Consider the following 1,153,433-nt stretch of genomic DNA (forward strand, 5'->3'; position numbering starts at 1 on the left):
ATTGGAGTTATTTATGAATCCTTACTCTATGGAGTTACTATTACTTTTGGAACACTAGTTGAGTGCTTGGATATCTATTTTTGTATACATTGGCTCACCTAGTAAATACAAAGCCAACGATAAGGTTAATCGTTAGATTACCTTAAAGTGCTCCTATACAGAAAGGCTTTGGTTGACACAATTTTCAGAGAAAAATACTGGCCACTTTTTCATGTTTGGAGATACTGACAGAGCCATGAACTAGGACTTTAATACTATTGATATATTTTCCTCTGTATTCTTTCTAACATTGTAAATTATATATGTTCTGGCCTTAATAACTATTTAGGAACATTATGGGCAAATATAAAATACATTTGAAGTGCTTTTTTGCTGTATTTGCTATTATACATTAACATTCCAATGGGGGGGAAGATACCGGCTTTTGATGTTATTCTAAATGTTTTCTCAGCCTTGAAATCGGTGAACTATCTAATCCCTAATCCAGCACTGCTTGAAGCCATGTGTACTTTTTGCAAACTTTGAAACACTTTACCAGTGACAGGCGGTGCTTTGGGTGGCTCCGCACAGCCCGCACGTGCACAGCAGCTCTCAGGGTGGTCTCTTGGAATGTTTTCTGAGGCGCCCCAGCTGCAAGGTCGGTGGACTATCCTGGAACCCATTATAAACACCGACCGCGGCCCCTCCTCGTGAGGTTTTTGTGCCACTATCAATTAACGCCTGCATTAAAGCGCAATAGGATCCGGGCAGGCGTGGCGCGCGCCCTGCCCAGACCTCAAAAGTAGTGCCTGGGAGCTGGGCGTTGACCTGGGCCCTGTTCCCTTTACTTCGGAGCCGCAGCGCTCACAGCCGAGCATGACTTTGAGCCCATCGCAGGGGGTTTAGCAGGCTTTAGCAGGGGTCATGCGCAGAGAGGCGCCTGGAAATCACGCTAATCACTAATCCGTCTTCCAGCCGGGACCAGTCGCCATAGTCACACCAGAGGCAGCGGCGCTAGCCACAGGAAGCGAGATAAGCGACCGAGAGGGAAGAGAGGTGCGTGATAACTACTCACTGGTCCCTTCTCGCGCCAGCAAGTGGTCCCTTCTCGCGCCAGCAAGGAAGCATGGCTGACGCACTCCAGAACGGAATGACCGAGGCATCCCTAGGGGCAGGTGAGGCGCTTAAACAAGAAGAGGAGCATAAAGTAGAGGAAGTAGCCTCTGCAGGTGAGGGTGCAGGGGATGAAAGAGTGAATGGGACAGAAAGTCTGGAGACCAAGGTTCCAAACCCTGAGAACGCGTCAGGCCCCAGACAAAATAATGAAGAGAAAGTGGAGGGAGAAGTGGTGAATGGGGTGGAGGAGAAAACTGCTAGCCCTGGAGTTGTTGAGGAACCTGGAGAACCAACGGAAGGAAAAGAGAGCGGGGAAAAGGAAACGACTGAAGAGAAAGAGAGCAGGGAAAAGACAGTGGAAGTTGAGGGAGAAGGGGTGTCGGTGGACAGGACCTCCGTCCCTGGGGGTGCAGAGGCTGAAGCAAGCTCCGAGCCAAAGGAGGAAGGGAAAGTGTCAGTGAAAGAGGAGGAAGAAGCCGTGCATGATGCAAGTCCAGGGGAAGAATTGACTCCCAGCCATGGAGTGGATTCTGAGCCTGCAGCGGGTGCTGAAGAAGGGGAGGGGGCGAAGCAGACCGTGGAAGGGGAGGCTGATGAAAAGCCTGGAGAAATGCATGAGGAGAAGCCCCCCAGTTCAGAGAAGGGTGCAGAACCAGAGGCAAGCCTTAGTAAAGAAGAGAGTAAGGAACCCATAGGTGAGGAGAAAGGAAAGGGAGCGCAGAGTGACTCCAGCAGCAGTGAAAGCAGCGGGGACAGCTCAAGTAGTGATGAGGAGGAGGAGGAAGAGAAAGAACAGGCTGAAAAGAAGAATGAGAGGCCAGAAAATGCAGAGGACCAGTCTGCAGGAAACAGAGGGACAGGGGAAAAAAATGAATTAACAAAAATGGAAGGGAATATGGCTGAAGGTGAAGAAAAAACGGGGAACAGCTCTGAAGCGAAAAACGAGCCCCAGCCACCTCAGGAAGACACAGCAGGGCAACCTGAAGAAGGTGGACAACCAGCATGCAAACCCACAGGCGGGAATGCGGAGACTGGCGAATCGATAATAGAACCATCAAAAACCACAGAGGCTCCTAAAGAACCTGTAGACTTAGGAGTATCTCCAGGGGAACTTGCAGGGGCACAAGTAGTGCCTGGTGGGTCCACAGAGGTAACACCTTCCCCAGCAGAACCTGTAAAGGCAGAAGAAATTCCAGTATGTCCAACCATGGTTGAAGAGCCTCCGAAAGTACCTGCAGATGTTGTGGAACCTCAGGAAGAAACTGTGCCAGTACAGAAGCCTCACACGGAACCCGTCCAAGGTACAGAACAACCAGGGGAGACAGTAAACGTGGAAGGGACCTCTGTTGAACCTGCCATGTATGAGATTGCCCAGGTGGAGTCACCCAGTAAAGAACTTTCACCCGTGGCGTTGAGCTCTGTGGAAATTCAAAGTTTGCCCGGAGAAGCCTCTGAAAGCATCACCGGGGAAGGTGAGGAGAACCAAACAGGCGTTGAGAAGGCCTCAGTGGAAGGGACCTCACCGGGAGGAGACCACACGAAACTTGAGGGTAAAGGCCCTAATGAGCTCCTAGAAGTAGAGATGGTAAAAAGCAATGATATTGCAGAAATCACAGAAGGAAGAGAAAATGGACACACAACAGAGGGAGAGAAACCTGCACCTCCTGAGCCAGAACCGACTCATCCGCCAGGAGTTATGGTGGAAAATGGCACAGAGAAGGAGTCAGCCACCATCCCAGTAACTCTGGTAACAACATCAGGCAAGCAGGAGCACGACATATCACTCTTTGTAAAGGTAAACCTTTTTCTTTAGCTACATTCGGTGACACTTACCTCAGGCGACACCAGCTTGTCACTTCTGTCGCCTTTGAGGTCACTGATGAATGTTGAGTCTTTTTGGCATAGACTCAAGTAGTGTACTAGCTTATAAAATCCAATTACAATACTAAAAGCATGCTGCTGTACACAGGCAATTACACTAATTATTTTCATGTCGCTGCACTCGAGACACGTTTTTAGTGTGTAAGTATCGTCATTGACGGTTGGGAGCATAGTAAATTGCTGCTTTCCCTCACATCTCATAGCAACTGCTCTTGTGATATAACATTGCAAGTGCTGGTTGAAAACACCATTGCTTTGTAAAGTAGTCTTGAGTAATTCACGTGAAGCAAAAAACTAAAAAGTAAGTCAAACCTACCCATAAAGCACGTTGTTGGCATTTTAAAATAGTTTCTTGTCAGAACTTCACACGTGTAGTTTTCTTATTGAAGCCTGTATTTACATGCCCAAGGCTACTCGACATATAACTGTACCACATCTACGTGATTCCTGCTTGCAGTTTTAAAGAAAAGTTAAGCATGGTCCAGTTTAATTTTCACTTGTCTGCTTAGACTCTGGTTCTAATTTTCTAAATGTTAAGTAAATCAAAGGGTGGCAGCTTAAACATGTAGCCCCTTGCCTAGGGCTACACCACCTCAGTATTTCAGTTTTGTAACATGATTTTTGTTTTCTGTCAAAATATACAGACAAAAGAGTTATGTTTTGCACTGCAACATACAATTATTGACTGTCTATCTGTCCCCTGTAGTGTAATTTTACCAAAGAATTAGGAGTTGCAGTCCTATAAGAAATGTAGTTCTTTTGGGAAACATAGCACAAACCTCCCTAAGGAGCAGTGGAACACCGCAGGAGCGTTTTTATAAAAAGCCATCACTACCAAATCCTGTCTTCAGGCAGGAAACATGTGAATGTTTTTAGTTACCAAAATGAGTGCTAAATTAAATGGACGCACAAACACTCAAAAGGTAAAAAAAAAAACATGGATGATGCCATCTCGGAAGCTAATGCCTTGTCAATGACTCGCTGATGACATGATGTACATAATCGCACAGAACAAAAACTAGGAGGCAACAAAGGTAAGACCCATATGTTTTTTACAGTTCATTCTTGACTACCACATACTCTGAAGTTTCACCTAATCTCCCGCTATCAGTGGTGACAGCATGTGATGGAGTAGCATAGCATTTTGCTGATTGTTGGCCCAAATTCCGATTAGAATGCTGTGCTTGTTTCAGCATATCTGTGCTTGGCATTCAGCTGTAAAGAGCAGGGAAATGCACTAAATTAAATGAGATTGCATTCAAAGTTACTCTGAGGGTAATGGAGATATTTCTTGGGGAAGTGAGTCCTTTGCAGTGCTTGTATGCTTTGGCAATGAGGAGAAAGGTCATTTAGGAAGAATGAAGTAAATAATTGAACAAAGGTTCTGTTCTCAGGTATTGCTGAGTGGGAATCACGTGGTCACCTCTGTCTAGCTCTTTTGATTGATCTGTTGGGACATGGCATGAAATCATATAAGTGTGATGGAAATTTAGGTAGTCAAGGTCAGCGCCATGGCTTTGGTGGATGTGCTGGCCTGTTTAGCTGTTCAGATGTGGCCCTAAAGCTGTGATGGCTTTATCAATTCAGTACTGGGACAAGTTCTTCTTGGCGCTCTGAGTGCGTCCGCCACTACTATTGAAGGGGTGAAGACTTCCTGGAAACCCTCAGTGTCAGTGCCAGGTATGGTAAATTGCATGGCTTCTTTGACTGTTTTAGTACAGTGCTCTTTAAGATGAGACAGGGCTTGACTTTCCTTTACATAACTACACATTGCATGGTGTTCTGTGCAACAGCCCTGATCCAAAGATGCAGCACAGCTGTGTAGTCCAGTTTAGATCCAGGAGGCCTGTATGTATTCTAGGATTTCTGAATTTACAGATGATATGTTTACTATGATTGATCTAAACCAATATCATTTACATGGTCAGTGGTTATCCTTAAAATATGGCATTGATCTGATCCTCCTGGACCTGCGAGGGAGAATTCTCCTGTACAGGATTCTGTCTTGGGCATCCCATGCCTCACCTCTGTCCTTTGTGACTGTACTACATAACAGTACTGCTATGCTTATTGGTTGTTTGTATGTCATGGTACCCTAATGAGACCTAGATATGTCTAAAATGTTGAGGAGGTTTAGAGCCAAGACCGCCTTACACTTTGCTGAAGATTAACACGCTGAAAAAACACATCTTTACCACTTACATTTTAAACATTTATTTATATTTTAGCAGTGATATTTGAGGTGAGTGAGTAATTTTACAATCGGCCTCCCTGCAAACTATTTTAATCTATGACAAACACCAGAAACCACTTACAAAGGCTAGGAGAATCATAGAGTTTTCAACAGAAAGTGAGATTTTCTCTCCTAAAAGTAAATCCTTTGTTTTCTTTCATTGACTGTGATACCTGACTGAAATGACCTTGAAACATATCTACAGTGATGAAAATCTTTCTTTCCTGTCTTCACATTGCACTAGAAAGACAGTCATTAGACAACCCGTGCAGTCTATTACAGTGGCATCAAAGAACTTGACCTTGTAGCTCAGCGCTCAGAGTCCAAGCTCTTTTCCTGATGGTGACTTTTTCTGAGATAAAGTTACGTTGGATACCTAAAGAAGGCAGCATGTCCTTCACTCCTTTAAGGTGTTCTAGAAATCAGAGCAACTTATTTTGCAAAAACTGTGAAGAAAGAATTTATAGAAAACAATGTATTTTCCCAACAAACAACATCGCGGTGCATCTTGTTTGTTTTATCATGTTTTTTTGCTCGAGATTTTACAAAACCTGTAGCAGTACAGTCATTCTCCTTCTAGTGTGGACAACTCCCATACACTGATCACATGACACACCTACAGACCCTCATAGGAAACCAAACTGTGCGTATGTGATTTGCAGAGCTTAGTCACCTAAGAGAGCGAGAGCATAGGTTCACTACTGTTCAGCCATTTCCCACTATAAGTTCCTGCTGTCCCATGACGAGTTCCATTCCCACAATGGAAGTGAAACTGGAGACAGTCACTCCTGCTTCATTCCGACCTGCCACCCTTTCCATTCCTTCGACTCCTGACCCTTGTCACCACCCTAAATTATGCATGCACCAAACACTTGCAGCACAACAATACCAAAGAGACCTGGAGCTTTAAGATGTCCTACCCTTTCTCTCTTACACCAGAATACCAAACCTCCTGACTTAAGCGCACAGCACACTTCTGCTTAGTTTCTAATTAGTCTTACCCCTGGTCACATGGTTCCCTCATTCTCTCCCTATATAATATCCACCACCAGTGACTGACATTTTCCTGAACCAAGACTATGATGACTAGCTAGTTGTGGCCAGCATGACTACCAGTTTGCCCTCAGTGCTATCTTTCCCTGCATAGTTATTCTCACTTGTCACCCGTAACTGTCAAGGACTGGACGTGAAGAAGGTCTCTAGTTTCCTTCTCCAGTCCTCGAAGGAAGTGCAACTCCTCCCAGTAGCCATAGTACCACCCTGCACATTAAAACACTCTTGAGAGGTGTTAATTGTCTGCTTAACAGCATTCCACTTAGGAGGAAAAAGCCACTAGGATAACAAAAAACTCCTTCTTAATTGCCAGAACCTGTTTAAGGTCAGAAGTGCAAGCACGGGCTACTGGACCACAACTGTGGTGGTTGTGGCCTTTTACTACTGCTGTCCTCGGGCCTGACCCACTGTGGCAGTGTAGTGTGAACACCAGTTACATCCTATCAGCACCTGACCATCAGGCAAAGGGCAGTAAAAGGATTTTCAGGTGGGTAGTGTAGGGGGCTCAGAGCACATCATTACCAAAAGCCACTGCTCCTTCCAGTCGGGCACAGTGGCTGGGCTCCTCTGGGCAGTCTCCTCCTACAGGGATATCTTCACTCCCCAGTCTCTAAGGCCAGACAAAACTCATTACAGAGGCAGTGTCACAGATTCTCCAGCACCTCCTTGCAAACTTTCTAGGTAATGTCACCTGTGGAAGACTAGCTCTCAGCGACACGAGCACTGGATTCAGAAATTCCTCTGGTAGTCTGTTGGAGTACCACCTTTTCAGTCAGGGATAAATCTGTACTCAAGTGTGGATGTTTCTGTCCCCCTTTTACAGGAAAAATATTATTTTCAGAAATATAAAGTTGTTTCCACTGTCAGGGTTCCTAATGGGTCCAACGTAGCTCCCTCTCTTAGTGTATCTTTCTTCTGCAGAGCAGACAGTCTTTGTTCCAGATGATGATTTCCAAAGCAGGTAGTAATGAGGGGTGACTCGAACTGGAGCACCCAAAACATGAGTACAATTGCACATGAAGACTCAGCACAAAACAGCTAATATACTTTGCCAGCCTGTTGAGGCTTTACATTAGACACCATCTTGGGTCAGGCTTTATCAGGGGCAATTCAGAATGGATCCTACTGGTCTTATAGACACACACTTTCTTTTTACGAAGAGTCTCTTTATGGTTGGTTTTTGCTTCCTGGAACCACATCAGCACCAGCTCCATAGGTTTCAAGGAGGTCCACCAATGAAGTGCAGAAGAGGGATATGTCATTGAGGTAGGAACTTCTAATGACAACCGTACCCTCAATGGGAACGCAACTCTGTAGGGACACTGCTTTGAAGACTTTGTTCAATCCCAATGCATTGAAAGTAGTCCTAACAGCTACCTAAAATATCAAAACTTGCCATTTGCAAACATAGAATCTCTATGGAACTGTAGCAGGGAGCTCCTCTCCCAGTGTTAAACTTTTCTGCAGAAACCCTGAGCATCTCTTTTTTTTTAATGCTTCATGCAGTCTCGCTAATTCTCTTTTTTCCTTATCATGTCTTTCATTTTCCCTTTTCCTATCCTACCTTTCCTTCTCCTTTCCAACTCTTTCCTTTGACTTTGCCTTTTCTCTCTGGGCCATTCCTCCTGTCTCTCCTGACTCGCTTTCTTCTCCTCTTGTCTGTGGTATGCTAATATCAACTTCTTGCTCTAATAACTCTCTTGCATTCTCTTATTCCTCCGCCTTAGCTTTTTGAAGGGCCAACAACAGAGTCAGGGTCTCTGTCAAATTTATATGACCCATTTGATGAATGTTTCTATGTTCATCTATGAATTGAAGTGTACTTCAAGGTTTTTGACTCAAGATGTTGTGACTATAATGTTAGAGGTTAATTAAATGTAGTGGGGCAGGAGGGCTGGGGGAGGATGCCAAGGCTGCAGAAAAATAGACGAGGAATCCAAGAGTGGTGATGGTTTTGAGTAGAAGTTATGAAGTTGGATCCGTGATTGAGAAGGGTCTCTTTAGAGTGAAATGTTTGAAACCAGATTGAAAGAGCTATAGTAAGTTGTGCATGATGAGAAAGAAGGCTACTTTCTACAAAAGAGGTTAGGGGGCAAGAGGGATGCACAAGGGTGGCCAGGACACACCTGGCTGTTAATACACCCTTGTTATACAGCAGTGAATACTGCCAGGTGCTGTGACCCTCTCCTGGAGACAAGGAATCCATTTACCTCCCAGCGCAGTGGCACCTGTTATTCCAGAGATATAGCCCATTTATTTATTGCATTTCAAGTGAAAAGGATGCAGACCCATCTCCATTGCTTCATTTTGGGGGTTACTCCTCTATGCAATCCAGGTCGCTATTGGGCTCATCATGAGCGCTTTTTGGCTGCTGTACTTGTGTGTGCTGTACTAATTAATGTTAGTGTTGTAGATATTTTTGTGTGGAGAGGTGTACTTTCATTGCTATGGGGTCAATACGTATGCTAAAATTTGTGTTGGTTGGTGTAGATTCTTTATAATGCATTTCCAACCACAAAGTTAAACCATTAATAAGTACACTCTGGGCTGTTAGGACCTGGTATCTCAAGTTATCACACTCAAAATATTTTTAGTTCCTAGTTGTACATCTCTAGTCTGCGGGCATTCGTCAGGATTGTGTGACTCCTTATCTTTCCATATTGAACGTAGTTCTATGCTAGTGTCAGTATCTTGGTGGTGTCAAGGAAAAAGAATATATATAACCTGTTGCCAATGTAAATTAATTGGAAGGTCTTCTGCAAATAAATTAAAATGTATTTGAAACAATAATGTAAAGGCATGCGGTTAGCCTTTTCCTTCTTTATAAGTCCCATTCCATGATTAATGTTGTAAAAATTGAGTAATATTGATGCCTCTGTGGTCAGAAACCCTCTTCAATTTAACACACCACAATGCACTTACTGTCAGTTATATCACACATTTAGGTGATGCTTGTTGCTATATTCTTGCCCACACTCATCGGGTTTGAGTTAGTAAATTTTAATTCCTGGTTGGGGTCAGCTTCCTTGGATGTAGTTCAACTGTGTTCTTATTTCCAATCTCTCTAGTCGCTTGGAAATGTAATATATTAATTATGCAGTTATTTTTGTTCAGCAACTATTAGCTAGTTAATTGTCTTTCATAGCTAATGATTTCTATCCTCTGTTCTTGCTCACCTCCATTACCAACTACTGTTTGAGAATCCTTGCTTGGGAAGTTCTCCTTATGTTGTGGAAGCCTCACCACCAATATAGAATGCAGCAATAATGTAGAATGCAGCAAAGGTGGATGGGTAATCTTGAAGTCCCCATGTTGTATACAGTCTCTGAAAGTACATGTCTTCAGTATGTGAAGGGATTTAATATTAAATGAATGGATAGATTTATGTTGATGATGAAAGGATAGTTTTCTTATTTGGATCAAGGAGTGCCCCAGTTCCCCAACTGCATAGCTGCTGAGATCTAATTGGGGCAAAATAAATTGTGACTAGAAACAATACCCATTTCCTAATTTCTCTATTGAAAATGTACTGTGAATAAGTATTTCTGACTGCAGGTCTAAGCAACAGAAGCAGGGCCTTGGGTAAAAAGCATTACAGCACAGCCATCAGCAGCATCCGGCATCCTCTCAGCTCTCCAAGCTCTCTGTCTCCAATTATAGTTGTCTATATCCCCTTCCCTACTGAATACCCTTTCATGTTAGGTACGGAACTTTGACCACCACTAGGAGTGCCCTTACACCATTAAAATAATTTTTACCCCCAAAAAGCGGAAGGGTCCCACAGTTAGGGAAAGAAACTGAAGGTAGTGTGTATCGTGTTGGTCTCACCAAATGTGTTCCCGCCCCACAGGAATTTGAATGTTTTGGGGCCCATTGACAAAGGCACATACGAGCATATAATAGACTACTCCTGTAATTCTACTTCCCATAACTGCTCTTGGACTCAGCCCAAATGTGTTTACATATACCACAGGACCTTCAGGGAAAGTGCCTTGTTACAGGTTGTAAATCCCATATTTGTCCAGTTGTAGTTCTTGGGACACTTTTATTGGTCTTCAATGCATGACTTGACATCTGATACTATTGCCTCTTCTAAAGGCAAATAGAGATTTTTGTGGTGGGGATTCTTCTGTTCTTAAAGTTTCCCAGTGTTTGTTGTCTATTTTCTAACTAGTATCATAGAAGAGAAAATGGAGTTACACAAATTAGTGTGTTGCTAATTCTTATAGGATGGTAATTTAGAAGCACCTCTCAGTTATTATTTTGTACTCGTTTCTATGCCTTATTAATGATGAGTTTTGTATTGTGTGCCTTATTCATTATGTGTTTTGTATTGTCTAACTTGAAGTTCTAAACTCTGTGTTTCAGAAAGGTTAGCCAATTATAAAACATCCATCCAAGAGTAACTGAGAATAATAAAATTGAAAAGATAGGGCTATATTTATGTGGATTTGTAAAGCGCAGCTAATCACCCGTGAGGGTATCCAAATGCTGAGTAGGGCATGCCTGAGGAAGTAGGAAGGAGATCATGCCTGTTTCACCTGCAAGGGCATGTCTTGAGGTTCCTTTGGAAGTCCATGAGAGAGGTGGAGATTCTGAGGTGTTGCTGGAGGTCATTCCAGGTCTTGACTGCGAGGTATGAGAAGGACCATTGTCCACTTCTGGTTTTCTTGATGCGACAGGACTCTGCTTTTGCCTGGGACACAGATCAAATGTCTCTGATGGTGTTAGACCTGGCATCTTTTGGATTGGTTTCCCCCTGACATTTTGCTTCCTGACCTTCTATTTTGACTGTGCTGAACTTCGTTTTTGCTGGCTTTAGTACTCTACGCACTTTACCACTGCTATCCAGTGCTAAAGTGCATGTGCTCTGTGTCTGAAACATGGTAACACTGGCTTCTCCGTTATTAGCACATGTGATTTACTGGTAAGTCCCTAGTAAAGTGTGTACTGTGTGTGCCCATGGCCTGTAATTCAAATGCCGGTAGCGGGCCTGCAGCACTGATTGTGCCACCCACTGCTGTAGCCCCTCAAACATGACTCAGGCCTTCCACTGTAGAGCCTGTGTGCTCAGCTTAAACTGCCATATCCACCTGGCAAGTGTACCCACTTGCCAGACCCAAACCTTCCTTTTATCACATGTACGTCACCCCTAAAGTAGGTAGGCTCTTGTTAGCCCCAAGGGCAGGGTGCAGTGTTTTAAAAAAGTGAACATTTACTTTTAAGTTTAACATGTCCAGGTACTGAAAAGCTCTTAAATTCGTTTTTCACTATTGCAAAGACTATCTCTCTTATAGGCTAACGTTGGGGTTACCGTGGAACATCTTTTGAGTGTAATTTCCAATTTAGAAAATATAAACAAAATGGAGTTTGGTGTCACTGAACTCGCCATTTTAAAATACATCTTTTGGTAAAGTTGTTTTTTAAATTGCAAGTCTGAAAATGCTACTTTTAGAAAGATGGTGTTTTCTTACTTTAACCATTCTGTGCCTTAGCCTGTCTCTGAGCACACGCCTGGGTGTAGGTGACGGCTATATCTGCGCATTCTCTCCAGACAGCCACAATTGGGAAGCAGTGGGTGTGACATGATATACATCTGCATACTAATAGTCGCCCTGGGCAGGGAGAGGTAGTTCACTCTTATATCTGAATAGGTTGTGCCCTGCTCTTGCACAAAGGGCTGAAATATCTAGTTGTCCATAGGACTCGTTGCTTCATAAATCTACTTGTCCTGCAAAAAAATCCACTTGTCACTTTGTTGCATGTAGTGTGACGATAAATTATGGCAGCAATTTCATTATATCTCTGATTATGCCAGGGCTCATACTATTGCAGGTTTGAATGGTAGCAATTCCGGCATTTTGCAATCTTTCCACACTTCTGTATATTAGGACTGGAGGTAGCGGTAAGCAATAGTTCCAGAGTTGGAATACGCTTTGGAGTCTATGAAAACCTACTACCTTGTATGTTTTAGGGGTTTTCATCAGCTCCTCTCTGACCCTTTCCCATACTGAAAAATGTTGGAAATTTACTCCTGACAAGGGTAGAAATTAAACTTCTTCCAGGGTTGGGAAAAAAGTGGTTGGAGGAAAAGTAAACTTGTTAACAGATTTTCACATGAGCCCGTGCTAAAATGTTGTTCACAAATATTTTCTAGAAGTACGATTTCCTGGCCTACTTCTGTAAATTATGGTGACTTCATAAAAGCTGTAAACCTGCACTAATGCAAGGGCATATATCTGGGGTACACTTTTGTGACTTTATTTAAGAATTGGGCCTCTAATTAGGTCTTGAGTTAACCAATATCTTTTGTTTTTATTAAAATTATGTCCCTCTATCTACAGACTGGCTTCACCATGAGTGACAGCATTCTGATCTTTCACAAGGAGCTTACCAGCACACAGGTAGTTTTGTTCAGTGTCTGAGATCACTGTGGCAATGTGTGCTTTTTTGAGACCAACAATTTTTATTGCTTTTTGCCATTGTTTTTTTAAATAAAGTATTACAAAAACCATGTCAAAACAAGACATGCATTGATAAAACCAAAAGGCCAACCACCCATGGCACACCTATTGGCTTTGCCAATGATTGTTTATTTTCCTGTTTCCCATAATCTGGTTGAAACTGGTTGCACTGATTTTCCATTACAAATATTTTTGGGGGAATACTGGCATGCATCAACACATTTCAGTAGATGATGCTTCAAAGAAATGGTACCTAAAATTTCACAGTAGTTTAGCAATATGTCTTATTTCCTAGTTGCATTTTTTTGTGAACATTTAATTTGAAAGCAAAGACTTGTCAATCTTGCTTTCAAGCTTCTGCAAATATTTGCATCTAACTAGAGAGCTTTCTGGGAGCATTATATATAGCCTCATATTGTTAAACTTGAAAACGTGTGTACACATTTTTATACACAGACACTGTCAGCAGTGCAGTCTGAGCTTACATTTCCTTAAACCACTCACCCTAATTATAAAGGATTTGCATTAATGAACCATAAATGCAATTTTGAACAGCATTAACATGTGGACACAAATATTACCTTAACTGCATTCAGTGCCCTTCCCTAGTTTATAATGCAGTACTGTAAACTGGCAGCCAGAGGGTTTGTGCTGCAGGGGGTTGGTCCTACTTGTCCCAACAGCAAAATAAAGATGAAAATTTGCTGTCATTGTCTCCAAATAATATGTCCTGGGAGTCGGGCTATAGGGATTCCACACCCCTGGTTACTGCGTGTGTATGTGCACAAATACTTTACACATTGCCTCTTTACTTTAGCCTGACTGCTGTGTGCCAAGCTACCAGAGAGTGAGCACAGGTAAACCTTTAGTGTGTATCTTACTTGCCCTGATTAGGATTGTGGCTCCTACTCTGACAGAGAGCAAACCTCTGCCAACTAGAAACCCAATTTCTAACCAGTTTGTTGCTAGAAGCTGAGGCAGTGGTTAAGGTAAGCTGAGCTGGTGTTGTGGAGAGCTTTTTAGGCATGGTTTAGTAGCTTGAACTTACATCTTACCTGGACTGGGAGCCAGTGGAGATTGTTGAGGTGTAGAGAGATGTGCTTATTTTGCAGGATGTTCAGGACGAGTCTGATGGAGGTATTCTAGGTGGTTTGGAGTCGGCATAGAACATGCACTGGGATTCTGATGTAGATAGCGTTTCCATAGTCAAGTCTACTTGTGATAAGAGCCTGGGTGACTGTTCGTCTGGTGTTAAGTGGGATCCACTTGAAAATCTTGCTTAGCATTCATGGTATGTAGAAGCATGATCGATGGCATTGATCTGTCTGCTCATGGAGAGGTTGGTGTCCGGGATGACCCTGAGGTGCCTGGCATGCTCCACAGAAGTTGGTGGGGGACCTAGTTTGAAGGGCCACTAAGAGGTGTCCCAGGGCGAGTGTTTGTTGTGTAAGATAAGGACTTCAGTTTTGTCTGTTGAGATGGTAGCCGTTTTACATCCCAGCAGTGACATTGCTTATGCAGCTGGTGAAGTCGGTTGAGTCTGTAACAGAGAGGATGAGCTGTGTAACATCGACGTGGAATACTATGTTGATGCCATGAGCTCTGACAATGTCCTTGAGGAGCATCATGTAGACGTTGAATGGTGTTGGGCTGAGCGATGATCCTTGAGGGACTCTGCACGTGAGTTTCCTGGGTTCTGAGGTGTATGGAGGAAAACTAACTCGTTGAGTTAGGAGGATATCCACTTGAGGGCCAGTCTGCAGATACCCAAGTGCTGAAGCTTTCTGTTGAGTGAGATATGGGAAATGGTATTGAAAGCTGAGGACAGGTTAAGGATGAGTACGGCCATTTTTCCTAGGTGGAGGATGCTTCTGGTGTCATCGGTGGCCGCAATGAGGGCTGTTTAGAAGGATATGAGGAGTCAGCAGGCCTCTTTTTTAGTAGGCAAACAACTACGGTGCATTTGAAGCAACATGAAAAGGTGCACTTGTTGAAGAAGCGACAGAAGAAAGATGTCCGGTCAGAGATAAGTTCATGAGTGGAGTGGGTCCCTTGTTCGATAATGTGAGGGCTGAAAGGATCAGATGATGTGCATGAAAGGCTTGCAGATTTGAGAACAGGAATTAACTCTGAGGGAGATGTTTAAGAGAATGTGTGGAATGTGTCGGAGGGAGTGAGGAATGTGGGAGAATTGTTAGTTGAAGGTGATTGCCACGAGAGGATTGTTGCTTGCTTTGTTCTGATACTTGTGATGTTTGACAAGAAGGTATTAGCTAAGAGAGAGGAATGTGTGATCAGTGTGTGAGTGAGAACAGAGGTGTGCTAATTGGAACAACAGGTCTTCTAGCTGGGGTCCTGATTATAAGATGCTTTGGCAGACATAAGGGTGAATACAAGGGTAGTCAAGGCATCTTTATGCTCCCTGAAATGTTTTGTAGTTGTTTTATTTTGGGCAGAGTGAAAACATTTCACCTTTCTTAACTTTGATGTTGGGGGTGATCCAAAGTTGTGGAATAGGGGCCTCAGCGGTAGGGCATTTAAGAGGATAGTGTGATCCGAATGTTGCTCTCTATGTGTCATAGTGTGTAAGAAGTTGGAGTTCAGCTGTGAAGTGCGAGGTCGATGTATATCTGTATTTAAAAATGATGGCAAGGTATTGGAGGAGTGTTTCTGGTTGGTTTTACAAGTCTTGAGTGAGGGGACTGACGAGTTTGGGATGGTGACAGGTCTATAAGATGCCATGATCAGTGCAAGATGGGCTGACGGTAGGTGTGGAGCTAGTTAGTGTCTTTGAAATCAAGGTTAAATGAAGTGGATCGTCATGTGAGTCTGAAGGCAAGAAGTAGATGTTTATGAGTGAATAGTTGGGGAGAAATTAGGTGACTAGGATGTTTGCTAGGCAATTTTGCACCCGGTGACTGAGCTCTATTTTCAAAGCTGTTTGTGCTAAATGCACATCAACTTGTTTGCCAACCGGGCTTAATTTTGAGATAAGAATAACATATTGATTAGGCATATTTGCCGGAGGTCTCAAAGGCTCCTGCTTCATGAATATTAAAGAACTCATTTCGAATACTTGCAAGGGTATGGAAGGAAGACTGCGAAGGATATTCCTTTCAAGTAAACAATAAAAAAAAAGAAAACAGTGTGTGGTGCTTAAAAGAGGGATTGCTTTTGCGCTAAATTGATTTGTGATAGCATGACATGTTTGGCTGTAGTGCAGACAGACTTCAGCAGCAAACCCTGGGGGTGCGAGCTATGCTATGGAAGTAAAAGAAGATGAAGTCAAGGTGAGGTATGAAGAAAACTTGATTTCCCTTTAAGAATCAGTGCTCTTGTTAGGGGAAAAGAGAACTATGCTGTTGGGGACAAACACAGATATTAGGAGCTTTGTTGGAGGGGCTTTAATCTAGGTGAGATTAAAAGGCATGAGTGACATGAGAGTAAGGAGCAGAAAACTACAAGCTATGCCTATCCATTGAGGAATAGGGGTTATCTCTTGGTCATGATAGAGGTGAAAAAGTAATGATCGTTTGTTGAGGAGACTGGAGGTCAGGGGTAAAGGAGCTCACCTGACTATTCTTTGTACCATTCTCCTCCTTTAAAATACCATCTATCAATGCCATCTTAAAAGAGATATTCCTCTTTTCTCCAAGACATTCTAAACTTTTCTTGCTCTAATAGCCCTGCTTTTGCTCCTTTCTTCAAGAAACTCTTCATAACCTAATTTAATTTTCTTTTTGTTTCCTTGTGTTCAGGCCAGTTCTGGGAAGATATGTATTCTGTTTGTTCATAAGTGTCCATTTCTTTTTTTCACCACTGTAACTTGCTACCTTCCCCCAACATCTGTAACCCTGATTATTAGGGTAGGATCCTTTCTTCATTTTGACAACTTTTACTATGAGACACTTTGATCCAGGAGCACTCCCGAAGTAAAGGTGATCCTCCTCCAGATCAAGGTACAGAATCCTGCTAATCATCTAAGCAGCACTATTTATAGGCCTACTCTTTGCTTTGGTTCTAACAAGTTAAGCCATCCAAATATCCTTTGCACAAAGCTTTATCTACTGGAATCAACATGTTTGTTTTCATAGCCATTTTTTTAAAATGTTCAAACAGTTTCAATCACTGTGCTTAACAAGGAAGGAAAAAGAGCAGGTCACCCATCACCATCTCCAGATATCATTGAAATAGAAGCAGTATGACCTAGACCCTTTCTAACTGTCTGAAATTAACACACTACTCTGCATTACTCCAGGCTGACAGCCTTTAGAAATTTCTACCTAAGGAGTATTTGGGGACCCCTTCTGACTTTGTAGTATTACATTTTAATTGGTTCTTGGCCACCCAATAATTGTACGCTGATGCCCAACCTATTTGATGATGATGATGTTAGATTTACTACTAAATGTGGGTATTTTTATATGCTGAAAATCCAAGCGTTTAATTTAAAGAAACATGCTAAAAAACTGAGACAGGAGTGCAGCTCCTTGTGGAACTCCACATTTTATATTGTAAGGCCTGAGGAGCTAGCAAATACATCAAATGTACACAAATTTAAGCTGAGCCCTGAATCCCTTAAATGGCTAGGCATTCTCTGAGGATTGGATTGCCTACATATCAGACATGGTGGACAAGTTAAGACATTTCAAGGCAGTGTCCTTTCTCCTAGCTTCTCTGCAGGGTTCAAGAAGGATAGCTCAGTCAGTCTGAGCTAGTTCAGTGCGAACATGTCTACAATCCAATGTACCACTACCCAAAAGTAAACTGGGAACTCAAATCACAAAAGAAAGGCACTATTGGTTGAAAAGGAGCGCTGGGCAAAATCTAAGTCACAAGGGCATCCAGTATGTCGGTGCTCCATAATTCAGTACTAGTAGTAAGTTCAAACTCATCGCACACATGGCTCAGTATGTGTGCTAACTGGTATCAGAAGAAGAATTGGTGCAAGTGTTCTGCAACCAATGGATGTCACAAACTGCTGTGCTTATATCCTGTAAGAGCTTTCAAAGATGAATAAGAAACTGGTTCTGAGGGTGCTGCAATAATTGTGGCAAATTGATAGCACTAGACCATAAAAGTCCAAATAGGCTAATTAGGGAGCAGAGTGGTGATTTATATTAATATGTCAAGTAGTAGGCATTAACAATGGATATGTACTGTTGTCGTGCAGGTCTGATAACACAGGGCCCAAGCATTGAAAATGGTTCCAGCAAGGTCTCTTGAATTAATATGCATTGCATCCCAAAACAAGATGAGGGTGAAACGCTTATGAGATTTTTGGGGTGCAAGCCCAACTAGCAGGATCAATGATAAGGTTGTGGGAATGACCTTAATCCTGATGCAGGAAATCACCAGCAGGAGATCCTCTCCCAGTTGTACAGAGAGAAGGATATGTGACCCCTGTGCCACCAAAGGCCAAATTTGTAGTATTCTTGTGGGTCACAATCCGCTACCCCTCTTGGTACAATTTGGCTGCTCCCTAACTTTGGCTGACCCTAATACTCTGCTGGAGACAAACCAAAAATACATGCAGAATCTCCAGTGGACTCCAGACCATTACTACCCCGGAGGATGAGGCACAAACTGATGATGCATCACAAGATAGAGCGGCTGTGCACACTGTAGGAAGTCTTTTATCTCTAGAGCCTCCAAGATTCCTTTATTCATTTTCCCATCCCAAACCCTCACAATGGACCAGAACTGTCAAAGGAAGGACTCTATGATGGCAACCTTAAGCCCAGGGATGGCATTTGCCTCTGAGCAGCGTCGTGCCTTTAGTTGGAAGGAGCCGTAAATGTTTTCTGTGAACTTCAGAAATGTTTGGATATGATGATCTGTACTCACAATAAGTTTAGTAATGTCTGCTTGAAGAGAGGAGCCAGCCCTATCTCATCAAATACACTGTCTTTCCAGGTTACCAGCTGTCTTCTGTCTTCCTCAGCTGTTTACTGTTACTGCTCACTGTTCAATCTAATGGAGTGGTCTTCAAATCTCAGGGCTTCTGTGTAATCCTGACAATATGTGTAGGATTATGTAAATTGTTGTTGCATACTGTGAGAAATTGGGTTGTTGGTTGACCGGGATGTGAGCCCTAGTCAAGCAACAGCCACCACCCCTTGGAGGGTGAACCATAAAAAGTCACTCTTTTAATCTGTGCTTAACTCTGGGTAGATTGGCACAAAAAAGCAGTCAAGCTAAATTTAGAAGCAATGAGTTAAGTATTTTTGCAGTACACAAACAACAATACATTGGAAACACAACATAATAAAAATCCCAAACAAATTTAGAAAAATAGAAAACATTTTAATAAATTAATTGACACCAAACCCATGAAAATCCAATTTGTGGAACCAGAGTTCTGTTTTTTTTTTAAGTTTAAGGTTCAAAATAGCAAGTCCTCAGTTTTGGAAAATGTCCACCTGGGCACCTTTAGCACCACAACAATGAGGCCAGGAATGGATGGAGACCTCTTAGTGGTGCAACACTCATACAGCCTGGGTCCAGGGGCAGGTTTATGATGGTGGAAGCCTGTTATGCCCCTGTGGCTCTGTACAGGAGACCAGCTAAAATAGCCCTTGGTGTCACTTCTGAAGTCCTTGGTGCAGGTATTGATGCAGGGCTGTACAACAGGGGTGGGCTCTGAAAGTTCCAAGCAGACTCCAGGTAGCAAAGCAGTCCTTCAGGGTACAGCAGGAATCTGGCAGAGTGCACAGCAGGTCACAGTAGCAGGCAGTCCTCTCAGAGTCCTTCCGCAGGTCCTGTAGTGAACTGAGGAGTAGGTCAGAGCGCCTTATGTTTACACGCTGTTTCCCTGCTCCTAGAAGTTGGGTTAAGTTTCCAGACAGATTCTCTGAAGTTCCAGGAATTTCCTGCCTCCTCTGCCCTGGCTTCTAGCTGGCTGCAATGACAATACAGGGTTGTTACGTTTGTTGTGCGCTGTCCGAGCCCAGCCTATTCAGCTGCCAATGGAGCTGTGCTTAGCTCTGCCCCCATCAAGTAAAGTAATCGCACATTCAGGCTATGCTATCCCACTTTTGTGTGACTGTCTGGGGTGAATTCACAAAGTCTCAACTGTCACACCCAGTCATGTGGGCTAAGGCAGGCTGCAGGCACAGAGGGCTAAGGGCAGGAAAATGGCAACTTTCTAAAAGTGGCATTTTCAAACTTGTAATGATAAACCCAACTTTACCATTAAAGAGGGTTAATCTTTACAAGTTCATATATACCAAATATGATGTATCTACCACTTCTGGTTTAGGAATTACCATTTATTAATTTTAAATCCCTAATGTTATCCTATTAGAGGGGTAGGGCTTGCAGAAAACAAATTTGGGAGTTTTTCACTACTAGGACATGTAAAACTAAAACTAAAAGGTACATGTTCTACCTTTTAATTCCACAGCACCTTGCCCCCTGGGCTACTTAGGCCCTATCTTATGGTGACTTATATTTAATAAAAGGGAAGCTTAGGCTTGGCAAGGGGTTTTAATTGCCAAGATGACATGGCACTGGGACACTGCCTTCAGGCTGTAATGGCAGGCCTTGGACATGGACAAGTTTTAAAGGGCTACATGTGTGGGTGGCACAACAAAGTGCTGTAGGCCCACTGGTAGTATTTAATTTACAGGCCCTGGGTATATGGTATATCACTCTACAAGCGACTTCCATGTAAATTAATTACACCAATTAGGTAGATGCCAATCAAATCATGTTTTAGGGAGAGAGCACCAGCACCTCAACATTGGTTGGCAACAGTGCTTGAAATGGAAAAATAGAAATGCATGCACCCTCTACCTGCTTGTTTCTGAGAAGTACCTGTACTCCAATTAAACTATGAACTTTTTCTTGAGAAGTGCAGGTACTCTTCCTCTCAAAATAAAAAAAGTACTGGTACTCAGTACTGGACAGTACCGGCCTATTTAAAGCACTGGTTAGCAGCGATAAAGGGCACAGAGTCATAAAGCCAACCAGCAAAAATCCAGCGAAAAGTAGAAGGAGGAAGCAAAAAGTTTGGGGGTGACCTTGTGGAGAGGGCTATTTTAACACCATCCACTAAAGCTCGATTCTGTCTGCTTCTCTATTTAGTCACTTGGAGAGATCCACAGATATTCTGGTTAACTGTATTATTACCAATATTCAGATGAAACAGTTGATACCATTATCTATCTTGAATTCTCCCCCCCCCCCCCCCGAATTACATCAACCTACTCTTGAACACCCCGATAGAATTTCAGTAATGGATGTCTAACCACTATCTAAAAATAAACTCCCAAAATTGAATTTCTTGTAATCTGGCCAAAATACATTCAACCTTTGCGTCCAAGAATGGATTGAGTATCGTACTCCCCTAGGCTGCAAACCTGCTATTTTGGAGAATGCCAGATGCCTGGTTTTATATACTTGACACCTGCTAAATCTACATAGTCATATTTCTACCATAGCCTAGAATGCATGATACCAACTTAGATTAATGTGAGATATCAAGATCGCTATCCCTGACTAGGATCTAAACTAGAGTCAGAACACTATTTCTTTCCAGATTACACATTGCAAAATCTTTTCTGTTCAGACTCCCAAAAAAACACTTGGTAGCCTTAGAGCTGTGCTCCAAGTGGTCTTCCTCTTTGTATCAGGTCACAGGACATTTTACCACATCTCTACCAAACTACAAGTGCATTATTTGAATTGAATTGTGTTCCTGTCTCATGGAAGTAGGAACACAATTCAGTACTACAAGTATCACTCACAAAGCCCTCCACAACTCATCACCAATCTATCTGGCTAAGAAACTGAACATCTCAGATGGCCAACTGGGATTAAGGAATGCACAGCCTCCCCACTCCTAGAGCCCCAATATCCAAGCCAGAACTGTATTTTCTGGCAGTGCAATTATGATTTGGAACTCTCTTCCTCCAGCACTACACACTACATATGTCTGGCCACCGTCCGAAAATAACAAAAACCTCTCCTTTTAAAAAGACACTTTAGCTAATGTTGGTTATAATTTCCACCCCATAATGTCAGTGGACCTGCAAGACTACAATTATGTCTTCTGCTCTTTCTTTAGTTGAAGTATGTTTTGAGCCTTACCCCTTGAATATTAGTGACTGTGTCTATACCGTGAGCTCCTATTCTCCCGTGAAGCACTTTAATGCCATTTTGCTAATATCACTCTGCGGAAACCTGCAAAAATAAATAAGAAAATAAAATACTGCCAATATGCTTTTGTGCTACCCCTTTTATAGTTGCAGCTTGTGTCTGGCTTTTGTTCCCAGAGATGAATACTTCATTTACAAATGGAGGATTAGCATGGCTTCCCAAGGAAACTTCTTGGCCTGATATCACAGCTCACAGTTCAAAACTTCTTTATATGTTGATCCTCCAGTCCTGGTCTGCCTCTTGAAATGGCAAATAAGGCTTGCGGACAAACGAACAGGAAGACACTAACATGGCTAGATACCTTCACACGCCATACCCACATAGACACACACACACACACACACACTTTCTCACAAACAGGTGACCATACCCACATAGACACACATGCACACACACACACACACTTTCTCACAAACAGGTGCACATATACAACACAGTTTGATTTTGAAAGAACTGAAAGAAATCTATTAATGGATATTTTCAGGCAGGTGAAACATTTGGGTGGGAGCTGCATGTTGGGGTTCTGTATTGGATTCGATTAAGTTTTCTGTCAGGAGCAGCGTGGTTCTGTGGGGCTGTGCGTCACTCGTTGTGCTATCTAATGAACTTTCAGTTGGAAGTTGTGAGGCTCTGCATTGTTCAGCATCGAATCTGTAAAAACCTTCAGTTAGGCAGGGAGAAGTGCACTCTGACTTCTGTCAAAAGGTCTAAGACCTTCAGGGCAGCACTTGTAGGGTTAAGAGCCACTCTCACAGAAGCCGGGTCTGGTCAACTGGGCAGTTGGAGCTTGCTGTGTCCCTGAAACTAAAACAGGTCAATCAACTGACCATTGGAGTCTCTTCTGGAGTTCTGGGCAAGCAAGTCCAGTCTTCCTTTAGGTTTCAGACAGCAGGGTAGTCCTTCTTCTGATTTTCACAGGCCCAGTAATGTTCTGGTTTCAGGTTTTGGGGGTGGCAAGTTTATGCCCAGTGCCAGCCTGTGGATGGGGGCAAGACTTTGTCTATGTCCTAAACTGGTCAGTTCTTCTCTCTCCTCTGGGTTTAACTCCAGCCTGGCTCATGAAACAAAGGGAGGGGCAGGTCTGCTGTGCCAGGGCAGGACCTTTAAAGTGTAATTCGGGAATGGGATAGATCCTCCCTAGCCTTCTTGTTAATGACATCTCCTCATAACCAGGCCGTTTGTCCACTGTCTGAGAACAATTCACATCTCACCACAGGACAGCCATTATCAGGTTGGTGATACTGAATACTGACGAAAAAGCACAAGCAAAAAAAGACTAACTTGCTAAAAGTTGCATTTTCAGAATAGTACTTCAAAATTCGACTTGAATGTTAAATTGGATTTTGAATTACTTTTAGTTTGAGTCCTTGAATCATTGTTCTAGCTCTTCCCATTATGCATTATAATGTGTTATAATATGATATATATATTAACATACGCCATTGCTTTTCTTTGGAGAGCCAGCCATTCCAAAATGAAGAACAACTTTGGGAATTTTTCACTGCTAGGACATGTAAAACTTGAGTACACATGACCAAATTTAAATACCATGCACCCTGTCCTACAGGCATTTAGAGCCTGCCTTAAAGGGTGACTTATACGTATTAAAAAAGAAGGTTTGAATCTGGCAAAAGGTTTTTTTTTCACTAGTCGAAATGGCAGCTTAAAAGTGCCCACCCAAGCTGCAGTAGCAAACCTGCAGAAATGTTGTACAGTGCTACCTTAGGGGATAGCACAATAGTAGTATTTTATTTACAGCCCGTAGGTAGATGTAGTGTCATATATTAGGGACCTATAAGTAAATTAAGTGTACCTATCATATGTATACCAATTTTACCGTGTTTGGAAGGGAGAGTACAAGCACTTTAACTCTAGGTAGCAGGGAGAAAGTGCACAGCGTCCTAATGCTAACAAAAACAGATTCAGCTACAGAAGACAAAAATAAATCTGGGGTGACCCTGTAGAAAGGAACCTAAATTTGCAATTTTTAACAGTAAAGAAATGGCTGAATATGTCAGAAAGGCAGCAACCAAATCTTCCTTCATGAAAGAAGGCACACCACAGGGGACTGGATTGTCATTGCCATTTAGTTCCAATGCATACCCCTTACTGCAAATACCAAGTAGTTTCTCAAGGTTCAGGTTAGATAGGCAGTAGCGCGAGTGGCAGTGAATGGTACCGCTGTTTACCTTGCTGTCCCAGATCCTTTGATAATATTGTTTGGATTTGGTTAGTTGTGTGCTCCGTGAATATTAAATCAACAATAGTGATGGGACAGAATATCAAAAATAAAATATCAATAGGTAAGTATGCCTAGATTTTCTAAACCTAATTCCACATATATGTATCTACACAGTACCTGTATCTTTAAGGCATGTAGATGTGGAGTTAGGAATAGTAAATCTATACTTCGGTATTTGCACTTACCTTTCAATATTTCTTTCTTTAAACATACTGTCCATGATATTAGTATGCCAATATATTGTTGCTGTCAATATTCAGTAGTACATCCTTGCCTGTATAAATGCTCACTGTCACTCTTAGGGTGACTACATCAGTCTAATTAGTTCAATAGAAACAAACTATGACTACAACACCCATGCAGTAGACTGATCAAGACAAGGTCAGGATTTGACACAATCCATAATGACATGGAGTGTGGTAGTAACCCTATGTCAACCAGGCATCCAGGAGGCCTTGAAGGTGAAGGAGATGGTCATTTTAGCTTCATCCCTGCACTCATTATGCCTCTTTCAGCTGGCAGAAACATTGTCTGATGCTGAGGTTGTGATGTGCAACCACACCTCCCATTGTTTTTCTCACTTTGTTCATTGAGGGTGTGGTGGGGTTTCTGAGCCCCCTTCTGACCAGCAGATAGATGGTAAAAAGCCTTTCCTGCCCACCCAGGGGAAGGAAAGCCCACCAAACTACCTGTGAAAAAAATGAGAAAGGAATAGAGTAGGGTTCTGGACCATCTTGTCATCGGTCCCCACGTCCTTCACCAGAGAGTATTTGTGACACCAAGGGGAAGTAGAATGGGGGGCTTACCCCCTCTCTGCAAGCCCATATGTCAAATCTACACCATAAGAAATCCTGATTTCCTTTCACTTGCCATGATGAATGGCTGGTCAAACACAGCAGATTTCTAGCATATGCTTTAGGCATGCTCCTTGCTGGGGAATTATTGGCCCAGCCTGGGCTTGCTTTCCTCCCTTATCAAGAAAGATGTCTCTCTTGATTGGCTAGCCTTTGCCCAGAGCATTTATCAAAGACCCAATAGGAACAAGATCGCTGGTTGATTTATTATTCATGCCCTGCTTCTGGCCAAGTGCACTATTAGCATAAATTAGAAGGCCACAACTGCCCCCTCACTTGAGGCTTAGCGCTGGTTTACCATTAAATGGGCCAAGGCTGAAGGTAAAGCCTTACATAGGGAGGAAATCTAGGGGCCTTAGGAGGGGCCCCATGGCGGGCGATTGAGGCACCATGTTAGACAGTTAAAAGGTTCCCCCGTAGATGTTGCTTTAACCTTCACTCCAAAGCCCAGCTTACTCCTCCCCCTCATCTTAGTATAGCCCCAAACTCCTTTCTTTCTCTTCTGGCCCTCACCTCTCCCAGGCAGAGAGTAAATTATGTTTCTCTTCCCTAACACAGCTTCAATTGCTTTGGCTAGCCTTACCTTACTCTGAACAAGGTCTTCCCTTCCCTCCCTACATAAAGCAACCTCTCCAACCCCCCTTCCTAGTTTGGTTAGCCAAGCCATTTATAAATAAATGCTAAGAAGAGCCTTGACTCTGAATAGCTTACTTCTTCAGTCGATCATCGTGATTAATCCTTACATGATTTATAACACAAGTAAGCACCCAGAACACCTACTTGACTTCCATTTAGGAAGGTAAGTCCTCTGCAAAGGACCTTCAACAATTGCACGTAATCATAGGCTATGCTAATAATGATTCTTCTTTTCTGCCTGAGTGCCACTACTTGTGAGCTACCTATATAGGCCGAAATGTCAATATACATGACTGTTAAAAAATGAGGAATGGCTCCTCTATTTGGGCTCTGGGAATCCTACCAACCATGGACATTTCTGAAACCTAGAGACCCAGGGTAATCCAGGGTGGTGTGGCTTGTTTGGATCCCCGAATATCTTGCGAATGTCCCAAGTATAGGACAAAAAATATGTGTTTCCCATATGCATGTGACAGAAAAGTAAGGCAGTTCCAAACAGTGGCCAGAATATTACTGCTCTGCATTCCCACTCCACTGATTGAAGTACTGCCTCCTATGTGTGGGGAGACCTAACACATGTCATTGGAAACTATAAGTATGTGAAAACCTCATTGACACAACATTGACATTACACATTGCAAATTTTGACCGATTCATGTTGAGGGGCTTAGGATCAGCCACACAAATGGGTTACAGTTTTTAGCAGGATAAGGGTAGGACTTCTGGGTTGGAGAAAGTGTGTGAATCCCTGCAGATTCAAGACCATTTCCTCAAAGAAAGCTAAGGAAAATCTGTGATTTTACCCACAGTCTGATGTTCACATGGCAATTTAGAAAAGAACACATAGGGGAACCCACACAGACCATCCCAGCTTGGACTCCCAGGGTGTCTCGTTTTTAGAAATGTCTGGGTTCGGTAGGTTTCCTTGGGTGGCGCTGAGTCCAGACCCAAATTCTACAGCTGCCCACATCACCAGAATAGGTCATATTGCAGGGCAAAATCTTGATGATTCCTTTTTGTGTTTTGGGGCCTTTCCTGTTGCTGGCGATAGGTCCAGTCACACAAGTGAGGTACTGTTTTTGTCTGGAATGGTATGGGAGTGCCGGGTGGTAGGCATTTTGTGGATCCCAACAGATTCCAAAGTTCTGCATCACAGAAATTGGAGGAAAATCCAACATTTTTGCCAAAGTTTGATGTTTGCAGGGCATACTGGGCAAGCAATCTTAATGGATCCATGCAGATCACACCATCTGGGACACCACTGGATGTTTAGTTTTGTAAAATGTCTCAACTTGGTAGGTTTCCTTGGGTGGTAGCCATGCCCTGACCTAAATACCACCACTACCCACATCACCTAAATGGGTTAATTTGAATAGTGAAATCTTAAATGTTTCGTTGTTGCATTTTGGGGCATTTCCTGTTGCGGGCAGTAGGCACAGCTACGTAAGCGAGGTGCTAAGTTTATCTTGAAAAGTGTGGCAATTCAGCTTAGTAGAACATTTGTTATTATCAATTGACTATCGTTTTTGGTTTCCAAATGTAAGCAAATATGCAAGAAATAACACATTTTGCAAAAATGCCTTCTCAATCACATGGTAATCCCAGATTCAGAGTTGTACAGATAACCTCTATTCCTAAACGTGTTATCTTGGGCACATTTAAAAAATGTATACCTTTCATTCATACCCATTTTTCATTCAGAAGATTTTACCCTATGAATTGATGTGTATTCTGTACACAATGAAAAAATCATTATATGCTGCATCTCAGCACTAGCTATGACATGTTTTTGGACAACGGCAAACACTACATATCCCTGTGATCAGAGAGTTTGATGAACATAACAGTATATTACTGTAGTAAATAAGCCACCGGGCATAAAAATTGCATAAAGTTCCAGAAGAAATCTACACAAATGACCCCTACTGAATACTGAATTTGGTCTGCTTTACAGAAATGTACAGCTGTTTCCACCACAAACCGCAAATAGGTATCAACCATAAAAATAGGAAAAACCAACTACCAATTAAAATGCAAAAACTGTGGTTAAATAAAATGTTTTACAACTCTGCCTGTTCCTAAAGGGGGAAAAAGCATGATCTTATCACAGCAAACCTTGTGTTGATGGCATTTTTTGGAGGAAAAAACACACTTTCTTGCACAACACTTTTTTCCCATTTTTCCAGAAAAACCCATAGTTTTGCTACATTTTGGCTATTTTCTTGGTTTCACTTAGGGAAATCCACCAACGTTTTAGAATCTCCAACAACTGGGAAACAAGAACACAAATTTAGTAATGATACTTTTTGATAGAAAAAAATATTATTAAGTGTGAATTGCCCATACATCAATAAAAAGGTTCTGCACTTGGGTGGGAGGAGTGGGGGAAGCCTCAGCAGTTTTTGGGGTAAAAACATATATTCTGCTTCTAGGATTAACTTCAGCCCTCGCTGGAGCTTTTTTGGTCTTGCTAGCCTGTTTCTGTTAGCAAAGAAGCTTAGTCATGTGTTTTGTGCACTATTTTCCCTCTAGAACTTTGAGTATGGGTTCCTAAAGTACTACCAATGCACCAGTAGCTCTCTGAACTAAAAGAGTGTGCAGACCTCTTCATGAGGTGATAGCTAATGCTGGAGCCCTCCCGGTCCCCTGCACCTTTGATGTAAAATTCTGTAACTGGCTGGTTGTGTTTTTTTCGGGGTGCCCACTGACCTGTCTGCTAGAAAGGACTGTTTGACGTTAAAATGTTTTAGCGTTCTTGGGACTGGAACTATGGTATAAAGATTTTTTTCACCGCTGGGTACCTCCAGGATGGGGCTGCCTCTTAGGATGTTGGACAAGGTTCCAAAGCTAAAGAAAGAGAGAGGCATATAAAAGGCCAGAAGATTTTGAAGCCTTAGGAACTAAGTGAAACTATGTGTCCACAGAAACTTTCAAAACCACTTGGACACAAATGAACCCACACCTCCATTCTGTAGGACAGACAAAAGGAGGTAAGAGAGGCTGTGGAACATTTTAATACCACATATACCAACCAAGCAGATTCATTGCTGCTGTTGTTTCAACTGGATACTTTCGCTTCTTTCTTGCAGTCCTTCTTCATGGATTCTTCCCTAGCTCTTTTTCAGGCATCTCAGTGTTCCTTTTTAGGCATGTCATCTGGAGCTGCACAGCTGGACTGGTGACCTTTTGTCCTTTTTCATAAGGGATGGCTTGTGTTCCTCAGTCAAGTCTAACCCTGGGATTTCAGTAGTACTCACATACAGGGAGTGCAGAATTATTAGGCAAGTTGTATTTTTGAGGATTAATTTTATTATTGAACAACAACCATGTTCTCAATGAACCCAAAAAACTCATTAATATCAAAGCTGAATATTTTTGGAAGTAGTTTTTAGTTTTAGCTATGTTAGGGGGATATCTGTGTGTGCAGGTGACTATTACTGTGCATAATTATTAGGCAACTCAACAAAAAAAAATATATACCCATTTCAATTATTTATTATTACCAGTGAAACCAATATAACATCTCAACATTCACAAATATACATTTCTGACATTCAAAAACAAAACAAAAACAAATCAGTGACCAATATAGCCACCTTTCTTTGCAAGGACACTCAAAAGCCTGCCATCCATGGATTCTGTCAGTGTTTTGATCTGTTCACCATCAACATTGCGTGCAGCAGCAACCACAGCCTCCCAGACACTGTTCAGAGAGGTGTACTGTTTTCCCTCCTTGTAAATCTCACATTTGATGATGGACCACAGGTTCTCAATGGGGTTCAGATCAGGTGAACAAGGAGGCCATGTCATTAGATTTCCTTCTTTTATACCCTTTCTTGCCAGCCACGCTGTGGAGTACTTGGACGCGTGTGATGGAGCATTGTCCTGCATGAAAATCATGTTTTTCTTGAAGGATGCAGACTTCTTCCTGTACCACTGCTTGAAGAAGGTGTCTTCCAGGAACTGGCAGTAGGACTGGGAGTTGAGCTTGACTCCATCCTCAACCCGAAAAGGCCCCACAAGCTCATCTTTGATGATACCAGCCCAAACCAGTACTCCACCTCCACCTTGCTGGCGTCTGAGTCGGACTGGAGCTCTATGCCCTTTACCAATCCAGCCACGGGCCCATCCATCTGGCCCATCAAGACTCACTCTCATTTCATCAGTCCATAAAACCTTAGAAAAATCAGTCTTGAGATATTTCTTGGCCCAGTCTTGACGTTTCAGCTTGTGTGTCTTGTTCAGTGGTGGTCGTCTTTCAGCCTTTCTTACCTTGGCCATGTCTCTGAGTATTGCACACCTTGTGCTTTTGGGCACTCCAGTGATGTTGCAGCTCTGAAATATGGCCAAACTGGTGGCAAGTGGCATCGTGGCAGCTGCACGCTTGACTTTTCTCAGTTCATGGGCAGTTATTTTGCGCCTTGGTTTTTCCACACGCTTCTTGCGACCCTGTTGACTATTTTGAATGAAACGCTTGATTGTTCGATGATCACGCTTCAGAAGCTTTGCAATTTTAAGAGTGCTGCATCCCTCTGCAAGATATCTCACTATTTTTGACTTTTCTGAGCCTGTCAAGTCCTTCTTTTGACCCATTTTGCCAAAGGAAAGGAAGTTGCCTAATAATTATGCACACCTGATATAGGGTGTTGATGTCATTAGACCACACCCCTTCTCATTACAGAGATGCACATCACCTAATATGCTTAATTGGTAGTAGGCTTTCGAGCCTATACAGCTTGGAGTAAGACAACATGCATAAAGAGGATGATGTGGTCAAAATACTCATTTGCCTAATAATTCTGCACTCCCTGTATGTATATCACCCAATAAAGAAATGTTGGCCTATTCTGGCATCTCTGCTCATTGGATAGAATGGAAATACTGTTCCTGGAGACACTATAAAATATGGCTTGTTTGCTGGGGACATCACTCATAAGATATTGAACATTACTCTCACTCAAACTGAATTATTGGAAGTGCCTTCCTGTTAGTCAACACAGATGTGCCACCTTTGCACCCAGCTATGGGGACAAGGAACACCAACTTCACCCTTGTTCCACTTAAGGTTCATAAGGGGCTAACCCCTTTTTGAAGGGGTACAATTGTGCTAAATACTGAGGAACCCCAAACTTTAACTAGTTTGACCAATTCTAGAAATTCCTACCCTTAGTTGCTTGGTGTATTGGTAGTTTTGGCAAGAAGGTCTTCTGAATTTGCGCATCATTTTTCCTGTGCACCTCCAACTGTAGTTCCTTATTGTTTTTAAGTTAGTCAAATGCCAAGGACAGCTCATCATTGTGGGTATTCCTATCCTTGGTGTGAGATTCTGGTCCCTCTGATCTTTCTCATCATCATCGTACTTGGGGATGATGGTGGAGGTATACGAGGAGGACTCGTTGCATCCAGAGATTATGAAAATGGTTTCCTACCTTCATTAATTTGAGGTGAACCATGATTTCAGACTGTGTTTACATGTGTTTTAATATGTCTCTTAGAGATAGAATTTTCACTCCATTTCTGCTGCTATAATCCTGTGAAGTAGCAGTGGGCATAAGATGCCTTACTGCATTTCTGAAGGCGTCAAATACCTGCGTTTAGCTCTGCTCTTTTGGTTGTGAACCCTCTCATGCTGTGCCAGGAACATTAAATATTCAATTGAGAGCACTCCTAGATCCTCAAACATGATATAGGGGAGGTAGAAATGAAAGTGGCTACCACAGTGTATGCCCCCCGACGTTTCGCGCTCTCTGAAGCCCTTTCTAATACTTTCACATGTATGCTGGTGACTAGTCTATAAATGTTTGCGAGATCCAATGCTGTAGTTGCACATAGTTCCCAGTAATGTAATACAAACACTCTAGTCTGTGTAGAAAGATTCCCAAGGGCTGCTGTCCTTCTTGCACTCTGGGCATGTGGAAAGGAAGACCTCACTAAATTTATCTGACTAGGGATTGTCCTTTGAAAAGGATATTGTTAATCTAGCTAGATTGTCTCCTCATCTCAATCCCAATAAGTAGTTGCAAGGAGATGATATGAGCACATGACTCAGAATCCAGGGAGGCCTCCTACCATATTTGATAGAGGTTTCATCACAGCACTTATAGGGCTATGCTCAAAGGCCCCTCACCAAGCAGGAAATCTCTGTACATTTCAGAAAGGTCTGTGTTTCGCACCAGACCAAGAGAAAGATTTTTTTTTAATAAGGAGATAAAGCCAGAAGGTGCCTGACAGGAGAGATTGAGGGATTAGTCTTTTGTCTGCTGAAAGGAAATATGCTGCTGGTCTTGCAGGCTGGAGTCACTGCTTGGAGAAGTAAGAACTGGGAAGAGAGAAAAATAAGAAGGCAATGCACAATATCTTCCCTGTCAGAAACAATATATCTTTGAGGAAGGAATTGAAAAGCATTCTTTTCCAGAGATCTTTTTCATGGCGGTAGATCTAAGCTTGGCGGGATCCACCCTAAGTATTTCCCTACCGCTTGCCTACCCTAAACCCAACCATAACCATAATGTCGGCCTTACCTTATGTCCAACCCTATCAAAGCTTAACACATACTTGATTCTAGCCTTACCATTAAGCAGAGCCCTATGCCTAACTGTATACCCTACACTAAATCTAATTCTTAACCTCACCCTAAACCTAAACCCAACCTAAAGCCTAAGTCAAACCCTAAAACTGTCTTCCCTTTCTCAGTTTGAGGTGTTCCGGAAGTGGATATTCATAGTATGGCTTGGGTGTCTGTCACGCCCAGGTTGCTGTGAGTCACTGCAGTATGAATGCTGTGTGTGTGGGCATGCTGGAGCGAGAGAGGATATCTGGAGACACACAACATCCATGTTGAGTGTGCTGATCTCGAAGGTGTTAAGGAAAGCTCCACAAAGAGCTATGATTCTGAGTCGAGCTGTGACCCGTCATAGCCCACTATCCACCTATTGCGTTCTTGTGATTGAAGCTTCTGGGAGTGGTGCTGCATCCTGCATACTGTAGAGTAGAGGAACACCCCACTCTGTGCTCAGGGAGGTGTCACATGGGAAGTTCATGCTGTAAGTTCTTGTGTGGAGGCCTGGTCCTGATATATAGTACCCACTAAAAGGTAGGACTGCTGATTGGGTACGTAGAACTTCGGGGTGAGGGGACTGAGTCTATCTACACCACCAGTGACTACCCAGTCAGTTCCTAAAGAGCTCACAGTGCCTCATCTGAACCCCCAACCTCCCCAGATTACAGCAGCCTTGAGCATAACACTCTGACTCCCAAGGAAGTTGTAGAAACAGATCTTACCCCTTTTGATGTTTACTATTGCATGCCCAGGGTAAACACAGGTAATATAAAAAAAAATGTTTTCAAACATTTATTAAAATAATCGTATTCTTCTATAGAGAGAATGCGCTGCGATAATGAGGCAGATGAAACAATGCATTGTAACCAGCGTCACTAACAGGGTGAAAAGAATAAACAATCCAACCCTGGTGTTCTTAGACCTGTATGTTCCTACCTAGCTCTGTCTATGACCTAAGAGTGTACCCCCTGCCTATGGGTGATCTAATAGGATAGCCTGTGACCCTCCATACCTGGAAAAGTGGACCAAGGTTCCGGTCTAGAGTGGAGTTGGCAATTTTCCTCTGCTAGATGGAAGGAAGATCAGCATCAGTATGGCTGCATGTCACACACAGCATTCGTTCCAGAACAGTAGTGGCCCGAGTGCCCCTCTGACCCCCTTGGTCAGTGCATCGTTTATATAGTCAAAGCCACACTGTGTTAGAGGCACAGCTCTGATACAGTGATATGTCTAGATGTAAGAAGCTGTCTCACAATAGGCAATGCAAGTACTAGGATATCTTATACTGTGTTCCTAGCCTTGAACAGTGTGTACAGATCACGTGGCTAGAAAGGCTAAGTAAAAACAAGCAGAAACTATACAATTGTCATGTGTGACTCATTTAGGTGTGAGGAATAGGCCAAACAGGTCCCAGAACTCAATACGTATTTCAGTATAAATTCCAACATCCAAAAAGTGACAGAAAACCCAAGCTCACAGTGGATATTCCAATATGTCAAAGAATGTCAAAGCTTACACCAGCTGGTTTAATCAATTCTGCAATTATATTCACATATATTGTACAATACATTGTGTATATATAATAAGCAATAAGCAGGTGTTATAAAGTGAATCAAATAGTGCAGGGGACGCAGTGCTCACAAAATATACAAAAAAAGCAAATACATAAATAAACTGTTGGAAAAAAGCTCATAATATACTGTACATTTCCCACTTGGTGCTTTAGAGGAATGTAGATATGGGAAAGCCCGCATTAGGCATGAGAATTCAGAACCTAAACCATCTGGGAAGATAAGTCGACGTTTCGACCTCATATCGTTTGCGAGGTCTCCTCAAGATGCCGTTGTCAACCAGTCACACCTAAAAAGATCAGATATGCCATATTAAAATCCAGCCTTATCCTAGACCAAATTAATATAAGTCTAATTATAGTCCCCAAACCATAGAGGGAGCGATGACACACACAAACATCCAAAATCCATTATTACTTAAGCACAAAGAAAGGAAAGAAATTGTACACTACCTTGTACAGGAAGCCTAGTGACACCATAGCACTTCTCCATTACAATAGCCACCGCCCGATAGCATTGTGAGATAATTTGCCATACGGGCGATTTCTCATGCATACGTAGAAGCTGCACTCACAAAGAGAACTATTTTCAGGAGGCTAACACCCTCAAACAAAGATTACCAGAGAAGGGCTATTCTGGAAAAATAATATCCAGAGCTTTGATGGGAGTTTGGTTTTGTCCACAGGAAGTGCTACTGACACCAAAATCCCATAAGAAAGATCAGAAAAGAGTGTTGATGGTCAGTATATATTCTCCTGTTAGTAATGAGGTCAACAAAATAATCTTAAAACTATGGCCAATGTTGAATGACACATGTAAGAAATGCTCTTTATTTGCATTCAAAAGGAATTGCAATATCAAAGAGTATGTAGTCAAGGCATACAGGGAAGAGAGAAATAAAGTGAACATTACCTCTCTGTGGGGTCTCCGTGCCATGGTGGGACACTACAGATGCAGCAGCTGTTCAGAGTGCAAATTCACAGGTGACACCAAGGAATGGAGTTGGAATGATTGAGGTTTCTATCTGAAATCATTTTCCAGTTGTTACACATGTAATAAGATCTATTTGATTCAATGTCTGTGCATGCTTTTATACGTGGGCCAGATGTCTCAAATGAAAAGACAACAGATTGCACAACATAGGAGCAGAATAAGGTGTGGCGGGGAAGTTGCGCTTTGGTGAAACATTTCAAAGAAGGTCATTTGGAAAATTACATCTACTGGCAGATCTTGGAGGTTGTCAGTACATAAAGAAGAGGTGTGGATCTGGTAAACCAATTGAACATCCGAGAATGCAAGTGGATGGAGATTCTGAGAAGTACCGATGAGGGACTTAATGATGTCAATGATATTAGACGACTATCGGTGACATTTGGTTTGTTGCAATTGTTTGGATGCAGTATTGTGACCTTTTGATGTTTTTGTCATGAGACGACTCTTAGTTATAAAGTTTTAACCAATTGTTTGTGTTTTCCATGTTTGTGACACTGGGTTTAATATTATTGTTTAATGTAATTTTGCTACCATTTGATCACTGTTGATTGCTGTTGATATTCACCTACAGGATTAGCTTATAAAATCAATTCCATTCTATGGAGAATATAAGAATTGAGTTAGTGAGTAGTATACTCTGGCTCCATCACATCTGGTCATTTGTTACCCAGATTTATCAGCATAGGATATCGTTCCATATGACAGGATCGGGAGATAGACCAGTGCCCCTGCACTATTTTTGATTTGATGCACCTATTAGGCTTATGAGTGATTGGTCCCTTCCTAATTAAGATTTATTGACACATTAGAGAATTCAGCATGCCTTGCTGCTCGTAGTGCACACAAGGTTAATAGTAATGCATTGGTCCAGTGAAATTGCATGCCTGACCACTCGTTGTGCACATGGGGTAAACAGTAATGCATTGGTCTGTTGAAATTGCATGATATTGCGTTACGATGATTAATGCCTTCATGGGCATCGGTGTATTCCTCCAGATAATTAGTGGGAGTATTGAGTGCCTGTTGGGCGGGCAGTAAGATAGCTTTCAGGACTAATCCCATTTGACTTGAATTTGTGACCATTCTCAGTGTATTTACACTTGTGATTGACCCCCAAGATGCGGCAGGTGGTTGGCTTTTTGGCCTTGGCGGGCCCAGCAAATAGATAACGCTGGTGCATCGGCTGCGACTTCCCTACGTGATGTTAGTGCACACACGGGACTGACAGTCGCGGAAGAGTGTTTTCACGCCCTACCGACAGCAGAATGATGCTGGATACGTAGTCTTACAGCTGATACACTTGTGAGTATCTATTTGTTGAGTGCTTTTGACATTGGTGTTTCATTTTGTGATTATTTTGGTGATAGACTTTGCATCTATGCCCACAGTGATTGAGTGCACACATAAGGGGATAAATGTATATATCTCCTTCAAGCTGGCTAACGAGAGAGTCTCCTTCAAGCTGGCTAACGAGAGAGTGGTGTAAGTGATATAGATATATTTTCTGTACACCCGGTGGGTGTTCAGGAGTACACTCCGCACTATGCTGACACATGAAATTCCACAGTGTATTGTACGAATCTGTTGAAGGTATCTTTTGGACGGCAGAATTGAATGCTTTTAAGCACATTGTGTAAGGTTACACCACGTTACAAGGTAATTAATGAAGCATGTGATATGTAGCATGAACGTTTGGATGTGGGGACACTGGTGGTCGCACACTTTCAATATGGGATTTGGTAACTCCATGTGGATGTTACAGGCACAATGGATTTTGGATGTTTGTGTGTGTCATGGCTCCCTCTATGATTTGCTGAATATAACTAGACTTATGTTAACTTGGGGTGGGATAAGGCTGGATTTTAATATGGCATACCTGATCTTTTTAGGTATGATTGGTTGACGACGGCATCCTGAGGATACCTCGAAAATGAGGTCAAAACGTCGACTTATCTTCCCAGATGGTTTAGATTCTGAATTGGCATGTAGGGTTATGCCTTATCCTGTGGGCTTTCCCTTATCTACATTCCTCTAAAGAACCAAGTGGGAAATGTACAGTATACTATAGGAACTTTTTTGATTGTTGATTTATGTATTTGCTTTTTTGTATATTTTGTGCGCACTGCGTCCCCTGCACTATTTGATTTACTTCATCACACCCGCTTATTATATATATAATGTATTATACAATATATGTGAATATAATTGCAGACTTGATTAAACTAGCTGGTCTAAGCTTTGAAATTCTTTGACATATTGGAATATCCACTGTGAGTTTGCATTTTCTATCATTTATTGGATGTTGATATTTATATTGAAATAAGTATTGAGGTCTGGGTCCTGTTTGGCCTGTACCACACACCTAAATGAGTCCCACGTGACAATTGAATAGATTGTGCTTTCAGCTACCCCCGTCCCGTGGACGTATTGGGATGTCCTTGTTATAGAGAAAGTAAAAACAAGCAGCATTGTTGGAAATAGGGCTATTAGTTGTGTGGCCAGCACAAGTAATAGTTCCACAGTTGTTCTCAGTGGGCAACAAACACACTATTGTAGCACTTCACTCTCTCAGGGTAGCGAGGCGGAGAAGTTTAAGGCCTACTCAAGGGAGATGGTGTGGGCTAGGAAGCACCCATCACTGAAACACAATAATAATACTCAAAAAATTATTGTCCAATCCGTACTTTGTCTTTAGAAAAGGAGAAGTACATTTATTATGCACACGCTACTAAATAATACACAATACTTTACCAATGTACATTGGTAGATCGAATATACCATGGCTGGAATTGTACAACTACTGGAGACCCCCTAGATAGGTCACACAAACAGACCAACAGTCAAGGTGCAGTAAGGATATTACTTTGGCATGAATCATTGCTGTAATTGCAATAATGATGGATCAATAAAACATATGCACTCATCATGTAAACCCAACAAAAGCATTTATCAGAAATAAACTTGGTGTTTGTGCATTCTTTCATACACTTGACATTAGACTGTAATGGTCAGAACAGCCTTGTAATGTTCCCATACAATCAGCCCCTAAAGGGCATCACCAAATGAAAGCAATAAGGGGAAAACATTGTAGTGCAGTTATACATTCAGCCCATAGACGGCATAACCCCATGCAATATCATTACAGTGTAATTACATTAAAAGGCGTTACAGTATTACCCTATACTCAACCCCTAGAGGGAGCAGTGCATACATATTCAGGCCTTCCAAGACTCTTAAAATGTTAACATGCACCACGCCTCCAGACAACAAACTACCCTTAGCTGTATAAAGCTACAGCCATGAGAGAACTTAGAAAGGCTTTGAAAAGTAGGAAAGGGGATGATTTTGGGGTCCCACCTATGTTAGGGTTCAGAGTTCCAGGGAGAAAAAGCACATCGTGCTGAACGTTTTGTTGGTGGCCCCCATCCTCATAGGACCACCATAGGCTGAGTTATGGGCAAAAATGTGAACCACATGAAAGGCCCCGCAATGCATTATGGGGTGAGTCCTTTGAGAAGAGTGAATATTATAGTAGCAGCTCTCCCGCTGTGCAGTGAGAGCCGGGCTGAGGTTTTCGTTGTTTTTCCTTTCCCTTTAATGCGGCCCCTTCCGCATCCTGCTTGGGAAGCGCGGCATCATTTCCTTGTGGTCGAGAGTACTCGGGAGTCGGGGATGGGGTCCCGGCCCCCTCTTGTATAAGTCCACCTGGAAGATGGGGTCCCCGAGTGAGATACGAGTACGGGGAGGGGCCCCACAAACACCCTCTCCCTCAATATTTATCTGTGCACTGGTCCACCCCAGGGGAGATTGATGAAACGGCCCCACGCACTTCAGAGTAAAATTAGATCAAAGATTGCCAAACTTTAAGATGCCATAACTCGGGCCCCATTCGAGAGCTTTGGATGATCCTGGGCTCATTCTACGCCTGCTGGACAGCTTTGTCCACCAGGGGTAGTTGCAACAATCTTCCTCTCATCCAGAGCGGTGCAGTCCTCCAAAAGCTGGTTCTCTGGGCTACCTGCGCCAGTTCTCCTTTGTGACTTTGTTGGTGGGCGCAGAAAAATCCAGGTCTTTCCTCAACTTGTCCTCATGGGTAGAAAGGGGGCCAGCCTACTGGCTCTTGGGGAGACCCACTGGTCCTGGGGTTAGCTGGAAAGAGTCCTTGGTCCTGAGTAGGGGTCAGGGGGTTCCATCTTCCAGTTGTCTATGGCAGTTACAGGATCCAGCAGCGAAGCAGGTAGAAAGTTCGCAGGCAAGAGGGAGTCCTCCCCTTGTGCAAGAGTTTATAAAGGGAAGAGAAAGGTTCCAGAAGACAGCCACCCCTAGCCTTTCCACCCCTGTCCCAACCCTCTTACACTGCATGTTGGGACAATCCAAAATGTTGTCAAGAAGGAGCCACTGGTCACATCAGCTCCTGTGGTCTTAGCTCACCCCTCGCAGACATCATTGCCAGAGACCTGCATACTAGAATTTCAAAGGCGGCCCGCCAGTGGTTTGGCTCCAGTGGTCTGGACTCTCTCCTTTGTTCAGTGAGCTTGGGCAGGCCCATCCCTGGTACAGTGTGACAGCCGGGGGATTGATACAGGTCATTCCGCCTCATCCCTTTCCTCCTCAGGAGCAAGGAGAAGTAGTGGTAATTGCTCCTTTTGTGTGGAGCTTGCCTTTCTTCCTGCTGCTGGATAGAATGTAATTCCTGGGCACAGCAGGGTGACGACAGGCCTGGGTTCTGATCCTGAGCTGAGCCAGGGGCATATATAAACTCTGAATGACCCACAAAATGTACAGTTATCATTTGGGAAGTTGTAAATTTGATTTTCCTTCACAGGTTATACTTTAGTTCAAGATATCAATGGTCTCTCTAGGCCAAGGAGAAGGGAAACTACACTGTAAGACTGTTCTCTCCCTAAGCGTATAATGGAGTGTCACCATAGTAAAAACCGTAAAGCACACTGACTTTTCCCTAATAGTGTGCACTTTCCTCCTGAGTCCTCTCACAGGTGAATACCTAAACCTGCAGAGTCCCCATTGCACCAAGCTACCTGCACGCTGTTGCCGGGCTTCTCAAGACAGTAGTCTCGCACACTTAGCCCACACATTTGTGCTCATGTGTACTCAGCCAAGTGCCTCTTATTCTTGCTGCATCCAGCAACCTTACCTTAAACGACAGGCACCAATGGTAAACTTGCAGTCCATTTACTGTTTGATTACTGTGGGTGAGACACCGGTATTGAAGCCCACCCACAGTAAAAAGTCCAAAAAATAGGTAATCAAAAAAGCAAAAAAAATCCAGACGTACTGCTGAGGCTGAACCCAGTGCAACAAGCATGTACAATTTATTCTTGGAATAATATTGTGCAAGCCTAAATATGTCAAAGGTCACTATTACAAGCAATGTCAGCTAGAATGTGTAAAGGTAAGATATCAAACTGAGCTAAAATGGAGAACCAACTTGGACCCAGGAAGGCCTCACTGCACCCTCCCCTTGGTCATGAAAAGATATGCTTCCTAACAAGACTACACTAAAAAGGGATAAAATGTTCACTCCAACTAGCAAAGCAAACAAGCCGTTAAGTTATGCCAATTAAAAACAGAAACCCAATTAAAACAATTTGATAAAAACAAGGGCCAATTAAAAAAAAAAGTAGGATTCCAAAATGTAATCCATATTGTCAGTATCAATAGAATCCAGAATGGATCCCGCTTCCACAGATTACAGAACCACAATGGCCTCTTTGAGCAAATCAAAGGAACAAACATGGTCGGTACCCTCAGGTGACGCCAAGGTTGTTGCATCCCATACAGCGCTTGCAATAGGTGAGCCATTATTAAGGATTCCTGGAGCTGCAGCATCCATTTCCAAAGAAAAGAATGGCTCATAGAAAGCATCCTGAAGCAATGGCAGTCTCATGGGACAACTCCAGAAATGAACCCTCAACGAGGACATCTGAAACTCTTTACGAGACACTTTTTTATCCTTCAGTGCTGCTGGTATGGGTGGGGAAAGAGACAAAATGGGGAAAACAGTGAGTAAGTGGAGTGAAGGGAAGCTGGTGCACCGAAATGTGGGATTCCACTCTCACCTTCTTAATACCATAAACTCTAGTCCTTGTAGAGTGAAAGACCTGTATTTTATGGAAAGCATATTCTGGAGACGTGACAGTATATGTGTGCACACAGCACAGACCTAGCCAAAAGGCAGCGGAGTGTTGTACAGGATACAAGGCAAAGACCCATGCAAAATGTGATTGGAGGGGTATTTGGTTTTTAAATGTGAAAAAAGGTTGTTACTTCATTATGATGTAGTGCTGTTTAATGATGTGTGTCTCCAGCTATTTCTTAAATAAATGGGAGCAGGCCTGGGCAGGCCTGATGGGGATGTACTTTCAGATCCTGGGTGCATAAATAGAGACAGTCCATATTCTTGTTTTTTGCACTTCTGTGGCTCCAGTCTGATAGCTTTCTGGCTGTGGGTGTGCCAGAAGCAACCAGAAGGGGAGCTTGTCAGCCAGGTAGGCAGGAGTGCTGGTCACAATGGCTTTGTAAATGATGCAGCTGGGTTTGAAGATGGTGTGGACTGGCAAGAACAGCCATTAGATTTCCATCAGGTTGGGATGATGTGGTCATATTTCGTCAGGCCCTTGTTAAGGCTACTGCATGTAGGATGCTAGGGTGAAGTCTGGGAGGTCACGGAGCAGGGCGTTGTCACCATACTGTAGTGGGAGTATTAGGGCTTGAGCAGCAGTTGTGAAGTCTTTTGTGGGAGGAATGTATTCACTTTCTTTATTAGATGGAGCTGGTATCAAGCTGTCTTAGTATTCTTGATGCGAGAGGGTGAGATTGGTGTCCAGGGTGAGAGTGAGAGACAAAGCATGGGGTGAAAGTTGTGTTTCTAATCCATCCAGGTTCATGTTGTTGAATCAGGTAGGGGCTAGTTGTTCCTTGTTCTTGGTAAACAGCCGGACTTCTGCTATGTTGGGGTTAAGATGAAGCAGGTATGCATGCAGTGCAAGCAGTGTTTATGGCATTGGATGTGTGAAGAAGAGGAGACCTTCAAATACAGTTATGTATCACTAACGTATTGGTTAATAGGGTCATGAAGCGATTGGAGATGACAGAGGACCTCATGGAACTCTGCAGGTGACTGGGATCTTCTTGGACCTGGAGCTGTCCATGTGAATAAATTGGTTTCATTTGGATAGGCAGGAGGTTAAACAGTGGAGGACATTTCTGTTGAATCCCTTTCGAGAATTCAAGGTATTGATAAGGTGGGTGGTTGACAGTGTCTAAGACAGCTGAAAGGTCCAGTTACATCGGAAGGCAGGGGTCACCTGTATTTATGGTCATAAGGGCATTAGCTATGATTTTTAAGGTGGCTGTCTGTGTGCTGCAGTGTGATCTCATAGTCATGCAGAAGATGGTTAGTGCTGATATGATGTTGAAAATGCACTTTTTTGGTAGTCTTCCCAGTGAAGGGCAGATCAGTGATGGGCTGCTAGTTGGCAAGGTCTTCAGGGTCTTGTTTCTTCAGGAAAGTGAGGATCTGGGGTGCCTTGAGAGCTTTAATGAGGTCAAAGTGGTGTTGATGATGGTGAGTAGGGGTGAGGGAGCTTCTCCAGAGTTGGGCTTTGATGAAGGATGAAAGCAAGACATCATCTTTATAGGTGGTGGCTTAAAGGGAGTTTAAGAATTATGCAAAGTCTTTGGGAGACAGAGCTTTTAAGGATGACCTTTGTGGTGTTGCAGCTATGAGGAGTGAGTGTGAGGGAGAAACAGATTTGGTGTTGTCTATGTGATGTCACACTGGATTTTTTCAGTGAAGTGATTGATGCCATCGCACTTGTCTGTGAAGTGTGGGATAGGCAGGTTAGGCAGGGAGGTGACGCAGTGCTTCAATGTTTTGAAGAGGTGTCTTCTGTTATCTGCGTGTTGCATGGAGGAACCTCAGTAGTGTGATGTCTTCTGGAATTTTGTTTTTATTCCATTTTATTTTGGTTGGGGCATTTGTTGTCAGCAAGTTTATTTGGAGTTCAAGGGTGCTGAAGGTTTTGGCTTGCACATTTGTGTTTTAATGAGATCATATATGTTGCCATATTTTTTCTGAAATGTGCCCAAGTAGTTTGGAAGAGACATAGAGGCACAGGACGGGCGACAAATTTGAGCTTTAAGTTGGCTGAGGAGAAGTCTTTGAAGAATCTGAAGGTTTTTTGTTCTCTTTTTGGGTTGACCTCAATGTGTTGGTGGAATGCTGAGCAGTGGGGTGATGGTGAGGTGAGTTGTTCAGACTAGGTGTATAATTGGTGATTTCAAGTAGATGAGGTCCAGCACTTGTTGATTCTGTGTATTCTGTAGTAACGTCAATGAGTTGAAGAGGTTTAGGAGAGTGTCTCTTGTTTTCTTCATGCTTGAGTTGTCTTGAGAGGTTGAAGCTACCTGTTAGCGGTTTGTGCATGTCGGATGGATGAGTTTGATGAAGAGGCCCAAGAATGTGTCTGTGGAGGGCTGTAAATTAGGGGAAATGTGGTGGATTGAATAGCAGAGAGTGGGAAGGGGCTTAAGATGAGTGCCATTGAATTTTGTGTTGCTTGTTTTCTTATGGTGATGGACCAGGAAGGTTTATGGATGATTGTAAGAGCTCTTCTTTTCATGTGAGCACAGTCCACACCATGGATGCTGTAGCTTGTGGGAAGATGGACGTCTAGGATTTGCGAGGATCTGGGAGTGACCCATATTTCAGTGATATGGTCTTAAGTGTAGGGTACAGCAGAGCATGACATGGAATGTGTGTTCAGTAGTTTGAGGTTATGTGGTGGTTAGTGGCACATAAATGAGATGTGTCTGTATTATGAGGATGCTATGTAAGTATGTGTCTAGGTTTCAGGTGTGATTGTTGGGATTGGTAGTGTGCTGTGGTGAATGAGGCACATTATTAGCTCTTACCTTGTAGCTTGCAGTGGAGCAGGGCTTCTGGCCAGTGGGACTTCCTGGACCCAGCAGACTGAAACATGAGCTGTCATTGTATTGTGTGTATTATAATTGTATTTGTATAGCGCTTACTATCTATGATGAGGCATTAAAGCACTTTATGCCTGGCAACTCTGTCATAAAGATCATGCTCTCCAAAGCAGAGATCCTTTTCATTCAAGTTTGAAAGTGCGTTATTGAACATGCAGCAATTGATGAACTGCTATTTCATCAGAAATACGTTTCAAGATCATGCAAAGACGCAGTCAGTGATTGATTTGTGATTGTTTAGTTTAGGAATTATTCATGGGAGGTCATAAACACTATGACCACTTCCATTATTTTCTATTTATATTAAACACTTTCCTTTCAGGTTCTATATTTTACTTTTATGTTCACCATCACAATGGCCACACTCCAATTTGTGAAGACTAAAACTAAGAGCCTGATTTGGATCCTGGAGGTTGCACCGCCAAGCTGCATTGACGGTGGACCCGAAAAGATAGTCAAGCACACTGTGTTCCCCCTGTCATATTTAGATGTTACAGTTCTGCAAGCAGATTAAATGGTGATGGATTGCTTACAGAGAGAGGTGGCAGCAGATCTTAATGGGCTTCGTACAATGGCAGGGGCTATAGACTAGGGGTAAGTGACACACATACACTGTCCCTTAGCCCTATGTGTACCCTTGCACTATACACTGCAAAACACACCACATACACACAATAACAAATTGCCATTACAACACAGCAAAACTCGTACATGCCAAAAACAAACATTGACATACATCCATGACACAAAATACATACGCCATTCACACTGCACCCACACATGACACAACCACAACAAACAACACAACTACACACTCAGCTACACAAACACACTCACTCAAAAGCACAACTACACACATCACGACAATGACCGCCACACAACAACAGCACTCACCTGAATTTGTCACACAGCAACACAACATACACAACAATATCGGTCTCACATGCAATTGACACACACACACACACACAGACATATCCATACCACCAACCCCAGCTCCCTCCATCTCAAACAGCCAATACACACACACACACACACTCACACATTCACATACTTACTCACATACACAACAGATAGCACATACCTACCCGTAAAGGACCTCTTGCAATGCGCACACATGGACTCCATTGTCCAGTGTAAGTGTACCGTCATTGTTGTGCCAGCATTCATTTGGCAACAAATGATGACACCACAGTGACAGTCGTGTATGTGTGTGATATGTGTGTTGTGCCAGTGTGTCCCCAGCCATGTGTGACACAACTGTGTACTACACATAATCATGTCACAGTAATTAAAAAAAAATAGTGTGACATGTATATGTCTGCAGAGGCCCGATCTACTGTGAAGTGTCCACCCAACATACCTTGGCAACGCGGCATCCCCCCCTTTGAGTCTGGCAACGGGGGTCATATTTTTTGGATGGGTTGGTGTCAGCAGCGATGGCAGGTGTTGTCCAGTCGAAGATGGGAGCGGGATGGGAAAAAAGGAAAGTTTCCACCCCATTCCTCCCTCAATCCTCCAACTCAAGCATGGAGTCGGACCGCCACTTTTGTTCATGGCAGTTAGGCACATCCAAATCTGCATGGCGCGAAGGGTATCTGGGTTTCCACCGTCAGCCACATTTCCCTATTGAGCTGTTGATGCAGGCGTTGTTTCTTGGTGGAGACAGCAGTTCGAATGCAGGTTTTCGTCTGTGGGATTGCCAACATCTAAATACGGCGGACGGACTGTCGCGGAGGCGGACTGATTTTCAGTCGAAAAGTCGACGGCGGGACCTCTACCTCCAAAATCTAAATCAGGCCCTAAAACTCGATTTTCAGCTGGATCATTGGCTCATCTACCTTTGATCTAAATATTTTCTGTCCTTATCTTTTGCAGATCTCGTGTAAGTGTCAAGTCAAACAAACAATGACTTTGAAAAGCACTCAAGATGACATAAGTCTGAGACAAGTTCTCTGTTACCTGGGTCTCAAGGTCAGACAGTGAATGCCTGAAGTAAACATGAGTTGAAGATGACTGAAATGATGAGGGGCTATTTACAGAATTGACATATTTTTACCATACTGTTTTATACTAGTGCATTTTAAGACTCGCATGTTGATGAGTACAGGTTATGTTGGGATGTAGTGGAAATTCCCCCAAAATTTCCCATGTTAGAAAAGAAGAGAAACTTTCCCCAGGTCGCAGCTCGCCTATGAGCACAGCACCAAATTCTATCTTAACTGAAGAAGCCTCCAGCAAGACTCTCCTGAGTTACTGCAAAGCATTTGGCCTCCACCGACTGGTGCCAGGATTGCGTTCTCGCACAGACACAATCTTTTTGCCCTTGTGCTCGAAATAGGTGGCAAGCTATTCCAAAGAATCAACATGCTGTGTGGTTCCAGATATGCGTACCACCTCTGAAACTCAAGACATAGGCTTATTATTTATCTACTGGAACTAGCATAGTGCCTAGAAAAAGCACAGTGTAGGTATTAAGGGCTACAAATTGTGATGTTAAATTTTTTTCACTGTTCATGAAAATGCTTAGCTGCTTTTAATTCTTATTGTGTGTGATGTTACCAATATTGTGTGTACTAAATTCAGCAGTTTTAAAATAATGGGTTTAAAATTAATATTGTGAAATGCTAATTCCATTTCTAGTGAAAATTGAATGTGTAACTCATTAATAAACAATGGTTTGGATTACCACTTCTCCCTATTAGTAACCCAGAAAGCATGTACCCACACCAGCAGGTATGCTCAGTCGGTCTTGTTGGGCTACAACAACCTGTAGTTTCACATTCAGGCGCTGGTGTACTTAATTAAGTTCAGGCATCTATGGGTGGGAAAGTAAACCTTGTAGAGCTAGGCGATAGATCTAGTTTCCCCAACAACACACTGTTACAGAATTCCTGGTAGTCATTAATCCAGTGGTTAGTAGTAATTGGGATTAGTTTTATGTTCTCAAGAAAACCATTCCTCACATTTACTACAGTTTGTGATGGATAAATGATAGGTGTTAGGTGTGATCACTAGTGGGGGGAGGTATGAGAGTACACAAAGACAGTTGGTGGGATCAATAGAAGGAGATTAAGGGCCTGATTTAGATGTTGGTGGTCCCATAGGCAATAGCCCGCCCGAGTCCCAATGACTCTGCCAAGGATTCCCGTCTGCGTTGATGGCGACATAGGAAAAAGTGGCTGACGGCGGGACTCCAGCCACCTTTACTGCCATGCAGATTTGGATGTGTTTACCATTAGGCCAACTGTGGCGGTCTGACCTCCACATCTGAGTTGGCGGATTGGGCAGAAATGGATTCAACTTCAGTTTTCAACTGGACACGATTGGACAACAGCTTCCGACGCTGCTGCCACTTGTTTTTCTTTCTTTTTCAAAATAATTTTCAGTTTTACATTTTTTTTGTTATTTTTGTAAATCGTTCTACCCTGACAGGACAATATGTTTCTTGCCTACCATATAATTAGGGAGGGCAGGAGGGGACAAAACTAACTGCTACACCTCAACCACTATGTAACCTCCCTAAACTAAAATGGCACTTATTCTTACTGTGACACCCAACCTTAACCCCCTTTGCTCCTCTCCCTAGGACTCTACCCCAGTAGGTTCTAGCAGTCCCCTGGTCTGCACCACTAGGCCCAAAAGGCCCATGCGTCAGACATCCAAAGTTGTCTTTCCTTTGCAGTTGCACTCCTTTGTGGTGGCCATTAAATGAGCACCTAGTGGTTTATTAAGTTTACCTCCTTGCTGTCCTTCTCCTTTTCTTCTGTACCAGCCTTGTCTTTTTTCTCCTCCTCCCCAGTGTTCTTGTCCCCTTTTCCATCCCCTCAGGCTCCTCCTGCTTCTCTTTGTCCTTCTTTCCCTTCTGATCCTCGCCCTGTTTTCCTGACGCTGTCTCCTGTATCCCCACTTACGCTGCCTCTTTCTCTGTCTGTCCCCACGACGTGGTTCGCTACATAGTTTCCTTTCTGTAACCGCACAAGCGTCCCACTCTCACCACGATTCCTCCCAGGCCTACACCTTTAGGCCTCATACCATTAATGGTCCTCTTATCTCGCCTCAAGGGCTCAGTCCAAAGCCTGCCCTCCTATCAGTGGCTGTGCGTCTAGCGCTTTGAGTTTCACAGACTAATCCAGCCTTGGCCACACCATTTCCTACAAAACACCAATCTCCACTTCTTTATTGTGCACTTCTTCCCATCGCTTTGCGAAATCCTAAATCCCACCGAAGTCATTCCACTCCACTTTTCCTCCTTCCTATTACCTTTCACTTTACCTTCCTCTAGATAATCTTCTGCCTCCTAGAAAGAAATACTTTATTTGGTATGAAGTAATTCAACCATTACATCAAGTAAACAGCAATATATAAGCCAAAATAGCAACAAAACAATAATATAGCAGGTTCCCCCGCCAGGGAAAGTCTGGTTGAATGGGTTCTCGGGGGCCCGCCTGGGGGCCCCTGCACTGCCCATGCACTTGGCAGTGCATGGGCCCCCGTGCAGTGCCCCATCGCGCAGGTCACTGGAGCCGCCGTCCATGTTAAGGCCCTGTTCGCTGCTGGGCCGGCGGGTAGAAACACTGTTTCCACCCGCCTGCCCAGCAGGGAAAACATTATACGGCTGGTGGGGGTGGGGGAGCGTTGCGCTGGTGGTCTTCTGTTGACTGCCAGCGCTGATCTCGGCGGTCTTTGCTGCCGAGATCATAATGAGGGCCTTAGTCTTGTTTCTCCCATGCAATATTAATGGGAAGTACCGCTGGTCCAGATAGGTGATGGGTAGTATACCGTGGCACAGGTACTCTCTTTTCTCCCAGGAACTAGTATGGGACCGCCAGTCCAGCGAGGTGATGAAGAAGGACACCTTAGCTACCCCACCAAAGGTTCTCTGTTTTGCAACTGGACTTGGATCACAAACTAATCTGAGATAATTTGTGAAAACAGCAGTTGCATCCCTGATACCCTCGACTTTTAACTTTTGATCCTTATCTTTCCAACTCTTATATTGAAATCTTCACATCTTATTCTTTTGAGGAGTTATGTAAACATGTGTTCCCAACTTCACCGAAATATATTCCTTTCTTTTTTTGTCTGCCTTGACTTTTTTTTCAAGAAATGTTCCCCAGAGGCAAAAGAGTTTTAAAAAATGCATACGCAAAGCTAGCACTGTTCCTTCCCTACCTCTTCCCCTGGTGCCTATTTTGTTTGGTGTAAAAATGTTCTCGCTAGTGCCTACATATTTGTCAGGATTTTTTACCGGGCTAACACAAAACTATGGTCCTCCCTGCAGAATGTGATAAGGGGCCCGCGGCTTCCATACGTCAGAGATATTCCTTAACCTTGGGCTGAATGTGGCATCCTTGAAGGGTTGGGGCTCCCTCTACGTCCGCAGAGGCTGCGGGGCCCTGCGTTACGCCCCTGGCATTTTATGTAATTTCCCATCAGTGCAGTGGGGTAAAGGGGCACATTCTACCTCGCAGCTCAATCCATGTATGAATAGTCAGTGTTCACCTTTACTTTCTCAGTATTAGTAACGTTGGGGCTCAGAGGAAAAGAAAACACTCTCTCTCAAAGACAGAATTATCTAGACTGAAATGTCACCTGGCATCGGCTTGTTGTGAAACCTTATTTCAGATGTTGATAATATTGTCAGACAACTGAAAGCAGCGCCAGCAAACGCTAGAAAACACAAGCTCTGCAAACAAATGATTATATAATCCTAAAAGATAAGCCGCATAGTTTAGTTTCAAGGTGACCACTCTAGAACTATTGCGGCTAGGTGCCTTCCGATAGAAGTTCACTTCTGAACCTGTGTTAACTCAGAGACTTTAACAGTTCACTCAATCAAGCATTGGCCAATCACTAAGTTACGGTACGGCAGGAGCTACGGGAGTTTCCCTCACACATACATTAGACATAATAGTTTTTTAAAAATTATTAAGCGTTTTTATTAGTATAGCGTAATCGATGCCTACAAAGGGGCGTCGGAGTGTCTCACCGTTTAAATTATTTTTATATTGTATTAAGGAAAACAAATGTTGCAGATGTCTATACACATAACTGAAAGGCGTGGGGTAACTTACCTAGTGGCATTTAACAGAGGAAGGGTTTGCGTGAACACAATTCAAACTTATAGAAACATTTTAAAAAGAAAAGTAATGCACCGACACAAAAAAAAAAAAATCCCACACAAGTGTTCATACTGATTCAAAGGCAACGCCTTAGTATGGCTATCAGTGACTTAAGATGGTGGTCTGTGTATGAACACATACACGGGTTCATACTGATACAGCAGGAAAATAGTCATACTGCAGCAGGCAAACATCATGCTGACTAAAGCTGTGCAAGTTAGCCTTACATGAAAAACAGTTATGTTGCATAACAGCATGCAACAGGTACACAAGCAACCGCAGTACAGCGAAGGTGTGCACGCACACTGGTGCACAACATGTGAGATAAAAAAAATATGCCAAGCTGCACTCATAGCGCTTGAAGAGAAGCTTAAAACAAGCATTTGCAATGCAACGGGTCTCGCGTTTGCTTGAATTAGAGCTATTAGCGTTGTAAATTCCTAACTGAACTTTTCTTGGCACATAAATTGAAAATGAAAAGTAAAACAGTTGACATAAGCAAGCCGATTCAAAGCGCCACAGCCGCCATGAGCTTTAGCGCAAAGGAGAGACACAAAAGGAAAAAGAAGTTTGATCGCAGTCAAACTTATCAGCGAATGTGCAATTATCAATGTAACAGGGTCGGTGTCTAAGGTGGTAACACAACCGCCCCAAGGAGGGACAAACGTAAAGCATTTACCAATAATAACAAAGGATTTTTGAAAGGCAAGCCCATGAATGAGTGATAGTGATGGGCGTGATTAAAAGCCCACAGATAGATCACAACAGGTTAAAGCACTTGCATGCTCGACCTAAAAAAAAATGACATTCAACAAGGCAAGAAGTTCAAGAAGGACGACAGGGAAGATGAAACAATAAAAAAAAGTGCCTCAATCACAGTCAGTGGAAGGGCAGCAATCAAGCTGAAACAATCAGTACTTGGTCCATACTCCATTTGAAAGAAGGGAAGTAAAGCCAGCACTATCTGGCCATTTAAAAGGCAACAAATAAGATAGGCAATGAAGCCAACAAATGTTAAGCAACTGGCAGGCTGCAAACCCCTTGCTGTATACAGTATCTCCCACGAAAGGGGGCATGCAGCACATGCTGTCACAGACAAGACCTTAAAAGGACTAGCCCCCAAAGGCATGCTTTTGTCGACAACAAAAAACATAGGCTCTGCAGCCTTAATTGTTCCTATGGGAAACTCTCTCAAGTCTTGCTAAAGTCTTGCTAAACTGAAGAGTTGACCCACTGTCTGCCATGCACATTTTCTGAACAAGTGATCAGGCTTTTGTCTAAATGCTATTTAAAGGAACTTTGCTGGAGACTTTGAGAACATAGGCTAAGACCTACAGCCAGTACACAAAAATATAAAGAAATTAACCGCAGGAAAGTGTAGTGTAGGACATCTAGCCGGCCCTCTTAGTATGCTACTCATGTTAACCATTGCTGTGTCCCAATTTTTTCTTCCCTGATTGGTCCTCAGAGTTTACAATACTGATCACACCTACTGGAAAGCTTGATTTGCAGACTTAGCAATTAGAGAAGACGGATTGAAATAAAATCCATATCTAATGTTAACATTGAGATTGCTATCTAGCACTTCAAAAGGCTATGGATGCAGTTTTTAGACCATGAAGGAACCCGAACTGTAATTCACTAAAAAATGCAACTAAATGTGGAAAATCTTCTTTCATGCAAGGTCATCCCGAATTAGCTCATCCCGAATTAGCCCATAGAATCTCTGTGAGGTGAAGGGATTGCTTCACAAGCAAACGCACTAACAGAAGCACAATTGTTGGAGTATTCACAACCTTGTGATAGTTTTAAATATCATCGAACTAACAACATGCAGAGAACATTACAGTAAGAGAAAAGAGCTTGAGTGTTTTCACACCAAGCACAGATAGGGGTATACTGTGACAGAACTTGGCAATACCAACCACAAAAAAAAGAAAATGAAATGAGAGATTTGAGCACAATCAAAGCTATTGCAACTGCATCAGCACTGAAGATCAACGGCAAAACAAATCCACTGGTGTGGTAAAGTAGGCTGACAACATTCACCCTCTAGCCAGAGAATAAGTAGTCGCTCCAACTCAAATGAAGAACAAGTGTGCACAAAATAAAATTCCTTTTGAAGATGATTGGAGCTGTGGTTGGCGAAAGAATAAATAAAAATGTCACTGAAAAAAAAGAGACGTAAATATGATGCCTGAAAGCAAATGAAACAGTGGTAGCTTGTATGTCCATTGTAATATACAAAACATAATAGCACCAAATAAACAGGAATACAAAATACAAAGGATTAATTTTAGGAAGCCAATAAGGCTACAATAGAAAGAAAAAAAAAATCCATAAAAATCATTCTGTTTTAAAGTATATCATTTCCATTTTTCCCAAGCCCCACTTCCATTGCATCACAGAAACCCCCCCTTGAAATATTTCAGTGTATGCTACGTTTACAACTAAACAACAGATCTTAATTTCCCAGCTGAACAATCCTACAGTATACACGCATTAACCCTGTATACTACATACCACTGCTCAAATTAACTTGAGTCAATAACTGATACTTTCTCACAAGATAATCGGACATTGTACATCTTATTTTTCACTCAGCATTCTAAGGAATACTGTTTAGGGTGTATGTTTTGTTCATAAATACTAACCTTACCATGAGGTTTATGGACAGAAAAGAATAAATCAAATACTTCCCAGATGAAGACCGTACCATATGTTGTTTTATGGTAGCAGCCATACCTCTGCATACGCCACCTCTCGCAAGCCAACATATGGTACGTCTAAGATCTAAAACTGACAATAGTTTAATCATAAAAGTGACTTGTGAAGCATACATTTCCTTCATATAGATTCTGTTACAAGTTTTTATGAGAGAAAAGCTAAGAACGTTGTTTATTTATGTAAACAAATGTATTACAAAGCACTGTCCATATTCTGTAAATAATCACCAAGGACATTAATAGCAATACAATTATGCCTTGCTAGTTTGTTGCTTCTGTTGCCAAATCCTTTGAGGTGTTAGATGCGTTTGTCTGCATGTAAGGGATGAAACGTATTGCTTTTGGGCACATCATCCATACCAAGTCAGCCACAGATTTATTTCATCCACATGTTAGTACAGCGACAGCAACTAAATTGCCAAAAAGATGTTAAATACAACAATACAGGACGTGTATCTATGCAGATTCATATTCCTCCCAAAGGAAAACATACTGTTCAACACCTGTGCCATATGCAGTATTACAACATGTGGAGAGGCGGGCACCAAGAAAATACCTGTTAGGTGCACACATCTCTCATAAAGACTTACGACAAATCCATTGAGTTTGGGAATACTTGCAAAAAATGCATTTGTTAAATTAAAAGATGAACACATCAAGGGCAGGAATTGCCAGGCCAGAAAGGTATATTTGTAGATAAGGTGAATCCACCGCGTTTGGGGAACAATTGTATCCCCTGGAACAATATATGGTAAATTGACTTCAATTAGGGTGTGGCTGGACTCGTATATTAACTAAAAAAAACAAAAAATAGGAAAATAGGGCTGGAAAAGTAGTTTCTTTTTATTTCAACAGAAAGAAGTGTTGCAAGAGTTGTTGACTTGCATTTCAACAAAGCTCTAATGAAGTTAACAATAGCAGAGCAACCAGAGACGATTTATGGCCCCAATAAAGGAGATAAGCTATGTCCTGTGTGCGATGTCATGAGTGCTGGCAGGGAGAGGCCCTGGAGAGAGAGACTCAAGATGTGATGCGAGGCTAATCAAGTTTCACATCATTGCTTCTAGGTTTAGCTACTTTCTACTAGAAGGGGTATGATGTGGCTTTCATGAGCAGTGACATAAACGACCGGGTGTTTCTTTTGTAAAATAAGCTTATTTTAGGAGCCAGAGGTGAAGGAGGACAGCACTGGAATAAAGACAAAACAAATGTCAGCGACATGGGTGGACGTGGGAGGAATGGAATGCTGCAATAAAACACAGGCAACTACCAGCCTAAAACACCCACAGTGAACGGGGAACACCAAAGAAATAACAAAAATAGTCCATCACAGCAACAGATAAAGAAACCAAAGTGGAATAATACAGTAGTTGGTGGCTGCTCTGAAACAGAAAAAGGAGGGGGAAAAAGGCAGAACTGACTACTAGCGAGCAAGAATTTTTAAAGGACACTGCAACCAACAAATGAAATCAGTTTAAGCCATAAGAAGTATACTGAAAGTATACACGAGGTTGAATGCTTACGCTTGACCTAAATAGCAGCGAAAACTGAAATGCGTTGGATCAGTAAGAATAATTATAAACCATGGTGTAAAAAATGTAAGACATAGAAAAACAAGCATTGGTCTTGTCATTTGGTCTCACCTTTCATATAGCATTACCTGACCTTTTGGTGTTGGCAATGCTTTATGCTGATGATGTTCTGTATCACCAAAAAGAAAAAAAATGTCTGCTGCATCATGATAAAATATACATGCGCATGTGTCAACACAGGGCCATTTTTTAAAAAACTTTTAACTTACAGTTCCAAGACGGCTGATGCCAATTTTGGAGTCGTAAATTGAAAAAATATGCATGAATGCTGCTCAAAGAGAAGGAAGCAGCCTGCTATCAATTTGTAACTATTGAGTCCTCCAAAAAAAGAAAAAATACATTAAAAAAAATAACCGCAGTGGAAGGGTGGTAAGCACTGGTTCTGTGGGGGAGGGGCCGGAGCACTGGGTGGAAAGGGATTGTGGTAGCAATACTGGAGTGCAGGTGTTTGAAAAAATAATCCAGACTGGAGATGTTGAGTAAGCAGGGGGCAAGCTGGGGTGTGAAGGAAGAGCAGCATATTTTAAGGGGGGAAAGCAGCAAACGAGGGAGTGAGCAAGAGAGTGCATGCACTCTTGTGGAGTGCTGAAGAAAAACAATTGTTTTTTTAATATAGTGGAAGGATACAAGTAAACAAGTTGTGCTCCAGTGAAGGACAAACATAAGAAGAGGAGGAACACCATGGAGTTATAAGCAAGTAAATGAGACTGACAGGATGGCCAACCAGTGGTAAACAATCAGCTGTACCATTGCCTACTGTAAGAATTAAAGGTCTTGGACAACAGCCTACAGCTAAAAGCTGTCTGAGGCTGAGACATAAAGACATATTTCCAGCACAGTAGGCTCTGGTTGGTGTGTTCAAGGTCTGTGATGTAGCATTAAGAGTCATTGTCTCTCCCCTCTCAGATACTGATTGCTAGAAGTGCATAATACCTAGATGAATTATCTTTCTGCATGGTGATTCTCTGTAATTGACTACATTTATTTAATGTATTATTTATTTTGTTTAATATGTTTGCACACCACCTACGCAATTTGTAGACACTTGAATGTTGGATACATGGAAGTTGGCGCTGATTTTCTCACATTCCCTATCAAACATCCTAATCTTAATATCAGTGCGATGAAAGAATACTTTCAACCAAATAGTTGAAAAAATCAGTCTTTAAAAAAACGCTGCTGAATTTTAGATAATTAAAAAATATGAAAATAAAGAACTTGCCTTCATGACACACATTGCTTTCATGACTGTTGAATCTGGCTTTATATGTGTGTACGTTGGTGTTTGCCATGGTGTACAGTATTGTGTGTGCTGATGTATGTGGTAGTACATATGTAGTTCGTGTTGTCCGTGTATTTGTTTGTGAAATATGTAGGCATGAAGTGCTTAACTGTTCAGTATTAGCCTACAGGGTAGGCATGCAAAGAGAAGATAGAGTGAGCATTGTAAGGCATGCTAAGCACCATAACCCTTCTATGTCTCTTGTGTTTTGTTGAAATTGTGAAGCAGATGTTGCAGAGATGTTTCAGGTTTTGTCTAGATCATTCAGACTAGGTTCTTTTGGTTTCTGAACAGGCTTTTGATAATGAATGTAAGAGGATGCTCCTCCATTCCAGTCTTCCTCCAGAAAGGGCACACCAGTGGGGTTTTGTTCACTGGATTTAGGCCTTTTCCAAGCCTTGGAAAAAGGCTAAATCTAAGGGAGAAGCAACATATAGGCCCTCATTACGAGTCTGTGGTGGTTGGACTGCCGCCAATGCGGTGGTCTGACAACCACATTATGACCATGATGAAAGCGCCACGGTCTGACCGCTGCCACTGTCATTTTTTCCCAAGCCGACGGCCTGGCGGTGCCAGTGGTCTTAATCCGCCAGGGCAGCGCTGCCCTGGGGATTACGACTCCTGTGTCCGCCAGCTTTTGCATGGCGGTTCCACTTCCATGCAAAGACTGGCGAAGATAGGGTGCCCTGGGCCCCGATGGGCAGCCCTGTTGTGCTTTTCACTGTCTGAATTACAGGCAGTGAAAAGTGCGACATGTGCTGTCACACCCAACGCACCGCAACATTGCCGCTGGCTCGTAATCGAACCGGTGGCAGTGTTGTGGGTAGTTTCCCCCTGGCCCAGCGGGAAACTCATAATAGGGCCAGCGGACAGAAGACCGAACTGGCGGTCTTTCGACCTAACGAGTTTGGTGGGCGGCTTCCGCCGCCCGCCAAACTCATAATGAGGCCCATAGTCTTGGACTGACATGTTGTTCTTGACTTCAGATGATTGTAAGGGAAATAGAAAGTAATGGCTAGTTGGTAAGCGTTCAGAATTGGCGTCAGGAAGCAAGAGGCCAATCAAAAGCTACCCCAGTAACCAGAGCAGGGTGCTGCTTTGCTGGAATTCTCCCTGGTTTCAAAACCTGAAGGGAGGGTGGTGCTGCAAAGGGTCATTGAGATGTGATTTGGCAAGTCACATAATCGACATCCCAGGTAGGGCTGAACTATGTGATTAATCTTTTCAGCTGTTGATGAGTACATTAGGAAACTGGGCTACTCAGTCAGCTGAACAGGGTTCATCCAGTGCAGTGTTGAATGCACATCTTTGGGCTTAAAAAGCACATAGAGAATTTCTAGTGGAACAGCTAGGAAAAACACAGCAGAGGGTCAGCCACATACATTTTAAGAAAAGTGGGATTGCCCTGCTGTTCGCACAGTGCAATTACTTTACTTTCTACATTCATTCCCTTACCTTAGAATTGTTTTCATTTCAAACTTCAGAACTGTCTTCCCTCCTCTCCATTGCTACTGCTCCCTGTACTCATTCCTCCATTTGTAGCACCTCATACTCCTCCTTGAGGGGCCAGCTTCATTCCATGTCTTTTACCCTGTCTGGTCACCCTTCTTTAATTTCCTGTCTGGGCTCCAACTGGTTCTTAATTCTACCGCTAGGCTCATACTGCTGCCAACCATTCTTTCCTTAAAACACTAATGGAGCTGCAGTATGCAAAATCATGCTATGTTACTTATCACTGCTCCAAGTTCCCGTGGCATGTTGTTGAGCAGCAATGTATTGCATTTCAGGGTGCTAAAAGGACACAATCAGGTGCCTGCTAGCTAATAGCAGACCATCAGGACATCTGGAATTTATGTGGGCAATTTTTCTCGATCAGCTGGTCTTCTGAAAAGTTTTTTTTTGTTGGATTCAAGTCATACTGGATTTCGGCCAGGCTTTGTCGCCTTGATGTTGAGGAATTACAAATGGTGATGGACAGTGGTGGTGTTAGATCATTCTTCACTGTCAACCATTAGATCCTCCTCCAATGTCCGGCAAATTCCATTTGGGTGGTATGCTTGGGTGGTAGATATCAAGCGCTCTACATAGGCCCATTCAAAAATACTTCTAGGCCTGTCCCTTGGAGAGTGACTGAATTGTCCAACACCACCATAGTATGCTACTTAAACATGGCACCTCTGGCTCATGTGCTGCTTGTAGTGGGTTTCTTCTTCATGAATGCTGATGATATAATAATGGATGCACATGATGGTTTGGCTTGGAATCAATTTCAGCATGAGTTAGTGGTGGGTGAATGAAGGAAGCAATAAAGTGAGACTCCCCCCTCCCCCCAAGGATGGAGTTTCCTCTGATCCCTAATAAACCAAGCACTTGGTGAAGATTTTAAGGACACCTGCTGTGGGTTCCTGTCTTGCTCCTACCAACAAAGTTAGTAATTTGGAAGTCATGATTAACTCTGATCTGATGCTGATTAATCAAATTTCATCGGTTTTCAAGAACGGCTTCTGTTTCTTGAACATCTTTCACAGAATCATCCCAAAAGTGAGGTTTTGTTGCTAGAAACCACAAAATGATTGTCCTAGAGATTCATTGAACTTTCTATCTTCATGTATGGATATTTAAGCATTTTTGTTTCTGGGAGAGAGGGCTGTGCCGGAAAAGAAGAAGTTGTGACAGTTTCCACTCAAAATAAAAATTGAGCTAAAACTACTGTGCAGCTGGTCTTGCGGTGAACGAGCCACCAGGCAAAGGGTTTCCACAGGTGGAAACCCAGAGGTTCCTCTACTTCTGAATGGGTCAGGATAATGATGATTTGGGCAGAGCAGGAGCACCACCAACTTATAGCAAAGTTCAATTGCACCAAACTCTAAATGACCTCTTTAGTTTTTCAACAGATTGATTTGAAAGTCTGTGCACTTTATCTGTCACCTAGTCTAGGCTCCCTTCCTACAGCTCCAAGAGCGCCTGCCACAGTCAATGTATGAGCTTTATAAAAAGCCACATAGATAGATTCTGATGCCACAGCTGACCTCTACTGCACTCCATTGTCCTTTGTGTAATGTTTGCTCAACCAGTCTAGTGCTGATATGAGCTGATATGATGCTTTGAATTGGAGTCCCCACTCAAGACCTACTGTGCTTGATGCTTTGTGGCAAGTTATATTTGTGTAGCTCCATCTCACCATCTACACGCTCAAACATCGTTGACAAAGAGAACAACACTTGCATTTGTTGACTCAGGAGATTCACGTGACACCATAATACATAGGCAGGGTGAAGCTTTTCTGGGCTTCCTACATTGCAGTTTTCATGTGCTAGGTTCCTATAGCTACATGTTAGTGGTTTAAGAAATAATCATGAATGTTACTCGATCTGTTTCCATGTCCTGAAAGGATGCTACAAGGGACAGAGAGCAGGCAAGATAAGTGGATAAGTTGAAAAAATAATTAGTACCCTGAAAAACCTGGTGATGAAGGAGTAAGAAAAATTGTACGCAGTCAGCAGGGAGGGTACGGGGGTGACCAAAGTGCTAGACAGAGCCAGATTGAATGAAAGCGATGTTGGTCCAGCAGCAGCGAACTGAAAGACGAAAGTGGTGTGTGAGACTCTATTGTAGATTTGCAGTCAGTCTGGCCGACAGCAGTAAGTTAGAGAGAAAAAGATCGGAGCAAAAATTTTGTACGGGCTCACCAAAGCAAAGGTAGACAGTAGCGAAGTAGCTGGTCAGTAACCATTGACTGTTACAGGCCCCCAAAGGCTCCAGATGGGACTTGAGGGAAAGTAGAAACACTCTGCCATGAAACACAGTGTTTATCTGTAGTTAAAATGTAGGGCATCATCAAGGAGCTTCATGCATTTCGTTAAGAAATTAATAGGTGCTTATAACTTGCTGAGGAAGTATGCCAAAATTGTTTGCTAAAATTCTGTGCTGAACGAAAGTTTAATTTTCTTGTAAATGGTCTTGAAAATAGTAATGTAATGGTAGACAAGCCTTGTGTCAGAAATAGATTTGAAGAAGAAACCTCAGTGTTTCAGATGAACGAGCTATGGGAATAAAGTACCCCAGCTGAATGGCAGAAGCTACATACTCCAACACCATTTTATCCCATAATTTGTGGATAGTAATGACCCTGATTATTGGCATATTACCATCACTAGATGGAAACCTGATGTCCATTGGAATTGTTACTACCCCTGATGAGGCATTGAAGCTCTTTTCGATGGGTAGCACGCAACCTCAGACCGCAAAAATGATTAGTGGTGGATTAGTATAGGGAAATATAAGTTGTTAATTTGAGCAGTGGACATATGAGTTTGTTAATTTGATTGAATAGGATAATGGAGGGATAGAGGAGGTAAGAGTCTAGAAAGTGTTATTTAGAAGATCATAGTAGTAAGATGAGGTTTAGAATAGTCAAAGAAGGGTTGGAGGAGGGAAGAGTGTAGAAAGGGATTAGGGAGATCATAGCAGTAAAATGAGGTTTTGGATGAGTCAAAGGAAGGATACATGAGGGATAAGTCTAGAAAGTGTATTTTGTGAGATAATAGTAGTAAAATTAGGTTTTGGGTGAGTCAAAGGGGGATACATGAGGGACGAGCCTAGAAAGTGTATTATGTGAGATCATATTAGTAAAATGAGGTTTGGGGTGAGCCAAGGGTGGATAGAGGAGGGAAGAGTCTGCAAAGGGTTGTTTGGGAGATCATAGTAGTAGAATGAGGCTTGGGATGAGTTAGAGAGTGGAGGTAGAGAATAAATAGAGAGAGGTATACGGTGAGACACAGAGTGGAGTCGAAGGTATTTTTTCAGTGCCAGTGCTGTCCCCCTAAATTCGATGCATGTGAACTGATAACCCCAATTGACAAAGTCCCTGATAAATGGTGCCAGTGGTACCCAGGGAATGGGAGTTAAAGGTGTCACCCGGGCCTAAAGCACTGTTTTTTTCACGCTAAATGACCCAAATAAACAGATGACAGCAAGCCTGCCACTGCAGAGTGCAGGAGCAGCGTAAACTGCTCGAACTCAACTTTGCCTTCACCATGTGGTACAAGGTAAAAGCACTATTTTTAGGTCGAAGCTGGACAGCACATATGAGCTGTCTGCAAGACTTGTTGGAATGAGTAAAGGACTTTGCTCCTGCCTGCCTGCAGCATACCATAGGTTGAAGGGAGTGTTGCTCTTGTTTTGCTGCCTCCTAACTGGTTTGGCAGCCGATAAGTCACTTCCTGTTCTTGGTGAGGAGCACTGGCCAAGTGCAGTTTAACTACGCCTGTATTGTTTTTCTGTTGTTTAGATGGACTCGTATTTTGTTTCCTGCCTCAATGGTGCTTTCAGGTTTTATACAGCGGGACTGCCAATCGATTTACCGCTGTATAAAACTTGAAAGCATCATAAGCGTGGCTGAAAAACAAAACAATGACAGGTAACTAATAGGGTGTCACCTCCCACCCTGACAGGATAGTGCAATAAACACAACTGAAAAACAAAACAAACAATGACAAGTAACTGATAGTCAAGGTGTCACCTTCCACCCTGACAGGATAGCTAGTGAAGTGGCACATCAAGGTGGTGAACTTCAAAGGACACACCTTTTCTGATATCCAAGCAGCCTTTTCCCTACCCCAGGCACATTTACACACAGGCAGGCGGGTAAATTAGGAGATGTACACCCCAGAAGCCTAGCCACACATCTAGGGTGGGCTACCTGCTCTGTCCAGGTAAGAATGGTTTTGTCATTTTTAAGTGGTCACCTCAGAGGCGGATTAACTTCTTGGGCTAGAATCCCATTGGCCACTAGCACCCACACTTCTGATGCCCCTGAATCTAGGATTTAGATGTCACACTTGACACTAGAACCTCAGGTCTGCTTGAACTGCAACCAAGAACAAAGAAGAGGCCCATGTCTGTGACTTTAGGACAGTACAAAGAAAGGCTGCAATAATATGCACCTGTGGCAACCACCAAGGAACTACATGACTGCGACTCGTCCCTGACCAGAGACCGGTTCCAAAAGAAAGGAGAACCACTCTGCAGCCCAAAGGCATCTTAAGAGCTTCCTTAGGCTAGAGGTACTAGTCCCCTGCAGTCTGCAGGTAGAAACCGCACTCCTGGAACCAAACGTCACCGGCCATCGGGCCCAACGGAGGTATGGCCCAAAAGTAAATGGTCTAGTGCCTTGTGGGAACATAGACCTGACCTCCAGCAGATTCCAGACTGCTACCACTTTCCCCTGGACTCCAGGATGTCACAGTATCCAAGCTGCGAAGTTACGTTGGTGGCCAGTCCGGCTACTACTACTTTTGTTCGACGCTGCACCTCAAGGATACCCCACAGCATCTTCAACTACCCACCTCAATGGCTCCATTGTCGAGTTTGTGCATCCATTTCCTCACCAGCATGGTCTAAGTGGTAAAACCAGCACCAGCAGCTCCAGGATTCAGCACCAAGGACAGCCAGGACACCTCTGCACCTGGGCTGTGTGAGGCAGGTAAAGTCGAACTGTCTCGTGTACTTCGGTCCTGGGACCTACACTAGCTTAACCCCTAATGGGTTCCCCTAAACCTAACCTGCAAGTGATCGAGTGTTACTAGTGTGTTTTTCCAGCACCAGTAGCTCCTACATTCAGTACCAAGGTCAGCCAGGACATCTCTGCACCAGGCCTCACGAGCCAGGTAAAATTGGTCTGACTGTCAAAGCTTGGTCCTGGGACTCACATCACCTTAGCTCCCAGTGGATTCCACTGGGCTCAACCTGCAAGTGGACAATTTTCTCCATTGACCGCAGTGGTATAGTTTAACAGTGTTAAAAAGTACTGATTTATTTTTCCTTCTGAAATCCATATCTCAGTTTTATTTTGATTTGATTGTGTTCATGTTGGTATCTAAATTTATATAAAATCTGCTTTATTTTTATAAAATGGGGTTGGATTTCTTTCAAGTCGTGTCAGTTACCTTTCGTCCATGTTGGTACTCTGAAATGCTCAACTCATGTCCACTAGTAAAGCCTGACTGCTCTGCGCATGCTACCGGGACTGAGCAAGTTAGTTTTAGTGTGAATACAAAGGACCAAGTTTGGGATATTGTAACAGTATTATACAGTAAAGCCTAACCTGTCTCACTGCATAATATTCCGCTTTCCTAGGTTGTATATATATGTGTACAAAGAAATGCACATATCTAAATACATACATGTAAACTTGTAAATGTTCACATATACAGGCATATGCTCTGCATTTGTGTTTGATCAGGGTGGTTATGTAGCAAAAATCCAACTCTTGAGTATTCTGCTGAACCTAAGACAGTTATCTGTGGATCTTATGTTTCGGGGTAATGAATTCCATAGTTTGGCCACTTGAACAGAGAAAAATGTACCACTATGTTTTTTTCGTGTATGCAGGGATTTTGAGGCGAGCTGCCAATCTGAAGTGGAGGTTCCTTTGCTGTATTTATTTGGTGATTTTATTCCTGATGAAAAGTGGTCCTGTTCCATGTATTACTTTGTAAGTGATACAAGCTTGAAGGTGGATCATCTGGCAACCGGTAACCAATGTAGGGCCCTCAAGGCAGGGGAGATGTGGGCTTGTGGCTTTACATTTAGGAGTAGCCTGGCAGCAGAGTTTGTTGTAGTCTTTTCACAGTTGATAAAGAAACCTGATGCATACCAGTGAATTTGGCGAATTGGGCGATTCTCTCATTGAGTACTAACTGGTACTTTGCACAAATGACCCAAGAGTCTAAGAAAAGGTATTGGCAAAGAAACCTTCACTTAAACAGGCTACTGTGATTGTGGAAGGTATGAAGCATGTAGCTGATTCTGTCAAGTAAATGCGAGGAAACACTCTTCGTTCTCTGGACCGGGTGTCTACACTTCCTGATGAGGGGAAGTGTGACAAGCCACCAGGTGACAAGGTGCCAAGTGGGAGCAAGATGAATATCCCTTGAAAATCTGGGGATTGTGAAAGTGCTGTTGGACTTGGTGTAGGGAGGGACTCTAAATTCAAATGCTTTAAATGTGGTAGCCTCTGTCATCTCTCAAATAGTCTTCAGCATATGGCCTGGAATGTAGTATGTCATAATTGTTGGAAAAAGGGGCATTTTGCCTAGGTTTGCAAAATTGAGAAGGTGCACGAGGTGTTGGACATGCCTGAGGAGTGTCAGAATGTGGTTTTGCATGTAAAATCTTCTCCCAGTGATTTTAAGCAGGTGGTTATGCAGTTGACAGTGGTCCCATAACAACAGCTGAATGTGAGGTTGAGATAGGTGAAATGAGTCTCACTATTTTGGATGATTCAGGGTCTCTGTACACATTGGTGGGGACAAGAATTGGGGGAAGGTATATGGCATGAGTGGCATTGCATTGTTACCACCTGATATCAGTCCTAAAGGATATGGAGGCATGAAGATAGATCTAGTGGGTTACACAGTGATGTTGAAACATTTTTAAGGAAGGGGACAATGGGAAAAATCTACATGGCTAAGAGGGAGGACAACGTGTTGGGTTGGAGGTACCAGGGGGATTTGGGGATTGTCTTGAACCCCAATTCTCCCAACCACGTTATGATGATAGCCACTCTTGGGGAAGACATTGATTGGGTAAATCAGTTCTTGGAAGATTTTAATGACCGATTGGGGCTGCTCAAAGATTTTGAGCACAAAATAATTTTTTAAAAAGATGAAAAGCCTGTTGTGCACAAGACAAAGAAGGTACCCATCCTAATGATTAAGCCATTGCAGGAAGAATTAGACAGAATGCTGCAAGGTGCAATTATTGCGGAGATAGAGCCCTCAGAATGGTTGGCCCCAGCAGCTCTTGCTCCAAAGGACAATGGGGCTAAGATCCGTATGTGCATTGATCTCAGAGACCTCAACCAATGCATCTGGGTGGATCGCCAACAATTGCCAAACATTACAAAGGCCCTTTTTAGTGTAATGGATTTATCTGCCGCCTATCACCAGGTGATGCTGCACAAGTACTCCAGAGCACTCACCACTTTTGTCACGCCGTTGGGAACATATAGGTTCAATAGGCTGCCATTTGGACTGGCCTCTGCAGCAGCGTGCTTTTCAAAGGCTGATATAGTTGGTGTTAAAGACCATTGAGTCAGTAATGTATTTTTAGGACAATGTCTTGATGTATGGGAATGATAGGCAGCAGCGTGATGAAGTAGATGTTGGCCAGGTTGAAGGACAAGGGTTTGACTTTAAAGAAGGAAATGTACAGATTTGGGGTAGAGTCAGTTGAGTACCTGGGACACCCTATCTCTGGAGAAGGATTCAGTCCCAAAATTGAATTAATCCATCATTAATGCGCCGTCCCCATCCAGCAAGGATCAGATCAGATCATTTTTGAGCATGGTGGAGTATTACTCCAAATTTGTTAAGAACGTTGCCAGTGTGGTGCAGCCATCCAATTCCAGCTTAAAAAGAGTGTTCAGTTTGAGTGGACAGTGGAAGCAGAGGAGGCTTTCAAACATGAAAAGAGGGAGATTAAAAAAATTCCAACCTTAGGTCATTTTGACATCATGAAGAAGACTTTTCTCATGACTGATGCCAGTTTAAGGGGACTGGGTGCAGTTTTGTTGCAAGTGAAGGATGGTGAGAGAAAAATGGTGACTTTCGCTTCACGCTCGCTGAAAGGCGCTGAGGAAAGACATTGTGGTATTGAATGTGAGGCATTCGATTGTACTTGGGTGATACACTACTTTAAGTTTTTCTGTGGGGCCTACCATTTATACTCAGGACAGATCATAGACCTCTCGTACAATTATTGGCATGCAGGAGTGTAGATAACGTTTCTTCACATATAAAAAGGTGAGTAGAAGGATTAATTGAACTCAGTTTTGAGGTTAAATAACTTCTGGGGGTCAAGAATGTCCCAGAGGTTGGCCAGCAGCAGATCAGTCAGGGAAGAAGTGGTGACGGACCCTGTCATGTGGGTAAAGGAAGCGGTGATTGGTAAGGATGAGCGGGACAGCAAAGTTGCCAGAGATGAGGTGAGAGCGGTAGTCAAACATTTGATGGTTTCAGGATGACTGAATTTCAAGGATCTTGTGGTGGAAGCAAGGGGGTTTTGGAATGTTTGGGAGGAACTGTGTATTAAAGATGATGATATTTTCCTATGCAGTTGGATGGTTCCATCTGTAGGTTTGTGGGACAAGATTGTTAATCTTGTTCATGAAGGGCACTTAGGAAGGAACCTGACCAAAGCAAGGGTCAGAGAACAATACTGGTGGCTGGGTTTGGATAGTCATGTGGAGGGAGTAGTGAGCGATTGCATCCAGTGCTCGACAAGTGACAAGGCTAAAGTAACCAGGGCAATTCCATTGTCACCAGTAGTGGTTCCAGAAGAACCACAGGTTAAGCTGGGGCTTGATATTGTTGGGCCGTTTGACCTGTTGTCACCAGGAGAAAGGTTTGTGTTGGTGTAAGTTGATTACGCGTCTAAATAGGTTGCAGCATGTTGTTTGATCACTGTGACAGCTAGAACAGTTTTGGATCTCTTAAGAGATGTTTTTGCTTCAGAAGAGATTCTCAAGTCTTTTGTCACGGACAGTGGCACGCAGTTTGTTTCAGGTGAGATGAACGAATTTTTTGGAGGAACTAGGTATCACTCATTTATGCACAACATTCTACTCACCACAGGCCAATGGCATGAACAGGTTGGTTAAAGCATCTGCCCAGTTAGAAGTGGAGAGAAGGATTCCACTAAAAGCTGTGCTCAGGAAGAAACAGTGGGCACACTGCAGTACACCCAATATGGTGACCAAATTATCACCTTTCCAATGTTTGAGGCGAACGCTGATAGGGTCCAAACTTACTACTGTTTGGTTGACGAGTGAGAAGAGGATGAAGGTGGTTGATTCAAGTGAGGTGGAGAGATAGCAGGTGTGGTGCACCTGCTATCTCTCCACCTCAAGCAGCACTTTGATGATAAAATCAATGTGTGTGAGCGAGAGTGGCATGTGGGTGATTATGTTTTCGTGAAGAGGCCAGGATGGACACCCACAGGGAGATCTAGATGTTGAGGTCCAAAGAATATTGTTCAGGTGAAGAGAAACGTAGTTGGTTTGTGCGATGGTAGTGTTTGGCATGTGTCCAAGCTGGCAAGGTCTGATGGGAGATTTAAACATGGCAACAATCCCAAGTCGGATGACAAGTGGGCCGAGGAGACAACTGGAAGAAGTGGTCACATTACCAGTGCAAAGAAAGGACCCTCCTACTTGTTGGACTGTGATTTTAGTGACATTTATTAAAGCTGGATATTAGAACTGAACATTTTCCTTTTGCATCTATCGCAGTTTTAACTTTGTCATTAAGTATCTTATAGGAATTGAGGATGTGCTAAGCATTTGTTTGTTAATTGTTGAAAAGTAAATGTATAAATAATCCCTTTAACATTTCTATTTTTACTGATCTTTTGGCACTATTCCAAGTTCTAGGATCTAGTTTTCCTTAGTAGTTTTTTCTACATTTTTATAGAGAGGCAGATGTATTGGGGCTTGTCCTTGGAATGTCTCTGATTAGGTGTTCCACCTGTGATGCTCCAAGGGCACCTAGGCAAGCGGGTGGAATGTTGTTAGGAGAGTTGGGACAGTTGTTGGAGTAGAAGGAAGCATATAGACTGTGGTGGTCATTCTGACCCTGGCGGTCTTTGACCGCCAGGGCGGAGGACCGCGGGAGCACCGCCGACAGGCCGGCGGTGCTCCAATGGGGATTCCGACCGCGGCGGTAAAGCCGCGGTCGGACCGGCACCACTGGCGGGGTCCCGCCAGTGTACCGCGGCCCCATTGAATCCTCCGCGGCGGCGCAGCTTGCTGCACCGCCGCGGGGATTCCGACCCCCCCTACCGCCATCCAGATCCCGGCGGTCGGACCGCCGAGATCCGGATGGCGGTAGGGGGGGTCGCGGGGCCCCTGGGGGCCCCTGCAGTGCCCATGCCACTGGCATGGGCATTGCAGGGGCCCCCGTAAGAGGGCCCCTACATGTATTTCACTGTCTGCTGCGCAGACAGTGAAATACGCGACGGGTGCAACTGCACCCGTCGCACAGCTTCCACTCCGCCGGCTCGATTACGAGCCGGCTTCATCGTGGAAGCCTCTTTCCCGCTGGGCTGGCTGGCGGTCTGAAGGCGACCGCCCGCCAGCCCAGCGGGAAAGTCAGAATTACCGCCGCGGTCTTTCGACCGCGGAACGGTAACCTGACGGTGGGACTTTGGCGGGCGGCCTCCGCCGCCCGCCAAGGTCAGAATGAGGGCCTGTGTCTCTGTTTATGGAATAAAGATCCTGAACTCATTGTGCTTTCCAGTTTATTATCTTAACATATTCGTAGGTATAGGTATATATATTTGTGGCAAACATCGCAAAGTAACAGGCCACTTGTAGTCAGGCCCCTACTAGCACTTCAAGATGCTGCCGTCATTTACTTCTCTGTTGCAAGGTTGGTGGTATCTGGAAGACACAAACACTGCTCTCCTGCTCTGACTGCCTGAGCGCACGGGTCTTATATGGCTAACTACGCTCTTAACTTCAGCGTACCTACTTGGGTTTGACACATCGGGCGTTTGAAATTTTGGTCTTGGTGCTTGGGCTGATAGGCGTGTCACGTTCGCTTGTTAGTTGAAGGTTACAGTCAGGAAGCCTCTCTGTGCAGGTTAGCCATGGGTTTGTGTCAGTATGGTAATTACTGAAAGTTAGTTATTGTCATGGTGCCTGTTCAACCTGCTTTTTCTTGTCAGGTGTTTTTGTCTGGTTGATTTTGTGCAACCCTGATTTTCTCCTAGGAGCCATTGGGTTCTAAGCTACTAGTTCCAGTTCTTGTTTTTCAAGTCTCTTCTGCTACTTTGCTGAAGTGAAATCTCCTCCTGATATGTTGGTTCCTGCCTTCCCTTACGAGCACAGTATATGCAGGCCTAAAAGTCAAGCCGTGGCTGGATTCCTTCAGGCTAGTAGTTTCAAGCCTGACAGTTTAGCTTTGACTGTAGTCCATTGTTTATGAACAGAAGAACGTAAAGATAACCGGTCCTTCTAAATGGCCCAACACACGTAAGGTTTGTATGCCTTTGTGCGTTTTACTCTCCACTGAGCATGTGTCTTTGGTAGTGGTCTGGACAGCCAGTGTGGCTTCTGGAAGGATATGTCACCCACTGTCCGTCCCTTGGCACGCCCTCACAACAGTTGTCTTGTTCCTGAGCAGAATAAATGTGCCTTATTATTCCAATCGAGAGAAGGGGCCAGGGAAGCTGTTCACATGTTGCTGTTCCTTGAAATAGACACTCACAACCATTGTCATATTTTGTTCTCACTGTATCAGCTAGTCCATGCATTTCCATCTATTGTCTGATTCTTTGATAGAACATTTCCTTTCCTTGGTTTCCTTTACAAATGTTGATATATTTAATTTATGTTCACTTGGTGCTACGGGCAGTGTCTTATGGACAGTGACTGTACATGTATGTGTCCTTGTTTTTGACCTTGTGTCCCAGACCGGTGTATCTCTCCCAGTACCACTATTTGACTGTTCTGGTGTTGGGTACGGCATTTGCTTCCTACATAATTGCGTGTTCATGCCAGTGTTGCAGTGTCCTTGACTCAGTGCCCTTGCTTATGTGTGCATGTGCAAAGCTGGTACCCCAGTAACCAAATCCCTTTGTTTGAGTACTTGTCTCCATATCTCTGCCTCCTAGTTTGGTCTGCTTCTCCTAGTGCTGGATGAGTGTTTGTACCTGTTCACTAAGGAGCGACTTATCTCATTCTATGCCAAACTATTTTGGTGTTTTATTGATTTGAAAAGAGAGGGGTGGTTCCTTTGGTGTATCTTCATCTTCATCTCTCACATAGTCCAGTCTTTTCTTTATGCATCTCCAGTGGCCATTCAACCAGTTCTGTCAGGTAGGTAGTCTCTTTAACAATGTTTTAATATTGACCTGCAGCAATATCACCTCTACAGTATCAGTTTGCACTATATTGTTGAAGTGATATATATATTAAGCATAGTAAATACGCACTGAACTCAATAAGGTTGCCTTAATAGTATGTTGGCAGTCAATATTGTGGTGCCGATATTTGTGCAGGTTGATAATTTTGTGGCCAATATTATTATATACAGCCATTCTGTGGGAAAGTATGTTAGATTCTGATCGATACGTCAAACCTGAGATTTGTCAATGTGTGAATCTCTGTATTCACCATACTGCATCTGGAAAATCGTACAATAGTTCCTGCTCACCAAACGGTGGCTTCATCAGTTGGACATGACGATACGGAGCTGCATGTAAGTACCACCTGGTGCGCTGATGTCAGTTCCTCTATTCTGAGATAGATACTTCTACTGCAGATTTCTCACCTTAGATTACTCCCCAGCTGCCCGACCGGATATGGAAAACGTTGTGCTCCCGCATGCTGTTAGGTGGTGCTGTGCAGCTCTTCATTGGCTCGCCTACTGCCTCAGAAATGATGGAGGGAACATCATATTAGCGCTACCCTTTGTGTTCTGATGTCAGTTCTTTTCTTACAGCACCTTTCAGCACAGCACAGATTCCAATTTCATTGATCCTCCAACAACTTCTAAAACGAATTCTGGTGTTTTAGGGAACAACTCAAAACTACAGGTTTCACTCCACAAATTGTCAACCTTGGAGCCACATGAGCTGTGTCTCTGATGTCTAGGCTCATGCCATGACTCAAACGTTGTGCTAGAAATGTGTCCTCATGCAGATAAAGGCAGTCTCGGAAAGGCAGAGGAAGTTTACATCACCGAGCACCAAAATAAGTCATTACCTTCGCTCACGTTTTACTTCAAATCGCAAATGGTTCCAAGGCTGTTCGCGCAAGAGGTCAACGTCGTGTTTGAAGTCCTCCAGTAGGTCAAAATTAAAGCCCAAGCGCAAACATAAAAAGAGAAGTAGGACACAATCCCATCCCGCCACTCTGAATTTAAAGGGAAAGCGTGAGAGCTTCCTGATGTGAGTCATTCACGGTCCATGTTTCTTCCAGGGCTATGGTTGTGGCGCATTCCTTTGCTTATCCCAGTGTGCTCCATGCTTACTGGTCAGTCGGTAACGCCACAGCATACAGAAGCGTTTTGGAAGGCCATACTGCAAAGGTTTTTCATGCTTTTGGTTCCCTCTGTCATGCCTTTAGGCCTGGAGGAAGCGCAGGGTCCCCTCAGTCAGATTACTGCAGTTAAATCCATCCTCTGCACTGCTGGGCCTCTTTGGGACTTTACTGACACTGGTACAAGGGTCCACTTCAGATGCAGGACAAGGATCTGGTCCTGATACTGATGTTGGGCACTAAACTGGCTTTTGCTTGATCTTGAGCATTGTTTTGCTATGCGATAACAAAAGCGCAACCAGTCGTCATACACCTGGCCTCTGACCCGGGGCTCTACCAGGGCGCACATGCCAACAGAGACTTCATTATCTTTTTGGCTCTGATTCAGCTCAAGGAACAACCGAGGATATGGATGATGATGGTGGTGATAGGGGTAGCTTTCCCTGCTTCACTACGCAAATAATGCCTTTTACATGGATTTTGCAAGAAGCCAGAAGCCTTAATACTTCTTCTGAGTCAGGGTTTTTCTCACCACTTGGGCCACCGATAGAAGAAAGCATTTTTGTAGTGGTGGCCGGTATAGCAGTTGAGGTTCTGGATTTTCAGAAGTCCTCAATCAAGACTAAAACAAACATCCTAATGGGAATTTTGCAGCCTGGCCCAGCTACTTCTGAGCCCTTGTTTCCCTTTAATAAGGCTGTAATTGATACTTGATGGCCACTTGGTCAAGCCTTGTCCTGTCCATTGGTAAATAGTCAGGTGGCCAGGCATCAGTGGTCAGCTCCTGAAAATCCTGATTTTCTTACCAAACATCCTACTTCAGAGAGCCTTATGGATCAGGCTTCAATCAGCAAAGTGAGTCCCAATTAATTCCCCACTACTTCTCCAGCTAGAGAATCCAGGCAGATCAAGACTTTTGGAAGAGTATGTTTTTGTCCGTCAGTCTGGCATTACAGTTGGTTAATGTTGTCTGCTTAGTGGGTCGTTATACACGTGCCCTGTGCGATATGGCCAGGTAGAGCTAGATCACGTTGGCCTTAATACTAGTTATTGTCTGGGAAGGGCAGTTGCACCAGTGATGTACTTTGTTGAATGCACTTCACAAGATTTTCCTGGAAAGTATAGGCCTCCCTTATGCTTGTCTTTTGGTCGGTTGCACCGTTTCAATGAGAAGGCTGCCGCTGCTCTGGAGTGCTTTGAAGAAAGTCACATAGTGTGGTTCCTATTATGAAACAGGACTGCACGTTTGGGACAGCAGAATTTCTTAATATGGGGGACTGAGTCCTTTCACACCATCAGAAACTGTCAGTCTGGTTCTTGGCTAGCTTGCAGCCCTCACCTGACCCCTAACTTTATAGGGAGAAGGTGATTTGTGGCAACCTGAAACATGTTACTCGAAGTCCCCAGGGAAGCCATGGAAACAGATCTCACCCTTTGTCATATTACTCATACTTGCTAAGGCAAAAACACAAAGAAGATACGTGATGAGTTTTCAATGCATTTATTGAAACCAACAATCTTATATAGAGAGCGGGAGCTGCGAAAATTAGGCAGACGAAACAGAGCAAAATAAACAGCGCTATGAACAGGGTGAAAACTATTAACATTCCGACCATGGTTAGCTAGTTCTAGAAACTCTAGATATTCCTACTCTGCCCTAATACCCTAATGAAAGCATATTTGGGTGTACCCTTCTGCCTGCCCATTCCAAGGGATCAGACTTAGCCTCATACCTGAAACTGGTGTCATGAGTCTGCCTGTGGGATGAATGGCAATCCTCGTCAGGAGGCTGGTGGATCAGCGCCAGTAAAGCTGCATTGTCGAGCACAGCAGTCCCAAGATAGTCGGCTGGAATGTCCCTCTGACTCTGCTGGTCAGCACATTGCTTATATATTAAAGTGCACTGTGTTAGAAGATGCAGCTCTGACGTGGTGCTTTGTCTTGGTGTTAGAAGCTGTCGCTAGAACTGGCAACACAGCACCCAGAATATCTCATTCTGCATTAAGCCTTGGATGAAGTGTTCCTGATCGTGTGTGGTAAGAAAACTGACTAGAAACAAACATCATGTACTCTACCTTCTCAGAATATTCTGTAAGTTTGTACATAAAATGTAAATATAGCATGTAAAATGTGCAATGCGAAAAGCTAAAAAACAGGAGGCACCAACTGGGTCCAAGACGGACATCACCTCGGAGCCTCAGTGCGCTTCTTAAATCTATGAACCCCTTCATCACCACTTTAAAAATGTAAAGGCTATTCCAGATGGGGGTGGGGAGTGAGGGAGGACAGGATTCTTATTCATCCCACGTTGCGATTCATAGCATCCAACGGATGGGTCTTTCTTTTTGTTCAACATGGTTATGCCCTGACTTTCCTTGTTGCCTTGCCAAATATTTCCTTCACATCAGAGCAAATCTCAGTAGAGCATCATCTGTCCATTCTGATGCAGGACGTGAAAATGTTACTCTTGAAGGGAGCTATTGAGAGGGTGCCTGTCTCGGAAAGAAGAGAGGGTTCTAACTTTCACTATTTCCTTGTGCCAAAGACGAATGGGGTCTTAGGCCTATTTTGGACCTTTGACTTCAAAATGCCTTAGCACAGAAGAACATATTCAAAATGCTCAAGCTGGCCGAGATTCTGTCTGCTGTGGGCCCAGGTGGCTGGATGGTATCCTTGGACCTACAGGACGCTTATTTTCATATACTCATCCTGCAGTCCCCCAATCAATCAATCAATCAGGGATTTGTAAAGCGCAATACTCACCTGTGAGAGTCTGAAGGTGCTGAAGAGGGAGGGGTAGAAGGTGGGGTGGGGGGGGCATTATCTGTGGTTGAAGGTTGGCCAGGAGAATTTTCAGTTTGGCATGCTGCCCTTCAACCTCACCAGAGCCCCTCAGGTGTTCATGAAAATTATGGAAGTGGTCCCTGTTCCCCTTTGGAGGTCAAGGATGCCAGTTTTCTACTACCTCGATGACTGGGGGAAGAAGGCGAGCTCACCACAGTCAGTCGTAGACCATTTCCAGACAACAGCAAACCTCCTGACATCCTTGTGGTTCACTGGAGATATATTAAGGCATGGGCAAAGTGGGCAGTTGCCCAGTGTCCCTACAATTTAAGAGGCCCCTAATAAAGTGAGTGATACAGTTGAAATTCCTGGCATAAAATCGTTGTTCATAAAAAACGTTTCTTTTTATAATTTGACAGCTTAGCATCCTTAACAGACTCTTAAGGCCGCATTCATTACGATATGCACTTGGGGCAAAGAGACCCAAACCAGCACAACCTCTTGCAAGGGTATTTAAATTCCCAACAAAAGTTATTTTGCACTAGAAATGTGCCCTTTTCTCAATGCAATTAGTGTTTTGTGACGCTTTGCATCACTTTGCGTCAAGGGAGCGTTATTTGTATGTAACCAGTGCAAATTAGCATAAGCACCATATTTTTTGATGCAAAGTCCAATCTACTAAAATAGCCAGGCCTGCCATTGCACAAAATAATGCCTCCTTGAAGCAGAGGCTACCATGGTGAAATGTTTTCATATCTCCAAACATTCCACACATTGCATGTTTGATGCAAGGTATGGCACATATACAATGTACAAAATGTTTACGAATTAGTCTAGGCTAGGATTTTGCACTAAAAGGATGTGCCTATAGCACAAATCCCAAGCTAGAGAGCACAAACACACCTCTGAACGATAGTGAAAAGGTTGCGTGTATTGCTAAGTAGTCTGTTTGTATGCCACTGCAGGGGTAGTAAGTAATAAATATGTCTCTTGCTGCTTTCTCCTTCTTACGTAACTATGTGCAGCAACTTTGATTACTGCACTAAAAAACATTAATCTGCCCTTAATGTGCAAGCATGCCCTGCTCGCCTTAACTACTGCTCTCTCAGGCAGTTGGTGGCACTTGCATTAAAAAATAAGCTTTATGTTTCATTTCCGTCTCATAACTTCACTTCACCTCTTTTAACTTCTGCCCTCTGCCTTAAGCTGCATCTCTCTATCCTTACTTCTCTTTGTATCTACACCCATTCATTCTCGGCTCTCTCTTCCTCTCCTCTCTCTCAATATATCCAACATAGCTCACTCCACTTCATCTCTCTCTACCTCTCTCTCATGACCTTGCCACTCTCTGTATCACTCTCCGTGCCCATATCTCTATCACTCTCAGTCCCCTCTCTTTCCCCCTCGCTGTACCTTAGTGAGCTTTTCTCCATCTGATCTCCATGGATCACTCCTCCAGCTACTTCACTTCTCACATGTCTGCATCTCTATCTTTACCTCCCCTCTGGATCTTTTACTGTGTATCTATTACTTTACCTCTCTCATAAATGTCTCTACCTCACCACTCCCCTCACCTCTCCAACTCATTTCTCTCTCCACCTCTCATCTCTCTCGCCACCTACTTCTCTATACCTCTATACCTCACTGCTCTTTCTCTCCCACTAACCTTTAATTTTACCTCACCATTGCTGCCTCATCTCTCCAGCTCCGTTTTCTCTAGTTCTACCTCTGTTCCTGTCCTTCATCTCTCTAATTATCTTACTATCACTGTTTCTCTACCCCATCCCATTTCTCTGTCATTAACTCATCTTTCCCTTTGTCTATATTTCTATCTCACAACCTTCTCTCTGTAAACGCCTCATTTTATCCTAGGTATGTCTGTCACTGTATTCTTTTCACCATATAATACATATTCCTCCCCCCTTCATCCCTTTCTCTACCTCTCTCGTCCCCATCCTTGTCTTTACATGACCTGTTGTTCTATACCTCTACTCATTTTATTCACTCACTTTTAAATGTCTTTGTTTTTTTCGCAAGCCGCTCTGTCTTCAACTACCTCTCAAAGTACATACCTCTCTCTAATTTACCTCTTTTTCTGCATTACCTCTCTCTCTACCCTACCTCCGTCTCTCTGTACCACACTCTAAACCTCACCTGTTTCTCTGCCTCTCTTCCTCAACCTACATCTTCATCTTTCTACCTCTTCTTATTTTTCCCTCTGACGTCCTCCTCTCTATATGTACTTTACTTCCCTCCTACCTCACATATCTTTCTACATCATTTCATGCTCTACACCTTTCTCCTTTACTTCACCTTTCTCACTATACTGCTCTCTTATGTCTCTCTTCATTTCTTATATCCTGCCTGTCCGGTTTCTCTTACTCAGCAAACTCACAGGTAACTGTCTAACCAAATAAGTGCACATATACAAAGAAAAAAGGGACAATGCATGAGAAGAGAAATTTGGAGAAAGTTATTCAAATGTAACCAATGGCGTGGTGAAAATCCTCAAAGCAGTGCTCTGATTTTGACTGTTGCAGCAAGAAAATCAGTAGTAAAGGGGGATATATTTGTGAATATTCTGAAACTAAAGCTATAATTTCAAGTATTATGTGCATATGTCTTACTGTAATACTGTGCGCTAGTCCGCTAAACATCTAAAAGTCACCTTTAGTGTGTACTTCCTACAGTGGGGGTATTATGCTGGTTAGACTGAATTCCACATAAAATGTTGTTGCAAGTAAATAATATAATTCCAAATTAAAAAATAAATGTATTTATCAATGCTTGTTCAAGCTTTATTTTAATACTGTTGAGCGTGCTGACTACAGGCTACTTGAGGTTTTGGCTGCTGCTTTTTTATGCCCCCATTTCTGAAGGTTTAACATGTAATTTCATGTTTGGCATCAGAAAGGCTTGAATGAGTGAAAAGGGTCATAAATGTAAAGTTGTTTCAAACAAGTGACCCTAGAATATATAATGTCCAGGGCCCCAGAAGTCGTTAAGATATCACTAGGGTTCACTTGAAAGGAGCCGAAAGGGTTAACCATCAAAAAGCCGAAGTCACTTATACATCTGATTTACCACATGCGATGAACCAAATAAAACCAACATTGTCTCTGGTGGAATTGTAATTTGGACACCTCTTCAAATTTCAGAAAAAACTTTGCTTCAAAACTGATGTCGTCTGGAACATGCAAAAAATATGCACCCAATCCCCTTTATCGACTAAACATTGAAACATTAGTTGGAGTGAGATGGAAACATCCTGTGCAGCCTATGCAGTGTATAATACGCTAACCATCTTGATAGAAATAATCTTCTTTAAAATTAGCAGCTCTTTGGACCGTCTCAGGGGGTGCAGGTGGGGCTGGTTGGGCCCCATGGAGGATGACGATTGGCGAGATGCCATGAAGGCACCCAGGGTCATCACTATATCCTCCAGGCTGTGCCTGATCCAAACCTACTACTTGTACTGTGCCTACCTTACCCCGACTTGACTGTGCAGAGCGGGTCTCCTTTTGCACCCAGCTTGCCTCCGCTGCTCCGAAGCACTGGCCAACTTCTACCATATGGTGTGGACATGCCCAGTGATCCACAGATACTGGACATGCATAGTGAACAAACTCGCTGAGATCCTGGGGTGGGAGGTCCAGCCCTCCCCTTTGGTGCTGTTGTTGGGAGTTATGGAGGGCTCCGGAGGGTCTTGAATAAACAAACTGTTCCTCGCCACTGCCACTATGGTTGCAAACCGGGACATAGCAGCTAATGGGAAAAACCCTGCTCCACCAACCATGACAGTGGCAGAGAGGGGTAGATTGAGGTGCTATGCAGGAGAAACTGGTGTATGAGGCTAGTGGGTGTCCCTCTAAACATGAACGGATATGGGGTAGATGGTTGGGCCATATGGCATGACACATTGACCACGGCAATTCTTGCATTCTTTGTCTGTTGCAACCCAGTGACTTATTATTTACATGTGAAAAGTGACGATGATGGTTGGGTATATGAGTTTTGTAAGACATCCTCAAATGTTTCACCTGAGTGGTTTGTCTTACTGTTCTTAAACTCAAACTCAATAAAATTGGTTATTAAAAACAATTGCTGCTCTAAGTGCTCCATACCCCAACTTGCAGAGATAATTCCACTCCTCAATAGTCAACCTACAGTTAGTATCTCAATAGATGTTCTCCCAGAATTAAGCTGATAGGGTTTACTGTGAAGAAACCAAAGTCACAACTGACTCCTTAGCTGCACGGAGTCCAGCACATTCGGACTTCCATGTTTCCGCCTTACGCTCGGTGAGAGTAGCTCTGAGGCTTCTTTGCCTCTTAGCCTCTTGCATCCTACATCCTGCTCATCAGCTATGTCAGATGGAGCATGCTGGCTGTGCGATGGAATCTGAAGTTCCAATGGGCCCATCTTCAGGGAAGTCTGACGGACGTCAGCCAGATCTCAGGGAAGGCAGTTCATGATCTGCAGTGGTGGTTACTCAAATGCAGTTGGTCCAGTGGCAGACCCCTGCCCCTTATCTAACCATAGCTGACGGTAGTGACGGGTGTATCCCTGCTGGGCTCAGAAGGTCATCTGGTGGAGGTGTAGATTAAAGGATTCTGGTCTTCGACAGAAGCCTGGTTTCAAATTAAGTTGTTGGTGTTACAGGCCATTTGTCAAGCTCTCTAAACCTTCTGTCCATCAAGGTGAGGCTGGTGCAGGATCTCACAGACAATGCCACTGTGCCTGGATATTGCAACACTCAGCACAGAGTGGGCTCTTGGATACTCTGCTAGGAGGTTCTGCTCCTTCACAGTTGGTGAGAGCACCATTTGCCTGGTTGCAAACCACTAGACAAGGTCCCTGAATGCCGGGCCAGACAATCTAAGCAGGCAGCGTCTAGCAGATCACAAGTAGCATCTACATCTCAAGATACATTGTGCTTCTTCCAACAGTGGGAGGAAGCTTATCTAGATCTTTTTGCCACCGTTGAGAATGAATAGTGTGAAAGGTTTTGCATGTGGGTGTTAACGCAAGAACACATTTTAGGGGTTGTGTTCTGCTTAAAATGAAACATAGGCTGTTGTACATCTTCCGCCTCTGACTCTCCTGCCCCGGATTCTCAAAAAAGATGAACTACAAACCTCCCCAAGTCATCCTAGTGACTCCAGACTGAGCCAGGAGGGTATGGGACCCGAAACGTCTGGGCATGAGCATCTGAATTCTGATCAAGCTCCCACTGTAAGAGGATCTCTGTTGCAGCAACAATGCAAAGTCCTCCACCCAAATCTGCACAATTTACATCTACATGTGTGTAGATCGTGCAGTAGCAACTGACTACATTTAATCTGCTGCCTGAATTAATGGACGTCATCCTTGCCGCCAGCTGCCCTTCTATAGAATCTCATTATGTCAGGTGCTGGGGCAAACTTATGGCCTGGCGTGGCATTGTCACAACTAACCTCTTACAAGCAAAGCTGTTGGATGTTGTTTTGTATGTCTTATCTTTGGCCTTGCAGTTTTTGCTATTATAAATTAATTTGTCAGTCCTTTTGACATCTCTACTTTTACCGAACCAACTGTCCTTGTTTAAATCACATGTTGTGATGAGATTTATTCAAGGTTTGACACACATGTCCCCTCACAAGCCATTTGTTATGCCACGGTTGGACCTTAGTTTTGTCTGACTATTTTCATGGGTGCACCCTCTGAACCAATGCATAGTTGCTCGCTGAGTCTCCTCACTTTAAAGAATGTCTTCTTCATTTCAATAATGTCAGAGCTCTGGCTGAGTGAAGTGTAGGCACTTTCAATGCAACTGTCTTACGCACCTTTACTCCAGATAAGTTGGTGCTGAGGAAGTGGGCAACATTCTTGCCAAAATCCAGGCCTCCTTTTCATGTTGGGCACTCCATCCATCTGCCAGCATTGTTTGCTCTTCCTGGCCCCTCAAAAAAAAGTGAGCTTCCATCGGCTGGACCCAAACATGCTTTGAACTTTCATATTGATCGTACCACGGAAGGCTGTGTGAATAATGTTTTTGTGGGCTGCTCCAGGGCAAACAAAGGGAATGCTGCAGAGAAGAGGCTCTTGGTGAAATGAAAGTCCTCTGTTTCAAGATCTGATATACACTAGCCAAGAAACCGCCTCCAGAAGATCTCAGAGCCCAATGTACCAGGGCTAAGGCTGCTACTACTGCTTTGGCTCACGTCGTGGCTGCCCTTGACACCTGCCAGGCTGAGGCATAAAAATATCACTGGATACGTTCATGAAGCACCAGTACCATGACATTCAGGCCTACAGGAAGGGCTCTAGACGGCTCAGTCCTGCAGGACCTCTTGGTCTGAGTCCCCTCCACACACCTTCCATGATGGGGATGTGCCACTTTAGTTTCTATTTAAAGGTGAGGAATCTGGGGTTAGAACTATCCATCATAAAAACAACTGACTTCCTTTCTGGTAGGGACTATATATAATCCCAGATTCCTCACAGCCCTCCCCCCTCCCCATTCTTTATAATATCTAAACAGTCCCATGTGAGTATGCTGCCCACTGGCAGCAACAGTGTCTGAGGGTGTGGAAAGGGAAAAATAAAAAACTGTTGCCAGTACCCCAGGGTGGCACTTATATGCAACTCCACTTGTCACTTCCGGGGTGTATGTAACCTAAGAGAGATGCACAGCACCACATAGTGGCATGTGGGTGCACTGCTGAAGGAAAGTTTTCCAGATCCAGTAAGGCACCAGGGAGGAATTTGCACTTAGATAAAGTATCCATCAGAAAAACTGTTAATAAAGTAGTTTGTTCTTTGCACCCTTGATGCAGCTGCAAAGCTCCTCTTCTACCAAATTAATGTTTTATTTCTTTAACTTTTTGTTTTTCTAAACTTTTGGCACTGCCCTGGATTTAGAACCATCTTACCTTATTTCACACTGCGGTATAACAAACATGCATCCTTTGGTTGAAGAAGACTTCTGTCTGGTTCCTCTTCCTCAGCAGCAGTATTTCAGGAGGATGGAAGCCATTTTTGGTACATATTTGGATGGTTTGCAAGGCCTTCAGCCAGTCCAAAATGAGAAGGATGATGGTGGGGAGCCAGATCAGTTTTTCACTCCACGTTATACTGGTGCTCGTCTATACCTTGATTTACGAAATGCCCGTGTCCTAACATTTCTTCTGAACCCTCTCATCTGAGGGACCATCGACCAACAAAAAAAATAATTTGCTTTAATGATTCGGAGGGCAGCAGACGTTTTGGAGTTACCACTCCTTACTGAGGAGGCCAAACCTAACATAGTGGCCTATTTAAATGCTGACTTTCCACTTCTGAGCCTCTGTTACCATTTAATGAGAGCTGTAGTTGACCCAGTTTTGGAGGCATGGTTGAAACAATTTTCAGCCCCGGCATTAAGTCTCTCTAGTCCTTGTCATAATAGGCCAGTGCCTGGGGACCCCGATTTTTTTATATAGCTCCGACAGTTTCGCTATGCTGGCTCCTATTTGTGACATCAGTGTAAAAACTTTCCTGACCACTTCACCAGAGAGAGAGAGCCTAAATGTAGTGTTGCAATGGGCAAGTCATTTTTTCTTTTCAAGTAATTTAGTACTGCACTCTTTGAATGCGTCTTGCCTTCTAGCCCTCTACTGCCACACATTTTTCCGACACTTTTTCGGGCGTAGCACATGAGGTTTTGTCCGTGCTGTCAGGGGACCTTTGTAACTTATTTGCTTAAATAGTTCGGGGTGGTGAACAGACAGCCAGGCATATTTAATGCTGTTGCCTGGACTGACTTGACTGCCTATGATACGGGAATCAGATAGATTTTGACTTCCCATCAAAAGTGGTGGATGCCATTCAGGCTACCCACTGCCCTTCCACTGCCTCCATATATTTAGGACTTCGGGCTAAATGTTGCCTGGTGTGGGAGAAGTGTTTGTTACTCTACAGGCGAAATTGTCTGATGCTCATTTGGCCACGTTATCTTTAGCATGTGAAGGCTTTTTGGTGGGTGTAGTAAAAGGTTATTGTTCGCCATTTCTTCATGTTTTTCATTTGCCTCATCAGCTGCTACTATTGAGATTACCTGCTGTGATGTGTTTCTTTCGAGGACTATCACCAATGTTTCTTCCTGGTGCCTTTAATATGTCACAAAGGCACCTTAACTTGGTCTTAACCTTTCTGATGTGTGCTGCCTTAGTGTCTTTTTACAGTTGTAGTTTGTGAGTATTGACCTCGAAAACTGTTTCTTTTTATAATCACTTCGGTGCATCTCATGCTTGAGCTTCAGAGATTGTTTGATTTACTCCTGTATGCTACTTGTTCCCTTACAAGCTGGTCCTTAAGACTGGTGCATTGTTTCACCCAGAAGTGGTGTCGCCTATCCATGAGGGGCATCTATCACGCTTTCTGACTTAATTTTACCTGCTCGTCCATTTAAAGAGGAGGAGAGTCACCTTGGGTTCACAATGTGCCGTTAGTTATATAATCAATAGTGATAGAGCGGTCCGTAGTAATAATTTACCTGTGTTCGGACGCTCTTTAGGCCGATGAATCTTTTGACTAAGTGGGAACTCTCTGTACTCTTATATCGATCAGTCGCATCAAATCAATAATCAATAACGTACATAAGCAATACCTTGGACAACATAACACTTAACAATTAATCCAGAATACATTTCGGCGAACCCTGACCTTTCAGTCAGGAATAATCACACCAGTTTATTGCAAAGTTAGTGAATTTATTTCCCTATATTAACAAAGCTAGCACAATATAAATGTGTCTCAACACCAAATGATAAACATATATGAACATTAATAGCTGTCCATAACGTCGAAACAAGTGCAATCTATGAAGCATTTGAATCACAAGGCATTCGATAATGGCAATGCAAATCACTAATACGATAATCTGTAATGAACTAATGGCATACATCTAGTCAGCATAACAAGATCTCAAATTGCATCGTGCGACATATGGAATCCTCGATTAACCTCAAATTAGCATCGGCATGTGGGACTTCATGCAAAAACAATTTAGCAACATTAATTTGGAAAAACTCTTAACTAGGGATCTTACCAAAAATCAGCAGTTGGTTACCTAAAAGAAACACAATGCAATTTCACAGTTTCCTTTCATATTTACCAATTACGATCAGCATACAAGGAAGTCTTCGTCTCACAGGTACCGTTCTTCGGTCATCATGGGTACCGTTTCGATCGGCATGGGACGGGGCAAAGGGGCAGGGGTGGACGGGGCAATTGCCTCACGGCGGCAAGGTAAAACTACTACTTCATGCAAAGGGACAAATCAAAGTTAAAGTCTCTAGGGCAAGAATCATTTAAAGTCTCTTTCTCTCGATTAGAGAAAGCATCAAAGTCTCTCAAAATGGCGTCGCAGCAAAGTGGGCCATAATAGCTACGAAGTCAAAATGGCGGGATGTCCAATAATGGCCTCTAATAGCGCAATGGCTATATTGGCTACCTTCTTCTCGTGCACCTGGGTTTTATAGACAACAGTTCGAATCCAGTAGGGTCTCCATTGGAGGGTTCATAGGTTAGCTTCAAATTGACCAATCGAAAACGACAGTTCTCAAGCTTTTACTTAAGCATACATTATCCTTGGAGATGGGTACGCAAGTTGCAACATTGTCTCCCAATTAGCTCACTTTCAGAGTCTCCATTGTCCGCACCTGCAAGTCGACCTTGAATTAAAGAGAAAATATGCCAGGCTGGCACTAACTTTAAGATAAGCATGTGAACAGCTTCTGTGGAAAAGTACAGCTTCAAGCAAAAATACACGTTTATTAGCACAGTGGAAAAATACGAGCATCTAAACCGTGAGACCAGGCAACTAGGCCAAAGCCTCCGCTAAAGTAATGCTAAGCTAAAGCATTTCGAACAAGCAAATCGTAGCACACATTTATGATTATGTCGGATTAGTGCAATTCTAATACACCACGTTATATAAAGCACGCGTATAAACGTTGGCAAACTACTCTGAGGGCACATTTTGTCCCCGTACAATCTTTATTAGTTCGGTTAATGTCACACATGATTATTTCAGCACTACGTTTAAGCGTTAATAAATCAAAACCTTCATTTTCTGCTTCATCAATCCCTCCTCTGATGACTACTTGTCATCACACCAAACCACGCCCACAAATTTTATTTCATTAAAATTCTGTCAGTTCCCTTTTCCTTTTAGTACCCCTAGTTTGCGCTTTGTATTCTTCTGCCATTCTTTTCATAATTTTCTCTTCTTTTCTTCTTTTAATTCTTTCCATAATCATTATTATTCCCCTTTTTATTCCCCAAATTCCAAATACACAAATTATTACTATTAATATTCCTTCTATTATTTTCAATAATATTCCATTCCAAATTCCCCCAATCCAATGTCCCACTGAAGCAAGTCCCTTTCCAACCTTCTCCCACACTCCTGGTTCTTTCAATTCCTTCAAATCTGCACTTTCTTTTGTTAGATTAGCAAGCATAGTCTTAATCTTCACACTATTATCAGGTATATAGGTACAACAGTGACGTGCACCAATCATTTTGCAAACGCCTCCATCCTTTGCTAAAAGAATGTCTAAAGCAAGCCTATTTTGAAGAGTCATGGCTCTTTCCGCTGCAAGCTCAGCATCTATCAGGATTATAGCACCTGAAAACTTTGTCAACATGTTATCCACTATAGTAGACAACTTTCTTATTTTGATGGAATTCAACACAACTCCTAATGAAGGAATCATGGCTCCAAATATATCACCTACCACAGCAGCTGCGGTCTCTCTCTTCTGGATACGATGAGATCCAGATGTCTTTTGAATCATCGATACGTCATCCAGCTGATAAACCTTTGGAAACACTATACCCAAATAACATCTCCCCCACCATCCTTTTGGAAGACGATAATAGGCATTATGCCCACAAATGTAATATACACCTGGAATGACAGGGTCAAGTCCGTTCATCATGAATGTCCATTTGGCCTTAAAAATAAACGTATGTTTACACTCACTCGCTCCTACAAAAATATTGTCATAATAAGATTCACCTCGATATATACAAAATTTCCCTACATGCCAAGCATCTAAAGCTATTTTCCCTTGTGTCTTTATAGCAGCAAAATCATAATTATCTACTGAAGTCCTCTTATGTAGCTCTTTTTCTAATTTCGCCTTCATTTGTGCCCTTCTATCATCTGTGCGATCTAAAAAGCTTATTTCTACAGCAGAGACTGAGCAAGTAAGGTTCTCCCTATGAACATGAGCCGTTTCAAAAGGTTGCATTGGCTCGAAAAATTCCCTCATTATTTTAGCATCCCAATCTTTAGCAATCTGGCTAAGCTGCGCTATTATAGGAACATAAGCAAAGGTAACATCATAATTCGAGTAAAAATACTGTATGTTAGTTTGACCATAAAACCTAGACATTACTATACTACACGTTATCCCATATGTAAGAGGCATGTGGTGATAAGTTACCCCTTCCTTTACTGATGTCGGTATCTGTGTACACACATAACAATCTTTCGCATCCATAGTTTCAACATACTCTGTTAGTAAGCGATATAAAACGTTATACGAAAGCTCCTTCTTATCGTGCAAGAGCCTCTCATCCAATGCTAGTCTTTTCAATGGTGTTAGTTCAGTGACAGTAACAGGAGCAAAAGTAGAAGCCTCGATATTCTCACTTTCACCCTTTCCATGCATTCCAAACACAATTGCCATTATTATTATTACACATGTGATTACCAAGCCTATACACATATATTTACAATATCTCTTTCTATTATTTTGCATAGCGTACCTAGTCATGATCTGTATAGAATCAGAGAGCTAGAAGCACCTAAAAAGAAACTATTTAGTAATACAGTTACAAAGCTGAACGAGCGCAACGTTCACACCGTCTTCTTCAAAGGCCAGTCACTTATCGGTTAGCAGCATTTGTCTCAATTCGGCAATAACTCAGTCTTTATCAGTTTAGCAAGTGTCTCATCCGGTTTAACAATGTCTCAGCTGGTTGTTTCCTTCACGTTAAATTGTAGCAAGCATTTATTACCCTTTCAATCAACAGAGTCTATGAAACTTTTCTTTTCTATTGGTATCTCTTCTTCTTCTTCGTTCTCGATGCTTAGAGATACAAACTCGTCAGTCCAATCGTCATTGACTGCATATGCCCATTCAGGACCGGAATACCTCCTGTTTGGTATCCTTTTCCTTTTCAATTTTGCTTCCCTTTTCGACTCTGCTTCGCTGGTACTTTCCTCTTTTGTCAAGTCCTTTTCTTCACTTGAGGATTGTTCCACAACAGTCACTTCCTTTCTTTTCTCTTTCACTTTTGGCCTTCCTCCGTCGCCCAAACTTTCTTTGCCCTTTTCTTTTATTGGTGAGATACTTAGTCTTCTCTTTGCACCATGTCCATTTGGTGGACCTGCTGTCTTTTCTGTGGAAGCTTGAACCTTTTCGTTCTGTTCTGCCTCGCTCCCTCCTTCTGGGGAATCGATCACGTTCTCCTTTTCTTTTTCTGTATCGTCTGTTTCTGGGAAAGCCCTCCTCTGATCAGGCTCTCCTGCCTCTTCACCTTTTTCGAGCCCTTCGTCACCGTTACTTTCTTCAGGCTCTTTATCACTTTCAGCTGCCTCAGGATCCTTGTCACCTTCAGCTGCTTCAGGCCTTTTGCTACCCTCAGCTGCTTCAGGTTCTTTGTCGCCTTCAGCTTCTGCGTCGCTATCTGAACTTTCTCCTTGGTTTCCCCCAAGTGAGTTGGTGTCTTCGTCGTCGGAGAATATCTCTTTCTCTCCTGCTTCTGCCTGTTCACTTTCAGTTCGCTTTTGTTCTGTCTCAGCACTCGGCACTGCTTTATCAGGCACTGGTAATTTCAGCGCTTCAACTTCCTCATCTGTGGGACACAACACCTTCTTTGTGTGACTGGCGTGAATCCAGTTGGGAACCCCCGCACACTTCACAGCGGTAGTTGTCGTCAGGATCACTTGGAAAGGGCCTTTCCAACGGGGTTCCAGACACGACTTTCTCACGTGCTTCTTTACCACGACCCAGTCACCTGCTTTCAGTGCGTGTCCTGGACCTTGGATCGGTGGCAAGGTGGTCGCTTCCACCTGGTGAGAGAAAGAGCGAACCACGTCAGCCAGTCCTTTGCAGTAGTCTAACACCATATCATCTGTAATATTCAAAAGCATGTTTGCTGGAACTGCAGGAAGTCTCATAGCCCTGCCCATGAGAATTTCATGCGGAGACAATCCAGTCTTTCTATCAGGAGTGTTTCTCATTGACATTAGCACTAAGGGCAATGCGTCAGGCCATTTCAAATTTGTCGATGCACATATTTTTGCCATTCTCGATTTCAGCGTACCATTCATCTGCTCCACCAGTCCTGAGGCTTCAGGGCGATAGCTACAGTGCAGCTTTTGCTCAATGTTCAGCGCTTCGCAAAGTAACTTTATCACCTCGTTATTGAAGTGACTTCCCCTATCTGATTCTAAAGAGATCGGGAATCCGAAACGTGGTATCAACTCCCTCAACAATAGCTTGGCAACTGTAAGGCTGTCGTTTCTACGTGTGGGGTATGCCTCAATCCAGTGACTAAAAATGCACACAATCACCAACACATATTTCAGACCCCCATGCACAGGCATCTCAATGAAATCCATCTGCATTCGACTAAAAGGCCCGCTTGCCCTACCAATGTGACTCGCATTCACAACTGTTCCCTTTCCTGGGTTCATCTGCTGGCAAGTGACACATCGATGGCAAACTGCTTCTGCAGCTTGACGAAATCTGGGGTTAAACCAATCAGTTTTGAACAATCTTATCATGGCATCTCTCCCTAGGTGAGCTTGCCCATGATAGAACCGCGCAAGCTGTGATAAGAGACTGTTTGGCAAAACATATTTTCCCTCATGTGAAACCCATAACTCGTCTTGTCTCTTTATACATTGTGATTTAATCCAGGAATCTCTTTCATCCTCCCTGACATTATTTTGTAATGCTTTTAGTTCTTCTATTGTATCTACGACCTTCAAGGCAAATGCTTCAGCTGGTTCGAGTTCTGGCTCATTTATCGTATTCCAATCGTCCCTGAGTAATATACAGTTCAAGGCACAAAATCTTGCGACTTGATCCGCATATGCATTTCCCAGAGAAACATAGTCCTGTCCTTTCGTATGAGCACTACACTTTACCACTGCAACTTCAGCTGGTACTTGAATGGCATGTAACAATTCCCTTATCCTCTCCCCATTTTTCACTGGGGATCCTGAAGAAGTCAGGAACCCTCTCTGTGACCATAGTTGTCCAAAGTCATGCACAATCCCAAACCCGTATTGACTATCTGTGTAAATGGTGACTTTCATCAATGCAGATAGTTGACATGCTCTTGTAAGGGCTACAAGTTCTGCTACTTGTGCAGAATAGACTCCTTGAAGCCATCCCGCTTCCAAGACACCTGTTACAGTACATACAGCATATCCTGCTTTCAAAATCCCCATCCCATCTCTTAGACATGAACCATCAACAAAAAGAATCTGGTCATTTTCATCAAGTTTAGTATCCTTGATGTCTGGTCGAGGTTTTGTGCAAAATTCAGTCACCTGAAGGCAGTCATGCTCGACGTCTTCAGCGTTCTCAATTTCGGCATTTTCTCCAGGAAGCAAGGTTGCTGGATTCAACGTAGTGCACCTTTTCAGCTGCACATTCGGTGAGCCCAGAATTATCGTTTCATACCTTGTGAGTCTTGCTCCGGTCATGTGTTGCGTTCGGGAGCGGGTCAAAAGTATCTCGACTGAGTGAGGGACCATGACTGTTACTGGATGTCCCATCACTATTCCTTCACTCTGAGTGAGGCTGATACCAACTGCTGCTACGGCGCGCAAACACCCTGGGAGTGCTGCTGCAACCGGATCCAAAGTAGCTGAAAAATATGCTACTGGTCTGTTTACGCCACCATGGGCTTGGGTCAAGACAGACAAAGAACATGCATCACGTTCATGACAAAACAATGTGAAAGGCTTCGTATAATCAGGCATACCTAAAGCTGGAGCCCTGCACATGCATTCCTTTAATTCAACAAAAGCATCCATCTCGTCTCCTTTCAGCTCAATTTCATCCAAGGCATCCTTTTGGGTCAATTTCAGTAGGGGCTTTGCTAGAGACGAGAAGTTGGGGATCCACTGGCGACAATATCCCACCATTCCCAAAAACTTCCTCACCTCCTTCCTTGTCTTTGGTGGACTCATTTGGAGTATACTTGTAATTCTTTCCTTCATTATTCTCCGTGACCCTTTCTCTATTTGGTGACCCAAGTATTTCACTTTCTTCTGACAGAACTGTAATTTGGAAGGAGACACCTTATGTCCATTCCTTCCCAAATGATTCAACAGAGCAATGGTATCGGCTGTGCAGCCACTTTCTGTCTTTGATGCAACCAGTAAGTCATCAATGTACTGTACTAGGGTTGACTCGAATGGCAATTCTAATGCTTCCAAATCTTTCTTTAGAATCTGATTGAATATCGACGGTGACTCAGAAAACCCTTGAGGAATTCGACACCAACTGTACACTCTGTCTAAGAATTTGAAACAAAAGAGGAATTGGCTGTCCTCATGAAGAGGCACAGAAAAGAATGCCTGTGACAAATCGATGACTGAAAACCATTCAGCATCGCAAGGAACTTGAAACATTATCACAGCTGGATTCGGTACGACAGGGCAGCACTTGACTATGATGTCATTTATTTTCCTCAGATCCTGCACGAGTCGGACCTTTCCACTCGGCTTTATTAGTCCCATTATTGGTGAATTACATGGACCGCTTAACACTTCTTTCAATACCCCCTGTTTTACAAATTCGTCAATAAGTTGGGCAACTTTCATGAGGGTATCTTGTGGCATGTGGTATTGTGGGGTCTGGGGAAAGATTGCATTGGGCTTTACAGCCACTTTTACTGGTTCCACTCCTTTCATCAATCCCACCTCTTTCCCTGTCATGTCCCACACTTCCTTTCCGACTGTTTCCCATAATTCAGCTGGGATATCTTCTTCAGTTATCATCGGGAAAAGACAAATCAGAGGATACTCTTCATCTACAGTTTCCATCTCATCCCCCTCTACACTGTCCTCTTCTTCCCCATCACTGCTCGTCTGAATTGTTATTCCTTCGTTCGAACACATGATCGAACAACCCAATTTGCACAACAGGTCTCTCCCTAACAGTGCTATCGGGCTTGAGTCACATACCACAAACTGATGTACCCCTTGATAGTTACCGATGCTGACTGGTACCGGATCTGTTATTGGGTTCGTCAGATGTCTGTTTGCTACTCCCACCACTTGAACTGTCCTCCCTGAGAGTGGCAAATTTGGTACTTCACTGCTCTTAACTGTTGAACGTGTGGCTCCCGTGTCAACCAAGAATGAGACACGATGACCCGTTACTCTTCCCTCTACGTACGGACCCCTTTGATCAACTTCCAAGGATGCCGCAAGCACACAGTCTCCTTCTTCTCCTGAACTTTCACTCTCCCATACGTTGTTTATTCCATTCTCACTGTGTAATGGGAACTGTTGTACGGTTCCATTTGTACTCATTACCTGACCCGATACCTGTGGAGGAACCATCACTTGCTGCTGACTCATTGGTGCCAAGGGTATTTGCATTTGCTGATTAGGTACCATAGGTAACTGCTGTTGCATTGGCTGCATTTGCGTCATTTGCATACGAGGCATCTGCATCTGCTGCGGCTGCATAGGTTGTAATCCCTGCAATTGATTTACAGTCTGAAAATTTGGGCTTGGACCTCTCATTTTCGGTCCCCTCATTGTCTGAAATGCATTGACATCATTGTTTTGCTGACCAACACCTGCACCTGCACCTGCACCTTCCTGCACCACCATCGGGCACTCGCGTTTCCAGTGACCTACTATTCCGCACACGTGACACGGCATCACCTTCTTCATTGCCTGCACGCCCGTCACAACGGTGTTCAAATCCGGACCATTATTCACAAAACCTCCTCTACCTCTGCCTCTGCCCTGTGGCTGAAACGCCATGTTTCCCTGCAACTGCGGCTGCGGTTGCGGTACCTGCTGTTGGAACCCTTGCATCCCTTGCAAACCTTGCAAACCTGTCTGAGCTGCCTTAAGCTGCATCATCATCACCTTCTCTTTCAGCTTTTTCTGTTTCACTTCAATTTCGTCGCTACAGTATTTCGCATAAGTCAAGACCTCGTCAATCGGTTTAGACTGCCAACAAATCAAATGTGACTTTATCATTTGACTTATTTCTGGTCTCAGCCCTTCCACAAATCTGAACACAAAATGGAGCATGTCCTTCGCCTCAATTGTTTCCGTGCCACTGTAATTCTTGAACGCCTTCAACAATCTCTCATAGTAACTATGAATCGATTCTTTAGTCTCTTGGGCAGTTCGATCCATCTTCTGCCAATCCACATTCTTCGCGGGTACCTTAGTCTTCAAATGCTCAATCACCTTATAGTACAAGCTCATCACCAAAGGTGATGGTGCACCTGTCTCCCTGTCTCTCTCTGGTTCACTTGTCGGCCAACCTACAGCTCTTTTGCAATCCTCCCACAAATCTGCCGGAACCACAATCTCAAAGAGAGTATTCAGGTCTTCCCAGAGACATTTTGCAAGCTTCACAAACCTATCAGTCTGTTGGTACCATTCAATTGGTTTCTCTCTCAGTTTGGGAAAATCGTCCGTAAAAGACTGAATATCGCTTCTGTGCCATGGTACATGTACTAATTTTCCCCCTGCTGTCTCCCTCATTGGTAACATTGTTACCGTATCACTACTCTGCGGTCTTTTCTCATTGTGCTCTGTAGCACTGTCCCTCCTCTTTTCCTTCCTCTTTACCCACCTGCTTTCCCATTTGTCTAAGCACCTCCACACTTGTGCACTCTGCAGCAATTCTTTAAGGTGTGTCTTCATGCCTGCTGACCTCATGTGTTCGAAATCTGTGGTCCCAAAGTCTAACCTGTAACTCCTGCTCAAGTGTTTCGTCTTGTCTATGTCAACCCCGTTTCTGTCGGCTGCTTCCTGCAAACTCTTATGTATCTTATTCACTTCCTTCGTAATCCTGGGACATAGATACCTCAGCTCTTCTTCCGTATAGGACTCTAACCTGTTCACACCCATGGTCCCTTCCACCAACTCTTGTGCTTCCATGTTCAACCTGATCCTATTCATATAGTCTTCTCCTTTCCCACTAGCTGAATTTTGTGTGGAGTTTAGACTGTTGAACCACTGTGTCAGCTGTTGCGCATTCACCCCCATCAGGGTAGCGTTCACATCGACTGCCATCGATGGCTGCGGCAACTTTTCAGTGTTCGATGTGAGGGGTATTATCAGTGGGGGGCTTGACCTTACCAGTGTCGATTGAGCACATACGGGACTAAACTCCATCAAGGATCCAGACCCATTTGGCTGAGTCGCTATCGGAGTTATCCCTGGGGTGTTTTCTATGCACCTCCTTTCTGTCCCATTCTGCAGCATTGATCCCTGACTGCTCAGACCCAAGTTAGGCTGACTATACAGAGGTACCGGTGGACCTACAGTAATGGGTAGTGATATCGCGTCTGGGTTCTGTCCATTTCCCATGTTCTGAGGCATGTTCATTCCCACACCATGGGTCATCATTGCCGGCATGCCCATCTGGCTCCCCGTCATTTGAGCATGTGCGTTTCCTCCCTGCATCTGCTTTTGAGGCATCAAGAACTGAGTTGATTCAGCTTGTGCCATTGTTTGGTTGTAACCATTCTGTACTCCCCTTACGGTTGGATCTAGAATCATTCCTGCACTGTTATCACTGTTGTAGTACCCTGGCATCTGCGGCTGATAATTTTCTGCTGGTTTTAACACGGGCACATCTGGATATATTCTCCTAACCTGCGGTATCTGCGGGGTGAACAGCAGACTCGGGTCCTTAGATCCCGATGACGCTCCTGAACTCTGGGTTTCACTGTTCTGTACTGATGCCGGAGGGGCAGAACTGGTACTTGGACCTTGTCCATTCTCTGCATAAGGCGGTGGACGGTCGTTCAGCAATTGCATTATCAACTCCTCATCCTCTAACTCCTCTTCTCTTCTCAACTTTTCCTCGTCCTCTCTATCCTTGGAACACTTCCTGTCTGCCTTACAGGTAGCTTTCTTACCTGTCTCCTCTCCTTCCTTAGTAATTGCGGGGAACAATTTAATCCCTTGCAATACATCTGACCTCCACACCTTCTGTGCATTATCCCACCTAGCATCCGCTAGTGTCTTTTCTACCTTCCTCATTCTGGTCTCAAACTTCTCTTGCTGTTGTTGTCTGGCCATTAGTTCCCAAATTGCTAGAGCCTCAAACTGTGCTGGCCTTGGAGGCACCTTCATGTCGTACATCGTGAATCTCAAATTCTCTAAAATCCTTATATTGAATGTCCCATGTATCGGGAACGCTACGCTCCCATGTTTCTCTGTCCACTTGTGCCATTGCTTTAGCCAAAGGCACGGAGCTACCCCCTTCTCTTCCATTACAATGTAAGCTGGTGTACCCTCAGGCGGCGTCTCCTCTCCTACGCTCGCTTTAATGTAAGACTCCCCCTTCATCGCACTCCTAAATGCTTTAAAGAATTTCATTTTTCTCGTCTTTTATTTAACCAAGTTTATAATCAATAGGTGACTTTAATTCCACAAAAACTGTAATCAATAGGTGACTTTAATTCCCGGAATACTCTTCACCTGCCTTTCCCCTTCCAATCGAGTCCCACGGACTGCGTCCAATCCGTGCGCGACCCTTCTCTGCAACCAACCTATCCCAGCGCGGCTCTTAGTGACGTCACACTCACACACACTGCGGCTGACAAAGCCTTGCGGCTAGTCTTCCTTCACTCACCTCCTCTCGTAACAACTTCTGCATGTATCGCGAGCTACCAAAAAATAAAACAGATCTGTCGGTTTACTACAGGAAGGGTAACACAATCGCTTCAGGACCTTAGGGACCTTTCACTAGCCTCGGGACATTTCACTAGCCTCCGGCCGCTATTCCGTCTTTCTCAGTCCCCACATTCGCAAGCAAATCTGACCCGCAGACCTTCTCTCAACTTGTCAATGATCTGTTCTAGTGCACTTAGAATCTTGTCAAAGCCCGAAGTCGAAGTTCCTTTCACTCCCTAACACACGTACCGACTTGTTGACCACGCCCGATCAACATACTAAACCGCCCAGACCACAACATGGATCAACATACTCCGGAGTCTCTTGACCTCGCAGCGCCCGTCTCAACAACAACAACCATGTGGACCTTTTTATGCACAAAGCGCCACACGCACATGAAGTTCGACGACTTCCCTACTCTCACACTCGGAGCCGCACCTCCGTTATTTCTATGAAGTTCGACGACTTCTCTACTTCTACACTCGGAGTCGCACCTCCGCTATCCTCAAAAAAAGAAAAATCCTCGCAACCTTTTCACACACCCTGCGGCAATAAGCTGTGCAAGCGCAAAACCCTAACTTCACTCATACCATCACTAGTACCGCCAGCGCTGATTCCACACCTCCGTTCTCTCCATTCGCAAGCTCCGAGATCCCGGGAAAGTCGCGGTGGACCTAGCCCATCATCATTCTGTCAATCGTTTTATCCAAGAAAAATCTAATTCAACTTCTCGAATGAGGCCTCAAAATGCGTAATCGTTAATTCAACACCATGTACTTTAAGAGTACAAGGTCCCAAAAGACGTAACCATCCTCTGCTACTATCTACTGATAGAGCGGTCCGTAGTAATAATTTACCTGTGTTCGGACGCTCTTTAGGCCGATGAATCTTTTGACTAAGTGGGAACTCTCTGTACTCTTATATCGATCAGTCGCATCAAATCAATAATCAATAACGTACATAAGCAATACCTTGGACAACATAACACTTAACAATTAATCCAGAATACATTTCGGCGAACCCTGACCTTTCAGTCAGGAATAATCACACCAGTTTATTGCAAAGTTAGTGAATTTATTTCCCTATATTAACAAAGCTAGCACAATATAAATGTGTCTCAACACCAAATGATAAACATATATGAACATTAATAGCTGTCCATAACGTCGAAACAAGTGCAATCTATGAAGCATTTGAATCACAAGGCATTCGATAATGGCAATGCAAATCACTAATACGATAATCTGTAATGAACTAATGGCATACATCTAGTCAGCATAACAAGATCTCAAATTGCATCGTGCGACATATGGAATCCTCGTCTAACCTCAAATTAGCATCGGCATGTGGGACTTCATGCAAAAACAATTTAGCAACATTAATTTGGAAAAACTCTTAACTAGGGATCTTACCAAAAATCAGCAGTTGGTTACCTAAAAGAAACACAATGCAATTTCACAGTTTCCTTTCATATTTACCAATTACGATCAGCATACAAGGAAGTCTTCGTCTCACAGGTACCGTTCTTCGGTCATCATGGGTACCGTTTCGATCGGCATGGGACGGGGCAAAGGGGCAGGGGTGGACGGGGCAATTGCCTCACGGCGGCAAGGTAAAACTACTACTTCATGCAAAGGGACAAATCAAAGTTAAAGTCTCTAGGGCAAGAATCATTTAAAGTCTCTTTCTCTCGATTAGAGAAAGCATCAAAGTCTCTCAAAATGGCGTCGCAGCAAAGTGGGCCATAATAGCTACGAAGTCAAAATGGCGGGATGTCCAATAATGGCCTCTAATAGCGCAATGGCTATATTGGCTACCTTCTTCTCGTGCACCTGGGTTTTATAGACAACAGTTCGAATCCAGTAGGGTCTCCATTGGAGGGTTCATAGGTTAGCTTCAAATTGACCAATCGAAAACGACAGTTCTCAAGCTTTTACTTAAGCATACATTATCCTTGGAGATGGGTACGCAAGTTGCAACATTGTCTCCCAATTAGCTCACTTTCAGAGCCTCCATTGTCCGCACCTGCAAGTCGACCTTGAATTAAAGAGAAAATATGCCAGGCTAGCACTAACTTTAAGATAAGCATGTGAACAGCTTCTGTGGAAAAGTACAGCTTCAAGCAAAAATACACGTTTATTAGCACAGTGGAAAAATACGAGCATCTAAACCGTGAGACCAGGCAACTAGGCCAAAGCCTCCGCTAAAGTAATGCTAAGCTAAAGCATTTCGAACAAGCAAATCGTAGCACACGTTTATGATTATGTCGGATTAGTGCAATTCTAATACACCACGTTATATAAAGCACGCGTATAAACGTTGGCAAACTACTCTGAGGGCACATTTTGTCCCCGTACAATCTTTATTAGTTCGGTTAATGTCACACATGATTATTTCAGCACTACGTTTAAGCGTTAATAAATCAAAACCTTCATTTTCTGCTTCATCAATAGGACTAAGGAGTATTGTGTTGACGATCATCTTATTGTGGCTTTGCACTGGTTTAAATAAAGGAGCCAACCATGCCCTACTTCATTGTCCTTTGCATCAAATTATGTTTTGCTTTGTCCAAGCTTGATCCCCCTGATTCCTCTGATGGCCTTATGGCTTGTTCCACCAGGGCAGGAACACCGACTTCAACCTTAGCTTGGGATGCTCCTGTTTGGTCATTTGATATGCAGCCACATGGCCATCTGTTCATACTATTACCAGACACCAGAGTATTGATTTAAAAGTTTACAGGTAGGGCAGTTTTGCCCATGTGGTCCTGTGGGACTTAATGGCATAAACCCATTGCTCAGACCGACCCTCTAGGAGAAGCATTACTTTGGAACTGATTCACAGTGCTAGAACTCTGCATTTAAAAGTATCTCTCAGAAGAATGAGAAACTTAGCAAAAGTAACGCATTTTCTGGGGAATATTCTATCTCTCTGCACATTCTTCACTGCCTGCCTCCCTTCCCTTTCTCTCGGGTGGACCTACACAATGTAATAAGATCCCAACTTAGTTTTTGGACACTTGCAGTGAAATTTCATTGCTGCCAGACATGCTTCGCCGTCTGAAATAATCGAAAAAATAGAAGGCAAACTATCAAGGTTGTCACTCCTATGGGGCATCATGTCATGTCCAGAGGCGGGATGGAATCGTGGTGTGTGCAGAAACTGTTGCCAGAAGTTCTCGGACTGGCCTCTGGAGAGGCTCACAAGGTGAGGAATCAGTGGCTGGATAAACTCTACACCAGAAAGTTGTCACTGACTGCAAGTACTGGATATCCGTTGGTTGACACGTGTGTGTACTAAAACGAGCTAGCACTGAAAAGGAGATCGCAAACGGCTCTGTATGTACAGCAAGACACGGTAAATGTGTAAAAGAGGGCGCACATTTAATATGGCTGCCTTTAAAGCTTTTTTTCCACAATTTATAATGCTTTGTGAACAAAAAAGCTTTCTTTTCACGGAATAATTCCTTGTAATTATTTAACAAGCTCGCAAAGCTTTTCATCTTTACGCCCAATGCGTCGCTGGTATTCGGAGACGTTATTAAATACGGATTACACATAGCATTGGGATTTTTTAAGCATAATTCCTGCAAAAGGATAAATAGCCTGCAGCATTTTATGTTTGGCTAGTACAATTGTGACACTGTTTGGTTCAGCATTACACAAAACTCCGGGAGAACATAATCTTTTTCCAGAGTCCATTGTAGAGGGATTTATGTTTTTTTTAACTCTGTGGGTTAAAGCATTCCCGTTCCAGGCCTTAATATCCTGCAAAGCTGTACATGGTTCCTGCATTTCAAACACCCCGCAGACCACAAATTGGTGGCCTCCGTTTGGATCATTTTAGAGAGTGGTGTCCTGAGATATCGGTGGTGGATATGTTACTATATTCTGAACTATACTTTTCTAAAAGCAATGATTGCAGAGCACGAGTTAAGAAAACATGTCATTTAGGGTCTCTCATAAAGCGAGGAGTCTCCTTTCTAGTGGGCTGCGTTTGCCCAAACTACTATAAATTACTATGAAAAGAATGTAAATATCCGTTTGATACGTGACACGTTGTTTAGCAGGTTCCCCCTGCTAGCTTCCAATTAATGACTATTTGGGGGAAGGGTGGGCCCAGGGAATATTGGCATCAAAGTTATGCTCAATGTTTCCTTATAATTAGCTCTTGTTTACTTCGACTTCTGCGGGGGACGTTTATCTCAACCCACCCAGCCCAAATCTGGAATGTGAACTTCCTGTACGTGTGTTTTATCGCCATTGTAAATCCGGGCCTGGAAGACTTTACGGAGCACTGAAAGTGCTTATTTAAAGGTTGGTCTCCTCTCTTCTGTCAGTTTTGGTCTGGCTGGTGTGTTACATGGTTGAAGAGTTGGATCACCGGTTTGGTACCCCCTCAGTGGTAAGTGGTGGTTTGCCACTGGAGCTTAAAGGAATGTCCTGCTTTTGGATGGAAATCAAGCTGCATTTTGTTACCTCTCTAAAGTAACTATAGCGATATAGTGTGCAAGACGTTACCACAACAAAAAGCCAAATACCCATGTGCCCATAGCAGAACAGAGCACAGCACTTCAGAGGGGAAAAAACAACCACGGCATGGAAGAATAACACAACTCCAGAACACGAAACCACAACACACTGACACAAGTCAATTGGAAATATGTATTGTTTAGTGATCATGAATTGTTTGTTGGGTTGTGTTAGTATGATGGGTTGTATTGTGTGTTATGTTCAGTTGTTTTGTGTTGTCATTGTGTTCTTGGGTTTTCTTGGATTTTGGTGGAGCATTGTGTTCTTGTTGTATTGGTGCATGGTTGTATTGTATTATCCTGTTGTGTTGTTAATATGGTGGTGTGCTGTTGTAATTTGTGTTGTGCTGTTCTTTACCTCAGATTAAGTCTGTGTGCCTAAATATGCACAGACATTGTGGCTCCACCTCCACAATTCTGCTTTAATAATACGGAGTATTGATGAGTTTTATTTCTTTTCCCTGCTATGTTAGCTTTATATTTGGGCACCATTTTTTGCAAAACACAGTGACACACAAAATATCATGACTTGTATATCAGTCCCAGCATACTGCTTTGTCTAATTCTTATAAGTACGCAACTCGGTGGTGCTCACCTTATCGACACAAGAACGATGAAAAGGTGAGTCAGTTCTTACAAGACCAGACCGTTAGCCAACTCGGATAGTAACTTGATAGTTTTGTCACCCACAGAACAAGTCCGGCTTCTTACCCATCTCCAAGATCTGTGACCGTGCGCTATAATACACGTTCCTTGACGTTGGCAATGAAGCATCACACGCTATAGCATTTGGCGTGTTGATGTGACGACGTCAACAGTGTTGATGAGATAGCGCGACAAAAGTAGTGTCTCCTTTATTTTGTATATAAAAAAGCAAGTTCGGATTCTGTGCACAATTGAACTGGACAGGTATCCGGTGAGGAGTGCAAATTCGAGAAGTTTTGTTGTTTTTCAAAGAGTGGCATTTCAGGTGAAGTGTTTTATCATGTGTTGTTAGGTTGCAGTGTTTTTTCTAATGAGATCAATGTGTATTGCCCTGTACGTCTTTTTAGGACACAGAAAGAGTTACAGTGAATATTACAATATTGCATCTGGCCTGTGATGTAGCAAAAAAGAGTGGGAATGAGTTGCCCTCGTGCCACATATTACTGACTTGTGTGACTTGCCTCACTAGCATACAGTATAGCAGGGGAGGGAAGGAGCCTGGCCCTGATGGGGACCCAGTTGACCTTACAAAAGCATGCTTGATTTGTGGGGACCCCTGATCACCAATGTTTTCACTAGCACTCTTAATATAAATATTCTGCGCTCTTCGACTTTATCCATCATAGTCCCAATATTTAACAAGCATTTGCACGGCAATGGGTCTGGCGTTAGCTCGAGTTAGAGCTATTAGCGTTGTAAATTCCTAACTGGACTTTTCTTGCCACATAAAGTGAAAATGAAAAGTAAAACAGTTGACAGAAGAAAGCCGATTCAAAGCGCCACTGCCGCCTTGAGCATGGGAGTTATTGGCTCCCTGCGTGAATGTCTAGAAAGGATCGCAACTGGGATGAAAAGGAAATCGGATGAGGGGCCATCACACGCTGTAACAGGAGGAAGCGTGACGTAGTGTGATGGCCAACAAAATGTTCACTTAGTGAAATCGTCTGTGGGAGGGATCTCCGCACACAAAGGAGGGACATTTCATAAAATGCACCAATAAAAATTAAGCATTTTAAACAAGCACAGCAAACAACGAATAGCAAGAGTGGGCATGGTTAAAAGCTTACAACAGGCCAGAGTGCTTGCGTGCTCGACCCTAAAAAGGAAGGTCGCTCGTCCCCAAATTGCTATCAACCTATTTCACTTATCGATAGCACAATCAGAATCATTGGAAGAGTGGTTTATTATTGTCTTGTAAATGGGGCATAAGATAACAACATTCTTTCGCGTTCTCAGTTTGATTTTCACCCAAGCATGGGCACGGTTAAGCACGGTTGAGCAGTGCTTAAACTTGAGTTTGACCATCAGCAAATACATCCATGCTAGGCCCTCCACAGTCTATCTGGCGTTCAAGGATTTGTCCACCGTGTTTGGCTCAGTAGGATCAAGCTGTGGACTATGTTGTTGGACCTAGGGGTGAATCTTCTCTAGTAAACTTCTTATACTCAGTGTATAGTGACTTAGCAGCCAAAGTGCGCTTGAATGGCCAAGGCGATTTTCTTTCTTTAAAGCGTGGAGTCTGTCAAGGATGTATTTTGGCGCCTCTGCTGTATATTCTCTATATTAATGGCCTGTGTGCCTGTTTGCTTTCCAACCCGATGGATACCCCAAGGATTGCAGGCGTGCAGATACCTGTGCTACTTAATGCTGATGACGCAGTCCGGCTAGCCCGCACTGTGAACGCTTTGAAGACGCTGGTTAGCTGTTTCGTTATTTAATATGAGCAGCCTGGACCTAACAACCAATCATGGTAAATCGCCCATCATGGCTTGTGGTCCAGGTAAACTTAGGTTAAACAAACTTATAATCAGTGCCCAACCTCTCACTAGTACCAGTAATATTAGCTATTTAGATTTAAGTTTTAGCTCTTTGGGGTCTTGGCAGGCACATCTTAAGAACTCCTGCCTTAAAATCAGTAGATCCACAGGTGCGCTATGTAATCTTACCAGACCGAGAGGAAAAGGGACCATCCTTCCCCTTTTAACGGTGTACACATGGGTGTGGGACTTCCACAATACTTCACTCCTCCAAATGGAGGAAAACCGAATCCTTCATAAGCTATTGTACTTGCCCCCTCCACTTCCAGTTTCATCCTCCATTCAGAGCTTAACCAAGATGGTGCACTTGGCTCCTCTGTTGTTGTGGGTAAGTGCATTGTCTAACCCAGAGACAATACTCTGTAGAGATATAATTCTGGACTGTTTTAGCTTAGAGAGTCTACAATTCCGTGGCTGAACTATATTCATAAAACAATGGCTACCTTGGGCCTGGCTTCCTTGTTACTGTCCCGGGAGCAAGTAGGGACAAGTTAAGAGAGAGAGAGATTATCCAAGCCCAGCATGCTGATTACTGCCTCTTATTTAAACTTTCCTCTCACACACTAGGACAGATTGCTTCTTTTTCGCTTTAGGGCAGATACTATTTGGTGGCTTCTCTGTTTTAAAAGAATGTTTGATTTAGAAGGGGACATTGCACCGCTTTGCCCTTGTGACAGTGCATCCGAGCAGCCCCTATTGCATTCTATTTTCTTTTGTTATTTTTGTAATTTCCCAAGCTAGTTTTTTTGAAGCACCTATTAAAGAAGATAGGGCACCGCCGGTGCAGAGAAGCTTCATTTCAATTACATTTGTTGAATTCCTTTGAAGTATGTTTTAGTGTAAGTTCTTTTCTTAAACTTGCTTTTCGTGTTAGAAAGTCTATGGATGGCTAAATATCTCTAAGTATGCATTTGTATGTACCTGCGGATGGAACCTGATTAGGGATTTATGATCTGTTTTATTGTATCAATTGCTGATCAGCTATTTTAGTGGGAGGGACTGTATCTGAGTTGTGTTTTATATTATTTTAATGTTACTGTGGTTTGTCTTATTTATTTATTTTGTGCTGTATTTATATTGTGTTTTCTTTTTCTTCTTTTATGACCTATTTAGGTAGAATAAAGATTTATTTGACTTGACTTGACATTCTTTTCTTGCTAAAAAATGTGAACAGTTGTCAAGGAGTCATAAATACACTTCCAGATAGTGAACACAGGTGGGTCGCGACCTGGGCTGGACACAATGTGGGCCAGTGAGTACGTGTCCAGATGTCCGGCCTTAGGGGTGGACGGCACTGTGTGTGCTGTGTCCTGACTGGCTAAGTGTCCCTATCTACTGAGTGACATCTAACTTTATGGTGTTTTTTGGGAATGCATGCATCCCCGTGGTCATGTGTGTTTTATTGGGGCCAGTCTCCGGGGACCATTGAGGTGTTGCTGCCTATCTGTGGGATCTGATCAGAGTTTTCCTGTTTGTGCATTTGGCTCCTGGATAAATGTTACCCCACCTGTGACCTGTCAGTCATTAACCTGCAGGCCTGGGTCTCAGAGCCTTCCTGACCACGTACCTAAGTGCTGGGGTTGATGGGGAGCTCATGACGAGGGAATCTAAAAATGGTGATGTGACTTTGTTCGTGTATGAAAACGTGTTGTGCACACAGTCATCGATTAATCCAATATTAAAATTCCCCCCTCAAGTGGAATTTTCAACTACACCATCTAACCCACACGTCATAACAGTCACATTGTTGATACCTTGTTGTCCCACCTCTCTCGCTACTTGTACTGTACCCAATTTGGGGACTGTGTTTTTACAGCAGGAAACCCCAATTGTAGGAAACCACACAAAAACAGTAAAACGATGAAAATGGTCAACAGTGACGTGTACAGACTGGTCAGCCAGGGGGGGAGTCAGGAGAACCAGTTTGTAAACCACTCCTGCTCAATTGGCACTTCCCTCTGCACACATGTCTTTCTGCAGTCAGTGCAATGCTTCAATGTCAAGTGTCAGGTTCCATTGTCCGTGTCATTGCCGTGTATAAAAGTGCCAAAAGAACAAGTGATGGACGGAATGCTAAACAGTGTCAAACATTCACCCCCAGTACAGAGATCTGGGCCTAAATCCATCATTTTTTAGCTACCTATGCCATGCCAGTTTGGAACCAGCCATATGTAAATCAGTCTTGCCCCTGTTCCCCTTGGGAGCAGTCCAGCCTGAACTGCCAGGCCATGTCTTCCCTGGACGAGAAACAATCCTGGGACCGATTTTGGGGTATCACACCTCTTCAGCCAGGCTAGCTCAACTCCAGTGGCACAGGAAGCATGGGACCCACGTCTGGGCTCACCCATCCCACTGAGGGGAACAAATGGAAAAAAAACAAGTGTTGGACTGAATGCTGAATAATGTCAAACATTCTCAACCAGTACAGAGAACTGGACCTAAACCCATCATTTTTAGCTACCCATGCCATTCCAGTTTTGACCCAGCCATGTGCAAATCAGACTTGACCCTGTTCCCCAAGGGAACAGTCCAACCCGAACTGTCAGACCAGGTCTTCCCTAGACTAGAAACAGTACAGGGACCGATATTGGGGTATCACCTCTCCTCAGCCAGGCTAGCGTGACTCCAGTGGCACGAGGAGCACAGGTCCCACATCTGGGCAAACCTGTCCCACTTAAGGCTACAAGTGCAAAAAGAGCACGTGATGGATGGAATGCTGAACAATGTTAATTAAACATTCAGCCCCAGTACAGAACTGTGGGCATAAATCCATTGTTTGTTTGCTACCCAGGCCATTCGAGTTTGGACCCAGCCATATTCAAATCAGTCTTGACCCTGTTCCCCTTGGGAACAGTCCAGCCTGAACTGCCAGGCCAGGTATCATCCCTTTTCAGCAGGGCTAGTTTGGCTCCAGTGGCATGGGAGCACAGGACCCATGTCTGGGCATACCCGTTCCACTGAGGGCAACAATTGCAAAAAGAACAAGTGATGGACAGAATGTGAACAATGTCAAACATTCACCCCAAGTACAGAGATGTGGGCCTACATCGATGCAGCAGGATGCATTGTGTTTGGTGCACACCTTACCCTCCATTGCTGTCAGCAAGTCCAAGACATACCAATGTTGCATCACCATGAGGTGGATGGCTATCAGTTCTTCCTTGTTTGCATTAAGGCCAATCTCATTACTGAACAGTACTGTTCATCATTTTGAGCATTCCCCACCGGGTTATTTGCAACCAGCGGGCATTTGCTTTTGTCTGCAAGGTGAAGAAGGTTATGGACCTTTTCTGCCGAAACCTGGGCGTCAGTGAACAGTCTAAACTCCTTGGGAATGCCCTTGTACTGAGCTCAGCCAAAATAATCATCAGTTCTTTTTGTTTGAGCCTAATGCAACAGTGTTGTTTTCTTCGTCAGTGGGTGTTGGTACAGTTCAGAGAGAACCAGAGTTGGGGTGTGTATGGTGATGAGGGAGAAGAGATCACGCCATGAGGGAGAAGAGATCACGCCATCCAGGAACGAGCTGAGTGTAAGCAAACTCGTCACACTACCAGTGTGTTCATCAGCATCGAGGTGCCCCATTGCATGTCCGGAATGTGCAGTATTTTGCCACAATTCTCATTTGTGCCCAGCAGAATGGTTCCCTTGCCTCTCAAACATAAGGAAAACAATCTGAGTTTCTGTACAGTTGGGTGTTTCTCCTTCCATTCTATCCAAGTGTACCTGTCTATCTCAGTGCCCCAGATTTCCTGACATGGGGTATCTATGATGTTATTTAACTCCCCTACGAGACCCATTTCCCCTCATACAATCGAGGTGAATGGCCCTACACTGAAACTCCATGTCTGGGGTCCATGTGTTAACAAAGACCGCAACAGACATGCTGCGGGCCACCCTGGGACCACAGATGGAAGCGAGCATGTTTGTGCACTGGTTAGGTGGTTTAGCTACCGCCACAAAATCTCTTGTCGTGAAAATCTCGGGGACAAACAGTGTCCTCAACTATAGCTCCCTTCCTGAGCATCCAGTCTAGCTCAGTTTGGATATCGCTAGGCTCGGTGAGTAGGTTCAGTGTTATAGGAATGAAGCCATAGCGGGTCAGATTTATTACTACTCTATGGGGCGCTATTGGATTGTATTTTGGCCCTAATGCTTCACAGGTACAGATGGAGAAGGCATTTTGTGTTTTCAGGGGCTGCCTCTTGGGATAACTAAGCCTGTCTGCTCCTGCTGCCCGTCCTATCAACGAACAGACATAACATGACCCGACAGATATCCTGGAGCCCACGGTGGTCATGTGCTGATACCAAGTGTTGTGTAAAAGATCGCTGTGTAATGCGTGCGAGATGCTAGTGTTGGGTCTGGTGTAATTAAATGTGACATGAGTGAGGTCCGTACGCAAACGCAGTGAATTTTTTTTAATTGCCTCCATTACACTAGACTGTTCTTTGGAAATGCATAGATGCAGTAGCATCCCTTGCAAACATACAATGTATAAATGCATAAGAAACATTAATGTTTGGAAATATTGTGGGCCTTGGGATGATTCTGGCAGAGATGTCCATGGTCTTTTTGGAAATAGGAGTTTATGAGAAAAAAAAAAAACAGTTTGAGAAAAGTCTTTGGAGCAAGGTGTTGTACATGATCTCATTGGGGGCATGGATGTGAAAGTCCTTGGGTGTTGTGGCTCTTGATCCTATTGGATGCAAGAGTTCTTTGGAGCAGACTATGGCTCTTGATCCTGCTGGTGGTTTCTGGTGCGTCTGAGAAGGCGATGGTCCATTGTAGAGGTAGTGCACTTAACGGCTCGACTGCAGACCTGTTAGGCAGGAGATATTTTTGGCTGTTATAAAAGAAAAGAACATTGCATCTTTGTATGTTGCCAGTTATTCCTTAGAGCTTTCTGTGATCTCCATGAATTTGATGAGGCACCGGAGGGTGGCCCCACTCATGGGAGCCTGATTCTGGAAAAAATAGGTTTTGTGGTGGAGTGCCCTTCATAACTGACACCATTTGCACGCATGTGGCTAATGTGGCCCCCTCGAGCGCAGTCTTCCTCAGCTTATGTTGTATCAATTTAGCATTGTCCCTCTGGGCCTGCTCCTGTTTCTTCTTACTGTTTTCCTATTTCCATTTTTGAAAATGCATTATATGCACTGTATCTCCTGCCCGCGTTTAGTGTTTAGACGTACTACGCTGTCCGAATTTCTTTGTATTTCAGTGGGCAGCCCCTTCTTGAGGATGCTGAAAAGGAAGACGACCTGACGGCCTGTGTCAGTCCATGGCTGCCGTGCTCTCATCCTGTCTAGGAAGTCTGTTATGGTTTATCCAGACTTCATGGTTTCCGCCATCAACCAACCTACATATGTGGAGTCAGAGACCAATTCCCTCAGGTCCCTCCATATCTGGTGCCTGCATGAATTGAATGTGGGCGATCGTGCCCTGTGTTTGTCACCCTAATTGCTGGGATGCGGGTTCTGGTGAAAACTGTGTTGGTCTGCTCACCGATAATTCTGCTTAGCAGACTCTTAACCCCCTATCAACAGGGTGATCTCTGCTGCGTACTTCTCAAAGCATGAGATCCGTTTCTCTGCCCCAAACACCATTGGCAGCAGTTTGGCTCTTAGCCCCTCCTTGTCTATCTGAGCCCATGGCTCATAGATGGTCCTTGACATGCCTTTCTGTAGTAACAGTCAGATTCTCATTTTGGGCAGCTCCACTGGTTTTCCCTCTACATAGTTTTACCATCTCTTAAGACCCTTCTGCATGTAAGGGAAGTTCCACTTGGGACCTCCCCCTTTGTGCAGGACGCAGTCTTCTCCAGTTGCAGTGTCCCCTGGTTCAAAAGATCCCTCCTCTGGCCGGGGCCTATCATATTGATCAGTTCTCTCTGTCCAGGTGGCTATTACGTGGCAAAAGGTTCATGTTAACATTTCACCTTCCTTCTGAGCTACTATATCCCATGAGGTTGGTTTACCTTTCCTGTGCACTCGTCACTGCTCTCCTCATATGCACGCAGAGGTGCCACCTTGGTCCTCCTGTGTCTGAGCTGGGTTTGCACCAAGCTGCCTTGGTCCCTAATTTCCTGGTCATCCCCTCTTCTTCACTGGGACTCAGGCGAGGCATGGACCCCAGTCAAAAGGTTTCCTTGTGACTCTACCTCGGATTCTTCCATGACTGGGGCTCTCTACCTACCCCCACTACCCTCAGGTGGAGGATACGTTAATCTGTTCCCTTATTGGGCTTCCAGAGTGCAAGCTCCTTCTCTTTCCCTCCTTAGTGTGCACCTTTTCTCTGACTCTCATTTAGATTGCCTCCTTCGCTCTGAACTATGTGCTGTCCTAAGTCAGGACCTGCTCTCCTGCTCACTCTCTGTGGTTTCTTCAGCTACCTGAGCGTACCCTGTGGCTCAGACCTCACAGTCAGATCCCAGAGGACTGGGACTGCTTCCCTCACTCTCGCTAGCTGTCTCACTGTCCAAGACTGCCATGAATCTCCCTTTCACTCGGGTTCACTCCCCAGAACCATTTGGGGTGTGTATCCTCTGTGCCGCTGAGGCTACGTCCGCTGACCGCAACAAACGGGGGTTGAGCTTCGGGGTCCACTAGTGCTGGACTTGGGTGGTGCAGGGAGTGCCGGGGCTTGTTGGCCTGTTTGTCCGTCATGCCTAGACCTAACACTCTACTGTTCAGGAGGGGCCCCTTGGACTCCCTCGTTTGGTGGATTAGTGTATCCTAATGTGGGGATAACAGCTATCTAGGAGAACACCTCCATACCTACATATGGCTGGGGAGGTGCAGATGCCTTGCTGGCTGATGGTGGGTCAATGTAATCGGCCTGGACTTCTTCAAAGAAGGCCCATAGTTCTAGTAGTGCTTCCCTTTGGTTGTACTTTGGCCCTATGTCTTTTGTTTGTACGTATGTTCTTGTGTGGTCTGTTATACTGGTTTTGAGAGTTCCCTCTTCTGGCCAGGGAAACCAGTGTGCCTTGGGGTGTGTGTTTGTAACTAATGGCAGAGCTTGCTAAGCTTTTTAGCCTGAGCGGGGAACTTACCTGCATATGCTTTAAAGGAGTTTCCATGATGGGTTTGGGTAGTCTTTTAGAGGATAGTTACTCGTTTAGCTCTTCATGTTTTTAGGGATTTTCAAATTATCCGTGTTTGAGATTTTCTGTTTTTATAGGTTTTTCTAAGTTTTACTCCGATGGTGCGGAAATGTGTATAAGGGCTTACTAGATCTACTCTGGTAGTGGGGGATATGCACACAGAAAGGGTTTACTGAATCTAATCTGGTGGGGGAGGATATACACGGGGATTCCTAGATCTAATTAGCTCAACGTTATTCACAGGTGCATAAAAAATAAACATTAAACACACAAATGCATATGAAGAATCCCAACCCTAGGAAAAAGTGCAATTGTTAACTCACAGCAATCTGAAATTTGGCGACAAAATAGCAAGCCTTACTTTTGCATCAAATAACAATTTGTATGAATCAGCAATAACCTCAAAATGCATTAAATCATTGACAAAACACAACATTCAATATTTAAGACAAACATAGTTAAATTGATCTAGCATTATCACAATATCAAAATGACACCATTTCAACTGGTACAAGAAAAGCTGACAAGGCCAAGAAAAAATAAGGGGAACGGCTGCCTGCAATACCTTAGCCTAGCCCACTCCTAGTGCACGTTATCCTGTAACCAAGGCAGGCTCTGCACTACACGGGATTAGAGGAGCCTGATAATCTTGTCGAAATCAGCTCAGGGGAGAAGATTAGAACAATTTATTGGGAGAAAGAAAGGAATACCTTCAATAACCATAGACCCTTTTTGGCAAAAACACAGTCAATGCCTACTCTCCTGGGTCCCAATCAATCTAGTTACCTAGTGTCCGAATTCCCCCTATGTCATACCCAGGGGTCCTTTGTACCATCTGTGTCATACTCAGCAGTCCAAGCAAACACACCACTCACTTCTTTCAAATACCACCAGTGTTAAGAAACCGGTGTCACTGAGAAAACCAGGATTGCCTGATAAAATCAAGATGTGGGCCCTATATCAGACCCAGAGCCTATGCGTACCGTCTGTATCACGCCCAGCAGTTCAAGTGAAGGCACCTCTTAAAACAGAGGGCTGACCCTATGTCATACCCAGAGTCTTATGCGTACCATTTGTGTCCCATCCAGCGGTCCAAGTAGCCGTTAACTCGAAAGCCCTGTCTCACACTCAGGGAAAAGCGTACTGTCTGTGTTACGCCCAGCCCTCCAACCGACAACACTTCCTGATGCTGACATTCAAGGAAGTGACTTCCACGTATTATGCTTTTTCCTAGTTTGCCAATGTTAGAAATGGGGTCTCTATTTGGCAGTGGTTTGCACCCTGTCAATTTAGGGACCCTCACTCTAGTCAGGGTAAGGGGGTCACACAGCTAAGATAACCACTGCTCACCCCCTTGGTAGGGATGAGCAGTCAGGCTTATTTCAGAGGCAATGTGTATTTGTACAGACACACACACACAGGAACTTAGTGAAAACACCACAAAACTGCTCTACGCCATTTTAGAAAAGTAGCCAATATTTATCTTATTAAAACGAGACCAAAACTACAAAAATCCAACATACACTAGCAAAGATACAAATGTTTAAAGATTAAATCTCAGGAAAGTGCTTAGGAACACAATAGCTCAACTGGGGCTATCATAACGTCGTTGAGGAAGTTGTTCCCAACAGTCCGGCGCTACTCGCAATGAAGTGCGGGCCGGTCACAGAGTCGCCCGGACCCCAGGCACAGTACCCTTGGTAAAAGATGAAACAAAGATGTTGCATGGAGTTGAGGAGGTGAGACGTCGCTGGAGCCGGTGCGGTGTTGGTTCCTTACTGCTACTGGGGGCGGGGGGAGGCCTTGGTTCCTTACTGCCAGGCAGGGGAGATGAGGTGTTGGTTCCTTACGGTTCCAGGGGAGGTGTTGTGGCGTTGGCGGCGAGGCGTTGGTTCCTTACATTCTGGCGGGGTCGAGGAATTCAGCAGGTCAAGACGTGAGGCATCAACTTTGCGGTGTCGCACTCACACCACTGGGCCACAGGTGCTGCGGGGGAGTTGGGTGATCCCAGACATTGGGGACACAGGTGCTGCAGTGGCGCCGGGCCTGCGGTGTCGGTCGCGGGTTTTGCACTAAGTGTCCTGGTGCAGGCAGCGGCATAGAGTCAGATAGCGGCGCCGGTTCCGAAGTCGCTCTGGAGTTGATACGTTTGGTTTCTTCTTGGTCTCACACACTACAAGAGGTATTTCTATCAGCCGGGAATTTCAACCATTAATTATCACGTGAGAACCCTTAGGTTTAGAAAAAACTGAGTAGTGGCATGCTTCATCATTAGGCACCCTACTACGCCCAGAAGCAGACCAACATCCTGATCCGAGCTTTTTTTTCTTTATTTTAAAAGAGTCCTGTTTCCTCTTTTTTGGGATCTGATTTTGTGATTGTGTGTTAAAACTGTCTAGGTGGTACCTATTCTGATCTTTAATTGTGAGGTCCCCTTGGAAGGATTAAAAATGTACTATCACGTGGGGAATTACTCAGGATATTAATGTCCTAGGCCCCACTCTACCAACATGTTTCGGTCCTCCGTTAGCCACTAAGGGCCTGCTGGCCTTCTTCAGGGTATCAGATCCCTTTATTTCCTCCAATTTCCCCCCATTTCTTCATCAATGCTGGGTCGGACGTTTTTGGCATTCTAATAAGTTGCCAATGTAACACCTCTATAATACTTAAGGAGATAAAATATCAAACATCGTAAGACATTACATGTTAGCATGCTTTTCATGAGTCCCACCTAATTTAAAAATAGGAAGTAATCCATGTGATACACCTCACCTCCCTTTGTGTGACTGTCTAGAGTGAACAGCCCAACTGTCATCCTGACCCAGATGCGTATTTGTGATGCTGCACTTTACCGTGGCGTTCCTTTTGCAAACCGTGGTCGGGCCGCCACACCGAGTATCGGAGCGCCAGCATCACCGCAGCCTGCATTTGTGTATTTCTTTTTTGACTGCACATTCCAGAAAGCACATTTCGTGCTCCCTGTCACGGTGCTATTCTAACCTGTTTCCCTCAAATGGTTCTTTCCTTACCTGGGGGGGTGCTCCTCTTCTTTTCTTCTCTCCTATTATTTTTCTCTTTTCACTTCGCCTTTTCTTTCTTCTGGTCTCCATGTTGTCTTCTTAGTATTCTTTTTCCCAGCATGCCTTTTTCTTTTATACTGCAACTTTTTTCCTATTCTTTTTATTAGGCCTTTCCCAATCCAATATGGTGTCGCTCTTTTTTCCTGTTTTGTCACTTCCTGTCTCCTAGTATATAAGTCCTTCAGTCCTGGTCTTCCTTGCGTTGCAAACACTTCCACTTGGTGGTGATGCGCGCTCCTGTTTCTTTTGTGTTTTTCTCCGGTTCCAGTTGCTCTTGATTGAGATATTCAATTTTTTCCCTTTTTTCATTATTTGTTTTTCCTCTTTTTCAGGAGTTCCTGTGTAGAGGTTTTTCCCACATTTTGGTTTTTTTTCCTCGGGGACTCCTTCTGGAGGGTACGGTCTATTTAGGCGTTTTCCTGTTAAGCAGCACCGTGGCTACTAGAAATCGTCGCCCTTATCTTGGTCAGTCCAGAACAAGCAGAAGACCGGGCGCTCTTTCAAGTTCTCCAGCCAAAGGTGAGAAGCGGCGCGCAGACCGTGATAGATTGCAGCACCAAAAGAATCTGCATTGTACAATAACCATGGAAGGACCACAGGAAGATGTTGTAGAAAATGCACAAGCCATGCTTCAGACAGTTCAACAACATGCTCAAGAATTATAGCAATCGTGGTCTGAAAATACCACACTACGACAAGTCTTGTCTTCCGATCAATGGATGTACCACCTGTGTCCACCTCGACACCTCGATATTCTGGGGTTCTGCATAAGATAAAATAATTTCTGGAAGCTTTAACAGTTTTTTTGCCTTTCGTCCGATACAATTTTCATCTGGTAAGGCCAAGGCGGGTCATATAATCAGTGTCTTATCTGACCTTGCACTAGATTGGGCGACTCCCTTGGTCTCTGCGGAAGATCCTGTTCTGAATAATTATCCTGCTTTTTTAAAACTCTTCAAGCAGATGTTCGAGTGACCTGAGTTGGAGGCAGCTGTGGAGGAAGCATTATGTGAAATGTGATATACAGCAGGGCAACTAGGATGTCTTACAATATATAACCTACTTCAAACAATTAGCAGCCGAAACCACTTGGGTGGAACGCATTTCTGTCCCCCTGTTCCGCCGAGGACTTCGAGAAGAAATAAAAGCTGAATTGGTACACTCCACTCCAACTCGATCTCTGAAAGAACTTATGGACCAAGCGATGAACATAGAATATAGACTACGAGAACTTAAGATTGAAAGACGAAGAACATAATTACCGTACCAATCCAGAGTACACCGTACCACAAGCCGACGATCTGACGAAGTCCATTGTGAGGCACCTTAATCTACCAAGGAAGAACCCATGCAGATTGATCTTGTCCGTGGTCTGCTATCCGATTCAGAAAAGGAGGACAGAAGGCGAAAGGGTTTTTGTCTATATTGTGACAAGGCTGGTCATCTGATCCGTAGATGTCCTGTCCGTCCCTCCAGGCTTTCAGGAAAGCCAACTCCTGACCCCTGTGAGGAGGAAGCGGACAGGAGGAGTCGAAGTACTGTCAATATGTTCCTCCAGAGAATATTTTTCCACCTTGTTTATATTATCTGTTACATTACAAAGTTCAGAAGGTCAGGAAGAGCAGCTCTTTGCTCTTTTGAAGTGTGGAGCCAGTTGTATCTACTTGGACAAGACCTGGGCCAAGGTAAAAGGCATTCCACGTGTTCCTAAAGAAACGCCGGAACAAATACAGACTGTAGATGGTTCTCCCTTAACCTCAGGGCCTGTGGTGGAGTCTACACCTACTCTCTGTCTGCATTTTGGTAGACACCAGGAACAAATTGCTTTTGATCTCATATCCTCGCCAAACCATACCATGATTTTAGGAATACTCTGGTTGACTTGGCACAACCCATATATCAATTGGGAAACGAGAACCATATACTTGACATCTCAGGTTTGTCAACAAAATTGCTATTCTACAAACTCGTATTGGTCTCCCAAAGGGTTCAGTCATTCTTCCAAGAACAATGATAACTCTGTTAATACGATACAGGGAGTACCTAGTTGTTATCAGGAATACTCTGATGTTTTCCAGAAACCTAACTAACCCATCTTACCTCCTCATCGTATCTATGACTGTGTATTCCATTGGTTCCGGACGAATTGGTTCCATTTGGTCGGATGTATTCCTTGACTGACCAAGAAAAGAAGGTACTCAAAGAATACTTAGATGACAATCTACAGAATGGTTTAATTGCCCCTTCTTCAACTCCTGCTGGGGCTCCTCTTTTCTTCGTTCCCAAGAAGACAAAATATTTGTGTCCCTGTGTCCACTTTTGCGGACTCAATAAGATAACAATCAAGGATCGCTATCCCTTACCCTTAATTAGGGATATACTGGATGCTATCCAAGTAGCCAAAACGTTCCCCTTAATTAGATCTAAGAGGTGCCTATCATGTATTGCGTTTCAAGGAAGGATATGAATGGAAAACAGCCTTCTGTACTCCATCTGGTCACTATGAATATCGAGTCATGCCATTTGGCCTAACCAATGCACCTTCTATTTTCCAACAATTCATGGATTCTGTGTTTTCTGATTTATTGAATCAGAGTGTGGTGATTTATCTGGATGATATTCTAAAATATTTCAGTACCTCTGAGCAATATACTGAACATGTACTGCAGGTTCGGGAAAGACTTAAATGGAATCAATTATATTGTACAGTAAAGCAGAGAAGTGTGAATTTCACAAGAATGAAGTACAGTATCTCGGGTTCTGCATCAATCAGACGGGAATAGCCATGGATCAAGATAAAGTAAGAGCCATCTTGGACTGGCCCTCTCCCTCTTCTGTTAAAGAAACTCAGTGTTTCCTTGGGCTCTCGAACATTTATCGACAATTTATTAAGGACTTTGCCCATCAACAAAGTTTTATCACCCAGACTATTAAAAAAGAAAATCTGAAGAAGGGATTTTTCTGGACCGATAGTGCAGAAAGGGCCTTTCAAAATCTAAAAAGATCATTTACTCAAGCACCTATCTTGTGACACCCTGATACTACGAAGAAATGTATAGTAGTAACCAATGCTTCGGAGAGAGCCATGGGTGCAGTTCTACTTCAAAGACAAGACGAGGATGGATTGGAATATCCTATCGTCTACCTCTTACACATACTGACAGAAGCAGAACGCAATTATTCAGTATTAGAACAAGAGTTACTTGCTCTCAAGGTAGCCTGTAAAGAATGGAGACACTTCTTAATGGGTACTAGAGAACCTTTTGAAGCAAGAACTGACCATCGTAATTTATAATGTCTCATAAGTTTCCAATGCCCTAACAGTCATCAAGCAAGATGGGCTTTCTTTTTCAGTCAATATGATTTTGTGATAACCTACATACCCGGATCCCAAAGTGGCTGATGCATGATCCAGTCAGTATCCTGAAAGCGCCAACACCTCCTCTCCAAACATCATCGAATCCAGTCGAATCATCGGAGTCACTCAGTCCTTTCTTGATCGTGTTAAATCTGAGTACCAGTTTCTTCCACTTGAAGAGTGGAATAAATTGACTCCTCAACTAAAAAAGGATCAAGATTACTTCTATTATCAAGACACTTTTTTCTTACCTACAAAGAAGGTACAGACTGAGGCATTCCAGATGTGTCATAATTCTCCTGTAGCTGGGCATCGAGGAATTAAAAAGACCCAGTAGCTGCTTTTACTTTCTTTTTGGTGGCCTGCTCTTAAGAACAATGCTGAAACTTATGTATCAGCATGTCCTGTGTGCCCTCAAACTAAAATACCCTGAACCAAACCAGCAGGATTATTGATGCCCTTACCTGTTCCTTCAGCGCCATGGTGTACCCTGTCCACAGATTTCAGATGTTCTCTACTGTCCTCTTCAGGTCATCATGTCATCATGGTGACTGTGGATTTCTTTACCATAATTGCGCATTTCACACCCTTAAAGAAATTGCCCACAGCCCCTGAAAGAGTTGTATATTCATGTGAGACATTTTTCGCCTCCATGGCCTTCCACAAGAGGTTATTTCTGATCCAGGACCACAATATGGGTCACGTTTTTGGAGAGCTTTTTGTGCCTTATTGATCATTGATGTATCACTTTCATCAGGATTTGATCCACAAATCAACGGTCAAACTGAACGTTTGAATCAAGAACTTCAACAATATTTACGATGTTTCTGTAATGCCACTCAAAGTAACTGGTCAGACTTTCTTTCTCTTGCTGAATTTTCCTACAATAATACGGTGCATAGCGCAACTGGAGCAACACCTTTTTATTGCACCTATGGTTTCCATCCTAAGGCTTTTCCACTATTCCTCGTAAAACTCCATCAGTTCCTGCAGTCACTTCATTTGCACGACGAATCCGCCATATCCAGGGCCCAATCCATACCACCCTATTGGCTTCCAAAGAGGCTATGAAAAAGAAGGCGGATCGCCAGCGCCAGGTGGCACCTTCTTATCAATCAATCAATCAATCACAACATTTGTAGAGCACACTACGTACTCGTTAGGGTTTCAAGGCTCTGAAAGGGGGGTGGGGTGGGGAGGTGCTGCTACTGGTCGAAGAGCCAGGTCTTAAGAAGTCTCCTGAAGGTGAGAAGGTCCTGGGTCTGTCGCAGGGAGGTCGAGAGGGTGTTCCAGGTCTTGGCGGCAAGGTAGGAGAAGGATCTGCCACCGGAGGTCTTGCTCTGGATGCGGGGGACGATGGCGAGGGCGAGGTTGGCAGAGCGGACTTGGCGGGTGGGGGTGTAGAAGTTGAGTCTGTTGTTCAGGTAGGCTGGTCCGGCGTTGTGGAGTGCCTTGTGAGCGTGGGTGAGGAGCCTGAAGGTGATCCTCTTGTCCACGGGGAGCCAGTGGAGGTCTCTCAGGTGGTGGGAGATGTGGCAGCGGCGGGGTACGTCGAGGACCAGCCGCGCAGAGGCGTTTTGGATGCGTTGGAGGCGTCGGATGTCTTTTGCTGGGATGCCTGTGTAGAGTGCGTTGCCGTAGTCTAGTCTGCTGCTGACGAGGGCCTGGGTCACCGTTCTTCTGGTTTCCGTTGAGATCTATTTGTAGATTCTACGGAGCATGCGGAGGGTGTTGTAGCAGGAGGAGGAAACTGAGTTGACCTGCTTGGACATGGTGAGGGCGGAGTCGAGGACGAAACCCGGGTTGCGTGCGTGGTTGGCTGGCGTTGGCGGGGGTCCCAGCGAGGTGGGCCACCAGGAGTCGTCTCAGGCGGAGGGGGTGCGTCCGAGGATGAGGACCTCCGTCTTGTCAGAGTTCAACTTCAGGCGGCTGCATCTCATCCACTCGGCAATGGACTTCATTCCCTCGTGGAGGTTGGCTTTGGCGGTGTGTGGGTCTTTGGTGAGGGAGAGGATGAGCTGGGTGTCGTCGGCGTAAGAGCGAATGTTGAGGTTGTGCAGACGGGCCAGTTGTGCGAGGGGGGCCATGTAGATGTTGAACAGCATCGGGCTCAGTGAGGAGCCTTGGGGTACGCCGCAGATGATGTTGGTGGCTTCGGAGCGGAAAGGTGGGAGGCGGACTCTCTGGGTTCTGCCGGAGAGGAATGAGGAGATCCAGTTGAGGGCTTTTTCTTGTATTCCGGCTTCGTGGAGGCGTGTTAACAGGGTGCGATGGCAGACCGTGTCGAAGGCTGCTGATAGGTCCAGGAGGATGAGGGCTGATGTTTTGCCGTTGTCCATTTGCTGTCTGATGTCATCTGTGGCGGCGAGGAGTGCTGTCTCGGTGCTGTGGTTGCGTCTGAAACCGGACTGGGAGGAGTCCAGGATGGAGTTGTCCTCGAGGTGGTGGGTAAGCTGAGCGTTGGCGATCTTCTCGGTGACGTTCGCCGGGAAGGGGAGCAGGGAGATCGGTTGGAAGTTTTTGAGGTCGTTGAGGTCTGCCTTGGGCTTCTTAAGGAGGGCGTGGATTTCGGCGTGCTTCCAGCTATCCGGGAATGTTGCGGTTTCGAAGCATAAGTTGATGACCTTTCGAAGTTGGGGGGCGATGATAGAGTCGGCTTTGTTGTAAACGTGGTGGGGGCATGGGTCTGAAGGGGATCCTGAGTGGATGGAGTTCATGATCTTGCGTGTTTCAGTGTCGTCTACGTAGGTCCAGGCGGTCAAGCGGTTGGTGCAGGTGGAGTTTTCGGGGGTTGAGTCTGACGGAAGCGTAGTGTTGAGGCTGTCGTGGATGTCGGCGATCTTCTGATAGAAAAAGGTGGACAGGGCGTCGCAGAGTTCTTGGGATGGTGGGATGTCGTTGACGTTGGCGCTGGGGTTGGAGAGCTCTTTCACGATGCAGAAAAGTTCTTTGCTGTTGTGTGAGTTGTTGTTCACGCGTTCTGTGAATTGGGATCGTTTGGCGAGTCTGATTAGATGGTGGTGCTTGCGGGTGGCCTCCTTGTGGGCTGGAAGGCTGTTGGGTGTGTGTTCGAGGAGCCATTTCTTCTTTAGTTTCTGGCAGACGCGTTTGGAGGTTAAGAGTTCGTCAGTGAACCAGGAAACAAAGTATGGCTTTCATCCAAATTTCTTCCCTCACGTTTCTCTCAAAACAAGTTCAAACCTCGCTTTTATGGACCTTTTCGGATACTTCGAATATTGAATCCTGTTGCTGTTAGGCTACAGTTGCCTCATACTTGGAGGGTTCATCCAGTCTTTCATGTGTCCTAGTTAAAGCCTTTCATTCCTGATCTGTACCACCGATGTTTTCAATGCCCTCCTCCCCTCTCTGTGGATGGTCAGCCTGAGTGTGAAGTGCAAGAGATCAGTGATTTGTGATTTTTGCAGAACAAACTGCAGTTTTTGATCCACTGGAAGGGTTATCCTCTCAGTGACTGTTCTTGGGAGAATGCATCTTCAGTCCATGCACCCCGTTTGGTTAGTCTTTTTTATTCTCACTTTCCTGACAAACCTGGGACCTCGGGGAGGGGGCCTCCTGTGACGCTGCGCTTTACCGCGGCGTCCCTTTTGTAAACTGCGGTCGGGCCGCCACTCTGAGTATCAGATCGCCGGCATTACTGCGGCCTGCACTTTTGTATTTCTTTTTTTATGGGACATTCTAGAAAGCACATTTCATGCTCCTGTTCACGCCGCTATTCTAGCCTGTTTCCCTGAAATGTTTCTTTCCTTACCTGAGGGGAGGGACTCCTCTTCTTTTCTTCTCTTCTATTATTTTTCTCTTTTCACTTCGCCTTTTCTTCTTTCTTCTGGTCTCCATGTTGTCTTCGTGGTGTTCTTTTTCCCAGCATGCCTTTTTCTTTTATACTGCTACTTTTCTCCTATAGTTTTTTATTAGGCCTTTCCCAATCCAAGATGGTGTAGCTCTTTTTTCCTGTTTTGTCACTTCCTGTCTCCTAGTATATAAGTCCTTCAGTCCTGGTCTTCTTTGCGTAGTAAACACTTCCACTTGGTGGTGATCCTCGCTCCTGTTTCTTTGTGTTTTTCTCCAGTTCCAGTTGCTCTTGATTGAGATATTCAATTTTTTCCCTTTTTTCATTATTTGTTTTTCCTCTTTTTCAGGAGTTCCTGTGTAGATGTTTTCCCCACATTTTGTTTTTTTTTCCTCTTGGACTCCTTCTGGAGGGTACGGTCTGTTTAGGCGTTTTTCTGTCAGGCAGCACCGTGTCTACTAGAAAGGGTCGTCCTTATCTTGGTCAGTCCAGAACCAGCAGAAGACCGGGTGCTCTTTCAAGTTCTCCAGCCAAAGTTGAGAAGCGACGCACAGACCGTGATAGTATTCAGTAGACAGGCTGAGGCGGAGAATGGTTAAGCAAGGAAATGCCCACTCTCTATACGTGGCGTTTTCCAACTTACAATTCAAATAAACAACTTCGCCAAAAGATGTATTTTTAAATTGTGAGTTCAGAGACCCCAAACTCCACATCTATATCTGCCCCGAGTGGGAAATTACACTTAAACGATATTTCAAAGCAATCTTCATGTCACCCTGTGGGAGAGATAGGGCTTGCAATAGCGAAAAACAAATTTAGCAGTATTTCACTATCAGGACATATAAAACACACCAGTACATGTCCCACCTTTTAAATACACTGTACCCTGCCCATGGGGCTGCCTTCGGCCTACCTTAGGAGTGACTTACATTTAATAAAAAGCGAAGGTTGGGGCCTGGCAAGTCAGTGCACTTTCGAGGTCGAACTGGCAGTTCCAAACTGCCCACATAGACACTTCAGTGGCAGGCCTGAGGCATGTTTACAGGGCTACTCATGTGGGTGGCACACTCAGTGCTTCAGGCCCACTAGTACAATTTTATTTACAGGCCCTGGGCACCTTAAGTGCACTTTACTAGGAACTCACTAGTAAATCAAATATGCCAATTATGGATAAACCAATCACCTATACAATTTAGACAGAGAGCACTTGCACTTCAGCACTGGTCAGCAGTGGTAAAGGGTAAAGCGCCCAGAGTCCTAAAGCCAACAAAAATAGTCCGAAACGTTAGGGGGAAGAAGGCAGAAAGTTTGGGAATGACCAATTCATTTGCATCATCCTGCTTTCACACACTCCGACTTCTCCGGAAGACTTACAAATGGATCTCAAAGGACTGCTACAGAACCGTAACCCATGCCCTGGTTACCAGCAGACTTGGCTATGGCAACGCCCTCTGCGCCGGTACTACCCAGGAGAACTTCAAGAAGTTACAGCACATCCAAAACGCCTCCGCCAGACTTATCTTGGACATTCCCTGCGGCGAACATATCTCCAATCACCCAAGAGACTTCCACTGGCTCCCTATTGAGAAGAGAATTAATTTCAAGCTCCTTGTCCACGCCTACAAGGCCTTCCACTACCTAGGACCCGCCTACCTCAACCACCGCATCACCTCCTACTCCCGCACCAGACCTCTCCGCTCTGTTTAACAAGCACTAGCCACTGTACCCCACATATGGAAGACCTTGGCTGGTGGGAGATCCTTCACCTACCTCGCAGCAAAGAGGAGGAACACCCTGGCCCTGCACCACAGGCATTCACCATCACTACCACTATTCAGGAAGAACCTTAAAACCTGGCTCTTCAACTGAAGCTCAGAGGACAAACCCCCTTAGCGCCTTGAGACCCTTACGAGTGAGTAGTTGTGCTTTATAAACCCTGATTTAATTTGATTTGAGTTGAAGGCTCATCATACCTCTGATGTGAAAACAATATATTTTACCTCTGTCATACACTCAAGAAAATAATGTTCGTTTTTTTTGCTGCAGTCTTTTCCCCCATAGACAATTCCAAGATAAATTACCTCAACATTCATCCCATGGAGCAGGTGTTTGCTGTCAGCTTTGTTGGTCTGGAGGTATCTCTGCCTAATGGCCACGAGTATAAACATACTGGCTCTTACCCATCTCCAGATTAAATCTGTTATTTACCAATAATCATAGTGCAACCTGCGCTAGTGTCTCTCATATACAGTACATAATTTTAGTTGATGATTTCCGGTGTTTGGCACCTGCACTTGATTATCAACACCCGCACTAATAACTGTCCACCACATGGTGGTGCTGTCTGTCTCATTTTGTGAGGCGCACAACCACAGTGTTTAATACTTTATTATAAAGTTTAAAAAAAATAATACCTGCTGCCCACGCCATTCCTATAGCTTTGGGTAGTATGGAATAATCTATAGTTTCACAATTGTAGGAGTGCGATGGTTAGTGTTTATGGTAGTACTGTCATTGGCAGCGCCGGAAAGGGCAATGGGTGGTTCTGGCTGCAGCGGCCTCCTGGGAAGGGCCCACACTTTTTTTTTAACCAAATTAAGCACTGCTTATATATGTACAATTCTTCTGGTGAAATATTAAGAAGTTACCAGCCAACCATGAATTATAATATCCATAGTAACAGTGCAATTTCTTGTGTTCTCCATATGCACACTTTGCTAGGTAAAAGTGATGAGTTATTTTTGTGCAAAACCACCCAAAATGTTGGAATGAATACAGAAATTTAGTGTAGAAAGTTTACTTCCATAATAATTCCCTATTTTTGGAAGGAGGGGGATAGGGGAATTTTCGCAGAGTCACTGACCACTCCTGCACCACTGAATTACCAATCCAGAGAATCAGTAATTCCAGGCGCGGGAACACTGCATTGGTATTGATTGGCCAGGCCGTCTAGTTTTCAGTCTTCTACTTTTTACTGCCAAAAAAATAATAGTTTATTCAATTCGTATTTCAGCTGCAGTTGATGAGTGCATTTCCTTTACTGAATTAAAGCCTGCTCAGATTTCTCCACTAGAGTTGCACTTTTTTCCTGGTGAGTTACTCAGGAGCACACCAGAATGAAATTTTTTAGGGATAGTGTTGCATTTTAAAAGTATTGTGGCCCCACACACCCTTGACGTTATATCTTCTCCTTGGATAATGTCCTAACCTGCTAGCCCATTGCCCTTTAAACACCCTTATGTTTGTGTGGTAGGGTCAGAGATGGCATTTTTTAACCTGAAAATGTTCTTTTTTTTCAAAATGGAAAAAATATAAAATTGTCTGGTGGCAATTCTCCTATCTGAGGTCTCCGGTGATTATTTCAGCACAACAGGAGGAAGCATGAGAGCCAAGTGTTTATGTAGATTTCATAAACCTTTGGATTTTGTGAATTCACTGAACTGCAGAAATGTACGAAATTGTTGGTGGAAACTAAGTCAGCACGCTTTTTATGGATGAGCAAAAGAATCCCGTGCTGCACACTCAGCTATAATCATTCGTTGGTTGAAATAAAGATAAATCCATTTCTAATGCAGTAAGGACAGCTTTCGCCGAGAGATCAAGGGAGGTATGTACACACTCTCCCGGCTCCCTGTGTCATTGCAACTGGTCTACCACTCTGCAAATGTGTTTTGACCCCTTCCGTCAATAAAAAGGTCATTTTGTGTTTAAGCCTCTGGTTCGGTCGTTTAACTAGGTAATAAAAACGTGAAACTGAGGCTACAACTCAACTGCTTATTGACACAAATTCACGAGAGTGATAGGTCAATAGACGAGTCTGGCTATAAATGTCACAAAACCAGAGGTCATGGGTTCAAATGTTGACGAGTAGGCTGAATGCATTCCACTTGAAATTGAGCTGTAATATAACAGAGTTGGAATATCTTTAGAATCCTAATGGGTTTATAAGGTGCCTAAGTGTTGTACATAAATGCACTATTAGAAGTGCACTATTTACTGCAGGCAAAAATGTGCTATTCTGATCATTGTGTTTATCATAGACACCCTCAATATTCTGAACCAGAGCCATTGCACTTCCAACATTACTGCAACCAACACTGGCTTCTAGGTGAATGGATTACTAGGGTTGGAAGCTGACAATTTATCATCCAGTTTAATAAGAAATTGATGCAGTCATTGCCCAGTCCTCCTCGGAATTTGTCATGGAAACAAGGGCATCTTCATCTATAGCCGGGACTTTGCCTTATGGAAAGATACACACTGGAACGAGATGGCTGCCGCCACTTCTGACTGCTTGAAATTTACCGTCACCTAGGCAATGACAAACAAAGGGGATTTGTAAATTGGGCCGCCTGTGCACCCTCAGCTGGCAGTAAAAAGGTGGAGGAAGACGGGCATCTGGCCTTTCTGTCTGTGTGCAGACGGCACCGCTCCAAGAAATGAAGTTCATACCAGCGAGGTTACCACCACTCTTCTCATTGTGCATAGGCAGATCTCCAAAAAATCAAGTGAAATGTATTACATTTATTTTTATCACTTTCTGCATCTTCAGAAGTTATTTGTGACCCTTGCTAAGGTGCTCAAAAGTAAGATTTTCTTTGACCATTTCTAGAATATCTCATGTTTGTATAATTTCTTCCTTTTAGGTCACAGTTGTACATTTTTATGGAAATATTTATCTAGCACAATACTAACTACGGGGGTAGGGGAAAGAGAAAGGGAGTGGTGGAGTGGTCTGGATAACCATGTACATTCCAAGACTTGTTACATAGCACATAATCAGGTTTGTAAGTAATTTCACATTAAACATGTATCACATACCTATAGACGTAATGAATGTTCCAAGACGTGTTACATTTTACATTAAACATAGATCACATACTTACAGATATAATGAATTTGGAGTAGCAGTGATGTAGTCCAGGCCAAAAACGTTGTGATCTTTGTGCAGAAATTGATGATCTGATTCTTGAAACATTTGTTTGCACTTTTGTAGGAATTTTTCAAATGTTTTGCAGATTTTTCCCCGACAAAAAGTTTACTGACTACTGGGAAATATCCAGTGGCACGGTGGGGTTCTCCCAGAAGTAATTGGTGGTTATGAGTAGAAACCGGTGTTCACAGGGAAAAGCCTGGGTTGATCATATGAAATGCATGGAACACCCACAAATTCAACGTTTGCTCTTTCCTTGCTAGCAGTTTGTATAGGCAGTCCCACCCAAGAAACACACATAAGTTACCACTACAAAAGGCAAAAGTTAGTCTATTACCAGGGTAGGAAAATGCAGGCAATGTTCCTATATTTCATGGAGGCGTGTACGTTAAAGAGTTGCACCACCTCGAAAGAGAATTACCTGATAAAGAGTAAAAAACAATAAATGTCCTAATGAACAGTTGTGTTATGATTTCTACTTCACATAGATTTCCCACCATGCTCTTGGGCACTTTTGTGAAGCCCCTTAAAGTTGGAAAGGTAAACAAATCATACGGTGAAGCCTGTCTGGCAGGGATTTCTCACTTTTCAATATATGTTGATGAAGTTGCTCCTGTGTTACCAAAATAGTGCAATATGATGCATGTGCAGGTTACCTTAGATTGTCTTTGCGTTTTGAAATCACTTTAATGACAATTACTTCCAGGTGTCACCACCATGCACACTAGTTGCTGGTTTGGTGACTCTATACCTTTCCCATGTTAGTGCCCACAGGTATCGCAGACCATTTTTCCATAGCCAGTTTATCTTCCAAAACATAGGCGACCACCAAAGTACATAGTGCAATATTGTTAATCTACATGCAAACTCCTTAGTAAAGTATGTCCAAATGCTCGAACTAAGGGCATGTTCACGAGTTAATATAATTTCAATTTGTGGCAATATGGCCAAGGACTTTGCTTATAAAAAATATATTACCATATAAACTATGCCATGTTTTAAAAAATTACATTGGAGATATGTCCCAAGCTGGACGACTCGTGGAGCCAACACGTCCGCTGCTGCTATTTAAACAAGCTAGGCAAGTGAGTTCAGTTCATGCAGGAACTGTTTTTAATAATTATTGACCAAGAAATTAAAAAAAATCAATTTGGGTATGATTTAGGGTTTTGTACATTCCTTCCAAAATTATAAAAACAGGGGCAACATGTAGCAGTTTTCTAAAAACAAAAACATAAATAGGTCGCAGGCATAGAAGTGGGCCTACAGTGTGGCGGAGGTGGGGATTTGGAGGTGGTTCAGAGTATCAGTCCTGCGCAGTGCCTTCAAAAAGTACCTGCACATCACCCGACGGCTGCCAGAATTCAGGGACTGGGGTAGGCCCAGAGAATTACAAAGTAGAGCTGCTCGGCATTCCTACTGTTGCACCTTCTCGCAGTTGTAAACCTAAGAGAGCATGGTTATTTGGCAGGAATTAACAACAAAACCTCAAAATAAAGAAATCCAGCCTAACCAAATCATGCTGACGAATCTCCCTTTTAGGAAATAGCCAATCCTTATATCGTACGGAAGGATAGCAGAAGAGGAAGATGGCAAATGCAAAATGAAGGAAAGAAAAGAGGAGAGAAACAAACGTAAGTAGGATGAAGGGAGTAGCTACGAGTACAAAACATAGAGAAGAAGAAAAATAGAAGACAACACAGCCGTAGGTTGGAGGAGTAGGTGAGGAGAGAGGGAGGTGAGAGAACAGGGAATGAGAAAGTTCAAAGGAGAGGGTAGAGAAAAAAAGAGGAAAAGGGAATATTAAAGCAGGGAACTCCCCCACCATTAAAAGAGGAGGAGGTAAAAGTAAAAAAGAAGAGGAAGAGTTCAAAGGGGTACCCTTGAAAAGAAAAAGGAAAACTAACCTACAAGAAAATATTTTTTTCCTAGAAGGCATTTGCCAGGTTAGTTTGGACAGACTGGTACATGCCATTCTTACGAAAAATTATTCATAAAAGGATCAACAAACATTATTTGTTAGAACCCGTTTCTACGGATTAGGTTTTTAGCCATCTAGAAAAGTACTACAGCAGACGAGCCCATACTAAAAAAGACAGGATTAGACATGTCACATATAAAAGGCTTGTTCTAGATTTTTTACAACTCTTTTGACCACATTGTTGTGCTTTTCTTGAGTAGTGAACATTGAAATTGGGCAGGCTGGGAAGTTCGGTGAAAAGTGGAATTCAGTGGAAAGTCAAGTAAAAATATAGCTGGAAGGTGGGAAAGGGAGGAGTGCAACAGGGAGACACAAGGTTCTCTGTGGCTGTGGTATACTAGTGCTGTAGTTTTGAGAGCAGGAAATGTGGGAAGTGGATAGTTTAAGATAAGAGCCGAAAGGTGCACTAGATCTTCAAGTTCTTTGAGTAGATGTACTAGTGAAATTGTTCCTTTTAGTTTTGTTTTTATTTAATCTTTCAGATCTTCTCTTCTTAGATTACTGTTGGACAAGCTATAACCTTAGTTGCAGAATTATCTTGTGACGAGAGGGGGCATTTTCAAATAACATGGCAACCCGGCACTGTGCACAGTGAGCAGTGCACATGAGCTAAAGAGCCACATTCAGACAGCCCATACGGTGGGAGTCACAGATAGGCAGCACTTATTCCTGGAGAACACCCGTGCATCTCTTGATGTTTGCACGGGAATACTCGGAGACTTGGGTAAGAGCAGAGAAGAGTCTACAGACTGGTTGGAAGACTCACTGCTAATAGAAAGCAAAGGGTGTACAGGGGTGTTAGGCATTAAACTGTGGGGCAGTGCTTCATGAGTTGCTAATCAGAAGAATCAGCGAGGATGAAAAATATGGATTAGAGGGACCCTAAGTAAAATCTTACGACTCTCCAGCCTTTTAAGTAACTTGGGAACACCATGGGCCACAAGGCAGACAGGATTCTGACTTGACGTGCTATACATTGTTGCCTCTTTAAGTTGCTGAAAGTCTCACTGATGTAGGTTTGCTGAAGGATCCAATCTCATGAAATACAGGACAAATCACAGGCCATTGCTTTGTGCTAGGGTAGAGAACAGGGTCTACCAATGTCTGAGAAGGAGTCAAAGATCCAGGAATGGTGAAAGCAGTTATGAAATTAATGGCAGTCACAAATAGTGCATTGTCGCTTGAAACACTTTGCATTCAGGTTTACGTTTTTTGGGATTTCAGAACACGGCTGGGGCGTGTGCATAAGTAGCGAGGGGCCTGGCCATGTGTAACATACTGCTTGGGGAGAATAGTGCATAATGAGAACCACCAGCGGGGGTCCCTAGGCCTCTATATCCACACCCTAGTGGGTGTTTATTCTCCAACATCACCCATTCCCTACTTACAGTATGTGCTCTGCTCCTCACCCCACTTCTCCTCCTCTGCGTGCTGTCACTCCTTCACTGGGAATCTTGAGGTAAGGGGTGACATCTTGTGATGGGGGCTAGCCTTGCTCTTCAAGAAGTGATGCTCTTGCTTTCATGTAGCACCCGCTACTGTACTGGCTTCTGATTGCCACACTCCCTACATCAGTAAACTGAGCACTTCATGCCATGCCTCCAACTGGAAGAGCAGCTACTAGAAGTTAGAGTTGCTTCAGGACTTCCCTCCTCTACCAAAAAAAAAACCTGAGTAAGGCTCATGTTCGCCATACAAAGACTAGATTGGTTGATGAGCTCGGGGATTTTGATGCACTGTGGTAACTGAGGTTATTTTAACGTATGTTATTGAATATCAAACAAATGTTAAAGCAATAAATGCCACGCGCACTGCCATTGGACGTCTCTACACCTGCACATTTCACCGAATTAAAATTTTATGAAGAGCCGGGGAAGGCTAATCTCAGTAAAGTTTGTAATTTTTAATCATGTCTTTCTATGCTTCTCCTTATAACGACTACATTCTCCTTGGTCATCACAGCATTGGTTTCATTATTGTTTCAGGCAGTGTCTTGTTTGAATAAGTAGGCACATTTATTCTTAACGTTTTTGGTGTCACTGGTATGGATTGCTTGGTAAATTACTGATCTTTCTCCCATATTGTTACCCTCCCCGATAATGTTTTTACATTTCGGCCCAGTGTTAAATCATGTCACAATTACATCACTCAAGAACTTATATATATATATATATATATATATATATATATATATATATTCAAGAAAATAAGAAAATGTGTCTCTAAACTTTCAGCTTTCCTCGATGCCTGCCTCTGTGATTCCTCCTGAAATCCTCACACACTGACATTCAATCTACACAACTACATGCAAACAATCATCTTAAACTGTCAGTTCCATGAGTTCATGCATACAAGTGCTAACTAAAATAGCATTCTGGATCTTATTCCTCTTCTAAAAAGAGAAAACTAAAAGAAGAGAAAAGTCTGTGGAGGAAGCTAATCCATAATGTAATATTGGAACTGGTTCGGCTAGCTGACATTCATTAACAGTCCCAATGTGCACTCCAACACGATCAGCGCCATCAAAATACCTTCATTTTCCACAATATTATCATTTCTCATCACCTTGTCCATCTGCTATGTTTCTTGAACGGTGCTGTTTCTGCTGAACCTATGTGGAAATTAGGCCCACCAGGAGGAACCGCAGTGAATTGGTTTGCGCGTGTACCTCAATGCAGAGCCTTGGGGATCAAGTTGGCAGATGTAGGAAGAATCTTCTGTTGGCTTTTCAAAGCCATCATGAATCTGCATGCATGTCTATCAGACAAGCTCATCGTGGCCTGCTACACATCCGCAGTCAGGGCACCATCAGACCGGAGAATAGATAATAAGAAGGTTTAAAAAGGAAAAACAAGGCAGCAGGCCATTTCCTTCTGTCAAGCCTGGATTTTGAACAGCATTCCCAAATCCACCAGGACCGTCCCAATGCTGCTCCAATTTAGGAAAGAGCAAAAGGCGGAATAGGATACCGTTCCCTAGTGATAGTGTGCTCCACAACTCTGCATAACATAACAAACAGCAGTACATCCCAATGAACAGTTAACTTTTTCTCTGAGAATTCAGCTGCCTCTCCTATCACTCGTTGGCTGTATGCTTTCCTTGACCCGGTGCAGGCAATCTGCTGCCTTCTGACTAGGTTCATGCTATACAAATACCACATACATATATGAGATGCTGGTGTACCTTTTTAAACAAAGCAATTGCCCAGAAAGTGATCTACCCCATATGCTGTTGCATCATTACTCTTAATCCTTCCATCTCTCTGATTGGGCGTCATTGCCCACCACCCACCCACCCCTCATCTAGTGCTTGTGAGTATGTTTGATTCTGCCCCTAAATTTCCTCCTATACTTTCCAGGTATCACCCTAAACTTTCATATCAAGATCATTTATGTGTTGTTCCGCTTCTAAGGTTTTTCACAAAGGTATTGTTCAAGGTCTATAGCGTACATTTCCTGATAAAAGCAATACCAGAGTGCTCCTTCTCAATCTGGGGCAGGGCACAATTAAATTCTTAAAACGTTAATCGTGAATCTGTATCCTTGCCACTGGGATATGTAGTTGTGCGGTGAAAAGCTTTTAGCCGCCTCTGTGCATTGAGACAGGTTTGATTGGTTCAAGTCAGTGTCACCCAGCAAGATGGTGTTGAACTGGTGCAACATCTCGACCTGGGGACAGAGGGACTGGGAACAATGTTTTTAGTTTTTGCAAATCTTCAAGTTTGTTTCCACCCACTGACAGCTTTGTAAACAGAGGCAGGGTCGCCCCATCATAGTAGTGCTCTCTCCAGCACTCTTAGGCCAGCACGGTGGCAAACCAGGATCATTCTGTTACAACCATTATGAAGACGACTTTTGTCAGTAGCCACTTCTAGCATGTGGCTGTGCTCCCAGCAGTCTGCAGTCTCCTCTGTCCTCAGGTGTCCAAATGTCAGGAGGTTTTATGCTATACCTCTAAAAGACAGTTGCTGGGTTAGAGATTTTTACCATTTTTCCCTCCCCTTTCAGGTTCCTTGGTGTTCTGGGGAATATTGGTTGTGACAGGAGTAGCTGGAGTGTGCATACCTTTGCCACTGTTGGAGAGCTACCATCCAAAGACCCCAAATTTCCCCACACCATTGGCTCTCAACCTTTTAACTTCTGTGGACCCCCTATTTATCATTACTGGAACCTGAGAACCCAAACTGTATCATTATTGGGATTCAGGGACCCTCCACTGAGTCACTACTGGAAGCCGGGGACCGCAGCCTTAACATTGTTGATGATTTGAATCGCAAAACAATACACACAAAATACAGAAGCAATCATTCATCAAACACACACACAAACGTTTACACATTTTAATTAATTTGCAAAGAAATATAAATAAATAAAAAATGTTAATAGGAAGGTTGGAGCTTTTCTAAATTCCACTGATGCCACACTTCGTCCCTCTTGTATTGTGCTAGATGCCCTTGCACTGCAACCACGAATCTGTCTGAGGATACTTATTTAATTGTTAGCCTCCAAGTTCAAATTCCTTCACATTTACAGTGTGTTTTAAAACTTTCAGCTGTACATTTAGTCAATTCATTTATATACACTTTATTAACCTGTTCATATTATTTAATTTTCTTGTGAGCCGTTCTATGGGGCACAGCTTGCTCTCGCCAAACTGGATACCGTGCCCCAAGGAAGTATCTGAAATTGTTGGCAGTGATCATGGGAAACTTCTTGTTTGGCATCAAAACGGATGCTGTTCACGGATCCTGGACACGAATAGTAATGCTGAGGGAAGTGAAAGTGTGCTGCAGCAGTAATGTTTTCTTCCGGGTGCGTAGTAGTTGGTTTATCTTTCTACTTACTTGTAATGCACATTACATACTTCGGTACGCTAATGTGGCTTAAGGAGGCAGTTTTCCCTGCGCCATAGTAACAAAGTGGTGCAATGCATGCATTGCTCCACTTTGCGACCCTTTGCGCTACATTAATCCGGCGTCAGGCAAAATGTATGCAAAGGGGGCGTTCTGGTGTTAGGAGGCCCTCAGCGATTTCACTGCGCCATTTTGGAGTCATTAGTAATGCCTGCTCAGTGCAGACGTTAAAGTGACGCACCCATTGTAATCAATGGGCCTCCTTGCACTTTTCTGCACTACCGTCAAAGTGTTTGATGCTTGTGCAGCAAAGCACCACGGGTGAGTAGTGTGCTTTACAAATTCCAATAGAGTCAAAAAGAGTGACGTTATTAGCCTAATGTGTGCCATGGTGCGCAGTATTGTAAATACGGCGCTCCCATGGTGTCATTAGGTGGCGTTAGGGGCACGCAAGAAAAGTGACGCATTGCGACCGATGCGCCATTTTGTTGTAAATCTGGCCCTTAGACCCTGGGCTGAGTACGTTTGAAATAGGAAATTCTGAGAGTTCTGGAGGAAGTTCTGATTCTGACGTACAGTCCAGCATAAGGGTAGTGCTGGATCTGGAATTCCTGCCATGGTTTGTGGTTCGGAAGCAGCTCTCCCTGCTCCTAAACCGGAGGAGTGTGCACTATCTTACATAATCTGTCCCCACGATGAACACACATTGCAAGAGTGCTTTATGTTGTGAAAGTTAACTTCTGATTTTTTTTACCATGCCTCTCCTTTGTAGTTGCCACAAAAAGGACTGCGCGTGCATTGGGATTACTAGTTTGACCACCCACTCAATGGCCAGTCCTCAGTAACTGCTTGCTTTTACTTGATTGAATCTGTGCAAAAATCACTTGAAAAGCAAAGAGCATCCTCCATGCGCTGCATGATAATGGGGCAGCTCTTAGCATCGGCGCTGCTGAGGACAGCAGCACAACAGCAGCTTTCATGGCCTCTCAGTGGGAAGCAGTTGGCATTCCCGCGGCCCACGACCAAAAATGGCCTCTCAACGTCAGAGCCAGCTCCCCATGTCCTTGCGCAGGCTTTGCCTCTTGAGCGCATAAAGGCGATATTTAGAGAAGTGGGGAGACAGCCAGGCCGATTGTATTCGCAGACTGCAGCGCTTTGTCCAAAGAGTGCAAAACACCCGCTGAGACGGGCGCGAGGACAGTGTCTAGTTGTATCTGGCTTCATTGAAGATGCTGGAGTTGGTACTGAAGCTGCTCTGCGGAGAAGGCGAGTAAGCCGCAGGAGCCGCCCATGGGAGATGGCTGAACACAGCGGAGGAGAGACCGGGTGGCCCTTTCCAGATATCAATCTCATAGTCAAGGTGAGCCGCGCGGTGTGCGCGGGCGCTGCTATCTGGCCTCTCCTGCTCGCCAAGTCAATATCTAATGCTGACTGTGACAGAGCTGGGACGTTTGGGTCACGCTCTGCGCCTGCGGGGTCATCTGTACCATTGTGAGGATGGGGGTTCATTTGTGACACTGGCGCAGAGGTTGAACAATAATTGGGAATTCACGATGTATTTCACAACTTGTGTGATATGCCCTCGCTCTGTGCCCGTGGGTACATGCAGAAAGGGCTATGCACCACATTTCAATTAAGTGCCATCATGTAGAGTGCATGCACTAACTTCATGACTGCTGTTCTAGGTAGCAATTGTGATGGGCAGACGTCTGTAATCAGCAGTGAATAATGGGAAAGGCCCGTGCATTCTTTCAGCTTAAAAGTTAATCGAAGCACCACTCTTTGCCAACTCTTCCCCTTGGCAGAGAGAATTCACCAAAGTGACCAGCTGAGCCGACAGCTGTTGTCAGCAATGGAGTCTTTCTACTCTGCACATAGTTGTATTCTCTGACATTCTTGCTCTTGGGTGCAACCAGGAAATCTCACATTGTACCATGAAACGGAATACTGGAAGAAAGATGGAAAGGGCCCCACTAGTTGAAAAGACAAGCTGTACATGGCTGGAGGACAGAACTGGCAGGGCAGGTTACCCTTCCTGGATCGAAGACGGGTGTAGAGGAACGGGGAGGGCTTGCTTGAAGACAGAAGCAGGGGAGCCAAAAAGAGAACAGTTAATGGTCAAGTCCAGGAAAAGGAAAGTCGAGTAAGAAGAGATATTAAACAAAAACTGAAGTTGGGAAAAATTAATTAGAAAAGGTATGAAGGTGTGATGGGCGAGATCAGGGAATAGACTGCATCAAAGGATGAGTCAAAAAGGGGAACTTGTCAGGGTTATCAAAAAGGGAGACGGGAAGAAGCAATGGGTGGGGCCATGAAAAGATATGAGGCAAGACGCATAGAAAGGGACGGGAAGTTAGAGGAAGTAGAAATGAAGCTGCCAGGTGAAGAGACGTAGTGGAACATAGGAGGTCATACTCAGTGAAGAAACAGCAAGAAACATTAAAAAAAAGAAACACGCTGATTCAAAGCACCATGGCTGCCATGAGCGTGAGCACAAAGGAGAGACACAAAAGGAAAAAGAAGTGCACTTGCAGTCAAACATGCAATTATCCATTTAACAGTGTCAGTCCTCAAGGCAGTAACAAAACCGCCCCAAGGAGGGACAAACATAAAGCATTTGCCAATGTCATCAAAGGATTTTTGAAAGGCAAGCCCATGAACGAGTGAAAGTGATGGGAGTGAGGGGGGCGTGGTTAAAAGCCCATATAGATACCAACATGTCGTAAAGGCAGCACTTGCGCGCTGCTATGCTTGATGTAAACATTGTTGGAATAATGAATTAATACTATTACGGAAAGTAAAGGATTATGCCGAATAGTTAGCGTTTTCTTGCCACGTTATTTACTCACCCCTGCCGCATATTTTGTCCCTCTCCTGCCGCATAATTCAAGTGGCCCTGATTATAATCCATGCATGTCAAGGGCACCGCCTGAGGAAGCTGAAGAGCCTTTTTTTCTGCAAAACACAGACACATTTGCAGAGGGGTGCTCTAAGTCGTGTTCTTGTTACAAGTCAAGGACAGAGAAACTCAATGAGTAGTAAGCAGCAAGGGATAAAAAAAAAACTCACAGCAGAACATAAGCCTGTTTTAGTCTGGTCATGTAGCAGGGCTCCTTTATGGTCACTCTGTGGTTTATCTAAATCCCACAAACTCCTGAGCCTTCTAAGTGAGCTTGTATTTAAAGGATAGGGATAAGGGGTTTCCCTTAACTAAGCGTGGCGCGCTGTTACTGATGGGTCACTGCACTCTCAGCACTGGCACGAAGGAAGAGCAGTTTACCTTTAGTGCCGTCAGCATCTCAAAACACTTACCTTCCATAGTCTGATAACAGCCAAGAAAGGCTTCCCCAGCTTAGCTGCAGCTCAGAAGCCAGAGGCTTGGCAGTCCAAGCAACGTCTACGTGAAACATGCTCCAGTGCCCAAATGTAATAAAGGCCATCTGCGGTTCAGAAAAGAAAAAATATTTTTTAAAAACACATCGCCTTTGATTCCACAAGACACTCGCATGCACCCAGAAAAGAGCTTGAATTAACTCAGCGACTAAAACTGTGCTTTCTAAAAAGTATTTGGTTTTCTGAGCAGTATGGACAGCATCTCCCAGTCTATGGAACCAGGCGTCTGCACCAAAGAGGATTCCCGGTGCCTAAGTAAAGCAGGAGCCTACTACATCCCTTAGTCCAGGAGCTCTGCGATAGCTCCTGGACTAATCATAAAGATATATTTCAGCTACTCTGACAAAAGAAGTACGAAAGGCTTCAAAATCAGCAAAATGCTAAATGGCAAAGAACGCAAGACCATCCACGTTAAAATAAACTTTTAGGTTTCAAAACACTGATTTATGTTATTCATGTGGCAAAATAAGATTTCCACATACGGCAACATCTTAAAACTTTTCTTTCCACATACATAGGAAAAAGAAAAAGTAAAACAGTTGACATAAGCCAGCCGATTCAAAGCGCCACGGCTGCAATGAGCATGAGCGTGAAAGAGAGACACAAAAGGAAAAAGAAGTCAGCTCGCAGTCAAACGTATTGGCAAACATGCAATTATCCATGTAACAGGGTCGGTCCCCAGGGCCCTAACAAAACCACCCCAAGGAGGGACAAACGTAAAACATTTACCAGTGATGATAAAGGATTTTTGAAAGGCAAGCCCAGGAACGAGTGAAAGTGATGGGCGTGAGGTGGGCATGGTTAAAAGCCCACATAGATACCAAGACGTTGTAAACGCAGTGCTTGTGCGCTGCTATGCTTGACCTAAAAAAGGGCAAGCCAGGGGTATAAGGTGCTACCTGACTACATGCAATGGCCTTCAGGGGACAAAACCCTTGAAATCAACTGGTCCTCACTGAAACTATTGTCTGTGCTTCAGATTCTCACTTCTCTGTACCACACACTACCGTCTTATGCACTACAGTTCCAGCTTATAGTACAGTTATATTGAATAAAATATGTAAATGTAGGATTTAATAGAATCTGGGGCCTCTCTCTTCTACAACCAGTATTTAAAGCATTCTTTTTGGTCTGTGGAAAGTCACCAGTGTCTGGCCAAGCATACTGACTACACATTGTGCTTAAAAGTAGAGGCATCGTATGTGCTTGGAGAGTTGTTTATTTAAGTTGTACATATTGTATAGGGTTCACATTGAGACATTTTGCATGAGCCTTGTTTTCAGGGAAATATTTTGAACTTTTACTGTGTGAAATTCAAAATTAACTCGAAGGAATGGCATATTATACAACGTGTTTGTTCTTTTTTTTTTTTTTTTCTCAGCTGCTGCAAGTGTTTTTGTGAGTAGTGGGGGACGAGGAGAGGAATCTGCATGCTAGTCCCCAAAGAATATGGGTGTAGTCCCTGAGCGCACTGCAAGTGGGCCCACTGGGGTCTGTTTTGTCACCAATTTTTTTTAAAGAAATTAACTCAAGAATATTCCGATTGTAAAGGTTCCACTCGCCCTTTAACGATATATTTGTTTCTTTTATTTGATTTACACAAAGCACCCTCGCCCTTTTAATCAAAGTTCTTTGAAACATCCAATGTATACATTGCTGTCTTTTCCTTATGCACTTTGGACTGAATTGTCCTTTTTCAGGGGAACAAATCCATCCTAAATGAAGCTTGGTAAGTTTGTGGTCAGTTAGGGTACTTCGGAGTGGAACATGATTTTAAGTATGTTAAGTGGATGTACTTTCTAGATCCGAGGATGAAAACAGACAAAAATAATGAATTTGATATGCTGTAGCTAAAATAATCGTGGACAGTTATGGAAATGGTGTGAGCTGCATAAACCATACAGATTGTGTAACAAGCCCAGCTTCTTGGTATACCAGCGGCCTGACTCCATCCATACTTGATTAGGTCTGAACAGACACTAACCATAGTTTTAAAAGAAGGAACAACATTGAAATAACCATTCAGGTGGCAGCAAACCGTAATTATATTTATATAGTGCTTACTACCCACTGTCAGTGTGCTTTTCGGCGAGCAGCACGCTAATCCAGAACCCAAAAAGTTTAGTGGTGGATTAGTATAGGGAAATATGAGTAAGTATTAGAAGAGGGAGGTATGAGTTAATTTGAGCAGAGGACATGTGAATCTGTTAGTTGGCTTGAATAGAATAATAGAGGGACAGAGGAGGGAAGCATCTAGAATTAATTGGGAGATCATATTAGTAAAATGAAGTTTGGGATGAGTAAAGGAGAGGTGGAGGATGGAAGAGTCTCTAGAAAGGGATTAGGGAGCTCATAATAGTTAAATGGGGTATGGGAAGAGTCAAAGGAGAGATAAATGAGGGAGAATTTAGTAGAGTTGTTTGGGGGAATCATAATCGTAAACTGAGGTTTGGGTGAGCCAGGAGGAGTAGAAGAGGGAAGAGCTGGGAAGGGGAATGGGTTTGGGAATAGTCAGAGAGTGGAGATAGCGGATAGATTGATAGAGGTAAAGGGTGATGGTCAGAGTATAGTTTTGAAGAGAGTAATTTTTTTCCTCTTCTATAGTAGGATTAGAGTAGTAAATAAATAGATACATGATTACATAATTAAGGGAATAAATGTGTAAGGAATATAACACATTGCGATTTAAAGTTGTATTGTTTAAACACAGGCTTTCAAGAGTTACAGTATTTGAAGTTAATTTATTTGTGAACTTTTATAACATTTTATCTATCCTCAATACTTCAATAGTCAAATGATTGTAGATAAATAGTTTAGCTAATATTTACCTACTGTGACAGTTAAAATAAAAGCAGAGATTTATAAGCATCTAATCAAGCATTTTGCATAGAAACAATGCAATGACATATGAATATGTTGTGTAGAATAATACACACATATATATATATGTATATATATGTGTGTGTGTATTCTACACTTGACATATTGATATATATATGTGTGTGTGTGTGTATATGAATATATATATATATATATATATATATATATATATATATATATATATATATATATATATATATATAGGTATAGATACACCTACGTATACAAATACTCATTTAACTGAAGGAAAATATAACTTTGTTAAACAGGCCTAAAGAGTATGTCTATATATTTAAGCTAAAATAGTTATTAATCATATTTGTACAAAGAAATACACATATCTAGATATATAAACACAATAAAATTATAACATGTTTACATACAGGGGGATATGCAGTCCATTGCTTTTTTAGTATGGTGGTTATGTAGGAAAGAGCTAACTCTTGAATAGTTTTCTGAAGATGAGATAGTTATCTGTGGATCTTATATTTGGAGGTAATGAATTCCATAGTTTGGCACAGAAAGGTATACCACCTATTGTCTTTTTCTTGTATGGTGGTGTTTTGAGGCAGGCTGCCAATCTTGAGTGGAGGTTTCTTTGTTGAATGTATTTGGTGATTTTATTCCTGATGAAAAGTGGTCCTGTTCCATATATTGCTTTGTGGGTGATACAAAGCAGCTTGAAGGTGGATTTTCTTAAAACCAGTAACCAGTGTAGGGCCCTCAATGCAGGGGAGTGGGAGATGTAGGCTAGGGGCTTTACATGCAGGAGTAGTCTGGCAAGCGAGTTCTGAATACGTTGTAGTTTTTTCATAGTAGATAGAGATGATCCATGGTAGAGGCCATTGGCGTAATCCTGCTTGCGTAGCAGAAGAGAGATAGTAGCCTGCGCCTTGTGTGGAAATCCGAGGTGGGGAAGATGCTTCGCAGAGTTTTCATGGTGATGAAGCTTGATCTTGCTGATTTGTCCACTTGAGCATTCATTGTTAACTTGGAGTCCATGTTAATTCCAAGGTTTCTTACTTCCTTCAATATTTTAGGAGGTGGTACCAGAAGGTCAGGCCAGGCGCAGAGTGGTTCATAATTTTTCCAATCGCCACATGTGAACATTTCCGTTTTGGAAACATTCAGTTTGATATGGCTCCATGTCATCCATTGAACGACAGCTCTGAAGTAACTAAAGAATTGTGAGTTTTAAATGTCTTTGAGGCATTCTAGTTTAAGGAGTATTTGTGTGTCATCTGCATAGTTGTAGCATGTGAGTTTAAATTAATTGGTCATTGTCGGTAATGACATCATGGAGATGTTGAAAACCATGGATGAGATGATTGAGCCTTTAGGGACCCCTACTTTTGTGAAGTAGGGTTTTGATGAAAAAGGGGGAGTATGGATTACATTAGTTCTGTTTTGAAGGTGGGATGTGATCCAGTCAAGCGCAGTCCCCTCTATGCCGGCTTTGTAGAGAAACTAGTATTAGAGTGTCATGGTCAACAGTGTCAAAGACAGTTGAGAGGTCCAGGAGAAGTAGTGCAGCAACTCCATTGTGGTCTATTGTGTTTTAAAGATGATCCCAAATGGCGATGAGGGTGCCTCTTTCTGGGCGGAATCCAGTTTTGTAGTCTGAAAGTATTGAGTTATCTTCAATGAATTGTGATGTCTGGGCGAAAGCTGCTCTTTTTTATCAGTTTGCCCAGGAAAGGGCCATTTGTAATTGGCCTATAATTGTTGGGGTCATACGGGTCCAGGTTTGTTTTCTTTAATAACAAGCGTATGTATGCTTTTTTTTAAGATCTTCAGGAAAGATTCCCATAGTTAAAGAATTATTGATGATTTTCCTATTCGTGTGGCAGCAGAGGTAGACAAAATAATATTCTTGAAGATGTGTAGTGGACAAGGGTCAGAAGGGCAGCCGGAAGGCCTGCTTGCTTTGACCAGATCCATAAATTCATTTTGTGATATTTGTTTGAAGGAGTGCAGAGGCTGGGTTGGCTTACTCTTGAAGTGGATTTTTGGAAATGGGATGGGGCTGGTGGTTTTTCTTTGTTTTAAATAGGAGTCCAATGTGCCTGCCTTGGTTGTGTAATGATTTGCCAGTTTGTTTGCGAAATCTTGAGTAATGGGATGAGTTCCTTCCATACACTTAGGTTTTCAAAATTTGTTGAGAATGTTATAACATTTTTTATTTGCAGGTATAGCATTTTGAATTCTGTCTGAATAGTACCTTTTTTTTAGCTTTTTTGATTGTTCATTTGTATATTCTGTAAAGTTTGATTTGTATATTCTGTTAGGTTTGCGTAGTTGAAGTTTGTCTTGAATGTCGTTTGATTTTAGCCAGGTTCGTTGCAGCCTTCCGATTTGTTGTTTTATCTTTTTTAGATCTGTATTTCTCCAAGGTGCCTGTTTTCTTTTGCCGTGTTTTGTTGTTCTTAGTGGTATTAGGATATCGAAAGCTTCCTGTAGCCACTTGCAAAGTTTTTAAACAGAATTTATTGTGTCTAGATCTGTGTTGGCTGTTAGTTATATTTCTAAGAGTTCAAAATTGAGTTTGTTCAATTCGATAGGTGGATATATGTAAGGTGGTCTGGGGTGTTTTAATTTGTGGTGTTTTATGTTGGAAAGTTACCAAATGGTGGTCTGATCATGTAACTGTTGTGATGCTCTGAACGGTAACTAGTTCTGGGTTTGCAAAAACAACATCTAGAATGTGTCCAGAGATGTGTTTGGGATTGCGTTCAATCTGATGTAGGTTCAGTGTGACTAAGCCAGTGGATGGGGCATATTTGGTTTGTCAAACTAAATGTTTAAGTCTCCAAGAATGCATAGATTGGAATATAGTGTTATAAGGTTTTCAACTATGTCTAGAAATGCGTCTGGGAATGTAGAATTGCTTGGTGGTGGTCTGTAAAGGAGGAAGTTGGTGTAGGGTTGCTTCTGGTGAGGAGAGCCTCATAACCTTGTATGGGGATGTCTGTTTTGCTGAGATTTATTGCTTGTTTGAATATAACAGCTAGTCTGCCTCCTCTTTTGCCTATATGGTTTTGTGTAATGGTTTGGTAACCTGGAGGAACAGCTTCGTGCAACACTGGCATGCCATCTTCCAACCATGGTTCAGCTATGAAGAGTAAGTCAGGTTGTGTGTCAGTTAGTGGGTCGTAGATGTGGTCCTTGTTTTTAGAGTGTGATCAAGCATTTGTCAGTAGGCAGTTTAGAGATTGTGTTTTGGTGGTGGTGTAATTTTGTTTTGTAGAGGAGTTATCAGTATATTTTGAAGTTGTAGCTGGTGTGTCATTAGTGCTGATATTACCTGTATGAGAGTAACAATATTGTTTTTCTATATTGTGTTCCTCATCCTGCAGGTTTTGAAGGCATTTGTTTGGATCTGTGTGTGTTGGTGGTAGAGATTGTGGTTGAGTGAGATGGTGAGTTGTGTTGTTTTTGTAAAGTAGCCTTGTGTAATAGGCATGGGAATGTGAAATTGTGAAGAGTGGCATGGTGTATATTTTGGTTGCGTCTGTTTGGGGTGGAATGAGTATGGGTTAGAAGTGATGGAGTATGTGGGTCATATTGTAAGGCTCTAAATTGTGCAATGGATGAGAGGCTGATGAATGGATGTTGTGTTGGGGTTTTAGTGGTAGATGTTGGTGAGAAAGAGAATTTTGGAGTAGAGTTACTTTTGGTTTTGTATTATTTGTGTAGTAATGAGAACGGGAGTGGGTGTGATGGAAAGTTTTTTGAAAGTGTGTGATTTTTATGTGCTGGTGTATGTGTTTTGTATTTGTGCAGTAGTGAGAGGAGATATAGATGTATTGTTGTTTTGTGAAGGATTTGTATGGGAGTTACTGCTGGTGAGTGGGATTTGAAAAGTACAAGGAGTGGTAATGTATTTTGGAGAAGAGTGTATGTTATGAGTAGGAGGTGAAGGACAAGAGGTATAAGTTATGATTGTGTTAGATTTGAATACTGGAAGAGGTAATATGTGTGTTAAATTAGAGTGTAAGGAATCTATAGTTGTGTGTAATTGGTAAAAAGAGGAGGTGGGTATTTGTTGATGGTGTGATGGAAGGCTGAGTATAGGTATTGTCATGATACAAAGGGGTCTGTTATGAGTAAGTAGAGGATAGAGCTGTTGTTTTGTATGAACAAGAATGTGTGTCTATGCATAAACATTTTGTATAATGTGGTTTTGTGTTGTGTTTGTAATTTGTGGATGTGTTAGTGGTATCAGACAGAGTTGTGTTTTGTGTGAGAAGAAAGGTGCCATAGTGTTGTAGTTGAGGTAGAATGGTGTATAGGTGTGGTTTGTGTGGTTTTGTAGTGGTTGTTGAGGCATTGTAATCTGTATGAGGTTTGTTTGTGGTGTATGAGTAGAATGCTTTTGCTGATATTGTGTTTGGATATTGAAGGATGTGGATGGGTCAAGGTCCTTTCTGGAAAATTGAAAATTGGGCAGCATCTCTGGCACTAGGCCCGAGCAGACCCGAACAGGCCCAGACAAACAACTTCCCTTGTCCTCTCCACCCTTAGCCTTGATTTCTGGGCTGAGACGCCGTGAGACCTAGCGTTAAAAAGCCCTGTTGGCCATTAGAACCCTAACCAATCAGAATCCCAACCCTAACCCTAACCCCTAGAACCAATAGGAGACCTAGCCCTATTACCAATCACAGCCTTATCCTTACAGCCAATCTAAACCAAAGCGCTAACCCTAGGTCCAATAGGAACCGTAGCCCTAGTACCAATCAGAATGCAAACCCTAACCATAGAACCAATGAAAGACCTAGCCATATTAACCAATCACAGCCCTAGCCTTACAGCCAATCTAAGCCAAAGCCTTAAGCCTAGGTCCAATAGGAACCATAGCCCTAGTACCAATCAGAATGCAAACCCTAGGCTCTCACTCCAGTAGGAAACTCCTACCCCTATAGCCAATCAGAAAAAAAACCCTAAGCCCATAAGCCAATAGACATACTAGCTCTAGCAACCGATCACATCAACAGATGCAACAACCAACAGAAGCTTATGCAAGGGGCAAGTTAGCTTAAGCCCAGGCTTCTGTGGAAGGGAGGAGGGAGGTGCGCCTCTATTCAGAATCTACTCTGATACAGACAGGCATAATCCACACTTCCAAGATAGCAGATCCAACCTTTCAGGTAAGGGACAATTTTGAAACAACTGAAATGCTGCTTGTCACACACTCAAATTTAACACTTTTTCAAGCCAAAACAAAAACAAGTGGTGCATACCCTTTCCAAACACAGTTTAAACCACAGAGCAGATTAAGCATTCTCCTAAACAAACCCTGGTTAGACACTGAGGTGTATTTTAGCCTTTTGTAAACCGGGGAAGTGGGGGATAGCTTAATACAGTCTTTCGAAAAACTAGGAGGGAAAATTCAAACAGTTATGGGTAGAATAAACAGCAGTTTAAAGGCACCAAATTTGCAGAAAAGCAGGGAGCCAAATGTAAACAGATCCGTGTAGGAAAGAAAAACACTTTGTTAGCAAATAACAACAATGCACAGAAAGTCTGTGACCTACCACCTTCTTTGACTCTTGCACACTGGGCTGTTTTGGGTACAGAGAAGCTGAGTCCACAAAGTGGAGGTGGCTGTCTTGGGTTCACACCACAAGCTTAAAGGGTCAGTGCAGGTGTGAGAGGATAGCTAGAGAGCAAATCACCAGGCCCAGGCTCCTGTGGCAGGGAGGAGGAAGGTGCTCATCTATCCAGAATGTCTTTGGATACAGATAGGCACAATCCATACTTCTAAGCGAGCAGATTCAACTTTTCAGGTAAGGGGCAATTTTGGAACCACAGAAATATTGCTTGTTGTGCACTCAAATGTAACACTTTTTCAAGCCAAAAACATGTGGTGCATATCCTTTCCAAACACAGTAAAAACCACAGAGCATATTAAGCAGTGTCCCAAACACACTCTGGTTAGTCAGTGAGGTTTATATGGCCTTTTATAAACTGGGGGGAAGGGGCAGTGCAGCTTAATACAATCTTTGTGAAAGACTAGGAGAGAAAATTCAAACAGTGATGGGTATAAAAAAACGCAGTTTAAAGGCACCAAGTTTGCAGAAAAACAGGGAGCCAAATGTAAACAGACACGGGTAAGGAAAGAAACACGTTGTTAACAAATAACAAGAATACACAGAAAGTCTGTGACCTTACCACTTTCTTTGACTTTTTCACAGTTGTCAGTTTTGGTCACAGAGAAGCTGGGCTAACAAAATGGAGGTGGCTGTCTTGGGGTTCTCTCCACAAACTTTCATAAATATACTATATCTTCAAGTGAGTCAGTTTCCACCCACCTAGGTTTGTGTCTAATATTCATAACTATTTAATTTTCATTCCACTAAAACACTATACTTGTGTAGGAGAAAATGAATGGATATATTTATCATAAGATAACTTCAAAGTCTACATGATAGCGTAAATTCTTGTAGAATTGATTAAAACCAGACCCATTAAAGTTACAACAAATGGTCACATGTAACAAAAACAGATTAAAAGCTGCAGTGATTAATGACTCAAATGACAGTATTACCCATATTTATAAAATGCATTTCCCATTATGGAAACTGCAATACCTCCAATTATGGATGAATTATAATTATGCACAAGTTCTTGTTGGATGTAGATGTCAGGTTGTATTTTTCCCTCACCTCATTACAAATTGTTCTTGTGTTCAAGGGTATGGATTGACGATTGTTTACATAATACATACATTGTGGCATACAGCCACCACATGGTGACTCTGTAAGCTTCCCTCCTTTTCCTCTCCTTGGTTGAGGACACCCTCAGTTACCATATACTTTGTGAGTGCCATGTTAATGCCACATTAGTTTGTAAGCAAAGTAACATAATACTTGTCCCTTAGTTGCAATTCTTCACTCTATGCCAATATACAATGTGGAAGCAATGCCTGTTATTTAATATTCAGTTTAACAGCATTTTCATGAACTGCAAAAAATAAAATATTAGCTTGTGTGTTTAAAGGGGCCTTCCCGTGAATGTTACAATATGTACCAACACCCAAGCAGACAACATCAAACAAAGAACATTCCAGATTACCTATTGTTGGTATTTGTTAGTGATACAAAGCTGGATGCTCTTGATGGCCTCTTTTATAGCAATTATAACCTTTGGTCCATACAACTTTTATTGGTGCACACATCCAGTGAAGCTGTCAGAATAATGGTCCATGAGCTTTGTCTTCAGCAGAGGTTTTTGAATTGAATATGTTTACTAGTTAAACAATCCAGAAAATGACATCTTAATGAAGTTGAACATTTTGTTAAATACACTTCACAAATGACCCAAAAATGTATTATGTTGAGGGCACTATAGCATTTTTTCACACACTTCTAGAAACTAATATGTGTAAGAAGAAGCATTTTGAACTATTATTTTATATGGCGCTGGAATTTTAATGATCTCTGAAAAACACCCCCAGCTCTTAATAGGTGTTTAACGTTGCTTCCACCGAATTTAAGAGTTGCTCCACCATACTTCCTTTCATGCTTCAATCAGAGCACAATTGTGATTGTTTCTAGATGGAAAGCAGTTCTGTATTAAACAAAATATATTTTGATGATGTCGCTTATGGAGTGCTTTGGATTTAAAATTGTGGCCAGGTGATATGTTGGATGTTTAGGCAACCCATGCCCAAGATCACTTGTATTCACCCTTGCAGTGGTTTACTTGTAGACACAATGTAGATCTTTTCACAAACACATTCACTTGCGTATACCACAAATGCTCTGTTCAAATTCATGGATTTGATTTGTAGTGCTGAATGTTTTTTGAAATAATAAAATGATGGTTTTGAGTAAAGAATATTTGAAAAGTAAAAAATAGGTTACATTAGAAAGCTTGGGATGATTAATGGCAACCAAGACTTTGGACTTTGAATTTCTCTTAGTTGACTGGAGGGCTCCACTATGGATGCTAAGGATACTGTTGATGTTATTTTTAGTTTGAATAATATTTGCTTATTAATATGAACATTTTGCAATTGAAACAACAGTGCTGTGATGTACAAGATTTTTTCTTAGCATAGACTGAACTAGGCCTCAAAAAGGTCTCAACATCATTTTAGATTTATAATTTCACGTGTTTTCACTTCTTTTTGACACCACACACAGTAAAATGCTTTGTGTTGATACGCTATTCCTGACGAGCCGCAAATGAATTACTTTAATTAAATTGCTACTCTCCAAGGTCTCTTCCTGCTGCTCACTGTAGGCCTAGCCTTTAAAAAGACTTTTATTGTTTTTGTAACCAGATTTGAGCTGACACATCAGAGGACAGACATTAATATTCATTGAGGTGGATAGTGATACAGTGGTAGTATTATATGACATTTTATAATGCTGTGTTATGATTTTATGATATGTTGATACATTTACACACTCTAAGCTTACTGTTTGATTTCCATTGCTTTATATGGTGAATTTTCCTATACAACGATGTATTTTTGGGGTTAGCCAGATCTTTTTAGTCTCATTCCTGAGTCTTTAGGGATGCTGCCCGATTTTCTATTTGTTGCATTTTTTCAACTTAGACTATTTATCAGAATTTGTTCATGCTGCATCTTTTTGAAATTATTTCTGAGCATTATGCTTATGACTGAAACGTTATGCATCTTGATTGACATTAATATATTATGGCCTTTTTTCCACAATAATGTATATTAAAACACCTTCATGGTTTCTAAATGACTCACCTCAAACTTTTTTGAGTCAAGGATAATTCTTATTGATTGCTGTTTGGATGCTGTTTTGAATCTTTAAGGGACACATCTTCTTATCTGTTTTTGAGGACAGCACCGTCCCTGGCCCCACATTACATGCTTTATTTCCAACATGTCAGATTATCAGAAATAGCTCCAGCAGTACCATATAGAGGGATTATTCTGATAGTCTTTTCAGCTCTGTCGAAATAAACTTTTAGAACTGATTATGAGTAACCTGTTGTCTGAATAAAATATAAGAATTTTTTATTCAAATTGATAACAACTGTTTTTACTGGAATATGATTTCATACTATGGAATTCTTCTTGTGGTACTATGACTTTCGGTTTGAAAGATGACCTGGTTGAATGTAGCTCATAAAGTACCAATGGTTGTTCGTTGAGTTATACATTATGTAATTTGTATGTAATTACAAACAATCCAAGAACAAAAATATATTTCATTACTATTATTTCACAGTGAGTTCAACATTATAGGGGGTATTATTCCAGTAACAAAGATATTCACTCAGTTAGACTGAGGTTCCACTCAGATGCAGAGGATATCATTACATGTCATCCCCAAAGTATCATCTTATCATACATGCAACATATTTTCTTTGTCCATGCATACTTCTTCTCATACCACTGTATACGAGGGTAGGTCGGGAAACCTTGTACTAATTGCTTTTTACTTGTTTATTGTAACAATATCATCAAACAGAAAAATGTGGTCTGCTGAAAGTTACTGAATTATTTCATGTAACTCCTATGAGATTTTAAGGATGAAAATGGTTTGATTGCTGATTTGTAAAGTATATGAAGGCGAAGATAATGACTGCTAGAAAGTAATACTATTTTAGTGTAGATCCATTGATCTTAATGTTCTTGTTGAGCCGTAGCAGGTTTCTTTTCCTATGCCGCTGTCCTAAAATATTAGTAGCTGTGTCATTTTGTTTCTGCAGCTTGCTTAGAGTGTTAGTGGCATCCCATGCATCCACACAAGAACAGCCAGTTCTTCACTCAGTAACATTCTCTGATATTTTTGTACTAAGCACATCAGTTGGTTTGGTCTAAAGTCTGACTCATAGTTGCTGAAGTTGGGTAAATTCACTCTTATGTTGATTTTATGTTTTTTAAGCATTTCCCATTTACATGTTCTTAGCTAATGCATTAAAGTTTTTGGGAAGCATTTTTTGGAGAGAGTGACTGAAGGAATAAACACTCAAGTGTGAAAGCAGACTTTTTCCTACCTGTATAAAGGCATCAATGTTTTTGTGCTGTTGTAATGAGTTATTCTCAGTGGAAGTTCAAATATTTTTTTCACTAACTAATAAGATATATAATATAATTTTTGGACGTTGTTTATGGTGGCGATCCCTAATAAAATCAGGATCTCTATTTTCTCCATATTGAACTTGTGCCTGGCATTTGTCAATAACCATGTAGCGTTAGTAGCAATGTGGAATGAGATAAGGACTGAACAAACTATAAGTACAGGGAGTGCAGAATTATTAGGCAAATTAGTATTTTGACCACATCATCCTCTTTATGCATGTTGTCTTACTCCAAGCTGTATAGGCTCGAAAGCCTACTACCAATTAAGCATATTAGGTGATGTGCATCTCTGTAATGAGAAGGGGTGTGGTCTAATGACATCAACACCCTATATCAGGTGTGCATCATTATTAGGCAACTTCCTTTCCTTTGGCAAAATGGGTCAAAAGAAGGACTTGACAGGCTCAGAAAAGTCAAAAATAGTGAGATATCTTGCAGAGGGATGCAGCACTCTTAAAATTGCAAAGCTTCTGAAGCGTGATCATTGAACAATCAAGAGTTTCATTCAAAATAGTCAACAGGGTCGCAAGAAGCGTGTGGAAAAACCAAGGCGCAAAATAACTGCCCATGAACTGAGAAAAGTCAAGCGTGCAGCTGCCACGATGCCACTTGCCACCAGTTTGGCCATTTTTCAGAGCTGCAACATCACTGGAGTGCCCAAAAGCACAAGGTGTGCAATACTCAGAGACATGGCCAAGGTAAGAAAGGCTGAAAGACGACCACCACTGAACAAGACACACAAGCTGAAACGTCAAGACTGGGCCAAGAAATATCTCAAGACTGATTTTTCTAAGGTTTTATGGACTGATGAAATGAGAGTGAGTCTTGATGGGCCAGATGGATGGGCCCGTGGCTGGATTGGTAAAGGGCAGAGAGCTCCAGTCCGACTCAGACGCCAGCAAGGTGGAGGTGGAGTACTGGTTTGGGCTGGTATCATCAAAGATGAGCTTGTGGGGCCTTTTCGGGTTGAGGATGGAGTCAAGCTCAACTCCCAGTCCTACTGCCAGTTCCTGGAAGACACCTTCTTCAAGCAGTGGTACAGGAAGAAGTCTGCATCCTTCAAGAAAAACATGATTTTCATGCAGGACAATGCTCCATCACACGCGTCCAAGTACTCCACAGCGTGGCTGGCAAGAAAGGGTATAAAAGAAGGAAATCTAATGACATGGCCTCCTTGTTCACCTGATCTGAACCCCATTGAGAACCTGTGGTCCATCATCAAATGTGAGATTTACAAGGAGGGAAAACAGTACACCTCTCTGAACAGTGTCTGGGAGGCTGTGGTTGCTGCTGCACGCAATGTTGATGGTGAACAGATCAAAACACTGACAGAATCCATGGATGGCAGGCTTTTGAGTGTCCTTGCAAAGAAAGGTGGCTATATTGGTCACTGATTTGTTTTTGTTTTGTTTTTGAATGTCAGAAATGTATATTTGTGAATGTTGAGATGTTATATTGGTTTCACTGGTAATAATAAATAATTGAAATGGGTATATATTTTTTTTTGTTAAGTTGCCTAATAATTATGCACAGTAATAGTCACCTGCACACACAGATATCCCCCTAACATAGCTAAAACGAAAAACAAACTAAAAACTACTTCCAAAAATATTCAGCTTTGATATTAATGAGTTTTTTGGGTTCATTGAGAACATGGTTGTTGTTCAATAATAAAATTAATCCTCAAAAATACAACTTGCCTAATAATTCTGCACTCCCTGTATATTCCAATAGTTTTTTAAGCATATCTGAAACACAAATCAACACAAAAAAAGGAAAGGTAACATGTCCGTTAATTACCCCTACCTAGAAGAAATAAGAAGGGAAGATACTTTATTTACGAAGAAGCATGAACTAGGATTTCTGTAGAAAAAAAAACATTACCCAGGCCATGGTTTTTATGAGATGGACATTCATTCCAGACAAAGGCTTTCTTGGCTTCATGTCAACATTATAGGGAATCAAGGTTTTAGAATATCTTTGTAAAATTCAAAACCATATAGAATTGTTGGCATGTTAAGATTTACTAGTACCTAACCTATGGTTTCCCCTCTTCTTTTTTGAGCTTTTGAGATAGCTTGCTAACATTATTGCTACCTTTGTGATATTTTACTTCAGGGGCACTGTAATTCAAATAATCAATAAGAAACAATAAAATAAGTAACTGACTTCATTGCTATGAAATATAACAGGTATGCACAATACCCTGCTGTCATACAGTACATATTCACTATTGTATGGTGGGGAGCTTGTAAATATATGTTTTTCACATGCACACACATGAGTTATTACAATACTCTGAAAATATAGAGATAAATAAGATTAATAGTTCTGTATTTTATCTTGTAGGCTGGCAGTGATGGGGAAAGCATTGGAAACTGTCCATTTTCTCAGCGTCTCTTTATGATCTTGTGGTTAAAAGGAGTGATTTTTAATGTCACAACAGTTGACTTGAAGAGGTATGTATATTTACTAGATATTTTGTAGTTTGCATCAAATATAATTTTAGTAATTAGTTTTTTACATTTTAAATCTGTATTGTGCACTGCCAAGATACTATATTCACCCACTCGCAAATGTTCCTCGCAAAGTGTCAAAGTGTTGATTTCAGTTTGTGACCTTTTCAATGCACTTTTTTTTAACAATTGTTGCTGTTTAGTTATCTGAATTTGCTGCCTTATATTTTCTTGGAAAACGTCTTCTTTGTTTATGTATTTCATTATTTGTTTTACTTATTTGTTATATTGCAGAGGTTTTGTGGATGCTAACATATCACACTTTCCCACATCAGAGAATTGATAGCAAACAATTAGGTTTGTTGGGTGATATTCATGTTGAACACTTAGTTTAAGCTTTAATACACTCAATAGATGTGAGGCAGTTCCTTTATTGGTTTCCAAGCCTAAGTTTAAATTAGTAGTGGGGTTACATTTCTTTTCCCATCTCATTTGTGTCAGGGCACTGGCATCCTGTGCTTTAGAGATGATCAGTGTTTGTCACTCCCTGAGAAACAGCAGAAGAATACAGTGTCAGACACAAATTATCCCTATGTACTACCGTCACCCTGAATGAAATACACACCTAAATAGAACCTGGGACAAATGTAGTTTAAAAAAATAAAGGAGGAGGCTGTTTGTCTATTGATAGCAAAATCAAGTATTTGGAAACAGGTAGGATGTGGGAACCCCAGCGAGAGGAGAACAACTTATGGCATAAACAAAAGCAGGTAGGAAATGTTTGCCACAGCACATTAATTCTAATCACGTAGTTCAAGGCCTCCAAGCTTTCAGGCTTGTTTCAGGCTGTAGTAAGGCCCCAGGAATGCTGAATATATTTGCAGGAGCTGAAGATGAAGGATGCCTGGAAAATAAGTCTAAACAACAGAACACCAAAGTACGTAAAACACAAGTATAAATTATGCTGAGGGAGGCTATTGAGGAGGAAAGACAGAATTTTTTTAAACAAAGTTTAGAGACACAGAAATGTGTGCAAAAGTGATCATGAACAGAGAGGGGTCTTCCAAAAGTGAAAAGGTTGCTAGTCTTCAATGTCCTTGTGCAATTCCTACTTATATTGCCGCTGCCCCTGCTTCTCCATAAGTTGATTGTGTGACCTACAACCTAGTGCCCCAGGCTCTTCCAAACTGATCTTCCCCATTCATTGCAGGCTGATCCGTCAGAGCCACCACTGTTTGTTTTCCCGCTGCTGTTTCTATTCTCTGTAAAAGGTGGGAATGCATGCGTGAGCTGTCTGCAACGAATTAACTGAATCTGTCCTGTCTTCTATTGAACTGTTGCTTTTTATTTCTAGTGGGTTCCCTGTTGGTAAATGAGGTACATGTGTATGACCTGTCTGTGACACTGCTATGAGATAGTGGTGACTCAAAGATGATGAATGAGGCTGTAATGTTTTATGGTTATGAACAGTATATAGTTTGAGAGATGATTAGCACAAGGCTATTGGTGGCAATATTGGCTAGAAGTAAGGCATTTGAGGATGGGTTTGTGAGTATTATGCTTCTATACTGACAGTAGGAGAGTTAGACAAAGACCAGGAGCCTGATTTAGAGTTTGGTGGATGGAATTCTGTCTGTCAGGGTTGCGGAAGATATTACTTCCACCATCAGGAAGGTGGTTTCCTTCAAGGCAGAAAATGTTTGGTGTTTCACTGTTTTTTTCTGCATCGTTTCTCACTCAGACTACTAATCCAGGAAAATCCCTTGTGTTTTTTATTTTTGTTTCAGTGTTTCCTCTACAAACCACTTGGAAGAGAGATTAATCCTAGTTATGCGGATCACATTTTCAGGGGTATGGCATTTAACAAAATATCTACTTCTCCACAGGACAGGAATCTTCATAAATCTACATGTCATGTAAAAAATCTATTTGTCCCTTTGGTGCCATGTAGTACAGCAACAAATTATGGCAGCTATCTCATTATGTAAGAGCTACGATAATAGCCTCTCTGATTATGTCAGGTCTAATACTATAGTAGGGCTTGAATACTAGCAGTTTCAAGCCCTATTATAGCAATTTCCTTATTTTGCCACATTTCCTCAGATCTACATACTGTGGCTGGAGGAAGCAATAAGCAATAGTTCCAGGGCTAGAATGCGTTTGAGTCTGTGCAAACCTACTAACTTGCTTGTTTTAAGGATTTTCACCAGCTTTTATCTAACCAGCTTTTCTGAACATTTTATTTTCCCATACTGAGAAAGGATGGAAATGTACTCCTGACAATGGCAGAAATAGAAGTTCTTCCAGGGATGGGATAACAGTGGTTTGAGGGAAAGTGAACTTGTAAACAATCAATAGATTTTCACATGACTAAATCTACACATGCATATTTGCTCGTGCTACAATACAGTTCACAAATATTTTAAAGCAGTACGAACCCATACTGAGAAAGGTTGGAAATGTACTCTGACAGTTTCAGAACTAGAAGTTCTTCCAGGATGGGATAAAAGGGGTTTGAGGGAAAGTGAACATGTAAACAACATTCAATAGATTTTCACATGACCAAATCTATACATGCATATTTGCTTGTGCTAAAATACAGTTCACAAATAATTTCAAGCAGTACGAATTCCTGGGATACCTCTGTGAATTCTTGTGAATTCATTAAAGCCCCATAGACATACACCATGGATGCACTTTTTTTACTTTCTTTAAGATTTGGGCCCCAAATTAGGCCAACCGTTAGTGGAGACCTTTGTTTTTATCAAAGACATACACCATGGGTGCACTTTTGTGACTTTCTTTAAGAACTGGGCCCATATTAGGTCGACCGGTAACCAAGAAAATGTGTTTTTCTCAAAATTCTATTTCTCTCTCTATCCATCTATCAGCTGGCTTTACTGTGAGTGATAGCATTCTACTCTTCCGCAAGGAGCATATCAGCACACAAAGTAGTTTTGTTCAGTGCCAGGACTACTATGGAAATGTGTGCTTTTTAAAACCACCATATTTTTTTTTTTTTTGCATTTTGCCAATGTTTGTTACAATGGCAAGGGCCTGGCAGCTACCAAAACAACAAAGTGTTACAAAAGCCATGTCAAAACAAGACACATACTGACAAAACCAAAAGACTGACCTCTAATAACGGATTGGTTGGCTTTGCCAGTGCTTGTTTATTTCCATGTTTCCCATAATTGTGTTAAAAATAGTTATGCTGGTTTTCTATTATGAATATCTTTGAAAATACTGGCATATATCAAAACATTTTAGCAAATGACTCTTCAAAGAATTAGTACCTAAAATTTCACAGTAAGTTAGCTAAGTTTTTTTTTCCTACATGCATTTTTTTCTGAACATTTTATTTTGAAAGCAAAGAAACACCAATCTTTCATATAAGCTTCTGCAAACGTGTATCTAATCGGATAACATTCTAGGACCATTATATGTAGCCTCATATTGTTAAACTTTCAAACATGTGTACACACTTTTTTTACTGGAACCACTGTCAGTAGTGCAGTGTGACATTACAATGTTTATTTAATAATAATGAATTTGCATTTTTGAACAATAAATAAAAGTTCGAACAGCATTAATATATGGACCCAAATATTATCTCAGCTGCAGACAGTTTGATTCCCTGTAAACTGTCAGTCAGAGTATTTGTGCTGCAGGGAGTTGGACCTACTTGTCCAAAGGAAATAATAAACATGGAAACTTGTTTTCCTTGACCACAAACAATATGACTTGGGCGTCGGCTATAGGAATTCCTCCCCCCCCCCCATAGTTTTGATTTTGTTTTATTCCTTTGAAATTCATAAAATATCTTTATATCTTTATATTGTTTTTGTATAGCAGTAACAATATCTGTAAACTGAGGCACTTAATGTACCAAATATAATTACAGTCCAATCTTTGAAGAACCATAGCATACAAAGATGCTATACAGAAATCAGTGACAATTCAGTCAGGTATCATCATCTGTGTCTTTTAGCCTGGAAAGCCAGGGTGCCCAAATCTGCTGGTGTTTACGTTCAGATCCTCTCAATTTGTAAATTACCTTCTCAGCCTTCACACAATAGTCTATACCCCTATACCAAGCCTTCCTGGGATATTCCGGACATCTCCAATACTGTGCACTGTCTTGGGTGCAAGGAAGCAGACCCCTGCCAGCTTCCTCTGTCTCATAGAGTCTGCTCAACCTTCCATTTTTACCGCAATGCCACCTTGGGATCCATACCAATAGGGGAATATATCAAGTCTTCCAGGCTGTTGTGTATACTTTGCCAGTATTTTCGTATTGAGGGCATTGCCATATCATATTGTAAAAGGACCAGTCTAGATTGCCACAATGTGTACACTTTATGAGCTCCACCCATCCTTCAGGGCCGGTCAAGGGTGTAGTAGAGTCTCTAAAAATAACAGAATCAGACCATCCGCAGGTTAGATGGGGTGGGCAGAACTCTTGTGCCCACAGGGTCACCTGCCATTCATCGTTCTCCAGTTCCCCATCATTTTATTCCCTAGCATGTTTTCCACCCTCCCCAAGTAATCTGGCCGTTTACTGTGAGAGTGCTATACAGTCTCATATTCCTTTACTGTGCCATGATTAGTTTTACTTTTATTGGGCTATATTCAGGCACTGTCTCCAGCCAGGTTCTGTGCTTTCCTAGGGCATGACGGGACTCTAAGGGGGTCATTCTGACCCTGGCGGCCGGTGACCGCCAGGGTCACCGACCACGGGAGCACCGCCAACAGGCTGGCGGTGCTCCCGAGGGCATTCTGACCGCGGCGGTTCAGCCGCGGCCAGAAAGGGTAAACCAGCGGTCTCCCGCCGGTTTACCACTGCCCTTGTGAATCCTCCATGGCTGCGGAGCGTGCTCCGCAGCCATGGGGATTCTGACACCCCCTACCGCCATCCTGTTCCTGGCGGGTCTCCCGCCAGGAACAGGATGGCGGTAGGGGGTGCCGCGGGGCCCCTGGGGGCCCCTGCAGTGCCCATGCCTATGGCATGGGCACTGCAGGGGCCCCCGTAAGAGGGCCCCGCAAAGTATTTCAGTGTCTGCTAAGCAGACACTGAAATACGCGACGGGTGCAACTGCACCCGTCGCACCCCTGCAACTACGCTCCTCGTTGCAGGGGCATTTCCTCTGGGCCGGCGGGCGCTCTTTTGGAGAGCGCCCGCCGGCCCAGAGGAAATGTCTGAATGGCCGCCGCGGTCTTTTGACCGCGGTGCGGTCATTCAGCGGCGGTACCTTGGCGGACGGCCTCTGCCGTCCGCCAAGGTCAAAATGACCCCCTAAGTATCTTTAAAAAATATGAGACCTATGCAACTGGAACAACTGGAACTCTTCAGTCAAGTAGTCAAATGCTAGGAGGTGATAATGGTTCCATACATCTTCCTAGCAAGAAATGCCAATCAGGCCCCATTGATGGAGCCCGTTATCCACGCTGCCTATTTTAACCATGTCCCTTTCTCCAAACAGCCAATCCCCAATCAGCGCCACTTGTGCTGCCCATCAGTAAAGTTGGGGGTCAGGGAGTCCCAGGCCACCCATGTGCGTGGGGAGTGTGAGTGTATGCTTTGTGTAAAAAAACTCTACAAAGATTGCCCACCCAGAGGAGCTTAGTAATCAATGACTGGAGTTCTTGGAAGAATGTGTTAGGAATAATGAACAGAACACTCTGTAGTACATATAGAAAGCATGATAGCACCACCATCTTGTAGAGTGCTATCCTACCCATTGAATTGGGAGAAGAGAAGTCCACGCCTCTGGTCCGGTTGTAGATAGGGGACATATTCATATCCCACGTGACCCAGTGCTCTTGAAAACCCAGGTACCCAGGGAATGGAATGGACCCCCCTAATACACATACGAGGCATCCTGTGGGTGAAGCAGAGGGTCACCCGCCAAATGAACATAAGTAGACTTTCTCCAGGTAACGGAGAGCCTACAGGCTTCTCTGTGTACCTGGAGTGTCTGTGTCAGTCTTGGTAATGTAGCGTGTGGATGCTGAAGAGAGAGGAACATATCATCTGCAGACAGCAACAGTCTGTCTTCTGATCCATTTGGCCAGTTGAAGCCACATATCTGTGCGTCTTTCTACAGCCATTCCACCAGAAGTTCTATTTCTAAAGCAAAAAGAAGAGGAGAGGGAGGGTATCCCTGGTGGGTGTCCCACTCAGTAAGGAAGAAGGAAGAAAGCACTCAATTCACTCTCAATCACAACCTCGGAGTCTCATAGATGGCCATTACATAAGCAATGAATTTAGGGACAGTATTCATTTTTCACAATACCTGAAATAAAAATGGTCAATGTATAGTATTGAAGGTGTTCTCGAAATATAAGAGGTACAATGCAGCTGGTCCCTGTAAAACATCAGTTTTGGTCAAAGCCACTTGGAGGCTGTGCAAACAGTATCTTGTGCTTCTACCTGGGAGGAACCCACTCTGATCCTCGCAGACCAATGATTCAACCACAGTGGCCAGTCTGGTAGAGAGCAACTTGGCCAAAATTGTGGCCTCGCCATTCAAGAAGGAGATTGTCCTGTGTAAAGCACAGTTTTCCAGGTGTTTAATAGGTTTATGAATGGCAGATATAGTTGCACAGCAGAGATTGTCAGATGAGGAGCCTGAGTGTCCAACCTCTTCAAAGAGGTTCAGAAGATGGGGAGTCAGAAAGTGTGGAAAATGTTTTTAAAAATTGACTGGAAGACTGTCTGGCCCAAAGCTTCCCCAGAAGGTGATGCGATTTTTGCACACTAAATCTCTTCCACTGTCAGTGGCCCTTCTAGCACCCCACAATCAGCTGCAGACAGGGATTGCATTAGAAGGGACTTGCCTAAAACCAGGACTAACCTAGGATCTTGATGGCGTGCATAATGAACAGCAACCAAGTAGAAAAAAAGCACAGACCTACCAAGTGGAGACTGAAGACTTGATACAAATACTTGCAACTGTAGATTAAGCCATACTTGCTACTGAAAACATGCTCCCTTACTTTGGGGAGTGTGTGGAGCCAGTGTAGTAATATTTGAACTTTTGACCATGTTTTCAGTAGCAAGCAAGTAACTTCACTATTTTCGATATTTTATGGGTTTAACTCAAGGCCAGTTCCCATGGGTGTTAGCAAAAGTTTTCTGGATCCAGTCTGGCACCTGGGGAGTCTTCTAAGGTGATGAGTCTGCCGTTAGAGTATCTCCCAGAAAGATCGTTACTGAAAGTAAGTAACTTTTTCTTATACACATTTGGAATTGAATGGAAAACATTTGTACAGCACATTGTTCACCCTACAGGGCATATTGGCAGTAGGAACAAGCCAAGTTGACACATAAGACAACTTAAATGGCCTAGGGCGATGTTGCAGCACAAAGTCAACAATAAAACTGGCCCATTAAAAGAAACGGCCACCAACTGACCTTAGTCAGTGGCCTTTATACCCTCAGTCATGGCCATTTTGACCATGCTAGGCATGAAGGGTAGTAGAGGGAGCCTGCCAGAGTCTTGCCCGCCTCCCGGGAACAGGCCTACAGGATCAAATCTCCTCAGAGAGACGCTTGTTGCAGCAGGCAGAATGACATCTTGGTGCGTCGTTTGAGCCACTGTAAAGGGATCTGGCCAGGATTCCCAAGATTATGTTATTGTCTTGTGTAGAGGGTGACCACGATCTATCCCAGAGTAGTGTCTTAGGTGCCTTAATGGAAAATCACATATCCCTAATTGGGGTGTGCAGGACCCTTCTTGTTCATGTTGGTGTTGCAGACTTGTGATGTCTGTGAGTTTTTGCATATTCTGTAACTAACTGCAGCTAAAAGTAAATTCAGTGTTAATGATTTACAACACAGAATGATTTCTGTTTAATCTTTCTTTATCTCTACCTAGGAAACCTGCAGACCTACAGAATTTAGCACCTGGGACAAACCCTCCCTTTATGACTTTTGATGGAGAAGTGAAGACAGATGTCAATAAGATTGAAGAGTTCTTAGAAGAAAAATTAGCACCTCCAAGGTAAATTGATTTTAATATGAAATGTGCAACAGCTGCAGGAAACCACTCTGAACAGTCAGTTAAATATTTACCATTGTGCAGTGTGAACCTATTCTAGATTGACACGCTGTGCAATATTCAGCCACCTAATGGATGGATCTTGAATAAGTTTCTCTGAAAAATAACGTTTTTCTGCTTTGGGTGTCTACTAGGATTGCAGTCCCTGTGATTTGTGATGATTAATGGATAAAGTGCCACTTTAAGGTGTAGTTTTCTCTCTCCTTGTAAGGTATTGGTCTACAACGTTTGAGAAGGGTACCACCTAGGTATTTGTATTGGCCTATTGATCTGTGAAGCAACGAATACATAATATTGCCTATGCCACAACTGGGATTGGAGAGGTGGTAGCGGATTTGTTTATATCTTGATTGGGCACCATTAAAGTGGATAATGCCATCACTTGTAACAGCTGTTAGAAAAGTATGTTAAGAAGTATGTAAGAAAGGTGTAAACTGATTGATCCTTACGTTGAGTAGACACGTCCGGTATTTTCTGTATGATTTGTTGTTACAATTTGGATACCATTTTTATGCTACTTTTTTCATCTACATTATCATTGTGCCATTATTTCTCCTCTCACGTCCTCAAAAAGGGCAATATTTGTAGCTGCCAGGTGCAGAGTGACAACCTAAGCTACTTTCTGCTAGTGCATCGTAGGCGGCTGCCAAGGCGTGTGTTTTGGTAGCGCTAGTCTTGCTTGCCCCTGGTGTCAGGGAGTTTACTGTGGTGATTTATGAAGTGAGTTGCTCAAAGAACACCTTGTCAGTGTGTACTCACTCTGCATATAAGGAACATTTGACAGGAATGATCTCACGCCACCCTTCAGCAGTTCTGGAAGGGTACACATTGACACAGTCCCAAAACTTCACATAGAGCTGTCAGAGAGCTCTCACTGGTTGGAATCACGATACAGTGTAGGCACAGAGGTCTTGTCTTTCTCCAGCTCCCTGATGTGCTCTTCTCCTGACCCATGGGAAATTCCTGACTTCCGCATCAGACCAGCAGCAGCCTACATGTTCTATATCTTAAACCTTTGGGAGAGATTCTGAGAAGTTCAGAAATTCTTTATCATCAGTATGCAGATACCCAGATATATCTGATATGTTCTTCCCCAAATTACCTCATCCTCTTCTCAAACACCCTTGATGCTGCCAAATAAATCAAATCTTCCCGTCCAAGAATGGTAGAATGCTGTTCTTCCTTCTACTGCAAACTGGCTGTTGTGGATAGAGCTAGATCTCTCCTTGATGACCACCTCTTCCTTCGGAAACAAATTTCGACCCTGCCCAGGAATGCTCACCACCTGCTAAGATTACTGTGAGGCATTCAGCAGTTCATTCAAGAGCAGGATTTAAATCCCTGAGTCCAAATACTGGTCCTTTTCGCCCAGACTGGATTTCAGGAATTCACTCTCATCCACTCTCCAAAAATCTTATTTATCACCCCTGAAAGCAGTATTTCATGCAGCTGGTAATTTGACCACATCATCCCTATCCTGTACTCCCTACAGTGGCTCTTCATTGAAGCACTAGCTCAATTTAAGACGGCGGGCATCACTCACAAAGCTCTTTTAAACTCGGTCCCTCCTATCTGGCTGGAAAGTTGAAAATCTCTGGTACCGAGCGGGGTTTGAGGAATGCTGAATCCCTTCTCCTGTAGCCTCTGGCAATCAAACATGAAGGCTATGTGAATCAGACCTTCTCTGGCAGGGCGATCAGGACTTGGAACTCCCCCCCTTTGGCCTTACGCACTGTAGTGAGTCATATCACTTTCAAAAAGGAACTCAGCCTATTATTTCAGAGGTACTTGGGTTAAAGTAACCTTTGTCCTCTGTGATTTATTGTATCAGTTTGACTGAAGCCCTTTTGAGCCTTAGCTGTTATTGTTCTAGAGCGATTGTTTAAATGTATAGCTACCATCTCTCTTGTAAAGTCCTGTAATACCCCTTAGGCCAAGGTCACACTGTATAAAATCACAAATAAATTAAAAAACAAAAAAAAATTCAATGAGTGCGATGAGAGCCTGTCACTTACTTTATCTGCCCATCTTCACTGATCAGAACAGGGTGACCTTAGGCAATTCAGTATTCATCTAGGAGAAATTGAATAATCAGTGTTTTAGAAGTAACATAATAGGGAGAATGGTAAGCGTTTTTAGTACATATTTTTCATATAAAATGTCTACTTTCCCTGCTGCTTATTGAACATGCATCCATGATTGGTAAATTGAGTGTCTTCTCAGGCAGTTCTTAATTTATTAATTCTACAGATACCCCAAGCTCACGACTAAACATCCAGAATCGAACTCAGCTGGAAATGACGTGTTTGCAAAGTTTTCTGCTTACATAAAGAACACAAGGAAAGATGCAAATGAAAGTAAGTTTGGTGGTAGCTGTTGTGTGTCCTATAGGATTTGGAGACTGTTAAGCCATGCTTCACATAGAGATAACAGCTACCTGTAGTACTATATTGTACTCACTTGTTGTACTATTGTTCTTCAAATATATTTTTTATCATTATGACATGTTATGAATTACAGATATAAAACTGACAAAATTTACATAAAAAAAGCTTAAAGTGGGCCTTATGGGGAGGCGTGGCCAAGCTGGCAACTAAGGTGGCAGCACGCCGCTGAAGCTCCGGAAGGCATTGCCCTACTGTTGCTGGTCTCAGGCAAATACCTCCCCATAGATGCATACTTAACTGATGGTGCTGCCACCTGCACACTGGGAGAATAGCGGGATCACGGCAGTCGCTTGAGCCCAATGCCCAAGCCTCCTGAGCCGGCCGTCAGAGGGACCTCAGGGATGCGACCCTTGGGATAGCCTGAGGGCGGGGCTGTGGCATGCACGGAATGAGTCAGCTACTAGGGAAACTACGAGGGGTGTCCCTGCGGCCTCCATTGCCTCCTATCCTTGCAGTGCTGGTGGACCTACTGCTGCGGTGCAGCTTTTCTGGAAGCAGCGCGAGATCCCCGTCTCCCGGTACCGGGGGCCATGCAGGTAGACGGTGCCACCGGCTGACCACCTTGCATCGGAGACCCTGCCCAGATGACTATCAGCGCTTGGTTGCCATTACTCCTGCAGACCCGCAGCGGTTGACCTGGACTTACCGCTCTAGATTGTGCTTGAGATGCAGTAGGCAACGGCAAGCCTCAATATTCATTTTCTGGTCGACGGCTGCGGAAGTGGTGAATCATTGGCCAGGCTGTGGTGGGGCTGGGGCACGGAGGCTGCAATTCTCACTAGTTACTCCACCATAGCCTGAAGCTGAGGCACAGTTGCTTGCCCAATTCTGCTCTACGACAAGTCATATCTCCATAGTCAGAACGGGCCGGGAAAATCCCAAGCAGAAATAACTTATATTTAAGGCCCACGGGCCTCGGGAAGACAACATTCTCCCCAGGTGCTGGTGGTCCCTCTGATTAGACAGACAATGCCCCCTCGCTTGAGAGGACAGCCATCATGGCCAAACTATGGGCAGGCTTCATGGGGATTGACAGCAGGTTTGACACACTGATGCAAAGGTTGGATCGTCTGACCGAGCGTCTTGAACGCCACCCCACCAGACTTCATGAGGCTGAATGCAGGATCTCTCAAATTGAAGATGGAAACACTGATGTGTTAAAGCACTCTGCAGTTACCTACTGACATTTCACTGACATTTCCCTTCCAAATAGGAACACATACAACCCAGGGCTACGCTGATATCCGCGATGCCCTCGTTAAGAGAACCCCGTACTTTCTTGTGTATTTTGAGTTATAGGGAGCTAAGTACGGTGTGTTCCTCCACATTTGTCCCTCCTTCTCCCTCTTCCTCTCTCCATGTGTAATGACTCCTTCACTGCCACCTAGAGGTCCCACAGATTACTCAGGCTGCGCCCGTACGTGTGCACCACCCCACCAGATCATTGCCAGACTCCTTAATTTTAGGGATTGAGACACAGTCCTGTGCCTCGCCTGGGAGAAAGGCCCATTGCAATATCAGGGCGCCACCCTTTCATTCTTCCCAGATTTCCCAGATTTCTCCTTAGTAGTCCAGAAGCATGGCGTAAAAACACTCTTCGGAAGCGAGGCCTCAAATATGGCATGCTATACCCAGCACATTTACATGTGAAAATGAATGGCTGGAACTATGGGCATCATTATGACCCTGTCAGTCTTAAGACCGCCTGGGTCGTGGTGGCAGTCGTACCGTCGCCAATGTGGCGGTCCGGCAGCCACATTATGACCGTGGCGGGCGCGCCGTGGTCGGACCAGCAGCACTGCCAGATCATAACTTTTTGTCAGTCTGGCAGTGCTGGAGGTTCTACTCCGCCAGGGCAGCACTGCCCTGGGGATTAAGAGTCCCTTCTCCACCGATGATTACATGGCGGTAGACCCGCCATGTAAAGGCTGGCAGTGACTGGGCACAGGGTGCCCTAGGGGGGGCCCTGCACTGTCCATGCACTTGGCATGGGCAGTGCAGGGGCACCCTGGCTAGCTCGATCGCGATTTTCACTGTCTGCTTTGCAGACAGTGAAAATTGCACTGGGTGCTGGTGCACTCTGCACACTACAGCATTTCCGCCGGCTCAATTATGAGCCGGCGTCAATGTTGTAGTCCATTTCCCGGTGGGCCAGTGGGCGGTAACTCTGTTCCCTCCCACTGACCCAGCGGGAAACTCTTAATGGGGCCCGCAGGAAGGAGACTGTACTGGCGGTAAATTGACCACTGGAGTTTGGCGGGTGGCCTTTTCCATCCGCCAAACTCATAATTATCTCCTATATGTTTGATACCGCTGGAGACGTCTTCAAGTTCTGCAACAGCATGAAAGTGGGGGACCTCACCGGGGCATATCCCACCTTCTAGCCCCTCCACTTCCTCAGAGACAGATGGCCACACTGAACCCTAACTGGGACTGCTCCTACATAGGACTATATGGCACTTAACTCTGTGCCTAGCATGATGCGATTCAATGCTTACACTATCCACAAAGAAACACTGATTATCCTACTGGCTGCCTGACCACCTGATGGACTATTGTTCTAGATGGGCGCTGCCTTTCCTGAGTGTTGTCACCTCCCTGAGGTGTATAGCAATATGGTTGTTTTTCGGATCTGGTTGGGGGTTTCAGGGATTCGCTGACGGCTGTTTGGATTGGCTGTTTGGGTTAGTGTGGGACAGGGAAGGGAAATTCCTGTTGTTTTTTTATTTGTTTACGGGAGCTGCGATTTCACTTCTCTACATCACCATTACGTTCAACACTCTATGCCTCATGTCTGCCTTTTGTTCTATGATGTCACACTGTAATAGGCCACCAACATTTGCACTCCCTTGTATGCCATGGAACATTAGGGGCCTTAAAGGAAAACAAGTCCTTACTTCACAGGCACAGCATTAAAATGGCTTTTTTGCAGGAGACCCATTTGTCACTGCGTCCTGCCTGCATATATGTACCTCAGTGGGGTCCCCACCGATACTTCGCCCACTACAGCTCATATTCATGTGGAGTTTGTATCCTTATACACAGAAGCGCACCTTTTGTATTACAGGGCTACATCTCGGATACTGAGGGGCGCTACCTTCTGGTGATGGGAAAGCTGGCTGGGAAATCTCTGCTACTAGTGAATGTCTATGCACCAAATACTTATACCCCGAGTTCTACTATGACCTCTCCACTCAGATGGGTCGATGTCAGGCCGACTATGTCTTCTTCGGTGAGGACTATAATATCGCCTACCAACCAATCACTGACTCCACTGTGGTTACTAAACCACACTCATTACAAGCCCTTTTGGACACATATCAGACTACCGACGCATGGTGTTTCCACCACTCACATGGGAGAGTCTATACCTTCTAATATGCTCTACAAAATGTCTGAACCCGTATTGATCACTGGTACCTCTCACACAGAGCATTGTTATGGCTTGATGACATTACACACCTGCCTCACATGCTCTCTGATCATTCCCCTGTTGTTGCCACATTGCATATCCACTGGCATTCCTCACTCTACCAACCCTGGCGTTTTCCTGTTAACGTCCTCCATGATGAGGTCTTTCGCACAGAGGTTCGTGATGCTATGACTGAATACTTTGCCACCAACATTGCCACTGTAGAGATACACTCTATGTTATGGGAGGCCTTTAAAGCTTATATTAGAGGCATCTGTAATGCAAAACACGTCGGGGTCCTCCGTTTGAATCAGAAATGATATAGATAAAGTTGAAGGGAAGCAACATGATATCGATGCACTTACCATGACCGCCGTGGATTCAGCAGCTCTGCATGCCAGAGGTGCACAATTGCAGGTGTTTCAGGACCTGTCTGCGCAAGAGGTGAATTATCTGAGCAGGAATGCTAGGGCACGCCACTCTGGAGAGGGTGAGCGGCCAGGTAGCATACCAGCTCGTCTGCTCTGCCCTCCTTACTATACCACGTGTATACTCAATGTTCAGCGCCTGATGGCACTGTCATTACTGATAGCCCATTTATTATAGATGACTTTGTGACATATTACGAGCAACTCTACACATCCCATATGAATCATGACACCACCGCGCTGGCTAACAATCTCTCTGAAATAGCAATGGTCTGTCTTGAGCCTGGCCAACATCAATTCCTTGCTGCCCCTATCACCTATGAGGAAATAATTCAGGCTGTTGATGGCCTGAGTGGCGTTAAGGCCCCTGGATTCGACGGCTTCACTGGTAACTTTTACAAAGTCTACAAGACAATCTTAGCCCCACACTTACTGGAAGTGTATGCGGAGTCCCTTGAAAAAAGGACACTTCCTCCCAGATTGCGTGAAGCTGTCATCACCTTGTTGCTTAAACCTAATAAGCCCCCACAACTCTGCACTTCTTAGAGGCCTCTATCGCTATTGAACCATGACAACAAAATCCTAGCCAGGGTGATAGCCACACGCCTTTCCCTGTTAATGAAACACATAATCTCTCCTATGCAATGTGGATTAATTCGACATCGCTCTATATCAGTTGATCTGCCCACACTGTTTGAAGTCCTCAATCCGGTCTCTCCTAATAGACCTGTGGCGGTCACTGTGCTTGATGCTGAAAAACGTTTGATTCTCTTGAATGCCTATTCCTTCACACCACTTTATCTAAGATGGGTATCCCTAATGGTTACATGAACCTTATTATGCTACTCTACAAGTTTCCTCTGGCCCGCCTTCAAATAAATGGCGTGTTCTACAAAATCTTTCCCCTGATGTCTAGCACAATGAAGGGTTGCCCAGTTTCTGCTCTCCTCTTCATCATTGCTATGGACCCCTTAGTTAGGCACCTGCAAGAACAACACTTAGAGATGGGCCTTGGATTCCGCCATAGTACGTTATCAGTGTCTCTTGACGCAGATGACATGCTATTATTTGTTAGAGATCCACCCACCAAATCTTGCCCCTCTTATCTGCCACATTATGTGCTTTGGAACTTTCTCCGGGCTGTCCATTAACTGGAACAAGTCTGAGATATTTCTTTTTAAGGATACTGTGAGACCCTGTGACTTAGAGTTTCCTCTACATTTGTGTACAGATTCCCCTAAGTATCTAGGTATATATATATATATATAGACACACACACAGATTGGTCTGAAGTAATAAGACGTAATTATAGCCCTGCTATAGATAAACTCACAACCCAAATAGAGCACTGGATTAAACTGCCACTAACAATGGCTGGGCGCATAGCCATCATTAAAATGGTGGTCCTTCCACGTTTTTTATACCTATTTCTAAATATCCCTATTGTGCTAACTAATAGTTTCCTCCACACATTCAGAAGCTTACTCACACGTTTAATATGGGCAGGTCTCCGGACCAAAATACAATGGGACACATTGACACTCTTTCCTATGACAGCAACGGATTCGGTGTTCCTGACCTACAATTACACTATCTAGTGGCCCAATCACACTTTCCTTACTATTGTTAACGCTTTGATGCTAGATTACAGTATCTTACACCTGAAAGGGCCCAAGTAATAAACTTACCTCTTTCCTCCATACTGCTGCATGGCCTACCCAGAAACCCGTTGAAAATACAAACCCTGTCTACCACCAGCTAAGCTTGGTTTAAGCTCTTGATAAACTTTGTTGGGGAAATCCTATACTCCCACCATATTCTCCTCATCAGCAACTCTTGGCTTCCTCTCATGCAAAAACGACTGGTGCAGCGTTCCCTAACCGCTCTTGGTTTACGGGTTGTTGGTGACTTGTTCAGCAGCAGTACCCTTGAACCCAGTTCTGCTAGGCCGAAATGGGACACCCAACCTTGATGGATGGGTTCATATTCACTGCCTACATAGCACACTGCGTGATACAGTACCTGCATACCCAGAGGAACCAAAAGATTTCACACTGCTCACATTAGTGATCTCCACCCCAGATAGCTGTCACATTATATCCAGGCTCTATCACACTTCTCTTCAATTCCTCTCCGTAGGAGTAGAAATTCAAGGGCTGTCTGGGAGCGTGACCTGGGGCACCCCATCCTGGATACAACTTGGTACTATTGCTGTATACAGACTAAACTTGTATCAAATAACCACTGACATTAACTACTCCATTCAAATTTTTACATCAAGCATATACCACCCCCTTGGCCTTGGCCAAACTTGTTCCCAATGGACCCCATCATTGCCCCAAATGCAAAGCTGAGCAGGCTGACTTTACTCATTTGTCTTGGAACTGTGCTCTGATCACAGCATATTGGAGGAATATTTATACTGCAAAATCTCGTATGCTTGACCAAATATTTGAACCGGATCCATAGATGGCCTTGCTAGGTTATGTTAAACCACTGCCTGCCGGTCTAAGCATTATTACAAGGTGTTCTGCCGTCATTGCATTATTAATGCCCAAACGGCAAATCGCACTGCACTGGGGAAGTGGTGTAGTCCCGTCGGTGCCCACCCAGCTGCAGGATATGAATTATTGTGATAGCAATTCTGAATTCTATGCTTCTCTACAGCCAATAACCTCCCAGCCCAAGGACAAATTGCAGCCACTCAGAGACTACCTGTTAACTCTAGAACACATGGCGGATCTCGCAGAGGAGAAGTGATTTCTTATGCAGGTTGACTAGTAGCACAGTCGGACTCTCTTGTGCCTATGATGGATTACTCTACTTTGATGCATGTTGCTATAATTGCTGATATTTAATTTGCCTGGACTACTCGCCCCTCCCCGCTATTTCTATAATCCTTTCTTCACCTGTCCCGTCTAAGCCCCTCCCATTTTCTCACTCTCTCTCTTTATCTATGCTTATTGTCTGTCGAACACCGTACTACTGTGGCTTACTGTGTATTTCTTTTTTTTTTCCTTGTTATTGAAAACTTACAAATACCATTTTTTTTTTTTAAGTGGGCCTTATGCTGCAGGGTCAGTTCTTCCACTTCAGCACAGGCCAGGAGGAGCAGCCACTCACCATTTGCCCTTGTAGTGCTGAACTCAGTATTTTTCCCCTGCTACTGGAAGGCCGATGGGAGGACTTACAGCCGCACCGGAAGCAGAGTTTATGGCTGAGTCGTGAGCATTATGTTTTCCTGTTGCCACTCAGGTGACAACAGGGGATCACAAACCCCCAGAACATGGTATCCTAGAACATCCAACTGCAAGGTTGGGTCAAGTTTGACCACGCCGCCCCTGGACATCTTTGTGATGTGCGAGATTTCCTGAACTCAGCTAACACCCATAGATCCATTTTACCAACATTTACTCACACTGCTGGGCATGGATACTGTAGGCACAGTGCTGCAGGACAGTGTCTGGTGGGGCTGTATCTCTCAACACGTGTCTCACTTCACTCTCACTGAATGTAAACATCTGTGTCCTCAAACACGCCTTTCTTTACTGTCTGACATTCCTTGATGCCCCTCATGAGTAAGAGTAATCAGTTCTTCTCCACGACTGTATGGCAGTATGAGTCGGGTCCATCTAGACAACAAGTTCTTACTGGTACACAGTTCATCCTTCACATACCAGTAGGCTTGACAGTTTTCAGATCATTGTTTTTCACTTTTCCACACAAACCGCACCAAATCCATCACCTCGTTGACGACTTTAGCTGCTTTCAGTTCCTCACGCCATTTATCTTCTGTAATGACACTTCCATCAACTACACAAACCCATTCATTTTTTACATCCAACTTCTCGTCCACATCAGGCTTCTCAGTAACCTTGGGAACCAACCTGGAAATTGTGTCAGCTATGGTATTTCTTACACCTCGTAAATATTCAATTTGAAAATTATACTCTTGTAAGGCAATAACCTGCTTTGTAATCCTGCCTGACACCAAATCCACCCCTTTATTTTTAAATACTTTACATAGTGGTTTGTGATCGGTCCTTATAACAAAGAACGATCCCCATAAGAACTTCTTCAGCTTCTTTACAGCCCAGTACACCACAAGAGCTTCTCTCTCAATTACTGAGTACCTACTCTCCGGATCCTTCAAACCATGTGAGATGAACATGATGGTATTCATCCCATTGGTCATTTCCTGTTGTAAGAGTGCTCCAAGTCCTTTAAGACTGGCATAATTTCTTATAATAGACCTTTTCTTCATGGTTGAAATTTTGGAGTTTAGGAGCTGCACTGAGTCGCTCCTTCAACATAAGAAATTCTTTATCACAGCTGTCATCCCAAGTGAATTCAACACCTTTTTTAGATGAATTCTCATGTTCATACTCAAGTCAACAAAATTCTTTGCGATAATCATTCCCAGAAACTTCATGAGTTCCTCCTGTGACAAGGGCGAGCTCATGTGTAATATGGTGTCCACCACCCCCTCCACCCTCACCAGAGATGGTATGTCCCAAAATAATTAATGGTTTTTGTACCAAACTTACACTTTTCTTATTTTATTGTGAGGTTGTATCAGCTAGCCTTCTAAAAACCTCCCTTAAGCGAGCATTATGTTTTTAAAGTCCTTACCAAACACCATTATAGCATCCTGGTAGATACAAACCCCTTTGGCTCATCAGTGATACCCTTTCCATCACATGTTGAAATACTGAGGCTGCTGAGACTAGCCCAAATGGTAGTCTGACAAACCTAAAAGTCCCAAAGGGTGTTATAAATGCAGTTAAATCTCTAGAGGATTTCTTTAGCTCAGTCTCATGTTAAGCTGGGGTAAGGTCTATGGTACTGAACACGGTGGCCCCATTCAGCAACAACAACAGTTCAGTGATATTTGGGAGAGGAAACTTGTCTACAGTAACACACTTGTTAAGATGCCTCAAGTCAAACCATAAATGCAAATTGCCATTAGCCTTCCTGGCTGCCGCCAGCCATTCAGTCCCTTCAACTTCCTCCTTAATACCGCCCTCCTTGAGTTTATTAATTTCATCTTGCATCTGCTCTCTGACAACTATGGGTACATTTCTAACTTTGCAGCGCACGGGTTGAGCTAAGGAAACCAGGTGAACCTCATGTTTGTAATCTATCAAACATCTTAATTCCTTCTTAAAAACTTCTGGGGATTTATCCTTAAGTTCCTTTAACAACATGTCCTCAGTCAGAGTGTCAGCATAACAAAGTTCATCGCTCATCTTTAAACAAATAGGTGAGAAACTGCCAGGATCTAACAAAACAAACATGCCTCCTTGATACACCCAACTGATTATGCTACCACCCCTTTTGGACACATATATTTTCCCTGAAACTCACTTGCGTATATTCAATCAGACCTACAAAATATCCATGCAACTATATGGGCTTACCTTCTTTAGCACAAGGTCTAGTGTCAGTCTTGAACAACTTGACCTCATCCATTAACTTGTTCATATAGAACTTATCCAAAAATATAGTGCCTTTTGCCCCTGAATCAAACAATATCTTGGTAGATTCACCTTCCACTAACACTTCATCCACAGGCCTCGGTCTGACTTTGTCTTCACTGCTTACTTGAAGTACAATTTGCCCACACTCAAAATCTGTGTTGTTCCCATTTTGATAATCCTCCACACACGACTCCTTGACTTTGGGCTTAAAGGTTTTCATTCTGCACGTTGCTGCGCAATGTCCCCTTTTCTTACAATTTACACAAATTGCTTTGAACGCTAGGAATTTTTATCATTGGCTAGGTGACTAACTTTATCACATCAATCGCATTTTTGCACAGTGGACTTACTGTTGCTAGCACTATTATCAAATTTAATCTTAACCTTTTTATCTTTGTCCTTTTCTTTCAACACATTTACATTCTGTTCCTTCTCTTTCTCTTTTTTAATTACCCCAACACATTCCATGAAATGCTCCACGCGTTTCACAACAACCAAGACCTCATCCAGGGTGTGTTTGTCTTTTAACCACAATTCATCTCTCACTCTTTCACTCCCACAAACCACCATGAATTGGTCACAAATGCGATCATCGACCATACCTGCAAATTTGCATGCTGGAGCAAGTCTTCTTAATCCTGTGACATAACTTTCAGTAGATTCCCTCTCTCTCTTTGGAATCTTTTTGGGAAGTGGTAACATTCTAAAATTGTGCTCACCTTCGTCAGAAAGTGATTATCTAGTTTCTTGATACACACTTCATACTCATTCAAATTTTCATGATTATATTGAGAAAGCTGTGGAAGATGGTCAAAGATATCCTGGAGAAGAAGGGATGTTTTTCTTTCAGCACTTAAAGATGCACCACACACCTTAGAATATCTTTCAAAAACCCTCTTCTACTTTTGCCATTTGAGGAGTCGAATACCCAGGCTTGTGAGAAAGAATGGTGGTGCAGGAACATTTTGCATGTCTCTTACACCGAGAGAAATTCTATTACAAATAACTGTTGTCTATGAACTACACTTACAACAGTAGTTCCAACTACAACAATGTACAGCACCAAAGTGTGATTAATTAAATGTAGAAAATAGTGTCACAATTATTAGGAGATTGTGCCAGAGATGTTACACAAAAGATCCTCTGCCACAAGTAGATCAATGCCTAATAATTACGCACAATTACATTCATCCCACCCTTGATATGTACATACAGGTGTGAGCATTACTGAAAAGTTCTTAACATACTATAAATGTCCTTGTCAATGCATGTGAACACTAATGAGTACTCCTTAAGTGTGTGTGTCACTGTAAACAATGCAGGGGCATGCTGAGTGAATTAGAGATGACGTTGTAAAATGCGGTGTGCGTGTCACTGAAAAGCAATAGTCAGAAACAGACTTATTTCTCCAATGAGATAATGCTCCATAAAGCAGTGTGTGTGTCAGTGAAAGCAATAGTTAGAAACACTATCATTCCTCCGTTTGCTTAGTGTTTTTATTTTCCCTTTGAGTCTGTGTGTGTCACTGTAAACAATACTGAAGTACGCCACTCAAATTAGAGATGTCTCTCAAAATAGGGTGTGCGTGTCCCTGAAAAGCAGCATTCAGGGACACGCTTATTTCTCCAATTTCTCTTATGCCTCCCAGGAGACACATGTGCAGGGACCTACAAGTGGGTTAGATGTCTACTCCTCCTTCACATCCTAGTAGACGTATGCATAGAGGTGAACACTGTCAGCAAAGGAGCCCTTGGAAAGAGACGAAGCCCTGTGGGGAAATGAGCTGCAATAGGAAGATGCCCCTCCGCTCAAGAGTTATTGCAGACCAACTCTTTACAATAGCCATTAGAGAAACTTTCGAGCAAAGCCACAGTCAAGTACGTGCACAAACATGTTCTGTGTTCCACCGAGGGCTTGGGTACTGCACGATTATGAGCGCGAGCACCAACGGTTCTCCTCCTATGTGAATATGAGTACAACGAAGGCCACTGGAGCAGGCAGTCAATGGGAAAAAAACTTGTCAGGCTCACAGTAAGTCTGGTTCCCAAATCATTAACGTAGAAACTCAACAAACAATATACAATGTAAAACTTGAAAGATCTCACCAAATTTAGGGAGGCAAGTCCTGAACGGTTCCAAAGGATGCACCCAACAAGATTATCAGTAGCAGTCCCTTAATAATATAACTCCACAGGTGTTCAGATCTTCTGTATCCTGCCAACTATGCCAGTGTGGCATTCCAAGTATTCAGCACGATGAATATCACAGAGAAGGTCGTAATGTTGTCAAAATAAGGAAGCTTTTTTCCAACAGAAGATCCAATCCATCCTCCATCCAGGCTGCAGTTAACTGACTTTCTCTCTCTCTAACCATCTCACATTCCGTCAGCTGGTTATGGTAACTCAGCTGACATCTAACATTCCATGCCCATGCAGATACATTACTGCCCACCTATCATTGGCTAGCTACCACCAAAAGCAAGGTGGTTTCCCGGCCAAGTCAACAGTTGAGAAGTTGTGTATGTGATCCACAAGGTCCGCTGCAGACTGAGAAAAAAAACAAAGAACTGCATCTGCATACTGAATCAGTCAGATCATCTGGCAGCAGAAGAGAAGATAGTGGCTTTACTCTAGTACCTTTAATTGACAAACTAAAGGAACTCTAAATGGTGTAAGCAGCACAGAATCTAATCAAACAATGATCTGACCACACAGTGGGTTCTAGTTTAATGGAACAAATCATATCATGAGGGATTAATAAAACATTTAGGGCCTCTTCAGAGTTTGACTCTTTGGGTCAGAAGACTGCCAGTCCAGTCTTCTGCCTGCTGGCCCTATTATGAGTTTCCCACTGGGTCAGCGGGCAGAAACAGGCTTTTCACCTGCTGGCCCAGCGGAAAACTACCCACAACATTGATGCCGGCTCGTAATCGAGTTGGCGGCAATGTCACGCTTTTCACTGCTTATAATTCAGGCAGTGAAAAGCGTGACAGGGCTGTCCATGGGGGCACCTCCACTCCCCATGGTAAGTGCATGGGCAGTGCAGCGGCTCCCATGGGGCCCGACACCCCGTCTCCTCCAGCCTTTGCATGGCGGTGGAACCGGCATGCAAAAGATGGCGGACACTGGAGTCGTAATCCCCAGGGCAGCGCTCCTTGTAGCGCTGCACTGGTGGATTAAGACCACCGGCACCGCCAGGCCGTCGGCCAGCGAAAAAGTGGTGGTGCTGGCGGTTGGACTATGGCGCAACCATGAGCCTGGCGGCCCTAGTACCGCCAAACGTGTAATCAGGGCCTTAGAGTGCAGCTGGCCATGTGAGTGGGGCCAATAATGAGCTTTGAGGCAATCTGCTTCAGACATGTGCCGGACAAGATCTTTGCAGCCTGTTTTATTGTGGTTCTCTTATGTGAAAATTAAAAGAACCACAGGCATGCTGGGGTTTCCCTGCTAGTAGAGGTGGTAGGTAGAGGCAAAAGAAGTTAAGGAAGTGGATAAAACTGCAGCACCGAAATAACAAGACTTCTGCTGCTGAAGGTAGCAGGAGAAGATTTAATAATCATGGCTTTCCCTACTCCACCTTTGAGACTGGAACAACCATTCCATTGAATAGAATATCCTGCAGTGATAGCCTTCAACTCTGATATTTTCTGTGGTGGTGAGCAGTTAGGAGCCCAGAAGATTGTTCTTAACTTTCTTTTCTCCAGAATACTTCTCTCAGCAGTGCTTGCCCTTGGTTCCGGTTTCATTCTCAACTTTCCCTTAAGGAAAACATGACCTTTGGAGATCTGTTGCTAGTTTCAACTTTTCATTTCTTGGAACAGCTAACAGTCCTAGACATGTATTTTGCAGTAAAAAAAATACAGACCACTGACTGTATACAAAGGGTCTCGCCTGGGGCCACAACAACTACGTTGTTCAAGCTTACCAAAGGAGGTCTCCATTTTCTCCTCTTCTTTCAAGTCCAGAAAGCATTATCCAGGATCTCACCTAATCCCGCTTCAGAAAGATGATCCTTTGGTTCGCTCTGCCCTTGTGTCACCAAGTCCTCCTGAGGAAGGACATTAATGGAATATTTAAGACTCTGCCTTCTGCTTGGTTATATGCTGGGTGGTAACCAGGCAAGCTGTGTTTAACCTAGTCTCTTTTGCAGGGAGTGTTTGCATTGTTCCCACTCTCACCTCTCTTACTCATTTTCTTGACAACCACTCCCCTGCAAATCCCTATTGCTTTCACACTTGACTCACTTGAGCTACCAGTTGAGTTATCTTTCAAAAGTCACCATTTTGGTCAGCCCAACAAGCCTGCCAAGTCTAATCTCTGCCAATGCCTCATGATATTGATTACTACCAGGAGCACATCTTGACACCCAAAGTGCTTACTATAAGCTCCATTAACAGATCAGAGGTCCAGGCGTACCTAACTGCTTAGGTCTCACACAGACAACAGGTTGTCAAATCAGGCACTGATTTGAAAGATAAGTAGTCAGATTTAGGTGTACTAGAACCACAGATGTCAATGAAGTATTCTGCCTACTGTCCTACGAACTTACTCCATACTAATGTGCAGTAACTTACTATAACTTGCCAGAGCAAAAGTCACTTTACATTCAGGACAAAGAAGAAGCCAGTGCGGCTTCAGAAATAAGTGTTAAAGGAGTGTATTGCACATCAAGGGAAACAGAATTCAGGGTGGATACAGGAGGGTAATACCTTAAAATGTTGCCAATTACCACCTTTTATTTACACCTCCTGACTTCAACTCTTACTTTTGATAAGTTGTGAAAGCTGCAACAGGTTGTTGTACTCCTGTGGAAAGGAGCATTCAGTGACACCATCCCTGAAACATGGGTACAAGTTGCACCAGAGGTCTGCATGTGCTTGTGTGCGACTGAGTGTGCGCACTTAGCAGACACATTCTCGGGTGGTTCTGCACCTGATTGACACCTGTGCTTCCGTAGCCTATTGGTGGAACTTTCATTGACATGGTCAGTCTCCTTAGAGCATAAATTAGCCCCTTACAGTAACCACCTGAAAAAGATGACACAGCCGCCATCTATGTAAACGATAAGATATGTTAGTGTAGGAACAGCGGTAGGCCAACAAAGTCGAAAGTTCTCCGCCTCAACAGTGGCTGTCACTGGAAGAAGTAAGTCTATGGGAGATAAAGGCCTGAGAGGAAACAATATCTCCTGAGAATTGTAAGAGAGGCAATGAACAAGAATTTTTCAAGCAGTAAATAGATCTCTTTGAGTGAGTGGCAGCAAAGCCACGAACAACACAATCCAAATGAGAGCAATTAGGAAGGGATTCTCTCTACCCAGGATCTCAAAGATGTCATTGAATCGAAGGAGGCTCCCTGTATGGGGCTGGGTCAATTTTCTACTGTAATCTCTGATTGTAGCAGGGGTGTCTCCAACGTACCTCCAATGCCAGATACCAGTTTTCAACCTGAGGTGTTATTCGAAAGGTTGCACAAGCCTAATTTTCCTGGGACATGGTCTAAGGTATGCGATGGGTCTCAGTTTACTTGGGTAAAGATAATGAGGCATTTTTGCATCTTTTGTGGACATTATATTATATTGGTCTGTAACTCCATCCAACAGTGCCAGGCTCAACAATCTTTGTCTTTTTAAAAGTGGGCAGTGCAGGAAATAGAAGCTGCAACAGAGGTCTTTTGAGATTTATATGTGTCTTTTCCTGAGCCAATCCTTTTTTTTAGCATCTACTTAAATGCATCATTTGAGGGGGACTTTCTCCTTTAGGGAGAAAAGAGAACTATACTGATTTTTAACTGGCTGAGGAAATCCATTATCTTCTTTTCAGTCCTTGCCTAAGCTAAATACCATTCTGCTCTGTGGTCTTGGGCAAGGTTGACATACCCTTTGATGGATCAAAGGATTAGCTTTATTCCTATCGCTTGATGCTGCTAGTGCTTGTGTCGGATGACTAGATATCATGGAGACAGAGCATTTGTCTGCCTTCCTGGTTGCGTTCACAACTTTTTAAGGTACAGGACTGCAGCAGCTTGTTTCCTGATTTTGTTAAGTAGTCCCATCTTCATTGCTGGTACTTGTAATGCCTGCACTTCTAGCCTCTCTACTCACTTGTTGTCTATCAATCCTGCTGTGAGAGTTACACTGCTGACAGGTTTCCACCCGCCTGTGTCAAGTGGAACCTTAGGAATAGGTTCTCCTAGCTGATTTTCATTCAATCTCCAACCTATTAACACAGCAGTGTCAATGAGTACAAGGAGATTGTTTGTTTCCGTTTGCACTGATCCGAGAAGTGAACAGTTACTAGATGAATTAACATGAGGATCACATTTGTAGGTAGGCTTAGCTCCATTAATTTTGTTTGTAAAGCAAAGACCAAGGAGACGGCGTGAGGGTTTCCCTTTGAAGGGCCAAGGATATTCTTTCTGATTCCATAGATCACCAAAAACCTTAGAGTTATCCCTGGAGACCCTTTTCCCAAGCCCATTCCTGATTTTGACCTGCCTTTACTTTTTACAGCAGGTTTTGATCCCTTTAGTGTTTCCATGGTTTTTCTGTCATGATTGGCTCTCCGCTGCACTGTGCATCACCTAAACAAAAGCATCATAACTGTCTGCTCCCTCCAAAACTAAGTTTATAAATAACTTCTCTTTGGAGAGTACCCAGTCACTTGCCTTCCTGAAGGTCTGATACAAAGGATCCATGTGTTCCCTTTGTAGTGGAGCAGTATTTCAGGTTTCATGTTCTTACTTCTCAACCCTTTTCCCCTTACTCTTATCCTGCCTCCCCAAAGGTATTTTTGGAGATCCAAAAAGTCATGGATCTGAAGGACAATCGAAAACAAATGAGCAATAGCTGTGATTTTACTCCTGATTTTTGCTCTGGGCTAGAGTATCATGTTTACTTTCCTTTGTGTACCCAAGTCTTTCCCTTCTATTACTTCAAAATGGTCTTCCTTTGCCAGGTTCTTTGGGCAATCCAGAAAGGGCACAGATTTTGTCTTATTGATAATGGAACGAAGAGACATCCTAAGGCGAGATGCTTCTGATGATTTTTGCTTTGGTGTAGATCAACATTACATGATTTTCCATTTCATTCTTAGCTTTGTCCCTCACATGCTCTGCAAGATGATAGCACCATTCCAGTGGTCTTTAGGCCACAGTGGTGATTGGGTTGTAGCTCACTCGTAAGATTGCCATGTCCTCAAAGGCCTCAAGTTCACGTGAACATTGTTCTGTAAAGTATTCAGGCACGTGTCAATCTGCCGACGTCTCACCTTGTTCTATAAAATCATTTCCATTTCATAGGTGTTTTCTGGACAAGGATTTGTTGGTAACCTTTCCTCTACAAGACTATGGCCCTCATTATGTCTTTGGCAGTAAAAACCACATACCGCTGCGGCGACGGCCGCCAAAACACTGTCGCCGCGGCTACCTACCGTCTGCCATATTATGACCGTAGCCAGAATTCTGCCAGAAGGCTGGTGGAATTCAGGCTACGGTCATGGCGGCGGACGGCGGTAAATTGGTGCTGCTGCCAGCAGCAGCGCCACGCCAGTAGACCACCGCAGACCGTATCATGATTCATGATATGGCCTGGCGGGGTTCTGCTGGTGGACGCTGCTGCTGGCGGACGCTGCTGCTGGCAGCACCAGCGCCACATCCCGTCTCCTGCCGGAGGACCCCCTGCAAGCAGGTAAGTCAGGTGCTCCGACAAGGGAGGGGGGCGGGGGTGTTGTGTGTGTGTGGGTGGGTGTGGGTGAAATGTGTCTGTGTGCGTGCATGCGGGTGTGTGGAATGCGTGTGTGCATGAATGGATGTGTGTGTGTGTGTGTGTGTGTGTGTGTATGTTATGTTGTGTGAACGTGTGTGTGCTTGTATGTATGTCAGTGGGAGTGGATGTGTGTGTGAATAGATGTATGCATCCGTGGGTGAATGTGGGTATGAGTGTGTGTATGCATGTGTATGTTAGTGCGTGTATGTTGTGGGGGGGTCGGGAGGGAGAGGGGAAGGTTGAGGGAGTACGAGGGGGCGGGGGAGACCCCTATCAGTGTCAGGGAAGGAATTCCCTAGCACTGATAGTGCCTACCGCCATGGTTTTCGTGGCGGTGAGGTAGCCACGAAAACCATGGTGGTAGGCGGGGTCATAATCCCGCGGGTGGGACAGTGACAGCTGCCTGGCTGGATACTGAAGTCTCCAGCCCGACGGCTGTTACCGCCCTGGCGGATGGAGTGGTACATTAGCGGTTTGGCTTGAGCCGAACTGCCAATGTCATATTTTGGGAAAAGGTACTGCCAGCCTGTTGGCAGTACCTTTCTCCAAAATACCACCGTCCGCCAGGGTTGTAATGAGGGCCAATGTTCTGATGATACATTAAGCTCACATACACCACAGAGATAATCTTTTCATAACAAAATGGTGGGCCCGGAAAAGATGGACTGGAGTGCAGATAGGTATCTTTACATGCCTTGAAGTTTGCATCTTTTGATTGACTCAAATTTCTATTGCAAACAAGGTACAAGTTGGCCTTATTTTGTGGTCCCATGAGTCAAACCTAACAGGGGCCACCCTCTACATTCTCTTTGAAGTTCGACTTGTATTTGGCCTGCAGTTTTAACTTTCAGTTAAAGTCTTCTCCCAAAGTTGATAGTGAAGGTGCAGTGGTCTGTGTCTTTCAGATAATTATGTTGGGAAAATCAATATTGTTTCACACTTTTTGGACCTGAAATGTATTCCTTCCCTCTTGCACCCTTCTGTGACTACCCTTTTTTACTGCAACAGGTGCTATGTAGATGTCTGTTAGAAGTGGGGTTTCTGGTTGGCAGTCAGTTCGCACTCTGACCAAGCAGGGACCCTCACTCTAGTCAGGGCAGTGGAGACCGACACTTAAGATAACCCCTGCTCACCACCTTGGTAGCTTCCCACAAGCAGTGAGACTTATCTCAAAGGCAATGTGTAACGTATTTGTACCAAACACACAGTAATACAGTGAAAACACTACAAAACGCCCACCACACAGATTAGAGAAATAGTTAATATTTATCTAAATCGAACAAGACCAAAACGACAAAAATCCAACATACACAAGTCAAGATATGAATTTTCAAAAGATAAGAGTTGTACTTCATGAAAAACAATGGAAACGCTGATTTTACACAAAGTACCTGGTTTGCGTCAAAAATAAAACCACACAGGCGAGCGTGCATCATAAAAGTCAGCAATGCATCAATTTCTTACTCCCAAGTGAAGCCTTGCATTGTGTCTTCTCCGGTAGGACGGCGATGTGTCGTTTTTCTCTCTCGCACGAGAGCGATGCTTCGATTTCTGGACGGGGTACTTCGGATCTCCACAGGCTTGCGTAGATTTTTGACACCCAGCGATGATGCAGGTGAAATCTGGTCGCACAGTGTCAAAAAAACGTGCTCCGTGGGGTTTACGTCTTTATCAGCAGCCTCAAGATGGTGTTGTGTTGTTTCTCCAGCAACGATGCGTCGATCTCCCAGCTGCGATGCAGGTGGAGCGTCCATTTTAGCCGCAAACCGGGTGGCAGGTTGTTTTTCAGCCATGTTGCAGGTGGTGCGTATGCATTTTCCCCGCAGAGTGTTCTGTGCATGGATTTCAGTCCTTGTTCTGCCAACTTCACCTCTCAAGGGCCGAGGGACTGGATAGGGCATCACTTGGCAGGCAGTAGCCTCAGCAGAGAGTCCAGGTGCTCACAGAGGAAGTCTTTGATGGCCCTGAGACTTTAAAATAGGAGGCAAGCTCAATCCAAGCCATTGGAGATTTTTCACAAGCAGGAATATACCACAAGGTCCAGTCTTTGTCCTCTCTCAGGCAGAAGCAGCAACTGCAGGCCAACTCAGCAAAGCACAGTCACAGGCAAAGGGGCAGTACTCCTACTCCAGCTCTTGTCCTCAGCAGAGGTTCCTCTTGATTCCAGAAGTGATCTAAAAATCTGGGGGTTTGGGTCCACTACTTATACCCCTTTCTACCTTTAAAGTAGGCAAACTTCAAAGGAAAGTCTCTGTTGTTCACAAGATCCTGCCTTGCCCAGGCCTGGCTCCAGACTCTCACCAGGGGGTTGGAGACTGCATTGTATGAGGGCAGGCACAGCCCATTCAGGTGTAGGTGACCACTCCTTTCTGCACTCTAGCCCCAGGTGGCTCATCAGGATATGCAGGCTACACCCCAGCTCCCTTTGTGTCACTGTCTAGAGGGGATTCACAAACAGCCTAAATGTCAGTCTGACCCAGCAATGGAATACACAAGTAGGCAGAGTCCCAGAATAGTTTAAGCAACAGAATGCCCACATTCTAAAAGTGACATTTTCAAACAGACAATTTAAAAAACAACTTTACCAAAAGATTTATTTTGAATTTGTGATTTCAGAGACCCCAGACTCCAGATCTCCATCTGCTCTCAAAGGGAAACTACACTTTAAGGATATTTAAAGGCAGCCCCCATGTTAACCTATGAGAAAGAGAGCATTGCAACAGTGAAAAACAAATTTGGCAGTATTTCACTGTTAGGACATGTAAAACACATTAGTACATGTCCCACTTTCACCATACACTGCACCTTGCCCATGGGGCTACCTAGGGCCTACCTTAGGGGTGCCTTACATGTACAAAAAGGGAAGGTTTCGGCCTGGCAAGTGGGTACACTTGCCAGGTTGAATAGGCAGTTTAAAACTGCACACACAGACACTGCAGTGGCAGGTCTGAGCCATGCATACGGGGCTACTCATGTTGGTGGCTCAACCAGTGCTGCAGGCCAACTAGTAGGATTTGATTTACAGGCCCTAGGCACCTCTAGTGCACTTTACTAGGGGCTTGCTAGTAAATCAAATGTGCCAATCATGGAAAAGCCAATTACACATACAATTTACACATAGGGAGCACTTGCACTTTAGCACTGGCCAGAAGTGGTGAATAGCCCAGAGCAACAAAAACAGAATCCAGCACACAGCATTAACCTGGGAAGCAGAGGCGAAAAGTTAGGGGAGACCACACCAAGCATGCCAGGTCTAACAGTGTCACACTCTCTTCCAGTTGGTTATTGTGTTGACATTTAGGAAGCAATGTTCTCTCAAAGGAGAGTTGGCCACAGGTGATATCTTCTAAAGTTTCAGAGTTTTCCTTTGATTTGATATCAACCTATGGTGAAGGTACACAAGAGTGCTGAAATATAAAATAAAATTGTTTATCTTCATTGATTCTGCTCATTTTCACTCCCAAAGAACAAAACTATATACACAGTTTACACAATCTACACAATCTAAAGAGACTCTTCATGGTCTCTGGAAGCCACAGGCTATGTTTAAGTTTCAGTGTATCATTTTCAAATCTCTAACGTTGGCCAAAAATACTTACAAGACATGACAAAAAAGATCATATCTCCCTTCAAGATGTCTTAGATCACATGACCAAAATGTAATATTCTGTATATTGATGGGTGATGTTCGGGCATTGGGGAGCAAAATAGTTGAATTATCTCCCTAAAGAGGTGTGTATGATAATCAGCCAACAATTAGGTGAAAACATAAAACGTAATTAGGTCGAGGATTCGAGACCTCTTGTATATACCTTAGTATATATTTCTTTGTGGGCTTCAACTCTGCCCCTGCTTCCCATTTGCTTATATGAGTGTCCTTTAAAAATCCTTGCTTCTTAGTGGTTAATCTTTCCTATTTGTCCCACCTTCTCCTCCTTTGTCTACTCCCATGGAGCACGCCCCCAGTACTTGTGCCCTTCCACTTGTCCCATTAAAGCATCTGTGTTAGGGACTATTTTTTCCTTGTTGCTCTGGGTGCTTTCTGAGCCAGAGGCTACGGTGTTACCTCCTCCAAGCTTGTTGTGATCCCCTGCCTGCCGAGTTCTTAATTTTAATTATATTCGTAAATCACTTCATCTGTCTGTGCCACCTCCCACCCCAACAGCTCTCACACATGGCTGCTGGCATTTTATTACACCTCCAATCTCCCGCCCTCGTGCCCCTTGCTGCTTTAAATAAGTGGAGCCAGAATTCCTAGCCACTTCTAAGAATGCAGAGAAACAACACACAGAACTGAACTTTCTATTTTCTAATCCTTGTTTACTCTTTGCTGGCGCAGCTCACTCTCCTCCCCCTGCTCTTGCCTGCTCCACCAGTACTGCTGCTCGCTCCCTCCCCTCGGGGTGCAGCTGCCTCCTCCACCCTAGTGCTTTAAATCCTGGTTATTATCGGAGATCTTACTTCGTCAAAGCAAATGAGTGAAACAATTGACACAGGCGGGTAAAGCAATTTGCGCCAGCACAACTTTCTCTTGGCTGTGATTGTTAACCCGCTACTGTGGTCGGAAGGGTTCCTGTCTTGAAGTAGGATTGTTTATCTTTTTAGCATTCCATTTCTTCCCGTTGTACTGCACCCTCCTGCTTCTGCCTTATTCTTGTTTTGCCTGTGACGTGTGCTCATTAAATGCATGTCCCCCTTTCTAGTCTGTGGGGCTGTGCGCATGGCTGCGATCGGGACCAAGAGTTGCAGCACGGGGTATGCCTGCTGCTGCTCTGCGCCTGGCACATGGAGACTGAAGATGGGCTGCTGCTGCTGCCTTCCACAGCTACTGATAAGTGTAGGATACCCTGCCCCCACCTCTGTGTGCACACAGAGTGAACCCCAGCAATGTCCCTCTTGGGCTTTTTCTGCCATTGCGCCTTGCCTCCTTCTTTATTTCTGCTTGCCACTGTTGCAGTTGCCCTCCCCTGTTTCTGTAGCTTGCCCACGTGGTTGTTGGTGCTTGCCCATTCTATATTGTTGCAGTTTGGACAGTCCTACCCAGCCCTCATCCTCTCTGTTGTTTGCACTAGTCTGAATAGAAACCTAAATGGAGCTCCTTTTTTTATCAGCTTTGAAAGGATGAGACGAGTTGGGGCTTATGCCTTTTTACTTTTCACAACTTTGCGCTACAGATGCACTCTGCTTTCATGGGACCTGTCCTAGCTGAAAGTCTTGTTCCCTATTTCTCGGATTGACAGGAAAATGCAAGAGCTGCTGGCCCCAGAACACCTGAAATTACAGAAGTATTAAATGAGAACTCAGGGATTTATTGCGGGGTCAGGCCTTTCAAAGGATCCTTTATACTCTAAAAGAAATTACAACATATTCCTCCTGCGCAGACCTTAAACGCAACCCAGGGGCTTGGTAGCGGCTCGGGCAAGTGTTGTTAGCAACTTAAATAGAACTCCTTTTGGATCGGCCCAGGAAGAATGAAATGGCAGGTTGGTGCTTGTGACCAGTTGGGAAAGAGCTTGTGAGTCCTGCATGGAACATACTGCTGGAGAAGGAGCCTGAAAGAAGGTGCAGCTACCAGAGGGTTTCTTCAATGTGTGTGCCCAAATTATGCCACCTTCTAATCAGTTATAGGGGTTTGGTAGCACTTTAAATGTCTGCCATTAGCAGCCTAAGTGGAGCTCCTTTTTATTGGCTGCAGAAGGATGAGAGGCCAGGTTGTTTTTGCCCGTGGGCGCTGCTGTCAAAACATGACAATTAACTTGTTAAAGTTGTGAGAGCCAGAGAGGTGGCAGCACCCTGCAACAGGTCACTCACAGGCCTCAGTTTCCAGCCTCGATCCCTGATATTAGTCTACATCTATTTCAGGCACGCTGTGAAAACGGTAGCTGAGGAGGGCGAGAAAAATAAAGCTGAAACGCTGCCTCAGAAAGTGTGAGCAGCAGGATGTGAAGTATGGGGGTAGTTAACAAAGTATGTGGAATACTGCCCTGAGGCTGCAGCACGGCAGCTTGACTGCACAGGGAACTCAGTCTTTTTCTCTATGGTACAGCCCGCTGAGCCCTGCATTCACACGTTCACTAATCTAACCATTCATCCTTCCATTTGTTCACCCAATCATTCTTTCACCGTTCATCCTTCCTTTCACCTGTTAATCTATCATCCATCCTTTGACTCCTCCATCCAGCCAACCAGCCATTCACCTATATGTATAACAACTAGTCCATCCAGTCATCCATCCATCCCTTCACCTTCCTTCCATCCATTCAGTTAGTCAGCCTTGCATCTTTTCAGCCATCCACCCATTCAAACTTTCATCCATCCATCCTTACATCTTTCCATCCATCCGCCCTTTCCCCGTCGATTTTTCCATCCTCCTATCCATTCTTTCACCTGTTTTCACTTTCTCTTTTTCACCCTTCCATCCTTTTAGCCCTCTGTCCTTTTCAATCTTTTTCCTTTCTTGTTCTCTTTTTCTTTCTTCCTTCCTGCCTAGCCCTTTCTCACTTTTCAGCTGTTGCTCTCTCTCTTGCCTTTTTGTACATGTTCATCATTTCTCTTTATCTACTTCACTGTACTTGGCTGCTCACTGGCAGCGCTGACCCCTATGCGCCTCAGTTCAACCTTTGTCTATAGATCTGATGTCAGAATAGACCCATAAATAAACAATTATCATTGTAGTGGGGGCTAGTTTAGCAGCCCATTTTACGCACACTGTAGCTCCTAGAGCGGGGGATCACATCACCAATGCGCTACAACAACGTGTTATTCTCAGTGCATTAACATTGGAAGGATGAAATACCCTGTTAGATTTGAACCTCTGTCTCCCAGGCACAGACACACACACACACACACAGACACACACACACACACACCTCTTGCAGAACAAAGGGTTATCCTGGTACCAAACTGAACAAAGTGACCACATTTTCTTGAAAAATGCTCCAAGCCAGATTTGGGCTCCTACCATCACTCAAAGCACTTCCAGAATGGTACCAACTTATAAACAACAATGAGTGCAGGCTTTGTCAACATTCGCAGGAAGACTTCCTGCATATATTATGCATCTCTCCAGTGTTATTACATTGGCGCAAAATCTATCTTCGAAATACCTTTAATTCAAACAGCATCATGTCTTGTCACCAAGCAGTCCTGATCTGCATGAAAGGGCTGACACCACAAACCGTGGCATGTTTTTTCAAAAGTTCTTTCAAAAGCAGATTCTCTTATGAAACCGACCACAAATCAATCTTCAGGAATCATGATGGAGTCCTTAAATAACCTAGTTCCATGATTGATCTCCAAACTCCATTATTTAAAACTCGACAAATGAGAAGTACACTGCACTTTAGCAACTTATCATGTAATTAATGACCAACAAAGAAATGCATGTTGGCCCTTGCAACAAAATAAAAGGGCGATTTCAGAATGCATGCCGCTAGGATCTGCGTGGGCCAAGTGGCATACACCCCTCTGTTGCATATCTCCTTAAGAGGAAGTAATGCACTGCAGCTCTTTTGCTTCTTTTTGATATGGACTAGGACAGTTAGGGTTATACTGCAGTTTTAGATATAGCACGCTTCTGTTGTAATCTATCTGTGGGCTCTTAACCACGCCCATCACTATCACTCGTTCATGGGCTTGCCTTTCAAAAATCCTTTGTTATCATTGGTAAATGTTTTACATTTGTGCCTGCTTGGGGCGCTTTGGTTACTGCCTTGGACTTCACCCCGTTACATGGATAATCACATGTTTCACTGCGAGCAAACTTCCATTTTCCTTTTATGTCTCTCCTTTGCGCTCATGCTCATGGCGGCCGAGGCACTTTGAGTCAGCTCACTTATGTCAACTGTTTTACTTTTCATTTTCAATTTAAGTGGCAAGAAAAGTCCAGTTAGGAATTCACAACGTTAACAGCGCTAACTCGAGCAAATGCGAGACCGATTGCATTGCAAATGCTTGTTTTTTCAATGTCATTCCTTACTCAATCACCAGTCGACTTCCATTTAAGGGCAGCACCTAGAAACAACTCTATATACCATATTCTATCCTAAAGAGAATGCTTAAGTAGAAATGTGCTCTGTCAGAGGCTGAAACAAGGTGAAAGGTCCTCGGATCTCACGTTGGTTGGTGCATGAATTGTTGCCACACTCTTACACTGTAAACAATCGAGCTTCCCCAGCCTTGAGTTTCCCATTTCCAGGTAGCAAATGTGTTCCTCTAACTGATGGAGTTAGTTAGTTAATTAGGTAGCAATGCTAGGGAAATGTGTTGCAAACAGTGCATGCTTTTGTGTCTGAATTTACTGTTAAAATGTATGTATTTCTATGGGGGTTTTTTGGGCTGAACCCTTGCATTGCTATTACAATCTAGCTTTAATAATTTGAAAAACGTGGTGTCGAAGAGCCACCCTCACCAGTGTATTCTTCAATTTTGTTTATCCTAGATTTGGAAAAAGCTTTACTCAAGGCACTGAAGAGATTGGATGATTATTTAAATACCCCATTACCCGATGAGATTGATGCCAATAGCACTGAAGACATCACTTCTTCCAGTAGAAACTTCCTGGATGGCAATGAACTCACACTAGCAGACTGCAACCTTTTACCAAAGCTCCATATAATTAAGGTTTGATTTACAGTCTATGTTTTTTATTTGTCTTCTGGGGTTTTAGCAGATGCTGGCGTAAGCTGCAGCTACTCCAGATAAATCGTGCAGCGCCATACTGCACTGCCAGAATATTAGTGAAAATGCACTAAGAAGATGTACAGCCTAATGTATTGATCCCATGTTTTTCAGTATTTAGCCATTATTCCCAATAATGCCTGCAAAAGGTCACAGGCATATTAAATTGCTTTCCAAGCAGAGACCTTTCTAAATCTAGGCATGCAAAGCTGAGGGTATGATAGCAAACATAAATAGTAGATGTAAATTATATAAGATGACCATTAGGGCTCTCTTTCACTGCACATCTTAAGCTCAAACTAAGCCACTGACAAAGAACGTGACCTGACATTAGGCAGATACTTAATTTATTTATTTTTAAAATTTATATAGCGCGAACATGACCCCAGAGCTTTTTACAAAAGATCACGAGAAAAAGCATGTAGCATACACAATAGAGTTATGGTGAACGGTAAATGATACATGATGTAATACTAGTAAACCAACAGATAAGAAAGAGTTGTAAAACTTGAGTAATAAGCATGGGTGTAGATAACGTGTCATCCGGGTCCGGAAAGAGGAGTTACTGTGTTCTAGAGCAGAAATTTGGTCCTCAAGAGCATTTTAACCTGCTTCTTGAATGATGCCGTTGAGGGGCTCAGTCTAATTACCTTGGGTGGGGAGTTCCAAATTCTCAGGACGATGACCGAGAAGGCTTGGTTGTAAATTTTCCCTTTATGGAATTTCTGTGGTTTCAACAACAAGGAGCTGGTACTTCTAGAGGATCTGCATTCACCAGATAGCTCTATTTTTTATGCGAGGTATATCTGGGTGTTAAAGTGTAGGGCTTTGTGAGTCAAACAGGGACTTTTTAGCTGTATCATTGCTTCGTATGGAGCCAGTTTAGAGATTTTAGTTTGGGAGTAATGCAGTTTTTTTTTTTTTTTTATCCTGTGATGAGCCATGCAGCAGAGTTAGGAGAGGCCCTTAGTGGAGCTACCGTAGACCTCGGTGGGCCGCAGAGGGTTGCACTTTCATATTCTAACCTGGAAATCACTATGGATTGCACCGCAGACTTTATGTCATTGAGGGGGAGAAAGGGTTTTATTTTCCTTAGGATGTTTATATGGCAGTTCGCTCCTTTGGTGGCAGCAGTGATGTGCTTCTGCATGTTCAAGTTCTTATCTAGCATTATTCCTAGTGATCTTGTGGAATCTAGAATGTATGGTGTGCAGTTAAGAGCTGTTAGTTGCTTTATCCAATCTTCGATATCGGGTGACTGCTTGGGAGGGGCGATTAGGAAGAATTCTGTTTTGAGCACGTTTAATTTGAGGTGGTTGTAGGGCAGCCAGTTTAGAGTTTTTGTAGGGTTGTGTTCAGGTGCTCGATTTCCTCAGGAGTGGAGACTTTGAGGGACAGTTGGCTGTCATCTGCATGCATGCGATAGTGGATGTTGGACAGTTTCAGAATTTCAGTTAACGGCTCCATAAACAGATTGAAGAGCATGGGTGAGAGCATGAACCCCTGTGATGCCCCTGAGGTGACCATCGCGGAATTGGACTGGGACTGATAAACATAGAATCTTTGAGTTATGTTGTGGAGAAACAAGGTGAACCGATTTAAATCGGACCCTGAAAGGCCCATGCTATGTTACAATATGCTTGAGTAGGCTGCCATGTTTAACTGTAACAAAAGTTGACGATAGGTCGAGGAGGATTAGAAGGCAAGATTCGTTTTGATCCAACATTTCTAACACATCGTCCACAATGTGCATAAGAGGGGATTCAGTGCTGTGACCCTGATGGAAGCCAGATTGGAATTGGTCTAACAGTTGGAATTGTTCTATGTGGTTACATAGTTGGATGTGGACACATTTTTCGAGGAGCTTCGCCAGAGTCGGGATGATGGTGATTGGATAGAGCTTATTTAGATCCACAGGGTCAATAGTGGATTTCTTCAGAGTAGGGATAATCTGCCCAGGCAGTCAAGAATAGAGCTTTGAAGTAGTGAGGCATTAACTATCTTGGTCCAGAGTGGGAGTAAGGAGGATTTGATCTCACTAAAGAAATTTGATGGCAGAGGGTCGCTGAAGTGGTTATAGAGTTTTAGTGCAGCAAGAACTTTGAGAATGTTGCTTTCATCAAAGGATTTGAATAAGGACCACAAAGCATGGTTTTTGGGGTACGCACAGGGAGGCATGGGGGCAAAGCGATCTGGGGAGGAGGGAGGCGGGTAGGAGGCATGATCAGCAGGTGCTCCGGTGCAGTATTCAAATCATATTCTATCTTTTCGAGGAAGACGGTGGCAAAATTCTCGCAGTTTGGCTGTAGACTAGATCCAGCTGGGGAAGGGTTTGATTGGATATTAGATTGAAATTTGATGAGTTCAAACAATTCTTCTTGGTCAATTTCTAGCTTGATCAAGCTGTTTTTTTTTTAAATAGTTCACTTTGGAGCTTCTGATACGTTTGTTATAGATGTTCCTCACTTGGACCCAGATGCAATCATGGCAGCCACTATTCCATTATTTGTTTCACATTTCTTTGAATTGTGTTGTTTTCTTCATTTAAACCTATTTAAAGCAAATGTTTTGATCAGTCTGCTGCCAGATTCTTAGCTTTTATGACTTTAAAGCAGACCTTGTTCTACTCTGTATGTTCTCAGTGTGCTCTTGGTTTTAGCAGAAATTCCTTGGTTTACAGTAGACGCTCCCATTTTTTACCATTTGTGTGTCAGAAATACCCTTCACATACAATCAGTGGATTTTACGATTTTACCAGAATTAGCATCTTAAATACTCTCACTTCATGTTTACAAGGGGTTAGCTAGTTCTACTGTAAAAGCGAGATAGGCCAAGAGTGTCGATAGTTGACCAATTACCAAAGTGACCTTTGATTCTGAAACTGTCTGGCTCGCACCTTTTCCTACCATGAGGAGAGGAATTCACTTGTTGAACACAGCTTTAGGATTTAGATGTGAGGTCCTTAACCTGTGGCCTAGGGGCCCCTGGAGATTCGTGATGGCTACTCATTAGGTCCACGACTGCTTAGAAAAATATATTAACAGATTAATAAATTGTATGTAAATGAGCAAGAAAAATGTTAAATTTAAACTTTTAAAATGTTACATAAATGTGAAGTAATTTGCAATTAGAGGCTGAAAAAATAAATTGGTGGCCTCATAATGATTTGTGGGAGCACTGCAAATGCATCGAACACAATATAATCTGGAGGATAGGTAGCGTCATTTGAATTCAGAAAAGTCCCAACCTTCCTATTCAAATGAAAAGTTAGTTTTTGTTATATTTGTTTGTGAATTAAATTGTATATTTCATTATTTGTATATTTGTGTTTCTGTTGGATAAATTCTTGTTTCTTTGTTTTTCTGTATAATTTTGAGGTTCAAATCATCCACATTGCTTAAGCAGGGGTCCCTACCTTCCAGTAATGACTCAGTGGTGCCCCTGGATTTCAATAATGATTCTGTGGGAGTCCCCACATTACAGTAATGATTCAGTGGTGGTCAACATAAGTCAAATGGTTAAGAACTGCTTGCATGCTGCTTGAATATCTTGTCATTTTTGTAGTACAGACTGTAATTAGAGACTGAATGTGGTTCAAGAGGTTTGGGCGCTTACCCCACGGATAATAATAATAGGCACTTACCTGCCTGCCAGTACTAGGAGTTTTGCTTTAGGTACAGATTACTAGTCTCCACCATGAACCTCAGTATCATTCAGATGTTAAGGCTGGACCAGTGCTTTGAAGTCAAAGTTCTGATAGATATTGAGGCTGCCCTAAGAACTACTCTGTATAACTGGTCACTTGAGGCTCCAGAGTTACCCTTCTATCTTCTAAAGGTTTCCTCTTCCCTCAACTCCTCGCCTTTCCTCTTCTCACTTCATGCTCCACCAGCAAGGCAGACCCTTCCCATTCAGCAGTTCTGGTGAACAAGCCCAAATATAACAAATAATATTTACTGTTTAGTGCACACCAGAAGCAAGATTGTCCTTTGATGCTTAAAAAAGGCTCTGTTATCGCCCGTCTCAGCTGGACTTATTTAATTCATTTTGGAAAGATGGGGGAGGGGTGGCCTTGTGGCCAGTGGCAGCAGACGTGCTTGGCTAAGCTCCTTCCGTCCAACGAGTCCCAGAGCAGCTATCCTGACACTGACCCTTCAAAACTGGCAGCGAGACAAAGGGCTAAATGGTCCTGATGTCAGCGGCGATGCGGTGGGAGCTATCTGATGCCCCGGAGAGCCTGAAAACATCATGCAAGTGAAGGCCAGCAGTGAAGAGACACGCACAACATGGCGCCAGCAGATACCCGATAAGTGCACCACAGCTGCCCCCACAACCTGGCATACACCCAGTACGTGCTGGAGGGAGGTGACCTCTGAGGACCCAATGGAGACCTGAGACCAAAGGATCGCGGGATTGAAGGCTGATGGTGGCGGTGAAGCGACGCGCACATCATGGCACCCGAATGTATGTGCTCCCGGATCAGGAAGGAGCTGCCAGAGGGCCCCCGCAACCTGATCTACCCCCGGTAAGCACTGGAGAAAGGGGACCAGTGAAGACCCAATGGAGTTCTGAGACCAGAGGGGAGGCAGCTGGGTGAAAGGCCTCCTGACCAGGTCTGGGTAACCCTGGCCTGAGAAGTTCTTTCATTTCCTTGCCCACGCATGGCCATATGCAGGACTCTGGGGGAGCTTGGGCTATCAAATAGCGGCAAGGAGACGCTCTGCACAGCCTTGGACAATAGAAGGGGTGACTCACTTCTAACACCTCTTAGGAATTCTACAGACTGCTGATTCCACTGTTGAGTGACTCTTGCGTGGTATCATACCTAGATCAGGGGAGTGACCAGAGCAACAACTAGATATCTCTGGAGAAGGCACGTATTGCATGCTGTATGTGCCCAGGGCCCAAGAGACAACGATTTTGCCTACAGACTACAACATGAAGGGGTGATGTAGTGGAGAGGCTGACCGGCGGGCAGGAAAGAGGTGTGGTGAGGAAACAACCCTCCCTCCAAACCAGACATGGAGAAACCTAAGGTGGTGAGAAGCAAAATTCTGGAAATAGCCCCAGAAGGGGCTGGGGAAGAGGACCTATACCGAAATCACGAGGGTGAACCTCTGGCAGTGCATACCGCAGAGATAATGGTGGCTATTGAAGACACTAAACAGACCCTAGAGCAGAAGTCTTCAAACTGGGGGGTGGGCCCCCCTAGGGGGGCCTCAAGTGATCCCAAGGGGGGCGCCAAACTCTGGCCAAATAAAATATTATACAGATAACATGCCTTGTTTTAAGCAGAAGCATGTTATTGCAGTTTTAAAAAGGTAACAGTACTTAACGGCAATGTTTAAATAGGTTTAGACATATTTAAACATTGTCATCTTTCTAAAATAATTGTGAAAATTTCTGAGGGGGGGCCCAATGGTTTTTATTTTTCAACTGGGGGTGCGCGGCATTAAAAAGTTTGAAGACCACTGCCCTAGAGGCACAGATAGCAGTGTTAATGAATGACGTGGGTATCCTGAGAGCTGACCACAAAAAATTAGTAGAGATATTCCATGAGGCAGAAATCAGGCTGGACATGACTCACCCGGTGGTCCAGGTCTTACGAGGAAATGCGCATATCTGGCAAAGGAGATGTCAGCCCTAATGGACCATGTGGGAGATGCGGAGAGGAGGTCCAGGAGGCACAGTGTAAGACTTGTGGGGGTCCATGAAAGAGTGGAGGGCCAGAATATCAAACTCTTCGTAGAGGGCTGGCCGGAGAAAACAGTACTGCAAGGATGTCCCTTGTGCTTTTTCTCAGTTGAGAGAGCACACAGGATGCTGGTGGGGGCCTAGCCCCGGGACAAGCCCCCTCCCCTGACCAATCATTGCTTGATTAATGAACTGCAGAGATTGGGGCAAAATACTTCAACTCTCCTGTAAACATGGTCTTTGGATAATAGAAGGACAGGAAGTTAATATATATCCAGATTATACATCCCTGGGTCAAAGGTAGAGGGGAGCATTTGTGCCCATCAAGAAATAATGCGCCAGTTGAGTTTTAAGTACACCCTTATCTTTCCAGCGAAACTGAGAGCAGTCCACAAAGATAAGTTAGATCTTTTGCACTCGTCAAAGAAGGTATGGCACTGGCTGGAGCAACAAGGGCTATGGATGTGCCCAGTCACCCCAATGGAGACCAAACATGAGTGGCAAAGACGTAAACCCAGGAAAAGGAGAGGGTCAGGCGGCAGATCTTCCCCGACAAAAGCACAGATGAAAGCAGAGCAAGTGAAACATGTGGAAGAAATCAAAAACTGCAGTGATATACTAGACAATAATTAATGGAGAGCTGTTGCGCCAGAGAGGGAGCGAGTGAGACAGACCTGACAGGATCCGAAACGGAAATAGAGGGGGCGCATCTGCCGGTAATTACCATGAGGACTTTGGATCACATTGTTTGACTTAAGCTTAGTGCCTATCCGAAAGACTGTAAGTATGGACATGGGTGCTGAGGGACTGGACGCATATATAAATGGACCCCTGACTCTGGCCCGATGGAATTAGTAGTTATGCTCCGTTTCTGCTGAGGAACGGGGGCTGGTGAGCAGGAGGCTGTGTGACTTTTGTTTCTTTTGTTGGCTTCCTGTGTGGCCCGCTCTTGCATGCATAGCACATAAAGTTGATTGTACTTCATGTTCACTTGGTTAAGGGCACATACATATTGTTAATTTGGGGGTCGGTCAAGCACTAGATCACACACATGGGCATCACATCAGGCATACAGTGGATAGGATAATCCCCTCCTCCACCCACCACTCTTACTGGGGCAATGGCAACCACATATAGACATATAGATGGCTCTGTCACAAACTTTAACTTTGGTCTCTTGGAATGTCCAGAGACATTATTAGGCCTTAGCAATAAAGTGAAGAGAGGCCTGGTAACTAGGGCCCTCAATAGATATGGAGCAGACATTATACTCTTCCAGGCAACTCATCTAATGGATACACAACATGACAGTCTTGGGAGAGGCAAATACATGATGACGTCTTATGTCCAACACACCTCGGGCTCACGGGGGCAGTCTTGCTTAGAAAGTCACTGGCATTCCATGCCTTCGTATATGGTCAGATACCATAGGATGCTATACGGCTCTTTTGGGAAAATGTGAGGGAGAGACCATGATCCTCTTCAACGTGTATGCTCCACCAGGCCTTCAGATGCAGACACTACAAAAAGTGTGGCAGCTCCTGGCTGGGTTTCCACGGGCCTTCACTATTGAAGGAGGAGATTTTGATCTGGTGCTCGATACACACCTGGATAGAATGAGCACCAAACCGGAAGTGGAAGCCACAGTTGGGAAACTGGAGGGGTTCACACAGTCCATGGGATTGATGGATGTTTGGAGGGTCCCACACAGACAGGAGCGACGGTTCTCCTTCTACTTGCAACTGCACAACATGTCCTCCAGGCTAGATTACATTTTCACACCTAGCGACACAATGAAAGTTCTTAGAGGCCAGATATCTGATGAGCGGGATATCTGACCACCCTCCTTTGCAGGTCACCTTGTCTACCAATAGAGATAAAGAACACAGAGTTTGAAGAATGGCCACTTGGAGATTTACCATTAACATGTAGCAAAGGACTTGATATGACAAAAAATCTCTACTTCCAAGAAGACAAGGGCACAGTAGATAGCGCCAGCACTATCTGGAAAGCTCATAAGGCTACAATAAGAGGGGTACTAATAGCGGGGGAAGCAACGGATAAGAGATAATGGGGGTCATTACAACTTTGGCGGGCGGCGGCTGTAACCGCCGGGCGGCCGCCAATGTGGCCGCACTCCCGCGGTGCCCATTTGGAAATCCCCGCTGGGCCGCAACATAGGAGCCGGCTCCAAATGGAGCCTGCGGCGTTGCGGCCGTGCGACGGGTGCAGTTGCAGCCGTCACGCTTTTCGCAGACAGTGAAAAGCCGCATGGGGCCCTGTCACAGGGCCCCTGCACTGCCCATGCCAGTGGCATGGGCAGTGCAGGGGCCCCAAGGGGCCCCACGACTCCCTGTACCGCCAGCCTTTTCCAGGCGGTTCATACCGCCAGAAAAAGGCTGGCGGTCGGGGACTCGTTATCCCCTGGCGGATTATCACTGCCGGGGCAAAAGTGGCGGAATACCGCCGACCCCGGCGGTGCGACCGCGGTGCTTCCGCCACGGTCATGATAGGCCAGGAAGCACCGCCAGCCTGTTGGCGGTGCTTCCGTCATTTTAGCCCTGGTGGTCTCGGACCGCCAGGGTCAAAATGACCCCCAATATCTTAGGCGCTTGGTGACACCGACAGAATCTAGAGCTCAAATGCACAGAATTCCGGGAGGTAGCAGGCCATGAAGTGAAGACATCAAAAACAGAAATGAAGCCGGTGACAAGGATGGTAAACTGCTGGCCTGGATAGGAAACAGAGAAAGGGAGTCCATCCAGATATGGGAGCTCCAAATGGACTCAGGAGAAAGTGTGAGGAGTAGCGCTCAAATTCAGAAGTTCACAGTTATATGGCTGACTTTTATGCTCCCAGGCTGAGGTTTCAGAGAGTGAGACAAGGAACTTTGTATAAGAAGGCCCGACAAAAACCCAGAGCCTTGATCAGCAGGAAGCATTGGAATCAGACCTCATGGAGGTTAAAATTGTGGTGGCCTTGGCTCAGATGCAGGCATGGAAAGTTCCAGGCCCGAACGGGCTGCCAGTAGAATTTGTTCTAGGAGTTGCCAGACGAGTGGTGAAACCAATGCTGTCAATGTATCAGGATGCTTTCCGTGCAGGGTCACAGCCGGCTGGCCTACGCACGGCAACAATTGTCCTCATTCCCAAGGAAGGAAAGCCTGCACATAAGTGTGCCTCCTATAGACTGATCTCGTTACTAAACATAGATACCAAAATTCTGGCAGACGTATTTGCCAACCGACCCCACACGGTGGTGTAGGACCTGGTTCATGCAGACCAGACGGGCTTTATGCCTTACGGCTTGACTAAACTGAACCTTCACCGCCTACATAATAACATGACGGAAGCTGACACAGGAGAGACATGGGCCATTGTATCTTTAGACACCAGCAAGGGGGTTGAATAGGTGGAGTGGCCCTTCTTGTTCCTAACACTAGAACGAATGGAGTTTGGACCTTGGTACATCAGATGGATCAAACTGCTGTATTAGAATCCTCATGCTAGGATTGGATTGTAATGAATGCACCTCCAGAGAAATTCACTGTGGGGAGAGAAACAAGGCAAGGTTGCCCTCTATTGCCGATGCTCTTTGTGGGGGTGCAATGGCCCACTACCATTGCCACTGCAGGTGGAACCCCACAAGTTTAAGTATCTAGGCATCTGAGTTACCAGTGATGGTGCCTCATTTGCCCAGGCCAATCTTACCCCACTGCATCAGAGACTGGAAAAGGACGTGAGGCATTGGAGTACGCCACCATTATAACTGATGGACAAAGCAGCAGTGTTCAAAATGATCGCCCTCCCCGACTGTTGAATATACTACTGAATAACCCCTAATCGCAGCCAAAGACAGTCGTTAAATGGGTGGACGCCCTAGTATTGATGCTACTCTGGGCAGGGGTACAGCTCCACATAGCGGTGCGATCCCTTCAGTGTTCCAAATTTGACAGAGGTTTAGAACTCCCCAATATTAAGAAATAGTATGAGGCAGCAGAGGTTGGCATGGTGAATGATTGGGTATATCCTAACAGGGAAGACCCAGCTTACCGGACGGACAAGTGAGGAATGGGATGACATAGCTGCTTGCATGCCTTGTATGGCGGGCAACTCAGTGGAGGGGCATGCCAGGCGGTGTGGAATGTCTGGAATAGTTTACTTAGTGAAATGAAATGGGATACGAGACTCACGCCACACACCCCACTTCGGGAGGGCACATGGTTGCAACAAGTTGTCTCTTTGGAGGGCTTCCAGGATTGGGATGAAATCAGCATATTGTCACGGTTTCGGGTGGGTCTGATCAGGACTCTGGTTGGGACATGCCTTGAGATTACTGAATATCCTAAAGAGGTAGGGTACTGGGGCAGAAGAGCAGCTAAAGGCATACACGGAAAGGACAGCTATGGACAGGCACAGGAAACAGGAAAGTAAAAGCAGAACAACCCTTGTGTGAACAAACAAGAAACGGATTACTAATGGACAAACACGCTGGGGTTGTACACAGAGTAGGGCGCAGAACCTCCCACAGTGACAGGGAATGTCAATGCCTTTGTGCAGTTTGCTCTTACAGATAGTCACCCTGCCAGCCCCATAGAAAGGAGGCAGCAGAAGTGATTCTGTCTCTGGACCCTGAAGCACAAACAAGGATAGTACTTACATACACAAGACAAGCTCTTGTGGGTCCAGCTGGAAACACAGTGGTGATTCCTGGAAAAACAGCAATAGCACACTGTCACTGTTAGGCACGAAAGACAATGTATAACACTAGACAAGGATGGGGGCTGTAATTGCCTCCTGGAAACCAGGAGCCAACCCTGGTACAAAGGAGGACAATTATACACTGGTGAAGACTGATAGAACACTTACCAGACACAAATACAGAGAGGAAACAGAAACAAAAGGGACAAACTAAGAGACAGAGGCAGGAACTGGGAAGGACTGGAAAACAGGGCGCACACTTCTGGCCTGGAAAACAGGGCGCACACTTCTGGCTGGAACAAACAGAAACAGGACTGGGAAACTGAGAGCAGGCTCTGGCTGGAACAGGCAAGGACAGGGCTGGAATACAGGGAGTAGGAATAAGCAGTAAACAGGACTGGGAAGCAGAGAGCAGGTTCAGGCTGAAACAAGGCAGGTGCAGGACAGAGAAACAGGGAGCAGGCTCTGGAAGAAACAAACAGGTACAAGGCTAAGAGATAGGGAGCAGGCTCTGGCTGGAACAATCAGGAACAGGGCAGAGAAACAGGTAACAGGTTCAAGCTGGAACAGAACAGGAACAAGACTGGAACGCCATCCGATAAGGGGTCTGTAACACAAAGGAATCGAACTCCAATGCACAACGAGTATCTTGAGGAAATGGCTGCTTATAAGCAGTTCCAAGCTGCAGAAAAATGCAGGAGGAATCACATGACTGGGCTGCACAGGAGAGATATAAGGTGTGTGTAGTTTCAGACACTCGCAAGTCCTGGAGGAAAGGATCCGGTGAAAAGGAGCAACTGGATTTCTCCCATAGACAACAATGTAAAACAGAATCCAGGCTTTCCTGACTACCAGGCTGTGCATTATGGGATTTGCAGTCCCAGGAAGCAAATATAATACTACAAAAGCATACCATGGTGTAAAGAGAAACAAACGGGAATCAGCAAGGGACTCTAGATATGTGTTTAAGGTGATTCCCAGGCTTCCGACAGTCCCCATACAGTGCCTCCTAGAAATGGGACGACAGAGTCGTAACACATATCCATGCCAGCAGGGATGTTGGACGCTAATGGAGTGGTTCCATTTGCTCACCAACAGGAGGAATATCAGATGCCTCCCACCCAGTGGCTCAAATACAGACAACTAAGACATGCACTTACCCGAAATGTAGATGTTGAAAAGGAGACACAGGAGGACTTCTCGCTGGAGAGCAGGCTGATGGATGGATAAATCTGACATATACGAATATCCCTGACACATGGCACATTAATGCAGAAACACTCAGGGGCCACTGACATGCCTTAGAGACAGGTGGGAGTGGGGCATTGGGTCATTAGACAAAGAAGACTAGCAAGAGGCGCTGGGCTTTCCACCAGAAGGAGCCATCAAAACCAGTTACCGCCTAATCCAACTTAAGCTCCCACATAGTACGTACTACACTAGAATGCTGCTTCATAGAATTGGAAGGGCAGGGAATGCTTTGTGTCTCTGAAAATGTGGCACAGAGGGAACCTTCATACACACATGGTGGCATTTCCCTGCAATAGAATGATTCTGGGAACAAGTAATGGCATCTCTGGAGATGGCAGTAGACACTGTCATTGACATGACCCCCCGGACAGCTTTATTTGGCATATGGGAATTCTCAGGCCTCACACGCTACCAGAAGATTCTGGTGAACTTTGGTTACATGGAGGCAAGGAGGGACATTGATCATAAATGGGGATATGAAATCCTCCCAACTTTTAGAAACTGGGAAGAGGAATCCTAGAGTGAGAAGTATACAAAGGCAGAGGTTGTGAGAAAAAAAAAATCTGGGGGACTTGGGATTCAGTCTTAAGTTTCACCAACATCGCATTTTTTTACTTTTATTGACTGCTGTTTGATTACATTTATAATTTGATGACATTTGTTGAAGCCCTTCCAGCTAAATTGGCAGCAACTACTTCATCTCATCCGTGTTGGAATATCTACTTTTATGCGTAAGGGTACATGCTGCCTGCTCTCACACAGTGTTTCCTAATATGTTGCGATGCTTTTAATTAACTGCGAATAAATTTGGCTTGACTTGAAAATATATTTGGCAACATTTATACCTTCTGGTCGATTCAAACAGTAATTGCATTACCACTGGCACTCCTTGCTATGTGAGAAAAACGCTTCCCTAAAAAATAATAAAATTTGCTCTGAGCTGGTCCTAACACAAGTAATGACAAAATATTGCCGATTACAGGGTCCCTGTCAGTGAGCCTACAGTTAATTCGTAATCCACCGAATAATTTCTGATCAGCAGTCGATGATAGAGACTTCTAGCCTCAGATTCCTCACAGTTACTGTATTCCCTAAGTGTCAGCATGAATCCGGAAACTTTTTTCATAGTACCTCTGCGTGCGGGATAGTGGTACCGTGTGCCTCTGCACTGATGCTGCTACGCTCCAGAAATGACATGCAGGTCTATAAAGGTGCAACTCCTATGCATCAGTTTCTTTCTTATTGCGCCTCTAGCCATGGATCCAGAGCTTTTCTTGTCTCCCAAAGACTGCTTTTTTCAGCTTTTTCCCCAGATTTTCGACAGTATGCAAGGGATGTTACCTCCTAAAACCACAGGTTTGAAGCCCTGTAAGGACTGTTGCAAACAGATGTCTGTGACAGATCCCCACTGGGTTTGCCTCTGTTCCCTGGGGTCAGGCCACAAACTGTATGGGCTGCACGTCAATGAACCCGAAGAACCTCAGGGAATGCGAGGTGAAACTTTACGTCACCATGCACAAGTAGACGGAGTGCTGGGACCGCTACTGTCACGCTCCAAGTCGAAAGCTCATTCCCAGTCCCATTCCGGGAGTCGACAGAGCAGCTTTCGAGGCAAGTCTTAGTCGTGCTCCAAACCCTAAGGCAAGCATAAGTAACATAAGAAGTCAACGCTGAGTTCAGCTCCTTTGTACCATTCCCACTCCTTTGACAAAGGGCATGGGTGGTGCCAACTGTCCCATTCTCGCTCACGAAGTTGGCCAACTTAGCAGCCGATTGTGCAACTGGTTCCAGGACAATCCGAATTTACAGGGCCTCCAACCATGCCTCACCAAATTATAGAGTTGTGCTCGGCCATGCTCCGGGTCTTCAGTTCTTTAGTAACTGAGTCTGGTGCAACTTCATGCCCCACTGAGCAAAGAGGTCTTCCACCTGGATTACAGCTGGGAGGTTTGCCTTCTGCACCAACTGTACCCTTTGTGCCACTACTGTTTTTCGCTCCAGTACAGGTACATGTTGCCAAGGGTGTCCTTAGGCAATCCATATGTCCTTGCTGGATAGAGAGGTGGCCCCAAATGTCCTTCGTGATGCCGACTCAAAACCGATCGAAATTAGACCAACATCCTGCTTAATTGAATCAGACTGAGGTTCTCACCTTACCACCAGGCAAGCAACAGTCCTTACATTCTCTTTTTGGCGCAGACTTTGACAACGATCCTGATCAGGGTGATGATTCCGCTCAGCCCTATGCGGATGCCAATTGGTGGGAGGACCTGCAGGATGCTGGTGGGCCAGGCACCTGAGTCAGCCCCTTTTTCCCCTCCTGGCCCACCCATGGAAGAATCTGCATCCTACACCATGTGTAGGGCGGCTGAAGTTCTTGATCTCCAGCTTGCCACAATCGAGGTGAAAACCAACATCCTGAGGGAAGTCCTGTAGCCTGGCCAGACTGCTTCTAAGCCCCTCCTACATTTAAATGAGGCATTGGCAGATACCCTGCTGTTGGCTTGGACTACGGTTAACAGGCTGATTGCCAGATGCTATCACCCTGCTCCAGGCCACCCAGTCGTTTTGTCACAGCACCCTTCTCCTTACAGCTTTGTGGTGCAAGCCTCCACCAGCTGTATCAACCTTAACAATTTTCCTACTACTCCCCCGACAGGGAGTTAAAGCTCATGAAGACCTTCTTATCCGCCAATTTGGCCCTATAGTCCATTACTATTTCCTGCTTACCAGGCTGCTATATTCATGCACTCTGCGACTCAGTGGTGCAGGTTGCCCCAGGTGTTCCTGAAGATCTTAGCCCTTCTCTGTCACAGGTCATTCAAGATGGTCATGATGCTCCCAAGTTCACGATTCGTTGTGGCTTGGACCCCTCCGACTCCATAGGATGAGCTATAGGTACCAGTGTTGCCATTCGTCACCATGTGTGACTACGTTCGACTAGGTTCTGGGGGGATGTCCAGTCCTCTGTGATGGACATGCCATTTGATGGGACTTGCTTGCTTGGGGGAAAGGCTGATTCTGCCCTAAAATGCTTCAAACAGAATAGGGCCACCACTTTCTCTCTGGGTCTTTCCACCCAGCCTTGTCAGCAACATTTCCAAAGCTCCTTTCATGGTTTCAGCTGAGGCACTTCCTACCACCAGCCTATCACACCCCAACAAGAAACCCAGCAGTTTCGCAGGAGAGGCTGCTCCCACAGCCAAGGCCAGTGTGCTGTACCATCCATCACCCACCGCAGCTCCACTTGCAAAGCACCTTTAATGTATCCTTACTGGGTAGAGGCTGAATCCACAAATTCTATCCGGGCTGGCAAGCGATGATATTGGACAGGTGGGCCCTCCAACTTATTCTCAAAGTCTATAACTTACCTTCTTTTGTCCCCGCCGCACCTTCCACCATCTGTTTAACTACTGATGGAGGACCATCTCTCTATTTTGCGGGAGGTTTGGCCAAAGGGGCTATTGAGAGGGTGCCGGTGCCAGAAGTAAGACGTAAGTTCAAGACGGACAAAGGTCTTTCACCTATTCTATGAGCCCTCTCAACTTTTTCCTCCCCAAGGAGAAGTTAAGTTCAGAGTGTTCACCCTGGCCTAGGTTCTGTCTGCCTTCGACCCTGGAGACTGGATGGTGGTGATGGACCAGCAGGACGCCTATTTCCTTATTCACATCCTGTCGGCTCATCATCGGTTCGTGGTGGGATTTGCAGTTTTCTGTGCTACCCTTAGGGCTCACCAGCGCCCATCGGTTTTAATGAAATTGATGGTGGTGGTAGCAGCACACTTTCAGAGGTCAGGAATGCCATCTTCCTATATCTCGACAACTGGCTGTTGGAGGCAGGCTCGCTCTAGGCAGTCGCAATCACCTCCAGTTATCGGTGAACCTCCTGTCATCTTTGGAGTTCACTATCAATGTGTTGAAGTCACACCTGACTCCTCCACAGATGCTCACTTTCATTGGAGACATTCTGGACATGGTTTGTTTTGTGCCTTTCTACCGGGGAAGAGAGTCTAGGACCTTCAGGATATGATCTCAATCTTTCGGCCTTGGTCCTGTGTTTCAGTGAGGTCCACCCTGTAGCCGCTAGAACCTGTGGCTTCCTGTATCCTGCTGGTTGAGCATGACAGGGGACATATGCAGGCTGTGCAGAGCGATCTGTAGTCCCAGTGAGCCTAACATCAAGGGGGACCTCCCCGACTACGTCCAGATCTTGGAAGATAATGTGAAAGACCTGCAGCGGTGGCTACTGGAATGCAACTGGGTCAGCCACAGACAACTCTCCCTCCGCTACCTAACTGACAGTGGGGACTGATGCATTTCTTCTGGGTTGGGTGGGCCATTTGAGAGAGGTGGAGATAAGAGGCCTCTAATCTTTGGCACTCACTGCATGACAACCTTCCGGAGCTGAAGGCCACCCATTTGGTGCTGAAAGCCTTCCTGCCATCCATCAAGGAGGTGCTCATGGACATACAACAAACAGGGTGGGGTGGGGTCACAGATCCTGTACAAGGAAGCCTTGCGTCTCTGGAAATGGCTGGACCACCAAGGAATTTTCTCAGTGGTGAATCACCTGCCAGCCTCTGAATGCCAAAAGCAGAGGAACTCGGCACCTGGTGAATTACGAATGGTAGCTATATCCAGAAGTGGTATTAGTTCTCTTCCGCAAATGGGGAGAGCTTTGGTTCAATCTGTTTGCCACAGCTGAGAATGCATAGGGCTTTATTAGAGCTCGACGGTTGGGTTACTCTTTCACAACGGTGGACAGATATCCAGTCTGCCAAAATCTAAATCCCATAAGATTCTATTGGATTTAGATTTCCGCAGATGGGATAACTGTCACTGTCCGCCGAGTTCTAAATCAGGCCCTTTATGTCAGCACTTCTGCGCATTTGAGTTTCTAAGGCGTCTCTCGCTCAGAGATGCTCTTTGCCTTGAGTGACACTCAGAACTCCTATAGGCCTTTCAGCAGATACCACTCCTGCCATAATTTCACAAGAATGTCAAGACAGACTAGGCTCAAGTCATCCTGGTAGCTCCTGATTCGGCACAGAGTATTGTGTCCAGATCTCTAGCGCTTGAGCATCTCTCTTCCAATCAGGATGCCCCTCCAGAAGGATCTGCTGTTGCAGCTAAACTGCAAGTTCTAAACCCAAGCCTTCACAATATACACCTTCATGCATGGAGATTGAGCAGCGACAGCTGAGCAACTTCGACCTTCCTCTGGAGGTGGTTAATGTCATCTTGGCTGCCAGGCATCCCTCCACAAAAACTGTATGCCACTGTTGTTGGGACAAATTTGTGTTATGGTGTGGCACTTGCCAGATTGACCCCCTTCAGGCCAAACTGTCTAATGTTTTATTGTTTGTGCTTGCTCTGGGCACAGTTATAGGTTATCTTTCAGCTTGCTCATCCTTCTTGCTTCTAGGTTGCCTATCAGCCCTCTTTATTTAAATCGCCTGTTGTGATGCATTTTTGTGAAAGGGTTATAGCATATGTTTTCCCCATCTCCATTCGTGATGCACCAATAGGATCTCAATCTTGTCCTTTCATATTTGATGTGTACTCCATTCGTGCTGCTCCACATTTGTCCTCTATTGCTTCTCACCATCACAACAGCATTCTTAGTCGCAGTTCCCTCTGCATGGAATGTAAGTGAGCTTCAGGGTTTGTGTGTTCATCCTCTATACACACACACCTACTGTGGCAAGCTGGTTCTGTGTGCTAGGACATCCTTTCTCCCGAAAGTTGTGTTTCTGTTCCACGTCTGCTGATCCATCACTATGCCAGCGTTCTATGCTTCGCTTCAGCCAAGAAAGGGAGCAGGTGGGGCTCCATTGCTTGGAACCAAAGAGAACTCTCAACTTCTACATCAGTTGCACCAAAGACCGGCGACTGGATGATCAGCTCTTTGTGGGGTTTGCTTGGGCAAAAAAAGTAAGCCAGTGCAGAAACTTACCATCTCATGCTGGATCGTGCTCTGCTTTCAGACATGTTACACAGCATTGAAGAAGCAACCTCTGGAAGGACTGTGTGCCCGTTCCACCAGGGCCAAAGCTGCTATCACTGTGTTATAAAGTGGCGTCCTTGTCCTAGACATCTGCCAGGCAGATATGTTGGGGTTCCTCCATATGTTCACAAAGCACTATTGTCTGGACAGACAAGTCTACAGAGAAGGGAACTTTGCCTGCTCACTCCTACAGGGTTTTCTGGTTTGAGTCCATCTGCAGCCCATCTCCCTTAGGTAACTATTTGGTATCATTCTAAAGGTGAGAAATCTGCAGCTAGAAATCTCTATCAGAACAAGTTACTTTCCTTTGGTAATGCTCTTTCTGGTAGGGACTCAATCTAGCTGCAGATGGCCTTCCGGTGCTCCCCATCTATGGTTGAACCCTATTCCTTTAATAAGATCCCACATCTAGGGTTCTTCACACTGATTTACCAATTTACTTTTGGGGCTCCACATCTGGAGATGCAAACAGTTTCGAAAGCTACTGACATCATCATGCAGGAGTGGTGCCTTTATAGGAGGCCTCGCACGCCATTTTTGGAGAGGAATGGCGTTAGTGCAGGGCTGCACGATGCTACTTTCCGGCGCGTAGTGGTAGCATTAAATAAGTTTCCTGTTCCAGTCTGACGCCTGGGGAATATTCTAAAGGTGAGTAATCTGTGGCTAGATAGTCTTTACCAGAAAAAGTGTTACTGAAGGTAAGTAAACTGTTGATGTTTACACAAGACTTTGTTGGATGTCTTAACTGCTGGAGAGCATACAGTTATGTTTTCCCCAGATGTTTTTTGTTGCTGGTAGTGATATCGTTGTATCAGCAAAAATGTATGATGACAGTACTGGTGAGATTACCATCGGAGTGTCTTCTAGAAATGGGTAATTGACTCTCAGAGTTCATTGGTAGCATAGCTTATGCATTACATTTTGAAAGTTGTATAGAACTTTTTATACATATTTTTTTCAGCATTTCCCACCTGCCTCATTTCCTCTCTGTATATTTTTAGGTGGTGGCAAAGAAATACAGAAATTTTCAAATTCCACCAGAGTTTACCGGAGTGTGGAGATACTTAAGCAGCGCCTACATTAGAGATGAGTTTGCAAATACTTGCCCCGCAGAACGGGAGATCGAATTTGCATATTCAGGTGTTGCCAAACGAATGAAATGATGGAAGGGCTGAGAATGTGTCCTTGCCACAAATTCAGCATGAACAAAATGTATGCATGGAAATCTCACTGTTCTGTGTATTGTTTTTCTCTTCACCCTGTCGCCAAAGATTTGTTTCTCAAGAAAGTTTGTAAAGTTATTTAGTGATCTTCAGATTTTGCATTCTTTTGATTACCCTGATCATTTTCTTAACCTGGTGAATTAGGGCATCATAACCCCTTTTGACATGTTAAGCCTGGTTTTCCGTGTCAGGTCCCCTTAATGAGTCCCACTGGAATACTGCATCAGTATTCCTACTCCCAAAATTATGAATAGGTTTTGATCACTTCAGGGTGTGGAAATACTGTGGTACTACAAATAATTCCTGGGGGTTCCCTGATCAACAGCGAATTACTGCAGGGTTAGGGAGTACATACTTAGGGGGTCATTACGACCCTGGCGGAACGGTCTCCCGCCGGTTTCCCGCTGCCCCAAAGGAATCCTCCAAGCCGGCGCAGCATGCTGCGCCGGCATGGGGATTCCGACTCCCCCTCCCGCCATCCAGTTCCTGGCGGTTCTCCCGCCGGGAACCGGATGGCGGGAGGGGGAGTCGCGGGGCCCCTGGGGGCCCCTGCCGTGCCCATGCCTATGGCATGGGCACGGCAGGGGCCCCCGTAAGAGGGCCCCTAAAAGTATTTCAGTGTCTGCAAAGCAGACACTGAAATACGCGACGGGTGCAACTGCACCCGTCGCACCTTCCCACTCCGCCGGCTCTATTACGAGCCGGCGTCATCGTGGGAAGGGAGTTTTCCCCTGGGCTGGCGGGCGGTCTTGTGAAGACCGCCCGCCAGCCCAGGGGAAAACTCGGAATACCCTCCGCGGTCTTACGACCGCGGAGCGGTATTTCGGAGGGGGGAAGCCTGGCGGGCGGCCTCCGCCGCCCGCCAGGCTCGGAATGAGGGCCTTAGTTCCTAGGCTAATCGCCCTCATTCCAGCCTGTTTCCACGGAAATATTTCACCTGCTTTTTGCTAGTCAATTTTTGTGAGAAAATAAGGGGGATGCAGTATTCCTTCATTCTTGCTAGTTCCTGATTTAACTATAAACATTGGATTGGAAACTATATGGGACCCCTGATGGAGGCTTTTGTCTTTATTCACTCTAATGATGTAGACAAAATTGTTTCCTAACCCTTTAGAAAAGGTTTTATTTCCACTTAGAGCACACAGTTGCTGGAAAGCGGGTTACCATGTTCAATCAAAGAGAGTAAAATAGTTCAATGGGCTATCTCCCTTTTTATTTTATTTTTACTGTGACCACAGTGCAGTTTTTGTTTGGTTTCTTTTCCTGAAATTCTGACTTAATATGATCTATTCTGTATTCTGCCTGTTTTCACGGTGGCACGGGATTGGTGGGTAATCCATAGTTGCTCATTTGATCTAAAGTGCCAACAGTTTGTGAGATAAGGTATAAACCTCTACCTACCTGGGTAAAACCAGTACCTATCATAGCGATGCCAAATATTTCTTAAAACACAATGTTGCCTCAAGTTCACCAGAACCGTGTTATCAAATGGTTTGGAATTATATATTGTCTAGGCCTAAAAAAGACCAGACTTGTTTAATGTGACAGACATACAGAAGATACAGTATATTTGAATTGACGTACATATAAGCAGCCTGTTTTCCAAAAACACACACACTCAGCTGTGTAGTCTTGGATTTAGATTTGTGCCTGATATTTAACTAACATTTATTTTGGAAGTCTTTGAAAGCTCTTTATTTTTATGCATATTATTTTTGTCAGAGTTACTTTTAAGAAAATGTACTAAGTTTAACAAACTTCAGAAGGACAAAGATTGTCAGAAATAGGACCAATAAAGAGCACTGAACGACTTTTCTCACTGTCTGATATTGGCTATTTATTATTTACCGCACAGTGTGGGTCTGAACCCTACCATTTTTTTAAATGGCATCTTAGAACATTGAGTGGAATCGTTAAGAAGTCACTGTACAAATGGCACTAACTATTGCTTATATATTAAAGAAAATATGTAATCGGTATACGCTGTTTATCTGCCTTACGCAAATAAATAATAAATAGTGTTTAAAACTAGAACAGCCTGCATTGATTTGTTTCATTTTATTTTGCCACTCTATTGAAAAAAGTGTGTAGCTATCAAGGGGGTTTGATGCGCAGCACCACAGAATTCGAGAATGTTGATTGGTGCAAGATAATTCACTAATCCAGTGATGCTTTTTCTTAGTTTGAAGAAATAGTTCCGCAATTTGGAATCTACAGCAAAATATGCCAAGGCTCAATGCAGTGAGACTCACATGCAGCAGCATATTATCACTTCAGTCCCTTGTCAGCCTAATCTTTCCTTCAGATTCTAACCAGAAACATTGCCTGGTCAGTGGCATTTCTCTCTTCTTGTGAGGGATAGTTTTCATAAAAATTGTCAGCCTTGGCAAATGTTTAATGGGGAAGTATGCCATAAAGTGGATTGTACTACTGAATCTTGACACCAACAATGTCGGTACAAAAATATCAAGAGACAAAATATCAAAAGGTAACTGCATTGGGAAGTATATATTTCTTATTCCTACATCCATACCTACATACCTTGAAGATATATGTACCACACAGGGACATATATGTAGGGTTAGGTGTAGAAAACCAAGACTATCTGTCAATATTTCATTTATGTATTTTGTGGTCGATATTGTGTCCCCTCTTTATTGTGATTTTAATATTCACAAGGCATACCCATTAAATGGACTTGCAGCCAGTAGTGTGGGGCCGACGCAGGGAGTGACGATATTTACAGTCTACTCCCCCAAGGTGGATGGCATCCCCTCTGCCAGTGCCTTGTAGTCTCTGGAGCTTGTTTTGTCCCTGTAGCTCACATAGAAGGGCAGGCAGCTAGTCCTTGAAGTCACTGTGATGGTCCAGCGTTCAAGGAGCAGGTCAAGTCTTCCTCAGGCAGCAAGGCAGTTCTTCCAGCAACAGGGCAGTCCTTCCTCAGGTCCAGACGTAATCGGGTCTGAGAATACCACCTTTTATCCCCTTTGCCAGCCTTTGTGTGTGGGGGGCAACACCTGGCCCACTCCCCTGACCTCCCTGGGTTTGGCTCCCAAATGTCTGTGGTGACAAAAGGCTAGTGTCAGGTTCCTTTGCAAGTGCTTTGGGCAAGGTCCTTTAATGTGTTGGTAGAACTCAGTACTACTCTGCCCACAGCCATCGTGCCCACACCTACCCCCCTTTGTCTCATTGCCTGGAAGTAATACACAACCCACAACTGCAGAATCATGTGACCCAAGGAATGGCAGACAGGCACAGTTGATTTGGGCACACAAATGTAAGCTTTCTGAAAGTAGGATTTGTACAATTGTAACTTAAAATCCAACTTTACTGTCAAAGAGGATTTTAAATTACAATTCATAAGAGACTAAAAAGTATTTTTATACCCGTTCCCAATCAAAAGCTTAGCACTCATTAAATATAATAAGGCAGTCTGTGGTGAGGTAGGACTTACAATAGTGAAAAACAACTTTTGCAGTTTTTCACTACCGAGATATGTAAAACTTAAACCAACATGTTCTTTTTAAATACCATGCACTCTGCCATAGGACCTTTAAGGCCTACCTTAGGAGTGTCTTATATGTTGTAAAAGGGGAGCTTTAGACCTTGCAAAAAGACTTCTTTTATCAGGTTTCAATTACAGTTTAAAACTGCACTACAGGCTGCAGTGCCAGGCCTAAGACATGTTTATAAGGGCTACTGTAGTGGGTGGCATCGCTTCTTGGCCTTTTGGCTAAGATCAAGTGTAGTACTGTAGTGGGTGGCACAATGAGTACTGTAGGACCACTAGTCGCATTTAATTAACAGGCCTTGGGTACATGTAGTACCATTTACTGGAGACTTATTAGTAATTTAATATGCCAATTACACGTAGGTCAATTTTGCCATGTTTTAACGAGGGTGCGTAAGCACTTTAGCTTTGGTTAGCAGTAGTAAAGGACACTGATTCCTAACGCCAACAAAAGTTAATTCAATACAATGGGATGAAGGAAGAACGTTTGGTGGACTACAACCCAAAGGGGTCAAGTGTAGCATACATACTTGATGTTGCTTCATTGACTATTGAGATTCCGCTTAGAAGACTTCTGGGTGTACATCACAAGGAGGAAGGAGGCAGGAATATTATCTCACCAGATTGTCTGTGAGCCGGAGAGGAAACATTACTGATTACCTATTTTTTCTGAAAGACTGCAATTGTACCCACCTTTTTGGAGGGTCATGATTGCATATATTTTTGTACTTGCCCTGCTTTGAAAGAGGCTTGTAAATTAACTTTGAGAGCCTGGCTCTAACCCTACTGGTATGTATGATTCTTGTACTGAGTAAAACCGTGAGACACAAATGGGTGGTTTTCTAGACTCGCTAGCAGGATGTAATCATTATAAGTTCTATACTGTTTTTGTCTCTTTAGGACAATTGGCACACTGGAAAATGGAGGATGTTAGTCCATTTCTGCACAGGTTAGAACCAATCTATTGTATTTCATAAATTCCCAAACACCAAGTGATACAACCATGAATAAAAAACAGAAGACCTTCTTGAAGAAATTGCTTCATCTTGTGAAAATCCTCATAAAGTACATAAATATCAACATCTTATGGGTCACAACAAACACGTTCATACCACGTGTAGTGAGCGGTAAGCCGCACCTATCGACCATGACTTAAGGTGTCTGTGACCACAGAAGATTCTCAGATTCATGGAAGTGCCATCCCAGTCCATAACTACCAAAATCATAATGTAATGCATAAAGGACATTCTACTCCAGAAAATTATTTCTGATGACTTCATAAGCAGTATCTGACGCGGACTCCACAAGGTCAGCTTGGCATCCCAGGAGACCTCGTTCAGCACTTTTGACTTTGAAAATCTCTAATGGGATGATGCTTGTGAGCTATCTGGTGAGGATTCGAGTTCTGGTTTACTCTAGTCCTCCAGAACCCACAAATATAAAGCCTTTTCTCCCCAAAGCACAAAAAATCCTGCAAAACATGGTATTTTCCAAGGAGAATTAAGGGTAGGTCCCGGAGAGCCTGTACCCTATGAACAAAGTTATTTGGAGGTTCTTCCATTAAAACCAAGGGTGTAGAAGTTCTCACTGCACACCAGTTGGCTGATACATTTTGCTAGTGGCTATGCTTGTAAAGCCCAGAATGTACAATTTTCACAGCCTCAAGCACGACCCACTAATTCATAAAGGTCACTTCTCCGTGGTCAGCTCATGCCACTCCAGACAGGGCTGCTTTCAGTTAAAAGGAATCCTCCACATGACAACACCTGCTTCTGGACTTGCAGGATCTTCTCCGTCCAAATGGCTCCTATGAGCAAATCTCCACCAGCTCACGCACTTTATCCACAGCAAACCTAGCCCTCACAATCCCACAAGACCAGATTAGGAAACTAACGTCCCAAACTCTACACTAGCTCCCTCCCTCATACCTTATTAAGAGTGTGATTCAGTACTTGCTTTGGGGCATTCCTGATGGTGCCAGATGTCCTTCATCTTTGCAAAAGCAAAAATCCCTCCTCTCCTCCCACAAAAATTGTGCTTGAGTTGTGTAGTCTTCCAAATTGTAACTGACGGTTCCATTTCCTATTTCCTCTGTTGGCCCAAGTGTCTCTTAAAGTCATTTGTGTAATGGGACATTCTACCAAGTTCAGTCGATATCAGCCGTGGTTATCACTGCACTCGACCTCTGTGTCAGTAATATAAGGGAGAAAAATAACTACTCCAGGAAAGCAAAATGTAACAAGGTCTGCAGGAAATACAACTAAAATTTACCCTAGGGATTTTCAAAACTCAAAGGCAAAATATGTTGTATATCCCTTACATTGCAGTTTCAAAAGCATTTCTGTTTCATTCTGGTTTATGTTTTTCTCAAGTAGCAGAGGTTGGCAAGGTGGAGAGAGCAAGTTGAGAAGCATTAGAACCAAAGCGAGCAAGTAATTATAATCTTAAATGCCAAACATGTCAATCATACAGCAAGGATTTTACTATCATTGTGCCAGGGATACCCAGCGGTATGTCTGGAATGCCTACAATATGTCAGTGATGAACACTGTTCTGCTAGGGACTCTTTAACATCATGGGTAGCCATAATTATGTAAACAACACCCAATATATGGATTGGCCACTGTTATGCCAGGGATAGCCAGGATGTCAGGAATGGCTACAATATATCATGGTTTTACGTGCATAGTCAACATATTTAACAACACGACAGGGAGAGGACATCCTTATGCCAGAGATATACAAATAACCCACAAATAACCTCAACCTGTTGGGTATGAGTTATTTTGTCTTAGGATTCACAACAATATTTATTTGAATGTTGTGAGCTCCATTGAAAGTAATGGAGTCCTCCGGATCTCCAACATTCCAATGATTTTGTTCACAGCTGCTGTTGTTAACGAAGGCCTCACGGATCCAGAGGGGTTTCATTTAAATCCCCTCTGGCTCCATGAGGCCTTTGTTTTATTTATTAGAACATTATGCCCTCTAGTGGCAGTATGTTTCTAATAGCCTTACAGTCCTCCGTAGCTGGGCTATACCCTCATTAAAGTCCCGCTCCCTCGTTAAAGGCCCTCGCCTTCAGCGCTGCCCCTTAACACTGGAGCAGTCCTTTAATGGCCGGTCTAGCCTGCTACAGTGGGCTAGATGGCTATAAAAGAATACCCCAAGCATATTAAATAAATCCCACTGTTATACCAGGGACCGCCAAAGACTGTAATAGGCCAAGTCCACAATAATGACGGGGTCATCCTTAAAGAGACACTCTATAATTCCACTGAACCCGCCTTCCTCACATATATGCACAGGCAGGCACACAAGGACGAAAGCATGCTCTTTCACAGGCGCACACATGCAGACATGCTCATATTTGCAACCTAGTCCCCATTCTTAACTTACCCACTTATTCGCTTACCTTACAGCTGCTGACAGTGATCTTTGCTGCTAGCTTCGCATCTCTGTGAGGGGTTCCCATTAAGCTCTGCATTGTCCCTGGTGTAGGGAGAAGCAGGTAATGGAAGTAAAGAACTGTAGTTGCTGCGGCAACAAGCATCCAGCTGCATCCAGCCCCTCTCTTCTTCAGAGAATAGCTATTATATGCACAAATTAGGCCAGGGGTGCAAGAGAAAGGCCAGGAGGTGATTGGACAGTGTGTAGGGGACAGGCTGCAGGCTTCCGTTACATTTTTTTTACAATTATGTTAGTATTGTAGTTTTGCAGTTGGTAGAATGTTGTTATAGCTCTAGTCCTCAATTAAAATGCATAGTCCTCAATTAAAATACATATCAGCATGACATATAGAAGTGCCGTTAGAAATGTACGTCATTGAAGACATACTAAAAACATAATTGACAACTTACTGAAAAACAGTTTCAAGTGGGCACCATTGGGCATATTGTGAATAGCAGCAGTCAGATAAAAAGGCCACTGAAAAAGGAATTTGCAACAGCAGAGGAATAGACAAGATCTGATAAAGCTGGAATGTGCCCTGTGATATCACATCAGACTCTAAACACAAAGGCCACACCAATGTAATGATAAAGTGAAAATATAAACACTGTCAGTAAAAAGAACTACATTGCGTGTGGAGGTGCCCCTTGTGAAAGAGCAAAATTCAGTCACTCAAACTGAAGCTATCCAGTGGCTGAAGTGGAAAGTGGACTGACCCCTAACTTATGCTGTAGGAGGCGGAAATAAAATTTGAATGACCCACCGACAGACCAGTGGATGAAAGCAGCTGGCTCAAAGCCCCTTTAAATAATTACATTGTACGTGTATTTTTTTTTTTAAATCAAAAGGTCTTGGCTAAAGTCAAACCTACCTAGGTGCTGGGGATGTTTTTCCTATGAACACACCACCGGTACTGCCCTGTGGCGGGGTTGCTAAACATCAGTGCTACAGAGTCTTGATTCCAATTCATGTTTCTTTCTTCTACCATCCTACACTTCTTGAGTTCTTATCTGACTCTTGCAGGTTCTTTTTTTTCCATCCATGCTTTCTCCCTTTGTAATTGTTTCTCTTCCTTCTTTTTCCCCTTTTCTGTCTTTCTCTTGGTTTTGGTCAAAGTCTGATGATAACAAAAATATCCAGGTCCCCAAAAGTGAGTGTTGATGCCCTCCTCCTGCAACACCCAGCACAAATTAAGCAGAGACAGTAAATGAGCTTTAAATATGGCAGAAATGGCTGCCATGATAGTACTGTTACTGACAGCCATTTCGGCGTATCCAGAAGGTGGGCTAAAAATGTGGAGTAACAATGTTTCCACTGGTTATTACTATGATTCTCTAGAATCAAAAGGTTTCTAGAGACATCGCTGGGAACATCTGGGAGGTGCAACAAATTCCTGGAAGAGTTGTAATTGTACCGACTGGAGGAAAGTTCTATAACTCTGAAAGACATCTTTATCCCACCATTACCACCAGCACTAAATGACCCTTCAAATCTGCATTTATTATGTATAAAGATATTAATGATGAGCGCCATCAATGAAAACAGTCAATAGAGGTGCTTAAACAATTTTGATTTTCTGCACTGAGTTAACACAGCGTTCGTATTTTCTATTTTGGAAGTGCAAGAAGGTTAACAATTAGAAGAAAGTTGTCAGCAGTAGTTGATAGCTCAATAAATGTTTTTATAGAAACCTGCTTATACAAAAATTACTTTTTATTTTATTATAGTTAATAAATAATATATCTATTTACACTTTCCTTGGGAAAACAGTTCATACTCAAGGCAGAATACTGCATGGTCAAAAAACTATTTTATTAATCACTGATTCATTGATTTGCAAAGTCTTCACATTTTGAAGATTTCATTGTCAGGCTGGAAAGTCTTAGTCACCAGAACGGCCCGTTCGTTGAAGGGTTAGTCTCACTTATTTTGCTGTATACAGTATTTCCAGAAGCAGGCTGAAAAGAGAAGAAATGTTTGAAACATGTTCACTTCTGAAGTCCCTTGATGGACAGTTCAGCACAAGAGAAGACAGTGAGGAGGCATTTATTCAGCTAAGTCAGTTCTTCTGTAACAATAATGCCGAAGTCGAAGATATATTTTCATTATTTTTATATTGCTACGCTATATAGCAGACACTTTACATAAAGAGTCGATATTCATAACTGTGCTGTTGGAAATGTAACTTACAACCACAAAAATTGGAAAATGGTTTTGCAGGTGCTTTATGTTTGCAGAGTTTACTTGCGTAGGCTGAAAACCGAGCAAGTTTGGATGTGTTTTTCCTCCTTAACAGGTATAGCAGAGAGGAGGGGAAACTAATGTACTCATTGGTGTAACCAGTGGAAATATTGGGAAAACTCACAAACCTTAAGACAACATGTGTGCAGGTCTGAAGTAATGGTTCTGACTATCTGTTGTGATAGGTAGAACATACAGAGGACAACAGTAGGAATTGTATTATGGAGCACAAGCCAACACACACTAGTTGGTGGCATGCTTCATCATTGGGCTGTGCCCCTCGTTGGGCTGGCTCTGCAATGCCCGACGGGTCCTTCAAGGGGGCTCTTTGCCAGAGTTTTTCTCAAAGTCAGCGTTGCAGGGTGCAGCGGAGATTGGCCAGGAAGTGAAGGAATAGACACAGTTAACTAAAGAGGCCCCTTAAACACACTTTTAATCATAGTCTGCCTTTATTAAGGCTGAAAACGGCAGAGATCTCAAGGAAATAATGTTCTACGACATCAAACGACCGAGGTTTGCAGCAATATTAATTGTAAGTGGGTGTGGAAATCCACCCCCCCCCTCAATCCCAATCATATCAAAAAGCATTTGGCATCAAATCCATAAGATCTATTCATTTATTCTCCTTTTAACTCATTTCCTACCTCTCTTCTTTGATTTCTTCGGTGATTGTTGGGACGCCTTCCGGAAGTGTTTCCCATTCAATGGATTTATGTCTGAGAGCCCCTCACTCAGCTCTTCCACTACATCATGATGCGAGGGGGGCACAGGTTGGTCCTCAGAGAGATCCTCCTTGTAAAAAAGTACACAAAAGGAACGATTTCAGCACAGATCCTTTCAGTGTCAAATGATTGTAAGCAATGTTCACACTGGTGGACTGTGGAAACATGGCGGGCAGCAACGATGGTTAGCTGAACCTGTGAACAACAGGTAGAACCTACGACAATGTCCACATATGTTGCAAGTCACTTTAATTGCAAGGGGTTCTCTTTTATTTTGCAGTCGTCTTTGTAGGTATGTCACTGCAAGGAAAGCATTTTGCAAATCATTTTCTATTAAATATTTAAATGTTTTATGTATTCTTTTATGTCACATTCAGGTCCTCAATGATCTATAATATATAAAATGTTTGCTAACAGTAGTGTTGTTTGTAAACAAGCTGCATTAAGATGTTGTCTAACAGCCCACACACCTTACATATCTCTTAAATCAGGTAATAGGTACTTGTCCCAGGACCCACAAACTTTGATTACCCATGGGTTATTTCTAGTTTCTGGATGGTAATTCTTGTGAGCTGGAGGTACTCATTACCCCTTACAATCAGAAAAGGATGTGTGTCTGAACCCAGTCTCATGTCATTTACTACCCATGAACAAACTCTGCCAGATAACTGACTGTGATGTCAATGCAAGAGTGCCGGCCAGTGTCAGCTATTATATTCTATCCGAATTGGTTTGAGAAATGTTCCTTATCAAGTCTGGTAATACTTGGGAGAGGCGTGCACAAATGAGACATTGACAATTTGATAGATTACAAGGAAGCAACACAGGAGATGGGGGAATGCTTAAAAAAGTCTCAACCACTGGCAATTGCTCAGGCTACATTTGAGTCCATGATTATTTTTTTTAACGAATGTTCCACTTCAGATGCGAAATAACTAAATGCAAATCAGTCTTGGTCCTGCTCCATTTAGAAAAGTGTAGCTTGAGGTGCCAGGCCACGTCCCCTCTGAACGGGGACCGCGGTCGGACTGGGAAAAAAAATAGACCTGAGCACCAAAACAGAAGTGGCCTACCTTACCAAAGCATATAGTTAAGAAAAATGGTGATATCAGGAAAATCAAAAGTAAAAACTGTCCGGTGTGGCCATAAAACCAGCCCAAAACTGCTAAAAACAAGCATTTGCAATGCAATTGGTCTCGCATTTGCTCGAGTTGGAGCTATTTGCGTTGTAAACTCCTAACCGGACTTTTCTTGCCACATAAATTGAAAAAGAAAAGTAATACAGTTTCACATAAGTGAGCCGATTCAAAGTGCCACGGCATCAGCGTGAAGCAGCACACAAAAGCAAAAAGAAGTTGGCTTGCAGTCAAACGAATCGGCAAATGTGCAATTAGCCATCTAACAGGGGCGATGTCCAAGGCAGTAACTAAACCGCCCCAAGAATGGACAAACATAAAGCATTTACCAACGAAAATAAAGGATTTTGAAGGGCAAGCCCATGAACGAGTGATAGTAATGGGCGTGTGGTGGGTGTGGTTAAAAGCCCAGATACATAACAACTCGTCGGAAAAGCAGCGTTTGCGCGCTGCTATGCTTGACCTAAAAACTGTCCCCATGCTGATATGTCAGAGCAGCCCATTGGGCAATGCCTGATTGTCCTATAGGTCACACGACCCTGACGAGGACACAAGGAACGCCTAACTAGTTTCCAGCTTTTTGGGCACCACCAGTGGATCATATGACACATCGTGCAGGAACCCACATCTGGCCATGCCTGTTGCTTTCAGGGCATCACATCAAAACTTCAAAAAATGGTGAGTAAAAGGAAAGAACAAGGCCTAGAACATGCATTGTGCACGGTCATCATCCCCCTTCGTGTCCATGTCTAATGCTGGGTGTTTGAAATTAGCCTTTTGGTGACATTCTCTGGAAAGGGCTGAAAATTAGGTTAATAAATATCCCTAAGCTCTGCTAGAGCACAGCAGGGCTGGGCTAATGAAAAGAAGCTGAGAAAAGATCTGGAGGGACTCAGGGAGGCTAATGAGATTTCAGGTTGTCTATACCAGACACATTTATAATCATCATCAAGGGATGATAGTGTTGGCAGGGGGTGGGTGGCATGTAAGAGAGTATGGGTTCACTGAAGGCAGCTCAAGTCATTCGGTTGGAGCCTGCAAATTGCAACCTTGGCCACTAGTCAGGCCCATTAAACCTAGAAGGTCATAAGTAAGGTCAGCCGACATAGCATTCATAAAGCACACATTTAGCTCCTTGAACATCTTCATGCTCAATAACCGAGATATTTTGGCGCCTTATTCAATAGTATTTATTTTATCATTTTAATGGTACAGCCTTTCAGCAAAGGATCAAAGACTGTGAACCAACCAAGTTTTTAAACTGTGACCACAAGGTCAAACACAGATTTCCGAAGTGAATGCATTAGTCCAGTGAGCCACCAAACCTGGCCGAGACTGTCTGCTGTGGTGGGTGTTGTGCTATTGTACGGCTGGCAGAGTCAAGGTTGGATGGCCACTTGGATGCCAGTGAAGACTACTGGCTCAGCCTGCACATGAATCTGGGCTCACATCAAAGCAGCATCTTTGTCTTGCATCAAATTCTGCAATCAAATTATCTTGACATCTATTTGGGGCTGTGCCATAAGCCAATCCTATGCTAAATGAGAGGGCAATGTTATGCAAATCTCACGTGCAATCACATTCACTATTGTTGACTGTATCCTTGTTTTTGACACTCTGGAGGGCTCAGCTGCCTACTGGCTAGGTTTGTGCTATACAATACATGCAAACTTTAATGGGCAGCAAGCAAACTCATACCACTATAAGTTACAAGACATGCAATCCTTCTCTACATCTGGCAGTCAGACCTACAGGCTCTTTCTGAAAACGTATTAATAAAGCAGGGGTATGAGTCCATGTGGAATTGGAGACATAACCCAGTGGGTGGGTGTTTCAAGTGCTTCCCAAACAATAGAGAGTGGTAATGTCTTAGATAATTAGACATGAAGAAGGATGGCCAGTAAAAAGTGAACCCTGACCCTAAAAACCCGGTTGGAATGTGAGCGTTTTGACTGAAATCATCATTCAACTTTCAGTAGTGGTTGGTTGCTTTTGTTTATTTCGAAGCAAATGTACGAAGTCATTGAAATGTGCACCTTGTAATCTAGTGTTTCTGGCCTGGATGCTAGTGCTGGCAGCGGTAATGCCCTCCCACTGACCTCTGTGTTTGTACCACTGACCCAACACACAGTCAGTTTCATATTGATTTAGGCAGGCTCTTTCCCTCACAACCTTCTCCCTTATGCATACCTGCCCTCCCCCACACACCCCACCAGAATTGTGTTTCTTATGTTCTCTTTCCCTTTGGGAATTGTTCTCTGGCAAGGCACCATGTTCTGAGAGTTGCCTCGAAGTGTGGTGATCAGCGAATGAAGTCTAAGTCAACAGATAAACAAGTGCATGCTGGCGATCACCACCGCATGCCAATGTTGTAGTGCAAAGTGCCGATCTTGCGTTGCTGGTTGTCGCTGGCAGTTGCTGTAGGTTCACTGGAGCTTCACATTGATGGTGGTTCGTGCGGTAAGATTTTGGAACAAATGGACGGTCTAAAGCCACAAACAGCCCAAAACTTCAGGATTTCATCTTTTCCTTGGGTGAGAGCTCAACTGATGCCACACCAAGGGTCCAAGACATGGGAGGCACATCGTGGGGATCAGTAACTCATTCCAGCAGAGGATAGCACAGCTCAGGCAGGTCCATTGCAGATCTAGACAGGTCCCGGTGCAGCAGGTCAGCTGCGCAATTGCAGAGAGATATCTGGAGCTTGTTATGTCACCGTAGCTCAGAACAGGAGGGCACTCAGCTGCCAGTTGGAGTCACTTTTGGCTGGTATGTAGGGTGCAAGTCCAGTCTTCGTTCTCAGCAAGTAGGGCAGGCCTCAAACAGCGGGGCATCCTTCTTCTGCAGTATCCCCAGTCCAGAAGTGTACTGAAGAGTGGGTGTAAGGATCCCTTTTTAGCGTTGAATGCGTTTGCGCATGCGGATCGCTAGCGAGACGCTTTAGGTATTAGAAAAGGGCTCGGAGCCCCGTCGACGTCACGTCAGTGTCTTTCTTTGGCAAGTTGGCTTGCCTGTTAGAATCCGCTTCTTTTGATTAGTGGAAGGCACGCATATGTCATGCCTTTTCCGTGGTTAGCCCTCCTCGAGCGCAGTGACCAAGTACGGAAAACTAACTTTTTCTCTGTTTTTGGAGCGCGATTTCGCTGGGCAGAAGTCGAGCGCTTCGTTAATTGCACTTTTGCCGCTTACATTCATAATTGCACTTTGTGTGAACGAACTGTACAGCGCGATCGCGCTTTTTATCGTTATTTTTCCTTGTAAACCGTGTAGTGAGCGGTTTTATTAAAAAAAATGATTTGTTCTTTTTGTTATTAGTATAAAGTCTGTTGTATTCCAAGAAAGACCTCCACACATCTGACTCTGAAAGAAATGAAAGATGACCAGATAGCTTATTCCAAGGGCCTTCCACTGTCTGCAAATACACGTCGTCACATTTTCAGGAAACACAAGCTTTTTTAATTAAGTGAGCTACTTCTCGGCGGTCTGAAGCCAGGGAGGTGAAGCTGTGGGCCCCATGGGACAAGGATTCCGACGAGATTACATTTCTCGACTTGTGCGCTCAGCACTTTCTCATCTATCTTTTGCATATCGCAGGTGGTAATTTTACAGCCAACCCCGAGTTTTGTACTATTGATTTTATATAGCTATCACTACATATGCACATGGCCATTTTCCAAATAACGAGCCATGACTAAAACAAAGTGCAGATGTGAGCTCCGGGACATGCAGGCAGGGGGACTGGAAAAGCTGCAATCAGACTTCTTAGCAGGGGAGCTGAAAATACATACTTCAGGCTTGTTTCTACAAACAGTGTACCGCAGCATGTAAATCCCGTCTGCCCGCATCTTCATTTATGGCCAAATATGTGAAATACCAATGCATCAGTTTGTGTGTAATACATCAATTACAGAGCGCAACAGCGTTTGTACATGTTCGACTGCACTCTGTACCACAATGTGCAGATTCGTTTATTTACGTAAACCGAAATGAAACACATAAGGGAACAATTATGCTCAGCACCCTACATAACTGGCTGATTTTCAAGAATATGCAGTCGAAAGTCCTGCTTAAGCCCTGTGTAGTGAAATACATGGTACACACTTAGATGTGCTCAGTCCAAATGATATTTTGATGTGCACCACTCCTCGGGAGGATGGTGTTCACGAAACTACTATACAATACAGTGCAAAATAAAACAATGCCATACAGTACAATCCATTGCAATACAATGCACAGCAACAGAAGGCACTCCAATTCAACAAAAAAATAGAACAAAGAAGAAACGTGTGTGCGCTCCGGCACTGCAGTCCGCCCAAGTATACTGACGGAATCAAATGCATAGGTTGGAGTTACTTTAAACGATAGAGTCCCCAGCATATTGCAAGGAGAAGCGGTGGCGATTCTATTAGTAGAGGTAGGTGTTTTTGTGTGGGGGAAGGGTGTGTGTGTGAGAGTGGGGAGGAAGTACTTTGTGTGCCTGTGTGTATGTGTTTTAAATGAAGTTTTACTTTGACTCCACAGCTTTTCTTGTCATTCACAATGTACTGTAAACCATTGCGCACGAGTGCTAAGTGTACAGACATCAGTACACACTGTAGTGTAATGACAGAGCTAATTTGCAAGCTCTTTCATCATGTGAGAGGAGTGGTAATGTATTAACTGGTTTAATACAATGTCAGAAGTATCCAAATGGAAACTATCCCATCTAGATTATGTATGCATTGTTGCTATGCACTAAATTAAAACAAAAAGTACAGGCTCGGCAGGAAAACCTCACGTACATCCAGCACAAGTTTGCTATACAGCCTGCAGTCATCTTTCGCCTGTGATTGACACCATCAGTTTATGGTGGGGCTTTGTTTTCACAGTCCAGTGGATGAGCCGCCGTTGCTGTACGTAGCACAGAGGCCTACAGCAGCAGATAATAAGGAGGAGCTAAGAGCTCAATGAGAAGCAGTGCTTTTTAGGTTGAGTGCGCAAGTCCTCTGGCCTGTTGTAATCTATCCGTGGGTTTTTAATCCCACCCACCGCACACCCATCACTATCACTCGTTCATTGGCTTGCCTTTTAAAAATCCTTTGTTATCATTGGTAAATGCTTTACGTTTATCCCTCCTTGGGGCAGTTATGTTACCTCCTTGGCCATCCACCCTGTTACATGGATAATTGCACGTCTGCTGATACGTTTGACTGCGAGCAAACTTCGTTTTCCTTTTGTGTCTCTCTTTCACGCTCATGGCACTTTGAATCGGCCTGCTTATGTCAACTGTTTTACTTTTTGTTTTCAATTTATATGGCAAGAAAAGTCGAGTTAGGAATTTACAACACTAATAGCTCTAACTTAGAGCAAACACGAGACCCATTGCATTGCAAATGCTTGTTTATATTTGGTATCCAATTTGATGTGGGAGAAGCTTCTGGCGTTTCCACCCACTGAGACGTCTGGAATTTCCTGCCTAATTGACCTGGTCCCAGTCTGTCTGGGGGCACAAAAGCCTAGTGCAAAGTCCTTTGTGAGTGAGCTGAGAAAGTGCCTTTGAAGTGCAAGTGTGGTAGGTGACAGCTACACCCCCTCCCCATCCTGCCAGCACCCAGACCCTGTATTTTAATGCTGTTTGGGAAGAATACACAAAGGCCACCTGCCAACTACACCTAGTCATGTGTCACAGGAAAGGCTGCAGGCACCAAAAGGCTAGGACATGAAAATGCTAACTTTCTTGAAGTAGCATTTTCAGAAGTATGACTTAAAATCCAACTTTACAATTATCGAGGATTTCAAATTACAATTTCACAGACTCCAAACATGACTTTCCTACCAGTTCTCAGTCCACTTTATTACTTATTACATGTAATAAGGTAACCCAACAATATCCTGTGGGAGAGGTAGACCTTGCAATAGTGAAAAATGAATTTGAGAGTTTTGCACTACCAGGACATGTAAAATTTAAAATTACATGTCCAACTTTTTAATGACAACGCACCCAGCCCTATAGGCTGATTAGGACCTATCCTAGGGGTGACATATGCACTAAAAAGGAAGGTTAACACCCGGGAAAGGGTTTATTTTACAAGGTCAACATGCCAGTTTACAATTGCACACATATGCTGCAATGGTAGGCCTAATACATGTTTGAAAGACTACTTAAGTAGGTAGCATAATCACTGCTGCAGGCCCATTAGTAGCATTAATTTAGAGGCCCTAATTTCCTGTAGGAACACTTTGCTAGGGACTTACAAGTAAACTAAATGCCAATTCGGTGTAAGCCAATGTTACCATATTTTAGGGAGCAAACACATGCACTTTAGCACTTGTAAGATGTGGTAAAGTGTGCAGACTCCCAAGGCCAGCAAAACAGAAGGAGTGAAGGCAAAAAGTTTGTAAAAGTACCCTAACCCACATTCAGAGCATTGGTTGAGAGTTGAGAAAGCCTTTGATGGTAACAAGGCATTCTGCTAGTTAGAGAGCAGGCTAATTGAGGAGAAGGAAGTAGAGCCAGATCTAGTTGAAACAACCTCTATAAAAGCACATTATGTGAAAGTGAGGTGTGAGCCACTTGGAGTGGAAAAAACCCCACTGGCAATGGATTTTCTGTAGTGACCAAGAAGAAATGATAAAGCTGGCTTGTCCATAGATCTCTAGAAAGCAACAATTAGTGATTACCTAGTGGCAGACATATGTCTCCTTGTTACCCAGGCTCCTCTACCCTTGCTGCTAGTGCAGCGGCTTGTGACTACAGAGACTGGTATGGGATAGCCCTTAGACTATAGGCCCAAAATTGGTAACACTCTTTAGAGACCTCTCAAGAACTTTTAATCACTTGGTCCTAGCTTTACTATGTGTTTGCATGGGCCCTAGTGCGCTGCAAAGTAAAGCAGCGCAAACAGCAGAGTTGATCATCTTTCCAGTACAAAATATACCTGTGCCAAGATGGTTTGTGCCACAAAGCCAGACCTCAATTGTGAATGCTAAGAGGGCAAAATGTGAAGGGAGCAGCACAAACAACCCTGCTGATCACAAAAAGCTATATCTACAAATAGTAGCAGGTCCTGGTTTTGTATGAAAAACGTATAATCGTATGCGCAACGTGTAAATTACACATTTTACCTGGATTCCCCTTGGACGGTTGTTGTCACATGGAGATTTGTACTGGAGGGCCTTCTCAAGTAATGCAGTACCCGAGTGACTCACATTGGTGCTGTGGTACAACGCTTTCTGTGGTGATGATCTCATGCAACTATTGTTCACCATTCATGTAAGGCAGTGGTGCAGCTTTTGAGGTATCAATCTGCTGTGGGACGTTTTATTTTTGCATGTGTAGACCTGTTTTTATTTGGGATTGTTACTTTGTATGATGTACTTTATTCAATGCTAAACTATTCCAGTGCACTGCAATGTAATTTATTTTCACTTAAGTGTTATTTCCTAGTATGACAGTGCTTTTGCAGGATTTATTCTGTTTGAATTTGATTCTTTCATTTTGTGGCGAATATTTGGAACTCTGCGGTCATATGTATTCACACACAGACCCATACATGCATGTATGCTCACATACGCACACACACTACTCAGTACCACTCATTACCCGCCCCTTCTAAAAAAAAATACTGCTATTAGCAGTGGGTGGTCTACGGCAGCTGCAGACAGCCATATCCCTCATAAGAAACAAGCTGAGGGTTGTGTGATCTTCTGGGGGGCTGGTGGGTGGGGGAGGGGGACTTCTACGCAGTGGCGGCTCCTCCCTTATGGCGAAGGAGGGTCACCCCACTGCCCCAGCAGCATAAAATCATGTAAAATAAAATGATAATAAAGCAGTTTTATTATCATTTTACAGGAGCAGAGCTGCGGCTTTGGGGTGGGGCCAAGGCAAGCATGAAGGGCACTTCTAGTGGTGAGCACTGCAAGTGACATGACGGTTTAGCCGGCTGCCTTAGGACGAACAAACCGTCATGCTCACTTAGATGTCTCCAGGATGGTGCATGGAGAGAAGCTGGCACAGGCTCCCAGACCCTCTTGGAACCAGCCCGCTCCGCAAAATCCTGGTGCTGTTCTCATGCTGGGTGATAAAATTACCAGCATGAGAGCAGCGTCTGGATTAGCACAGAGGAGTCTGGGAGCCTGTGATCAGGAGAAGAGCTGCATTCACCAAGGCGGCAGGCGGCGAGGCGGAAGGTAACCTTTCATTTAAATGTATTTGTTATCGCCCCACCACTTTTCCCTCCTGGCAGCCACCGCTGCTTCTACGGATTGTAGTGCGTTGTATGCGGTGCATTGTGGTGGTGTTTGGTTGTGCTTCTTGTCAAAAGTGATATGTTTGGAATGTGTACGTGGGCTGTGTGCAATGTGCTCTCAGCCTGGATACCCTACCCACTTCAAGCTGAGAGGTAGGGTGTGCCTCCCACAAAGGGAGTGCCTCCCATCCCACACCTGTGTATAACATCTGGCATGGAGAAACGTCAATCCAGCGCGTGACCTTCAACAGCTGCCAAACTTCTTTTTTTATTCTACCCCTATCCGCATGCCGCTCGTGCATAGCTTCCAAATATGTCCTTCAAATAATACCCGTGTTCCACATTTCTCCATTCTTTCTCAGGGCCAGTGACGTCATTCCGGAAGAAACATCATCGTAGCAAATACGACCTTATGTAACGTGACTTCCTAGTAAAGTCAGGAAATGATGCATGATGACTCATTCTATGGCTGTAATAATGTTTATTCAGTGCTGGGATTCACATAGTGTTGGTATGATTTGAAACATGACCAGTAGTCAAGTCATCAAGATAGCGCAGTTCAAACGCCCCTTCATCAGGCCTTCTATGATCTGTGGCCCTCGGTTCAAAAGGCTCCAAAGTTAGTTTAGTGCCATTAAGTGGGTACTACTAGTGCCTGTTACTTATGAGCAAGCATAACTTGGCTGTGCTATCGTGTTCTAGAAGGAGAAAATAAAATGTATTCAACAACACAAATATTTTGTGTTTAAATGTATTCATGTAAAGGAAGAAACTGAAAGTCATGGACTGAAATGCATTTATAAGCATAGACATAGAGTGAAACTATGCAAATCACATGTATGTCATATCATTCCTACATTGAACATTATGTTTTTTTTAAATTGATCAACGTTTTCATAGTTATTCCTCATTTATACTGTTTAAAGTGAAATACACTTATTTAAATGTACATTAAGAGCCAGGCCAAAGTAAGCTGGGGAAGAGGCCCGAAAATGTTTCGTTGTGTTTAATCTTCAACGTGAAAGTCTGCTTTGCTGTGTATTTCTTTATTTGCAGGTGCATCAATAAACCTTCTTTTAATGAAAAGCTTATTATTAGTTATAGATAAGGGGGCATGAGGAGACAGGTTACCAAGGGTGGGAGTATGCTGGAGAACTCCCCTTCGGATTCCTGAAGACAAGAACAAATCCAAGATCGTCCCAATGGCTGATCCAATTCACCCAATTCACCAACTGTGCACGGACTATTCAAAGTTACTGGTGGTGACATCAACTATCTGAAACTTGAAGGAATAAGAGTGTATTGACTAGTTAGAGATTCAGACCCTTCTCGCCCCTTGAATTGAGTGGACTTCAGAGTCGCACAGACCTCTGTTTTCTTATTGTTTGACTGATATGGCTTTTTGCTACACACATCTCGCTTGCTTAAACTTCTACTGGGGTTTCTATGGTGCTGACACTTTGCTTTATTCCCAGTATTACAAATGTAGGTCATTTTAGGGATCCCATTTGTTCATTAGAGTAGTTGGGTAGATGTAGGTTCAGTGGTTAGGTAGGGGAACCAAAGCTTGAACTCAGAGCACCAAGTGTTATTTCTTATTTTCTGTATTGTTGGTACTGTAGTCTTGGTTTGTTTGATGTTGGTGCATTTCAACTTTGTTCGACACTTTAATTCACTGTTGTTTATACTGTACTTGTGTAACATATTTTTGAGACTCATTTTTATAAGCCTGGCTTTGAATTTGTAATAAATATTGTAAATTTCAGTTTGCCTCCGAGATTCAATGTGTGACTAAATGAGTTAAACTGCAATTTTATGTTGAATGGTATAATGTGTTTCTCTTCACCCCTCAGAACTTTAAAAAAAAGTCATTGGGCCAAAGAAATTAGAAATAGTGCTAGACTCTGGATCACTTACATTGCTTATAAACATCAGCCAATCAGTATTTAAAAAACTAGGTATTATCGTCAGGTCACAGGCGATTTCAAAGCAGTTGACTGGGGTTGCAAACAGGAAGGCAGCAGTGGTAACTGATGTGCCTAGCAGCGCGCTGAGTGAAATACTCACTTATGGCCTGCTGAAGCTTCCACCGTGGTGTATTTGCGTCCACACTATGGTATTGCATACATATTTGTACAGCCCTTGGAACCCTTAAAAAGGCCATTGGGTGGCTGTGCTTGCGTGACAGAATGTGGGTTTGTAGTGTGGCATAAATATTGGGTGTTATACATGAGTTTCTTAGGGGTGCCCTCATCATGTGGCAGTCCTTAAGCATGGGGTGAACATGTAGGATTTATGGAGGCCGGCTTGCGGGTACGACCCACCTTCAGCATGTTTGGGTAGGAGGCTAACAAGATTTTTACGTCTGGTTGGTTGAGTGCGGGCTTTCTGTGTGACCTGTGTGGAAAGCATTGAGTATCATGTGTGAGGCTTAGAAGGGTGCCCCATCCATGCTTTTGCAACCTTATATTTCTTTTTGTGCATGACCTGAGATAGACTGTTATAAGACAAAGTCAGGTTTGCAGATATATGCCTTCTTCCTTTCTGTGGTCAGTGCTGCAATGAGTAGTCTGTTTTGGAACAGAATTTGAGGTGGTCGGCAGAAGGTTGCAAAGCTTGGACATCTGGTCCAAGTAGGAAGTTCTGGCAATGCATGTCATTATGGGAGTTTGGGGGTGGCCATTTGCACTTTCTGATCAGTCATGTGACTCAGCATAAGGCGGCTGTCAAATTCCTTTCGAATTAAGCTCATCCGCAAGTAATAGCAAACCTTATAAAATTCTTGGACAGAGTGGGTAAAACATTAAGGAACTTAGCACCACGCTCAACCTCCTCAGACTTCTAGTCCTAGTAGCAAAGGCCTATGCATGAACAATGTGGTTATTTAGTTAGCAGTTTGTGGTTGCCTCTATCTGGCTCTCACAGGAGATTATTAATGGCTTGTTATATTCAAAGTGACCATTTAAACCATCTTGCTGCGGATAGAGACATAGGGTCTGATATAGAGTTTGGTGGAGGGGTTACTCCATCACAAATGTGACAGATATCCCGTCCACCGTATTACAATCCCATAATAGCCAATGGAGACTGTAATACGGCGAACAAGATATTCGTCATGTTTGTGAAGGAGTAACCCGTCCGCCACACTCTAAATCAGGCCCATAACGAGAGTGTTCGCTGTATGATCCTTATCGTTATGTTCTCTGGGTAGGCCAGCGTTTAATGTCATGGAGTCTAGTGGTACCGCAAATGCAGTTTAATATTAGTTGTCTAGATTATTCTTTTTGTTCTTCTACAGACACTGGCTGTAAAACTGGCTAATGTGTGAACAAAATGGGCAGGCTGCTAGGTGAAGGTACTCACTCCTATGTGGGTTTATTTTAGTTTATTATTGGTTCCTGATTACACTTGATGAACTTCACCTACCCTGTTGACTTAGGAATTCAGAGTTTATAGGTTGTTTGTGGCATAATTTTCAGTGCATTTTAGTGCATATCTAGCATTTTAACACTTTTAGTGCAAGTGCACTTTGTAATTCTGCACCTCTTGGTTCAGATTAAGTTATTTTTATCCTGTAAATACATCAACAGTAATGAAATACTATCAGTGTTCACTTCAGAAGACTTAGGCCAAAAACTGCTGCACTGTGAGAAAATGTTAGCAGATTAGCTTACATCGAGATATTCAAGCCTCATGTTATAGTTAACAGTATTTGACATGTATATACGCAGCGAGATTTGATGCAAACTCACTGTTAAATGTCCAAGACAGATGCACTTTAAAATAGCTCGTCATGAGTTTTATCTTTTTTTCATCTCCTTATGAGTTGACTGTAATGTATGAGACATCGTTTATTTGTCCAGTTTATTTTAACTTCTCTGATATTTGCACAATGTATTATTTTATGTTACTGGCTTTTTAATGGACTTGATTGTCTAAAAGTATTTTCAAAGACTCGGGTTAGAAAGTGACCCACATACTTATATTCAGGATGCTGGGACCACGACTGCTTCCGGTAGAAGTGATGAAGGATATGTGGCCTGCAGCAGAAGTTGTGTTTGCATGAGCGGCTGCTCATAACTGCACTGGTCACACAGGTACAAGTCAGGCCACCTCTCTCACAGCCACCGCACGTGGCTTCTTTCGATGCAAAAGACTTCTGTTTGTAATATTACAAATTTATCATTTTTATCTGCACTACAAAGCCACACAATAGTCACACGAGTTACACAGAAACACTGAAGTCCAGGGTGAGCTCCTAATCTTTCACGGTAGCAAATACACACCTAGAAACCTAATGCTCCATTTTCAAGTGCTTCAATGCCGCGTCAGGGGTATTAAGCACTATATATATATATAAATAAATATATATATATATATACGATTAAAATACAATACTGGTTTCCTTACCAATTTTCCTTTCTTCCCAAATAATTTTCCGTTGCCTAAAAAAAAGAAAAAGACATTAATTTCTAAATTGGTGAAATGATTCTATGATCATTCTAATAGAGATTTCACAGAGTATGATTTTATTTTAAAGAGAGAACTGAACAGGCTGCCCTATGAGCAAATATTTTGATTCAGATTGTAACATCAAAAAGACACCCGGCGTTTATGGCATTTTGTATTACATTTTTAAGTTTATAAGGTGCAAAGTATGTGACTGAGGCAAATGTTTTGGTCACAGAGACGGAAAGACAAAATAAGGACAAAAAAGGCAAAAACAATCATTCAGGGTTTATAAAGCGCTACTTATCACCCGGTGGGGGCGGGGGAGAGACTCAAGGCGCTAAATCGATAATGATTCTAATAAAAAAACCTTTGTGAAAAGCCAGGCTTTCAAGAGACTCAAGAAAGCAAGGTTTTCGGAATATCGAAGAAACAGTATTATGGGCCCAAGATATCAAGGCCTAGATGCCGAGAACTAAAATATCACAAAGGTATATATGCGGAGGTACGCATAGGCTTACTATACTTAACTTCACTTTTATGTACCTTGAAGATATATTTATCTTCAAGGTAAGTAGATGTGAAGTTAACAATAGTCACTCTATACTTGCCTACAAGTTTCACAATATTTTGCTTTTCCATATTAAGACCTTGATATTTTGGCCACGCCATTTTTCCTCAATATCTTAACATACAATTGATACCGAATTAGTTGTTTTTTTGAGGCACGTTGTTCCAGAGAGAAGGTTCTCTAACAACAAATTTCCTATGGTGTGAAGATGCAGGGTCTAACGTGTCCATGTTTGTTGTGCGTTGCTGCCTCACAGTTCTGGAGAGCGGAAGTGCGCTTGGGTTGCTTCAGGTGTGGCACTTTGTGGGCAGCATGAGGACTTCTCTTGTGTAGGGCTGGATGGAGCACACGGAATTGTACTTTGCAGAATTCTACAGAGTTGGTAAAAAACTCTGTGAAATTTTGCTGAGTTTTGTGAGTGGCGTAGTGCCGCATGCCTGGCCAAACATGCGCCCGATGTTGGAAGCGGGCGGCCCGACCCTGCTTAGCGCTTCCGGGATCGGGCGCAAGTAAGGACGTGCACACAACTGCCCATTGCTCACCCGGTCTCCAGCTCTCCCTGTTGGTCTCCGCACTGTACCCCCGGGACTCTGGGGAGACATGTTTTTTCAAGTGGAGCTCTGATTGAAAGTTTTCTTTTTTCCATGGACAGGCCCCCGCCCCGTCACATATGCAAATAATGTCCAGGCACAGAGCCCATGTGCTTGGAGAAAAGAAAACTTTCAACCAGAGCTCCACAGAAAAAAACCTGTCTCCCCAGAGTCCCTGAGAAGGTTCAGGGACTCTGGGGAGACATGTTCTTTTCCATGCACCTCTACTACAAGTTTCATTTTTTCCAAGCGCACCCCCCCCGATATGTAAACAATTTAATGGCCAGTGCCCCCGGGGCACATAGAGACACCGCAACGAGGGTCAAATGCTGCTGGTGTCCAGGGTCCCCATTTGCCTCCCTCTGACCCCCCACTCCCCGGCTGCTGAGGAAAGTAAAAGGAGGGATGCCTGGAACTGGAGCTGGTGCCAATGCAGCCCTCAGCAGCAACTTGCAGCAGCTCGACGCCGACCGGCAGAGAGCAAAGCCAGGTAGGCTCTCCACTCTTCGGTGAGCTCTTCTCCGCTGGCAGGGCTAGCAGAGTTTTTTGTAAAACTCTGCGCTCCAGCGGAGCGTGAAGTGTGAAAAACTCTGTTAACTCCACCAGAGAAGCAGAGCTCACCGCCTACCCCTACTTTTGTGCACATTCAAACCACAAAAGCTGATAGATGGAATGCTTACAATACCTCAATCACTGACATTCGCTGAGGAATCATTCCAGCACTCCCGTTAAGCAGCCATTAGAGAGCCTTCATGCCATATGCGGTCCTATCAGCATGTATCATAAATCAGATAAGCAGTAGATTTTTGTAGAACCTTAAGGGTGTTTTTCTGAGACTTAAATAGTTTGTATTTTCCAGGACAGAATTATAATAGTTAATCTTAGCAGACATCAGTTATTGTGTGAACGCCTGACACCTGGACAGAAAAAAGTTGTTTCATGTCTATGTGTTGAAGTGAGCATAGATGGAGTGGATGGGTGGAGGAGGACACAACAACCTATTGCGTTTCTGTTTCAGTGAATGTTGTGATCAGGGACCACAGGACTGGGAGAGGAAGAACAGGAGTGGGTGGGTCCTCTAGAAGAGACTATGGGCCAGATTTATTCTAAGTGGCACAGCACGGTGCTGCACCAAAATTTGCACCGCTGAGCAACTTTAGAAATGCAGGGATGCGCCATATTTGCTAAAATATGGCACTCTCCTTTTTTTCACCCTGTGCCAGCACTAAATTTAGCTGCCAGCGCCAACACAGGCATCCTTGCACCGTAGTGCAAGGGTTTCTACTTTGAGGGGATTGATTGTTTATGTGCACACATAGAAGTAGCAAATCGCCATTTTTGAATGATTGTTTATGTGCAGGAAGGGGCACCTTCCTGCACATAAACAATCATTCATGACCTTTTGCAGAACACAGCACACATTGAAAAAGCAAAAACGAGGAGGAATAAAAGTATTCCTCCGTGTTGCGCCATGCTAACGCTACCCCTGGGGTGGCGTTGGTTTTTTGTCGCTGTCACAGATTTATGCCTTCTTGTAAATCTGGGGCAGCATCAAAAGCAATGGGTGTTGTGGTGGAACGCTCAGAGCAACACCAGTTCCACACCCATATTTACAAGGGGGCGTTAAGCCACAAAAAGTGGCTTAGTGTCACCTTGAAAATGTGGCACACTGCACACCACCAGAGCATCACAAAAAGAGACGCTCCGGTGGCGCTAGAGCCGTGTAAATCTGGCCCTATGTTTTTAAACTCAGGGGCATATTCATGAGATTGCCACACTGTGCAGCACAGCAAGTCACCTTGCTGCTCTGTGTGACAGGGAAAGGGCAGGAATGCACCATATTTAAGTCAATATGGAGCATTCCTGTCTTGTCCCCTGCGCTGGTGCCTTTTTGGCTGCCTAGCGCCAATGCAGGCACTCTTGCACAATGGGTGCAAGGGTGCATCTATTGTATGCAGAACTGTTTTGTGCAGGAAGGAGCACCTCCCTGCACAAAATCAATCCCCTGACGCATATTCCTCTATCTAAGTGTGCTGCAGAATGCAGCACACGTATAAAATGAACTAACAAGGAGAAATGAAGATATTTCTCCTCGTTATGTCTCCCCTGGGAACGAGTAGAATTTTTGCCCTTTCCCAGGTTTACCAGTTCTGGTAAATCTGGGAATGCGTCAAAGTCCATGGGAGTTGCGTGGGAACACCCATGCAGTGCCCATGGAATGCCTTCCCAGGGCAGCATACGGCAAAGCAGTGATTTGTGCTGCGTTGCTTTACTTCATATTTCTGGAGCCACTCGGGGCCAGGCAAAGTGGCCTTGCATGGCTTCATAAATCACATTTGGGGTTTGCATGGTACATGTACCTCGTTGCTTGTTGCAAATGTGATGCAAACCAATCATAAATATACCCCTTATTCTTAGGAACATTGAAACAAAACATGTTGTTGTTCATACAGGAATGAATATTCTTGGTTTTAAGAGGGGTCAACACTTGTGATGCCAGTTTACAGCTGGGTGTCTCCAGTGTGGAGCTGGATCTCAAGGCGCTCAGCATGTTCCCCAATGGTTGAGTGTAGATGTTACAACATAAACATGAAGAGATCACTCAGAAATGAAAACAATGATTACAGAGTGTAAAAGTATGTGAGTTAATTCCCTGGAAATATAGAAGTAATATCAGCTGGTGCCTACACATTTTTAGTGTAACCAGAGCATGTCAGATTACTAGTACCATTCATTGTCTTTCTCTTGACCTATATGGCCAATACACCATTCACATATGCTCCTTTGTAGTGTGGCAGATATTTATGTATCTACATTTTCCTCAAGCACGAACTATGCTTTCCCAAGTACTGGAACACTTTACATGTTCAAAATTAGTTTTAAACTAAATATTCACAGTTAAAGTTTTCCAGTTACTCTTGTCAACTTAGCCTTTGTCAAGATTGACACGTTTAAAATGAAGTATTTTTGGAATATAATTAATTGGTCTCGGAATCTTCATTGTAAATGTAATGCTTAGATCATCAGCAGCTGCTGCAAATCTCAAGAGGATGGGCAGGGGCTTGGGGACAATAAAATAATAATAATAAAAAAACAATAATAATAAAAAACAAGCTTACCTGGTGTGACGCTGCCGGTCGTCTTGCCCTTCTTCTTTTATGGTGTCCCTGGAATACCAGCACAGGCTCCCCATGCAATCCTGGCAATGCTCTCATGCTAAACATAGCATGAGAGCAGCATCAGGATTATTCTGAGAGGCTTGGTCTGCTGTTCAGACAGTGCATTGGAGTCTTTGCAGTTTCTCCAACCCTGCTGTGCAACACAAGCCTAAGACGGCCTGCCAAACTGACATGCGCACTTAGGGCACTCACTCCACTCCTCCTCACCCCTCCCATGGACTAGCCCCGCCCCTGCTGGCTGAGCCGGCAAAATAAAAATAAAACAATAGTAAAATATTTTTTTATTTTTCAGCTGCTGGCTCCTAGCCAGTTGGGCGATGATCCATCGCCATTGCAAAGGAGTCGCACCCTGGCTTAGACCACTGATCTGCGAGACATACCATGTTTTCTTGGGTAGATCACCATGAGAGGTATTCATTAAGCCATTGTACGTCTGGCATATGTCCACATATTACAATGGTTGACAATGAACCCCTGAAATACATTTATTTTGGGGGGGGGGGGGGTTAGGGTAGGAATTAGGGTTTTCAAGGGTCTGTCCTGCCTACTAACACCCCTCTCTCTCGTAATGGGTGTGCATAGTTGGGTGTGGAAAGAGATTGTACTCTATTCACAACTTTTACCACACTGATGGGTGTAAATAGTAGACTCTGTTAAACACCATTTCCACTAAGACTGCTTTCCATAGTAGCAAGGGTGCATAGTACAGTATATTCAAAGATCACCTACTCCTTTCTACTTTTCATGATCCCACAAGTCTCTCAGAATCGTTCCATTAAAAAAAAAAAAAAGAATGACACATCTTCTCATCACAGTAAAAAACAAGGACCACAAGATCCATTCCTAATAGAGTGTATTGAGAACTCATCTACTCATTTTTACTATTCACGATCCTGTGATAGTCCCGCAAGACTGTAAAAATTAGTTAAAAACAATAAACAGTTATTATCTTCTCAGTAGTTATCCTTTAGACACCTCCTCTCTAAATCTAAGAGGACAGCATGCCTTTCTGCCACTACTTATATAACTTTTTGACTTAATTTCCACAACACCTCCAATTTTTCACATTAAACATTAATGGTGACAATTTCCTTTCTGACAATAGACCAGCCAGCCAATCAGAGCGCTCGCACTTGTGGGACTCACAGGAGCCTCTCGACCAATCAAAGGGCCCCATTTTTAATTTTGCTCTCTTGCGTGAGGCTTGCAAGGCTCTCGCTAGCCCACTGCCAAAATATACAATTATTTTTACACCAAATCACAAAAAACACAATCTGTGGACCAAAATCTAGCTTTCTGTGAAGTTGGTGTAATTCCATTCGGCAGTTTTTGCTGAAACTTGTCTTAAAGAAGTCTATGGAAAATGCATGGGGATTTTGCGTTTTGGGACCCCTCCCCATTTTTCTCTGCCCTCACTTGATGGATCACCCCAAAACTTTCCAGGAAGGAGGTGAGGTGGATCAACTTTTAGTTTTGAAAGTTTTGTGAAAATTCGTCAAACTGAGTCGAAGCTACCAGCAAACCAAAAAAAGCTCTGTCCGTGCGGTCGTCACTAGGTAATATATATAATACATAAATAATATTTTACCAGTTTTTGGATGATATTCCCTTTCACAATATTTTTGAGTTGATAGTATTGTCGTTTTCTTTGTGTTAGTAGGAATACGATATTTTCGACATAATATTTTTGTGAACCATATTTTTTACCACAATATTGTGTCAGTGAACCAGTTTCCTTATTGGCTTTTGTGGTTCATCCTGACAAGGATAACGATTATTATGAGAGGTATGTTTTCACCCCCTCAACTAATACTCCAATTTCTTACAGAGGGTTTGTATTTTTTCCGCGTGGGCCCGCACTAAGTGGTCATTATTCTCGAACCATTTGCTGGTAGTTTCCAATCCTGTAAACACACACAACTTTACTCCTGTCAAGGGCAAGAGCATGTGAATTTTCACTGTGTGAATAGGAAGGAAACATCCTCAAAACAAATGCGGCTGTAGGAGAAACACACTTTTACATCAGATTCACATTTCTGTAAATGTACATCTGTTGCAACTACACATGCAGAAATGTTTATATCCTTCTGGAACTCTTTCTGAATTCCAAGCAAGTCGGAAATTTGCTCCACATGTAGAAGTGACTCCCATTTCTGATTATCAAAACAGTTGCTTTCTAAATCATGCCACATATATTTTAGTTTTTAATGGCATATCTGTATAATTAAGATTGACAATCTCATAAACTTTTCGCTCAATCAGTTGCATTTTATCAATATTAATAGAATACAAAACAACAACAAAAAATACTCGTTAACATTCATTACAAGAGGCCATCCCTTTTATTTTGGCAGGCTTTAGCCCTCCTCGCTGGTCTGCCACAAGAGACAAAGTAAACAGTATTGGAATTGCATTATCCGTTAGATCGTAATTCCTATATAACCCAGGTAAAAACACCAATTTACAACAGATTATTTTCAGGATTTACACAATGTCTGCTCCTTATTGAATTTACCATAAGGTCCCACATTAACAGCTCAGGTAGAAGGATAGTGAAGAGGCTGTAATCACACAGATGCTCTCCTCTGCTTCTGTGTCTATTCTCAAGAATTCCCTATGGCGTGAGTCAACCACTTTTTGTGCGCCCATAGTTGTGATTGTTTTTAGTTTGACATTCTTTTTACTCTTTCAAAAGACCTGTTATTATTAACTTCTGAAGTCTGAGCTCTTCACACAAGTGTATTTAGTCTTGAAGTTGGGGAACTGACTGATGCTTTTTAGGTCGAGCACGCAAGCGCTCTGACGTGTTGTAATCTATCTGAAGGCTTTTAACCACGCCCTCCGCACGCCCGTCATTGTCACTCATTGTTAGAAATGGGGTCTTTGGTTGGCAGTCAGGTTACCCCCTGTCCAAGCAAGGACCCTCACTCTAGTCAGAGTAAAAGAGAATCACCCTCAGCTAACCTCTGCTTAACCCCTTGGTAGCTTGGCATGAGCAGTAGGCTTAACTTCAGAGTGCTAGGTGTAAAGTGTTTGTACCAACACACACAGTAACCTAATGAAAACACTACAAAATGACACAACACAGGATTAGAAAAATAGAAAATATTTATCTAAACAAAACAAGACCAAAGCGACAAAAATCCACAATGCACAAGTCAAGTTATCAATTAAAAACAAAAAGAGTCTTCATGTAATTCTAAACACAACGCTAGCGCTGCTAGCGTGAAAATGTATCTAGTGCGTATCAAAAGTAACCCCCCACGGGCAAATGTACATCAAAAAGGGCTTGCAATGCGTCGATTTCACTCACGAGTGAGACCTTGCATCGTTTCTCCTTCAGTCGAGTCGGCATGTGTCGTTTCTTCTCTCCGCAGGAGAGCGATGCATTGATTCGGTCCACACTCTCGGGTCCGGGCAGTCCTTGCATTGTTTTTGCACGCCCAGTGATGGTTTGCGTCAGAAATTCAGCTGCACGATGATCCGAAAACCACGCAGCACGGGTTGCGATCTCACCGGTCTCTGTCAGCGAAGCTGCGCGATGTTTCTTCAGCCGCGGGCGTTGATCTTCCGGTCGCATTGCAGACGAGCATCGATTTTTCAGCCGCAGATCAGAGTCGCGTCGATCTTTTCCCGCACGGCGCTCTGTGTGTGGATTTCTCACTCTTGGGCTGGCAGCTTCTCTTCTCAGGGTCCCAGGAACTGGAAGGGCACCACTTGGCAGAGTAGGAGTCTCTCCAGAGACTGCAGGTGCTGGCAGAGAGAAGTCTTTGCTGTCCCTGAGACTTCAAGCAACAGGAGGCAAGCTCTAAATCAAGCCCTTGGAGATCTTCACAAGAAGGAAGGCAACACAAAGTCCAGTCTTTGTCCTCTCGCACAGGAAGAAGCAGCAACTCCAGGATAGCTTCACAAAGCACAGTCACTGGCAGGGCAGCTCTTCTTCCTCAGCTCTTCAGCTCTTCTCCAGGCAGAGGTTCCTCTTGGTTTCCGAAAGTGTTCTAAAGTCTGTGGTTTTGGGTGCCCTTCTTAGACCCATTTTGTCCTTTGACGTAGGCTTACTTCAAAGGAAAGTCTCTCTTGATTGTGAAATCCTGCCTTGCCCAGGCCAGGCCCCAGACACACACCAGGGGGTTGGAGACTGCATTGTGTGAAGGCAGGCACAGCCTTTTCAGGTGTGAGTGACCACTCCTCCCCTCCCTCCTAGCACAGATGGCTCATCAGGAAATGCAGACCACACCCCAGCTCCCTTTGTGTCACTGTCTAGGGAGAGGTGAAACCAGCCCAACTATCAAACTGACCCAGACAGGGAATCCACAAACAGGCAGAGTCACAGAAATGGTTTAAGCAAGAAAATGCCCACTTTCTAAAGGTGGCATTTTCAAACACACAATCTCAAAATCAACTTTACTAAAAGATGTATTTTTAAATTGTGAGCTCAGAGACCCCAAACTCCACATGTCTATCCGCTCCCAAAGGGAACTACACTTTAATCATATTTAAAGGTAGCCCCCATGTTAACCTACGAGAGGGACAGAACAGTGAAAACAAATTTAGCAATATATCACTGTCAGGACATATAAAACACATTACTATGGGGGGTTATTCTAACTTTGGAGGAGTGTTAATCCGTCCCAAAAGTGACGGTAAAGTGACGGATATACCACCAGCCGTATTACGAGTTCCATAGGATATAATGGACTCGTAATACGGCTGGTGGTAAATCCGTCACTTTTCCGTCACTTTTGGGACGGATTAACACCTCCTCCAAAGTTAGAATAACCCCCTATATGTCCTACCTTAACCATACACTGCACCCTGCTCTTGGGGCTACCTAGGGCCTACATTAGGGGTGCCTTACATGTAAGAAAAGGGAAGATTTAGGCCTGGCAAGTGGGTACACTTGCCAAGTCGAATTTACAGTTAAAAACTGCACATACAGACACTGCAGTGGCAGGTCTGAGACATGATTACAGCGCTACTCATGTGGGTGGCACAACCAGTGCTGCAGGCCCACTAGTAGCGTTTGGTTTACAGGCCCTGGGCACCTCTAGTGCACTTTACAAGGGACTTACTAGTAAATCAAATATGCCAATCGTGGATCAACAAATTACACACACATTTTGTATAGGAGCACTTGCACTTTAGCACTGGTTAGCAGTGGTAAAGTGCCCAGAGTAACAAAAACAGCAAAAACAGAGTCCAGCACACATCAACAACCTGGGAAACAGAGGCAAAAAGTTAAGGAAGACCACACCAAGGATGAAAAGTCTAACACTCATTCATATGCTTGCCTTTCAAAAATCCTTTGTTATCACTGGTAAATGCTTTACGTCTGTCCCTCTTTGGGGTGGGTTTGTTACCGCCCTGGACATTGACCCTGTTATGTGGATAATTACACAATTGCCCCTGTGTTTGACTGCAAGCGAATCTCTTTTTCCTTTTGTGTCTCACCTTCACGCTGATGCTTATGGCAGCCCTGGCGCTTTGGATTGGCTTGTTTATTTCAACTGTTTTACTTTTTATTTTCAATTTATCTGGCAAGAAAAGTCCAATTAGGAATTTACTAATAGCTCTAACTCGAGCAAACGCGAGTCCCATTGCATTGCAAATGCTTCTTAAACCTTGTGAAGGAGAAATGTTGAACATAATAAAACAAAAGACTGACCGCCTCTTACTCTTCGAATATCTGGATGGAGGAGAGGAGCGGTGGTGTGTTCTTAATACTGTGTGAGGGCAGGCACATGGCATGAGTTCACCCTATCGGAATTGATTTGATATTGATCTCTGTTCTAGTCAGTCCCCAAACTGCCCTTGTTCATCTGTAATAGATTATGAAAGCTAAATATTTGTTAATTCACACAACCTATGGTTTGCTGGGGCCAAATGTGAATATAGTCATATGACAACTAAACACATTAAAACAAGTTTAGTTTTGGACTGCATCCTTTTTTTCAATTAGTGTGCAGGGGTTGCCAACTCTCTGGACTACAAGTGTGACTTAACAGTGCATGCAAGCAAAACATATTTTGTGACCTGTGGACTTTTGTAGGCAGATTTATTGGTTGAAACGCTTAAAAACAAATCACACAAAATGTGTCAGCTACAGAAATTGAAGAGAACTCTTAGATTCCTGTTTCCGTTTTGTTCCTTCTACTGCCCACATGACCCCTGCTATAAGTGGAAACAGCAGCATTGTGTAGGCAGCTGTTGCCACTGGCTACCTCTATTTGACAAACAACAGCAAAATGAGGGGCAGATGTGGGAGGCTCGGAGGAGACAACTCCTGGTCCAGTGTGTAAGTCTCCCAATAGTGGATCCAAATAGTGTACACACAGTTCCAAAACAACAAGAAAGGGGGTTCTCTAGACCAAAGGTTTCCACAAAGACAGGCAAGTAATATGCTTAAAGCAAGAGCCCTCACTCACCTTCCGGTGACATGCTTCATCATAGGGCCATGCTCCTCGTCCGGCCGGCACTGCAATGCCTGACGGGCCCCTCGGGGGGGCTCTTTGCCGGAGGTCTTTTGAAAATTGTTGTAAAACCGGTCAAGACGTGAGGAAGGATTGGTATAGAAAAAGTAAAAAATGACTAGGGGTTAAAAATAACTATTTATTCTTGATATTAAAACCCCTGACATGATTAAAAACAATGTATAGGGATATGGTAAAATAATGTCTACCCTCCCTAAAAAAATATACAGTTGGATAAGTCTCGTAGTGAGAAAGGTACAAAGGGAGAGAACACAGAATCCCTGTGTCACTCTATCAAAGGGTCAACATGTTTCTCGCTTTTCTCGTCAAAAATGATCTCATGCGATTCTTCAGGACCTTAGTACGTACCTAATCCTTATGAAAAAAATGATAATCCGAGTCCCCTACTAGGGAAGTCAAAAAACCTAAAAGGTAAAAAGGAAACCAATATCAAAGAGTTACATATTCATCAGTAATAGTATCTATTGCAATTCCAAGCAGTTACCCTATACCCTGGTGGAGGATCCCAACAAGGTGCCAGGTGACAAGGTGCCATGGTGATCAACTAATAAAAAACAACTGATGAAGATAAATCAATGCTTACCCTTCAAGTATTACTGGTGGGCCCCATCGGGGAAGCATCAGGCTCAGAACTCCATTACGGTCTAAACATATACATATATAGAAAAGAAACTTTAAATGACACATGGACTGGAAAGATTATTATCTTATGAAGACCAAGACGCATGATGCAAAGCAGGAAAATAACTTCCTAAAAAAGGTAGGAAAGGAGTGGTACTTCTCCGATGTTGGAAGAGAAGAAAATTGGACAATCAAACATTCTCAAAAATAGAAAACCAAGCCCCAACTGTGGGGTAATCATGAACTCAAATACTATAAGTAATAATAATACAAGAGTAATCACACACGTCATATCATCTTATTAGGAAAAAAACTTTATTAGCACACAAGGCCCTCCTAGATATAGAGTAAAATAATAAAGTGGCATATGGAGCAAGCTCAACAAACCTTTCTGCCAATAGAAAAGGGCGAAAGTGAGTGCGCGGAAAAATAGCGCGCAGGCTACACAACCTTCCATATAAAGTAATCCGGTGTTTATCTGAAAAGCATTCAGGAGGAGAGATGGATCGTCAATTATGGGCCGCACATCACGTTGTGTCATATATCCAGAGAAAACATCAGCACACAAGGCCCTCATAAATACAGAGTAAAGTAGTAAGGCAGCATGTGGAGTAGACAAATTTGTCTGCTGATAGAAAAGGAGAGAATGAGCGCACAGAAAAGCCAGCGCATTGGCTGCACAGCCCGCACTCTAAAGTGATCGGGCGTTTATCTTAAAAGAGGTTAGAAGAAGAAACGGTCCGTAAATTACGGGCCGCACACCACGATTACAGGGCAAACCCAAAACGAGGGGGCGAGGATGGTGAGAACGCGCATAATCTGCAGCGCGTCCCACCTAACTTTAATATTTATACAAAGTGCCCGCCTCACTCGATACGGCCATAAGGATACCCGTAAGCTGGCCGGTATCCAATTCGAGTCGTTTTCAAAGTAGAGTGGCTCGATTTAAAAAGTTTGTGAAGCACAAAGGGGGAGGGAAAAGGGAAAAGGGGGGGGAGAAACTTACTTGGAGTCCTTCTTCTCTTCTCTCTCTTTTTTCATATCATTTAAGCAGACCCCTCGTGAACATCATTCTGAGTTCCGGGGATTGAGAGTGCTCCTAGGTGAACCAACAGTTGTGGTTCCACTCCAAGTAAGTGCTTCCCTAGATACCCTCCACTGGCGATACTCGTAGTGCAGTTTTTCCCCTTCCCCCGTTTTCTTTCTTCCCCCCCTTTTCCCTTTTACCTCCCCCTTTTTGCTCCACAAACTTTTTAAATCGAGCCACTCTACTTTGAAAACGACTCGAATTGGATACCGGCCAGCTTACGGGTATCCTTATGGCCGTATCGAGTGAGGCGGGCACTTTGTATAAATATTAAAGTTAGGTGAGACGCGCTGAAGATTATGCGCGTTCTCACCATCCTCGCCCCCTCGTTTTGGGTTTGCCATGTAATCGTGGTGTGCGGCCCGTAATTTACGGACCGTTTCTTCTTCTAACCTCTTTTTAGATAAACGCCCGTTCACTTTAGAGTGCGGGCTGTGCAGCCAATGCGCTGGCTTTTCTGTGCGCTCATTCTCTCCTTTTCTATCGGCAGACAGATTTGTCTACTCCACATGCTGCCTTACTACTTTACTCTGTATTTATGAGGGCCTTGTGTGCTGATGTTTTCTCTGGATATATGACACAACGTGAGGGTACCTCTGAGACCTCAGAGGATTCTGATGTCCCACAGCGCAAGAATCATGTACCACATTACAGTTCAAGCTCAGAGGATTGGAGTAGTGATGAGGGACAGAGCAATAACCGGAATCGTTACATTCCACCTCCTCACTATAACTCCCCTTTTCCGTACCAGCAGATTCCACCATGGCAACCGATGCCTATGCCTTTTTTCCAGCCTCAGCCTCAATACAATTTCAATCCTTTTTTAGGAAGAGGCCGGGGCAGAGGCAGAGGCAGAAACAGAAGGAGAGGAAGAAATGTCCACTGGGCTCAGGAAGAACCACAGATGGTGACCAGGAGTCGCAGTGTTACAGCACAAAAGAAAACCTAGTCGTCAATCTTTCCAGTTCCACCCTCACCCCCTCAGAGATGGCAGTCTTGGAGAAAGGTCTGAGGTTTGTACCAACTCCAAAGGAAGACCAGTTTAGATTGAACTGTGAAATGGCAGCTCTATTTCGCAAAATTAGATTACATTTCTTCTTCAAAGACCAGCCACCTAAGGATACTAGAGGTGACACCAACTTAAGGAACCCCTCGACTTTCACTCCTCCTGCAATCTCGACCCCGATAGAGGTACTTACTTTTGAGAAGGCAGTCCGTCATGAGATCCAACGATTAGAATCTCCTCGAGTTTTTCGAAATGTGTCCAGCTCGGAACGCGCAGCCATACATACTTTATCACACAATCCCGATATTACCTTAAAACCTGCAGATAAGGGAGGTGCAGTTGTGGTTATGGATACAACTTACTATAGACAAGAATGCCTGAGACTACTTAGTGATGAAACTTATTACCGACATATTTCAACAGACCCAACTCCTCGGCTACAGCATATGATACGCGGAATGATAATTGAAGCGGAGTCAGCAGGGTGGATCACCCAACAGGAAGCCGATTTCCTGGATACTAAGAGTCCCAGGATCCCGTACTTTTACTGTCTCCCCAAAATCCATAAAAACATCCCACCCCCAGGGCGCCCGATAGTGTCTGGGATTGGCTCTCTTTTGGAACCTTTGTCCAAATTCTGTGACTTTTTCCTACAGCCTATTGTCCAGAAAACGTCCACTTTTCTTAAAGATACGAAAGACACTTTGGTTTTACTCAATAATATCAACGATACAGGTCCCACAGACATATTGATATGCCTTGATGTGGAAGCCCTGTATACAAATATTCCACAAGAAGTGACTCTAGCCGCAGTAGAGGAACTACTCCTGGCCGAAACTTGGACCTACAATACTCCAGTGAGCTTCATTATGCAATGTGCAAGTGTGGCACTTAAAGCGAACTTCTTCAAGTTCGAAACACGTCTCTTCCATCAGATACAGGGTACTTCCATGGGAAGTACGTTTGCTCCCAGCCTGGCCTGTCTATATATGTTTGCCTTCGAGCAACACCATATACTCAACCCTGGGCAACCGTTCTTTTCGAACATTAGACTTTGGCTTCGTTATATTGACGACATATTAGTGATCTGGAAGGGTAGCAGTGAACTAGCAGTAGCCTTCACACAATGGGTGAACACTCTGGATACCCACCTTCGTTTCAGTTCTAATATTTCTGACCATGAGGTGTCTTTTCTCGATCTACGAATCACTCTTAGAGACGGATACCTCCATTCCTCTGTGTACCATAAACCCACAGACAGGAATAGTCTTCTACTTTACAATAGCCACCATCCTAAGGCATTGCGAGATAACCTTCCGTTCGGGCAGTTCCTCAGGATACGACAAAACTGTTCGGATACCTTTGACTTTCATCTCCAAGCTAATGCCCTGTGTCAGAAACTTGGCGAACGTAATTACCCGGTAAGGAAGGTGAGGCAAGCGAAGAAAAGAGCCAGTAATATCCCTAGGGAAACTTTATTGGCTAGCAATACTCGCATACAACAATCCAGACTTACTTGTGTAACCATGTACACCCCTTTGAGCAACCGGATTAAGGGCATCGTCCGGAGATTTTGGCCAATTCTCAACAGTGCCAGCGGGACATTAGAATGCCCCTTATTCGCCTTTAAAAGAACTCACAACATTAAAGACCTAGTGGTCCATACTAGACCCATATATCACCAACTTACTGACGACTCTAGTCGTAGCCAGTGGCTGAAAGTGATAGGCCACCACCCGTGCGGTGGTTGCAATGTCTGTCCGATGACTAGCAGCACTTATGAAGTGGAGCTCGGTGAATCTAAGAAATGGCAACTGAAATCGCATACCAACTGTCGTACAAAGAACTGTATTTACATGATTACTTGTCCATGCGATTTGAAGTACATAGGCATGACAACGAGAATGGTGAAAACACTAATCAACGAGCATTGAAGTACCATCAGATGCAAGAGGTCTGCTACGAAACTGACTAACCACTTTATTGAAAAGCGACACTCTCTATACAATATCAGATGGATAATACTAGAAACTATTAAAGACAGCCAAGATTGTACGAACAGACTTTTTTAAAAAGAACAACGATGGGTTTTTAAACTCAAGACCCATGTGTCTGGACTGAACGATGATATCCCGTGGACCAGTTTTATTCATTGATAAATCCAGTCCCTTTGGGTCATTGTAACTTTTATTATTAGTTTTACATAGGTCCTTTTTAATGGATATTGCCTACTCCTGACATCCAGATCTCCTAACATAGGCGCCCTCCCTTTTTTTGCCTTCTTTTTATAATACCAGGTTTTCATCCTCTTTACTACCGATAGGTATCACTGGCAGATCACCTCTTTACAAATGGCCGACACAGTTTTGTCCTTCTTCCATTTTTACACACTCTTGAATCCATGAGTCCTTCTTCTCTTCTCTCTCTTTTTTCATATCATTTAAGCAGACCCCCCGTGAACATCATTCTGAGTTCCGGGGACTGAGAGTGCTCCTAGGTGAACCAACAGTCGTGGTTCCACTCCAAGTAAGTGCTTCCCTAGATACCCTCCACCGGCGATACTCGTAGTGCCGTTTTTCCCTTTCCTCCGTTTTCTTTCTCCCCCCCCTTTTCCCTTTTCCCTCCCCCCTTTTGCTTCACAAACTTTTTAAATCGAGCCACTCTACTTTGAAAACGACTCGAATTGGATACCGGCCAGCTTACGGGAATCCTTATGGCCGTATCGAGTGAGGCGGGCACTTTGTATAAATATTAAAGTTAGGTGAGACGCGCTGCAGATTATGCGCGTTCTCACCATCCTCGCCCCCTCGTTTTGGGTTTGCGCTGTAATCGTGGTGTGCGGCCCGTAATTTACGGACCGTTTCTTCTTCTAACCTCTTTTTAGATAAACGCCCGATCACTTTAGAGTGCAGGCTGTGCAGCCAATGTGCTGGCTTTTCTGTGCGCTCATTCTCTCCTTTTCTATCGGCAGACAGATTTGTCTACTCCACATGCCGCCTTACTACTTTACTCTGTATTTATGAGGGCCTTGTGTGCTGATGTTTTCTCTGGATATATGACACAACGTGATGTGCGGCCCATAATTGACGAACCATCTCTCCTCCTCAATGCTTTTCAGATAAACACCAGGTTACTTTATAGGGAAGGTTGTGTAGCCTACGCGCTATTTTTCCGCGCACTCACTTTCGCCCTTTTCTATTGGCAGAAGGGTTTGTTGAGCTTGCTCCATATGCCACTTTATTATTTTACTCTATATCTAGGAGGGCCTTGTGTGCTAATAACGTTTTTTTCCTAGTAAGATGATATGACGTGTGTGATTACTCTTGTATTATTATTATGTATAGTATTTGAGTTCATGATTACCCCACAGTTGGGACTTGGTTTTCTATTTTTGAGAATTTTTGATTGTCCAATTTTCTTCTCTTCCAACATCGGAGAAGTACCACTCCTTTCCTACCTTTTTTAGGAAGTTATTTTCCTGCTTTGCATCATGCGTCTTGGTCTTCATAAGATAATAATCTTTCCAGTCCATGTGTCATTTAAAGTTTATTTTCTATATATGTATATGTTTAGACCGTAATTGAGTTCTGAGCCTGATGCTTCCCCGTTGAGGCCCACCAGTAATACTTGGAGGGTAAGCATTGATTTATCTTCATCAGTTGTTTTTTATTAGTTGATCACCATGGCACCTTGTCACCTGGCACCTTCTTGGGATCCTCCACGAGGGTATAGGGTAACTGCTTGGAATTGCAATAGATACTATTACTGATGAATATGTAACTCTTTGATATTGGTTTCCTTTTTACCTTTTAGGTTTTTTGACTTCCCTAGTAGGGGACTCGGATTATCATTTTTTTCATAAGGATTAGGTACGTACTAAGGTCCTGAAGAATCGCATGAGATCATTTTTGACGAGAAAAGCGAGAAACATGTTGACCCTTTGATAGAGTGACACAGGGATTCTGTGTTCTCTCCCTTTGTACCTTTCTCACTACGAGACTTATCCAACTGTATATTTTTTTAGGGAGGGTAGACATTATTTTACCATATCCCTATACATTGTTTTTAATCATGTCAGGGGTTTTAATATCAAGAATAATTAGTTATTTTTAACCCCTAGTCATTTTTTACTTTTTCTATACCAATCCTTCCTCACGTCTTGACCGGTTTTACAACAATTTTCAAAAGATCTCCGGCAAAGAGCCCCCCTGAGGGGCCCGTCAGGCATTGCAGTGCCGGCCTGACGAGGAGCATGGCCCTATGATGAACAGTCAAATGCTCTTAATGCGCCAATAGATATTCAGGGCCTGATGTGGATTTCGGTAGACAGGTTACTCAGTCACAGCGGTGAAGGATATCCTGTCCGCCATAATGCAAATCCCATTATTTCTTATGGGATTTATATTCCGGGGGACCCGATATTCATCACCGTTGTGACGGAGTAACCCGTCCGCTGAAATCTAAATCCGGCCCTCAGTCTTAAAACACAGAATGGCCACTGATAGTCTACCTGTGAATGAGCTTCGTGTCAGAACGCCATGTTCTGAATAAATGGCAGCGATCCACAATTCTACGTGTAGGTGAACATTTGGCTTACATGTGCAAGTTGCATTTTTCACAAGTTCAAAACTATTTTTGGAACTCACAAATGTTGGGTGTGCACCTATAAAAATATTTGCTCACAGAAAGGTTTTCATTTGGGTACATTTACTTCGAGGGGCGAAGCCAGGAGTTAATGCATGCTTGTAAAATTAAACATTTGTGGGTATTCACAAACTCCTCTCAAATCTTCTCATCCCTGGAAAAACTGGAAAATGTTCTACCTGTCAATGGCAGGAGTAAAACCATGGGGAAGGGTGGGAAGGAAACATTCCTAAAGTTGGTGGGGATGTAGGGGAAGCACTTTCTCCATGGGTAAAAAATATTTCCCCCCTGGAGATAAAAAATTAGGAAGTGCATTGGTGCATGCTCGCCAGCAAATAGATATGTTGAAATAAATATGTGTATATTGGTGCATGAGAAAATGGAAGTTGCAAAAGTTTGTCGTAAGTTTACACAAAGTTTCTTTCCACCTATGTAAGTTGTAAATATTGCAATGAAGCTTCAGGGCCACTGTCTTACAAAATAGTACGTATATGGATATCAATTTCAGACACCAAGAGTGACTGCACACAAGGCCCCTTCTCCCTAGCCCAGTTGTCCCCTAATCTCCACCTTCCGTTTGTTCCATGTTCCCAAACCAATTGGCCCATGTGCCCTTCGCATAAGAAACAATCATAGACATAGAAGATAATACATCTTTATAATACATAGCAAAAATAACAATGTAATCGAGAATTATACCATAACAATGTAATTGAGAATCATACCATAGTGAGCCTCCTGCCTTATATTTACTTGTTTCTTTGGTCTGTCTTGGCAGCATACCTGTTGCCAGACAATTGTGTGAGTATTACAGGAGAGGGGTTTGGCTCAACCCACATGCTGGGGGCAAGGAGTGCATGTTTTGCTTAGGCAGACATTTTGCACTGCCACAAAAATGTGCTTGCCCTCGACACAGCGTTGATTATTTTGTTTTTTATCCAGCAGCCTGAGATTGAACTTTCAGAGGCACACGCATGACATTGAAATGCTGTCTAAGTTTCTTAGATAACTCAATCATTTATGTTGTTTTTCCCTTTCAGGAGCACAGATGGGAGGAGAGCACACATTAACCTACATGAATTTTTAGGTCTGCCTTGAGAGTGCAAATCTCATCTGAGCTTTTAAACGACATCAATATTATTCTACAGTTATTTGCTTCTACACAAATACATATTAATTCCCTTGCAATTTACTTGTAATGCTTTAAATTGCCATGCAGCATTCTTGTTAAACCAGACCTATTGGAATTGCCAATGTTTGCACACAGGCTCTATTTGCTGTATGCTACCTATGTGACATAATTTGTGTGTAGATGACGCTATTGTGTCTGATGTCCCATTTTGTGCTATTCTCTCCTTCTGTGTTTCTCTGTGGTTGGCTCCCTGCTTAGGCCTACATTCGTGATGCCACATGCATGCGGTTCTGTCGTGCTAGACGAGGGTGGCAGCTGGAAGGGTTGTATGATTAAATATCACATACAAAAACGTGCTACCATAAAAAGTATAGGATGACTTTATTAACTGCACTTTATTAACTCCACATATACATGTAGAGTTATTAACTTTAATCCACACTTACATATATGTACTTACCTTGTTGATATTTTGGTCCTCAATGTTTTAGTCACAAATGTTTCATAGCACAATATTCTGGAGTCAATGTTAAGGTGGAATAACTGTGGGGGTGCCCGGGAGAAGGCTTAATGGGTGATATTGCTCCTGGTGGGGTACTATAACTGATCCCGGTAACCTGATGTATCTTAATCTGATAAAGAAGAGTGTAGTATGGACAGAGTGTGCTGCTTCCTGCTTCTTCTTTAGGAGTGGGGACAAGTGGATCTGCAGTAAGACGGCTTAGCGAGTTGAGGCCAAGGATACCTGCCTCAGGGATCTATGTCAAGCCAACAAATCTCAAGATATAATACTCGCAAGATAGAGCAGGTGGTTAATGCACTTTCTAGTGCCACTTGAATTTGAAAGGCTGCTCTCAAGCTTCAATTATTACAGCATAGCTAAGTGGGTTAATGTGCTTGTGGCAGAGCACAGCATGTAACTTACAGATCACATGTTTAGATCATAAAAACAGCACAGTGAGTTCAACTTCTTTGCACATTTTTTTTTATAACCTGCAAGTTCATATCCTGGTACACACTTCAGTTGGTTGTGCTCTGTCTGTAAAAGGTGCAAGTTGGAATCCTTGCAAGTGTAACTCAAACCTTGTGCCTTACATACATCTCAAAAATTCTCCAAGTGAATGGATTCACTGCAGACAGCACATATCAGAAACAGTAAGCAGGGGTTGCTTCTCTCGGTTCCTGAATTGTACTGCCTGCAGGACAGATATAAACTCAAGAGAAAATCCTAATTTCTTGTATGCACTTTGCACAGTGCTAACACAAACAAACATTGACAAAGCCAATAGGTCTCACCTTTGAGACCTGTTTGCTTTATCAATGGTTTTTAGCTGTGTTGTGTTGCATTCCTAATGCTGTGCAGCAGGGCTAAGTAAGGGAAAAAAAGCAATTGTGTAGTTTTGTAGGCACCATGTATGCATGTGCCCACATAATGATGCAGAGGCTTTGTTTTCTACTTGCTGATCCTATCTGGGTGGCTCCCTGCTCTGGGCAGGGAGCTAAAGCAATATGGAAGGCACAGGAGGGGGAAGCAAAATGGAGTACACAGGGGAGCCAACAAGCAAGAGTGGGAGCAAAGTGGAGCTGGGAGGGAGTAGAAGCACAAAGATAAGAAAGCAACGTGGTGGAGGAGCACACGTGGGAAGTGCGTCACAGAGGAGGTGGTGTGAACCTCAGTGGCAAGAGAGAGCAGGGTGGACAGCGGAAGAGAAATACACTAGGAAGATAGCTGGAAAACACATGCACTCTCATGGAGTTCTTAAACAAAAAGAAAAAAGTAGTACCCGAAAAGGTAGCAACAGAAAGACACGAAAATGTTTCCATGCTCCAGAGGTAAGGCAACACAAGAGGAAACTTAACAAATAAGTCAAAATCAAATGAAAGTGACAATGAAGCCAACAAATGGTAAGCAATGGGCTGACTCTAAACCGAGTGTAAGCTGGCAATATGTCTCGCAACAGGCAGCGCTAGTGCCCTCTAGTAGCAGACACCTAATAAGAGTAGAAGCAGAGAAAAGTGTAGCAGGAACATCCATAACACCACCTCTTTGCTTTCCAGTGTGCTGCTGAGGAGCAGCAGGAGGCAGGGAGGGGAGAGACAAGTGATTGAGGGAGGAGAAAGATGCCAGGAAGATCTTCCCAAGGTGGGCACAAAGACCACATGAACCAGAGATTGTAAGACGCCGTTCCATCTAGTAGTCAGCAGCCACAAGCTTGCAATGCACCATTTTATCTAGAAAAAACAACTGCTAACTGCTAATGCACTATTCCACATTAGCCACGGGCTTGTAATCTGCTCTTCCTCGTGGTAACCAATGGAGGGGCCCGCGGAGAGAGAGACTCGTTCTAGTCTCTCCGCGGGCTCTTTCGGGAGGACAGGAAGTGGCGCATGGGCGCCTGATTGGAGGTAGGTAAGAGGGGCGGGAGGGTTGGTCGGCCTCTTTCCGCGCTGACCGAGGGAGAGGCCGACCATTTTAGCTTGAGTGGGGGCCGTTTTTCCAGATAGATAGCAGGGTTTTTGGGACGCACTAGATTAGTGAGGGTTTTTTTTGTATAGGGGCTTGATAGAGGGAAGCGCGCATATTTTTGCGGCCGTGGCGTTCCCAGTTTTAAGGTAGGCGTGGCTGGCGCTTAATTGGGGGCTAGACGGGTGTGGGCCCCGCGGCGCATAAACAATTGTACGCGGCTTCGCTACAACCGCGCAGCGCCATGGCAACCAGCCACGACGCCGAAGCGGTGAAGGCCGCGCTCCGCCTCTTGGGCGAAGCCGGCCATTCTGACCTCCTCAGGCCTGGTGTGTTAGACCAGGCCTGGGTCGGAATAACACGGCCGACGCGGGCTGCGTCGGGCCGTGTAGCGGCAGCTATTGCCGCGTGTGAGTCTATTGACTCAGACTTTGAAAGGGAGGTGGGGGGGCCCAGAGACAAGAGGCTCCTACACGGGTTGGGGCGCGCAGCACGCCCAGCCCCATTCTTTTCAGTGGGGAGGTTGCTGATAAGCAGGTGGCAGGGGAGGGGCCCAGGGGGGATGGGGTTTCAGGCCCTTCACTGGTGGGGCCCCAAGGGGAGGCAAGCAATTTGGCAATGGCTGGTGCAGAGGGCACACAGGCACAGATAGGGGAACAGCCTTTACCCGGTCTGAGTTTGTGAGTGGGCTCCCTTAGATCTGTCCAACCCCAAGGGGGGGGGCCAGCAGCGCTGAGGGCCACGGGGCCCCGGCAAAAAAGAGGGGAAAAATAGCTGGAAGAACAAGGGGTGGGACAGCTAGGCCCAGAGCTACCACAAGGCAAGGCAAGTCAACAAGACCGAAGACAGGCGGGGAGACAGGGGCCACCGGGTCTGCGGGGCCACCAGGGCTGGGAGTTTGGGACCAGGCAGAAGCATGGGACCTGGAAGAGAGGATCAGGGAACAACGCAGGGTGGTCGCCGAAACGGAGGCCAGGTGGACTCAGCTGTGCAGGGACAGGGAGCTAGCAGGCGCCAGGGCTGAGGCGGGCAGGCAGCCTACGGTGGCCCCAGACGCCAGAGGAGTACAGGCACCCAGTTGTGGGCCAGGGAGTTGGGTTTGGGTACCACAGGTGGAAGGGGGACAGGGACAGAAGGCTGGTGCGGCCGAAGGGAGGGTCAGCACTGGAAGCTCCAGTGGCGCACACGGCCATCTGGGAAGGACCAAGTCAATGCCAACAGCTGAGGTTGGCAGAAGAAGGGTGACACCGACCGGGTGCAACACGGCCCAGGTGCGTTGGTCCGAAGCACTAGAGGGGTCTGCGGCGGCCTTCTCTACACCGCAGTAGCGTGGGTATCACAAGGTTGGCTTGCGCCAGGTGGGGCAAGGAGCATTAGCGGCTATGCCAATGAAGATACGGGGGCATGTTGACAACACGTGTGATTGGGGGGGTGAAGAGGAGTTGGAATTGGATTATGATGAAGACGGGGATGAGTGGGAAGATGGTGAGATTCGGGAAGAAGAGGTAAGCGGTGTCAAGGAGGGGGGGGCGAGGGCGCAAGTGCGGCGCAACCTCTTCCTCTGCTTTTGTTTTACAGGACACCGGCGTGGCAGAAGCAACATCAGGCTTGCGACAAACGACGCAACGAGGTAGAACAATGAGGAGAACGCCACGTAACTTGGGGGAAGTGGACGGAGGTAAGGGGAGATTGTGGACAGTATGGGGCACGGGGGGACGATAGTGCTCCAAGCACAAGCAAATCCATTGGTGTGGGGGACGGGTCAGTTTTTGAGTCAACAGGGGCAGGCTCTGGACAGAAGGGTGACAGCAGCATGGATAAGGACACTTCTTCAACAACAGTTACGGCGGCAGGTAGTCAAAAATCTGGTGAGGATGAGGGCACGGGGGAAAAGGAAGGGGGAAGTCTTAGGAAACGGCTCCCATACATGGGGCTGGCAATGCCCCTGGGGTCGCATGTGGCTGATAAGACAAAAGCAAGGATAAAGAAACACGAGTATGTAGATGTTTTTAAGCTGCTGCACAGGGACATACAGGCCAAGGAAGGGTCCAAAGAGGAGGAATTGGAATTAGCGTGCAGGCCCAGGGTGCCAATTACAATGGACAACTGGACGTCCGCTTTCCTTATATTCGCTAGCATATATTGCGAAAAATATCCAGACAGGGCGATAGCGCTGTTTAAGTACATGGATATCATACGGAAGGCACAGATGCATTTCGGGGGTTTCGCTTGGCTGAGTTATGATGAGGAGTTTAGGGCACGGGTGAGTGTAAATCCTGATAAGCCTTGGGGTGATGTGGACCCGGAATTATGGATGCAATGGATGGCATTGGCGCAATCCTCGACATCCACGCACACGGCAAGTGGGCTGCCGGTAGTGTATAAGCCTTTTCAGTCCCGTCCCGCTCACGGAGGAGCGGGTACGATTCACAAAACCCCAGTGCCAAACACAGGGGCTTGTTGGAATTTCAACAAGGGTTTCTGCTCACGACAACAGCGTAGGTTCAAACATGACTGCTCCAAGTGCTGGGGTCGTCATCCAGTCATACAATGTTTTTCCCTCACAAGCCCAGCGGAGCAATGGAGGGCAGCCAGAGGAAGGGGCGCGCAAGGCGCTGCTGCACCAAAGAGGTCCTACGCCAGTTAGACTAGAGAGGTTGCTACCTTGGCTGAGCATCTACCCAGATGCGACTAAGGCCAGCCAGCTGGAGTGGGGTTTTCGTGAAGGTTTCCGGCTGGGCTATCAAGGTTCCCAAACAAGGAGATGGGCAGACAATTTGCGGTCCGCTAAGGAGCACCCTCAGATAGTGCGTGACAAACTTGCAAAGGAGGTGGCACTAGGACGTATAGCGGGGCCTTCCAATGACTGGCCGAGCGATCAATTGATGATATCCCCTTTGGGAGTCGTCCATAAAAAAGCACCTGGTGAGTTTCGTTTGATTCATCATTTGTCTTGGCCGGAGGGGGCATCGGTCAATGATTTCATAGCACAAGAAGACACCAAAGTTGTCTACGCCTCAGTGGATGATGCCATAAGGTTAGTTTTGAGGAGTGGAAAGAAGGCGGAAATGGCAAAATGTGACATACAATCTGCTTTTAGGTTGTTACCTATTCATCCAGCAGACTTTGACTTGCTGGGGATGCAGCTGGACGGGGCAACATAAGTAGACAGGGTGTTACCCATTTGTTGCGCAATATCATCTGCTTTGTTTGAGACTTTCAGCACTTTCTTGCAGTGGGTATTTGTCAAAATGACAGGCCACCGGTCGGTGACCCACTACTTGGACGATTTCTTATTTGTGGGTAAGGACGAATCTGGGGAATGTGGGCGAGCATTGGCAGGTTTTCAAAGATTTGCACTACAGGCAGGAGTGCCGTTAGCTCCCGAAAAGACAGAGGGGCCGTTAACAGTTTTGACCTTCTTGGGCATAGAATTAGATGCTAACGCACTAGTGGCCAGATTACCAGCGTCAAAAGTGACAGAAATACTCGAATGCCTAGCAAAGGTGAGGGATTTACAAAGATGGATTTACGTATGGCCCAAAGATTGTTGGGTTACCTCAATTTTGCATGCAGGGTAGTGAGGGGAGGAAGGACGTTTTGCAGGCATCTTGGACTATCCATGTCAGGCGCAGTGCTACTGCACCATAGGATACGGGTGTCAGTGGCTTTGAGGGAGGACATTAGGGTATGTGAAACATTTCTTAGGGACTTTAATAGGGTACCCATGTCTTTCGGTACCATCGATACAGTGTGGCAGGTTCAGATTTTTTCTGATGCAGCGGGAGCCTCGGGCTTTGGTATTTATTGGGATGGGAGGTGGTGCGCTGAGGCATGGCCACTGCAATGGCTGCGGCAGGGGAGGAGTATTGCTTTCCTCGAGTTTTTTCCACTATTAGTGACACTGGCAGTCTGGGGTCACGAGCTGGCCAACAGGACAGTGGTCTTTCAGGTGGACAACATGACAGTGGTAGATTTAGTCAACAGACAGAAGGCCAAGGATCTCAGAGTGTTGCGCTTATTGCGACAGTTTATGCTTAAATGTTTATCTTTAAATGTTATATTTAGAGCTGCACACATACCCGGCGTTCACCATGAGATTGCGGATTCCCTGTCTCGTTCACAGTGGCGACGTTTCCGCGAGTTGGCGCCTGGAGCGGATTGGAACAAGACTGCGGTCCCGGCAGACATTTGGGAGTGGGGGGCGCGATGATCACAGGGCTGGGGGAGATGTCTTTAGCGGTATCTACACGGCGGAGTTACAGACTTGCATGGTTGGAGTTTCAATCTTTTGAGAAGTTTTGGGGCAATTTTTGGGCACCAGGTTCACAAGTTCTCGAGGCACGGGCATTACGTTTTGTGTTGTTTTTAATTGAAGAAGGTTTATCCCCAGCTACAATCGGGGGGAAATTAGCCGGGGTTTCTTTTTACGGGAAACTATATTTTGGTTCGGACCCAGCGTATAACGACTTGTTGGGAAGGATGCTGAAAGGTTGGGGCAGGGTCAGGGCTAGCGTGGTTAAAAAAGCCAGAGAACCCATTACCTTTGAGATATTGTTGGAGTTATTGCATGTTTTGCCGGTATGTTGTGAGGATGAGCATGAAGTGGCGTTATTCCTTTTGTGTATGGTTTGGATGTTTTTTGGCGCGTTTAGGGTATCAGAATTTTTGGGGGTAGGGAAAGAAGTTGGTTTGAAGGTCAAAGAGGTTTGCATGTATAGGGATAGGTTGGGCATTTGGCTCAGGCGCTCAAAGACTGATCAGTTAGGGAGGGGAAAATGGGTATGGATGGACAAGGGGGGAAGAATTAGCATGCCCAGTGAGGGAGTGGATGTCTTTCAGACACAAGTTACGAATGATGGGAGGAAACGGGGTGTTCATACATAAGACGGGGGAAGCTCACTAGCTATCAACTGTTGCAGGTTTTGAGGAAGGTGCTGGGGCGTACGGGACGGTGTGCTTTGGATTTTGGCACACATTCTTTTAGGATAGGCGCAACTACAGCGGCAGCTCATTTGGGTTGGGACTGGGCGATAATTAAGGCCATAGGCAGATGGAAATCAAGATGCTGCGAACGTTACGTGAGGCCGTGAGGTAGAATGGGGGCAGGGAAAAGATGAGAAAGGTGGAACCATGCTGGTTTGGGGGGAGGGGCGTATAGTTTATGACAGTCTTTACAGTGTTTTCTCTTTGCAGGATGTGTGGCCGGGCCACAGAAGGCCAAGATGGTGACATGGCTGGTCGGTCATTCCTTCGTTCACTGGGCAGCGAAATTCGCAGAGAAGCAAATTTACGGCAGGGCAATGGGACTGCCTAGCAGACACCATGAAGTTTGTTGGTGGGGGAAGAGTGGCATGAGGTGGGGAAGTTTGCTTCCATTTATCACTACTAATTTGCCACAGTGGGGATGCCCAGACTTATTGCTGATACATCTTGGGGAGACTGACTTGGTGAAGCTGTCTGGCTTACTTTGATACAACATATGCAGAGAGATCTGGAACTGTTAAAGCAGAAGTTATGCGGGACATGCCTGGTGTGGACTGAATTTGTGCCCAGAAGGGTGTGGAGAGGGGCAATGAATCACGGAGCCATTGAGCGGGCTCGCAGAAAACTGAATAGGGCCATGAGGGTATTCTGCTGGACTCAAGGGATTAAGGTCCTGAGGCATGAGTACTTAAAAGAACAGGACGAGACATTGTTCAGGTCAGATGGGGTTCATTTATCACAGCTAGGTAATGCGTATTATTTGACTGAACTAAGGTTGCTTTTAGAGGAGTTATGGGGCGAAAAGCTATGGTTCAGGGACAACAACAACAAAAAATGCGAGAATGCCTGTTTCTGGGTGGGGCGGCAAAACGCTGAGCGGGTTTTGCTGGGTGGTAGAAGATGGGGGAGGGTGGAGAGCCAGATGCGGGCTTGTCCACCCTTCCAAGGGGAAAAACAAGGAGAGGAAGGATCAGAGAAAGGGGGGTATGCTACAAGTAAGGAGGGCATGAGAGGAATAGGGGTGTGTCTAGGGAAGGAGACTCGAAGAGAGGTTTTGGAAGAAAGAAGGAGGATCAAGGGAACTGTTAAGAGTTGGGGTTTGTTAAAAAATGGGGGGATACAGTTTGAAGTTATTGATGTTTGTATTTAAATCCTGTCCTAATAAATGACCTTTTACACTAAACATGGGTGTCACTGTATGTGTGTCCCGAGTGCTCCCACTCACTGACAAACCTGCAGTTAAGAAGCACTTTTAAGGACAGGTTCACTGGAGACGGCATGGCTCCCACTTGTGAAAGCGCCAGTTTAACGTAACTTGAGGGGGGGGGTCCCCTGTAAAGGACATGACAGTGCCCCCTCCCTCACCCAGTTAGGAGCTCTCGGGCCAGGGGCCCACAGCCGGGCACAATGTACTGTGCTGAGGGGGGCCGCTGGAGCTTGGCTGCGGGGTCTGTTGTTACGCCAGTGGAAAACGCAACAAATAAAAGAGGCGCACTGCAGACAGGCTGTGTTTTGATCAACTTCACAAAATAACAATTCTCCACACGTGGAAGTGCCATCCAAACGTGTTAGAGGCCCTTTAAGAGAGAGACAGCTGGTGACCATTAGCAGAAGGCAGGAGAGTGCCCGGCGCTTGAAGGAAGAAAGCCTGGAGGCCAGGGGCTAACTGAGGATGACTGGGGCTGGGGAAGGAGTAGGTGCCTTCCCCTCCTGCAATAACAGACAGGCGCGGGTTCTGACCACTGCTCAAGGCGCTGCGTGACTGCCACCAGGTGCTACATTATTTTCAAGAACGCCTTTCCTCGTAATATTTATTTTCGATTTTACTGTACTCAGTGTTCCCTAACGCTGTACACACTGCTGATGGGAAATGTGCTGTAAACCTTTCACTTTGCATGCAAACAATGCACTTCACCTCGAAGTGCTAGAGAAATGAGAAGCTTGCGGAGGTACCGGGTGAAAGCACCGGTGCTCGGGTGCCCGAAGTAAACATCAATTTAAGAGCGAATAAGAGGGGACGCGGAGCACAGAGGCACGGGAGAAGGATTCCCAGGACAGGCAGCGAGACACACGGGTGTGAGGAGGTGAAGAGGGCTGGGGGGAGAGAGCGACATCAGGAGAATGTAGGAGGAGGGGACAAAAGAGAGGCCAACAGGGGAATCAGATAACCAGGGAAACCGAGGAGAGCTGAGGCCGAGCAACGAGTAACAGAGGCAGGAAGAGAAGGATGGGCAGAGAGAGACATTTTTAGGGAAAAAGTGAACAGGGGAGAAGATAAATCGGGAAGAAAGGCAGTCATAGGCAGTCCTTGAAATGGAAAAACAGAAGTGCCGGTACTCTGTGCCAGAGTACCTGCTTGTGTCTGAGAAGTCCGGTATGCTCCAATTAAAAGTATTGCGTGTTTCTTGAGTGCAGGTACTCTCCCTCTCAAAATAAAAAAGTGCTGGTACTCAGTAGCAGATGGTACCGGACCATCTAAAGCACTGGTCATAGTTGAGTAAAAAAATGGGGAGAGGGGTACAGGGCCGGCTTTAGCGCTGGTGGCCCCCGGTGCAGCAATCTTTTTGGCACCACCACCCCATTACCACCTACTCGGATTCCCTCACTATCACCAAGCAGAAGTGCCCCTCCTCTCTTCATAGCCCATCTCACAAACATTTGAATGCTTTTAAAGGGCTGGTAAAGGCTGGCTTTACTAATCCACTCATCGCCACATAAAATATCGTTTTCTTCTTTGCTTTATGGCGAGTCAAAACCGCCACTAGACAAAAGGTTGATCTCTCACTCTAGCAAGAACATTAATCACAAGAGTTATCTTCACATTTTGATTGCTCCCTGAAGGCTGGACACACAAGAAACTTTTCAGCAATTCATTTAAATTGCATGTTTCGTAAGTTATTGCTACACACAACGCCCCCCCTGAGGTCAGAGCCCCCTCATCCAGGTCAGAACCTGGTGCAGCCGCACTGGTCGCACTGCCCTAAAGCTGACCCCGGGTGGGGGTACAACATAGTTGCCAAGGTTTCAGATTGCTATGTGTGACGTTTTCATAATCTAAGTGTAATTATGAGTGACAATTCAACTACTATGTGTGACACTTTCTCACAAGCAAAATCAAGGGATGAAGATGAGGGAACCATAAAAATGGAATATATCGAGAATATTATACCTCCCATTGTGCTGTACACCAGTGCCACCTTGTGCCCTTTGATAAACACCACTCGGAGCTTACCTAGCAAAGTGAGAAACTTGAACAGGAAGGTTTTACCGCACTTCAAGAGACAATTCTTTTGTGTGATAATCTCAGGCATTGCGGTAATGTGGAAAAATGACGGGAAATGCGTTATTCTAACACAAAATGCGTGACACTTGGCAGGTCTGGCACAACATGGAAGTGGGAGAAGGTAAAGAGAGAGCAACACAAAACCAAGGAGTGAGGAAGAGAAGCACAATAGGAACACAGCTGGAAAATTATGTGGAGTGTTTAAGTCAAAAAAGAAAAAAGTAACGTCAAAAAGTGTAGTAGTGGTAGGACGCACATAATGCATCCATGCTCCAGGGGAGGGACAAACACAAGAAAAGGAGGGACATCTAAAACAGCTCACCAATAGCAAACAAGCAAACCAGAGTAATAATAAAGGCAACTAATGGTAAGTTATGGGCAGCCTCTTAGTCCACAGTAAGAGAAAAATATGTCTCGAAGAGAAAGCGCATGCGCTGCCTAGGCGGGAACAAAATCAAGGGCTAAGAGGAGCTCTGAACCTGCGCAACTGTTCATAATATGCTCCTGAAGTAGAGAAAGTGAGTGCCATTGAGTTTGGTAGACATGCCCACCTGCTAGGTCATAATCAGTTTGTATCTTGTGCAGTATACATTGTGATTATTAGAATAAAAGTGCTCAAACACATGAATACACATGCATTACAGTAGATAGAATGGCAAGTTGCAGTGTGTTGAATATGAATGTCAATTTCCCTGCCACATTGAAGACAGAATGTAAGATATTGTGCAGCAAGTAATGTACTTTAATGCCCCATAATGAGGTTTGGAGCATTAGGCAAAAGCAACAATTCAATAGTGTATCTGTGCTGCCATCAACTCAGGGCACACTTCTTGACGAAAGATTATCGGTCATGTAATGAAATTGCTGCATGTTCTGTGACTCTGTCCTTTTCTTTCATTAATTGATGTTGTCTTCCAGAGTCAAAACGAGGCTGTACCTGTTGGGTCTTCCTTGTGACAAGGAGCGGGTGTACGGAAACCTTTCCATTACCAGAGGAGTCTTTGGGAATAGAGAAGGATTTGCCGGTGGGGGAAGCTGGTCACCCAAAGAGCAGATGCACATGCCATGCCCCTCCTGTGTGAGGATGTGGTTGGGCACAGAAGAAGAAGGAGACTTTCTGTGACACTGCTGAGGATATTGCCAAAGCCAATAGGCCAATAGGCCTGGCCTTGGAAAGCTGGTGTGGTGGATATTATATTTTTACTTTTTACTGCAAGCATAAGCCACAAGAAGACAACAAGAACATGTTCCGCGGCTTAAATGTTGTGATCATGTGCTTACATTGAAAAAAAAACTAAATGTAAGAACATTTATGCCATTACTTATGATTTTAATAGAATAGTGCAGGTGCCTCATAGCGAGGAAGGTGTACTCAGAACAGATGTAAAAACCCTTTTTTATTCTTATTGCTTATCTCATCAAAATATGATTTTTATTGACGCAAAGAAAAGATACTACTGACTGTCATCTGTGGTGATAAAAAAATAATTAAAAAAGACAATGAGCAAAAATAAAAAAGCACTGGCAAATTTAACTATTGCCCCAATAGCCATGGTACTGAAGTACACTTCTTTTTGGGCTTGATGTGCATGTGATCAGGAAAAGTCTGAGACTCACAGTGCAGGAGAGCCAGTGAATGAGTTGTCACATTGCCTCATGCTGTAGTGGGTAGAAGCAAAATATGATTGACAGTTGAACAGAGCAGTGGCTGGTCCAAAACCCATCTACGTATACATATATCTGTACACATCTACTTTTTATTGCACCAAGCTAGTGAGACAACTAAAGCTCTCTCTAGGTCTCTCTGTAGGTCAGTTCTTTAAATGGGCCAGCACTCATGGTTACTGAGTACCGGCGCTTCTTTTTTTATCTCCTCTTGAGTACGAGAACTTCCCCTTTCCCAGGGAGAGTACCTTTACAATGTTATAATTTTCCACAGCATGCCTTCAGCATGCTGGAATTCCCCAAAGAAATGGTGATCATATGAGCATACACAGCATTTCTACTCTGTAGCACAAGCACACACATGATTACCATTTCACACTGGCACTGATGAGCACCTTAGCATCAGCATAACTAGTGACTTCACCGTCCAGGTCGCTGCGTGGCAGTGAAAAAGGGAAGCTGTTTGAAAATGCAGTATGCAATGGCTTTCCCTTACTTCCTTGGCCATACAGCGGTGAGACTCATCGATGAAGGGCCTGCAGCTACTGAGCAGGTATACCTCTGACGCCAGCCAGGGACCCAGGTCCAAACTCTTCCATCCAGCGCCCTCCGGGACCCAGTCACCCAGGAATCAAGCTCAGCCGCTCATCCTTGCAGAGTCAATGAGGACCCAGGACCTGATTCCTCCAGATGTTGGACTCTCCACCCATACAGTGCCTGCTGCAGAGATCTTCAGGGCAGCAGTGGCCTGTCCCTACAGGATGAGAGACCACACACCCCAACCTTTTTCCTGACGTGAAGAGTATCTGTCAGGCCGAACAAAAGTTAGCCTTGCATATACTTTTCTGGTTCAGGTCATGCAGCCAGGAGTTGGACATGTGCTAAACGCACAGACCCCTGGCTGACTGAGCTGAACTTTGCTGGGCTAAAGAAGCCACAGTCCTGTAGGCTTGACCTCTTCAGCCTAGCAAAGGTGCCTCAAGGCCCTCCCCCTCATGATGAGGGAGAATGTCACAGTCTCATCCCTCCTGGGACCTCCAGGGCTTCCCCGTCGGAGCTGCTGAGATAAGTTTTATTTTTATTTTAATGTTTGGTGCGTGCGTGCATGTATGAATGTATGTGTATTTGTTAGGGAGTGTTGTGAATGAGTGTGTATGTGAATGAATGGGTGTGAGTGAGGTGTATGTATGCATGTGTAACCTACCCCTCCTCTACCACCTTCCCTCTTAAAATGATGGGCCACCACTGCTTCAGGGGGTAAAAAAGGTAAGTTGGGCTCATCACTTTCGCGAGGGCCCATACTGGTGCTCAGTGAGCACAATCTCTTGTATCGTTGTCAGGCTAATTTTTGTTTCTGTTTTTACATTTGTCTACAGCTCTTTACCCCCAGGAAGTGGGCAGGTGCTAGACGTATGGGGTGCCCCCCAAAATAAATTGTTGGTGTTAAGAAGGTGAAAGAGCAAAAAGATCCCTTTAAATGTAGTTTTCTTCTGTTGTGACAGTGGTTGAATGTCAGGCAATACATCTGACAAATTGCTGTTTTTCTTTTTTGGGAGTTTGATGTTTATTTTTATTTCTCTCACTGAGTAAGAGCATTTTTGAAAGTCTGTAGGATGTCATTTTTTTTTACTAACACACAACAAAACTTAAAAACCTGTCAATCAACTGTACATGTATTTAAAGTTAGAAGAATGGGCAAACCAAAGCAGTTCTTCTGTAATTTTGAAGTGTCCTGGAAGAATTTAATAGGTTCAAAACAAATCATGAAAATATACTGGGTGATGCGCGAAAGATAAGTATTCTCTGCAGGTGCAGTTGGACAGAGGCCTCGGGTCCACCAACACAGATTATTGCCGTATTGATTGATCAAGCAGAGGCCAGGGGCATGTTTTCTTTCTTGCACTCAGGACCAGGACACTCTGGCTATGCCACTGGCTGAAACCCGATTCCACACATTATCCTTGTTGCGCTCTCTGATTCTATCAGTCTGTGCAAACTTAGGGGGTTATTACAACTTTGGAGGAGGTGTTAATCCATCCCAAAAGTGACGGTAAAGTGACGGATATACCACCAGCCGTATTACGAGTCCATTATATCCTATGGAACTCGTAATACGGCTGGTGGTACATCCGTCACATTTGGGACGGATTAACACCTCCTCCAAAGTTGTAATAACCCCCTTAGTGGTCATTTCAATGGAAAATATGCTGTCTGTAAATGACAGTGTGCTTTGGCACATTGCACCACCAGTCAGATACCACACCGTTACCACTTTCATGCTGGACGTGATTCATTTGCTACACTTGATTTTTGAGTAATGCTTGTATTTTTCACTCTCCCTGTGACTTCAGAGATGTAACATTAACTGTAGCACCATCACCATGAAAATCATTCTAGAATCGGGTTCTCAAGCCACAAACTGTAGAACTGTATGTTTTATCACTCACACCAAGAAAATCTTAGTTACCATTAAATGTTTCCCGGTACACCCGCCCCTGAGCCCACCCCTAAAACCCCGTCCTCGTCATGCCCCCTCCGTCATAGCTCAATTTGGTGAATACCTGCTCTTTTCCCATTTAAAGTACTGATCTAGCTGGGTAAGACCCAGAACTAAAAATAATTACATTGTTAAGATGCTAACATCTTCTAAAAAAGTACACCCTGCAGTCCTGACAGGAATACGTGCACAGCCAGACCAAGTCGGCTGTTCTAAACGAGAAACGCCCAGATAGCCGCTAGGGGTGATAGTGCTTCACTATACGAATGCCGACTGATTGATTGACTGATTGATAAACGATCACTCTCTCTCAGGCAACATTGCCAAAAGATTATGCTGATGTAGTCTTCACACTGACAGAGGACTGGAAAAAGAAGTCCCAGTCCCTTGAAGTAAGTTTAGGTTCTCTCATCTTGTAAACTCCGGCTCAAATTAAGCACTGTAAAGAAGGCAGTGGTTGAAATGATGCATGTAAGGTTTCTGTGAGAATCATCACACCGCCAGGAGGCAGGCAGATGCCACCATGTTGAAACAAGTAATGTTCCTGGGCCCACATTTCCACATCGTGTGTGTGGTGAGCAAGGGGGAGGTAAGCTGTGACCAAGCAGCACACATTAAATATGATTCCATCACTAGAGCTGGGAGTAATTTTAATTAAGCCAGATTCATCTGAGTAATTTCAGTAATTATGCAATACTAATTCTGATGTGAAATTACTGAAATTATGTGATTACGTCATCTTGTGTAATTAATAGTCCTACAGCAGGAACACAGGAATAACAAACTGAGAGAGAGGGAGCTGCGGCTGGCTACTGCTCTTGGAGTCCTATAGCACTTAAGGCTACTTTCTTAGCACAACATGCACCCTCTGGCCCATTGTGAACATGAGGGTGCGTTTTGCACTAAGAAAATAGCGCTAAATGCTGGATTATGATTCTCACACAATTACGCATAACTATGAGTAATTTTTTAAGGTAATTACGAGTAACTACGCCAGAGAGAATTACACCAGTTATGCCCAACCCTATCCATTACCAAGACACAGTGCCTGTAGCAAGGCTAGAGCATAAGGCACTCTTTCACACACTGTCCTCTCTGAAGGACTATTACAACAGGCTGCTAAGGAATTACCAAATGTTTTGCTGCAGTTTCATATAATTTGCTTCAATAATGCTGTATTGGTTTGAGTTTGGAGTAAGTTTACAAGTATTGTGAAAGGGTTAACTTCTTGTGCACACAGTGAGAGAGAGAGGGAGAGAGAATGAGAGACAAAAGGAGAGAGGCTTAGAGAGAGACAGAAATGCAGGTGGAATGTGAGAGGAGGGGAACCAAAGGGTGGGAGAGCTAAACAGCCAGAGAGAGAGAATGAGGAAATCAAAAGCACAGACAAAGGGCTACCACGTGGCTGTCCAACAGGTAGGACGGGAGCTACTGCTAGCTCGCCAGCTGCCAGTAAGTACTTCCTGGACATTGAGCCCAGCCTAGCACATAATTCAGAAGGTCTGGGGTATTCTCATGCCTCCTTCTGCACAGTGCAGGAATCAACACTGCTAAGTCACAATCCCTTGGAATGGCAGCAAAACAAACCAATGACGAAGCCCCTCGCCTATGCACACAATGTGACTGACAGCACGTCACCAGGTTGTTGAGTTTGGCCCAACACTGTCAATCACACACTGAGAAGCACAGTAGCTAGAGTGTGGGACTGTAGAAGTTGGAGTTAGAGTCTTCAAGGTGAATGAAAATGACAATCCAATGACCTTATCTGGTTTGGTAACCACTGTAACTGGCATTATATTTCTTGGTCACTAAGGGTGTCTGTCATAGATCATAAGTAGCTCTCATTATAGAAAAGGATGGCGACCAATGAGATAGGGGAAGAGGAAACATTGCTGAGAATGTGAGGGACTATGTGAAAGTTAGAGATTTATGGAGACACAGAAGGATATACTGAGTTTTACTTCTTCTGGCATTTAATCATTTGGAAGATATACTTATGCAGCATAATGCAGTACATTATTTAATATTATACTTTTAGTTATTTTAACACAAATTAGTAGTTCATAGTTTTACTTGGTCTGGCAATGTGCAACAGCGTGTGGCACTTTTTTGTGTAACTTTTGATCCGTTTGAGTTACAATTTTTTTTTATTGTTGGAATCTGCAAATTATAGTGGATTACATATGCTAAATCTATAATTATGCAGAAAACACTGAAGCCACAGACTCCTATAATTCTAGCCGCCTTGTGAATAGCGCATTGTAGGAACATGATTGATGGCCATGAGACTGATTAAGTAAATAAATAGATACATAAAAGTACACACGATAATATACACCTTTTATAAAACACAGAACGAACAGAGTATTTCTTCTATTTCTCTTCTGAGGGATTTGTTTGGTATTTTTTAAATGCTACTATTCTATCATACATTTCCCTTGGAGCTCAACATCACCCGTTGACATGAAACATGCCTGAGAATTTGGTAGACTGGAAATACATTGTGGTCCTACTCACAAGGTTCTAGTCACATTCAAATTTCGCTCGCTCTTTATATTTTTCTGTTCATTAAAGAAATGTGCATACCACCTTCTGAAATTGCTGACAACATTTGCATTTTGGGGAAACATGAAATTAAGGTGATATGGCACACATGTACAAAAGTTTTGTAAGGATGCTTGTGTGTTACAAAATGCTGCAAAGTTAGGCAAATAGCTTCAATCAACATTCAAGCATTTCTTTTTTGCGCCAAAGGTCTCTGCGAACCTAGTGCTAAATAATACTAGCCATGTTGAGCAAAACCCTGATAATTTATGCAAAGTGGGAGTTCCAGGGTGGGAACTATGTAAACACCTACAGCTGCTAAAGAAAAAACATACCTATATATTTGTGCAAAATAAGACGACCTAGAGTTGCATGAAACACTAAAGCCAAATTAAAATAAGTGATAACTTTAGGCGGAAGTTGGAGTAGGCGACTTTGCGTGATTCTTCAATCCATAATACTTGCAATAGTTATAAGTACACATATTAAGTGATGTGCTAATGGGCACACATCTGTGTGAAGTAATATAGTAGAGGTTATGTCCTGAGTACAAAACGCTTGCAAGACACCGCTCAATAACCTTTGGGCCATGGCGCGTTGCTAGATTGTACTGTGTCACATAAGTGTGGCGGTGCTTTTATTCATTATGGCAATCTCATTGCCATTTGATCCCATATGTGGGAAAAAATTGTTAATGGTTTTGTGCCTAAGGGCAGTGTAGCACTGCGCAAAAGTCTTCTGCATTGTGCTACACAAACTAACAAATTTAGCGCAGCGTCACATGTGCCATGCGTAGGATGGTGATGATGACATAGCCAGTTCAAACGCAAGTAACGCTGCCCTCGTGAGACATACACCACCACCTAGCATTTTGCCACGTCATAAAGGCTATACACAGCATCTTGAGTGACTTTTGTACTCGATGCACAACCTTGAGTATAATTATCTTCACACAGACTGCCGCCCGAGGATACATTAGCTAATACGTCTTCTCTTTGCAATTGTCATATATATCGCGGGTTGAAAAATCACACAGAGATGCCCATCATTTTGCCCACTGTTTGCGCCAGTTTTCATTGGTAGTTTGTATTTCATGCAAGACTAGGTCATGCTTTTTTTGCGTGAGTTTAGTAGGCAAGGGTTTATGTTGACTCCTAATGATATTTGTGCAATTCTTGACCTGTAACGGCCACGTTTCACACATCATCATGGATATAGTAGTTTTGCCTTCTGCAAAAAAATGCGATTTAGCTCTGAATTCTCAAAACCGTTTTGCGCAAAAAAATGGATGCAAATGTATCAAGGTGATTGTTCAGATTGCTTGGTATAGTTTGAGCATCCAAAGTAAAACGTTAGTAAATCTGGACTTAGGGTATGATTTAGAACTTGGCGAATAGGTTACTCCATCACAACGGTGACGGATATCCTGTCCGCCGAAATCTAAATCCCATTAAGTCCTATGGGATTTAGATTTTGGGGGATGGGATATTCGTCACTGTTGCGATGAAGTAACCTGTCCGCTGAGTTCTAGCCCTTAGGGCCTAGAATTAGATCTTGGCGGATGGAATACTCCCTCACAAATGTGATGGATATCCCGTCCACCGTATCACAATACCCATAGCAAATAATACGATCGTAATAGAGTGGACGGGATATCCGTCACATTTGTGACTGAGTATTATCCTCCGCCAAGATCTAAAACAGGCCTTTAGTCTTTACGTGTTAGTGAAAATTGAAAAATACTGAAAGGCGAGTACAACAATCTCTAGCAGTGATGCAAAGCTCTTCCAAGATAGACGTCTGAATGGTACTGAGCCACTTGGGAAATGTATTTAAAAAACACTAATGTGTGTCAGTGGGATAATAGCAGGTAACAACTAACAATATTTTTGTCAACAATATTGGAGCAGATCACCTGCACCTCAAAGCCCTTGCAGGTCATTTACTCACTCTGTTTACGTTTTCACATACCTAATTTATCATAAGAAAATGGTAACAGAGAATGTATTATTCTATATTCGTTATATTCTGGGATTTTTTTAATCTCTACTCCCAAACCACCCCAAAAAGAGTAGGGTTACTCATAAGATTTATCTTGCATATTTTTATGGTGAGAAATTGAAAGGCATTAGTGACTATCGATTATCCTTAAGATTTCTTTAGAGAATGCCTCTAACCCCAAATGCAATATTTTGGCTAGCTCAGGTTTAAAATTTGACATTCAAAATGTGAAAAATATTAGCTGGTATGTCATTTGAAGACAGGACCTGGCCAAATCCTTGCTTTTAAATACGGCTTTGCTTAAAAAAGTTAGAAGACCACATCCTATGAGGAGTGCATCAAAGTTTACCTCTGGGGCCGGTGCCCTTGGCACTGATCCTGGCGTGGGCACTCTTCTGCGCCTCGTCAAGTACAGCTAACAATTTCAAGACTCTGCCCTGAGCATCGGTGTCCTGGTTGTCCAGCGTTGTCCGTCGTCGGTCTTCTGCATAAGAAAACATAATTCACTTGCAGTGTAACAGGACTATTGCCATACAAATGACAAATTAGCCCATCCCCATGTTTAGCTATGGCCGCCACATGCACAAGTAACAAAGAGAACAATGAACACTGGGTGTCAATGTAGAACCCAACCGCCAACCCAATACCCCATTTTTAGGCCACAGCTAACTCTAAGCTTCTAATACAGTATTCTGAACTTTTCGCTTGACTTATTAGAAATCATATTTTTAACTTGAAATGCACACAATATAGATGCGTAAGTAATTGCCCCATTAACTGACAATCAATCATTTAGTGTGCATGTCTAGGCATAGCTGCCATTTTCAAATACAGCCCCACACTGGATATCCTGCTGACGTGTTTTCCTGTTGGATTGCCAGCACTATTCTTCTGACCCACTCTTTCTGCTGCCAAAGACCGACCCAGTGTGGGTGTTGTTTTGTCCTAAAAGCACTACGTTGATCGTGTTTTTGTAAAGTGATTGGTCAGTTCTAAAAATCACTGGAAGCAAAAACGTACATGTAAAAGCACTTGACCTCAACATTTTTTTTAAAGAGTTGATGTAAGTCAACATTACAAACATCCGGAGAAAAACAAATGTAGCATTTGGATCTTACTAAACTTTTGATGACGATCTGAACCCAGGGAAATTGTTCCTACCCACCCAAACCTCTACTACCTGTGCTGGGAGGACGAAAGAGCGTGTTATTGGTGTATTCTTGATCTTTAGAGAGGTTGCAGACACGTTTATGGACATCGATGATTCCAAGATGGGACTTACCTTCCTGTGGTGTCAGCTTGTCCTGCACAAGGGGGGCTGCGAGGATCTGAAGAGCGGCGGAGAGACCCGCCATCACAACAACGGTGATACCAATGGCTTCCATTGTGGCCTGAGTCTGTCGTTCCTTAAGTTCTAGGTTGCTCCTGTCAGCGCCTTGCTACAAGGCTTGTCGGTGTTCGCTCATTCAGACCGTCTTCCCTGTGGAGACCCGGCGCTCTCTTATAAACCCCTTCTCCCCCTGGCCTGCATCACCAAGAGAACAAAACCCCAATCAAATTCCACTTTAGTCGGTTGCATTTTTGACATTTGGCGACTTGTCTTCGTCTAGTCTCCGTGGTTTGCTTTGTGCCGGGCCTGTAATGGAGTTTCCAACGTCAGAGGCCCTTTCTCTGCCTGTGCAAACACATTAAATGTGTGTTATCGCTGCTTGAACAGGAGAATCTTCCGAACTTTGGAATGGACTACGTTTGGCTTGCTGCAGTTTAGAAACTATCCGCTGGCCCACATTGTCGCCATTCTGCATCTTAATAGGAATGCCACTTAAAAAGCAATTGCAAACATGCCATTGACGCAAACGGTTGGCATAGCAAAGGGCCTGGAGCTGAGGCAGAGTACATAGGAAGGGCATGTCCTGGGGCCTTCACCCGGTTAGATAAAATGAAACCACCATATCACTGACAAGGATGAACTTGGTCAAATCATAACCCGCTCACTGGAGGGAGGAATGAAGGAGACCGCAGTTTATAGCTGGTGTTGTGTTGATGCTGCCATCATGTTTTTTAATTGGATGACTCACATTTCTAAAAATATCGGAGAACAGACATCTCAGCCATGCTCCTTATCCAGTGCTACCTTGCCAGTGCCCATAAGCAAAATAAATGTGGGCACATTCACTGTACATTCATTCTAAGAGAGTTCTAGTGTCACAATGCCACAGCCGTCCATAGCGGGCTTGTGCCCTTCACTTTGTCTGATGGGGACATTAGATCTCCATCAAGCCTCCCTCAACCCACACCCATCCCCTATGAACAATAGAAGGCGTTGCAATTTACCAGCTGGCATTTACCATCTGATCTAAGGCCTTATAAACTCTCCTCACCCAAAAATGGCATCTGGAACCCTGTTGGTCGCCTTTGTGGTGCGCACAGTGCCTGGTTTTGATGTCAACTCTTAACCTCAGTGCGCCCCCAAGAACGCAGAGATGGAGCCCATGGGTAGCCTTATTGTACCACCAGCAGGGGCAGTGAAGAGTGCGCTACTGCCGCTGGGAACTGCTAATATGGCCTTTTTGCTATAGGGGAGCTCAGTGTCAAACCTGCATAGTTGTCTGCTGCGCTGATAACCCTGGCACCACCTCGTGTTTGGAGACTAGTACACAGTCTGCATAGATAAAGAGACGTGAAATTAGTCCATAGTACTTGCATCATTTTCGCAACTGAACCCTCTCTTTCTTACATCACCCGACTCCAGGGCCCTCCCATTCCTACATAACGTAACTCCAGCCCCCTTCCTGAAATATTCACCCCTGATATTCACTCTTGAGCCTGTGACTCGATTAGCCCTGCCTATTTCTCAATTTGTAAGCTTCACCTGTTTCTTAGAGGGACTGGGGGCTACCTATTCACCAGCTTGAACTACAGCTTTCAGAGCAAGAGATTCCCAATCCTGAACCTGTGAGGTTCCTATTCCTGAACTGTGAGCTGCCCATTCCTAATGCTGTGAGCTTCCAGTTCCTGAAGCTGTGAGCTTCCCAGTCCTGAACCTCTGAGGTACCCATTCATGGACATGTGAGCTGCCAATTGCTGAACCTGTGAGCTACCTATTCCTGAACCTCTGAACTATTTCTGAACCTGTGAGCTACCCATTCCTGAACCTGTGAGCTACCCATTCCTGAACCTGTGACCCACCCATTGCTGAACCTGTGAGCCACCCATTGCTGAACCTGTGAGCTACCCATTTTTAAACCTCAGAGCTACCCATTCCTTAACATTTGAGCTAACTATTCCTAAATATGTGAGCTATCCATTCCTGAACCTCTGAGCTACCCATTCCTGAAACTCTTAGCTACCCATTTTTGAACCTCTGAGATGCCCATTCACGAATATGTGAGCTACCCATTCCTGAACATGTGGCCTACTCATTCCTGAACCTCTGAGCTACCCATTACTGAACCGATGAGCTACCCTTTGCAGAACATGTGAGTTACTCATTCCTTGACCTTTGAGCTACCTATTCCTGAACCTGTGAGCTACCCATTGTTAACCCTCCCAGCTTCCCATTCCTGAACCTTTATGCAAACTATTCATGAACCTCTGAGCTAACTATTCCTGAAATGTGAGCTACCCATTCCTGAACATGTGAGTTATCCATTACTGAACCTCTGAGCTAACTATTCCTGAACATGTGAGCTACTCAATCCTAAACCTGTGCACTACCCATTCCTGAACCTCTGAGGTACCCATTCCTGAACCTTTGAGCTACCCATTCGTGTACCTATGAGATACACATTCCTAAACCTCTGAGCTACCCATTCCTGAATCTCTGAGCTAACCATTCCTGAAGCTGTGAGCTTCCCATTCCTGAACCTCTGAGCTACCCATTCATGGACATGTGAGGTGCCAATTGCTGAACGTGTGAGCTACCCATTCCTGAAAATGTGAATTACTCATTCCTGAACCTCTGAGTTACCCATTACTGAACCAATGAGCTACCCTTTGCTGAACATGTGAGCTACCCATTCCTGAACATCTGAACTAACTATTCCTGAACCTGTGAGCTACCCATTCCTGAACATGTGAGTTACCCATTCCTGAACATGTGACTTACCCATTCCTGAACATGTGAGTTACCCATTCCTGAACTTGTGAGCTACGCATTGCTGAACCTGTGAGCTACCCACTCCTAAACCTCTGAGCTACCCATCACTTAACATTTGAGCCAACTATTCCTGAAACTCTGATCTAACTATTCCTGAATATGTGAGCTATCCATTCCTGAATCATCTGAGCTACCCTTTCCTGAAACTCTTAGCTACCCATTTTGAACCTCTGAGTCACCCACTCATGTATATGTGAGCTACCCATTCCTGAACACGTGAGCTACCCATTCCTGAACATGTGGCCTACTCATTCCTAAACCTCTGAGCTACTCATTACTGAACCGATGAGCTATCCTTTGCAGAACATGTGAGTTGCCCATTCCTTAACCTGTGAGCTACCTATTCCTGAACCTGGAGGTTACCCATTGCTGAACCTGTGAGCTGCCCATCATTAACCCTCCCAGCTTCCCATTCCTGAACCTGAGCGACGATTTCTGAACCTCTGAGCTAACTATTCCTGAAATGTGAGCTACCCATTTCTGAACCTCTGAGCTACCCATTCCTGAAACTCTCAGTTACCCATTCATGAAAATGTGAGCTACCCATTCCTGAACATGTAAGTTACCCATTACTGAACCTCTGAGCTAACTATTCCTGAATGTTTGAGCTACCCAATCCTGAACCTGGGCACTACCCATTCCTGAACCTCTGAGCTACCCATTCCTGAACCTTTGAGCTACCCATTCCTGAACATCTGAGCTACCAATTCCTGTAGCCCTGAGCTACCCATTCCTAAACCTCTGAGCTACCCGTTCTTGAACCTCTGAGCTAACTATTCCTGAACCTCTGAGCTAACTATTCTTGAATATGTGAGCTACCCATTCCTGAAGGTTTTGGCTACCCATTCCTGAACCTCCAAGCTACCCATTCCTGAACCTCTGAGTTACCCGTTCCTGAATATGTAAGCTACCCATTCCTGGACATGTGACCTACCCATTCCTGATCATGTGAGCTACCCATTTCTGAACATGTGAGCTACCCATTTCTGAACTTTTGAGCTACCCATTCCAGAACCTCTGGGCTAACTGTTCCTGAATATGTGAGCTGCCCATTTCTGATCTCTAATTTCCATCCATTCCCATTCTAATAAGATGTGTATCCTTCAGCTTGGGACCTACTCATGTCTGGGCCATTGAGTCACCCACTTTTAAGAATGTGAGGGACTTATTTTTTACGGGAACGTTTATTGGGATCTGTAAAATAGCACCATGCATTGTTTTCAGGACCAAACATCATAACAATACTAGTATAATCCAATTATACCAAGGGATTGGGAGATACAAGGTAAGAAAACAAGAGGGGTGGGAGTAGTAGCCATTGTTTAGCGTCTGGGGCATGGTGAGATGAAATAGGTGATGCCCTACTTTGTGAGTGGGTTAGGCTCCCTGGTGCCATCGACTTACATGGGAGGAAAAAGGAGGGCCCTCATCAGAGGTGCAAACCTTAAGAGTAGGCATCAGCTAGACAGTTCTCCCCTATGTTGTAGTGGCCAGCACTTTGTCTTCTGGTGGGAAGATCTTGTCAGAGTGTACTTGGAGCTCCCATTTTGAATTTGAAGCAATACTGTAACATTCGGCTGGTCAGGCATCCGTCTTGCAGTATGTAGTGGATGTTGGGCTGGAACACAGGTGTCATTTCATTTTCCTTGGCGCTACTACCATGCGTCTGCATCTGTCTCACTAAGGAAGTTTCCTCTGGTTAGTAGCCCGTTTTTAAGTCTGTGAGCCACCCATCATTCGACTCTCAACCTCAACCTTTCCTTTGTCTTACCTAAGAACATTGGTGGAACCCAACAAAGAGTGTCATATGGAAAGTATTATAAATGTAGTCAAAACCCTGTCCATCCCGGTAAAGTTTATAATCTATTCAATATATTAAGCCCTATAATATTGGTACATATGTCTCATGAAACTTTGTTTATTTTCACCCATCATGTTTGTGAAAGACTTGTAGCTGAAAGCCTTAAAATAAATGTTGATTACTCAATACTCTTGCACAATGTTTTGCATCAGGGGTACATGCACAGGTCTTGTGCCTTGGCGTTGCATACTGAAATATACAAAAAGTGATGGATGGAATGATTGAATTGATCTCTGCCACAGGTAATTACTTAGGCCGCTTCCTAGTCTATCATTATTTTGCACAAAATGCCACCTCAGTTTGGACCCAGCTATATGCAAATGAGTCTTGACCCTACTCCAATGGGTAAAGTCCAGCCTGAACTGCCACTACAGGTGAGATTGAGCCCAACCATATGCAAATGAGTCTTGACCCTACTCCAATGGGAACAGTACATCCTGAACTGCCAGGCCAGGTCCTCCCTGAATCTGAACTCCAGCAAGTTAGGACCAGTTTTTTCCTGATTAGGGCTCATCAGCCAGGTACAGCTTGGTTCCAGTGACAAAGTGTGCCGAGGCCCATGCTGGGGCATACACATCCCACATAGGGTGACACACTGAACTAAACAAAAAGTGATGGATGGAAAGCTTGAAATAATCTCAGACACTGGTAAATAATCTGGACCTCATCGCTGTCTGTTATTATTTTGCGCACCATACCACCTCAGTTTGGACCCAGCCATTTTCAAATCAGTCTTAACCCTGCTCCAATGGAACATTCCAACCCGAACAGCAAGGTCCTCCCTGAACTGGAAAACAAGCAACCCAGCCTAGATGTGGATCCTGTGCACAGTGTGCCACTGGAACCAGGCTCTACCTGGCTAATGAGCCTTGATCGGTGCAATACGGCCCTGTAATGCTTGTGTTTCAGGTGCAGTGACTGATATTACTTCAAGTGTTTCATCCATTGCTTTTTTGTATACTTTGATGTTGCATACCATCAAGTCTGGACACCCCATCCACTGCCATTTTAATAATTCAATGTTCTCTGTGATGAAAACCTCCACCAAGATTTTCTTAAGAAGCTCAGGTAGCGTCAGGCCTGGTATATACGTTGGTAGTTGCACAAGGCTGCTGCTTGCTTGCTCGTCACTTGTCGAATAAGTTTTATTTCCGTTATTTCCCTTTAACCTACCCTGCCAGAGGACAGGGTTGGCTGGCAGGACCTGTCAGTGATAGATCATGTACACTAAAGGTAGGTGTGGACCTAGGTAGGCTGTCAGCTCTAGGCTGCCATGGAAAACCTCTGTGTGTCCCTATCCTGGTATTGTGATCAGGCAAGCGAGCCCTCCAACCTGCCACTCCTGTGATGGGGGTTTCCCTGTGAGTTTCATAGAATGGAACAGACTGTGGTGGGTCATGGTCAGCCCTGAGCAATAATGAGCAGCATTCCCTTAATTTCCATTCTCTAAGTCTGATCTTAGTCTCATCAACATATTTAAAGATGTGTGTAGAGATTGGATGGCCCTGAGGCAAAGGGAAGATTGACCCATCGCAAGTTGAGCCTGGATGTAGTCAACCTATCATCAGCCCATAATTTAAGAACCCCTTCCAAGACATTTACGCAGGGGACTTCTGAAATTGACTCTTCCTGCTAAGTTATAAATCGTACACCATTTAAAAAACAAGGCAATGCTCCTGTCTGCTTAACCTTTTCCATGAAAATGGGCAAGAAGTTAGGGAGAGGGATTCTGGCATCCATAAATCCACACTCTAACCAATTGCTCAAAGGGGTACTAGAGTGCATTGGCCAAGATGGCCGCACTTCAACATCACTCTGCCACAATACGTCATACCCATCTGGCGATCGGACTCATTACAACTTGAGCTGCAAGCTGCAAGAGCCTTGCGAGGAAGCAGAACATGTCAATGATATTTGGGGAAGCTATCACCATTTGGAGATTGTCATTACATGGTTAAGGGCCAGTTGCCGCCTACTTTGGTCTCTCACGCTGTGTGGCACGCCAGCTGATTCTGTTACTCACTGCCATATGCTGTGAGCCAAGGCCACCTAGGCTTTTTGTAAACTCGGGTCAGAATGCCGACTGGCTTCTTGGAGGAGTGCCTTGCTTGGGGGCATGGAACGAGTCTACGGTGCGTAAGCGAGCCAAAGAACGCTTTGTGGCTGCATCTTCTGTGCCAGACCAGACTGGGGTCTATCATCCCCCTGCCACTTATTGCTGCGGAGGGCACCCTCCACTTGAGCTAACACCGAGGGACTCCTGCTGGCTCTTTTGAGTACACTGGTCCAGACACATCGCGCGGGCAGTGGCGCTGTATAGAGTTCAGCTTTGTGGGTGCCTACCTGGGGGTGTGCGCAGGCTCTGAGGTGTGCCTGATTTGGGGCGTACTGGTTTAGGGCACTCTTGACATGTCCTGAAAGGAGATCCTGCAGCATGCAGGTGTGGTGGCAACCACTGAGAGGTCCCTGCGATCTACATCAGTCCATTCCAAGCTCTCCTGCTTCTCTGCGCGACCAGTGTGTGGAGAGTGCCCTTGTTTCTAAACTGAGAACTCCATGCCCAACCTGTTGGCCTGAGCGACTCCGAGGTGAGCAGGTGAGGCAACAACTGGGCTCCTCTGCTGGCCAAGACCAAGCCGGTCTGCCAGACTGCTCCCATGTTCCACTGTGGATCTACCACTGCTCCGACACTAGATCGTCCTCTTTCTCCTCGCCATGAGAGCATTTTTTGGATGGATCTAGACACCTGTGGCTACCTGCCTGGAATACCACAGACTTTGAGAGTGTATTTCAATTTGCTTACACAAAGATTCGATACTTGCTGATTGCTGCTACTGGGGGTTCAGGTTGTGAGGCGTGATCACGGAAACTACAGACACTGGCTTGTTTAAATAGTACTCCCTCATGAATCACAATGCTATCCGGATCGTACTAAGTCACGAAGAGGACATGATTCTTCATTCACACCTGTTATATCCTCACAACACTCTTCGAGCACACACTCATCCGGCAGAAAAAATATCAACATATATTCTGGGCAACAACACCTTGGACCGGTGCTTAATTTGTGAATAAAAACGTGCCGGTGCCCAAAGCCCTTCTCTTAAACACACGGCTGCTGTACTTAAATGTGCCAGCACGGAATAATGAGACAGCATAACCCTGGAGCCACCTCTGGCCTCTTGAATCCATTTACAGCCACTCCCTGTCCCTTCAGCCCACTCTTGCAGCTTTCTGCTTTCTCCCTTTGTGAAGCTTTTTCGTTTTTCTCTTCCTCCGTCTTTCTCATATGTCTTTTGCTCGCAGTAAGTGCTTGAGGCAGAAAAATAAGCGGTGACCCTCAAAAATAAGTGCCGGGGCCTGCACCGGAAACCACCGGCTTAATTTAAGCACTGATTATTGGCCTGCTTGACTCCACTAATAAGGGTAAAATGAAGCATTATGTAAAAAAAAAAAAGCCTACCTCCATATTTTGGGCAAAAAGTATTTTCCCTATGTTTTGGTACACTGAACGCATAGCTCTCTGAATGCACGCCCCCCATGGGAGCACCCCGACGACCTATCATTGAGCGCTTATTGAATTACAGAAATTGCAACACTGTTATTGTTGGCCTGGGAGAAAAGCGATATGAACTACGATGGCACTAATATTTCCCTTTCTAGACTACTATAGCTGCCTATGAGGCATGCAGGGCCTTCACGCATGCCAAAGAAGACTTCAACAAATGGGTATTGAGTATGCCATGCTCTTCCCAGCCAAACTGTGCATTAAACATAACGGGAAACCAGCCTTCTTCATTGATCTTAAAACTACGCTCACCTACATCAAACAGAATTATCTGGGGGCAATCTAGGCACAGTGAATCACCATCACGACGTAGCAAGTTCCCAGACCGTGACCCCAAAAATACACTGGCTGACCTGAAACAGAATTTTCCGGGGTAAGCCAGGCGCAGCGCATCACCATCAATGACATAGTGATTTCCCAGACAGAGACCTTGAAAAATGATTATTTGCTCTGACATCATGCGTTGTGCGCAAGTATAAATCACTTTATATCCCAATTTTAAGTGGTTCTGACTATGGGCCACATGTACTAAAGAATTTTCCCATAGACACAGAATAGGTACAACTTTCTTACTCTGCTCTTCACTAGTATACCAGATTATACCCCGAGTATTCCTCAGGTACCTATGGCACCGATATCTAAAAGTTCACGCTTACAGCATGTGCCTGTTGCTGGAGATGGCGGTTGAGCAAAAGCATCTTAGGGGAACTGTTTTAGCGCGGATGTTTACTGGCTGACCTCTAGTACCCCCGAGCAAGTATCCTCTGTGGGCTGCTCCAGCTGGGTCATTAATATATTTCGGATTGGTTGTATCTTCTGGGTGGGGATGTATACACTGTTCATTGGAGTTAACACTGCTCTTGCCAACATTAAAGGAAACATTTACTACAGTAGTATTAAAACCGGGTAAGCCTGATCCTCCAATTGATCCCTTTCATTAATCAGCCTTGACACGAAAATACTCGCTAAGGACATAGTACAAAGGATCCAACCCCATTTGAGTCATTGTTTCGCTTGAGCAATCAGGCTTCATACCTGGAAGGTCCACCTCAGACAATCTCAGCACCTTCTCAGTCCCTGGCCTTTCTGTTACAGCAATAGTTTTTGATGCCCTGAAGACTTTTGACTCCCACTTGTTGCCTTATATTTTGGAAATCTACCTCGTATGGGAGTGGGAGAAGGGCTCTTAGGATGGATTTGACTCTTATATAACCCACTAACTGCTAAGCTTCCTATTAAGTGCTTTTACTACTGGCATGTGAGCCTAGGCAGAGATGTTCCCTATCACCATTAAGATTTGCAACTGCAGATGGAAGTCAACACTGTTACTTCATCCTGCTTCCACACCCTGAACATGCTGAGGAACGTATTCAAATGGCTTCCAAGCAACACACGAACATCTGCCACTCACATCCTAGTCACCAGCAAGTTGGACTATGGGAACACCCTCTATGACAGTGCGCATTCTGACGGTGCTGGGGAAGGGGGCCCCTGCAATGGCCGCAACAATGTTGTGGGCATTGCAGGGGCCCTTCTGTGATCCCCAGCACATGCTCTCTGCCAGCCTTTTCATGGTGGTTGAGTCGCCATTACAAGGCTGGTGGAGAGCATGGTTGTTATCAGCACGGTGGCACTGATTTCAGAGCTGCTGTGTCTTATTACGACCACCGCCGCTGTCATCCCGTCAGGATCAAAGATCCCGGCGGAGATGGTGGTCTTTTGTTGGTCCGACCGCCAGGGTCGTAACTTGGCAGTCGGACCGCCACAGCCATTACGGTCCGAGCTCCACTGCGAGTCTGGCAGTCTTCGGATGGCCAGATTCGTATTAGGGCCCTAAGACTTTTTAGGCAGGACAGTGACAACTCAGAGACCAATGATGTATGATCCAAATGGTGAAAAACATGTCATCTACCCACACAGTTTCATCACCCTCTAATTCACAAAAAGAAATCCACCAACCAATCATGACACATTGATCATGATCACAAAGGAATATATAAAAACTAACCTGGCTCCAACCCACTCTGCCTATTAGCACACATCACAACAGCTGAATTGAATACTGATCAATACATGATCAATGAGCAACAACAAAAACAATATATTTGATCTTCTGACTAGCTCAAAACCAGACCTACTATTTGTACAGAAGCAGGAAAAGGAGAAAGTATGGAGCCAGTACTTTATGAAATAATTCCACCATAATAGCACTGCTTTACTGTAAACCAACAGGGAAAGAAAGGGTGAGGACTGCCAACTATTTTCAAGGAAACCATAACAGCCATAAAATTGTACAATATAATGCAAATCTCCTTTTTTAGAGACAATCCTCACCCACTCCAACCTATTCACCCTTGGCTTAAAAATTTGGTTCATCAAAACTAAAATGTCTCAACCAAATTGCATCTTATCAGGCTTGGCCACACAAAACCTAATCCAGATTGTCACCAGGCTTACCCACATAACAGACTACACCTTAGAAAATATATTTTGCAACTAAGACATAATCCATTGAATCGCTGACTCAGGTTGACCGATCATCACTTGATGACTTCATGAATGTATGACTACAGACTTTGACAAACCAAAACATAAAAAAATCACAGTGCACCCAAACGAAGGCCGGCTGAATGAATAAAGATCTAAAAAATATAAATGGACAATCCAGGACAAGTACTCCAAAAATTCATGTATCTCTACTGTCTTTCTGAGAAATAGAAATGGCATATTTTTTAGATCTTGTGAAAGCCACCAGTCCAGATGGCTGCCCTACAGACCCATGCCCACAGAAATGTTAAAACAATTCTATTATAAACTTCTGCAGCTACACCAACATTGAATATAATTAGTAAACGTCTTTCCACAGGACTGAAAGAAAGAAGCATATGGTCATTAATCAAGAGGAATCTGGACCCTGAACACCCCAATAATGTACAATGTTCTAGAAAATATGACACACAAAAAAATAAAGGCTGCTGTGGCAAGCTTGTCAAGATTTTATAAAAGAACTCAATCAATTTCATCTGCCAGCACATCTTCCTTTCATGCAGTCCCATTATAATTACATATAAAAAAAAGTGCTATCAAACATGCAAATGCTTGGCTTTTCTCTACTTTCACCTGCTCGAGACTGCATGAACTCCAACAAGCTTCCTCTCATTACTTTGCATAATCCCTACACAAAACAAAAGGGACGTTCACATATCTACAATCCTCTGCAAGCCCTGCCCCCTTATTTGACTTTTTTTCCAAATTGCACATCCTTTTCCACTCCTCTACAAAGCTTCACACACTCTAGCTTATTTTTCGACATGTACTTAAGTGAATTGCCATGTCTCGACCCATAGCCCACCACCACTTCCTTTTCATCAACTGGTAATACATTGTCAGATATCAATCATCTACTCTCCCTGAACCCTACTGATTCACTCAACCAGTCACTCGTACAAACTAACACACCATGAGCCCACCCACTAGCATTAACATATAACTCCCTTGTGGGAGCTTCCTATATATTAGCTTTTCACTCCACCAATCACCCCAGTTGGCTATGACATCTCACTCCTTCTAATTCCACCACAGGGCAACAGAGATAAAGCATGTAAGACTTTCTTCTAAGAACACAAGCTTAAAGTCACTAACTAAAAACAATGGAATTATCCACTAACCTTGGATTCTGGAATAGCATACTGCTGCCATAAAGAGCTTCAATTCTTCATCATAGATAATAAGCGACATATAAATATAATTACAACTAAAATTACAGAATGAAAGCGATTGCTTATCATTCTTCTGCTTTCGAAGCTGTAGCAGTGGGTGGAAGGCCCAATCTACACAAAATCTTTGTACCTGCTGGCCCACCGTTTGTCCTGTGGAAGGCAGGCCCTATCTGTACTATTTTTTTGTCCCGTCAGGCCCGCAGTGTGCCCCTTCGATGGTGGGCCCAATCTGCATTATTTTGTTTTGCATCTCTCAGGGCCTGCCGCATGCCCAGTGAGTGGCAAGCCTGATCTCAGGGCCTGCTGTGTGCCCTGTGGGCAGCGGGCCTGATTTCACATTTTTTTGCCCCACCTTCCCTCCCTATGCTCCATAAGCAGTGGGACCACTTGTTTAGGTCTAGTCTGCATTTCATTTCCTCACCCGGTGCACCTAAGGTTTCTTTTAACCTAAGGTGCCCTGCGTGAGGAAATGGAAGGGGGCATGGACAGGCTAGAGAAAACAGATTTATACTTCAGGAGGCCGGGGGAATAACATATCTGCTCTTCTGGTCGGTGCCCTGCTCTCCGAACAGTCTTTTTTCTCTTCTCTGGTCTGGGCTGCAGTATTGGGAAGGATCTCTGACGTCATATGGCAGCTAGGTGGCCCTCCAGGAGTGCTGCATAAGAATGCAAAACAGCTGGTGGGCAGATGAGGAGTAAACCTCGCCTGCCTGCAGAACCTCCTTTTAGTGGCCCAGCGGTGAGCGCAGGACCAATACAAGGATGAGGTTGCATTCTTCCACTTTTTAGGACATTTTGGTAAAAAGCGCGGTCCATTAACAAGACTGCCAATGTAGCAATTTTGTTTTGCAAATCTCTAAAACTCTAAATCCTGGATGATGTGGACAGTGATCAATTTATACTTTATAATTGAAACCACATGCATGGCTTAGTATCTTTATGATCATGGCAAGAGACCAGTCACAAGTCTTCTGTTGTTACAAAACAATTTCTTTATTCATGTATCAAAAGATTGTAAAGTTATCTCAGTCCATCCAGCCAAAATGTTTTGTTCATGAGCGGAACTTCATCAGGGCTGAAAAAGGTTGTATACATACTACTAAATATTACTAAATACAATTAAATACCATATACAAAATAAAAACAACAATTTCATCTTTAACCTATACATCCAGACTACATCTCCAAGAAAGCTTCCAAAGATCTCTCCTTAAGAATTGAGTTACAATGATCTGTCATTAATATTATCACACATATTTCGTCTTTTGGCAGATAAGATTTACAGAATCAAAAATATCAACCAAGACAAGCAGTTACACAATGCCCCATATTCTAAACACACAAAGCAACTTAATTTTGTTTATATTTGTATATTCCTCTCAGTGTCAGATCTAACCTTTCCATATGTCTGCAATTATATACACTATTACACACAAGATGCCCCAAACTAATGAGAAGGAATCTTTAAATCCGAATAGTATACATTGGTATCATTCAAAATCCATTTACCTCAATAGTGATATGAAATAATCCTTATGAGGAGAACTCTGCAAAATTCACACTAAGTCTCAAAGTTCAATTTAGTGATCCTACGACAGTTGTTGGATACCAATAATCAATTACCTATTGTAAACAATTACATAATCATGTGTCCTTCATTTAAATAGTAAGTATACCCTACAAATTACAATAATAAAAAGTGCTCCACTTCATGCTTTCCTGGTTATGGTGTGCCAGCTATTAGATAGAGCCAAACTTCCCTTCGACTTGTAATGGAAATGGAAAATGATTAGCTTGTGGTGGAACTATAAAATAGTGTAATAGGAGGGATTCTGAAATTAAAATACACAAGGGTCTATTCACAAACCACATTTTGTAGTACTTAGTACTACTTACATACAACAAAATGCTACTCACATACCTATGCACCTGCCTTTTCTTTTATTTGTGGAGAGCTCTACCCCCAACTGGGGAGATCTCGACTCACGCATGCATTTTAGTAGTTAATGTTGGAAGGACAGAGGGGAGTTGCTGGAAAATGAAAAGTACTGACTACTAAAGGGGATAGGTTAACGACTGAGTAAGGAGATTTAATGGAAGGTAAGAGGGGGATTTATAGATGGAGATGCACGCATCCACAAAAGAGCAATCCCATTGCTACTCAAAATCTGCCCTTCTATGATTATTACAACCATAAAGGACCCCAAATAGTCATAAATGTACTCCAGACAAGAGCTGGATTAAGTCAAGTACCACACATGGCCAACTACTGGTACTGCAACCGCATCGAAAATAATGCAGATAAGGACTTAAAATGAAGCGCCATAAAAACTAATGATACAATAAATTAAAGTATTTACAGTGTTCAAAAACATAAATAAACTTGATTTAAAGTTAACAAAATTATCAAGCAATAAATCATTTTATTTTAAAATATTTCCTAACCTTTTCAATCTAAAAAATAATGTAACATTAATTTATATAAAAATAATACATTTAATATATTATATACAAGACTTTTAATCATTTTGATACATAACATTTTTATTTTTACTTTATCTGGGAATGAATTTTTCGTAATTTAAACTTCAGAAATAATTTTATTTTAATGAATATATTCAAATTATTTTTTATTTAGAATTAGGGTATTAATATTGTAAAATTAGTTTTTATTGTTCTACATTTAAAAGAAATGTATACAATTATCATTAATATTTATTGTAAAAAAAACAAATATATATATATATTTATATATATATGTACATATATATATATATATATATATATATATATATATATATTTACCATCACTTGATAATCAGACGCTGCCACTCCATGCAGTTACTGTTCTTTATTCACTCCAAGAGTCCATTCCATATCATAAGACCATCATAACAAAAAAACAACAAAAATGGGGCAACGCGTTTCAACCTTAGCGGTCTTCTTCCTTGGCCCACAAAGAATAGCAAAAAAGCACCAACCATGTGGCCCCTCCTATTTCCAACATAACTAGTACCCCCCTATCATGAACATAGAAGAAATCTTTTTTTTTTTTTTTTTATTATTTTCTCTCCTTCTCCTTACTCTACTCCTTCTTCTTCTACCCCATATATCATATATTTCCTATTTGCCTTCTCTAATTACATATTTTTTATCTTGTCTGTCCCATATACAAAATACCAACATATCCACAATATTGCTTATTTAACTGATTAGATGCCACATGGACCGTGCTATAAAATAAAATAATACAAAATAATTCAGAGCCCTGAACAAATCTACTCTATCACACCTCATAAAATCCGACTAGCCAATATGAACAAACAATTCCTCATCCTTGTTCAATCCCCAAGGATGGCGACTATTGAATCAAATAATATATTCCGATTCCAACTTCCTCAATTGCCTCTCTTTATCTCCACCCCTTGGGGTATTCGGCACCCTGTCAATACCAAAAAATGTCATCTTTTCCACCTTCCCATCATGAGCCAGATTGCGCTGGCAAGCAACCGGGTATGTTACATCATTCTTCGCTATTGCTCTCCAATGCTCAAGAATCCGCTTCTTGAGGGGAAAAATCGTGCTCCCACATATTGTAGCCCACATGGGCATACAATAACATAAATAGCAAAATCTGAAGTACAACTTAGAACTTTTCTAATTTTCTCCTTTTTTCCTGTGGGTAACAGATAATCCTTACAGTTGGTGCTGTGTCTGCATGCTTTACATTTGGCGCATTTATAGAAACCCCATTGCTTGTCCAAGAAGGTTCCCTTCAATTTACACGTATAACTGCGTACCAAAATATCTTTCAAAGAGCTACTCTTCCTATAAGTTAACATAGGAAGAGGACTCACTAACTGTTCAATCACCTTATCCGCCTTGATCAGATGCCAGTATTTAGTTAGAATCTTTCTAACTTAAAGTGAATACGCATTAAAAGTAGTCACAAATCTTGGGGAATTCATTTCAGTGTCATTCTTATTCAGGATCAATAACACTTCCCTACGAACTGCTTCTACCTTTCGGCAGGCATTCTTAATAATTTTATTTGGGTACCCCCTAGGTCTGAACCTTTGTACCATTATCTCTTGTTCCCTTTCAAAACTTTGAGGTGTACTACAATGTCTCTTAGCTCTCAGCAATTCCCCATAAGGTATGCTCCATTTAACACTGGACGGGTGGTGGCTTAGGGCATGTAAGATACTGTTGCCAGCTGTGGTTTTTCTATACAATCTGGTTTGTAAGGTGCCTGCTTCGACCCTGACCTCCACATCCAAGAATTCCATAACCTGCTTGTGTGTTTTATACGTAAACTTTAAATGTAAACTATTTTTTGGTAACCAATTTAGAAAATCAAATAGCAGTGGTTCTGGACCATCTCAGATCATAAATATATCATCAATATATTGTGTCCAGAAGATGATATGCTGGAACCATTTTAAATTTTCATCCACCATAACAAATTGTGTCTCCCACCACCCCATGAAAAGGCAGACATAACTTGGAGCAAAGCAACTCCCCATCGCAGTCCCAGTTGTTTGCCTATACCATTGATCTTCATACATGAAAAAGTTATTTTCCAAACAAAACCTTAACATTTGCAAAAGCAACTCAGAATGTTCAAGGAGTCTTATAGGTTTGTCCCTGAAAAAATGTCTACACGCCTGAATTCCCTTATCATGTTGCAGGCCATGGTGGTCTTGGGGACCAGGGGTCCTGGAGCTGGGCGTGGTCTGGACGCAGACGGGCGCAGACGGGTTTGCTTTCGGTGCGCCTTTGGTGCGCGGCTGTGCGGCGGCTGCCATATAAGGGGAGGTGGGAGTGAGGGACAGCTGGAGGGGGGCAGCCAATGGGAGGGCGAGATTTTGAAGTAGAGGGCGGGGGGCCGGGCCACAGGGACGCAGCGGCGGGAGGAAAAAGATTTTGAAGTGGAGGGTGGGGGGCAGGGACGCAGCGGCGGGGAGATGAGGGCTGAGAGAAGAAGGCAGTTAGGCAGCGGCAACACCGGCAAGCAGTGCAGGGGAGCGACCTGCCTGAAAGCAGGGTCAAGGGTCGCTCCCTTCACTGCGTGGCGGCTGCCATACAAGGGGAGGTGGGAGGGAGGGTCATCTGGGAGGAGGGAAGGGGCAGCCAATGGGAGGGTGGGGGGTGGGGCCACAGGGACGCAGCGGCGGGAGGAAAAAGATTTTGAAGTGGAGGGCGGGGCGGGGCCGCAGGGACGCAGCGGCGGGAGGAAAAAGATTTTGAAGTGGGGGGCGGGGCCACAGGGACGCAGCTGTGGGAGGAAAAAGATTTTGAAGTGGAGGGTGGGGGCGGGGCCGCAGGGACGCAGCGGCGGGGAGATGTGGGCTGAGAGAAGAAGGCAGTTAGAGCTGCAGCAACACCGGCAAGCGGTGCAGGGGAGCGACCTGCCTGAAAGCAGGGTCAAGGGTCGCTCCCTTCACCGCGCAGCGGCTGCCATATAAGGGGAGGTGGGAGGGAGGGGCAGCTGGGAGGAGGGAGGGGGCAGCCAATGGGAGGGTGGGGGGGCGGGGCCGCAGAGATGCAGCGGCGGGAGGAAAAATATTTTGAAGTGGAGGGTGGGGGGCGGGGCCGCAGGGACGCAGCGGCAGGAGGAAAAAGATTTTGAAGTGGGGGGCGGGGCTGCAGGGATGCAGCGGCGGGGGGAAAAAGATTTTGAAGTGGAGGGCGGGGGGGTGGGGCCGCAGGGACGCAGCGGCGGGAGGAAAAAGATTTTGAAGTGGAGGGCGGGGCCGCAGGGACGCAGTGGCGGGAGGAAAAAGATTTTGAAGTGGGGGGCTGGGACGCAGGGACGAAGCGGCAGGAGGAAAAAGATTTTGAAGTGGAGGGAGGGGGGTGGGGCCCTCAGGGACACAGCGGCGGGAGGAAAAAGATTTTGAAGTGGAGGGCGTGGGCGGGGCCGCTGGGACGCTGCGGCAGGGAGATGAGGGCTGAGAGAAGAAGGCAGTTAGGGAAGCGACCTGCCTGATTGTCTCCATTATAGGAGCAGGGGGATCCCCTAATAATCTACTCCGTAACTCACATCATTAATTTTTGCAATGAATCATTTTAAGAATCAACCTAAAAGTGAGACAGTGTTTTCTTACCACTCCTACCACAATGACCCATATATAGAGAACTCTGCAGGCCAAACTTGGTTTCTACTGTAGGTGATATATTCACTTGAGAGAGCCATACGCTCCATGGCTCCATGGCAGCCAATGTGACCATCTATCCTTGGAAGAAGCAAAGCACCAAATGACAAGATTAGTTGAACAGTGATTCCCACAACACGGTTAGATCCACCGTTAATACGGATGTTAGTACTATGGTCTCTGATGGCACCATAGATAATTCAGTAGAGAGTAAAACTCCTATCTACTCCACTTGCCTGCTTGTTAACCCAGTCTGCTGGAAGCACTATGCTCACACAGCTGCCTAGCTAGTCAAAGACTCTGTGACATTTAGATGTTTCCAGTCAAAGGTAAGCTGATACATAATAAGAGATTTATTTGATAATTCTGTCAAGATTTCTCAAAAGCAATCATTCAGTACAGCTTTTACCCTCTGGTCAGGAGTCTAAGCGTGCTGGAGGAGATGAGACCAACTACCAGGCATTTTTCTGAGCTTAGGTACTCAAAAGGAGATGCCATCATTATCAAATATGAGAGTGCCAGTGCCCCACACTGATCTCCTAAGCATCGTTGACTCACTAGGTCAATGGGGATGAGCAGCACAAGGCCCTGATCAAGGGAGCTGGTCTAGGGTTGAGTTTAGGTAGACAGAGAACACAATTATCCGAGATGCAATAAAAATACCAAGGTCCAACCACAGCTGTAAGTTTTGAGTAGAACACAACACTTATACTAATATCTCAATGTATAAATGGATGTTCATTAAATGAGTAGGCCAAATAAGTAAAGAGTGCAAAGCACAATAAACAATTAAGCAGTTGTGCAATTCAACATGGTAACAAGCCAGGGCCCATCAATGTATACACTTATACATTGTCAGAAGGTGAGCTATTAATTTGAGAAGGAGCATCCTTACCAATTTAATAAAAGCACCCTGTTAGTATTTGTGGCACATACAGCAGGCAAATGTGTTACAAGCAGCATTAATACTTTTAAATTCAAGCAAACAATACCATTACATTTCCAAATTAACCTGTTAAAAATAGATAAAAATATACAAAGCAAAAGACACCAATATGATCAATAGGGAACCAGAGATAAAACATGCCTACAAAATGCAAGCCATCAATCAAAAGTGTCAGTTTGTGGTTGACCAGGGCTTAGGTGCAATTTAAGGCTTACTGTGATGGAGCAGAGGCCGGTTAAGGCAAGCAAGTGTTTACTTTATGATTTAGGGGCTGATTTACAGTTTGAGGAGAGGGTAATGGATTAACCTCTCCCCCAAACTGAAAGTTCACCTGCCTCATTTAAGGTCAGGCGGACCTTAAGTATGACAGAGGCTGAACCTACTACGGCACTGTCGCTGACATTCTCTTCTGATGGCCTGACAGAGTATAGGCTGTCATAAGTTCACATATAACACTGTCTGCCTGATTTAGAGTGGATGGTGTAATATGTTTTTTTGCTGCAAGATAAAACCTGGCAGTGGAGGACAGTAAAAAACAAATACCCCCAAACTATGGAAGGCAATTTCCATAGAGTGGGGGCCATTAGTTTTAATTTTTGTAAACATAGATTCCAGCTTTAGGAGTTTTGATATTAGAAAAAGTAAAATATAAAAGTTTGATGGGTGGGCGTCATGTATGAAGGAACCATCCATCAAACTTTAAAATTTTTGATAGGAACTGCCTTGACGGTGTTTCCTGCCAGTGTGTAGAGTTGTCCGCACGGCTGGCAGACAACTCTAAATTTAGTGGGCGTCATCTGTATGGTGGGAGTAAAGTACCCCGCCATACTGGCGGACTTATTTCTGCCGACAAAACTCCAAATACGCCCCATTGTCTTTTTTTGCTCTAATTCCTCCAGTAAGGCAAGGCCAGAAACTGATTCATGATGTAACTGTGGCATGAACAATGGTTTCCCTGGCAGAACAGGTGTCTTCATTAGAGATTTAACAAGAAATTAATTAAAATTAATATTTAATAGAAATATATTTTAAGAATTTTTTTAAAGAAAAGATTTAGTAAACTTTTACACCGTTTCCTGTACTTTCCATATGAAGATCTCAAAAAACAGATATCTGCTACCGAGATAATCTGCAGATGAAAGGAGAGCTCACTGTCAAATTTCCCCTAAGATTTTGTTCCACAGAAAGGAACATGAGGGGCTCGCCCAACTCCGTTGGCCACCAGTTTTTGTGCGCAATCTTATTGGTTCCAGCTCAACAGCAGAACTTTAGCTTTTCCTGCGTTGCATTTCAGTCTACTTCTGTTCATCTAATCCACAACTTGAACAAGGCACTCTTTTAGTTGTGCGGTATTACCATCTTTGCCTCTAGCTATGATGAGCTGAGTATCATCACCATACAAGATAACTTAAATGCCAAACGACTTGATAATGGAAGCCAACGGGGCTGTTTAAACGTTAAACAACTTTGGGCTGAAGGAGGAACCTGCAGCACCCTGCAACTGAGAACGTTCTTCCTGGACTGAAAATCATCAATGCAGACATATTAACCTCTATCTCTATTGATGAGAAACAAAATCCAGCCACTGTAGGGCAGAAACAAATTCCAACTTTGGCTAACTTCCACATGGAGGAGCTCTGGTCCTTCCCTTCATAACTCCCTTATTTAGACGAGATGTCTTCCCATCCATCAAGGCTAAAAACTGGTTTTCCCTCCTGATGGTGAGACAGAAAATCTAAAGTGGCCATGGTAATGAATGGTAGCCCTAAATGCTCCCAAATGGCATTCCCAAGTCAAAGGAAGAACAGTGAAAAATGCCCTTTGTTGTGCCAACTTGTCCCTTCTCCCTACGAGATGGCTAATCCCTACTTCCCTTGATTTCCTGCTGCCAGAGCTCTGGCCATTGTTGTTCTGTCCTGTTAGCAAGCCAGCCATGGATGTGTATTGAGCCTCTGCAATAGGCCTGAAAGGCAATCCAGTTGTGAACTGTTTTACTCTGAAGCAGCAGAAAGTTACATTTTCTAAAATGTATGTTTCCACTGAGGTTATCAAATATATACTTTCACCAATAATGAGTTCCTTGAAACTATTTGGAGAATAATGTTTAGTCATAACTCATAGTATCCCCGGCATTTTCATGGAAAATGTAGCTTGAGCTGCACAGTGAAAACAGCTTTTGGGTAATTGTTCACTGTAAGGTCAAATCATTCATAATGTGTTGCATGCCATTTTTTTTTATAATCAAGCACCCAGCCTTGTGGGCTTGCAGGCATATGTGTGATTTAGCTAACGTTATCAAGGCTTTTCTACATGGCACAGGTATTTTTGCTTGCCATATGTTAGTGCACCTCTTTTAATTACAGCCCAACCACAGCATGGTGGTTCTACTGTAAGCCTTATATTTTGTCATATATGTGGTTGGTGTAAATACACATGGCAGCCTTTGTAGGACATTTAACTTCCATACCACTGATTTAATTTCTATGGCAACTTACAATTGACTTACGCAAAAGTTAATTATATCAATTGGGTGAAATCAATTTTACAGTACAGTTTTAGTGACTGAGCACATGCCCTGTGACAATGAATGGCAGTATCACAGTGCACAGTCACAATATCTGCGTAAATACATTCCATATAATGGCAAAGAACCCTATGGATGAAGAGTCAGAAAAGGTAGATCACCTACAGTCAAGAACACTGAAATGATCCTGTGAACAAGAAAACACAACACAATTGCTAAATGTGTTTATTGAAACAGTGAAAGATTTCAATATATGTTTCAAAATATCTATGTTTATCAATCACAACTGAATCATGAACACAATACTGCATCTGTGTATATTTGTTCTGCTGAAACTCAGGTACTTTGGGGGAATATTTACAAGCCCCTTGAGCCTCCTCGCGCCACATTAGCGTAATTTGTTTCACGCTGATGTGGCATTAAGGAGGCATTTTCGTCACGCCATATTTACAAAGTGGAGCCTTGTATTCAATGGGCCTCCCTTGACTTTGGTGGATTAGTGCCATCATTTTTGGTGCTAATCCACCAAAGTGCCACTATAGCGTCAAAACCTTTGACGCTATTGGCCTAACGTGTGCACTGTATTGTAAATACTCTCCCAACTTTAGGGTTAAGTGGTGTTCGTCTCTTAAAATGGGACTAATTGGTGACCTGAGGAAACACGTTTGTGGCTTTTTACTTAACCAGGGCAAACCTTGAAGCAGAAGTGCTGTCAGACCCTAGTCAGGCCCACACCACAAGTGCAAGCCCGAAGGCACACATGACTTCTTCTAGAGCACTCAGCTTTCTCTCAATCTGGCCAGCTAATGAGTCGTTTGAGTGCTGGGCCACTGCCAAAGGCGGAGGGTCAAAGAAGAACAAAAGATGGTGCAGGGAGGAAATACAATCACTGACAGAGTAGCCTCTCAGTAGACCTGCACCTGTGGAAGTAGTTTCCTCAAGCAGCCATTTTCTGGTCTTGGTGAGCAGTAGACAGCATTTCAAGCATGGTGTCAACATCCATGGATTCTTTGGGCTGGATGTGGACTTCCAGGCCGGCAAGGTACAAAGAAAAGGGCAGGCCAGGAAATGGTCACCAGGGCAGTGCTTAATTTGAACTAGTGGTTTCTGGTGCAGGGCACCAGCACTTATTTTTGAGGGCTGGCACTTAGGGGCATATTTACAAGCCCCTTGCGCCACATTGCATAATTTTTTTTACGCTAATGTGGTGTTAAGGAGACATTTTTCTCGTGCCATATTTACAAAGTAGCGCAATGCAAGCATTGCACCACTTTGTAACCCCTTGCACCACATTATGCCTGCGCCAAGTTCCTGTTAGGAGGCCCATAAAAATGGCTCAGTGAAATTTACAAGATTTCACTGTACCATTTTTTGCATAATTTTTTATTAAAGTGATGCTCCTGTTGTATTCAATTGGCCTCTCTTGACTTTGGTGGATTAGCGCCATATTTGGCTCTAATCCACCAAAGCACCATTATAGCATGAAACCTTTCAATGCTATTGGCCTAACGTGGGCCATGGTGCACCATATTGTAAATACGACATACACATGATGTCGTTGGGGGGTGCAATGGGACGCAAGAAAAGTGGCGCATCATACATGATGCGCCACTTTCTTGTAAATATGCCTCTTAGTTTTCTGCATCAGGCATTTACTTAGAGCAAAAGAAAAATATGGGAAAGGTGGAGGAAGAGAAAAACGAAAAAGCGTCACAAAGGGAAAAAGCAGAAAGCTGCAAGAGTGAGCTGAAATGGCAGGGAGTGGCTGTAATGGATTAAAGAGGCCTGAGATGGCTCGCACATTTAAAACCAGCAGCCGCCTGTTACAAAAGAGAGCTTTGGGCACCAGCACGTTTTTATTTGCAAATTAAGGACTGCACCAGGGCCCTCAGGCATGTCCCTAGCCATGAAGACACTACATTAGCAGCTCTAAATGTTGGAAGCACCAACAGCATCAACAGCATCAGGATGCAGACAATTATAAACACGATCTCTGTCGGCTTGAGACACCAGGTGTGTTCTATGGACTGCGGATGGTGTTCACCAAATAAGACATCGACCTAAGGTGTAGTGCAAATTTTGCAAATTTTGCAAGCACTAGACTTTGTCCAAGTGATGTACAATTTTGTTCCCATTCACAAATCGAGAGAAAAATAGAAATAGTCTTTGGCACGCCCACCTATACACATAAACTCTACAAAACCATGTAGATGGAACACATTTCAATTTTACTCCAGCTCAAATCACTTTGAACCTTAATATTGGACAAACTCAACAATAACTGCAAGCATTATGATACCAATAAATGAACAGACACTGTTAAACAATGGTCCTCAGATTAGATTAATGATCTTCGCAGGTCTTCGCAAAAGTGTGCCCAGATAAACATTGTTCTATAAAGCAATAGTGTTTAATGGTTTACAAATGTGAACAACATAACATACTTGTGGTGTGTCTGCCTGGCAGGTAGTTACAAAGAAGCCAAGAACTTTGTAAACCGCTGCCTCCTCTGAGCTGTAGCCCCGCGTCACCAGTCATCAGCACCATTCGTGAAACTTACTGGGAAACTGGGCATCACAGTGCCCTCGGAGGAAGGGCGTGCGTCAGAAGCCACGAAGAGTTCATCGCCAGCCTCCCCAAAACACAAGGGAGGTGACTACAAGCCCCAACGGCGTTCACACTGATTGTGGGGAGACTTGAACTAAGGTCGTTTCTATGACAGACAACGAGCGAAGGCTAACACCGCGCACTTGTAGCTGCTGGAGTGAGTCAGGATGTCTGTGACTGTGAGGGACACGGCCGTGTGTGTCTATGCTAATGACCTGAAGAAAAGATGGTGTAAATAAGCTAAATAAACATGTCATGCTTTGTGGCAGGGTGTGGAGGCTCCGTTTGTCGACCCAGCGCTGCCCAGGGCAAAGCAGTTTGGAAGGGACCTTCCTCTGTGACGAGCATCATTCATTCCAGCGTCCCAAGCTCTGTGTGACCTGCCAGTCAGCGATTCCAGGCACTTGTTCCTGGGACAGGTACTGTCCTGCTAGACACTGGAGAGCTGGAAGTGGACAGAGACTACCACATACGAGAACTGGAGGGTAGGTATAAAGTATGTGTGTGAACTGAATTCTAATCCGCAAGCAGATTAACTATATATGGGACCCATAACAGGTAACTGTGCTCTATGGCTCTTTAACACTTGGGATCTTGCAATCCCTGCATAAAATCCTGTCTGTAATGTCCTTATTACAGGTCACACGCACCTGCTCCACTAATGCCTGCTGCCAGCAGCCAAGGTGAAAGGCAGGACACGTAGCATAATTAAAACTGCAGTTTAAAACAAGCATTGGCAAAGCTAATAGGTCGCGCCTTTAGAAGAGCTATTGGCTTTGACAATATGTTTTAGCCATGTTGTACACCAGCGTGGCTGCTGTTCCACATGGAGTATGTCAGGGAAAAGAGTGGAGTGTTGTAAAGTGGAGTGGAGTAGAGTGGAGTGGAGTGCTATGGAGTAGCATGAACAGTCGTGGAGTGGTGTAGAGTACAGTGGAGTAGCATGGTGTGGAGTTAAGTGGAGTGTCATGGAGTGGCGTAGAAAGGAGTGCCATAGAGTGTTGTGTAGTGTCCTGAAGGGTGTAGAGGGGAGTAGAGTGTCATAGAGTTGAGTGGCATAGAGGGGAGTAGAGTGTCAGAGTAGAGTATTGTAGAGTGGAGTGGCATAGAGTGGAGTAGACTGTCGTAGAGTGGAGTGGCATAAGTGTCACAGAATGGAGTAGCATACAGTGGCGGAGTGACAGAATGGAGCAGTGAACTAGAGTGGAATACTGTGTTGTAGAATGCAGTTGAGTGAAGTGGCATGGAGGGGCGTAGAGTGAGTTGAGTTGAGCATCATAGTGGAGAATGTTGTAGAGTGGAGTAGAGTGCTGTCGCATGGAATGGTATAGAGTGGAGAAGAATGTCAGAGTGGAGTAGACTTTAATGAAGTAGAGCATCATAAAGTGGAGTGTTGTAGAGTAGAATAGCCTAGAGTAAAGTAGCGTAACATACAGTGTTGCAGAGTGCACTGGCGTTTAGTGCAGTAGATAGAGAAGAGTGGCCTAGAGTAGAGTGGAGTGGAACAGCGTAGGTTGCAGTGGTGTAGAGTGCAATGGCATAGAATGGAGTCCCGCAGAGTTGAGTAGAGTAGCGTAGAGTGCAGTGGCTTACAGTAGACTGTTTCAGAGGAGAGTGAAGTGGTGCAGAGTAAAGAGGAGTAGTACAGGACAGAGTGCAGAGGTGTATAGTAGAGTGGTGTAGAGTAGAGTGGCATAGAGTGGCATAGAGTGCAGTGGTGTGGAGTACAGTGGTGCAGAGTAGATTACAGTGGCATAGAGTGCAATGGTAGATGCAGTATTCGGCGTAGAGTGCAGGGGCATAGACTGCATTAGTTCTGAGTAAAGAAGGATAGAGTACATTGGCGTAGAGGTAGTGGCTTACAGCAGAGTGGCATAAAGTTCAGTGGCAAAGAGCAGAGTGGTGCAGAGTAGAGAAGAGTGGCATAGAGTGGAGTGGCATAGAATAGAGTAGATTGTTTCAGAGTAGAGTGAAGTGGCATAGAGTGGTTCAGGGTAGAGTGGAGTGGTGCAGAAAGGAGTGGCATAGAGTGCACTGCTTAGAATGGAGTGGTGCAGAGTGGACTGGAGTGGCCTAAACTGGAGTGGTGTAGAGTGCAGTGGTGAAGAGTGCAGTGGTGCATAGGAGAGTGGAGTAGAGTGCATTTATATAGAATATGGTGCATGGTAGAGTGGAGTGGCACAGGATAGAGTGCAGTGGCATAGAGTGCTGGAGCATAGAGTACAGTGTTGCAAAGTACATAAGAGTAGTGTAGAGTGGATTGGCATAGAGTGCAGTGACCTAGAGTGCAGTGTTGCAGAGTAGACTGGTGCAGAGTGGAGTGGTGCAGACTGGAGTTGTGTAGAGTGCAGTGGCAAAGAGTGAAGTGATGCATAATAGAGTGCATTGGCATAGAGTAAAGTGATGTAGAGTGGAGAGGCATAGAGTGAAGTGGCATAGAGTGGAATGGTACAGATTAGAGTTCAGTGATGCAGTGCGGAGTGGTGTAACGTGAAGTGACGTACTGTGGGGTGGTGCAGAGTACATTGCAGTGGAATGGAGTGGTGCAGAGTAGAATGGAATGGGGTAAACTGGTGTATGCGTGGTGTGGTAGTGCATTGCCATTACACACAACACTCCTTCAACTGAAATGATCATTAATATTTGCACAGACATACAGTTTTACTGATAAAAGTATACAGCGCACATATGATAATTTGTGTAAATGCCATCACCTAGTGTACTGATTTGTTTTGATCGTTTGTTTCCACCTCACTTCAGAATTACCAGAGTTACCCCTAGTTGTCATATAAATTCTCTCATTTTGATGGTAGAAAAGTAAACAGCAAACCCCCTTAGAAGACAGAGCTTGACATTTGACCTCTGTATTTGAATGCACAGCAAATGTGAAATGATAAGAACAAGATTTAAAAACCTGTCTACAGTAAATAAGGTTTTTGCCACGTAAAGGACAAACTCAAGCAGGGCAGTCTAAAACAAATAATGCCAGCAAACAGAACCTGGGACAACCTTAATATGTATTAACAAACACCATTATGTGTAATGCAACACATGGAAACCTGCAATCACAGTAAAAACAAACGGTCTCTAATTTACTTATGCAGTTGAGTTTTTGACCTCTCTACTCATCCATAATAAGGAAATAATAGAGCTGCTCAACTGTAATAATTTATTACAATTGTGTTGTGGCTACATAATGCCTACTGGGATTGCCAGCATCCACTTTGAAAGGTGTGTGCCATGGAGTATAGTTACAGATGACGCTAATAATAATGCTAATGTGGCACACGGTGGCGCTAGGGGATTATAAATATGCCCCTACGGATTTAGGAGGTTTTTGGGAAGAGTAATGTGACCGAAAAATAGGAGTTCCATGCTCCTGATCAAGAAACCCGGCCTTCGGTCTCATTCTCATTTCTCTGTAAGGTCACGGAGCTCCTTAGTGACATAAACTATCCTTATATCATGTACAGCAGGGGGTATGTTATCCTATATATTACATGCAGGATGTACCCAAAGTAGGGTCCAGAAATATGAAAACTAAGGGTCTGATTTAAGTCTTGGTGGAGGGGAATACTCCTTCACAAACGTGATGAATATCCGTCACGTTTATGACTGAGTGTTCCCTCTGCCAAGATCTAAATCGGGCCCAAAATCTTTTCTATGACAATACTGAGCTTAGCTGAAGTTTTTTGTTAAATAATCTTACTTAAAAATCTTTGTTTTGTGAACATGGTTAAGATCTACTTATCTCAAATGTAAACTATCATAAGAATACCTGCTGGTTGAGCAGTATTGGTTTTGAGAACACCCTGTGTTCCCAGCAAACTGGAGGTGTTAATAGGTGCTCTTGAATTCTCTGTAAAGTTTCTGCAGCAACAGACACTGCAAAGAAAGCATAACATACCTAGTTAACAAGTTATGTTATGGAAGGACCATATTTAACTCCACATTTTTAATAAAATCAAGATTTTCTTTCACAGTAGTTATGAGAATCTGCTTCTTATAGCAAAATGGTATGACTACAGTGCACTTGTTCACAGCACATGTTCAAGCAGTAACCTGAATCTCCCACCTGCAGTAGAATGGGACTTTCACCCCTTTGTCAGACAACATAGATTCTTCACTATCTCTATGAGTACGCATTTCATAGAAATAGAAGACACAACAAATGGCGGTAGATACTTTAAAAGTCATGTATTGTAGTAAAAGAGACGTGTGCACCAGGAAATACACAAACGTACTTGACTACAGCAATACTTAGAGCTCTCTGGATGTCAGTGGGTGCAGGGGAAGCAGAAATAACTTATTAAGCAGCCAGGATGTACATTCAGTGCGTTTAACTGAGAATATGGAAATTAAAGCAGTCTACAATATGCGCTACATTAAGAACAAAATAAAAGTCTTGCAAGCTAAAAAACTTCCCAACAATGTTATTTTTAGAATATTTTAATTTATCTGAACTTGACAAAATGCCTATTTTGCAACTATCCATGTGACCAAATTCACTTTTGGTAGAATGATCAATAAAGATTTACTCAAGAGAGAGTCACATTAGAAAACAACCCGAAAGCACATAGTGGTAAGTGAAAACCTATGTCATGGCTGCTGACATTGAAAATAAACCGCACAAGGAGAACATGGGAGAGGAAATATAAGGAGGAATACCAAAACACAAACATGTGTAATAAAGGAGGAATATACAATGGCTGAAAAACACATCTGTCAGTTGCAGTCTCAAATTGTTTTAGTCTGCGTGAGCTGGGAGTGGTAGGCTATGCATTACAATGGGAATAGAACTTTATTGCTCCACTTTTTTAGAAAGGACCAGTGGTGCAATAAAACCATGAGGGGCGGGGTGCCTACAAGGAAGGATGAGGGGGCCTCCACCATGCCTGTACCGTGGCAGTCGCCACCTACTCTGTATAAGTACTTCACCTCGGCCACCATCCAAAGGTAATCAGCAGGGGTTAAAGTGGTAAGTTAGCCAGTTGTGTTTATATTTATCATAATAATAGTTATTAATATTTTTGTTTACAAAACAGAACTTTAGAGGCTGTTTGTATATGGCCCTCAACCTACATACAAAGGGAGAAAAGATAATGTAGATTTTCCTAGTAATCTATGAAGGAAAGTCTTAATTTTATTAAAGACACGGAGGCAAGTATTATGCCATCCTTTCTTGTTTTATTCAATAGCAGCAGTCAAGAGAAAACTACAAATCCCAGAAGGCCAAATGTAACGAGGCCAATGGGAAACAACGAGTAGTCCATTTATATCCACCAATCACAGGGCATCATACCCCTAAATGCTCATCTTGACTGTGAACAGCCCTCTTTTCTTGTGCGAGTGTAAAAAAGTAAAAAAACAAAGGTAAGATGGAACAAATAATGCAAATAGCCATAACCAAAGCTAACAGATCTTCAAAAACGTTCATCAACGGAGACTTGGATCTGGAGAAAAGTAGGACATCCGGTTGTAGAAGATAATGCTGAAGAGGTGGGGCTGACGGAAGAGTCCAGTGCTGGCCAGCTGTAAGATGACATTCATGAGGATGCTTGTGAAGGAGTAGAAGATGCTGAAAGGGAGGGAAAAACAAATATGGAATTATTGTTGAGGCAGGATAATACTCACCTTTGTGTCTTTAAGGAAAATTAAGACTTTCTTTCGTAAATTACTAGGAAAATCTACATTTTATGGCAAGACCGGAGGCTCCTATTATGCTAGTTTAAAGCAAATTGATTACTGTTAAAGAGGCATGTTGGACTGGTTTACAATAGAACACTTTAAACACATTGTCATTAGACCAGTCAGCTGATTTGAGAATGTCCTCCAAACGAGAGCCAGCCCAAAAGGCTTTGGAAGCCATAGCACCCCTAGCAAAATGGGCCCCAAAAGAAGAAGTGTCAATACCTGCTAAAGACATAACCCACTTAACCCAACGGGCCAGAGTTGGAGAGGAAACTGGCTTAAAAGGTCTCTTGAAAGAAATCAGGAGTTGGGATGCTGAGTAAGATCTCAAATCGGCTGTCTTCTGTTCATATATCTTTAGACATTCACCTACACAAAGTTTAGGGTGGTCAGGAAAATAGGGGTAAAAAACTGTTGTCAAATTAGTTTTAGTACGTCTATGAACATTAAATAAGACACCTGAAGGAGTAAAGTGACGAGCAGTAATGCCAAGGGCTCTAACATCTGAAAGGCGTTTGAAGGAAACAAGGCATAGCAACATAGCAAGTTTAGCAAGCAACTTTTTCAAAGGGAGCATGGTATTATCTGGCCAGGCTAAGAAAAGGTTAAAAACAATATTAACATCCCACAAAGAACTGTATTTAGGAGAAGGAGGATTGGAAAACTTTGCTTCCTTCAACAGACGACAAACCAGAGGATGTTCACCGACAGGCTTATCATTGATATAAGGATGAGAAGAAGAAATAGCCGACCTGTACTGATTGATAGTACGATAAGACTTACCTTTACTAGCTTCAGCCGCAAGGAAATTAACTATGAAGGTTATATCCGCTGAAAGGGAATTGATACGTTTTCCCATGCACCAGCTGTGCCATATGGACAATGCTGACTGTAGGCCTTCTTTGTACCTGTAGCCCAAGAGAGTTCAATGAAGCTTGAAGCTTCGCCGAAATAGCAGGGACTGGTTGGGAATCCCGATAATTTCCATGCTGAAAGGGTGAGAAGATTCTCTAAAATTAAATTGTGAGGAAGACCAAGGGGATTGGTGAAGAGGTCCGTAAAGGAGGGAAGTAGAAAAGGGAAGTCTATTGCCAACTCCAGAAGGGAAGGGAACCACACTTGGGATTGCCAAAAGGGAGCTATGAGGACCACCACTGCCTGTTGACGTCTGACCTGGGCTAAAAGTCTGCTTATCATGATAAACGGAGGGAAAGCATAGTTGAGAGATATTGACCAATCATGAGAGAAAGCATTGAAGGCTAGAGCTAAAGGATCTGGATGCCAACTGAAGAATTGGGGTAGTTGAGCATGAGACGAGACGCAAAAAAATCTATTTGGAAAGGACCCCATTAGCATGAAATAGCCTTGAAAAGTAAGGGATGAATTCTCCAATAGCTTGACTCTTGAAGGTAAAGCAAATGCCAGTCTGCTACCGTATTGAGATTGCCCAGAACACAGTGGCGTAGCGTGGGTTGTCAGCACCCAGGGCAAGGCAAGTAATTTGCACCCCCTAACCCGGGGCAAGGCAAGTAATTTGCGCCCCCTAACCCGTGGATTTAGTCTCTTCCAAGATGTTGCACCCGTTGCGGCCGGCCCCCCCTGCACCCCCCACGCTACGCCACTGCCGGAACATATTCTGCCTGGACTGAAATCCTTTTTAGAAGACAAAACTTCCAAAACCCTTTCGCTAATTCCACTAAATGTTTGGATTTTGTGCCTCCCAGGTGGTTGATATATCGGACCGCTAAAGGTATTGTCCATCCTGAGAAGAAGTGAGCAACAAACCCTGTCTCTTGCTAGGCTTTTTATCGCAAAGGAGCCGCAAGCATCTCTAAACAGTTGATGTGCAACTTTGACTCCTCTAGAGACCATGTGCCCCCAGTCGAGATTGGTCCACACCGGGCTCCCCAGCCGGAACGGCTTGCATCGGATTCTAATACTAGATCTGGGGCTGATGCAAAGATAGTCCTGCCATTCCAGGCGTCTCAATGGTCTATCCACCATTGGAGTTCCGTGCGAGAATCCTGGTCTAAAACGATGTTGTCTGAGTAAGCCAGACCCTTTTCAAGATGATGTATTTTGAGTCTTTGAAGGGCTCTGTAATAGAGAGGACCCGGAAAAATGGCCTGAATTGAAGAGAAAAGAAAAACGACTATCTTTGCTGCAGATCTTAGAGATATAAGGGATTTGCACAAAGTTTGAAGAATCTCAGACTTTATGGATTTTACTTTTGCTCAAGGAAGATGAAGAGTAGCGGAGACAGAGTCCACGAGAAAACCTAAAAATTCTATCCGTTGGACTGGAACCAGAGAGGACTTTTTATTGTTTATGAGAAAACCTAGGTTGGACAGGAGAGTACAGGTCGACAGGACATGAGATTGGAAGGAAGAAAGGTTTTGATTCATGATAAGGATATCGTCCAGATAAATGATTAATCTGACTCCCTGGGCTCTGAGGAAGGCTACAACCGGTCTCATGAGCTTTGTGAAACACCAACGTGCAGAAAAGAGGCCAAAAGGAAGGGAGGAAAAATGGTAAGTTTGGTTTGACCATTCGAACTGTAAATATTTCCTGGAATCTGGATGCATGGGAACGGAAAGATATGCGTCATGAAGGTCTAAACGAACCATCCAATCGCCTTGAAGGAGGGAATCTCTGAGACGGAAAATAGTTTCCAATTTGAAATGACGATAAGCAACAAACTGGTTGAAATGCTTCAAGTTGATGACTGGACGCATCTTTTTGTTCTTCTTTTGAACGAGGAAAACTGAACTGATGAAGCCAGAAGGGTCGTCACACAAGTGACTTCATCAAGGCTAGGCCAACTGGCCAGAATGGTACGTGACATAGGTAGGTGGCGAGGGAGCCCCGTGATCAGTTAGCTGGGCTCCAGATAGTCAATTGTTGCTTTTAGTAATGGACCTAGCGGTAATGTGTCTGGGTAGGGTAATGAACCCGTAAGGAAAGGACAGTAATGGTAGGCCCTGATAAGCCTATGGTCGGGAGCCTGAGAAGTTGTGGAGTGTGGCAACAAGTAATCGGAGCGTTGTGTTCACAACAAGACCTTGGACTCCAGTCTACCTTTCACTTCATCAATATACTATCAGGGTTATTTATCCCTGTCACACCATTGGACTTTATACTCTGTGTGCTGTGGCCATCTTTTTCAAAGGTTGAGACAGCAAGGGAGTGCTTATGATACCTTGCTCAAAAGGTCAACATGTTTCAGCTGTGTTCCTAGTAGGCCTAGATGGAGTTCGCAGAGTTGCGCTATGCGGAGCTCCACGAAGTGCCCCAAATACTCAGCTGCACTACATGGAGTTCCACAAGCGGCGGAGTGGGTTAGGTCGTGCCGTTCGTTCCGATTTTAAGCACCAGGTATTTGTCCTGCACTGAAAAATCAGCGCGAATGGCTCCCTGTGCAGTAGTGCTGCTTCTTTTCTGGCGCTCGAGTTGATTTTCTTCTCAAGCGGCAGCTACCTCAACGTGAACAGAAGGTTTCTCAATGCGACCACCCGCATTGAGAAATATCGCCGGGAGGTGGTCTGGAGTAAGCTTTTCCTTCCTTGCGCTCCCCAACTCACCGTTGACGAGCGCGAGCAAGGAAAAAACTCTGCTCCACTACGCGGAGCTTTTCGGAACTCTGCGCTGTAAGGGGAGCACGGAGTGGGAAAAACTCTGCAAACTATGTGAGTGGAGTGGAATTCACCGCCCCCACCTAGTTCCTAGCCACAAAAGGTCTGCCGACTTTCACCAGGACCTGCCTAGTCCCAAATGTTAATTTTGATTTCTACTTAAAACATATCACCTTAAGTGTTGCCTAATGCTCCTTCAGTCATTACCACATAACCGATAGCCTAATTCTAAAAAACAGGAAAAATATCAGTATTAGAACTCTAGTAGTAATACTGACATCGTTTTACGCTCACCATGCTGGAAAAGCACTGCACTGAACACTGTGTTGCTGGTAGTGTAGTTATCACTCCACACAAATACACTTCTACTGCTGTCCATTGCCTATAGGCCAAAATAATGCTTGCTAAGGTGTATAGAGGTGTTTTGTGAAGAAATGTACGTTTGCATCTTGTGTGTCGTTTGTTCTAGTATCGTCCATTGAAAGTTGTCCTTTGTGTTCCCTACACTGATATAGTGACAGTCTATTTTTAGGTTGAGCGCCCAAGCGCTTTGACCTGTTGTAAGTCTTGTTGGCTTTTAACCATGCCCACTTGACGGCCATCCCTTTCACTCATTCGTGGGCTTGCCTTTCAAAAATCCTTTGTAATTATTGGTAAATACTTTACGCTTGTCCTACCTTGGGGAGGTTTTGTTACTGCCTTGCAGACTGACCCTGTTACATGGATAATTGCACGATTACCGATATGTTTGACTGAGCAAAATTCTTTTTTGCTTTTGTGCGTCTCCTTCGCGCTCACGCGCATTGCGGCCATGGCACTTTGAATCGGCTCGCTTATGTCAACTGTTTTACTTTTCATTTTTAATGAATGTGGCAAAAACAGTCCAGTTAGCAATTTACAATGCCAGTAGCTCTAACTCGAGCAAGTGCGAGGCCCATTGCAAATGCTTGTCTATCTTACTATGGTGCCAAACAGGAACCTTATGCTTTGTCCATGGCTTACTGTTTGTGTACCTCTGCACTTTTGAAATATTGCATGTGTCCGCCCGACTCTTAGGGCCAGATGTAGGTAGCCTTTTGCACGCCGCAAACTGCGAAAAACGCAGTTTGCGACGTGCAAAAGGCCAAACGCGATGCACAACTGCAAATTGCGAGTCGGTAGACTGCGACTCGCAAATAGGAAGGGGTGTTCCCTTCCTATTTGCGACCGCATTGCCATGCTGAGTTGCTTTGTGACCGCGAATGCGGTTGCAAACCAACTCACAGGTACCATCCACTTGAAGTGGATGGTAACTCATTCGCAAAGGGGAAGGGGTCCCATGGCAAAAGGGAAGGGGTCCCCATTTGTGAATGCCCCAAAAAATATTTTTCAGAGCAGGCAGTGGTCCTATGGACCACTGCCTACTCTGAAAAAAACGAAACCAAATGGTTTCGGAAGTTTTTCTTTTTGCAGCTCGTTTTCCTTTGAGGAAAACGGGCTGCAAAAATAAAAATAAAAACTGCTTTATTAAAAAAGCAGCCACAGACATGGTGGTCTGCTGTCTCCAGCAGGCCTCCATTCCTGTGAGTGCATGGACTCGCTATGGGGTTGCAAACTGCGACCCACCTCATTAATATTCATGAGGTGGGTCTTTGCGACCCCATAGCGAGTCGCAGAAGGTGTCTGAGACACCTTTCTGCATAATATTTTGCAAGTTGCAAATTGCGAGTCGCTATGACTCGCAATTTGCAAGTCGCTAAATATTTTTTTGCTACATCTGGCCCTTAGGCCCCTATTTATACTTTTTTTGCGCCGCATTTGCGCTGCTTTTTGACGCAAAAACGGCGCAAACTTACAAAATACAATTGGATTTTGCAAGTTTGCGCCGCTTTTGCATCAAAAACTGACGCAAATGCGGCGCAAAAAAGTATAAATATGGGCCTTAATTTGAAATATGCATCTTGTGCATGGCAATACCACCTCCATCGTTAAACAACTGCACTATCAGGAGGTCTGCCGGGTATTTAAATGTCCCTGCCAGTACAAAAACACTTAAAGCTAGTATATTTCTCTCCTATCAGTACATAATTTACACAGTAAATATAAGGAAAAGACGTTTCAAAATGCTTCCAAAGCTGCTTTAATTTATCCGTGGCTGTTAATTAAAGTAAACAAAGAGAAAGAAGCCATGCCAAAATAAATACAGGCTATTTTATATTAAGCCTTGTTTAAGAATTGTGTCCAAGCCTTTAAAGAATGTTAACATGTGAAGAAAAGGCCAGTAATGTTTCTGTGGGAAAACTGGCAGCCCCACTCTCACCAATCGTCTGCTCCTATTGCTGGAGCTGCACCCATCCTCAGTCCCAGTCAATAACGTGACCTTTTCCCCTCTTAGATGAACAGTTCTGTGCAGGTGAAGCTGTCTCTGAGGAGCCCCCACCCACTCTCAGAAGGGGCCTTGCAGGCTCTGCCTGACAGGGAACTAAAAATTGAGTTTGCTTCACATCAGTCCTGGCCTGGTTCTGGACATTTGTCCCCTGGGCATGGCCATTTGCGTGGTGGAGCCATGTCCATGGGGTTGTGTGCCAGGAAATGGCATTACACTGTTTAGAGGCGTTTTTTTGCCTCTAAACAGTGTAGTGCCATAATTCGGCACACAACCTCTGGTTCCCCCTACGCCTCCCCCACCCGGTTAGCATCATTTACAATGATGCTAACCGGCCAATAGCGGCGGATAGAGGCATTCCATAAATATGGTGCCCGGCCGGCGTCCAGGAATGGCACTAGCCGGCGCTATACTTTTACACGCAAAACTGTGCTAACACAGTTTTGCATGTAAAAGTATAAATATGGGCCTAAGTCTCTACATGGCATCCCATTTAAATAATGACAGCCTCAAACCACTCTGGTAAGCTTTATCAAAATCCATTCTTTATTTAGGAAACTCTTCATCAAAGATAAATAATTCCTGAACATTGTAATTGCACTCAGAGTTCCCTGTGTTTAATCTGTAAAATTAAAAGTGCAGAGGGCAGTTTTTTAAAAAGCCCGACAATGTGCTGCTGAATTCCAGGATTGAGCGATGCACAAAGCTCCCACTTCTCCACTCAGGGTGCATTTCTTTCAAAGCCTCACATATTTTTCCTAAAATTCCAACTTCTGAACTTGATGACGAAATAATTTTTCTCTTCTTTTCAGTTGAGACAAATAAAGAGTCCACTATTGCTCTTGCTGTTTTTTTATAAATACTTTCCCTATTTCAATAAAAAAATATGTTTTGCTTGCTAAACTGCACCAGAATAAACGTAACACTCAAACATTTCCATGTGAAAGGTGTAATGTGCTTTCTATATATTGTCATCTTGCGGTTTAGGTGACTTTAGTCTTATACTTTGTTGTGTTATCTGAACCTCACAATGGCAATGTAGGACCATTTTACATGATTTCATATTATGTCTCCCATATATATAGGTACACCTAAAGGACCTTTAGCCAGACCTGTCTAATATCTCCACATAGGAGAGTCTTGTATGGTCTTTGATCGTGATCAAATTATGAGCAAAACCTCTGGGCCAGATTTACCCAGGCTTTGTGCTGGTGCAGTGTCACAAAAGTGGTGCAAACTGGTGCAAAGTCTTGAATTTGGATTCACTTTCAAACACAATTTGGCTGGATAGAAGCAAAAATGAAGGGCAAATTAGTGGTTTGTGCTGCTTTACGTCGAAGGGTGTCCCATGTGTGGTAGACGGACGTTCCATTGCAACCATCCATGGAATGTGAAGCAAAGACCTATTAACATAAAGGGTAGATGTGGCTTTGTGCCAAAAAAGTTTTCTTGCACTTTGGTGCAAAGGTGCATGCATGGCACAAGGCAGCCTAAAGTGCGACTGCACCGGTGATGACAATGACATTGTCATATCTTTGGAAATATGCAGCCGTCTTGCTGTCTACCTTTCACACAACACAGAACAGCAACTTTTGCTGCATTGCATTGAGTGATTTCTAAGTAAATCTGCCTTTCAGTGTGCCACTGTATATAATGGAAGAGGTGACCTTCAGGCACGTAATGGACCTACAAATTAGAACAATCCGAACCGCGGATGCCCTTGCTGTGGGTATATATGTATTGGGAAATACAAAATGCAGTACAATAACTCCAAGAAGTCATAATTTGTCTCTATCCTCAAGTGGCTGCACACATGAACTTGGCCACAGGGGCCACCTGCAGTCCAATGCACCAAAATAACAAATTGTCTCACTTATATGGTATCTTCTACAGTAGATTAAGCAGTCATCAAGCACTGGAATAACAGAATAGTAATGTACGGCTCTCATTGAAAGCCAATATCATGGATACCGGATCACAATCCGGAAATTCACACTTATTACTTTACGGCAGTGAAAACCAAAAGTTGTTTCCGACCCAGGTGATGTTGGGAGGAAGAGCTTGCCTCTTCTTCTTCCACACTCATTCCCACACCTTGCCCAGGTTTCCAGAGAACAGAGTCAAACAGTAGGCCAGTGAATGATGCTCAGGTCTCTTGTCCACCGTCTCCTTCCTCCATTGAGTCACTAGAGATCAGTGGGAGACAGGAGAATGAGGTCAACGCCCTGGTGCGGCCAACTGCCCTGCAACCAATGGGTCTCTGCAGACCCGTAGCTGACAAGAACCACCAAGCCATGCTGGCCTGGCTCAGAATCCCAGGCTGTGAATGGGGAAGGGTAGGGTCAGAGGGAGGTGGGCATTCTGATGTTAGGTATTCTTTTAATATTTTGACTTCAGATAAACAATGAAGAGAGAGGGCAGTGTGGCTTGGTGGGTAGAAGAACATTTCTAGTGGCAGCAATGACAGGTTCATTTCACTTGAGAAGCTGGGTTTAGTGAAACATCACAGGAGTAATATGCATAGGTAGGGAGCCTCTGAACAGAGACAAGGGTTTTATCTTAGCGAAGCATTACACTTTTCTGTTACTTTAAATGGCATGGTGTCAGGATAGTAGTTTTAAGTAATGCTGTTCATGGCACCTCATTAGTTCTCTTCCTTTACTTTCTGTGTCAGAATTCAGCTACCACCAGCCCTGAGATCAGACAAAGCGCTTGACTCCCAAAAAATACTTTTGAGCTCTGTCACTTTAGCCGAGAATTAATAATTTTTCACTCAGCCCAGTGCAGCAACGAAATTGCTGTCATCTCCTGCCCTGGTGCTCCAGAAGGTGTCCTTGCGCCAGGCACGATGCACAGCCTGTCTAACATCCTATTTGTGCACTCTCTAGCACAGGATTTAACTAGAAGCATAATTTTCAGTATTCCGATTTGCTGGAGCATTTTGTTTGCTCTACTTCTGAGGTTTATGAATCTTTGGATCCCACAAAGGGTTTAACTAAGGAATCAGGTAGCAATCAATAAACATTTAATTACAGTGTAACCAATTTGGCCACACAATGGGGTTCCAAAACCGAAATAAAGTTAAAGGGTGTTATTACAAATTAGGACTCGGGTTAATGAAAACAAATCTCATAAATACACTGTACAGATACAATATCACCATAGGATATCCAAATTCTCTGAAGAAGTATGAGTTCCTTAACAATGAGGCAAGCCAGAAACTCAGTAATAGAAAATAGAAAATATCAAAAGTAGGATCTGGTGCTCTGAAAACAAACAATGGTCTGTTTTCTTACATATTAGTTCAAGTTTAAAAGCATCTAACTAAATCCTCCATAGGCAGTTAGGAAAAAATCCCTTAGATGTCTAATCTATTGAAAAGCTTCAAAAATCTAACTAAAGGACACAAGGACAAAAGATAAGGAGCAAGAATAAAACAAAAAGGATTTGACAACATGAGGAGGAAGGTGTCAGCATTTCAGAAGCTCGTCAAGAGTCTTCTTAGAGAGTTAAGTGTAATCCTAAACCACACTCAGCAAAGCATGGGGACAAATAGGAAAGTAAAAGACCTGTACCTTTCAAAGTCCAAGGGAATCTGTTGTAGCATCATTAGTGAAATCTCTACTTTTTTTCCGAATTAGGTTTATTGACATTTTCAGCAAAAATAATCAGAATCAAATAAAGAGATACATGAGTGGGCCAAGTATAGAATCAGTGTCGGATGTAAAGAAAAAGGTCACAAGCACAGTAAGTTTAACTCTCATTTATTGGTCACACGCCTATGTTGAATAATGAATCCTGAAGGTAGTGTTACAAACATCTTGAACAAATACTAACTCCCCCTCCCCACCCTCCGCTCTCCCTAGGGCTTCACAGAAAAAAAGGGAAAGACGTGTACATTAAGGACCTTAGGTGCAAGTTACTAAACTGCATAAGGCAGGACCAAGTTATCGAAGTTTACTGTAGCAAAGTATTAAGTCAGGAGGACTATCTAAGGGATTCGTAACGGGTGAGTCTCAGTGAGGGGGGCTTGCTGAGTCATCTAACACTGTTGTTAGAGTGTGGGTCATCCCCCCCCCCCCCGGTGAGCAGAACATCTGATAATTTGTCATCACGTCTAGTGCGGCGCATGTAAGCTTCCTCAGCTCCTGCCCATTCTACGAGATCATCCCGCCAGCTTTTTATCAGCGGAAGTTCGGTAATCAGCCAGTGTAAGGCAATCCACCGCTGGGCAACTATGAGACCTAGCAGTGTGTACTTCCTGCTAAGCTTTTTTCTGGGGTTGTCTGGGAGTAAACCCAGCAGAAATGGTTTTATTTGCCTAGTAGCCGTCCAGCAGGTCACTGTCTTAATATTTGCTAATACCGTCTTCCAGAATCGTATTATGAGCTGACAGACCCAGACTACATGTAGCATGTCTACATTGTTCGCACCACAGTGCGTAAAGTGAAAACCTCTCCTCAGGTATATAGCATGGTGTTTTCTTGGTGAAAGGTAGACCATGTGGATATAAGTACATTGGACTAGTTTGAACTGCTCCTTTATTGACACAATTCGGCCCCCAAAATATATTTTTTCCCACTCCCTAGGGAAGGTATGTTCCTCATATATTTCCTTCCACTGTTCCTTCACCCTGAGTCACCCTAAGTCTCTGTTGGCACAGACAGCCGGATACACCAAACCCCAGTAAAGTAACCAGTGTCTGTGAAGGAACTGGGGCCTTGGGAAATAACGGCCAGAGCTGGTGAGCAGTGGCACTTTGGAAAAATTGTCCCCGGGCCAGCCTGAATATGTCAACAGCATCCTGTATGGTGATGTAGCAACTGTCAGGATATAAATTAGAGATCATATTATTGCCACCCGCCCGCCATTTTTCAGTGGACATTATTTGAGCAATCTGGGCGAATTGTCGAACAATCCATATGTCCAAATCAGGGGCGAAGGGTATCTGCTTTATCACCTGTCAGACTCCACAGACCCACACATGGCAGGAAGGCCTATGGGGTAATGTGTCTGGAACATCCCTGCCCCTCATGAGGAGTTCCCCTAACTGATATCCATCATGGGAGCCTTCTAATAGGTCCGCTCCCAATTTTCGTCCCCATCCAGCCAGTGAACAGCATGATGGAGATGGGAGGCCAGATAATAAAGCTATAGATCTTGGACCTCAAGCATCCTCTACTCCACTCCCTCCTGAATGTGGCAAGCCCAACCCTAGAGTGTTTCCTATCCCATAATAATTTCAATATGAGCTTATCTATGTTTTAAACACCCATCAGGGAACCTCATACATAGCGCCCTGGAGAGTGGAGAGCATCACGGTAGGACCACCATCTTCAGTAGAACATTCTTCGCCATTAGGGACAGTCTCAGTGTATTCCAGAAGTCTACAGAGGGGCTTAACACCCTCACCAGATGGTCTAGAATAATGTAATGGGCTTGCGACTCCCCCAGTATGAGGTAGATGCCCATATATTGTATTCCATGGTATGCTACGCCTTTGGAAGGCTCTCTGGCGGCATCATGCCCCATATCTCTATGGGGAACAGTTCAGATTTAGATGCATTGACCCGTAAGCCAGATAATTCTGCAAACTCCTGCATTAAGTTGAGAAGGAGGGGGAAGGACAGGTGAAGTTGTCTTAGGAATACTAGTGCGTCATCTGCATATAATGAGACAACATGTACCATGCGGCCCATTGGGAACTCCCGAGCCTCCCAAAACCTGGTGGAGATGGCAGGCAAGGGGCTCATCACCAAAGTGAACAGGAGGAGGGACAGTGGACAGCCCTGCCTTGTGCCCTGTTGGAGAGAGATGGCTGTGGACACATACCAACCGGTTCAGACTTGTACAGTGGGTTGTTCGTACAAAGATTTTACCCATTTGATATAAGTTGACCCAGGCCGAGCACCTCCAACACCTTCCATATATAGTCCTAACCAGAAGAATCAAAGGCCTGCTCAATATAAAGAAAGGCCAGGGCAAAGGGATTGGCTTGCAGTCTCGGGGAGTGGAGAACATGCGCTAGCGTACGGATATTATGCAGCGTATTTCTGCGAGGGATAAAGCCTGACTGGTCTGTGTAGACCAGTCGTGGGAGTAAATAGGAGGAGTCTAGATGTCAGTATCTGGCTTAATGTTTTCTGGTCAACATTCAGTAAGGAGATCAGGTGGTACGAGCCTGCCAGCTTCCGATCTTTACTCGGTTTCTGAATAACCTGCACCCTGGCTGGAAGTTTCTCCATAAGTATAGGCTTCCTGGTACACTGATCAGTGTTTATCAACTAACATGTCCAGGAAAGCCTTATAAAACTTCGTCCGCACCTTAGCCGTTTTCATGGAGGCACTCACTCCCCTGAGCTCCTGACGGGTGAGGGTGGCATCTAGTAATTCTCTGTCTACGTCTGACAGTCAGTAGTGGCAGCCCAGTAAAGTATTTGGAATACATAGGGTTGTCTGTAGGTAAAGGCATGGAATATACCTGCTGCAGGTGGTCCTCAAATACCCCATTGATCTCTCATTGACTGTTGACTAACCGCCCCTTCCTGGTGGTGAGGGCCAAGACCAGCTGCATCAAGGCCTGGGAACGTATCAGGCACGCCAGGAGGCACCCAGCCTTGACACCTTCTATATATAGCCTCCTTCGATTAACAGCTTGCTCATGTTTCTTGAGTCTATCACAGTGAGCACTGTATGTCGCTTATGGTCTCAATGTACCTTTTGCTCAGGCGAAGTAGAAAGTGATTTTTCTAATTTAGTCAGTTCCTCTTCTACTCTCGATATATCCCTTTCTAGAGTTTGTCTAAGGTCTAGCGAAGTGGACATGCATACTCCCCTCAGAGCCACCTTGATTTCCTCCCACCGAGTGCTCTACAACTTGCATTTTCCTAGTTGGTAGCAATATATTGATCCAGGGCATCTCTCAGGTTGGTGAGGAATGCTGGGTTTGTCAGTGCCTCCAAATGCAGTCACCCTAGTGGTACCCTAGGCTAGGACTGTCTGGTGGAGTAGTGAATCAGCAAAGGGGAATGATCTGAGATGTACCTTCCTCAGTAGGAAGAGTCAAGGTCACGGTGCGTGGCCGAAGACTGGACCAGAAAGAGCTGTAGACGGCTGTTTGTCAGACGCTGGTGTATAGCAGGAGTATTTGCAGATGTGGGGATGCTGAAGTCACCAGACGTCCACCATCCACATTCCCTGTTGCAATTGAGCTAATGCTGCCGACATATTAGGTTTAGTCAGTAGTCACGGGGAGTCCTGTCCCAGTCCCCATAAGGGGGGGCAATTGAAGTCTCCTGCTGAGAGGATCTTGATCCCCTCAGCCAATCCAGCAGTCATTAGCACACTCCCAAAGAAAGCTCCATCATCAACATTAGGCGCATAAATGTTGATAAGACACAGTTCATATCTGTCTAGTGTACCATCACAATAACAAATCGTCCCTCAGTGTCAATTTGTGTCCTGACTAACTGGAATGGGGTACCCAGAGCGACCTAAATTACTGTCCCCCGGTATATCATGAATAGGATGAGGCATAAAGTTGCCTGTGTTTCTTGGAGGAATGCGACTTGCACCCCGTACCTTCTAACCTTGGGGTTGTTTAAGCTCCTAAGGTTCCAATATGTAGTGATCTTGGTAGCCATTGCATAAATGGATTTGGTAGTGTGGGGGCCACAGGAACCTTACATTTCCCAGGTGATCCCTGTAGTGCCAAATTAGTAAAGAAGCCTTTCCATACAACAGTAAACTGCAGCTGAACATTACCCATCTTAGTCCCTCACCTGAACCCACCCATAGGCAGATCAGACAGAGTCCCATGACATAATCCCCTGCCAATGGGACCCCTCCACCCACCCCAGACGCCCTCCCACAACCCTGGACAGTTTTAGCCTGGGAATAATAGCTCCTCAAGTCCACAAACGGTACGCAGAAGTTCCCACGGAGTGGTGTCCCATGCATTTCCTGCTGTGAAGTATCATTCGAGAATGGACATTTGTATTTATCTCATGATCTAACTGGGTGGAAAGAAAGAAGGATTAACAACAGGAAACAGTAGTAGCCATGTCAGTGACACTCCATCAAGCCCCAATGGGTCTGCCCAAAGTAGAAACCAAGCAATTCCACCTGGGCCCAGATCCGTAATATTATGGCCTCTTAGGAGGATCACTTATAAGGCCTTAGTCTTAAGGTTTGTGGAGGTGATCATTCAACCCTGTGCTGTCACTCAAAGTGTCCAGTGGGTCTTGGAGCTGAGAGAAAGCATTTTGCGTCAACCCTGTCTTCAGTTTGGAGCACGCCATTGGGAGAGACCAGGACCTGCCCCCTCTCTCTGCTCGGGAGGTTAGGAAGGCCCTGGGGCTTCGTTTTAGTTCTGCTGGCGGAGCGACGGAGACCCCGTCCTCTCCACTCTCTCTATTCAAGGGATTGATTACTCTTGCCAAATCTCTGCACATCCATCCAGGAAGGGGCATTGTGAGCAGACTCAAGAACTGGACTGTACCATTGTGTTGAACTCTGAGTCTGGCAGGGTAAAGTAGGCTGTATCTCATGTTGCATTCTCGCAGGCGCCGCTTAACTGATAGGAAATTGTTTCGGAGGGTATGAACACGCCTTGTATAGTGAACGCCTGACTTCAAATTGTGGGGTGATATGAAAATCTTAGGTGGAGTACCGGGGCACGGCTCCACTACCAGTGCACAATGTGCACGTTCAATAGAGAAGAAATTGGATAGGGGTTTTGGTTTTAAAGTATTGACAATGCAGTCCTCCAAGAAGACTTCTGCAGAAGGACCCTCAGCCTTTTATGGAAAACTGATGTGCTGAATGTTGTTGGGCTGAGAGCGGCCCTCTGCATATTCAAGCCTATTCTCCATATGCAACGAACTGCATTTAAGGCTTGTCACAGTGGCCTTGAGTGTTTTTATTTCACATTGCATAGTGTGATATTATCTTCAGCCTCTGTCACTCTTTTGGCTACTTTACAGAGATCCAGCTGAAGGTGATTGATGTCCATAGCTATGAGATCCATTTCATGCTCCAGGGCCTCCCTGGTGCCCTACATAGCGCCAGGATTTTGGTATACGTTAGTGAGTGCGACGTAGGGGGTGGATCTGGATTTTCATCCCGAACAGAGTCTATGAGGTTTTGAATGTGGACCGTGTAATGATTGATTTTATTAGTTTGAGTTGTCCTCGGGCCCTGGTCCTTTCCCATGATGTAAGGAGATAAGGAAGCATGATCAACATCAATCCAGGAGCTTAGTTGGCACCTCAAGGTATGCAAGGATACTGGTGCTGCTTCACCGTTAGGGGCAAGTGTAGGTGAAGATTATTTGGCACAGTTGCTGGATAATGACTGCATTTCAAGGCCCCCAGGCGGTCTAGCAACTCACCAGGTGGCACAATAGTGATGTCTGTTGTGGTGCAAAGTTACAATCAGGTGGGTAAATTAAAGGGTGCAAGCAGTCTCAGTTCAGTCAATGTGCGATAATACAGATACGCATGCCTCTCGCTTCTTGGGTGTCACAAAGTTACTCAATGGAACCCTCAATCCACCAGGAGCGCAGAGTCTAGGCAGCCACACCATGCAGTGGGCCGAACCTCCGGCAAGACACAGCAGGCACATCACTACAAATGTGTTCCGATACGTGGGAGGCCCCCCCTCCAGAAGCGCTACAAGGATCCCTCAATGAGGTGCTGGGATACACCCTGATCTTGGTGCCAAAACCTGGAAAGGCAGCCCCTCCCACCTTTTACATGCAGTCTTGAAAATGGATCACAGCAAGCCCCGCCAACAGCCCAGCCTTGCGGTTTAGTAGTCTCTGGTACCTCTGTTCTCCTATGAGGCTACCATATATCCTAGTATAAAAGTCAGTAGTGGGCCATTTAGGAAAGCCGGGGGACCCGGGGCAAAAGTCAGCAGGGGGCCATTTAGGGGAGTCGGGGGACTCAATATGTCTCAAGAGTACCTGGTCTCCCTCAACAGGAGCAGATCCTTACTATAGGATCGTGGTGCCCTCTCCACACTGCCAACATCCGTGCTGGCCTCTTTACGTGCACTGCGGCCTGTCTAAGGGAGGAGGCTAGTAGAGGAGCCGCCGCTCTGCTGTCTATGCGCCTGCCAATGGATCACCAGAAGTAGGTGACTTCGATCATCTCTTGGGCGAGGTTGACACAGGCAGGGCCCACACACACCATGGTGAAGCAGCCGCTGATCACGGCTAGCCGTCCGCCACATTGAACCACGAGTCGGGGGCTGACCGGATTAGTTAACGGGGTGCCAACAGATCTCATTAACTCTCCCAGTGCTGGGGAACAGGATAATGAAGTTGGATTCGATCTTTATTGCTCAGATCAGGCAGGATGACACAGGATTCCTGGCTTCATGGCGGGAGAGGGTGAAGAAACATCGACGCCGCCATCTTGCCAGCCACAGCTCCCTAGTGAAAATCCTACTTAATACTGCAAGGGTCTATCAGGTAATGCCTTCTTTTATGTTTTTTGTTTTAAAAAAATGTATTGCGTTTAAATATAAAAATAAGAATCATAGTAACAAATGTAGTATATTCAATAGAATAATATTAATCGTGCATAGTACAGTCATTACAATATGGAAAAAACATTGAAAAACTGAAATAAGCATAAACAGTGATATTTATATAAAAACAGAGAGAGAGAAGGAGAAGTAGAAGAAAAGAGAAGAAGGGGAGAAGAATAGGAAGAAGTTGGGGTAAAGAAATAGAAAGGAACATACAGAAAAATATAGAGATAATGAATTAAGGTGAGAGTGAATGCAAATATAGGGAAGTAGAAAAAGATAACCAATATAAATCTTGTTAAATTTTATGGTGTAATGATAATGACAATAAAGTAGATATTCTATGTTCGTAAGAAATCAAATTCCGCAATGCCAATTTAGATAACTTAGAGGTATGCTTCCAACAGGAGAGTAGAACTTTAAAAGCGAGTGCAATAAAAAGATCTATTAACAAAGGTTTAGGGGATAGGCGTTCCAAATCAGATGACATGTATTCAAGGCAAACATTTTGTAATGTTAGTGGAACATTACACTGGAATTTTGTTAAGCATTTACACCAAATAGCTTTCCAAAAATTAGATATCTGCACAAAATAATAAAGTAAATGAGTTAAAGTACAGGTAGAAAGGGAACACGACCAACATAACGGGGAAACAGATGACTCAAACGTAAAAATAGATACTGGGTTAATTATAGCTCTATTGCAGATTACAAAAATAGGGATTGAGTAATGCTTGCAGTTTTGGAAGTATGGAAGACTTTAAGCCAAATTTAATCCCAGTATTGAACAAAGAATGATAAAGAAAAATCAGTTTCCCGTAATACTGCAATCAGAGTTTTGGTTAGTGGATAGGTTAATGTCAGTAGAAGGTTGCAGCTTTAGGAATAGTGTCATGTTGAATATTATCACTGGGAGTCTAGAGTAGCCGTGGAATTAGTTGAGTGTGTAGGTTGTGATTATTTAATCAATAATGGAGGCAAATGATATTAATCGCAGTTAGCTGTGATCACATTTTGTAAGAGGTGTTGGGAATATATTAAAATAGGATGTTTAGAAATAAAAGTACTATTAGACATATGGATCACATCTTTGAACAAAAAATCTTTTAAGAAGGATCACTCAAAAACAATCCATTGTGGTATGGAGAACCAGGATAAACATGGTTAAGGCATAGAGGGCTAGATGTATCAAAGGATTTTGCATTTGCAAACGTTGCGAATCGGTAAAATCCACCGTTTGCGAATGCAAAATTGCCTTTCACGATGTATGAAAGGCATTCGCAGTGCAATATTAAGGAATTGGAATAATAGTGATTCCTTCAAATTGAGACTAGAATTTGTGAATCGCAGAGTGTGATTCGCAAATACCAAATCGCAATACAATGTGTTGAGCATTCACAAACTGCGATTAGTTGCAAAAGGATTTTTGCATGTGGAATTTACCACAAATTGAAACCAGGTGGTAAACAGGTGTAACCTATATAAAGAGGTCCAGAATGCATCATCTCTTTCCAAAAATGGCTGCACTCTACGTCATGGGAAGGAGGAAGAGGAGAGGGAGGAGGAGACAGGAGCACGTTTTCAGAGTGCGCATTACCCTATTTGAACAGACAGAGAAGAAGATTTTTGAAAAGTACAAGTTGAACATGTTAACCAAAATCCATCTGCACATAAAATTCCACAACACTCCACAGGATTTGTAAAAAATACAAATTTGAATTCTACCAGGAAGCCCAATTTCCACATCATTGGCTGCATTGATGGGACATATGTAGCAATCTGTTCACCATCTGCCACAGAGTATGTATATCGGAATAGGAAGAGTACACATTCAATGAATATCCAGGTCATATGCAAAGCCTCCAACATAATAACGGATCTTGTGGCCAGATACCAAGGTAGCACTCATGATTCCTACAACTTCAGGCACAGTGGAATACAGACAAGACTTCTTGCTGGGGAGTTTGGTGAAGGATACCTATTTGGTAATGTAACAGTGAAGAATGTTGCAAAACGTCTATGTGATGTCACAGATAACAATAACTCATTTTACTCTCCTGTCATTCTCGGAGACAGTGCATATGCAGTGCATTCCTTTATCCTAACACCCTATCTCAATCCTGCCACACCAAGTGAAAGAAGATACAATGCAGTACACAGGAGGACACGTAGCATGATTGAGAGGACCTTTGGCCTACTAAAGAGTTGTTTCTGATGCCTGCACAAGAGTGGGGGCGCAGTGCAATACAGTCCGGAAACCACCTGCAAAATCGTGGCCACATGTGCAATGTTGCACAACATCGCAATGACAAGAGGCATACCAGTGGAACCCACAGAGCCAGACTCCGATGAGGATGACGACCTTTTGCTACCCCTTCACCCAGTCGACAGAACCAGTGCAGCAGAGGGCACACAAAGACATGCTGAGATTACGTGCAACTATTTCTGATGCAATTAATGACAACACCACGTCTACTTTCATGTATTGCTGAACGTATCACATTTATTGCCTCGACTTCAGGTAATATATGTGTGAATAGGACATAGGTATACAGAATACACAATCAGGTCCCAGTTACAGTTTGACACTATTGACATTATAGTATCAATGCATTGCTACATGATATTCAAGTTCCCTGTACTTCTTCACATTACTTTTTATGTCCACGCACTCCACTTGAAAGCTCAGTGGTCTCAGTGACACCTCTTGTTGTGGCTTCAGAGACAGTACTGTGTCTGGAACTGCGACACCTAGGATTCATCACAGGGGCTGTGACACTGCTGAGGCTAGAGAGCTCCTCACTATCCCAACCACCCAGTTCACTGTTTGTAGCACTCTGGGCTGTCTGCATTGTCTCCAGTACATTGGTGACTTGCACCAATCCTCGTGCAATGTCCAGACTGCAATTTTCCATCTCCACTTGCATGCCCACAGCACTCCGTGACACCAAAGCAGTAGTGGTAGTGAGACGATTGACAGATCTGCTGAACCCATCCAACCTGCCCATCAATTGGTGATGGGGGCTACGGTGGGTGGCATGCTCCTACTGCATTACAGTGCAGAGGTCCCTAATGGCATTTGTCATCTCCCTTACGTGTTCTACTGTAGCTTGCTGTCCCTCATACAGCTTGCACATGTTGTTATTGAGAGACATAAACTGCCTGTGCATTGATCCTATGTTGTGATTGATAGACACCAACTGCCTGTGCATTGATCCCATGTTGTGATCGATAGACACCAACTGCCTTTGCTTTGATTTCATGTGTTTACATTGCAGGCGCTGCACTTTCAAGATGGATGCCTCAAGGCCACCAAACAGTGATGGGCCCTCTCCTTCCTCTGCGCACTCCTGAGGGGAGTAGACTGATGCTGGAAGAGGGACTACTGTCTGACAGTTTTTCTAACCTCTGGAGATGGTGTGGTTATGTCTTCCTGCAATTCATCGGAGTCCAGGGTAAACTCAGGGAGGGGTAGCACTCTTGTCCTGTGTCTAGTTGGTGCTTGTACGATGGACTCAGTGGTGTTTCAATTGGACTGTGGCTGACTTTTGGCATTCCCCCCATTTCCACTTTCTGCTGCGTTAGGGCCCGGAACATCTACAACAACAATGTGCAGCATGACATTCATGATGTTCACCTTGGATTTGTAATCTCACCGTTACTTTTATGATAAACATTTCCCTGGCATAGTGTCTCTAATTGCCTGTTGTGTTCTTTCTCTGTTTGGTTTTACACTATCTTGCTATTTATGTAGTAGATGCACTTTTGGGGTATGGACTACCACTTCCATAAGGCATTGTTGTGTTGAATGGAATATGTGGCATGGACTACTTATCACTGTGCATAGTGCCACTGCAATTTTCTAAGGGGCCTTTGTACATGCACATATGGTGATTTAAATCTTTACTGCCCTCACCTTTGCTGGTGCCGGGTGTGCCTGAGGCGTCAATATCAGTGACACCACTAAGGGCCATATGTACAAACACTTTTTCCCATAGACACAGAATGGGGAAAAACCTTTGCTACATCTGTCCCTAACTGCTTTGGGCAGCAATGTTGACTCCACTATTTCTTTCATGGGGGTGGACGGTGCCTGGGTGGGTGGTCCATCTCCAGTGCTCCTTGACTCCTTCAGCCTGCTTGCTACTTTCTCTTTGGCACGGGATCGCACGTCGTACCCGTGCTTGCGTATCTCCTCGATGGAACGCTGCGCAACACCCACTGCGCATATTGTGGTCTGGATGTCAGTCCACATTTTCCTCTTCTCACTTTCTGGGACCTGTAGTGAGTGTTTGCCAAATAACTGGTTATGGTTCTTAACCACCTCTTCTGCGAGCACCTCCAATTGCTGCTCACTGAATTTCAGTTTACCTTTTCTCTCTCCTTTGTCCTTCCCATTCCCATCAGTGGCCATAGTTTTTTCTGGTCCTAGCTGAATCTCCTGAGTGCCTCCCTGGTACTCTCTACCTGCTCCTGTGGCTCAGGCTTCTAGAAACGCCATGCACTGACTCACTTCCTGGTTGTGATGTGATCAAGCTTCTCCAGAATACAAAAATCGCAATTTTAAGAAATTGTATGCAATTCTGCGATGGTGTTGTTATATCGCATTTTGCGAATCCCAGTTAGCGATTCAGTACAAATTGCTATTTGGTATTCACAAATGTGAACCTTGATATATCTGGCCCAAAATTGTCTTATTAGGGAAGCAGAGTGATACAGTGTAAGATCCGGAAAACAAACATTACTTTCACTCTTTAGGTGTTTTACTCCAGATAGGGCAATAAATGGGTATTTATTGTTCCAAAGAAATTTTGTACGCATGGAATTAATTTGTGAGAAGCAATAATTAGGGATTTTGAATGGTAACAAAGACAGTGTAAAAATAACATGCAGTACACTCATCATTTTAAGAGTATACAATCTACCCCACCATGATAGGTGCAAAGGAGACCAAGACAAATGTAGCGCCAGTGCCTTGAGTTTTAAAACATTAAAACTATGTTTGATGGTATTTCAAATAGTAGGTGAAAACCAAACACTAAGATATTTAATTCTGGATCGGCACCAAGTGAAGTTAGTATTTGCAAACATATATTGCTAACAGCAGGAATTTAATGGTAACATTTCAGTTTTTGAAAAATGTATTTTATATCCAGAAATATTAGAATATAAATCAATCTCTTGTAAAAAGGGGCTTAAAAAGATAATGGATGGGACATGTAAATTAGAACATCATCAGCATATGCTGAGATTTTAATCTCGAGGGAATTATACTTAAATCCTGAGATAAATGTATTACAGTGAATATGTTCTAGAAAGCTTTCTAGACAAAGAATAAAAGGTAAATGGAAGAAGGAACAACCTTGTCTAGTACCTCTATGTAAATCGAAGTATGGGGAAAATGGCCATTAACAAATACACTAGCAAATACACTAGCACATGGTTCTGAATATACTAGTGTTACAAAGGAAATACATTTGGAACCAAAACCAAACCATAGGGGAGTGGTAAAAATGAAGTGCCAATTATTGTGATCAAATGCTTTTTCAGCATCAATGGATAGGGCTGCAAGGGGTTCTTTATATTTTCAGCCAATGTAAGGTTATTGGAGAACATTCTAGCATTATCTGTAGCAAGTCTGCTCTAAATCAAACCCAATTGATCTGTTATGACAAGAAAATGTATAACATTTTCTAGACGAGATGCCAGGATCTTAGCAAATATGTTACAATCATAATTAATTAATGAAATGGGTCAGTAATTCTTACTAAGGGAATGATCTCTATCAGGTTTGGGCATCTATATAATTAGGGCTTCCATGAAGGAACCACTAGCCTTTGAAGTTGTAAGAAAAGAGTTAAAGAGTTCTAGTAACTTGAGAGCAAGATGAGGAAAATGATGAGAGTAATTCAATGGAAAAGTCATCTGGGCCAGGAGCCTTAGCTCGCTTTAAAAGTTTGATGGCATCTAGAATTTCTTCAAGGGTGACATCAGTTTCTAATTTTTTGAATATGTGAGTGAGGGAGGGGAGGTTTAGGAAGACTGATGAAAATTTTTTGTATATTAGGATCTGATGAGATAGTGTCCTCTGTGTATAACGTTTAGAAAAAAGATTGGAAACTCACAAAGTTATCAGAGTCGGAAGCCGCTATAGTGTTAGTAGCTTCATTACTAATAGAACTAATAGTTTTGCGTTCAGATCAAATTTTTAAGTGTTTTGCCAGCATCTTTCCTGCTTTATTTTGACCTCCATGATATTTACATTTAACTTTCAGTAGAATGTTACAAGCATCAATAGCAGCAATTTTATTAAGATTTGTTTTGGCCATAACTAATTCGTGTAAAACAGTAGATGTTTTGGAGGTAAAATAAGCATGTTCCAAAATTGAATGGAGGTATTCATAGGGTTGTTATTTTGAAAAACATCTGTGATAAAAGCAGTGGCTTCTTTTATAAAATTGGGGTCAAACAATAGGAAGTCATTGAATCACCAGCTACCAGTTTTGGGATTATTAAGGGAAAAATCAATAGAAGATAAAACAGGGGCATGGTCTGAAATAAAAAATGGAACCAATTTTTGATGATGTTCTAGATAATAACAATGATTTGGTAACTGAAATATAATCAATTCTGGACAAGGTATGATGAAAGTTGGTGAAAAACCTATATGTGCATAAATTAGGATTTCATGTTTTCCAGATATCAAATAATGGATGAATAGTAATGGTTGATTATAATGCTTTATAGGATTTGTTAAGAATGAATTTGCATTTAAACTTTCTATCTGTAAAGGGGTCCAACCATTGATTGAAATCACCTGCTACAATAATATTGGGATTGACAATGGAAGTAAGTTTTACTTTGATACTATACCTGAATTCAGGATCAGATTTCACAGGGCCATAAATATTGAACAAAGAATATGCTTTTTTATGAATATCAGCAGTGACCAATACTCATCGTCCATCAGTACCAGATTCTGTAGATAGGATTTGTATTTTGAATGATTTATGACATAAAATAGCAACACCACTCTTGCGATTAAAATCGGGGGAGAAAAATACCTGACCAACCCATTGGTGTTTCAGTTTAAGCGATTCAACGTCATTACAGTGGTTTTTCTGTAAAAACGCAATATGCGGGCTAAGTTTCCACAAATGAGACAGTACCTTTTGTCTTTTAACTGAATGTCCCAAACCACAATGGTTCCACGAGACAACGTTAAACATACTGAGGAACAATTATAGGGGAACAGGACCATGGATGGCAAGCTGTAGAAATTACTAGGGAGACAAAATTACACAATTGGTTAGCAACAACAAAATGGATATAAAACATACACACAGTGATATCAGACAACCAATTAGCATTCACATACTTGAAAAAGAAGAGAAACCAGAAGGGAAATAGAAGAAAGAATGAAGAGATCTGAGGTAAGCAGAACATCAAGGATAAAAGTCCAGATCTGAGGAAAAGAACATAAAGACACATCTTGGGGAGAGTCAACAGCAGAACAAGAAGAGCAACAGAGAAATGAAAAATAAATTAGGATGTAGAAGCCATACATTCAAGAAACTAAAACAAAAGAGAGACTAAAACCCAATAACAACATTCCTAGGATTGTGGTAAGTTAATGTCTATATTATGAGGAGAAAGAGTTTGAAGACACGTTTTCAGTTTCTCAGGATCATCAATGGATCTTGTGGTACCCTCATAATCAATTTTACATAAATAAGGATGAAGAATGCCTTAATGAATATTTAATAGATGCATTAGAGGTCTGTGGCTCAGAAATTATTTTCTTCTGGCATTAGTTGCATTAAAGGGAACCTTGAGGAATAAAGATTTTGTGACCAGACCAGATGAGACAACATTTTTCTTTTGCAGCTTTGAAAACACATAAGAAGTCTGTGAATTCCAAGAATAGTAGAATGATTCCTCAAGGTTTGGCAGTATGGGGATTACATTGGCCAAGACAATGTGTTTGTTGAATGTTAAGATGAGGTGTATTGGTAATACCAAGAAGGTCTGGGATAAATTTCTTCAGAAATCCAGGGAGGTCATGACCTTCAATGTTCTCCGGTAATCCATAAATGAGAAGATGATTTCTTCTGTTTCTATTTTCAAGGTCTTCTGTATGAAGCTTAAGTTTTTGAATTTCCTGCTTGAGAATAGGTAGTTTGGTGACCACATCCTGCAGATTAGTAACACGTTGCTTCATTTCAATCATCTTACTCTCCATACCCATCCAGCAGAAGCTTTTCATTGGTGGCACACATGAAAGGCTTTAGTCCTCCTACACATCTAAAATGGTTATTAAAATAGGGTTTTGAGATGACAGGATAGGTGAGGAAGGATAATTTTTTGCTCTTTTAAGTTTAGTGATAGAAGAAGTAGCCTAGCAGCTGTGTGAGGATCGCTTGCCATTTTGAGAAAACAAATAGATTGATGAGGATGTTTCTGGTTTGATCTAGTGAATTATACCAATATGTAATTCATTTGTGAAGAAATGTCGTGGCCATTTGCATGAAATTTGTAGCCGAATGTCATATGAGCGTCAGAGCAATGTATTTGATAAAATGGTGGTCAGTCGTTGGTAAAAGGAATTGCAACTACAACTTTGGGTTCAAAAGAAAAGGGCACAATTCAGACATCTCAAGAAGCAAATAGACATAAAACAGATTTTGTCAGTGTTCATGCGTTATAATGAAGTGATGCAGGCCACAAGCGAAGAAGGAGGAGAAAGTAACGTGTCAAGCGGGAAGTGTCATGCAGCACGCACCTAAAATGGCTGCTATATAGATCGACAATTCATCCCCGCGGCCCAAGTCATAATTAATGCTTCATGTTAGGCACCTTCCATGAGTTTTCAATAGTGTGAGGCATGAGGGGTCGTTAAGTAGGCCCGAAGAATCGAAGTGCAAGCTAGAAACAGCAAATTTATGTGAAAGGAGGTGCGTGTTGCATCGGAGCTAGTAACCCGTTGCCGTAAGCCAAGCCTACTCCCAGGTAATGACATCTTGATCACTTTACTACAAGCTCCACTGTATTCTCCTGTCCCACGGTGTAACTTGCAACATCACTGTCAGCTCCCAGGGCAGTCCTGTGAACCATGCTATCCTTGGGCCTCTGGCATCGTTTGCAACATATATGAATAAGGAACAGTCATCTCACTCTCGAGCTCCTTAGGTTATTCATTCAATGACTTTTTCTCAGACTCTCTATTAGTAAAACAATAGCACATCAATTTCCAAACTAGCATTTTGTGTTAATGCACCTGCAATGAAATGCCACTTTAACAAAAATGTAACACAGTTTCTCATGTTGAAGAAAATCAGGCCTAGTCAAGCTAACGTTAAACTATTGCACATTTATTTTCAAGTTATAATGTGCACAAATTATTTTCTACACTAATATAAACACCAATTATGTAAATTCAATTAGGGCTCCAGGTTATAATTAAGACAAATTCAGACTTTACTTATATATGACCATATACGTGATGTAGACCACCAATTTAAAAATTAAACTTCAAACATTAGTGCACACATTACATGAACTGTTATCGTTTTAAATGCAATTACATTTAGAAAGTATATGAAGATGGTTATAACATTATATTCAATGATTAATTTTTATTTAGTGAGGTTAAGAAACACCATATATGATTTTCCTAACACTGTAGTGAATGCACTTTATTATTGACTTTCAGTGCACCATTTTACATCAGAGAACTGTAAAAAGACACATTATATTGCCATTATTAATGCATATAAGTTAGATTATGAAGCCAGTGGTGGCGGCCAAATCTACGTTGCTCCACGTATCAGGGACCCCAACACTGGATGTGTGCATGCGAAGCCTGGGATTTTAGGTGTGAAATTAAAACATTTCTCCTTTTTACAAATTTTCTTCAAGGAGGCATTCGTTTTTTGTCAAATATCCCCACACAGCTATGGTAGTGGGTCAGGCTTTACGTCGAATTCTTGTGTCTGAGGTGATCTGCTTGATGGAAAGCAACATTAAACATGAAATGCAGCGCAAAGAGCTGTTTGAGCAGAGCAAAAGGGCACCTTTCTAGTGCAAAATATGTTTTGCACTAAAAAGTAAATATCAATGCATTGCCTTGTGATGCATTGTGGTGGCACAAAGTCCTAGTGAATATGGACCTTTATTATTTATTTTTTACTAATCGCTGGTTATATATTTGAAAGAATCAATTGAAGGTAGTAGAAATGTATTTTTGGAATTAACGCTCCCTCTAGTGGTATTCAGTATGTCACCAGTAGACGATGAAAGCTTGATTAAATCATTGGCAAATGTTATGGTGAGCACCGATGTGATGGACCGAAAGATAAAAGGACGGATTTGTAGAAAATGCAGTGTAAAACAGTAATGTTTCCATAGCCACATTGAAAATGGTTGACTCTCTGCGTAAGATTAGGGGCTAGGTTAAAGATTTGTTTTGTGTGTTATTTATTTATTGTTAGTTTTGGATTGCACTGGACCTTATAGCACAAGAAACAGCTCTAAAATAAATCCAAAGTCAGATTTAAAGATAAACATAGTAGTATGACTTCAGTGAAGGATCAGTAATAAACCATACAAATATCAAAACAAGAGAAGACCACTTAGGGCATCATTACGAATTCAGCGGACAGTTTAGGCCATCCGCCAAACTTCTGATGGGGAAGTTGCCGCAACAGTGGCTACCTCCCCGCTGGGTCCATTAAGAGTTTCCCGCTGGCCTAACAGAAACACCCTACAGCATTGTCTCCGGGTCGTAATCGAGCCGGCGGCAATGCTGTAGGATGCAGGGTGCTCCTGCACCCTTGCAATGTTCACTTATGCACTCATTCTACCGCCATGAAAAGGCTGGCGGAGAACAAGGTTGTACTCCCCAGGGCGGATTAGGACCGCTGCAACCGCCATACTGATGGGATATCTGATCCTGGAGGTGCTGGTGGGGCTCCTGGCTGCATGGGGGCCTGGCATCCCCTTTCCGCCAGTCTTTGCATGGCGAGGCTAGCGCCATGCAAAGGATGGCTGAAAGGGGACTTGTAATCCCCAGGGCAGTGCTACAAGCAGTGCTGCCCTGGTAGATTGAGACCACCGGCACCTCCAGCCTGTTGACTGGTGGGAACCTGGCGGTGTCGGCGGTCTAACCATGGCGGCTTCGCCACGGTCATAATGTGGAGGCCGGACCACTGCTTTTGCGGCAGTCTGACCTCCACTGAGGTCCTGGTGGTCCAATGTCTTTTACCTATTTGTTTTAGATTGGAGTGGAGAGGATGTATGTGGTTTGGTGCGGAATTATGTGGACTGGACTGGAATTGTTAGTTGTGAAATTGTGTGGGGTGGAATTGTGTGCTGTAAAGTGTATTTATGTATTAAAATATAAGTTTAATGCAGCAAACACATTAGGAAACCACTTCAAAGGTATTTGAGCTAGTCCAGCTACTGCTAAATAATTATTCAAGCAAATAGTGGCAGAATCGGCATGTTTAAAAAGAATAGGGGATTTTACCAAATTTTGATTACAGCTCTTGGGCTCATGGGCAAGTGGCTTATCCGGGTCAGATTTTATCTTGCCATTCTGGAACTGTTACTGCTATTCATCACATTGCAAAATCAGGACTGCAAGTCCCATAAAGCGTACCAAAAACATGGACTGGATAAAGTACTCAGGTATGGATCTCGAAAACTTGAATGCTCTGTCTCATTCAAGGGCCAGATTATGGCACTTCCATACACAGAAAATGGCTGGTATTTGACTACAGAATTTAGGCGCTGAAGAGGCAGAGCACACACTGTAAATGATCTGTTAAACACTTATCTGAGTTAAATAAAAAGAAGTTGAGCTGGTGTCTGGTAGTTCTGTTATGTGTGCATTTTTGATGGATGTGCAGCATCCGGCGTTTCCACTGCCTTGCGTCACTGTGTGCTCTAAACTTGGCACAACTGTAACCATTTTGAAGAGAGGATGACTTTCAGAATTTTGTATCCCCGACGACTTTCAGAAGTTTGTATCCCCGATGCCTTTGGCATTTTCATGGCTCTGTGAAACTTGGTAACTGGTCGGTGCTTTTTTTCTGGGGATTAAGGCACTAACATTATCAAAAGCAATACTCCCTGCTGCGCTGCCCTGTGCCATAGGGAAAGAGCAGAAATGCACCATATTTACAATATACAGTGCATTTCTGTCCTTTCCCCCTGCGCTGTTGCACAAATTGCTGCGTAGCGCTAATGCAGGCACTCTTGCACCATGGAACACCTTCCTGCACAAAAACAATCCAGAGAGACATTTTCCTCTTTTGAGGAGACATTGAGGAGAAACAAACATATTTTTCCGTGTTGCTCCTGCTCTGAGGAGGTGTACAGTTTTGACGCAGTCCCAGGTTTACAGATTCTTGTAAATCTGGGAATGCATCAAAACCCATAGGTGTCGCATGGGAACACCCACCACAACGCCCATGGTACTCCTCCCTGACGCAGTATGAGGCAACGCAGTGACTTGCGCTTCATTGCCTTACACCATATCTGCAAGGCCATGGAAAGCCTTGCAAAGTGGCTTTGTGCCGCCGGTGTATGACAAAAAGTGATGCACCGGCAACAAACGGGGCTTGAAAATATGCCCCTTACTGTGCGGGGCTGAGCCTCTTAGTACTGAACTTGTGAACATGGTCAATGTTCAGTTTTTTCCTGATACTAAGTAATATCGCAGCTAATATAAACACAAGTTCATTCAATATTAAGGGTGCTTGAACAGAGAAGGACCAATAAACATAAGTGGAATTTAGGGGCTGTCACTAAAGTCTTGGTTTTGCAGTGGAGGCTTTTCAGGGGCGAGAAGAGTGTTGGGTCTGAGTTTGGCTTAAAGACAGGCCAGGCCAACCTTTGAGACATTTAAATGCCAGGGATTAAGGGCCAGATGTTGCAAAATGTTGCGAGTCGCAAATGGCCCGAATCGCTATTTGCGACTCCGCAAAATCAGAAATGGGATGCAAAAACCCCATTTCTAAATCGCAAATAGCGACGCGAGCCATTACCGACTCGCAAAATTTGCGACCCCATTGTGCGACCCGCAAATAGGAAGTCGCAATTTGCGAGTCTCAGACCATATGAAAAAGCCACTCGCAAATTGCGACTAGTCGCAAAAAGCCCATTTTGCACACCCACATTACCACTAAGTCAGAGCAGGTGGTAACCAGAACCAAAGTATAAAAGGAGACCCAGAAGGCATCTGGGTTACACAAGATGGCAGAGATATATGTGATAGCAAGGAGGAGGAGAGTCCACGTCGCACAGCAGAGGAGGAGGTGGAGCCAGAGACAGGAGAGGATATACAGAACCAGGCACTTTTCCAACAAACAGAGGAGGAGATTTATGATAAATACAGACTCAGCAGTGCAGCAATATTAGAATTAATTGATCTACTCGATCCGCAGCTTCAACGCCAGACTGTGCGCGGCAGCGCCATCCCCACACATGTGCAAGTGCTATGCTCACTGCACCTCTTGGCCTCGAGTAGCTATCAGGGGGTCATTGCTGTGGCAGGTGTGGTATCCCAAAGTGCACTCTCACGGTTTTTCAGATGTTTCTTAGATGCCATACTCACACACATGTCCAGATACATATACCTACCCAGGAATGAGGCTGAAATTAACAGCACCAAGTTGGAATTCTACAGGATTGCCAACTTCCCCCATGTAATAGGGTGTGTAGACGGGACACATATATAAATATGCCCTCCTGCAAATCTGGAATATCTGTTCCGCAACCGTAAGTGTACCCACTCACTGAACATCCAGGTGGTATGTGACGCCCATTATGTTATCACTGACATGGTAGCCAAATTTCCAGGGAGTACACATGACTCTTACATGTTCAGGCACAGTGGGATACACCAACGCCTAGAACGTGGGGAGTTTGGAGACGGATATCTCCTAGGTATTGCTGAATACACCCTGGAGACATACACACAGGTCAATGTGGAAACCATCCATGCCCTGCTAACATTGTACATTTTTGCCAAACAGGTGACAGTGCATATGCGCTACGACCATGGATACTTACCCCGTACTTAACACCCAGCAATGAGACTGAAAGGCGATACAACAGTGCACATAGGAGGACCAGAAATGTCATAGAGACGACCTTTGGACTGTTAAAGGCAAGATTCCGATGCCTCCACAGAAGTGGAGGTGCGCTCCAGTATGCACCAATAACAGCATTCAAGATAGTTGGCACATGCGCTATACTGCACAACATTGCCACCAGACGTGGGCTACATCTCACCCCTGAAGACCCTGATTCGGAGGATGACGAGCAAGAGCTACCACATCGCTATCATGGGGATAGAAGCATTGCAAATCAAGGCAGACAGAGACAGGACCACATTGCAAACCAATACTTTGGAAGGTATGTGCTAACTGTCACCACACACACGAATGTCACACACAATGAGCCCAGGTGTGAAGTGGAACAAACAAGAACTTTTATTAAGTGAACCAAATAACTAACAAACTGAACTGTTGGTCAGGGGCTGTAAATGTCCACCTGCAATGAGGACACATTCACCTCATGTGCCTCAATTGTCGGTAAGTGCGTAGCTCAACTCCTACGCCTGGGACGCCCAGCATGGCTAGTGCCTGGAGTGTCAGCAGATCCCTGCCCTGGTGACCGTGGCAGATGCACTACTGACAGTGGAGCCCTCCTCACTGTCTTGCGGTGTGTCTGACGTGCCCCTAGCCACCTGTCTTGCCTCCATCATGTCCACAGCGGGGCTTATCCGTCCCAGTCCACGAGCCACATCGCCTTCAAAGTGGCCCAAGTCTACTTGTAAACTGACTGTCCGGCGTGACAGACCTGTTTTATTGACAGCCAGGCGGACAATTGAGGCTGCCATGCAGTCCAAACGGTGAATGAGTTGGCGTTCACAGAGCCTTGCACTCTCTCTCTCTGAAACAAGTTCAGTCACTAGTTGCCTGATGGAGAGTGCAAGGTCACCGACATGACTGTTCAGGCTTTGGAAGTCTGTGTGCACCTGTGCCAGCCCTGTTGTGACATTTCTCTCCATACGCTGCATGGCCCCTGAAATGACTCTCATCTGCCTTGTTTGCAGGCGCTGACCTCTGATGAGAGGTGCCTCGGCGGCGGACAGGGAGGAGTCCCCTACATCTCCCTGGGACACTGCAGGGACATGGACACGTCGTCTGCGACGCGGTGGAGCATCAGGGTCCTGTTGGCTGGCACTGTGGCTGGGACCGGGTGCTGGGTCAATCTCCACAATGTCCAATGGTGCATCTGGAGGGGACTGTGGTCGGGTGGTGCTGGGCCCTGTGGTGGCTGCTCCTGAGTCTTGTGCTGCCTGTTGGCTGACCTCTGCACCCTGGATGGACTGGCTGGTGGGGATGTCTTGTGGGAGACCTGTGGGACATAGGGACACACTGTCAGTATCTAACATCTGTTGTATGCTTCCTACTAAACTGTTGCCTATCAGCTGCCTACTGGACTACATTGCCCATAATGTGCCATTCTGGTGTTTGCTACTCTAAAATGGAGCTAATATGGTTGTGCATGCTGCTGTGTACTGGATGGGTGGGGGTATGGCAGATATGGGTGTACATGCATGTTTCATGGTACTCACTTGTTGATGTTCCTGGCGCCGACGTGTCCAGCTCTCCTATTCCTGCCACTGCCTCTGGCTCCAGGGTCTGTTGCACACGTTCCTCCATGGGTGTGGGTGGTGGGACAGTAGATGGGCCTCCTCCTGTGCCCCTCATCTCCCGGAGGCGCTCTGCCACCCTCTCCTTGGTCCTGGAGCGCAGGTCGTACCATCTCTTTTTCAGCTCCTCAATGCTCCTGTGGCTCACCCTGATTGCATTTACCTTCTCCTGTATGTCAGTCCAAATCCTCCTTTTGTCAGTCTCAGGCACACTGAGGGCAGCCCTTCCAAATAGCTGGTCATGGTGCTGGCAGCATTCATCTGTCAGCACCGCCAGTTCCTTCTCTGAAAATTTGAGTTTCCTCTTCCTGCCAGAGTCCTCCATTTTTGCTGTTGTTCCTCCTGGTGGTTGTTCAGCAGTTGGAAATGGGTGTGGTCCTCCCTCTTCCCAGGTGTATTTGTAAACTTCCTGGCTGTGATGTCATCAGCAAGAGCCAGGAAGTGTTTTCCAGACTGTTCTGCTGCATCTGCATGCAATTTGCGGTACAGTCGCAATTTGCGACACCCACTCGCAAATTGCGTGTTCGTTTTTAGCGAGACCGCAAAAAGCGACCTTGCAAACAGCAGACTCGCAATCTGCGGTGCGACTTCATTTGCGAGTCGCAAAATGAAGTCGCTTTTTCTTGTTGGATACCTGTTTGCGAGTTGGAAATTGCGACTCGGAAATTGCGAGTCGCCACGACTCGCAATTTCTGACTCGCAAATTTTTAGCTAGCTACATCTGGCCCTAAATCTTGAATCTGATCTCAGAAGCTACAGGAACCCAATGCAAATTCCTGCAGACGACTAAGGTAAGGTCACCTATTCTTAGACCAAACACAGCACTGACAGCTTAGTTACAGGCTCTCTGGATTTAGGACAATGAATGTGGCTGGGAGTCCGGCATAAGAGCTTGCTCTAAACAAGCTGGCAATCAAAAAAATAAAAGGGAAGTCCACAGATAACTTTATTATAAACCTTAAATGATTAGAGCCACACTGTCAATTTCACAAATAATATGATGAGGAAACTATCAGGCTCCCTAAGAATGTCAATCTGAGTTAGTGCAGTGCAGATTACATGAAAGAGCTGCACCTTATATTGGTGTTAGAAATGTCTAGAAACAATGACCAAGCAGGGATGCAATCAAAGAAAATAGGGGCGAGAAAAGCAAAGAAATGGGAATGAGCGTTTCAAATACAGAATTGCATAGCGAGAAAGTATGAGAAGAAATATTGGTGAAAGCCCAGGTCAAGGAGAGGCAAGGGAAGGGCAGGCAAGTTGTTATCAATGTGGGAAGTTGTATTCTCATACTGACTCATGAACACCCTTTCAATAGCATCCATGCTGCAGTCCAGTCAGTGAGTTAACATCACCAAGAAGTAGTGCTTCACCTTCAAGGACCTGTAGAAGTTGAGCCGAAAAACTTTGTAACTGCAGCTACAACTGAGCAGTCAAGAGGATCAACTCTTTGGGTGTCGCTGCTTGTCATGTCCAAAAGGATTGCTGAAGTACAGTGCATGGCATAGCCCATCGAGCTCAACACAGTGGCCATCACATAAATTATATAATTACACACCTCAGTGGGGTAAAGATAGGTTCGCCATTAAATAAAGGATGCTCACTGTGCCACTGAAATCAAGCTAGCCTGGCTGATGAAGTGTGATACCCTGAAACCGGTCCCAGGATGCTTGTTTCCAGTCCAGGGAGGACCTGGCTTGGCAGTTCGGGCTGGACTGTTCCCATGAGGATCAGGGTCAAGACTGATTTGCATATGGCTGGGTTCAAACTGGGGTGGCATGGGGAGCACAAGAACGATGGATTAAACCCAGATCTGTGACTGGGGGTGAGTGTTTGCATTGTTCAGCACTCCGATCATCATCCTTTTGTGTTGCTAAAGTTCCCCTAAGTGGGAAGGGTGTGCCCAGACGTAGGTCCCTTGCTCACTGTGACACTGAAATCAAGCTAGCCTGGCTGATGAAGTGTGATACCCTGAAACCGGTCCCAGGATGCTTGTTTCCAGTCCAGGGAGGACCTGGCTTGGCAGTTCGGGCTGGACTGTTCCCATGAGGAACAGGGTCAAGACTGATTTGCATATGGCTGGGTTCAAACTGGGGTGGCATGGGGAGCACAAGAACGATGGATTAAACCCAGATCTGTGACTGGGGGTGAGTGTTTGCATTGTTCAGCACTCCGACCATCATCCTTTTGTGTTGCTAAAGTTCCCCTAAGTGGGAAGGGTGTGCCCAGACGTAGGTCCCTTGCTCACTGTGCCACTGGATTCAAGCTAGCCTGGCTGATGAAGGGTGATACCCTGAAACCGGTCCCAGGATGCTTGTTTTCAGTCCAGGGAGGACCTGACTTGGCAGTTCGGGCTGGACTGTCCCCATGAGGAACAGGGTCAAGACTGATTTGCATATGGCTGGGACCCAACTGAGGTGGCATGTTGAGCAAAAGAACAATGGATTAAACCCAGATCTGTGACTGGGGGTGAGTGTTTGCATTGTTCAGCACTCCGACCATCATCCTTTTGTGTTGCTAAAGTTCCCCTAAGTGGGAAGGGTATGCCCAGACGTAGGTCCCTTGCTCACTGTGCCACTGGATTCAAGCTAGCCTGGCTGATGAAGGGTGATACCCTGAAACCGGTCCCAGGATGCTTGTTTCCGGTCCAGGGAGGACCTGGCTTGGCAGTTCGGGCTGGACTGTTCCCATGAGGAACAGGGTCAAGGCTGATTTGCATATGGCTGGGTCCAAACTGGGGTGGCATGGTGAGCGAAACAACGATGGATTAAACCCAGATCTGTGACTGGGGGTGAGTTTTTGCATTGTTCATTAGTCCATCCATCATCCTTTTGTGTTGCTACAGCAGGAGCTGCATCACAGTTTCTGCTACAGCAAACTACCTCAACCTAGCTGGGATTACTTTGGTACAAGAGACTGAACTTTGGAATCCCATGTGCAGCAGAAACAGTCCAGGTGGTCATCAGGAAAGCCATTACTTTTAAATACAAGTATGGCATTCTTATGTTTGGTGCCCCTCTGCCCAAGAGAAACATGCAAAGTCATGTGTATGTGAATTAAGTCAGATACTGCAAGATCCCAGTTATATGCTAAATCCAGAAAAGTAAGCATGGTACAAGACGAAACTGACAAATTATAGATATGTCTGTTCCGGCTAGCTACTCACACTGGCCTGGACAGGGTTGCAGCATTGAACTACGAACCAAAGCTCCCACAAAGACCAGTGTAATGCAATCACTTTTGGGCATAGGCAGGTAGTGTGTCAGTACACCAGAGACTATGCTATATATCGTTTCATGTGTAGATGGGCTAGTGTGGACTTTCACAAGGTGACCCGAGTGTGTATACTCATTTCAAATAATTAAATGAAAGGTGATGACTTTCAAGACCTTGGCATACATTGATATGTAGCTGTGCACCCATCTCACAGTTGATGCTAGTCCAGTTGGTCTAGGTGCCATGTCAGTACAGTAATATTCAGAAGGCCATCTCATAAACTGACAGAAGTATGATGGTAATTAAAAAAGCCTATTTACAATCCAAAATAAGATGTCTAAATGTGGTCAAGACACAGAACCACCAATAACTATTTGCCTATGGAAACACTTTACCAACTGTGACAGATCACCTAGTGCTACTCACCATCTTTTGCAATCCTAAAATGAAGGCACGCCGCTGCATACGTCTGATAAAAAATACATTCCGAAAACTTATGTATCTCGACACCCACTGCTAGTCTGGTAAGAGTCTGTTTCTTCAGCTGAAGAAAACCTGAACTTTGTATTGGAGATGCAAATGCTCATCTCCATCAGTGGCTTAGGAGTTGCTAGCAGACAAATCACTTAACAATGCTCCTGTAAAGGAAGCAAAGCATGTTCCACACCCTTCACAAAAGCAACACTTCATCAACACTCAAATCCTTCCACCCAGGTTGGACTTTAAGAACCTGATGGGTTTTATATGTATCAAGAAAGCCCCCAAGGGAACCACTCTAATGAGGTCATTGGATTGTTGATAAGTCATCTGTAAAGCTCATGAAGGGCAAGAAGTGGTCACAGCCACCTCAAAATCCATAGAAGCAGTGAGTGGACAGCTTGGTAGGGACACTCTAAAAGATTGTCCTTAGTGTTTGGTAAAAGGTCAAGGGGACAACTCAATCCCATTCACTGCACATGTCAGTCCGGTCCTGGGGTGCATGGAAACTGGCAGTTCCTGACACAATAGGCCCTTTAACCTGAGGAAAATGCATACCTCTATCAATAGATGAGTAGCCAAAGTTCCATTTGTAGAAGCAGCAGCCAATGCAAATTCCACTCTAGATGAGATGTTATCAGCCTGGGTTATTTCCAAAGTTATAAAGAAACTAGAATTCAAAACCTTTGTAATTTATGTGAGTTTCTGAAGATCATTAAATTATGGCTGCAAAGCAAACGTAATAATAGAGTGATTTATGTCAACCTTAAAGAAGACCCAACATCAAGCTCAGTTAGACCACAAACCACTCCGGCAGGCTTTCAGGTAAGTTCTGTAGATGTACTGAAGCACTTGTCACACAACAAATAAGTACAGTACAGTTAGGACACACTATGCATACCTGTTTACCACATTGGACTGATAAGACCACAGACAGCAAAAGGGTTCATGTGGCAGAGAAGGATCTAGAGAAGTTGCATTCAAGAGACTGGCAGCAGAAAGGGAAGACATCCTACACTGATAAAAGGCAAGATGCCAACACAGGACAGAGGACGATCCTTCACCTACAGCGCAGCAAAGAGCTGGAACATCCTCCCCCTGCACCTCAGACAAAGCCCATCACTTACCATCTTTAGAAAGAGCCTCAAGACATGGCTTTTTGGATGAGTCCCCTCCCCCCAGTGCCTTGTGACCCTCTCTGGTGAGAAGCTGCTCTTTACACACTAATTGATTGAGGACATGTTATCCTGCCCTGAGGAACAGCAGAGGAATCAATTGTCATTGCCCAACTTCCCCACACTATACTTTTAATCTAAACGATTAAATGGCAGGTATAAACCTTGGGGGAGATATGGATGAATGAATTGAAAGAATCAGAAAAACATTGGCAGTAGCTACAGTTAGACAGGAAGTCCTGATCTTCAAAAAAAAGTAAGATGTGGGGAATCCCTTCCAGAGTAGTGCAACTGATGGCATAAACGATCACACCTAGGTAACGTTAGACACTCAGGCCAAGATTTACAAATGCTTTGTGTCGGGATTGTGTTACTTTTTTAATGCAAACCTGACGAAAAAAAAAATTGGGAATAACAAACCAAAGCAAAGTGGCATTTGTGTTTGTTTGTAAAAAAAGTAATGCAAACCATTGTGAAGCACTGCTTTGTGTTACTTAGCGCCACGGGGGAGTTACATAGGTGGTATAAGGGCGTACCCATGCACCCACCCATGCTTTTGATGCAAAACACTATCTACTAACATTAGTAGACAGGGTTTTGCACTAGAAGACCCGGGCGCAGGCTTCGCATCTGGCCAGACAGTGTACTATCTTGAGTGGAAAGAGAGCATTTCTTAAGACTGAGTAAGCTGTTCGAGACATTGAGGGGGACTCTTCCCTTAAGTGCTCTAAAGCCAGAGTTTCTTAGTGGGGTGATTGTGATCCCCCACTTCATAAATATCTCCACGTTCACCAGGACCTTCTGTAACGGTTCTTCTGATCTCCAAATTACTTTGGTCGTCTCATTGCTCTGTCCGGGACCAGCGTGGATGAATTCAATGGAGATGATGTCTTGAGATGAGATTTCACCAAGAGACCTCAGCGATTGTATAACCTTGAGGATATTGCTCTGGTTTAATATGTCAAAAGGACACTTGGACGTGTAATCCGGATAAAATAATGTACAGGCTGTAGTGTTTATAGGTCTTGAACCATCCAGAGGACCAGGGCAAATCTCTAGTGGTGTTTGGGCCCTCCTGCTCTGTGGTGCAGGGCTGCACGATGTCCTGTAAAGGGAGGGAAAGAAATCTGCCTGTCGGTAGTTGCCCCCTCGGGTACAGGGCACATGACTGTAGTCCTACTCTTGTTACTGCACTCGATTTTATGAATGGCAGGCGGTGGTGAGGTCTGCTTATCGGTAGGTGCCCCCTCTGGTCTGGGGCATGTGACTGCAGCCTTGCTCTTTGGACATTGCTTGTTTTTAGGAGTAGCTGTGGGTCCTCTGGCACTGGACCCTTGAGTTAGTCTTCCAAAGAAGGACCATGTTCTCCAGGTTAATCGCCCGAGAATGGGTAGGAAGGGGCTCTGAGTTACCTGGAGCATCTAACTCCATAGGATCCTTTGGGACAAGGGCTTGGGGGGTTTCCAGAATAATAGGCATTGGGGCCCCAGTACTAGTTGATGAGTTCAATTCCACATCTACGAGCACTTCTTCTGGGTCGCTGGGCAGTTTTTGTTTGTGAGCTGGAGTGGTAGAGAATCAGCCTTTTCTTACGTTTTGTATCTTCTTTGCTTGTTGCTTCTTCCTGTCCAGATTCTTGTGTATCTCTTTGGAAGGCTAGTGTCTCCCCAGAAACAACACCAGTGGGCACTGCAACCTGATAGTGGACCTCTCCAGGGCAGTCTGTAGAGCTCCCCTGAACTTTTTTTGGCCTTATCAGTAGTAGGCTCAATTACACCATCACTATGGCCAGCCTGCGTGCTAAGAGCTGCTATGACCCTATCAGCTTTCTTTGTGCAATTCACCCTTTCGTGGCCTACCACTGGCTGCTTCCTTCAGGTTCTCCCGGTAGTTTTATCATCACCTCTGGAAGTGTGGCTAGCTTATCAAGAACCGGGGAGCAGTTACACCTACAGTATGATTCATGAGCACCGCCTAGTCTGTGTTCTTTTAGCAGGTTATTCAGGTTTGAGATCTTATCGTCAATTCTGGCCACATACATGGCCAAGGTGTTCAGAAGGCTGATCCAAATGTTCATTTTGCCTTGAAAGTTCATAGCCTTTACAGAGCTCTGCAGCATGCTGAGTATTGATGCCCAGAAGGGGCCTTAGGCCCCTAGGATTTCCTTGATGCCTGATGTAATGGGGCTGGATTTAGTCAGTGCATCCTTGTCGTATGAAGCCAGCATGTTCTCCCGTTCCTTGATGTGGAGATATGATAGGTCTTTCAACAATACCCTAGGTCCTCCTTGATGTAGGTAGATTTGTTTATGTGATTGTCATAAACAATTTTCTCTTCTTTATGATGCAGGTCCTACAATGTTGGTCACGCTCCCTCTGGGAGCCTAGGTGCTGGTGGGCCAGGAATACTAGTTCCAACTCCAGAGGGAGGCATGGTCACAGGTAGATTGCGCTTTCTTTTTACTTCCTCTACTTGAGTGATAAGGTGCGATAGGTCCTCCCCACCCAGCGTCGAACCAGACGCAGCCTGTATTGAATCTTCCACGACCGTACGATAAAAGCCTGTTTCCATCACTACTGTCATTGGCGCGTCTGTTTCTGTGTGCAGTGGAGGCAGAGAGGGATGCTCGAGCTAGAGCTGATAAGCAGCCCCCCATCCCTCTGGGGGGCTAGAGCACGCTCTTCGCAGGGGGGAACCAAAGTGAATTCCGGACAATAATGTATCTTAAAACTTTCTGAGCTCATTTCCTCCTCAAAGGGGTGCGGGCATACAAAGTATTAGTACAAATGATCACAGTGGGCCTTAAGGGGGCGGGCAGCACCTTGATGTTGGTGTTGCTGGAGAAAATGTAGGCCTCAGGATCCTTTAAGAAATTAAATTTAGATGTGATTTTAGGCTGGAAACTATTTGAGTTTTCTCCTCCAAGATGGTTATTTGCAGGCGTGTATGTTGTTACTGCTGGCTGTTGAGCAGTGGTAGGTAAAGTAGAGGACAGCAGTAGGATCTGGGCCATGATTTAAAAGGGCCTATCACCTCCTTGCAACACATTAGCGCCATTTTTTTACGCTAATGTAGCCCATCGAGGCAAAAATGATCACACCAGATTTACAAAGTGACACATTGCATGCATTGCACTACTTTGTAACCCCTTGAGCCACATTATGCCTGTTCCAGACATAATGTATACAAGTGGGGCTTTCCCCCATTATGGGGGCCAAAAAAATGGCACAAAGACATCTAAAAGATTTCTTTGCAACATTTATTTTCAGCAATTTTAATGCCTGCTCAGAACAGGCTTTAAAAGGGGGCACACCATTGGTGACAATGGGCCCCTATGTACTGTTTAGGGTTAGCGCCAAAATTTTGGTGCTAACTCTGACCAGTACATCAATAGCGTCAAAAATGTTGATGCTACTGCCCCCTACCCTGCACCATGGTACACTGTATTTTAAATACGGCACATACATTGTGACGATAGGGGGGGGGTGCTAAGGAGCCTTAAATCTGCCCCATGATCTGATGATTCTGATTGTGCTCGATGGGCCGTCTGCTTTCTTCTCTGCTTCTGAGTCACCCATGGGCCCAATATCCTGTCAGAGCGCATGTTTAGATAGTTTCGGAAGCGAAAATAACAGAAACAACAAATGTCCATAGGAATTAATAGAAAAATAAAGGAACTTTTATTTTTGGGGAATATCCAAAGAAGTGAAACATTTTTATTAAATCCTGTGTAAAATACTAAAAGTTTTGTTTGACAACATTTTATAATGTTTAAAGCAATTTCTGCATAATTTTAGATCAAGTTGAAAATATTTTTAACAAATATTTTTTCTTAAAAGCAAATCTTAATTGATGTTATAACAATGTTAATTGTGTTTTTATTTAATCTTTTTCCTTAAAAGACAATACTGTACATTCACATAAGGGCTAGCGATGGGAAGCCTTCGGGTAGCCATGCGCTATACAAGCACCATAACATAACATTACAACAGTTGCAACACATCTGATAAAGAAATGAGTAATTGTTTTCAACTCCATCACCCACCTACAGTTGAAGCACATTTCAGCACCATCCAATCACAGCCAGGATGACCATGTAAGAAATGAACTCACACACCAAACAACTTTTGTTGCCTTCACTGTTGGTGAATGTGTTTGAGGTTTTGCCTCTCCTTTTTGAGGCCTAATTATTTGACAAGGAAGAGAAAGAAAGAGTGCTTACAGGAAAAGGAGCAATATCTTCAGAATGTCCAGGGAAGCTGTCATTTGCCAGATACCCCTTCTCACCCGATGTGATCCTTGATGTGGTTGCAGACTGGGAGCAGGAGCTTAATTTCTCTACATCCCAATACTAGGCTATCCCTGCCTATGTCAAAATGCTGGCTGCACTCCATGTCTTGGACACTAGATCTTTCTAGAGGGTCACATCTGACAATGTTGGAATTTCACAGGTAAGCCAGTCTCATCAATAGAAGAATATACAAGTTTATCACCATGCCATAGTCACTGCTAGAAAAGCAAATGGTGGCAAAGATATTCTATACCTTTGCTCACTTCCAGAGTGTGCTACATGTTATTGGCTGCATCAATCTGGCACTTGAGCCGCCTCAACACACAGCAGACCTTTTCCTCAACAGACACTACTGGCACTCTATCAATGTGCAGCTCTCTGAGATGCCCGGGGTTGCTTCCCTGATGTGGATGCTGCCTTTATTAGCACATATGACAGCTACATTTTCTACAGCCACGTCTTGCACATTGCTTGGATGTTGGTGATTTTAGTGACATGTGGCTCATTGGTAATGAACAACACCACACCCTGGAGCTACATCTGCATTTTAGGGTGGCATATCTAGCATACTCAATAATCACTACTACACAATATACACACATTACTGTCACATCCACTGTGTGATTGTATGCATTTTGTATTACATTTAGAATAGAGGACTTGCCCCGTGAACATTTTAGATTACTTTGTTGGAGTAGATGGCGGATGTGCTCTCTCTCCCCATTTGCTCATACCCTACGAATGTCTAATCATTTTACCTCAACATAGGTATAGTAGGGCACACATTCTTACATGAGCCATTATTGAATGTACTTTTGGGTTGCTCAAGTTGTGATTCAGGTGTCTTGACCATACAGGGGCTGCTGGTGTACTCCCCAGAAATTGTGGGCAAGATTGTTGTAGCTTGTTGTGTGTTCCACTACATTGCCATGCGACAGGGCTTACATATAGATTTTGACCTTGATCTACTCCTATTTCCTGGTACCTGGGGTTGGGTATAGAATAGAGGCCACGGTCTTCAGATGTGGGATTCACTGGTTAACTCATTTAGGGGCATATTTAAGAGGCCCCTGCGCCACCTAAGCACCGCCATAGTGTAAATTTTTTATACTAAGGCGGCGCTAAGTGGCTTTTCTGCCGCATCATATTTACAAAGTGGCGCAATGCATACATTGCGCCACTTTGTAATCCCTTGCTCCACATTATGCCTGCGCAAGGCATAATGTATACAAGGGTGGGTGTTTCAGTGCTAGGAGTCCCACAAAAATGACGTTGTAAAATGTAAAAGATTTCACTGCGCCATTTTTGGCGCAGCGTAGGTGTTAAAATGATGCTCCCATAGTAACCTACTGGCCTTCTTGCACATTGCTGCACTAGCATCAACATTTTTGACACTAGTGCAGCAAAGGGCCACAATAGCATAAAAAATATTGACGCTATTGTGCTAACAACTGCCATGGTGCGCCGTATCATAAATATGGCGCAACCATGGTTTCGTTAGGTGCCGGTAGGGGGGGGGTGCAAGAAAAGTGGTGCATCATAACTGATGCACCACTTTTTCTTAAATATGTGCTTGGGTTTTGAGCTACTAGTTTGCTTGCTGCATTTATGTGATTGGAAGTGCTAGTCTATGATGAATAGTGAACTGCTACCACATAGATCATATATACCATCCTGAGACATATGTAGTATCCTGAGACAACTCGTTTTTTTCACATAATGTCATCAACTAACATGCTGTGCTCTAGTGAGAAGTGACTCTTCATTATTGATAACATGTATCGTTGACAGTGCATAAGTTAAAATCTCACATAATACACTCATGTTTTAGGGCAAACATATTTAAGCCCTTACTTAACACACATACATTAGGTAAACACACTTTTTTGCTTCTATTCATGTTTTTTAAGGTAAATCAGCTTTATTAAAATCAAAATACGTATGGATCTCCTAATAACAATACAACGATTATGACATAAACTTGAAAGGAATTGTAAAAGTTGTTTAACATTTTAAAGTATAAAATGGGGGAAAACAATAACAAGACCAATGAAAATAAGAAAGATACAATAGGTATTAAAAAGCTAAAAAACAGTGATATTCAGTAAAGCATAAAATTGAGCTAAAATTTAATTCAGTCAAGAACAGAGAAAACAAACAATACATGGTGGCTTAAAATTCTCAGATAATGTAAAATTAGTAGAATTGCAAGCAACAGCATTCAGATAATCAGTCAAAGGTAACCAGTACAGATCTCTATTTATGGAGGGGCAGCATAAAGAGGTAAAAGCAATGTCTAGTCTATGGTAGTGGCAGACATTATACCACCAAGCCTTGTAGGAAATGCTGGATGAAATTTTCCAATTAAGAGTAATTTGCTGAAAGGCTAAAGCTAATATGAGACCCAACAACTTTATATTATCATCATCTGAAACAATGTCAGCAGAAAGGCTACCTAGAAAAAGCACTGAGGGAGATAATTGGGATCACAAATGAAAAATGGAGGTAAGCTGACGCCAAACTTTTCTCCAGAAGGAGACAGTGGGAGGACATTCAAAGAGGATATGCACAAGGTCTTCCTTTGGGCTATCACAAGACCAACAATTTGAATGTGAAGATACAGAAAATGTAACTATAGTAGAGAGGGTAAAATAAAGTCTGTGGTAAAGAAAGAAAAGTGACTGTGTGGTAGAAGCTGATCTAGATATTCTATAAGATCTATGCCATATCTTATTCCAGAAGGGAATAGTCCAGGAACATCCCAAATCCAATTCCCATTGAGATTCAATTTTAGATTTAGGCCGTGTCAAAACAGGAGATTGAAAAAGTTTATAAACAATTGATGCCTTAGGAAATGAGGTAAGAAAGGAGGACAAAGAAAAGGGTAATTCCGAAGAAGAAGGAAGGGAAGGCATTGAAAAAAGTACATCAAGAATAATATTAATAAGAAGAAGATATTTAGACATAAATGAATTAGGACAATGAAATAAAAGTTGGAATTGTGAAAATGAAAGTGGAGTATCATTGGAAAATAAGCCTTTGACCCACGCTATGCCTCTTTGTCGCCAGGATTTCCAAAATAAAGGTTTTTTATTGATAGTGATGAGACGATTATGCCAAATAGGGGAATTCAGAAAAGAGGAATAAGTGATGGTTGGAGGCTGATCGTGAGAATGCAGAAGAGCACAAGTATGTTTGAGAAGCGGGGAGGAGATAGGCAAAATATTATAAGAAAAGGATACCACCTCACGAGGAGAAAAAGGAAGAGGGAAAAAACATTCAATATCCAACCATAAGGGAGTAAACACAAAGCTTGACAAGAAGATCCATCTAGAAGCTTGACGCAAACAAAAGGATTTATGATACAGTCTGAAATCGGGAAAATTTTCTCCCCCCTCCCTGTTTAGAATGGCGAAGGTGACTAAGAGAAATTCTAGATTTCTTATTGTTTCAAAGGAATTTAGACAATCTGGAGTCCAGTTGTTTAAAAATTGTAACAGGCAAAGGAATCGGAATCATGGATAGGATATATAAAATGTTAGGAGAAATCATCATTTTGATAGAGTCAAGACGACCCCACAAAGATAAAAATAAGGGATTCCATAACACAAGGGATCTATCAACCTTCTCTAAAGTATCAGAGATATTTACTTCAATGGACTTTTTAATGGAAGAGATTAACCAAATACCTAAATATTTAATCTTGGAAGTATTCCAATGAAAGCCAGTAATATCGAACGATGATCTAAAACAAAATTTTGTTAGAGGAAGGATTTCATTTTTATCCGATTTTATCTTATAACCTGAAATCAAAGAAAAGTCTTCTATCTCCCGAAGTAGAGATGGAATTGAGAGTTCAGGGTTTGAAATATATAAAAGTATATCATCTGCCTATGCCGTTAATTTTAAGTGTTTCGCACCATATTGGAAGCCCTCGATATTAATGTTATTTCTAATACAGAATAGAAAAGGCTCTAGGGCTAGGATAAATAGGAGTAGAGAAAGCGGACACCCTTGACGAACGCCTCGACGTAATACAAAGTATCTGGACAATTTCCCATTCACCAATATCGATGCCATTGGGGATTGATAAAGCAAAGAGATAAATGAAATTAAATGAGGCCCTAAACCATGCCAGGCTAAAGTTTTTAATAGAAAAGAACAGTCTAACTGATCAAACGCTTTCTCAGCATCTATGGAAGTTGCTGCTAAAGAGTACGAAAAAGCGAATGCTGAGTGCATTGAAGAATATTCTAGAGTTGTCAGAAGCAAGTCTACCTTTGACTAAACCAGTTTGTTACTTACTTATCAGCGCAGGTAAAAGGGGATCAAGGCGTAAGGCTAACAATTTTGCAAACATTTTATAATCTGTATTGAGTAGAGAAATTGGCCTATAATTTTTACAGTAAGTATGATCCTTACCTTCTTTTGGAATTAAACAAATCGAAGCTTCTTGAAATGTTCCCGCTATACAGCCAGAGCCCGTGAAGAATCGAAAAAGCTGTAAAGGTTTGGGAAGTAAAATGTCAGAAAAATGTAGAAAACATTCCACTGTGAATCCATCTGGACCAGGAGTTTTACCTTTTTTAAGAGACTGAAGGGCTTTAAGAATTTCTGATGCAGAAATATCACCTTCAAGTGGAGAAACATCAACTAGAGTCTTATTAGGGTTTGGAATTTTCTTTAAATAATCATCAATCTGTAAGGAGGTCGGGAATGACTCAGGAGTATAAAGTGACTGATAATAATTGACGAATTCAGCTAAGATATCGTCATCTTTAAAAAGGGACTCACCAGTATTTGTAATTATAGACTTCACTGTGTGGTGTTGCTTTCGTACTTTTAAGTAGTTAGCCAGAAGTTTACCCGATCTATTTCGACCCCCATAATAGCGGGTCCTACTACGCAGAAGAAAAGAAGAAGCGTTATCCATTGAGGTTTTAATAAATTGCAATTTTGCCTGGATAAGTTCTTGTAGATTAAAATTAGAAGAGAAAGAATAATATTGATGTTCTAAATGTTTAATTTTGAGAAGTAGAGTTTGATGAAGTGCATTAAAAGTTTTCTTTTTATTAGAGACAAAACATATTATATGTCCACGAGCTGCAGCCTTAAACGAATCCCATAACAATTGTAGGGAAACATGAGAGTCATCATTAAATCGGAAAAATTCCACCGCAAAGGCAACAAAGGATGTGGAAAATTTAGAATCAAGCAACAATGAATATTCAATCGCCACCTATTAGATTTGGGATGCACCGGGAGCAAATCAAAATCTGTGATGACTGTAGCATGATCAGATATCATACCATGGAGGAATTAATAAGATCTTGGGAAAGTGATTTTGAAACAAAAATATGGTCAAGTCTAGATAAGGAGCCATGTGGTGGAGAATAAAACAAGAAATCCCTACTATCAGGATTACAAGTTCTCCATGAATCAATTAAATTACATTGTGAGAGAAATGCCTTAAATTGTTTATGCATTTTATAAGGAAAAAATTTAATTACAGATTTTCTATCTATAAAAGGGTCAAATATTTGATTGCAATCCCCTCCAAGAAAAAAAATAATCATCATTATAATGCAAACATTGTTTAGTAACATTAGGCCAAAAAAGATAATCTGAGTGGTGAGGACCATAAATATTGCCAATGGTCATTGTAATCCCATTACCCCCTTCACTGCAGGCGTCGGCCACTGGCCGACGCCCGCACTACCTCCCTGGTGCGGGTCACGACCAGTGGCCGACACCAGGGAGGGGGTTAATAAATCCTCGGGTGCGTCGCACCCGAGGATTTTATTTAATTTTTTTCTATCCCCGGGAGACACGAAAGCTTCTGTGTCTCCCCCCACCCCCCACCCGCCCCTTTGTGTGGCGCGCTGACGTAACAAAGTTGATTTCCCCATCGGAGCAGGAAGCAGCCTTGCGGCCGCTTCCTGCTCCAATGGGGAAAACGGCCTTCCCCACTTTGGGGAAGGCCTCATGAGAAAGGGGAGAGTCTCCCCTTTCTTACGAGGACTTCTGAAACTGTTTCCTGGCCCCCCGATTGCTGCTGTGCTGCGATCGGGGGCCAGGAAACCTGAAGAGAGTCTCCCCTTTCTTACGAGGCCTTCCTGAAAGTGTTTCCTGGCCCCCGATCGCAGCACAGCTGCGATCGGGGGGCCAGAAAACAGTTTCAGAAGGCCTCGTAAGAAAGGGGAGACTCTCCCCTTTCTTACGAGGCCTTCCTGAAAGTGTTTCCTGGCCCCCGGTAGCAGCTGTGCTGCGATCGGGGGCCAGGAAACACTTTCAGGTTTCCTGGCCCCCGATCGCAGCACAGCTGCGATCGGGGGGCCAGGAAACACTTTCAGAAGGCCTCGTAAGAAAGGGGAGAGTCTCCCCTTTCTTACGAGGCCTTCTGAAACTGTTTCCTGGCCCCCGATCGCAGCACAGCTGCGATCGGGGGCCAGGAAACACCACTAGATGCCAGGGATTTCACTTGGGGGGGTCGGCCCCCTCGGAGAACGCCCCCCCCGGGGGCATTTGTTTTTTATAAAAGGTAGGTGCCCCCTGGGGGGGGGGGGTGCGATTGCGCTCCTCTACCCCCCCCCACCCAGGGGAATTTAAAAAAAAAAAAAAAAAATGGACAGGGGGTCGCCCATGGCAGGGCGACCATCTGTGGGGGCAATATTTTTTTTAGTTGTTGTAGGGTTTCCCTGGGGGCCATTTTGGCCCCCAAGGAAACCATACAACAACTAAAAAAATAGAACTATATAAGGGTCAATAATTTGATTGCAATCCCCTCCAAGAAAAAAAATAATCATCATTATAATGCAAACATTGTTTAGTAACATTAGGCCAAAAAAGATAATCTGAGTGGTAAGGACCATAAATATTGCCAATGGTCATTGTAATCCCATTAACCCCTTCACTGCAGGCGTCGGCCACTGGCCGACGCCCGCACTACCTCCCTGGTGCGGGTCACGACCAGTGGCCGACACCAGGGAGGGAGTTAATAAATCCTCGGGTGCGTCGCACCCGAGGATTTTATTTTATTTTTTTCTATCCCCGGGAGACACGGAAGCTTCCGTGTCTCCCCCTGCCCCCCACCCGCCCCTTTGTGACGTCAGCGCGCCATGAGGCGCGCTGACGTAACAAAGTTGATTTCCCCATCGGAGCAGGAAGCAGCCTTGCGGCCGCTTCCTGCTCCGATGGGGAAAACGGCCTTCCCCACGTTGGGGAAGGCCTCGTAATAAAGGGGAGACTCTCCCCTTTCTTACGAGGCCTTCTGAAACTGTTTCCTGGCCCCCCGATTGCTGCTGTGCTGCGATCGGGGGCCAGGAAACCTGAAGAGAGTCTCCCTTTTCTTACGAGGCCTTCCTGAAAGTGTTTCCTGGCCCCCGATCGTAGCACAGCTGCGCCCACAGAGGGTCGCCCTGCCACGGGCGACCCCCTGTCCATTTATTTATTTATTTTTATTTATTTTTTAATTCCCCTGGGCGGGGGGGTACCTACATTTTTTTTTTTAAATATGCCCCCGGGGGGGGGGGGGGTGTTCTCTGAGGGGGCCGACCCCCCCAAGTGAAATCCCTGGCATCCAGGGGTGTTTCCTGGCCCCCGATCGCCGCTGTGCTGCGATCGGGGGCAAGGAAACAGTTTCAGAAGGCCTTGTAAGAAAGGGGAGACTCTCCCCTTTCTTACGAGGCCTTCCTGAAAGTGTTTCCTGGCCCCCGGTAGCAGCTGTGCTGCGATCGGGGGCCAGGAAACACTTTCAGGTTTCCTGGCCCCCGATCGCAGCACAGCTGCGATCGGGGGGCCAGGAAAAAGTTTCAGAAGGCCTCGTAAGAAAGGGGAGAGTCTCCCCTTTCTTACGAGGCCTTCTGAAACTGTTTCCTGGCCCCCGATCGCAGCACAGCTGCGATCGGGGGCCAGGAAACACCACTAGACGCCAGGGATTTCACTTGTGGGGGTCGGCCCCCTCAGAGAACGGGCCCCCCCCCGGGGGCATATTTTTTTTTAAAAAGGTAGGTACCCCAAGGAAACCATACAACAACTAAAAAAATAGATCTATATATACATAGATCTACATATATAGATAGATATATCTATAGATATATCTATGTACATGGATATATCTATAGATAGATCTATAGATATATATATATATATAGATCTATCTATAGATATATCTATGTAGATAGATATATATAGAGAGATAGATCTATATATATATATATATCACTTTTGTCAATATGTGTGTGGTTTCCCTGGGGGCTGCGATCGGCCCCCAGGAAAACCAGACTCACATATAAAAGTGATATATATATATATATATATATATATATATATATATATATATATATATATAGAGAGAGAGAGATTTGCCGCCAGTTGTCTTGCAGTTGCAGCTTGCGTCTTCAAAGCAATGCACATACTTCAACTGACGCTTTTCAACTGTAGCTTTTAGGCAGCAATAAAAAAGTCAAGTAAGTATTGTGACTGTTTCTTCTACAAAAGGGTCAGACTTGTCTAGTGGCAGTTTAAGTGCCATAAAGAAGCGCAGAAGGTTTATATGCCTACTGCAAAGAGCAAATCTGTATTTTATGTAAATAGCTGAGTACATTAGTAAAGTCAGCCATTACCTGCGCTATAATACCAATGAAATGTATGTGGGGGTGGAGGGCGGCTATGGAGAGATGAAGGGCACTTTTGCTGGGTGGTAATGAGGGAATCCGAGGAGGAGGGAGTGGGAGCACCAATAATGATTGTTGGACCGGGCGCAGGAGGTGCTAAAGACTGTGACGAATGGTATGTGACAAGGTGTTTTTTGAGTGTCTTGAAAGAACGTGCTGATTGAGGGAAGAAGCGCAGGTAAGGTGGCCTCTACTGTTGCACGTATCTCACACACACCATCGATTTTGTGACTGTCTACCTAGGCTAGTGTTTTAGAGAAACAGTTTAGCCAATAGCAGAGATGGCATCTTGATGGATGACAGCTGCCGGCACTCGGGTTATAGAGGACAGCTCTGACATAGGATCAGAGACTGAGACATCAGATACTGAGACAGCATCTGAGGGATAGGACAATGGCCCAGACTCGGGGAGTGATTCTTTCAGTCGGAGGAGTCCCATTCGATAACTCCTCTTCCAGTACATTATGAGGGAGGTGATGAGGACAGTCCTGCTGTCCCTTCCCAAGCAGTTTGTGCAACTGGGTAATAGTGGGCTATCCCAACCCAGAGAGCAGGTGAATGCGGCGGCAAGCAGAGAGAGAGAGTGCTCTCTTGGGAGCTCCCCAATTTAGTTCAGCCCCAAATTCCACCTCCCAAATCGTATTGTGGAGACATCAAAATTATCTACGGCAAAACAAACTGGTTTTGTAAGGCAGGCACCTGTGTTTTTGGTCCTGGGTTCGGCGGCCATATAGAGAAACACACTAAACCCAAACATTTCTGGAAACTAGACATTCGGGGGAGTCCACAGAGGTGTGACTTGTGTGGATTCCCCAAAGTTTTCTTACCCAGAATACCCTGCAAAGCTGAAATGTTGAATAAAAACTCTATTTTTCTCGCATTTCTGTCACACAAACTACAGGAATATGCTGGGATCCACAAAATTCCTACCACCCAGTGACTCCTCACCTGTCCTGATAAACATACTACCCCACTTGAGTGCCTACACCTAGTGCCTGCGTCAGGAATGGATCACCCCAGGGTCAACAGCTGCCTCATGTAAGGACCAACATTGACCATTGTGTGATCTATTCCTGTCGCGGGCACCAGGCCTACCCACACAAGTGAGGTACTGTTTTTATCGGGAGACTTGGGGGAATGCTGGGTGGAAGGAAATTTGTGGCTCCTCTCAGATTCCAGAACTTTCTGTCACCGAAATGTGAGGAAAACGTGTTATTTTAGCCACATTTTGAGGTTTGCAAAGGATTCTGGGTAACAGAACCTGGTCAGAGCCCCACATGTCACCCCATCTTGGATTCCCCTAGGTCTCTAGTTTTAAACAATGCACAGGTTTGGTAGGTTTCCCTATGTGCCGGCTGAGCTAGAGGCCAAAATCTACAGGTAGGCACTTTGAAAAAAACAGCTCTGTTTTTTGTCAAAAAATGGGATGTGTCCATGTTGTGTTCTGGGGCATTTCCTGTAGCGGGCGCTAGGCCTACCCACACAAGTGAGGTATCATTTTTATCGGGAGACTTGGGGGAGCGCTGGGTGGAAGGAAATTTGTGGCTCCTCTCAGATTTCAGAACTTTCTGTCACTGAAATGTGAGGAAAACGTGTTTTTTTAGCCACGTTTTGAGGTTTGCAAAGGATTCTGGGTAACAGACCTGGTCAGAGCCCCACAAGTCACCCCATCTTGGATTCCCCTAGGTCTCTAGTTTTCAAAAATGCACAGGTTTGGTAGGTTTCCCTATGTGCCGGCTGAGCTAGAGGCCAAAATCTACAGGTAGGCACTTTGAAAAAAACAGCTCTGTTTTCTGTAAAAAAATGGGATGTGTCCACGTTGTGTTTTGGGGCATTTCTTGTCGCGGGCGCTAGGCCTACCCACACAAGTGAGGTATCATTTTTATCAGGAGACATGGGGGAACGCTGGGTGGAAGGAAATTTATGGCTCCTCTCAGATTTCAGAACTTTCTGTCACTGAAATGTGAGGAAAACGTGTTTTTTTAGCCACGTTTTGAGGTTTGCAAAGGATTCTGGTTAACAGAACCTGGTCAGAGCCCCACAAGTCACCCCATCTTGGATTCCCCTAGGTCTCTAGTTTTCACAAATGCACAGGTTTGGTAGGTTTCCCTATGTGCCGGCTGAGCTAGAGGCCAAAATCTACAGGTAGGCACTTTGCAAAAAACAGCTCTGTTTTCTGTCAAAAAAATGGGATGTGTCCACATTGTGTTTTGGGGCATTTCCTGTCGCGGGCACTAGGACTACCCACACAAGTGAGGTATCATTTTTATCGGGAGACTTGGGGGAACATAGAATAGCAAAACAAGTGTTATTGCCCATTATCTTTCTCTACATTTCTTCCTTCCAAATATAAGAGAGTGTCTAAAAAAGACGTCTATTTGAGAAATGCCCTGCAATTCACATGCTAGTATGGGCACCCCGGAATTCAGAGATGTGCAAATAACCACTGCTCCTCAAAACCTTATCTTGAGCCCATTTTGGAAATGCAAAGGTTTTCTTGATACCTATTTTTCACTCTTCATATTTCAGCAAATGAATTGCTGTATACCCAGTATAGAATGAAAACCAACTGCAGGGTGCAGCTCATTTATTGGCTCTGGGTACCTAGGGTTTTTGATGAACCTACAAACTCTTTATATCCCCGCAACCAGAAGAATCCAGCAGACAAAACGGTATATTGCTTTCAGAAATCTGACATCGCAGGAACAAGTTACAGAGTAAAACATAAAGAAAAATGGCTGTTGTTTTCAGCTCAATTTCAATATTTTTTTATTTCAGCTGTTATTTTCTGTAGGAAAACCTTGTAGGATCTACACAAATGTCCCCTTGCTGAATTCAGAATTTTGTCTAGTTTTCAGAAATGTTTAGCTTTCCGGGATCCAGCATTGGTTTCACACCCATTCCTGTCACTAACTGGAAGGAGGCTGAAAGCACCAAAATAGTATATATGGGGTATGTCCCAGTAAAATGCCAAATTTGTGTTGATAAATGTGGTTTTCTGATTCAAGTCTGCCTGTTCCTGAAAGGTGGGAAGATGGTGATTTCAGCACCAGAAACCCTTTGTTAATGGCATTTTCAGGGAAAAAACCACAAGCCTTCTTCGGCAGCCCTTTTTTCCCATTTTTTTGGAAAAAACAAATATTTCACTGTATTTTGGCTAATTTCTTGGTCTCCTAGAGGGGAAACCACAAACTCTGGGTACCATTAGAATCCCTAGGATGTTGGAAAAAAAGGACGCAAATTTGGCATGGATAGCTTATGTGGACAAAACGTTATGAAGGCCTAAGCGCGAACTACCCCAAATAGCCAAAAAAGGGCTCAGCACTGGGGGGTGAAAAGGCCCAGCAGCTAAGAGGTTAATACTTAGCTTCACAAAGAGCATCTACCATCGGAATCCGAGTCTTGCGAAATAACATTAACTGATAATTTTTTATGGCACAGCACAATTACACTATTTTTCTTTGTAGATGTAGGAGAAGTAAAAACATTGCCCACCCAACCTCTTTTAAGTTTCAGTGCAGTCAAATGTTTCTCTTGTAAAAGGACCAAGTCTGGATTATATTTAGCTAAATGGGATAAAATCTCCGCCTTTTCATTGGGTTAATAAACGCTTTGGCATTCCAGAAAATAACTCCGAATTTTACGTCACATAACCATATATATACACGCAAGGTCTTGTACCATAAATAACTGAAAATACATATAGGGGATAGGAAAACCAGAAAAACAAAGAAAGAGACGAGTAAAGGGGAAACAATAAGAGAAAAGATGGAAAATATTCAAGAGAAAAAGAAGAGACAGTACATGTCAAATAAAGATGACTGCACAAACATACCTGAGATGAATGGACAATGGGACAGGGGTGGTGACAGCACATACTGAAGACGGCCCAGCAAGGAAACGGAACGCACCAACGGACAAATGATACAAGCAAAAATAATGATTTATAGAATACCAGGAACCTGTGGAAAGAAAACAATACATTAACAAAAAGGACCTATAGTCACAGCAATATAATATTCTGTATAAACTGCATATGAAGGACCATCAACTGTATCGTAATAGTAATGAACAAGGGTAAAATAGATTAAGAAACACATGTAGTCAACGTGTAGAAGGACCAGCCGTTTCCATAGGGTTTGTAGAGCGTAGTCTTAGGAAATCAGGGAGAGCTGCAGGAGCGGTATATGAAGTGGTCTTATTTTGATATGTCACTTTGAACAAACACGGATGGAATAATCCAAAATGAGCTCCCAAGTCACGAAGCTGTGGACGCAGATCCAAAAATTCTTCCCTTCTGTTTGCTGTAGCTTTGGACAAATCCTGTGAGATGAAGATTTTACTTCCTTGCCAAGAGATTTGTTTTTGGGCTTTCACAGCATTAAGAACTCTCAATGGATCAGTAAATTCAAGAAAGAAAATAATCACGCCTCTTGGTTTAGATATGGAGGAATGTGGAGGACGATGTCCAATGCGGTGTGCCCTTTGGATGTTCAATACTGTAGAAGATGGTAGGTCCACTAACTTTGGAAAGGATGAAGCAAAAAATTTAATTGGGTCACTCCCTTCAAGACCTTCTGTTAATCCATAAAGGCAAAGATTATTATACCTGTTTCTGTTTTCCAAATCCTCCGCTAGTGTCTTCAAACTTGCCACTTCCTTCTCCAATTTAGCAATTTCATTTGTTTCATCTTGCACATCACTGAATCTTTGCTCCAAAACAGAGACTCTCACTTCTATTTGAGACCACTTAGTATCAAGACTTTGCATCCGAGAACTAGTTTCTTCAATAAAAGGACGCAGTGCACGTATTTCGTCAAGCACAAGTTGAAGAGAGATCAGTGAGGGATATTTTACTGGTGAAGGTAGGTCTTGTTTGACTCTCTTGTGAGTAGTTGTAGAAATATTCTGAGAGACTTTAGGCAAAGGAGAAGATGAGGAAGACATCTTTGACTTGGTAGAAGAAGACGCTGCAGCAGAAGTATCCAATTGTAAAAACTGCGAAAGTTTATCAGTTGAGGAGAACTGATGTTACAGAGATTTTATTTTCTTTCGTATGCCCATAAAAATAAAAAGCCTTCAATAAGGAAATGAGTGACACAGGAACTCCAAATATATATTGATGAGACAGCAAAAATAAATTACATGGCTTGCGCAGAAAACTGCAAACAAAGTCATCAAAGATTTTTAAAAAAACAAATAAGTACATCGTAGTGGTGAGTAATAGTTATTCAAAATGGCCGCTCTCATGAGGAGAAGTGTAGAAACATATATAAAAAGTTAAAAAACGAAGCTAGGCGGCATTTAACACGTTAGACATCCATCAGGCTAATATAAATAAAGCTGCATGAAAGTATAAGTAAAAATAGCTCCGGTTTCAGAAACGCGCCTGACGATGCGCCGAGCTCCGTTAGCAAGCGGCCATCTTGGCTGGCGGCTCGCGTGCTCCCTCTATCCATGTTTTAATGTTATTGCTACATGCAGTGGTCTGCCTCCTGCATTTGGAGGTATGTCCTCTCCATACAGTGGGTTCTCTCCTGCATGCAGAGTCTCTTCCCTGACTGCAGAGTCTCCACACCAAAAAAAGAAATGACATACAAGAAGTGGAATTCTGCCATTTTTTGGTCATTCAGAGCAGTTCTTTCTTCACCACAACACTATACTCCTCAATCCTGTTGCTCTTGCATTACTCTTACTATGAACATTGCTGAAGGACTTGCTGAGAAATCCCTTTCGTTCACCGACACTGAATTATAAAGAGGGCTCCCAGTTTTATGGTATTTATTTTTTTACCATTTCTGTCTGTATTTATCCATATTTTTTTGGCCATTTATCTGTATTTAACCACATTTATTTTTGTCGCAAGCAAAAGACGACGCTGCAGCTAGTATTTTTTCACATTTAATTAAATATGCAATGCACACTTGTAGTTGTTTGTTGTAGGTTTAGATATATCTATATATACGGCAAATTATGTGAACACAATACATTCATCTGGGTTTTTGTCAGTCTTTGATTAACCCCGTGGATTCTGCGGGCGAGCTGGTCTCGTCCCAGGCACACGATTCCCCCAGTGACGTCTGATGACTTCAGCGACCAAATCATGCGCTGACCTCATCAGAGGTCACCTCAGATCGCGCTGGAAGCATGCTTCCAGTGCAATCCTGGTAGAAAAATGCTGTTTTTTTAAATATTTCAATTAGGGGAGCGGCCCCTTGGGCAAGGGCCTCTCCACCGGGGGCCAAATGATTTTAGTTAGGCCAATCCCCAAGGGGGCAGAAAACCCCTAGACACCAGTGATAATTTTTTGTTTTTGTTTATTTATTTGTTTTATATGTGGGGAGTGGCCCCTTAGGCAAGAGTCGCTCCCCGGGGGCCAAACTATTTTTAGGCCATTTCTGCCCCCCCGCGGGGGCAGAAACCACTAGACAACAGGGAATTTTTCTTTTTTTTTTTATACTTACGCATAAGGGGAGCAGCCCCTTGGGCAAAGGCCGCTCCCCAGGGGGGACAAAATATTTTTAGGCCATTTCTGACCCTCCTTGGAGCAGATCGGCCTAATATAATTAGGCCGATCTGCTCCCCGGGGGAACAGAAAACGCCTAGACACCAGGGATTTAAAAAAAATATATATATTTTTTTTTTTTTATATGTGGGGAGCGACCCCTTAGGCAAGGGTCGCTCCCCGGGGGTCCAAATTATTTTTAGGCCATTTCTGCCCCTAGACACCAGGGATAAAAAAAATGTGTTTATTTATTTTTTGCTTCACATGCACCCCGCACCATTTTCTTACCCACAGTGCCCTGCAAACCTACAACTTTGGTGGAAATCACAAATTTTTCCCACATTTTTGTGATGGAACCTTCTGGAATCTGCAAGAATCAACAAAATTCCTACCACCCAACATTGTCTCATCTATACCGATAAAAATTCTGCTGCACTTGTCAGCCTAAAAATGTTTTTCTTCAAACTGCCCTTTTGGACCAGCTTCGGTTCCTCCTCAATTTCAACATGTTTTTGGCTCTTCCCTGTCACAGGCACTTGGCCTACCTACACAAGTGAGGTATCATTTTCACCGAGAGACTGAGGGGAACATTGGGTGGTAGGAAATTTGTCACAGTGTAGTGATCCCACATAGAAATGTGGGAAAAATGAGATTTTTTTTGCTAAAGTTGAGGTTTGCTGAGGATTCTGGGTAAGAAAACATTGGGGGATCCACGCAAGTCACACGTCCCTGGACTCCCTCGGGTGTCTAGTTTTCAGAAATGTCTGGGTTTGGTAGGTTTCCCTAGATGGCTGCAGAGCCCAGGACCAAAAACGCAGGTGCCCATCCCCGCAAAAACAGGTAGTTTCGTATTTGATAATTTTGATGTGTCCAGATAGTGTTTTGGGCATTTCCTGTCGCAAGCACTAGGCCTACCCACACAAGTGAGGTACCATTTTTATCGGGATACTTGGGGGAATGCTGGGTGGAAGGAAATTTTTGGCCCCTCTCAGATTACAGAACTTTCTATCACCAAAATGTGAGGAAAAAGTGTTTTTTGGCTACATTCTGAGGTTTGCAATGGATTCTGGGTAACAGAACCTGGTGAGAGCCCCACAAGTCACCCCATCTTGGATTCCTCGAGGTGTCTACTTTTAAAAAATGTGCAGGTTTGGTAGGTTTCCCTAGTTGCCGGTTGAGCTAGAGGCCACAATCTACAGCTAGGCACTTTGCAAAAAACACGTCAGATTTCAATGTGATGGGTCCATGTTCTGTTTCCTGTTGCAAGCATTAGGCCTACCCAAGCAAGTGAGGTACCATTTTTATCGGGAGGCTTGGGGAAACACAGAATAGCAAAACAAATGTTATTGCCCCTTGTCTTTCTCTACATTTTTTCCAAATGTAAGACAGTGTGTAAAAAAGACACCCATTTGAGAAATGGCCTGTAATTCACATTGTAGTATGGGCACCCCGGAATTCGGAGATGTGCTAATAACCATTGCTTCTCAACACCTTATCTTGTGCCCATTTTGGAAATACAAAGGTTTTGTTGATACCTATTTTTCACTCTTTATATTTCAGCAAATGAATTGCTGTATACCCGGTATAGAATGAAAACCCATTGCAAGGTGCAGCTCATTTATTGGCCCTGGGTACCTAGGGTTCTTGATATACCTACAAGCCCTATATATCCCTGCAACCAGAAGAGTCCAGCGGACGTAACGGTATATTGCTTTAAAAAATATGACATCGCATGAAAAAGTTACAGAGTAAAACGTGAGCAAAATGGCTGTTCTTTTTCACCTCAATTTTAATATTTTTTTCATTTCAGCTGTTATTTTCTGTAGGAAACCCTTATAGGATCTACACAAATTACCCCTTGCTGAATTCAGAATTTTGTCTACTTGTCAAAAACGTTTAGCTTTCCGGGATCCAGCATTGGTTTCCACACCCATTTCTGTCACTAACTGGAAGGAGGCTGAAGCACAAAAAAATAGTAAAAATGGGGTATGTCCCAGTAAAATGCCAAAATGGTGTTGAAAAATTGGGTTTTCTGATTCACAGGGCGGTGTACACTCAAACCTGGCGTCAGGCAGTCAGGAGCCACTTCACCAGGATCCTATTTCACAATAAGTGATGATGTCAGAAGCAGTTCACTAAGTGAAAGCTATAATATGTCTTATTTTTTTGTATTACTATAGTTTAAATTACCACATTTCTCTTGCCATTTACGTGAGACGATGCAAATATGTTCTGAAGTAGTGTAATCAAACAGCGACACCTTCTGGAATGTTACATATAATGCTTGTTGTCTCATAATAAAATTAATGCATGTTTTGCATCATTTCTTCATGAAATTATCACGTGAGGTAAAGTGCAGTATGCCCATTGCATTTACAGACCAAAGTGGGCAAGCACAATGATAAGCAACCCTGAACCTTTCTTTTAAGAGTTGGGGCATTTGTTTCACTTGCTCGTTGCATTTCTGTAAATCTCACTTGTGTTCTTTTTGCCCCCCCCCCCCCCCATGTTCATATTTTCCAGCCGCCACTGGCAAAAAAATGGTTTAAAACTCCACACAATGTCAGCTCTTGTATTTTGGGGATACATTACCCCTTTTATCTAAAGTTAAGTTAATATGCATTACTGAACATCAGAATTAAAAACGTCACTCTTTTCCTCCCATTCTTCAGAGGACCGAGCTAGCCAAGCTTCATCCCGGCCGGACCTGGGGCAAGAAAGAAGTCCAATGAAAGATGGCAGGCCTAACCCACAACGGGATGCAGTATCAGGGGGAAGGCCGCTTACCTCTGATGGAGGTGGTAATGATGAGAGGCTGTGAGGGCAGCATTGTGTTTTGATCCTAACTGGCTTGAGTGTCTGGTTGGTGTAGTTCCCCATTCTTCACTGTAGAATGGGGAATTAATTATTCCAAGGGCTAACTGCACTGGACATTTCTTTGATGTAGAGCCGCCACTCTGCCCATGGGAACAAAAAGTATGTGTGTTGCTGGAAAAATATAGAGAAACAACTCATCTTCCTTCCTACTGGATTTGCACAAGTTTGTTTCTTGATGTGGGGAGTAATTTAGGTGTGCCCATCATTCATAACAACAGTAGCCTTCATTTCTTATTAGGGCCTTAAAAAGTTTAGCAGTCGAGTAAACAGAACATCTCTAGTATTTTCATTGGAAACTGTGAATGTGACTTTACTGCAGAGCTTGTTCTTTTTTAATCACTCCCTTATCAATGTTGTCTTTTCACTGGGAACTGTTGTTTCATAAGCATCATTACCAAGGTGGCTATGCATAATACATTTGTGGATCCTGAACCTACCTGCCTTAGACCGGACTGGATCTATCCTGGATATATCATTCCGGCAATAAGAAAGTTGACAGTGGAGATGGGGGTAGATGGGCTACTTCAACTACAGCTAGATTCTTCTCTGCTTAATTCCAATGTATGGTGTAAATGTTGCTTTAGATGAAATGACACAAAATGCAGAAATCATGGTAGAAGTTGCTAACTCCACCGCATTAGCTGTGACACGTCAAAATGCTGATTCCGAATAGAATGACATTAAATTACATTTTAGCAGCAAAGACGAGGGTTTCTGCTATTTTAGGTTCTGAATGTTGCATCCATGTTCCCAACATCTCCCTCAGCATGCCCATGTAAATAGACCGCCCTAGGGATAGTGCTAAGAAATACATTAGCTTCACAGCGGTCTAGATTTTAATCACAATAGTGGCTAGCCATGACTGTGTGGAATTCCTGGACACTGGAGAATGAAAATATTTGAAATAAGTGTTGCCTTCATTATAATTGATAAAAATTAATCATAAAAATTAATAATGCACATCAGCCCATGCACTTGCCCAAATAAAGGCACTGCCAAAGCATTTCCACTTGGTACCTTTAAGGAAGGTGAGAAGAGTGATATTAAAGATGTGAAAGTATTCATTTTGAGACCATTTGCCATTGCATTATTGTGAGGAGTTGTGCTTCTTGCCGAAAAATGAAGGGAGAGGGGAGATTGAAAATACATAACCATGCATTCGTATTGCCTTATGTTGGTTTGTATGGCGAGCTAGTCACCTGTGAGGGTATCCAGGCGCTGCAGTAGGAGTGTCAGACCTCACAGTGTTAGTCAAAGATCCAGGTCTTCAGCTTCTTGAGGAATTCAAGGAGTGAGGAGGGGGCCCTGATGTGTTGGGGGAGGTCCTTCCAGGCCTTGGGTGAGATGTACAAGAATGCCCGACCTCTCATTCCGTTTTTGTGGATGCTGGGGGTGTGAGAGTAAGAGAGGGGGTGAATAGAGGTATCTGGTTGGCAGGTGAAAGTGCAGACGGCCTTTCAGATATGCTGGTCCAATGTTGTGCAGTGCCTTAAATGCATTGTATTATGAGTTTAAATTGGCTGTGCTTGTGGATGAGAAGCCAGTGGAGCTTTCTGATGTGTGCGAGAAGTGGGTGTGCCATGGGAGGTCAAGGATGTCTCTTTCTGCGGCATTCTGGTTGGTCTGGAGATAGTGTAGGAGGTGGTTGGATATCCTGGTATGGAGTGTGTTGCCATAGTCTAATCTGCCTGTGATAAGAGCTTGTGTGATGGTGCATTCTGGTGTTCAGTGGCAACCATTTGAATAGCTTGAGGAGTATGTGTAGAATGTGAAAGCAGGAAGAGCTGACCGCATTGATCTGCACTGTTATGTTGAGCTTGTCATCTAGGATGATTCCCAAGTTTCTGGCATGGTCGGTCAGTGTCAGTGTGGGTGGAAGCTCTGATGGTCACCAGGTGGAATCCTAATAAGAGTTCTTATTCCAGAAGATCAGCAATTCTGTTTTACCAGAGCTGAGTTTTGGGCAGTTAGATCTCATCCAGTCTGCTATGTTGATCATGCAGTCGGAGAAGTTGTTTCTGGTGGTAGTGGGCTTGTCGGTCAGAACAAGTATGAGTTGGGTGTCAGCATAGAATATGATGGTGAGGTCTTGGGATCTGATGATCTTGGCATGTTGAGTTATGTGGTTGTTGAACAGGGTTGGGCTGAGCGATGAACTCTGAGGGAGTCCACAGATCAGAAAACTGTGTTTTTCCTTTCAGGAAGAAGCGTATCCATTTGAAGACCAGTCCTTGGACGCCTATGACATGCAGTCGTCTGACCAGGGTGTGGTGGGAGACTGTGAGGAAAGCTGCAGAGAGGTCGAGTAGGATGAGGGCTCTTTCTGTGCTGTGGTTGCTCAGGTATCCGGATTGGGAGTGATCCAGTAGGTTGTGGCATTTAAGGTGGCTAGGTAGGGGAGCAGAGAGTGGGATGGAAGTTGGTCAGTCGCTTCGGTTGGCTGAAGTATTTTGGAGGAGGACGTTGACTCCTGCATGTTTCCAATCTTCTGGAAAAGTGGTGGATTTGATGGAGGCATTGAGATGTGTGTGAGGGTGTTGCTGATTGGTGAACCTCCAATATTGTTGACATGGTAGGGGCATTGGTCAGTTTGGGTTCTTGAGTGTACCATTTTCATGACTGCCGCTGTGTCTTTTTTGGTGAGAGTTTTTCATTTAGTCAAGTGTCTATCTTTGTTGATGGGGGTCAGGTTGGCGATGAGATCTTTGTGGTCTGGTTGTTGTTCGAAGTTGCTGTATATCTTTTCTATTTTGTTCTGGAAGAAGTTTGATAAGTTGTTGCAGAGTTCCTGTGATGGGATGAAGGTGCTGGCTGTGGACTCAGGGTGGTGAATTCTTTAAAGATTGAGAAGATCTCCTTGCAGCTGTTGGAGCTTACCTTTACGCGGTCAGTTAGTGCCCTTTATTTGGAGTCTCTCAGAAGTTGCTGGTAGCATCTGAGTGTGGCCTTGTAGGTGGTTCTGGCATTGTCATTGTGGCTGGTTCTCCATTTCCTTTCTAGCTGTCTGCTGAAGCCTTAAGATTCCTAGAGGTCATCTTTATACCAGGTGGCTTGTTTGTTGGTTCTTCTTTGTTGACTTTGATGGGAATGAAGAGTCTGTTCAGTTCTTGACCCATTCGTTGAAGTTGGTTATGTCCTTTTCAAGGTTGTTGATTGTGTTGGGTTGGTCCTTTTTGAGGACATTGAGCCAGTCTGCCTATGTTATATTGCTCCAGCTCTTGCTGGGTATGTTGGTGCTTGTTGGTGCATTGACTTTCTTTCTTTCTTTCCTTATTTCTCTCTTTCTTTCTTTTTCTTTCTTTTTCTTCCTTTCTTTCTTTCTTTCTTTCTTTCTTCTTTCTTTCCCTCTTTTGTTTCCTCCCTCTTTTCAGCTTTTCCTTCTTTATTTTCTCTTTTCTTCTTCCTTGCCATCTTTCATTTCTCTCATATCTTCTTTCTTGCTTTCTTTCTTTCTTTCTTTTCCTCTTTTGTTTCCTCCCTCTTTCCTTTTTTCAGCTTTTCCTTCTTTATTTTTCTCTTTTCTTCTCTCTTTCTTTCTTTCCTTCCTTTATTCTTGCTTTCTTTAATTTCTTTTCTTCTCTACCTCTCTTTCTCTTTTCTCTTTCCTTCTGTTTCTTTCTCTTTCCTTCCTTCATCCTTTCTTTCACCTTTCCTTCACTTTCTTTCCTTCTTTCTTCTTTGTATGCTTCTTTTTTCATTCTCTCCTTTCTTTCTCTTTATTTCCTTCTCTCTTTCCTGCTCCCTTTTCTTCCGTTGTTCTTTGTTTCTGTCCCTTTCTATCTTATCTTCTTCCTTCCTTCTCTTGCCTTCTTTTTTTTAACTTCTTACATTCCATCTATTTTCCTTCTTTCTTTCTTTCGTTTTTTCTCCTTTTTCATTCTCACTTTTCTGCTTTCATTTTCTTTCTTTCTTTTGCTTTACTTCCTTCTTTCTTTTTTCTTCTTTATTTCTTGCCTGATTTCTTTCTTGTTTTCTTTCTTTCATTCTTTCCTTCTTTCTTCTCACAGCCAGTGCCAGATTAACTGACTTTTTTTAGGTCTGTGTTAACCAAGACCTTTTGATTTTACTAAAATTATGTGTATAGCATAGTTACTTATAGGAGTTTCAGCAAGGCCCACTCTAGCATGCATTAAGAGGTAGTGTATCAGCTCACTTGAGCCATTTGCTGACTTCGCTATGAGTTACTGGATGCGTCACATTCACAAGAAGCACATCCACACACAAAGTAGTTCCCTTCAGTGCCCTAGATTACTATGGTAATGTGTATTTATAGGCACCAAAAAACCTTTTTTGCTTGGAGCAAATTATTTCCTTTTAGATTGATGACGGTCTGGCGTTGCCCAAACAATACAGTTTTGCATAAGCCAATACAAAACAACAAAACAATTGCCAGAAGGCTGTCAGCCAACACCAGACCTTATGGCTTTGCCAATGCTTTTTTTTCACTGAAGCAGCTACATACTTGGCATCAGGAGCCAATTTAAATCCTCTTACTCGGAAGGGTCTCTAGATGTGACTAGCCCATTATGATCTAAATGATAACCTGTGTGTTCTAGTGCAGAATAGCTTTTGCTCCTAAAAGATACGAAATTTGAAAACATGTTGAAACTATTAGAAGAGCTCTAAAATGTACATTTGGGGGCAGATTTATGAAAAGTGGAAAAGTGTCATTGCACAGAGTGCCGCGCCACTTTTCTTGCGCCTCTTAGCACTCCCCTAACGCCACCATGGTAGCGCCGTATTTAAAATACGGCAAACCATGGAGGTAGTTAGGGTGACTAGCGTCATAATCTTTTATGCTAGTCCTGCGCTTTGCAGGATTAGTGTAAAAAATAATGACGCTAATCCTGCAAGCACCCGGAGGCCCATTGTTTTAAATGGGAGCCTCTTTTTAATGCCTGCACTTAGCAGGCGTTAAAAAAATGCAGATAAAAATGGTGCAAAGGAATCTAGTGGATTCCTTTGCACCATTTTTACGCCCCTCCCCCCAGCACTGGAACACCCCCCTTGCATACATTATGCCTGGCGCTTGCATCATTTGGCACATGGGGTTACTAAGTGCCGCAATGCAAGCATTGCACCAATTTGTAAATATGGCACGGTGTTTTGGGCCTCGTTGGGCCATATTTGCGTAAACAAAATGACACAAATGTGGTGCAAGAAGGCATTAGGGGTTCATAAATATGCCCATGTTCCACTCTCTGAGAATGTTTGCAAACCATTATTAATGGCCACTTATAGGTGGCGGCTGTATGTGGTTACTTCACTATTAGGGTATGTGGCTTTTTTACTGCGCACACCACATAATTGGTATTGCCTGTACTGCATCATGGAATTGAACACCTCAGCAAGAGCTGATGACTGATAAAAAAATAGGGTAACGGGACAACAGTAGAGAATTTTTTTTTTAAAGTGGGTTAACATTGAGGCCACTTCTCTGTAAATTAAAACAAGGGAAGCAGCATACACAAACACTTCTGAGTTGCAAAAATAACCCCTTAAAATGAAACCAGTGGCACATTAAAAAATGAAGGTGGAATAAGGCGAGAAATCACACATGACAGGATGTCACTGTGGGGCAGTGACTGGAGTGAAACATGCGTGTACTGGATGAAATATTCACAAATCCACTATTGTCACGTTATGTTACTGATATTTGTTGAACGCACATACACCAGTTGTTTTCTTGGCGCTAGGGTAACAGGAACTGATCAGCTTACTCAAGGAGACCATTTGGAGCCTGCAATAGAGGGACTTATGGAGGCCCAGGTAGAGGAACTAGGCATAATCTATTCTGGAGAGATGTATGATGGAACAACGCATGCAAGAACCACACATACCTGAACAACGTGGTCGGGCCAATGACAGCATTGTTACCACGAATGCCTTTACCACGCATGCCTTTACAATGATTTTCATTGTAAAAGCATGCCTAGTCAAGGCATGTGTGGGAACGGCATGCATGATTCTAGCATGCCACCACACATTCACCCTAAGGCCCCAAAATACCCCACCCCTAATACTAAACCTACCCCGACCTCCCCACCCTCCCCTAAAAACAAAGGTCCCCCAACACACCCTACCCACCCTGAGCCCTAAAAACATCCCCGATCTCCCCAGTCGCCCTAAACCAACTGACCCCCCACCCAGCCCCTAAAAACAAAACTAACGCAACCCCCACCCCAATGCTAAAAACGAACTACCCTGACCACCCCACCCCTGCCCCTAAAAACAAAACAAGCCCAACCCCCACCTCACCCCTAAAAACAAAACTACCCAGCCCCCCCTCTACCCCCCCAAAAAAAACAGAGCCCCCACCCTGCCCCTAAAAACAAAACTACCCTGACCCTCCACCCATGCCCCAAGTCCTTAATCCACACCACCCCTAAAAACTACCCCCCGAACTCCACTTACCTGACCAAACTACTCTGATCCCCCACCCTGCAACTAAAAACCAAACTACCCTGATCCCAGCACCCCCTCCCTAAGCCCTTAATCCACCTGTAAAAACTATCCTCCAACCCTGCCCCAACCCCACTTACCTGACCAAACTACACTGATCCTCCCACCCTGCCCCTATAAGCCAAACTACCCTGGTCCACCCACCCCGCCCCAAGCTTCTAATCCACCTCACCCCTAAAAACTATCCCCAACCCTGCCCCAACCCCATTTACCTGACCGCGCCCTCTCCTGAACACCTCATGGATTTTTCTCTGCCTTAACCATGCATATGCATAGTTCAGCATATGCGTGGTTAAGGCAAAGAAAAAGCCATACGTTGTTCCAGCAAGCGTGGTTATGCTTGTGTTGTAGACAACATGGTTGTTCCAGAGTCGTGGTTCAGGAGGTTTCCCATTCTGGAGATGACTAGGGCAATTATGACTTGAACAATGGCTTCCAGGGTGAAAAATGTGCCAACTTTCCCGATTCTGCGGAGTAGTAGAAAGCAGTAAGAAGTTTCCGCTCTTAGTTGCGGTTTCATAGAGAGTTCCTAATTGATGAGGACCCCAATACTCTACTGATTTTTGGGGGGAGGGAGGAACGCCCATCACAGAAGGCCAGAATGAAGTATTCCAAAAGTCAGACTTGCTTCTGGTAATGACAATCTCTATTTGTCTAAATTCAGTTTCAAGTGATTGCTGTACATCCAGTCACGGATAAACAGCATCATATTTTGGGAGGACTCCTTTGATTCGAAGGAGTTGTCAATAGTAAAGAGTAGTTGCATGTCATTTGTGTAGTTATAAATTTTGACATTCATTTTCTAAGAGTGTGGACTAAGGGGCTTATATACAGATTAAAAAGACTTGGAGAAAGGGAGGATCCCTAGGGTACCACACAGTTCAGATGAACTTTGGGTGAGTTGAAAGTGGTCAGCCGGACCGATGGTAACCGATCGTTTAGGAAGGAAATAATCCAGTCTAGCACTGTGCCCTGCAACCCTGCAGCTCTGACATGGTCTACCAGAAAATTAAAGTTGACCACGTCAAAGGCCACAATAAGTTGAGGAGGCCCAATGCCTCAGTAAGGCATCCACTACATAAAGGATGAAAGCTTTAGTAGAGTGAGCTGGGCGAAGTCCGTCTGGCAAGGGTCAAAAAAGTTGGACTTCTCTAAAAAAGAGCAGAGGTTTCGAGCAATGTGTGCCTCTAGTATTTTTGCTAGAGAGAGATGTAAGGAAACGGGTCGATAATTTTTCCATTCGAATGGGTCTTCGCCGGCTTTCTTTTGGAGCAGTACCACTATGGGTCCTTGAAAAAGCTCGATAAACTGCCTTCACTAAGAGACAGGTTGAGGAGGGAAGCAGCTGGATCAAGTAGAAGAGAGGATACTGTTTTTAGCACACTCAGGGGGCAAGTGTGATGTGGGGAACCCAACTTAACTTTGATCAGTAGGTCCACAAGGCAATCCTTGCTGATAGTGGGAAAAGCAGAAAGAGTGACAGGATTTCTGTCTTCTATGGATATTTCATTGCAGTATGTGCTAGGGGGGAATGCAAATCTTTAATTATCTTAATTTTATCAATAAAAAATTAGTTAAGTGTGTCGCGTACGTTTTGAGTCTGTGAGATGGGTAGGGTGACTGTCAGGGTTTGAGAGTTTGGAAATAATTTTGAAGATCTCCTTTGATTTGTTTGCAGAGTTCAAGATTTTGTTGGTGAAGAAGACGGATTTAGGTTGCATGATTAGCATTTTATATTCTTTAAGATCGTTTACATTAACTTCCTTTTTGTCAGGTGAATTATTGTTCCACCAATTTCATTCACAGTGACGTAGTTCAAGTTTAGCTAGTTTTACGTCTTCTGTGAACCTTTTGGATGCATCATGTCATCTGGCCTGTTTGGCTTTGCGGAGAGGGGTGTGTGTATTACTGGCTTCTACTAGCCAGTGAGTGATTGCTTTCCCATATAGGTCTGTATTGTCATTTAGGCCAGGTAGGGTGGTTGCCAACGAGACACAGAAGGAATTCATGTCAATCTGGGACCAGATTCTGGAGAGCATTCTGGAACGAGGAGGAGGTTTTAGGGTCTATTAATGAGAATTTAATCAAGTTATGGTCAAACCACACACAAGGGGAGATCGTCAAGGAGGACAAAGATAAGTTAGTAGTCCATACTTGGTCTTGTGTGCAAGCTTTATTATGGGGTGAGAAAACATGTTGTTCAAGGTTTAGGCAGCGAAGAAGACCAGTTAAATCTTTGCATGGTTGCCCTCCATTCTCCTCATTTGCCCAGTAGCTGAAGTCACCAATTAGCAGTATTTTGCATGATCGATGACTTAAGAGGAAATTGACTCAGGAAGAAGTTGGGGAATTGCTCATCTAACCTCGCGGTCTGTATATAAGAATGTATGTCAGGAGGAAATTGGAGAATCAAGTTTGATCATGAGGCTGGCAACAGTCGGAATGATAAGCGAGGTAAGTTTGGTGAAACTAACGTGTTTCTTACTTACTGCAGCTACGCTTCCACCTATTTTACCTGCAGGTCTGTTGGCTTTAAGGAGGTAGGAGCCTCATGTAGGACTTCTAGGCAGGAGTCTTTAATAAGCCACATTTCAGTTACGAGCAGTACATCAAATGATTTAGAGTCTAGTAAGAGGAATATTTCAGTTTGGTGCTTAACCAAAGACCAAGTACTGAGATGTGTAGCCATTAGCTGGTTGGTATTAGGCCTGTGGGTAATAGGATTAGATTTCAAACCTGAGACAGGGAAATATGATTCAGTTGATCTGGTCAGGACTGTGGCTGGAATGTCATTATTTAGCAGTCCTAATTTGTGTAGTTTCGGCAAAACACTATTAGTTGTCAGAGGTTGCTATTCATAATGAAAATGTACTCTGTTATATGTGATTTATACTTAAAATAAAGTTGATTTCCATTATTTATAAGAATGTGCTACATAAAAGGCCTATTTTTTATTTAAATCTGTGTGTCAATCTATGGTCAAATTGTTAATTTGAACTAAACTGAGACTGACCTGTCCAGCAGGAATACATCTCTTTTTCAACCCCATAGCATGTGTAACACATATGCATTGCAACAGCATGTTTATCCCATGGGGCTGACAGGTAATATATACATATTTACCTCTAAAACTTTGCGCCACAATGAAAGTTAAACTTATGTGTGAGGCACTGATTTCCATCACTTATTCCATACACAGGACCCATGTTCATTGAGAGCTACAATAATACGAAAACGTATTAAAATACTACATCAGACAGACAGCAAACATTGATGTGTACACTAAACAACATTACTCAACCTTAATTTGATGAGGCTCGCATTATGGTAGATTCATTAATTAAACAACAGTAGTTCTAGGCACTGTGGTGCTACATGGATCAACTCAACAGGAAACAATATAATTTTGTTGCAAACCCAATGAAACAATTCTACATTTCACACCTTCCTAAGATAATAATTTACATTGTCTGGTTCAGGGGTGGATCCAGTTTTATCTAGTTTTGAGGTGGATCCCAAGTGTGCTACAGGTGTATTAATTAATCATTTATTAAGACAGGTAGAACTGATGTCATCATGCTGAATCAGCAAGTCTACTAGTTTAGTTTCATATTGTTTAATCCAAAATAGACAGTCTCTTTGCCTTTTTTCTTTTATGTCACTTGCATTGGCCAGTGTTATACACGTATTCCACATCTGTTATATGAACAAACTAACTCAGGCACTGGCCACACCCTCAATCAGTCAAATGGAGTATCTTGTCACCTACTTCCTAGCTGAGCTTATCAGATTGTCCTAGCCAGAGACTGCCTCTATTTTTGCTCTCCTAATCAAACAATTAAATCAAGTGATCCCAACTAGTTTCTGAATCAACACATCTGTTAAACTGACGCCACAGATATTTCATAAAACCAACAATCTTATTGGCCGACTGTTTGCACTCTTCCTGGAACAACACATTTGATAGGTTAATACAGACCCTACCTCTCGAAACAATTCATTTGATAGGCCAGTTCTATTCTGCCTTGCTAGATCAGCCAGCCTGATGGGCCAAATCAAGTGCTGGCCCATGAACCAGTCACTGCATGTAACAATTCCTTATTTTGTGAATTGCCACAGGCCAAAATCGTCGCTTCAGCCAATATTAATGATTAGTTATCACATCTCACTCACTTCTGAACCAGAATCTGGCACTCAGTTGTGTGTGCTGAGCATTCTAAGTAAGTAATCAGCAATCTTTTTCGTGTCTCTGCTGTGCACAATCAGAAACATAAGTTAAAATTTCAAACAAAGTTTATTGACAAAATAAAATAAATAACCCATGGGTCACTGAAAAATCATTCACTTCCTCAGGAAAAAAAGAAACAAATTGAAGTTTCATGCGAAAGACATTTTTACAAGGTTTACAAAAACAAATGAAACGTCTTCGGCTGTAAAATCTATTGTTGGGGTGGGAAACTGAAGCAGTATTGAAACAATACAAAGACAAATATCATGGAAAAACAAACAGAAGAAATGTTAATTAGTTACAAGCTTTATCAATAAATGGCGCGGAAGCTCGTTAAATTTATTTACATTTATAAATACAACAACTTGCTGTAACTCTTCTGTAACAATAAAGAAAACGACAGGTGAGGAATTTTCGTTAGATCTAAATGAGAGAAACTAACACAAACTCCCAGTGCATATAAAATGAAGAAAAACAATTCTCAGATGTAGCAGGATCTATTCTGGCAAGATTTCCGAAGAAAGAATGCAAACTGTATTGAATAAGGAAACGTTGTAACCATATGATCTCCTATCCAGAGAAAGATATGAGGCAAGAGACACATATCGACCATGAAACAAACACTGTTGCATATTTTATACATATTTAAGGGGTGTTCAAAATAGGGACATGTTCTGTTATTGAGCGAAGGTTTGTAGCTCCTCAGTGGTGACAGTTTGTATGTGTGTGGTATCTGTTCTGCACAAAAATAACATTTTGGTTTAGGGGATATGACTTTGCACATGCCTAGATTGGGTATCTCTGGTGACTTTATGATTTGCTACCTGTAGCTGTTGGAAGTTTACGTATCATATTCCAAGTGTGGTCACTTGGGTAGGACAGACATCTACTAATTTTTTTAAAATGAGCGCCCAATGATACTAAGCCCCAGCTTACGCTTCCTGAATACATTCAGTTGTTCAAAGTAGGAATCACTATTAGGAAATTGGTATTAAGAAGTCCCATTGCATTTTAGTCAAAGGGCCGGTTTTGCATTTAGAAAACGCAAAACCAAGGATGGCAAAAGGCCCCTCTTTGTGCACCACCAAAATATGGGTGCACATGTAGAGCACACATATGCCTAAACGGCATGTGTGTGCTCTATTACAATTTTTTTTAAAGCATCTTGGGGTGGAGTTTTTAAATGGCACCTGCTTACCACCGACTTCAAGTCAGTGGTAATTGTATCTCCTAAATGCCCAAGTCGCATTTAGGAAATGCTTTGTACATCAGAATAGGAATCGCAAATAAGAAATCCCTGTTTGTGATTTCCTATTCTGGGAATCACAAATTGCGATTTCTAGAGGGTAGAAATTGCAATTTATGATTTCTTAAAGGCCTTTGTACATAAGAAAAGGCCGTTTTGCATTTCGTAACGGCCCGGATCACCGATTCGGACCATTAAGAAATGCAAAAGGGCTTTGTACATCTGGCCCTATGAACAGGCAGAAGGAATGGAGAGAGCACAACCAACTCACAAAGACTTGTCAGTGTAAAGGTTGCACAGCTGCTTGTGGCGTTGCACGATTTTGCCTGAAGGCTTTTATAATGGTAATAAAATCGAAGCCAAGCTATGAACTACACAAGCACTTACACAAAACAATAGTAAATAATATCTACTGTGTCTTCTTCTGAATTAGGTGTTACTTACGCTTTTTATTTCTAGGAGTAAGGCATGCTTATGCAAAGAAAAAGTTGTGTGAATCAGAAAAATCAGAATCAGAAAAAGGTTTATCCCATCTGAGAAAGCACGTCTTAATCCTAAAAATACATGATTTATACCAAGCCTGGAATACGTAACACCCACTCATAGAAAATACGTAGTGAATCAAGTGTGGATATTCATATGTAGTTCATTTCTAATGTTTGTTGTTATTCAATATTACTGATTAAGCAGTAGTAAAGAAGTATGACATACGCAGAGAGACAGGTTCTGTCACTGTATTTTGTAAAGTCAAATTAAATGGTTGTTTTCTATTTCTCATTGCAGATGCTTTTTTCATTATTTCTTCCGTTTGCACACATTATTAGTGATATTGATGTGCAAATAGTACTGATTAAAATAATAGTTGGGTCTTTTCATGTGTACTTTAAAAGGCAACCCTGACATCTGGTGGCCATACGCATTAATTACATGTGAGTTGTCCTAAAACAGGTTTCATATTACTTTTCTCTATGCAATTTCAGAGAACACATTCTCCATTTTTGCTGCCACTAATAACAACCTTGCCTTGTTGAACAAAAGGAGGACCCCACTCAATCTATTGACTGTTTTCAGGTGGTATGCCAAAAGTGCTACTGCATCTGATTGATACAAACAATCGAATAACAAAAACAAACCAAAATATATACAGAATAAACAAAAGAATCTGAAGAAAAACACATGATTTAAATAAGATCAGCTGTGTCGCTGCCAGCAGCCGAGGACATTTTTTTTTTACATTTCATCCTTCTTTATAACGTATTATCAAACACTGATCTGAAGTCCTGCTTTCGAATATTCTTCAGAGTTGACCTGCAATATTTATTTTCGCTAGATCTAGGTACATTAAATAAACATTCCTCACTCATATTTGGAGTACAAACATATCACCACGAGTTGTTTGTGCTCAAGAGAAGTACAACCACCAAACTCAACCAAATTTCCTAAAATAAAATAGTGCTTTTGTGGACTTTTATGCAGTGACATCTGATATGTTTGCTTGGTTACTGGTAGGTGTACAGAACAGAAATCCCAAACTCTCAGCTCAGTGCTGTGAAATGAATGGTCTTTCTGACACAGGAGTCCCTTTGCGATCAGTGCGGCATCATGGATTTGTATCTCAGATTGGGACAGCAGCATTGACCAGCTATTCGTCTTATTAGGACAGTGGAATCCGCCAGCTGTCTGTTTAGTTTGGACAATGGAATTGGCCAGCTGTTTGTCTTATTTGGACAGTGGAATCGAGAATCCACCAGCTTTTTGTCTTAATAGGCCAATGGAATCGCCAGATGACTGTTTTATTAGGACAGTGGAATCTGCCAGCTGTTTCTCATATTTGGACAGTGGAACCCGCCAGCTATCCGTCTTAATAGGTCAGGCAGCTGTCCATTTTCCAGTTGACTCTGGAAATGTTCCAGTATAGTTCATCTTCAATGTGCATTGTATTCCTGAGTTGTTGCATAGGATGTGAGTTAAAAGGAGCCAGGTGCATCAATGACAGATATAAAAAGGGATATCCGGTGGTCAGCGGAGTTGGGCTAACGCACTCATGTAAAATGGGGATAAACTGGGTTTTTACAGCTTCCCTTATTAAATCACTCATTAAATCACTTCTTGCAAAGGATGCCTTGCTTCTAATTTAAAAGAATTACATAAATATTGAACACTGAGCTAAGGATACAAGAACAAAATATCCAAATGGCCTTTCTCTTATTAAAACTGAGTTATGGCTAAGTTGACATGCCTACAACCCCAAGGTGCCAAGGAGGACCACCAACGTACATGAGGTGTTGGACTGCTGCACACACAGGTGGGACATGGAATAACACAGGCTGGAATACAAATTTGAAGCAGTGTGACCTTCCATTAAAAGGTACATATTGCACCAGCAATGATACTGTCCTACAGACGATTAGTGTTCTTCCATGTGGTTGCACAACTCTTCCTTCCGGCAGACCTTACAGAATATGCTCTGTTAACTACATTTCTTAGGTGACAAATGGCCTCTTTGGAACCCAAAACCAACCCAAACCTACCGTGTCCCCACATATACACAACAAAATTATTGTCAATGCCTGTTCATGCATGCACAGTGTGAAGTGGTTTTGCCACAATAATCCCTACATCTTCCCAGCCTAAAGTTTTTCATGGTCGGTAATAGTTAAGTGTTCTTGTTTTCTGCTCAGGAATTTTACATTGATTAATGCTCTCTGCAGAAGGAGTTAACCACTTTTAACTACTTATCCTGATATTACGGTCCGAGTGAAGAGCACTTGATGAGATGAAAGGCAATAAAGAGCTGTTAACAGCTGGCAGCAGTTGAGATATAAGACCATCAATGCGGCTTCCCTAATCTCACCCAGCATAGGCAAATAAACATACCCACTGTCTCTGCCGGCTTCATGTCCGTATCACTGAAGACAGACTGTGGAAGAACATCAGTAGTTAGTGCCAGCATACTAAGCATTCTGAATGGCTCTGCTTTCCATACAGGGTGCTAACTATAAATTATGTCCTGGCGTAACTCAGACTATAAAAGCTAACACTAGTTACCCATTCTCTCTTGATTCATCAGCAGTGCTTTAAATGGGCAGTATTGTTTGGTTCTGAGTACCTGCACTTCTTTAATTTGAAAGGTAGAGTATCTGCAGTTCTCAGCACTGCTGCAATACATTTAATGGGAGAGTACCAGCATTTCTCAGGAGCAAACAGAAACAGGTACTGTCAATTCTGAGTACTGTTGTAATTGACAATGGATCTTTTGTAGGTTATATGGTGTAGGCATATTCAGCTTAGTTACAGGTTAACGCCCCACCAGAAGCAGCATCCTTGCTGCTCAGCCCACTCTCACCAACTGACCATTCACACCAAACAGGCACTCGTGAACATTCTGTGACCTCACACACACTTTGGCTGAGCAGCAGAGAACTGGTAACTAAGGAAAGAATGCATAGGAACAAGTCAAGTCACAACAAGTACCTTCATTTCTATATTTCCATTTAAAGCACTGGTCACCACACACTACTACTGGGAGTGGCCTGTATCAGTGGGGAGGGTTATTCATATCCTTCTACCTGATTTTTGCAAATGACCCATTAAAACTAATAAATCAGTGCTGTTTTGGAAAGCAACACTGACCAACATTTCTGGAAATACATTAGACTGGTTATGGCATTTCCATTTAAAAAATGTGTATCTGAAACGTAAACAATACTCCTCTTGATCTGGGATGCCAAGGTATCGATCAGAAAATGCCAGCCCTTTACTTCAATACAGTTCCCATTTTACTGATATCTGTTTTCAAATCCAAGCATATTTAAATAATGCTAGTAGCACATTAGAAAATTAAACATTATGCATAAATATCTAAAAACTTTGCATGGTAGTACAGTAGTTGGAAATCACCTTCGGCTGTAGCAATTGCTTATAAAAATATAAAAAGTAAAAAATGGGAAACAGGAGCACACCCCCAAAATTAAATAACATCTCACTGAAATGGGACATTTCTTTCAGTGGCTAAAAAAACAAAAAAGCAAGCAACATTGTTTTAAAAATGTTCATACTTTCTCGAAGCAATTTATAAGGTGCCAAAATAAACAAAATCAGCTGCAAGGAAAGATGAAATTCCCCTACCCCCAACAAAAGTATATAAAAAATCCCCAAACTTCTTGTAATATAATAGTTGGGCAAAAATTGGATTGTAGATTTAAAAAATCTCTTTTTTGTATTCACAGCATTGTCAGGTTAGAAGCAGTCATTTTTTTCCCCTGACGGAATCTTTCCACGCTTCATCATAACAAACTTGTCCACTTGATGAAGGAAGTAAACTCCCTGAAAATGTCAGCTTTGCAATTGGGTAATTCAATATGGCCGCCACACGGCTTCCTCTAGCCTTGCTGTGGAGCCCATGTTGGTTGGGGAATTGCTATGGCTGCCTTCAGTGTCTATCCCATCGCTTTGGTTTGGGAGGTTGGGGTTCAGCAGGGTGGATCCTGTGGAAGCATTAGTGCAAGGGGGAAGGATGCGTGGAGGGGACCGATCTCCTCCTGACATCATTGAGAACTGGTAGGATCCTGCAGATGTGCCATAGTAGAGATGGTAGGAAGGTGAGCTGGCCTGGAAGGGGTTGCCTTGAGCCTGAGTTGAGCCTGGATACGGTGGCGGTAGGTAGGTATGGTACCTTGTGGCAGTGCTCATGGCAGACATGCCGATTCCTATTCCTGTAGAGACGGGGGTCGGTGTGTATGTGAAAGCCCCGGGATAGTGCATACGAGGGTCAGATATTGATGGAAGTGTTGTGAACTGGCGGTCAATTCCTACCCGTGGATCACTGAAGGCCGGTAGGTCAGAAGCACCTGTTGAAGATGACAAAAAAACGGAAGATGGGTGAGTACTGAAGATTACTGAATACATTGAAAGATGCAACATATATTTGATTGCCATACTAGTTAGTTTAGCAATGTAATGTTAGTCATCACAGTACCCTTATAGAGCCAAGCCAGAAGTCCTCATATTCATTTGCATTTGGCTGTTGGAACAGTACGAGCTGTAGAAAGTGCATGCATGCTCGTAAGATAAGCCTGGTAAGGCATATAAACTCCACTCTGGTGATCTAACATTTGCTAGCATTTAGGATCTATGGCTATTCACTCTCAACTCTAAAAATCCAGAAGACCACACTTTTTCAACGCTTTTCTAAAGTTTGCACCTATTACAGATATATTGAAAAGTGCATCTGTGGAAAGAGGAAATATGGGTGTTGTGCTGATGGTCCCTCTGGCCCAGAGGGAATATGTTATGTTAGGTGCCTATATTTGGCAAAGGGGTCAGTGAAGCCACATAATAGATTTCAGTACTATTTTAGACTTTTTTTTATTGATCTTTGTTTTATTTGTTTCAAATTTAGCCCAAATGAATGGTAACCCGAAGTTTTAAAATCCAATTAACGCTTGTTGGATTAGCCGAATGCGCCTTGCCTTTCATCCCGCGTGAATTCCGTATGGACATATACTCTCAGATCATGACAAGCATGTCTCAAAAAGTATATTGCGGTGCCAATCAGGTGGAATGCCTGTGAGGGCACTGAGTCTGACCCTATTTTTCACGGAGGATGAAATCTGGACATTAAAAGTTTCAAAGAAAATGGAAATTTTGTACTGAAGAGAGGAATCAGACAACCTGTCCAAGTATTGTTAAGTGCTCTGCGTAGTGTTGTTTAAGTGTTATTGGCCTCTGCTCGGTCCATTAACAGCAGGTAATATCATCTGCATTTGTATTTTGTTTTGTTGCCATTACATTCACATTACTTTTAACCACTTTTTGTTTGACATATTTTATAAGGAATATCAGATAGATGAAGGTAATTCACTATTTTTTATATTTGTACCAACTTTCCACACCTTTCACTGCGGTATTCTTTAATAACCAGACATAACTATTGAGATGCTGCAAAGTTGCCTTTTTCGCATTTTATGTATGTTATTTTATTTAAGTCTTATTTTAAATAAGTACAAATTCCGTCTTTGCTTAATTATATCACGTTTTATGTGAAAACATTATTGGTGTCATACTGATAATTTCATAATCTCATATATTATAGTTTCCATCATGAACATATTTTATCAAATAAATTGAAAAAGTTTGTTTTCATTTGTTTGAAACCAATACACTATCCATTCCCATGATTTACCTTTACTGTAATATGCTTTCTAATGTCACCTTTGTAACTGTTGAACGTGTATTACAACCTGAACGCTTGTGCTCACCTGGTGTGGTTTGTACTTCACAATCTTTGAAATAATCAAATACACAGAATTAAGACTGAAAGACACCTTCATTCTGTCCATAGTTTTGGAATCCATAGAGGGTCTGCTACCTATGGCAACATGTGTCGTTCCCTAAGCAAACCTTACCTTGGAAGGCTTAGTTGGACCTGCAAATGCGTTGAGGTTTCTCTATGACTTGCCTGAAACCCGTAATTAGTGCAGACAGAGCAACCTGTGGGTGATAGGGTGGTTGGGCTCACATCTCAGGGGCACAAGCAGTAAAAGTGGTGTAAACTTCATCATCTGGTGATAAGGTTTACAGAACTTCTCAAGAATCAGGCACTTCCCCATGGCGTCTGATTTTCTCATCACCTCAGCAACTGGAGTCTGCGGTGAGGGCAACCAGCAGCCACTATCAATAAGTGTAAACACATGGTGGGCCTCTTTCCCTAATGTGAGACTGGAGAGGACAGCATCCGAAGCCCCTCCTACGCAGAGCTTTTTCAGTAACTCCCTCATCAGACAGTGTAGGTGAAACACTAGAACGCCAACCTGAGACAAAACCTGTGATCAAATTTGAAAAGGCATGGAGAAAAGACAGGCCTGCAGTGAGAATACAAAATACAAGGGGAAAGCAGAGGCTACATAAAGGCTTTAAGGAAGGGGGGGGGGGGTAGAAAACTGACAAAGTAGTGAGATAAAAGGTCAAATGAACTAAACATGCCATAGCTGTTGTTATTCATATTGACAGTTATTAATCACTGCCTGACTTAAACCAGTCATGCCAGTGGCTTTCACCTGCTTTCACCTGTCTGGTTGCTAAATCTATTGCTTGAAAATAAGAGGCACAGGAACAGCATTCTGTATGGGACTGCATACCTTGCGTGGCTTTTCTTTGTGGGGGAAAGGTCGAGGAAATGACACTTGTGTTCAAATCGGACAAAGCAATATTTATATGTTCGTGCAAAACCCGACTGCATATGAGTCACAATAGTCACATATTTTGGGGAATTTTGCGAGAAATATATAACAATCGTGAAAACAAATCTGGGTCTAGAAGCAGTGCATGTGGTTCAATGGCAGGGAAAAATGACACTGTGCCTAGGAAAGCGTCTTTACACCGTTGCTGGTGTCTGGCGTGGGATTCACACAGTAGATGGAGGATTGACCCTGGATATTGCATATGTGTAGATGTGTTTAACAATACAATTAGTCATATTTAAGAATGTCTGGTCCCAAAAGGTGAGAAGCACCAAACTATAGCCAAGTTTTCCCATATGTTCTTGCCTCTTAAATGGATGTATTTCATCAGACAGAAATATATCCCAGTTTGACAGTTTATCAAGCTAGCACAATGCCCTCCCCCAAAACACACCACCGATGCAATACTTTTAAGTCAGTTAAAAGCTTACATTTCAGTGCATTTCTTTCTAAATAGTATAGGGGGGCGCATTCTTGTGAGATCCAATCTGGAAACCCCACCCCAACGTTTCTTGGGTCACCTAAGGAAAGAGGGAAGTAATGTGTGGAAAATGGGTTTTAGCAAAAGAAAGGCAATACAAATGTGTGATTTCAATGAACATCACAACAGTGAACGTCAAGTGTTTTGCAATATTTGGATAAATGTATCTGGTCAAGCTGGCAAACTGTAGTGTTGGCATGTTAGCAGCTATGCGTAAAAAACCTGAAGGGGGCCTTGTGCTCCGGAGCACATTGCTGTGGATATCTTGGCTTTTCTAAACGTTGTCCACACACGCAATTCCCTCATGTACAGAAAACTATGAAGTAGATTCTGGGGCAGAACACTTGCTATGTCCCTTGTTAAACATACTGAGAATTACATCATTTCTTTGTCTACAGAGCAGCGACACACCTAAAATGCCCTACAAACGTATCTACTAGAACTGGAAGGCACTTTTTGGGTAAAATTGTACATAAATAGGACTGGATTACTTATGCATTGCAAAATTTATTTGCTAACACTCTCCTCTCAAAAGTTACCATTTTGAGTTTTACTCCATATTATAGATTTGTGAATGTGCTCTGCAGCTTGACTACACAAAACATGCACTTTTGAAAGTTTCTTGCATTTTAAGGTACAAGTGGAGAAAGTATTTCCTTTCACTCTTGCAAACCATTTCTGCACTCTGTACAGGTGGGGTGAAACTGTGCAATAATGATAGGTGTGGCAATTTAAAATAAAACTGCTTATCCTTTTAAACAGAGCACATTTGCCTGAAGCCTTGTTAGGTGCCTTTCTGCCCATGCAGAGGCCATAAAAACCAAATGTCCAGAGCGAAAAAGTAGAAAGAACACAGCACCAATATGGATTGCATTTCCGAGGTGCTGTGGTGTTATGAAGGTAGGAGGTTGTGCTTGAGGGGGAATCATTAAGCCCGTCTCTCAATGCACTAATTAGAAGCGATGATTTATAGCCAATTTTACACACTATCACAATTGACACATGCTACATATGGGAAAGAAACAAAACAAGCTGTGTCAAAGCCAGAGTATGAATTTTCTCTCTCACAGTGCTGGTAAAGCAATTTTAATAACATCTAAACTCATCTCAGCATCACAAATGATGGGAACAATCTCAGTAGGGAGAGCAGATATTAATGAAGGATTAGGAAACGTTATCAGATAATAGCCTGCTTAAACATATCACATCAGAATGACGCAGATACTTGGCAGCCAAGTTGTGTTAAAGAAGGACAAAGCCAGCTCTAGGTGAGAAATCCTTTCAGCAGGGTGTGGGATCTGTCTGGAGTGGTGTTCTCAGAATATGGGTGTATGTCTTGGCACACGTGCATAGTGTGTGTCTGAGTACAGCATATGCAGAGCGAGAGAGAAAGAACAATGATTGCACTCAGGATTCATCTTATTTTAGACTCTATCTGAGCTCCAGGATATGTGAACATATACTGACACAAACAGAAGACTAGTGCTAGACTCCAGGCTTGGAGTCGAGAACCCCTAAGTGCAGACTGCAGCAATTTAGTACTGTGAGCTCTGTACATGTATCCCTAAATCTCTCCATTAGACTATGGACCTGATTACGACCTTGGCGGAAGGGATACTTTTGTGACTGAGTATCCCATCCGCTGGTTTACAAGTTCCATAGAATATAATGGAACTTGTAATACGGCGGGCGGGGTGTCTGACACGTTTGTGATGGAGTATACCATCCGCCACGGTCGTAATCGGGTCCTATATGTTTAATCTGTTTACTTAGCCATACACGCTATCTCAAAAAGCATCCTTTGTACTTCTAAAATATAGCATGAGCACTGACCATAACTTCTGACTGTCATCTGTCCTTTTTTCTATAAAATGTCCCTCGCTGTCCCTTCCATTCTATCCATGCCTTCTGTCTATGAGCACGAAATTCTGTGAGTCATATGAATGTTTGGTTTAATCTTTATTAATATATTTCTGCAAATTGCCCCCAACTCATTTTAAACACCTCAACTTGTCCTTCCTTGAAAGGCATGCTCCTGCCTCTAACAATACCTAATAAGAGCTTTATAAATGCAATTACTATACATGTATCAGTCGTTATATGAACCTATCTGTTCATCCATCCATCCATTCTTCCTTCTCTTGTTTGAGGACTAGGGTCATGTGGAGAACTGCCCTGAATTGCAGAATGAATTCTGTCCCTTTTGGGAAGCCATGTTAGAGGTCAGATGTTATGTTAGAGGTCACCAGTGTACCACGCCTCTTTTCAGAGCAAGGCTGAGGGTGTTTAAAGGGACTGAGGGTGTTTAAAGGGGACATAGATTGATTCCCTGTTCACGGGTATGTTTTGTGAGCTTGTGATGTTATGTGAAGGTCATGCTGTGGAGTGGAGATGGGAAATACATTAAGTGGACATTTACCTGTTAGCCGGCTGGAGAGCTCTGCGCTGATGGCAGACATGCCGTTGGCTCGTCCTGGAGAGATGGGTGCAGCCGGGTGCACGGCGGGGGTGCCAATTGAACCCAGGTATTGATATGATTGATCATAAGTCCATGGAGGTGATGTCTGTACTTGCCTTGTGTCTGCAAACAAATTTAAAAAAAAAAGACAGAATGATCAATGTTCATTTGTGTTAAACACTGCATATATACGTGTAAATGTGTCTCTAGTAAACAGCACAAAGTTATGAGTGTGTGCGCTTGCATTGCTCTTAATTCACCACAAGATAAGTATAGAGACCGAAGGAATACATGTACACACAAAGGATTGGGAATAAGGATGTATTTTTTTAGGCAGGTCCTTTTCCTAAATAAAAAACAAAATATTTATATTGAAAACCATCATGAAAATAAGCAATAAAGATTATTTAAAATTTTTATTTATGTGTGTTTTATTTACAGCTAGACTCATAGTGCGTATGTTTTGTCTTTCTGTGAAGTGGCAACGTCATTACTGGCTTCAGCGTACGAGAAGGGCACGGAAGTAAACAAAATATCCCCAGAAAAGAGGGAGGGAACAAAAGATCTCAGGTCAGACACTGCCGGATTTGAATTGGGTGGATTCATGAAGGACAGCGAGAAGAAGAGGCTTACACTGGTAGATAACTAGAGAAGAAGTACTCTACTAACTTGGGGTGTCTTCAAAACTTTGGGATGCAGAGTAGTCTAGTGGCATCACAGCAAAGTTACGAGCTAGATGTGGGAGGCCTGAATTTGGAGATCAAGTATCCAGGACCAATTGTATGTACGACCTCGTGAACACTGCAAGCTGCTGGAATGTAAAATGTTACCCAAACCATCCGAAAGTTAACAAACTTTCTACTAACCATACACAACCAAATACCAACAAAACAACAGCCAGTGTTGAATGATAGTTCCTCCTCATAGGAAAGATCGCTCGGATAGAGAATGCGCTGTGGCACCATAGCATTGGTGGTTAGCCCTATACAATGCTAATAACATAACACATCTCCCTGCAAAACGGGCTGCACCGGGGTACCGAGCACAGTTACTTTCTGTTTCCTCGGAAGAGATGTTCTGCAGTCCTGAAACCCTTTCATGGGGTGATGCTTTAGGACATGTGGAAAGGAGGGGTCTGGGAACTACATTACTTGTAATACAAGCTGGGTGCCTGTGTATTCAGAATTCAGGTGTTTTTCTAACACAATACCCTTCTCTGTGCACATTGAGAAAGATCAGAGTTAAAGGAAGGGCTAAAAAAATATTCATTTAAAAATGAATACTGGTCGGCAACGAACGGTGTCCATGCAAACCCGCTGAAAACAGTGTGGCCATTCAGACTGTTTCGTTAAAGTGAAGCTACAAGCGACAAATACAAAAGTAAAGCCGCGTATAAGAAGCCAAGGTCAGCTGGCACGTGCCCCTTCAAACCAAGCGCCGCCATTTTAAGACCATCGATGTCGCTGCCTGGGCAGGCAGGTCTGGTCCCCGCTGCTGGGATGGCGGCAAATTGCTCGAATACAGTTATGCAATTAGACAAAGCCGTTTTAACACTTCCGCATTAGGCAATTGATGAATGCAATGCTAATCCTTGTTAATTGCGAGGTAATGGCATGCCAACAGTGCGCCTGGCCATTATGGAAAGCACGCTGCAGACCTCCGCGCAGTGAGCAGCCAGTCTGGGGAGCCTCTGCAGCCGCCCTTTTCACTGTCGACGCAAAGTGGCGGAAGAAAAGTAGTGCAAAGCCAGGTCACAGCAAGGACAGAGGCGGGAAGGCAGTCGGTAAGTGGCAGCCCCGGGGCTTCTTTAAACACGGGACCGGTATCCGAGACACATCCAGGAAGCACAGGAAATCACATAATTGGGCTGCCAGAATTATGATTCACAGCACCTCGCCCTTCGCATGGGAACTGCAAGTCTGGACTGGCGGATGCTCAGCGGCTTCGCTCTCACAGCGTCTCCGCCATTGCTCTCCAAGGCCTCACGTAGATCTCGCAAGGGCCATCTTTGGGATTTTGAGGGCCCCGGGCAAGGAATATTTTAGGAATCTCTGTTTGCGACAACATTTAATTTTATTGTCCAAAGTCTGATATTTGAACACACATGATGCCAAACACGATTGAACTGTATGTTGGGGTTGCGGCAGAGAAGTGGACGTACCATGGATAGAAAGTTCTCTTTCTCAGGAGAACCTTGGAAGGTGAGGTCATGAGCAATTGCCCCCTTTCCCTCTGCCTTAAAACATTACTGGATCTCGCTCCTCCACCGTCCGCCTCTTCTCTACCATCAGAAAATAGACTCTGCACCATTTTGTGTTTTAAGCTGTGGTGACACGGGGAAATCACTTTACAACATTCTGCTGGAAAACGGGGCTTTGGATGGGTGAAATGGACAAAATACGTATGATGCAGAATTTCCTTTAATTCTGAAAATATCACAGAGCATTCAGTGAAATGTTCTTGCTTGGCATGGGGAGAAGTCCACAAATGTTTAATTTGATGACCACGATCTCGCAGACACTGCAGGTGTCAATGTGGCCAAGGATTCAAATGAAGTGTTTCTGGCTGTGCCTGGTTGGCATGGTAAAGTCATAATAATTTTGGGAACTGAGACAACGTGTTTCATAAGGAAACATGTCCAAGGTCACATCTGGAATCCTCTCAAGTGCCTAGCCAGTGCCGAATGTGCTAATCCGTCAGGAAAATGGGAGACACATAATGAAAATTCTGGAGCCAATAGATGGAATTTAAAAAGTACATAGAAGCTTGTAAGGCAACCAAGTACTCTGGGCAAGATAGCCTTTAATAAATGAAAATTTTAAGAAAGTGGATGTTTGTCGTCACACAGAACACTGGCAGGTGATGTGTGCTTCGGAAAGTTGTAAGGAAAACCAGTTAGCAGCAAATTCGTAGAAAATGATGTCTCGTGTCTACACTTTGAGACCACAGTTAGAATTATACTGCAAGGATTGGGTGACCTATGGGAGTGTATGGTGTTATCTGGTGTGTTGCACAGTTTGGAGCGCTACTTTATTGCTTTGTGAATAAATGTTAAGGCGAGAACCAAATGCTTGCCTTTTCCAAGGAGCCAAGGCACCCTGTTTAGTTGCAGTGAAGTCTTCTGACATTTTAGGGGTTCCGTCTCCACGCTGGTTGCTCAGCGTTGCAGGACGTGCAGTTGTACGGCACGTTTTGTGGAAGTGCCACATTACCGTGCATTGCTGTCGTGTATTTTAGCTGCAGTAAGGGGTCTGGCAGAGCTAGCATTGTGGTCCTCTGACACTGATTCTAGAAGGGGGAATAGCCCCCATGTCCCACTTATAGCAGGTAGCAATGCACCACATCGTATGTGGCTCATATGTCTGTGTTTAAGATGTGACTGAAGTACTCTTGGACAGTGCATGTTGGTTCCCTTGACAGCACTCGTCACCTCTTGGTACCAATCCCTGGTTTATGCTGATGATAAAATGAGCACAGTGACTGAGCCCTTCAAACTCTTAACTACTAGGCCCTGTCTCTCAATTTACCAGTTTGGTATTCAGATAATAATAACAGAGGACTCATTCTTGGATGGACAGGGGTGAAGGTCATCTGCCCAGACATGTAATTTTGGAATGAGTGGGTAACCTCACTTGCCTTCTCGAAGACACTGAGCAGAGGAGAGCTGGCTGTGGTGTTGCAGTGGGACTTTTGACAGGCTGGGGGGGGCTGTGGTCCGGTGAAGACAGGCTGGCCCCAAAAATGGAGTGACTGGCCTTTCAGAGAAACAATCTGTTAGGAAACTTCCCACTTCATTGTGGCTGATGTTACCCGACACAGAGGCAACAACTTTGAGCGTTTATGTATGCATGGATGTATGTATGGATGTATGACTAAATGATGTCCAAAGAAGAGGTACCGGGGAGATTTACAAACCAAAATAGACTCAAAATACAGTTCTACGTTAAAAAAGGTAGAAATGAAGGATACAGGAATGTAAGTCAAAATCGATGGAACAACAAAATCTTGAATGAGAGTTTGGATTCACAAAGAGCTCAAATATACATCAGGTAGATAAAGAAGACGTTACACAAACTACGTGTGGTACAGTTTACTACACAAATAAGTCCAGGGATACGTTTTGAAGACTCAGACAGAGAATGAGAGAAAGAGTGAGCGACAGAGAGAGGGAGAGGGAGGGATACCGAAGGAGTAAGTTTGTTGTGTGTCAGCAGCACATTACAAAATCCAGAAAAAGTGCCAGGAAAGAGCATTTCAAAGTTGTCTTTTTGAGCCAGGATGTTTCAGAGAGTAAAGGCTAAATAGAGGTGGTACTGAGGACCCATCCAGACACACAAGCAAAGGTAGTCTTAGGCGGTCATTCTGACTCTGGCGGTTGAAAACCGCCAGGGCAGAGTGCAGCGGAAGCACCGCCAACAGGCTGGCAGTGCTTCTGGGGCAATTCTGACCGCGGCGGTAAGGCCGCGGTCAGAAAAGGTAAACCGGCGGTTTCCCGCCTGGTTTCCCGCCTGGTTTCCCGCTGCCCCAGGGAATCCTCCACGGCGGCGCTGCAAGCAGCGCTGCCATGGGGATTCCGACCCCCTTCCCGCCATCCTGTTTCTGGCGGTTTTCACCGCCAGAAACAGGATGGCGGGAACGGGTGTCGTGGGGCCCCTGCAGTGCCCTTGCCACTGGCATGGGCACTGCAGGGGCCCCCTAACAGGGCCCCATTGAGATTTTCAGTGTCTGCTTGGCAGACACTGAAAATCGCGACTGGTGCAACTGCACCCGTCGCACACCAGCAACTCCGCCGGCTCCATTCGGAGTCGGCTTCCTCGTTGCTGGTGCTTTCCCGCTGGGCGGGCGGCCTTTTGGCGGTCGCCCGCCAGCCCAGCGGGAAAGTCAGAATGACCGCCGTGGTCTTTTGACCGCGGTACGGTCTTCTGGCGGTTCCCGCCAGGCCGGCGGCTTCCGCCGCCGGCGGGGGTCAGAATGACCCCCTTAATGTTCTATGAATGGAAATATGTGCAGTAATCCATTGTGGTCGTGCATGCACTGGGATGCAGTAATCCATTGTGGGCGTGCATGCACTGGGATGCAGTAATCCATTGTGGGCGTGCATGCACTGGGATGCTTTTAATAAGATTTTGTAATATTAATGTAGAGATCTCACCGTTTGTTTTACTCATTATGAAGGTTGCAGCTCAAAACCAATTAATATGTTTACAAGGAGTTCTACATAGTGAGAGAGATTCCATGTGGCATTCTCACACCACAGCACAGGTAAAAACCAAGGTCCAAAAACAAATCAAGGTGTTTTCCATGGATAAAATCCACTTCAATACACGCTGAATTTATTTTGGATATTTATGCAAATGTAACTTCCGGCGATGCCACTTCCTGTGATACCAAAGCTCGAGTGTTCATTCTTGGACATGTCCTCTCTCCTAGAATCAGAGAACTTGAAAAGGGAGGTGGGTTGTACGGTAAAAGCGAAAATCTTCCATGTTAGTTTCCACTGGCTGAGGGATGGAAGGCTTTGACTTATTTTTCCTGAAACCCTGGACCCTCTCTGTTGGTCCGCACTGGACTAACCGTGGCCCCAGTACTGCTGCACACAAGAAACATTTCAAAGGTCAAATGACAACTTCATTTGAAACACACCAACTTGCCACACGTTCAAGTTTAGGTAGCGTCATATTTTCAACCAGAAGGGGGCACTGTTGCATTTCGCACGGAACGCGAGTCTTACAGAAAAGTTTATTTGCCTGCCAAAATTGCAGGAACTTAAAATCGGAACCATCACACATTTTGCACACTTTACTACTGCACGTGCGCACGGGAACGTTTATCTCTGCAATAACACACATCTCCACTTCATACGCAGATACTACTTTTAAAGCATACATGATGATCGTTCATGATACGCTTAGAGCAAAGCGAAACCACCACGAACCAAAGTTAATCTAGTCTAGGCGCTTCCAGGCTCGGCGGAATGAACGCCGTTTTTTTCATTGCACATAAAAGCAGTGTTCAGTCTGTTTCTAAGTGCTGTCAAACGTGGCACACAAGTAAGGTTACCAGATGAATGTATTTCAAAGAGGAGGTTGTGAACCAAGTCCCGGGAATACGTTAAACAATCTAAGCATTCTGGGAATTGTAGTCTTAATTCACTTCAACTGAACCACTCCACCCAAAAACAATGATAAATATGGGCGGGTCTAGAAGCCAGGTTTTCTGTAGTGTACGTGTTTTTCTTTGCTTTCCCGTTAAGGGCTTTGGCGGTGAGGTGTCGGATGAGCCATGGAGACGCGTATTGCACAAACAGTGTCTGCATTAAAGCTGTCTGGAACGGAATCCGTCTCCCACTCAATGGGCGCTCTCTTCGTGGGCAGGTAGACAGGACTCAGGGCGCTTTGATGCGCAGCGCTGCAGACTCATCCTGTGCCCTGACACACACAGATCCAGAAAGGGGAGCTCTGAGAAGTGAGGGGGCTCTGTTCAGGGCGCTTCCGGGCACTGACTCACGCTGAGCTCAGCCAGGACAGCTCATTTATTCAACCGACTCCACTCCCCCTAACCCCGGAAAGAAACACATTCTCAGCTGCGATAAAGGAAGCAAGTGGGCCCTTTTAATCTTTTTAAAGATCGCTCCCGGGGCTGGTTCGGGCACAGAGGCCTGTGAAGCGCGGTGACTCAATTGCAGGGTTTCAGGAAATCAGGAGAGATTAAAAGTACTTCTTAGTGACTGCACATGAGCCGAGAGAGTAAACACTGCGCGTGCCTGTGACTCACTGGGGTTTTTTGATGGACCGGTGCCCTCTCCAACGAGGTCAGACAGTAGCGCCCAAAGAGGTTATTGTGAGGACGGTAGTGGGCACAGAAAGGGCCACTGGTAAAACTGGTGTGGCCACTAGGATTGCTCGTGCACACGTGATCAGAGAGCTTCGCAGCGCTAAAGGTAACAGGTGATCAGTGTCTATTCCTCCATCCCTATCTGCTGAGCCACAACTCAGTCGAAGATGTGAGATGTCAGTCAGGGATGGCTCAGTGGTCAACATAGGGAAGGTATTTTTAGATGGGCAGTGCTGGTTTGGCTAAGTGTACTGTGCGTAGGACCTGCCTGGGGAACCAAACACAGCCCTGGCAAAAATAAATCCATCCATCCTCTCTCTTTTCGTTCTCTGATCTCTCCCTCTCCTCTCCATCCCACCTTCCCACTCTCCCTCTCTACTGAAGCTCTCTGTGCCTACTACAGCTGACCTCCAGGCACTGGGTAAAGTAACAGAGGCAAAAACAGGGGCTTGGGGCTTTCAAGACCCACGCACTGAGGAAATACACAAAGGATTAAAAGGCAAGTCCAGCCCTGGCTGTTCTGATAAAGCCCGTGCCAGATTTACTTCCTAAGGGAGAATATGGGTGTCTTGGGAATGTCTCGCACTTTGAAAAAGGTTGAATTGAGGAACATGAACTGATGCGGCCCATCGTGCAAAAAACACATGCCATGTCACCATTTAGCGTAAAAGGCCATTTCTTAGGACAGGATTGCAAAACACTTAATCAACCTTAATAACATTTAACATAATGTGAAAAACATCATAAATACGTCTTTCCCATTCCTCCCGAACCATTCTCACATCACACCAACTTTCACCCCAATGCCCACACCTTGCTTCATTCGTCCCCCTTTCACCCACTGACCTCCTTCCAGCTACCCAATCTCTCCTTCACTTGTCCTACCAAACACCCTCCAGTGACATTTTTTGACCTGATCGGCGAATCCCATGCACCGTCTTCTTTTGCCTGGGCTCCCCTCATCACCCCACTTCCCGAGCGGTGGATACATGCGCATGTGATTATCCACCCCCCAGAATACCACCTACACCCTGCAACCTGTTATACCTTGGCAAACGCTACATAGAGTGAGCACCATCCTACTACTCCAGATCAAGTAGGGTGGGAGTGTGGTCTTTGGTTCGTCTGTGCCCTTCCGGTGGTGCTTAGGAGTCAGGAAGAGGGTGAACCCGCCCTTCCTGGCCCTTTCATACCCGCTTAAATGACCCACCCCGCCCCTTAACTTAACCTGTCCGTCACTTATGCCTCATAATAGCACGAAACACCCCCGGGTAAGCCTAGTCAGCGACTTTCAGTTCCTCCGAAGGCCATCATTGTCATGAGTGTTGCATGCAGAACTCAAGGGTGTGTAGTAAAAGGAGGGGGGGGGGGGGGGGGCGAAGCAGGTTGGGAATGTCCAAAGGCTAGTATAGTGTGCCCACAGTTTCGTCCAGTCCACCCTCAACAAATCAGCCTGAGATCTACCATTCGTTGGATTTAAGAATTGAGTCCCCAGGCTGCGTTTATTTACAAATACTAGGAAGGAGATAAAAACATTTGTTTTCTGTACAGATAATTCCAGCATTAGGCACATTTAAATTACAAGAGAAAACTAGATATTTACTTTCCTAACCAGCAGATTCCCTCGCGTAATCACTCACTACACAACTGCAGTGTTTAATTTGAGCTGGTGGTTACTGGCTCTTGTTTTTGCTCAACAGCCTTTGATTCAGAGCAAGTAAGTGAGAAAAAAACAGAAGGCGGAAAGTAGAAGAAGAGAAAGCTGGAAAGACACTGACAAAGGGAGAAGGAAGGGATGAAAAAGAACCCAAAAGAGCGAGATAAAGAGTCAGAGAATGCCTAGTGGTGAATTAAAGAGACATGAGCTGGAATCCAGACTACGCAGCCCTGGTATTTGGCACTCCACCCTTCAATAGCGCCAGCTGTGGGTTTCCGAGCACAGGCTCTGGCACTTATCATTCTGCATAATAGCCACTGCACAACTGATCCTACAACAACAGCTATTTTCCGGGGCCCAAAGTGTATCTTCCCACAGGAAGAATCCACCTCATCCCCAATACAAAGGGAGCCTGGTACCACTTGTAAGCTGAGCCCATAATAAAACCATGCCAGACCTGGCCCTAAAGAGCAGTTCCCCGGCACCCTTTGGGAGGTAGGCCGGGTAAGTGGGCCATAACTTTGTTGCCAAGTGCAAGCACCAATCTCCCCACTTCCCTGGACAGTGCTAAAGGGAACCCTTCAAGAAGACTTGTTTGACTAGACAATTGTTCTTCAACAAAATTGTGCCAGACCGATAGCTCAATCACCTGAGAGATTTTGCAGAGATCTACGCCCAACCTGCAGATCACAGGTTCAGCTGGACTCAGCCTTTCAACATTCTGAGCTAGATGCAATCAGTGTAACTCTGCTGGCCATAGCAGCCATCAGACATATGAGAGATACTGAAATCTGTGGTATGTGCTTTAAAAATTGGCGATGACAGTAACAGCATGAAAGGTTCCAGCACTTTGGGACGCAGATGACAAGATGTTATTTTTGAATTGGTTCTTAATCCTGGAATTGTCCTGACCACGACACTGCCCAAATGTTGATATTTTATCCAACTCCTACAAATTAACCACAAACAACAGTTTGTAAAATCCCCAGTCGTAGCATACCTTGGTTACTAAAATGTAATTTACACAGACATGCCTGAAAACATATTGGGAATGTACAATGAGGCCTATGACCAAAAATACAAAGAATTATATTCACGTTGAAGCCCTGGTTCTCTGGAGTACTATGCACAGGGACCTTTGCCGGGGTCCATGCAAGATATATGAAGAAATTGGCCTCCAATAGACATGGACCTGTAACGTTAGATTAAGAAACATTGATAAATTGCTCACAAAAGCTCATGTGGTGACTTGTCTGTTGGTGCGCAAGGATCTGGAACCCTCTGTGCTCCATCCTCCCAACGCGGCCCAACCAACACGCTTGAGTAAAGTCATAGAAACAGTCCTGCTCAAACAAGCCATCGACAGGAAGTACATAGGTTCCATAAAATGAACTTCTCATTTTAAGTATGGCAAAAGTTTTACTTTTCATTCATTTTTAAGGTGATTGCTTCACATAGAGTAAACAATCAAGAAACTTGTTTTCCCATCAGGTGAAAATGTAGGTGTGCTGTTTCCAAAACCAAAAACTTAAGCAAAAGACTGAACATTCCATTTATACACCTTCTTCAGTGACTTTGTCGGAGCAATGTAAGGCACAGTGACTGTGAGGCAGTCTCATACTTCAAAACGTGCAACCAGAACACCTAATTTTATGGAGATAGTCACCCGTAAACAAACACATGCAATAAGGCGAGGTTACACTCTGTTACCAAGGAGGCAATGATCGAGTCTTGAGTTTCTCTTTGACAAGTTTTTGTTTGCAGATGTCTTTGTGCAACAGGATCAGCTAAAACATGGATATTCACAAACATTACCTAGGGGCCACAAAATTTGGACTGTGAGGGGCCGAGGGCTGCATTGATACCAGCAGGGTGGCGGTCGGGGTTGGTGGTAAGGTAGGTACAAGGGAAGCAAGCTATATACATCTAATGTCTGAATTGCACAATGTAAAACCAAAACTTGGGATTAATCCCGGCTTCTCCACTTGAACAAATTATGTGATCCTAGGCAATTGGTTTATTTAGCATTCCTTCCTTTTTCTTGACATATGAGGACCTTGAAATACATGACTTCAGGATGTGTGCTGTACAAAACCATCTCCTGCATTTAATTTAATAAACTATGGCCCTCATTACAACCCTTGCGGTCGGTGGTAGAGCGGCGGTAAGACCGCAAACAGGCCGGCGGAAAGAAAAATGGAATTATGACCGCGGCGGTTACAGCCGCAGTCATCCGCCACTTCACCATTCCGACTGCCATGGCGGTGAAGACCGCTGGGCTCAAGATTGCGGTCTCCAGCCCGGCGGTCGTCACTAGACCGCCAACGGTATCAGGACCCTGCATACAGCCATGGATCTCGGGTGGTTGGGAACTGCCATGAGATCCATGGCGGTAGGCGCTATCAGTGCCAGGGAATTCCTTCCCTGGCACTGATAGGGGTCTCCCCACCCCCGCTACCCCCCCACGAATTCTCCCCCCACACCCCACACCCCCCTGCTACCCCTCAAAGGTGGCACAACCCCCCTCCCCACCCCGAACATGCACATATACACACCCCTACACGCACACATACACCCCGACAACACATACCCGCACACATACAGACATGTACATCGTCCGACCCGCACACATTTCCCATACACACAACACCCCCCCGCACGAATACACTCACTCACCCCCTCTACACTCTCACACGCACACCCTCATGCACGCACACTACACCCCCTGACCTAACGGACGATCAACTTACCTTGTCCGTTGATCCTCCGGGAGGGGACGGGATGCATGGGGGCAGCTCCGCCGCCAGCACACCGTCACCAGAACACTGCCACACCCATCATGGGATGTGATTCAGTGGGAGGTGTTCTGTTGACGTGGTGGTGGAGGTTGAGCAACCTCTACTTTCCCGCAGTCCGCCAGTATGGCTGCTGGCGGCTTACCGTACGAAAAAGGAAGGCGGGCTGCCAGCGGTCATAATACTCAGTGCGGAAGACCACCACCACTGGTGGTCTTCAACACGGCAGTACCTTGGCGGTCTTGCGAAAAGACCGCCGAGGTCGTAATGACCCCCTATATATTATTCATGTATAATGAAAACCCTGGCCCTCAAAGAGTGCACAGAACAACTGACTTGCACTCTTAGTACATTATTGGCATTGCTATCAGGGGGGAGGGATTTCTCAATGCAAGTTTTTAAACTATCTCTTTAAAGAAAAATCCTTCTCAATGCACTGATAATCTTATGTACTAAGGTGAAACAGTTCTGCATGTTAAAGAAATACACTATTTGAATTATTAGCAGACGTTATAATACTTTTACACTTTTGCTGCAAGATGCCTTTATAAATGAAGGTGTTCCTAAACTTAAGTGGTGCAGGATACCCTGGTTACTGCCTTTCTTTAACTTCGATTAACCTTTAAATAAATGCTTGCATGTTTATTTACCATATTTTTAATGTTAGTTCTGAGTCAGCAAACAGCACCCCAATGCTGCTCTTGACCAGGGTCCGCATGTAAAGGTCAGGATGGCCGCACTTTAAGTATGACAGAGCTAAAGGGAATCAGGACCATAACTCCCAGAATGCACTGGGTTGTAAAATGTCAATCAAGGAACAGCATACTGTATCTCTGTTGACACTGAATCATCTGGTAACCCTAAATAAGGAGATTTTACCATCACAATGGTCAATTAAACAGGTTTATAAAAATGTAACAGTGCATATCCATTCTCAATAATTTTGTTTGATGATTCACGTTTGTGACTGCTGTGTGGGTAGTTCAGTTTTTTAAATCTTTTTTTTGTTGCTGTGAGGTGATGGCTGCCAAGTGGCCCCATGTCATCTCTGACACCTACTCCATACTGTTTAGCCAGCAGCCCTGTGCATGATGGGACTTTTGAGGCTGAATGTGTATCGCACACCCAAGCGGATGTAGTTTGCTTCTGGCCAGAATCAGATCAGAGACACATTGGTGACCAGACCATTTTTTTAATACATGGGATAATGGACTGTATGAGAGCCCTGCTGAGGAACTGAGCCCTGATGAAGTTCACATAGAATGAAACGCATTGGCTGCAGGCTACAAATCATGCTTGGTTAAGATTGCTTACAAGAATCATGTCATGGAAATTCATCAAGCAGTAAAAGAGGCTGCGGATTAAAACCCATGGCCGGCTGAATGTTGTTTTTTCAAAAGAAATTACAGTTCATTGTGACTTAGTTCCAGAAAATATATTTAATACTGTTGTGGTGGAATGCTGGATCAATTAGCTTTATATTTTGAAAGGAATTTCCCATAGAGGGGGGTAGACTAGCTGACCACCTAGGTCCATATGCACCTGTGGAGTAGTTTGTAAACCAAATTGGTGATTGCGATAGAAGCGGTGGAGATGTGCCTTGGCCACTTTTGTTTAGTAAATTAGTCATTGTTCTATTGAATAACTATATGTACATATATGTATATATATATATATAATGAAGAAAAGTGTGTCTTTCCTATTATTAAAAAAACATAATACAATACAAAACGAAGGAGAATTGGTCTCTTTTGTGCTCAAAAATAGAAGACATCCTAAAATACTGTAGGTTGTCCAAAGTTTGCCACATTACTCCATAGAATTGCCAGATTACTCCTAGATAGCAGGAGCTATCAGTCAGTCTTTTATTTAACAAATGAGTGCATGCTAGGATTTGTAGTCATATTTTGCTGCAACTGAAGCAACAAGCAAGTGTAAAACCGCAATAATAATGATGCATAATAAAAACCATCTGGGAGCGATCTGGCAACCGTAATGTGCCCAAGAACATGGCAGTGCATTCTGCATTCACACCCCACAAAGCTCCTGTTCTTCTTCTGTGGTCTTTCACTCTTCGCATGCCAAGCAAATGCGCTTAAGGCCGAAAAACAAAAATATCTGCTCTGACCAGAAGGTCGCAAGTTCGAGGTGTGACGGGGCCTGCTCAGCCACTCATCTTTCAGAGATCGATAACTAAAGCGCAGTTTGGTTAAAAGGTCGATATATAAAGCGCTCGGAAAAGGCAAATGATTACAGCAGTGAAACTAACATGCCGCCCCCGCCTCTCTGGAGCTGGAAGTTACAGGTCGGTAGAAGCAACAGCGCCCCGCCCGCCCTGCTGATTGAACTAAACGTTAACATATTTAGACCCACGCCCCATTCATCTCGGAACTTGACGAGGTGGGAGGCGCGCGAAGGAGACTTTGAAGGTAGAAGCTATTTGCCCCCTCGTGATCTCACCCTGAGCAGAAGACATAACAGGAGGCAGTAGCGGGGAATTCAGGCGGAGCCTACCTCGGGGCCCCCCACCCCACTGCCAGGGGCCTACCTCGGACCCCCACCTCTGCACTGGGCCTGCCTGGGTTATTTCTGGGTCCAGGATCCGATACCCGAGGTTCTGGTCAGCAGCAGATGCGCGAGGCCCTGAGGATGGGCTGGCGCGCTCTCCTCCCGGAGAGAAAGTAGGAAAGTGACATCAAAGGCACTTTCTGTGCGGAGGCAGATGAGGTCACCTTGAGGGAAAGGCGATACGGCACGCAGCAGTCTGAGTGAGGACTAGCCTGCAGGGCAGGCCTTTGATTCGCAAGGTGAAGCGAGGTCGCCCTCCTGTGTGAAGGGATTACTTTTCTATCAGCTTCGAACGGCGCATGGGGGCACGCACCACGACAGGGAAATGTATAGCCTCCATCTTATTTGTATTTTATTTTTTTTAATTACTGGGTGAAAATAGCGAGAAGCCTAATGTTTATCGGAAAAATAATTGAGAACAAGGCCTGTTTCACCCGTTATAGAAGTCAGACTTCAACTTCTTGGGGCATAGCAGGCAGCTGGTTCTATGTTTTCCAGGCAACCGGACTAGGAAAAGCGGGGCTTAGTTACACTTTGTCCTGTGTAAGTACTGAAAGCCTTCATGAGATGCTTCCAGTACAGGTACAAATATGTCCAGGCAGGAAGCAGCGCCTAGAGGGTACTCGGCAGAGTGCTATAGCATCTCATCATTTCCATCTGGTCCTGTGTCACTTTCCTGCTTCTAGCAAACAGCGCTATGGGTTCTGGGATTAGCAGTTTCACTCTAAGTATGTTTTTTCACATTCCAGCATCCAAAGTGCCAATGGATAAAAAAAAACAGGTGACCCCCGTATCACACAGCTAGTGCGCAGTAGACGTCAGTAGTATCGATCTCAAAGGTGCAGCGTTCATCAACACCCCAAAGATGAAGGGCGGCTACGGCTCTGCAGGCGGCGAAGCAGCCACCTGTACGCCTATAATCATTACCTGAACCCGCCGAGCAATCTTAAATTAATGGTGCAAGCCTAATGAGTGAGAATGCAAATGTATGTAAGGTGTTTCCTCGGTTAAAATTCGCATAATTATACATTGGACTTGAGACTAGTTTGCGAAATTAAAACCTATGGCAAAATGCTGTGCACAGAATCATCCGTGGCAATATTTCTACCTTTTTGCCTACAATAGTTGCAGTTTGCCATTTGTAGAAATGGACAGACACGTCCACATGCAACTCAGTGGCGGTCACTGGCCACAATGCACACAGGCACCCAGTACCGAGTACCAAGCGCCCGTTCCCATCTCCTGCTTGTGATCTGTATTAGGTACTCTGGGTATGGGATGCAACATGCAAGCATGTTCACTTGGAGTAATTTAAGTTAAAAAATCACTGCGCCTACCTTGTTTCCTCAATTGTAGTGTTTGCACATTTTGTCCAGCAGAGTAATTCTGCAAACTGTTGAATGAACAGACACACATGATGCCAAGAGGAGTACAATGTTATGTTTACATGAGGAACTAAGGCCCATATTTATACTTTTTGACGCAAAACTGCGCTAACGATGTTTTGCGTCAAAAAAATTAGCGCCGGCTAACGCCATTCTGAAGTGCCATGCGGGCGCCGTATTTATTGAATGACGTTAGCCGGCGTTAGCCGCCGGCGCCGTCTGGTGTGCGTTAAAAAAAACAACGTACACCAGGCAGCACCGGCGTAGGGGGAAAATGGAGTATGGGCGTCCAAAAATGGTGCAAGTCAGGCTGAGGCAAAAAAATCGCCTCAACCCGATTTGCGCCATTTGTTTTTCACTCCCAACCCCCATTGAAATTACTCCTGTCTTAGCAAAGACAGGAGTCATGCCCCCTTGCCCAATGGCCATGCCCAGGGGACTTCTGTCCCCTGGGCATGGTCATTGGGCATAGTGGCATGTAGGGGGGCACAAATCAGGCCCCCCTATGCCACCAAAAAAATAAAAACAAAATACTTACCACAACTTACCTTTTCTTCCCTGGGATGGGTCCCTCCATCCTTGGGTGTCCTCCTGGGGTGGGCAAGGGTCGCAGGGGGTGTCCCTGGGGGCATGGGAGGGCACCTCTGGGCTCATTCTGAGCCCACAGGTCCCTTAACGCCTGCCCTGACCCAGGTGTTAAAAAGAGGTGCAAATGCAGGGTTTTTTGCCCCGCCCACTCCCGGGTGTCATTTTTGCCCGGGAGTATAAATCCGACGCATATGCATCGGAGTAATTTTTTAAGACGGGAACGCCTACCTTGCATCTCATTAACACAAGGGAGGTGTTCACGCCAAAAAATTACGCTAACTCCATGAACTTTGGCGCTAGACGCGTCTAACGCCAAAGTATAAATATGGAGTTAGTTTTGCGTTGAATTTGCGTCGAAAAAAACAACGCAAATTCGGCGCAAACTGAGTATAAATATGCCCCTGAGAGTCTGAGGTGTTTCATTCTAAGGTAGATGTGCAACCTGCAGGTCCCAGGTTCAAGTCCCAGCAGGGCCACACAGTTTGCTCGATGGCAACGGGTCAGTCCTGCTCGCCCTTCAAACAAATATCACTGTTCATGCGAAAGACATGATTTTGTTGGTCTGAGCCACACGTCCCCCCTTCATTGGGCATCAGGTGGGTGTGGTGATGGCCGGGGTATGTTATTATTTTGCTTTCAGACATCAGAGCAGCTCTCTTTAGAGTTTTACTTAGCAGCGTTTGTTTCTGTGGTTTAAACCCCCCACCCTGGGGTCTGCAGATCACGGATTTCTGCTCTGATGGGCCACGATGCCGAGGCCTCAGGTTTCAGAAAGTGCCAAACTTGATCCTACCTTGAATATTGATGGCTATTTTTGTTTTTAAGTGCTCAACCGGTTAATATATTTAGACATGTAAAAGCACCGCCCTCCACGCATTTGTCACATTTTTGTGTTAAGTCTGGAAAACCGACTGCCAAAAATTGTTAAAAATTTCTCCTGTATGAAGTGCCAATTACCTCGTTTGGCACACGCTAGTAAGAGCAGAAACTAGTTTCAAACAGCAGCACACCCTGAGGTTGCATTTGACTGTAAAGAGCTTTATTAAATTCAGTGGCAAACATATTATCAAGATTGGAAGGAGAAAAGACCGGGTCAGGATATTCGAATTTCAGGCTTGCTGTTTAGTGACTGCAGCAGGCGTCTAGCCTACCGAGCTACCATGCATACATCTACAGTGTTATCACAAACTCATTTATTTCTCATAGGCTCTGAAATTTGAATCAAATGTAGCTCACAGTAAAACAACACGAACCCCAGTGACATTATTTTGCAATCACTGCCACGGCCACTGATGCCACGAGTTCTCCATCTGAAGCACTATGGTCTAGCATCATGGCTGCACCCCCGCATTTGTCCCTAGCGTGCATTATACCATGTTGATGATGTAATTTGAGGTCTTCCAATATCGCAGATAAAAATTTGCTATATCTCTTCTTTAAAAAAAATGTAGGATCAGAGATAATGACAGCATGTAAAGAAAACAGCAACAGGAGTGCTAACCTAAGGGAAATGCTGGGGACTACATAAAGCCAGACATCCAAAATGGCGCGACGAGGCACACACCATAACAGCAGAATAAACACAAACTCAGGGTCAAAGGAACTGTAAGTTCTGATGTGCACGGCTTAAGCTGGAGACTAAATAGCGTCTGTGATGTAAATCTGGAGACTAAGCAGGCTGTGTGCAGCAAACCTGAAGCTCTGACAAAGCCGATAATGCAAGCGTAAAGCTGAGGTCAAAACAGGGTTCAAGGCAAAGCTGGAGGCCAGTTAGGCCGTAGTATACTAAAAATAGTCAGGAACACACAACAGACAAAGCTGAGGTGTTATCAGTCACCAACTTAACTGTGAACAAAGCAGAAAATACAAAACTTCTACAGAAATACAATATAATTCATACATAATGTGAAGCAATGAGGATGCACATGGGAAAATCAACTGAGAACATAATATCAAACTTGGAAGTTTAACCAAACGTCTAATAGTTCCCAGGTAATTAACTAACGTTACTTGCAAGTTATAGACCGAGTTATTTTTTTTTAAAACTCTGTGGACTGCAACTTATTTTTCTTGCATTGTTAACATTCAGGGCCACATATAAGAGAATGCAAGTACCAGAGGGCTCTGAGAATAAAAAGGAGCCACCCCGTGATTGGAACCATTTGGCAGCGCTGCTCACTCTGCCGGAGAAAAATATACACATTTTATTAAGAACGGTGGCTTCTCGCGGCCAAATGTCAACACATCTTAAAGTGCCGAGTTTCGAAAAACTGAAGTAGCATCGAATGAGGTAATTACACAGCAACGGGACTTTAAAGCAAACTGGAAGTCTCCTCGGTTAGCCGGGGAGGGGTTTTTAAGTGCCCAATAGATGCTAATGCATCTGGCGGTGAGTGGTGCTTCCTTTAAAAGTCAGCACTTCAGCGGGCGCAGCGGCCCCGGCTCTCCCCCTCTGCCTCCCCTTTAAATGCGCAAGATGGCGGCCGGGATGTGTCTAACAAGGCGCTCATTGTCTCAGACAGGTGTGAGATTGCAGCTGAGCCCCAGCCAAGGGCCGGGTATCAGCGCCAGCAGCCCTGCGAGCCGAAAACACGCTCCCGCCATCCAGTAATACCACCGCAGCCAGCCAGAGACTCAACAATTTAAGGCTTAACACACACACACACAGCATAAATCAGACGGGATGGAGCAGCCAGCCATCGGCTTCTTGGGCAGATGCCTGCAGACGGCCTGTGCGCATCACGCCCGGCCTGTTTGGGTTACTGGGAGCTTTTCTGTAAGATGAGAGGGGCTGGGTGGAGCAGCCAGCACAGATAGATTCTTGTTTGCCCTATCTTGTCCTGGCAGCCCGTTTCTGTTGGTTGTTTACCAGTCAGGAGAGCGGCTCCTGCGAAAGCCACCGGCTCCAAAACACGCTGAGAATTACATCTGTCGAAAGCCTTCCATGCGTCAGCTAAATAACCGCATGGATGGAGCAACAGTGATTTTAAAAAAAACAGAAAAATGTAATTGAATGCGGATAATTTTACGCATTAAGGCACAGACGAGTGCACGCTGGCAGGATGGTTCAGAAGGCTCATGCGTCTGCAGTAGAGATCTGTGTTCAAGTTGAAAGCCACAGGTTTGGATGTTGATGGGGCTGACCTGGTCTTTCATCCTTCTGAGGTCAATAACATAGTTGTTTAAAAGTAATAAAACGGTACACGGGGGCAGGCTTGGATCTTCGCTATCAATGGTGTAGCAGGTGAAGTGGCACCAGCACCCAGAGGCTTAAGGGACTCACCAAACTTAATTATTGCCGTACATAATACTGAAAAAACAGTCAGAGGCTCGGTACTTAATTAAAAAAACATAAAACAATATGGGCCCGATTTATACATTTAGTGCCGCATTTGTGTCATTTTTTGACGTAAAAGTGGCTCAAACTTAAAAAATTCAGTTATATTTTGTAAGTCTGTGGCACTTTTGCGCCACAAAATGACGCAAAGGCGGCACTAAAAAAGTATAAATCAGGCCCTAAGTGCTATGGCTCTTGCATGGGGGACACTGCAGCCTGCGCCACCTATTGCCACTGCCAGTGCATGCCAATGACAGTACCAACACAACCATCACTCTCCTACAAGTGTAACAATTCAGACTATTCCGCTACCCAAAGCTACAAGAACGGTGTGGGTGGAAAGTATTTTAATTTGATTGCATACTGAATTATTTAACAATGTTGTTGTGTTCATCTCTAAATTAGACAGACTTCGCCATCATGTGGTGGACTGTCATTAGTGCCGATGTTGAGAATCAAGTCCAGGCGCCGAGCCTTGGAAACCACAGCTCAAATTAAGCAAGGCAGAGGCCCCATTTTCCATGATTGTAATAGGACCCAGCAGTGAAGTGTTGCAGAGGTTCAGGTGCACTGGACTTCAGGCTAGTAAGAAAAAGGCTTCTCAGGTAGGACAGGGTCACGACAGGGTGCAGCCGTGAGGTGAGGAACAAAGAGGCCAACAGACACTAGTAATGATATTTTACACTGAATTCTGCCCGGCAGCTGTCCCTTGCCCCACAATCTATTGCGCCTGCTCAGCTTTCCTTTTCATGCCAGGAGTGGCGCCCTTGCTCGTGTCACATGACAGGAAGTGCAGCCATCATCATGCACTCATCTCCTGGCCCTCTATATTAGCCATGCAAAACTGGGGAGTTTTTTTTTTTCGCTTGTCCAAACATATTTTTGCAGAGACACATTAAACATAGGGAGGAAGCACATACTGTATTATACTTAGAAATAGTATATATTTGCAATTTTAGGGTCAGAGGCCCAGTGGGAGAGGTGGTGAGATTACTCTTTGGAGAGTGGGTGAAGTGCTGAGGTAGTCAAATGAATGACCTTATGAAACAAGCTTTTTTGGAGACCATTTAAATCCACCAAAATAGCAATTCATTCCAACCAGGATGGGTAGAGCACTCCTGAGTATTTGCCAGAGTGATCAGAAAGATTTAAAACATGATTGGGCGGAAAAAGTTTGGGTAAGAATCAAGGTTTTAAATGGGCTGGATCCATCAGGGTCTCGGACCCGCTTTTAATTAGAAACTGACATTTAAACGGGTCCCTATTGGGCCCCATAGTCATGTCCTTAACTGTAAGGCAATCGAGACAGATTTCTGAACAACTCATGTAAAAAACGTAAGGGAAAACCATTTCAGTGGTTTAGTTCCTGTTTATATTTCATGTTTCACTTACATTTGCACCAAAATACTGCTTTGGGTAGGACATTATAGCGATGACAGACATTTCATTTACATGTTTAAGCTGTGTCCTTAACTAGCAGGCGCCCCTGTAGCGAGACCCTGCACTCTTTGCATCCCACATAAAGATCTGCTATGACTGCTAGTGGGAAGTTAGAAGACGGCTGTAACAGAAGAAGAGTTTAATGTAAACTTGATTGCTCAAATTTCTCAGGTGAGAACACTGGAAAAAAAAACCACCCTTCTATGCACACAAACAAATCTATTTTTATAACGATGCGGGGTTGATTTCTTGAAAAAAAATTGGGCTGCTCTCTTCTGTCACGGGCTTCATTTGTCATTGAATGATCCCCACACAAGAAAAATATTTTTTTCTGGAGTTCTAAATAATGTGTTTTTAGGCTTAAGGCTAATCACCTGCCCCAACCTACAAGAAACTCAAAATAACGTGCAAAGCAGTAAAACATGATGATGAAATGAGAGGCCTCATTAATTCAAGGGAAAAAGAGCAAAATGGTGCATTATTTTCACCACTGCAGCCAGTGTAAAAGGACAGAGAAAAGGTCAATTCTACAAAATATATCTTTATGTTTGACTCATGCATGATTTCTGACTTCTTCAGTATCCACGTTAAGCATCTCTCTACTACAGAGAAGGCATTCAAGCCCCAAACCACCCCTGACATGTGAAAACATTGACCAGTATAGTTAGGGTGAAAGGAGGTGAAGAAGAGATTTACTCACTTGCGTGGCTGATGCAGCCTCCCATGGGATGTGGGGATGAGTCATTGGTTTTTGTTTTTTTCCTGGTGTGAATTATTTGTGGTGCTTGCTAACAAGTTGATAAATCTTGCCCCCCCCGTCACACAAAGGACATCTGATCACCGGCGCCAACCTTGTGCAATCCTCCCAGCTGCTGGGGAATTTCCAACTAGTGGAATTCGGAAAAGATGCAAAGCCCTAGCTTTACGCCGCCACGATTGGCGCACAAGGGCTATGCTTGTTGAAAGATGCCATTCAAGCTTGTTCCCTGTGATGCTGCATTCATACTCAGGGCCTAGTCAACTCCGGAGGGTGGAATGGGGATTTGTTAGCGCCTTGTGGTCGGGGTGTGCCCGCCTAAAGAGAACCCTTGCTCTAACTGTTTCCACTATTTGACTCATAGACCCCCGCTCCCTCGGCCAAACTGACCAATCCTTGTCCAGCCCAACCCTCAGCCTGTACTACTGGCCCAAAGAGCGGTGGTAGCGGGGTGCAAGGCTTCTCACTGCCTGCTTCCCCTCTCCGCTAAAGTCCCTTAGTGCATTTCATGTTGGTGGTTCAACTCTAGGACGACCTCACCATATGGCCACCCCACCGCCTGCAGTGTTGGATGCAACCACTGATCTACAGCTGTGGAGATCTGCATGAGTGGTGCACGGCTGCAAGTCAGTACTTCAACCAGCAAGGCTGGCTCATGGCGGAAGCATGAACTGGAGTGTAGGGTCACACAGATGTATCAAGTCTTTCTTTTCAGTCTCTTGTCTTTAAGTACTGGAACACTCCACGCCCAAAGTGCAACTCAGCCCCGCTGCCCCCGGTTCCAGCACAGTAACATGTTTTCAGATGGCCTTCCACCCTGGGCAAGGCGCCAACACTCCCGAGAGCTTCCTCAAGCCACATCATTCATTTCACGCGATACTGGCTGCTGTTTATGGGATTTTAATACCCTTGGTCGTGGCTGCCGCATCTCAGGGGACCGGGCTGTGAGCTGCAGAGGAATCTTTCAGGGCCGTCTCTGTTTTCACAGGACTCCCGTGCGGCCGCCATGTCTGCGCCCACGTCAGCGGGCCCTGGCCTCTTCCCGGAGCCAGGCGGGCCTGGGCCAGTGGTAAACACGAGCCCTTGCAGCTGTGGCCCGGCGGCCTTCCCTGTCACATCCACCTGTTGGATGTTCGCATTTCGTCGGGACAGTCGGGCTCACAGCTGCCCAAGGGCTTTGAAGTGGAAGCCCGTGCGTGGGCTCGGCATGCCGTCCACGCTGCGGCGGCTCTCCATGGCCTGTAAATCACGAGGGCGATGAGGCCGCCGCCCTCATCTTCCGGAGTGAGGAGGGGAGAGTGCGTCACGCAGAGCGCACCTTCAGGCCTGAGGTTGAAAAGATAATATTTGTGGGGAATGGGCATCCAGCTAGGTAAAAACCTGCCGCAAAATATCGCTTTTTACCTCACTGTGTGTTATTTGGAGTGCAGGGGAGTAGCTTTCCACGATGCAGCAGGTGCAGTGGCAGCGGGCCCACAGAACACATTACTACTGTATTTCACAATTCAAAAAGGGGCCAAGGAGGGATTCCCATGCCTTGTACTAGGGTCCATGACACAGTGTCTACTCCACTGTAACTGGTCAAAGAAATGGCAAAATATTAAACTGGTGGGAGCAGTTGGATTTATAAACATCAGCCAACCGGTCACTGGTTAATGTGCGTACCAGGGGTCTGTATAACACTAGCGGGTTAAGACGGAGACGTTTTAGGGCATGGGCAAAATGGGCTACGACCCAGGGTCCCAGCCATTCAGGGGGCCCCTGATAAAGCCAGCTCTGTCCTGCAGAGAGTCTTGCCTGGGTGACCTCGAATACTACTTACACAGATTGTTTTTAATAGTGTTTCCCTTTAGTTTATTTTTAATGTTAATTATGTGTCAGAGCCTATTGCAGACATTTTGCAGAGGAATGTTGTGTATATGTTTAATGCAATATACAAAAAAAGTTTCTTGCAGAACAATACAGACCCCCACATTTGAGAAATGGGAGGGCGTCACAGAGATTATTTGCAGTTATATTAATGGGCTGCTGCTTTGTTACAATATTGAAAGCACACGGGTATTCCAGGATATTAGGATGTAACAACTTTAGAATTTGCCCCTGGCCTGGACAAAGAGGTCATGAAAGAGATGAAAATGGATCATAAATTCAAAGCTGTTTGGAACAGGGGCCCCCAAAATACCAGCCCCGGGCCCGCAACATCCTTAAGATGTCTTTGGGTTAAGGGTTCTAATCCCCTATGTTTATCTATTATATATCAACGAGATGAGTACTGTTGAATTGGGTAAAGTCACTTCTGTTATTTACAGCGCTGGACATCGTTCTAACCTTTGGTGCTATTTCTACAAGTTGGTAATATGCAGTGAGGGGATTTTGTTTCTTTTTTTCCAGAAAGTGTGGTGTTTTTAGCTATCCCTGGCTAGATTGTTCTACAACTGTGAGAGTGATTGTCCAGCTAGGAGGCTTCAGATTTGAACTGTTAAATGTCCAGTTAGAGGTGAACATAAAGCAACTAAAAGCCTCTGGGGTGCTAAGGCGCTATAGAAGAACAGTAAATATATAATTAATAAATAAATAGAACTGCACTCAAAACAGCGTCTTAAAGCCAGTACATTTCAAATAAGCAGATCTCTCAACCCAGACAGCTGAAGGGAACATATTATAAGGGTAGTGATTGATCCATTCAATTATAGGAGAACCGAAGAGCTGCAACAAATTCATTATCATTAAGGGCCAAACCGTGAACTTTAAAAAAGAGATAATGAACGTTTTCACCACCATTGAACGTTTTGCGGCAGTAAATGGTCCCACACGTTCAGCTAGTTTACGGGGATAAATACACCAGGCTGTGAGAATAAAGGGCGGCCTTCTAGGTGGAATCTATGGCCAAATATTGCAATTTTTTTTTACCAATGCATGATCCCAAGTGGACAATTTAGGGTCGAATGGGGATACCTATATGTGCCTCTACTGCCAATTTAGGAGACATCTAGGTCTTAAGCAGGGATACAATACATTATTAGATTTGGGGCAGGGGTGCAATTAAACACCTTTTGGCTAAAAAAAAAAACATTTCACAACATGACATGTGGTAACTGAGACAATTAAGAACTTATTTAGATTATTGACTGATTAATGAAATCAAATGAAGTAATGAGATTCTGAGGCCATACAATAACTTAATGGGAACGGCAATGAACTGATAACTATTAATACATTCCTGTGACAAGTTAATACATTCATCTGCAATTAATTGATATCTGAGATAGATTTATGAGCCCTTTCAACCACCTCATTGGTGTAGCCCTAGTGTCCTCTCTGTTCCCTGCACCCAGTTTTTGGGTGAGCATTCCCCTTGCTGCGAAATAGTTGCCTTCTGGTTTATGGTCTCAATCTGGGTACTCAAAGTGAATAATGGAAAACAAGTCTCCTTTGTCCAAAAAGGTCCCTTTAATTTTGTAAATATTGGTTCAAGGATAGTTTGTGGTCTAACATCCTAGGTATCTGTAACTTTTTAACTTTTCAAAGACTGCCTGACACAATTTTAATGCTAATTCTTGGAAGCATACTATCATCAGTTTGTTAAACCTGATTTCCAGTTTGTGATATGTAAATATGCACATATATATGAAATGTTACTTACCATGGAAGCACCTGCTCGTTTCATGTATCGCTGTAGATTCACATGCTGTGCATACTCATGCCATCTACTGTTAGGCTCAGTCTTATGCAACTTGTTTTTTTTCCGAAGAAGTCTTTTGAGTCACAAGGTATAGTGACTCCTCCCACTAGTAGATATGCGCAAGGGCATCATCTTCATTGCTAGACTGTTTTTCCGCATGGCGTGTTAGAAAAGAATAGAGTGAAGGGATAGAAAAGAAGATGTCCATGAAGAATAATGAAAAGGTAGGAAAAAAGAGCCTCTGCAAGAACCCATCGGCTTCCGGGGAGGAGGGTAACCACAAATTAATCTACAGCACTACAAACCATGAACAGATGCTTACAAGGCCAGTAACATTTTCCATTTGTGGCATGTTTAGTTGTAGATACACAGGCTGTGCATAGACTTGAAAGCAGTTCTCCCTTAAGTGGTGGCTAGTCAGAGGATGTTAAGAGGACTGAAAAAGAGTACAAAGTTCAACTTAGCTAACTTTGGTTTGTTGACTTAATAGGACATCCACACAGTGGTGTTTCGTTAAAGTATGTGGAGTGAACCATGTAGCAGAATTGCAGATGTGAGCTATGGAGATATTCCCTAAAGAGGCCTGTTGATGGGGAGTCCATACACCCTGGACAGTGAGATCTTGCAAGTGCACCCACAACCCAGAGAAGGATGCGTCTGTTGTTATAGTCACCTGTGGAACTCACTGGAAAAAAATTCTGGCTTTGCAACAGGTTGTTGGTGTTCCACCATTGCAGAGAGCTATGTGCACAGCCCCAGATCAATACTAAATCCTCACAGTGACCCTTTGCTTGCGACCAATGTGCTGCATGGCTCTCTTGCAATGGACACATGTGTAGCCTGGTGTCGGGGACTATGGCAAGCAAGAGGCCATCATGACAAGGAGGAGCATTACATGTTGATCTGGCTGAATAAGAGGGAGCAACGCCTGAAAGACTTCAACTCCTGCTGGTCTGGGGAATGCCTTACCTACAACAGAGTTGAGAATCGCCCCAAAGAATGGTTGAGTTCGGAGGAGCTAGAGGTGGGATTTTGTGGCACTGATGGTGAACCTGGTGTGGTTATGAGCCAAGCACTGCTGTTGGGTTGCGCTTTTGACCAGCCAGTCTAGGTAAGTGAAGACATGTATGTGAGTGCACCTGAAGTGCCTGCTACTGCAACATATTTGGTGAACACCCTGGGACGGTGATGACCCCAAAGGGCAGCACTTTGAATTGGTAATGCTGGTCTCTTACCATAAACTGTAGGAACTAGCGGTGAGCATGGTGCATCGGGATGTGACAATAGGCATCCTTCAGGTCAAGGATGGTCACAAAGTCATCTTGCTGAAGTAGTGGGATGATATCCTGAAGTGTGACCATGTGAAAATGTTTGGCCAGGATGTACTTGTTGAGGAGCCTCAGGTCAAATATTTGAGTAAGGGACCTGTTGTTTTTGGGAATAAAGATGTAGAGAGAGTGTACCCTGTGCACAGGTTCCATGGTTCCCTTATGGATAAGTGCGACCTCTTCCTGAAAGAGGTGCTGATGTTGAGGGGTGAGGGAGTCTCTGTGAGGTGGGGTTGTTGAAGGAATGGCAGTGAGCTCCTGACAGTACCCTTGGTGTATGATGTTGAGGACCCACGGATCTGAAATAATGTGCTCCCACTGTTGAAGAAGCCCTTGAATGTGCCCCCGACAGGTGCATTGTTATCAGGGGGAAGGGGAAGGAAGTCATTGCTTTGCGGGTGGCACCTTCTTTGCCTCTACCCTTGGAGTTATTAGCCTGGTAACCCCCTTGAAAGTACCTGCGCAGAGAGCCCTGCTGAGGTTGCTGCATCTGAAAGGAAGTGGTAGCCTCAAGAGTGGTGGTCTTGGACGCTTTGCAGTACTGGGATGTCCAAAAGGAACCACGGGCAGATGGTGTCAGAAAAGCTCCCATGGAATTTGTGGTGTCCTTGTCCTTCTTGATTATTTCCAGCATTTGGTCAACCTGTGGACCGAAGAGGTGCTCCCCATCGAAGGGCAGGTTGAGCAAATGCTGCTGGACTTCTGGCTGGAAGCCAGAAACACACAGCCAGGCATGTCTGCGTATCAGGATACTGGAATTGATCCCACAAGCTGTGGTGTCTGCAGCGTCAAGGGCACAGCTGATGGTGGTATTAGAAATAAGCTTGCTCTCTGCCACAAGGTCCTGGCCTTGTTTGTGGTATTGGTCAGGGAGATGCTGGACAAGCTCCTCCATTTCATTCCAGTGGCCCTATCATAGCGAGATAGCAATCCGATTGAGTTGGCGAAGTGCCAATGGGTGGCAGACTGGGCAGCAACTCTCTTACCAGCCCTGTTGATCTTCTTGCTGAACCACTAGGGAGTCTGGTGGTAATTGACCCCGGATGTACGCAGGGTCTGAAGATGACGCCTTGTACTTCTTGTCCACCGTAGGAGTAATAACCCGTGCTTTGGCTGGCTCCTTGAAAATATGAGGCTTGAGCATGTCCTTGAGCTTAGGGAGGTACTGCATGGAGCGCTGGGTGGAGGAGAATGTCTCCACGAGGAAGTCATCATCCTCTGGGACCTTGTGCATTTCCCACTTATGGTAAGCAGCCGCCCTGTGTAGCACCTCATGATATGAGGTAGTGTCATCGGGTGGAGATGGATGGGTGGGGTAAAGGTCGGGATCAGTGCTCTCTGGGAGTTCAATGTAATATTCATCCCAAGGGTCATCTTGTGTATGGGGCTCAAAGGGCTGGTCATAAGGGTTGTGAGGAGAGCCTGGACTGTTCTTCTCACACCCAGAGTGTAGTGAACCCTGTGGTGAAAGAGGCAGTGGGTCAAAAGGTGGCAAAGGTAGGCGATGAGGTAAGTCTTTTAAAGTCGGAGGTGGAGACTGAGGTGGAGGTTGAGGCAAAGGAGGTGGACTGGTTGCCTTGTCATGTTTCTTCCAAGCCTTCGAGGCCAGCAGGATGTCAATGGCTTCCTTGAAGCTAACCTTCTGCTTTGGAGGAGCAGAGTCCCTTATATTTGTTGGGAGGCAAGCAAAGATTTGATTAGTCTGTGGGTGAATTTGAACCTGTTTCTGTTGAGCTTTGAATTCCTCTGTCAGCCACTGGACAGTGGGCTGCTCCTGCTCTTCAGAGCCGATAGAAGATGGAGCCTGGTGCTCTGAGAGTTTTGGCTCCCAGGATGATGTGGATGCTGCCAGGGGCTGGATCAGTGTGGGGTCTGAAGTGTGATGTTGGTGCCGACCATGGCCTTTGGGCAGTGGTGGACTGGAATCCTTATGTCTGGCTTTATGTTTCGACACCCTACCCTCTCGACGGCGGCGCTTGACCTCTGTGCAATCCAAGAGTGGCAGAGGGGGGATGGAAATGATGCACATGATATCCCCCTTCGGCCGTTGGGCCGGAGTAGGCAGCGGGTCGTGATCCTCCACTTTGGAGTCCTCTACAAAGTCAGACTCTGCCTCCGTGGCTGATGTTCCTGGCTGGGGATTGATGTTGATGTGATGCTTGCCAAAAAGATCTGGAGTACAACCACCTTGTCTGTGCGCCATGGAGGCGGATGCTAGATACCAATCCTAATGGTAGCGAATGCTCTTTTAGCTCTGGAAGGCAAGGCAGGCTTCGAAGGAGGTGCTGTTGTGTTCCGGAGCCAGGCAGAGATTACACACCTCGTGGAGTTACTTCCATGGGAACTTGGCACAACACTTTGGGCAGTTTCAGAGTGGAGTTCTTTCCATCACTCACAGGGCATTGTTGTGGAACAAACTGCCTGGACACAGCCTTAAAGGGGTGATTCCCTGAACAGGGCACCAAAAGGGACTCGTAGATAGAACTGGATGTAGCACAACGATTCAAGAAGAGAGGGGAAACGCGTCGCGTAACTATACCAACAAGTGGATGGGTTCCGAAAGGTTCCAAATATAAAACCAGAAGGCATTGAACGGGAGCTCGCTGAAGCACGTCTGAGCCCGACGGAGATAAAAAATAATTTAACAATGGAGCCGATGCCCATGGGCATATCCTCTAATTGAAGGATTCACCGTTCCTCGTGACTTAAAGGACTTGTTTGAAGAAAAACAAGTTGCACACATCTGAACACAACACTAGATGGCAGGAGTATGCACAGCGTGTGTGTGTATATGGGTAGTTAGATAGATAGATAGAAATATTTTAACACACACTCATATATTTATCATTATAGACAAATGTGGCATATTTAAGAAATGTACCAATAATTGAAACATTCACACCTTCCTTACTACAATGCAAGGTAAACTGTGTTGTTATTACAACTGCAACAAACTTCAAAAACACTGCTTAGTGCACCACAGACCCCACAGAAGAAAACCCTTTGGACCATACTTACTAAGGGCTAGTTATTGTGATTCACCTCACTGCACACATTAAGCCCTTCTGCTCTGAGTTAAATTCATTTGTTTATAAATACTGCACATTAGAAACCCAGCATGGCAAATATCTTACATGCATATATGCAGCATGTAGTATGTTATTTATTACCATTATTGAGGGAGAGGAGGGGTATCCATGATCCACACCAGGCTTGGCCTCCTATTTTTTATGGCTCCCTCCCTACACTGAGCAATGGTGACACGGTGCCTGCCACACTCTGCACATCTGCACACATAGGAATCAGTGAAAGCCCACAATAACATGTCAAAACACATAGTATAGGGTACAGATGTGCCTGCAGGAGAGGAAACAGTTAGGCAGCAACTACCTCTGCATTCTACAGGGAGCAGAGCATGAAATCACAATATGTTTTTCTTAACCAGTGGGTGTAAAATCAAATAAAGAAAACATATGCAGGTTTCAGTAAATATTTGTCTTTAGGGTAAGGAGTTCTTTTTTTATTTATGTACACGGTTTTGTTTTGCTTACCATGGCAGGTAATCTGAGCTGCTATCAAAACATAGAGTGTTCTGCCAGAAAGAGATTAAACGAGAGAACGGCAAGGAAAGAAACTGGATTTGTCAGTCCAGGGCTGAAGGAGATTTTGTTTGCAGGAGTTTTGCAATCAGCACCTTTAATCTTCGTAACAATCGCTTCATTATGTGCGCTTCAAAGGTCAATATAAAAAAGGTAGCAAATGAATGCGGGTAATGGTGGGAGTTGGGTGACTAGGAAGCGATAATATAAGGTGTGGGCTGGGCCGCTGACGTGGTCAGCGGACGTCGTGCTGTCCACCGTGGAGGGCACACCGCCTGCTCCCGTGGGAGGGTCTGGGACTACGGGAAGGCACCCCTCCTTTCCTCTCGGGCCCATGCTACCTTCTCCATCCCACTGCCTCTGTGCCAATAGGAATGAGTAAACCAAGGGGTGGCGGCAGCAGCAGGTGTCACTGTATTTGTGGCCACAGGCAAAGAACTCAAGGCTAGTGCTGTACAACCATTTCTGCCATGTAGAATGTTGGCTTGTCGAGTGTTGGGACAGCAGTGTCAGCATTCTGTTTTTCATATCGATGGGCCACTACCAGTTTCAGTTGTACCTTCCATTGGGAATGCAAAGTCAATTTTTCTACTTCAACACATCCATGGGGTGTAAAGTCCTCAGACTGGACATATTTCATCAAACAGAACCCCTTGCTTCCTTCAAAAATGTAACTGATCAAAATTTTGCAGGATCAGTGAATACCTACATTGAGCAAATCACAAGGTCTAGACAATTAAAGCAAAACTAATCTCATGCCATCTGACATGCAGATTGTTAATATACGTGTAAACCACCTAGCCTCAGTGCATCATTAAGCATGTTGTGACATGATGGGTCCAACCTTAGTATATTTTTTCAGTAGACACTTAAGTAAATGATTCATAGAAAAGAAGCTCAGAGTTGGTGAGGTTAGGACTGGTGCCAGGAAGTGCCCATTCTTATGCAGAGTGCATAGACCCCAAGGGAACACGACAGCGTACTGACCAAGAAAGTAGACTTGATCACAGTAGATGAAAAGAGCACGAGGAGCCAACACTTCAGTTGATTTGGTTCTGGTCTCCAATGGTCCAAAACAGAGATCCAGAGAGCTTGTTGCTTGATGGAAAGGGATCTTCCTTTTAATTTCTACAGTTTACTTGCAAACAATTAAGCTTATTTGTGTGATAGCAAAAATAATTATGGTTGAAGCATTTTGAGCATCTTTCAGTTGACTTTCCAGCACCTGTGGTCTTTATGGAAGGCTGGGCAAAGGCTGTTTCTTGATGAAGATGGGTTGTCAAAGCAGCAGCCACTAGAAGCGACAGAAGAGAAACACTAGGGTCATGCTTGTATGTTATCAGTTGGGTCACCGTAATGATAAACTGAGTTTGTGGCCATCATTTTCGAGTACCTAATCGTATGGCATGCCAGAAGTCCATGATGGACAGAAAGGTAGCCAAAGGGACAGCTGTAAAATGTTCTACTGAGAGGGCAGGTGTTCATTTTGTGAACCCTCTTGGGGAGAGCATAAGTATGCGTATTTTGAGACAATAAAGGCTGTTAATACTCACAGACTGGACATTCTGTTATCAATGCCCAGTCTAGTGTCATATCAAGACTTGTTACACTGTCTGCAGTTGCTGCACAGCTCTCCTCTGCAATTTTTTTAACTGTTTTATTAAAATGTTGATGATGCTGCATAGTTTAAATTGTGATAATATTCAACAAACAGGTATACTGGGAGAATTGTCTCAGAAATAGAATTTGCAAGAAAACTATTCTACCACTTACTTGTTGCAAGTTTACAAAACTTTACAAAAGGGTTCTGGTCATTGCAAGCGTAAACTTTGCAAAACTTTGCTGACTAAATTAAAATTGCTTCCACCCGTAACTTGTACACGCTCCTGTGCGCTGCGTGCTATATTTTTACCTATACAAGAATAGTTAGATTATGAGAGGATTAAGGATTTGTTTTCTGTGTGGGATGGGGCGATGCCGCTGTGGCTTTACTGTTAGTATTGATTCATAACGTGCAGGTCTTGCAACTATATTTTCTAGGCTCACGGGCACTTCTTTTTACATTGTCACTTACAAATTTCCATAAAATATTCAGGCAATTCAAATGTACATCTGAAACATCTGTATTGGTAAATCTATGAAGGAAGTTTCTGTAGCCAAAAATATATGCACATGAGTTTGTGGACTTTTCTAAAGGATGCTTAAAATATTGTTGTCACTGCTGAACAGGCTGAAAATGATTCAAATATTTGCACACAGAGAACACGTGTCTTTTTCAACAAGGGTATGTGAAAATCGAAGGCTGGCGTAAATAGTGTACAGACTCTGGAGGTATTTACAATCTCATCCTAGGACATCCTGTTAAGTTTCCATTTTTATTTTTAAGCAGACTACTTAGGGACCTATTCATCTCTAAATATAGCGATATCCAGATCCATCTCTTACAAGTAAAGACCGAAAGGGGCCCAGTGAGTACTTAAGTCATAGAACCTCTGATAAATTTGTTGCTGAAAATGAAGACATCTTTTGCATCCCTGTTCGAGAGAAATGTATACCTAATGTAATAAGGCTTTTAAATAACTACGAATGAAGTAATATTGATCCCCCTTTTTCATATCAGATGCGCTCATGGGAAGTAACATTTCTGTCAAATGACTAATAAACACCAACATTAATCCGAATAATTTTAAATGACAACTCGCGGCACAATGAATGGAAGAGCCCTTTATCTCCCAGATAGATGACAAAGATGAGTGACCCTCAAGAAAAGAGCATTTCATGATAAAACATCACTAAATTCTTGAGATCAATACACAAGTGGCTCCTTCTGCCCATAATCTCCCCAAAACAAATATAGATTTCTGAATGTCCCAGTCTGAATCTAGTTGCTCCCAAACTTCTTCGAGCAATGATTAAATTTACATAAATGAGGGATATACTCCCAATTAACACTTCTGGATTTCTTTCCTCCTCCACCCCTCCATTACTCCTGTCAGTCTAACTAACAAATTCTCATATCCACGGCTCAAATTAACTCATAATAATACTAAAACTGTACTCATATTTCCTGATACTAATCCATCACTAATTCTAGTTGGGTTCCGGAGTAGCATGCTACTCGCCAAAAAGCGCTTTGACGCCTCATCGGGGTAGTAAGCGCTATATAAATACTATTACAATACAATACAATACAATACATGTGCCATTGACAACAAACGTGAGAACTAGCTTCAAAGTCCACCGTTCAGTAATCTAGCTCCTATCTGCATGTTGCATCATTCAGGAAAAATGTCTGACGTTACATGTGTAATCATTGAGGAATCTGATGCCTTATTGCACATTCATTCCATGAGGAGTACAGCTGCTGTGCAAGCACAGCCGGCCCGCTCACCCGTGGACAGGCGTGGAGGAGGTGTGCCGGCATGCGCGAACGCCATGAACCATAATGGAGGAGAAAGTCTCCAGCAGATACAAGCTCTCTTCTCGCACTAGTGGGAAGTGGAGATGCAATGTATGTCGGCCGCTAGACTACCTGTCTGGACTCCGACGGTGTTCCTATCTCCGGGCATCCTAGGTAGCTATCCAGCCTAAACATGGGTAAGCACTCACCGAGTGTACCTTCATTAGCCCGGATAAAGGATCAAGTGTTCAACCTCTGAAGGCGCATGTCTATGTGAATTTTGAGCTGGCTGCTCCAGTAACACAACAATTTGGTACCTATAACTGTGCCCGTCCTGTCCTCTCACACACAGTGTAATTCTTTGCACAAGCTTCCTGTCAGTTGATGCTTCAAGGGCAATGCTGTGCCCCTGGCACTGATGCCCTTCATGGTACAGTTGACATGTCAGCCCCTTCTGCGGGTCATTGCCTCTCAATTCCACCCTTTACTTGGATGCTGTGAGTATCAGGTACCCTTCCGCAAGCTGAAAAGCCTGTTACCACTCACAGTTCTATTCAATGATTTGACATGTCAGTGGAACAGGTTGGGCTAGTGGTTCTTGGCAAGCTAATCAATAGAGGCGGTGACCAGATCTTTCCGCAGTACACGCTCTTCTTTTCATGGACACTGAAAGCGCCCAGTGATGGGCGCGCTCCCCGACATGCAATGATGACCAGATATCAATCGTGCAGTTGTTATTGCAAGTGATCGCTATGAGCAGGGTGGGCTGGGGAATCATCTCAAAGAGCAGGCTTTCTTCTTTCCAATTACAGCTCTTCATGTTTTCATTGGTATAGATGTGCTATTGGTCTGTTGATTGAGAAATTCCTGGCCACTCTGGAAAGTAAAACTTGCTCAGGTGATATAATGCACTGATAATCGTATGAGGTTGGGATGTGAGATAATTTATCATAGCACCGGATCTCACTGCAGGAGCAAGAGTATGGGCTGGGTATATGGTCCAGCGGTTAAGATGATGTCCTTGGGGTCTAGCATTAAGCTAACCTGCATCCTATTAGAGATGGTTCAATTGTAATAAATGATGCTCTTTGCGAGACGTCCCAGTGCTCCTGGGATCTCGAGGTTTGTTATACCACATTTCTGAAACGTAATCACGTCCTGTGGCCCAGGGAGCGCCGATTCTCTAATTTTGAATTTTCTAAATTTTTGTTTGCGGCCAAGTTATGGCCTTTGAGTACAAAATGGAAAAACAAACGCAACAATTAAACGGAAGCATAAACATTTAAAATCAACTCTAAGTTCTTCAATGGGAAAAGGGCAACCATAGTAGGAAGGGAAGCAGGAAGAGAAAAATACCACGGGTGGAAGCAACTCGTCTTTCCCTGCCGTTTGGAGACTCATCTCTGCTGTTTACTTGTCTCCAGGACAGACCGTCAGAGAGACCGTCTGCTTTCCATCAGCAGCAACAGAGCAGTGGGGGGAATGCGCATGCGCATGCCCTTGTATACATGCACATGATAACTTCACCAGTGCCGGGCGTAAACAGCAGCCCTGCTTCTAGTGTACCGGGCGCTCCGCAGGTTTATAATAACTAACAGCAAATGGGATTCAGCGGCGTAACAAAACTGGAAGTCCCCCCCTCCCCCCCCCGGCCGCCAACAAAACATTGAGGTGGGGCCCTCCGGACTCACACGTGCCAGGTGCTGTGGGGCATTTGTTACGCTCCCGATGGGATTTCATAAAGACAATTCTGCAGTGTCTGCCATACATCTTTTTGGCACGATGTGGAAGCCAGGATTGCATGGGCCAGGATGCAAGCAACGAAAACGGACCTTTGAGCCCATGGGGTGGTAAAAGATAACCATTAATGGGGTGCAGAGGGCCCCAATAACTGTGCACCTTCCGCACTAAGGGTAGACATGGCCTCGATTTTGCCTAATGTCAGCTAAAACGATATGCAAGAAAGCCCAGTTCTCTTTTAGTGATGTCCATGACGTCACCGCACTTTTAAAACACAAGGAAGTCGAAATCTGCTTAAAAGCATCTTTGGGATGGTGAATATCTTTAAGAACTGGGCACCCTTCTCCATCCTGTTTCATTTGTACAACATTTACACCACCAGCATCCAAACCTACTGATGCTGCTGGCTGTTGCCTACAAATGCCAGTTGCCCCTGACTACCGCCTACTGAGAGAAGCGCAATAATGTTAAATAAATATTTAAAATAATGCAACTGCCCCGTATCACCTGTACTTTGAGCAAGTCTTGATTAAGGGGGCAGAATCGGTGTGTAGGTGGTCGAAAAGTAGTTAACCACCAGCAAGTGGAATTCCATTAATGACAGTGGCCCGAAGTTCTGTTTCCTGATTTTCTAGCACGGAGTTAAGTTTGAGAATGTATTGAGGCAGCTTTATTCATGTATTCATCCATTACGATGGATCTGTTGAGGCTAAGGGCATCTCCCCGTTGGGACACCGCCCGCCCTGAGAGGCGGGTTACACTGCCCTTCTATTCACCAAGGGTAAGTTGCTCCCTCTGAAAGGCAAATGGAATTGTTTGGCTCTTGGGGATGATACATGGCCCTTATTTTGTCAGATGCTGTCTGTTGTTAGCAGTTAGAATATTTTGCTTACTTTTCTCAGACTCATCTCCTCTTGAATCAGAAAAAAATGGGGCTCTATCAATGATTCTTTGCTTTCAAAGGGCCCACATTTCCATGTAGGACAATTGTTGGTTCTGAAAAAAAATATGTTTAATACTTTAAATGGGCGCCCAACCCATCAGCACTTGCACCTTCATCTGAAAGGTGTTTATTTTTTGCCTTTTTTGTGGGTTGACCTTTCACACTCATTGATGGTACAGGTGAGAGGATGATCCCTTCCACAGCCTGGAGGAAGGTCGGCTTTATTGTTAAACCCCAGTCCCCGCCTATTTAGTTCAAAGGCAGAGCCCACTGGCCTGCTGACCCCATCCGCCTTCATGTTTGGGAAGATCTGCAGTAAGGGCATGCGCTGCAGTCCTGGCCCCTCCTCGCAGATGGTTTTGGTATGTGCAGACAAAGTGGTTGAAAAGTGGACTCCAGGAACACATGTAACTGTGGTTGCACATCACTTTATTCATGATCACATGACAAAAACGCCTCTATTAACCATATCTGGGATATTAACACCATTCAACAGCATTCAGGATATGTCCAACGTCTTGCTACAATTTAAGTAAAATAATCAAAAGGTAATATTGGGAAGATCAAGCTTGGACCTTTGAAGCACTACCCGCTTCTTGAGGTTTTTTAAGATTTAATATGGATGCAGCTTGGAGGCCTTAACAGGCGCGCCGTGAAACTATCCTAAAAAGATGTAAAAGCGGACATGAATCTAAATTGCAAAAAGTCACTGTCCTCACAAGGGATCCCTGTCCTCAGGGCACTCTAAGCACTTGCCTGCCAGGATCCATCATTACATTCACTGGCAGCAACATTAACCCGTGCAAGCGCATGAGCGACAAAGTAGTACAGGGGAAGGACTTGTTAGCGGTGGTGGGACTGCAAAGACTGTTCAGGGGCCGACACACTTTTAAAGCATCATCAACCCCCCCCTCCACTCCATAAAAAGGTCTAAGTCCTAAAGTAGGACAAACTCCTGTGAACATTTTGTTGCCAGGTGTAGTACTCAAAGCACACCAACAAAACCAGAGCACAAGGAAATGAGCCAGTGCAGTGGTAAAGCCCCTCCAAACATGGCGCCGACCACAGGGACATAATCTGCCATGGGCAAGGCACACGTGCAGCATTTATTTATCCCATCAGGCCTCGCTTCCATGGTGCAGTCAGCAGGAAACAGAGCAGTTCTCTGTATTATTTTCAGGGAAATTCGGGCATCATTCACTTCAGCAAAACCTGGGTTCACTTCTTCAGTTTTAGAGTGACGTCACGCATGCTCAACAACAGTTTGAGGGAGCTTGTAAGGATCCCGCTCCTTGACTTCACAGGCACCTGGGATGTCTGACATGAAAATAAATGAAACGTGCACTTGTGTCAGTAAAAGAGTGATCTGCTTCTAGGTGCACTGAGCACAGCATGACAAGAGAAAAACTCCGATTATGAGATGTGTTCGAGACGCCAAGGAGAGGACAACTGACCCTAGCCTTAAGAGCTTCCTCACAGAACTGAGCTCATTTGCACTGAATAGCCAGACCGTTTTCACTCTTGATTACAGGGTTTGGCTTTGCAAGTGTACCTTTTAAGAAGTTTTCTATGCACAATGTCACATTTATGCAGATGAACTTTTACATAGTTTTCCTGTGTGCTATACCATCGTACAGTAGATGAGAACTGATTTCTCCGAAGTGTATCGTAGGCACAACCACTTTGCCAGTGTTAAATTAGGATATGTGCGACACAAATTGTTGCAAAGTTCACGTTTTCACAAACTGGGCATACTAAGATTATGTATTAACATTACTATAGGCCTTCACGCGGGCTCAAACAAGGAATAAGACATTTTGGGTTATTCTTAGGAGGGCAAGCAGGGCTGGGCCCTAAAGCAATGATGAGGATATGGTGCACATTCATTGGACACAAAGGCAGCTGTCAGTCCCAGGTCGGAATCTATGCCAGTGTTTCTGGGGACAACTGACAAACAGTGTTGGTAACAAGGGGGACGACCAAGGGATTCGAATGTCTCCAACATTAAAAGGAATGCACCTGCCTAAGAGATTAAATTCCAAGACATAACAAGAAAATATGGCTTTTGCTTCTCATGAAAAGGCCTAAATCGGAGTACTTCATCCCCACTTTGTTCTCATTTGTGCACTCTGTGTGTGTGCACAAAGCTCTTTTTAGCTTCCAGCTCGTGTGATGTGGTGGCCCAGTCCTCCTTTGTCTCTGAACCTGTGTGCTTAGGTGTTTTCACAGTGACAGGTGTACATTCCCATTCTTGTGGTGGCAACGGCGAACAGAATGTGGGTGGGCGGTCCCAGATGCCGGGGCGTGCATGGGCACGCACCACACAGCGCCGGCCCAAGCTCAAGAGTTTCTAAAGTAGGAAGCTACTGTTAACCTCCACAAATAAACAGTGCCTCAGAGCCATGGCTACCTACAGACTCCAACTGGTGAGGATGGTGGCTTTGAGGTCCTCTAAAGAGTGAATGTGGCAAGGGGGGAGGGATTTGAGAAGTTCAACCTCTTGAAACCAGGGCGTTCTTCCACTCTAGCAGAATGACAGAAATAGAAAGAAAAACCCCAACTGTGAAACTGGAAGATTTTTCACCAGGAGGTAATATTTTTGCATTCATATTATGCTTGGCAGCTGAGGGGGTTTCTGTGCTTAAGTGTGGGACTCACAGTGAGACACGATGTTTGAATGTGGTTTCGCCTGAGAAAATAAAATAAAAAAAGGTTGAAGGATGCAATGCTTAGGTTAATCTCAGCCACTGGTCATTACTCTGAGCCAAATTCCAGTCCATCATTTGATACTGCCTGTGCCACAAAAGGCAGGGGGCAACCATATGCAAATTCATCTTGGCCTCGCCCTCAAAGGGACAGTCCTGCCTAAAATGTTAAGCTACGTAATCTCTGCAAAGGAGCACATGCAATTTTAGGCATGTTTTAGCATGCTAGACCTCATCCATGAAGTGCAGCCTATGTTCTGTAGCACAGGGAGGTACAAGCCACACGTGAGCACATCCTTCATATGTGTGGCATCAGAGAAAAAGGAAAATATTATGGGTGGAATGTCTGAATTACTCTTATGAGTCAGTAATAGATAACAATGATACTCGACTGCTACCAAACGGCTTTCCAATTATGCTCATGAGCAAGCTTCAGGCTGGTCTAGGAGCCAACTCAGTCTGAGGAAAGCAAGAAAGACTTCCCAGGTCTTCCATGGCACGGGAGCTGGCTAAGTACTAAGATTTTGGCTCATACTTTGTTGATTTTTCCTAGCCTCATTAGTGGAGCAAAAGTCTGTCTCTTTTCAAACCTTGCAAGCTCAGCGTTGTTTCTAACACCACTTGGTTCTGTTGCACAAGCTTCCCGGTGATGGCTGGCAATATGAACAACCACATTACTTGTACCTACTGATGTTGTTTAAAATATGATGACTCTGCATCAATTCATGGACCACCAAGTAAGTCAAGCGAGCACACCTAGGAGACGAGCAGGTATGGCTTATGGACTCACCATCAAACAAGGTTTCTTCTAGTCTCTATTAGAACCTACCTTGAGAACCCATAGCATGCTGTTTCCAGGCCATTACTTCAGCCTGTGCTAAGGTGGGCACTAAAGACCCCTGCCCCTTCTGATCACTGTCATATTTTTTATTACTGAATGCTCATGGGTTTGGAGTCCATTTCCAAAAGCTGACCGACGTCACAGTCACATGCATCACCTCTGATCTACTTACTTGACCTCACATGTACTCACAGCATCTCACGACGAGCCGGTGGGTTTAAGCCAGGGGACTCCAACCTTTTTATTAGTAAGAGCTACTTATGTTCAATGAAAATCATCATATTATTATTATTGTAGTGGTGTAAAAGTCACCACATCAGACAAGATTATATTAGTGGTCACCCTATGCAAGACTAGCTTCAGTTATCACCTCCGTACGTCAGGCAGGGTTGCCAGCACATACATAACAAGCATTTACAATGCAACGGGTCTCGCGTTTGCTCATGTTAAAGCTGATCGCGTTGTAAACTCCTAACCCGACTTTTCACCTATCGGCAAAAGTGCATTTATGCATGTAACTGAAAAAGTGCAATTAACTATGTAAAGCGCTCGACTTCTGCCAAGCGAGATCGCGCTCGTAAATTAGAGAAAAAGAAGTCCACGAGCCCGATGGAAAACAGCGAGCCTTGCATGTTTTCTGTACTTGGTTGCTGCGCTCGAGGAGGGCTAGCCACCGGAAAAGGCATGACGTATGTGTGCCTTCGACTAATGAAAGCAAGCAGATTTTATTAGGCAAGCCCACGAACCAATAAAAAACACTGACGTGAAGTTGACAGGGCTCCGAGCCCTTTTCTAAATACAAAAGCGTCTTGCTGCGATACGCATGCGCGAGTGCATGCAACGCAGGCTCGACCCTAAAAAAGGATGTGTTAGTTTGGAATGCCTTTACATGGGTAATACCTAGCAGTCATAACAACAACATCCCTGGCAACAAGGTGATAATATTAGTAATGCATCTCCCCAATACCAAATGATTTATCCCTGAACTATTAGCTTTAAATCTATTTTAAATATATTTTTCAAAAACAACCATTTTCTTCTTCAAACATCACCTTAGGAGTTCCAAAGATACACACATTTTCATCTTGAATACACATTTTTCAATTTTGAGAGGCATATTAATTCAGACAAGCAAAAACATTTAATTTAGTAGACTGGACTGCGCACAGGCGAGCTACTTACAGGTACCTGGAGAGATACTAGTGGTTCACGAGCTACTGGTTGGAGAAGCCGGCTTAAAGCACTTTAATGCCTGCTTGTAAGACACCAGGCTCTGCCTCGAGCAGTCCCACCCACACATGAATCTGGATGCCTGTTCTGTACATCTCCAGCATACCAAAAATGTAGGACACAGGAAATAAAGCAGGAGTACATGAACACAGGAAAGGTATCAGCAGAGACTAGAGGGATGGATAGTGTGTGGAGAATAAAAATAATGTTTATCTACTGCTAAAAATAACGCTGATAAGTTCAGAACCCAGCCTGGCTGCAGTGCTCCTAGTAATAGTGCACTGGCGAGCCTTCATAGCGCTGTAACACCTCCAGTGTCACAGTACTGGTACTGGTAATCAGAGCTGTAATCCTTGTAATGAGACAGTATTGCCACAGCCCATCCTGGCCGCGTTACTTGTAAATGTAATATACTGGCAAGCCTTTGTAGTGCTGTAACACCTCCACTGTCACAGCACTGGTACTTGTAATCAGAGCTGTAATCCTTGTAATGAGACAGTACTGGCAAAGCCCAGGCTGGCTGCAGTACTTCTAATTGTAGTGAGCTGGCGAGTCTTGGTAGGACTGCAACACATCCAGTGTCACAGCACTCACTCTTCTGAGCAGGGATGCACTAGCAGCGTGGAACAATATTGGCTCTCCTGAGTAGGTATGAGACAGTACTGAGTCTCCTGAGCAGAGATGCAGTAGGTGCAGCGAGACAGTACCGAGTCTCCTGAGCAGAGATGCACTAGGTGCAGTGAGACAGTATTGAGTCTCCTGGGCGAAGATGCAGTAGGTGCAGTGAGACAGTACTGAGTCTTCTGGGCGAAGATGCAGTAGGTGCAGTGAGACAGTACCGAGTCTCCTGGGCGAAGATGCAGTAGGTGCAGCGAGACAGTACCGAGTCTCCTGAGCAGAGATGCACTAGGTGCAGTGAGACAGTACTGAGTCTTCTGGGCGAAGATGCAGTAGGTGCAGTGAGACAGTACTGAGTCTTCTGGGCGAAGATGCAGTAGGTGCAGTGAGACAGTACTGAGTCTCCTGGGCGAAGATGCAGTAGGTGCAGCGAGACAGTACTGAGTCTCCTGGGCGAAGATGCAGTCGGTGTGGTGAGACAGTACTGAGTCTCCTGAGCAGAGATGCAGTAGGTGCAGTGAGACAGTACTGAGTCTCCTGGGCGAAGATGCAGTAGGTGCAGCGAGACAGTACTGAGTCTTCTAAGCAGGGATACAATAGGTGCAGTGACAGTCCTGAGCTTCCTGAGCAGAGATGCAATAGGTGCAGTTGGACAGTACTGAGTCTCCTGAGCAGATATGCAGTAAGTGCAGTGGGACATTACTGGGTCTTTTAAGCAGGGATACAATAGGTGCAGTGAAATAGTACTGAGTCTTCTAAGCAGGGATTAAATAGGTGCAGTGGGACAGTACCGAGTCTTCTAAGCAGGGATACAACAGGTGCAGTGGGGCAGTACTGAGTCTCCTGAGCAGATATGCAGTAGATGCAGTGAGGCAGTACTGAGTCTTCTGAACAGAGATGCAGCAGGTGCAGTGGGACATTACTGAGTCTTGTAAGCAGGGAAACAATAGGTGCAGTGGGACAGTAATGAGTCTTCTAAGCAGGGATACAACAGGTGCATTGGGGCAGTACTGAGTCTCCTGAGCAGAGATGCAGCAGGTGCAGTGGGACATTTCTGAGTCTTCTCAGCAGGGATACAATAGGTGCAGTGACAGTCCTGAGCTTTCTGAGCAGAGATGCAGTAGGTGCAGTGGGACAGTACTGGCTCTTCTTTGCAGGGATGTAATACTTGCAATGCTACGGAAATGGCAATTCGAGGCACTTGTCAGCAAGGTTACAATATGTTCAGTAGGACAGTACTGGCACTTTTCAGCAGGGATGCAATACTTCAGCAGGACAGTACGAACACTTTTCAGGAGGCATGCAATATTTTAAACGGGACAGCGCTGACACTTATCATCAGCGATGCAATACTTTAAGTGGGGCAGTGCTGACACTTATCAGCAGGGATGCACTTAAACAGGACAGGGCTGACACCTTTAGGCAGGATTGCAGTACGTTCAGTGGGACAGTACTGACACTTTTCCGCAGGGATGCCCTAATATCAGTGGGACAGTACTGACTTTACAGCAAGGATATAATACTTTAAGTGGGCAGTGCTGACTCTTCTCAGTAGGGATGCAATACTTTAAGTGGGACAGTACTGGCACTTCTCAGCAGGGACGCACTAATATCAGTGGGACAGTATTGACACTTTTCAGCAGGGATGCAATATTTTAAATAGGACAGCGCTGACACCTTTAGGCAGGATTGCAGTACGTTCAGTGGGACAGTACTGACACTTTTCAGCAGGGATGCACTAATATCAGTGGGACAGTACTGACACTTTTCAGCAGGGATGCACTAATATCAGTGGGACTGTACTGGCACTTTTCAGCAGGGATGCACTAATATCAGTGGGACCGTACTGGCACTTCTCAGCAGGGATGCACTAATATCAGTGGGACAGTACTGACACTTTTCAGCAGGGATGCAATATTTTAAATAGGACAGCGCTGACACCTTTAGGCAGGATTGCAGTACGTTCAGTGGGACAGTACTGACACTTTTCAGCAGGGATGCACTAATATCAGTGGGACAGTACTGACACTTTTCAGCAGGGATGCACTAATATCAGTGGGACTGTACTGGCACTTTTCAGCAGGGATGCACTAATATCAGTGGGACCGTACTGGCACTTCTCAGCAGGGATGCACTAATATCAGTGGGACTGTACTGGCACTTTTCAGCAGGGATGCACTAATATCAGTGGGACCGTACTGGCACTTCTCAGCAGGGATGCACTAATATCAGTGGGACAGTACTGACACTTTTCAGCAGGGATGCACTAATATCAGTGGGACCGTACTGACACTTCTCAGCAGGGATGCACTAATATCAGTGGGACAGTACTGACACTTTTCAGCAGGGATGCAATATTTTAAATAGGACAGCGCTGACACCTTTAGGCAGGATTGCAGTACGTTCAGTGGGACAGTACTGACACTTTCCAGCAGAGCTGGTATATTTATCACAGAACTACCCAGGCCCTTCTCAGAAGGAGGCGGGCACCGTGACACTGGCGGTGACGAGGCATCATTTTTTCCATTTTAAAACATGGCATGTCACACCACCGCCCACGCTGCTTTGCACCTGTCATTGCATCCCTATTGTTTCATGTAAGTGCCATCGCGCACACAAAAGACACGAAATTAAAGCACGTTTCGACTTAGTAGGCAAAGTGTACACAAAAAGCGGGTAATCCCTGAGGAATGCGGCCGCTCTGATGCTCAGTTTCGGGTGATGCTTTTTGTGCTCAGGGCTCGTCCCACACAAAGGCTTCTGATCACAACGCCTGGGCAGGGCTGATGAAATACTCTCGCGAGACTTAGATTCTTATTGTTCGGTCTCGTGTGCGGACAGCACTGTTGTGGGTCCAGTTACACCAAGTCAGAGGAAACTCTGAGCCTCTGTTTTGTATGTGTGTACACAGGAGCGTAACTTCAGGGGGTGTTACCCCCCCCCCCAATAAATGTATTATTTACTACATAGTTGGGCACAGGAGCTTTCAGTCGGGTATGATAAGGTGTCTGTCGCATTTCACCTGTGATTTTTAATACTCAGACAAAAACACACGTGCATACACTCTTGTCTCTGATTTGAGGGGCTTAAAACATGGCTGTTATACAAAATGCAGTGTTTTAAGTACTCCCTCACAGTCAGCACCCCTTTCCCTTTCCACTGGCCCTTAAGCCCCCTTCATGCGCTGCTTCTCATATAATGATTAAAATGGCATGCCAGTGTGATTGTCAGAAAATCTGAAGCTCACCCCCTCCCCCTACCACCCTCCAGCCTTACTGGCCAAGCTACTCCTATGTGGGCACATCTGGTGAGAGGTGGTGTTTGGTTAGAGAACGAGCTGTTTCTTTTAGAACAAGCAAAACTATCACCTACTTGGAATGCTGAGATTATCTCAGCCAATGGGAAGGCTTTGGGAGTGGGCATTACCTGCCTGCATATTCATTCCTGAGCCTTCTTCAGCAGAGAGCCTGGAACTAGGATACAACATAGAAGGAAGCCGTGTATTTCTTCACGGGGGGGTGAGGAGTATAAGTGCCCTAGATGACCACCATCGTTATGGGGAGAGCAGTTACCACACCACAGACTCAATAATGCTAATGTAAAGTGGAAAATACATATAACTAGAACCTTTATGCCAAAATTCTCCTTGTTAAGTGTTATAGCTCAACAAACACTGTTGGTAAGACCCTTTCTAGTAAGTTTTTACCCTACATAGATTACCTTATATGTCTTTTTACATGACAGCAGTGGATTTGACCATAGCTGCATTCATTCCTACTGGTCTATTAGATAAAACAGACTAAAAACACATGTTGCCACCTAAGTAACCAGTCCATACTCGCTTAATGCAAGAATCACCTCAAATTTCTGCATCAAAGTCAAGCTAGTGAAAAGTGCCAGTTCAGCACCTTCCACACGTCACAGACCAGCTGGTCCACCCTGTTTCGCTTGGAGCACTTTTCAGGTGTCACAACTATTCGAAAGCTTTGTACCTGTGTTAGGCACAGGTGAAGGCAAAGGTTACCTGTGGGCGGTTCTACCCTCTCCAGACCCACAGCATTCACACCACTTGAAAGCCATTTGCACCATTACAACTCTAAAAGATGTAGCTAGTACAGGAGTGGGCCAGGGCAGTAGGTGAATCAACTGAGGGGTACATTTCAAGATGTGTGGGGCTCCCCAGTATTGCAAGGATGCATATGGGCTTAAGATGCTGCAAGGTCACAGAGTGGATTAGTGAACCATGTGAAGTGACAAATCCAGGATAAGATGAGATACAACAGTGTTCAACATGCCGTTCACACCACGCAGATCAGTGGGTTAGTGAACCGTCTGAAGCGGACCATCTGGGACAAGATGAAATACATCACTGTTCAACATGCCTTCCACGCCACACAGGTCAATGAAAGAGGGTACATTTAGGCTGGGAACTCACATCTGTTATTCAAAGTGCCACGATGTGACAAGATACCTCACTATGTAGAGCAACACCTCAGAAATACTTTGTCGGACAAATCAGGCTACATAAACGTAGCAGAATTTAGCTCGCTAAATAAGAAAGCTTTTTGCATCCCAAACACTTGATTTTGTATCTTATCTTACTGCATGCGTGGTACAAGTCAACCATGACACCCCCCCCAAAATAGCCGAACTTTTGCATCCATTTTTGTTTTTATTATTGTACTTATGAATTTTAAAATAATACTAACTGACAACATATTACAGCAAAATACTTCCACGCTCCTCTCCCAACATTAACCACTAATCCTGCAGGAATGGCTAGACCGCCAGGGCTCTGAAGGGGATTTCAGGTACTTACCCTGAATTTGGCTCTGTGGCTGCGGGTTAAAGGCTGTAGCGTGGTTCAAGGTAGCTCTGGCATTGGCTGTGGGGGCTGGGTGGTGTGGGCTGACGCGCATGGCGGTCCGCCGTAACTGCTCCAGCTCGCTCAGTCTCTCTGAAAAGGACAAGCTTCCGGGCTTGGTCGGCTCATCCATTTTCTGGCGATGTCCTAATGTGGGAGGGTGAAAAAGATCAGAAATCTGCACGTTTGAACTTGTTGGCAAGCTAGATTGCTAGCTACTCTCTGTGCACACGTCAGCAAACGCTACCGCTACTCAGACACAAACAAAAAAACAAAGTCCCTGCAGCACCAGGTCTGTCCACTGGGGACGCTAGACATTAATCCCATCGATCCCATGTACCCGACAAGACAATTGTACTTGCAGAATCCCATCGATTTAGAACAGATCACCAACTGCAGGGATTTTTTCGTACCATTTCAAGTGACAAACTCACTGATGTAGCTTGAATTCAGCTCTGCAGCCAGCATCTACTCAAGGCACAAATATATAACATGGATAAATATACAAATGCGGTAAACCGAGCTGCCTACACCCGACAGAGACCCGTCAAGTTCAAAAAGCGTCTGTCACTTTCAAGAAAGTCCCCTGTTCTTCACAGGGACTATATTTCAATCAAGACACAGTCTGTTCTTCCAGGAAAAGAGGATTGCATTATTAGCCAGTTCCCAGTAGCTGGAGTCCTAAAATGTTTTATAACTCGTAATATGGTTCCAGATGCCGCTGGGAGGTGGCTCTTCCCGCTCCCAGGTCTTCTGGCACACGCTGTAAGTGACACAAGGGGCAAAGAAGATCTTCCCTGTCGTTGCAATTTTAATGACCTTGCAGGACCACAGCCAACATGCTTAAAGGCAGCTGCTTTGGCAGCTCTGAGTCAGGAGGCTCAAAGTTGATAACACCAAGCTGACGTCTGCCACCCTGTTGGTGGAGGCCACCGCCCGCACGTGAAAAGTTACGAGTAGTAACTTGGCTCTAACCCGTTTCAGGAGGTGAAGGCATGTAAGTATAAACGGTGTAGTAATTGTGTCCTCAGAAATGGCGAATAGCCAAAAGTAGTAACTTTACTACAAAAAGTGAGAGTAAATTTACATGTGTAGATTTACTCGTGTGCAAATTTACCTTTGTGAGTAGGCTCTGCAGATTTTTGGCATTTACAAAAAATCCTATTTGAATATTCCTAAATCAATTATTTTAGGGATTCATAAAAATCCCTAGGTGAATATGTTTAAATCCATGATTTCAAGGACTCACAAAAATCTTTTGGTAAATATGCCTAAATCCTTGATTCATATATTTATTTGTGCAAGCCCGGTCTTAAACAGATGGATTGTACGGGAGCCTAAGTAGACAGCTGGCTGTTGCAGAAGAAAAAGGAACGTGAGTCTTGGTGACCCATTGGACTGTCTGAACTATCAATATCAACATATATGTGTATCTATAATGCCACCACATTGAAGATACGGTGAACAATGTAGTGGGGACCCACCTCCACTCTTTGAAGATCATTCCTACCTCTTTTAGAAAAGCTTCAAACTAATTTCTACATTTCCATTTCAGCCTGTTCTCATTCCATCATGCACGGGCGGCAGGAAGCGAGAGTCACACTCAAGCACTGCCGTCTGCAATCAGTGTAGGCACCTTCTGTGTGAAGGTCTGTGAATCACCAATACCAGTCACAAGCAGCCCAAGTCCTTTGAATTCTAAAGGATGTCCCTGAAGTACCACCAGTCACCCTGGTTCTGTCTCTGTGTGAGATAAGGTGCAAGAGTATCTCAGTGGGCTACTAGAGTGTTAGTGAAAAGACCACGAAGTGACAGTAAAGCATTCCTAGAACTATCAAACCTCTAAAAATAAGTAATAAGCCACTGAGCCTGAGGGATGACTCTCTATGACCAGGGAATCACTGGTAAATTACTAATGGGATTGCTCCACTTTTCACCATTCCAAGAGCAATGAAATGCTCACCACTGCGCTGAGTATAAGTATTATTGCAAATCATATAGGCACATGTGTCCTAAACAAAACAGGTCATAAATATTCATATTATTGGCTTAACATTAACTGATAATTGGTAAAACCTCCTTCAAAACACTTTGAAATATTACTAACGCTGTAGTTGAGAAATGTACTCCAGGATAAATACATTTAGCAAATTGCAGAATGCACAGGCCATGGTTGGTTTAGAATTAGTTTCTGAAAGTTGACAAGTATGTACTAAAAGTTAGCTCATTGGTTAAATGTCCCAATGGCGGTAAATATCAATCACAAGTTTACATCTGGGAAGGATCACAATATAGTTTGTCATAGTTACACTCTGAAGTGCAATCTTTGACCAGCACTATGTTGGGTAATGGTAACAATTCTTATTCCATTCCTTGAACGCCAAACGGTATTTAAAGTGCACTACACATCAGTCAACATTAATATACACCATGCATTAGCTGAATGCATCATCTCCTGGGACAGTAGTGCTGGCAGGAGAAGAATTACTGCAAGGCGCTGTGTTTCAGGGTCAAATTTACACCTTGGCCATCAGTGCAGTTGGGGCGATAATATGGGCTCAATTGCAAATGTGCCGGGTGTTTATGTCAGAATCAGGATTATAACTTGTTTGCTAATTTTACAGGAACCTAGATTTTTTCCTCAGGCTGATAAATCCTTGCGAAATGTGTTTGGGAAAATGCAAGATTAAGAGTTATGGAGTTTGGTACAGGAAAATCTGTTATTACCGGTTCATCCCTCATTCAGGCCTACGGAACTCGGAATGAGCTGATAATCCTGCACAAGGGAATAAATGATCTCCCTATGGTATCTGCATTCCTGTGGGTGGTATTACCACAGGGTAATTTGTCCAGCTCAGAACGAGAGACCCTGTGAGACATTCGGGCACCTAGGGGGTCATTCTGACCCTGGCGGTGATGGACCGCCAGGGCCAACGACCGCGGGAGCACCGCCAACAGGCTGGCGGTGCTCCCATGGGCATTCTGACCGCGGCGGTACAGCTGCGGTCAGAAACGGGAAACCGGCGGTGTCCCGCCGGTTTCCCGCTGCCCAAGGGAATCCTCCATGGCGGCTGGATTCCGACCCCCTTACCGCCAGCCTGGTTCTGGCGGTTTTGACCGCCAGAACCTGGCTGGCGGTAATGGGTGTCGTGGGGCCCCTGGGGGCCCCTGCAGTGCCCATGCCAATTTCATGGGCACTGCAGGGGCCCCCTAACAGGGCCCCACCAAGATTTTCAGTGTCTGCAAGCAGACACTGAAAATCGCGACGGGTGCAACTGCACCCGTCGCACCCCTTCCACTCCGCCGGCTCCATTCGGAGCCGGCATCCTCATGGAAGGGGGTTTCCCGCTGGGCTGGCGGGCGGCCTTCTGGCGGTCGCCCACCAGCCCAGCGGGAAACTCAGAATTACCGTGGCGGTCTTTTGACCGCGCAGCGGTATTCTGCCGGCGGGACTTTGGCGGGCGGCCTCCGCCGCCCGTCAAAGTCAGAATGACCCCCATAGTGCTCCGGCAGTGTGTTTGTGACACTGAGGAAGGATTATGAATGTGTCCACAACTCACCACATGTTACGAAACTTGTTTTTTGTTGGTGGTATTTGATTTTGCCTGCGGAAATAGCCGTGCCGCGCAAATAGATTTGTTTTGGCAGTATCCGTATTTTCCAGGTGTAAACGCTGTCAGTAGCATTTTAATATGTCAGCCGTAAAATGGACGGTGCTCCATGTTAGCACCGTACTGTACCAAATTACGTTTTTTGGTTTGTTTTACAAGATATTTCAATAAGTAACATTTTGCACAACAAATTAAACCACATCGCATAGCTTTGATTACTCACAAATTAAAGTACTACCAACATAAATCTGGGTTTGTGGCGCGGCAAATACCACAGACATATTCAAATACAGATGACAGCCACTGTTGATGCTCTGGTGACTGACGGGCCAGCCACACTCTGGAAGTTGAAGTGGTCTCAGAGCATGTGCGAGTTTCTATCTGCAGGTCACAGGCTCAGGTCTGGCCAGATTGGCACATGATGTTTTTTTTCTGTTCTGTGTGACGCAGGGGCTGCCCATTGGCCAGTTTGTGGTGAGATGCTCCAGTCTTTAGTGTTACACATGGGAGTGAGAAGGAAGGTGGTGGGCAGTCCAGGTAGTGAATATAGTGATTGGGTGGGTTTATTCAAACACCATTTCTAGCAAGTAAAGGGCATAGCTGCCAAATTTCCCAAACCCATGCATGTTGTATTGCTCCATTACAGATTTTGGGCCTGATTACAACCCTGGCAGTCTTCAGACTACCAGGGTCACGGTGGAGGTATGACCGCCGCCAAAGCAGTGGTTCAACCACTTTGGCTGCGGTCTGACCACCACAATATGACTGCAGCCGTTGTGCCGTGGTCGGACCGCAAGCACCACCAGTTTCCCTCCACAGGAGGGGTTGGCGGTGCTGGCGGTCCTAATCCGCCAGGGCAGCACTGCAAGCAGCGCCGCCCTGGGGATTAGGACCGCCCTCTCCACCAGCTTTTACATGGCGGTAGCACTGCCATGTAAAGGCTGGCAGAGACGGGATGTAGGGTGCCCCAGGGCATGGGCAGTGCAGGCCCCCCTCGGCCAGCCCTGTTGCGGTGTTCTGAACATTGCGATGGGTGCTGCTGCAACCTTCGCACTACAGCATTGCTTTTGGCTCTATTATGAGCCGGCGTCAATGTTGGAGGTTGTTACCCCCTGGGCCAGCGGGAGGAAACACTGTTTCCGCCCGCTGACCCAGCGGAGAACTCTTAATGGTACCCACGTGAAGACAGACGCACTGGCGGCAACCTGACCACTGGACTTTGACAGATGGTGAAAACCATCCGCCGAAGTCGTAAGGACCACCTTTGTCTTTTAATTCTGGGGCTTGTAGTCCTGTCCTTTAAGGAATAAGTCTACAAGACTCAGAAGTCAAAGAAAAATGTGATCTGGAGCAGCACAACACACCTGGTAAACTTGGCTGGGTTGAAAGTGGTGGAGACCAGCCATTTTTTGCCTCACTTGTCCTGTAGGTAACATCTCTCCCTAGGGCTCACAATCACCACTAAATACACACAAGGGCTCCTCACAAGCTGCTACGGAGAGATTGCTCTGACCTTGAGACAGCTACATTCACTCTCGTGCTCCGTGTACAGCTCATGCACACTGGGTCCTCTCAACAAGCAACTCTTATGGGACCCCACAGCACTGGTCCTCCACCATTAAAAGTAAGTACATGTGAAGATAATGTGTCACCTCTCGGGCACAGGTGTGTCTTACAGTTATTCCTCTATGTGAGTAGTGCAAATGACATATGCATACCTCCAAAGCATGACACCACAAAATGAAGCAGGTGTGCACATACCATGTACAGTATATAGACAAACATGTCCATGTGCCCCTTGATGACCCCTTCACACAAAGAAAGCATCTGCGGGGTGCCTAAGACATCTGTAAGTGAGCTGCATACGTGAAGCAACTGTGTACATTTACGCAAGTATCCTGAGACCTGGGAAAGATCGGTGCCTGCCTCCTTATCGCTACATAGTACTTCAGTTCAGTTCTTTGTTCTCTGTTGCTCTTACACAAGGGTGGACTTAGGGCCTTACATACAGTTTCAAACGTGGTGGACTTGCCATCTGCAATATTACAAGTGCCTCAGGCTATAATTAAAGCTTCCAGTTTTCCGTTTTTACAGATTTTTTTCAGATAAATACAGACAAAAAACAATGTGTTTCCTATCTGTATTCATTTTTAAAAACTGAAAAATACTGCAAATTGTGCTTCTAATGAGTAACTTTTCATTCTGTCTTCTGTGAATCCCAAGATAACAGATAAGCAGATAGCATCCCAATACAACAGGTTAAGATATATTTAAATTCAGGCATATGCTAAAATATATATGTAGTAAATTCCTAATATTTACCTGTGGGTGTAGTGTTTTGCTATATTTGGCTGCCGAATTTGCTAAAACAGGAGAGGCATCCAAGTAAGAGTGCATGTGTATCATTTAAATAAATGTGGAAATGTACCATATTTTACTCCACTTATTCACAAACCACAAAATAAATATGGATAAATACTAAGAAGATGACAAGAAAATAGATATAAATACAGACGGAAATGTTAAAAACAAAATACCATAAAACCGGAAGCCCTAGCTATAATGCACTTGTACTAGAGTGGATGAGTCTTCCTCCACATTTGTGATAATATCCCACACGTCAAACTCTAAATAAGGCTCATAGTTTTTTGAAATTCTACTCTCCCTCTATAAGCTACTCTCACTCTCTGTACCAGTTGATATTGTCTCTGTAAAGATGTAATGTTCCTTTCTTCTAAACCAAGGGCCAGATTTATGAAAAGTTAGCGCCGCCTTTATGCCATTTTATGATGCAAAAGTGTAAGTTTGCGTCGCTTTTGCGTGAAAAAATGATGTAAAGGCGGCGCTAACTTTTCATAAGCAGGCCCCACTTGTGAAGCCATGCCATGACCTCCTACTGTCTTTTCACTACCTCTGTCTTCCTACTTCTCCTTTTGTTGGCTACATGTCTTTATAAAGCTGCTTTCTACCTATTCTTCATTTGCTATTTCGTGTCCTTCATAGCAGGTATAATCATAGCAGCAGATTTGTGACCCCTCAGCGCTCTCTGTTTATTACAGTCAATTGGTGTCATCATTCAGCTGGCATCTGTACATTTTGGGGCTGACCCCTGAAAGCATTTATAAGTATGAGAAGTAGGGCTACAGGCCAATTCCAAATGGCGTGCAAAGGAGTACCACAGGAGTTCTACTTTACGTACTCCAAAATGCCTTGCTGAACAGGACCCTATGTTTTATTTCTGATAGTAAAATATGGTGGTATTCCTTAGTTCTCAAGGGTAGCTATGACTAATTGTGAAGATTTACGCCTTTGATGCACCTGTAGCCTGCCTACTGTTCTGCACTGCTCTACGAAGACATGCTGAATTTTCATTATCTTGCTTTATGCAAGAAAGTTGTGTCTGTACCATGCCAGTGTAAATCTCTAGTTGTCCGTACAGTGCTATGATACCCATTTTGCTTGCAGTACGCGTTGTAAAAAACATAAAAATAAAAAATGCAAAAATCTGTTGAAATGGTTAGAAGAGTTCCTCCATGCTCTGCGTTTATATCTGGTCAAAGAACTGAGAGCCAGCATCTTTGTCCTCACTGGAGCTTATTGGTGCTTTCATGGTATTAGCGAGTGCACGGCTGATGTTGCATAAAGGCTAGTGCTGCATGAATTGGCAGGTTTGAGGTAATGCGAGCGCTACTTTCCTTCAGCTTCCCCTTCATCATAAACCTCTTGAAATGAGAAGGAAATGACTTGAGCAGTTAATGATGTGTCCTGGAGTTCTTACAAAAATCTGGTAATTCCAGGAACTGGATAAATCTGGAGATAGCTATTTCGCAATATGGGAAACGACTTGCGGTAACAGAACACTGCATTACAAATCAAAAATTGATAGTGTCTTCCACCAGCCTCAGTTGAATTGTTTCACTGGTGGGACTAGTTGATGTGCTGCCTATCCCCAGGTGCACCACCTTGTACCGGAGACATGTGTAGTTGTTCAACCTTTATGGATTCTCAGGCCTACAGAACAAGGGTTTCTCAGCTCTGCTGCAACCAGTGCTGAAGAGAGTTTTACAAACACTACACTATTGAAGTAGAGCAAGTGACACTACAACTGGAACCTCTACTTTTGTAACTTAGGGGTCAAACTAGAGCTTCTGGTGTGCCTCAAGCCTGTAATGTTAATGATTAGATAGGAAGAGACACAAGTGGGCTGGATTTTTTAAAAATGAGTTGATTCAAGGTCTTACTAGGGGCAATTCCAAATGGTCACCCAACACTGCTTGGTTTGACTTGCCTAGAAACAAATTTGATGTCCTCATAACGTGATGGGAGGAGCTTATATCTGACCAGTTCTCTGCCCCTTTTTAGACTTTGTGACCTAACGCGGTATTCCTTATTTTATGTAGCATAATGTGCCATTTGAAGGAAATAATAGCCCAATGTAATTGGGTGTCAGCAAATGTCAGGCTAGGAATTAATTCTTCTGTACTCATATAACGTCAAACACCTCCACTGCAATCAAACATCACCCACAAAGACCACACCGGATTTTACCACTTAAGTCATGGTTCTCCTTTAGTACAGAGTTGTACAACTATGGACCAGGACGGCCAAAGATATGCCAACTTTTCAGAACTTGCACAAGACAAATTTAACTATAATTGATGAGGATTATTGCATCTTGGAGATCTCAAATGGCTTCCACCATCTTGGACTATCAATGGAAAACCAAGTATTACGAGCCTCTCAACTGGGAGTGGTACTACTTCTTTTCCGGTTCCTCAAAAAGGAAACAAGATGGGAGAATACACCAAAAAGCTACTAAAAATAAGAAGACCAGATGGTTACACCTACCAACCACGCACATTTGTCCTGTTTGTCAATAGCCATATATTGGCTACAGTTCTGGTTGTCCCTCTCTGCGCAAATAACTCCAGCCATGCCAGCAAATTAAATATACATAATTCTATTGAGAACTGGTATGAGGATTTATGCCACTCTGTTCAATTGCTGCTTGACTGCCCCCCAAAAAATAATTCAGCATCATGTTGTGGAACCCCCTGCTGGCTTGAATTGTTGGCAGATGACTACACTGCACAGGAGGAAAGGCGGACGCCTTGCTTATGCCTCCTAAAAATTGCATTGTGCATTTTGTCTCACTACAGAAATCTCTGGGACTACACTTACAATAATTGACACCAAACATCTCACCTAGTTACCTACATACACGTGCATGCACACACACACACAGGATAGCACACTGAAGCATGCACATACAAAGCAGAGACAATACATGACATTATATCACCCAGCCCAGAGGCAATGTTTTGCATGCCCAAAGTGCAATGCCTTTCTGGTAAATGATGATTCTGGGTCTTCCCGTGAATCACTGGGGCTGATAGACAAACTGGCTGGAAAGCAAGCGGGTCAGAGCAAGTCATCCAATAGGATTCCATCACTCCGCACAGCCCATTAGCTGGCTATCAACTCAAGTATTCACAGACAGTTATAGACATAATGCTCAGAGCACCAACAGAGAGGTGGTATGTTTCAGTTAATGCGACTGTTGGCGCTTTCGTTACGGAACATGGAGTAGCCTACCTCTTTAGCCAAATTGGTGTTTACGCTCTTCGGTTTCTTCCATAAATTATAATACTTGGCTTTGTTTACTGTACTACGTAGGATTTTAGCCTCTATAAAAATATGCCGACTAGAGTTTTCGCCATTTTGTTAAATTAACAAAACATGATTGCACTGTGTACCACAAGAACTGTATAGCTGCTAAAATAAATAAATAAAAAACAAAAACTCGGTATGCCTGGATATCTGCCACCCGACTAGGCCCTTGGATCCAACCAAAACAAAGTTACTTGTAAACCTCCGCTTTTTGTTGCTTGTTAAATGTCCATAATTAAAATTAACTAATTTTACGACTGCCACGTCGAGCGTGCACGTGCAGCCTACACGCTGTGGTTTCCAGGTGCACGGTGTTTTGATGGGACACAGGGGAAAAGGACATGTTTATAAGGGTACCGTTTCCACAATTTCCCTGGAAGCCCAGCAGATTTCAGACGAGCCCATTTATCCATCTGAATTCCCACAGTGACGTTGGCATTGTCTGCAAGAAAACACACACAGACTGTGTGTTACAGAAATACACATTTTTCAAATATGGAGGGATCTGCTCTCTGATTGTGGCTTCTGCTGTCTGATATTTCTTGTACTGTTAGCATCAGAAGCCCTTCAGAGGCAGCACACTCCTCTAACAAGTGAAATTTGCTAAAAAATAAAAAAAAAAAGAAACCAGAAAAAACCAAACCTCCTAAAAAGGTTAATCACAATTCACAGCTATGGGCTCTAACATATGTCCCTCACCAGGGTTTCTTGTTAGCATACATTGAATCACGGACCACAGTGCTGAATTAAGTCATTGCAGCACACTGTGTAATTATGACTCTGTTTCTGGCAAAATTATACAACAAGAGCAAAGGACCAATGCAAACAAACAGAACCTGAGTGGCTGTTGTTTGTGGCAATTGTGTTTTTGCACAATTATTTTTAGCACAAAATTAGTTCTCATGTCAAAAATTGAAGCGGGGATACATTTCACACTAAAATATAGCACTAAGTGACGGATTTTCATTTGGCATAATTATGGGAAATTCCCTTAAAATTTTCATTACATTTTGCATAATTATGTGAAAACAAACTACACAATTTTCACACATCTCCACTGAAACAGAACTCAAGCAGGGAGGAAGTGTGAGGTGATGGAAGAAAGAACGTGGAATCAAGATGAGGCCATAGTGATATGCACAACATTGTCATTCGGAAGCACCGTCCGCAGGCTCCTAAAAACCTTGGGAGCCACTGCACGTATTTATTTTTATGTTAATCTTTATTCGCCTTCGACTGACACCTTTGTCTGTCCAGAGTCTGCTCACGTGGCCTTCTGCAGCCTCCTACTAGGATAATTAGGGCTTTTTCGCTGGAATTAGGCCAAAAATCTCAATGACATAGGAAAACCAAGAGTTTGAACTTTACAGCCGTACAAAGTAGTAGTTTATATGGACACAGCTTAGAAAACTGCATATAAAAATGGTTGAAACTTTGAGAAGATATTAACATCTAAGGGCCCGATTTATACTTTTTTAGTGTCGCATTTGCGTCATTTTTTTACACAAAAGTGGCGCAAACTTACAAAATTCAATTATATTTTGTAAGTTTGAGCCGCTTCTACGGCTCAGATCCCTGTTTTCGTATGATTAGTTCCAATGAGCAAAAGGGTGAAGGGCAAGGATAGGGTGAGGGTTCAGGTTAAGATGTTGGGGAGTCTTAGGATATAGTTTATGGTTATGTTTACAGTTCAAAATATGCTTAAGAATAAAGTTAGGGAAAAAGTATTTCATAGGCTTGGATTAGGGTTAGGACAAGACATAAAGTAAGGATAGAGGTCTGGGTTGTGGTACAATTTAATGTTAGGGTTATAGTTAGCGGTCTATATAGGGTAAGAGTTAGATTAGGGAAAGAGTTAGGCACAGGCTTCAACTAGGTTTAGGATAAGGGAGGATAAAGGTCTGATTAAGTATTAGGATTAGGGACCCCGCACAGAAGCATTAGGGTTTGTGTTTATGGGTCAGGACACCTTAGAAATAGTACAGCAGCTTTTAAAATAAAATGTAATATTAAAAAATGCAAAACATTTCAAACTTTTACCTTTCAAGCTACCTTCCATATATAGAGCTTGCATTACATTTTGGACTATACGTTTCAAACTTTTTAGACTTTCAGTCTAGGTTGTTTTGGACACAGATTTGAAAAACTGGAAAGAGGGTCTTCCCAAAATAATTCGTAGGGATAGAGTTCTAACTTCGCAACAAATAAACCTGGTGTTTGCTGTTCGGTTAAAAAAAAACTCCTGTAGAGACACTAGAAATATCTCATATAGGTGTGGGATATTAAAACACTCTGAACAACTCTGCACCAGACAGTAGGCCCCGCTGTCTGAGCTAATTTGGACTCTTGCGTTCTGCAAGCACACCCTACAGACTAGTTTACAGAGGAGGTGCTTCTGTGTCTGACTGGTGTGTCAATGATCACACATTACCATCCAGTAGGACCTTTAAGACATACAGAAGGGCCATCAAATAAAGAACTTTGTTATGGTAACACCTAAATATGTTTTGTAAGCTGAAGCAATGTGAATGTTCAGGTGCCCAATGGGTTTACCAAAGAGATTAGTGATAACGTAGAATGTGAAATCGTGCTGACACCAGAAATGGTATTGACAACGAGACTGCATGTTTGTTACATCAGAAATACTCAGAGACATCAGGGAGCACTTCACTGAAATAGGACCTGCGGTCACCCACCAATCAGCAACACACTAACCTACGCAAATCAAGCTATCCATCTAAACTGTGCAGACAAATCACAGGCCCTCACTCATTAAACAGCTAATCACTTTATTTAACCCAAATTAAGTCATGTACAGCATGGATGGGAATATACATGAATTCACACTGCACTGTGAGACATTCTTATGGTAAAAAATGTTTCACTGAAAAAAGGCAGTAGGAGCCGCTTGAGTGTTTCCACAGCCATAGATGTATGGACACAATCCCTACACAGTATCTTACAGGTTCCAAGTCAAATTTCCAGTACATTGTTTCAAAGGTGCTGTGTGCTTAAAAAAATAAAAATAAAATCCGACTAAAAAAACTCTTAAGAAAGATGAGTTCAATAAAAAAAAAACTCTCAGTTAAATGTTGTTTTCGAATTCAGGAATTTAGTTCATGGAGGCGTATATGTCAATTCCTGGTAGCCCCCTTTGACAACATTGTGTGATCCTTGGCAAGTCATTTTTTCTCCCTGCGCCTACACGCTTAAACAAGCATTTGCAATGAAATGGGTCTCGCATTTGCTTGAGTTAGAGCTATTGGCGTTGTAAATTCCTAACTGGACTTTTCTTGCCAAATAAATTGAACACGGCAGTGTCTAGCTAGATGAAAAACACCTAAGAGAGAACGGAATGTTACCAATAAGCAACACACTTAAACAGAGCAGCGTAGGGTTTTTTTAGCAGTAAGAATCAGTAGAAGACATGGCAAGTGTGCTTTCCACCACGTACCGCACCGATGAGGCATACAGTGGAAATAAAGCTTGCATGGCATTCTCAACCAGAAAATGAAAAGTAAAACATTAATTGACATAAGCGAGCCAATTCAAAGCACCATGGCTGCCATGAGCATGAGCACGAAGGAGAGACACAAAAGGAAGAAGAAGTACGCACACACTCAAACATATTGACAATCATACAATTATCCATGTAACAGGCTCAGTCCGCAAGACGGTAAAAAAAAACTCCCCTTGGCGAGACAAACATAAAGCATTTACCGATGACATCAAAGGATTTTTGAAAGGCAAGCCCATGAAGCAGTGAAAGTAATGGGCGTGAGGTGGGCGTGGCTTAAACCCACAATACTTACAACAAGTCAAAGCACTTGCGCACTCGCCCTAAAAAATGGGAATGATGAGTGGTGATTCACTTGAAAGTGTGACCTTCACAACCGAATTTGTTCACTCATTTATTGAAATGAAGTAATACAAGGAGAGGGTAAACAATGCTTCACATGCATATGCACTTTTCTGTAAATATACTGTTCTAATTTTTGTTTTTTTATGATCAAGTGAAGTTTTCATTTGTGGAAAATGTCTGTAATTAATGTTTTAAGCTTGATTTCATCCTGTGCTACGCATGCTTTTGTTAACATGAGGAAGATTCACTCTACTTGTTTCATTTGGGAGAATTCTTAAATGTGTTTGACGTTTTTCTAAATAAATCAGCCTTCACCAGCAAGCATGCGTCCTTTTACGAAATCTACAGCACTGTAGATATAGTGAAAAAAACAAACTCTGCAACTATATTTAGCATGGCAGCAAATTTGATTTTTTTCATGAGTATTCAAATTATTTTACTTAAGAGCTTTCACATCATGCAAAAAACAGTATTAGTAAATTTAAATTGTGCACTTTTCACATGTACTCAATAAAGTTCTTAAAAACTAGACATGTAAGTTACAGGTGCATTATTTAGTTTACAAAGTTGCATTTCTCTGTCCGGGCCTACTTTCTTCCACCAGACTTTAAATTAAACAACTGCAGTCCTGCATCTAGAGATCTTTTACATCCCATAAAATGACCAAACATTAAGTGTTAGAGGAGTGGGAAGAAGAGATGGGAAGATGGGAAGAAGAGAAGGATCTTCAATTACTTGACTATCCTTATGAAAATCATACAAATATTTGAGGGTGAATTTGGGGCAAATTCAATGTGGAGCTACTACTAATCTTATATTAAAACAAACACTTTTAGATGATAGAGCATATAAATATTTCTATTTTTTTCATTATAACTAGCTGTAGCAGTTGAAGTAATGTAATGTAATGTTTAGGGATGGTAAAGTAAAGTGACAATGCAAGTCATGACAATGCTCACTAACAAATAAGAACAATTTTTTCAAGCAAGATTGACATAAGCAACCTTTTCAACAGGCGACTACTTTTAGCGAGTTGAGTAGATGATTGGATAAGAGAGTGAGTGAAGATAGTAACATTGTAAGCTAAACAGAAACGTTGGTGCTAGTCAAATGATGCAAGCTGCTAATTAGACGTGGGCCACAAGTGTTATCCAGTTAACACCCATGACTCTCTGGTTCTGTCAAGTCATCCACATACTAACAAATTTCACCACAAAGAAGACAAAAGAATAAACAATTCAAAAAACCCTGTGCGTGCCTTTAAATGCTTTAATAGAAGATACCAGAATACCACAGTTGATATCCTCCTAATCTCTGAGGCCATTCTTACAATTGTGTTAAAATGAAGCTACAGCAACACAGATTAAAAACAAGTATTTTTTGCCTACATTGGACTGAATGACAGATGTGAAAAACTGAGGGCCATATTTATACTTTTTGACGCAAAACTGCGCTATCGCAGTTTTGCGCCAAAAAGATTAGCGCCGGCTAACGCCATTCTGAAGCGCCATGCGGGTGCCGTATTTATTGAATGGCGTTAGCCGGCGCTAGCAGACCGGCGCTGCCTGGTGTGCGTGGAAAAAAACCACGTACACCAGGCAGCGCCGGCGTAGGGGGAAAATGGCGTTAGGGCGTCTTAAAATGGGGCAAGTCAGGTTGAGGCAAAAAAATCGCCTCCACCCGATTTGCGCCATTTTTAACGACGCCCAGACGCCATTTACATGACTCCTGTCTTAGTAAAGACAGGAGTCATGCCCCCTTGCCCAATGGCCATGCCCAGGGGACTTATGTCCCCTGGGCATGGTCATTGGGCATTGTGGCATGTAGGGGGGCACAAATCAGGCCCCCCTATGCCAAAAAAATATATAAAAAAAAATAAAATTATACTTACCTGAACTTACCTGAATGTCCCTGGGATGGGTCTCTCCATCCTTGGGTGTCCTCCTGGGGTGGGCAAGGGTGGCAGGGGGGGGTCCCTGGGGGCATGGGAGGGCAGCTGTGGGCTCATTTTGAGCCCACAGGTCCCTTAACGCCTGCCCTGACCCAGGCGTTAAAAAGAGGCGCAAATGCGGGTTTTTTTGCCCCGCCCACTCCCGGTCGTGATTTTTGCCCGGGAGTATAAATACGACGCATTTGCGTCGCAGTCATTTTTTTAGACAGGAACGCCTACCTTGCATCTCATTAACGCAAGGAAGGCGTTCAAGCAAAAAAATGACGCTCATTCCTCATACTTTGGCGCTAGACGCGTCTAACGCCAAAGTATAAATATGGCGTTAGTTTTGCGCCGAATTTACGTCGAAAAAAACGACGCAAATTCGGCGCAAACGGAGTATAAATATGCCCCTGAATCTTCCTCGAGGGCTGCAGCAGTGACACACATTTTCGTGTAGACACAGGCTTGAGTATGGGAGTATTTCCTTTTTTGGGAGTCATTGATGCTCACCAGGCTTGTAGTTGCTACTATAATGTCTATGCAGGTAGTTTGTGTCGGGTCATATAATCACTTGTAAACATTTGGGACTCTTTTCTGAAGTTAGTTTTGAAAGAGGAGCGGCTGAAGGTTACACTTTCTCTTTAGGAGTAACTGGGGTACTTGGGTAGCTTGAAGTAGGTAAATCAAGGCTGCTGGAGTTCCAAAGACAGTAAGTTGGGCCGCAACAAGGCGAGTGGGATTCTTAGCACACACATGCACTTATATATAAACACTGCGTCCCAGGAGTACAGCTTTCATTAGAGAAATGTTTACAGATTTTTAAAAATGGCCACTTCAAGGCAGTTTTACATCCTCCTTTTATTAGAAAGGCATTCATTCCACGACTGGGCCTGGAAGTCTTTCAGCCGGCTGAAGTTAAAATAATACGACTGAACACATGGAAATACTAAAAGAATTATCGCAAGGAAGTGAAAACGAGTCCGCCAGGCCATATTTTCTGTTTCTGTGCTCTTCAGCACACACACTTTTGGGAGGAAGCTGCTCCAAGTATTCTTAGTGGCTCCAGGACACACTGCCAAGCACCTAGCTCTCTGTGTTTTCATTCTTCCCACACATTAAATAACAGAGAAACACCCTCTGGACTTGGAATTATTGGAGACGTACACGGCGGGTAATGGGTGGAGTCAAAAAGTAAACACTCAGCTTATTCAAAACCAGTGCGTTAACACGGAAGAGTGCACAGCTCCAGCCACACACAAGAGTAGTGTTTCATTTAACTAAAACAGGATTGGTGGTGGGAGATCCTTGTCCTGCCTCCAGCTTTCTTCAACTTTGCACCACTGTCCCTCTCATGAATTTCTGACTTTGCTCTATTTCATGGAAGTTTGAATAGCTTTACTGTTTTCTTCCCCGTTAAGTTAGGGCTTGCTCAGGTGGCTGCTGTTCTTCTTCCGTTTAGCGCATTGAGACCTTCACCAGTGCACACACACTTCAGAAAAGTGCTATAAGTTAGTATCTGTATTCAGCTAAGGCCGATTACGGGTGTAAATGTATTGCACCTTATAAATAATACCACGGGTGCATTATTTAACGGGTGTGTTAAATAACACCTATTATGAGTTTATGGGGAATAACAAACTTGTATCAGGGTCTAAGCCTCAACAGCCTTCTAATTATGCCTGAAACTTTGATACTTTGTGTAATATCAAAACAATCATGTGAAGATTTGGAGGACATACACCCATGCCTTGGAACATTTGTGCAAGAACTTTTTGAGAACATTAGAAAAAATTAATTTAGTTACATTTGCCCGGATCTGATATGAACATGAACTCTGGGGATATGAACATCAACTCTGGGTAAACCTGGAAATCCCAGAAAATGCTAAAGCTGTGACCTGGGAATTAGAGGAGCCATATCTTGCAGCCTCCTACAGGCCAAATGCTTATCTGGGATTCTTCACCTGGGAAGTGTTATGGCAGGGTGGCCTTCCAGGTCCAATGCAAAGATAGCTGCTACCCTACGGACATGGATTGGCTGCCACCCAAGACTCCTTGTAAGTCTTCATCATCACATGAACTGTTAATGTGACATAACAATACAGGATAAAGCATGGGGCAATAAAGGCAGTGAGACTGACAGCTGGAAGTCATTGCTTACACTATCTAAAGGGCTGGACATCCAGGCCACTCTATTGAGATGGAACGGAGAGACTCAGCGTGGGAAGCCGACCATGAGGTTCAACCTCAATACGGATGAATTAGTAGCTTCTAGATACAAGTGCACAATTGGCTTCCTGAAAATATGCAAGTGGCTTTCATGAATCGGAGACTCGCACGTTGTTGAAGAAGGGCACTAGAAGAAGCAGTACATGCTTGTGAATATCTTTAGTCCCTTAAAACAAAACTACAGATAAATACCTGTAGGCCCATCGTTCCTTTCTTCTCCAGCTTGCTGTACTCACAGACTCTACATGCTTTCCAGCTACAATAAAAGTTATTACTTATGACCTAAAAGCAGGCACATTTTAAGTGTTGCTCTGTTGAGCAGTTATATTCATAAAAACTAAACATTTGGATAATGTATGAAAATTCATATAAAATTAAGAATTATCTGTTTGGCCATCATCACTGCCGGTAACATGGGTCTTGTTTCAGCATCATTTCCAACGTGCAGCATAGAAGGTGGACTGTGTTCTTGCCATGTTTTAATAAAGTTATTTGCATCAGTGTGCACAATCTGGAATGAATCACTTGATATGGTTGCTTTGCTAGTTCAGTGTGTGACTTTTCTTTAAAAGCTTTGCGTTGTTCTCAAACTTCAACAGTCGCTCCACTGTCTGGGAGCTCTGCAAGAGCGGCCTCGAGTTCAGGCCAGGCTCATGAGTTTCTGGCTGTCCTTCCCAGCCCTGTTCCTACCAGCCTTGCTTGATGTTCCCACTTTCAGCTGGAAAGTTATGGTAAGCAGCTATATCGCATTTGGAAAGGGGGGCCGCTGGGAAACATTCTAACTGACAGGCAGGTGGGTTATTTTACCTATTGCTTTCGTTGGCTCTCTGCTAACGGGGCAGAGCGAGTCAAGCCGTGTTGACTTTCAGTAGGGAAGTGGTGCGGTCAACCTGAACTGTTCTGCGGCGAGATTCATTTTGAAGATAGGTGGGGACCGTAATGAGGAACAGTCCGCACTGCACGGGTGGAGGAAGCAGGCTGACTTAATCCGAGCCTGCAACACTTGAGGCGCCTTGTACTGAGGGTCTGCACGCACCTGGAATTTAGATTGGCCGAGAAACACATTTTTCCCGTTCCTAATGGTCACACTTGTCCAATGGCTGAAGAATTACATTGGTTACATTACCAGTAAGGGATAGCTTGTTACCAAACAGGAGGTAGCACATTTGCCATGTTTGGCCTTTTCTTTGTTATGTTGTTTGGGTTTCCTTGCTAGATGAGCTATAGCTAATCAGGCATCTTAGTGACTTTGTGTATTGGATTTGCTGTGAGAGTCCCGATCTTTCACCATCTGTCTCAGCCAAGTTCTGTAAACCACAGTCCCAGTTTATAAAGAGGATTGACTGAACCCCCAATAAGGCAAGATTTCATGGGTTCCAGTGCAGAATTAGTTGGCAGCCCGTGTCAGAAAACAATTTAATTTAGCCTAATAATGCAGTGGGTAAGTGTTGCTTTCAATTACCTCTAAGTGCCTTATTATCTGTGTTTTCTATGTGGATGAGAATTGTCAATTAAGTCATTCTGTGCCCCTAGGTTGATCCAAACTGATAGGCCTACTTCTGTGTTTGTGGAACATCCCGGATTTTGACATTAAAAATGTGGTCACCTCAAGAACATTGAGGTTTTAAAGAAAATACAGCAGACCCACATCCATGGGAACCAGGGCCCAGAATCAGACGCGCAGCTCGGTCAGTACGTTTGGGGGGGGGGGGTGAGATTTAGATTTTCTAACAATCATGCTGGCATGTAGTGTTAAAATACATTATACTGCACGCAGGACACATGAGATGAGCTAAAGGGGCAATGGAAAGAGAGACAAATGAGGATTGATAGGGGTACTAAGTGAAAAAAACAATATTTTGTCAAACAAAAATGTTTAAGACTTTCAAAACAGAGAGAGTGTGTGCGCGTTTTTGTCTGTGTATATGTAAAAAGTCCCGGTGAGATCCAACAGACACCTCACCACACCCCACTGAAAGCACCTGTACCCAACTATTTACCAGAATATGCATTTATTAGGAGAGTAACACCCCAAACACCCCTCTGAAGCCTAGGATGGCCGCATCCTTCTACAAAGGCGCTTTGATGGGGTGAATGTTGGTGGAACGGTGGTGCCTCTGTAATGAGAGGACTCCCACGTGTGCCACCTGTGACCGATCTGGGGACAATATTTTCTCAATAACAAGCAGGAGGGAGGGTGCCTCGAGGCAGCTGGTTAGAGGAGCCTGTGGGGCGGGGAGAGGGAGCCAACAGAGTCCCCACAATAAAGAGACAGTTAATGACCCAGTTCTCTTCAGTCTGAGTAAGGCTGGGCCCAGCAGCAGCTTTCTGCCGTCAGCACGGAGCTTGAGAGATGTTTTTATAGTTTCCGCACTTTTAAGGGTGTTGGCACCAAGGGTTGCTCAGAGGCAGCCGGAAGGCAAAATAAGAGCATATTTCCTGTTATCTCTTCTGTATGAGTCGGAGTGGAGTCGGGCGCTCTGCTTTCCTTCTGTGACTTCAGCTTTTATTGACAACATGGAGGCGACGCTCACCCTGCGTCCGGCGAACCTAGCAGATAGACTGCGTGAGGGAGGGCCGCGGGTGCCGGCCTGGCAGCATGTGGCTTAGTTCGCAAGGGATCATATACTGCCCAGGACAGAAACTGTCCATAAGACCTGTCACCTTATTGGACCATTACATTAATATCCAGACTACATCTCCTCTATTTTATGTAAAACAATTGAAGACTGCTATACAGCTGGCAGTTACCTTTTTATACGTCCGTACTCCTTTGGTTTTTCTGATGTGAGTTGCTTTTATAAACACACTGGTGCGGCAAGCTTGTTTTTTGTAGCTGTACAAATGTGAAAGTGATTAATACCAGGCTCTATGATACTTATTATGTCGCCGGAGTCAGGAAGAATGGAATATTTGGTGCCACTAACATTCCTACTTGTGACCTGCAACTCATGCATCGACATCTACAGGAGGCACATTAACCCACTGTGCTATATCACTCGCTAATGGGCTATTTGTAATTGCATAACTAAACAGGGGACAAATGTACTTATTTTTCCCCCCATTTGCCGTACTCCTTTGAACTGTGATGCTGCTGCGTAGGTTAGAGAGGTATTCTGCAATTTCACATAAAAATCCCTTTTTTACATCGATGAAATATTAGATGATGATAGTGCTTAATTTGTAAAAATAAATAAATAAAATAAATACGTGCACGCTGTCGCTGGAGCTGATGAACGCCAGTACTGCTGAATATCAAAGCTGCCTAATCTTAAGTCCCCATCGTTTCTCTTTCATTCACTACTCCACATTTCCTATCTCTTTATCTCACTTTTAAAGGTTATTTTGTATCCCCACTTTCTCCCTTGGTATCTGTTTGCCTATCTTACTGTTTCTTTCTCCAATTTCTGCCTTTTTTCCCCGTCTTGTCATAGGTACAAGTTTGAAGATGAAAAATGTACCTGTCACAAATAATGGGTGCAGGTGCCCACCACCTGCGCTGCAACCAGTAGCACAAACTAGGAACTGGGAGCTGAGGCTGCAAACTCCCTGATAGCGCCAAGAGTTCTGGCTAGTGAGAAGACCAGACAGAATGTAATTCTATGTTAGTGCTTTATGTGACATTGTGAGCAGTAGCTCTTTGGTTGGTGCAGTGAAGTCTTAATGTTAAATATATATACATTAAGGGCCATATGTACAAACACATTTTCCCATAGACACAGACTGGGCAAAACTGCTTGCTACATCTGGCCCTAAATAACAAAACATGTGAGCAAACCCCACAAGAGCACTGGGCTTGTGCAATGATCACATAAGCTTAGCTCACTGCAGAAACTAGACTTTAATTCATTAATCCTCGCTCCAAACCTAGTCAGGAAATGTACAAAGGATTCAAATAATGCAGTGTGGCAACCCAAGTTGCAGCAATGTGTTGTGTGCAAAGAGAAAGCATAACAGCACCATATCTACAAAACTATGGTCAGATTTGTCTCTGTCTTTGAGCTGGCAGACTAGTCTGCCTCGCGCTGCACACACACACCTTTGTAGAACAATGTGAAGGTGTGTGTGTGTGACGTCAAGCATAGATTTGTTCCGGAAGGCTTACCTGGGTACAAAATACTATGCGTAGACATAGTTTAACACTTCCCCCACTTTCTTTGTGTGTGATACAGTGCAGCACACAAGCAAAGTTGAAAAAGATTTGAGAAAAACAATATTAGTCAATAAGGATTTGCAACAAAACACATGGGAGAATTGCATGCGAAATGCCCATGTACCCCCAAGAGACCCCCCCCCCACCGCCTTTAGAGCAAAAAGCTATTTTTCATTACTTTGGGGCTACTTTCTACAGCAAAACATGTCTTACCCTGCAGAGTAATTTAAAAAATCAACACATTTTACCAGTTCGAGTTACTTTCTTAATGCAAACCTATCACATTATAGGAAAGATGCACCTGCATGAAAACGATGCAATGTCTAAAGACTGAGAAGATTTCAACACTTAAAAAAGGTGTTAAATCATCTTTGTTTGACTGAAATTCTTTGTTTAAACTACTGGCAAAATCTTGCTTTAGATAATGTATGCCTTGTGTTGACCCCAATACTCACACACTCTGGGTCATGGGTTCAGCTTGTTTCTGTCACTAGCAAACAAAAACACCAGTGTTACAAACCAAGAGGCTGCAATTATAAAACTGGATGATGTGTTTATCGAGGTGTAAAGATTTTTTTTACTGCTGCAAAGCTGATTTTACTAACGGACATCCATGAAATTAGAATGTGAAGTGATGAGACCCTTTTGTGAACTACTGTTAAATCTCAGGGCTGAGGAACATACAAAACCCACGAATCTGCCCTTATACCATAAACTGCAAAAGTGAAACATATAACATATATATATATATATATATATATATATATATATATATATATATATATATATATATATATCTATATCTATATATATATATAAGATCCTGATGAAGGCTATTGGAAAACAATTTGTTTAGCTGAAACGTGGCGAGGGCAGAGAAGGTTAAGGACTGTGCTATCAAGACATGCAAATCTTCATGAAAAATGACTACTGTGACAAAGTAATGATATTTACACTTGGACTGTCAGCCGAAAAAGTACAAGCTTTGGAACGAAAGGAGAAACTATGAGGGATTGTTATATTTTCCTTGTTAGATAGCCCACAACACTTATAGGTGACTGGAGTCTCTTTTTTGGTATATAAACGAAGGCAGCTGCCGTGAGGTTGACACCAGTTGAACTGTAGCTGTGGCCATGTCACAAAGAAAGACTAAAATCACAACCCCCATTCAACTGCCATTGCAAAAACCTGCCATTTTCTGCCTTTAGCCTAGTACCAGTGAAATACTAAAACAACAGTGTTGCCAAAATGTAATAGACTTCTTATACAATTGCCTTGACACTGGACAAAACACCCACAATGCTACATTTTTAGAGTCGAGCTTCTGAGTGTATGTGCTATCGCATGCGTCTTGCTTAGGAGACTCTGTTGTGTTCTGTAAAGGGCTTGGAGCCCGCCGGTCGCTCAACATTTGTTGGTTTCCGTGGCACTCTTCTTTACAGCCTCCTAATTCACCAAGGAAGGCCTGGCATCATTTCCGTTTCTCTGTGTGGATCAGGGATGAAGCAATAATTGATTCAACTTAATTAGTGCCTGTCCGCTGCTCCCCACATGATCGAGGTACTATTTGTTCTTTTTAACTTCTAGTGACCCCAAACCGAGGGTTTGTGACTGGCAAAAATGTACCCAGCAGGCACAAAATTGCAAAGTTTTAATTTTTAAAGCTAACTTTCTGTTATTTCGCCAAGTCCTCTTTTCTCATTTTCTTCTAGTCTTTTCTTTTGTTTTTGCTCGTGGGCGCTATTGTCAAAAGATGACAATTAACTTGTTCAAAATATGCAAAACCTATTGCATTGCAAATACTTGTTCGTTCTTGAAGCTGTTTAACATTAGTAATTGAGGCACGTCGGTGGTCAGAGAGTCTACAGTCCAGAAAGACTTCACACTTATGTTTTGAAAGTCTGTAAATATCTGACTTTCATATTTTTTTATATGTAACCCAGAGACACGAGGCCCTATGCTTTTCTGGGATAAAGTAATGGAATGCGGAGAAGCGAGAAATAAGAGTCTTCACCAGCGAGAGGAAAAATATGTATTTTCTTTCCAACCTGAGACAAAACCTGTTTTTCTGATTATTTTTGATCCGTTTTCCATAGCCCTCAGCACTAGCATTTGGAAAGCAAACATTTTAAAAGTCAAAAATAACATTTCAATGGAAAATGGAAAAGGAGAACTGTGGCTTTGTGCTTGGACGAGTGAACGTACAATTAATGGAATGAAACAGTGTTCAGACACCCTGTGGAAAGGTTGTGTGCTTTTGCAAAACAGCACATTCACAATATATATATATATATATCGTACTTCCCATGTACAGTTTATTGCATGGGCAGATCAGGCAATATACACAATAATCTGTGTTACAATTAAAAAATCCTTTTATCTTAAAGTGCCTATTTTCAGTTGTTAAAATATTACAATTCTCTCTGTTGGCACATACTTTACAATTCAAACAACATACAAATCCTGTACTCTTCCCTTCACGTCCAAAATTCTCTTGCGTAATCATATTGTGACTTAAGTCATCCCTCAAAGATTTACTCTTTCTAAATGTAATTTGCGGTGACTCATGTACATATTGTATCGTGATTGTAAGGACAGGAAGTAACGAGTTGACATTCCAATATGGCAGCCAAATTTGTTCAATTTTACAATGTCGCTTTGAATTTGGTCTGTTGTTTGTTTTTACACATTGGGTTATTTAGGTGTGTTGAAAATGTATGTATGCCATTGTGAACAAGGCTACGGCCGAAAAGCGTCATTAAATATCATATGATGGTTGCTTTCCTACGGTGTCCGGAATCTTTCCTCAGGAAGGTGTTGTTGATGAATTTATTGGGTTTCCGGAACCCGGAACTGTGCTTGCGACTAATATATGTATATATATATATATATATGTCTAATTACATTTTTAATTCGCTTTTAGCAGCCACAATGGTGGTTCTCAATACAGTTAGACGTAATGGCCACATAAATAAATTAGAGAACACCAGCTGCCTTGGTTGACACTTTGAAGCAATTTTATAGATAATGATAGGGTTGTGTCTTTACATGTTTAATAGATGCAACACAGTCTTATGAAATAAAAGGCGGTGATAAAAATATAAAAAGGTCTTGAAAAAAAGACCCGCTAGGAGCCATACATACCAATGGTGGCCATACCGGAATGGGAGTATTTCCATTGAAATGCAGTGGGAGCCCCATCTAGGAAACAGTGATTTTTTTGACGAAATTACTAGGAAAGTCAGGCAAATCTGAATTATTTGACAAGTTATAATTATCAAACATTCCAAAGTACATAGAAAAGAAAACATTTGCAAACCTTTTCTAGGATGTTTGATAGTTATTACTTTTATAAATAATTAAAATTGCCCAACTTCAGGGATGAGACGTCAGCCCAGAGACTGGCTTTTACGTCTGCTTCTATGGCCTACTCTTGGATATGAGGGCTAGTGTTCATGAAACTAGGGGAGCCCTTTCAGGGTAGTGGAATCACTGTTTTAACTCTGAGGGTCATTAGACTCATGGATTCTGAATGATAAATCTTAGGGGCTTATTTACAAGCTCTATGCACCGCCAGTGCGTCACTTTTTATATGGGGAAAAAGTGGCGCACCGGCGGTGCAAGGGGCTTGTACAGCCCCTGAGTCTCTAGTATCCAGGACAGGGGTGATACTGCTGCCCTGGAGATCCACTACCCTTGCAGTAGAACAAGCAAAGAACTCACAAGAAGGCATTCCCAGGGTCAATAACCGATGGTGGAGGAATCATTAGGGGTCTCCAGGGCCTCCGATTGCACCGTTCAGACTTTATGGAACTTCTATGCCTATCTTTTGTTTGTGTCTGTGGAATGTTTGTTACTTAGGATGTTTGCTTTTTATTTGTTTTACAAGTTTTGTAGGCCTTTAGTCCATAGACTGTGATTTATTTAGATTGTGATTTAAGTACCGTTGCAAATCATACCATCATTTCCTGGGACATGATAGTTAATGGGCATATTATGATACTTCCACCAACTCTACAAACTAGGTTCAGTGGGATCAGTACCAGAACTATAGACTGCTGTCCCTTAGAATAGTGTGTAAGTCATGCCTTCGTGCTTCATCTGCACACGAGCTTCCTCTTGCGAGGCATACTTAGAGTTGGATGCTGAACACTGGGCACCATATCTCTGCTTTGAGATGTCCATCTTAACATTCGGATTCCCTGCCATAAAATCCCTAAAGGTTTATGAAAACGTATTTTGTTAATCGTTGTTTAATTTTTCTGCTCAGTCTTAGTACTTTCATTTTATGTTGTGGGTTTCGTTTTTGGATTGCTAGAATACTGGGTCAGAGACCAGGCACCTGTCCCTTAGGGCGGAGGGGCCACACCCCCGCACCTTTTGCCCCTCGTGAAGAGTGCCGGTCAGGCTGAACAAAGGTTAGCCTGACAGACACTCTTCATGTTCAGGTCAGGCAGCCAGGAGCAGACATGCACGATTTGCGCAGACTCCTGGCTGCCTGAGCTGAACTTTGCTGGGCTGAAGCGGTCACAGCTCCTGTGGGCGTGACCTTCTCGGCTCAGCAAAGGTGCCTTGAGGCCCTCCCCCGGGTGATGAGGGAAGCGTCACCCATTGACTTCGACCTGGGCGCTTCAGGTTTAAGCCCTGAAGCGCCCAGGGCCAGTGTCAATCAGTGACACCTCGTCACAGAGTGTGGTGGGGTCAGCATTCTCACTGACCCCATCCCACTCTGTGACGAAGTTGGGACTGCTGCCTTCCCTCATTGGCTGACCTAAGGTCAGCCAGCCAATGAGGGAAGGCAGCAGTCCCAACCCTCCTGGAACCTCCGAGGCTGAAGGTAAGTGTGTTTGATCTTTTAAAATGAATGTGTGGTGCGTGCGTACGTGCATGTTTGAATGTTGATTAGTGTTGTTGGATGTGTGTGCATGCATGTGTGTGTGAAAGTGTGAGCGTGCTTCTCGCTCGCCCCCCTCCCTCCTAAAACTGCTGGCCGCCACTGTCAGAGACTAAAACAGATTTTACCAGGATGAGGGGTGGTATACTGTCTGCCTACCAGGGTTAAAGGTAAAAGGTACATGCCTGAAACAATTGATGTTAACAGCCACCAACATAGTCAAGTGAAGAGACGATAACCATCCTCAACTAATGGTGGTGGTACCTGCTGGGCGTGGTCCATGACTGTGCCTTTGCCAACATTGACATGTAGCCTAGTGGGGCACGCCCTTTCTAGCCCAATTTTTGTGCCAGAGACCACACCAGATGAAGATAAGAGGGAACATTAGGTATTGCTTTACTTACGCGAGTCGAACGAGTGCTGTGCGGGATCATGCACAAAAATATGCCAAACTTGAGAGGGGAGAACATAAAGGTCTGTGCATAGTTCAAAATCAGCCGCCTAATAATGGTGTTGTGGGCCCTAATGTAGGCAAGATAGTGGGAGGCACTCCTCCCTGCTTGGGTAGAAAAACTCAGCTGTGGCACTCCCAATCCCCTTGATGCCACTGCACTTGGTGCATTAAAGATAGCTATGCTGCTGTTGAACAGGTAACCAGGCACTGTCTTTCCAAAATCAGTCACCCCTGTGGTCTCCAGTGTGATACTAAGGAACAAATGAGGAGCTTCTATTGGTGCAGCAGGTGCAGTGGCACTGGGGCCCAGACGCCGAAGGGTCCCACTTAACCCTGATTATCATTGGATGTAATAATTCAAACAGCAGCCACAGCCCTGTTTCCTTCTTTGCACTAAGGTCCATGACACACTGGCTGCACCGCTGGGGTCTAGAGCTTCCTATCTCTTTAGCATCAACTACCAAAATAGTTTGGTGGGTTAAGCGCCTGTTATTGTACACTGTGTGCAACGTACAAATCAGAATATAAGTACTGACAATGTTACACAGTCTTTTACCCTTTCCATGTCATCGAAGTCACTGCTCTGGGGTAATAATAGATTTTATTTTAATTTTAACTTACAATGCTTTGGACAGCTAGCCTGTGACACTTAGTGTAAAGCTCCTTCAGTATTATTGCCATGCAAATTATACCAGCCTAGGGTCCAGTTAGTACCGAGCTCGCTTACTTTGTGTATGTTCTATACCTTTATCCCAGGCCTTTGTACGTGTTATTATTTTCTGTGAAATAAATGTAAGCTAACACGAGTCACCAATAGCTCCCAACAGTTGTGAAGACACCACAAGGGAACATGCAATACCCTATAAAAAATTGTAGTAACTACCCAAGAGTCTCTAACTCTACTGAACTGGGCAGTAAAGTACAGAAATATGCAACGGTCTACTGTCCACCGACAAAACCCTTCATTTTACCCATATTTCATTGACTCATTTAGTCCCATTTGTAGTTTGAAGTCTCTCAAGCCTGATGGCACCATGTGATTTGTGCAATGATAGCTTTTTTTGTTGTCAAGATAGGCTACATAGATCTATACGAACTATAGAATGTGCACCCCTAAATCACGACTGACTTGTTTTAACATTGTTATATGGGAAAGGCAGCACACGTGAAGGGAGAAGTTTCAACTGCTGAAATCGTAATGCAGATTTCACTATGAGAGCCCTCATCAGGGCTTGTACTGGTGAAATACAACGTCTTTGTTGGCAACTGCACCAAGTTATGTGTAGTTCATAGATGCCAGGAGGCCCAATTCAGGTGGAGATATTTTACAGCTAAAATGGCTATAATTTAATTTTTTCCCATCTGAAATTGGTCTCACTTTAATACAAGTCAATGAAGACAAAAGTGCTCCGATTATGTTTTTTGAAAATCTCCCTTTTTTGCTAATGTTGGTGTGTATGGCAGTCATCTAGTAGTGGATAAAGTAAAGATACACAAAGCGAACAGCCTCCTGGGTTTGGGGTTTTTGTGCTTCCTGGTCACGTGACGTGCCTGCCGCCGCGCGCAGGTGTGCGACAGAGCACGGCGCTGGGCCACCGACCATGTAAACAAGTCGTAGACAAGGCCCTGCGGCACGCGCACAGGAAACCGAACTTCAAAGCAGCGCAAATGACAGCCAGGGGCTCGTCCGGGAGATTTCATAACTAGAGATAAAAAAAATACCAGCAGCAACTGATTTTACAGGGTAAAAGCGGAGCACAACTGCGGTTTTCTTTCTAAGCATTGAGGTCGACAGAACTGCATTCCTCAGCCGACTAGCATTAACACCCACAAGGTGCTGTGATCCATTTTTTGCCTCTTGGATTTTGCAGCAAAACCATGCCTTTTGTCTTCTTTGTCAGAGAAATACTCGTTTTGGATTCATGAGTGAACCTAAAGGTGGCTGTGGGAAATATGGCATTGTAAATGTAAAGTGACCTAGGGAACGGAAAAGGTTATACAAGTTGAGGTAGAATCAGTGTTTAATTTGTGCTTGTTTCCGGTGTGGTGGCACTTATTTTTCTGCCTCAAGCATTTACTGCTAACAAAAGACACCTATGGGAAATATGGAGGAAGAGAAAAACGAAAAAGCGTCACAAAGGGAGAAAGCAGAAAGCTACAAGAGTGAGCTGAAGGGGCAGGGAGTGGCTGTAAACGGATTGAAGAGGCCCTAGACCGGCACATTTTTATTTACAAATGAAGCACTGGGTAGAACATGAATGCCTTGGTGATATATAGCTAAAGAGACTTTTCTATCCACGTTATTGTTTCTAATCCAATGCAGGCCACTGGGGTGGAATATAATTAATAGGACCTGTGCACAAATATCAAACTGAAAAACGACTTGAATCAATTAACATTCATGTTTTTATTGGATTTTCAAAATCAGTTCTTTATGAGGTGTTGCAAGAACTGTTCCCTCTCCTTCTGCTTCTTTAATAAAGGGAGAAGCTCTGAGCCTGCTGGATGCCATATGGTTGTGTGGCAAGGTGTCAGGTGGGGGTAATGAGGTCTTGTGATGACCAGCCCTGCCAAGTACCACGCATCAGGTGTTAGACTAACACATTTCAGTGTGGTGGTCTGGATCACCACACTGAAATGCAAAATCACGCATTAAAGCGCCTCTCACAGTTGTCACACCAGAGCGCCTATAATGCATGATTCACCATTAGTCTGAAAGCTGTGGCAGCTAATGGAGTCACACACAGTCTGCGGCAGGCCTCTGAGGTTCACCTGGCCCACCTCTGCCGGCAGCGGCTGATTCGCAGCATTGTGTGAACCTGCTGCCCACCTGGCGCCGTGTTAGCAGACGGGAGCTGCTCACCGTTTTGATCCCACTCGCTGTGTGCACTGCTGTGCAGCGTGCACCGTGGTGATGATCCTGCAGACAACTGCAGCCAGGAGGGATGTCTGACTCGGACTCGAGTCTGCCTAAGGTGCTGCTGGGGGACAGAGAAGGGGGGGCAGGCTGCTTCCTGCAGGTAGCTGTGTCTGTCAGTTTGTCACTCCAGAGGGGGCCCACCTGTTGCTGCGGTGCAGGCTCCGCTTGTCCCCTCTGTCAGATTCTATGTAAGTGCAGCAATAAGTCTGTCCCTAATTATAACTGACTTCCTCTGAATTTGAAGTCTGTTCTTTTGTTTGCTGCAGTGGCGCGCGGTGTGAAGAAGTGCAGAGTCCTAGTTGCCTGCCCGACTGCAGTGACGGGCACTCACTCAAATAGGTATACTTTCTGATATTTATGTTTCCTTCGTCTTCATTCCTTGATTTTGCTTGTAAGAAAGTGTCACTCATAGTTGTTGAAATGTCACTCAGTGAAATTATGAAAATGTCACAACCTTGGCAGCTATGGATGACCCCACCACACACTACATGGTGACTTTTCATAAAAGCATTTATGAGTCTGGAAAGACGTACTACAGGAGTACTTTCTTATGTTCTCGTACATTCCTTTGCGACTCGGTCCAATTTTTCAACTCCTATTAATAAGAGTGCAAAGAAAGTCTATTCTAATTGTACAAGCTATAAATGCATATTCCTTGAATATTCCCATTTTATTACTATTTTCGATGCTTGGGGTCAATTCACAAGAGCACTTAAGAGTATGTAAAAGAGTATTGGGAGGATGATACCTTAGTTGCTAAAAAAAATGCCATTGTAAATAGGTTACTGTATCTCAGTTTGGACTATCTGCACAAGCACGGGAAACCTCTACTTTTAGTACCCTTTAAGGAGCACGAAATATGTCTAGAAAAGTTTGAAAACAGGAAAGAAAGAATACAGCAAGAAAAAGGTTTTTCCATAGAGAGCATTGTGTTTTATTATTTAAAAGAGGCTTAACATAGCAGCTGAGTAACCATAAACGGCCTCCAGAGGGAGTTCTTAAGAGCAGGGCCACCGGAATTATGTGATGCTGCGGCCGCAGCTTTTTTCACATAATTATGGATTTGTGGCGTTTGCCACATAATCCATCATCTGTAGATTCCAACCCAAAAAATATTTCTAGCTCAAACGGATCAAAAGTTACAAAAAATGTGGCGACGTGGGTTTGTGCGCAGTGGAAGGAGCTTTGTTTTTTTTCTGTATTTGGTTGTTAAACTGGAAGTAATGAGATTAAATATTTACCCAGACAGTATTACCATGTGTAAAAGATACAAAATAATGAAGTAATAGTATCAAAAAATCTGCTGCATTATGCTGCATAATATACCTGTTCTTGGTGCATAATTTTGTCAACCCTGTCTCATAATCTGGTGCTCCCCTGCCGCATAATTCCAGTGGCACTGTTCAAGATTAAAGGCAGCAATATGAACTGCATTATCAACCAACTGCCCGTAACCCCCGAATAAATAAACCTGCTTAACATTTCACTCCCACAAGAGGACAGAATTCAACAATGTGATCATGCATGAATGTGTTTTTTCCTTGCTGTTCCTTTCTTGCAGATCTGTTTTTGAACACACAAACAAAATAGCTCAATTGTAACAAAAAACATAGTTGTGATGAGAGAAAACTCAGAAGGTGCATTTCGCACAATGACTGTAATAAATCCCTGGAACTATCTCGACAAAGTTAGCAGAGAGTCATTTTGTCGTTTCGACCATAAGTATAGAGCCTGTGCCGCGCAGCACGGGGCTACATCTGTTAGTTTTTAAAGGCAGTACATTCGAAACATTGGTGGACTTGTTCCCAGATATCCCCAGCCATTCCTCATCTGTTTAGCTTTTTTCCACACACCCACTATTCCATTTCCTCCACCCACACACCTAAAAAAAAAATATTTGGCAAGAAGGATTGTCTTTGAAAAAGTGCCCCCTAGGGCACCCATTTCCAGCTTCCCAATGGAAGTCTTGTTTTAAGACTGGCAGTTCTCATAACTAACAAAGTGGTGCAAGGCACGCTGCATAAATAAACCGACAGTGCCTGTATTTAAGAGCGAGCATGTCCTACGTTTCAATCTGCCAGCTCTGTCCTGTGCGGAAGGGTGTGGGCGCAGGGGCCGAGAAGTTAATATTTCACTTTCATGATCACGGGGGCGCCTAATCCTCGTTTGCTTGTACTGGATACTTTCAAGTTTTCAGGTACAATATGGGCTGTCATATGGGCTTCATGTGGTCTGTGTGTCTTGACTGAACCTGCATCACCTAAGCAACTATGGCCTTGTAGCTTGTACCAGGCAGATCCATTAGTGGCCTGGTGGCTCTGTGGACTATTGCATCCAGTGCGGGGATCTGTGTTTGATTCCATGGGCACAGGTTTGAATTCTGGTGGGTCCACTCAGCCTTTCATCCTTCTAAGCTGGATGAAATGAGAACCCGTGAGTAGGCCATTATCTATCAGTAGTGCCTGGAGACCCATGGGTAAATGCATGGTCTATAAATGCCTGTGATTACAGCACGGGCCTTGACACTATAGTGAACCGAGGTGTTTGAAGGTGAGGGGGGGTCCGTTTCACCATTACTTGTTAAAACTTTTCTATGGTAGAAAAGATACGCTCTTTAAGAATATATGCAGATCACACACCCAGCAGCTTCTATGACGGATCTCATCCTCCAATCAAAGTGTAATCTAAAGCTGTGGGTAGGTAAATTCTTAGTGGGACCAGGGTGTGTATTTTTTCCCCTTATGAATGTGTTTTCCCTGCTGTAAGTTGCAAGGGATATTTTTCCCCACTGACTGCATCACTGAGTTGTATGCAATCTACCCTAAGTATTAGAGTAAGCGACAGCGTATTGTCAGTCTACTTACGTCGTGGTTCTCGCGGTCCATCCACCGTGATCTTGATGGCTCGGTGGTAGGTCGCCACTTGCGGAGGGTTGGTGAAGACCGTAATGGTGAGGGTGAAGCTCTTACCTAGAGGTGCAGGGAAAATTAGATGTTACTAGAGAGAATTGTACATTTTAATATTAAACTTGTGCCCTGAAAAAAACAGGTTCGGTTCTGCCAAAATACACAGGTGTTGCATAGCAGTAAGTAGTGAAGAATACAAGCACTTTAATCAGAAAAATATTGTTTTGTTTAATGTATTAATTAGAAGTTTCATTCAGACTAAAACCCTCTCCCCACACAGCCTCGTTATTGACATTACCATCTTTATGTTGCGGAAAAAGTGTACATGGCTCACCATTTGCGCATCCTGCCTCTACGTGTTTTATATATACATCTGAGTAATAGTATCAGACCACATGTATATTAATGTATGCCTTCTTCGTCCACAGAATGTTCTATCATGGCAAGTAGACAATGGTGGATGGCCAACGACATTCTGAAATCCGGCCTTCGGTGGAAGCCCCAATTCATGCACAGACGCAGTCCTGAAAATATTGAAGTTACTTAATATTGAGGTCTCAACTATGGTTGTTCGAAATTGCTACATTTCTTTCCCCAAAATCGTGCAAAATGACAAGAAGATAGGGGAAAAGGCACTTAAATTATGTGAAATGCCTTCTGAGGTATTTCGAGTGAAAAGATACCAGCAAGGGGCACTGGTTTGAGGACCAGAATGGCTCCCACAAGACATCTCCTGCTTCACCCTGACTCCCACAAGACTTCCTGCTCGAACCAGCTCTCTGCAGCAATTCCTGACATCCCACGTAATTTCCACAATGCGCTTTGCACAAATTACGAAAGGATCATTTTACACAGGCCTAGTTTTCACATCGATTTCCTCTAATTGATTTTTGAAAAGGAGTTATTACACCTTCCTATTTGCTTATTTTGCAGCAGTTATAGTCTCCGATTTTTTACATATTGCACCCTACAGAATGTGGGACTCTCCTTGTCTGAAGTGTACACCTTCAACTACTGTCCCGCTTTATGTTGTAACTCTCTGAGGCTACCCGTCTGTCACCCCATCGGCCCTCGGCACAAAATTTGAATTTATGGTGGTGCACTGTGACACATTTGAGCATAAACTACCAAAGGCCAATCGATGTACATCTATCAGTGTTTCCCCTGGCTGTGTTTTTGCCCTCAGTGCCACGGGGGGGTGACTGGTAACCCTGCGTGGGTAGGGTTACAGCCTCATGCACACCCAACCATGCGTGTGCCATGCCGTCTGGCCCAGCACTGCAGAGAACCTGCGCAAAACTCGGGAAATAATAAATTTCTAGCCAAGAAGTGCCTCTTCAAAGCAGCCAGTAATACATCATCAGCTTGTGGTCGCATTAGTGGTTAAGGAATTGCAATGATCTTCTTACATTTCCACGTCTTCCTACAAAGCCAAAAGCTCACCAACCACAAGGTGCGCCAGTGGCCGGTGTGGGTTTGAACAGGATGGCTCAGTGAGTTAAATGCTCACCGCTGAGATGTGCGTAACCAGCAGCTCACAATTTTAAATCCTGGCGAGGCCGAATCAGCCTCCCAACCTTCTGAGGTGGGTAGAGTTAAAAGTAACATCTGTTATTTGTAAGGCTTAGAAACAGCAAACGGGCCATATGAAACACGATATAAAAATATTAACAAATAATATTCATGGGTATTTTTGTGAGCATTTAATTTTTGCAGGAATCATACATCAAGCTATGCATGTCTGCCTAGGGTTCTGTGTCCCAGGGCACCACATGGCAACAGTGTGCGTCACTCACTGTGGAGAGAGTAACTGTAAGAGATGTAGGATTCACAAACTACCACCACCCAAAAAAAGAAACTGACCGCCTGCGCACAGAAGAGTTAAATGTGCACCCCTAACTACTGACCCCTAACCACTGGAGTTTGCATATAGATTGTTCTCACTGCTGCAGCATGCAGTTGCGCCATCCAGCGTCATCATACAGCATGATGCGGCCACCATTTTATTTTCCTTAGTAGTTAAAGTGCCAAGATGGTAGACGCCAATCTTGAAGTGCTAAATAGAAAGTGAAATGGATGCATGAGCGCTTACTTAAAAAAAGGAGTATACAGCAGCAAACTGCAACTGCCAGGCCCTACAAAAATATTTGTTATTTTTTTTTATGAAAACGATGGGAGTGGCGGGAGAGCAACAGAGTTAGGGTTAGAGAAGGGCAGGGAGGGCTAAAGGAAGTGGGGTTCGGGTGAGCTATAATGGAACTTGAGGCAGAGGGAAAACAACAGACGAGGAGGAGGAGGAAGCAACACGGTGCGGGTATTTAAAGAGGAAGCAGCCCACAAGGGCGAGAGCAAGAAAACGTATTCACTCCCACGGAGTACTGAAAGAGCTAGGAAATAGTAGGTCCTGGCTGTGACCAGTTGAAGGACTTAACAGGATGGTAAAGAAGCTATGCCCAAGAAAGGGACACAGTAAGAGGAAGGGAAGCCACTGAATAACAAGCAAAAAAACTGAGATTGTCAAGAAAGCCAACCAGCGGTACGCAATGGCTGACCCAAAGCACACTCTAAGTATTGGCATTGTTCACAATGTCTTTTGAAATTGGATCCCACCCTTAGAGGCCTGTGAGCAATCTAGAGGTCAGAGAAGGTGAAAAACTGAGCGCAAGAACATGCAGTGCAGACTGAGTAATTGAGTGGTCAGGATATTTGCTTCCATTGATGCAGTAATACAGCTAACACTCCCCTGAACTAGGCAGAGAATGGCAGACCTGGCACACTGCTTTGCTGGCACTAGAGGTACAATGCCAGGTGAGCAGCCATTGGCCCAGTTGGTCTGCAACCTGCATCATGATGCACGTCTAGCCTCACAAAGCCAAAATGTAGACCATATGCTGGCGCCCTCCTAGCTGGAGATCCCTGCATGCCCGTCAATTGTCAAGCAGAGGTAGGGTCTTCTTCACATTGCAGCGGATTACGCTTGTCCCCCTCCGACACGCACAGAAGGGCTTTCACTCTATAAGAATAACAAAGATTTTATGTCAAGAACGGAGGCTCCTATTATGCTTCTCTTACTTGCTTTAATTTAAACAGCAGCAGTCAAGAAACTACAACTCCCAGAAGGCTCATAACACAGAAGCCAATGGGAGAACAAAACGTAATAATTCATAGACCAATCAGAGACCCTAAATGGTATGAGTAACCAAGCTTGACTGCGACCAGTCCTCTTTCTTGCTGCTCGCAGTCAAGATAAGTCACGGTCTTTCTTTCCTTACATTTCTATTTATATTGGGGTGCCTGTTTTACCATAACTGTTCAGTATTTCGTATCAGTGTATTCAATTGTATTATTATTGCCCTTTCGTGTGCCCGGCGGCGCGCTGCTTTTTTTCCCCGAGTCTGTGGTCCCGGTTGCAGTTTCTGCGCTAGCGCGCGCTTGCACAGTTGACTCTTGAACGTTCTAACGGACGCGTTCTTCTCAAGACGCGTCCGTTGAACGGGTAGTGCTTAACAGTCTCGACGCTTACCGGCTCATTCTGGGTGTCGTTTTTTCGTTCCTTCGGCCGACCGCTTTACTCCTTCGTAGGCCTCGCATTACGAGGCAGAAACACTCCGGTCTTCCCGACCTCGCTTTACGAGGCAGAAACGCTCCGGTCTTCAGACGACTGTAGGACACGCCTTTCCTGGGCGTGTTCTTTCCCTCCCTCAGCCTTCTACATATTTTAACCCCTTCCTGGCAGGTTTTTTCGATTTCATTGTTTCCCTGTTACCTGGCTATGGAAGAGCAGGTCCCTTTTTCAGACTTACCTAATTCTAAGGAAATTGGAACCTTTATTAATGAGGCTGTAACTAAGGCTATGTCAGCCACTATGAGCAAAATGTCTAAGAACATTGAAAATTCAGTACAAGATATGGTTTTTAAATCCTTTTTGGCCCATTCTGCGGGGGATAGCAGAAAAAGAAAAACCAAGGATTTAATAATGCAAAGAGAAGGTGCTTTGACTGGTGATATTTCTTCACCCTTGATTGAGGATGTTATTCCTCCCAGGCCTCCTGTTCAGGAGGGGAATAATAATAATTGTAACGTTTCTGGAAAAAGAAAGTCCAAATTAAAGAACTCTCTTTCAGCACCTAAACAAATTATAATTACACATGTTTCTGATACCGATGATGATTTCGGTGATATGGACGAGGACGATGACGAGTCCGACACAGGGGGTTCGTTCTCTCAAGCCTCTCCCTTAAAAAAGCCTAAATTGGAGAAACCTACCCCCTTTTCCGCTAAGATCATTCTAGATTCAGAAGGTAATCCTATGTTCGACCCTTCCTATCTTCATCATCCCAATTCTACAGAGTGGACGCCTGCGGATCATGTGGGACAATATATTGCGGCCAGGTTAAGGCTGCCCTTAGACAAGCAAACAAGAGCCAAATTACGTTCTGAGTGTCCCAGACCCTCTTTACCTGCCAACATCACTTCTACCCCTATAATTGATGAATCTTTATTGACTTTCTTTTCTAAATTTGGCAAGGACCCCCGGAAAGGGGTTGATAAGGCCTGGTCTAATTGCCAGGATAAGCTCCTCGATCTGGTGGGTCCTCTAGCTCGTATTTTCGATCTGGCAGAATCAGCCAAATCAGATAACACAGACATTGATCCTTCAGAACTATCCCCCCTTTGGATTCAGAGAGCATTCTGTTTATTGGGCAATGCTAATGCTGCCATTATCCATGAAAGAAGGAAGGGACTATTGCTCAAATTAGACCCCAAATTATCTAATCTAGCGTCCAGGGATCCTGGTATGAAAGCCGAAGGTCAGCTTTTTTGGGAACTCTTTTATTAAGGATTTGGGAAAGTTTGTGGCAACTTTCTCTTCGATCGACAAAGCCCAACAAAATATTTAAAAAGTCTTTAATCAACGGGTTTTTGGCAGGGCCGGTGCAGGCAGGAGCCGCTCCACCGGCCGCTTCTCCCATCCCCAAGGATTCCGAGGCTCCTCATATTCATATTCCAACTACGGGTATCAGTCCTACAGACCCCAGTTCTACCCTCAAAGAGGCAGGGGATACAGGGGTCGTGGACAACGTGGATCCAGACACATCAAAACCCAAGGTAAGCCCTACCTCTGGCCCTCTACCAATAGGGGGCAGATTGAGATTTTTTATTAAAAAATGGCACTCTCTAACTACCGATCCATGGGTTCTGAATACGGTTCAGGGGTATCAAATAGAATTCTATTCTCAACCCCTCCAAGTTCATTTACCCCCTCCACCCGTTTTCTCAGCGGATATGTGTCTCCTTATTTCAGAAGAAGTAAAGTCCCTTCTGTCCAAGGACGCTATTCAAATCTCTCCTCCGGATCCCTCAGGTTTCCTCAGTTCATTATTTCTAGTCCAAAAGAAAAACAAAAAATTCAGGCCAGTCATAAACCTCAAATACTTCAACCAGTTTGTCGTTTACCGACATTTCAAAATGGAAACTATTCTCCATTTGCGAGATATTCTCCTCCCATTGGATTTTATGGTACGTTTAGATCTTCAGGACGCATACCTTTCCGTTCCCATTCACCAGGATCATCGCAAGTTCCTTCAATTTCAGTGGCTTGGTCTGACGTACCAGTTTTCTTCCCTTCCATTCGGTCTCTCGTCAGCACCCTGGTGCTTCACAAAATTAATGAAGCCCATTGCGGCACACCTCCGGTCGGTAGGCATCAGACTTTTGATCTATCTAGACGATATTCTCATTTTACACCAGAATCGCGACATTCTTCTTTCCCATCTACAACTGACTTGTTCTCTCCTCTCCCAATTGGGCTTCCAAGTCAACGAAGAAAAATCATGTATGGTTCCTTCTCAAAGAATCCAGTTCCTGGGGTTCGAAATAGATTCCTCTTCTGCCTCCCTTTACCTTCCCCTTCAAAAAGTGAACTCCATCAAATCGGAGATTCGGAGAACACTTAAAAAAACTCAGATCTCTCTAAGATCTCTGGCCAGGATTGTAGGCCTCTTATCCTCTTCGATTCAGGCCATATTCCCCGGCCCTTTACATTATCGGGCTCTTCAGAGATTAAAAATACGCCATCTCAAAAAAGGTCTCGCGTATTCAGATATGATCTTTCTAGATCAGGAATCCCGTTTAGAGCTTCAATGGGGATAGACCATTTAGATGCCTGGAATGGCAGAACTATCTTTCCGTCAGCCCCAGATCTTGTGTTAGAGTCCGATGCAAGTCTGACGGGCTGGGGCGCCCGATGTGGACCAATCTCGACTGGCGGTACATGGTCGTTAAGGGAGTCCAGATTGCACATCAATTATTTAGAGATGCTTGCAGGCTCCTTTGCAATAAGGAGTCTAGCAAAAGGCAGAGTTCAGTGTTCCATCCTCCTCCGTATGGACAATGTTTCGGCTGTCCGATACATAAACCATCTAGGAGGCACCAGGTCAAAACCATTAGCAGACCTCGCAAAAAGTCTATGGGAATATTGTCTAAACAACGAAATATCGCTCACAGCAGAATATCTTCCCGGTTCCTTAAATCAGACGGCGGATTGGCACTCTCGTTTTCTCAGGGACTTCAGCGATTGGAGACTTCATCCTTCAGCGTTTCAATCTATCCTTCACAAATGGGGCCCTCTCAGTATAGACCTCTTTGCCTCACGCCTCAACACCCAACTTCCTCTTTTCTTCAGCTGGCGCCCAGATCCCTCTGCGCTAGATTCCGATGCATTCCTTCAGGATTGGTCCCTAGCAATCAATTATGCCTTTCCTCCTTTTCTCATGATCACCAGAGTGCTGGCCCAAGTCAGACGCCAGAAAGCGACTCTTGTCCTAGTGGTACCCTTTTGGCAATCTCAAATTTGGTTCCCTCCTCTTCTAGAACTGGCAATCGACTTTCCCATCCTCCTCCCCTCTTTTCCTTCCCTTTTGTTGGATCCCTTCGGGAATCCTCATCCGTTGGTTCTCAACAACACTCTCACCCTTTCCGGGTGGAAGGTCTCAGGGATTCCCCACCTTCCATCCCAATTTCGGATGAAGCTTCAGACTTCATCAATAAGGCCTGGGCTCCCGGCACCAGGAAAGCATACTCTTCCGCCTGGTCTCTTTGGGCTAGCTGGTGTATGGGAAGGGACCTCAATCCCATTTCAGCAGATTTAAATTATGTAATAAACTTTCTTGCGGCGCAAGCCAGTGCAGGTAAGTCTTACAGGACGATTAATCTATATAGATCTGCTATCTCCATGTATCACGCCCAGGTCAACGGAAAACCGATTGGTGAACACCCTTTACTTTGTCGACTGTTGAAGGGAGTACGTTTTTCATCTCCCCCTCTACCTAAATACTCTAAATTATGGGACGTTAACTTGGTACTGAATTTATTTTTGTCTTGGCAAGACAATGTCGATTTGTCCTTAAAAATGCTTTCTGCAAAACTTACCATGTTACTCTGTTTAGTCTCTATTAAACGTCTGTCCGATGTTAGAGCACTTGAGGTTTCTTCCCGTCAGTTTGCCCCCACTGGGGTCTTGTTTTCTATTAATAAGCGTACCAAAACCAATTTACGTACAGTCTTTTATCCATATTTTCCAGATCAACCTAAGCTTTGTGTAGGACAATGTCTCAAATGTTATGAGGAACGGACAGCTGATCTCAGAAGGTCCTCGGTTTCCCAACTTTTGATTTCCTTTCAGAAACCTCATAATCCCGTGTCTGCAGCAACTCTTGCCAGATGGGTTCGATGGGTTATGTCCCTTGCAGGTATTGATACCTCTACTTTTGGAGCTCACTCAGTTAGAGGTGCAATGGCCTCCAAGGCTTTTTGGGTTGGTTCTAGGTTAGAGGACATTCTGAGATCTGCTGATTGGTCCAATGATGTGTTCAGAACATTCTATTGTAAACCAGTTCATACTGCTACTTCAATCGTGATTAATATGCTTTAAAATAGCATAATAGGAGCCTCCGTTCTTGACATAAAATGTAGATTTTCCTTGTAATTTATGACAGAAAGTCTTAATTTTATTAAAGACATGGAGGCGAGTATTATCCCACCTCAACAAGGGGATATCTCTGATTTTTTCTTGTTTTTTCCCTCCCTTGCAGTTAACTCCACTCCAGCTCAACCTTCGACATGATCAGAAGATGTTTGGGTCAAACTCCAACTTGGCAGCTGGTCGATCGGACTCCCTTAGAAGTTTTTCTTTGGTTTCCACCAGAACGCCTGCTTCGCTACAGTTTTGTCTATCTTTGATTCAGGACTTTTGTTCTCTGACTTTGGCAATTGCTATAATCTTTGCAATTCTTCCACTGTTTTCTCGTAACTCCTAGCCTTCTCGCATCAAGAAAGAGGGCTGGTCGCAGTCAAGCTTGGTTACTCATACCATTTAGGGTCTCTGATTGGTCTATGAATTATTACGTTTTGTTCTCCCATTGGCTTCTGTGTTATGAGCCTTCTGGGAGTTGTAGTTTCTTGACTGCTGTTGTTTAAATTAAAGCAAGTAAGAGAAGCATAATACTCGCCTCTGTGTCTTTAATAAAATTAAGACTTTCCGTCATAAATTACTAGGAAAATCTACATTGCGGGGACACATTTGAAGATGACTTGCTCATGCTTACTGAAACTAATAAGTGTGATATGAGGGCTGCTAGCTTGGAAGCCCACAGCACCGCCAAAGCTGCACATCGTATTACACAGATAAAGAAATTTTTACTTGCCAAGAATTCCCATTTTATTCTGGCGGCGGTACTTGTGACCCAGAGGCATGTTCATTTGAATCCTGAATTGGGCAAGGCTTCACAATCCATTTCTGTTCCATTGGCCGGCAAGGTTCCCAGCTGAACACAGAGGATGGACCTCAAGGTAAGCAGGACTGCATCGGCACCCGCACAATGGAAAATGCATGAAGTTACTTATATTTTTCTGTTTGTTTCATTGATTCATAAGTATATTTGCTTCACAGATGGGTCAGATTCCCTGAGGGACATGACCCTTCTTTTCCTACATTGGATGAAGGTCACCGAGAGGGTAGGGTTCCAACTTGTTTATCTGATCAATACATTCCAGCTATTGCTTCTGATGCATTTTTCTCATCTGAACTGTTATTGTATAATCCGGGGCGGGTGCCTCCCTCTATAACTGGAACACGCTGAGCCTGCCAGAAGCTCAGCTTTCTAGAGTGGGCGGACACTCCCTTTCAGTAGCAGGGCGCGCCCTGATGAAGGCTTCACCTTTTGACCGTAGAAACCCAGACAACCGCCTCCCCTCCAAGAGACAACTGGAAAATTAATTGTTGAAAAACATTATCTGACTGAGGTGTAGAACTACAAATTTCACATATAAATGACAAAAGGCACCCTACTTGCACTCTTTTTCAACTATTTATTGTATCTGAAGAAGCCAACAATTTTTCACAACAAAGCCTCTGCTAACACCCTGAAGTGAAAATAGTTATGTGATTCCTTCACACTCCCAATAGCCCCAATAGTGTGAAGGAGACAATGATAAAGCACTGATATGAGGGGCTCTTATTGGTATCCGATTGTCAAAATTTAACAGCCAACAAGTTCATTAAGTTAATGTTAGATTAGTGGAAAGCGCCTCAATGTTTGTGACTATTTCTGGGTGTCAGTAATGTCCAAACTGGAAAAGAATGGATTTCAGTTATCTTTTATGGACCCTGGCAGATGTGCGATGACATCTTGAGAGAAGACCCCCCCCGAATGGTAGGGGCTAGTCAGTTGACTGCATGGAAAATATGATTCACGCTTGCGGTAGCTACACATGCGCATCAATGGGAAACGCATGGATACTAAGGCGTGTGGCACATCTGAACTAGAAGCGATTTCTAAGTGGTGGATATATGCTAAATGCTTTTAATTGTAGAGATACCACTGCACACAACTACTAAGAAAAAGCTTGATGAACTGAGCACTGTATTTTAATTTTTCTTCAATTTTGCCGTCTCACTTATACTCCCTGTCATGGTGTAAGGTTATTTCCATGTTATCTCTCTGGCATTGCTCATTTAGGTTCCCTCCAGCCTATCCACAATTACAAGATAATTAAATTTCCATCCTAGCATGACAATGCGGCTGCTGAAAATGGCAGCCAAGTGCAGCGTGGACCAGCCATTGCACACAACATCCTCCTTTAATGGAAGCAATGCAGTGGAATGGAACATAATGGAGTGGAAGTGCTGAGAGTCTTGGAAATGTTTTTAATTATCATTTTCTGAAGGAAAAAGGGAAACTAAGTGGATGAATCGCACTAAGATCACAGCCTGTCAGGCATAGTGCATGCAAATAGAGTCGATTTTTCGTATTTTTGTACAATAATTTCTCATGCATTCAAACAGACGCAGAAGGATGCATCCAAATCTAATACAAAGAAGGTGAGTCTAAAATACTCCTGTGGGTCGATCAAAGATGTGATTGACAATGTCTCAAGCCCATGTTTGAAAGTTCTTGAGCTAAATAAGCCTAATTACTGAGGGAGGCTGAACCGAAACCTCTTAGAGTATGTATAAAATACCATCTATTCACCCTGTAAGGGGGCAAGCACCATTACACTTAAGCTCTATCATCTTCAATTACTGTCTAGTTACAAGCACTGGAATTATATGATTTTGCCGGTGGGGCGTTTTCTACATAATTATTGATTTGCTCTATATGCCACATAACCCATCATCTACTGTATATTCTGCAGACTGCATCCAAAAAATGTTTCTAGGCTACAAAAATGTGTCAACACGTGTTGCGACACAGCGGAAGGACCTACACAAAGATTGACTGGCCACCTTTCTGTTTTTCAGTCTTTGAGTGTCAAAATTGTACTAATGATTGAAACTGTTGCCCAGATAGTGTTAGCATGTGTAAAAATTCTAAAATAGTGAGGCAATACTAACAAAATGTGTTGCATTAGGCTACATAATTCGCCTTTTATTCGTTTCATAATTTAGTTCTGTCTTTCCGCATAATTCAAGAGGTCCTGGTTAGAGGTATGTAAGGGAACATCTAGACAGGAGCACCATCACCTCCTTGCTCAGCCAAGTTGCAGACACCTCTCATCACCACTAAAAGCCCACACGCCCACAAAGAGACAGGATAGCGCAAGCACAGAAACCTACAGATAAAACAAGTTGTGACTTGCCTCTTAAATCTGTGTTGTTTTTAAGAGAAGTTGCACTCAATAAGATGCCTGCCATATCTGATCACACACCTGTTAAGCACAACCCATAACGTTTGCCACAAAACAGAAAGCTGAAAGTAAGTTAATAGTATTGGATCGAGATCCATTTCTTTAAATATGGCTCTCGTGTCGCCAAAAAGGTTTGCGGTATCTTCAGTGTTATGCAATGCTAATCATTAGTTCAGTAACTCTGTCACTTTGGATTTGTCACTCCAGGACAGGGCATAAACAATAGATAAAAATACAGGAAGCCACGGCAAATCTGTACTTTTTGAGGTCATATATTCCTTCCAGTGTTAATGCTACTGCTCATAAGATGCCCCATCTAAGAGCAGTGTATTTCAAGGACCTTAACCTTGGGTCTACATTTTTGTCATGCATGTACATCCCCAGAATTCATGGATAGAACTTCTATACCTGCTAACTAGCCCGTCGATTTCAGTATACCACAGAAGAGAGACCATAGGTCATATGCCATGTTACCCGTCAAGTGTGCATCCAATGAAAGAGTCATGGAGGCCTCGTTAATTGAAATGCCCAAGGAGTGTCTACTCCTATCAATGAGGACCTTCACCTTGACCAACCAAGGTATGCCCAGTGTTCAATGGAGAAACCACGTGTTATTGAATTCACTATCAGTCACAGCAGACTGATTTGGAGACCGTGACTTCAAGATATTAATCTCTCTAGAGCTGGACGAAGCTACAGATTCAGTGAAGTTTGATGTAGTTCGAATCTAGATGCATCTTCAGGAAAGACGGAGACTTGGCACCAAGATACAAGCAGACAACCTACAGTTCATTAGACAGCCTAGAATAGTCATGCTAACAAAGCTAGAGTAAATTCTCTGTTCTTCCAAATGGAGCCCAAAAATGGCTTGAAAGTTTTCAACCTGTAGGACTTCGAAATAGAGCTACAGGCTACGAGAACGTTTGGAACTTTCAAACTCTGAAACTGGAATTTAACAGAAACGGGATGATGTCTGCTTCCACCATCATTGTTAAAGACCAGTAACTACTTAGTCAGCTGTTGTGTGAGCAGCAAGCCATACCCGGTGTTCCTTATAGGGTTCATGCATGTGCCCTTTTACAAAGCATGACCGGAAGCTTGAACCACCAATAGACATAAAGAACAGATGCACAGCTGCATAAAATACTTTGTGATGAAACTTGTTAACACATATTTTCCAAGCTAGAATGCTTATGTATGCACTAAAAGAATGGTGGTAAAGCCTATTATTTTTGAGTGGAAGATGTATGTGGGCTTTAGACATAAGAGGTAGGGTTAGGGATGATGTAGGCCCTATCTCTCAGTGTTAACACGAGGAATGATGAACTGAGCGTGTTTGCATGGCCACCTGTACGCTGTTACCCCTCCATAAACCAGTGAGGAGCTTTCTTCACATGCACAACACTGATCTGACACGCCAGTTACTGCCGGCACAGGGGGAGCCTGTCTGAAGAAGGAATGCAGCGCTAATGGGCACCATGACCCAGGGCTCCATCACCAAGGGATTACTGTGTTTGTACTTTGACGTCACGCCTATTGTGAAAATGCAAAATATGTGAGTGAATCATAGCTTTTTGCATCCTTCACGTGTTTGCACAAGAGGCTTGTTCCAATTGAAAGGATTTGTTTCCCATAGAGCGCTGCATGGAAGAGCTGTATTTACCTAAACGGTTCTGGCTAGGAGGCTGGGCTTTCTGTTGTTTTTCTTTTGTGAGTATTTTTAAGACACTTGAAGATCTCTCTTTCCACACCCAAACTGCCCACCAGCATCCTAGACTGTCTATTTTTTTAAGTTTTGTATTAGCCAAGACCTTTTGATATTAGTAAAAATGTATATATTATACTTACCTCTGTGGGCTTTCAGACAACCCTTGTCCATTTCCTTTTCACTACATCATGCGGCAATGTGCCAGCCCACTTGAGCCACAGGTGGACGTCACTGTGAGTGTCAACATTCTGCACACAAAGCAGTTCCCTTAAGTGCTAGGAACTACTATGGTAATGTTTCATGGGTGTGAAAGGGGCGAGACCTATATTATTAAGGGTGTGGCTTAAACATATACACTAAAATAGTTGTAGAGTGCCACCCTACTCACAGATTTGCATAGAATCACAACTGCAACTAGCATAGGTGACCATTGCTCTGTGTGCTTTGCAGAGAGGCCAAAACTGAATGTCTACGTATTTTCAACACATTTTTGCCCCGACTGGCATTGAGGGAAAGTCTCACTGTCTTAAGCAACAGCTCAATTGTGCCTCATAATAAAAACCTGGATGCAACTCAATTCCAATTATGTACTAGACAAGAGTAATATGGTGCCTGAAAAAAAACGTAACACAACCTCCTGGCAAAAGCAAATACTCGTAGTGAATGCAAGATTAATTACATCATGTGAAATATAAGCAGGAAATACATGGATTACTATAATGTTTTTTACACTCATTATTCAGAAATTGGTCAGTGTGTTTGCTTGAAAAGTTAAGGACATGAATATAGGGCCCAAAAGGGACCTATTTCATTGTCCGTTTTAAATTACTACTGGGTTCTGAAACTCAGACAGACCCGGTCCACTTAAAGCTCTAGTGTGTAGTGTTCTTTTACAGGCCTACAAATTCGTCTTCAAGTGAATATCATGTGGGGGAGTTGGAAATGGTGGTAACTTTTGCCTGAGAAGGGGCTCACTGCTGGTGGTTTGTGGGATATGTGGATGGTACATGTAGATCACTTACTCGCAGTGTATCCCTTTAGTGTGGTTTCACCAAATAAAGGATACGCCCTGCATGTACCATGTGCGTACCATGATCGCGTGGCGGTTCAGATGCAACATGTGCCCCGGGCAAGTATGCCACATATCATTCTAGCCCAGGTATCCTCTATGTTTCACAGCATTAGACACCACAGAGCTTGCTCTATGGTGATGCGATTAATCATCATTATGATGGCGTTGCTCTGCACAAATGTAAGCTTATCAGTCATGAAGCATGTTACTTTAATGAAGTTTATCTCAAAGTTGTGTGACTATCATGTTTTGCGGAAGAAAGCATGTGTGTGCACACGTACTGGAACTAAAAGTGACTTACTGGACTTCGATACTCAAGCCCAATGGTTCTGTTGCAGGATTTATATAGCTGCATGGATCTGGGGGTGCTCGGAAGTAAGAGCACCCCTCTAGAGGTTCCAAAGACACTACAGAATGTGGATAGTTGGCCTGTGAGAATAGTGAATGATCTGGAAGGATTTTTCATTGGCCACTGAGGTGCTCTTGTGGAGATATATCGGAATGGATAGTTCATTTACACTGGTCCTAGTGCAAGAAATATGAACAACGCTAGACCTTCCTCTCTGTGTACAAAAAGAAGTACCATGTGGCAGTGAGGCACACATGAGAATGTGGAAGATGTCCCCTACATAATGACAACTGCTGTCTGCGTTCCACGTTCTACCACTCGACACACACAAACACACACCTGGGGGTACATTTTCAATGATTTCCTTGAAAATACATGCAGTCCAGGGAACTTGCTTTCACAAATTGTTGTTGATGGGCAGTGGCAATAAAATAGCAGGTTGTACCGCTATCAGAACTACGAGCCAGTGGTCCCTGTTTTGCTTCAGTGGGAAACTAGAAAAGCAATGTTAGGACACAAGATTGCAGCTGAATACCAGAGCACCCTGTGGTATAAACTAGAAAGAAGACATGCACATATTTATGTGGTAAAAAGTTAAATAATGTCTTTCTGTGTTCTTCCTACTTGGCACTAAACATTTTCACATAACATTGTCTTTTCACTTGAAAACAATGCTCTTTTCAACTACGTTTGTCAGGTGATTGTCTGCACTGTTATATCCTCTTACAGTTTCTAGATGTAGCTTTGATGTATCTTTTCACATATGCCTGTCTTTCTGTCTGGGATAATTGTTTAATTCTCTAGTACAAATAATTCCCCTGAGGGGACAGATTTTGTTTTGTTCGCATTGCCTGCATATTTGCAAATGTCAGATTTTCTGGTGCAAGACAGTAAATCTCTTAAGTTGATCTAAATAATCATGTTGGTGCTAGTCTATTCTCATGTATGTAACATACGCCTTCCTAAAGTAAAGTTGGGCTGTTTTTGTCCCTTGAGGATGTGTGACTTGCTACAGTTTCACATATGACAAATTCTGTATGAATCCACAAGACCTGCAGGTCAGAAGACAGCAGCAACAGTCTGTTTTTCTTCTTTTCGTTGAATGACAACTCATAGGGTTTCCTCTGGGGCATTCTATTGATGGTAGTTTTTCCTATGAGTTCAGCAGTGCTAGACTCTCGGCACACTGACCGCTTAAGCACAATTTACCAATTGGAAGCAATGCCGAGGCACTAGCAATTTTCCTCTTCTTTATTGTGTGGCTGGCTCTGATTTGCAAAGGCATTGTTTTGAATAATTTCTATTTTGGGAGCACTCCTGCATTAAGGAGACCTGGAAGACATTAAACCCTGCAGCATTGCCAGATGGAACAAGATCCTTTGAAACTATGTGACCTCATGCTTTGTGGCAGGATGTTGTTTTTGCAAACATGCATGATGCTTCTGGGCTAACCACATCATAGTGCATGTAAAACTTCGGATTTTTTTTTCTCTTTTTTCATTATTACTATTACTATTCTTATTTAAGTGTTAATGTACCACCTGCCATATGTTGTAAGGATACCCCAGGCCTCTACAGTATTTCCTGCCGTATCAAGCAATAGGCTAAAGGCAAAGCTACTTTATATAGTCAAAGAACTTTGTGGTGATTTCCATTATCATTTAAATATTCGGCAGAGGGTATTTTATTCCTTATACTACATAGCCATGCTATGACACTTCATCCTACCACTTGCATTTTTGCATGAAGGAGGAATAAATGTTGAATCTAGAGAGTAAAAAATAAACATGTCCATATGTTGCCTATAGTTGTTGCAAGAACATGTTTTAGGAAGTTTAATGTTTAACCTCCAGGAATGTATATGGGAAAAAAGGAGACTGGCGTAATTTTCTCTTATCTGCTAATGATTGTTAATTTTCTGGGAAATTAGTTCAGAAGAAAGGGAGCCAAAAAGTATTGTTTAATCGGTGGTTGTAATTCTGCGTTGTGACCTGCCTTTCCCCCTGTCTGCTGGCTCCGGCAAAAGGCGTCATGATGCCACAACTCGACTGCAAAAACGAATTACGCTAGAGTATGTATGTTCATTTCTTTTTACAGGCAGTTGATTACTGAGTTCAAAGCTAGAAGGTAGTAAGAATATTGTAAACTCCTTTTCATACTTTTGTTACATGCTTCCATATGTTATATATATGTGGTATTGATATAGACATTATTGTCATCATTATAGTTTTAATTATCATCGAAATTGTGAACGCTAAAAACAACAAAAACAAATGAATATTTGTTATGCTGCTGCTCTATAATAAATACTATTTTCCCAACTAAGAGTAACATTATTGTAACAACAACTATAAGAGTTATTAATGTTATCACAATAACAGCAATAATAATCATAATATTAACAACAACTACAATATTAATAATAATAATAACAATACTATTACTACTAACAATAATAATAACAAGAATACTATTAATAGTGATAATAATAATAATAACACTAATAATAATAATAATAATAATATCGATCATAATAATAATTTTGATATAAAGTTAAAGTATGAACATTAATATAATAATAACAGTGGTAGCAGAAATAATTAGAACACTCAAACATACTGAGAGAGTGAACAATATTCCAAATTAAAAGAGCGTGTATCAGATTTGTATATTGTGTTTAATGTTTGTATATTAAAAGTTTGTGGTAGGCAAAAGGGGTGAAAAAAGGATTTACCATTTTCAAGCAGGGTGCCTGGCTTACACAGAGGCAGATTGCTCATTGCGTGCCACGGTGTCATGGAGTCCTAAGATGATCTTTCACATACTTATTGATAGATGTCACAATTTCTTCTGTATCCCCCTAGGTGTCCAATAGCCCCTAATCCTGAAAATCCACATTCCATTCCCTTCTATCCTGTCTACCACACGCGCCGTCTCAAGTTGTAGATGTTCACCATTATTATACAGACAATGGGCCTTTGTTGCTCTTGAGAGAACAATTTAAAGAGGTCAGGCCCTCCGCCTCAGAGTGCCAAGAAGACAATTAGCAGATGGACTGGGCCATTTGGGCAAGGCCCGCTGCTGATAGCAGTTGTATGCGCGAGAAACACAAGGGCGGAGCTTCAAACAGTGGCGCTGGTGTTGCTAGCATCAGGAAGTGAGATGTAGCAATCTCTTGGGACCACAAACTACTTTCTTGGGAACTGTTTGTAAAGACAGGAAAACAATGCAAGCAGCAGTGCAACAACAGACACTTTTTATTTCTGTGTGTTGCTCAATAGATGAGGCTGAAATATATACCTACGTTACTGCAAAAAATGCCATGTATAGAGCTTGATGGAATGTAAAGGAAAGGCCGTCACCATGTTTTTTCTTGAAGAAAGACTAAAGGAATAAGCCAGGGCAGCACATTCCAGAGCTTCTACAAGCCCATGCCCCTAAAGGCACAAGCTACAAGAAACAAGGTGAGATATGAAAGGAAAATGGACAGTGTATTAACTCAGCTCTCTGCTTGTTGTATTGTGGTCCGATGGCATGCCGGTTGAGCCTTCAGCCAATGCACCCCACCAAGAGTATCAATAGTACAAGAGCAAATAAAGACCCAAGACAAACCATTACCAAGGGCCCCACCCACCCACTTAGTACATAACCAGCTCTCCTTGCACTGCTCCTACATGTGCTGTTGCGCTGCATGTAGTAGAGGTTTACTCGGCTGCATCAAGCCTGCACCCCGTCGGCATGTGAAAGAAGCTGCAACGGCTGCTCGGGTGTTGCCAGGGGAGATGATCAATATTCCTGGTGAGGGCTCTGGACCATCCCTTTCATGTGTCATCCGAGGTCCCTTTTTCCCATTCACAACAGCCCTTCTTTACCCAACCTTTCAATAGCATGATATGACCATTTCGCTTCCGGCGCGGTCTCCTCAGCTTGCATCACCTGGTGGTTCGGAAGAAGCACATTTCTTTTGTGTCTGTCCCTGTCAGCTAGCTCTTGCTTGAAGCTAGACCATCTCAGAGCCGACGATTATTCTCATTACTAACATATTAATATTTCAGTGAGTGGACTTAAAGTAAAAGCTCCCATCTAATCCCACTTTAGCAGCTGAAAACAAGAAGTGTATATATGTGAGTGTTTTTATATATATTGTTAACCATTATAGCTCCTGACACGTGTTTAACTCTTGCAGAGCTCGTCAAAGGAATGTGTTGTGGCATCTTGCTATCTTATGCATTCTCCCCACCTCCTTACTGTTCCCTGCCGGTCAGCCAGTGAGTGAGGTCATTGTATGGTCGGAATGTTGAGAGTGTTTGTGCTTGGATGAGTGGACAGTTGGGAGTGAGACGGGCTGAGCATCAGGATGCTGCTCCTGGTGGGGCCTTATCTGTAACATACAACTAAGCTAACAAACCTATTTCTTTTATAACCCATGGTTAACCATCAATGATTGCAAAAGAATGCTGGCTCCTAAAGATTTTGTGAGGTTGCCCCTGAAAGTCACACACTGGAAGAGTTGTTACTCATAGAAACATGCAGTTGAATAGTCATTTAAAAAACTACTGTTCTTTAAACATTAATGTAAGTAGATTATCCCCCTCTGTCTCTTTCCATCTTGTTCATGAAATCTGTAAACAGACACACTGACTGATAGAAAGAAAAGTGATAATGCAATGTTTTGAACTCCTCCTAGGACTATTCTGACAGCTGCAGTTGCATTAAATGGGCCCACAACAGTGTGTGGTTGAATGCAGTGGAGGCAACTGATGGGATCAGGAACGTGACCAGTGGAGGGCCACAGCAATGGGTGGTCTGTAACTTATAATGCAGAAGCTCCTCGCACATCTCAATGGAAGACCCAACCTTGGTGGACCGTCAAGACACAGTCCTCCTAATTTGTATACCGTATATAGTGATCCCATGCAGCGCGTCTACCATGCATCCATCTGTAGCCTACAGCCACTTCCTGCAGTGCATCATTAGGCCTTAATTCTGGGTATTGCATTATGCACTGAAGCGCTGCTGTGTTATTGTAAGCTGATGCGCTCTACCTGCCCAGTATTGCGCTGTAGACGTGTACTGGAATACAATGATGTGTTTATCTACCGGGTTTAATTTTCCCCATGCATACGATACTAATTATGTGATGACTCATTGAGACAGTATCTGTGAAGCAACCACTTAAATTCAAACATAGCAACAAACAACACTAAACAACTACAAAATCATCACTTCCTCCACCTTAGAGTTTCTTCAGCTAAGGGCCCATAAAAATCTTCCATATTTATAAAGTGGTATGTGGCATTATTTAAGCAACATTAAACACACTTACAACATATACATAAATGAAAGATTAAATAAATACATTCCTGAACTACACCTGGAGGTATATCCTGGAGCTGTAAAGGCCCTCACTGTGCCATCTAAGCAATATAAGGGTTTTTTCTCCTGTAAAAAAACTTGCCAGTAATCTCTGTGGTGGACACAATTGGAAGCTCACCCTAGCCTTTCTCTGCTGGAAACAGGCAGTGTAGCTGGTCCCGGACACGTGGGCCTTATTGCTCATATAAAGGACTATGTAACCTCCACAGGATCATCTGGAAAGACAACCGGCCAATAGACTGCAAGTAGCAGTGGTCTGAATAGCTATTTTAGACAGTGCCCTGCAAGCATTCGCCATGCAACCTTAGAGCGGGCACCAGGGGCCTCTGTCAGTCTAATGCACCTAGCTGCGTAACAGTCCTGTAAAATCTTATAAGCATCAGAGCGGAAGTAATACAAGCTGCAGACAATGTAGGGGCTTGTGCCAACTACATGCTGTTAAGTGACAAGGCTGGTTAGTTGGCAACCTTTCCTGACAGGTTGGTTTAGTCGCCTGCCAACGAAAGGTATTAGTCCGTTCACTTTGGCCATATTTAACATCCTTTCGGCCACTCAGCTTCCCACCCACCCCGTTTCAAGAAAGGTGCTGCAAGGATGAATGGTGCTGTGCTTGTCTAATCCGGCTGATGTCGGTAGAGACTGTTGGATCAGTCACATGTGCTATAGAACAGCATTCACTCGCGTATACTATGTACTGGTCCCCGTGAAGTAACTTGCCCTGTTACACAAGGCTCAATGTAGAATGCTGAACCTGTTGAGAGGAACATACACCTCTGAATCTGGTCATCATCACAACATTCTAAGTGACAGGTGCACTGACAAGCTATTATTTTTCTTTCCGCACATCATCATCAGTTCAATTACCAAATTGAATAAAATGAAAAGAATATATTTTTGGTGGATTGACTATATGCTTAGAAATATAAGCCAAAGAACTTCCTCTGGAATGGACTATAGAGACAGTAAAAAGAAGGCAAATTTGCTAAAAACTAAAGTGAAAAAAGGTACAAAATAACTTTAATTGAAGCACTGAAAAAGCTTCAAAATCGCTGAAGAGAATGCTGGACTTGCCATGCGGGTCAAACGTAGAACCCTGGTAGCAGAACCAGTTCATAGGTGATTGGTAGCAAGGGTGAACTGGCATTTAGGTTCTTCCCTCCCTGTCAATGGGGCCTTATGTGACTATTTCAGTTGGTATCTCCTTGCTGGAGTTTGCTAAGGATGATGCCTTACATCAGCTTAATGGCATGCCTGTCTCGCTTGCCAGCGTGCAGGAAGTGGGGCTATCTTCAGGGCCAAATGTACATAGATTCCCAGCCCATCCAGTAACAAAAACAGCACAAAGGAGTAGCACACAACTGTTTGATAGACACAGGCCCAATTTGCTGCTGTGCAGAATTAATGCTCCAGCTTACTGTGACAGGCCCAGTAAAATTGGAATATTCAGCGAATCTCTCTGCAGAACAGCCTGTAAAGTGTACACCTTTCAGTCAATGATTTTGTAAGATTTTACTTTAAAATTGATCCGCTAAACTCCAGTTCAAAATGGATTTGTGGAGAAACCACCACACACTCCTGTAGGTATATCCCTCAAAAACCTCAGAGATGGAAAAACAAATAGGATATGAGGAACAGTAGAGTAAAACCTTTTTAGATGTGTGGTGATGGGATTAACTCACCAGAAAGAGTCCTTGGCATGCCTAGCATGGCTCAGCAATGCGGCGGATGTCTATAGAAAGGTCCTCGTTCCTCAAAATTTTATTTGGTCTGACTGCTTACCATGGTATCAAGAGGCAGATTTTGGAAGGCATGCAAATTTAAGTTCCTTGATGCTCTCCTAAGAATCTCTGCTATTGAGATGGGATCCCCTCCAGTCTTCAATGGAACCCCATCTGCTCCTTGTCTGTTGCAATCAGGTTTAAGAGAGTCTCACTAGTAATAATAGTGACAATACAGCTCCCTAAAATGCCTAAAGATAATCTCAAATATATCCAATAAGAATGCGATTATCCCAATTTTTTTGCATATAAGTGAAGGTACTCTTTTATACGTTCTGTATGCTGTTTGCGCTGATGTCTCCTGGAGTGAACATATTATGTAAATGAGGTAGCAGTCCCCTCTGAAATGCTTTCCACACTTGAGCTGTCTCATTGTGGTTGCTCTGCAGAAACTGCTTGACAAGCAGCGTGCTATGAGTGATGCCCCTATCAGACCTTAGTTTACTTTGTTTCATTCTTCCAATACTATTCTGGTGTTCGTCCAGCTCATTATAGCCCGAGATCTGAAAAGAATCCACAGCTATTGTATTTCTTCATTGCAAATGGCAGACATCGTATCTGTCCCGGAAGGCGGGAAGGCTGAGTCATCGTAAACCTGTGAACCTCAGGTTACAAGGACCTCACAGGCAGGCAAAGCCCTTAAAGGCATCTCTCATCATTCACAGTGAAAAACAAAATGATTTATGGGCAGATGGAGACCTTTAATGTTTGTGAAGTGATAGGCAGAAAGGGATTTTTAATGTTGGTAAGATGATGGACAGAATTGGGTCTTTAATGTTGGTGAGGAGGTGAGCAGACGGGAATCTTTAACGTCAGTGAGGCATGGGATGAAGGGAATCTTTCAAGTTAATGTGGCGAGGGGCAGAAGAACCTTCGATGCCAGTGAGGAGATGGTATGAAGGAAATATCATAGTTGGTGACATGATGAGCATATGAGAATCTTTAATGCTGGTGAGGTGATGGTCAAAAGGGAATCTTTAATGTAGGAGGCAAAGGGCAAATGGGAATCTTTAATGTTGCTGAGGTGATAGCCAGAATGTGATCTTTAACACTGATGATGTGATGGGCAGACAGGAATATTTATTGTCACTGACAGGCACCAAGAGGATCCTTAGTTTTGACAAAGAGGCTGGACGGAAGGAGATTTTAATTATTAATGAGGAAAGGCTATTCTTAATGTTGGAGATGAGATGGGCACATGAGGTTCTAAATGTTAGACAGGTGATGGGCACAAGGAGATGCCTACTGGCACCTGGGAATTCTGGCGAGAGGCTGGAACAGTTGAATCATTTAGGAAGGCGAGTGGGCCGGTACAAGAGGACCTGTTATACTGGCAAGTGAACAGAGACACCAAAGAGCCATCACGGCTAGCAGGTGGAAAATAATGTTGTGAAGTTGAGTTGGAGGTCCATTCCAGAGTTGGTGGCAACATTTCTGTTGTGTCGCTCTGACAAGCATCTACCTTGACAACCGTCCAGAAAAAAAGCTTTTTGTAGTGGGCTTGTTGAAAATTACAATACTTCTCAGAATTAGAGCACAGACTGCCTGTTTCAGCAGATCCTGTTCTGTTACTGTGCAATAAAATGGCCACAAAAAGGACTAGAAGATGGCCGCCTCTTTGGTCTTCGGCTTGAGAAATATGGCAGCCGACATGGGGATTCCTGCGACCACACAAGTGGTAGCAACACAATCATGTGAAAAACAACCCCGCCTTTCAATTAGCCTTTCTGCTTTCTTGGCGTTTCTTTTCCCCTGAGGGAGGAAGCGCGCAGTCACACACTCAAAGACAAATACGAGGCCCAGCAAACACGCACATTCAGTTTGTTCTCGTGCTCTGGGGTATCAAAAGAAGCCCCGCCCTCGGTGGCGGCCATGTTCATTGTCAATGCGCGAGCAAACAGAGGGCCTGAACATCACAAATCATGCAGCGAAGTGCAAACAGCCGCCGCCTTGAGGAAACAAGCACACGTAATATGTGTAAACACCAGGGCGAATTACTCACTCACTTAAAATAGGAGCAGCCGCAGCTAGGCCTGTAGGGCTAGGCTCCAGGGAGCCTGTGCGTGACGCGAGAAGGTATGTGTTGGCCTCACTCCTTGAAGTGTCATGAGGTGTGGGGGAAGGGGAGGATGGACCAGGTACCGCTAAAAATGGACTGGCGGCGATTTTCATATGTAGGAAAAGAGCACAGATTTAAAAAAAATATATTTCCTGCCAAAAATACAATTACTTAAGAAATAGAAAAATAGTTATTAACAAGAGAACGAAGTAATAGGCTTGCTTACTAGCCAACAAGACGATTCAGTCAGTTGAGTGTGTTCTGGTGGGTGAGGTCACTGGTTCGATTACCGACTTAACCTAACTTTCAGCTTCCTACTGTCCTTAAAAATAACTGCTATTAAAATAGGTGAGAGGAATATTTGTAATCTACAACACTATTAATATGAAAAATCCGTTGAGGCAAGCAAAATATAAAAATAAGTTACTGTTGTTATTATAAATATTGGATACTAGTTGCATTGACGCTGGAGCTCCCCCTTGTGGCCATGGAAGGCTTGCCGCTTAGTCTCCATTTCTCGTTTGACACACTATTATGTACTCGAAAAATGAAAGTGTGAGTGTAAACTTATTTTAAGCAGAAGTAAATGTTAAATTATTTGTGTAAGGGATAAAGTACCCACTGCCATATGTTATAAGGATATTGCAAGTCACCAAGAGGCTCTGTGCCCACATAGAGGAACAAGGCCAAAGGTCGAGGTCCTGTTTAAGGTCATAAAACGCCAAGGTGACTTGCAATATTTCTATAATGTCTGGCAGGGGGTGTTTTATTTCTTATAATAGTGTGTCACACCATCACCTTTTCCACAAATTATTTAAATTCTTGGTGAGTTGTTCTTTAATAAGAAAGAGATAACGTTTACAAACATGAACAAAAAAAGTAGAATCTCTAGTGAAAAATAAAATACATTAAAAAATAGATATTTGTTGCGAAAAGATATTAGAATTACTGTAATTCAAGTCATATTTTAAAAAGTGTTCTAGCTCGGAACGTGTAGAAACATGCAGAGAGATTCTATTTTTTGTTGCCATAAATATCTCCTTTCTGCTTATCACTGTTCGTCTAGCAAGACAGATCAGAAGGAGGAAATGCCACATTTCATTTTTTTGTTTTTTTTTAAACTCCAACTTTAATTATTCTCTGTGATCTGCCTTTCACCTTGGCTGCTGCTCCTGGCAGGATGCATTGTGATATCAGAACTCAACTGCAATAAGTTATTACAGTTGAGTGGATATGTCATTTATTACCGGCGACTAGATGCGTCACAAGTTGCCATTAATAAGGAAATTAGACACAGATAATCCTACATATTGTATTTCTGTTGCACTCAATATCAATAATTTAGCTAATTTCCAAGCGCTCCCACATCTGGCAGATCTGGAAAGAGTTGTACATTACGACGTCATAGATCCAAGTCACTAAATGTGGGTAAGCAGAGGCGCTGGGAGTAGGTCCAGAGTTTCCCTGACCTACACATTTCAGCCACTAGAGACCATTTTTCCTTATAAATACAAAATGTTACTGTTTAACACTATTATTGTTTTTTTCAGTGTCCCAGTAATTCACAATCCCATTCCTGGCAACACTTTTACTGCCAGAAAACATATATGCAAATATAGAGATATTTTGTTATGGTTATCAAGGAAGGGGGTACTAGTTCTGGAGTTATGGTGACTAGTATTGGCTCATTGGCAGTACTGATTGCTTACCCTGTGAGAGCAATACCCATATACCCACAACTAGGAAATATATATACAAAAGGTAGAGTAAGCAGTTCTCGGTAATAATAATAATAATAATATACATGTGGTTTGATATTCCTTGAGTAAAATGGTCAGAGATTATCTACTAATTGTTGCATACATTTATTATGTGGCATTTCAAAATAAATGACGCCCTCTATTTAATTGTGAGGCAGAAGAGAACTTAGACCATCCAACATGTTTTTCCCCTCAATGGCACCCAGGCCTGGGGCTTTTTCAAGGCTGGAATGGTATGTACTTCGAAAATAACATTATGGTTGGCCATACATTTTAGTCTGTCCTTGTGGTCCTAATCAAATCTTCAGATAGTAGGAATTTGTGCTTGTATACATTTTTGACTGGACCACAGGGACCGGATGGACCACTACTAATGAAAGGTATTGATTAGTGTTTCAAAAGTATTGTAAAGGCTACTTCACTAATAAACAAGCACAGATATCCACTACCTGGGGATGCCATTAGAATCACAAGGACAAACTAAAACGGCTTACCTACGTACAATCCGCGTGAGACCAACCATAGCACTATTTTTGACGTACAAACCATCCGAGCCTTGAAAATGCCACAGGCCTGCGCGCCGTTAACAGGATAAACACATGTTGGCGGGCTACGTTCTCTGCTGCCTCGCAATTAAATAAAGGCTTTCATTTGTTTTCAAATGCATCAAAATAAACATATGTGGCGATTGGTACGTAATCTCGGACCAATATTTTACATAGGGAATATCAAAGCACGTCTTTATTATTATTATTGGGAATTGCTTACTGTACCTTCCTTAAACATACTGATATTTTCTGACTGATGATCTGCAGTAACTTCATTTTGGAGCCGGTAAGACAAAATACTTATAGCACAAGATTACCATGTTCTGGAGCTGAACTCTCATTCAGAGAGAATTTATCACCAATGGTATTTCTTCCTGCATGCTTAGATGATAAAGCGCCTGCCATGCTCTTTAGGTGATTTTTCAGAAAAGATGAGGGACACATCCATTACACTTTCTCTCACCCTTTATAAACCTCTAGGGTGTGATGAGCATAGGAAATTGTGTTTAGTACATGGCGTCCCTGAAAAGCCATGATAGTGCCTGTCTCTCCATCCCAGTGACTGGTAGACTGGGAGATCTTAAGCTTGCACTTCTACTCAAGTAATATATATCCATATGTATAGTTGTTTATACCCCCCAAGGGGAAACAAAGAACTGAGAACTCCCTCTCTGGCCATATCCACCAGGGTATTCTTCCATAAGCCAAGGGAAGCATGATCACTCAGGAACAGCATGAACAACCGGAACGCTAGTGGCTCATGTTTGCGGTTCTTGATTTCTTGCATTATTTTTTAGCACAAAATGCCTCCTCATGTCCGTGCATTTCATGCTAAAATACAGCTCCAAATGCATTCTTTGCATTTCAGGAAATTACGCATAGTAGCCCTTATTTCACCTAATTTTTCTGAAATTTCATGAAGTATGCAAAAGCAAGTTACGTGAATTTCACACAACCCTAGCTGAAAGGCAGGACCCATGGTGAGGACAGCCAAATCATATGGGAGTGCTAAGCTGGAAAGTTGGATCACTGCCGAGTCCTTCTCAGGTTAACTGTGACACAAGTCTCCTGAGCAGGATAACATGCCAGACTGGTCGAAAATGATGAAATGACGAGCCGGGACTGGTGGTCCTACAATTAGTGATATCAGTAAGTGATACAGTTATTTATCTCAAAGCGGTGTTTTCTGTGATTCAGTAGCAAGAGATGCTAACCCTCATACCGCTGTCTTGTTACTCAGAACAGGAAACATAGTCTAGTAGTGAAACCTTCAGCTGCGATACATAAATACCTAAACATCACACTTCTAGTTACCACTTCCCCTTTTGACCAAAATGTGTAAAAGCCACCAGCAGGGAAGTGGTCCCAACTAAAGACAAAATATATTTTGGCATTTGGGCCATCCCTTTTCAGAGCAACAAGACCTCTTGTAGGCCATCTGTTAAAATCTGATGCTCTCTTGTGGATATTTATGGGGCTGCCTTAAGGCAGTCATTCATAATCGCCTTAATGTGGCATTAGCCGCGGTGGGCAGATCACTTTGTACGCAAGTGATTTGTTCCCTTAAATGTAGGCATTCTGACTACTTGGTAACAGGCTAAAAGCTACTTTTGACCTCCCTTTAAAGAGACAAGACATTAACTTAAACAATCACTCTGCATATACGAGACTGCCTATTATTAGGTATGGTGACTCCGCCTTTCATCTCTCTCAGGTTGATAAATCGGAGACCCGAGGATTTGGAATATATGCCAAGTGTCAAAAGGCATTTCAGGTAGTGCTGTGTTCCCCATACTAGTTCAATATAGTGTCAACACGACTGAAGGAAACAGTGTTTATTTATTTGTTTACATCTCTGGTGTTGTACACTGCGGACCAGGCCCTGCCGGCCTCAGTGTGCTGTTCAAGGATGTTTATTTATCTACTTATGTATGTTTACCTCAATAATCATGCAGATGTACATGCAACTCATTCTGTAATTAGTACATTATTAATTGAGTGATCCTTAAACAGAACAAACATGAATGCAAGTTATTTCCTAGGCCTTTTGCAAGGAGAGCTCCATCAATCTATAACCATAGCAACCATTTTAACGAATATTCCCTTTCATGAGCGAGACTGACCAGGGGATGCACAGGGGGTAGGCAGCTACCTACGGCAATTAGAGGAATGAGTAAACAAATGTCAGGGCCAAGCTAAGTTCGTGTAAGCTCATATAAGTCTTGAAAAGTGATTCACATCATGTTATACCTCTCCTTGTGTGCCCACCTTAACCCTACACCGAGAGAGCATCAAACTCGCTGCCCTGATAATACCGTGCAGTATAAGAACATATTGTTTTTACTATTGTCTTGTTGTTTTTGTGACATTGGAGTTGGTATGTCTATTTTATTTTATCACTGATTAGACTAAAAAAGCACTACCTGCTAGAAAACCAAATAAATAAATTTAAAAAAAATAAATATATAATTTTATTTTTATTTTTTACAAAGCCTGGCTTGTCAACAGCGCCCATGAATCCTCGAGCAGAGGAACATGTTGATGCACACTGAAGCTAGGCTTTTGGGAGCGGCGGGTGCTTTGAGTGTTTTTTATGTCACATTTTGATGCATACCTTTCAGAACACATAGGGAAGATGTGAATCAGAAGTCTTGTTTGCTCCAGTTAAAATTACCTTTGAAAACACTTTGATATAAATATGATCTGGCCTAATCCAGATGGTCTTGCAAGGTAATGCATACTGCTAAGAACATTAACTGTTCATTGAGCACTTAGCAGTTAATGGGGTGAATGCTGGCACTTTAAGCATTGAGTACAATTCATATGCAACTCAGTGGAAAGAGTTTTATCGACTTCGCAAAGATGAAAGTGTGAGTAGCAGACTTGAACCTTTCTGCCCATTGTACAAAATCACTTCGAAACCTACAGAGCTAAGTGTGATCTTAATCACATCATCTCCCATAGACCTATATCATGGATGTCTGCAAGTACAAGCAAGCATTACACTTAGAAAACCTTCTCCTGACAGCAGAGGCCTGTCAATCACACTCTCCTGACCCCACTGGTAATGTTGAGGGCTTTTAAAAACAGAAAGAAGATATCGTCGGGAAACTCTAGGAGCAGACACATCACAAACGCATGGTACGTCGAACTACGAGGATGAGAACCTCATCCCTCCACAGAAAAACGCACAAAAAACTTTGGGTCACACTTATTTACATAATGCCTAAAATGTTCTCTCTAAATATTCGAAGAAAACCAACTATCCACAAAACATTTTTACCAAAATTCTGATAAACAACTTTCCATATTTACAGTCAAATGATTTACAAGAAATGCAAGGTCAGCATTCCGCAAGTTATGAAGCGCTTTTTATGACCAAGTCTAATCGCTTGAGGGCTCCAACCCTGCTGGCTGGTCTGTAAAAATATTTTCCTGGAGTCCTCAAACACATGCTCTCTAGGGTCGGTTCTCGGAGCTCTTGTGCCCCGGACTAATCCCACCCCCTTTTCTTCCCTCCACGGACCTCCAGGTTTGCAGGCACATGTGTCCGAATCACGCCCCCCTGGCCTGCTTCCACAAGCACTCAACACCCCCTGACCCACAGTGGTGTGAAACTGACCATGTACATCCTCCCCCGGATGAACTGCAAGATGCATTCGCCAATGAAACTTCGCCACTACCTCGCTTTGTCTACAGAAGACGGGGGTACTTCATGTGAAATGGGGGACCCCCTAACCTGCTCTGCTTTAGAGCGCAACACCTCGTGCTGCTGGTGCATGCTTTTTAAGAATTGCAATTTGAGGCCTACATCCCAAGGAGATGTTGGGTCGGATTGATGACATCACCATTGGGTATGATTGTGATTGGTGGATCTGGTGTAGGTAAGAACCGGCAGCCATTAAGTGCACATCTTTGAGTAAAGGAGAGCAGGGATTGTAGAGTTGTGATGGGGAGCTGTCGCCTCCTTGGGGTCAGGAGACAGGAGGAGATTGAGGTTCTTCATCGATCAGACATGTACTCTGCATCTTAGGTTAGTCAGGCGCTAGCTGAGGGGTCTTCAAACTGGGGGACAGGCCCGCCCTGCGGGGCCTCAAGTGATCTAAGGGGGCTGGAGGACGCCATGCTCTGGCGAAATGAAGCATTAGTCGAATAACAGGGCTTTGTTTTAAGCTGAAAAAATAAGTCGCAGTAAACTGCTCTGTAATGGGCCATCACCAACACGGTTTGTCATTTTTCTCCAAGCTGGGAGTATGTGTGGAAAGGGAAGGCCCCTCAAACTCAAAACTCCCACCTCCTTCTAATAATCACACTGTGGATACTTTTACACCTTAGTAAAGCTTGCATGACCAGAATAGTATTTTTGGCATCATGTATTTGATAGCATTTTTAAAACAGTAACATAACTGCAATGTTCAAATAAGATATTTAAACATTGCCAATTTAATAGAATAATTGGGGGTCCCCGGAGATGATTTTGTTTTCCATTGGGGGGCATGGCATTAAAACGTTCGAAGACCACTGCTCTAGTTTCGGGGCTGCGAGCATGAAATGCTAAGGTAGTGGGACAAATAAAAACATCAGTGGCTATTCCTGAAGAGTATTTGCTTGTAAATGTTCGGAAGCGTCTCTTGTTAACGGCTTTCTTCTTTCGCGGTTGCTCTTGTTTTTCAAGTAACTAGGTGGTTTTGCTTATATTTCACCCCACTTCCTTCCACTTCTCCACTTCTGGTCTATGCTTCCCCATTTTCTGCTCGAAGCACGCAATGCACTTCCGGAAGGGACCCACCATTTCTGTCCAGCAGCACAATAAACAGTGTGTGATCCAAGAACCGTTGTGTGATCCAAGAACCATTCTGTGATCCAGGAGCCATTGTGTGATCGGATAAGAAAACTTAAAAAAATGTAATGAGTCCCATTTTCTACTATTCCATCAGTATTAGCGATTTCAATGAGGACGATACATTTCTGTGAAAGCTCAGGCTAGTGGGCTTCAAACAAATGTCCTAGTGTGTCTTGAATTTAATTTCTTACCCAGTATTTAAAATACACGTCAGTGTCTCAAAATTATCTAAATGAAATAAGTACATTAATATCTAGGCATTGTGTGGAACAATTGCATGCAGTGTTTGTAGTGCCGTAAAAGTAAGTAAAAAAATTACATAAACTACTTGTAACGGATATGTATTGCTGGACACTAATGTATGATTGCACTGCTCTGCTTTTTAGGTCTGTTAGCCAAAATTGTTCGATTTTACTGCAACTATTTATATAATAATATACCTACTTATTGGGGCTTTAAGCCAGACGCCTTCAAACATTTCTCTGCACGGTCGGACTGGCCACAGGGCAATCATGCAATGCCCGAAGGGCTGGTCTGACAGACCGGAGTGTGGGCTGTTTTTTAGCTGTTTGTGGGTCTGTTTAATTGTTTGGGGGGGCACTTTTTACTGTTGATTTACCTGATATTAGCAAAATTATTTACCGCAGCAAACACAAATGCATGCAGTCTCCCACACCTTGCAAAACACTTATTCAGCATGGTTTACAAGTTCAAAACTGCCCTGATTTGCAAATGTGCACCATTTTGTTAGCTATCTGATACGCTAATGAGAGCCACTTTAATTTTGGTTGCCGGGCCTACCTTCTGTCCTAGTCCAACCATGTTGGTGGGTCGCTGTGCCATTCACATTTTACTTCCACCCACTACAGCATACAGCGTTGGGCAAGCGGTCAGTCTGCTTCAGCCTTTAGGTAAGATCAGTGTGAGTAACGGATTCTGCTCTTTCACAAGGAGCACATCTGCACACAAAGTCGCTCGTTTTGTTGCCAGAGTCTAATTTGGAAATGTGTGCTTCTTTAAATAAAAAAATATTTTTCTTTTAGACAAATATATTGGTGAGGGTCTGGCACCTCTACCAGAAATAAACTTTTACCAATGCCATGACAAAAAAACAAGCATTGGCAACCAACACCCGGCCTATTGACTATGCCATTGCTGGTTAGGGTTAGTGGCCAGTGAGCAGTGTGAACACTTTTTATAGTACAACCGCAGCCCCAAACCACATTCTATTTGCTTTTACTCTGGTCACAAATAACGTGCCAAACCCCGCTAGGCACCACTTCCCCAAACCCACAAGGACAGCTGGTGACCGCAGGGATGGTGCAAGTGGCTTGGCGGAATCTTGCTGAATTGTGGAACTGAAATAACCTCATGCCTGCCCACAGGGGAAGACAGTCACTTTGGTGTGATGAAATGCACACTGCAAGGCCCCGTTACTCAACAGCAAGAAAATCTACCCTTTCGGGTATGATTGCATGTTCAGTTTGCTTTGTAGTCCAATTTGTGATAGAAAAGTATTTCAGAAAACATTTAAATGTAAAATCTTGCTTCATGGAGGATATAGGAAGTGAAAGTTTGCTTTGGTCATGTTTCCACTTTCTCTGCTCATCAATAAGACTTGGGCGGCATTCGGATGTTAGCAATGTGTCTTATTGCAGTATGGTATGGAAGCCCTGCCACGCTCCTCTTTGACCCCCATAGCTGCCATTGACGTCCATCATAAAGTCAAATCTGACCCAACAAATAAATAATATCCACCTCCTTTAGTTTAATAAAGTTGTACATTTGCTCTACACTTATTGTTGGCAAACTCCCATTTGACCCGGATGTACTACAAAATCCTGCTATGTACCCTGTAGTTTTCCATACATCTAAGTGGAGGTATTTCCGTTCAGTCTGGGGAATGGGCACCTACCCATTGCATATCTTGTGGCCCTTTCTAGCCCCGGCTCACATTGCCCTGGTGAAATGCTCCTAGAGTAGCGCTTGTGGTAGAAATACCCAGACTGACTTACAAGTCAGAGTAGATGCTAGTTATCATCGAGCTGAGATGTCAGTTGGGCCACTGGAATTGTGTGATTCTGTGGCTGCTGCACTTTCCATTTTATTGTCATTTGCCACATAATCTATCATCTGCAGCATAATTTGCAGATTCCAACAAACAAAAACATGTGTTTCTGGCTTAAACGGATCAAAAGTTATTGAAAATGGAGTGATGTGTAGGTGCACGGTGGAAGGTCCTTCACAAAGGCTGACTGGTTACCTTTCAGGTGCCTCTTTCTGTATTTGGGTGTTAAACTGGCACTAATGGTACAATGTGAACGTATGTAATAATATCAAGATAATGACATCAAACTGTCACAAAATGAGCAGCATTGTGCTGCATAATTTGCATTTTCTTGTTGCATAATTTAGACAACCCTGCCGCATAAATTGTTCCTCCCCTGCCGCATAATTACAGTTGTCCTGGGTATCAGCTTATGATTGATTCAACGCAATATTTATAATCAACGAATTGTGTAAGAGTGTCTGGAGCATCAGTGACCCTTGCACGATTAGAACTTTGGTCAGCCCTCATTGAAAAAGCAACAAGCACATAATGCTAACCACATTCTATGACAAGGCCAAGGATAATCTGAATAAAGTTACCTCGTCCACTTCGGCCCACGAACCGGAGGTCGTTGAATCTTGCCACTTGGTTCTTCATGGCGGCCGTTGCGTTCCTGAGTTCCGCGGAGTAGTTCTCGTCATTACCGGCCATGACGGTGACCAAGGTGCCGTCAGGAACATCTCCCAAGGCTACCACCTAGAATGGGTGAAGCACAACCGTAAGTGACAGCAAACCTCCTCTGTGTTGGCACTGAGCACTCTTCCAGTCTCCACCACTCAGAACATAATCCCTTCATGTGTTGGGTGAGTTGGGTCAGTGGACAAGGTCTCTGTGGTCCCATGCACCGCAGACGCCCACACACATTTTGACCTCTTGCAAAAAGAACATTTACACTGGGCTGCCTTATTGCTTGGAAGACGCCATGTGTGGTGGTGGCCTTAAACTTGTATTTACATTCTTTGGGTGTGGAATACGCATTGATGTTTTGAAGACACCTCGGAAAAGAGGAGAACTTATGTGGTGATGAGACTCAAAACCGAGAACAGAACTTTGGGCCATATGTAGAAACACATTTTCCCACAGACACAGAACGGGTAAAACCCTTTGCTACATCTGGCCCTTTGTGATAAAAGGTGATACCTGCACTACAGAGAGCTGGTTTTGCGGGGATTCTTGTCAGAGCTGGAATAAAACTGTTTTTAGTGGTGGCAACATGAGGGGTGTAATGGATCTTGAAAAAGTAACAACCAGCGGGCAGTCGGTACAGAGAGAGATCGCCTTGAACAAGTCTGTGTTTCTCAGTCGAAGGGATACCAGACACATCTATGGTGTAACTTCCGATGTTATGGTGGCTGTTGTCACAAGTCCAATAGTGGTGATATTGACGTCCCACCGCCCCAGCTTTGGCCTACCTTAGTGTCTACCGTCTGTCCACTGCTGTGGCCCACTATGACACTTGCCACCTCCACACTGCATGGGCCCACCACAGCGTTTGCCACTGTGATGCTGCCCAACATGGCACTGTTTTGCCACAGCCAGTCATCTATCTGCCACCATCTAAAGTATCGTCCAGAGATCCAAATACAACCTGAACGCCCTCCCCACAACACACACTCAAAAACAAGTGAGGGTCACAGTCGAGCAGATGTCTCTGCTTGTGGCGTGGTGCATACCCATCGCCACCAGGGGGCAGCAACTCTTGCCCAATCGACACCAGGAATCTGCTGAGAATCCTAACAGAGGAGTGGGATGGTCTGTGGAGAAGCGGGAGAGCGAGGCTGAGGAAGGGGCAGTGGGGGTGAGAGAGGCGAGGGCGCATCGAGGGGTTATGTGGGAAAGGGGACAGAAGAGAGAAAGTGGGCGACCTAGAAAGGGGGCGATAGAACAGGGTGATAGGGACGAAGGCAGGGGAGGGGTCAGATGGAAGGTGACAGCGAAAAAAGATAGGGAAAGAAGGGGTACATTAAGAGAGGGAGGGCACAGGGCGAGGGGCGGGGGAAGGAAGGGTGGAACGCGTGCTGCTGAGATGGTGAACAGGGACGTCTGGCGCTGTAGTGTCTGGAAGGCTGAGTATGCAAGCACTATACACAATATATATCTAGATTTTTGCCATTCTCCACTTCCAATATTTTTTGTTTGCAAAGGTCTGTTTTTTCATGTATGCCAACGGGAGCTCCGATTTACTCGATACTGCCCACCGCTCCCCAACATATCAATAAATAAATAAAAACATGCTGCTTGTGTAAACCGGAGATGCGGTGCATAAACAAACATAAATCAGGGGCTACCAGGAGCAGGAGAGACAACGAGGAGGGGTGCGCTCTCTGTAGATCTTTACCCTCTACTTTCAAGTGGTGTAATATGGCTGTCTTCATGTTTTACGTTCTTTGAAAGTGTCCCTCGCCGTACTTCTCGTGTCCCTCCCTGTGCCTCCTGTGGGTGTCCTGTGAGGCGCCGGGGCCTGTCAGGTGCTTGGGGGTGGGGGTGGGGGCGCGGATGGGCTTCTTTGGGGGTCTCTAGGCTTCTTCTCATCTACTGTTGATGACGGAGCGTCGGAGCCCCTCCACCAGCGTCAATTAAACGTATTCACAGGACTGCACGCGGACTTCCCACTGAGTATGTGAAGCGGAGAGATGGGTGGACCAGCGGACGAATGGGTGGACTGGTAAAGGTGGATGGAGGGAAGGATGGGTGGACAGCCGGACGGACGGGCGGATGATCAGATGGATGGATGGACTCATGGATGGGCGGACGGATGGATGAGTGGGTGGGTGGACTATTTTGCAGAGAGGTGGATGTGCGTGTTCATTTTAAAGCACTATAAACGTTATCAACTAAGAAACGAGAATTTGGGGAAAGCGAACAGTCACCATTGTAGTAGCCTTAACGGTGCTGTCTGCGGTGCGCCGTAGTAGGCCCCCGCCCTGGCAGGTGTGAGGGGCTGTGCGGAGAATCCTTGGCACAGGAGCACACGGGGAGACAGAGGGCAGGCCGGGACTCGCCCCGGGACCTGGAGCTCGGCGCTCTGTGAGCACGGGGGCTTTAGATGGATTAACGGGGACTTCTGCCGAGTGCAGGGCTTTAAGACCAGTCTGTTTTTCTCCTATGCCCATTCAAGCTCCAATTCACCCGATTGTATTTGACACCCGCCCTCCAAAAAACAAAAACACAATTTAAATACAATCTAGATCTGCTGTGTGGTATAAACAGCGAGCAGGGGGGAAAGACAGGGAATAGGCCGTGAGCTGCTTAGAGCTTCTCGGCCCGGAACTTTAAAAGGCGCGTTGCTGCCAGCGCCACTGTTTTTATCTGTCAATTCGGTGTCGAAACGCACCTCTTCTTCTCACAGCGCCAAGAAAACTCTGTTGTGCGAGCGCTATGTTAAGTAACACATTGGGTTTGAACGGAGAACCGTACATTTTAAAAGCGAATTTGATTATATTTAAAAATTCTACGACAAAGGCATTTCCGATTTTGTAGGTTCTCGCATTTTCGAGTGTGAACACGCGGCTGCGTTTTAAAAGTTTGGAAGAGAACGCAGATTTTAACAGAAAGTTCTGGCATTTAGACATTGAAGTGCAGTCTTTTTTAATTTGATTGTTTTAAAATGTGAAAGCATTATTTTATTTGAAAGCGCAGACGTTTCATATTTAGTTTGCAAGGATGTTTGTGTAAGTCGGTTTATTTTCAATCGGAAATACAGACAGTGTGGCTGAAAAAGAGTTCATTTGCTAAACCGAAAATCCTGCATTGTTTGTTTTTGGAAATATTTTAACATTGAAAATACAGCCGGTGCTAATGTTTAAAGGTGCGTATGTGTTTGTTAATTCATACATTTAAGGCATTTTATTCTTGAAGGTAGTGTGCACGCGGTGTGCGGGTCTGCTGCAGTGCACAGGGCGCTGGTGGGACATACTGGTGGCGGGGTGTCAGGAGGGACCCTTTTCGGTGAGTGGTGGTCCCACCTCCCTTTGTACCCGTGTTGCTGTAGACACTAGATGTGACATTTATTTGAAAACACATTTTCTCTTGATAAATGTGCTTTACATAAAAACACGAGTTACAGGCACTTATTCCGTCTCTCGTAGTTTTAAATCAGTCTCCGTGACAGGCACCTGCAAAGAGGAGGTGTGGGGGGGGCAAATCGAAGGCGACAACGTCTTCTCTGCCTAGCGCCGTGAACCAAACGAATGCTACACGTGGCGCTATAAAAGAATAATAGTAATAACGTCAATGATAATAGTAATTATATGGTGACAGGGTGCACAGTGGTTACTGCTGAAATAAGTGCCACTATCCTGAATTTATAGCTGAGCGAGTTAAATGATCGCCGCTAAAATACCCCTGAAATTTCATACATTTGTGCGCCATTATTTAATGATAAGGACTGTCCGTTATAGCGCGTAGAACCGGCAGAAGCAAGGAATGAGCTCTACATTAAACAAATGCCTAATTGTATTCTTATGCACGGTGTTCTTAGTAACACATCTTTCAGAACAAATATAAATCTTTAATTTTCTACGACGATAGTGGCAGGACCTGGGCCCAGCAACAGTCAGAAGCTGCAGGACGGATCTGTGCGCTTAGAAGCCGGCACTGAGGTTCCTTGGCCTAGGGCTGCTGCTCCTGTCCTCCAGCGAACAGTTTTTGCCCCTTGTCGCCTTCTCCAAGTCCCCAAGACAGGCGCGGACGATGGAACAAGACAGCTCCTGGAGAAGGCCTCACAGCTGAACCTGTGCGTGTGGGGAGACCTCACCCCCTGCGTGTGAAAGCGTGAAACACGGCTTTCAGATGGGGGCGGTGAGTATGAAAGGCCCGTGTGTATGTGCGGCCCATATTCACAAGTACCCAGGCACCTTTTAGCGGACAGTGCCCCATCTCAGTGTACGCTATTGATAACATCTGAACACAAACAGTGCAGGGGGGTGCGTGACACCAGGGCTCACAAGCACCCCCACCCCACCAGACAGGTGTCTACATGTTTGTGCACTTCGTGGAACCGCCGGTGTAGGAGACGACATTAAGGCGTGAAAGGCGTGGAAAGGTCAGCTTTTAAATCAGCCGAAAAGGCTTCAAGGGAGACGACGTGCGGTGAAACTGAATGCGCCTACCTCCATGTTATACGCTTTCTATGCGCTGCACTGTGCCGCCAGGAGCAGTGCGCGCTGAGCTGAGTTTAGATGCTGGGACGCACTCCCCATTTTTTTCCCGCAGAAACGACAACGTGTCCTTTGTGCAGCGTTTATTATCACAGTTTATGTTTCTAAGCGCTGTAAAGAGGAGGTTTTGTTGTTGTTTAGTGGCGCTGAGGTTTAGCTCACCGTGGAAGGACGAACAGCGGGATTGGCACTGGCCTGTTGGAAGGCCTCCAGGTCACACCAAGTGTCAGCAGCGAGCCGTCTTGGTCACGCAGACACACTTCAACATGCAGTGGGCATGTATTCTGGATGTCCGTGTTATCACTGAGGGCGCGTGCACTGCTCGTGACAGCGAATGGGCCAACGTGGTCACTTTAGCAAAGGTGTCTGGGGGTGGCTGACGTGGTGGTCGTGGAGAGGGAAGCTGGAATGCGCCCTACTGAAGACTTGGGGAGTCTGAAGTGGCCTGGGGCCTGCCCGGCCTTACCCTCTTGCTCTCGTGGTCACCCGGGCACCCAGGTCCTGTGTGATGGGGGTACCAGAGGACCGTGCCTGCTGGAGCCCGCAGACAGAAAGGTTGTGCCGAGGCTGCCACGGACAGTGACAGTGTTCTTCGGTGGGTGGTGGCACAAGCCAGCAGTGGGCGCAGAGGGCGGTGAGGGGGCATTATATTACTGATCTGGCGGGTGGCAGGCTGTCAGGACCCTGTGATGCTGTTGGTGTCTGCATAAGAGTTAACTTTCGGCCATACTTTCCCGTGCACATTTCTGACAGTTGCTCGGGGTACTGAAGGTACGCTCTTGGGGGTGAGGCCTGCTACCAAGTTTGCTGAGAACCAAGTCATGCCAGGCACAGATCCAATGCTCTCAACACGCACACAGCAGCGAACTGAGACAGGCTAGAGTTGTTGTGAGAACAGGCCTCTCGCGGTCACAAGTGACAGTTACTCAGTCCTCACAAAGTGTGAGTCTAGGGAGCTCTCTGCCCCACCCCTCGGGGCGCAGTGATTCACCCACCCACCGTGAGAGAGCAGTGCCATATTCTGTCCTGTGGTACCCAATGACTTATGAAACCGCTCTCAGTGTGAATGTGCAGAGCCCTGTGTCCGCCCTTGGGCACCGTGAGTTCTTTACAGGCACTATATATGCATGTGTAGTGCCCAGGGGCACCCAGTGGGCTACTCATCCACACCAGTGTGAAGAGATCCCTGTGTACCCATCCTCAGGGGGAGTGAGACGACTGCTGTGCTTGGCTGTGCACCTAGTGAGTTATTTACCCATCCTCAGGGTGAGTGAGATGATGGCTGTGCATGCCTGTGCAACTACAGAGGTATTTACCCATCCTCAGGATGAGTAAGATGATGGCTGTGCATTCCTGTGCACCTATTGAGTTATTTACCCATCCTCAGGATGAGTGAGATGATGGCTGTGCATTCCTGTGCACCTATTGAGTTATTTACCCATCCTCAGGATGAATGAGATGATGGCTGGGCATGCCTGTGCACCTAGTGAGTTATTTACCCCCCCTCTGGGTGAGTGAGGTGATGGCTATGCATGCCTGTGCACCTCGTGAGTTATTTACCCATCCTCAGGATGAGTGACACTATTGCTGGGCATGGCTGTGCACCTAGTGAGTTATTTACCCATCCTCAGGGTGAGTGAGGTGATGGCTGTGCATGCCTGTGCACCTCGTGAGTTATTTACCCATCCTCAGGATGAGTGACACTATTGCTGGGCATGGCTGTGCACCTAGTGAGTTATTTACTCATCTTCAGGATGAGTGAGATGATGGCTGTGCATGCCTGTGCACCTTGTGAGTTATTTACCCATCCTCAGGATGAGTGAGATGATGGCTGTGCATGCCTGTGCACCTAGAGAGTTATTTACCCATGCTTAGTGTGTGAGATGATTGCTGTGCATACGTGTGTACCTAGTGAGTTAACCACCCTCAGTGGGAGTGAGACGATTACTGAGCATGCTTGTGCACCAAGTGAGTTATTTAACCATCCCTAGAGTGAGTGAGACAGTTGCTGAACGTTCGTGCACATAGTGAGTTATTTATCCACTTGCTGTGTCAGTGAGCAAATCCCTGGCCTACCCATGAATTATTCACCCCATTGTGTCTATGGAAAGCAGTGAAAATTCTTCAGCTGCAGTTTGTGAGTGTGACAAGGGACCTGTGGCTGCCTCTGGTACCCAGACACCCACCCGCTGAGTGAGTACGGAGAGCTTCATGTCAGCCCCTCAGTACGCACTGAGTTATTCACGCCTCTGTGTGAGTGAACAGAGCCCTGTGTCTGCTAGAGAGGTTTATTCACCCATCCTTGTGTCTGCCTATGGTACAAGTGAATTATTCATCCACCCTCTGAGCGAGAGAGCGCTGTGTCTATCACTCCATTCCCAAAAAGTTAAATATCTCATTTATAAGAGAGCAGGGAGTCCTCCGTGTGATTGAGCAAAGCCCCATGCCTGCCAGATAGAGATGTTCACCCACCCTCTGTGTAGTTAGTAGACACCCCCTCTGTGTGAGTGAGCAGATTCCTGTCTCTTCCCTGTGGTACCCAGTGACTTATTCACTGACCTTCTGTGTAAGTGAGCAGAGCCCTGTGAAGCACTGTGAGTTATTCACCCACCATCTGTGTGTGTGAGCAGAGCACTGTGTCTGCTACTCAGTACCCAGTGAAGAATTCACTCAGTCTCTGTGTGGGTGGTCACTGCCTTTTGTGCTCCCTATGCATCCAATGAGTTATTCACCGGGCCACTGGAACTATGAGGAGGAGAGGACACAATTATGCGACAGGGTTGAGTAAATTATGCAGCAAGAAAAGGCAAATTATGTGACATTATGCAGCACATTTTGGGAGAGGCTTACTTCAATATTTGGTCATCTTTAAACTTGTTAAAATGGCCTTGGCATTAGTTGCAATTCATTGGTACCAGGTTAACTCCCAAACACAGCAATAAGCTACAGAAAGGTAACCAGTCAACCTTTGCAAAGGGCCTTTCACTGCACGACAATATGTGTGGCTGCATTTTTAGTAACTTTTGAACCGTTTGAGCTAGAAACTATTTTTTTTTGCAGATGATGGGCTATGTGGCAAATGCGGCAGATCTATAATTATGTGAAAATTGGGGCAGGCACACAATCACATAATTCCATTGGCCTTGGTCATCCAACTGAGCAGAGCCCTCTGAAGCACAGTGAGAGCTATTCACCCACCCCATGTGTGCCTGAGGCTTGTGCCTGCCCCTCTATACCTTGAGAATTATTTCCCCAGTATTTATGTGAGTGATCGGAGCCCTGTGCCTTCCATTGGCACCTGGTGAATTATTCACCTACTTCCTCTGTGACTGATCAGAGTCCTGTGTTTTCCTGTGGCCCCCAGTGAGTTACGCACCCTCCCTCTCCGTGGGAGATCAGAGACCTGCCTCTCCCATTCTCCATGGTACACAGCTCACAACTACCCTGGGAACACTCACTGTAAAGTTGAGCTAGGCCTGCAGTCATTCATCCTGGCTGCTAAAGGACTCTTCTGAAGTGTAGTAAGCCTCTGTTAGTAACATGAAGGAGCACAGAGAGATGTCTCATACCAGCAACATAACTCTGGGGGTTGATGCACCCTCTGTACAAACCTCTAAGTACCTGACTGATGACTGGTCCACATCCCACAGGAATGACTCAGCCTTTCATGCTTCAGAGGCCAATGAATGCAGCACTGGTCTGATAGGTAAAAGAATACCTTTTATATACAGGGATGCAAACCAGCATAAAGCTGTGGTAAAAAGTGCTACAGAACCAGCCCTAGCACTTAGAGTCCGCACTTATCAACGAAGCACTTGCTTGTCGCCGTGCTCTTACGGTGTTCTTAAAATGGGCATCTAGGCCTGCAGTGGTGGTCCATTTGTTCAGATGCACGTATAAATAGGGCCGGAAACCTTGCATGTTATTGCATTTATACAGCACACTGTTTAGCCAAGGCAGACTCAAGGCACTGCCCAACGGGCATGCTTAAGGTAAATGTGCTCATTTACTACCTAACCACAGTGCAGGTGCTAAAATGGTGTCAGAAAGCTTGTCATAAGCAGTATCCAGAGAGATTGGACACTAATTCCTGAATTACAAGCAGGCATGTTGCGAGTGGTTTTGTGGACCGTCAGCGCTTTCCACATTTCATTTGGACTGGGGCTAGCCAAACCACTGTAAATAAATGTATAATTTGGATGCCCCAATACACGACAGGCAGGCTGGCTCAGTAAGTTCAAGGTTTGCTGCTGAAACATATAGTTATCTCCAGGTTAGGTATTTGAATACCAGCAAGGCAAACTCAGCCTTACATCCTTCAGAGGTGGGTGAACAAAGTACCGTCAGATTGAATAATAGTAACACCTGGTATTATTTTGATTAAAAGTGTCTTATTTATGCTCCATCTTAAAAAGGGTTCACTGTCGACAAGCCCGAGCTACTTGTGTGTACGTCTGTACACAACTGGTGCTAGCCGATAAAGGAAATCAGCAGCACATTTAAAGTTATGGCCAAAGAGCGAACTCATTGAACCCGTCCCACCCTTTGCAACCTCTTAATTGAAATTTGTGGAAAGATATCATTTGTGGGGCGCAGTGCAATAGGCTCAGGCATTTTACTAGATAGTTCTAGCAGGTATGGGGACCTCTGAGAGCCGCTTGGAGGAACTGAGGCGATTTTTTGAGTTAGATCGCAAAAGTCATTCCTGGATATCGGATTACAATAAATAAACTTCCTACCTCTGATGTAATTTAAGGTCTCTTATATGTAGTACTTCTCTGGAGTTAGGGGGTTGTTTTCAACGTGGTTATTTTGTGTTGCCCAATAAAGATATATTTTCAGCCTTTCGCTGAGTTTGGTGATGGGTCTGAGCAAAGGGTATTTACCCATTTACCCCTACCGTAATGTTAACTTTGAGTGACTGCATGAAAAGTTTCCCCAGCCATCTTAGAAATGGTTCATTACACCTTGATGAAAGTGCATAATTTTTTGGATTTTATTTAATTTTCATACAGCACTTTTGTATAATCAAGCTCTTGGTACCTTTTGAACAATGTGAGATACTTCTGTTGTAGTTTGTCTCGATTTGGGCAATTGCTTCTACTGTGGAGCCTCCTTATCAGAGAAAAGGGTCTTTTTTTAGTCATCTGTGGTAGTAGGTGTTGAAACAGAAGAACAGATTGACCCACCCGCTAGTCTTTCGCATGCAATAATTTGAGGTTAAGCGATATTGAATTAAATATCTGTCACGTCAGCTCAGAACAAGTTCAGGAGACCCTCAATAAAGACACAGGTATTTTTAGGTAAACTTTCTCCACCCACATTCAGAGACGCATGACCTACCTTGAAGGCGATGGGGAGCGTCTTGTTGCACCTCCAGTGGGTGGGCAGCACAGAGCAGAGGAAGTTTGGACTGTCCGTTCTCACCAGCTCACCAGGGTGGTCAGCCAGTACCTCCACCATGCTGCGGTCCGCAGTCCTCATCTTGCCCGCCAGGGCGGCGCTGGTGTTGTCCAGGGTCAGCGGCTCGCTCATCTTGCTCGGGGTCAGGGTGGCAGAAGGCGGCGTGAAGCGGCGGCTGGTGCTGGTATCTACGGGGATACGCATCACAACAGGCCTTTTTTTCAGTCAAGGATCCCCAAAATGTAAAAGCGCAAGCAAAAAAATTGGCAAAAAAGATTTCACCTTTCTAAAAGGTCCACATATGTACACAGGATGAGAGAAACAAAATATTTAAAAACTAACAAATGAACTCGAAAAGCTCTACAGAAGTCAAGGCAAACACCAGTCTATTTGTTTAATCATTTACAAATCCAAAGGCAATAGGACGAGAAGAACAGTATTTCACTGTTAATTGTCTTTACAGTTCAGTCTTTGGTGGTTTCAAAGCTGTCTTCGGAGAACGTACTCTGGGTTGATGTGTATTGTTTCTTTGAGTCAAGAAAAGGTATTGTTCTATCTAAAAATTAACAATATTGATGAGAAAAAAAGAGCTGTGCGCCTCCACTACGCTCTGTCTCCTGTCAGGGTATTTTTCTAAGGACCTTGTACAGTACATGGGCCTCGAGGCCGCCCTGTTCCAGTTTCTTGGCAGTCAGGCCTGCCTGGGTGATGAGCAGTGCTACGGGGCAAGCAGCCCGGGGTATCCGGGGACCAGCGAGTGACGGCGGAGGGCTGCGGGCTCCAGAGAGATGGAGACACAACAGAACAGGAAACACGTTCGGGCAGGGCTTGAGTTAAGCTTTGAAAATCAGCTTCAGTAGTTTAAGAGAGTGCATGATGAAAAAAAGAAAAATCAATCCCAGTGCATAGTAGAAAAAAATAATAAACTTGAAAAGGGGTTAACAAAGGACAAGAAAGTTTCGTTAGCTGTCAGGCTGCGGTTCCAGAGCAGACAAGGCTTCGGTGGCTGAGGTTCTGGGTTGGTCCTGTGGCCGCCCTGTGGTTTTCAGCAGCGCACACACTCTAAAGAACAGCAGAGAGCCCTCCTGGTGAGTCACTGCTAAGTTTTGCAATCTTCCTGCAGATTCGGCCACGGGACAGACAACAGCAGGTGGGGCGTACTGTGGCACCGGGCTGCGGTGAGTGCTGCCTGGAGGAGTTCAGGGGTCCAGCCCTTGGTAGGCTGAGCGGGAGCTGTCCACGGCGGGAGGGCGGGGGCTGCGGCGCCCTGTGGGGCTGGGCTGCGGGCGGTGCGGTGGTCCGGGTTGGCCGCAGACCTGGGGAGACCCGCTCCTGCCCTGCGCCCGCTCGCCGTATGAATGGGATGCCTGGGAGCCAGGGCGCTTTTACACTCAGGGCGGCTGGAGGAATGCCGGCTGCTGGTTCATTTGCATGGGAGGGAGCGCGGGCCAATCAGCGCGCTCCGTAGGTACCGGGGCGGGGCCAGGCGGCGGCGGCTGCTGCTGGAGAAGACGCGTGGGCTACTGTGCGAGCGGCGGCCGCGGGGAGCATGAGCTGCCGCTGCCAGACCGAGGGAGCCCCGGGGAGTCTGCTGGCGTCCTGGGAGCTCAGGGCTGCGTACTGGGGCAAGCCTGGGTGGAATGGAATCTAGGCCAGAGTTCATCGCGCTACTCACTGATCAGAGGAAGAAAGTGCCTGGACAACAATGCTTCTATTACTAGGCGCTATACACACACCCATAAGTGTCTAACAGTCATAGTTCATTTTGTATGGAATAGATTGCCTACCTTTCAGCAGCCCTCCCCCGCCCCCCGTCATAGGTTGTTTTTTTGCCTCGTGAGGCACAAGGATGGAGAAATATTATTTTTATGAGGACATATATTTGCTTTTTTATGTGCAGTTTGATGGTGGTGATTAGCAAGTGGTGGTCGCTTATAGAGGAGGAAGTTTGGGTTGGCAGAGAGGTACGGAGTTAGAAGCTCATAGTAAAACCCCTGAGTGTGGCGGAAGAGCCCGTCCTGTATGTTTAAAGGGGGCACGTGGCGACTGGCGCAAAGTTTTCAGTGAAGTTATGAATTTGTGGGCAAAGGATTAAGTGCGTGGTGTTGTGGGAACATGTGACATTTGCCTCCCTTGAGGGGGCAGGGTGGTATGCCTGTGTAGAGTTCAGGGAAGGAGTGGTCTTTATTGGGCTTCGTGTTGGCGCTTTACACACCCACGGGGGTAGGTTGAGTGTGTACGTGCAGCCTGTTCTGCCATTCACATAGCAGTCGTGGTCCGCATCTCAGTTCTCCCCTGACTCACTGTGTGACTAGTCGCCGCCCGGTGTGTGCTGTTAAACATGTAATCACAACGTGCAGCACTAGGCCTACCTCTGCCTCCCTCTGAACCCCCCCAAAGCGCCTCGTTAACCATGACCAGAAGACAGGCGCTGCGGTTCCACGCGGCCTGGGTGCTCCATTTTGACTCATTCAAGTCTCCAGCGACCTGGTTTATTTTCTTCAGCGGCGCGTTTTTCTCCTCGCGTCGTGTTGTGTTGTCTGTAAAGCCACAGACCGCCCGTGGGAGGCGGGGGCAGACCAGGGCCTGAATGTCACGGCCGGTTACACTTCCAGGAAATGCAGCCGCAAGAATTCAGCTACCCCCACCCACACACAGACGGAGACACACAGAGAGCCTGAGCACTGGAGGGAGGATCCCGCCCCTTCCTGTCACTGACAGCCCGCCAAGCCAATGCGTACACCCACCCTCCGCCTGCCACTGCCAGTCCACACCCACTCACAGTGCCAGTGTACATACAACTTAAGCCTGGCACTTCACCTGCCCACTGCCTGCTGGTACACCCTCAACCCGTCAGTGCCCTCCTCCACCCACCTGCCACTGCCAGTCCACACCCACTCACAGTGCCAGTGTACATACAACTTCAGCCTGGCACTTCACATGCCCCCTGCCTGCTGGTACACCCTCCACCCACCCTCAACCTGCCAGTGCACACGCCCTCTCAGCCTGGCAGTGCGCCAACTCCAGCTCACCCATATTCAGCCAAGCAATGCACAACCACAGCCTTCAAGTGCGCCACCTGCCCTGTCTGCTGGTGCCACCCCCCATCTTCCGCCCGCCGGCCTGCCAATGCATTCACAATTATCAGCACTAATCCGGGTTCAGTGGGCCACCAGAAAGCCTCAATGCCCCGGTGCCACTGTACCTGCTGCACCAATGGAAGCTACGGCTCTGGCAATGCACCCACCCAGTTTATGCACACCACTCAGCTGGCAGTGCAACCATTCTCTGATAGGCAGTGCATGAATACAAAGGCACACCCCCATCCTGCGAATGCACTTTGCATTGTGCACAGTATATGCGAAAATATCCCTTTACCTCTTAGCACTTTAATTTCTCCTGCTATTTCACCCCGGGCAGTGACGCCACACTTACGTCTCTAATCGCCAAACGTGCTTCTTTTTCATGATTTAACGGCCGCGTGTCTTAACTGCAGTCTATCCTAGTCGCGCGCAGAATAATCAAGTTAGTGCAGCGCACAGCTGCTTCCAAGGAAGCATCTGAGCGCTAGCGCCCTAACTGGTAGTATGATGGAAGGGTTAAATCATCAAAACAAATACAAATTAAAGAAAGGTATTTAGTTTATTTTTGTTAAGGTGGATTCGGACGGGGGTGAGGGTTCCAAAGTTTAGATGTCAGATTACAAAATGATCTACCGCCTCTTCTGGCTTTGCAAAATTTATGGACTTGCACCAACTGAAAGTTGTTGGATCTGAGGGCCCTTCCTGAGTCTGTTCCTTAAGTTCCGACAGCATTTCCGATCGAAGGCTCTATGTGACGCACATGAAATATTTTTGCTGAAATGTACGTTTTTAGGCTTTTTGGAGGATTATTTTTACACTGAGACATGAGGTTTGAGGGGGTTTAATACCCAGAACCGCGAATGCTCTAACAGTTTCTGTTCTGTGATGTCGTTCTCTACAGTACCACACGGTGGCGCCAAGAGACCTGGAGCCGGCGTTGCTTCGCTAGCAGCCGGGCTCTGGTGCAAGAGGTCGCTGATAGCATCTGTCTGCAGCGGCCCGGCTGAGGCGATCACAGGGAATCAGGTCACAGCCGGCGGGGCAGGCTGCACTTGAACTCCAGAGTCCTCGACCTGCCCCGGGTCATGGTCAGCCGTGCTTAGGTTTTCATCCACTCCCCTCAACAGCCGTGCTTCGGCAATCGGGACTCAGTCACACCCCTGGCCTTGTTTGGAAGATCAGCTCTTCGGTTTTAAGTTGTTCGTGTCATAAAAACAAGTCCTGTGTAAAGCGCTTCGATGCTACGCCAGCGCTGTGTCAAATGATAAATGATATAAATAAATACAAGACTAGCAAATGAGCGATTGTATCGTTCCCGCCTGAAAGAAAGCAACCTGGTGGCAACTTTGTGCAATAGAGGTCCGAGGGTGGTCTTGGGTGACCAGATCTTGAGCACCAAAAATGGGTACGTTTTGCAAAAATAGAAGAAGGACTTCAGTTGTACAGCCACAGAGTGTCGCAGAATGACCGCGCTAATCAACATAGGGACGCAGAAGAGGCACTAGGAACATAAATAAAATGTATTTTTTTAAACCATCATCATACCTGTTAATTAAATTGCCTACTTATAACAACTGCGAACTAGACCTGCCTTGGAACACCTAAAAAGTGCCTCTCACTATTTTCAGTCGACCCCCTCTAAAAAGCGGAACTAAGCCAAATTTGCTGAAATCTGTACACATCTGTGTGAACTGCCAACAAGATACAAGGAGTCGTGTTCACCAGGTTTGCATAGGGTCTTCCTTAGGTGTCCTCTAACAAAGGCTTGCAAACGCCCATACGTGTTCCAACCAATAAGTACGTCCAGTAGCGTGACGGCAAATGATGTCCCCTCCGGCTGAATTTTAAGAAGGGGCCCTGATTCTCTCATATCTTACTTATTCCTGGCCTCGTGCTGATAGGGCCCCTTGAAAGGTGTAGGGGCCCCCTGAAGTGTCGGGCCTCCTCCCGCACCACAGGGGGCTGCGGGGTCCTTTGTTACCCCCCTGAGTACCTCGCGCCTTCTTACCCAAGTTGCGAACGTGGTGTTCATGTGGGTTATAAGCAGAGGCTCTCCGAGGCCGACAGATAGCCGCTGCGCCCAGACACTCACTCTGTTACCTGCCAGGAGGGGGCGCTGTAGCGTCCTGAGTGTGTAGATTCAAGTGTGCGCCTAATGCATCTAAATTCAACACGTTCCTCAGTAATAAATGCAGTATAATGCCAAGCAGTGAAAAACGACGCAATGTAGCCCGGGTACCAGTGCATGGCAAAGATGCCCTGAACCCTGGATATAAAAGGGTCCATTGGCTTCTGTTGGGTAGTGTAGCAACACGCGAAAACATACAACGCGATGCAGCGCAATGCAAAGCAATGCAAATGAAGGTAGCACACGCCACAGCAGTGCAATGGGCACTGTACAGTGCAATACAACACAGTAAACGACGGAAAATAAGGCTGTGCACTGCAACTGGACACAAAACAAGCCAATGCAATTTGACACACTGCAATCCCCTCTAAATACTACGCGATATAACACACTCAATGGCAGTACAAACACTGCAGAATAATACTAGGCAATGCATCGGCATACGGAGTAACGCATTACAACACAATACTCTGCACTTTAAGGTAGTACTGCACGGCACAGTGCAGTGTAACCCCACCCAAGGCGCAGGTACGGCCGTACTCCTGCACTCTGGCGCTCGTGGTACACACAATGTGTGTGCACACGAAGGGCAGTGCCTGGCCCTTCACGTGCACGGTGCATGGACCCCAACAAGGATGTGCGTTCCGGCCGGGTCCAAGCCCCTTCTTTCTCTGGGACTGGGGGTGTTTTACAGCCGCAAGCTGCACCTGCGCCTGGTTTAAATGCCATTTTACAATTCTTGCACCCGCCGTGAACACCCCCGGACGCGCTCTCCAAATGAACCCCGAAAACAATCAGCTCAAATTGAGGGAGGAGCGACGCCTGGGGGCCGCGTGGACAGATGTACCGTGTGTTTGAGGGAGAGGATGGGGCCGCGGTACCTCCACATATGTAATTGTACGCACAGGATGCTGAGTGTACCCCAGGGTCCCGGGCCCCTTGATACAATGTGCTGCGGGAAGCCGTAGCGAGCCGAGGCGCTAGGAAATGTGACAACTGAAGTCCGGCGTGGTTAGTATGTGGTTCTTGGGGCCACGGGTGGGAGGGTGGGTGTAAGGTTGGGTGTAGGCCCTCTGTACAATTAATGACAGACGTGCAGCGTCAGTAAACGCGGGAATTGATGTACAGCTCGGTCCACGCCACAACGGGACAGACACGTCTTATTTAGCGCCAGTGAGCTTTTTAAAGACGGCTCTTCAAATTGTCCAAGCGACATCCCTTAGTATCAACCTCGGAAGGATGAACGGCGGCGCCTGTGCCGCAAGGACTCTTGGGCACAATTCCAGGTCCTAGTTGTTGATTGTTCCTCGTTTCTGACGCATCTAGTAGAATCATATATACGGGCTACTGCACTTCTCCTGGGCTGGTAAGGGAGAAAAAACACCCCAGTACGTACAGGTTACATTAGAACTATATAACGAAATCTAATGGTGTCTATTGGTTCACGTCAATATTTATTTTTAACAATTGCGTTTATTCTGTCTGCGTAGGTGTATTTCGATTAAAAAATCTAAATCTAGATGGAACCCGTAGTAACTAGAATTGGCGATTAGAATGAACACCGAGCTATCCTAGAGCACGACTGAATATTGAAAAACCGAAAAATCATCATATATGGAGAGGCAAGCATGGGGTCCACCCGGCCCCACTCCTTCCCGCCTTATAGAAATTAAAGGAAAACACACTGGTTTTAGCAGAAACGTAGCCGCACCCCCTCTTCTCACCTAAAACAAACACCATTCTCAATAATGTGACACTCCTCACAAACTGTAAATACCTAGAGACCGGCTTTTCTGTGGCACCTGGGCACGTGGCCAGGCCGCCCAACAAGTAAACAAGAGGGGTCTCTTTAAATGCATTTCGCAAAAGGAGACGGTATCGCCAAAGGGCCAGATGTATCAAAGGTTTTTACCCATTCTATGTCAATGGGAAAATGTGTTCATACATATGGCCCTGAGTTCCGCACCTCAATAAAAAAATAAATATATTACTTGTGGATGAAGAGCGGTGATTGCCTTTCACCCTCCCTTCTATGATGCTAGGACAGACTTACTGAATTTTACGCTCGACCCTCCGCGCAGTTCACTCCAGAGAAGTTGCTCAAAGTGCGCGCAGAGCACCGAGCGCGTGAGTGGCGCGAGCCAATCTTTTACTGCACACTTTTGGGGTTATTTTTCCTTGGAATATATCAGATTGGTTTTTTCTCGAGTGCTCGATTCGATTGAAGCGCATTTATTACGGTTTATCCCGCACCCTAGCCTGGCGACCCCACCCGTCTCCCCGGAGGAAGGACCTCGATATTCCGACAAAATATTATTTTATCAGCACCTTTTTGGTATTTTGATTTACGTTAGTTTTTCAGGTCATAAATACACCAGACGTTTTCTGGACCCAAACCTTTGCTAATATGACATATTTCGACCCGTTCAGACGCCTACAAAAATACAACGAATTAATTGAGAAACGAAATAATTTAGGTCGGGGAGAAGATAAAATAATTAAAAAACAAAAAAACAAGTGCAGTTTGTCCGTTTTTGCTCGCGCCGGTGTGCAGTGCGCGTGTACACGGTGCGTGCTTTGTTCTGTAAATAATCTCTGTTGTTCTGAGATAATTTAAGGGCAGTATTCGAAAATGTGATTTATTTACCTGCAGTGAAAAAGTTCATGTGATGGACACGAGGAACCGAGGCTGAAGCCCCTGGAGGTGGGGGCGTAAATACTTGTCGGGGAGAGAGGAGTTGTCGGCCGCAGAACCCCTCCGTTCTCTACTAAAGTGAAAAATATAGTTTTTCACGTAAATACACTAAAATCCTCACTTTTTGCGGCATTACATTGCCACACACCTACCGCCTGGATTCTCCTGCCGTTTGAAACGGGCGGGGCGAGCAGAGAGCACAGTGTGCGATATTGGTATACAATTAAACGGAGAGTTAGAAATCATTTTAACAAATAAAATAAAGTGAGCCTCACACCCGCACCCCCCCCCACACACACAGACACACACCCAACGCTGTCATTGTGCACCTTATCACTAGTATATTTCAGGATGGTACGATGTCCCTTCTCTGGCGCTCTCCCCGTGAACGCCGTCCCGCAGTAACAGCCTCGGTGCACGTCTGGATGCATTGCTGTTTGCAATCACACAGGTGCCGTGTGCTGCGAGGCACCAGACTGGCGCTACAGTGCAGTTAGTATTCAGACGCGCTTCCAGGCTGCTTGTCAGCAAGCAGGTGCTGCAAGTGTGCAAATCACGAGATCACGCCATGCTTTTCCAGGAAAGCGCCTCTATACTGTTTCTCATCACGTAGGCGCTTTCATGTTGCTTGACATTAGCACAAATGCTGCGGAGCTGTTTGTCATCACACGTATAGTACCGCGAGTATCGTGAGAAGCATTGCACCGGAGTATCATTTGTTATAAGAAAGGTGATGCTGACCTGTTTATCATCAGACAAGTGCAGAAAACAGTTTGCCACCAGCTTTTTGTTAACTAGCTGCCCTGGGATTGTTCGTCAGTAGAACTATGTTCTTTAACTCCTCATCAGCAGGCAGGTGAGGTGTTACTGTTTGTATTAGACCGGTGCCCCCTGTCATTAGACAGACACCACTGCCCTGTGTGTCACCAGGCGGGCAGTGCTGTGCTGTTTGCCTTTCAGATGGTTTTGTTTTGCTGCCTGTCATGTGAATGGCAGGTGAAGCGCTCTAACACCTATCTGTAATGTCGGCGCTATATAAACATGCCAAAATAAATATACAAACATGCTATCAGAAGGTGCATCCCTGTTCGTTCACCAGACAAGTGCTGTCGTACTGCTCGTCAGCCCACACCCACCATGAAGCAGACGGGTGCTGTCAGGGCCTGTATTGTGTGTAGGGGCGCACTGGCCCAGTCCGTGCTGCTGTGCACCTGTAGCTCCACGCACCGGACACTACTACACTTAAGTAGGCACTGCTCCCAGCGCAGCGCTAAACTCGCACATGGCCTGCGGGACGGGCTGTTTGAAGCCTTTTTAAAAGGAAGGGGCCAGGAGTTCCACCCATAGGCGGTTGCACTGAGTGACTGCACCCACCGGCAGAGGGCTGTCTGGGGGGCACATTTAGCACATTCACGGGGTTCCCTCGGGGAGAGGTGCACGCTATCCGTGTGGGTCCTCTTTGTCGTGCACAGACAGAACATCCCATCACAACTTCTTTTTCTCTCTGCCGCACCTATAATACGGAATGGGCAAAGAGACGAAGGGCCGTATTTATACTCCGTTTGCGCCGAATTTGCGTCGTTTTTTTCGACGCAAATTCGACGCTAAACTAACGCCAACTAACGCCATATTTATACTATGGCGTTAGAGGCGTATAGCGCCAAAGTTCCCGGAATGTGCGTCATTTTTTAGCGTGAACCCCTTCCTTGCGTTAATGATATGCAAGGGAGGCGTTCCCGTCTAAAAAATGACTCCCAGGCCTTTACGTGGTATTTATACTCCCGGGCAAAAGAGACGCCCGGGAGTGGGCGTGGCTAAAAACGGCGCATTTGCGCCGCTTTTTAACGCCTGGGTCAGGCATGGCGTTAAGGGACAAGTGGGCTCAAAATGAGCCCAGAGTGCCCTCCCCTGCCCCCAGGGACCCCCCCTGCCACCCTTGCCCACCCCAGGAGGACACCCAAGGCTGGAGGGACCCACCCCAGGGACATTCAGGTAAGTTCAGGTAAGTATTTTTTTTAATAATTTTTTTTGGCATAGGGGGGCCTGATTTGTGCCCCCCTACATGCCACTATGCCCAATGACCATGCCCAGGGGACAGAAGTCCCCTGGGCATGGCCATTGGGCAAGGGGGCATGACTCCTATCTTTACAATGATAGGAGTCATGTTGATGGGGGATGGGCGTCGAAAATAAATGGCGCAAGTCGGGTTACGATGATTTTTTCGACGTAACCTGACTTGCCCCATTTTAAGACGCCCATGCGCCATTTTCCCCCTACGCCGGCGCTGCCTGGTGTACGTGGTTTTTCTCGCGCACACCAGGCAGCGCCGGTCTGCTTGCGCCGGCTAACGCCATTCAATAAATACGGCGCCCGCATGGCGCTTCAGAATGGCGTTAGCCGGCGCAAAACTTTTTGACGCTAAACTGCGTTAGCGCAGTTTAGCGTCAAAAAGTATAAATATGGGCCGAAGTATTTCCTCATTTGCGTGGGGCCACCTTCAGATCCCACTGGCAGATCTGTATGAAAGAAAGGAGTAAACCAGCGTCTGCTGCCCTTTCTGTAATACTAGGGTGACCAGAATTTTAAATTGAAAAAAAAAACCAGGACCTTTTCATAAAAATAGAAAAAAGACTACAAACTTACTTCAACTGAGTCCGCAGAATGACAGCGCTCATCAGCATAAAATTCAATTTTAATGCCAGCATCATGTCTGTTAATTAAATTGCTTTCTTATAACAGCTGCTAACTATCCCTGCTTTGGAAAACCTGAAAAAAGGCACCTCCCATCGTTTTCAGTCGAGCCTCTCTAAAACTTTCCTGAAATCTGACAGGACAGCTGGAGAAAAAATGGGACTGTCCCAGCAAATCTGGTATGCCAGGTCACCCTATGTAATAACAAAGTGCTCGGAGAGCAGAAATTAAAAACACACCTCCATTGCACCCTGGTGGATCTTCCATAGCACCGCCCGTGTGCCATCAGACAGACACCTCCAACCCTGTCTCAACTGCTTCCCATCTCTAGTGGACGAAGAAGCCTCAGAAGTTGGAACTCTCTACAAGTTAAGGCCACCCGATTGAGAACATCTCTAGCTAAGAAATGATCCTTCACTGGTGCCGCGACTAGTGCCTGAGGCTCTTTGTTTACCGAGGTATGAGAACTCACCATCTGCTGCCTCTCTGAACTCCGCCTCCCTCAAGAGGCTACACATTAGCCTCTCCAGCTCCGACAGAGCAGCTACATCTTGTGTTGTTTCGTATCTGTGTTATATCAAAGCCAGGCCACTCCCTGTCAGAGCAGCGAGGCTGGAATGATCTTAATGACCCCTAATAGTTTGAAATTAATGTACCTCGTATGTATATACTAAATGTTTCCCAGACTGTAAGGAATGAGGTAACCAATCTAACATTCTGATTGAAAACTCCTCAGTGGCTGGGGCAATGTCTGCCTTGAAGACAGAGGGCCTGATTTAGATGCGATATCTGTCACGTTTGTGATGGTGTAACTCCATCCGCTAAACTCTAAATCAGGCCCAAAGTGTGTTATGGGTGCCGGAAGGGAAGCAGCAAGGCCTATAGCTATGAAGGTGGTCTGGCAGCATGATCGTCTTAGCCAATGGCGAAGTGTCCAATACAATTCTAGATAGATATTTAAGGGACTGTACCCAGGGGACCGCCTCTGATGATTGCATCCAAAACATCTGTCCGAGCATGTGTGTCATGCACAGAGAAGTAGATGAGTACACCCTGCTATCATTCTCAATTTCACACCATGAGTCCACAAGGCCATCAGATTCCAAAAGTGGGTTAAGCATGCATACAGCAGCAGGGTTGTGGACTCTGTAGATTAGGGGAGTCAACAAGGATGTTGCACACCAGATTAAAGTCACCACCCCGTGTTAGGTTACGGTCACCTCACACTGCGTAATAGTACACTGTGCCTTCAAAGGACTCCGGTGAGTCACTATTGAGTGCATAAGAATTAATGAGTGTGATGGGGCAGTCTTGCAACAGCCTAGAGATATATATCAGCCAATGAGGGAAGGCAGCAGTCCCAACCATCTTGGGACCTCCAAGGCTTTCATCTGTAGGAGCTACAAGGAAGGTATGTTTTATGTTTTTGAATGTTTGGTGCATGCATGTGTCTATGTTTAAATGTATGAATTTGTTGTAGCAGTTGTGAATAGGTGTGCTTGCATGCATGGGAGTGAGTGAGTGAATGAATGTATATGTGTGCATGTGTGGCCCACCTGTACCCCCCTGCCAGAATTACAGGCCGCCACTAGGCCATGCCACAGGTAAGGCTCAAAAAGTTTGTTAGTGTTGTGCTCAAATGGACATGTGGAATGTATGCACAGTGTTGGCTGTGTGTGAGATATTCTGTCGAATATGTTGTGGGGTGTGTTCTTCAGTTGTGCCTTTCCTTTATGTTTGTCCTTGCTAGCCTTAGAGTTTGTATGCATGTTAAAATGGCAAATATTATGAGTTGTGTCATATGTGGCCAGTTGATTCTTAGACGGAAAGTGGAATGTGGTGAGCCCTTTTGGGGTTTTAAAAAGAGCTGTGTTTATTGGTTTATTCTGCATACTTCATTTTTCTTTGTCAACTTACTGTATGTTGATTTGGAATAAACATATGACTGCTGAGTCAAAGTTTTCAGCTGACAAATTGGGAAAGTGTTAGTTAATTAAATAAGGCAAGCAGCAAAAAGTGTTTATTGATAGATCCTCTCCCTATCCGATGACTCCGCAAAGGCCAAGAGAAATTTCCACAACAGGATGAGAGCAGTCGCTGCCTAGATGGAAGCCAACTGCCTCAAACTCAACTTGGACAAGACAGGGATCCTCGTAATCGGCTCCACACCTTCCACCTGGAACGACTCCTGGTGCCCCACCGCACTGGGAAACAACCCCGCTCCCACAGACCACACATGCAATCTGGACATCATCCTGGACTCCTCTCTATCCATGACCCGCCAAGTCAGCGCCGTCTCAGCGCCATGCTTCCACACCCTTCGACTCCTGCGAAAGATTTTCAAGTGGATCCCCTCCGACACAAGGAAGACCCATGCACTCTTCACTAGCAAACTGGACTATGGCAATGCACTCTATGCCGGCATCACCAAGAAACTACAATCAAGACTACAAAGAATCCAGAATGCAGCAGCCAGACTCATCGTGGACATCCCCCGACACAGCCACATCACCTCCGATCTCAGAGACCTACACTGGCTCCCAGTCAACAAGCACATCACACACAACTCCTGAACCACACCTACAAAGCACTACACAACACAGGACTGGCATACCTCAACCACCATTTTGCCTTCTACATACCTTACAGATATTGTCGTTCTTCCCAGGTCGCCCTTCAGTCATTCCCGAGATCTGAAAAAGCACAGCAGGAGGAAGATCCTTCTCGTACTGCGCAGCCCAGACATGGAACACGCTACCTCACAAGCTCAGGCAGACCACATTACTGAAGCAGTTCAGGAAGGACCAAGTCCTGGCTCATCGATTGAGCAGCACTCCCACAAAAAGCACCTTGAGACCCTACAGGTGATTAGCCGCGCTTTAAAAATCAGATTGATTGATTGATTCAGAGTTCGAACGTTAGTAGCCCAATGCACTATCACAGGGCACTGCAGCGTGAGCCTGAAAGGTAATTGAACATTCACACCTGTGGCTTGAATGTGTTTCCTTTCTGAACAGATAACACATTGCCATGGGATCCTAAGAAAGGTAGTCATCAGCACTTATTGGCCCACATCATTACGCTCCCAGAAGTTAGAGAACATGACAATTCCTGGTCCCATAGTGGTCTGTAATGCGAGGCATCACTATGCTAACATGAGGGTGCTGTACTGTACAGTAGTATTTAGTGATGAAGTGTAAGAGTAACATGAGACAGGTTTCCACTCGATACACTGTACCATGCTATCCATTGTTAGAAGGTAACTTTACAAATCATCTGAAAAGTCCAAATGAGGCACTCTGTTACCTTGTGTAATTATTTAATTGTATGAACTTGTTACTGCTACTTTCAACAGTTACAGTGGAGTGTGGGCGGATTCACCTGGAAGTAGTTCACCCTAACAGTAAACATTAGGGGGCCTATTCACAAAGGCTTTTTTGGACTACTTAAAGTGTAGCACCTTTTTATATACTCTGACAGTTCTTTGTGAATTGGCCCCTACATTTAAAATGGGAATATTGAGGGAAGGTTTATACACAATTAGTACAAATACAGAGGACTGAACCCTCCTTGAAGTCTTACTAATAGGGAGTTGGATGTTTTGAGGCCGATGCACGAAGAGGTACAAGAGTACGTAAAAAAAAATCTCTAGTCCTACACTCATACGTTTTTGTAAATTGCCCCAAAGTATATGCTGTATTATATTATGCAGATTTGTAGAGTGCACGAACTCCTGGGAGAGTGTCCTGGCGCTGAGTAGGTGTGAGTCTGGGCATACCTATGGCCTAGTGAGACTACTCATAACGCTAGGTCTACACCTTCTTGCAGAATTCAGAAAGGGAGAAGGAGGCTCTTATGGACAGCGGCAGGTGGCTCCACGCTTCAGGAGTGATGGAGGAGAAGGCTCAACCACTGGATCTGGTTATCTGTATGCATGGGATGTCTGCAAGTAGGAATCTGGATGAGCAGAGGTGTCTGGAGGGTTTGCAAGTTTACTGCTGTAAAGGCTAAAAACAGAATGGGCTTTTAAGTTATTACTACACAATCAAAATAGTGAGCATTTACTTAGATTTGGTGGTAGAAGAGTCACTGTAGAAGACCACATGGTTCCAGGAAAATCAGAATGGAGTCAATTTGATTGTACATAAGTAGAACTAGTAATATGGAAATCCTGGTTCATAACGCATTGTGCTGGAATAAGAGGTTTTAAAAGTACTGACTTACTTACTTACTGATGCCTGCTACTCCTCTCGGGGTATAGGACTCTCCAGCCACCTCTGTCCCCGGCTTTTCTTTCAATCTGACTCAAGGTGTAACCCATCTCCTTGCAGTCAGCCGTGAGGCCCTAGTGCCAGGAGTTTCTTGCCTCCAGGTCAGGGCTTGCCTTGTGATGTGTGATGCAGGCTTGTGAAGGATGTGACCTATCAAGCCCCAGCATCTTTTCATGATTTCTTCATGAGTAGGAAGTTGTAAAGTCGGTTGCCATAGGTTGTTGTTGCTGATTGTGTTTGGCTAGCAGATTTGGAGAAGTTTCCTCAGGCAGGTGTTGATGAAGATCTGGACTTTGTTGGTGGTGGTCATTATTGTCCTCTAAGTTTCTGTCCTATACAGAAGGCCCAATTTTACATTGGTGTTAACAAGTCTGCTCTTGGGTTGGAAATTTAGCTCCTTTTAGCTCCAGATCTTCTTTAGCTGAATGAAGTCAGCCCTTGCTTTGCTAATTCTTGCCCTGTTGTCGGCGTCTGTGTTACCCTGTTTGTCTATGACACTGCCCATGTAGGTGAAGGCCTAAGTCTCTTCCAGTGCGTCACCTGCAAAATTGACTGCAGTTGTGGTGGTCGTGCTAGCCTTCAGGATCTTGCTTTTTTACTCTGTGAATGTTGAGGTCAAGTTGTGCTGATGTGGCTGCCACCTTGTCGGTTTTCTGATGCATCTGCAGATGGGTATAGGAGAGTAGGGCCATGTCGAAGCGAGTGAAGACAAACTATAGACGATTGACTTAGTTCACAAAAGTAGGTGAAAATGAACTCTGTAAGGTTTCTACTATTTGGAGTAAGTATTTAACTATCATTGAATCCACATAGGATTCCAGAACTTCCCTGTGGATCTGCAACTTTCTCAAATTCTAGGATTAGTTGTGGAAGTCTTTGTAAATTCCAGGTTTCTCACATACGCTACCGTTTCCAAACGTACAATTATATACAGTGTATTTGTAAGCATGCCTAAATCTGATTCAAAAGTGTATTTAATTTGTCTTCTTTTGGTGTTATAAAAGAAAACTATTGGGTGAACCCCTCATCTACACCACACAAATTTTGGGAGGTGGTCCCTCACGTTTCACGACCCAAATTCCCATTTACTCCTTCTCTTCATTGGAGTAACTTCAGAGGGCATTTTTTAGAGAGAGAGATTGCTCTTAATGTTTTGTGAATACACATAAATTTGCAAGTTTGTAATTGTTACCTTACTTTATGGGATTGCCAACCTAGAAACCACCACTTGAGTTATAAATGCAGACGCTCTACTTGCTGCACATAAGTTTGATTCTGTCTGAATCACTACCAAGCCATGCCCGTGTGACCTACAACATTTTCCATGTGAAAGTCACCCCTACATGAATTTTGCTGATAATTATTCAGTATTAGTCTTTATTTACATGATTAGATACCGCACTTCCAAGTGTATAGTTCTGGAGGTGGTGTGTGGGGCTGTGGACAGTCTGGGAAGAGAGGGTAGGCGGATGGCCAAAGAAGGTGATAATGTGGGGTGCCATTGGATGACCACAGACAGTGGCAGGACTCTGGTCTTTTTAGGGGCGGTGCATAGAAAAGGGGCAAAGCTTGGGAAGTTTAAAAAGTTTTGAAATTTGCAAGTCTACAGAATTTGCATCGATGGAAGTAGATGTTTGGCAATATACAGCCGACAATCATGAATGCTGTCTTTGGCTGTCCCTTGAGAATCTTGGTAAAAAGGGGTCATAGAGGGTTTCATTTACAATGGTGATGGATGTAAATGATTGTATAATTGTAGTGGTAAGACAGCAGCATGGCAGTTCTCCAGTGTGGCATAACCTGCACCCTTGTGCTGGGAGTACTGCGCACCGCATTGAGAGGGATGGTCTTTGAGCACCCCCTTTGTGCAGCGCACATGTAACTTGGTCCGAGGCCGCACATATACACAGTACACCGGTGCATGGGACCCATGGTGCATATGATGTGCCCATGTGTTGTTTCTCAACTATTAACAGGGCATGGAGTAAAGCAATCACCACGCATAGTACATCTATCCACAGAACCCTCGTTACATGACCTGGAAAATGTGCTGTGCGCAGTATTTCTGGGCATACTCCCTGCAGAACATAGCCTGTCACCATGTCAAGGCCTGGATCCACACACCTGCCACATTAGCAATAGTTACACTCCTGTCCATCCTTTAAACTCTTTTCCACTAAGCCTTTTGGTTAGTGTTGTAAAGAGGAGCCAGAGACATTGAAGCATTGATTTTTACTAACCAAATAATTTTTATTGAGATAAACAAACAAGTTATACAGTCTTCAATATCTTCTGCAAAGAATGCACTTTCTATTTAAGGCTTAGTGAAAGAATGTTACAGAAGGTACTTAAGTCCCAGGAAATGTTCATTCCTCCACCTCCATTAAACTATAAATATAACATAAACAGAAAGTATGAACATCCAGAGAATATCATGCAATTACGAGGCAATGCGTTGTAAACAGCGGGTTACAATAAAAAATAAAGCTACTTTAGGGTGTTAAAGCAGTCATCCACTTAATACCAAACTCAATAGCAGCAGAAGCCACTAGGTGGGAACCTTTTAACATTGATTTTAATAATGAAACAAGTTGTGCTTCTTAGCGGAGTAGGATGAGATTCTTGGAATACACACTTCTAAAAATTTCAGTACTGGGGCCCATATGCCTTCAAAATAATTGTTACTCTCACATATGGATGGTGGTAACACCCTACTTTATTGCCTTCCAGACTCCATTGTGGCACCCCTTAAGGGAATCCTACACGCTGCAGCACCTCTCATTCTAGGCCTGAAAAATGTGATCACATCGTTCCCATCATGAACAAATTCCCTTGGGTCCCCTTGCCTGCCCGCATTTTCTTCAAAACCAGCTGCATTCTTTACATAGCCATCATAAGCAGGCAAACTCACCACCTCTGGTGGTTCTCGGCACACCCGAAGCCAGGACACCATCAAACTGCAAACTAAGAAGTGTAAAAAAGACAAAAAACAAAGCAGGCGACCTTTCCATCCATGTACCCAGGTTCTGGAACAACATCTCTGCATCCCACAGGACTGCCACTACGTTGGTCCAACTTAGGAAAGGGTTGATGGCCACATCTTTAAAAAACACTGCATCACGAAGCATTAACCGTCCATAACCCAGCTACCTTGCCTAACACTTGTTGTCTTTACACTTGTCTTTGATCCTGCAGAGCACTCCACTGCCTTATCGCTTGGTTCGTTCTATAGAAATGGCATGGACTTAGATATACATGCTAGTGTCTGATAGCGAGAGTGACAACTTTCCATAGCTGGTAATTTCCAAAGCCTAATGTACTAAAGGGTGATTTAAGGGATCTTCTAAGCTAATTTGATATTAAAGTCCCCACTACACTTTTTTTTCCTTTCTTGTTTACTCCAGCCCTCAATAGTGTGTTAATCTGTTGTCTTATTTTTGTAAACAGCAAAGCTTTTTATAGCACTTTTATTGTATTTTATTTAGGCTTCAGTAGATTAAACTGTTGCTTCTTTCAGATGTGACTCCTCCAGTTATATCTATGTGTGCACTGACTATGACCTCTCCACGAGAACAGTACAGCAGGAGTCTCAGATAAGGCACAGCCCTGGGCAAACAAAACATTGACAGTGGTGTCGGAAACTAGACCAACAGAAAAGAAAGCAAGGTTGGCAAGAGCACAAGAGCTGTAGAAAATAAAGGCAACTGCAACCTCACATCAATTAATAATGAACACGCAAATATTAAGAAAATAGAAATTGAAGTATATAGGTGAGAAAATAATGGTAGCTCATGCTAATGGACTACTGACGCAGTTTAATAAATATAGAAAATCTCAGAAAATCAGAAAGATTCCTGAGTTGCACCACAAAGTGGCAATCTTATTTTAGAAAGATATGCACAGCAAAAAAGGACTTGTTAAGACTGTTCCCTACATCTTGGCTGTCTGCTGAACTTCTCCACGTCATCAAGAAGAACAATGTTTTGAATTCAAGGGTACCAATCTGCGCATTGTGTCTTCCTGAGACACTTTGGCCAATATTTATACTTTTTTGGGGCCGCATTTGCATCACTTTTTGATGCAAAAGCGGCGCAAACTTACAAAATATAATTGTATTATGTAAGTTTGCGCCACTTTGGCGTCAAAAAGTGATGCAAATGCGGCGCAAAAAAGTATAAATATGGGCCTTTATCTGTCCAATCTGTGAACATTTTTATTTTCTTCAATCTCCTGACTTTTCTGTTCACTTCACCAATACGGAGCTGGGACTACTGAGTTGTGGTACCACTTACATAGTGGTTCATGCTTACTGCGGTTTCTAAATGCTGTAAAAACTGGTTACTATTACCCAATTTAATGGTACTCAAAGTGACCTTCAGGAATCCATAGAAGGATGAATTAGCCTTGCCAGAAATATGAATTCTTGGTCCGCAGATCGCCAACCCACTGAGGCCATGTTAATCTGTCCAAAAGATTTTGGTGGTTGAGCGAGACAAAGTCCGCAAAGAGGTCCAACAATGAGTAGCACTGAATCTCAAGTGTCCATGATTTTAAGGATGGTTGATGGCTCCAACTATATCATTAGGGACCACATAGTCCTGGAGCTAAATCGTGAAAGTCAACATTGAGACATACATCCGGCAGGCCCGCCTTGATGAAACTTCTCCACACAAAATTGGCTTTCTGAATCAGTGAGTTTTGCATCGATATTGCCATGCGTAAGTACTTAGGCATAAGAATGTTTTTGAATTTAACAACAAAAAACAATAGATAATGATAAAAGCTACTCAGCTAGAACCATGGAAACATAATTTTCCAGCCATTAATAAAATACATGTGTAATCATTAACTTTTCATTTCCATTTAGGAATGTAACATAGAGGTGACCCAACTACAAGGCGCAGTGAATGATTTACAGTAAATATTTTATTGTAACAGAAGCGTCTCAAACGTGTGGCGCTTAGTTTACATTGTAGTGGGTGGGGGCTGACTGAGGTGAGATTTAACCAACTGAACCGTGCCCAGCAGGGTTCCGCTTCTAGACACTCGTCCAACAGCCACCACCACTCCTCAACAACTGGACTGTTGAGTACAGGCAAATTATGAACATTGCCATGAAAAGCAATGGGGCCTGCAAGTGGGTGCTTGGTGCCCACACACAATGGATACATCAGTTCCTTTGTGTGGAGGATGGTTCTATGAAGTACTTTTAAGAAAAATGTGAACTTGCATCAGTATCCTGCATAACACAGGACCAGGGCTTTAGATGGCCAGTACCGTTAGGTTCTGAGTACCTGCATGTGTTTATTTTGAGAGGGAGGGTACCTGCACTTCTCAGTAGAGGTGCAATGCTTTTGATTGGAAGATACTGACAATTCCCAAAAGGAAGAGAAGTGCTATCGCATAGGGTACCTGTATTTCTCATTTTCCATTTCAAGTACTGCGGAAGCCATGAGGCAGCGGTCCCGGTCAGGTTCCGATAAGCCCATAAAATGCATAGATACTCCTCTTCATTCAAGGATAACCAGGACGCCTCCAAAGTGCTGTAAATTACATACAAATTTATATTTATGTGTGTGTGTGTGTGTGTGTGTGTATATATATATATATATATATATATATATATATATTTGTTTTGCATGTAGTTTTTGCCGCGTGGATATGAAGTGATTTCGCCTGGAATCACATGATTTTTTTAACAAGTGCAGAAGTGCAGCAGCCGGGATTAGAGTACAACGTTTAAAAGTTAGGAAGTTACCCATTTGGCCACCTCCCTCACCTTCTCCTCTGGGGTGACATGATTATGTGCTGCATGGTTCACAGAAAGGTACTTTCAGTCACCTCAAACGACACCATGTAACTTCCGAAAACAGGCCCTATTAGTGGTGCTAGAAAGAACAACAAGTAAAACCTGAGAAAGACAAACGGAAAAAGCAAAAATGCATTAAGAGCAGTAGTGAAAACGAAATACAGGTAAAACTAGAGGGAAAACGTCGTTTTTTTTTTATTAAAAAAATAGCCGCACTAGTCCTTTAAACACCGGTAAGACACTATGTAGTGACCGAAGTTGCCCGTGTTCGGCAGGCCGTGCGATCCTATTGGCGCGAGTCATGGGCCGAGCCGGCACGCGCACAGCGGTGCTGGTGTTTTTCCACAGTCTGCAGATCCGCACGTGCTGCTTGTGCACGCAGGCGCGCCCTCGCGACCTCTCCAAATTGCCAAACACCCCGCTGCCCCCTCGTTATCTGTTTATGTTGCGCAAACAACACGTGTAAGTTAACGGCATCCGCACAGATGCGTGTTTTGTTGAAAAAAAAATCGAAGATTCCTGTCTCTAGTGCGTGGTGTTTCACGTCTAACATTTTTGTCAAGTGAAGGTGCACTCACACCTCTGACTAAGCTCATGTGGAGGTGTCACACCACGACCCAGAGCAGGGCCGCCCAAGATAAACAGTTTAATGCGGGGGAGAAACATTTCTAACTCGCTCAATGAATAGTTCGTATTGAACTAACCGGTCACCTTGGCAGCAAACTTAGCTCCGTAGGTTATGTGAATGCTGCTAAGGCCTGTGGAAGAGCCAAACTTTAGCGTAACTTCACCTTTCATCCTACAGAGGCCGGTCTGTTGGCTACCGTTCGACTGTATAACAGCAAAATCTGTTATTGACAAACGGTGACTTTTTTATTGCGTTTATTATTTTGCAGTTCCATTAGAGCCCGATACATAAGAACCAGATTCCAGCACACCGACCGTTTTTTAATTAATTAATTTATTGTATTTATTTATTTCTTTATTTTGGGGTAAAGGTTACTTAAGTGATTTGCCCAGGTTCACAGTGAGCCGACGCCGGGACTCGTACTTGGTTCCCCAATTCCAAAGTTGAAAGCTCTGGTTGTTAGGCAACACCATGAAAATAAGCAGCATAATTCATATTCATGTGGTCCTGGTTAATTGCATTCTTTGGGGAATATGACAGTAGACCAGTTACAAATGGATTTCAAGTGACTGGCTTTACCAGTTGGTAGCATATGGATTTTCCAACCCGCGGTACTGGAACTGGGTACTGGCATTTAATTGCATCTATCGGCTTGACTTAGTATTTTTACCTGCAGAACACACCTTGTGTATGTTTTTTTTTTGCTGGATACTACAAAGTCAAATATATAAATATACATATGATGAGTAGGTAGGTAGTAGAAACACTAGGAGGCAGATTTACCAATGCTTTGCACCATTGCAAAGTCACAAAAAGTGATGCAAAGGAGCTGAAAGTGTTAGTATACTATTGACATTCCAGAGCAAGAATGTATTGCACTGGTAAGTAACTTGTAAAGTAAAGAAAATATCACTTTGTGCTGCTTTTTTGTCAAGGAAATATGTACTATATAAGAGCGTTCCCTTCTATCACACATGGGGCCTCATTTACAAGAAACTGGTGCGTCGGAATCAATGCACCAGTTTTCTTATGCCAGCCCTGGCTCCCTTAACAGTGCCATGGTAGCACTGTATGATACAGCGCTCCATGGCACACATTTCCACAGATGCGTCAGAAAGTCTGACACATCTGTGGCTCTAAACTGACGCATTCCTGGACTAGCGTCAAAAAAAGATGCTACACCAGCAATTATGAGGGGGGTACAAAGTTAAAAAGCCCAGCGTCACTTTAATGCCTTCTCTGAGCAGGTGTTAAAAAAAACACACTGTGGAGGCTCAGAATGGCGCAGTGAAATCTTGTAGATTTCACTGCACCAGTTCTGTGTGGCTTTTAACGGGGGAACGCCTACCTTGCATACATTATACCTGGAGCAGGTATAATATGGCGCAAGGCTTTACAAACTGGCACAATGGTCTCATTGTGCCAGTTTGTAAACAAGGTGTACTGTAGGGGGCTTCTTTGTACCACCGCTGCATAAAAAAAATGATGCAAAGGTGATGCATGGGCTTATAGATAAGCCCCATAGTCTTTGAGGCAAAGCTCTATCTACTAACAATGGTAGACAGGGCTTTGTGCCAAAAATATCCCCTCCTTGACGCATGCACTAACAAGGAGACTTTTTTTATTTCTCTTAATTTTTCCAACATTGCAGCTGTGCTTCTCAGTGCAGCACACATAGAATGTGAGAACGGTTTTAAAGTATGTCTAAGCATAGTAATTTGTACTGAAATGGTTCTTTTCCACAAACCTATGCTACCGTCACGCAAACCAAGGTGCGTGGCGCTAGGTAGCTTGTTTGACCACCATAGCAAAGGATAACAGCTGCAGTGCCATGTCTTTGTAGTTAAGGCACTGCGCGGCATTTTCCTCCTTCTTCAGCACAACTTTTTTTTCTGGCACTGTGTTGCGCATCACTTTAGTGAATTTGAATCTAGGTATTTTTAGAGTTCGAAACTCAAATACTGTAGAGAAAGTGCTATGCATGAAAAGTAGTTGGCCAGTATTAAATATCATTATTAGTAAAACAATTGTATTTCTATCAGAATAATTGCTAATGATTGTAGTTTATTAAAAAAAAGTTCTTACCATAGAGGCGAGTGGCTCCCCTGTTCTTTCTCATCAGGTACATGGCCCAGGACAGAGGAGAGGAGAGGCTGAACTGCCTGCGGCTCATGGTGACGCCAAAGTGCGCCTAACCTGAGGACCAGTCGCGCAGTAGTGGATACTGAACCCGCCCCTAGCAGGGCTCTGCTTTTACGTGCACTCCCCTGCCCCGGTGAGCATTATTTAGTCCAGGCAAATTGACAAGCAGTCATGCCTGCTGCTTTCCTCATGCTAACCAAACTCACCGGAGACTTCACTCCGTGTGTGCCTCAGGCAGCTTTACGCTGCTGATCTTCATTTAGCTACTCAAATGATTTTTTGGGGGTAGAAAATGATTTTTTTCTGCATGAGGTCCTTCAAGGGAAGTGTACGCATGCATCACTGTCAAAAGCAATGGGCTAAAATGAATAGACATCATATTCAGTGTGTGTTTGTTTATGTGTGTGTGTGTATTCATATTTTATCAGATTTCTTCAGTAACGCATATATATGCAATAGATTATAAACTATAGGGTGAAAAGAGATATGTGATGTGTTATTCGATTTTCGACTCAGTTGCATGCAGTAGATTTTGCAGTGTTTTCCTTTCTCCAGGTGGCCTACATACTTGTCACTTTGGTATAAATGTGAGCCTCAAAAAGCCTTCTGCAAAAAATACAAGTTCTGTGAGGCTGCGGGGAATATTTGCACCAGATGTACACATACATCTAAAATAATGGGGAATGATCCTTTAAAACAGTTCCCATTTTGTAAGTGTTACTACTCCAAACACCCTGTAATGCAGGCCAACTGCCAAAAGATAAAATCAGTTTGTAGGTGCCTCTGAAAATATTAAAGACATTGCAATTTGCGTTCTTCTCTTCATCAGCTAATGTAAAAAGGGGCACAAAATATTAACACCTGCTTTTATACTAGCAATAGACAGTAAGGTATGGATGGGATGCTTGAATTAATCTCAGCCACTGGTGATCACTCTGGGCAGCATTCCAGTACATTGTTCTTTTGCCTACTATACTACTCTAGACAGAGACCTACCATATGCAAATTTGTCTTAGCCCTAAGCGATCACTAGTGGGTGAGATTAATTCAAGAATTCCCACCATCATCTTGTTATTGGTTGCAGTTGACACCCTAAGTGGGAAATATATCTCCACTTGTGTATTCTTTGCTTACTCTACCCCAGGACACAGGACTCATTATATCTCATCGACAAGGCCCAAGGAGGTCAAAACCAGTCTGTGGTTCCTTGTATTCCTGGCTAGTGCATATCTGGTCTTGTTGTTTGAGGTAGTCTGTTCCTACAGGAGCAGGACAAAGACTGATTTCCATGTGGCTAATGTAGGAAACATGCCCCCTTTTTGTGTGGTCACACCCACGTTTTGCTAGATTTTCTTGCTAGTTTTAGGAATCTGTGTACTGGGACAGTGCTGTTCAATACCAGAGCATGTGTTCTGACACCTAAAAACATTGTCCAATTGGTATAGTTATAATTGGTATATTTAACTTACCCTAAGTCCCTAGTATGTGGTAAAAAATGTACTCAGGACCTGTAAGTTAAATGACACTAATGGCTATATTGTGGCACCCTAAAGTGACTGCAGCCCTGCAACCAGTAACCTGGCTGTGCAGGTTTAAATAAGAAATCCGACCTGTCAAAATAACCACATCTGACAGGCCTAAACCCTCCTTTTAAATACTAATAAGTCATGCATAAGTAGGTCTTAAATGCCCATAAGTCAGGGTGCATGATATTTAAAATTAGGTCATATAGAAATTTAGGGGCTGATTTATCAAGGATTCATGCAACAAGACACCTTGCTGCAATGCATGAAATGGTGAGGGCATGAGTGACCCATATTTAACATTATATGGCGTAATCCTGTACTCTCCTTGCGTTAGCGCAGAATGTGCTGTTATGTGCTAATGCAGGCACCCTTGCGCAGTTGTGCAAGGGTGCCTGGGTTGTAGGCAAGATTATTTTTGTGTACTCTTTGTAAGTGTCCTGCAGAATGCAGCACATTTAGAAAAGAGGAACAATGAGGAGAACTTAAGATATTTTTCCTCATTGCGCCTCTGCTGGGAAGGCGTACAGTTCTGAGGCATTCCCAGGTCTACCAGTGTTGGTAAATCTGGGAATGTATCAGATTACATGGGTGAATACGTGAGATCACCTCTCCACTCGTGTAATACCCCACCGCGCAGTGTATAGTAAGGCAGCAACTTGCGCTGCCTTGTGTTACACCAGATTTACCAAGCCACGCAAGGCAGCGCTGCATGGCTTTGTGAATCCAAATTTAGGTTTTGCTTCACCCTGCATCATCTTGCGTGGAGGAAGGGCGGCGCAAAATGTTGATACATTTGGCCCTTAATGTTAAACATGTCCTTACAGGGGCAATGCTCTAAAAAGTTGTTTTCACTATAGCAGGGTTAACTGTTCCATAGGAAAGCACTGGGATACATTATTAAAGTTAATAAAGTTATCTCTGCCTAGGAACCAGATAAAAAGTTAATTCTTGGACTTTTTAAAATAGTTATTGCAAATCCAGTTCCCTGGTAAAGTCGGATTTGTAACAAATATTTTACAAAAGATACTTTTGAAATGTTACCTTTAGCCTGTTTAATTCCTCTAGAAGCCCATGTGCCCAAGTGTCACCCAGGAGGTGAATAGCTCCTTGATTAGGTGTGAATTTGCTCCCAGAGCCAAGACAAATGTCTTGGGTGTGGGGAGAGGTTGACGTAATGGCCCGTGGGCTGTACCTAGCACCTTGCATATGCCTAGCCTGTCACTGGCAGATGTAGCTCACACCTGGGCCTGCCTCCCTTTTGTGTTGCTAGCCAGCCAGGCACCAATCCCAGGGGGAGAAAAGCTGCCCCCGGAACTGATATTAAGTGACCAAACGGGAGATTTTGCTAATTTCCTTGGCCACACCTCTAGGGTGGGTGAAAGAGCCCTGCACAAGGGAGGAAGGGTTCTACCATGTTGGATTTATGTAGAGAGGGGCTACTTTGGGACTGTTTGCAGTAGGGCACACAGGAACCGATGAAAAAGTGGATAGGGTTACTCTTGGGAACTTTTTCCCTGTTGATTAGGGAGAAGCCAGGAGACACCCGCACCCACAGGCTACTGCCAGAAATAAATTTGGCACCCCTGTGTAACCGCCCCAGAACACTGCAGGACCAGTGGAAGACAGAAGAAGGACTGCACCCGCTGCTGTGACCTGCAAAGAGAATCCTAAGGCCTGGACCTGTGGCCCAGGACTAAGAAGTGGACTCCAATGGTCAATTGGTTGACTGCCTGTTAAGCTACAGGAATACCAAAGCTGCAAGAAGCCCACTTTCCTGAAAAAGGCAAATTGGCTAGTTACAACTGGACCTTCCCTGGCTCCTGTTGGTGGCTTCTGTGGAGTGAGTCCTGACCCCTAAGTTCTGAGGCCCTGGAACCCTTGGCTGGTGTGAGAGTGTATGTGTCCTGCCTAACCCTGAAAGATGAGACTTATAAACTTTTTGCTAAAATTCTGCCCGGAGAACCGTTGTGGGGCTTGGACCAACTTGCCAGTGATCTGTCGAGGGTGTATCGCTGGTGATCATGACTGCTACATTCTAAGGTTGATGCTGAGTTTGTCAACAATGAGTCTGTTTCATCTCCATTCCACAGCTTCCTCAACACCACTGTTAATGCGAACTCGATCGATGCCGAAGACCTTCAAAGCGCAGAAACTCTAACTTCTCCCACCTTCCTTGACAACCATATCAGGACCCCATCTTCCTGTAATTCATTGCCGTCATATCTCTGTTTCAGCTCCTGGCCGATGCCTCCGACCCAAGAAAGTGGGTAACTCTTTGACCGGGGCGAACCTAGGGCCATATTTATACTTTTTGACGCAAAACTGCGCTAACGCAGTTTTGCGTCAAAAAAATTAGCGCCGGCTAACGCCATTCTGAAGCACCATGCGGGCGCCGTATTTATTCAATGACGTTAGCCGGCGTTAGCCGCCGGCGCTGCCTGATGTGCGTGAAAAAAAATTACGTACACCAGGCAGCGCCGGCATAGGGGAATATGGAGCTTGGGCGCCAAAAAATGGGGCAAGTCAGGCTGAGGCGAATTTTTCGCCTCAACCCGATTTACGCCATTATTTTCGACTCCCAACCCCCATTGAAATGACTCCTGTCTTAGCAAAGACAGGAGTCATTCCCCCTTCCCCAATGGCCATGCCCAGGGGACTTGTGTCCCCTGGGCATGGTCATTGGGCATAGTGGCATGTAGGGGGGCACAAATCAGGCCCCCCTATGCCACAAAAAAATTAAAAATATATACTTACCTGAACTTACCTTAATGTCCCTGGGATGGGTCCCTCCAGCCTTGGGTGTCCTCCTGGGGTGGGCAAGGGTGACAGGGGGGGTCCCTGGGGGCATGGGAGGGCACCTCTGGGCTCCTTCCGAGCCCACAGGTCCCTTAACGCCTGCCCTGACCAGGCGCTAAAAAACGGCGCAAAAGCGGCTGGATGTCATTTTTTTTGACCCGCCCACTCCCGGGCGCGAATTTTGCCCGGGAGTGTAAATACGGCGCACATGCCTCGGAGTCAATTTTTTAGACGGGAACGCCTACCTTGCATATCATTAACGCAAAGTAGGTGTCCACGCTAAAAAATGATGCAAACTCCATGGACTTTGGCGCTCAACGCGTCTAACGCCAAAGTATAAATATGGAGTTAGTTTTGCGTAAAAAAAAACGACGCAATTCCGGCGCAAACAGAGTATAAATTTGCCCCCTAGTCCTTGAATCTGACTTGTGATCAAGCACTGTTGGCCTTAACTTTGACTTTGTCCCGTTTTAGAGCAATCAGTTGCCTATGGTTGGCGCTTTGGCCTTTTTAGTGCTATTTTTATCTAAAGCTTTGAAAATTCATATCTCTGGTTCCCCTTATCATATTTTGTCATTTTAGTGTCATTTTGTTCATTAAAATATTCTCTATTTTTATAAATTGGGGTGGGATTTGTATTGTGTTGTGCTTTGGGCTTTTTTTTACTGTTTTGGTACTTCTAAATCCTTTACACGGTTTCCTAAGTTAAGCCTGTCTGCTCTGTGCCACAGCTCCCAGGGATTTAGCTCAGGTTTATGCTACTGAACCTAACAATGATAGTGCCATTATTATTTGTGGTGGACCAACATCCACCCAAACAAACCATCCAATTTCTCACAGTTGGTCTTAGTCTAGAATTGGACAGAGGTTGAAAAATGATGGACTGGAGTGCTGCCCGAGTGAATGACAGTGGCTGAAATTAAATCAAGCATTTTTTCGATCACTTTGTTGTTTGTTGATTTTACAGTCGGACCTGGATGGTTAACACCTTGAACATCTTGAGCCCCAGGCTTTGAAAGTTAGGCTGTAGCAGCTTCTTATTTCAAGCTGTGCAGCACTTGCAACTTAGCATGGGGTGTATCAATTATCCCCTCTAAAGAGCAAGTGCTCTACAAAGTTTGTATTTTGCTGTTCAGCCACTTTGGCGTTAATTTGGGTAATAATAAAACATCTCAGGCCTGATTCGACCAAGTGTTTTCTGTACATGTGTGTTTGACTTCTGAAAATTAATGATAAATTTACACCCAGGTTAAGAATAAGCCGCATCTTCTCACACATTTTGCCAATATTCCTCCTTCTAATGACCTCTGTTGTTAAAACACGCAAGACAGACACACTCTTCCTTTAGGTCACTGGTTGAGTTGATGTACTATGTCAGCCCATTAAATTAACTTCAAATGTAACACCTGGACACCCACATATACCCATCGGCTTTTTATTCAGTTGTGTACAAGGTGTACTACCCCCAGTTCAGCATACACACAAGTGTCCTACACAAAAACTTGGAGGCCTGTATCACAAAGCCCAGTGTTGAATAGTTTAAAATGTGTTGCACTGGGATTCATTTTATGGTTGAAGACAATCTCTGACTTTTTGTGGATTCATAAAGGAACCCCAGTGTGTTTGCAGGAACTCTACACCAGCCGTACATTTCCTAAAGTGCCTCACATGCACAGCATTCTTTCATGCTATTTTTCTCTAGGGAAATATAAACATTTGTATGGCACAGCTTTATGAGCATGGTCGTCTCTAGCTGCTGAAAATGCTTCTGAATGTATCATTGTGATACAATTGTGCTTTTGCACAAGCAACATCTTTCTCCATGGGCAAAAATGTAGACTTTTTCCTCCCCATGCCTAAATGGGAAACGCAGTTTGCGAGTCAGTTCCTTTATATCTTAGTGCCCTTGTACAAATCATATCACCGCTTAAAACATACATTGGGCCGAATTTAAGAAAAGTGGTACTGCATCCAATGCAGTGGCACTTTTCTTGCACACCTTAGCACTCCCCTACCGCCACCATGTGTGCACCGTATTTAGTATACGGCGCACCATGGTGCAGGGTAGGGGAAATAGCATCAACATTTTTGTCACTATTGATGTACTGTGCAGGATTAGTGGCAAAATGCTGGCGCTAATCCTGAAAAGTACATAGGAGCCCATTGAAAACAATGCCCCCTTTTAATGCCTGCTCTGTGCAGGTATTAAAAATAGCCACTAAAAATGGTGCAATGGAATCTCTTAGATTCCACTGCACCATTTTTGTGGTCCCCCTTGCATACATTATGCCTGGCGCAGAATTAATGTGGCGCAAGGGCTTACAAAGTGGCGCAATGCATGCATTGTGCCACTTTGTAAATATGGTGCAGCGAATTTGGCCTCAGTGGGCCACATTAGCGCCATAAAAAACTACGCTAATGTGGCTCAAGGAGGTGGTAGGCCCTCTGAAATCCGGGCCATTGTGTTTTACCCACTGATTCAAGACATGTAGGGAAATATTTACAAGAATGTGGCGTATCGGTCCTGCTGCACCAATTTCCTTGCGTCACCCGTGCCCCACCTAACGACACCATGGTTGTACCGTATTTACAATACAGCGCACCATGGCGGTCGTTAGGACAATAGCGTCAACATTTTTGATGCTATGGTGGCGCTTCGCTGCACGAGCGCCAAAAATTTTGACATTAGTGAAGCAAAGCACAGGGAGGTCCAGTGATTAAAATGGGTGCTGCATTTTAACGCCTGCTCTGGGCGTTAAAATGATGGAAAAATGCTACAGTAAAATGTTGTATATTTCACTACACCATTTTTTCGGGCCTCCCTGTGTCGGAACGGCCCCCTTGCATACATTATGCCTGACTCAGGCAAAATGTGGCACAAGGGATTGCAAAGTGGCGCAATGCAAGCGTTGCTCCACTTTGTAAAAACGACGTTGGGGAAATGCCACCTTAGCACCAAAAATAAATATGCTATTGCGGCGCAAGTGATGCTAGGGGCTTGTAAATATGCCCCGTAATGTGTTCTTTTCTCAGTTCAAAGCATGCATGGTGTCCTACTACATGTAATCCAAAGCCGGCATGATGCCTTGATTCCCAGTTCAAAATGTGTTGCCATTCCTCCTTTTCCAAACAAGGTTACAATCTGTTACAGTTTTGTGTGTGCAGACGCAATTGAACTGGACGACATTTACCCCGGTCTACAATCACTCATTGCCTAACTGTGTAGCAGTTAGGTTTCTGGTTGCTCTATTCCTTCTCTATTCATGAAAGGAGCGGAGGGCCCGTCTCTTCATGCAACATCTCAGACCACTGTGACTTTCTGGTTCATGGATTCTCACTATAGAGAAACTACCCCTCTCCACGTGCCCCCCTCTCAGCTACAGTAGCCACGTGTGCCCTTTTCTTTGTGCTGCCTGACTCCTTCTGTAAGCCTTGCCCCCCAAGTCTGCCATACTCCTCTCTTACGCCCCCTTATCCTCCACATCCTTCTTTCTGTGCCCCCTAGTATCCACAGTTAACCTTTCTACCTTTGTAAATTAGTTCACACTATATAAGTCTCATTCCTACATAATACGTACAATGCAGGTGCGTTCACCTGAAACTGATAGCAATGTTTTGAAAGAATACATCAATACTGTATATATTCTATATGTGACACATATGTGCACTCCAGTTGTACCAATTAATGGATTTACTGACATATTTTACGTAGGCTGGGGGAATCATGGCATGAGTCTGTATCCATGTGTGAAACACCAGTCTAGCATCAAAATATGGTACTAGATTTAGTAAACATTTCTCCTTCCAGAATCCTGCTTCATAGCACCAAATTTTACATTTTTGGATGAACCACACGTAGAATGGTGCAGTTTATCCGGCTGCTCATTCAAAGGATTATTATGTCTAAATATTGGGATCCCAGAACCAATGAAAATTGGGGATGCAAACAATGTCTAATGCAGGTATTGTCAGCTTGGGAAAGATTAAAATGTTCTTCTATTTTAAAGAGTTAGACCTAATAATTAAGTTCTTAAATCTATTAATGAAATCATTTATGTTACTTCATCCTGAGGAAGAGAGAAATGTTAGTCTTGCCCCACTATAGTCAAAACATAGGCAAAAAATAAAAAATCATGAGAAAACAATGTAGAATTCATTCATTTGGTCAACTTTTTTATTTTTTCAATTTGCCCATCTGAAAGAAATAGTCTTTGTGTGATATGTGTGAAACACAGTCCTTTAGTGTGAAATAAATGCAGAATGGAATTGTTTAGAAACAAGGATAAACCCTTTACTGTCCCATTTCTTTTCATACTGCTCAAAGTTCTTTGTCTTTTTATACTTTTAATTCATGCACCCTTTGGATGATGTTGACACGATTCGGCCTCTTATTAATTTGGTAACCTTCTTGGGGCCATCCTAACAAGGTCTTGCTTTAAATAGCACAGATATATAAGTTACGATGGTAATAGTATAAGTAATACTACTAAGAGCAATTATGATACAGTTATTATTATTATTATTATTATCCATCATATTCATTTGCTTTTATATAGCACTTTAAGAGGGACAGGGGATGATGTAACCTTCACAACTAGTGAAACTAACCAATGTACACAAACGTCCACAATACTGATTTTACAAAAACAGATTCATGATCCATCTTATGTCGCTCTGATCAGCGCGCTCACCTCATTGCCATTGGCCCGGAAGTAGTGCCTTAGAGTCACCAGCTATGAAAAATCAACTCAGTTGTTAGAGAGGGGACGTGTGACATTGACATATTAAAGAGCAACTTCAAGGCGTGGAAAATATTTGAAATGCTGCTGGCCGGCATACTTATGAAATGACTTGGACAATGTCCAGAAGAAAAAAATAATCTAGGAACTGAATGAAAAGAATGCCATAGATTTCTATGTACTGCACTCTATATAATGTATTGACATGATTCCGTTTTCGCCTTCACAATAACATGAGTGTGGCACTGCCAAATCTCACCCAAACTTCAGTCAACTTCAGACAAGCACCTCCAGGTAACTGCGTGAGTCACCTGTGCTATATCTAGACACAGTGGGCTAGATCACAAAACATTGTTCATGGCTATTTCATGTACTTGGTGGTAAGTCAGGACAGTGTTTGCTCCAAACACCATTTACTGCTGTATTATGAAAACAGGATTTAGAAGGTGGTAATGTTTGGCAAGAACATTTGTGTACAATTGTTGTCTGGTAGTTTCAGGCAGTGACAATGTATTCTTGTGTTTTTGCACTGCTGTGTTTTTGTGCCACATTTTTGCCATCTGATTTTGTGGTGTACTGCTGTTGTGTTCTGTCTCTGTGTTTTGTGATGTTCCCTTGTGTATGTTATGGTGTTGTTATGTTAGCATGTGTATGTTATTGTGTTGTGTCCTTCTGTGTACTTTATGTATTACAACAAATGCTGTCACATTTTCAGCCAATGGCAGCATATGCCTTGAAAGTTCCTGTGACAAGCAACCATTTACCACTATCTAAGCAGGTAAAATGCTCTGCTCCAGCTCTACAGACATTTTTGAAACCTACGAGTCCAGAACTGTGGCAGAAACCTGTTCCCGGGTACCCCTTTAAGTGATAAGGCTCATATCACCAACGTCCCCCAGCTACAAAGGGATTTCACCAGTGAATTTCTTGCTCTAGTGTATCTTGGTTTGTTTTAATACCCTGCTATATGATGGTGCTTCTATTGCATTAATTTTTGTACTTGTGGCCTATGCGTATTTTTAAACGCTCACTCATTCTTAGCAACTGCACTGGTAATCACTCTTAGGCCCTGGTTACAAGTTGGTCTGTATATTCCGATCCGTGCATAAACCACTGATAACGCACGGTCGGAATTGTGAGTTGTTAAGTATTTAAGGCGTCTGATAACTATTGGATGCATTAAATTCCTCACTTTGCTATATTTTGGAAAGTCAAACCTGCCAACATTTTACAGGATAAAAGCACACAGTACTGATGGTATCATGCAGATTTTGGTACGTTAAACACCAGAATCCGTGGGTTATTCCCCACCAGCTTGTGAAAGGTGTTATTAACGCACCCAATAAATAACGTACACCGTGATATTGTTATGCATTATGTGCAATAAATAACACCTAAACTTGTTATCAGGTCCTTAAGAGCCATTTATATGATTGCTTAAAAAATATATATTTTATTAATTGATTGCTCAACAAATACAAAAGATAAACAAAACATCAAATTAACAGCCGAAATTGTAGTACATATCATTAGAGATGGGATACAGCGGAAGTGGTGCAGTGCACACACACAAGTAAATACAGTGTTTATTATTGATACGTATCATTGTTTTTGGCCCCAAGCTCATGGCGAGAGCAACAGCGCTCGCTGTCTAGTTAGCAAATAATTTGTAAAGATAGTCCACACGTTCCTGGGGTGGGATGCCATGCGCAGTTCCTCCGTATAATCTTCTAGAACGTTCTTGCAATAAGTCACTTCCTGCAGCCATTTTGCTTGTGTTGGGTATGCTCTTTTCTAATAGTGCTATTGCTGTGAAGCGATGCGCTGCAGGCTGCAATGATTTCACCATGCCCAGCAGGCATATCTGAATTGTGCACATTATTGGTTCTTCAATTATGTCACACAATGTACACACCACTTCTGTCCAGTTTTTTCTTATTTTGGGACACTCCCATGCCAGATGTATAAATCCCGTCCCTGTCGCCCCTCATCGAGCACATCGTGTCTGTCCGTACCCCATATTGCATCATTTTAAGAGGTGTGTAATAGACCTGATGCAAGTATCTATAGTGTGTAACGCAAAGGTTGCAATTAGATTTTAGACAGCTGGTTATTGAGCAGCAGTATTTCAAGTCCTCTTGTGTTAGAGGAGCTGGGAGGACGGTACTCAGAGGGGGATCCCTCAGCACAGTACGGTGCCCTGAAAGCTCCTGAGTGAGTTCGGAGGGGGGGCCTTCATGTACTTTGCAGGTGGGCCCCCTCAGGTTTTGTTGCGCCACTAATTACAGAGGAAATTTATGTGTAGAATAGTGCCTTATGTAGTGTTTAAAGCCCTGAAAAGGGCTTAAACACGCATCGCGCACCTCGCGCTGTTGTTATAAGAATGCACGCGACTCGGTGTTTGTTTCCGACCGGCCGGCGTGGCTGGGTGCGGCCTGTTACGAGACGAGCCCTTTTAGCACGGGGCTCCGTCTCGCGTAGCTGTTCCAGAGTGCCCCCAGCCACGCCTCCTCTTTATTTTATAGCTCCGGGCCGGAGGCCACGGAGCAAACCAAACACCACACAAACACGAGGTGAAATCCCTCGGAAACATCTGGGGATTTCACACGGGGTGTTACATAACCCAAGAACACCCCTCTGCAACAATTCAGTGTCGGCTGGCCAGTTACGCCACTGGCCAGCGACATTACATTCCTCCAAAAAATGCAAAAACAACAAAAACACCAAACAAACTAATCAGTCAATAATCACACAAATGATCACGTAGACGAGTAGAAGGACAGGGATTGCCCCGCAAACCATATCTGGCAGATCCGGATCGTTGAGGTGCCACATTAGTGGTTGGACTACCAGTCACAGGTTCAAACGGGACAGGCTCAACACCACCGTCAGTGCAACTCACAGGATCACGCGGTGACACACTCGCTTCAGGTCCTTCGAATACCGGGCTACCTCCATCAGCATCATCAACACTTTCAGCTCAAGAGGATCCCGCGTCATGAAACCTCTTGAAAAACAACACATTGCGGGTCACGGTATCGGTACCCCGCTGGGCAACCACAGCAGATCCATTCCGTTGAACAATTCTCCATGGAACCGTAGAAAAAGGCGTACGAAACTTACTACCCGGTAGGGTCTGCTTGAGTAACACACAATCACCCACTCTCAGGTCCGACGCCGTGGCTCGCCGGGCACAGCTGACTCGTGCATTCGACATCCGCCGTTTCTCCTGAACCACGTCTCGCACCAACTCAGGAGGAGCCAAGAAGGATAATGAGGAATAGCATCAACAGACGCCCTCCCAAAGACAACATGACTCGGAGTGAGATTGGTGGTGGAATGAGGCGTTTGTCCATAATTCCGTAAGAACGAAAAAATGGCATATTCAACAGACTGGCCCCTGGCCACCGCAATTCGTATCACTTTATTTAAAGTCTGCATGAACCGCTCCACCTCCCCATTGGCTAGAGGCCACCGAGGGGTGACCCGGCGATGACGGGTGCCAGTGACCTTTAGGTACTCAGCCAGTTCCTTACTCTGAAAAGGCGGCCCATTGTCAGTCTTAATTTCTGCAATAAAACCATGAGAGGCCATAATTTTCTCTAATCCAGAAATTACTACCTCCGCCGTGAGGACAGGAATGATCTCAACCTCAGGATACTTTGAGAAATCATCAATGATGACCATAGTGTGGCGTCCATCAGGTAAACTGCCAAAATCCAGACTTGCGGAGACCCACGGACCTGTCGGGGTTGGCTCGGTCTCAATGGGGACAGGCCTGCTCGACTCACCGATAGCCTGACACCAACGGCACGACCTGACCAAACGTTCAACCTTTTCATCCATTAGGGGAAACCATACTTTGGATCGGAGGCGGCTTTTAGTCTTGACCATCCCTTGGTGGCCATTGTGTGCCAACTCAACAGCTTTGGCGGTGAGGGATGAAGGGATCACCAAACGACTTCCCCTTGACAGGCACCCTTGGGAGTCAGTGGTAAGTTCATTCTTCACGCTGTAGAGACTTCCAAGGACACGTTGAGACTCAATGTTCAACAAAGGCAATTGGCTTTTGACATGGTGCCACTGATTACTCTGTATGGCTGCCATGACTTTCTGCAGGCACTCGTCCGACTTAGTTGCTTGTACTATTTCCCCCATAGTCATTGGCAACGGCCGGGATCGATCAGTCACATATCTAACATATTCTTCAGTTTCCCTTGCTTCTTTAACCTCCACCTCTGAGGCACTTCTGGGATGTCTCGATAGATAGTCAGCCGGGTTTTCTGACCCCGGGCGATATTCCAATTGACACCGATAATCTTGCAATTGTAGCATCCATTTCTCAATTCTGGGCGGTGGCTTGGAAGCGGTTCCATTGAACAGTGGAAGCAATGGCTTATGGTCAGTGGTCACGACAAACGGGCGGCCATATACATAAATATGGAAATGCTTGCAACCCCAGTGGACCGCTATGGCCTCCTTTTCAATTTGCGAATAACATTGTTCAGTGTCAGTGAGCGAACGGCTGGCATAGGCAACAGGAGCCCACATTCATTCTCCTTGTTCCTGCAACAGCACAGCACCTAAACCCTTGGGTCCCTCATCAACAGCGACCTTGGTATTTCTTCTTGGATCAAAATATTTCAGCACCGTGTCGCTGGATAACGCTTCTTTGATTTTGTCAAACGCTGTTTGTTCAGTAGACCCCCATTGCCACGACTCGGATACTTTGAGGAGATTCCTCAGAGGTTGGGTCAGATTGGATAAATCCTTTATAAATCGATCACAGTAGTTTACCATCCCTAGAAAACTTCTGACCTCAGTGACTGTAGTGGGCGGTGGTGCCTCCTTGATGTCGTTTACCTTCGCGGGGTCTGGAGCAACCCCACTCTCCGAGAACATGTAACCAAAGAATTGTATTCTGTCTTTTAGAAATTCACACTTTTGCCAATGCAAAGTGAGTCCCGAGTCCTGAATGCGTTGTAGGACTTTTTGTAGTTGGGCGTTGTGTTCAGCAATGGTGGGGGCATGGACAAGGATATCGTCACTGACATTTATTGTTCCTGGCAAACCCATCAACAGCTCCTGGATAATATTTTTGAATACTTCCGCCGCACTGGATACCCCAAAACTCATACGTTTGTACCTCCGGAGCCCCACATGGGTAGAGAAAGTCGTTATGTAGCGGGATTCCGGGGCCAGCACCAACTGGTGGTACCCAGACTGGAGATCAAGCTTCGAGAACCATCTAGAATCACTGAGTTCTCCCAAAATGTCATCGATCGTAGGGGTCAGGTGCCTTTCTCTTTTAATGGCCGCATTAGGGAGACGCATGTCCACACAGATTCTCACCTCGCCTGGTTGTTTGGGCTTCCGAGCTACCACGATGGGAGAAACCCAGGGGGTGGGCCCCGAAACCTTCTCAATGATCCCGGCTTTCTCCAGATTGTCTAATTCTTTCTCCACCTGGGGTCTGAGATGAAATGCTACTCGCCGATGGCGGAGAGCTATTGGTTGAATTGTGTGATCAATATGGAGCTTGATCTCCCGGCCTCGGAGACACCCAATGCCATTGAAGATTCCCTCGTATCTGGCTACCAACTCCGTCACCGACTCTTGGTGAATGCTGAGCGCAAAAGGTCACTATTTGTAACTCCTCCGCCGCCCGACAGCCTAATAGCATGCCGGTTCCTCCCTCAGTCACGTACACCTTTGCCAATATTGACTGTTGTCCATGAGTGAAGGTGGTCTGGAACATACCCCTCAGAGAGAGGGGGTGCTCTGTCCATATGCATACACCTTGACATTAGTCTTAGTCAGTGCTGGAGTCGGGGACATTTGGCAATGTTCTTCTGCTGCCAGTAAGTTTATGGATGCCCCCGTATCTACTACAGCAACCACTTTGTGATGACCCATGAGTATCTGGCACCTTGGAAGTTGCGCTTGGCGATGGCTGGTAGATGTGGCCGCAAATAAAGAGTGTACGACATGAATGACTGTTTCGTCATCATCCATGCCGCTCCCTCCCTCCGATTTTTCGGGAGGGGCATCTTCGAGTGCAATGTTGACAGTAGCCCCTCGAGCGCTTTTGGATCTGCAAACCTTGGCAAAATGATTGATTTTTCTGCAAGCAGAGCATATTTTTCCCCTTGCCGGACACTCAGATGCTCGGTGTGGAACTCCACCACAATACCTGCACTGTCTGGGCCGTGGACTATTCACTTTTTGTGGGGTTTTCTTCCTGGGTACCATGACCGCGTTGGTCACCTCTTCCTTTATGGGACGCTGTAACGCTGCCTCCATGTGCGAAGCCCTGGCTTTTGATAGCTCCTTTGTGCGACCCAGCTGTAAAATATCCGGTAATGATTTTCCGGATTCCTCTAGGATGCGTTCCCTGCGCTGGAGAGAGGCACATCCTTGTATCAATTGTCCTCGGACTTCTTCAGTCTCATCATTAAATCGGCACGTGCCCGCTAACTCCCTTAGCCTTAGGTGAAAAGCATCTAACGACTCCTCCACCTGTTGCCTCGCTTGTCTAAATATAAATCTCTCGTAATCAGTATTGACCATTGGTTCAAAATGGCGGTTGAGGGCAGCTATGAGTGTCGCATGTGTTTTTGGCGCATCTTCCACGAGGTTTTTTGATATCTAATATATGTCCTTCCCTCCTATGTGGATGAGCATGGCACGTTTCTGGTCATTTGCTACCTTCGTAGATTCAAAAAATAGCAACACTCTCTCTACCCATTCTCTCCACTTTGGCGCTTGCGTAGAGGGAGCACCTTCTACCACAAATGGTTCTACTGGAGGTATTGCCGACATTGTGACAAGGGTGATGCCAGATGGGTCTCTTGCCGCAGTGTCTGTCTTGCAGAGTAACTATTGGTGTTCTGTGCCTTGTTATGGGCTATGGGGGGGGGGCACTTGTACTCACTCTGCCCTGATGTGCTTCTTTTTTTTGTTCCAGTTTCAGTGTGGAGTTTTCTTCCTCTGTTTGCCAGTTCTCTTCTTTAAGGGATGAAGAGGAAAAAATCTTCTGTGTGGGTGTTTTGTAGGAGCTCTTCTTTACAATCTCTTTAACTTTTTTTTATTTTTTTTTATTGTTGGGTTGGCCGCCGGCTGCACGAGCACCGTGTTTGTTACACGGCTGCAGCGGAGCTCCAACCCAGAGGCGTGGGGTCACCTTTCTCGTCACCAATTTGTAGTGTTTAAAGCCCTGAAAAGGGCTTAAACACGCATCGCGCACCTCGCGCTGTTGTTATAAGAATGTACGCTATTCAGTGTTTATTTCCGACCGGCCGGCGTGGCTCGGTGCGGCCTGTTACGAGACGAACCCTTTTAGCACGGGGCTCCGTCTCGCGTAGCTGTTCCAGAGTGCCCCCAGCCACGCCTCCTCTTTATTTTATAGCTCCGGGCCGGAGGCCATGGAGCAAACCAAACACCACACAAACACGAGGTGAAATCCCTCGGAAACATCCGGGGATTTCACACGGGGTGTTACATAACCCCAGAACACCCCTCTGCAACAATTCAGTGTTGGCTGGCCAGTTACGCCACTGGCCAGCGACATTACACCTTATTTGACAAGTCACAAAAAGTATCAAGTGCTATAGCTATATCTCCAAAAATGTTTACAAAACACATATATGAGCAGATACAAGAATAATACAACTCTCTCAACAAACAAAAGCACGCCGCAAGCGAGACTTTGTGTGTTTCTATATCAATTAACTCAGCACCCAGTGTAACCTTGTTTTATTGACGTTCTTATACATAGAAATGGTTCTCTTTCTCTCTCTCATACTGGGAGCCGCAAGTTCTTCGTTATATACCTGCTTTAGCAGTATTCGAATGGGGCTCAGGTACTAACACATTCCTGGAGATGTACTGTACATAGTACCCCGGGGGCACAGCGAGTGTGTGTGTGCCAGTGTTGTGCGCCCCCGGGGCACCATGGCATCACAGAAAGCGGCATCGCCTTCTTTTCTAACTTTCCCTCTCTTTTGTCGCTCCTTCTCTCTCTCTTTTATTTCACTCACTCTCCCTTTCTCGTTCTCACCCATTTCCTTTCTTACTCTTTTTCACTTTATATTTTCCCCCTCTTCCTCTCTCTCTCTTGATCTCTCTCACTGCCTCTCTTTCTCTCGGTGTCTCTCCTCCCCTAACTCTTCCCCTCTCCCCCCCTTAACTCCTTTTTTCTCATCCTTGGCTCTCTGCTTTCCTCCTCACTTTACCTCTCTTAATAACTCTCGCTTCCCTACTCTCACCATCTCTGTCTCTCCCCCACTCTTTCGTGTACACTCTCTTTTTATCTTACGCTCTGGGCCCCTCTCAATAAACTATATTACTGACCCTGAACACTCAGTTTCGGAATCCTTTGTTTTTTAAAGCCACCCTCCTTATATCAGGCCTGGCATCACTTTTAGGGTGCAGAAGACCACATTTCTCCGGCCATTTTTGGCCGTCTTTAAATTTGGCATCTATCAATCTGCACATTTTCAGAAAAGGCGGAAACTCAACCGATCACATCACAAATAACTACATAACAAATGAGAATAATTTTTTCCTCACTTCTTTCTGTACATCCCACCTTCCAGCACTTTCTGCAGCCCCGCTGTGGACAAAAAAAGCGCAACGGAAGCGCCGTTCGAGGAAACATTTGGCAAGGGGGTGTTGGGGCACGAGTTACGGGAACGGTCGCAGCAGCGGGTGTCGGGGGATCTGACACGTGTTTCATCAACTCAGCAGCAAGGTGTTTCCGGGCCTCTGTGGACAGCGCTGTGCAGCGGGCGGGCCAGATAACGCCCCCCAGCCAGCGCCTATCTTCAAGTCGGGGAAGAGGCGCTGCTTATCAGAGGCATCGCGGTTTTCAGTCTCTGCATTCGGATAATACGGATCGCTCTTCCTTGATCAACCTGCCATTATCACCCCGCAGGCGTCTTTCCTTTACAAGTGCTGAGGCTTTTAATTTTGAGTCAACGCCCTTCCTTGTTTCAAAAGTCCCTTCGGGTATTTATATGTCTTATGTTCTTGCTAATCGGCGCGCACATCTGCTCAGACTTTCGAGCGCTAGATTGATTTGTGGCACCAGGCGCTAGAGTTAGCCACTTGTGTTTACATTAGGTGGCCTGGCTTGCAAATTTGGGAAATCGATTTGGTAGGCCCAAGAATATCAGGGTGACAGTGTAAATAACTATACACTATACACTGCACTTTTCCTAATAGGGCGAAGATATTGATTCACAAAAATGCCTGCTATGGGCTAGCTAACAAATGAACGGAGAGAGCCCAGTCGGAGCCGAGACGAGCCAAAAGTCTGGCCAGGCTCCAACACCAATAACACGAGCACAGCAGCCCACACGTTTGGCAAGAGCACTGCGCAACAAACATGACGTAAAAATGTGATCAAGAGCCTATAAAGTAAAAAAAAATGTGCATTTCTTTAACTTGCAGTTCACTTTAGAGCATTAGACTGTATAATTGAATTGAGTGGCATATTTTAGAAGCGATAATTTCTAAACAAGAACTTAGAAACATACATGCCCTCTCACCCTAATGATAATGTCATAAGTAAATCAAGCATCAAGTTAGTTCTTATGTACACAGGCCCGGACTTAAGAGGGCCTAACTCCATCTAACGCCACATTTGCGTCATTTGTGATGCTAATGTGGTGTTAGACGGCCAAAATCGCAGCGCCATTTTTACAAAGTGGTGCAATGCATGCTTTGCGCCACTTTGTAACTCCTTGCGCCACATTATGCCTGCACCAGGCATAATGTATGCAAGGGGGGCGTTCCCCCGTTAGGCGAGCCAAAAAAATGTTTTGCGCCATTTTTAACACCTGCTCAGAACAGGCGTTAAAAGGGGGCACACCATTGGTTACAATGGGCCCCTATGTACTGTTCAGGGTTAGTGCCAACATTTAGGCGCTATCCCTCAACAGTAGATCAATAGTGTCAAGAATTTTGACACTATTGCCCCCTCTCCTGCGCCATGGTGCGCCGTATTTTAAATACGGCGCATACATGGTCACGGTAGTGGGGCTCTAAGGGACACAAGGAAAGTGGCGCTGGACTGGGTGCAACGCCACTTTTCTTAAATATGCCCCCAATATCATAGGTTGTTAGCATAGATGAAGCAATATTAATGTTTGTTAAAATATTTTTAAGAGCAAATTCTTTGCACCACACATTCTGAACTTATATATTTAAAGTAGAGGTGTGCAAAAAACGCACGATTTGCTTCTGTGTAACTATGTGGAATTACAGCAAAATTACTTTAAGGTTTATGTTTTAGCGCAAAATGAATCTTTGTGGCAATTTTGGGTAGGAAGACAGATATAAACAAAAGAACCCGAAAAAACAGTTGCTTGCAATCTGTTGTTACTGTGCGTTATGTTAAACTGCGCTTTGAATGTAAAATTGTTAACAAGAAATTCAGATCTAGATTTAAACACAATGACCCAATGTGTTAATGGCCTAAACCCCAAAAGGTGAGGGCACCAGAGCTAGCTGATCACTAAAGTGTCAAAGGAAGAGGAAATCAGTCATGACTGTTCAGAGCAAGTTCAGAAAATCCTCCTAAGTCTCAACCAATCAGGAGAGCAATTTTTTAACATGCAAGAGGAAAAAATGTCATACAGGTGAATTTTGAGAATCAAGTATAATGAGGGTGATGTTATAGCTTACATTTTTTGAGGTACTACATCAATACACTGTGTTAAATAAATACACATATGGCTTAATGAATCAAGTTAAAACAAACAGGCTGTTCAGAAAATGGTGACTAAGGTAAGAGGTGGGACAGCAGAAACCACATGAAGGTTCAGCTTGTTTTGGCTCGATGTTCCAAGAGGAGCTTGAAATGAGCCAGTCAGGCATCCATCCAATGTCCTCCATGGCATGCCCCCCTCTACAAAGCACCATGGAGTTACCTCTGAAACATAAGGCTTCGACCTCCATGATGTAACAGGGTTGACGACTTGTCCCACCCTTAGCTTCAACAGCCTCATGTTTTCTCCTGATCACCTCGGGCAAGGACAGGGCAAGTAGCCGACACAACAGAAAGTAAAGTTTTGGAGGCTTGTTTGCTGTCTTTTCATGCAGCTGCCTTCAGAAGCCCTAAGGCAGGACAGGTCTGGCGGCTGCTGCAGGAGTTTACAGGTTGTTATTACTGGAGTGGCGTAGTGGTGCTTTGCGCCTGACCTCCCGGTAGGTCTAAATAGACATTTTCTGTCTGTTAAGTGTGAAGCAATGAATGGAGTTGATCATGACAACAATAACATCTGTTATTTGATGAGCTAAAAACATTCCCATTAACATTAACAAACAATATATACATATGAACATTGTTGTGATATGTGTTTTTAATTAGGGCCATGTCACGAGCCATGTGTTGTATTTATCTGGGGCATTTTTGTTAATTGCTGGAAGGACTAATTGTGTGCCAACGTGCTCCAGAGCTGTGCAGGCCAATCACCTTTATTTAAACTTCTGCCATTAGTACTGTCTCGACAAATGTTTCACTAATTAGTACTAGTCTAGTCAGCAAAGAAAAAGTGTTGTGTGGCACATTTTTTTAGGTTTACCAGGCGAATGCTTCTTGAGGACCACACCAAAAACTTAAAGTGGACTTGAAGCCCTCCCGTTGATTACCATTGGTTGGCTTCATCGTCAGTCCCATTTGCTTGCTTCCTATTCACTGGCCTGTGTTCCTCTTCTTGTGCTTCTCCTTCTCCTGGAGCATAGACTGTTTCCCGTTCTTTTCATTGGCTGATATTGTATCCTTCTGTTTCTCACATTTGGGGAATTGCTTTTTTTCTTTTAGCATTCCAGAGTGCATGTATTTTCTATCTCCTTCCCTTTGTGTGCTGCCTCCCCGCACAAACCCACTCCCTGGTTGTCCATTGTTTCCCCCACCTGCTCAGCTTTTATTCTATTTTTCAACTCTGTCAGCTCCTCTATTGCTCCCTTGACCTCTCCTTGAGCACATTTAGGTTGTTCTCTGTTGCTCAGAAATCTTCAATTACCCCCCCACCACCACCACCTCTCCCCACCCCTTGCTTCTCTGTCGCTTCTCCCTCTTCTGGTTTTTACATTTCTATTCTTTAGATATTTGGAGGGTCTGGCAGCTGAAATTTCCTACTGACCCCTCCTTTCTGTAAAATGCACTGTGGAACACCTTTTATTTAATTTTACCTCTCCAACATCGGCGTCTGCCGTATTAGAACTGAAACTTAAAACAAGCCAAAATCGCCACTGGATCATAGCCTAACCAGGAACATGTATGATGACACATGCATTTACATATCATGATGCGGCTGCCATTTTGGATTGTTTTTGGCCAATGCTTTTTGCCTTTGCAAAGTGCAGTGGCAAAGCCAAAAGTTCGGCTAGCACCTTTCAAAGGCGTGATCATTTGGCTTCACCAATGCTTGTTTCTTTGTTACATTTTTGTGTCAAACCTACAAAATACAACAGTTAAATTCTCCCTCTACATCTTGCCCTATTTGGAAACTAGGGAGGCAGCAGGAAAGGCAGTGGTACAGAAAAAGGAATTCTAGAGCATTTTAAAGACTAGAGGGTCATGATATATTTAGACCAGTGGTTCCCAACATGTGGTCCGCGGACCCCCAGCGGTCCATTACGCATTCCCAGGGAGTCCGCAGGCGTGGGCCGGCAGGAAGGCACTTCTCCTGCTGGGGCCTCCACAGAAACATGCACATGTTTTTATATTTGTTACTTTATTTCTGCAGCAGTTTTAAGAGCCCTGCAAAGTTACTAGTAATTCAGCAGCTTTCCAGTAAAAATAAAGAGTCAAAATAACTCTGGTTATTAATGTACCTGCTGGAGAGAGATGGGAGTTTTGTCCAGGGGTAGTTTTGATTCATCTAAGGTAGTGCAGATGGTTAATATGCCTGCTGCAAAGAAGGTGTGTGATGCAAAGAAAATGATTTTATGTGCATAGCATAGTGGGTTACTGCTTCTGTCACAGAGATTCTTTTGTTACTGTACAGTTCATAAGTTACAATCATAATCTATCACAGTGAACTATGAACTGCCATCAAAGAACTGCATGCAAACTGCTGGGAACAAATGGGAAAGTTATGTTTTTTCCCAGTCTTTCATTATCCTTATGGAACTAAAAAAGGTTAGCTGGCATAGAAATACATAATTATTAAAGTCAACGCTAACCACTGTGTAATGTTCTGAATCCTGAGTTTGTGCTTCTCTAGACCAAGCACTTTTAGAAAATTTCTACCAGTGTGGATGACTTGTGAATCCTACACATTGTAGTCCCCTGTAAAGTGCTCCAACACCCTACAATGGTATGAGAGGTGCTGTAAAACAAATTAAATACATGTAACAGAGAAGCTATGGAGAGATGAGAGGCCCTTATGGTTTTACTTCCTTTCCGTACCACATATTTATGTGAAAAACCTTTCACAGGTCTTATGTACCTAAAAAATAAAAACAGAAATCACTTTGGAAATAGAATCTGATCTGAGGATTCAATTTTCCTAAATAAAACCAAATATTAAAAAGTTAGCTGCCGAGATGCAGCACCAACCTTCCCATTAAAATGTTTCAATTTTTGCATATTTTTTCAATACAAAATAATTATATCTTGACTAAGTAATTGTTTGGCGTGTGATTATTTGTGTATTTTTTGTGAATTACTGTTTTAATGTTTGAAATGTAAATCACACAAATTGCTTGGGGGTCCCCGACTTCCAGTAGTGATTCAGTGGGGGTTCCCAGGAGTCAAAAGGTTGGGAACTACTGATTTAGAGAGTTACAAAGAAGTGACGAATAGAACTTGCAATTAAAGTTTTGATTAGGTTCCTTCAGACCTATGATAAGCACTTTACTGAGAAGGTACATATTCTACACCAGGGTCTAGAGAGAAATGCAGTGTCATAAGGAGTTTTTAACTTTGATATGGACACTTGCCTTATTGTGCGATTTGGGCTACATCTGGATATGCAGCTAAAGGGTAAATTAATAAATACATGTTTATACTTATACTCTGTACACATGTTTCATACTAATGCTGAATTTAAGCACTCCATACTCATTTTCCACAGTAGTGCTGCATTCTAACTCTCCTTAGTAAACATTCTATATAACTAGTACCTTTCACTTCCGTTCCAACTATTATTCTGTACTAATACTCTGCAGTAATGCTTCATACTAGTACTCTTTTCACATGCCTTAATAATACGCTATCAAATACCCTATACTAAAAGCCATTGATTCCAGATTAGCTTGTGGTGAGTGGTGGCCTGTTTTGGAAGAAGCTGTTACCATAGTGAAAGCTACCAACCAATCGATGCGCTGTGTTAAGGTGATGATATGAATGTAAGTGACTTGCACTGGTTCTGATGAGAGCACACATGTCTCATTTGTGAGACCAGAACCTGCATAGATTCGAGCCCTGGGTGCCAGTCAGCCGTGCCTCCATTACACATAACTCTCAAGACTTCAAGGTCAAGGGGGGGGGGGGGGGTAGCCTCTTTTCACACATCTCACAAGCACTAACATTTACTTTCAAATCAGAAGCACATTAAATTAATAAATAAAGTCATCTCTTGATAACTAGGAGGTAGAGAAGCCTGGCATGTTTTCTCACCTAATTCTGTCCCTCCCGGCCCCCAATCATTGCATGGTGGTCCCAGTGCTTGCTCATTGGCCTCTAGGCACACGTACTCTGGTGCCCATCTACTGCACACCCCTTGTATTTGCACCCCTTATTTTATGGTTCAGCTCTGTCCCTTTATCTACGAGTACTGAACTTCAAGTTTCCCAAAGGGCTGCAATCTAAACAAGATAATATATTTTGCTTTATACTTTCTGTTTAGCTTGTCACATTTTATCCATATTTTGGATGACACTAGGTGCTTTCACTTCTCAATCATTGAACTTTTGTTACTTATTTGATTAGGGTACTCAGATGAGTATGGGAACTCATGTTCCCTAAAAGTGCATTCAGTCTTATGTAATGGATATCCCACCCATTTTTAATTGTTTACAGAGAGAGTATTAAACATAAATAACTCAAAGTGTGTGGAGGGTCTAGAGGTTCAAACACATTTTTTCTACCACTTACATTTGCTGTAACCTCAACTCCTTGAAGTTCTGTGTTTGATTAGAGTGAAAGTATATGTTTAGTATAAGTGCCATTTTGTCAACATGGGGCACTGAAGTCCTCCATAGCAGTCCAGACGTCCAGCGCTGCCATCACCTTTGATACAATGTGGCCTTCAGTGTCCTTCCGACTCCCTGCTCACTTGGGGCCAGATGTAGCAACATTTAGAATTGCGACCCGCAAATTGCGAGTCGGGGGGGGCTCGCAATTTGCGAGTCGCAATTCTGAATGTTGTATGGTGTCCCTGACACTATCTGCGATTCGCAAGGGGGTCGCAAATGCCCACCTCATGAATAATCATGAGGTGGGTCGCAATTTGCGACCCCCTTGCGAATGGCGGCCCTCACAGGGATGGTGGCCTGCTGCGGAGAGCAGACCACCATGTCTGTGACTGCTTTTTAATAAAGCAGTTTTTTTTTTGTATTGCAGCCAGTTTTCCTACAAGGAAAACGAGATACGTTACAAAAACGAAAAATGAAATGTTTTCGTTTCATTTTTTCAGAGCAGGCATTGGTCCATAGGACCACTGCCTGCTCTGAAAAAATGTTTGCAGTGCCATTCTCAACGGGGAAGGGGTCCCGTGGGGACCCCTTCCCTTTTGCGAATGGGTTACTACCCATTTCAAAAGGGTGCAAAATGCGATTGGTTTGAGACCGCGTTCGTGGTCACAAACTAATCCTGCATTGCACTGCGACTCGCAATTAGGAAGAGAACACCCCTCCCTAATTGCGAGTCGCAGACCCGTTTTGCAATTCGGAAACCAGGTTACGAATCGCAAAACGGGGTTTGTGCATTGCTATTTGCTTTTTGCATGTCGCAAACAGCGAAATTCACTGTTTGCGATGTGCAAAAAGCTTCGTACATGTAGCCTTTGGTTCCTAGCCTCACTGATGAGATGTTTTGTTTGTCCAAAAGTTATAAAAGAATGGAATAGTAAGCAACCAACTTATTATTATAAATACAGTTGAGAATTGTGCAGTCTTGTGCATTTTTTCAGAAATAAGAAATATCAGATGTGATACGTATTGCCGCGCAATTTAAGATCACAAGACACGCATATTTGCTTAGGGAGAGTACAAGATATTTGGCACTATAGAAAATTTACATTTTGTTTCACCCTCACATAATCTAGCACACAATGTTGGTACTCAAAGATGCCACATAGTCGACTAGTCTATTGTAGAAAATTGATGTCTTGTTTCACTCTCTCCTTGGCAGTTAGTATGGGTAATCCTGCAAGTCCCCATTGGTCTCACAGGATGGCACCTAACTTTCCTTCGCTCTGCTGTGAAATCCAGAAAATATCAAAGATCCCCCTGCTGTAATGATTCCACACTGTGTCCTTATGATTGGGGCAACATGACAGCTATAGGCAGTAACAACTAGGCATGGACAGAATTTCAATTACACCAGAGTAATTTCAGGTTACTCTTTGATTCATAATTACACATAATTACACAATTACTACCGCTTGCGTAATTAAGCATTATTTGGGGGGGAAATCCTCACATTTAGGGAGTTGCTGTTTGTGCTTCTATTCACGTTCTGTTGCATTTAACACTATTTTCGTAAAATGTATCCTTGTGTCCATTTTGGATGTGAGGGTCCATTTTGCACTACGAAACTAGTGTTAAGTGGTGAGAGTAAATTGTGGGAATATCCTACCCCAAGTGCACAGTTAGCAAGTGCTCACTATTTGTGTTCTGTTGTATTTAGCACTATTTATTAGCACAAAATGCATTCTTTTTTTGTTTTTTTTTGTCCTCATATTCATCACCCCTGCTTTGGTTGAGTAGGAAATGCATTGGCGCGGCAGGCGACAATATGCCTCCAAGTACATAGTCCAGACCTCGGTAGATCATCCCACCTGATATACTAATTATACTTTTCTCGTACAGATGACATTGATCAAAAGATGTTACTTTCAATCATAGCCAAAGCAACACCTCCAAAGGGTGGGGGGGGGAGATCTAATCATTGGACTTTAAAAGTTCAAAAATACAAAAAAAATAAAATAAAAAAAAGTTATATTTTTTCTTTTTTTTTTTCCTTTTAAGGGAAGAGACCAAACAAAAAACCTATATAGCATAGAATAATATGTTAATGATACACATTTTCCCAATACAACCAAAAATTATCTTTTCTAGACAGGGGGCCCCGTTGTTCCAGTGTACAAATTCGATTTACAGATGTTTGCCAGTCCAACACACGAGGAGGAAGAGGATCAATCCATTTACGACAGATTTCTCGCCTAGCTAGAAGGATTAATATAAACAGCAAATACTCCTGCTGAACTGACAATTTCTGGTAATTTGTATCCTGTTCCCGAACCCCAAACACCACTAATGCTAGGTTTAAAACTAAGTTGACATTAAAGATTACCTTAAAAATACTCCCTATATCTCCCCAATAATTCGACAACTTAGAGCATTGCCAAAACATATGGATATCATCCGCCTTATCTTCCCCACACCTTGGACAATTTTTCTGAGTTTTCCCAATAGCTGTTAATTTGGCCGGAGTCCAGTAAACCCGGAGTGTGAACAAATGATTTTTCTTCAGCCCTGCAGGACTGGTAGTAAGCCACAATATTGAACAAGACTTTTGGCACAGTGCTATAACATCTAAAGTTGGAAAGATCGCTCCCCACTTCAACAGGGGAAGGGAAGCGCTATCATCTGATGATTCTAACAAAGCGTGGTACCATAATGCAACCTCTTTATTGATGATTTTCTGGTTTAGCTTCCCTTCCCATATGCTCCTCCCTATTTCTCCATTTCGACGAGACTTTACCCAACTAGATATCTGAAGGTACTTAAATCTAGAAACTGTCCCACCAGTGCCTTCCTGGAATGCACACCAGCTTAACACTTCAACTCCTTCTATTAACTGGCCCCATCTTTCCATCCCACTTGCTCTCAAAGGCGTTGAAAGTTTGTCTATAAGGCATTCCGGAGTGCCAGGAGAATCCCAAATGGGAGCCAAACTACAAAAATAAGGTATCTCTAACGCCCTCCGAAAATACATCCAAACGTTACATGCATGTCTGGGGAGTTTCAAACGAACTTTATTAAAGTAGCTGGGATGTCCAAATTTATATAAAAAATGGTCTGCTCCTTCTTCGAGATGTGCCGTTAATGCTCTCCAGACTAAATCGTGCTCTGAATTTTTATTCAATAAGACTCTAATGTTTTTTAACTGGAAAGCCAAATAGTACTTAAAAAGGTCTGGAGACGCAATACCTCCCCACTCTCTTTTTCTACTCAACTTTTTCCAAGCAACTCCCTTGGAAGCCCATACAAATGAGGATAACTCCCCCTGTAGTTTTTTAAACCAGCTCTTCTTGAACTCTAGTGGGATAGTATTAAATAAAAAAGTAAATTTTGGAAGGATACACATCTTCAAAATATTGGATCTTCCAATTATCGTAAGAGGAAGAGCGGCCCACGCCTTTAACAGTTTTTTGGTTTCCCTATATACTATGTCAAAGTTCAATTTAGCTACCTCGTTAAGATCAGCTGCTAATCGAATACCCAGATATCTGATCTCTTGTTTAACTAAGGGGGAAGCATACGACAAGTTCCAACACATTATTTCCGTCTTTTCTGCGTTTATGCTGTACCCGGAAAGTCTACCAAATTGTTCCATCAAGGCGATGACCCTAGGTAGAGTAGACCTAACATCACTCGTGTATATCATCAAATCGTCTGCGTATAATGCTAGTTTTTTTTCCCAACCCCCAGTTCGAAATGGGATAATCTCCTTAGAAGACCGAAATAAAGTAGCCAAGGGTTCAATGTATAAATTAAAAAGCAAGGGAGATAAGGGGCATCCCTGTCTCGTACCCCGCCTAATCCTAAATTCTTGTGATAATTGGCCATTAACCAGGATTCTCGCTAGGGGACATCTATACAATTCCCCTATCGCCCTAACAAAAGGGGTTCCCAAGCCCACTTTTTCCAACACCGCCTTTAAAAACGACCAATTAACGCGATCAAAGGCCTTGGCCGCATCAAAAGTCAAAATCGCCAGTGGCGCCTTCTCGTGTACCGCCAAATCAACTGCAGCAAATAGCTCGTGAGTTATCTCGTGAAGCTGCCTCCCCTTCATGAAACCCTTTTGGTCCAGATGGATCAGATCGCCGATGACTCTCCCCAGTCTCTTGGCTAAAATTCCAGTATAAAGTTTATAGTCTGCGTTCAGCAAGGAGATGGGCCTATAGGAGGAGCAAGACGTGGAATCCTTACCCGGCTTTAACAATAAGCAGATTGTCGCCTCTCTCCAGGAATTGGGAATTTAGGCCCCTTCTATCAACATAGAGTTAAATAGTTCTAATAAAAATGGGGTAAGTTCATCCCCCAAAGCCTTGTATAATTCATTAGGTAGACTATCTGGCCCCGCTGCCTTACCCTTTTTTAATGCCTTTAAACCTTCAACCAACTCAGCCTCATTTAGCTTGTCATTCAATAGGAGCATCTTAGACTCCTCTAGAGCTGGGAGGTATGCATTATCAAAAAATTCTCTTACCGGTTCCTCCAAGTTAACCGAACTTTCTGAATATATCTCCTGAAAAAAAGATACGTATGCCCCCTCAATCTCTTCTTGCTCCGTGCAGATCTGATTCATAAGATCTGATTTGACCGCTAAAATGTGCCTTTTGGAAAGGTCCGACTTAACCTTCCATGCTAACAGTTTACTGAAACCTTCTCCATATTCAAAATGTGCATACTGACTACTTTCCCACTTTAACCTACAGCGATTTTCCAAAAATGCGTCTAAACTAGACCGAACCTTTTCCTCTTGACAAGATAGCTCCTTTACTAAGTCCCTTTTCCCTTCTAACTGCGCATTATACATTGAGACTTGAAGGGTTTTTAATGACAATTCCATATTTCCCAGCTTTTCCCTCTCTTCCCGGTACTTATAAGCTGCAAGGTTGACTAAACTCCCTCTTATATAAGCCTTAAACGCATCCCAAACACACCGCAAACTTGCTGTTCCTTGATTCACCTGAAAAAATTCTCTAGTATCTTTTTTTAACACTTCTACTAATGCGTCGTCTAAAAATAAAGCACGATTAATTGTGCTCCTAGTAGTCCTGTTAATAACCCTGATATCTAAGTATAGTATTACTGCTGAATGATCTGACAAGTATGCTGTGTTGTGGGCAACCCTTCTTACCTCTGGGCATAAACTTTTATGAATTAAAAAAAAATCTATTCTGGATCTATGCCCATATTTTTTATTGTGAAATGTATATCTATCTCCTTCACCCCTTCTCCAATGCCAGGCATCTACCAAGCCTAAATCCTGCATCGCTTGTTTCACCAGTGCCCTTGTTTTGGGTGAATTTACCGTACCCCGGGGGGTTGACTTGTCCTGTGCAGGGTCTAGCAATATATTAAAATCCCCACCTAACACCACTGGGTACCTAGCTGAAAGTAGAATATTAAATAAGTCCTGAAATGGCGTTGGGTCGTCGATGTTTGGCCCGTAGTAACCCGACACTGTAATCCAGTGACCGCATACACACAGCTCTACCACTACCCACCTCCCTCTGGGGTCAACATGTACTGTTCCTACTCTGAACCTCATGGATTTCTTAATCAAAACTGCCACACCTTTTATTGGACTAGTTTGAGAAGAGCATACGCTAAATGAAACCCAATTCAGCTGTTTAAGCCAGGTCTCCCATTCACTTTGATGAAGATGGGTTTCTTGCAGTATAATAATCTCCTCCTCAACCAAACGTAGGTACTCAAAGATCTTCCTCCTCCTACCAGACACCCTTAACCCATTCACATTCCAAGAGAGGAATCTCAACCTTTCAATACCCTGCATGATCGTTCGCAAAGAGAAGGAAGAAAGAGGGAGAACACCGACCCCCCCGACCTATATTGGCAAGATATGAGGACTTTCTTATTTTTATCATTTTCAACCCACCAAACCCAAAACGAACCCCAACACCCTGTGCCTCCCACCCCTACACCCAGCACCAACATGCCTCCAAAACCACCCCCCCCCCAGAGGAACCCTCCATATTTCTACTGGGATAACCATCTTGTTATCCTAACTTCGAACACCTCGCCGGACGGGGACTTTCCACTAGATCTTATTGAGACACCTTAATCTGATCTATAAATATGCTGACCTCCTCAGGATCTCTCATATTGTACATTTTATTCTTCCACATTATACGGAGAGCTGCCGGGAACCTTAGTTGGACTGTAGCCCCAAGTTCACGGAGCTCCCGCATGAGATTCCCCAGCTCCCACTGCCTGTCTAACGTTGCCTTAGACACGTCTGATCTTATCCTGAGAGACCAATCCCCCTTGGGAAAAGCCCCAACCTTGAGGGCTTCGGACAAGATTCTTTCCTTAATAGAATATGTGTTGAAATTTATCAGAATCTTCCTGGGGTTTTTCCTTCCTGGATTTTTCTTAAAAGGATCACGGTGGACTCTCTGAATATCGTCTTCCAGATTAAACCCTGCCATACTAGGGAGGACCTCCTTAATCAACGAGATCACATAGCCCTTAATATCTTCCCCTTCCAATCCCTCTGGGACTCCCAGGAGCCTGATATTATTTCTCCTCATGTTATTTTCCAATATTTCCAATTTGTCTTGCAACAACTTTTCTCCCCGTTTTAATTGTAAAATGCCCTTAGATTGAGCTAACACTCGCTCCTCGTGGGCCTCCACCACTGCCTCTAACTTCCCCAACCGGTCTGATAACAGGTTGATTTCTTTCGTAAGAGAGATTAACAGAGCCTGTACATCCAAGTCGTGTGGTATTGTACCACTAGAGGAATTACCATCAACTTCCAGCAAGGGTAGTGTCTTAAGAGGGCCCTCTCCCAGCATAGCTGGTTCCTTGTCTAATAGTTCTTGTGCTGGGCCAACAGCTGGACCGCCTTCAACTAGCTTTGAAACCCCTAACATGCCTAAGACCGGTTGAGCATTTGCCATGTCTTGTGGTGGAGGGATTGTAGTCTGAAAGTACCTTGTGATCAACGAGTCACTCCTCCCCTGGAGCTCAATTTGACTTTCCTCCCGGTGGGGTAGAGGGTGCTCCACGAGTGATGTTGTGTAGGTTGACCCCTCACCATGGGTTTTAGGATCTAAGCCTGCTATGCCTGTTATTATAGTCCCAGACACCTGAGTCCGAAGATTAGCACTTGCACCACGGGTACCGGGCTTACTTTTCCTAGCAACAATCACGTCATTGACTTCTGCCCGGGCACCCCTGGGGCGACGCTTGATTGATGACATGCACTGTGGGGCTCCAACACTCTCACACTCCCTTCTTACCCACTTCCCGCTTAAGCTATTTCTGGTGAAGACCCCCGGGGTCTCCGGGAGGCTCCCACAAAGAGAGCAGCGGGAAGTATAAGATCTCCCACGTCGCACACCCCTCGCCGCTTCTGTCCAAATACTGGAGTTTAGAGCCTGTTTCCAGGGCACCCCGCCACCCCTCCCCGTAGTCAATGTGTAGTAATCGATGACACCGTAGATTTCTTTAGTATTTATTCAAGTAAATATAGATCAAGTCCATACAAGTAACTCCCAGCTATCTCCTTACTCCTCTCCACCAGATCTGCTCCCAACTCCTCCCAGTGCCTTCCACATTCCACATTCCATTCCATGTACAATGACATATCACTACACATCTTCCCCCTTACAAATTTTCAATTACAAATTCATTAAAGAAGAACTTCATCAACTATGTACAATTTTACTTATCCTAAAAATATCTAAATACGATACATAAACATAAATATCTCAAACTACATTTACTTTACACAATTGTCCCATACTCCATTCATTACCATTTTCTAATTTGACGATTGAATTGGTTACCTTCACTACCCGCTGAGGTTCACTAAATTTACTGTCACCTTTCCTTACAATACCGCTTTTTCTTACCACCACCCAATCGCCTTTCTCCACACTGATATTCTTCACACCTCTCCTATTATCATAACATATCTTATTACGCTCTTGTGAATCCATAACTCTCACTTTTATGCATTCACGATCAACCCACACCTGCTTCTTCTCTTGCAACCACCACTGAGATTCCTTTGACGCTGGTTCCCTACCCTTAAGAGCTACAAAAGGTGACACACCAGTCACGGAATGAGGAGTTATCCTATGTGCCCACAGCATCTTGTTTAATTCATCATTCCAATTAAGTCCATTGGCCAATGATAGTTGAATATTCTCCATAACCATCCTATTCACCCTTTCCACTAGACCATTAGCTTGTGGTCGGTACAATGCCACCCTCTCATGCTTAATCCCTAATTTAGTAAAGAAATTCGTCATGGCTGAAGACACTAACTGTACTCCATTATCCGTAATTATAATCTTGGGTACACCCTCATCTAGAAATACCTCTTTGAGAAATTCAATGACCTTAACCTTGTGATCTGCTCCACACTCTTGACTACAAACCACTTGCTGTGATAATCCACCAAAGTTATAAGGAACCGATTCCTCCTACCAAGTTTCTCAACTGGACCAAGGAAATCTAAAGCTAATTTTTCCCATGGTCTATCAGGGAAATGTACATTTCCGAGAGGCGGTTGCCTGACAATTTTGGTTTTATCACTGTTACTACAAGCTTGACAATCGTTTACAACAGCCTCAACCTCTTTGTCCATTCCAGGCCACCAATAAAATTGCCGTAGCCTCCTTTTAGTTAAACTCCTTCCCAAGTGTCCCTCATGCACAATCTTTATAAGCCTTCCTCTTAACTTTACAGGAGGAACAATCCTGTCACGTCTCAATATCTTTGTTCCATGCACACTCAATTCATTTTTAACTTCCATGTACTGTTTCAAATTTCCTTGCCATGCACCCTCATCTAAACCGCTTATTACTTTCTTTAGTTCATCATACTCTACATCCTCTTTTATAGCTTCATCCCATTCTCTTTGTTCCAAGGCCGGTTCACCCATCCCTGGTATCTGCTCTCCAAACATTTCGTATATCTCCACCTGTTCATCCTCAATTGGCATGCGTGACAAACAATCAGCCAATATGTTCCTATCACCTTTTACATACTCTACCGTAAAATTGAACTCAATGATTGATATTAACCATCTCGAAATACGAGGCGTTATGCTACCTTCCAGTCCCCGACCACACTTAAAAATCTGTATTAGAGGTTTATGATCCGTGCGAAGCACAAATGGCAAACCCCAAAGATAATATCTATAGTGACTTATACCCCAACAACAGGCCAGTGCTTCTTTTTCAATAGCCGAATACGATCGTTCAGCACCCTGCAATCTCCTGGACGCAAATCCAATGATTATTTCTTCATTTCCTTCCATTTGCAATAGGACTGCACCCAGTCCCACGTTACTAGCATCTGTCATTACAATAGTCTTCCTTTTTACATCAAAATGCCCTAACGTGGGAGCTTTAGCAATTGACTGCTTAATCTTTTCAAACGCTATTCTGCACTCATCTCCCCATTCAAATGTTGCGGTTTTCTTCAATATCATTCTTAAGGGTTCAACCAAGTCTGCAAAGTTATGCATAAACTTAGAGCAATATTCTGCTAGTCCTAGGAATGATTTTAATTGCTCTTTAGTATTAGGCTCAGGAGCTTCATTAATAGCTTTCACTATAATAAACTATTGTAAATATTCCCAGAATAACATTTTAAAATATTCTATTATTGTGATGTAATCCCATTATAATCAATTATAGTCTTTCTCTTAGTTCTATGCAATCTCTTCACTTCCTTAGTCCTTTCACAGTTTCTTAGTGGAACACTTCCAGAATCAATACGCGTGACTGAGATGCCGATTCAGAAGTTCGTTCTTCAAAAAGAAAGAGGTAATTCTTCCACTTGCCGCAAGTTCACAATTATTACGTGTTGAATATCGTCCGCGTTGAAGAGAAATCAAACGCGTAAACGACGCGCGCTGATTTCAGCACACACTATTGACGAGTTGTGGAACGCGCTGAAAGAATTCCATACAGCGCGTGAACAACGCCGCTTCGGACTCGCGTTGTTTATTTTATTTTATTTTTAATCGAATGCAACGGCAACTGTAGTCCACAACTTCTTTGAAAAGAGGCAAAATCCAATAAAAATATATATATATAACTTGAGATACAGTCTGCGATTACGCTACGCTGCGATCGGCCATGCACTAATATTTATGGCAAAAACAAAACAAAGAAAATGAGGCACATGAAACGTTGCGAGTCAATTTGTAACGATCGATAAACTCACGATCGGTTCAGATCTTTTGTATTTTTTTTTTTTCCTTCTGCTCCTTTACTATCCATCTACGCACCTTCGGAGTCAGTTATTCCTCGTAGTTTCCATCAGGGGTTGGGAGTTACAGCATCCGCTCTGCCCCCTGCGCAGAGATCCCTCACTCGTCGCCAATATGTAGTAATCAATGACACCGTAGATTTCTTTAGTATTTATTCAAGTAAATATAGATCAAGTCCATACAAGTAACTCCCAGCTATCTCCTTACTCCTCTCCACCAGATCTGCTCCCAACTCCTCCCAGTGCCTTCCACATTCCACATTCCATTCCATGTACAATGACATATCACTACACAATGACCCCCCCTTCTTGTTCGCCGTTTTCCTTCCTAATTTTCCTGACAAAAGTCGGAAAAAACACTGTAGAGGGGAGAAATGAGAATATTAACGAGGCGCAATAACAGGAGTATTTTTCTTGCCCCCTCTCTCTTTTTCTGGCAACTGGAAATCCTGGAAAACACAGTGCAAGATGTGAGGATCCGAATGCCCCCACCCCACGGGGGACCTATCTATGCAATGGCCCACCTCTTTCCTCAAAGACCCTTAAACCTGAAGAAATCTCAGTTGAAGCAGCAATTCACAATCTCAAGTACTTCCAAACGGACGGTGAACCACCACAAATACAAGAGCGCTGAATACTCGGCGTCCATCTGCGCTTCAAGTCCCTTCTGCGCAGAGCAGTGAGTTTGCACAGGATTTGTGTTTGTGGAATGGCAGGGAGCTGAAACGTAACACTCCCTAGCGAAATGCAGTTATAAAACGCGATACCAAAAGCACGCAATTCCTCTGGTCAATAGGAAACTCTAGCACCTGCTTATTTTTACAAATAAGCAACACATGCATGTATATACGCGTTTGCCGTTTGCCTTAAGTGCCCCGTTACTCCTGGGAAGGCAGCACCGGTAATACGAACTGCCTCTGCCTGCTGAAGACAGGCTACAACCAAGGGACTAAATGCCCGGGCTCCCCCCCAAGCCACCAAACAAATAATGTCACCGTCTCTGCCGATCCTCGCTTGCTTCGCCGGCACAGCTCCAGGGCTTCACCCAAAAGCGCCGAGCGGGATCTCCAGGTTTCAAGTGGAGGCACCCGGACCAAGTGCACAAAGGCGCGCGGGGGGAATCCTCTCCCCGCCCAAAATCCCTCCTGTCGATCTGGCCGTCGCCGGGGGCCGGGGGCACCAAACAAACCCGAAAGCAACAAGCAAAAAAACCTCCGCAGCTCTCCCGAGCACAGACCGGAGGGAGGTCTTCTCATGACCCAAATCGCGCGATGCTTGGCGTCTCTCGTCCGTCCGACGGGAGTTCACGGGCAGCGCGTTAGCTGACCGTCATGTTCCTCCTCTCTCCAATAGTCCTTCACAAAATGCATTCTTGCGTCCATTTTGGGAGCAAGGAGTTATTTCTGCGTTAAGAATGGTGCTAAACACAGAATTACAACTTCTTAAGTAATTATGCGTAATCTCGCAGAATTTGTAGATTATGCTGCATCATTACACTACACAGAATACAGCAAGTCATGTTCACCCCTAGTAACAACCACATTCTCCATGAATAGTTGTCATTTACATGTGAAAACTCAGGAGTAAGTCAAAAGTAAGTCAGCAGTAATTCACAAAAACTAACAGTAAATTCAGGCCCTGAAAAGAGAATGTGATTCCTGAAGCTAAAATTTACATTGCTCAAGTGTGAATTTAAGGGAATTAACAATGAACAGGATCTGTGTCCTCTCTGAGGCCCCTACAGCTGCATGTGTTCCATTGATTTACAGCTTTTTTACTCTTCAGAAATTCATTGCTACTTTACATATGTATGAGGCCATAAATCCTCTGTTATTACAGGGTGGGGCTCTATCTTTCAACTAGCTTTTTTGCATATTCCACCTCTGGCATTTTGTCTGCTAATATGTGATCACATTTCAGCTCTTTTTGGAGAAACAACTTGACTCATTTGCAATAAAAAATAAGTACATCCTTATTCATAATTTTATAAGGACCCATAAACCCTGAGGTATCCCGACACCAGGAACAAAATAATAGAATAACCACCAAATCAATGTGTATATATGCATTTGTTGACACACCTTGAATGCAAACACAGCCAAGGAGTATTAGAATGCTGCAGATAGTTTCAGGAGGGGGCATATCTTTGTCATGAAACTGGTAGAAAGCAAATTAGGTTTGTGCATAATGATCCCAATCCCATGATGCCTCCTATATTATAAGGCATTAATTGCGTATGAGTGATGCTGTACGTGGGCCACCCTTTCTGAAAGCCACAATGGTGGGCACACAGTTGTGAAATTGATGTACACAGACTCAATGCCTTTATATATGTGGTGATTGTGATCAACCAGTCTTTTAGGAGGGTGAACAGACAACATAGGAAAATACATCATACATCAGATAGGCATATCTCTTCATACAAAGGACTGCTACATCCTTACTCCCAAATCTGAGGGTCAGAGAGTTCCTCTTTTGTTTTTTAGGACCCTCATCCACATGCTCGTCATGCGTCATGCTTCATCTTCGAGTCCACACCCAGCGTAATAGTATCCACCAGGTGGGCTCAACATCACTCGTGGAGGGAGCACTTTGATATTTACACATGAAGAAAGGTTTTTTTCTCGGGGATCTCAATAAGGTGGTTAAAATTGCCTACTGGCTTTTAAAGGGGGAGCAGAAGGGTAATTTCCAGAGTTTACTTTAGGGCCAATGGCACTATTCCTATGAAACTGCCTACAGAAAATGTAACGCGCTCATAACATTCATTTAGGTATTATCTTTAAGACGTCGAGGTTGGCCAGCACTTTACAGATAACATTTTTATTGCAGTGGGTGAAATTTATGGTACAGTGTAACGACCAGGACTGACTGAAACTGGATTATAGAAACCTGGATTTAATGGGGAGGGGCAGGAATCTCAGTCTGAAGTTGCTTTTTGTATATATATTGACACATTTTAAATCGCACATATTTGCATAACATTATACACATTTACCACTCATGTTACAGAGAGAGAGTATTTTGTCTGAGGTTTGTCTTCAAGGTAAGTGTGTAAAGTTGGATTGTAATATTAGGGGCATATTTATGAGCCCCGTGCGCTGCTGGAGCGTCACTTTTTTTTAAGCTCCTGTGGCGCAGGCTGCATACCCATATCTATGAGGCCACTCAAAGCCACTTTGCGTGACTTTTAATGGCCTCATAGATATGGAGTACGGCAATGCAGTGCAAGTCGCTGTGTTGCCCGACTCTGCACCAGGGAGGCGTTCCATGGGTGGGCAGTGGGTTTTCCTAAGCAACTCCAGTGGATTTTGATGCATTTTCAGATTTACAAGGACTTGCAACCTGGGAATGTGTCAACATATTAAGGAGAAATATCTTTATTTCTCCTTGTTTTTCCTCTTTCGATGTGTGCTGCAAAAGAGAGGAAAGAGGAAAACTCTGCCAAGGATTGTTTCTGTGCAGGAAGGTGCCTCTTCGAGCACAAAAACAATCCTGCATGCAACAGAGGGGCAAGGGAGCCTGCATTGGTGCTGGGCTGTCAAAACGGTGCCAGTGCAGGGGGAAAGACAGAAATGCCCCGTATCTCTTAAATACAGTGAATTCCTGCCCTTCGCCACCATTCAAGTAAACATATCCCTTAGGGCCAGATTTATACTTTTTCACACAAAACTACGCTAGCGCAGTTTTGCGTGAAAAGGATTCGTGCCGGCTAGCGCTATTTCAAGGCGCCGGACGGGCGCCATATTTATGGAATGGCGCTAGCCGGCGCTAATGCCCTGATAGAGTCCTTGGAAAGGACTCTAACAGTGTGGGGGAAGCGTAGGGGAAACCGGGGCTTGTGTGCCGAATTATGGCGCTACACTGTTTAGAGGCAGAAAAATGCCTCTAAGCAGTGTAGCGCCATTATCTGGCGCACAACCCCCATGGACATGGCTCCTGTCTTGGTAAAGACAGGAGCCATGCCCACCACCCCAATGGTCATGCCCAGGGGACAAGTGTCCCCTGGGCATGACCATTGGGGCCAGCGCTGTGCTGGGGGCCCCAAGTCATGGCCCCTGAGTGGGGAAAAAAATATATATACTTACCAGGTCTTACCTGGGATAGGTCCCCCATCCTGTGGTGTCCCTCGGGGGTGGGTGGGGGTGTCCCTGGGGCCAGGGAAGGGCACCTGTGGGCCCTTTACATGGCCTCTGACCATGGAACTATGCCTACAGGTCCCCTTACACCTGCCCATACCCAGGCGTTAAATAATCGCGCTAAGCAAGCTTAACGCCGTTATTTAAGGCCCCATGCCCCTGTGCTGGATTTTAGCAAAGGGGATAAATGTGGCGCAAAGGCCATATCGTTCTTGTCTGGACGGGAACGCCTACCTTGCATTTCATTGATGCAAAGTAGGTTTTCACGTCCAGAAAACAACGTTAACTCCGTAACTTTGGCGCAAAGTATAAATATGAAGTTAGGTTTGCACTGAATTAGCGTTAAAAAAAAATGGTGCTAGTTCAGCGCAAACTGAGTATAAACATGGGCCTTAGTGTCTTGGTTCTAGCTGACATCTCCTTACATCATTAATCAGATCAATCAATGTTCTATCTGTTTCCTCATTACATGTGCCTGTATGTCTCCAGAGGGCTGGATAAAGAGGCCCCCTAGGAAGTGAGTGTAAACTTAAGATATCTTGTAGAAAAATAAATTACGTTTTCACGTAATTCCACTCATCTGCGCCTTTTGGGTGCTTTGTTAAAGTTCAGAAAGTGTAACCCTGCGCACGTATGAAAGAGGCTTGCTTTGTCCAATCCGAGCCCGCGATATGTTGCGATAGCAACAGGCTGATGGATGCAGATAAAGTGCATTGTGAAATACCCTGAGCCTCAAGCTTGTAGCTCGTGAGCCCAAGGGCACACTGTGCAAGGCAGGAAACGGAGCCAGGGGGCAGGAAACATCGGCGGCCTCGGAGATTAGATGCCCAGCGTGAAGCTTGAAGATTGGCGCACACGAGCATGCTGGCGATCGCTGGGAGATCTGGGATAAGCATCACTTTCCTGCGACTTCGTTTTCAGCAGTGGCATTTTAAGCACGCCTCTGGTGGTACATATTTTGTAAATGTAAAGTGAGCCGGCGTACTTCATCTAATTTTATGAATTTTACAGAACTTTTGCTACGCAAAATTCCTGAATTGAAACCATTAGGTCACGTCCCGTTATTACATTATCATCATGCCAGAATCTGTGGAGTGAGACATTTCCATATACAAGTCATATGGCAATTATAATTGGTATACTTCTATAGCGCATTTTAACATGTGCCGGGTCTCCTGCTCCCATAAAACATATTAATTATCATTCGTCTCAATGATATTAATTTTATTGAGTTCAGGAGGGTGAGAAGCTGAGTTCACCTGTTGTGATTTGAACCTGTGACCTATAGGTTACACGCAGTGCTTGCCTCAGTCCAATGAATTATGTGTCCGCACATACATGAGAAGCCACAGCCAGGCCCATAATCATTATGCATATTATGCATTTTAGAGTCTATGCTACTTACATGACTCTATGCAGTCATACATGCCTATCTGTGGTCAAACATTCCCAGCCAGGGTTTTATAGATCTGTGTGTTGTCATAAATATCTCAGTTTGGTTTTACATGTCTGCGAATGGTCGTACACGCCTGGCCATGTTTATATGTGTCTCTGTATGGTCATGCATGCCGATTATAGTGTTACTTGTTTGTGTATGATCATATGTGCCTGAGTGTGGTTTAAGATATCTGTTTAAGGCCTGTCCATGGTGTTACATGTATGTGAATAGCCATTCATACCTGCCTATGGTCTTAGATGTGTATCCGTGCCCATACATGCATGGCCATGGTTTTAGGTGTCTGTGTCTGGTCATACATATGTGGCTGTGGTTGTACGTGTCTGTGTCTGGCGAGATATGTTTGTCCACGGTTCTACATAGCTCTTTATCGCATACATGCCCTCCCGTGGATTAACATGTTTCTCAGTCTCCATATACGCCTTGCCAGAATGCTACATTTTTGTGTAGCATTGAACATGCATAGCCATTCTTTTACATGCCTCTCAATGGTTATACATGCCTGGCCATGTTGTTGCATGTCTTTTTATGACATTTATTGTTTCCCATGCCTGGTCAGGGTTTGGCCTGTCTGTCTCTGGTCTTCTGTTACTTAGATGGTGTTGCATTCTGGGTCTGTTCTTTTGCTGTGGTGCCATGTGTTGTGCATTTTCACTCAGTCCGGTGTATGTGCTTGTTTAAACTTGAGGTATTTTGCAGGACAAACACCTACTTCAAAGGAGCAGTGAATCACAATCAGTTCCCTTCTAGCTTCTTTCCATTATTAGCTGACTGTTGTTAGCTCTTGCTTTTAGAAATAACGATCTGTCTTCGAGGCGCTTTTGTTCTCAAGGTAGAGATTCATATTAATGTAAAGGAGGTATTGGTGTTGCAAGGGACACATTGTGAAAGTAGAGCTGCCTTTTAATTGAAAGGAGGAAAATAGTGCTCCAAGGGATCTAGGGGCATATTTATGGAAAAGTGGCATATCATTCATGAAGCGCCACTTTTCTAGCGCCCCATTGCAACTCCCTAACAACACCATGTGTGTGCTGTATTTATAATATGGCGCAACCTGGCAGTCTTGTCCCCATTAGCATCATAATTTATGGCAGTAATGTGGCGCTTTGTTGGATTAGCGCCATATGGCGCTAATGCAGCAAAGCACAAGGAGGTCCATTGTTTTCAATGGGAGCGGCATCTTAATGCCTGCCTTAGGCAGGCGTTAATATTGACACTAAAAATGGCGCACTGAAATCTAGTGAATTTCACTGCACCATTCTTCTGGGCCTCCTAATGGGGGAACGCCCCCCGCATACATTATGTCTGGCGCAGGCATAATGTGGCGCAAGGGTTTACAAAGAGGCACAATGCTTGCATTGACGCATGGGGAATGCCACATTTGCATAAAAAAAGTGGTGCAAATGTGGCGCACGGTAACGCTAGGGGCATCATAAATATGCCCTCAAGTTTGCTCTCCACTCCTTTTTAGGTTTGGCCACACACGGCTTCATCTGTCTAGAAGAACTCAGATCATCAATTGTTCCGAAAGGTCCAATACAGAGAGAGTGTGAGTTTTGGCTTAGCCCCTTTCAGCCAATGACTTTCATGTGTTTTTATTGTTTGACATTGTTTGGATGGACTGTCAGTGAATCAATGGCATTTTTTTAGATGGTTTTTATTGTTAAAAGAAATGTGTGTTTCTGTTAAGGTTTAGTGACGCGGCTTCAAATAGTAAGTTTTTTTTAGACTGAAGATAGGGCATGACATATAGCTATGAATTATGAGCCAGTCTGTGTGTTTGATATAATTACTTTGATGGCATTACTACACTTTAACTGCTGATTTATAGCAGTTTTGTTCAGGAAGGCAATCATGCTGGCAGCCTTAGCCTGCCATAAAGACACAACTTTATTTAGAGTTTGGCGCTAAGTCAGAATGTGATCGAAGTCTCATCAACAGTATTTAGAGCGCTACTTAAGATAATACACATGTAATACAACAGACAAAACACCTACTGAACTCTAAATAAGCTCACATTATTATTTGCTAATAGCCCTTATGCATTTATTGTTTTTCTTTGCTTTTATGAGAACATGTTGCACTTACACATCGAGTCATCACAACAAGAATCCCCAGTTTTAAGTTTTAGGGTTCAACTTCAGTGCATACTGCACATCAGGAAAAGTGACTGGGTAAAAGTCTACCTCTCCATGGGAATAGCCCATGCAAAAAATGAAATAGGCCAACTTTTAAGAAATGGAAGATCTCCACCTTCAAATACAGATCTTCTGCTACCATCTACATATATAATGCTCAACACCAATACTATTTCTACCATCCTACTATTATAGGATGTCTTGAATGCAAGAGATTCAGATTCATTCGTTTAACAAAAAAGAAATAATTGGAAAAACAGAGTCTCTCTAATTATTGTTTGTTAATTATTTTTCAGAAATGATTGAAAGGGGTAGTTGAACTCTCTGTGGTGTGTGGGCACTGAAACAGAAACACAGTGAAAGCTGTTCATGGATTGTCACCATAATCTATTTGTCGCATGTATAATGCCATGGGGTGAAAGGCCCTGACATCAGCGAGGTTTCTAATTTGAATTGACTGAGTATGAATGAATCAATGAGAGAGTCTTCTATAGCGCACAGCTACTCAAAAAGATTGAGAACAGTGGAAACAGACGGCCAACCAAATTCACTCATCCCTGGTGCCTGAACAAGAATGTTTTTAGCTCCTTCTTAAATTGTTCTCCCTCTTTTATGGACCTAATTTGTTTAACCTATTAGTTCCACAGACCTGCAGCCTTAACAGTGAATGAAGAGCCTCCTCTGCGTTGCCTTTTAAAGCTGGGAACCACAATTATACCGGCATTACTAGACCACAAGCATCTCCCAGGGTGGTACTCCTTGATCCTCCCATTGAGATACGTGGTTCCCTTATTATGAAAAACTTGATGTTTCATACTCAGAGCCTTATACACCCTGCGTTGACGCACTAGCAGGCAATGTAGTCTTTCCCAAAATGGGGACACTGAGGAGTACCTTTGAACTTTAACCAATAGGCGGACTGCCATGTACTGCATAACTTGTAGCCACTTGGTCAAATAATCCAGCAGACTCAAGTGTAGAACATTGGCATATTCCAGCCTGGAGGAGATCAGTGTCCTCACCAGTGTAACAGACCCAAGTGTAGAACATTGGCATATTCCCGCCTGGAGGAGATCAGTGTCCTCACCAGTGTAACCTGTGCACAGTGTGGAAGGTAGTGAAGAAATTTCCTCAGCATGCAGAGAATCCAAAAACAGGACTTTACAACTGCTGAAACCCGTGGCCCAAATGAAAGTCAAACATAATGCCGAGGTTTCTGGCCACCGACGTTGGAGGGGGTTGGTGGGCGCACGTTATTAGGCCATGTACCTACCCATCTGGGATGGGGATTCTGCCCAAACTTTACGATTTCAATCTTGTCTGGATTGCACTGCAAATGATGGTCCTCCAGCCACTCCAGTAATGCTGCCATACAACAAGCAAATGCCTCCTTCACCTTTACAGAGTCCCCGTCATATGCGAGCAGGAGTTGAGCATCATCCTCATACGAGGTGACTCTGATGTTAAAAGATTCCACTAAATATGCCAAAGGGGACATTTAAATGTTGAAGACTGTGGAAGTAAGGAGTAAGGGGAGTGTTTTCTACAATGTTGGTCAAACAACTGCAAAGGTATTGTTTGCTACTGTTATAAATATCACATAGTGTATCTTCTAGGCATCCCCTTTCTTAAAATATATATGTTGTTTATTTAGGTCTATGTTAGAAATTGGCTTTCTAGTTGGCAGAGATAGCCACCCTGTCCAAGCAGGAACCACAGTCCTAGTCAGGGTAAGTCAGATACACACCATAAATTAACCTGGGCTCACCCTCTGGTAGCTCGGCACAGAGCAGGCAGGCGTAACTTAAGAGGCAATGTGTAAAGTATTTGTGCAATACTTCAAACAGTAAAACAATGAAAACACCATACAAAAAGACACCACACCGGGTTAGACAATAAAGCTTAATTTTATGATTAAAACAATACCAAAATGACAAAAATCCAATAAGTAGAAGCCGAGATATGCATTTTCTAAGATTAAAATGCCAAATAGTGCTTAAAAGCATAAAGCTACCTGGTTACACTGGAGCAGGTGAAATCCTAGAGATCAGGTCGACCGTAATTGAACAAGGGTTGAATGCAGTCTCAGGCAAGAACCTCAGAAGATTTACCTTCTCAAAACTGAGACAAAAGTCTTGTTCATGGGGAAGAAGTTCTCCCGGAGCAAGGAGTGTGTCGCTGGCGATGGTCTGCAGGCACAAAGAGTGAGCCTGGCATTGCGGGTGGGTGGGCTGGAGCCTCATGGTCATGAGTGGTGATGCTTGCTGTGTGAAGATACAAAGTTGTGGCGGCATGTGCTGATTCTTCGCGTGACCGGCATAGTTCCAGTGCGAGCAGGCCTGTTCTCAGTCACGAAGAGCCCAAAAGTTTGATTTCAGGAGCTACAAAAACCACTTCCCTGGGGCCCAGGACTGGAGGGGTGCCTCTTGGGGATCAGGAGCTGGTTGAAGATGGGTCCAGGAGCTGCAGCAGTTGGTAGTCTTTTGCGACCCTGAGACTTCAGAAGAAAGGGATGCAAGCCAGCAAGCCCTTAGAAACACTTGGGTTCTGGGATATAGAGGTGCAGGTGCAGTCCTTCTCATTGCCAGGCAAGAGGGCAGCAGACAGCAGATCAGCTCAGCAAAGCAGAAGTCCAGCAGAGTAGCCGCAGAGTGGCAGTCCTTGTGGCAGCACAACAGTCCTTCTTCCTGGCAGAGTACCCACAGGTCCAGAAATGCACTGTCGGTGGTGTCAGAGGTCCAGTACCTATATCATGTTGTGCTTTTGAAGTTGGGAAGACTTCAAAGAAAGGTCTTTGAAATGCACAGAGGTCCCCCTTCCTGCCCTGGCTCCAGACTCACTATGGGGGCAGAAGGGGCAGTGCAGCCCTTTGAGTGTGGCAGGTCACTGTCCATCCAGGTGTGTCATCACTCCTTCCCATCCTGCCCAGGATGTCCCTTCAGGATGTTGATAACCTATCAGTCACACCTAGGCTCCCTTTGTGTTTGGCTGTCTAGAGAGAATACACAAGTCCAGCTGTCACCCCACTGTAGATGTGTATTGGAGACAGGCAGTAGGCACCAAATGGATAAAGTAAGAAAATGCCAACTCTCTAAAAGTGGCATTTTCAGAACTTCAATTTAAAATCCAACTTCGCCATAACTTGGCATTTTAAATTATGAGCCCAGAGACACCAAACTTGAGAAAGTTATCTCTCCTTGGTTGTGCGTAACACTTATAAGATGTAGTAAATAAATCCCAGCGTTATCCAATGCGAGAGACAGGCCTTGCTGTAGTTGTAGTGAAAACAACTATGGGAGTTTTTCACTACCAGGGCATGTAAAACTTAAACGTACATGCCCTTCCTTTTAAATACATTGCACCCTGCCTTCTGGGTTGTCCAGGCCCTACCTTAGGGGTGACGGTGACTTATATGTATAAAAAGGGAAGGTCCAAGTCTGGCAAAAGGGTTATTTTGGCATGTCGACGTGGCAGTGTAAAACTGTACACAGGCTCTGCAATTGCTATGCACTCCCCCTCTGTTAGCTGAAAGTGAGGTGGGGTGGGGCACATCAATATAAATAAGCTTTATGATACAATCACTATGTTACAATATTTTCTATTATTCACCACCTGATATGCTTGTGTTTATCGTAGTTACTATTCACACTATTCACATTCACGTGGATAGGGGTTTAAAATAAATCTTGAAAATGTATTGCTTGTTTCCTTGTGTTTTTGAGTGTACCTTTCCATGAAAGGGGGTTTGAGTTCCACTAACTATCCCTGTGATATCTCATAGGATTGCTGGTCACTCAAGTAATGCTCATTAGATTGTAGAATAGTTGCAGTCTATCTGGCTTACAAACTCATGTAGGCAAATTGGAAAAGTCCTTGATAGGAGGGTATAGGAAGGCTCTAATGGGGCAATTTATTGGAAAAACATCCAGAAAATCTATCACTACAGGTCAATAGGCAGTAGAATGGCACTCTCTGGGTGCATCATGTCTATGACATCTGGACTGGTTTATTGTTATGAGACCAATTTAGACATTCCAAACATCAGGGCTTTACAATAAGTGCCTACATGCAATGTATAATCTATTCAAGTGCCATAATCATCACATTAACTAATACAATAAGTACACTTATGACCACTAAGCAACACTTAGCCAATGGTGGGAAATCAGGCCATGTTTCCTCAAGCCTAGTGTGGTCCTGACTGCCATATTTCCATCATCTAGTGGCAACTAAAGGGAAACATTATTTAGAATGAAGTGGTATGGTATAAACATCACATGCAAATGAACACATCATAAGTCAATGGTGACATATAATCTGAGTATTCAAGGGTGTCTCAAAAATGTGGATCTTGAAATGTGTAATGGGAATTAATGGCAATTGGTTGCTTATAGCATGATGAGAAACTATGTTTAACATCCGTCCTGACATTAGAACAGTGACCTATGTCTAGCCCGAGCTACTCTCGATCTGTTATTAATCATTGATTTGCTGCTTGTGATAGCCAAGGGTATAAGTACTCACAGTACAATTTATGGAACAGATCTGATGGCCAGCATACTGATTATACCAATCCTTTAGAATTTGATTATTCAGACTGGCAGCATTTGCACAAGTTTAAACAGATAATCATAGTTAGCCATATGGGAAACCAAATTGTGAGGGTTTTACAGGTTTGCTATGTCCCTCAGGGCCCGTGGTATAGAAGTTTGTCTGGAATTTTACACGTAATACATTGACTGGCTATCTATTAGTTATCTGCCAGATACCAACACTTTCTTCCTCTACATTCAGAAGAAGCTTATCCTCCAAAGATTTAAAATCTATCAATCCATTCATTAAGTTTGTCATTTGTAATCTGTGCCATAAAGGACCCTCGCCAAGATAAGATACATGAAGTGCCAACGGTAGAACCCAGAAGGAGATAACTAGAGTACGTTTTTTACCGGTGGTCTCACGTCTAAGTTCTGAAAAGAATATTCAAAATGGTCTAATAATATTTGTGAGACAGTGGTCTGCAGCAGGTAAGAAATTATTCTGAAAAGTCCATAACAATTGTACCTTCTTATAGCAAGGTTTTTAACACAGTTGTAGATATGACTTGACTATAGAGTTTACCAAATCATGTCTCTACCCGGCAAACAGTTTTAGAAGTCTGAAACTCAATGAGAATGTTATACATTTTCAATCATGTCTTGGTGGGGAGGGGGGTCTTTTGTATATGAGTCCAGTTATTATGCACATGTATGATCTGAATCGTGAATTGTTTTTTTCAGAAGCAGTGTTGAGAGACAGACTTGAGTGTGATATTAAACAATGCTTCATTTTGGTGTTGGTAACAAACAGAAAGATAGTTAAATTCAATTCCTGTATACAGGTTTTGAGGAGGCAAGAAACTAGACTGCTTTGAAGATCTGTGCGCAGGGGAGGAAATGGTATCCTCTTGTGGGACTCAGCCCTCTCTGTAGGGTTCTTGTCAAACTTTTTACCTTCACTCTCCTGATTTCTGAACCTGTTTCTGTTGGTTTTTATGACTCTGTACTTTACCACTGCTAACCAGTGCTAAAGTGCTTGTGCTCTCTCATGTAAACATGGTGAAATTAGCTTACAACCAATTGGCACATTTAATTTACTTGTAAGTCTCTAGCAAAGTGGTACTACGTGTACCCAGGGCCTGTAAATTAAATGCTACTAATTTACCTGGAACACTGATTGTGCCACCCACTTAAGTAGCCTAGTTAACAAGTCTCGGGCCTGCCATTGCAGCCTGCTTGTGCAGTTTTAAAGTGCCATTTTGACCTGGCAAATAAACCTTTTTATCAGGCCTCAACCTTCCTTTTTAATACATATATGTCACACCTGAGTAGGCCCTAAACAGCCAATAGGGCAGGGTGCAATGTACTTAAAAAGGTTTGACTTGTACATTTAACTTTTACATATCCTGGTAGTGAAAAGCTCTTAAACTCATTTTTCACTACTGCAAAGCCTACTCCTCCCATAGGAGAACACTGGGTTACATTATTACATGTACTAAATTATAACTTTTCTTTTAATTGGGAGCAGGTAGGAATATCAAATTTGGTATCTAAGGAAATGTAATATAAAACCCCCTTTAAAGATAAATGTGAATTTTAAGACACAATTCTGAAAATACCACTTTTAAAAAGTTACCATTTTCTTGTCCCAACCATTTGGTGCCTGCAGCCTGTATCCTTGGTCACATGACTAGATGTGACTGACATTTGGTCTTTGTGTATTGCTCCCAGACAGTGAGACAGAGGGGAATAGGCGCTGGGAGGATGGGCCATCTCTGTCGGACACTCACAAAGGGTGTCACCCTCATATTTGTGCCCCAGACAAGCTAGGACCGGGTGTAAGGGCATCCCAGAAAACCTCTGCAGAGGGAGGGCGGTCAAAGCTTCTCCCACTTTTAAAGTGGGGACCACATATAAATAATAGACCCTCAGACCCAACCCTTCAGATCAATTCTGGACCTGCAGACTTTGCCAGGAAGAAGGACTGCCCAGCTCTGAAGTCTGCCCTGCTCACCTACTTTCTGACCAAGGACTGATTTGTTGCACAAGGCCTACCGTAGCGGCACCAAGACTCTTCTTGTGTTAATCACCCGAATGAAATAAGTTTGAAAGTAAATCTATCTGTAATAAGGATTTTTTTTAAATGTAATTTGTTTTATTTATTTATGATCTGCATTTCAGGGATTTTCCCATTTACATTTTTAGTAAACTTTAAAAGTAGTATACATTTTAGGATTTTTAATTTAGAGGTGGGATGTGTGGAGATTAATCTCCTACCAATGGTGCTCAGGTGTTCCAGAAAGTTTGTTCCAGTTTCTACCAACCCACATAACATCTATCTCTTAAATGCCCTGTGTACAAGCATCCACTGGTGCTCTCGTGGTGCCAAAACCCACCTTGAATGGTGAAGCAGACCTGGTTTTCACCTGCACACATATGAAAGTGGAGCTCTTGGTCAGGTGTTCTAAGGGATACTTACATACTGAAAGGATTGGTTCTCAAATTGAGATAGCCGATTCCTTAGAATTCTCAATCATATATACTTACAGAGATAACTCAAAAAGGATCCTATTGCCACATGTTGTTAGTCAAAGAAAAAGATTGACATCACCTCAATAGGCTCAGGCCACCTACAGCTGCATCTGCAATATGAGATGAGGATATCATATGTGCGACCATGTAGGTCATATGTACTATTATTCTACAATATGTCATGTTAAAATATAAATGTAATAAAGAAATATAAAAAAAATAGAGAGGAGGCTATCATGATATGCCTCAGACCCTGCGGACACATCCAGTGGATCACCCATCATCCCCTTGCAGACATGGGTAAACCTGACACAGTACTTCTCTGAGGGTACTGAAAACAGGTCAATTACTGGTTCATGGATTTTGAATGTTGCTCATTTATAACTCTAGGCATGCCTGTAGAACACTGGGAACTAGGACAAGGGCCTTATTAAACTAACAAGGACCTATTCACAAAGGTATGTTGGAGTGTATAAAGCAGTCCTCATGTAGAACTCTTTTACGTACTATTGCCTGGATTCGTGAATTGTCCCCAGAACATCAAAAGTTGGAATATACAGAGAATATTAATAGGGAATTAGCAAAATTAGAAAGCACTGCGCTTTCTTTGCACTTTAATTAATAGGTAATTGGACTTTTGGGGCTGTTCACAAAAGCACATAAGAGTATCCAAAAGAGTACTCCTGAAGTACTGCTTTTCATACTCATAAATGCTTTTGACTCCACACTTAGGCAGTAACACTTGAGCACATACATCTGAGTTTTTTCATTGTGATACAGGCATAGTGACGTATTTGGTGGCCCTTCTCCACCAATATGACATCATATAGACATGTTTTATTAATGTTCTTTCTAAATCTTATCTTGCAGGAATTAGGTTCACTTCAAATTATTTTTCGATGTCAGAATATATTTTCACTGATGGGTCGATCTGATTGGGTGTCATTGGGCAAAGGAACTTTACCAGTGGGCATGACTACTTACGGCCCCCCCGGGGCCTTAGAAGAGCCTGCATGTCCCCAGAGTTGATTTCTATTCAAGGTGGGACTTTCAGCACCTCCGGTCCCAGATGGCGAACATTCATAACCTCGGGGTCTGTTCATAATTGCCATGACAGCAGACCGGCCCGCGTGCCATGCTTCTAAGAGCTCTGGTTAGTTAGTGCCGCCTCCGGCTGGCACGAGCGTGCGTCGCGCGCCGCCTTCGCGCTCCTCCCCCTAAGGCGGATTCAATAATGTTGATTAGGCTCCAGGGCAGGAACAGCGCACTGCACTTTTCTTTCAGACAGGATTTCAGCTATGCAGAAACCTCAATCGTGCATCCTTTAATAATTCAAATCGCTGAATTGTGTGGATCCCCTTAACTGCTGCTTAAAAGTAATTAATTGATTTTCTGACATATCAGTTGACAGCGCCTTGCCCTGACATGAAGTTGTGTTCGCGCAGTTGATTGGACGAGGTGACAGAATGTATTAGCTTCAGCGCAAAAGTTTAGCTAACGGTATGAAAATAGAGAGTTATAAAAGGGGAGGTCTAGGTAGGCGGTGCAGCTCCTGGGCCAAGTCCCATGAAAGAGGCACGCCAAGCCTGAGAGGGTGTTATGTTGTAAACACGTAGCAGTGGATTTTGCAGCCCACTAAAGTGTGTTTATTTAGAGGCAAGATGGCGGGAACGTACCAGGCCACCACTTTGCAAAGCGAACACAAAAAACATTTGTAATATGACAAGAATTTGTACTATTGACACCTGCAGTTGAGATGTGTACAACAGGTTAAAGCAGTGGCGTAACAAAGGCCCCCGCAGCCCCCGAACTCTCAGCACAGCACAGCACCTGGCCTGAGTTTGGAGGGGGACCCTCTCCATGTTCTTTGCAGGGCGGCCCCCTCCAGTTTCGTTGCGCCACTAGGTTAAAGCTATGTAAATATTCGGTTATCACTAATTTTTGTACTATCGTATCTTAGGTGATCTTTATGAGAAGAGAGGTGTGACTAAAAAAAAAGTTAATTAATTTATTTTTACCTCATTGGGAGACGTTGGGATGGTGCGGAAAAATTCGTGGTGGAGACTTCATTAACAAATGTGTATTGGCAAACCCAATCAGTGTTGTCATGTTATGATATCTTATGTATATTGTTTGAGTGCACTGCCTCCCGCGAGGGTATTCGGGCACTATGTAGGTGCGAGAGGCGAGCCCCAAGAGTGGAGAAAGGACTTACTCGAAGATCCAAGTCATCATCTTCTTGCAGAAGTCAGTGAGAGGAAGAGGCCCTGGTGTGTAATGGGAGGTCTCCCATGCGGATGGAGCGACGTAAGAGCAGACTCAATCTCTGGTTCTGTTTTTGTGAATGTGAGAGATGTGTGCTATTAAGAATCCGACTGAGTGGAGGTGTCTGGATGGTTGATGCGGCTGTTCAGGTGGGCTGGGCCTGTGTTGTGTAGTGCTTGTGTGGGTGAGGAGCTGTACATCCCCGTGTTTTAGTGGGAGCCAGCGAATATCTCTCAGACGTGGTGTGATGTCTGTGCTGCATAGGAGGTTGAAGAGGACCCTGGCTGCTGCATTCTGGATGGTTTCCTATCTTCTCGTTATGTGTTTGGTGATTTCTGTGTTGTTTGGTAGCCACTTGTAGAATTTTCTCAGCATTCGCAGAGTGTGGAAGCAGGATTTGGTGACAGTGTTGACATGGGTGGATGTGTCCAGCTTGTTAATGATGATGGTTCCAAGGTTTCTGGCGTGTGGGCTGGAAGTCCGAGGTCTATAGGTCACCAGGCAGAGTTCCACGGTGAGGCATCTTTTCCAGAGATCATCACTTCCGATTGCTTTGCCAAGGAAAACATTGCTTTCAATTCTTTCAAAATGACTGCTGCATCACGTGATGCAATGTGAGTTCCATCATCATAATTGTCATGTGCATTGCTGTAATGCAACATCCATCTTGAAAATATAGAAAACAATGCTTTCATTGTTTTCTATACTTTTATCATGGCTGATTGCTGTTCTAAGCTTTGCCAGTGTCAGCTTGATTTTAAAAGTCAGTAGCAACTACCACCATGGAGAGGGGCAGTATTGGTTGGCTCAATGAGATAATATCCAGGGGATCACCAATGATGGCATCTGGCACTTGTCGTGCTGCAGAGATGCATCTGAAGGAAAAGGAGGGGATAGATGTTATGTGTGTGTATTCTTAGCGCGTTCCTGCGAACGCAAGCGTCTGAACATTCGGGAGTTGGCAGTTGAACCTGTGCTCTCCGGAGTGGCTGGACGCTAGGTCGCGCTGGTAATAAAGCTGTCTTTCAAGCTTGTTTATGCTGTGGACTTTATAGCTTTCATTCACCACAGTTTGGCGACGAGAGTTTTGCGCTACCTAGGTCAGCCCTGGATTCTATTTCTGCTGTTCTTTTGTTCCGGTTGTTGGTAGCGGCTGGTCGTGAGGATCCTGTTTTGCCTGGCGGCGGCTTTCAGCAGCGGTGTCTCAAAGAAGCAGCTTGAAGGTGCGAGAACACGGATTTGGGGTCATTTTGGCCATACTTTCGTCTGTTTCTTCTTGCTGGCTACTGTGGAAGGGGCTGATTACTGCGCTCCTACGGAATTTCTTATTTATGGGCCGGCAAGTGTGTCAGCGTCTCCTAGGCAACCAGGAGCGCTTCGCACATCGGCCGGCAGCCTGTCAGAGTGTTGGTGTCTCCGTGGCAAATTTAGACACTCTGCATTTTGGCTGGTAATGTGACAGCATTCTAGCGACGTGAAATCTTAGACGCTCTTTACTTTGTTGAGCCTTAGCGTCTACTTGGCAACAAACAGGGAAATCCTTTGATTTATTCAGGAACACAGGTTGAAGGAAAGGAGCTTGCACTACAGGGACCCATGGCTACCCAGGCAAATATTTCTCCGCCACCATTATTCCTTCCACTTCCAGGAGTTCCAACTCTTCCTTGGGAAGATTGGATAGAAATGTTGGAGAATTATATTGTAGCGTTGGATGGACAAGGTTTTTCTTCTCTAAGGAAGAAAGCTATTCTTTTAAGTACTTTGGGGTGTGAGGGTCAAAGGATTTTTAAATATCTTCCTCCTTCCATGGGGCCAAATGGACAGCCTATGGATGATGTTTTTAAAGAGGCCATTAAACGGTTGGAGAATAGGTTTGCTAAGGAAACCAATTTGGTACTAGTTAGGTATAAATTCTATACGCAACCCCAGGATTTTCATGAGTCTATTGACGATTTTGTGTCCAGGCTGAGGGAATTATCAGTCAAATGTAGGTTTGGTACTATGACAGATGAACTGATACGTGATCAACTTATCGTTCAGTGCCGTGATAAAAGGATTCAGGAGAGGTTGTGGGCGGCAAAGGATCCCACCTTGCAAGAAGCGATTGACCTTGCGAAAGTTATTGAAGAATCGAGGCGTTGTATAAAAGAAATAGAAAGGAAAGAGAAAACTGGAGAAGTTATGGTTTTATCAAGCGAGTCTACTGGATCTCAACAGGAACTTGGAACTGTACCAAAGAAAGTGGGGGGTACTAAAAGCAAAGGAAAGGAGTGTTTTTGGTGTGGCAGTACTTTACACTTGGGGGATTCCAAGAAATGTTTTGCTATCAATAAGGAATGTCGCAAATGTGGTCGCAGGGGGCATTATGCTCGTGTGTTCAGGGAAGGTAACCGATTTGTTAAGGAGTTGAAACCGAGCATAAATATTGTGGAAGACTGTTGTGAATCAACTTGTGAGGACAGGATATTAGCAATTGAGGATGGAAGGATTCCGAGTGTGTGTGTGAGTGACCGTAGATGCTCTAGACCAATGGCTCAATTCTATATTGGGGATATTCAAGTGAATCTCATGGTGGATTCTGGTTCTTTGTACACCATAATCCCTGAGAGTCTCTTTAAATGTTGGTGGGCGAAGGAAGAATTGTTGCCAAAAGATATATCCCCTGGTGGGTATCAAGGTGTGGAAATTCAACTGCTGGGATATATGTTAAAAGAAATTCAATTCAAGGATAGAAAGGTTATTGGGAAAATCTATGTGGCAGTTGAAGGTCCACCCATTCTAGGTTGGATGCATCAATTTGATCTCAACATAGTTATCAGTCCCAGGACATCCAATCAGGTTTTGTTGATAGATAACATACAGTTGGATGATATATTAAAGGGGGCTGGTAATGTTTTTAAGAAAGAGTTGGGATGTTTAAAAGGTTATGTACATAAGATTATCTTGAAGGATGATGCTTACCCTACTCAACACAAGGTTCGTAAAATACCATTTGTTGTCAGGGATGAAGTCAAGAAAGTAATAAGCAACATGTTGAAAGAGGGTATCATCGAACCTGTGGAGGTTTCTCCATGGGTTTCTCCAGTTGTTATTACACGGAAGTCAGATGGCAATGTGAGGTTGTGTGTGGATTTGAGGTCTGTCAACCAGAATGTTGTGGTGGATGTCTATCATTTGCCAAATATTAATGAGCTGTTAACCTCAGTTAAGGATGGTAAGTTTTTCTCAAAATTAGATTTGAGAAGTGCCTATCATCAGATTAGGCTTCATTCTGAATCCAAACATATTACGGCGTTTATCACTCCAGAAGGTACTTTTCAATTTACCCGCATGCCTTTTGGTTTGGCATCTGCGGCAAGTGTGTTTCAGCGAATGATGGCTAAATTGTTTGGGGATGTTAAAGGAGTATTATTTTTCCAGGACGATGTGCTAGTGATGGGGGAAACAGTTGGTGAACACAACATTACACTCCGAAAAGTTCTTAAGATTATTGATGAGGCTGGTCTGAGCTTGAATAAAGAGAAGTGCACCTTTCTGGTAGAAGAAATTGACTACCTAGGGTACTCGATTTCGAATGGGAGTATCAAGCCAAAGAAAAGCTTATTAGAAGCTATTAAGTTGGCACCAGCTCCGACTGATAAGGAACAGTTGAGGTCCTTTTTGGGTCTTGTGGAATATTACTCTAAGTTTGTAGATAAGTTTGCAAGCAAAACTGAGGATCTTCGGAAATTGTTGAGGAAGGGAAGTAAGTTTTGTTGGTCGGATGAGCAGGCGTTGTGTTTTAATGGGATCAAAGAAGAAATTTGTGGAGCTGGTATCTTAACAGCTTTTGATATTAATATGCGCTCTATTTTGACTGTGGATGCCAGTAGCACAGGGTTGGGAGCGGTGCTGTCACAAATGCATGGTAAGGGTGAAAAAACGGTGGCGTTTGCGTCTCGAACTTTGACCATGACAGAACGTAACTATTCTGTTATTGAACGTGAGGCCTTGGCGGCTGTCTGGGGAACAGAGTACTTTAGAACATATTTGTGGGGTTTGGAGTTTACTCTAAGGAGTGATCACAAACCACTGTTAAGGATACTGTCTGCTGGTGGTGTGGGAAAGGGGTCAGCGAGGTTGGCCAGACTTTCTGCTAGATTACAAGAATATTTGTATCGTGTGGAGTATGTTCAAGGTTGGAAAAATGTTCAGGCGGATTGCCTGTCTAGGTTGTCTATTGATTGGGAGGGAGTTGATTCTCAATCGATAAGGTGTTGTGATACTGATGATGCTGTGGCCTCCATTGGTGATGTGGTAGAGTGGGGTTTAGGTACATTCACATTGGAAGAATGGAAACATGAGATGGCTATGGATGATTGTCTGAAATGTGTTTTTAAGTTAGTTTCTTTAGGGGTTAGAAGAGGGAGTTCTCTTCCACTGTCTGTGAGGCCATTTTTGGATGTGTTGGATGAATTGTCGTTTTGTGGGGAGAGTGTATTGATGCGGGGTGAGCGTTTTATTCCACCAATTGGGTTGAGGTTTAAATTATTTTCTCTGGCTCATGAGGGTCACTTGGGTCAGGGAATGACAAGTAGGAGGTTGAAGGAGTTTTTTTGGTGGCCAGGCTTAGATGGTCAGGTTAAGGGTTGGGTGGAGCAGTGTAGGCTGTGTAAGGAGAGTGAAAAAAGGTTGAAAGTCGGTGTGGGCAGGGTGGAAGGGCATATTGAGGATCCAGGGAAACCTTGGCACACAATTTGTTTGGATTTTATCGGTCCACTATTGGAACTTCCGCTTCAAATGCGTTTCGCAGTGGTGGTGATAGATGTGCACTCAAGATGGTTAGTGGTGAGATTTGTACGTGATATCACCACGACCACAACCATAAAGGTTTTGGAGGATATTTTTATGGAGGAAGGTATTCCCACGGTTCTTATTACAGACAATGGCACTCAATTGACTTCAAATGAGATGTGTTTATTTTTGAAGAATTGTGGAGTGCGTCATACCAGGACGTCCCTATATTATCCACAGGGTAATGGAATAGTTGAAAGAATCAACAGGTTAATCAAGGGTACTATACAACTAGCTCTGGCTAATCATTGTTGTGTGCGGAAAATGATAATTGATGTTGTACGAGCTTATCGTTCCACGATTCATAATGCTACTGGTAGCTCTCCTTTTCGAGTGATGAGGGGACGATCGGTGGGGACTAAATTGATTCCTTCTTGGCTTCAAGAGTGGGTTGCATCTGGTGGATGCAAGACTTCTGTACCCTCTCAGCACAAGCATGGATTGAGGGTTGGAGATTGGGTCAAAGTCAAGTCTGGTAGACTGAAGGGGGGTGTTTCTAAATTTAGGGGGCCGTTTTGTGTGAGGAAGGTGGGAAAATTTCATGTTGAGTTCGAAGGAGGAGAGAAGTGGAATGTGAGGAATGTAGCCTTGTACCAGAGGGGTGGTGAGTGTGATTTAAGTCGGGGGGAGGAAGAATGTTCTAGCTCTTTCTTCTGGGGAGGAGAGGAAGTGTCTACTTCTGGTGTAAGGCATGGTTCTGGTCATGAAACTGAGGGGTGTGAGTCACAAGGTACCAGTGCAAATCAAGAGGGGAAGAATCAAACAAATGTTGCTGTTCGTGAACAACCGATGAGGACTCGGAAATGTCCTAATTATTTGAAGGATTATATAATGATGTAACAACTGGTTTGCCATAGATGTTCTCTGTTTTTCTTATGTGTTCTCTTTTTATAATTACAATATAAGTTTTCTTAGCATCCTTTATTAGTTATTTAATGTGAAGGGAAGAGGATAATGTTATGTGTGTGTATTCTTAGCGCGTTCCTGCGAACGCAAGCGTCTGAACATTCGGGAGTTGGCAGTTGAACCTGTGCTCTCCGGAGTGGCTGGACGCTAGGTCGCGCTGGTAATAAAGCTGTCTTTCAAGCTTGTTTATGCTGTGGACTTTATAGCTTTCATTCACCACAATAGACAAGGTTCGGTGAACATCCATGACATCACCAAGGCCAGTATGCAGGGACTGCCACTTCTCCAAGGAGGGTCAAGAGGGAGGTAGAAATGGGGTGAGTAGTGAGGGATCAAAGTAAAGAGTGTGAGTGCACTCTGAAAACCAAAACATGCACTCCTATGGGGGGTTTAACAACTAATGAAGTAAACAAAACACAGAAAAAGAGTTCCAAGAGGTCAGAAGTGGGAAGCCACACCCTAGCCATTCAAAATCAAGGGCAAACACACAATGATGTGGAGTGGTGGGAGAATGAAAGACAAGAATTCCATCCAATGGTTGGATAGATTCTCCTAGATTCCACTGAGCCATTTTTGCTGTCCTGCAAACGGGGGGATCACCCTCCTTGAATACATTATGACTGGGGCAAGCATAATGTGACGCAAGGGGTTACAAAGTGGTGGAATGCCTGGATTGCGCCACTTTGTAAATATGACGCAGCAAATCTGGCCTAGTTGGGCCACATTAGTGTCATAAAAAATTATGCTACTGTGTCGCAAGGAGGCGCTAGGCCCTCTTAAATCTTGGCTTTAGTTTCTTCTGTGCTTTTGAGCACTGAATACCCTCTCTGTATTTGTTCTACACACTCCTACTCTGCCTGACTTCTATATCAGTCTGAAAGTCCTCCCGTGTCCATTGCAAATTCTTCTCACTCCTGCTCATGATGACGCTTGCTGGTGTACCACCTATGTCTGCATGATTGCTGGGGCAGCCAAAGTCTTTTTTTGGCATTGTACTTTATAAAAACAAGTGCAATCAATTGAAATATGTCCTGGAAATAAGGTACTGAATTTGCATATGGAGTGAAAAATTAAACATGCCAATATCTTACAGAAATGTAGTCTCTTAAGAAGTTGTATTTTCATTAATATATCCTACTATCATGAGTTTAAAGTGAACGATATTCATGTTTATTCTCTGTAACCACTATAATGCCCGTTAGGAGTCATTTTTGGAGTCTGGCATAAAAGAGAGCTTAAGCTATTTTACCAGCTCAATTGAAATGAATACATTTAGCCACCTTCAGCCACAAGCTTTGTTGCCTAAAATCAATCATATTTTGGATCAGCTCAGAGCATACCTATTAGTAACTAAGCTTCCTTCTTGTTGAGTGATGACATTTTGTTCCTTTACATAGTTATACAAAGACACAAAATGGCCTCATCTGCAAGATTTGTTGGCTATGGTCCCTTGTCTTAATACCTACACCAACCACGCAGCTGCCTAGGTATTGTATGAGGGCTTTAGGGACGGTTTTAGGATCCCGACTCAAGGCTATATAGGCTCACCCCATTGTAGGAACCAACTGTCTTTGAGGTTCAACCTTGAGGTGGCTAGGGCTAAGATCCTCAAGGAGCTGAACTTAGGGCAGGTAGCGGGTCCCTTTGATGGAGTTCCTATGCAGGGTTTTGTCTGTTCTCACCTAGGGGTGGTCCCTAAGAAAGAGCCAGGGAATTCAGACTAATCCATAACTTGTCGGTGCCAAAGGGCCAATCTGTGAATTAAGCTATTGAGGGGCTCTGTGTTCAGTCAGGTATGCGTCTTTGGATCAGGCAATTCAGATGCAGCAGGAGCTGGGGCCTGGAGCTCTGATGGTAAAATCAGATATTGAATCCCGCTAGGCTGCTATCGGTCCACCTGGACGGCTTCCATCTCTTGGGTTTCCAGTGTGAGGAGAAGTACTACTTTGATAAGTGCATGCCAATGGGCTGTTCTGTGTCTTGTTCCTATTTTGAGAAATTTAGCCTATTCTTAGAGTGGGTTTTCAGACACAGATCACAACACCAATGGGTACTACATTACTTGGATGATTTCCTCATTTTTGGTCCCCCTGGGTCAGATCAGTGTGCAGGTACATTGGGAGTCTTTCAGAGTATTATGGGCGAGTTTGGAGTCCCACTTGCGCATCGCAAAACCGTGGGTCCCAACACCACAACTGAATTCTTGAGGATTGAATTAGATTCTGTGGCAGGGGTATCGAGGCTTCTGGGGGACAAAGTCGTCGCTTTCTCTCAGACCTTACAGGCATGCGTGAGGGTGAAGAAGATCACTTTCCATCAGTTGCAATGCTTGGTTGAACAGCTCAATTTCGCTCAGCAGGTCATCCCCATGGTGCACCCTTTCTCTCGATCCATCGCTTACGCCATGTCGGGGTTGAAGGTAAAACATCACCACACCAGGCTCTCCAGTGAGGGCAAGCAGGCTATGAGGATTTGGAAGTCTTTCTTACATAACCTTAATGGGCTGGTCGTGTGCCTGAGTCCTCCTAGGTCCAACTAAGAGCTGGGTCTCTTTATAGATGCAGCAGGCAGTGAGGGTTTTGGCCCCATATTTGGTACAGCCTGGTGTGCGCAGCAGTGGCCCACGGAATGGGTCCAGTGAAGGCTAGTAGCTAAGATTGGTTTTCTAGAACTATTCCCGATTCTTGTGGCCTGAGAGATTCTGCAACCAGACTGTAGGTTTCTGGTCTCATAATGTGTCAATGGTGGAATGCATAAATCAACAGGCTGCTCGGTATAAAATGATTCTGAGATTGTTGAAGGAAATTGTATTGCTGTGTCTGAGGTTGGATATGATATTTAGAGCAAAACAGGTGCCCAGTGTCTTGAATAATGCTGCTGACACCCTGTCCATTTTAAGATGCAGGTTTTCAGGTTCCACCACCCGAAAGCAGAAGAATTCCCAACGTCCTTCCTGGAACATCTGTGGCTGATTGGTGCCCAAGACTACCAGACCTCGTGGCAGCTAGTCTAGCACAAAAGACAAGAAAGGCTTACAAGGGGGCTTTCATGGCCTATGCTAATTTTCTTGGTCATACAGGGTGGTCCTTTTGGTCAGATGCATCATTGGTCTTGGCATTTTTGGAGGTTCTGAGGGAGGAGGGGAGGTTGGTCACATGCGCTAGGTGACACACTGCACCATTTCTTTCTTTGTGCAACTCTGGAGGGTACCTGATGGGATGAAATCCTTCTTGGTAAAGAAGGCCCCCAAGGGTTGGCAGAGGCTCCAAGGTGCCAAATTGGACTCTAGGCTCCCCATTGACATGGTGAAGCTGGAATCTATTTTGGGGGCTGTACCTCTTCCTGGGAGGTCACTCTATTTTAGGCAGCTTTTACGTTGGCCTTTTATGGGTCCCCCAGACTGGGTTAATTGTTGGCCAGGAACAAGAAGGATATGCAAGGTGGTTGCAGTTGGTAGATAATCATTGGCTGGAAGGGGCGAGGTCCTTGGCGTTCAATATCCCTCATTCTTAGTTGGACCACAATGGGAAGGGTGCCCACATCCTTTTGCGAAGAGCCCCTGGCAATGTGTGCTATCTGGTCTATAATTTGGAGGTCTTCTTAGCACAGACCCCAGTGGGGGAAAGGGGTACGGTTTTAGTGCATGCAGATGGCACACCGCTGACCAGATACTAGTTTTCACACGCACTCAAGGTGCTCTATCCGCGGCCGATTTCAACACCTCTGAATTCAGTACTCATTCCTTTAGGATCGGTGAAGCCACAGCGTTGGTGGCAATGGAGTTTTCTGGTACAGCGGTTAGGAGAATTAGCAGGTGGTCCTCAGACTGCTACAAGAAGTATGTTAGATTGCATATTCTATGAGGGCCTGTTTCTTGCACCTTTTGTCTTGTTCTGTCTTCTCTAGGTGGCCAAGGCAGTCGTTTGGAGGTTCCAGTTCACGCAGGAGCTGCAGGGGTCAAAGAAGTGGGAGTCATCGGCCACTATTACGTCCGACAGGCAGGTGATCAATATGTACAGAGTTGCATCACATACATTGCAGGCTGGAAACCGCTTTTCTTTTTTTGGGCGAGGTGGGCTGCGCCTCACTCAGCTGAGACAGGTGCTGGACTCATTGCTTATACTAGGGTGCTCGCCACCAGACATCATTATTTTGCATCTTGGGCGTAATGACTTGGTTCCCCTCGGTCGGCTGCAGCTGTTTGAGTTGGTGGTCTCTGAATTCGGTTGGCTAGCTAAGAAATTTCCACAGGAAGTGCTTGCCTGATCAAACATTATCCCCCGATTGCAGTGGAGGGGCGGCTTGTATGTTAAGACCTGCAATGATTCAGTGAAAATAATTAATAACAAGGTTGCCAAGTTGTTCAACCCACCTAGGTTAACTGTCGTTCCACACAGCTGTATTTCAAGGGGAGTATTTCTTCCTCCAGGATGGAGTGCATCTTTCTTGGGTGGGGACTGATATGTTGTTGGAAAACTTCTTGGCTTAGTTGGTCCACTCGGTAGGGGAGCGACTGCAGGAGGGGGAGGCCAGATAGTCAGTCTACTATGCTGGCCTGTGCCGGGGTGAGATCCTGACTGGGGGAACAATTAGGTACCATTTTCTTACCTGAGCAGGACTGCAAGAACATTGGACCCTCCGAGGGGGGCTGGCTGAGAAGCAAAGATGCGATCCAAGGGTGCGGGGGCTATGAGCGGTCCCTAGGGGCAACCACCCGTGCATGCGCAACGGTCTTGAAGCTAGCACAGGCCCTTGCGGGGGTGCAGTCTGAGGGTGGAGGGGGTGCCCGAGGTAAGTATCCTGGTGGGCAGGCGGGTCCCCTCTACAGGGTATAGACGCAACTGGTTACAACTGGGCGTTGGGAGGGGACAGGATGATCCACTATGGAGATCCGACCCCTGTACCTCCTAGCCTTAGTAACAGACAGAGAACGGGTGTCTTAGGAATCAGTCATAATTTCATCTGCAGTCACTGATATTTGGATGCGCAGGAACTGATTTTTTTAATGATAGGAAATCTGATGTATTAGCGTACTCCGTCTGATCTGACAAAGCTGTAAATACAATGGGCTTACTGCATAAATATTTTGTGGATTGATGATTGATTTATGTGTTTGAAAATAAAATACCATTATGGCACAGAGCTACTGATAAAAGATCTCCGGCAAAGAGCCCCCTTATAGGGGTGCCCGTCAGACATTGCAGCGCCAGTATGACGAGGAGCTTGCCCAATGATGAAGCATGACATCCGATTGGATGTGTGAGGGCACTTGCTTCTAACCTAAGGGTTGCCCTGTGCTTCTCTTTTTGCTTTCTTCTATTAGGAACAGTGTATTCGTATTTCTTTTGAAAATAAAATACGACAGGGGTTCTCGAACACTCACCTCAAAACTTGTGGTTGTCCAAGACAAAGTAGCGTCATGCTGGGTGTGGTTCCGGGTGGGGATGATTTGCCGGGAGCCCTCGCCGGTACCTGGCCATATATCTTCCACTAAGAACATTGAAGAAAGACTAGCATAAAGTCTCCTACCACTTCCCAAAGCTGGCAGCCACATTCAAATGCTGATGACGAAAATATAAATTTGTTTTATAATTTGTGGGAAAATCAAGGGAGCTGCGTTTTCTCAGGCGAGTGCTTGTTGCTGTAGGACATTTCTCAGAGTAGGGTCACCCACAACAATGTGAGACTGGAAAACGACCCTTCCATTTTAGGCCTCCCTAGGCATCCCATCTAGTCAGGGCAGAGTCATGTAGAGCAGGGGTTCCTGATGTTTTGATTTCTGTGGACCACCACTGAAGCACTAGTGGAAGCTGACTTCCCTGCTGTAAGTAACTTCAACTAGTTGAACCTCAAAAAATACACAAAACTACAGCAACAAGTATGCATCAAAAATACAAACTATTGGATTTAATTGACAGAAAAATGTACACAGATCTAAATTATAATTTTAATTGGGAGGATGGAGCTTTTTATAGTTGGGCTTTATTTCTGAAACCAAAATGATATGGTAGACTCTAGCATATCACTTTGCCTGTTTTGTTCGTAATGCATCCTCACTTTTTTGTCTGCACATACGTCCACACTAATGTTTCCTGCATTGTCGGTGCTGTTATAAATCAAACTAAAGGGGCCAACTTAATTTTTGTCCTCAGATTAAAATTTCCTCACGTTTAATGTCATAACATTTTCAGTTTTCAATTTTGTTTTTTATGTAAATGGACTTTATTAATCTGTTTTATTATATTAATTTTCTAATCAGGTGCATACCCCCGAGTGGGAGCAGCAGACCTTCAGGGGGTCGCCGACCACAGGTTAAGAACCGCTAGTGTAAAGAAAATCCCATTTAGCCTGAATACAGAACTTGGACAAGTTCTGAGTGTGTGCCATGCACAGTATTTTCCAAATTCACTGTAAGAGATACAAAACTGCATGACTAGCTGGACACAAAAGATTTGACTGGGATTTAAAAAGTGACATTTGTAAGTTTTGTTTCCCAAACCAAACACTTCCATCCAATTTACCAGATAGCACATCCCACAAACTTGTGATCTCTTTTTGTTTGAAAGAGTGAATTTTAACTAACAGTGGTACAGTTTGTAAGAAAGTCTTGATAAAACAGCGGAAGCTCCTAGCTTTCCCAGTGTCTTGGCCAAATTTCCTTAGATCCACCACATTGCAGCACACTGCATAATATGGAAATGTTTCAGATCTGCAGGGAAGCTTGGCATGCCCTTGGCAGTCATTGCTGCCAAAAGCATTCTGCAGACACATTTCTGAGAAGAAGAATGTCCTTGGCATCGATGTCAGTGCAGCTATGTACAGATTGCATTAGTAACAACCAATACTTAACTGTAGCATACAAAATTCTTAAACACTTAGGTAGACTTTACATCAAGGTACTGCCCTTAGGCGTGCATTCACAACTGTAAACAAGCAGAAATACAGAAACAGAAGCAGAAAATCACACTAAGTAGACCATTGTATGAAATATACTAAGCATCTGGTTTGTAAGATGGGCCAGCACTAATGGGTCTGACTGTAACGTGCTAATGCATTCAAGCTGCATTTATGCATGTGGTGGTTGCATGTCTAAGCACTTTAAACACAGGCACGGACATATAGTTGTTGCATGCATTAACACGTTAAAGCCAGATGCCTTCACTTTATTTATTTATTTACATTTTTCTCTAGCACACACTAGGTCGTACAGCATCAGAACGCTTTGCAGAGGGTGGACAGGTACAAACTCCAAACAGTGTTAGTTTAATAGACACAAGTGAAAGAAAAGGAAGCAAACTGGCATGACTTGAAGCATTAGCAGGTATAATAAATAAAATAGCAGTAATAATAGGTGATATTTTTGTCAAGGATTAGGTGAAGTGTGAGGCAAAATGCTGATCAAAGAGAAATAATTTAAGTTCTCATATGACTTTAGACAAGGAGGCAATGGCACGAATAGAAGTCAGAATAGCAATCCAGACCCTTAGAGCACATCCAGGGATTTCAAGCAAAAGGGTTTTTGAGCTTTGTAGTTTATAGGATCCCCCAGAAATCTTTAGGTTGTTTCTCGGGTAATTAGGGTTGTCTGCATTTAAGATCACAAGGCATGCACGTTTGAAAGTCGGTCTGCAGTGGACAGGAAGCCTGCAGAGTGAATGCAATAAAGGATGATGTGATGAGAACAACCAATCCCAGAGATTGTGTGATGCAGCAAGCTGTGAGACTTTTAGAAAAACAAGGTAAGTTTTAGTAATCTACTACCGTATTTATCGGCGTATAACACGCACCTCATTTTAAGAGGAAATTTCAGAAAAAAAAACTTAACATTATATCGGCGTATAACACGCACACATCATTTGCCCCCTATTTTCAGGGAGAAAAAGTGCGTGTTATACGCCGATAAATACAGTAAATAATTACGCTGCCACAGACATTTCTTGATAGAACCATTGATTAGGTCCAGAATTTAGGGCCAGATTTACAAGGCTCAAGCACCTCCTTGTGCCACATTAGTGTCATTCTTTTTTACGCTAATGTGGCTCTACGAGACAAACATCGCCGCACCATATTTACAAAGTGGCACAATGCATGCATTGCGCCACTTTGTGACCCCTTGCACTACATTATGCCTGCACCAGACATAATGTATGCAAGGGGGGGTGTTCCGGCATTAGAACACCCGCAAAAATGGCACAATGAAATCTATAAGATTTCATTGTGCCATTTTTGGCATCATTTTTAATGCCTGCTTAAAGCAGGCATTAAAAGGATGCACCCATTGAGATCAATGGGCGTCCTTGCACTTTGCTGCACTAGTGCCAGAACTTTTTACTCTAGTGCAGCAAAGCGCCACAATAGAATCAAAGGTTTTGACACTATTGGCTTAACATGCACCATGGTGTGCCGTATTATAAATACGGCACACCATGGTGTTGTTAGGTGGCGGAGGAGGGGTACAAGAAATCTGGCGTATCAGTTCTGATGCGCCAGATTCTTGTAAATCTGAGCCTTAAGGTCTTGCTCTCTGAGGATGGAACTGATTCCACAAATTAGATTAATCCAGTACTTGGCTTGGTGGCAAAGGAGTTAATGTGGTTCTGTAGGTTTAATCGAGATTTGGCATTATCAAAAGAGGACAAATTGCAGCCTAAGAAGTTGGTAGAGAGGATCAATTTCTGGAGCAGGGTGCAGCAAGGTTGTGACAAGAAGTTCTGGCTTGTTGGACATGCGTTTAAGGTGATGGGTGATAATCCACAATTGAATGTTCTCAAGGGTTATTTTGACCAGGGTGATGTTCTTAGGAGTGGTGATAGTCAACTACAATTGTGTATTGTCTGCATACTGAGGCTATGAGAGACCTTAGTCTCTGATAACCTTGCCAAGAGTGTCACGGTAGAAGTTAAACAATGCAGGACTAAGATGCATCTCTGAGGGACAACCCAGTTCACTGGAACATGATCGAAGAAAAAACTGCCTATTTTGATAACTTGAGATAGGTGCATTAAATATGATGAGAACTATTTCAGATCCTTGTCTTCCAAGCCCCTGGTATCCTTTCATATCTGGGGCAGGGTGTTGTGATTCACAATGCTGAAGGCCACTAAAAGGTCAGGAAAAAACATCAGCCAGGAATCACCTTTGTCTAGGATAGATACTCATCAGTAAGTGGTGGGATGCCAGTTCATATATGGTAGCAGCCCAAACATCTGATTGAAAGTCATCAACGAGGTTGTGGTCATTCACTGAAAGTTTCATTGTATTATTTACACTGCTTTCCAGTACTTTTTTCAGGAACGGAAGGTTTGAGATTAACAGCAGCAGATTTTCTGTTAGCAGGGGAATGACTTGACCCACTTCTAGTTGGGAAAACTCTTTGAGTGAGAGAGATCTTGATCCAGGTTGACCCAATTGGGGTCAAGTGTATTAGACATTTGTTGGCAAGGTTGGCTGGTAAAGAGTTGGGCGCATGATTTGAAGGTGTGGTGTTGGACAGAATGTGGAAGCGTTCAGTTTCCAAAATCATTATAAAGTAAAACCATCCTTTTGGGGGATTTTTCGCATACAACAGTGAGCAAGGAACAGAGAGGGGATGTGGTGGGTGCTTCAATAGCTAGATGTTAGCACTGAAGACATTACTAAATCCTTTGCACCTCTTTAACGATTTTTCAATGTTTCTGGGATCTGGTGGGCTAGTGGCAGACTTAACAATCTCGAAGAACGTATTTGGTCTGTTGTTATTCCAATCAATTCAAAAATCTGTTTATGAGCCGATAAATTATAAATGGCTACTCATTAATCAATAATCATCTGTTCTTTTCGGTTGCTGCCTTTTATCATACATAAAAGTTCCAGGAAGACAAAGGATTGGCCTTAGGCAAATTGCGGCACATGTAAAGCTTCAATTACAATACAGTACTGCATATGGAGAATAACAGAGCTCACGGGATTCTTTGTCATGTTTCTTCTTAGAGGAATAGAGCTCTAAGAATTCTGGTACACCTTTTAGGTAATTTCCATTAATTAAATCTTATTTACAGTATGTAGGGTACTTTAAATGAGCTAAAAGACTAATTTGACTGCTTCATGAGTGCTTAGAAGATAATGAGTTGCCCATCTAGCATCTATTCACAATATCCTTTTTTCCAGTAAAGCCTCATTATGATTTAAGAGTTACTCTATGAATGGAAATTCTGCATCCCCACTTTCCTAGTTAGTTAAGATCTTCCAACTTTTAGTTTATATCAGGCCAGGGAAATGAATAGGTGGCATTAGTGAATGATTTGAGATTACAGGCCATCAACCACATGTTGTTTAATTCCTGTCTTCATTTGGTTGAGATTAAGTGTTTGTCTCTGTCCTGGATTGCTACCACTACCCGCTGGATTTGAATTCCTCTGTTGAATCATGGAGGATAATTATTTTGTATGATGTCCTTTGGAGTTCTCCCCCTTTCTCTCCTTTTTGAACATTTGTGCACCATCTCTGGCAACACTGACTGAATCTTCGAGGTTTTCTTTTTGCATTTAATCAGACAATACTCATATCCTCTTTAAGGTCTTTGTGGGATCTTATGCCACTGCTGGTGACTTTAAGCATATCTTGTAGCGGTCCGTCTATGAATTGCTAAGCTGACATTAAGACCAAATTGTTTCCACCACCCAATAGGACTTCCACATGGTCTTGCACCTTCCGGCCAACACAACTGGAAATGCCACTGTCTCCTCTCAGTAGTGGATAACCCTGGATTTAAACTAGATGCAGGACTTCTTCTTTAGGTCTTATAGACCATCCTGCTTCTCCTGTCTTTTCTGCACAAGATCACCACTGTAAATTGTAATGTATCTTTGTAAATGACTTACTTTTTGAAAGCCAGAATATATGTTTTAATAAATCTTCCAGACCCTCGCCTACCAGACTGTTCCTACTACGAAGGGGCTTTGTGTGTGGTCACATTAAGCATAAAAGGTTATGCTTAGTTAATAAATCCTACTATAATTTCTGCTACTTTTAGGTTGTCTGGCAGTCTTTCAACTGACAGCCTATGGTCCTCAAATGCAGTGCTGAGGAGGAACACAAATTATAAGAAGTTGCTGGGAAGGGGGCTCTCTACAGCACATGCTGCACAGTGACTAAGGGCTTGCTTAAGCAGTACAACCTTTCAAAAATGTACTGAGCAGTAAAATGTTAGCTTTAAATACTCTAGACTTGTTATCTCAATGCACTTATGAATAGTGCCAAGAAAGCCAATGGTTCATATATTATATTTTTGTCTTTGCAGGCACCCTTTTACCTCTTGTATGTCTTTACATATAACTTTGGGTTGTCCTATAATTAGCTGTGTCTCTAAATGTTTTAAATATTTACTTTTTCTGAGCAAGTATTTTGAATCACTCTTTTCTGGTTTTCTATGTATTCCACAGAGTCCTCTTTCCAGTTTAGAGCTTAGAGATTAATCAAAAGTATTTAAATGATCACATTGTAATTCAGAAGTAGCACTAGCATGATTATATGTGTTGAATGATCACCCCTGCTTGCTTGATATTCTTTATTGTCCTGTTATACTAGTTTGGTTCATGCTTGGAGCCCCTTTCATTGGGTGTTCTTGCTCAAGGGATGTTTTTTGCATGCTCTGCAGGAAAAGTAGTTGATTGTTCATTTGTTAAGTGTTTGGGGGGTGGGAGGGAGGTGACAGTTGAGAGAAAAAAAGACAGAGGCAACTTTTATAGGTTTAGAATTCTTATCCTAAACAGGATCAATTAGATAAGATTACTTTCTATGTGTTAGACTTTCCCCAAGATTCCTGAAGTTGCAGGATCCTCCTAGAAATATCGAAGTTGAGAGTGCATATGTTTCATACTGACCAAAGGCCATATTGCTAAAGGAGTCCCATGGGCACAAAAGGCATTTGAGCCCACTTCTTGCACACCTGTGGTATTACAGAAGGGAACACAGATGCTTATTCTGCAGTTTATTCATCGTATTCTGTAATCTGGATTATGACAGTGGATGTGTAGCACAGGCACAATCTCAGGGACTGGGTTGATCCCTCGTTTGCATAGGGCTGGAGTTGTATTACCGACCTGAATGCAGATGCTGTCGGGAAGCACTGATATTCTCCACCTGGAGATGTTGCACAGTCAGTGTGCTCCCTGAGAGCATCCATTGAAAGGGGGAAGAGCGGTTACAGTGAATCCCTTGGCATCCCCTTGCAAGCTGGTGCTGTCACTCATTTCACCTGCATAAAGAGGTATTTTGTCTTGCTTTCTGTACAGTGAAATGTAGGTTGCTGGCATCAATCAGCCAGCACACATTTGACTAAACTGCAGGTGGCACAGTCATTGTGATAGGGCACACTGACCTGGTCTGAGCCTGCCACACAGATTTTAGGGTGGGCCTTAGCACAGACTAGGGCAGAGCGCCCTAGGTTTAAAAGGGGCCCAGGATGCTACGTACTTTGTTTAAGATGATAAGCAGACCTACACAGCCTTATTTACTCCCCAATATAAATTGGAAAAGTAGTCAAGGCCCAACTCAAAGGAGCTGCTCTGAAGATTTAACCTAAACGCAACATAACAGTTATCACCATCACCATAAAAGGGAGAAAATCCAGTCAGATGTGTGCCTTACGCTGCAAATCACCACTCAGAATTTGAAAATTGCTCTACTTAGCCTGAGATAGAACTCATAAAAAGATTAAATGTATTTAAATGTCCACCTAAATAGCCCTGGCATAACCAGGCAGGCTTCTCTATGTCTCTGCCTTACCTTTATTTGAAATACTCTCGTTTCAGACACGTCCTATTTCTTTTCAGCTGTCGTAAGCAGTATACAAGCATCCATACATTAATTGGGAGCATACACTTTCCTGTGCCAGGCATAAGTTGTTTTTACAGCCCGTGTTTTACAATTGCATTCCAGTACATGCAATGTTGCTTTCTCCATTATAAATACAGAACTGCAGGTGCCAGCATTCATAATGCTAAAATTACAGGACAAGATGTTCTACTCTCTGGAGGGCCATTTAAGGGACCCCGGGCAGAGAAAGAGAGAATGTATAATAAATGCACACGACAGAACCCAGACTGGCTGCACCTGCATTTTATGACCATCTGAAATGTCAAGACCTGCATCTGCTTTATGTGCCGTGTAACCCAGTGAGTTAAAGAGCACAGAAAACAACCTGCAATAGGACAGATGTAGGAAAATGTAACATTTACCAGGAGAACTACAAACTGCATTTACTAAGTTTTAATCATACTTACAGTTAAAGAACAGAAGCAACATAAAACGTGAGGAGGGCAGTGCGGGGAAAGCTGAGAGAAAGAGGGTTCTACGCATGCCATAGACAGCGGAAATGACGCAGCAGTGAGGATGCAGAAGGTGAAGCAAATGTGTGAAAGAGGCACGTTACAGAGTTTGATTGCAGGTGAGGCTTGTGTAATGGAAGTCACATGGGGGAGTGATGTGGCGTGTAGTTCCACCGCAGTGGGGTCTGAGACAGCATCTTCAAACAGATGGGGTGAGCCAAGAAAATTATTCCGGTCGCCAAAAATGTGCAATGGATTGGATGGAGAGGATGACGCCATGGTTAGGGAGTTGGATATGGATAGATATGGGTTTCTGCCTGCTAAATAAACAAGCACTGACAAAGCCAGAATGTTTGTTTTTTGTAGAACAGAGTTCAAAGAGAGGGTGACACACAACAAACGTACGTATTCAAAGACAGATCATGCATACATGCCCGCACCAACCACTACACCTACAGATAGCAATGGACACAGACCAGCAGATATGCAGGTACAAACACACAAAGGCTAACTGACTTACAAACACATGCACACAAATCAACAATGATAAAAACATCCTGTGACACAGACCAACAGACTTGCAGACACCCACGAAACAGACAACTCGGCGAAGCACACATGCGCCTATACACATACATACACACACACACAAGCACACACTCACTCACAATATCTGCTCTATCACACAGCTGAAACTCATACTGTCACACATATACACATACAGTGACAAGTAAGACACATCCAGCCACAAAAATGGACAAACTGATGGAGAGACAGCCGGATGGGTTCTGTTTACAGAAGGAGTAAAAAAGAGTAACACATCTATAGACATCTAGTTGTAGAAATGCATTTACACAGGTCAACATACATACATACATACATAAAGGCCAATAACTATACAGCACGCATGTAAGCACACATATAATCACAGACATTACAAGTACAGATACACATGACTGGTGAGCCAGAGAAAGGGCCGAGACATGGAAAATCAGATGGATGGATAATGGGTGGATAATTGATGGATGGATGGGTGGATGCATGGATGGATGGATAATTATTAGGGGTCGGGGAAACATGGAATTAAATGCCAACCCCTGAAGAGTACATCACATGCGAGGAGAAGAAAATGGTAAAGTGCACTGGAGAAGTCACTACTGTGTGATTAAATAATTCAGTCTCCATCACTATAGCATATTTGCCCTTTTTGACGTGATCATCTAAGTTATCAACACAGTGCACTCCACATGTGCTGTCCTTCATTGGCCTCTTCTTATAATCATATATATGTTCTACTGTAGTTCAGTGCCTCCAACCCTGTGGAACACCCTGCAGCCTTGGGGCTAAACACACACACATGCACGCGCACACACAAAGACACACACGCACACACACCCATAAACCCTACCTCTCACACTGGTGGAATGAAAAAGGCCATCGATGACACACTGTATTGCATTCACCAGTGAATCCAGAATGACAATCTCCCTAACTTGTTGCGTAGTTACAAAGCCTACGCACCATTGAAATCAGTACCATCAACTATAAGTAATGCCATGGCTTGGTCATGAGGACAGCAGTCACCCATGTTAAACTGAGTTCCTCTTTGAGAAGACCACCACAGTTCAGTAGTTTCTAGATCTCTGTTTTGAGCAAAACAAAAGTCATGTAGAACGCCATCCAGGGGACTTGCAAGATAGGTCACTTGTGCAAGAAAACACAACGGGTCTGTCAGAGTATTGCAATAAGGAGTAGATGGAGCAAGGTTGCAGCACCAGTGACTTCTGACCCTATAAGCTCTCATAAAGGACATAAGCAATTCAAAACTACCTATAACTTGTTATGAAAATTAATCTCATTAACTAATTATTCTACTCTAAATCTATCATCAGATAGACGACGTACATCAGGGTAACCTGGGATGAGTATTGCGTTCCCTTTGATCCTGTGTTACCATTTGGAGATCCTTACGGCTTTCGCTTGTGGCTTGCGTATCAGTCTCCAAAATGGTGGTGCTTCCATGTTTATTATACTTTTTTACAAATCCACCAGTTAAAATCCCCATAGCATGGTTTCAGCAGCTGGATGTCCTCCTTCGAGACCTCATATGGGATAGTGGCTGCCACAGGATAGCACTTGCGGTGCAGAGATGCCCTCCTGCAAGAGGTGGCCTTGGCGCTCCAGACTTCTAATTGTTCTACTTGGCTGCACAATTGCAGTGGGTGGCCAAATGGCTTAATGGCACCCACAGAAATACCCTGGACCTTCTCGTGTTAGTGCCACACAAGGAGTTTTTGCTGGCCCTGACTTTAAAGTCTTGCAACCGGGTATCTTGCTGCAGGTGGCTTTGTACTACTGGTGCCGTTGCAATGTGAGAACTTAGAAGGTGCTGCCTTATGCGCCAACTTTGCCATTGGTGGGGTTGTCCCATGGTACCCCGGTCGGCTGCATTACTGCCGCTCTGCTCCAGGTTTTGTTTGAGGCTGGAGTGGTGACAGTGGGAGAGTGTTTCTCCCTGGGTGCCCTAGTGTCTCTAGAAGAATTAACAGAACTATTTTCTCTACTGCTGGGCCAGTTCTTGATATATGAGGCATTGGTGTGGACTACGCTGACCTCTGGGACAGGGGCATAGAGGAGCCTCCACGACATGCGGTGTTTCAACTTCTGCTCTCACTAGGCTCGATGTCAGGTGACATGGTTTTATCGATCCTTACTCAAGAAGGTACAAGGACCGCTGACGGGCTAGATGGAATGGCATACCGGGTCGGGTGACAAGTGATAAGGACTTGGATAAGATGCTAGCCGACCCGCAAAAAAAATTCCCAAAACATGAGACTGAAGTATCTACAATATAACATATTACATATGACATACCTTACGCAATAGAGGCTACAGGTGATATACGGCGAAGAGCTGAGAGAATGTATCAAATGCTGTTTACTTGGTGCTGACTTTAACCACAAGACATGGGAATGCCCGACACTGCTGGTCTACTGGAATAGGGTGCTGCCCTGCCTTCACGAGACTCTGGGACATTCCATCCCCTGCAACATGGAAGTGTGCCTGCTTGGAGGATTTCCCAGGCCTAAGGTGCGAAAGATTGCCACCAGATTTTTAGACCTTGCCCTTGTCCTTACATTAGCTAGGTGCAGAATCATGCTGACCCTGAAGTCCAGGGTGGGACCAACGGTAGAAGCGTGGGTTTGAGACATCACCTTGTGGGCCAGAGTCAAAGAGAGCATTCTGCGTCCGGAAGATGCTCGCAGACTAGGAGGCGTCTTGTGGTGGGATTGTGGGCTGAGGCTCTGGAGAGATGGGAGCACCCGGAGGGGAGCACAATTTCGGAACAAAGCAAAGTTGATGAAGGAGAGGAAACAGTAGACCAAACAGCAGGCTCGGATGGGGTGTAAGATGGAACACGCTAGACATGAGGTTCCGTGGGCATTGTTTAACCCTCAAAGCAACGGATATTGCGTACTGTATACCAAATGCCGACAAAACACCAGTTACTGGGCTGGTGGCATTACCATTCCCGCCCTAAGACGTGAAAGGTATAGCACACAGGAAACTGTCAGGTACAAACTGGAGGCCAAGACCTGCACTCTCCACCCAGCCCCCATTATTGTTATACATCAGGACATCCTTAATCCCACCCCCCTCGGGGACTACTTTTTGTTCTGTTCCATATTTCAGTCAGTTAAGCTTTCACTGTTATACTTGGCTGTTCACCAACTGGTCTGGTGTTGACCAGCAGTTAGATTATATTAAGTCGTGAACAACCAGTGGAGATTGTTTACAACCTGAAATGAGCCCCCACTATCTAGACTGACAGGGCTGATACATTTGGACTGAAGTATAATGGTCATCCAGTAAACATTATCACTAGCACTGAGTGGCATTTACAACTCGGATGCATTTTCTGAATGGATGATGATAAATTACTGCCCCCCAAAAATGCTGATTTTGTGAACTGTCCGTTTGCTATTTCACATATTGGATGGTACATGTTCTGCACTGTGGTTATACAAACTGCAAATGCTGATCAAAATATATATTAAGAAAACTAATTATTCAACTCAACATTTTCGTTATTTTCTTTCTTTTCCCTTATTGATGGTATCATGCTTCCAATCTTACTGCTCCTTGTCAACAAAAGCAATCTATTTTGCCAAACATATATAACCAGAAAGGCTGCTATGTTAAGAAGACACAGTTCCTCATTTAACCAACCAAACCTGAAAGTCAGCTTTATTAAACTGACCAATGAAGAGAAATCTCACCCATGTTGCATAAACACTTGCTGTTAAGATCAGACTGTGGGTTGTGACACGTACGCTACAGGCTTAAATCACGATTTGCATGATACAGACTTTTATCCTTCTGATGTCAATAAGTTTAAGACCATTCTAAACTTCACATTTAAACCCCTACGAATATTTCAGTTTGTGATTTATAAGACCTAAACTGTGGGTACTGTGATTGAACAAAACCAACTAAAAACTAACTTATTGAAAAGCTCTTTGTTTTATGGTCTACTATATGCAAACTCTTGTTAGGAACATCTTAAAATGGAGACTATTGACATTGCTCCTAATTTTTTGCATGTGTTTCAAGGCGTTAGATTACAAAGTTACCCTGTTACCCTGACGTACACAGATCTGAACACCACAGGTAACAAGAGAGTCGAGTCAATGTGGGTATTGCAAGTCTGCAGAGTTTAAAGGTCCAGGGTTGAAGATTTCTGGAAATGAGGAGATGCTATGAATAATTGACCAGCTTCTGGAGAGGAGGAGGAAAGTATCAAGATTTTGCTGAAGTCTCTGATTGATTTTCTGACACCAGGACTGAGATGATACGAGAGCAGCGGGTTGAAGACGTGTGTCAGACACCTGATCTTTTGTTCTCAATCACCTGCCAGCCGGGAATTAAGAAGTATCAAGAAATTACTGTAAGAAATTGGTTGAGAAAGGATAAAAATAACATGATTTCCAGTAAAATGAGAATAAATACTAACATCCTTTGAGGTTGAGGGAGTGCATTCACTGGACACCATTCATTGAGATCAAGTATTTGCAAGTGCATGGGCCTTTAGAGTTTTTTTTCCTTTTTTTATATAAATGAGTCCATGCTGGACGAATTTTCAAAGCATTCTTTGCACCTAAGTTCACACCTAGTGCTCGAAATTCCACTTGTGAGAATAAATTCTCAATCCCATCCGAATTTTACCCTTCCAGAGAGCATTTGTCAAAGCCACAATTCGGTTTAAATGGCGGAATTAATCACAATGTTAAATTTAAGGGTAGGTTTGGTGCATTCTTTGCAACCACACACGCTTTGGTTAGTGTTTATTCACTTTCTGCTTGCAGGTAGTTTTACAACTATGGAAACACAAAACAATGACTCCTATCATGGGCAGGTCTAAGTGCATTTCCGAAAGGAACAATGTCATATTTAATGTGGGTTTAGGATGAGTGGTTTCTCCAATGGATAAGAAAATTCTCATGGAGAAATAGAACCGTTAAATACGCTAGCATACATTTGTACCATAGATCTATGTGCATACATAATTTTTCACCCAGTTACAATTTTGTCTGTGCACATTTTGGACATGGGGTACCTGTGGAAAGCTACAACTGTTATAGAGGTATTCCTTCATTTTATGGTGAGAGCCTGAAAATAGCCAGCAATTGTATTTAAAGGTGGGCCCTTGGATAATTGAGCGATCTGTCTGATTCACAGTGTGCATATTTGGCAAGACTTCAGAAAAAAGTTGATCCTTGGGACTTAATTGAGCAGTTCTCTTTCTGATGAGGGCAGAGAGAAGTTGACCTTTACTGGAGATGGAGCAGCAGATGAGTGCCATCGAAATCATCTACTTAGCGCAAGCCTGATGTAGGTTTGTGGGGTGGTGAACAGGTTATGTTGATGCTACATCGGGTTTGTTGCTTGGTGATGCACCGTTAGCATTTAACACCTTGAGTTCCCACTAAACACAGCACAAGCGATTCCGTCTATGCACACTCCTCAACTCATTGAGCAATGCACATTGAGCATAGCAAGGCTCCAGGCAGATCTTCATGTGCGGCATCAAGGTCTATAGAAGGGAAGGCTGCTGGGAATATTGTTCACTCAAAGATGTGTAACCAACTGGTGCAGTTGTAAACTTATCTATCTATCTATCTATCTATCTATCTATCTATCTATCTATCTATCTATCTATCTATCTATCTATCTATCTATCTATCTGTCTGTCTATCTGTCTATCTATCTATATTCCTATCTATCTATCTATCTATCTATCTATCTATCTATCTATCTATCTATCTATCTATCTATCTATCTATCTATATCTAATGATGAGTCACTCTGAAACATGGGTTTGCATCTGTTTCTTGAATTTTTTTTATTCTAAGCAGTACTTGAAATGGAAATAGAGAACTGTAGGCACCCTGTACTAGGGTACCTACCTGCCTTTGGGAAGTCCCAGTACTCTTCAAACAAAAGTATTGCACCTCTGTTGAGAAGTGCAGGTACCCTCCCTCTCAAAGTAAAGAAGAGCAGGTACTCAGTACCTGACAGTACCGGCCCACTTAGAGCCCTGATTAGGAGGCAAAACCAGATACTTTGCAAGGATTCTCTGTTCTCGGGAAATCGCGGTCACAGAAAAAAGTTATTTTTCGACCTTTTGTTCCTATTTGGTGTTGCCGCTAGGTGGCGTCCTCGGGCTGCTGCTTGACCTTGATTTTTTGGGAGGCACCAGGAGTGGCCAGATCTTCAAGTTGTTGAAGGAGAAATCCCATTGGAACAACAAACGATTGTCAATTTGGAAAATGTGTATTTGCCCGAATATGCAATCAAATTTAGAGTCACGATAACGTTTTAGCTTAAATTTCCAGATTATGCTGGGCCTCCATCTCTAAGCAGTCTGTGCTGCTAGCACATCGTCCCAGGATGGAGTGCGACGCAGATAACACAAATCCGTGAGCTCCTGAAAATGTTTCACATCAGTGACACACATGCCTAAAGCTTTTGTAGAAGAAAGGGGGGAATAACAATTAATTTTCTAAAGAAGAAATCAAAAACCACATGAAGGACTGGAGCTTGCTGGCGGGAAATCTAAAGACAATGCTTGGTAGCAACACACCACCTCCCACACTGCGCGCCAGATGTTGGTGATTTTCAGTGGGGCAGAAAGGGTGCCAGGAGACAGAGTTGCAGCTGCTGTACTGGGCGGACAAAGAAAGCAGAGATATCTGTGTAACTCATCCCACCTACCCTCAAAAGTAATAAGAATTGTAAAGAAACACCTAGGTTTCTGCCGTCCTCCCTAAAGAGGCTGAGAGTACAGACATTGTGTCAGGGCAGCTTTTAAAGCAGTTCATAGGGATGATTATTTCCAGCAATAACGGAAGTACTACCTGGCACACTGTACCGGAAGTGTTTTGGTCCCTGGGACAGCAGTACACATGAACTCGGGTGCCATATTGTTTGTGTTTATCATAAAGGATTGTGTCACCTCCTCAGAAGCGGTAACGTACTGAACTAGATAGAATCTTTCAGACCCGATCAATGAAAGATTCTTCATAAGTATGTTATGCAACTGATGTATGCAGGGAAAAGCTGTAGTTTATGGTACGGTAGTTTGATCTACAAAGGTTTAGGTCTGTGAAATGTATGCAGTAGTGTACAAAGTTGAAGATCCTGATAGCTCACACCTCAGTGTGCATCTACATAAAGTGCAGACTTTCAAATAGTTAACTAAAAATTAGGGCAGCGTCAGTGGCCGTTTGTGGCAGCAGAAACTATAGTTGCTGCTTTAAGGAGCTGCTGAGAAAAAGGGGGAACTGGAATCACTTGATTGCCACCCACCCGTCCACTCTGTTGACCCCCTGTGCTCCTGTTCAAGATTCCAGGCTGAAATGGCCAGCCTGAACCCTGCCCGCGCACAGCATGCGGCCAACACCCCTACCAAAAACTGGCAAACCTGAACCCAAGTACCCTTCTGCCAACCTGTAGTTACCCACCTGCCCATCCTGCACCCGGCTATGATCACCTCTGACACCCACATGTGGTTGTGGAGAACCTAGCCTGTTCAGCTGCCATTTTCCTCATGAACGCCGACTCTAGGCGGGTCTTCTTGGACCCAGAAAATGGTATGATGCCACCAAGCTGTAGTTTTTACTGTGCCATGAGTAGTCATTTAAAATTGGAAAACTGTAGCCAAATGACAACATATTCTGATGTTTGCTCTAGTACCAGGTGTAATAAAAACACCACTAAAATGGCTTCATAGGTTACTAATGTATCAAAAGTGGACGCTCGTCGTTTAGAGCCTTTGTTGCATTGGGGCACTTGCTGATTGTGTCTGGTGACACACTGATATGTGACCAATATCCACTGAGGAGCAAGGTAGTATTAAAAAAGGATTGCAAATGCTTCAAACCTAAGGGAATGTCCGACCGCTAACCCTCAGCATCTGAATGATAATTATTCCCAGTGGTGATGGATCAGCAGTTGGCCCACTGCACTGAAGGAGCTCATGTGTTGGGGTCAGCAGCACAGGTTTAACTCCATATCATGCTTCTTGTATTTATCATACCCAACCAACGAGAAGTGTCCTTGTGTGCTAAACCACACATACGTGGGCCCAGTTTGTAAAGTATTCAAGGCGTCCATTTGATTTACGCCTGGAAAAAGAGGCAACTTAAGCGAGTGTAAATTGGAACTGATCTACAAAGGGGTATGTCTAAGTATGTATAATGAAAAAGCACAAGTTACTCGTGAGTGGAACTTAACGACTCATTATTTTTTAACAGAAATTGCACTTCTGGGTGGTCATACTGGTGTGTTGTAGAAGCAGGCAGGGGCAAGCCCGCCCTAAGGTGAAGGGGGGAGGAGCAGAGAGGTCTTTGTTGCCCAGGCTCAGCACCTCTGAGATCCCTGTGCTCCTGGTGCAACATTTATTTACAGACTTTACAGCCGCCCTACTTATTAATGATGAGGCAGTTAACACGGTTAACACCAGTAGATGATGCAAGATGCTAGATCTGCGGTGGTTTCTCTTTGCTCTTTCTTTCCTTAAGGACATGTTTTTAAAACTTTGAAAGACCCCGGTTCAGTTTGTTGACCCTAGGCCTCCCAAAATGTCTGACATGCCTGGCCAGGGGCTTCTTGTACACATGTTGTCACCCGTCTGTGATTTGTACAAACAAGCGTACACGCCCTTCTGTAAGTTCTGCTCAGGGTAAGAGCTTTTTTTTTAAGTGAAAAGAAACATTACTCAACACAATGGCAATGTGTGGCTGAGAAAACAGGCATCAGTGCGTTAAATCTATAAAGACCACTCACTCATGTATGCTTATTCTAACTAGGGTAAGACTTCAAATGAGTGAAATTTTATGAAACACAACAGCAAGGCATCTGGATTGTGAATAACATTTTGCTCATTTGATGCAAGCTCAAAGCACCAAATTCCTCATAGTCATTTTAATGTGTGACATCAGTCTCTGAGCAAATTCTCCAAATCACCTTTCGGCCAGTACGATCTTCAGCAGCCATCTTACTTTGGGTTCCACATTGACTGATTGAAATAAATAATCACACCCGCCATCAAATCCAGGGCCTATTCTTTTAGATATATACGAATATTGAGATTGAATTAGTCTCGGATTTTGTAATTGACTGACCACAAAACGATCCCTTCGGTCTCCCAGTTAAACCACATATCATCAAAACTAGACTCTCTAAACAGAACTATTCACTCACACTCTGTTCTAACCTAAATTCTACGTATCACAAAAGACATGAAATGAAATCTATACTCACAACAACAAGCAATGAACATTCCAATCTTGATAACAATAGGAAAAACACTTGCCTGCTTAAAACAGATATTGGTAACTTCCACCAAGCCATAATGACAGTTTTACCCTATGAAAACAATGATGGAGTCCATCAATGGAATCCCAAATTACCAATGTTGTAAGAAGGCCTTTTCCATCCCTGGCTAATAAAGATGATTTTTGAGTTTTGCTAGTCACCCACATGACACGGAGACGGTGATTAGTGTCGACTGTATCCTCAGTCTGTGTCTGGGTCTACCACAGTATTCAGTGAAATACTTTGCAGCGCTTACAGCACCACGTCACAAGAAACGATTAAGCTCGTGTATCCTCTGCACAGAAATGAATTGCCTTCAAATCCATGTGCATGGTACAGGAAGCATTCCACATAAAAGTACTCCATTAAGTATGTGCAGCAGCTCTGCTTAGCACACGTAAAAAGCACTTCCGGTTCGAAGATTAGGGACCAGGTCTTCTCAGTCGTGGATGCTAGGACCTGAAATTCCTCTCCAGTGTGCTTGAGGCTTATAATACTATCTCGGTTTCCAGAAAAGTCTACATTCTTCTTAGCCCTCTTTTGAGGCACTTATAATATGTCTTAAGTAGATTCTTAATGTTTACAGCCTTTCTAGGTAGCAAGAGATGTCTGGGTGGTGTATGCTACGCAAAAAAAACTTTAACATAATATGACATAAAATGACATAACATAATATGACATAACAAAACCCAACACAACATAACATTCACATGTGTAGGCATTAAGAAGGCACACAGGGAGGCGCACAATAGCAGTTTTGGAATGGTTTTCTAATTAAGGAAATCCGTTCCAAGATAGCTACAGGCACACAACCCATGTGCATACATACATCATAATGCATCCATAATAACCCATGTGTGCAGAAACATTGTGAAGCCAGCGTGGATTTCCAATTTACAAAATCGAATTTGCTGGTGACTTATATGTATATGTAACCTAGTGATGGTCGCCACTATGTAGTTATAGTTAGGACCTTCTTTCCATAGACGGAGGGTTTTTTGTTTTGCCTATAACTTTGGCGCCGCTTGATGAATCTTCACAAAATTTTAAAACTTATACTTTGGTCAGTGCAGCTGCTGTATCAAAAGTTTGGGGGTGATCAGTCAAGTGGGGGAAGAAGAAAAAAGGGGGTCCCAAAACATGTTTTCCACCATTCATTTTTCCACAGAACCTTTCGACACACCTACAGCCCAAACCACTGAACGGCATTACACCAAATCTGGTAGGATGCTAGATCCTGTTGTGCAGATCACACTTTTTGTGTTTTGACGGAAATCCATTTAGTAGTGTTGGACAAATTTAAGGCCAAAATATATATATATATATATATGGACGAGGATCCAACTTTCCCCTGTGCTGATATGTGATTGGCTGGCAACATTTCTGCAACATTTCTGCAAAGAAGTGTTAGCATCCGTCTTGGGACGGGGCTTCAGCAGATCCCAGAAAAAAAACGGGCCAGGATAGAGTAACCCTGACTCCTTCAGCCTGGTTCTGTGGTCCCTGAGGGATCCTGCCAGGGCTTAAAAGCATTTTTTTTTCTCAATATCGAAGGAAACTGTGGTTCCGGATTTGTTGATTCTTCCGATATTTTTTTTTTAAAAAAAGACAGTCTCCTGCCCTTTTCTTTTTATTAGCCCCTGGATGGGCTAGGTCCCGGGGGCATTGGGGCCTTTAATGAGGAGGGGGTGCACATGGCCCCCTCCTAGGGCTTCCTTTAGCCCCAAGGACTGCCACCTCCCAGGGGCACTTTGTAAAATGATGCGGGGGCCGCGTAGCCCCCCGCAGCCCAAGGAACCACCACTTCCCAGGGGCACATTAACAATTATTTGTGGGGAACTGTGCATCCCCCCACAGCCCTAGGGACCACCACCTCCATGGGGCACATTAACAATGATGTGTGGGGGACTGTGCAGCCCCCCACAGCCCTGGGGACTACCACCTCCGTGGGGCATTTATGAAAAGATGTGTGGGGAGGCAACGCGGCCCCGGGGAGCACCACCTCCTCGAGGCATTTATGAAAAGCTGCATGCCCCCCCAACCTGGGGACCACCACCTTCCTGGGGCACTTTAACAATTATGTACAGAGGACTGCACGGCCCCCTCACAGCCCTGGGGACCACCATCTCCCTGGGGCACTTTAACAATTATGTGCAGGGGGGTCACCACCGGACCACCACCTCACCAGGGCAGATTGTAAAAAAAAAAAAAGAGAGGGGACCCCCCCCCAGGGCTAGCTCCTGCTATGTACTGGGGTGTCCACCCACGAGACACAGCTGTTTGCTGTGACTTGGTGGCAGCTTCGAAGCTGCCGCCAAGTCACAGCAAACACTGTGCTCCAATGAAAGGAGAGCTGTAGATCAGCTCTCCCTTCATCGGTGCTCAGGTTTCTTCTGTCTCCCGGCCCGCGGAGATGCCTTCAGGCACGGTCCCCAACGTCATGGCCAGGTCTCATGGGGGTGGTCCCCGGGCCGAGATTTGCCCTGTGGAGGGGGATGGCTCCTCTCCCTCCCCAAGAAAAATTAAAAACTAGGCTGCGCTCCTGCCCCCTCAAAGAATAATTAGGCCATGCCCCAGGGAATGGGGTCACTGGGGTTGAGATTGGCCTTGTGGAGGGGGCCCATGTGGCCCCCCTGTCAAAAAATAAATAAATGAGGCCACGTCCCAGAGTACAGCCTGGGAAGGGGGGCCATGTGACCCCCTCCCAAAAAAAAGAAAAAAATAGGCCAGGCCCAAGGGCACAGAGTCCTTGTGGCCAAGATCGGCCCTGTGGAGGGGGGACATGTGGCCTGCCTTACCCCTCAACAAAATAAAAAATTAGGCCACACCGCAGGGGATGGGGTCCCTGGGGCCGAGATTCACCCTGTGGAGGAGGGCCATGTGGCACCCCAAGAAAAATATTTAGGCCACGCACCGGGGGATTGGATTCCCAGCACCCGTATCGGCGCTGTGGAGGGAGGCCATGTGGCTCCCATCACCCCCCAAAAAAATAATTAGTCCACCCTATTGGGGGATGGGGACCCCGGGGCCAAGATCGGCCCTGTGGAGGGTGGCCACGCGATACTCCTTCACACAAAAAAAAAACCATTAGGCTGCGGCCCGGGGGATGGGGTCCCCAGGTCTGGGATCGGCTAGGGGAGGGGGGGCCATGCGGCCCCATCCCCTAAATGAATTAGGGGTCCCTTGGGCTGATATCGGCTTGTGGAGGGGGGCCATGCAGGGTTGGGTTGTTATAGGAGTTGGCTGCAAGGCCAGGCTGAAGGCTAGGCCCTGCGGCCTACCTCCACGGCCATTTGCAGCGCAGGATTGGTTGGTTATAGGGGTTGGTTGCAGGGCCTGGCTGCAGGCTCTCACCATGCACTGCTAATTACTCCATATATTAGAACACTCATGACAACTTCTATATCATCATTAAAAATCTAAATGAAATATTATCACTCAAAATATTGCAAAAAGAGAGTTATAGTTATCTTGGGGCACGAGTTATCGTTACTTGAAATAACTCTAACTATAAATGCAGAATTTCAGTGGTTTTGTACGAGTAAATTCAGATCCTAGCTATACCCTCACAGTAACCTTTGTTTTTTTCAGTGAATTTCTATGTTTTTTTAAATTCTGTTTCCTAACTATAACGTCCCTGTAACCTTTGTTTTTTTCAGTGAAAATATATATATTTACACACACACACACACACACACATATACACTTATATATATTTATACATATGCAAAAACATTTACAACAAGGAGTGGCCTAGTAGCAAATTGAATTTGCTGGGCCCTCCTAAAAAGTTAAAAAAATTAAAATAAAAAAACCATGACAGGGAGAGGTGGGGAAGAAACCGATGGGCAATTGTGTTGAGCATAAAGGGCAGTGGGGCAGGGGAGCAACAGACAGTGTTTATAAAAAGAATGTCATGTAGGGTGGGAAAGGGTGAGGGAAGCAAAAAAAATCCAGAGGGTGGGAGAACAATATGCAGGGGTTGAGGATCGCAAGGGGGAGCAGCATACAGGGGAGAGGAGGAGAGAGCAAGAAACCACCTACCCCCTTCTTTGGAGTCCTAAAAGCAAAACAAAAGAGAAAATAAGTCCTTAAATGCGAGCAAAAGAAGGATACAAGTCATCCAATTAAAAGAATAGCAAAGAAGATATGCTCTAGGAGAGGGGCAAACATAAGAAGAGGAAGGAAAGCTGTTAACCAAGAAGCAAGCAAATGATGTTGACAAGAAAGCCAACCAATGGTAAGCAAAGGGTTGACCCAAAGCTGTATTGTATTGTTTAAAAGAGGTCTTTTGACAACGGACAGCTAAACCTGTATTTAGGCAAGACCTAAAAATCTACCACAGAGTCTTCATTTCCAGTAACACAAGCTTATCTTTAAATAGTGAGCAGCTGCCCAATCTTCCACCAGCAAATATCAGCAAAAGATACATTCCCTGGGATGTGGCCTCTTTTTTTTGGGGGGGGGGGACGCATGGGCCCCCTCCATAAGGCCGATCTTGGCCTCAGGGACTCCAACCCCTGGGGCGCGGCCCAATGGCCCTGCTGGCCTCCATCGTCAGGAGCTACAGAATCAACATTGTCTCCTATGCCGATGACACCATTCTCATTCTCTCCCTATCCAACGAACCCAACACAGCCAGACACAACTTCTGCGAAGACATGGGAGAAGTAGCCAACTAGATGAAAAAACAGCTGCCTCCAACTCAACGTGAACAAGACAGAGGTTCTCATTATGGGCCCCCACCCCGACGAGTGGAACGACTCATGGTGGCCACCCACCCATGTAAACCCGCCCACCCCCATGAACCAAGCCAGAAACCTTGGGATCATTCTTGACTCCAAACTCAACGTGGACCACCAAATCAGCTCAGTCACAACCACCTGCTTCCACACCCACCACCTCCTATGTAAGACCTTCAAATGGATCCCCCTTGAACACAGAAAGACCGTCACACACACCCTCATCACCAGCAGACTGAACTACGGCAATGCGCTTTACGCCGGGATCAACAAACAACTCACCTGCAAACTACAGAACATCCAGAACGCCGCCGCCAGACTGGTCCTCGACCTACCCCGACACTGCTACATCTCTCAACACCTGTGAACACTCACTGGCTTCCAATAGAAAAAAGAATTACCTTCAAGATCCTCATCCACGCACACAAAGCCCTCCAGGACACCGGACCAGCCTACCTCAACAGGTGACTCAACTTCCAAGCACCCCACAGGACCCTTCAATCAGCCCAGCTCTCTCTCGCCAAAGTACCCGCATCAGGAAAACAAGAACAGGGACGCTCCTTCTGTAACATAGCAGCCACAGCCTGGAACGCCCTCCCGCTCCACCTCAGACAGACTACCCTCCTAATCAACTTCACAAAGGAGCTGAAGACATGGCTTTTTGAAGAGCCACCTCACTGATGGATGCTACACGACCCTCCTTTAGACCTTTAACAGGTGAGTAGACGTGCTCAACAAACCCTGATTGATTGATTGATTGATTGAAGCAGTCATAACCATAAAGGAGGCAAAAGTCATGTTGTGCTCTGGTCACATTCCACTCCTTCATCACTACTGTATTGACCCACAGACCTCCAACCATTTTAACCAATCTTCTTAAAATAGTAAATAGTAGTATCCCAAATAGAAAAACACTTTGAATTCTCCTATCTTCTCAAAGAACTGCTGTCAGCAAGATGGAAATTACATAGTTCAGCGTCTGAACTGATGTACTAGTGTGATGATGGCTGACGACACTACATAATCTAATTGCAGGATTTCCCACAGTGACTGATAGCAATCTTTTCCAAGTATCCGGTTCTATCCAAATCAGATTAGTCCTGGTTGTTTCCATTGGAACCGGAAGTTTAAAAAAATCGATCTCTTGCTTTCTGGTTAAAGAGTTTACTACTGTTCTGGCTCATTTCCATTTCTAGGTGCAACTGCTTGTTCAACCTAACACAATGATCTGCTTTACTTCTGCTCTGACAGCACAAAGACACATTTCTGTCACGAAGAAGGTGTGAGTATAGAGCAGTGTTGAAGTTTAATCAAAGACTGGTTACCCTCCAGTCTCTTCAAGCATAGTAGGACCAAAACAGAACCCCCCTCTTGAACCTAAGAAGCTTTCATTGTGCCATCTGCAATAGAGCAATCATGTCCCAAGATATGTGGTTTCAAAGCACTAAACAATATTATGTGTCATTCTAGAGGCACTGGTGAGATCAACCCACATTTATTTGTAAAGTATTTGAAGCCTCCACACGGGTTTCACGCAACTGATTCCTATTAGTCATCAGCAGACTTGATCCAAAATGTTGTGATGCCGGCAGAGTATGAGAAAATACTGAACTTTACTTTATATGAAATTGGAAATTTTTGATATTTCTCAAAATGACGTGTGCATGATGCAATTCCACGCATTGTTTTTTAAAGTGAGTGTGCACCTTGCATACAAAAAATCTTGCAAGAGCGTGAGATTGGTTCACACAGAAAATGCCTTGCAGCGATATTTTCATCAAGTTCCGGCTGGTGTCTCACAAAGCTTTTACAAGAGATGCACGCTCTGCTTAAAAAAGTCATGTGAGATACCGAGAAAATGCAATTCACTTATAAAGAACAACTTCGGGAAATTTTCATGGAATTTAGCAAAAAAAATGCCATATCGTACACCCCTACATCTTTTTTTTTAAATTAATTAATTAATCTTTATTTCGGCCAATTAGGCCATAAAAGATGTACACAAAAAACACACATATGAACATGTAAAACCATCAAGGGAAAGTAAACAGGAAACACATCAGATAAAGGACCATACAATTAAAATGAAAACTTAAAATTAGATAGGAGCCTGCAACTTTAAAATACGGGTACGAATATGCCAGACATTGGTAAGGAATTTGGCTAGTGCAAACACAATTGGACCTGAAACATCAGTTTTTAAAATTCTGTACACCGGGAGGTACTCCCTAAAACCAAGGTTTCTAATAAGTGGTAGGAGACAATATTTCCTGGCTGCCTTGTAAGTTGGACAAAACAAGACCACATGCAGATCGCTTTCCTCTGCTCCCACACATGTCGGACATAGCTTGGTAGATGGCAGTGTTGACCAGGAGCAGGTATAAGATCGCAGAGGCAATGTGCCATATCTCCATTGGAGAAAAAGCTTCCTGGCCAGCACAGGAGACATAGCATCCAGAACCCTCTCCAAACGGTATGAGTCCTTGCTTTGCGCGAATACAGATGTTAATGACCCCTCATTCTTGCAGTCTAGGGCCATAGCTAATTTCTGCTCGTGGTAAGCACTGACCAGAGCTCTTCGTGGGATCCTTAGTGAGGCGTTAGCTGGATCCGACCACAGGTCAGGGAGGCCCAATCCCATACAGGACTTTTTTATATATTTTATCCACGGGATCTGTAGGGCTTTAGGGTGGGTTAAAAACTCCCTCAGTTCCGCCCTATAAGAAGAGAGTTCTTCGGTGCTCCATAGCCTTCGCCAGAAGACTATGGGTCTGAGACCTAATTCATCTGCTATTGGTCTCAGACCCAGATCCATCCTCAGGGGGAGGAGCGGAGTACTGGACGGAAGTGCTACTATCTGTCTAATGAAGTTGTTCTCAGTTATAGACAAACTGCAGGAAGCTGTGTGACCCCACAGTTCCGCCCCGTACATCAGAGCTCCTCTAGCCTGTGCCTTGTATATCTGGATAAGCGGCCCCAGCGGTCGATATGTGGAGCTTCTCATCAACCGAGCAATGCCGCCAGTGGTCTGCACTAATTTAAGGTTAACCCTAGTCTGGTGAGTTCCCCAGGACATGGTTTCATTCAACGTTACACCTAGATATTCAAAGGTGGAGACTCTCTCTAAACGTGAAGCTCCCAGTAAGGGGTTCGGGCGTGATCTTGGGGTTGGGTTCATAACCATAAACTTGGTTTTGTTAGCATTGATTTCTAACCCCCTATCTGTGCAAAAAGCCACAAAAGAATCAAGGATCCTCTGTATCCCCATGGGGGTTTTGGACAGCAGCAGGGTGTCATCTGCAAACATGATTGCAGGCACCCTGCTGCCATTCAATTTTGGGGCATCAGTGTATTCAGTTCCATTGAGATGGGCGATTACCCCGTTGACGAAGAGGCAGAACAGGGTCGGTGCCAATACACAGCCCTGTCTAACCCCCCTGTCAACGGGGAATCTGTCTGTTAATTCCCCGTGTTTCCCGCACCTGACCCGGGCATAGTTATTATGGTGCAATCTCTTTAAAATTATCAGGATGTCTGGGGGGACCCCCATCTCAGCCAGAACACTCCAGAGTTTCCCTCTGGGCACGAGGTCGAACGCAGCCCTCAGGCCACAAATATAGTGTATAAACTACCCCCTTCCAATATTGCTGCCCTCCAATAGATAACGTTCAGACGAAAAACCTGGTCCACTGTAGAAACTCCCTTTCTAAATCCCGCCTGATACGGACTAAGGGCACCCGTTTCTTCCACCCAGTCCTGAAGCCGATTCAGCAGTATCCTGCCAAACAGCTTCTGTGACACGTCAATTAGACTGATTGGTCTGTAGTTGGCTGGGAGCAGGGGCGAGCCCTTTTTAAATATAGGAACCACCTCTGCCCCCAGCCAAGTACTCGGAATTTCCATGCCACACAAAACTCCATTAAACACTGCAGCCAGATAGGGGGCCCAAACACCGGGCTCCTGCTTGAACAGGTCCCCGGGCAGGCCGTCCAATCCTGGCGCCTTTCCAGCTTTAAGTCCCATTAGTGCTACCTTCACCTCCCCCACTGTTATCAAATCCCCGCCATACTCTACCAGTCCAGTACCGAAATCAATCTTAGTTTCTTCCTGCTCGGAACTGTAGAGAGACTGGAAGTGTGCCTGCCACACCCCTGCTGCAATATTTGGTTCTATTGCCGAATGGAGGTTCCCCGACCCCCCGTTTACTACTCTCCAAAACATTCGGTGGTCTCTTGTTGCGAGGGAAGTGGTAAGCTCCTCCCACTGGTTCTCCTCCCATTCGGTTTTAGCATGGATGACCAGTTTTTTATAAGCCCGTCTACTTTCTCGCAGCTTCTCTCTATCTGTTCCCTCCTTGATGCATCTGAGGAGTTCTCCCTTTGCCTTCCTACAGACTGCATTGTACCATAAGGAGTTATGTTGTTGGATCCTCTTCTGATTCTGGACCCTGGTAAAAAGCTCAGAGGCCGCTCCCTTTATAAGGTCCTCATGAGCCTGGTATAATTTCTCATAGTGGACTATATTGCCCACATCGTTGGCTAGCTCTCCCACTTTTTTCAAAATGGGGATTAAACCTGCGTAGAGCTTCGAAAGTTTCACTTGGCTCGTAGCTAGTTTATCCCACCTGATTCTTCTCCTGTTATTGTCTAATAGTAGTTCAGGTTTGGACTCCCCCATGGTTGTTATGGAGGCCTTTGGCCCAGGATGGCTAAGATCGAGTTCAAGGGCGTTATGGTCACTATCCAGTCTCTCCACCACCCTAAAGTCCAGGATAGAAGCCCAGTTCACTATCTGTACAAGAGCATAGTCCAAGCGGGACTCTCTTCCCACTCTATTGTACGTGGTTTTGCTTGGTACATCAGACTTAATACGTCCATTGCAGGCTCTAATTCCATGCTTTAGGGTGAGAGCAGTAATCTGCAAAGCCACAGGCGTCCATGCCTTTGGGGAAGGTGCTACAACAGAGGGTACTGACCACCTGAACTCTTCTTCCATGGGAAATCCCTCTACGAGACCGACCAACGGCTCGAAATGGGAATTTAAATCCCCTCCCACTATGTAAGGGATATCTCTTGGCATTTCCGCTAAATATACTGAAAGCTCCTCTATAGTGGGGGATTCACGCAAAGCTCCCACTGGCCTAGAGTAAATATTTATCAGGGCAAGTTTCGCTAGGTTCGGCCAGGCTAATAAAACCACTAGGATATCATCTGATTGCACCGGTAGGTGTGAAGCCTGACATCCTAAGTGGGAAGCCACCCAAGTTGTGAGTCCACCAGAGGGGCGGCCCTTACCCTCCCACCTAGCCGAGATGGAAAATGACTCGTAACCTTGATGGTTGTAATCTTCCCTTGCCCAAGTCTCTTGGAACATGCAAACATCCCCGGACTCAATGTAAGTTATCCAATCTTGGGTGCCCAGTTTGCTGGCTAAACCAGCCACATTCCACCAAATTAGTCTCATGTGCGCTGGAGAAGCCACAGAACAGATTGCAGGGATGGAATGGGGGGAAGAGCCAGTACCAAAGCCAGAAACTACACCAATTACTCTAACAGGGTCATTTTCAGAAGTGGGTTCAGCCGGATCAGGCAGTTTACTGGGACCATTATCCAAGGTCACAGGATTTGAGTTCGGGTTTGGGGGCAGTCAGTCCACACCATCCAGACCCTTCAGACAATTAAAACGATTGTGGTCCAAAAAGGGAGTCTCCGAAGGTCGATAAACTGGACGTGGAGCATATCCCCTGTATCTAGATCTTCGTTCCACCCTTGTCCAGTTACCTTGTGACAAGTCATGGTGCAAGCGAATGGGAGGGAAAAAGAAAGAAACTGGCAAAGTCTGTATGGTAGAATCTAGTGATCTATTTGACCCAGCACAAATGTATAGTACTGTTCCAGGGTCTCGAAAAGACACAATGATACAGTCCCCTGCTATTGATTTCCCCGACTTCCCCAACCATGGTACCCTTCTTACCATAATGATCTCATTGTTAAGGTGAGCTGGAAGAGGTCTATTCCAATTCAACCATTTAATGGTTTTCCTCTTGAGTGAGTGATAGTTCTCATTTTCACCCAATTCTAGAGAGGGAACACCAGCCAACACCACCATGAGGCTGTTAGCCTCTGGTGGTAAGTCGGGTCCTCGTGGTCTAGGGGCAGGCTTACCAGGGAGTATACGTTGGAGTGCTGGGCCATCTGTTTCTGATGGTAGGATGATAGAGTTAGTAGGTAAAATTGGAACTGGGATAGCCATAGGTGGCTGTAAAAGAGGGGCGGCAGTGGTGCCCAAGGGAGGCCCCGTGTGGATCGGTGGGTTTTGTATATTGGGGAAGGTTCCTATTGGTAGATTGGACTCAGTGGTTCTACTCTGTTTTTTGTCCAAAATTTTCAGGGTGGTTAAAGTTGCCTCCAGAGTGGTCAGCCTGAATTCTATTTTCTGCAAGCTCTCGCTAATGGGCAACAAGAGTGATCTAATTAAAGATTCAATGCTCCCCAAAGAGCTACCGGGAAGTAATGTGTTAAGTGGGCTCTTCCCTTTGTCGCTAATGGAAGCAGTGGTAATAATATTAGTACCCTTGGGGGGAGTAGCCTTCTGCACATTAACTAAAGGCCTGTCCAACATAGGTACGGACTTGAGTGACTTTCCAAAATCAGAGTGGGGGATCTTTTTCTTCCCCTGACCACCCCTCATCTTCCTTCTGCGTTTATTTGGTGGTAGGTCATACACCTCTGCCACCACAGTTTGCTTTAGCTTATTAATCTTGGTTTTGGCTCTGGTGTGTGTTTGGGTGAATAAGTCAACTGCCGAACTACTGGCAACTAATAGTGGAGTGGCGTCCGTAGTTTGTTTAGGAGGTGGGCCAGAAATGGGAGAACTATCCCGGAGTAATAGGGGAACGTCTTCTTGGGATGAAAGATCCGGGCTGCCATTGAGGGAACCTTCCTCTTGGGAGATAGGATAGGGAGTTATGTCACTGAGGGGCCTATTTTTCAAGTGTTCAATCGAGCGACGACGCTCTGTCCTACGCATCTCCAGAGAGGTTTCGATTCCTCCATCACCCTTTACAGATTTAAAGTAATTGTCCAGAGTCCCAGTGTTGGCTCCCCCCTCCTTCGCTGCTGTTCCACCTAGGGCTGATGATGGCATACCCAGAACCTTTTTCGCATACCAAGTAGGATCAAGGAAATGCAGGTGAAAGAGAGTGGTCCCAGCCCAGCCTCCTGCGTGCCCTGACGGCCACAGACGGTCCCGCCCTTGTCCCGGGCTTATCCCCGGGCACTCCCGCGCGCTCCCGCGACGCCGAAGTAGCTGTTTGAATTTATAAGAGAAAAGTTAAGCTATGAGTGAGGCGGGGCTTGCAGGGAGAGCGGCCAGGTGACAGGGGACGCGGGTTAACAGGGCTGCTGGGAGACGTAGTCCTGTCCCAACGCTCGCAGCCCTGCACTCGCCCAGTTCCTCACTGAAACTGTCCGTAGGTTTTGCACAAGCGGCTCTCACGCCGCAGCGGGACCCGCGAAGCAGAAATAGAGGAGAGTCCAAAGGCAAACCAGCAGCAAACAGCAAGTCCGACGGTATCCGTGCATGTACTATTTTACCATCAATATGCCTAAATCTTCACCATTCATTTGGTGTTATACAGTTATTACAACCTTGGATGTGGGACACGATACATAAAGGGTGCAGGACCCCACTTCTTATCTCCGGACACACTCTCTTGATACTGTTATTTCAGTCACTAGGAAGTAATGGAAAACCTCCTAATGCCCTTATTTTGAAGGCGTATCACCAGTTCCACACAGTTGGGGCTTTTATTTTGAAGTATGTCAGGTTGCGATGTTCCGCTTCTCTTGACGGGGAGCGAGTTCCTCTCGTTGCTTTTCCACAGTACACAGTCGCCGCTGGAATCCAGGCACTTCACACCCAGGTAGGCTATGGGCTCCGCTGTCGTTTGTTCGCACTACTCCCACCCGGGGATTGCGCTGCTGGGGACGCTCTGAGAGAGAGCTTCCCGCAGTGCTTCCACGCTGCACTGCCTGTAACGCTCGGGAGAGCTTAGCGCGATGTTCCGGGGATCACGGACATGATAATAACCCTATTTTGTTTTTTCCGTTTTTTTGTGACTATCGCTCGGTGTGGCGTGTTGGCGGCCGTCTCCGGGCCGTGTCTGCGGGTCTTGGCTTCTGCTCCTCGGACGGGGGCGGCCTGGCCGGGTGCACAGGAGAGGGCTGTACACATGCACCCTGTCTGTACACGTGGAATCTCCCGCTACCTCGCTCGTCTCTGCGACTACAAGTCCGTGCTCAAGCCTACATCTATATTTTCAGTTTATGTCTGTGTTTTGTATATAGGATCCTGCTTGCCAACAATGTTAACCTTACAGGCAGTTTAGGAAAGAGCAGGCTGGATGGTTCCAGGCAAGACCTCTGACTCCTAAATACGCTCTTTTACAATCCCTTGAGCTTCATTTACCGACACATCAACGTGGTGTCTGTCTAGATACCTGTGTAATTGAACTGTGTATTATGGTTGGCAATTCATCCCCTGCAATAACAAACTTCTCTACTTTTTCAAGGAGAGTTCCTAGAGCAAGTGAGAAGTGATCTTTTTAGTTTAAATCCCACAAGTAGGAAGCAACTTTTAATTATGTTCGGGACTTGAAAACAAGCTCTAGGAGCTGTCAGTACTGGTAATATGGGAAGCCCTGACCCAGCCTATCAGAAAGCCCATTTGAAATTGACATCATAATGTCACACTGTAACTGAGCCCAACATCTAGGCCTATGTCACAGACAGGGGTCCACGGAGAGCACTGCCTGAGGAAGAAGGGGTACAAATGTTATTTGAATATTCCTTCCACTGACGGTAGAATGTTGTCAATTTAACAGGCACTCTGTCACCCAAATATTTTTAAGAGTCCATACCCATCACTAAAGGCCATGCCCAATTAGACATAGACCCGAGCTGCAGGGTAAGGGCTTATTCACTGCTAGAGTCCAAGGCAGAAGGGCTATAATGCAAGTACATTTTTCCATCCAATGATGGTATAATGTGCGAATAAAAGAGGAAGAAGCAGGAAGATGAACATGGGAATGTTGGAGTGGCAGGTCCATGTCAGCCATTATTGGCCCTCTGTGTTGCCAACAATTTCACTGAAGCTGCTAACATTCCAATGCCAAAATTACACTTACATTACATATGCACACAATACTACTTTGAAGATTCAGGAATACAAAAATTCATACTACAAAGTGTGCCGGACAACATTTAAGCTACTCTGTGAATTTTTCAATAGCTTTGTCCCAAACATTGATGCGAAGTAAGCTTTTCAAAAAAGATATTCACACAAAGTAAGAGGAAGTTAAATCAGAGAGGCTGGTCACATGAGTCCACCATGTGGCTGTCCTCATTTCACATCATCACATTGTAGTGCAATTCCGCGCTGGAAAAGACCCTGCTGCCAAAACATCCCACAATCAAGCAGATGCTTCCCTGATCACTAAAATGCATTGAGATATGTGGCAATCTCTGGATTTAATTGTACATCTTCATTTAAGATGATCCTACGCAGGAGAGAGGATGCTATTAGTGCACAGAGCTTACAGAGAAGTGGAAATGAAGATTCAGCAATGCTGAAATGTGTTTCTGGGTGAAAGCTGAATCTCCTATGGCAACAGATACTGAAATCATGACGGTGAATTCACCTGCTGGATGGTTACGGTGTGCTCACTTGTGTATATATGTATATGGGCAGCAGATGTTTGACACAAAATGTGTAAACAAAGGACTGGACACGCAGGCAACAAAAATATCTCTATTTTCACCGCAGCGTAGAATGTTCGGTACTCTCCAAATAATACACACTAAAAGCAAGTCCATTGCACGCCCTAGGCGTTGGCGAGATATATTTATTTACTAAGTGTTGTATAAAGCTCCCAATGTCACCTGGGACACTTCAGTGCACTAGATGGGAAAAAAAACTGGGTAATCGAATGAAGGTGATTTACGGGAGCTAGAGGCTAACAGGATGCTATGGCAGACCTAAGTCTAGTATTCTTCAGTCACTCACACCTTGGTAAGCTAGACATTTAATTGAACACCATTTAAATCACGTGGTTTTCAGGTGTTTCCTGAACTGAAGATAGCAACCCTCAGCTTGAATCTACAGCTAGGGGTGCTCCAAAGACCTGGGCTGTGAACCTCCAACGATCTTTTTTGGGGGGGATTCAGAGGGATGGTGATAGACCTGCTCAAACGGCAGGCAACAGTAATAAGAGACAATTTACTCGACTTAAATTACTTCCAAAAGTGGAATGTGAAAAAAGGCATGACAGAAGTTACAGGGCGTTTAGAAGTTGGACTTGAACAATCATTTTGAGTTTTCACTCGTTCACTTTACACTATAATTATTTACAGACCGTCACTACCACATGTGTCAGAATCAAAAAAGGCTACCTTTTCGTAGAATGTAAGGACTTGAAAACAGTTCACAAATCTTTCACCTCTGTGGGCCAAGGCAAGCTGTGGAGTTCTGTGGAGCATTTGGGGTTGGAAGAAGGAGTCAACTTCCTAAGTGACCTCAGGGGAGAGGGGGAGGTAACCAAACCTCTACCAGAGCTAGAAAGGGCAAGGGAAGGTTGAACACAGCTCCATATTTATTTAAGGTTAAGGCTCCCAGTTTTAAATTTTTCCTAATCTTTACACATAAATACAGGCAAAAAAGCATCTAGTTTCTTGTCTGTATTTATTTTTAAATATGGGTAAAAACAGACGAAATGGCAAGAAATAAATACCATAAAACGTGGATCCCTGTTTAAGGTTTAGAAGAGGAAATATTATCTAGTGGCTAAGTTTCCAACCTTGAAACCTACAGAGTGGGATTCCAAATCCAGCCCCAGCACTTGACTGAAAATTGTGTGGTTCTAGGCAAATCACTTAACCTACATGTGCCTGAGAATGTACATTTCCGGAAGATAATGTAGTTGTATAATTTAAAGACACACAAAAAAAGGGTGCACACTTTGTGTTGGTTTCGTCGTTGGAATAGTCCTAGAGCTGTGGCTTCCCATGTTTTTGGTGTGGTAAATTCTGTGACTGTGACCGGGTTGTATGCACCCCGTTCAGAAGCATGTCAATGCAGGGCAGGACGAGAGCATGTGTTGGCGGTTCGCTGTGGGGTCAGAGCATCTCGAGCAGGTGAGGTGTGTTGTAGGGAATGTTCTGTTAAGGCGAGTGGGGGTGACGTAAGCCCAGTTATGAAGCATAAATTGAACATTTTTGAAGCATGTATTATGGGATACTATTTTGGGGGATTTGAAGGCCCTAGCACATTCAGAATCATGGAAAGGCCCCCTAAGGTTTTCCTCCCAGCACTATCTGAGGTACAACAGGTATGTCGACGTGTGCTCTGACGGCTTTGTAGAGCCAAGTAATGTCCCAGATTGGAGTTGGGCTGCTAAGTAATAGGATTCAAAAGACGGGCCCCTAGACCTATCTGACCCACTGGCAGCTGTAGTCTGTGGGGGGCTCCACGTCGTCTACCATCATTCCAGAATAGATCCCCCATCAAGTCGTCTAGATCACAGAAGAAGCGTCATGGGGGAAAAACTGGCACATTAATGAAGTATTACAACAATCGTGGGAGGATTATAATTTTGACAGCGCGATCCTACCGGTAAGGGCCAGGGCGAGCCGTTGCCAGAAGCACACCTGGGAATGCAGGGTGGTGTAAGCCCTTTTAAGGTTGCCCTCAAATAAGTCTTCCTGTGAAAGACAAAGTCAGACTCCTAAATAGCCAGTGGCTGTGGCCTGGCAGGTTTAAGGTGTAGTGTCTATGGTAACTGGGTGTGGTTGTGCCTTGGAAGGGGGAAAGTGTAAGACTTTCCCTACTTAACTCGGAGCGCGGCTGGCCCTTCAGAGTCCTGAAAGGCTGTCGTTAATGAGGAGGTGTTGACATGCATGTCTCAGGTGTAGAGCAGGACGTCATCGGCGTAAAGGGACACTGCATGCGTGTCTCCATGTAGCTCTATCCCCCAGGTGGGGATCTCCTTCCTAAGGTGGTGTGCCATTGGCTCCATAGCTCTGGAGAACAGGACTGGGGACAGGGGACAACCCTGCCTCGTGCTGTGACTTACTGAAAAGAAGGGAAAGATTAGTCGGCCTGCCTGGACCCTGGAAGAGGGATTTGTGTATAGTAGTTTGGTGTAGGTTAGGAGACAAGGACCCAGCTGGACCGCTTGTAGGGTGGCAAACAGATACGCCCATGAGAGGGAATCAAAAGCTTTTTCAATGTCAAGTATCAGGCAGGCCGCTCTGGGATACAGTAGAGAGGCCTGATCCATTACGTGGAATAAGCGGCAGATATTATAGGAAGTGTTTTGACCTGGCACAAAGACATTTTGGTCAAAGTGGATCAGTTTTGGAAGTACTTTCAAATAGCGGTCCACCAAAACCTTGCCCATGATCTTGTAGTCTGTCCCCAGTACGGCTATTGGGCGGTAGGAAGAGACTGGTGGGGTCCCTGTCTGGTTTCAGAAGGTATACTAGTATACTCTAGGTATTCTGTAAGGTGTTCGGTAGGGAACATGTTGCCCACCCGTGTTATACAGGACTCTGCTGCTTCACACCTGGATTTGCACCACATAAACATCAATATATTACATACTAACATTAACAAACCAATGTTGCTGTTTGCAATCAGACTTTCTAATATTAACTTGGATTCTTATACTTAGTGTTCACCAACACGTGTTTTGCTGTTTCAAAGTACCGAAAATATACTGTTAACAAAGAGTGTGTACTTTATCAATATGGGAAGGATGACAATGCTATGTTGGCCCTGCCAGTTTTGAACAGTATGAACAGTAACACCACAGAAGGACGAAGGGCTTACCAAGTTATGCCTTGTCTGATCTTGCACCCTGAGGGTCACACAGTTGTTAGCAGTTGAGTGCTTGGCTTACTGAGGCCTCACACAGGCCTTAAACTTCATGACAAAGTGGGTGGCATTAGCATCCCATAGCTCCAATGTATGGAAGGATATTTTGGACAAGAAAGAGCAAGTGTTGTTAGGACTGTGGAGGCCATGCAAAAATAACCCAATCCTCAGACTGTAATATCTAAAAACTCTAAACATGGGTATAACCTTTGGAAGTATTTAGAGCTTTAAACGTTGTTTACCTATCAAACAGATACAAGCTGAAAATCAAAGGGACGAGTGTTGCCTAAAAATGATTGTTAATTATTTAGTACACAGTTCTAAACAAGAATTGGCAGAGCCATTAGTTTTGGTCTTGGCAAGTCGTCTTGAGGGTTATTTTTAATGTTTCTGTTGCAAGCATATGCCACAAAATACAAAGGAGATTGGGGCTGGGGGCACCAACAAAGATTGTCACGCTGGGCACCACCAACGCTGGACCTACTACATGTATATCTTTACAAAAGTGTTGCTTTTTGAGGCGGTACAGGACATTTCAGTAAGCATCCTCTCCATACAGATTGCTTCTGTAGAAGTGTAATCCATAGGTTTAGTCGTATAAATTCAATCCATACGACAGCCGCACAAATGCACATTTAACACGTCTCTAAATTCGACTCTTTAAATGAATGCTTGCTGCTTTCTTTAAATTATATGTGCATGAAACCTCCACTTAACAACTGACGGATACACAGTGAATGCAGTTACTTAGCGGTTACTTTTTCCTCGGCACAAGACCACAAATCTATGCCAGATATTAGGATTTGCATAGAGGATGCAGAGCCTTCCAAACCCACACTGTATAGTTAGGGCTGAACGTCCAGAGGCATCCACCACAGGTCAATGTGTGCTACTGACATGTGCGGCTTTCTACACCCACGGAAATACCTCCTAGACAACAATACAAATAAACTCAAAATCCACCCCTTAGGATAGGTGTATCTGTGGGCTGTTGGTTGAGGGCTTCTCTAAATTGATGGTTGCTTATGGTTGTGGAAAATTTGGTGGATTGTTGTGGTGATGAGGTCATAATAGATAAGCCTACTGTTTTTGCCATCACTTTCTCTGTTTTAGACCTGTGTTGCTGACATGCTTTGATGCTATAGGTGAGCAAAGTTTTCGCCTGCGACCAAAGCGTCACGTCAGCTTCAAATAATGGCCTACTCAAAGGATGCAGTCACCCAGTAAACAAAGCTGGAACCCACTCCACAGAGTGGCTTTCCAGCGCATTTTAGAAGGGGGCTGAGCAGCTGATGTCCTTTGCAGGGTGTGAAAACTCCTTAGGATATCAGTGGGAGCCTCACAAAGCTTTTATTTACTTTGAGGTAGGGCAAAAATTTGGCAGGTCACGGGTTAGGGATAAAGAAGTGCCTCTTAATCCACTCTGGGCACAAAGTGCCACTCCATCAAGGTCCCGCCCCTCTCTCACATGGTGAAATTTCTTTTGAAGTTGGCAGGTCTGCAATATTTCCTCAGGAATGCCAGTGTTTCCTTGTGAAAATGGGTGTGCCATTTTAAAATTGTTGGAAGGTGGATTATTAGTAGGGGTAAATACACACCTACCACAAGCAATAAGGCCACCAATCCAATGTTAGGTCCAGTCAAGGTCTCAATACATTATCCCTGGTAGCTGGCAACAAACAGGCGGGCTTAACTAAAGAGACAGGTATGTAAAGCAGTTAAATACACCAATACAGTACATAAGTAAGACACAACACACAATTAGAATCCCACACCAATTTATAAAAATAGGAAATATTTTTATCTTTAAAATGACACCAAATCAACAAAAATGCAATATAGGAAACCGGAGATATGAAATTTTACAAATATTAAATAAAAAACTTGCTTTTTAATGCTTAGAAATCAATACTACCAACCGGGGACATCTGGTTGCGATAGACTGGGACCAAGTCACCTTTTGAGGCTGACCGCGATAGAGCCCTGATTGGATTCACTGAGCGGGATGCTTCGGTCAAAATTTTACCTTTGCACTTAAAACCTTTTCTGGAGCTTTTCTCTCTCTACGTTGTGCGGTCCTCTCCAGCAAGCTGATTTGGATGCAACATCGTCGGATTGCTTTTTCTCGAGGCCCCATACAAATCCTGGCAGTCTAGAGCTTTCAGCAGGACAAACCTGAAATTCAGGCCGGGTCGCAGTTGAAGGTAGTCGGCTTGACTGACGTTGTCAGATCGGTCTACTTATCGAGCTTTTCCCAAAGTTGCTCCAAACTTCTCCAAACGTCTGGAACTTCTTCTTGAAGTTCCTTTTGGGGGTTCAAAGTAACCAAACACAAATTCAAGGGTCTAGAAGCTCTGTGATGGTCCTTAGAAGTTTAGGGCTATAATTCCACAGTGTACCCGGCCAAATCCATAAAAGTCTACTGGACTCACTCCAGGCTGGAGACTTTTGTGACAGTTGGTGCAGGCAAGCTCTGTTAACCTGTTGCTTTCAGGTACTTCACTCCTTAGTCCTTTTTGAGCACGGCAAAGTCCTGAGGGCTGTTGTTCCAGTATGCAACAGGAGCAGTACTGCAGAGTGCAGTCATTTGGGTTGTAGACTAGGGTTTCAGCAGGACAGTCCTTCTTATTCTTGTTGTTTCAGGCAGCACATCTGAGTTGCAATGCAGCTCTCAGATATTCATTCAGTCATCTTGTGGGAAAAGCGGGGGGGACCTCCATCCAATGAGATGCAGGGTGCCACCCAAAAGCACGACAGCTTCCTCCAAAGTGTGGCATGTTTTTGCTCCACAAAGCACTGCACTTTAAAATCCAAGATGGACAATTTTTTCCAGAGGAGCAAAACCTGACTAAACCAACCTGCTGGTGTAGCTCATGTCCATTAACACTCCGCCTCCAGACCATCTGCAAATTCCTATCCTGGGCTTACTATCTGTCTGTGGGATACAGGGTCAGAGGGCAGGCCTGGCGGGCATTCCTTTTTGTCTTGCTTCCTTTGAAGCCCAGTTTGCTTTACCCAGCCCCCTTTATGGTCTAGCCTCTGTAGCTGTAGAACTCCCTGCATAATATAATCTCTGCTCAGTGCAGGCCACTTATCATCTCATCAAAGCAGCTTGGCTAATCCTATTAGGGCTGACCAATCAGGAGAGGCCACCACCACAATGGTTTTTGGCTTACAGAAAGGAAAGTCCTATAACTTATCTTCTGTATTAGTTATGATAAATTCAACAGTGGCAAGTTGCTGGATTTATCATTACCAATCTTTTGAGTCCTTTCATGACACATTTAGCTCCTTCCTAGCAATATTTAAGCTTATATGAAATATTCCCGTGTTATCCTATGGAGCTAAGTATCTACAGAGGAGGAAAATGAAATGGTCAGTTTTCCCATGACGGGGCATATAAAACACCATTTGTAATGTCCATGCTTATAGTTACTTAGCAACCCAACCCCGGGGCACCTGGGGGAGACCATAGAGGTGAATTATATGTAAGAATAAGGTAGATTATCACTTTGGAAGGAAGTACCTTTAACTCAGATCTTGAATGTGCATGCATTTTACTTTTTAAAGACAACCTGCAAGGCAGGGCTGCCTTTAAAATGACAGCAGGCAACGCAGCAGTGCGCACTCCAGTGCTAGAAATCTACTGGGCCTCCAAACTTCCCTGCCCTATTATATGCTATGGACTTATAGGTAGTTTGAGTCCCCAATACCCTATTATATTCTAGGGTCTTACAGCCAGTCTGCCATTGCCAATTGTAATTTGTCCACTTTCCCATATACCCTTTGATCAGAACACTGGTCCTGGGCCTGGTTGGCAGAGCCCAGGACAAAGTAAGGGTCAGTCAGAAAAAATGGGGGTGAACATGCTAAAAGGATGACTTTCTCACAATAATTATTTCAATCATGATACTGGATGGATGTTGGTAACTTTATTTTTCTTGCACAAGCTTAAAAAGGGTGCAAACTCCAGAATTTTACATGAAGACACTCACAGGAAACTGTAACTCAAGCACACTAAATACTTTGTTCATAAGAATGATAGGAAGTTCACAGAGAATGTATACAGTGTTGAATTTAAACAAAAACATAGTAGATGCAAGTGCACAATATTTGTCAACTTGAAGCAGGGGAATTTTGTGAAATTCCCTAATTTTTTCTGTGGGTGAAATATGTTAATTCTTCTGAAATTTTGTAATGCTTGATTTTGCTGAATGTTTGCCTGTGGGAGACTGGTTAGTGCAGAAAACATCTTGCCAATAAAAATGTTCTACTCAAATTAGTCTTCTATTGGCTCCGTCCAAGACTATTTTCTATAATGTATACCTTTGCATGAAAAAAGTCACATAAGACATCAGCTAACAACATGTTGCACCAAAAGCACATCTTCACATAAAATGTTGTGAAATTTTAAGAAAAAGAATAAGCAGTTTCACACTTCACTTCTCTTTATTTAATGATTGCTGGTTCTTTTTTATCACTGCGTTATCTCTTTGTGGCTGTTTTCCTGCCTTCTTCTTTTTTCCCTTCATTTTCCCTTTTCTGCCTTTTTCCCTCTCTTGTTCTGGGCCCTCTGTGTGATGATAAAACCTAAGTCCCCAAGAATGAGCGACAGAGGCCATTTCCTAGAACCATCAGCACAAATTAATTACTGATGGCTGCTGACTACTGAGCCACAAGCTAGATTGCAATTTCTATTGCTACTTCTTTTCCTGCTGTAGACCCCAATATGACCCTTTGCAGAGAATGAGAGCATCCCAGACACTCATCACATTCACCAAAGGAGTAGGATACTTCACGCACACCACTGTTCTGTTCATGTTCCTTTCCTGATTTATGCATAGTGCTACACATTAGGATGCAGAAGCATCATTCTTATTCAGAACAGAAATAGATCTACCATAAACAAAGGCTTAGGAACTAATTCTGCACCCAGTAAATACACATATCCCATGATGGGCTATTTAACACTTTTTCCGAGTTCCCCACCTATGAATGAGGCATGGCACACAGATTTAGGGGCATATTTATACTCTGTTTGCGCCGAATTAGCGTCGTTTTTTTCGACGCAAATTCGGCGCAAAACTAACGCCATATTTATACTTTGGCGTTAGACGCGTCTAGCGCCAAAGTATGGGCAAATAGCGTCATTTTTTTGCGTGAACGCCTTCCTTGAGTTAATGAGATGCAAGGAAGGCGTTCCCGTCTAAAAAAATGACGGCGACGCAAATGCGTCGTATTTATACTCCCGGGCAAAAATCACGCCCGGGAGTGGTCGGGTCAAAAAACCCCGCATTTGCGCCACTTTTTAACACCTGGGTCAGGGTAGGCGTTAAGGGGCCTGTGGGCTCAAAATGAGCCCACAGGTGCCCTCCCCTGCCCCCAGGGACCCCCCCTGCCACCCTTGCCCACCCCAGGAGGACACCCAAGGATGGAGGGACCCACCCCAGGGACATTCAGGTAAGTTCAGGTAAGTATAATTATTATTTTTTTAATATATTTTTTTTGGCATAGGGGGGCCTGATTTGTGCCCCCCTACATGCCACAATGCCCAATGACCATGCCCAGGGGACAGAAGTCCCCTGGGCATGGCCATTGGGCAAGGGGGCATGACTCCTGTCTTTACTAAGACAGGAGTCATCTAAATGGCGTCTGGGCGTCGTTTAAAATGGCGCAAATCGGGTTAAGACGATTTTTTAGCGTCAACCTGACTTGCGCCATTTTAAGACGCCCTAACGCCATTTTTCCCAACGCCGGCGCTGCCTGGTGTACGTGGTTTTTTTCCACGCACACCAGGCAGCGCCGGTCTGCTTGCGCCGGCTAACGCCATTCAATAAATACGGCGCCCACATGGCGCTTCAGAATGGCGTTAGCCGGCGCAAAAAATGTTGACGCTAAACTGCGTTAGCGCAGTTTAGCGTCAAAAAGTATAAATACGGGCCTTAGTGTTAATCATGCTAAAAGACGCATATTTGCCTTTTTATTGTGCATTTTCCCCTGATAAATTTCACTAGATTTTTCAATGTAAAATCTGTCTGAGGAAAACTGTGGAGAGATAGTATTACCAGCAAACCTGGCATTCCAGTCCCCGTACATACTTCTGTTTGGATCAGAATTTAGCCTAAAACTTAGAACTAGGCCCCATGGATTTATAGATCCTTCCCCAATGGAGAGATCTTGACAAATGTGCATTGCGGTGGAGTAAGCAAAAAACGGATGCAGTATGCCACTAGGAAGCCCTCAATGAATCATTGTTTCATAGAATTCTGAAGAAACACCCAGTTCCAAAGGGGGTTATTTTTTTTTTTAATATAGTCAAACAAGACGCTGTTATAACTCACTCCACTATTAACACCAGCATGTATCATGTCTTGTGGTACTTGAAGATTTCAAATAAGTCACCAAGGCGACTCCATCACCCACATTTTTATATGCTTAAGCCAAGTGATAATGAATCAAAATCTCAACAAATTTTATAGACCAGCGCCAAAAAGTACCCATACTTTTGTTGGATCCTGACCAATCAGCCACAGCAATTTCCAGTCTAGTGTTCTGTTTAAAGGCCTTTAGTATGTGGCAGCCGCATCCTTCAGGAAAAGGAACTTTGTGAACAGACTATACGAGAGATGTCTTAAAAGCGGCGATTTTGACAATGAGTGATATTTGTCTCTGTATGATATCATGTCTGACTAGCTCGCTCTTCAGTCTTTGGTTAAAGAGACACAGCCAGTGTAGACATAGAAATATGTTTTCTAGGCCTCCAAAACACATTAGAAACATAATTTTTCTCAGGCCGTCTGGATGCAGCTTAGACTATATTTTTTCTATCAAATAACTTAATGCATGGAACAGCTGAAGTGAAAATCAATAATGAAATATAAAAAATGGTATAATCATTTGCTGTACCGCAGAGCAAGTGAATGTGATTGAGTGGCAACATTAATCAAGTGTTGTTGTGTAGCGCTGTTGCTAAGGGCCGCTGAATATGTAAGTCAGGTGTTTCTGGCTATAATATTTTGGCCTTAAGTTTCCAAATGCCCTGAAACGCACTAATATTCTTTACAAAAATATCACCATGATGGAATTAATAATAGAACATCTAAGCCCAGTTGGACAATATTTTTTCAGACAATATTTAGTACATATTTATGTTAGGCAATATTTCTCTACACAATATTCTCACATATTTGGTATTTGTATAGTGTGGACCTAGCCAAAAGGAAGAGGAGTAATGTACAAGGTTAGAGGCAAACATGCAGTCAGTTAACAAGTGACTGGAGGAGTAGCTGGACAAATGTTAACTTATCATGATGTAGTTTGCCTTAAAGAGGTGTGTCTTCAGCTCTTTCCTAGGTCTTGGGAGATCTTGATGGATACAGGGATGATGTCCCAGATACTGTGTATAGATAGTGAAGGTAATTTGTCTTGTTTTTCCTTCTTTGCACTTGTTTATCTCTAGTCTGATATGGTCCTGGATGTGAGACTGCCAAGAGCCATCGGAGGTGGTCAGCTTTTTAGACATGTAGTCAGGGTGCCAGTTGTGATGTCTTTGTAGATAATACAGCTGATTGTGAAGATTATGCAGGTCGGCAAGGGGTACTAGTGGAGGTCCATTAGAGTGAGGGTGATATGGCCATATTTCTTCAGGCCCTTGATGAGTTTTGCTGCTGTATATTGAATGCTGTTTAGGGGGCCCGGTGAGGAGTCTGGGAAGCAGGGAGCACGGTTTTGCCTCCAACCAGGTGCAAGAGTGTGAGGGCTTGAGCAGCAGTTTTGAAGTCGTTTTCTGGAAGAAAAGGTTTCACTTTCTTTAGAAAAGGTAATTGGTAACAGTCCCTCTTCGTTTTCTTGACAAAGTGGTCCTTCAAAGTGAAGCTGCTGCTCAGGGTGAATCTGAGTGAATTGATGTTGAGTGAAAGTTTGAGTTATTGTCATTAAATAATGCTTGGATTAGTTTTTGCTAGTGTTTGTTGAACAATTATTGATTGATTTAAAAATTGCCTTCTTTCTACCTTAAAATTGTATATTTTCTATATCCAGTGTCCCTGAGACACTGGGACACTGGATATAGAAAATATACCCAGATTTGATGACTAAAAATTGCATCCAATTATTATTACCATACTTACAGACCAAAGTCTTAATTCCTCTTTCATGTGTAGTTGTCACGACTGACAACTAGCCTTTCCTTGCAAACTCACCTGCTCTCGCTTGTGAGTATAACTACCCAAGCATCGTATTGTTCTGTTGTTCTATTGCGTTATTAGAATAATTTGTAAATCGCTTAGAGTGCATAACTCTCTCTTGTTTTACCCTTGACACTCCCCAGATATCTCTCTAAGAAATTACCAAAATAATAATATGGTCTTTCAAATGACAACTTTTCTCCTACAACTGTTTTTCTGTTTTCCTCCCAGTACTCCGCGACCCGCAAACGTTTAGGTGACACTTCATGAAATAATACAGAATTAAATTAGCACTGGCAAAAGCCAACGGGCCTGGCCTTGGCAATGGTTACATTTTTAAAACATTTTTATTGCAAGCATTTTCCACATAAATAAACAGAAAAAACGATCGCCACATAAATGTGGCCACCATATGCTTGCAATAAAAAAGCAAAATTTAAAAAAAAAATCACTGATGTGGCTGTTTTATTAGTGATATTTTTGTAGATAAAAGAAGGTTTGCAGTTCTGTATTGCATTTTACCATTACTTTTAATAAAGGCAACAAGAAGAAATCTTCACCCAGAGAAGATTGCAGAAGCTATAATGTAGGAAAGCGCTTTAAAAAAACAGTACAATAGAATACTTGTAAAACTCACTACCGAGTTCACGTTAGACTTGACACAATACATTGCCAAGCAGCGCCAGACGCACCGATAACGTCTTTGATTGACAGGCAACAGACTGGCGAGAGCACGCCCCGCCTAAGAGCATCTACCAAAGGTTGCGTGTAAACGGTCCTAGGTCAAATTCTGAGTCTCTGAGGGCGAGCCAGGCCACCAAACACAAGTGGAAAAGTGCACATTTTGCTCAAAGTGATGCCTGACGGGCAGTTAAACACAAGCAAAACAACAAGCAGGTAGCAGGCCATGGCAGGCATAGCAGCAAAAAACCGAAACATCTTTACTCCATTTACTGGTAAAAGCACACATTTTAACTCCTGTCAATCGTGTGGGCAGACATGTCATGTCACCTGCAACAAGACCCTGCAGAACCCAGTGACTGGAGTAACATCTGGAGGGAAAGCATCTCTCTTTCCCTATGGGATCCCCACCGGGATGCTGGCAGCATATGGTTGCATGCGCACTAGATCTTGGGGCTCTTGTCCTCTGAGCCCCGCCCCCTGAATACCTTCGGTATAAATTGCCTTCGGGCAGGCAGCCAGGCAGCACCAGATTCATGTCTTTCATCAGAGCATTGGTGGTCCAGAGCTCTAGAGTTGGACAAAGAACATTTAAGGCAATGACAGATCTTCGGGCACAGAATCATGTTCTGTGGACTTTGACACCAGCAGATGAAACTTACAACTGTGACAAATCTGACAGTTCCCTGGATTTTCAGCAGTCGTATGTTTATGGTCAGGAGGGCATTTACGCCCAGTGAGTTAAATGCTTGCTGCTGACATCTGCAGGTCACAAGTTTAGTTCCCAGGAAGGAAACACAACTTTCATTTTCCTAGGGTTGGTATTCTGACACCATTAAACAGCATAACACTGAGACATTTCTTCGTATATATGTGTGTGTGTCTGTTTGTGTGGTGTGTGTGTGCGCGCTCGCACTCAGCAGTTGTTTTATTTAATGTATATTTCTTTCAGATTAGAGAGAAAAAATATGTTTGCATATTTGTTGAATTTTGCTAGTGATTCTCAGCTTCCCTCCCACCAACCTACCTCTCGCCTGCCTAAGACCCACTTTTATCACCAGAGAGAGAGGTGGGGGCATGCTTGTCTAACCAGTTGCCTTCAAGTGGCTACCTCTCCAACAAGCTGGAATGACCTAAAAATGAGCTTAACACTATGTACTCATAAGGTGTGGTTTAATACTAAGTTGGAAGTAATTGTGGGCTAATCATGTCGGATGACCATAGAGTCCTTGAATAAGTCCTGTAGAAAGACCAGGAGATGTGTTCAGTTGCGCACAGGGAGGTGTAGCAGTAGAACAGTAAAACTGGACTAAGACTACGCATGGCACTGGTGCACGCCACTTAGTATGCTGCGTCCACTTATACTGAACGAACCCCAAGAATGCAAAAGATATTTTACAGGGAGCCTGGTGATTCAGAGCTTTATTAGGGTCGAGCCTGCGTTGCATGTGCTCACGCATGCGTATCGCAGCGAGACGCTTTAGTGTTTAGAAAAGGGCTCGGAGCCCTGTCGACGTCACGTCAGTGTTTTTCATTGGTTCGTGGGCTTGCCTAAAAAAATCTGCTTGCTTTCATTAGTCGAAGGCATGCATACGTCCTCGAGCGCATCGACCAAGTACAGAAAACATGCGAGGCTCGCTGTTTTCTGTCCGGCTCGTGGACTACTTTTTCTCTAATTTACTAGCGCGATTTCGCTTGGCAGAAGTCGAGTGCTTTACATAGTTAATTGCACTTTTTCGGGTTACGTACATAAATGCACTTTTGCCAATAGGTGAAAAGTCAGGTTAGGAGTTTACAACGCTATCAGCTCTAACATGAGCAAACGCGAGACCCGTTGCATTGCAAATGCTTGTTTTTTACTTTCAACCACATATAACATAAAAAGGTTGTATTCAGTTTTTACCAATCAATCCCTCTTTCTTGCACTCATGATACGAGTTTTACCTAAACACTCAATCTGACCATGCACATGGTAGGGTATAGGCAGGGTCACTGGAATTATGTGGCAGGGTTGACTACGTTATGTATCAAGAAAAAGCAAATCATGCGGCATAATGTTGCACATTTTGCGATAATAATATTTCATTGTTCTGTATTTTTTTACACATGATAACACTGTGCAAAGACGTCCTTACTACTAGCTTACTATCAAAAACGCAACTGACAGATGACCAGTCAACGTTAATGCAGTGTCACATTTTTGGCAACTTTTGATCCGTTTGAGCTAGAAACAACATTTTTTTAAAAAATCTGCTGAGTGTGCAAATCCGTAATTTTCCGGAAAACCCTGAGGCTGCAGAATCGCATAAGTCCGGGGACCCTGGGTATACCTTCCTACTTTTACAATCTCTGTTCTTTTCCTTTAATTACTAGGTAGCATCTGCCATTGAACAGCAAAATATCACTTTGCCTTGAGTGCGTGTGCTCAGGCTCTCACTCAGCAACAACCACTCTGTGTTTCTCTCCTGCTAAATCGCAGATTTATCACATCAGCGCACCCACTGTAAACACTGGATTACTCCAAGGAACAGACGCCCGGCTCTCTACTACAAATATGTGCACTTGAAACTGTGATCTTGAAAAGTTGCCTGGTTCAGGCAATGTTAGGAATTTAAGATTTTGCTATGTCATTTACTTTGTAGCGTTTGTAAAATGGGGAGGCATAGGGGATGCCACCTTAAAGAAGAAATAATTATTGGAAAATATTTTCCCTTATCAGACAGGCCAGAGAAATGCTGATAAATATGTGCTGAACTAAGTAGAAGTACAAAGCAACAGAACAGTCAGTCAAGGCTACTCAATATCAGAATAGATTATTTAAAATAAGAGGCCAGGAGAGGGTGCATGTTTACTGCAACTTTCATAAGTAATTGTACCTTGGAGAAATGTTGGCCTCTGAGGACCAGTGTTGATTTTCATTTATAAACTTTGAAATAACTCACGAACCGCTTTATAACTAGAAGCAGGTGACTTTTGAACATCCAGATTGTAAACATGTTTCCTATAATCCGTGAGATTAGAGGTCTGTCCTTCTAATCCCTGATTTGATTTGTTTCATAATATTCAGAAGGATGATGATCAGACTCTGATGGATTAATATCAGGTGCATAAAGTCAGTGCCCCTCATGTGTCACTCATCCAAAGGCACCAGCAGATATTTCCCCATCACCCTTGTCTTGCTGTGCTAGTATCAGTGCGAGAGAGCAGGTCACAGTATGTGTTGAGTAGGCCTCACATGGCTCTACTGGTGTAGAACAAAGCCCAGCAGGCGCACTAGCATACACATATACAGTTGTGCAGGTGCACAGTTGTGTATGAATTATTAAAAGAAAAGACATAGAACAATGTAGCCAATTTGGGTCATAAACTTCATTTTTATTAAATCTACATCTGATTGAAGCAGCAGCTGTTTCCGGGTTCTTCCTCATCCAGTTCTGGTAGCCCCCCAAAAAGCTCCAAACTGCTTTGCAAACTTCCCCATCCTGAATGACCAGTGAAGCATGAACACCATTCCACAGTCAGAGAAGTTTGCACACTGCAGACAGCAGTTTGTGCAGTAGCGTCGCAAAAATAATGGGGGCGAGCATTTTTGAGTAGCAAGAGAACAATCTAACCCAACAGGGGAAGAAGTGACACCCTCGAGGGGTGAAAAAACCCTTTGTTTCTGAAAAAAAATCTGATTGATTCATCTAATCATTTCATTGACTTTCATATGGAAGATTACAGATTTAGTTTTAATAGCAGTTTCCTTATCCAAAGTTGTGATGAGTGGATTTGATATGTGTTAAAAACATTCTAGCAGTCTTTGAATCCTTGCTGTGGAAACAAGCTTTGTCTAAGGCATGTTATGTGCAAGTAGCAAAAGCTCTCCTCCGTTTTTGCACCTCACATCTGGGCATGATACAAGTGCAAGAACACTTAGCTCACAAACACAAACAACATTTTTGGATATCTGCCAATCAGAACAACTGTGCCTCTTGGAGAACTCTTGGAACAATGAGGGGCTTATCTTTCAGCAGGATGGAATGTGACACCAGCACTGTGACCTGTCAATATAATGACCATGAATTAATGATTTTACAGAACTTTGATAGCTAGAAAAGCCTCAACAATACCCACTTTCTTGTTTTGCATTGCATACCTATGCAATTAATGTTCCTAAGGGGGTTATTATGATGTGTGGCAAACAGCTTAATTTGAGCGGTGTATGCGATATAGTCCACCAGTTTTCATTTTTGGGAACCATCATTTTTAGGGACCAACGCATAGTTTTCCTTATCAAACTTTGAGCCAAAACAAGAGAGTGAAAAACACACAGCAAGGAACGAAGAAGGAAATGAAAGACGTAAAACACTTGACAGAGAAAGCAGCAACCTTCAGGTTTGAGACAAGCATTTACAATACAATTGTTCTTGTGTTTGCTCGAGTTAAAGATATCAGCGTTGTGAATTCCTAACTGGACTTTTCTTTCCACATAAATTAAAAATGAAAACTAAAACAGTTGACATAAGCAAGACGATTCAAAGAGCCATGGCCACCATGATCATGAGCATGAAGGAGAGACATAAAATGAAAAAGACGTATCAGCAAACTTGCAATTATCCATGTAACAGAGTTGATGACCAAGGCGATAACAAAACTGCCCCAAGGAGGGACAAACATAAAGCATTTACCAATGATAACAAAGGATATTTGAAAGGCAAGCCCATGAACTAGTGATAGTGATGGGTGTGCGGTGGGCGTGGTTAAAAACCCTCCATACTTACAACAGGTCAAAGCACTTGTGCGCTCGACCTAATAAACAGACAAGAAGTGGTGATTTAAAGAGGTGTGAGGTGGAATCAAGGCTACGTAGCCTTGGTATGCGGCACATGCTGGCTATGGGATTTTATGATAAGGGGGTATAACGTCAACTATAATTATTGCATTTTTGAGCAGGCTGGGAAACTATATTTTCTGTTGATGGTGATTAATTTATCTGAATTTACATTTTATTTGCCTTGAATATACATTTTTTAAAATATATTTTTAAAATACAGCAGCTCCTTTGTATGATATTTGATATAAAAAATACACTTAAGAAAAACAATGTAATACGTTTCCAAGGCAGAAGGTCACTAGGAAGTCATGTGCGTATCCTGCCTACACAGCCACTGTAGAAAAATGACAATTACTGATTTCCACAGTCTGGCTGTTTGCAAATATGACAAAGATGTTCCCTAGAAGATTTAAGTACATGCGTGGTGTACTGATGTGGAAGAACCTGGCTTTAATTTGTGTTATTGGCAGTTCTGCAAGTCACACTAAATCTTTGAAAAAAAAAAACAATCTGTTTCTTCTGCCTGGGACAGAATATACTACAAACAGATGTGATAGCTAACAAACAAACCAGGCAATAGAAATCTTAATGTCCAGTTTTTAAACCTATGTAAAAGAAAGAAACCCATTACCAAGAAATCAATACCACAGTGTTTTATGCTTGTCACCATTACACCTGTACTCGTGAGGGGAGGGGGTTGATGGGAGAATGGAGTTATGGAGACCCCCAAATGCTCTCTCTCTCTCTCTCTATTAAGTAGGTATATGTACACTGCATAGACGAAGCAGCCATTGTCTGCAATTTCGGGTTACACGCCTGGTGATGGTACTGCAGAGATAAGATGACTTGATTCCAGGTCCAGTGGAGCGAAAGAGCTGACCACCCTATTGATGATGGTTTTGAATGTAATAAGTTAGGGCAGCAGGACCCAATTGACTTGTCAGAGAGAGCAGTGAATGTGTTGTGCTTCCAAGGGCCTTTGATCAAGAGGGGATTCAGCATGCAGGATGCTTTGCAATGGGATCAGGCAAGCTTGAGAGATGCCAGTTGGAAGGACATAACTTCGAGTTCATACTATTGTTTCAATGATCAAGGCCTTGAGTTAAAAGGATAGAAGTGGTTGGCACCAGGTGGTTGTCATCCATGTTTGCTCTATGATACGTGTAGTTGAAGATGGCTTCTAAGCAGAACCCAGGCTCTTAGTGAGCCGTAGAGAGAAGGCGTGAAGCTGAGTTGCTGAATTCTTGCACTTTTTAGTGTTTGCTGTCACTGGCAAGGAGCAACACCCCATCCTTGTGCAATGAAACTTGAGACAGGCCTTTGTCATTCAATGAGAAATTGATTCAATCACTAAAGTACCAATACATTTTTAATTTTCATTTGATTCAACATTTAATAGTACAAATTAACCACAATCTAATCTCCACTTCGCAAGCACCATTGACTAATATCTCATAATTATGTAATAATGCACACAGTCGAGGTTGAGCCAGTTATACTCACCCAGACAAGTTCTAATCAAACTCTCTAAGGTGAGCACAACACAGGCAGGCCTGTATGAGTATTAACCCACCATCAGTACCAGGATTGGGTTACTCATTGTGAACCTACAAAAGATAAAACGATTTGATATCTGCATGCAGGTACATTGTGTTTATTGATGTGTGCTTTTCCTATACGCCAGAAGACCATTGTATGTTTCAGTCACTTCTTCACTTATGGGAATATCTATTCCAGCATTTAGCATTGGTTAACTAGGAAGACCTGGACTCATATAACATCCATCCAGTTGCAAAGACCAATATCAATTTAAAAACCTATGATTTACCTATGATTTAACCAAAAATGATAGTTAACAGCTAGAAGTAAATCGCTAAGATGCAATTTCATCACATATATTGCAAGCATTGCTGCAGAACATGTTGTAGAGTTGTAATGTGAGGGAAAGAGTGGATGATCCTTGCAAGCAGGGGAGGGTCCTTCAGATATAAAAGATGGATGGCTTTTCTTCCCTCACAGGAGATTATTACCTCTCTCTTTCCTCACAAAAACATTCCCGGCATCCAGGTGAAATTTGAAAAAGTGCAACTAGGATAAACACATTCAGGCCCACCAGCTTCAGGACTGGAGGGAGCCTCCCAGCCCCTTCTCCTATCCAAAGTCCCTATTAGGAGAGGTAAAGTTTGTAAGTCTGACTAAAACACAACTATGTGAGGATGGTGCAGGGATCCTCTGCCCACCAGCCCATCTCCCAGGGGAACCCCAGTCTGCTCTGGGAATGGGGCCTTTCAATATGTGAAGCCTTCTAAGCCTCAATAAGGGACGTTGGTAGCATAGCTCTGGTAATCATACTACTAGGGAATGTAGTTGTGTGAAGATACTGTGAGGATGCTCTGTCCATCTCTTGATACAGTCCCTATTGCACTGCTCTGGTATCGCTTCTCACATGCATAATTACCCTTCACCTTTCGCTGATGACACAAAAGGCCAGGAAATGCTTGTAGTGAAAATGCTGTTGGATCAATCATCCTGACAGCTCTAGATCCTAACGCTATATCCCAACTCAGGCAATTGTTTGCAATCTACCAGTCATCCCAACTGTTGCATCTTCAATTCCTCCACATGCAACCCAGCTGGAATTCACAACCCATCATATCTGTCTCAGCAGCTTTGACACAACACTGTCTACAGGATTCAAACCATCTCTGCCAACACATCCTTATTGCTGGGTACAACATCCTCCTCAGAATGTGAATCGAAGGGTGTGGACAGAACGGAGGTTTAGAAAAGGCGTTTAAGCAATCTGTCACCTGCACAGTTCTCCAGTCCACAGTATGAGTTCTGCGCTTTCCTGTTCATCTGCATCGCCAAGCCAACATAACTTTTCAGCTGCATGGTAGTCCAACAATCTTTGATACGTGCTAATCACATCAAAAACCATGCTTTAAGGAAGAGTGCAGTGAGCTTCACGGTCAGTAATTTATTATAGAGGTGGTCTAATTATAGTAGGAAATCTATTACTGACTGAACTTTAAATTGTCTCATGCTTGAATTCTCTTCCTTCCCCTCCCCTCTCCTACGCTTCCATTCCCTTGCCTTCCCTTCCATTGCCTTCCCTGCCCTATCTGACTCCATCCTTCCATTCCCTTCCTTACCCTTCTCTACCCCATCCAAACCTACCCTTCTCTTCCCTTCTCTGTCCCATCCTATCCCGGCCTGTCCTATTATATCCTTTCTTTCCCTTCCTGCCCTACCCTTCCCTTCTCTACCCTATCCTACCCTTGCCTCTCCTCTCCTCCCCTCCCTTCTCCGCGTCCTCTCCTTCCTTCCATTTCATCTCCTTTCCTGTCCTGTCCTCGTTTTCATGAACTCCTCATCCCTGGCAGATCAGCACCAAGGCCAATCCAGACAATTACAAGATATGTATGCCCTCAGCCTTACTTTCAGGAACATTAGTATAGATGATTTTCATAAAACACTCCCACTAACCAAATGATACGAACAAAATAGTGATTGTGATTAAATCCACCCCCTCATACCACAATGACTTCCTTTACAGAAGTGATTGATAAAATCAGTTCTTCCTGCCTGCAGACCAGAATGCCTCATTCACTAGTGTGGGTAAAACATGTCCTCCATTGATTAAAAGAAATCCCCTTTCAGACCTGCGCATCCAGGGTGGGCATTTTATTTATTTCTTAGCACCACTATTCAAAGTTGTTTCTGTTTCTTCCCAATAGCTGTGTGGTGCCCTCATAGCTTTTTCAGTAACTAAATCGCCACAATATGGGCTAAGAACTTCATTGCATCCTGTTCAGGCTCACTATAGGGAAGCATAGGTACCCAGCCTTGTTCATGAAGCTTACTGCATGGTCATCAGCTCATTAAATCATTCAACAAAAACTGCAAATGTTACATCTGTCTGCCTCCCTACCATCACAGCTGCTTTAAAATGTGAGCAACATCACCCTCAAACACTGGCATCACCCAGCAGCTCAAACATACCATCATACCGTGAATGTCAGTGAAGTCCACTACCAAACCTGATGCCCTTGTCAATGAGTTAGAGACCAATCCCTGTCCTCCGCTGTATTAGAGACCGTGGTAAACGCACAGCTGTCCTCCCATCTAGAGTAGAACAACCTCTCCCAAGCGATTTACAGTTAAGCTTCATTCTTGAGGAAGGATTACCCACTTCTCTGGACCAAGGTCACATTCTGCGCTTTGAGGTTCCTCAAATTTACAGTGACACATTTACCACAAAACCTGTTTAATCTAGCTCTCATCAGCCGGAAACATCGGATAATTGATTGTTCCATTGTTCACCAAGTTCCTATTCAACAGGACCCAATAGCTCAAGATGGCTTCCTAACTTTTTATCATTACTGTCATCCCTGGTGAGCCCCACAACTATCAGCACTGTCTCAGGCCCACATTCTAGAGTAGTCCTTTCTACCTTAATCAGCAGCTAAAACATGGTTTAACACATACATGATGACAATACCCAAACACACATCAAAATATCTAACAGTCCTACCTCATGCACATCTACCATTCTTATCATTTGGGGATTTTATAAAGCACTACGCGGCACGCGCTCCTGAAGAATGTAGAATTTCAGGAGGAGCTTAGAATGTGAAGGTGGGGAACAGAGTTCGATGAATGATAGTTGGAGGTGGTACATAGGCTTGGGATAAGCGCAACTCTTTATGCTTGGAGCTGGAGAATAAAGTACGACTTGTATTCAACACCTTGTTTGAAGCCATTCTTGCCAACACACTACCTGCCACCTGATCATATCAAAGAGCTGAAATATAAAGGAAAAACACAACAGTGAGAAGGTCAGAGTATATGCCAGTTAGACCCTAGCCAAGAAAGTAGTGTGAACTCAGATCTTGCAATCTTTGATACATCCGACAAGGAACTAGGCTTTTTGATGGAAGTCTGTTGGAAGAGTTTGATTTTCTGGAGGTTCCAGAATTAAAGGTAAACAATTTTCACTTGAAGGTGCAGGCCAAGGCTGGTACAAAGTTTAAGACCCTGGAATCCCAAGGTTCTACCACTACAATTAAATTTCTTAAAGGGACGTGATGAATTGCGCAACAAGGAGTGTAGATTTCTGATGTTAGTTGCATGCAGGATTTCAAGGTAGTCAGCACCTTTGACTCAATATGCTTTAATAATAGATAGTGGAGTTTTGAACATGGGCAATAGATAAATAAACATTCATGGGACTTAGATATGCAGGAATATAACCTACGAGAACTGGGCTCGTGGGCCCAGACCTGCACAGCACATATTAATACTAAGCATATCTACACAAACATTGCTGAATCGGCCCTGAAGCACTAGAAATATGAAGCTTTCTGGAGCTCCCTTTCCAGATGTTCTCCGTGTCCATGAATTTTCATAAAACAGCTACAAGGAAGGGGTGCTTACTAAAGTATTTGAGAATTTTCCTTCATATAATTCTTGAGATAGAAAAAAAACTATTTTAAGTTGGTCAGATGAATTACCATCCTGTGTTGGGCTCTTCCGGCAAATAATTGAAATCAATATTGAAATCAATAGTTCCAATTTACATAATTTACAAGTATCTCGCACAGTCATTCCTATTCAGTCAAAGTCAGTCAAAGTCTCTCAAGAAATCACTCAAACCTTTGGAGTTCAGTAAAAATATATAACAGTGTGTTTAGTCAAACCCTTGCAATATATCTCAAATTAAGTTATCTGTATACTCTTGTCAACTATGCTATTTGAAGTTGGTTAGATGAATTACCAGCCTATGTTCGAATCTTATGTCATATAATTCAAATCAGTATTGAATTCAATAGCTGCAATTTACATAATTTACAAATTATTCACACAGTCATTCATTATCAGTCAAACTCAGTCAGAGTCTCTCAAGAAATCATTCAAACCTTTTGATTTCCGTAGACATACATAATAGTGTGTTTATTCAAACCCCTGCAGGATATCTCAAATGAAGTTCCCATTTACCCATATACAACTTTCAACTCCGATTTCATCGGTTTCTGCTTTTACACATCAGTACCGATAGGTTCGTAATGAGGATGCCCATTGTTTTCAACGTTTCCGCATGTCAAGTTTGGTGCAGATTATAAACCTGCAGTTGTTCCAGCCTCACATGTGTGGTATTTCAGTGAAACAGCTTTTTCTTATTGCTCTATATATCCTTAAGAGATATTTCCTGCTTATGCTTGCATGTTTATTGTCCTTAAATGGCATACTTAATTTGAGATTAATCAAATTATACCTCAAAAACAGTAATATTTCCACTTGTCATTGAATATGCCCTTCAATTATATTTGGACTACAGTGTTTTTCTTCAGATTAGTTATATTTGAAATCAGTTTTGCAGTGTTCTCTTATTCCTGTCTCTTGAAATACTATTCTATCCAGACACGGTATAATGCTTGGCTCACTCATACCTCAGGGCTTCATGTCCAAGTTTAATAAATCACTTTGGTTCTAGCGGTCATAATTTCCCCTTTTTCATTTTCATTCACTTTATATTATTCTGCTGCTTTCTGCCATAACTTCTACCTGTCTGGTGCATGGAACACAATGTTCACTTTTGTTTGCAACTGAAACAAAAATGTAAGTTGGTCACAAATGAGACCATTGAAGGTTTTGGAAATGGCCCTTTCTGCAGGGTCATCTCCAGACGTTTTACCTTCCTCCTCCTTGTTTCTCTGACTCGTTTTTGGTGGTTTTTAGTATTCTGGGCACTTTACCACTGCTGACCAGTGCTAAAGTGCAGGTACTCTGTTCTCTAAAACATGGTAACATTGGCTTGTCCACAATTGGCATATTTAATTTACTTGAAAGTCCCTAGTAAAGTGCACTACATGTGCCCAGTGCCTGTAAATTAAATGCTGCTAGTGAGCCTGCAGCACTTAAAGTGCCACTGACTACAGTAGCCTTTAAAACATGTCTCAGGCTTGCCACTGAAGAGCCTGTATGTGCAGTTTTCAACTGCCATTTGACCTGGCAAGTGTGCACACTTGCCAGGCCCATACCTTCCTTTTTATTAAATGTAAGTCACCCCTGAGGTAAGCCCTAGTTACCTCCAAGGGTTGGGCACAATGTGTTTAAAAAGTAGGACATGTACTTTTAAGTTTAACGTGTCCAGATAGTGAAACACTCTTAAATCTGTTTTTCACTATTGCAAGGCCTATCTCTCCCTTTGGGATTGCCTTAAAACATATTTTAAGTGTAATTTCCAAATAGGAAAATATAGAAATATGGAGTTTGGTGTCCCTGGCCTCACAATTTAAAATCACAACTTATGGTGAAATCAGATTTTAAATTGTAAGTCTGAAAATGCCACCTTTAAAAACTTGGCATTTTCTTACTTCAGCCATTCTGTGTCTCTGCCTGTCTCTGAATACACATCTGGGGTTGTTGACAGCTGGGCCTTGTGCTTTCCCACTAGACAGTCTCACACAAAAGGAGCTTGGGTGTGGCATTTGCATATTGATGGCCCATCACCAGGCTGATGGGTCTTCCTGGGCAAGATGGGAGGGAGAAGCTGACACGTATTCCTGAATAGGGAAGGGCTTCTCCTCACAAAAAGGCTGCATAACCCCCTGTAGTGTGTCTAGAGCCTGGGAGGACAGGACAGGGACTTTGTGGACTTCAGAGGAAGGCCTGGAAGTTTCCCCCACTTTCCAGCACCAGCGCACCAAAGTATAAATGCAGGACCTCAAACTCCACCTACTGGAACCAATGACACTCTGTCAGGAAGGGATGCTGGGCTGCCAGGAGGGACTGCCAATCTGCAACTGCATTGCTGTGTTGGCCTACTGCTGCTGTGCAAGGAGGGACTGCCACTTTGCTACTTGCTTTGCTGTGTTGGCCTGTGGCTTCAGTCTTGTATTAAGAGGGAATGGACTTGCTCGCAACATCCTTGAACCCAAGAATCTCCAATGGCTTGTTGGCTTGCCCCCGTTCTTCTGCAGTCTCAGGGACATCAAAGACTGCCTGCAACTCATCTGCTACGGCACCTGGACTCTGTCATCGGTGAGTCTACCCTGCCAAGTGGTGTCACCCCAGTCCTGGACCTTTGGAAGTGTGCCTAAAGTGCTCTGCCTTCTGTGGTTTTCATTAGGACTGCTGCAAAACAACGCAAAGCCCTGCAAAGCCTCAATGTGCAGCTTCACCTGAATCAACGCCAGGTGACACAAAGTCCCTCAAAGCCTCACCGCGCAGCTGCCCGCCCATCAGAACTGATGCACAGCAACGCCAATCCCTGAAAAGCCTTGCCACTCAGCTTCTCGGAACCAATGCCGGATGACGCAAAGCCTCACAAAGCAACGCCATGCAGACCGAGCACCAGGAATTAAGGTACTGTGTTCAGCTGGCCCAAGTGGGTCCCTGCAGCCAGCCCATGCTCCATCACGTGCGGGCTTAACTTGTGACTTCAGCCCGGTCCAGTGTGACCAGATAACCACCGTTGGTGCTTGGCATATCTATGCGCTATTTTCACCTAAATCTTTCTCATGTCAAGGATCTACTGATTGGATTTTGGTCCCTACTTGAACAGGGTGCATCCCTCCAACTAGAGACCCAATTTCTAACTAAAGGTATTTGCACTCCCAATTTGCAGGAAAATGTGCCACAAATTTGATTAGGAAGAAGAGTAACACACAATCCCATTTTGAGAAGCCCAGAATGAGGAAAAATGCATTTAGATCGTCATCCCTTGTTCCTGGGTCTGTAACTCGGGATTTAGTTCAAATTACACCTTGCAAATGGTATTTCCAACACCGGCCCACATAGGAGTGGTAAGTGCTATACAAATACCATTTTACAGTACAATACCATGCGGGTACACAATTTGCACCTGAAGTGGGTAAATCTTGTAGCCGAAAATTATTTTTATATCAGAAACTTCTCCCTCAAGTAAAGTTTGTAAATTTGGTGAATTCCACAAACTAACTAAAATACAAAGTTTACCACCTTGGCGGTACAAGGGCGATGTCTCAAACATTCATCAGACCTGGTATACGCCTCCCCAGTCTGTCCATGTTTCTAAATACCTGGAGTTGATGAGGCTATTTGAGGACACACCAAACCCTAGCTCCCTTCTTGGCTCCCTCGCCTTTACTGTTTGAAGTCTGATTTTTACTTCTCCTTAAGTTATTTCTTTGCAGCTCAATAAAAGGCCTCTTGCAATCCAAAAATTATCTAATAACAAGAATGATATATGAACGGAAAGAAAATGCATTACTTTTGTAAGCCAAATGTGCTGCTTCCAACCATAATGGATGTTTCATATGTTAATTTTAAAGGATAATGAAGATCAGATTTAATTGCTCAACAGATGTGCATTTTGTCATCTGGAAAGTGCTACATGTGTGTTTTCAAAGTCTGTTAAATCGCTATGAGAGTTGAGGTACAAATGAAAACGTGATAGGTAAATTATCACAAAACAATTATTTCACTTCCTTTTAAAAAAAAACAACTTTTTTTCAATGAGACTTACTTTCATTAACAGTGCTGAATTTAAAAAACTGAAAAGGCAATCTCCTTGGCAGTGAAACCAGCCCAAGTAATTTAATAATTAGCCGTCTATGAATGAAAAACCAGCTTAGATCAGTACAAAATCATCCCTGTGCAACTCTTCAAACAGCTCTCTGTTTGCACAGTCACAGTTCTATGAGTCCATAACTTGCCCTCCATGGCGCACCCCCTGACTCCATGACTGACTCTCTAGGCCCAGATTTACTAACATTTGACGCAGAGCAATGCAGCAAGAAAACTTGCTGCACTGCCCGCCTTGCGTCAAATGGAGAAAGCAAGGATGTGCCATAATTACTACCATGTGGCTCATTCCTGCTGTCTTTCTGCGCTGGAGTACTCGTGGCTGCCAACGCAGGCACCCTTGTGTCATGGTGCAAGGGTACCTTGGTGACAGACAGGATTGTTTTTGTGCAGGAAGGGACACCTTCCTGCATACAAACAATCCCTTCCTGCAGAAAAAGAATTCCCAGAGGCATTTTCCTTTTTTTACGTGTGCTGCAAAATGCAGCATATGTAGAAGGAGGAAATAACAAAGAGAAATAAACATATTTATCCTCTCTATACCACACCTGGAAAGGTGTAGCATTGTGATGCATTCCAAAGTTTACTAGTCTCAGTAAATCTGTGAGTGAGCCAAAAACAATAGGTGGATATGTGGGAACACACATGCTCCACCCATGGAACGCCTTCCTCACTCAGAGTAACGCAAGTCACGTAAGGTGGCTCTGCGTGGCATAGTAAATCTAACTTAAGGGCTTACGTTGCTTTGCATTGCCTTGCATGACGCAAGGGCAACACCAGCCACTGATCAATCTGGCCCCAGCTCTGTAAGACTACTCAATCATCATTGTTTGACTGCACAATCAGTTCTCCACGAGTGCTCGCAAAGTCAATCCTCTGTGATTATTCAATCAGCTGTTTGTGACTGCATCATTAGATCTAGATGACGCCACACTGAGGAACCAACTCTTTATGACCTCACAACCGTTATTTGTCTTCAAAATGAACACCCACACCCGCACCTTAGCCCTGCTTGTGTGCACCATCAGCATTCTACAACAGGATCTTAGCCTGCTATGACTGCACACTCTGCACCAAAGTAGGTACGGCTGTGTTACACTAGTCCCTGTACTCAGGCAACTCCAGACTGGCGCGGGTTGTTCCAAACACTCTACTTTACGAAAGCATGTTGTGTTCCCCACCTCTATGTCCTTGAATGATGGGTCGAGCCTGTTGGGATAGGAGAGTTTGTGATAGGCTGGATCCTGCTTTGGAAGCTGGCCAGTCTTTCTAGTGGGTACCAGAGGCGCTGTTGTTGGTCTGAGCACCTGCTGTGATTTCTCACTGGCTGGGACCTACCAGAGTCTGTGTATGCTTTAGGCCAGTGGTTCCCAACCTTTTGACTTCTGTGGACCCCCATTTTATCAATACTAGAGCCCGGGGATCACCACTGAATCATTATTGGAACACGGGGACCCCCACTGAGTCATTACTGATAGCTGGGAGCTAATATTATTACATTTTTTAAGCAGTCGCGGACCCCCTGAGGAGGCTTCGCAGACCCCCAGGGGTCCCCGGGCCCACAGGTTGGGAACCACTGCTTTAGGCCACTGAAGTTGTTTCCTTTATCGACTGGGCCTCAGCTTGGTGCTTGGCTGCTGGTTGTATCTTCTATCTGCGGACTATGCATATTATTTCCACCTTTGGGGGCGCTTGATCATCTCTTTTGCAGGGAGTTCATCACAGCTTGCCTGTTGTCCCCTCTGCTCCTCTGAAAATGTGTTGAGATTTAAATTAATAGCTTTTATTGGATGCACTACGTCTGTTGCTGCATTGTTTTCTCTTGTTTGTATATTTTTGTTTTTACCAAGGATTTCCTCCTGGCTTTCTCTCTTTCTTGCCTCTTTTCTTACCTGTTCCTTTATATTGCTACAGTTACTGTTGTACTACCTCAGTAACTAAGGGGCAGATTTAAGGAAAGTGGTACTGCTTCCAGTGCAGCGCCACTTTCCTTACGCCCCTTAGCGCCCCCCTACTGCCACCATGTGTACGCGGTGTTTAAAATACGTGCACCGTGGGGCAGGGTAGGGGGCAATAGCATCATTTTTATTGATGCTATTAATGTATACTGCAGGAGTAGAGCCCAAATCTGGGTGCTACTTCTTCAGAGTACATAGGGGCTCATTATAAATAATGGTATGCCCCCTTTTAATGCCTGCTCTGAGCAGGCGTTAATAGTGCTGGAAAAAAATGGCGCAAGGAAATTTATTAGATTTCCTTGTGCCATTTTTTCAGCCCCTTCTAGCGCCAGAACGCCCCCCTTGCATACATTATGCTTGGCACAGGCATAATGTGGCACAAGGGATTACAAAGTGGTGCAATGCGAGCATTGCGCCACTTTGTAAATATAGCGCATCGTTTTTGGCCTTTTAAAGCCACATTAGCGTGAAAAAAATTACGCTAATGTGGCGTAGGAATGGCGCTAGGCCCTCTTAAATCTGGGCCTAAGTGCTCTGATGAAAGAGATGTACACATTCTATGAATGGATAGTCATTTCTTTATGACTGCACGCTCATCCTTCAATAACTGCAAAATCATTATTCCATAGGCACACAATCAACCCTCTGTGCACAAGAAGTCCTGTATGGATGTAGCCTCTGCCCATTCTGCATGCACAATCAGTCGTCTATTACTTCACAATGAACCAAGACTTACTACACAATACAAATCTCTATGGTTGTGCCAGCAGTCATTCAGTGCTGCACAATCAGCCCGGCCACCACATGATCAGTAGCCGGACATCCTCCCTCACAGTGACCTGCAACAGTGTGGTCCTTAATGCATCCTTGAAGTTTGTAAGCGAGGCGTTACGTTCCCATGCACATTCAAACTGTGGCCTCTTTACATAGACTTCTAGCACATCTGTTCACTGTGACAGCGAATGTTAGTTAAGCCAACACCTGCTCAGAGCGCTCTGGCCTAAGGCCACCAACACATTTTACAAAAGGTCTCAGACAGCTGCCAGCTGCTAATCATTTTGGTCACTACTAAAAAAAGGCTGGTTTTGACATATCACTCTGTAGATGAAAGGCTGCCAGACTGCTGAATAGTCCAGTTTTCCACTGATTGAATGATGTTTATTCTTTATTTAAACAGATCTCAAATTTGCCCAGGGCCACAAACAGCTGTTCGCTGAGAGCAGCTGTTCGGCTATAGTCTCCTGGTTTCATTTACATAGTGCCCAGGCTAAATTTAGTGCTGAATGCAGAAGCAGGCACTTGCTGTGAAACATCTGGATTCTGAAGCCGCCTGCAGCTGTAGGCAGTTCGGGTCCCAGGTAACAGTATGTTGTTGTTATCATGGCAACCTATCTCGTGAGGTTTTCTGTACCCGTTGACTGCCTGTGCCAAGGATAGCTTTCCAGTTCTTTAGATCATGGAATGACATCCTCCTGTCCACAGCCACCTCTTGCTGTAATGGAACCTCGCCCTTCACACTTACCTTGTGGATATTTCACTCATTACACCAAAGCTCCCTCCCCAGGACTGGATTTCGACCCTACTCGCTCCCTCTGTAGATTCACTCACTTTGCGGTTTTAGCACATGGTGTGTTCTTCATTCATGGACACATTTGACTATGTCCAGCCCATGGCTTCATTTTTTCATTGCTTATTTGGTCGTGGCGGGTGCCAGTGGTCACCACTTGCACTAGAGAGGACCAGCACTGCCCTGGTCTGCACCACAGTCCCTCTTTCATTTCTTCTGAGGCTTGTAGACAACGAAGAAGGACAACCAATATAGCGATCTATTCTGTGTCTTGGCTGCTCTTCTTTTATTTCCAAAACCTCACTGGAAATAAACAAAGGACAGTTGCTGATATTTCCGGGCTGTCCGAATGCTGTTCCCCGGTCAGGCCCCTTGTAGTGCCTGCAGGTAAGCAGGTGCTAGGGATGGCTGAGGGCTCCAGCCGGTAGTGGTACTTTGTGCAAGTGATTCGAAACGGATACTGATAGGACCTCATTCCCTGGCCCACACACTCCCTCTTAGTGCATCCTTCCGTGGAAAAAAACCGTTTGGGAACCACTAGGCGTGGCACCTCTTTAAATCAAACCTACTCCCTCTTGTCAAACCCACCGTGTCTTCCTTACGGGCCCCTCTCCAGCTGCCTATGCTTCTAGAGACCCACCTCTTCATGTCTTTTTTAGGGTCGAGCCTGCGTCGCATGCGCTTGCGCATGCGTTTCGCTAAGCGAGACGCTTTAGGAATAAAAAAAGGGCTCGGAGCCCTGTCCACGTCACGTCAGTGTCTTTCACTGGCTCCTGGGCTTGCCTGTTAGAATCTGCTTGATTTCATTAGTGGAAGGCATGCATACGTCATGCCTTTTCTGGTGGATAGCCCTCCTCGAGCGCATCGACCAAGTACAGAAAACATGCAAAGCTCTCTGTTTTCCGTCCGGCTCGTGGACTACTTTTTCTCTATTTTTCCAGCGCAATCCCGCTTGGCAGAAGTCGAGCGCTTTACATAATATCGACCCTGTTACACAGTTACTTGCACTTTTTCCGGTTACGTACATAAATGCACTTTTGCCGATAGGTTTCATTAGGAGTGAAAAGTCGGGTTAGGAGTTTACAATGCTATCAGCTCTAACACGAGCAAACGCGAGACCCGTTGCATTGCAAATGCTTGTAATGTTGTTTCCCCCACTTATCTTGATTGTCCTCTTACTGGATGGAGCCTTCCTTTCTGTTGACTCAGGGCTTCGCCACTGAGCTCATCTCCTCCTAATCTCCTCTTTCATATCTTCTATTTATATGGTTACCACAAAACAAAGCACACACTTCCAAGCACCACAGTAAAAAAAAAAAATAAGCAAACATAAACATAATCTAAAATGAAAAAATGTTCTGGGACATAAAACTACATAGGCTTTTCCAAGTTAGTGTAATTCGATCACTCAGCATTCAAGAGCAAGTTTGATTTGTCTTGGGTACTAATGGCACCAGAATGACACTCAGATACCCCAAGTTCCAAAATAACTCCTGACCATAGAGGGTTACCATTTAGTACAGAACTCAAATCTTACTTTAACACTTTAAACAAAACCTTTCTGTGGGTTTAAGGAAACAGGTGATAAGCCTTACACTACAGGGTTACCAAATGACTCCATGTCACGGGGTCAGGCTGTATCCAGTCCTGAACTTTTACCAATTTATTACTTTCAGGTATCGTTGTTTGCTGGGGTCAATTGAACTAAACCAAAACCACAAATCCCAGAACGCATGTATGTGTTTAATGAAAACCTGAAGCTGGACATAAGATGTCCTTTTGTCTTGGAGTTACATGGTAAACATATCACACAATTTAATGATTCTTTAATAATCTATTAAGATGCTCTACAAAGAAACTGATCTATTTCACATTGCATTGCAGAATGTTGAGATGAATGACAATGAATAAAACATTAATGGGGCAACCCGGTGAATTATGTCAAATGAGTCTCAAAGCCCCAGGTGACATCATCAAACAAAGCACATTCTAGAACTCTTATTGTTAGTGATGCAGGGCTGAATGCAGAGAAATGTGATGTTTTCTCTGCACTGGATGGCCCATTTAAGTGCTGCTACTGCAGGTTTAAGCAAGTGGTGTCGAACGTAGGTTTAGGAGGGCTGGTTTTATGTCATATTTTCAGCATAACCCCTGACTATGTCAATTAGTATTATTTAGTTAAAATTCTATACAAATTTGTCTGTCCCGAAAATTTGTCATCAATCAGACCCTTCCTGAATTAAGGTGGGCACCAGGCATGGCCGGTCCTTTGGGGCAGAGGGGCCACGCCCCCCCCCACCTTTTGCCCCTCATAAAGAGTGTCTGTCAGGCTGAACAAAGGTCAGCCTGACAGACACTCTTCATGTTCAGGTCAGGCAGCCAGGAGCAGACATGCGCAATTTGCGCAGAGTCCTGGCTGCCTGAGCTGAACTTTGCTGGGCTGAGGAGGTCACAGCTCCTATGGACATGACCTCCTCGGCTCAGCAAAGGTGCCTTGAGGCCCTCCCCTGGGTGACGAGGAAAACGTCACCCATTGACTTCAACCTGGGCGCTTCAGGTTTGAGCCCTGAAGCGCCCAGGGCGAGTGTCAATCAGTGACACTTCGTCATAGAGTGGGGTGGGGTCAACAGTCTCACTGACCCCATCACACTCTGTGACGAGGCTGGGACTGCTCCCTTCCCTCATTGGCTGACCTAAGATCAGCTAATGAGGAAAGGCAGCAGTCCCAACCCTCCTGGGACCTCCGAGGCTGAAGGTAAGTGTGTGTGTTTGTGTGATGCTTTAAAATGAATGTTTGGTGCGTGCGTGCATGTTTGAATGTTATGAGTGTTGTTAATGGATGTGCGTGCGTGTGTGTGTGTGAAAGAATGAGTGTGTGTGATCTTTTAAAATGAACGTTTGGTGCGTGTGTGCATGTTTGAATGTTATGAGTGTTGTTAATGGATGTGCATGCGTGCATGTGTGAAAGAATGAGTGTGTGTTTGATCTTTTAAAATGAATGTTTGGTTCGTGTGTGCATGTTTGAATGTTATGAGTGTTAATGGATGTGCGTGCGTGCGTGTGTGTGTGTGTGTGTGTGTGCTTCCCGCCCACCCACCCCGCTCCCTCCAAAAGCTGCCGGCCACCACTGGTGGGCACCCTTAGTTTATACCACGTGATGCAAAACTTAAACAACAAAATATGAGGTTACAAGGTGCCAAGCTTTACAGTAGTCTTACATAGCAGCTACTGGTAACAATGCTCACCCAAAATTTACATATAAAGTGATGTGAATTGGGTGAGGGACTTCTGAGATACATTTTTCGGTGTCCATAAGATTGAGTTAATATCATACATGGGCCTTTATTTCACATTTTGATTAAAAACCCTCACTATGCTTGCTTGTTTTGGGTAAATATGATTTGAGCAGCCTATCAGGCAATTCCTTAGCTTACGGCATACCGAGAGGATATGTTTCGGCTTCTTCAAGCCATCTATAGCTTTGATCTTCTGAGGCACATTTCCTTATTCAATGAGCATAGATGACTAACTTGTTCTCCATAGAAAAAGTACTATTAAATCTGTGAGACCCTGTTTTTCCTTCGATTCCCCATAACAGTCAAACCAGTTTAAGGTCAAAAATGGATTTTTGAAGACCTCTTAGTTACCACTTGGCTTGAATCATTCAGCAAATAACATATTTCGACTCATTAAAGAATGACACATGCATGAGGCTAGGACATGCAAGAATGCCTCGCTCCCCAAATATCTGATGAACATCTGCATGGTAGGTAGGGTATGAAAAACCTGCTCTGGCTCGTACGTTTTGGCGACTAATTTAGTTCGGATGTGAAGTGACTGCCAAGATATCCTAGAGTTACATCTATATTGAATTCAGTGCTGCTTAACAGAAAATTATCTTGTTTCATTTCCCTTTTGCTCTGAATCATTTTTTAAATTTCATTTACAGGAATGAAAATTATTTTATTGGGGCAGTTATCTGCTTAAAAGTTAAACAACTTTGTAACTGGGTTTTTATTAAAGACCCAAAACACATTGTTATAACCAAATATCATGATGAATGTGTTTATATATAACACTTGAGGAACAATATTAATATCTAGGGATTCTAGTCCTTGGTTAACAATGTTAATAATGAAATCAGGAGTATACTGTTCCGGTCATGACTAGGCAAGGCTCACAATCGAGTCTCTGTATGGTTACTTGGAGCATATGCTCTTGAGAACAAGTGCCCTCACCCACCTAAAGGTGGCATGCTTCATCATTGGGCCTGCTGTACGTTGGGCTGGCGCTGCAATGCCCAACGAGCCATACAAGAGGGCTCTTTGCCGGAGATCTTTTAATTGCCAATGAAGGACTGGTGTGATGGATGCATGTTAAGTCAGTGGGTGAGAAGATTGGAATGAAAAAAGTGATATAAAATCAACTATAAACTAGGAAGGACTATCTGTTTAACAGGGTTTCGAGTCCATGTTGAAGTAAAAACAGAATAATAGGCTGTAGGATATCTAGGTTATAGTCTCTTAAGTGCAAGGGTTATTCGTCTTGTGTAAGAACAAGTAAGAGTACTTGAATCTCAGTTACTGGTCAACATATTTCATGCCTAAGTGTGTCGAAGAATGATCAATTGGCATCTCATTAAGACCTCTATGCGCATTTATCTAATCTTCCATGAAAGTGAGGAGCTAAAGTGTGTGTATAACTATCCTCACCCTTGTGAGTGGTGTGGGAATCCTACACCATATAGTAAGAACGAGCACACTCACATCATTACATGTATGCTTTTTCTGTAAACAGGGCATGAATGTATCACAACTAAGGTATAATCATGCCATTGTACGTGGCCATTATGTGATTGCACAACTCTCCCAACACCCATATCTAAAGCAAATGTGCAAACACATCCACACCCGTAAACATGCATGCACTCTGTATATTCCATGTAGTGGCTCACAAATGCAAGTATACACATGCATATGTAAATAAAGGTATTTCTCACCCTCCAAAACATTGAGAAGGTCCCCATGGATGACAAGGACGTGACTCATGTTAAGCCAATATCTATGGTATTAGTAAACCATAGGTTGGTGATTCCACTGAAAACTAAACCTCCTGATTGACCAGTTCTTGAGACAGCGACGAAACTGCAGCAATTTGGCTACCTTTGAGAAACAATCAGGTGCTCTGGCAAACAAATTGAAGAACTGTGACCACCCTAGGCCGGAGTATCGACGCAGCCCAGAAATGGCCTGGAATAATCACAGGGAAGTGATTTTGGCCCTTTGCCAGAAAAAACAACCCAAATTGACATGTCGGCACGTTCACCCCAACATCTAAGGCATGAGCTCTGCCTCGGGTGTGCCCCCTCCTTCTTATGATTGTTCACCTGACCACGTTTAACCATTTCAATTGACCTCTGGCGAATGCAAGATTGTGGCTTGATTTGAAACTCTAGTTGAAAAAATAATCCAAGTTCCTATTGAAAGTGGTGGTTCACTCTAGAGTTTTGAATCTGTTTGTGAACATCCCAGTAAAACCATCACAGTAGTTCATTAAAATAATAAATAATGCATGCACAACACTGGTGTGGGCTAGATATAAATTTTGAGTGTTGTTGGTGACTCCCTTCTGTCCATGAGTTCTAAGAGAGTCAGCCACCCTTCACCTATTTCATAACCAATGCTCGCTATGCCGGTTAATGGTTCGTCGAGTGTACTGCTTTTCCACATGTCCACAAAGAGCATACTGGCACATCTGCCATCTGTGGAGGTGGTACTTTTGGGTAGTCAGAGGTGATGGTGTAGGAAATAAATACTTGAGTCGTAACATGGTGGGCTTAGTGGGAGTCGGTGGCACTCCGCAGTTGAGGCAGTATACTTTCTGCAGCTGCGTGTAAGGTCATATATTCCTAAAGGGATAACAACAGCTTCTGGCCATACTAAGGACCTGATTTAGAGTTTGCCACATCGGGTTACACCATTGTAAATGTGATGGATATTCCATCCGCCCTTTTATAGGTGCTATATATAGCCAATAATCACACTCAGGTGCCCACACTGACCCATGCCTTAACCACATCTTCAGCCTAGGTTGTCCAAAAATCAGCCTTGAACTCACAACCATCATCAATGACTCGATGGCAACTGCCACTTCCCTAGAAAATTAGAAGCACGCAGAGGTCAGTGCCCTCCTAAAGAAACGGTAGACTGGCCCCAGTGAACTCCAGAATACTGTCTCATCTCACTAATATCTTTCCCAGCCAAAGTCATGAAAAATGCATCAACCAGCAACTCGCCAAACACCTGGAACACCATCAACTTCTTGACAGCTCCCACTGCACCCAGTTGCCCTCAACACAGCCACAGACAACATCTATTCCATACTCGACTGAGTTGATACAGTTGCTCTCATCCTCCTAGAGCTCTCTGTGACATTCAAAGCTATCTCACACCCTACAGTCATCGCCAAACCCCACCACATCGGAATACAGTGAGCAGCACTCAAGTGAATCACCTCCTTTCTCACAGGAAGAACCCAATGAGTATTCCTCCCACCCTTCAGCTCCGAACTCAAGGAGCTCATCTGTGGAGTCCCACAAGGTTTGTCTCTAAGCTTCACCCTTTTAAACACCTACATGACAACATTGGGGCAACATTGTCAGATCCCATGGACTAAACATCATCTCTTACACCAAAGACACACAACTCATCCTCTCCCTCTCAGAAGATCCCACCAACTCCAGGAACAACTTCATCAACTGCATGACCAGAATCGCAGAATGGATGAAGGCAATCTGCCTGAAGCTCAACACCGGCAAGATAGAAGTGCTGATCTTCAGAAAGAAGAACTCCCCTGGTATTCCTTCTGATGGCCCTCAGAACTCAGATCCAAACCAACCTTGACTGATTGCACCAGAAACCTCGAATCATCCTTGATAGCAGACTTTCCATGGCCAACAAGTGATCGCTGTCACCTCCTCCTGCTTCTTCATCCTGCGCATACTATGCAAGATCTTCAAGTGGCTCCCTCAGGCTCACCCAGGCCCTCATCACAAGCAGACTGGACTATGGTAACACACTCCATACAGAAATACCAGCCCACCTTCTCAAAAGACTCCAGACCATCCAGAATGCTGCAGCTAGACTCATCCTGGAGCTCTCCCGATGTATCCGCAACACTCCCCATCTAAGGCAGCTGCACTGGCTCCCAGTGCAGAAACGTTGCCAATCCAAGCTCCTCACACATGCATTCAAGGCTCTGCACAACACCGATCATTCTACCCCAACCAGCATCTCCATTTCTATCAACCCGCCAAACACCTCCACTCTGCCTCTTTCTCTCTCTCCCAAGTACTCGGCATACACAAAAGCAGAGCCGGAGATCCTTCTCCCACCTCACAGCAAAGTCCTGGAACAACCTCCCTCTGCACATCAGGACCTCCATGTTGCTGCTGGAATTCCAAAAGGAGCTAAAGACCTGGCTCTCCAACTAGCACTCTAGTCCCTCCACTGACCACTGCTAGACTCAGAGGCAGACAGGATTTACGTCACATTTGTAATATAGTAATTCATCTGCCAAACTCTAAATCAGGCCCTAAGTATCAGTGCAATTGGAGGCAGCCTGTCTTTGATTGGGGAGTTTCCAAGAGTTCTGGACAACCTGAATACACTTATGTAATTCAGAATTTAGAATATAAATTGCCAAAATGTACTTAATTTCCTGCACACTTGTAGTCATTGAAATTGTTTGGCATGCCCATTTACTAATGTTTAGTGAGAACAGTGACTGCTCTCTATAAAAAGCTATAGTATCAATGGGTATAGCAGGTTTTAATAGTCAACACAGATGGGAGGTGGTACCCACTGATGTAATTCGAGAGCAACAGTTGGCATTTTTTGATTAGGTTGGGTGGTAATGAGGCATTTCGTAGGTGTGTGGCAGATGAATGCAGAGAGAAATGTTGTGATAGTAAGAGGGGCCTTGCGTCACCTTGAGAGAGTGAATCAGTATGGACCAATCCACCCTCCTCCTCTACACTAATCCAAGGATGTTATAGTTTAGGTACAAGTCAGGCATTCCGATGAGCTTCCTACCTGGTATGTTGTACCAATTAAAGTCTATGATGCATATCACATTAATTACAAAGCGCAAATCCAGTTTGCAGTCAGTTCCGGAGTACTGCTTTAACCAAGCTCTGTATAAAACTCTTGCGTATATAATGAAAAATAATATCCAATGGGACTGAGTAGGGGGGTTCCAAACCTGTACATTTGTCTTTTGGTTAATTTTGCGAAATTTCAGAAAAATCGCGAGAAATGACTCGTAGCACAAATTTCGCATTTTATGCTATATTTTTAGGTTAAAATGGTCCTAGTGTCAATGTTGTTTGTGAGGGTGAACTTTTCACTGAAAAAATGGTGCAAACATAAATCCAAAGAAAAGCGCTGCTCATGTTCTGGCTATACTTGTTGTTCCTGCACTCCAGCCGTAGAATTTTTACCCAAGCGGCCCCCAATTATGTCAAGTGGCTTAATGATGTAATTTTATGGACTTTTATGTAAAAAGCATAATGCAAAATGCTTCAAATTACGCAGTTTGTGTCAGCATAATTGGATTTTCACCTGGGCCAATCCTTAGCGTCCAGTAGTCCATGCTCAGACAGATCCTTCAAATAATGACAACCAATTTCCGAGAGGGGCTAACAAGAAACGTAGAAGAAGGATGGCTGGATACCTAATGCAGGAGACATCTAGCGGCAACAAGGGATCACTGTCACCTCCTCCTGCTTCTTCATCCTGCCCATACTATGCAAGATCTTCAAGTGGCTCCCTCAGGGCTCACCCAGGCCCTCATCACAAGCAGACTGGACTATGGCTACACACTCCATACAGAAATACCAGCCCACCTTCTCAAAAGACTCCAGACCATCCAGAACGCTGCAGCTGGCTGGGTACCTAATGCAGGAGACATCTAGCGGAAGGTGAGTTGCCAGGGTCTGTCGTGGTCTGGCAAAGACTTCAAGTTGTTCTAAGGACTTTTCTCAATTAACAAAAAAGAACAATGCAACTTGACTTGAGCGAGGAGTACATGAATTGGGGCCATGACTCAAATGGTTGTAGTCAAACTACTCCATCAAACATGTACATATATTTTGACTTGTACAGCTCTCTTAAGTACCCCGGAGGAGGCATGTTGCGCTATATAAAACGCAAAAATAATAAATAAACACACTGTAGGTATTATTACGTACGTTAAACCACTCAGAATCGAATTTATTGTTTGGACTGTGAATCTGCTCTCATTTTATCTCCTCCTTCTATTTCACTTGCATTATGTTATATTCTTCTTACTCTGTTGCTACAGATTACTCTTCTAGTTCTTTTTTTGTAATTATTCAATTTATGTACGTTGGACCTTGTGCGCTCTATGAAAACCAGAAAAATAAGTAAGATGAACATATAAAATACCAGCATTACCCATTCTACGGAAGGCAATCTGGGAAAGGTGAACAGCATTAAAACTGCAGTGGCTACATAACTAGAGGACAGCAAGTCTTTTTAGTTTACAGTTCTAAATTGTTAACAATGCGGCCAATATTTGGTCAAGTGACCTGACCATCTTCGAAACCATCCAGACTTAGATACTGGTCCAGATTCACTTGCCAGCAAAATGCCCTCAGTAAGAGGGACCATAAACCTCTCCTCTGCCTGAAACAGAGAAGCTAAGCGGTATCCCAGTTAGTTCTCCAAAACCACCTCAAAGCCGCCATGTTGCCTTGCACTTGGTGTTGTCATTCCATTCCGCACTGGTGACTTGGCCTTATTCGCTTGACAAAATCCATGCGTGGTGATGAGCGTCTTTTCCACGCGTGTCACCGGGCTGGGGTCAGGCGACCTCAGAACACCAGGAGAGAACTCAAATGGAGCAGGGATGTAAAAATTTATGAAGCAATGCATATTAATTAACACAAGAGCACTGCTGAAATTGATGGAGGGAGGCCATTGGCACGTCAGCGTGGTCCCTCAAGGTTTTGAAGGCATTGCTGGCGTGAATAGTTAAGCCTTGATGGAAATGTGCTAATGACCATGTAACGATGTGGTCATACGCTGGCCACCAGACCCTGGGCCTTGCAGAGAGAATATCGACAGCTATATTGCTTATTCCTGTAGCGGTTTCCATATGAAATGACTTTCTCTAATCAAGTAATTGCATTAAGCAACTACAGGGCTTGTCGCTGCTTTTTCCTTAATAGCTAAGACGGCAAGTGCATAACAGCTCTGTTAGCTGTCAAGAAGAGTTCCTTTCAGGTATATTTGCACTTAAACAGCCTAGTTAAGTCCTTGGCGCTTTGGAAAGTAAACTTTTATTTTAAATGGCATGGTATGCAATTTTAAAGGAAAAGTTTTGAAAAGTTTTCAAGATCACCGCATATGCCCCTGAAGCCAGTTTAATTACCGAAGGTACAGTGCCGCAAATGGTCACACAGGAAGTAATGGCACTGAAATCGCCATGAAAAACCGAAGCCACAGTACTATAAGTAGTCATACAATCAGAAAAGACCTAGCAATCGGTATTAAACATCTAAGGCACAGTACGGTAATAGGTCATACAAAAGGAAAAGTCTGTCTCATCTGTAATACGTACGAGAGACAGACCAGTGCTTAATTTGTGCTTGTTGTTACCGGTGCTGAGCACCAGCACTTATTTTTCAGGGCCGGCGCTTATTCTTCTGCCCCAAGCATTTGCTGCGAGCAAAAGACACATATGGGAAAGATGGAGGAAGAGAAAAACGAAAGCGTCACAAAGGTAGAAAGAAGAAAGCTGCAAGAGTGAGCTGAAGGTGCAGGGAGTGGCTTTAAATGGATTGAAGAGGCCCGAGATGGCTTCAGGATTACGCTCCCTCAGTATTCCGTATTCCACATTTAATTGCAGCAGCCGCGTGTTAAAGAGGAGGGCTTTGAGCACCGGCACGTTTTTATTTACAAATTAAGCACTGAGACAGACCCAGTACTGTAAGTGGTGACACAAGAATAGACCTCGACATTGGTACTTAGGGGCATATCTACAAGCCCCTAGTGCCTTCTTGTACTGCCCTTGTAGTTTTTTGTTTTTTACGCTAAGGTGGCGTGAAGGAGGCCTTTGCACCACTTTGTAACCCCCTGTGCCACATTATGCCTGCGTCAGGCATAATGTATACAAGGAGGCGTTCCCCAAGGCAGGCGTTAAAGTGATGCTCCCATTATTTCCATTGGGCCTCCCCACGCATTGCTGGACTAGCGCCATCATTTTTGGCACTAGTCGGCCAATGCGCCACAATAGCATCAAGAATGTTGACACTATTGTGCTAACGTGCCCCACGGTGAGCTGTATTATAAATATGGCACTACTATGGTGACGTGAGGGGGTGCAAGAAAAGTGGCACATCATAGCTGAAGGCACCCTACTGGAACAGGTCACACATTAAGTGAAGTCTTTCTCATTTTATTACATACCAGATACAGACTCAGTACTGTAAGTAGTCACACAATAAGAAAAAACCTTGCGATCGGTATTACGCATCGAAGGCACAGTCCTGTAATAGTTCACACAATATAAAAGTCTGTCTCATCTGCATTACATACCATCGACAGAACCGGTACTGTAAGTAGTCATACAATAAGAAAAAACCTGGCAAGTGGCATCAAACATCTAAGGCACAGTACTGTAATAGGTCACCCAATAAGAAAAGCCTTTCTCATCTATGTTACGTAAGAGTTACAGACCCAGTACTGTAAGTAGTCACACACAGCATCCCAGGCACAGTACTGTAATTGATCACACACTTAGAAAAGTCTTTCTTATCTGCATTACATACCAGATATAGACCCAGTACTGTAATTGCTGAAATTATTTGAAAATCCCTTGCAATGAACTTTAGTCCCTGAAGGTAAAGAACTTCACCTAAACATACATTTTGAACAAAAAGCAGTATAGGACCCGAATTCCATTTTGTTCCACAATTCTGAGTCGTTGAGGCTTATTGTAATTCTAGGTACATTGTACATTCGTATATCACATCTGAGGCCATTAATCTCGCCTTCGTACAATACTGAATGTGAATAGACTTTGAAATGCGTTTGATGGGCCAAGGGCTCAGTACTGAATGTCCTTACGCATTAAAAAAGTCCTTAAAATCAGCTTTGCTTACCAAAGTGGTGCCTTCTTCACCACTGGCATTCAGGACTCTGTTCTTCTAAGGCATTTGTTTATCTTCTTTGTGAGATGTTCATTGGCTGCACCCAGATATGACTCTCCCTTCTTTCCAGATAGTCTACCTGGTTCGCATCAGCACATGCTGCATTGCATTCTCCTGCAACCTGCTTATCTTAAATGTACCTACCCCAAAGCAGGGTAGGCCACCTTTCCGTGGTTAGCAGTGCCCTGAAAAACTCTGAGTATAGGAACAAATAATAAATAAATACACTATCTTCATTTTAATGTTTGACCACCATCATCTCTCTCCTACTTGCACAGGGAAATAAAATATAACCACAAACACACAGGAGCAACAGAATAGGAGCGGCTTTTTCTCGCGGTCCTTTTTTCACTTTTTTTTTTAGAACAGAATGCTTCCTTGCATAAAAATTTTAAACAATGATGCATTTTGCTGTAAAGTATAAGCAGAATGGAGGATTCATATTTCAATTAATTTCAAGTAATTTTGTCACAATGTGGCATAATTACATGAAAGCAAGTTACGTGAACTTTGCACAAGCCTAGTCATGATGGTAACACAAGCCAGAAATCCGAATGCTTCAATGACCATCTACAAGGCCACCTCATGACATTTTGTAGCTATGCTCCCTTTTGTTTGCTCCTTTATTGTCAATTTGATGTTATAATATTTTATTATTTCATGTAGTAAGTGATGAAGCGTCCCTTAATATGTTCAGTCTCCCTATTTTATCTAGTAATAATAATCTTATGCAGCAGGACGCTTGGTAGTTTGACTGTGCTGTTTTCCTGCTCATTCTTTAACTTAATGTAGTCCCCCAAGTCCACTCCAGTAAGATTCCACTTTCTCAAATGGAAATGACCCTGAAAGAAGCAAGAGGAGACAGCAGAGCAAATGTGACCTTCGTATGCAGTCAGTGCTAGGTGTTATACCTCAGATAGAACAACACCTCAGCTTGATGTGTTCTACAGTTGCTGAGCCTCATACCTTCCTTTTAGCGCGTACATAAGCATCCTTATGTAGCAGTCTATCACGGACCCTTAGATACCTCCCTACACTGGGCTAACATGGGGCCAGATTTACAAGGCCCTAGTACCTCCTTACGCCACATTAGCGTCATTTTTTTATGGTAATGTGGCTCAAGGAGGCAAAAATCGCTGCTCCATATCTACAAAGTTGCGCAGTGCATGCATTGCGCCACTTTGCGACCACTTGGGCCACATGATGCCTGTGCCAGGCCTAATGTATGCAAAGGGGGCGTTCTGGCGTTAGGAGGCCCACAATAATGGTGCAGTGAAATCTACAAGATTTAATTGCGCCATTTTTGGCATCATTTTTAACACCTTCTCAAAGCAGGCATTAAAAGGATGCACCCATTGAAATCAATGGGCCTCCTTGCACTATGCTCAACTAGCACCAAAATGTTTGACGTTAGTGGAGTAAAGCGCCACAATAGCATCAAAATTTTGATGCTATTGGCCTAACGTGTCCCATGGTGTGCCATAATGTATATAATGCGCACCTATGGTGTCGTTAGGTGGCGGTGGGGGGGGGTGCAAGAAATCTGGTACATCAGTACTGTTTCACCAGGTTCTTGTAAATCTGGGCCATGGACTTATAGCAGGTCAAAGGGCATGAGTAGTGGCTGTTACTTTGAATGAGTAGATACAGAGGTGGAACTGTTTTGAGAAACCAGTCTTGTGTAGACCTATGTTCTCTTCTATTCTGGGTATGGAACAAGTCCCACAAAGTGGCATCAGCCACGGCTGTGTTGCTGCGTCTGTTATTCATGACAATAATAATAAAGCAAGGTGCTGGTAGTGGTTACAGGTGTGAGTTGTAGCTTGCTTTGATTATTCTTAGAATAAGATGTGCAGAGGTTCTGTATTTGGAAACTGCATGGGTGTGCACAGTGGGGGATGCAGGCCGGTGCTGGCATGGACAGAATGCCAGAGCTTGAAGCCTCGCTGTGCCATTCAGTATGTTTCAAGTGCAGTGGGATTGGGTCTGTTGTGTAGTTATGATCTGCCCTTGTCTGCTCGTTTTTCAGGTACAGCGTACCTGGAGAGAGTCGACCAACTTCCAGCCATGACCAATACATTCTTTTTGAAGCAAAGCTTTCAAATGGCTGTTTTTAAATACTGTACAACAGATGCATTTGTGTTACTGTGAGAATGGAGCAATTACTGTTATTTGGTTTGTGCCAGACCTGACATACTTGGAGTGGTTTTGTCCGAACTTTCTTGCCTTTAGGTCTGTTTTTACCTGCTTTGGGGCTTTACCACTGCTAGCCAGTGCTAAAGTGCTTGTGCTCTCACCTTCAAACATAGTAAAATTGGCTTACAATGAATGGTCACAGTTTACTTGTAAGTCCCTTGTACGGTGATACTACATCTACCCAGGGCCTGTAAATTTAAAGGTACCAGTGGGCGTGCAGCACTTATTGTGCCACTCGCTTAAGTAGCATTTTAACCATGTCTCAGATCTCCCATTGCAGCCTGTGTGTGCAGTTTTAAACTGCTATTTCGACCTGGCCAAAAAACCCTTTTTCCAGGTCTAAACCTTCCTCTTTAATACATATGTCATCCCTAGGGTAAGCCCTAAACAGTGCAGAGGGCAGGATGCAGTGTACTTAAAAATGTGGACATGCACTTTTAAGGATTACATGTCCTGGTAGTGCAAAAGCTCTCAAATTCGTTTTTCACTTTTTAACTACTACTGGGCCTGCCTTTCCCTAAGGACAACATTGGGTTAACTTATTACATTTAATAAGTGATAAGGTTCAGTTGGGAGCAGATAAAAATGTGTAGTTTGTTGTCTTAAGAATTAAGTAATTCAAAACCCTCTTCATTGATAAACTCGGATTTTGTAATTTATAATTCTGAAAATGCCACTTTTAGAAAGTTGCCATTTTCTTGTCCTAACCATTTGGTGACTGCAGCTTGTATCCTGGGTCACATCACTAGGTGTAGCTTGCAGTTGATCTTTGTGTATTGCTCGCAGAAATTGAGACAAAGGGAGAATAGGTGGTGGCAGGATGGGCCATTTCTGACTTAATGAGTGGGAGGAGGTGTCACCTACCACACTTGCACATCAGAAAGCTCTGCCAAAGCACACTCTTAAAGGTTTTGACACTAATCTTTTGTGCCCCCAGACAACCTAGGGCAAGGGTGGGGAGACAGGAAATTCCAAGCCCCTCTGGGGATGTAACCTCCAGAACCTCATCTTCAAAGCTGCCACCAGCTATAAATACTGGACCCTCAAACCCAACTCTTCAGTACACCTCTTGATCTGTGAAAAGACTCAGAAGAGGGAATGTTACTCTGCTACCCTGCTGCCTGCATGAGAAAGACTGGACCTGCATCTTGAACCCAGGACCACCAGAGTGACTCCAAGGGCTCATTGGCTGGACTTCTGATCAGAGCCTCAGGGACAGAAAAGGCTCTAATCACCTTGAACCAGCACCTGAACTCTGTCTGCTGTGAGTCCTACCCCCTAAGTGATGCCAGTCCTGGACTCTTGAAAGTGGGCCTGAAGGCACTCTGTTAGCCCAGCTATGGTCCAAGCACAACCAACACAGCACCACATTAAAACCGCTCCTATGCGACACATTCCTGATGCAGGACTGTGCAGCTCCTCTGAACCACTGCTGTGCATCGCATCCTTGATGCTGTACTTCACATTGCAAGTCCTTGTCAACGGTATCCTTGACAATGCCGCAGGACATCACATCGCAGCCATAGCATCTTGGAACCACCAGTGCGCAATGCATCCTCAACGCCAGACTTTGCATCGTAGCCCCACAACTTCTTCAGTACCACCACTGTGCAACACATCCTCAATGTTCCACAATCAGGATTTAAGGTATTTTGTTAATCAGGCCTAAATTGGTCCCTGTATCCTTCCTTGCTCTGTCAAAGTCAGTCTGAACTTGTGACCTTATCCGTTCCGGCATGACCAGATAACCACAGTTGCCACTTTATGCTTCTAGGCACTATTTTCACTTACATATTTAAAACTGCATATCTCCGGTTCTACTGATTAGATTTTTGTTGTTTTGGTCTCAAATAATTAATTGCATTTTACTCTAGTTTTCTAAATAGATGTGGGATTTTTCTTGTGTTGTCTTTTCACTTCATTACTGTTTGAAGTGCTCCATTAATTCTTTACACATAGCCTCTAAGATAAACCTGCCTGCCTTCATGCAAAGCTACCTGAGTTTTGAGCACTGGTTAATTTGGGGTTTGCTTGTATTTCACTCTGCCAAGAATTGTGGTTTCTGGTTGAGAAGGGTTTCACCCCCTTCAACCAGTAACTTAATTTACTGCAGTTTGTTTTTGTTGTTTAGTTTTTTTGAGTAATCCTCACGCCACCTCTTGACAGCCTCAGTGTGAGCTTCCTGTGTGTACTGAGTAGTCATAATGGTGGAAATTTAAGGACGACTGCAGTTCCAGGTTTGAAACAATCATTGAAAGACGGATTTCCAATGTGGATGATAAATGTGACTTTTTAGACTTTTTCAAGAGTAATTTAGTGTAATGTAAAAGGGATTTGTAAAGTGCAAGCTAATCACCTGTGAGTATCTCTAGGTGCTGAGAATGTGCGGGGGCTCAGGAGCAACAGAAGAAGCCTTCAGTTTCTTGCTGAATGTTGTGAACGTGGTGGCTCTTCTGATGTCCTGGGGAGGGCATTTCATAGGCGATAGGAGAATGAGTTGCCTCCTGCCCTGCTTCTGTGAATGTGGGGAATGTGTGCGAGTGATAGTGCAGCTGATCGGAGGTTGCGGGTTGACTAGTGGAAATGCAGATAGTGGATGAGGTTAGACGGGTCCATTCTGATGTAGCGCTTTGTAGGCAATGGTTAGTATCTTGAACTTGCAGCATTTCTGAATGGGGAGCCACTAGAGTTCCTTGAGGTGAGAAGTGATGTGGGTGCAATGGGGTGGGTTGAAAACAAGTCTTGCTGTGGCATTTTGGATGGTCTGGAGCTTGTGTGTGAGGAGTGGAGTGCATGAGGAGCCATGTGAAGATTTTTCTGAACATGTGGAGGATGTTGAACCAGGCAGATATGGCAGTGTTGATTTGGGGTTACATGGATGATGGTTTCAGGCCCTGTCCGTGGGTATCAGGGTGGGTCACAGTTCAGTGGGCCACCATATGAAGTCCCAGGGAGAGTTGTTTGGAACAAAGATCCAGACCTCCATTTTCTCGGGGTTGAGTTTGAGGCAGTTTGTGCCCATCTAGGTGGCCACTTCTGTTATACAGTATTTGAAGTTGTTTTTGGTATTGATGGAGTCCTCTGAGAGGCACTCTGTGTGTCATCCTCCTATAAGATGATACTGAGTCCGTGGAAGCGGGTGATCTTCGCAAGGGGTGTGAGGTAGATGTTGAAGAAGGTGGAGCTGAGGGATGATCCTTGTGGCACTCGGCATCTTTGGGTTCGGAGGTGAAATGCGGTAGTCTGATGCATTGCATTCTTTGGATAGGAAGGAACGCACCCATTGGAGGGCTGGTGCTTGGATTCCTGCATTGAGTCTGGTGATGAGAGTGAGGTGGGAGACCGGGTTGAAAGCTGCAGAGATCGAGCAGAATTAGAGCTGCGGAGATTCCTTGGTCCATGATGATACAGATGCCGTCTGCTGCAGTGATGAGGCCATTTTGGTGCTATGGTTGCTGTGAAATTCCGATTGTGAGTTGTCTATGAGTTTGTGCTGTTCAATGAAGTGTGAAAACTGGATGCTGATGGCTTTTTCCAGGAATTTTCTGGGGTAGAGAGATAGGTCGATAGTTGCTGAGGACTTCTGGGCCTGTACAAAAGTTGGTTTGTATGATGCTAATGTCTAATGTCTTAGAGGGAGTCTAAGTGTAGATCCATGTACCTGCAGGAGAGGTTTTCCATCAAAGCACTTGCACTTTGATTGATATTGTATAAACTTTGAGATTCGGTCAGTCAATGTAAAACTATTTATTTTGTGGCTCTCTGCCTGGTGACCTCAAAATCTATGATAGTAGGAATGCCTAACATTTCTTAAAGAGTGATATGTATGGAAAAGTCTTGCACAAGATCGCTGTGTGTATACTGTGGTCCATATATTGTGGTTGTCTCACCTATCTTTTCATCTGTAAGTGGCTGCACTTGTGTTTCTTGTTGCTGCACTACTTTTCAATCTTATCGAGATGTGCCTTTGTGGTCAACCTCATTTGTTTTTATTTTTCCACATTTTCCCGCCTGCAGAAATATCTGCTAAAATATGTGCAGCCAGTAGATTATTTAATTCCTGAAATCTAAGCTCCTACTCCAATTATAACACTGTGTGTGGTGAGAACATCCTGTGTGCTGAGGTCACCCAGTTCCAGAGCCACTTCTGAGGATGTGGTTCATTTAATATGTTAGCCAATAATTTCTGTTTTTAATTTCAATTCTATTTTCACATGTTATGGACATCTGTGACTAAACCTGGTTTTATTTACCACAAAGACATTAGAAGATTAATGTTAATAAGAATCAGTCACCCTTAAAAAAGTTGGTATAGGAATCCACAACTTATAATAATTTAGCATCTAACTCCAATTTACACATTATTAGAAAAATGTGCACTTTTGGTTTCTAGAACACTTGCAGTGTTCCATGGGCTGATAGTTTATTAAATGCTGCAACCAATAAAAACAACATTCCAGGCCCTAATGTTAAGGTGCAAAATGGTCTTATAGTGCTCTTCAAATATTATAAACTAGCATATATTTTAATGTTTTATATATAGTGTGATCATGTTGCTTTGTGGCAGCTTTGGGTTCTTTTTATAAAGGCAGTTAAAAACAGGTTGGTACCATGTGTTTACACTTAAATGCTGTTTGCTAGTGACCATGTGGTCCCCTCTAGACTCTTTCCTGGGATTAATATGGCTCTCCTAGCACCCAACCCCTCAGATCATGTTGGATTTGGTGTGAGGATTGAGGAAGGACTGCCAAGCTGCCCTTTGAACCACACAAAGAGAGGCTGCAACGTTGGAAGGACTGCACCTGTGCGCTTTGGGCCAGTGAAGTTTGGACTATGCATATGGCTCCTGGCTCGGGGAAAAGTTAATTCACAGCCCAAGATCAAAGCAGTGACTCGAAGAATCAGTTGGCTGATCCCCTGGAACCAGCTCCAGAGACACAAGAGTTGAAGAAGGCCAAACCGACAAGTTGGTAGCCACCTCAAAAGTTTTGCTACTACCAGTCGCAGAGCGCCCAAAAGGATCAATTCGAGATAGCCTGAAGTTGCACCTGGGTCAGGCACACTCAGGTGCAACTTCTGGCTATCTCAGTCCTCAGTCTGCCTGACCCAGAAGTGCTATCCATTTCCAGACTCATCGCACCCAAGGGACACTAGCCCACACCTAAGGATCTAAGAATTTCACCCCAACTGTGGTGGAAGGAAACCAGTAGCTCAGCATCAGCTGGCCTGCTACTGCATCGTAGAGGATTTTGTGGGACCCCGATCTCTGTGACCAAAGTCACCCCACTTCACATGTGGACCAAGATGATAAAGACACCCCTGTCGACTGCAACACAACTGAGCATCCTTTGAACATCTTTTCCTGTATTCTCAGCATCAGGACCACTCCATTGATGACTATGGCAGTCGTCCTGTAAAGTTTGGAACTTGCGTCAAAAACACTCTGGTGTCCAAAGTGTCCACTCTGGCCACCTAAAGCTCTGTCCTGTCCAATTTGGCCACCCTATCCAGGCCGAAGTTGTCAAACTAACTTTTCCAAACTTTTCAAAAGTTTACAAATTTATTCTTGACCAATGTTCATTTGTGGTTGCATTCAAAAGTGATAATTCCTTCTTAAATCTGTATCTCAGGAACCATCTGGTGGATTTTGTTCATCAAGCCATCTAAAAATTCGTAAAAATATAATCTATTTTTATGAATTGGTGTCCAATTTCTTTCATGTTGTATGTCTTTCCTATTTCACTGTTTGATGCTGTTAAATGCTTTACGCTAAGGGCCTGATGTACGAAGCGTTTTGCATGGCGCAAACTGCGAAATTCACAGTTTGCGCCATGCAAAACGTGCATTGCGATGCACAACCCCATTTTGCGAGTCACTTCCGACTCGCCAAATGGGAATGCGACTCGCAAATAGGAAGGGGTCTCCCCTTCCTATTTGCGATTCGCACCGCAATGCAGAAATGCTTTGTGACCGCGAACGCGGTCGCAAAGCAATTCGCAGTTAGCACCCATGTCAAGTGGGTGCTAACTCATTCGCAAAAGGGAAGGGGTCCCAATGGGACCCCTTCCCCTTTGTGAATGTCGCCATAAATATTTTTTCAGAGCAGGCAGTGGTCCAGTGGACCACTGCCTACACTGAAAAAACAATACCAAATGGTTTAATTTTTTCTTTTGTATTGCAACTCGTTTTCCTTTAAGGAAAACGGGCTGCAATACCAAAACAAAAAAAAACTGCTTTATTAAAAAAGCAGTCACACTCATGGAGGTCTGCTGTCTCCAGCAGGCCACCATCCCTGTGAGTGCAGGGAATCGCAAGGGGGTCGCAAATTGCGACCCACCTCATTAATATTAATGAGTGGGTCTTTGCGACCCCCCCCTTGCGATTTGCAGAAGGTGTCTGAGACACCATTCTGCATATGATTTTGCGACTCGGAAATTGCGAGTCGCACCGACTCGCAATTTCCGAGTCGCAAAATCATAATATCTTACTACATCTGGCCCAAAGTTCCTTTACCAAGCCCCACTGCTCGAAGCCACAGCTAAACAGGGCTGAAACTTAAGGTTAAGTAAACAAACCTGACTAGACCCAAGGCAGTATTTATGAGTGTACTGCACGATGAGGCCCCTCAGCCATATCATATAGTACACCCAAATCCTCACATATGATTTTGGTTAGAAACAATCTTGTGGGAGTTATTTCCCTGTGTCATTTCTGCCTAGCTACATGTTAGCAGGAGCGTTGGAAGGATGTGCTTGTGGGCAGGGTAGATAGGCAGTATGTATTGAACTAAAGGCAGCTGGAGCTGGGCGAGGATGTGAGGTTGATCCTCTGTTCCACTTTTGTCCATCAATGCTTGTGCAGAAGGACCAGGCTCTGTGCCAGTGGCCAAGGACAACTAAAGACCAGCAGGCACCAGAGAGTTATTCTCATCACTTCACTTCTCCCCTTCTTTCTTTCCTTTTCAGACTCCATTTTGTTTCCACCTGCCAAACCAGCATCAATATGGATGCAATGATAAATCATATTCATAGAAGGACTTCACAAAGTACCACTCTCCACATCTGTTATTTCCAAAGCATGTTTCAAAGTATTTGAGTTCACAAAAATACTCTGATGTGTTCTTCCCAAACCAGCAAGGATGTGTGGATACTCTTGTCTACAATGTATTCAGTTAAAGAGCATGAGTGTCCAATTTAGGTCCCAGAGACCTTACCAACATAACTGTTCAGGATAACATAATAATAACTTGTTTGTAGATAGTGCTTCATGTTGCAGTTATACAATTTTAACCTATATTATGAAGAAGCAGTACTTTTATACAATTTCATGGACCTTCATTTTCTAACGTTAGAAGGATGGAAAGTTAATTAAACCTTGCTCGGATTCAAAGGTAGTAGTTTCAAATCAGCTATGAGAGCCATTCTGCCTACTATTGACATAAACTGACATACAGTGTCTATAAATTGAACTAATTTACATAAGCAGAGGCTATTTTGAAATTCTGCCTGGACACACGTTGGTCACACCTGTCATAGAGTGATCCAAACAATGCATAAACTCAGCCTGATGAACCAGGCTTCCTCTATAAGAACCTTTGCTGGCATCGAATTCTCAAAATTAAGGCTGTTGAAGACATAGGCCCTCATTATGACTTTGGCTGTATTTTTCAAAGACCGCCGAAGTCGCGGGAACTAGGAGAACGCCAGTGCTGGCGGACTTCCGCCCACCATATTATGGGTACTGCTGGATTTTCGCCACGCTTTGGGTGGAAATCCAGCAGAAGTCGTGCTGGCGGGCAGAGGCACATGGGCGGTTCCACCACCGGCCCCGCCCCACCAAAAGGACTCCACCAGCCTTATTATGTGCAATAATATGGCCTGGCGGTGTCCTGGTAGCGTGGCGCTGACGGCGCAGGAAGCGCCTGTTCCCGTTCCCTGCTGGAGGACCTCCTCCCCGGACCAGGTAAGTTGATCGTTCGACAGGGGAGGGGGTGGAAGGGTGGGGGTGTTTTGTGTGTGAGTATGTGTTGTCTGCGTGTGTGCATGAATGTGTGTATGCGTGGTTGTATGCAAGTGTGAGTGTTGTGGTGAAGGCGTCTTTGCGTGTAAGAATGCGTGTTTGTCTGCATGTGAGTATGCATGTTTGGAGGGGAGTGAGTATGTGTGGTTGAATGTGTATGACTGCTGAGGTGAATTTGAGTATGGACGCGTGTGAGTGCGTGTATGCAAGTATAGGTGAATAAGTGAATGCGTGGTGCATGTGGGAGACTGTGTGTGTGTGTGCGCATGTATGGGGGGAGGAGGCGCTGTGTCTAGAGGGGTGTGCTGTGCCTGGAGGAGGGGTGGGGGGGTTTAGTGCTTTCTGGGGGGAGGAGTCATCTACCGGTGACAGGGAAGGAATTCCCTGTCACCGGTGGCCTTTCTGCCAGGGTTTTCGTGGCGGAGCTCCCGCCACGGAAACCCTGGTGGAGAGGTGGCTCCTAATACTGCCAGTGGTCTTCTGTGGCCCGCCGGGTCAGAGATACTTATCTCTGGCTCGGCGGGTCCGACCGCCCTGGAGTGGACATGTGGCGGTTTGGCAGTGGCCTAATAACCCCCATAGTGAATCAGAAGAAAAGAAAGAAAACGATCAGAAGAAGGAAAACTAATTAAAAGGAAATTAACGTTATTAGCAGTGTGATTCCCCTGAGTGATCCAACTATCACAGTTTGCATTTAAGTTTAAGTCGGCAGATCAAACAGTCAGGCCCACTTTGTACTTCGACTAGGGGGCAATATGATGTCCTTCAGCAACTCTCCTGCAAGCCAAAAAAATGAATGCCTTAGAGACAGTTCCCCTTGATTCTCCAGCTATGTGAAAAAACACGTCAGCAAATGAGGGTAGCACTGGCACCACTCCACAGACACATGGGCGCCAAGTCACCAAAATGCCAAGGGTAGCGGAAGTGACATCACATACCATTTCATCTTTACTTTCACACACACACGCACACACATACATATGCTTACACAAATAAACATTCACTCATACACACACTTCATTTTACACACGCACACACTCACTGGCAAGCGTGCACACAACATACACTTAAAAGTGTTTTTTACTTACCTCAGCTCCCAGGGAGGGTCTTATTCCAGCTAACTGTACTCCATTTTTTATTACACTAATAGTGAATAATAATAGTGAATAATATAAAAAAAACTGATTGAAAACAAGGAAGTAGAGCCCCAAGCAACGTCCATAAGGAGTGTTCCTGGCACTGATTTTACCACCTCTTAATTGATTCATAATATATTAGTGGACGACTCTGTCTACAATGCCTGAAAATCAGGAACTTGAACTCCACATAAATAAGATGAATTAGCACATGTGCATGTGGCACTACCTCTGACAATCAAAACAGTGGGTCACACAAGGTTCAAGAGAAAAGAACGGCTGTATTTTAATATGTTTAATGCCCAGTCAGTTTCAATTTATGCTGCTGCTTATGTAAATGCAAAGAATGCGAGGAAGCCCTCCCACATCTTGTTAATTCACAGGGCATCATTTTGTTCGAGTTGGATACAGCTTCCTATCCTTTATACGTATACAATATGTATACTCCCATATGACAAGAATTTATTATTATCAAAAAATAATAATTGTTATTAACAAGGACCAAATATCTTCCCAGTGCTGTTCTGAAAATACAATTCCCCGTACCCATTGACCAATTTGTTTAATATTTTCAAATTGACAAGTTATGAAAGGTTTTGTTAAAGCAAATAAATCCTGTGGTAACTGACTGAATAAAATGAAAACTATTATTAGCTGAAAACCCTCCATGTGTCATTTACTTTTCATTAGTAAGGGGTAACTTAACCCCATAGCATAACGTTTTAGCTTCCTTAGACAAGAATGTATTTGGCTATTTCACAAAATTATCAGCCATATGTGCCGAAATGGGAGCACACAGCAAACTGTATCACCAAAGGGACTTTGCTAGATTTCATTATGATAGCAGGCCCAAGGTGACAGGCGTTTAACTTCCCTATTTTGTACAGGCAACATTTCTAACCTACAGCATACTTGTATGGTAAGTCATTTCAGGGGTTTCGTCATATGTGTTTGTGTTGCAGTTGGGACTTTTTCCTAATATTTTTTTAATGTCAGGAGGCATTAATGTGGATGTCAAAAACATTGGCAGGCCTGTCTTTCATCAGTATTATTCAGATACTTCCTTAGAGCGACAACAGTTTCAGCCAGCACATGCACAAATTCACAGAGCAGAGTGGGCATCGGTTTTATTTTAAATAATCTAGGACAGTTTCAAGTTATACCAGAATGATAGTAACCACTATGGAAGTCATTATGACCCTGGCGGAAGGCGGAGAAGCGGCGGTAAGACCGCCAACAGGCTGGCGGTCTTTTTTTTTGTATTATGACCATGGCAGCCGCCATGGTCATCCGCCGGTTCTCCGTTCCGCCCGCCAGGGCGGAGATGACCACTAGGCTGGAGACCAGGGTCTCCAGTCCGGCAGCCGTCACTATACTGCCGGCGGTATTTTGACCCGGCTTACCGCCGTGGATTTCCTGCGGTTGGACCCGCCATGAAATCCATGGCGGTAAGCACTATCAGTGCCAGGGAATTCCTTCCCTGGCACTGATAGGGTCTCCCATACCCCCCCACCCCCGCCCGACTACCTCCCCTACACCCCCCACCACCCCTGCAACCCCCCAAACGTGGCAGGGCCCCCCTCCCCACCCCGACCCCCAACATCACAGAACTCACACACACACGACACGCACACAGTCACCACCAACACACACACGCACACACACCGACATACATGCCTACATCCACACACACAGTCAGACACGCACACCCACATACAAACATACACGCGCACATCCATACAGACATACATGCACTCATTCCCAAAACACGCAACACCCCGCAAGCATACACGCACTCACACACCCCCTCTACATACACACACACACACCCCCACGCACACACACAACACACAACACCTCCTCCCCTCACGGACGATCGACTTACCTGGTCCGACGATCCTCCGGGAGGGGACGGGAGCCATGGGGGCTGCTCCGCCGACACCACACCGCCAACAGAACACCGCCATGCCGAATCACAGGACGTGATTCGCTGGGCGGTGTTCTGTTGGCGTGGCGGTGGAGGTGGAGCAACCTCCACTTCCCCACCGCCCTCCAGTATGGCTGTTGGCGACTCTCCGTCCGTAAAAGGATGGAGAGCTGCCAACGGTCATAATAGGCCGAGAGGCAAACCGCCACCACTGGCGGTCTTCCGCAATGCGGTCCCTCTGCGGTCTTGGGAAAAGACCGCCGAGGTCAAGATGACTCCCTATATCATTAATCTTTCACTGGTGAATACTTATGATTTAGGATTAGAACTTGTTTCATCATTATTTACTTCCAGATTTGAAACACCTGCAAACATGTTGAAGTAATCTACTAATAAAGATCCTAAAGGTTGATGTAGTAATCATTTATTTTTTATTATGTGGAATTTGCACTCCTTGCACCTAAGTCTTAATTCTCACTAATGAATTTTAGGAAGTAATTTAAACCATTTCTTCTCAAACTTACCCAGCATGTGTGGTTTATGTATTTTTGGATTCTTCAATTTACTCTAGGTTTTAGTTTATGGGCCTGATTCAGAAAGGTAAATTTAAACTTTTGTATAAGTTTACTATTATTTTGTATTTACAAACTATGAGTTTAATGTCACTAGTAGTAATTTTATGACTGCGTTAACTCTGCACGTGTGGCGGAGAGTCTGCACATAAAAAGATAGGCCAGTCCTATTTTTATATTTACAAATTTCTTCACGTGGCTGGATAGTCTCAGCAGTCGTAAAGTTACTATTAGTAAAATCAAACACGTAGTTTGTGAATACAATTTTTTTTTAACCTTACACAAAAGTTAAGTTTACCTCTTTGAGTCAGGTGCTAAAGCTGCAATGTTGTTTTATCTGAAGGTTATATTTGGGTGGTGTTACTTGGATTGAAATTTGTTGTGCCACATTATTTTTTATTTGCTTTAGAAAGCTCCACAAGCCAGGTGGGCAAGTTTCTTACACTATGAAAAAACTAATAAAATACAGTTTACACACCAATGATGGCATCAAATATCCTGTCACCTATGACGTTAATACTGACATCCTCATTGGAACCATGAAAATTGATTGTTAGCAAACTACACATACATTTTACACTGTCATTTAGTTTAAAATACATATGTACCTCACATGATTTTGTGATCCATATCTGAAGAAACACAAAGGAGATCCAGATTTCATCCTATACAATCTGTTCAAAGTATGAGCGCAGTCTAGTAAGACTTACATACAAAAATATACCAATTTACGAGAGTTTATTTCAATAAATACATAAATACATTCAAAAAGAGGTACTTCCTAAATGAAACAAGTCACATATTGGCAATGACCAACAAACAATCTGCAGCTCAACACATTTGAAGGGAAATAATCAATTTCTAGATAGTCTTGAATGTGTTGACCTGGCACAAATGCTCACATCTACCACTTGCCCATATTTCAACACATCATAACTACATTCTGTTTATCGTCCTTTCAGTTGTGGCAACACCAGATGCTGCTTCATTGCTCTCTATAGCTCTTCTCGTGATGTGCTGTACGTGTGGTCTTTGTGTGCTTTTGCTTACTTTAATTGTGTTGTTTTTATTGTGCTGGATATCTGAACAAATCGATTAAAAAAAAGTCATGAAAAACAAGAAGCAAATGACAAAGCATATGTGGACACATTTACAATTTAAAGGAACCTTTTGTTTATGTGCAGTAAAGGCAGACTTTAGCCACAGGGAGTAGCTTGTGTTTGACACGACTCAAATAAATGCATTCTTATCCTGGTAATCCGGTCATGGGGCCGGGTCAGGTCTGGTAGTCTGTGTTGTTTTTCTGATTATGGGCCATGAATAAAAGACAAAACAGTGACCTTTGCTGTGAGTCAGGAAAGAGAAACAGATATATAATCTGGCAGCTAAAATTCAAAATTTGAAATCAGATAACCTGGAATCAATACTAGCTTTCCTGCTTGTCCAAGTGTGTGATCCCAGGCAGACATTTTATTTCACAGACTCCTTTTACTTTATTATCACATCTGAGAGTGCTTTTAAACACCAGAGTTCAGGATGCGTACTGTACAAGTACCTCTTATGGTTGATTTAACAGACTACAGTGTTGTTCCAGCTACAATTAGAGTCTAGGTCACTTTTAGGGTTTACGTGACTACTTTAGGGTTTTCATGAAGAGCATAGAGGCTATTCATGAGCTGGATTTCTGGTACATTTTGTACTACTACAATAGCAGTACAAAAAGGCTATAAAATAAATTGCTGTTCGCAAACTGCACTTCTAAAGTACTTTTATTTTTTTGCAGTAGTACTTTAAAAGTGCAGTTTATGAACAGCATTTTGTAGTACATATGAAGTACTATTGTAGAACTATAAAACATACCCAAGTAGTAAACTTGTAAAAAGTGTTAATTTCTCAAAAGTGTAAGTTACCTTTGTGAATCAGGCTTGTATGGTGACTAGTTGTCCAAATAAATAGTAAATCTGCACCCATAGAAGTATTCCTTGAAGGGGTGAAAATATATTACTTTTTGGAATCCACAAACATTGGCAGTAGGAAACTTGGAAAGCTGTGTCGGTCTCTAGTTTCCAGGCATTCAACTGGCAATCAAACACCCAAAAGGAGATAGGTTGAATTCTTGCAAATAGTCTAACCAGTGGCAGATGCTCTGGGTAGCATTCTAGCCAATCGCCTTTCGCCCACTGTGCCACTCTAGACAGATGCACAGATAATATAAATCAGCACTGACCCTGTTCCTCATGGAAACAGCCCAAATCTCCGTCATCCCACCTCTCCACCCTGCAGTACACTGCCTTTTAATTAGGAAAGTTGGAATTTACGATCCTCGAATCTCACTAAGCTACGTCCCTGATGTTATAGCTTACCATACACTACAGCCACCTGTTCACCTACCTTCATTTCACAGCAGCAGTTATTGTAATGAGAGAGTAGGCCACACAATGAAGGCTACACTTGCCAGTATAAATTGCACTATTCCTGGTATGTAAAATGAAATTACCTTTTGAGTAGTTTTTAGGTGATTGGGTGCATGTAGACAGACCTACTTTCATTTTATTTTTAAATGGGGAAATATTGGACCATTCATGACGAATATCGGGCAGGTTCTAAACTGGTTGGGATATGAAACCGGTTGGTTAGAAGGAAAAAGAGGGTTGTGGTCAATGGGCGAGGTAGATGGCACTACTTTAGGAAATCTTGCATTAGGTAAGGTGGAGACATTGTAGGGTACATTGTAGGAGGCTGGACTGGCTTGTAGTGAGTACCAAGGGGTACTTGCACCTTGCACCAGGCCCAGTTATCCCTTATTAGTGTATAGGGTGTCTAGCAGCTTAGGCTGATAGATAATGGTAGCTTAGCAGAGCAGCTTAGGCTGAACTAGGAGACATGTGAAGCTACTACAGTACCACTTAGTGTCATATGCACAATATCATAAGAAAACACAATACACAGTTATACTAAAAATAAAGGTACTTTATTTTTATGACAATATGCCAAAGTATCTTAGAGTGTACCCTCAGTGAGAGAATAGGAAATATACACAAGATATATATACACAATAGCAAAAATATGCAGTATAGTCTTAGAAAACAGTGCAAACAATGTATAGTTACAATAGGATGCAATGGGGAAACATAGGGATAGGGGCAACACAAACCATCTACTCCAAAAGTGGAATGCGAACCACGAATGGACCCCAAACCTATGTGACCTTGTAGAGGGTCGCTGGGACTATTAGAAAATAGTGAGAGTTAGAAAAATAACCCTCCCCAAGACCCTGAAAAGTGAGTGCAAAGTGCACTAAAGTTCCCCTAAGGACAAAGAAGTCGTGTTAGAGGAATAATGCAGGAAAGACACAAACCAACAATGCAACAACTGTGGATTTCCAATCTAGGGTACCTGTGGAACAAGGGGACCAAGTCCAAAAGTCACAAGCAAGTCGGAGATGGGCAAATGCCCAGGAAATGCCAGCTGCGGGTGCAAAGAAGCTTCTACTGGACAGAAGAAGCTGAGGTTTCTGCAGGAACGAAAAGGGCTAGAGACTTCTCCTTTGGTGGACGGATCCCTCTCACAGTGGAGAGTCGGGCAGAAGTGTTTTCCCGCCGAAAGAACGCCAACAAGCCTTGCTAGCTGCAAATCGTGCGGTTAGCGTTTTTGGACGCTGCTGAGGCCCAGGAGGGACCAGGAGGTCGCAAATTGGACCAGCAGAGAGAGGGGACGTCGAGCAAGACAAGAAGCCCTCTCTGAAGCAGATAGCACCCGGAGAAGTGCCAGAAACAGGAACTACAAGGATGCGTGAAACGGTGCTCACCCGAAGTCGCACAAAGGAGTCCCACGTCGCCGGAGACCAACTTAGAAAGTCGTGCAATGCAGGTTAGAGTGCCGTGGACCCAGGCTTGGCTGTGCACAAAGGATTTCCGCCGGAAGTGCACAGGGGCCGGAGTAGCTGCAAAAGTCGCGGTTCCCAGCAATGCAGCCCAGCGAGGTGAGGCAAGGACTTACCTCCACCAAACTTGGACTGAAGAGTCACTGGACTGTGGGGGTAACTTGGACAGAGTCGCTGGATTCGAGGGACCTCGCTCGTCGTGCTGAGAGGAGACCCAAGGGACCGGTAATGCAGCTTTTTGGTGCCTGCGGTTGCAGGGGGAAGATTCCGTCGACCCACGGGAGATTTCTTCGGAGCTTCTGGTGCAGAGAGGAGGCAGACTACCCCCACAGCATGCACAAGCAGGAAAACAGTCGAGAAGGCGGCAGGATCAGCGTTACAGAGTTGCAGTAGTCGTCTTTGCTACTATGTTGCAGGTTTGCAGGCTTCCAGCGCGGTCAGCAGTCGATTCCTTGGCAGAAGGTGAAGAGAGAGATGCAGAGGAACTCGGATGAGCTCTTGCATTCGTTATCTAAAGTTTCCCCAGAGACAGAGACCCTAAATAGCCAGAAAAGAGGGTTTGGCTACCTAGGAGAGAGGATAGGCTAGTAACACCTGAAGGAGCCTATCACAAGGAGTCTCTGACGTCACCTGGTGGCACTGGCCACTCAGAGCAGTCCAGTGTGCCAGCAGCACCTCTGTTTCCAAGATGGCAGAGGTCTGGAGCACACTGGAGGAGCTCTGGACACCTCCCAGGGGAGGTGCAGGTCAGGGGAGTGGTCACTCCCCTTTCCTTTGTCCAGTTTCGCGCCAGAGCAGGGCTAAGGGGTCCCCGGAACCGGTGTAGACTGGCTTATGCAGAATTGGGCACATCTGTGCCCAACAAAGCATTTCCAGAGGCTGGGGGAGGCTACTCCTCCCCTGCCTTCACACCATTTTCCAAAGGGAGAGGGTGTAACACCCTCTCTCAGAGGAAGTCCTTTGTTCTGCCATCCTGGGCCAGGCCTGGCTGGACCCCAGGGGGGCAGATGCCTGTCTGAGGGGTTGGCAGCAGCAGCAGCTGCAGTGAAACCCCAGAAAGGGCAGTTTGGCAGTACCAGGGTCTGTGCTACAGACCACTGGGATCATGGGATTGTGCCAACTATGCTAGGATGGCATAGAGGGGGCAATTCCATGATCATAGACATGTTACATGGCCATATTCGGAGTTACCATTGTGAAGCTACATATAGGTAGTGACCTATATATAGTGCACGCGTGTAATGGTGTCCCCGCACTCACAAAGTTCAGGGAATTGGCTCTGAACAATGTGGGGGCACCTTGGCTAGTGCCAGGGTGCCCTCACACTAAGTAACTTTGCACCTAACCTTTACCAGGTAAAGGTTAGACATATAGGTGACTTATAAGTTACTTAAGTGCAGTGTAAAATGGCTGTGAAATAACGTGGACGTTATTTCACTCAGGCTGCAGTGGCAGGCCTGTGTAAGAATTGTCAGAGCTCCCTATGGGTGGCAAAAGAAATGCTGCAGCCCATAGGGATCTCCTGGAACCCCAATACCCTGGGTACCTCAGTACCATATAGTAGGGAATTATAAGGGTGTTCCAGTAAGCCAATGTAAATTGGTAAAAATGGTCACTAGCCTGTTAGTGACAATTTGGAAAGAAATGAGAGAGCATAACCACTGAGGTTCTGATTAGCAGAGCCTCAGTGAGACAGTTAGTCACTACACAGGTAACACATTCAGGCACACTTATGAGCACTGGGGCCCTGGGTTACCAGGGTCCCAGTGACACATACAACTAAAACAACATATATACAGTGAAAAATGGGGGTAACATGCCAGGCAAGATGGTACTTTCCTACACAACCCCCCCCCAAACGAAGGACAATAAGACTAGCCATGACCTGATGAGTCTTCATTGTCTAAGTGGAAATATCTGGAGAGTCCATCTGCATTGGAGTGGCTACTCCCAGGTCTATGTTCCACTGTATAGTCCATTCCCTGTAGGGATGTGGACCACCTCAACAATTTTGGATTTTCACCTTTCATTTGTTTTAGCCAAAGTAGAGGTTTGTGGTCTGTCTGAACAATGAAGTGAGTGCCAAACAGGTATGGCCTCAACTTCTTCAGAGCCCAGACCACAGCAAAGGCCTCCCTCTCAATGGCAGACCAACGCTTTTCTCTAGGGGTCAACCTCCTACTAATAAAAGCAACAGGTTGATCCTGGCCCTCAGAATTAAGTTGTGATAGGACTGCCCCTACTCCTAATTCAGATGCATCAGTTTGGACATATAATTTTTTAGAGTAACAAGGGCTTTTCAGGACAGGTGCAGAGCACATGGCCTGCTTCAGCTCCTCAAAAGCTTTCTGACAGTTTGCTGTCCATAATACCTTTTTAGGCATTTTCTTGGATGTGAGGTCATTAAGAGGGGCTGCAATGGAGCCATAGTTCTTAATGAACCTCCTGTAATACCCAGTGAGGCCTATGAAGGCTCTCACCTGAGTCTGAGTGGTAGGGGGAACCCAATCAATAATTGTTTGGATTTTCCCCTGAAGTGGTGCAATCTGTTCCCCACCAACAAGGTGTCCCAGATAAACCACCTTACCCTGCCCTATCTGGCACTTTGAAGCCTTGATAGTGAGGCCTGCCTTTTGCAGGGCCTCCAAAACTTTCCATAGGTGGACCAGGTGATCATCCCAGCTGGGGCTAAAGACAGCTATATCGTCCAAATATGCTGCACTGAAAGCTTCCAGCCCTTGCAGGACTGTGTTCAACAACCTCTGAAAAGTGGCAGGTGCATTTTTCAAACCAAAAGGCATTACAGTAAACTGGTAATGTCCTCCAATGGTTGAAAATGCAGTCTTAGGTTTAGCATCTTCTGACAATTTGATCTGCCAATACCCTGCAGTCAAGTCAAAAGTGCTTAGATACTTGGCAGATGCCAGTGTATCTATGAGCTCATCTGCCCTGGGTATAGGGTGAGCATCAGTTTTGGTTACCAAGTTGAGACCTCTATAGTCTACACAAAACCGCATTTCCTTCTTTCCATCTTTGGAATGGGGTTTTGGTACCAGTACCACAGGAGAAGCCCATGGACTGTTAGAGTGCTCAACCACTCCTAGTTCTAACATTTTCTGGACCTCTTGCTTTATGCAGTCCCTGACATGGTCAGGCTGCCTATAGATCTTACTTTTGACAGGCAAGCTGTCTCCAGTATCTATAGTGTGCTCACACCAAGAAGTGGTACCTGGCACAGTAGAGAAGAGTTCAGAGAATTGATCTAGGAGATTTATGCAATTGTCTTTCTGCTCAGCAGTAAGACAATTAGCCAAAACTACACCTTCCACCAGAGCATCTTGTTCTGTGGAAGAGAAGAGATCAGGTAGAGGATCACTGTCTTCTTCCTGTCCCTCATCAGTTGCCATGAGCAGGGTGAGATCAGCCCTGTCATAGTAGGGTTTCAGGCGGTTGACATGGAGCACCCTAAGTGGACTCCTGGCAGTGCCTAAGTCAACTAAATAGGTGACTTCTCCCTTCTTTTCAACAATTGTGTGGGGACCACTCCATTTATCTTGGAGTGCTCTTGGGGACACAGGCTCCAAGACCCACACTTTCTGCCCTGGTTGGTACTGAACCAAAACAGCCTTCTGATCATGCCATTGCTTCTGGAGCTCTTGGCTGGCCTGAAGGTTTTTACTGGCCTTTTTCATGTACTCAGCCATCCTTGATCTGAGGCCAAGTACATAATCCACAATATCCTGCTTAGGAGCTTTTAAAGGTTGTTCCCAACCCTCCTTTACAAGTGTGAGTGGACCCCTAACAGGGTGTCCAAAAAGAAGTTCAAAGGGGCTGAAGCCCACTCCTTTCTGGGGTACCTCCCTGTAGGCAAAAAGGAGGCATGGTAGAAGGATATCCCATCTCCTGCGGAGTTTTTCAGGGAGACCCATAATCATGCCTTTGAGAGTTTTATTAAATCTCTCCACCAGTCCATTTGTTTGTGGATGATAGGGTGTTGTGAACTTGTACGTTACACCACACTCCTTCCACATGGCCTTTAAGTATGCAGACATGAAATTGCTTCCCCTGTCTGATACCACTTCCTTTGGGAAGCCCACCCTAGAAAATAATCCCAGGAGGGCCTTTGCCACTGCAGGTGCTGTAGTGGTCCTTAAAGGAATTGCTTCAGGATATCTTGTGGCATGGTCCACTACCACCAAGATAAACCTATTGCCTGAAGCAGTAGGAGGGTCAAGGGGGCCAAATATGTCAACCCCTACCCTTTCAAAGGGAACCCCAACCACAGGCAGTGGGATAAGGGGTGCCTTTGGGGTGCCACCTGTCTTGCCACTGGCTTGACAGGTTTCACAGGACTTACAAAATTCCTTTGTGTCCTCAGACATCCTAGGCCAATGAAACAATGGAACCAGTCTGTCCCAAGTTTTCATTTGACCCAGGTGCCCAGCTAGGGGAATGTCATGTGCCAGTGTTAGGAGGAACTTTCTGTACTCCTGAGGAATCACTAATCTCCTGGCAGCTCCAGGTTTAGGATCCCTATGCTCAGTGTACAAGAGGTTGTCCTCCCAGTAAACTCTGTGAGAGTCACTGACATCCCCATTAGCCTGTTTGACAGCTTGCTGTCTGAGACCCTCTAATGTGGGACAGGTTTGCTGTGCCACACTCAGCTCCTCTCTGGCATGCCCCCCTTCACCCAAAAGCTCAGCAGTGTCTGCTTCCAGCTCCTCTGGTGTAGGTTCTGCACAGGGAGGGAATTCTTCTTCCTCAGAAGTAGAATCCACTGTAGTGGGAGGGATAGTAGGAAGTGGTTTGCTTCTACTAGCCCTAGCTTTAGGGAGCACTTGGTCCATTGTTCCAGGATCCAAGCTTCCCTGTCCTTTTTGCTTTTTGGCCTGAGCCCTTGTCAAAGCAAAAATATGCCCTGGGATGCCCAGCATTGCTGCATGGGCCTCCAACTCCACATCTGACCAAGCTGATGTCTCCAAATCATTCCCTAATAGACAGTCTACAGGTAAATCTGAAGCTACCACAACTTTCTTTGGACCAGTAACCCCCCCCCCCCAGTTGAGATTTACAACAGCCATGGGGTGGCTAAGTGTGTTGTTGTGAGCATCAGTTACTTGGTACTGGTGACCAAGTAGGTGTTGTTCAGGGTGGGCCAGTTTCTCTATGACCATAGTCACACTGGCACCAGTGTCCCTGTAGGCCTGAACCTCAACACCATTTATTAGGGGTAGTTGCTTGTACTTATCCATATTAAGGGGACAAGCAACTAAGGTGGCTAAATCAATAGCCCCCTCAGAGACTAACACAGCCTCTGTGGCCTCCCTAACAAAGCCAACCCCAACTAAGTTACCAATAGTGAGCCCAGCTACTCCCTTGGATTGGCTATTAGTAGGTTTGCTCCCACCACCACTGCTATTAGTAGGGACACTAGGTGTAGCAGTAGGGGTTGTAGTGGTAGGAGGCTTGGTGCCTTTCTTTGGACAACTGGGATCTGTTGTCCAATGGCCTTTTATTTTACATAAATAGCACCATGGTTTCTTTTCCTTGTTCTGATTAAAAGAGGATTTGGGCCCACCACCCCCACCAGAGTGTTTTTGTGGGCCTGATGAAGACTCATTTTTCGATTTGTCCCCACCCTTGTCAGAAGACTTACCATCCTTCTTTTTGTTGCCATCTTTGTCACCCCCTGTATGAACTTTTCTGTTCACCCTTGTTCTGACCCATTTGTCTGCCTTCTTTCCCAATTCTTGGGGAGAGGTCAGATCAGAGTCCACCAAGTACTGGTGCAACAAATCAGACCCACAATTATTAAGAATATGCTCTCTCAGGATCAAGTCATAATCAGTAACTTTACTGCCATGTAACCACCCCTCCAAGGCCTTCACTGAATGGTCAATGAAATCAACCCAGTCTTGTGAAGACTCCTTTTTGGTCTCTCTGAACTTTATCCTGTATTGTTCAGTGGTTAAGCCATAACCATCCAGGAGTGCATTCTTAAGAACTTGGAAATTATTAGCATCATTTTCTTTCACAGTAAGGAGCCTATCCCTACCTTTTCCACTAAATGATAGCCATAGGATAGCAGCCCACTGCCTTTGAGGGACATCCTGTACAACACAGGCCCTCTCAAGTGCAGCAAACCACTTGTTAATGTCATCCCCCTCCTTGTAAGGAACTATCTTGTGCAGATTCCTGGAATCATGCTCTTTTACAGGATGACTATGGGGAATACTGCTGCTGCCACCATGGGTTTCTAAACCCAGTTTCTGTCTCTCCTTCTCTACTTCTAAAGTCTGTCTATCCAAATCCAGCTGTTGCTTCTTGAGCTTCAGTCTGGTTTGTTCCACTCTCAATCTATTGAGCTCCCTTTCTAACAATCTGTCATCAGGGTGGGTGGGAGGGACATGCCTTGAAACAGAAGTATGGTGAGAATGGACAGAAGGAGACCTGTCCCTTACAGAAGCCACCCTAACAGCTTGGCTAACAGAAACATCACTACCAGTATGGTGAGAATAAATGCTTTTGCTATGATGTGAGACAACACTATTTGTATGGTGTGGCTCATCATCATTACCAACTATGCTAGACTGTCTAGTAATGGGCAGGCTAGGAAGTTTCTTTCCTGAATCTTTTCCTGGGGGAGTCCCTGGATCAGATTGAGAACCATTAGCTACTTTTTCAACAGATGGGGCACTTCTAGCCTTATCCTGTTCTCTAAGCATGTTAATTAACAGTTCTAAGGAAGGATTCTTCCCTACACTCAAACATCTCTCTATGCAGAGACTCCTTGCTCCTTTCCAGCTAAGGTGATCATATGCAAGTTTGGACAGATCAACATTTTGGCCTGTGCCAGACATTTTTAGAGAGAGTTAAAGTGATAGTAAAAGATAAAAAGTTTGTCAGAGCTTTTAGAAAGACAGAGAAAAAAACTTTTTTAAACTTTTTAGAACTTTTTAGAAAGTTAGAAGTACTTTTCAGCACTTAGAAAAGAGTGAAAAGAGGAAATGCAAAACTTTTTGGCTATGTGTATATACACTGACCTTGTTTTGTATATTTTTCTCTTATGAAAAGTACAATGACAAGAGTGGTAAGTAGTCTCAAAGCACTTATCCCACCGCTGCACAACCAATGTAGGAGGCTGGACTGGCTTGTAGTGAGTACCAAGGGGTACTTGCACCTTGCACCAGGCCCAGTTATCCCTTATTAGTGTATAGGGTGTCTAGCAGCTTAGGCTGATAGATAATGGTATCTTAGCAGAGCAGCTTAGGCTGAACTAGGAGACGTGTGAAGCTACTACAGTACCACTTAGTGTCATATGCACAATATCATAAGAAAACACAATACACAGTTATACTAAAAATAAAGGTACTTTATTTTTATGACAATATGCCAAAGTATCTTAGAGTGTACCCTCAGTGAGAGGATAGGAAATATACACAAGATATATATACACAATAGCAAAAATATGCAGTATAGTCTTAGAAAACAGTGCAAACAATGTATAGTTACAATAGGATGCAATGGGGAAACATAGGGATAGGGGCAACACAAACCATATACTCCAAAAGTGGAATGCGAACCACGAATGGACCCCAAACCTATGTGACCTTGTAGAGGGTCGCTGGGACTATTAGAAAATAGTGAGAGTTAGAAAAATAACCCTCCCCAAGACCCTGAAAAGTGAGTGCAAAGTGCACTAAAGTTCCCCTAAGGACAAAGAAGTCGTGTTAGAGGAATAATGCAGGAAAGACACAAACCAACAATGCAACAACTGTGGATTTCCAATCTAGGGTACCTGTGGAACAAGGGGACCAAGTCCAAAAGTCACAAGCAAGTCGGAGATGGGCAAATGCCCAGGAAATGCCAGCTGCGGGTGCAAAGAAGCTTCTACTGGACAGAAGAAGCTGAAGTTTCTGCAGGAACGAAAAGGGCTTGAGACTTCCCCTTTGGTGGACGGATCCCTCTCGCCGTGGAGAGTCGTGCAGAAGTGTTTTCCCGCCGAATGAATGCCAACAAGCCTTGCTAGCTGCAAATCATGCGGTTAATGTTTTTGGACGCTGCTGAGGCCCAGGAGGGACCAGGAGGTCGCAAATTGGACCAGCAGAGAGAGGGGACGTCGAGCAAGACAAGGAGCCCTCTCTGAAGCAGGTAGCACCCGGAGAAGTGCCAGAAACAGGCACTACGAGGATGCGTGAAACGGTGCTCACCCGAAGTCGCACAAAGGAGTCCCACGTCGCCGGAGACCAACTTAGAAAGTCGTGCAATGCAGGTTAGAGTGCCGTGGACCCAGGCTTGGCTGTGCACAAAGGATTTCTGCCGGAAGTGCACAGGGGCCGGAGTAGCTGCAAAAGTCGCGGTTCCCAGCAATGCAGCCCAGCGAGGTGAGGCAAGGACTTACCTCCACCAAACTTGGACTGAAGAGTCACTGGACTGTGGGGGTAACTTGGACAGAGTCGCTGGATTCGAGGGACCTCGCTCGTCGTGCTGAGAGGAGACCCAAGGGACCGGTAATGCAGCTTTTTGGTGCCTGCGGTTGCAGGGGGAAGATTCCGTCAACCCACGGGAGAATTCTTCGGAGCTTCTGGTGCAGAGAGGAGGCAGACTACCCCCACAGCATGCACAAGCAGGAAAACAGTCGAGAAGGCGGCAGGATCAGCGTTACAGAGTTGCAGTAGTCGTCTTTGCTACTATGTTGCAGGTTTGCAGGCTTCCAGCGCGGTCAGCAGTCGATTCCTTGGCAGAAGGTGAAGAGAGAGATGCAGAGGAACTCGGATGAGCTCTTGCATTCGTTATCTAAAGTTTCCCCAGAGACAGAGACCCTAAATAGCCAGAAAAGAGGGTTTGGCTACCTAGGAGAGAGGATAGGCTAGTAACACCTGAAGGAGCCTATCACAAGGAGTCTCTGACGTCACCTGGTGGCACTGGCCACTCAGAGCAGTCCAGTGTGCCAGCAGCACCTCTGTTTCCAAGATGGCAGAGGTCTGGAGCACACTGGAGGAGCTCTGGACACCTCCCAGGGGAGGTGCAGGTCAGGGGAGTGGTCACTCCCCTTTCCTTTGTCCAGTTTCGCGCCAGAGCAGGGCTAAGGGGTCCCCGGAACCGGTGTAGACTGGCTTATGCAGAATTGGGCACATCTGTGCCCAACAAAGCATTTCCAGAGGCTGGGGGAGGCTACTCCTCCCCTGCCTTCACACCATTTTCCAAAGGGAGAGGGTGTAACACCCTCTCTCAGAGGAAGTCCTTTGTTCTGCCATCCTGGGCCAGGCCTGGCTGGACCCCAGGGGGGCAGATGCCTGTCTGAGGGGTTGGCAGCAGCAGCAGCTGCAGTGAAACCCCAGAAAGGGCAGTTTGGCAGTACCAGGGTCTGTGCTACAGACCACTGGGATCATGGGATTGTGCCAACTATGCTAGGATGGCATAGAGGGGGCAATTCCATGATCATAGACATGTTACATGGCCATATTCGGAGTTACCATTGTGAAGCTACATATAGGTAGTGACCTATATGTAGTGCACGCGTGTAATGGTGTCCCCGCACTCACAAAGTTCAGGGAATTGGCTCTGAACAATGTGGGGGCACCTTGGCTAGTGCCAGGGTGCCCTCACACTAAGTAACTTTGCACCTAACCTTTACCAGGTAAAGGTTAGACATATAGGTGACTTATAAGTTACTTAAGTGCAGTGTAAAATGGCTGTGAAATAACGTGGACGTTATTTCACTCAGGCTGCAGTGGCAGGCCTGTGTAAGAATTGTCAGAGCTCCCTATGGGTGGCAAAAGAAATGCTGCAGCCCATAGGGATCTCCTGGAACCCCAATACCCTGGGTACCTCAGTACCATATACTAGGGAATTATAAGGGTGTTCCAGTAAGCCAATGTAAATTGGTAAAAATGGTCACTAGCCTGTTAGTGACAATTTGGAAAGAAATGAGAGAGCATAACCACTGAGGTTCTGATTAGCAGAGCCTCAGTGAGACAGTTAGTCACTACACAGGTAACACATTCAGGCACACTTATGAGCACTGGGGCCCTGGGTTACCAGGGTCCCAGTGACACATACAACTAAAACAACATATATACAGTGAAAAATGGGGGTAACAAGCCAGGCAAGATGGTACTTTCCTACATACATCCTAAGTAGGAGTATGTAGGATAAACACATAGTGCTAGGGAAACATGGGAATTGAAGCCTGACAAGTGGTAAAAATGAAGCAGAGGGACCTGAACGGCAAGGATGGTCAGCGTCTACCCAAGGGAAAAGAAGTCACAAACCAGCACAGTAACATGCATACTAACAGGCCTGAGCTACATCATTACTGGGAATGAAACTCAGATCCCACATCCCACACCTGGGATGAGATTCTCCAAGATTGTGAGTGTCCCAAATATACTGAACTGTGGCTGGTGGAAGGTAAGGAAGCTGTATAAATATCGAAGTGAAGATAGGGAAAAACAGACTCGCAGTTATTCCCCACCTTCAGTAGACAACATACACAAACACATCTGCTTGGAATTTATCAACTTAACATCCTTTTAGCTACCACCATGGCAAAAGATGAAAGTTTATTTTTGTTAAAGAACACAGAGAAGCCTCAGATTGCAAGGCATGCATTTTTCTGTGTATAGTTGGATGACATAGGTATGTCTGAAATGTTTGCGGGCTCGAGGCAGCAAGCTCAGCATCTAGCACCATCCACTGGTACTAACAATGGTAGATGCCTCATCATTAATAAATAGAGCAGACTTGCTTTAAAATCTATAAATAACTGTAGCATGAGCACAGGGCCTTGAAAATTCATGGGGCCTGAGAAATAATGACCCAACTGCTGCTTCCTATTGACGGGCCTGGGTTGATCCATGAAGGAACGAATAGACAGTGGGCATGAAGTAGATGGAGGGAAGGCTCCCGGGTTGATGTACGTTCCCAAGGAAGTAAAGGTGCAGTCTTTGTTTCCATAAAAAAATGGTCTGGTAAGCAGTCTCATCTGAGTAGTGCTTTGCTGTGTGCACTTGCTAACTGCTGTTGGTCTCTGTTGTCTCATTAGATAAGGCAAGATGCCCACTGTGAGCTGGCTTCTGCTAGATTCAGCCCCTCAGTGGTGTGTGGGGATTGAACGAACTGGACCTCATGGGCTAGTTGGAGGTGAATCCTCAGGTGCCCCAGATTAGGTACAACAAATGCCAAAGTTTATTTAGGAAGTATTAACACTTTTAATACTTTAAAAAAAAAGCTCTATAGAGTTCTGCATATTTTAAAGAAACTAACCTGCTAAATTCCAACCAACTGTGATATCAGATCATACATTTGCAGTCACAGGCCACATGATTTGATAATGGAATGGACTCAACTATCGAGGGTAACTACACACTGTAATAATCCCTAGCTACTGCAACTAATTCATAAAACAAATGAGTTCAATGTCATTAAAAGGCAGATTTTTTGGCTCCACTTGTTGTTGTGACTTGTTGCATTACAGAAAATGCATTGCATCAGTTCTTAACCTTTTGACTTCTGTGGACCCCCAATAAATCATTAGTTAAATCCGAGCACCCCCACTGAGTCATTATTGGAAGCTGGGTGCTCCTGGTCTAAGCACGTTCTATGATTTGAACCTCAAAACAATACACCAAAATACAAAAATAAGTATAAACCAAACAAATGCTCAAATATTGAAATATTTTGTTTAATTCACAATCAAATATTTAAAAAGATACCAAATTTTAAATTTTGCTTCTTTGTATATACTTTATTAATTTTAATTTAATGTTATTATCATTTAATTTTGTTGTGGACCCCCTGAGTAGGCCTTGCCCTAGGGGTCCTCGTACCACAGGTTATGAACCACTGGTGCAATGTGTTGTGTTACCTAAAAACAATGGAAATTACCTGTGAGAAGAAAAAAGTGGAAGAGGCCATTAATTAAGAGGTGAAAATCATTGACCTCCTCTGTACACCCCGCCATCATGCAGGAATATTGTTCTTTGCCTCGTACTCCAAACTGTGAAATACCTTTTCCTACAGCCCTGTTAACAGCGGTGGCTCGTTGCTATGTAGTAGGAGTAGTAGTAGCTGCAGAACTTGAAAAATAAAATGATAATAAACAATATTTATTATCATTTTATTTTTCTAGGGGGTGAGCCATGGGGGATGGCAGACACGAGGGGAAGTGGTGTGCACTGTTGTCAGTGCACATGTGGGTTTAGCCGGCAATCTCAGGACGGCCAACCCGACATGCGCACTGATCTGTCTCCAGCCCAAGCTGCGTTTCTGGGTTGGAGACAGCAGGCACAGGCTCCCAGTCTGTCTGGGAGTACAAATCGAGGGCACTCAGGCCAATCCTGATGCTGCTCTCATCTTGCTAGCTGCATGAGAGCAGCGCTAGGATTGGTCGCAGAACAGTCTGGGAGCCTGTGCCACCAGTGGTGCCAGAAGAGCGGTGATGCGTCAAGGATTGAGGTACGTGTTTTTTTTTTTTTGTGTGTGTTTGTGTTTTTATTTTGGAACCCCTCTAGCCCCCCCACCACTCCACCCCGACACCAGACGCGAATGCCTATTAATGCGTCTTTGAGATTACTTTACAGAGTGAATGAGCTATGAAAGACGAGTAACATGCGTATAACAGTTAGGGTGAATAATGGTTCTTTGGGTGAAGTTCTTGTACTGACACTTAGAGATAATGGAATAAAAGTTGTGTTTTTTTTAAAGAAATTTGTTTTTTATTACTTTTTTTGAAGATGCTAGTGACCAGATGACGAAAACTGAAAATTCATCATAGTGGCACTATATAAATACATTTAAAATGTGAAGTAAATAGATAAGAAAACAGATGACTAAGAAATGCACGAATCAGTAAAATGCTTAAACACATTAGAATGATTGTGTGAAGAAAGTCATGCTGTGCAGCTTGAGGGAGCAGACAGATCTAAACGTCCCTTCTAAAAGTTGTCAAATCAGTCATTGCTCACTGTGTCTTGGGGTCAGAGGTAGGGGTGGGGATGAAGGTGGGGGAGGAACTTCGTACACTACAGTCTGGTCGCTCTGAAAGAGCAAACACTCAGTCCGGCTCTGTAGAACTTAGTACAATTGACAAATGTTTTAAAATGCAATCTCAAGCTTGGACAGTAACTGAAAAGTATAGAAAGCTCATTGAATTGTTGTTTCCTGGCTGACAATAATCATTTTTACTTATAGCACACCTCTGCCCTCTTTAAGCTGTTCAAATAACAGCAGTACTCATTTTACCAACCTCAGAAGGATGAAAGGCTGAGTCTGAAGATGGCTGTAAAGAGCTTTAACTCCCTGAGCTATCTTGACAGATAATAGGGCCTACTGGCAAAGGCATTTTGGCATATGTAAAGTAATTCTGCTGTGCTACTCTTTCACAAACTCTTACATGCCTTTATTAAAAGGCCCAAAACATGTAAAATGGGGCTAAAGTGGAATGGAATGGAATATTCATTCGCAGTGCAAACAGAAAGAGACTATACTAATGTTTGTACTTTTACTAACAGGGTATTGGACTTTTCCTAGCCAATTCACAAAGACGTGTAGGAGTATGTAAAAGAGAGCTCTTGTAGTATAACTGCCAGTACTCAAAAATAATTTTGTAAATCTGCCCCAACGTCCCTATATGTTACGCCCACTACACCATTTACACTTTTATGCATACAGCACTCCGACGCTTGGCACCAGTCCATAATAAAGTCCCACATGCATTCAGACGTAGCCTTCATGTACTTATGCCGATAGTGGCATCATACAAAGAGAGGGTGGCCACTTGTCCTGAAGCACTATCTTTGTTACAGAGTTTTACTTCAAATTGACTGCAACAAAACACTCTATACTAGAATCCCCAACCACCTCCTCCATTGTCTTCAGACCACCCAGAATGCCACTGCCAGAATCGTCCTGGACCTCTCTCGGCGCACCACATTATGCTTCATTTTGGAGATTGCCATTGGCTGCTGATGCACAAACAGTGACAATTCAAACTCATTGCACACACATACAAGACACTGTACAACACTGGACTGACGTACCTCAACTGTTGCCTCCACTTCGATCATCCCCACCAGACACCTACGCTCTGCCTCTCTCACACACACACACACACTGCAGCCGTAAAAGCAGACCAGGAGGCCTAGCTTTTTCATACCTAGCACCCAAAACGTGGAATGACCTCTATACGCAAGAAGCTCCTCCTCGCTTATGGAATTCCACAAGAAGCTGAAGACCAAGCTCTTCAACTAAGAACCTGCAGATGAACTTCACACCTGCTCAGTGCTGCTTCTGGCAGACAGTTGCAAGTGCCATAGGGTGTGCTGAAGCAGAACTACTTGACGGTGTTTGGCACTTCAGAAAACAAGGATATGTGTGCCCAAGTGTTAGCATTTTAGGTGCATGATTCCACTGTAAATCAAAGAGTCAACATTTCCACAATTTACTGATACAAATTATATTGTCAATAAAATGGGGTATTGGGCACGGAATCCTCCCAATGTGTACCCATCCTCTTAAAATCACCCTAGAAAGGGGTAGAAATAAGTTCAAACTTGGTTCCTACCATGTCTTGACCTCTCGGCTGAAATTACCAAAAATATGGCAATAATTTATCATAGCAATCAAGTTTCCCGGGTCAGTGTGTGATGTGTTGCTCCATTCCAGGTTTTTTTCTTTGAATTCTTGCAGTCCAGTTTTACAATGGAATAAACAAGACTGTAAGTCAGAGTTCAAAGAAAGAACCTGGACTGGAGCAGTGCATCATGGAAAACTTGACAGGGCTAATTAATGGAAGCAGTACAGCAGCATAAGCGCAGCGGACACTTTCCCGTTGATCAGACAATGATCAGACAATGAATCTGTTGATGATCCACTGGAAAATGATTGTATTGGAAGCTCCCTCCTTTAAAATGTATTGCCAATATCTCCTCATTTTTAATTCCTAATGGCACATTTGGTAACTGTTACTTATGATTGCCAACTAGACTAGATCCTGAAAGACTTTCTTGTTTTACTTCCTAAAAGTGAAACATTTGACAACATCTGCAGTGCTTTTACAATAGATTCTTAGAGGAGGGACTCGTTTTGCTGGATCTCTCAGTCCCACACCCTCGTTCAGGTGCATAGAGCAAAGAAGTTCCGTATTTGGCCAAACTTACCCATCATCCCTCCAATTGTTTTTTTTGTAATATGTTCTTCTAGTGACACCTAGCACAGTATTAAGAGTTGTTTTGGAACCCACGCATGAATCACCATGTGAAATGTATGTTATAACATTTACCCCCTCTAAATCGACCCCACATGCTCCTTGACCTTTTTTTTTAAATAAAGATAATATTACTGTTTGATTTATAGTTAATTGTTATGAAATGAACCGAATCCAAACTATAAGTATAGTAATTAATGTTATAATAATGCTTAAATATATCAAATGTAATTATTTATTTAACCCTAACATTTGGTTATATTATACTATACTATTTCTTAATGAAATATTAAAACCAATCCTAACCCTTAATTATGTAAATTGCATTAAAATAAATTGTCAGTTAATTTTCCTAAACTTAACCTCAACACTAACCTTAAATCAAAATGAATTAAAATTAAATAACACTAAATTGAATAATTATCCTTAACTGAGTCCCGACTGTAACCCTAATAATGCGTTACTGTAAATTACATTTAAATGACATCAAATAACTTTCCTTGCCCTAGCACTTATACTAGTGTTATCCCAAAAACTTGTTAATAACAAGCATTTGCAATGCAACGGGTCTCGCGCTTGCTCATGTTAGAGCTGATAGCGTTGTAAACTCCTAACCCGACTTTTCACCTATCGGCAAAAGTGCATTTATGTACGTAACCCGAAAAAGTGCAATTAACTGTGTAGAGCGTTCGACTTCTGCCAAGCGAAATCGCGCTAGGAAAATGGAGAAAAAGTAGTCCACGAGCCGGACAGAAAACAGCGAGCCTCGCATGTTTTCTGTACTTGGTCGATGCGCTCGAGGAGGGCTAGCCACCGGAAAAGGCATGACGTATGCATGCCTTCCACTAATGAAAGCAAGCAGATTTTAATAGGCAAGCCCACGAACCAATGAAAAACACTGACGTGACGTTGACAGGGCTCCGAGCCCTTTTCTAATACCTGAAGCGTCTCGCTGCGATACGCATGCGCAAGCGCATGCGACGCAGGCTCGACCCTAAAAAGTAAAATAAACAATTACCCTTAACCTAACCCTAATACTAGAACTAACAGTTGCCCTTAATTGATTTAAGTCATTTAAATTGAAAGGAATAATTGTCCTTCACGTAACCATAGTGGTAACTAGTAAATTAAATTGCAACTAGTTAACATTAAGCAGAATATGAGAATCTCCACTCCTAATATTTTAGTGAATATTATTAAATTTTAACTGATTTAAAACAAATGATTTAGTCTAGATGAAATGTTACTGTAATTTCCTAAATTAACATATGGTAGTCTGTGTGGCGGTAATCTGTGGTTGCTACATTGATATAGGGAAACTTCAATGTACTGAGCGCACACTTCCTACAGTGACACATCCAAGATGGAGGCCAGGGCAGAACCAAGCTCAGACAACAGGAAGTCAGCGCCAGGTAGGCACCCTGCAAGGATGCTGAATGATGCAGGTGCCACTAAAGATGATGGGCGTTCTCACTGGTTCAGGGCACACCCCTGTTAACTCCTCAGACACATTCACTGCGCCCAATCTGCCCTTTACCCACCGTCCGAACCTTCCTCTGTCACTAATACTACACTGGTCTGGATACCAGCTGGCGGTATTCTTAAAACTTAGCCTATAAACATCCCGTTTCCCACTGGATTCCACTGACAGAATTGCTACTGCATGCATCCCGTTATCCCCGCTACTGGGCCTGATGGATGCTGAGCAGTGCTTAATTTGTAAATAAAAAGGTGCCAAAGCCCTCCCCTGAAACCCGCGGCTGCTGCAGTTAAATGCAGGAGCACAGAATACTGAGGCGGAGTAATCCTGAGGCCATCTCGGGCCTCTTCAATCATTATAAAGCCACTCACTGCCCCTTCAGCTCACTCTTGCAGCTTTCTGCCTCCTCCCTTTGTGACGCTTTTTCGTTTTTCTCTTTCTCTGTCTTTCCCATGTGTGTCTTTCGCTCGCAGTAAATGCTTGAGGAGGAAGAATAAGCCCCGGACCTCAAAAATAAGTGCCGGTGCTCAGCACCGGAAACAACAAGCACAAATTAAGCACTGATGCTGAGAGTAACGCGGAAGCAGGGAGTGGACGTGGCTGCAGACAGACAGCAACAACGCTTTGTTTGGACCACTTGCGACGGCCCCACACACTCCTGGGGGCAGACAGACGAGTCACTGTGAGTGAATCACAGGCCAGAGCTTCAGTTGAGCCGAGTTCAGTCTGCAGTGCAGACGCAGCGTGCCAGGGTCTTTGTAACAAGCGAGGAAGGGCGGGCTTCTCGGGGTCCGGTACAAAGTGCCGACACACAGGGCCGGCAGCTCAGGGGGTCCGAGGCCGGTGACTCAGTCTCTCTCCTTATTAGTTCCATAGGCAGCTGCTGACGCACGGCTGGGCCCCCACGAGGGAAGCAACACGGCTTTGTCAGGGCACTTCGGGGTGAGGTGGGGGAGAGGGGCACTCATACTCTGAAACAGTTCGAGGAAATGCTGTAGACACTCTAATGTAAACCGGCCGTAGATAACTGATCTCTCTGTGGTTCCCACGGGGTGAGCCGCCCGGGGCAGTGAGTGAAGACCAAGCGTAACTGAGGGCAGTGAGTTGGATGTACAAAACACTGATCGCAAAATACTGCTCTCAAACTGAGATCAGTATTTTTGTGACTAGTGTACAAGTAGATTAGTTCACAAATTACCGGGTGATAATGGCTCACAATTCAACCTATCTTGTCAATATTCATGAGTCGGAGATGGTGGCCTGCCGGGAGTCAGGAGACCATCACGTCTGTGGTTGTTTTCTAATATTTATTAAGTTACAGTCCGTTTTCTAAAAAAGAAATGGGGCTGCAATAAAAAGCGTTTGAAGCCTTGTTAAAAGTTTATTTGAGAGTAGATAGTGGCCCATTGGAATACTGCCTACTCCCGGACAAACTTTTTTTTTACAAAGGGATAGGCGTCCCAATGGGACCTGTAATAAAATCAAAAAATGGGTTTAGTACATTTAAAAAAAACATTTTTGCTATAGCAAACACTGAAGTAAAGCTTTTGCAACCACAGATATGCTTTGTACATCTGGCCAGTGTTCTGTAGGAATGAAAAGGGAGAAATGGGTGTCCGTGGGAGGCAGTCTCAGCTTTACCACTCCTTCCATATATAACCTTGGCAAGTTACACAACGCATACTACAGTCAGCCAGATGCCAAGGATATTACATCAAATCTAACCAAGGACTGTCTTCTGTAGGGATCAAAGGGGAGTAATAGGGTGGAAGGATGCCACTTGTAGAGTGACCACTCTTTCCATGGGTGACTTTGGTAAGCAACACTCAACATCCCTAGGCCACAGTTAGCCGAAGTGCAGAGATATTACGCCAAATCTAAATGAGCACAGTGTTAGGTAGGACACAAAATGGAAGAATATGGCATGGGCTTCAGTGAATGGCTGTCCCAGGTACACCACTCATCACATGAGTTACCCTGGCAAGTAACATTACTCATCCTTATTTTGTGGTTTGCCAAATGGTAGTCTCAGGGTATTGTATTGTACTGTTGTATAGAGCTTACCAATCCTATGTGGGGTGCTGAAGCACTTACCCACATATGTAGCAAGGTACACAGTGTAGTGTGTGTGGTTGGAAGGGTGTTGTTTTTGCTTTGATGCCCTGTGGGATCTGCTTTTATGTCGTGTGATGACCATGACCATGGAGGTGCGGTTATCATGGTATGGGATGCAGCTCCTGGCAGTGTGATAGGTCAGGGTATGTAACAAATGGGTGTGCAACTTATAATTCGAATAAGGACTGAAACATATAGGTAGCTACACACACCAGCCTGGCCGTAAGGTCAATGGGATACTCAGTGTGTGTACAACAAAAAAGAGGGGTTAATCAGCGAAGGCCCAGTGATCCATATGACAACATGTGCCAGTCATAATGTCGAATGAGTTAAAAAAATGCCAACAAAAATTAAATTGGCGACATAAGAAGTGGGCATGAATTTTATTAAAGGCAAGGACACCACCTACTGCTGAACAAATGCACCCCGCGAACGAGGAAAGAATTGGAAAAGTAATTGAGGCTGGAAACCTGAGCAGAATCTGCTACCTAATCATTTAAAAGACCTAATTCCCCCTACTTTTGCTGGGCCAAAGGAAGCCAACATTTTGAGCTGGGGTTCACCTCCAACACTGTTTGAAGCCCCCGAAGGCTCACAAAGATGGACTTGCCTCAGTCAGGTTAGCCCTAGTCAGCCCGTAGTTCAAACCCTAACAAGCTACCACCCTGCACATGCAAGAGTGAGAGACAAAGTGCTTGGTGGGCCGCTGCCCTGACAGTGCAAGAGCAGATTGGCTTGCCTCATGCCACACTTCTGACCTCACCCCTCCATGCAAGCCTAGTACTCTTCTTCAATCCCAGAGATCCTTCCACTTTTGAGGTTATGCAAGGAGGCCTCCTTACCTTCTAGATCTAGAACTTTCCCCAGGGCAGCTTTCACTTTCAGTAGTAGTAGTGAATGACTTTCTGATTAAAAAAAACAGAGAATGGGAAAAAAGGAGACTTACCCTGCTTTCATTGTTTTTTGTAATTTAATTTTATCAATAGGACTGTAACCAGAACAAGACAGTGGAAATACATTCATGAACATTCCATAGGACATTGTATTGCATCATGATGTAAAGTATGAACAGGTGAGATCAGTGATGGTGCTTTAGACTCATTATGTGCTAGTATCCTGTTGTAGAGGGCTACGTTGGGGAAGACCATCTCCCTCCACATCAGGGTGTCAACTCTGGTAATAACATGGCATGTCTCTGGGGCTAACATTGAGCAGGTTCCACCTGCAAGGGCCTTTCAGGGCCACAAGGGGTACATAAGCATCATCCAGACTGCCCGCCAAGATCAGCATCTCTGTGCATGCGCAAGTAGTCCCATAGGGGAGCCCATATATCTTTTAGTCTGCTCTTTGGAGGGGACCTGGAGGTATTAAGTGTCCAATTGTTCCTGACAGTATGTTAGGTCCTGAGGCCACATTTTCACCTCAGGTTGGTATCTCCTCCCCCAATGTCATGCAACCAGTCTTTTTGCTATCAACAGGGCAATGGAGACGTATCCTCTTGTGGTATGGTGAGGGCACAGCCTAGCAATGGTAATTTGGGTGATGGTGCCAAGAGTGTGTCGAGCATTTCAGAAAGAGTTTGGAAAATCGTGGCCCGGCATCTATAGGTGGGCAGAGCCAGGCACAGTGGATGAAGTCTGCTTTGGTGGTTTCACACCGGACACACCTGTAGTCTGGTCACAGGCCCCAGGCACAAAGTTGAAGCGGGTATGGTACACCTGATGTAAAAACTTAAAGTGAATTAGCCTGAGCCGGGTCTGTATGCATCAGTACGTACCCTGCTTTCATTGTTTCAGCCACGACGGCAGAATAACACCCATTTGGTGGTACTAATTTTCTTCAGTCTTAGCCCAGCTCCTCTCAGACAAGTGAGGCTTGTGAAACACACCTTTAACATATGTTTCTACAACTTTCCTTCAGATCTCCTCTGTCTACTCTCTTCCCAGTTGCCCCACCTCCCCCATTACATCTACTCTCACCTCTGGCAAGAGACCTATGATCTCAGACAGCAGTAACCAATAGGTGTCATATTTTGTCCTGGAAAACTCCTAATTCAACTTCTCTTAATGCAGGCTCCAGTCAGCAGTGTGTGCTGAGTAAGCCTTTTGGACAGTGCAGTTAAGTTAAAGTCTGTAGTGTGAGAGCAGAGCTTTTGCTTGCCTTCTTTGTGCATGTAATCTTGGCTTGGGCCCTGCAAGCTCATTTTAGCAAACAAAGGAAACTATCTCTTATTTCTTTAAGTCTGGTTGTTGTGTTTTGGACTATAGTTGCTGAATTCTTGGGCACTTTCTCCCATCCTACTGACCTGTTCCGTTACAGTAAAATGTCCTGCAATCTGCCTTTATCCGCATTAGATGATGAAAGTATATTGAACCCTGCCAGAAAGGAAATATCATACTGACCCCTATCGCTTTAAGCTGATCACAATGTCTCAGGCTAACACTGCTGATTATTTTCCTAGAAAGCTTAAATACAAACATAGAAAATAATAGTAAAGGCACCTTGGACCTGACAAGGGGTAAGAAAGCACTATATAAGTCCCAATACAATACAAGAGTGAGTAGAGCATTGAGCTCCACCCTCTCTCTCTCTCCTGCACAATCTGTCAGCAGGCACAGTCCCTGCCAGGCCTTGTTTTTCCCTAACTTCACAGAACTTAAATAAGGAGAAACCAAAATATTCTCCTTAATCCGCATACATCTGCCTTTTCTGTAGGGTGGGGCCCCTCCACAAACAGGTTTGGGAATAAATGCTGTAAAAGCTGACAGAGCTAGCATGTGTAACACTAATATCCCATAGCCACACAACCATCCCTGTAGACACCAAAGAAGAGAGGTCACCATGTGGGAACTGGTCCATAAATTCCCCTTTGCCCCCACCCCAGAAGTAACCTTACTGTGGCAGGAGCTGATCATCCTTCCAACCCTCATGTGACTCCTTGCAACGCTGTCCCCGTGGCCAGGCAGGGCACACAGCGCGACCTAGCCATCTGTCTTTTGGGTTTTCATACCTGAGACTTCGGCAGCAACATTATCCACAGTGCAGCTGCTCATCTTAAGGATTCATGAGCCCTGGGCCAAACCAATGCTGGGGGGGACCATGTTTGCAGAAGCTTTATGTTTTATGATCCAGTTTAAGCTCTTTCATGCCCTCTTTGGTCAGGTCACTGACAGTGCCAGGCACACTCAAATTCTAAATGTGTGTACATCTAGTATCAGAGATTGTGACATGTGTTTTCAATATTGTACCACAGCAAATGCTCACTAATTATATTACAAATAGTCTCTGTGATACCCTCCCATTTCTCATATGTGATGTTTTGTTTTGATCAAAAAGAAACTTTTTTATGGATGTTGCATAAAACATAAACACAGCATGTCTCTGAAAAATGTCTGCAATAGACTCTTATGCATCATCCACATTAGAAATAAAGATAAGCGGTATTTAAAAGAATATATTTAATAAGTATTCTAGGTCATCAGCACAAGAGTCTCTGCAGAACAGAGCAGGCACTCTCAGCCTCCACCCCCACTAGGGTGACCACCTGTCATAGAGACAAATTCAGGATGGGACTATAAAAAAGTCAGGACTGAGGGTCAAAATTCAGGACAAACATTCTGGACAAAAGGAGGAGGAGCCATACCGCACTGGTTTATCAATGCATTTATTTACTATTTTTTATATTGCACTACTTATTCACTGTGCTGTGTATGAAACTGCCTCTAGGTATGGTACATTCAGGTGGTGCATTATGTCCTTGTTCAATAGTAAATTGATGCCCTTGGGCACTCCTGCTCACTTATACCCAGTCGTTCTGTCTGAGAAACATTAAGGTAAGTGACTTTTTCATCTTCGGCTAGTTCAGTTAAGTTGAACAACCACATGTTGCTCACCTGACCCTCCACTAGATGTCAAACCTGAAGCAATTAATGAGGCAGAGCAGATGGTCTGGGTGAAAGTCTCACACCAAATGTTAGGATGTGAGGTACTCACAACTTGTCTGTAGTCTCACAGCACCAGGAAGGCCCAGCTGCTGCATTGGAGTGTGCTTTAGGGACTCTATATGTATCTCAGAACTGGGAGCCCGACCACCAGAAAGGGATTTAAAGAGCAGGATGAAGTCAAGATCAGATGGGAGATCCGCAGCAATTGATTCAAATGGTGATTGATTAGAACCAGATTAATAATAGAAGAACAAGGCAGAACAGTTCCTAAAAATAGATCCTTCGTGAGTGCTGGAAAGTATTGAGTACATTTAGAGTAGCCTCAGTAGAGAGGCCAGAAACAGAAGAGGCACTGTCAAGTGGTTAAATAAGCAGCACCCTCTCACCCTGGCAAACTCTGTTGGTTCCAATGGCCCATTGGTCGTGCTTGTGGAGGGTGGGTCGGGACTGGCCCCTTGGATTGCTGGGCCTTGGGAAATTGCCCACTGTGTCCATGTCAAATAATGACACCGCAGTCGAGCCAAACCTGAACCAGTGGTATGGCTCATCCCTAAGAGCCAAAGAGAATGCAGAACCTTCAAATATTTGGGATACAAATTACACAATAAAAAATATATAAGTATATGTAGAAAGTGTTTTTTTCAACACATGGAAGTGTTTCAATTTAGTATGTTAGATCACAACATTGCATTGACATTTATTTCAATTGGAAGTTTCTAATCATGAACGTTAAAACATTTGTTGACCCCCCGTCCTGTCAAAGCCATGACTGAAAGAAGCATATGAATTTTGGCTTTATGTCATGGTCAATATTATTTTATGGATGGAGGAACATTTCAGTCTTTTGAGGCATATACAAGCAAGGTTTTTACACAGCATCCATTTTGAACTGAATTACTTGAATGTGCTTTCAAATGTCACTATCAAGTAAACTAGACACATGAAGTAACTTGATTTAACTTAAATCACTCAATTTAGTCATGCAGGTGAGCCAGGATTTGAACCCATGTTTCCTGGTCACATATGGTGTAATGAAGCAACTGATTAGATTACGTTCTTTGTCTCAGTCCCTTTTATCACCAGAGGACTGTGTTTTATTCATTTCTGTCAGATGAATTGTACACTGTGTTAAGTAAATACAGATCACATGTTAAGTTGACACAATGTCTAAAACAAAGGCATATAGTCAAGTGAGGGACTGTGGGCCAACATATGCTTACATCACTGGCTTTCTCAGTGATCAAAGGGCATTTAAAAAACTGTGGATATTGTAATCATGAGTGCAATAGGGATGTGGTCAGTGAAAAAGGAGGCAGAATTAAAGGCATAGCTAAAAAGAACAAAATATTCTGCGACTATTTTTTGATCTTTCACCATCAGGTATCTGCATGTAAAATAATGCACACCTTAAATGAAAATTAAATGCAAGTTTAAAAACACCTGCAGGAAATACACTATTTTGTGTTATGAAACCTCTGTTGGTTAATGTGATCATTGCAGATGTGTGTGAGCACCCGGGGGCCCATTTAGCTGAATTCTCTTTGGTTCAGCAAGAAATAGTGTCTTGTGTATTTTTAGTGCTAGGAGGTCCCTGTCCGATAGAAAACACAGTGAATATGTAAGTCATTATTTTAAATGTGCATTACTCACAGTATAAAATAGGCTGCCACAAAATGTGAGCATAAAATTAGGTTACAATTTAAAAAAAGTGTTTTTAAAGTGTACAATTTAGTAATATGGAGAATGCACCCAGTGCAAACAGTTTTACAACTGTCATTAAAAGCAGGTACTTCATAGCTCAGCTTGAAACACCCCTATGATACCTCTCAAAAAGAATAAATGTTTGTCTTCAGGAAACTTAAAGTGTCCCAAGCAGCCTTTACATTTACAGATTAGCCATTGTCACTGATATGCATTTATTTCCAGGCAGCCAACACCCTGGCGAGAAGGCTTGTTTCTTGTATGTCTGCCCCTCCCTCAGGATCACAGCAAAGGCGCCCTTTCATTCGAGCTGTCCTGGTGCAGCATGGGTGGGGTACCCAGCACAGATGGTTCAATGGAGAGGCATGTTGGGCTAAAAGGTGTCAGTGGAACCTTTGCATAGCTTATGGTGGATTATAGTGCAGGCAGCAATCTGGTGTAGAATGAGGGGGTATAGTGCACCAGTGGCACTCTGGTACATCCTATGGGGCACAGGGCAAGAATGTTCCATGGAAAAGAAAGTTTGAATAAAGCATGGTGGAGGCACCTAGCTGAGGCATGTGTAGGATGCAGAGTACAGACAGCAACCTGGTATAGCGTGAGGGGGATAAAGTGCACCAGCAGCACCCTGGTACAACAAGCGTGGGATACAGCGTGCAGATGTTACCATGGAAAAGTAGGATGGGCAAAAGCGTGCCGGTGGCACCTGGGTGGAGCCTAAGGGGAAATCGAGTGCACCAGCTGCCCCTGTATACAGCATGTAGGGATAGTGTGTGCAACTAGTACCACTGGAAGGTATGTGGGACTAAATACCACCAGGGGTGCCTTAGTGTAGCCTGTGTGAGGTGTGGAGCACAAACAGCAACCTGGTGTAGTAGGTGGGGAATAATGTGCACCAGCTGCCCCTGTATACAGCATGTGGGGATAGTGTGTGCAACTAGTACCACTGGAAGGAATGTGGGACTAAATCCCACCAGTGGTGCCTTAGTGTAGCCTGTGTGAGGTGTGGAGCACAAACAGTGGCATGGTGTAGCAGGTGGGGAATAATGTGCACCAGCTGCACCCTGGTACAACATGTGGGGGATAAAGAACAAAGATGGTACCATGAAAAAAAACATGTGGGGCCTACGTGCAGCAGTGGCACCTGGGCATAGCATGTGTGAAATATACAGCAGAGAGCAACATGGGATAATGTGGGGGGGATAGTGTGCCATTGCCACCCTGGTGCAGCACGTGGTGGGTACATTGACAGATGGGATCGCGGAAGGGCATGTGGGGATAAAGCATACTGGCGAAACCTGGTACAGGGTACAGAGCGCTGGTGACACTGTTATCATCCCTGCACATGCTGAGATCTACGCAAGTAGGCTGGCTCAGTGTGCTGAATGCTTACTGCTAAAACCTGGGTCGGGCCTGTTCAGCCTTCCATCCGTCCGAGGTTAGAACTTAGTACAATTTGCAAATGTTTTAAAAATTAATCTCACGCTTGGCTAGCGCTGCAAAGTGTGGCCTGTACACCAATTGTTCTTTGCTGGCTGACAATTATAATTGGTTTTCATACCATTTCATGACGTTTTTAAACAAATAACCACGGTACTCTGTTTACCAACCCGAGGAGGATAAAAGGCCGAGTCTGCAGATGTCTGTGAGGAGCACTGACTCGTTGAGCTAACTTGCCAGGTAAGAGGGTCTATTCAGAAGGCATTTGGAGCATATAAACTTATGTATTTAAGCAGCATTATAGTTCATAGTAACGCCATCGGTTGTTTATAGCAGCTAGAAGGGGCACAAGTGCACTAAAAGCGCTATATATATAAATGTTGTTGCTATAAAGACTGATGCCTAGTACATTTTTCCGCAGGGCATTATCTATTGTTAAATGACCGGCCTGTTTTGTGGTTACTTTCTGTAGGAACTCTTCCCAGTCTGTAGACCGCTGTTCTCTCCTCCCTTCTGCCACGTACGACAACGCCCCCTTTGGTTCCTGCTGTTTGGATTTTATTTGCGGGTCGCACATGCTTTCTTACCCTATAAAACTCCAGGCCAGCTCAGAGGCGTCTTAAGTGTTTATAGGGTACGAAATCCCCAAATGCTCCCAGGCAACTGCTCTGATTTCAAGAGCCAAAATTCTGCAACTATGTTTTTTTTCATTTTACTGGGAAAGCTGTCGCATGTGCTTTTACACAATTAGTATTCCGTACAATAAGAACATAAATTATAAATCCCTCAGGGTACAGTGTTACAGACACATACTGGAGCTGTCCCAGGGTAAACATCTGAAATAAATATATGTACAAATGTATGCATATAGGAGAGGGCTGTTATGTTAACTGCATTCACTGCCATATTTACGTGGCAGTTCTGTCACATTACAAATGTTGCACACAAAGTTTCAGTGACGTTACAGTTCATATATTTCATGTGTGCAGAAAAGTCCTACTGGAGTCACAGTAAATACACTACAGTTTTGAAGACAGAACCAGCAAATTGGCATTAGGTATCTTGCAGTTCTAAAAAATCTACCAGTAATTAAAGTTAAACGAAAAAATAAAAAAATAAAAAAATATAAGAGTGCACTGTCACACCACACTGTAAAATGAGTTATTTAAAGCCCTGCAAAAAAAAAAAAAAAATGCCAAAGATATTACTTGAAACTTTGCTGTATCACCGAAAATAGTACAGCTAAAAATTACATCTTTGGTGCAGAAAAGTCCTAGTGGAGTCACAGGGAATTGATTACAGTTTTGAAGACAGGGCCGGCAAATTGGCATTAGGGTATATAGCAGTTAAAAAAAATATACCTGTAAATAAGGTTAAAAGTAAAAATAAAAAATAAAAAAACAAGAGTGGACAGTCACACCACACTGTAAAATTAACTATTTGAAGCCCTACAAAAAATGCCAACGATATTACTTGAAACATTGCAGTTCCACCAAAACTAGTAGGGCTAAAAAGTACATATTTATGGGTATGAGGAAAAGTTCCGGGGAAAAAGGGCCAGCACTGTCACGAGAAATATGTACTTATTTTATATGTTGATAAGTGGGCGTCAGGGTATAGTGCATCAGAATAACACGTGGTCTTACACAAACCCCGTCCTACGAACGAGCGTGAACAAATGATGAATACAAACTCACATTAAACAGATACATACTTCAACAGTAGTCTTTTTAAAATGTCGATGTTCTGCCAAAAAATGACGGTAAATAATATGATATATTTAGAAGCCATGTGGAAAAGTGCCAACACTGCCCCAAGAAATATGTTGAATTCGGCAGAAATATGCCAGCACAGCAAAATAAATACTTAAAAGCTCTGTGGAAAAGTTCTTGAGAAAAGTGCCAACACTGTCATGCGAAATATGTTTCTGTCCTGCCGAAACATACCAGAACGTAAAATTAACTATTATGAAGTCGTGTGGAAAAGTGCGTATGATGCCAAAACATACCGTACAATGACATATTTAAAAGGCCTGGAGTAAAAGTGCCAGCAATGTCACATCAGTGTAGTCATGCAAAACATGACATTACAAAAAATAACATTTTAGAAGCCTTGCGGAAAAAAGCCAAAACGTGAAATAAACATGAAATAAATTGCTGTTCTGCATGAGCACACCAGTATAAAAAAATGCGTGTTTAAAAGCCACGTGGAAAAGTGCCTGTGCTGCCAAATCCCACCAAGACCGTTAAATTCAGTGTTTAAATCCCTGGAGTAAAGTGCTAGCACTCAGCACTATCTCAAACAATGTACTCACAAACAAAATGCCATCACTAAAAATGTAGAAGCCATGTGGAAAAGTGCCAGCACTTTCATGTGTTGCAGTACTGCAGAAACATACCGGCACTGTGAAAGTAAATATTCAGAAGACCTTGTGAAAACGTGCCAGTCCCGCCGAAACCTTCTATCACTGTTAAAATGAAACATTTAGAAGCCAAGCTGAAAAGTGCCAGCACTTCCACATGGTGCAGTCCTGCAAAAGCATACCACTATAACACATACATACTTAGAAGATGTGTGGAAAAGTCCCAGAGCAAAGTGCCAGCACTGCCATGTGAAATATATACTGCTCTGCCAAAACATACCAGAATAAAAAATGAAAAATGTAGAAGTCATGTGGAAAAGTGCCAGTGCTGACGAAACATGCAAGTACTGCAAAACAAAGGCGCAGATTTAAGAAAAGTGGCGCTACATTACATGTAGCGCCACTTTTCTTGCAGCCCCTTCCCCCCCCTAAATGCCACCATGTGTGCGCCGTATTTAACATACGGCGCACCATTGCGCAAGTTAGGGACAATAGTGTCAACATTTTGTGATGCAATCGTAGTTTGCAGGATTAGCGCCAGAAATGTTGGCGCTAAGCCTGCAAAGTATATAGAGGCCCATTATAAATAATGGTGTGCCTCCTTTTAACGCCTGCTCTGTGCAGGTGTTAAAAAAATAGCCATAAAATAAATCCACTGTGCTATTTCTGCAGGCCCCCTAACAGGGGAACGCCCCCTTGCATACATTATGCATAATATAGAGCAAAGTGTTACAAAGTTCTGGCGTGGCAAATTTGGCCTCGTTGAGCCACATTAGCGTAAAAAAAATATTTAGATGCCATATGGGAAAGTGTCAGCACTTTCATATGAAAAAAATCACAGTGTTGCTGAAACATGAGAGTTCTGTACATTTGCATATTTAGAAGCATTAAAGAGAAGTACAGGCACTCAGGGTGTGGGAAAATGGGCGTTTCAAGGTGTGGTTAGTCTTTGAAGTTTGCGAATGGTCACAAGCTCATCATATTCCCCTTTCCACCCTAGAAAGGATCGTATTTACTACAACAAACGGTTAGCATAAATTCTTTTATATGGAGCAAAGGGGACTAGATCACCCTCAGATCTGATGGGGGCATAAGGGAAAGGGTTGCTCCACAGGAAAAAATATGTTCCTTGTGGAGGAAAAAATGTGTGTTTGCAAAGGGAAATCACACCGCCCTGTGTGGAGTTATCCGTTGTCAGCTTGATGGGAATGTCACATGACCTTCGCGCCTGGCACAAAGACATCTTACTGACAAAATCCGAACATGGATATTTTTTCTATCTCACAGAGCATCGTTGACTATGTAAAATAGAAATTGCATATGTGTGTGTGTGTGTGTATATATATATATATATATATATATATATATATATATATATATATATTTAAATAATGCTCCTGCAGTTTCTTAGCACTGTAAACAAATGATGTTGCTTTAGTTGCTTTTACCCATTATAAACAGACTCAATCTAAGACCTTTAAAAAGGTAGAAGACAGAGGGCCTCATTACGAGTCTTCAGACCGCCAGACTCACTGTGGCAGTCGGACTGCTGCAGCTTTGACAGTCCGACATCCAAATTACTACTTTGGCGGTCCGACCACCAAAGGACCTCCGTCTCCGCCGGTAACATGGTTTCATGACGGCAGTCGGGCTTGTAATGAGCCATGGCGGTGCTGAACTCAACGCCGCCATGCTGATTACAACCCCCCTTTCTGCCAGCCATTTCATGACTAGGATTTCCCCATGAAAATGCTGGTGGAGAGGTAGTGCAGGGGGCCATAGGTGGGGCCATGTGCTGCCCACAACCATGTCCCACTGCCCACCACCATGGCGGTAGCATCCTCCACGCGGGTTTGGCAGTCCAGCGTTGGGACCGCCAAACTCTTAATGAGCCCCGGAGTCTACAAGGATTCAAACTCATGACCTTTAGCTCACTGCAGAAGTCAGCAGCAATCATTAACTCACTGAACAATCTTGCTGGTTAAAGCAGCGGTCACAGAGAAAGTTGCATTACGGAGATTATTGTGAACTGGCCTATAGGGAGGGGCACTGGAGTTATGCAGCAAGGTAGGACAAAATTCTACATCAGGGTTCACAAATTGATGAGGCAAGCAATTACAAATTATGCAGCTCATTTTGTGATAGCATTGGTTCATTATTTTTTCATATCCACACATGTGAACACTGACTGGACAAAGGTTTCACCTTCTTAGTACTAGTTTGACATCCCAACACAGTAATATGCAACTGAAAAGCAAACAGTCAACCTTTGTGAACTGCCTTCTGCTGCACAGCAACAAGCATTGCCGCATTTTTAGTAACTTCTGATCCGTTTGAGCTAAAAAGAATTTTTTGGGGGCAAAATACAATTTTGCAGCTGATGATGAATAAGGTGAGAAATGTGGCATATCAGTAGCTTTGCGAAAAACACTATAATCGTATAGTTCCAGTCACCCTGCCTATCGAGCAGTGAGGCCATGCCCAGTGGTCTGGTCTTACAGATCAGTGTGTGGGACAGTTTTTAGGTCAAGTGCGCAAGCGCTCTGGCCTGTTGTAATCTATTTGTGGGCTTATAACGACGCCCACCACACGCCAAAGATCATTTGTTATCATTCGTAAATGCTTTACGTTTGTCCCTCCTTGTGGCAGATTTGCTATCACCTTGGACACCGACCCTGTTACATGGATTGTGTATCTCCTTCATGCTCACGCTTATGGTGGCCGTGGCACTTTGAATCAGCTCGCTTATGTCAACTGTTTTACTTTTACTTCTCATTTTATGTTCCAAGAAAAGTCCAGTTGGGAATTTACAACGCTAATATCTCCAACTCGTGCAAACGTGAGACCCATTGCATTGCAAATGCTTGTTAATTTTTATTAGCAGTTTGTGGGCCAGTTTTGTGGCCGGGAGAGCTGGTTTGTACTGTCATTTACCATGATATTACTACAAACACTGCCTGCAGCAATAACAAATGCATGCAGACTCTGGTACTTTGCAAAATACCCATAGAGCGTGCCTTTACCAGTTCAAAACCAGTCTGATTTGCAAACGTGGCCGGGCTTATTTTTGTCCCACTGAGACCCTGTTTTTGCGGATCGTTTGTTATTTCTCCTCATGAAGAAGTAAGCAAATTAAGTAAAAAATAAAGCGACAACCCTGGTCAGTTTACTGTGATGATCCTAAGAAACTTTTTTTAGAGATAAGATTTCTAGAGGGAGCAATCCTCGATTTTCAGAGCCTCTTTAGCACGTGACATCAGCATGTGCAGGAATCTACGAGCAGTATGTGGTTACTTGAGCTTATCAAGGCAGCTGCTGATGAAATCACTGCTCGCGTGGGTGTGAGAAGTCTGGAAGCTGGGGTGAGGGGAGACTCCCCCGAGTGGGAAACTCTGCACACACGGACACAGGCCTGCTCGTTACAGCCTCGCATGCTTGGGGAATGAGTCTAGCTTTGATGGGGGGAAGGAGGGCTGTCTGTCAGTAGTTACTCACCCATCTCTCTATAGAAGTAAAGAGTGCCCCGGATGACATCACCAGCTCGCGCAGTGCCCTTCCTCTGCAGGGGGATGCTAAAACCACTCATCTCCTTTCTCTCCGAGGCAGAAGAGAAAAGAAAAATTATGTTTTAATAACAAATGAACAAATAGCTGGAATGCAGACAACAGATCACTGTTCGAAAAAGCTAGAATGGGAATTTAAAACTGGATTTTTTTTTATGCATCCGTTTTCTAGCACACTTGTGCAGTTTAACCAACAGGAAGCTGTTTACATTTTTGTAATTGGCCCTGGGGAAGGTCAAAATGGTAATTTAAGTGGCTTACCACATCTGGAGGGTGTCATAGTGGCATCATTTGTACCAAAAAATGAAATAGGGGTAGTGGCTGTGATTGCACAAATGAATACTCTCTCTCTCATTGCTCTCTTGTATGTTGAAAATTGACTGGCTTTTCAGGGAGCTTGGGAAAGTATATATGTATCTATTTGAGTGGATTTATGAACTGATGGATAAGGCATTGTCTCTCTTACTTCTCACATCTGTGCCCAGCCAGAAAAAAGGAACTGGCCAACTTTCAGCTTACAAAATGTGTGAACAGCACCATCAAACACAACAATTGTAGAGCAAATTGAGAGCATCTCGTTTTTTCAATCACTGTTTACTTCCTGAACTGATGACAACCTTGCATAGAGAGAGAAGGGAAACACTTCCTGTGCTCAAAGGCCACGTCTACAGGCAACATTTTCGTGTCCAATGGGGTCCAAGATAGGGAGTCCTGGCCCAGCTAAAGCCTTAGAATATTAATGTTAACAAACTATGGGGCAGATTTAAGAAAAGTGGCACTGCATCCAATGCAGCACCACTTTTCTTGCACCCCCTTAGCGCCCCCCCTAACGCCGCCATGTGTGCACTGCATTAAATATACGTGCACCATGGCGGTAGTTAGGGAACTAGTGTCAGCATTTTTTACAGTAGTTTGGTGCTTTGCAGGATTAGCGTTAAAAATGTTGACGCTAATCCTGCAAAGCACTTTGATGCCCATTATAAATAATGGCGTGCCTCCTTTTAACGCCTGCTCTGTGCAGGCTTTGAAAATGGTGCAAAAAAATCACAAAAAATCGTTCAAAAAAATATTTTAGATTTCTTTGCGACATGTTTTTGCCCCCCCTAACGGGGGAACGCCCCCTTGCATACATTATGCCTGGCACAGGCATAATGTGGCGTAAGGGGTTGCGACACTTTGTGAATCTGGCACGGCGATTTTGGCTTCATTGGGCCACATTAGCGTAAAAAATATTACGCTAATGTTGAGCAAGGAGGCACTAGGTCCTCTTAAATCTGGGCCTATATGTTGTATCTAAGTAGAGGTCTGCCACTCTTGAAAATTCTTATTGTATATTTAAATTCTAGGAAATATTGTTACCTACTTTCTTCAAAGTAATTCAAAAGCACAGGAAGATTTTCTGAATGTATATTTTTTTCCGAATACATTAACTTTCACATGCCACATGACTTTCACATCTGTTATCCAAAGGACATGCACTTTTGTTTTTACCAAATCAGTGCCTATTGCCGAGCCCTGCTAATTATGTATGTGCCTAATTAATTTTAAAGAATGGAGGCTCATATTAAATTGCAATTTTCTTTCCATAGAAAATCAGTGGGCATAAGACGGAAGCGCCATTGAGTGCATCATGCATTTACACCTGCATTTCACCCTCCAGGGGCAGTGAAAGGTCTACAGATGCTTGTGTAGCCCTCTCTGTGATACACATTGCTTGCAGCACATTTTACACCTGTGCAATGTGTAATCATCTGTCTATAAATTCCTAGGGGACGTGGCTTTGTCCTTGCACCTGAAACAAATTACAGACACAGACGTATGAGCAAAAAGGTCCTTGGGGGATGCATTAAGTGTGCACCACTTAGGACACTGCACACATTTTCTGCACCATTAATGCCCCCCTAAGGGAATAAGTATAAAGTGGATTACAGGCCCCAAACATGGGGTGTAATCAGTGTGAGATTGGTGACCTGCTCCAAAGGTAGGAACCATGCTGTTAGTGCCTCACCGGGCACGCAGTATTCTCCAGTCTCTGAATGAGGCACCGAATAACGCCACAATGGAGGGCGCAGTGTTTAATCCCACCACTCCCACTGGGGCTTTCATGGCCCGCCACCATTTACAGGGGTGTATTGCAGAAAAACGTGGTACAGTAGTTTGGACTGCTCTCTAAATCCAAATATTGGTGCAGATGTCAGTGCAAAACTGCACAACTTTCAGTGAAAGCATTGCACTCCGGAAATGTCAGTGTTAAATTTCACCAGCAGCAGTGCAATCTCAGGAATCCATCCCACTGTGCCCTAAATGGAGCCATTCTATTACCATCTCACATATGAGGATGACGTGTCAGAGGACAACACACTCAGCTGCTTCAGTTTCCATAGAAATGACACGCCAACAGTCTAGTTGACAGAGGATGTAAATTTACACTGCATTTAGCCAGAGGGAGTATTTAATATACACACAAACAAAAGCAGGAGAAACAGTTTGTTTATATATGCCATACCACCCAGAACTGTCACAAATCAGGAAAATCAGTAGAGACCCCCACCAGTATTCAATGAACAGAACAAATGAGAAGACAAGAGGGTGGCCGTTGAAGTGTGGCACATTCTGTTTGTGGAAATGTGTGGTCATAACTCGACGACAAACATTACTTTTCAGAATCAAGCAACATCTTGCAGATGGAAGTGTTGCAGGACCTGCATTAATATAAGGCGAGTTTGTGCAGCTCCTGAGGTTGCCACCAACAGAGGTCAGATTGGGCATCAGACAACAGCTGTAAGCTGCAAAATCTGTTTTTTTATGTGTGAGGGAGTGAAACTTTCAAAATACACAGGAAAGGTACACATCTCTCCCCACTGCCCTAGTGTATGGGCATAGTGTAATGATCTACTGCACAATGTTTAGTAATTGGCTGGTTTAAAAGGAAGTGGCTTGTAAGTTGCAAAGCCCACTTCATCTTAAGTAACTTTTGCTGCAACACTGTGGGAGCTGTCGTGCCAACTGCATGCAAAAAATCCAGTCTTTCCCACACCAGCTACAGCATAAACTAAGGGGCTTATTCTTGGGGGTTGGCATAGGGCAGTGCTGCAAGTCTTCTTAGAGTGCTGCCCTACGCCAATGTGAAAGGCCAGAAATGCACCATAATAATGCAATAATGTGCTTTCTTGTCTTTTCCCCCTGCTCTGGTGCTTTTTGGCTGCCTAGCACAAATACAGGCAACCTTGCAACATGGTGCAAGGGTGTCTGCGTTGCATGCAGGGTTGTTTTTGTGCAGGAAGATGGACCTTCCTGCACAAAAACAATCCAGAGAGGCATTTTCCTCTTTCTGTGTGTGCTGCAGAAAGCAACACACATGGAAAGAGCAAACAACAAGCAGAAATACAAATATTTATCCTTGTTACACCTCCCCTGGGGAGGTGTAAGGTTTTGGTGCTTCCCCAGGTTTATGTGATTAAGTAAATTTGGGCAGCGTGAAAGCCCATGGGTGTTGCGTGGGAAAACCCACCGCAGTGCCTGCGGAATGCCTCCCTGGCACAGAGTAAGGTAACGCATCGACTTGCACTACTTTGTCCTATTCCATATCTATGAGGCCATTTAAAATGACGCAAAGAGGCTTTGTGTGGCCTAATGGATATGGTTGAGAGGTTTGGGCCGCCAGAGCATCAAAAAAAGTGATGCTCTGGTGGCGCAAGCCTCTAATAAGTAAGCCCCTAACACTATAACAATCATTCACAACTTCCAGTGTTTTTACAATGGCAACACTATAAAGTAACATGCTACCAACCACGCACAACATCCAGTGCTTCCCACACTGGCAAAACTATAAACTAACATGCTATCAAGCATGCACAACATCCTGTGGTTCCCACACTGCTAACAGTATAAACTAAGGCTCTACCAACAATGTATAACATCCAGTGCTTCCCAAACAGCACCACTATAAACTAACACTGCCAACCATGTATAACATCCAAAGCTTCCCACACCTGCAACACTCCAACTACCACTCTATCATCCTCGCGTAACATCCAGTGCTTTCCACACTACACCACTACATACAAACACTATACCAGTCTTGCCCAACATCCAGTGCTTTCCACACTACACCACTACATACGAACACTATACCAGTCTTGCCCAACATCCAGTGCTTTCCACACTACACCACTACATACAAACACTATACCAGTCCTGCCCAACATCCAGTGCTTCCCACACCGGTGATACTAAAAACTAACAGGCTACCAACCATGCCCAACATCTAGGGCTTTCCATTCCCAGGCCATAACTCTACAAACTAACACTCTGCTAATCTTGCCCAGCACCCAGTGCTGTCCACACCAGAAACAGTATGAATTAGCATGCTGCCAACCATGCACAACAAACAGGCTACCTTCTAACCCGACTGTACACAACTGCACATCAGGACTATAACATGGGTAAAAAACACTATATAAATGGAAAACTACAATGCTATTTATCACAATGCAAATATTACACCAAATTAGACACAGACTATTCAGAAGCAAACTGTGATTGCTGAAGGGGAAAATACAAACTGATAATTCTTCTCCAAAGCAATCAATTTAACGCAGAAGCTCACAGCACTCGTGCAGGGTATCTACCGTGCAACCCCCTCAGAATCACTTTATACTAATGCAATTGCCACAGAACTGGAACAGTGGTATAATGTAAAATGATGCCCCCAACCCACCACCCCCTTGCAGAATTTGATCAGGCGCCCTTGAGACTCCCATATTTCACAGAAATTCATTGATTATGGGCTGTGTGAGCACCCCCCACACCCTGAAGATTTTGCCCCCCCGTGCGTCTCTTGGACTGCAGGGCCCTGCGTTACACCCCTGATCTGGAACTCAGTCAACACTGTTTACCTATTACAATTGAAGACATGCCCAAGAGATAATTGCGTGGAAGATTCTAAACAGCAGAGTACACAAACACACAAATTGTACACCTCAGACATTTTCACCACAAGCGTCCCCTCATCTCCTACAGTGCAATAAAGTGTTATGCTGCAAATGTGTAAATACATAACACCACTAAGTTCCAAGGTCATGGATCTAAATCATGATACAGTGGTTATGAGTCACTCCATGAGGTTTTGAAAAATGCAACCATCTTGCATTCTAACCCTTGACAGGCTGTAGGGATTAAAATGCTTTGGTCTATCATTTTGGTGATGTTACTCACCACGCTTGAGATAAAACATCTCTCTCTTGCTGACAACAGGAATGTAGCTCCCATCAGCATTTGCCAGTATTAACTTATTTATTCTGTGGATTTACATAGTGTGAAGAAGACTCCAGTGGATAACCGAGTGCTTTTCAGGGGGTTACAGTATCCATCAAGAAAACATAAGATTATAAAATACAAGAATACTGGGTACCGAGGGCCCCATCATCAACAGCGCTCTGTTTGCACACAAATTTTTACATTTTTCATCAATTAGCACTCATTTTAAGAAGTTGTGCCTGAGTAAGAATACCAAAGTAATCTTTGGCTAATACATTTCAAGCTCTTCATATGAAAATGTAAGCGTGTATCGTCCAAACCCTGGTATTTTTTTTATAGTTTGTTGTATTCCATGCCATGTATTCATTATATTTGTAAACATGTTAATTTACTTTGGATTAATGTTTTAAATCATGTGAAATTTCTGTGCCTTGGATTGTGTGGGAATAGTTAAGTGTCTTATTTTCTTTATTTTTTATGAATATGGGTGACCCTGGGCCTTGCAGCAATATCTCGTCTCGACACCTCACACTTATGAAACCTATTTTCAAAGGCATCCTACCATTATTTACGCACCTTTCCGATCTCCTTCTTCTAAGATATCCTTTTTTCTTGCTACATAATTTGGCAGCAAATTCAGTCTTTTGGATTTGTACTAAGAACCATAGTTTTTTTTATGCTAGAACAAGTGAAAACAGTCAACTTTTTCATAAGTGAAACTTTTTTTAAATATTTTGATATCATAATGTTTTTTCGGGACTGCAAGGACAAAAAAAGCACACAAGAAACTTCGGTCAACCCTAACTCTGTATTAAACAAATACAATGCATGGAGTATGTATACTTAGACTTCGAAGTACTTTAGCTAGTAAATGAAGACATTTAATTAGATATGGGAGATTCTTTTTTTTTAGAACCGGACTCTATATACATGTAACCGTTATGCATTTATGACTGTCCTGTTTGTTTGAGTATTACTGACATTCTTTGTGAATCTCTTGACTTTTGTAAATTTGCTCCAAATGTAAGAGTACATTTCCTACTGGGGGAAATGTCAGGCTTTCAAAGCCAGAGCTTTGTGAAATCTGCCCACTGATTACGTCACTGTGTCTGTCCCATGCCTTCTTAGATGTGTCATTAATGGCATGTTAGTGGGGATCCTGAGAAGATCACACCTTCTAAAAGAATAATCGCAGCCAATCAATACTGATCGAATCTTCCAAGGCATTTCCAGGTTGGATGGGAGTGGACAGGCACCAAAATAGCAAGAATAATGTGGACTTCAGGATACACAGTCCAGGTTTCCTGAATAGTACATTTTGTTTTCCAAACAGTTCTCAGCTCAATACAAAATGAGAGGCTCTTGGTGCCTACAGAGACATTTGCTTTTCTGTGTGCACGATTACCATCATGCTGCTTGTCTGCATGTAAGGGTACTTGCTGGTGTTCTGATTTGTATGCAGACCCATGCTCTCGGGGTATACATGTGTGCCTGTATGTTGTCCATCTCCGCGTGTATGCATCATACAACAGTTAACTGCCTGTACTTTATCAAGGTTTTAATGACTTACAGATTTGCTTTCTCCACTACTGCAGATCCAACACTTCCTCTGAATAATACCTTCTTTTAATTACTCTAAAGCATCCCTCTGATAAGTTGTATGTCAATGCTCTTGTTCTACAATTAGATCTCCGCTCAAATATGCTGATCTCCTCTACTGCAGGTACTTCCATGGGTATTTTTTTACCCCGAACCTTTTTCATTTTATCTGAAGCCATTTAAGCCTTCGCTTAATAATATTTCAGATGCCCAGCTTACTTTAATTTAGTCACTTTCCTCTGACTGTCTCTAATTAATTTGTCTAATGCTGAAATGTAATGGAAATTAAGGGCCATATGTACCAACCATTTTTGCAGTCAGAAACGGACCCGTCAGGTCATTTCCGGCTGAAAAAAATGCATTTTCCTATGTACAAAGAACAAATTGTGATTCAGTAACATGTTACCGAATCACAATTTGTATTTGCACATACATACTGATTTGGTATTTAGAAGTGGTGTGTCAAGGGGGTCCCGTCCAAGCACAGAATCACAGTGGTGTGTATGAATGCTTTGCGTCCGAATTACGGTTGCAAATCATTATTTTTTTTACCAACAATTCAAAGGTGGGGGTAACCATTCGCAAATGGGAATGGGTTCCGATGGCACCCATTTCTCTTTGTGAATGTTGAAACAATTATTTTTTTGAGAGTGCAGTAGTCGCATTGCCTATTCTTAAAAAATGAAACTTAAACATTTCATTTTAGTTTTTGAAACTCATCCCGTTTTTCGTAAAGTAAAATGGTCTGCATAAAAAAAAAAAGATTGCTTTATTAAGACATGGTGGTCTGCCGACCTCAGCTGGTCACCATCCTTATGATGGCTGCTATTCCCAATGGGTCCCAAACAGCAACTAGCTCATTAATATTCATGAGGTAGGTCAATTTGCAACCCACTAGAAATCTCTAAATGAAATTAAAAGATTTTGTGCATTAAGAATAGTGATTTCCTAATTGTGATTCGCAGAGAATGGCCCTTGATTTTTAAAACGGTCTGCTACCTACAAGGTGTCCCGGTGCCACAAGAGCCTGACAGCATCACAGTAAGTACTGCATTTTTCTACTGGGAATAAAACCTTTTCAAACCTTTCCAGGAACGATAAAAATTGGTGTATAATCGCGGATCAGCAGGCAGTTGGTTCCAGAGTGCTGCCGCCCTGACTGAGAATGCGCGGACATCAAAGGTAGAGTTTCAGACTCAGGGCACTATCAAGAAAGTGGTTGAAGCTGAACCAATGACAGATGGTACGCTACACAGTTTAAAGAGAGGTTAGCATCAATCTGGAATCCCAGATTGCAAACTATGGCAACTGGAGAAGGAGAGGGGGCAAGCTGTGACCAAAAATTAGTATTAGTAGGGAAAATGTTTATAGCCTGCTGGCCAGGTACATATAACACCTCAGTCTTGTTGGAGTTGAACTTTAGTGGTCACCACTAATTAATTAACAATTGATACACAGCCATGAAAGTTAGTCAGTCTTTGAGTGAAAGAATCATCAGCTGTTGCTAAATTTTGTGTGTTGCCTGGATAGCTCATGAAAGATAATTTGCGTGATTTCCAGGAGTGGACCAAATACACTGGGTAAAGCCTCTCAATGTATCGCATTTGTAATTTTCTTCATGTTGCCACATGTACATTACATGTGCTGTCCACCTCACTACATTGACCGCGTGTTTAGAAACGGGATGTACTGTACTAATTCTTCCATCTTGCAATGCTACTCAGATTATCTCTAACCCAAATGCTTGATCTTGCAGTTACTCAGTCAAAGGTCATACAAGCTACAATGAAGGTGAAAATGGAAACAGTGTCTAGTTTTGTACTCCCTGTACAATTTGAAATGAGCATGTAAATGAACGGTTAGCACATGAGCAATAATAAGGAGGCACTACCTCGCTTACACGGGGGCATGCCCCATGTAAAGTCAAAAAGTGTATTTGCTCTTGTACAAGTTCCCGCTGTAGAGGTATAGATGCACTTGTGAGAAGACTCAATCTAAGATGCATGTATGACCCACATGAGATAGCAGAAATGTAGCACTCGAGAGGGAAGGCAGATTTAGGAGCAGGATGGAGGGTCCCAATAACAGCCTCATTGTCTCACCCATTCCACATGGGTGCATTCATGGGCTGCGTCACATCGTGTGGAGTGGACTATGGCACCCGTTAATGGGCCTGCTGGCTGTGCGGATGTGTACATCTTGGTTGCGTGGTAGGAGACACACTACTATAAATTACATGTGTGCACCCGCAGTCCAGACCTAGGGGAGGGCACAATGGCACTAAAAAGATTGGTTGCATTCTGGGGAACCATCTACCATGGTCAGGCAGTAAGGACCACCTGAAATGTCAGAAGGGCCTGCAGCAGCAACTCACAAGGTGCTCCTTATGCAGCTGCACATTGCTACGTTTGTTTGCACATATAGACCACTGACTGCTGTGGATTCACACACTGGAGCCATGAACATCCTTGTGTAACAGGGCACACTTGGCACTGCTACCTCTGCTCTTGAAGTTTTCTTAATTTCTACTTTTATTTTTCTAGGATATCAAGTTTATCACACATCTTACTTTCCTATGTTAATGAGGGTACCTTGGCCTCAGCTCTGCAATTTCCCAGATAGAGGTATTGATTTAAGGGAACCTAATAAGAGATCCCTGCAACAATCCACATGTTTTACCCAACCCAAGAATGGACTCTTATTACCAGCGCACATTGTCTTGCATCGTGTCGCCGTTGCTAGTACATTTTAATGCCCAGGGATCCAGACTACGGTTACCAAGGTGCTTTTTTGTGAAACAATGGCAAATGCCTGGTTGAAATCCAAGGAGACCACATTCACTGGCCTCTCTGTACCAAGGCCCCAAGTCAAACATCAAGGGGACCTTAAGATGTGGTGGTCTTCCCTGGTGAAACCACGCTGCTGTGGATCCCATAATTTGTGGCCTCAGGATACCCGCCAATCTTTCTTCCTCAAATGTTTCTATGCATTTCCTTCCATCAAGGTCAGGTTTACAGGCCTTTCGTTGGCAGCCTTTTCCAAGTTTTTCTTTTGTGAGGTGGGACTACATCTGCTGTTCTCTGGTCCTCCTACAGCGCACCTGTCTGAAGGACGCACTTCAACAAATTTGTCAGTTGTGCTGCCAACACCTCCCTAAGCTCCCCGCGTATCCTAGGGTGTATCCCACCTGGCCACACCGCCTTAGACACCTTTAGCTGTGTTAGTTCCAGTCTGCCTCCTCTTCAAGGCACGGGCTTTTATCTCACCCCCTTTGTACATTTGTCATTCATCCATGGACAGACACCAATGGCTGTGGTCCGACGGCACCACCCGCTACCCTTAAATATTGATATATTGTTATTTTATAAGATGAATTTGTTATATTCATTTCTTAGTGCTACTGCTTACTTTATAATCACAAAATGGTCTCAAATAAAATTAACTTATACAAAAGTGAATGTTTCACCAAGTATTTTATCAAACTTGACAATGTTCGCATAGGTGTATGCTCTTCAAGATGACATGCCTTGGCTTTGCTGTTCTGTGTCGGGAATATCTGGTTCATGGTAACAGCTTCTTTTAACGAAAATGCAACAAAAAGGACTCGTGATTAGAAAAATGGGAAGTAAAACACATACCCAGGGGGCACTACCTACTGGTGATGGGGGCTGAAGAGGGTGAAAGAGGCACATGCAGCGCTATAAACTGGACACTGTTCATGGTATGTTTTAGTTAGATCAGGAACATTTTAAATAATATTGAGTTTTGTTTCCTTATAATTATTCAGACCAACTTCTCATCACAAATTACAAACTAACGACTCCCCGCCCCGCGGAATGAAATGAACAAGCTGCAGCGGTGATTACAGTCTCATAATTGAGGATTTGCCGCACGGGGCGCGCCCCCCGCGCGAGATGGAGTTACACTGATATTAGGACATCAAAAGGGAGAGCGCGTGAAAGGAGCCCGCGCCACAAAGAAGTCCGACCATTGTAACCCGGAGGCAGATGTGTAGCGCGCGGAGAGGACGTCAGTCGTGTGCGCATTGAATAACAGGCAATTACCGGCGGTTTCTCTGTTTGCCTTAAAGCACATGGAGCAGCGTCCAAAGGAAATCTGATATATTGGTGGGGAAAACAGTGCTGCACAACAAACTCCCGGCCAGCTTTGTAGGCCCAATGGCGCAGCAAGGGGACCCTGGACCTTGTAATCCAAGGAACACGGGCCCCCATTCCTGGTTTGGTAGTAAAAAATGATGCTTTAATTGGGGGCGCGGAGGGCCACTCGCACCACAGGACCGTGGCGCCCTCTCACCTGCTGCACTATTGATAGGTACGCCCCTATGCAGGCTCTGCACTGAGCAGTGGTGAACATTGATGTATTCAATGATTCCTTTATTTATATGTCTTACAGTGCGCCAACTTGTTGCCTTGGACTTTTTTGCTGCAGTGATTGACAAATGCATTGGACTGGTGGCACTTTTAGGAAACAGCTGAAAACCTATCTCTTCCGTTGAGTAGTTTGGCTGGATGTAGTTTTCGTTCTGCTATTCTCAACACCATCTAGCCTTAAAGTGTCAATTTCCGCTATATAAGTATCTGATTTACACACTCACTCAAGCATTTGGCAAAGCATGTGGCAAGGTGATATCTGGACACACCTCACAGTGGCAACTAGGTTGGGGGCGTTCTTGTCTGGGTTAATGTGGGGTGCTGGGGTTCATTTACTCTTTTGATGGGGAATGTACTTCTGATGAGGCATCTACTTGAAATGTAAAAGGTTTGCTGCAGGCAATGTACATGAATGGGTGCATGAAATACTTCAGTGGGCCAATCTGTTGGAGGGGGCTTTTGAGCTAGCCTTTTATTAAGGAAGAAAGACTTTGCTTGAATATGTAGCAATTAGCACAATGGAATGGACCTGTGCTCTGTATGAAGTTCAATCATGACAAAGAAATACTTGATTGAATTCATCTCATCCATCGGTAATTACTTAGGGTCACATTCTGGTTACCTTCCAGTCCAAGGGTTTTTGCTCACTATGCACTATAGACACACATCAGCCATATGTTAGTCAGCCTTGGTCTACATCCAGTAGGTCAGTCCAGCCTGAACTGCTGGGCCTTATCCCTTGCAGATGGGACCATAAGCAACCAGAGACAATCTTCATCTAATTTGGGCCTCATCAGTGAGGCGCAGCTTGAGTTCAATGACACAGTAAGCATAGGGCCCACACTTGAGCATATCCGTCACACTTAGTCCCTAACTGTAGGAAAAACAAAAAAGAGAGTAATGGATGTCTAGAATTTATCTCAGCTGCTGTTAAATACTTGGTACACATTCCAGTCACAGACATCAAGAATTGTGCCACATTCCATGTGTCAGCTGCTATAGGCGAAACTATGGAACTCTAATTTTAAAATAAGCAATTTCATGTAAAGAAATATCTGCTGATGATTTGACTTTTTATCTAAATTTAATTCTGAGGTAAAAGCCAGTGACGATGATCTTATACAGCAAACCTGGGTAATTGTGTATTTCCCCCTTATAGCACTGTAGTCAGCAAAAGGCATAAAACTCCAAAATGCCTCTGATTGTAATCAGCCAGATTTACAAATGCGGTTTTATTCCTAAACGTTGGTATTTATGCCTGTCAGGGGTTTATAAAAGATATTCTGGCAACACACTTGCCAGAATACCTTTTAAAAACTCCTGGAAATTGTTTTTTCCATTGTGTAATTCTTTGTCATGAACGCAGATAATTACAGTGTAGAAAAACCTATGTGAAGGGTGGAAGGAATGAGTTTAGGGCCTGATTTAGAGTTACTCCATCACAATCGTGACGGTTATCCAGTCCGCCATGTTATGCATATAGCGGACAGGATAGCCGTCACATTTGTGACATAGTAACCCCATCCGCCAAACTCTAAATAAGACCCTTAGTGAATATTCGGAGTATTAGTTATACTATTTCAATAACAATATGTATTCTTCTTATTAATATTATTATTAATATTAATTTGTCGGTTTTATTAGTACAAATGAGAAGAACCAAGAAACCTCTGGTGAAAGTTGCACTTGTTAAAAAACCAAAACCTAAAGTTATTAGTATTACTTAGAGATTTGACATTCGTCCTTAACCATGACCATGTAATCTGGAAATAATCTGTGCATGTCAGCTGCTTCCGCCGCCCTTAGGCCACCTACATTTCTGGGCGCTGGCTTCTAGTTGCATTCCACTTTCTCTTAGGAAAACAGGTCCAAGTGAATGAGCCAACCTTATCAAGCCTTTTCATTATTAGGGTTTATTTTATATTGAACTGCCTGGAGCTTGCAGCTTGTGCGAAGGGGATGTTTTAGATGAAGAGATAATGAGCGTTTAATGTTAGGCATCTGGACGCTGATTAAAATTAATTAAGATATACAGTGTAAACTTGCTCTATAAAAGCTCAATGTCCTTTTTTTGGACATGATGCAAAAATGTTCTGAGAAACATACAATAAAAAAACAGGAATTATTATTGCAAAAATAATATCCATATATATTTGACTGCTTTGCATGGTGGACTGCTTACATCGTTGATGTAACCACAGAATCCATTTCTACTTTGTCCACACACTTAGATGTAATGATGAATATATGGGAAGTAACCCTTGGGAAGAAATGAAGGGGACTTACTGGTGCTGTTACCCGACAATGATTTTCGTAAAAGTTGTCACCTGTATTGGATTTCTAAAAAAAAACTCAAAAATATACACGAAAAACGGAAAGAACAAATATTGCAATTTCTAAGCCTAACTATAACAGTTGGATTTTTGGCTGAGAAAATTCTGGTAGTTTAATTAGTTAAAATGTTTTTTTTTTTGTATCCAAATTGCACATTGCTCTAGAAACTGTTACTATTAAGACCCCCATTACAATAGATGTTGGAATACTCCATTGGAATTTCTGTCCCATGGGTAGTACACCACGGGTTTGGGTACTTCCGGATTGGGGGAATACCAGGCCATGAGAAATGGGGTATAGCTTGCCTCAATCGGTCTATGTTTTTTTCTTATTTCTCCTCCTTTGAGCAAGTTAACCATCAAGGTGAAAAATTTGGGACATACATTTTCCCAGTGAAACTTGTAGGTCCTTATGTTGCCGCTAACTTCTGTTACCGTCCACATTGGGAGTTAGGGGCCAAGTCCAATCTTCCCAAAGTGCAGGTTTGACAATTGTGACTGTATTTTATGAATTGCTGATTTATTTGCCGTTTTATTATCGTATTTCAGAAACCAAGGACACTCTATCACGTTTTAAAAGTAAAAAACTGTATAATCCTTAATATATGGATGGTAAAAGTACAAACATTTTATCATTAGAACAAAGCAAGTTGGTGGAGTCCTTTCAGCAATGTCATTAGAGTTTCAACTTACGCAGTGCACCAAATTGAAATAATATACTTAGACACAATACACAAAAGTATATAAAGAAACATTTAGGAACGTTTTGTAGACAATAAACTTTTGTCCACCACAAGAGAAGTCATCTGCTATTTGGAATGTTGGTAAATATACAGAGTTACAACTTTATGACTGTTTGTCACAATGACAATGACACCTTTTTGCACAAAACCCACGTACACTCCTCTAGTTCTAAACGAATTACCGCAGGAAGCCTGGCCTAATGGCATTATTTCAGTGGTTTTAAGTTCCTATTGCAAGCACCTGTGTCCCCAGATCCTGATTCAATAACTCACAATTAGAGGCCTATTCACAAAGAGCAGTTTGTAGTATTTTTAGTAGTACTATAATAGTGCTAGCATACTACAAAATGCCATTCACTAATCGACATGTGGAGGTCAACGCCTCTGCCTCGCCTGTCTTTCATGTGTGAGTTTCTGCCCGATTGCAGAGATCTCTGCACATGTAGGTAAAAACTTTAGTAGTAAACGTGGGAGGGACCTGGGTGAGTGGCTAAAAAATAGGGAATAGATATGGCTAGATAGGAGGGGTTTAGGGAGGAGTAAGGAGAAGTTTACAGAGGGACAGACAGTCGTCCACCGAAGAGCAATCGCTTTGTATTCACAAACTGAACTTCTAAAGTTACTACAGAAAAAAAGTATCCAAAACAGTAGTAATATTGTTCTGATTCAGACATGGAGTAAGTCCTGCACCATGTATGGATAACCGCTGGTACTATAAAGCCCACCCATGGAAAATAATGGAAACGGTGGCATAGAAAAGAACCCAATAGGAAACAACAGTGAAATACATTATTTTATTTCAACTTTAAAAAAAACCTATGTATTCATTTAATTTAGTGTTCAAAAAGTGCATGTACATACAAATGCATATCAAGTTATGTTACAATAGACTATTATATTTTAATAACCGTTTTATATAAAAAATAAATGAACATTCAGTTATGTAACTTTGTTTTTAACTTCTTAAAATAATTTAAAGTAATTCTATGCAAAGCGGTTAAAATAATTCAATGCAAAATGTTGCTTCAGGTAGGGTTTATTTAAATCCAACTTTAAAAAATAATGTAATTTAATATATTTAAATAATTAAATATTTATTTCAAAATTAAGTTATTAGCTCTGCAGCATATTTGTTTAGATGTTGATATACATTCAAAATATATCCATACATGTAATTTAGATTCATTGTAAACATAAACAGAAATACTTTTACTAATTGTTGATAAAGTTTATTGCACTATACTCTACCATAGTGATAGGTCTGCCTCAATGCTAGAACACTCTGCCTTTCGTATGGAAAATTACTCAGAGGAACTTTACACTTACACAGTTGGCTCTGCCCCTTGTTTTAAGGGGTGGAGACATGTAAGTCTACACTTTGCTGTAAATTTACACTAAAAATACTTAATATCCCAAGGTTGTAAATTTACTAGAAAGTGTCAGAGTAAATGCACGTGTTTAGTTCATGTGTAATTTAGGTCATGTTAAGGTAATGTGTACATTTATCTTTGTGAATAGGCCCCAAAATATTTTGCCAATCAGGGCTAAGCTGAGCACACAGTAAAAATGGGAATTTGTGTGCATCGAATGTTGGGGTGCAGGTGGCGAGTGTAGGGATGCCTGGGCGTGTCAGGCTCTAGAATTAAAAAAGTTTATCTTTCAAACTCACTGTGTAAGTGTTAATATATACTAACAACATTTATTATGACATGATGATACGTACCACTCAGAATCATATTTTGTCAACATTTCTTGAAGAATATCCCCCTTAGGTCTTCATTACTTGTAGGCCAGAGTTAGGTGCATGGATGCTGAGTGGTTGGGATCTCTGACAGCAGATTGTAACCTAAACCTGGCTATTATAGTTTTTCCACTAGACTGTGAAGTAACAATGTAAGCCAGGAATTGCAAGGCCTTTTCTGCTGGTTTTCCCTGAATCTAGGGACAAATCTGATCACATTTACCACCTCCTCTAAGCAGGTGGAACATTTCAGTGGGAAGCTGCAGGGCCATGGAAGGTCAGGAAGCAACAGGAAGCGGGGCCCCAATGTCTCTACGTCAGAGGGAAGCATTGTGTGCCCCTCCCCATTGTGTCGGTTGTCTCTGGACAGGGCCACAGGCCCTGCCCAGAGGATCCGCGGTTTTACTGGGTCGGGATCCGTACCAGTAAAACTGGGTGACTTGTAGTGTGGCTTTGAAGTATGCCCCCCGCCTCAACTCCTCTCACTCTCCACACCTCATCCCCCCTACCCCCCCGGGATCATAGTGAGCACCTTAGACCACGGTAGAATTTCAGTTGAGTCACTTGCAATGTTTAGGCAATTGGGGCATATCCCTCTACCCCCACCCCCTGAGGATATTATAGCTCCTTCAATAGCCTTGTTCACAAAATGTGACGTTGTGTATATGAATGTGGGAAGTATACGCAGTTACACCATTTGTGACAGCATAAGAAGTTTAAATGCTACTGATATGATGTACAAGAAAGTAGTCTTACAAGGCATCATAAATATACTGGGGAAAACAACTTTTTAAATGCCACTCAGCACAAAGTAGAGGTGGCACAAGTACAGGTCCAAAGAATATACTCATCCTGTTTGCAAAGGGAATTATACATGTGAACTCAGAGGTGTACTATTCCTCTGGAGTCCAAATTTTCCACTGTTCACAAAACGTAGCGGTAATATGCCTGGAGAGCTGTGCTAGTCACAGATTTCCAGAAGTGCTACTGAGTGAGTCATGAAACTTTTGTAAAGGTTGCTATTTCCCAGATGTATTATTGTATATAGTGTACACTTCTGCTTCCGCGGATGCCCGATGCACAAATACACAGCTTCTTTTTTCTCCATGTGTAAACATGCTTTCCCTGTGGAGGAACCACTACCTCTACAGCCCCTAACGGGCCTTTCCCCCTCCCATCACGGAAAGGGAGTTACTTCAGTCCTTCGGTGAATCAAAACACCACCCGTTGCCAAGGTGTGAAGGTCAGGGGTTCACAAACTTTCAAGAAAACCATGCCTTGTGTGTCTCATTCACCATATCTTGCATTTATTACTGCATAATTCTACTCAATCATGGCGTAGAGCTGTGCAGTAGCTAAACCTTCTGCACTCAACAGGGATCCACCCATTTGCATTGTCATTTGCAAACAGCTTTGTGAATCAGGCAATCAATGTTTACCAGAGTGGAAATAGAATGCACTGCAGTGGAACCTTGCCAGACTCTGATTAAAGCTTTGATGGGATCGAAATCATAGGGTTCGTGGAAGTGACATTACATGCCCTTGGGCACTGAGATGATGTCAAAGGAAGTGATGTCCAAGGGCCTTTAATCTCAATGACATCGGAAGTGACATCATACAGCATTTGATCCTAATGAGAGCAGAGAAAGTGGAACAAGGATAACACCTAATCACTCAGAGCCTTGCATTGCCTTGCATCCAGTGAGGTGTTGCACACAAACACTCACTATTTTGACTGCTTGCTACGCATGATATGGCTCAGGTGAATCCTGATAGCATTATTTATTTATTTTTATGCATTGTAGTGCATAGTGTGTCACCTTTCAATCAGACTAACAAAATGGATAGGCACGTCCCCCAGATTAATGAAAAGGTGAAGTAGGGGGGCAAATTGTCCATTCAGTTAGGGACCGAACCAGTACATGAATTTCTGCAGTTCCCGGCCCTAGATGACTGGGCATTCACGAGCCAGTAGCTGATACTTTGTGGTTCCAGACCTTGGTGACCCGGATGATTGACCAAGTTGGTAGCTAATTTTTTGCAGTTCCAGCCCCCAGTTGACCAGAGAAGATGATTACCTAGCCTGATATCCGTCACTTCCAGACTTTAGATGACCAGACGGTTGACCGAGTCAGTAGCTAATATTCTGTAGTTTCAGACCTCGGTTGCCCGGACGATGAACGAGCCAGTACCTGATGTGTAGTGTGAGACCCCAGTTGCTGGGACTATCAATCAGAATGGGAGCTTGAATAGTTCAATTTTTAGGAGTTTCCTGAAATGCATGTGACCTGGTTGATAGAATTACACAGCATCGGACCTTACACTCCTTAAAAGGCTGCAAGACAGAATGAGTGTGATTATATTTCAGGTGTTAAGTAAGACCTCAGTACCGTGTCCTCACGGATAGAAGCAGATGTTACTGTGGCCCCATTACGCATGATTTTGTTTTGAAAGAAGGCCAGCCTCCTACGAAAACCTCTATGTGATTGATTTCCACAGCAGTATCAGAAGATGTTTGGTGCTGCAGGGTGATAATGTCACTGCAACTCCAACAAGGCATTCTGCCATACAATGGTATCTGAAAATACCAAATTTATAAATTGCGTAATTAAGGGTCATATGTACGAACACATTTTCCCATAGACACAGAATGGGCAAAACTACTTGCTACGTCTGGCCCTAAGACTTTGTCATTGTTGTCTAGATGGATCGCAATGCCTCGGAAGAGTAGGTATCTAAGACTGTTTTCCTCCCATTTTTAGGTCTGACAGAGGCAGCTTCGGCTGTTTCATGTGGCGTAGTTAATGGATACAGAGAGGGGCATTGTGTTCATTCATTGGGTATTGTATGTGTTATTCAACATATGCACCTCCCGTTGGTTGATAGTAATTGATGTTCATACCTATGGAGTTTTTCAAGTACATAATGGCATATGATCTTTTCACTGGCTCACTGGGAAGGGTGGCCTTTTTTTTATATTTCACAGATGTTTTTTTCTGTTTGATGAGTTGGAAAACATTTCCATGAATCTACTGTGTTTTAATTTGACCACACAAAATGCAAAGTATGCTTGTAAAAATGTGCGAATTTATGCACCAGCAGTAAGAGTATATAAAGATTAGAAGAGGCCTCTGGAGTGAAAAAGTGATGGAAGAGAGATTTGTCTCTAAGGCATTGGGAGGCTTCCCGACAGGCACTGCTTATGAAAAAGGAGATAGATTGAGGAAGACTAAGCCACTATGTGTGGTTCTGACAAACCCACGTGGTTGGGGCAGAAACATGCTAGATGCACCTTTGTGTATGTCAGTAGGCCCAGACTGAGTCAGTCACATGTGAAGCACACCTCTTAAAGAGAAGTGAGGTTGGAACAGAGGTACACAAAGCTAGGCACATAGTGCAGGGCTGAGGTGAAGTTAGTCAGATGTCAGGTGCAGCTACAAAAAGCCAGGGGTCTAAGGCAGCCTACATCGCTTGCCAGGCACACACCTGAAAGGCCAATAAGGTTGGGACATTGTCATTCGCATGACAAGCATGCGTCTGAAAGCTCAGTCAGATGAGAGCTGCACATTTAACAGGGTCACAGAGCTGTTGTAAAATAAGCCACATATCAGCCAGAGCTCTGAAAGGCCAATGGGGGTATTAAAGAATCAGTCATGTGTCAGGTGCACCCCTGAACGAACAGTTGGGCTTTAAAGAATTCATGTGATGTCCCTAAGGGGTTTTCGTTCTTAGTCTGCAAGTCTTAACAAGCCTTATGTGTATGCTTTCGACTGTCAGGATTAGACCATGAAAACTATGAATGTAGAGCCCTAAAGGCATACAGCTGGGTGGTCGCTGATATTGTGGTACTTGACAGAAATTGATTTGGGCTTCGGGATTCATCCCTGATTTTGCTTATCGCTTGTTAGTCAGTTGGATCTGAGTCCTGACTCATATGTTAGTGGTTTGAACATTTGGACTGGGGTAACTGTGTTGGACGCGGTGTGACCTTGGGCCAGCCAGTAGCTGCGGAGCATCTTCGATGACATCACAGTGTGCTGAGGCTGGTCTGACTGAGAGCCCGGAAGTTGTTCCTTCTTATAAACCTACACAGGACCCCTCTCCTTTTAGACTATGAGAGAGGATTCATGTCCCTAAACTCAGTGGAATCAACCCTTACATTTATGTGGCACATTTGAGATGAGAGTTTAAGACTGCAAACTGACTTTAACTACGAAGCTACCAAGTAGGAGTGAAGGGTTGTGGGGGTGAATGTGTGTGAGCAGAGCTTCTCTCCCTCTGTAGAGCTTGACAGATATTCGACTCAGAGATGCAAGCCTTCTTGAATTCAAGCTTTTACTGAAATCAGGTTTTCTCAACCCTATTGGTTTATATGTTGGACAGTATATTGTTTCCTACATTGCAATATTGCTTGATCTACCATTTGGGAACATTCTTCACAGGCTAAAACAGTCAACCAGAAGAGCTGAGAGAGGTCCAGGGAATGCCATAGTATACAGACAATATATGATTGTGAATGATTATGAATATATGGTTATTTCAAAACTCAAGACGTGTATTTTTATTATAGCTTTGAATTAATGATGTAGGCCATGCTTGTGACTGTTCTACATACTAATGAAATAAACCAACATTTATATTAGGGTTAACTCATGTTAAGTTAAAAAAATGTCTCAGAAAATATAAATGCAGAGTACCCGAGGATTTGACATGTCTTCTTGTAGACAGTTCTTTCTTAAAATAAATAGAATATCTTACACCCACACATGTATGGTGAGGGACAAAGTGGGAAGACCTGATATGTACTTTAGCTGTTATGAACATATTTCTGATATGTAGTAAGGTACAATCTGGTGTCCGTACTGATGCTCTCTTTGCCAAGCCCTAGAGTCAACTTTTAAAGTATCTAGGTCGCCTTAACCTCGGACAGAGAGAGGATCCTCCTTCTATTATTCTTAAAGAGTACTGTGCCAGAGGTGAGGAAACACAACAAAGTGTAAAACTGGTCTGTCTATGGTTGTAAGAGTGTGAGAATGCCTGATATTATAGTTCTACCACTAAGATCATATTCGCAGTATGGGAACCCGCTGCACGGGTGGAGGTGATGTAGGGAAGTGTCAAACTCCGGCCATACTTGACTGTTGCAAGCAACTTTGCTCCAGGCCAAGCCTGCATCCGCCGATCTATTTTTGTTGTTTCCTGCATGTCAGAGATGTACAGATGATGTTAACCCTCTGCATCCTTCCCTTTCACATGTTAGCCAGAAATAGCCTGCAGCTTGCTATCAGCAACATGCCATTTGTCAGCCCTTCATTTCACTTCTCCTTCTTGGGATCATGGTGTTGACTCATACACTTCTCATCACTGACATGATCAGTGCTCAGTCATAGATGTATGCTAAAATGTCAACATGCCCCTTGTCCCCTTCTCACTCAGCATGCTCACACTTTTTTGGGTAGTACAAGAGCAAGGGGAAACTCAGTGATCACTAGGGGCCCGGGGTCATCATGTACTCATCATAGAACAACAGTCCCTTATATGCAAGGACAACATTGCTGTTAATCAATATCACATTTAATGGAACCACATTAAAATGATAATTAACAACAGGTGCCAGTGAGAAGAACTTGCTTGGTGTTATAAGTGCAATACACAAGTGTGATCAAGGTGACCGGTGTGTGCATCAAGGAAGGAAGAATACGGCCATTTAGTTCAGATATAACAATACATTTAGGGTTCGTGTTTTCAGCCAACAGCATTTCAATCCAGCCATGCAATTTGGGGTCATCATCAGGACTCTTAATATTGGGAGACGGAGGAGGAGCTTGAGACTCAATGGATCGAAGAGGGAATACGTAGCTCCCAGGGAATAGTGAGTAGCAGCAGGAGTCATAGCCGAAATGGCCGTCTACTGTCCCAGCGTCTCTCCGTGGTATAATGGGCATGGTGAATTCCACTTACGTGGGGAGACGCAGTGTGACCTGTGCGATGGCAGCAAAATAGTTGTTTATTATCATTCATATGTTTTTAATTAAATGTGATATTGTTCTTGCATATTAGGGACCACTGTCCTTTGACAATTACACTGATTTTTTTGGTGGCATTTATAAATATTTCTGATCTGCTATCACTCGGGTGTTACATCATGCAGTTAGCATTTGTGTAAAAAGGCAATGGGCCTCATTACGACTCTAGCGGTCTAATGACCGCCAGGGTTGCGGTGGAGGTCGAACCACCACCAATGCGGCGGTCCCTTCTCTGCCAGCAGTTTCATGGCCGTAGCAGTGCCATGAAAAGACTGGCAGAAATGGGGTGCCGGTGTTGCGGGGGGCCCCTGCACTGCCCATGCACTTGGCTTGGTCAGTGCAGGGGACCCCCTGGCCAGCCTCTTCGCAATGTTCACTGTCTGCTCAGCAGAGAGTAAACATTGTGATGGGTGCTGTGCACCCTAAGTGCACACTACGGACTACAGCATTGCCGTTGGCTCTAACCATACTGGCAGCAACCTACCTGTCAGGACTTCAGTGGATGGGTTTTTTCGTCTGCCGAAGTCATAATGAGGGCCTATATGTCTACCTGGGTCATTAAAATGCCAGCAATCCTTGCAGGTGCAGGAGTACACCTGTAACTTGCAGATTTCTTACCTTTACTCAAATCACGCAATCCCCAGGAATGCACCATGGCAAACTATCAACCTCATAATGTGAGGGACAACAGTCAGGGGCGTAGCTTGGTCAGTAATATAGGAGGGGTGTGAGCTTCCGATGTCCCTACAATCATGCAGGCATATATAGTTAAAATACATCATATGACAAGCAGAGCACATGAGAGAGGCTTAAGAGGTAGTGGGAAAGGAGGGGTATGCAACCTGGTAGAAGTACTAAGTGAGAGAAACACAATATTCTGTAAAATAATGAACATTTGTTGGGACTTTCAAAACAGAAATAAGAGTCAGCGTGTGTTTTTTGTCATTGTTTGTGTATGTGCATAAATGCCAGGTGAAATCCATCAGATACCTCACCATCCCCGACTGAAGGCAAATGTACCCTGTTCTTTAGAAAATTCATTTATTAGGGGGTATAACACCCCAAACACCCTCCCCTCCCCAAAGCTACACCCCTGACATCAGTATATATTTCACAAAAAGTGACTACGCTGCTATATCTCTGAGTGTTTGTACCATAGGTGTTTGTCTTGGTTGCACTAGTCAAGTCCAGTCACACTCCGTTCTAGGCATGATGTCCAGTGATTCCAGTGCCTTGTATAATAGCCCACCCTCCAGGCACACTACAGCAGAACATATACCAGCAGCTTCGCTTAGTCTTTCTTCTTGCACATGCTGTCTTTCCTCAGGACCACCTCTTGACTATGGTGGTGCTAGGCTGGGGCAGCTGCTGTAGCATGTGACCACACGCAAGCATGGGAATGCACAGCCCAGGATGCATGAAAGCTGTCAATCCATGGCCAGGTCCATTGGAACCGCAGGAGTCCCTAGAGCACAGCTTACAATAGGGTGGGAGCCTGACTCTAGGGACAGTGAGGGGTAACACCTACCATGTCTTTAGGAACAGGCTGTGTTTCACTAACTCAGCACAGCTCTGCAGTCCCTCATTGAAACTCCATACATCATTTTCTACTGTGCACCCATTCTCAAACTATGCCTGCATCCCCACCAAGCCCTCAACCTCTCAGCCTGCCAGCTGCAGGTTGCCCCCTCCACAACTTCTGGATGTACATTCTTCTCCCTGCAGCCTATGCACTATTATAGCCTGCCTACCTGGCATGACCTCTTCAGCCTACCCACTCACTCACCACATATATATACTTTTTTTACACCGCTGATGGAGAGAAGCCGGGCGGGTGAGTATATGTAATGATATTCCATCCAAAAAGCGACTTCATTTTATGGCATACTGTTGATTAGTAAATTGCCTAAAACTGTATGTTATGTTTTTGTGCGTAGAGAGCGAAAGAAGAGGTATGCTGTAAACTGGGTTTGTTTCGCACATCTGCTCCCAAACTTCTCTGCTGGTAGGATCGCACAGCTGCATTTGAAAGAGCGCCCCTCTACTCAATCACTGCACCAGCACCTACCGTCAGTCACCACGCCTGGCCTAAACACCGCCTCTGCTTCCTGTTCTGGCTAAATAACACCAGCAGAAATGCACCTGTTTGTATTTGTTTTATTTTCTAATAGTCTTATTTTCTTTCTTTTCAGAAATGAAGGCGTTGTGTCCAGGTGCGGCCTTTTACGTTTTATCCCAATATTAACTTAATTACTGAATGTTTCGTTTGTAAAGTGCCACCTTGACGCTGAAGGGCTTCGGGGTGCTGCATTCACCAAGCGATAGGAGCACAACGAAACAAAACAACATAGGAATGTCCAAGAAATATAGTGAGACGTTTTAAACCCACTGTGGGCAGATGTGAGACGGCAAAAATCTGGCAGGGCAGTTTAATTGATGTAACTTAATTATCGCAATCAAAAACGTTTTGCCAAAAACAACAAAGAATGTGTTTTTGGAGTCCTTTTTCAGTATAAATATGTCAGGAAGACCTATTGAAAGTTTCTACATTGCCAGCTTTTGGAAGGCACAGTTGTGCTCTTTCTGGGTATAGTGGGGTGTGGCACATGTACAGATTATTAGGCACTATAAAGAACTACTTTCACCCAAAAATAGTTGTCAGATGAAAATGAAACAAAATAAGTGATCTATAAGCCCTCTTTTTGTTTTAATCAATTTAATCCCCCACACCCTACCCCAGGAGCTGAGGAATGAGGTTAACTTGCATTGTACACCAATTATATTAACAAGTAAAATGGTGCCCTTGGAGCCCAAGACAGTGAAAGTTGTAGGTGAATCTCATATGGCTTTGGAGAATACTTATGGTGTAATCATGGAGGCCCTTATGTTGCTGGGTGTGTCTGACACGCTTCCTTCACTCATGGTTCATTCGTGTGTGGTTCCATTACAACCTTTCCTCTTTATTATCATCTCTTTCTTGGCTTAGCCCTTCCTCTCCATCTCCATGTTCCTCTTTTGTCACTGAGCCAGGGCCACCTCTTGGACCTCTCCTATTCCATCTTATCACGTCTACTCTTAGTGAGCCATTGTGCTTATTTTGCTCATAAGATCAGCTCTTTCCCTGACCCACGACTGGAAGTCTAGCCATATTGACAACTTTTATTTTCTCATTGTTCAGTGTTCAATCAGAACTAGTCTCTTCTCCTTCCTAGAAACCATCTGTTAATCAGGCCTCCTCTGCTGTGCGCGCGCGCGTGTGTGTGTACCTGTGTGACTGTGTGTGTGTACTTGTGTGTGTGTGTTCAGCATTACACTGAGTGCGCTAGGCGAAGGTGCTCTAAATATGGGATATTATGGTAGCAAATAAGTTGGGGAACTTTTACTTACACTGTGCAAATTGACCGCTCTATTCTGCTACTTCTCTTTTATGAGTACAGAAGAACTTAGGAAGGAACCTCTGCACAAATCTGCAGAGCCACACTGGGGTTTGTAAACCTCTCCCAAAGAAGCAAACAGCATTTACCATAGAGTGGAGGGGCCACCGTGAGAGCTGCGGAAAGGTAACTACTACAGGGACAAATCCAGGAAAGCATGATCTCCATTTAGCGCTCTGATACATTTCCTTAAATCTGAGGGTGTTCTCTCCCTTTTCCACCACGGAGAGATAGGCATGTCCTCTTGCCTTCAGCAGGAGCAAATGTATGAGAGTTTCTAGGCTGTGGAAGTACCTCCAGAGAGTAGGGGAGTACGCACTAACTTCTGGGTTTGTGGGTGTTCCCTGGCGTGCACAGGTTGCCTTAACCAGTTACCCCCACAATCCCACCCCATTCCAGCAGTGTAAATGTGTCAGGCCTGTATGTAATCTTCCGCTAGAAATGGTTTCGTTAATCAGGACAGGAAGTTTGTCTGTACCTCGCTCAGATCTCATGCCCTTAAGTTTATTTGAGATGTGCAAACATTTGTGAACTAAGCAAAAAGAGAGTGATTTTCTGCACATATGCGGTGTTTTACACCACGAACTTTATATAGGCACTCTAGGAACAAGTTCATATTCTAAAGAAATGTACCTGCTAATGAAAATCATATTCATTTCTAAGTTAACATTTCAGGTTAGGCATCATTGGAGACTAACATATCAGGGAACATTCACTGCACTCCATATTGAAGACAAACCTTTTAACTGCTTTGCTCTGTGCACATAACCCGTTTTAGTACAACACTTTACTTAAAAAAATGAACATGTCCCAAACTCCGTGCCAGACTGGCCTGTAGGTCCATCTGGCAGTGCCTTGTGGGCTGGTCTGACAGATCAGTGCATGGGCTGCTTTTTGCCTGTTTGTGGTCCTGGTTTAAAGTCTGTCGGATTTTGCTGTTGATTTTACTGATATTACCACAAACATTGAAGGCAGCAAGCAACGAAGCCTGCAGTCTCCCGTTTCAAGCACAATAACATGAGACCCTGTCTTTACGAGTTTAAAACTGCCCTTATATCGTGCAAATACGGATCACTTTTTAGCTTCCGGCCTATTTTCTGTTCCTGTCCAACCCTGACAAGCAGTCCATGTTCACTTGCCAACAGCACCGTCACAGCAGCCTTGGTTGGGACAGCAGCTTTGGAAAATCAGGGCTGCAAGGAGGTGGGAGGTAATTTAAGGACATTTTTAGGTTAAATCAATTTAGATTGGAGATGCCTCAGTTTTGGCATCCTGCTCGGTCTGCTGGTAAGTAATTTGTTCTTCCACAACTTTTATGCTTGTGGTGGTGGTGGGGGTGTTTTTATTCAAAGTTAAAAAAAAGTCTATTGAAAGCAACAAAAGGCTCAAAGTTAGGAGCCTAACTGATTTTGGGAGGCAGCTGGCTTGTAACATGAGCCTCGACAGGGCAGGCTTTCTCTTTTGTGACTTCTCCATCCCGCTAAAGAGCAGGTTATTGGATGTCTTTCGGCAGGTGCTGCTAGATTAAGGCGAAGGGGGGCGGTCAGGCCAAACTTCGAATTAGTGGTTTCGGCGTAACTAAAGTGAATCCGATCTGTCGGCCGCCAGCACGCGCCTGGAGTTCCACTCGCCTCACTCCCGATTCATATTTAATCACGGTGGCCTCTTATGTGTGGTTTGCTCACAGCTGTATGTTTCTGCCATTTGCTATTGTCAGTTGCAGGCCAGAATCACTGTCAGATACCAGCAGAGAAAAATAAGTCGGTTTAAACAAAGCATTTTGAAAAAAGCTGGAAGGATCAACTTTAAGAGACATCTGATGCTTTAAAAAAATAAAAATAAAACAAAAAAAATGTATATAAATAAATTACTCTTATTGTAGGACATGCGTGTGTGCTCTGCCTTTTATGTATTTGCTAAGTTTTGTGACCTTCAGCAGAGAAGTCATTGAGTTTTCAAAAATATGCTCATTTGCGCACAGCTGGGCCGTGATGTGTTTCCTCATGTCATGGCAGTGTCAGGCATGATTTAGACTTTGAAGAATGGAGTAATGTCCATCAGGGCGATGGAGAAAAGTACTCAATCCCCTGACTGACAGCCCGTCACAGCGTTTCCTGTCAGTGTTGGAAAAGTCTGACAGATGGCCCATCAAACATGGTGGCCATCCTTGAAATTTTAACTAAGTTTTAGTTATTTCAAAAATAAACTCCCAAAGCAGGAGTTTCTTTTTGAAAAAAAGGCAAAATTAATGGGCCGTACACCATGTGAGATTTCTCCTATGAAGTGGAGGTCATTTTTTATTTTCAGTGTCCATCAGCACCATGTTTTACCTGCCGGTGACGAACACTTAGAAAAAAGCCTTCAAACCGCTCGTCCTCCCTAAATTGGACAGACGGTGGGTTGACCTACCTCCAAGGGCCAATACTGCGCTGGGCTGCTGGAGTAGTATGTTGATGATAGAGCAGGGGTAGGCTCTATCTGTGATATAATGTCGGTCCGCCCACCTCCAAATCAGGCATGCGGACCGTGTGTTTGCCAGAGGGTACCCCGTTGCAACACAGGACCTCCGCTGCCAAATTCTAAATTAGCCCCTATATCTGCTCTCCCTTTGAACCTTACTGTTTGTGATGTGAAGGAGAGTTCCTATGAAGGATTGTCACTGACTGACTGATAGTTGTATGAGAATGTGTTGTACAGCTCAGTAGATTCATGGGTTTACATGATCAAACAAGGCAAAACAATTAAAACTGTGGAAACGTTACCACATGTTTAAATTAAAATGCAATTAATAAAGGAGAAATCCTGACTTATGCCAATCATAAGTCAGGAAAGATAGTCTTAAGCAAGGGCAAAATTATGTTAAAAAACAATCACAGTTGGATGACAGTGGCATGAAATGTCAAACTTACAAACTATCCCACTGCGTAATTTGAGTAGGTGGTTTCCAATGGGGGACACAGGCACTTGTTTTTGGGGGTCAACACTTATTTTTCATTTAGTGGGTGCAAGAGAGGGGAAAACACACCAATCCAATAGATGGTGGAAGAGACATTTGGCAAAACCATCACAAAGTGTGAAAGCAGAAACCTGCAAATACGAGAAAAAGGGGTAGGGGCTGTCTGGTAGTGGATTAAAGACTACATACCAAGGTATCCTCGGTGCTGACTTAAAATTGCAGCAGCTGACAGGTTTTGAGCAGAGCTCTGGGCACCAGCACTCTTTCTTTCACAAATTAAGTACTGAGCAATCTGCGATCCATTTAGTACAATAAACAATAATAGTACATGCAATGGCTTAATGTTCGGGGTACTAATCCTGAATAATTCCGTGCTGCCCAAATAGGAACAGTTACTTCCAAAAATAAAGTTATTTTTGTACATTGTATGAATATTTGGAGCATTGCCTCAATCAGTTTTGAATATCACACAATACAAGTTAACACAAACCTAAGACAATTGAGACAATTTTATTGTATAGTTTAATCATTGCAATAAAGGTTACAAGAGTGTAAGAAGATATACTAATACAATAAATTTCCACCTCAGTACAGTGGGCTACTACAGTAATCAAAAGTTCAATCTATCATGAATGATGAGATACATAGAATATTTATTGTTGATACAGCTCAATGTAGAATCAGAAGGTAATAGATTTGATGATCGATGTATAATTAAGGTACATATATATAAAATGGTCAGGTGACTCGTGTTTCAAGGGTGGAATTTTCAAGGCTACCCGTCACATTTGTGACACAGTATTCCATCAACCAAGCTCTAATTCAGGCCCTTACTAACAATAGGTCCATGGCATTTGAGTATAAAAGTTAAACCAAGACAACACTCATCATAGTGCAGACATGCCTCACAGCACAAATCAGGCTTAAGGGAAAGGGTGTGGATCCTGAATATTAGGTCCAGGATAAACTGGGACACTAATTTCATGGACATACTACTGAGGGACAAAATATTGAAAGGTAAGTATGTACAGATTTCCTATACCTAACTCCACATATATGTACCTTGACTATATAAATATCTACTAGGCACACAGATGTGGAGTTACAAATAGTAAATCTGTACTTCCCTCTCTGTACTTACCTTTTGATATGTTGTCCACAATAATAGTGTGCCACAATATTCATGTACCTGATATTCAAAAGTACAAAGGAAATGGATACAAAAAGAGGAAAAAAGAGCTTTGCCATGTCAACATATGTCCCTAGTGCAATCTGGTGTTGCTGAGAGCACAGATCTTGTGACCTAAAGTCTTGGTAAATCTAAGCAACTCCAGACAGGAACCAAATAAGTTATGGATCAAGGGAGAGAAGGTGTTAGTGTTAGGGCTCCTCAAAAAGCTCTAATGTACAAGCACAACTAGAGAGTAAAAAACAGACAAGGTAAAGTGGTCAATGTAGAATCAGGACTATCAACTTCAAAAATCATGGATACCTTATTTACGTCAGACGTTTCATGTTTAGCAAAGAGATTAAAAGTCCATGGCTCCTTCTCAAATTATTTATTATTACTCTTCGACTCCAACACAGTGCATTCTTTGTGGATAGTCCAGCCTCCTACAGCTAACTCTGTTGACATGGCGCAGGTCCAGCATCCAAATATATGTGTGGCCCACCATACCTTTTAGCCAAAATAATCATTTTATTCAAAGAGAATGAGGAGTCTCTCACCACTGGTTTGGGGCATTGGTGAATATAATGGTCCCGATTTAGACTTTTGGAAGAATACTGAGGACCACTGTATATCGGCAGTCCTCGCACCCCATCAAATTTGCAATTCCCATTCTCAATTCTGAGACAGACAAGTGCCAACTTTACACTTTTGATACCTCTGTTGGCTCTTCCAGGGTAAACCTCTAACCTTGTGGCACTTCTGCCACAGACCCACAAGGTCACATTGATGGTCATTGCACCATACGTAGGGTTGGGAGACTGTCACTCATCTTCCCTATATCTGCATACCATTCAAGGCTTGGAGGATGCAAGCACATAGAATGTAGAATGGTGTCCACAAGAATGTAGAAACATTCCTGTGCGTTGGGGCCATTTACTATTTGAACTGAGAAAACAAAGTGTACTTTAGTTTTTTTTTTCTCTATACAAAAATGTTTGTTGAGATGGCACTTTAAACATGATACCCGTTCTTCAAACTCTTCAGAGATGCAAACGAAGTGACCATTCGTGACCTTTCTGTTGTTAGGGGTATCTTCATTATTTGAATAGCTGTTCAACTGAAGGTAGCAGTAAATATTTGCTGAAATTTAACTGAAGGGTCCAGAATGCCATTGGGCTGGCATTGGAGTGCATTTGGTTTCTTGCAGCTGGTGTCAATATTTCATGGCCCATGATGGACCTTGCAATCTCAGATCTTCCTTCAGCGGGTATCAGGATGCATCAACATCTATTGGCTGAAGTGCTTAGTAATGAAGTAGGTGTTTTACAGGCTGCATCCCACTTTTACTCAGGAGTCTTAGCTCACCTCCTTTTTGTTGTCTTCTGCTGCTTCTGTCTAATATTTCTCGGATTCAGTACGCTGATGGAGGTTGTGTGGAAGGTGTCTGTGGTGAAAGATTCTTAGTGGTGCTACGGTGAACATTATGGCTGTTAGTTGCTCGGTAAGCATTGAAAGCTCTCAATATACCTGATACACTGGAGTGAAACATGTAACAGCTCTTTCCCTTCACACCCTTTAACTCTTAGGTTTGCAACAACCAACACAGCAAATGTTGATGGATTTGACTTTTCGTTTATGTTTATTGTCATTAATTTATTACCTTTATTAATTTTCCTGTTGTTTTCTCCACCTTTTTGATCCATTGTTCTTCCTCTTCCGTTTTCTTATTAAAAAAAAAGCTTTGGCACAGTCCACAGATCTGGCTTAATGAGCTACGTATGCAAACACGTACATCAACAAATGTTGGTTTCTTGAATTGCTTTTGCAAGTGGTTGTTTCACTTGCTAGTAGTCAAGAGTCCCTCCTTCCATTCTTCAGCCCTGGCTCTGTCATAAAGACAGTGCTTTAATGAAAAGATTCTGAAGTGTGACAATACATTGAACAAAATGACAGTGGGGAAACACAAAAGTTGGTATATAGTCTCTGGGCCAGAAAGCATGATATTTCTTAATTCTATAGCACAGGGTATTCCTGTTGCTTTCCAAAATCTTAGGTAAATCAGTCCATGTTGGTTGTGGCCTGGCCAAACATATATTTTTCCTATCCATAAATATTTGTCAATCCACAAAGATTTGTTGAACTCTATGTGGTCCAGAATCCTGCAATTAACATGTTGCAGATTTCAAAGCTGCTGCCCAAAGTCTGTCAATGTTACTACTTATTTCAACACAGTCTTTTTAAGGGGATTTTAAAGCCCTCTTAGAGAAGCTGAGTGTAGAAACATGGAGGGTGCTATGCATGTGGGGGGAGCAATGCAGAAAGCAGTAGGAGAGAAGGAGATGTGAGGGGTGATAGACGAGGACATGGGTGGGAGAAGCAATGGGTGAGAGAGAAGGAGAGCAAGGGTAGGGAAAGCAAAATAGAGGGTGTGGTGGAGTGTAGAAGAAATGGTTGAGAAAGCAACATGTAGTGGATGTTGGAGAAGCACACGGGTGAGAATTCAAAGGGGGGAAGACAGAAGAGCAAGTGCAACAGGGAGGGGTCAGGTATTAGCTCACAGATGACAGTGAGCAACACGGAGTCCAGGGGGAAAGAAGTACACATGTGAGACACCTGGAAAACACATGCACTTCTATGGAGTGTTCAGATTGGCTGACCAAAGCAACCTCAGTGCTGCATAAGGTATACTTGCTGTTGTGTTTTAAGATGCCTTTTAGATGATACGACAGGCTATGGGAAAGAGTTGTAGGTGGATCCACTGTTTTTGTGAAAGTGTCACTGCTTTCAGTTCCATTGTTGTTACTCAACAGTTCTGATGACTACCTGCACTCCGGTGAAGAGTAGTACCCAGATTCTCTCTATGGTTGCTTCTTTATGATGCCCTTTTTCGGCATTTGATTAACACAAAAGAAAAAAGTAGTGCTTGAAAAGCAAGCAGTGGGAACATAGAAGGCAAATGAGATGGTAAAGAGTCAATACTCCATGGGGGGTTCAAATACAAGACTCCACGGAGGCCAGCAGAGAGGACAGGTAAGGTCTTGTTGAGTCTGGTCAGCTGGGAAGCAGGAAAGGCTTATGGACACTTATTGTATCCCCAAAGTTCACAGAGGAAGTCAGCTGACAGACCCTTGGAGTTACTTCTAGTGTCCTGGGTTCAAGGCAAGCCTGTCCCATCTTCTTTCAGGCATAAGACAGTAGGGTAGTCCTTCTTCTGAGCCGTCACAAGTCCGGGAGTGTTCTGATTTCAGGCTCCGCAGATGTCACTTTTATGCCCAGTGTCAGGCTGTAAGTGGGGGACAATCCTTTGTCTACCTTCTGAATTGGTTCTGGTCAGCCTAGCTGGAGAAACAAAGTCATGGGCAGGCCTAGTGTGATGTTCTTCTGTGTATGCCAGGGCAGGCCCCTTTCAAGTGTTATTGGGGCAGGGGCATAGCTCCTCCCCAGCTAACCTGTCAGGAAACACCCACACCTCCCTACACCCAGGCCCTATGTCAAATGTCTGGGAGCAATACACGTCACCCCGGACAGCCATCAGGGTCCAGGTAACCCCTGTAAACTGGCAGTAAGGCAATTGTAGATTTAGGCAAGAAAATGACTACTTTTTAAAAGTTTAATTTACAAACTAATATATTAAAACCAGACGTTACCATTAAGTTGGATTTGAAATTACTATTAAAAGGAATCTTTGAAATTGTTTTCTAGCTGCTCCCAAACTGCATTTAGCCCTTATCACATGTAATAGGGTAAACCAGTTTTAGGCTATGAAATACCAGCCTTGCCACAGTAAAAATGAATTCAGAGGTCTCTCACTGACAGTGTCCTTCTTTTCAAATACCATGCAGCTTTAAACTGCACTACAGGCTGACATAGCAGGCATGAACCATGTTTCTCAGTTCTACTTTGGTGGGTGGAACAGTGGGTGCCATAATCCCTCTCGTAGTATTTCATTCACAGGCCATAGGTACTGTACCTATATTAGGGATTTAAGGGGTCGCAACACAAAGCAAAATTCTGAGGGAAGACCATGTAAAAATGGTAATTTCTAACAACCATGTTCCAAATTTGCAGCAAGCTGAACTCCCAAACACCTCAACAGTTTATTGGTTTAATATTGGGCTGAATATGTGCCTTGATGTAGAGCAGATAGCATGTCAGAGTGGTACTGGATGAGAGACTAGCATGTCCTAACTACTAATAGTGTGACCAGCCCAAACAAGAAGATACCATGACAACCACCACGATAAAGCCCAATATGCTGACCATTAAATTCTTCATTTTAATGCAATTGCCCTTTTTCCTCTTTACTATCGTGTTACAAGCCAATTCGTGGTGCTTGTTCCGTTAGTAGAATAGCTTTTGTGTGTATTAAATTACTTACAGTTGAGCCTAATAGGATTCATAGTAGAACTGACATCAGTGTTTACCCAGTATGATCACAACAACACTCATTAATCTCATGCATTTTACCGTTCAGCTTGTCATTGGAAACCACTGAATATTGAATGAAAGCCACTGCAGCTCATTTTGTGAGATTCGTCTGACTGAATGTGGAGGAAAAGGTGTGCAGTGCATTGACAATATAGAGAAATAAAATAATGGTTAACCTAACACTGGCCAATGCCCTGTAAACATATCACAAGCATGCATCACGAGTATATCCTGTGCTTCCACCCTCTACATGTGTGGGCTGACAGTTTCTCAGTGACACTCCCCTAAAAGCTTGGAGGAAAATAATATTTGGTTGTCTGACTACTCTTTCACTGGGATGACTGCACCTTCTTCAAGTTATTGTGTAGTGTGTGTGGGTGTAGGTGCATCTGCATGCGTATTTGGGTGTGTGGGTGTAGACTGTTAGGCATACGTCTTTTTTGTAAGCAAAACCCAAACCCTTGATCACTTTTACTTTCCAGTTATTGCAATATTCCTATTGTTCTGAAGCTTAATCTAGGTGAAAGTTTTAAGGGAATTTAGTTTTGGGCACAGCCTGCTTGACTGTTGGTGTAGTCAGAGGTCTCCTCATTTTCCCTTTGCGAGCAAGTATACTTCAAGATCATATTAAGAAGTTTAGGCAGGGAGGTTCCAAGTGGTTTCTCTCTAGGAAAATGCATTAACTCTGTTTTCTAGCCAGTTTTGTAACCAGAATAAAAGATGACTTAATGGTAACTGCTGAAGTGTTTTACGGATGCACTAACCTCTGCTTCCAATGTCTGAATACAAACCTGGTCACTATGATGACTTACTGAGTCTTATTGAGATTACTGAAGACATTGGGGTACCTGCATATGGCAGATCAAAAAGAGGGAGTAGACAAATAATTAAACTTTGCCTGTGAAGTTAGAAAATGTACATGTTCACACTTTGCACTCTGCCAAATGTGCAGAGTTTCTTGTCTTCCTCCAACATCAGACTTATGGGTTCAGCATATAAAAAAAAAGTCTTGGGAAAGGATATTCTGATAAAAAGATTTGGCGATATAATGCTTCAGCTAAAAGATGGCTATTTTGCACCTTTTCTCTCACATATCTATTTTTAAAAGTACAGAGTTTTTCTATATATATTTTTTACCTTCACTAATTTTGAGAAGGACATAAAGAATGGAAAACTTATTTTGTGAACACGCAGAAGTAAGAGCTTCAACTTTATTTTGATTTAAGTATTTATGCAGCGCTTTTAATATAGAAATGTCTACCCACTTAGAAAGAAGCATAGATTCTTTCTTAGGCCGAACCCCATGATGACAGCACTTTTGAGTAATAATTGTGAGACACTGAGATGTTGATTGAGGTGGGTGTGAGCCCTTCTCTTTAAAAAAAAATCTTTTTATTAGTAATCCCAAAACAATTGTTGCTCACAACAGACAATTGACAGCGATTGGTATAACATCCTTTAGTCCTGCAAGATAAGGTTTTGATAACAGGATAATTTACATAATAAACATGTAGCATCATTTCGAACAATAAAGACAGTGAAGGATTTATAAAACGTCTTGCTTCTGCTCATTTGTTGACCTCCTTCTGCTCAATCTTCCTCCCAGTCATTCCCCCTATATGTGCTCCAGCAGTACCATATCTTGTCCCCTGCTTTGATAAACCACCCTCTCTGCCCCCAGCCACCAGTCCAGATCGGACTTCCACTCTCCAACGCTGGGAGGCTGCTCTGCTCCCCAGGTTCTTACTATGTTGCGTTTAGCTACTATTGCTGCGTTGGCCAGCCACAACCTTAGGTATTTCGGCCAGCTCTCTTCACCACTGATGTTTGAGAGGAGTAATTTAGGGTCAAGGGGGACCTCCCCCCAAGCACCCAGGCCATAATCCCAGTTACACTTTCCCATAAAAGTCTGAACTTGGGGTAGGTTCACAGTATATAATAGAAGGTTCCCTATTGCCCGCATTGGCATAGCAGGGAGCCCCCCTGGTCCATCTGATGAAGGAGTATCCTGGAGTAGTTTGCTCTATGGAGAACTCACAGCTAAATCAGTCTAAAATTAGCACGTATATCCATCTCCATGGGGCTTTGAAGTGCCTCCACCCAATCGTCCTCCTCCAGTCCTCCCGGGTCTCCCTCCCAGGCCGCCCTTAGGGAAATCAGTGGGTCAGGATAGTTATTCATCAGTTTCCTATGGTTCATAGACATCGCCTTCATTTCCAGCGGTTCCAACAGAAGGCCATCCTCCAGTGGAGATGAGTCCGGCAGCTGTTCACCTTCCAATATGTGACAGCGTAAGGCATGCCCCAGTTGTAGATATTTATAGCGCTCTGACTGGCATGTCATACCCCATTCTAAGATCTTCAAACAACACATATGCCTGCTTCCTCAGGACATCCCCTAGGTGGTCTATTCCCAACAATGCCCAGTTTTTTAAACCTTTCACCGCCCCCAACCTCCCTCAATAGATCACTTTGCCACAAGGGTGTTCGGACAGTAAGCGTGTTCCCCCATCTCAGATATTGTGTCACTTCCCTCACACCCGCACAACGGTCTCGGTGTGTAGTGGTAAAGTCCACCCGATGGACCGCTTATTCAATGCTGCTTATAGCCAAAGCTCCCAAACGAACCTCTCTCTACTCGGAACACTGGGTCCTCCTGTTCTGCGAATAAGCAATCATTGATAGTCACCAATTGTGCCACCAAATAATATCTAGTAATGTCTGCGACAGCCAGGCCTCCTACGTATACCCCTCATTGTAGCTTACTCAGTATTATGCAAGAGCAATCTCCATCCCTCAATGACAATCTTACTTCATGCTCAATTTGCCAGAACACCTCCAGTGGGACCCTGCATGGGGCGTTCTGTAGGACATACTAGAATTGCAGTGGCAACATCATTTTGTAGAGAGACGCCCTCCCGATTAGTGACGATGGCAAGGTGCTCCACAAGTCCACATCCCTGTACAATCTATTCAGTTGAGGGAGACGGTTAGCCTCAAAAAAGCGCTCCGGGTCCCTGGTGAAGTAGATATCAAAATACATGAACCAATCCTGGGCTATTCATGCAGAACATTCTGGTGGCACCATGAGGGAGTCCCCGGACAGCTGGAAGATAAGGGTTTCATCCCAATTAATTTGGTATCCAGAATGGCCCCTAAAGATACAAAGAATCTGCAGGATCATGTCTATGGACCAGTGTGGATTAGTGACATATAACAGTACGTCATGAGCTGAGAGAGAGAGATGTGTTCCTCCCATGCTCCACCCGTCCTTATGCCCTATATCAAGGGGTCCTTCTGAATCCCTGTCGTCAGGGGCTCAATTGTAAGCACAAATAACTTGGGGGGAGTTGGCACCCCTAACAAGTGCCTCTGTGTAGAACAAAGGCTCTCAAGAGTGTAGCATTGACCCGCACTCGGGCTATGGGCTTCCAGTAGAGGAGACGGATCCAGCTGCAATACTGCGGTCCAAATCCCAGTCTCTAAAGAAGTGCAAATATATAGGGCCACTTGATGCTATCAAAGGCCATTTTGGCATCAAGAGACAGGAGAGCTGCCTGCTCCGAGTCTGGTGAGCTAGTCATATGCAAGACTCGATAGAGGCACCTCAAATTAAGGAATATGCTCCTGAGCGGCATGAATCTGGATTGGTCCAGACGTATTAATTTAGTGATGACATTCCACAGTCTAATTGTAAAGGCCTTCACCAACACCTTGACTTCTGTGTTTAATAAGGAGATAGGCTTGTATGAGCCACACTCCACTGGGGGTTTCCTTTTTTTGGAAGTACTACGATGGTCACAACTTTCTGGTCCAGCGGCAGACACCCCCTACCCCTTGCTTCCAGAAACATGGCCAGCATAGGTTTTGTCAGCTTATCCATGATGGATTTCAATAACTCTGTCGGCAACACATTTGGTCCCACCTCCTTGCCTGACTGAAGGCTTCTCAAAGCCAGAGCCACCTCCTCCTCCATTAACTCAGTGTCTGAGGTCTCTCTGTCATCCTCCGACAGTCGAGACAACTCGATGTCGTTCAGGAGTCCCGTACAACCCGCCTCAGTCTCCCGAGTCCCTGACGCATTAACCCTTTCATACTTCATCGCAAAGGCATCCGCAATGTCATTGTTTGACACTCGCAGCATCCCCCCAGTATCTATAACCTCTCTAACCCAAGACTGCTCCCGATCACGTTTGTCTAACCACGGCAGTAGTTTAGTGGCTTTATCTCTGCGTAGCTAAGGTGTATGCCCGGGTGTGCTGCTCCGCAACCTCCCCCAGCTCCTGCTGCTTATGGCATAGTTGGTGCCAGAGGTCTGTTGTCACCCCCACCCAACTGCCAAACTCCGGTGCTCCAAGACTTCTGTGTCTCGCTCGAGCTCCTCACACTGTAATCAGTGTTCCTTCTTTTTCCCCCCATCAGATCCTGTGCATGGCCTCTAATTACTGTTTTTAAAGTCTCCCATAAGACAGAAGCTGAGTCCACTGAGCCTTTATTGTCCTTAAAGTACTGGTCTGCCCTCTCCCTCAATTTATCCCTGTAACCCTTGTCCTTTAAGTGTTAGGGATTCAACCTGGTAGGTAGCGCATCTGTCCGGGCTGGAACTAGGAGTGTCACGCTCACCGGGAAAATGGTCTGAAATCCCTCTTGAACTATGCAGGGCACCCCGAAGCTCCTTATGTGTGCCTGGATAGTAAGTAAGTAGTCTAAGTGGGAGTAGCTGCTATGAGCCACAGAATAATAGGTGTATTGTCTCGCCTCCAGTTATGTTCTCGCCACAAATCTACCAACTCCAGGGCATCCATAAAGTCCCCTTGTGTTATGGACCTTCTCTGTCAACTGCAGAGTCCGCTGCCAGGTTTAGGTCCCCTCCCAATATCAATAGGCCAATCGGCATGTCCAGCAATAGGGCCGCAACATCAGTGAGTGTCTGTGCCTGCTACTTCAGGGCTACATATACCGAATATACAGCTAGCGTTTGGCCTTCCCAGGCCCCTGATATTGCTACATATTGGCCCATGGGATCCCTGTACTGTAGAGCCACTGTGCATTTAATTTGGTTTTCCAACCCGTTTACATTCCATGTCAGCACTTGTACGGAACGATATATTTCTGGAGCCATTTAAAAATGTTGAGCCCAATAGCAAGTCTCCTGTACGTCGGGCATTCCAACCCTTTCTTTCTTGTCAACATCTCCTGCACCTTCTCATCCATCAAATCAATTGCATTGCATCAGAGCAACAGTAAAGAATTTGAGTAAACAAATAACCAAAAGACAATGCTTCCCAACAAACAAACTTCCCCCACCCTGCAACCCTTCCAAGCAGAGTCTGAACTGCCTACCCCCCCCATCCTGGGGTTCATTTTTCTATGATTAAGACATTCACATGAACTGGAAACCTGTAATGAATGATATGATTGAACTTTTACTTGAGCGTGTGCCTCTGATGTCGCTGCACCCCCCCCAACCTGCAGAGTGCCTGTTGCCCATAAGAAAACTTTGATTCATGTGGGTGGGCCCGCTCTGCCACAAGTAGCCCGCTACACATAGTAAAGAAAACAATAGCATGAAATCCCCCCTATACCAATCAGATTCAACAGTACATGCCTGGTCCATAGTGTCACTGCATGCTTCGTCCTGCCCCTCCCTCCCAAGCAAACAAGCAAAACCTTGCTGCCTTTTACTGACAGGACCAAGCCAAGGGTCAATTTTATGTTTAGGCCAGGGCCTCCAACCCTCCATAATCCTCGTATTCGAACGAAGCACCACAGTAGCCGACCCTGACTAGTCTTGAGTTATCCACCTTTCAAAGAATATTTGCGCTTTGGAGGTGATTCTGTCAAGGGTCATGGCCATTCAATGACTCACCTTCCTTCCCAGCACCTCACCGTCCCACTCTCTCCTCACGCTTAGTTCTGTGACCCAAGGAGCACCACCCATCCAGCTACTCCCACGTCTCTTCCGGTGTAGTGAAGTACCATGTCTTACCATCCACTATCACCCGCAAGTGGGCGGGTGTAATATCATGAACTTAAGTTCCCATCCTCTCTGTGCTTTTTTAACCTCTTAGAAATTGCGTCTCTGTCGCTGAACCTGGAGTGTGAAATCCGGAATAAAAAGGTTAACAGTGTTTTCATACTGGAGATCGTCATGCGTCCTGGCTGCCTGCAGAATCGCGTCCCTGTCACAGTAGTTGAGGACCCTCGCAATGATGGCTCTAAGAGAGGCCTCCGGCCTTGGCAGGGGGACAGGCGCCCCATGGGCCCTTTCTATGGTAAAGAAATTAGATAGTCGCTTTGTGCTAAGCGTTTTGGTGATGAGGTCCTCCAGGAAAAGTTCAACACTCTTCCCTTCAGCCCCCTTCGGGACCCCCACCACTCTGATTTTGTTCCTTCTTGCTCTGCCTTCCTGGCCCTCAAGACTGGCCGCCACTTTCTCGTACTTCTTAGTGAGGAACTGCACTTAACTCTCCAAACGTTTCAATGTAGACTGCACATGCGCAATGTCTGTCTCTGCTATTGTAACCTTTTCGGCAATTTTTTGGAGATCTCCTCATAGAATTGTGACATCCACCGTCAAGGTGTCCAATTTCGATTCCAATAATTATTTCAAGTCTTGGATGGCTGCCATGATCGCCCCTAGTGATGGTTCCGTCATGGGGCTCCGTTCCTCTCCCTTGTCTTCCCTTGCTTCGCCACCCTCCTGCGCCTCCATGGCCGATTTGAGGACGTCATATTTGTCCATTTTGTTTTTGTGAAGGTGTTTGCCCCTTGTTCCTCATCATGTTGAATGCGGCTCTGCACTGATGGCCCTCAGAGCACCCCGCCTCGCAGGACCTCGCCGCCTCGATCAGTTCAACACTCCACCTGGCCCCAGCAGTCCCCTGCTAGATACTTACAATTCTGGTGGTGGGGGGTGGAAGCCAGCGCCGCCCCAATATCAGCAAAGCACCAGTACCGCTGACTAAATCTGTCAGTCTCTCTCCCTGTCACCTGGAATGATGGACTGCTGTGACACTCCCTGGTGTACTCCAATCAGGGCCTTTCAATGGCGTTCACTAACGTTTAGGGTCTCTCAGCTTCTCCCTTTAATGTCTCTGTCCTGTGGTGTTCTCAGCCCCTTGGGCAGGTGTTCACTGCAGGCCCCGGCTCTCCCTGATGAAGCAGTAGGATCATGGTCTGGAAGCGCTGTCAGCGGTGGAAATAGAATGCACCGGGGGTGGGCAAAGTCCGGCAAGCCACCCGGCAATCTTGCACAGCCCCTTTCTACCTGCTGGTGCTGATTAAGTGTCATAGAAATACTCCCAGGGCTCAAGTGCATCACTGAGGCCCACTGGACCAAGGCCTTGTCATTGTGTCTCCCCACAAGCAAGGCCACGCCACAGGGACGCCTACTGTCCCCAGCCCGGGGGTAGCACTCCCTCACCTCCTTTTACCACATGGTGTCCTAAGCAGCTCCAGGTACTCGGCTGCAGCTCCTTATACTCAGGCTCTCCCCATCTGTCTCCACCAGCGTTGAAGGTCTCTGTGTCCGAGCCTGGGCAGCATGCAAGCCGTACGCAGTGTCCCCTGCAAGGGAAGACTGCGGCCCGGCCTCGCCTCTTCGACAGCCCCACATGGCCTGGAACCTCAGGGAGCGCTGGGCACTCCCACGCCCCACTCCTTCGGGCTAATGCTCTCTCAACACTTCCAGCAGCCCATGCCCAGAAAGAAGCACCCTACCCTGCTTCGCACCTCCGTAGCTCTGGGCCTGTCTCAGCCCAACACGTGCCCATTCTCGGCCACCTCTTGTGTTGCAGGATTATGGGTGTCAGTGGGCGAGGGTCGCGTCTCCAGCCCCCAGTCACTTTCGGTGATGCAGGCTCCTTCAGACCAGGCAATGTAATCAGATGATTGGGCAGATTGTAGGGGGACTTCGTTAAGCTGCTACGGAGTTCTCTCAAGGTGTGGCCATTATGGCTGGCGCATAGCCCCACCCTGCCGGATGTGAGCCCTTCTCATGCAATAGCCACATTCCTTGTCAGGGTGAACCACAAAAGTCACTAAATCAAACTGTGCATAAACCTCAGATAGCTTATCACAAAAGTAGTCAAGCTTAACTTAGAAGCAATATGTAAAGTATTTATGAAGCACTCAAACTGTAATAAACTGGAACCACAACAGAAGAAAAATCTCACACTGATTTAGAAAAACAGAGCAAATTTTAATTAATTATTTTACACCAAAATCTAAAACATCTAATCAGTAGAACCAGAGTTATGATTTTTTTAAATTTAAAGTAGAAAATATCACCTAAAAAAATCAAAGCACCAACCACGGAAATCTAGTCACGCAAGACGGGGTCAAAAGTTATGGCCTACCATGGTGGAGCGCAAGTCAGATAAATAAAGTGGATTGGGTCCAGTCCACGCTTACCCTCGGACTTAGAAGAAAGTTTGGAAGAAAATGTCTGAGAGGGTAAAGCTCAGTGGGGCAAGCCAGCTGACAGTGTCTGAGGAGGAGGCGGTGTCATCGGGGGCACTGGACGAAGGTGCAGTGAAGATTCCTATGTTTGGATTCAGTCTCCTTTTTGGAAGTTCAAAATCTCTAACAGGCTGAAGCTGCAGGCTGGAGCTGACAGGAGCTCCACAAAGCCAGACACCACTTCTGAGACGAGCCACTAAACAGGATCTGCTGCTGTGGAGAAGAATATAGCAATTGCTGCTGTGAAGTCAGGCTGACCGGCGATGAACACTGGGTGGATTGATAAGCAGGTTAGTCAAAAAGTTTCCAAGTCCCAAATTTTAGATTTGGGCTATCTGGGAAGCACTGCTTCCAAGGGTCCAGGACTAGAGAGGCACCACTTGGAGGGTCAGGACTCACTCAGGCAGGGTCCAGGTGTTGGTTGAAGATGATTTGAACCCTTTCTGTCCCTGAGGATCTGATCAGGAGGCCAGCAAACTAGCCCTTGGAGTCACCCTAAACAATCCCATGCTCAAGTGGAAGAGCAGGGCTCAGGCAGGAAGGCAGACTTCTGCGGGCTCAGAGCAGGTTTGAGGCAGCAGAGTAGTCCTTCTTGGTGCATCAGAACAGTCCTTCTGAAGTATACAGCAGGCCACAGCAGCAGGCAGTCCTCTGAAAGTCCTTCTGCAGATCCAGGAGTAAACTGAAGGGGAGGTCTGGGGGGGTCTATTTTACACCTGGTGCCTCCTTTGAAGTGGAAGAAACTTCTGGTGGCTTCTCCTCACAAAGTGTCTGGTATTTCCTGCCTCCCTACCGTGGTTCTGGCCTGTCTGCAGGCATAATAGGCTAGTGTGAAGTTCTTTATGTGAGAGCAGGGCACAGTCTTTTGAAGTGTAAATAGGTCTGTGCATAGCTTCACCCCCCTTCCTGTCTGAGATGGCACAGCTAGCCCCCCTATTGTGATTCTGTCTGGTAGGAATACACAAATGCCTAACTGCAACATACACCTAGTCATATGATCCCAGAAACAGGCTGCAGGCGCCAAAAGACTAGCACACGAAAATGCAATTTTTTAAAAGTGCCTTTTTTCAGACTTTTGACTTAAAATCCGACTTTACTATGAAAGAGAGTTTTAAATTAGAATTCCTCAGACACTAAACATGGCCTTCCTTCCTGCTCCCAATCAAAATATATTACTTAATAAATGTTATAATGTAACCCAATGTTATCCAATGGGAGAGGTAGGCCTTGCAACGAATTTGCACATTTTTCACTACTGCTACATGTAAAACTTAAACGTATGTGTCCAACCTTTTAAATCCTACAAATCCTGTCCTATGGGCTCTTTAGAACCTACTTTAGGGGTGACATATGTATTAAAAAGGAATGTTTAGGCTTGGTAACAGATTCATTTTGCCAGGTCAAAATGGCAGTTTAAACTGCACACACAGCTGCAATGGTAGGCCTGGGACATGTTTTAAGGGGCTACCTAAGTGGGTGGCATAATAAGTGCTGCAGGCTCACTAGAAGCATCTAATTTACATGCCATGGGTACCTGTAGTACCACTTTAATAGGGATGCAGAAGTAAATTAAATGTGTCAGTTGGGTTTAAGCCAATTTCACCATGTCTAAAGGAGAGAGCACAAGCAGTTCAGCACTGGTTAGCAGGGGTAAAGTACACACAGTCCTAAGAGCCAACAAAAAAAGGTTCAGAAAATAGGAGGGGAGAAGGCAAAAAGTTTGGGTTGACCCTGCAGAGAGCACCCAGTCCAATAATAAATCAGATGCTAAAGCAGCTTTTTATTCTCAGCCATGCAGGCTCCCAGTTATGCAGTTCCTAATGTTCTGTTGAGCTACTTTATGCTGCATGTAGGAAATATTTTAGGAATGTTAAGTTTCCTGCACCCATTTCCTCAGGGTTACATGGATCGTTTGACTGATAGTGGATACAGGGGATCCTGAAAGAAACCAGATCAAACCTCCATAGTTCAAAATGCAATCCTTTACTTGTGAAGCAAGCCAAAGAAAAGAAGATGTTCTGGAGTCCAGGCCTGCTTTAAAAAATCTGAGTGCCGTTGGAGTAGACTAATAGGATCAGCCAGGCAGGGCTATCTGCTTCAATACATCCTGAGTGCTTCAATACATCGTGAGCAGGCATGAGCGGATGGACTGCTGGGCCTGCACTATTGGGTTCCTGATCCTTAGTCCTGATGCTAAGTCCAAACAGATGCAGGTGCACCAGGGAAAATGTTTTAATCTTGATCTACAATCTCTTAGGAACTCAAGGATTTATACCATGAATATATTGATGATACACAGCTATATCTCAAGATTGTTTCATCCAATGATAGTAGCACCTCTACCAAACACTTCAGATTGTGCAAGGCTGGATAGCAAACCACCACTTCAAATTCACCCTATTAAAAACTGATTTCCTCCTAATGTCACCTATGCAGTCCAACATGTCTATACAACCTTGAATCAACTCTTTCTGTATCCTTGATTTTAACTCCTTCAGAGTTAACAGTGAAACATTCATGTGTGTCAGCCTTGATAAAAGACTCAGGGGAAGAATTATTAATGGATTGCGCCATTGCTAGGTCACGCAAAGTGATGCAAAGTGGCACAAGCTCAAAATAGTAAACTAGCCTCTACAGCCTCGGAGCATTGCCAGGATTAAAATGGTATGGTTCCATTTCAGATATTTCTGGTGGTTCATGCAGTTCATACCCAAACAAGATCTCCAGACTAAAGTGAAGTGCCTTGTTCTTTCAAGACTTGACTAAGGCTACTCACTTTCAACTGGCTTACCCAAAGTGCACCTCTGAGGCCAGTATAACATGCAACAGCTTTCTTTCTTTCTGGAACCAACATTTCACTATATCACTCTGCTGTATTAAATGCTCCATTGGTTTACATTTGCATACAGAACTCACCAAAAAGTAGCTTTGATTCCCTGTAAGTGGGGTGCTTGGAAGGATTGCCCATTTGCTCCACCCAGAATTATGGCACTCTTATACCCTCTATTTCCCTGAAGGATTTCTGCTGAATGAGGACCTCTCTCTGAGAAGTCCATGATGTTGAGCTGAGAATTTGGAGGAAGACCTACAGTGGTACGTAGGGCAAGAAATGCCAGATGGATCAAAGGAAGGATATTAGGCATTCAAACTCCCTTCTTTTTTTGTCAGCTAAACAAGTATACCGTTGTTTTCCTGTGATGGGGGCTAGGGTTAGGTAATATTCAATCCTAACCAATATGGTCATCTTCCCAGTTTCTGCTGCCAGAGTTTCCCTGTTTGACCATTTTCCTGGAAGGTAATTTCCTGTTCTTCCATATATGAGAGAGCGTGGCACATTTCATATGTATGTTAAATGCAGGGTGGCACTGTGGCTGCTGGATGGAGGAGCCCTTTGTTACAATTGTGAAGGCAACATGACAGAACTTCACTGTATTCAGTCCTTGGCACAATGGCAGCCTATTGAAGCCAGATCACAGTGCAAAATAGCCTATTTTGAGTGTGTTATTTACTTACCAAAGAGGGATTGGAGTTCCACTGTGTCCCCATGCTCATCATCCAAAACAATCTGCCCCAATCCAAAACAATGTGCCCCAGTGCAATCTGCTGCACTCTAGTCCAAAACAATCTGCCCCACTCTGATCTGCCCTAATGCAATCCGAAACAATCTGCCCCACTCTGATCCGCCCCACTCCCATCTTCCCCACTTCAATCCAAAACACTCTCTCCTACTCAAATCCGCCCCACTCCAATCTGCCCCACTCCAATCCAAAACAATCTGCTCACTCCAATGTGCCACACTCCAGTCTGCCCCACTCCACTCAAAAACAGTCCAACCCACTCCAACATGCCCCACTCCAATCTAAACAATATACCCCACTCCAATTCAATCCACCTCAGCCTAATCCAATACACCCCACTCCATCCCAATTCACTCCACTCCAACCCACCCCACTCCAGTCCAATCAACCCCACACCAACCCAATCCACCCCAGTCCAAACCACCCTAATACAATCTGCCCACTCCAATCCACAACAATCTGTCCCACTCCAATCCAGCCCACTCCAATCTGCCCCATTCCAGTCCAAATCAATCTGCCCCTCTCCAACCTGCCCCTCTGCAATCCAAAACAACCTGCCCCTCTCGAACCTGCCCCACTGCAATCCAAAACAATCTGCCCTAATCCAATTTGCCCCACTCCAATCCAAAACAATCTGCCTCACTTCAGTCTGCCCCACTTCAATCCAAAACAGCCTGCCCCACTCCAATCTGTCCCATTTTAATCCAAAACAACATGCCCCACTCCAACCTGCCCCACTACAATGCCAGACAACCCACTCCAATCCAAAACAATCTGCCCCACTCCAATCCAATCCACCCCAGTCCAATCTATACCAATGCAACCCAATTCATCTCACCCCAATCCGCCACACCCCAGTCCAATCCACCCCACTGCAGCCCAATCCACCCTGCTCCAATCCAACCCACCCCAGCGCACTCAAATCCAACCATCCCACTCCAATCGTTCCACCCACTCCAATCAACCCTCCCTAATCCAATCCAACCCACCCCACTGCTATCCAATCCACCCCACTCCAATCTAGTCCACTGCTACCCAATCCACCTCACTCCGATATAATCCACTTTAATTCACCCCAATCAGTTCAATCTAGTCTGCATTAATCCACATCACTCTAAACCACCTTAACCTACCCTACTTCAATCCAGTACACCACTCTCCAATCAATCCACCACACTACAATCCAATCCACCCCTGCCCGGTACAATCCACCACAATCCACTCCAGTCCATCCCAGCCCCCCCAATCCAGTCCACCCCACCCCTCGCCAATCCACCCCAATCTACCACACTCAATCCAGTCCACCAAATCACACCCTAATCCACCCTACTTAGTCCAATCCACATCACTCAACTCCACTTCACTCCAATATACCCCACTCCAGTCAATCAATCAATCAATCACTGCATTTGTAAAGCGCGCTACATACCCGCGAGGGTCTCAAAGCGCTGGGGAGGGGGGGTGCTACTGGTCGAAGAGCCAGGTCTTGAGGAGTCTTCTGAAGGCCAGCAGGTCCTCGGTCTGTCGTAGGATGGTGGGGAGAGTGTTCCAGGTCTTGGCGGCGAGGTAGGAGAAGGATCTGCCGCCGGGGGTGGTTTTTTTCGGATGCGGGGGACTGTGGCGAGGGCGAGGTTGGCTGAGCGGAGGCTTCGGGTGGGGGTGTAGAAGCTGAGTCAGTTGTTGAGGTAGGTGGGTCCGGTGTTGTGCAGTGCTTTGTGTGCGTGGATCAGGAGCTTGAAGGTGATCCTTTTGTTGACGGGGAGCCAGTGCAGGCCTCTCAGGTGGAGTGTGATGTGGCTGTGGCGGGGGACATCGAGGAGAGTCGGGCCGAGGCGTTCTGGATGCGTTGGAGTTGTCTCAGGAGCTTGTTTGTAGTTCCTGAGTAGAGGGCGTTCCCGTAGTCGAGTCTGTTGGTGATGAGGGCCTGGGTAACGGTTTTTCTCGTGTCGAGGGGGATTCATTTGAAGATCCTGCGGAGCATACGGAGGGTGTTGAAGCAGGACGCGGAGACGGCTGGTCATGGAGAGAGTGGAGTCGAGGATGACCCCCAGGTTGCGTTCGTGGTCCGTGGGTTCCGGGGCTGTGCCTAGTGACGTGGGCCACCAAGAGTGGTCCCAGGCTGATGGAGTGGGTCCGAGAATGAGGACCTCCGTCTTGTCTGAGTTCAGCTTCAGTCTGCTGTCCTTCATCCAGTCGGCTACGGCCTTCATTCCTCGGTGGAGGTTAGCTTTGGCGGTGTGGGGATCTTTGGTGAGGGATATGATCAGCTGGGTGTCGTCGGCGTAGGAGATGATGTTGAGGTTGTGTTGTCGTGCAAGGTGGGCGAGGGGGGCCATGTAGATATTAAACGGTGTCGGGCTGAGGGAGGATCCCTGTGGGACGCCGCAGATGTTCTCTGTGGTTTTGGAGCAGAAGGGTGGGAGGTGGACGCTCTGGGTTCTGCCGGAAAGAAAGGATGTGGTCCAGGCCAGGGCCTTCTCTTGGATACCGGCGTCATGGAGGCGTGCTGATAGGGTGCAGTGGCAGACCGTGTCAAAGGCTCCAGGAGGATGAGGGCGGCTGTTTCTCCTTTGTCCATCAAGGTCCGGATGTCGTCAGTGGCGGCGATGAGGGCGGTCTCGGTGCTGTGGTTACTGCGAAAACCGGATTGGGAGGGGTCCAGGATGTTGTTAACTTCGAGGTAGCGGGTCAGCTGTTTGTTGACAATCTTCTCGGTCACTTTTGCCGGAAAAGGGAGCAGGCAGATGGGACGGAAGTTCTTGAGGTCCTAGGGGTCCACCATGGGCTTCTTCAGAAAGGCGTTGATCTCGGCGTGCTTCCAGCTTTCTGGGAAGGTTGCTGTCTCGAAGGAACAGTTGATTATTTTCCGGAGGTGGGGCGCGTGGGTCCACCCCACTTCAGTCCGCCACACCCATGCCAATCCAATCTACTTCACCTCAGTGCAATCCACCCCAGTCCAATCCACCCACCCCAATCCAATCCAGTCCAATTCACCCCACCCCATTTCAATCCACTCCACCCCAATCCAATCCACATCGCCTCACTCCACTCCAATCCACCCCACTCTACCCCAATCCCAGTTCAGTCCACAATACTGTACTTCAATCCAATCCATCCAGCCTACCCCACTCAATTCACCCCACTCCAACATAATCCACCCACTCCAACCCACCCCAGCCCAAACCAAATCACTCCACACTTTCCCAGTTCAGTCCACCCCACTCCAATCCATCCACCCCACTGCACTCTAATCCATTCCACCTCCATGCAATACAATCCACTCCAATCTAATCAACTGCAATCCAATCCAACCCACCCCAGCCCATTCAAATCCAACCATCCCACTCCAATCTTTCCACACACTCCAATCAACCCTCCCTAATCCAATCCAACCCACCCCACTGCTATCCAATCCACCCCACTCCAATCTAGTCCACTTCTACCCAATCCACCTCACTCCAATATAATCCATTTTAATTCACCCCAATCAGTTCAATCTAGTCTGCATTAATCCACACCACTCTAAACCACCTTAACCTACCCTATTTCAATCCAGTACACCACTCTCCAATCAATCCACCACACTACAATCCAATCCACCCCACCCCACTCCAGTACAATCCACCACAATCCACTCCACTCCAATCCAGTCCATCCCAGTCCCCCCAATCCAGTCCACCCCACCCCTCACCAATCCACCCCAATCTACCACACTCAATCCAGTCCACCAAATCACACCCTAATCAACCCTACTTAGTCCAATCCACATTACTCAACTCCACTTCACTCCAATATACCCCACTCCAGTCCACCCCATTGCAGTCCGCCACACCCCACTCCATGCCAATCCAATCTACTTCACCTCAGTGCAATCCACCCCAGTCCCATCCACCCACCCCAATCCAGTCCAATTCACCCCACCCCAACTCAATCCACCTCCTCCTGTCCACCCCACCCCATTTCAATCCACTCCACCCCACTCCAATCCACATCACCTCACCTCACTCCACTCCAATCCACCCCACTCTACCCCAATCCAGCCCACCCCATCCCAGTTCAGTCCACAGCACTGTACTTCAATCCAATCCATCCAGCCTACCCCACTCAATTCACCCCACTCCAACATAATTCACCCACTCCAACCCACCCCAGCCCAAACCAAATCACTCCACACTTTCCCATTTCAGTCCACCCCACTCCAATCCATCCACCACTGCACTATAATACACCCCACCTCCATGCAGCACAATCCACTCCAATCTAATCAACTGCAATCCAATCCAACACACCCCAACCCTATCCAATGTACCCCAGTCCAGTCCATTCCACATCACCTCACTCTAATCCAACCAAACCCCTCCCAACCCAGCCCTATTACTACAATCCAAACCACCCACCCAATCAAATCTAATCCACCCCACTTGAATCCACCCAATCCCATCTACCTCACCCCATTTCAATCTACCCCACTCCAATCCAATCCAACCCAAACCAATCCACCCCACTCAAGCCACCCCAGTCCAAACCACCCCATTCTACTCCAATCCAATCCACACCACTACCTCAATCCACTCTAACCCACTCCACCCTTTTTCACCCCACCCCACTCCTAAACACTCTCTACCCCTGAATTCTACTCCCCTCTACTCAACCCTACGACACTCTAATCCTCGTACTGCAGTGGTTGTGTAGCCATTTTAGTTATAGCTCCATGCACGTTATTTTAGCATATTAGGCCTGCCGCTGTGCACTTTAACCTAGATATATTTTATTCAGCTTCATTTTATTATTCTTACAATAGCCACATTTGCGGTCTTGTTTTATTTTACTCTATCTAGCTGTTTTTGCCTAGGCCAGCACTGCGTTCTCAAACAAGACATTCTTGCTCACTCTTCTAGGTTGCCGATGAACATGGTACAAGTTTTGTCTCTGACATTCGTTGAAAAACACACATCCTTACATAGGGACATTTTCTCATAACATCAGTTGTTTTATTATAAAACACTTCCCTGTCCCTGTTCCAGCCAGAGAACCACGACTGTATGCTGATTGCTGAACGCTTCGCTACAGCTGCTTATGCAGACTTCAGGCCTTTGCTCAGGTATGGGGAATGATGTCTTCCCAGGGGAACCTGAAGGGCAGAATTAGAGCTTAAGACACTGCGCTCTATAATAGCCTGGGTAGGAATTAGTCTATTGACTCTAGTGACAATATGGTAGTGTTATTTCTATGCTTTACTCTCCTTGTCACCATTTTAATCTTGTCATGCTGTATCGTCCTAATTATTGCAGCCCATGCTTTGCTATCTAAGATGCAGTTGCTTCATTAAAACATTATTGAAACATATACTGCCTCTGTTTGTCATTGTGTATGAGAGACTAATGTAATTGAGAGAAACGGATGAGACCTGAGTGACCACGGTATCACTGAGAAATCAACTATGTCATGCGCTCGGCTGCCCAATCATCCCTGCTCTTGGGTAGAGATGAGGCACTGCTAGTTAGCCGGAGCAAAACCCGGATTGGGGCGACAGGTGTCACCTGTAGTGGGTCAGACCCAGTCTCCCACACCGCAGGCGATCCTGCTGCTCAAAATCCAGTAGTCTCATTAGGATAATGAGAGCATATGCGACACAGTGACATGACACCGCCTGGCCCACGGAACAACTGTGATCCTGGTGAGACTCGAAAGAAGAGGAGTGGTGTGAGGAGCTAAAGGACACCGAATCCAGCGCAGGAGCACAAAAAGAGAGGAGGTGAGCCGTACTGGTGGGGGAGCCTTTCCTGAGTTCTGCAGAGACGAGCCTTGCGGAGCGCGGGACCTTGCAGCTTTCCAGACACAGTTGCTAAGTAACGCTCAAGAAGAACCAATGTGTGTGCTTGCTATTGAATTGGGAGGGGCAGTGCAGCAAACAAAGCTTTGAAGTTCATTGGGGGAGCCTGCTAGTAATTGGGGACTGCGTGGCCTAGTGGATAACGTGTCTGACTTTAGATCAGAATACTAAGGGTTCTAATCCTGTAAGGGTCAGACATTTTTTTTTTTTCCATCGGGCACACATTTTGAAATTGCCCGAGCTGAATATTTTGGCAGATGATTTAAGAAGCCAGTAAATATGCAGATGATATAAGGAACCTGATTTAAGAAGAAGCCTCTTTTAAAAAAAAAAAACAATAAAAAAACTGAAAGACAATTATAATTGACACAGTTAGGTTGGGCCGAGAAGGATGTCACCTGGGCCAAGAGGAAAAAGTATGGCAGGGCAGGAGCCAGTCACCGGAGAGGGTGAGAGAGGAAGTGTCCTGCACATTTTAGGGAACTCGAGGAGCAGCAAGCGTCCAAGCGACCAGCAAAATCCAGGGCACGAGCGACATCATACCCAGAGGTAGACAAAAAATGTTGGAAACAGCAAGGTGGTTAGTGGCCAGGCATGGAAATGAGTGGGTGAATGCCCAGGTCATATCCCCAATGGAGCAGGAGGGGCGGCTGAAAGGGAAAAGAGCGACGAGACCTAGGCAATCACCTAAGGAGCCCCTGCGGGAGAGCAATGGCGCCTCCCGGCCCAAGCCACAAAGGGCATGTAGCCAGAACGGCAGCCTCAATGTCAAGCATGTGCCACTGGGTTGGGGGGAGGGTGCTGCAAGGCTATACAAGGGGTCAAAGCCAGGAGAAGCCAAGGAAGGGACAAGCGCTGTACGGCAACACTAGCTTGGTACAGCAGTGATGATGATGGGGGCTACAGTGATGGACTAGGATTTGCTGCTGATGGACCCACATCACCTGGCCTGCTTGGCAGTGAAGCAGGGCAGCGTGTGGCAAAGGACAAAAACGGTGATCAATATGCGCAGCGAAAAGGGCATGTGCAGCAAGACGTAGGGGAACCGCAGGAGGAGCCAGCGGGGCTTTGGGACACAAGTTGGGGTGGTTAAGACAATGCAACAAGGTTTTTGCCCCTTTTCCTGGCCTGGAATGTCCTCATGGTCCAGCCAAGTGGGGGAGGCAGGGTCCAGCATCATAGCACCCATCCAAATGCCAAAGGAAAGGTAAACAGTGTGCAAGTGAAACAGGTAAAGGCAGCAACAGGGACCCGCCACAAGATAGCTCAGCAAGTGGCAGGGAGTAGGGCATGGTTAGCAAAGAGGGAGAAGCTGGGCCCGCCAATGGAAAGGATGGCACGTCCAGGAAGTCAGGGTCCACAAAGCAGGAGAAGCCCCCCAGTGCAAACATTATGTTGTCCCCAGGTGACCCACTGGTAATGACAAAAGAGACAGGCCTAGCGGGCCTCATCCCTGTAGCAGTGAAGGAGAGAATATGGCAAAAAGAATTCAGAGATATTTTCTCCCTCTTAGAAGTACGCAAGTTAGGCCTCGACCTCATGGCACAAGATAAAAAAGAAAAAGACAGGAGGGACAGAGGCAAGCCAAGGGTGGGGGGGGAACAACTGAGAACTGGCTACAGGCACTTAGAACCTTAGCGTGTGTATTTGTGGAAAAATTGCAGAGTAGCTTGGCAGCCCTGTTTTTACTTGAGCAGTGAGTACATGCAGCACAACAGAAATATCAAGGGGACTCCTGGCTGTGTTACGATGAAGGGTTTAGGGAAAAATGCAGACCTAGCCAGTAACAGAATGGGACCAGCAGGACTTTGAAGGATTTACCAACAACATGGTAGCAGCCAAGGAAGGAGTGATCAATTGGGAGCTGAATGTTTGTCCCTCTGTGAGAAGAGGAAAATATGATTTCTCGTAGACCGTGAAGGCCATGAATCCAACAGGGAGTAACCCTCACAGGAGTATGTCTGCAACATGCAGGAGATACAGGGATGAGTGTTGTGGAGGGGCACACCCATCAGTGGATTGCAAGAAAGAGAAAGGGTCGTGGGACCACAGGGACAACAAGAAATAACCCTGCCGAGGTAGATGGGAGGGAAAAGGGACACGACCAAGCAGCATCCCTCCCTACCCCCATCGAGACTAGAAGGCTGGTTAGGGCACTCGCCACCTATCCAAGGAAGAGGGACAGACAATTGCTAGCAGAAGGTTTCATGGCAGACTTCACCATACCATTTCACGGTCCCATCAAGCAACGGCTTTGCCAGAATCTGAAATTGGGTAGGGACAATGGCAAGGTGGCAAGACAAAAGGTAGGAAATAACTGCTGCTAGGTAGGGTAGCATGCCCTTCTCCAAGCCACCTATGGATAACTTTGTGGTCTACCCTCTGCGATTGGTGCCTAAGAAAGAACAAGGAAAATACAGGATGCTACATCATCTGTCTTACCCACCAGGAGAGTCCATGAACGATGGGCTACATCAATGTAGCTGCTCTGTTTCCTATGAAATGGTAGACAATGCTATTGACCTGATAAAAGCAGCAGGGAGGGGTGCCCTACTAGCAAAAGCAGACATTGAAGCCGCTTTCTGGCTCCTACCAGTGCATCCAAATAATTACCACCTCCTTGGCTTCAAACTTGGGCAGTCATACAATTACGATAGGTGTCTCCTAATGGGGTGCGCCATTTCTTGCGCATATTTTAAGGCTTTCAGTTGTTTCCTAGAATGGCTGCCCTGGACCTGGGTCACACAGGAAGACTGTAAACATTACCTAGATGATTTCTTATTCTTCGGAAGAAGGGAACCTCTGAATGGGACCCTTCTGCAGGTTAGCACAGGAATTGAATTTGCCACTGGCCAGCAACAAAAACAAGGGGACAACCACAAATCTGTTTTTTCTGGGAATTGAGTAAGGCACAGAAGCAGGCATCAGCTGGCTCCCACAAGCTAAAGTGACGGAACTCAAGGGATGCCTGGAGGTCATGGGCAACAAAAAGAAGACCACCCTGGGTGAACTGCAACAGCTGATAGGGAAACTCACTTTTGCCTGCAGGGTAATCCATGCAGGCTAGCCCTTTGTCAGGAGACTAACAATGGCTGACAAAAGGTTTGGTTAAGAAACATCACAGAGTCAGGGTGAACACAGAGGTGAGACAGGACCTGGAAAAATGTGCAGAGTTTATTGACTGACAACTTCAAAGGGACCGTGGTGTGGAGGGACCCATTGGTGTCCTCCTAGCAGCTGTAACTTTTCACAGATGCAGCAGGAGGCAAAGGCTTCGGGGCAATACTGGGCCCCACGTGGGCAGCAGCGCACTGGCCCCCCAGCTGGCACAAAAAGGGCTAACGTGCAACATCACGCTCCTGGTACTCTTCCTAATTATAATGGGCATGAGGAGCCCAGCTAGCGAATAAGAAAATCACACTTTGGTCAGACAACTACGCAGTAGTGCAGGCGATCAACTTGGGTACAGGGAAATGCCCGGCCATGATACGCCTGTTGAGGCATTTGGTAGGCTTCCAACTAAAGGAAAATATTGCAATCAGGCCGAGGTACACAGGCAGCGATAATAATAATGCTGATGCCCTAACCCATTTTCAATGGCAGAGATTCAAGGAACTGTCACCACAACAGAGCCAGAAGGGACACCGATACCGGGCCACCTGTGGGAACTGGTGGAGCAGACCTCAGTTGGTTAGTGGACAATATGCTCGCCCCCAAGACAAGCACTAGATACCCTAAGTGCTGGGACACATTCACGAGAGCAACAGGGGTGGGCACGCAGATCGAAGTTACAAGCCAGGAGTTCCAAAGGTTCATAGCGTGGGCATACTCTGAGGACCAGACGAAGACCTGGGCACAGACCCACCTCAGCGCTGTAGCCTACTACACTAAGCTGGCCGAGAGAGCAGACCCAACCAATTCAGTCATATGCAGGGCAGCCACAAGGGGCTGGGAAAGATTGCACCCCAGGCCAAGGGATAAAGCACGTCCTGTTGATTTCTCCATACTCAGACAACTGCTGGAAGCCCTCCCTGAGGTGTGCAGCGGGGGCAAGAAGTGACACTGTTTACAACAGCATTCACCTGAGCCTTCTTTGGGGTCTTCAGAGTGAGTGAGCTTGTAGCCCCGTCCATGAGACACCCTGGCACGCATACATCCTAGGGGAGGACATAACCCTGGGCAAAGGGCATGTAGTGATTCTTCTCTGGAGGTCAAAAACTGGTCAGGAAGGAAAGGGGAAATCGACACAGCTGAATTGCATGGGGACATTTGCCCAGTCTGCCAGCTGTGTGCTTTCACTGTGCTGGGGTTATAAAAGGGGCATTCTTAAGCCGGTTCCAATTCATTGCCGTCCTGAGGCTGGCCTTGGAGAAGGCAGGCCTTCCCTCCAAATTGTTTGAGTCCCACTTGTTCCATATAGGGGCAGCAAGCACTGCAGCAGCATGCGGGTTGAGCCAAGGGCACATTAAGCGTATAGGGCGTTGGGAATCGGGAGCATTCAGGAGCTACATAAGATCCACAAGTACTTCAGTGTCATTTCTTTCCACGCCAGGCCCAAACGGAAGATGCCACACGGTTTGGATCCTAGGTCACTCGTGCATATCCAGAGCGAACCAGTGGGTGAAAGCCAGGATGGACTATCGGGACCCATGCCTGCGCAACATGGAAGTGGTGTGGTTGTGCCAAGCATGAAATGGGACAAACTGCTCAAAACGCTGCAAGAAGCACTGACCAGACCTGACACAGTAGTCATACACCTTGGAGGGAATTACCTTGCCTCCTAGACAGGAGGAATCTCCTAGGAACCATGGCCTCTGGGCTCAAGGCAGCAGAAAGACTCTTACACCGGGCAGACATACTATGGTCTGAGATCATTGCCAGGGCAGAAAGGAGAGGGACTAGGGACCATGGGCGGTGGAGCGATTTGGGAGGAAATTGAACATTTCCATGTACAAGCTTTGCAGGGCAAATGGGTGGGGATTTGTACGACGGATGGGGTACACCTAACAGGGGTGGGCATGAACAAGTTCCTGCTCAACATAGTAGGGGAGTTGGAGTTGCTCAGTTTCTCTTAGGTCTCAAAAAGGGGGAGCTGCCCGCGGTCAGGGAACCACGAGCAGCGTGGCGGGAGAGACAGTCAGTCAGTCCATAAGAAAGCACAGTTAATCAAGAGGAACAGTCACTCTGTCACGACCCTTGGGATGCCTAACAGCAGGGTCACAAGGAGAGGAACAATGACTGGCAAAAGGGGCAGCGGCGAGCGGGTATGGCACTTGCAGCCCGGGCAAAGTCATGGGGAGCCCAAAAGGAGTTGGCAGCAACCCACCAGCATACGCTGAAACCCCCAGCGGGTCAGGATATATAAGAGGCTGAGCTACTCAATGGATGAACAGCTGACCAAGAAGAGAGATGGGACTGATAAGTAAATATAAAAGAAATGTTGAAAAACATGGCGCATATGTATGACCACTTGCGCGATGTGTTCTGAACCATGCGCTGATATTCTAGTGTGTAATAAACTGCGTGCTGAAAGCTTGGCGACCTTGCTGCGTGGTGTCCCTCGGCTCATGGGGGATCGCGATCTTCTCTATTTTAGGCATAAGAATCATCTGTGCTGAAGAGCCACATCCACTATCAAGCATTATTTCCTCAGAAATCAGCGTCAGGACACCTTTCTAGGGACCAGCAGCGCTTTATAAGACTATAAATACATAAATACATTGAGCAGCCTTGCACAAATGCTGCAGCGTGCAGGCTTCTTTGGAGATCGCCTCATTCTTTTAGGAAGTTGAAAACGGGTTATTGTGACAGAAGACTTCCTGTTAAAAACACAAAGCGCCTTCTACACGTTGTTGTGTTAAGGAAATGAAGTGCTCCGAGAAGCGCCGACATCACTTGCAAATTCTCTCGCGGGGGTGCCCTTTACTGATCTGCACAAACACAACACTAACTTTTTTCTATACCTGACACGAACAAAAAACGAGTGCATGGCTGTTCGATATGGAAAACTCTTATCAGGAACTGACATTTGTATGACAAATCAGGCAGCCAGGCAAGGGCAGAGCGGTAAATGGAGAACAATGCTGTATACAGCAGCATACGGCAGAAGAAAAGGTGCTGACAGCGCTCTATGGTTGTTAAAATACCGCCATTTTTATGCTGACGTGTGGCGCAGTTCCTGCAGATGGGCCAGGCGCTGTTCATTCCTATGCTGGGCACCCTGGCTTACTCCCTGATGCAGGCTCAGTCGCACATGCTTTTGGGACCAGGCAGAGTGGAGTGAGTTTTAATGCAATTGATCAAGAGGTCATTGGAGACCACTAATGCCACACCTATCCAGGTACGCATCTCCCCACGTGCTCCGTGCTCACAACACCGCCCAGGATTAAGAAGGCATTTGTAATGCGCAGTATCCAGGTTCCAGCTATGTCTAGATGTGCACAAGATCACAGAACAACATGTATTTAAGATCACGTGTGAAGTAAAAAAGTTGTAGACTAGTCAAAAGAACTTTCACTTAAAGAATAATCCAATAAGGTTTAGTTGGCTCACTTGCACAGCTAGTGGCTGATTCACAAAAGTAATTTACACTTTTGAGTAAGTTTACACTTCTGAGTAGGCTTACTACTTTTCGGTGTTCACAACCTGCACTTTTGGAGTAAATTACACTTTTGTAGTAACTTACACTTTTGTAGAAAGTACAGCACCACACGTGGCCATGCACTGGTATTGCAAAACACCCTCCCCTAGAAAGTAATGGAGTTAGGGATTTAAAATAAAAATCTATAGGAAATAATGCTAAATTAAATTACATTATTTAAAATAGTGAAAAATATAAATTATTGTTGAAAAATATAAAAATAGTACATATTTGTAATTTAATTGTAAAATACTTAACAGCTTATTTTGAATTTAAAAAATAACATTACATTATGATAATGTTACATATTTTTTAAAATTATAAATAGATTGTTACAATTTGTAGAATTAACTGATAAACGTGCTATATTTATATTTTCAACATCAACTTATACTTATTTATAGTTTCTGTCACCTGTTTATGTTCCATTGAATTGTTTTGAGTGAAAAGCATAGAAGAACCTTGAAAAATAAATTGCATATATTTCGGCTTTTATGAGTTAGAACTTTGGTTGGTTGGAATGAGAAATTGCCCTATTATGTGTTGCTTGTGCTATTTTTAACTGAAATAAATTTTAGACGTTTAAGTCGCCTAATGTGTTTTGCGCCATGGCGCAAGGGTGCCGGTGATGGCGCTAGGCAGAGGGGGAACAGGAAGGCGCCATATCTTACTAGATATGGGACGTGCCTGCCCTCTCTGTTTGACTCAGCACATCAAGGTTGTCTTACTGCATTGTGTTGCATCAGATCTTTGTAAACCTGCCCCTATGTGTTTCAGCAGTGTTTTTTGTATGAGTCGGAGAGTACGTAAGCCGGTCTCTAGATGGGAGTTGGTAAATTTGCATTTGTGCATCATTTTGTAAAGCCGGTAAATATGAACTTGTATTAGGACACTGATCTCTGGAACTTTGAAACTATTTTTTATTAAGACATGCAAAGAACCTGGCAGGGTTTCAGCACCACTGTTACCAACACTTAGATAAGTTCTATTATTAGCAGTTTTTTTAATCTTGGGCATCAGGAACAATAAGTTGCACACTGCACAATCCAACTTTAGTACTTCAGTGTTTAAACAGAGATGGTCCAGGTGTCCCCAACACGCTTCTGCACACAGCTCTGGGATCCTGGGTAATGCACAGAAGAGGTAGACGTTTGTAGCAAGGCTACCGGAACACATTTCCACTGTTTTCGTTTGGGCTTTGTGACTGGGGCTGATGGTGAGAACTGGTATAAGTTTTAATGTATTCAATCAGTTAATTGTTTGTTGAAAAGACTCTTGCAGCCCCTGGGTGCTTTCTGTAGGCTGAGGAGGCAATCAGCTGATTGGGGAAGGCCTTGGGTGGTGTTAGGTCCATGTGCCTGGTAGAAGAGGTGCGGTTTCAGTCTGGTTTGTTACTTCAAGAAGTCAGTTTCAAGGCAGAGGAGCAGGATGGATGGGGCTTTCACCCGGTTCCACCCTCGTAATTTCTGTAGCTCATTGGAGGAAATTCAAGACTGACTTGAAAATATACCTGGTGGGCTTTACACGCTTGTTTCCCACTTCTCACACCTGCTAAAATTACAGGCCCATAAAAATGGAAAAAGGCTGGCAAGCTTTACTCATGCAAAAAAGGTGACATTTTATTTCAAGGTGAAACAGTTTCATACAAGGACTGGCTGGCTTCCCACACGAGCCCATGCAAATAGATGCAAAGCCGAGGCCTGGGGAAGTGATATGCGCTGCCTCCTAATACTCTGATAACATGCTGACCTTTCAGCTACAAGCGGGGAGTGGCTGTGGTGGTTCAGCGGTGTGTATGTGGCTTCTGCGTTCCCACACTGTAAATCCTAACACTTAAAACATGCGCTTTTGCAAACCTCATCCACATGGCAGCTTGCGGAACCAATCGGCATCGATCAGCAGGGGCCTATACTCATTTCATTCAAGGCATAACCTATGGTTTGTGTTAAAGGGACACAAGGGCCCACACACGCGTATGTGCTCAGTACGGTGGCTTCTCGCTAGTGTTTTATGCAATCGAGTGGCTACTCTGGCACTTTATATGCTAAGTGCCAGCGCAGCGGCTATCCCTGGTGATCTCTGTACCCTACCAGAGTGCAATGGCTACTCCTAGTGGCATATGTAAACAGTGCCAGTACGGTGGCTTACTGATGTCTGTACTCCGACAGTACGGTGGTTGGCTTCTCCTAGTATTATCTGTAATCAAGGGTATAACTGTGGCTGATCCTAGTGGTTTATGCTCTTTAGAGCACTGCAGCAGCTACTCCTAGTGTTATATACAGGGCCACTAGAATTATGTGGCAGGAGAGGGTCAAATCAAGCAGCAGGGTTGAGTAAAATATGCAGCAAGAAAAGGCAAAATATGCGGCATAATGCGGCACATTTTGTAATGCGGCTTCATTATTTTTAAACTCGGTAACACTCTCCATGCATTGGTTGCACCTCATTAGTACCAGTTTAACTATCGAATAATGCAATAAGCAACCAATAAGTGGCCAATCCAGCAAAGGGCCTTCCACTGTGCAGCAACATGTGCTGTTGCATTTTTTGTAACTTTTGAACCTTTTGAGCTAGTAAGGATTTTTTGGGGTTAGGATCTGCTGATTATGCGGCAGATGATAGATTGTGTGACAAATGTGGAAAACCTATAATTTTGGAAAAATCGCTGCAGCCACACAATCGCATAATTCCCATGGTCTTGATTATATGTAACCGATGACAGCACGGTGGCTGCTTTTAGTGGTTTCTGTACTCTACGTTGTTTGACAGTTTCTCCTAGTGTTATATGTGGTCAATGGTAGTAAGGTGGTTGCTTTTATTCGTTTTTGCAGTTTATGGCAGTGCTGCAGTTTCTACTAATGTTATATGCAATCGACGGCAGTAGGATGGTTGCTGTAGCAGTTTCTACTAGTGTTATATGTAATCGACGGCAGTAGGATGGTTGCTATTACTGGTTTCCGCATTCTATGGCAGTAGAGCAGTTTCTACTAGTGTTATATGTATTCAGTGACAGTACGGTGGCTGCTCTTAGTGAGTTCTGTACTCTGACTGTACAGTGGCTTCTCCGAGCATTTTATATGTTTGGTTGTAGCAGTGTGGTGGCTCTTAGTAGTTTATGCACTTTAGGACAGTTTGATGGTAAGTCCTAGTGTTATATGTAAACAATAACAGCACAGCGGCTGTACTTTGTGGTTTCTGCACTTTATGACACTACAGTGGTTACTCCGAGTACTATATGTAAACAATGACGCTACAGTGGCTGCTTTTAGTGGTTCCTGTACTCAGTGCCAGTACAGTGGTTACTTTTATTATTATATGAAATTGATAACAGTACAGTGGTTGTTCTTAGTGGTTTGTGTCCTCTAAGACAGTACAGCATCTACGCCTAGTTATACAGTACATGTAAGCAATGACAGTTGAGTGGCTGCATGTGGTGGTTTCTGTACTCAGTGCCAGTAGGGTGGTTACTCCTGGTGTTATATTTATGCAATGATAGCACGCTGGTTGACCCTGTTGACTTTTGCACTCTGTTACAGTAGGTTGATTATTTGTCATCAGTACAGTTCTGTGGCTGCTCCTTGTGATTTATGTAGCTTGTGACAGTTCAGAGTCTCCTTCTGTTGTAGTTTGTTACATCAAATAATTGCTACTCCTGGTTTATGTAGTCATCAATAGTACTGCGGCTACTCCTATTGGTTTACACACTCTATGACAGTATGACGTCACCTCATACTGGCTTATGTACTCTATGATGGTCCAGTGACTGCTCTTAGCAGCATATGTAAACAATGACAGCACTGTTTCTTCTGTTAGTAGTTTCTATGACACTACATCGGTTACTCCTACGTGATGTATATAGAGTGACAGTGCCATGGCTGCTTTTAGTGGTTTGTGTAGTCTATGACTGTTAGTTACTACTAGTGTTATGTACAGTCAGTTATAGTGCGGTGGTAGCTCCTGGTGGTTTCCGCGCACTGTTACGGTCCAGTGGTCATATGTAAGAAGTACAGCGCAGCGGCTGCCTCTGGTGGTTTAAGTTGTCTATGGCGGTACATTGGTTCCCCACAAGATACTTTGTTACATTATAGCGGATACCCCTAGCGGTTTGTGTATTGTTGATATTATCGTGGTAACTTCTATTGGTTCATGTGCTCTATGGGAATATGACGTAGACTCACACTGACTTATGTGGTCTACAGTGTGGTGACTACTCCTAGCGGGTTACATAAACAATGACGGTGCGGTTGCTGTTCTTACTGGTTCCTGTTCTCTATGACAGTATGGCAGTTACACCTGGTCTTATATGTAATCAATGACAGTATTGTTACTGCTCCTAGTAGTTTCTGTCCTCTGTGATACTATCGGGCATATTTACAAACCCCTAGCACCACTTTGTGCTGCCGTAGTGTCATTTTTTGTATGCTAAGGCGGCATAAAGGAGGCCTTTTTCCCACGCAATATTTACAAAGTGGGACAATGCCTGCATTTCGCCAGTTTGTAAATCCTTGCACCACAATATGCCTGCGCCAGGCATATTGTATGGAAGGGGGGCGTTCTGACACAGGGAAATCCAAAAAAATGGTGCAGTGAAATGTACAACATTTCATTGTGCCATTTTTTCCGTCATTTTCAATGCCGGCGCAGGGTAGGTGTTAAAATGACTCAACCATTTTAATCAATTGGCCTCCCTGTGCTTTAACGCTATAGTGGCACTTTACTGCACTAGTGACAAAAATGTTGAAGCTAGTGCAGCAAAGCACCACAGTAGCGTTGAAAATGTTGCAGCTATTTTCCTAACCACCCCCATGGTGCGCTGTGTTGCAAATATGGTGCAGCCATGGTGTCGTTAGGTGGGACAGGGGCGACGCAATTAAAGTGGTGCATCGGGGCTAATGCGCCACTTTCTTGTAAATATGCCCCCATGGCTTTTACTCCTTATGCGTGCATATATAATAGCACAGTGAGTACCCTCAGTGGCTGTTGACCATCCAGGGGTTACTCGGAGAGGTACATGTAATTAATGATAGTACGGTGGCTAATCTTAGTAGGGTATATTCTGTGCAACAGTACAGTGCCTACTCCTAGATGTTTTTACAAAGGCTCTCCTTACTTTATTACAAGTGCAGGGTTTCAGTGAATATCCAGTGCTTCTGAAGTACAAGAAACAAAGCCAAAGCAAATGATGGAAGCCAGGTGATGCAGCAGTTTTTTTTTATTAATGATAATCGGTACCGTTATTGTTCATTTAGGCTAACATGCATTCTTAAGTGCTCGCTGCAAAAACACTGCCTTTATCAAACCTTGTATATAGCCGTACAGAGCTCCGCCCCCAAAGAGGATTTCATCCATGCTTGACAAAATATTTAAAACAAGTTAATATATAAACAAGCAAATATATCAATAACAAAGTGAATAAATATGGTGAATATTGTTTCGAATACATTCAGAAATTGCAGATATTTTGGCTTAAAAATATCACACTAACTGCACTTTCTAGGTCACCCTCCCGACCCACCAATAAGTGAAAAAGGCAAAAAAAAGGCACAGCGCTTTGGACTCACTGGGCTAGTTTAAATTCCAGTTTAGGACAGACTTGGGATGGCTTATGTCCTAAATAGCTATGGGGGTGGAGAAGTGGTATTTTACAGTGGTAACAATTGCCAATGAAACTTTAAAGGAATGTGTCGCTTTTGGCGGGAAATGTAGCAGTATTTGCTGACACATCTGAAGCAAACAATAGAACACAGCACAATAACGGAACACAAAGTAACACAACAACACCACTAAAATTTAAAGGGCACAGCACAACAAATAGTTTAAACATAACACAACAAAACAACCACAGTGCAAAACAACTACAACGCAATGCAATAATGCAGGGCATACCCACATCACCGCAAACTACTTAGCACCTTACCACTGCAACTAAAAGAAACACAACCACCCTCTAATACTGCTAGAAATCTGCTACAGAGGTAAAACATGCTTACAGAAACCACTGCCTTTCTTACCACATAAGACATGTAACCTCACCAATCAAAAATGTTCTGTGATTGGGCCTCAAATATCTGTAGGGGTTGAGTTTTAAAGGTGTGCCTACCCTGGTAATCACCAGCATTAGCTACTGCCTTTCATATTCACATTATTGGCTCACTGTGCCCATGACTGGGCCGTTTCATGCAATGTAGCACCACTTCCAAGCACTATGATGAGCAGGCTGTGAATTAGAAATGAGGGGCTTAGTTTATCCCATGTCTTGGGCAGTACTGGGGAGGAGATAAAGCTCATGGTCTATACTGATGTACACCTGAGAGTAGTCTTGGAGTGTTTATTCTTTTTGCAAACCACCAAATGCACCAGGTAAACTATTTTACCTACGAATTGGATTAGTACATGACTCCATGTCACCAGGGACGCCACTGTTTCCATAACTACCTAATGTCTTCCTAGTGTTGTTGTACAGCTCATGTCGATCAGGCCTAGCCACAATTGCCCTTTGCTTGCACCCCACCCACAATGCGTTCACCTGTGAACTGTGGCATTTTTGTTGCTTTTATGAGTTATTGGGTATCCTCTGTAGGTAGTGCACTAGGCAGCTGCCCAACCTCCTTACTGGCTGACTTTGACCAATTGGAATAAAGGCCCTCATTATGAACTCGGCGGGAAAACCCACTGAGTTCGGCTCTGGCAATCAACAAAAGACCGCCAGCACGCAGAACCCCCGCCAGCCACATAAAGAACATTCAGCTGGGCATTCAGCTGAATGCAGGGCCTGAACATTGACGACGGCTCCAAATGGAGCCGGTGGCAATGTAGCAGTGCGGAGGGTGCAGCAGCACCCGTCGCGCATTTCACTGCCCGTAAATCGGGAAGTGAAATGTGCGTTGGGGCTGTGCATGGCGGCCCCTGCACTGCTCATGTCAAGTGCATGGGTAGTGCAGGGGCCCCAAGGGGGGCCCCAAGACACCCATTCCGCCAGCCTTTCCCTGGCGGGGTGAACCGCCATTGAAAGGCTGGTGGAACCTGACATATTATCCGGCGGGCAGTGCTGCTTGCAGCGCTGCCCTGTCAGATATGTAACTCTGCCATCCGCCAGGCTGCCTAGTAGCGGAAGTCTGGCGGTGGCGGAGTTACAAAACTGGCAGTTCTGCCAGGTATATTATATGGCGGTCTGGACCGCCTTGCTGGTGGTGGTAATTACCGCTACCGCTGGCATGGCGGCCCAGACCGCCATGTTCATAATGAGGGCCAAAGTTCTTGTTTGCAAAGCATTGTGATAAAAAGCCCAAAACTAGACACACACTGCTTCTGTGACTTGCAGTTATCTGATAAAACTGTCCACCAGGTACTTTTGTAAAAAAGTTAAGTCTTTCAAAACCGAACCGTGGTATTTTGATCAGAGGATACGCCTTGCTTGCTCACTGCGCGGTGAGTTCATGAACGGCTAGTAGCCATTCATCGGATTGCGTGTCAGATTATCAAATTAAAAAATGTTGACTTACAAAATATCTTCTATACATAGGTGTGGAGTTTAGCCTAGTGAATCTATACCTCCTTTCACATAATTGTCTTGACACTATAGTGGTATTTGATATTCAGGAGTTGATAGTTTCGTAGTTCGATGCGACAAACTTGATATTCCAATTGTAAATCTCAATAGTCACTTGTAGATCTTGAAGACAATCAGTGCCTCTTATGATGCAGCAAACTGCGGAATATGAGTGACTTGTCAATTATGCTTTATTTGAGTAATGTATTAAGGATCAAGGAATGGAAACCTTGATAGACTCACAGGATAGGTATTGTGAATGCATGGTGCTATTCAAGATACCAAAAAGCTGATTCTTGTGCTAAGAGAACAAGGTTGGTTGTAGGATCCATTGCTCAACGCATACACCCTATGAGCGATGCTCACTGTACCCCTGACACTTTGTGTGAGCCTGTAGTCCGCCCGCCTCCCACCATTGTTTCAATCCGCATGAGGGTTGGGTTCTTACCTCTTTCATGTAAAACACTCAATCAGTGAGAAGAGCTGCCCACTCCAAAAAAAGTGTGCAGATACATGTTGAGGAGAAAATATTAAAATTGCCTGAAAAAATGGTTAGTGCATATTTCTACTCTAGCTCATCATCAGCATGTGTTTTAAATAACACCGTTTGTTATGTTAGGTTTAGATGTGCTTGTATACATCATTCAAACAGCCTTTCTTACAGTTTATATATGTATAACTAATAGTAAACTGTTGACAACATGAATTTATAACCATCATTCTTTGTGCCAAATTACACATCACTCATTTACAGCAAAGTCCTTATAAACCGTCTACATTTGTGTCTGGGTTTATATTTAGCGGTGTTTACATTGTACAGTGAGTTCATACAGTGCTAATCGTCAGGGTGAGCAAAGTATGCTCTCTTGTGCCTGCAGCAAAGCCAGAAGCCAAAGCTTATGCCCTGACTAGAGAAAATGACCATCAGCAGCCGTTGTTCGGTCAGTCCGGATAAGAGCCTCAGGGCTTCAAGCTTATGCGTCCGAAAAGCAAATATGTATTGTTTACTGAGCCCTAGCATCCTATTCTTCATGTGTAGTATCCAAATTGTTCAAGGAAGGGGGTTATTTATGCTTTAGAAGAACAAAGGGAGGCACAAGTGTATGCTATTTGTGCTGTCTGTCCCTTCCTTCATGTTGGACCCACCCCAGGGATCAGAGGGAGAGATCACATGCTCTTCACATGCAGCCTTCTTTTATCCTGAAATCATCAGAAGTAGAAGAAAGAGGCATGGGTGAGGCATGGACTGGTCATGGCTGAAAGAGAGGAGCATCCAACCATCCTATCCCAGTAATGCTTTAAAAATGTCCTGTTTTATATCTAATGCCTAATGCTACATTTGAGTCTTTAGCTGCAGCTAAACACTTTTCCAAATAAATTATGCTACTGTTAACCTTCGATTACAACTCCATGTACCAGCCTTGGAAAGGTAAAAGAATAAGTTGGTCCTGTCTGAATTCAATCTTGTGACCTGCAAGCCTCATCAGATGTTCGTGTGCAACAAGCTGTTCGGATCTGATACTTCTATAAAACTAGTATTTGTTTCTCCTCATGGACCGTGGCTTGCGTGATCCGGTGCTGTCCTGCAGGTTTAGTGCTTCTGCTTGGACGCCTACCTTATATCTCGGAAGGAGGATAGGAGAATGTTCATTTGTCCTCTGTGTGCCTTATGTGCTAATAAGAGCTTTTTTATGGCCAAACTGCTAGGTATTTTACGGCTGTGGGACAGGGGAGGTACCCGTTTCATTGCCCATGCTGACCAGAGATTTCATGTTGGTGTATGTGACCACTGGCGGTGCTTTTGAATATATAGGCGGAGGGGGTACAGCACCAGAGAAGAAATGCCAAGAGGTGGGACCGTACATATATTTCACATCCTGTGGCTATCATTCGGTCTTTTACTGACAGCATATGTTCCCTTACCTCATTAGTCACTTGAATCAAACTACTTCACTAGGAGGGGTGGCTCAGCAGTAATTTATTTGGTTCTGACTTCTTTTGACAAAGGGTTGATCGGATTTGGGCACTGGGAATATTAGTTGACTGACTACTCAACTTCCAAGATTGTGAGTGGTGGCAATCTGGCTACTGTGGAGGGTTCTCTGCCAAAGCACCATAATATGCCCATGGGTGATCAAGTGGGAAAGAGGTGGAAAAGGGTGGCTGCATGGGATTTCCCTTTGGTGTAGCCTAATATGTTGACGTGGTTGGTATGGCTGCTTTTAGACCTAGAGGGTGCGTTACTCCTGATTAAGCTGTCGCCATACTATTGTAGATAAGAATTAAATGTCCTTGTTAATATGTGGTTTCTCAATCAAAGGTTCATGTTCATGTATTTTCTAACAACAAGGGCCTACGGTGCGAATGCGGGTGAAAATTGTGCACAAATTAATGTTTGCATGTAATGCAGTGATTAGTGGCTGCAAGTTTCGCAACAGATAGCGAGCTGATGACCTCAGAATATGGGATGAAACAAAAGTATTCATGTTTACCCCTGTCATTAATTCCACATTGCACTGGCAAATTTCACTGCCGAAAATAATTTGCCTGAAATGTCTCTATAGAATAATTTCTTTTGGCAGAAATCTCCTCCAGAAAGAAAAGTTCGGAAATTTAGCAAGCTGTGGAATCCGGAGCTAATGTTGCCTATCAGTGGGGGCTCCTCCGCTATGGTGGAAGAGTGTCGCCCCCCCGCCAGCTGCAACTGCTGCAAATCCTCTAACAATGAAAGGATAATAAACTTAGGCCCATACTTATACTTTTTTAGCGCTGCATTTGCGTAATTTTTCGACGCAAAAGCGGCGCAAACTTACAAAATACAATTGTATTTTGTAAGTTTGCGCCGTTTTTGTGTCAAAAAGTGGCGCAAATGCAGCGCTAAAAAAGTATAAATATGGGCCTTAGTTTATTATCCTTTCATTGTTAAACGGGCGAGGCATTGGGGATGACAGGGATGAGGGGAGTGCACTGTGCACTCCCCTCAGTGCACATGTATTTTGGCCGGCTGTCTCGGGCCAGCCAAACATACATGCGCAGTAGGCACTGTGTTGCCGGGCTGGAGAGAGCAGGCACAGGCTCCCAGCATTTACATTTTTTTATTAATAATTCCCCCCACCACCACTCTCCCCTGCTCCCCCCCAAGTGCCACCCTGCCTCTGTAACACCCACAAGCCGTGACTTTTGCCTATATTACCTATTTCCGAGGACAAAAGATTTCACGCACATCTATGGTTAACAGACTACATATACAGCATATACAGGAGTTCTGCTCTGGCCCTGAGGCACAGCGAACTAGACAACCATGAGGGCATCAGCAGAAAGAGGCACTTGATTGTCTCTAGTACCATTAAGTATGGCCATCATGCTACAAAAAGGGGGTAGGGAGATTTATCTTTTCTTACAGCTTCAGATATAGTTGAATTGGCCTACAATACAAAGGTCTTGTTGCATCTGCCCATTCAATTGTCATCTGAGTCTTATATTCTGCCATTCTAGTCATCGAATTATTAAGTGGAACTGTAAGGAATATATATTTAGCTTGGTCATATTTGGAGCGTCTTTACATGGAATAAATGACCTGGTCTTCATAATAGCGGAGAGTGCCTAGGGGTTTAGAAGACTTGTAAATATATAGCGCTTTATGAACGTTCATCGCTGGTTATTGATCACAGTATACATCTGTAGGAGGCTGGCCTGGTTTGTAGTGGGTACCAAGGGGTACTTACACTCTGTACCAGGTCCAGTTATCTCTTATTAGTGTAGAAGAGGTGTTTCTAGCAGCTTAGGCTGGTAGAAGTTAGCTATAGCAGAGCAGCTTAGGCTGAACTAGGAGACATGCAAAGCTCCTACTATACCACTGGTGTCATATGCACAATATCATAAGAAAACACAATACACAGATATACTAAAAATAAAGGTACTTTATTTTTATGACAATATGCCAAAAGTATCTCAGTGAGTACCCTCAGTATGAGGATGCCAAATATACACTAGATATATGTACACAATACCAAAAATATGCAGTAATAGCAAAAGGAAGTAATGCAAGCAATGTATAGTTACAATAGATTGCAATAGGAACACATAGGTATGGGGGCAACACAAACTATATACTCCAAAAGTGGAATGCGAATAACGTATGGACCCCAAACCTATGTGAGCTTGTAGAGGGTCGCTGGGACTGTAAGAAAACAGTGAGGGTTAGAAAAATAGCCCACCCCAAGACCCTGAAAAGTAGGTGTAAAGTGCAGCTATGTTCCCCAGAGAGCACAGAAGTCGTGATAGGGGAATTCTGCAAGAAAGAACAACACCAGCAATGCAACCAAAGTGGATTTCCGGACGAGAGTACCTGCGGAACAAGGGGACCAAGTCCAAGAGTCGCGACAAAGTCGAGATTGGGCAGATGCCCAGGAAATGCCAGCTGAGGGTGCAAAGAAGCTGCCACCGGATGGTAGAAGCTGTGGATTCTGCAAGAACGAAGAGGGCTAGAAACTTCATCTTTGGAGGATGGATGTCCCACGTCGTGAAGAAGCTTGCAGAGGTATTCCCACGCAGAAAGACCACAAACAAGCCTTGCTAGCTGCAAGGGTCGCGGTTAGGATTTTTGGATGCTGCTGTAGCCCAGGAGGGACCAGGATGTCGCCAATTGCGTGAGGAGACAGAGCGGGTGCCCAGCAAGACAGGGAGCCCTCACAGAAGCAGGCAGCACCCACAGAGGTGCCAGAACAGGCACTACGAAGAGGAGTGAACCGGAGCTAACCCGAAGTCACAAAAGAAGATCCCACAACGCTGGAGGACAACTCAGGAGGTTGTGCACTGCAGGTTAGAGTGTCGGGGACCCAGGCTTGACTGTGCACAAAGGAAATCCTGGAAGAGTGCACAGGAGCCCGAGCAGCTGCAAATCACGCGGTACCCAGCAATGCAGTCTAGCGTAGGGAGGCAAGGACTTACCTCCACCAAACTTGGACTGAAGAGTCACTGGACTGTGGGAGTCACTTGGACAGAGTTGCTGAGTTCCAGGGACCACGCTCGTCGTGCTGAGAGGGGACACAGGGGACCGGTGATGCAGTCTTTTGTTGCCTGCGGTTGCAGGGGGAAGATTCCGTCGACCCACGGGAGATTTCTTCGGAGATTCTAGTGCAGAGAGGAGGCAGACTACCCCCACAGCATGCACCACCAGGAAAACAGTCGAGAAGGCCGCAGGATCAGCGATACAAGGTTGCAGTAGTCGTCTTTGCTACTTTGTTGCGGTTTTACAGGCGTCCTGAGCAGTCAGCGGTCGATTCCTTGGCAGAAGGTGAAGAGAGAGATGCAGAGGAACTCTGATGAGCTCTTGCATTCGTTATCTAAAGAATTCCCCAAAGCAGAGACCCTAAATAGCCAGAAAAGGAGGTTTGGCTACCTAGGAAGGAGGATAGGCTAGCAACATAGGTAAGAGCCTATCAGAAGGAGTCTCTGACATCACCTGCTGGCACTGGCCACTCAGAGCAGTCCAGTGTGCCAGCAGCACCTCTGTTTCCAAGATGGCAGAGGTCTGGAGCACACTGGAGGAGCTCTGGGCACCTCCCATGGGAGGTGCATGTCAGGGGAGTGGTCACTCCCCTTTCCTTTGTCCAGTTTCGTGCCAGAGCAGGGCTGGGGGATCCCTGAACCGGTGTAGACTGGCTTATGCAGAGATGGGCACCATCTGTGCCCATCAAAGCATTTCCAGAGGCTGGGGGAGGCTACTCCTCCCCAGCCCTGACACCTTTTTACAAAGGGAGAGGGTGTAACACCCTGTCTCTGAGGAAGTCCTTTGTTCTGCCTTCCTGGGCCAAGCCTGGCTGGACCCCAGGAGGGCAGAAACCTGTCTGAGGGGTTGGCAGCAGCAGCAGCTGCAGTGAAACCCCGTGAAAGGTAGTTTGGCAGTACCCAGGTCTGTGCTAGAGACTCGGGGGATCATGGAATTGTCTCCCCAATGCCAGAATGGCATTGGGGTGACAATTCCATGATCTTAGACATGTTACATGGCCATGTTCGGAGTTACCATTGTGACGCTATACATAGGTAGTGACCTATGTATAGTGCACGCGTGTAATGGTGTCCCCGCACTCACAAAGTCCGGGGAATTTGCCCTGAACGATGTGGGGGCACCTTGGATAGTGCCAGGGTGCCCACACACTAAGTAACTTAGCACCCAACTTTTACCAGGTAAAGGTTAGACATATAGGTGACTTATAAGTTACTTAAGTGCAGTGGTAAATGGCTGTGAAATAACGTGGACGTTATTTCACTCAGGCTGCAGTGGCAGGCCTGTGTAAGAATTGTCAGAGCTCCCTATGGGTGGCAAAAGAAATGCTGCAGCCCATAGGGATCTCCTGGAACCCCAATACCCTGGGTAACTCAGTACCATATACTAGGGAATTATAAGGGTATTCCAGTATGCCAATGTGAATTGGTGAAAGTGGTCACTAGCCTGTTAGTGACAATTTGGAAAGCAAAGAGAGAGCATAACCACTGAGGTTCTGGTTAGCAGAACCTCAGTGAGACAGTTAGGCATCACACAGGGAACACATACATATAGGTCACAAACTTATGAGCACTAGGGTCCTGGCTAGCAGGGTCCCAGTGACACATAACAAACATACTGAAAACATAGGGTTTTCACTATGAGCACTAGGCCCTGGCTAGCAGGATCCCAGTGAGACAGTGAAAACACCCTGACATATACTCACAAACAGGCCAGAAGTGGGGGTAACAAGGCAAGAAAGAGGCTACTTTCTCACAACATCCTTTTGTCCTTTTAAATTCTTGAACTCTTGGGTGATAGAGCACTAAAAAGCATTGTGGAACCTCATTCAGTTCATTACTCACTTCTGCACAATCAGTCATTCCACAGCTAAGGCTACATGGGACATATTCTAAGCCAATTAACTCTCATAGCACTGAGCTATCACACGGGGATATACCAGAACTGGAAGTGTAGCACTAGGAAATCATTTTATTATGTCTCACTGATATGTGATGGACAATAGTTGTCACCACTGATAACTAATTGCTGCCACAGTGGACCATCCAGCATCTGCACATAATGGACCTCAGGGTGCTAAATTGAACAAGCATTGGTAAGGGACCATACAAAACATCCATCTATTTGCATGCTTTCTATGCTTTTTTGCATTTGGTCCTCTGAATTCTTAACTTGGATGTCGGCTAAAGCCTACAAAACAGGTCTCATCACCTCGGCCTCTGTAATAACCCATATGTCTGTGCAAAACCCCTTCTAATGTAAGCATGTCCCAACTACATCGGGGCACTACAACATTATTGGCTAATTCATTGTCAGTCAATGGTATAATTACATGGCATTTTATCCTCCTGCTCGAGAGGTGGTGAGTTCTGAAAACTAAGGTGCAGAATATGTCAGTCCTATAGCTTCTTCACTATTAGTCAGAATTCTGTTTGCACTGAAATTCTAACAGCTTCTTCCAGCGTTGCTGCAAGATCCGTGTCTCCTAAACAAACTTTTACCACACTATAACATTGTGCTTTAGGTTTAATAAATTTTGCCGTACCCTGCTGATATATTACATCAATCATGACATGTTCTATGACATAATTGATAACAACCCTGATGACATCTAAAATAACATCAGTGAGAAGAAGGTTTGAGCACACATAGAATCTGTCGCAAAAGTAATCGTGAAGTATATGATTGGTATGTAGATTGGTGCATCATTTTCAGTTTATTTTTTCTTTATCGCAGGTGGACACACTTATGTAGTCGTTGTGGAAGAACAGTTGATTACATAAAATTATCAGAGCAGCTGACACTTGTTTTGTCCTGTCGGACTTTATCAAGGCTGTAATATAACAAGTGGAAAAAATATACAAACCATACTTTACCTATTTGTATCTGAAGTAAAAATATATCACAATTTTGTGCAACCCATCAAATCAGCCCAGAGAAACAAAGCTGGCTTACATAAACATGGGCAGAGACATACACAGGCATCTGGTCTAGCTCCTGTGGGAGTCCAGCAGGCCCACACTGGGGGACTGCCAAAATCTCTTGTGAGGGTCCTGCGGGTCTGCAATTTTGGTTTTAATTTTTTGCACTGGAGGGATCCTCTGACACCCCTCCCCTTAAGGGCCGGGGTGTCAGGGCAATACTACCCTGCCACTTACTACTGCCTATATTTTAAGTTTTAGGACACGGGGAAGGAACCCCATGTCCTATAATGCTGCCTGCAACATTTTCTTTTGTGTTTCGGCCAGCCAGTGAGAATGCTTGGCCCCACAGGAGTGAACCAGCCATTGGGGAAAAACCCACGTGGCCAATCAGCACTCTCTACTTTATAAGTCGGAGACTGGTTCGCTAAAGACATTCCAAGGGACTTTCAGAAAGTTGGCCTAAGAATGTATTCCCCCTGTTGATTACCATTGGCTTTGTAGTTTGTAACTCACATTTTCTTACTTTCTATTTGCTGCCTTTACTTGCTTTAGGTTGTGCAGCGTGAGTTTGTGCCTCCCCTTGCCTAACCGTGTTTACTGAATTCTTTCATGAAAATTCTTTCTGTAACCAGGCCTTTAAATCTTGTTCTTATCTTGTCACATTTGCTGTGCATTCAATGACAGAGGTCAAATGTCAAGCTGTGTCTTCTGAGGGAGCTTGATGATTACTTTGCTTTCTGCTGACTTCAAAGTGAGACCATTTATAGGAAAGAGGATATAGATTACTCTCTCCATGTAGGCCACTCATGCCCCTCCTATGCTCCATTGATGATGTTGTAACACAACCCCAAAATAGCACATAATGTAAAATGCAGGTGACAGATTTGTATTTTATCTAGTAAGTGAGTTACTGCTTTTAACACAGAGGTCCTTTTGTTACTTGCAGTTAATAAATTGTAATCCTTCTAATATAGCACAGTGTGATATGAATGACGTGACACCTACATCATGTAACCCTCACTAACCCTAACATATTGTACATTGATTTACATACTAACATGCTTTATTGTCAATGTATAATATGTACGTTATTTAATGTGCTCTGACACCCTGCATTGGAATGAGTAGCTCTATAAAAGAAACAACTAGTGATATTCATATGCTATTTGTGGAGGTACCCGGCCAGACCAACACATCTGACATTCTTACAGTGCATACATTTATCTCATAAACAGGCCCTGAACAAAATCAAAAACAGTCCTCTCTTAAGCAGCTGTGAAGTGATAATAAGCTGTGAGCCTTTCTTTCACCTTCTTTCCATGTGCATCTAAGGGTAAGCCTATAGGCCGCATCCAGCCAGGATCAGATTGAAACAAAAGGAGGTCTGATGGCCCCTTAACTTCGGCCTTTATCTTTGGCTCAGCTGGAAGTGAAAATAAATAAAAATAAGCCCCCTCTCTGCCAGCATGTTGCTGCTTAGAATAAAAGCAGACAAGGTGCAGGCGCTGCTAAACGTGTCCTGGTGTCTTAATTTTGCACCAGAACAGGTTCAGCCTAGGCAAAAAGGAAAAGTTGTCCTTCACAACTACAACCCATCACCGCTCTTCTAAGCACCACAAACCACCTCTTCCTTCCCTATCCTTTGAACACACACCTCCGGGAGCTTACTTTATTTTCAAACAGCAAGTGCAGTGGCAGCAGGACAATAAGAACTCATGGAAACATTAAACCTATGCTAATGCTTTAGTTTACATTTTAAACAGACACATGGAACACAATTTCTTTACTTGCACTTGGAGACCACCACACTCTGCCTACCCGTGTTTATACATTTTGTCCCTAGCTCCATATTATAGCCTTAGAACCCGCCGTAGCGGGCTCTACCGGCTATTAAAGGCCCGCTCCACGCGTTAAATGCCCGAGCCGAAGGCGAGGGCATTTAACAATGGAAAGGGCCTTTAATAGCCGGTAGAGCCCGCTACGGCGGGTTCTAAGGCTATTAGAACATTCTGCCACTCAGGGCAGAATGTTCTATTAAATAAAAGAATGTTCACGGAGCCTGAGGGGATTAAAGTCCCCTCGGGCTCCGTGAGGCTTTGTTCACAGCTGCTGCTGTGAACAAAGCGAACATTGGAATGTTGGCGCTGCGGGCTTTTATCGGCCAGTAAAAGCCCGCAGCATTCCATTGTTTTCAATGGAGCTTCCAGCATTCCAATGTTCTAATAAAATATAAATTATGGCTAGGGCCACTGGAATTATGTGGCGGTAAAGGGCTGAATTATGTGGCATTGTTGAGTAAATTATGCAGCAAGAAACTGCACATTATGCTGCATAATGTGGCACATTTTGTAATAGTATTACCCCATTATTACGTCATGTTTAAACTTGGTAACACTCTCTTGGCATTGGTTTCACATCATTAGTACCAGTTTAATACCGAAACTTCAATATGTGTCTCGGCATTTTTGTTAACTTTTGAATCGTTTGAGATAGAAACAATTTTCTTTGTTGAAGTCTTCAGATTCTGTAGCAGATGATGTATTATGTGGCAAATATGGCAAAACAATGATTATGCGAACATCACTGTGGCTGCAAAATCACATAATTCCTGTGACCCTGAGTATGGCTGTTTACTAACACCACAACTTATCATCCTGCTTCGGGGGCAAACACACCAACAACACACCTCTCTTTATCAATCATTCTGAACTGCACTTACTAGACGGGATATTACATTTGTGCAGCAGGTACAATGGCATCATTCCCAACGCAAACACAATAAACATCACCACAACTTCATCTCACCCATCCTCGTATTCCTTTTCTGGCCCTGGACGCACCTCATCCCTCCCCAATTCACTATGCTTTTACAAAGTCCTAACTTCCACTCAGGCAGCAAGTCTACTGGCCCCAGGACGGTAATTTCACTCCTTTGTGCTTTTATGCACAAATGCCCAAGTTGTAACATTAACCTTCCTGCTACTTGTAAACAAACAGACATCACAGTCTTAGAACCACTCCAAGAATCCCTCCTCCACCCACCCTCAGGTCTAAGCACTCCCAAGCTCTTCCCCCTCTGCCTTTCCATCTTCAAACTTCACAATCTGACTTTAGGTTCTTTTAACACTGCCCGACTCTGTGTCTACTTACAACTCACCACACGCTCTAACAACAATTACACTGCATCCTCCATGCTCTTTCACTGTGGAAAACAATTTTAAATATATGCTCTTTCAGGCCCCACCTTTCACTTATTAAATCACATAAGAAACACAAACAGGCCTCTCGCTTTGTATTACTTTTCCAGCCCTAGACTATACAACATTACTTAGTGCGCCTTAATTACATTACACGTACTACATGCAGTAATACCTTATGCCAAAAATAAGATAAATTTACTATAATCATTTGTTTTTCTGCAATAAAATACAGCTGCATTTTTAATTAATAGCACTATAACTCAGGACACAATACCTCTGCCATGGACCACTTTTTAGTAAACTAGATTTGACTTATTTGCGTTATCACCTCTAACCTATGCAAATGTATTCTTTCGAAATAACAACAAATCCTCATCAGTAACATTTCATAACACTTTAGCAGGCATCTCTTTCTCCCATCCCTGCCTTTTGCACGTGCACTTATATATCACTTTTTCTATTTGTGCAACAGGTGCAGTTGCACAAGGACAATCTGGCATCAAGGAAATATTGAAAACAAATCACTGATTCCATTGTAATTTTTTTTTACAAGACATAAGGATATCTTTTCATCTACCTCTATGCCACTGTACTCTATGCCACTGTTCTCTGCGCCACTTTATTCTATGTCACTGCACTATACAACACTTTGCTCTGCAACACTGCACTCTCTGATACTGAACTCTCCGCTACTCTACTCTGCACCACTATACTCTGCTCCACTATACTCTATGCCACTGGACCACTCTACTCTCCACCACTCTATACCACTGCACTCTATAACACTTTACTCAAAACCTCTGTACTCTACTCCGCAGCACTGTTGTCTAAGCCAAATCACTGTACTTTACTATGCACCACTGCACTCTTCACCACTGCACTCTAGCCCACTCCACTCTACTCTGCACCACTCCACTCTATGCCAGTGCACTATACGCCACTACACTCTAACCCGGTAGCACTTCACTCTATGTCACTACAATCAACTCTGAAACAGTCTACTCTACATCACTGCACTCTATGCCACTCTAATCTATGCTGCACCACCCTACACCACTCTACTCTACGCCACTGCACTCTATGCCAGTCTACTGTAAACCACTGCACTCTACATAATGTACCCTATGCCACTTTACTGAAACCAATGCACTCTACACCACTGCACACTATGCCAACTGCTCTACACCACTGCAGTCTACTCCACTAGACTCTTCTCTGCAACAGTTTACACCACTGCACTCTATGCCACTGCACGCTATGCCACTCTACACCATTGAGGTCCATGCCACTGTATGCTACACCACTCTATTCTACTCTGCACCACTTTACTGCATGCCACTGCTCTCTATAGCACTCTACTCTGCAACACTCTACAGCACTACAGTCTGTACTCTATGCCAATTCACTCTACACCACTGTACTCTAAGACACTCTACTCTGCAAGATTGCACTCTCTGCCACTGAAATCTATGCTACTCTGCACCACTGCACTCTATGCCATTGCACTGTACTCTGCACCACACATCGCTACATCAGTGCACTCTATGCCACTACAATCTATGCCACTGTAATTTCCTCTACACCACTGCAATCTACAAGATTCTACACTACACCTTTGCACTCTATCCTGCACTACTGCACTTTGCCCTCCAAAACTCTACTCTGAAACAATCTACTGTATGCCACTGCACTCTATGACACTCTACTCCACCCTGTGCCACTCCATCCTGCGCCTCTCCACTCTACACCATTGAAACTCTATGCTGGTCCACTCTACTCTACTGTGCACCACTACTCTACGCCACTCCACTTACTCTACACCACTGCACTCTATAACACTTTACTCAAAATCATGTACTCTAAGCCACTGCACTCTATGCCAATTTACTCTGCCCCACTGTTTTTTACACCACTTAATTCTAGGCCATTCTACTCCATTCTATGCCACTCCATGACACTACTCCACTCTAAGATGCTCTACAGCACTCCTTGCCACTTTACTCCACTTTGTTCTATGACACTACTCCACTCCTCTCTACCCCACTCTACGCCACTCCACTCCATGTCACTTTATGCCTCTCTACTCAGATGCTCTATGCCACTCAACTCTACTACACTACTCCCTTCTGTGCCACTCCATTTTACAGGAATCTACTCCAGTCTATGCCACCCCACTCCATGCCACTTCACTCAGACACTCTATGCCACTCAACTCTACTCCACTCAGTGCCACTCCACTCTACAACAATCTACTCCAATCTACACCACTCTCCTCTACAGAACTCTACTCCACTCTACGCAACACCCTTTACACCAGTCCACTCTGCTCTTTACCACATTAAACACTCTATACCACTCCACTCTATGACACTCTACTTCACTCTGGCACTCAACTCAACTCTACAACACTCTACAGCCTTCCACGCTATGACACTCTACACCCTCCATGACACTCCACAACAGTATTTCACACCACTCTATGTCACTCCATGCTATGCCACTCCACTCACCTCTACACCACTCCACGGCACTCCATAACACACCACTCTACTCCATGACACTCTACTTTACAACACAGCACTCTATGCTGCTCTCCTTTACACCACTTTTAGCCATGCTGAACAGCTGCCAAGCTGGTATAAAACATGGCTAAATCATATTGGCAAAGCCAATAGCGCTTGCATAGATGAGACCTATTGTCTTTACTAATGTTTGTTTGATTTACAGTTCCACAAGTGTCCAGCTAGCTCTAGTATTTTTAGCTGAATGTCTCAAAAATGGCTTAAATTATATATACCAAATCACACACTTTCAGTGTAAATATTTAGTAATTATAATTTAAGCCATTGTGTGGAAGCTGGCATTGCTCCTGCCACAGGGAGCAGCTAAAAATGCTGCTCCCTGCAGGCGGGAAAAACATTTTCATCTGTTTCCCTGCCCACTTCATTGTGTGCAGGGAAACAGATGAAAAGTTTGCTCCCAGTGAGTGGGAGCATTTCCCATGCTTCCTACTGCTGGGAGCGGATTTAGGGCTAGATGTATGAAAGTTGGATAGCAAATCCTAAGAAATCGCTATTTTGGAAATGCAAAATAGAATGTAAAAAAAATGCAATTTCATAATAGCAAGTCCTACATAGTCACAATCGTTACTAGGAAATCGCTATTTAACAAACACTACACCATTCGTTCCTATAGGTACGAATGGTTCACCATTTCCTAATTTGTGATCTCCTAATAGGAAATTACAAATAAGGAAATGCAAAACCGAGGGAGCCCTTGGCCCTGCTTGATGCATCCCAAAAAAGTGGTTCACATGTAAAGCACATATATGCCCTAGTGGGATGTGCGGATTACACAGCACTTTAAAAAAATGCATTTTGGGCACATTTTTTTTAAATTACATATGGTTATCATTGACTTGGAGTCAATGGTAATGGCATTTCCTAAATGCCCATTTCGCATTTAGAAAATGCTTTGTGCATGTGCTTAGGAAATCGAAAAAGGAATTCCATATTTGCAATTTCCTATTTAAGGAATCACAAACTGAGATGTCTGCGGGGTAGAAATCACAATTTGCAACTGGGTTTCTGCTTTGGTACATATGGAATGACCAATTAGCATTTCTTAATGGCTCGAAATAGCGATTTGGTCCATTAAGAAATGCTAAATGGCTTGATACATCTTGTCCTTAGTGTTTGTTCTCACTTGGCTGAAGCATTGAAATTGCGCCATGGAAGCGACAGCAAACACAGGTTTCTCTGCATGCACCAGTGCTTGTAGGGAAACCGCTATGTCCTGGGAATGGGCACCAGGGCACATAGCAAAAGCCAGCCCTGGGGATGGGGTCCCCAGGGCCATTAATGGCTCCACTTATTGCACAGCCTCACTGTTAGAAATGGGGTCCTTGGTTGACAGTCAGGTTACCCCCTGTTCAAGCAAGGACCCTCACTCTAGTCACGGTAAAAGAGAATCACCCTCAGCTAACCCCTGCTTACCCCCTTGGTAGCTTGGCAGAGCAGTAGGCTTAACTTCAGAGTCCTAGGTGTAAAGTATTTGTACCAACACACAGTAACTGGATGAAAACACTACAAAATGACACAACACAGGTTTAGAAAAATAGGAAATATTTATCTAAACAAAACAAGACCAAAACGACAAAAATCCACAATACACAAGTCAACTTATTAATAAAAATGCAAAAAGAGTCTTTAAGTAGTTTTAAACACACACTAACACTGTTAGCGTGGAAAAGTAACTTGAGTGCGTAAAAAATAACCCTGCACGGGTGAGTGTGCGTCAAAAAGGGCTTGCGATGCGTCTATTGCACTCACGAGCGGGACATTGCGTAGTTTCTCCTTTCGTCGGGTCGGGGCACGTCGTTTCTTCTCTCCGCAGGAGAGGGATGCATTGATCCGATCAGAACTCTTGGATCCGGGCAGGCCTTGCTTTGTTTTTACACACCCAGCGGTACTTGAGTCGGAAATCCAGCCACACGATGATCCGAAAACCATGCAGCGCGGGTTGCGATCCCCCAGCCTCCGTCAACGATGCTGTGCATTGTTTCTCCTGCTCAGTGCGTCGATTCTTCAGTCGCGTTTCCGGCGAGCGTCGATTTTCAGCCGCGGAACTGACGGTGTGTCGTTTCTTCAGCCGCAGATCGGAGTTGCGTCGATCTTTTCCCCGCATGGCGCACTGTGCGTGGATTTCCTTTTCTTTAGGCTGCCAGCTTCCCCTTTCAGTGTCCCAGGAATGGGATGGGCACCACAGGGCAGGGTAGGAGTCTCTCCAGAGACTCCAGGTGCTGGCAGAGATAAGTCTTTGCTGCCCCTGAGACTTCAAACAACGGGAGGCAAGCTCTAAATCAAGCCCTTGGAGAGTTCTTCTCAGCATGGAAGGCACACAAAGTCCAGTCTTTGCCCTCTTTCTCTGGCAGAAGCAGCAACTGCAGGATAGCTCCACAAAGCACAGTCACAGGCAGGGCAGCTCTTCTTCCTCAGCTCTTCTCCAGGCAGAGATTCCTCTTGTTTCCAGAAGGGTTTCTAAAGTCTGTGGTTTTGGGTGCCCTTCTTATACCCAATTTCTCCTTTGAAGTAGGCATACTTCAAAGCAAAGTTTCTCTTGAATGTGAAATCCTGCCTTGCCCAGGCCAGGCCCCAGACATTCACCAGGGGGTTGGAGACTGCACTGTGTGAGGACAGGCACAGCCCTTTCAGGTGTAAGTGACCACTCCTCCCCTCGTTCCTAGCACAGATGGCTCATCAGCAAATGCAGACTACACCCCAGCTCCCTTTGTGTCACTGTCTAGTGTGAGGTGCAACCAGCCCAACTGTCAAACTGACCCAGATAGGGAATCCACAAACAGACAGTCACAGCAATGGTATAGGCAAGAAAATGCTCACTTTTTAAAAGTGGCATTTTCAAACGCACAATCTTAAAATCAACTTTACTAAAAGATGTATTTTTGAATTGTGAGCTCAGAGACCCCAAACTCCATGTCTATCCGCTCCCAAAGGGAATCTACACTTTAATCAGATTTAAAGGTAGCCCCCATGTTAACCTGTGAGAGGGACAGGCCTTGCAACAGTGAAAAACGAATTTAGCAATATTTCCCTGTCAGGACATATCAAACATACTACTATATGTCCTACCTTAACCATACACTGCACCCTGCCCTTGGGGCTACCTAGGGCCTACTTTAGGGGTGTCTGACATGTAAGAAAAGGGGCGGTTTAGGCCTGGCAAGTGGGTACACCTGCCAAGTCTAATTTATAGGTAAAACTGCACACACAGACACTGCAGTGGCAGGTCTGAGACATGATTACGGAGCTACTTATGTGGGTGGCACAACCAGTGCTGCAGGCCCACTAGTAGCATTTCATTTACAGGCCCTGGCACCCCCAGTGCACTTTACTAGGGACTTACTAGTAAATCAAATATGCCAATCATGGATAAACCAATCAACAATACAATTTACACAGAGAGCATATGCACTTTAGCACTGGTCAGAGTTCAAAAGCCAACAGCAACAGGTCAGAAAAAATAGGAGGCAGGAGGCAAAAAGATCGGGGATGACCCTGCATAAGCAAAAAAGTCCAACACTCACCATTTAATGCACGGCTGGGCCCTGGGGGATGGGGTCTCTGTAGCCAAAATCGGCCCATGAGGGGGCAGGGTGGCGCCCTCCTTGTTTTCTACATTGGCTGGACCCCGGGGGATGGAGTCCCTGGGGCTGTAATCGGCCCGGGCAGGGGGGTACCATGCACTCCACCTCCCCTATATTTACTTATAAATTCCCCCGAGACCTGGCCCCACGGGGCAAAAAAAACAAGTATGGATAACTGCATTTTTTATTTTGTTTTGCTGGTGATCCGCGGATCCTTCATGGATCCATAGCAAAATTTACACAAAAAAAAAACATTTTTGGCACCCAGCGGGGTCCATGTGGGACCCCACCACCAGGCCTTGGGGGTCAGGTCATTCCTACCCTCCCCCATTGTGTTTTTTTTTCTTTTTTTGTTGGGACTCGGCTGAGTCCCAAGATAACTGCCACTACTTCCTGACTGAATTGGTGGCAGCCAATCAGATATCATTTTGAGATGTGTCAGATTTGCCGACCTTCCACATCTCTAGATATACGTAAATAATTTTTCTTTAACAACTGCAAAACTACTGAACAGATTCATACCAAATTACAAAAAGCACTCTTTCTGGACCCAAATCTATCTTTCTGCCAAATTTAGTGTAATTCCATTACAGCAGTTCAGGCTGTAGTCGTCTAAAATATCTATGGGAAATTGCATGGGGAAAATGTGCTTTGGGACCACCCCCTTTTTCTCAGCCCCGCTTGATGAATCTCCCTGAAACTTTCCAGACAGCAGCTGAAGTGAGGGACAAATTTGTTTAGAAACTTTCTTGAAGATTTGTCGAATGGTGCCAAAGTTATTAGCAAAACGAAAACCGCTTTTCCTATGGAAAGTAGGTCCTAACTATAAGCACCTACTGGGGACTGCCATTAGATAATATACATATATATGTATAGACAGATATATATATATATATATATATATATATATAGTTCTTGACTTACTCAAGGTCGGGCTGTGGACTACAGTAATTTTATAGGTGTAGTTTTGTGAATCTAAGTTTTTTGTGGTTGTTTGTTGGTATTAGCATGCTCCTCTCTAAATTTCCATTAACCCCTCCTTTGTTGAGCTACAGGAAATTCATTGCATCTGTGACTGTATTTCTGACAAACTCAGTCATGTTGCCTGCAGAGCCAGGGGCTTTTTAGTCTAATGTAAAAATCAGTTTGGTGTCCTCAGCCTAAGTGATGACAAAGCACTCAAATGATTTGACAAGGAGGAATAGGTGAGGATGAATAGCCGGGGTAGGTGAGAGGAAGAGGGGTCGAGAGAGTGGGAAAGATGCGAAGAGTGTGACAGATATGTACATTAGGCTACATTGGGATAAAAGAGGGCAAAGGAACAAGAGAGTGATAGATGTGAATAATGAAAGTGAGAGAGTTTAGGGTAAGAGAAAAAGGTGAAAAGACAAATGAAGGTGAACAAGAGGAAAATGAGAAGAGACTGAGAATGGATAGAAATGTAAGCCAGAGTTACACACGAGAGAGATAAAGTGATAAGGAAGCAGTAAAAGGCAGGAAAGGAGCGCAAGGATTTTGGTAGAAGCTGGATAAAGAGAGGCTGACGAGAGACAGGAATATCATAAAGACAGAAGTAGCTGTAATGGGGCAAAAAAGAGCTGCATAGAGCCATGTTTTTTTGTTTTTGACAGTTAGTCTTTATATTGACCATAGTGGGCACATGACGCGCCATTCGCCAGGTTTCACACCACAAGTAAGGAAGGACTGTATAGGTATACCAACAGGTCAGCATTTGAGGTGTAAGGTTCGGTGGCATTGCACACGTAAATGGCAACAGCTGGATTGAAAGCATGTGACAGCAACAAAAATGCAGGATATGATAACCAGAGGTACAACAGTGACATCAGACCTGCGAGTGACAGCAGCAGGACTTTCAGGGTACTGATGTAGAGTATCATCTAAGTGAGAATTATATCAGAAGTCACATATTCACTTACTGATCCACCTACACCTTCCACTCGGTGAGTAAGCACCTGATCCAGAGATCTGATCTACTGGTCTCTCATCCTTAACCGTGCATGTTCTGTGAGTGCAGTAAGAGAAGGAAGCTTACTTTGCTACTGCCATGCTGGGCATGTTCTGTAAGAAAGCAAAGACTGAACTGCTCTTAACTAATTTGTACATGTACTGCGATGGGGAAAGCTTGAGCTGCTGCTGTTCTAGCCATTCATGTGAGGGGCAGAAGCTTACACTGTTTCTGCCCAAAATGTGCCTTTACTTTGAAGGAGGATTGTTTCCACTCCAGTTGCTCCATCTTATGAAGAAACAACAGATGTGTATATATTGCATTTGCATAAGATGCACTATGATCAGGGACTTTTTCACAATAATTCATCTGAGATACTAAGACCTGCAGTCTTGAGGAAGGCACCTGAACCCACAGGGATAATAATCAAGGACAGAAACATAGTGACGAAAAAGGGCCCATTACTTGACCCTCCTGTTTTTAACCTGGTAGTAGGGAGACACCAGTAGAAACTCTTGAGCTCACCAACACACAATTTTAATATAGGTCGGATTGTAACAAAGGGAGAACATAAACATAGCCATAAGGGGAATAACCTCATCCAAAGGATGGAATCCTTAACAGTGAACAAGTGTAGTGTTGGATGCTTCCAAGTGCCAGATCTGAAACTCGCTGATGAAATATACCACACAAGATAGAATAGGTTTAATCGTCCTATGTGAGTATACAAAAGCATGTTAATTCCATAAGTGGTCTTTTTTTTTTTTTTCCAGGACTATTGTACTTCTTGCATGCTTATGTCTATTTACAGAGAATATAGAACAGTATTTTAACGCCTCCCACTCCCTTTTCAGTGCGTTAGCCATTTACATTGAACCTGTTCTTTAATTGTGAGTTAACCATAAAATGTCCCTTCTACTACTACCTGCCTTTTACTTATTCTAGGCGTTAGGGAAGGTTTTTCTAGTGCTGCCCATGTTGTAACACTTTGTTTAGTCCAACTACGTACTGAAGTTTTCATTACAGAAAAGACCAAGCGATTTGTATTGCCAATGCTTGTTTTATTGCATGGTGTACATAAAAGAAAGAACCCTCTCAATATATGAAAGCAAGATTTGCTCCTGTTTGTCGATGTGAAAGAAGCAGTTTTTGGAATGGACTAGATGGCTTTGTAAACATTTAAAACATAGTTGACAAGTGGCTTAACGTAATGCATAACATCAGAGGTCAATTCTGGGATTGTAGCACTTTATATGTAGGGCTTCCGGTTTCATGGTATTTATTTTTTGCCATTTCTGTCCGTATTTATCCATATTTATTTTTTGCAAAATTTATCAGCGTGTATCCACATTTATTTTGGGTTCTGTAGAACACTGAAGAAGAAAGTAGCAAATTTCCAAATTTACTTAACCAATAAACATACACTCAGATTTGAATGCCTCACAGGTTTCAATGATATGAATGCCCATAGCTAATAAACCAATACACTCTTATGATAACATCCATATTTTATCATCAGTTTTATGCACCTATAGTGCTGTTCAAGCCTCATTGGGAAACTTGTTTTCTTGTAATTCCCTTATCAGTCAATCTGCACAGCCTTTCACTTGTGACTGACAACACTTAAAATCACTCAAAAACAACCACATTTCTCTTTTTACCCAAGCTTAAAAATAAATACATAGAAGAAAATAGATGCTTTTCTGTCTGTAGCTGTAAAAATTGAACTTGGAGCCTTATTTATATGCCTGGGTTTTTAACCCATAATGACAATGTTAAAAGCAAAACAATAAGCCAAGAATGCAACATGCTGTTGGATATAAAGCCAAGAATAGCAGATGGTGTTATAGGAAGAGCCATACGAAATATGCAGCAGAGACTGACAGAATTATGCAAGTGGGAAAGGGAAATTATGGGGCGTAATATGGCATAATCTGTAGCAGTATCTGTAGCATCATTATTTCTTTATTTTGTCAATTTAATGACTATTAAAATTGCCTGAGCAAAGTTGCACCACATCCCAATACTGGTTTAAGACCTGAAAACAGCTATCAGCAGGTGTGGCTCCTCCATTAGGGCGGAGAAGCGTCGCCCCCCAACAGCAGCAACAGCTGCACAACTTTTACTATAGAGCGATAATAAACAACATTTATTATCATTTTATAGTATAAGGGGCAGTGCCATGGGGCTGTGACAGGGATGAGGGCTTGTGCACAGCACTCCCAGATCAGTACGCATGTATATTTGGCCGTCCGTCTTGGGCCGGCCAAACACACATGCGCACTGGGCTCTCTCCAACCCAGCAACGCAGGCACTGCGTTGCTGGGTTGGAGACAGCAGACAGAGACTTTTGGTCTGCCACGGAGCTCCCTGGCTTGGTGCTCCATACAATCCTAACGCTGCTTTCATGCTGCCAGCTGGATTGGACGCGGTGCAGGCTGGGAGCTTGTGCCTGCAGTTGAGGAGCGGATGGGAACGGCACAAAAAGGTATTTTTTTTCTAAAAATGACATTATTTATTTTATCCATCGTGCACCCTCCCCTCCCTACTATCACCCCCCCCCATGCCTTTTTTCCGTCCCACGAGCCGCTCCTAGCTATCAGCAACTGAAAAATGACTGGTTAAACTTTGCCAAGTGTCTAGTGCTCAGAAGTACATGAAGTGTTTTTGTTTAACAATGTTTAAGCTAGAAAAATATATTTTTCAGTAAAATATTAAAATTATACAGCAGATTGTACATTTTATGGAAAATTATGAAAACCCATTATCATGCAAAAAAAAAAAAAACTACGGCCCCAGACATGCATAATCCATTAGCCCTTATTATATGTCACAGTGCCAGTTTGCAGACTTCTGAAATTCTAAAAAAAAATAGTTTCTGACTTTCCAACTTTTTTCTTGTATGCTATCAAGGGTTAAACAGTGCTGCGGGTCAGTAATAGCCTTTCAAATGCAGATGTCAGCATCTCACTGGTGATGGATCACCATTACGACTCCTTAGATAAATGAATGGAGTTACTAAAAAGATATGACCAGTACAGAGCAGCAGCTAAAAAGTCTGAAGACACGCCGAGAAAAGAAAAACAATGTGTTGGCACCCTTCTTCATCGTCAGCATAGATGGTGGTGTGATTTTGGTATGGTACCTGAAACGGGGGCCGCATTGAATAAGAGCAGATCAGGCTGTAGGTGCCGCCCCACGAGGTGGTCAAAAAACACCACAAAGCATTTGAACACACGCTGCTCACATGTGCTTGCATTGCACTTCAATCAAAGCGATCCGCACAATTTTTGAAGTACAAAAGGTCGTCAAGGCACAAGTATATACTCTCTTAAAGTTCACTATGGCTGACTTCACTGTTCATCCTTGTAATGCTCTGGCAGTTCACTTAACGTCAGCAAGTGCACTACAGTGACATACATCAAAATGCATTTCCACCTGCATATATTCTTTGCACTTGTTTACTCTCATGGTACTAGCTTTGTGTCTTTTAAAAGGCCTGGGATCTGCTTATTGGAAGTGGGTGGTATATTCTCTGTGCAAGTGGTCAGGTTTGATAGGCCAGAGCTTTCCTGGCTGTTCTGCAGCGTCTTGACGGCAGACGCAGGGGCGATACAAGGTCTGCGCAAATGGGGCGAGAGGCAGTGAAAGTAAATATGTTTGAAAAATGAACCTCCAGCTTGAAAAAACAAAAGCGCGGCAGCAACAGACTGCGAGAAACAGAAATGCGCACAGGAAAGAGCTGCTCGCACGGGCCCCTTTTTATTGGTGTTTACAGGGACGGAACTTCTGCAAAAAGCTGCCGAGGGCTGTTATCAGCGCCACACAGGCCTGTGGTTTTTGTTGCTCTCGCAACTTCGTTTTCAACTGACGATTGTTTTTCAATAAACAGGACACCTCCGTCTGAAACGTTAAATTCCCAGTAACTTCACTGAAACGGGCGCACAGCCGCTCCCCGACGGGCAGACGACACCCGCCACCGTTCAGGTGTTTACCGAGGCAGATGAAGAAATACCACAGCGAAGACAAAGAATAAGAAAGACTGTGGAACGGCGGCTCCCGCGGGGTCTAAAAGCACAAAGCCACAAGCCCCGCCCATTGTTAAACCACCACAGGAATTATCGGGTTGGCACCTAAGAGTGAAAATGCATTTTGTGCATTGCACGCCCGCGTCCAGCCTTGAAAAGTCACCTTCCCACCAGTTGAGTCCCCAAGGGCAAGAAGATTGGTAGCGGGGGGGGCAATTGCCCAGGGCCCCCCATCTTAACCAGGGCCCTGCTTGAAAATGAGGCCCGGGACTGCTAAAATGTAAAACTGGTTTCCTTTTTACTTTAATATAAAATCACCTTGTGAAGGAATTTTAAATCACAGTGAAATGCTTTTATTGTGCAAATGCTAAAATTGTTATGGTTTTAACTAACTGAAACAATAAATTAAAATCCATTTTTTTTTCTCCATCAAATCAAAGATTTTTCCCTCTAGATCATCTCTATTCTTATACCCCAACCTCTTTCCTCCTCCCGGCCTACCTCTGTTCAGACTGTACTCTTTCTGCTCAGTGTCATGTTAAAGGTTTTGGGGCCCACACTCAGACATATTTTGGCTGTCTTTGTGTACCCCCTTTCCACAAATGTTAACATACGCACCAGTATTGTTGAGCATCGTGCATGCTTAAGTTAGCATAACATTGGTAGTAAAATTCAAAGTAGATATGAATAAGGGCACCGAAAAACACCTAGCCCAGAGCCACACAAATCTGAAACTTGACCCAATTGAAGTCCTTGAGAGACTTTTCACTTGTTTGGAGGGAGAAGAGTCCAAGGAGGGTGACACCCTCAAAATACAGGTAAGTAGGGTGTTGTGGCGAGGAGCCTGGTCTGCTAGTCACAACGTTTCTCCACTCTGCTAAAATAATTAAAACTATCCATGAACAAGAATAGCAATCCTCACATTTGCTAGCAGTATTTCACTGTGGAGGTGTGCGAGGAAGCAGCGGAATGGAACTCAGCATCGTTGGATTTAGGCACATGGAAGGTTGGATGTTCCATCACGTATTGCTTCAAAGTGAGCCATATTCATTGCTTCTGAGTATTAATACTCCTTGCTATTGCGGCAGAGTGTGAACTAAAAATGGAGCATTGGCTCAATTTTTTCACAATTTGCTGGAATGCAGTGCTTTAGCCCCCAAACCTCCCTCCAGGTAGCCGAATTCTCTTTGCTTGCTTGATTCACACTAATTTAGAAATGGTATTGTAACATTTCACTGTTGCTGTTTTGTGTAGGGATTTAATTGTTTAGTACTGTTCCAAAAGTTCACTTTTTGGTTGCTTCAGAGCACTATATGTGCAAAAAAGAACAAAATAGTGATGGTTGTACTTTGAGTAAACGTGCCACGGGTGGCGTTTGTCATGTTCCAGATAGTTACTGATGTAGTGGCTATAGCACTACAGATAGTACTGGCAATGCTGACTTATTAGGTAAAAGGACATTAGTGATGTGGGGATTGTTTGGCAAATTATGTGGACATAGCTTGGTTTGACCTCACACCACATGAATCTGTCCATACAGGATTACTTGTCCCATTTCAGCCGTGAGAAAAGAAGAGGGGGTAGAGAAAGGGAGGAGAAAGAAGGTATTGGGGGTTATTTCGTGACCGGTGGATGCAAGTCATCCACAAAAAAATGACAGATGCCCCAGCCCCCCCACACTCTATGTACCAATGTGTAAAATAGGGCGGGTGGTGCATCTGCCAATTTTTGGTGGGTGTCCTGCATGTTCGAAACTCTAAATGATTCCCATAGACTCTCATGACTAACCCGCTCAACTTGGAAACTGGAGACTTGGAATCTAATGCCACCTTCAAGGATTGAACATAGAAGATCTTGTAATGTTTGACAAATCACCTTATTTTGCAGGTTCTCAATATGTGTAACATATAACAAAATAACCACATAGTATCGTGTGTGCTGCCCCAGTTTCATATGCCAAAACCATTACATCCTATTTTACGTAATCCTATTCCAACCACAGCCATTCTGAAATTCTGACTTTCCTGGAGGAAATGAACCATCACACGTTCACCAATGTTTTGCTTGGGTGCTCACATAGAGCAACACAAACACAGCATCTAGTTACTATACATCAATAGAGCACACAACTATGTTGTGTGGTGCAAGTGCCCCCAAAATGTTTGTAAATATATCCCTACATGTTTGCAGGCATGTTCTTGTTTTTGTGGCACGATAAGTGTAATTCTGCCTCAGCTGTCCTGTTTCATTGACTTTCTTCCTGCCAGAACGAGTCTGCATTTCCTGGTGACCTCACTCAACAGATAGATAAGGTCATTACTAGCAAGGGCTTTTCCAGTCTTGCACCAATCTACTCATAGTGATCCAGGCAAGACTGACTCAAGGAATGTCTAGCTTCTGAGCCAAGGTTCAGGTTATCTCATGCAAGTATTTGTACATCCTTCTACTGATATGCTTGATTGCACATTACATTCAGTGGAAGAAAAGGCGTTGAAATCAGTCTTGAATGATTTTCAACATGCATGATTTTAGGACTTGCTGCTTCTATTGAATAACCTATTATCTATGATCCTGCATTTTCTTGACTTTATTCTCTTTGAGTAATGAATGGAACTACAGAGCGGCCTCGGGAGTGAATACTGTCATTAGTTAACAAAAATATTCTATTCTCCTGGGTCCTTTTCCTTCCTACCATAGTGCTTTAACTTTTGGGGTTGAATGGTGATGTCTTCATACTTTCGGTGGGTTGCTGGGTTATGTACCCCCTATGTTCTCCTCAAAGGGAGATAGATATAAGGGAGGTAATTGCATATTTATTTATCAGGTAATTGCATAGTTAAGCACAGCACCCAAACCGCCCTTTTAGTGGTGGTGGGAGATGCTTAAAAGAGACTGGATCAAGGGGCCACAGTTGCTATTATACTACTTGACCTTAGTGTGGCCTTTGATACCATGGATCACCTAACACTCCTAGATAGGATTCATAAGGCTGGGGTCATACGGAAAGCTCTGAGCTGCATAGACTCCTTCTTGATGGCTAGATCTCTTCAGGTTTTTGAGAAGGCTTTCTCTTCTGCCATCTTCCCAGTTACTTGTGGAGTACCGCACGGGTCATCCAATTGCCTGACATTGTTTAACTTGTACATGCAACCCTTGGTGGACATTACTTCCCCCTTAGGAATTTTCATTGTCTCTAATGCAGACGACACCCAACTCGTTTTTTCATTTGCCCCAGATGTGGATACATCTGGATGAATAAATCCTGCCTCCAGCTGAATGGATCTATGACTGACCTCTTGATCCTCTGGAGCAATCCTCATCCCCAAAGGGCCCTTGACTGGCCTGTTCGTCTCAGTCCTCCTCTGCTCCCAAACCAGCTATAAAAAGTCTGGGGGTGTGGTTGGAATGCACTTTGACAATCGAAACCCAGGGTACCAAACTGTCTGGAGCCTGCTTTGGCATTATGTGAATGCTGTGCAAGAATTTGCACTTACTTCCTCAACTCTCAAGGAGACTAGGCCAGGCTCTGATTCTCTCACAACTGGACTACGCAACTCGCCGCTTTACCTATGTGCTCCTAAGACAGTTATTCACAAACTATAAGTAGTGCAAAATTTCAGCTGCACGTTTGCGGTCAGAGATACCTAGATAATAATCAGTCAGACAGGGCTTGATCGATCTCTGCTTGCTGCCTTTGGGACAAATGATTGAATTTAAATCCATGTGTATGCTGAACAAAGCCTTCCATGTGGGTGCCACCAATTTCCCACCTTTTGGTCACCCCTTCTTCACCCAAAAAGGTCCTGAGATCTACCAACTCACATTTAGCCACTGTCCCCATGATAAGAAGAGGCAAACGTGGAGGGTAGGCTTTTCGCTCTATGAAGAATGAGTTGAGTTTTAAAAAAACCCTCAATACCTGGCTATTTAAGTATTGATCTCTTTTTGATGCATCTGGGCTTGGTGCAGTGGTTCTTTCTTTCCCTTAGTGGTGGGAGGCCTTCGAGTCGCCATGCGCTTTATAAATCCTCTAGCATAACATCTAGCATATTTGGTTTATTTACATCCTGTCTTACTGCAACTGTCGATTATCAATGAGTATGAATGGTTTACTTCCAGGGAAGAAAATATGATACCAACATCACTTAATATATTCTTCGAACAAGGGCGAGACATTTCAAGAACCTGTAGCACAGTGAGAGAAGATCCAGATATCACAGTCTGCAAATAACTTCAACTAGAGTCAGAAGTGAGTCATCCAAAATCTGCTGGTTTCTGGGGGCATTAGTGGCACATCAGTGATTTATAGAAGCGCCACTATCTGGTTGCTTAGATAACAAGAGGTGAGTGTTAAAAGGACTGGTTTGGGTCTCTCAACACATTGCATTATTAAGAACGTTTTGTAATACTTTTTTGAACAAGGAAGGAGTAGGGGGTCCAGCTCAGATGTCGATGAGGCCTTTGGACATGTATATTCACAAGCAGTAGATTACACAGTGCTATTTATATATTTTGACAAAGCTTTGTAACCTGAAATACCAAGAAAGGGTCACAACAACATACCACGAGGACAAAATGGCTGTCAAGAACACTTGTAGAATTCCATTATTTTTCTATTACCTTGCAGAGATGTGTTGTGATAAGATTAGTAACAAGAGCTACTGCTATTTCTTGGGGGAATGGAATTAGGTAATAAAGCTACATTTTTAATTGTGATTGCACTTGAATATTTTGTTGCATTTTTGCTGAACATGGTTTCTTCACTATTAAAAGGTCTTATAGCTTTGGTAGGTGGTAGAACCAGGGTAATTAACCTTTTACAGACTCTGATCTTAGATTGTTTGAGTGAAATTGGTTTGCGTCAGCAACCTTCTGTTTCATCCATTGGACCTTACTATTTTGCTGGGATTAGTAGAGTGGTCATGTCCACGAACTTTCCCATAGATGATACTGCGGTGAGTTTCTTTTTAAGTGTCAAGGGAAAGGAAAATGAAGTAAAATATGTTGACCTTTGATTAGTTCATCCATACTTAACAGAACAGGGATCAATGTGAGAACATAGTTGGTGGAAGGATTAAACGAATGAATGAATTGTCACATGTAAAAAGCATGTCTGACAGACAGAATAATCTCCAGGTGCTGGTTGCCCAACTCTGAGATTAAATGTGGGGCTCAAACACAGGAGTGCCTTTGAATGTGTATGAAAGGAACCAACATATTGACATTGCTGCAAAGACAATAGGATCCCAACAAATGAGCTTTCGGACTGAGAAGCGTTTCTAGCCCTTAGATGGTAGTTTTGAACAAACTGTGAAAATAAGCTTTAACCCAGAAATTCTCCCTGAGATAGATGAAGTGGCTTTACCTTCAAGGTAGGCCCGAATGAGTTAAAGAAGAGAATACTTTTTGTCTTGTACTCGCTTAAAGTTGACTCGCTCTTCCTTGAGTGCAGCTCAGCCCTAATCCCTATTGTTAAGTTTCCAGTCTGAGAATCCACAACTTTCTTGGCCACTTAGATGAAAAGAATATTCACAGAACCCACTGGGCAATCGTACATTTGTTGCATGTTGACCAGTATACCTCGTATGCTCCCCCTGTTTTTTTTGTGTAAGGAAAGGGGGCAGTTTTTGACCAAGCACATGCTAGAAGCAGCTTTTGATTATGTCAATATTTGTGGGCCCCAGGTCTTTAAGTTTAAGTGGGATTAAAAAAAAAACCTGGAGGTCTATAACAAGGCATTGCCTATGTAATAAAGGCCGTGGTTTACACATGTAAATAAAAAATCTGTGCTTCCCATAGTCTGTTGCCCGAATGATATTGTACTACATCTCTGTGTGTTCTGTTATTGCATCCAAATATATAACACAACTGACGTACACCAAAACAAGCCAGGACCATTGGCTTTATCAGTGGTTATCTGTATAAAATATAGCGCAACAACAATGAATTTGTTTTAAATAATGAATATTGAAAATGTTTCAATTCTGAAGTTATGAGATTGTGAATTAAACATTACTGAGTTTTGTGTAAGGGATAGTGGTCTTCATAGTGTTCCAAACACTCCCATTCTTATTTTTTTTCCTCTTCATATCTTTCTGAAATCTCACATCTGTACATTTTACACCTCATCTCTTTCCTCTTTAGTATCATATTATGTACTTCCTTGCATCTCCTTCACTTCATTGCCCTCAAACCCTCAAGGCACCCACTCACCTGTAAGCAATGCATTTTCTTTGGCTTGCATCTAGCAATATTTTGTCAATGTGTATCTCCCTCACGCACATTTGCATCGAATCCTGTTGCTTGTGCAGGATTGAGTGGGCACCTGTTGTAGAAATGTGCAGAAGAGGAGATCTGTTCATGAACTGCATGGCTCTCTGTGAGGGTGAAATGAATTATAGGTGGGTGGAATCAAATCAGCATTACTATGTCACATTAGTCAACAATTTCCAGAAACCTTTGCCCTCTCAGCCTATGATACTGATTATTTGAGTAAACTCAATTGAGATTTCAAATCATTGCCATAATTTTGTATGCTTGTTTCCCTTTGTGATGCTCTCCGTGGTTAGAAGTGTTCCGGAACTAAAACTAACCTGACGAAAATTCTTCTGACAAAATGTTTTCGTCAAACTTTTCTTGAAGGCTTTTTCTTTAAGAATGATTTTTTTCCAGTTATAATGACCTTCACCAGATTTGCAAAACCAACCTTGTGAAAGCCTTTCATATATATTCATTTTTTTAGGTTAGTTGTTTCTGTCTGTTAAAGGGGGGGGGGCTTAAACCCAGATCCATTTTTCTTTTTTTAAGGAGGGTTACTCCTCTTTCCTCGATCCTTTAACCCTCCCCCCTGCCTTCAATACCCCAGGTGCTCTAACTTGTCTTTTTCTCGTTTTATAATACCAGTAGACTTACAAGAAAGACTATGGTACCCCCTTTTTAGGGTCGAGCCTGCGTTGCATGCGCTCGCGCATGTGTATCGCAGCGAGACGCTTTAGTATTTAGAAAAGGGCTCGGAGCCCTGTCAACTTCACCTCAGTGTTTTTTATTGGTTCGTGGGCTTGCCTAATAAAATCTGCTTGCTTTGATTAGTCCAAGGCACGCATACGTCATGCCTTTTCCGGTGGCTAGCCCTCCTCGAGCGCAGCGACCAAGTACAGAAAACATGCGAGGCTAGCTGTTTTCCAACGGGCTCGTGGACTTCTTTTTCTCTAATTTACGAGCGTGATCTCGCTTGGCAGAAGTCGAGTGCTTTACATAGTTAATTTCACTTTTTCGGGTTATGCACATAAATGCACTTTTGACTGATAGGTGAAAAGTCGGGTTAGGAGTTTACAACGCGATCAGCTCTAACATGAGCAAACGCGAGACCCGTTGCATTGTAAATGCTTGTTTAAATGTACATTTACCATTGACATTATATTTTCATGGCACAAATATTTCGTCATTTTGGCTTTTCTCCAAAATTATTTTTTATCAGCATGACTATCTTCATTTTGGGAATCCGTCATAATGACGGAATGTTGCTCGGGACAGGGTGCCTCAAGTGCAAGGATCCCTTTGTCGTAATAGGTTGCATAATCTGTAGGTGTTTGTAAGGCATTGATCCAGCCCTTTTAGTTATTAGGCCTGTATTGACCTACAGGTAATGTATTTGAATACGTACAAGGCCAACTCGGGCTTCCATCCTTCTAAGGTCAATAAATTTAGTAACATTAAAGTGGTAAACCATTTGTACACTGACCTTAGAAATGTCAGAAGTGTGATTTTGAGGGCTATGTAAAAACATATGACTATCACCTCACTGTTCAAGACATCATGGACTTCATGTCGGGTGCCATTTAACTGTCTTACCTACTAGGTAGCAATTTATATACGGAATTCCCTGTTAACATATCCTTGAGGCTACCCAGTGGACTACATATCGCCTGACATCAATACATCTCCTAAATATTGATTACAAAAATATTGTCCCAATGGTGTTAATAATAAACAGTCTATGCCAAACGAGGCAAAATTTTTGTAAACAATATTGAGGAAAAGATATTTATGTTGGGCGATATTAGTGTGAGTGATATTCTGACATAACAACCATGCTCCAGAGTCTCCACGGGCATTGTATATTATCTGTCAGAAGAAATATATCACTTTTGTTTTTCATAATTCATCACACTTTCAGCGCATTTAAGCGAACATGGGTGGAGTTATGGGGAATACATCTGCCACTGCAGTGGTTGCATTGCCTGTTTTTTTACAGATCCTTTTTTTCACCTTTTTTGGGAGAAAATGAATGGAACTGCCCAAAATTGGCTTTTGCCTCTCTGGCCATATGACCAGGATGCTCCTGGACCTGGGGACATGCGGATGGCCAGCAAGGATGGGCTTCACCCAGGCATTCAGGATTCAGCTGGAGGTTCAGGAAACTGCACAAATTAAATTAATTCATTGGTTATATACTAAACATACGAAATGGTGAACAAAGCGCTAACATTTCCAACATATCGACCATTCAAGCGAATTTGCTCCCGTCGCCTTTTCTCCCTCAGACCACTCACCTTTCTCCCTTCTGATTGAAATTTAAACTGAGCCACCCCAATACACTTGCCATTTCTGACTGTGCACATAGGGTAGGGATGTGAAAATAAATCTGACTTATAAAGGTGAAAGTATTTGGGGGTTAGATGAATGAGACTGTTTACAATATATGCGGACCTATGATGTGGCACAGCAGATCGTTGCTCTAGAGCTATGCACTTATAATCTTGGCCATAGTGGCAATAAAACAGGTGTAAAATGAAAAGAAAATTCGTTGCATACCTCGCAAGAGGTATGAAATGTGCTATATAAATGCCCATGAAATAACACTTTCAACAGGAGTCGAACTGCAAGTGGAATTCGTATCTGCCCAGTGGGCAGCTTGTACCGTAGGGCACACGCAGCGCGCATTGTGTTTGTAAATCGCACTTGAACTTCCGGTGAGTTTACCGGATAGTGACAGGCGCAGCATAGTTTGCCTTCGGCACGTGCAGGCCCTGGGTCGTTGTACGCATGCGTGTGGAGTGCCGCCATTGTTTCACGCCCCATGGAGTTAGTGTAATTTGTGTGGCGCTCCTTAATCCACGTGCACACAGCAGGGGATGACAGAGCTGATCTGCACCAACAGCCTGGACTGTCTGCAGCCAGCCGGGTGCATTTAGCTAATCCCTCTGATTGAGGAGTCTTTTCAAAGGAGGACGAGGGGATGAATCAGGCCTGGAAAACAAACTTTCAAATGCTCCTGTTTGAAAGGCTCTTTTGATGTGAGATGGATGACCTCCCTGGATCGTGTACACACAATTTGGAGGCGACTGTCTGCAGGGCGTTGCTAAGGACGATCACCAGAGGGAGGCATGTTGGAGGTATGGTGAGATAGGCCGGAGCTCCAAACAGCAACTCCATCGTCCAAATAGAAGTGGCGGTCATACGTGCAAGGGCTCGAGCCTGAAATGTAATCTCTACGTTGTACCACACAACGGAATTTTTATTTAATCTTAATTACACGCCCGATGAAGGCAACTGCTGTCAGTGCAATCGACCCTGCCTGCGAGGGAAGAGGTTTTAGGACAGGCGCCCGCTTCCACATCATTTTAATTTGCTCAAGTTACGGTGTTTTCAGGCTGGCGCCATCTGACTGAGCGACAAAAAAAGTTCTGCCGGAAGTTCAGCCTACAAGCTCGAGAAGCCACATTCAACTCTGTCTGTGTGATGTTTGGGAGTGTGACACCAGCACTGAGCAGACTAAAGGGAGAGAATTTCAAAAAAGATCCACTCGCTTTGTTTCACAGACTGAATTAGCCATTGCCTTCCTATAAATGACCGTCATTCTCAGTATCGGATAGGCCATTTATTTCACTAGGTATTTCTCTGGCGGGCTGATGCCCTTGGAGGTCGGTTTTAAAAGCCCACGGTTACTTCCGATTCCCCTTACACTTTCTATATACAGTGGAGGACCAAACACTGGTGAACGTCTCATTGGTGGCCACACATGTTAGGGTAACTGAAGAAGTTGGTACCACCTAGGTTAGGGTGAATTTAGGATGTTGTCCTGATGAAATACCAGTTGACTTGACTGGGCAGATATAGGCGTGAAACATGTGGACTGACACAGAGGGTCCTCCGAATTAATTGTGCTCTATTTGTCCTCTTAATTGTTTTTAATCTTGGCTGGGATCCCCGTAAATAAAGCATGGGCATTAGGGGTTCGAGGACCAATTTTAACCTGCACTAATCTCATATATTCACACTCACCCATGACTTTTGCACCTGTCACAATGTTGGGCAGTGAAAAGATCTCCCATTAAAAAGTGCTCTCATTCCGCTTCATGGATGGGGGGGCGGAGGGGTGGGAGGGACCAATGGGCAGTGCAGTGCCTGCCCAGCGAAGGAGCTGGACCCGATGATGAAGCATGCCACTTTGGATGGCAAGAGTTCTAGTATCCTTATTTGGGATGCGCTAGACACCAAGATAGCAACTACTGATCACATGCCAACAACTCCTAGGTGTTGAGTAGAGGCTCAATTTTTGGGAAATTCGCATTTGCATTGCATTTGTATTGCTCCTGTCACTTTTCCCAGCTCCTTAGTTTTTTTTCAGCAGGTACAGGGAGGCTTTTCGACACAGAGAGAAAGAGAGGAAGGGGGGTGACGGGGGAATTGATCAAAGAGGGAGAGGAGAGAAGAGGCAAGAGAGAGAGAAAGGATGGATGGAAAGCAAGAGTGCAAAGAGATAACAGAAGTGGGCCTGATTTGAATATTTTTGCCAGGGTTGCTTTTGGTTCCTCAGACCTGCCCTGATCATTTTAGGTACAAATGCAAAACCGGAAATATATGATTCTAAGATGCAATTAACATCCGGAAAGACAACACCATATTTTATATAAAATAATATTTATTTTTAAACTCAGCATGAAAAAAATGGGACATGTGTAATGTGACATTATTTGTGACAAATTCTATCTGTGGTCTGGCCATTACCTATTCCACAAGGTGACACCTAGGGATTTTCTAGAAAGCTTCTCACTGCTCCTTTGCAAGCTAAACCATATTAAAGGACTCAGTAATGGCCCAATTGTCGGAGGACAAGGTTAGCAAAATGTTCCTAAACTTTTGTGTACCAGCCATATTTGCATGCAGGCTTTGCTCCAACATTTCGCATCCGTCGACTGAGTACTAAGGAGGTGTGTTTCCTTTTGTTTTATTGACATATTCCTTGTTACTTATATTACAAAACCTCTTTCCGCAGCCAGATCACCTACAGTATGGCTTTCAAGATTCAAGAGTGGACTCCGGAGACTGTCCCTGCTGTTTTTTTGCCATCACTGTCCTGGACTGCGCACATGTGGGACATCCAGGTAGTGCTGGGGTAATTTTAGCCTTGAATATTTTATGTGCACCTAATATATATTGACAGAGATGTTGCTTCTCCCATTTAAAATATAGTTAAAATACCGTTACTGGGATTTTCGGTGGAGCTAGAGTACTACTAATAATGCATAACAATTAACAAGGTCCAAAAAAGATGTCTACAGCAGATGAAAGGACAAGACGTGAAATGATACAATACAAACGCATACCGTAGAACAACCTTATGCATGGGAGACCAAAGACACAAAACAAAATGCGGAACTTAGATAGGCCACTCTGAGATGCCACATTGAGTAGCATGGAAAGGCGAGGACATTTGGTTTTAAGGCTGATGGCGAGTATGTTAATAGGTGGAAGAGTGTGGGGGGGCACATACAAAATTACATGAACAGTGGAACATGGGGATTTTGCGTTATCATCAAATCATCCAAACTTACTGAACTCTTAACATTTTAGTGGTTTGCAGTTTCAGGCTCAGCCTCATTTTCTCATGTCCCATCCCATGATGGAAGGTGCCTTTTTAAGTCGAGCGTGCAAGCACTTTGACCTGTTGTAAGTCTTGTGGGCTTTTAACCACGCCCACCTCAGGCCCATCACTTTCACTCGTTTGTGGGCGAGTAAGGCAGATAATCATTCCACTTGAAATTGACAATACTTAGAATGAGGAGGCATACAAAGGGTGCAAGGTAAGGCGAGAAAACAGTAAATTGTCTACATTTTTGTATCAAGGGCAGGCTTTAGAATTATAGTGGAGGAGAGTTTTGAGATAACAAGTAATCTGAGGGTGTACAACTGTAGAAAGAAACATTATTTGCATGTGAGACAGTGTATTGTATTGTAACATTTATATAGGCTTACTGCCCCTATGCAGGGTGCTGAAGCAATTGTGTACATGGATACCACACTACACCATGTAGGTGTATGGTTGGAAGTGTGTTGTCTTTGCCTAGAGCCTTTGTGGGCAGTGTTTCCATGTAGTGCATGATGACCTCTGCGATTCGGTTATCATATCATGGGTTGCAGCACTTGGCAGTGGGTTGAGGAAGTGTGAGAGACAGACATGCAATTTTATAGTTTGTGGTATGCTGGAAGTACAGATGAGCTTTACAGGTCCTTTTATTGTGTTGGTAATACTTCTTTAATTTCTTCATTCCATTTCCTGTTCTGGTTGTGGCAGTGTAACCTCCACTCTGTGATCTTATGAATCTGTGGGATTTACTAGTTGTGGAGAAAGAGTGAGTGGTAAACAGATATCGGGCTAGGTAGACTGCAGGTACATACATACAGGGGAATTCATTCAGCCCTCTTTGTCAATTGGTCTGTTCAAGTGTCATTCACAATCTTGCTTCTACTCGGCACAACATTCAGCATGGGGCAATTGTTCAAGCCATTTTATTTATTGTCTCTCTTGCAGAGTGAGTGAGGGCATTTTGCTTGAAAACACATACCCAGCCACCTGAAAAGGCGTACACTTCTGTGTCAGGATTGGAGGGCTTCGGCTGCTGTGCTACTCCTTTTACTTATATTTTAAATATGTTTGAGAAATTTGTTTTGTATATTGGATATGTTTGTGGAATAAAATAAAAAAAGCTTTGCTTGTTTCATTTTCTCTGCTAACTTGAAGCTCTGGGGACTTTTTGGACTACTCCTCCATGCTCTCTTCTGAGGATAGTGGGGGAAGAAGGTTGATCAACTCATCGTGGTGACTGTGCAGATAACATGTCATCTTGAGTTGTTGCAAGCTGATTTGCTTGGAGTGAAGTGGGAATTTGTTTTGAGCCCGATTGCAGTGGTGTAACAAAGACCCCTGCAGACCCTGCAGTGCGGGGGAGCCCCCGATCTCCAGCCCCCCCCTGCACAGTGACCTGGCATGAGAGCTCCAGAGTGACTTCTGAAGGGGCCTCTCTCAATGTACTTTGCATGGGGGTCCCCTCAAGTTTTGTTACGCCACTGCCTGATTGTGCAGTTTTTATATGAGGAGAAGACCTCTGTCATCTGAACAGTAATTGATAATTTGTATTTTGTATGGAAAAGAAGTTCAACATGTATATTTTGAATTCTGGTGCAAATTTATCATTTCATTCAGCAGAGGACAGCAAGTCACCTGCTGCGCTGTATGAAAGAGAAAGGGCAGGTATATGCAGTATTTAACATAATACAGTTCATTCCTGCCGTTTCCTTAAATATAGGTATTTCTCCTCATTATGCCTCCCTTGGGAAGGTGTAATATTTTGATGCATTCCCACATCTACTAATAATAGTAAATCTGGGAATGCACAAAAATCCATGGATGCGTGGGAACGCTCCACCCAATAAACACCTCCCTATGGTAGAGTAATGCAACACAGCGGTTTGCGCTATGTTGCGTTACTCTAGATTTATCAAGCCATGCAGGGCCACGCCATGTGGCCCTGCATGGCTTGATAAACCTAACTTAGGAGTTGCATTGTCCTTGCACACCTTTGCGTGGTGCAAGGTTGAAGCAGCTACTTGATAAATATGCCCCTCAGTGTGTTATGCTGTTGTGGTGTACTTCTGCCTGTGAGAGCGGGTCACCACCTACCACCATCTTTGTTGTCGGTCTATTCTTCCTCAGTAGGAGACTACTTAAGATTGATGCCGGTGTGACCGCACAGCGGGTGCATGCAGCAGGTGAGCCGCAGGCGCACCAAAGGCAAGCCCATTTGCACCCATCCGCCCACTGACTGCGCACAGCACCAGCCATGCTGCCAGTTATAATTGAGATCTCCAAACAGCAGGCATAATTTGCTATGCTAGAGAGCAGCTGCTTGACTTGGGTAAGTCAACGCTTTGTTCTTCTGTAACAACTCCTTCTGTTGAAGTAGCCACACAAAATTCTGGTGGAGCTGTAACTGCTGAATCCGATATTTTAAGGTGTGAACTCCTTCATGTTAAATCACTGGTGAAACACTCAGCCGAACTACATCTATTACTTCAATCAGGGGACTGGGATGCATTGTTTCTGGTGGAAACCTGGACTACAAATTACTCTGATGTTGATTTGGGCTTTGTCTGCGTGACAGGTTATACGATCTTTCATAAACCCTTTTTTTCAGAGAAAGGGGTAGCGGATTAGGCTTAATATATAAGGACAAGTGGGATTTTGTTCCACTAAGCCTAGATGAGATTCTGGGCCCGAGCTGTTGGGCTTCTCCCTTAAGGATAGTAAGGGTTACATATTCTATGGTATTTTCTGCTACCACTCAAAAGTCTCCTCAAGTGCCTAGCTACAAACCGTTGTTGATATTTTTGGTAATATGGCTTTGGCTCACTCAAGATTTGTTATTCTAGGCAATTTTAATCTGTGGGCTCTCAGGGACCTTGACCCTGCGTGGAAAGATCTTCTTGGGTCCTGCAACAATTTTGGACTGCAACAATTAGTCCTGTGGCCAACTCACTGGGATGGGCATATTCTGGACCTTATCTTTTCCACTCAAAATCTTGCTGCTATTAGGGATATTATTTACCTTTGGTGGACAGATCGCTTCCTTGTGACTTTTTCCTTACAAGACAGAGAATCAGCTTTGCAGAAGCGTAACATGGCCACTAGACGTCTCAGTAGGGCTTGGAATAAACAGCCCAGAACCAGGCCTTGTTTAAATCTTGCCCCTTCTATTGTTATGGGCAGATTGTCAGAAGAAAAATATTTAGAGCTGGAAAACAGTATTAGAGACACCTTACACCGGATTATTCCTATTAAAGAACGGAAAACCCCACAGAGACCTTCGGCTCCATGGTTTAGCACCTCGATTAAAGCCTTAAAATTGACCTGCAAACAAGCTGAGAGAAAATGGCAAAAGTCCTATAAAGACGAGGATAAAAAAGCTTTATAAGATGTTTTACAACAGTACTAGAAGGAAATCAGAACAGCAAAAGCGGAACACTATTCTAGCGCTATCTTAGCTTCACCCAACAGCGCTGAGAAAGTGTTTAATATAATGCGTGAACTGTCCAATTCAGCTTGCCCAAACCATTCTATACCCCCATCACAGGAATTATGTGACAACCTCATGGGTTTCTTTGAGGAACAAATCACAGAAGGCATTGACACTTCAACTCAGGTTTCCTCAGGAGTCAGTGTCAACCAGGTGGATAGTATAAGCATGTGGAGTACTTACAGTAATGTGTATAAGAACTTCACATATAAATGAAAATGTTCTACAGAAGATGATTTTACAACTTTAGCATTGAACAAGTCCTCTGGGTCAACACCGGATCCTTTACCGCATAAGGTGTGGAAGGATCAGGCAAAATAACTATTTCCAATGCTCTGGCAAATTTCCTGCCAATCCTTGTATCATGGTTTGGTCCTAGCAGCTTGGAAAGAGGCAATTGTTACACCCTTGTTAAAAAAAGCCATTGCTGGATTCTGCAAAGCTAAGGAACTACGAACCTATATCCCTTTTACCTTATCCTGTAAAAATTCTGGAGCATTTTTTCAGTAAAATGTTATTAACCAAATTCTTGAAGGAAGAGTAACTCGGATTCCGGCCAGTTCATGAGACTGAAATAGCTCTGCTTACCACCATGAATGAACTGAGAATGTAAAGGCAGACAATGGTCAATTGGTGGTTTTGATTCTGCTAGATCTCTCTGCCGCATTTGATACGGTCAATCATAACATGCCTTTGGCTAGGCTGACCTCGATTATAGACAGGGGCACGGTTGCGAAGTGGTTTCAGTCCTACCTCTCTGATACATTGCAGGCAGTCTCCCTTCCACCTTTTCGCTCCGATTTCAGACCTGTTAAAGATGGTGTTCCGCAAGGCTCATCAATTAGTCCAGTACTCTTCAATATTGAAATGAGCCCTTTGATCTCACTTACCATTTCGCATAATGTCAGCTTGGTTAACTACGTGGTTGACACTCAATTAATCTTGTCTCTGGAAAATACTCAAAAGATGTCAGTTTATGCCTTCCATGATTGCATGAACAATATTATTGCTGGCTCAAATTCAACTCCTTGAAGTTCAATGGAGATAAGGCAGAGTTCCTTTGCTGCTCGGCAACTAAGTCTCCAGCTCTTCTCCCACCTAACTTCTGGCCATTTCTCTCCGATGGGGTCCCCGTACTGTCAGACAATGTCAGAAACTTGGGGGTGACATTTGATAAGAAACTGAGCCTGGAATCTCTTGTAATTAATACTGCAGGGTCCTGCTTCCCCTTAATTAGAGCACTACGTAATAATCTTCCATTACTGCCTTCCTCCTCTAGAGCTTTGGTAGTTCATAGTGTGATTTTAAGCAGGCTGGATTACTGTAATGCCTTGCTTTTAGGAGCTCCAGAATACTTGCTTAAACGGCTCCACAGAGTTCAAGCAGAGGCGGCCACATTGGCCTTGAATAGACCCAGTAGGACATCTCTATCCTTGGTGCTGAAATACTCACATTGGCTATCATTAAGACAAATAATTATTTTCAAATCTATGTGCATTGTTCACACATTCCTTCATGGATGTGGCCCAACCCCCCTGCAAGAGAAAATAAAATGGTATGCCCCTGGTAAGAACTTAAGCTCCTCCTCTGTGAATCTGTCCTATGTGGATAAATTTAGAAAAATCAGACAAGGGGGGGCGAGCCTTCATGATTGAAGCAGCTCGACTATGTAATCATCTTCCAGCCACCTTTTACTTTCTTCTGATTTGATGCACTTTAGAAATGCTTTAAAAACCTGGCTTTTCCCTAAAGTTGTGTAGCATGGTCGAGAACTGTTTAGTCTTGTTTTCTCACTGTAAGGAATTTGTTATTTCCCTCCCCAGGTAATATCATCAGCTACATGATATCTGTGAGGTGGCAGTTGCACTTTAACAAGTGATTTAAATAAATAAATACAATAAATACCTACATTCCTTAGTAGACCAGAAAATATATTAGAATGGTTTTCTTTACTTTTTTAGGTTGCACAATTTAGTTCCTCTGTTCTTGTGCAGCATGCGGGGTTTACAAGCTGTCCCTATTCAGGCGTCAATAGCTCACCTGGTTATATGTTGTCTTCACATTATAGGACTTGTAGTCCATTATCTGTATCAGTAAAAGCAAAACTGCACATTCCACATTTCAATGGATAATATTCAGGCTAGGATAAGCCACTCATACCTCACATGGGGAAATTTGAGAACTCTGCATAAACACTTAAAGGAGTACATTTTCCAGTCACCAAATCAAGTGACCCCAAGCGTGACACCAGCACTTACATTGTGTGAAACACTATTATGATTTTTTGTATTTTTTGACTGAGATGAGGTCACCCTCATTCGATGAGGGTGTCCCCATCTCTATTTTTTTCAAACTCAGGTCTTTATTTCATTGTAAGTTATTAACATAATAGGAATATCCTAGGTTGTTCATGTCATTTCTGGCTGGTGCTGTCCTTTGACTGCTGGTCAGAATAAACTGTGCTGATTGGACAGGGCTGCATAGTGCCTATTGGGAATTCCAACCAAAAGAAGCAAAGAACTGCCAAACCTATATCTTTTACAACAGTATACATCTAAAAAATGTATATTATTTGCAACACATATATTGAGCCTAAAGTGACAACAATCGGAAGAAATCTTAGTATATTTTTTTACATTACCTTTTATTCAACATACTTGTTCTCTTTGACACATTGTAATACTTTAACCCACATATTTCACCATTGCTTATGGAGCTTGATATAAAGTAACAAAATGTAACCATATAAACAACACTTTTATCTCAATGTTTATTCCACCCTTCGACGTAGACACTGATTGAATTACAGGAGACAGAGGCGTCCGATAGCGCTCCCGCAGCAGAAATGGAAGGTGATATGCACAGGTCTTTCTTGTAGTTCCATACCAGACGCCTTTAACTTGTATTGATAAATTGGCTTCATTTGAGGCATGCATGAGGTTTGACTGAGATATGTTTGTAGTTAAGTTGACATTTTATTAATGTCTGTGGAGAAGGGTGGAATCAACCTTGAGATAAAACTGTTGTTCTATTAATATGTTGGCTTTGGTAGCATACACACCACTCCTATTATAACTCTACCCTACATCATTAATGACACAACAAATATATTTTATCTGTTGTTTATTTGATTCTACTCCATAGCTAATTTGATAAGCATACTATTACAAAACAAAAAAAGATGCCAGCATGGGCAGCGACACTCCTCCAAGGTGGCAATCCTGGCCCATTACCCCTGCTTTGGAATTATGGTTCTTGCTGGCTGGGTGTGTAGACTCAAAGTGAAATTACACCAGAAGACACTGCCACCCTATGGAGGTGGAACATTATTTCTATTCTTCTGTGAACAATATGTAGGAGTGTGCTATGCGTCCCAAAATATCCACTGACATTCCTATTTTGAGTTTTCTCTTTGAGGTGGGGGCTGAAAAGCAAGCAGTGGTGATAAAGAGCTCAGCAATGTTTAATTTAATTGGCAATGGTAGGGATTACTAAAATGCAGCAGAATGAATGTAAAAAAGTGCATCCGTCACCTAGTCAAATTAAATATTTGAGTCAGCTTGCTCAATAAATCCAGCCATGCCCTCCATGTGACCCTAAAATATAAGATGTACTAGACTTAACAAATACCAGGCAGCAAAATGCTCTGACTGTCTCTGTCTGGGTTGCTCAAGCTGAGACTTTTAACAATGAGAAAGAAAACAGACGGGGAGGGCTGGTTTATAATACATCAGATTAGTTCTACTCACAGTCTCAAATGCCTGTGACTAGTTAAGTCGCGTATTGCAGTAGGGAATCTCATGCAGCTTAGACAGCTGTTTATTTAAGGGTAGAACTGTTGCTAAAACAATAGGTCTACAATAATGACTATCTGTGTGTCATCAGAACCCAATTCACTTTGTTTACCAATATTCTAACAAACTAATAGCATGTTTATATATCACTATCCAATCAAAATTGGCAGCCATTTTGATTGGGCACTAAAATGTATGAAACATATTCTGACTAAGGTGCTTTGACTAGTATATCTATGTTAATGTTACAGGTAATTGATTTATAGTGTGACTGCTGCCAGAAGGTGTCCTGGCACTGAAGGAGCCTGTAAGCAAGAACTAAACAGAATGTCTTTACTAAGGGCTAGTTGTTTACTAAAGAGACAGCAATGTCTGTAGGGCTTTCTTGAAGATGAGATGATTTGTCTCCCACCTCAGGAAGGGTGTGAGTATATTCCTTAGTGGCTGGTATTAAGAAGGACTGACCCCAACATAACTCCTTCTTCTAGCGAATGATACATAGCATGGCAGACAAAGACGATCTCAGGGTCCTGTTTAAAATATAATGTTGGAATTTATCTTGAAAATATATTGACCCGAGCTGATGAAAGGCCCACCGGGAAATGTAAAAACTCTTAAACAAAACTCTTTTGCCAACAGCCAGACAATGTAATCCAACTATGAAAAGTGAATCTGTTTGTCTAGGGAGATCCACCGTTAACCATGCTACAAGGTTCAGCATGACATGCAGCCTCAATAATCGATCTATAGGCACATTCAAGAGCATGACAGTATTCCATCCTTGATAAAATTGTAGGATGGAAATAGGTTTTATAAGAGTGAAGTGGCAAGTAAAGTCTGATCTTCTAAGCTTCTGTATGTAGAAGAAAGGAGCTGATGTAGATGTGTTGATTTGTGATCTGAAAGACAGAGTATTGTGGTAACTCATAGATTCTTTGCTTCAAAAACAAGACAACATCTTAGCTCTCCAGGCCATCAGCTACCCAACCATATGTACTGTAGATCTCCCAAGATAAAGATCTCTGTCTTGTCTGAATTGAACCTCAGAGCATTTTGCACAGCCTAAAAGTCACTGCAGAGACAGTTTTTAAAAGTGGCTTTAGCACAAGTGGATGGACCATCAAATTAATGACTATTTGGGTGTCATCTGCTTTGGCTCAAAATAAAGTTGAAAGATTAGATCTATCTTGCTACGGAAGCTACATAAACAGTGAACAATGAAGAACTTTGTGGGGAACCATGTAAACATTGCCTTGCTTTTCTGATTTGAAATCATAGAATTAAGTAGCGATTCCCATCACTAAACATCTATCTTGTAAATATGATATGTGTCAGGCCAAAGCATGATCTCGGATACCAATATTCATAAGAGCGATCATCAAAATATCTTGAGAAATTGTATCAAAAGTTATATAGAAATTGAGTAAGATCAAAACTCTCTGTTGCCCTCTTCTAACATCCAGCTTGACTCGCAATTATATGCTATGAAAATGTCTAAAACTAAATTGGGCAGAGAACTGCCCACTTACATGTTTTCCATGATACTTATCAGAACGAGAAGCTGCAAAACCAGCCAATAGTTATTCAGAACACTTGAATTTGCTGTCTTTTTTCAATGTAGGTGTCACAACATCTTGCTTACATGTTGGTAACAACACACAACCTAAAGAGAAGATTCACACAAAGAAGTAAGTAATTGACTGAGCTAAGTCCTTTTCAAGTGCAAAATATGCCTAGTGCATACTTACAAAAGAGATGCTGATTTGATAGATAGTGTCTGAGCTTTAATTGCTTCTGAAATTAATGGATCAAACTCCTTGTGCAGGGATACTGCTTTGTTTTCCAACAACACTGTAAATGTAGGTAGAACATCTACGTTTTAATAAAGGCTGAGAAAAGCTTGGATATTTTCTCAAGAAAAAGTCTGCCAGGGAATTTAGACTTCTTTAGAAATGTCCATATTTTTATTATTGCATTTGGGATAAAAGAATGAGTCAGCTATTTTGAATATCTCTATTGATGAGTTCAGAGCCATACATATGTATATATGAAATAAATCTTAGGAAACTCAAACAGATATTTAAATTTACTTATAATCATCTCCAAAGCTATTTTATCTTTTGAAATATTGCTGAGCTTGGGCAAAGTATAGAGTATTACAAAGCACATACATTCTAAAAATCATCAGTTAATAATCTGTTTGAAAGGGGCAATGAAATGTAAGGAGTTTGTGACACAAGCCTCAAATTCTCTGTTCATTTTGGTCAAACCTATAATATCAAGGGTGTGTCTCATATAGGCCTCTGTAATCTTTGACCATGCTCTTGTCATTACTTTCTAACTAGGATTTCTTCAGTAGGTGAGTTTCCAGTAATGTTAGACCTGTCAGCCTTAGGATGGTCTTCCCAAAACATTTTGCCTGCTTGCCTCCATCTTGTCTGGATTTTTGCTCTGTTGGCCTTAGGATTCTGTGCACTTTACCACTGCTAACCAGTGCTAAAGTGCATGTGCCCACTCCCCTAAACATGGGTTGATTGGCATATACCTGATTGGCATATTAAATGTACATGTAAGTCCCTTGTAGAGTGGTACACCATATACCCAGGGGCTGTAAATTAAATACTACCAGTGGGCCTGCAACACAACACTTATTTTGCCACCCACTGAAGTAGCACCTTAAAACCTGTCCCAGTCCTGCCATTGCTAACCAAAGGCAGTGTCTCACTGCCATGTCGACTTGGCATTTAGAAATCCCTTGCCAAGCCTTAAACGCTCCTTTTATTACATATGCCACCATCAAGCTAGGCCCCAAGCAGCCCATAGGGCAGGGTGCTGTGTAATTAACAGGTAGGACATGTACTTTGTAGTTTTACATGTCCTAGTAGTGAAAAACTCCCAGATTTGTGTTCTCACTACTGAGAGGTCTACACCTACCATAGGGTAACATTGGGTATTCCTTATTAAAATTAATAAATTGTAATTCCTAAACCAGAGATGATAGATATGTGATGTTTGGTACCTAATAATAGTAATAATAAGAAGAAGAGGATGAGAAGACGAGGAAGAAACAGAACAAGAATACCTATTCTTTTTATTAGTTCTATTATTATGATTATCATTATTAATGCTACTACTTCTAGTACCACCTGGGGGATTTTCACTACAACCAGATTACCCAAACAGCTGATCCAACATAACAAATCCACCACAAACAATAAACACTAGAATATGAATTAAAATACATACTCAGTTTGTGAGCTATTCACAGCACAATACAACATACTATTTAAAGAAATTAACAAATAAAGGGGAATAGAACTATTTTTTATAGCATGCATCCTTTAAAGCAACTTTCTGAATTAATATCTATAACAAGATATTCATCTAAATGTTATTCAATAATCACAGCCCTAGTGCGTCTCTAGAATTAACTCATTTATCACTGTTAAAATAAATTGCATACATTCTTCAACACGTGAGTCTCAGTAGAACTGCTTTGTTGGTTCGTCAGAAATAATCAATAACAGTGTAATATAGTTAAAAGGTTACAGCAATAATTAATAAGTACCTAAGTGCATGACCAGCCTACAGGTTCACTGCTGTAGTCTGCATGCTTATACTTGTTTTGAAAGGAAACAGTAGTAAAGTCAGTCCTGCCTAAAGCTGGCAAAATGGACAGCACAAGAAAGACAGCACCTAAACTAAGCAATCACACCTAAATACCTGCATTGCTACACGCTAAAGCTTGCGACCTTCGAGACCAATGCTGGGCTGCACAAAATAATGTGAGTTAAAGACCATTCACAATGATGGTTTAGAGTTCAACTGAAAAAATTGTAGCGGTGCATATTCACAATGGTAAATGTGGCTGTAATCATACGTTTACAGTCAAATTTACCTCAGTTACGTTAGACCTGACATCCTTGGTGTGGTATTTCCCAGACTTTTTGCCTTCACTCCCTTATTTTTGCTGAATTCATTTTTGTTGACATTAGTAGCAATATGCTTGTGCTATCACCTTTAAACGTGGTAAAATAGGTATCCACCCAAATGGCACATTTCATTTACTTATAAATCTCAAGTAAATGGTTCTACATGCACTCATGGCCTGTACATTTAAATACTACAAGTGGGCTGCAGCACACACTGTGCCTCTACCTAAAGTAGCACTGAAAAACATGGCTCAGGCCTCCTACTGCAGCCTGAAGTGCAGTTTTAAACTGCTATTTCAACCTGATAAAATAAACCTTTTACCAAGCCTAAACATTCCTTTTTAATACTCATGAGACACCCCTAAATTAGGCTCTAAAGGCTCATAGGCCAGGGTGCATGGTATTTAAAAAGTAGCACATGCACATGAGAGAGTGTATTTTGATATTACATATTATAGACGTGAAATGCTTATGTCTAACAACGCTGTATTAATAAACATCCATTAAAAGTGTATTCATAAAAATGGGAATCGTTCACATGTATAAACTAATGTCAACTGTAAGGAATAATTGTTTATAGTTTGCCTAACTGAGCACATTAAAACGTATAGAACTGCATTCATTAAACTCGTATATCTTAAGTTAGCGTGAGTCAAGCAGAAGCTGTGTAGCTCTCATATTAAAGACGTATTTTTCCTGTCTCTTCAGTGTGCAGAAACTTGCAAACAACCATGACCTAGCTATTGTTCTCTCTGTATTAGTTCGACACATCGGGATATTTTCCCATCCGCATGCTAGCATCTTTTAGTATAAAATGATTGTGCCTCTAAACATTTGTAGATACTTCCAAGGACAATGAGACGAGGGAACGAGAACTTTTAACCTGAGACGTGTGCCAAGCTGATGAAGTAACCCCGGATATGCCACCTACGGAAGACTGATTATGAAGACCAATCAGAAGCCAATATTTTATCGAGAGATGACAAATGCATTACTTAATGTATAATTTGATAGGTTAACAATGATGGGGTGTATTGACTAACCAATAGAATTTTGGGGAAATAAATCACTAGAAAGGGATAAAAACCCATGACACAGGAAATAACCAGGCATTAGGCTTTAGGTAGGGAATGATACTGATTACATCCCGAAACTCTGTCACACTATTCTGTGATTTGAGACTTAGACAAACCATCCTTGCCCATATCACTGCCCCTTACACTTTTCTCCTTATGAGGAGAGTGTCTCTTGCCTCTAACTTAGATAGACTGACGGTGATCTGACTGATGTCCTGAAGACGAAGACTGATCCTGAATGCTGACCTAATCAGAGGAGAGTAATTATATAATTGCTAATGGAAATTCATTTTGCCTTTTCTTTCTAGGTACCAACTGCTGTATGTTTTGATAGAGACCTTAGTTAGATGTTTTCCAAATTGGTGTTCAAAATTGTTTTGCATGACGCCCAACATGCTAATGCTAATTAGAGGTTAGACGAGGTATTCACTCTGACTGACAAACTGACGTGACTGACGTGGTGCTATGCTGAACTAGTATCTTAGAAATTCGAAGTGTTATAATCCGCTTATATCTATCTGATTATTCATGTTACTAATTTTTGCATTATCGAAAGCTTATTGTGGTTGCCATCTTATCATCGTGCTTATGTGTTTATTGACTTTGAGATTAATGCCTTTGCTACTAGATTGTAATCAATAGGGAATAAAACTTATTAACTCCATTAAGGTGTGGTTATTCATGACTGAAAGGTCATGGTTGCGCTGAACGTCTAATTTGATGTTAAACGTTGACAATGATATTGACCTATTGATTGATGTTTTGATTAGTTATCTCGTCCTACTGTGTCTCACCACTGGGCCCAAAGATTCATTGGCCTAAAACGAGTCCTGATGTGTATAAATTAACATAGACGGACACGTTAACACACACTTAAATTTTACTTGTCCTGGGAGTGAAAACTCCTGAAGTCGTTTTTCACTGTTTGTCTTCCCATTGACTAACACTAGGTTACCTTAGTGCACTTAATAAGTGATAACTTCAGTTTGGGAATAGATTGAGCAATGCTTCTTTCACTCAAATGAATTGTAATTTAATGTCTTCTTTAATGGTAAAGTCAGATTTCAAGTTACTATTCTGAAAATGCCACTTATAGAAAGTTGGCATTTTTCTGCTCAAACCTACTGTGCCTTTCTGTCAGTGTTCTGTGTAACATGACTATGAATGACTCCCCTGTTGTGGGTTGTGTATTATTTCCAGGTATAGAGACAAAAGAGACCTAGGTGTGGAGGAAGTGTGTCTTCCTGACAGGATGGCTCGGGAGGAGCTGCACCCTGCCCTGATTGCACTTCAAAGGGCACTGCCTGCAGCACACATAAAGGAACCTGACATCAGGCCTGCCCTTGCCTTTTTTACCCTAGACAGTTAGGGGGAAAGGAAAGGAAAGAACTGACCAGAACCAGTTGTGGGAGTAGGCCGTGGAATTCCCCGACACAAAGTGATAAAATTGACAATTTCAGAACCTCTCATCAGAAGATTCGGAATGATTGCCCCGCTGATTGAAGAGGAAGATTGGTCGTGCTTTCCTTGACTCCAGGCTCCCCAGAAGTGACTCCAAGGGTCTGTTGGCTGACTTCTAGTTTGACTACAGGGACACAACTAGCTTCCAGATTCCTGACCTGCAACTGCCCAGCTGATGATCACCCACTGGACCTGCTTAGCCCTGCTGCCAGCCTCTGCTGGAGCGAGTCCTGATTGTCAAGAGGAGCCCCCAGGTCCAGGACCATTGGCTGGCATCAAAGAGAACCCCTCCCACCTCAAAAGCACAAGTCCTGAATTTTAGGTAAAGATCCAGAGATTTTGGGCTCTTTCCAACCACTGACAGACTCCTTGCAACACCCGATGACCATCTGGGATGCCTACTGGTGCGAATTTCCAGTGACGACCTGCTCTTCACGTCAGTCCTGACAGCAGGTGACAATAGCAACCATCCGCATCAACAGCCAATGTGAAAATTCAGCCCCAACCAACTCTTTGTGCCAAATAGCAGCTGTCCGCAATGCTGACCTGATCCCCACTTCGACAATTGTTTCCTTGCTTTGCCTGCCAACACGAAGCACCACTGCAGCTCCACTTGTGGACTTGGACTCAGAGAATGTAAAATCTGACTTTAACCCAGTCCAGCATGAACAGATAATCACACCTGGCAATCTGTACTTTTTGTTCTACTTCAACCAGAAACTTTTAAAAATCATCATAACGCTGGTTCTACTGGTTGGATTTTTGTTGTTTTGGTATACTTTTATTTGTTAAAATTTACGCTGTTGTTTTAAATTGGTTTGGGATTGTATTGGTGTTGTGTTTTCTCTTTATTACTGTTTGTGTGCTGCATAAATACTTTACACATTACCTCTAAGTTAAGCTTAAATGCTTTTGTGCCCAGCTACATGAGGGTTAAGCCCAGGTTTATTTAGTGATTTTGCTGTTGACCCTCAATAGGATTATCTTCATTATTTGAGTCGGGCTTCACCCCTCTAAACTAATAACCCAATTGATTACAAGTTACACCTGCCTGGAATTGAGATTCCTGGTAGCGTAGACCCTTTTACGGATGCAGAGGTCTACACCACAAGTGCGGAGATCTCCACACTTGTAAATTCATCTTAAGGGGTGGGATTTAAGATGTTTCTGGGCATTTCAAGGTGTGGTTATTCTTGGAAGTTTGTGAACGTCCACAAGCAAGTGTGTTTGTAGGTATTCCAGGTATGTGGTAATTCAGACCACCACTTTTTGAAGGGCCTCATAATTAAGCAGGGCCAGGATGGCAACCCAAAGCAGCCCTGGCAATTTTGTCAGACCAGCCCCGGAGTCGGGGGCGGGGCTGAGTGCAAGTGCGAAGCACTGCTGCTTTTGTTACTGGGGGCCGATATTGCAGCACCTCAGCAAAAGAGAACCCCACCTCTGCAAAACCACCTCCTTCCAGCCTTCTGGCAAAACCCATGATGCCCACTATGGCCAGTCCGGCCCTATCTCTGACTACATCTACCCCTGATTCTGTTAGTCTGTACCCTTTCATAACACACCATTCTATTTCTCTGTTTACTTTGTTTTCTCCATTTCAGCTACCTCTTACTTTGTCATCCATCTTCCCTTACCTTGGTTGCACTAATTTACCTCTCTTTACAATTCTGTCGACCTCCATGTAACTTACAACTGCCTCACACATCTACCTATCCTCTTTAGCTACTTCAACACTCTCTAGCTCTCTTTTCTCTATTTCTCCTCTCTACTTCTATATCTAGTTGTATCTCAACTTTCTGTACTCCACCAATCATAAAATCTCTGACTTACTTTCTTCCTCAATTCTCTATTGCCCGTTAGATGTGAAAACACCTAACACCTTTTTCTACCATCCCGTACATCTCTCTCTGCCTCAGATATCTTTTGGTTTCATATCCATCTTCTTCACCTCACTTCTTCTACCTCACCCCTCTTTCTTGACTTTTTCCCCCATCTCTACCTCTCTATGCCACAACCCCCAAATTCTTTATTTCTACTCCCTCTACTTATTCTCTGTCTCTAACCCGCCTCTCACTAGCTGTCTCTCTTATCCCCACCTGTTTATGTACTAGTCTTTGTGTCCTCCTTTACCTCTCTATCTCTTATCTATACTTAATCTCTCTCTGTGTCACCCCTCTTTCTACCCCTTGATGCTCCGTTTCATTTCACCTCCCTGGATCACTCCTTCATCTGCTTCACCTCTCTTGCAATTTCATCTTTCTTTGCATGGCATATCTATCACTCTCTTTTCTGTACTTGTCTCTACTTCTTTCTCCCAGCTCTCTCTCTCTACCTCACCTCTTGTTCTACCTGTCTCCTGTGAGCCCTCACACTATTTTTGCAGAACCAGGTTTCACTGTCTAGCCAGAGAGGTGTACACATTGAAAAAGTAGAAGAGGGACAAGACATGAGAAGAAAATTAAGAAAAAATGATCAGATTTCACCTGATGGAATGGAGACAATTCAGGGAGCAGTGCTTTGATTTTTCCCCTTTACAGCAAGAACACTGATACGAATATCTGGCAGTTAAAGCTACAATGAAAAGTGCTATGTGCATGTCATATTTTAATATTATGCTGAAGTCCACTAAACACCCATTAAGTTACCCTTATTGTGGTTTTCTTACAATGGGAGAAACATGCTGCTTAGACATTTAATTCCATGCAAAGTGTTGCAAGACACAAAAAACACTTAGATGCAAGTGCAATGAGAAAGGGTTCCAGACAATGATTGTTAGAGCGTTCTTGGCTTGAATTTGAGCTTTTTGATGTTTTTGGAAGCCCCTATTTCTAAACGTTGAACTATAATTTAGTATTATTTGGCATCATATAGGTTTCAATTATCTGCAAATGCATAATAAGTTTATAATTGTTCCAAACAGGGATCTCCAAAGTATGTTCTGTGCATGGACTCCAGAATCCTTAAGATGGCACTGGGGTATTCACAAACTACTATCATTTCCCTTCTGAGCCTGAACAGCGCAGTATAACTTCTTGAGCCAAGTGCTGTCATAATCACTTTCCGGGGCGGAAAGGAAAATAGTTCACCCCAAATTTAGGGAGGATGTAGGGGGAAGAAGTTTCTCCACATGGCTAAAAAATGTGCATTTGCACGAGGAATCAATTACTTCCTACCTGCCTACCCGTATGAGTAGTGCTTCGCCACAGAGAACTCTCACCTGAGCGATTGCAATCCATATAAGCAAATCACAGAATTTCCCAAGGAACTCTCATGGAAACCTGCTTCAGACACAGCTTTTCATGTGGAATCATTGAGGAGTTTGAGACTTCCAAACAATTGGAAACGTACATATCACATGTAAATGTCCTACTTTTTTATGAATAGGCCCCTGAGTTTCTTGAAGTGGAAATAGAGGTTGTTTCCATATGCTAAAAGAGCTATTACACTAAGAAATACCAAAGACCACGAAAGCCCAATCTAAAAATCCCAAATCTCCAGGTTTTGATACTTTTTTGTAGGGTAAATGAAAATAAAATATGATGATGACCCTTTTCATGCACCTTCGAAGTACTACAAATGCCTTAATATAGCAGTAAATAGAATGCAATGTTTTTCAACATAAATTTTCCATAAAAAAGACAACCTGTGTGTTCTTACACTGGGTGGACACAAAATACTAAAATCGAGCTTCTAAAGGCAGGGTTTAAAATGTACCTGCGATGCCAAGAATAAAAATGAGATTCATTTTACTACACAATATGGATCAAATAAGCGCATGTTTTTTGCTGAGTGTCACGGTGTAGATATTTTACATAAACTATTTTATGCTGGAAGGAAGAAAGACTAATGTTAATAAAGTATTGTTCTCGTGTTTCCGTGGAAGAAATATCATTATTTATCCAATATTATTTATATTTATGCATATTATATTTTGCATCGTCTCTGCTAATTTGTTAACTGTAATTTGCTTTCTTATTTCTGCTTCTGCATTTTGTATAATGTCGGAATCCTTTTGTTTCTTTAACCCGTTTTTAAATGTACAACTAGCTAACAATGCCAGGGAATGTGGCACATAATTTTCCTTGTCGCTTAAAATGCTGAATAATTTGTTACAATAATTTACCTTTCCTTGCAGCATCATTTAGTGAACCCTATTGCATCGTTTGGTTTTCGTCATCGCGTAATTCCAGTGGGTAAGTGAATGCAGGGCCCTCATTAGGAACACTCACGTTCCCACCCAAAACCTATATTTAACATTGCAGGAAATCTACCTCAAACAATGCTGTTCCTACAGAGTATTCCAAAAATAAAGATTTGTAATTTCTGACCGAAGTATACATTTTTGAGCAAAATTGCACGTAGGTATACACAGAGTTAGGATCCGAGTTCTTTGTGTGGCATGCAGCAGGTATGGGGTCCTACCATGATGGTTGTGGCAGAGATGAGCGCCAGGTTTTTTGCACTTGAGGTTTCTAAAGTTCAAACTTATAGCTCAGAATTTCTCGGAATAAATGTTTGATCTTCACACAGAACGTATCGGAAACAGAGAGAGGCAATCTCTGCTCACTGTTTCCGACTCGTTTTGTGTGAGGTTCGAGCATTAACTCGAGAAATTCTTAGTTATATATTTGAATTTTAGACGCTTCATGGGACAAAAACATACGCCAGGCGTTCAGCTCTGCAGAGCCACTATGATAACATTGTAAACTTGGGGAAAAAAAGCCTAGCTTGTTACATTGTGATTTAAACAGTTGCTGGAATGAAAGAACACAGGACCGAACATTACAATGTGATAACAACATGTAACATAGTTGCAATATTTAGCACTGAGGAAGACAAAAAGGTGATCTTTGAAATGCATGAACTATTCTCAGCCACTGGAAAATACTCCTGGCTGCATTCCAGACCATTGTTTTTGCTCAATATACCCCTGCAGACAGGAACCAACCTAAGGCCAATCAGTATTGTCCCTGCTCCAATAGGAACAGTGCAGACCAAACAAACTGCCAGACCAGGTCCCCTCTGCATGGGAAAGAAGCAACTCTGGACTGGGTTCAGCCTACTGGTCAGTGAGGTGACGTTTGGTACAGTGAGCACAGGACCAATTTCTGGGCTTTGCACGAAGTTAAAAAAAGTGATAGACGGAATGCTTGAATTAATCTCAACCACTGGTATTTAGTGTGGTTGACATTCCAGTCCATCATTTGTGCCTACTGTGCCACTCCACACAAGAACCACCTTTATATAATTTGGCCATATCAATAATGTATAGTTACTCAAGCCATACTTCACTGACATGACCAAACCACCATGAACCCAGTCTTGAATTGCTTATTTTCTGGTCTGGGAGGAATCTGGCCTCTCAGTTCTGAATAGATTGTCCCTACTGTAGTAAGACCAAGACTGGATTTTATCTGACAGCTATTTGCTCCTGAAGGAGATTTGGAGTAATGACCTGTAGAACCAGTGTTTATTGTTGTTTCTCCCACAAAGTGTCCAGACATGTTGTGAGTACTGGTGAAATATCTGCTGACAGATAATATAAATACCAGACCAGCTTTTGACACAATATTTTAATTTATGGATGCAAATTATTCCATGGCCAACACTCTCTTGACCCTAATCCTTTGCACATCAGGACGGGACAGATGTCTTCTTTGGGACCAAAAAACCCTGCCCAGAATTAACTCAATGTAGTTAGCAAGGGGCAATGTTTCTTCTGACCTGTACATTTATGATCTCACTAGACTTGTTATAGTAACGTAGCGATATGAATTTAATCTATGCCCACGTATGCTTGCTTTTTCCCTTTATTTTATGGGACTGCTGAAGTACATGGGAGAACACTGACAAGTTTTTCTAAAAGCATCCATTCTCAATTCTGTATGTGTTTTTTTAATTTGGTCCTTAGTCTCCTGTGTAGAAGTCATTTTATTTATTTTTATTTGATACCAGACGCCATGATTTTTTTTTTAACGGAAATAAAAAGACAGCTCTAAAAAAATAATTAACTTTTAATCTTAATTACAATGTCTGATTTGAAAAATCTAAACTAACTTTACATTTATCTTATGGATCATGCCTTTCTTATTCTCCTCATCATGTTCAGCAGGAGGGAATGCATCCTTTGGACAGTTGTACAAGTAAGGGGACTGATATGGTAACAAAAGTGCCACCAAATTTGTGAGCAAGTGAACTTCAATTACCAAATAAATGTGTGAAAAGTTGCCGAGGTGCAGGTGCATGCTCAGTTCACACTCAGTTATACATTATTGCTCATGTCCCTCTAGAGTGAACAGCCTGAAGAGCTGCCATAAAGACTGAAAACGAAGGGTACGGCTTACAGCATTCACAGCAGACTGCTCACGTGTGGCAAAGAGATGCATTATCCAAGCTACTTTAGATAACATTGTCACTTGGGAGCCACAGACTAATATGGCGGAGTCACTTGGTTTCCTGAGGCGTAGATGTTGAAGGAAGCTGACATCCTGCAAGGCTCAATCTAATCACCAATCAGTGGTTCACAATATATTATCTTTCAGACTAGAGTATTAAAACTCATTGCATCAGGGCCTCCAGCGTAATGTGATCAGCCTGATATCAGGCATGTGCACTTGACTAATTCAGAACGAAGACTGCTGTAATTACTGGCATAACATAAATTGGTCCTGTTTGCAAAATTAGATTAGAATCCCTAAAAGATCTGAGTCACTGCAAACATGTAAAAGTAGGGGCTCCTGAAAGATGGGGTCTCCTGAGTATTGTGGTAGGTGCAGAGTCCACCCAAGGTTGCGGTGTTATAGAGGGTGTAGTATAACGGCCTGAGCTGCCAACTCCGGAGCTGGGAAAACCAGGTTTGAGACTCTGCATGGGCTCAGCATCTTTTGATTCTGGGACAATCACTTAATCTCCCTGTGCCTACAATTAAGCACCTTCAGACCCTCACTGGTGATTTGCTGCGCTTCACAAATCATGGGTTTATTTATTTACTTATTTATATCAGCAAGAACATAGTTTCCAAACAGTTAATAAAGTCACCTATGCTCTTCTGTGCAGCATAAAATATTTGCATGCTTTTCTTAAAGTCGTAAGATCCTTTCTTTTAGGCAGCATTGCACAGTAACACATTCAGGATGGCTTTATGACAAGGCAGCGCACAGCAGTCACATTGAGAGCCACCAAGAAGGAGTCACCAGACTCCTATCACTTATGGTCCCGCCGGCAGGTTGAGAGGGTAGATAAACGTATAGTAGATGTCATTTATTCATTGTATCAGAGGAATCAATACACCCTGAAAGCAGTAGATCTACTTATGAAGGGGACATGAGCATTCAACTCTCTACCAACCTTAACCTCAAATGCAGTAACTCAGCCACATTTTTAACTCTACACTTATAGTTGGTCATTTTTTGTACAATGTGACAAATGTATATATTTTACTTCCCTTGACCCTTATTACCAGCTAGCCAGTTAAATCAACTGGGACTGGTATGGGTGTTACCAGGCACAGAGGAAATCTGACATCATTGGAAACCCAACAGATCTGTTAACTTTCAAATGAAGCTGCAGAAAGCTCTCTGGATAAAGTCCGGGATGGGCAAAAATGGTGATTTACCAAGGTACATCCAACCCAGAATTGTAGATTTCCCTTGAAATTTCTCATTTCTAACGGAATGCTCAGGTCCAACTCATAATGGACCAGATTTCCCCTGACTTGAGCTACCGGTACCCCCGAGGTACAGATACCCCAGGGATGAGAAAATACCATCCTATTTTATGGGCCACTTGTAATGAGGGCCTATTATGTATTTGTAACTTGACAATATACAAACCTCATAATCCATTCTATTAAAATACTAGGCTATAGAGTCAATGCAATACAGATTCTCTTCTGCGGGACAAGATGTGTCCCGAAGAAGAGTTATGTGTTTCTCTAAAACATATACATTGTGAAATCAACTGAAGGTCTGGGGTAGAAGAAGATTCAGTGTCATTTGCAAGCAATGAACAGTGTTATTTGATGTGATGAGAATATCAGGAGCTAATGATGGGAAATACTTAGCTAGTCTTCTACCAAGTTCTGGTCCATTTAACCAGATATTACACAGCACTTTGGATCATGGACAGGACACCAACCCATCACATAGAAATTAAAAAAAAACAGCAGGGATCTTCATGAAAAGCCCATGGTAGGAGGAATGGGTTCCTCTATTTCAGGACTTTATGCCATTAAACCTCCACTACAAAACTAACTTACCTTTATCTATTTAAGGTTCTTTTATCACGATTGGAAATCATCTTTTGGCCACTTCAAATCACATTTGGCCACTGGGTCTAGGTAGCATAAAGCACAGTAGAGCTCCAGTGGAAAATAGAGTTTTGGAGGTTCCAATAGTTACCATGTCAGACAGTTAGACACCATCTTGGTAATGGGATACAAGAATTAGCCAGTGACCAAAGTCTTCCCTGTACACTGAGCTAGGAACAGTTGGGGTTCATAGCAGGATCGTAGGAAAGGGACTCATTTGTTCATCTATGTAAACACTGTAAATTATTGAAAAATTGTTGACTTTCCTGGGCTAGATCATTTTCATTTTTAACTTCTGTGGCTGTTGACTTGGTAGCCATAGGTGTGCAGTAGATTATCTATTTTAATACGCGTCAAGAGTGGCCCAAGTACTGCAGAGAATATTTAAGCCTTCTGTTAATGAAGGGGGAAACAAATCTGCCAGAATACTAACTAACCTATACCAACAAGTATAAAAGAACTATACAACTATACAGGAATGTCAACCCCTTAATCCGTATATATAACACTAGTCACTAGAAAGACTATAATGACTTTCAAAACCCCATCCATCTTTTCAGAACATTTTCAGGATCAAACCATTTCCATATGTTTGCTTTATCATTGGATATTTGAACAAGTGGTTGGGGCAAAGTAACTGCATTTATCACTTTTTATCAATTGCACGTCTCTATAGCATGGTTTTCCGGTGTGAACTTATATTTACATTTAATACATACAAGAAATCATTCAAAAAGGAATACTGGTGATAGGCCATGCTAAATAAACATCCATGAATGGTTGGTTTCGTATGGAATTATCAAGAATGGATGGTTAACAGTGGCCCATATACAGAGCTAGGGAGTGGAATGGTGCCTAATTTTTCCTCCATAAAGTTTGGAATTTTTCTTCAAACCTATTGAAGTTTAATGTGTAACGAAGACCTTCTCCCATTTTGCTAAAAAGTGCAAGCGCTTCTCATCAAACGCCGTTGGACTGAGAAGCATCTAATGCCTAACCCCTGCACATTTGTCTTTAACCTTGTTCCCCTTCTTCCGGCTGTGTACCCAACCCTCTTCTCCTATAATCTCTACTACTTTGAATACTATTATGCTCAACCTGCACTCATAGCCATATTTATAGTACCAAAGTCTCTGTTTTGACAAACTTAATTTTTGTTTTACATTAACTCAAGGGCCTTCAACCCTGCACATGCCTGATTGTAATTCAGGACTCTTTCTCTTAAGTTTTTTTCATTGTAAAGGGGCACTGACACCTCTTGGTAGAGTGGAGCTATAAAAAATGTAACATAAACAAACAAGCAAACACAAATAAATAAATAAATAAATAAATAATGCCCTTCAAAAATTTAAGCTAGGCAAGTCGGGATGTTGTTCTATACCATCCCACCATGAGAGTCGGTGCTACTTTTAACAAGACTAATTATATTTAAAATCATTAATATAAATTCCCTCTAAAGTACCATATACACTCCATCCCAGTGTCTCATGCACTGATCCTTTCGAAGTACGTTCCAACAGAACTCATACCCATTCATCCTTTCTCGCCGTACAGTTCACATTCCCACATAGCCCAATGGTACCTATGTACAGACTCCCCCCACAGTACTACCCTCCTGGGTTATATCCCACAGATCCTCCCATAATATTCACCCACAGCATCTATTCAGAGGTCACTGCACAATTTGTGTAGATGTACTCTCTCTCACACAGCTTCCTGTGAACTTGTTTACACGCATCACACACTGCCTAGTGGTACAAGGTAACCAGATTCTTCCACAAAACTAATCCATACAAGTTTTATTTGCCTCTACTCCAAGTTGATGTTTCTTAGATGTCTTGCTTGGCTGCAGCATTAACATGTAATACAGTAACAAGAAAGTGGTTAAAGGCCATAAGGGCACCCATAACTCACTGTATGAATATATGCCGGAACTGTTGTTGGACAGTTTTATCACAGTGACAGGGTTGATCAACTTATCAGAAAGTAATACACTAGAGCAGCATCACCTGTTAGTTAGGGCTCGAGCACCCAGAGCTAAAATATTATAATGGACTATTATGTTGTGTTTGAGACTTAGGGCTTCTGAAAGGTAATGATTAAGAGTGGGTGATAAATTCTGCTCTTTCAGAGAAGTTGGCAGAATTTTGGCCACTCCGCGTTACACTTGTAACATGGAGCTCCAGCCAAATTCTGCCAACCGCCTCGTAGCAAAGTTTTTCTCACGTGCAGTCAACCAACTCTTAGTTGGCAAGCACTAGAATTGGCATCCCCTAGCACAATATTTGGGTGCTAGAATGGGACTCAGTGAAATGTACTCACCACGAACAGTCGCGGGCAGTCGAGTCTGTGGTGCGTAAGCTGCCACTCAAGTAGAAAATATACTTGAGTGGCAGCAAAATCAGCTCGAGCATCAGCGCCCTCTTGCACGCCACGTGGTGCTGTTCACGCCAAGTTTTTCAGCATGAGATGAGCTCCCAGCACTTAAAAGCAGTGCGAGCAGCGCGACATGCTGATTTCCGCCCGTTCACAGAACTCCAGTGGTACTCAGCAGAATCTTGCAGAGTTTTCATGTAGTTCCACAGAATTACACAAATTGAAACTCCACAAGTTCTGCCCACTCCTAGTAATGATAACTGCAGGCCTGTCCTCTAGTCATTCAATAATTAAGCGTGCTACAAGTAGCAGCAAGTAGTGGGAATAAGTGCTTCCCTACTGTCCTTTATGTACTTCTACCTTCTACCATCCTGGGGAATAAGCCGGTAGAGAGCTGGTGGGCAGCTTCCAGTGTTAAGGCAGGCCTTGGCCACATTGCTGAACCTGACATCAGTGTCTCTTCTGAAATGGATTTCTAGTAATGTGAAAGCATGAACATTAGAAACAGGGCTGAAACCTATAAGTAGCAGTTACTATATGTTAATACGTTTGAAACCTCTGGCACGGCTCTGATTTTATCTGGATAGTGGTCAAATTATTGCACAATGAAACACAATGACTGTCATGACTTTCTTATAACTTGGTGGGATTTCAAAGTGTTTCCCATCTCAGTCCTTCCTGTCTCAGGAGAAATAGGGGCCTGGTGAAGATAAAAGGTGGATTGCTCTTAAAATATTAATGAGAGAGGAAAATGTCAAAGACAAGCCATGGTAAAGTGAGAGGGCTTTTGGAAAAGAAAACTTAGGTAAGATGGAAAACACTACAATTCTCAGTATAGGATGACTTATTTGCACCAGGAACGTTGAGAAGATGGCTTGGGAGCCAGAGGAAAGTTAACAAAGAATCCCTGAGGAAGCACATTAAAGTCTTATACTTTTATTCCAAACTGTGGTCACTGCTTTTCAACTTTTGGAATATGACATGAACACATTAAACATCAGAGATCGTTGAGGATCATCTACAACAAAGACATCAGAGATTCAAAAGCTGATTTCTTTAGAAACCAACTAGACAAAGCCAGAAACTGCTCAAAAAAGTGTTTGAAATCATCAAGCTACAAACAAGCCAACTCTTCCACAGCCAATGGAGCACTTTCCGGTCATATTTCTTATCAGTCCCCCTCTTCTGATCGATGAGCCCCTGTATCTCCAAGGGCATACCCTCAAAAACAAAGCTTCATGGAGCACACTCAAAACCTTTGACAAGAGCGATATTCTTAAAATTCTAACAACACTGACACCTTGAAACCACTTCTGCGACCCTCTACCACCTAACTTTTTCAGTGAAATCAAAACACCTGTACTTCTACTCTGGACCAAGATAGTGAATGATTCATTATTTCATGGCACTATTCCAGAATGCCTAAAATCTGGGCAGGTGACCCTATTTTGAAAAAACCCACTGCAGATCAAACTGACCACAATAACTTTCGTGCAATCTCCACCACACACCGTTTCTAGCAAAGCTCCTCGAGAAATGTGTCCATGTACAACTATGCAACCACATAGAACAATTCTAACTGTTAGAGCAATTCCAGTCTGGCTTCCGTCAGGGTCACAGCACAGAATCAGCTTTTACACGCAGAGTAGACGATGCGCTGAAAATGCTAGACCAAAATGAATCTTACCTTCTAATCCTCTTAGACCTATCCTCTGCTTTGGATACTGTCAAACATGACTATCTCCTTGATCTACTGGAAACAAAGGATGGGGTTATCTGTATCAGTTCTACACTGTTTCACCTCATTTCTCCACAACAGAACCCAAAGAATTAAGGTCAACCAGACCCTATCCAATTCCATTGCGATCACATTAGGGGTCTCATAGAGGTCCAGACTCTAACCCATACTCTAACCTATTCATGGAACCTCTAACGGATATTCTAGAATCTTCTAACATTCGATACCACATGTACACTGATGACACACAATTGTACCTAAAAATCTCTTCCCCTGAAGATATCCAATCTCTCAAAATAACACTGCAAAAAAAACCAAAACTGGTTAACCCGCAATCACCTCAGCCTTAGTGCTCTCAAAACAGAATTCCTCGCCCCACCCAAATAATCACTCGATATTGAAGAATGATTGAAGCAACTAACAGCTTGAATTACCTTCCACATGTGATAGACTCCATAAGATCACTGGGAATAGTTCGTGACCAGAACCTAAATGTTGGAAAATGGGTTATTGGTAGGGCAGGTAGGTACCTACACCTAGCAACAAGCCACTAACCTCCACATAGGTACAGTTAGGTCTCAGTAAATTAATCCCAGCTCTACCCTTGGTAGCTTGGCATCGAGCGTCAAGGCTTAACTTAGGAGACAAAGTGTAAAGCATTCAAATATCACAAAACAGTAATTAAATAAAACACAGGAAACAGTTTAAAAATCCAAAACCAATTTATATAAATAGCTTATATTTTTATCTTTAAAATGACACAAAAACGATTAAAATCGGTTCAGGGGAACCGGAGATATGAATTTTTAAAGAATTATTACTTTTCTAGCGCTTAGAAACAAAAAGCGCCAATCGGGTCATCTGGTTGCACCTCGACCGGGGCAAAGTCAAACTTTCAGGCCGACCGCGATGGAGCCCTGCTCGGCTACAGGTCGCGGGAGGCCTCGGTTAAAAAGTTACCTTCTGACTTAGTCTTTTGTTTTTCTTCACCGGGACGAACCTGCCAGTTGAATCCGACCTCCTGGAGCCCTTGTCCGGATACGCGATGTGGGTTACCTCGGTGGAGACTTTTACCTTCGGACTTAGTCGTTTTTTCGAGATGAAAATCCTTCGACCGGGGTAAACCTGGATCTTGATCCGACGTCCATGGAGCCCTTCTCGGATACGATGGCTGGGAGGTCCCGGTCAACTTTTTACGTTCGGACTTAGTCTCTTTTTTGGATGTTTTTCTTTACCGGGACGAACCACGAAGTCAGGCCGGGTCGCGGTTGAGGCAAGCCGGCTAGAATTTCCGCAGCGGGTCGGTCCCTCTCTGGAGCTTTTTTCCAAAAATTCTCAAATCTTTTCCAAACTTCTGGGGCTTCACCCAGATGTTCTTTTAAGGTTCTTTTGGGGTCCACAGCTCACCCCAAGGGTCCAGAAGTTCTGTGATGGTCCTTGGGGGGTGCGGACTTCAACTCCCAGAATGCACCTGGCGCAAACTCCTTTTTGGCCACTGGACAGTGGTCAGCTGGTCGCTTTCTTCAGGAGTTGGTGCAGGGGACTCTGGTTTAGCAATTTTTCACCTGTAGCAAACAGGGAGTCCCTCCTTGAACCAATTGAAGCCAGGCAAAGTCCTTCTTGTGGTGAAGCCCAAGTGTGCAGCTGGTGCAGTCCTTCTGAGTGCAGGGTCCAGGTGCAGGCCAGGGGTCCAGCAGGGCAGTCCTTCTTCTTCTTTAGTTCCTTTCTTGTTGAATTCTGGAGGGGATCTGAGGTGTGGGTGCAGGTCTGCCAGTTTTATCCTTGCTCCTGGGTGAAAAGCAGGGGGGCCCTGGTTCTCCAATCAGGGACAGGGTCGTCCCCCTGTGATGACCACTTCCTGGGAAGTGTGGCAAAAATCCATCCCAGAAGGCAACAGTCTCTAAAAATCCAACATGGATGAATCTGATTTTTGGAGGTTACATCTGGCTGAGCCCACCCACTGGTGTGGCTAAAAATCATAAACACACCCCTCTCCTGCCCTCTCCTAATCTAATCAAGGGGGCACCTAGCTGTCTGGGGTTGCAGGATGTGGGGGTGTTGCTGGGTGCTGCAAATGTCCTTCTCTGCCTTTAAAGACCAGTTTGGCAGCCCTCCCCCTTCCTGCCTCACCATCTGCTGAGGGGAGATTCTCTCCCCCAAGCACATTCCTTTGTGTGAAGCCTGGCCACTTCACACCTCATCAAGGCAGCCTGGCAGAAGCTGCTGCAGGCTGGCCAATCAGAGCACAGCAGCAAAAACAATGTAGAGCTGAAATTGGCAACTTTTTAGGTAAAGTCTAAACTTTTTACCTGAACTAGTTATATTAAATCCAACAACTGGAAGTTGTAGGATTTATTACAACAATTAATTTGATACCAAATTCTTGGTATGCAACATTTAAGGAGACTTTAAAATTTAAAATAAAGTCTGCCCATTCTAGCCTATGAAGGCCATTTACTTCAATGAGGGAAAAACGAATTTGGCTGTTTTTACCTCACCAGGGCTTATAAATCTATTTTTATAAAGTCCCTGCTTATAGTTACATGGCACCCAGCCCTAGGGGCACATAGGGCACACCTTAGGGGTGACTTATATGTAAAAATAAGGTAGTTTAAGACTTTGGAAGTACCTTTAATTCCAAAGTCGAATTTGCATATAATTTTAATTTAAAAGCAGCCAGCAAGGCAGGCCTGCCTTTAAAATGACACTGGGCACCTCAGCAGTGCACCTAGGTGTGCACCACCTATGCTGTGGTCCCTAAACCTACATGCCCTACCATATATTAGGGACTTATAGATAGGTTAACTTAGCCAATTACAATTAGCCTAATTTGCATATCCATTTTACACAGAGCACAGGCCCTGGGACTGGTTAGCAGTACCCAGGGCACCTTTAAAGTCAGGAAAACACCAGCAAAAAGTGGAAAATGGGGGCAAAAAGTTATGGGGCCTCTGCAATCAGCCCTGTTTTCTCACACTAAACAAGCAGGAACACATGTTCTCAAGCCACCAAAGGAGCACATTTTCAAATGAGCATAGTAATAAAAATAAAACCCCTTCTTCCCATTGATAAATTCAAGTCAGCTGTTCAAGCTCTGGTGATCTCCAAATTGGACTATTGAAGCACAGCCCTTTGTGTCCTTCCTAGTTCTAAACTGGCCCGTCTAAGGGCTTCCCTGAACCCAGCGCCTTGAGACCCTCCGGGTGAGCAGTGCGCTATACAAATGCCTTTGATTGATTGATTGAACCCTACTGCAAGACTCATAACAGGACCCAAAAGAACCAACAACATCACTCTTAATCTAAAATATCTAAACTAGCTCCCATACAGGGGGAGGATACAGATAAAAATCACCTGCATGACCCATAAAGCCCTTCACTTCAACATACCAGGGTATCTGGCAGAAACATTGGAGCTTTCTGGTGCCTGCAGATCTTCTAGAAGCACCAGCACCTTATTGTTGAAACCTCAGAAATTCCACAAAAGGAAAACCTACAACCAAGTTTTTTTTGGGACTGCCCTGAGAATTTAAAACTCCCTGCCCCCTGAAATCAGACTGATCCCCTCAGCAGCATCATTTAAAAAAAGAAGTCAAAATGCTTCTGTTGAATACATTTCTGCCCTAGTGTACTTGCTGTTCTCTACGAATACCGATACGACGTATGGCTACTTCCATGTTTTTTACTCACTTGCTTTGACCTTTTGGCCTTCTACCTTCTGCTGCACCTTGTAATGTTTTCAAATATGTTGGCTGTATAACTTACCTATTTCCTCTTACTTGACACTAGTAAAGTGCTCTGATACCCTTTAGGGTCATTTTTGTGCTATATAAAACTTTATAAATAAATAAGAATATAATATATTCAAAACTAAATGACCATAGAAAATGAGTTAAACACACCTGTTAATGAGAGGTAATCACCAACCTCCCATTTCATTCTAGACCATCAGGCCTTGGGTAAGCTGTTTTTTCTTTTCCCTGATGAATGAACTTCCAGGGCAGTCCAATGTTGTACTGAATTTTCCTCTGTCGTAAAAATAGCCCAAAACATGTTCTAAATACAAATGTCTCCTCTGTAGTAAACAACTCTAAAATCTATAAAAATGTTAGCATGAAAACTGGTTAGTAAAAATACCTGGTGCGTAAAAGTGTCAGGATTCGGCGCCACTCTGGGCGCAGGAATGCCCATGATAGCCCCAAATATCAGTCAATGTATACATTTATCAGCGACCTCCGTGGGTGGAAGTAGGAAGATCAAGAGACAGAGTTAACAAAGATGCTCTCACAACTCACTAGATATGATGGAAAACCGCAGCATGTTTGTTTTGAGACACCATCATACAGGGAGTAATATTGAGCCTTCCGGTGGCCGCAGTTTTCCACACAAAGCTATAAAATGGCAGCGCTGACCATGTTCTCAATGGGCCACTTGTCTGACATAGTGTTAACTCGGATTTGAACTCTCAAATCGTCTAGCATTCATATGGTAAAGTACAGTATGGAATGCAGCACTAGGAGCCATTGCAATAAACAGTGACCTTTAATGGTGAGGCCTGCTTCCAGTTGTATACTGAGGGTTTGTTAATCATTTGGGATATACACTGGAAATCTCATAAGAACTGTGTTCATCTAGAAAGCAAGGTTTTCTATTTATTTTCATTTTCGGTCATTAACTTAGACGGGTAGAAACTGGGTTAACATTGCACGTGTTAAAGCCCCAAAAACATTTCTTATTGAAGATGGTCAAAGCCTATAGTCCAAATACTTATATAGCACCAAAACCTGAAAAGGTATCTTGTCACTATACATTACTGAAACATCAGTGTCCTAACTGGTAAATACCTTCACCAGCATTCACCTGTCTTCTATAGGTCAACCCTGTCACTTTCATAGGTGATACATCTACCACTAAGTACATATAGGGCCTGATTATGACCTTGGTGGAGGGGATTACTCCGTCCCAAATGTGATGAATTTCCCATCTGCCGTATTACAAATGATATCCTATGGAACTTGTAAAACGGTGGATGGGATACCTGTAACAATTTGGGATGGAGTAATCCCCTCCGCCAAGGTCATAATCAGGCCCATAGTGTGCCCATGTACCTCACAACAGCAACTCAGCAGTCACAATTTCACACAGAATTATGCTTGTTTTACGACGCTGTTGCCCACATGTACCCCAGTTTGCCCACGTCCTCTCCTTAGTGAACAACCTAATGTATTTATCAGCCAACTTCACAAATGGTCCTTTACAAAGCAGAACTATCAAAAGTCTCTTACATCATTTACAGTAATGAACTCGACTTCGCTATCCATTAGATGAATCGAAATGAAGCAAGGCCAATTTTGACGCAAAGTACGCACCATCATTGGCTGTTCAATGCCCGCATAGTCTGCAATGTGGGGTCCTTATGTGTTTAAAGAAGGTTTGGAGCTTGATGGGAGCTCCTCATGGGGCCTTACATAATTAATGTCACAACCTGCCAGTTCCATCTATTTGGAGGCATTAATCGCAATACTGCACTGGTAAATTGAAGTTCATTTCAAAACAGATCATTATTTAAAACTAATATTTATTTGTGTTTTATGAACAAAAGCCATATATTTAAATCAGCACAAATCATTTAAAAGAATGCAATGTTCGGAAAGGTTGTGTTTACATATCCTTTCTCGTAACATATATACTTTTAAAGTGGATATACCCAGACCTCACACACACACATATAACTTCTCTTTTAGATTCACAACATCACATATTCACTAGATAAACGCACAAGTAAGGGCAAAAATATCAATTTACATTGAAAATAGCTATTGATGCTATAACTTCATGAGACATAACATGGTATCGCCTGTACTAGGTACGTCCCTGTAACATTTCTATCAATATGTTGATTACTTGATTTCATTCTTCACAGTGATTCTAAAGTATTCACTACTAAATAAAATACATAGCAATACAACTCAGAATTAAAGGAAGGAAAAAGACAGGAAGACGTAAAAAAGAAGCATGCAGAAGTGTGTAAATAAGAGGATCCCAAGAAAACACTCAGGGCAACAGAATTTTGAGGAAGGCATGGGCAAAGAAAAAAGCCTACATGGATTGGTGAAAGTACAGTTCTGATGCATGACCCCCATTTCAGTGCTGAGGGAATTCCGGAGGTAGGGAGCGGCCGAGGAGAAGGCCTGGGCAGATGTTGTGTCACAATATTTCGGGATCTCAAGTCACAGAGAATCCTTGCTTTATTCTGAATCCACCAGGGATCCACAACCTATCAGAGAGGTGTGGAGGTTGTCAGGGCACACGCCTTGGGACTGATTCAACTCTTTGAGCAATATTATCACGTTTTTGCTCGCTGCATTTATAGGGTGCATAGTGGAGCACAGACATTACAGTGGACAGTCAGGACCAGGATGACATTACCTCCATCCAGCTTGGAAAGAAGTAGGGATGGTGGTACAAAAATGAGGAGGTGCCTAGTGTCTTAATTCTACTATCTAAAGAAAGCTGGAAGGAGCAGGGTCCTGGTCTGCTGCAAGTAAATAATTGGATAATTTGCCTGATTTAGAGTAAGGCCGATGGGTTACTGCTTCACAGACGTGATGGATATCCCACCCTCCTTATTACAAATGCATTATATCCTATGACAGACATGATATTTCTCATGGTTGTGATGGAGTACCTGTCAACTGAACCCTAAATCTTGCTGGTTGCTGCCACTGATTTGCTCACTTAACTGCTTCTCTAAAAGATGCATAAATATTTATACAGTTTGATGTACCACCCTATAATACACATGTATTATACTCCATGCAGTTAACAATGTTAATTTCTGAATAAACCATGAACTCTGCAAAAGTATAACTAGCCATTACAAACTCAGAGTGGTAGATCCATTGTGAAGCACTTAAGTGAAAACAACTGCATTATATGTATTGCACTGTCACCAGTGAAAAAATGCTCCATCGCTAGTGCAATTCTAGTTATGCTGGCTCTAGTGTGTCAACTAAACCATAGTGCCACATTCCACTGAGAAGTGGGCCAACACACTATGCCACCTCAACTATAGTACCGCAGTCCACTGAGACGTGGACCAAAGCACTGTGTCAACTCAAGCATAGTGCCACAATCCACTCAGAAGTGGACCATCGTACTGTTTCACCTCAAGGACAGTGGCACAATCCACTGAGACGTGGACCAACACACTGTGAACTCAAGCACAGTGCCACAATCCACTGAGAAGTGGACCAACGCATTGTGTCTACTCATCAAATTGACACCAATGGTGTTGTCTAATATCACCTCCGAATAAAAGCGTGAAGAGCCTTGATAGTTGTGAAAATATGCATAGTGTGAATGCATAACTGATTTTTCCTCCTCATAGGCATACAAATTTGTGTAAATCGTGCTGATCTGCATTCCCACTTGTAACTGCATTTACAATACGTCTGGCACCTGAAGAGACTTTGAAGTGTATTACATTTGACTCTAATTTGTATTTCTATGGTTTTCTATGTCAGTTGCGAATTTATCTAGGTGATGCAACGAATAAAATGTTAGTAGAAGAAAATAGGCCCTCAAGGGACCGGGGTAGAATTCACATACACATGCATATTTCAGATATATTTGGAAGGTAATGTACAAGTAATAACTTGGTATTCCATCGGGCCTATACTGCCATTTAAAAATTCAAACAACACGTGTTCAATGATGATCGATGATCTTGCTCCTTTCCTACATAAAATGCTTGTACAACATGATGAAAATGTGGCAACAATTGTTCTTTCAACAAGTCAATGAAACTCATTTGCAGACAAAAAGGGCAAACCACTTTTATCATGTGTCCAATTTTGTACTCCTTCGGTCTGAAGTCGACCAAAACATTTAGGCACACATACCCTCATAAAGATGGCACCAAAGATCAGCATGAAACAGAGACACTCATCTAATTATTAAAAATGGCCACAGAGAAAGATGCCCATCGTTGAACACTGATGACCTCAAGAAAATGCAATCTCTAGTTGTTTTTTAAAAGTGAACTACAACTATTGATGTATTGAAACACATAAAATCAATGAATGGCCTTGAACTGGGAATACTTCAACGGGCAGTGTCACAAAAACAAATATTTATTAAATCTATAAGTCAAAGGATCTATACATGGCATAGGTCAAAAGCAATGGCAGTAGCAGACACCTGACAAAGAAGCCAAGTTGGGGGTCCATGTTTGTGCACACAACGCAGTCAGTATGATGCTGGCCAATCAACAGAGGGATCATTCAGAGGGTTAATTCAGCAAGATGAATGGGAAATTGGGATGGCAAGAGATAGGTGGTCACATTGGTGAAAACAGCATCACATGTAACAGTCAAGATTCTTATTGTCGCTGACAACTAATTTTCCAGACTGAAAAATGTCACTCATTTATATGTATGGAATATGACTTTTTGTTTGGTCAACAAGGTACACCTCATAGAGAAGGTAGGCCAGTCAGATTGCAGTATTGTGACACCACATCAAATGCCCTCACTGAAGGAAGACTTCCTATGCTACAACCCTATTGGTTATGTCACTGTTGAGCCACCTATCAACTTTGAGTGGGCACCGCAATAAAATCTTGGAAATTGCTTTATGAAATCGTCCCCTCAACCTGTGACCTCAATAATACGAAGTGTCATATTTGGCCTTGCCTTCCTCTGAGTTCCTCTGGTCTACAGCACAAACATGGCAGCACATGAGAACTCTCTTTTGACTCAGTTTTCTCACCTTGCCTGCAGCCTTCGTGTGAGAGGCCGCCACATGGTGTGACGAGATAGAAACAGGCCATATCCTTTGCGGTGGACCACAGTCAATTACCACGTCAGGCTCTCTGACACCGTTCCCACCACTCTGAACAATAGCTGACTTTTTTCTGTGTCTCTTTTTCACTCAAAAATTCACATGCTATTTATCAGTCTAAAAAAGAGTTATGGATTTCCTTCTGCAAGAGCTGTTTACGCTGATAACAGTAAATCCGTAGAAAGAAATGAGTTGTAACTTTTCCCCATCAACTCCTGGTTTTCGGCCGTTTAGAGACCGAGTGCAATACATTTCAGCACACGGAGTCACTGTTTTTTTTATGTTTCTAGCAGTGGGCCTCTGTAAACAATTTTAAAAAATATAGGTAACAGCAAGTCTTTGAAGATAATTATAATTTTTGAACCAAGGCCCAAGTGTTATTTTTGTTAAGTCAAGGGTTATTTTCAGCACTGAGATGCAGGATTTAGCTGAAACCAATAGGGAGCTTCAAAAGTGTCGTTTTTTTGGATAAATAAGTGCATTTGGTAGTGTCCGTGACCTTGTTTCTCCATACAAGGGCATGCTGTGCCTGCCCCACTGGTACAAGTGCTACTGTTCTGGCAGACCAGTGATTATAATTTGTGCCCAAATATTTGCCCTTTACAGTATTTTGATAATATTGTGGGCGCCACGTGAGTAATCGTTTTGCAGTTGCATGAGTAAACTCCTCTAGTCCTGCACCAAGGCTTGCACCAGTCTTTGTCCCAGGCAGTGTTGACAACACCAGCCGAATTATATTTCACTACTTATTACCTTATCATATGAGAAAATATCCGCTCTGGGCCTCCCTGAGGACACAAAGGGCAAACAGTGTTGACGGACATAGCCAAATTCAGGAAGGCGCTTGTTGTTCTATTGTAAATATTGCTTCCTGCTAGCTCCTTAGGGGAGAGAGTAAGAGAGCTGCTGCTGGATACCGCCTTCTCTTTCGAACTGTCTGCTAGCTGCTCAGGGGCAGAGAGCCGCGTGTTGCAGCCGCCTCTTTTGAACTGTCTCATAGTCGCTCAGGGACAGAGAGCCAGGGAGCTGCTGGTTGCCACTGCCTGGCTTGAACTGTCTGCTGGTTGCTAAGAGGGAATGAGAGAGCTGCTGCTGGCGTTGGTTACCTCTGCCTCTTTTCAACTGTCTGCTAGCTGCTCAGAGGCAGACAGCCAGGGAGATGCTGTCTGTTACCGCCGCCTCTTTGAACTGTCTCCTAAATGCACAGGGGGAAAGTCACAGGGCTGCTACTGGTTACCACCACCTCTTTTAACTGTCTGCTAGCTGCTAAGGGAGGGAGTCAGGGAGCTGCTGCTGGTTACCGCCCTTATTTGAACTGTCTGCTAGCTGCCCTGGTGGAGAGTCAGAGAGCTGCTGCTGGTTTCCTCCTCCTCTTTTGAACTGTCTGCTAGCTTCTCAGGGGAAGAGTCAGAGAGATGCTTCTGGTTACCACCGTCTCGTTTGAACTATCTGCTAGCCTCTCAGGAGGACAGTCTGAAAGCTGCTGCTGGTTAACGCCCCCTTGTTTGAACTGTCTGCCAGCTGCTCATGGGGTGAGTCTGAGAGCTGCTGCTGGTTACCGCAGCCTTGTTTGAACTGTCTTGCAACTAAGGTGAAGAGTCAGAGAGCTGCTGCTGGTTTCCTCTGCATCTTTTGAACTGTCTGCTAGCTGCTCAAGTGGATAGTCAGAGAGCTGCTGCTGGTTTCCTCCACCTCTTTTGAAGTGTCTGCTAGGTGCTCAGGGGGAGAGCCAAAGAAATGCTGATGGTAACTACTGCTTCGTTTCAAATGTTTGCTAGCTGCTCAGGGGCAAAGTCTGAGAGCTGCTGCAGGTTATGACAGCCTAGTTGAACTGTCTGCTAGCTGCTCAGGAGGAGAGTCAAAGAGCTGCTGATGGCTGCTGGCTACTGCCTCCTCTTTGAATTGCTAGCTGCTCAGTGGGAGAGTCGGAAATCTTATGTTGGCTGCTGGTTACCACTGCCGCGTTTGAACTGTCTGCTAGGTGCTAAGGAGGAGAGACAGAGAGAGCTGCTGGTTACCGCCGGCTCGTTTGAACTGTCTGCATGCGGGCGCGCGGCTTCGACAAGGCAGTCACAGAAGGCCTCGCGACCAAACTCTGCAAAACATCTCTACTGTTTCCCGTAAACACTTTCTGAAAATCATTTTGAAATGCCGCGCACGGACTTCCCCCAGATCGGCTTCTCTTTCTTTTGTCGTTGAAATTCACGTTCCTTCACAGCGAAAGGGAGCTGGAGTCGGCAGCGTGACGCAGCAGACGTTTTTGTTTTTCTTTTTCATTCCGTTACTTGATTTCTAATATGAATGGGTAATGAGTCATCGCGTTACTGTCTTGGCCCTGGCAGATGGTGCAGAAATTAACGGTCCCTGCACCAATTTCCCCTTCTGGTGCAGCGCGAGGCGTTGCAAAGTCGCAATTGCATGCACGATAACTCAGACCCCAGCGGCGCATTTGTTGCATGCCGACACCGTAAGGGAGGGGTTTTCAGCAGGGAGGGCAGCAGAATGCAAATATGCATCTTGCATCAGGCACTGCTGCCTACATTAATAATAATTTAAATAACTGCACGTGTAACTAACCGAAAATACCTCAGCCAAGCTTGGCGCGATTTTACACGAGCACGGAAGACTTCAAAGTCCGAGTTTGGAATGGCTAAACGTGTCCGCTCGTTTTAACGAAACACTGCAGAGGGCTGGGGAGGGAGCGCTAACCCCTCACTAGCACATCAGAAACGGCGCGCGCGTGAGAGTGTAAACAGTGATGCAATGACTTATTTCCAAGCATCCGTTTAAGAGAATCACCACTTTTCCATGTTGATGTACAATTTGAGTTTTACATGACGAATAGATTCTGATATTACGAAAAACACACATCTCAATAAGCATGTATTTCTACTAAAGCGCTTCGAAAACACTCTCTTGTTTGATGATTTAACTGCCTTATTGTTAATTTTTTTGTGTGTTTTGTGCTTGTGCACATTGCATAACGTTATCTTTGTCAAATAGATTTGCAAAGTTAGAGCTGGGAACACCAGAGCTACACAGGAACAGAATACAATCAGATTTAAACATGAATACAATCTCCCTGAAATGTATCTAGATTTTCTTGTGCGTTCTACTGTCTGGTGGGCTCCTTGCTGATCCCTAGAAGTACTGTTAGCCTCATATTGGACCACAGCAGTTTGGTGCTGTCCTCAGTTCATTGAACACTTGGTTCATAGTCTGTCAGGTCCAGGTGTGTTTACAGTCCCTTTCTGTACTGTTGTATCAGATTTTGGCTAGCAAAGTCTTTGACACCACATGTGTAAACCCAAATAATTATTTGGTGGTCAAAAACAACATGTGCGCCCTTTCCTTAATGTGCCATTCCCCAACCCACTCTCCTTCTGGCTTCTACTACTCAACCTCCTTCAGTCAACAAAACATGCCTGGAGAAACTTTATGGAAACTTTTATCAGTGTTCATGCCAATGTTCGCCCTTGAAGGGCTGTTGACCATCAATTGTTCCATAAAAGCTGATTATAATTACAACATCCAGAGAGCAGTCAATGAAAACAAAAATTTCCAATCAAGTGAGAAGTTTATGAGAGCTCACAGCACAAGCTCTAATACAGAAGTGTTTCAATTCATATACAGCAATCACACAACCACTTACCTCTCATGAAACACTGCTGGTACGAAGGAAATGACTCAAATATGCTGTTTGAGGCCATCATTTCCGCTTCAAAACGTCCTCGGTCTCCTAAAGCTGAGGGGGCTTTTAGATCCCTTTCACCTTGGGGAGCGGAAAACACACAAAAAAAGAAAAAAACCCTGGCATTATCAGCCCACTCAAACCATGGCTGCTCTCTGTTCCCTTTCCTCAGCAGTGATGACGAGACACATACCTCAAGATAATGCACTTAAAAAAACACACAAACAATGAAATTGTAAAAAGCAGTGGATGGGTTGTGGTTTTGTGAAGCTTACCGCTCTACGAAACTCTGTGGTTTGCCGTCGAAGTGATTCCCCCTCTCCGCTGACCAATATCGCAGGCCCAGTCTTGTGTGACTCCCTCTGCACCCAACTTGTGGTTCTGTGGTTGTTTAAGAGGCCAGAACAAGTGTTTCACACAATCAGGATGACACATTCGACTGTTCCTCTTTCTACCAGCCCGCCTTAATTGGCTCAGGCCAATCACATGGCATGGGTGATGTCAACCATGCCTTGTACTCTCAGTGCAATGCCCTGCCCCACCTGCCCTCCCCCTGGCTGAGTTAGAAACAGCAAAGCACACTAGATTCTGCAAGACACAGAGAGGGTAGAGATGGAGAGAGGTGACTCACCGCCTGCTATTATGCAAATGATCCCTGCTCATTTGGTACAACGCTGCGACTGTTATTATTTGTGGGTTTTGAACTACTGTTTGTTTTGATAAAGATTTCAGCTGCTGCTTGTGGTGGTAATTCAAGCCCTCGGGATAACCACTCTGCCGCTGAAGAGAACATGCAGCCTCATCAGTTAGAGCGCGAGGGAGCTGCCTCAGCAGCTGAAAGAGGTCTGCAACCGGGCTCTTTGAGGGCAGCCCCTTAAACTGCCATTACGTTGTGCTTGCAGCCTGCCACCTAAGTATTACAGACGTTTTTGGACATGGTTTGGGTTTGAACTGAGTGGATTGATGAATTTTTACCTTTAGAGAAATGTCCTTCTAGATCAGTGGTTCCCAACCGTCTGACTTCTGTGGACCCCCACTTTATCATTACTGGAACCCTGGGACCCCCAGTGAATCTTTATATTAATCTGGGGACCCCCTACTGAGTCATTACTAAAAGCTGGGGACCTAATCTGTTGATTTTATTTACTTTTCTAAGCTGTCGCGAACCCCCTAAAGAGCGTTCGCGGACCCCTGGGGTCCCCGGACCACAGGTTGGGAACCACTGTTCTAGATCATATCTTAAACATTATTTTTCACTCTAAAAAGAGTAAAAATATGCGAAATTATTGATACAACAAAATGCATGAGGGGACAAAAAAGTTCTGCACTTCTTTTTTCCACTTTCAAAAGTGCGCGGAGTACAGCAAATTTGTGACGCAATCTGATTAAGTGACTGCTCATTTTGACCCTGTTTCCTTGATTCAAAAGTTTTACATGCTTAAATTATGATGTGTAAGTTGTGTTGTGCCCTATGTGCACAGATCTTTCACTAGATGGTATCTTACTTATTTTATAATTAACTTATGAATAGAAGGTAGAAGTTGTTGAGGAGGATCTGAAATCAACTTCCTGTCCTTGCATGGCTTGCTGAGGTGTGAGTGTATCACCAGGAATTCATTTAGTTCCAATGCCCCTGTCAGTGAGACAGAGCACATGGAAGGGGCAGTGTCTTTTCTAGGAGGTGAATGCTGCCTGTTCTACTAGGCTGAGGGTGATTCCAACCCTATTGTCACGGATGAACATTGGCTAGAGTATCTAGTATATAGTGTGCAGGATCGTTTTGGGAGATATCTCCCTGAAGAGGGAAAGGGAAATGCTTCTGTATGGATGATCACAGCATAGAAGAAGCCGAAATAGAAAATTGTTTTGTTTAACAAGAAAATTGAATGGAGTAAGATTGCAGGTATGAAAACTTTGAATGTTCGCTCAGTAGTTGGGCAAAGTTGGCTCCACTCCATAATGGTAGCAGACTTTCTTCTAATTTCAAATTGGCCAAATTTCACTCTTTGAGAGAATATTCCAAATAAAGGGGTTTTATACAAAGCTTTTCTTGCAAAAACATTTAGTATACACGATTGCTCCCCCTTTATTTCACTTTTCCTACCTTGCATCCTTTGCAAAACTCACAATGAATGCAAAGTTTTACAAAACACTTTGTGACACTGCAAGTCAAAAAGCTTTGCATTCAGGGTAGTCTTTAGCGGCTTTCTTTTTTGGCGCCCCCAGGGCCTCCTTGTCCATTAATTCCCTCACTACCACTTTCCAACAGTGCATCTCATCTCTCCATAGCCTGTCTCTGACAAACACTTCATTTTTTTGTAGTGCTGGTCATAGTTCACACACACTCACTCACTTCTGTGATCTGCAGACAAATTGGCCCTCTGCATTACTTTATGATGATCCAACACTGCCAGTAGACACAATTCCGTCCACTCACCAGCAGGAACATTAATCCCCAAAGTTCTCTTGACATTTATAATTGTTGCCAGTGAACTGCTGGATGCCCAAGAAAGTTCTCATGCTTTTAAACCAAAAGCTATTTTTAAACACAGCGCCACCCCCACCAAAGTCAACGGCAAGTGTGACTTCACCAATCACACCACTTTAAAGTCAGTCCTGTTTGCATCTTCACACTCCCCATCGATAAATCATGCTTTGCCTTCTCCTGGGTCTGTACATTTTCCAGGGCAAATAATCAGACAATAGATCTGACCATGAGGTTTAAAAAAATGCAAAGAGGCAATGAGACCTGGTGGAATATTGTGAGCGGCAAAATGGACGACCGTGATGATGAGCAGAGGAGACCATCAGGCTAAGTCAGTGGATTGATGCATTTAGTGTGTGGGCAATTAGGAGGATTATTGGTTTGCTGTCGGATGCAAACAAACAGCATACGGCCTGGAAAGACGATGACATCATCCACGATATTCTAAAATTTCTGATCATAAAAGTCAGTACTCTTATCCGTAGGACGTTCGGGTGCACCAGTTGCACCTCATTCTTTCAAACGCATATACCTCCTCCTCCAATTCAAAATAAGGAGATTTATAGCATTTTCAATTTGCCTAACTCTCCACAGCTGCTTCCACTTCCATCAAGGCCTGCTCCAGTCTTCCTACATACTTCCAGAATAAAAGTATCACTATCTTGAACATCTTCCAGCTCCTCCCAGTGACAGCTGTAGCTCTACCACTGCCTTGCATGTCTAATCAATCCTCTGTACACCTTTTGGGATGAGATCACTCTTACTACAGTCATGGCAATTAATACAGGTGTTGCAATTTACCAGAATGATACCTATCTTCCCACATCTTCCTCTTCACTTATCTATAGATGGTATAACCTTAGAACCTTTAGGTGAAGCTCATTTAGAATGTCCAGTTCTCAGTCAGCTGTGTTGTGGCAAGACAGGAGACGCACCTTGAGTTATAGTAAGTCTTCGTTTTCTACATATTTTGTCTGCTTCTTCTTTTGTCACCTCATCATATGGCAAGGACGATAGGATAGCTGTGAGTCGCCACCCCTGGGAAGATATCCTTGCCTACTGTCCTCTGCATACAGCTATTACTGGCTATATAGCTCACGGAGCCCTGATAGGAATATATCAGTCAGTAGGTCTCTTAAGCTTAAAGTGCCTGCCAGGACTCTTGGCTGTTCTTCGAATATTAGTAGCATTTTCCTGAGCTGTAGGTATCACTCTATGATGACCAAGCTGCCCGGTTGGTGCCGGCTTCGATGATCACGCTTTTAATACTAAAGCAGTATATAAATCCTTTTGGTAAGACCTGTGAGGGCTTATTGAGTGACATATTAGTGCTCCCTGCAGTTGAGATATATAGAGCGAGCATTGATATTGGTGTAAACGGTTTTTGTGTATAGGCGCTGAAGTGTTTTTAGTGGCGGTTCATAAGCACATAGCCACCAAGGGACTACATGTGCACCCAATCTCAGGTAAAATGCAGTGAAATCACTATTTGACCACAGCAGCAGTCTCAGAACCTGCAGTGCCGATGCAAGCAGAGGTGCAGTGACAGACTGGTAACTTTCGCTGATGTGAGGAACTTCGTCGAGTGAGACATCACGTCATTATCTCCACTACGTTCATTGAGGATTTTAACTCAAACAAACACTTTGCTGCTTACCTGAAATGAGATGCAGTACTGTGGGAGCTGTCTTCTGTGGATAGTGCTTTCTTTCATGCTTTCTGGAGAGCGTTTCTGACCATAAACCCTTCCTTTCACAATACATGTTCGGTTGTTGTATTTTTTCCTCAGCTGTAGGATTTCTTCCTTCCAGTCCCCAGTCAATCTCTGATCTTAAAGTGCAATCATCGTTGTTGTGTTCCTGGCTCGGCCCTCAAATCGTCTTAAATAAGACGGGTATCTTAGACCATATGAGGACTAAAACTAGAAATATGTCTTCAAAAAGCTTCCTCCTGCTAAAAGGTGATTATTGGTTATGTACTAGAAAAAGAGTGTGTTAAAACAAATAAGATCAACATAAGAACTAAAGTTGTACATTTTTGTAAAATTCCTCTTTATTTTGGTGTTCTATTTGCTCAACTTTCTATAACTTACATATTTTTGAAAATACTGTGGGTGTAGCGAACTTTAATCAACTACCACCCTTTTCTAAAAGATGAAGGAGAACCAGCTATTCGCTGGAATAGATGGATAAAGATATTTCATTCATATTTGATTGCTATTGGGGTAATTAAGGAAACAACATATTTTATTACACAATTTAGGATTGCAGGGAAGAAGAGTCTATAAGGCCATATCTGAGCAGAATGATAATGTCAAGAGGCTGTCAATATTCTATATTTTTTTTACTGTTGATCAATACATAATACAGAATAAAGATTCATTTCCAATGCCCCTTTCAGAATTCTCCTCCCTCTCGAACATATATAACAGGAAATAAAGAGGACTTTAATGGGGGAAAAGGGATGGGAAGAGAAAAGAAGAGACTTTCTTCTCAAGTCTTCTGGGTTCCTCACTCTTTCTTAGGATAGCATTTTCTTATCAGTGAAATGTTACTGTAGAATAAGTGACAGCAATTAAACACATCAACATTAGCATAAATTATAAATATCCACTAACCTTACTGGGTGTTTATATATTTTCCTCATAAGAACCTAAAATAACTTCAAACTCTACATACTCCATATGAGAAGCCATTTGCTTCTCTTCTTGTAAGGTGAGTAAGTTGTATTTTGTATATTTTCTTTTAACACTCCTTTTGCTGAAAGAAAATCCTGTAACTTTCTCTTAACAATCCTTAGAATGTAGTAGAAGATGACTTGAATGCTTTAAACTGTTTTGTATAGTTTCACACAATTCACTATCAATCTTTAGTTCTTTTTTTCGTTAGGAATACTTGCATGACTGCATTCTGCCACACTCACTTTCAGCAGGCTTGTGGAATAATACGTGAATTCAGGTAAGTTGACTGTTCATTGAATTATTTTCAGTTCTTTCTTTCTGAAATTTAAAAAGTTCAAAACAAGTGAGTCTTAGAAGAAATATGTTTTTAGAAATGAACTACAGTCCTTTTCTAAAGAAATTAATTCTGCAATAAATGTTATGGTGTAAGTGCCACTGCACTTGCAAACATCTTTCCATACACTCCTATTGTCTTCTGAGCCACTAATCTCTATCTAGAGACACTACTGGGTACTTTGGCCTAGATCACAGTGTAAACTCTGTTTTTGGAACACTAATCACCTCTGACATTGGGTATTCGACTGACACATTTAGGAATAATTATTTTTAAGCAAGCACATGCTCAATATGCTACTCTTTCACAAAACGCGGTTGTGCTGGTTGAAACACTTATATTCTCGAATGCGACTCCACCCAGAACTCAGCATTAGGGAGTGCTTGTTTGCAATGCTCTACTTCCTTGAGGAAGGAGAGTGACACCATTATCCTATTTACTTGGCTGACGAAAAATTTGGGAACAACTTGGTGAGAGAACCTATCATGGAAAATTCCTGAGTGAAGTGTGCATTTCTGAAGGCAGCACACCCTTAACATTCCACTGAGTTGGATTTACAAAACAACCAGTGTGAGTCTTTTCCTTGTGTTTTAGCTGCCATCTTGAGGTGCCTTTGTTGCAGTTTCATTGTCCAACTGGACAATCTCATGTATCTCATAAGTTGAGATTTCTTCAAAACACCCTTATATTTACTGGTACATACCACATGAGTCTTTTGTTTTGTTTTCTTCTCAGGCACCCTGACAGATAATGAAGCAAATGAGGAGGAGGGAGAAGGTGCGTAAGAAGTGTTTCAAACTACGTTAAGGAAATTAGAGATGCATTTTAAAGAAATAATTAATTTTGAACTTGAAAGGCATACATGTTTAGCAGAATACAAGGGATACATGAAAAAGTAACTACTTAGATTGCAGTTGAAAAAGAAATGTCTGCAACTTGTGATTGTGGTCCCCTTACTGGCTCCTTGAATAAAGGCCAGTTGGTTTGCTGCACAAATGATCATAAGTTAGAGGAGAAATTATTACCCAAACCCCCCATCTTACAGAAGCTATAAACATAGCAAAAAGTATTGAGCATACTGCGATTTGTGTTAAAGAAATGAAATTGCATAAAAAAATCTCAAAGATGATAAAGAGATCAATATTTTCGCTAATTTGTGAAATCAATTAGGACAAACTGTAAAACAAAAACAACTAAGGGGTCGATTATAACTTTGGTGTATGGAAAAGCCCGTCCGCCGAAGTCCCAATGGGCAGGTTGCCGCCAGTGCAGCCACCTCTCTGTGGGTCCCATTACGAGTTTCCCACTGGGTCAGTGGGCAGAAGACCCAGTGGGAAATGGCCTACAGCATTGTCTCTGGCTCATAATAGAGCCGGCGGCAATGCTATAGTGCGTAGGGTGCACCAGCACCCATTGATATTTTCACTGTTTGCTAAGTAGACAGAGAACATCACGACAGGGCTGTCCGGGGGGGCCTGCACTGCCCATGCCAAGTGGATGGGCCATGCAGGGGCCCCCCTGGAGTCCCCTGCACCCTGTCTCCACCAGCCGTTTCACGGCGGTGCTACCACCATGAAGCTCTGGCGGAGAGGGGAGACGTAATCCCCAGGGCAGCGCTGCCCTGGCAGATTAGGACCGCCAGCACTGCCAGTCCATCCTGAAGTGGAAAGGTGGCGGTGCTGGCGGTGCTGTCGGTCCAACTGTGGCGCTACCACCGTGGTCGTAATGTGGCTGTCTGACTGCCACATTGGTGGTTGTCTGACAGCCACCATGACCCTGGCGGTCCTAAGACCTCGAGGGTCGTAATAAGGTCCTAAGAGTGATTGATTAAAATGTTTTAGATGTGGAACTATTAGTCACCTAGCTAACAACTCTAGGTGCCCAGCAAAGGGTGTAATTTGCCAGAGATGTAATAAAAGGGGGCTTTTCACCAACATTTGTAAGATACCTGACAAGATTGTGCATGTAATACATATCGAGGAAAATGAGATGAGGGACAAACTGCCCAGCAAGGGGATTATGAGAAGGTGAATTATGTGAAATCAAATTAGATGGTAAGGAGGTAAATGTGTATGCAGATTCATGATCACCATATAAACTGGTTGCTAGCCAAAGCTTTTGTAATAATTTCCAAGGAGAGGGTGCAACAGGGATCCCTTTCCATTAGAAGGCATGATAAGAATGTGTATTCCTTTGAAGGATGGACATAGAGCAGGGAAAACCGATGTCACAAAAAAAGGCCATGAGCTGCTGAGGTGGAAACACCAGCGATATCTAGAAATAACTTTAAATCCCGATAATGGAGAGCAGGTCCTGATGGTAGATAGAGAGTTAGTAGGAAAGAACATCTGTGAAGAGTTTCCGGAAATGTTCACTGAGAAATTGAGACTAGTACAAGACTATATGCATAAATTCAAATTAAAGGCTGATACCATTCCAGTGGTACACATAACTAAATCAATTCCTCTCTTGATGAGAGAGCCTCTGAAAGAGGAATTGAAAAGACGAGATGAACAATGGGTCAGAGAGGCAGTGAAAAGTTCAGAATGATTAGCTCCAATTGCAATTACATCAAAGAAGTAAGAGAAAAGTATATGTATTTGTGTAGATCTAAGAAGCGTGAACCTAAATATATGGGTGGATAGGCACCCAGTTTTATAATAAATGAAATGCTGAGTGTCATATATGATGCCAACAATTTTAGACTTGTCTCCAGCATGCCAGCAGGTTGCCTTCCACCCCAAATCACAGATAGTTACCACTTTCACTACTCATTTTGAAACGTACAAACTTCTGAAGATGCAGTTCGGGTTAGCTTCGGCGGCCTGAGCTTTCCAAAGAATCATGCAAGACACATAGAATGATTTGTTTCCAATATTACATCTTGATTTATGGCTCTAATGAAGAAGACGACCACTACTTAGGAAAAGTGTTGTCCAAATTTAAAAATGCTGGCCTAACTATCAAGAAACATATATGTATCTGTAGATTTCCTGGGCACACCCTTTCTAGTGAAGGAATTAAACCTAAAATGGATTTGATTGAATCTGCCACGAGTGTCCTTACTCCCACTAATAAGGATAAAGTCAAATCATTCTTAGGGTTGGCTAAATACATGTCAAAGTTTATTTAAAAAATCAGATTTAGACCGGCCCATTTGGGCATTACTCAAAAAAGGTACACATTTTGAATGGAAGTCAAAGCATACTACCATGTTACCATCTTGAATAAAATCAAGAAAGCCATTGCTAATGGCCGTATATAGGAAATGTTGATGTAAATCTCAAAACTATTCTAACCACTGATGCTAGCTACAAAGGATTGGGAGCCACCCTTTCACAAATTATATAAGAGAGAAAAAAATAGTTGCCTTGGCATTAAGCACACTAAAAGATTCTGAAAAGAACACATCCACTATTGAAAAAGATGCATTAGCCTGCTTTGGATCAACTAATAATTTCATGTATTGCATGCCTTTTATTTAATACCAGACCATAAACCACTGATTCCTGCTCTTTGCCTAAGAAAGACATTGATGGAACCACACCAAGAATTAGCAAATTGGTAGTGAGCCTGTAAAATATTAATTTCAATATTGAGTATGTCCAGGGTTCTAAAAACACTGCAGCAGTAGTTCTACCAAGGATACCTATAAATAATACTCTTGAGGAACCTGTCCTAGAACTCCCTGTATTGAACATATCTATTCCAGTAATACTAGAATGAGAAAAATGTATCTCTGAGGATGAAACACTGACATTAGTTAAAATCAACATCTTTGAGGATTAGCACAGTAAATGTAGCAAACTTCCTGCTGAACTTCAACCATACTGGAATGTGTGTCGGTTCATATGAACACGGAAGAGATGACAGGGACAATTCTCAAAAAACAAACAGAAGGTTAAAGAATGGTATGATAAAAAGTGAAGGGTCATAGAACAAAAATGGAAGGTGAGACAATGGGCCCTGGTAAAGAAACCAAATGACGATCATATAAATTGGAAACATTTTACAAACTGTAGAAAATCTAAAAAGTCAAACATAATATTGTAGTCTTGGAAAATGAGTGAATATGGAGTATGGATTGTGGTCACCAAGCAGTAACACTTATCCAATAAAAGAACAGTTGCAATTGTATGGCAAAATTGCAAAGAAGTCTTTGCAAGAGAGAGTAAGAAGGAGGAGACTGCGTCCTCCATTGTGGCATAATGACTTTGTTTTGTATTAAAAATCACACTGTATCAGAGCAGAGTGTTGCCTATCTTCTTCTCTTATTATCTTATAATGTCAAGAGAATAACTTGCTATATAGTTTTATTTTCCTTGTTGCAGTAGAGGTATTTGTTCTTATCTTTACAATTATTTTGTTCTTGTATAATGAGGAAATGTGTTGTTATTTACCTGAATGGTACCTATCTTCCTATGTCCTTCCCCTCCCTTATCTATAGATGGTGTAACCTTAGAACCTTCAGGAGAAGCTCATTTAAAATGTTCAGTTCTCAGTCAGCTGTGTTGTGTGCAAGATGAGAGAGAAGTACCTTGTGTTTTAATAAACCTTCATTTTCTAAATAGTTTGCCGGGTCTTCTCATTGTCCTTGCTTGATGAGTCTAATCAAGGCCTTTAACCAAAGGCATTTTTCTCTTCCTCCTGTTAGAAACAAATTGTCATCCCTTTACTAAAAGAAGGGAGATCCTTCTTTGATGGTCCGTTTTTTGGCTGTGGCCTTAACTGTCTTCCCTGCCAAACTAACTGAAACTGTGGTAAATTCACAAGTCTGAACTCACATTGGAAACTTGGGCCCCAACATCCTGCTCAAGCAGGATTCACACCCACCCACAGAACTGAATTAATTGTGATTTTGCTCCTCAATGATGTCAGATACCTTTTGGCTCACCTGATCTAATCAGTTTAGTCCTGTTGGCTGCGTTCAACACAGTCAACCACACCACACTCTTGAGACGGCTTCAGGAGTCAGGCATGAGGACTGTGCCTTGAAATGGACCCATTCAGAGTAGCCAAAGTATTCTCTCTTCTTCTAATAATGTTTGATAGTATAGTAAACATCTTACCTTCTAGGAGCCCAAGGGTTCAGCGTTTTTACCAGCTTTGATTAACAAAACATATGTATTTATGCTAACTTTTGTTCAGTGCAAATGTGGGCCAAAATGCAGAAGAGCACTTTACACAGCCAAAGGCAAGCACAGAGCCAACAAGTGATTGGAGAGGTAACCAGGTATTGGATTGCTGTTGCATTGTGATGTAGTGTTATTTAAAGAGGAATGTCCTCAACTCTCCCCTACGGTGGAGCAGCATTGAGGTGATCCTGATGGATGCAGGGATGTTATTCCAGATCCTGGGTGCATAGCTGGGAAAAGACCTGTTGTCTTTTTGTTTATTTTTTACAGTTCTTGGTCTTCAGAATAATGGTGGCCTGGCTGCAGGTTTGCCAGTAGCTACCAGAGATGACCAGGTTGTCTGCAAGATAAGGAGGGGTGCTCATCCTGATAGCATTGTTAATGATGCAGTTGGTTTTAAAGATGGTATAGGCCAGTAAGGGTAGCCAATGAAGTCCATCAGGGTGGGGCAATGTCATTATATTTCTTCCAGCGCTGGAAGAAATGTGCTGCAGTGTGTAGGATGTCCTGAAAGGGTGCCAGTGTGGAATCTGGGAGGCCATTAATCAGGGCATTACCATCATCCATATAGCAGAGTCTGAAGATTTGATCAGCAGTTCAGAAGTCACATTCTGGAAGAAACAGTTTCATGGTCTTTAGATGAGAGAGCTGGTACCATGCCATCTTTGTGTTTGGTAATGCGTTCTTTGAAGGTGAGATTGCTGTTAAGGGTGAATTCAAGTGAATTTGCATTCAGTCACAGTATAGGACCAAAGCCATCAAGGTTCATGCCATTGAGCCAGGAGTGTACTGTTTCTTGGTCTTTGACAAATAAATAATAGGAATTCTATCCTGCTTGGGTTGGGCTTCAGGTTGGCCGCTGGGCTTCCAGATCTGGATGAGGTGCAGACAGTATCTGAGGTGTTAGGTGTTCTGAGAAGACTTTCCTCTGGTATTCTTGTCCTGGCCGGTTAGGACCTTTGGGCTGACTTTAAGATTATTTGATGATAACCAGTTAATCGTAAGATTGACTGAGATTGTTGACCATCACTACTCTCTTTTATGGTGTGTCGCTGTCCGTGTCCATGCCAATAAACAGAAGATTCTGTTTTTGGTAAATGTGTGGATTTTTGGTCAGGTTCCTGGTGTTGGAGAGGCAATTGCTGCTAAGGCAAAAGAAGATAGCTGCAAATGAGGGCACATCCCTAGTGGTCATCTTTAAATTAATTTCCTTATGCTTTAAGATAATACATTCAAAGATGGCAACCATACTTCTTATAATTTACCATTCTTAGGTTGTGGCTGACCCTCATGGACAGGTAAATTAAAAAAAATAGAGTTCGCAGGGGATGCTTCACATTCTTAGAAAATTAAATGGCTTGTTTAGTGTGAAGTTGTCAGGGAAAACAATATTTAAAAAATCAAAAAACAAATCGAGCAAAGGGGGATTGGGAACCAAGGCAAGTTGAAGGTACAGGGAGAGGACTCAAACATGAGTGACCTGGAGTAGTTTTCAGCTACTGAGCCCTGTCATTTATTTCAAAAAGAAACAAAAATGTGTGGGTACAAAGAAAGATGATGATAGTGAAGGTATGGAGAACCGAAAGTGAGCAGCCCGGTGACAGTATGCAGCTGCCGGACCATCGTTAAAATGTATTAATTAAAAACTTTATTAAAAAGACTCATAGACCCAACTCATAGGGAGGAAGAGAAGTTCTAATAAGCTCGGGAGACCCCCAAAAATACTTTCTAAACTTGCTGGATGAGGATTACGATATAGACAAACATCACTATTGTTAATCTCATACAGATAATACCAACACTAATAACACACCAGATACTAGTTCAAAGAATACTACCCACTCTTCTAGAAAACAAAGTCACCACACAACCAAAACACATACTCTAGACTGCTTACTAATAAATGATCGACCACACCCTAAACCCAAGCACCACATCTATGACCTACTTACTGACACACAACCTGATTTCCTCTTTATAACTGAATCCTGTAAGATGACATGGCTCCAGTAGTCCACAAAGCTGTTCCTATAGGCTATCAAATTACACACAAAACGCATAGGCAAAAGAGAATGTGGGCTAGCTGTTATTTGTAAAGAAATAACAAATCACACCAAAGCTTATGGCATTTCCACACAAGGTTGTGGGGCCCTCATAGACCACCACCTAGCAATGTAACGTCTCCAGACATGTTTCTGGACAGTTTCAAACCTTATGACAATATACTTCATCCCATGCATCCTTGGTGACCTAAACATATGTTTTGACAAACTTACATAGGGCCCATCCAAGAACCATCATCACTGGCCTAGACACACCAAACCTACATCAGATCATCCACAAACCTACATATAATGCTGAACACATCCTAGGGGTCATTTTTGCAAATTCAGAGCTAGTTAACTTTCAAGGGGTTACTCCAGGCACATGGTTAGACCACCATCTGGTGACTGTTCAATACAAAACACTGTAAATCACCACACCTAAGGCCACCTTACATGCCACCACATATCGACTGTGGAACAAACTAAATTTTGAATACTTAGAAACACAACTAACATTAAACACAGATATAAACACAATAGATTCAGTTAAAAAACTATATCAGTGGCCCCGGGAAGCTTTCGATGTCCTAATACCACTAAAAATAAAACAGGACAAAAGAAAACAAGCCCTTTGGATGAATGCAGAACTAAAAAGATAAAACAACAACTTGCAAAGGAGCAACACACCTGGCTCAAAACAAATAACCATCAAGCCAATCAACAATCAAAAAAGCTAAAAGGGTACTTTTCAAACAGAGTTCAAAATGCTAAATGTACAATTAAAGAATTTTATGAAATTCATACTGAATTTTGTAAACCTAAATGCAGAAAAGAAACTTGTACTGTTTCTTAGTAATATACCGACAAACTGGCAAATCTTTCTACAAACAAAGCAGACCTGTTTGAGTTCTATTTAAAACAATGAAAAACCACTAGCTCCAACATATTTTCAACAATCCCCTCCAACAGTAGGGTAACCTAGCCTCTATGTTACCTCACACAATTATCAGAAAGTGAGTTTCTAGATCTTGTCAAAGCAAGCGGTCTAGCTGACTGCCATTCTGACCCTTGTCCACCACAAATCTTCAAGAATATTCTTTTAATTACGTCTGCTGCCACACTAGTCAGAACAATTATCTATAATTTTTTAACCACGGGAGTCTTTCCAGAAGACTTAAAAAAGGCATACATACACCGATTATTTAAAAAAAATACTTGGACCCTTATGACCCAAACAACTATTGATGATTAAAAATGGGCCTTTCCTGGGCAAAGTGATAGATAGAGCAGTATTCACCCAGATGTAACAATTCATTGAAGATAACTCCATTCTTTCTCACTTCCAAACAGGATTCCATCCAGGAAGCAGCACAGAATCTGCCCTCATTGCCATCTGGGAGGACGTTAAAAACACAGTTGACCATAATGGGGTCACTGCACTACTTCACTTGGACCTTTTAGCTGCCTGCAACACAGTTGATCACGACATTCTAATCCAAAGGCTCTACAAAGCCAGGATAGAGGGGTCTGCTTTCAGCTGGATCACATCTTACCTTCAAAACGTAATAATGTCAACCATACTCCCCTCTTCCCATCCAAACCATGCTTCACAAAACTACGGGCCCCTCAAGTATCTATCATCTTACCCATGCTTTTTAACATCTACATGAAACAATTACCCGCAGTGATCAATGAATTTCAACTCACATGCTATACCTACGCAGATGACACACAAATACTTCTTAAACTGGAAAGCCCCACAGACATTGGAAACTCAGAAATCTAAGTTGCTTCCGAGACATTGATCAGTACATCACAAGGAGCCATCTTCAACTGAATACCTCCAAGACTGAAGTACTCACATGTGGCAATTGGAAAATGTATGACCCACTCTTCGCCTGGCCTGATGATTTAGGGCCACCTCCTAAAATATCCAAGCAAGTAAGAAACCTTGGGATTACCATGGACTCCAAGCTATCAATAAATGCCCAAGTGAATAAGATAGCAAGCTGAAGCTTCATTACTAGGAAAAGTCTGCAACACATCTTCCCTCACATAGGATTTCCACACAAGGTCCAATTTACTTTCTCCCTTCCACTGTCTGAACTTGATTACGCCAATGGCTTTTATCATGGAGCATATTTATCAACTATGTAAAGACTACAATTAATTTGGACCTCTGCTGCCAGGCAACTCCTACATGTAAAAGCCACAAGCCAGCATCTTGCTTGCCTTGAGGGCCCCATATTAGTTTCTGGTTGCCAGAAGATCCACCTTTGTGTTGCTTTGTATCACCCACAAAGCAATACGTGCAACAGTACTGTTTTTCATCAGGAATAAAATCACCAAATACATATAATAATGGAACATCAGTTCCAGATTGTCACCTTGTCTCAAAACCCTAGCATACAAGAAAACAATCATGGGTATTACAGCTTTCTCTGTTCAAGCAGCAAAATTATGGAATTTGTTATCCCCAAACATAAGATCCACATATAACTATCTTATCTTCAAAAGACTACTCAAGAGTTGGCTTTTTCCTACATGACCACCATACTCAAAACACAAATGTATAGCATATGTCTGTGTATGTAAACATATTTAATTTGATTATTTGTTGTATTTAGATATGTGCATTTCTTTGTACAACTATCTATTCTACTTATGGTTTAAAATATATAGGGGGTTATTACAACTTTGGAGGAGGTGTTAATCCGTCCCAAAAGTGACGGTAAAGTGACGGATATACCACCAGCCGTATTACGAGTTCCATAGGATATAATGGACTCGTAATACGGCTGGTGGTATAATGGACTCGTAATACGGCTGGTGGTATATCCGTCACTTTACCGTCACTTTTGGGACGGATTAACACCTCCTCCAAAGTTGTAATAACCCCCATAGATATTCTTAAAAATATATTGATATTCTTATAGATTTGCTTAACAAATGTATATATTGTTATGGTTAAAAATATATTATTTTATGCTTAACACATACATAGGCCAGTGCATAGTTTACATATACATTATTTAATTATATGCTTATTGGTTTTTGTTTTATTTTATCTATCACAGTGTATGATAAGTTATATAAGTTATTTGATTATATGCTCATGGGTCTCTGTTCTGTTTTATTTATCTAACACAATGTGTAAATGTGATCACAACAATTGTATCTATAACTTCTTCACGATTGAAATATTTGGGAAAATATAAATAAATAAAAAATATATATATATATATAAATTAATAAACAAACAAAAACATAAAAGTTCCCAAAGATATTAATTAAAAAGCATAAGTAAATTAACTTTATATACTGCAACAATTGCAAGTTGGTGTTTTAAACTATTTACCCATACATGTACATAGGGAACTTTATATAATACAAATGTATACTCTTTATTATTTTCCAAATACATTTATGCCCTTCCATGCATCTATACATCTATACATTTAATATGTTACCCCAACTGTAGAAAAGAAAAAAACTTTCAACTCTCTCCAGTTTGCAATTCTGTCTCATCCTGTACCTCTCTCAATATATCCTCTATCTCCACTCTCTGACCTATCCCAAATGTCATAGTACTACTATGATGTCCGTAATAAACCTTTCTAGACTCTTTCCTCCTCTGTGGATCCTTTGACTCATCCCAGTCCTCATTTTACTACTGAGATCTCCCTGATTACCCTTTCTAGATGCTTTCCTCCTTTATCCCTCCTTTGACTAATCCCAAATATCATCTATGAACTCCCAAATAACACTTTCTAGAGACTTCCCTCCTCCATCCCTCCTTTATCCTATTCAATCCAACATACAGACTCCCATGATTAGTAACAATTACAATAATTACAATTACAAAAGAAAGTCTTCTTCCCTCAAATGCCGAGGTGTTTAAAAGGGGGACTAGAATGTCATTGGTGAGTTGTTCTAATCTAATGGCTGTAACACTCCCCCCACCTTCTAACTTTTACTTAATCTTCACTTACTAGCGACGATCAAGCATGCAGCCATCATTGGAATTCTGGGTAAGTTGCACACTGTGACCCATCACGGAAATGTGTCTAGTAGAGAGCTAGAAATGAAGAGGATGTGGCGTTACAGCTAAAGCCTCCGACTATGGAACTGGGTAACCAGGTTAGAGGCTCAGCATCAGCTTAACATCCTGTGGTTCTAGGCAAATCACGTACTTTCCCCAGTATGTAAAAAAACTAAAAATATATAGTCTTTGTGTAATGTAACTGATGCTTCTCATGTAAAGTGCTCCGATACCTTCAGGTCGAGTTGGCTCTATATAAAAACTTCAAAAAAAGCGAAGAACAGAGGTTTCTTTTCTTTAAAACCCTAGCCATAGGATATAGATATTTCAACACTTGCCTTTGGAGTAGAAGAACTGCAAACAAGTCAGCATATAGCACAAACTCTACTCCTTAAACGAACTCTAATAAAAGTCTATAACTCTTCGAGAATTCCATAAAAGTCAGAAGTTTGTTCTAGATCTATGAAAATCCTTTCATGGCAAATTAATACTATTTTGTGAACTAATGTGCAGCAATGAAAACTTTTGTCCTACTAGAGCTTTTATTTCAGGCATTGTTTACTGGACACTTTGATCAAATAAATCACACTGAGGGTGCTAAAAAGCTAATTTGATTTTTAGCTCACATTCTTTTAGTTAAAATAGCACTTGCTCTTGAACAAATTCCCACTAGGTGAAGGAAAAATACATAAAAACACAAACTTGGGGTAGCAATTTGAGGCACAAAATGGAAAAAGAGGTTTATGGCTGTTTTGAATGTTGGGTGACGTTTTTGTAATCATTCACTTGATCTATTATGTGCTTATGTCGAAACTTTCCAGACACATCTTTTTTACAGAGCCAATGAAGCAGCACTAATTCGAACATCTTGAGTAAGGGGTGTTAGTGTACAATCCTGGTCTGTGATGAAGTAAGGACTGCAAAGTCCATTCATTCAGCCAAGGGCCCTACTTATGCACAACACTGTGGAGCCTGTCTTATCAGTGATTGTTCATTGGTTGCTAAAATTGACTTGCTATTCATCAATTCAGCTTTCAATATTAAAGCAATGACTCCCGGGGTGCCACAAAGGCACACAGCATGTCCGTGTGTACTTGCACAGCAAAACTTCATGTACAGCCTCATTGGGCAATGGTTTCACCTCCAAGAATGGGCTGAGATGTTACTCTTTTCTCATGAGAGGGCTCTGTGCCCCCTCAGTGACCAGACTGTGGCAGCACTGGAGCGCAACCAGGCTTCCTGCTTCTTCTTGAGACTGCTGCCCCTTTCCTAGGCACCCACAGCTTTGCTTTGGAGCAGGGTGAGTTTTCTTTAAATATTGTATTGTTTGGAATAACTCCCCTCGTGGTCCATACCAGAAGGTACGTGGGATCCTTTCTGCACCCCTCCCCCCCAAAGTCTGTCTCGTAGGCCCACAGTTCTGCGCCTCCCTGCATTTGTGTATGGAAGCAAATCCTTGGACACCAGGTATTAGCCCATTTGTGCTGGGCTTGCTGTTATGCCAATGAGACAATGTCCCTTCGAGAATACACTGGCCAGGGCATAGTGCCTTCATATTGCATAATACATACTAAAACTTGTATTCCTTCTGTAATATGAAAAATTGGTGGAAGAGGAAGCAATAGCATAATACATAATCTGCTCTCCGGGCACATTTTCCCTATTGCAGACAATCTATCGAAATGTTCTAATACTTTCCCAATACCATGGAATCAAAAGTAATGCAACTTACATATTCTGACGTTTAGGTGCTAGTGACCTGATTCAAGTGAACATTTCCTCACTTAGATTGTAAAGATGGCTTTTGTTTTACCTGATAGAATGAAACTAAAGGGATGGGTACTCATTTTAGGAAACCAAAAGCTTTATTTCTTGCATTTGCATACACATCATAGCATCATAGGATATATAGGGCTCCCATCTTCATAGATTTTATGCAAATATATTTTCGCCTGTTTCATTCGTTTGAAAGCGAGGCCTCATACTGCTAGTACATGCAAGATCCTTTCGGCAGGACCTGCAGGGCCTGCTGTAACCTATAGTCCCTGCAGCCTTGTAGACTCATGGGCCAGATATGTGAATTTTTTGAGGTCACAAACACTCTGATTCACAGTTTGTGATTGTAAAAACGTTTCTGGTCATGTACCAAACTCATTTTAGGAGTTGGTAAAGTTTTACTGACTTTTAAAATGGGTTTTTGAATGAACAATGGTGTTTGGAAAGGGTGTGTTTTGGGCATTCCTTCCAAATACCGAATTGATATCATATGTATCAATGGTGTGTGACTGGAATTATGGTCTCAAACCATTGAAGAGTGACTGTCTCTCAGGTTCACGTGGTAGCTCATTCACATAGCAAAAGAGTCTCCTTTGAGCCCCTAATCCCTTGGGAACTGTAAAACAGCATTTGCAATGCAATGGATCTCACATTTGTTCGAGTTAAAGCTATTACCATTGTAAATTCCTAACTGGAGATGTCTTGCCACTTAAATTGAAAACTAAATGTAAAACAGTTGACATAAGCGAGCCGATTCAAAGCACCATGGCCGACATGAACGCGAAGTAGAGACACAAAAAGAAAAAGATGTTTGCTTGCAGTCAAACGTATCGGTAATCGTGCAATTATCCATGTAACAGGTGCAGTCTTCAAGGCGGTAACAAAACCACCCCAAGGAGAGCCAAACGTAAAGCATTTACAAATGATAACAAAGGATTTTAGAAAGGCAAGCCCACGAACGAGTGAAAGTGATGGACGTGCGATGGACGTGGTTAAAAGCCCACAATACTTACAACAGGTCAAAGCACTTTTACGCTCAACCTAAAAAAGATTCTGGGGGAGTAGGCAGTGGTCCTGGGACCACTGCCAACTCACAGGGAAACTGTTTGAAACATTTTTGTTAAAAAAACAGCCCCATTTTCTTCAGGGAAATGGGCAGCTTTAAAAATTACTTTATTTAAAAACAATTTACAGACGTGGTGATCTGGTAACCTTTGCATGGTACTATCCCTTTTACTGTGGCCAATTGGATTGAGTCGCAATTAGTGACCTACCTGAAGAATAATAATTAGGTAGGTCTAAGTGCAATCCGATTCAGAAATTTGCAAACCGACGTAGAACTACATAGGTAGGTTCAGAAATGTCACACTGTTTTCAAAAATACATGTTTCAATTTGCAACCGTGTTTGTGACGAGTGGAATGATGCCTCTGACCCAAAAGTGCTGTCAGCTTGAGGTCTCTTGAAGGGTTGTATTCCATAAATGTAGAATGCAGCATTGACAATACTCATGGAAACCTGCGCTAATGGTACCTGTGTCAATCTGAAACACATTCCCATACATAGCCCAAGATAAACATCACAGGAAGGCCTACATACTATAGCAATGGAACATAGATTGCGGATTAGAGAACAACACTATGTAACCGATGTGCGTCTGTATTTCCATGTCCAATTTAATACTGTCCTAAAAAAGGAAATTATAAAAATATTTCATAAATTATACATGCTTAATTCACCATCAGGCGGCCAGTGAATACGATTAGCATCCTGGCCACCATTGCCAAGTATGGACAGTGGAATTTATTCGGCTAAGCTCCGAACTATTCAAATTGTGATAGTTTGAGTTTATCAAAGCTCCTTGGTACTAGAAGGTGTTAGGAGAAGTTTGTTGAAACATTCTGTAATCACAAGGTTAAAATGTGGGAACACTTCGTGGCTTTAGTTAATCACTGAAAAACAGTTTGTTAGGTGCGGGGCTAATTACTTTCAGCAACTCTTAGACCAGAAGCGCATTTTTTTACAGCAAACATGAATCCTTAATACTAGGTATGATAGTATAGATCTGTATGCACAGACTTTTTAAATCTCTCAAGAGACCCAGTGTCATTTGTGACACGTTCCTTCTGAGCTGACATTTTAGCCACAGCATTTTCCCTCGGGGGACTTGGGGTTTTGCTTTAGCTATTGAAAGTAAGTGTATGTCTATTTCAGCATTAAAGGTGCTGTTAGCTATAATAAGAGAACTGACTGAATGCCTCAGACATAACAAGGGGCCACTGCCAAGAGTCATTCTTAGCGGGGATTTCCAGTTGAATAGAAACACCCATTAAAGGTAAAGTATTGTGATTAATGGAATAGTGGATGAGACAGAGAGCAGGCACCAGTGCTTAATTTGTGCTGGTGGTTGTCGGTAGGGGAGTACCTGCACTTATTTTTGGGGGCCTGCAATTAATTCTCCACATCAGGCATTTCCCGAGACTAAAAGCAGAAACAACAAACAAAACCTCAAGATGGAGGAAAAGAAATACAGAAAATCCGTCACCAATGGAGAAAGCAGAAACTTGTAAGAGTGAGAGAACTGGATAGGGAGTCTCTGGCAGTGAATCAAAGGGGCCGGAGGTGGGTTCAGGACTGCGCACCCTTGCTATTAGCGCTCTGACATTTAATAGTGCCAGCCACGGGTGTATGAACAGCGCTTTAAGCATCGGCACTTATTTCACAAATAAAGCACAGATAGGCACACTCAATGGCTCCTATGACCTTTTCAGTGGAACCAAAACTTTACGGGTGCATAATCGGCAATCGTTCTCCACCCACATCTCATTTTTCACTATGCTCGCAATTGTAAAGTTTTGTTTTGCAAGGCGGTAGTTTTCATTGGGTCGAAGTTGAGAGACCGCAAGTTTGGTGGGGTGAAAGTGGATGAAAAAATTGATTTACTTTATGCCCATGGGGAGCGCAAGGGGGTACTTACTTATGTACTCACAAACGTTCATTATTTGTAGGGTGACCAGAACTTTAAAGTCAAGAACTGGGATATTTCATGAAAATGGAAAGAGGACTCCAATTTTGGTTGTATGATGGAACAACGAATCCTGGAAGCACGCATGCCTGAACAACACAGTCAGAACAACGACCGCGTTGTTACCACGAATGCCTTTCCCACGCATGCCTTAACAACGATTTTTCGTTGTAAAGGCATGCCAAGTAAAGGCATGTGTGGGACGGCATGCGTGGTTCCAGCATGCGACCCCCCCACCTGCCCTAATGCCCAGAAGTACCCCGCCCCTAATACTAAAACTACCCCAACCCCAACCCCACACCCCTCAAACTAAAACTCCCTCAACCCCCCCACCCGCCCCTAAAAACTAAAACCCTGACTCCACACCCCCTAATACTAAAACAACCCTGACTCCACCCCTAACAACAAAACTACCCCGAACCCTGCCCCTAAAAACAAAACTACCCCGACCCCCACCCGCCCGTAAAAACTAAAAGAACCCCGACCCCCCCATGCCCGCCCCTAAAAACTAAAACTCCGACTCCACACCCCCTAATACTAAAACTACCCCGACTCCCCACCCCTAAAACTAAAGCTACCCTGACACCATCACCCAGCCCCTAAAAACTAAAAGAACCCCGACCTCCCACACCCGCCCCTAAAAACTAAAACCCCGACTCCACACCCCCATAATACTAAAACAACCCGACCCTAAAAACAAAACTAACCCGATCCCCACCCTGCCCCTAATACTAAAACTACCCTGACCCCCCACCCCCTCCCTGAAAACTAAAACTACCCCGACCCCCCAACCCCCAGTACTAAAACAGCCCCGACCCCCACCCCTAAAAACAAAACTACCCCAACACCCACCCCTAAAAAAGAAAATACCCCCACCCCGCCCCTAGTATTAAAATTACCCCTACCCCCCCACACCCGCCCCTAAAATGAAAACTACCCCGACCCCCCACCCCGCCCCTAAAACTAAAAGGACCCGACCCTCTACCCTACCCCTAAAACTAAAACTACTCTGAACCCCCACCATTGCCCCTAAAAAGTGAAACTACCCTAACCCCCACCCCTAAAAATTAAAACAACCCTGACCCCCCACCCCTAATACTAAAACAACCGCGACCCCCACCCCTAAAAATAAAACTACCCTGACCCTCCACCCCGCCCATAAAAACAAAACTACCCTAACCCCTCACCCCGCCCCAATACTAAAACTACCCCGCCCAGCCCCTAAAACTAAAACTACTCCCACCCCGCCCAATACTAAAATTACCCCTACCCCCACTTCCACCCCTAAAACTAAAACTACTCGACCCCCCACCCCGCCCCTAAAAACTAAAAGTACCCCAACCCCCAGCCCTGCACCTAAAACTAAAACTACCCGACCCACTACCCCGACCCTAAAACTAAAACTACTCTGATCTCCCACCCCTGCCCCTAAAAACTAAAACTACCCGAACCCCATCCCTAAAAACTAAAAAAACCCTGACCCCCACCCCTCAATAGTAAAACGACCCCGACCCCAACCCCTAAAAACAAAACTACCCAACCCCGCCCTAATACTAAAACTACCCCGACCTCCCGCCCCTAAAACTAAAATTACCCGGCCCCTAAAACTAAAACTACCATGACCCCCCACCCGGCCCCTAAAAACTAAAACTACCCTGACCCCCCCACTTCAAGTCTAAAACTAAAGTGACTCCCCATTCCCCCGGAAAAAAAAACTACCCCGAGCCCCACCCCCACCCCCAAAAACTAAAACAACCCCGACCCCCACCACCGCCCCTAATACTAAAACTACCATTACCCTCCCACACCCTCCCAAATACTAAAACTACCCTGACCCCCCATTCCCTCCCCTAAAAACCAAACTACCCCACTACTAAAAACTACCCCCAACCCTTCCTAAGCCCCACTTAGCTGACCGTTCCCTCTCCTGATGCTGACTCCCTTTTTCTCTGCCTTAACCACGCACGTGCGTTGTTCAGCACATGCCTGGTTAAGGTACAGAAAAACAAAGTCGTTGTTCATGCAAGCGTTGTTCTGCTTGCGTTGTTCACAACTTTTTTGTTTCAGAGTCATGGTTCCGGATGTTTCCCAAATCAAATGCAATATTTAAAGGCAGTATCATTACTGCAAATTAAATTGCTTTCTTGCAACAGCTGCTAACGATTCCTGCTATGGAAAACATAAAATACATAAATTCCCACACTCTCTCCCTCTCTGTTTTGAAAGTCCTCAAAAACATTGGCTATTTTACAAAGTACTGTGTTTTCTCTCTTAGTACTCCTACCAATCCACAATCCTTTCCCTTTCCACTGCCCTTTAGACTCCTCTCATGCACCCTGTTTGCCTTATAATGTACTTAAACATTATGGCCCTCATTACAACCCTGGTGGTGAGTGATAAGGTGGCGGTAATACTACCAACAGACTAGCAGTAAGTACCACCAAATTATGACCATAGCGGTGATAACACCCATAGACAGCCAATGTACTACACCAACGCCATAAAAAGACTGGCGGAAACAGAGCTCAGAAGTGAAAGGACTCACCATCGGAGACACAGAGAAGAACTTCACCGCCATGGACCCCGAACTGCAAGACTTCCCGATTATCATTCTACTTTATGCTCCACTTGGAACACCAACACCGACGAAGACGACAACAGTGAGTACAGCCGCCTAGCACACAAGGGTGGGAGGGAGGAAAATGAGAGTAACACACACACGCACAACACAAACCAGATACACATGCATCATACACACAACCAGCTGCAGACGTAAACCAATGGCACACGATACACAGCACAATAAAACTAGGATCAGATTTCGGAAGTACTGACAATGTATGTATGCATAGTAAAACCCACCACACAAATCAAATATATACAAATGTTCATAAAGGGCCAATGCCCAGTTCAAAGTCATAATGGCACACAATGCCATAGGGCACAGTCCAAGGCCCAACTTGTATCCTGACATCACCCAGAGAGAACACTTTAGGGGCATCAGTTTGCAAGTGGGCAGGCACCTCATTTACTGGGGTGTGCAAGGCCACAGTCTCTCAGGTGGGGAACATGCCCACTGATTCTGGAGGGGGATCCATGCCCATTTCTCAGTGCTGGGGAGCGCAAGGCCACAGTCTCTCAGGTGAGGAACATGCCCACTGGTTATGGAGGGGGCTCCATGCCCATTTATCAGTGCTGGGGAGTGCAAGATCATAGTCTCTCAGGTGGGTAACATACCCATGGGTTCTGGAGGGGGGTCCTTGTGCAGCAGTCCCTGGCAGGTGGCTTACATGTCCTGGCGGAGATAGCTGCATTGCCTCAGCTGGTGGGGAGGGCTGCTCTGTGGCAACAGGTGATGGTGCCTCCTGGCCTGCCTCCGCTGGCGGTGATATCTGCACTGCCTCAGCTGGTGGTGAGGGCTGCTCTGTGGCAGCAGGTGATAGTGCCTCCTGGCCTGCCTCTGCTGGCGGTGATAGCTGCACTGCCTCAGCTGGGTTGGAGGGCTGCTCTGTGGCAACAGGTGATGGTGCCTCGTGGCCTGCCTCTGCTGGCGGTGATAGCTGCACTGCCTCAGCTGGTGGTGAGGGCTGCTCTGTGGCAGCAGGTGATGGTGCCTCCTGGCCTGCCTCTGCTGGTGGTGAGGGCTCCGTGACCACAGGTGGTGGCGGTTTCACCCTCCCAGCCTCTGATAGAGTTAAGGGCTTCATTCCCTCCATGGCAGGAGGTGTGGGCACCTTCCCCTTCCTGGCTGTAGTTGTTGTGGGCTCCTTCCTGGCTGTAGTTGTTGTGGGCTCCTTCCCCTTCCTGGCTGTAGGTGTTGTGGGCTCCTTCCCCTTTCTGGCTGTAGTTGTTGTGGGCTCCTTCCCCTTCCTGGCTGTTGGAGTGGAATTCCTCACAGTCCTTCCTCCACGACTAGGAGGTGCCACCACTGTCCCCATCAACTGTTTGGCTGAGGTGCTGGGCTGGCAGGTTGGTACCCTGGTTGTATGGGCAAGACGGGGGTGAGGGGGAGGGAAGAGGTCAAGTTGGGCAAGGAAAAGCTTCTTAGGGACAGTGGGAGTGGAGGAGGGATGGGAGTGGAGGTTGAGAAAGTGGTTGTTGGTTGTGTACGACTGCTGGACTTGGATGCAGGTGCATGGGCAGTGTGCATGTGTGAGGTGGATGGCTGTTGGGTGTCTGAGTGCTTGTGTTTGTGTCCTTTAGGAGGGGGTAACAGACATGGTGGGAGAGAACACAGGGGACAAGTGGATGGATGTTGTGGAGGTGTCTGCTAGTGAAGTGTGTCTGCTGCTTGGTGGGGTGATGGTGGATGCTGATGTAGTGCATGCAGGTGTGAGTGTGGACTTGACTGGGAGGGAGGCGGAGCAGGAGGAGGAGGAGGGGGAGACAGTGGAGGCAGTGGATGTTGTGTCTGCAACTGAATGGTGTTTGTGTGAGTGGTTATGGGATGAAGTGTGGTGCTTGTGTTTGCCTGTGCCACTCTTGGGTGTTGTCTTGTGTGCATGCACGTCTGTATGTGTGCCTGGGATGGGTTGGGGTTGAGGAGAATGGGACTGGGAAGTGGTAGTTGGAGGGGGGATAGTAGAAACAGAGACAATGGCTGCCATCAGAGAGGAGGCCAGAGCCAGAGCCTGAATCGATCTCTGTTGGGCCGCCAATTCACCATGAATACCCTCCAGGTATGCATTGCATTGCTGCATCAGGGATGCCAGCCCCTGGATGGTATTCACTGTGGTTGATTGCCCTACAGAGATGGATCTCAGGATGTCAATGGCCAACTCACTCAGCGTAGTAGGACTCATTGTGGCAGGGCCCGAGGTGCCTGGGGCGGAGGAGATGCCCACCCTCCTGGGTGAGCTGGCACGGGAAACTCACTGAGGGGCTACTGGGAGGGTGGTGCTGGTACGGGGGTGGCGGCTGTACCTGCAGCTGGAGTGGTCACAGAGGTGACCGCCACCACCAGGGAGCTCCCATTGGAGGAGGTATCTGAGTATGTGTTGTCTCTTCCAGTCTCCGCCATGGTGCTCCCCTCACCCTCTATCCCACTGGTAACCTCGGCGTTGGTGGACTCTGCCTCCTGGGTCCTGTTGGATGCAGCTCCCTCTGTTGCCGGTGCCCATGCTCCTCTGCCAGATGATGCTAATGCACACAAGGACAGGATGACAAAACAAGAAAGGGGGGAGACAAAGGATACACTTGGTCAATGACTGCACCAACACCACTATTGGCATGCACATCACCGTCACACACAGGGAACAGGCTTAAGCGCTATGCATTGCACTACCAGTGATATGGCTAGTCACTAAGGCAAGATGAGGACCACACACCGCCAACTGCAGCACTCCTGGGACCCACAATGCCCTGGCTGAAATGGACTGCTAACAAGCTAGGTTACCTGTATTTGCCATGCACCCATTACCCTTCAGTTGACCCATACTGCAATGTCTGGCCCGGCCTCAGGGACATCTACTAACACACATCCACCACCTGGATACCACCCCACCAGCCAAAATATGTATTGATACCCACTGTACTCAACCCCTTGTGGCTGCTGTGATGCCCTCAAGTGTCCATCCAGCTCAGGGTAGGCCACCACCGGTATGCGGGCCATCAGGGGGGTCAGGGTCTCACACGCACCCCTTCCTCATTGAGAGGCCACCCCCAGCTCGGCCTCTGCGGTCTTCCGGGCCCAGCATCTCAGGTCCTCCCAAAGTTTCCAACAGTGGGTGCTCCGCCTGCCATAGACCCCCAGGGCCCGCATGTCCTTGGTGATGGCACGCCATATTCCCTTCTTTTGATGGACGGTGACCTGCAGAGGCAATACAGACAGGAGAACACCATTAGATAAACTGTCCAGCCTGTCTCACATATGGCCCACCATACCCCTTTCCATCACCATTGGCACACACATAGCCCAGCGCACAACATGTAAACTGCCACTAGACATTCTACCCACCCCCTTACACAATGCTTGCACACACATCTCCATGCATCCTTCCCACATGCATCGTGCCCAATGTGTCCTCACCTGTTGGTCTGGCGGCCCATACAGCTGTCCGTACTGGGGTAAGACCCCATCCACCAGTCGCTCCAACTTCTCCGAAGTGAAGGCTGGGGCTCTTTCCCCAGTCACACGTGCCATGGTAGGTCCCAGACACAGGTCACAACAACACATGCAGTGTAGGTGTTCTCCTGTTGAAGGTCAGGAAACAAGTGAGTAATCAGATAGAAAATGGCAGTCACGTCCGCGGCGGTGTACACCGTCACCGCCAGGGTAAATCCCCATTGTCCACTGTACTACATAGAGCCCGATATTACCCAATGAGAAATTGCAGGGCGGTGCAAGACCGCCTTCCACCACGACACCCAACGTCAGTGGAATAACTCACTTCCACCTGTCCCTCCATACAGGACAGGCGGTCGCCATTTCAGGGGGGGAACAGGCCTATCAACAATTCATGCATCACAGATTAGATTGGCACATACTTCGCCATTTACACTGTCCCAATACATAAATGCACTGCAGTTGTGGTTCCAGTTGTGACACCCTACTCACTCTTGTGTCCCTTAGATACCTACCGCTGCAGATGAACAGGAGGTGGAGACATACCCCCATGTACAGACCTCTGGTGGACTTGGCTACACTGGAGGAAAGGCAGATAATACTGACCTATTGACTAGGCAGGGACACAATCACAGAGCTGTGTGCCCAGTTGGAGCCTGACCTGATATCAGTTATCCGTCATCCCACTGAGATCCCACCTCTTGTGCAAGTTGTATCAGTGCTCCATTTCCTGGCAACTGGTACTTTTCAAGTGACAGTGGGCTTGGCAGCAGACATGTCACTGCCAATGTGTTCTATCGTGCTAGCAAGAGTTTTGTCTGCCTTGGTGAAACACATGTGCAACTACATAGCTTTCCCCCAGGTGGAAGATTTGGCCACTGTGAAGGCCGGATTCCATGCAATGGGACATATCCCCAACATTATTAGGGAGATTGACGGGACACATATTGCATTTGCCCCCCGCCAGAATGAACAAGTTTTTAGGAATCGTAAGAGTTTCCACTCAATGAATTTGCAAATGGTGCGCCTAGCGGACCAGTACATCACCCACGTTAATGCTAAGTATCCTGGGTCGGTGCACGATGCCTTTGTTCTGAGGAATAGCAGCATCCTAAATGTGATGGCCCAACTACAGAGGCACAGGGTGTGGCTAATAGGTGAGCCTTGGTCCCCACCCACTGTTTGTTAGTGTATACCTCTGGTGTCAACCCCATAGGATTGTGTGTGGCTAAATGTTGTCACTCAATACTTGCAGGTGACTCTGGCTACCCAAACCTACCGTGACTGCTGACCCCTGTGAGGAATGCCAGGACAAGGGCTGAAGAAAGTTATAATGAGGCACATGGGTGAACCAGACTGATCATCAAGAGGACCTCCGGCCTCCTGAAGGCCAGGTTCAGGTGCTTCCATCTGACAGGTGGATCCCTGTGCTACTCACCCGAGGAGGTCTGCCAGATAGTAGTGGCATGCTGCAAGTTGCATAACCTGGCCCTCAGACGCCATGTACTTTTTCTGCAGGAGGAGGAGACTAGAGATGCCCCTGTGGCAGCAGTGGACCTTGAGGACAGTGAGGATGAAGAGGCTGAGGATGAGGGTGAGGACAACAGAACATCGATAATCCGTTAGTACTTCCAATGACACACAGGTGAGACAGTGCAGATTAACATTTCTATGATTATTGGTGTAATCTGTGTGGCTGTGGCGATGGCATTCACTTCCTTTTATCTCTACTTACTGTCACCTATGGTTTGTCATTTTGCAGATGTTGGTGATATAACAACTGTGTACTTATGTGCTGACTACAGCCAGCTACAGGTCATTATTTCTATGCTCTCACAATGTACAGTACATTTGCAATGGATGTAACTGTTTCCAAGAATACACATTTTCAACACATGACATACAAGTAGTCGAGTTGTGTCCAAGGGTGTTTATTGTAGTGCTAATAAATTGAGAAGTGCAATGGAACAGGATGATGATGGAGGAAAGTCCAGGGTATTACTCCAGTCTGTTTGTAGCACAGGTTCAGTGTCAAGGTGCCATAGAAAGGGAAGCAATGGCAGTTCAAATGGGACAAGGTGACACAGTGGGACACAAGGGGGACAATCAGGAGAGTCTCATTTCCTGGCAGTGGCCTTGGCAAGTGTCTCTGGCTTCTGTCTAGGTCTCAGGGAACGTTTGCAGGGTGGTTCACCTTCTCCAGCGGGATGGATGCTGGTGGCCTGTGGGTCCTGTGGCGGGGCCTCCTGCCCACTAGCGGCAGCAGAAGTGGAGAGCTGGTCGATGGACTGGCTAGTGGTAGGGGCCCTCTGGTGTGCTGTTGCCTCCCTCATGATGTTGGCCATGTTTGCCAGCACCCCTTCAATGGAGATCAGGGTGATGTTGATGGCCTGCAAGTCCTCCCTGATCCCCTGATACTGTCTCTCCTGCAGCCGCCTGTTCTCCTGCACGTTGTCTAAGATCTGGCCCATCATGTCCTGGGAATGTTGGTAGGCTCCCAGGATCTCTGACAGTGCCTCCTGGAGAATCAGTTCCTTGGTCCTGTCCTCCCCCTGGTGCACAGCGGTCCTCCCAGTGTCCCTGACATTCGCTGGGGTACCTGTGGGAGTGTAAGTGCTGTATTATGCTTCATGTGTATGACATGTTGTACATCCCTGGCTTACCCTCTATGGTTGTTGCCCTGTCACCTTTTGTTTGTGTATGGTTATGTAATCTGGGATTGTTAGTTTCCCTATGGTGTGCATGCTTTTGTGATGGGTGTCCATGCAGGGCTGGGAGGGCTGTCCATGCATTGGTATAGCATGCAGGGGTTGGCATTAGGGTTAGCCATATGTGGAGGTGCAGGGTGTGGGATGGAGTGGAGTGGAGTGATGGGAGTGAGGGTAGGGTGTGAGTTGGCATGCAAGTATGGGGGGGTGATAAGTAGTAAAGATTGACTTACCAGTGTCCAGTCCTCCTACTACTCCAGCGAGTCCCTCATGATGAGGTAATGCCAGTACTTGCTCCTCCCATGCTGTGAACTGTGGGGGAGGGGTGGGGGTCCATCGCCAGTCCTCTGTATTGCAAGCTGGTGCCTTGCTGCTATGGAACGTTGTTGGAAAATGGGTTATTGGTAAGGGCAGGTAGGTACCTACACTTAGCAATAGGCCACTAACCTCCACTAAGGCCCAGTTAGGTCTCAGTAAATGAAACCCAGCTCAACCCTTGGTAGCTTGGCAACGAGCGTCAAGGCTTAACTTAGGAGACAGAGTGTAAAGCATTCAAATATCACAAAACAGTAATTAAATAAAACACAGGAAACAGTTTAAAAATCCAAAACCAATTTATAAAAATAGATTATATTTTTATCTTTAAAATGACACCAAAACGAATAAAATCGGATAAGGGGAACCGGAGATATGAATTTTTAAAGAATTGTTTTTTTTTTAGCGCCTAGAAACAAAAAGCGCCAATCGGTTCATCTGGTTGCACCTCGACCGGGGCAGAGTCAAAGTTTCAGGCCGACCGCGATGGAGCCCTGCTCGGCTACAGGTCACGGGAGGTCTCGGTTAAAAGTTTACCTTCACACTTAGAGGGTCATTCTGACCCTGGCAGGCGGCGGACGCCGCCCGCCTGGCGGGAACCGCCAAATGGCCGCTCTGCGGTCAGAAGACCGCGGAGGCCATTCTGACTTTCCCGCTGGGCCGGCGGGCGCCTGCCAAGGGAGCGCCCGCCGGCCCAGCGGGAAAGGCCCTGCAACACAGAGGCCGGCTCCGAAGGGAGCCGGCGGTGTTACAGGGGTGCGACGGGTGCTGTTGCACCCGTCGCGATTTTCACTGTCTGCAATGCAGACAGTGAAAATCTTCCTGGGGCCCTGTTAGGGGGCCCCTGCACTGCCCATGCCAGTGGCATGGGCAGTGCAGGGGCCCCCAGGGGCCCCACAACACCCGTTCCCGCCATCCTGTTCCTGGCGGTAAAAACCGCCAGGAACAGGATGGCGGGAAGGGGGGCGGAATCTCCATGGCGGCGCCGCCATGGAGATTCTGCCCAAGCAGGGGAAATCCGGCGGGAAACCGCCGGATTCCCTTTTCTGACCGCGGCTTTAACGCCGCGGTCAGAATGGGCAATGAAGCACCGCCAGCCTGTTGGCGGTGCTTCCGTTGCCCCCGACCGCCAGGGTCGGAATGAGGCCCTTAGTCTCTTTTTCGAAGATTTTCTTCAGCGGGACGAACCTGCCAGTCCAATCCGACCTCCTGGAGCCCTTCTCCGGATACGCGATGCTGGAATCCTCGGGGGAGATTTTTACCTTTGGACTTAGTCGTTTTTTCGAGGTGAAAATCCTTTGACCGGGGTAAACCTGGATCTTGATCCGACGTCCATGGAGCCCTCCTCGGATACGCTGGCGGGGAGGTCCCGGTCAACTTTTTACCTTCGGACTTAGGTGGTCATTCTGACCTCGGCGGTCTTTTTTGTAGACCGCAGAGGGACCGCCGTACGGAAGACCGCCAGTGCTGGCGGTCTTCCGCACGGGCCATTACAACCGTTGGCAGCGCTCCGCCCGTTTCCGGACGAAGAGCCGCCAACAGCCATACTGGCGGCAGGCGGGGAAGTGGAGGTAGCTCCACCTCCACCGCCACGCCAACAGAACACCGCCCAGCGAATCACGACTTGTGATTCGCTGTGGCGGTGTTCTGTTGGCGTGGCGGTGTCGGCGGAGCTGCCCCCATGGGTCCCGTTCCCTCCCGGAGGATCACCAGAACAGGTAAGGTGATCGTCCGTTAGGGAAAGGGGGTGGGGGGTGTTGTGAGTTGTGTGCGTGCATGGGGGCGTGCTTGTATGTGTGTATGTTGAGAGTGCGTGCATGAATGCGGGGGTGTGTGTGTATGTTGAGAGTGCGTGCATGAATGCGGGGGGGTGTGTGTGTATGTTGAGAGTGCGTGCATGAATGCGGGGGTGTGTGTGTGTATGTTAAGAGTGCGTGCATGAATGCGGGGGGGTGTGTGTGTATGTGCATGAATGCGTGCATGTATGCGTGCGTGTATGTGTGTATGTCTGTGTACATGTTGGGGATCGGGGTGGGGAGGGGGGTCCTGCAACCTTTTGGGGGTGGCAGGGGTGGTGGGGGGGTAGGGGAGGGAGTTGGAGTGGGGGTGGGGGGTGGGGGAGACCCCTATCAGTGCCAGGGAAGGGATTCCCTGGCACTGATAGTGCTTACCGCCATGGATTTCATGGCGGTCCCAAACCGCATGAAATCCATGGCGGTAAGCCGGGGTCAGGCGGGTCGGAATACCGCCGGCGGTATGTGATGACCGCCGGGCCGGAGACCCAGGTCTCCAGCCCGGCGGTCGTTACCGCCGTGGCGGTCGGAACGGTGAAGCGGCGGCTGGCCATGGCGGTAACCGCCATGGTCAGAATGTCAGAAAAAAGACCGCCAGCCTGTTGGCGGTCTTACCACCGCTTCACCGCCACGGTCGGAATGACCGCCTTAGTCTCTTTTTCGGAGATCTTCTTTACCGGGACGAACCAGCAAATCAGGCCGGGTCGCTGTTGAGGCAAGCCGGCTAGAGTTGCTGCGGCGGGTCGGTCCCTCTATGGAGCTTTTTTACAAAAGTTGTCCAAACTTCTCCAAACTTCTGGGGCTTCTCCCAGATGTCCTTTTAAGGTTCTTATGGGGTCCACAGCTCACCCCAAGGGTCCAGAGGTTCTGAGATGGTCCTTGGCGGGTGCGGACTACAACTCCCAGAATGCACCTGGCGCAAGCTCCTTTTTGGCCACTGGACAGTGGTCAGCTGGTCGCTGTCTTCAGGAGTTGGTGCAGTGGACTCTGGATAGCAATTTTTCACCTGTAGCAAACAGGGAGTCCCTCCTTGAACCAGTTGAAGCCAGGCAAAGTCCTTCTTTTGGTGAAGCCCAAGTGTGCAGCTGGTGCAGTCCTTCTGAGTGCAGGTTCCAGGTGCAGGCCAGGGGTCCAGCAGGGCAGTCCTTCTTCTTCTGTTGTTCTTCCTTGCTGGATGTGGTAGGGAACTGAGGTGTGGGTGCAGGTCTGCCAGTTTTATCCTTGCTCCTGGGTGAAAAGCAGGGGGGTTCTGGTTCTCCAATCAGGTGCAGGGTCCTTCCCCCTGTGATGACCACTTCCTGGGAAGTGTGGCAAAAATCAATCCCAGGAGGCAAAATTCTCTAAAAATCCATCATGGCTGAATCTGATTTTTGGAGGTTACATCTGGCTGAGCCCACCCACTGGTGTGGCTAAAAATCATAAACACACCCCTCTCCTGCCCTCTCCTAATCTAATCAAGGGGGCACCTAGTTGTCTGGGGTTGCAGGATGTGGGGGTGTTGCTGGTTGCTCCAAATGTCCTTCTCTGCCTTTGAAGACCAGTTTGGCAGCCCTCCCCCTTCCTGCCTCACCATCTGCTGAGGGAAGATTCCCTCCCACAGGCACATTCCTTTGTGTGAAGCCAGGCCACTTCACACCTCATCAAGGCAGCTTGGCCAAGCTGCTAAAGGCTGGCCAATCAGAGCACAGCTGCAAAAACAATGCAGGGCTGAAATTGGCAACTTTTTAGGTAAAGTTTAGAACTCTTTACCTGAACAAGTTATATTAAATCCAGCAACTGGAAGTTGTGGGATTTATTACAACAATTAATTTGATACCAAACCCTTGGTATGCATCATTTAAGGAGACTTTAAAAATTAAAATAAAGTCTCCCCATTCTAGCCTATGAAGGCCATTTACTACAATGAGGGAAAAACGAATTTGGCTGTTTTTACCTCACCAGGGCTTATAAAACAATTTTTATAAGGTCCCTGCTTATAGTTACATGGCACCCATGCCTAGGGGCACATAGGACACACCTTAGGGGTGACTTATATGTAAAAATAAGGTAGTTTAAGACTTTGGAACTACTTTTAATTCCAAAGTCGAATTTGCATATAACTTTAATTTAAAAGCAGCCAGCAAGGCAGGCCTGCCTTTAAAATGACACTGGGCACCTCAGCAGTGCACCTATGGGTGCACTACCTATGCTGTGGTCCCTAAACCTACATGCCCTACCATATACTAGGGAGTCAGGAAAACACCAGCAAAAAGTGGAAAATGGGGGCAAAAAGTTAGGGGGCCTCTGCAATCAGCCCTGTTTTCTCACAAACGTACCTTCCCCATAGGACGTTCCACCTCTTCCTGATGTCATCCCTTTCTTCTTGGGTGCTGTCCCATGGCATTCTCCCTGTCCACATTTCTCTGCCATAGCTCCATCTTCCTGGCAATGGAAATCTGCTGTACCTGTGCTCCAAACAGCTGTGGCTCTACCCTGATAATTTCCTCCACATGACCCTTAATTCCTCAGGGGAACAGGGGCGCCTTTGTGGTGCCATGGGTGTTGTGTGTTGTGTGTTGGTGAGAGTGTGTTGAGTAATGTGGTGGGGTGTGTGATGTGGGGTGAGTGAGGGATGTATGGGTGTAAGTGGTCTGTGTGTAGTTGTCTCTGTGTTGTCAGTGGATAACTCTTGCAGTCTTTTGGTGTCGGCAAAGGGTTGTGGGTGATGTGGGTATGTGTTTTATAGTCGTGTGGGCGTATAGGTGTGGTGTGTGTATGAATGTCAGGTGTGTGTTTTTAGTATTAGCCAATGTAGTGTTGTTTTGTTTGTGGGTGTCTATGCTAAGCGCAGCGCTATGTACCGCCAGTGGTTTTCTGGCATTGAATGTTCGCCGTGGTGATTTGTGGGTCATAATGTGGTGGGAGTTGTTTTGTTGGCGTAAAGATATGGGTGTTGGTACCTCATTTTTGCACTGACTTTTGGGCTGGCAGATTTGTGTGTGTGGCAGTATTCTGTCGGATTGGTGTGTGTGTGTCATAATACGGAGAGCGGATATCCGCCACCGTGGCGGTATGTTGACGGCCATCAGCGTGGCGGTAAGCGGCATTTACTGCCAATGTCATAATGAAAATCTGGAGCTCATGCCCTCCTAGTCGTATTGACCAAGCTACGCCCCTGCATATAGCTATGGTGTAGGAAACATACACATCAGGGGCTGAAGAACAATAATTGCAGACATGCTGAAGGGGCCAGATGTATCATACAAATTACTCTGCATTTGCTAGGAAAGTGCTCATGTTGGTCAAGCCAGTAGTTCTATTCTAGCGTTTTGAACAGATGGTAAATTTGGATGGTAGATAAGCGTTGCTCAAGGGCAGACTGGATATGGGGACTGAGTGTACCTAATTAGTATCGCTGCTCCCACCAATCTACTGCCTACACAGTTCATAAATGGCACTTGGTTGAAGATTACATGGACCCAGGGTTACCGCTGATTTGTGATGGTGACTTTAACTGTGTCACAAACATTACAGTGGATAGGTCCTTACCTCCCCTCTGTGGAATCCTAATACTCGAGTGTTAAGTAAGTTTTGGGCCCTGGAAAGAGGGCTGGAACTTAAGGGACCCATGGAGGAACACTCACTTGAAGGAGAGGGAATTCTCAGTTTTCTCTCCTGTTCATGACTTCCATGATAGAATGAATACATTCCTTACCTCGATCAATATGGCGGGACGCTGGAAGATGATGAATTCTTGGGTAAGAGGGTGTCTTATCACTCACGACTGCTATATACTTTCACCTGTGCGAGGTCCTTGGCATGCATACCGATATGGATGCTTCAGTCCTTTGTGCTATTAAATTAAGGCAACGATCTGGGGGCTGATTACTATTTGGGTATAATGGATTTTTTAGATAGTTATCTTTGAAAACTCTTAGAGGTGTTTAAAGATCTGGTCAGGTGCATTTTATGAAAACAAAATATTGGGTCAGATTGATTATGGATATTTAAAAGCAATGAAAAAGATAATTTGAAGTCAAGAGAAATTGGCAGTAGACAGTGACAGACAGAAACAATGGTTACTTGCTAATAAGGAAAGGCATTCTAGAACGTCTGAGAGGCTTAAACCATAGAAATACATGGAAAGGAGGTCCTCTGAAGGTGACAAGACAGGCTTGCTCAAATTGTAGGATCTGTGTCAGCTAGGTCTCCAGTGGTGGTGTAATGAAGACGGGATGGAAAGCTCCACTTTTCCCAATACAATATCAATGAGATTTACAGGAATGTTAATAGTTGGATAATTAACTTTTTTTCCTATAATCCACTAGCACAGGAAGTGACATTGCTGGAGTTCCCATCATTCATTTGCATAGGAAGGGACATCACTGATTTCCTACCAACACTCTCTATAAAAGAAGGCAAGCAAGAGGACTTAGTTTCCCATCATTCTACTGCATATAGGTGACATAATTGGACTTCTCTTTATCCATCTGCACAGTATACGGCATCATAGGTTTCCTGATGAAACTCTTCTTAAAGGAAGAAGGCAAAAAGACTTAATTTCCCATCATCGATCTGCTCAATATATGACATCACTGGTTACCTGCCCACCTTACCCTTGTCTTCTTCCAGGGCCTATTTAATGGTGCCTTCAGTGTGAATGCACAGCAGTCGTGCCGGTGGCGCAACAAAGGCGCACCAAAAGTAAGGTAATCTGCACCAACCCACGCCTGGACCATGCCCACACCAGGAACCCAGGTTGTCCCATTACCCACTGATGCCCATTGTGCTCCTCCCTGCTGTTAACCCCAGGTGCTGCTCACTGCACTGTGGCATACTGTATCACAGAACACTGAAAAAGCATTGACTTGCGCCTCCTGCAAGTCCTCATGCACTCTCCCACACCCTACATCCTCAACTGATGCACAAACAACAGCCAGCACCCTACTCGCTCATGCTCACATGGACCAAACACCACCTAAACAGCACACCACACTCGCATGCATGCTCCTCTAAACCCACTTGCACACCAAACATGCCACAGATATATGGGACCTACTACACAACCACGCCCCCGACCTGCCCTTCTCAGAGAAACATGGCTGAACCCAACATCGGCACTGGACATCGCTCCCGCCATCTCCACTGGATGCAAGATCATTAGGCAAGACCATCAGCACAAGCCTGAAGGTGGAGTTGCTGTCACATTCAAAGATACCATAACCTGCCCCCTACATGGGTAGCCCCACCAGCTACCTGGAACGCCTCATGTTAAACATACATGTCAAGAGCAACTTCTCCCAGGGCAGAACCCTTGCTCAGCGCTTGCATATTGCATCTATGCCAGCACTAATAGCAGCAAGAAAATCTTTGCCATCATCAAAGATTTCACCATGTTTCCTGTCAACTCCAGCAACATCACTACCACACAAGACATTTGCAACAAGTCCTTGGAATGTTCCTGTAACAAAAGCACCTCAATATAGAGCAGCTTCGACCCTCAAGTTCATCCTGTTACTGCTGCAACTCAGCTTCCCATCGCAGCCGATTAATGAACCTTGATCTTGTAGCCTGTCGTCACCACTGTCAAAATCGCCTTTACCATTAAGATTATCTGGTTGGGGGCTCCAGCCCACCATTCCCTCACCAAAGGACTCCTACCAATCAGTGAAGTACCAGCACTCGCCTTCAATCCCACCATTGACTCAGTCACATTCCCAGTCACCTGGAAATATGCCACCATCATGCCCCTGCTCAAGAAACTATCTGCTGACTCAGTCACGCTTTCCAACTACAGATCCATCTCCCTCCTACCATACCTGTCAAAGGTCTTAGAGAAACTAATCAATCAATGGCACACCAAACACCTCAGCAACCACCAACTCCTCTATGCCAAGCAGTCTGGATTTAGGCTCAACCACAGTACAGAAGCACATCTCATTGCTGCCACAGACGACATTCTCATGATCCTTGACAACAGGGGCACACAACGGCCCTCATTCTCCTGGACCTCTCTTCATCATTTGGCATGGTCTCACATCTCATCTTCATCAGGCACCTGTACAAGATTGCCATCCAAGGACCCATTCTCTGCTGGGTCTTCCCCTTCCTAACGGATAGAATGAAAGCTGTCAGCCTACAGCCCTACTTCTCAGAAGCCTGCAAACCCGATTGCGGAGTCCCTCATAGTTCACTGCTCAGCCCTCCCTCTTCAACACACACATGAGCCCTCTGGCCAATGTCATTCACACACATGACATCAATATCCACTCTTACACAGATGGCACATAACTCATACTCTCCCTTATGGACAAGACCCCATCACATAAAAAACAAGTTTACTGCCCTCATGACTAAAGTCGCTAACTGGGTGAAAGCCAACTTTCTCAAGCTCAACATGGAAAAGACAGAAGTAGGGATCTTTGGCAAAAACACCTCACCATGGGACTCCAACTGGTGGCCATCCAAACTCGGACCAACACCCAGAACCCACAGGAGAAACATCGGAATAATCATTACCAGGAAACTGGACATGACTGCACAAGTCAACACCATCGCTGCATCTTGTTTTCACACCTTGAAGATGCTGATGACAATCTTCAAATAACTTCCAAGCAACACCCTAGTCACCAGCACGTTAGACTATGGCAACACCCTCTATACCGGAATCACCAAGCAACTCACCAGAAGACTATAGACCATCCATCAGTTTGTAGCCAGACTCATCTAAACTTACCACACAGAACTCACACTACACCACACTTCAGGGAGCTACACTGGCTCCCAATACACAAACAGACCCAATTCAATCTCCTCACACACACATTCAAGGCACTTCGGACCTCAGGGCCCACCTACCTGAACAGTTGTTTCTCTTTCCACCACCCATCCGGACACCTCCGCTCCACAGGACTCCATCTCACCAACATCCCACGCATTCACAGTACCATATCAGGAGAATGAGTGTTCTCTTACATAACTCCTAAAGCATGGAATGACCTTCCTCTCCACATCCGAGCCTCCTCCTCCCTTCATGAATTCAGCAAGAAGCTGAAGACCTGGGCCCATATTTAAGAAAAAGTCATGCATCAGCTATGATGCACCTCGTTTCTTGCGTCCCCCTACAGGCACCTAATGACACCATGATTGCGCAGTATTTACGATACGGAACACCATGGCGGTCGTTAGCACAATAGCGTTAACATTTTTGATGCTATTGTGCTGCTTTGCTACACTAACGTGAAAAAGTTTGATGCCAGTGCAACAAAGTGCAAGGAGGCCTATAGACTACTATGGGAGCATCATTTTAACACCTGCTCTGAGCAGGTGTTAAAAATGACGCCAAAAATAGTGCTTTGAAATCTTTTAAATTTCACAGTGGCATTTTTGCATGCTTCCTATCGCCGGAACGCCCCTCTTGAAAACATTATACCTGGCGTAGGCTTAATGTGGTGCAAGGGTTTACACAGTGGCGCAATGCTTGCATTGCACCACTTTGTAAATATGGTGCAGCAGAATAGCCGCTTTAGTGCTCCCTTAGCATCCAAAAAATGACGCTATTGTGGCGCTAAGGTGGTGCTAGGGGCTCTTAAATATGGCCCCTGGTTTTTCAATGAACCTACTTACCTTAGATAGGGCTAGGCAAACACACCTACTCAGTGCGAGCATACCCTCGCAGGTGATAGTGTGCTTTAGAAATACACATATCATAACATAACAAGGGCATATATATGTGACTAGTCTTAGGCCTTCCTAGTTTGGGGCTCAATTAGCCCAACTCACCTGTCACTCTCAATGGAGGAATTAAGATGTCTGTTGTTTCATTGACCCCAGGAACTGATGGCCTAGCTGCTGAATTCCATGCTGCCTATGACGTCTTGCTGGTGCCCCAACTTCAAGATAATTTCAATGTAGGAAAGGCTGTCAGTAGTCGCAGAATGTTGGTGACACTTGGTGAAAGGCTTCATATATCTGCAAAATGCAATAATGCAACAATGGCTGAAAACAAAATCGCAATTTCCATTAATCCTTAAACTTCCAGGTTGTTTGGAGATGGTGGTTCCCATTTTGAATGACTGGGCTCTAAATTTCCTTGTGTTCCACAGCATCCTTGCTAGCCATTTGTTAAATATGTTGCTGCAACGAGGACAGTGTGAGTTGGATTTTTGAATCGATTTGAGAACAATACTTTTTACTTGACAGCTTGATGGAGATCAATTTGGGAATACAGAGACCTATTCTGGAGACTAAGGGCCTCATTTACATATTGGCATACAAGTTACTCTGTCACAACAGTGACGGACATCCCATCTGCCGAAACCTAAATCACATTATATCCTATAGGATTTAGATTTCGGTGGATGGGATATCCCTCACCGTTGTGACGGAGTAACTCATCCACCAGTATCTACATCAGGCCCTAAGTCACATTCAGGAAAATAACTATTTGAACATTGACTATATTTTATCTGAAGACATTAGATATTACTTTTTAATGAACTCTGGGTCTTATTCTTGTGAGCCAATGGAAAGATTCACTCATCAAAAACAGTTGAAAATTCATATCTGTATATACGTGTGCTAGGATATACTTTGGATTTAGGAAAGTGATGTGTTGCTCATAACAAAACCTGCAGAATACTCATGATTGTTGTTGGACACGGACCTCTCTGAAGGGTTACCCTCAAACTTTTTGCCTTCACCCTTCCCTAGTAGAGTGGTATACCATATACTCAGGACTTGTAAATTAAATGCTACCAGGGAGCCTGCAGCACTTATTGTGCCTCCCACTTAAGTAGCCCTTTGCAACCCCTTAAGCCTGCTACTGCAGTCTGTGTGTGCAATTTTAAACACCCATTTTGACATGGCAAAATAAACTAGACCATCCTTTTTAATACATATGTATACCTCTAGGGTAGGCCCTAAACAACCCATAAGGCAGGATGTGGTGCATTTAAAAAGTTAGACATGTACTTATAAATTGTGCGTATCCTGCTAAAGAAAAACTCTCAAATTTGTTTTTCACTATTGCAAGGCCTACCTCTCTTATATGATAACATTGGAATACCTTATTACATTTAATAAGTGATAAAATATGCTGGAGAACAGGTAGAAATTTGATGTTTGGTGTCTGAGGAATTGTGATTTAAAACCCTCTTTAATGGTAAAGTCGGATGTTATGTCACAGTTCTGAAAATACCACTTTTTGAAAGCTGGCATTTTCTTGTCCTAACAATTTGGTGCCTGCAGCCTGTTTCCTGGGTCACACAGCTAGGTGTAGTTGGCCATTGGCCTTTGTGTATCCCTCCCAGACAACATCACAGTGGAGGGTTTGAGTTTTGGCAGGATGGGCCATCCTGACTTGATGAGAGGAGCAGCGCTGTCACCTGTAACACTTGCAATTCAAAGGACACTGCTCAGCTCACACACACAGGTCTTCACACTAGCCTGTTCTGCACCTAGACAAACTGGGACCAGGAAGGGAAAGCAGGAGGTTCCAGACAGTTTTGTGGAGGGAAAAATCCAGAAGCTTTTCCCACTTCAAAGAGGGCACCCAGTATATAAATGGGACCCTCAGACCCACTCATCAGTACGCTCTTGGACCTGGGGATACTACGGAAGAAGGACTGTCCTGCTGCCAGAGGACTACCCTGCTGCTGGAGGCCTGCCCTACTGTCTGAGAAGGAAGACTGGACCTGCACCCTTCATTCCAGGCTGAAGTGACTCCAAGGGTCAGCTGACAGACCTGTTTGGAGCTACAGGGACTCATCAAGTTCCAGAACACTCTGTGCAACTGCCCACCTGACCTGCTGTTCTGGACCTGCCTGAACTATGCTTGCCTCTGCTGGACTGAATTCCTGATCTCCAAGAGGTGCCCCCCCGGGCCCTGGACCCTTTATGTGTCAACAGTTGAGTTCCTCCTTAAAGAAAAGGAGAAATCCTGATGTTTTGGGCTCTTTGTGACCGTGAATGCACCTGTTTCTGCAAAGATATTATTGCCCACACTGATCGCCAACGCAAAGCTCTGGTGAACCCGATTCTGTGTGCCACAGTGACCACCACCGACAACAGGCAATGCGAGAGCTGCACCTTCTGCTACAGCATTGATTGCGTGCAGTGATGGTCCATGAGAATATCCATTGCCGACCATCCGTGGCACCAACGAAATCTTCACAGAGCCACAACGATCATCCACAGCGCCTGGCATGCTCTTTGCTCTACAGCGACATTCATCCAGAATACACTTCCTGCTCTTTATGGCTGTCTCCACCTCAAATTAGACTCTTTGCGCTGGGCTTTAGAAGGTAGCTTTTTCAGTGGGACTAACCTAGTTCCTGTATGCGGCCTGGTGTCTATCATGGTCAGCCGGTCTTGCTCGACCAAATAACCACAAGTGGGGCTTTGTGCATTCAGGAGCAATACTTACCTTAAATCTTTGATATCGGCTATCTCCGGTTCTACTGTTTGAATTTTTGTCATTTAGTTATCAAATAATTTATTACATTTTGTTCTTTTTTCTTTAAATTGGTGTGGGATTTTTCTTGTGTTGTGTGTTCATTTTATTGCTGTTTCTGTGCTTCGTAAATACTGTACACATTGCGTCTAAGATAAGCCTGACTGCTTTTTTGTAAGCTACTAGAGGTTTAAGAACAGGTTGATTTAGTGACGTTTGTGGTACACCCTGACAAGGATTGCGGCTGTTGCTTGAGGATGGCTTGCACCCCCCTCAACCAGCAACCAAATTTCTCACAATTCTTTATCATATTTCAACTGTATAAAAGACAAGCATGAAACCAAAACTGTAAGAATCAGAGCCTGAATCTCTAAGCATACAATAGTTATCGTATCAATAGGGAAGACGCTTAGTCAATATATACAGTTACCTAAAAATGGGTATGGTTCAGTTTCAGGAACCCCAGCTTCACACCAGAGGACAGAGTGCTTGTTACATGGAGATGTTCATATGGTGCATCGTTTCTACTGTTAAAGTTAGATGTCCTGCCTTACTGACAGAATATTACGATATCCCACTTTGTCTTCAGATATCAACTTCTACCTGTAACCATCAGTGCCCAGCAGACTGTCGAGTCAGTGTGGTGATATTCACCCATATTTATACTTTTTTAGCGCTGCATTTACGTCATTTTCTGATGCAAAAGCGGCGCAAACTTGCAAAATACAATTGTATTTTGTAAGTTAGCGCCGTTTTTGCGTCAAAAAGCGGCGCAAATGCGGCGCTAAAAAAGTATAGATATGGGCCCCAGTGTCTGTTTTTTTCACTTCTCCTTTCTTCGTTTCTAATATTGGCCAACCTTATCTTTTTGTGTGTGCCTTGAATATATCCAATTTTGATTTGCTTGTATTTTTGATACAGCACTATTGCAAAACCATTATCACTATTCATCGGGTTCATTTGATTTGACAAATTAATGGCTTTGTGGTGAAAAATGTTGTTTAGCCGGTAGTCAATATTCCAGCGTTGTTGTGCATTGTCAACTAATTTTGAGCATTCCATGGGAGCATTGCAAATTGAACACAATTTGCACGTTTGCTCTACTTGCAGATAAGATTTATCTGCAACTTAATCTGGATAAAACCATGACTCAAAACAATAAACATGATTTTATGAAGGAAAGCATTGCTTAAAATTGTAAAGAATATGTGAAAAAAAAATAAGTTTGCACATTTTACCTTTGTAAACTGGTGCCAAGATTTGAAGATTAAGGGCCACATAGCAAGGTGAACAATAATAGCACTTTTGTCAAGATCTTTGGTTGTCCAGTCTTCTTACCTCTTGTTATTCTGCCTTATTTAGACACTGAGCCAACTCCGCTCTTCTATAGGGAAAACAGTGACATCCTTCAAGCAGTGGTATAAATAGCGCTTAAAGGCCAACCTTACTATGTAGGGTGTGCCTTTCAACATTGGGCCCGATTCACAAAGGTAAACATAGACTAAAAGTCTAAGTATAGAGCAAAAGTCTAAGTTTAGACCTAAAGTCTAACTTTTCTCGTAGTAAAGTTAGACTTGGTCTAAGTTTATACTTTTGACCTAAACTTAGACGTTTGGTCTAAATTGGCCTTTGTGAATCAGGCCCATCATGTCTAACGATTTTTTTTCCTATGGGGACCACCAAGCAAAGAATGGTGGCCCACAGCAGGACAAAACATATCAATGTCCCCAGCCTAGGCAGAAAACTGGAGGCATATCCGTGACAAACTTGTGTAGGAACTGGTAAATGATTTATTGAATGTTTTTTCACCGGTGGAGTTTTCGCCAGTGAAACTTCTACAACCAGTGGGATAGATAATATAGAGGAGATGATTTATTCAAAGTATTTCCCACAGGCGGGTAATCCTCCAACGCCGGATTTATGCTTCTTTCAAAAACTGCAAGATTTTCAGTTATCACCCATCTCTAAACCAGCCCTTACCTGCTCGGCTCCTCAAACCATAAACAACATATTGCAAAACTGGCAAGAAAATGTCCCATTGTATATATTTACATATTGAACATTATATTTTAAAATTGAAAGACCTAAGCCAGGAAATCTTAGTAGCTGAGAACTTGGAGTCATAACTACGTATACTTTGTATTTTGTGTCATTTGTGATTTTTGTGTACCAGGTACCGAGTACCAAAAGGGTCGTGCTCGAGAAGGAACAAAGGGCCCTCTGCTGAAATCTCCCTCCAAAATATTCGCTCCTGGGTAATTCCTACTCCATTGCGGTCTCTAAACCACTCAGCGTTAAGTGCCTAATCCTTTAATAGGAGGTTGTTACCTGCACACTTCTCCTTCACCAGGGGATTACTCCCTGTTGTTCAAACACTGGAGTCCCTTCAGCCGCTGGACGGCTGGCAGCACAAATGATAGGTGTGGAGCAGTGAACCTACTGCCACATGTTCCTGCTGGCAGGTTGCATCTTTTACCACATTTCTTACAAGGTTACTGGGTAGGCAGAGAACATGAGGGATCTTTTTCAAAGCGGATCCCTTTGCACTAGTTCTCATTACCACTCATCATACCTGCTAACATCATTCCTTCGACAGGGAGCCATTTTGAATGTACCGAATGAACATGCTTTGTCCATCAGTGAACTAGTTATGTTGCTATTCCATGTTGTGGTATATTAGTTTCTTGTGATGCAAGCATTAACTGCAGAGTTGGGTCTGACTCACGTTCCATGAAGGGGACAGGAGAGATAAGCGGAGAGGGGATGGGGAGTTGCTGTGTGAGAAAAAGAGGTGTCTCAAAATACACATACTACACAGGTGAGCAAAGTGGTAGTGCTTAAAAGAGGTGTGGACTACAACAAAAAGGTGATGGATGGAATGCTTGAATTAATCTCAGCCATTGGCAATCGCTCGGGGCTGCTTCACAGTCTATTGTTCCTCGCCCACCATACCACCTCAGTTTGGACACAGTCATATGCAAATCAGTCTTGATCCTGCTCCAAAAGGAGCAGTAGAGCCTGAACTGCAAAGCATTCCATCCATCACCTGGTTGTTTTTGCAGTTGACATCCTAAGTGCAATTGGAATGCCCAGGCATCGGTCCTGGGCTCACTGTGCCACTGGAATCAGGCTATTCCTTGCGGATGAGCCCTTATCAGGGCAAAACCGGTCCCAGGTTTCTTGCATTCCAGTTCATGGAAGGCGTGGCTTGGCAGTTTGGGCTGGATTGTTCCCATGAGGAGTAGGGTCAGGGCTGATTTGTATATGGCTGGGTCCAAACTGTGGTGACATGGTGGGAGAAAAATGATGGATTGGAATGTAGCCCTGAGTGATTGCCAGTAGCTGAGATTATTTCGAGCATTCCATCCATCACCTTATTGTTTTTGTGAGAGAGGTCTGTGGCAATGCCTGTGAAAGTAATGTTGGTCTGACAAAGTATGAAAAGATGTTTTCAGGAAACAGCTCATCCTAGTTCACTTCATAATGTGTGTGCGGGGGTGAGCATGTCAGGATAAGCGAGCACAGAAGCAATTACAAGACATGAGTGAATAAAGAAGTATAATCTGTCTGTGGGAAACACCAGTAACGTATTGTTAAAAAGTGGTAAGTACATCAAAATCTCATTTTGGTGCACAACGAGGAGCTGATATCAGTCTGTGATGGAAATTCCAGTTCACTATTTAAAAGTGGTTTCCATTGTAACCAGTTGCCACATATTTGTAGTGTATAGTTTACAGCAAAATACCAAATTAAATCTACGGATACCACAAGACATCAGTAACCAGCTCAAAGACTTATTTGGCATTTTTAGGCCCTTGCCTTTGGAAAGTGTCTATTTCCAAAGACCTATAGTGAACAATACAATACACGGAGCGGGCTAAGGGTCATTCTCTTATTCATAGTTCGATGTCTTGCACCTCTGCTCCTAGTTTGATGGTTTTTCTCCCTTTTCTTGCGTTTTTCCTGTCCAGGATCACTTTGGTCTCACTGATTTATTGATTCAATGGCATGTATCCTTCCACTGCTGATATCACCTGCAGTACATATGATAAACGAGTTTGTCCCCCTTTCAGTCTCCTTGCTCCCCCATCACTTTTTTTTATTATATGCCCCTTTTTTAACCTTTCAAGATAACAGCTCGCACCTGTATCTGCGGTGCAATCTTTGAATGGCCCTTTCTTATTATACCCCATTCAAAGATGGCCACACCAAATGCATGCACAATCACGGCACCTGTGGTTCAGTTGATTTACAGAAACTCATAAGACAGGAAATAGGTCCTGCAGAAACACTATGTAACTGGTCAAATGACAGTTTTTGAAAACGCATAGATGTGAGTCAAAGGTCTCTATGTGACTTAAACTCATGCTCACTGCTCCTCACTCCTTAGCCTTCAGTGTCCTGCTAAACACTTTACTGAAAAAAACTACATTTAAGTTGTTTTGGTTTTATCACCCTCTGTACAAAAACATGAGCTGTCCTCCGCGTGACCGCTTAGCCAGCACGTTGAAATGAAACTGCAGATGAGTAAGCGATTATAATAACATAAAAATGCTGCTGAATGTCTAAATTCAGCACCTGACACAGCAGTGCTCTGCATTGCAACCTCGACAGATTGCCGGGCTCGGACTGTGTGGGTGTAAAGAAACCTTATCCAGGGAGAGTATGTTATTAAACGGGTTTGTCACCTTAAGTGGTGCGTGTGCAGGTGGTTAAATTTGCTGTTTGTGGTTGACTAGCAGAACAATGTGGGAAGGTCTGCAGTGTCCCCACGTGGCATTACATGCTTTCATGTGTATATAAACATAAGGTTTTATTTCCCAAGTGGTACCGCGCTCTAGTTTTACATCCAACTTTCACCTATGAATTAAAGCCATCCCCGGGGAAGACTTGAATCTGCAGCGTGAAGCAAGCAGTAGAGCCTGTTCCTCAATTGCAAGTCCATCCTGACCCTAGCGCACTCCAAAATAAACTATTAATATTTACCAGAAATACTAAGGGGCATATTTAAGACCCCTAGCGCGCCTTTGCGCCACCATAGTCATTTTTTCCCCATGCCATATTTACAAAGTGGTGCAATGCATGCATTGTGCCACTTTGTAAACCCTTGCGCCACATTATACCTGCACCAGGCATAATGTATGCAAGGGGGGTGTACCGGTGCTAGGAGGCTTGCAAAAATGGCGCAGTAAAATTTAACAGATTTCACTGCATGTTTTTTGCAGTAATTTTTAATGCCTGTGCCGTGCAGGCGTTAAAATGGTGCTCCCATAGAAACCTATAGGCCTCCTTGCACTTTGTTACACTAGCATCAACATTTTTTATGCTAGTGTAGCAAAGTGTCACACTAGCATCAAAAATGTTGACGCTATTGTGCTAACAACTGCCATGGTGCAGTGTATTATAAATATGGTGCAACCATGGTGTCGTTACGTGCTGGTAGGATGGGCTGCAGAAAAAGTGGTGCATCAGCTCTTATGTGCCACTTTTTTTAAATATAGGCCCACGTGTTCAAGAACAACCAGTGCTTAGCGAGAGAGAGAGAGAGAGAGAGAGAGAGAGAGAGAGAGAGGAGTGTCTTTGGGTGTCTCTCCAATCCAAACTACGGTTGGAGCAAAATGCTTGAAAGTGCATGATCAGGAAAGGTGTCCACCAACTATGAGGTTTGCCTGTTCTCATTAACTGCATCACCATCCTCCACCCCCTTTTGAAAAGAGGCGCCGGCAAGCTTTCATCTGTGCTCAAAGTCTTTATTGGTCCACCAAGAAAGTCTCTTTGCATTTCAGCTGACCACATAGCCTTAATCATGATAAAGGGCTCCATTTTAAAACATGTTTTTATATTTATAACATGCTAGTAACATACAAGAAATACTTCACAATTCATTTGTTTGCAAATATCCAAACAGGAAAGCAATTCTTTGCGACTAATTGTCATAATGATCCAACAGTGAATTTTTGCGATGATAACTGAATCCAATGGTTAGTAATTAATCAAAAAAATGTAAAAAAATAAATATTTTTGGCATCAGCAATTGTTCAATGCCCTCAGTTTCTTTAATTCCCCATAAAGCCCCAGCAACTCAATATCACAATACAGGGGAAATACTTTCAGAAAAACAACAAACACATAAACCTCTGTTTTCTCAGTGCATCAAGCCTCAGTGGGCTCTGTTGGGTTTTATTACTTTGTTGTATCTTATGGTCATCAGTGATTCATTTTATGCAAACTCCACCACTTTCTGAAACATAACACAGATGTCTTAATAAAACACTTGATGTAAATGAAATTACTTCTATTGCGATTAAGAACTCAGACTGTCATTTTGTCTTAAAAGACTAGAGATGCACAGACATATTTTCATCTGTATTTAACCCAAGTGGTTCCTTAGTGTCAAATTCCAAGAAATGTTTGCTTTCCAGCCTTTTCAATGCCTTCCCTCTGTCCCTCTGTCACTGCCCCTCACTGTCTTCGGAATCCCATCTACCCCTCTATACTTTAGTAATGTTGCATTCCATTTTATATACATATATGTATGTATATATATATATATATATATATATATCCATATATATATATATATATATATATATGTATATTGTTAGAAATGGGGTCTTTGGTTTGCAGTCTGGTTACCCCCTGTCCAAGCAAGGACCCTCTGTCTATTCAGGGTAAGGCACACACAATCCAAATTATCCTGTGCCCACCCTCTGGTTGCTTGGCACTGAGCAGCCAGGCTTAACTTAGAAGGCAATGTGTAAAGTATTTGTGCAATAAATCATACAATACCACCATATAGCACCACAAAAACACACCACACAGTGTTTAGAAAAATGTATAATATTTATCTGGATAAATGCAGGTCAAAACAATCAAAGATGCAATAAGTAAATGTAGAGATATCACTGAAAAGTGATATAAAGTGTCTTAAGTCTTTTAAAAGCAAACAAAGTCTCTTTCAAGCACAACGTACCTGGTTTGCGTGAAAAATCTCTGCAAAGGACCGCAGAGGAGGAGAAGCGTGGAAACAAAGGGGTGTGCATCGATTTCTCAGGCCGCACACGGCGATGCGTCATTTAGTTTCCACGCAGGGATGGCTGTGCATCGATTTCCGGCGCTCGATCGTGGATCCTCTTCGGGTTGTGGGGTTTTCAGGCGCCCCAGGGACGGTGCGTGGATTTCCTGCGCTGGCAGGACGAAGTCACAGGAGCTGCATCGATCCGGTGGGCGTTGCGTCAAATTTTGTACTGCACGGCAGGCGCTGTGTCAATTCCTCTATGGAAGACGGTCTGCGTCTTTCTGGCTGAGCTGTGCGTAGATCCAGTGGGCTGTGCGTCGAATTTCCGGTTGCTACAGTGGTGCTGTCTCGATCTTCTCGTTGCAAAGTCGGGCTGCGTTGTTCCGGTTCGGCGTGCAGTTGTTTCTGGCAAGCTGTGCATAAAATTTCGCCGCACAAGATGTCCTTGAAGAGATTAAGGGGGTCATTCCGACCCTGGCGGTCCAAGACCGCCTGGGCCGGGGACCACGGAAGCACCGCCAACAGGCTGGCGGTGCTTCCCAGCCCATTCTGACCGCGGCGGTAAAGCCGCGGTCAGAAAAGGGGATCCGGCGGTTTCCCGCCGGATTTCCCCTGCATGGGCTGAATCTCCATGGCGGCGCTGGAGATTCCGACCCCCTTCCCGCCATCCTGTTTCTGGCGGTTTTTACCGCCAGGAACAGGATGGCGGAAATGGGTGTCGTGGGGCCCCTGGGGGCCCCTGCACTGCCCATGCCCCTGGCATGGGCAGTTCAGGGGCCCCCTAACAGGGCCCCATAAAGATTTTCACTGTCTGCTTAGCAGACAGTGAAAATTGCGACGGGTGCAACTGCACCCGTCGCATCCCTGCGACTCCGCCGGCTCCATTCGGAGCCGGCTTCCTTGTTGCAGGGCCTTTCCCGCTGGGCCGGCCGGCGCTCTTTTGGCGGTCGCCCGCCGGCCCAGCGGGAAAGCCAGAATGGCCGCCGCGGTCTTTTGACCGCAGAGCGGCCATATGGCGGTAACTGCGTGGCGGCGCCTAAGTCTTTATGGTCCTGAGACTTCAGGGAACAGGAGGCAAACTCTATCCAGGCCCCTGGAGAGCACTTCTTCACCTCAGCCAGAGAGCAGCAAGGTAGAAGAGCAACAACAAGGCAGCAGTCCTTCACAGAAAGCAGTCAGGTGAGTCCTTTGGGCAGCCAGGAAGTTTTTCTTGTCAGGATGCAGGTTCTGGTTACATGTTTCTTCTCCAGGAAGTGTCTGAGTTGGTAGGGGCAGAGGCCCTGTTTATATACCCAAATGTGTCTTTGAAGTGGGGGAGACTTCAAAGAGTGGCTTAGAAGTGCACCAGATCCCCTTTCTGTTCAATCCTGTCTGCCAGGGTCCCAGTAGGGGGTGTGGCAGTCCTTTGTGTGAGAGCAGGCCCACCACCCTCCCAGGCCAGGAAGACCCATTCAAAATGCAGATGTATGCAAGTGAGGCTGAGTATCCTGTTTTTGGGGTGTGTCTGACTGAATGCAAAAGGAGCTGTCAACTAAACCTAGCCAGGCATGGATTGTAAGGCACAAAAAGATTTAAGTGCAGAGAAATGCTCACTTTCTAAAAGTGGCATTTCTAAAATAGTAATATTAAATCCAACTTCACCAGTCAGCAGGAATTAATGCCACCATTCTGGCCATACCTTCCTACTCCTTTCAGATCAGCAGCTACCACTCAAACAATGTATGAGAGCAGCCCCAATGTTGGCCTATGAAGGGAGCCGGCCTCATAGCAGTGTAAAAACGGATTTAGGAGTTTTACACTACAAGGACATGTAAATTACATAGGTACACGTCCTGCCTTTTGCCTACACAGCACCCTGCCCTATGGGTTACCTAGGGCATACCTTAGGGGTGTCTTATATGTAGAAAAAGGAGAGTTTTAGGCTTGGCAAGTACTTTTAAATGCCAAGTCGAATTGGCAGGGAAACTGCACACACAGGCCTTGCAATGGCAAGCCTGAGACAAGGTTAAGGGGCTACTTAAGTGGGTGGCACAATCAGTGCTGCAGGCCCACTAGTAGCATTTAATCTACAGGCACTGGGCACACATAGTGCACTCTACTAGGGACTTATAAGTAAATTAAATAGTCCAATTGGGCATGATCCAATGTTACCATGTTTAAAGGGAGAGAGCATATGCACTTTAGCACTGGTTAGCAGTGGTAAAGTGCGCAGAGTCTTAAAACCAGCAAAAACAGTGTCCAACACACAGATATGTATGTATACATATATGTGTGTTGGACACTGTTTTTGCTGGTTTTAAGACTCTGCACACTTTACCACTGCTAACCAGTGTATATATATATATATACACACAGATAGATAGATAGATAGATAGATAGATAGATAGATAGATAGATAGATAGATAGATAGATAAGAAAGGTTAAGGCTTAGTTACAGCTTTACAGCTAGAAGAACTTTATTTATTCTTTCTATATAAACCAAACCTATACTACGCAAACATTAGAAATTCTAAATTTATAGTTATTCCTTAAATGTATAATTTACACATCACCTTCAATTCACTATAACTACACACACTTCATACACAGTGTTGTCAGCTCCCTAGCCATACTAGAGTTGAGGGGAGTGTCGTAGAGTAGAGTGGCGTGGAGTGGAGTAGAGTGGAGTGGCACAGAGTACAGTGTTGTAGAGTGTGGCAGAATGGAGTTGCATAGAGTGTCATAGGGTCGAGTGGCGTATGGTGGAGTGGGATAGATTGCAGTAGTGGAGTATAGTGGAGTAGAATGGAGTAGTGTATCATAGAGTAGAGTGGAGTGGGGTGGAGTGGCATAGAGGGAGTTGCATTGAGTGTTGTATAGTGGACTAGTGTGTCAAGGAGTGGTGTACAGTGGAGTGCAGTCTCATACAGTAGCATAGAGTGGAGTAGAGTGTTGTAGAATGAAGTGTAGGGGTATAGAGTGGAGTAGAGTGTCATACAGTGGCATAGAGTGTTGTAGAGTGGAATTGCATAAAGTGAAATAGAGTATCATAGAGTGGAGGAGTGTAGTGTAGAGTGTAGTAAAGTGGTGTAGAGTACAGTAAAGTGTCATACAGTGGAGTAAAATGCTGTGGAATCGAGTGAAGTGCTGTATCGTAGGGTGAAGTACAGTGTCATAGAATGGAATAGTGTGTCATACAGTAGAGTGCTGTAGCGTGGATTAGAGTGGAGTAGAATGTCATAGAGTGGTGTGGTGCATCATAAAGTGCAGTGGTGTGTGTTGTAGAGTGTTGAAAAGTGTCATAGGGTAGAGTAGATTGGAGTGGCATGGAGTGGGAGGTTGTAGAGTATAGTGGCGTCAACCCGAGTAAAGTGTGGTAGAGGACTGACATAGAGTGTCATAGAGTTGATTGGCACAGAGGGTCGAAGAGTAGAGTTGCATAGACTAGTGTGTCACAGAGTGGGGTAAATTGGGTGGAGTGGTGCAGAGGGAGTTGCATAGAGTTGAGTAGAGTCTAGAGTGTTGTACAGTGGCATAGACTGGTGCTGAGTGTTGTACAGTGGAATTCTGTACATTGGAGTAGAGTTTGGTAGAGTGGAGGGGTGTAGAGTTGAGTAGAGTGTCAAAGAACAGAGTAGACTGGAGTGGCATACTGTGGAATGACCTAGAGAGTGGTATCATACAGTGTTTTGTCGTAGAGTGCAGTACCATGGAGTATTGTGGTTTACACTGTCAGAGTGTAGAGTGTTGGGGCATACAGTGGAGTGGCGTACAGTGTTGTTGCATAGATGTTGTGGAGTAGAGTGCCATGGCATACTGTGTCTTGGGTTAGAGTGGAGTGTTGTAGAATGGAGTGGCATAGAGTGAAATAATGTACAGTTGAGTGGAGTAGAAAAGGGTGGCATTAAGTGGAGTGGCATGTAGTTGAGGACAGTGGAGTGACATAGAGTTCAGTGGCACAGAGTGGAGTGGTATACAGTGGAATAGTGTAAAATGGAGTGGCATAGAATCTTCTGGCGTAAAGTGGAGTGCATAGAGTGGGGTGGTTGTTGAGTGGAGTGCTATAGACTGGAGTGGCATAGATTGGAGTGCAGTAGAGTGGAGTGGCATACAGTGGGGTGGCATATTGTAGAGTCAATTGGGGTGGTATAGAGTGTAGTCGTATGTCATAGAGTGTCTTAGCATGGAGGGGCATAAAGTGGAGTGCCATAGAGTGGAGTGGCATGTCATAGAGCGCAATGGTGTGGACTGTTGTACACTGGAGTAGAATTTCTCAAGGTGCACTGATGTGGAGTGTCATACAGTGGAGTGGAGTGGAATGTCGTACAGTGCAGTGGCATATGGTACAGTGGAGTGACATGTGATAAGGTGGACGGTGTGTTGTTAAATGGAGTAGAGTGGACTGGCATACAGTTGAGTGGCATAGACTGAAGTGTCATAAAGTGTGTCATACAGTGTTGTGGCATAGAGTGGTGTTGTGTCATAGAGTGTTGTGATATACATTGTTGTTGTGTAGAGTGGAGTGGCATACACTGGAGTGAGATACAGCTGAGTCTGTGTCATAGAGTGGATTGACATGTCGTAGAGTGGAGTGGATTGGAGTGTCATAGAATGGAGTGGAGTCTCTTGGAGTGGATTCTTATATTATAGAATGAAGTGGTACATGTGTAGTGCAATGGAATGGTATGTGCTAAAGCGAAGTGGTGTGTCATAAAATGGAGTACAGTAGAGTGGCATACAGTTGAGTGGTGTACACTGGAGTGTCGTCCAGTGTTGTGTCATAACAGTGTTGTGGCGTAAAGTGTTGTGGCATAGAGTGTTGTTGTGTAGAGTAAAGTGGTGTAGAGTGGAGTGGCATATAGTGGAGTACCGTGCACTGGATTGGTGTTCGGTGGAGGGATGTAGAGTTGATTGGTGTGTCGTGTTGGAGATCAAAGTGGGGAATGAAACCTTGGAAAAAGTGAGAGATCTAATCCCTAAGTGTCAGATTAGCGGTAACCGGATCATGGGAACCACAGATCATAAAAAGCACACTTGAAGTGAAGCACAGAGCGGGGGCTATATGCAGATTTGCAAAGAACGTCAACTGGACCCTCTTACTTCCAGCCATATACATTTATAAAGCCCACACAAAAGGAGGAGCTATGGGTCCATAGTGACATCAACTTTTTGAGTGTGGCGGAAAACAACTTTATTAGATCTCTTACTGGTTTAGAGAGGGTAACCTTTGGAATCCCTACACCTTGACTTAGGCATCCATGAAATAGCAGCCTTGGCTGCATTAAGACCACTGCTTGACACGTATATGGAGCGCTAGTGAATTGTCCCACTACAGAGGTAGTCTCCAAGATATTCTAGGAATTAACCCAGCATTTACAATGAAATGGGTGGACTGATCTTAGCTTGAATCTTTTTTGGGAGGAGCCATGTTCCATTCAGCCAGAAGATAAACAATTAGTAAAAAAAAAAAAAGTGGTCTATGAGAAATCTGTTAGCCGATCCACCACAGGTACCCTGACAAGTACTTTCCTGCAACATACATCTACAAAGCTGAGGATTTCTTGGACTAGATACAACTGACTCATGCTTGGTCTGTGTTTCTGCAATTTGGGTACAGGACACTGCCAGTAGCAGCTTACATTGCCAATTGGGGTGGTGTGTACTCAAGGTCACATTTCTTTTTTCACTGTAAAACCATTATGGAAACAAATTAACACTTGCTATTCTGTTGCCAGGAGCAGGTGTAGAGTGCCCCTGTGACATTCCCTCAATTTGAAAGAAAGAGGAGAGGCTTATATAATACGCTAGAGTGACTCCTCAACGCTGGTAGAAGTGTTGGTTTCTAAGTTCCTGCATACAGAATAATCTGTGAGGCAAATGTTGTTAGGTAGCAGGAAAGAATGGTCACCATTGGAGATTGGATTTGATCTGATGAAATCTTGTTGTATACTTGTTTTTAGTTTTCTAATTTATTGCTGTTTTTATTGCATTGTTTGGAAAATATTATAGTTGTTTGTACTGTGATTGTCTTATGTAATTTGATAATGAAATTTTATTTCCAAATATCAATAATCAATACAATTGGCGTGTCATAGAGTGGAGTAGTGAGTCATATAGTGGAGTGGTGTGGAGTGTACTAAAGTGGAATGAAGTCTGTTGGAGTGAAATCATGTGTCATAGAGTGAAGTGGGTTGTTTTAGAGTGGAGTGTCATGTCCTTGTCATGATTTGCTCCCTGTGATCTCATGCCTACCACAAGGTGGTCAAATTGTGGGACTCTTTAGTGTTCTAATCAGCTTCCGGACCTTCCACTATATGCATATGCTGATTCTCAGACTCTAGGACACTATTCGGAAATTCCCATCCATGCCGGGTTTTGTGGAAGCCAGTCTGCTCTTGCTAAAAACTCAATTAACTAGAATTCCCTGCTTACTGCTTCATCTCCACCTTTGCATGCTAAGGATGGGTGAAGGAACTCAGCACACCTGTGGCTGGCAGCTGATAGCCTGTTCACACCTGTTGCATGTGATAACTGTGAGCTCTTTTAAGCCCGAGCTGCCTTCAGTCCAGCAATGGTTGTTCTTGTGGTGTTCCTGTTTGACTGATCCCTTGTTTCCTAAGCTTTGCTGGTATTGTATGCAAAGTTCCTAAACTATAGTTATTCATTGTTTCTTGTTCCTGAGCTGTAGCTAATTCTTTTGTTCCAGAACTAGCATTGCCTGCAGTGATACCTTGATTCCTGAGCTGTAGCTCATCCTTGTTCCTGAACTAGCACTGTCTGCAGTGCTCCCTTGAATTCTAAGCCAGCACTTTTAGTTCACCCTTGAACTCTCTCTTTCTGTATATAGGTTTTCATTGTGCTTGCTTTCCTTTCCTTTCTTTCAGTCTCAAGTTTGCTACCTTCCTGTTCCTGCTGTCTTAGCTCCTTTTTACCTTGTCTGGTTTCTACTTGCTTTCTGTCAAGTGTGCTCTTTGATTTCCCTACTTTCCTGTGAAACACTCCTCCTTGCTTGTGCCTCATCCAATTGTGTCTGTGTATTTACTTCTACACCGTTGCTGCTACCACCTTGTGTGTAACAGCAAGGGTGTTTGATTACCAGGATCCGTGGGCACAGCTGACAAGGTAGGTGGTGTTTCTTGTCCACTATGAGTATTGTCTTCGAGTTACTTTTATAACATCACCATAGACCCTGCCTTCCTATGTATAATCTATATGTGGGTATCTGCAGACAGTATCTGTAACAGCAGCTGTGGGTAAGGAACTTAGGGCCAGATGTAGCAAAGGGTTTTTCCCATTCTGTGTCAATGGGAAAATGTGTTCGTACATATGGCCCTTACTGACTAAGCTTCAGTCTTACCGTGTGGAGCTCCTGTGTCCTTTACCCCACAGTATCTTTGTTGTTAATGTTGTTACACACATATATATATATATATATATCTTACCTAGTGGTGCATGCCACTAGGTAGATATAGGTAGAACCACCTCTCTATACAAAAAGCATTTTTTTACTTGCCTATATCTTTCGCATCTCTTGACGAATCTTCATGAAACTTTTCCAAAAAATTGCCAGAACCGTTAGATGCTGCTTGGAAAGTTTCAGGGTGATCTGTCCGGGGTGTCCGAGAAAAAACGGGGTCCCAAAACACATTTTTACCATTCATTTTTCCATGGGGATTTTGAACAGCGATAGCGCAAAAACTACTCAAAGGAATTACACCAAATTTGGCAGGAAGGTAGGTCCTGGTCCAGAAGGAGTGTTCTTTTTGTTGTGGTGTAATTCTGTTTAGTAGTTTCTGAGAAATTAAGGGGAAAACAAATTTGTATATCTGGGGATGCGAATGATTTGCGACCCCTAATGATCTCATGCTGAGATCTGATTGGCTGATAACACTTCAACAACAGAAGCTGTTGAAGTGCTGTCAGCCGTCTTGGGACTCGGCTTCAATCGAGTCCAAAACAAAAGTTTAAAAAAAAAACAAAAGGGGCCAGGGTAGGAACACCCTGACCCCTTAGCTCTGGTGGTGGGGGTCCGAAAAAGGGACTCCCCCAGGGCTAAAAAGCATTTTTTATTTTATTTTACGAGAAGAGACGCGATGGAGCCATGAATCTGCTTGTAAAATAAAATAAAAAAACGAAGTGTATTAGCCTTATGTCTCTAGGTGAGTCAAGTCCAGGGGGCTTTCTTTAAAAAAAAAGTGGGGGGGGGGTCTTCTGGCCTCCTCCCTCTGCCCCAGGGACCACAACCTCCCTGGAGCGATCTCTTAATGCAGGGGGGCCTATAGCCCCCCCGCTATCCCGAGGTCCACTACTGCCGAGGACAACATGTTATTTGGAGCAGGGGCGCGCCACCCCCTCCCGCTGCCCTGTAAGCCCCCTCCCCAGGGCAACACTATTTTTTGGTGGGACAACGTGGCCCCTGGGACCACCACCCCGCAGGGCAAATGTTTACAAAAAGAAAGGGGGTCCCTATGAGACCCCAGGGGCCACCACCTCCCTAGAGCTATGTAAACATTGGTGAGGGGTCACGCGGCCCCCTCGAGGAGCCTCTGGAGGACCTGGGGACCACCACCCCCGGCCCAACTCCTACTGTGTCACGGAAACACACCCACACACACAAAAGTGATCTCATCATTGATGTCACTGACCATGTCATGAGTGATGTAAAATGTGAGGTCATTAGCAGTGCATTAACGGAGTGCCAGTTATAGTTAGCTCAGGTAACTATAACTGCAGAATTCCTATGGTTTTGTACGAGTAATATCAGAACCTAACTATAATGTCCATGTAACCTTTGGTTTATCAGGTGAATTTTTAAGGTTTTTTAATTCAATTTCTGAACTATGACATCCCTGTAACCTTTGTTTTTTTCAGTAAATATATATATATATATACATCAGGCCCATCAGGGCCCCTGGAAGAAACTCATCCCCCGTACATGTCTTTGTAGGTAAAGAAGAGGTCTGTTGATCTACTGAGAGTCCTTCCACATGAAGTCAGAGAAGGGGTCAGGTCTCAGCAGAAACTTCAAGGTCAGTGTGCAGCATACAATGGCAACTGGCTGGAATTCCCCACTATCATATAGGGGGAAGTGAGGTGTTTGATCAAAAAAAATATCTGGTGTTCTGAGAAGCTGCCCAGGTGTGACAACACATATATTTCTTTGTATAAGAGTTGGGGACATGATGAACGCTTTGTGTTGGCAATAACTCGTAAACCTATCACGGTCAGCCTTGAGTGAAACACGTAGTGAAAATATCATGCAGAGAAATGAACAACAGAATACTGCCTGAAAGAACAACTGATAAAATAATAAAAACATATCCACTAAAATTAAGCTTTTGTTAAAAAAAAGGAATAAAATGCTAGGTAAAAGGGCACAAGCGGCAGGCCATAATGTGCCCATGTAATTGCTAAAGTAATTTCATGACACGAGTTGCATAGAGTGGAGTGGCATGTTGGATAGTGGGTAGAGAGCAGTGGCGTGTCATACTATGGAGAGGCATGAAGTGTCATACTCCATTTCAAGTTGAATTTTACCAGAGTGGATCATTTTTTGAAGTGCCTACAGGGGAGTGTCATAGAGAGTGAGGCTACTGGGAAAACAGTCTGCCTGCCTGTCCCTAAAACTCCTTTCTGTTCTATTTTGAGAACTTGGTCATTTTAGATTTGGATTCTGGAGGAAAGCAACACTAATCTTTCTTCTGAAATCTCTGCTACATCATCTGCCCTTGGACGTTTTGTATTTGTTAAAGAAATCCAACTAAGTTAATTGCAATATTTAGCAAAATGTTTGATGTTTGAGGAAGGAGAGAGCTACCATTTTTTCATGTTTATGATTTTTTTTTTCATTTTGTTTGTTAGTGTGTTTTTGCTGGGTGGCCTTGAGTTTGGACCAGTGAGTGTATGTGGGGAATAGGGAATAAGAGTATAAGGGCAATGGTCTTGTTGGCAGAGGCCTGGGGTTACATTTCCTATTTTTCTTTGTGCTTTTGTCAGTATTTTATATTGTACTGTTGTTTTTTTACTGTTTGGGGCCTAGACTACTGTAGACCATTGATGTTCTTTTAAAAAAAGTTTTTTACTGTTTAGCTTTTTAATGATTGTTGTCTAACAAGGGTCTGATCCTTGTGTCCTGTTTCTCACTAAAAAAAGTGTAAAAAAAAAAACAGAGACAGTGGGAACAACAGCCCTCAACGCTCTGTTGTTCTTGTGCGTTTGCAGTATGTTTTACTGTGACTGGTGCATTTATGGTGAGTTTTACCACAATTGTCACATAGTTACACAAAGTTGTATAATGGTGTAATTTTAAGAATTTCACATAAAAATGTAGCGCAAATTTTTAAAAATGACACAATAACTTACAACATAATTTGTTATGTTGGTTAAAGGTTGGGACATGGCTCTCACAATGTTGTACAGTCATTGTGTTTTGTTGTAATGACCCCTGAAGAAGGGTCCTCAGGCTCGAAATGCATTGGGTCTTGTGTAATTGTTGAAAGTTTCAAATTGATCACATCGATACACATGGCTATCTTGTAGAGAGATGAGATGTTACTTGCTGATGAAGAAGGATAATATAAATTGTGATGATGAATAAAAGAAGATTTCTCAGCAAGAAATTTGTTGAAATTTGATTCTGTATTAATTCATCTAAAAAATCAAAGAGGCTGTGGGTCGCAAAGCTGTGCGTCTTGGGATGGGGGAGTGTCTTCACTACCAGCGACAGTTTACGTTTTAGAGGATGCGCAAAGTGGGACAGCACACACACAAGGACGGCACATATAATCAAAACAAAATTCTACAACATTGGGAGTATATTAGAGTGCACCTATGGAACATTGTTTCATTTACTGAGGCTGTGTCATAAAACAGGACTGGAGGCACTGCTAACCTCTTGTTACTGGACGAGCATGAGCGATCAGTTTTCCAAAGCCACTCAGAATCATTTTTTTTCTAGAAAGAAAATGCTGCCATTCATTGCAGAGTGCAGGTGGAGTGTGGACAAAGGTAACACATGCATGGAGAACATGCTACAAAGCAAAGTTCTAACAATGAACTACAATTTCCAATAGGCTACGAACTGTTGCGTATTCTGGAAAGTGTGTGGCCATCTCTGATATTTGGGTATAACTTCTGTCAAAGTCCGCAGTATCTTTGCTAGGCAATCATGCTACAATGTTGCTGCAGGTCCTTGCTACATGGAACTCTGATGTCCTTGGCAAATCCATTTCTTTTATTGTTGATTTGTATTGAAAGACACTGGGAATATAGAGAAGTGTTCAGAAAGCCATGTTGTTTATGGAAATTAACTTTGAATTTTCGGGCATTTTATCTTAAACCCTTCAAAGACTGGTGGTTGTTACATTTGCTAAGGCATATCCTGTGATGGAACGGGAACGTTATGAATGTCAATTATAAAATATCGAACTTCTAGTTTTATTTTTGAGAAATGTCAAGCTCCACATACGACAACATGTCTGTTACACAGAGATATTAGTACAGTAGAGGCATTCACTATTACAGTTATTTATAAAACCTACTATGGTGAGTTACTTAAAATATCCTGGTGCCTTCTAGAATGCCACTTCATTAAACAAACATCCTTGATGAACATCAACATCTACTCCAGGTTTGGTGAATTTTGGTTCAGCCATTTTTGAGTCAAATCCCAAACTGCTCCTGTCCAGTACACATGTGGATAGATTGACTCATCTGCTTTGGAACACCAGTAAAACTAAACAAATGCAAAAACATCTTGCTCAAGGGGTAGTTTAATACCCTGGCCTTTGCCTAGGGTCTGGAACAGTTTTGGTGCCCACTACCCTTCTCCGGCTTGCCAGAGATTTAGAGGGATTCACAAAGTTACCAGCACAAGAGCACCTGACAGCTATACTCCAACTCTGTACTGTTTATAATATACCATTGACCCTAACAGAAAACACTACAGAGTGACTATTTACTCTTTCTTGACCCCTATCAGTTGGGAGGTACAGTGCTGCAGTGCATTTCCCCAAGGGTTATCACTCTGCTCAGTTTCCTAAGTACTTCTTTTGGAAGAGTGGAGCCAATGCAGAATACCTCTAAAAATGTACCACATATTACTGCTTTGAGGGTGCTGACCATTTTAGTGCTATATTTGGGAAGAAGCTGTGTTAAATTGCACTCATGGTCTGATAAGACCTCACACACTTACAGCACTGTCTGCAGCTGAGTTGTGGGCCGCCCATCCTGAGACAGTTACAGACCCTCACAGACACTGGGGCTTCAGTGATCCACCAGGTCTGAATCATGTTTTCATATATGCAGTATGTACCTTCTCTTTGTATGGCCAATGCTCGAAAGCACCTTGAGACATATTTGGTAACTCAGACTGTTGGGTCTGTTTTTCCTAAACTGTAGTATTAACATATAAGAAATCAAGCTTCTATTAACTTAGGACAATTTAGTACTTTCTTCTATTTTGAATTGACATAGTACCATATCATGTGATCACTGTCACTGTTGTTATTTTTTTGTTGTAATAAAGAATTGAAAGCTTTGCCATGAGAAACTAAGGGCCTTATTTAGATGTTGGCAGTAACTGTCCTGCCGTCGACATTTCAACTGAAAACCCGTCTGCCATCGCAATGGTTTGAAAGGCCACATTCAAACCACCCCTTCTGCCGAAAAACACCGCTCACGTCAACAACTGCTGGCAGGACCCCAACCATCCTTCCCGCTGTGCAAATTTGGATGTTCCTTACTGCCAAGCAAAAAATGGCAGCCCGACCCTCACTTCTAAGTTTAACTCCATTCCACCTCCTTCTATGACTGGACAACACCTGCAGTCACTGTTGCCACCATCTCACAGAGAAAACACAACCCATCCCATTCGCTGGACTCGAAGGTAGGGGAGCTGCATTGCCAGGGTACATTAGGTGGGCACTGCACTGGAAGTTGGGACCACTGCAGGTATATTTTTTTAAATCACTCCGACATGCATATGTCAGGGGACAAGAGTGGGTCACACATGGCTGGGGGCACACTTGAGCAACACACATATCACACACACACAACTGTCATTGTGGTGTCATCATTCATTGCCAAATGAATGCTGGCACCACAATGGCGGTACACTTGCGTTTGTCAATGATGTCAATGTGTACGCATTGTAAGGGGACCTGTATTGGTAGGTTTTTGCTATCTGTTGTGTATGTGAATCAGTATGTGTATCGCTGTGTGTGTGTAAATTGGCTGGTTGAGGTGGAGGGAGCTGGAGTGTGTGGTGTGGTTGTGTCAATATGTATGTCACTTGCATGTGAGAATAATGTTGTTGTGTATGTTGTATTCTCATGTGACACATTCAGGTGAGTGTTCTTGTTGTGTGGCAGACATTGTTGTGATGTGTGTAGCTGTGCTTGTGTGAGAGTGTGTTTGCGTAGCTGAGTTCCTAGTTGTGTTGACTGTTGTGGTTGTGTCACGTGTGGGTGCAGTGTTAATGGTGTGTGTGTGTTGTGTCATGGATGCATATCAATGTGTGTTTTCAGAATATATACGGGTTGTGTTGGTGTCGTAATGGATGATGTGGTGTATGAAGTGTGTAGTGCATGGGGAGACCTACGGCTAAGGTACAGTTTGTGTGTATCACTTACCTCTATTTCATTGCCCCTGCCATTGTACAAAGTCCATTGGATCTTGCCGCCTTCTCCCTCCATCAGTAATCTGTCACTTGTCCTCTGTTTGCAGAGCTGTAACATCTAAATACGGCGGGTGGATCACTGTCGACTTGACAGTCTTTTCGGATCTGCTGCCAATGTGTGTTGTGGTAACACAACCAAGATCTAGATCAGGCCCTAAGATTCTCCTAGTCACATGGAACAAAATGTACCTTTTCAACGACAACCTAACTCTCTCAGACTGAGTAACATACTATGTAACAAATCCTGTCACACAAATAGACTCTGGGAATGACCGAGTCTAATGTAGTAGAGTGGTGAGAGAGTCCACAAAAATATTCTATAGTGAAATACTTCTTCTGGCTTGTTCCTCATTTGTGCGTACTCTGTGAACCATGTATTCTTTTGTAGTAAATGTATGCAGCCCTTTGCCTTAAGCTCTATGAACAGACAGACATGATTTCTCTCTGTTGGCGGCTACCTTTTTTTCTGAGACAAATCTATGCTGGATTTCCAGTAGAACTTTACAGAGTTATTTTTGTATTTTTGTGATTTGTATGCTTATATACTTACTTGACGGATGGTTCGCCTTATGCATTTCTGTATTAATATTCTTTGAGTAAACTTTTATACTTTAGTTATTGTATTCTTATGAGGAATCCTTGCAGCTTAAGCTAAACTGTAATTACGTAATCAATTAAAGACCGGTCCAGTGGAGAGCTCCTAAATCTGATAGGTCTACAATAATCCCGGACAGGCCAATCGTAAGAGCGCATTAAGCAAGCAAATGAGACACAAGTTTGCATGCTGATAAGATGAATGAACAATGCTGAAATAATTCTAATCACACATAAGCCTTAATAAAGTGAAAAACAAAAGGTAAAGTACACGTGAGGACAGGTCCACGTCATGGCTGACTGCATGCACGCTCACATGAAAGGGAGGAAAGGCATGCTTTTTCTAAAACAGCACAGTGGAAAAATCAACTGAAGCCCGTTCATTAAATAAATGGAGAACTAATTCTTCATAATTCCTGTCCCCACATGTAGTCAGGGCACAAGTCAGGGGTTCACGCGGGTGGATGGCATCCACCCACTGTTTTCACAGGGTCGACGCCCTCTCCATCTGCCAAGAAGTTGGGCCCCAGTATAATATGATGGAATGGTCCCAGTGTAATTTGCCAACACTGGGCCACACAACAGCACCTGTACAGTGAAGGCAGCAAGAGGGCTGCTTTCATGTTTAAGATTTTAATGGGCAATTAGCTCTTCTGTTATTTCAGAGTGATCCTAGCTGGGAGCTATCCGAGCCTCACACATAGGTGCCAATGCAATGTAGAGAAGACAAAGGCAAAAAAAACGTAAAAGAAATACGATTTGGAGGCAAGCTTTTGTCTTTGTGCTGTGCGTATGCATGCCCTTTAAGAATGTCGGATGTATTGGTCAGGACGAGTATTTACACATACAAAAATTTAAATATCACTATTTTTTATTTAAATACATTTATAGTGCTACTCATTTCAAGTAGGATGTTAAGTGTTTTATATCACACACACATATTTTAAGTTGACTAAAAATCATGCAATTGTGTAAATCAATGTACAGGATGTAATCGTAATTGTATTTACGTAGCGCTGTGTCAAAGCACTTTTCAGTGAGTAGCATACCACTGCCGAACCCAAAAAGTATCAATGTTGGATTAGTATAGGGAAATAAGAGGACGTTTACAATTTGTAGGAGTCACACATCTTTCATAGATCACTGTTCTGTATTCGAAGGGTTGCAATTTATGAGCTGCAAGTAACAAAAGGACCTGTATTAAAATTCGTTACAGACTTACCTTTTAACATAAAATAAAAAATCTGTCACCTGCATTTACAAGGTGTGCTTTGCAGAAAACACATTAACGTGTTATGCCACTTGGAGTCAAAACTGTGACTAGACAAAAGTTTGATCTCTCCAGCAAGTGCATTAACCACCAGAGTTATCTTGCCATTACTATTATTCCATGAGATTTCCTGGACACACAGAGATCTCTGCAGCAGGTGCCTTAACCACCAATAAGATATTTTTTTAAATGTAGGCTTTTCAACAAATTAAGCCAGAGCAGATTTACTGCCACGTTTTTCCCTGTTGCCAGTATTTTAGTAGCAGATTAAAAAAAAAAGTATGTTGATTGTCACACTGCTTTCTATGACTCCGCCCCTTGTGAATCTACCTCCTTTCCATTGCCACACCCTGACCCCAAAAGTATGGGTTCCCAAAGTGAAGATTTCCCAATTCAATCACTGCTATAAGGATAACACACACGGCAGTGGCAAAACTGCAAAAGAGTTTCAACCCTGGGACGTACCTTCAGGAGGTGGGACACACCCTTAATAATTTTTTAGTCAGTTATTGGCCCGAGAGTGAAAGCCGGATCGACCATCTGCTGCAACAGTGACATCAAGTCACTGCAGGCTAAGTATTGATGGGTGAGCCACTGTATTAACAGTGATAGCTGAGGAAAAGGACTGGCTTGGCTAGGAGCCCTGCTCGAGCAGAGCCATGAAAATATTTGCCATGTAAATAAAGCAATACAAAAATATGATAAAGTTGCTTCAAAATGTGTAACAAAGTGTATTTTTGTAACATGTGGAAACTTTTCACCTTAGTACTTCAGATTACATCACTGCTGTTCTTAAAGGTAATAGTTTTGAAAACTTGACCTTAGAAATATTGGGGCTCCCCCCAGGCTGATAATGCCACTAGTCAAACCACACAAGAGTATATGAAAAAGTGATGGATGGAATGCTTGTGGGTACTCTAGTGGTACTGATTCGAGGGAGAGCTATCCTTCGGTTGGTCAGGTGAATGTGAGGATGGTTTAGATATAGTCATTCCAGGAATAAGAACATGAGAGATATTTGCTGCTAAATGTGGGGGACAAATGTTTAGGGGCTTTGTGTGTGTCCAGCATGTAGCCCTTAGTGATTTATCTGCTGTAGTTAGTGAGACACCAAACTTCATCCCCACTTGGGCTCTTAATTCCTTTACACAGGGAACCCAAGTAACTGACTTAAGGAGTGATCAGCTTTCATTTCTTACATCTGGTAAAGTGCTCAAATGTACTCATGATAGACCTGCTAAAGATATGTGTGAGGTCTTAATATCTGATGTCACTTCTTATGATGTCACTTCCTGTGAGGTCATGGGTCATGATTTCACTTCCTGTAATGTCATGCGTGATGTCACGCATTGTGATGTGACTTACATATTGCCTTACTTGGTTAGTACCCCCACTTCTTTTTTTAAGAACTTGTGACCCGCGTATAGTGTAAGTCCTGCATATCATGGGCAGTGGGGCATAATAAGAGTTATGGTGCTGTGTCTCCAATTACAGACATTGTAGACTCCTGGAATAATTTTACCAACCTGTGCAGGCTGCTGCAAAGCTCAAAGAAGGCAGACTGCTGGAAGAAGCCTGCTTCAGGGAGCTGCCTACTCCCGTTCAGGGCCTGATTCACAATTGGTCAAAGTAAGTCAACTCTTGTCACTTTGCTAGTTTCTCTCGAGTAACAAAACGTATTTGCCTGGGTGTAAGTGGTTGGAAATCCTTAGCTCTAATAGATGTCTTTGAATACGCTTGGAAACCCCTGTTGTGCACCGAGGTAGACCTTCTATCAGGAAAAGCATGCACCTGTTTAGATTTAGGCTCTTTTAAACATTCTTTTACTTAATTATTAGTTTAGCATGCAAATAAAGCACAGCAGATGTCAAATGTACATAATATACTTGAATCTCTTATGTTGACCAAAATATAATAGTGCATACCATATATGATCGTAGACTTACTAACCAGTCTGAGCTTTGGCCCCTTATTAATACAAACTGCTGTGCGTGGACACATGATAATTTCTATGAAAGAGCAAGTCTCATGGAAGTCAATGTTTGGCCGACCTATCCCATCTGCTCACGAAGTAGGCCCTGTAGCAGAAGTCTGTGGAACCTCTAACAAATGTGAGGCTTCGCACCTTGGTGTTTTAGTAGCATCTCTTTCATCAGTTTGTCTGTCCAGATAATGCCTCAGAGGTCCCCAAATGTCTCTGTGACTTTCCTGCTTACCTGTATCTCAAGGGAAGCGGTGGCTGTTTCCCAGCTAATGGCTGCATCCTTTAGTCAATCTTTTCTTTCAGGCATGGTCATTTCATCCATGACTGTAAATACCCTGCACTTCACCAGCAGTATCAACACCTCAGTCAATTTCCTGATCGATTCTGGGAGGGCTTGAGCCTATCCCAACAGCCACCATTCAATATATGTGCCTGTGATCTTTCCAATGATCTTCACCACTTCACCCAAGAAGGCAAGAATTGAGGTAGTTCTAAGCTCAGTGGAATAAAACACATGCAGGTCCTTTCTACATTTCTTGCACTATGGGACAGCTACAGGACCAATTTTATGTAAAAATGTAAGTGTACAATAGAGTCTATTTAAAAATTTGAAGTGAAGTCGTTTGTGCCTGTCGTTTATAAACACTTCTTTAGTTTGAGCACAACAATGGTTCCAGATTTTGGGTTCTGTTGTTTCATGGCTGCTTTATACACTACGGTGAAATACTCAGTGCAAAGCCTATGCAGCTTGGAAACCCAGCCTCTCTATCCTTGGTATCTGATCAAATGTATGAGGGCCAGAATTCTTCTGGTTCATTTGAAAATGACGGCCATCTAGCAGATACCATATGTCAGAGTCTGAAAAATATAAACTTATCTAGCTCCTTTGTACTTTGATTTACATGTAACTGATCCACTGAAATAAATGTGCTGTACGAAGTTGGATTACTATTTGGAGTGAATGAATATCCACTTCAAGGAATCATAAGCCTTGTCGGAATGAACCCTTAAAGTCACTAAGTAAAGCTGAAGTCAAACTCTGATAGTTATGGCACAGAGCAGATAGGCTTAGCTTAGGGCAATGCTTAAAGTACTTAAAATGTACCAAAACAGTAATCATGTCAAAATGCAAAACAATTAATATCCCAAACAAAATAGAAAAATTGTGGTAATTGTAACAAACAAAATGACACACAAATGACAAAAATCGAATTAGTGCCAAAAAGCACAAAGCACCAATGATAGTTAATGGTTGCAGTAGTCTGGGACCTAGGAGCAATTTGAGGTTGGCAATGTTGGAGCTCAGGTCAGGTACACCAACTAGGTTAATCTAGGACAAAGATTTTACCTTCTGACCTAGTCCTTTAAGTCTCAATCCACAAAGGAGCACACTTCTAAGGACCACAGGGCCTAAGGGGGGGTCGAACAGAGACTTACAGATTGTCAGAAAGAGGCCAAAAGCAGGGACCAGTACAGATCCAGTGCCTGCTGGTCAGCTGGGCAGTTGCAGTAAAGACCTTTTAAATCTTGTTGTATTTCTATAGCTTGAACAGGAGGTCAAACGTATGACCCTTGGAGTCCACTTCTTTCTCCTAGGTACCAGAGGGAGCAGGTTCTGTACTTCATTGCTCCTTTCACATTACAAAGAGTAGGTCCAGTCCTCTTCTGTTCTTCCTCAGGTCCAGCAGTTTCTGAAATATGTGCCTGAAAGTTGCACATTAACACCTAGTATGAGCTAGTTTGTGGGAATGACTCCTGGGTATGCCCTAACCAATGGGGTAAATGTTTTCGAGGTCAACCCTACCCATTGAGTTTTCAAAGTGGCAAAAATCTTCAGCCACATTAAATTGCGGCTCTGAGGGCTTGGAGTGTATGTGGGAAGTGTAATATGGTAATTCTAGTGTCCACCCACATTTAACACAAAAATCCAGTTGACGGCATCCATAGTGTAGTAATGATCCTCCAGCCGCAATAGTTTCTTACGATGTTTATTGGTAATTACAGGAAAATACAGCCCCAACATCTCTGACCATCCTTCTCTGCCCGCATCTCATCCAAACAACCGTTACAACATTCGTAAATACACACATTCTTTCATTCCTAAGCGCGAGGCCGCTCTCGCTATAAGCGCGAGGACACTCGCACAATACAACACATCTCCCCCCTTATAACAATGAAAACGAAACAATAACAAGCAATTGTATTATACCTTAACCATTTCAACAAAAAACAAAGAAGAGAAGAAAAGGGATAAAAATATTACATACTAAAATATAACATACTAATTATGCAGACATAACCAAAAATAATCCTGGATTTTTTTTTAAATGTTACATTTGATAATCATTCAACATTTTAGATAATCCTGAAAATATCTAAACATCACATTGATAATCATTCAATATTTTAGACCTCACTCTCACTCTACCATATTTACTAACATCATTACCAGACTTTGCATTTCTATCTGGTTCCTCGCCCTGAACTCGGCCAGTGGCCACTTGTAAATTTTTGTTCTCTTGCGGTATCCCCCTTTCACTCAACCCTTGAGTATCTTGTGCACTCTGGTTTTCCATTAGATCGTTTAACCAAAACTTCTGCTTTTTTTCCATATTAAAATGTTCCCTCTTTTCCATGTCAATACCACCCTTATAAGGCGCAATTCTGCTAATATGCCAAAACTTTCCATCACTAAGTAGAACTGAATTGCACAAAACCTTTTCTACACGTAATGGTGGATAAAATTTCCCTGCTCTCTTTCTCTTAAACTCAGGTATTTTGACTCTAACCCAGTCACCTACGTGTATTTCTACAGTTTTGCATTTGTGTTTCCTGTCATACACAGCTTTAGCATTTTCCTGTTTTGCACTTATATTTCTTTTAACCACTTCCAAAGACCAATCACTTCTTCTTGATTTTGCCATCCAGCCAACATTATCCTTACCTAAAGGAATCCTTCCCCTCATAATTTCAAATGGACTACTACCTGTGATGTTACTAGGCGTTATTCTATAAGACCACATTGTCTTCCATACCTCTCTTTCCCATGATAACTTTGCATTGTTGGCTAATTGTATAGCATTCTTTAACACCCTGTTAAAACGTTCCACTCCACCATTTCCTGCAGGGTGATATACTGAAGTAGTTTTGTGCACAATGCTGTTCCTTTTCAAATAGTCCTTAAATTTGCCAGACAGGAATTGAGGACCATTATCAGTTAAAATAACCTTTGGCAATCCTTCTCTGACAAACACCTTATCCAAAAATTCTACAATGCCTGAAGCATCCATTTTTGTTGAAATCATTATCTCTGGCCATTTTGAGAAATGATCCATCAACACTAAAATGAATTTTGCTTCACCATCATCATAAATTGGTCCAGTAACATCTAAACCAATCCTGTCCCATGGCATGTCCGGACATGATAATGGACATAAAGGAGGATTAAAGGTTAACAAATTCTTTTCCGATTCATTACATAAAGCACACACTCTCACTTTCCTCTCAACAGCAACATCTATACCGGGCCACCAGTATAACTGTTTTACTCTGCTCTTCATTTTAGAAATACCTAAATGTCCTTCATGACAAATGTCTAACAATTTGTCTCTAAGACATTCCGGTGGCACCAGTCTAGCATTGCGTAATACCACATTGTCCTCCACAGACAATTCCTGTCTTAATTCCCAAAATATACGTAAACTACCATCCAAAATGTTTTTATTAGGCCAACCTTCTACAATCATTGAAAGTACTCTAGACAAAACACTATCCTCCTTTGTTGCAGTTATCCATTCTTCATTTGAAATACCCTGAATTCCTTCTAAAATTTCTGCGACACAATCCTCCATCAACTCATCATCTTCTGCATTGCACAGTGTTTCTAGGTTTTGCAAAGGAAAATGGCTTAAAAAATCTGCAGTTTCATTCTTTATTCCTGGATATCATATTTATAATCTAAAAGTTTTATAGACAATCTTGCTATCCGTGGGGATGCTTTAAACAATCCACTTGTTGTAAGTACCTTAATAAGCGGTTTGTGATCACTACGCAAAATGACTTTCATACCCCAGATAAACTGCCTGAAGTGTTCCAAACCCCAGACGCACGCTAAGGTTTCCCGCTCAATAACTGAATATCTCATTTCAGTTTCTGTTAATGAGCGTGATGCAAATGCAATCACATTTTCATTTCCACATGCAACCACTTGTGTAAGTACAGCTCCAAGCCCCTTATTGCTTGCATCTGTCGTAACAATAGTCTGTAAGTTATGATCAAAACCTTGTAACGCTGGTGCCTTTATAATATTCTGCTTGATCATATCAAACGCAGCTTGACACTCATTGGACCATTCAAACGTCACCTTGTTTTTTAACAATTGTCTAATGGGGTACGTCTTACTGGAAAAGATTTTTACATACTTTGCGTAAAATTCTGCCAAACCTAAAAATGCTCTCACCTCATCTTTGTTGGTAGGAATTGGTGCTTTTTTTATTGCTTCTACCAATTCAAATTTTGGTTCTACCCCCTTCACACTTATTTCATGTCCTAAATATGTAACCTTATTTTTTGCAACATTACACTTAGTCATATCGGCCGTAAGCCCCTTAACCGCAATTATATCTAACACTTTCTCCAATGTAGAATCATGTTCCTTTCTCGTTTTCCCCATGACCAAAATGTCATCCTAGAAAAACATAACGTCTTGTAATTCTTGAAATAATTTGAACATAAGTCTCTGGAACATGGCCGCTGCAGACGCCAATCCAAACGGTACCCTAGTAAACTGGTAGCAACCAAACGGTGTGACAAATGCAGTAAGTCTCCGGCTTTCTGGATGTAGCACAACCTGATGGTAAGCTGAGGTTAGATCAATCGTCGTGAACCCATTCATCCCTTTCGTACGTGCAATCATTTCATTAATTCTTGGTAGCGGAAATTGATCTACCATAATGTTCTTATTTAAATCTCTCAGATCAACACATAACCTCAACTTACCATTGGCTTTCCTTACTACAACCAAAGGCAAAATCCAATCCGAAGATTCCACTTGTTCAATAACACCTGTCTGCATTAATTTATCCAACTCTTTGTACACTTCATCTCTGATACTCAAAGGTATGTTCCTAGCCTTGTGTGTAACTGGTAAGGCATCATGTTTCAAAACAATCTTGTGTTGGAAATCCGTGAGTTTACCGACACCTCCAGCAAACACTAAGGGATATTTATTTTTGATACTATTTGCATCCAAACATTCCTCTTGCACAACAGACACTGGTTCAGAACTAGACGGATTAAGAATAATACCAAGTTTGCCTTGGTCCCACCATCCTAATACCGATGGCCCAGACTTTGACACATACAATTTACATTCAGCCTCTCTGTTTTTAAACATACAACACACAGTTCTATATCCTACTATGTCTATACGTTCTCCAGTAAAACTTCTTGGAGAAATATCCGAAGGTACTAGCTTATTCCCTAACCTCGGTTCTAATTTATCTCTCCACACTGCTAAGTTGATGATAGTGTATGGAGAACCGGAATCAGCAACCACACTAACAATAATTCCCTCTATGGATAAATTACATTTTGTTTTTTTCCTTGACAATGGATTTTGTTTCTCATCGCATTGATCTCTCACATTAAATACACACATATTTAAATTTTCATAACCAGACGTAGATGAATCTGAATTTGAGTCATTCTCCAACAACTTAATGAATTTATTTTTCTTCTTCCTACATACTCTTCCGAAATGTCCAAGTAAGCCACATTCTGAACATTTCTGGTTCCGCGCTGGACATTTCTTGTCATTAGCAGAGTGACCTATAAAACCACATCTATAACATTTAATCATGGGCTTGTCACTTTTAGCCTCAGTTTTCTTTAATTGTCCCTTGACCATGTTATCTCTTGACTTGGGAGTTTCCCGTTCAAAATTTGATGTTTTCCTTCCACTTTGAATTTTATTAATTTGTTCAATAGCTTTCTTCTCTCCTTCCTTTTCAGAAAGCACAGCTTTAGCACACCTCCCAGTAAGTTCTGCTTTCCTTACAATTTCCACCACTTCAGATAATGGTGCTTCTCCCTTCGCCCATAAACAGTCCTGTATAGAAGAATTGGCTGCGTGCATGACAATTTGATCTCTGATCATTTCATCATGCAGTGTACCGAATCTACAGGTCGAAGCTAAATTTTTTAAAGCTGAAACATATTCCTCGATGGATTCTTCTTTCAGTTGTTTTCTATGATAGAATCTATATCTGTCAATACCAACACATACTGTGGGCGTATAATATCTGTCCAAATCTTCCATAGCGTTAGAAAAGACATCACCTTGGCCATCTGGACGGGGTTTTTTCTCAATCCGATTATACATTTTTAAACCTTGTGGACCCAGGCAATGTAAGAGAATTTTCTTTTTCTTAGAAGGTGTGAACTCATTCTCTTCATCACAAGTAGCCAGGTAATTTAAGAAATATTCTTTCCATTCTTGCCACTTGCTTGTATTGTCACCTAAAAGGGGTTGAAATGGCTGAGGTGGAGGTAGGTTTAATGAACCATTTAAAGCCATGTTAGGAAAACTAAAAATTAGAAGTGCAGAATAATCCACAAAAGCACAAAGTATCACTTTATAGAGCCTTTGAATATGGAATTGACTTCTCAATATGGCCACCAAATTAGCCAAATAGGACCAAGGTTAACGCTCTAGCAGTGCGGTGGAAAATGCGCCCGTAGCGCTAAACAGTGTACACTAGTAATTAAACAATAGCAGCTGCCATTGTACGCGCTCCCAAACAACTCCAACGCTCTGGTAACCAAGTAACGCGCTCCAAAATGGCATAGGTGACCATGGAAACAGGATACAAAAAAAAAAAAACAGAAGTTTTAACCTCGTAGAGGAAAGAAAACAATAAAAAATAATGCTCAGTAGCTTCCTGCAGGCAGCTGGAAATGAAGAAGGTCGCACGTTGAAGGTAAATCCCTTCTCCTGAAATGTGAATCGCAGGTTGAAATACTGCTGCTAAAGGTCGTAAATGACGTTGGGGCTGATTGGAATAGTTTCCCACTCGTCGCCAAAATTGTAGTAATGATCGTCCAGCCGCAATAGTTTCTTACGATGTTTATTGGTAAGTACAGGAAAATACAGCCCCAGCATCTCTGACCATCCTTCTCTGCCTGCATCTCATCCAAACAACCGTTCCAACATTCGTAAATACACACATTCTTTCATTCCTAAGCGCGAGGCCGCTCTCGCTATAAGCGCGAGGACACTCGCACAATACAACACATAGTGCAACCCATAAACCCATATACTGAAGTTTGGTAGAGCAAAAGTAGGGTTTTCAAGCAACTAGACTGTAGATACACAAAATTTGTCCTGGTATCCTATTTCCTTCCTTTCAAGTGCACTCCAAGTGTTATATGTAACCTAGTTGAACTGTTAAATAGGATTTACCACTCCTGAAGGATTTGATACTGTAGAGTCAAAGAGGATGCCCACAGACCCCATCCTGCATATTCTTCCAGGTTCAGAGGAGTCATCTCTGCCCATTAAGGCCAGCCTATAGTTTGTTCCTCGCAGGCATTATTCACAAAAATTCAAATGCTAATCACTAGCTGGCTTAGAGAGTAAATACAAATTTGTCTTCGAGAACTTCAGATAGGGAAAAGGTAACTTTTTAAAAGTTGCTTTTCCTTAATATGTATTATAAATTTGACATCACCATTAAATTGAATTTTAATAACTTTTAAAAATAGTTGTATAAATAATTTTCTAGCCAGTTCCATTCTTGAGATACAGTATTACGACTTTAATCTGTGCTCTGGTTTTCTCTATAGCACAGCTAGGCCTGCTACATTGAAAAGTAGCTTTTAGATGCTGGTCACTTTAAGGACATGTTAACAGTAAAATTCTAACTGTCCTACTTTTAAATACCATTCACCCTGTCTTATGAGCTGCAAGGCATACACAGGGGAGACTTAATAATATTCAAACAGTAGGTTTTGTTTTGTCAAAAAGATTGATTTTGACAGATCAAATTGCAGTTGTTACACTGCTACAATCAGGCTATACTGGCGTGCCTGAAGCCATGCTCTACACCATCACTGTAGTGGCTTGCACAATAGGTGCTTCAGCCAACTAGTGACATTTAACTTATAGGCCCTAAGTATACTTTTTACCATATGCTAGGAAGTCATACATATGTTAAATATGTCAAGTATGAGTATACCAATTTCAGCATGTTGAAAGGAGGAACACAGGCACCTCTGGTTAGCAGTGGTAAAGTGTGCAGGAAAAACTGTTAAGGCAAAGTCTGGGGGGGGGCAGCACACAAAAGATGGTAATTTCATATGATTGCCATTAATGACCAATTGGCTGAGCTGCTGCAAACCTGCTTTCACCATACTGTTTGTCACTCTCTTTGCAAGCATCAGAAGGGAGAGTTGTTTGTTTAGCTGTAGTCCAAATCGACCAGTGCATGTAGCGGACCGTGTGTATTAATTAAGTGGGGCTTAGTAGCTAATGGTTAGAATTAGGGGTGGGCGATAAATTCCACTCCGCCGGTGGAGTTGGTGGAATTTGCTCATTCAGCGCCACGCTTGTAATGCAGAGTTCCAGACAAATTCCACAAACCTCAGCATGGCAGAGATTTTTCTCATGCACTGCTTGCCAAAGGTAAATTGGCAAGCATTAATGAGCATTGTCATCCCCTGGCACACTTTCTGGCTGCTAAGAGGGCACCAGTCAAGCTCTCCTCAACGTGGGTGGTCGTGACCATTCTCGGTGACAAAGCTGCCACTTGAGTAGAAAATCTACTCGAGCGGAAGCAAAACCAATTTGAGAAGCTGCACCCTCTTGCGCGACGCATGGTGCTGATAATACTGATTTTTCAGCATGGAACAAACTCCCGGGACTAAAAAATCAGCGCAAGCAGTGTGATGTGCAGATGTCGGCCCATTCACAGACATCCACAGAATCTCACTGAGTTTTTATGTAACTCTGCAGAATACCACAGAATGAAACTCTGCGAGTTCCGCCCATGTTCCGTTTTTAGCTCTCCCATGTCTGATCCCTTTCAATTAGCATGCTCAACTTTGTGAGTCAGACTAATACATTGCAAAGTGAGATTGAGCAGCATAGTAATATCTTTCATGGTCTAGTACCACAAAGCTCCCCTTTTCATACGGTTGTGTAAAGATCTCCCATTTTGATCAAGGATTTTTCCCTCCCCAGATCACTCCGGTTAGTAGTGTTCGAAACCTGGCACATAAATGCTTACTGGGTTGGGTAAATAGGTACAAAAATGTTGGCAGTATCCACACTTTTATCAGGGTGATTCTGCCTGCCACCCTTCTATCGGCCTGCTAACTTCACCAGTACCGGGCCATAGTGGTCCCGAATAACTAGCTTCCTATCTCGGTTAACAAGAATGCCCAAATACCTGACAGATTCCTTCCACTGTCTGGGGGGGTATTTGAGGATCCATATACTTGTCTTATTTGTAGGAGGAAACATAACAGATTTCCCCAGTTTATGTGTATGTCTGACATTCTACCATACCAAATTATTTCTCTGATTAATTCCTCTAAGTTGGTCTCAGGGTTCTTCACAAAGAGCATATGCTATCACCATGCAGGGAGAGTAACACTTGTGCCATACCGAACATAATGCCTCTGTGCAGGTGATGCAGGTGACCCTTCTGCAGCAAGGATGCTAAGGGCTCCATGGTAAGGGCAAAATGGAGAAGTGAGAGCGGGCACGCTGTTGTGTACCTCCAGTGACCGCTAAAGGCTTACAAGGATACCTATTATTAGCTATAGAGTATAGAAATTCAATTAAACCTACAATATCGGGGTTCACACCCAGGATCTAAGAACACAGAGAGAGCACAGATATCAGGTCTAATTTGATGCATGTGGGCGAAGAGTGTCCTCAGATTATTAGAGGTCACTCGGTCCACGAAAAACTCCAGCTGTTCTGGTAAAACCGGTTTAGTTTTAGTGCGTTCAGTCTGTTGGCGACAACCCAAAGCAAGGATTCATAAGGGACAATGACAAGATTCATATAGGACAATGGCATATGAGGCTGACAGTCTTTTATGTTTTTGCCAGGCTTCAGTATTGCAGTAATTACTGCTTTTCTCTTCAGGGGAGGGGGTCTTCCCAAATCCAGACCCTCCTGCTATAGGTCAGCCAATCATGGGCAAAAATAATTTTTAATTCTTTGTACAGTGAGAACATCAGAGCCAGGCGTCTTGCCCCTCTGCAGTCCCTCAGTGGCATTTATGATTTCCTCCACAGAAACTGGTTCCAGTAAATATTTGTAAGGACCACCCTCTATCCAGGCCAGTACAATACCATGCAGATAATCTTTTATTTGAAAGGGATCTGTAGTTACCTGGGGCCATAATATCGAAAGTACCTTAGGAGTACAACAGGCATGTGCGTCCTTGGGGCACTTGGGTATGACAGAAGGGACCACAGATGCTTGTGCAGCCCCTTCTGTAATACTGAGAGCGCTGGTGCACATGTAGCACCAGCGACATCTCAAGAGGGCATAACCACATTTGCATGCAAAGAGGGAATCTTTTGTCTCTCCGCCCTTGCCGAATCATAAATGTGGGCGCAAAGAAGCTGTCAGGAGGTGCACCGAAAGTACAGCTCAAAAAGGTGGCACACCTGATGGCAGGCCTTTGGCCGGGAAGAATGGGGGTCCCATTGACCCCTCAGAGATCCCCTTGCAGGCGGATGCAATCTCTCCCTGCACCCACCTGCAAACTGATTGCTAATCCTTCCTGAAAGTGCAGATGCTTTGCCACCTGCACAGTGAAATACTGAGCAGCTTTGAAACAGCCACCGAATATTTAACTTGAATGCGCTGCCACATGGCAGCAGAAGTTTGCAGCTGTCCAGACAAATATGCACCATTGGGCAAACAGAAAAAGTGTGCCCTATGTTTAATCAGGGCCCTGGTAGACATAGAGGTTTTCGTAGTACTGTAAGAATTCCAGCAGTATTATTACCACCGACAATCTCATGAGGGGCAGCCTCAAAAAGTGACCAATATCTTTTAGATTTAGACATTTGAGCTGTAATGTTTTCATTTTTCTCCACAGAAGAATTAATTTCTGGTTGGCTTTTTAGCCGCCTGCAAAATGTAATTCTGATTTTGTGGGAGTTGCCAAACATTTTGCGTACCCCTTTTTCCAACGCTAAGCCTCCTTTTCACCCCCTTTTGCCAGAGCCCAACAGAGAATCAGAAGCAATCCTGTCAAAAATGTTCAAACCAACCCATCCGCTTGTGTCTATTTCTTTTCACTCTTTCTCCCTCCCTATCGCTCTCCTTCCCCCTCTTCCTTCTTTTGCTCTCCACTGGGCATGCAGCTATCAAGGGAAATGTCTTCAACAACGACTTTGGAATAATGATGCTGTGAACAATGCAAGCATAACCACGCTTGCCGGAACAACGACTACCTTTTTCTCTGTCTTAACCACACATGTGCTGAACAACGCATATGTGTGGTTAAAGCAGAGAAAAAGGCAGAGTGGATCGGGAGAGGACGCGGTCAGGTAAGTAGAGTTGGGGGAGGGTTGGGGGTAGTTTTTAGGGGTAGGGTGGATTAAGGGCTTGGGGTGGGGTGGGTGGGTTGGGGTAGTTTTGTTTATGGGATGGGGTGGGGGAGTCGGGGTAGTTTTGGTTTTACGGGTGGAGGTCAGGGTAGTTTTGTTTTTAGGGACAGGGTGGGGGGTCGGATAGTTCTGTTTTTGGGGGCGGGGATGAGGGGTCGGGGTACTTTTGTTTTTGAGGGTCAGGGTAGTTTTGTTTTTAGGGGCGGAGGTGGGAGGATCAGGATAATTTTATTTTTAGGGGCGGGTGGGGTGATCCGGGCCGTTTGTTTTTTAAGGGGAGGGGGGTCGGGTAGTTTTTTTTTAGGGTGGGGAGTTGGAGTAGTTTTGTTTTTAGGGGTGAAGGTGGGGGGTCAGGGTAGTTTTGTTTTTAGGGGTGGGGGTACTTTTGTTTTTAGGGGTGGGGTGGGGGGTCAGGTTAGTTCTGTTTTTGGGGGCAGGGATGAGGGGTCGGGGTACTTTTGTTTTTGGGGGGCAGGTAGTTTTGTTTTTAGGGGTGGGGTGGGAGGATCAGGGTAGTTTTGTTTTTAGGGGTGGGGTGAGGGGGCGGGGCAGTTTTGTTTTTAGGGGTGAGGGACCGGGTAGTTTTGTTTTTAGGGGTGGGGAGTCGGAGTAGTTTTGTTTTTAGGGGTGAGGGATGGGGGGATCAAGGTGGGGGATCGGGGTAGTTTAGCTTTTAGGGGCGGGGGGCGGGGTAGTTTTATTTTTGGGGTGGGGTGAGGATCGGGGTAGTTGTGTTTCTGGGGGTGAGTGGGTCAGGGTAGTTTAGTTTTTGGGTGTGGGGGTTGGGGTAGTTCTTTTTTAGGGGCGGGGTTGGGGGTCGGTTGCTTTTATGGTGGGTGAGTGGGTTGGGGAAGCTTTTAGGGCTCAGGGTGGGTGGGGATTTGTTGGGGTACTTTTGTTTTTAGGGGCAGGGGTCGGGGTAGTTTTAGTATTAGGGGTGGGGTACTTCTGGATCTTGGGGCAGGTGGGGGTGGCATGCTAGAACCACGCATGCCATTCCCACACATGCCTTTACTAGGCATGCTTTTACAACGAAAAAGCCGTGGTAAAGGCATTCATGGTAACAACGCGGTCATTGTTCCGACCGTGTTGTTCAGGCATGTGTGGTTCCAGCATTCGTTGTTCCTTCATACATTCACTATCAACCTTAGGGAGCTGGAGACAGAGGCAGCGGCTGGCCGCTCACCTTCAAAAACTGGATGTAGCTCTCCAAGCTCCCCTCTAAGGCACAATGGAAATGCCTGATGGGCTAAATGACCTATATGACCTGGCATTTTACCTGCATTTACCAAGACAGAAAAGTCTGCATTTAGGCAAAAAATTCATCTAGCGTAAAGGCAAGTCGACTTACAAATTCAGCAAATCAAGGTTTCCATTTTCGAAGACTTCATGTGACCATGGGTCAAAACCTAAGGGCGAAAAATATTGACAATCATCCCCTTAATACGTGAAAATTCCTGCACTTAAATTGACATACAACTTCACTGTAATGCTGGTTTTCTCTTTTCCATTACATTTTTGTACATATGAATGCCAGAATTTAGTCAGAGTTTAGCGTTTCCCTTTAATACCACCATCAGAGGGGTAAAACATTTACTGTGCAGGCAACAAAGTTTGAGGAGAGAGACTGGCAAAATTTCAACTAGGGTGACAAATGTTTCTACTACTGGAGTTCGAATGTCAGATAAGGGACAGGTATATGGACTCTCGCCACACCTACATCCTAATCAACCATTGTTAATGAAAATATTTTTTTTTTTAAATGTGCCGGAAGCATACACATTCATAAAGATGTGCTAAAATCAATAACAACACAAAAGGGTGGGCTTAGGTACTTCAAGGGCCTAGCAGCGCAGTATGATCAGGGTCACAGGAATTAAGTTATTCCCAGGCGTTTTCTATAAAAGTATAGATTTGGCACTTTTGCCACATACTCCATCATCACATTATCAGCAAGTGTGAATGAAAAAAAATTGTTTCCAGCTAAAACTTATCAAAAGTTACTAAAACACAGCGACACGTTGCCACACACTGAAAGGACCTTTGTAAAGGTTGGCCTGTCACCTCTCAGTTGCTTATTGATGTATTTGCATGTTGAACCCGTACTAATCGGGTGAAACCTTTGCCCAAACAAGGTAAACATGTGTCAAAATGACCTAATCAAGAAGTAAAACAGAAAAAGTGCCCGATTATGCCGCATAATTTGCCTTTTCTTGCTGCAAGCATTAGTAAACCCTGCTGTATAATTTAGTCCACCTCTGCTGCATCATTCCAATGACCCTGAGTATGATATATGCTGGAATTGGCATAATGGATCGTCTCCTATTTAGCAAAAGGATTTCTCCTATTTGCCTTGCTATGTTTTTCGCATAGTATTTTAGCAGCCTGACTCAGCAAATCCAATATTCAATATGAACATAAGCTCATAGTATCACCCTTGCTAAATGCAGGCTTTAGAAAGGCTTTTGGTACCCTGTCTGATTGCCCAACAGCTAAGAGAAGGAGCATACGTGATATAATTCACCATATAACATCCTCCCTGTAGAGTCTAGGGTAAAGTACGCCATGGCCAAGAGCTGCAAAGATGATAGGTCTCATAATTTTCCATAATTTAGATAGCTCAAGTTTAGACCTGTCAGCCTTTGGGTGGTCTTCCCCCAAACGTTTTGCCTTATTTCTCCTATTTTGCTGAAATAGTTTCTCTTGTCCTTAGGAGTCTGCACAATTTACCAAAGCTACCAGGGATAAAGTGTTTGTCCTTTCCCTTTCAAACTTGGTGAAACTGCCTTACACCCAATTGGCACATTTAATTTACTTGTAAGTCGCTAGTAAAGTGTAGTAAATGTATCCAAGGCATGTACATTAAATGCTATTAGTGGGCCTGCAGCACCAATTGTGCCACCCATTTAAGTAACTTTTTAAACTTCTCTCAGGTCTGCCATTGCAGGCTGTATGTGCAGTCTTTACTGCCAGTTCGACCTGTCAACATAAACTTTTAGCCAGAGCTAAATCTTCCTTTTTAATACATATGTCACCCATAAAGCAGGGTGCATTGTATTTAAAAGTTTTGACATGTACCTTTAAGTTTTACATATCTTGGTAGTGAAGAACTCTCATTTTTTCACTATTGCGAGGCCTGCCTGTCTCATAGTATAATATTAGGTTACCTTATTACATTAAAAAAGTAATAATTTGTGATTGGAAGTTGGTAAGAATGACAACTTTGGTCTTTAAAGAATTGCAATTTTAAACCCTGTTTCATGGTAAAATCGGATTTTAAGTCAGAATTCTGAAAATGCCACTTTTGGCATTTTCTTGTCCTAACCATTTGGTGCCTGCAGCCTCTTCCTGTGTCACATGACTAGGTATAGTTGACAGTTGCCCTTTGTGTATCCCTCCCAGACAGTATCACAAAAGAGGCTCTGAGGGATGGCAGGATGGGGCATCTCTGACTCGATGAAGGGGATGGAGCTGGCACCTACCTCACTTGCGCCTCAAAGGGCCTACTCCAGAACACTCACAAAGTATGTCACACTAGTCTATTGTGATCCTAGAAAATATGGTGCCAGGGAGGAAGGAAATTCTAGATACCCCTGTGAGGGGGGGGGGTTGATAGGAGGGTGACTCCAGAAATGTCTCCCTTTTCAAAGCTGGTACCAGGTATAAATATTGGGCCATCAGACCCAGCTCTTCAGATCACGTATGGGCATGTGGATGACTCAGAAGAAGGACCTTTCTGCTGCAAGAAGAACTGCCCAGCTACTCTGATACCTCAGGAAGAAGGACTGGACCTGCACCTTTAGCACAGGACCACCATAGTGATTCCAAGGGATAGTTGTCTGGCCTCCTGATCATAGTCTCAGATACAGAAAGAGCTCCAACCATCTTGATCTAGCACCTGGACTCTGTCTGTTGACCTACCCCCCCAAGTGGTGCCTCCCCAGTGCTCTGCTAGCAGAGCTGCAGTCGTCATCATAACCAAAGCAGTGCAACGCAACCTTGCACTGCCTTCGCAGCTCCTCATTGGAACTGAAGCAACTCGATGCAACTCAGCACCACCCTACATCACAGTCTTTGCAGCTTCTCATCGGAACTTACGCAGTGTGAAGCAACTCTATCCAGACCCCCACATCACAGCCTTCACAGCTCCTCATTGGAACTGATGCAGTATGAAAAAACTCGGCGCAGACCTCACATCACACTAGCTCCCCATTGGAACTGACACAGCGCGATGCAACCCGACATTGACTTCACATCCCTGCCCTTGCACCTTCTTATCAGAACTGACGCAGTGTTATGCATCTTGACAAAAAACTACACATTGTTCCTCAGAACCACGCTACGCCCCACATCAACAACATTAGGTACAATTCTCAGCTGGCCTAATCTTAGCTCCATCGCGGTCAGCCTGAACGTGTGACTTTGTCCAGGTCCAGTTCAAGCAGGTAACCATAGTTGGGGCTTTGTGCTTTTAAGTACTATTTTCACCTAGATGTTTTAAAATTGCATATCTCTGGTTTTACTGATTGGATTTTTTTCTTTTGGTGTCAAATTATTTATTAAAATGTACTTTATTTTTCTAAATTGGTGTGGGATTTTTCTTGTGTTGTGTTTTCACTTGATTACTATTAGAAGTGCTGCATAAATACTTTACACATTGCCTCTAAGTTACGCCTGACTGCTTTTATGCCAAGCTACAAGAGGGTTAAGACAGGTTAATTTGGAGATTGCTTGTGTTTCACCCTGACAGGAATTGTGGTTGCTGCTTGAGTAGTGTCTCACCCCTCTCAACCAGTAACCCAATATCTAAAATTTAGGTTGTTTAGGCTCTCTGCTATGAAATCAGTGGTTGAAGTCCAACCTCCTTATAAGGAACAGAGGTAACCCACCATTAACTCCTCACTGATGAAATTTATGTGGTTGCTTGTTTTTAGATCTTCTCAGCCTTGCATATCAAGTTTTTCAAATGATTTACAATTTTCATCACTAATATTCATTTGTTGGCTTTAATAAATTATTTCTTATTTTGTTATGAATTTCTTATAAACTTGCAGCATTTTTTTAACAACATATTTCTTATGTGAGCTTGAAAAAAGCGGGAATTCATGATGTAACGCACATTTCCTAGCAAGGTGGTTTGTTTTTCATATCAGATTACATTGTCTTGCATTGTACTTCATTGGTCTTTATTCAATTCAATGTATTTGTATCGATTTTGCCCTTGAAACAGTCACTGGTTTCGACCAAACATTAGAAATGAAGGGCGCTCTCATCCCTTCAGCAAAGTCAAGAGCAGTGACATTTATTTGTTCCAATACTGGAGGTCGTCTGTTGTCAGGGTATTTATGTGACTAAAGTTAAATGGCTACCGCACATCTTCTAATTGGATGGTTATATGCCTCCATCTGGCTTCTATTGTTTGTGTGTTTTCATGTGGAAGAGTCTTTTGGTAACAAAGACAAGCAGATCCTGTTTTCCCCAGTACCTCGGCATGACACGTCTTCCATCAAGTTCAATTTATTTCTCTATTTATTGTGTAAAACTTTTTTGATGTAGCAATAAGGAACATAAGATACAGTTTTCTCAATGCCACTATGCAGCTTAAGTAGCCAAACCACAGTGATGTGGCATGAGCTCCAACTTTTCACCTAACCACCTCAACCTGCCCCTCCCACCCCCACCAACGCCAACTCTCAGAAGAGAAGAATCCTCAGCTACATCTACTAGTTTGACGAGTATAAATCTGTAAGATAAAAGACCCCATCGGCCAATGTGTCCACCCATTCTATCCCATCTCCCTGCCATATGTTGTCTCACTTCCCTCCTAGATGGATAGACCCAGAGATCTCCAACTGAGTTGGTGTCCAGTATTCTAAAGACTTTCACTCATAATTTTATATACGGGTCTCCATTGTGCCTCAAAGCACAGATGAGTGCCATTCATATTACAAGTCAACTGTTCCATGACAAGAAGCATCCATAGTCTAGGAACCCATTGCAGCACTATGGGGGTCATTACATACATGGCGGTCTGGACCGCCATGCCGGTGGTGGCGGTAACTTCCGCCAACGGCATGGTGGTCCAGACCACCATATAATGAACGTGGCAAAACTGCCATAGATGAAACGCGCCACCGACAGACTCCCGCCACCAGGCAGCCTGGCAGTGGTGGTGTTTCTGATCCGACAGGGCAGCGCTGCACGCCAGGTAATGAGTCTGATTCCACCAGCCTTTCACTAGTGGTTTACACCATTCAAGGAAAGGCTGGCAGAATGAGTGCACTTGGCATGGGCAGTGGCATGGGCAGTGCAGGGGCCCCCATGCACAGCCCCGTCGCGCATTTCACTGCCCGATTTACAGGCAGTGAAATGCGCCCCGGGTGCTGCTGCACCCGCTGCACTGCCACATTGCTGCTGGCTCCATGGGAGCCAGGGTCAATGTTCAGGCCCTGATTCCAGCTCGGCCGGTGGGCAGAAACACTGTTTCCACCTGCCGGCCCGGCTGGATGTTCATAATGTGGCCGGCGGGGGGTTCTGCGCGCTGGCGGTCTTCTGTTGACCATCTGAGGGCCCATGTGTCTTTCATTTTTCAGCATAGCTGCAAGTATTTCAATCTTCAGCCCAAGGTGCATCGTCTCCGGGGTAAAGAGGATAGGGTAACCCAAAACTCCTTTTAGTGTGCTGCCACCACTTTACGTCAAATTTTGTGTAGGTCATCATCAACTTTTCCACATCCTTTCCACCACGGAGGATTTGTTTTGGGATATAGACGTCACACACAATCAAGGAGTGTAGTGCCACCTGTACCAGATGTTGTAGCATATCTGTCTACCCAGTACTGACATAGATAATGAGTGAATACCTGCCTAACCTCTCCCACTGTTACTGTGTAATCTGTCCTCCAGCAGGTGTTCCCAGGATTTGTTGTGTTTCCATGTTGGGGGCACATCCAGTGCCAGTAATGCATGAAATATGTTTGAAATAGTTTCCCTAGTACCCACTAATCTAGGGACGAGTGACTTGAATGGGGTTTTGTAGAGCATGCCTGTGCAGTGGACGATAGGGTTAGTCACTTAATGTTGAATTTGCTTATAGTGTGGGCGTTCCCTTTCAGAGAGATGAAACTCAGCCTTCCATTGTAAAACGGTCTTAAGAATGGAAGCATTATACATGTCTGAAATCATTTGACAACCACTCTCTCTCCAGTAGTGAAAGACCTGGCTATTTAATGCAGGAGTGAATTTGCTAATATAATATATGGAAGTGAAGGGGTTCCGATATGTCACTAATTGTTTAGATGTCACAAAGTCATCCCACACTTTTAGTGTGGTACTGACCGGTATACAAAGATAAGCATTTGGAGGTCTCTGTTTTTGGTCAACCAAGCCAAGTCCTACAGGGGTCTGCAAACATTGGCATGGTTAATATGTTTCCAGTTTTTCACTGATTTCAGCATCAACCATTTCACTGCAATTTATAATTGCTCTGGTGTATAATTATAGTGGATTCTAGATGGTGACAGCAGGAGGTAGGAGTCGGTGAATCCCAATGTGAGCAAAATGTCATTTGATTGTAGTGATATCTTATATTCCCGGGCACCATATTTAATGCCACCTACTGAGTCCGTTTGGCAGACCAGACAGGTGAGGTGTTCATTAAATAGGGAAAATAGGAGGGAAGAGAGCGGACAGCCTTCTCTGGTAACTGTTTGCAAGTCAAAGACAATGATGCGAATCCATGGAAGGTGCCTTTGGATTATGGCAGATGCATCATTAGATAAAATAATGGTTACAAATTGTGGAGTAGAAGTCACAGAATGGACAGTTCACGTGGTCTAAACATAGAAGAATCTCTTTGATCCTTTTGGGTTCGACCTTTTCGACTAGGTGGAAATGCGATCCAATATTATCAAGCATTTGGCACCTATGGACAAAGCTGCTCTGGTCAGGGTGAACCACAGAAGGGATGATGCCATTGAGGTGAGTGGCCAAAACGTTTGTGTGTAGCTTCATGTAAGTATTTAATGCAGTTATTGTTATCCAGACAGTTTGGATACATATGTGCACTGGTCATTTGCTTACAGCCACATGCACTTCTCAGTAGGCCACTCTTACCCATGAATTGTTGTATTAATAGCCATTATGAAGTCTGACAACTCAAATCCTACTGACTGCTTATGGCCACAGTTAGGCCGCAATGTGCTCAAGATTAACTACTCCCCTAACCTATCCCAAAGTGCAGCAAAAAAATTCAAACATTAACTACTCAAACAGGACCCTGAAACGCTCATTTCTGATATCTACTTTTGTCACAATAAAGGATTGGTGGTTAATGATCTAATCTTATTCACCTATAAAAGGGCACAATGAAGGAGAGCCATTGCCTCATCACTCAGGATTAACACATCCAGGAAAACACCACATGACTTTATCCATAACCCCCTCACCGCTCTTCATGGCCAAAGCTATCATTTCCCTCTACAACAATGGAAATGTTCTCTTCCAAGCATCGGACCGTAGCCTAGAGCTTTTAGACGAAATATGCTTGAGAATCAAAAATATGATATCGAGTGATTTCCCCATCTCCTCAAAAAGTCTACTTCTCCCCTCTTGCTCCTTGATGGAAACTCAGACATCTCTCAGACCTCCCTCTACCACACCACCAATCTCACATCATGACCACTGTCTCCATTCCAAAACTGGAACTGTCATTGACGACCCCATATCACCCACTGAAGGAAAGGTCTCTTGCCATTCCCTTTCAATTCAGCTATCTCACCTGCCCTGACCCTGAGCTCATAAAAACACTATTAACCACAGTGCTAGAACTGGCAACAAACCCAGCCAGGGGATATTTTTGAATACTATCCTGCCTCTGCCGTTCAATGACACACCCTACCCTTTCCCATCTGCTAACCCAAGGGGTGAACCACTCGACCACTCCGGTTGCCAACCTGTCATCAGTGATCCATCAACATTATGGGGGTCATTACGACCCTGGCGGTCTCTGGCCGCCAGGGGTAATGTGGCGTCCGTACCGCCAACAGGCTGGCGGTACATAGACCCGTATTCGCACCGCCGGGGCCGGCGGTTTCCCGCCGTTTTAGCCCCGGCGGTGATAATCCGCCATGGCAGCGCTGCAAGCAGCGCTGCCCTGGGGATTATGACTCCCCTACCGCCGGCCTGTTTCTGGCGGTTTGCACCGCCAGGAAGAGGCTGGCGGTAAGGGGAGTCCTTGGGCCCTTGGGGGCCCCTGCACTGCCCATGCCACTGGCATGGGCAGTGCAGGGGCCCCCTAACAGGGCCCCATGCAGCTTTTCACTGTCTGCATAGCAGACAGTGAAAAGCGCGACGGGTGCTACTGCACCCGTCGCACGGCCGCAACACCGCCGGCTCCATTAGGAGCCGGCTCCTATGTTGCGGCCGCATCCCCGCTGGGCCGGCGGGCGTAAACTAGATTTGCACCCGCCGGCCCAGCGGGGATGTTGTAATGGGGTCCGCGGGAGTGCGGCTGCATTGGCGGCCGCACGGCGGTTACCGCTTGGCGGGCGGCTACTACCCCCTATGTGCCAATAGCTGCTGGCGGTCTTAGGAGACTCCTGACGACCACTCTTATTGGCTACCCTCTTCCCATCACAATACCTAACAGCCCCTCCATCAACCCTCACCCTCCTATCCCTTATGAGCCCTCCGCCCACACTGGAGGAGGTACACATCCTCTGTTCCTAGGCCACACTACAATCCCCTAGGTATGGATTAACCCATTTCACTGGAGAACAAACTTGCTGATCTTAGTCAAGACTTTGTTAGATAAAGCCAATATCCAAAACCTTATTCACACCACCTCGAAGCTTGAGAAGCCCCTGAAACTCAACCTTACTTCCTGGGTTTACCAAGCCCCAGTCACCAAACAACATTGCTCACCCCACATCGGATGGCCGAGCTACTCCAGGCAGAGGACATCTTACAGTGAAAACTCTCTGAACTTGATGTGGAAAACTCAACTCCATCTCAGTTCCATCAACAGCCCCCAGAGGGTTACTGACTACCTGTTGGATGCTGACATCCACTCCCTTCTGCTGTCTTATACCTCTACTAACAAGGATTCACCATCCTCACCAGCTACTATTCAAACTATTCGCTCCAACCCACTAAGCAAACCAAGTTGCAACTACAGAACCATAAATGGGTACAACCTACTTCAAGTTCCTATAACTCACCGTGAAGTTTCTGAAACCAAATCTCATATCTCATATCTATGCTTCTCAATTGCAGGTCAGCGGTTAAACATGCAGTGGACATTGCAGATCTCATTCTCTCACATGACATTGACCTCATCATGTTAACAGAAACGTGGCTCACAGATACCTCCTCACCTATATTGGACATCCTAGTACACCCCAACCATGACATCATCAGACTGGATAGATCTGGAAAAGCTGAGGTGGGGGGACTAGCATAATTTTACCATTCTACGCTCCCCTGAAACATTCTAAAACCATGCCAATGCCCTCCTGCGAATACCAAGGTATTGAAATTTGGAGCAATAACAAGATAGTTTGCAAAATGCACACGATTTACCGCGTGCCATCCCCCCCTCCAACCCCCCCCCCCCTAGAAACAACCTGCTTTTGATTGAACAATTAATGCAAACCATCTCCTCTAACTCTGATAAACATATAAACCATATCTTCCTCAGGGACTTCAGGGACTTCAACATACGCTACAATGACTCCACTGATCCCATATTGAACACCTTCAAGACCTTCCTCACTGACCTCAACCTTACTCAGTTTTGTAATGGCCCAAAACACACTAGAGCTCCACCCTCTATCTCATCATATCTAAGGTCCACACAGTCCAACTTGAATCCATAATCCCCTGTGACTGGTCAGACCACTACCTAATCTCCTTCCTAATCCTACAGAAGGTGTTGACTAGAAAAAGCCAACTTCTTAAATCCAGACAATGGTCCAGGGACTTGAAAAATAATAATACACCTAATCTATCCTCTACTGGCAACAACTACCTGCTGCCTCCCAAATGAAGAATGTTAATGATCTTACTGAATTCTACAATCCATGACAGACACCCTGGATATGATCACTCCTAAGCAGCTAAAAAGAATACCATACCCAAAACCCTGGTTCAACGATAGTCTCAATGAGGAAAGATGCAACTTAAGGCTTGTGGAAAGATCATGGAGAAGCCCACTCACCCCAAGCACTTGATGTTGGCAAGAAGCTTGTATAATAAACACATCCAAAGTTCCAAAGCATATTATTTAAGGTCACACCTAGACAATGCCAAAAACAGAGCCAGGGAACTCTTCAAAATCATCAAGCAACAAACAGTATGCAACTGTAACCTATATTTGGCTGACAATGGATCCTTGCCTACTGGTAAGGATTTCTTCACCTATTTCATGAAAAGAGGAGAATTGAAACTGATCTTCACTACGATTCACACCTTCTAATAAAGCAAGCCCAGCCTAGGCTCCTTCCTGTTCAGCACCAGGACAGCTCCCCTCACTATGGCTACCCCACTAAACACAATGCATCATGGAATGCGTTCAAAATCCCAGATGAAGCAGCTTTAATCAAATTATTAACTACAATAAAACTCTCTAACTGTTTCATTGATCATCTGTTCGCCAAGCTCTTCAAACAGCTTAACCCTTCCTTACTCCCTCTCTGGGCTAAGATTGTCGATTTATCTCTTTCTCAGGGCATGTTTCCAGACTGCTTAAAGATAGGACAGGTCATCTCTATTCCCAAAAAACTAATGCGGACCGATCCCACTTTTCAAATTACCGCCCAATTACTTACAACCCGACACTGGTAAATTTATTAGAGAAATACGTACCCATGAAACTTTGCAACCACATTGAGCAATTTCAACTCCTTGATCATCATCGATCTGGATTCAAAATAGGTCATAGTACAGAAACAGCTCAATCACATATTGTCGATGACACCTTGAGAATGCTAGACCAGAACGAACCAAGCCTGCTCATTTTACTTGATCTCTCCTCTGCCTTTGATAAGGAAACCATGATGATATGATCAACCTTCTTGAGAAGAGGATGTGGCTATCTGGTCCCTTCTTAAAATGGTTTGCCTCGTTTCTTCACAACAGAGAATTAAAGTAAATCACAATCTTTCTGACACCACACCAGTCATGTTTGGTGTTCCACAAGGATCCATGTTCTCTCCGACTCTATTCAACTTGCTCATGGAACCGCTAACCAAACTTCTCAAGCTCTCTAACATTCACAACCAGATGTACATTGATGATACACAACTGTATTTGAAAATATCCTCTCCCAAAGACATCAAACTGGTCAACTGTACCCTACTGAAAACACAACAATGGCTGACCCGCAATCACTTCAGGCTTAACACGCTCAAAACCAAATTCCTCCTGATCGCCCCTCACAATCACTTGGCCCCCCAGGGAATAATAGTTCAAACACCTCACTGCTCTCAATTGCGCCCCACTCGTGATTGATTCTACTCGATCTCAAGGTGTAACACTGGACAAATACCTGAATATGCAAGAGCATATCAGTTCCACCACCAGGGGAGCTAATTACTATTTAAATATACTGAGGAAAATTAAACCTTTCCTGCCCCTGGATGACTTTCTAGCTAGCTATCCAATCCCTTGTCCTCTCCTGCTTAGATTACGGGAGCACTACACTGGCAGGTCCACCCAAAGTAAGGCTTGCCCCTCTACAAACCACTTTATACTCAGCTGCTAGGCTCATTAGTGGATCCAGCAGATTCAACCACATTACCCCAAACCTCTATCATTTAAAGTGGCTCCCATTTGAAGCTAGAATTCAGCTGACGATAGTTTGCATGACTCATAAGGCCCTTCACTACAACACACCTGTCTACAAAAACTTGAACTATCTGGTGGTAGTCGCTCCTGAAGAGGTTCTAACTCACTACTGCTGAAGCCACAGAAGTTAAAAAAAAAGACTTACAACTGCTTCTTCTCTGGTCTTGTCCCAAGACCATGGAATACACTACCACCAGAAACTAGGAAAAACCTCTTCTCTACATTCTTCAAAAAATAAGAAAAAAAGCATCTGTTGAATGGACTCCTCCAGTAGCTATACCTAATCACCATGCTTGATTATTTACATGTTGGCTCCTTTTGGATCATGGGCCTACCAAGTCGCTGTGGTTTACTGTATCTGTTTTTGTATTTGCATTGCTCCCTATGCTTTTTCCATGCACCACCCACCCTGCATTTTTTCCTATTTATGTGTGACCTGACTGCTGTTTGTACAGCACTCTGATACCCGGATGGGCCATGTTCGTACTTTATAACACTCCATAAATAAATAAATAAATAAATTGTTAGAAGGAGCAAAAGCAAAAATCTCTAACTACTTTTGGGATTACCAAAATGATCGTCACCCCCCATAGAGCAGGTCCCAGACCAGCTCTCCCCTGCTGCTGCATCTATCTCCTGTTTGCTGCCCCGTTCTCACTACCTTCTCCTTCTCACTCCCTGTTTTTTCTGAGTGCTTTTTTCCTGCTTTCTGTCTTATTCTCACTGCTTTCCCCTCCTTTCCCTCTGTTTTTCTGTGTGCTTTCTCCTGCTTTTTGCCTCATTTCACTGCTTTCTCCCTCCTTTCCCACAGTTTTTCTAAGTGTTTTCTCCTACGTTCTACCTTGTTTTCACTGCTTTCTCTCTCCTTCCCCTGTTGTTCTAGTACTTTCTCCTGCTTTTTACCTCCTTTCTTTCTCTGTTCAGTCCTTTATGTCCCCATTCACACCTGCCGCCCATTTTCCCACCTCCCGCCTACCACTGCCCACCACCTCCCAGCAACCCTCTCTCCTCCCAGAGCCTACTTAATGCAAACCGCAGCGCGACCCCACTGAGCAGGTCCCAAACCAGCTCTCCCCTGCTGCTGCATCGCTCTCTCCTACTTGGTGCCTCATTCTTAATACCTTTTTCTCCTCCCCTTGTTTTTCTTAGTGCTTTCTCCTGTTTTCTGCCTAATTTTCACTGCTTTCTCCCACCTTTTACTCCAGTTTTCTGAGTGCTTTCTTCTCCTTTCAGCCTCATTTTCACTGTGTTCTCCTTCTTTTCCCCCATTTTTCTGACTGCTTTTCTCCTGCTTTCTGACAATTTTTTTTCTCTGTTCACTCTTTTTTTTCCTCACTGCCTAGCCCCACTCACCACCTCCCAGCGCCCTTGCCTCCTCCCAGGACCTAATTTACGGAGGCAACAGCTGCGCAGTGGGTGTACCGCTGGCACAACGAAGGCACGCCAAGGGCAAGCCTGTCTGTCCCCTTTGGCACCTGAACCATGCCCAGTGCCAGGACCCCTGGCTCTTCCATCCCATGAAGATACACCGTTGCTGATCTCTGAGCCCTGGACCTCGAACAAACCAACAATCACTGCTGCCACGCATCCCTGTGTACCACCAGAGGACCATTCTCCTTCTGACACTGCTGCCTCACCTGCAGCTCTGAACCAACCAACACACCTGACACATCGAGACCACCAAGACACAACACAGTGCATCCCACTCAACGCACGTTCACTATGTTAAATATGCCACAAAGGTCTGGGACACAATCTCCTCCCTCACCCTGGATGTCATCTTCCTCACAGAAACCTGGCTCAACCCTGCCTCTGAACCAGACCTTGTCACCGCCATACCCGAAAGCTAGAAGATAACACACCGGGACTGGGCCAACAAGCACGGAGGCAGAATCCCCATTATCTACAGGGACACCATCCGCTGCACGACATACCCTGATGACCCGACACCGGTAATGGAACACCTCAACTTTCAACTCCACGCATATGAAAAAAACACCATCAGAGGCACCCTTGCCTCCACACCACCAGTACCATGCCCCAGTTTCTGCAGTGCCATCCCGGAACTCATTGTCACACAAGCAATCAACTCAGAGCACTACATATTTCTAGGGGACCTTAACTTCCACCTTGATGACCCCAGTGATGCCAACTCCAGTGACCTCCTGGAAAGCTTGAGCAACATCGGCCTCAAGCAGCTTGTCACCGACCCTACCCACATTGTAGAACACACACTCAACCCCATCTTCACCTCCAGCAACAGAGTCAGGTACATCCACACCACTCACCTGTTCCGACCACCACAGCATGCACTTCACCATCTCCGGACCCACATACCCCAGGATCGTGCCCTCCAGATCCTGGCAAAGGAACTGGAAAAAGATAACAGAAGACGAGTGGAACAATACTCTCCACTCCCAGACTCTACACACAACCCTGAATAAGCAGCAAAGAGCTTCCCCCAGTAGACCCCCCAGTAGATCACAGAATGCAACAACAGTATCGCCCCTGCCAAGACAGCCAAGATAAAAAAATAAAGCAAAAGAGCAAGCTGGTTCACCAAGGAGCTGCACTTCTCCAAATGCAGCTGCTGACAACTTGAAAGGAAGTGGTGCATCAGCAAAAACACAAAAGGCCTCGCCGCCTTCAGGGCCGCCCTCAACCAGTACCACTGCCTCCTGAAAGAAACCAAGAAGTGTCAACACCAGGACAGTGCGCGCTCTACGGGCATCTAGAATGCAAAAACCCAACACTCGCAAGATAATGTAATTTATGAATTGTGATGATATGTTATTGTTTAGTTTAACCTTTTGCATTGCAGAATTCCATCCAAAAGATTCATTTTTAAGGTGCTTATAAATACTGTACATTTGCAATGTATTGCTGTAGACATTCAGAGTGTGTTAGGGTGTGGTCCCTTTCCAGGGCCTTCTAGAGACTTTCCCTGCAACATGCCTGGGCGTGGTTGTAGGCTGGGCCAAGACTCTATAAAAGAGAGCCAGCCCAACTTCCAGTGCTCACTATTCAGAGGTCACGGTGCAGAGCAGCAGCTTCTTCCTGAGCTCCTGTCCCAGAGGCCTATTTGGATTTTCCAGTCTTCTGCACTCATCTCTCATTGGCGATCACTGTTTCCAGGCGGTAAGACGGTGTTTGGACATTTCCCAACACCGTAATTGAGAATTTTCATATTCTTGACTTTAATTCTTAAATGAATAACAGATTACTTCTGCGCTGCCATTTTTTGACATTTGTATGGTGGTTTGCAAATAGGGAGGACGCGCAATTTATTCCATAAAGATTTGACTTCGTTATTACATTGTTGTTCATTGCGCGCTGATATTTCTTGACATTTACATGATGTTTTACGAGTTGGCAAGACGTGCAACTCGTTTCATGAGCATTTAACTTTGTTGTTCATTGCGCGCTACCTTTTCTTGACATTTACATGGTGGCATTCGAATCGGCGAAACGCGCAATTCACTTCTCGTGTGTAATTCATGCTGTTCATTGTGCGCTACCATTTTCTGTCATTTACATGGTGGCATTCGAATCGGCAACACGCGCGATTCTTTCCTTGAGTGTTTTTTCATGTTATTCATTGTGCGCTACCATTTCTTGGCATTTGCATGGTGGCATTTGAATCGACAAGACGCGCGATTCTTTCCCTGAGTGCTTTTCATGTTATTCATTGTGCGCTACCTTTTCTTGGCATTTGTATGGTGGCATTTGAATCGGCAAGATGCGCAATTCTTTCCTCGTGTATAAATAATGTAAATTACTGTGCGCTACTATTCTAAGACATTTTCTTGGTAGCATTTCAAGTTGACACGTTGCATGATTTATTCCTTGAATCTACGTTGTGTGATTTCATGGTGCACATTCCTTTATAGTGTTTAATACTCATATAAAAATCTGCAATGTGCGCAATTCACTTCCCAATGTTTTTTCTGAGAAGAACGCAACAATACCAGAGTTCTAGATGTAATGCTGTGTGTTACTTATATGTATTCTTAAAAGGAGATTCATATGGTTGTTTAGAAATTGCTCAGAGTGTTTCCTGATTCTCATGCTAAAGAAAGTTTTCAAATCTGAAAGTCCTATTTAACTTTTCCTGTTTCCTCCTCAGGTATTCAGTCATCTAAAGCCTAGTCAGTTTTAGGACTATTCTAGGGTTGTTTATGTTTTTCGGAAAAAAAAGACGAAGCTTAGAGTTGTAGCATGGTACTGAATTAATGAGATGTAATTTTGATGTTGTGTTTTAACCTTTTGCTTCCTACAGGTCTCCTTCCCAGCTGTTCCCGTCCTAATCCCCTTTTCCCCACTTGGACTCTCTTAGACTCTGTGATAAATCTAATCAGAGTACTGGAGCTGTCTTGTGGTGGAAGTGTTGGGAACGTGCACAGACCCCGAGGATCTGGTGACTCTGACAGAATAGTGAGCCCACGAATTATTATCCTCCTGGTTTGTGTATGTTCTCAGCATGGCCACACTGGACGAGCTAGTCAAGGCTATCACCCAGCTCCAGTCAGAAGTGGTATCATCAAAGGATTTGACAAATAGTCTAGCTGAGAGGGTGAGTCAGTTACAGAATAAGGTTGAGAAGAAAGAACAAAGTCCCACAGGTGTGTCTTGGCCAGGTACTTCTTCTCAGACTTCTGGAGGTAATCCGACTAACATTTCCCTCAATGTTCCTTCAGCCATTCCTTTAGCTCCCCCAGAACGCTTCTCAGGTGATCCCTTGAAAGCGCAATCTTTTCTGGTTCAAGTGGAACTTCACTTCACCTGCAGACCACATACTTTCCCCGATGCCCAGTCTAAAGTAGCTTTCTTGTTGTCATATCTGTCTGGAGATGCAGCTACCTGGGCTATTCCTCTTGTGTGTAAAAATAGTCCCCTGTTGTACAACTGGAAAGATTTTGTTCGTGAATTTGAGAGAGTTTTCGATCGTAGAACTGTAACACAGTCAGCAGATCGTGAATTATTAGACTTACGCCTAGGGAATCAGGACTTAGTGTCATATTTAGCCAACTTTAATCGGCTGGTCGCTGAGACATCCTGGCCTGAAGAAAAACAAGCGGCCTTGTTTTACAGGGGACTCAAAGAGGAGCTAAAAGACATCTTAGCGCAAATCGACCCACAACCTGCACACTGTCAAGATTTAATAAACCTTGTCTTGAGGCTTGATCATCGTTTAAATGAACGAAAAGGAACACGTAAAAAGACTGAAAAACATTCTTGGCATGCTCATGATAACAAAGACTCAAGAACTCCGAGAGAAAGAACGTCGGAACCGGTGGAAATTGGAACCATCAGGAGACCTTTGACCAAAGATGAAAAAGACCTACGCAGAAAAAATGGGCAATGTCTCTATTGTGGGCGGAAAGGTAATTTCGCCAAAGATTGTCCAATCAAAACAAAGAGCAAGCGAGGCCCAGTTCAGAAAGTTGCAACCAATGCATCAGTCGAGTCGGAAAATCTAAAGCACCCAAGTTGCAGAGAAGGGTTGCTCTTGGGTGTCACCGTGGATCCTTCACAATCCAAACATCTAAAATTGGAAATAAGAGTTCAGGTCAAGAAAAATACCTATTTCAAGAAGGCTCTAGTCGACTCTGGGGCTACCGGAAACTTTGTTGACGCCCAATTGGTTCGTGCATGGGGGATCCCATGTATTGAAAAGAAGACCCCGGAAACCATCCAGGCAGTTGATGGAAAACTCTTGACTGGAGGTCCGATAACTCTTCAGACTGTCCCCTTGACAATAATTTGTGAAGGTAAAAATCAAAGAAAGAAACATAAAGAGGAACTCATCCTTGACGTGATCCATGCTCCCCAGTATGGGATCATCCTTGGCTTGCCATGGTTAACTCATCACAATCCAGAGATTAATTGGGCAGAACAAAAGATCGTGTTCTCATCAGTGCTATGTAAAGAATATTGTCTCCAAAGGACTCAAGAATCGGAAGTTCACCATTCTTACATAGCTACCGCCGCAGAGAAAGAAGTACAGTTGCCCAAACAGTATTTGTCTTATGAAGATGTATTTGATGAGAAGGAAGCAGAGAACTTACCTCCTCATAGATCTTATGACTGTCAAATTGATCTAGTCCCAGGGGGGATACTTCCCAACTGTCGTGTGTATGCCCTGTCAGAACATGAAAATCAACATTTACGAAAATACTTGGATCAATTCTTAGAGAATGGTTTCATCCGCCCCTCTAAGTCTCCCACAGCTTCTCCTTTGTTTTTTGTTTCAAAAGCGAACGGAGAGCTTCGAACTTGTATCGACTATAGGGGCTTGAATAAAATCACCATCAAGAACAAATATCCTTTGCCTCTAATTCCGGTCTTACTGGAACAAGTAAAGAAAGCAAAAATCTACACGAAGCTTGATCTTCGAGGTGCTTACCATTTGGTCAGAATGAGAGAGGGTGACGAATGGAAGACGGCATTCAAAACAAGATATGGCCTTTTTGAATACACCGTCATGCCTTTTGGTCTGTGCAATGCTCCAGCAGCATTTCAATTTTTCTTAAATGACGTTCTTAGAGAGTACCTCGATATCTTTGCCAAAGTTTACATTGATGACATTTTGATCTACTCAGACAATGAGAATGAACATGTTCAACATGTCAAGAAAATGTTGGCAGCCCTTCATAAACACCATTTATATTGCAAGCTAACCAAGTGTGAGTTTCATGTTAGCACAGTTGAGTTTTTAGGGGTTATCCTTACCCCTCAAGGTATGGTGATGGCAGAAAGGAAAGTAAAAGCCGTATCTGAATGGCCCATCCCAAAGACTGTTCGTGATGTACAATGTTTCCTGGGCTTTGCAAATTTTTACCGGTGGTTCATCAATCATTTCTCCCAGACAGTGGCTCCAATTACTAAGTTATTAAGAAAGAAAGAAAAATTTGTATGGTCACCAGAAGCAGACCAAGCCTTTTCAATTTTGAAAGAAGCTTTCTCCACTGCCCCAGTCTTGACTCATCCAGATGCGGATCGACCTTTCATAGTGGAAGCTGATGCTTCAGATGTGGCGATAGGAGCAGTCTTGTCACAACGAAACAAAGACACTGGTCAGCTTCATCCTGTAGCTTACATGTCTCTGAAGTTGAACGAAGCCGAAGAGAACTATGTCATTGCTGAAAAAGAGCTTCTGGCGATTCGTGATGCCTTTAAAGAATGGAGACATCATTTGTTGGGAGCTAAATATACTGTCACAGTATATACTGATCATCGCAATCTTCAATTCATGAGTTCTGCCAGACTTTTGACTCCTCGGCAATTACGCTGGATGCTGTTTTTTGCCGAGTTTGATTTTGTGGTAACCTTCCGGCCTGGTAAAGATAATCGCAAAGCTGACGCCTTGTCCCGCCAAGAGTCTACCACATTGCCTGCAGTTCAAACCTCCAAAGCTATCATTGCTCCTGACAAGGTCCTATGTATCATAAAAACAGAAGATTTCTTTGAAGACATCCGCAATTCATTCACTGTTGAAAAATGGCAGGCATGGGCCCAAGCAGATCCGAAAAGATCAATCAAGCAAGGATTACCCTTTCACAATGCTCGTTTGTTCGTGCCCACTACCAAACTTCGCAAGATAGTGTTTCATTGGTTGCATGTTATACCTACAGCAGGTCACCCTGGTACTCCTAAAACTCTTGAATTAATCCAACGCTATTTTTGGTGGCCTACCTTAACAAAGGATGTAAAAACAATGGTAAACAACTGAGAAGTCTGTGCTTGCACTAAAACAAGTCATTCAAAATCGAAAGGTTTGTTACACCCACTCCCAACCCCAAGTCGTCCGTGGGAACACATCTCTTTAGACTTTATTACAGGTCTGCCAGTGGTTCAACAGCATTCAGTAATTCTGGTGGTAGTAGATAGTCTCACGAAATATGGACATTTCATTGCCTGTAAGAAATTACCCACTTCTCGTGAACTGGCAACTATCTTACTGAATAGAGTGGTTCGTTATCATGGACTGCCAAAAGTGATCCTCTCCGATCGGGGATCGCAATTTGCCTCCAACTTCTGGAAGACATGGTGTAAAACACTCCAAGTGACATCTACCCTATCTACTAGCCACCATCCTCAAACAGATGGTCAAACGGAGAGACTAAATCAGACTTTGAAGCAATACCTACGTGCTTACGCTGAAAAAGCACTTAATTCATGGACATCAATGCTCTGGTTAGCTGAGTTAGCCTACAACTCCTTCCACACTTCTACTGGTGTTACACCCTTCTTTGGTTTGTTTGGTATCATCCTGACACCTTGCCCATCACAATTCCTCAAGAAAGTTCTCTCACTCCAGCTGTGTCAGAAATCATTCAACATTTGCATCAAACTCAGAAATCGATTCAACAACATTTAGAAAAAGCCAAAAAAAAATACAAAAAGCATTATGACAAGAAACATTGTGAGGGACCGCAGTATCAACCTGGTGACAAAGTGTGGCTTTCCACAAAAAATATAGACTTCAAGAAGAAGCACATGTTCAACCCCAAATTTATAGGTCCTTACACTGTTCTTCAGCAAATCAATCCTGTGACCTATAAACTACAATTGCCAAAATCATTACGGATTCATCCAGTGTTCCATACTTCCCTCTTAAAAAAGGCAGTCTAAAAGGTCCACCCTCATCCAGCTCCTGTTCTAGTACAGGGGGAAGAAGAATATGAAGTCAAGAAAGTGTTGGACTCTAAACTGAGAGGGCGTAAACTCATGGAAAGGTTATGGCCCTGAAAGTAATTCATGGGTTTCCGCATCTGATGTTCATGCTCCAGTACTTGTGAGACGCTTTCATCATCTCAATCCAGATAAACCAGGCCCTAGAGCGCGCCTGGGAGAGGGGAGTACTGTCAACACCAGGACAGTGCGCGCTCTACGGGCATCTAGAATGCAAAAACCCAACACTCGCAAGATAATGTAATTTATGCATTGTGATGATATGTTATTGTTTAACCTTTTGCATTGCAGAATTCCATCCAAAAGATTCATTTTTAAGGTGCTTATAAATACTGTACATTTGCAATGTATTGCTGCAGACATTCAGAGTGTGTTAGGGTGTGGTCCCTTTCCAGGGCCTTCTAGAGACTTTCCCTGCAACATGCCTGGGCGTGGTTCTAGGCAGGGCCAAGACTCTATAAAAGAGAGTCAGCCCAACTTCCAGTGCTCACTATTCAGAGGTCCCGGTGCAGAGCAGCAGCTTCTTCCTGAGCTCCTGTCCCGGAGGCCTATTTGGATTTTCCAGTCTTCTGCACTCATCTCTCATTGGTGAGCACTGTTTCCAGGCGGTAAGACGGTGATTGGACATTTCCCAACACCGTAATTGAGAATTTTCATATTCTTGACTTTAATTCTTAAATGAATAACAGATTACTTCTGCGCTGCCATTTTTTGACATTTGTATGGTGGTTTGCAAATAGGGAGGACGCGCAATTTATTCCATAAAGATTTGACTTCGTTATTACATTGTTGTTCATTGCGCGCTGATATTTCTTGACATTTACATGATGTTTTACGAGTTGGCAAGACGTGCAACTCGTTTCATGAGCATTTAACTTTGTTGTTCATTGCGCGCTACCTTTTCTTGACATTTACATGGTGGCATTCGAATCGGCAAAACGCGCAATTCACTTCTCGTGTGTAATTCATGCTGTTCATTGTGCGCTACCATTTTCTGGCATTTACATGGTGGCATTCGAATCGGCAACACGCGCGATTCTTTCCTTGAGTGTTTTTTCATGTTATTCATTGTGCGCTACCATTTCTTGGCATTTGCATGGTGGCATTTGAATCGACAAGACGCGCGATTCTTTCCCTGAGTGCTTTTCATGTTGTTCATTGTGCGCTACCTTTTCTTGGCATTTGTATGGTGGCATTTGAATCGGCAAGATGCGCAATTCTTTCCTCGTGTATAAATAATGTAAATTACTGTGCGCTACTAATCTAAGACATTTTCTTGGTAGCATTTCAAGTTGACACGTTGCGTGATTTATTCCTTGAATCTACGTTGTGTGATTTCATGGTGCACATTCCTTTATGGTGTTTAATACTCATATAAAAATCTGCAATGTGCGCATTTCACTTCCCAATGTTTTTTCTGAGAAGAACACAACAATACCAGAGTTCTAGATGTAATGCTGTGTGTTACTGATATGTATTCTTAAAAGAAGATTCATATGGTTGTTTAGAAATTGCTCAGAGTGTTTCCTGATTGTCATGCTAAAGAAAGTATTTGAATCTGAAAGTCCTATTTAACTTTTCCTGTTTCCTCCTCAGGTATTCGGTCATCTAAAGCCTAGTCAGTTTTAGGACTATTCTAGGGTTGTTCATGTTTTTCGGAAAAAAGACAAAGCTTAGAGTTGTAGCATGGTACTGAATTAATGAGATGTAATTTTGATGTTGTGTTTTAACCTTTTGCTTCCTACAGGTCTCCTTCCCAGCTGTTCCCGTCCTAATCCCCTTTTCCCCACTTGGACTCTCTTAGACTCTGTGATAAATCTAATCAGAGTACTGGAGCTGTCTTGTGGTGGAAGTGTTGGGAACGTGCACAGACCCCGAGGATCTGGTGACTCTGACAAGAAGAACGCACTAGCAAACCACATCAAAGCCAGCTCAAACCAAGAACTCTTTGTCATCGTGAAGAAGTTCACCAATCCCGCAGCCACTGAGAGCGACATCACTTCCTCACAGAAACTGTGCGACAACCTTGCTGACTTCTTCCACGACAAGATCCCAGCTTTATACGAAAACTTCGATTACTAACCCTCCGCTGCAGACAGCATCAACCAGCTCACATGCACAAACATGAACCCCAAACACCTTCTCACCCACTGGGAACTCCTCACCACACAAGTCACTATCTCCATCATGAACTCTGTACACTCAGGAGCACCCACAGATCCTTGCCCCCACCATGTCTTCAACCTCGTAAGCAAAACAATCGGCGACGATCTCAGGAAAGTCCTGAACACCTCCATCATCACGGCCTCCTTCCTGGAGGTCTGGAGACACACTAAACTGAGGCCCCTCCTGAAAAAAATCATCTGCCGACCCTGCCAAATTAAAGAACTACCGGATATCTCTCTGGTACCCTATCCAGCAAAAGTCTTTGAGAAAGCGATTAACCAGCAACTCACCAAACACCTAGAAGAGCACAACATGGACCCATCCCAATCTGGATTTCGAGCTAACCACAGCACTGAGACAGCCCTGATTGCAGCCACAGATGACATCAGAGCCCTTCTGGACCATGGGGAAACAGCAGCCCTCATTGCCCTGGACCTGTCTGCCTCATGTGACACTGTCTCCCACCACGTCCTGGTCAACAGACTCCACCACATCGGAATTCAAGGAAATGTCCTCAAATGGATCGCCTCATTCCGCACCAGCAGAACCCAAAGGATCAGTCTCCCACCATTCACCTCAGAGCCCAAGAAAATCATCTGTGGATTCCTCCAAGGACCGTCCCTTGGCCAGACCCTCTTCAACACCTACATGACCCCCCTGGCCATCACCATCAGATCACATGGACTCAACATCATCTCCTGCGCCGATGACACACAGCTCATCTTCTCACTGTCCGAAGATCCCTCCACCACAAAAGCTAATTTCCACACATGCATGATGAACGTAGCAAGCTGGATGAAGGACAACTGTCTCAAATTCAACACCGAAAAAACTGAAGTCCTCATCTTTGGGAACAAATCCTCACCATGGACTAACACATGGTGGATCGCAGAGCTTGGCACACCTTCCGCCCCAACAGACCACGCCTGCAACCTCTGCAGCATCCTGGATAGCAAGCTATACATGAAGAAACAAGTCGATGCAGTCTCATCCACCTGCTTCCACATTCTTCGCATGCTCCGTAAGATCTTCAGGTGGCTCCCAGCAGACACCAGAAGGACCGTCACACAGGTCCTCATCGCCAGCAGACTGGACTATGGAAACACGCTCTATGTAGGAATCACAGCATGCATCCTGAAAAGACTCCAGACAATGCTGAACTCAGCGGCAAGACTCATACTCGACCTCCCCTGAAGGATTCACATCATACCCCATCTCAAAAAACTACACTGGCTCCCGATTCAGAAGAGATGCCAGTTCAAGATGCTAATCCACGCCTACAAGGCCCTGAGCAATAAAGGACCAGCATACATCAACAAACGCCTGACCTTCCACCAACCGCCAGACACCTCCGATCAGCTTCTCTCTCCCTCGCAGACACCCCATGGATCTGTCAAGCTAACAGCGGAGTATGCTCCTTCTCGCACCTGGCAGTCAAGGCTTGGAACAACCTTCCCCTGCACCTCAGGATAGCACCATCACTCCAGCGATTCAGAAGAGAACTAAAGACCTGGATGTTTGAATAATCATTCCTCCATTTCTTACGGGTGATTTGCTGTGTTCTATAAACGTTTGCTTGATTGATTGATTGATTGATAGACTATGTGGTAGAATCCAAGCTGGCACACAAATTAAACAAAGACACATGTTTAAGTACCAGTTGCTTGGAGAACATTTTATAAAATTGTGCTGAAAACCCATCAAGCCAGGAGCCTAATTGAGTTTCAGACTTTGATGTCTTGCAAACTTCTTCTAGCTTAATAGGCTGTTCTAGGGCTTCTTTCGTCAGTTCTGTTATCCTATGGATCTGCACCCATCCAAGGAAGGTCTCCTGCCAGGATGGGGAGCAAGCGGTTCCTGAATATAAATTGCCATACAAATGGCAGACATTATCAAGTTTATGTGTATCATTATCAAGCTTATTGCCAGTGGCAACAAACATTTCTTTAACTTATTCCCTCTCTCACTTCCTTTGGAGCACTCTGGCCAAATGAGTGCCCTCCTTGTCCCCTGTATTATAATCACAGTGCTTCAGATGTAACAAGGCTAATTTAGCTCTTTTAGTGTAGTGTAAGCACAGTTGGCCTCTGGCTGCCACTAACTTATGCATGATCTAGAGGGTGGGTTTACGGTCTTTCTATAGTTCAAGATCCCTGATTTCCTCCTAAAGCTATTGCACCTCTAACTTGGGGGGGGGGCCAACATTGATTGACAGCTATGGCAATAAATCATCCTCCGAGCACTGTCTTAAAGGCTTCCCTGACCCCCTCCCATCAATACCTTCCCTCTTCGTTGTGAGTAAAATATTTCTCTATATGCCCCAGCTCAAAATTCACTGAGACTGGGGCACGGTCAGAAACCGCAATAGCACCTGTATCTGCCGTAAAGCGCCTGGGCAAGTGGGTATTACTGAACAAGATATAATCTATATGGGAGGGCATCCGTGCACATGGGAGAAATTAGTGTATTCAGTATCCAATGGGTGCATTTCCCACCAGACATCATGGAGGCTCAGTTCTGAGAGACATCACTTTAGTTATTTTACAGTAAGCACCTGTGGGCCTCCCACCACCCCTTCTCTTAATTTTTGAGAGTCCCAGACCCCACTAAATTCTCCTGGCAAAATAGCTTCTTTACGGGCCACCCCGGCTAAATCCTCAAGAAATTGCACAAGGTAAGTGTCTTGAGCTATATTTGCCGCATAGGCAGTGGCTATTGCGACTTGATGGTCTTGCAAGGAGCCGGGGAGAATCAAATATCTGTCCTTCTCGTCTACCTTAGACCAGAGTTTGCCTTGGTCTTTTTTAGGAGGTGGGCTTCTTGTGAGCATTTTATGTCTGGATAGTTTGTTTCAAGGTGATTACAAATAGCTCCTCACTTTTGCAGGACATTAAGCCCCTTAATCTTTAGTGAGAGAATATTAACTATCTGGGAGAAGAACGAACAAGGCAGGCAGTATATGCAAGGGCAAGTGTAATATGTAAGGTCAAGTACAATATGTCGCAGTGGAGGACTCCCCCAAACAAACAAACCTAACATAAAGGTAAACAACAAAAAGCAATCAAAGAGGGCTGTGAGGCCCTCGAGAAATGTGGCATGCAGGGGGTAACGACTGACACTCTGCCCTGAAATGGAGAACATGGGAACCACTCCGTCCCCGGGACACCTCACAGCGAGATGTCTCAAACCCCATTTACGTACTGCATATATGTGGTTCCCTAGTATGTAATGCATCCTGTTGTGGTAGTGTGTGTCGTCAACATTGCTTAAAGTGGGAAGGCACAAATGCAGGCTCTCACTATCCATGGGCACCTGCTTCCTACTTCAAAGTGGTTGTACATTCCCATGGATAGTAATGTACCCTTCAAATAATGCTGGTTGTCTCCTTTTTATTTTTATTGAAATAAGTGCAGATGCAGGTGTTGACAAGTAGATGTCTGTGCAGCCACAGTTTCTGAGGCCTTGGCTGAAAAAAGAATCAATGAACAAATACAGTTAATTCAACATTAATACAGAAATATGTCTCATTCACTGGATTCCCTCTGAGATCACAGCCTACATAAAACCAGGGAAGAACGTTTAAGAACAGTCTTAAAAGATGATTAATGATGAAAAATCTAAGCCTGTTGTGGTTTGCGGGTGCAAGAACCATTCCTCCAGTCATTTCAGTCATCACGTGACTCGCTACAGCCAATAATTGACCTACTTGTTCGCGCGCCCGCTAAGGTGGAACGTCCTACCTTCCGATCTGTCTAATGCTTTTCTTACTGAGCTAATCATTTGCTGTAAAATTCTAGGACTGAACTGACTTTCTTGTGAAATAACTGTGGTTTGGAATCTGTCAGTGCGTAGCTGCACAAACCATTAGTTCCAGGAAACCCTTGTTATGCACAAAGGAAGAGAGCGGTGTGACCAGCGCCAGCGTTTTGGAGAGGTTGGCATTGAGTTCACGTGTATCAGGTGGTGTGTCTGGCTATCCTCTGAGTCCGTGGACTGTGATAAAGGGCTTTTGGCGTCTGTTGTGCACATGGTAGCTTTGAGCCGAAGCACCTATGACATCATTCTGTCTGCTTATACTTTTGAGAGTGGTGGTGATACATCCTGTACGCTGTGGTGCTTTGTAATTCTTTGTCCTGGAACTGTTGTATCAAACTTACATTGGGATGGGAGGGGGAGAAAGAGGAGAGAGGGTAGAGGAGGAGTAAAAAACAGGATGTGAAGGAGAATTTTACTGAGAGCAGGAAAGGAAGAGCATGTAGTTTTGTACAATAACATTTAAGGACGTTTTACTGTTTAAATTAAATTAGGGAGAGTTTTAAATATTTATATTTTGATAATGTATATAGATTTATAATTTTATAATAAACCATTAATGTATATTTTAGTTTTATTGTTCGATTTACAGCTTTTTATTTGGTTATTTGTGTTTTCAGATTGAGACGGTGATGGTGGATGCATAGCTGATCTCCAGAACAATGGGCTGGTTGATATTCTGTTCTAAAGGCCCAATTATGAGTTGAGCTGATTGTAATTTCCGTGTGAAAATTTGCTCCACTTAACCACCGCTGGACCTGTTTGCACACCTAGATTTAATGGATGAGGAACAATAGGCCTGATTTTACCTACTGGAAACTCCATCAGGTAAAATCTTATTAGGAAAGATCTGCTTTGCAACTCAGACCCCTTTCCTTTCCGCTGCCTAACCAGACAAGAAGCTCCAGGAGTATGTTATACTCTTCCTTGTCAGTCAACACTCTCTCCTTCCTTCCCCACCTCCTCCCAGCAGGTGATAAATGTGTGTGTTAAAGCCCACTGAAAAGGGAGCGACATTTTGAATGCCACCTGGTAGAGTCGGGTCCTCAGTTATTCCCCATCTGTGGGCTTTCACTCGTAACTGCACGTTACTTGCAGGATGTTACTGCCTGGTAGCAGTAAGCACCAGGACTGTGCAACTCGGTAACCGAGGCCTAAGACAGGAGTAGTGTATGGTAGATCTCTGTAGAGTTTTATGGTGGATGTTGGTGGAGATGAATAGTGTTTTGTAAGACCTTCAGGGAAAGACATTGCTTGAAGGTTGGTATTGTTCCCTTAGAACAGGGTTCTGCAAAGTCGGTCCTGAAGAGCCGGGTCCATGCCAGATTTTTAGCATATCCACATTTAGAAAAAAGATGTTTCAGAAATCTACATTTTTCTAAATGTGGATATGCTAAAAATCTGGCATGGACCCGGCTCTCCAGGACCGACCTTGAAGAACCCTGCCTTAGAAGGTGATGATGGCAGCAAAGTGGTTACATGCGGTTGGTAATAGAGGCAGCAGATACTGGGGACAGGAATCGATGAGATGTATATTTGATGTACAGTCAGTAGCTAATGACCGCAGCATATTCAGCTGGTCTCTGGTGGCTGGACCATTTCAAGTACCATAAAAAGGGGTCAGTTACATAGATCCACAGGGCAACAAGCAAGCCATGTTATGGTGAAGATGAATTAACCGCATCAAACAGGAAATATGAGAGCACTTTGAGATGGGTTTGTTCTTTTCAGTTTTCTTGATTTATCTGGAAATACTTAAATATAAATCAAACGTATAATGAGTCAACCTAAAACGCTAAACAACTCTGAGATTGAGCACAATGTTTTAAATGTTTCAAAAATGCATGCATATTTATATGCCCAATACAATTTTAGCATGCATTGATTTGTGTTGATGATGATGGGTGCTGTTATGCAGTTCAAGATGGGGGGTGTAAAATCTGTTTAAATACTGTTGATAGTATCAACTTTCACGGGGGAGATGGGAGGAACTGAAAATGGGTTAGAGTTTGTGATATACCTCCAATGTCCATTCTCAGCGCCAATATATTTAACAAGTGGGCTGTTACAATGATGAGTCTCACTCCCTCCCGAAAGGGGCCTGTAATTTTTTTAATACATTTCTGAGATGTCAACAGCTTTACACTTGAAATGGTAAAAATACACTTTCCCTAACTAATGCAAGAGCATGCTATTTTTATTGGAAGTATTACAAACATTTCCAGTGCCACTTTAAACTCCTTCTTCCTTTATAGCTTCCTGTTCTAAAATGAAAACTGATTGTACTTTTCCACTTGAGAAGAGACGTTTGTGTCATGTAGCGCGTTCCCTCAAACCGATCCATCAAGGGGCAGATTTAAGAAAAGTGGCGTTACACCCAGTGCAGCGCCACGTTCCTTGCGCCCCTTAGCGCCCCACTACTGCCACCATGGTTGTGCCGTATCTAAAATACGGCGCACCAGGGCGCAGGATAGGGGGCAGTAGCGTCAGAATTTCTGACGCTATTGATGTACTGTTCAGGGTTATCGCCAAAATGTTGGCACTAACCCTGGACAGTACATAGGGGCCCATTGTAACCAATGGTGTGCCACCTTTTAACGCCTGCCCTGAGCTCTTTAGATTTCTTTGCGCCATTTTTTCAGCCCCAACTAACGGGGGGAACGCCCCATGCATACATTATGCCTGGCGCAGGCATAATGTGGCGCAAGGGGTTACAAAGTGGCACAATGCATGCATTGCACCACTTTGTAAATATGGCACAGTGTTTTTGCCATAGTATTGCCACATTAGTATAAAATAAATGACGCTAATGTGGTGATAATATGGCGCAAGGGGCTGTTAAATTTGCCCCCAAATTTCTTCCATCACTTTTCTCCTACACTTATAGGAGCATATGTATGAGCCTGCTGCGTCGCACATGCAACATGCAACGTGGTGCAAGAGCCACACAACTTAAATAGAGATTTCTGAAGTTACGCAAGGCCACTTTGCGTGGCCCTGGGTGGCTCCATAAATCTGGAGTAAGGCAGCACAGTGCAAATTGCTGTGTTGCCTTCCTCTGCCCTGAGGAGGCATTCCATGGGCACTGCATGGGTGTTCCAACGTGACTCCCGTGGTGTTTGACGCATTCCCAGATTTACCAGAAGTGGTAGACCAGGGAATGTGCCAAAAAGATATGCCTTCTCAGGGGAGGTGTAAGAAGAAGAAATATCTTTATTTCTCCTCGTTGGTTCCTCTTTTTATGTGTGCTGCATTCTGTAACATACATAGAAAGAGGAATATGCCTCTCAGGATTGTTTATGTGCGGGAAGGTATTCCTTCCTGCACAAAAACAATCCTGCATGCAACGTAGGCTCCTTTGCACCATGGTGCAAGGGTGCCTGCATTGACGCAAGGCAGCCCATTGTGCGCCAGCTCAAGGGAAAGGACAGGAATGCACAATATTGCCTTAAATATGGCATGTCCTGCCCTTTCCCTGTGATGCAGTGCAGCACAGCAAGGTGCCTAGCTGCGCTGCACTATGTCACATTCTCCTAAATGCTAAATAGGCCCCATAGTGTACCTGCCTACAGCTCTGTTCCCACAGGTACGGATAGAAGCAGGAATGTTCGCCCTGTTGTGCCTGTGAGATCATTCTGCATTTTCTGCTGCTTTGTTTCATCTGAGAGCAGGTGCTGGGCAAGCTCACCACTTGGGGCTAGCTGTACAAAGATTAAAAGAGCTATTTCCCAATGTCCTGCGAATCACGTTTAGGAAATCACTACTATGTATGAAACTCATTGAGTTTCCTAGTGCGATTCCGAGAGGGTCGCAAATAGACCTACTCCATTCATATTGTTGAGGTAGGTCACAATTTATGACCCACTACAATTTGTTGTCATCAGAGAGATGGTGTCCTGCTGGGGTCAGCAGACCACTATGTCTATGATTGCTTTTAAATAAAGCAATTTTTTTAAATGCAGCGGAAAACAGGTTGCATTCAAAAAGAACACATTGAAACTTTGAAATTTCATTTTTTTAAGAGTAGGCAGTGGCCTGTGGAACCACAGCCTGCTCTTAAAAATATTTTATTATCCATTCTCAAAGGTGAAGGGTTCCCCTCCCCATTTGCAAATGGGTTACCACAATTTTTCAAATGGTGGTAAATTGCAAATTTATTCTGACCGCATTTCAGTTGCAAAACATTTGTACATACCATTTTGATTTGGTATTAGGAAAGGACACCCTCAACATTTCCTTTCTAAATAACGAATTGCAAAACCCATATTGTGATTTGGTAACAAGTTCCAAAAAATCTTTAACGGTCACAAACAGCCCGATTCGCATGGCTGCAAAAAATGAGTATTACATCTAGTTCTTTATTATTGTACGATAGAACCACAAATCTACCCACAAACTATATCTGTCTTCTATCAAGGAAATAATGATTCCTTATTCACCAAGTTATATAACTTACGGACGTCTGACATTGCCTTGTAAAAACAGCCCAGACTACTTTTCAGTCTCCACTCTTAGGTTTTGAAACTACCTCTTGTATTTTTTTATAAACATGCAAAGTGATCATGACAATTGTGACAAAATCGATTATTTTTTGGAAGGTAGGGGAGTCCCACCAAATTCATACAACACAATCTAGTTCGATTATGGATCAGTTCAGTGAGAAAACTTTGCTAGTCACTGATAGCTGTGTTTTTTCCAAGAAAAGGGAGTGATAGGTTAAAGCAGTACCAAACAACATTAAAGTCAAGAAAATAAGACAATCATTTTCATACTTGATTTTGAAACTCAAGAACAAGCATAATGAGAAAATGGCATAAAATGGTCAAAGCAGGATTAAGAGAACCAGGCATATGAAATGTTAAAGTGTTAAGTGGAAAAGTGCTGAGAAAGCACAAAGCAAAAATTAAAGGAAATGTTCACAGATGACCAGGATCTGGGCATGATTTTATGTTGACCATGATAGAGGGTGTGTCACACCTTGGGATTTATCTTTTTACTGGAAGTTAAGCTCTTGCAGTGATGCAAGGCTGGATGCTGAAGCTGGTGATGATCCCTGAAGATAGTACACTGAGTTGACCTCCCTCTGAATCTCTCAGTTTTAGCGCCAAAAGCTCCAAATAGCAAAGCTGGATTTCATATCCGGTGAAGTTGCTTCAGCCATGAGATGATTTTGCCATCTCTCAAAAGTTTTAATTTCATGGTTTGAAAGGGCCTGATTTAGAGTGTGGCAGATGTGATTTATCTGCCAAAATGTGTAAAATATAACCTATTTAGAGTGTATGGAAACCAATACCTTCTATAAGGTAGGCAGGGTAATGACTGCTTTTTTGGTGGATGTCCACTTAGGCCACACTCTAAAAGGCCCTTAGTGTGTCGTTAATCTCCTACAGGACTTGCAGAACGCTGTAGCAGACGAAGGATCCACAGGGCCGTTTTCCTTTGGCTGTCCCACAGTAGAAGCAAATTTAACTGGAAAAAGTTTTAAGCAGAGCAAAATGGAAATTAGTTTCCAGGTAGGTCACACATTTCTTGGGAATCTTTTGTGCCATGCTCCAGTCCTCCAGAGGCCACAAAAATTACAACTTCTCATTTGTTACAGAAGCTAGAAAAGTAACTTCTGGTTTCTTCAACAGCTCCTGTCCTTCCAGGGAAGACTACTAGGATTCAGACCTTCCCCCTCCTCCAGAACGTCTGCTGGATTCTAAACGGGCAACTGATTTTCCTCCACATGATACAGCCCTTTATCATCCTTTAGTAGTCCTAAGCCAGAAAAGGTGAACCAACTCAGTTTTGGAGAGTACTTCCCCAATCCGTGGATTCAAGTGGACAGCAGGATACACCTCAGTTGTTTGTACAGGCACATCAGATAGGGATCTTACTTCTTATGATTCTTCACGCGATGGTAATACTTCCATAGCAACACTACTAAAATGACACTTCTCAATTATTACTTCTCAAAATACATACTTTGAAGAATGTACATTTCACAAAAAGTTTGTTCCCAAATTAAATCTTGTATTTGAATTAACATAACTATAAGGACAGTTTGAAAAGGTTAATGGTATAGGGGTTACAGGTATAGAGGTAGGGGTTAAGGGTATTGGGTTGGGGGAGAGTTAAGGGTTTGAGGCATAGAGGCTCAGGGGTTAAGGGATGGACTAGAATGGGTTAGGGGTATTGGGTTAAGTTAGACGTTAAGTATAGATTTGGAATATAAGGGTGTAGGTGTAAAATTAAGGTTATAGTACACAGGGGCCAAGAGTATGAGGTAAGGTGTATCGGGATTGGGTACACAGTTAACTAGTTGGAGCTCATAGGTTGAGGTGTAAGGTTCTGGGGTAAGTGGTATTGGGAAGTAGTTAAGATTATTGGCTTTAGGGTTAAGGGTATGTATTTAGGAGTTGGGCATTGGGGGTAGGTTTGTGGTATAGGTGTTAAGGTTAAGAGTACAAAGTTAAGGATATAAACCACAGTACCCAGTCATTTAGGGTTATGGGTTAAGGATTTGGATTATAGGGTGAAGGAGTTTCAGTATAGTGTATACAGGGTTAAAGGATAAAGAGTTATGGGTGAGCTGTATTGGGTTCAGGGGTAAGGGCATGGGTTTAGCGATTACACATTAGGGACAGATTTGGGATTAGAGGTACAGAGTTAAAGGTATAGGACATAGGGATCACCAGTCTAAATTAATCGTATAGGGTTTGTGGTTAAGAGGTTGAGTTATGTTTTAAGGGTTTTGGGGTATAGGATTACATTTTGAGAATTTTGGATATAAGGGTTAGGAGATATAGGGATATACTGTGAAGGGGTTAGGGGTAAAATGGTAGAACATAGCACTGCCTTGTGTTACTTTGAATTGACTAGATCATGCACAGCCACTCAAGGTGGCTTTCTGTGACTTATTAAATCCTACCAAAGAATTTGCGTTGCCTTGCAATGACTTGCATCATGCAAAGGCAACACAGGTCCTTAGTAAATCTTCCCCACAGTGTATAGACTTAGGGATATGGGGTATAAATTTAGGAATATAGGGATAAGGGCTCTGGGTATGAGATTAAGGTTTTGGAGAATAGGCTAGGAATTTGGAGAATAGAGTTTAAGGGTTTAGTGGTAATCCTATAACTATTTTTGTTCAGTGTCACTATTGGAGGTTTTTCATTTTAAGGTGTGTTTATTAGTAATATTCAATTGATCCAATCTATTTGAGAAAGTTATTCAAAGTGTTGCTTTTTAGAGGAAAACTGAAGTTAATTAATGTCAATGCAGCGCACTTCAATTTCGAAGTGCTGCAATTGGTAGTGTAAAAAATAAATTGACTCTAATTGTCAATAATACGTTTTAATTAGCATGGCACAACCGATGAGCTAGTGCTGTTCAGCCTCTTTTGCCTATGCAGTAACCAATGATTGGTTTGAAACACTGACCCAATCTTGCAGAATTCCCACCACCATTCAACCAGCAGTTGAATCCTTATTGCCTTGCTTGCCTGAAAACTATCCCAGAAGTGTTTTTATAATGATTCTTTATTTGGATGCAGTATAAACAATCCTTTACAACAGTTAAAAGAAACAAACAGAAAAATCAAGTGCTGTTTCCACCCACAGCCCACCTCAAAGACAATGATCAAGACGATACACAGAAGTCTTGTTGGTAAACGAAAGGTTCTGATTCCCATGTGCAGAGCTCCTAGTCCCCTTCCAAGTCCTTCCCTTTTACAAATTATGAACTGTCTCCTTTTCCTGGTCTGGGAGCTGGTTTCTTCTTTAACGGAAGCAGAAATGAATGTCCGAGTGGGCTCCTCTGAGGGTTTCTTTCATACCAGGCCCTACTTGGCATCATCATGCTTTGGACCAGCTTTGGTACTTTGTTTGTCCATCTGCTCCTATCCTCTGCTCTTACATTTCCAGAAAAGTGACTAGCGATTACTCCTGCCTATCCAACCGGCACTCAGAAACATCCCTGGCATTCACTGGCGGGAAACGCTTTGCACCTTATCAAGACACTATTTCTGTAAGGAGGGAAGCCCAGCAGAACCTAATTACTGCATCAAAAACCAGGCAGAACAAAGTATGATTCTAATTTAACTGGCAGAAATGTGGCATGAGAGCATGGCTATTATAGTTTGTTTTTGGGGACTCAGTTTCCAACATATTTCTCAAACTAGTTTTGACAGAATAATAAAATAACAGAGGGAAACCCAAAATATTGCCGCCCCTATTCAAATTGAGGACCATAATATTGCTATTTTGTCAACTTCTGTGCTCAAACGTCTTCTGTCTCTGTCCTAGTGCTCCCACATAGTGTTAGACTAACTTTTGCCAGGAATCGTACCTGGCGGCATGGCTGGTGTGACTAAAATGGAAGTCAACGTACCATCATCCACTTGATGAACAATATTGAACAAGTTATGTTTACTTCCACTTTGCCATCACTAACACATCCTTATACGTTGTAGCACATGCAGGAAATTAGCATCTTTCTGACATAGTTACCCCCACTTTTTGGCTGGTGTCAGTGTGTTTAGGCTGTAGTAAACTGGGATCCTGCTAATCAGGACCCAGTGTCTGTGCTCTCTCCTCTAAATTGGCATACTGGTGCACCCATGTAAGTCCCTAGTATATGGTACTGAGGGAATTGGTGCCCCAGTGGTCTCCCATGGGCTCCAGCATGTATTATGCCACCCATGGGAGCCCTTGCAAACTGTGTCTTCAGGGCTGCCATTGCAGCCTGCGTGAAATGGTGCATGCCCTTTCACTTCAGATATAAGGCTTGCCTTATATTGCGGTTAATGCACTTGGACACTGTAAGTCACCCCTCTGATAGGCCCTTCAGCCCAAGGGCAGGGTGCATGTCCCTAAGTGTGAGGGTACCCCTGTGTGAGCAGGGTACTCCTACAAACCCCAGACTCCATTCCATGGGCTTTGTATTTGCGGGGGAGCCATCTTAAGGCATATAGTGGACATTGGTCAACACAAGTGGTCCAACTTCATAATGGCTTCTCTGAACCTAGGCATGTTTGGTATCAAACATGTTGGAATCATGCAGTGCTTGTTGCATGAACCCATGTACTCTGGGGGTTTCTTAGAGGATCCCCCAGTTCTGCCTGTGCAGCCTTATGGGATCTGGCTGCCAGTCAATGCTGCTGCTGACTCCAGACACTGCTCTGCCCTCCTGCTGTTGAGTCTAACTCAAGCAGGGGAAGGCAGAACAAAGAATTTCCTGCAAGGGAGAGGTGTGGCCACCTCTCCCATTGAAATAGGTGGCTCTAGGATGGGGTGGCGTGGTCTCTGAGTGCCACCAGACTGTTTTGAAGGGCACATTTGGTGCCCTCCTTGCAAAATCCAGTTTGCACCAGTTCTGGAACCCCCGGTTCCCGCTCCGGCACAAAACCACACAAAGGACAGGGTACTGACCACCTCCCTGTCCAGCTCCTCCCCTAGGGAGGTGCACAGAGCTCTGCCAGGTAGCCACTTGATTCTGCCATCTTGAAAATAAGATGTGTAGAGGCCCCTGGGAGCATCTGACTGGTTAGGCCAGGTAGATGACGTCCCTGACCCCCTCTAATAGGTGAGTCACTTCAGAGAGTTACTTAAGGGCTCCCCCGAGGGTGGGTCCTCAGATTCATCGAGCAAGACCCTACAAGGAACTTTCTGAAAAATATCTTCTGCTCCTGGCCCCCAGAACCCCTGCTGCTCTGCTTTTGAACTGAAATAAGACTTTATCCAGTTGGGAGGGCTCCCACTACAACATTGTTTCTCCAACTCGTGCAAGATTTCTGCAACATCCCTGGCTGTGCATCCTCCAGGGTCACAAGGACTCTGTCTGCATCCAAGAAGCCAGAAGGAATCTTCCTCAGAGTGAAGGAGTCACTCCCCTGCATCCGCAGGCACCTCAAGACAATGATGACCGGTTGGTGGATCCTGCTGTCCCACGGAGAACGTAAAGGCTCCGTTCACAGTTGGTGGTTTTTGGTCCTCTCTGGGTCCAACTTGTCTTCTGACCAACTTGGGAGACGATGGACTCTTGCTACAGCCACTGTAACGGAACCCCTCTGTACCGCGACTGTTGCTCTTGCCAAACCTTATTGGCTCTTCCTCCAAGAGATCTTCGAGCCCTAGGATCCCAGGGGACTCCTGTTTTGTTGTGCTGCTGAGGTCTCCTTGCGACTCCTTGTGCCTGCTGCCAGTGGCTTTCTCATGGGGGCTCCTCCGACTCCGGCTGGCTTTCCTCACTGCTTGAGGGGGAGACATGGAAGAGCTTCCGTGTCTCCCCCTGTCCCCTACACGCCCATCTGTCATGTCAGCACACCTCGAGGCGCGCAGACATCACAGTTTGTTTTTCCCACCAGAGCAAGAAGCAGCAAGTAAGGCTGCTTTCTACCCTGGTGGGGAAAACGGGCCCAAAAGGGCCTCCCCACCTTTCAGGAAGGCCTCATTTGAAAGGGGAGATCCTCCCCTTTCAAACGAGGCCTTCCTGAAAAGGTTTCCTGGCCATGGATCACAGCCGCACTGCGATCCACGACCAGGAAAACCCACTAGATGTCAGATATTTACTCTGGGGGTTCGGCCTTTTTGAAAATGGGCCCTGGGGAAATTTTTGTTTTAAAAAAAAGGTTGGTTTACCCCTGGGGTTACAACTATAACAACATTTAAAAAATGAAATTGACAGGGGGATCGCCCGTAAGCAGGGCTGACCCCTTGTGGGGGCAAATTATTTTAAAAAAGATGTGTGGTTTCCCTGGGGGCCACAATCGCACCCCCCACCCCACCCCCCTGGAAACCACACAGCTATATAAAAAAAAAATATATACATATATATATGTACTTATCTATATATATAGATAGAGAGAGAGACTCTATAGAGGGAGAGAAATCTCTCTCATATATATATATATATATATATATATATATATATGTATAGATTTTATTTATTTATATATATATATATATGTATGTGTGTGTGTGTGTGAAGCAAAATCACTTTTGTCAATGCATGTGTGGTTTCCCTAGGGGCTGCGATTGGCTCCCAGGGAAACCACACACATATAAAAGTGATCTCTTTACATATACATAAGGAGAGAGAGAGACACTCTCTCCCTATATATATGTATAGGTTATATATATATATAGATATCTCTCTCTCTCTATATATATATATATATACTGTGCCTGGAGTGGTAAATGGCTTTTGTCATTTTACAGCTCGGCAAGGTTGACACTGTGTCAAACCTATGCTTAAAGACTTTGCTGTACAAATGGCAAAAGACTTTGTACTTATCTACCTTGGCGTGAATAGCACTGTGCTGATCCTATGCTTAAAAACTTTGCTAGATTAACAGACATTTGAGGTGGGCAAATCTAGAGTATCGCTGGTGTTGCAGGGTGCTCCTTACTGGAGCGGCTCTCCACCTAAACCTGGGAACTACCCAGAGTTCTCTTTTCTTTTTTGTGTGTGTATATATATATATATATATATATATGTATATATATATATATATATATATATATTCGCCACTGGTTGTCCATATTCCAACCGAGGAGCTTCGACCATAGCTTTTAGGCAGCAATAAATATGTCAAGATAACTCTTGTGATTATGTTCCTGCTAGAGAAAGTGATCAGACTTTTGTCTAGTGACAGTTTTGATCCCATAAAGTAGTTTAAATGCCTGTTGGAAAGAACAGATCTGTATTTTCTGTGAATAGCTGAGTGGATAAGTAAAACCAGCCGTTACCTGCGCTTTAAAACAAAGGAAATGTATGGGCGAGGGTGTCGCGCAGGCTCTCATTATTCTAATGAGACTACTGGATTTGAGCGGCAGAATCACCTGCGGTGTGGGGGACTGAGTCTAACCCACTACAGGTGACACCTGTCGGCATAATCCAGGTTTTGCTCCGGCTAACTAGCAGTGCCTCATATCTACCCAAGAGCAGGGATGATTGGGCAGCCGAGCGCATGACACAATTGACTCCTCAGGAAAATCGTGGTCACTCAGATTGCATCCGTTTCTCTAAGTTATATTAGTCTCACATGTACAAGGACAATCAGAGACAGTATATGTTTCAATAAGGTTTTAATGAAGCAACTGCATCTGAGATAATCATGTACTGCAATAACCAGGATGATAAAGCATGACAAGATTAAAATTGTGACGAGGAGAGTGAAGCATAAAAATAACGCTACCATATTATGACTAGAGTCAATAGACTAATTCCTACCTAGGCTATATTAGAGCACAGCATGTTAAGCTCTGGTTCCGCCCTTCAGGTTCCCCTGGGAAGACATCATCCCCCATACCTGAGCAAAGACCTAAAGTCTGCATAAGCAGTTGTAGCGAAGTGTTCAGCAATCAGCATACAGTCGTAGTCATCTGGCTGGAATCTCCCTCTAACATGTATGGGACAGCTGATGTTCTGAGAAAATCTTCCTATGTAAGGATGTATATGTTTGTATGAATACCAGAGACAAAGCGTTACCACGTTTACCGGCAACCTATCTTACTGCAGCCTTGAGAAAAGCACAGAGTGAAAGTAAGGTCTTGTTTAAGAATGCAGTGCTAGCCTAGGCAAATAACAGCTAGATAGAGAGAAATAAAACAAGACCGCAAATGTGGCTATTGTTGAAATAATAAATGAAGCCAAATAAAATATATCTAGGTTAAAGTGCATTGCGACAGGCCTAATTTGCTAAAATAACGTGCATGGAGTTATAACCAAAATGGCTACACAACAAGGGGGGCTATGGAAAAGGGCACTTTTGCTGGGTGTTAGTGAGGGAATCCAAGGAGGAGGTCATGGGAGTGGGAGCACTAAAAATGATTGTCGGACTGGGCGCCACCAGTGCTAAAAGAGGCTGTGATGATGGGTATGTGGTAAGGTGAAGTAATAGTGTGTCTTTTTTGTTTTTTTTCAGTTTCTCCAGAGAACCTGCTGATTGAGGGAAAAAGCGAAGTTCAGGTGACTGACATTTACTGTTGCACACATCACACACACACCAGCAATTTTGTGACCACCTACATAGGCTAGTGTTTTAGAGGGATAGTTCAGTCAATAGCAGAGATGGCGTCTCGTTGGATAACTGCTGCTCAAGCCCTAACTCGTGTTATGGCGGACAGCTCTGAGGCAGGATCAAGGATTGATACAGCAGATACTGAGACAGCATCTGAGGGAGAGGACATTGGAGCAGACTCTGGGAGTGATTTTCCATCCGACAACTCCTCTTCCAGTGATTCTGAGGGACACGAAGACAGTAGTGGTGTCCCTTCCCCAGCAGTCTGTACAGCGGGACAACAGCAGGTTAGCCCAACTCAGAGAGCAGTTGCATGTGGCAGCAAGTACAGACAGAGTGCTCTCTTGGCAGCCCCCCAATTTAGTTCAGCCCTGTTAGAAATGGGGTATTTGGTTGGCAGTCAGGTTACCCTCTGTCCAAGCAAGAACCCTCACTCTAGTCAGGGTAAGTCACACACAATCCAAATTATCCTCTGTCCACCCTCTGGTAGCTTGGCACGAGCAGTCAGGCTTAACTTAGAAGGCAATGTGTAAAGTATTTGTGCAATAAATCATACAATAACACAATATAGCACCACAAAAATACACCACACAGTGTTTAGAAAAATATATAATATTTATCTGGATAATTGCAGGTCAAAACGCATAAAGATGCAATGTGAAATTGTAGAGATATCACTGAAAAGTGATATAAAGTGTCTTAAGTCTTTAAAAAGCAAACAATGGGGGTCATTCTGACCCCGGCGGGCGGCGGTTGCCGCCCGCCTGGTGGGAACCGCCATTTGGCCGCACCGCGGTCAAAAGACCGCTGGTGCCATTCCGACCTTCCCGCTGGGCCGGCGGACGCTAACATTGTTAGCGCATGCCGGCCCAGCGGGAAGGGGGCCTGCAACACTGAAGCCTGCTCCGAATGGTGTGCGACGGGTGCAGTTGCACCCGTCGCGCTTTTCACTGTCTGCTAGGCAGACAGTGAAAAGCAGGCTGGGGCCCTGTTAGGGGGCCCCTGCACTGCCCATGCCAGCGGTATGGGCAGTGCAGGGGCCCCCAGGGGCCCCTAGACGCCCGTTAGCGCCAGCCTCTTCCTGTAAACCGCCAGAAACAGGCTGGCGGTAAGGGGGTCAGAATCCCCATGGCGGCGCTGCTTGCAGAGCCGCCATGGAGGATTTGCCCAGCCGGGGGAAATCCGGCGGGAAACCGCCGGACCCGGTTTTCTGACCGCGGCTTTACCGCCGCGGTCAGAAAGGGCAGGAAAGCACCGCCAGCCTGTTGGCGGTGCTCCCATCATTTTAGCCCTGGCGGTCTCGGACCGCCAGGGTTAGAATGACCCCCAAAGTCTCTTTCAAGCACAAAGTACATGATTTAAAGTTGAAAATCTCCGCTTAGGGGCCGCAGAAGAAGAGATACGTGGAAAAATGGTGTGTGCGTCGATTTATCCCCTGCACACACGGACTTGCGTCGTTATTTTTCACGCGGGGAAGTCGTGCATCGTTTTCCAGCGCACGGACAGTCTCTCTCTGTGGTTCGCGGGATTACCAGATGTCCCGGGGTCTGTGCGTGGAATCCTAGGCTTGTTTTCCGGCTGCGTGTCATTCCGGTGGGCTGTGCGTGGAATCTTCTCCCTCATGGCAGGCGTTGCGTCGATTTCCGTTCTGGAGTCGGGCGGCGTTGTCCAGGCGAGGCCGTGCATCGAAGTTCCGGTCGCATCGCAGGTGTCGGCGTGCAGTGAATTTTTCACCGCGGAGCAAGCTGTGCGTCGACTTTTTCGGCGCACAAGGCGTCCAAATGAAAAAGAGAAGTCTTTTTGGTCCTGAGACTTCAGGGAACAGGAGGCAAGCTCTATCCAAGCCCTTGGAGAGCACTTTAGCAGCAAGGCAAGAGTTCAGCAAGGCAGCAGGGCAACAGCAAGGCAGCAGTCCTTTGTAGAAAGCAGTCAGGTGAGTCCTTTAGGCAGCCAGGCAGTTCTTCTTGGCAGGATGCAGGTTCTGGTTCAGGTTTCTTCTCCAGCAAGTGTCTGATGAGGTAGGGCAGAGGCCCTGTTTTATACCCAAATGTGCCTTTGAAGTGGGGGAGACTTCAAAGAGTGGCTAAGAAGTGCACCAGGTCCCCTTTCAGTTCAATCCTGTCTGCCAGGGTCCCAGTAGGGGGTTTGGCAGTCCTTTGTGTGAGAGAAGGCCCTCCACCCTCCCAGCCCAGGAAGACCCATTCAAAATGCAGTTGTATGCAAGTGAGGCTGAGTACCCTGTGTTTGGGGTGAGTCTGAGTGAATGCACAAGGAGCTGTTAACTAAGCCCAACCAGACGTGGATTGTAAGGCACAGAAAGATTTAAGTGCAAAGAAATGCTCACTTTCTAAAAGTGGCATTTCTAGAATAGTAATATTAAATCCAACTTCACCAGTCAGCAGGATTTGGTATTACCATTCTGGCCATACTAAATATGACCTTCCTACTCCTTTCAGGTCAGCAGCTACCACTTCAATACTTTATGAGGGCAGCCCCAATGTTAGTCTATGAAGGGAGCAGGCCTCACAGTAGTGCAAAAACGAATTTAGGAGTTTTACACTACCAGGACATGTAAACTACACATGTACATGTCCTGCCTTTCACCCACACAGCACCCTGCTCTTGGGGTTACCTAGGGCACACATTAGAGGTGACTTATATGTGGAGAAAGGGGAGGTTTAGGCTTGGCAAGTACTTTTAAACGCCAAGTCGAGGTGACAGTGAAACTGCACACACAGGCCTTGCAATGGCAGGCCTGAGACAAGGTAAAGGGGCTACTTAAGTGGGTGGCACAACCAGTGCTGCAGGCCCACTAGTAGCATTTAATCTACAGGCCCTGGGCACATATAGTGCACATTACTAGGGACTTATAAGTAAATTAAATAGTCCAATCAGGTATGATCCAAGGTTACCATGTTTAAAGGGAGAGAGCATATGCACTTTAGCACTGGTTAGCAGTGATAAAGTGCGCAGAGTCTAAAAGCCAGCAAAAACAGTGTCCAAAAAGTGGAGGGAGGCAGGCAAAAAGTTAGGGGTGACCACCCTAAGGCTGTCAGGTCTAACAAGCCCCAAATTGTACCTTTTACTGTTGACGCTGGATATAGAGTCAATATGGCCAACATTTTGCTGTCCATCTCTTTTTGGATGTTGACTTCCTTAAGCAAATTGTGCAGCAAAGAAATTTGCACGCAGAACAATTTCTGAGGGAACACTGAGGCACTCGAGGGCCCCGTTCCAGGACATGCCATTGGACTCCCACTCTGCTGGCGGAGTTGAAGATATGTTTGGGCCTTATGCTCAAAATGGGGTTAGTGCAGAAACAACCTTGCAGTGCTACTGGATGACTTGCATGGTTTGGGTAACCTCCATCATCGCACAGGGCCACCAGAGGGAAGGGTCCAAATCGTATTTTGGAGACATCAAAATTATCTAGCACAAAACAACCTGGTTTTGTAAGGCGGGCACCTGCGTTTTTGGTCCTGGGCTCGGCGGACATATAAGGAAGACTACCAAACCCAGACATTTCTAAAAACTAGACACCTGGGGAAGTCCACGGAAGTGTGGCTTATGTGGATTCCCCAAAGTTTTCTTTCCCAGAATAACCTGCAAAGGTGAAATGTTGAATAAAAACTTTTTTCTTGCATTTCTGTCATACAAACTACAGGAATATTCAGGGCTCCACAAAATTCCTACCACCCGGTGTTTCTCCACTTGTCCTGATAAAAAATGCTCTCCCACTTGTGTGCCTATGCCTAGTACCTGCATCAGGAATGGCTTGCACCAAGGTCAACAGTACCCCTCATGTAAGGACTACCATTGACCATTGTGTGTTCCATTCCTGTCTCAGGCACTAAGCCCAGGCACACCAGTGGAGTAGCATTTTTATCTGGACAAGTTGGGAAACGCTGGGTGGTAAGCAGTTTGTGGATCCTTGCATACTCCTGTAGTTTGGGTCACAGAAATGCAATGAAAAATAGTGCTTCTATTCAACGTTTTACCTTTGCAGGGCATTCTGGAGAAAAAAACTTTGGAGAATCCTCACAAGTGATACATCCTTGGACACCCCTTGATGTCTACTTTTCAGAAATGTCTGGGTTTGATAGGTTTTCCTAAATGTTTCCCGATCCCAGGACTAATTAGTACACTCACCTTAGTTATCATTATCGCCGCAATATGTTTTGGGACCTTCCCTGCTGCGGGCACTATGCCCACCCACACAAGTGAGGTACCATTTTTATCAGGAGTGTTGGGGTAATACTGGGTAGAGGGAAGTTTGTGGTTCCCCTCAGATTCCAGAACTTTGCATCGCTGAAAATGTGTTTTTTAGCCAAATTTTGAGGTTTGCAAAGGATTCTGGGTGACAGAACCTGGTGAGAGCTCCACAAGTCACCCCATTCTGGATTCCCCTAGGTGTTTAAGTTTTTTTAAATGTATAGGTTTACTACATTTCCCTAGGTGCTGGCTGAGCTAGAGGCCAAAATCTACAGCTAGGCACTTTACAAAAAACTTGTCCTTTTTCATTGGAAATATGTGATGTGTCCACGTTGTGTTTTGGGGTGCTTCCTCTCGCAGGCACTAGGCCTATCCACACAAGTCAGGTACCATTTTTATTGGGAGACTTGGGGAAATGCTGGGTGGAAGGAAGTTTGTGGCTCCCATCAAATTCCAGAACTTTTCATCACTGAAAAATGAGGAAAAAGTGTTTTTTTAGCCAACTTTTTAGATTTGCAAAGGATTCCGGGTGACAGAACCTGGTGGGAGCCCCACAAATCCCCCCATTCTGGATTCCCGCAGGTGTCTAGTTAAAAGAAATGTATAGATTTGCTAGGTTTCCCTAAGTGCCAGCTGAGCTAGTGATCAAAATTGTTGTGTTTTGGGGCGTTTCCTGACGCATGCACTAGGCCTACGCACACAAGTGAGGTACCATTTTTATCGGGAAACTTGAGGGAGTGCTGGATGGAAAGACGTTTGTGGCTCCCCTTTGATTCCAGAAGTTTGCATCGCTGAAATGTTAGGTAAGTGTGTTTTGTTAAGCAAATTTTGAGGTGTGGAAAGGTTTCTGGGTGACAGAAGCTGGTGAGAGGGAAAGCCCCACAATTCACCGCATTCTGGATTTCCCTAGGTGGCTAGATTTTAAAAATGTATAGGTTTGCTAGGTTTCGCTAGGTGCTGGCTGAGGTACAGGCCAAATTCCAAAGCTAGGCACTTTGCAAAAAACACATCCGTTTTCATTGGAAAAATGTGATGTGTCCATGTTGTGTTTTAGGGCATTTCCTGTCATGGCAATAGGCCTATCCACACAAGTGAGGTACCATTTTTTTTATCAGGAGACCTGGGGTAATGCTCGGTGGAAGGACGTTTGTGGCTCACCTCAGATTCCAGAACTTTGCATCGCAGAAATTTGAGCAAAAAGTACTTTTTTAGAAACTTTTTGAGATTTGCAAAGGCTTTTGGGTGACAGAACATGGTGAGAGCCCCACAAGTCACCCCATTCTGGATTCCCCTAGATATATAGTTTTAAAAAATATATAGGTTTGGTATGTTTCCCTTGGTGTTGGCTGAGCGAGAGGCCAAAATTCACAGCTAGGCACTTTGCCAAAATCAAGTCAGTTTTCAGTGGAAAAATGTAATGTGTCCACACTGCGTTTTGGGGCATTTCCTGTCTCGGGCACTAGGCCTACCCACACAAGTGAGGTAGCATTTTTATCAGGAGACTTGGAGGAACACAGAATAGTAGAACAAGGTTATTGCCAATTTTCTTTCTCTACATTTGTGCCTTCCAAATGTAAGACAGTGTGTAAGAAAGAAGTCATTTTGAGAAATGCCCAGTAACTCACATGCTAGTATGTGTCCCCCCAAACTCAGAGATATGCAAATAACCACTGCTTCTAAGCTCCATGTCTCCATATAGGTTTCCTTGATACCTGTTTTTCACTTTTTATATTTTACCAAATGAATTGCTGGATACCCGGTATACAATGAAAACCCATTGCAAGGTGCAGCTCATTTATTGTATCTGGGCACCTTGGGTTCGTGATAAACCTACAAGCCTTATGTATCCCTACAACCAGAAGGGTCCAGCAGATGTAACAGTATATTGGTTTAAAAGATCTGCCATAGTTGGAGAAAGTTACAGAAGAAAACAAAGACATAAATGGCTGTTTTTTTCAACTCAATTTCAATATTTTTTAATTTCAACTGTTACTGTCTATAGGAAAACCTTGAACGATCCACACAAATGACCCCTTGCTGAATTCAGAATTTGGTCTACTTTTCAGAAATGTTTAGCTGTCCAGGCTCCACCATTAGTTTCACATCTATTTCTGTCACTAACTGGAAGGAGGCTGAAAGCACATAAAATAGTAAAAATGGGGTATGTCCTGGTAAAATGGCAAAACTGTGTTGACAAATGTGGTTTTCCGATTCACGTCTGCCTGTTCTTGAAAGCTGGGAACCGCAAACCCTTCGTTTATCCCATTTGCAGGGAAAGAAAACAGATGCTTTCTTCTGCAGCACTTTTTTCCCATTTTTCCCCCCAAAAACAAATTTTTGCTGTATTTTGGCTAATTTCTCGGTCCCCTCCAAGGGAACCCACAAATTCTGGGTACCTTTAGAATCCCCAGGATATTGGGAAAAAAGGATGCAAATTTGGCTTGAATAGCTTATGTGAACAAAACGTTATGGGGTCCTAAGCTTAAACTACCCCAAATAGCCAAAAAAGGAGGTCAACACTGTGGTGGAAAGGCCCAGCAACTAAGGGTTTAAGAGTATTTTGGGGCAAAAATCCTACTATGGGAGCACAGGAACAATGAACTAAGAGAAAGCGAGTGGAAGCTGGCTACTACCTTATGTGTCCTGTAGCATTTAGTGCTGTTTTCGTCCTTTTTGGACGCGAGGGTGCATTTTGCACTGAGAAAATACCACTAACGGCTGTATTACAGTTCTCATGTAATTATGCATAATTAAGAGTAATTTTGTGGTAATTATGAGTAATTGCGCTAGAGAGAATTATGGCAGTTATGTCCACCCCTATTTTTTTCCTTTCACAAGATTTTATTGTAGATTTTGTACATAATCAAATTAGCTCTGTTTTGTACAATGACATTAATAGCACTGACAGGCGCATCTGACTATTCAAGAAACAGGCTTATCTGCTGGCTTTATAATGTCATAAAAGTAAATTGAAGAAATTACACCAGGCCCAATATTATATACATGTAAAGGTATATTTGTTGTGTGCCCAAATCAATGAATACCCAAACAATTGGATTTTATCTGGTGATTTTACCACCATGTCTCTTCATTGTTAGGTTTCGCCTGCACAGCACTTGTGCTGTGCTTGCACAATTTGTGTAAAAAAAATCTTAAACGGTGCTTAAAGCCTGCCTATTACTTACCTCTACTTATCTTTAGCTGATTTCACATCACTACCTGTCACTCTACTTACCATTGGCTAGCTCCCACGTGGGTCTTGTTACTTTCTTCTTATTAGTCAGCACCTCTTTTCTTACTATTGGCTGGCTCCCATGTGGGTCTTGTTTTCTTCCTTCCTATTGGTTATCAGCTCCTTCTCACCTGAGGCTTCCTTGAGTTCTGTGGATCCTTCATCCATTCCGTGGAAATAGACTGGTCCAAGTACTGTTTCCAATGTCCTTTCACTGACCAGCACTTAATTTTTTGTATTGACTATCGAACATGCACTGAGTGCGTGCATCAGCAGTGTCTCTCTTTCATCTGCTCTTCCCTTTGCCCCCTGCACCACTGTCCTCCCATCACTGCTTGCCCACTCCCCATCCAGTTGCTTTCCTCATTCCACTCCCAGCTACTCCCTGACTCATGAAACTCTGTGTATAGCACAAAAGGTTGGGCTTTCCGTCGCTCCTGAGAGCTTTGACACAACATGAATATAGCTCTTCCCCCACACCCATTTAAACAAACAATAAATCTTCAGTTCTTTATGTTCAGTTGTGTGATTATTTTCGTATTTTTTTTTATAAAAAGAAATGGTCAAAAATGTCATCCGCATATGTCACAATAATATAGGTGTCACATGATCACTACATAGCATTGGTGGTTGTTCTCTTAATGGCCACCTTGAACGGCCACAAAATAACTGTAAAAGAGTTGGAAATTTTAATCTTGATTAGTAACACTGCATGAGATTGGACCAAAAAAGTTTTTAAAATAACAATTACATTTATATACATAAATTTGAGATTACATTGTGCTGGTCAAAATGTCTGCCATCGTTGGTCAATGGCGGTCTGCGGGAATGGACAAGTCATGCTCCACAGGCTCTTCCATCTCTAACCGTTGTGCGCTTTACTCTATGCCTCAGCGGACTACAGGGAAATGAAAGCAGCAGTGACTTGTGCCCTGGTGTGGCCAGTGTGTAAGGTAGGATTTGCCACAATGGAAACTGTCAGCACTCAAACTCTGCCTTACCGTTTGCTGCCAGTCTGGACGCTGCCTGTCGCCGACCCCCGCCTCTGGTGCGCTAGTAAGTGGCGTTGTGACAGCTTCACCATGAATGGAGAGGGGATACTGACCTCAAATTATGGAAATACTTTGAGAGTGCGCTGTTCCCACTCTCTTATATATCCCGTCAGGAGTGGCAGTGGGACAAGTCTGAGCCAGGAAGGGTAAGTTTCATAAGATTTTTCCCAACCAGAGAGCCTGCCCTGTACTATATATAATTTGTGTAGTCTTCTTATGACAGCTTGACTTTTTTTGCAGTTTGCTTATGTAGCTCGAGCTCGACCCAAGAGTAGTGGAGTGGTTTACAAGAGCACCAGTTACATTACACATTATTTTTTATGCAAGAGGAGATTAAGGGAGTCATTCTGACCCCCGCGGGCGGCGGTCGCCGCCCGCGTGGAGGGAGCCGCCATATGGCCGCTCCGCGGTCGAAAGACCGCGGAGGCCATTCAGGCTTTCCCGCTGGGCTGGCGGGCGACCGCCAGGAGGCCGCCCGCCAGCCCAGCGGGAAACCCCTCCCCACGAGGAAGCCGGCTCCGAATGGAGCCGGCGGAGTGGGTATGTGCGACGGGTGCAGTTTGTACCCGTCGCGTATTTCAGTGTCTGCATTGCAGACACTGAAATACACAGTGGGGCCCTCTTACGGGGGCCCCTGCAGTGCCCATGCCATTGGCATGGGCACTGCAGGGGCCCCCAGGGGCCCCGCGGCACCCCCTACCGCCATCCTGTTCCTGGCGGGCGAACCGCCAGGAACAGGATGGCGGTAGGGGGTGTCAGAATCCCCCATGGCGGCGCAGCAAGCTGCGCCGCCATGGGGGATTCCAAGGGCAGTGGAAAACCGGCGGGAGACCGCCGGTTTTCCTTGTCTGACCGCGGCCAAACCGCCGCGGTCAGAATGCCCGGCGGGGCACTGCCAGCCTGTTGCCAGTGCTCCCGCATCCCCGGCCCCGGCGGTCCTTGACCGCCGGGGTCGGAATGACCCCCTAAGTGATTTGCCCAGAATCACAGGATATTCAGCCAACGCCGAGACTATAACCTGGTTCCCCACTTCTAAAGTCGACACATCAGGGCCCCCATGCCTTCTGACACATCACTGCACATAACAAGCATTGGCAAAGCCAATAGTTTTTCCCTAAGTGTGATCTATTGACTTTCTCAATGTTTTTAGACATGTTGCACAGTAGCGCAGGTTGCTGTGAAACAAGGCCGATAGTAAAACAAAATAATAATAAGTTCTACAAGGCATTTAATGCTGGCTTTGTCATGGTGCTTTTTTTCCTTTACTTTCAACCATGTTGCAAAGCAATATTTAAAAAAAAAAAACATTGACAAAGCCAATAGATCTCGCATAGGTGAGACCTATTGGCTTTGCCAATGCTTGTTTAAGTTGGGGCATAATTTGCTGTGACTCACTGATGAGCGGGAGTGTTACATTCAGAATACCAGTGAGAATTATATAATGTCATTTTTTTTCTTTCTTGAACAGAGGTTATTCTACTTTATCATGGAATGGAAACCAGTCATCTAATGCAGGGATTCATTGCCTAATGTTTGCTAGTTGGCGACTGCCAACATCAACATGCAGGGCTTTGTGGATCTGAAGAAAGAGCAAATGACCCACCATCTTTACTATCTTTTGCTCCACTGGTCCGCGTATGCCCTTCCTTTTAGCTTTCTTTTTCTGTGTTTTTTCCTTCATGCACCCTCTCTTCTTCCTTCTAGTGCAGCATGCACTTGACATAGAAGGCAAAGAAACACATCTCCTCATCATGTTGTCAGTTTAGATTAGACAGTAGATCTGTATTTGTTCCTATTTTTGTAAAAAAAAAAAAAATCATATTTTTATCATGAAGATGTCTTTATTTTGTCCATTCAACAGACTGATGTTTTGCCAGATTGTAGTCCTCAAACTGGCATAGTTTGCCAAATATCATCTACATTACATATATTCAATTCTAACACTGTTTTGCTGAAACCATACAGTAGAGTGGAGACACAACAATAGCTACTCACACATAAATCCCAGTACTCGCTGACATTGATAATAATCTTCACCTGGGAGGTCTACAGATTCTCCAAAGGACTTAAGGGGTGCCTTCTCATTGAGGGTGGAACCTCATTATTAAATTGTGCCCACAGGCATGCACATTAATCCCTTATGAAAGACTAAAATATCAGATCTACAGAAGCTAAAACAGTAAAAATTATAACCTGTCAAAATATGTCACGAAATAATTTAACATCTGTACTGCAGGTATCTAGCTCCCATGCACTTCTATTAGCATTCATGCTGGGAGTATACATATTGATTCATTTTACCCTAGATTGAGAGTGTTATACTATTGGTGAAGGAAGCCTTTTGTAGTAGGATGTTCCCAACACACAAAATGTACAGACAGGTTTAATACTTTAACAGTCTCAGAAAGAGGGAAGCAAGGGCATCACCCGGGTTCTAGAATTTGACTTTGTTTGAGAGTGTCTGGCATTCTCTTGGTCAGAGTAAATTAATAGTTGACAAACACCATTACTTGTTTCTGTATTTTGTACCACAAAACATGATGGCTGGATGAAGACAAATCTGACCAAGCTTAAAACGTAAGTTTAGGAGCCAGTAAGATGCAAAGAAACAAAACAAGAGAGTGAGAAGTTGAGACACATTTCTCTTCCCTTTGTAAACATAGCAATCAAATGAAAACGAGCTTAGTACCACTCATATATATCGTCTAGAATGCTGTTCACTCCTGTCTCAGGAGAAGAAAAATCAATAGATTTTTTTAAAAGAACCCTCACCCACTAACCAAGTTAGTAGCCTGCTTCGTCATTGGGTTCCCACCCAAGACGTCTAGTGCATCTCAGGTGTGCTGTTACACCTGAATTACAGTGGAGCTGTTTTTTCGTGAATTTGTGAGTTGTGAGTGAGTTAAAACTGCCTCAGGGTGATCCCTCCCTTAAGGATGTTTTAATCATCGATACCTTGGGTAGGGTTAAAATTGGTGATGGTCGACATGATGTGGAAAGCTGCAATTTCTCACGTCCCTGTTTACAAACCCTTCCTCTCATGGGAGGCAAATGATACATACACAGCATAGGTGGAGGTAGGTAAGGGATGGAAGGTTGGCTATGAATGATAGGTATGTATAGTAGGTAGGAAAATATGGTATTATGGTAGGGTAGGTATGGTATGTCAGATACAATAGGTACGTTCAGGTTGAAGGTACATTATGCTAGGAAAGGCATTAGAGATATGATATGTAGGTAACTGTGCCACAAACAAAGCCAGGAAGTTACTAGAGGAAAGAAGTGTTGTTTGCATGACAAGTGGCATGTTCTGAGATTCTGTGTGGCCTGCTACTGATGCACCATGTCGTCTGATCGATCCTAATATCTCTTTGCTACTCGGAGTACCCAACGTGGTTGGTGGCAGTGGGACTGTGAAATGCAGCACCGTTCAAGAGAGGTAAACTTGGGCTTCTTCTTTGTCGACCTGGTAAATGCCATGATTTCTGGAAAGTGTGTGTGGCCAAGCCGTATAGCTAGCCCTCTTCAATATAGTGGATGGCCAGGCCAATATTTCAGAGGGACAGAGTGATAGCTGTTCCTGTTATATGGCTATACTATGATGGATTTCCGGGAGCTTGGTTCATCACAAAACGTATCTTTCCTGTTTTTCACTACGTTCTTTCTTCCTTACTACTGTTTTTAACCTCATTTTTGCTTCTAGCTGTTTTGACCTTCTAGATTTCTTCACCAGTCCTGCTTGGCTTCTTTCTCCTTCCTGATTTCAGGAGGAGTTTGGTGCCTTGATCATTTCTTCAATCCTAAACTTCATCTTGAGGAGACATATGATTGCCAAGGAAGCTTCTTCCCCTTTATGGGGATTTCCTCCTAACTAAGACCCTCTTAAAGAGACACTGGAACCTTTCATGCATGCTATTCAGTGCAGAGTGGCATGGTGACAGACTTCTAATTAAGAAAGAAGCTCAACATATGGTCTCAACTCCCAGATCTTGACAGTATGGTAGTATGGTGGTTAGGTATGGAAGGAAGTTATGGTAGATAAGTAGATATGCTCTGTAAACTGGTATGGTAGGTAGATATGATAGGTATGGATAGGATGTGAAAGGTTAGTTATGTTAGGTTAAGATTGGTAGGTAGGTATGATAAATATAGAAGGTTTGTAGGTATTGTATGTGTGTTAGGTTCTGTAAATTAAGTTAAGCATGGTAGGTTAGTATGGTAGGAAGGTGTGGTAGACTAGGTATGGTAGGTAGGTATGGTATGTGTAAGGAATTCCATCATTGTTGTCGTGCCCCCCTACCACACCATGTGTGCTGTGCAGTGTGTATTTACACCCCCCACATATGTGACAAAAGTATATGGTTGCCAGAAATAGTAGTGTGTTCTGGCTGAGCTGCAGTTTTAAGACGCTGCAGAAACAAGTTGCAAGGAAAATGCCTTTGTCCTGTAGAAAAACAAATTTTATATGTTATTAGGCCATCAAAAAATTCTACATCGTAATTCCACAAGGCAGGGTACCTAATGTATTAAAAGTGGCATACTGTTAATTTAGATAATGTGTACTCACAGAGACTGAAGGCCTAGAAGGTAATTCACTATGTAGGTCCTGCTACATTTTCCATAAGACAGGCCTAGGACATTCCTGGAGTTAGGAAGACTGGACCCGATGAAGACAGCCCCACTGTAAGAAAGACGACTCCTGCTGGAAGAACAACATTCACTCAAGGGCCAAAGGACTTCTGACTCCTGTGGCACCTGGAAACTGAACCTGATCGCCCAGGATCAAGTGGCAGGCCTCCTGTTTACCTGCTTCACGGACTCAAGAGGCAGAAGGTTTCTTGATTTCAAGTGAGCCCAGCTGTCCAGAGAGGACTGGCCCTTGCAGGATACTTGGGTGGAGAGAGACCTGGTGCCTAAAAACCTGCCCTGAGGAGCTAGGTGCTGTAGGACTGGCCAAGAACTTACCCATCTGTTGGAGACATTGGTACCTAGTCATTGTTTCTACCTCTGGAGGACTGAAACAGGGGGCTGAGACTTGACATGTTAGATTTCACCCGAGGAAAGCAAGAAAACAATACTCTTCCTCCTGCTGAAAACATGGGAAAGCTACCCGTCCTCCTAGAGCCCGCCCCAGCTGCAAGTCAGTAGAATTTTATTGTTTCCAGTTATTTAAAACCATAACAATATATCAAGGATTTTTTTTTTTTAAACTAGGAAAGCACAAGATTGTAAGAAACCACTTCGGAGCATAAGATTGACTATTGTATGGCCATAAACTACAATCAATAGTCAACTGCTTCTGCATTCATAAAATTACATATTCCATGAACTGTGTTAAAATAAAGAATATTGTCTTTACAACCTATCCAATCAATTTTAAAATCCCAATACATAACGTTACTTTTAGTAGGTGGAGCATTATTCTACCAATTCATCCATTTCACAACCGCAGGTAGAAGACGCAGGATAAAGTGCGTTGTACATTAATGCTTTCTTGAAATTGCTAAAACAACAAGAGAGAGTAGATGGGTCCAGTGACACCATTCAGCTGCTGGTACATTGGTTTTAGCATTTATAGACAATCACCATTTATAATTCTTTCGTTGCTGAATGCTTAGATCACCGTACACTGGGCCCTAAGATAAAGTGATAATGTGTACGGTGCATTAAGCAGCATAGACAAGTGTTTAGATAGTATTTTATCCAATCAAACTCATAAAGTGGATATTACGATATCAAAGAGCCTGCTACAGTTTACAGCCTTGCCCCACTGGAGGATTTTTTTTTTTAAAAAAAGACTAAATCCGAGGGTAAAACCTTGGACCTCAATGAGGTGTTAAATCTATCTGACCAATGAAGCACCCACGGCGGCCACAAAATCCTTCTTTGTTTCACTCAGCTTTTGGTGCCAAAACCAGTCGCTTCAGCAGGAGCTCAATGAAGATGTATCCAACTCCGGCTACTACCTTGGATCTTGCAAACTGGAAGATTTTAACTTTGCACTTCAGAGAGTAAGTAGGTAAAAGCTTTGATGACGATGACCCACTGGGTGTATCTGACCATCGTACCATCATGGTGGGACTGAAAGGTGGGACTGAAATCATGCCTAGGTCGTGGTCAACCGCAGACTTATTTTTCACCAGATGTTTATGTTTTCTGGGACCTTTTGCCTTGAGCTTTTAAAAACTGATTTCTCTAGTTCTACTTCTCATATTTTGATCTTGATCTTTTTTTTACTCATTATCATTTTTCTTTTTTTTCCGATGGTAGGTTGGTGTGGTAGGTGTTCCATGTTAGGTGATTATGGCCTGATAAGTACATGTCATTTCTGATGTCAGGCTACAGCAAATTCAGATGAATATCTTCATCGTGAGATCGAAATGTAAGTGAATATTTTTACAAATTTGCAGAGCATAAATTCCCTTCTGGTTACTGAACTTCAGCAGAAATTATGTCAAATATCTCAAATTATACCATATATCAATGTCTTAATGACCCTTTGCTATGTGTAGGAAGTTGGCTCTGTATATACTATTTCAAAGTAAGAAATAGTGTGCACAGAGTCCAAGGGTTCCCCTTAGAGGTAAGATAGTGGCAAAATTAGATAATTCTAATGCTCTATTTTGTGGTAGTGTGGTCGAGAAGTAGGCTTATCAGAGGGTAGTGTTAAGCATTTGTTGTACACACACAGGCAATAAATGAGGAACACACACTTAAAGACTTACTCCAGGCCAATAGGTTTTTATATTGAAAAATATATTTTCTTAGTTTATTTTAAGAACCACAGGTTCAAGATTTACATCAAACACTTCAAATGTAAGGTACTTCATTTAGGTACTTTAGGAACTTTGAATGAAAACAGTATCATGTACAGTCTTTGTAAAAATGGCAATATGCTATTTTCAAAGTGGACACTGCAAAAATCAACAGTTCCTGGGGGAGGTAAGTAAAGGTTAGATTAGGAGGTAAGTAAAACACTTACAAGTCTCAGTCCTGGGGCATAGGCAGCCCACTGTGGGGGGTTTAATGCAACCCCAAAGTTACCACAGCAGCTCAGGGCCGTTCAGGTGCAGAGGTCAAAGAAGTGCCCAAAACACATAGGCGCCTATGGAGAACAGGGGTGCTCCGGTTCCAGTCTGCCAGCAGGTAAGTACCTGCGTCCTCGGGGGCAGACCAGGGGGGTTTTGTAGAGCACTAGGGGGGCACAAGTAGGCACACAAAACACACCCTCAGCGGCACAGGGGCGGCAGGGTGCAGTGTGCAAAGCAGGCGTCGGGTTTCAGGTAGGAAACAATGGAGGGACCCAGGGGTCACTCTAGCGGTGCAGGCAGGCACAGGGGGGCTTCTCGGGACAGCCACCACCTGGGCTAGGCAGACGGTTGCCTGGGGGTCACTCCTGCATCGAAGTTCGGTTCCTTCAGGTCCTGGGGGCTGCGGGTGCAGTGTTGGTTCCAGGCGTCGGGTCCCTTGTTACAGGCAGTCGCGGTCAGGGGGAGCCTCTGGATTCTCTCTGCAGGCGTCGCTGTGGGAGTTCAGGGGAGTCGTCTCTGGTTACTCACGGGCTCGCAGTCGCCGGGGAGTCCTCCCTGTAGTGTTAGTTTTCTGCAAGTCGAGCCGGGGGCCTCGGGTGCAGAGTGTAGAGTCTTCAAGACGTGAAGTCTTTGGAAGTTGCTTCTTTGTTGCAAAGAAGTAGCTGTTTTTGAACAGAGCCGCTGTTCATGGGAGTTTCTTGGTCCTGTAGTCCAGGGCAGTCCTCTGAGGCTTCAGAGGTCGCTGGTCCCTGGCGGATGCGTCGCTGGAGCAGGTTTTCAAAGTTGGAGACAGGCCGGTATGGCTGGGGAAAAGCAGTTGTTGTCTTCCTCCTTCTCTGCAGGCTTGTAGGTCAGCAGTCCTTCTTCTTTCTTCAGTTTGCAGGAATCCGATTTCCTGAGATCTGGGGAGCCCCTAAATACTGAATTTAGGGGTGTGTTTAGGTCTGGGAGGGCAGTAGCCAATGGCTACTGTCCTTGAGGGTTGCTACACCCTCTTTGTGCCTCCTCCCTGTGGGAAGGGGGGCACATCCCTAATCCTATTGGGGGAATCCTCCAAACTCAAGATGGAGGATTTCTCAAGGCAGGGGTCACCTCAGTTCAGGACACCTTAGGGGACTCCTCCTTGTTTTTCTCATTATCTCCTACAGCCTTGCCGCCAAAAGTGGGGGCAGTGGCTGGAGGGGCGGGCATCTCCACTAGCTGGGATGCCCCGGGGTGCTGTAACATAAGGGTTAAGCCTCTGAGGCTCACCGCTAGGTGTTACAGTTCCTGCAGGGGAGGTGAGAAGCACCTCCACCCAGTACAGGCTTTGTTCCTGGCCACAGAGTGACAAAGGCACTCTCCCCATGTGGCCAGCAACATGTCTGGTGTGTGGCAGGATGGCAGAAACTGGTCAGCCTACACTAGCAGTTGGGTAGGTATTCAGGGGGCATCTCTAAGATGCCCTCTGGGTGTATGTTACAATAAATTGCACACTGGCATCAGTGTGCATTTATTGTGCTGAGAAGTTTGATACCAAACTTCCCAGTTTTCAGTGTAGCCATTATGGAACTGTGGAGTTCGTGTTTGACAAACTCCCAGACCATATACTCTTATGGCTACCCTGCACTTACAATGTCTAAGGTTTTGCTTAGACACTGTAGTTGCATAGTGCTCATGCAGCTATGCCCTCACCTGTGGTATAGTGCACCCTGCCTTAGGGCTGTAAGGCTTGCTAGAGGGGTGACTTACCTATGCCACAGGCAGTTTGAGGTTGTCATGGCACTCTGAGGGGAGTGCCATGTCGACTTAGTCATTTTCTTCCCACCAGCACACACAAGCTGTGAGGCAGTGTGCATGTGCTGAGTGAGGGGTCCCCAGGGTGGCATAAGACATGCTGCAGCCCTTAGAGACCTTCCCTGGCATCAGGGCCCTTGGTACCAGGGGTACCAGTTACAAGGGACTTACCTGAGTGCCAGAGTTGTGCCAATTGTGGAGACAAAGGTACAGTTTAGGGAAAGAACACTGGTGTTGGGGCCTGGTTAGCAGGGTCCCTGCTCACTTTCAAATCATAACTTAGCATCAGCAAAGGCAAAAAGTTAGGGGGTAACCATGCCAAGGAGGCATTTCCTTACACTATGCATTTGCCTTCTAACTCGTAGACAAAATAAGATTATCATTTAGTAGTCAATACTTACCAGTGGTTAACAACAATGGCTGTTGAAAGGATTCTGGTGATAAAAATGCCTTATTCGCCCACTTACAGAGCCAACATCACTTTTTGGCCAAAGATAAGGCGGGGTTGTCCAGTGTCCCTTCTTAACCCCAAGCAATCAGGCCAGCCAGCCACCCCTGCTCCAGGCAGGCACCCATTAGCTCACTGCTCCCCCAAAACAAGACTAAACAGAGACCTCTGCAAAATATCAGGCGACTGAATGACCAGTCGAAAAGGGAGAGCACAGGGAAAGAACTACTTAATAAGAGCAGAATTTGTGCGGTAATGCATCATAAACAAGATGTTCCACTGGTTTAGTCTCATTTTTTACCTATTCTGACATGAACAAATTACTTCAGTGCTAAATGGTGAAAACAGCTGGAGCTGTGCTAGAAATGAAAGCGAATGGCGGCGCTGGGCGCAATGGAAGAACAGACTATATATATGCTGACTTCGAGCAAATGAAATAGGTTTCCCTTAAGCCCTTTTATTTATTTTTTATTGGGATCATGTTTCCCAGATTTCATTTTTTTCGCTGCTATGTGTGTAAATTATAGGGTGATGAAATGATGTATTGTATGTAATGAGTCGATATCATAACATGAGCCTTAAAGTGAATTTCCAGAGGACGGATTAGAGCGGACTGTTAGCTGTTTGCAGCCTGCCGCAGACTGTGGCCCTGGACCGCAGCCCTAACATTGTCTCAGCCGCGAACTGCCGAGGTTTTCAGTGCTGCAGTTCATTCTTCAGTGACTCACCCAAATTATATCTTTGTTATTCAAAAAAATCATTAGTAACATCAAAATATTGACCATAGACCTCTTTTTAGAAAGATATTCATTTTTGTAATGACACGGAATTTAGCTGAGCCAACTTTTCCATTTGTTGGTAGAGCTTCCTTCCCAGTGCTGGACCCCAGATGTGGGACCACTGAGTCGGTGCCACGGTCCACCAACTCAGATTGCACTCAGAATCTCAATTCTCTTCAGGTTGCTGCCACACGGTAGACCTTTTCAGTCTTACCTGGCCACGTTTCCCGTGACTCTCAACCTCGCAGTAGGCATCCACGGCTGCGTTTCTCTGAGTTACTAGGCACATGGCAGCACAGCAAGACCTCCATCTTCGAAGCTCAGCGGTCTCTGTGACCCTGCCATCTACTCACCTGCCTCCTCGCCTACTTTTGTGCACCACTGGATCACCCACCAGATGTGTAAAAGCATCGTTGTGAGATACTATCCAGAAATTCTTATTGCAGTTGTGTACACAAGTCTAAAATCTGGAGCAACCAAGGGCAACCGTATTTTCTGTGTGAACAACTCAGAGGCCTGGTGGCTATCTGTTTTGAAAGAACTCACCAATATTTTCCACATTCTCAGAGGCCTCAGGCCCGATACTTTGACTAGCTAGGATTCACTTCGAAAAATCACGATGAATATCTATTTCAATGAAACAGACATAATCTATACTGTTTTAATGAATCGTTTACTAATTCAGCACGGTCAATTGAAGCATAGTGCCATGACTGCCCCACACACAACAATCCACAGCGCAAATACAGAAGGCCAGACACCTAAAGCAATGCCCCTGTCATGGTCTGATCACCCACACATCACAACATTTAACTTAAATCAATCAGCTCAACCATTGCTACCCATTTACCTGGGGTGCCATCCTTCACCACCCTTCAAAAATGCCCCAAGTGCCCCACTAACAGACCTCAATCCAGCATCCTTCTGTGTTTGAGTTATCTCCCACACATGACTACCTTATCAACACGTATTCAGTCCCAAATCATGCCCTAAGAAATCTGAAATAAACTGTGATGTAGTTGTGATAATGGAAACATGGTTCAGTGAAGATTCAACGACTATCCACGATGACCTGTCACCAGAATTGCAACTTATCTTCAGGAACTAACAGAGACTCTTAAGAGCGACAGATGTTTTTTCTATTTTACCTACTATTCCCATACTAACAGTGGTTGATTGCACGCTGTGTAATTAAGCCAAACAATTAATTTGTCCATCTAGTGGTCTACCCGCCACCAGGATTTGGCTCCTCATTCTGCCTTCATCCACATTGTGTAGCCAAAACAGTCATGATTATGGATAATTTCAACCAAAGGATCTGCAAAGGAGATTGAAAACATAGGCAAATATTGTGTGGCCCACTACAAGCAGCTAGTTGCACACTGGAACCTGTACTCAAATATGAGTTAGAACCCTTTAACTTGGCAATAACCTCAATGAAGGCTAGAGCACTCTCCCATTTCTTTCAAGCTATTTAACATAATATGACATCTTGTTACCGGCAGTAGCTGCACACCACAATCCACACCCACCAGACACAATGAAAATGCAAGTGCTAATTCACTAGAGGCAACCTGTAGGCAACCACAGTGCCCACAGAACAAACTTTCACAAGTCCGCCCATCGTGAAGACTTTCTAGAAAATCTGTACCATAAAATAACTACCCTTTATAAGTTTTTCCCACTCAGATCTATGTAATCAAAGACTGAATAAAATTCACCAATAGATGATAAGTAGGGAACTGGCTCTGTAAAAATGCTTAGCAATAACCATAAAGTCATATGGGGAAGTTAATTAACCAGCAATGACAAGATCCTATGCAAGAGACATAGAAGAGCAGTGGCGGACGGTAATTTTAGGAGGTAGGAAGTGGGAGGGACACACAGGCACACATGCACACTTGCACTCATTCATTCACACACGCAGGTACGTGCACATCCATTCACAAACTCATTATCAAATATTCAAACATACACACACTCACCAAACATTCATTTAAAAAAAGCACATACATACACTTACCTTCAGCTCTGCCTCGGAGGTCCCAAGGGGGTTGAGATTGCTGTCTTCCCTCACTGGCTAACCTAGGGTCAATGAGGGAACGCAGCAGTCCCAACTGATCACAGAGTGGGATGGGGTCAGTGAGACTGCTGACCCCACCCCACTCTGTGATGAGGTATCACTGATTGACATTCGGCCCTGGGCGCTTCAGTAAAACTGAAATGCCCAGGTCCGAAGCAATCGGTGATGTTCTCCCTTGTCATGAAGGGGAGGGCTTCAAGGCACCTTTGCTAGGCTGAAGAGGTCACGTCCACAGGGCTATGACTTCTTAATCTCAGCAAAGTTCAGCTCAGGCAGCTGGGAGCCAGCACAAATAGTGCATGTCTAGCTCCTGGCTGACAGACCTGAAAATGAAGAGTGTCTGTCAGGCTGAACTTTGCTTAGACTGACAGACACTCTTCTTGAGGGGCAAAAGGTGGGGGGTGCGTGGCCCCTCAGCCCAAAAGGATGGCCTGTGGCTGTAGAAGAGACTACAAGAAGGAAGTAAAGAGAGCCAAAAAGTATTAACTTGCTAAATGAATTTTCAAAGCCGCAAACCAAACCAGGAAATATTTGACCTCTTGTGGAAGATGACCAACTAGAATGTTTTAAAACACTCATTTTGTTACTCAACATCAGTGTGGAGACCTTGAGATGTTTTTAGTCAGAAATTACCAAAATCTGTTATTCCATATTTAAGAACCATAAACCTTTGCTTGTCCACTGGTTATTCTACCTCTGGTTCATTGTTCATTCACCACAATCTTCTCAATGTTTCAGGATGGGATGCTGATACTGGCACTAACTCAAAAGCATCTATTTTTCACTTTAGGACTTTGCCCCACTGCATGCTTGCATCTGTTTCAGCAAGGCACCTCTGTTCTTGAAGCCGACCTTGTGGCCTTCCCTAATGTCTCCCGCCTCAAAGGAGCTATCTTTCACATCTGAAACATCATCATCATCATACATAACAACACCAGAGCACCACAGGATTCACGTCTTTCTTGGCAGCTCTTGAAGACCTCCTCCAAAAGTACTAGGTTAATCTCCAAATCTATGTTTCATTCACCCAAAGCCACTTGAATTGGGAAAATAGGCCAGTGAACCACGTTAACATCACCCTGTGCTTAGAACACGTTTCAATGAGTGAAAGGGAACTTCTAATCCACGAGTGGGAAGGAGCTGAATCTGACTCACTACATCTTTATTGAACCCCAAACCCAGGGTCACCTTCATCACTTGCACAAAGAGGAAAGAGCCTGGGAGTACTCATTGTTTCTCAAGTCAATGTGGTGGTCAAACATCAACTCAAACATCAACTTTCCCTTTCCTGGAAGGTCCTCCCTCTACTTCATACCAACAATCTAGTGCAGGAGAAAAAAGCATTGGTGCTGGCACTCTTGAACTAGTTCATCCTAATTTATACAAGGATCCAAGAACTCTTGGCAAACTGGAAAGGCTTGATAACATGTTGATTTAACTGACAAATGGTTCAGCATATAAAGCCAGCTTTGAAAGCACTCAATTGACTTGAAGTGGATGCAAGAATCACATTCAAAGTACCCTGTGCAGAATAAAGGGTCTTTTGGGGTACTGAGTCGGTATATGATGAGAAATGTCTACTCCACACTTATAAAAGGAAACTAGAGCTGCAACTGCTCTGAGTGATGGACTGGAATTTCGGGTACTCAAAGACAAGTTTGAAAAGCCAGTGTGTGGGACAATTTAGTTTGGTCCAGTGGACCAAAAACATTAGGCCATACACTTGCCCTTGCAGGACTGCACAAAAGGCAAGTCCAATACTGCTCCCTTGATCACAAAGCAAGTCTTCAACTAGAAGACGCATGGCCGCAGAACCAGTACTCTAAACTATAGAATGCAAAGTTCCCACAATTTTCAAAGGTTGCTTAGTTTGTCTCCTGCAAACCTACTGTTAGTGAAAGATTCGTCCTACTACTGCTTACCCCTAATGAAGTTCAAAAAGACTATAATTGCAATTGCATTTATAAAGCTCTTACTACCCCAGAGGAGGCTTTGGTGGGCATTTTCAGCAAGCGATATGCTGCTTTGGTAACCCAGGGTTAGTGGTTAGTCAGTTGTTTAAATTGTTAATGCATTCACATGTGTTTTAAGTGCCCTGGGCATGTGTCTAGGTTCTTATCTGCAAGATCTGCTCGACTTAGGTTGGTTAGGAAGGACATAGAGGTTGGTGATCAATTAAGCATGCAAATGAATAGTTGAAGTGAATAGGGGATTAGGATGCAATAAGGAAATATGTTTCAGTGAGAGAGTATGTATGAGGATAGGAAGGCATTTGGGTTAGAATCGGAGTTTAAAGGGGTACCTGGGGGGGGGAACTAGGTAGTGGTAAGAGAAACGTGATAGAAAGAGGTTTAAAGTAATTTTCCTGCAGGGACATAAGATAGATCGCTGGTAATTTCATGCTGGATGGGGCTATGTGTCGACATTGCCAACAGTAGTCGATTTGACTGACAGTGGCGTTGAGTTCTGAATCTTTGACAGATAATGGTAGAGATGAATGCGAAGTTTTAGAAAAACGTGCAGTTTCAAAGGAAAAAACCCTTACAACTTTGCGCACCCCTGTGAAGCTCAAACATTGCTTCCAATTTAAATTTAGGACATTGTTAACAGCATAGTGCAAACCTCATTCATAATTGTGCATTCCATTAACTCAGAATGTGGCCTACACTGCATGCACAATTTACTAATCTTTCAAAGTTTTAGGGATTAGAATGGGAATACTATGGTAATTGCATGCCATTTCTCCTGTTCTGGTCTGCGTAAAGTTATTTTTCACCCTTTTTTCCCTCACCCTTTTTCTCAAGTTCTACCTGGTGAAAATCCTGTTTAGCGCCCAAGCTAGAATACTGGTCCCGGAACAAACAGGAGTTTGAACCCAAAGCAAGGCTTTGCCGAGAGTTCTAAGGAAGTCCCTATTGTTTGATTTTGAGAGTCAAAGAAAGAATAGAGAATTTTCTGAAGTACACTAATTTGGAAAACAGCCAACAGGCTTCTTCCTGTGTCTTCGCCCCTTCCTCAGATGTACACAGTATTCAGTGAAATATAAAAGCCTCTCTTCAAGCACAATTGAATGTAACAGTTGTGTCAAAGGCTCGGTAAGGACGGTAAGTATGTTGTACCAATTATTATGATGCAGTTAGCTGTTGTATCGGAACAAATGTACCGGGAGAAAGGATACAGATGTTTTTCCTCACTCAAAGTGCACTTCTTAATACAAAGCACGTGAAAGATGAGCCATTTTTAGTTTCTTTCAGATCTGTATTTTGAAATCGCCCTTTTTATTTGGCCCCAAGAGCGGTGGCTACTAGCCCACTTGTGACCCTGTCCTGGTGCTGGCCAAGGATCGGCTTTGGCACGCTGGTGCCCTGGCACATGCCGCGCTCAGCGAGATGATAATCGTTCCCAGTCTTTGTAATGGCTTCAGTCCATCAAGGAAGCAGCTCGGAATCACTTAAAAGGCAACCGAATCCGCTCTGGAAACCCAACGGGGGCTTCCGAGCAGCATGTGCGCCACTTGGACTAGCCAAGAACTGGTTCCAGAAAACCCGTTTAGGAATGAAGCCGCCTGGCCGCCATGTCCGCTAAGCTACTGCTTCTGGTCAGTTCTTCTGATGTCCAATTTCCTGTCCAAGCAGGTCTGCTCCACTCCACACAGCAAAATATTCCACCCAGAAACCGTGAAGCTGTTAACAGCTCAGTAAACCTAAAATCGTGGAAAAGGGAGATTACATGTCTGTAGTGCCACTTACCTCTTGTTACATTTCCGTGAGTGTGAAAAAAAAACATTTTATCCTGTAAAGTAGTTCGTCACCTTCTTTCAAATCAACATAAACAGGAAAGATAACATTTGGTTCAAAAATAAATGTTTCTGTTTTCTCCTGACTGAATATTAACTCGACCCAAAGCATGATGTAATTACAGCGTAGCTTTAAGAGAAATGGTGAGTCATAATTAAATGTCTGGACAGAAAAACTATTCAACGTCTCCAAATTCCAGAAGAAATAAGTAATTTTTAAGAGGGGACTTTTAGGCTTGGTATTGTGTTGTAATATAAAGCAGAGTTATTGAAATAAAATGTTTGTTTCGATATTTTTAAGTTATGGTTATTCATAGAAAAGTGTGACAATAAAGTAGAACGTAGTTTTTGGTGTTAAAATTCAAAGCGACCTCGCCATTTTCCGCATAATTATCGAGTTACCGCATGCCATATAATCCACCACCTGCTGCATAATTAGCAGAGTTCGACAAAAAATGTTGCTGCTTGTTCAAGTTTGTCCAAAATTACATGCACAACATTTCTAAAGGTTAATGGGTCACAGACAGTATATATGTCTGGTAAAATGTCAAAATTATGAAATGATACTGCCACAAACTGTGCCGCACTACACCACATAATTTGCCTTTCGATCAGCATAATGTAGTAAACCTTGCTTCCTAATTTGGTTCTTCATTGCTGCATAATTAGACTATTTTGACTCCAACAGGGAGGAACTCTCAAATACACTAGCCTTATTGGTCTCACCCATTCCATACGATTGGTGAACTTCCCTCCAAATACAAAATCCGCCTCCTTGCCCATCACTATAGTGGATGCAGACTGCGTGCAGGGTGTGGGAGGGAGAAGGGGGGGGGCAGACGAGTCACTTTTCCCTATGCCAGCTTGCGCGGATACGGTGTCCCTGGTGAGAGGCGGCTCTTCTCATTGTGCTCTCCCTATGGAAAAACACCTCCTAATTACCCCTTCATCATGAGCCCTCGTCTGTGGCTTGGACCTATCTTTTCTGTGGTGGGTAACTAACAACTTATTCTTTGCAACAGTCCCACCAGCACTCCAGATTGTGTAATTCTGGGACAGATTATTTTCTTATTTCACAGAACAGACTACTGTCATCCATAGAGACATCTTTGAATCCCCACATTCAACCGATATCCAGGTGATTCTCCTTGGTATGCACTTTGATGCCTGTCTGTACTGGTTTTTGAATTCCCCCAAAACTTTATTTTGGGGTTTCACAACTGGTTATCTGGACATCTCCTTCCACACTGCTTAATGAAATATCTACTTTAGCCAACCTTCAAAATTGTCTACTTGGGTTTATGACCTGATCAGCCAGAGATTGACAATAGACTATAATCTTCAATTTGGCCCTGATACTCCAAGTTTTTATGAAATCGCAATTGCATCTGATGGCACGTTTAGAACAATTCTCAGAATAAGCATTGTGCTTCAACTACAAATATTCATTGAATATAATGTCCTTTCTGTTTATCACCAGGGCACTTTGACCTAGTTGAGGGGCCGAATCAGTGCTGTGGTGATTTTCTGGTGCTAACAGACCTGTCGGCAGCCTTTGATATAGTGTACTATTCTCTCCTAATCAATGAGCTTGCTATCCAAGGAGTTGATGTAAACTCTTGAAACTGGAACCCCCATTTTCTTATGAACTACAGGATGACTATAGAGTTCACACCCTTTGGATCCCGTTTGATTTAGTAATACTGCACAATTCCCCAGGGTTCAGCTTTTCACAATTTTCCTATCCTTCCCTAAGTCCTTAATACCCATCATGGAATACTTTGGCCTTTTGATGCATAGCTATGCCGGCCAAATACTGCGTACATTAAATCTAACAGTATTTGCAGGTAATTTCATGAATCTGGAATATTACATAGGAATACATCGCTAGATGCAAAATAAAGTGAAATTTAACCCCTAATAATTGGTGTGGTGGGTGTGGACTATCACAAACATCTCTGTTCTCTCACCATCTTCCACACAGACTTGGGTCAATACCTATTGCCACTCTTACATGCATGAAACTTGTGAGCCCTCCATGAAACTCTCAATGACCCCCACTTTTAACTGTAATGAGAATAAGGTAAAACATTCTTGGTTCACTGCAATAGCTATTTGCTTATCTTGTCTTTCCACAGCCCCTGTGTGGTGGTCACCTATGTGCTTTCACGTATTGAATACGATTATGGCACCTGAGGATCATACGTTTCATTACAAATACACAAAGGAAATGCATAATGCAGCCCTAGGGTTTATTGGTGACTTGGAGGTGTAATGGAAGTCCTAAATGTCTAAAGCCAGTTCTTACATTGTATGCCTGTTGAGGTGAGTATCACGGGTTGAATCCCCTCCCCGGGTAGACAGGAGCCTGGCCTAACAGTGTACCCCCCACTCCAATGGCGGCAGCCAGAAATCTGGGCTTTATGTTTGACTCTCAACTATCCTTCAGTACCCAGGTATTAGCAGTAGTTAAATCTTGCTTCAGAATCTGCCACATGCTTAGGAAATTTCTCAACTTCTGCCTCGTGATGCACAAGTAATTGTGGTCAGGGCACTGATTCTCTAGAGGGTGGTCTATGTCAATGTTCTATACTTAGGTCTTCCTGAATATTTGGTTTAGCACCTACAAGCAGTCCAGGACATGGCAGTCCACCTACTCTATAAACTGCAGAAGCACACATCGGCGGGGCCAGACTGGCCGTAGCGGGCATCAAACGTTTCATTGGGAGGCTGGAAGGGTGGGGGCTGATTTTGTTACTGGGGCCGGTTTTGCAGCATTGGTGCAATATCGACCCCCAGCAGCAGTTTTTTACTCTTACACGCCAGGATCCCCAACCCCCCCAACCTCCTTCCCCAAAAGCCCCCATGCTGGTCTCACAAGGTTGACATGGCTGCTTTACCTTCCCAGTCCGGCTCTGCACGTTGGTATCTTGGCTTTGTGAGGAGCTTCATTGGTTGCCATTACGTAAGCGCATTATGTGCAAGGACCTGACACTGACACATCAAGCTATCTATAACCATGATCCTGCCTATCTGAATGAGAGGATCAAGGAAAATGACCAGGTAGGAGATTGCGCTCTAGTAACGCTGGCTTACTCACAGTCCCCTGTTATAAAAAACAACAAAGAGGGGGTTCCTCTTTTACAGTCAGGGCAGTCAGCAATTGCAATCAGATGGTTGTGTGTCTAAGGTCTGTCACAGAGAAAACTAGCTTCAAGAAAGAGATAAAAATCTATTTATTCAAACTGTAGGGACTGTAGAACTTCTGATGAACCATGCTACTATTTCCATCTCTGAATGGCATAGTGCTGGGATGCTCCTGGATTAGCCGAGCGCTATATAAGAATACTCACTCACTCATTCTTTTTGTTTAACTGAAAAAGACATGGTGATAGTTTTTTTTGTCCATTCATGCATAAACTTTTGTAATTTCATTTTTACAGGTCTTCCGCAAAAATCGATTAAAGGACTTCAGTATGTTCAGAACTGTGTTGTTAGGCTTTATTTGGTCTAGAAAAGTGTGATTTAGTTTTGAGAACTCAAAACATCTTAAACAGGCTCCCAGTTCCTATGAAAGATCATGATGTGCACTGTACAAAAATCTCTCTTGCATTTGATTTACTAGACCCTATAAGTGCTCCATCTATGCAAATAAAGGCTTAGGTAGGAAACACACAACAAATGAGTTGCTTCTTAATAATAATAATAATAATAATAATAATAATAATAATAACATTGATAGAGTGCACAGCTACTCCTGAAGGAGTGTCCCGGCACAAGCAAACAGAGACTGCCAGAAAAAAAAGTAAGCCTATAGGTCAGGATTAGGCACTGAACAGATAGGTTTTAAACCTTTTCTGAAGATCCTTTCTGAGGAATTGAACGATAAACTGGAAGGCAACAAATTCCACAATTTTGCCATCAAGAAGGTAAAGGATCTTCCACTCAGCCTAGCTCTATTAATCTCTGGAATGCACAGGAGCCTCTGTGAGTTAGACCTGAGGGAGCGACTCTGCCGATAAGCATTGGGTCTACATCTTAGGTACAGAGGACCCTTGTTCTCAAAGGCTCTATAGGCAAAAATGAGAGCCTTAAACTTAATGCGGTTGGCCACAGGAAGTCAGTGTAGCTGGTGAAGGTAAGCAGACATGGATTGCTGCGTCTGGACCTTAAGAATAAGGCGCACTGCGGCATTGTGGATTATCTGCAGCCGATGGACAAGGTATGCTGGAAGTCCCAGGTACAGACTGCTAGCATAGTCCAATTTGGCAGTGACAAAGGCATTAACAATCGATTTACGGGAGGCCACCAGCACCAAATATAGCATTCTTCTCAAAGATTTTAGTGTGGCGAAACAACTGTCTGAGACTGCCTTGACCTGTGGTTCAAATGACAATGCAGAATCAAATTTGATACCCAGAATACTAACAGAAGATGAAGGGGAGGAGGCAACCCTTAATTCAGGCAGCCACCAACCAAGAGAATCCGGGATCTTGCTAGTATAAAAAAAAAGAACCTCTGTTTTGTCGGAATTAAGCTTGAGGCGGCTCCCACCCTTCCAGTTGCTGACCACCATGAGGCAGTTTTTGAAGGCCTTCCTGAAAGGAGAGCAGAAGCTGTCTATCATCAGCATATGTTATTATCTTCAAACCCCACCATTCTACTAGCTTGGCCAAGGGTTTGAGATACGTATTGAATGGGGCTCAAGGCATAGCCCCGAGGAACCACATGATTGAGAAGCCTGGGCTCGGAGAGACAGGGCAGAAGAAACAAAGCCTGAGATCAATCCTCCAAAAATGTGGTGATCCAGGCAAGCTCCTTCCCCTTAATTCCAATCCCATCAAGTCTATTCAATAAGATAAGGTGCGAAACATTCAAAAGCATATGACAGGTCTAAAAGAAGGATCATAGCTTATGCACCGCTGTCTAGGATGATCTTGATGAATTCTTGAGTCATTAATACAAATTATCTACGCAGGGTGATTCTGGTTCACTAATTCTGAGGTACTGAAGTGAAACAATCTAAAATCCAGTTTTTTAAACATAAACAATTGTACCTCGGCTACAAGTAAAGGGGCAATTAGCTAAAAGATGTTCTGCTCAGCCTCCACTGCACTTTGCATCCAGACAAGATGCAACACAGGCAGGGCTGCTAAGAATTTGGGCCCACATTTAAGGATGGACTTGGGTCATCTAACGTCACAGAAGCATAATTTTTCTGATGCTAATGTGATGTTAGATTGCCAAAAACGCCATGCCATATCTACAAAGTGGTGCAATGAATGCATTGCGCCACTTTGCGATCCTTTGCCCCACATTATGCATGTACCATTCATAATGTATGCATGCCCTTAATCTATCTAGAAAAATCAAAAAGTGTTCCTTATGTAGCTCATGTAAGCTGCGTATCACATTTACCACATACTTTGTGTAATGTTTATTTTAAATGGCTAGCCTTTGGGTCCAGATAAAACTCTGAATAATTATGTAGGTAAATAGCTTCCATCCAGGCCCATCCATTATTATATGCTGTTAATCATCAGTCATCTACAATTATCCATTCAAATATGGTAATGATGCTCTTCCTAAGTGTTTGGAAGATAAAGAATATGTTTGGGTATTCTAGGAGGTCTCTCATTCAATACCAATACATTAAATTACTTTTTCCACATTCATCTGCATTTTCTATGGTACATCATACATTTATAAAGTAATGACAACAATATGTCAAAACATGTCCATTTTAATGCCATCAATTATCAATAGCATTGAGGGGCTGAGCTTGCCGTGCTTGAAAATGGCGGCATGGTAATATCACTCTGCCGGCTGCATACCAATCCTACATCATCCTACTGGATAAACCATGTTATTTTCTCTATCTATGGTGGACCCCCCTCCCGTGGAGACCCTCCAGGGCTGGACTTCTGTGCTTGGCTGCCACTGGGCTCTGGGCACTGGATTGAGCCATTGGGGTGACCCTGCAGAGCGGACAACAAGAGCGGACAACAAGAGAGACACCGAGACACCGATTGAGTGGAGTGGCAGTGTCTGGTGAGCCCCCCTCTTCAGTCCTTTGGCTGTGGTCGGGCCGAGACTGCTTGCAGTGTGCGACCCTTGGAAGAGGTATAGGTGGTGCGGCCTTGCTGCAGCCTCGGAGGGAGATGTGCGGCATACAGTACCTGGGCCGCGGAGGTGAGTAGCGGCCACACTGAACAGGGATAGGGATGCTCATCGGGTGCGGTCCTGCAATCAGGACATGGAGCAGTGGAATGAGTGCCTGGGGACAGGGTGGTCTCCTTCTGTGGTGAGAGCTTTGGAGGAGTGGCTCTTTTGTCATTGTATTGCCCCATGGTTGTGGGAGAGCTTGAAAAAGAGCGTGCTGAGCCTGCCCTGGAGGCGCTCGCCTGGTGAAGTGATCGGCCCTCTGCTTGTTACCCAGTGTGGGTCCCCCTGAGACCATTTCGCTTACTGCCCATAGTGTGAATGGGCCCCGCATCAGCTCTATGGCTGGACCCCTGAAGCACTGTGAAGCAGCTGAGCCCTGCTATAATACAGCGGTCTCTTCTGGGCTGAGACTGGGTGTCCTAGAGAGCACATAAATTTAGCAATTGTGTATGTAGATATTTGAGAGACGTTGAGATACACTTGTATTCCACCTGTACCCCTGTGTCCCACTCCCTAAATGAGCTGATGCCTGTTCATCCTGCAATTTAACCACCAGCCACAGAGGCGACACGTACAGCGTGGAAAGTGGCATTGAACTTCCTCTGCTGAGATGTGGTGGACTCATTGAAAGTCAAAGGTGCTGGAGAGCTCAGGGCGCTTCTAGGGACTCTAAGGTAGAGGACAATACCAATTACACTGAGAGTGGGGCTGTCAAGTAGAAAACTATTTTTCCTTGAAGCGGGATCATTCGCATTGGTAAGGGCATACGGCAGTGTTATCCACATTGGAACACGCCCCCCTCAGTGGTGCTTCAGGTGGTTCAGAGGCAGTTGTGGCAGTAGAAACATGGGCAAGACTGACAAAACCCAACAGAAGCTCCAATTTGATTGTCGTAAAACGCCAATGCTGAAAGATGGCGAGGCCGCCCCATCTGGGGAATACAGTAGGGGAGAGGAAGGTGGTGCAGATCTAAAACAGACCTTAACTGCGGTGCAGCAGAGCTTCACAAGAATCAACAGGAAGACTGATGCCCCAACCTTCCTCTTGGACCGTATGACAGAGACTAGACAAGCATGACGAGCGCCTGGACATGACAGAGCGATAACACCTACGGCGGCTGCACAGAAAAAATTGACAGAATCCTCCTCATGCTATAGGTCAAAGGAGAAGACTTGGAAACGCAATAGAGACACAACCATTTGAGAAATGTGGGCATTGCAGAAAGCACCAACATAGACAGAATGGAGTGCTTCATGGAGCAGCTACTTCAAGACATGCTGGGGCGCAAATCCTTTTAGGACAGATTTGTTGTGGAGAAGGCACACCATTCTGTGGGGCCACATCTGATCCCAGAGGCAACCCCAATGCCAACAATTGCTAGACTACTAAATTACAGGGACAGGGATGTGGCACTCTGTAGAGCATGGGAACGTAAGGAACTACGGTACGGGGGTGCAGTGGTGTCTCTTTACCTAGACTTTACACAGCAAGTTCAGGATGCTAGAAAACAATTTCTCCCAGCTAAATGAAAACGGAGAAGCTCACTTTGGAATACAACATACTATAGCCAGCAAGACTGCCATCTTCTCCGACCCAAAAAAACACTCAGAAGTTCCTGAAACATAGGGAGAGTGGGGCCGGGTGGAACTGATCTTTAAGATCAGAAAATGACGAGGAGGGGGTGGGCTGGACACAGTGAAGTGAGGTAGCCCTCTTCTCACCTACTGTAGAGTTCTGCCGCCTCCCCTGGGGGGCTCATGAGGTTGGGGAATTAGCTGGAACATTAGCTAACTCTGCAACTCACATTATTTGTTTCTTCTAAAGATGGAGAAATACATTTTCGCTTACTGCATATTATCTTGTTATATTTGTTACTTATGTTCACATAGCAGTACATGCCACAAAGAATGCTGTGTGGGATCGGGGTGGGGGCTTGAATTCGCCTGTGGGTGATTGTATTTGATAATGTGTGCAGAGAGATGACATATGCTCAGCTTGGGCATCTTTGTGAAACGTTATGGTCATGCTTCAGGCTTATTCTGCTAGCAGCTTGGCTGGCCATTTGGGAACTAAGTTACCAGGCATGGCAATTGCAACCCCCCCACCCCATGTGTTTACTACTTATTACATTTCTAAGGGGAGAAAGTTGGGCTTTGGGTGGTTTTAGAGAGGCTACAGGGACATTGTGTCAGTTAGGGTGCTGCGCAGTGTGGGTGGGGGTTGAGCCATGTCTTATGCAGCAGCTGCTGTTCTACATGCCAGGCATATGCCAGTGGTTTAGTTATTGCAAGGAGCGAGGGCGATGGCAGAAGGCTGGGATGGAGCATGATCAAACACACTGATCCGTGGCACGGCCTCCGGGCTCGTTGTTAATCTGCTTTCTTACCTGGAATGTAAGAGACCTAAATGTCTACGAAACTTCGTAAGGTAGTGACCTATCCTAAATGGCACGCAATAGATGTAGCTATCCTACAAGAAACACATATAACCCTGGAGAGTAGCATGTTAACACCTCGTAGGTTACAGGGGCATTACTGCGCTGCGGGGTTCATCACACATGCCAGAGGGGTATTGATATAGACTCGCAGAGGCTCGGGTGTCAAGTTACAGGAGGTATGTCTGGATCCTAAAGGGAGGTATGTGCTGGCGCGCTGAGGTAAGGACGATTTTACGGTCCTGTTGGGTTGGTGTATATGGCCCTTACTATGATGATCCGCAGTTTTACTATTCCCTAAATGCTTGACTAATTCAGTGGACTGGCATGCCTCAGCTATGGAGCGGTAACTTTAATTGTGTGCTGTGCCCAAGGAGGGACCGGTTTAGGGACCCACACCAACACCCATTGGCTGAGGTGTGGGCTATTGCAGATGGTGCAGTGCAGAGCAGACTCCCCAGATACCCCTGGATGCATGCATAGTTCCACTCTACACAACATATATTCATGCATACACTTTTTGCTAATGTCCTGCGAGCTGCTTTCCTGAGTACACCGATGTGAGCCACTCCCACGCACATACTAGGATCAGGCTCCCTTCACATGCCGCTTCCCCCCATACTTGTTGTTAGATTCTGCCTTTAGAGAGGAACTGCCTCAAGCCAAGAAGAGTTCTTTTGCACTAATATTGGGTTAGTGGACAAGTTCACCACAATATGGGAATTTTTCAAAGTTTACATCAGAGGTGTTATCTTGTCCAAACATGCAGGTGTCTTCCCATCCATTTGTAATCACTCAGCAAATGTAGAGCAAGAACTGGCAAAATTGGAGTGGAAACATAGGGAGTCCGGGGAGAGTCATTTCTTGGCCATCATCTAAACTACGATTGATGAGAATCAGGAGATAGCCCAGAGCGAGGTGAATCACCTGTGGAAATATGCAATGGGTTGGGTGTGTGGTAAATGGGAGCACCCGGGTGCTACTCTGGCAGCCGCCATGAGACCCCGCTTTAACAGTGACACTATAATAGAAGTGCAGGACAAACAGAGACACTCAGTGCACACCACCGAGGCCATAGATGATTGCTTTCTCAGATACTACACCACTCTACATGGCATAGCCTACTGCAGACAACAACATTAATAGCTACGAAATGGCTTACCAATGAACAGAAAGAGAGGATGATGGCTCGGTTGGAGCAGGGGGAGGTCCGGAATGGGCTCCCGGTATGGACGGGCTCCCGGTAGCCTTTTACAAGACTTATCAGGATATAGTGATACTCCACTTGGTCATACTGTTTGAAGAGATGGCTGCCAATGGTCGGATACCCCCACTATGAGAGAGGCACTGCTTGTCACGCTCCTGAAATCGGGGAAGCTGCAAATGCATGCTCTTTCTATTGGCCACTGCCCCTTCTGAACATGGACACGAAAATAAATGCTAAAGTACTTGCTAATCATCTGGCGCTGATCCTGCCATTGGTAGTATGGCGGGAGCAGGTTGAGTTCGTCCCAGGATGAACACTGGTGTATAATTTCAAAACGTTCTTTGGGGCAGTACAAAACCTAGACCCTGACACACAGGCTGTGGTGGTATTTATGTACACTGAAAAGGCATTCAATTCGGTGGCCTGGAGGTTCATGAGGGCGGTACTGAGAAGGATCGGAGTGGGGAAGGTATTCCTCCAGCTGGGTAACATACTTTATACACAACTGATGGCACGGATCCGTATTAAGGGAATGATCTTGGAGCATATTAACATTGGCAGGGGCACCAGACAGGGATGTCCGCTTACCCCGCTTCTTTATGCATTAGTGATAGAGCCGTTGGCATATGCACTGCGGGAGTACCACTCGCATCAAGGGCTTCCATTTCACAATTATAAGTTAAGTATCTCAGCCTGTTCAGATGACACGCTGCTCTGTATCCGTGATTCGCAGCGTAATCTTTCGCCGGTACTGCGCAGGGTGACACTGTTTGGAGGACACTTTGGGCTCCGAATAAACTGGGATAAGTCTCTCATTTTTCTACTCACATCAGCAACGGCCCCAGTGAGGGCAGAACATGTGCTGCAGTGGACAACAGATGCAGTTCGATACTTGGGGATGCAGATGCACACCGACCCTGAAACCTTGATACTAAAAATTATGGGAAAGTGGTGCAAAACTTATCAGATGCTGTAGACCGCTGGATAAAACTGCTGCTCTCACTATCCGGTTGAGTGGCCATTATGAAAATGGTAGTGCTCCCCCATTTCTTGTTTCTATTCATATCATTCCACTTTCATCACTGCGATTGGCCTGGGACACATTGCACGTATTAATGATCCAGCTTGATTGGGCTGGGAAACAACCACAAGTGAACTGGGAAACCCTTACACTGCCATATGTTATGGGGAGTTGAATTCACCAGATGTCGAAGCTTACTTTAATGCAGCACAGGGTAGCTTTGCCCAATATTGGGTGCATGGACTGCAGGACCTCCCCCACTTATGGTTGGAGTGTGCCTTGGCAGCCGCCCACAACCTGCCACAGTTACTCTTTCATAAGCCAGTACTTCATTACTGAGTCCTCGACTTCTTAAATTCCACGATTTGCTTGTGGCGGAGACGTTTTGAGCAACAAGATGGTGCCCTTATGTATTCCCTGCATACCCGCTTAAACTGGTGTTTATGGTTTCCACTGGGGCAGAAGAGGGGGGGGGGGCCGCAAGCTTTCAACTCCCTGGAGATACGCACTATGGGTGATTTTTTTGAGGGGTGAGTGATGCATAGTTGGGACCAGGTTGCTGATCAGGCCACGGCACCTACTGCATTAACGCAATTCCATTATGATAGATTCAGACAGGAGATGTCTAAGCTCCTTGGTGAGGATTTACAGGACCCCCTGGAGCTGCTAGCTTTATCCTCTCTGTTACAATCACCTACTCCTACTCATCTTGTGGCCAGACTCTATGTACATACACAGAAGGCTTGTAGACCAGGCCTGGCGAAGACCAGATTAGACTGTCAAAGGGACCTCAAACTCCACATAACGGAAAAACTATGGAAATATTGTTGTTCAGTCACACAGTCGGTCTCACCAAATAGCAGGCACAGATAAATCCAATTGAAGTATATAGATAGGGTGTACTACACTCCGGTCAGACTCACCAGGTATGGGCTGTGAGAGAAAAGACAGTGTATGCGTTGCAAGACAGATGATGCTGGATTTGCTCATGTTGCTTGGTATTGCCTGGGGGTTCAGACGTTTCTGAGAGGAGGTTTACTTAGCTCTGGAAGCTAATACAGGGTACACCTTGGCTAAAGACCCACTACTGGCCCTGTTACGATATGATAAGGATAAGGCGAGGAGTGCAAATTTCAAGACAGTGTTTATCAAGCATTGCATTCACTACCTATCGCACACATCATTGTGGCTGCTAAAGTTAGGATACATCATACCTTGGTTAATCTCCATTCTTCATTTGTTGCTCTCCCTTTCAGGGTGGTTCATTGGGGCCAAGGATCTTTCCGTTGGAAGGGTTTACCACCTGGATTCTCTTTTACTGGAACTGCAGAACAAAAAAATACAAACTGTTCTCCCTAATTAGTGGTCCCTTTCTTGTATAGGCTACTTTTTCAGTGCCATGAGACCCTCTTGCTGGGTTGAATGTTGCTCCCATCTGGAAAGAAAAAGAAGACATAAACACATACATTTATTTTTTGATGTCACAAAATGTTTAAATAAGGCATTAACATTATCAAGAAATAGTAAGCACTCATCATCATGGAGGGATATTTGGCGATACCTTTGTGCTCAGTGTGTACCTTTATACTAACGGCACCACGCAATTGCTTTGGCCAAAGATTTCATTACCATTACAGATAATACAGAGCATCCCTGGTGGGTGCCATGTTCGTGGTGGAGGTTTATGATTTGCCCTTCATTGTGAATAACCATTTCTTCTCATTCTCATTAGAGTAGGGACAAGGCACTGCCTGCTGCCTGTCCTGCCTCCTCTTTCTACATACCCGCATGTGCATTCAGAGTTGTTGTGTAGGGAGTGTATTGTTGAGAGCAAATAAAGATTATGGCATGGTGATATGTATTCTCATTTTTGTGATGGTGCAATGCGGGCGAGGAATCTCTTGAGGTTTGTGGAAGGAGTGAGAAGGGTTTGAGTTAGGGAGGTGAGGGTTATGCTGAAAGTAGTTGGTGAGGATGGTAAGTATTTGTTCTGGATCGAGAAGGGAAGGTTTAGCATGCGAGCAGGTGGTAAGATGCTTTGAAGTTTCAAAGAGGGCTGATGAGTTGGCATCATGATATGCATAGTCATCCAGGACTCCTCAAGCTCTGTGCTGCTGATCTGATGAAGGGAAGAGGATTTTGTGGGTGGTGGGCTATATATAACCAAAAGTTGTAGGTGTGTAGTTCACATTCATTTTGACATTCTTAGGGGCGAGCGCAAAGCGCTCCGTCCCTCTTCTAATCTCTCTTTAGGGGGATTTTAACCATGCCCATGTGACGTCAGTCACTTTCTTTGGTTCGTGGGCTTGGCTTTTAAAATCTGCTTGTTTTCATTTGTGAAAGGCATGCATTCGTCATGCCTTTTCCATTGTTTAGCCCTCCTCGAGAGCACGGTAAACTACTGGAAACATACGAGACTTCTTGTTTTCCATATGGTTTCTGGAATACTTTTTCTCTTTATTTTACACAACGCTATCACGCTAGTTTTTTTTTCATTTAATGTGGCAAGAAAAGTCTGGTAGAAGTTTACAATGCTGATAGCTCTAACTCGATGTAATGCAAGACCTGTTGCATTGCAAATGCTTGTTTAATCATGTCATCTATTTGTTGACACTTGGAACCTCTCAGTGGAAAACAACCCTTTTATTGACAGCTACCCATAAATAATTCTGTACATTATGCATGTTTTGTTGATCTCTTTTTTTGTACTATTCACTTTGATGGGATTCATGTTTATTTCATCAATCTGTTTATAAAAATCACACCATAGATATTGATTTTGTTTGTTTATAGTATAACTAAGCTTATTATCATGCAGCATTCAATTGATCTGTCATTCCTGCTGCCCTTCCACCACAGTTTTATCACAAACAACACCAATGAGTGGATTTGGCCACACCCATTCAGGACTAGAAAATGCGTGTACCTGTGAATTTCTGCATTTATTGGTCTGGATTCACAATAAACAATTAAAAGTGATGGAGCATTTTGGTATGCTCTATATAGAAGTCGACAATTGTTTTCACCTGAGCAAGGGGGTAGGAGACGGTAAAAACATGACAACCATATCAACATTAAATTTAAAGTATGACCAGTTGAGCCACACAATGAAAAAACAAATTGGAAATAAAGTTAAGGGGTTTTATTACTAGCTTATACTCAGGTTAATGTAAACAATTCATAAGAATAGGCTATAAAGGTACAGTATCATCAATGGGTGACTAAACCTTTGAAAGAAATGTACACAGATTACCCAAGTCTACACATTGGATTACAGCTGTGGAGAATAAGCAAAGCAACACTTCATATTTGGAAAATAAGTGTTGCCCAACTCGTTTAAACATGAGAGCAAAGTAGATAATCTATGTAGTTAGCTAAGGCAAAGGAAATTCTCCACAGACAGCATATCACCAATCAGTATGAGCTAAATTACAAAACATGGGCACAAAAGGTAAAAAATGAAATATAGGATAATAATTAATCTAACAGGATAATAATGAATCTAACTAAAGTAGGCAAAAAGCAGGTAAAAGGGAAGTAAAAAGGGAAGGTGTCAGCATTTTGGAAGCTCGATCAAGAGTCTTCTCATGGGTCAAGGGAAAAACCTGAGTTTTATCAGCAAGCATTGTCAAAGTGCGGGCAGGGGCAAAAGAAGTCTATATCTCTCAAAGTCCAAGGGAATCTCCTCTGAGCAACTACTGAAACTTATTAATTAAAGTCCAAAGTAAGTGATGATTTGTCCATTGGTAACACCCAATGATCTCAAGATTGCATAGTCCAATCCCTTTGCATCATATGACAGGCATCTACAACATAGGCTAGAATCCTTGGCTCTCCTGTATAACGTTGCAACAATTTGAATAGTACCAGCCTTCACATTCTCGGTCTCTCCATGTACCGTCCTCAAGGTTACATTCTCAGGCTCTCTATGAGTAAAACAATAGCCATCTATTTCATGTGAAAGCCACCTAAAAGAAATTACACTTTAGCAGAAACCAAGAACAGTTTCTCACGTTGTGGAAAGTTTTCAAGTAGGCCCAACATGGCTAAGCTAAAGCAAAGTCAGAATTGCACATTTGTATTCATGTTAATCAGAATATATTGAATTTTCCATTATAAACTGTTAATCATAATTCTCTTTAAACTTCATGTTATAATAAAAGCAAATCAAAATGAAACTATTTATACATATAAGCAAATATGTTGGGGAACTTTGACCCTGCTTCTGCAGGCAGGTCGGTCCCCGCTCCACCATCCGCGCCACCTCCTCACGGCTTTGCTAACCTTTTCTCCCGCCGCTGCGTCCTCTACTCCCCCTCCTGCCTCCTCCTCACCGACCTTGTTTTGCCTGTTTTTTTCCCCGCCGCTGCATCCCCTGCGGCCCCTCCCGCCTCCCCCCTCCTCCTCACCGTCCTTGTTTTGCCTGGCTTTTTCCCCATCGCTGCGTCCCCTGCGGCCCCTCCCCCCTCCTCCTCACCGACCTTGTTTTGCCTGGTTTTTTCCCCGCCGCTGCGTCCCCTGCAGCACCTCCCGCCTCCTCCTCCTCCTCACCGTCTGTGTTTTGCCTGGTTTTTTTCCTGCTGCTGCGCCCCCTGCGGCCCCACCCCCCAGCCCTCTCATTCATCAAGCCCTCCCTCCTCCCAGCTGCCGCACCCACCCTTCCCTTCTCTTATGGCTGCCGCGGCGCGGTAGCAGGGAGCAACCTTTGACCCTGCTTCTGCAGGCAGGTCGCTCCCCGATCCGCCATCCGCGCCACCTCCTCACCGGGTTTGCTATCCTTTTCTCCCACCGCTGCGGCCCCTCCCCCCTCCTCGTCACCGACCTTGTTTTGCCTGGTTTTTTCCCTGCCCCTTCGTGCCCTGCAGCCCCTCCCGCCTCCCCCTTCCTCCTCACCGACCTTGTTTTGCCTGGTTTTTCACCACCGCTGCGTCCCCTGCGGCCCCTCCCGCCTCCCCCCTCTTCCTCACCGTCCTTGTTTTGCCTGTTTTTTTCCCGCCGCTGCGCCCCCTGCGGCCCCACCCCCAGCCCTCTCATTCGTCAAGCCCTCCCTCCTCCCAGCTACCACTTCCACCCTTCCCTCCTCTTATGGCTGCTGCGGTAGCAGGGAGCAACCTTTGACCCTGCTTCTGCAGGCAGGTCGCTCCCCGCTCCGCCACCCGTGCCACCACCTCACCGGCTTTGCTATCCTTTTCTCCCGCCACTGCGTCCGCTGCGGCCCCTCCCCCTCCTCCTCACCCTCCTTGTTTTGCCTGTTTTTTTCCCGCTGCTGCACCCCCTGCGGCCCCACCCCCTAGCCCTCTCATTCGTCAAGCCCTCCCTCCTCCCAGCTGCCACTCCCACCCTTCCCTCCTCTTATGGCTGCTGCAGCGCGGTAGCAGGGAGCAGCCTTTGACCCTGCTTCTGCAGGCAGGTCGCTCCCCGCTCTGCCATCCGCGCCACCTCCTCACCGGCTTTGCTATCCTTTTCTCCCGCTGCTGCGTCCCCTGCGGCCCCTCCCTCCTCACCCCTCCTCCTCACCGACATTGTTTTGCCTGTTTTTTCCCCGCCGCTGCATCCCCTGCGGCCCCTCCCACCTCCCCCTCCTCACCGTCCTTGTTTTGCCTGTTTTTTTCCCCGCCGCTGCGTCCCCTGCGGCCCCTCCCACCTCCCCCCTCCTCCTCACCGTCCTTGTTTTGCCTGTTTTTTTCCCCGTCGCTGCCTTCCCCTGCGGCCCCAGCCCTCTCATTCGTCAAGCCCTCCCTCCTCCCAGCTGCCACTCCCACCCTTCCCTCCTCTTATGACTGCTGCAGCGCGGCCGCGCCGCTAGCGTGCCGCTGGCGCGCCTAAGGCGCGCCAAAGGCAAGCCCTTCTGCGCCTGTCCGCCCCAAGACCGTGCCCAGCGCCACTCCCCCTGGCCCTCTCAGACACACCTACTCCCCCCTCACTCTCCATTCTCTCAACCCAGCCCCCCGCCCCACATGCACCCCATCTAGCCCCACACACACTCATGGCCCCTTCACCTGCCACACCTGTCACTTCTCCTGTTCCTCATCCCTCACACCACACACCAGCCATAGCGACCCCACCTTCAACAAACACGACACCCCCAACACAACACTCACCCACCCTGCCCCCACCAACCAACCCCGCTGCACACCAGCCCACAACCAGAACACACCCCGCAACAACTCCCTCACGCACCACACCAACGCCACCCACCACAACCACCTCCACTGCCTGCTCCTCAACATCCGCTCCCTTCACAAACATGCCATAGAACTCTGGGACCTCATCACACTCACCTGACATCGCCTTCCTCGTGGAAACCTGGACCAACCCCTCCTCAGAACCCGACATAGCTATAGCCACCCCCAAGGGATACAAACTCCAACACAAAGACCGCCTCAACAGGCCAGGCGGTGGCATTGCCATCCTACACAGGGACACCATCAAAGTCCCCACCAGCTCCCAAGACACTATCGACAACACTGAACACATGCACTTCCTCATCCACATTAACAACAACTCCACCCTCAGAGGTACACTAATCTACAGACCACCCGGACCACGCCCGCTTTCTGCGACACCATCGCCGACAACATCAGCTCGCACGCCCTCACCTCCACAGACTACATCATCCTCAGGGATTTCAACTTTCACTTAGAAAACCTACAAGACCACAACACTACCTCCCTCATAGACAACCTCACCAACCTCGGACTCAAACAACTGGTCACACGCTCAACGCAATTTTCACCGCGAGCCAACACATAGCCTACACCCACACCACCGAACTCCTCTGGACTAACCACCACTGCGTCCACTTCTCCTTGACCAAACCCTCCACACACTATCATCAACACACCACCCCTACTGCATGTGGGACAAGATCCCCACAGAACGACTAAACTCCCAACTGGCCCATAACCCCCCCACGCCAACGACCCCAACACAGGAGCACACAACCTCTCCAAATGGATCACTATCTGTGCAGACACACTAGCCCCCCTCAGAAAACACATCGCCACCCGCAACATCAAGAACGCCCCATGGTTCACCCCTGAACTCCAAGACTCCAAGCGCAAATGCCGCCAAGCTGAGAAAATATGGCGCCTAGAACCTTCCACAACCAACTTCTCCACCCTCAAAACCACCATTCGCACCCATCACTAACTCATACGCACCGCCAAAAGAGATCACTACAAGACACGCCTTGACAACAACTCTCAAAACAGCAAAGAACTCTTCACCATCATCAATGAACTTGCCAAACCTAAAGCCAGCAACATAGACCCCACACACACACACAGCCCCTATGTGGCGCCCTTTCCAACCACTTCCTCCACAAAATCCTGGACATCCACAACAGCTTCATACCACACACACCCACCACACACACCCCTCACTGACCCAACCCAACCCACACTCATGACCCTCCACCACACTCTCCACATGGACCCCCACCACACACGAAGAAACCGAAAAAAACATGAACTCCATCCACTCCGGTTCCCCCTCCGACCCCTGCCCACACTGCATCTACAACAAAGCTAGCCCAACCATCGCCCCAATACTCTACAGCATAATCAACTCCTCTTACACTCCGCCACCTACCCAGACCCCTGGAAGCGTGCGGAAATCACCACTCTCCTAAAAAAAAACAAAGCCGACCCGGAGATCCTCTCCTACTACCGCCCCATCTCCCTCCTCCCTTTCCCTGCCAAAGTTGCAGAGAAATTAGTCAATGCCCGCCTATCCCAGTTCCTCGAAGCAAACAACACTCTTGGCCCCTCGCAATCCGGGTTCCGCAAAAACCACAGAATGGAAACCGCCCTCATCGCATGCACTGACGACATCAGGACCAAAGTCGACAAAGGTGAGACTGTCGCACTCATCCTCCTAGACCTCTCCGCAGCCTTTGACACCGTCTGCCACCACACACTCTGCACATGCCTCCACAACATAGGAATTCACCACAAAGCCTTAGACTGGCTCACCTCCTTCCTCACCGACCGGACCCAGAGAGTCCGCCTTCCACCCCAACACTACCAAGATCACCTGCGGAGTCCCCCAAGGTTCCTCCCTCAGCCCCACACTCTTCAACATCTACATGATCCCTCTAGCCAACATCCTCCGAGCACACGGAATCACTATCCTCTCCTATGCAGATGACATCCAACTCATCCTCACCCGCAACCCCACCACCGCCAAAACCAACCTACATGCCGCTCTCCTCGACACCGCCAATTGGATGACCACTAACCACATCAAGTTCAACTCAAACAAAACTGAGATCATCATCTTCGGCCCCAACAAAACCACATGGGACGACTCCTGGTGGCCCACCGCCCTAGGCCCCACACCCACCCCCGCAAACCACGCATGCAACCAATGCATCATCCTTGACCCATCTCTCTCCATGACACAGCAAATCAATGCTCTAACCTCCTCCTGCTTCCACATACTCCACACTCTAAAAAAATCCTTCAAATGGATTCCCCCAGAAACCAGAAAGACAGTCACCCAGGCACTCATCAGCAGCAGACTGGACTACGGTAACGCCCTCTACGCCGGCACCACACTGAAACTCAAACGCAAACTCCAGAGAATCCAGAACACAGCTACACGCCTCGTCCTTGGCCTCCCCTGCCACGAACGAATCTCACCACACCTCAAATCCCTTCACTGGCTCCCCATAGACAAAAGAATCACATTCAAGATCCTCATCCATGCACACAAATCCCTCCACAACACCGGCCCAACCTACCTCAATGAAAGAGTTAACTTCCACACTCCCACACGCAACCTCCGATCAGCCGACCTCGCCCTAGCCACAGTCCCCCGCATCCAACGCACCACCACAGGAGGCAGGTCCTTCTCCTACCTCACCCCCAAAACCTGGAACTCCCTCCCCACCGACCTTCGCAAAACCAAAGACCTCCTGGTCTTCAGAAAGAAGCTCAATATATGGTTGTTCGATCAGTGACCCTCCCTGCAACCCCTTGTTTCCTCCCCCCCAGCGCCTTTAGACCCTCACAGGTGAGTAGCGCGCTCTACAAATTTTTTGATTGATTGATTGATTGATTGAACTACATTTCTTCAACATTAGCCTACAACATTAATACTCATGTTATGAAAATCATTATTGTTTCGAAGGAAAACACTGTGTAATGTCATAAGGATTAATGTAAAATCAAAATCAATAATTACATTTCAATTAATATGGATATACCACACATATTTCTTTCTATCACTAAAGTGAATGCAACTCAATATGGACTTCGAGTGCACAACTTCACAATTAGTCTGTTAGTAATTCACACAATATAATTTCAGTATGGTCACGTACAGATCTACATTATGATGGCAAGGGTAACACCCAAAACTCAGTTCCACCAAAAGTATATCTGTAGGTTTATGGTCTTCCATGGGTGAAATTGTACAATTGTTTTCACGATTCCACCTCGAAACCTACAGCAGTCTTAGGTTTTCTGGCATACTGGAGGGGAACTTTAGTGAATACACAGTTGCCCCATGCAGTCCCACTTGTACAATTGTACGTTGTGCATAACTGAGAATGGAAATTGCCATCGCATTTGTGCAATAGCATAAAAAAATCACCGGAAACATCGTTGAGATGCTGCTGTGCTCCCCGTCCAATTTAGGAATATTTGCTTCTTTTTCCCACCTTGGAAATGGAATTCCTCCTTTAAATGACGAGAGCAAAGCCCTAAACATTTCTAAGATGGAAATGAGTTCACACAAAAGTTCTCGAATTTGTGGGTGGCCATAAAATTTCGTGCTAAACTCCAGTCGGGGATGACCCCTCCGTGAAATTTCCACCAGTAGAACATGGCCGTCTGCAGTAGCTTCCACTGTGTCGGTTGTGCTAACACAAAAAGACATTGATACATTTTTTTTAACACAGTGACTGAATTATTCCTACCCAGGTGTGACATCTAAGCAACCTAACCACGTGAAAGATTTTAGTCGCTCATTTATGTTTTTTAAGGGTGAATACACCCCACATCATTTAACCCAGATGAAAGAACATTTTCCTTTAAAACAGGAAGTTGGTCAGCTTTCACGGTCCCTGATTTTCTAATAAATATATTTCTTTTCGTTTTGTTATGCTTTTAAGAACTGACTTCATTTCCTCTGCTGAGGAAATATTTGAGCATCAGTGCGCTCCAAACAGGTCTGTCATGCAGGTACTGACTAAGCTGAACACTGCATTAGTCCCAAGGTCAGAGGAGGTCAAGCAATCTTACGATGTGGCCACCACATCCTACCCTGCCATCGTCCTCATTCTACCCTACCATTGCTCTAGCTGCTTGCTTGAGAGCTAAGAAAATCACATTACACAAAATATTTATTTTCAAAAAGTTCAGGTGGCTTCCCACAGACTAATGAAATGATTTTTATACAATCATTCTGGGATACAAATAAAAGAGGGCGGGGGACTTTATGCCACATTGAAAATGGCTTTTTTACGGCCTTGCAATTCTTCCTGCCCTCTGCATGTGAGTGTAATAGGAAAGTACAGCATAAAGAACCATTCTCAGTTCTGGCACTGGTTAGAACTTGTTCTGGCTAACCATCAATATAAAAGAACAGGCAACCTCACAGGAAGGCAAACACGTACAGCAGGATGCAAATCCACATCCAACTTCTATTCCACATCCACCTTAAACTTCTGCTTTCTTTTTCAACTGCACCCTTTCACAGCTGCTCCCAGCAGGTGCTCCACTCCAACACAAGCTGTTACCAGCGCTGCTTCACTACAGATATTCAAAAGTACCTCTTATTCTTCACGTGTTTGGTAAAAATACAACAAAACAGAGAGTACTGATTACCCCAACCTAAGACAGCTGGAGGCCTGTGAGTCAAACAGCTCAGGTACCAGTACCAGAGACTATCCATCATCCCCAATAGGTGAAAATAGCTATCACGATTATTGTCTTTTCATTTGTATCCAACTGCTGTGTTCAATCTGTCAATGAATAAATCAAATAGTACCTGATATTAGCCAGTCACGTCCAACAGGTGCTCTGTGCAAGTGAAATCAGCTAAAGCGCTGCTTAGCTCCCAGGTGAGAGAAGATACGTCATTTCCAGGCCGGCTTTGGGAAGGATTATTGTTCTTTTTACCTCCCCGACTCGTCTGTGCTCCGCCTTCTGTGATAGTGAGTGAAACACTGGTAGCAACTACTCAGTATAGGAAACCCACCCAATTAACCCTTTGACTGCGTTATAAGAAACGTCACACATAATCAGAAGCAACAAAACATCTGCCAACTGGAAGGCACTATTGTCTTTATCCACATATTTATCCTTACTTTACTGTAAAAATGGGTATAAAAGTATAGATTTCCATAGCAAAGGCAGCCTACAATGTGCCATCAACAATTGGCCTCACACCCAGACTTGACTGCCTGGTAAACATGGACCATATGTGTCAATTCAAAGTAGTGTACATCTAATCTCATGAGTCACATGTGTGTATAAAGTAACTTCCATCACCACAACCGATCCACACCAGTTGACTTTTAAGTAGACATCTAGATGTGTGCAGGGGCGTAACACATACCCCTGCAGCACACCAGTGGGCCTCAACCCCTTCAGAGGGCCCCCAGTACTTAAGGGGACTCCCTTTCAGTCCAAGGCTAATGAATATCTGTGCAATATGGGAGACCCAGGGGCCCCTCATCACATTCTGCTGGGGTGCCCAATCATTTTCCGTTACTCCACTGGATGTGTGCACAAACATCTGATATATTTGCATTCATGCACAATATGCTGCTATTGGTGTGGCTAGTATTTATATCTGAATTCCATGCAGTGCACCCACAACCACCTCAGTAGCTTTAGGGGCAACTTGCATCAGATTGTGTGACATCTACAGTGTAAGGAGTTATAATGTGCAACCCAAGTCAAGCATCTCCACATGATTAATTCCACAGATAATGCTACAGTAACTACCCATTAGCGCTATGTTTTAGAAACCCCACCCGGTACCCTGACATACTTAGGAACCGAGGCTCAGGGCAATGAGATCAGGAAGTTCAACAGTTTTTTTGAGGTGCTGACCCAATCCTTGTGGGGTCTCCACTAGGAATTGTGCTTTGCTTTATGCACCTCTGAGGAAATGTAAGTGTCCATATATCACGATGAATCGCATTCACCCGCTAACATTGATTATGAGCATGATGCTAGGAATGCAAACAGTAGTGGATAAACAGGATGTAAACCTCTCATGACATTATCTGGTAATTTGTTTAATTGAATTAAAAATATAAGTGTTAAGTTTAATAAGAAAGAAGCTTAAGGTGGGAGAATGGATATCAGACTTGTACGTTGCCTCACATCTTAAACAAAAAATGGATATGGCCAAACTAAAAGGTGAATATTCATGTTCTATGAGACTTTAAAAGGCCATGCTGTGCCCATTCGCTTTGGTCCAAGTCTTGAGAAGAGAAGCCGTTTCCTCTTTACCAGCAGAAGGAGCTCAGGGAGATTTTCTTAGGTTCTAATGTTTTTAAGCTGGGTTAGATATTTGCTACCAGGCTATGGAAGTCCGCTTCCTGATCTGAATTGCAGTGATGCCTGCAGCTTACTGGGAAAAGATCCTGTGCCATGATCTTTTTGGAGGCTTGGGACCAATACCATAGCTTGTGAGAATCTGGCAAAACCTGTGCCCAAGAGCAAAGTCCTTACATTATCTTTAGTAAAAGTGCATTTGTGAGTGGAACAGATACACTTTCTACAAAGTTGAATGTAGAGCAAGGAGCTGTTTTTTTAGTCCCATTACATTTCATGTTTTTCAGACAAATCCACAAAGCAAATTATTTTATGAAAAAAAGGAGTGTCTCTGATGAAGTGCAGGGAGTTTTCTCTTGACTCCTGGGGTTATTGTTTGATTTCCCTACCCGACTATGCACTGCATGCCACACCCGAACAGGGATAATATCCCTCAAGACAGCAGACCTCCTGAAGCAGGACCATGGGCAACCATCAGCTATGTTTGGCTCCACCAGTAGTCATTCAGTGGTTCCCTCACAACTAAAGGAGGCAGATAACAACACATTAGATGGATCCACCAATTTACGCTGCTCTCTCATTGATCCTCACTCTAAGAGTAGAGTTTTGTCTGAGGATCATAAGCATGGACACTGGAATTATGTGTCAGGAAAGGGCCAAATTATGTGGCAGGGTTGAGTAAATTATGCAGCAAGAAAAGGCAAATTATGCAACATTATGCAACACATTTTGTAATAGTATTAGTTCATTATTTCATCATTTTACAACTTGGTAACATCCCTGGGCATTGGTTGCACCTTATTAGTAACACTTTAATACCCAAATATAGGAATAAGCAACAGAAAGGTGACCACTTCGGCTCTGCAATGGGCCTTCTACTGCGCGCAACTAGTCTTGTTGCACTTTTAGTAAATTTTGAACCGTTTAAACTATAAACATTTTTTTGTTAAAATCTGCAGATTATGCAGCAGATGATGGATTATGTGGCAGATGTGTAAAATTTATAATTATGTGAAAATGGCTGCGGCTGCACAATCTCATAATTCCAGTGTCCCTGATCATAAAGCACATTGTTCCTCTCTGAGAAAAGAAAATCCACGTTTGCAAAAGGGGTTTTTTGATAGAGTACTTGCCATCACCTTCTGAGACCTAGGAGCCTTTTGTGAATGTGTCTTCAGAGACAAAATTAGCACCAGAAACCATGTACAAGGTCAAACCACAACAGCATCATTCTTCTTCTGGCCTCCAGGCTGGACCGTTTGTCTTCATTCTATTCACGAAGCATCACATATATACTTTGATACCTTTTGCATACTGCCTTCAGCTCTACTCTGTTAGACAGATTTATTGTCAACCTTAACCACTAGGTGTTCACCATTAGGTTTTCGGCCCTAATGCCTTTATCCAACGGCATTATCTTGCATGTTAGCCTCATGTGACTAAAAATGTAAGACCTCATTTAAAGGTGGAGTAAAGCGCTGATGGACAACGGCATACCCTGAAAGGGCACTATTATGCCCTCAGTACAAGTGAACCCCCTGAATATAAAATAATATGTTCATTTTTTTAATGTATTTACTTAGAATATACATTGATTTATATTTGCCTCTTAAATGAGAAATTTCGAAACGACCTGTTTATTATCTTATAGAATCATGTAGAAATGCATATTAGATAGCTCACTAATAGAATTCAACGCCTCATCAGGGGTATGTATCTATCTATCTATCTATCTATCTATCTATCTATCTATCTATCTATCTATCTATCTATCTATCCACACACAATTTCAATAAACTAAGGCCCGTATTTATACTCCGTTTGCGCCGAATTAGCGTCGTTTTTTTCGACGCAAATTCGGCGCAAAACGAACGCCATATTTATACTTTGGCGTTAGACGCGTCTAGCGCCAAAGTATGGGCAAATAGCGTCATTTTTTTGCGTGAACGCCTTCCTTGCGTTAATGAGATGCAAGGAAGGCGTTCCCGTCTAAAAAAATGACGGCGACGCAAATGCGTCGTATTTATACTCCCGGGCAAAAATCACGCCCGGGAGTTGGCGGGTCAAAAAATCCCGCATTTGCGCCACTATTTAACGCCTGGGTCAGGGTAGGCGTTAAGGGGCCTGTGGGCTCAAAATTAGCCCACAGGTGCCCTCCCCTGCCCCCAGGGACCCCCCCTGCCACCCCTGCCCACCCCAGGAGGACACCCAAGGATGGAGGGACCCACCCCAGGGACATTCAGGTAAGTTCAGGTAAGTATAATTTTTTATATTTTTTAATTTTTTTTGGTGGCATAGGGGGGCCTGATTTGTGCCCCCCTACATGCCACTATGCCCAATGACCATGCCCAGGGGACATAAGTCCCCTGGGCATGGCCATTGGGCAAGGGGGCATGACTCCTGTCTTTACTAAGACAGGAGTCATTTAAATGGCGTCTGGGCGTCGAAAATAATGGCGCAAATCGGGTTGAGGCGATTTTTTTGCCTCAACCTGACTTGCCCCATTTTAAGACGCCCTAACGCCATTTTCCCCCTACGCCGGCGCTGCCTGGTCTACGTGGTTTTTTTCCACGCACACCAGGCAGCACCGGTCTGCTAGCGCCGGCTAACGTCATTCCATAAATACAGCGCCCGCATGGCGCTTCAGAATGGCGTTAGACGGCGCTAAATTTTTTGACGCTAAACTGCGTTAGCGCAGTTTAGCGTCAAAAAGTATAAATATGGGCCTAAATGCGCACTGCGTATACCTGCCTTATTGTTGCTGGTCCTGAGTTACAACCCCCACAAGGTTAACACAGCCCTTTATCCTTCATCCTTTGAGGTCCATAAATTGAGTACCAGTAACAATATTTAGAATACTTGTTAATTATGATACTTTGGACTGGTAAATCTGTGGTTTTAAGATTATCATAAACGCAGCTAATATAATTAATATATTGTCCAATGACAAAGTGTGAAACTGGTTCCGGTAATAGCGATTTTTCACCAGAGTAAGGATAAAAAGGAACGAAATTAAAAGAAATCCATTCTTGAGCTGTTTTTTTTATTGCCTTAAACACGAACATTAGCCAACGTAATGTATACCTCTATGTATTAAAATCATTTGTGACAACGTAACAGCATTGGCTGTTTTACATCAAACAAGTCTATGCACAAAAAATACTTTAGCATAATAATTTTACAGCTTTTATTATTAAGTTCAAAGAAACAGCTGCTATTCAGGAGACAGATACTATCTTGATAGTATATGGTGTGAAATAGGTTTTGTTAATGCAATATATCATACTTCTATGATGCTTATCCTGAATTAAAATGGCACCTTGGTGTGTGGTTCCTAACTTCATCACACACTGCTCTGTATGAGTCACCATTGTTCCCGCCTCAGTGGGAATATGCCAATGGGTACATGACACTTTCAGGTATTTTTGCTGAATTACCAGTTCATTTTTGTAAGCTTGTGTGTAAAGGGAACCCATCTACTAGTGCCGACAAAAGAACACTTTTTTTTATCTTCTGAATATCTTTGTGCAGATGTTATAAAAACTACTGTATCAAATATCAGAGAAGTCTAGACTTCTGTTTTTTTGTAACATAAAACGTGCTTCAAAACTCTGATGGTTTGAATTACCGTGAATGATTCTCTGGCTGTTGCTTTTTTCATCTCAACACTTTTCATTTAAAAGATAAAATATTGTTTGTGAGTGATTAATTCACGGCAGGTTTTACCAGACTACTCTTGACTCCGGAATGCAAATTTTGGCCCTTCTAGAGGTTCTATGAAAGATATATGGAGGACAAAAATATCTTGGGGCAAAAATATTGCGGCAAAAATATGGAGTACTAAATCATCAAATATAAAAGTGCATGTAGATAAGTATAGATTGATAATTCTTAAATCCACATACCTTGAAGGTATATATATATATATATATATATATATGTATATATATATATATATATATATATATCAAAAACGAAGTTGTCCTCATGTGAAAGCGCACTCCCAACAGGTTATATAAACGGGAAGAAAAAGCAAAGCCAGCAACTCACAGTGAATTCTTTAAGCAGTTTCATTATTCCAGGCCTTAGGTTATAAAATCATCTCTGGACATGTGTTTCTAGGTCAATCCTTTCTTCAGCAGAGAAAAATATAAAAGTGTTTCACCCTCGTAGGTGCAGCCAGTGCTGGAAGTGTTCCAGGCATTTCTTTCTTACTGAAAAGACCGGCATGGCTTCAGCTTGTCTAATTGCAGGCACCTGATTTGTCTCTTTGAATACCAGTCCGCCCCATTGGGCCTCTCAAGTGAGTACAGTGCATGCTGGTTATGGTGGTCCTGCAATTTTTTCATTTTGCCCCAAGTGGGTTGCTGGAGCCAGACGGAATAATGAACCAAAGTGCAAAACCTTTGTAGGCGAATCCAAAGTACAATTGTCAGATTTGCTGTGAATATCCCAACCTGATTGCTCTTATGTGACAATCCATTTTTAGTCACACAGACCTGCTTCGATGTGCAGTGGTGCTGCTTTCCCGGCTGGACAGGCCGGTTAATTATCAAAAATGAAGTTGTCCTCAAGTGAAAGCGCACTCCCAACAGGTTATATAAACGGGAAGAAAAAGCAAAGCCAGCAACTCACAGTGAATTCTTTAAGCAGTTTCATTATTCCAGGCCTTAGGTTATAAAATCAGGGTGAAACTCTTTTATATTTTTCTCTGCTGAAGAAATGATTGACCTAGAAACACTGTCCAGAGATGATTTTATAACCTAAGGCCTGGAATAATGAAACTACTTAAAGAATTCACTGTGAGTTGCTGGCTTTGCTTTTTCTTCCCGTTTATATAACCTGTTGGGAGTGCGCTTTCACATGAGGACAACTTCGTTTTTGATAATTAACCGGCCTGTCCAGCCGGTAAAGCAGCACCACTGCACATCGAAGCAGGTCTGTGTGACTAAAAATGGATTGTCACATAAGAGCAATCAGGTTGGGATATTCACAGCAAATCTGACAATTTTACTTTGGATTCGCCTACAAAGGTTTTGCACTTTGGTTCATTATTCCGTCTGGCTCCAGCAACCCACTTGGGGCAAAATGAAAAAATTGCAGGACCACCATAACCAGCATGCACTGTACTCACTTGAGAGGCCCACTGGGGCGGACTGGTATTCAAAGAGACAAATCAGGTGCCTGCAATTAGACAAGCTGAAGCCATGCCGGTCTTTTCAGTAAGAAAGAAATGCCTGGAACACTTCCAGCACTGGCTCCACCTACGACGGTGAAACACTTTTATATTTTTCTCTGCTGAAGAAAGGATTAACCTAGAAACACGTGTCCAGAGATGATTTTATAACCTAAGGCCTGGAATAATGAAACTGCTTAAAGAATTCACTGTGAGTTGCTGGCTTTGCTTTTTCTTCCCGTTTATATAACCTGTTGGGAGTGCGCTTTCACATGAGGACAACTTCGTTTTTGATATATATATATATATATATATATATATATATATATATACCCATATATATGTGTGTGTGTATATATATATATATATATATATATATATATATATATATATATATATATATATATTCAAGGTACATATATGTGGTGTTAAGTATAGTACAACTAAGGTTAACTATATAAACACTACTTCACAATATTTGGTTCTCAATACTTTTACTACAATAAAATGGCCTCCGCGATCATGGATGTCAACTCGGCAAAATGCCAGGAGTAGTGGAAGTGAAATCACATGTCATTTTTTTGTTTACCTTCACTCACACACACATGCTCCTAGAGCCTTAAGTCCGGGCTCGGTGTGCCCTTCCAGGTGACTGCAACATGCTGTTAAATAATATAATTCTTCAATAAAAATATAATGTATTTATTATCAGTGTTTCTTGATCTTTTGACTTTGGACACACACTAAATCATTACTATAATCCAGAGACCCCCACTGAGTTATTACTGGAAGCGGGGGGACCCCAGCCTCATCATTTTCAATTGATTGAACTGCAAGACAACACTGAAAAATACAGAAACAAGCATTCATCAAAAAAATACACAGATGATGAAATATTTTATTTGGAATTCGCCACAAGGCCCTGGACTGGCTCACCTCCTTCCTCTTCGAAAGAACCCAAAGAGTTCGCGTCCCTCCTTTCCGGTCTACAGCCACCAAGATCATCTGTGGGGTCCCCCAATGATCCTCCCTCAGCCCCACCCTCTTCAACATCTACATGCCTGCTCTCGCCAACATACTCTACCCCCACGGCATCACCATCATTTCATACGTTGACAACACCCAGCTCATCATCTCCCTCACCAGGAACCCAGCCACCGCCAAGATTGACCTGTATGCCGGACTCCTCGACATCGCCAAATGGATGACAACAAGCCACCTCAAATTGAACTCAAACAAAACAGAGATCATCATCTTCGGCCCCAACAAGACAGCATGGAACGACTCCTGGTGGCCCACCACCCTCAGGCCACCCCCAACACCCACCACGCATGCAACCTTGGCATCATACTGGACTTGTCTCTCTCCGTGACCCAGCAAATCAACGCCATATCATCCTCTTGCTTCAACACCCTTCACATGCTATGCAAAACTTTCAAATGGATACCTTTAGAAACAAGAAAAACAGTCACCCACGCCCTCATTAGCAGCAGACTGGACTACGGCAATGCCCTCTACGCAGGGACCACAGCCAAGCTTCAAAGAAAACTCCAGCGAATCCAGAACGCAGCTGCATGTCTCATCCTCAACCTTCCTCGCCACGAACACATATCCACCCACCTCAGATCCTTGCACTGGTTGCCCATCAACGAGAGGATCATTTTCAAAGTCCTCGTCCACGCTCACAAAGCCCTCCACGACACTGGACCGGCCTACCTCAATGAACAAGTAAACTTCCACATACCAACTTGACAGCTCCGCTCCGACGACCTCGCCTTCGCTACAGTCCCCCCGCATTCAACGCACCACCTCTGGCGGCAGATCCTTCTCCCACCTCGCCACCAAGACCTGGAACTCCCCCCCACCAACCTACGCAAGACCTAGGACTCCTAACCTTCAGAAAGCACCTATAAACATGGCTTTTCGAGCAGTCACTCCCCCCCCCCATCCCAGCGCCTTGAGACCCTACCGGGTGAGTAGTGCGCTTAAGAAATTATTTGATTGATTGATTGATTGATGCACTGAATCTGACCTCCCAGACCTTGGTGGTCCAAGACGCCTACTAACGGGTCTGAGGCCGAATATAAAATTAAATAATATTAACAGATTAATAAAGTGTATATAAATAATGACGCAACATGTAAAATTGAACATTTTAGAAAGGTTATGTAAAAACAAATTTGGAATTAGAGGCTAAAAATTAAGTTAGTATCCTCAGATTAATTCATGGGAACAGTGTAAGTGTATCAAACAGAATATAGGGCCTGATTCTGAGTTAAGCGGATGGGATGACCCATTCTCCAAACTTCCGACAGGGAGGTTGCCGCCTTACTGGCTACCTCCCTGCCAGGCCCATTATGACTTTCCTGCTGGGCTGACAGGCAGAGACAGCCCAGCAGAAAAGTGGCAGCAGCATTGTTGCCGGCTCGTAAATGAGCCAGCAGCAATGCTGCCGCCTGCAGGGGGCACCAGCACCTTCTCAATGCTCACTGTCTGCACAGTGTGCATTGCGAGGGTCCCTAGATCCAGGTAATGATCAATTGAGTGTCCAAAGAAGTTTTAAATACATGCCTTGTGCATTGGGGCTGTGAGTGATCACAATTACTAGTCTAATTGTAGCTTAACAAAAGTTGGGGAAAATGCATACACATTCAGGGTGGAGTGAGATTTACTATTCTAACTCCAGACTAATGAACAGTGATGAAATTGGGGGAGAAATATTTATCATTTTTAAACCACAGGATCAGATATAGAGAAATATACATACATTTTGTATGTGGCCAGATTTAGTAATTTAACTCCATTCTTACAAACATTGAAGAAAGTGAACACATTGTTGGTGGCGGTGGTCAGATTTACCCTTCTTACTCCACATTGGGGAAAGTGCATGTATTGGTGTGGAAGGAACAGATGTACTATTCGAACTCCAGGTCAACAAATGTCATCAGTAAGTACGTTCATTGGGAGGTCGGGTTCACTGCACCGAAGTATGAAAGTACCAATTACAATTGATTCAGAAATTTAAATACAAACTTAAAAAAAAATAAATCTAAACTTTAATTCAATATCATACTTTGAAAAAAATAATTTTGAAAGGTTTTCATGAATCTCAAGTCTAAAAAAAATTCATAATGTTTTCAATAAACACTATACCTAAAATTCCCAATAAAAACAAAACCCTAAAAGAAAAGTAACTGTGCACCTTGTACAAGCAGGAAGCAGGAGCCGCCACTCGAGTCAAGATAAGTTAGATACACGCTTTAAATTAACCTGTGCTCACCCTCTAGTAGCTTGGCACAGAGAAGGCATGCTTAACTTAAAAGGCAATGTGTAAATTATTCCTGCAATACACACATACAGTACCACAATGATATTTCACAAAAAACCTCTGCAAAGGTTTAGAAAAGTAAAGACAATTTGTTTGAGTAACAAGAGAAAAACAACAAAAATCTAATCAATAGAAGTCGAGATATCAATTTTTAAAGAAAAATAGTGCTTAGAAGTCACTATCGGTCAAAAGGTTACTTGAGGCTGTGAGGGACCGGTGCTAATCCAAAGTTCAGGCAAACTGCGATGGAGGATAGGCCGCAGGGTCCACTGAAAAAGTACCTTTGATGGAGCAAAAAGTCAACATCGAGAGTACGATGTGTTGATATTTTCCACACAGTCGGGTCACTGCGTTGTCATCATGGTCCGCTGGAATGCAGGAAATGCGTCGTTGTTGAGACGTGCAGAGATCGTCGTCGGGCTGTGCAGGCTGTGCTCTGCACCAGCGTTGAAGACTGATGCGTCAGTCCTGACCGGTGCAGTGGCAATGATGCATTTTGTTTCTTTTCAGAAAACAGGTGCAGAACCTGCAAGGCCCAGGACTAAGGGGGCACCTCAGACAAGAGCAGGACTCACAGATGGGAGAGCCCAGCAGCACTAGGAGAGTTGCAAGAAGTCTTTTGTGTTCCTGAGACTTCAGTAAGCAGGAGGCAAGCCAGCAAGTCCTTGGAGTCACTCTGAGTTCACGTAACATGGGTTCAGTCTTTGCCCGCAGCAGGGTAGACACCAGCAGGCTACAGAGAAGCTCAGCAAAGCAGAAAAGCAGTTCCTCAAAACAGTCAGCCAAGGCAAAGTGGCAGTCCTTACAGCACAGCAGTCCTTACTCCAGAAGAGTTCTTCCCAGGTACAGTAGTGTTATACCTTTGGTAGGGTCAGAGCCCTAAAACATATACACAAATGTGCCTTTGAAGTGGGGGTGACGTCAAAGCAGCTCCTTGAAGTGAACAGGCCCTCCTTTCATCCCAGCCCTAGCTCCAGACTATCAGTAGGGGGTAATCAGCCCTTTGTGTGGGGACAGGCACTTCCCTATTCAAGTGTAAGGGACAGCTCCCCTCCACCCTTCCTACTAGGAAGACCCATTAGAATGCAGATGAATGCAGATCAGTCCTTTGTCACATCGACCCTTCCTGTGTTTGTGGCTGTATAGGTGGAATGCACAAAGTGTAGCTGTCACCTAACCCAGATGTGTATTGGGGAGAGGCTGTAAGGCACACATAGCAGTAAAAACAGAGAAATGCCCACTTTCTAAAAGTGGCATTTCTGGAATAGTAATTTAAATCTGACTTTACCAGTAATGAAGATTTATGATTACCATTCCAAAGTTATGAAACAGGATGTAGCTACACCTTTCTGAGCCGGAATTACAGCTTAAAGATATAGGGCCCGATTCACAAAGGTTAACTTAGACCAAGATTCTAAGTTTAGACCAAAAGTCTGACTTTACTATCAGTAAAGTTGCACTTTAGGTCTAAACTTAGACGTTTGGTCTAAACATATTGCCTCATTATGAGTTTGGCGGTCCCACCACAGGACCGCCAAACTCATGGGGAGGATGCCACCGCTATAGCGGTGACATTCCCCCAGTACATGATGTCTTGTGATCTGGCCGCACTGCTCTGGGTCTCAGGTTAGAGCTAGTAGCTGCCATCTTTAAAATGGCTGGCAGTGGTAGACTGCTTACATGAGGCTGAAGGCAACTGATTAAGCACATGGAGTCACTGCACTGCTATGCGTTCCTCTTGCTTTTCCCTGGTATTTTCCATGAAGCCACCAGCTGCAGGTAGCAAGGGGGTGGTGTGGAAGGGGTGCTAATGTGTGACTATGCATTTTAGTGTGGTGATGCGGACCACCGCATTAAAATGTATTAGTCTAACCCCTGATGAGTGGTACTTGGCAGGACTGGGTCTAACAGTAACAAAATCTGTTATGATAATTGAGTAAACATTCACATCCAGAACAAATTTACAATTATCATATTTTGCATATTTAACTTTTTAAATAATATAATATTTATTTATTTTGAAAAGAACACTAATCACCCTTCCTCCAATAGACCTGAAATCCCATAATAACGTGTAAATAGTTGTTTGAATTAAACATATAGTCACATAATTCAAAACATAAAAAATCAAACATCCTAGATATAAACATTAGGTTAAAAATGAACTTGATTGATTAACCAATTAATATATATCAATATATAATTTTATTAAAAGACTACTCACCCAATTCCCCAAGCACCTACACATCCCAAAAAAGATGTAAAATAATAGAACACGTAAATAAATAAGTAAAAGTATCAAACATTACAAGTTAAACATATTAAAACATTTTCAATAACGAATATACAATTAAAAAATAACACCCCAGTATTTGCTACTTGTTTCCTGGGTGTCTTGAACCTCTGGAGAAATGTCCTTCCACCAATGCAGTCAGAACATTATTTAAGATTTGGATTCACTCTGCTTTACCTAATTGGTTAATGAAGCAACACATGGTAATGGCCACAGTCTTTACCCACTTTACTCCCTTACATCTGAACTCCAGCCCATAGGATTCTATTACCCCCTTGCTTAGAGTATCATCTAATAAAATTATATTTGCTAATATGCTTGGAATTAAAGCTAATATGCCTCTTAACCATGACCAACTCATCTCATGTCTGAATCCTTCTTTCAACTACTTGCTAAATTGGCAGTTGCACATCTGAATGTACCCCCCTTAAATTGAACCAAAACTAACCATGGCATTCAAAATCCTAATTCCCATTTCCACCAATAAACCAAATGCCTTGAAGGGCCATAAATGATACGTACATAGGCCCTTATTATGAGTCTGGCGGCCCATGGACCGCCAGTCTCACGGTGGCGGGCGGACCGCCGCAGTAGTGGCGGTCCGCCTGCCATACTATGATTGTGGCGGAGCCCCCATGGTCGAAACGCCGCCACCGCCAGGCTGCCACCATCAGGCAGCCTGGCGGTCTCGGCATTTCAAATCCACCAGGGCAGCACTGAAAGCAGCGCTGCCCTGGGGATTAAGAGTCCCATTCCGCCAGCCTTTCCATGGTGGTTAACACTTGGCATGGGCAGTGCAGGGGCCCCCATGCACAGCCCTGTCACGCATTTCACTGCCTGAATTACGGGCAGTGAAATGCACGACTGGTGCTGCTGCACCCGCTGCACCGCCACATTGGCGCTGGCTCCATTATGAGCCGGCATCAATGTAAAGGCCCTGCTTCCCACTGGGCCGGTGGGCAGAAACACTGTTTACACCAGTGAGCCTAGCGGGAAACTTAAAATAGGGCCGGTGGGGACTTCACTGCACTTGAGGTCAAATGGCGGCAATTAGTTTGGCGGGTAGTAATGACCCTCATAGTTTGTGCCATCCTCATGTTAGAACTTTGAAAATACTTCAGATTAGGTCAAACTGTAGACCTGTGTATTTTCTATAGGCCCCAATTTATCCTGTACGAGAGCAAAGGAGGAATATATCCAGTCGCTTATTGCTGAGTCTAGGGACTGTTATGAAATACAAGGAGATGTGCTCTGAGGCTCAACATTGACCCTGCCAGAAACCACAACAGGCCAGCAGATTAACCTTTGGTCTTTTTCAAGAACATTTTAAGGCACCAAAGCTTCTCAAACCATGACCTCCCATATATTGTGTAACACCAGTACAGCTCACAATGCTACACTTTAGAAAACAAATGGGTCAGAAATACAAAGCGTTTTAGCATTCGCAAACCCTCTGATTTGTAAAATCAAAGGTTTTCTGAAAGCTTAAACCCCTGTACTTGTGTGCTAAAAACGCATTTAGTGATTCAGAAAAGTTTTTCTGAATAGCTAAACGTGTTTCGAGATGGATACCGATTCAGAAACTGAGGGGCATGTTGTAGGCATCACTTCCAAATACCCAGTCATTATCATATGCATCAATGCTTTGCGACAGAATTCCAGTCGCAAACCATTAGTATTTTAATGACCACCAAGTTGTGGTGGTAAAATGTTCGCAAAAGGGAAGAAGTCCTCTTGAGATCCCTTCCCCTTTGTGAATGTACAAAAAAGTTTTGTTGAAGAGGAGGCAGTGGTCCACAGGATAAACAAACAAAAAGAAAAAATAAACTTTTATTTTTAGACACAATCCCATTTCCTTTAAGGAAAACATCTTCATTTTTATTAAAAAGCAATCACAGGGATAGTGGTCTCCTTACCGCATGGAGGACACCGTTCCTGCAATGCCTATAGATATTTGTAGGTTGCAATTTGCGACCTACCTCATTAATATTCATGAGGCAGGCTGGATTGTGACCCACTGCATTTCAGTATTTTGTGAATCGTCCTATTAGTATTTAGATCAGTTTGCAAAATACCAGACATATCACAAAAATACTGGTTGTAAACTGTGAAAAGTATTTTACGACCAGTTCTTTGTATATCTGGCCCATAGTTTTATCCAAGGTCTTTGACCAATTCACCAGACTCACTCCTCCCTTATATTTAAACAATATCTCACTACAAAAATGACATTAATGCCCTCATTACAACCCTGGTGGTAAATGCCGCCTACCACCTTGCTGAGGGCCGCCAACATACCGTGACCGAGGTGGTACTCCACTACAGGTATTATGACCCACACTGAGAAATCCGCCACAATACAGACACCCACACAAGTCCGCCAGACCAAAGGTCAGTGATAAATTGGCAGTACCAAAACCCACACCCTTTACGCCAACAGGAATACGTCCACAGTTTCAGGACCCACGAATCACCACAGCGGTTTTTCAACCGTGCTAAACCATTGGCGTTCACACCGCCGCGCTCAAAATACACACACACTTACAAAACTACACCACATTGGACAATGCAAAATACACCACACCCACACACCCACACCAATATAAAACACACACCCACATTACCTACAACCCTTTCAATGAAAGAAAAGATTGCCAACAGAGAAAAACACAAGCCAGGAGCACCCACTCAATTTGAGCCACAGAACACCATCACAAATACACCATCCACCCACCTCAAAGCACACACCACAACACATCACCCCACACATTGCCCCACACATCCTCACACATATCACTCACACAACATCCATGGCACCCCAAAGACACCCTAGGTTTTCAGAGGAGGAGCTAAGGGTCATGGTGGAGAAAATCATCTGGGTAGAGCCACAGCTATTCGGATCACAGGTGCAGCAAACATCCATTGCAAGGAAGATGGAGCTATGGCGCAGGATCGTGGACAGGGTCAACACCGGGGGACAACATCCAAGAACATGGGATGACATCAGGAAGAGGTGGAAGGACCTACGGGGGAAGGTGCGTTCCGTGGTTGCAAGACACCAGGTAGCTGTACAGAGGACTGGCGGTGGACCCCCCATCTCCTCCCCCACAACTAACAACATGGGAGGAGCAAGTCTTGGCAATAATGCATCCTGAGGGCCCCGCAGGAGTAGCAGGAGGACTGGACTCTGGTTAAGTCAAATCTTTACTAGTTCATCCCCCACCCTACCTGCATGCAATCACAAACTCCTTCCCCTACCCTCACCCCATCACTCCACCACCTCACATATACCCCACTATCACATCCCACCCATCCCAAAACCAAGCCCTGCATGTAACACCAATCCATGGACCCCCATCACAGACCTGCATGGACACCCATCACCACAGCATGCCCATCAGAGAGAATCACCTATCCCACAAAATCACCACGCACACAAGCCTAAGCTGCCAGGGCTATCCCAACCATCCCAACCATACAGGGAACCAAACCATGAACAAGATGGCACACGCAGATACAATAACACTGCATTTTCATCCCCACAGGACCCCTACTCAACCTCACCGGAGAGGAGTTGCCACCAACATCCAGTCCCCCCCCAGAGGAGGTCCACAGTGATGACAGCAGCTCTGCACACCTGGATCACGATGACCAACCTGGCCCATCAGGGACCTCTGGACATTCGGTTACCCTGACACAGTCCCAACCCACCACAGAGACTTCCCCCTCAGGAAACACCAGAACAGCACCCAAATCAAATCAAATCAAATCATTAACATTTATAAAGCGCGCTACTCGCCTGTGCGGGTCTCAAAGCGCTAGGGGAAAGGGGGGGGGTTATTGCTGCTCGAAAAACCAGGTTTTTAGGAGTCTCCGGAATGCGGAGTGGTCCTGGGTGGTCCTGAGGCTGGTGGGGAGGGAGTTCCAGGTCTTGGCTGCCAGGAAGGAGAAATACCTCCCACCCACCGTGGAGCGGCGGATGCGAGGGACGGCAGCGAGCGCGAGGCCAGAGGAACGGAGGAGGCGGGTGGGGACGTAGAAGCTGAGGCGTCGGTTGAGGTATTCCGGTCCCTTGTTGTGGAGGGCTTTGTGTGCGTGGGTGAGAAGTCGAAAGGTGATCCTTTTGCTGACTGGGAGCCAATGCAGGTGTCTCAGGTGTGCGGAGATGTGGCTGTTGCAGGGTACGTCGAGGATGAGGCGGGCCGAGGCGTTTTGAATGCGTTGCAGGCGATTTTGGAGTTTGGTGGTGGTCCCAGCGTAGAGGGTGTTGCCGTAGTCCAGGCGGCTCGTAACATGGGCCCACCCATTGGGCCCATGCCACTGTCCCCAGGACACGTCAATCAGCAGTGTGTCCACCACTACAGGGACCTGTGGCGGATTACCGCCACGGTCACGGTATGTTGGCAGCCGTCAGCACAGCGATAGGCGGCGTTTACCGCCAGGGTTGTAATGAGGGCCATAATCTTTCCTCGAGAATTAAAATAATGCATTAATGTGTTTCTTTGCACAATATTCTCCTGTGCACATTTCCATACTGGAAGGAAGCACTGTATAAATATAAAAACTTGACAACATTTGCATTCCTGCCAGAACAGGCTGCAGTCTTTGTCCTTGTAATGTGATATTTTATGTGCTAGCTATGGCAAGACAACAGACTAGCAAGGTAGGTGGTTTAATACTAATTCACAATATTTTTGTATTTTACAGACAAAGAAACGTGCACATTTTTTGTTGTGTGCGCTTTAAACGCCCACTGCGTTTGCAACTTTGTCATATACATTTTTAGTTTGTTAATTAGTTTTCTCACTAAAGTAATTCAGTTAACTCCCTGGGAAGCTTTTCATAATAAAATCTGGCATTCATAAAATTTGAATGCAGGCATAGAGAGATCACAAAAGGATTCCTGTTTCATATGTTTTTTTTTTTTTTTGTAACTCCTGCAAATGTGAATTTTGCGCAAGATCAAGGTGCGGTGGAAAGGCAATCGGTGTGGAAAAGCGCTGAATACTTTGTGACCTTACATTAATGGATCAGGGCCTTAGTGTGCATATGTCTATTAAATGATATTTTACTCATGTTGAATTATATTATAAAGATTGGTAAAAGTGAAGTTTATGTTGCTTGCTGTGATTCGTTATTTTTTTTAATGAATACCGTTATGGCAGAAGTTACATTTGTTCATTTTTGGTCTGGTCTAGTGATATCTTTAGCTGTCCCTTCACACTCACATTTAATTTGAAAAAATCAAAAATATTAGATACAGACAGACACACACACATATATTCATTAAGTCGGTGATTTGCATTCGTTTGTTCAACCATCATTTACATTTTGCTTTTGTTCCTCACTGCATGCAGTGCCAGACAACTTCAACCATAGGGTTTCCTGCACATTGAGTAAGAGCATTCTGCCTGATCACAAATGCACATCGGTCTAGGTTTATTTATTGTCAGGGTTGGTGGGCCAGTACTTCACTTTGACAATGCATATCATTTCCACTATTTATTCTTTGTATAATTTTAAAGTTGTTCGTGCATTTTTAAATTTCAATTTATAGTAATTCAAGGTCAGTCAGACCTTTTCTTTGAGCCAATGAGTCAGTTCACTCAGAAGTTAATTACAATTTAAAAAAGGGTTTCTTTACGTTTTCTACGCACAACTACCTTCTAAGAAAACACACACTGACTAATATTCAAGACCATGTTTAAAAGTGAAATTAGCTTATGGCTGGAGATTTTAAAGGGCCATGTCTAGTTCCAAAATTAAAAATATCCCACACCCTGTCTCAAATCCATTTGTTTGAGCTGCATAGCTACTATTCTACCCCTTTGCTCTCCCTGTTCATAATGTTTTTTTCTTGATACTGAGTAAAGTGAGCTGAGATTTTGAGGAATGAAGCAAATTGAAATTGTATTTTATCTTTTTCACAGATTTTAAAATGAACTGTATGGGGCAGCATAAAATGGAGATGTCACATCAGTAAAGAAGAGCAAATTGAGATCCCCTTAACCCTTTTTAGGATAGGGCTGCATCTTGCTCTGTGGAGTCCCTCACACAAGCTTTTTTCTCGGCTGCCCAGAATGTCTGGACTGAGTCCACTGAACCCTCAGTTTCCTCCAAGTATGTCACCAGGCAGGAACATAGTTGTGGTTGGTGCTATGCTAACCTAAGGACTTTTTTGTACAAATGGCAAAAGACTTAGCGCCTGATTACGAGTTTGGCAGTCGGACCACCAGACCACCAAAATGGCGATCCAAAAAAGACAGCTGCGCTGGCGGTCTTCAGACTGCCGTATTTAGAAGTGCACAAGCAGAACCTCTGCCAGCCAAGCCAAAGTGCAGACCACCAGCAACGTGGCGGTATGCTATCATGGCCGCCCGTACTCTGGCACCATCAGTGCCCCGGCAAACCACCAAGCCTACTAGAAACACACAGTCGCAGTGGCGGTCCCCTTGCAACAGTTAGCAAATGGCAGTCGACCACTGCGGTCCGCATTCAGCAAAGTAACAGACAAGCGCACATTGGATTCATTAAAAAACAACATAGCTGGCAATTATAGGTCCTGTGGACTCACCTGAAAATCACACTGTAAAACACACCCTTTCACAGACCATGATCCTTTGCATCTCCATTGCAGCACAGCAAGACAGACATTCACACTACTTTTTGTAATTTCTAGTCACATATGGCAGCCCTTTTTGACCATCCCATTTTTCACCCTAAACACACCTACTATTTTTTTCATATTTTGTCCCAAATATCACTTGTCTTGTTTACTTTGTCACTGGCACCCACTTTATTTTCAGTCATGTCACATACCAAAAACCCATGTTTTTCAGAGGATGAGTTGAGAGACATGTTGGATGAAATCATAAGAGTAGAGCCACAATTGTTTGGAACCCAGGTCCAGCAGACGTCTCTCAGTACGAAAATGGAACTGTGGCAAGGGATCATTGACAGAGTGAATGGTGAGGCACCAGCCTGCACACAAAGAAAGACATTAAGAAGAAGTGGAATGACCTGAGGGGCAAGGTGGGTTCCCTGGCCCCAGGCAACAGATGGAGGCCAACAAGACTGGTGGTGGCCCTCCCAGTGCCCTATTACAACCCTTTCCCTGGGAGGAGAAGGTCTTGACCATCCTGCGTCCTGAGGGCTTGACAGGAGAAGCCGGGGGAATGGAAGCTGGTAAGTTACAACACAAAAACTGTTGCAAAGCTGCAATGTCATGCATGTTCACAGCGGAGCTTTTGCCACGTCTTTTCATTGACTCTAACAACATTCAATACCCAGACTAGCAGAGATGTAAAACTGTCAGTGTGTATTGTTGGCCCTATCATCACCGCTACCAAGGTACATCACATGCCATACGTTGGAATGGTGCCTGTAAGTGTTTCAATAACAAAATTTCATCCCAGGACTCATGGAATGTCTCAACATGTAACTGTATGCTCCATCCTAAATGCAGTCTGGCATTTGTCAAGTGTTAGGAAGTAGAGGGAGTGACCTGACTACAACTTTCAGGAGGCACTGCTTCTGTAACTCCTAACGCCAGCCCAGTGCCCACTTTACCAAAGACACCTGTGTTTGTTCTCTCAAATGAAGTTTACTCACCTGGGAGTATGCCATTTGCCTACTGTGTGAAGTAGAGGGAGTGACCTGACTACAACTGCAAGGAGGCTCTGTGTCTGTAACTCCTAACACCAGCCCAGTGTTCACTTTCCCAAAGAAACCTGGTAGTATGCCATTTGTCTAGTGTGTGCAGTAGAGGGAGTGACCTGACTGCAAAGCCCAAAAGGCCCGGTTTCTGTAAGTCCAACCACCAGCCCAGAGTTCACTTGCCCAAACGCATCTGTTAGTTAACTTCCAAAATGAAGATTACTCACCCAGTAGTATACCATTTGTCAAGTGTTAGGAAGCAGAGGGTGTGGCCTGACTGCAAAGCCCAAAAGGCCCTGTTTCTGTAACTCCAACCACCAGCCCAGTGTTCACTTGCCCAAACCGCATCTGTTAGTTAACTTCCAAAATGAAGATTACTCACCCGGTAGTATACCATTTGTCAAGTGTTGGGAAGCAGAGGGAGTGACCTGACCTGACTACAATTCCCAGGAGGACCTGTTTCTCTAACTCTAAACACCAGCCCAGTTTTCCCTTTCCCAAATACACCTGTGTGTGTACCCTCAAATGATGTTTGCTCACCTGGTAGTATGCAATTTGTCAAGTGTTGGGAAGTAGTGGGAGTGACCTGACTGCAAAGCCAAATAGACCCTGATCCTCTAACTCCAAACACCAGCCCAGTGTTCACTTATCCAAAGATACCTCTGTGCGTGTACCCTCAAATGAAGTTTACTCACAAGGTAGGTTGCCATTTGTCTAGTGAGTAAAGTAGAGGGAGTGACCTGACTACAAAGCCCAATAGGCCCTGTTTTAGTAAGTCCAACCACCAGCCCAATGTTCACTTGCCTAAATACATCTGTTAGAGAACTCTCAAATGAAGTTTACTCACCTGGGAGTATGCCATTTCTCAAGTGTTGGGAAGCAGAGGGAGGGACCTGACTGCAAAGCCCAATAGGCTCTGTTTTGGTAACTCTAACCACCAGCCCAATGTTCACTTGCCCAAATACATCTGTTAGTGAACTCTCAAATGACGTTTACTCACCTGGGAGTGAGCAATATACAGATCATGCTAAACTCAGAGAAGTGTCTATCTACCTAGCTCCATCTTGACCTGGTATCCCAAAATGAAACTAGTGAGGAAAGGAATTACACCTTACCAAGTTTGTACACCAAGTATTCCTAAGGCATTAAGCTGCATCAGCAGATTTATAGCAGCAGCAAACACATTGACACACGACTGCACACATGATGTGCAGGTGTGTTTGGCTGTATCACACTCAACTATGCCTTCAAATTGTCAAATGCTCATGTTGCATCTCTACTGTGTTGGCTTCACTGTTGGTAATGTCATTAGCATGCCCTCATCCACACTGCAAATGATCAGCACATCTACTGAGCTGCTTCAGTTCAATAGTCTAGACAAGCTTCACTCGTCATGTACTCCAATACCATGGTAACATGGCACAATGGGCTAACCTACAACTTATGAATGTCCAATGTCTCCACTTACTGTGACTCAACCCCTTTGTAGGTAGATGGCACACTTCAACCAATAACGATATACTCTCTAACTCAACCGGCCAAGCTGTCATATCCCGTGGGCAGACCTCTTCCACCGACCAGACTACTACTCCACACCTGGATAAAGCGCTCAGTGATGACAAGACTCCTGGACATGGAGGATAGTCCTGGCACATCTGGGCAACCTGGTCAGAAGGCAACAGTGAGTCTGACTCTGCCCACAACTACACCTCCCTGCCCTGTTGCATCAACATCACAGGTAACACGGGCCCCACAACCTGTGTACCTAGCGCAGTTTCCACTATCTTTTGCCCCCCAGTCCTGGATCCTGAGGTCTAGCTCAACACTCCTGACACTGAACTTCCAGGACCTAGTGGGAGATGGCACCCTGTGCCAACGGCACAGACTTGTGCGGGTAGAGTCTGTGGAAGGGATGCTGTGGGCAAGCAGAGTGAGGCCATTGGCCCACCCACAACCAGGAGACCATCTGCCAAGCCTTGGGGGGGTTCTATGCCAAGGCATGATGGTCCAGGTACTGACTGAACTCCGGGAAATAAAGCAGCTGCAGAGGCACATGCATAGGGACATGTGCGAACAAATGGAGGTCCACAATTCCAACATGGCCTCCCTAACAGGGCTGCTGAGTGGCATCCATACAACCCTGAGCAGGGCTTTTCCAACCCAATCTTCGCCTTCCTTTTGGGCAACTACATCAGGCACAAGTACATCTGCGATAGCCACAGGAAGGGAGGCCCTGCCAGAGGTACAACCACCCACAGACACCCCTGGCTTTGTAACAGCTGATAGCCCATCTCTCAAGCGGGGACATCCATGCAAGAATCCAGGAGGTGCGAATGGCAAGACTCCCACCAATGCATGCAATAAACTTCTTCCTTAATGCCCTCCTTTGTGTGTCACAGATACACTCTGTGGACTGATCCTGAACCACATTCCATTTCCAAAGGGAGGAGTACTCTGGACTTTGGACTTCCAATGGTGTGGCATCTACTCCAATGGTTTCATTCACCATGGCTGACCCCTTCACTTTACATTTTTGTTTCTTTCTGTCATAATTTTTTGTTGTAGTGGCATTGCAATAAATTCACTCATCACAAACTCATTGTCTGATGTCTTGAATTTCACATTTAGCTGTGTAGATATGTCAGACCATGTGAACCAAACGATTAAGATCCAATGCACTTGTGCAAGCAGGGATATGTTGCATGTACACAGTGTCCAGCTCAGGATTACAACCATTCCACAGAAACACCTACATTTATGTGGCTTGTCAAAATAAGAAATGTTATTACATTATTCAGCACATAGGCTGTCAATATGTCTGAAACATATCAAATCATTCTTGATTGAATCATGCTGGGTAAATGATCAAATTTACAGGTACAGACCTCCAGACCCTGGAAGGAATGGATTTATCAGATATTGTTCTGTAGAATAAGAAACATTAAAGTGGTTGATATTATAAGCTGGAGCCATTTCGCCTACCACACAAAAGTAATCCAGCATCATATAATGCAAGACTCAAGACACATGCCAGTACAACAGTTTCTGATCACAGGGTCATTACAATCTGGTGCTTCGGCATCTGGTGGTATGACACAAACAAGTGTCAGTGATGTGTCTCAGGCACTGTGGCCTACAATGATGAAACACATCAACAGCTACATACATTTCATACAAAAAGAGTGTTTAGCCAATGTGAATGGAAACTAACATGAACTTGGCCTAAGACTACAAATTTTCAGACCATAAGACAACACACATGATGCATAAGGGCCACTACACGATAAGGAACAAGTCCAATGAAGTCTTCCTAACTTCCATCCCATCTCAGTCTAAGCTGTCTTGGCACAAGTCTTGTACACCCAAAGTCTGTAACCTACATTCCCAGGAACAACCCATGCCCACTTCGTATGTCAGAACAGCATCATATACCTGTCAATGTCACTCTGAAATGCCCACATGAAGTTCTTATGGTGAAGGTACATGAAAAAAGAAAAAAACAAGGAGTATGGTTATGAAACCATACATATGACACAAGTCACACAGCAATCATCTGGAGAACAAAGTACATTATAAAAACTCTGACACAAACAACACAACACCATCAAGATGCGGATGTGTGAATAGCTGCATCATCAAACAGCCTTTGGCAGATTTTGCCTGAGCATCAACACCGTAACTATGTCCAGTAATAAACTCCATACATTCTCACAGCTACAGTTCATTGTACAGTCACAGTCATGACATCTCATGACATACTTACACTCATGAGAAAAAGCTGTCAATGAAATCTTGTCGCAAGCCAGCGCCTTCCTTTTTATCACTATCATCTTCATTTGGCATTTCAGTATTCTCACCCAGTAGCAGCACAGGCTCCCCCTCCTCTGGGATGTAAGGGATATTCCTCTGCAGGGCGATGTTATGAAAAAATGCAGCATGCCACAGTGATCTGACACGCTTTCCCTGGTAAGTAGAGGAGGGCTCCCCCAGTCCTGTCCAGACAGCAAACTCTGGCCTTCAGGAGCCCAAATGCCCGCTCCACTGCCCGCCGTATTTTTCCATGGGCCTCACTGAAGCAGTCTTCCCCTGGAGTAGTTGGATTCCTCAGCGACGTCAATAACCAAGGGCGGTTTGGATATGCTGAGTCCTCTGTTTAGGAATGAGACATAAGTACCACAATGAGTCACTCACTTCATGATTGTAGCATCTGACACTGCACACACAAAATGAGGACAGATGTGACTTACCAACCAGACAGGCCCTCTCTGGTTGCAGTTGTGACATCAGCTAGGGTATAGTGCTGTTCCACATTATGAAGAAATCATGGGCTGAACGTGGGAGCTGGGCACAGATGTTTGAGATGTATGTTGATAGAATGGAAGCGCCTTCTGTTGTGATAGACTTGTTCACTTGCCTGCGGTGGCACCAAGGCAACATGTGTGCCATCATTGGCTCTCAGCACATGTGGGAGGTGAGCAAAACCATAGAAGTCAGCCTTCACATTGGCTAAATCCTGGGGAACCTGATATAGCTGTCAATGTGTTTCATCATTGCTGATAGGATGTCTCTTAACACACCACTGAACATAGGTTGGGACATACCGCTAGATATGGCCACTGTATATTGGAAGGACCCTGTGACAAGGAATTGTAATGCTGCGATGAGTAGAACAATGGGTGGTAAGCTTTTGGATTGTTGTTTTCAGGCGTCAGATCTGGCTCCAACTAACTACACAAATCCACAATTGTTTGCCTATTCAGATGGTACTGTCTGATGATGTGACGTTCTTCCATGGTTTGAAGGTATGGCAATGGACTGTACACTGGAAGTTGTCGTCCCCTCCCTTTCCCAGGATGCCTATTTGTGAAATGACATGAGTTGGAACATTAGTCACTGCATCCATACCAGCATATATGATCTATAGCTAAAAAATCATGTGAGAAAGCATTTCTGACTGGAAATACATTACTCTAATTACAAATAACAGCTGTCAACTACACAAGGGTCAAATGTGACCCCTATGGTTGCCTACACATCCATCCACAGCATGGATGTGGCCAACACCCAGCTATCTGCTTCTCAAGTGCCCCTCAAAATTTAACAGTCTGTTCCACCTGCCAAATTTACTGACAGCGGCGGTGGACAGAGCACCGCCATAATATGCCATCTGTGTCCAGCAAAACACTACACTGGTGGTTCTGTAGAAGTACCTACACAACAAGGCTGCTTTAGAAGGTCTGTGATGATCAGTCACATATATTGGTGTTGTGAAGCATTTATCAGGGCCCAATACTGTATTTCCACCACCAAAATGGCGGATGCCTGACCTACTTCACTGGACATTAGGAACCGCCCGCAGCCGCTAGTGGGAGTTGACCGAGTGGTGGGCGTTTTAAACCGTGGCACACACAGCCATAGGCTAACGTTATTTTCTGTGAAAGTTGTGGGCCAATGGATGTGTCCGTCAGCGGTGATGATGATTATGTGGCATACATGAACGCCACATTTTGCTAATTCACTAACTTGACTCCTGACACTGCTGCCATCAACACCTCTATCACTTCAGCTGCTGTGTGCCGCCTCTGAGAGCAATGATGCCAGGCCAAGCACGTGATAGGACCCATGCCTTCTATCCAGAGGAGCTGGAGAGGCATGTTGAGGCGGTCCTTCCCCTGCATGGTCAGCTCTATGACTCACTAGAGGAGCAGGTAAAAATCTCATAGGCATATTTGACTCTGTTCAACACCATCCTTTTCTTCCTCGTAGAATACAATGTGCCTCTGCGTGCCAGTTAGACTTTCACATTAACATTGTGTTGTGTGAAGTTTGATAACGCCTAGATCCTTCTTGTGTTCCAGTAATATATCTAGGCAAGGAGTCTTTACAGCTATACAGTGACATACCTTTGGGTATGATGGTTGTATATGTCAAATTATATATGTGCATCACAGCATGAGCTGTGTATGTATACTGTTCGAGTCATTTGAGGACCTTGTTAGCAATGTGTATAGTGCCACAGATCACTCAGCCCACATCTGGCCTTGCCAAACTGTTGTATGAAAACCATATAGAACTCACTGTACCTTTACAGTGCCATAGAAGCCACAACCCACATAGAGGATGAGCACATGATGTATTGTCATGCATGGAAGTGATGGAAATGTGAGTGTCACATAGGTTCTGTATGTTCAGCCTGTAGAGACAAAGGCCTGTCAAATGTATCTCCCAGTATGGGACATAGGCCAGGCTGGGGTAGAGTTACGGTGGCTATGCAAATGCAGTACTAGGACCACTCCCTGTAGACCTGCAGATCCTGGCCTGTGGCCAAAATGAGTCTCTAGTGGCTAGACTTGACCTGAAGGCCTCTGTCCATTGACTACAGTAGGAATGGGTACAGAGGTAACTCCCTGACCTAGTACATATGTGCATTTTGCCTCATTATCAATGTGTGTCATTGACTTATGACAGGTCCCTAACTCCCACAGCTCTGTTGTCACCTTTGCATAGGTTATATTCATCCAGTACAGGCGAGTTGCACAAGTGACAAACCAACAATGCAGATAGTTGGTTGATTCCGGGGAGGGCATGACATGTGACTCATTAGCTTGGTTACATGCAAACAATCAGATCTAACATACCTTAGAATGTTGGATGCCATCTCTGTAGGATTGCCACATATGGTAAAAGGTGTGTTCTGTGCTACAAGCCCATACCACACAAACCAACCCTGAAGTGGTATGAGTTTACATTGGGTAGGTGACATGTCCACAAATGCACAGGGAAGAGACTTTCCATGCCACCCATGGCAGCCCTTTCATTGTCACCTAAGTCTTAGGGTGAAGCATGTACTATGGTAGTCGCCTATAGGGACTGTATGTATTGAGTCAATGTGGCTGGATGTACATGTGTCGGTCCAGTCAGGCCCAAGGACCTTACCCTTCAGAAGGCCACAATGGTGTGTTGTGTTTCATTGTGGCTCACATCACAGTACATGTTGCTGGAGCCTGGGCTACCAGTAGGCTTGCTTACTCAGTGTAGGCCATGAGCAGGGTAGTGGGTTAGTCTGCATATGACTGCAGAAGTGTGAAGTCATGACCCTGTCCTTATCAGCATGTGTGTTTTCACTTGTGGTGTGTTGACAAGTGCAACATTTTTGCGCTTGGTGTTTCTGAAATGTATGTTACACAACCATTTGGCCACAAAAAGAGATTTGTAATCTTTTGATTTGTCTATTACATCCATACAGGTCAACACCCATCAGAAGAAAGGGATTTGGGGCCAGATGTACATAGATGCAATTTTGCATTTTCTAAGTAGAGACTTCATAGAAATCGCTATTTAAAAAATGCAAAATGCTATGTATCAAGATACTGATTTCCTAATAGCGATTCCTACAAAATAGTGATTCGGACCATTTAAAATTGCAAAATGGCTTTGTACATCTGGCCCTTGGAGAGCCATCGCCTGGAAGATGCGGACCGTGGGGGTTCATAGACAGCGGAGCGCCCACAGTCGGAAGAAGTGGGAGGACCAGAGACACTGGGCCCAGAAGATCGCAGAGGTCCAGCTGGGGCTGTCCTCCCAACGTGGGTGGGGCGCATGTCAGAGCCTGACCCCCCTAATGGCCTGCATTCTGGCAGTGACCTAACTCGAGCTTCATGCAGTTGAGAGTAGCACAGCAGCTACAAAGGAGCAATTCATGTGCATATTCCTGCCTGTTACATTGCCGAGTTGATGTGTTAGAGTCTGCCATGTCCCCCTGAAGATTGTAGATTGGCCATGTGTGACACACAAGATTAGTAATTGTTTGTGTAGTTGGTGCATGCTGACGTGCCTTGCCTATTGGCCCAGTGACCTAGGACACAACAGAGTACAGTGCATGACGAATTAACTCCCCAGGGCCAACACATGCCTGAGTACAGTGATCAATTAGGTCATGTAGTTTGTTGTTGTGGGTGTCATTTGTACCGAACAGTCCACTTGTCTTCAGTGTGTCAGCCTAAACAACATAAAGTAATAGATCGCAGTACTCAGCCATGTGTCTGCTCAAGTGAGTATATTGGCATCTGTCCCCCATAAGCCACTCGTCTTCAGTGTGTCATGATTGCTGGTGCCTCACTGCTGTCTGTCATTTGAAGGTGGCCATCATACATGTGACAGACCATACATCCATACATTGCCCTTTGGGTGCAGTCACAGATCAATACTTTCCTTTGGTAAATAGTGAATGTCCAGTGACATGATTTTGGTGACATCACTGTTGCCATAATTCCTTGTGCCTACATGTTAGCATGTGTACCTTTCACTTTTGACATATCGTTTTCACTGCTGTTTCAATCATGGCCTACCTGTCTTCATGGGATGATGCCCGATTCCCTCACATATGTATGCATGCAAACATGTGTTTTGAATTGGACATATGTGATGGAGCTACAGTTCATGTGGGCCCACAGACATGAGTGTGTCACCATTGATTGGTGGCTCACACATACTCTCACCCATCATTCTATGTAATTTAGCATGTACAATTGTAGAAGCAATGAAGGACATCACAGGTAGGACTACAGTTTTTACTCTCCATGCCTTGATTTAGAATCATTTGGCAAAGTGCGTATTACATTATAAATGGTGAAGGTTCATTGCCTAACTGCTGACATGCATCAGGGAGTGACTTGCAGTAATGCGGGAATCAAATGTGGTTGTGTACAACCATTCATCCAAGTGAATCTGAATTTGCATGACAAAATGGGACAGTGATGAGCCTTCCCACTGAGTAACATGTTAAGAGCATGCCTGTGCCTCTACAACATTCAAAGGACTATTGGCTTTTACTTATGCAATCTGAGTAGGATATTATAAGGAGTACCAAGCAACAATGGTGATTTCCCTGGGAATAGATGATTTATTGTGGTGTGGATAGTTGTAGACAAATCTCCTAGACATTTTGCCCAATGTGTCTTCAGTGTACATTTCTGTGCAAGATGTGTAATCTATTTGAGCAACATTAGTACAATCTCCATGAGTCTTTTTAGACAATTTACATATAGACCATTGGGGATTTTTAAAATGTGACATGGCTGTTGCCATGTTACCTTATTCCGGCTACTGTACTTTTTTGAGCAACATGGCAGGATTATTTGGCCATCATTTCATCATGATGTGGCATTGGGTATATGAAAATTAGGTGGATGCGGGACCTTGTGTGAAATCTGTGAGATTGAACTTGGCATTGCCATACTGTTTTGTGAAAACAGGTTACTAAGGGATCCTACATAAGGCAAACCATTCAAGGTCTCCTACTTGCTCCATTGGTATTGTGATTGCACAACTTCACCCATGCAATTGGAGTTGTCTGTGATTCTGAATGTTCTGTGGGCAACTGTTCACAGTTCATGTAGCATGCATGTATATGGTGTTAAAATGTTGGAGCCACTTTGCTGGAGCTTGTGGCTGGGGGCTACTGTATGTTATGATAATCACAGCTGTTCAAGTGTGATCAGGCACATGTAGTGACCCTATTTGTCTTTGTAATTTCAGCATCAGCACAGGCTAGAGGAGGGGACAGGGCCGAACCAAGAGGGGAAGCAGCTGGCCACAGTACCTCCAGTCGTGAGACATCCAACAAGAAGTGACCCAGTGAGCCGAAGGGTGAGGGGAGTGCCACGGAAGACACAAGATCCAAATCATCATCAGATTCTTCCTCCAGTGGCCACTCCCTAGTGGTGGCAGACCCATCAGGACTTGCTCCTGTTCTATCCTGGTCTGACACTCCCAGTTCCATCTCGACCCTCCCTGTTGCTCCTCACCCAGTTGGCTGTGCCCGCTCACCCAAGAGGGTGGGCATCTCCTTCGGCCCAGGTACCTCACCCCCTGCTGCCCTGAGTGAGGAGGCTACTAACCTCCTGAGGAGTATCTCTGTCGGTCAGACTGCCATTCTGAATGCCATCCAGGTGCAGGGCTGCCAGCTCCAGCAGATGGTTGCATACCTAAAAGGCATTCATAGTGTCATGTCTGGCCTACAGAGATCTTTTGTGGCTCTGGCCTCCTCACTGATGGTAGCCTCCCCCTACAATCCTCCTCTCTACCACCTTGCTTCTCCCAATCCAAATTCCATAGTTCCCTACCTGTCCCAAGCACACAGACACATCCTCACACACACACCTCAACACACACAAGCAGCACACATAAACACAAGCACCACAAGACACACCTGCATGCAAGCACTCAACAGTCACTCACACACACCACAACACCCACTATTCCCGCAGACATCACCCCCACTGACCCACACACCACACCCACCATACCTACAGACACCACCCCAACACCTACAGTCCCACACACCACATCCATTATACCCCGAGACACCACCCCAACACCCACAAACACAGCCGCCACACACCCACCATACCCCTAGACACAACCCCAAAACCCAAAGACCCACACACCATAGACACCATACCCTCAGACACTACCCCAACACCCACAGACCCACACACCACAGACACCATACGCACAGACACCACCCCAACACCCACAGCCATGACACACACCATACCCCCAGACACCACCCTAACACCCACAATCACAGCTACCAAACCCACATTACCCAGCACCTTCACTTCACAGCCCCTCAAGAAACACATATGTCCACACTCACACACACAACAGACACTAGCCAAACCCAAGCATGCATCCGACATGTACACACCAGCAGCATCAACACCCACACCCGACACAACCACCTCCTCAGCCTCCCAACCCCTAATGCCTTTTGAAGTCCCTACCTGTTTTCCCCCAGAAATGTTCCATTTGGACCCTGCCTTTACCTGTGTGATTCCCACCCCATCTCCCAACACCAAAAGGACCCCACACACATCACAACCCATCCCTTCCACATCCAAGTCCTCCCCTGCCTCACTTCCCCCTCCAAAACCAGCCATACCCTTCCCACCCAGAAGAACCCCGCCCCTCCAAACGTTAAGCCCATCCCCAAAGTTAAGTTCACCCCTCCCAAAGATAAGTCCACCCATTCCAAAGTTAGACCCATCTATCCCAAATCTGACCCCAACCAAGCATGATCCCTGAGGTGACTGCATGCCCACTTGATGCCCCTTCCTGTGGAGGTTCTTTGGCAGTGATCAGAGTCAAGCTGGTGCACAGCATTGTCCATATACTTTCTCATGGACAGGATAATGGCCTTTCATTCTCATTACTCTGGAGTTAATAAATCAAAGGTTTTTTGGGGTACACATTAGTCCTGCCATTACCTTTCTACCTTTTTGCTGTTCTGGAGTAATTTTTGATGTATGCCTACAGTTGTGTACGATTCTCCCTGATTGCTGTCCAATTTGCTGTGGTTGGCAAGATGTGACTTTGGCGGCAGTGCTATTGTCAACTAGGACTAGGGTGGATGTTCACTGGATGGATACGTGGGTGGTAATCCAATTGGAATGTCATTGCATTATGTTTTGTTTGGTATGGTAAGTATTTCATCTTGGCTTGACCATTGTCAACATGTATTGTGTTAGATATGTCCACCTGATGTAGATTGTACATTTGTATCATCTGTGCAAGCTAGGGTTTTCTTTGTCCACACATCGAGGGTGTACATTTGTGTTACCTTCCTGTACATTTGACTGACCATGAGTCCATTTTCATGTGTGTAACGTCAAGCTAATCTAAATGTGTGACCCTGGCTGTTGCTGTTGTATTTGCTTTGGATAATTTTCTCCCACAATATTGTGCATCCCATTTACCTTCTATTCTCTTATAATGCTTTTTTATATATAATGTGGGTGATATTTGTGGGTCAATTACAGGGATTTTGCATGGAAGGAGTGTTTGGGTTAATTGACACATCCATACATGTGTCTTCAATATGTCAACAATCCATGACGTGTGCAATGTGAGGGTGTCAGTTCAAATAGTAGGATGTAATATTGATGTGGTTTTGCTCTTGTGTGATACAATGTAATTTTCACTTCACTGTCCCTGAAACTAGGATGTGCAGACGTGTGGTTTTGTGGAGGATGGTGGTGTAGTGTCAGTGACCTGCCCAAAGGGGTCGTCATGTTGCTGTGATTGGGACATACATTGTGTTCGACTCCGACCAGGGATCCACAAAATGATGCTAGGTTTAAGGAGCACAGTCCTCATACGAGGACGATGGTGGTGCATCAATTTGCTGTTAGGTTTGGAGACACCTGTAAGTGTTTTGTCTTACCGTCAGCTGAGATGGCGTTGATTTTGAGCTCCATATGTCAGGTGCAACAGTACGTGAAGGGTCGGCTCCATGGCAGCACAGGATGTGTGACACTGCCTACAGGTGAGTTCTTGCCTTTTATGCCTCTGTTTCCACCAGCTAGGATGTGGTGGTTGGACCACCACAGTCACATCGGCGGAAGGCAACATCATAATCTGTCTGGGGAAAGAGTGGCTCCGACAGCCTCACTGGCTTGTCTTGTGGGCACAGCGATCAGCGCCGCTTGGCAGTGCCAGCAAGGCCACTGCAGTATTTGGTCTATGGAACCGAATGCATCGTAATACAATGGTCTACTGCCATAGTCTACTGCCACGGCTGCCATGGCAGCCATGGCAGTCCACGGACCACCAAACTCGTAATTAGGCCCTTAGTCCGTTTCAAGCTCAGCGTGGATGGCTCTGTGTTAATCCTATGCTTAAAACTTTTGTTAGAAAAGCAGACATTTGAGGTGAGCAAATTTAGAGTGCTGCTGGTGTTGTGGGGTGCTCTATACTAGAGCTACTCTCCACCTAAACTTGGGACCTACCCAGAGTTTTTTCTTGTTTTTTTGCATAATTTATGCATCACTCTAAGTCTGAAAGGGTATTGTGTGTGTGTGTGTGTGTGTGTGTATATATATATATATATATATATATATATATGTATATATATACCTGAGTGCCTGATGGTGTCTTTGTATTGATCCTGATCTTTTATTCTGGATCCCTTGTTCATTCAGTTTGGTTCTGTGGTTGCTGGGTCGCCAAGGACAGCATTCCAGCCTCAGGATCATTCCTCTTGCCTCAACCAGGCTCCAAGACTCCAGCCACCACACCACAGCGTGTTGCTGTTGAATACCCTCCCCCACCCCCCACTGTTGCTGGGGTAAACTGCTGCTCTGGCTCATCACTTTGTCTCCTCCTGCATCTTTTTCAATGTGATTCCAGAGTAGGTCTGAACTCCAGATGACAGGGCCTTCTTTTTACTCTTTCACCAGGAGGTTTGTACATGAACGCCCCTCTCAGGGGCGTAGGTCTTGTGTTGGCCACGCAGTGAGCTCCTGATCGAAATTGAAACATAGAGTGTGGGGAACTTGTATGCCATTTTTACATCTTGGTTGGGTACATTTCGGGCGATTTCTTGAGTGCTAGAGCATCTCAGATGTTTGTCAACATGTCTTGTCACTGCAGACCCCAATTACACCACATGTACATCCGCTGATGGACAGGGCCTGCATAAGAGTCAGCATGAAGCTGAACTGTTCTGTGGTACCAAGCTCCATCCATCAACATAGATGTTCCTAAATGCTGTGAATGATCAGAAAGGCTTTGAAATTGCTTCTGTTTCTATGCACATTGTTAAGGAAGTGCACTTTGCCCCACAATTTGCTCTTGCTGCATTGACAGAACTCATAGGATCTCTTATCACTTTTTGCACATTTCTTCGTAATTCTTGTCTCTATTTATAACAAACCACCTCACTCTATCTCCAGTGTTTGCCTGTTTATGCATTTATATATTTGATGAGCCCTCATCATGCCAGTTCAGTCGTTGAAGGCCAATGCAGTGGTTGCTGCTTTCTTCAGACCAGCCCTTGTATTATTGACAATGAATGCAACCTCAGATAGGGTGGGTTTCTATCAGTAAATGAGATATATTTTCCCTGTAAAGAATTCCCCCTATTAGGAGCATCCACAAAAACACAGGATTACAAGTGCTGTAGTGTTACCCAGTATTCCTGGGTGGAGTTATACTGCATTGAGATCCGGGCACGTATACACTTGCTAAAAGCAGGTGCAATATATGCCCGGAAAATGGCTTACATGGGCTTACATGTGGAAAGTAGTGTGGTGTCATATATTTTAGCAAGTCCTTCTTTATGTTCATACAGTAGGTCAATTTGTGATTCAACTATTATAGCGGGATCCAGGATTACCAATAACGGACACAGTATTTCTGCTACTTACTTCTGGGCAGTGCGTAATTTGAGTCAATTGCAAGTTGTGGCCACCAACACTCAATTTTACGGATCAGCACATTTTTTGTATCAGCAATTTTAAGGATCGGCAATTTTAACTCATTAGCTTTTGGTCCAAAGCAAGAGAGAAACACAGGCAAGGAGGAAAGCAAGAGGAAGACAAAGATGTAAAAAACATGATAAAGAGAGAAAGCAGGAATGAAAAGTATCCTGCAAGAGTGAGATAAAAGGGAAGAGGGTATCTGATCATAAATTAAATTGGCATAAGGTGGAATCAGTATCCCTGGTATTTGGCACGTCGATACAGAAACAGTCCTAGCCCTGAGCTTCTGAGCAAAACTTTGGGCCCTGGCATTTTTTTTTTTTTTTTACAAATTAAGCACCTACTCGGGTCACTCATAATGAAAGCCTTATTCTATGTAATCCACATGAAAAGTGGCCAGTTTTAGGATACCTTTGAACCATGGCATCTTTTAACAGCTCAAGGTCACTGCTACTAAACACAGATAAGTCCAACATTTACTAGTAGAGCTCTAAGAGGGTATGAACATGTTTGTGTTCAAGAGTCATTGAAGGGCGTCATCCTTACTGAGACCGTTCAAAAAGGCACTTCTAGATTTTTTAACTCAGATTCACGTATAAGTAGTAAATGAATTACATTCCACTTTAAGACTGGTTTCTACAATCCACATGCCCATATCTCACAGGAAAAAAGTCGTTTGTAGTTTCAGCACATGCTATTTTTTGGCATCACAATATGTTCCATTTTGTGTGCCCTTGAAAAGCATTGTATGTATATATGAATGGACATGTGTGTCTGGTATTTCTATACCGCCAACCTAGCCTTGGGCAGGGGGCGCTGTACCTGGTCAAAGCCAAGCATAAAGTCAAGGAGGGATGGATGTGGATGGGTTGTGGACGTTTCCTGCTTTGTCATGTCCTGTTCTTTACAGAGATGCGTCTTCAACTCTTCTAAATTGGAGCAGCGTAGACATTATTCAGATACACATCTCTCTTTAAGGCATTTTTTAAATGGCTGTGCGAACGACGTTATTTTTTCCGCATTATTTTGTGACCTTTTACACCTTTATGCAAAATTACATTTTTAGCACAAAATGTGGTTTGCTTGCATTTCGCCCAAAATGTTCCATGCAGAGAAATACTTAGCATTAAAAAGTCACAAAATATGCCAGCACTAGAGTGATTGCAGACCGTGGGCAAAAAAGTTCACGAAACATCGCGTAATGTGGAATTCTGTAAAAATTAATCGATTTCATGTAACTTGAAATTTGGGCATATACCAAATTTCATCGGTGTAATTTAAAATAAAACACAGCTATTTTTTCTGGGATGGTGCCTAGACATATTGTATTAAAAAGCCATTAAAATCATAGACACCTTGGTTTAGGAATGTGTAACATTATGATCCGTTTTGCTGTCTGTTGACCCAACGAACGCTATTTGTACCTACGTGTTTGTTCGTTTAAATTATTATTATCGATATTTTCCACACGGGACGGGCCGTACTTAATTGTGGAACATTGCTGTATTACTTTGGTAAACAGAAGTAAAAGGGCGCCCCTACTGGCCAGTTATAACACTTACAAGGCGTCATAACAAATAGCGTAATTACAACGTTCTCTCTTGTCTAATCGGGAATATACATTATAAAATGATTATTATAAGGTTTTTAAATCATACACAGGTTTGGACAAACTTCGCATTTTAAAGGAACTCTTACTAAATTTTTTATCAGATTGTTCTCTGAAAACCAGTCCTCCAGGCAATGAATTTAAAGGAAAAACACACCATTCCTACTGGAGACATTCCAGCTCCCGCTGATTGTGCAGGCCAAGTTGCACCTGAACCCACAGCTGGGGTAAACCCGGATCAACGTGTTGTGCCCGTTAAACCTCCGTGGGCCATCTCGTGTAAAATTAACTTTCTCTGGCTGTCCTACAGATTGGCACATGATAAACCGAAGCTCGTGCCCCTGAAACTTTTTTTTTTTTTTACCCGGCACGTCTTGTTTATGCAGTCAGCCAAGGGCGCTGTGCAGGTGAGATATGTTTTCAAGAAACACTCTGTAATTATGCCGGGGGACATGAAAGGGGTGCCCAGGTGTGCAGCGGAGTTTGAATGCCTCTAACGGAGACAGGTGAGCGTCACTATGCCCTCCACTGAAGCATGGAAACTGCTCCTGGATGTATGGCTAAGATAGGATTTTTCTGTGACATGCAGAGCACGGGGATGATACCATGAGACCCATGACATCCACCTTCCAAGAGTTACACCCTGCCGGCTGCAGCTAAACATCTTAGTAAATGCACTACATTCTCTTCATTGACTAATATCACAAGAAAGTTGATTCCTCCAAATCGGAATATTTCATGAAGGGGTAGCTAATATAAATTATTGTATGCATAATCTTACACATGAACGTAATAATTAACATTTACATTTTATCCAAGTTGAAATGCTGAGCATTTTAAGAAAAACCTCTGCCCTTTAACCTGGCGGCTATTGTCTGTGGATGCAGACAGAGATTAGGTAAGGATGAGCGCCTCTGGGTCTGACAGTAAATAGGGACAGTTTCTTCACCTTGCTCCCGGTCTTCAGCTCAGGGGCTATCTATCATACAGAGTCAGTTCTCTGTGTTGTCTTTAGGGATTGGTCAGTGATGTGAAGTCTGGTAGCTGCACAATGTGATCTGGAAGGAGAAAGTGAGAGTGAAGGAGAAATTGAGAGTGAAGAGTAGGAGCACCAAGAAGGGAGTGAACGCTCAAAGCAAGTTAGTGCGTGGGGTGTGGTCAACTGCCAAGCAAGATGTCTGCTCGCTGAATCGTCTCTGATTCCCGTACCACCTAATCCCCCACCATCTGACCTACTATCCGTGGCCCTTCCCTCCTCCAGCCCTAATATGTGAAGCAGGGCTTGGAACCGACTGACTTCAGTGCCAGCGAGGAGCCTCCGGTGTAGCCTAAGTAGATGCGGAGCTGAGGGCTTCCCCCAGCAGCATGGTGAGCTTGAGCCTCCTGTAGCGGGGCCACAAGAGGAGAGTCGAATCGATGTGGGAGGTGTGGCGCCCTTCTCCAGACTCTGCCCCTTTGCTGTTACTGAGCTTAGCACGGCCAGGTAAAGCCCAACGCAGCTGTAGCTGGTGCAGAGCTGCAGGTGGCCTCCAGCGGCATGGTGAGCTGTGGCCTCATACTGTGAGAGGAAGGCTGAATTGGCGCAGGAGGTGTGGGGCACTCTAATTAACCAGCCCAAGATCCGGGCCCTATCTGTTCCCCCCACTGCCACAGGATGTAGCAGGGCCGGGGGAAATCCCATCGAGTCAATAGAGAGCCTCAGGCTGGACGAAACCAGCCTGACAGCAGGTGGCCTCAATTGGGGAGACAGGACTGTAAAGGTGACGGGTATACCTGGAGCGCTATAGCAGTTGCAGTGCCTAGACTGAGTGCATAAAGAAGCAAGTGACTGTACTGACCTGCCAGACAGCCAAGGGTTGCGAGAAAGGGCCTCACCACACTGAGGTGAAAGGAGCCAACATTGAAGCATATAACAACTCAGTGGGTCCCAGACCTGCTACCAAAGTTTTGCGATAAGCACAGTGCGGTGCTACCCTTGAGGCCCCATGGGTGAGAACCTGCAAAAGACTGGAGGATTTGAGAAGTCACTGAACACAGGGCCCATAGAACATTGGACTAAGGGGTGGTTAGCTGCAACATGCGGCAGACAATTTGTGGCCCCTGTTCCATAGCCACAGTTGCCTCTCTCCCAGCCGGCGAGGACCTTCTGGATATTGGCCCTGGTGAGGGGAGCTACTGCGTCTGAGATCGACAGGGGCCTATAGCGCTCATATGACTAGCAGTGGGAAACCCAAAAGGCTGCAAGAGAAACTCCTTGCACTGGAGGGATCTTGGCAGGCGGTGGTGAGTAGCAACCCCAATTGTGACAAAAAAGTGAGTGGTCATTTACGATGATAGGGGAGTCCGGACCTTGCACCAAAAAATGGTATAAGTTTGCCCTCCCCAGAGATGCGACCAGGTCAGCAACAAACGAGGGGACATGAATGCCTGAAGGGCATCCCACCGTGCCCCCGCGAAGGGGGCTCCCTCACTTAAGGACATCATGGCGGCAATCCAAGGGGCCCAGGGATCCCTAGAGGCAAAAATAGACTCGTATGTCAACATCAGGGCAGTGCGCGCTCTACGGGCGACTAGAATGCAAAAATCCAGCACTCTCAAGACAACTTAATTTATGCATTGTGCTGATATGGTGGTGTTTAACCTTTTGCATTGCAGAGTTTAATCCTGAAGACTTATGTTCAAGGTGCATATAAATACTGTTCATTTGCAAGGTACTGCTGCAGGCTTTCAGAGTGTGTCAGGGTGTGGTCCCCATTCCAGGGCCTTCTAGAAGCTTTCCCTGCAGCATGCCTGGGTGTGGTTTGTGGGCTGGGCCAAGACTCTATATAAGGGAGCCAGCCCAGCTCCACGTGCTCACTATTCAGAGGTCCCGGTGCAGAGTAGCAGCAACTTCCTGAGATCCTGTTCCGGAGGCCTACTTTGACCTTCCAGGCCTAGCCCTTTCACTTTGCTGGGTGATTCTAGATCAGGGGAGTAAGACGGAGGTCGGGCTGGGCCCCTGATCCCGTTCTCGAAGGATTTCGTGTTCTTGGGCCTAATTAGCATGATAACTCTATTTTGCTCTTGTGCGTGTGAAAGTGCGCTTGATGTTTAATGACATTTACATGCTGGCATTTGAATCGGCTTGACGCGTAATTCTTTCTTCGTACACAAATCTTGATATTCATTGTGCGCAACCATTTTATGGCATTTACAAGGTTGCATTCGAATCAGCAAGACGCGCAATTCTTTACTCGAGTACAAATCTTGATATTCATTGTGCGCAACCATTTTATGGCATTTACAAGGTTGCATTCGAATCAGCAAGACGCGCGATTCATTTCCTGTGTTTAATTCATGTTATTCATTGTACGCTACCATTTCTTGGCATTCATATGGTGGTATTCGAATCGGCAAGACGCGCGATTCATTTCCTGTGCTTAATTCATGTTATTCATTGTACGCTACCATTGCTTGGCATTCACATGGTGGCTTTCGAATCGGCAAGATGCATGATTCATTTCTTGTGTTTAGTTCATGATATTCAGTGCGAGCTACCATTTCTTGGCATTCACATGGTGGCCTTCGAATCAGCAAGAAGCGCGATTCATTTCTTGTGTCTAATTTATGATATTCACTGTGCGTTACCGTTTCATGGCATTCACATGGTGGTATTCGAATCGGCAAGACGCGTGATTCATTTCCTCTGCTTAATTCATGATATTCAGTGTGCGCTACCATATTATGGCATTCACATGGTGGTATTCGAATCGGCAAGACACGTGATTCATTTCCTCTGCTTAATTCATGATATTCAGTGTGCACTACCATTTCTCGGCATTCACATGGTGGCCTATGAATCGGCAAGACGCGCGATTCATTTCTTGTGTTAAATTCATGATATTCAATGTGTGCTACCATTTCTTGGTATTCACTTGGTGGCCTTCGAATCGGCAAGACGCGTAATTCATCTCTTGCGTTTAATTCATGATATTCATTGTGTGTTACCACTTTAAGGCATTTACTTGGTGACCTTCGAATCAGCAAGACGCGCGATTCATTTCTCGTGCCTAACTCATGTTATTCATTGTGCACAATCATTTCATGGCATTTATAAACCTTTGTGGAAATCTGCAATGTGCGCAGTTCATGTTCCTGCATTTTAAGAAAACTAAAGTGTTAGAATTCTAGATGTTATATTGTATGTGCATAATAAATCAATCTAGTACAATTTATGTAATGTTATAGAAACCTTTCAGATTATTTCCTGGTCCTCATGCAAAGACTATTCTTGAATTTGAAAGTGTAATGCTAGAAGGTTCTGATGTTTCTAATCCATGTGTAACATTTCATTGAGTGGTTCATAAGAAAATGGTACTAATCTTTATTGATTCCCTCACAGGTATCCAGACATCTTGAGGCCTAGTTATTTAAGTTCATGCTTAAGTTATCCATGTTTCCAATATGACAATGCTTAGAGTCATAGCCTAGTAATGATAATATGGTATAATCTTGATATTGTGTGTTTTAACCTTTTGCTTCCTACAGGTCTTCTTCCCAGCTGTTCCCTACCTAATCCCCTTTTCCCCACTTGGACTCTCTTAGACTCTGTGACATTCTAATCAGAGTATTGGAGCTGTCTTGTGATGGACTTGTTGGGAACGTGCACAGACCCCGAGGATCTGGTGACTCTGACATCATCCACAGAAGTCACACTGGGTCAGGGCAGACCTCCCCAACATGAGTGCAAAGTCGAAAGAGGTGGAAGTGTTTGATTGCAGCTCTTAAGGTGGGGTTGGCTGACCTGAGAAAACATGTTTATGAACTACGAGCCAATGCTGAGGTAATGGGTGCAAAACAGGAAGACTTTGAGGGCCTCTTAATGAGAAATAATATTTCAGTAGTGGTACTCCTGGGAAAAGAGGAAGACAAAGTGGCGGATCTCTTCTTGGAAGACCTCATCCTCAAGGGACTCCAGCTGCGGGGTCTGTCCAATACTTTTCCACTGATCATGCCCACAGAGTTCCGGCCCCCTGTCCAAGGCGGGTGCAGCGCCGTGCACCATCATTGCCCACATTTTTAACTACAGAGACCAAGACACATTCCTCCAGGCTGTGCTCCATGTCCCATCACTCAAGTACGAGAACGCGAACATCAGCTTCTTTCCGAACTTTACACTCCTGGTCCAGCGTCTCTACCGCAGCTTTTACAAAGTGAAAAAAACCTCTGAGAGGACAATAACTGAAATATTCAATGATATTCCTGGCCAGGTTGAGAGTGGTAGCAGAGGCAAAACCTGGCACTTCTGATCCCCAGAGGGGGCTTGGAGCTCGCTCATGGGCTGGAGGCCAGTAAAAGGGGCACAGACTTGGAATCACTCCCGCCAACAGCAAGATGACCAGACAGGCCCGGATTAAAGTTTGGAGAGAGAGTAGGAAAAACGGGGCTAATAATCAGCGCAACAACGGACCACACAGGAAGCCACGCAGGAAAAGTCCCAGGGAGATTGGTTCAATGGCCCAGTTTGAGTCCGGAGGCTACTGACAAGACCACAAAAGCCATGCAGAAGCAGGACACTAAGATAAACAGAGAACTAAATGGACTTACACTGCTTGACACCACATAATGAGATGATGTATGCTGAGATAGAAGGTCATCAATATACAGTAAGGCATAGGGGGAACAAGGGGGCATAGGGCTTATGGTGGAGACCACTGTTCCCTACTGTTTGAGTTTTGTGTTGGAGCGATAGGCGCTCTGCAGTTTTGGGGGGTGTGGGCAGTTCAAAGTCCTCCATGATTGGAAGTGGGGGGTTACACAGGGGTCGTTCTATTTTAAGTTGGCTGCTATTGGTGTTCTTGGTTGCTCTGAATGCACTCTTGCTACAGACTGGGGTACATGATCGTCTCTGCCAACACGACCAAGTCTCAAGGTTTGAGGGGATTCTGCATGGGCCTGGGGAGCCCATATCTTGAGTAAGAGACAAAAGGGCTATACTGAAGGAGATTGAAAGAGAGATTCAGTCTCATCAGTGGTGCCTCACGACGCTACAGAGCGCGGAAGTAAGACATACCTCAGCCTTAAAACAAAGAGAACATAGGGATCTGATGATGGTTGCCTCTAGAGAGATCCACAGGGCCACTCAACGTTGCTTCTACATGGTGGGAAATAAAACAGGCAAACATCTGGTATGGCTGGATAAAAGGGAACAATCTAGACCCTAGGTTCTGGAAGTGAAGACACATGAGGGAGAGATGGTGGGAGAGAGACAGTTTATGGCTGACTTCTTTGTCACCTACTATGCTCAACTCCCCTCCTCAGCAGACCATGCCCGGGAGTTTCTGTCTGATATCCGGATGATCTGTCTCTTAGAAATGGGCCAAGATCTTCTAGATGTAGACATTACTGAGGAGGAACTAGTGATACTAATACAGGAGTTTCACTCTGGCAAAGCAGTGGCCCCCAACGGAGTACCAATCAAATTCTACAAAATGATGACTTCCAAGCTGGCCCCTACCTTTTGAAAATGTTTATAGAAAGTAAGAAGGAGGGTTCTTTGCCACAGGACCAGATGCCACCATCCTGGTCATTCATAAAGAGGGGAAACCACCCAAGGACTGCTCTTGAACCCTGAGGTGAAGATATTAGCCAAGGTGTTAGCTATGTGTCTGATCCTGACTTTGATCCATCTGGATCAATCGTAATGTATGTCCTATTGAAGAACAACAGTAACTATCTGGCACTTACATGGCATACTAGGACAAGAAACCATCCTAGAAGAACAGGCTCTAGTGCTGTCACTTAAAGTGGGAATGACATTTGATACAGTGGAATGGGACTATATTTTTGAGGTGCTGGCCGAGCTGGGTTTTGGCCCACACTTCAGGCAAAGGGTACGGCTTCTGTACTCTGGTCCAAATCAATGGGGGCTTGTTCAGAGAGTTCCAGCTCCAAAGAGGTACCAGGCAGGGTTGCATCCATCACTCCTAATTTTTCCTTGGCGTTAAAGTCCTTGGTAGAATAGATCCATTAGAGTCCCCTTGTCGGAGAGGAGGTGAGGAGGGTTGCTGCAACTTTCCCGGTGGATAGAACTCACCACCAGGAGTAAAATGGGCCCAGGGTCACCCACATTGGCCCAACAGGGCCTCAGTTAGTGCATTCTAAAGTTCAGTGGGCCCTGGGTCCAGAGAAGACCGAGCGTACAAAGGGAACACCATCCCACTCTACCACCAGTGCGACAACTGGCTCAGGACCTCATCTCTGGGCCTCAAGTCACAATAAGGAAGGGAGGAGTGCCACTGCATTCCCCCCCACGTGGCCGCTTTCCCCAGCCCTGTAACTTGGGGGAGCAGAAAGGCCAGTCACACAGTGCCACATCTGCCTGCAGGAGCGGGTAGACAAGAATGAAGCTGTCGGCTCCCGTGGCACCATGCTGGAGGGGAGCTGGTGAGGGCAGCCAAGGGTGGGCTGTCGGAGCTGCCCTCCAATAAGGATGTCGTTTGTGGGGTGCCTGTGTGGAACGGCGTGAGGCTGCTGCAAACAATAAAAAAAAAACAAAAGGAAAACTTTGTTACGTGGCTCTACCTGATGCAGCAGGAGAGCCGCTACTATGATGTTCACGGAACTGCATCAATCGCCCCATAATGCCTTGTTTTTTTGCTCGCATTTCGGGCTATCTCTCCCTTTGGTTGGCCCCTGGATGACGAGGCACCGCCAACAAACTCAGGAGGACACCACCTTATCCCCCAAATGGATTTACAAAGTGCCCACCCTAAGCTGGAGGACTCCGAAACCATCACCTCCCGTGGATGTTTCCAAGCACTCCCAAGGCTGGAGCTTTTGCTCTACGGCCGGGAGTATTAGGCCCCTCAGGGTTATATGTATGGTGACACTCATGACAGCCTAAGAGGCATAAAAGTGGTTATATGTAATGCTGGTTTTGTTCCGCCCTCTAGGGGTGAAGTCTGTCGTTGCAATACAATGTAATCTCAATGTGTTGCCTTCTTGGGGCTGTTTATATAATTGCAATTTGGTATAAGAGTTATAAGAAATACACAACACAGGGTTTATTCATGACAATTGCTCTATTTGTTCACCCTAATGATTCCAATGCTTTCTGGTTCACTATAAAGATTTAAAATGCTTTATTGATTACTGCAATAATGACAATGACTTCTGCTAAACATAACTAAATGTTTTTTTCCAAAACAAAATGGTGATACTCACTTGATATGTTTGGGTGACCCAACTAGGGGGCCACAAGTGCCTACATAATGTTATATATGGTATTTTCCATCTGCCAATGTACATATTTGCAGATTATTGTGTAGTATCTAGTAGTCTGTGTGTAATACATGTGCTTTTCCTTTTTCTAAAGAAAACGTACTGACTGGAAATAATTTATTGAGTGTTATTATTGCGGGCCAATGAATGTGATTAGTAGCCCACACCACCTCCCTTGAGTAGGCATTGGACTGCTCTGCTTTGCTACCCTGTGAGAGTCAAGCGCTACAATGTGGTGTTTGGTTCCCAATGAGGACAATTGTGGACCTATTACTTGTTCAGGGCAGACAACTAATAGCCCTCTTTCCTATACAAGGATTCTGGATAGCAGTAGTCGAATGTATGGGGGATGTGGATTGAGAGGGCATGGTTGTCTCCTCCAAGTGGTGTGTGCTAAATATTTTGAGAGAAACAGATATAGGCTGAATTCAATGGTCTTGGATGACACTGGGCCTGGCAATAACCAACAGGACCATGGCACAATCATGGGAAGCCAAACCGACCCTACTGCAGGTTTGGAAGAGAGACATGGACTGATGCTTGCTGGAGGAGAGGGTGGTTTATGAAGGCAGAGGGTGTCCCCAAAATTGGGTAACATCTGGAACAAGTAGAATACCTGCAGGGGCAATAATTGGGGAGACCCTACCCTGTCCAATACTTATGTGACACTGCCAGGGAGTGCTGAGAGCACAGCAAATGTCGGGACAGAGAGGGAGGAAGGGGGAGATGGAATTGACACTCAATGAGATGTTAGGATTAGCAACAGTGCAATGTAACAGAATGTCAGTAATATTTAAAATGCCAATAAAAAGATATGCTTAAAAATAGTGAATATCTTTATCAGAAATATTGTTTGACACAAATATCATATCCTAAATATTGTTTACAAAAATATCAGCAGACTGGGTATAGCTTTCTCATAATTGACTCCATGAAGAGCTATTATTGTAGACAATATTTATGTCAGACAACATGCTGAAAATAGCCTGTTGGGGTAATAGTATTTCATAATAATAACATAGTGGCACTTCTTGTCAGTGTGAACCCTTAAAAGTCACAAAATTTACCTGAGCTCATCCTTGTGGGCTCTATGTCACAGAGCAGACAGGCTTAACTTAGGACAATATGTATGCAGTACATAAACAGTAATGAAGTCAAACCACCAAGCAATAAAAATCCCCAAACAGTATTAGATTCGAAAAATAGAGTAAAATGTAAAAAGGTAAATGACATAAAAATGACAAAAATACCGCACAGCCAAGTTGAGATATGAATTTTTAAAGTGTTAATGTAAAATAGTGCCAAAAAGCACTAAGCCCCAATGAGAGTCGACAGAAGTGGTAGACTGAGACCAATTTTAGGCCCACAGCAATGGACCTCATGTCAGACTCAGCAAGTTGTTTGGTCCCGAAGATAGTGTGGTAGTCAAAAAGTCTGAAAACATTTCTAGGTTCCACTACAGAGAGGGACTTTGTCTCCTTTTTGAAGAAAAACCATGAAATGTCTTTTAGGTTCCAATGAAGGAGGGGACTTCGTCACAGATAACCCTTCCTATCCGGTGCATTGCAAAAAATTGTAGCCCTTGCTGTGGAACTGAACGCCGGATACCTGAAGCAGGTTGGTACTGCTGGGGTTCACAAGCTTTGGATATTTCTCTCTGAAAATGTTCTCTGTCCAAATGCAGAGTTGGACTTTGTTGTTTTTTCAGAGGCGAAGAGATCTCTGTGCAGGATGAAGATGAAATCCAGTCCAACTCTGTGGAATTGCCATTCGGATACTTTTTCCAGTGAGTTCTGCTGAAGCTCTGGACCTCTTTCTTTAGCTCTTCAGAAAAAGTTTTCACATTTTTCCAAACGTTTCTACTGGTACTCAAACAACTAAGAATTACAGTTCTAAGGTCCCAGAACCTCAAGGGAAATCACTTAGAGACTCTAAGGGTTTCTGGCAGAGGCCAGAAGCAAGGTACAGTCCACGTTCATATGCCACTGGTCAGCTGAGCACTTCAAGGTAAAAGCCTCTTGCAGCTTCTTGTGTCCCTGTAGTTGCACAGAGGGTGACCCAATTGATCATTGTTTTGTGTTTCTATTTTGTGCAATGCACTAGTACAACTGCAGTCGCTCTCGGCTGATGGTTGGTTAATGAAGGGCTGAGGAAAAAGGACCAGGATTCTTTCTTCCTTTGCAGGCCATTTCACATCACATGTACCAGCAGCGGTCTTCATGTCACATGCTGTGCTCCGCTACCTCCAGAAATATACAGAAACATGATTGAATGAATGTTTGAATTAATCTCAGCCACTGGCAATTACTCGGGCTGCATCCCAGTCTATCCTTCTTTTGCACACCATGCCACTTCAGTTTGGACCCAGCCACATGCAAATCAGTCTTGACCCTTCGCCAATGGGAACAGTCCAGCCCGAACTACCAGGCCAGGTCCTACCAGTACACAAGAAACCCAGAGAACCTCCACAGTACAACTGAGAGAACTGATATCTTGTATAACTGCACTGTCGGCAGCACAGCACTGCACAGGATCTGCATGGACAGAGCAATGGCTCCAAGGTTATGCTGATCTCACCTAAACTGCAGCAAGGTCGGGCAGCGAACACTCTTTATATCTGTGACATCTGGAATATCGTTCTTGCTTCTTGTACATCATCAGTGAATTGGTGGGCTTTGCGAGGGTGCCTCATGAAAGCAAAATACAGAATTATACATGAATGGCTGCTCAGCCCACAATAGTTTTGTTCTTCACCACCAGCAGAGCTAGTTGGCGCTTCCACAAGTAATCTGAACTCTGCCATTTTACCGCTTTCACATTTGCAGTTGGATTTCATCAACCAGGATTGAACATTCTTGGGGCCTCATAATTGCACCTGAATCCCTTGCAGTGTGACTCGGTGACGTCTACACCGATGGTACCGCCCATCAAAGTGCCCTGTGATATCTCAGGATCATAAGATGGTCTTATATCAAGTAATAGCACAGAGAAAAACTAAAGAGGCCAGAATTTACAAAGATTCAACCAATGCAATGTTACATGCAAATTTGCAGCAGTGCATTGTGCAAATGGGGAAAATAGCACAGCATCATCCTTTTAAAGTGTTGCACGCCAGTGATTTCATCAGTCAGGCTCGCTCTATAACTGTCTTGTTCGCATGGTTCTTAACACGATTAGCATTGCGCTATGATGCAAAGGCGAGTGAATAGAGTTTCGCGCTAGATTTGTGCACCCTCAATTGCAGTTCTCGACTCCATAGTAATCTGCTGAATTAGCATCATATAATATGTGCATCTTCAAAGAAATCACACAGTTTCCCTCTACCCATTGTTTGCGCTTGTTTTAATTTGGCTCTATAATTCCAGGTCTCAATATTTTTCACAGCTTTAACTGATTTGGCTTCGCCTGGCATCCGAACGGTGTTAGGGCTGTTATGCCCACTTTGGCAGATGGCAGTATGTGCAGCAATGGCATTTGGTGCTGAGTTCGCATCAATTTAGTGCTCAAAAAGCACTTCTGAGCAAACGTTGATCAGCACTGTTGTTAGCACCGCTTTGCATTATTTGAATGCCTACAATGATTTTGGTAAAAACAGGCCATAGTATGTGCTGATCTAGTTACGGCCTCATCCTCGGCGCTGCCTTAAGGTCCGGTGCAAAATATGCCTGGAGAAATACTGTTGGTACAAGACATTGGGTCAAATTTTGCATACAAATACAACTTTGGAGTTGTACAACAGGAAATAATGTGCAAAAAGGGTTTTGGAGATTGCACACGAATTTACCTTCATCACACAGTGTTGCATGTCGAATTATTCAAGGTCGCATCTGTCAGAAATTGTGAGTGCAAAACCCCTGAGAATGAATGCAACCCATCATGTGCACACGGGTCCAGATTTATTAACACTTTGCCCCGGGTTTGCATTTGTTTGACCCAAATCAGTGCAAAGAATTGAAATAGGGTTTACTTACACTGGAAAGTAGCCCTAAAGTAATGCACAGTAGGAATGTGGTCAATTTTGAGGTACTTTGCATCAAGGCAGATGTACCATGAATGGTACATTGGAGTTCCTATACAATCACCCACGGCCAGTGACACAAATCCCTGTCTACCAGCACTGGTAGACAGGGATTTGCATAAAAAGTAAGCCTCCTCAAGAAAGGGCATAACCTTAGAGAAGAGTTTTCTTTCCAACTTAATGCCTGATTTAAATCTTGGCAGAGGGGTTACTCCATCTCAGCGCTGATGGATATCCCGTCTGCCAAATTCTAAAGGCAATTGTTTTCTATGGTATTTAGATTTTGAAAAGCTGGATATCCATCACTACTGGGATGGAGTAACCCCTCCGCCGAGCTCTAAATCGGGCCCGTAGTATGTGTGCTGTCCTGTTCTGCGCACATACAAAGTGTGAAAAGTGTTAAATTAAATCTAGGAATATTATTTTGTACTTGAAGGGTCCCGTTCCAGTACAAAACCTATGCTAGACATAACACGCCTTTCCTTGCACTTGGGAAGAGAGTACCATCTCCTTAGCTCTTTTGAGCAACTTTGATTGCTGCTGTGCATTGCATTACTTCTTTGTAAACTTGCCCCAGTATTAAAATCACACAAAAACAGTTCGTCCCCTATGCAGCACTCAACACAGCACTCAGATTCTGGCCATTAGTATTTTGTATCTCAGAGGATCTATTTTCTGCATGATTGTGGGTACGGGAGCACAATGTATCATCATGGTATGAGAACATAGATCTATGGACCTGCACTATTTGTAGAACTCGAGCCACTTTAAACACATTTAGAAATACATCATTTGTGTCAAGCTCCCCCCATTATTATTTGAATATGCATAGGGTTATTTGATTTTCCTGTTAATTTTGTTTGTGAATAACATTCAGTATTTTCAAGGGATTTCACAAATTTAAAAATCAGCGTTTACCACTGTTTGCTTCTTTTTGTGCCATAGACATTTGTTGGAGACTGTGTTTTTTCAGTGTTTTAAAACACTCATACATTACTTTTTTGTTGTAGCGGCGTGACCCTTTACAGGAGGCAATGTACAAAGGAACCTACATTTTAGTTTGAGAACCTAGCCTTTAGAATTTCAGTGTGCTTCCCACCCTTAGCACAATATCTCAACATGTAGGCCTGCTGGGATCCCAGGCCTGGCAGGCATGCCCCTCCTCGGAGTGGGGAGTAGAGTGCAGGCATGCCGCCCCTTCGCAGCACAACATATGCAGGGCTGCCAAGACTCCAAGGACCACCTCCTCCTGCAGTTCACACCCTCTGCTGTCACAAGGTCATCTAGAAATGGCCAGACAGAGACGTAAAAAAGTGGTTTCTGGTTTATAATTAAAAAAACAACGATTTCCCTTTTGGCCTGTAAAAATTGGCCATTTTCGGTTGGAATTGAAAACCAGAAAGCCTAAATATGTATGCACAAATGCATATGTAATTGTATTTTATTGAAATTATTGAAAAGTATGAGCATTTCTGCCAGATTCAGACAGTTTTTGATCCACAAATAGATCCCTGTGGGCAGTAGGAAGGTTGAGCAGCGCCTGCAAATGATGAAGCATTTACTTCACAAAATACTTAACAAACATCACACTTCACCGCAATCTTAAGCCAAAGCATTGTAAAGCCAACCCTAAAAATACTCACTCATTCACTGCAAAGGAACAATGCTGGAACTCCTTTAATTCTTCGAATGAACCAGGTGGTCAGAATTTCATCTGGGCTTGGATAATTTCCTAATAGGACATTGGTATCCCTATTGCTATCTGCCCATATCTATTCCCCCATCATGAGAGAAACCATCCTGTACTACCAGATTTGATGGAACATTTTGAGTATACTTTAAATGTGGTTGACAAATCTTTTCACCGAAGCAGGTGGTAAGAGCAATTAATGTGACATCGATCAACATTTAATTTACAGTATTACCAATTTGGCCACACAATGAAAACCCACATTTGAAATCAAGTAAAAGGTTTTTATTACAATTTAATACTGAAGTTAATGTAAACAATTCTCCAAAACAAGCTGTAGAGGTATAGTAACACCACTGGGTGTCCAAATCTCTGAAATAAACGCAATCTAACTCTAAACAAATTAAGCATTCTATCACTGCTATGTATAATAACAATAACTACATTTGGTGTTCAAAAAATTACTGTTGACCAACCTGTCTAATTGGTGTTAGCTGGGATACAAAAATGGGGACAAAAGTAAAAAGGAAATAAAGGTCTAAAAGAAGTTGGAGAATGACATCTGGGGCAAAATAAAGCTAACTAAGGTTGGCAAAAAGTAAGTAAAAAGGGACTGTGTCAGCATTCTCATAGGTCAAAGGAAAATCTGAGCTCTCAGCAAGCATCTGGGAAGTGCGGGGCAAGGGCAAAGAGTGCTGTACCTCTCAAAGTCCAAGGGAATCTCCTCCCTAACTGCTAACTGAAATTGATTTATTAAAGTTCAAAGTAAACAATGATTTATCCATTGGAAATGTCTGTGGATTGGAAGATTTCATTGTCCAATCCCCTCACATCGTATGACAGACATCTGCAACATGTTTAACGGTTTCCAAGACCATCTTGGGAAGGTATCCATCCTTGGTGTCCTGTAAGACTGCGCAATATGAATAGGGCTATTCTTCATATGTTCAGTCTCTCACTCTACTGTTTTCAGGGTTAATTTCTCAGGCTTTCTATGAGTAAAACAATAGCACATCTTTTTCCAAAATACCATTTCATGTGAAATACAGCTGGAAAGAAATGACACGTTAGCAGAACAAAAAAACAGTTTTCCCACATTCTATGAGAGTGAGGTCTAGCAGGCCTTGTATGGCTAAACTAAATCAAAGTCAGGATTTCACACTTAATTCAGATTAATTAAACAAATAACCTTCTCAATTATAAACGTGTCAGGAATAATTCTCGCTTAAGCTTCATGTTAAAGCAAAATGCAAAACGAAATAACTTGTCAATACGTGTTAGTAATACATATCTCAACATTAGCCTATAACATTTAGTGCACATCTGTTATGAAATCCATTGTTGTTTCAAGGGTAAATACTCTCTGCTAATATAAGGATTAAGGTAAAATAATAGTAAATTATGACATTTTAGTTAGTATGGTTATATGACATGCATTTCAGTACTACACTACAGTGAATGTACCTCAATATAGGCTTCTAGTGCATCACTTTACAATTAGCTTAATGTGAATTCACATGTTGTAATGTCAATATGGTCACATATAGATCAACATTATGACATCAAAGGTGACAGCCATATCTCAGCTGCGCCACAAATGTTACACTCTCATTTTTTGCTCAGCCCTTCAAATAAACAAGTGCCTGCTACTCGCCTATGCATTCTATCCCATGGCCCACGTGAGCAAGGTGCAGAACAGTCACATATATCTGCACAACTGGCCCCTTTGTATAGATTTAGGGGCATATTTATGGGCTTGATGATGCCGTGCAATGCAACAAATAACCTAGCTGCGCTGCACTAAGTCACTGGGAAAGGGCAGGAATGTGCCGTATTTAAGGCATACTTTCCTCCTGTTCTGGTGCACAATGGGCTGCCTAGCACCAAGGCAGGCTCCCTGGCACCGTGACACCGTTGTGCAATGGTGCCTGCGTTGCATGCAGGATTGTTTTTGTGCAGGAAGGATTACCTTCCTGCACAAAAACAGTCCTTAGAGGCATCTATGTGTGCTGCAGAATGCATAGGAGGAGGACGTACCGAGGAGAAATAAAGATATTTCTCCTTGATACGCCTCTCCTGGGGAGGTGTATCTTTTTGGTGCATTCCCAGGTATACTATGTTTCATAAATCTGGAAATGTGTCAAAAACCATGGGAGTTGTGTGGGAGCACCCATGAAACACCCATGGAATTCCTACCTTGCGCAGAGTAATTCAATGCAGCGATTTGCTCTGCGTTGCATTACTCCAGATTTTTGAAGCCATGCAAAGCCACGATAAGTGGCTTTGCATGGCTTCAAAAATTTGACTTAGTGGTTAGCATCACGCAACTACAACATTGCGTGGTGCAAGTGTGGCACAAACCTCTCACAAATATGCCCCTTAGTTTACTGTCATATTCAGGTGGCGAAGCAAGGGGGGGGTGGCTGTGCTAATGTGGGGGATTGGCCGCAGGGTCTGGCCAAAGTACTGAGATGCTGTATCTTAAACAAGAGATCCATGGTAACAGATGAAAATATTTAACATGATTTCTCTATTCCATTCCAAAATAGCATTCAGCAGACCTGAATAACAGTACTCAGGAGGAAAGGTTATAGTGGACGTTTACAGTAAGAAAACGGTCTTCTTAATTTTCATTTCTTCTCAGACGTTCCTCAGCTATCTTTGGTCGGTCTCCAAGATCATGTGGGATCTCCCGTAGGAGACCCAACGCCCTCACTTGTCATCCATCAGTCCTCCAGCCTGGCCCCAGACAGCCACAGACAATGTCTTCCTCTGTACCAAAACAATAGAGTGTGCTGTTAATCCCGGTACCAAAGCCTCCAGGAACTTGAGGGAAAGGGGAATGTTTGTGGTTGCTACCGTCATTGAGGTTTCTGGTTTTGTAAGGGTAAATTAGATACTTGATCTTTTGTGTTAACTTTTTTACCAGTGTGGGATTTTATGACAATGCCATTACAGATGTAAAATCCACAAAATATGTAAAACATTAATGGTACGGTGTTGTTGAAGCCACTGGAACCAGCCCAGACCATAGATGAATGGTCTGCCTGTATCGTAAAATCGTGCAGTGTATTCGCGAAAATACTGCCTCAGACAGCTTGTCAACAGCATTACGGCGAATAATGCGAAGCCTGACATTAAAATGATCACATTTAATAAACTATTGTCCTTGCAATCAAATATCAATACATATTATTATATGTTTTGATATTTCTGATTATGTTCTTGTAACGAGGACATAATATTTCATGGTATTTGCTTGTTGAGTCACCATCGTGGAACAAATATATTTAAAAACTTTACACCGATTTAAATATTGGAATTTTTATTAAACAAATACTTCATATGTTATTTACGTTCATGAATAGTGAGATGTAACGCCCATTTGCACTGGGTGAAAACTGAAATAGCATTTGAAACATGACAATGGCACATCATCAATGAGATGATTCATCCTTTTGGCAATAGCAACAAACCATGCAGTAGACTCAAATTTTGCTAGTAGGGGTCAATATTTGGTTTACAAGGCTTTCAAATACAGTGTATTAGCATGAAAAGAGACAATTGCCCTTATTTGAGCTGCTTCCCAGCGAACTACAAATATTGCATGTGGCAGCTCTTAGAACACCTCGTCATGGTTGTGTGTAACAGCGGGGGTGTGATAAGAAGAAATAAGTGAGGTTAGGGTGAGTAAGCAAGATTTTGAGAGTCAGTTTTTGTTTGGTGAGACTTGTGTCATAGTTGTAGGAAAGCTGGTACTGGTGATTGTGGTTTCTGTTAGTTGTTCTTGGAGAAACGCGTTTCTCCGTTTCTCCATGAGTTATTCCCACCTGATTATAATATTTTCAGAACAGATCTCTTGGCCAGGCAGGGGGAGGGTGTCACTATTAACAGCTGAAACAATCAGACTTGATTCCGCTGTGGATGTATTATACTTCGAATTAATTGGAAGTAATTCAGCTCTTTCTTGTTTACTAGATCCCCTCCAAACATCAGCTGCCTTTTTCGATAAAATAAAAGATGAAAGCGGTAGGAGAGCCCTGGAACAGAGAAATCTTACAGTTCTCATAGTTTTTAATTTATGGTTCAATCATGCGGTGGGTTTCAATGACTGATCCCAGTTAATTACTAATTTTAGATTTGAAACCTACACAGAAAGTGTGCCATCAATTGGGCCCTATCATTTTTTAATTATATCCGTTTGCATCAGTGACCCCCAATTTAGAGATTGGAATGAGTGCCCCCCTGAGACCTTAGTCCCTCTTTTAATGGGCAATTTAAAGACTATTCCTTCAAGTGAATGATCATAAGGATCCATTTAAGAATATTGAGACTTTCCACAATTCATGAATTGAGGCACTAGGTAAAATTGCTCTTGAGACTATAAAATCTTCTAAGAAACCTTTTGTGGGTGGTTATGTGGTTTACTTCAGAACTTGCTGATATGAAAATGACAATGAGCCAGTTGGAATGCAAACTGCACAAGGCCTGTGACTTGAGGCCAAATTTATGCTTAAGAAAAATGCAAAATCCTACAAACAAAACTAGTAAATAGGTAAGAAGTGTTTTTTGATAGACTAGCCAACTCAACTCACCCATCCAAAGAGTTACTCAGTTTTGTTGCTAAACGTCTACACCCCCAATCAAAAGCAGTTGCCATGCTTGTAAGAACTGATTTTTACAACCATTTTGTATCTTTTTTTCCCAAGAGAAAATTGATTACGTTTATACCAACATACTTGCTGACTCTACTAATAATCCCCAGGTAATAAAGGGAAAAGATACTGTCACAGAAAACCATCCATTGTCAGAATACTATAGCCTGGAGCACTATAAACCCATTTCTTATTACTCAGTGAGGTATTATCCACTATGTGCCCATCAGAATGGATTTGTTGAGAGAGACACTGGCTCCTAGACTGTCATCAAGCGGGGTGTCTGCCAGGCTGAAGTATAGAGATGTTTGTAGTCTCCATTCTAGATGATCTTGGAAGAGGAGTAGACAAAGGAGAGGCTCTAGCTTTAGTTTTATTTGACTTCTGTGCACCATGCAATGCCGTAAACCATTTTTTAATGCTCTCTGGACTTAAAGAAATTAGTGTCAGTAGCACTGTTCTGAATTGGATACACTCATGTTTGTATAATAGAGGCCAAATAGCAGCTTCGGCTTCTCCACTATGCCAGAGGAGCATCACCCCACCGCCAGAAGCAGCCACTGCAACCCTTTTACAACGAAACGATAATAAACCATGTTTATTATTGTTTGTTTGTTAAAAAGGTGGGGCATTGGGAATGACGGGAATGAGGGGAGTGCACAAACACTCCCCTCAGTGTGCATGTGTGTTTAGCTGGCCGTCCAAACACATATGCACACAGGTCTCTCTCCAGCCCGGCACTGTGTTGCTGGGCTGGAGAGAGCAGGCACAGGCTCTCAGTCTGCCTGGGAGCGCCCTGACTGGGCACTCCCAGCCAATCCTAACACTGCTCTGAGCAGGGTCAGGATTGGCCGCAGGAGCGGTGGCGCAGTGCAGCAATGAAGGGAAGAAGGTAAGTTTTTATTTTTTTTAATGATTTATTGTTTATCCTCGCCCCAACCCCACCCGCGCCCGGCGGCCTGCCCCTTCACAGTCCAGTGAGCCACTACTGCCAAATAGGGGACCTCTGACCTTTTCAAACCGGTCGTAAAATTCTAAAGCCTGGCATTCCCCAAAAGTCGATCCTATTCTCTTTCTTGTTTAAGATATTTTTGCACCCTTAAGTGGTGTCCGTTTATAAGATTTAAGTGGCTTCTTACATTTATGCAGATGATACACAATTTGTATTCAGCTTGAACAAAGCACAAGATACAACTTCTTCTCCTGGTTGTGATCTAAAGAATTGTCTTTGCCATACTAGATGGTGGATGACAGATTTTTTTCTTTAAAACTCAAACCCTCTGAATTGGCGACCTTACTATCCACTAATAGTTCTCAAAACTTCAGTTCACTTGGTTGGCCACAGAAAGATTAGAGGGTGTCCGTCTCCTACAAAATCAGTATGCGTCTTAGGGATCATTATTGACTCTGATCTTTCCCTTAAAGATCTAATAGCCAATGTTGCTAATCTTGTTTCTGGTAACAAAAATTGTTGAAAACTCAGGGGGTCATTACGAATGTGGTGGTCTCTAGACCGCCACACTAGCGGTGGCGGTCTGCACTGCCACCAATGTGGCAGTCTGATCATCAAATTAGAACCCTGGTGGTCCGGCCGCCAGCTCTGCCAGGATGTCAGTTCCTGGCGGTCTGGAGGTTGGTGGCAGTCTTAATCTGCCAGGGCAGCCCTGCAAGTGGAGCTTCTCTGGGGATTACGACCCCCTTCTCCACCAGTGGTTTCATGGCAGTAGCACCGCCATGAAAAGGCTGGTGGAGAACGGGTGCAGGGGGCTCCAGTGGGGCTCCTGCGTTGCCCATGCACTTGGCATGGGCAGTGCAAGGGCTCCCCTTGCCAGCACTGTTGCAATGTTCACTGTCTGCTTTGCAGACAATAAATAATGCAAGGGTGCTGGTGCACCACGCAGGCTACAGCATTGCTCCCGGCTCAATTATGAGCCTGGGGCAATGCTGTAGCCTGTTTCCCGATAGGCCAGCAGGCTGAAACTCAGGTTTCCGCCCGCTGACTTCGCAGGAAACTCTTAATAACTCCGACAGGGAGGTCACCGCATAGGTGGCAGCCACCCCGTCGGGAGTTTGGCGGATGATCTTTCCCATCTGCCAAACTCGTAATAGGATCCTCAGTGTCCCTATGTGTAGGATAATCTGTTTATTGGTTTTATCAGGGTACTAACAAAGCTGTAGGATAACTTTCAGATGTTTAAATTTATTTATTGGTTTTATCCTGGTATTAACAAAGCAGTCAAACAGCAAAGTTAATTACAGTTACAAACAAGTTGTATAGTTAGTGGCCAAGCCGCTTTTTGGGATACAGCACTTATTTGACATCAAGAAATGTCACAAAAAGTAAGCAGCCATACCTCTGCCCATAAGTGTCCTAGTGAATTGAACATCATGTCATAGGAGAGGGAACACAATACAATTGTGATGACCCTTAGGAGGGACCACCTACACCTGCTGCAAGCCATAGGCAATAAATTCAATTTTAATGAAAAAGGACAACAATTAAAGAAACAAGAAAAAAAAACTGATTTTATACCTTCCAAGCATCCCACACCCAATTTAATCAGGAGAACACAATCACACTGATTGACATACAAATTTAAGGACCTGGAAGAGAGCAACATGGGGGGTTGCTTAGCTTTAGGAAATGTCAATCAGTCAGTGAGGGGTACGATCAGTTGCAGTTCAGTCCCCGCCGTCCAGTGGATCCAAGCAAATCCCAGCCTCTTGTTGTGTGCTAAGGATAACCTTCATATGCCAGTAACAAATGTATCAATTCAATCAAGACTTGATGATTGTAATAAAATTTGTCTTGCCGTACTAGGTGCATTCATGCAATAGCTACAACTATTGCAAAATATTGCGGCACGAGCGGTATCAAAGAAATCGAGGAGAGCATATATTACCACAATCTCTCTCAGATTACATTGGCTTCTGATGAAACAGAGAATTGGATTTAAATTGAAAGTCCGTGTTTATTGCATTCTCTACCTACTCATTGCAGAATTTGTATCCAATAAATGTCTATATTACCTTCCAGATCGAGATCTACAATCTACACACAAATTTATAGTGCCCCCACCAAAACTAGTACTGGTTAAGGTCTGTTACTGGGCTTTTTCAGTGGCAGCAGCCAAATAGTGGAATCCTCATCCCCTCCATCTGTGTGCTGATACTGAGGCAAACCTTTTGTGATTAATATAACTATTAAAGACTCACCTTTTTCTCTAAGAGATAGTAGATTGTAGTTATGCTAATGTGGGTGACTTCAGCACCAATAAAGTTCTGTGATAGTTGCACTTAATTAATTCCCTACCATAGACCATAGGCTACTTTGTGGACCACAAGCAGTTGCATTCTGGTAATCTAATGCTACTCGATCACTGTATAGGTGGCCTTTGTCCCAATAGTAAGGGATCTACAAAAGTATGGTTTCAGATTTGATAGACTTGGGGTTATGCCACTCAAGGGTAGGAAGGAATGTCTTCCTGTGGATCTGCCCTGTGACTTTGCCAGTTGGATTGTTTTATTTAATAGTCACATTTTGTAAATTGCTCATGGACAAGTCTGCACTCATCATTTGTTAATGAGCATTTAGGTAAGGGCCAGGTAACCCGTACTTTATAGTCCAATAATGCTATTAACAATATTCTGATCAGCTTCACTCAGAGGCCTATGTAGAGCATGGCTACAACTTTAGGGACTGTGAATATTTGAAAATTTGCCCTTTTGATCTTAGGATTTATTTGTGATGTAAAGAAAAGGTCTAAATAAAAGGCTAACACCGTGGACTGAGAACCCAAAGCAGTGCTCTGATGGTCTCATGGTTGACATCCAAAGATCCCCTATTTCAGAAAGTGAATACTGCCTGACCATGCTTTGTGGGATGGACCTGGTGGCAGCAAGTTTTCCAGTGAAAGGACACAACTTGTGACTTGTCTCTTTCAGGGGGTTTCTACTGGTATCCCCTGTTTTAAAAGTTCTGGCAGTCTTCCATAAATGGGTCTTTGACTTGCATATGATTGGGATATGTGTGGAGGGGTCTGCACATTTTGTATGTTTATAGTTCAAATTTCTTTTTTGAAAATGTTTAATGTAAGAAAATAATGGGTGACACAGCACCTGCCAATATTAAATGAGAAAAGTCAACCAATCCAACTACCAACATCTCTCCCCCACCCCAACTCACGCCCCCGGGTGCACTGGTATGAGATTACACAAAGAAGAAAGAGCATGGTGCCTATTATGTGGCCCTCAACCCCCACTCAAGTCCCTAGGGAACATCCCTGTCTAGAAGGCATAGGAGTTGCAAGTATTTAGGGCAAGTCAGCTCTTTAAACTCCCCGGAAAGTAGAGACAGGAAAGGGTGCCATAGTTCTCTGAAAGGATGCCCCTGCGCTGTGCGGGTAATTGTGAGCCTTTCCAGAACCAAAATGTGCAATAACCTCTGTAGCCATTCCAGCTGCGTAGGAACATGAGGGGTTTCCCAATGAGTCAAGATGTTTTGTAGAGCTGCCTCCGAGGCTAGACCAATCTGACGCCCCGGAGGGACTTAATCGAAAAAGTCAAGGGGTTTGATAGACCCAATATGATATAAGCAGTGAACCCTGGGAGTTGGTCATTCAAATGAAGATCGATGTCTTTTAAAATTCCCTCCCAATAAAAAGCAAGTTTCGTGCAGTCCCACAGCAGATGCACCTGCGTTCCCGGTGTGCAGCATTGTCTCCAACAGAGGGGGCTGCTTGAGTGGGCAACCGAACCAGAGTGAGATACCAGTAGGTAGCAATCTTTAGCGCAGTCTCCACAATTGGAGTTTTGCAGACTGTATGGCATGCTCTATAATAAATTGCCTCCCACTCTCGGTGTGACAACGATCTACCTAACTCTGCCTCCCACCGTGCCTGACTTGGAACTCTGGATTTCAGAAATGCCTGCTGGAGCAGGTCGTAAAGGTTGGAGATAACCAACCATTTTTCGTATTTTGTAAGGCGTCTGCTTGCCTTATCTCGAATCGAAGGGTGCATAACCCAGTGACGGATCTGGAGGTAACACGTCTCTGGTAAATAATGGTAGTCCCTCAGGCTCTTGAAGGGCAGCAATCCCTTTTCGTCGAACAGGTGCCCAATGGAGCAACATGACAGGGACGTCCATAGGCGAAAAACTCCCTTGTCCAAGCCCGTTGTAAAGACTGGGTTCCCCACAATGAGCGGCAAAGGGGAGGGGAAGGAGGTTAAACCTCTGGTTTGTGGCACTTGGTCCCAAACCTTTAACGTTACACTGGTGACAGGGGAAGAGTACAGGCCCCACGGTCGGCGGCGGCTCAGCAAGAAGGGAATTTTCCAAAGGGAAGTACCAGCGATTGCGCAGTCCATAAACAGCCAGTGCCTATCCAAATCTGTTTGGGACCATTCCACCAAATATCGAAATTGGGTTCCCTTGTAGTATTGCTGGGTATCAGAGATACCCAGTCCCCCCTGAGCAAAGGTTGATAAGCCAGGAGTCGGGCCATCCTAGGCTTCTTTCCCGCTCATATGGAATGCTTAATTTCACCCTGCAGTGCTTGAATCACTCCAGGTGGGGGCTCGGCTGGCAGGGCCTGAAACAAGAAAAGAGCCCTGGGAAGAACCAACATCTTTATGGTGGCAATTTTGACGAGCCATTAAATACGTTAGCCTCTCCACTTTTTTTAAATGTCTTTTTTAACACTCTGAAGAAGGAGCTTATAGTTTATCCTTGATTTCTCTGAGACTGTGGTATTCTCATCTCTCTCCCTCTCTGTGTTTTTCTCTCTTTCATCCCATCCCCCATTTCACAATCTGTGTATCCTCACCAAATTTGTGGAAGCATTTATGCCAACCATTACCTCACATGGATGATGTTTTTGCAGTGCGAGAGGAGACCACAACCACTGGTCATAGAACATTAGCCATAGGCCTTCATCTTCAAATAGCAAATAGGTCCTATAGTGGCATTTAGGGTTTTATCTCAGGCCATTCCTTTCTGTGTATATTGTTATGTTTCATGTGTATTAAATTACTTTTCATTTTTGAAGTAAAGCGCTGAATGAAGTGGTAGCATTACTGTGTGAGATTCCATGTGTTTCTGATTTCTGGGTTTTAACCCTTTACCACTTTGAGTAAACCTTGGAATGCTTTGCATCACACTCCTGAGAGTCAAGGGCTAAAGTGAGATATTTTCTTATTGGACTCACGTTCCTTTCTGACTGGGGAGCTGTTGAGTTGACTTACTAGCTTTTGAACTTGTGTGGATTGGTTGGTGAGATTTAGGTGCCACATTCCAGGAAAGGCTTTGCCATGCACATGTTTGGGCAGTGCCTCTACTTTTTTACATTACAATCCAAGGGTCTGATGCTGTACACTCTTACCTCAAAGTGGCTTGTCTGAGGGGTCCAAAGACTTTGAAGCACTGATGCACTACTAGTGAGTCACAAACCATGGCCTCCAGCTCCCAGTGAAGCACTGTTCATCAGTTGCCCAAAAGAGAATGTCAGGTCTTACGATACAATTATACCGTCATTGTCTGTATCACAAGCTTGTATTAGCAGTCACATGATGAGAGTAAATGAAAGGCTTGTCATGCAGTGTGATTTGGGTGCCAGAGGACAGCAAACCAGGTGAGGCATGGGTGATAGGGCCAGGCCACAGGCATCACAGCAGGGTTATAAAAAGTAAAGAATCCCTATGAATGTGTATGTTTGCATTGTCATGCATGCATGTATAGTTGCTTGTGTATATTATGGCATGTGGTGCCCAACCCTGGCCTAATATTGGCTCTTGCATAATTGTGGTCATTCTTGGTAATCTGTGGGCATCCATGGAATGATGGATGATATCAACCAATGATATAAAGAGGTCTCTGTCTCACTGGTGATAAATATATTCATGTTGTGGGCAACACAGGCATGACGGTGGAGAACTGTGGAATAATGCATGTCTTGATATAGCAACAATAAATACTGGCATATGATGGCCATCTATGGCACGAGATGTTGATGTATCGCCTAGGAAAGCACAATCTATCCATGCACAATATATCCAACCCCTCCTCAAGAAACCCAAGGCTGACCCCGACGACCTCAAAAACTTCAGACCGATCTCCCTCCTCCCCTTCCCAGCGAAGGTCATCGAGAAGATCGTCAACGCACAGCTCACCCACTACCTCGAAGACAACTCCATCCTAGACCCCTCCCAGTCCGGTTTCAGACGCAGCCACAACACTGAGACTGCACTCCTCGCCGCCACAGACGACATCAGACAACAAATGGACAACGGCGAAACCTCAGCCCTCATCCTTTTAGATCTATCCGCCGCCTTCGATACGGTCTGCCACCGCACCCTACTTACTCGCCTCTACGAAGCCGGAATTCAAGACAAAGCCCTCAACTGGATCTCCTCTTTTCTCTCCGGTAGAACCCAGAGAGTCCGACTCTCACCCTTCCGCTCCGAAGCCACCAACCTCATCTGCGGCGTCCCCCAAGGCTCCTCGCTAAGCCCAACGCTGTTCAACGTATACATGGCACCCCTCGCACAACTGGCCCGTCAGCATAACCTCAGCATCCTCTCCTACGCCGACGACACACAGCTCATCCTCTCCCTTACTAAAGATCCACACACTGCCAAAGACAACCTCCACAAGGGACTGAAATCCATTGCCAAATGGATGAGAAACAGCCGCCTGAAACTAAACTCCAACAAGACGGAAGTCCTCATCCTTGGTCGCTCCCCCTCGGCCTGGAACGACTCCTGGTGGCCCACCGCACTAGGCCCCCCTCCTACTCCAGCCAACCACGCACGAAACCTCGGCTTCATCCTCGACTCCGCGCTCACCATGTCCAAACAGGTCAACGCAGTCTCCTCCTCCTGCTTCAACACCGTCCGCATACTCCGCAGAATCTACAAGTGGATCCCAACGGAAACCAGAAAAACGGTGACCCAAGCCCTCGTCAGTAGCAGACTTGACTATGGCAACGCACTCTACACAGGCATCCCAACAAAAGACATCCAACGACTCCAACGCATCCAGAACGCATCTGCCCGCTTGATCCTCGACATACCCCGCCGATGCCACATCTCCCACCACCTGAAGGACCTCCACTGGCTCCCCGTGGACAAGAGGATCACCTTTAAACTTCTCACCCACGCGCACAAAGCTCTACACAACGCCGGACCCGCCTACCTGAACAACAGACTCAACTTCTACGTCCCCTCACGCCAACTCCGCTCTGCCAACCTTTCCCTCGTCATCGTTCCCCGAATCCAGCGCAAGACCGCCGGCGGCAGATCCTTCTCCTACCTCGCCGCCAAGACCTGGAACTCACTCCCCACCTCCCTGCGCCAGACCCAGGACCTCCTCACCTTCAGGAGACTCCTCAAGACATGGCTCTTCGACCGATAGCAGCTACCCCCCCCCTCAGCGCCTTGAAACCCTGACGGGTACATAGCGCGCTTTATAAATTTACTGATTGATTGATTGATTGATTGATTGCATGACAGTAGTAACTGTGATTAATGAAATGACAACATTAGGTTTGGACTCCAAGAGCTTCACAAAGGTAAGACTGCATGTTTAGATTTACTCATATGTAAGTCTACTCCTACACCTAGATGTAAACCTTCAAATTTTTGCTCTTCACTATTTCCATTGGAGATTTGCACTTAGATGTAGGCTTAAGAACCTTCATCCCATTAAATGATGTGGTGGAGACTACACCAACTGAATTTACAAGTGCAATGTTACTATAAGTCATTTATTCATCTGTTGGTGTGGAACTTCGCCACCAGGGCCGAGATCTCCTTAAAGGTAAATACAAGCACATACAATTAAGTTTATTTTTATTTGAAATATCAAACAACAATAATTTCATCTAAAAAAAAAGTAAAGCAATTTTAAAGAGTGAAATTAAAGTAGGACTATGTAAAGAAAGAGATACAATCCACTGCCATTTAAATTGTTTTAAATTGAAAATGTATTCATATATGTCAATTCATTTTTTAAATATTATTTTTTGACTAATACCTTGAAAGGAAAATCAGCCACCCTTACTAAAATGTTTATTTTTATTCAGTATGTAGCAAACTTGGTTGTAAATTATGGGGCCGATTACGAGTTAGGTGGATGGGAAGACCCGTCCGCCGAACGTCTGACGGAGAGGATGCTGCCTTAGTTCCCCATTACAACTTTCCCACTGGGCTGATGGGCGGAAAGCAAGGTTTCCACCCATCAACCTAGGGAGGAAAGTGACAGCAGCATTGTCGCTGGCTCTTAATCGAGCTAGCGGCAGTGCTGCAGCCGCAGGGGGCCCCACCACCTTCGTAATGAACACTGTCTGCACAGCACACAGTGCAGATTGCGAGGGTGCTGGGCATGGGGACCCCTGCACTGCCCATGCCCTGGATCCCCTGTGGCCCCTGCACCTGTCCTCTGCCAGTCTTTTCATGGCATCGAAACCGCCATAAAAAGGCTGGCGGAGAACCAGGTTGTAATCAGCAGGGCGGCGCTGAGTTCAGGCTGATTCCAACCTGACCCGCCGTGAGCAAGGCAGGAACATTGTTCCTGGTGGAGATAGCAGTCATTTGGTGGTCCGACCGCCAAACTCTTCATTTGGCAGTGGGGCCTACAAATCGGTGTCAGTCATGACTGATTCCAATGAGGAGAATGGGAGATAAACATTTCTAACGTTTCAGGGCAAAAAGCAAAAAGCAAAGCGTCAATCAGAAATTATTGTTCACTGTTGCAATTTTAGGTGGACCACAATGGACTGAAGGTGAAATACACCAAGTTAGCTGTCACAGTCAAAGTTTTTACCTTTGGAATTGGGCTTTATTTAGAGATTCGTGCAGCAGGATATCTGCCAAAAATATATTTTGGTCTTGGCAAAGTCCTCTCAGATTCTGAATGATTTGTTGATGAAGCATCCAACAATGTCGGTGAGAGTCCTTTCATCAAACAACACCTCACTGTGGTTTTGTAGCAGGATTTAAAAAAAGCAGTTCTTAGAAATTGGGTCTCTAGTTGTCAGAGGTGTGCACCCTGTCCAAATAGGGACCACAATCCTAGTCAGGGTAAGTCAGATACTTACTCTAAATTAACCTGTGATCACCCTCTATGAGGTTGGTAAAGAGCAGGCATGCCTAACTTAGAGGGCAGTGTGTAACCTACTTGGGCAACACTCAAATACAGCAACACAGTGAAAGACACCACAAAAAGGACCCCACACCAATAAGTAGAGGTCGAGATATAGGCATTCAAAGTATGCAGATAATTACTCTTTCAGGAGCACGTCTGTGAATCAAGTGCTTTACGATCCCACTAGGGACTTGGTAAAACATTCAAAACTAGTGCGGTATGCAAGTGGTGCTTTGTAGTAGGGGACTATGAGTTTGATACAGTGGTTTGTGGAAAGTTCAGCACAAATGGTGTCGTAAGGAAACTGCTGGACTAGGAGTAGCAGCACCTCTGCTCGTAGGTGACCGTGTCACTCCTACACCAGTTGGTAACCGTGGGTCTAATCCTTACGTTCTCTAACAGCACCTAACTAAAACACAAATAGTGAATGTGATTTCTGGCAGCCTAGTGCATAGACTGAAAACCTCTCAGGGTGGAAAAATTCTTACCACTTTCTCTGGTTAGCAATAAGTCTCTTACACATACAGAGGCAAGAAAGAAGATGCAGGATAATTTTCAATACATTGATTGAAAAGACTGCAATATGCGATAAAATGCCAGAGTTGCACTGATTAGGAAAATGACGAATAACAAAATCAGAATTGTGAAAAAAAGTAATGTAAATAGGAAAAAAAAACACATATTACAATAAACATATGCAAATTCCTCCCTAAAGCATATTTTCTATGCTAAAGAGAGCGAGGCGCGATAAACCTAATCTGCCCATGCTTTGTCCATGAGAAGTGCCTCAACCCCTGTTACCTTAGGACAAGATCGATCTCCAGTCAGGGTCCGTAGAGGCACAAAGGCTGGGGTCTGCTGCAAAGTGACATGCAGTATAGATGGAATATCCTGGGTGGAACCCCCTGTAACGGCCGTGATCACACAAGGTGTTTTTTTAAGGCACTTTATTGTTCGTGCAGGAATCCTGGTGTGGGTGTGTGCCTAAACACTAGATTGTGTGCACAAACATGTATCAGCAATATCATAACAAATGCCTGATATGTTCACATTCTGTCCTTTGTCAAATGTAAAGCAAAAGAACATGATGACAATCTAATACGTACATTACTGATAATGATGCTTTCACAAAATGGCAACTGATTATGAAATAAAATATTTCTTCTAAAATGCAAACATTGCTAAAATGAATAAAAACAAATAATAGAAAAATAGCATGTTATCTAGGTAAAAGGGCACAGGCCTGCATGCCAAAGATAAGCTAAACTCCTGTACCCAGGGAAAACTAAAATGGACAAACAACACTGACAGCAGCCACTCAGGCCCGTTCTCAGGCAACAGTACCTTTACACGAGGCAGCGGGGTCGGGGCAAGCCTCCGGCATCACTAATCTCCAAGGGCAGAGATCCAGAGGTGCTGATGTCCTCAGTCCAGCTGTGCAGCTCAGGCTGAGAGCGGCGGGGTGACTGTGACGTTGTCGCTGTACTTGGCATTACCCTGGCAATGTGTCAGGCAGAGGATGCAGCAAAGATGCTTGTCATGCAGCTTCGAACCGGGTGCTTCTCTCCCTCAAAATACGAGTCTTCACAGTAGGGTTGCTGTTGTCTTGGGAACACAGCCCTGAGTCCTCAATGTACTGATTTCCACAGGTTGAAATGCCTGCCTGCTGCAGATGAAGTGCTGGTTTTCAGATAAGCAAACCGCTCAGTCCCTCAAATTAGGCAGGCAAGACTTGGGTGGTCATTACAACCCTGGCGGTCGGTGTTAAAGCGGCGGTAAAACCGCCAACAGGCCAGCAGTAAAAAAAATAGAATTACGACTGTGGTGGAAACCGCCAACATAGACAGCCACTTTAACACTCCGACCGCCAAGGCGGTAAAAACAAACACCATGGCGGTAACCGCCAACAGACAGGCGGAGGACAATGTACCGCCCACAGAATTACAACAGGCCAATTTGCCACCTTTTCCGGGGCAGATTCACTGCGAACAAAAACACGGCGGAAACAGGACTTGGAAGGGGAAACGCTCACCTCTACACATCCCACGAAGAACCAGGATGCCATGGAACCGGAACTTCAGATTCTTCCAGCCTTTATCTTCCTGCTCCACTACCAGGAGCACGAACGCCGGCGGCGAAGACCACGGTGAGTACCGCATCTACGACACAGGGGAGGGGGGAGGGAAAAAACAGTGACACACACACGCAACATGCAACACTCCCACCCCCACCCTCACCCTCACCCACAACAACACACACACTAATACATCATGATACATTACAGTTAAACCCCCCAATCCCCCCTGGAAGAATGCAAGGACAAAAGGAAATGAGTCGAATGATTGTAATATATCCAAAGACAGTAATCAAAAATATATACATACATAAAGATATTCACACTATAAACAAATATATACACCAAGCATACAAGTCCAAGGAATTCCACTATCGTAGTACGTGGACCACTGGGCCCAAAAGGCATGGGCGAGGCCCACACTCAATACCCGAAGAAGACGGAGAGAACACTGCTGGGGCATCAGATAGAAATAAAACAGGCACCTCAGGGGGAAGGGGAGGGTGGCACCTCAGCAGGATGAGTGCACGATGCCAGATCCACGAGGGGGCTCCATGCCCACTGTTCAATCCTGAGCAGTGCAAAGCCACAGTCTCTCAAGTCTCTCCAGTGGGTGGTTTGCCCACTGTTCAATCCTGGGGAGTGCAAAGCCACAGTCTCTCAAGTCTCTACAGTGGGTGGGTTGCTCACTGCTTTATACTGGGGAGTGCAAAGCCACAGTCTCTCAAGTGGATAACATTCTTCACTGGTTTCTGGAGGGGGATTTGTGCCCAGAGTGCTTCATCCTGCCAAGGACTGAGGTAGTGGATGTGAATCTCCACTGGTTCTGGATGGGGCTTTGTGCCCAGAGTGCTTCATCCTGCCAAGGACTGAGGTAGCTGATGTGAATCTCCACTGGTTCTGGAGGGGGCTCTGTGCCCAGAGTGCTTCATCCTGCCAAGGACTGAGGTAGTGGATGTCTTTCTCCACTGGTTCTGGAGGGGGCATGGTGCCCAGAGTGCTTCATCCTGCCAAGGACTGAGGTAGTGGATGTGATTCTCCACTGGTTCTGGAGGGGGCTCTGTGCCCAGAGTGCTTCATCCTGCCAAGGACTGAGGTAGTGGATGTCAATCTCCACTGGTTCTGGAGGGGGCTCTGTGACCAGAGTGCTTCATCCTGCCAAGGTCTGAGGTAGTGGATGTCTTTCTCCACTGGTTCTGGAGGGGGCTCTGTGCCCAGAGTGCTTCATCCTGCCAAGGTCTGAGGTAGTGGATGTCAATCTCCACTGGTTCTGGAGGGGGCTCTGTGCCCAGAGTGCTTCATCCTGCCAAGGACTGAGGTAGTGGATATCTTTCTCCACTGGTTCTGGAGGGGGCATGGTGCCCAGAGTGCTTCATCCTGCCAAGGACTGAGGTAGTGGATGTCTTTCTCCACTGGTTCTGGATGGGGCTTTCTGCCCAGAGTGCTTCATCCTGCCAAGGACTGAGGTAGTGGATGTCTTTCTCCACTGGTTCTGGATGGGGCTTTGTGCCCAGAGTGCTTCATCCTGCCAAGGACTGAGGTAGCGGATGTGAATCCCAACTGGTTCTGGAGGGGGCTCTGTGCCCAGAGTGCTTCATCCTGCCAAGGACTGAGGTAGTGGATGTCTTTCTCCACTGGTTCTGGAGGGGGCATGGTGCCCAGAGTGCTTCATCCTGCCAAGGACTGAGGTAGTGGATGTGATTCTCCACTGGTTCTGGAGGGGGCTCTGTGCCCAGAGTGCTTCATCCTGCCAAGGACTGAGGTAGTGGATGTCAATCTCCACTGGTTCTGGAGGGGGCTCTGTGCCCAGAGTGCTTCATCCTGCCATTGTCTGAGGTAGTGGATGTCTTTCTCCACTGGTTCTGGAGGGGGCTCTGTGCCCAGAGTGCTTCATCCTGCCAAGGTCTGAGGTAGTGGATGTCAATCTTCACTGGTTCTGGAGGTGGCTCTGTGTCCAGAGTGCTTCATCCTGCCCGTGGCGGCCTCAGTAGCATCGGAATCATTGGCGCTCACTGGCCTGCGGTGCTGCTGTCAGCGGTGTCCTGGGCAGCGGTTCTGCTGGCGGCGGTGTCCTGGGCAGCGGGGCTGCTGGCGGCGGTGTCCTGGGCAGCGGTTCTGCTGGCGGCTGTGTCCTGGGCAGCGGGGCTGGTGGCGGTCTTGTCCGCCGTGCAGATCTTCCCAGACTTGCCGGTTTTACTGTGCCCCTTCCCCACCTTGGATGGTGGTGCAGCTTTCTCTACACTCCCAACTGTCCCCCTGGGAGCGGCTTTGGTGGCTGATTTCTTTCCCCTCTCCCGCCGGGCACTGGCCAACTTTGTATGATTTACAGGTGGGGGACTGTCCGTGCTCTGGCTCCTTGCCACAATGGCTGCCCTGCTGCCTGGCGCACTCCAGAAGCCGGGTACTACTGGCACCACTGGTCCCGCCAATGTTGTGGCTGAGGTGCTGGGTTGGGACCTGGAGAGTCGGGCCCTAGGAGACTGAAGGGGGGGAGGTGAGGGAAAGAGGTCAAGGTTGTACAGGAAAAGTTTCTTAGGAACACTGGGATGGGTAGCTGGAGGGGGTTTAGGAGTGGAGGAAGAGGTAGTGGTTGTAGGAGGTGTACGTTTGGTGACTTTGGGTGAAGGTGCATGGGCTGGAGGCTGTCGTGAGGTGGATGGCTGTTGGGTGGGTGTATGGCTGCATTTGTGTACCTTGGGAGGTGGCCTCACAGACACACTGGGAGAGGACACAGGGGACGTGTGAATGGTAATGGGGGTGGTGACTGCATGTGAGCAGGGTGTGCTGGTGGGTGTGCTGGTGATGGACGTAGTGGCTGAGGATGTAGTGCATGCAGGTGTGAGTGCAGATGCTACTTGGAAGGAGGTGGACAATGAGGAGGGGGACACAGCAGAGGCAGTGGATGTTGGCGTGTCTGCTTCTGGATGGTGTTTGTGTGAGTGCCTGTGGGTTGATGTGTGGTGCTTGTGTTTGCCTGAGCCACCCCTGTGTGTTGTCTTGGGTGCATGCAGGCCTGATTGTGTGCTTGGGATAGGTTGGGGTTCAGGGGAATGGGACTGGGTAGAGGAAGTTGGAGGGGGGAGGCTAGAGACAGGGACAATGGCTGCCATCAGGAAGGAGGCCAGAGCCTGGAATGATCATGTTGGGCCGCCACGCCAGAGTGAATGCCCTCCAGGAATGCATTTGTATGTTCCAAATACACCTGGATGGCATTTAATACGGTTGACTGCCTAACAGAGATGGATTGCAGGAGGTCAATAGCCTCCTCACTCAGGGCAGCAGGGCTAACTGGGGCAGGGCCTGAGGTGCCTGGGGCAAAGGAGATGCCCACCCTCCTGGGTGAGAGGGCATGGAAAACTCGCTGAGGGGCTGCTGGGAGGGCGGCGTGGTACGGGGTGGCGGCTGTACCTGTACTTGGGGTGGCCACAGAGCTATCCGCCACCAGCAGGGAGCTTCCATCAGAGGAGGTATCACTGTCAGAACTGTACCCTCCTGTCCCCGCCATGGTGCTCCACTCGCCCTCCATCCCACTGGTGCCCTCACGGTCGGTGGATTCAGCCTCCAGGGCCATGTGGAATGCAGATCCCTCTGTCCCCGGTGCCTCAGCTCCTCTGCCAGATGATGCTAATGCACAGAAGGAAAGGGTGACAAAACAAAAAAGGGGGGGAGAGACAGAGGATGCACTTGGTCAATGCCAACAACAACACCACCGTTGGCGTACACAACTCACAGGGGACAGCCCTACGCACTAAGCGATGCACTACCACTCACAATGCTAGTCACCTGGCCATGGACAGTAATACCTAACACCAAAAGCAGCATACCTGAGACCCACAGATACCTTCCCATTAGTAGATGCTCACTAGCATGTTTCGGGGTGGAGTGCATCAGCCCCTGCCCAACACGGAACCTACCCTGCAATGTCTGGCCTGGCCTAGGGGCACCAACAGGCCCACATCCCTGACCCAGAGACCACCCCACCACGCGCAATTTATAGATTTTGAAACTGTACTCACCCCCTTGTGGCTGCTGTGATGCCCTCAAGCTCCCATCCAGCTCTGGATGGGCCACCGCCAGTATGCGGAACATCAGGTGGGTCAGAGTTCGACGGGCACCCCTTCCTCGTTGGGGGGCCATCCCCAGCTGGGCCTCCGCCGTCTTCCTTGCTCAGCATCTCAGGTACTCCCACCGTTTCCGACAGTGGGTGCTCCGCCTGCCGTAGAACCCCAGGGTCCGCACTTCCTTGGCGATGACATGCCATATACCCTCTTTCTGATGGGCGCTGACCTGCAGAAAAATTAAAATGGAAAAAGGGACCAGTCATACTGTCCGGCCTGTTATACCCATGGCCCACCATATCCCTCCCATTCCCTAACACACATACATTGACCACCATACATGCTGCACGCTGCCCAGGACCCCTCCCCCACCCCCGCTTACACAAGGCCTTCACACACATCACACCATGCATTCATGCCTCATGCATCGTGCCTACAATGTACTCACCTGTTGGTCTGGAGGGCCACAAAGCAATCAGTACTGGGGTAGGACCCCATCCACCAGTTTCTCCAACTCCGCAGCGGTGAAGGCAGGGTCCCTTTCCCTAGTGACTCGAGCCATGGTCGCTTCCAGACACAGGTCACAGCAGCACTTGCAGTGTAGGTCCTCTCCTTTTGACGGTCAGGTAATAAGTGAGTGAACAGTGAGTGAGTGAAAATGGCAGTCGCGTCCACGGCGGTGCGTACTGTCACCGCCGGCGTACATCTCTATTGGCCACTGTAACCCATAGGGCCCAATGATAACCAATGAGGAGTTGCATGGCGGTACTCGACCGCCTCCCGCAATGGTGCACAACGTCAGCGGCATTACCTCATTTCCACCTATCCCTCCACACAGGACTGGCGTCCGCCATTTCAGGGGGGGGCAGGCCATGGCACCTAACTGCGCCATAGCTGACATAAGCACATTTTGGGAATAAACTTAAAGATACTGTTTCTACAACATGCAATACATTGTACATTGGGGAAATGTTAAGAACTGACCAGATGCTCATCGTTTTGCCCCCTAGAGTACAACCGCTGAGGATGAATAGGAGATGGATACATCCCCCCATGTACAGGCCCCTGGTGGACTTGGCAACAATGGAGGACAGGCACATTATCCTCACCTACAGACTTGATAGGGCCACAATCTGAGAGCTGTGTGCCCAATTGGAGCCAGACCTGAGCTCAGCTATCCGTCAGCCCACTGGGATCCCCCCTCTTGTGCAAGTCCTCTCTGTGCTCCATTTCTTGACAAGTGGCTCCTTCCAAGTGACAGTGGCATGGCAGCAGGAATGTCCCAGCCAATGTTCTCAAACGTGCTGACAAAAGTGTTGTCTGCCCTGATGAAACACATGCGCAGCTACATTATTTTCCCCCAGGTGGAGGATTTGGCCACAGTGAAAGCTGACTTCTATGCAATGGGACATATCCCCAACATTATTGGGGCAATTGATGGTACACATATTGCCTTTGTCCCCCCCCCCGGAGAAATTAACAGGTGCTCAGAAATCGAAAGAGCTTTCACTCTATGAATGTGCAGATAGTGTGCCTGGCGGACCAGTACATCTCCCATGTGAATGCAAAGTATCTTGGGTCTGTGCATGATGCCTATATCCTGAGGAATAGCAACATTCCATATGTGATGGCTCAACTCCAGAGGCACCGAGTGTGGCTAATAGGTCAGCCCATGGTCCACACCCAGTGTATGTTAGTCTATGGGTATGGGGTTGGCCCTAAGGGTGAGTGTCTGGCTAACAGGTATCCCTCGATATTTGCAGGTGACTCTGGATACCCCACCCTCTCATGGCTACTGACCCCAGTGAGGAATCCCAGAACAAGGGCAGAGGAATGTTACAATGAGGCACATGGGCGAACCAGTTGAATTATAGAGCGAACCTTTGGCCTCCTGAAGGCCAGGTTTCGGTGCCTCCATCTAACAGGTGGATCCCTGTGCTACTCACCCAAGAAGGTGTGCCAGATCATCGTGGCATGTTGCATGTTGCACAACCTTACCTTGAGACGCCAGGTGCCTTTTCTGCAGGAGGATGAGGTTGGAGATGGGCGTGTGGCAGCGGTGGAGCCTGTGCACAGTGACAAAGAGGAAGATGAGGATGTGGACAACAGAACATCTATCATTCAACAGTACTTCCAGTGACACACAGGTAAGACACTGTAACGTCATCTTCCATTGCAGTTTTGGGTGTAAATTGTCACTGGCAGGCTGCCGTTCCCACTACTTTGGCCACTTACTGTACCCTTTGACATGTCTATTCACAGATATTTGTGCCCTACTCTGGCTCCTGGTGTATTGACTGCAGCACAATACAGGTCATACCTATGTATACATTACTGTACAGTCTACTTGCAATGTCTACAGATTGTAAAAGTAATACATACTTAAATCATTTGACATACTACATTCTTGTATTTTTAAAGTGGTGTTGATGAAAATATAATGGGGATGTGCAATGGGCTGGGGTGATGGTGGAGGAATGTCCAGGATAGAGTCCATTCTATGTGGATCACAGGTGCATTGTCCAAGGGGGCATAGAAAGTGGAGCAATGGCAGTTCAAGGTGGACAGGGTGACAGAGTGGGACACAAGGGTGACAATCAGAAGAGTCGTATTTCCTGGTGGGGGTCTTGGCAATGTTCTGTGGCTTCTGCCTGGATCGCAAGGACCGTTTGCAGGGTGGTTCTTCTTCTGCAGGGGGAGAGGTACTGGTGGTCTGTTGTTCCTGTCGCGGGGCCTCCTATCCACTAGTGTCCTATCCACTAGTGTCAGCGGAGGTGGAGGGCTGTTCATCAGTGTGGCTAGTGTCAGGGGCCCGTTGGTGTGGCACTGCCTCCCTCATGGTGTTGGCCATGTCTGCCAGCACCCCTGCAATGGTGACCAGGGTGGTGTGGATGTCCCTCAGATCCTCCCTGATCCCCAGGTACTGTCCCTCCTGCAGCCGCTGGGTCTCCTGCAGCTTGGCCAGTATCTGGCCCATCATCTCCTGGGAATGGTGGTATGCTCCCATGATGTTGGTGAGTGCCTCATGGAGAGACAGTTCCCTGGGCCTGTCCTCCCCCTGTCGCACAGCAGTCCTCCCAGCTTCCCTGTTGTCCTGTGCCTCTGTCCCCTGAACAATGTGCCCACTGACACTGACTCCAGGTCCCTGATCTTCCTGTGTTTGTGGGGTTGCCTGGGGTCCCTGTAGTGGTGGACCACTCCTGATAGACGTGTCCTGGGGACAGAGGTATGGGTCCGCTGGGTGGGTGCTGTCGTAGTGTTTCCTGAGGGGGGAGGCTCTGTAGTGGTATGGAACTGTGGCTGGGTAACCGACTGTCCGGAGGTCCCTGAGGGGCCAGGTTGGTCATCCTGATCCAGGCGTCCAGAGCTGCTGTCATCACTGTGGGCCTCTTCTGTGAGGGGACTGGATGTTGCTGGCACCTCCTCTCCAGTGACATTGGGTGGTGGACCTGTGGGGATGTAAATGCAGGGTTATTGTTTCTGCGTGTGACATCTTGTGCATGGGTGTGTTGCCCTGTATGGTTATGAGTGCCCTGTGAGCTTTGCCTTGTGTGAGTAGTTATTTTGTGGGCTAGGTGACTCTCTCTTGTGTGCATGCTGTGGTGATGGGCGTCCATGCAGGTCTGTGAGTGGTGTCCATGCATTAGTGGTGCATGCCGTGCTGGGTACTGGGATGGGTGGGTTGTGATGGTGAGGTGTGTGGGAGGTGGTGGCGTGATGGGAGTGAGGGTGAGGGTGGGGGTATGTGACTGCATGCAGGTAGGGGGGTGAAAGTAGTAAAGATTTGACTTACCTGAGTCCAGTCCTCCAGCTACTCCTGCCAGGCCCTCATGATGCAGGATTGCCAAGACTTGCTCCTCCCATGTTGTTAGTTATGGGGTAGGAGGTGGGGCTCCACTGCCAGTCCTCTGTACAGCTATCTGGTGTCTTGCAACCACGGAACACACCTTCCCACGTAGGTCATTCCACCTCTTCCTGATGTCATCCCTTGTTCTTGGATGCTGTCCCACAGCGTTGACCCTGCCCACGATCCTCCGCCATAGCTCCATCTTCCTTGCGATGGATGTCTGCTGCACCTGTGATCTGAATAGCTGTGGCTTTGTGGTGCCATGGGTGTAGTGTGTGTGGTGTGTGTGAGGGTGTGTGAGGTGATGTGTTAGGTGTGTGCTGTGAGGTGCGTGGATAGTGTATGGGTGATGGTGTTCTGTGGCTTTGGGTCTGTGGGTACTCTTGGTGTGTCTCTCTCTCAGTTGTCAATTTCTTTGAGTCGTAAAGGGATGTGGGTGGTCTGAGTGTGTGTTTTAGAGTGGTGTGGGTGTGGAATGTGTATGAGTGTCAGGTGTGTGTATTTGAATTGTCCAATGTGGTGTTGTTTTGTTAGTGTGTGCATTTTGAGTGCGGCGGTATGTACCGCCAATGGTTTACCACGGTTGAATGTCCGCTGCAGTAATTCGTGGGTCATAATACTGTGGGCGTAGTTCTGTTGGCGTGACGGTGTGGGTTTTGCTACTGCCATTTTATCACTGACCTTTGGGCTGGCCGACTTGTGTTTGTGTCCGTATAGTGACGGATTGCTATGTGTGGATCATAATATGGGTAGCGGTATACCGCCGCGGTCACGGTGTGTTGGCGGCAGTCGGCATGGCGGTAAGCGGGACTTACTGCCAATGTCATAATGAAGGCCTATATTTTAGAATCTATAATGGGTGAACAATTCTGCTCCGCCGGGGGACTTTGCAGAGTTTTGCCCACTCTGCGTTCCGTTTGGAGCATGGAGTACCAGCAAATTTCCACAGTATTATGGAGTTTTTTCTTGCATGCAGATTGTTAGTGTTATGCTGGTGAGCACAAGCAAGAATTTATGTCCCCTTGTGCGATGTTTGGGTGCTGGAACACCTTACGGTGAGATTTCTCAATACTGGCAGTCACAGTAGATCATGACCATCCGCATTGAGAAAGCTGCAGCTTGAGTAGAAAATGTACTGAAAATGTCTGGCATGAAGTTTGGTGCTTTTGGCGCCAACCTCGGCCTCAAGCAACTGGTGAACACCCCCACCCACATCGCCGGACACACGCTCGACCCCATCTTCTCCGCCAGCAAACACGTTTCCTTCAGCCACGCCTCCACTCTACACTGGACCGACCACAGTTGTGTCCACTTCACCTTCCGACGCAAGACTCGCCACCTCCGCACTCAACCCATCCCTCGTCGACAGTGGAACAAAATCCCTGAAGAACAGCTTTTCTCCACGCTCATCGACAACCAACCCACCTTCTCCGCCGACCCCAACGAAGCAGCCCTCAGCCTCACGAACTGGATCACCAACTGCGCAGACAACCTTGCTCCCCTCAGACGCCTTCCAAGACAGTCCAACCCCAAAAACCTCTCTGGTTCTCTGACACCCTTAAGGAATCAAAGAAAACTTGTTGTACCCTCGAGAAAGCCTGGCGTAAGGACCACACCGCAGACAACATGACTTCCCTCAAGAACGCTACCCGCGAACACCACCACCTGATCCGCGCAGCCAAAAGGAATTTCTTCACAGACAAACTGGACAAAAATAGCCACAACAGCAGAGAACTCTTCAACATCGTAAAAGAGCTCTCCAACCCCAATGCCAACGCCAACGCCATCACGCCCTCACAAGACCTCTGCAACTCCCTTGCCACCTTCTTCCATCGTAAGATCACCGACCTACACAACAGCTTCGGACACCAGACCCAGCCGACCACCACTGAACCCACACCCCCAGCCATCACCCTCAACGCCTGGACCCACATCAACACAGAAGAGACCAAAACCACCATAAACTCAATCCACTCCGGTGCCCCCTCGGACCCCTGCCCACACTTCATCTTCAATAAACCGACGACATCATCGCCCCGCACCTCCAGACCATCATCAACTCCTCGTTTTCTTCTGCCACCTTCCCCGAGAGCTGGAAACACGCTGAAGTCAACGCCCTACTGAAGAAACCTACGGCTGACCCAAGCGACCTGAAGTACTTCCGCCCCATCTCGCTCCTCCCCTTCCCTGCCAAAGTCATAGAGAAGACCGTCAACAAGCAGCTTACCAACTTCCTTGAAGACAACAACCTTCTCGACCCCTCTCAATCTGGATTCCGAGCCAACCACAGCACTGAAACCGCCCTCATCTCAGTCACAGACGACATCAGAACCCTGATGGACAACGGTGAAACAATCGCCCTCATCCTCCTCGACCTCTCGGCTGCCTTCAACACCGTCTGTCACCGCACCCTAATAACCCGCCTCCGCTCCACCGGGATCCAAGGCCAGGCCCTGGACTGGATCGCTTCCTTCCTCTCCAACCGCTCTCAAAGAGTCTACCTCCCTCCTTTTCGCTCAGACCCCACCGAGATCGTTTGCAGCGTCCCACAAGGCTCCTCGCTCAGCCCGACACTCTTCAATGTCTACATGAGCCCCCTCGCCGACATCGTACGCAAACACAGCATCATCATCACCTCCTACGCTGACGACATTCAACTGATACTCTCCCTCACCAAGGACCCCACCAGCGCAAAGACCAACCTGCAAGATGGAATGAAGGACGTCGCAGATTGGATGAAACTCAGCCGTCTGAAACTGAACTCAGACAAAACGGAAGTCCTCATCCTCTGTAACACCCCGACCGCCTGGGACGACTCCTGGTGGGTGGCCCACAGCCCTTGGCACCGCACCGACCCCCTCAGACCACGCACGCAACCTCGGCTTCATCTTGGACCCACTTCTCACCATGACCAAACAAGTCAACGCCGTATCCTCCTCCTGCTTCCTCACCCTCCGCATGCTCCGGAAGATCTTCCGCTGGATCCCCGCCGACACCAGAAAGACTGTGACCCACGCCCTCGTCACGAGCCGCCTGGACTACGGCAACACCCTTTACGCTGGGACCACCGCAAAACTCCAGAAACGTCTGCAACGAATTCAAAACGCCTCCGCCCGCCTCATCCTCGACATACCCCGCAACAGCCACATCTTCGCCCACCTGAGACACCTGCACTGGCTTCCCGTCAGCAAAAGGATCACCTTCCGTCTCCTCACCCACACACACAAAGCCCTCCACAACAAGGGACCAGAATACCTCAACCATCGCCTCAGCTTCTACGCTCCCACCCGTCTTCTCCGCTCCACCAGCCTCGCTCTCGCCGCCGTCCCTCGCATCCGCCGCTCCACGGCAGGTGGGAGGTCTTTCTCCTACCTGGCGGGCAAGACATGGAACACCCTCCCCACCATCCTCAGGACCACCCAGGACCACTCCGCATTAGGGAGACTCCTCAAGACCTGGCTCTTCGAGCAGCAGTAACCCCTTCCCCCTAGCGCCTTGAGACCCGCACGGGTGAGTAGCGCGCTTTATAAATGTTAATGATTTGATTTGATTTGATGAGTGATGTAATTCTTGGGTAATTTGCAGTGCATGGTGAGGGCATGAGTTATAGTTACCTTATGGCACAAGTTATAGTTACTTGAAATATCTCTGATAGCTGAATTTCTATGGTTTTGACATATGACAAATCTTCACAATATTTTCCAGAAACAGTACCCCAGTGATTCTTGTTGCGCATGGAATGTTTCAGGTTGATCTGTCAATCAGGGTCAGAGAAAAAGGGGGGTCAAAATGTTGCGTTTCCCATGTTAATTTCCATAGGACCTTTAGACGTGACTATGGCCCGCAAAGCTAAATGGAATTACACCAAATTTGGCAAAAAAGCTAGCTGTCGGTACGCAGATTACGCTTTTTGATATTTGGTATAAATCCGCTCTGTAATTTATGAAAAATTAAGAATTATCCAAATTTGTAGATCTCTGGCCATGCAAAAATCACAAATATTTGCACATTTTCCCGAATACGCATGTAAATAGAAGCGCTGTCATTGGCTGGCCACAACCTGATTAGAAAGCTGCGGCCACCATTTTATGTGATGGGAAAATGTCCCCGGGGCAGAAAATAGAGCGGTATAAGGGGTCAGGATGGCGGTACCCTGACCCCAGGGATTTGATATAGGGGTGTTTTAGGGTCAAATAATGGATTTAAAATTATTTTTCTTCACCATGCTCGATATTAATGAATTTCCTTGAATATCCTTGAATATTCTAGATTATGTGAAAAAAACATTCACAGACTCATTCATACACTAATTCATTCACTCAGACCCACTCATAGACTCACACACCCACTTTCAGACTCACTCAGACACTCACACACCCACTCACAGATCCACTGACTGAGACAGGCCCTCTGGCCAACCCCCCCTTGCACACAGCACAAAGCACACAGCCAAAGCCCATGCATGGGTTTGGGTGGTTATAAGGGCTTGGCTGCAGGCCCTGGGGCCAACCCCAGCCGTGCACAACCATTGGCCGTGCATGGCAGTGGTTGGATTAACATAGTGATTAAAATTACTTTACTTTAAAAAACCATAGAAATTCACTGGAAAAAAACAAAGGCTACCTGTACATTATAGTTAGGTTCAAATTTACCCATACAAAACCATAGAAATACAGCAGTTATAGTTGGAGTTATTTCAAGTAACTATAACTGGCGCCTTTGTTGTGCACAGCTAATTACTCCCCATAATATATCATTGATGACATCTCATCCTCTATGGCATGATTGATATTATCACTGCAAAATTTGCAGTCAATTATTGATAAGAAAACTGTGTGTGGCGAAGGCACGAGTTATAGTTACCTTAGGGTGCGAGTTACTTGAAATAACTCTAACTATAACTGCTGAATATATATATATATAGCTCTATGTATATATCAGTCAGAGACCACATTGGCATGTCTAGTGCCTCTCTGCTCACCATGGAGTATTATTGGCCGTTATATTTCTCAGAGACTGACCACAACTAGATAACAGATAAAATGGACCAAATGCTGTCATTTGGCTGTATGGTAAGGGTACTATAACCAATACCCTATATCCTAATTGGAAAAATGTAAAAAAGAAAAAAACATGTTTTGACTGCAAATAATGTAGTAATGCACCCATGATACTAACTCAGATCAGTATGTAACATCACATTAGAACCCATAGGGTATATCAGACACCTGGGAACGCTATTCAATGACACATATTGGGCCAAAACATGCCACCATCCATGGTTTTATTAATATAAGAGACTGCCTAAGTTTCCAACCACATCTGCTATTTCAAAAATAAATAACACGGTCTAGGTGTCAAGCTAGCGGAAACAATATTTCGTATTTGTGGTGGAATACTAAAGTTCTGTGGAGAAAATGTAATGTTTGTTCATAGGTATCTCATTTTCAGTGTTGGTTTGTCAATCAACTTGTATTATATGTTTTTTGGTTTAAAAAAAATGTTTAAAATTATTGGAACTATATATCCCAGAATGCTGCATAAGGGCATATGATGGGATACTATATATGGTTGACATAGAAAATGCACTCACTAACTGTGATCAAGACTTTGCTAGTCAAAACGCATCAGTGATGGTGCTTGTTTGCTCTGGTGACTATTAAACACAAGTATAAAGTCTTTTGGAGTGCTGCATTTCCATTTGGTGACAATACATATAGTTATATATACATATACAAGCCCACCACCTTTAGAAATATATACAATTGTAAGCATAAACATTAACAAGTGATTTATCCTGATGGTACAATGGTTACAAAACCATGGTCAATCAACAGTTATTTTCACCAAATCCCAAAAATAAATATAAAAATAATATTTTACACTTCAACCCAGGAAAAGGTTTGCCGGGGTGAGACCAATGTATCAACTGGAAGCTTCACACAATACATTTGTTGAATGAATCAACATCCCACATGAAGTAAATACAAGCAAACTCTAGCCCAAGTAGGCACATCATAAATGCAGTTGTATGATATAGGAGCAGCTACACAAGAGGGAATAAATACCACAATCAATACCACAATCAACTACATCATTTTACCGAGGGCAGTGTCATGGACCAAGCCTCAAATAAATATGACACCCATACAGAAAAAAAATATATAATAAAATATAAATATTAAAATCTAAAAAATATAATAAACAAAATGAAATCCATAATACCATAAGGAGTGAAATGTTTTGTGACATGCCAATTTCAATAATAATAAGACCCATGTCCGATTCATATATACTTCCAATTCCTCATCCTTATTAAGGCTCAAGGGGTTTTTCATCTGTAAATCAAGAATATATCTGGCTTCTAATTGTCTAAGCTGTTTGGTTTTATTAACCCCCACATATGTTCCTGCATGCCCTGTCAATTCCAATGAATGTCAACTTAGCTAAATCCCGCTGGTGCATTAATGAAAAATGTCTTGCTACAAGGTAGTTGTTATCTACGTTCCTGATGGCCCTTTCATTCTCCAAAATACATTTTCCAGGCGTGAAGGTGGTACTCTCCACATACATTTGATTACAGGGACACTTCAAAGCCTATACACAAAAATCTTATTAGGGAATAGAAGTTGGATCCTAGTTACAGACTGTTTTCTTGTACGCTATGCCCAGAGCCTTGTTAGTGTACTCTTTCTGCTTAAACTAGCAGTCATCTCCTTTTTTTTCTTTTTAAAACTCCATATCTGCATTACACAAATGCTTGATCCTTAACATCTCTCTATAGTGGATGCTGTTCACCAAATTCCTAGGATGATAGCTATTGAAGTGTAAGACACTATTTCCTGCCGTATCGTTTTGTAATAGACTTGAAAAAATCTTAACCTTCTCCACCCATAGTTTAACATCCCAAAAATCAATCTCATTTTGACTCATCCTGGCAGCAGGTCTCATATTGTAGAGATTCTTATTCAGTTGCTGAATAATCTTTTCTGCTTTCCCTAAAGGGCCATTCAAAACACAAATAAATAATCAATATACCTAGTCCACAAGGCTATACTTTTAGTGATTCTGATCCACCCAGACTACGTGCTCCTCCCTCCAGCCCATCACCAGATTCACAGAGCTGAGGGCAAAGCATGTGCCCATTGTGGTTCCAATGTGTTTCCTGTAATATGTGTCATTAAACATGAAGATTTTTGTTTTTAAGCAGTATTTGATCATACTCAGTAAGATCTTATTATGTTCATAAAAACAGGCAACCCTGGTTCTCAAAAATATCCAAAAGCTTAGACTCCAAATTGATGGTCAATACACATGCAGAGGGAGGTAACATCCATAGTGATCATTATTTAAGTCGCCTCCCAATCAATATCTTGTATCCTAGTCAAGACATCTGTACTATCCCTACAATATAACAATAAGGCAGATACAGACAGGAAAAGAGAATGATTAATATAGAAGGCTGTACTCTCCATAAGACCTCAATCGAAGAGCCAATCGGGCCCCCAAGGGAATTGTCTACACTCCTATGGACCTTGGGTAACAGGTAGAAGCATGGTACTTTGGGATGGTCTTTCCTCAACAATAGGTACTAGGAATCTAATACAACCTGGTAATGCCCCTCTAAAAGAAGGTCACAGTATTTCTGTCCTGATTCTTTATATACATCAAATCAAATGATCTCATAGCAATCTGCCTGATTCAACTGTCTTACCACTTCATTCTCATACATAATGACATCCATAACAACTACATTACCACCTTTATCAGAGGGTTTGATAACAATAGTATTATCAGACTTTAATGGTTTCAATGCTTGTTTCTGTGTTTCAAATTATGAGGTTCTCTATCAACCCCTTACCTCAGAGTCATTAATTATTTCCCTGCAATTTTATGAAATACATATATATTGTCATGTGGCATGGTAGGTGTCAATCTCAATTTTGATTTAAAGCCACTTCTACAGGGAGTGTTGATATCCTTCCCCAGGTTACTCAAAATCTCACTCGGTTCAATATCAGAATTCCCTGATTCTCCCTCACCCAGCAATGCCTCAAGAGCTAACAAAAAATCAACATCCCCAATGCTATTATCATATTCTTTAAACATGGCATCCAGACTTATCGATCTTTTAGCAGATATTTTGTGAACCTTAAGTTATTTCAATTTTCTTATAAATAGAAATAAACCAATGCGTATCTGTGCATAATTAACGTCCAGACTGACAAAAAGTCAACCCAGGCTCTAGAAGAGATCCTTCTGCATTAGTCAGTCAATTCTCTTTGGGATAACTTGATTACAGTTAGCACTGGATAATTTTTCATCAATTTCTCTTGTTTGTCTTCCTTTGTTATGTTGAATCATGATCCTACTCTTCGCGTGCACTTGTAAACGCTTCTTCCTCTTCCTTTGACTCTTAATGTCAGTCTGTCCTTTTTTGGATTGTCCACCTAATGGAACAAATGATATTAATTGTACACCCCCAGAATGATTCCCAGCCATAGAAGGGTCTGCCCCTTCCTCCACATCAATATTAATATCAGAACTGGATTCACTCTATAGTAAATCATGTTGTTTTTGCATATCTTCCTGCCTCATTTCTTTCATATAGATCTAGTACTTCATAGCAAAATTAAAGATTGTGCTTTCAGCATAGTGCCTTTTATCCCTATGGAATATCAGCTGTTTCCTCAGTTTTATTCCCTCCTCATATTTTAATAATGTATCCTTAATTATTTGTCTCAAATACGTCACCCTTTCCTGATCACTTTGTTCTTACAGTTCCTTTTTTAGTCCCTCAATCTCATGACATATCCTGGCTAAATTCATTTCAGCATATTTAATAAAAAATTTCGTTATGCCCTGACTAGATTTAGCTGTGAAATCGGCCCATTCTTCTTAGAGTCTAGGATGAAGAGAGTCACACGTGGGTAAGTAAAAATTTGCAAAAATCGTGGAACTTGATTAACCTCAACATACCTTGACAATTAGGTAATCTCCCAGCACCTACTTATATCTTTGCACCTGAATTTCTCCAAAGCAAATAATTTTTGTTTCACAGTCACAGTACCTGTATGTAGCGACGTTGCTCCTGTCACATCACTCGTACACCTAATGTCCTCTGTCTCATTGAATATCTGCTTAGTTGCTTCCTGTCGTGCACTGTCACTAACCGCCATATTGCTGAAACTGCTCAGGGAATGCAGTGTAAAGATATTTATTCAATTTCTCCCCATGAAGTGTTTTGGTTCACAAGAGACTTGGGGGCATATTTATACTCCGTTTGCGCCGAATTTGCGTTGTTTTTTTTTACGCAAATTCGACGCAAAACTAACTCCATATTTATACTTTGGCGTTAGACGCGTCTAGCGCCAAAGTTCATGGAGTTAGCGTCATTTTTTTGCGTGAACACCTTCCTTGCGTTAATGATATGCAAGGTAGACGTTCCCGTCTTAAAAAATGACTGCGATGCATATGCGTCGTATTTATACTCCCGGGCAAAAATGACGCCCGGGAGTGGGCGGGACTAAAAAACCTGCATTTGCGCTGGATTTTAGCGCCTGGGTCAGGGCAGGCATTAAGGGACCTGTGGGCTCAGAATGAGCCCAGAGGTGCCCTCCCAAGCCCCCAGGGACACCCCCTGCCACCCTTGCCCACCCCAGGAGGACACCCAAGGCTGGAGGGACCCATCCCAGGGAAGAAAAGGTAAGTTGTGGTAAGTATTTTTTTTAATTTTTTTTTGTGGCATAGGGGGGCCTGATTTGTGCCCCCCTACATGCACCTATGCCCAATGACCATGCCCAGGGGACAGAAGTCCCCTGGGCATGGCCATTGGGCAAGGGGGCATGACTCCTGTCTTTGCTAAGACAGGAGTCATGTTAATGGCGTCTGGGCACCCAAAAAAAATGGCGCAAATCGGGTTAAGACGATTTTTTTGCCTCAGCCTGACTTGCCCCATTTTTGGACGCCCAAACGCCATTTTTCCCTACGCCGGCGCTGCCTGGTGTACGTGGTTTTTTTTCACGCACACAGGCAGCGCCGGTCGGCTAACGCCGGCTAACGCCATTCAATAAATACGGCGCCCGCATGGCGCTTCAGAATGGCGTTAGCCGGCACTAATTGTTTTGGCGCAAAACTGCGTTAGCGCAGTTTTGCGTCAAAAAGTATAAATATGGCCCTTGATCACTTAATGACGTCCACTGATGCTAGATGTAAAATAGTGTGGTACTATAAAACATAGTGAAAGGACACACAGTATAACAGAGAAGCACCATTGTATAATGTGGTAACAAGTATATAAAAGGTGAGAAACAAAGTGTAAAGCCATGCCAAACAGTTCTCGTGAGCAATGTAAAATTCCCATCCAATACGTAATCTACACAATGTCAATGGCACCCCAAATTTCATCATACATGTAACCTAAACAAATTACATAATGTATCAACATCCTTCATCAATTCCAAGTCTGCTAAGGGCCTGGTGGAGGGGATTACTCCGCCACAAACGTGACGGATATTCCGTCAGTCGGTCATAACCCCATAATATCCTATGGGGAATGTAATACAGCATACAGGATATCAGCCATGTTTGTGATGGAGTATTGCCTCACCCAGGATCTAAGTCAGGCCCTAAATCTTCAAAACAAAAAGCATGCTCACCGGATGTGCTAAAAAAACTGATGTCTGACATATACTTTCTCTCTCTCTCTCTCTCTCTCTCTCTATATATATATATATATATATATATATATATATATATATATATATATATATATCATAAATTATGTTGTCATTTAGTGGCCAGTATTTATTAACTGTTGTTAATTTTTTGTAATTTTTTAAAACATTTTGACATATTTTCAAAATTCATTATACAATATTTACATGCTAATGTTAATAATATGTAATTATGTAATGTTTGTTTTGGTTTAACTGTACGGAAATGCTTTTTTTATGTCACGTTCATGATCATAAATTTTATTTTAATCAGTAACTGTATTTTTTTCTTTGTTGTTCTAAAATATTGTAAAGATTGTCTGCCCACAGCTTCTTCACTATTATGTCAATTAATAATCATTATGTCTCCACCTCAGGATCAACTGCCTCACTTCCTTTAGCTCACCCCATCTAACCTCCTCCCATTCCAAATGATATCACATTACATGTCAACAGGTCTATCCACTTGATTGTCTTACACAACTCTATATTATCTTCCTGCTATAATACCCTCAACAAAAAAGAGAACATAAATCCAATACCATCTAAACAGTATGTATAATGGTAAGTATAAATGTAAGTATAATTCCCATTACCCCAAAACACATAAAACACAAACTCATATCATAGACATTTTACTCCCAGCCCCTTAAACATTGATCCATTTCCCGCTCACTCACATATCAACCTCTTGAGGTTTGTTGACACTGCACACATCGCCTAAACTCCATGTAGTTCCATCACTCAACACAAGTACATTGTGCTTAACCTCCTTGACTTTATGTAGACAGTAATATTTCCTGTGACCCTTCCAAACTATCCCTCCTTTTCTTACCACTCTCCAACCAGAGTTCCTTCACATTTCATTTTGTGTTATAGTATTCTCTAACTTTTCTCTGCACACTGCTGAATCTTTCTCTTAGTTACTCATGATCCATCCAAACACTCCTCGTTCTAATGAACCACACAGGACATTCTTTTTTTCCTGGTTTCTTTCCTTTCAAGGATACAAACGGTGACAAACCTGTCACAGAATGGGGAGTCATCTTATGTGCCCACACCATTTTTCTAAAATCCCTTTCCCAAAGAAGTCGATTGACTAATGAGAACATTATGTTCTCCATCACGAGATGATTCACTCTCTCTCTACCAAACTAATGCTTGTGGTCTAAATAGGGACACTCTCTCATGAACAATTCCCATCCTGGAAAGATAATCAGTCATTTCCTTAGATGTAAATGTAGAAAAGTGCCCCTTTTGGCATGGTTACCCCCCCCACCCCATTTTTTGCATGATATCTGATGCTAACTTGATCCAGCTAACCATGCCCCAGCAACTGGGTTCTTTCCCTAAACTGTTCCATTGCTTCCACAATTGGCACACCCCTGGCACACAGCTAAGTCCCTTGTAAAAGGTACCATTTGTACCATGGGTCCTGAGACCAGTCAGGGTCCCAAAGGGCTGCAGCATATATTATATTATGCCACCCTAAGGGACCCCTCACGAAACACATGCGCACTGCCATTCCAGATTGTTTGTTGGGTGGGGAGAAAAAGGTAAAGTCAACATGACATCCCTCCCTGGGAGCCATGCCTACAAAACACTGCCTGTGGCATAGGTATCTCACCCTTCTAACAGGCTTTACAGCTCTAATGCGGGTTGCACTATACCACAGGTGAGGGCATAGCTGCATGAGCAATATTCCCCTACAGTGTCTACATCCATCCTTAGACATTGTAAGTGCAGTGTAGCCATATTGAATGCATGGACTGGGAGCTTGTCACTACAATTTACACAGCTCCATGGTCGCTTCACTGAATGCTGAGAAGTTTGGTATCAAACTTCCCAGCTTAATAAACCCACACTAATGCCAGTGTTGAAATTATTGTAAAATGCACATAAAGGGCATCTCAGAGATGCCCCCTGAAATTCACCCAACTCTCTAGCGTGTGGCTGACTGGTCTATGCCAGCCTGCCACCACCAGACATGGGGTGAGAGCCTTTGTGCTCTCAGGAGTCAGGGACAAAGCCTGCACTGGATGGGGGTGCTTCTCACCTCCCCTCTGCAGGAACAGCAACACTTGGTGGTGAGCCTCAAAGGCTCCTGCCTTTTGTTATGCTGCTTCAGGGCACTCCAGCCAGTGGAGACGCCCACCTCCCGGACCAGGCTGTACTTTATGGTGGCAGGACTGGCAGGAAAGTGGTAAAGCACCAGGAGGAGTATCCACTCTAGCTAGGTCCACCCCTAGGGTGCCCAGAGCTGAGGTGAACCTTTCCTGGCAGAATCCTCCATCTTTTTTGGAGGGGAATAGCCATTATGTTTAGGTGTGTGCCCCTTCTCCCCAAAGGAATTGGGCACAGGAAGGGTGTAGCCACCTTCAGGGTCAATAGCCATTGGCTACTGCCCTCTGATCCCTGTAACACCACTAACCCTAGTATATATGAACCTTGCTTTTCAGCTTCCTGGCAACCTAAAGAAGAAGGATGACTGAAGAACTGCACCAGTAGTGAAGACTCCAGATGACAACTGACTTGGCCCCAGCCCTACCGGCCTGTCTGCAGCTTCAAGACTCCTGCTACAAGAAGAAAACTCATCCTGCAGGAACAGCGACTTCATAGGACTGCCTGCCTCTCGTAAAGACTGGGTCTCCTGAGAACAGTGGTGCTGTCCACAAAGAAACCTCCAACAAGGACTCCAGAGCCCTCCAGATCCACGAGTCCTGTCCACTCTCACCCGAAGCCCATGGCCAAGTCTAGGTGGCCCACAGGACCAGAGAGAGTTCCCAGGTGATTCTGACCTCAGTCCACCCCGGGTTGACCCTTCCTAGCCACCACAATGACACCCGCAGCCTGAATCCAGAGGACCCCCCGGACGGGACCGGATCCAGTGAAGATACCTGATTCTTAAAGATACACCTGAACCCGCAGCCCCCAGGCCATGGGGAACCCAGACAATGGTCCATTGTCCAGATGAACCTCAACTTACCTGTCCAGCCGTTGGTCTTCTTCAGCCGGCCCTCTGGACCAATCCTGCAATCTCTTTGTGAACCCAGAGGTTCCTCATAGGATTCTATTGGGCATCCAAAACTGTGCACCCAGCCACACCTGTGCCCCTGAGGGTGTGTGTTTGGTGCTTTCTCATGGTCCCCCGGTGCTGATTTAAACCCCCCAGGGCCTGTGCCTTGAGACCGGGGTGCTTACCTGCAAACCATTCACTTCTGAGTGCCCCCATTCTCCATAGGATTTATTAGCCACCTAACACCAACTTTGCCTTCTGCAACCGGCCGGCCCCATGTTGCTGGTGCACCATTGGTGTCTTCCTAAACTTTGCCCTGTGGACACCTTAACCCCCGAAGACTGGGACCGGAAGTCTAGTACTTACCTGTAAACTGTGTATCTACTTCTCCCCCAAGACTGCATTGCCTTCAATGAAAATTGCACTGTCTACTTTTAATATTGGAAAGTATCACTTACCTGAAAACTGTTTTAACTGTGAATTACAAACAAAGTGCATTTGATACTTGAAAGTGATACATTCCTGAAACTGTACTTAACTTGCAACAAAGATCCTTTTGGTTCTAGAAATAAAGTAACAATACATATTTTTTGATACACAAAACATTGGACTGCCTCATTTCTCGGGTGTGTGTGTACAACAAATGCTTAGTACTACTCTGTGATAAGCCTAGCTGCTCGACCACACAACCGCAAAAGAGAGCATTAGTATTATCTACTTTAGCCTGTATAAAGCCTCTGGGGAACTCCTGGTCTCTGTACACACTCTGCTTTGATATAGTATATACAGATCCAGCTTTCTACAGTAAACTGCACTCCATTGTCAGAAAATATGGTCTTTGGAACCCATTCCTCTACAAAAACCTTTTCTAGAAACTCAATGACATTTGCAATGCTCACCTGTTCCATCATTTTCACTACGGTCCATTTGATATGGTAATAAACAAATACCAAGATGTACCTATTAATTGGCCCTAGTCTTGCAAAGGGACCCAGAAAATCAATAACTATCTTTCCCATGGTCTCTCAGGTGAATTGGTACATTCAAGGGAGTTTGTCTTCCAATTTTAGTCTTATTACTAATGGCACAGGCATGGCAATACTTTACAACTTCTTCAATCTCATAATCCATGCCAAGGCACCTAAATGAATGAGTATTGATTGATTGATTGACTCCCTTACCATTTCTTTTCATCATATTGCACCCAGAGTGCCCCTTGTGTGCCATGGTAACTTTATGCTTACAGACTTCGCCAGGTGGAACAATCTGATCCCTTCTCATCCGTTTTCCTCCAGTTACACTTAATTCTTCTTTTACTTGGGCAAACTCACCCAACTCCTTGCTCAGAACACTGTTATCACCCCATCCTTGCACCACTTTAATTTTCAACTCTCTCATCAAGGAATCCTTCTCCCTGGCCACACCCCACTCATCATTACTCGTGCCATCTCTCCGTCTCTACTAACTGCAACTTCCTCACACTTCTCTTTGATGCCTTCCACTTCACTCAACTGCATCCTCGAAAAGCAATCCACAATTAAATTCTTATTTCCTTTTATATACTCTACCTCAAAATTGTTATCTAGAACTGACAGCATCATCCTTGAGATATGTGAAGCAACATTTCTTTCCAATCCTCTTCCACCTTTAAATGACTATGTTAAAGGTTTATGAACCGATCTGGCTTTGAAAGGTGAACCCCACACATAGAATCTGAAATAATTGATTCCCCAACAACAGGCTAGGGCCTTTCTCTCAATCATAGAATATGTAGACTCCTTCCCCATAACCTCCTTAATGCATAAGCAATTACATATTCCGCTCCATTCACAACTTGCATCAAAACTGCTCTAACTCCTACCATTTATTGTTAGACCATGTTTTTTCAATTGTTCCATTACCTCCCCAAATATGTTGCTATGTTCAGCTTCACCTGCCCCAACAATAAGTATATCCTCTTGGAATTATAGGGCTTGACTCATGTCACCAAAGATATTATTCATTCTCCTCTGAAAAACAGCAGAGGTGTTCTCTTGTATCGGAAATCTCCAAGAGGTGTCATGAATGATTTTAAGTGCCAAAATTCTTCTTGTAGACTTACCTGGTGATATGCAGCAGACAAACTAGCACACTTAACATTAACCCTCCCCATAGCTGTAGCATTTATATGTTTGGAAGAGGTTGTCTGGCCAGCCATATGTTCCTGTCTAAATCTTGCAAAGTCGCATTTTGCCTCCCTATTTTGGTGCTACTACCACAGGGGCTAGCCATTCAGATGCTTTGATGGGTTCAATCATTTCCTGGCATAATAATCCAAACAACTCCTAACACAGTGGCTCACTCATCATGTTTGGAACATTCCTTACTTTGTGACAATTGTTTTAGTATAATTTTATGAGAAAATAGGCCTAGATCATCTGTGAACATTCAATGGCATCTTATCATCACATCACTCTCATAGCTATCTTTTACTCCTTAACCTGCACTCTTTCCGCATTGGGATTTATGATTATGTTGACATCTTTTTGATGGTGCCACCCTTGTAAGTCTGATCCATAATTGGTTACATAGACCCACTTATTCACAGCTTCTCCTTTGAATTCAGTTGCCTTCTTTCTCATTCCTCATATTTCTATTCTCCTTCCAGCATACCCAACAGCCTTAATATCAGACTCCTCTAATGGTGGGTAACTATTCCCCATCTAATTTTTGCTGCATCTTTTTTTTTTTACAAAAGTGTAGGTAAACATTCTGAATCAACTAATATTCCTGTGGCTTTGCCATCTATAAATGTGTCACAATGCAGTTTTTCCAATGTATCCATGCTTTCTGATTTCACTTTACATGTCTTTGAGACAAACATACCTTTCTCTCCAACATCTTCCATTACACTTGCAGGCTCATCCTCTTCAGTTAATATTATTTCATATGCATTTTTACAGCCATCATGAATATCTTGCTCAACTTGCTGTATCTCTTTGCTGGCACCTTTTATCTTACACATTTAACAAAGTGTCCTCTCCTCCCACAATTTCTGCATATTACATATTTGGCAGTGCATATTGTGTTAGAAGCAATACTCCCTGGAGCTCCACAACAGAATCACTTTATTTCCCTAAAAGTGTTATTTCTTTGTTTTGTAATTCTGTCCTTATTCACTTCCACAGGTTCAGCTGTTTTCATCTTTTCTTGAATATTGTTAACAACGTCACCCACCATATCTCCTTTACTATTTAAGTCACTGTCCATTCCCTTTAAACACATTGTTGTATGTACCATGCCTTTGGATATTTGAATGGCCTCTTATAAAGCGGGGTTCTTTGTTAAAAGCTTCTCCTTCACTCTTTTACTATTTGAGCACCTTACAATCTGATCTCTTATTAAGGAATATGTCAACTGCTCAAATCGACACAATATAGCTAATCCGCAATGCAGCTACATAAGACACAATGTTTTGGTCCCTTCTTTGTGTCCTAGAAAAAAAGTTTTGACGTTCAAGGACAACATCAGTTTTCAGATCTAACATTTGCAACAACATTTCATATACATTATTCAGTTGTCTATCAGCCATCCCTAAGGATATTTCTGGTAAGTCCTCATACAAACTCCTACCCTCAACTTCAGAGTGATGTAGAAAAGTAGCTTGTCTTCCAACTGGACTTATCACTACCAGTTTCTAGAACATACATTAAAAGCTGTTTTTTTCATTGTTTCCGTGGCACTGGAGGGTCACCAGGAGTTGGTAGAAATGGTGGAAGAGATGCCATGCTTGGATCTGCCATTTTCCTTCTCAAAATAATAACCTAAAATTATAATCTAAAATAAGAATCTAATATAAAAACTGAAGAAGTTCTCCTATAGTTCTCTTTCTATTTCTCCTCACTCTAAATACCCTGAAAGGAAGAAGCCAATGGAAAGAAAGCTTCAAATCAACAGAGACAATCCAGCACGTAAGTACTGTCACCTTTCTATGTTGCCAGACTCACAAATTCTTTGCTCTCATGTGCCAAACAATATTTTGCAATCCTGGATAGGTTACTTGTCACGGTTTGCACGCTTCTTACCGTTGTACTCTGCCAGTCTCCAGGCACCACCTGGTTTCTTGCTTGTTCTGGATTGGCCAAGGTATGGTCGACCCCTTCCAGTAGCCACGGTGCTGCTGACAATACAACACCTAGCAGGCCATAACCTCCAGAAGGAGTCCCAGAGGAAAAACCCAAATATTAGGAAAAAACCTCAGGTCACAGGAACTCCTGAGCGAGAAGCAGAAAAAAATTAAGAATGGGGAACAACAAAATTGCAGGTGAAAATCAGGATAGGTCCATAAACACAGGAAGCAGGAGCGAGGAGCACCACCAGGACGGAAGTGTTTGCAACGCAAGGAAAAGAAGACCTTCTGTGCTTTTATACTGACAAACAGGAAGTGACAACCAGGAAGAACTAAAGATACCAGCTTGGATTGGGAAAGCTACATGCAGGTGAATGGAAAAATTGCCATTGTAGAAAAGGTAGTAAGCAATGCATGCAGGGAAGAAAACACAGACACCTGGGAAGAAGAAAATATGGCCACAAGAAAAAACAAGGAAAGAAAAGAAAGAAAAAAGAAAAAGAAGTCCAGCAAGCAGGTAAGGTAAACTATGGGGGCCGCAAGTGAACACGGCATGACCCACATCCCAAAAGAGGATTCCTGAGCCACGCCGCAGTTGAGAAAACAGGTTGCGGCCCAAAAAACTGCCTGCAGCAGGATCGGCTGCCCGAAACACAGACTGTCGATCCAACCGTGGCCTGAGAGGGGGACGCCGTGGGGCCCCACGGTGTCACAGCATGCCCTCCCCGAAGCTCTGGGTTTGTCCAGAAAATGTTGACAAAAATTTCGGCCCAAGCGGGGATCATGGACAAAGGAAGCATCCTCCCACTAATGGGATATCTTTCCAGTGAACCAAAAACTGGAGACGATTCAGAAAAATGCGGGAATCACAAATCCCCTGTACCTCATACTTAGGATGGTCATCAACCAAAAGAGGAGGAGGGCATGTCTGTGATATGGATCAAGACTAAAAGGCTTGAGTTGAGAGACATGAGTAACTGGATGAACTTTCCAAGTCCATGGAAAACGAAGTCGAACAGAGACTGGATTCACCACATGCAGTATTCTAAAGGGTTCATGGTAACGGGGCTTAAGCTTATTCTGGGACAAACAAAAAGGAAGAAACTTAGAAGAAAGCCATACTTTATTCCCAGGCTGGTATGATGGTACAGTTCTACGCCGTGTATCAGCTACTCTTTTCATATAACGTTTTGTAGCTAAAAGATTGGTACATATCATGTTCTGTACATGATGGAGACTTCGAGCAAATGAGGTAACCGCTGGAACAGTGGAGTGTTCACGAGTGACATTATGAAAAGCCGTAGGATGGAAACCGTAAGTACAAAAAAAAGGTGTGGAGCCTGTTGCACTGTGGACTGTATTATTATAGGAAAATTCAGCCAATGGAAGGTACGAGGACCAATTGCTTTGAGTGGCATTACAAAAACACCATAGGTATTGTTGTAGCCCATGATGTAGGCATTCCGATTGACCATTGGTCTGAGGATGGAATCCAGACGATAGAGCAACACCTATGTGTAAAAGATTACAAAAGGCTCTCCAAAAACGGGACACCTATTGGGGTCCTCAATCAGAAATTATTACTTGTGGAAGGCCATGTAGGCGAAATATATCCTGCATAAAGATTTGACTAATTTCCTTAGCGGTGGGTAATTTCTTCAAGGCCGTAAAATGACCCATTTTAGTATGTGAGTCTACAGTTACCATTATGACATGGTGTCCTGCAGAACATGGCAGAGAACATCTAAAATCTGTGGACAACTTATGCCACGGAACGGATGGAACAGGCCAGGGCATCAATAAACCTGCTGGCTTAGTTTGTGGTATCTTGGTTTGAGCACATATTGGGCAAGAATTTACATATGTTTCAACATCAGTCTTTAAAGTAGGCCACCAAAAGGAACGAAAGAGCAGTTTCTGCGTGTTCTTGATTTCACAGTGTACAGCAATAGGAGAGTCATGACACATCTACAAAGCTTCTGTTTGAATTTTCTTAGTAGGCAGAAACAAGGTGTCTTGATGATAATAGTAGCCCTGGTTCTTTTGTAAGTGAGGACTTAGAGCGTTCCACTCTTGAAGAGGAAGATACTGATATTCTGATTTCACGTGATCAAGAAATTATTGTACGACTCCAATGATTCCACATGGTTCTATGACATGTGGGGATGAAGTAATTGTACTTTGCGGATAACGGCGGGATAAAGCATCTGCCACAAGGTTTTGGGACCCAGGTATATATGTCACCACAAAGTCATATTGACTGAAAAAGAAAGCCCATCTGGCTTGACGACCGATCGACATTGAAAGCTGCGGAGGCATTGTAGATTTCGATGATCAGTTCTGACTTCAAATGTTTCCTTAGTACCCATCAGAAAATGCCCCCATTCTTTGCAGGCGGCTTTTAGAGCGAGTAATTCCTTTTCCAACACAGAATGGTTGCCTTCTGCATCTGTCAGTACGTGGGATATATATATAAAAGACAGGATGTTCTAAGCCATCGTCGTCTTGTCTTTGTAGTAACACGGCTCCAATGGCTCTGTCCGATGCATCAGTGACCACTATGAATTTCTTAGTTGTGTCAGGATGATGTAATGTCAGGGCTTGAGTAAAGGCACATTTAAGATTCTGAAAGGCCCTTTCTGCATCTTCAGTCCAAATGAAACCCTTCTTTAGGTTTTCTTTTTTAATGGTCTGGGTTATAGGGCCTTGTTGTTGGGCAAAGTCCTTTATGAATTGTCGATAAAAGTTGGATAGCCCTAGAAAGCACTGAGGGGGTCATTACGACCTCAGCGGTCTTTGAAAAAGACCGCCGAGGCCACGGGAGACAGAATACCGCCATTGCCGGCGGTATTCCTGGCTCTCTATTATGACATTTCCGCTGGGCCAGCGGACCGTAACAGTGTTACCGTCCGCTGGCCCCACGGAAATGTAACATCAACATTGCTGCTGGCTCATAATAGAGCCGGCGGCAATGCTGATGTGCAGCGGGTGTATTAGCACCCGTCGCGCATTTCACTGCCTGAAATTCGGGCAGTGAAATGCGCGACGGGGCTATGCCTGGGGGCCCCTGCACTGCCCATGCCAAGTGCATGGGCAGTGCAGGGGCCGCCAGGGGCACCCCAAGTCCCCTTACCGCCAGCCTTTCAATGGCGGTGTGTACCGCCACAGACAGGCTGGCGGCCGGGGACTCATAATCCCCAGGGCAGCGGTGCTGGGGATTATGACCGCCAGGCACAATCCTGGCGGGAAAGTGGAGGTGCCGGCTGTATGGCCGTGGCTTTTCTGCCACGGTCATAATTGCTGGCGGAACACCGCCAGCCTGTTGGCGGTGTTACCGCCAACTTACCGCCGGCCGCCAGGGTCGTAATGACCCCCTGAGTCTCCATAATAGAAGCAGGAGAGGGCCAGTCATGAATGGCTTGTACCATTTCTGGGTCCATTGCTATGCCGACTTGATTGATACAAAAAACAATATATTGTACCTCAGTCTTGTTGAACTCACATTTTTCAGGTTTTCAGTACAGATTGTTTTGTTGGAGTCTTTCTAAAACCTGAAGAACATACTTCATTAATCCAGTAACACAAATACTTGTTCTTCTCGATTATTTGGGCACTGTAGGATTACAGACAATATAAAAAAGAGCTGTGGTATTTTCTTTTGAAGAGCAGATAGAAGGTATCTCAACACCTCCCGCTCCCTTCCTTCTCACAGGAGACGGGAGTTGGCATTTCCCAAAGGTCTGGAAGGACGGATAGGACACATTTGAATCAAGTGACCCGCATTGCCACAATAAAGACACAGGCCCTTACGTCCTCTGTTTTCTCTCTCTGATTCAGATAAAGGTCCAATTCATCCTTTATTTTGTCTCGTACTCCTCGATGGAAGAGAGTTACAAAAGTGCTTTCAACCCAAGTATGTTGTGCGGGATAAAGAGAATATATCAGAATGTCATCAAGATATATTACAACACTTATTACAACCATAAATCTTTGGAATATGGAAGGTGCGTTGATCAGGCCAAAAGGCGTAATGAGGTATTCAAAATGGCCCAGAGGAGTACGGAAAGCTGTTTTCCATTTGTCACCTTCCTTAATTCTTAAAAGATGATAGGCACCAAGCAGATCCAATTTGGTGAATATCTTGGCTCCTTGGACTGCTTCTAAGACATCCTTAATAAGGGGTAGGAAATGCCTATCCTGGATGATGATCTTATTTAACTCCCGAAAGTCGATACAGGGGCGTGGTTCCTTAGTCTTCTTTGGCCCAAAGAAGAGAGGAGCCCCGGCAGGTGATGAAGAGGGAGCAATCAAATCACTATGTATGTTTTCATCTATGTATCCTTTAAGTAACTTCTTTTCTTGTTCAGACAACCAACACATTCTTCTAAATGGAACCACTTCCCCAGGTATCAAGGGAATGGTACAGTCATATTCCCGATGCAGAGGCAAAATGGGCTTTATAGGTATCTGGAACACATTAGAGTATTCTTGATAGCAGCTGGGTACTCCTTGGATCATGTTGATGGTACAGCCTGCTTTTTTGGAGGTTATGATTGGATCCCTAGTGGCCCAATAAGAGTATGTCGAACAGCACTGTTTTTGACTAAATTGGGATGAAAGCGATATAGTCCTTGTCTCCCAATTAATATATGGATTGTGCTGTGTTAGCCAATGAATGCCCAAAATCATAGTAAGATTAGGGGAAGATATCAAGTTGAAAGTAATGTTTTCCTGATGTGTTCTGGATTGAAAGCAAAGGGTAGGAGTGGTATCAACCACTGGTCCAGAGGTTAGAGGAGAGCCATCAATTGTCTGGACATGTTCTGGTATTTCTTTAGGGATACGAGGTATTCCACTTTCTTTAGCCCAATTCTCATCTAAATAAATTCCACTTGCTCCACAATCCAGTAACACAAATACTTGTTCTTCTCGATTATTTGGGCACTGTAGGATTACAGACAATATAAAAAGAGCTGTGGTATTTGCTTTTGAAGAGCAGATATAAGGTATCTCAACACCTCCCGCTCCCTTCCTTCTCACAGGAGACGGGAGTTGGCATTTCCCGAAGGTCTGGAAGGACGAATAGGACACATTTGAATCAAGTGACCCGCATCGCCACAATAAAGACACAGGCCCTTACGTCCTCTGTTTTCTCTCTCTGATTCAGATAAAGGTCCAATTCATCCTTTATTTTGTCTCGTACTCCTCGATGGAAGAGAGTTACAAAAGTGCTTTCAACCCAAGTGGTTTCAGCTGCTAGCTGCTTGAAATTGATTATGTAATTCAGGACATCCTGCAAATGCCATTGTAAAAAAGGTAGTAAGCAATGCATGCAGGGACACCTCGGAAGAAGAAAATATGGCCACAAGAAGAAAAAGGAAAAAGAAGAAAGAAAAAAGAAAAAGAAGTCCAGAAAGCAGATAAGGAAAACTACGGGGGCCGCAAGCGAACACTGCATGACCCAGAGCCCAAGAGAGGATTCCCGTGGCAAGCCATGGTCGAGAAAACAGGTTGCGGACCAAAAAATGGGCCGCAGCAGGATTGGCGGCCCGAAACGCGGACTGCCCATCCAACCGCAGCCTACGAGGGGGACGCTGCAGGTCCCCGCAGCATCACATTACTAAAATGCACCAAAGCTTAAATCGGCTTTCAAATGATTAACGCAGGGAGCAGCCAACACCACACAGAGCTCCGCACATGCTGTACCGCACGTGGTCTTAGAGCGCCTCAGACGCTGTACCACACGCAGACTTGGAGCACCACACACACTATACACTGTCTTCCACTTGCATGCGGCTTGAAATGTTGCAGCGGGAGGGCACACGCTACCTTCCACCGTAATTCAGCAGAGTTCTAGGATGAATAGGGCCTCCTAGAATGTTCATCATAAAGACTGCACTGGTTGAGACACAAGCTCATTTCACTGCTAGGATATCGGTTGAATATTTTTAAAACAGCGTCAATTAAATATCATTTACCTTCTAATGAGATAGGAGACTCCAAGATATTTTCTTCCTAGCACTGCTGTAACTGTTTCAAGTAATCACAAGGGGTGACTCCTTCGCTGTGGCAAAGGAGCATCGCCACCGGTCAAGAGCCAGGAGATGAAAAATGAAACAATAGTTTTCTATTGTTTTTTTTTTTAATCTGCTGGCTCAGCCAGCAGTGCAGGGGAGGGGCGGGTCTCGGGCATCGGAGTTGGGAGGCGGGAGGAGGGGAGAGTGCACTAAGTGCACATGTGTGTTTGGCCGACCCTCTGAGGCCAGCCAAACACACATGGACACTTAGACTTCTCCAGCCGGGCTGGAGAAACAGCACATACCCCAGGCTTGGTTCTGAGTGACAGTGACTGCTGCTCAGACCCATCCTGACGCTGCTTACATGTTGTGTTCAATAAGCAGCGCCAGGATTGCTGGGGACCCAGTGCTGGTGTCCCAGTAAATGCCCCCCCTCCTCATTGACACCCCCACCGCTCCCCTTGAGATTTGCTGCGAGCGCTTCTGTTAATCACATTGTTCACTAAAGTGTCTGAAACATGTACGACTTTCTCATCTCTGTGTTTCAGGGCTGGGGATGTGGCATGTGTCTGCCCCTTGCACAGACTGCCCCTCGTCACCATGTAAAGATTGTCTGCATGCAGTTTCTTCATGTATTATGTTGTTTAATAATTTGATTAATTGAGCATGAAAGATTTCCAAAAATACTCGAATTCCATCAGCAAAATTTACATTTTGCACAGTCTATTTTTAAGTAGTACTAGTAGGTTGGGTAGGTCTAGCCTAGTTGATGAACCTAGTTATATTGGTTTGGCTTGTCTGGTTAAGTACATTGTTATATTAAATTCTGTGAGAATGTTTTGGCCTAATGTATCGATATGTTATCTAGTATTTATGTTATCTAGGATTTGCATATATCATGTGTGTCTACCTTTGGGCATTGTTTTGTAGGTGGGAACACATGTTGTTTGGTCATAGATAACGTCATCAGATATTGGGAAGAACATTTTTTGATCTACTGTATGCTTTGCACCCATGTATTTTGAACTTGGACTGGTGCCTGTGCCATCAACAGTGCATGCATCCAACCCAAGTGTTTTCAAAATAGCTAAAAGTTGGTGTTGCTTTTAAGAATGGTTAATTTTGTAGTAAGTCATAACATTTTGTAACCTTAGTTGGTGAAAAATATGTTTTTTGATTCAAAGGCAAATTGAGTGTTGGTAGAATAGTGTATAATTGATGTGGATTTTGTAGGTGTCTCCATAAGCTTAATTAATTAAGTGGAAATAACCATCCATGTATTGCCTTGTGGCAATATGTTTGTAGGCTTGCATATCATATTGCAGGGGTGACTTATTTTCCCATTTCCCCACATGATAAAGGCATTTTCTCTTCACAACTATAATTTCAGTGTATTTAAAGTGATCACCAACTGCACGAATTCAGCCTCACATGTAGGAAACCACTTCTGCATTTTTCCATCAGCTTCCTCATGTACCATTAAGTCAATATATCTCTGTTCTGCTCTCTCACTTTGACGAAATGCAGCCACAACCTTGGTTGCTATGCTGTTCTGCATCACTTCTTTGTGAATCTGCCCAAAGTACTTACCTAGAAACACAGTGAAATGAGACATAAAATCTGTCACAGTCACCGTGTAGGTGAACATTTGAACTCCCATTGCTAACCATGACATCGTATACCAGGACTATAGAGTAATGTTCATGAATTATGTGAAAATATTCCATATTGAATCCAGTGTTGTATTGATGGTGTTCTATATGCCAGGGGTAAAGGAATATGATCAGAATTCTGATTAAATTAACCAGAATCCTGCAAGAGGATCTAGTGTGCTCCACAAAATGCTGACACCTGCTCACGAATCAGCAATCATGCCACGAATGCCTCACCATCAGGCCTTGCCGATTTGAGCATAAACAGACTTGGCCTAATTTAAGGAAAGTGACGCTGCACCCAGTGCAGTGCCACTTTCCTTGTGCCCCTAACGCTTCCCTAATGCCACCATATGTATCTAAGATATGGCGCACCATGACAGTAGTTAGGGAACTAGCATCAAAAAAAATTACGCTAGTTCCCAGCTTTGCAGGATTAACATAAAAAATGTTGACGCTAATCCTGCAAAACATATTGAGGCCCATTGTAATCAGTGGCGTGCCTCATTTTAACGCCTGCGCTGAGCAGGAGTTAAAAGTGCAGAGAAAAATGATGCAAAGAAATCTGATGATTTCTTTGCGCCATTTATTCGGCCCCTCTAACGTGGGATCGCCCCTTTGCATAAATTATGCCTGGTGCAGGTATAATGTAGCACAAAGGGTTACAAAGTGCCGCAATGCACGCATTGCTCCACTTTGTAAATTCAGCGCTGCGATTTTGGCCTTGTTGGGCCACAATAGCGCAAAAAGGGGCTCTTAAATCTGCCCCACCGCTTCTACGCTTTCTACAAGACTAGAAAATCAAAGAATGTGGAAGGCTCAGGGAATGCACTTATCGTACAAGTCAGCAGGGAGAAGATAGGAGGACTTATATGATCCCTGGTGACTGCTTTAGTGACACCTCATCGCTTCAAACATGACAGCACTTTAACTCAACTCAACTGGAAAGGTGTCTGACTTGTTGCAAAAAGTGCAGATTTATCACCACCACACCTACAATTACATTCGTAAAGTTGTCTGCACAGTATTGAATATGATACAAAGAAAGAGCTATTCCTACATGGTGGATAAAGTTGCACAAAAAAGCAAGTCAAGGGGAAAGAAGGCAGGATGTGAAAAGTGAGAAGGAAAGTGCATTTTCAAGGCAGTGAATTATCCCCCGAGGCACCAGGTGGTGGCAGATCTCATTTTATTTGAAAGGAATGGATGATTCTTTTCAGTAACTCTCATCTTCAAGCAATGAAGGAGTTAATATGTTTTGAAAGAGCATCTACCAGGATGTTTGAAACCTTCAAAGAAGTTAAGTTGGAAACCCCTGCCAGAAATATTACAACCTCCCTTACCTGACACTTTGTTTCAATGTGAGCAGATGCCTTGCAAAAACATTTTATATAAAGAAGTGTCGATCACCTCTCAGGTGAGCACTCACAGTAGAATTTCAACTTGAAGTGTTCTATTATTATTCTACACAATTTTTCTGATTTCCCAACTTTAATTTGTGTTCATTTCATCTATCGCAGAAAGGTGAAATTATTAAACCCTATTTCTGTTTGTGGCTTTCCGTTACCACAAGTACATAGAAGATACATGTTGTGCATTGCATAGGAAACACCTCTTTTTTTGTCATTCCCATTAGTGGAATATAATTAAGCTTTGATTACAAGCGCCCCAGTGCTCATGGATCATTTATCACACCTGTTAAATGTCAATAGGCTAGGATTCGAAAATCAAATATCTTGCTTGTGGAATTTCATATGATCGCTAACTAGAAAACTGATTCCATTAATATATGATATTTTGTGTAGTGGTGGAACCAGACACAGGACAAGATGGCTGCTCCGTGTAGTTCTCCACATGGTAGGGTGGCACTTGACGACTTATCATCATTCTGAAGGATGGCAACCTGCGGGAGGCAGGGAGAAACAATACAGACAGTACTATCCCTCATTGCAACATTGAACATTGCAGATTAAACTGCACCCTTTGCCCCCTGACACCACTGTGGAAAGCCTGCCAGCCTAGCAGCACCTTCCACTGGAGTGTGGAGTCATTTTGCGGAAGACACAAGAGTTGCAGCACTGAAGAAAGTTGGTTGATGCCATGGTCCATGAAAGAACGTGGGTTACTGGTTGAGGGAGTGGAACCATTCTCAAGCAGCAACGACAGTTCTTCACAGGGTCAGACTGTGGTGAACATCGTAGGCATTCAGACCAAGAAAGCCTAGATAAAATATCGGCATTACACATGCAGGTCAGAGACAAATCCCACTTCCCATCGAAGGTCCCTCATCAGGAACAAGAGTCCTTACCCAGTTGGCATCACAAAACCTTACATCATTGGTCATGTAATGATGGACTGTTGGGGGCAAGGGGAATATGGGCCTGACAAATGCTAGTTTGCTGATCTAGACTTTCTTAAATAATTTGGCCACATTGTTCACTGCCAATCAGAAAGGGGAAGGGGTCCTCGGGAACCCCTTCATGTTTGCGTCTGGCTTACCACCTATTTGAAGTAGGCAATAAACTGAAATTTGTTTTGTAACTGCTTTCCATTCTCAAAAACATTGTACATCCCCCTGCGATTCGCTATTAGGAATTAATAGCGACACACAAACCCTATCTTGCAAGTTGGTAACAAGTTACTGACTTGCAAAATAGAATTGATACATGCTACAACCCTTTCACAAACAGGCTGAATCTCCGTTTGCGACTGCTAAAAACAGTCACACATCTGGCCCACAGTCTGTGTGCTCCGTTCCTCTTTGATGAGGTTCTCTTCTCCAAAGATGTTTTGGAGCTATATCTCAAAACTCATTATTTCACCTTGAACCCTGGGGATGCCCTGGGGGGTAGAGAAGGGCTTCAAAGGTTCAATATTCTTTTCTTAGAGTCTTTGACAAAGCAACTGCCTTATGCCTATCACACAGGGCTGCATGCATGCAACACCAGGACCTAAGTGGGACCTCATGTTGCCCTTGCACAGACAGCATTCTATACTCTTATACCAGATCCTCTGATCACCGTAGACAGCCTGCCCTGTCCTCACATCCATCTCTGTACTAGCCGTTTCCCACCACTCAATTACTTCTGATGCTCTGCATAATGGCTTCTAGGTCTCTCTTCATGAAACCAATAGTATGGGAAGCCGTTCATGTCAAAATTACAGCTCTCCATATTGGACACCTCCTGGAATGCATAGTGTGCTGCAAAATGAATATGACACACACCAGAATGAATGTACTATGTGTCAAAATAATTATGATACCTGGCAGAGTGAATCTGAATTGAACCAAAACAAATATGAAACCTGACAGAGTGAATATGCTACTTAGTGATTAATATGAATAACACACACACCAAATTGAATAATAAATATACTGAAATATATATAAATCATAGTGAAATTAATATGGCTCTCACTGTAAACAATAAAGCAATCACTGAAACAAATACAATATTCACCAAAAAGAATGGGACATTTCTTGAAATGATTGATTTATGCCAAGAGAAATATGACACACGTTGAAATTAATATGGCAGATTGAAAATAATATAAAGTACTAAAATGAATATATTAGATTCTGAAAAGAAAACAATGCACATTGAAACTAATACAATGTACACTGAAATGAACATTAAACATGTTGCAATGAATTTGAATTGTGTTGAAATGAATATTACCGAGATGGCAATGAATATGAGACACACAGAAATGAATAGGAGATGATTGAAAATTAATATGGCTTGTGTTGAAATTAATGTAATCCCATTGGATTGAAGTTGGCACGCCTTCAAATGAGTATGACTACAGCTGAAATTCACATGACATTTGTTAAAATGAATATGGCACGCCTTGAAATTAATATGACACATATTTAAATTAATATGTTAAAATTGATAAGTTGCATCTTAAAATTAATATGACAAGTGTTAAAATGAATATGACATCCATTGAAATAAATTTAAACTTGATTGAAAAGAATATAACACATTTTAAAATTAATATGGCATGAGTTGAAATGAATATGACCTTCTTTGAAATGAATTTGATATGTTTTCAAATTAATACGAGTTAATATGATCATGACATTTATCACAATGAAAATGACTTGCATTGAAAGTGATATGATATACCTTGACATGATTATGATATATGTTGCAATGGATATGATTCATGTTAAAATTAAGATGCGTTAATATGAATGAAGCATCCATTGAAAGGAATATGACACATGCTAAGATGAATATGACATGCATTGAAACACATATGAGCTCCACTGAAGTGAATTCAACATGTGTTAAACTGAAAATGACCAATGCTGAAATTAAAATGAAACTTGTCAAAATGAATATGTTATGTTTTGAAATTGATATGATACACAGCAAAATAAATACTGCATATATTGAAATTAATATGATCTATGTTGAAATGAATACGACCCGTGTTAAAATTATTATGACAGTTGTTAAGGTGAATATGACATCCAATGAAATGAATGACATTCATAGAAAGCAATATGACACATGTTAAGATGAATATGAGACACTTTGAAATGAATATGACACCTGGTGAAAAGTAATATGACATTATGGGGGTCATTACAACCTCACAGACCGCCGAGGTTGCGGGAGCCAGAATACCACCATTGCTGGCGGTATGGCTGGCTCCCTATTTTGAATTTTCCGCTGGCCCAGCGGAAAAGTCACATCAACATTACCGCCGGCTCGTAATTGAGCCGGCGGCAATGCTGATGTGCAGCGGGTGCAGTAGCACCCGTCGCACATTTCACTGCCCGAAATTCGGGCAGTGAAATGCGCGACGGGGTTCTGCCTGGGGGCCCCTGCACTGCCCATGCCAAGTGCATGGGCAGTGCAGGGGCCCCCAGGGGCCCCCTGAGTCCCCTTACCGCCAGCCTCTTCCTGGCGGTGCAAACCACCAGAAACAGGCTGGCGGTAGGGGAGTCATAATCCCCAGGGCAGCGCTGCTTGCAGCGCTGCCCTGGCGGATTATCACTGCCGGGGCTAAAATGGCGGTATACCGCCAGCCCTGGCGGTGTGACCGTGGCGCTACCGCCGCGGTCCAAATACACCGGAAGGCACCGCCAGCCTGTTGGCGGTGCTCCCGTCGTTTTGGCCCTTTTTTAAATTAATATGAAACTGTGAGAAAAATGTAGCATGCATTGACATGAATTAAGCAAATATCAAAATGAACACAAGCCATGTTTAAATGAATATGGCTTTCTCTTAACTTATGTTGATTTGCTTTAAAATTAATATTAGATATTGAAATTAATGTTACATATTCTCAAAGGGTCGCATTATGAGTTTGGCAGTTTGTGCACCACCATGGCGGCGGCCTGACCGCCATCTGTTTGGCGGTCGGACCACAGTATGACGATGCTGGCAGTCCCATAGAGAAAGACTGCCACAGTCCTCCCAGCACCACCAGGTAGGGCAGACCACCACGGTGGGCAGTGTCAGGGAGACCAGATGCTCGGGCCTGCACACGTTCCCAACATGTCCACCACTAGACTGCTCCAAATCTCTGATAAAAAATATCACAGAGTCTGAGAGAGTCTAAGTGGGGGAAAAGGGGATTAGGAAGGGAACAGCTGGGAAGGAGACCTGTAGGAAGCAAAAGGTTAAACAACCCAATATCAGGATATATTCACATTGACTTTCAATAGACTATGGTTCAAAGAGTTCTCATACTGTAACTATGGATAACCTAAGAAGTGACCATAACTAGACCTCAAGAAATCTTGGTACCTGGAAAAAATCAAGAATGGGTTAATACAATGTTTCATATGAGCTTCTCATGAAATATCACATACTGTGTAGAAATACAAGAACTTTCTAGAATAATGCTTCAGAACAAACATTGCATTTTTACATGAGGACAAAAGGCTATCTGAAACATTCCCTGGAAAACAATAGGAGCTGTACTAGGGACTTAATATGCACAAAGAATGTCACATTTTGAATTTAGCATCAGAAAATCCAAAAGCTCGGGATAATGTGTGCACTTCAACAAACACTACACTCCAAAGTTTTAATTGCCATGAAATGATCGCGCACACTGTTGCCGATCTGAACATCAAGTTTTACATGCTGGAAATGAATCGCGCACACTGCTGATTCAAACAAGAATATGCAAATGCCATGAAATGATTGTGCACACTTTTGCCGATCTGAACATCAAGTTTTACATGCTGGAAATGAATTGGCACACTGCTGAGTCAAACAAGAATATGTAAATGCCATGAAATGATCGCGCACACTGTTGCCGATCTGAACATCAAGTTTTACATGCTAGAAATGAATCGCGCACACTGCCGATTCGAACAAGAATATGCAAATGCCACAAAATGATCGCACACACTGTTGCCGATCTGAATGCCAAGGTTTACATGAGAGCAATGAATAGCGCACTCTGAAAGTTTCACAAGTAGGCCCAAAAACTCAAGAGTCTTTGAGAACAGGGTCTGGGGCCCAGCCCGACCTCCGCCTTACTGCCCTGCTCAAAGGATCACCAATATAATGCGGGGCAGGCCTGGAACATCAAGGCAGGCCTCCGGAACAGGAGCTCAGGAAGTTGCTGCTGCTCTGCACCGGGACCTCTGAATAGTGAGCACTCAGAGCTGGACTGGCTTCCTTATGTAGAGCCTGACCCAGCCCACAAACCACACCCAGTCATGCTGCAGGGAAAGCTTCACAATGCAAACAATACCTGCACAATAGAGATGGTGGCATCAGGAACATTCATGGACACATTTCACTTCGCACATGCCCCTAATACAGTATTTGCATAGGAACTGGCCCTTCATGGATCTCAGGGATGAACAATATTTGAGCCAAATGATATGCCTAGTTGCCAAATGTGTAAGTGCAAGTCAAGAAAGCACATACAGCGGCAACAACAGCATGGTGCAGACATCTAGATGATGTAGCTGTAAGGTACACACATCAAAATGGACACGTGGTCAGTCAAATGCAAAGGAAGCTACCACAATTGAACACCCTCCATGTGTGGACAAACAAAACTCTAGCTCCCGCATATGAGACGAAAGTACAGTCCTAATCAGGGGACAAATCTACACTATACATGCTGACATTGGCCAACACAAGATGAAATACATACCCTAGCAAGCATACCGAAATGCAATGACACCCCAATTGGATCAACACCCACGTATACATAGAACATCGACCCTTGCCTTGGGTGACCAACACTTCCCACAAAGTCAGATATTGGAAACAACAGCAAATGTGGTGGATGTGTCTGTGGGTGTTGTGGTGGTGTCTGGGGGTATGGTGTCTGAGGTGTGTGGGGCTGTGGGTTGTGAGCTGTTGTCTGGGTGTCTGGTGGGAGTGAAGGATGTGTCATTGGGTGTTGTGGTGGTGTCTGTGGGTATAGTGGATGTGGTGTGTGGGTCGGTGGGGCTGTCTGTTGAAATGATGGCTGATGTGGTGTCTGTGGGTGAATGTTGAGTGCCTGCATGCCGGTGTGGCTGCTGAGTTTGTGTCACTGTGTGCTGCTTGTGTGTGTTGAGGTTGGTGCATGCGGATGTGTCTGTGTGCCTAGGACAAGTAAAGGAATAGGGAATTAGGATAGGGAAGAGAGAGGTGGTGGGAGGGAGGAATGGGGATGGATTGCTGTCATCAGTGAGGAGGCCAGAGCTTAAAAAGATCTCTGTAGGCCAGACATGTCACTATGAATGTCTTTCAGGAAAGCATTTGTCTGAAGTTGGCTTACCAACCCCTGGATGGCATTCACAATGGCAGTCTTCCCCACAGAAGGCTATTGAGCTCCTGATACTCCTCAGGAGGTCAATCTCCTTCTCACTCAGGGCAGCAGGAGTAACAGGGGCTGGCACTGAGGTATCTAGGGCAAAGGAGACACCCACCCTCATAGGTGAGTGGGCATGGCAACTGCGTGGAGAGCAACAGGAAGGGTGGTTCTAGTACTGGGGGTGATGTACAAGGATGGTAGAGGAACAAGTCCTGATGGGTCCCCCACCACTAGGGAGTGGCCCCTGGAGGTAGAATCTAAAGATGACAAGGTTGATCCTGTGTCCTCAGTGCCACTCCCCTCACCTTCTGGGCCACTGGGTCCCTCTGTGCTGTCCGTGGTGTCATGACTGGAGGTACCATGCCCAGATGATTCCCCACTTGGTTTTGCCCTGTCTCCTTCGTTTTCCTGGGATGATGCTGAAAATACAAAGGGGAAAAGGGTATCCACATGTTCCTGATCACACTTGAACAAAAGCTATGATTTACAAATAGTACCATGATGTCAAGTATGCCCCAGCAACAAACTACTTCAAGGTGGCTCCTACATGAACCATACCATATGCATGCATGCCACATGAACTGTCAACAGTTGCCCACAGGAAAATCGGGTCTCAGATTTCCAATTGCATGGGTGAAGTTGTGCAATTACAATAACCATTGAACAAATAGGAGACCATATCACCTTCAATGCTTTGCCTCATGGAGCATACCTGTTACCTGTTGTCATACAATAGTAGTCCAATGCCAAGTTCATTCCAACAGATCCCACACAATGTCATGCAGACATCTATATGTCACACACGCAATAACACAACCATAAGAAATGATGCTCCAAATCCTGCTGTGTTGCTGACAGCAGTACAGTATCCTGAAGAAGGTGACATGGAAATACTCATGTCACACTGGAAAAATATCAACATTGTACACTTCACCATGTGTAAATTGTCCTAATTGAGTCATGGAGGTAGTACTTATGTTGCATAGATATACTACATATTTGGCATGGAAATGTACATTGTATTCAAAATGTGCAAATTGACAGGGAGAGATGTTGCTAAAATATATGACACAATGAAACAGCTAGCCCCAGGAAAATCACCACTAACAAATGGCACCCCTTGCAATGACAAACTCTGATTGCATCAGTAGAAGCCATTAGTTCTTTGTATATTGGAGAGGCCCAGGGATTTACGAGCACTTGTAGAAGGCCCTGGACATGTTGCCCAAAGGGAAGCTACATCACTGTCTCCATTTTGGTCCTGCAAACCCAGATGTCTGTGGATGAATGGTTCTACCCAACATCATGTGATTCCAACATAACTGCAAGTCACTCCATGATGTGTGCCAACAGTCAGGTAACAAATCTTTCCCATTTCACATGTGCGGTGCACTTTGCCACTTGATGCCACAACAATGGCATTAGCATGGACATTGTGCCTAATAACTGTAGTCCTACCTGTCATGTCTCTCATTGCTACTGCAGTTGTACATGCCTAATGACATGCAATGACGGGTGAGGGTATGTGTGAGCAAACAATCAATGGTAACACACTCCTGTCTGTGGCACCACATAAAATGTAGCCCCATTGCATATGTCCAATTCCAAAGCCAGGTTGGCATGCAATTATATGTGAGGGAATTCAGAACTCTTCCCGTGAACACAGGCAGACGAAGCATGAAATAGCAGTGTACACATTTGTTAAAAGAGAATGGGACACTTGCTAAAATGTCGGCACAAGGAATTGTGGCAACAGTGATGGGCCATAAATCATGTCAATGGACATTACCCACTTACCAAGGGAAAGTTTTCATCTGTAGCTACACCCAAAGAACAATGTATGCTCTGTCACATGTGTGATGCCACCTTCACATGTCAGACAGTAGTGAGGCACTAGCACTCATCACACATTGAAAACAAATGGCCTCTGGGGAGCAGATGCCAATTTACTCACCTGACCAGACACATGGCTGAGGACAGTGATCCATCAGTTCTTTTTCTTTGGACTGTAACACTGAGGAGTAGTTGTCTGTTGTGTAGAATTTAGGCCCACTACAACAACAAACCTTCTTTGATTGATCACTGTACAAAGCTATGTGCTATTCCTGGAGAACAATTGTTCTGTGGATTGTACTCAGTTGTGTCCTAGGTCCCTGGGCTACTAGGCAAGGCACATCACTATGCACCAAATTATGGCCCATATTTATACTTTTTTTGTGCTGCATTTGTGTCATTGTGTGATGCAAAAGCAGTGCAAACTTACAAAATACAATTATATTTTGTACGTTTGCGCCTCTTTTGCGTCAAAAAATGACACAAATGCAGCGCAAAAAAAGTATAAATGTGAGCTTACATATATACACAAACAGTTACTCATCTTGTGTGTCACACATGGTCCATCCCCAGTCATAAGGAAGCAACAGAACCTAACACATCAACTTGGCTGTGTGCCAGACAGTAATATGTCCTGTACTCACCCCCTTTGGGCTGCTGTGCTCCCTGCAAACACCATCAAGGTCTGGCTATGCTACTGCCAGAATGTGGGCCCCTATGGGGGGTCATGCTTTGAGGTGTGCCCGCCCACGTTGGAAGGACAGCCCAAGCGAAATCTCTGAGATCTTCTGGCCCAGCACCTCAGGTCCTTCCACCTCTTGCAACAGTGGGTGCTTTGATGGCAATGGACCCTCAGGGTCTGCACCTCCTGGGCGATGGCTGTCCAAATCTCCTTCTTTTGATGGGTGTTTACCTATATGGATGCAGGAGACAAATCAAGCAATTACAAACACAAGTATTTGCTCAACGGTTGAGTCACACATGTCAGAAACACCAAGCATAAAATGGTCAATTTGTCTACACACCACAAGTGTGAAGCACATGCCAATAAGTACAGGTGCATGACTACACTCCTTTGGATTCATCTGCAGACTAACCCACTACCCTGCTCAAGGCCTACAATGACTAAGCAAGCCTAATGACATCAGGTATTTGATGCTCCAGCAACATGTACTGTGATGTGAGCCACAATGAAACAACACACAGCAATGTGGGTTCTGAAGGGTAAACTCGTTAGGCCTGACTGGACAAACACATTTACACTCTGCAACATTGACTCAATGCACACAGTCCCTACAGGCAACTGTCATAGTACAGACTTCACCGTTACACTTGAGTGACAATGAAAGGGCCAGCATGGTGGGTAAGGAATGAGTCTTCCCTGTGCATGTGTGGACATGTGGCCTACCAAATCTAGACTCATGTCACTTCAGAGTAGGTTTCGGTGGTATGTACCTGTACCACAAAACACTCCTTTAAACATATGTTACTAACTTACAGAGATGGCATCCAACATACAAAGGTATGCATTGTACAATATCTGTAACCAATCTATTGAGTCACATGTCATGGCCCCAAAGGAATCTACACACTGTCTGCACTGTGGGTCTGACATTTGTACAATAAGCCTGTACAGGACAAATATGACTTCTGTGAAGGTGACAGCAGAGCTGTGGTAGTAAGGGACTTCTCATGAGTCAAAGACAAACGTTGCCAATGATGCAAAATGCACATATGGGCTAGTTCAGGGATTTACCTCAGTACCCATTTCTCATCTAGTCAATGGACTAAGGCATTCAGGGCAATTCTTCCCACTAGAGCCTCATATTGGCCACCTGACAGGATCGTCATGTCTACAGGAAGTGGGCACAGTGCCAAAGTTGCATAGCCACAGGGCCTCTCCCACAGCCTGGACAATCTCTCATATTGGAGGATACATTAGACAGGCCCTGACCTCTGCAGGCTGAGCATACAGAACCTACATGACACTCATATTTCCATCACTTCCATGCATGACAGTACACTATGTGGCCATCAGCAATGTGGCTTGTGGGGCAACCTGAAGGGCACAGTGAGTCATGATATGCCTTCCAGACAATGGTTTGGCAAGGCCAGATGTGGGGTGAAAGATCTGTGGCACAATACACTTTGCTTGCAATACCCTCAATGACTCAGATAAGATGCATACATGGTTCATGCTGTCATGCACATACATATTGTCCAACATTTATAGCCATCATAAACCAAAAAAAGTCACTAGATGACAGTAAAGGCTGCTTGCCTAGCTATTTGCATCTAACACAAGGAGGATCTAGGACCCCAAAAAAACATCACACAACACAATGAGAATGAGCACAACATATAGTACTTGTCTCCAGTACTGGCACTATTTACATCCCATTGGTGCCACACAGACTGTCACAACAGACACACAAGAAGTTTAACTGGCACACAGGGGCACTTTGTACCCTGTGAGGGGGGAAAGGAAGGTGCTGAAGAGAGTGAATTATGAGGTACTTACCTGCTCCTCTGGTGAGCAGTAGAGCAGACCATACAGGAGAAGAACGTTGCTCACAAGCCTCTCCAGCTCCTCTGGGGAGAAAGCAGTGGTCCTATCTCCCGGAGGCGGCACACAGCAGCTGAAGTGGTGGAGGTGTTGCTGGCAGCAGTGTCAGGAGTCAAGTGGTTGATTTTGCACAACGTGGCATACACATGCCACATACATGGTCATCACCATCAACTAACATAGCCAGTGGGCAGCTACCACCACAGGCAACAATGTTATCCTATGACTGTGTCTGCCGCTGTTTGAAACCACCTGCCACCCAGATAAATTCTGCTGCTGGCCATGGCCGGTTCTTGATGTCCAGTGGAGTATGTCAGGCATCTGCCATTTTAGCAGCTTGAAAGACTGTATATGGCCCTGTTTCATGCATCACAAAAACAAAATAAGTCTTTTCAACCTCCTGTCTACCGTCCATTGCCAGACCTTCAGACCATGGAGGAATGCCACGTCATCCAGCTCTACCGCCTGAATAAGCAAACAATAGTGGATTTATGCAGTCAGTTGGAGCCAGAACTGATGCCAGCTAACAGTAATTCATACTGCATACCACCCATTGTACAAGTCATGTCAGTATTGCACTTCCTGGAAATAGAGGCCTTCCAACATACATTGGCCCTATCTGGTGGTATGTCCCAACCTATGTTCAGTCTGGTGTTGAAAGATTTTGCAATGTGAAGGCTGACTTCTATGGGTTTTGTCTGCATCCCACATGTGGTGGGGGCCATTGATGGCACACATGTTGGCCTGGTGCCACCATAAGCCACGGAACAAGTCTATTGCAACAGAACAAATGTCCATTCCATCAACGTGCAAGTTGTCTGTTTGGCAGATCTCTAAAATGTGTGTGCCTGTTTTCCTGGATCAGCGCATGATTCCTTGGTAATGCAGAACAGCGCCAAACCCCAGCTGATGTCACAACTGCAACCAGAGAGAACCTGGCTGGTTGGTAAGTCAAGTCTGTACTGATTGTGTGTGAGCAATTTCAGGTGCTACAATCATGAAGTGAGTGACTCATTGTTGCACTTTTGTCCCCTTCCTTAACAGGAGACTTAGCATATCCAAACCGTCCTTGATTATATTCTGCTATCTGAACAGGATGGAGCCCTACTCTACTCACCCGGGAAAGTGTGTCAGATCACTGTTGCATGCTGAGTGCGTCACAACATCGCCCTGTGGAGAAATATCCCATACATCCCAGAGGAGGGGGAGTCTGCAGTGCCACCAGGTGAGAATCCTGAAATGCCAAATGAAGATGGCAGTGGTAAAAAGAAGAAGCTGACTTGTGAGAATATCTCATGCACAGCTACTTCTTGTTAGTGTAAGTATATCATAAGATGCATTGACTGTGACTGTAAAATGAACTGTAGTTGTGGGAATGTGTGGAGTTTAGTGTTTTTGAAACAGCGAGGGAGCTGATACTCAGCAAAAATCAGCCAAAGGCTGATTGATAAGATAGCTTTTGAAACATCCCCACCTTCATGATGTTACTTTGTTTGTGCCAGTTTCTTTGCAATGTAACTTGTTTTCCAGATGCTTGCTATGTGACTTGTGACATTTGTATGATTTTAAGCCTATGCTCCTTGTTTTGTTCTTTGTACAGGTACCTTCATCGTGACATCTTCATGGGGACATTTCAGAGTTGTGACATTGGCAGGTATGTGATGCTGTTCTGACTTACAAGGCAGGCATGGATTGTTCCAGGTAATGTAGGCCGCAGGATTTGGGTGCATGAAACCTGTACCAAGACAGTTTGCACAGTGTTTCGGTGGAGGTTCAGAAGTACCTATTGCACTTGTTTTGTGTCCTGTGGTGGGCATGATGCATCTTGTATGTCATCATGTGGTCATCAAATATGTAGTCCTAGCTTACAACCAAGTCAATTGTGTACTCACATTGACTAAACACTTTCTTTATGACCTGTATGTAGCTGTAGATGTGTTTCATCAAGGTACGCCACAGTGCCTGTGACAAAATACTGACATATGTTTGTGTCATATCACCAGATGCATGAGCATTGGATTATAAAGGCCCTGCGATCCGGAACTGTTGTACTGCCATCTGTCTGAATCTTGGATTATGTGGTGTTGGATTACTTGGTGTGGTATGTGATAAAGCTCAAGATGGTGACATTAACCACAGCATGTTTGTCTATTCTACAGGACAATGTCTGACAAATCCCTTCCTATCATGGTCTGGAGGTCTGTACCTGTAAATATGTTCATTTGCTTAGTATGAGACAATCATTTTTGATTTACAAGAGCTCTGACATATTGACAGCCTATGTGCTGAACACTGTAATATATTTTTTAGTTTGACCAGACACTTGTATGTAAGTGTTTGTATGGGATGGTTGTAATCCTGAGCTGGAAACTGTGTACATGCAACATAGCCCATATTAAACAAGTACCTTGGATCATCATTGTATGGTTCACATGATCTGACATAGCTACATGGCTAAATATCAAAGCAAAATCAGCAGGGGATCAGCTACTACAAAGGCAAGGGTGTCTGTGACTGGTTGTTCCTCTGTCAGGGCATCTCTTCCTATGGCTGCCGCCGATGTTGATGGGCCTGTTGTTGATGAGTCAAAGGCAGGAGAAGATTGGTTTTGAAAAGCGCTACTTGGGGTTGTGTGCATGTCCCTCAACACCCCTATTAGGGAGGCCATGTAGGAATTGTGGGCATCCATCTGTTAACGCATGTCCCTATGCATGTCCCTCTGTAGCTGCTTGATTTCCCAGAGTTCGGTCAGCACCTGGCCCATCACTCCTTGGGACTCCTGATAGACCCCCAAGACAGGGCTGAAGTTGTCCAGGCCAAGAGCAGCCCTAGTGGCCTCACCCCACTGGCCCACAGCATCCCTCCCATGTACCCTAACCCCAGGGCATGTGACCTTGCCACAGGGCAGGGTGACCTCTCCAACTTGTTAATGGACCCTCATTGTCCAAAGTGTTGCGCTGCAACTCAGGATCCAGGATTGAGGGGGGCACAAGATGCTGAAAACTGTGCTAGTTACACAGGTTTCTGGGGGGGGGGAGATAGTTTCCTGTGATGTTGAAGGAACAGGGCTGGGAGGTGACGTTGTGGGCACAGTGAGACTCACTGTTACCGTCTGACCAGGTTGCCCAGATGGGCCAGAACCATCCTCCATGTCCACAAGTCCAGGAGTGTTGTCATCACTCAGGGCTTCATCTAGGGGAGGTATTAGTCTGCTCTGTGGCCTCAGTATGCCTACCAGCAGATCCACCTGTTGATGAAAAACATACATTGTTACTTCTTGAATTATGACATTTACCTCCAAAGGTTTTGTGTTACAGTAAGCAGAGACCTTGGACAAAGTTAAGTTGTAGGTAATCCAATTGTGCCAAGTAATCATGGTTTTGGGTGATATGACATAACATGTATGAAGCATGGCACGCAATTTGACTGAAGCAGCTGATGAGATGTGCAGATTACTTGCACTTTGGAAGATGGCCTGAAAATTACATTTTCCCACCAGTGCAGCCAACACAGTGGAGAGGCAAGATATGGCTTTGATCATTTTGAGACCTAGTTGAGTGAGATGCAAGCAAACCCAGGACTTTGTTGTATATGTTACTGGAGTCATTGTGTACACAATGCTATGTCAATGTGTCTGCTGCCAATACCAATCTGGTGATGCATCTTGAGGCCTTAGGAATACTTGTTGTACACACTGGGTAAAGTGTCATTCGTGTCCTCAGTAGTTTCATCTTGGGTTAGCACGTCAAGATGGAGCTAGGTAGACACACACGTCTTTGATTTGAGCATGATCTGTATCTTGGGGCCAGATGTACTAAACGTTTTGCATGGCGCAAACTGTGAAATTCGCAGTTTGCGCAATGCAAAACGCGCATCGCGATGCACATTCCCATTTTGCGAGTCGGTACGGACTCGCAAAATGGGAATGCGACTCGCAAATAGGAAGGGGTGTTCCCCTTCCTATTTGTGATTCGCATCGTTATGCAGAATTGCTTTGTGACCGCGAACGTGGTCGCAAAGCAATTCGCAGTTAGCACCCATGTGAAGTGGGTGCTAACCCATTCGCAAAAGGGAAGAGGTCCCCATGGGACCCCTTCCCCTTTGTGAATGGCTTTACAAGTCTTTTTTCAGAGCAGGCAGTGGTCCGTAGGACCACTGCCTGCTCTGAAAAAATTCAACCAAATGGTTTCATTTTCACGAGTGTATTGCAACCCGTTTTCCTATAAGGAAAACGGGCTGCAGTACCAAAAAAAAAACTGCTTTATTGAAAAAGCAGTCACAGACATGGTGGTCTGCTGTCTCCAGCAGGCCACCATCCCTGTGAATGCAGGGAATCGCTAGGGGGTCGCAAATTGCGACCCACCTCATTAATATTAATGAGGTGGGTCTTTGCGACCCCCTTGCGATTTGCAGATGGTGTCAGGGACACCATTCTGCATATGGGATTGCGACTCGCAAATTGCAAGTCGCTCCACCTCGCAATTTGCGAGTCGCAATCTCGTTTCTACCTACATCTGGCCCTTGATCACTCCTAGGTGAGTACACTTCAATTGAGAGTTCATAAATGAGTGTATGGGGACAAGTGAACACTGGACTGGTGTTTGGAATTACTGGAAGAGGGCCTATTGTGCTTTGCAGTCAGATCACTCTTGTTACCGAAACAGTGACTCCTGGGAGTTGTAGTCAGGTCACTCCCTCTACTACACACACTTGATAAATGGTATCCTCCCAGGTGGGTACACTTCAATTGAGAGTTCACAAACAGGGGTAATTGGACAAGTAACTACTGGGTTGGTGTTTGGAGTTACTGAAACAGTGCCTCCTGGGAGTTGAAGTCTGGTCACTCCCCCTACTATACACACTTGACAGATGTTATACTCACATGTGAGTACACTTTAATTGAGAGTTTACAAACTAGGGTATTTGGACAAGTGACTACTCGGCTGGTGTTTGGAGTTACTGGAACAGGACCTCCTGGAAGTTGTAGTCCAGTCACTCCCTCTACTACACACACTTGACAAGTGTTATACTCACAGGTGAGTACACTTTAATTGAGAGTTTACAAACTAGGTTATTTGGCCAAGTGACCACTGGGCTGGGGTTTGGAGTTACTGGAACAGGACCTCCTGGAAGTTGTAGTCCAGTCAATCCCTCTACTACACACACTTGACAAATTGTATCCCTGGTGAGTACACTACAATTGAGAGTTCACAAACAAGGGTATTTGGACAAGTGACCACTGGACTGATGTTTAGAGTTACTGGAACAGTGTCTGCTGTGAGTTGTAGTCAGGTTACTCTCTCTACTCCCCAAAACTTGACATGTATGTAGGCTGCATTTAGGTTTGAGCATAAGTCTAAATTTTGGGACATATAATGAATCCTGGAATGTCTTTTTGTGAGATTTCCAAACACAATTCTGACATATGGCATGTGATGGACCTTGGTAGCTGTGATGTTGGATCCAATTATACAGACTGACAGTGTTACAACTCAGACACTCTGGGCCTTGAATTTTGTTGAGGTATGTGAACAAGACAGTGGCAACAGTTAAGCTGTGAGCATGCATGGCATTGCAGTTTTGTGACATTATTTGTGTGTGACTTACCAGACTCCACTCCCCCAGTTATTCCTGGCAAGCCCTTAGGATGCAGGATGGCCTCCCAGGGAAAGAGTCTTAACAGGGCAATGGGAGGGCCACTAGTAGTCTTCTTGGCCTCCACCTGCTGCCTGGAGACCATGGAAATGACCTTGCCCGTGAGGTCATTACACCTCTTCCTAATTTCCTCCTTTGTGTGCGGGGTGGTGTCTACAGCATTCACTCTGTCAACTATCCTGCCCCATATTTTCATTTCCTTGCTGAGAGGAGTGTGCTGGACTTGGGCTCCTAACATTTGTGGCTCTACTATAATGATTTCATCCACCATGACTCTCAACTCATCCTTTGAAAATCATGGGTTTTTGGCCCGTGACATGCCTGGAAATTAAAGAGGGTGACAATGACTAACAGAACAAGACAAGTGAATATGGGGGGAAAAAAGACGATGTGTGTGAAAGGTGTAAAATGGGATGGGGGAAAAAAGGGCTTCCTTATGACAAAAAATGGACGAAATGATGTGTGGTCTGCCTTGCTATGTTGCAGTGCAAATTCAAAAGATTGTGGTCTGTGAAGGGGGGTGTTTTATAGCATCCTTTGCAGGTGCATCCACTTAGCCAATGTGTGTCAGCTGTGTTGTTTTTTAATTCCTCCTGAGTGCACTTGTCTGTTACTTTGCTGAAGCCAGACCGCGGCGGTCGATCACCACTGGCTGACTGCTGCGGGAACTGCATGTTTGTAATAGGCTTGGTGTTTTGCTGCTGCACTGATTGCTCTGGAGGTCAGACCACCTAAATCCAAGCCGCCGCGCTGTTGGCAGTCTGACTTTTTTGCTTGGCGGATGCGGTCCTGCCAGTATGAATCATAATACGGTGGTCTGGGAACTGCAAGTGCAGCAACCTTTTCGGGACCGCCAACATGGCGGTCTGGTGGCCTGACCACCAAACTTGTAATCAGGCCCTAAATCTTAGTACAGCATTTAGAAACACAATAGCTCCAACTGGGGCTACCATGACATCTTGACTGAGTCATTCGCAACAGTCCGACGCCACTTGCCTGGGAGCGTGGCTGGTCATGGAGTCGCACGGACCCCAGGTACAGTACTTTGGAAAATGAGGAAACAAAGACTTTGCATAGAGTCACGGAGGTGAGGCTTCACTGGAGTCGGTGCGGTATTGGTTCTTTACTGCTACTGTGGAAGGAAGGCGTTGGTTCCTTACTGCTAGGCAGGGGAGGTGAGGCATCGGTTCCTTACGGTTGCAGGGGAGGTGATGTGGCATCATTGGCAAGGCATCGCTTCCTTTCGACAAGGTGGGGTTGATGAATACAGGAGGTCAAGACATGAGGAGTCGACTTCATGGTGTCGCACTCACATCATGGGGCCAATAGCACTGCAGTGGAATCGGAGTTGGGTGTTACAGATGTCAGTGACACTGCATTCGGAACTCATTGTTGCCCTCAGTGGGGACCACAGCTCGGGTCTCGGCAGCTGAACGGAGTCAGACCGAGGCACCTGTTCCGAAGTCGCTCTGGAGTCGGTGTTCATGGTTTCATCTTGGTTGCATCAGAACTCACTCCCAAGGGTCTAGGAACTGGATTTGGCACAACTTGGCATGTCTGGGCTCCCAGCAAGAGAGCCCAAGTGCTGGCAGATGAAGTCTTTGATATCTCTGAAACTTCTAAACAGGAGGAAAGCTCAGACCAAGCCCCTAGAGAACCTTTGGAAGCAGGATGCAGAAAGAAAAGTCAATTTCTTTCAATCCCAGGACAGAAGCAGAAAGCAGTGGGCCAGAACAGCAAAGCGACAGGTAAAGTGGCAGTCCCTGCTACAGCATCCAGCTCTTCTTCCTGGCAGAATTTCCTCAGTCCAGAAGGATTCTTAATTTGTGGGGTCAGAGGTCCAGTCCTCTTACCCATCTCTGCCTTTGAAGTAGGAAAACTTCAGAGAGAAGTGTTTGTAGTGCACAAGACCCTGTCTTTCCTGCCCTGGCTCCAGACACACTACAGGGGGTTGGAGACTGCTTAGTTTAAGGACAGGCACAGCCATATTGAGGTGCATGTGTCAGCTCCTCCCACCACTCTAGATGAAGAAGACCCATCAGGATATCCATGGCACACCTCTGATCCCTTTATGTGGCTGTTTAGAGGGAATTCACAAACAGCCCAACTGTCAGACTAGCCCAGACATGTATTTCACAGCCAGGCAGAGACAAAGAATGGTTAAGCAATAAAGTGCTCACTTTTTAAAAGTGGCATTTTAAAACTTACGGTTTGAAAACCGACTCCACCAAAATATGTATATTTTAAATTGTGAGCTCAGATCCCCCAAACTCCAAATCTCGATCTGCTCCAAAGGGGAAATGACAGCTAAAAGATATTTCAAGGCAATCCCCATGTCACCCTATGGGAGAGATAGGCCTTGCAATAGTGAAAAATGATTTTAGCAGTATTTCATTATCAGGACATGTAAAATACCCCAGTATATGTCCTACCTTTTAAATACACTGCACCCTGCCCATGGGGCTGCCTTGGGCCTACCTTACGGGTGCCTTACATGTAGTAAAAGGGAAGGTTTGGGCCTGGCAAGTGGGTGCACTTGCCAGGTTGAAATGGCAGTTTAAATCTGCCCACACAGACACTGCAGTAGCAGGTCTGAAACATGTTTACAGCGCTACTCATGTGGGTGGCACAATTAGTGCTGCAGGCCCAATAGTAGCATTTGATTTACAGGTCCTGGGCACACATGTTGCACTATTCTAGGAACTTACTGGTAAAATAAATATGCCAATCATGGATAAACCAATCATCAGTAGACAGAGAGTACTTGCACTTTAGCACCGGTCAGCAGTGGTAAAGTGCTCAGAGTCTGAAAGCCGGCAAAAACGAAATGTAGCAATAGTCAAAACAAATATTTATTTTAGTTAATTGTTTTTCATATCGTATCCTTTGACAATATGTAATATTAATTTCAATATGTAATGTTGATTTTAAAGCAAATCAACATTGATTCAAGGCAAGCCATATTTATTTAAACAGTGGTCATTTTAATTTACACATGGCTTGTGTTCATTTCAATATGTGCTTTATTCATTTCAAAGCATGCTATATTTATTTCACAAAGTTTCATATCCATTTCAATAAGTGTCATATTATTTTTACTGAATGTCATATTAATTTTGATATGGGTCATATCAAGTTCATCAGATGTCATATTCATTTGAGAGTGGTTCATATTAATCTTAACATGTGTCATATTGCTTTAAATGAATAGCATATTTGTGTCAATGGATGTCATATTCATCTTACCACCTGACATTATAATTTTAACATGGGTCATATCCATTTCAACATAGGTCATATTCATTTCAATATATGCAATATTTATGTCGATGTGTATCATCTTGATTTCAAAGCATAGCATTCATTTTGACATTTCATTTTAATTTAATCCTTGGTCATATTAAGTTTAAGGCATGTTGAATTAATTTAAAAGGGGCTCATATTAATTTCAATGCATGTCATATTCGTCTTAACATGTGTTATATTCCTTTCAATAGATGTCTCATTCATATTGACACATGATATTGATTTTAACATGACTCACACCAATTGCAACACATATCATAAGCATGTCAATGTGTATACCATTACTTTGAATGCAAACCATATTCATTTTTTATAAATGTAATGTTCATTGCACATTATATTCCTTTCAGAATAATGCATTTTCATTTCAGTACCTTATATTCATTTCGATTCATCATATTCATTCCAATGTGTGTCATGTTCCTTTTGGCATATGTCAGTCATTTCAAGAAACGTCCCATTCCTTTTTATGAATATTAATAGTGTTTCAGTGACTGCTTTATTAGTTACAGTGAGGGATATATTTATTTTAGTATGATTGATATATATTTCAGTATATCTCTTATTCAATTCTGAGTGTGAGTTATTCATAATAATCACTAAGTAGCATATTCACTTTGCCTGGTTTCATATTTGTTTTGGTTCAAGTCAGATTCACTCTGCCAAGTATCATATTTATTTTGACACATAGTACATTCATTCTGGGGTGTGTCATATTAATTTTGCAGCATGCTATGCATTTCAGGAGGTGTCCTATATAGGGAGCTGTAATTTTGACATGAACGGCTTCCCAAACAATAGCTTACGAGAACGAGGCCGGGAACACGTTGCGTTCCAAACATTGACTGATAGTGGATCAAAGGGAGGTGTGGAGCGCAAATGCATTAGGACAGTTAAACGGGGAAGGATCCCGATTGAAGGGGCACTATATTCGTTATTGTGGCAGGGCTGAAACGATCAGTGAATGTCAATGTTTGGAACATAATGCATTGTTTCTAATAATAACAATTGTAAAACAACTTTATTCTGTTAACAATAAGGATCTCGGCTGTAAGTTGTTGCACTTTAATATATATACAATAAGCACTTATTAGAATATCTGACAAGACGATGAGAGGATATCAACATTATGTACGCCTAAGAGTGTGGCTTTTGTGAGATAACGGGTGAATGAGGATAGAGACGAGTGGTTTGATTTCAGTGCATATGATTTTGTTATAAATATGATTTTGTTATAAAATGATTCATATTGTTATAGAATTACGAATTGTTCTCGTCCTGTGATATATTAAATTGAACTGAAAAATAAATCACAAAAGAAAATGCCTGGAGCCGTATATGTATATTTTATAAATAGAGACTGCTGAGCGTATAGTAACTAGAATAGGTGTCCTGGGGAACAACTCCTCGGCGCCCGACATCGCAATAGCCATCCCGGACGGCTACAAGATCATCCGTAGGGACCGCAAAAACGGTATCGGAGGAGGCATAGCCATCGCCCACAAATCCTCCCTCAAGGTCGACACCCACACTGACGACTCCCTCAAGACCGCCGAACACCTACACTTCCGCATCCACACCGACCCCAACACCACTCTCAGAGGAACGCTCATCTACAGACCCCCCGGACCACGAGCACCATTCAGCGAATCCCTTGCCGACCTCACCAGCACCCACGCACTCACCTCAACGGATTACATCCTCCTCGGGGACCTAGATTTCCACATGGAGAACAACAACGACACCAACTCCACTACTCTGATCGACAACCTCACCAACCACGGCCTCAGACAACTCGTCAACACACCAACCCACATCGCCGGCCACACGCTTGATCCCATCTTCTCCTCAAGCGCCCACGTCACCTTCAACCATACCACCGTACTCCACTGGACCGACCACCACTGCATCCACTTCACCTACAAGAAACACACCGAGCACAATCGCACCCAACAACCACCCCGCCGATGCTGGAGCAAAGTTACGGAAGACCAGCTTACCAACGCCCTCGTCCAGAACCCACCCCCCGACTCCACCGACCCAGACACCGACGCCAACAACCTCACCCTGTGGATCAACGACTGCGCCAACACCCTCGCGCCACTCAAAAAACCCACCGACAACCAAGCCAGAAGAAAAGCCACCTGGTTCACCGACGAGCTCCTAAATTCCGAACGCGACTGTCGGAAGCTAACAAAGGCTCCTCAAACGCACACCGGACAGCCTCACAGCCCACAAGGACGCCACCCGCAAGCACCACCAACTCAGCCAAATGATCCCACTTCAAAGACCGCCTGGACAACAACGCACACAACAGCAAAGAGCTCTTCAGCATCGTGAAAGAACTCTCCAACCCCAGCGCCAACATCAACGACATCCCTCCATCCCAAGAACTCTGCAACGCACTGTCCACCTTCTTCCACCGGAAGATCACCGACATCCACAACAGTTTTGACGCCACTCCCACGCCAGACCCCACCCCGAACACCCCACCTGTGCAAACCACCTGACCTCCTGGACCAATGTGAACGACACAGAGATGTGCAAGATCATGAACTCCATCCACTCAGGATCTCCGTCAGATCCCTGCCCCCACCACGTATACAACAAAGCCGACTCCACCATCGCCCCCCAACTACGGAAGGTCATCAACATCTCCTTCGAAACAGCGACATTCCCTGAAAAATGTAAACACGCCGAAATCCGCGCCCTCCTCAAGAAGCCCAAAGCAGACCCCAACGACCTCAAGAACTTCCGACCCATCTCACTGCTCCCCTTTCCAGCAAAGGTGATTGAAAAAATAGTCAACACACAACTAACCAGCCACCTCGAAGACAACGGCATCCTAGACCCCTCCCAGTCCGGCTTCAGACGAAACCACAGCACCGAAACCGCCCTTCTCGCCGCCACAGACGACATCAGACGCCAAATGGACAACGGCGAAACATCAGCCCTCATCCTCCTGGACCTATCTGCCGCCTTCGACACAGTCTGCCACCGCACCCTGGAATCACGCCTCCACGAAACCGGAATTCAAGGAAAAGCCCTCGAATGGATCATCTCATTCGTCTCCGGCAGAACCCAGAGAGTCCGCCTCCCCCCTTCCGCTCCGAAGCCACCAACATCATCTGCGGCGTCCCCCAAGGTTCAGCCCGACGCTGTTCAACATCTACATGGCCCCCCTCGCGCAAGTGGCCCGACAACACAACCTCAACATTCTCACCTACGCCGACGACACCCAACTCATCCTCTCACTCACCAAAGACCTGCGCACCGCCAAAACCAACCTCCACGAGGGAATGAAATCCATCGCCGAATGGATGAGAAACAGCCGTCTGAAACTGAACTGGGACAAGACGGAGGTCCTCATCCTCGGATCCACCCCCTCCGCCTGGGATGACTCCTGGTGGGCCACAGCACTAGGAACCCCACCGACACCGACAGACCACGCTCGCAACCTGGGCTTTATCCTCGACTCCTCCCTCACCTTGTCTAAACAGGTCAACGCAGTTTCCTCCTCCTGCTACAACACACTCCGCATGCTCCGCAGAATCTACAAGTGGATCCCGACAGAAACAAGAAGAACAGTGACACAGGCCCTCATCAGCAGCAGGCTGGACTAGGGCAACGCACTCTACACAGGCATCCCAGCAAAAGACCTACTACGCCTCCAACGCATCCAAAATGCCTCTGCCCGACTGATCCTCAACGTACCCCGCCACAGCCACATCTCCCACCACCTGAGAAACCTTCACTGGCTCCCCCTGGACAAAAGGATCACTTTCAAGCTTCTTACCCACGCTCACAAAGCGCTCCATGACACCGGACCAGCCTACCTAAACAACAGACTCAGCTTCTAAACCCCCACCCGTCAGCTCCGCTCCTCTAACCTCGCCCTCGCCGTCGTCCCCCGCATCCGAAGAAAGACCTCCAGCGGCAGATCCTTCTCATACCTCGCCGCCAAAACCTGGAACACCCTCCCCACCAACCTGCGACAGACTCAAGACCTACTCACCTTCAGAAGACTCCTCAAGACCTGGCTCTTCGACCAGTAACACCAGCCCCACCCAGCGCCTTGAAACCCTCACGGGTACGTAGTGCGCTTTATAAATCCAATGATTGATTGATTGGGGGATTTTTGTAATTTTTTCAAGTATTTTCCCTGCACCAGGAACCGAAATTGAAATCAGGGGGTCCCAGTTCAAGGGTTGGAACTTAATGCATTCCCAGCCTCGTTTTTTATAAGCGCTGTATTTAGTGTGGGCGTGCTGTAGAGGATTTTGCTTCTCTGGCAGTGATGGTACATCGCTACAGCCCGTCTCCCCTCTCTCTCATGGCAAAGAAGGGCTGAGGGCTTTATTCCTTTCCCTCATAGCCCCTTTGTGGTTTTTGACTCCTCCTTCTCCTTCTTGTGGATGAGCCCTCTAAGGGCCAGATGTAGCAAACTTTTGCGAGTCGCAAATGGCCCGATTCCGTAGTGCAAATTGCAATGCAAGCCATTACCGACTCACAAAAATTGCGACCTGATTTTGCGACCCGCAAATAGGAAGTCGCAATTTGCAAGTCGCAAACCATGTGCAAAAGCCAGTCGCAAATTGCGACTAGCCGCAAACAGCCCATTTTGCACACCCAAATTACCACTAAGTCAGAGCAGGTGGTAACCAGAACCAAACTATAAAAGGAGACCCAAAAGTCATCTGGGTTACTCAAAATGGCTGAAATATATGTGATAGCAAGGAGGAGGAGAGTCCACGCCGCACAGCAGAGGAGGAGGAGGAGCCAGAGACAGGAGAGGATATACAGAACCAGGTAGACACTTTTCCAACAAACTGAGGAGGAGATATATGACAAATACAGACTCAGCAGTGCAGCAATATTAGAATTAATTAATCTACTCAATCCGCAGCTTCAACGCCAGTCTGTGCGCGGCAGCGCCATCCCCACACATGTGCAAGTGCTATGCTCACTGCACCTCTTGGCCTCGGGTAGCTATCAGGGGGTGATTGCTGTGGCAGGTGGGGTATCCCAAAGTGCACTCTCACGTTTCTTCAGATGTTTCCTAGATGCCATACTTACACACATGTCCAGACACATATACCTACCCAGGAATGAGGCAGAAATTAACAGCACCAAGTTGGTATTCTACAGAATTGCCAACTTCCCCCATGTAATAGGTTGTGTGGACGGGACACATATACAAATATGCCCTCCTGCAAATCTGGAATATCTGTTCCGCAATCGGAAGTGTACCCACTCACTGAACATCCATATGGTATGTGACGCCCATTATGTCATCACTGACATGGTAGCCAAATTTCCAGGGAGCACACATGACTCTTACATTTTCAGGCACAGTGGGATACACCAACGCCTAGAACGTGGGGAGTTTGGAGACGGATATCTATTAGGTATTGCTGAAGACACCCTGAAGCCATACACACAGGTCACTGTAGAAACCATCCATGCCCTGCTAACATTGTTAATTCTTGCCAAACAGGTGACAGTGCATACGCGCTACGACCACGGATACTAACCCTGTACCTAACACCCAGCAATGAGAATGAGAGGCGATATAACAGTGCACATAGGCGGGCCAGAAATGTCTTAGAGAAGACATTTGGACTGTTAAAGGCAAGATTCCGATGCCTCCACAGAAGTGGAGGTGCGCTCCAGTATGCCCCAATAACAGCATTAAAGATAGTTGGCGCATGCGCAATACTGCACAACATTGCCACCAGACGTGGGCTACATCTCACCCCTGCAGACCCAGATTCGGAGGATGACGAGCAAGAGCTACCACATAGGCAGCCTGGAGATAGAAGCATTGCAAATCAAGGCAGACAGAGACGGGACCACATTGCAAACCAATACTTTGGAAGGTACGTGGCAAGAGACACCACACTCACCAATGTCACACACAAAGAGCCCAGTTGTGTAGTGGATCAAACAAAACATTTTAATTAGTGAACCTAATAACTAAAGAACATAACTGTCCGTAAGGGGCTGCATATGTCCACCCTTAATGAGGACACATTAACTTCATGTGCCTCACGAGTCCTGCAGTGTTTGTGCCTAACTCCTCCTCCTGGTTCGCCCAGCATGGCTCGTGCCAGGTGGGTCAGCAGACCCCTGACGTGCACTGCCACTCCGCAGTACACGTGTGTCTGTGGCAGATAACTGCTGATAGTGGACCCCTCCTCACTGTCCTGAGGGGTCTCACCCGTGCCCCTTGCCACCTGCCTGGCCTCCAACATGTCCACAGCGTGGCTAATGCGGCCCAGTCCCCACGCCACATCTCCTGCAAAGTGGCCCAGTTCCACCTGCAGACTCACGGTTCGTTGTGACAGGCCTGTGGTGTTCATGGCAAGACGGACAATGGACGCTGCCATGCGGTAAAATCTCTGAACTAGTTGGCGCTCACGGTGCCTTGCACTTTGTCTCTCAGCCACCAGTTCCGTCACCAGTTGGCGGATTGATTGTGTAAGGTCACTGACATTGTCATTCAGTCTTGTGAACTGTCTGTTCACATCAGCCAGGCCATGTGTGAAATTGTGTTCCATTCTCTGCATTGACCCTGAGATAATCCTCAATTGCCTTGTTTGCAGACACTGACCAGAAAGGAGGGATGCCTCAACTGCAGACATGGATGCCTCCCCTATATCCTCCTGGGCCACCGCCTGGACTCTGGGTCTGCGACGCGGGGGTGCTTCTGGCTCTTGCTGTCTCACAGTGTGGCTGGGACCAGGTGTCGTGTCTCCTTCCTCCATGTCCAGTACTTCATCTGGAGGGGACTGTGGTGGTGTCGTGCTGGGCCCTGTATTGGCTGCTGCAGCCTCCTGCCCTGCCTGTGGCCTGCTGTCTTCACCCTGGATGGTCTGGCTGGTGGGGGTGTCTTGTGGGAGACCTGTGGGACATAGGGAACACACTGTCAGTCTATAACATCTGTTGTATGCCTCATAATAAACATTTGCCTATATGCTGCCTACTGTACTACATTGCACATAATGCACCATTCTGGTGGTTGCTTGTCTGGAATGGAGCTAGTCTGGTTGTGCATGCTCCTGTGTAGTGGGTGAGTGTGGGTATAGCATTTATAGGTGTACATTCATGTTTCATGGTACTCACTTTTGGATGTCCCTTGCACTGACGTGTCCAATGCTCCCATTCCTGACACAGCCTCAGGCTTCAGTGTCTGCTCCACCAATTCCTCCATGGCTGTGGGTGGTGGGATGGTGGATGGGCTTCCTCCTGTGCCCCTCATCTCCCTGAGGCACTCTGCCACCCTCTCTTTTGTCCTGGAGCGCAGGTCGTACCACAGTTTTTTTTATTTATTCAATGCTTCTGTGGCTCACCCCAATGGCATTGATCCTCTCCTGGATTTCCTGCCAGATCTTCCTCTTCTCAGTGTCTGGGACACTCAGGGCTGCCTTTCCAAAAAGCTGGTCATGGTGCTGGCAGCATTCTTCTGTCAGCACCTCAAGTTCTTTCTCTGAGAATTTAAATTTCCTCTTCCTTCCTGCACTGCCTGTGTCTTCCATGGTAGCAGCTGTTCCTCCAGGTAGTTGCTCAGCAGTTTGAAAAGGGTGTGGTCCTCCCTCCTCAAAGGTGTATTTGATGTCTTCCTGGCTCTGATGTCATCAGCAAGAGCCAGGAAGTGTTTTTCCAACTGTTTTGCTGCACCTGCATGCAATTTGCGTCCCAGTCGCAATTTGCGATACCCGACTCGCAAATTGCGAGTTCGCTTTTAGCGGGGTCGCAAAAAGCGACCTCGCTAACAGCGGACTCGCAATCTCCGGTGCGACATCATTTGCGAGTTGCAAATTGATGTCGCTTTTTTTTGCTGGATCTCATTTTGCGAGTCGGAAATTGCGAGTCGCAATGACTCGCAATTTCCGACTCGCAACATTTTACCTTCCTACATCTGGCCCTAAGATCCCAGCTTTGGGTCTTTAATCCGATGCATTGTATTTCCTTGGTTAATTTCTCCATTTTTTTTGTATTATCAACAGGCATTTTACCTGTGAGTAACCGTTTTATTCCTACACATTGATGATTATTTCAAACAAACTGCCTACCACCTCATAAATCATTTGTATGCAGGCAATTATAGGCTAGTTTAAAGGGAGTAAAAATATGTAAATGTTTGTTTACCAACGTACCTTTTGTATTTCACTGCACTGCTTATTCACAGTCTGGTTGTGGGTTTCTCACATGGGGATCACTTTGCAAATATATGTTCTAAGTATCTAGTTGAAGATGTGGTTTATGATGTCAATACATATGCTCTTTTAACTGGAAACTGCTGCTCAAAATGTGTTTATGAATTATCTGAATCATACTGGTTATAGTAATTTTGCTGTTTGTATCGAGTATCTTCATTTAAATGAGTTCTGTGGGAACCATTGCGATTGAATTTATGTATTGCCCCTTGTGACACTTATAGGACTGCAACCCCTAAGTGCTCCAGAAGACACCAGTTAGTGGTGCCGATCTGTGATAATCTCCCAAACAAAAATTCACAAGACTTGGGTTGACCCAAGGGCAGCTTTATTTTCATGAAACTAAGACTGGCTTGACTGTCACTGGTATTGGAATCAGGGGCAGCACTTCTGCAATGGCAGAGGAGCGTTGCCCCCCGGCTAGGAGCCAGCAGAAGAAAAATAAATAGTAAATTGTAGTTACTGTAGTAAAAATAGTAAACTATCATTTTATTTTTCATCTGCTGACTCAGCCTGCAGAGCAGAGAGGGTCGGGCTGGGCTACAGGAGGGGGAGAAGGAGTGCAGTGCAACTAAGTGCGCATGTGTGTTTGTCTGGCTGTCTTAGCCCGGCCAAACACACATGCGCACTTAGGTTTCTTCAACCCGGCTGTGTTGCACAGCCGGGCTGGAGAAACTGCACAGACCACAGTGCACTGTCTGTGTGGAAGTCCAAGTCGCTCAGACCAATCCTGGTGCTGCTTTCATCCTAGGTTTAGCATGAGACCAGTGAATGTTGGGACACCATAAGGTGCAGAGGAGCAAGGCGGCAGGACTCAGGAGGCAGCGGGAACGGCGGAACAGTAAGTGTTTTTAAAAAAAATTGTTTACCCTATCCCCGTTCCCCCCCCCTTGACATTTGGGGTGGCAGCCGCTGATCGGAATAGGTTTATGCCCCACAAACATCCATAAGGCCAAGTTGTTCACACAAATACCCTGATTACTTTCATAATTTGGCAAAAGGCACTATCACCAGGGATGACTGGAACTTTGCTCCTGATCACTGATAGGACTAGTACCATAGATTAATGCAAATCTTTAAATAGAGCGATTCACTCTGAAGTTATACCTGACCACAACCTAGTTCATGTTTGGTGCATCCTCCATCCTCACAAAAAGCCTAAACGTTTCATTTTCTCCCTATTAGAGGGCCCATTCTGATTGTCATTCCATACTAATACTTGGATCATTCCTCAGTCCAACTTGATATAAGCCTAGACCACATTCCTACAAACAATATTGGAGGATGCAACAAGCATCAAAGTATAGACTGCTGGCTGAAAAATCACCTTCTTAACCCACACTCATCATCTGTTGTGAAACTGAGAAATCTGGGTTAAATTCCAACTCTACCATGGCTGCAGAGAAGGTAAAGCTCAATTGGAGATATTACAAGCGTGGAGAGAATGTTGGCAGGATGTTAGCCTTTCAATTGAATCTGGTGTAGTCTCAATTAGAAATACCAGCAATTAGTGATGCCTGGGGCAGTCTTCTGACACACCCCAACAGTATTGTAATCAACCTTGCTCAGATAAAAATGCCATTGCAGGCTTGCCAGCGTGTAAATCACTGCAAGACGATGGTTTCCCCAGTGAATTCTTTAAAAACTTGCCAAGCGTGGTTAGGTCAATTGCTATATTAACTCTTTAAGGAAGCAAGGTCTTTGGGCCCTCTCTTTAATAAAGCCACCATAACTCTTCCACCAAAGGAGGGGACAGATCCCTTCAATGGGGGAGAGATAGGCTTATAGCCTTCATAAAGATCAACCTCTAAATTTTGGTCAAGCCTTTAGCTACCAGGCTGTACAGCCATCCCCTCTTTAAGCTATTGCTCTCAAATAGGGTTTGTACCTGGGCACTCTTCGAAGAACCACCTAGGAACTTTCGCACACCTATTGTGGGGCTCCAGGCAGGAACCATTTGGTATGTTGGCTATCTCCCTCAACGCCAAAAAGGCCTATGATTTGGTGGCACTGGGATACTTGTTTCGAGTGTTGAAATGGTTTGAGGTGGGCTCAAAGTTCATTTGCAATGTCAAGTGGCTTTATCAAACTCCAAATGCAAAAATTAATTGTGAGTGCTTCATGTAACATTCACATAAAAACAGACAAGGGATGCCCATTTCCCTGTTCCTTTTGGCTTTGGAACCTTTACCTATAGTATTAGGGGCTCAACGCTGATTCGGGTGTTCTATCCTGACTAGGTCTTCTTACTCACTATGCAGACACATCCTCACAACTATTAGAGACCCAAATACTTCCCTCTTGGTCCTAATGTCTTTAATTGACTCCTTCTCTAAGTTCTCAGTGTGTAAGGTGAGCAGGAGAAAAGTAAAGTGATGCCTATGTCCTGCACTACCACCAAGGCTAGTATTTTGGGCTAAACCTGAAATGGGTAGAAAAATGTATGCTCTGCATGAGGATTCCTCTTAACAGGGGATATGTCAACACAGTGGCAGATAATCTATAACCCTTGATGACCACATTCAGAGGAGTTTTGCCCCAACTCGAGTTGTCTTTGTAGGGCAGAATACAGGGGTCAAAATGGTAATTTCACTGCATTATAATAATGAAGAGGAAAAATGCCATAGATATCAACTCAGAAGAATGCTACGAACTTCTCCTGCTTATTTTTTTGTTTTTTAAAGGAAAAAGTGCAGGGACCAACGTATTTCTTAGGAACTCACACCTGCACTGACAAATCTGGGGTTTTCGAATCCCAAGGATTCCACCTCATGCCTCTTTCTCCCATCAACCCACAACTGCTTTCTTCATGTGTCAGTTTTCTTATTTTCTCAAAATCTTATCTTCCTTTTTTTTTCGTCTCTCTTTCTGTAGGTCAAAGTCAGCTGCTGATAAATTCTACTCCTCAAAAATGAATGCTGGTGTCCACCACCTGCAATCACCGGCACAAATTAAGCACTGAACTTTTCCCAATAGCCTAGGATACCTTCCAAGCTCCCCATCACATATTCAAAGGGACACCTCAGATTTTGCTGTTCCCCATTCTACTGTAAAACGTGGAAAGCAAAGTTTAAGATACAGAGGCAGAATCCGGTCATACTTGTCACCTCAAAATCTTGCCTTATAAACTGAACAGTACCAGACTCTCGACTGCAATAATGTTGATAAGCACTAAACATGGGCTTATTATATATGACCCGGGTACATACCACATACATTTTACACAGAGAGTAGACTAGTAAACTACTCCTTGCCAGTGTTCTAGAGTGCTCAGGTTATTGCATGGTTGCCTAATTGGTGTTGAGATGTGTGCGTGTTATTAATTTAGGGTTGAAATTAAACCTGCTTTGCAGTTTGTCCAGCTGTTTTAAACATACATATAGATATACACATGAACAGAATAGAAGAAGACCGAAATAAAAAAAGGACGAAGTGAAAAAATAAGTGGAAGAAAATAAAAATGAAAATAAAGTAAAACAGAGCGAAACTAAACTTAAAAAACAGAATTCTAAATAAATCTGCCCATGGGAGCACTTGGGGCAGGTACATCTGCTAGGTGATGTTAGCACCCAAACTGTAGAATGTCTGCTGTAAACTTTCAGCCCTAGTGTGACGTATGTCCGTGAAGAATCTGTTTTCGTACTTGTCAGCGACCACAGGACTGCTCTGAGTAATTTGGAGTACTTTCAAAATCCAGGCCCAAGATCAGAGCCTGTTAGTACCAGGTGCACCAAATAAATACTTTCTGGGGGTGCATTCTGAGGTTAGACAATCGTAGACGTAAGCTAAACAGCTGTTAATATTCTCCTCTTTTCAGTTAAATGTGCAGATAGAAGTGAGTTATTTATGTGGAAGCGATGAATGCTGCATAGCCTTATTTGGATGTGAGCAGATTAATAATTCTCTGCAGACATACCGTCCTTTGATGAAAGAGTTTTTAAAAACAAAGACGAAAAAAACTAAACAGTGCAGTCAATGTTTGTTACCCAAAGCGCAACCAGGATTAATCAAATGTATTTAAAACCATTAAATGTATAGAAAAAAATAAACTAACATTCAGATTCAGCTGTTACTTTAAATTAAAATGCGACATCATTTGTATGTATTTTTACACAACCGCCTCTCAAGAAGAGTGTAAATTAAAGTTATTTCTGTGTTTCCGTTAGTAACTACCTCCAGATCTTACCTGTCGGTGAGTAGCAGTGCAAAACATAGCATTAGGACTAATAATGTGTACAAAACTTCCAAATACTGTTAGCAGGCGGTATTTCCTTTTATTGTACACCTTGATCAATGGCTGTTGCAAATAACGCCCACATCTCTGACGGGGTTACGTGTTTCATCAGATCTGTTATTTGGGATTAAGGCATTGACTTTCATGAAGAATTTACTAAATTAATTGCGACAGAAAGGCTCTGTGAAGTATTCGTGTAACAATAACAGTTTCTGCCATATCTGGGGGCAAAGGTACTAAAGTTTTTTGGGGTTGTGTCACTTTTATGGTGCGGCGCTGACGCAAAATCATTTTTGTTGTTTCCTAAACCAGCAAAGCCACTGGTTTAGTAAATACAAAGGGGCTGATTTAAGAAAAGTAGTGCACTTTTCTTGCGTCCCTTAGTGCCCCCCTACCGCCACCATGTGTGCGCTGTATCTAAGATGCATCGGAGCTTTAGAGGACTAGCGTCAAAAATGTTGAAGCTAATCCTGGCAAGCTCATTGAGCCGCACTTTAAACAATGGTGTGCCTCTTTTTAACGCCTGCTCTGAGCAGGAGTTAAAAGTGCCGAAAAAAATGAAGCAAAGAAATCTCTTAGATTTCTTTGCGCCATTTTTATGCTCCCCTAGTGGGGGCACGCCCCCTTTGCATACATTATGCCTGGCACAGGCATTATGTAGCGCAAAGGGTTACAAAGTGGCGCAATGCAATTGGTGCAAAGAGGTGCTAGGGGCTCTTAAATCTGCCCCAAAGTATTATGGTGGGATGGGGTTCAATCGTGGAGCATGGACTTGTAAACCAGGGAATGTGTCAAAATGCTGTGACTTTCCCAGGGAGGAGTATTAAGGGGAAATATCTTTATTTCTCCTTGGTATTTCCTCTTTCCATGTGGGCTGCATTCTGCTGCACACAAATAAAGAGAAAAATGTTGTTAACCTCTTCGCTGCCAGGGCTTTTCTCCTCCTGTGCCGAGCCTTTTTTTGGCTGTTTGGGGCAGCTCGTACTTAGGCCCTCATAACTTTTTCTCCACATAAGCTACCCATGCCAAATTTGTGTCCTTTTTCCCAGCATCCTAGGGATTCTAGAGGTACCCAGACTTTGTGGGTTACCCTGAAGGAGACCAAGAAATTAGCCAAAATACAGCAAACATTTCATTCTTTTAAAAAAGAAAATGGGAAAAAAGGCTGCAGAAGAAGTCTTGGTTTTTTTTCCGTGAAAATGGCATAAACAAAGGGTTTGCGGTGGTAAGCTCACCATCTTCCCAGCTTTCAGGAACAGGCAGACTTGAATTAGAAAACTGTGGTGATCTGTGTGGGCATGGAACATCTTGACATCAGTACTATGATGTCGTGATGTTCCATGTTCTAGGGTGACGGTTGGGACCAGAGAGCTCTGTGCCCTTTTTACATCAATACACGTATGTCATTTGTTCTCTGTAATTTCTGGAATAAATCCGGTTTTAAAGATAAAGCCTTGCTCCACTTACTTCATTGGCGACGAGGGTGAAAATGAACTGTTAACTGTTGGCAGCTGATCGTTTGTAGTCTTTTTCTGCCACTCGGAGGTCGAGGATCTACATCCACAAAGCTTTCTTCGGCGTTGGTGTGAAGATCAACTTCGTCTACGTCTATGTGAGACAATTTTTATATACAATTTTGGTTCTTCAAAGGGCACAGAGCGTATGAGCGGTGTGTGCATTATTTGCACAGGAGATTTCGACTCTGGCTTATTCGCTCGTGTCGTAGCACGAGCGCCGCCGGTTTCACGTGGAGAGGTGTGGACACGAGCACATCTTCCGGCCGGTTAGGTGTCTGTTTCTCCTCGTGCGTCTGCTCGATTGCGAGCAGTTTATAGTTTCATTTTGTACGCGTGTCTCTTTACGAGAGTGTGGAAAAAAAAAAAAAACATTTTCCTGTGACCGGTGTTTGTTAACCCCTTAGCGTCACAATAGAAGAAGGACTGTTACATGTTGCTCGTTTATTTTGCGGCCATCTTTCAATTGTATTGTTAAGAAGGAATAAACAAGAGATAAACAAATTTCAAAGAGAATAAGTTATAAGAAGCAATACCAACATATTGTGAGATAAAAAAAATAAAAAATAAAAAGCTGTTCTAAAGGGAAAATATGCAAAACGTTTTACCACCAGCACCTTTTCTACAAGATCCCGGTGATCCACCCCTTGAATGGAAATTGTGGCAACGTTCATTTAAGGCATATCTTGGTGCTATAGATGGTCACAGATTTAGACAGGAGCGGAAAAAAAGTTTTTTATATTATCATTTGGGGGTTGAAGGTCAGAACATCTTTGATCATCTACCGGCCTATGAATTGACTGAAGAGGAAGAGCTGGATGAGTTTGAAATGGCCATTGCACAGCTAGACAAATATTTTATTAAAACAAAGAACATTGTAGTGCACCGTTACAAGTTTTTTACGAGATCACAGAGTTTTGGTGAAAGCATTGATTCATTCATTACTGCGTTGAAGGTGTTAGCAGCTAAATGCGAATTTGAGAATTTCACATCGCAACTCATCAGAGATCAATTAATTGCCAGGTGTCATTCCAAGAGGATCCAAGAGAAATTATTAACTTGTAAGGATCCTTCGTTGGACAAAGCGATTGACATTGCTAAAAGCATTGAGTGTTCAATTGAGGACGCCAAACAACTGGAAGCTTCTATGTCCAATACAACTATCTCTGCATCAACTGTTAGTGCGCAGAACGGCCACAGCAAAAATCAAGTTCATTTTGAGAAAAGAATGGACAATACTTCAGTCAGGAATAAGTTTAATCAGAGACCAATTTGTTATAG

The 1,153,433-nt window shown here is 44.1% G+C and overlaps 2 protein-coding genes, 2 long non-coding RNA genes and 1 other non-coding gene across 12 annotated transcripts; 4 read left to right on the forward strand and 1 right to left on the reverse strand.

Annotated features, from left to right (window-relative positions):
* Window positions 1-818: 818 nt before the first annotated feature.
* CLIC6 (chloride intracellular channel 6) lies at window positions 819-203,914 on the forward strand. Of its 3 annotated transcripts, none has more exons than XM_069202501.1 (6): window positions 819-2,890; window positions 148,117-148,226; window positions 156,104-156,229; window positions 158,537-158,643; window positions 184,258-184,439; window positions 203,149-203,911. In XM_069202501.1, the coding sequence occupies exons 1-6, from the start codon at window positions 1,106-1,108 to the stop codon at window positions 203,308-203,310; spliced, it is 2,472 nt and encodes an 823-aa protein (XP_069058602.1). In that variant the 5' UTR covers window positions 819-1,105; the 3' UTR covers window positions 203,311-203,911. The 3 variants fall into 3 exon arrangements, with proteins under 3 accessions (XP_069058602.1, XP_069058605.1, XP_069058604.1); XM_069202504.1 differs by having other exon boundaries at window positions 822-1,154; window positions 203,149-203,913; XM_069202503.1 differs by lacking the exon at window positions 819-2,890 and adding an exon at window positions 130,621-130,782 and having other exon boundaries at window positions 203,149-203,914.
* A 3,169-nt stretch (window positions 203,915-207,083) lies between these two features.
* Window positions 207,084-207,283, forward strand: LOC138252445 (U2 spliceosomal RNA). The gene has a single exon (XR_011195193.1). It is a non-coding gene; the product is annotated as a U2 spliceosomal RNA (small nuclear RNA).
* Window positions 207,284-367,317: 160,034 nt separating this feature from the next.
* On the reverse strand, window positions 367,318-851,572 carry RUNX1 (RUNX family transcription factor 1). 5 transcript variants are annotated; one of them, XM_069202507.1, is made up of 9 exons: window positions 851,457-851,572; window positions 500,931-501,178; window positions 490,968-491,124; window positions 457,597-457,701; window positions 449,609-449,665; window positions 424,963-425,154; window positions 378,658-378,819; window positions 376,189-376,278; window positions 367,318-373,366 (listed from the first exon to the last, which is right to left on the reverse strand). In XM_069202507.1, the coding sequence occupies exons 2-9, from the start codon at window positions 501,120-501,122 to the stop codon at window positions 372,873-372,875; spliced, it is 1,449 nt and encodes a 482-aa protein (XP_069058608.1). In that variant the 5' UTR covers window positions 501,123-501,178; window positions 851,457-851,572; the 3' UTR covers window positions 367,318-372,872. The 5 variants fall into 5 exon arrangements, with proteins under 5 accessions (XP_069058608.1, XP_069058606.1, XP_069058609.1 ...); XM_069202505.1 differs by lacking the exon at window positions 851,457-851,572 and having other exon boundaries at window positions 500,931-502,423; XM_069202508.1 differs by lacking the exons at window positions 376,189-376,278; window positions 851,457-851,572 and having other exon boundaries at window positions 500,931-502,420.
* LOC138249242 (uncharacterized) lies at window positions 799,023-821,431 on the forward strand. Its single transcript, XR_011194807.1, has 3 exons — window positions 799,023-799,066; window positions 811,885-811,993; window positions 821,378-821,431. It is a non-coding gene; the product is annotated as an uncharacterized lncRNA (long non-coding RNA).
* LOC138248695 (uncharacterized) lies at window positions 848,890-866,557 on the forward strand. 2 transcript variants are annotated; one of them, XR_011194623.1, is made up of 4 exons: window positions 848,890-849,022; window positions 856,555-856,623; window positions 857,416-857,457; window positions 865,211-866,557. It is a non-coding gene; the product is annotated as an uncharacterized lncRNA (long non-coding RNA). The 2 variants fall into 2 exon arrangements; XR_011194622.1 differs by lacking the exon at window positions 848,890-849,022 and adding an exon at window positions 849,138-849,236.
* Window positions 866,558-1,153,433: the final 286,876 nt, after the last annotated feature.

This window comes from Pleurodeles waltl, chromosome 8 (genome assembly GCF_031143425.1).
Source record: "Pleurodeles waltl isolate 20211129_DDA chromosome 8, aPleWal1.hap1.20221129, whole genome shotgun sequence".
Classification (NCBI taxonomy): Eukaryota; Metazoa; Chordata; class Amphibia; order Caudata; family Salamandridae; genus Pleurodeles; species Pleurodeles waltl.

What these genes read in the sequence shown, in the direction of transcription:
- CLIC6 (XM_069202501.1), top strand. Translation starts at nt 1,106, where the DNA reads ATGGCTGACGCACTCCAGAACGGAATGACCGAGGCATCCCTAGGGGCA. An exon ending in ACAACAGTTGACTTGAAGAG is followed by an intron (nt 148,227 to 156,103) that starts GTATGTATATTT and finishes ATCTCTACCTAG; the next exon opens with GAAACCTGCAGACCTACAGA. An exon ending in GAAAAATTAGCACCTCCAAG is followed by an intron (nt 156,230 to 158,536) that starts GTAAATTGATTT and finishes TTAATTCTACAG; the next exon opens with ATACCCCAAGCTCACGACTA.
- RUNX1 (XM_069202505.1), bottom strand. Translation starts at nt 501,194, where the DNA reads ATGCGTATCCCCGTAGATACCAGCACCAGCCGCCGCTTCACGCCGCCT. An exon ending in CGTGGGCCGAAGTGGACGAG is followed by an intron (nt 457,702 to 490,967) that starts GTAACTTTATTC and finishes CTGCACCTCTAG; the next exon opens with GTAAGAGCTTCACCCTCACC. An exon ending in TTCCGGTATGGCCACCATTG is followed by an intron (nt 425,155 to 449,608) that starts GTATGTATGGCT and finishes CTCCCACATTAG; the next exon opens with GACATCGCCAGAAAATGGAT.